At 36.9% G+C, this 1153433-nt stretch overlaps 2 protein-coding genes, 3 long non-coding RNA genes and 1 pseudogene across 14 annotated transcripts in view, besides 7 other annotated features; 4 read left to right on the forward strand and 2 right to left on the reverse strand.

Moving 5' to 3' along the window:
* Window positions 736-915: an enhancer, noted in NCBI's record as "active region_13247". NCBI's record gives its function as "activates an Ori minimal core promoter by ATAC-STARR-seq in GM12878 lymphoblastoid cells {active_cell/tissue: GM12878}" and the evidence as "EXISTENCE:reporter gene assay evidence [ECO:0000049][PMID:35858748]".
* On the forward strand, window positions 958-133554 carry PIK3C3 (phosphatidylinositol 3-kinase catalytic subunit type 3). Of its 5 annotated transcripts, NM_002647.4 has the most exons (25): window positions 958-1083; window positions 3294-3482; window positions 8213-8356; window positions 16051-16180; window positions 33536-33622; window positions 36183-36278; window positions 38994-39065; window positions 41614-41718; window positions 42362-42454; window positions 50080-50265; window positions 59166-59320; window positions 61200-61290; window positions 66362-66429; window positions 73167-73272; window positions 75049-75165; window positions 79550-79681; window positions 83416-83544; window positions 84505-84574; window positions 86401-86465; window positions 89457-89541; window positions 95255-95329; window positions 103607-103775; window positions 110464-110554; window positions 113112-113237; window positions 126847-133554. In NM_002647.4, exons 1-25 carry the CDS (start codon window positions 1016-1018, stop codon window positions 126859-126861), a joined length of 2664 nt encoding a protein of 887 aa, NP_002638.2. In that variant the 5' UTR covers window positions 958-1015; the 3' UTR covers window positions 126862-133554. The 5 variants fall into 5 exon arrangements, with proteins under 5 accessions (NP_002638.2, NP_001294949.1, XP_047293505.1 ...); NM_001308020.2 differs by lacking the exon at window positions 3294-3482; XM_047437550.1 differs by lacking the exons at window positions 958-1083; window positions 3294-3482; window positions 8213-8356 and adding an exon at window positions 30669-30831 and having other exon boundaries at window positions 16077-16180.
* Window positions 57147-57196: an enhancer, noted in NCBI's record as "active region_13248". NCBI's record gives its function as "activates an Ori minimal core promoter by ATAC-STARR-seq in GM12878 lymphoblastoid cells {active_cell/tissue: GM12878}" and the evidence as "EXISTENCE:reporter gene assay evidence [ECO:0000049][PMID:35858748]".
* Window positions 133555-153537: 19983 nt separating the features above from the next.
* On the forward strand, window positions 153538-154774 carry LOC124904350 (uncharacterized). Its single transcript, XR_007066453.1, has 2 exons — window positions 153538-153636; window positions 153806-154774. It is a non-coding gene; the product is annotated as an uncharacterized LOC124904350 (long non-coding RNA).
* Window positions 159549-159688: an enhancer, noted in NCBI's record as "active region_13249". NCBI's record gives its function as "activates an Ori minimal core promoter by ATAC-STARR-seq in GM12878 lymphoblastoid cells {active_cell/tissue: GM12878}" and the evidence as "EXISTENCE:reporter gene assay evidence [ECO:0000049][PMID:35858748]".
* LINC00907 (long intergenic non-protein coding RNA 907) lies at window positions 232392-737150 on the forward strand. 5 transcript variants are annotated; one of them, NR_046174.2, is made up of 10 exons: window positions 232392-232486; window positions 258088-258250; window positions 271688-271831; window positions 380808-381027; window positions 499656-499822; window positions 500631-500713; window positions 620517-620915; window positions 724572-724691; window positions 727954-728038; window positions 736776-737150. It is a non-coding gene; the product is annotated as a long intergenic non-protein coding RNA 907 (long non-coding RNA). The 5 variants fall into 5 exon arrangements; NR_046456.1 differs by lacking the exons at window positions 620517-620915; window positions 724572-724691; window positions 727954-728038; window positions 736776-737150 and adding exons at window positions 335228-335318; window positions 502987-505399; NR_046454.1 differs by lacking the exons at window positions 380808-381027; window positions 620517-620915; window positions 724572-724691; window positions 727954-728038; window positions 736776-737150 and adding exons at window positions 561843-561893; window positions 578843-579076.
* Window positions 316313-316439, forward strand: RNA5SP454 (RNA, 5S ribosomal pseudogene 454; annotated as a pseudogene).
* Window positions 433141-433318: a silencer, noted in NCBI's record as "fragment chr18:39967382-39967559 (GRCh37/hg19 assembly coordinates)". NCBI's record gives its function as "represses an EF-1alpha promoter that drives an FKBP-Casp9 reporter gene in an ReSE screen in K562 erythroleukemia cells {active_cell/tissue: K562}" and the evidence as "EXISTENCE:reporter gene assay evidence [ECO:0000049][PMID:32094911]".
* Window positions 605008-605302: a silencer, noted in NCBI's record as "tiled region #1896; K562 Repressive non-DNase unmatched - State 24:Quies". NCBI's record gives its function as "represses a minimal TATA promoter and a strong SV40 promoter by Sharpr-MPRA in K562 cells {active_cell/tissue: K562}" and the evidence as "EXISTENCE:reporter gene assay evidence [ECO:0000049][PMID:27701403]".
* Window positions 695241-696859, reverse strand: LOC124904351 (uncharacterized). The gene is made up of 2 exons (XR_007066454.1): window positions 696752-696859; window positions 695241-695548 (listed from the first exon to the last, which is right to left on the reverse strand). It is a non-coding gene; the product is annotated as an uncharacterized LOC124904351 (long non-coding RNA).
* Window positions 787428-788093: an enhancer, noted in NCBI's record as "OCT4-NANOG-H3K27ac hESC enhancer chr18:40321669-40322334 (GRCh37/hg19 assembly coordinates)". NCBI's record gives its function as "activates a minimal SCP1, AML or CMV promoter by ChIP-STARR-seq in primed H9 embryonic stem cells {active_cell/tissue: H9 hESC(primed)}" and the evidence as "EXISTENCE:reporter gene assay evidence [ECO:0000049][PMID:30033119]".
* Window positions 788951-1153433, reverse strand: part of RIT2 (Ras like without CAAX 2) — a 372459-nt gene continuing 7976 nt past the window's right edge. The window contains exons 2-6 of one of the 2 annotated variants that reach the window (NM_001272077.2): window positions 1079535-1079591; window positions 1019798-1019871; window positions 969296-969487; window positions 966421-966484; window positions 788951-789444 (exon numbers count right to left, since the gene is read on the reverse strand). In NM_001272077.2, coding sequence (NP_001259006.1) covers window positions 966449-966484; window positions 969296-969487; window positions 1019798-1019871; window positions 1079535-1079591 — 359 coding nt within the window. In that variant the 3' untranslated portion in view covers window positions 788951-789444; window positions 966421-966448. The remainder of the gene's footprint in view (window positions 789445-966420; window positions 966485-969295; window positions 969488-1019797; window positions 1019872-1079534; window positions 1079592-1153433) is intronic. The other variant, NM_002930.4, reaches the window with a different exon arrangement.
* Window positions 789428-790094: an enhancer, noted in NCBI's record as "OCT4-NANOG-H3K27ac-H3K4me1 hESC enhancer chr18:40323669-40324335 (GRCh37/hg19 assembly coordinates)". NCBI's record gives its function as "activates a minimal SCP1, AML or CMV promoter by ChIP-STARR-seq in naive and primed H9 embryonic stem cells {active_cell/tissue: H9 hESC(naive and primed)}" and the evidence as "EXISTENCE:reporter gene assay evidence [ECO:0000049][PMID:30033119]".

Raw genomic sequence — 1153433 nt, forward strand, 5'->3', positions numbered from 1 at the left:
AGATGGAGGTTGCAGTGAGCCGAGATGGTGCCAGCCTGGGCGACAATAGCAAAACTCCATCTCAAAAAAAAAAAAAAAAAAGAAATAAAGGCATAGAAAATGGAGACTTTCATTCAATATCATCATTAATAACCAGTAAGTAGGAAGTATTAAACTCAGCAATGCATTAGACAGCTAGCGGGGCAAGACACGGAAGTAAATGGCACACTGGTCTTACCTTCCAAGAGTTTTCAATCTAATTGGAAGGGAGTATTACAATTTTAGATTATAATAATTATAAAAACAAACATTATAGGAGCTCAGAGGGTTTAGAGATCTGTGTTCTGTAGTTATTACAGGAGGCCTCTAGATTCTAACTTGGGTTAGGGCTTGAAACTACATTGAATTTGAATATTCCCAGTTTAAACATGCACGCAAGTATTATGTCCAAAGTAGCATGAATACTGACAACACCAAACATGAAACCCAGATTTATTTATTCTCTATTTAGTCCTTTCCCTACTCTTTAGAGCAGAAAGAGAAAATCCTTGCTTGAGATAGCAAATTAGTGCTACACTTTTTGGGAAGGCCACTGGAATTTAAACCTGGCAAAATTCCAATTTTTGTGCTTGTAACCTGTTTAGCCGGCAGCCAGTGAAAGCTGTTATAATTCTTTTTGAATTGAATTTTCTTTCGTATTGTTTTAGGTACAGCTCAAGCTCAAATGATAGCGTCTCTTTTTCTTTAAAAAAAAAAAAAAGTGCTGTCAAGACAGGAAAACTGGAATGTAACCAGATTAGCCGTTTCCCGTATACATTTGCCCTTAAGCAAGATGGTGGGCGCCTTGTGCACATGCGCGGAAGGGTTGTTTCGGCGGGGAGTTCCGCCGCGTCGGAACTCGCTCCGGGCGTGGATTGGCGGCTTGCTGGCGGGGGCGGAACCGGAAGTTCCGTGTTGTGGGGCTCAGCTGGTTCATTTATGTTGTTTTTCCTGTACCTAAGTTCCCGCTGTAGGTGGTACCTTTGCAGACGGTGCGATGGGGGAAGCAGAGAAGTTTCACTACATCTATAGTTGTGACCTGGATATCAACGTCCAGCTTAAGATGTAAGAGAACACTCGGGACAGGGAGTGGGATTGCTGGGGCGTAGGGACGTGGGGGCAGGGGCCTGTTGGGAGTGAGAGGCAGAAAGTACGTGACTCGTCTCAAGGCCCAGATTGGGGGCGGCTGTGAGGGCTGTAGCCAGGGAGGCGCGAGAGAGTGGATCGTGGAGAGGGGCTCTTTTGGAAAAGGATTTAATACGTGGTCTCCGTGAGAAGCACAGCAGTAGGAATAGCCCTTAAGTTCCGCTGTATTTTACAGTCTTTAAAGTTTTTGCTGTTCAGCCTTTTGAGAGTTTATTACTATTTCATTGTAAATTAAGAAATCAAGTCTCGTCGTAAGTAAGAGGACGATCTTTATTTTGGAACGGGGCTTGTAGGGTGGAATGAAGGCTTCAGAAATTATGGAGAGGTAGACACAGGCAGATGCGATAGTTGAGAATAAGATGAGCACATGGTGTATTAGCACGGGAGGTGATAGAGGCCTAGAGTGAATCTTTGGGTAGTATGGCAGTGTTTAGTCAGGGAAGTTGGGAGTAAGTCGAAGATGAGGGTTCCAGTTTCAAAGGTACCAAGAAGATAGGAGAAAAGAGTCTTTGCAGGAAAACGTTGGGGCACCACGGCTGAAGTAAAGGTCAAGGGCGTGATATCTTGAGATGAGGATAATAGAACTGGTATAATGACGAGGGATGCACAAGACAGAGTTGGAAATTATGTCCCTTTTAAGGTGGTCATGTAGGAGTGTTGTCAAAGCTATCACAAATTATTGACCATAGCATCATCCATAATTAATAAACATTTCTTGTGTATGTTCAATTAATATTCAACAAATATGTGTCGGTCAAAGGCCTGCAGTAAGTGATAGATAAATTTTCTCAGTTGTCTGATGTACCTTTGAATGATCATTTCATTTTATTTTCAGAAGTCCCTTATTCGCTGACAAATACTTTACTTTTTAGTTTGTGGTGGTGGTGGTAAAAGTAATATGTCAACAACCACCTTGTACCTTTGTATGATACTTTATACACTCATTTAAGGTATTTTCCATAGCATACACCACTAGTAGTTTATACAGGATCAATATTGATAAAGGGCTTTCCTTCAGCTTGATGCTCAGTATTTCTTGGATATATGAATGCATTTTTTGAAATGTTTGAACATTAAAAATAAAGAAAAAGCCAAAAAAACCGGTCCCTTTTTTTTTTTTTTTTTTTTTTGGAGACAGGGTCTCACTCTGTCTCCTTTCCCTTTGGGATGACGTTCTGCTTCTTTTGCTTCAACTCTCATGCATTGTTCAGGATCATTTCAGACATCTATCTGGGGTACTAAGTCCCTTCCCCATGCCAGCCTAAGTACTCTTGAGACTCTGATTTATCTTACTGTAATGGGAAGAATATTGGCTTTGGCCTCCCTGCCCTAGTGTTTATTCTCAGCTCTGTTACTTACGTTGTGACTGTGGATAAGGAGTTTAGTTTATAAGTCTCTGTTTCCTCATTTATAAAATGAGAATATGGTGAAAATTATGTAAGAAAGAAAATATAAAATGCCTGGCACAGTATCTGATGTAATCTTGATGTCTAAAAAATGTTCCTCCCTCTGTGATAGTATCCTGTGCATATCTATTTATGACTTATACCACTGTTTTAAAGAAATGATCAGACAATGCATATGCATAGTAAAAGAAAAAAATGGAAAGAGTAGAATAAAAACATGCAGTTAAAAGTAAATTTTTTTCCCCAGAAGCAATGACTTAATATTTTATTGTAATACTGTATTGCTTATCTTTTCTTTCTTCTGGGCTTCTTTGTCCACTATGGTAAATGTTTCCTGAAAGAATAGATGAATATGTGGTCAACTTGAAATGAAGAAAATGAAACCAAGGCCTAGAAAGCTGGTGACTTCCAGAGGGTAGATCAAGGGTCAATGGCAGCGTTTAAAATTCAGAAGTATAAAATAGAGAAATGTGTTGATGAAGATGGGACTGATATTAGGTATGTTAGGATTTTAAGAAACCCTTATCATATATAAAAATGACATTAATTTCATATACAGGAAAATGTTGTTTAGGTAGCATACCTTAACACAAAGGTAAACTTTTTAGTACTTATGCATATATGTACATGCTTAAAGCATATATGTACATGCTTAGTACTTATGTATATATGTACATGCTTAAAAAATTCATGTCTGAAACATTGTTGGTCTTGTGCTTTCAGAGGAAGCTTGGAAGGGAAGAGAGAACAAAAGAGTTATAAAGCTGTCCTGGAAGACCCAATGTTGAAGTTCTCAGGACTATATCAAGAGACATGCTCTGATCTTTATGTTACTTGTCAAGTTTTTGCAGAAGGGAAGCCTTTGGCCTTGCCAGTGAGAACATCCTACAAAGCATTTAGTACAAGATGGAAGTAAGTTTTTTTGTGGCATATGGTATGTTACAGACTGTTCTTACCTTTCTTTATGGATGCTGCAAGTATAATTTAGTAGGATTATAGAGGAATTTCTTAATACCTATAGGCATTGATCAAATCATTTGAAGTAGAAACATACTCAGATAAAGTATTATGCATGTCAGTATTATAACTGCAATTGAAATAGAAATGGATTTATGTTTGTAGTTAGCATATTGACATTTTGATAAGCACTTGACTGATTTACATGACCAAAAACAAAAACACGTCTGTGGCATTTTAAAATTCTTTACCATCCTGTGCTCTTGAATGCATAAATACTTCTGGATAGTCTGAAATATTGTCCAACCTGATGTTTGGAGCTCAGATTTTTAGAGATAGATCTATTGCCATCGGTTCAGATAAAATTTTTATTATTATTTTACATATGAAACTAATTTATTTAGATTCATAGTTTATTCAGCATGGCACATTAGCAAGACCTTGTCAAGATGCAGGGTAAATATAATGAACATGAAGTTCCTGTTTTTTTCAGAAGAGTATTGTGGATCCTTAATCTGACTTCTTGACACTTCTTATTTGATAGACTATGTAGTGCAGTTCTGATGTTTGATCAGCGAGTGTTATTCAGCACTCTGGTAGGCTCAGTGTAGGATACACAGGCTGTATGCTTTTAAGGAAGGAGTGTTCATGGAAGACAGGATGTGACCACATGGACAGCCAGACTGTGCCATAGAGGGTTCAACCCTGTGTGTCCCAGGTGTCACCCAGTGTAGCTGGAAAGGGTTTTCAAACAGCAGAAGCCTGAACTCTGGTGATCTGGCCATATCGAAACCAAGTATTTTAATGGTGTAATTTCTTCAGTAGTCTTTGTGGAGAGATATCTGTCTGTCTGTCTGTCTATCTAGCCTATCTATCTGTATATATATATGTGTGTATATAGATATAGATATATATGTATATAGATATGTGTGTATGTGTATGTAGATATACACACACACATAAAAAATATATATATATACTTAATACTTTTTATTCTGGAAAATTTTAAACCTACAAAAATAGAATAATACAGTGAACGCCTAAGTTTCTGTTACATACCTACTGTTAACTCATGGCCAATCTTGTATTCTCACCATTTTGTAACAAACCTCAAACGTTATAACACCTTAACTGTAAGTATTTCTGTATATCTGTTTTTAAAGCATAACTACAGTATCATCATCATCACACCTAAAACAATGGAGCAGAATTCCTTAATTGTATCAGAGATTCTTAAACTGGAATCAGGAAGTCTTCAAACCCCTGAAGGTGTATGCAGAATTTTGTGTTTTGTGTACTTTTTCAGGGACAGAGCTCAAAGCTTTAATTAGATTTTTGAGGTCACCTATTACTCTCAGAAGAGTTAAAACAAATTTAGGTCTAGAAGGCCAAAAACATTTTGGTAAGGAAAAATGTATAGTGGCTTCTGTTGCATGACTTGACAAAAAAGGAAATTACAACAAAAGCAAATTCTCAATTACAAGATTAAAGGTTTTCTCCTCCTCCTCCCATTTGCCAACTCTTCTCTGCATTAGTTTTTATATTATATGTTTGCAAGAATATAAAAACTTCCATGTTTGATCTCTAAAAGTTGAATTTTTAACGTTTGTAGTTTTTAAATTGTGAAAGTACTGGAAAGTACGCTAAAATTATTTAAAACGACTTTGAAATTAAAATGTCTAAGCTATGTAGACAATAGATTTAGAAAAACACCTTATTTTGGATAAAATACCACGAGAATAGGCTTTTTAAAAAAATACTGTACAGGTGGATCACTTGAGGTCAGGAGTTCAAGACCAGCCTGGCCCACATGGTGAAACCCCCTATTAAAAATACAAAAATTGCCTGGACATGGTGGCAGGTACCTGTAATCCCAGCTACTTGGGAGGCTAAGGCAGGAGAATCGCCGGAACCCAGGAGGCAGAGGTTGCAGTGAGCTGAGATTGAGCCATTGCACTCCAGCCTGGGCAACAGAACGAGACTCCATCTCAAAAAAAAAGAATAGTCTTTAGGAGACTAAGAGAAAACATTTGCACATTTTATACATCCTGCTCTTTAGTATTCGAAAGTTGAATTTATTGGTAGTTCATCAAAACAAAAATTGCCATCCTAAAGTGAGTGGAGGTAAAAACCTTAAATAGTCCTTATTTATAAGTATTTGCTTAAAAGAGATATTCTATAAACCTTGGAAAGAAGAAATTAGATCATAAAGGGATCTCTTGCTATCCAAATTTTTGCATTCCTTAGTTCAGATAGTATTTTAGGGCCAGTATGAGATTCTAAATTATTTAAATCTGTTTGATTTCTGACTTTCTGATAGTGAGTTGTGAGAGTTCTAATAATGAGGAACTCATCCGAAATTTATTCAAGTCTATCATATCATGTCCTATTCTGTCCTACACTAAGAGATCCCATGAGGGACACTTGTACTTCCTTTAATTACACTTAAGGTAAATTCTCATTTTTAGGTGTATGTACTGCAAATTTCTAAGTTTTTTTCTTATGTGAATATTATTCTTTAGGGAAGTAGTTTACATTTTTAAGAACACTTATATTTCACATTGTCTCATAAAGGTTTTGAAAATGGCTTTAGAGAGACATATAATACAATCTAATTCAAAAATTACAAAGTTAGGATTCAGAAGTATTTTAATCAGATTCGAGTGCTAGCACAATGGTATGCGGTGATGGCGGTACCTGGTGGGGATTGGAGCATCCAGATTTAGGCTTTGCAGTCTGGTGATGTTTTGATTGTTGCCAAGTGAATGTAATCTTAAGGTTAATGAGGGTTAGCGGATGGGGTAGGGATGATTCGTGAAGAGGAGGAGAACGAAGTGGTGTCCAAAATATATACCTTTTTGGTGTCTGACTAGATTTTTCTATAACTTCTAGAATATCTAGAGCAGTTTTCAAACTTTTTGACTGAAGGATCATTTTTTCTTTTTTCTTTTTTTTTTTGAGATGGCGTCTCGCTCTGTCGCCAGGCTGGAGTGCAGTGGCATGATCTTGGCTCACTGCAGTCTTCACCCTCTGGGTTCAAGCAATCTCCTGCCTCAGCCTCCCAAGTAGCTGGGACTACAGGCGCGCACCACCATGCCCGGCTGATTTTTGTATTTTTAGTAGAGACACGGTTTCACCATGTTGGCGAAGCTCATCTTGAACTCCTGACCTCAAGTGATCTGCCTGCCTCGGCCTCCCAAAGTAGGATCATTTTTTTCAAAAGAACTCTTCTGCAGAAGCCTCGTATATAAAACATATTAAGTGCAGTTGCTTTGATTGAAAGTGGTGTTGCCTGGTATTGGATAGCAAAAGGTTTGAGACAAATGATTAGTTGGTCATTGGTGTTGTCTGGTAGTCATTAAAGGACAGAATACAGAATAATAAATTCCACAATATTATCCAAAAAGAAATTTGGATAATATCCAAAACATTATTTTGGATGTTATCGCTTATTGTTGTCTTCAACTTTAGCCAGTGTTAATTAACTTCTGTGGTTTATTCATTGGCAAAAGTTGGCACTGCTTAGTGTTTTTCTTTCTAGCCTGCCCTACCATGTGGCTAGTAATTAGATAATTTTATTTAGTTGTTTGAGCCTATTTGTAGTAGATACTGGCTTTCTTAAGCATGTGATTAAAAAAGTATTTCATAGAAGAAAAGGATTTAATAACTCCTTTTTCTTGAAATTGATAGCCATCTCTAATTTATATGGCGTATATAAATGATTTGTTGTTTAAGTTTTTGGAAATTTTGTTAAATGTTTTAGCAATACAGATGTATTTAACATAGACTAGGATATGTCCCTTAGATAATAACTTTGAATGAACAGAATAATTTTGAGTAAACAGAAATAGAATTCTATGTGTCTGCTAGGTATTAGTTTGGCATATTGTTGGCACAGTATTCTTTTGGAATTTAAAAGCCAGCTCCTCTTGAAGAGGGTTGAAATTATCAAATGAATACAGTGTGAAATTTAAAAGTATAAGAAAATTTACATAAATATATAGAGGGTTTAAAAAAAAAGAGCTGTGGTGTCATTAACTATATTATTATTAACAAACATTCCTCAGTGAAAGAATATATACAGATGTGCTTTGAAAGCATAAAGCACTAATAGCTTAATGTTATCAGTATTAATGAAATCATTTGAGGAACAGAAAATTCTCGCATAAGAAGTCACATATCTGTCTGGAGCAGTCTGGTAACTTCATGTGATAAAGGTAGTAGATTTTCTACTTTGAGTTTTTGTTTTGATTGTTTTTTTTCCTGATTTATTCTCAGAAGTGCTTTTGAGTATGAGTAATTTTGATTATTTTATCTTCATAATGTAAATTGGGTTTTGAAGAGTGGTTAAAGAAAATCATGGTTTGTTTAAAAAGTTCTAACAGGTTGAAATGTTTTCCCAGGTTTTTTTCGCCATTATATTATCTGGTGTCTTGGTGTTTTCTGAGTTTTATTAAAAAATTTAACAGAGCTGTTTTTCATGAGCTCTATTAAAACAATTATGTTTTTATTTAAAATGGAAAGTTGCCTTTAGCAAAATTGAGGTGACTGCCATATTATTTTTTAGAGTCTAACAACATTTTTGGAACCTTTTCCTCTGGCCAAAACTTTTTGTGTGGTTTGTTAATTTAAAAGAAAGATATATATATATGTATTTCTGATTTATGTTAACTTCATTTCCATAGCTGGAATGAATGGCTGAAACTACCAGTAAAATACCCTGACCTGCCCAGGAATGCCCAAGTGGCCCTCACCATATGGGATGTGTATGGTCCCGGAAAAGCAGTGCCTGTAGGAGGAACAACGGTTTCGCTCTTTGGAAAATACGGGTAAGCATTCTGTTGGTCTCATCTGTAGGAGTGTAGCAGCTTTCTGACCCTTTTCTTTTTCGGAATGAGGGAAGGCTTTAATAGTTTATGCTCAGTCTCCAGTGTAAACCAGTTAGGTACATATGATTTGATCATTCCTTACACTGATTTTAACATATATTTCCTACAGGATATACAGATAGATTAGGAAATACAATTTATATTGCTCTTCTGTTGGTGATTTAATGTGATTTCTAGTAGAAAATAGAAGTCATTGGGAAATAGAACCTTGCTTTTAGGGAAAAGTGACTATGACATATAACTGCTTTGTTACAGGGTTTATCTGCTTTTTTTATAATATTGACAGAAAGGATGAAAAACAGGATTAAAAAGCATTCATTAGCTAATGATGGTAATGATTGTGATAGAAAAGATAATTCAGTTTTTGAAACATTTGCAAATACTAGATGTTAATTGTTAAAAAAAAAATCCCATAGTCCCAAAGGATATTTTCTCTATATCGTTTTTCTCCTGGGACAGAGGACTCAGTCTGTCTTTAGAGAATTTGTGACATTCTGTTATTATTCTGCATTTACTAATAGGAATTTTTCACTAAAGAACTTGGTCCTTCATCAAGTATTTACTTAGTTCATATAGGAAAGACAGATAAATATTTTAACTTTCTTTCCCTTTACCGATTTTAAGACTAATGAGTTTGTGCCCTAGTAACTTGCAAAGGTGGTGATCGATGGCTTTTGTGCATTTTGTTTTTTATGTGTTTTAGTCCATTGCTGTCTTTACTCTTTATAATGCTCAAAAAATCTCATTTTTGGTCAGTAGGAGACCCTTCAAGTAGACCCCGTGTCCTTTTGGCAGTACACTACTAGTGATTGGTAGCTTCTTTGCTTTCTGGTAGACAAGTTTTTCCAGGCTCATTTGGTAATTTTCTGCTCCAGACCTGGAATCTCTGAAAGAAGTTCTGGTTCCTTTCAGTGTGAAATGCTATAGATCTGTCTGGATATTACAAATGTCTTAATTTTTGTCTACTTTAAAGTTAAAAAATGTTATTTAATTTTTACATCATTAAGTATGAGGAGGATTGTATTTTGGAGTGTTTATTGACTATTTGTGTTTATGTTTCCATGAACTGCTTTTTGATGTACTTTGTCCTTTTTAGAAATTGAGATATAATTCACATATCATAAAATTCTTTGCTTTTTTTTTTTTTTGAGTTGTCGTTTTCTTATTGATATATAAGGAGTCTTTGTAGATGAATGGAATTAGCCCTTTGTGGGTTATGTTACAAATACTGCTTTTCTGGTTTGGTTTGTTCTTTTGAATTAGTATGTATTTGTTTGCTCTTCATGGATTTTAAATTATTATCTTGAATCTATCAGTTTTTAGTTTTTGGGCTGTGAATTTAATGTTTTAGGAAGTTCCCATTTAAGATTCTTTAAAATGGTTTCTTCTGTTGTGCTTTTATTCCTTTATATTAAAATCTTTGATTTATCTAAAATTACTTTTGTGAAAGAGTGGTATAGTGAGAATAGCTTTTTAGAGAAAACCAAAACAAATGGTTTGAATATTTGTCCCAACACTGCTTATTAAATAAGTCATCTTATCCAGCTATTTTAAAATAGCATCCTTATATACTCAATTCATCATGTGTTGAAGTCTAAGAGAGGCATTATAGTGTATAGTGCTATAGTGGTTAGGAAAGCAAGTTGTAGATTATCTGGCTTCAAATCTTGGCTTCTTTGCTTAGTATCTGTGTATCCTTGGGCAGATTATTTAATCTTATGCCTCAATGTCTTCATATGTTAAATGAAAGAACAATAGTATCCACCTCATTGAGTAGTTTATGATTGTTACATTACTAAATACATTTAATGGGCCTGATAAATATTATATCATATATTTATGTATTGAATAAATATTATAATGACCTTAATAAATACTAGGTATCCTTCCTGGGCTATTCTGTCAGTTAGGATAGTATTATAAAATGTTTAAGTATTAGGTAAGGATAATTCTTATTAGTCTTTCTTTTAAAATATTTCCAGGTTTGTTTTGGCAGATACATTTTAATATTTTCTCAATTAAAAAACTCAATGTTATTTTGTTAGAAAATCTTACTGAATTATATATGTTAATTAAAGAGAGAATTGATGCCTTTATAATATTAAATTTTCCTATCCAGGAAAAGAGTGTGTCAGAAAGGCTTCTAAACTCATGAATGAAATCTAGATGTAATCCCATTTGGAATAGCTTGGTTGCTTACAAATACCTAGGTATTTTAGTTTAATGTGGCTATTAAAGAGATATTTGTTATTAAAATTCATACAGGAAAAATAACTTAGATGTAGTCTGAAACATTGTAACTTTCAGTTTTAAAATATACTTTTTGATAAAATAGCATGTTACAGCAGAATGGACATATTGCTAAATCAGTATTGTTTCTTTTACAGAGTGTTTACCCCTTATTTTTTGTTACTAGGGAGGGGCTTGTTTGCAACAGAGAAGAAAAAGAAAAATGTACAGCTCTTCTTAGTGGCTAAATATTTTTGAGAAATAACCAGACATTCCTCTTGGTTTTTCCTCCCAGATTCATCACAAGTGGTTTACCTTCTGGAATATCAACAGGAGGTTCCCTCATAAAAACACCTGCGTTAGTACTCATGCATTTTAGGGGACTTTAGGATCTAGTTTCAGAGGATTTTCTGACTAGGATGTAGTTGTGGGAGGGACAATTGAAATTTCCACAGATGCAGTGAAATGAACTGCGTACATCTAAACAAACTCTCAGATTGATTTTTGGTACTGTTTAGTTTGGCTTCTGGCACGTTTTTTTAAAAAGTACTACATCAAATCAGTAATAATCAACCTGTGTTTAAGAACCATCCTGGAAGCCTATGAGAAAAGCATCTTCCTGGGTTCTCACTAACTCAGTGTGTCTGTGGTGGGGCCCAAGAATCAGCATTTTAAACAAGCATCCTGAGTGAGTCTGTGAAAGGGAGCCTATGAACCACATTTTGAGAAGCACTGAACTGACCTTTGTGATAGTTTATTAATATGACTTACACGTGCATTCATGCGTTCCTCTTCTTTACTCCTTCTCTTGGTGCCCACTTTATTTGTAATTCTGTGTATATCCCAGTGAAAGGAAAATTCCTTTACCTCCCATCCAAACCAAGCTGGCAGCGTGCCTAAAGACAAATCAGTAGCACTTGTTCTACTTTAAAAAGTCATTAAACCCCAAGGATTTCTATAAAGGGAGCAGTAGCAATAAGTGAGTGGTTACTTAAATTTGTTTTCTGCCATTAACTAAAATAAGACTTTGAATCTTGGAAAGTCATCTGTTTTCTCTTAACTCTAACTGGAAAATAGGTCATCCTACACTCCTTCATGTCCCGAACACATCAGATGCCCGATATAAATGAAACCTGTTAGAGAGAAGCACTGATTGCGTGAAATTATCTCACTTAGAGCTTGATTTCTCCAACTTGAGTCATTTACTTATCACTTTTAGAATTCCATTCATATCTCTTTGCTAAGTATATTGTTCCTTTTTTTTTTTTTTTTTTTTTTTGAGATGGATTCTCTGTCGCCCTGCTGTGGGGTGATCTGAGCTCACTGCAACCTCCGCCTCCTGGGTTCAAGCGATTCTCCTGCCTCAGCCTCCTGAGTAGCCGGGATTACAGGCCCATGCCACCGTGCCCAGCTAATTTTTGTATTTTTAGTATAGGCGGGGTTTCACCGTGTTGGCCAGGCTGGTCTTGAGCTCCTGACCTCAGCTGATCCGCCTGCCTCGCCCTCCCAAAGTGTTGGGATTACAGGTATGAGCCACTATGCCTGGCCTATTGTTCTTTACTTGATATCTTTATTTACCCCAACTTACTTTTTTTAAACTTCCACTTATTTTAAAAGAAAAGCTTGATATCCCTGTTATACATGGAAAACAAGTATTATTTAACATTAGTGGGTAATAGCAAGACTAAATATAATGACAAAAACTATGCTATTAAATTTTAGAAATTGAAGCAAAAGAATCCCTAGTGAATACAAATGATATGAAATTCATTTGATTTGCAAAATATGCATACAATATCTGCAAAAAAGTCCTTTAATTAGAATGGTTCTGTTTTCCATAGTCAGATATACACGGAATATTCAGCTCACTCTCAGATTAAGGTGAAGATCAGGCTTTACATCATTTTCATTTTTAATCAGTTCAACTCCTATATAGTTGTAGGGCAGTTATCCAAACATAACTAACATAACGTAAGATTTTAATATAGGTCTAAGATATTTTGAGGGGGTGGAGTGCAAAAAGACTAAATCACCAACTCCTGTTCCCCCTGTACTGGCGCTTGTACTGACCTTCACCTCAGAAGAAGGAATTCTAAGAAACCCTATGAAATTAAAACAACTTTTTTTTTTTCCTCTCTGTCCTGTAGCCTTGCCATGTGGGTGAGCTGCCTCGCATTGGAGAAAAGCCAGGCATTTCCTAGTCCTAAGCAGCTACAGGTCTTCTTGTGCAGCTTTGGATTGTGAAAGATGATGTTCAGGATGTTCCTGGTGCTACAGCAGAGTGCAGACATCTCCTTATGCTGTTGGCTCACAGCTACTTCCTTGCATGGTGCTGCCATCCAGGGAGTCAGGGCAATATGAGTATTCTGGGTGGTCTCAGCAAGAAGCGCGTGCAGATTTTCTTCCACCTGTCCTCAAAAACCATGCCATGTGCCACTACCATTCTCATAACTTAGGGAAACGCTGCCTTTAACCATAGTTTTCTCAGATGTTTCTTATGCAGTGAAATAACACCAACCATCCCTCGCCTTTTCCCCTAAAGGGTTCTGATGTGTACTTAGTAGCTGTTAAAAGTGATCCTCAAGACATCTAGTATTGTAGTATTGTAGTATTGGTAATCTTGTGACTATCAGCTCTTGCTGTTTGCTAATATCTGTTTTGTTTACATGAGTCAGTATGAGGCAGAACTTCTTGGAGAATAGTCTAATTAATAATTGAAATACTGATTTGTTAGGGATAAGGCTAGAATAATTTGTCGTCCTTAATTTGGAAGTCTAGCATATGAAATTTCAAAGTAGCTAAAGAATGGATTGATTGTTAGGTTGACCTGGCAAAGAACCACATGCAAGCTGTAGATTTCTCTTGCAGTTGTTTTTTCTAAATGTGAATCCTGGAAGTCAAGGCAGTTGGTGCTGTAGTGGCTTGGCACTGCAAGCTGGAATATCAACAGCAGCTGTTGCTGGGGCCTCTGCTGGAGTCAGAAGGAGATCCTGCTGTGCTGTTTCTTCTCTCTCGCCTGTTTGGCTTAATTTCCCAAGTGGACACGATGCTCTGAGCATCTTCTGCCTTGCCACCTGGAGGCTGTGTAACTCTGCAAAGTTCCATTAGTGTCAAAAGAAAGTAATATGTTCACTTGCTCATTTGAGTCACTTGGCATCACCCATACCCTCCACGTCCCCTATCCTTAAATCTCTTCTCTAGATCCATCCCAAGGCACCTAAATCATTTAGTAAACTGACTTCTTGCCAAATGTGCTTATTTTTGATTTAGTTCAGCCAGCCAAAGTATTCACTGGGGGATGGGAAGGTAGAGAGAAGGAAGGGAAGCCTTCTGCTATTTCTGAAGGTACATTTAAGGATATTTATTTAAAGTGATATTATCATCTCACTGTACGTAGTTCCTTAGAGACTGCTCTAAGCAGGCCTGCTTAATGTTGAATCTATATCTCAGTTGAAAGAGAAAGAAAATTAACTTTATAAGAGACATGTATATATGTGGTTTTTGTACTGTAATTTTCTTTTGATGTTTAACATGATAAATAAATATTGAGAATTTTGATTTATCACAGCTAGTCAATGCATTTTGTATGGGTCCATAAGGTAAGCTTTTGCAAATACAGTTACTAGAATTATCTGTTTTATTGCCAACTTTAGAGACCTTTTAACAGATATGGTCTTTGATCTTATTGTGCTCATGAGTTTGTAGCTGTCTTTTATAGTTCCCAATCTAAATGTTTATGGCATCATTACTTATACACATTATATAATGTTGAGTGAAAATCTTTATTACCTTAGGAAAATCTATGAAGAAAGTTTTTATTAGCCAGAACATTATAATAATGATTTGAAAAAATTTATGTAAACCGTTAGCAGTTAAGGAGACAATTTTTTTTTGTTGTTTTTTTTTTAAGTTTTGAAACAGGGTCTCACTTTCTCACCCAGGCTGGAGTACAGTGGTGCAAACATGGCTCACTATAGCCTGGTCTTCCCAGGCTTAAGCAATCCTCCTGCCTCAGCCCCCTAAAAACTACAGGCATATGCCACTGTACCCACCTAATTTTAGTTTTTTTTTTTATTTTTTAGAGATGGGGTTTCGCCATGTTGCCCAGGCTAGTCTCAAACTCTTGAGCTCAAGTGGTCTGCCTGCCTCAGCCTCTCAAAATGCTGAGATTACAGGTGTGAGCCACCATGCCCAGTCTGTACCTTGTTTTTTTTTTAAAGTATTAAATGTGAAAATGTATGAAATGCTTTAGATTTGCCTGTCCATCTACACACACTTCTAGTTTTTTTCTTTCTATTGTAATTTCTATAGTCTTTTTATTTCTAAGAGTAAGAAATAACTTATTGAGCTTTGAGTAGATGCTGTTTGAGTAGACTTTATGTTTGAAAATTCTTGTTCAAAAATATTTTTTTGAAAAGAAACCGCATTAACAGAAGAACATCTTTAACCTCCCCATCAGAAAGAAACATGGGAACTTGGCAGCAGCATAATTAAAACACATAGTTATCTAAAGCTCTTTATGAGTTTGTTTCATCTTTATATGTTCTTGGTAGCTTTTTGACAAAAACAAGACAAAGGTTATATATTGTTTCACTTTGAAGCAGGATAACCAAACTTAGGCTGAATTCTGGCTATGTGCTAAATTTCTGATTTATAGACATGGGAAATGTTTTTGTATGAATCTACTATTGTATTCACTTTTAGAACATGCCTTTTATGGAAAAGAAAGGAGAAATCAATTTGTACAGCAAAAAGACTAGTAATAGCTAACATTTATTGAATACTAACTGTATGCCAGCCACTGTTCTAAGTACTTTTTACTTGTATTGATTTATTTAATTTTTCCAGTTACCTTGTGGGATACAAGTCCTTTTATCCTATTTTATAAAAGAGGAAACCGAGGTACAGAGAGGTTAAGTAGTTTACCCTAGGTTATGTGGGTAATAGCACAGCTGTGATTCAAGTACAGGCAGTTTGACTATATAGTCTACTGTAATGTCATTTAAAGAAAACAGTTATGTAATTATTTAAATTTTGATTTTAGTCATTGTAAATGTGGCATTCTTCAGTTGGTTAGGAATTTGATCTCTGTTATTCCTTAGATCTTCACCAAAGTGATGAAATGTGTGTGCTCATTTCTCATCCTTCTCTCCTTCCACTCTCTGTGTAGAATTCTCTGTCATAGTTCTGAGCGCTTGGAGGAGAAAAGAATGGCATGTGCAAAGCAGTGTGACATGGATTTTAGTTGCTTGGTTAATTGCTTTACATTCCATTGGGGGCTTAAAGCTTGGCAGTGGAGATATACATTTCCATGTATAGAATTCTCTTTATTTTTAGGAATCTAAAATTTCCTGTAATGAACTGTATTAATTTACTTCTACCCTGAACATTCTCTTTTTCCCTAGCATGTTTCGCCAAGGGATGCATGACTTGAAAGTCTGGCCTAATGTAGAAGCAGATGGATCAGAACCCACAAAAACTCCTGGCAGAACAAGTAGCACTCTCTCAGAAGATCAGATGAGCCGTCTTGCCAAGGTAAAAAAAGTCATTTGGAACAGGTGCAAAGCTCTGACTGATGTCTATTGTAGTATATATACCTTGACATTATGAACTCTGTCAGATTTTTAAAAAATCTAAATCTTAACTTTTAAATAATTGTTTTATTGAGATATAATTCACATACCATAAAGTTCACCCTTGGAAAGCATACAGTCTGATGGTTTAGTAAATTTACAGACTTGTATAATCATCACCACTATATAATTTTAGAATTTTTTCATCACCCCTAAAAGAAACCGCACCATTAACAGTCACTCCCATTTTCTGCTCCCTGCAGTTAGTTCCAGGCAAGTACTAATCTACTTACTATCTGTATGGATTTGCCTGTTCTGGAAATTTCATATAAATGGAATCATTCAGTATGTGACCTTATGTCTGGAAATCTGTCAGGTTTGAAAATGTGGAGCGTTGGTGATATTTTCAAGATGACCACCCACTTTTTCTGGTGACATAGCCTTAAAGTTGTTAGTGTAACATTCTAGAGAAGCTTATGCCACTTGGAAGTGAAGATGACTCAGACAATTAACTAGTATAAAGTTTCTTTGTAAGCAAATGAAGTTATTACCTTTTTCTTTCAAAATTGTTTTAATCAAGTGTTTTCACTTAGAAATATAAAAACTAAATTCTATTCCGTGCATTAATTGCAACGCTGTCATTTATTTTGTGAACTTCCTTTCACAAAGCACTGTGTTAGATACTGTTTAAGGATCCCTTTACAGTTATCTGATTAGGACACTTTCTTGTAGTTATAATACATACTTTTTTTTTGCAATCTTATTAGTAGGAGTGCCTCTTTAATGTCTGGAGGAAGTTTTGTTGCTAAGCTTTTAACAGCTTGTTGCCTTTACCCACATATAGAAGAAATCTTCAAGAATAAGTACTTGGGTTGGCTAGGCTTCATGCTTCAACACAGAATTTTTGTCAAGTTCATTTTGTCTTTTGTATTGCTCTTTTAAGGAAAAATGGTGTTGTAGCAACCTGATAACTATATTGACCAATATACTATTGTCTGCTTCTCCCATCCATAATTAAATAAAATTTAATATTCATTTCTTCTACTCATTCTGAGATTTTGTTTGCATTCTGACGTGGGATATAGGAAAGGTCTCAAGCTTTTCATATGTCTACCTTTAAGACTTTATCTTAGTGATGATCTTTCATTTGAGCTACTCTCTGTCCCTTTTACAAACCTTGAATAGTTAATATAAATTTTATTAGAATCAATTCATTTATAGCCTGTGGGTCACTATAATATGAAAAAGGTTAAATTAAAAAAGAATAAAGAATAATATTTTTAAAAAAGCTCTTAAATTGTCTTTTAAGAGTAGCCATTATGATTCATATTGTAGGTGAAATTCTAAGTCTGAGGGGGAATGGCCAGAGTCAAGAAATATAAAGCTTTATAGTTGCACAGTGTAACTACATTGTTTCTCTGTTAAACACATTATTTAGGCTTCTGTTCACCTAAAAAGTTAGGTTTCTAATTTTTTTCCCTAATTCTTTTTGATGGAAGGTTTAAAAAATAATTTTTGTAACAACTATGACATTTTTCAGGCATCGGTGTATGGAGTATAATCATTGGAATTAGTCCCAGTTGGACTGCTGGTTTTTTAATGTAGCACAACGTTAATAGTATATCTTTTTCATTTTAATCTTTTGAATTTTATACTAGAAAAAAGATGTGACTTAATGATCACCTTTTTTATGATTGAAACAGTAACCCTTCATGCTTGTTCATATTTGTCTTTTAGTTATTTGTGCACATTAACAACTCTAGAAATGATGACTAAGCATGTGCAGAGCTCAATGAGGTGTAGGAAAGAAGCCTTCTTAATGTTTTTGTTAATTGGTAGCAATCATTATCCCCAGTTTAAATTCCTTAGAGTAGCCAAGTGGATCCTACTTTTTCAAGAGATAGTTATTAAAATTTATGTGCTGTTTGTATTGTTCAGAATGGTTAGCAGTTTTCAGATAAGTTTTTATTGGTTTGTAAATCTTTAAAATGGGAATAAAAATTAATGAGAGTGAGCAGCTTACAGTCCTCCTGATAGTAATTGGAGCCTAGCTCTTTTCCACATTCTTTCATCCCTAATAGAATTGTACTTTTAACTTCTGAATGGAGTGGAGACATCTGAGCTTGCCGTGCTGTGACAGCTTGCATTAGTATTAACTTATGTTCCCCAAAGACTAAACAGAAACCATCAAAATGAGTAATTACTTTTTTAAGGGGAAAAATGTGTCCTGTTTGTAGCTTTGTTAAGGAATTGCTCCCTCTTTGAAGGAAGCTCTTTTTATTTTTTGATGTATTGTGCTAACTCGATATTCCCCTCTTCTTGATATAGCAGTTGCTTGTGGTTTTTGAGGTTTCAGAACTGTTGTATATCCCAGCTGCTATTGAAGAGAAATGTTTTAAAAATGATGTCTTAAGATTTGACAAAATTGGAAGGTTGGGCACTTGGAAATGCATTATAGTGGGAAGAGCACTGTACTGCGAGTCAGAGTTTTGGCCATTCTGCTAACTTGGGGAAAATAATTTTTGAGTTTGCAAAATCAGGTGTTTAGAATGGATGATTTTTATGGTCTCATGTAGCTCTTTAATTGATTCTAAAAGTACTGATATAGGAAATAATTGGGATTATCTACCTGGGTTTCATAGTTATTATCTTACTAGGGAATAAAATTGTGATTATTAATTTGCAACTTTGAATGTATTGTTTGCAGGTCATTCCTTTTTTTCTGCAATGTGTATGCCTAGGGTAAAGTGTTACATAGGGCTTGCCTAATGTGAATAATGGGGCTTTGCTCTTAATTTTGTTGTTTGATTAGTGCTTGCTTCTTAAATTTTTAGAGAGGCTTCCTGAAAAACAACTCTTTCCTCACCTAAAACATGGTCTTGCCTTATACTTGAGAAAATATATTTTGATACTTGTATGGTCTTAATTTACTCTCTTACTCTTTAGTTAATTAATTAATTAAGTTAGTTAATTTACTAACTTACCGGAGAGAGTATACTTCGGTACTTACATTCTTAAAATTATATTCTTAACTTAAAATTATTTTGACTGAATTTATTATTATTATTCTTAAATTCTTAAAATTATGCTTAGATACTTAACTTGTTCTTACAGTTGTGCCACAATAGTGTCTGCTGTCTTTCACTCTTTTTCTGATGACACATTTTAAAAAGTTGTTCAGTTAGATTGTCACTCTCTTTCTCAAAACGTTTTGAAATTGTATTAGGTATAATAAACTTTTAAACATGGGAAAGTATTTGTATGCCTCCTGCTTCCATTTTCATACAGAAGGAACAGAGATGGTAGATGTAATGTCTGTATTTCTCACGCTACCATTTTAAGAAAAAAAATTAGTATTCAAATAGATGAGGGTTAAGTAGTTAGAACCAAATGGTTTATTTCTTGTTGCAACTTTTATTTTCCATCCAGTGAATTTACTATGATTGTTTCTAATTTTTGAGAAGACAGTTGGCTTAAGACTAAAAAGATATACATAAATCTTAATAATAGCAAAGCATTTTTACTATGCATGGTACCCATGAGCCTAAATAAGTAGCATAGTAGTAACAGTTTTCAAACTGCAGTATGAGAGAGTTTACTCACTTATAGAACTACTTCAGTCTTGATTGTCTAGGGATAATGGACAAGAGGACTGTGAAATGAAGATTAACTATTTAATGGCCTGTGAAAAGACGGTGTTAGATAATTATTAAGCAAAGAACTTCCACTACAAGCCAGACTTAACCCTCTTCTGATTTATTGCTCACCTATTACAGTTGAATTCTAATTACAGTATGAATAGCTGAAGTTTGAAAGCCTGCTTTTCAAGTTTGAGAGTTTTTAAAAGTCCAGTTCTTTCAGGATGAATTTAGCGGAATTAACCTCTCTCATGATTTTACCTGATTTTGTGAACATGCCTAGTTTTGCTTTAAGGAAAAATGAGTATGAAAAAAGGAAACATAATCATTTTCCTTAATTTTTATTTTTTATAACTTGAATTTCTTAGACTTCTAGTAGGGAATGAAAGAAATGAATAATTTAAATACACTATTACCCCCCCACCCCCTGCCCCATTTTCTTCTTTTTCCCATTTCTAAGTTTCCCTAATTAATTTTTAGTATAGTGTCTTTCCGTTTGAATTGATTTGTGAAAATAATAAAAGACCAGACTTCTAGAGCATTTATTAAACTTTCCTTGTCCATGACCCAGGCTTTTGGTGGCTGTGGGCCTTACTTGAGCAAATTTACCCATTGTTCCCATCTGCTCTGTTTTTCAGCTTGTCATATTATAAGAGTTTTATGACTAGAATGCATATCCACCTGGGGTTTTGGATGTGACTACCAAGCTTTAGTGTTTGATTTATATTTGAATCCATGTCTTTAGACATGAAAGGTTAGTGCAAAAGCATGCTTCTCCACTGTCTCCTTTTCATTTTAGCAGCTCTGCTTGATGCCTTTGGAATGTGCTTTAGTTTCTGTCAGTTTGATTAAGAGGAGGCAAAGAGAAAGTAACAACTAGATGAAAAATGCTTTGTACTCTGTGTGACACAGATAGGTATGGGAATGTTGTTGAGTAGAGTATAGAGGTGAACACTGTTGCAGGGAAGATGTGGTAAGATGTGGTGGTGTTTCAGGCTGAACCACAGAGTGCCTGTGTGGCGTCACTGTGGGTCCAGGGTCTAGATCTCAGGTTTAAATAGGAGCTGGATTTTTTAAGTTCATTTAGTTATTGTTTCTTGAGAATAGGTTCATGCCAACCACTTCAAAGAGTCATTTATAATCTGGAGCTGCAGTGTCTAATATCAGAGCCACAAGTCGCATGTAGCAATTTAGATTTAGGTTAATTAAGATGAAATAACATTAAAAATTCAGTTGCTCTGTCACTTTAACTACATTTCAAATGCTTAGACGCCCCTGGTGGCTACAAGATATCTATTGGACAGTGCACATGTCGAACGTTTCTATTATTGCCAAAAGTTCTACTGACAGCATTGATCTAGAGTGCCAATTTACAAATTTGTGGTGGGTGAGTACATCTTTCTGGTAACCATATTACTTGTGCCTGCTATCTAGGACACCGTATTTCAAGATACTTTGGAAATGTAAGTAGTCTTCATGATATTGTTGATTTCTTAGTGAACCATGAAGGAGCTGGAAAGGTTTCTCAGATATTTTTCTCAGTTTTGGGAAATCTAAAACGGACTGTTTTTTTTTTTTTTTTTCTGAGATGGAGTCTTGCTCTGTCGCCCAGGCTGGAGTGCAGTGGCACGATGTCAGCTCACTGCAAGCTCCACCTCCCAAGTTCATGCCATTCTCCTGCCTCAGCCTCCCAGGTAGCTGTGACTACAGGCACCCGCCATCATGCCTGGCTAATTTTTCTGTATTTTTAGTAGAAATGGGGCTTCATTGTGTTAGCCAGGCTGGTCTTGAACTCCTGACCTCGTGATCTGCCTGCCTTGGCCTCCCAAAGTGCTGGGATTGCAGGCGTGAGCCACCACGCCTGGCCAAAAGGACTTTCTTTATAGTATCCTTTTAATTTAAATTTACTTGAATATGCTGGTTGTACTGCATCTTTTGAATAAACGTTGACAAATTATCACAATCCCAAAATAATCCTTGAAAATCAAGATTAAGATAGCAAGGAATTTTCTGGTCACATAATTAATTTTCTAAAGTGGGATTGAAGTAGTTTGACCCACTATAATATTTACCCTTGAAAGAAAGTATTTTGCATTAATCTATTGCATCAAATGGGTACTTGTCCTAGAGCATTGATTAGAGGAGCTCCCTGAGATTTTAGTTTTATGTACATGTAGAAGTCCTCTTTCATCTTCACCATTGTCAAAGGCACACTTCTAAATGTTGAAGACCAAAAAAAAAAAAAATTGTATTACTAAGTTCCTGATGTCATTATTGTTAGTGTTATTATGACTAATAATAGTAACTACATTTATAATCACCTTGTATGTGTAAAGTGCTTTAATATCAACAAAACCTCTTAGCATAGATTGCAAACTAAAATAGAGAAGGGATTAAGATCATGGCTTTAGAGACCATTTTTTATTCAAATCCCAGCTGTGATCTTGAACTAGCTATTTAACCTTTACTAAGTCATGAAATCCTCTTCTGTAAAGTAGGAATAGTAGTTATATCTGTTTTTGGAGATTATTGTGAAGACTAAGTGTAAATGATAAAATGTTTAAAGGATTTAGCATACTGCTCAGCAAATACTGAGCACTAATAAATGTTAGCTGTTGTTATTACTTTTTTTACTTGCTTTTATTTGAGTCTGACAAGTGTAGGATTGGGACTTATGCACTACATTGTTTTTAAATTCATGAAAAGATGAAAGCGTAGAGAAGTTAAGCTGTTTATTTATGGTTACATATTTGGTAACTTGCAGAACCAGCACCTAAAACCACGTCTTTAAATTCTTTATGGAAATCTCTTCCAAAATAAGTATCAGTGACATATGCTTAAGATCTGAGGATTGAGAGGAATGTGTTTGCATGAAGAATGTATTGTTCTTATTTAGAAGATTAAAATTGAAAATAGGAGAAAAGGTAGATAGAATATGAAGCAGTGTCTACACTGCAGGTCCTCAAGTATGGCATAAAAGATGATGCCCGTTAAGTCAGTAAACAGTGACCTGCCTATGGTAAGCACCCATTACATATCTATGCTATGAAAGAATTGGAGTTATGAATGATATATGGCTTCAGTTGTTACGAATACATACTTCAAAAGCAATTAAAAAAACAGTAGATCTTAAGATTTATTTCATCATAGTCAGTGCAACCTCAAAGGACAAAGGCCTAGGAGGAAAGGAAACATTACTGAAAAAGGTGTATGTTGTTCAAAGGAACTATTAATAGGATAGGAACCTCAGTGTACAAACATATGAGAGAACCCCTTAGTAAGTATACAAGAGACGTACAACAGATGCTGCAAAATTGCGGAAACGTTTTAGAGCCATGAGAGGAAGTGGCTATATAGATATATGTGTATTTTTTTTTTTTTGAGACACAGTCTCACTCTGTCGTCCAGACTGGAGTGCAGTGGTGCAATCTCGGCTCACTGCAACTCCTGGGTTCAAGCGATTCTCTGCCTCAGCCTGCTGAGTAGCTGGGATTACAGGTGCGTGCCGCCATGCCCGGCTAATTTTTGTAATTGTAGAGACAGGGTTTCACCATGTTGGCCAGGCAGGTCTCGAACTCCTAACCTCAAGTGATCAACCCGCCTCGGCCTCCCAAAGCATTGGAATTAGAAGTGTGAGCCACCATGCCTGGGCCAGAAATGGCTATTTTCTTTGTGTGATCACAAAAAATGATGCAGCTATGATGGTAACGAAGTCTCATTCATTCAGCTCAGGCTTTTGTCAGATTATTGACTTGATCACAGGATTATTTTTCAGAAGTTTGAGGAAAAAAGGACACTGCTTCTCTAGACCAATTTTTTGTTTGTTTTTGTTTGTTTGTTTGTTTTGGGGACAGGGTCTCGCCTTTTTTCCCAGGCTGGAGTGCAGTGGCACACTCACAGCTCACTGCAGCCTCAGTCTCCCGGACTCAAGTGATCCTCCCACATCCTCTGGAGGAGCAGGAACTACAGTTGTGCACCACCATGTTTGAATAGTTTCTTTTATATAGAGATGGTGCCTCACTTGGTTGCCCATGCTGGTCTCAAACTCCTAGGCTCAAGCAGTCCTCCTGCCTCAGCCTCCCAAACTGCTGGGATTACAGGCATAAGCCACCATGCTGGACCTCTAGGCTAATTTACACCACTATAAAAGAAGTGATTAATGAAAAGGGAGTAACAGGAATTTTGGAAAAAACTAAAGATGTCACATTATACTTTGGGATTGCAATTATAATCAAGGAGTGCGATAATGGACCAAGTTAGGGATATGTCAGTTCTCACAAAGTTTGAGAAAGGCAAGATGTTCCATTCAATTGAGAACCTATAAGGGAAGATAACCCAAAAGGACCAAGGGGTTCTTTGGTTCTTTTGGTCCCATTCTCAAGGGGACAATTTGGCATGGACTAAAGAAGGTCTTGGATTAAAATTTGAAAGGAAAAATCCCTAAATATAACAATATTTTAAAATTTTCTTTCTTTTGAATGCATTAAACGCACATTGAAGAAGTAAGCCTGTGTTAGACACTGAATTGATTTAGTTGAGTTATAATCTTCATCCAAGTGCCCTTCAGCCTAGGAGAGTTAGCCAAATAATTTAGTTAAGTAGTAATTGAAAACCAAGATTGTTGAGAAGGGTAGCAAAAAGGCACTCATTGATCTATTCAGTTTTCCTAGTCCTGGAAAGTTAACTGTCAGGGTTTTAACATTTACATGATGAATGAATATTGAAACTTACCCCCCAGAAAGAAAAAATTGGGATTCTTTTGATCTTACCTTTTTTCCCTTTTAATTTTACATGTAGAAGAGTTACTAGCTAGGCATGTTGGTGTGCACCTGTAGTTTCAGCCACTCAGCTACATGGAAGGCTGAGGCAGGAGGATTGCTTGAGTCCAGGAGTTTGACACCAGGCTGAGTAACATAAGAGACCCCGTCTCTTAAAAAAAAAAAAAAAAAAAAAAAGAGTTCACATAGCAGGCCTAAGGCTGCTGTGCTTAGAAGGGCCTGCTTGCAAGGTTGGCCCTTGGCTGATGTCTGAGAACTGAGCTTCTGAAACAATTCCTAACTGATACAGATGTTTCACTGTGTCTAGACTGTTTCCACATGTGATTTATGATGAGCACTTGCTCTCTTTCTGGAAGTCTAAAATTTTGGTAGTTGTAAGGCAGAGATTGCCTTTGTGACCAGCTCCCAGTAAAATCCCTAAACTCTCATTCGGAAATGGGCTTTTTAGAGCTGCATTTTTCCCGCTAGAGATGTGAATATACTTGCATGTTATCTCTGAAAGACTAAGATCAGTCAATGTTTTGGATTTTAGAGATATGATTTAAGAAGTGATTTTTATTATATAGTGGACATCAGTTCTTATTACAAATCCTATAATGGGTTATCAAATTGATGATTTATATGAATTTCTAAACCTGTACCCACGTAATGATATTTTGTAGTTAGATTTTGGAGAAATGAGAAACATTAAAGTATCCAAGGAGGAGGTGTTTTGAAAAATGAAGGCATTATGTTTTATTTTACGCTTTTAAGATTAGTAGAACTATAAAAACTGATGAAAGATTTAAATAATAATGAGATACATTATAACTGGGGTTGAAGACTGACAGTCAAGATTCCTGAATTACAGCTCTCACTGATGGCAGCTTATTGAATAGCTAGCTGTTTCTGTATTCCTGGGTATTTTTCATTGTTAAAATGTGGTCAGATCTCCATTATCTCTGCTAATTATAGGAATCATGCCATTATTATTATTATTATTATTATTATTATTAGCTATTCTGAAAAGGAAAATTAACCTCAGACTATTTTGTTTATAAATTACAGCAAGCTGATTAAGTGTACTTCTCCTGGATTCTGAATACACTTCCTTCCGCCTTGAATAAATTATGTGAAATAATGTTGATGAATAAACTGACATTCTGGATCAAATTACTTTAACAGAATAAATTGTTTAGAAGGACCTATTAGTGATCTTTTCCCCTTATTATTGTTACATAATTTATTGTTTTCAGAATTTAACACTTAAGTTCCTAAAATTGCTTTCAATTGATTATATATGTTAGCACTTTTCTTGGGAAGTTTGTATTCTTTGTAAGAAATATCTATACTTGGTTAAGTCTTCACTTGGTTAGGTATATCACATAAAGAAAGTGTCCTTTCTCCATAGCTGAATCACTTAATGATTTAGGTTATAGCTCAAGTAGCTTGATAATCTTCGGTTTTCTATTTTCTAATCAACTGCCCTTAGTTATGATGTCTACAGTACATGCAGTGCAATATTAGACTAAGTATAGTAATTTAGGAGGGTGAATCTATCATCCCTAATGATGTAACCATTACCCCATTTAGGTAAATGAATATACAAAATATAGACAGTGTTCTGTTAATATGTATGTATATTACATTTACTTTTTACCCACAATATAAAACAATTCACTTTGGGAGGCTGATGGAGGAGGATCACTTGTGCTCAGGAGTTCGAAGCCAGCCTGGGCAACATGATGAAACTTTGTCTCTGTAAATAAAAAAAAAACAAAAAACAACAATTGGGACTTGACCATTTGTAATAATGACTATAGTAAAAATAATCTCATTTTCTCAAAAACAGTAAGAACACCCTTATTTATTTAATCACTAGGAACAAAAGAAAACTTCCGTCTTTTAAATGTATGTGTTTTAGAGGAAGAAAAACGGTGTCCTAAAGAGTTGAAGAATGCATTTGTTACTTTACAAATCAAAATATAGGATCCTAGATATAACATTTGGGTTGAGCAGAAGAGTCTTATATTTTTTTCTTCCTCGAATGTTTTGTAAATGACAATAATAAACAACAGAATTATGATAAATGCTGAAATTATTCAAGGCTATCAAATTTATTCATTGATGTCATTGATATCACCAAATATACCTCCTAGATATAGGTTTTTGTATAAATATCTGGTATAGCTTTTATAAACATATCTTATTGCTTTGATTCTGTGTCGCCATTGAATTGTGTTATAACAAGCGTTTGGGAATATCTCGTAAATTTATTTTTAATGCTACCTTCTGTTTTATTAATCACTTTGGTTTGCTTACTGCTAAGACTGTCAGAAGTTTTGGATTTGTCTGGAAACCAATGATAGCAAGTAGACTAAATTAGTTTTTGCCAGTGCCCTAAAACAGTATTGATTTATGTTCTGTAAATCTATTTTCTGTCTTTACAGTTATAGTTTCTGCCAGAAAAATAGTAAGACACTTTTAAGACTAGATTTATCTTCAAGAAGTTTAACTAAATGAAACTTTTATGAAGCAAATACTACTCTTCCTGAATAATAAGATTTACATGTACAGTTTGAAAGTAAAATTGGAGATTTGTGACCAAGACTTCATTAATCAGGAAGATAGAAGAAACTTCTATGCTTGCCAAGAATTAAATACATAGGCATATGCAAAGTCTCTAAAACATGCACACGTACATGATTCTTTTTCTAATCTCAGTAGTTCAAATAAATTATTTTATACAACTGCATTTTGTCTGAAGTTATAAATTACGGCATAGCTTGGCCGGGCCTGGTGGCTCACACCTGTAATCCCAGTACTTTGGGAGGCTGAGAAGGGTGGATCATTTGAGGTCAGGAGTTCGAGACCAGCCTGGTCAACATGGTGAAACCCCTTCTGTACTAAAAATACAAAAAAAAAAAAAAGAAAAAATTAGCCAGGCATGGTGGTGCATGCCTGTAATCCCAGCTACTCGGGAGGCTGAGGCAGGAAAATAGGAAAATCTCTTCAGCCTGGGAGGCGGAGGTTGTGGTGAGCCGAGATCACGCCACTGCACTCCAGTCTAGGCAACAGAGTGAGACCCTGTCTCAAAAAAAAAAAGGTACTGCATAGTTTATATTTGATTTGAGACGCTTATTGTCTTTTTTTGAAGAATTACACTTTTTTAGTAATATAATTCTAGTGCACCATGCAACTATATTAGCAGACAAAGATATTGTCTTCAAGTATTTATTAATTTAGCTCAGTTCTATTTTAGACTCAGAGAGGCATTAGAGTCAAAAGAGTTAAGCTATGGCCTTTAACCTGAGGGAGTTTAGAGGAATGAGATGGGAGGTAATTGACAAAATGCAACCCTGTACAATCATATAAAGGGTTACTGGAAAAACAGTCTTTTGTATATAGTAGTACCAGACATTATTAAACACCTATTGAAAAATGGTAACATCTTCTAATTTATATGGTTTTGTAGTTGGATCTAGTTGAAGGGCCCTTGGAAGAAAGTGAGAGAGCAATCAAGTTTATACTTGGATTTTATTTCAGGTGGTTAAGTTAAATTAATGAGATAGGGCTTTATTCTTTGAGCTTTTATTATGAAGTGAAATTGCTTTATTTAGCATTATCTTTATAAAGGCTAATCTTTAGTGGTTTTCCCAACGGAGCTTTCTCCACAATTAATTGTTTCTTAAATTACTTTAGCTTTTAAATGACTTTTATTTTTTCTTACTACAAAGATAATATACATCTTCTACAGTGGTAGAATATTGTTAAAGCACAAAGAGGACTATGAAAGTCACCCCAGTCTACCTACCACTCAAAGATAATCACTAGCACTTTGGTTTATATGCTTTCAGTAAATTAATAAATGTATGTGTGTTATAGATGAATATGTGAACATTTATTTTAAAATTAGAATCATACCGTATCTGTGTGCTTAATTGAATCTTGCTTTTACATTTAATGGTGTCTCAGAATTGTTCCAGGTTATTTAAGATACTTCTACCACATAATTTGTAAAGGCTGGAGGGTTTTGCATAGTGTAGATAAGTCATAATTGATTTCAGCAGTCTTCTATGGTTGGATATTAAAAATGTTTGAAATTCTTGGTTCATTTTCTATTTATTTGAAATGAAAAGTGAGGATTATATTTTTAAGTTGTTTTTAGACAACTTACTTGGTTTGCTCATATCCTGTATTTCCAAGTTATCAGTCATAAGGTATTACTTTCATATCACTGTTTCAATTTGTAGTTACACTTTTAAGTGCTTACTATATTGAATGACTCACTTATTTCCACCTTGATGTTCTGTTAGGGCAGAGAACTTGCTTCTTTTGTTCAACATTCTATGCTCATCTGAAGGACAGAGGACATGATGGAAGTTTGTTACTTAATAGCCAGCAAGTTACATATATTTGTATTGAGAGTGTATAAAGATTAGGGAAGAGTGACCAAGGGCAGGAATCTTTTTTTTTTTTCTCTCTCCAGCTTCCTTTTTAGTGTCACTCCCACCTCTTCCCCTGAAGCCCCAAAGCTCTTTGGGCAGAATATCAGAGTATACTTACATTTGTTTTCCATTATGTCTGTCACCCTTTCACATAGAAAGCCTTTCAATAAGTATAAATAGACATTGAATGAATAAATGCTAGCTTCTATTGAACATTCATAGCTCTTATACTCAAGAAGCTCATTTGTCTAGTAAAATAGAGAAGAGTACGGAGCAATGAACTGTGAGTTCTAATGATCGTGGAAGTCTGTCTATTTCCAAGGATCACTATCTGCTCTGAAATTTGTTTTCCCTGCTGGTCTTATTCTTACACAGTGCAGCAAGTTGGCCTACTTTTGGCTCTGTCCTTGATACTTTTATTAAACACCTACTAATCTGAGACATCTTCCTCAAACACATCTTTTTGTTCTTTCATTAAATCTGACAATACAGAATTAGTACTCCAAGAAGTTTCCCAGGCATGTTGTTATTTGGTTCTTGTGGATTCTTTTATTTAAATAGCTTTTAAAACTCCTTGCTTTTTAATTCTTGGAGAAGTTAGGGCTAAATTATGCCTTTTTTTTTTTTTTGTGACAGTGTACTTTTCTTCCAAACTCTTTGTGACTTCCTGTGAATTCTGTTAAGAAACCTGTGTTCCTTTAAAAAGAGAGAATGAATTTTTTTTTTTCCTGTTTCTTGACCTATCCCCATCCTAGAATGGGCATCCTAGTGAGGATTATTTCTTCATGAGTAATTGAAACAGTTTGTCCTACTTTTACCTTTCTGCTTAACAGAATGCAGATTTTCTCTTTGGAAAGATGTAAATCACTGACATTACAGACCCAAAATTAAATATAAATTGTTATGCCACCTGTGTCTATTGTTCATTTTTGGTCTTTAGTATCTATAGAAGTTCGTGGATTGGAGATAACTAGAAGTTGCTTTGAACTGATGAAAACCACTCAAGTATATCTACATTGTTATCAGCACCCATAAGAGATGAAGTGACATAGGTTATGGGCTAATTAGAATAGCTGTTACAACTTACATAGTGCTTTATAGTTTTATAAAATTAATAAAAAAATTTAATATAATTAATAACTAATTATTTCACTTACATTGAGCAGTAAAGGTAAACGGCTTTATGGTTTGAAGAGCCAGAAGAGACTGTGTTAGCTGGAGTTTAGTGAGTTCGTTGGAGAGGTGAAGGAGATTATTCTGAAGAGGAAGGCAGCTATGGATCATTTAGCAATTGTGATAGCTAGTTCTAGACTTTTTCTGCTGCCTAAAGTCCAGCCAAGAGCTGACTTTGCCATCTCTAAACTCTACACACCTGCTCCCTTGCAGTGGAACAATTAATTGTATTATTTGCTTGGACTCTCTGATAAGTAAGCGCTGTGCTAGCTAGTCTCTTAGGATGGCCCTCAATGAAATATGCCTTCTGATAGTCACACTCTTCCACATTATATTACCTTGTGACTGATTTTAACTGTTATAATGCAGCAGAAGTGATGCTGCGTCTGTTCCAGGCAAGACAGCGTGACAGCTTTGGTTTCTTCACATGTTAGGAACATTAAGCCATCATGTAAGAAGTCCAGCTATTCTGTTGGAGTGACCAAGTTGAAAAACCACTTGGAGAGGGAGCAGCACTGAGAATACGTGGGGAAAGAGAGGCCCTACCACCCTGGTATCCCGGCTAAGCCCACCCTTTATCACCAAGGTGTTAGAAATGTGAGTAAAGCCAGCTTGGATGTTCCAGCTCTAACCACCCAATGAATACAATATTATGACTACTGATAAGTGAGACTACAAGAAAAAATTATTTAAATGTCTCTCAAGAAGATGATTTTGCCAAAAAAAAGATAATGAGAAACAATAAAATGAATGTCGTTTTAGGCCACTAAGTTTTAGGGTGGTTCGTTATGTAGTAATAGGTAAATAGGACAGGCATCTAGGAGACATTTTGAGTGGTAACTGTACAATTCTGTGGAAATCATAAAATTAGCTCAAAGAAATACACAGAATTTTTGCTGTCAATCTCAAAGTCAGGTACAGGAGACAGACATGCAAACAATTTCCATAGCATAAATGGTACCTTTAATTTTGCAATCGGTTTTGCACTCAACAATATCTTTCCTGTGAAGGCATACAGATTTTTCTCATTCTTTTTGATTATAGCATTTCATAGTGTGTGTGTACTCTAGTTTACTTAACAGTTCTCACTATTGATGAACATTTTCATTCTTTTGTGTCTAATTTTTCTGTATTGCAAATATGGTGCACAAATGTGAATTTCTCTAGTATAATTTAAACTTATTTTCATAGTGACTGTACCAGTTTTAGTACTGGCATGCTGTCCATACATTCTTTAGTAGCTCTTATACAATTGAGATAGGTCATATTTGGTATTCAAATAGGAAAGCTAATCATATGCTATATGGGAGATAATATATATTAGCAGCAAACATAAATTCTAGAGCTAGTGAAAATGGCTTTAGAACATTTCTAATTTGTCTGGATAGTTTTAGTAAAGGAGGAAAAAAGTTCCCACCACATTCTCCCACATCCAAACTTAATTTACCATTGCCAGTTCTTTGCTCATAGGAAATTAGCAGTGGATCAACTATTGTATCATAAATACAAAACTAATATTCGAGAAACGACAGAATTGAGTTTCACTTAAAGCTCTTAGTACATCAGTAGAGAGGATAGCAGACTGGTGGTAGGAGTATAGGCTTTAGAATCATATAGTCTGGGGTTTAAACCCTAGCTTGGCCACTTCATAGTAGTAGTTGATAGTCATCTGCAAACTGGGGTCAAAATAGTCTACAAAATAGTGTGGTTATAAAAAGTGCCTATAATTTGGCATGTAAATAAATGTTATTTTTTTCTCCATTCCTATAGGAAGTATATAAACTCTTATTACTAATTTTTACTGTTACTTCGTTCGTACAAGCAAAGGATGTAAAATGACCTTTTACATTTTCATTTATTTTGAAAACCAGTTTGGAGCATATTGCGAAGTGAGTAAGAATAGAGGCTTCCAATGACTGCATGAAATAATACCACCTGTTATATTTTGCATCTATTACTTTATTTGAGTTTTGGGAGTAAGAATAGATGTTAATACTTGAATTTTATTGATGTGGGTTCAGAAAGGACATAGTTTGAAAATGGAGTATTAAGGTTGGAACTCTGGTCTTCCAGCTCCTACTCTAGCACTCTTTTCTGTAGGTCACATTGTCTGATCTTCTTTTGGTTTCCTTGTGACTATTTCTAGGTCTCTTTCCATGTTGCTAGCATATTTGTCTATTATTCCACCAGAGCCACCACGATATTTAGTTCCTGCTTTTTGTAATCATGCTAAGCTTATTAATAACTTTTCATACATTTTCATATAGAAATTACCTCACATGAAAGGGAATTATTGGAAGAAAGCTAAATTGATATTACTTTTTTTTATTACAATGAACTTCAGACTTTTTGTGTGACATTAGTATTTTTATTTCTGAAATAGTATGACCACATAGTTGTGATGAGTTGAGGAAGAGAAAGAAGATTGATAGTGAAGATTTTTAATTCTGCAAGAGAGATGAAATTGGTGGCAGTGTTTGCTGTTCTTATAGGAAAGCTGTCATGATATGGACAATGAAGCAGAAGAAACTGATATAGATAAGCTACTATGTAAAGCTTTGATGTCCAGTTTTGCTTTATACTGTCAATTTGTTTAGAAGGAATGAGAGGGGTGTTGATTTTTAGTATTACAGTTTCTAATTCAAAACCTGGTTCTAATTTGAGGTCCTTGGAACTTACCAGGAATTCTCTATGGATTTGAAGAGTCAATGAATTATTAAAGTTATAAAACTAAGGTTAGATTGGTATGTAAGACCTCACAGGACTCTACCAACTGCTATTCTAGAAAATTGAAGTCTTTTATCACCGTTGCCTAAAATTAAAGCATACATGCATATGTGTGAGCTTAAACCTTAGAGTATTAATGTGCAAACCCAGAAAAATACCTTATTACCTGTAACTGTCATTTTTTCATGTTGGTTAGATACATTGAAAGATGGGAAGAAAAGAGAAAAAGTGGTTTATTTCCCATTCATGAAACTATTATTATAATTTCATCTCTTTGTAATAGTCAAAATACAAGAAATATAGGAACACGGAGATAATTTCAGGAACAACTTCATTATTCTTTATCATGTCAAAATATGGCAAATTATGGACCTTTTTAAAAAAAATTTAATTGTTTTTCTTTAAAAAATAATGATTTGTCTCTTGCCAAGTTTCTTATCCTGCTAATTGCGTATGGTTTCTATTGTGTATAGGAAAGTATCATATGTGAAGTGTACATTGCCATTCTGACATTTTTGGTCCTTCTTTCTACTAGATGTATATTAAAATTTTCGTCATTGTATTTATTCTGCAGCTCACCAAAGCTCATCGACAAGGACACATGGTGAAAGTAGATTGGCTGGATAGATTGACATTTAGAGAAATAGAAATGATAAATGAGGTGGGTTATATCACTCTTTTATTTTAAAATATTTTCTGTAAATTTTTAAATTAACAATTTTTTGATAAGAATTATTATTAGGTATCTTACAAATATAGGATTATCAGGGTTAACCCCTGTAGCTGGGAATTCTATGCTAATAACTGGAAAATTGGAGATATCAGCCTTCCCTATATTTTAACGTAATGTCAAACTATGAAGTAGGTAGTGGATATTCAAAGATGTTCTAAATATCATATGAGTGAAGCCTATGCAGACTTAATGCCTCAGTGGTGTGTTCTCTGTCATATCAGCTCATGTTCAAGTCAGCGTTGGATAAATCTTCCATCAGCACAGTGCCAGCTTTTCACTTCAGTTACCATAAATCATTTCAGCAAGTTCTCTCTTCAATTAATTTATTACTTGTCTATGTACTACATATAGGACTCCGCACCCTCTATAAAGTTACATGATTTAGGTGATTTTTTTCTTGACCTTGTATGTGAGCCAGTGTGTATGTTTAAATAAAGATGGCTTCAATGAGAGTCCTGCCAAAAGTTGTAACAAGAATAGTTTACTTTTTTGTATATTTGCTCTAAAATGCCAGATGTTAGGCCTAATGTTCCACATCTAGAGAACAGAAACAATAATTATATTAATCAAATTAGGAGAGAAGGACATCAATTTGTGATTTGTCTAATTTATAATGACCATAAGGCACAACTTACTTAATTTATATTCTCCAAATAATTTTCAGCAGGTAGAAAGAGAGAAGTTTTTAATTTTACAGTGAACTATTACAAAAGTTAGATTTTAGCATTATTCTTTTATTTTAAAATAAAGGTAGTGATGTTTAACAACATTTATATTCAATTCTCGTATTTGGTACCTTTTCTAAATTTATTCATAATACATTCCTATATACATAAACTGGAAGGAAGCCTTTTTAATTTTTATAATAGTCACATTTCAAAAAGAGTTTACTCATAATACTAACTTATATTTTTCTCTTCTTAAACTTAGATATCACTGGGTATAGAAAACGTAATGTTAGAGTTTGCCCAGCCTTTTTCATATTTTTACATTTTAATTTCTTTGAAAGAAATTACCATTACCACCGCATTACTATTACAAAATAGACTATAATATGCTTCATAAAGCTGAAGAATTTAAGTAACCTCTTCAGACCTTTATCATTTATTATTTCTTTTTTTTGTTTGTTTTTTTTGGGGGACAAGGTCTTGCTGTGTCACCCAGGCTGGAGTACACTGGTATGCTTAGTGCAGCCACAAACTTCTGGACTCAGGCAGTCCTCCTGATTAGCTTCCCAAGTTGCTAGGACTACAGGCCTGGCTAATATTTTTAAAATTTTTTGTAGAGTCAGGGTCTGGCTATATTGCCCAGGATAGTCTCAGACTCCTGGCTTCAAGCAGTCCTCCCACCTCCCAACGTGCTAGGATTACAAGTGTGAGCCACCATGCCTGGTGATTTTATGTTTTAGATGTAAAGCCATTTATAAAGGTGTTTTGGGTCAAGGCTAATCACCCGCTTAGACTTCATTGTATTTTCACTTTATCATCACCTTAGTATAGTCATGTGCCTCATCATATCATTTCAGTCAACTGCAGATCACATGTACAATGATGGTTCCGTAAGATTATAGTACTTTATTTTTACTGTACTTTTTCTCTTTTAGGTATGTTTAGATACACAGATACCTAACTATTGTGTTACAGTTGCCCACAGTATTCAGTACAGTAACCTGAAGTAACAAGTTTGTAGCCTAGGGGTAATATGCTACACCATATAACCTCGGTGTGCTATAGGCTATACCATCTAGATTTGTGTGTTTACATTTCATGATGTTTACACGACTAAATTGCTTAATGATGCATTTCTCAGAATGTACACCTGTCGTTAAGTGACATGTGACCATGTTTGCTTTTTTATTTTAAAGGGGACACAATTATATAAATAACTTTTTTTTATGTTGGAACAAGAAGTAATTATTCCGCAGTATATTTAAAGTGTGGATAAAAATTTACAAATGACAAATCATTTTAAGACCATTTATAAATTGCGAAAAACTTGTAAAGGCTATACTTGGTAAACTCAAATGGCCTCTGTTCTTAGGTTGCACACTTTTCTTCCTTTTGATTTTTGTTACACATATTGATTTCTATGGTTTAGTCATATAAGTTAAGGGTGAACTTAGCTTAAAATTGTTAGAAGGAAAAACCATTCTTTTTATTTTTGAAATAAAATAGTTCTCATGAACATGTGTGCAAAATACCTTCAAGATTATAAACCCAAACTACTGAATAAACCAAAAATGTTAAATTTGAGAAAGCAGTTATAAGTGCATAGTAGACACTACTGAATAAACAGTAGTGCTGTCTATAATAAAATAATAGTGCTGTGTAAAACACACTACATGTATATAATAAAATAAAAATGTGTTATGTTTTGACTTGTATTTGATAGATACATGTATTACTGAATTAGGAAAAATGATACATACTGATCCTTTAAGAGAATGTTGAAAATAATCATTTTTCATGAAAATCATTTTTTTTTTCAGAGTGAAAAACGAAGTTCTAATTTCATGTACCTGATGGTTGAATTTCGATGTGTCAAGTGTGATGATAAGGAATATGGTATTGTTTATTATGAAAAGGTATTTCCCTTGGAACTGTTTTTGGTCTCTAAAGTAGAGGGGAGAGGAAACATTAAAAAAATATTGTTGTTCCTGCTGGGATGAATTATTTGGTTGCAGGGTAGCAGCAGACAGCTGTCAGCAGCAGCTGTTTATGTATACAGAAATCAAATCATATAACTACAACAAGATTACAAAAGCCTATCACTCATGTAATGCAGTTCTGGGTTACAGAATTCAATAAGTATGCAAGTGATTAAAAACTTTGTGATTAATTGTTCTGCAAATTGGCAAGTAGGACACTAAGTAATGGCTTCATTTACTAATATTATTTATTTAAAAAATGAAAGGGGGAAATTATATTTCTAAGTGGTAGGCTATTTATTGAAAGTTAAGAGTCTGTTTGTTATTTGAGTGTATGTGTAATGTCTATATGTGGCCCTCACTGAAGTATACTTATGAAATACTTCAGAAATGTCCATTTGTACAATAGATGCAAAATTAAGACAATTTTACCATCAGGCTGGGTAATAACAAATATGCAGTTATAGATTTGCTTTGTTCTGCCCATTATGCTACAGAAAGTAGTTCTGTGTTTATTATGTACCTACTTGAAAGTATCTTCCTTAAATGCTTGTAGAAGGTGCTTCATTTAAGTACTACAGAAATAATTATATATTTAAGTACTACAGAAAATAATTGTATGCAGGCCAGGTGTGGTGGCTCATGCCTGTAATTCCAGCACTGTGGTTGGCTGCGTGGGAAGATTACTTGAGCCCAGGAGTTTGAGACCCGCCTGGGCAACATGGCGAGACTCCATCTTTATTTAAAATAAATATAAAAAAAAATGTATGCATAGTTTGAAACCACATAAAGTATCTTCTATTATTGTGTTAATAGTCAACAAATGTTAAATCAGCATAAATGATGACAGACTTTTGATACATGGCATAGTAGTAGATTAATATTTCTTCTAGCATATGACCAAGCTGATATGCAGTGTATTTGTTCATTAGAAGCAGTCCTTTTAAATTAAATTTACATTTTATTGTTGTTTATTAAAGCTGTCACAAGTGATTTTTAAAATATGTATACTTTTATAAATTACTATTTGAAAGGTTTTCATAATGAAGGTTTGAGTTTTTACAGTTTATTTATGATCTTTTTTCAAGTTACTGTTCATATTTTTGTCTTTAACTCATATCCCTTTCACGTTAGTGAAAGACTAGGAAGTGTTAACTTGTTTCTGCCTTTTATTTTATAAATGGTACTCCTTGGATAGATTATTTAACATTGTTTATTAATTTATTAGAAAAAATACATCAAAACAAGGGAAATGTGAGTGAAACTGTTCTGTCACCAGTGCATTTTAATAAAATCATATTTTACATTTTAAACTATATGTCATTTCATTAAAGGCAGTATTTTCTGCCCATATAGAGTTTGTATTGCAAAAACATGCTAATGGAGATGGTACTTTCAAACACTGGAGATGTGAAGGATCCTTTGAAAGACAGCTTGATAGCAGATGAAATAATAACAGAATAGAAATTAGAAGAATTTCAAGTATTTTTGAAAAGGTTCTTGACCCCTTTCTACCACTTCCTGAAAATTGCTCATAAATTAATGCCTGTCTACCCACCCTGTCATATTTCCACTTAGTGTAAAGATTGCTGGGCCAGTGTATTGAATCTAATGGAAATAGACTTTCTTGTCACCTGTCTTGTGACAGATAGCCTTAGTGAAGATTACTTGTCACAGCTAGGCTGATAAATGTGTTTTCTGGTGTTGTGACTGAGAACAAGCCTGTTAAACAACGGCTGTGGGAATTTGTGGTTTTCTGTAAGACTCAATTACTGAACTGAAGTAAAGTTACAGTGCTTCCCCGCTTTCAGTCTCTCTTGAGTTTGTTGCCCATATTTAAAATTGAAAACATACTAGCATTTGGAAATTGACAGAAAAGCTTGATGCTAAATATACAGTCATGAGAAAGTGAATTTTGACCTTAATTAGTTTAGCCTTTTTCCAGTATATTTGGCAGTGACATTTTTATGTTGAATTACCTTTCTCACATTGGAGAAAAATAAAAGCCAACATTCTTCAAAGGTGATAATACCAACAAAATAGGATGGCTTTATTTCTGAAAAACTGATTGATTGATTTTATTATTCAAGTTTAGATTATGTTGAGCAGGTGTCCCTTTGAGAAACAACGTTGTTGATTCTCTAGCTGTGTGTAAATTTGAGTAATATTAACCCTACACTTAAAATTCTGCTTCTTTGAATGGATCTCCATTATGATACCTTGAAAAATTACCAACATCCACTTAGTTTTTGCAAATGATGCAACACATCCATTGTGCCACATTTTACATATAGTCTGTGGTTTCTTGTTCTGAGTTTGAAAATTAGCACGTTTTTAAAAATCCACTGTCATTATATGAACGAAGTTTAAAAAAAAGGAACAACTCGAAACAATCTAATTTCCAGACCTCATACCTCTAAAACTTTAGTAAGAATTTTGTTAGAGTTTTTCTCAAAACAATTTCATAATCAACCAAGGAGAGGTACAAAGTGGACATGCATTTTATAATATTGTTAGAAGAAGATAAGGATTTCTTTAAAGGGAAGAATGATGTTCATCAAATAGAATTAAAATACATTGATGTGTACATCATATACTGCTTCCTATTGTATTAAATTTCTTTTTTTAAAAAATTATTGCTCTGTAATCTAGGACGGTGATGAATCATCTCCAATTTTAACAAGTTTTGAATTAGTGAAAGTTCCTGACCCCCAGATGTCTATGGTAAGTTATTGTGCAATTTTTTTATGAAAGTACTTTTCTTCAGAGTAATTGTGAGTTAGCCACATCATGTACTTTCTTTAAACAAAGTAATATATAACTGCCTCCGTTACCTAAAAGTGATTCATAAATTCACTTTAGCATCTAGGCACTGTTTCTGATGGAATTTTATGAGGAATATTAACATCTTAAAACTAAGGTAAGGGTAGAGTAGGGTTGGGCATCCACTTTGTTTGAATTGCTGAAAGAGCTAGGCAGTATACTCTTTTTTTTTTTCTTCAGGTTGGGGGTATATAATCTTGAAGTGAAGACTTGGCAGAACTGGTATTTGAAAGATTGCCATCATACAGAAGGAGAATTTGCCTGTTACAGGAGGATTCTATAACCAGGATGAATGCGTGAAAGTTTTAGGGAGACCAATTTGTTGGAAAATAGGGAAGATTGCTGTAGCCCTAGAACTGTTCAATTTGGAACGTGGTAACTTGGATGATGGTGGGATACCTTCTTATTAACGAATTTTTGAGATGATAGCTTTCAGGGATATGAGGATAAGAATTCATACAATGCAAAAGAGGTTTAATTAGATGACTTTAGAATTACAAACTTGTAGGCACAAAATCCTTTTAGCAGCACGATAGTTACCATGATTTTTGCAGTTACAGCTCATTTACATCATTCCAACTCTTTTTGTTCTAATTTTATACATTTCTAATTAGATTAGTTACCTTCCTCATCAGACCAAAGTGGATTAAAATTGGGACATTGGATGATGAAAACATGATGATTGAGATAAGTACAGGTCATGAAAGCAGGAACGGCTGATGGCCTAATATCAAAGGAAGAGATGGGCAGCAGGGAAAGTAGAGTATAAAAAGTTAAAAAGAAAAGGCCACTTGCGGATCTGGTAGGAACATTCTAAAGACCTTGATAGTTCCTATGCATAGTATAGTAGAATCCAGTTAATCCCAAATTGGCACTGAATTTTCAGTATAAAATCAAATTATATTTTACACTTTTGATATTCAGAGCACACACTAAGTATGAAGAAATTCAGTTCAGCCTGCAGTTATAGTTATTTGTTAAATGCAGAAACACATTTTAAATGTAAACTTTGGGTGGGACTGAGATGATATACAGCTGTATCTGACAATAAAACAGACTATAATTACAATAATGTGGTAGTGACACACATGTGTAAACCAATATACTGGTTGAACAGAATTAAAAGCCCAGAAATACATCCAAGTATGCATGGAAATCTAGTATATGATATAGGTGGCATTTCTTCACTAAGTCATAATACTGAGGAATGGAATTAATTTGGAAAAAAATAATAAAATTATATCCATAACTCATGCCATACATAGGAATAAACTCCAAATGGATCTGTAATCTAAATGTTAGGAAATGAAACTAGGCCAAACATGGTGGCTCATGCTTGTAATCTTAACACTTTTGAGAGGCCAAGGCAGGAGGATCACTTGAGCCCATGAATTCTAGACCAGTCAGGGAAACTGAGGGAGACCCCATCTCTACAAAAAAATAAAATAAATTAGCCAGGTAGTGGCACGTACCTGTAGTCCCAGCTACTTGGGAGGTTGAGGTAGGAGGATTGCTTGAACTCAGGAGGTCAAGGCTGCAGTGAGCTATATTCATGCCAGTGTGCTCCAGTTTGGTCAACAGAGCAAGATCCTGTCTCAAAAAAAGAAACCACACTAGTATTTTACTGTCAGTGTAGGGAAAGACTTTTTAACTGTGACTCAGAATCCAGAGGCAATAAAATAAATGATTGATAAATTTAACTACATTTTAAAAATTACATGGCTGAAGAGACCAACAAAGCCAAAAGACAGTTAACAAACTGGGAGAAAATACTTAACTACATACATTACAGATATATTAAGGCTGATACATAAAGAACTCTTAAAAATGAAGGACAAAGGACCATAAAGCCATTAAAAAAATTAGGAATATGACATAGACAATTCACACATGCAATAAAAAATAAATAATATAAATTTATATCTTGTTTTAGGCAATGACAGTATGGTTAAAACTAATAATTTTGTCCATGGGTAAAATAGCACCAGATGTGTATATTCAAGCGTTGTGATTATTGTCCTTGCCCTCAGTAACTGATAGCTTAAATAACTGCTAAGATGATAATACAGTGACATCACAAGGTCATTAGTAGCTGACAGGAGGAAGGAATGCTTTAGTCTATGTTGTCAGGGAAGATTTTACAGTGATGGTGATATTTGATTGGTTAGAGGATATGGAAACCTTGAATATGTGGAGAGTGAAGGGACGATGTTTTAAGAAGCTGTAATGACGTGTGTATTATGGGACTAGTGGAGTTTAAGGCATACTTAGTTTCCCAGTCTTGAGAAGGATACATATTTTTAAGATATGTAGAAGACTGCTAAAGTTGTATCAGAACAAAACATTAGATATTATTAAATGCTCCTAAGTACCTTTTCTATTTATGAATAGCTTTTGAAATTTCCTTTTGGTGAAGTTTACATTGTCAATATTTTAAAATAATTTGTAGGAGAATTTAGTTGAGAGCAAACACCACAAGCTTGCCCGGAGTTTAAGAAGTGGACCTTCTGACCACGATCTGAAACCCAATGCTGCCACGAGAGATCAGTTAAATGTAAGAGAATTATGAAATATTAATTTAAAAATAGTTAAATGGGTGTTCTGGTTGAAACTGATAGCTATCACCTCACTTAAAAATTATTTAGATGCACATTTTCTCCAGGTTGATGAATCCTACATCATGTTCATAATTTCACAGATCAGCAGTTCTGTTATCATTTGGGGCTTTCCATAAATGTGTTATCTCTGGAGACAGAACTGCATATACTGTATACTTTCATGTCAGTAGTATTCTTAGAAGCTGGCCCTAAGACATTGCCTGAGAGGACTTAGTGTGTACACATGCCTTGTTGTATGCATTGACTTTAAAAGAGTTTATTGTGTGCACATTTTTCCTTTTTCTGGTAGAAGACGTTGTTATTTTGCTAGGTTTTGTTTCTGGTTGAATTAAATGAACTCTCCAGTTAAATATTTTCCTATGGAATATGACTTTATCTTCTTTTCTTCTCCTTTAAACTGCATTTTGGACACATAATTATAACAAATTTAAGGCCTACTTGACTGAGTTTACATTTTCCTTGCTTGTGTAATAATTGTAGTATAGAATTATTTAAATAAATGAAAAATATTAAGTGAAATGGAAATATATAGGACATGTATTGTTGACAAAATTAGTTCTTTTTCTTTTTTTGTTTTAGATTATTGTGAGTTATCCACCAACCAAGCAACTTACATATGAAGAACAAGATCTTGTTTGGAAGTTTAGATATTATCTTACGAATCAAGAAAAAGTGAGTGTCTTGAATATTTTCATATATCAAATTTATCTACCAACTTTGTTATTAATGATCAAGATGAGGAAAATGCCATGGAAATTGTTATTGTCACTTTAAAGAAAAGTTACAGAGCAGTATATATGAGACTCCATTTTTTAAAAAAATTATGAAATTCTGCATACAAAGACACCTGTACCTGTTTGTTGACTCATAGACAATGTCTGAATGGGTTTTGAAGTCAGAGAGACTTGGGTTCGTTTTCCAGAAGTACATTTTACGTTTGTTTGGTAGGATGAGGCAACTTACTTTGGCAGCATGGTGTCCTTATTATTCTAATGGCGACAGTTCTCCTTCACAAGTAAGATAATACAGGTAAGTAACCTGGTAGAGTATCTGGTGCATAGTAGGTGCAGAGTAAATGCTGGTTCTCTTCTTCTTACCTCTTTGAACCTGGGTGACTAGGAAAATACGTATGCTTTTATAATAACGAAACTACAGAATTCTAGACGAGATGTGGCTGGAGAGAGAGTATGAGAAATATAATTTGAGATGTGGGAATTCAGTTGGTGGAGTAGCATACAGGTTGGCATACAGGATAACGGGTAGGTCAAAGCTCAAAGCTAGACATTTGCTTCCTGTAATAAAACCATGGAGTGGATAAGGTTTCTGGAGAGAGAATTGTGGTAAAGTAGTCATCACTAACCTGAAGTCTTTGGACACTTAGTCTTGAGTCTTACTGTTGCCCCTAAGAAGCTTTTTGACTACAGGCAAATTACTTTGCCTGTATAAGCTTTAGTTTTCTTATATTTAATATGAGACAATCAGTGATTGTGAACTTTGTCTCCTAGTTTTTAAAATAGTCTGTAAAATCTTAAAACAGAGAGCCAAGGGGTACCTCTTAAGGTATAATAATAATAGCTAGCATTTTTTAAACAGATACTATGTACCAGGAATTCTTTAAATCCCATAACAACCCCACAATGTATGTATTATTGTAACTGTTCTACAGGTGAGGAAACTTGAGCCTCAGAAAGATTAGGGGACCTGTGCAGACTCACAAAGCTTATACATGCTGCCTCTTGATATGCTTGCATCTACGAATTAGAAGAAAAGAAAGTCAGTGAAGACGTAGAAAAGAGAATTATAGAGAAAACATTTTCAACATCATATACATGCCTTAGCAGACACCCTGAAATGCATTAGAGGAAGAGCAGAGAAGCATTAGGAAAATTAATATCTGTTCAGGAAGCTGTTACATATTTATTTGAGAATGAATGGATATGTTTTATAATCTTGTGATATGGTCTTTACTATTTTAAGTTGTTTTTCTGAACCAAATGTCCTTTCTTTAGTTTCTAAAGTAAAGATAAAAATCCAGTTACAGCTCATCTTAACTCTTCAGCTTTTCTGCTTTGTCATTTATTGATGCCTTAGGAAATTCTTTGTAAATGAATCATATTTATTCTCCTTTATATCCATAATAAGAATGAGAGAAGAATTTTCAATTTACTATAGCTTTGAGTGTAATTCTCTTCATCACTGAAGAAAAGGAAATATTCACTAACAGAAACACAGGTTTGTGATTTGTGTTTTATTAAAAGATTGAGTTAGTGTCATGATACTGTGTTAAATGAAGAATAACCTTGGTCACAGAAACTGCATCTTGAATGCAGCTCAGTGTCGTCTTAAATACACAGCTAGATATTGAATTGAACCTGTTAGAATGTATAGGTTTAAAAAGCATACAGGAGTAGATTTACAGAGCAGAACTTTTTTAGATAGAAAGGTTTGCAAGAAAAATTGTTTGTTTAAACAAGTAGTCACTTCCCACCGAAATTCAATTACTTCTAGATATGTGCAAAAGAAATAAAATGTTCAAGTGATATAAAGTGTGTGACAAGTTTCATTTAACTAGTTGATTTCAAGTTTTCGAAAGGTGAGTGATGAAACTTCAATTCTCAGGATATGTTATAGGATTCTTCTGACCACTAGAGTAGAGTGAACGATATGTTTTAATGTTCAGAAGTCACTATGGAGTAAACCAAATATATATAGGCCTTGAAGTGACCAAAGGAATTATTCACACAGCCACATTTGTAACCTTGTAATAATTTCAGATGGGTTTTGTGAAAAACGGATACTCTCATACTCCACCCATTAATTTATTTACAGAAAGAAATTCTTTTAGCGTCAGACTCTCAGAAATTATGATTTAGGTTACTTGACATTTGGGCCCTGGGGCTGAAAAGCTTTTCTAGAGAGAAGGCAGTGCTCAGAAAACAAATTGGAGGAAATTGGTTCTCACAAAGTCACACTTTTTATTTTTTAATTAAATTTTGTCTTTCTACCCCCTTTTTTTTTCCTTAATGACCTAAGTATTTCAGATGAAAACCTTCTAGTCAGGACTTGATGTTTCACCCAGAAAGTTCATAGTAATAACTTTGTTCAATTAAATTTGTTACCATTTAAATTTATGAAGTATTTTCAAATTCACAGTTTATAGCATGTAGGAAGTGACCCATTTCTGTGGAACCTGAAATATGAATACTGTAATTTTTCAAAACTATTTGACAAAAACTGCAATTACTTTTGCACCAACCTGCTTTTACAATGGACTTTTTTCTTATAAAAATACTAATTTAAATTAACTCCATGCCTTTTGATTATGCTTGGGGGAAAAAAGCAGTTGGAAGAGTCATGTATAGTGAAGATAATAGTGATGCACTGAGTGTTCTTATAAGGCTGTTTCTGAGACAGTGACATGAGGACAATCATCATATTTGTGTCTCCTGACAAGAAATTGATGGTGACCCATGGGATAAATGAATTCAGTTCAGCAAGTATTCATTATCACCTCTTGGCCTAGCATTATATAAGACTATGAGCTTTCAGGTATCATGTCCTTGTATTCATATAAATTAAAATTGTTTTGGGGTAAGGATATTTACACATAATTAAAATTAGGAAGTATAGCATAGTAATTGATTAAGGGTCACTCTCTTAATAAACATATAAGTAATTAATATAATATAAATGTGGAGGATGACCAGATCAGTGTGCTGTGACATGAGGAAGGTTTCACAGAACAAAGATTGCCCTTAAAGTGTGAGCAGACTTTGATAGCATTTTTTATTTGGTGGTCATTTTTTTATGGGGCAGGAAAGCATGAGTAAGGTAGGCTGTTAGGTTCAGGAAACAGTTTTGCATGAATGGTTATGAAATAGAAAAGATGGCATCAGATTGTGACGAGCCTCAAATTATACCCTTAGGAATTCAATTTTACTGGCGACAAGAAACGACTAAAGCAGGAAAATGTGTGTTAACAAGTGATATTGTACTTCTCTTTTTTTCTTTGGAGACAGAGTTTCACTCTTGTTGCCCAGGCTGGACTGCAATGGCATGATCTCGGCTCACTGCAACCTCCCCCTCCCAGGTTCAAGTGATTCTCCTGTCTCAGCCTCCCAAGTAGCTGGGATTGCAGGCGTGCACCACCACGCCGGCTAATTTTGTCTTTTTAGTAGAGACAGGGTTTCACCATGTTGGTCAGCCTGGTCTTGAACTACTGGCCTCAGGTGATCAACCTGCCTCAGCCTCCCAAAGCGCTGGGATTACAGGTGTGAGTCAGCACGCTGGCCTAACAAGTGATATTTTAAGGAGTACAAACTAGGGTAGATTGGAGCAGAGCAGAAAATGAAAAAAAGTGACATAATTAGGAGAATCATATACTGACTTAGAGAACAGTTTTGGAGGGCAAGGGATGGAGAAGAAGCTATACAAGTAAGTTGACTTTGGAGACAATGGCCAGGGGTTAGGCCTGAACCTGATGGATTTATATACGTGTGTGTTCATACCCCACTTTTGGTACCAATTTACTGTATTATTCCGCTTTCACACTTCTGATAAAGACATACCTGAGACTGAGAAGAAAAAGAATTTTAATGGACTTACAATTTCATGTGACTGGGGAGGCCTCACAATCATGATGGAAGGCAAGGAGGAGCAAGTCATGTCTTACGTGGATGGCAGCAAGCAAAGGGAGCTTGTGCAAGGAAACTCCCCCTTATATAGCCATCAGATCTCATGAGACTTACTCACTATCATGAGAACAGCATGAGAAAGACCTGCCCACGTGATTCAGTTACCTCCCACCATGTCCCTCTCATAACACGTGGGAGCTGAAGATGAGATTTGGGTGGGGACACAGCCACACCATATCAGTAAGGATATATCGCAAGTGGGAAGAAACGAATGAGATGTTTTCATGTTTGAGTATTTGGAATCAAAAGCATTGGAAAAGCAGCAAAATAGACATTTCTGAGAATTTAGTTGGTAGAAGTTTAAATTAGGAATATATATATGAGATATAGTATTTTCAGTTCTGGGGTGATTGTGATTCTAAGAATAGGAGACAACTGGTGATTTTCAGATCAAATGAATAAAACATAGTAACACATATAGTAAAGCTAACATTTGATGTCAACATCGAAATAGAATAAAAATAATAACTGATAATAAACTATTTACTATAGGATACTGTTACAAACATTTTACATTCATTAACTTAGTCTTCACCACAAGCCTATGAAAAAGGTCTCTTAAAAGTTAATGTGCTTCAATTTAGTCAGCTAATAATTGATAGAGCCAGGAATTATAATTGGAACCCAAACACCCTGGCTCTACAGCCTGTGCTCTCCAGTAATCTGTGGAAGTTACACACAGAGAGAGAATTGCTCTTTACAATTCTCTTTACATTTTTACATGGATCAGTAAAGCATCTTTAAAAGACCTAGGGTCATTTAAAAAGGCCATTATTATTGCTGTCTTCAAATTCTTACTTTTTGTCTTTCTTATTCTTTGACTCCTTGTTTTCTTCTTCATTCTGTTGGCTCCTTGTTTACATTTGTAACATTTAACATTAAAAAGTTGTGAAATTCTTTGTACAGTGCCTTATGTTTTTTGGCAGCAGCATACTTCATAAATCTTGCTAATAAGTCTATAAATCTGAGAATCTAAGTTTTAGATTGTTTCAGTTATTGAATTGAGTACATCGGCATGCTACAAGATTTGCTTATAATAAGTACATACCCGCACATTTCTATTAAGACTGCTGATGTACTGTGAAATGGAAAAGCTTTCACTGTCATTATTTAAGAAGTATTGCTTTGTTTCCACATTCAACCTAGAAATACGTTTTAGAAGTGGAAAATAAATTCATGGAATAAGTTAGTAGGGCAATCTGTGTTCTATACAGAAAGGGAGCATTATACTAAATGGTGTGCAGGAGGTGTAGAGGAAGTGGACAGCTGTCCTTGGGGAATGCAGACTCCAGTTATAGAGATAAAAATGCCCACAAAAACATTTGGCAGTTAGAAAAACATCATTTAAATGACAGTAGTAAAATTGAGCCAGCTTCTAAAGGAATAGCTGAAAGTTGCCGAAAACTTCCTGTAAAACTTTCAACAAGATGACTTTAGAGGAGATGATATCCCTGTTTGATGAAGAGTATATGGGAGGAATGTACACAGGGGTTAGAGAGACATTGTTAATGTAAGTTAACTGGGCTGAAGCATGGAAGGGCAATGAGAGGTTAATGAAATGGGTTTGCATTGTGGTAAGTGGTAGCAATGAAATGTTTTGAGAAAGAAGCCAAGGTTATTTGTTTATTTACAAATTAGAATGTCCTATCATCTAGTTGAAACCACTTTGTAACAGTATGGCAATTATCTTCAAATATTGGAAAGGTTGTCCACATCGTATGGGGCTAAATTTACTCCCATTCTCTACAAAGAATGAAACTAACCAATTAGAAAAAGCAATATGAAGACATTTTTGTCTTTTGGTTCATTATAGTTAAAATCAAAACAAAACAAAAATGGCTTAGCTTTCTATGAATATAATGGCTATTTTGGAAATTAGTTCCTGGAGTCACTTAAGTAAATATTGGGTCTCTTTTTGGCATTCATGTTGTGGGGTATTTCTGCTAACAATAGGAAATTTGTGCTAAGATCACTTCCAACTTGAGCTTCTAAGAGTTTGTATGAAATGATTAGAAGAGAAACTCGTATTTAGTTTCTTAGCTAGAAGGCTCTGTCCAACTCCAGATGTGTCATATAATGAGAATCAGGCTGAAGACAAATATAGGAGATATTGCTAGGAAATAATTGAAAGGAACTGGAATGGATTCAGGAGATTAGTGTTGTCAGAGTAATGGCTCCAAGGGGAATGGGACTAACTAGGGAATGGAGCGCCTTAATGGTAAGGAAGCACCATCTGGTGGAAGAAGTATGGGGCTGAGAATTGGTGGACCTGAGTTCTACATCTAGCTCATGCACCATCTTGAGGTGATGGGCAAGCCATTTATCTTTGCTGAGGTTATATACAATTTAAGCATTGAACTAGACAATCTCCATAGTGCCGTTTTTCTTAATAAAATCAAGAATAAGTTAGGGGATGGGTTTGAAGGTTCATTTAGTGTCATACTAACAGAAATTATGTTTTGTTGTCCAAGTAGACATTTTCTTGAGGAATTGATTAGTTTACTAATAAAAAGATTTTGGTTGGGCAGAGCAGGGGTCTTAACATTTTCAAGTTACCTATTTTTCAACAAATAGCAACAGAGGAAGACAAAGAAGAAGAAAACATCTTGGGTTCAGCCAGGAAAGTGTTGCCTTTGAGACCCAGCAATAAGTATTGCTTTTTATGGAAAGCAAGTACATGCTTTTCTTTATTTTCATTTGTTTTTGTAGAGATGAGTTCTTGCTGTGTTGCTCAGGCTGGTCTTGAACTCCTGGCCTCAAGCAATTCTCCTGACTGAGCATCTGAAAGTGCTGGGATTACAGGCATGAGCCACCACACCTGGCCAAGAAGTGTGTACCTTTCTTAAAAGAGGACTTACTGTTTGTGCAATGAGTGATATACTCCAAGACAATTTGCTTAACTGACAGTCTTGTGAAAACTTCCGTGTGCTGCCTATTCAAGGGAGTGAGGTTGCAGAAAGATGTACAACCAGCCAGATCATAGACTGTTTGCTGCTGTTTCTGTACTTACCCATTTTTATGCTTCTGTTTTGAGGTTTTGTTGGATTGCCTATCTTTTTAAGTAGTTACTTCACAGAGATACGTACATACTCCACATCGTTTGAGTCTTCATGTTTAAGTATCTGCGAAAGCCGGTGGTCATACTCTAGGGAGGTGATCGAGAGTGAGGCTATTGGGAATTTCTGCCCTAGCATGGCTTCCGGCCCTTCGCTCAGTGGTTGCAGTATTTTCTGTTGTAAAATATAGGTTTTCTCTAAGGCATCTTAGAGTTCGTGAGAAATGCCTCAACTATTTCCATGTCTTGAGCCCTGCAGTATTTTAAAATAACAATAGCAAAATGAAGAAAAGCCAAAACAAATTAAAAAATTCATAGTGCTCGCAAATGATTTGGCCTGGAAAATATAAAGATACAGGGAACATGCTTTTTTTCTGTCCTGCAGTGCTTCTATAAGATCATATATATAACTTCATTTAGTGCTTACACAAGGAGTCTATCACTGACTCCGTGGCTCTGTCATTAGGACCTAGTGGAACTCTGCCTAGTCAACTTCTCTATCCCAGGAAATAGGCTGTTTCTAATTTTTAAATATTTTCTGATTTTAGGCCTTGACAAAATTCTTGAAATGTGTTAATTGGGATCTACCTCAAGAGGCCAAACAGGCCTTGGAACTTCTGGGAAAATGGAAGCCGATGGATGTAGAGGACTCCTTGGAGCTGTTATCCTCTCATTACACCAACCCAACTGTGAGGCGTTATGCTGTTGCCCGGTTGCGACAGGCCGATGATGAGGTGCATTATTATTTATTATTCTGCTTCAATGGGTCATTTTAAACTAGAGCCTAATTATAAACTATGTGTGTATGTGTGTGTGAGAGTGAGAGAGAGAGTGTGTGCACATGCAAGAGAGATTTTTAGAAGGGAAGAGGATATACTAGGTGTATTTTCAGAAGGAAAATTAAAATATGCCTCAGAGGACTCCTCTGTGAAATGAAAATTTACTTCCTGATCTGTTACGTGGTAGGACAGTCTCTCCCAGGACATTTACCTGGCAGCAGAGCTTGTATTGCTCTGTCTGGAAGAAGGAATTCTAGTGAAAAATGGTTTAATGCAGCACCAGCTAGGGAATAATTCAGATCTCCTCTATCAGTCAGTATACAACAAGCCACATTTAATTGTAGCCTTGAAAAGCCCTTGGGGCCTTTAAAGCTTAGAGATGCATGGTCATCTTCCTCTCCTTCAAACTCGCCTTTTAAACTTTCAGCTGATGACAATTATATGTATATGTAGATTTTCTGAAGGGGTTTTGGATCCTTGGAAAGCAAAGATTGCCAACTATATGCTGGCTATTTATATACAGTTATTTATCAGTTAATGACAGGGAAGTGTTCTGAGAAATGTGTCCTTAGGGGATTTCATCTTTGTGCAGACATCATGGAGTATACTTACCCAAACCTAGATGGTAAAGCCTACTACACACTGAGGCTGTGTACTCCTAGGTTACAAACCTGTATAGCATGTTGTTGTACTAAATACCTTAGGCAGTTGTAACGCAATGCTAAGTATTTGTGTATCTAAACATAGAAAAGGTACAGTAAAAACAGAGTATTATAATCTTATGGGATTACTGTCATATATGTGGTCCTGTCTTGGCTGAAGCATTGTTATGTGGCACATGACTGTTCATGTAAGGCCATCAGGGAAGGAAGAACACTTTTTTGACAAAAAGCATTGCTGGATTTTGGGCTTTAATAATTCTTTATAGATAGACTAATCCAGCAACTTGTTTTCTTAATTTTTATAGGGTGAATATGTTCTTAAACATAACCTAATAGTTTATGCTAGCCAGCAGTACTTTATGGGATGTGGAGTAACTTCTCAAGCTTCAATATATATAGCAATGTCGATCGCATAGAACAACTATTATCAAATACCTTTTTAAGAGGGAGGGGACAGTGAGATCATTTTGAATTAGTGGTATCTGAATTTCAAGAAGCAAATTAAATATTTATTAAAGTTGATCATTGTATGTGTGTATTTAATTATGGTGAAATTTAAACACTAAAGTAAATAGTATAATGAACCCCAACAAATAATTCATCTGTCTTCAGCAGTTGCCAATTTATAACCAATCTTGTTTCATCTGTAACACTGCTCAGTCTCTCCACCCCAACCCCCTAACCTCTACTAGATTACATCCTTCTGACTTCTGGCCTACTGGCTTTAACAAATCAGGGGGCTCCCATAACCCTCTCCTTGGGTGTGATAATTTGCTAGAATGACTCACAAAACTCAGGGAAACATTACTTACTATTGATTTATTATGAAGGGTATCCTAAAGGATACAGAAGAACAGCTAGATGAAATGATAATTTGCCAGAATGACTCACAAAACTCAGGAAAACATTACTTACTACTATTGATTTATTATGAAGGGTATCCTAAAGGTTGCAGATGAACAGCTAGTTGAAATGACACATGGGTTGAGGTCCTGAGCACAGGAGCTTCTGTCCCCATGGAGTTTGCAGTATAGCACCCTCCTGGCATGTGGGTGCATTCTTCTTCACCAACCCAAAAGCTCTCAGAATGCTGTGCTTTTCTGAGAAAAGCAGAAAAAATCAGAGTTTTTGTGGAAGCGCCATTACATTGGCATGATTGATTAAATCATTGGCTGCTGGCCGATTAAGTCAATCTTCAGTTCTCTCTGTTCCCCAGAGGTTGAGAGGGTAGAGCTTAAAGTCCCACCCTCTAATCACATGGCTGGCTTTTCTCTCAGCCAACCCCCATCTTTAGGGGCTTTCCAAAAGTTACCTCATGAACATAAACTCAGGTGTGATTGAAAGGGGCTTGTTAGGAATAACAAAAAAAATTTCAATGCCAGCATGCTATATTTTGTCCTTTTTATTTTAGCATGTCCTGAACTCTGTCACTGTAGATCTGCCTTATTCTTTCTAAATAACAGCATGATATTTTACTGTGAATTTTTTTGTTAATTTACTTAACCATTGGGCCTCTTTTATAGGCTGTTGTTCCCATTCTTTTCCTGTAACTGTATTTTAGTGAAGAGGTGTGTGGGGGAGGGTAGGTGGGTATGTTTTAAAAATCATATTCTTTTTTTTTTTTTTTTTTTTTGAGATGGAGTCTTGCTCTGTCTCCTAGGCTGGAATGCAGTGGCGTGATCTCAGCTCACTGAAAGCTCTGCCTCCCAGGTTCACGCCATTCTACGGCCTCAGCCTCCCAAGTAGCTGGGACTGCAGGTGCCCGCCACCACCCCTGGATACTTTTTTGAATTTCTTTTTTAGTAGAGACGGGGTTTCACCGTGTTAGCCAGGATGGTCTTGATCTCCTGACATCGTGATCCGCCCCCATCGGCCTCCCGAAGTGCTGGGATTACAGGCATGAGCCACCACACCCGGCCTTAAAAATCATATTCTTGAATAAACTGCTTGCGTTATAATTATTGAGCCAAAAGATATCTGCTTTTTACATTTTGCAGACAATCCCCATAAGTCTTTTTACCCTTGTCTTATACTTTTAAAAAATTTGTTCCTTTATAATACTTTAAATATATGACTAGACAAAGCTTTTCTTCTTTCCTTTTTTTTATAATTTTATTTACAGTTTTTTTACATTTGTTCTTTCCATGAATTTTAGAATAATTTTATCATTTTCTTAAAACTGCACCAGAATCTTAAGTGGAATTACATTATGTTTGCATATTATAAAAATATTGACACCTTTATGACATATCTTCCATCACAGTGGCATATGATTTTTTATTCACTCACTTATCAATTTTACTAAAATCATATACATTCTTAACATTTTGATTTATTCCCTGGCAATTATATTATTGTTACTATTATAAACTAGCCTACCCCATTTATCTTTTATTTACATTTCTTAGTTAAAAGGAAAACTGTTTCTGTTACAATATTTGTTTTATCTCATCACTTTATTGACTTTTCTTACTCTAATAGATGTTAGGTTGCTTCTTATATTTTGTAGGTATAGCATTATGGTAGCTGAAAAGCAGTCTAGTTTTTCATTGCATTAGCTAAAAGCTGCAAGTAATAATGGTGAATAAAAGTAGTTCAATATTCATCTTTGTCTTGTTGCTCATTGTGGGTACGCTTTTAGTATTTCACTCTAATGTGTGTTGCTTACTGGTTTCAGTCAAATGCTCTCATTTATGTTTAAAGTTTCTCCCTGTCTCTGTTTGTTCTTTTCTTTTTCTGTGTGTTTAAATCAAGAATGGCTTCTATATATTATCAAACACGCTTTTGACACTCGTTCATATCATATAGTGTCTCATTTTTATCAATCTACTGTAAGTATGCTGATACATTTCCTAATGTTTTATCAGCCATACACTTGTAAAATAAATCTCAATACTGTCTGAATTTGATTTGTTAATATCTGATTTAGGATTTTTTTAATGGCTATTCTTTATCTTGCATTATTTTGAAATTTTTAAATCATATTTCCTACTGCTGTGTAGTTCAAAAGGAGACAGATCCCATATTAGAATTTAATGAAGAAGTGGCATTTGAGTTGAAGGAAATGTAGAATTTTTACGTTTGGAGTTTATATTCCAGGTAGAGAAAGCAATATGAGCAAGAGCAAGGGAACTGAAAGTACAGGAAGAATGGAAAGTATGTCACTTAGACTGGAGTGTGGGATATATGTAGTAGCCATTGAGAGGCAAAATCGGAACCCATGTCTCTAACTGAAAATGCCTCTATGGAGAGTTATTCTTAATTCAATAAGAAATGGGAAGTCACTAAGTGATTTTGATATGGGACTTCACATTTGCACTTTGAAGCATTAGAATTAACTCACTCTTGAGAAAAATGGTGATCACTATCTAGTAAAAATTTCATAGCTCTTGGGAAGTATTTACAGAATTGCCTGAGATGGAAGCCTGGTTTTTTTTTTCTTTTTTGCTTTGTTTTACTCCAATGCTTATGTCCTTCATGCTTGGAGGACTTTTATATTTTTCAAGACATGAGTATATAATGAGAAAACAGACTCTGTACTTACTATTGAAGTTAATTCATTTTCATACAAATGAAGGAAAGTATAGTTTGAATATAGAATATGTAATGACCAAGAAATCAGATGATGATAAGTGACTTAGAAAAGTTTTCTACTGAATTTCCCCTTCCTGGGGAATTTAATACCGCAGCCTTTTTTATGTTATATGGTTAACTCTTTTCTGTAATTAGGAAAGCACACAGGTAATAGATTGAGCAGCACTCCGAATGAAGGCTGGCAGTGAAACTGAATTACTTATACCTCCAAAGAGGGATACCTGCCATTAAACATATTGTTTAATTTTCTGTTATATAATACTTTTTTCCTTAGGAAACAACATGTAATTATATGTATAGTTATTGGATGCCATGAATCTCAACTATGATAATAGAAAATCAGATGTTTATTGCTCCAATTAAAAAGTGGGTTTTAGAAACAACACTATAGAGAGACTTGATTTCCCTGACTCCTGACATTGACATATTTGAACAAGAATTAATAAGCCACATAATCTTCCATTTAATTTATATTTATGATGAAGTCATATGTATTACTCTTTGTTAGTGTTTGCCTAATGACCTTTTTAAAAATTATTTGGTGTGAGATACAAATTCTGAACAAAAGAGAAATATACAGTCATACCTCAGAGATACTGCAGGTTTGATCCAGACCTCTGCAATAAAGCAAATGTCACAAAGTGAGTCATATGAATTTTTTGGTTTCCTAGTACATGTAAAATTTATAAATATAATTTTGCTGTATGTTTATATAGTAAATTATACTGTAGTCTAAGTATGTAGACTACATTATGTAATGTACATTATGTAGACTACATTATGTAATGTACATTATGTAATGCTTACATTATGTAATGTACATTATGTAATGCTTACATTATGTAATGTACATTATGTAATGCTTACATTATGTAATGTACATTATGTAATGCTTACATTATGTAATGTACATTATGTAATGCTTACATAATGTAAGCATTATGTCTAGAAAAGCAATGTACATATCTTTTTTTAAAATATTGCTAAAAATTTTAACAATCATCTGAGCCCTTAGCAAGTTGTAGTCTTTTTGGTAGTCAAGGGTCTTGCCTTGATGTTTATGACAACTGAATGATCAGGGTGATGGTTGCAGAAGGTTGGGTTACCTGTGGCAGTTTCCTAAAATAAAACGAACGTAAACTTTGCCACACCCATTGACTCTTTTTTTCACAAAAGATTTGTCTGCAGCATGCAATGCTGCTTGTTAGCATTTTTTCCACAGTAGAACTTCTTTCAAAATTGAAGTCAGTCCTCCCTCTCAAATACTGTCACTGCTTTAACAACTATGTTTATGGAGTATTTTGAATCTTTTGTTGTCATTTCAACAATGTTCACAGCATCTTCACCAAGCATAGATCGCATCTCAAGAAACTACTCTTTGCTGCTCATCCATAAGAAGCAACTCTTCATCTGTTCAAGTTTTAGCATGAGATTGCAGCAATTCAGTCACATGTTCAGGCTGCACCTCTAATTCTAGTTTTTTTGCTATTTCCGTGACTTCTGCATTTACTTCCTCCACTGAAGTCTTTTTTGTTGTTGTTGAGATGGAGTCTCCTTCTGTTGCCCAGGCTGGAGTGCAGTGGCATGATCTTGGCTTACTGCAACCTCTGCCTCCTGGGTTCAAGCAAGTCTCCTGCCTCAGCCTCCCGAGTAGCTGAGATTACAGGCGTATGCCACTGCGCCCACCTAATTTTTGTATTTTTAGTAGAGACAGGGTTTCGCCATGTTAGCCAGGCTGGCCTTGAACTCCTGACTTCGGGTGATCCACCCACCTCGGCCTCCCAAAGTGCTGGGATTACAGGCACTGAAGTCGTCAGCCCCTCAAAGTTAGCCAAGAAAGTTAGAATCAACTTCTTCCAAACTCCTGTTAATCTTGCTATTTTGACCTTCCCCCATGAAGCTCAAATGTTCTTAATGACATCTAGAATGATGAATCCTTTCCAGAAGCTTTTCAATTTATTTTGCCCAGATCCATTACAGGAATCACTGTCTATGGAAGCTATGATCTCACAAAATGTGTTTCTTAAATAATAAGACTTGAAAGTCGAAATGACTTCTTGATTTTTGGGCAGTAGAATGGATGTTGTGTTAGCAGGAATGTAAATGGCATTCAACTTCTGCATCTCCATCGGAGCTCTTGGATGATCAGGTACATTGTCTATGAGCAGTAATATTTTGAAATCTTCTTTTCTGAACAGTGGGTCTCAACAGTGGGCTTAAATATTCATAAACCATGCTCTAAACAGATGTGATGTCATTCAGGCTTTGTTCTTCCGTTTATAGAGCACAGGCAATGTAGATGTAGCGTAATTCTTAAGGGCCCTAGGACTTCTGAAATGACGAATGAGCAGTGGCTTCAACTTAAAGTCACTGCCTACGTTAGACCCTTACCAAGAGAGTCAGTCTATGGTTGTGAGAGTCTTAGATGGTGTCTTATTCTAAAACAAGGCTGTTTCATCTGCACTGAAACTTTGTGGTGTAGTATAGTCACCTGCATCAATAACTTGTTGCAGTTTCTACATCAGTACTTGTTGCTTTGCTTTGTGCTTTTATGTTATGGAAATGACTTCTGTCCTTAAATCTCATGAACAAACCTCTTTTAACTTCCAACTTTTCTTTTGCAGTTTCCTCACCTTTCTCAGCTTTTATAGAAATGGAGAGAATTAGGGCCTTGCTCTGGATTGGGCTTTCACCCATGGGAATGTTGTGGCTAGTTTGATCTACCCAGACCACCAAAACTTCTATATCAGCAATAAGGGTGTTTACCTTTCTTTTCATTTGTGGTTCCCTGGAATGGCATTTTTAATATCCTTCAAGAACTTTTCCTTTGCATTCGTACCTTGGCTGCTCAGTATGAGAGACTTAGCTTTCAACCTATCTTGGCTTTTCCTGTGCCTTCTTCACTAAGCTTAATCATTTCTAGCTTTTGATTTAAAGTGAGAGACATGCATCTTTTCCTTTTACTTGAACACTTATTGTGCACTGTAGGTTTATTAATTGGCCTCATTGCAGTATTACTGTGTCTTGGAATAGGGAAGCCCTAGGAGAGGGAGAGAGACAGGGAAACGGCTGGTTGTTGGATTAGTCAGAACACATTCAACATTAATTGATTAAGTGTGCCATCCTATATGGGTATGCTTTGTGGCACCCCTGGTTACAATAGTAACATCAAAGATCACTGATCACAGATCACCATAACAGATAAAATAATAATGAAAAAGTTTGAAATATTATGTGAATAACTACAGTGTGACACAAAGACATGGAGTGAATGCATGCTGTTGGAAAAATGATGCCAATAGACTGCTTGGGTGCAGGGTTGCTACAAACCTTCATTCTGTAAAAAAAAAAAAAAAATGCAATGTGTGCAAGGTACAATAAAATGAGTTATGCCTATAGTATTAAATAAGGAAATATGGGTTGCTGGCAGGTGGTCTCTGTCCTCCTGGTTTACAAAATAGTGGAAAAACCAAGAGTAAGTTATTACAGGTGCTATAGTTGTTACAAATAGGAAAGTGTGGACCATCAAATATTTACAGGAGACTTAACCTGGTTTGTGAGCTTAAAGAGGAGACTGAAGTTGAGTTGGTAGTCCCAAAGTCTCAGAATTTTCTGATTATGAGTTTCAAGTGTCTAACAGGGTGAATGACAATTAGAATTGGAAGATAATACGTACATTTAAAAATTTTTTGAGCTTTGCAATTTTCTTCACTTTTTAGTTATTTTTAAAAGTAAAATTTTAAAAAGTACATACTTGTGAAGAGGACAAGTATGTCAAGACAACCTTTATAGAGAAATACTGGAAGCATTTCCATCCTAAACATTAAAGAGTTTTATTATTATTAAGGGAAAACTCAGTAAAGTGAAAGCTACTTTGTTGACTGACACCTTTTTAGTCCAAGTTATCTCATTGATTGTCACTTATGGAAAATTTAGTCTTAGCAATTTGTTTTGTTCAAATCTCTTGGTAGTTGGCAGGAATAGAAAGCATGTCTCTTAATCAACTGTTTAAATGTCTGTTTTACAGGATCTTTCATTTAAGAAGCAATCCAAATTCTCTAAAACTTGAGCTTTCAGGAAAAAAGAAAACAGATGATTTTTAAAGATTCTAACCAGTAGTAGTCATTAAACAGAAGTGCTTTGAAAACTTGAAAATTTGGAATTTCTTGTGTAATATTAAACATAGAATGCACTCTTCTGATCCATTACTGAAAAAAAGGATCCTTCTATAATTTCTTAGTTTTATGCAAAGCATCTTGAATCCTTCCCACTTTTTTTTTTTTTTTTTTTGAAACTACTACCTAAAACACGTCATTTACTGGCCACTTAGTCTGTGCCGGACACTATACTGTGACTTTCTTTTATTTACTAATTTAACCCTCATGCTCTTCTCTAAGGTTTATATTATGATGTCCATTTTAAAGATGAAGGGGCTGTGGGGCACAGAGAAGTTAAGTAATTTGGTGACGTGCCAAAAGTAATACAGCTGAAAAGTGATAGATAAAAGTAAAATGTTTACTTGATATTTAGGAATAAATTATGTCTGTAATAATTTTGCATTCTTTTCCTAATATTACTTTACTTTTTTTTGTTTTCCAGGATTTGTTGATGTACCTATTACAATTGGTCCAGGCTCTCAAATATGAAAATTTTGATGATATAAAGAATGGATTGGAACCTACCAAGAAGGATAGTCAGAGTTCAGTGTCAGAAAATGTGTCAAATTCTGGAATAAATTCTGCAGAAATAGATAGGTATGGATATCCAGGGAGGACATATTTTCTAGTTTGTTAATTTTTCCCTTTTCAAATTGTTTTCTCTTTTCCTTTCCTTAGATGTACCAAATGCTAGTGTTACTAATTTTGAAGTTTTACTAGTGAATATTGCATGTGTACTCACAGCACACAGATTACTATATTAGGGAATAGTGTTTTGCAAGCTATCAAGGCTGAATACCTGAGTTAAAAATCTTGACTCTGCCACTTACTAGCTGTATAAACTTGCATAAATTACATATTCTCTATGTGTCTCCGGTTTCTTAAGAGTGGTGATAGCAATATTAACTCATCTTTAAGGGTTGTTTAATCATTAAGTGAATTAACACTCATAGGAAACTGTCTAATACATAGTGCTTAGTAAGTCTTAGCTACTATTACTTATTTATGTTAAAATGAAATAGAAGGAGCAGGTGTGGTGGCTCATGCTTGTAATCCTAGCACTTTAAAGGCTGAGGTGTGCAGATCACTTGAGTCAGAAGTTCAAAACCAGCCTGGCCAACATGGTGACACCCGGGAGGTAGAGGGTGTAGCAAGCTGAGATTGCACCAGTGCGCTCCAGCCTGGGCGACAGAGCGAGACTCCGTCTCAAAAAAAAAAAAAAAAAAAAAAAAGAAATGGATGAAATAGAAGGACGGAGCATGCTAGTGAGCTCAAATAGTTTAATAAAAAGTTGCATTTTTTGTTAACTGTTTACACCTCTTTAGTAGTTAAACTGAAAATAATAGCATATTATTTGAATTAAAAGTTAGCTATTAACAATATAAAAATTAGGAGTTCCCAAATGTATATCTGACACTGTACCACGTGTCCACACACATTATCGTGTTACAACTGTCCTCTGAGGTACGTATTCCTGTCCCTAATTTAGAGATGGACTTCAAGTAAATTGCCCAAACTTTTATGTATCTTGCAAATGGTAGAGTTGACTCCAAATCCCACATTTTTTCTACTTTTTGCTTTTCAGAGAATCTTAAAATTTGCAAATAGTAGTAACCATTGGGTGAAAAATCTTAGCCTTAGTGATAGGAAATGGTTTTGTGAAGATCATTAGGTTTGTTATTGACAAAACCAGGTCTAAATTTTAGACTTCCTGAATCAGTCCAGTCATTTAAATTATTACATGAGCTCAAGATTGGATTTTTGAATTTTTCTTTATGATTATGGTTATGCTATGCTTTATGTTGTGTGTTTTATTTGGAGAAGAACCGAAAAAGAGGAAAATAATTTTTCTTTCCCAGGTTACTTTATATTTTTCTATTTTTAAGGGAAGATGCTCTTTATATTTTATCTCACTCTATATTGGAGGTCTTCAGTCTCAAGTCATGCTTATTTACTTTCTTCCCTATGCCATGTAGAACGTTTTGTAAGTAAAAGTCTATTCAGAATTTTATGATGGGGTGAAAACTGTAACCTAGTCTTTTCCAACTTACGGTCTACTAGTCACTAATTTTGTGTGTTTCTTTTTTAGTTCTTTTTTTAAGCTCTGTTATGTTTTTAAGAAGATAAAAGCTCTATTTTATTTTTAAAAAGAGAGAATCTTGGCCAGATATGTTTGGGAAATGCTAGTTTAAAGCTAAATGGGCTTAAACAAACAAACAAACAAACAAACAAACAGCACTTACCCAAACCTTTAATATGCAGACTTGCACATAAATCTCCCAAGAGGCATTACCCATAATCTTTGACCATGCGCTTTTTCCAGAGTACAATGTGACTCTAGTGTTGCACAGAACACACTTTAGGAAGTGTTGCATTAACTAGACACAATTGAAGTGAACTGTTCCATAAAAAATTGTGCGTTCTCTTATGGACAGAGTATTTTACATCTCAGTGATCTCTTTTATTACTTTTTCAGCTCCCAAATTATAACCAGCCCCCTTCCTTCAGTCTCTTCACCTCCTCCTGCATCAAAAACAAAAGAAGTTCCAGATGGCGAAAATCTGGAAGTGAGTACAAAGCTTTTCCAGCTTCCTATAGGAGAGATCCTACTGCATGAACATTTTATACTTGTCTTTAAAACCTCAATTTTGATTAAATAACTAAATATTACAACTTTATTAAATAACTTACTTTATGATGCACGTTTATAACTTTTCCCCCTCAGCATAAAGTACCAGATAGTCCTCAATTTGAGTCATTTTATTGGTGCTTTGGGCATATAAATGGATTCATATGCAATATGAAAATAAACTAGGCTTAAATATTTTATTAGGGAAACCTAGAATATTTACTGTCAATGTGTTTATGAACCTTACTGTAATTGTTGTCAGTGCTTGTGATTACATCGTAGAAATGTATAACTTTGATATTAGAGTTAATACACTAAGCAACTTTTTAACTATACATATAAGTAGACACATTTTTGAGATAAAACAGGCCTGTTAGACTAGTGCTACTCTGAAAAGTACTTTGGAAAGTGCATTGCAGAAGCTGATGTAGTACATATTTTTTAATTTGTCTATAAGACTTCTAATTTAAAAGAAATCATTAATATCTCTGATGTTGAAAACAAGTAACACATGTTTTATTATTAGAACAGTTCAAGTGATTTTTCAGTGTGTGTATATATATTACTTTTAGTCAGATTTTAGGAGTAATTGTTAATGGCTGAATGAATCTTTTAACTATTAGCTATTGATTAAAGTTTGTATGTTTGCATATCTTTCGGTATAACAAAATATTCAACTGAAAAAAGAATTTTTAAGTTACAGAATCATAGAATCCTTAGATAAGCCCTTTAAGAAGCCAATCTGCTACAGTCTAAGTTTTCCCTTTCAGAGCTAAGATATTGATTCATTGATTCAGTCATTCATTCATTCACATATATTTTTTGAGCTCTTAACATGTATGGGAACTGTTCTACATGCTGGGGTTGATGCAGCAGAAAACAAGACAGTTACAATGTTTGCCTTCATAGAGGTTATGTTCTAGAAAGCTCTTACAAGTTACTTGTTACTAAAAAAGTAACATCCCTCTAAAAGTGAAGCAGGTGAGAGAACAACCATATGGCTATCTGGGGAAGAGCATTTCAGATAGAGGGAGTAGCAAGTATAGAGGTCCTAAGACCAGAGTTTAAGTGTATATGTTTGAAGAACACCAGAAACTAGTGTGCCTGGTTTGTGGGAGAGTGAGCAAAAGAGAACCTGGCAGAAGATTGGATCCAGGAGAGAATTGGATATCAGTAGTGTAGGGCTTGTAGGCCATTAGTCCGAATGAGTTTTCCATATTGGTAGCTTGAACAAAGGGTGATTTACATTCTAGATGCTGTGAAGTGATTGGATTCTGAAAACGATGTTCAGAATATTGATTTACACTCCCCCATCACTCAAAATGTTTAGGCTAAAAATGATAGTTTGTATATATTTCTGATATTTCTCTTGTGATTGATGAACCTATCTGTTGTTATTCAATGATTAAGCCATTTAACTTTTTGTCAGCTGAATAGTTTTTTAGAGGGTTCAGGTATCCAGAAAAGAGTGGCAATCATTTTGAGTGATATTTCTATCTTCCCCTATCCCTTCCCCTATTCCCATAGAGTGTATTGTACAAGCCATTGTCACCTTTATGTTAATACACAATCAAGCTGAATTACCTCTCTTCTTATCACAACTTGAGATATCAACATTCCTGTCTCCTTTTTGACACCTGAGCAGTATCTTATGTCCTTCCTCGTTTTATTCTTGGAGTTTCAGGAGAACATTATACGTGTCTGGCCAAATGTTTGAAAGGAGACAGAAACTCAATTATTCCCCAAATCTGCTCATATTTTATGAATTCCATGGGTCATGAGAAGAAGTTGTATTTCCCAGCTGTTGGGTATAGCATTATACATAAGTTACTAGAGCAAGCTTATTGTGTTATTGAAATCTGTACTCTGTCCTAACATTTTTTTCTGCTTTATCTGTGAAAGAATTAGGGCAAAATTCCCCTGTATGATGGTAGAATTATTAATTTCTTCTTGTAGTTCTGTTAGTGTTTGCTTTAAATATTTTGAAGCTCTTCAATTAAGTAAATAAATTGCATCTTTATCACTGTTTGGTAACCCTCTTGATATCTAATAATGCTTTTCATCTTAAAACCTGTTTTGTCTGATGTTAATAGAGCTTTGTCTTGATTAATGTTCATGTTTATCTTCTCAATATTTTGTTGCGTTTATCTTTTCCTTTGAATTTTTTTGTAGCCTTATATTTTAGGTTTATGTTTATATTTAGGTCCCTTGTAAATATCATGTAGCTAAATTTTGTTTTTAAATCTAGTTTAACACTCTGTTTTATAACTGGAACTTTTGCCCCATTTGCTTTTATTGTGGTTGTAGCTGTATTTTGACTGATTTCACTATCTTATTTAGTACTTTCTATACTTTCTTATATATATATAAATTACATATTCTTGCTTGTCATTGGCTAAATCCTTCTCCCTCCACCCCACCCCATCTTATTTAACTTCCTTCAGATTTGATAATATTATTGTTATTATTGTATACACTCAGTAAATATTTAGAGATACTTTTCTTGAAGGATACCTGCACCTTCCTCACCATTTCTTCTTATGTCTGTGACCTACAATATGTGATCTTTTTTTATAAAGCACTTTTTTCTTTAAATTGTTTTAAAACCTTAAAGTATTGCTTACACAGATTGAGTTTTAACATTTACAATACATACTTCCTGTTTCACAGTTTTTTAAATTCAACTTTTCTTTATGTTCTGTAAGTAATTTTTTATCAAAAAGGCATAGTATGAAATGAAACGTGTTTGCTATTGAAATATATACATCACTGTACAAAAGTATAATGTTCTTGGCAGATAGTCAAAAGAGAAACTTTAGGCCTATATTCTGCCTATTAAACTCATGGACTCAGCTTTATATAATGGCTTCCTGATTGAGGAGTTTTTTAAATTGGATTTTTGGTGCATATTTAAAATGTACACCTAAGCTTTAAAACTGGAGATAAAATTCTTACTGAAAGCATTGGCACATCTACTTTGTAACAACACCCTCTTATTACTCGGACTTTACTTAAGAAAGGACCCCTACTGTGTTAAAAGTTCTAATCTGTTGATCCCTACTCTTTCATTATTCATCAGCTCCCTTCAATGTTTGCTTTTCTCTGAACATAGCTTTTATCCCATGGCTGTCATTTTAGTTATTATTTTATTAGTACCTGCAGTTCCCCTGGCAAAAATCTCAACTCTTGATAAGCCTCATTAATTACCTACTTTCGCTATGCCTGAATATTGCTGAAGAAAAGCACATAGCATAGCATGTTGGTGTCACTATAAATTCATGATCACAAACCTCAGATGAGCACTCACTGCTGTCTGCCATCTTCCATTTCCCTAGACGTGTTGATCTTCCTGCTCTGCAGTGATTTTTCATACCATTTCCACTCTGTTCTTCATGCCCCGCCTCCCAATCTCTAGATGACAATTCTGCCTCATACTTAATGGAAACAATAGAAACCACTAGGTAAGAATGGTCTGTTTCCCATCACCGGTTTTATAGACAGGAATCCCTACCCCATACTTTCCTTCTGTTTTCTTACACAGAAGAAACATAGCTCTCTTCAAAGATGTGTTATTTTCTTTTCCTGATAGAAATACTCAAGTATGTGTTAGAATTTTCCATGTTAAAAATTCAGAAAAACAAAACTGTCCCTTGAAACCACATCTCTTGAAACAGCACCTTGTTTTCTTACTTCTCTTCTCAAAGGAGTTGTTTATACATACTCTTTTCTTCCTTCTTTCCAGCCTTTAGTCCATATCATTCTGGCTCTTGCTTAAAACCCAATTTGCTAAGTTACAAAATGACCTTAATACTTTTGGTTGCACATTCTTTTCAGCTTCTTCAGAGTATTCAACAAAGTAAATAACTTTCTTCTTGAAAAACTAACTCTTCTCATGGTTTAGGTGATACTGTATATCTCTTGTTTTTCTCTTCATCTGTCTTGCCATTTCTTCTCAGTTTCATTTGTCAGCACTTTCCTCTCTCCTTGATATCTTAATGTTCCTCAGGGTCCTCTTCTAGTCTCACTTGATACTCTTGTCCTAGGTTGTGTTAATAAACTCAAATTTGCATTTCTAGCTCAGATCTTTCACCTGAGTTTCAGATTCATCTATTCAAACATGTATTTGATCTCCATTGTATGTCTGACAGGCATTTTGAACTTAATATTTCAAAATACAACTATTTCCTCTTACTCTATAGATAGGCAGCTTTTTGTCTGAAATCTCCGTTTGTGCCATAACAAATCAATCCAGAAATTTGGGAGTTACTATTAATGCCTTTCTTTCCTTCCTACTTCCTCTCCACCAGCAGGTCCTGTTAATTATACTTCCAAGATATTTCTTATATTTGTCTCCTTTTCACCATCTCCACTCTCATTATTTACTCTCCTAGTCTACCGTAATAGCATCTTAACTGATCTCAGGTCTGTACTTCACAGGACAACCAGTCATTTTCCTAAAATGTAAATCACATCATCTCACTCTCCTCTTAAGATCCTTTGTTGGGTATCCATTGCTTTTAAAATAAAATCCATACTCAATAATAATGTGACCTTAAAGGTCTCACATACTTTGACCTTTGCCTATCTTTTCAGTCTCTTCAGTGTTCACTATATTTTATTTACATTACTTAGCATTCCTTGAACAAGCCAAACTTAGAGCTTTCCAGTGTCATTTTGGTCTTGCCTGAATGTCATGTCTTCATTGTTGCCTTTTCTAATCTCCCAACCTAAATTATTTCTATGACCATTTCTTTTAATGTCTCTCTCCTCTACCAATATGAAGCTCCAGGAGGACAAGGAGTCCTCTGAACTGCGGTATTCTAACCACTTGCATATTTTCTGATTTAAAATATGTTTTATGTATGTATGTAAGGATAGATAAATGGCAGAAAATCTGATCTATTACATAAGATATACAGATGAAAACTGATAGGCAAATGTAAACTTACTTATTTTCCCCCATTACTAGTAGATGATAATATATAATACATTTCTTTTAATTCTTTCAGCAAGATCTCTGTACCTTCTTGATATCGAGAGCCTGCAAAAACTCAACACTGGCTAATTATTTATACTGGTATGTAAAAATAATTTTCTGTTTATTTTCTTATTACCCTTAAGAATTATTTTTTCTCATGCTATAAACACAAAGATGATTTAAAATAAGATATGAGCAATCATCAAAAGTCTAGATATAGTATTTATATCTAACTGTATTCCCTGACAGCTGGGTTCATGGAAATGCTTGTTGGCATCAACATTTCTCTCCCTTTCACTAAGGATATAACTTTCCAGGAGCTAGGATATAACTGGGGAGGGTAATGGGTACTTTCAGTTTAATATCTGTTTGGCATGTAAAGTAGTTGAGTATGATATTTCACAGTTCTTCAGGAGTATATATTTTCACATTATTTACTAAAACATTGGAATCATTTAAAAAGAAAAAGTTGGAATTAAAAGTTACCTTATGGCATTTTAAACATGAGGAAACTGAGGCAGAGGCTTGCTGTAGCTGAACTTGATAGACTCTGATCTAGGATTAAATCATTTATCTACTGCTTTGCCATTTTCAGGGTATTTTCAGTTACCTTTTCTCATTTGTTTCTATGACGTTAAATGGGCAAGCATAAATATCTCTATTTCACATTAAAACAATGTCCTGAGTCACTTGAAGGAAAGAGAGAAACTAAGGCACGGAGTGGCTGACTTCTTGAGGCACAGTTAATATGAAGCGTGGTGCCCTTTATTTGCCCCAGAATCCTGAAGAGAAAAAGGCAAGTAGCTTAAGCCACAATCAGAAATATTTTGCTTCAATAAAAAAAAAGTACTGGGATTAAACACTAGATAAGAGGGCTTCATCTAACTTTACGGAGCAAACAAAGGGCAGAGCCAGGTGGGTAAGACCTGCCTACAGCCTTCTTTACCTTTGGGAGAATCCTTAAAACTACTTATATCACTTTTTAAACTTCTTGGCATGAGGCTTTTTACTGTCTAAATGATTTCTAATCTAATCTTACTGCTCAATTTATAGCCTTAAACAAATTACAAATTAGTAGATGTCCATTGTAAAAGCTCACTACAGGTTGAGCATACCAAATCCAAAAATTTGAAATCTGAAATGCTCCAAAATCCAAAACTCTATGATCATTGACATGAGGTGCAAAAGAAATGCTCTTTGGAGCATTTCAGATTTTGAATTTTTGGATTTAAGGTGCTAAGTATAATGCAAATATTCAAAAATCAAAAAAAACTAGAAATCCAAAACATTTCTGGTTCTAAGCATTTTGGCTAAGAAATGCTGAACCAGTACTTTTGAATAATGATGAGGTATTTTGCTTTTTGTGAGAAAATTATACAAAATACGATTTTGTTTTAAGACTGATTTGGGAAGCTGCCCTTGTGGGTCAAGTCCAGCCTTAACTTCATTCTCCCACTCTCCAGAGGTAATGCTCTGCTGGGTACTGCCCCTGTACTTAAGAAGTAGGTAACTAAATTGGAGCACTCTTTTTCCTTTTTTCTTTTTTATTGTACTTTAAGTTTTAGGGTACATGTGCACAACGTGCAGGTTTGTTACATATGTATACATGTGCCATGTTGGTGTGCTGCACCCGGTAACTCATCATTAACATTAGGTATTTCTCCCAGTGCTATCCCTGCCCCCATCCCCAACCCCATGACATCAGTGTGTGATGTTCCCCGCCCTGTGTCCAAGTGTTCTCATTGTTCAATTCCCACCTGTGAGTGAGAACATGTGGTGTTTGGTTTTCTGTCCTTGCGACAGTTTGCTCAGAGTGATGGTTTCCAGCTTCATCCATGTCCCTACAAAGGACATGAACTCATCCTTTTTTATGGAGCACTCTTTTAACACACACAATTTTTGATTTACATAAACAATAAATATTTGTTTAGTTTAAGCCTTTATGGTTCTCTTTACAACAAAGAAAAACCACTGTCAACAATCTTAAGTAAATCAGTGATTTTCCCCCCTTTGGAACCTGTGTTTATTTTTTTTTGGTTGTGTTTGTTTTTTTCTGTTGGCCTCTGTAGTGGGAAGAAAAAGAGTTTCCTGCTTTTACTTTAGCAGTTTAATATAATATTCATAAAACTACATTTTCCTCACGTTAAATTTCATTATGTCCTTGAAAATATAGGAGGTTTTGACTAATTGTTAATCACTATTCTTTCTTTGAAAGGTTTACTTAGAAATTCTCATATTGCCAAATTGCTACTATTTCCTTTAAATGCCACCTTTTACCTCTAATGTTCTCTGTGTTCCAATCTGAATATTTAAGGATATGTCTTGTCGCCGGTCTTATGGAAAAATATTTCCTCATGAAAATCTAAATATTTAGAAGGAAGTAAAGAGAAAAAATATTTGTGGGGTATGTTTCTAAGTTTTTGAGTAAATATTTCAAAGCTTCTTAGGTATTTTTAAATTAAAATTTTGTATATTTTTAAAACCATTTGCTAAGAATTCATTTAGAGATATTTTTGTTTCCTTGCAATATTCACAGAAACTTTTCTCTGGCTCAGAATTTATAGTCTAGAGTATTCACTATGGTAAGAGCTATATGTGTATATACTGATTATGTGGTGCTTTCAAGTTACATATTCTTTGTGTTTGATTGAAGACTAGATTTCATTATTAAATTTGAAATGAGTTTTGATAGAATCTTTGATCTCTTATTTCAAGTAGGCAGAATTTTCTGAAAGCAGCCAAACAGTAGGAAATCTGTTCGATGAAGTTTCCAACATAGCAGCTGCTTCTGTTCATAAGGAGCACACTTTTTTTTCCTATAAGCAAAGTACAGCCCCAGTTCCCAGTCTTATAAACATTCAATCAAACTTAGATTTGATTTGTGTTTTCCCACTATATCTCTGATTCATTGAATCAATAGCATATGCTGTGTCTATTCATTCCCTAAGGAGTAATTGTTTTTCCCATATTTACAGTCTGCCTATTACATATTCAGAAATACTCATGGGGAGAAAAGCTATTGATGTGTGGACTCTTGCCTTTAATAAACACTGCTTTTGTGAATGTAAGGTAACAATAAGGGAAATAATTTCAAATAGTTGGTTTAAAATGATCATTCTTCTCTTCCTTTGAGCATATAAAAATAATAAAATGTGAGAATTTAAATGCTTCTCTAAGCCTACTCTATTATAACAAATGTATTAAAATAGAAATTTTAATTGTGCTGTTTCCTTTGAACACTTGAATTTCCTTTTTTCATTTGTTCCCTTTCTGGTGATTTAAACAGGATTCTTGCTGTAGCTAAATCCTTAGGGGCCTATAGTTGTGCAGACAATCCTTTTAAAATGAATAGTGTCAACCTTTTAAGCCACAGAGGGGCGTTACAGTCTCCAGTTTGTAAAATGATGGGCATCAGAATCTATAAATTGTTGCAGTTTTTTATTTTTATAGTCATTCTAGGGTGTTGAAATTGAAAGTAAACTTTGGCTGCTTTGACATGTTTTCTATAACTTTTAAGACCTTTCAAGGTAATAAAGGTTATTTATGCCACAAAATAAAATTGCCAGGAAACAGGTAGCCCACTGATGTCATCTTACAATGGGTACCTGGACAATTTTGTTTGCATTCCTACTTTAAGATGACAGCTTTCAAAGAAATACCTTAGAGTGCTTTAGAATCTAGTTTATTGATGTGAACAGAAACCTCAGAAATGATTCAAATCTAGGTCTTCTAGTCTTGATAGCTAACCTTGTCTCTCATATTTGGAGATGACAGTGTCACTTTTCTTTTTTTAGGTGGCCTTTTTGTTTGAATAGATGTTTGGCTTGAATGATTTTTTTTTTTTTGGAGATGAAGTTTCATTCTTGTTGCCCAGGCTGGAGTGCAATGGTGCGATCTTGGCTCACTGCAACCTCTGCCTCCCAGGTTCAATCAATTCTCCTGCCTCAGCCTCCCACATAGCTGGGATTACAGGCATGTGCCACCAAGCCCGGCTAATTTTGTATTTTTAGTAGAGGCGAGGTTTCTCCATGTTGGTCAGCCTAGTCTTGAACTCCCAACCTCAAGTGATTCACCCGCCTCGGCCTCCCAAAGTGTTGGGATTGCAGGTGTGAACCACCACACCTGGCAGACTTGAATGATTTTTGAGAGGTGTTTGATACTTGATGCTTATTATGAGCATCAACATATTTTTTTTCTTTTTTTTTTCTTTTTTTTGAGATGGAGTCTTGCTCTGTAGCCCAGGCTGGAGTGCAGTGGTGCCATCTCGGCTCACTGCAAGCTCTGCCTCACGAGTTCACGCCATTCTTCTGCCTCAGCCTCCCGAGCAGCTGGGACTACAGGCACCCGCCACTGTGCCCGGCTAATTTTTTTGTATTTTTTTTAGTATAGTAGAGACGGGGTTTCACCGTGTTAGCCAGGATGGTCTCGATCTCCTGACCTCATGATCCGCCCACCTTGGCCTCCCAAAGTGCTGGGATTACAGGCATGAGCCACCACGCCCGGCCAACATATATTTTCAATAACAGGAAATGGCTGCAGCCATAGTGTTTACTTGGTGGTCAGAAAGAGCAAGATACAGCAGTGAGCCCCTACATTGTGGTCAGCTATATGTTCATTTGGAAATAAGTTTGCTGCATAAACACAGGAAAAGCTGAATACCCTAAGATGACGGAGATAATCAAGGACTTTAACAATGAAGGGTAGAAGGGGATGGCTTGGATTTGAATAATACCATATTGACAGTTTCACCATTTAGAACTGCTGTTTTTTGTTTTAATGTTCGGCTTTAGATTCATGGACCACAAATTGAACTGAGTGCCAAGGAAAGTTTGAGGTAGTGCTATGTTCTCTGGTTTGGCTGCAGCCCCACTTCTCTGTCTTTCCTTCTATTTAAGTGATTCAAACATTTGTTTCCTGCCTGCCTTTTGAGAAAATTTGGAGTTTGTGAACCCTGCTACATGAGAATTCCTAGCCCAAATACCTTGGATATTGTTAGTACCTTCGATAGAGGTAGAAAAAATTCAATTTAATGTGATAAGTTTGGTTTTACATGTGTTCAGTTAGAAATGACAAACAGTGTCTTGAAAAGGGGATCTGGTCCTTGAAAATTAGAGTGCATGAATGTGAAAGCAGGTCATGTAATGGAATTCAAGATTAGACCTTAGATGTAAAAAATGAATATGTATTTATATTTGAAAATTATCAATAATGAGATAGTAGCTAAATCCACAAGAGTGGAATTATTCATTCAACAGTAATGTATTAATAATATGTTGAGCATCTATTATGAGCTAGACATGGACGTGCTGAAGATATAGTGGAGAACAAGACAGGTAAGCCCTCAGCTCTCATGAAGTTGACCATCTGAATGGCTGAATACAGAGTATACTCTCCCAGAAATAGTGGAAAGCATAATAATAAGCATCCGTGACTTGAGATTTGGGAAACATTGTCAGTTAAGAAGGTCGAAAAGTTTCACATGTGTTTTAAAGATAAAACAGTGTGAAAGTCAACTTAGTAAAATCAAAAAAGTCTGACCTGGGAGCCCAAAGTCCTGGGTTTCAATCTCAGTTTTACAATCAGTCATACCACCATAGACAAGACACAGCCCCTCTAAGTTTCACTATTGATGAAGCAAGCAAGTTGATTGAGATTGATGGTTTTCAAACTACACATCATCATGATCCACTGAAAGTAATTTAAAGTTTCACAGTCTAGCATTTGTATTTAAAGAAAAATGAAATAAACAGAATAGCAAATATTAACATATTGCTCACAGGATGTTGCTTTGTGAAACTTTTCCGTTTTATACATCTGTGTGCATATGTGGCTGTGTGTATCAAGCTGTGATACTTTTTTTTTTCTCTTTGAGAGATATCATCTCCCTTTGTTGCCCAAGCTGGAGTGCAATGGTATGATCATAGCTTACTGCAGCTTCACCTGGGCTCAAGCTATCTTCCCACCTCAGCCTCCTTAGTAGCTGGGACTATAGTCGGCGACACCACACTTGGCTTATATTTAATTTTTTTTTAAATGTAGAGGCTGGTCTCAAACTCCTGACCTCAAGTGATCCTCCTTCCTAGGCCTCCCAAAACACTGGGATTATAGGTGTGAGCCACCATGCCCAACCTGTTATTTGCTTTGGTTTGTTCCCAGTGGAACATTTAGAAACACTGGATTAGAAGACCTATAAAGTCTTATTCAGATCATTGCTTATATGATTTTTGTAATTGTATAAGCAGATGAGGGTTAAGAAGACATTTAAAATGTCTTTTACTCTTTAAAACCATAGTTTTTTAATTGGAAAGTTAAAGATTATGTATGGATCTTTGAAAAACGGGAAACTGGATGGGAAAGGAAAAATTACTTAAAATTTTATTCATCTTTTGAAAATATAAGTGACAAGAATAGCTTCAGAGAGGTTTTCAGAATAAGAGAGTCTTATGTAATACCAAAGTATTACACAGATTATGAAAATAATAGTTTTTGTTCTCGAGTTACTCAGTAAATATGTGAGCTTAGATGATTTCTGAGGATGTTAATACTCTACCTCATAAATAGGAGAAAATGCTTGTTTTGGTGGCAAAAGTTTTAGAAAATTTGGGATATTACACAAATTAAGGCATTACCACTCTTAGTTTACCTTTTATTGATGGTTGTATGTGTTCCTCTTTAAGTTTTCACTTTTAAAAGTGATGATAAAATGTGTTTTATTACTCCAATTTTATTATTTTTGCATATGTAAATTAATCTGTTTTAGTGAAATGATATGAGTATTTACAAACTGAATCTAAGTTTCATTTCACATCACATGAATGGCTCAAACTATTTTTAAGGTATGTGATAGTGGAATGTGAAGATCAAGATACTCAGCAGAGAGATCCAAAGACCCATGAGATGTACTTGAACGTAATGAGAAGATTCAGCCAAGCATTGTTGAAGGTAACCCTTAAATGTGAGGGTTGGCAAACTGCAGCACATGGGCCAAATTCAGCCTGTTGCCTGTTTAGGAACATCCCATGAGCTAAAAATGGTTTTATATATTTATTTTTATTTTTATTTTTTTGAGATGGAGGCTTGCTCTGTTACCCAGGCCGGAGTACAGTGGTGCCATCTCAGCTCACTGCAGCCTCTGCCTCCTGGGTTCAAGAGATTCTCCTGCCTCAGCCTCCCGAATAGCTGAGATTAAAGGCGCCCGCTACCATGCCCAGCTAATTTTTGTATTTTTAGTAGAGACGGGGTTTTGCCATGTTGGGCCAGGCTATTCTGGAACTCCTGACCTCAGGTGATGCACCTGCCTCGGCCTCCCAAAGTGCTGGCATTACAGGCGTGAGCCACTATACCTGGCCTGGTTTAGCGGTTGAAAAGAAATCAAAAGAAGAAGAAGAATTTGTGATACATGAAAATTATGTGAATTCAAATTTTAGTGTTCATAAATTTATTGGAATAGAATCATACTCATTTGTTTTTATATTGTCTATGGATACTTTTGTACTCAATAGGAGTTTAATAGTTGGAATGAAAACTGCATGGCCAAGAAGACCTAAAATATTTACTCTTTGACCCTTTACAGAAGTTTTCTTGATCCCTAATTTAATGAAATAAACCTGTGCATGGAATTAAAAAAAAGCTTTGCTTTTTTATTTTCCTTTCTATTGTGTATCTTTCTTATCAAGGCTATGTACATTTCCAGAAATCTGGCAATGGTCATATTGCAGATTCTTTTTATATAATGTATTTTTGCCTTTTCAACAGCTTTTAAAAGAGATTTATTTTTCCTGTGTTCGATTCTTAAAGCAGTGTCACAGTTTAGCCAGCAGAGGGTGCAAGGGCAGCGAAAAGAAAGCTACCACACATTAATCTGTGGCTTGCCGCAGAAATAGTCTATTTCATGGCATCTTTCATCTGTTTGATGTTTCATGCTTTTAAAAATTTAAATCACATCTTATTAAACACTTTGAGACTAAGCTTTTGTATTCGTTCCCAAAGCTTCTCAACATCAAACTGATTGGCAAATAAGCCTTTGGTCCTCTCCTCTAATCTCGTTTCTGTTACAGCCTTTGTCACCCTTGAAGACATTTCAGTTTCTTTAAGTTTAAATTGCCTCATCTTTGAAATGAGGTTGATAACATTTACCCAGCTTCCCTTACCAGGGTAATTGGGAAGATTAAATTAGAAATGTATTTTATAATATTTTATGAACTAGGAATCACTACATAGGACCGTATAGCATTTAGTTTTTATGACTTATATTTTAAGCACATATTGTGGTGCTATTTGAAGTTTTCTTTTTTTAAAAGTTGATTTTTAGTTCCTTGAAGATCTATATCTTTGTTTCTGCCATATACATGTATATATGTCTAGCACATTTCTGCATCATAAGCCATCGGATATTTATTGAATCAAATAATGAGTGAATGTATTTTAGGATGAATGAATTCTATCTTGTCACATGGTTTATGTGGGAAAAAAATGCGGTTGTAGATAGACCAGTATTTGCTGAAGACTCAGATAATTTTCGATTGTGGATGGATTAGTGGTGTTTAACTAAGATAAGAGGTTTCTTGTTATTTTTGAATCAAGATAATCTTTTTCAGTTTTGCTTTCTATTTAAGTTTATAACTGTGAGAAATATGAATAAGGATTATCCATGCTGTTAAAGAAATCCAGATCATTACGCAACATAGAACTAATTTTTTCTCACTTTGAACCCTTCAGGGTGATAAGTCTGTCAGAGTTATGCGTTCTTTGCTGGCTGCACAACAGACATTTGTAGATCGGTTGGTGCATCTAATGAAGGCAGTACAACGCGAAAGTGGAAATCGTAAGAAAAAGGTAAGCCTATGGTGTATGCTTTTGTTCCTAATAGCATCTTGGCATCAGAAAATACTGAATTTTCACTATTGTCTTTTTGGGTTGATACGTGAATTTTTTTTTTTTTTTTTTTTTTTTTTTTGACAATGTCTCACTCTGTCGCCCAGGTTGGAGTGCAGTGGCACGATCTCGGCTCACTGCAACCCCCACTTCCTGGGTTCAATCAATTCTCATGCCCCAGCCTCCCGAGTAGCTAGGATTACAGGTGCCCGCCACCATGCCCAGCTAATTTTTCTATTTTTAGTAGAGATGAGGTTTCACCATGTTGGTCAGGCTGGTCTCAAACTCCTGACCGTAGGTGATCCACCCGCCTCAACCTCCCAAAGTGCTGGGATTACAGGTGTGAGCCACTGCGCCCGGCCTATTGTGTGAACTTCTTACCATGAAATTATAGTAATAGGAATGTTTTATGAGTTTATATATATATTGATATGATATTTAATCTTCATAACAACCCTATAAGTTAGGACCTAATATTATCCCAATTGTGAGGAGAAGAAAGTAAAGAGAGGTCAAGTAATTTGTTTAATGTCATACAGCTAGTAAATATTGGAGTGGGGATTTGTACTCAGACATTCTTAGTCCATATTGTTATCCACAGTGCTTTACCACCTCTCATTTTAGAATCTTAGCAAATTAGAATATACAATATATTTGATATGGAAAGAATCTCTAGAGATCATTTAGACTAGAATTCTTCTGAGAAAACAAAAGTCCAGATTGACTTGCCCAAGGTTTCACAACTGGTTGTTAGTAAGTAGCTTTGTAACTGTTCTCTCCTGGCTAGTTCATCAGTCTGTCTCTCAACTATGAGGTTTCCACTTGATGGGTAGAAGTGAATGAGTAGATGAGTTCTTCACGTGACATTTTTTCTGATCAGTAGCCTAAATGATATGAAAGATTCGCTTGGTATCTTTTCCTAATTCCATTAGATAATTGGCAGGCCTTTCTTGGTGACCTTTGTAAAACAACACATTTTAGTGTTCCTTTGACTTTTAAAGGACAGCAGAAAGAGGAGGAAAATATGAAGATTTGAGTCAGTGGTTCAAAAGCAAAGAATCAGGTCTAAAGAGAAATGCTAGCAGAGCCATGCAGAAGAAGTAATGAGTAACGTTCAGCAGGTTAGAGAGGGGAAAACAGGCTGAGAGGAAACACGGTTCTGTTGAGTTGACATTTTCTTTGTTGTTGAGAAGAATCACAAACCTTGGTCAAATAAATATATTTCTACTACTGTTCCCCCTGTAGCACCTCTCCCCAGAGGTGGCTGTGTGGGAAACAGTGTGATTCCCAGATGCCCACCAGCAGAGGGAGTGTCTGCTGCTCTGACCTGCAGTTTGGGGCTTATATTTGAAAGCAGTTTGTTTTAGTGCCAGGAGCTCTTCAATTTAGCAGGCACAGGAACCTTGGCAACACCTCAGTTTTAGCTCTTCTGGAGGCTGACCACCTATTTGAGACATCACTCAGAGTCTCCCCAAATAAATTTTGTGTTTCTCACATAGCCTATATTTTAAGCCAGACCATCCCAAGTATAGTTTCAGTATTGGCTAAAAATCTTTATAGGCATTTTATCATGATATGGTAAAAGACAAACAATTTTATTTACATATATTTACTAGAAACAAGCCCTGGCACCATGAAGAAATGCAGAGATAGCGCTCTACTACCATTATTGGCATTAATACTAGTAATATTGAAATGGCCACTAATCATATAAAATCATATGTAGCACTTTTTCATCCCTCATAATTTATTTGCGAGAGCTATATCACAGTGGGTATAACAGTGTTAGATCTGTGGCAGAGTAATCCCTGAGTTAAGTGTCAAATGAGTAAAGAAGATGATAATGTTGTCTTCTTTCCTTCGTTGATCTCTAGTTTAGGAAAAATTATGTTAGAAGAGGTCAGTCTACATATTTGAATTCTAATAAAATGCCTTTTTCATCTACTTTTTTTTTGAGACATAGTCTTGCTCCGTCGTCCAGGCTGCAGTACCATGGTACTGTGGCATGATCTCAGCTCACTGCAGCTTCTGCCTCCCGTCTTCAAGCAATTAACCTGCCTCAGCCTCCCAGGCAGCTGGGACTGCAGGCGTGCACCACCACGCCTGGCTAATTTTTAGTAAAGATGGGGGGGTTTCACTCTGTTGGCCAGGCTGATCTCAAACTGACCTCAAGTGATCTGCCAGCCTCGGCCTTCCAAAGTGCTGGGATTACAGGCATGAGCCACTGTGCCTGGCCATCTTTTCCATCTATATTTAAAATAAATTAACACTTTCACTGTTAATATTATAAGCAGTCTCTTTTCACTTTATGATTTTTTAGGGGATATTACTCATTTATGTGTTCTACAAATACGAAATATGTATTGCATGCCTACTCTGTGCAGAGTGCTTTTCTAGGTTCTTGGGATACAGCAGTGAATATAAAAATCTCTTCCTCTATGGGGATCATATTCTCGTTGAAGAGAGTAAATGCAATAAATAAATAAAATGTATATAGTGTGCTAGATAGTGTTATATGTTATGGAGAAAAATAAAACAGGAAGGGGGATTAGGCAGTACTTGTGTCCAGTAGTAAGGCAGTGTTTCACTTCTTAATAGAGTGGCCAGGTAAGGCCTCACTGAGAAATTGACATTTGAACAAAGGCCTGAAGCATGTAAGAGAGCAAGCCGGTCTTCTGGAGAAGATTGTTCCAGCCAGAGGAATAGCAGTGCACAGCCCCGGAGGTGGGAGCATGTGTGGCAGTTGTGAGAAATAGGAAGAAGCCCAGTGTATTTGGAGCAGAGGGAATGGGTACAGTAATAGGAGATGAAGTTAGAGATAATTGGGAAATGGATGGAATTTATCCTTGTAAATCATTATAGTCAATATTATTTTGACTGAAACACTGAGTAAGAGTAGAAGCTATTGGAGATTTTGAATAGCAGGGTAACATGAACTGACTTTGATTTTAGCAGCTGCACTCTGGTTACTTTTGATAAGAAACTGTAGGAGGGTGAAAAGTTTGAAGAAGAGAAGCAATCAGGAGGCTATTGCAGTAATCAAGATGAGAAATCATGGTGGCTGGGTTCTTAGGGCTTATAGTGGTAGAGGTGGTAAGAAGTGGCTAGATTTCTCTCCCCATTCTTATTTTACTTTCTGGTTATTTTATTTATTTATTTATTTATTTATTTATTTATTTATTTATTTTAATTAGCGCATCAACTAGTAATTTGTTAAGGTAGGATAACTTTACTCTCAAATTAGTTGACATTACTTCACATTAGTAGATCTGACCATCCATTTAGTTAAGGAGTAGATTTAGTGATTTTTGTAACACTTATGTAGAAATTCATACCAGTTGATTTTCAGTTGATTTTAACTTGAACTTTTCATCATTCAGGAGGAGATGGGATTATTACTGAAGGAAAATAATTTTACATCTTCTTTGTCCTTGAAACATACTATTTTTTTCTGAACTTCTTTCACTGATTCCAGAGTTCTCTCCTTTGAGGCTTACCCAGCAGCACAAAGCACTTCAACTTCCCAGTAGCATTGTAGTTGAAGTGTTTTATGCTGCTGGGATTGTCATGTCGAGTTTTCCTTCTTAAAGAACAAACTCACCTATTTAGGTGAGCAAGCCCTGCTCCTAAAGATTGCAGGACTCTCCCAGCTTTTAAAGGAAATTAATTGTTCTTTTGAAATTGAATAGAAGGGGTTCTTCTAAATAGTATAGATGTTGCTTATTGATGAAGCTGTTTCATCATGACTTGGATTTCTCAGTTTCTGGAATGTTAGCTTAATGCATTATGTATATGAGCTGAAGAAAATGAATGATGATGATATCCTAGGAAAAGTTTGACCATACAGACTCAGTGAAAGTTAGAAAGTAGGGTTATAGTTTCTCCAAGTGAATTAAGTTTCCTTTTTAAACTCAAAAAATGCACTGGGGCAGCATAGTGAAATTTTTGCTTAATATTTGGTCATGCAAAATTAAACTTTGAAGGAAATTTCAGTTTCTCTCTGTGGCTTCACAAATCCTTGGAAACAGAAATTGAATCTTTAGGTCCAACTTGAATAAATTCCTGATTCTTTGTCAGCTTTAGCAAGTGAAATGTATTCTGTATCCTTCCTGTGAAAAGTCCAACTTTCACAGTCAAGCGATTGTTTGGTTTAAAGCATGCTGCTGCTGTTGTTAGGGATTATTTATAAGTGCTTGTCTCTCACATACAACACCATCTCCTTTATATTATTTTGGTGCTTTGCAAATACTTTTAAGTTAATGGAATCAATTTTTATGTCTTTACTATATGTTTTATAAACTACTCTTCTATTTTAACCTCATTAATCCTTTCTGATTTGTTCTAGAATGAGAGACTACAGGCATTGCTTGGAGATAATGAAAAGATGAATTTGTCAGATGTGGAACTTATCCCGTTGCCTTTAGAACCCCAAGTGAAAATTAGAGGAATAATTCCGGAAACAGCTACACTGTTTAAAGTAATTGTGATGGATATTTAATGTGTATGATTGGAACCTAATTCTTAAGCTAGATCAGAGATACTACCTTGGAAAACTATTACATTGCAGAGATCACATCTATAATTCTAGTTGATTTAGTAAATGCTAGATTGAAGGGTACCTTTTATTTATCAGTGTGTTTTGATTTAAGATCTTCTTTTGTTACCGGTACATGGGCATTTTTATGTAACATGTGAAATACTTTTATATCTCTGGGTTGTTTTTTAATATTTAATTTTTTTATTGTTTTATTTTTGTAGAGATGGGTCCTCACTTTGTTATCCAGGCTGGTCTCATACTCCTGGCTTCAAGCAGTCTTCCCACCTCAGCCTCCCAAAGTGTTGGGATTACAGGCATGCGCCACCATACCCAACATAATATTTAGTTTTTCAAGCTAATTGTTAATCAGAGCTGTAACTATTTTTCTTTATGTAAATTTTTTTAGAGGGCAGATTGCAAACGTATCATGCATTCATTCAGTTCATTAGTTCAGATGGTTAGATATGAGTCCCAGTTGACCTTTTTAACATTTCTCAGTCTGATATCTGTTCCTGTTGAACCTTAAGTGTTTTCTTATATTTTCACGTGGCAATTCTCTTTAGTCCTTAGTAGCATACCAGGCTTGGTGTTTTTTCTATTGACTGGCCACCAGTTCAGGTAGAAACAGCTGATGCAGCAGCCTTCTCTAATCATGCTCAAAGGACCAAAGGCCAGAGCATCATTATCTGTCAGCATCATACTGAAAGATCTTTGTGAGACATGGTGCTTTATGTTTTGTGATTCTAGTGGTAGAAAGGCATAGTTGCATTGAATATTACTTTGCATGAGTTAAGAAAGGGCTCATAGAACAACAACTAATGTATATACACGGGTGTAATTATAGTAGGAAACAGTTCATATTTTTTAAAAAAGTGTGTTTCAAGGCAACCTCATATTTGGTCATGGGTTGCAGCCCAGCTCATATGACTAAAACATAAGTTTCATAAAGCAATCCCTAACTTTAACTGGGTGTTATGGATGGATAGTTACCATTATTTTTAACATTATTCTGTTGCTTTAATTTTTAAATGTTGCTTACAACCTATTGGTTTTAAAACTCTCTAACAGATTACAACCTGCAAGTTAAAAATACTGGTATTACTATATGCAATTTGAAAATACTGGTATAGGAGATACAGTGCAATTTTTTTTTTAGTCTGTGCTTGCAGTCTACTGGAGACTGAAATGTAAAAAGCTATGCACAAGGTAATATACATATAACAACTGGCATTCCTTTGGGCTAGAACTCCCAAAGAAGACCAGCTTCTAATATTCTTGAACACTAAGGACTCATCAAGAGCAGTGAATTAAAAAAGTAATTTTACCATTTTTTTTCCAACCATGGTGCAAAAGAGTATCTAAGACATACAGCAGGGGTTTTAAGAGTGGACTATAAGAAGATATATCTCCCTCTATTGGTAGGTGGATTCTAGACTCATACTCAATTATAAAAAATTATAATTATGTCTTATGAAATAAAATATGGGAAATCTTTTTGACCTCAGTATTCAGTCTTGATTATTTTTCTTTCAACTCTTAAGTATATGGGCATTCTTAAAAATTTTGAGTTAGAGTTTAGGAATAATGGTTCTGAGGCAGTTGCTACGTAATATTAGTTATATAGAGTGTCTCTGTGTAGGGAGTTGCTACTTTGGCTCATGGATGTCTTTGAGAATCTGATGAAAGTGATGGATTATGCACTTCAGAAAATTGCCCGTATGCTTACACATACACTGAAATTTCTGCATACACTTGCAGAGGATCTGTGGACTCCTGTTTTCCTTGTATGAGCTCCTTAGAGCTGAAAAGGCTAGGGACCCTTATTTCTAGTAGTTTTAAAAGTAATTTTGTAGACCTTAATGTAACAGCCAAAGCTGGATATTCATGAAGACTGGACCCCTTAAGGCACTGGGATAAGTGCATGTTATCCTGTGGTTGTTTTCTTGCTTTAAATTTCAGATGAAATCTAAATTAGATGAAATCGTATTGAATCTCAAAAAAGAAATCACAACAAAGATTCTCCTGCCTGTCATTTATCTTTAGGAAGATAACTTCCAATTACTAGGGCTCAAGGTAATTTATAAAATAACATTTTCAAATAAAAGGATATTCCAAATTTAAGGTAATTTAAAATTCAGAATTTTATTCCAACTAGAGTTTGTAAGTTTTAAACATACATTCTCTGAACCATTTTCCATGTTTTTGTTTTCCCCCAGCATTTTATAGGAAAGTTTTCAAGCATACAGCAAAGTTGAAGGAGTTTTACAGTAGACAACCGTGTATCTACCACTTTAATTCTGTCATCAACATTTTGCCATTTGTTTTGTCACATCTGTTCATCCATCTATATGATGTTTTTTGGGCCATTATTTCTCTTGGTTATTACCATTTTTTTTGTTTTTGTTTTTAAATTTCTTTGACTCATTTTTTTTTCTTTGGATTAATATATTTCTCCAAATTTTTGTCTTATATAATTTCTTCTCAATGACCAAACTCAATAGGGTCTCTCTCTCTCAGAACAATTTTCTGACCATTTATGTCCAGAATATCCATCTTAGCATGCCACTTTATGTGAGGTTTTATGATTCCCCCTTTCTAAAAAGAATATAATTTCTTTATTTTTTTTTTGTTGATTTAAACATATACCTAAACTAATTTAGACCTTCATATAATTAAGGGAAGGACTGTGGGGAAAACATAATATTATTCCAGAATAAAAGATACAGATATTTGAGATCTCCTCTCATTTTATAAATGAGGAATTTGAGTCTTAAAGCTGCACAACTAGTACAGATTGAGCATCTCTAATCCAAAAATCCAAAATCTAAAATGCTCCAAAATCTGAAACTTTTTGAGTGCTGACATGATGCCGCAAGTGGAAAATCCTCCAGCTGACTTTATGTCATGCATTACAGTCAAAACACGGTCAGAACTTTGTTTCATGCACAAAATTACTAAAAATATTGTGTAAAATTACTTTCAGTTTATGTGTGTAGGGTATATGTGAAACATAATTGAATTTCAAGTTTAAACTTGGGTCACAGCCCTAAAATATTTTATTATGTATATGCAAATATTCCAAAATCCGGGGAAGTCCAAAATCCCAAACATTTGCAAGCATTTCTGTTATGGGATACTCAACCTGTAGTATACTTGCCATTAAAAACCAGGGCTCTTCACTTTGCATCTGGTACATTGTTATGTTGTACTGTTTCACCTTATTTATTTCAGTATACCTCTAAAAATAAAAAATGATGATAGATATATAAAGAATGTCTTCTTTGTATTAGGCATGGTGCCAGACTATTGACCTGTATAGTTTCTGATTGCCTTAGCAACTCTGCAGAAGAGATGGTATCTTATTTTACAGATGAGGAAACAAGTTAAAGGATATGCATAAGACTGTCCAGCGAGTACCTGGGAGAGCTTGGAATGTTTTAACCACATGACTGATTGCAGAGCTTGTGCGCTTTCCATCGTGTAGTCTTCTGACTACTAGCTAGTTCACTGTTCTTTCCAGTATACCCTAATGTATCTCATTGAAAACCCAACTTGTTTTTTAGGTCCTATTTACCTGTGTATTTATCTTATATATCAACATTTTCTTGTATGTATAGTACAATTTTATGCATTAATTCATGGCCAAATTTGAAATCAATATTTTTATTTTCCAGAGTGCCCTTATGCCTGCACAGTTGTTTTTTAAGACGGAAGATGGAGGCAAATATCCAGTTATATTTAAGCATGGAGATGATTTACGTCAAGATCAACTTATTCTTCAAATCATTTCACTCATGGACAAGGTGAACATGACCTTATGTTGGTGGGGAACATTTTTTTCGTTTTGGAATACTGTGGCTTAGTTCATTTGCTGTTTATGGAACAGAAGTATTTGTAACATTCAGGTACGATCCTAGAAAGCTCAACAGTCTCCACTTGACCTTGAAAAAATTTAGTTGCTTTTATATACTTCAGAATGGTTTTTGTGTTGAGTATAAATTGGAACTGTATGTGTTCCATTAATTTTTTTTCCAAATTAAGTTCTCTAAATAAGGGATTTAGTAGTTTCCTTCCTCTTAGTCTATTAAATTTTTTTTAAATCCTTTTAATCCCATCTCTGTCCCTGGCATTAAAAAGTACATGCTTGCCCTAGTTCCCTTTTTCTGAGCTCTAAAGTACTTTATGGCCAGAAAGGACTGCATGAAGTGATAGCAACAACCCTATTGTTCATTGAAAACAGCTGACAGAGATTTAGAGTAGATGAAAAATTTAGCATACCGTCATCTAAGTCCTTAATCAATTTAATTTTGATGATCAAAGTTAAATTAACTATTTTTTTTTTTGAGATGGAGTTTTGCTTTTTGCACAGGCTAAAATGAAGTGGCGCGATCTTGGCTCACTGCAACCTCTGCCCCCTGGGTTCAAGCAATTCTCCTGCCTCAGCCTCCCGAGTAGTTGGGACTACAGGCATGCACCACCACGCCCAGCTAATTTTTTGTATTTTTTAGTAGAGACAGGGTTTCACCATGTTGACCAGGCTGATCTTGAACTCCTGACCTCAGGTGATCCACCCGCCTCGGCCTCCCAAAGTGCTGGGATTACAGTGGGGAACCACTGTGCCCAGCCTAAGTTAACTAATTTAAACTTAATTTAGCTTAACTTCCTAAATCTTTATTACATTAAACTGCTATACTATTTGCCCACAAAACTGTCTTTTAACAGTCTTTACATTTGGTTAATATATTTTACCTTTTGATTAAAAGCTGTTACGGAAAGAAAATCTGGACTTGAAATTGACACCTTATAAGGTGTTAGCCACCAGTACAAAACATGGTAAGTGTATTTTACATCATTATTATTTACTTTAGTGTACATTGTGTGTACTTTTTCAAATTGAAAATTTTTAAGTATGTTAGAGATACAAATAAATTCCATTTGTAGCACTGAAGACAAGTTGGACCTTCCTGCCTGCTTCCCTTCTGTCTTTCCTTCTTTCCTGTTTCTCAGTAACTACTGATTAATGTAACTACTGGTTAATGTAGTTACTGAGAAACAGGATATTTCAGACATTCCTGACAATCCTGTAGACACACATACACATACACACACACCCTCACACACACAAACCATTTAAGTCTTTTCGAGATGAATAATCCCTGGGAGTTTGGTAGAAGATTCCCTAGGAATGCTTGCCTAATGCTTACTGTAAATTCCATAGTCTTGCTGCCCTTCCTGCTTTATACTAGTAGTTACTGAGAAACAAAATACATGCTTTAGGTTCCTATCCTTCCTCTGGCTACTCCCAAATCTTTTTGATGCCTTAATTACTCTTCTCAGTTTCTTCTCAGAATGATATTTTAAAAAGTGCAAATGTGCATCTTTACAATCCTGCAAAAAGTCATTTGTTAGCTTTCATTTTCTCTTTGGACAAAGACCCAAAAAACCTTTACCTAGCTTCTAAGTGCTTGCATAGTGTGACACACCCTGTGTCTATCTTTCAAGCCTCTTCTTTTTGCCACTCTTCCCCTGCATCCTGGGCTTTAGCCATACTGGCTACCTTCTGTTTTATCTAATGCATTGTGCTCTAAGGCCTTCACATACACTGTGATCATTGTCTCAAACATTCTTTGCTCCATGGCCTATTAATTTTATTATCCTTGAAAACATGGCTCAAATGTCAGATGTCCTTCGATCCCTACTGTAAGTTAGGTCTCCTTACACTACTTCCTTTCATAGTACCCTTTATTCATAGTATTTACCCAAGTGAAGCTTATAAGCTTTAAGATCCATGTAGGCAGTGTCAAACATCTATTTTTACTTACTTGGCAAATTTCTTCCGACATGGTCAAGAAACAATAAATACCTGTTAAGTGAATTAGTGCCAACTATTCTGTATTTATGATGCAAGAATAAATGAGATATTTCTTATTCTACAGGGGTATATAATCTCCTAATGTGCATGCAAATTATTATCCTATAGGCTTACCAGAACCAGATCATGATAGTTTATGATCCTGAAATGTTGTTTGCTTCATCCAACTTTTTTTTTTAATATATCCATTGTTTTATGTTTCTGTTGTCTTCAGACTTATCAGACTGACTTTTTCTCCTTCTTCCACATACTGTCTGTCCCCTTTCCTTTTTTTTTTTTTTTTTTTGGTAGTTTAAGGGATTTACACATCTGTTATTACCAGGAAATGACAGAAGATGGAATATTAGACAAAAGGAGCCATTACATAACAGTTTTACATACAGCTTTTAGGGTTAGGTAATTGTAATCCACAATTCTAGATTTCTTACGGTGATTTTAAATTTGGAATATTTTAATTGGTATATGTTGTAAATCTATAGAAAGAAGAAATTTTTGATGCTAGATTTAAGAAGCTTAGTCTATTAGTTTTCGTTTCTCATATTTTATAATAGAAATTAGCCTAGAGAAACATACAGACTAAATCAGCTTAATTTAAAAAAAAAAAGTTTTCTTACAGGTCCTATGACATAAATGCCAGTACAAACTTAATGTAGTGTACACTGATCTTTTTAAGTTGTTCAGATATGGAATGCATTTATTCAGAGATGAGGATTATTCTTAGCAGAACCTTTATTTTTATTTCTTAACCAGTAGCTATGCTTAATGCAGTGCATACATTTCTGTGTAGGCTTCATGCAGTTTATCCAGTCAGTTCCTGTGGCTGAAGTTCTTGATACAGAGGGAAGCATTCAGGTATGGTATCAATAAAGATTATGCAATTCATGAATATATTCTTGTCATAAAAAATTCAGTCTTTATAACATAGAGTTAAAAATGAAAGTCTCCTTTTATCATTTTTCTTTCTTCAAGTTTTTTTTCTTCCTTTATTCAGAAGTAAGCATGTTCGCAGTTGAAGATTCTTCCATTTGTTACATAGATTCTCAGTTCCTTGAACAGTGCATTGCATATCAAGGGATCAGGCATTAATTGGTGAACACAGCCTGGCCAACATGGTGAAACCTGTCTCTGCTAAACTCACAAAAATCAGCCGGGCATGGTGGCATGCACCTGTAGTCCCAGCTACTTGGGAGGCTGAGCCAGGAGAATCGCTTGAACCCGCGAGGTGGAGACTGCAGTGAGCTGAGATCACATCATTGCACTCCGGCCTGGGTGACAGAGCAAGATTCTGTGTCAAAAAAAAACAAAAAAAACCCCAAAAAAACAGAGTTAATTGGTGAACAAATTAAAATTTGTTAACGTTTATTTATACTTGCATTATATTCCAAAGTATGGAAATGTTGTAATTTATTTGATATTAATTGATGAGCACTTTATTTCCAGTTTTTGTTATTCAGAACACTGCTACAATGATATTGTTGCTCATCTGTCTTTTGTACAATTATTTAAGACCCCCTATCCTCTCCCTTCAACCTATTGCTCCCCTTTAAATATGAGAAAAGGTGAGTGGTTCTGTGACAAAGTAATGTATATGTTTGGATTTTTTTTTTTTTTACCCTTTAAATACATGGATTAGTTCTTATAACATGTTAATGGTTTATTTTTGTTATTTTTAAAATATAATTTTCCTGCTTCCCTTTGTAAAAAAAAAAAAAAAGGTATGTAATTAAAACAAAAATGGATACACCTGAGATGAAAGATAATACACAGAAGGGCTTGGTAGATGATGTTTGATACAGTGTGTTTTTGCCTTTCCCTATTTAATTGTTCCATTTATTCAGTATGGGAGTCAGATTTGTAGAAAAGTATTACTCTGATTCTTTTGCAAAGCAAGTGCTTATTCTGTTCTTTGATTTGGGGTACAGTCATGTGCAGTGGTTAAAAGCTCAGGCTTAGGACATCAAACTGCCTGGGATTGAATTCCACCTGTGTAACTTTCCAGCTCTGTAACCTTGAGTGAACTGGTTAACTCTTTTTGCAGAGAAAAGTTAACATAGTAGCCCTAAGGTTGCAATCTTTGGAAAGGCCTGCTTGCCAGGAGATTGGTCATTGGCTTTCAGCATGTTCCCTTTGCTTCCTAATTGATAAGGGTGGTTCGCTGTGCCTAGATTGTTTGTTCAAATAATATGCTTTATACTAAACAATCCACTTTCCTTCTGGGAGTCTGGAATTTTGTACTTGCTTGACAGAGGTTGCCTGGGTCACCAGTTCCTGATAAAACCTTGGGTTCTAAGTCTCTAATGGGCTTTCCTTGTCAGAAACATTACACCCATGTTACTGCTTTTTATTTTTTATTTTTGGCTATTGGAAAAGAAGCTCACTGTGTCTTCATAGGACAGAGAGGGCTAGGATGCCTATGTATGAATTTCTCCAGATTTTTTCTGTGTATGTTTTCCATGTTGATTCTACTGTGTATCCGTTCTCTGTAACAAACCTTAGTCATGGTACAACTACATGTTTAGTCTGTAAGACCTTCTAGCAAGTCAAACCTGTCAGTGGTCCTGGGGACCCGTTTAACATACCCTTCAAGACACCAGTTTTTGCATCTGTAAAATTTCGGTAATAACCCATATTACTCCAGGATTGTTTTGAAGAGGACCTGAAGTGTACTTAAAGTTTTTAACATGGGCCCTAATTGCCATCATTGTTTCATAAAGTTTTTCATTACTTACATTGTTTTGTGTAATTACGATTTTATAAAATGAAAACAGTGACAGTTTGTATACTGATTCTTGGCTGCACATCTGATCTGTGTAAGTGATTTACCTGGGTCATAGATCACATTCAGCTTTACTTGATAATGAAAAGTTGTTTTTCGATAATTAAAAGTTGTTTTCCAAAACAGTAACACTTCTTGTGTTTCTCCTTGCTACATGTCTGCCAAATCGTAGTGTTGCCAAACTTCAAACTCTTCGTACCTCTTTTTGGTTTGCATTTCCCTGATTATCTGTAAGGTTGAATGTATAAAAATATATGTATAGGCCATTTGTTTCTTCTGTGAAGTGCATGTTCACATCTTCCTGTGGCCCATGTTCCTGTCGCGTTGTTTGTATTTTTTGTATTGATTTATAGGAGTTTTTAAATATATATTCCAGATGCAAATCCTTTGTCAGAAATACAGGGTATTCAAAAAAGGTGAAAACATAGGATAAACTTTTTTTTTTTTTTTGTGAGACGGAGTCTTGCTCTGTCGCCAGGCTGGAGTGCAGTGGTGCGATCTCGGCTCACTGCAACCTGTACCTCCCAGGTTCAAGCAATTCTCCTGCCTCAGCCTCCCGAGCAGCTGGGACTACAGGTGCCTGCCACCACGCTAATTTTTGTATTTTAGTAGAGACTGGGTTTCACCATGTTGACCAGGATGTTCTTGATCTCTTGACCTCATGATCTGCCCACCTCGGCCTCCCAAAGTGCTGGAATTACAGGTGTGAGCCACCACATCTGGCCAGGATAAACTCATTTTTTAATAGTACGTTAATCGTATTTTCAGATAATATGCTCTGTGGTTTTGTTTGTTTGTTTGTTTTTTGTTTTGCCTCTAAATGTAAAAGAATAGGTGCAATTGGAAATCTGGGGTGGGTGGTGGGGGACATTAAACACAGTTTCCCCTAATGGAAACTCTAGTGTATTTATCGCACTCTTACAATTCTTTTGTTCAGTCAGCATCTCTCATACTGTATTTTGATTAAGCTTTATGCTAGACACTTGCTGGTCACTATTTATAGTTTCAAAACACCTAGTTTGTTTGTTTGTACTTAATTCTAAAACATGTAAATAATGTCTTTTCAGAACTTTTTTAGAAAATATGCACCAAGTGAGAATGGGCCAAATGGGATTAGTGCTGAGGTCATGGACACTTACGTTAAAAGCTGTGGTAAGTTTTTCAGGCTATTACTTTCCATTGATCAGATAAAGAAGAGCAGGCCATCCTGATATTGCCATAATCATATACATTTAGAACATGTTAATATTTAAATGCTCTATAGGAAGAGTAAAAGATAAATGTTGATTAAAGTAGTCATTGATGCTTTGACATAATAGTATTAACAAGGTGTAAATTCTATTTAGTCTTTCATGGATATATCTTTGTAATCACTGAACTATTTTATAATCACAGTTTATCTCTTCCTGGAAGCTGTTAATTTTCCATTAGATTTTCTCTATTTTTGAATAACAGAAACTAAGTAGACCATGGGAAAAGTTTCAATCAGAAATGATTGTGCTTTAGATAAAGTTTAAGAGCTAAGATAATGGTGCTTCATTAAGAGGGTGCCCTTGTGGTATTTTAGAGTCAGTCCTTATGGTCCATTCCTAGAAATAAGAAAGCAGTAGTAGTATTTCCTAGAAATAAATAGTAAGTGACATAGGGATTAATTTTTATTCTTCAGGCATTTATGTCTAACTTCACGAAGGTTATATTCTACAGGATTTTTTTTTTCATTTTCTTTATTTTTTTCTTTTCTTTTCTTTTCCTTTTTTCCTGGAGACAGGATCACACTCTGTCACCCGGGCTGGCTGAAGTGCAGTGGCGCAATCACAGCTTACTGCGGCCTGGACCTCCCAGGCTCAGGTGATTCTTCCACCTCAGCCCGCCGAGTACCTGGGACTGTAGGAGGTGTGCACCACCACACTTGGATGATTTTTTTGTATTTTTTGTAGAAACAGGGTTATGGCATGTTTCCCAGGCTGGTCTCAAACTCCTGGGCTCAAACGATCACCACCTGCTTTGGCCTCCCAAAGTGCAAAGATTGAAGGCATGAGCCACCATCCCCAGCATGTTTATTTTTTTATTTTGATTTTTTTTATAACTAGATTGTTTATGGGAGGATTGGTAAAGGAGTTGACACTAGAGTTGAGCCCTGAATGACAGGATGTATGATGTGTTATAACTATTTTATATAAGCGCTATATTTGTTTATGTCCCTATTTATGCCTATGCTTAAGCTGGGAGAGCAAGAAGAGGGCTTTCTAGTTAGTTGTTAAGACTATATTTAAACTTGCATATTATTTTCTGGTTTAGAAGTTGCTTTCTTATACATAATATTTTTGTGTTTTTCACAACACCCCTGTGAAGTCACCTTCCAAATTATTTTGGACCTTATTTTCAAATTTATTCGTGATGATACATTTTTGTCTGAAAAGCAGAAAGAAAATGAACTTTGAGAATATGGAAATAAAATTGTGTTTTATAAATTAGAGTCCTTTATAGTTTTAATTCTTGTTTTTACTATAGGAATATAAACATATATTACATGTAACTGAATTTGTTTGTAAACGTGATTACATGCAGTATTTAAAGACTTAAAAACACTGAAGATTTTGAGAGAAAATGTTTACCCTTGTCCTCTTACTCTGTGTTTCTCTCTCTTCCCTTGCTCCTTTCTTGTTTCTCTTCTTTATTTTGCCCCATTTCTCTTCTGTTTTTCTCAGACCTTCAAGTCTATGTTTTCTGTGATCTGAAAAAAAATTGCATATCATCTAAAGGCTCAACTAGGCTGAACATCCAAGATGGATCACTCACATTATTGGCAGATTATACTGTCTTAGCTAGGCTTATTGTGAATCACCTACACATGACCTGTCCCTGGCTTGGGCCTCTTAGAGCTGGGTTCCAAGAGCAAATATTCAGACAGACAGGAAATGGAAAATACTAGTTTCTGAAGGCCAGGGCTGGGAAGCTGGTACTATATCAGCTTATAGTATAACTATATTTTGTTATATTCTGTTGTTCAGAGCAGTCCTAGAGCCTTCCTGGATTTGAGGGGACGGAATATATATAGATCCAAGCTCTGGATGAAAAGGGTGTCACAGAATTTGTGGCCATTTCCATTAGTACGTTATTACATGAGGTGTTTTATATACCCCCAAATAATTATCTTTTACCTTTTTACTATAGCATAGTTATTGTAAACCTTTTAAAGTCATAAATCTGTTTAATAAAGAAATACTTTTTCCACACAAAATACATACACACACGCTTGCCCTGTCAGTATTGACTACAATTTGAAAATTCTGCTCATTAGTAAAATTATCAGAATGGTATGTTACAGGTACATGCTTAATGTCGTACCATTGTGTCTTTTGTATAGTGGTCCATTTTCCCCCCAAGAGCTACTGAAAATATGACTGGCTTTTTCATGGGGAAAGAATAGCAATTTAAATTATCTTACCTATTGGACAGTTAAATTCACATTATATCTTATCTCTCCCCTTTTTTCCAACATTTCACATGTATTCATTCCTCTGTAAGTGATTTAATGGTAGGCCTTCTCTTCATCTAGAAGAGCCTTCTGTTTTCTGTATGGCTTCCTGTATGACAAAATAATCTGTTTTTGTGTAACTTTCATTTTAGAAAATAATGTTTTAATGTTTTTGCAGGGTGTAAGAAAAAAATTGATAATAGTTTTGGTGACATCTTTTCCAGATTATCTAAAGTCTCAAGTGTATATCATGCAGCTAAATGTGGGAATACTGTTTATTCTCACATACACACATATCTTTACTAAGTAAAGGGAAATAGGATCAGTGGTCTATTTGTCTTTATATTTTTCTTTAAGTCAAAGTTTTTTTATAAAAACAATTTCAAGATGTTTTGTATCTCACATGGAATAAAAAAACTAACAACATTGTTTTGACAAGATTTTCTTGGACAGAAATAGTGTTTCCATTGTTGTATAGTTAAAGAATAACATCAATTTCCCTAAAAATTTTCTAGCAAATTTATTTCAGGTCATCTTAAATCATTCTGAGTATTAGTTATCTCCTCAACGTTTCTGAGGATCATCCCATTCTTACCTCAAATGTTTTGTTGTTATTTTTCAGGATGTAGCCTTGTTTAAAGTGCCCTACTGAGTATTGACACTTTAAACTATTGAAGCACTCTAAATTTTCATCTTTACTATTAAATATGGCCATATGTTGATACATATATTTCACTTGACTAAACATGTTTATCAGAATGACCATCCAACGTATTTATGACCATAATCCACTGAGCCAGGGCAAAAGACCCTTACTTATTTTTGCATTTCCATATAACAATGAAATGCACTCTCAAATTTGATGATGAGTAGTTTATAGAAATATTTTGCTTTATCGTTAGGATTAAGCATAATTCATGTATATCCAGTTACATGAAAATTTTAGGTCAGAATTAACTGTTGCAACACAGGTGAATCAGTATTCTATAGAGATAGCTAAACTTGAAACAAAGTAAATAGTGACAAAAACTAACTGTAATTTATAATTTAAAAATGGGAATAGTAAGTAGGTCTGGATTGAACAACTCAGCTGCACTGATGTACAGTGATGTTATTTTTCAAAATTGTAGGAATTTCGCTTGTCTTCATATGCACATTATCGGTAGTTTAGTACCCTTGAGTGGCAGGTAGATTTCTACGAATCACATGTTAGAGAACCTAAGTGTACTAAGTTCTCATATGTTCTCAGGGTATTGTACTTAGTTTCTCTTTAGGAATATCAAATTTAATATCCCTCAGTAAGTCACTTAGTTATTTTTCAATGGGGAGTCTGTAGTCATTTTTGAAATTGCATGTATTGTGGCAGTTTTAGAGCAGTGCTACTTAAAGTGTGATCTGTGGACCCACAGTATTGACTTTACCTGGGAGCTTGTTTGTATTACAGAATCTTGGGCCTTACCCGACTTCTGTGATCAGAATCTTCATTCTAACAGGATTTTCAGGTGATTCTTATGTTCATCAATACACTAGAGTTTAGAGAAGGCTTCTCAACCTTTGGTGTGCATAGTAATTTTTGAAAGCTTGTTAAAATGGAATTGTGGCTGCTGCCCCTAAAAATTCTGATTCAGTAGGACTGAAGTAAGGCTGAAGAGTTTACATATTTAATAAGCTTTCAAGTGATAGTGATACTGCCAGTCTGTGGGATCACATTTTGTGTAGCAATGCTCTAGATCAAGGGTGAGTAAGACTTTTCTCTAAAGCTTTGCAGATAGTAAATATTTTAGGCTTTTCAAGTCAGATGATCTGTGTAACCATTCAACCCTGCCATTGTAATGCTTAAACCAGTGTGTAAATGAATGAGTATGACTGTGTTCAAATAAACTTTACAAAAACTGAGGGGAACCAGATTTGACCATCAGGCTGTAGTTTATTCTCCCTTCATCTAGATACCCTTTAAGTCCTCCTCAGTGGACCACTAAATGTTATCATTGCATTTAGCTGCAGTTAACATAATGTACCTATAGTGATTTAATCATAAGAGTTTATTTTCTCTTTTGTGACAAAACTAGTTATAAGAAATTGCTGTTGTTCTAACTATTTAAGGTGATTAGGACCAGGTGAAGGCTCTGTGTTTCTCTGTGATTCTCTTGCCCTTTTCCTTATGGTCTGCAACTACAGTCATCATGTCGCAATCTAGACAGGAAGGAGAAAAGGCCTAAAGGGCTAACCTCCTAGCTGAGTCAGCCGCTTGCTTAAAACTGCTTTCCTTGCATCTATATTTGCTTACATTTCATTGGACACAAATCCCAGCCCAGTGACTTTGAACAATACTATTAATTCTTGGAGCCTGAAGTTTTTCATTTGAAGGATGGTTATCTACTTAACTGGCATCATTAAACAGGTTAGAAATGATGAATATGATATGCCTAGCTAAGAGCCTAGTCTTCAGTACATTGTAACTGTGATTATTATTAATTAATACTATTTTTCCAATAATTATGCCATTGCTTAAGTTGCTTTTGGACTTCTGGAATGGCCTTCAGAACCTAAGTCAAATGAACTTTATTATTTATTGAATTTGAACAGGGTTATAAGTTCATTAACAGGTGGTCCCATCTTGTTTTTACACATGGGCTGAAATAAACAGGTTTTTGTAAATATTGCTATAGTTTTATATGTTTACAAGTTGTGTTTGTTGTCAGGTTATTAATGGTAGAAATAAACATAGTTAAAAAAACAAACTCCAAAAGGGTGCTATTTGCTAAATTCTGTTTAAGTAGTTTCAATAAATGCTAAATTTCCAGACTTTTTTTAGAATAAAAAGATAACAGAATACAGCTAGAGCCAATGTCTTTGCCTTTAGCCTTGATCATGTAATTTTTCTTAATGCTTTAGAAGATTATTGTGTTAACTTCATAAATGTCTTTACCACTCAAATGAATGCATTTGGTTTTCTATCTGCTTCCATTTCAAGATTATTTTTCCACAGACTTAAAAAACAATTTAACCCTGCATTTACTTATGTTATCTTACAGATAACATGGTTACGAGTTATGGGATAATTGACGGTTGACTTTTAACTGTGTCCAATTTGATATTAGAATTGCTAGGCCCATGTTATAATTTAAGGTCTCCTGAACCTAACTTAAGTTTTGATGCAAGTGACTTTTGTAATTTAACAGAATTCTACAAGATTTTCTCTTTTAAATAGTACTTTGAGTTTCAAGTGACAGACATGAAGATTGCATATTTGAGAATTCAGATGAGAAACCAGAGACATTAGAAAACAAATTGATATTAAAGTTGCACAAACTGCTTTTATATTCAGTAGAATGTATAACCTGGTTTGCATTTGTTTTCACATATTTTTTTTAACTGTTACTGCAGCTGGATATTGCGTGATCACCTATATACTTGGAGTTGGAGACAGGCACCTGGATAACCTTTTGCTAACAAAAACAGGTAACAATTAATGACTACCAGTAGACATACATTGTATATGCCCATGGTTTTTACCCCTGAATCTATGTACTAACAAGATAAGTTGCGGCCTGGCGCGGTGGCTCACGCCCGTAATCCCAGCACTTTGGGAGGCCAAGGCGGGTGGATCACCTGAGGTTGGGAGTTCGAGACCAGCCTGACCAACATGGAGAAACCCCGTCTCTACTAAACACACAAAATTTGCCGGGCGTGGTGGTACATGCCTGTAATCCCAACTACTCAGGAGGCTGAGGCAGGAGAATCGCTTGAACCCGGGAGGCGGAGGTTGCAGTGAGCCGAGATTGCACCATTGCACTGCAGACTAGGCAACAAGATCAAAACGCCATCTTAGAAAAAAAAAAAAAAAAAGATGAGTTGCGTAATTGAAGATAAATCAGAGAGTCTTAAAAATTCCTTTAAATGTTACCTTGGAAGAACATTTAGGGAAAGTCCTTTCCCTTTTAAGAATTGCTTTAGTAGTAATCCTACAGATGGTCATTTTGCCCACACTTCTGTACTGGAAAATGCCTCTTTTTATGGAAAGCCAATAATGGATACAAGTAGCTTAGTCTCTTACTGTATAGCTCTAGTTAGATTGTTAAAATGTCCTTTCTCTTACAAAGTGTGCTTAATTCACTTTAATATCTACCTTTAATTATTTGCTTTTCCCCTTGGAGTTCTATGGGATAATCATTCTCAGTCCCCTTTGTCCTGACAACTCTTTAGCCCTATGTATTTATCTTTATGCAGACAGCTTCCAGACTTACAGCTTTTTACCTCAGTCCATTTCATTAACTTCAAATTGAAATATCGAACTGCTTACTTGAAATTGTCATTATATATGGCCAGTTGTAAAAGGTTGTCCTTTCCTCTACTACCTGCCTAAAACCTGTTTCTCACCTCATTTTTCCATTTCAATAGATAGCAACATCACCTACCCAGTTGTTCAAGCTCTAGACCTCAAAGTCATTCTTAACATGTCTCTTGGCCTCATCTCATATACTGAACCTATTAGCAAATCTTGTCTACTCCTCAACTCCAAAATAGATCATGAAGTTACCCACTGTCTTCATTTTTACTACTTTGACCCCACTTGAAGCAAACAATATATGTTGCCTAAACAATTTGAATGAAACCTGAACCCTTTATTGGGGCCTTGTGGCTTGTCCAGGCAGGCCATTTGTCTGAATGTCAAACCACTCCTGCCTCAGACAAGAGCCTTTGTTGTTTTCTCTTTCTGGAAAGTTATTTATTCAGATCTTTGCAGGGCTGACTTTAGTTATTAAGTTGAAGTTCTAATGGCATCTCTTTAGAGAAGCCCTTTCTAACTCCTTGATCTGTAATAACATATCTGCCCTCTTCCTCCAATGCTCTCTACTTATTACTGTATTGTTTATAGCACTTATCACTAGCTGAAGTTACCTTTTTTGTTTAATTCAACAACTATTTATTGAACAGCTAGTAGATGCTGGGAATACCAAAGTTAACAGAAGAGACAGAAATCCTTGCTCTCCTAGAGCTTGTTGAGTTCTTATCATCATCTTCTCCCCTTCAGGATGCAAGTTCCATGAGAGCAGGAACCTTTGTCCATTGGGGTTACCCCCATGCCTCTGGACCTTGAACACCACCTAGCTAAAGTGTTCAATAAATCAGTGTTGAATTAATGATGAATAAATACTTCTGCTCTTCCATGAACCTGTCTGGGCTAAATAATTCAAGTTTCTTCCGCTTTCTGCAGAAAGCAGATGTTTACGTTACTCTTTAAATTGGTCTCTCAAAACATTTTCTGTTTTGTTTGTATTTCTCCAAATTGTGATAATAATAATTTAACATAATACATCAAGAATAATCTATTAATATAATGGTCCTATTAATTTATAATTTGGAATGTCATATATTCAGTTTTTAATTATTACATATGAAAAATCATCTGTTAGAACTTGCATGGGTGATGTCATGTCTGTGTCAAAGCCAGTCAATCTCCTTAATAACCAAGACCAAAAGAATATAATCAGAGTGTCATGCAGATTCTTGGCTGATTTGCTCATTTAGCAGAGGATATTTATAAAACATTATGGTGTATTTGGAGAGAATTGTAATTTGGAAGTTTTCATGTGTTATTTTCATTAGCTCTTTTTTATTGGTTGAATCTTTTAACCACAAGAATCAAGCAACCAAAATGATTCCATTTTTTTCCAGATTGTAATCATTTACAACTACAATGGAATTCTTTAATATAAAAATAATGCTAAATGACGAGTTAATGGGTGCAGCACACCAACATGGCACATGTATACATATGTAACAAACCTGCACGTTGTGCACATGTACCCTAAAACTTAAAGTATAATAATAATAATAAAATAAAAAATAAAATAAATAAAAAAGAATTTGCCAGTGGAAAAAAAGGTAGTATTACATCTGTAATTTTATATTCACAAGTTCTACTTGATTCTTTTTTTGGAAATTGATAAACAATCAGACAGTGTAAAAAACCTTTTTCTGTTATACTTTGAAAAGTGCCCTTGTGTGTATTTGTGTGTGTGCGTATGTGTGTTTTGATGGGGGTATTTAAGAGTGAAACTGGAAGGAAGAATCTGCGTAATACACTTTTTTGGCCCAGGTCTCAGTTACTTGTTTAATGGAAATTGAATTAAATTTCAGAAACAGAAGCTTTAAGCTTTTGTTAACAGTTTTCCACTAGAGGGTGCTCCAGATTTGCTTTTTCAAAACCAAGATTTTACCCTAAAACGTGCATAAGTAAGATGCACATTTTTTTCCTATTAAAACAGCAGTTCATTTTTTCTTAACTGCTCTGTAATTATTTCATCCAGTTACATTATGCAGTTAGCATTTTATATCTTTCTTACTGGATACATGTTTTCAAGTTTTTAGTTTTGGTTTGGATGAAATTAGATTCTATAAGGAGAGACTGAGTATGTCAAGACAAATAGAAGTATAATGCATTCTTCAAGTTCTAACAATTTATAATAATTTTAAAAAGTTTGTGTCTCTAGTCATTTTTACTGAGAGTTTGTATTTCAAAGTGGTTTTAAGTTACATTTCATATATGTTATAAATAGACTTTGTATAGTTCAAAGTGAATTTTGAATGTGGTTCAGTGCAGGAAATATATTCCAATGTTTTTAGTTTAAAAAATGCCTCGACTGTCATGAAGACTTGTCCATTGTATATTTTGAGTTTATTATGCCTTCAAATTGAAAACTTTGGGTTCTCTTACATAACTGTCCAATCTTTCAATGGCTGATGGAGCATTTTTTAATAATCAAGTAACATTTTTCTTATTCTGCAAAATACAATACCTTTGTTTTCTGTACTCCTTTGCCAGCCCAAGCAGGTTTAGAGTCTAAGATTCTGCTTTAGATTAAAGTGGTTTTGAATTTCAATCAGACTTCCACTGTTTCATCTGTGTCCAGTTCTTTGATATGGGGGATGGAGCAGAAGAAGGAGCCACGCAGATTTCATTTCACTGATATTTTTTGGGGACTTAAACCAGACAAACTATTCTACCCTGTAAATATAGATGAAATAGAAAATGATCCAGCTAAGAACTCTGGGCATGTGAAAGAAAATGATTCGCTGCATATAGAGAATGTCAAAATCTATACAAGAGTAATGTTCTCAAATGCAAAATATTAGTCTCAATTATGGATTTCCCAGACCTTTTTTTGGCCCATGCTTTGTTTTTGAATACTTCTAGCTTGGTTGAAGTTTACTCAGCTTGCACAGCAGAGGGCGCTGTGTATCCACCATAAATGTAAAAGTGTAGCGATTGTATTGTCAGTGTATTGTCATGTGATTAATTATAACGCTGTTTTCTTGAAACAAGTTTGGGGTGAATGATATTTTACTTATTAGTGCATTACTATTGAATTCTTTTTTCATTATTACTATAGAATTCTTTGGACAAGAAATTACAAAGCTAGGCTGTGGTGTGGAGTTGAAAAATAATAGATTTTTTCCCAAGAATCATTGTCCTTAGGAGAAGCTTTAAAAAGCTTACTTAGGGCGATCAGTTGTGACAGGATTCAAATGAAACATGGTTTGAGTTTATCCCAGCTCTTTGGAGAAAGGTTAATTTTTTTGTTTTTATTTTTGGGAGTTTGAGGAAAGAGGGGAAGGCAGTATAACTGAAAAATATGTTCACTGCTTATGGTATACTTTTTAATGCAATCAGTATTTGAAATTCATTTGTAAATAACTGAAAAATGTTCACAAAAGTAAAGAGGGAACTGGTATCTGTACTAAATGGAAAGTTCATTGTGAGTCCTAAGGATGGCCCTCCTGATCTTGAGTTGCCATTTGTGAGAGAGGTAGTAGCTTTTCTGTCTGCCTTGCCACTTTAGAGTAATACACTTTGAAACTTTTCTCAGAAAGCTCAACATAAAGAAAAATGGTTATTCTTATTTTTATCTTAATTGGACATTTTCTTTCAATATAGCTCCTGTAATACAGGGTTCTCTAGAGGGACAGAACTAATGGTATATATATATATATATATATATATATATATATATATATATATATATATATATATATATATATATAAAGGGGAATTTATTAAGTATTAACTCATACATTCACAAGGTCCCATTATAGGCTGTCTGCAGGCTGAGGAGCAAGGAGAGCCAGTCTGAGTTCCAAAACTGAAGAACTTGGAGTCGGATGTTCGAGGGTAGGAAACATTCAGCACGAGAGAAAGATGTAGGCTGGGAGGCTGGGCAAGTCTCTCTTTTCACATTTTTCTGTCTGCTTTTATCCTAGCTGCCCTGGCAGCTGATTAGTTTGTGCCCATCTAGATTAAAGGTCTGCCTTTCCCAACCCACTGACTCAAATATTAATCTCCTTTGGCAGCACCCTCACAGACACACCCAGGATCAATACTTTGTATCCTTCAATCCAGTCAAGTTGACAGTCAGTATTAACATCACAGCTTCTATCCTGATTTTCTGTATTATTCTTTAATTTTATGTGAAAATGATTATTTTTTAGACCAAGAAACAGTCTTTCAGAGTGGCTAATTTGTTTGGCTCTAAAGGCAAATTTTTGCATTTATTTTGCCCCTCCCCCATTGGGTGACTTTGGGTAAGTTACATAATATGCCAGTAACTCAGTCTCTTCTTCTGAATCTGTAAATAATAATAGAACCTCTCTCCTAGTGGTGCTGTGAGGTTTGAATGAGATAAGTAGACTTTTGCTTGGTATTGAGCACATAATAAACATTCCTTAAGGGCTATTAGGTTTTCTTTGCTTGTTTGTTTTACCACCATGAGATGAATAATGCCTTTTTTTTTTTAAACTTATGTAGTTCTTATTTGGACTCATACTATTAGAGAGAAGAAAATAGTTAATATATTTCAAAAATTTCTTTTTCCCACTTGCTATAATTTGGGTATTTGACTCCTCCAAATCTCATGTTGAAACTTCATCCCCATTGATGGAGATAGGATCAAATGGGAAGTGTTTGGGTCATGGTGGTGGATTCTTCATGAATGGCCTGGTACTGTGCTGGAGGTAATGAGTGAGCTCTTCTGTTAGTTCCCTTGAAAGCTGGTTGTTAAAAAAGAGCTTCGTACCTCCCCTCTCATGCTACTATGTGATCTCAGCACATGCCAGCTCCTTTTCGCCTTTATAGATTATTGATCTTTGATACTGAAAACTATTATTGAAAAATATTGCATCATTGTGCTTTTAACTGAGTGAAAATACTGCTAACCAAGTATATTGTAAGGGTTTAAGTAATAAGTATTGGGAACAGAGAGTGGGAGTATAAATGTAGGGAGCCTTTTTAATTCTGAAAATATAGGTTTTGCTATAAGAATAAATTGCTGTTTGCTACCTTCTGTATTTCTAGGTTTAGTGATAGGGCAGTAGGAAAGATACGACATTCAATTAAGACAAAAGGCATTTTATGGAAAAAATGGTAAATAAATGCCAGGTTATATATAAAAAATTGAAGAGTGGGAAACTCACTGGAGTAGGATGTCAGGGAAGAATTTTTGGAGTTGGGAATTATATGGAATCTTTAAATAATAGAGTTTGGATTATAAGGAACAGCAGAAGAAAGTCAAGTAGAAGGAGGAGAGTAAGAAGAGGTATGAAAAACAGAATGAATACAGTTTTGATGTTGGACACGTTTAATTATTAAACAAAATGGAAATTTAAAATAAACTTTACCATTAAATACTGTCAAAGAGAATAGTGTATGTTCTCTTTAATCCAAGAATTACAGATGCCTCAAACTACAATTTTAGAAATAAGTTCATGTTATTTATGCAAATAACAGGAAAATGTAATTAGCACCTCTTACTCCCTATGTTTTACAAGTTGGAGACAAAAGGAGGTTAACAACCAGTTTGTTTTATGTATACTTTATTTCTTGACTGTTTAAGGTGGTAGATTCGAATAAGATCATACTCTCTGAACTTCTTAAACATTTTTTTTAAATTTCATTATGTGTATTTTTTGAACCTTTACAAATTGCATTTTCAAATATTAACTTTAAAAAAAACATTCCCTTCAGTATTTATGAAGATGAATTTTCTTAAAACATTACATTAATAGGCTCTTTTGAAAATACATGGCTATTTAACTTGTAAAGCATAATATAATTTCATTGTTAGATACTGAATCTTTTACACCTTTTAATTAAGTAGTAATCCTGTTGTTTGAGTTTTCTGACAAGAAGGATAGAAATATACTCTTCGTTTGTAAACAGTGATACATAGCCAATATTGGAATTCCAGTAATTCCTGTCATGAAATGAAGAAAACTGGGATAGGTTTCGTATTAAAAGCATGGAGCTCATTAAATAAACCATGCATGATGGCAGTTTTGTGTCAGAGATTGACCGGATTGGTCATCTGTTCAAGTATATTGGTAACAAAACATTATTTAAATAATTAAATAAAACCAAGGAAAATGTATCTACACCTGTAATATTGTGAGCTTCTTATTTCTTTACCTCTTTTGGGGCAGAATCATGTGTATCCAACAAGGTAAAAGATATATGAGAACTTCAAAATGAGAATAAAGTACCAAAAGAATTGCTTAGCTTAGTTGAACAGAGAACACATATTTAGTTGAAGGTGGTAAAATGGTTAACAGAAATTGATCATGGACTTTTCATCAGTTCATGGAAAACTGAAATCATAGCATACTCCCCTTGAACCTTAAGAGACTATAGGGATGCTGCTTTTCCAGTGGGTACTGAAGTTGTCAAATTCACTTTTGTAAAACTGGTTCCTCATATTTGTTGAATTATGGACTTTCCTTGGGAATCTGGTGAAGTATATTGATCTCCCCCCAAAATCAGTTTCATTGTACTTAGAGACCATTAAAGCCCATTTTGGGATTCTGAAAGAGTAGTTTTTCAGTCATAAATCATTCAGTAGTTTCTTTTAATAGAAATGAACCCCCCCCCCCGTGTTGACATTTTATGATCTTAAATATGTACAACGTGAAACCTCATAATTGTGCCTACTCTTACATACTATACAATGAAAACAGATTTATAAATCAATGTGTTACAGATTAGTAAAATTTAACAACATTAAAATGATAGGTGGTATATTATTACAACTAAATTGCTATTTACATACTATACAATGAAAACAGATTTATACTATACATTACTCTTACTATACAATGAAAACAGATTTATAAGTCAGTCTTTCTTACATATTAGTAAAATTTAACAGGATTAAAGTGATAGGTGATATATTATTGTAACTAAATTGCTATTTATGCTAAGAATATGGTTTTTAAAATTTTTCCTTTCTAAAATTTTTTTTGAGTAATAATAAGTTAGCAGAAGGATTCATCTCAGGAATATTTAAAGAAATAATTTTCTACTATATGAAGGGCACTGTGCTTAAACTTTAGCACAAAAAATTTTCTACAAGATTCCACTTTCTGCTGATACCTTAAAAAGTTACCCAGGCTCTGACCGTCTTTGATTCTGAAGACTTATAAATAGGATTTAACATTTTTAGATTACCATTACTGTGACATGATTTTAGGCATAGTTTCGTGTGAACGAATGAGTTAAAATGAGTTAATTATGTTCTGAAGGCCACTCTCAAACCTGCAGTTAGAAATATCGAAGAATTTAATAGGCTTCATCGTGAACTAATATTCTTTATGAAGAGACACTGTTTATATCAATTGTGTGACATATCACCTACCCAGTTCTTTAAGATAATTCTGGAAACAAATGAGTTTCTTGTCAACATCCAGGCAAACTCTTCCACATAGACTTTGGATATATTTTGGGTCGGGATCCAAAGCCTCTTCCTCCACCAATGAAGCTGAATAAAGAAATGGTAGAAGGAATGGGGGGCACACAGAGTGAGCAGTACCAAGAGTTCCGTAAACAGTGTTACACGGCTTTCCTCCACCTGCGAAGGTAAGTTGATTTGCTTGGCACAGAGAATTTGGGTAAATTTATTTTATTTTATAGAACAAGAGAATTTGTTTAAATGTATGCATTCTTTAGCATTGATCACTTTTTCAAAATGACAAAGGCAACAATATTTCCTATCTTACATTTAATACCAATTTTGACAAACTGTCAAATATCAAAGGAAAAAGACATAAACTTTCTTGCTTTCCCACTATCTTATTACTATATCCCACCAGCTAGGAAGCTGGCATCACATAAGATGAAGCAAACATGGAGGCTTCCAACTCAATGGTGTTGATGTCACTTTAATAAAGTATACTTTGACAGTACTGAGATAGAGAAAAGGTTAAGAAACTTCATACCATTCAGATCTGCCTGAAGACAGTCCTGGAGACTTCCTTCTCCCTAGCTGACTTCCTATTTCTTTATCAAAGAATATAGGATATTTTAGAGTGATATTAGTTCAATCATTTTTATTCTTTAGCAGCCTTAGTTTTGGGTACTCTTCAGGAATATTCAGAAGTTTGCTCAATGATTGTGGTAAATGTTAAATATGATTTTTATCTCTTTTTAACACCTCATCAGTCATTCTGCTACAAAAAAATGTTTTTTCTCCGTCCTTTTTTCTTCAACACCACTAAATCTGTGCTTCCTTCTTGCTAATTTACTTAGGACTGACTATCATATGTCATCAGGAAGAAAAATAAAAGTCATGTTTGGTAAATTTAGGACATGGCTCTGATGATTATTAGTCAAAAATGACAGGATCATTTGACTCATGCTATTTTCAGCCCAACTATGCAAAATGAACTTTTCTTAGTCCAGCAGAAAATCCCAGTCCAGGAAACATACATACATGCTCTTCCAGGTGAAAATATAACCAATAGATAGCCAGTTGCCTGTGCACATGGGTTCTGTTTCCTTTGACTTCATAACCTTTGTGACATCAATTACTCATACAGTGTTTAGTACATAGGCACTCATTGTGTGTTTATTCATTGAGAACTCTTCGTATTTGTATGAGAACCCTCCGAATTCCTGCTTTGAGTCTAGTGTGAGGCCATGTTCCCAGTTAATGTTGATGTGTTGGTCCTAGGAGACTGGTTTTCTTACAGTAATGGGGTTTCATTTATGCACTGACTAGGTCTTCATTGTAAACTCAGTCTTTTCCATGTATCACAAACCTGTAACAGGCATTTTACAAATGGCCATGATATTTATCCTTTGGGTGGCAGAATGGCTCAGTTTTACCTTCCAGAAATGCCAAAAGAATAATGAGAAAATCAGTGCTCTTTAGATTTGTTTGGTGATGCAGAAGCACTTTCAGAGAGATGAGAGTGCCATTTAATATCTGCGATTTTTAATTTAAAATAGTCAAAGCCCATAGAAAACTAGGTCGAACCATGGATATCTCAGGGAGGTGGCGGACAAGATGGTAAGGAATGATAACTAGAGAAATGTCAGAGGTGCTCTATCTTATTGAAAGCAGAAGGAAAACAATGTGGTTTATAAACTGTCATTGGTAGTGGATTAGTAGCAATTCAATAGAATAAGAAAACAGGCAGGTTATTAATGGAGAGCCAAGGTTGACTTCCTTGCTACAAAGAAAAGCCACAGAGAGATTAATCTAAATAATTTTATGCAGAGTTTTAATGAAAACTGTTTAACTTTTAAAAATTTCCCTGTACTTAATATTATCTGGACCTAAATTATTTGATCAACTTTTTTTTTTTTTTTTTGAGACAGGTTGTCACTGTCGCCCAGGTTGGAGTGCAGTGGCATGACCATGGTTCACTGCAGTCTTGACTTCCCAGGCTCAGATGATCCTTCCACCTCAGACTTGCAGGTAGCTGGAACTACAGGCATATGCCACCATGCCCAGCTAATTTTTTGTGTTTTTTTGTAGAGACGGGGTGGGGTCTTGCTATGTTGCCCAGGCTGGTCTTGAACTCCTGGATTCAAGCTGTCTGCCCACCTTGGCCTCTCAAAGTGCTGGGATTACAGACATAAACCCATCGCACCTGGCCAACATTTATTTTTTAATGTTGTATTTCAGAGTATGTTTTAGTTGGTTGAAAAAATGCCTTCAGGATATAAGAATTAACCTGATAGTTGTTTGGAGCTAAGGTTATCGGCACTTTTATTAAGCTATTAGATATGATCGGCCCTGTTATTTTATAGTTTTTCTTGATAATTGATCAGTTTCTTCACAAAGAATCCACTGAATAACATTGTACCACATAAGCAGAGTAGTCCATTTGAACTTAGTTATAAATGGTTACAAAATACATTATCATCTCTTATTAATCAGTACATATTAAGTCTTTCTCCCAACCCACACTTATGCCAAACACCATTCTTAGACACTGATGTTACAAAGATGTTCTTTTTACATTTTTTGGTAAAAATTTTCAATAGTGAAATAAGGAATACATTTACCAGCTGGGCACGGTGACTCACTCCTGTAATCCAAGCACTCTGGGAGGCTGAGGTGGGTGGATCACTTGAGGCCAGGAGTTTGAGACCAGCCTGGCCAACATGGTGAAACCCTGTCTCTACTAAAAAAGAAAATACAAAAATTAGCCAGGTGTGATGGTGCACGCTTGTAATCTCAGCTACTAGGGAGGCTGAGGTATGAGAATTGCTTGAACCCGAGAGGCAGAGGTTACAGTGAGCCAAAATCACACCACTGAACTCCAACCTAGACAATAGAGCAAGACTCTGTCTCAAAAAAAGAAAAAAAATTTAAAAAAATGTGTTTAACTATCAAGTAAGGTTCTCATATTGTCTCAGAGATGTTTGCCTAGTCACCAAACATCAGTGAATTTATTGGTCACATACATCATTAACTACATTGCTTCCCCTCTTTGAAGTAGTACACTTATTGAATAACACTTTCACAGGAACTCTGATTTTGCTGTCATGGAAAATAGAATGTAGAGGAAATACATTTGAAATACTATAAGAACCTCAATGTAGTTAATGGATTTCTATTTTCAGTAATAAAGGTTTTTCCTGAAAAATTTAAACTATCTTTGTGTGACTAGAGTGTAGCACAATAGTTGGCATGAACGTGGGTAAGAGAAAGAGTGCAGTTTCCTTGAACATTACATGCAACCTGCTTCTTTCTAAAAATCCTAATTATATCACATTCCATCTTGCAATCTTTGCTAGATTTTGCACGCTTTCCCACCCTATTATTGTTATTATTATTTTTTATCTTACCCTTAGGTTGTCTAATACTGGTTTGTTGGCCGGGCAGGGTGGCTCATGCCTGTAATCCCAGCACCTCGGGAGGTCGAGGCAGGTAGATAACTTGAGGTCAGGAGTTCGAGACCAGCCTGGCCAACATGGTGAAACCCTGTCTCTACTAAAAATACAAAAATTAGCCTGGCATAGTGGCACTGCCTGTAGTCCCAGTTACTTGGGGGGCTGAGGCAAGAGACTCGCTTGAACCTGGGAGGTGGAGGTTGCAGTGACCCGAGATCGTGCCACTGCACGCTAGTCTGGGTGACAGAACAAGACTCCATCTAAAAAAAAAAAGTGGCCTTTAAATTTGTGTTTCTGAGTAGGACATTAAATGACTGTCCTATGAAGTAAACACTTGGTATTTTGGTTCACTTGATGTATCTTAAATGGAAAATTCAGGTTAATGACAACAGATGTAAAAGATTAATACCAAAGGTAGTGACAAATTATTCACAAAGTATGTGGATATCTAACCTTTATATTTATTTCTGTTTCCCTTTGCTATAACAATAGAAGCGTGGATGGTTAAATTTAAATCAGGAGGTAATCCAGAAAGCATTAGTATTTACTTTTGTTAAAAGGAACATCGCATTCTACACCCGTAAAGGCAGATTTTTTTTTTTTTAACATTGATCCTGGCTGCCCGTTAGAATCACCTGGGGAGCTTGTAGGTGAGGTGGCAAGGGGAAAGTTCTGGACTCGCTCATATTTAATTGGTCTGAGATTGGGCTCAGGCATTGATACATTTGAAAAGCTACCAAGGTGAATCTAATGGGCAGCCAAGTTGGAGAACTTCTAATATATCTCTTTCAAAACTGACTTTGTATTCTCCTTATGTTACCTTCTGGTAGATTTCCCCATGCCAAGATGGGAAAAAATTATGTACCTATGTAATCAACAAAACAGAGTACGAATGATGGAGAGTTAGTTGAAAGAGCATCTTTTTTTTTTTTTTTTATAATATGTAACAGCGGATTGTACGCTGCTGGCATCACATTCCTTGAAGCCCTCTCAAGTGGATCATCTCTATTTCCATAGAGAAGGGCTTATCTAACCTGTGGCCCCCAGGCCACATGTGGCCCAGGACAGCTTAGAATACAGCCCAACACAAATTCATAAACTTTCTTAAAACATTATGAGATTTTTTTTTTTGTGATTTTTTAAAGCTCATCAGCTATCATTAGTGTTAGTGTATTTTATGTATAGCCCAAGACAATTCTTCTTCCACTGTGGCCCAGGGAAGCCAAATATTGGACACCTCTGATGTAGAACCTTCATTATCATTATAAAGGGTTTCATTCTGGACATTTATTTTTGCCCACCCCTCACTCCCCTTACCATTTTCATCCAGTCCTGTGACTTTACGTATGATCCTAGTGCTGATGACTTTAAACTAATATCACTAGCCTTCATATCTCCTCTGAGATATATCTGACATCTCTACTAAAAATCTAGTAGGCACCTCAGACTCCACATGTCTAAAACGAAATTCTTGAATCCCTGCCTAAAATCCTGTTCCTCTTCCATTTAGCCTCTCCTATCTTGGTGAATAACACTAGTGTCCTATTAGGCTAAATCCTTTGTGTTTTTCAGTTTCTCTATCCTCTCACCCTGACCTCCATTGAAACCATCAGCAAGGATCATCTATTTCATCTCCAAAATATAGCCTGATAACCCCCATGTTGGTTCCTGTCCACCTGGAAGTCTATGATATAGTTTCTCTACTTTGATTCTTACTCCCTTCAAGATGGCCAGTGTGAACTGTTAAAAATGCCTATCAACGTGTGTTACTCCACTCCTTAAACTTAGTTGCTTCTCAGTGCATTTCAAATACAACTATACCGCCTTAAGATGCCTCTCTCTCATTTTCCCATTTTCCTGTTGTTTTTTTCTCTTTTAAATCTTTTAATCAAGCAGACATAAAATTATCATGTTTATCAATTCATTATATTAGTTTACACCCTCCTCCAGAATGTAAACTTCATGAATGTGGGGACCCTGTTTGTTCAGTTCACCACTGTCTGTCTGTATCCCTAGTGCCTACAACAGTGGATATAGTGAGTACTAAGTAAGTGTTTGTTGGTTGAATGAATAAAATGATTACATGAGTAGGAATGGAATAACATCTGTGGTATGCATTTATCAATTCCCACAAAGAAATTAGTAATTTAAAGCTAGGTTAAAGCTGTTTAGCTATTATCATAACTTTTTGTTCCTAAGAGTTTAAGTGGGTTAGGGCCTGATTTGATTAGACTACATCAAGGTAGAAGTTTTTCATTATAATTCCTCTTGATTTTTATTGGCAATATAAAATTCAGAAATGAGGATAAAACAGATAATTTGAAACTTATATGGATAGTCATTTTTCTATAAAAGTTCCATTATCATTACAGTTTAACTGTTAAACATTTAAGTATTAAGTAACAGTTCGTATTTTATTATTATTATTATTATCATTATAGATAGGTAGATAGCTGGAATAAAGATCCTACATCACCCAGATCCTGCCCCCATCCCCTAGAGAAGACAGTGCAAGGCGCTTGGTTGACATTTTTACTGAAACAGCTAAAACCCTTCATTGCCTAAAACCAACGCTTTCCTTACATCCATCCTGAAGATCAAACCTGAATCTCTTTTTATCAGTGCTAAGGAGGGGCCACTAAGAGCATAACTACCCAAAGTGGAGAGGTCCCAGTGGAGATTTATTTAAAACTTTCCCCAGAAGGCCCCACCTCTGGAAATGACCATTCAGAATAGTAACATTTGTTCTCTTTGGAGGAAGAGGAAGAGTTTGAGGATTGGTGAAGAGAAACTGTTAGTTCCTGTTGGAGGCCAGCATACTCTGAAGATATCATTATTTAGATATCTTGCCCATTTTTAATGCAGCAGAGTACTAGCAATTTTTTCTTTCTTATAGAATTACTTTTATCCAGGTCAGTCACTGTAGTTCCTGAAATGATGATTGGTGTATCTGGAAGATACTCAGGAGTGATTCATGGGATGATTTTATTTCCCTTTCATTCATTTAGCCATGACACACTGAGGTCATCTTAAAGTAGCAGATTGTTATCTTCATCTAGCAAAAACAGATAGATTTTAATTGTTATAAAATGTGAATTGCACATAAAGTAGATCTTCCTCAGATCCCTTCTAAAATATATATATATACTTACTAAAAAATGAAAAGAATGTCATTATTAGATGATTACTCCAAAGGTCTGTCCCATGGTGTAGGATTTAGAAATGGTGTTATACGAAGACCCCAAAATAAAATATTTGTCAAGGCTTGCATTTCATTGATACCAACTGATGAATTTTCTGCTGGAATAATAGTAATCACTGTAGAAATCCAAGTACCACTACTTCTAAAGTATTCTTAATATGAGAAAGAAATGCAGAATTCTTAATCGTTGCTATTTTTTTCTTTTCTGCTCTTCTTTAGGTATTCTAATCTGATTTTGAACTTGTTTTCCTTGATGGTTGATGCAAACATTCCAGATATTGCACTTGAACCAGATAAAACTGTGAAAAAGGTAATTTTTAAGTAACATAAATGAAGAGCTCTTCTGTATAATTTTTCCATATTCCAGAATACAACAACCTCTCAAGTCTCTGCAGCCAGTTTTATCCCCTTCCTTGTTCCTGCCCACAGTCACATGAATAGGTTCTCTCATCTGGAGAGACAGTTTGCTTGCTACTCCAGCCCTGCAGTCACAGGGAGGAGGAAGCAGCAGCCCAAAGCTTAAAGAACTGAGCAGAGTTTTCAGCTATTGTCCATCATAGGGAGGATTTATTTTAAAATTGAATTTAGCCAAGTTAACTGCCAGCTACAATGAATCTTCACAAGAACACAACAGAATTCATAGTCTCTCTAACATATCATTTGGAATGTCTATTATCTCTCTTTTTTTTAATAACTAGATGTGTGAATAAACAGAAAATGTGACACTAAGCCAATGAAAAAATAAAACAATCCGTAGAAACACCCTGAGATGACCCATGACCGCAGAAAAGGACTTTAAAGCAGCTGTTACAAATGTCCATGCACCTAAGGGAAAATAAATGCATAATTACTGAACAGATAGGACTATCAATAGAGACATTAAAACTAGGAAGGAAGAACAAAATGAAAATTATGGAACTGAAAGTACAGTAGCTAAAATGAAATATTAATTGGGTAGGCTTAACAGCAGATTGAGTTATGGCATTAGAAGTCAGTAAACTTAAAGATAAATCAATAGAAATTATTTAATTTACTTCCACAGCTTCACTGCCTGTGGAGGAACAGGAACGATGTCAATCATTGGCAAAATAAACTAAACTAGATCTTCTCATATGTCTCCATTCCTATAGAATTTCCCTGTATCCCTGTAAAGGACTACCTCAATAGATCTGTAGTTTCCAAAGATGGGGATTTTTTTTTAGTTCATATTTAAAGTTGTGGTTAATTTACAATAGCCTTAAGTATTAGAACAATTAGTGTATGTGTTAAGAATCTTAAGAACCTAGAGGACAGCCTAACATAAGTCAGTAAATCTGATACCAAATAACTATTTATATACAGTTAACCCTTTGGTATAAAAGAGAATATTTTCATATTTGGTAAATAACATTTTTATGCCAAGTGTATACCTTCTCTTTGTAATTCAGGCACTTATGTAAGTATGCAAGCTTTGATAAATTGGGCTAAAGTTTATTTTGATTCTCCTGCTCTGTAGATTTTTTATTTCCTTAAAAATAGTTCCAAAATTGTCAGATATTCTCTCTGTAAGTAGAAGTTAAGGAAATCAAAAGATCGAACTTAAGGAATATGTTTGTCATTATCTGGGATGCAGACATGAGAGAGCTAGTTCATTGAAGATACAGCCTTAGATGTTCCTCCACCAAATTGTTCTTGTCTTCACTTCTTACATTTACCTCTCTTTTACCTCCTGCTATCTTGTGGCTCAAGCACTCTCAGATCACCTGGTATACCTCCAGTACAGTGAAGAGACAAGGGCACTGAGCTGGGGCTATGGATTGTTGCACTGTTTGTCATTTCTTCTTTGTAGCTTTCTAGTAGTGAAACCCTATACTTCAAACACTAAATGGGGACCACACTTTATCCACTTGGAATCCCCATTTTCTCCTAGCCTGTCTTTGAGAAGTATATGTGGGTTATTTACAAGAGAAAGGAGTAGTCTGTAATGGTTGTGTGTGGTGGCGTAGGATTGTCTGGAAGCATGTGCCAGTTAAGGGTTCTTGAGCCGGCTTCGTGAATTCTCTGTGCCTCAATTTCTGCATATTATCGATGAGATATTATCTACTGTATGTTTGCGTATCAGTCGGATGAAATGTTGCATGTATAATATTTGGCATGGCATTTTGCACAAAGTAGTTCTTCAGTAACATTGACTTTTATATATATATAAAATATACGCACATAAATATACATACTAGTTTTTCTAGTACTTAATGCTACTGAAAATCAAGTGTAGCTTTAAATAAGACTAAAAAAATTATTTTATCTTTGGAAACGATAGACCTATTGATGTAGTTTTGTGTGGGGATGTAGGGAAATTCAATAGGAAAGGAAACCTTAGAAGATCACATTTAGTTTGTCAGTGATTGACATTGTTCCTGTTCTCATATAGACACTGAAGGTATGGGAGAATATTAATATAATCTCACCTTGCTTCATCCAATTCACAAGGAATAACAGGAATAAAGTGGATTATTAATAAACATTCCACAATTTAAATCATATATAGTAACTCTAGATTTTAGATTAAAAAAAAAGGCACACCTTTAGTTAAAAGAGCAGTTTTTCTGTTTTTGAGATGTAGGGCCCTAAGAAATATTTCTTCTTTTCTTTTTTCTTAAAAACTGTTTACAACCAACAAGAACAAGGTGATATACAGAGCATATAACAAAAACAGCAAACTTCCACACTCCAAAGAATGCCATTCAGAATTCTAATAAGTTACAGGTCATTTATTTGCCATAGGAATAGCTCATGTTACCTTATAATGTCTGCATCAGTTTGATTCTGCCTGTTCAAAATGTGCCCTATTTTTCTTCGTTGTAAAGACTAAGAGTGTTATCTTATAGGTTCAGGATAAATTCCGCTTAGACCTGTCGGATGAAGAGGCTGTGCATTACATGCAGAGTCTGATTGATGAGAGTGTCCATGCTCTTTTTGCTGCAGTGGTGGAACAGATTCACAAGTTTGCCCAGGTAAGTTCCCTGAGTGCAGTGCATTTTTCTCACCTTCTCCGTGTACTGCCCCAGAGTCCTTGGAGAGCCATGCATTTCTCCTGCCAGTTGACATCTTTTCTGTTTTTCTATCAAGTCGTTTTGACATCTCACCAGCCAGCTGAAGTGAATTGTGTTTCACACGTTACTAATTCCAAAACATCTGCTTTTCTTAGTAATGACTAACTTCTGGAGCACCAGCATAGGTATTTTTGTTCTTTGCAGTCAGTGGTGATTATACGTCCTCTTGAGAATGATTTTGGATCCAGCAGAGGCCTTAGCAATTGAAACTTGGACACTTGTTGGGTTTTGGTGAATGATGAAGTGCTGGGAAAGTTTAGAAGCTAAGAAAAGCAATCCACATCACACACCAGAAAGGTCTATCCATAGACTTACTATTAGCAGTATCCACAGATAAGTGAGGGATTACCCCTTTATGGTAAACTTCAGATTTAAAACCCATTTTAATTATGAATTGCATAATAAGGATGACTATGAAAATGGTTAGCAAACGGAAAAATTAGGCTGCTTTTTTCTTCTATGCCCTCACCTCTCCTGTGAACTCCTTCCTGGTGTTACACATTCACTTAATGATTTTCCTAATCATCCAAGCTTAAAGCTTGTCTGCTTTGAATTTTCCCTCAGCCAGTGACCAGTATCTCACCAAGCCGTGTTTGTTTCTTTAACCTTTTTAACCCAGTTTTTTTAAACTTTATGATACCTAGGTGTGTGCAGTTTCCTCATTGCCTAACAGCGAAGTCAAATCTCTGGCAACTTAAGGCCTTCTAGAATATTGTGTTCTATGCTGCTTTTCAAGCTGTTGTGTAATACTCTCTTTCTCTAAATATTTTGTTGTCTTTCATCATAGTGGACAACTTTGCTGCTGTCATTTCTTCAGCCCAGAAATCAATCTTCTTAATAATGTATCTTCTGTAAACTTCTACATGGCAAAATCCAACCTGTCCTCCAAGAGCTCTTAATGCTCTTTGATTGATCTTTCTCTAAATTTCTGTATGTTTTCTACCTTTATTACGACTTGCACTTATGTTTTGCTTTCTTTTTTTCCTTCCCCCCACCTCCCACTTTTCCCACATTAGCTGATGTTTTGCTTTTTATTATAGATATTTAGATTCCCGGGGCCAGGCGCGGTGGCTCACGCCTGTAATCCCAGCACTTTGGGAGGCCAAGGAGGGTGTATCACGAGATCAGGAGATCGAGACCATCCTGACTAACACAGTGAAACCCTGTCTCTACTAAAAATACAAAAAATTAGCCAGGTGTGATGGCGGGCGCCTGTAGTCCCAGCTACTCAGGAGGCTGAGGCAGGAGAATGGCATGAACCTGGGAGGCGGAGGTTGCGGTGAGCTGAGATTGTGCCACTGTACTCCAGCCTGGGCAACAGAGCGAGACTCCGTCTCAAAAAAAAAAAAAAAAAAAGAAATAGATATTTAGATTCCGTTATAACTCTTCAAATACAGACTTCCTGAAGGCTGGGCTTTGTCTATCAGTCACCTAGTAGTGCAATGCCTTATATACTTAAAAAATATTTAATGAACATAAAGGAATTCCTGCCTCTAGATGTTAGCTTATACTCTTTTTCTAGCTCAATAAAAAGGTGTTTTTCCCTGAACACCAGTCTTGATCATATTTTTATTACAAGGGCTGCCTCAGGGTCTGCTTCATGGGTCATTAATTGTAACCAATCATTTGTTGAGAATAAATTGTGATTCAAATAGTATGTGACTCATCAAAGTCAACCAGCTAGCTAAAGGTGGACCTTGCTCTACATATAGCAGAACAGAATATTTTAGAGGTATAGGGGGAAAAAGGCCAGAGAGATATCATGACCACTTGACATCTGTGACAAACAAGGGACAAAACCAAGACTTAAACCCAAATATTTTGACTCCCATATTTAGTATTTTTTAAACCAGATCTTTTCAGTGTCTTGCTCATCACTATACTACATTAGTGTCAATCAAACTTTTCCTGGCCACGGCCCATCTCTGTGTGTGTACACCTTATTTTTTTCTTTTTTTAAGCTCAACTAGTTAAAACATGCTTGAAGTCAGAAACTCTTAACTTCTGTGTCTTTGCATTTCTGTAGCAGGGGATTTACCCGTTGTAGTTGGTCATTTATATTTTATCTTACTCCATCTCTATCTACAAGTGTAGAAATATCTCTCCATCATGGGTTTTCCTTATTCCATACTTGTAGATTCTGGTTTTTCTCCTTTGTTTTCCTGGAGAATGATATAATGGAGCTAAAACTCCAAACTTGAAATTAGTGCTGCTGCCTAACACTGATTTCAGTAATCTATAGCTACACAAGCATCTCCAGACTTAGTAGCTGAAAAAGCAATAATGATTTGTTATTTCTTACTTAGGATGCTTCAGTCAGGAATTTAGCTAGAGCCCAGCTATGAGGTTTTTTTGTTTGCTGTAATGTTAGCTGGCTTCACTCCTTCAGCTGTATTCGACTGGTAGTTGGGTTTGTCTTGGAGGTCCAGCAAAGCTTCACTCAATAGGTCTGGCACTTAGGTGTTCTCTGCATGGACTATCTCTCTCCACTTCCTCTGTCATCATTTCAGACTCCTGCCCAAACTGCTGCTCTACAGCATGGTGACTGATTTCCCCAAGAGGATATGAAGGCAGACGTGGCAGTCCTCTTAAAATAAGTCCCAAGAGCAGCCCAGATTCACAGAGAGAAAAAATAGATTCTGCCTCTTGACAGGAGGAGAGAGTTGCATATGCAGAAAAGAGAGGAATTAAGTAGCATTTTTGAAGATTTCACTGCCACTCAGCTAATGTGCTCCAGCTTAAAGTTGAGCCTTCAAGTTCTGTAAAATGAATTAGTGGCATGCTTTATTTTAGTGGTCTAGTTTTGAAATTCTATTGTTAATTTGCATAAGATGCCCATTTTGCTTGCTGGATCTAAAAATAGAAGGGCCATTTTTCTTAATTCTCTTTATTAAAAATGGAGGAGAAAAAGAGGTTGATAAAAAGTAGTAGTTTTTAGGGGGCCATAGTATTATTTAGGGGAGCTAGTAATAGAAGGACTTTGGTTTACCAAAGTCTCTGGGCCTCAGTTTTCACACCTATAAAGTGATTGACATTGAGGTTAAAACATCTGTTTTTGATATAAATTTAATATAATGTCAAAGGTTAATTGCTTTATAAAGCTAATGTTGACTACTGCAAGGGTTGGTAAATGAAATCTGCCTCTCCCCTCTCCCCATCTTAGGGATGGTTACATTGTGAAAGTTGCTGAGAGCTCTTTGAGTTATTGGCGTGTACCTATTCTTCTATTCATAGAGAAAATAAAATATGAATGGCAAAACGAATTGGTAAAATTGCAGTGGGCATGCTCTTAAATTAGGGAGGGATCATTTTATACACATTAACAGATTATTATAATTCTTGAGAAGAAACATTAAGTCTGTTTCCTAGGTTCCTGTTTTCTAGTTCTTCATTACAATAGTAGATACGATGTAGAAATCCTGTAATTAACATTACTTTAGCCTTGGTTGTTACAGGCTCTTTTGGACTAGGATAGATTGTTGATAACCTTGATAATCAAAGTTACTGCCACATGAAAATAAGAGTTAAGAACAAATATTTGAATTATTCTAACAGTCTAAGGATCACCATCTTAGATTTGTAAAACTGGAGGTTTATTGCAGCATGAATATGTAGATGAACTTTTTAAATATCATTTCTTAGCTCTCCAGTTTACAGTGATGGACAGTGTTTGGGACAATAACAGCTTCAACATTTATTGGAATGTATTTCATACAATGCTTCCCATTTTTAATTAAATAACCATTACTGTGATAATACAAGTATGTTTTAGTGTTATCCCTATTTTATAGATGAGAAAACTGAACCACATAAAAAGTTGTTTTCAGCCTGGCTCAGTGGCTCATGCCTGTAATCCCAGCACTTTGCAAGGCCAAGGCAGGCGAATCACATGAGGTCAGGAGTTTGACACCAGCCTGACCAACATGGTGAAACCCTGTCTCTACTAAAAATACAAAAATTAGCCAGACGTGGTGGCGGGCACCTGTAATCCCAGCTAGTCGGGAGGCTGAGGCAGGAGAATCACTTGAACCCAGGAGGCAGAGGTTGCAGTGAGCCAAGATCACTCCACTGCCCTCCAGCCTGGGCAACAGAGTGAGATTCTGTCTCAAAAAAAAAAAAAAAATTAATAAAATAAAAGAAAACTTAGTTAGTTGTTCTAACTTATCAGACAGATTCAGTTCTTTTTTACCAGAATTTCATACTCTTTATCCTAAGGGATGAACTTAAAAATGTTTGTGATATTTCTTAGATTTCCTTAAATATATAATTTGTGCTCCAAAATAAGGGTTACCTATGGATGTTTAATTTTACTGGAACTTGTTTAGGCACTGAAGCATACATGGGATGCTAAATAAGGTCTTAGCTTCATACAAATCTTTTCAAATAACAATTATAAAAGCATAGTTGTTTCTTAATTGATCTCTGGAGTTTATTTTCTCTTTGAAACTCACTTGTCTACATATATTGTCTAAGTATTGATACTAATAAATCACATAGGCATTCAAATTCAGATGACTGGCATCTATTTTTTTGTCACTTGTAGTCATCTATTATAATGATGCAATATTGTTAATCGATTTATGGTAATTTTAGTACATTCCCATTAATCATTGTGGATAGTAGAACCAACTTTTTAAAAAATGGGAGTAGATTAATACATGCTTAAAGAATTACAGATATTTCAGCATAAAAGAAACAACATTCAAAAAGAAGACTAAGAGTTACTAGATACAACTATTATATCCAAATGCTACAAAAGCTTGTTTTCTTTCATCATGCAATTCCTTAGGAAGGGTAGAGATTAAACACTGCAATATTTGTTTCCTAGCAACACCCACATATTAGTGATACAAATTTTCCACTGGAAAACAATTTTATTTTGGTCATTGTCTTTGAAATTGCATCATTGTAACCCTTCTCTATGCCAAAATGATCTTTTTTGGCATCTTGTTCTGTCGCCCCCCACTGGAGTGCAGTGGTACAATAATGGTTCACTGCAGCCTTGACCTCCTGGGCTTGAGTGATCCTCCTGCCTCAGCCTCCCTGGTAGCTAGGAGTACAGGCATGCACCACCATACCCAGCTAATTTTTAATTTATTTTTTTGTAGAGATGAGGTCCGACTATGTTGCCCAAGCGGTTCTCAAACTCCTGGCCTCAAGCAATCCTCCTGCCTCGGCCTTTTGAGTGCTGGGATTACAAGCACGAGCCACCATGTCTGGCCTTGAAGTGATCTTTACAGTGCTTTCGAGGGTTGTATACGTGGGAAAGATAGAGGTCATATAGTTTGGGTCATGTACAGTTGCACAAGTAGGCCTTTCACTGGTGATCTCTTACACTGCAGTCCATTTCCTGTTTCTGCTTCTCCCTGTCATCCTTTCTTTTCATTTATGGTAGTAAAAATCTTGAGAAAGGGGTGTGTTTTCCAGTAATGTTAATACATACTAAATCTAATTAATTAAATCTTGGCAGATTAACTAGAGACAGAGGTTTTTGTTTTTCAGAATGACTGTAAAAAAATAAATAACCAATAGATTGGGTTCAGAAGGTTCAGAAGTTCCAGCTCAAGATACTAGGAACATAGCACTGCTGTCCATTTAAAGGGAATCCTTACTCATCACTTGCAGTGTTCAAGGAGGAAAAGCACACGTCTAGGCAGAGAGACACCTGATTCTATAGTCACTTATTCTTAAGTTAGAGACCAGTTGCCTTTAGCTTAAGGGAATTCAACTGTGATATATTTGGGTGGATTTCAAAACAAAAGAAACAAAAAAAATGGAAGGAGGAAAATGGTGTGGTTATTCTGCTTGAATTTCCCCTAAAGAATACCTGTCCTCTAAGGAATGTGACAGTGGCTCTCTCAAAAGTGTTTCAGTTATCAAGTGCCTCTCATGCATAACATGGCATCTTACTACGCTGAAGGTGATCCCAAAATTGAAAATTCTGAGTGTTTGGTATTTATATCACAGTTTCTAAGTGCAAACCAGTTGCTGCTTAACCAGAGAAACAGGGTTTTCTTGTGTCATTGCTGAGGGAAAAGCTTCTGATTTTGGACTTTTTAAGAGATACATGTCTCTTATGTGCTGCCTCCTCAAGGGCTTTTCTTGAGTAATTTTTTTTTTTTTAATTTGTATTCCTGTTTTTCCTTTCTATGTTGACTTTAGCACCTAAACCCAGTGTAGAGTGATTTCACTTTATTTGCTGTCCTCTTTCATCTTCTTTAAGAAGGCAACCTTCTAGGTCAGTGAGTGAGTCTCTTGGTTTTCAGAATTGGGAACTAAGACCATTCAAGCCCATTTCTCCTTGTATTTCTCTAGGTAAAGTACAAGCATTTTCTGTGTTCAGAGTATGTATAAAAACATTTACCTTAGGTTTATGTGTATATTCACAGCACCTTTGACAGTTAAGAGATCAGTACTTGTGCTGGTGTTAACTCTTCCATTTTTTAGTTACTTGAAAGTCGCTCTTTCCTGGGTCAGTGGAATTTTGTTTTTGTTTTTAAGCTTTTGAATAGTAAATGTAACAATAGTAAATGTTTAGATATACTTACAACCCTAGTCTGTTAGTCTTAAATATACCATAATGTGTTTTCATTTGATGAACTTTGTTTGAAATTTGATCTTACATGATACATTAGCAAAGCTAGTTCTGTTTTAGGACCATACATAGCTAATACTCTTTTTGGAAAAGGAGAACTATCACACACAGGAATTTTTGTTTATGTTTTTTTTCTTTAATTTATTTAAAGTCCTTACTCCCAGACTTGTAGTATAATTTTGGGTCTTGATTTCAGGTGAACAGATAAGTAGAAAATAAACTATATCTTAATTCTTTAATGAGAATGTACTCTCCTTTAACAAACATGTAATTGGCTTTAATAATAAAAATGTTGATAAAACTCTAATTCATGAATTTATTATTTCCTGCTGTAAATATTAAGTGGCATTTAGTATTTAGTTGTGAAACCGATACATAAGTATGTAGCTGCAAAACAAACTATTGCAGGTTTAAAGCATTACTAGTACTCGTATGTTAAATATAAGTACAGATCTTTTTATATGTGTGTTTTGTTTTTATAGCATTACTTTATTCATACTAACTTTCCATTTTTTTTCTTTTGGTGACCCACTTTTGCCTCATATTCTCTCTTTGTACTTTTTGAAACTTCCCTTTTTATGTAAATTGACCACTAACACTGAATTCCGTTTTGCAAATTGAAGCTCTTTACCCTTTCATGTTCCCTCATACGTGCCAGACTAGAGAACATGGGATGCTCTCTAGTTTTAAATTGTGTTTTACTTAAGTACCTACTCATACTTCCCATGAGGTTGAAAGCCGTGTAGCCTTGAGTACTCAAATAGCCATGTACAAAGGTAAAAAGTTCATATCACTCAGTATATGTAATTCATATAGTCTCCCTTTATATTTAGTTCTTCTTATTTTACCACTTTAAACAAGTGTGACTCTTTTTATAATAACTAAAATTTGTTTGGAACATCAGGTTTTATCCTACTTTATGGATGCAAAATTGTGACCTAAAAAGAAGAGAAAAATCATCATTTCTGAGTTTCCATTTTTAGGGACCTAATTTTATCATTAGGAATGAAGAATAGCAGTGTAAAATATTTCAGTGAACAAAACAAAAAGTATTGATTTGGGGGTCAAATAGAAATCCTTTTAATCTAAAACAAATTATTTTTAATTTAGTAATTAATTTTCTAAAGAATGAGATGATTCCCTTACCAGTGGCTTAAGTAAATAATGTAACACCAATATATCACACACAGCTTTTTTTCATTCTGTCTCCCAGATCTAATTTATTTGAATTTTTCTTGGCAGAAATAACAACAACAGGAAAAATCATTAATAGCAAAGTATTGAACATTTAAATGTGCCAGGAATTATGTAAAGTTCTTTCTCTGTATCAACTCTTAATTCTCACACCTGTGAAGTAAGTGTACTACAAGTTATGTATTTACAGATGAGAAAACTAAGGTTAATAGATGACAAAGCCCAGATTCAAACTCAAAATATTTTGAGTCCCAGATCTAGTCCTATATTTATAAGTAATAATATGTATATAAATACATAATATACATTTATATATATGTATTTTTATATAAATGTTTATATATAAGATATTTAGTAACTAGTGACTATTTCCAGTCACCAGCTGCATTAGCCCTTACCAAGAAAGTCAGCCTGTCCTTTGAAGCCAGACTTTGACTTCTCTGTAGCATGAAAGTCCTCTGTGGCATCTTATTCCATTAGAAAGCTGTTTCATCTGCACTGAAAATCTGTTCTCTAGTGTAGTCACCTTCATCAGTGATCTTAGCTAGATTGTAGATAACCCGTGTGCAGTTCTTCCATCAGTACTGAAAATCTGTTCTCTAGTGTAGTCACCTTCATCAGTGATCTTAGCTAGATGGTAGATAACCCGTGTGCAGTTTCTCCATCAGCACTGGCTGCTTTACCTTGCATATATATATATATATATATATATATATATATGCGCATATATATATATATATATGCGCATATATATATATATGCACATATATATATATGCACATATATATATGCACACATATATATATGCACATATATATATGCATATATATATTACATATTCATACACATACACACATACATACATATATCAAAGTCTTAATTTAGAGACCTGAATAGCTTTTGTTGTGAGTAGTGAGTTTTTAAAATTTTACTTGTAAATTTAAATTATCTTTTAACTTTTCTTAATCTTTCACCTACCCATCAAAGAAAAAAACGTTAGCTGTGTAAACAGACAAGTAAGTGTGATATATAAAGGAGTCGCCAGGAGCTGTTAATCCAAGATAAATAGGATAAATGTGGGATAACATTTATTTTGCACATTGGCCAAAACTAGTCTTGAATTTCATTGACCCACCTGTGCTCTCTTGTTCCACTGCAGTCAGCATTGCTGCACAACTACCCATTAAAACACATGATATTTAAAAAACAAAGAATACAGGCACTTGCTATATGACAAATGTTTGCAGCTTGTAAGATTAGTTAATTATTGTAATAGCAAGAGTCAGCAGAATGCCCCATAATTTTCAGCCCAAATGCCTTGCAGTTTATTTCTCATTCATACAAATTTAATTTTCTTATCTTCTCCAAAGAAGATTTTTAAACACTTGAATGTCATCCTTGATAGGGTTTGCCATGTTTGCTTCATTAACTGCTTTTAGTAAGGTTAGTTTTATACTGTTGTTTTCTTTCCCTCTGTGTTCTGTCAAAACCTTTTATAAAAATTCTTCAAATGTACAGTAGTTGAATATTTTGGGACTGTCTCTGCTATATGTTTTTTATTTTTATTTTTTTCCTAAAGACACAGACATTTCAAAGTATTTGGGAAAAAGAAGGCATACCTTAAAGATTTTTTGATCTGAAGTCCAGACCACTGCAATAAATGACTTTTTTGTTTTCCCAGTGCATATAAAAGTTATGTTTACATGATACTATGCAGTAGCATTATGTCTTTAAAAACTATGTGCCTATCTTAAAAATATTGCTAAAAAATGCTTAACAATCATCTGAGCTTTCAGTGAGTTGTAATCTTTTTGCTGGTGGAGGGTCTTGCCTTGATGTTGATAGCTGCTGATCAGGGTGGTGGTTGCTAAAGGTTGAGTAGTTGTAAATCTGTGAAGTTTGCCACATCAGTTGATTCTTCCTTTCACAAAAGATCTCTCTGTAGCATGTGATGCTGTTTGATAGCATTTTGCCCAGAGTAGAACTTTTTGCAGAATTGGAGTCAACCCTTTCAAAACTTGCTGTTGCTTTATCAACTAAATTTATGGAATATTCTAAATCCTTTGTTGTCATTTCAACAATGTTCAAAGCATCTTCACCATGAATTGATTCCATCTCAAGAAACCACTTTGCTTATCCAGAAGGAGGAACTCCTCATCTGCTCAAGTTTTATCATGAGACTGCAGCAATTCAGTCACATATTCAGGCTCCACTTCTAATTCTTGTTCTCTTGTAGTTTCCACCACATCTGCAATTACTTCCTCTACTGAACTCTTGAACCCCTCAAAGTCATCCATGAAGAATGGAATCAACTTCTTCCGAACTCCTATTAATGTTGATATTTTCACCTCCTCCTATGAATCTCAAATGTTCTCAATGGCATCTAGAATGGTGAATCCTTTCCAGTAGGTTTTCAATTTGTTTTGCTGAGATCCATCAGAGGAATTACTATCTGTGGCAGCTATAGCCTTACGAAATGTATTTCTTAAATAATAGGACTTGAAAGTAGAGTAACTCCATGATCCATGGGCTGTAGAATGGATGTTGAATTAGCAGGCATTAAAACAACATTAATCTTTTGGTATATTCCATCAGAGCTCTTGGATGACTGGGTACATTGTCAATGAACAATATTTTGAATCTTTTTTTCTGAGCAGTAGGCTTCAACAGTGGGCTTAAAATTTTCAGTAAACCGGCCGGGCGCGGTGGCTCACGCCTGTAATCCCAGCACTTTGGGAGGCCGAGGCGGGTGGATCATGAGGTCAGGAGATCGAGACCATCCTGGCTAACAAGGTGAAACCCCGTCTCTACTAAAAATACAAAAAATTAGCCGGGTGCGGTGGCGGGCGCCTGTAGTCCCAGCTACTCGGGAGGCTGAGGCAGGAGAATGGCGTGAACCCGGGAAGCGGAGCTTGCAGTGAGCCGAGATTGCGCCACTGCAGTCCGCAGTCCGGCCTGGGCAACAGAGCGAGACTCTGTCTCAAAAAAAAAAAAAAAAAAAAAAAAAATTTTCAGTAAACCATATTATAAACAAATATGATATCATCCAAGCTACTGTTTCATTTGTAGATCAAAGGCAGAGTAGATTTAACATAATTCTTAGGGGCCCTAGGATTTTCAGAGTGGTAAATGAACATTGACATCAACTAAGTCACCAGCTGCATTAGCCCCTACCAAGAAAGTCAGCCTGTTTTGAAGCTTTGAATCCAGACATTGACTTCCCTGTAGCGTGAAAGTCCTATGTGGCATCTTATTCATTAGAAGCCTGTTTCATCTGCATTGAAAACCTGTTACTTAGTCACCTTCATCAATGATCTTAGCTAAATGGTAGATAACTTGTGTGCAGTTTCTTTATCAGCACTGGCTGCTTTACCTTGCACTTCTATGTTATGGAGATAGCTTCTTTCTTTAAACCTCATCAACCAACCTCTGCTACCTTTAGACTTCTCTTCTGCAACTTCCTCATCTTTCTCAGCCTTTATAGAATTGAAGACAGTTAAGGCCTTGCTCTGCATTAGGCTTTGGCTTATGGGGATGTTGTAGCTGGTTTGGGCTTCTATCCAGACCACAAAAACTTCCTCCATATCAGCAATAAAGCTGTTTTGCTCTCATCATTCGTGTATTCACTAGAGTAGCATTTTAATTTCCTTCAAGAACATTTCTTTGCATTTAAAACTTGGCTCTTTGATGCGAGAGTCTTAACTTTTGGCCTATCTGAGCTTTTGATATGCCTTTCTCACTAGGCTTAATCATTTCTAGGTTTTAATATAAAGCCAGAGATATGCGACTCTTCCCTTTCACTTGATCACCTAGAGGCCCTGATAGCGTTCTTAATTGGCCTAATTTCCATATTGTTGTGTCTTAGGGAGGCTTAAAGAGAAGAAGAGAGATAGGGGAATGGCCAGTTGGTGGAGTAGTCAGAACACATGTAATATTTATCAATTAAGTTTGCCATCTTATGCAGACACGGTTCGTGGTGCCCCAAAACATTTACAATAGTGATAACGAAGATCGCTGATCATAGATCACCATAGCAGGTGGAATAGTAATGAAAAATTTTGAAATATTATGAGAATTACCAAACTATGACACAGAGACACAAAGTGAACATAAGCTGTTGGAAAAAATGGCTCTGATAGACTTGCGCAAGCAGAGTTGCCACAGGCTTTCAATTTGTTAAAAAAAAACAAAACAAAACAGTATCTGTGAGGTGCAGTAAAGCTAAGCACAATAAAACAAGGTATGCTGGTATATTAGAGACCTTTGGTTCAATAGCAACATTTTTGTCATACATAGACGCATACACGTGTACATATGCAGTTTTTCATTGCGTCCAAATTACTTCCAAGTTATTTAGACTCCCTCGTATGTTAGTGTAGACCCTTTGCAGTTTGGCTTTTACCTGCACTTTCAACCCTTATCATCTTCAAAAGCCTTCAAAAAGAACCTTCTTTGTAGCTCTGTTGATTCACCGCCGCTACCTCCAGGCAACACACCTCTTCTCTTTGCATGGAATGAGTTCCCTCTTATTTCCCCAACTTTTGAGTGTGTGTGTGTGTGTGTGTGTGTGTGTGTGTGTGTGTATGTAAGAGAGAGAGTGTGTGTGTGTGTGTGTGTGTGTGTGTGTATGATTCTGTCTATATTAATTTGGTCCTCGGGCATTTTGTCTTAATTTGAGATCTCCCACAGAATCTGAGACACTTCCTGGCACATAGTAGGCACCAAATAAACATATGTGGTTTTATATGAGTGCCGAGTACCATTTCTTTAGGAAGTTTATTTTCTCTGATAATTGCCTTTAGTAAAAATATTTAAATTGCTTCTTAAATTCTAAATTACATTATTTTTATTCACATGAAAAATAAATCTTGCCAATTTTTTTCTAGAGTGACACTTTAAAATGTGTCAGATTAAAAGCCATCAACATCTTGGCATTTTTCACATTTGTACATGTACACATGCATGTGCACACACACACAGACACACTTGTCAGCAAGGTGTTTTGCCTTCACTTTTTCTCTGAGTAATAATGAAGTGAAGGTCTTAGAAACAGAATTCATGTAAGCAGCATTCATAATTCCTCCAAGAGAATGCCAGTATATTTGTATCAAACAAAAAGGGCACGAGTTATGGATGACTCAGTGTATATTCAGCCAAACAAAGAAATCTTCGTTGATTTTATTCCTACTGGGGATATCTCAGTATTGAACACCATTAATAGTGTTGGCCCCAAAACAGCTCTTCACTAGGCCTCTCGACTTCTTCCTTTGATTTGATTTCCAGACCATTTCTGGAATGAAGTAGTTGCACTCTCTGGGATAAGCTACAGGTTTTCACAGCCTCTCAAAATGTGGCACCAAGAACCAAGCACACTACTCAAAATCACTTTATCTAAATCACTTTAGAATTCAGTGGAATTTTTGCCTTCCTAGTGCTGGATGAGATGATTTTTGCTTGTCTCGTGTTAATTACATTCATCTTGAGCTTACAGTCAGCAGACACCCTCTCCTTGAATTATTTTCTCATATAAACTGATTTTTAAGTGAAGCCTCAGGAATCCTATACAGTATAGTTAATTGCAATCCTCTTGGTAGCATTTAGCAAACTAATTAATGCACTTTTTATTTTATTAGTAGTCTTTTTTAAAACTATAGACTATTGTTTATCTTTGTGAATAATTAAGTAAATTATTTTCTGTTTATTTCTTTTTAATTTTTGTAGTACTGGAGAAAATGAAACTGGGATTGACCCATCAAGATGCTTGGCTCAATAAGAAAACCACGTTAGGAGCAACCTTTGTATATTGGAGACTTCAGAGTAACCAGCAAGGAAGAGAAATCTTAATCTTCAAGTTACCATATTTTCCAAATATTACATGGTACCTGAGTTCTGCTTCCTTGGATGTCATTGCTTAAATATAGTCTTGAAGGGCTTGTTTTGAAATATTGTATATATTTTTTCAAATGTATACATTGTTAATAAATTAAGAAATGAGAAACATTCTTATTTATGTACATGTTATGAGAGTTCTGGAGGAAGTAATATGTTGAAATAGTAAAACATTTTAGTTTTTGAGTTTAAAATGTTATTTTTTCCTCTTATATCTTCATATCAGGACAGCAGTAACCTGAATTTAGATTGTCACAGTTTACAAGTTTTTGTTTGTTCCTTCTTTCCTCTCTCTTCTCCCACTCACTTTTGTGTGTTGTTTGTTTTTGCCTAATTTACATGTTTAAAGTTCTACTTAAAATTTTTCTTCAAGTTTTACATGTGATGGCTCATTCTTCTGCAGTTCAAGAATTGCTTATATTTTTAGAAGATACTCATTTTCTCTTACAAATAATTAATTTTTTGTAAACTACAGTTAATAGTTCTTCTAGCTTGTAAGTGTGTAAAGTAGAATATGAAAATGTGGCTATTTAGATAACTGGCCAAAAGGTCATATGACCACCAGTTTTAGTATTGAGCATAAGATATTTTTACATATTCATGTAAGACAATGTAAATTGTCTTTCTGCAATAAATTTTTTGGATGCAAATTTAGATTTCAAAAGCTTTTTGATGTTATAAAGGAGTTGAGGAACAAAAAGCTCTTTGAAATAGCTCACCTAGACCTGTTAATGTAATATATTCTTTCTGAATTAAGCAAAATTTTTTTTGTCTTTTAAGACTAGAACTAATCCCTCTAGCTTTTTTACTGGAACTTTGGGGAAAAAGAACAAATACAAATATACAAATGATATGAACAATATGGTAATAATCTTTTGCAACTTAATATGTTACATAGTCATATGACTTGGTCTTGGAAGAAAAAGAATTGTTTTGGTGCTGAATAAATATTAGAAATCAAGTGACAGAGAAGATGAAGGTAAAATTGTGGCACAGTTTCAGAGAATGCCGTTAATGATAACGTGTTATTTGTCTCAAATTCTTAGCCCTGGGCTTGCCTCTTCAGAGTGGGGTTACCGGCGAGAGGGCAAGCATGTAATTAAGAGACACTCTAGAGGCATATGGAATATAGTTTGTATAAAACATACCTGCTGATTAGAAAAATGGTAAAAATGAAAATACCTTTGTACATCATCTTAAGAGAGCTTATATATAAACTAAATGGGCAGGCTCCATCGTCTACCTTTCTTTTTCTTTTCTTCACATGTTTATGTCTTTTTTGTTATTAGTCAGACATTTTTAGCCCTCTGTATGCTCATTCTTGTAGTTCTATTTCTATTGAAACTTCCTCCAAAACTTTTCTCTGAATTACCCTTGTTGAAACTGACCTTTCTTCCGTGTGAACTCCTACACTTGCATCTCCTATTTCAGGATTTGGCATACTTTTTCTTTAATGGGCTAAGAAAGTAAATATCTTCAGCTTTGGGGGGCATATGATCCCAATAGCATCAACTTAACTCTGCTAACTGGAAGGCAAAAGTGTATCATCTTACTCGTCTTTATAAACTCCACAGCACTCTGCATAGATATGACCATGTTTATAAGGAACTCAATAAATAATTTTGACACAAACATGAAATTCTAGAAGGGCAGACACTGACAACTAGTAAGGAAGTTGATCATGAGTAACTTTGTATTCAGTGCCACCTTAACAAGAATTGTAAAGAGGATAAACCTTTCTAGGAAGGTTGATGCGTGTTGGGTGAGGAAGGAGCATCTCTCAGGAGGGTAAACAGTAGCTGTGGTTTTGCTGAGAGATTTTGGCTGTGAGTGACAAGCCTATATCAAAAAGAAAAGTGGCTTATCAATCTCAGTTTTTATTGCTCAAAGCAATTCTTTACTCCTATTTTTTCCAAATTCCATTGTTTTTACTCTTTAGAGCTCTATCCTCAGAGTGTAGTCTGCATATTTCTTTATTATCATTGCCATGTGACTTCTTTGGTGACAAGTTCAGTGATATTTCAAGCATGATGTTTTGAGTTTGAGAAATGTATTTGTGAGGACACATCACTTTAATTAAAAAAGTGTGAGTACTATGGTCATTAAGTTATTCAGAGTGAGATTTCTGAGAGGAGAAGAGAGAATGTAGATGGCAGTTATTGAGAGTGGGGCTATAGGACAAAAAGAAGAAAAGTATGGTTAACATTGCCAAATAAAGGGTCATACAGCCTTGCTTTTTGCTGGAGTTAGCAAAAATCATTCTCCATATGATAGTTTTAGATGTTCCCCAGCTCATTTGTATTATTGAGTTTTCAGCTGGGTATATATTATAATAACAGTCAACATGATGTAGGGGCTCAGTATTACATGGCAGGGCTATACTAATTGCTTCATATGCCTTATCTCATTATTCTGTGAGATAGAATTGTCTCCTCATTTTTTAGTTGAAATAACTGAAGTTTAAAGCAATTGAATCATCTGCCCAAGGATAAGCTGCTGGTGAGAGCAGAGTTGGGATTTGAAGTCGAGTTAGACCCCAGTGATCACAGTCTTGACGATTAAATTCTTCCAGCTTTCATTTTTCACTGAGATAATGGTAGTGATAGTACTGACCTCTAATGTGTGCATTTGTGGGTATGTGGTCCATTCAGCTTTAATCCCCAGAAGACAAGGCTTATTCCTTTTCTTATTTTTGGTCATGTTTTATTTTTCCATTGCTTTTAACAGGATTACCAAAGGCACACTCAGTAGTCAGTAAACACATTTCTAGGAAAGGTGTTGTGTCATCATGCCACATATTCATACTTTCCTTGGGTTGGAAAATAGATCATTCAGTAAAAACATACAGGAAAAATGAATCTTGCCAATGCAATTGTTAACCTACAACCATAATATACCTTAAGTATATTTTTGCACATAAGTATAACATTGCGATTTAAAACAATAAACCAGATTGAGATTCTAAGGAGCATTTTGTAAGTAATTACTAATGTTTATTTTAGAGAGATCACACAACTTCAAATAAAAACTGACATAGATTGAACACCTTGAGAATAAACTTTAGTGCCAAATGGAAAATAATTTTTTACAAGTAAATTTGAAGAACAATGTGAACTTTCTATAATTATATACAGAAAATATACTGATTTGCCAAAATGAGTAATTTTGATATATTAATATTTCACTTATAAGAATGCATACCACCTGATCCAGGATGGGATCCAGGAACAGAAAAAGAACATTAGGTAAAAATGACAGAAATCTGAATATAGTATAGAGTAGCTAAAAACAAACCAAAAAAAAAAAAAAAAAAAAAGGAAAAACAGAATAAGCCTCAGAAGATAGTGAGCATCCCACCTGGGTGACCACTTAGAGAAGCTGAGGTGGGACCCCTGCATCCGATAAGTGGCTGCACTAGACCACAGGAACCAGACTCCACTGTAAGAACTAGAGTGGGAATGGACATGTCAAAACCTCCTGGGAACCTTATTAAATGTGCACATTCCCAATCCCCACTCCTGAGCAGCCAAATCAATCTGCAGGTGGGCCTTGTGAGTTTTCCCAGGGGATTCCGATGCCTGCTAGATTTAACCAGTAGATGAGATGTTAAGTTATCCTGTAGTCCAGAGATTCCACAGGCCAGTGTCAGGGAACAGGGGCCAGGGCTGGGAAGGCATAAGAACAGAAGATAAATTTGAGGCTCTGTTACGCTGGTCATCCAACCCAACCAGGTATCTCTTGTTATATGCTAACTTCATTTTCCCTTTCTTGTCCATAGTGGGAAAAAATAATTTTTAACTGGCTATGTAGTTAAAAAACCTAACAAAAAGCACTTTTCTATATAATGAGTGGTTTATATTAAGAATAGGTACAATGTAAATACTGGTAAGTGAAAGTTCATTTTGTTCAGTGCTATGGGCTGGTACATTGCATTTCAACACTAGTTTTTTACTTTTATCTACCCTGAGGGTAGATAACCCATATTCCAAAATACAGTATTATTTTCATTTGCTGTAACATTTTAAGAAATATGTAGTTTCTAAAACTTCATATACTTTATATGGAATATGAACAACTTTAATATGAATAAATAGTCTAGAAAAAAATTTAGGAAAAATTGCCATGAAATCATGAGCTAAGTCAATGGTTATTTTAAACCACTTAATTTTGAGACTAGTATTTCATACAGAAAAAGCTAATACTGATATCACACACTAATTGTGTATAAAACACTAGGAATGTCAAAATAGAACATAAGAAAATGAGTCTAGTGGACCCACTGCATAGTGTAACTTTGGGATGAATTTAAAAGAATATTTAAGTCACAGTCAATTTTCTGTTGGTCTAATTTTACCAAATAACCCCCTAAATAAGAAGTCTGATTTATCTAAAATAGAAGTTAACATAGCATCCCAGTATTGCCATTCTAAAACTCTGGCATGTAAATGGGAGAAATGGAAATAAGCTCAAAATGGGTAGAGTAACCCATTTCTGCATGAACCATAGAATTTAACTAGAATTTGGCTGGCTCATGCCTGTAATGCCAGCACTTTGGGAGGCCAAGGCAGGCAGATCACTTGAGCCCAGGAGTTTGAGACCAGCCCGGGCAACATGGTGAAACTCCATCTCTTCAAAAATATATATTTGTGTGTGTGTGTGTGTGTATGTGCGTGCACAAAAATTAGCTGAGTGTGGTGGTTCACACTTGTAATCACAGCTACCTGGGAGGCTGAGGCAGGAGGATTGCTTGAGCCTGGGAGGCAGAGGTTGCAGTGAGCTGAGATTGCACCATTGCACTGCAGCCTGGGTAATAGAGCGAGACAACTCTATCTCAAAAAAAAGAATTTCACTAGAATTTATATCTTCAGTGTTTGCATTAGATTGTCACCAGCACTATCTGCCTTGTGACTGTCAGGACTAATCCTTATATCATTTATCTTATGTCCTTTACCTCAGTTTATGTCTGTCACCACAAGAAACCCAGACCTCCCTAATCATACCATATGCCCTGGTCTTACCCACATACAGCTCGGTACAACTGCATTTCCCCAAACCTCAGAACTCCTTGGGCCATCACTGTCAGAGACATTTGAACTAGAGCAACTCCATCTTGAGTAGGGACTGGGTATAATGAAGCTGAGACCCACTGGGCTGCATTCCCAGGAAGTTAGGCATTCTTAGTCACAGGATGAGATAGGAGATTGGCTCAAGATAAGGTCACAAAGACCTTGCTGATAAAACAGTCTGTGGTAAAGAAGCCAGCCAAAACCCACCAAAACCAAGACGGGAATGAAAGTGACCTCCGGTCATCCTCACTGCTCATTATACGCTAGTTATAATGCATTGACATGCTAAGAGACACTCCCACCAGCACCATGACAGTTTACAAATGCCATAACAACATCAGGAAGTTACCCTATATGGTCTAAAAAGGGGAGGAACCCTCAGTTCTGAGAATTTCCTTGAAAATTCATGAATAATCCACCCCTTGTTTAGCATATGATCAAGAAATAATCATTAAAAAATAGCCAACCAGCAGCTCATGCTGCTGGTCTGCCTATGGAGTAGCCATCCTTTCTTTATTAACCTGCTTTCACTTTATGGACTCCCCTGAATTCTTCTGCAGGAGATCCAAGAACCCTCTCTTGGAGTCTTAACCAGGATCCCTTTCCAGTAACTTCAGCAGGATCTGTGAGTGCCAGTTTCCTTCTGTGGTGCAAAACTAGGTGCTAAGTACACTTTTTCCCCCCTTTCCTCTATTTTTAAAAGAACTTTCAGCCCTTTTGAAGTGGGTACATTGTCTGGAGTACATACCCTGGGGTTCATTGTTATAGGAGAATTTAGGACACAGACACACGAGGAGTTTAGGAGCAGAGGTTTAATAGGTAGAAGAGAAGGGAAAGAGAAACAGCTTCCTCTATAGATGTCTGCACTGACACCGTGGCTTTAAGGCATGGCCCATGATGTGTCTCCGAGTGGAAAAGACTGGTTGGTGGTGAATGCGCCAAATTTTATAGTCCGGTTTGAGGAGGTGGTTTCTGATTGGTTGCATCATGTATGACGTTTGCAAGGTGCATGTGGAAGGCTGGTCGCCCCACCCTAATCTTATGCAAATGGGCTTTCCAGTTGATTGGGTCCATCTTGTGTAACACGTGGCTGGCAGAGAAGGGAAGATGAAGCCACCATCTTGAAAATGTCTAGTCCTTAGTTTCTGCTGGCATTCACCCATGCAAGCTGCCAGCTTGTCTATGTCTGCAGCTCAACTTTACAGGCTGCTCTTTGTTAGCAAATGATTTGGAGCTTCTTTTCATTAAAGAAAAAAGCCTTACCGAGGACTCCCATACCCTTGCTTTCTGCTTAAGTGATTTCTTCTTAACTCCTATGTCAATTTTATACAGCATGAAATAATGATGTATCTATAAATGAGCCTTTGCAAGATTACCATTTATCAAAGAAAACCAGTGATGTTTAGTTAACTGTTTGTAAAAATAAATGGTTAGTAGAATGTCTAATTCAATAAATGTTTCATAAATGAGTAAATGAATGTTTTAATTTCAATAAGATTGATTCTTGATCAAACGTTCCCTTTTAAATCTAATTTTAAAAATCTGAGTTTGATTTTTTTAAAAAAGGTTAATATAACGTAGCATACAATACTGCAATTTCACTCCAGGTTATCTACCAAGAGAAATGAAAATATGCCCACATGAAGAGTTGCACACAAATGTTCTAAGCGTGATTCATAATAGCCAAAAAAAAGCGGAACAACTCCTGTGTCCATCAATTGGTGAAAGGCTAAAAATGATGTGATTTAGTCACACAATGGGATACTGTTCAGCATAAAAAGGGAACTCCACCTCCTCCCACTGCAACTGGAATAGCTGGTTCTGTGGAGGCTTCCACCCTGGCTGCAGCTTCCTCCTCACCTCCTCTTGGTCTTCACCTCAGATCCCCCTCGTCCACCTTCACCCATGCTGTGGTCACCAGCCCTGTGGCAACCTCCAAGCCTGGACATTTGCCTTCCCCTCTGGCACTGCTTTCCAGAGTCAGTTTTCCTCACATCTCTGCACTGACACCGTGCATACCTCCAGGCTTTAAGGCATGGCCCATGATGACCCTGAGGACCAGTACAGCCCAGGCTACTGCCCGGGAACACAAGTAGCCCAAAAAGCAATGGACTAGCCTGAGGCCCCGGGTGCTTGCTGGGCCACAGACACCCATAGACACTGAGTTCATCAACAGTTGGCCTGACTGCACCAGAACAAATCAAGTTTGCTAAGAAGACTCATGATCTTGAAAGAAACTGGGTGCCTTATTTAAGCCTCTGCAATGATTTGAGATGAAAATGACCAATTCAGAAAACTGTTGTGATAGTCTTATCGAGCAAAGGGGGCTTGCTGCCTGATGCATTAAAAGCAATACTGTGACACCAGGTTTTTGAGAAATGGAAAGCTTTATTTGAAGTCAACACCCAAGGAGACAGGAGTCAAGCTCAAATCTGTCTCCCTGTGCAGGCTTTAAGGTAGTAATTTTATTACAAAAGGTTTAGAGGATGGATACTGGCATTAGCAGGTGATTGGTGGTAGGGAAGAGGAGGCCTGCAAAGTCCTTGGGCATGTGCAGTTATCTCTTCATGGGTCCCATGTGCAAATTCAGGAAGAGTTAGTATAAACCATGTGGTGGAAATTTAGGCTGTGACATTAGCAAGCTTGTTCTGTACAAACTTTAGTTGGACATCCTGGTTCCAACTGATTTCAACCAGTTCTTTCGTCGCCTAAGCAAGGAAGTTTCTGTGTTTCAGCAAGTGGTTTCTTTTTCTATCTGCCATTCTACAAACTCAAAAATTTCTGTTAGTCATTGGTCTGTTTAACTCTTCGGGGTATTGTTTCAATTGACAAATAAAGCATGAGGCAAACATCAAGCAAGCAAAGTTTAAAGAAGAAAAAGGCTGGAGTAAAGGAAGATCCCAAAGAAATAACTGGGGCAAAGCTGAAGAAAAAGAGTTTAAAGGAATTTCTGATGAGGAGGCTAAAGAAAATATCAATACTAAAGGAATTTCTGGATTTTAATTCACTGTTTTAAAGAATATTGTTTTGGTTTTGTGATGAAGAAGCATTGATGAATTTGTTCTAAAACATTTGAAAGATGTTGAACTAAAATTCTCAGTTCCTGGCAAGCCCCTGAAGTTATACATTTGACTTTCACTTTAAGCCCAGTGAATATTTTAAAAACAACGCACTAACAAAGACATATAAAGTCTTGACTGGAATTTATAGCAAATGCTTACCTTTCTCAGGGAGTTGAAATTCAAAGCTGCATAGGATGTCAAGTAGATTGGAACAAAGGAAAAAAACTATCACAGTGAAAACCATTCAGGAGAAAAGCGGTGTAAATGGGAAAAAACAAAATTACTTAAGTAGTTGCAGTGACTCGTTCTTTAATTTGTTAGTCCTCCTGTAGTTCCTGAACAAGAATACCTGGATGAAAAAGAAGAAGTTATGCTTGCTTAGGACTTTAAAATAAATCAGATTATACATGATGATGTAATCACCAAATCAGTATCTTACCTTACAGGAAGAGTTTCTCATGTTTCTGAAGAGGATCCTGATAATATGACAGGACACTTGATGAGGATGAGGAGGATACATTTGCAAAAATTACTAAAAATATGAGGAATATCTGACTAGAAGTATGTGAACTGTAAACTATAACGTGTAACCTTGGTTATTATAACAATTTAAAGCCAACAGAATTTAGAGTCTTAATGTATATAATTTTCTTAGTGGAGATAGTTTTAGAGAATACGCCAAGGAAGTTTTTAAGTATGAATTAATTATCCTTGGCTTTTATTAGTATCAGTTTCTGCAAGATGTGGAGAATGAAGTAAATTCCATAAAGCAGATTAATTTGTTCTGACATATTTACTTTTGTGAAGTCTTTTTGACAAGTACTTCTTGGACTACAACTCCAAACGTTATTTGAACTATTAACAGATATATATTTACATATATATTTTGTTTTGGCTCAGTTGAAAGTTTATTCTGCTAGAGCTAGAGGTATTTTCTTTATTCTGCTGAAGCAATGCAGTGACTTATTAAACTATAAGGTAGTTTGCTTTTTAAATGTTCTAAATCAATTTCTAGTCCATATTTAAGAATTTCTATTAAAGTGACAGTTAATGTCAATTACTGCTTTATTATGGTTTTTTTTAATGACAGAAATCTATAATTATACTGTCATTGTGAGGTATTTACCATTATAGTGTTAATATAATGTTCTTAAATGTTTGTGTATTGGTATGTGAGGTGAATAAGCACATTTTTTTGGGGGCGGAGCGCATCTTATATTTCATTGAAATGTTCATTTTATATTTTTAAATACTATTCAGCAAGATTTGTTCACGTTCTTTTGTTACTTGGAAATGTCAAAAATAAAAAAAGAACAGAAGAAATAATATTTCTGTGAGAGAAGATACATTATAATAGTTAAATAGAGAACTTTTAGCTTGGCAAACTAGGGATATTAATAGCATGTGTAATTAAAATTTGAGAGATTTTTTACACTGCTGTTCCACAAACATTTTGCTTGAGTAGATATAACATTTTGCTTTCTTTTAGATGCCCAAATAATAGGGATATGATCAAAAAATAAGAACGTGGTAAGAACACACAAACTGAATAAACAGCTGAACATATTAATAAGAGAAAATGTTTGTTAGCTTCAGAAAAGAATTAATATGAAATAAGAGAAAGGTAACATAGTCTGTCTCTTTATCATCGTTTAGAGATTATACTTTCTGACAGGAAGTTGCTGCCAAGACAATATTAGAAATTATTATTGTTTTCATAAAAACAATTCAAAGATGAATTAGTAATAAATATGTCAATAATAAATGAGTAACTTATTAATAACTAATTTTGTTATGAATGAGGCTGGGGAACTATTAGATTAAAGCCAGCAAACTATACGATTGTATTCAGAATGGATAGAGAAGTTTGCATAAAGGCCTGAGATCCAATAATATTTGAGTCCTACAGTATTTTCAGGAACTATATACAAAGGGGACATTAGCATAATGGAAATGAAAATATCACTAGTGCCCTATATGCCAGTGTTTAACTCTGTTTTTAAAAGGGTGAAAGAGCTAAATTGTAAACACTAGGTTTGAGGACTAAAACCATTTTCCTCTTAGTTCTAAACCTCTGCATCTTGCCCTTCTTGCTGGCTATATGGAGGAAAGAACTGGAAGGGAGTTTGCTTGGAGTGGATGGATAAAGAAACATGAAGATAGAAGCTGTATCAGCCCTTGATTAGCTTATCCACCCATTTCATCCTTGGAGATGATGGTGTGGGAAAGAGTGTTGTCTGTACATTAGGTTCGTATGACTGCTGTAGAAATTTACCACCAATTTAGTGGTAAATGTACCACCAACTTATCTTACAGTCTGGAGGTCAGAAGTCCAAAATGGGTCTCACTGGACTAAAATCAAGATGTCAACAAGGCTGCATTCCTTTCCTTTCTTTTCTTTTTTTGTAAAATATTTATAGAGGTTTATTCTGAGCCAAATACGGGTGGGTGATCAAGGCCTGAGGTACAGTCACAAGAGGTCCTGAGAACATGTTCTCAAGGTGGTTGGGTTACAGTTTGATTATGTACATTTTAGAGGTACAGTCACAAGAGGTCCTGAGAACATGTTCTCAAGGTGGTTGGGTTACAGTTTGATTATGTACATTTTAGGGGGACAGAAGTTACAGGCAGACATTAATCAAAAATGTTAGGTGTATATTGGTTTAGTCCAGAAAGGTGGGACAACTCAAAGGCGAGATGCTTCCAGACCATAGGTGGACTCAAAAGAGTTTCTGATTGGAAATCAGTTGAAAGAGTTATATCTTAAGACCTGGAATCAATAGAAAGGAGTGTCTCATTTAAGATAAGTGTTTGTGGAAACCAAGCTTCTTTTTCTTTTTTCTTTTTTTTTGCAATAGCTTTTGGGATACAAGTGGTTTTTGGTTACATGGATAAATTGTATAGTGGTGAAGTATGAGATTTGAGGCTGTAGGGAAAAATCTGCTTTCATGCTTTTTTTCAGCTTTTAGAGGCTGCAGATCTTACTTCCATCTTCAAAGCCAGCAATGACTAGTCATGTCCTGATTCTTCTGCCTCTCTCTTTCCCATTGAAGGACCCTTGTGTTTACATTGTGACTACCTGGATAAAACAGGATAATCTATTTAAGATTAGCTGATTAGCAGCCTTAACTCCGTCTTGGCTTGTAACCTAGCAAATTCAGGGGACAAGGATTGGACATCTTGTTGGTTAGTGTGGGCAGGGAGCGCCATTCTCCCTGCATACAGTGTAAGACTCTTTAATGCAAGTGATTCTACCAAATAAGCTGACTGAACAGAGTTGCAACTTCTACCTAGGGTTGGAAACCAGGAAGGCCGTGGAAAGAGGTACCAGCTTTCTGGCACTAGGAGAGAACAGAAATGTGTCTGCCCTTAAATACTTATTTATGTTCTCTATTTTAACCCATGGACTCTGAAAAGGGCCTAAATAGTATACTTTTAAATAAACTTCAAGAATATAATATTTTAGCCCACATATTCATGCCCCTCATATTTTTCATTTATCAATACTCCAAGCACCTTCTCCAGAAAAAATCCTGAGGACTATGCAATAAGCACATGACAACACAATAGAAAGCCAAATGTATTAGGTAAGTGAGAGCCTCTTCTCATTAAGACATAACATGTCTGTTTTCCAAATAGCTGCTTCAACTGTGTGGAAATATTCCGTTCTCACTGGGTAGCAGACAGTTTCATTTCATAACTTTTTGGAACCTTCTAGTCTGATTTTGGCTTTAAAGACCAAAGCTTGTTTTTTTCAGTCTGTTTGCTTGTTTTATTGATCTCCTGTTTAACTTAATGTCTTCTCTCAATCCTAAATGCAACCTCATCTTGAAGCAAAAGATGTGTGTGTAGGATACCTCCAGTAGATGATTCCTTCTTTCTCTGCTCATCCTTCCAGGTCATCATTCCCAAATGCTCTTTTCTTTTCTGGTCACCATAATAAGCAGACACTTCCAAACTTTTGAGTAGTTCTCCTGGGGCCTTTCTCTCTTGGCTTGAGAAAGTTCCACCTTGTTCACCATGAGGAGGGAAAGAAGGTCCTCTCTGTGAACCTTGCACTCTTCTCAAAAAAGTGACCCTCTCTCTTTCAGTGCTTTCATATACTAGGTGCAGGTAGTAATAGTGCCAGTTCTGATAACTTTTTGCTTCTTAAATTAGGAGGGGAAAAATCCAAATTGGTATTCTGGGATTACTGTAACTCTATTTCTTGGTTCCGTATGAGGAATCAGTCTCTTATCTTAAAATATACTCTAGGAATGTGCAGGGGTTCTAGTCCATTTCATAGAATTACTGTTGTAGCAGCTGCCATCAGCAGCCAGGTGGAGGTTTTTGCTTATCTTTCCTTAGGAAAAAAAGTCACATATATGTGCTGCCACAGAACCAGCATCATTTCCCAGCCCTCAAACATCTGGTTGGCATGTGTACAGACACACAACTCAAATCTCAGCTCCCATGAACATCCCTCTGAATCCAAAATTGGCCCAGAACTTGTTTTTAACTATTGTCACACTTTCCTATGAGAGCATTAATATTCTATTCCACTACAACTAAATGACCTACCTCTATCATACCTACCCATAGTCCTGGCAGTTATCCAAGAATCTATTTCAATAGTGAGCCTCTTGGACACCAGTGCCATCCTGCATAGTCTATCACAGAATGAGAGCCCCAGAAAATGCAATTAACAACATCATGGCCAGATGCCCATTGAATATCCCAAATCTGAAAATCCAAAATCTGAAATGCTCAAAATTCAAAATGTTTTGAGTGCCGACATGATGTTCAAAGGAAAAGCTTACTGGAGTATTTTGCACTTCGGATTTTTGGATTTGGGATTCTCAACCAGTAATTATAATGCAAATATTCCAAAATCCAAAGAAGAAAAGAAAAAATCTGAACTCTAAAACATTTCTGGTCCCAACCATTTCAGATAAGGGATATTCAACCTGAATTTCTTCATATCATGTCCTCCTACCTCCATGGCTGCTCTTTCTCAGTCTCCTTTGTGAACTCTTTCTACTGTTCAGCCTCTAAGTTTTAGACCACCAGGGTTCTTGTTCCTGGGACTCTGTTTTCTCTCTGTACTCTCACAGTGATCTCATCCAATCCTGTGGCATTAGATGCCATTCATACACTAATGACCAGGACTAGCTTCATGGGCATGCTATCTGTGAAGCTGCACAAGACCTCACATTCTGATGGGCCCTGTGTTTAGTTTAATGCAATGATGTTGCTGTCTTAAAAGCTTTAATAATTAATTTGATCTTTGAATCGATATTGTGTAAGTGAAGACTGATGGGACAATGGAGCACGTGTACCAGCAGAGGATATGCCACCATGTATGTGTCTACCACCACTCTTTGACAATCCATTTGCCACATGAACACAGAATTCTGGTGGGCTTATATGCATGTGGTTCAATGAGAAAGAGAGAAAAAAAGGTACCGTTTACATCTACAATGGAATAAGTGGGGACACTGACATTCTCAAGAGGCCACATTTTCCATTTGAACAAGAACTTGTTTAGACATAGAACACAAAAAGTCAAGAAACCCTATGCACACCCTGAACTCAGCATGCTTATGTGTGAGCTGTGGGGGCAGAGGTGATAGTATGAAGGTTAAGGTCCATCCAGTGCATAGCAATGCCCTGATGAGGCTACCATCTGGCCACACTTTTAATTTCACATACCTCTGGGCTTAGTCATTTTCTCCTAGGACCAGCACCTACACCTGAAAGAGGTGACAACTTCAACTACCCACCTGGTATTGACCTTAGGTTATCATCCTAGACTTCTGATTCACTCAACAATATTTTATTTGGGGATCCTTGATGTCTTCCACATCACTGGGCTTTTGAGAGGCACCTACTCCTATACCATAAGACTCCTTTATCTCTGAATCTTAGAAAGAGTTGAAATAAATGGCTTTATAAAAAAACAAAAAGTTCTCTAGGATCCTCATGTAACTTGCTCCATCCTCTCCCCCAAGATCTGCATGCAGAGACAGGACCTAGAAGAGAATGCCAGCTTCCCTAAGTCAGACCAAAAGTCCCCACCCTCCTTTTCTACAGGAATTATTACTTTCTGGTATATATCGGTGTAGCCTAGTGTCATGAACATAGGTGTCAAACCCAGAGCACCTCAGTTCTAAATCTATGTTTGCTTATATCTTACCTGAGTAACACTGAGGAAGTTGCTTATCTTCCCTGCACCTCAATTTCCTCATACAAAAAAAAAAAAGCATATAATAATAGAATTTACCTTTTGAAGTTGTTGTATCTTTTAAATAAATAACTCAATTTACAGGGCTTGTAACAGTGTCTGGCCTACACAGCATTATGTAACTATTCTGCATTATTAATTTTTTGAAGATGGGTAAAAAAGTTATTTATTCAAGTAATAATTTATTGAATCTTTATTGTATGTTTAGCATTGGGGGTACAGTTGTGAAAGGAACAGACATGTTTCCTACCTGCATGGATTTTACAACCTAGTAAGGCAACAGTTGGAGAGACAGACAGGAAGCAATCATACAAGCAATTTAATAGTTATAAAATGTAGTAAGTGCTTTGAAAGAAGCAACTGTGTGTGGTTAAAGAGAATACAAGAGGAAAATCTAGTTTAGATATAATCACCAAAAAAAGTCATCTGAGGAGATAATACTTTAAGCCAAGAATAGATGATGAAAGGAACCATGCATGAAAGGTTGAGGGGTAAAGGGAGCAGGAGGGGCATTTTAATTACAGGGAGCAGCATGTGCAAAGGTCTTAAGCCATGAAAAAGCTTGCTTTGTGCAATAACCTGAAAGAAAGCTAGTATGTCTGGAACCTGGTAATAAAGGTGAAACATTAAAAAAGGAGCCTGGAGAGGTAGGTGGAATCAAATCATACATGGGCTTATAAACCATGGGAAAAGTTGGAATTTTATTTAAGTGCAAAGGAAATCAGTGAACCAAATGATTAGGTTTAACTTATTAAATTATCACTTTGTTTCTTTCATAGAAAATGGACCTTTGGGGAAAAATCAGGAAGACTAATTAGTAATCTAGGAGAAAATTCTGGTGGCTTGGATTAGGGTGGTAAAAGTAGATATAGGGAGAAAGGAAATGAATTTGAAGCATGATTTGGAGAAAAATTGGATAGGACTTGCTGATGGATTGACTATGGGAGAGAAGAAGAGGGAGGAATGAAGATTGACTCTCAGCATCCTGGTGTGAGCAATAGAGTGAATTTTGGGGGCACTTGCAGTGATTAGGAAGACAGAAGAAAAGTTGAATATTTTAGGGGGAGATATAGAGGTGAATTTTCAGTTAGCTTATACACTTTGAGATAGCTCTGAGATATTTTACCTGGGCTGCCAATTAAAAACATAGCTTCAATAAGAGTCACAGCTTCAGAAAAGAAATTTGAGAGGTATAATTTTGAGAGTTATCTGTTAGTAGATGGTATTTAGAACATAAAAAGTGAGAGATGCAAGTGATGAAGAATACCCAAAAGAATATTGAAAAAAAATTAGAGAATTCAAACTCCCTGATAAACTTACTACAAAGCTACAGTAGTCAAGATGGTGTGGCACTGGCTTAAGGATAGACACACAGATTAATAGAATAAATTTAAGAATCTACAAATAAACCATTAACTTATGGTCAATTGACTTTTGAAATGGGTGCTAAAACAATTCAACGAAGGAAACAATAGCCTTTTCAACAAATGGTACAGAAACAACTGGATAGTCACATGAAAACCAACGAAGTTGGAATTGTACTTCAAGAAAAAATTAAAATGGGTTTAAAAATTGATCCAAAATGCAACATAGAAATTATTGTGTAATTATAAATTATAATTACAAATTATATATATAAATTATAGGTGTAAACCTACTTAAAACATTTGGAGAAAAATATAGGCAAAATCTTTGTGACCTTAGATTTTTAGGTACGTTTTTTAGATGTGACAACAAATGCGCAAGCAGCAGCGGCAGCAGCAGTAACCAAATACATAAGTTCAACTTTGTCAAAGTTAAAAACATTCGTACTTGAAAATACACCATCAAGGAAGTCACATATCACCCACAGAATGGGAGAAAATATTTGCAAGTAATACATTTGATGTTGGTGATGGACTTGTTCCTAGAATATATAATAGAAAACTTACCATTCAACAATTTAAAAAATCCGATTGAAAAAATGGGTAGAAGATCTAAATAGACATTTATCTAAGAGGATATACAAATACCCAACAAGTACATAAAAGGTTGCTCAACGTAATTAATCATTAAAAAGATGCAAATTAAAGCTATTATGAGATACCACTTCATACACATTAGGATAGCGGTCATCAAAAAGACAACATGTTGATGAGGATGTAGAAAAATCAAAACCCTTATACGCTGCTGTTGGGATTGAAAGATGGTTCTGCTGCTTTGGAAAACAGGTTAGCAGTTTCTCAAAATGTTAAACATAGAGTTATCACATGGCCTAGCAATTCCACTCCTAGATATATCCAATAGAAATGAAAACATGTCCACACAAACACATGAACCCAAATATTTGTAGCAGCATTATTTATGATAACCAAAAAGTAGAAACAACCCAAATGTTTACCAGCTGATGAATGGATAAAGAATTGTCATATATAATACAATGAAAAGTATTTGTTAATAAAAGGGAATGAAGTTTCAATACATGCTAGAAATGGGAACATTGAAAACATGCTAAGTGAAAGAAGCTACCCACAAAAGGCCACATCTTCTATGATACCATTTATATGAGATGTCCAAGATAAACAAATCTATAGAGACAGAGAATAGATAAGGGATAGGAGCAATAGGAAATGGGGAGCGGGTGCTTGTGTATGAGATTTTTGGGGGAGGGTGATGAAAATATTTTAGAATTAAGTAGTAGTGTAAGTAGTAGTGATGGTTTCACAACTTTGTATTATATGTAAATAATATTTCAATAAAATTGTTATAAAAATTTGTAAGGTCATCTAGAGAGAAAGTTTAAAAAGGTAACAGATAACCATTAGATCTGGTGATGTAGCATTATCTTTATCTCTTATTAGACTGTAAGTTCCCTGAAGGCAGGTTGATAAGAGCATTAATATATGTGGAATGGAGCAGAGACAGAGCAGAGTGGGTGGGGGACACTCATCAATCATCTTGAAGGACTGGAGAGAATAATAATTGTGGACCTCTGCTTTCTGCCTGTTGAAGAAGCAGTTAAGTGACGGGACAGCTACTAGAGGACATTGGATAAAGGGAGCAGCTTTTTTAAACATAGAAGATACCGGAACCATAGGTGATGGTGATGATTCAGTAAATGCAAAGGGGGCTGTAAGTAAAGAAGTGAAATCCCCAAGAAAGTGAAAAGGCATGTCATCCCAGAGACTAGTGGAGGAATGTACTTCAGTTGGGAAGAGAGTGAATCTTCCATTACAATAGGAGTGGCATGGAGCAAGATTCCAAACTCTCCTCCTGGGATGTACAAGTGGCTTAGAACAAGGAGATACAGGTTTTTTCAGCTTGGTATGCAGGACCATCTGAAAGCTGCCTTCAATGATAAAAAAATTTTTCTTTCCTTTTTTTGGCAACCATTTTAAACCTTAATTCAGACCTCCCAGAGTTCAAATGTTCAACCAGAGTGGCTGGCCCTCTTCAGTATTTCAGCCAATCAGATAGCAGCTCTGCTCAAGGTCCCAGCCAATCTAATTTCTTGGCCCATATGTAATTGAGCTTAGCAATGAAATGACATGTTCTTCATTCCACTTCTCTAACGGCATCATTTTGCAACCCCACTCCTGCCCAGTCTGGTAAAGAGGAAAGGAGTTGTAAATGTGTTCACACACACATTGCTCTTGTTCCTATATACCAATTTTCCTTTGTACTTCAAAAATATATGCTCATATTATGCTTTATGAGGGCTTTTACAATGGAAACAACCATCTACACCCTCCTCTTTCTCTCATTATTTTCCTAAATTTAACATCACAGATTTCATACTACTACATATTTCTGCTTAGTTGAAAATACTCATGATTAAAAATGAGCGTTGCCATTGAAATGTATCATGTTACCAAAGTATTTCTTGCAAATTATATAAAATTTATTTTCACTTTATCAGTAGGATTTAAAATATTTTTAAAATCACAAACAGCTGGGATCTTGAAAATAATGTTTCAAAATGAGATTTCCATCATTTTCCATGGAATGCAGGTGGAATGTCTGTTGTTAGGGAAAATATTTTAAAGATACTATTTTCTTTCCATAAGATTTTATAAAATGGCAGTGGTTTGAACAAACAAACAAATCTTTATGATCCATAATTGCAATACTTGAAATAATGAAATGATTAGAAATTATGGACTCTAAACGCCTTATTTTATGGAAGAAACTGATACCAAGAAAGGGTGCATGAATGCTCTGTGTCACAGGGGATTTTTGTGGGGCTGAGACCGTGTGCTGACTTCTCAGCTCCTACAATGCCTCCTCGTGATGAGGAAACAGCAGGACCTTCCTTATTATGCTAGTTGGTTCACTGAAGATGGATGTGATTCCACTTTCTCATCTCTAAAATGAAAAGGTTGAATTATACGTCTAAGGTTCTGCCTGGCTAGAATAACTGTAGTCTCTGAATTTGGACAAAAAGAAATGCAAATTGCAGGAGAAGAATGTGCTAAATGCAGATACTCATCACGATCTCAAATTGTAGTCATTTTTTTTCTTCAAAATAACAATACAAAAATTCCTTGCACTTTTGTATCATTCCGTACAGTTCTAGGGGTCCTTACAGTTATGGTCCATAGCATCCTCAGCAACAGAGTTGGCTATATAACTCACACTTGCCCTAATCATGGTATCCAGGCACATTATATACATATAGAATTTTATGTGCAGTCACTGGGAGATAAAGGTAAAAATTATTTGCTTTGAGGTTACTAGCTGGGATGATATAAGCCTGGAACTATCTATTTATAGTTTCATCCCTCCATGTCTGCACCACAGCCTCTAACCCCCTCAACAAGGAGGAAAATGAGCAGAGGAGGAGGTGCAGGGGATGGGTGGTGTGGGGCCGAGATGACAGGAAAATGAGAAATAGAAAGACAGAGAATCACTCAGATTCCTGATTTATCTATGCCTGAAGTGTCTTCCTGGACTTCCAATTACATGAGGCAATAAATTACTCCTTTTTTGCTTAAGCTAATTTGAATTGCTTTTCTATCACCTTTATCTGCAAGACCCTTGACTAATGCAATTACCTTTTACCCCACAGGGAAATGGAAAGCAGTTCTCAAAATAAAAGGCCTCAAAATAAATCCCAAGGATAGTAGGTAATATTCCCCCAATTATTAGACATGATCCTCAGTTATTTTCACTTATTCATTCATTTGCTGAGCACTTTACATATGCAAAGTACCCTATCTTAATCCATTCTGGCTTCTACAGCAAAATACCATAGACTGGGGTGGCTTATAAACAACAGAAATTTATTTCTCACACTTCTGGTGACTGGGAATCCAAGATGAAGGCACTGGCAGATTCAGGGTCTGGTGAGGACACATTCTCTGGCTCATAGTGTCATTTCACTGTGTCTTCACATGGGGAAGGAGTGAGCTAGCTCACGTGGACTCCATGGACTTGGACTTTGAATATGTTAATGAGGGGTTAGCATGCTGTGGTGGGGAAAGATAGAATGACTCTGTCTAGTCCACAGGAAAAGGTCATAAGCTGAGACGGATGTTATCTCTTGGGTGGAGACCACTGACTTTGTCATCCTGTTCTTGACTTTGAGAAAAATACAAAACACTGACAATCTGAAACAAATCATTTAGAATGAGAGAGTGTGAAAAAACAGAAGCAACAAAGAAAGGGGAGGAGGAACTGCCAAGGACTCATTAGGACAACAGATATCAATTGCCACATCTCCAGGTACTTGAAAAATTAGTTGAGCTGCTGGTGAGGGAGCATTTCTTTTTGAATATGACTGATGGAAAAGATCAGAAAGCAAGAGTTAGCAGAGGTTTGTGAATCTAAATAAGCTGCTTAATGTTGCTGAATAGAAAAAAAATCTAGATAGATGTTTTAAGCTTGCTTCTTAGAAGGTTCAAATACAGAAAAAAGACAAATTAGTAGTGACAACTTTCTGTGGACTGAATCCAAACAAGGTAGCTCATCAGAAGAATTGAAATCTTAGCAATAAAGTTTTGTGTGAAACATTTTTTTAAAATGAAAACTAAAGCTTAAATATTGGATCTGCCTTTAAATTAATATCCTTTGGAACTGGTATGTATGTAAACCTTGTAAAAATCCATGAATTATCAATCCATGGCAGAGTCTCATAGAGTTTACTTTTGGGTTGCTGATCATGTGTTAGGAAGAACATAGGAGAGCTTAGTTGTAGGGGAAACAGAATGCGAGGGCTGGGCACAGTGGCGGACACCTGTAATCCCAGCACTTTGGGAGGCCAAGGCAGGCAGATCATGAGGTCAGGAGTTCGAGACCAGCCTGGCCAACACGGTGAAATCCCGTCTCTACTAAAAATACAGAAGTTAGCTGAGCATGGTGGCTGGCGCCTGTAATCCCAGCTATTTGGGAGGCTGAGGCAAGAGAATCACTTGAACCCAGGAGGCAGAGGTTGCAGTGAGCTGAGATCATGCCACTGCACTCTAGCCTGGGCAACAGAGCAAGACTCTGTCTCAAAAAAAAAAAAAAAAGAAAAGAAAAAAGAAAACAATGCAAGATTCAAAATGTTTAAGTAAGAGTCTATGATATCATAATACTAATTGCAAAAATATTGTAATGTTTGTTAGCAGTACATAATATAGTCAGGATGAAGCCTTGATAAGTTACTGAATGAATAGAGCTGGAGTCTACATAACTCTGATGGGACAGACCCTAGACCTCCCTTCCTTCAGCTGCTGCTCCAGCCCCTCATTTTCCATGATGTAGTAATAAGTTCAGGCCCTTGCACTTGTGTGCATGGTTGGGAGCCAATGTGCACCCAATTCATGTGCCCTCTTCAGTTGTTTTCATCAAAAAATGCCTGTAGTCCGGCCCCATTCAAAACAGTCCAGGAGGTAAAGTTCTCGACTGTCTTCCCAGGGACTCTGGCTTCTGAATTTTATTCCATCCTATGCCAAAGACCTCCACACTCTGACAAGAAAGCTCTTGCTCAAGTGTGCATTGTCACAGTGCTTAAAAAGTGGATGACATTCACATCACATGCAGTAAATAAGATCCTGTGAGAGTTTTCTAAGTAATCCATGGTTGGTGACATGTTTCCAGTTTCCTAAGCACAGTTGGGCATCATCCTGCTAGGGCCAGTGAAAGGAAGGTGACTCAGATTCTAACTAGAAGACCACGAGTGGCCTCTGGAGTGGCTCTGCCACCTCATTGCATTTAACTCGGGCCCTTCTTTTTGGGGCTTAAGTTTCTTCATCTTTGAAATGAGGGAGTAGAATGAATGGCCTACAGTTGTCCATCTTGTTCTAAATGTCACTGATTCAACAAAAACAGACTCTCCCAACTTTTCATTTTCTTAAATGAATAAAGGTTCAGCACTTGTTTTAATACCAGAAAAAGTGAAGTTGTTTTTGTGTCAGTAAAGGTATGACCAGAAAAACAGAAGAGGTAGGAAATATATTCAATTTATTGCAGGAAACTGGCTTATACCATTGTGAGATCTGGCGAGGCAAGAACAAAATCTGTAGGATAGGCCATCAAGAAGGGCAGATGGAGGCCGGGTGCGGTGGCTTACACCTGTAATCCCAGCACTTTGGGAGGCCGAGGCCCGTGGATCATGAGGTCAGGAGTTTGAGACCAGCCAGGCCAACATAGTGAAACCTCGTCTCTACTAAAAATACAAAAAAGTTATCTAGGCATGGTGGTGGGCGCCTGTAATCCCAGCTATTCAGGAGGTTGAGGCAGGAGAATCGCTTGAACCCGGGAGGCAGAGGTTCAATGAGCCAAGATCATGCCATTACACTCCAGCCTGGGCAACAGAGCAAGACTCCATCTCAAAAAAAGAAAGAAAAGAAAAGAAAAAAAAAAGAAAGGCAGACTGGAACTCTTGGACACAGGTTGATCCTGTAGTCTATCGGCAGAATTTCTTCTGGAAATCTCAGTTCTGCTCTTAAACCTTTTCAACTGGTTGAATTTGAACCGTCTGATTATCTAGGATAAACTCCTTTACTTAAAGTCATCTTATTATGAACATTAATCACACCTGCAAAATGCCTTCTTGGCAATGCCTAGAGCGTATTTGATGGAATAACTGGGGGTTAGAGCCTAGACAGGCTCACATAAGGTTGACCTCACAGTACGCATCACAGTAACAGCTCCCACTGGACATTTATTTCTGAGGGCAGAATTTCCTTGGTATGGAGTGGGCTCCTTTTGTCCTCATCTTAGTGAGCTTCACAGCGGCTTTCAAGACTGTTGGCCGATGTCTGTTTTTCCCACCCAGTCTCCTATTTTGATTTCCTTGGCATTGCTCCCACCTAGTTTTCCTCTTACATCTCTAACAGCTTCTCAGATCCTCCTCCTCCACTTAGCCTTTACTTCCGTCTGTACATTCCATCTTTGCCTAACTTCATCTCTTCTGCTGCTATTGAATACCATTATATGCTGGTGACTTTCTCAATTGCATCTCCAGCTCAGAACTTGCCTTTGAGCTTCAAATGCATAACCAACTGCTTATGTTCCTTATCACCACTCCCAGGAATCTCAAAGTCAAAACATCCCAAGTAGAACACACTGTCTGTCTCCCACCACCAACCCTACTCTTCCATTGCCTTTCCCATCATGGCTAATGGCACCATCACCCACCATTTTTCATGTCAGAACTCATCATTCTAGATTTGATTTCCTTCACTCATTACATCTAAACCAAGCCACAGTCCCATTTTTCACATCTGTCTGCTGTCTCCACACAATTGTTCCTGCCACTGTAGCAAAACTCTCTTACTTCTTGTCAGAACAATTACAATTGCCTTCTAACTCATCTGCCTTCTTTACTTCTTGCCTTCCTCCAATTCATTCTCCAGAGAACACTTTTAGTGGTTTTAAAAGATGTAAATCAGATCACATCACTGTGCTTAAAAGTATTTCCTGCTCTCTTGTTCTCACTCATAGGTGGGAATTGAACAATGAGAACACTTGGACACAGGAAGGGGAACATCACACACCGGGGCCTGTTGTGGGGTGGGGGGAGGGGGGAGGGATAGCATTAGGATATATACCTAATGTAAATGACGAGTTAATGGGTGTTACATATGTAAAAACCTGCACGTTGTGCACATGTACCCTAGAGCTTAAAGTATAATAAAATATATATATATATAAATGAATTTAATAAAAAGTATTTCCTGCTCTCACATATACACAGAGTACAGTGCTTCTTGCCAGGCCCCATTTCTTCTCTGTGTCTTGATCCATCTCAGTGCTGTTTCTTTTGTTTTATTTCTTTAGAGACAGGGTCTCACTCTGTTGCCCAGGCTGGGCTGAAACTCTGGGCTGAAGCAATCCGCCCACCTCAGACTCCTGAGTAGCTGGAATACAGGCAAGAGCAGCACACCTGGCCTCAGTGTCATTTCTACATACTGTTTCTTCTGTCTGGACTGCCCTTCCCTGGCTTTTTGCATAGCTGTATTCTCATCTTTCATGTATCTGCTTCAATGTCACCCCCTCAGAGACACCTCTTCTGGCAAACCTGTAATAATAAGTCTTCTTTATTATTCTGTATCTCAGCACTCCTTTGTCTTGTCTCACAGCACTTGTCAATTCAGTACTTATATGTGTGTCCATTAATTTTACTTGTTTGTATTGTTGTGCCTTCTCTTGCATTCAATTACCTTGCAGTGCTACGGTAGAAAATTAGAAATTCAACTCTGAAAATAGAGGATAAACACATATTACCAGTTAAGATATACATATGAAATAGTATTAGCATGAATTCTAGGAATTACAGCTTTCAGTAAATGCTGAGTTGATTTAATTCCTTCTCTAAGCGATGATTTTATTCTATAAACTTCTCTTCATCTAGTGTTTTTGCAGAAAAATGGAATCCATTTTATGTGCTTTCTTTAGTTCAACACATGAAGTTGGTCTGAATATTTCATAGGCACCTCCAGGTGGTTAGCTGTCTGGTCCCCTGCTTTGCTTTCTCTAAACCACAAAAATGAAACACATGGAACCAGAGAAGAGTTTTAGTCTTAATTCTGCTTCTTTGCTGTGTAATTAGGAACCTGTCAGCTCATTGTCTAAGTGACAGGCATTGAACAAGCTGCACGCATGGGGTGAAATCATAAAAGCAACTTTATTTGCCTCCCTCAATCCCTTTACACTTGCTCTGTTGGGAAACTCCTCTGCTGTTCTTGATGAAAATTTAACAGATCCTTTGGGTTTTCGTGTTTAGGTAGTAAAATTTCCTACAATCCCTTTAAATCACAGAACATGGTTTCAGTTTAACACTTAGTCCAAGGTAACAGCCAAAGCTTCCAACTTTACTCAGGGTTGTAGCTGTTCCCTTTCCTCTGGTGGGGTCTAATGGCAACAACCTTATAGCCAGGGAAAGAGATGGGAGGAGAGGTCATTATCCATCTTCTCTCCCCACCTCTCCTATCCCATCTTGCTAAGGTAGGTTTTTGACCATTCAAAGTAAGAAGGTAGAGGAGAGAAATGGGGTCTGGAAATTCATTACTTAAATGGTACTGCTCTGAGATCGCTTTGCGACTTGGGGGTCCAGTAGGCATTTGAGATGGTCTCTTTCTCTTGTCCATGCCTCAGTGGTCTTTCATAGGCTTCCATGAGGGACTGCCCTATCAATGACCTCCTCAAATTTGCTGCCTTGCCCTCAGGCCTGCTTCTTGGCAATTTACTTCACAGACCCTCTCTTTCTGGCAGTTTTCTTGCATGGGATTTAACATGGCCCCAGGACAGCTCTCTCCCATGTGGCCTGCATCTGGTCCTACATTAGAAACTTGTATGTATTCTCTGCTCTAACAGAGCAGTGATTCTTCTTCACTGTCTCTCCAAAGCCACACACGAGCATTCTCTTTTGTTCTCTGGGTTTCCTGGATTTGAGTCTCTCCTCAAGCACTCTCCTTACTGCATAGAGTTTTTTACTTGTGGGCTCTTCTCTTTTTTAAGAAATAAATTTTACTGTGTGTACTTAAAGTATGCAAGATGATGAAGCCTCTTCTTTTTAACACTTGGTTACAGGGTTGGACCTAGAAGAAGCTGGACCATAAGAGAAGCTAAATGAGAAACAGAAGCTGGGGTCAGAATCTCTTCTTCCTTTCAATCTTGAGAAAATATCTTTGAACTAAGTGTCTCTTCTCTTCCTCTTTTCCTTATATAGTTCCCTAAGGAGGCCACTCTGGAGACCTTCTAGACATGTAAAATGAGGATAATAATAGTTCCTACCTTATAAGGTTGTGTGAAGGTTAAATGAGTTAATGTGTGTAAAGCACTTACAACAGATCTTGGCACATAGTAACTGCCATGTAAGTATCAGCTATTATCATAATTGCAATGCCATGCAGATGAACCCTCTAGTTCATCGTTATAGTTCTATGGGCTTTAGGCAGAGAGGTGGCCATGGAGATGGGAGAAGCAAAGAGAATTAGCCTTGAACAGGAGACTTGGGACTGTACGTAGGGGACTTAAGTATCTGAGGTTTATTAACTTGACAGGAAGCAGCTAATTTAAAACAGTATTATTGAAATTTCTTTGAGCTATGCTTCATGAAAAAGAAATGTTGAGCAGACAGACAGTGAAATATTAAATGTATGCACTTGGCTGAAAGGAAAAAAAAATTAATGGGACATACTACCTCATTAAGTAAATGCAGCAATTAATTCTTTACTCAGTAAGCTAGATAAACTTCAAAAATCCCTATTTATACTTCAAACAGTGTCTAAATGATTTAGCTGATATTTCAAAGGGACACTGAAGCTCAATAGGAATTAAGATGCTAAATCGTTAGCCCAGGAGCAGTCAATACCTCTGTCAGCAGTTGGGTTATTGTTCATTTTAGGCATTGAGTTGCTATTGTGTTCTGTGTTCTTAGGCTAACAAAAGGCACAGAGTATGCATACCCAACACAGGTAGTGCCTTGTAGTGAGTGCTCAGTAAGCACGCATTGGATATAGAGCATTCACTGGCCTATAGTGTCACCTCCCTGACTGCATTCGCCCATTCCACAAAAGTCCCACCGTGTTTTAGGGGTCCTACATTCTCCAATTTTTATAAAATTAGTACATTGTTTACAATCAGAAAATAAGTCCCTTGGAACTTGGACCAGTGAGCACTGTAATCAGCGTTCACCTGCGTTGGTTTTTCTTTCTACATATTTGTGTGCCTGGGTTCTTAGGAGCTCCTGCTGCCCTCCCTGTCTGCCAGTTCCAGGAGGCTTGCTGACCAGCTTAGCCTTTCACGCTCTCTCAGATCCTGCTGGCCGTGTCTCCTCTCTCCCAAGAGCTACGTGTAAAACATGGTATGTTCTGCACGTTTTAATTTAGCCACATTGATTCCATTGATGCCTTGTCAGATACTCTGAAGCCTGAGGCTTCATCAGCCACACAGGACAGATCAGAGATGGGCCCTCTGACTTTTTGACCCTGATTATTCTTTCTTTTTATTCTGGTTTTCTCTTGGCATTATAGAATGATGTGGAGAAGGAGATCTGGGGAAAGGGAAAGGAAGAGAACAAGGAGGAGGGAGTAAGAGGTCAGAGCTCACACATACACAAGAACAAAAGGACTGCAAATTGGGATGTCTCTCCACAGCAACCTTCCCTTCTTCCCTTTGAAAAGTCGATGCTGAACCATCTGTCATCTCTCAGGGACTCCAGCTCCAGGCTGGCTTGGACCAAGTGAGAGCTGCCTAGCCAGTCACTCATCAGTCCGTCCTAGGGCTGCCTCTGTGCATTCATCCTGCTTTCCCCAGGTGGGACATTCCGCTGCCTTTGGGGCTTCACACCCCAATTATTTATTAAGGAGACAGAAAAGAATTGTTGATAAAGGCCGTGGCTGGAGAGCAGGAAGTAGCCATGGGCTGCTGCAGGGGTGGGCTCCTGCTTAGCAAATGTTAGACCAGGTTTGTCTTGCTGCTGTTTTTATTTTGTTTGGACACTTTTTACTGTTGTTATTTCACACATCCAAAGATGATATGTGCCCTAATTGCATTTCCACAGCACCTTTGACAATTCTGAGAATCTATTAATTTTTTAAATTCAAGCCTTGGCATTAGAGGTTCCTACAATATTTGAGTCTGGTTTGTATGTGAAGGTGGGTTGGGGTTGAGGAGTCTGTGAATAATATATGCAATTTATAACTATCTGTGAAACTGAAAATAAAATAGGTTGTATGTGCATGTCTGTGTGTGTGTGTGTGTGAGTGTGTATGAGAGAGAGAGAGAGTGAGTATGTTGGGGGAAAAGAGTGACTGTATTTACATCCTCTATTTGGAATTTAGAGTTTTAAGTGAAAGTTGGTCCCTTTATCTAACCTGTCAACATTATAGATGATGCTGTATATTTATAAAGATATTTGCATATCTTTTATCAGATGGATGCTCTTAGTTGATTTAGTATTCCAGCTTCTATTTGGAAAATAAATTAATATTGAAAATGAACATGAAAAGCTCAGGGAATTTGACTCACTGCCAATGCTGGGGTCCTCTTGCACTGGGATGTGTGACCTTTTGGGTTTAATGCTGGATGTAGTCAAATTAGTGAAATAGGGGCCTTCTCCATTCTTTTTCTTTTTTGTACCACCCACCTTCAGGTTTACTCTGTATCCAAATCCTCAAAGGTTTGTTCTGGTCTCTACTGTCTGCCAATCATCATTTAAGATGAAACCTTCCTTCTCTTGTGTTTTAAACGGACATTCTTGAAGACCTAATGCATACAAAATTAAAAAGAGTAGTGTCTTTAAGAATTTCCACACACAAAAAAGCAAAACGGTGTTGACAAAGTGCTTTTCAAAAATTGATACATATTAATTCTACATATTTTGGGGGTACATGTGATATTTTGATGCATGCATACCATGTGTAATGATCAGATCAGGGTAACTGGGATATCTATCATTTCAAACATATATCTTTTCTTTACGTTGAGAACATTCCAATTTTTCTCTTCTAGTTCTTTTGAACTGTACTTTGCATTATTATTAATTATAGTCACTGTACTATACTATTGAACACTATCTGAATGTAATTTTTTTTGGGGGGGACAGAGTCTCGCTCTGTCGCCCAGGCTGGAGTGCAGTGGTGCGATCTTGGCTCACTACAACCTCCGCCTCCTGGGTTCAAGTCATTCTCCTGCCTCTGCCTCCCGAGTAGCTGGGATTACAGGTGCCTGCCACCATGCCCAGATAATTTTTGTATGTTTAGTAGAGACAAGGTTTCACTATGTTGGCCTGGCTGGTCTCGAACTCCTGACCTTGTGATCTGCCTGCCTCGGCCTCCCAAAGTGCTGGGATTACAGGCCTGAGCCACCGTGCCCGTCCCTGACTGTAATTTTGTACAGATTAACCAAACTCTCTTTATCCCCCTCATCCTTCCTAGCCTTTGGTAACCATGAATCAGCTCTCTACCTCCAGGAGTTCCACTTTCTTAGCTCCCACATACGAGTGAAACCATGCAGTTTTTGTCTTTTTGTGCTTGGCTTACTTCACTTAAAATAGTGACCTCTAGTTTCATCCATGTTGCTGTAAATGACAGAATTTCATTCTTTTTATGGCTGAATAGTGCATATATTCCACATTTTCTGTATACTTAAGTGTATGGACACTTAGGTTGATTCCATATCTTGGCTATCATGAATAGGGCTGCAATAAACATGGGAGTGCTGATATTTCTTTGATATATGGATTTCCTTTCTTTTGAACATATACCCAGCAATGGAATTTCTGGATCATATGGTAGTTCTATGTTTAGTTTTTTGAGGAAACTCCATACTGTTTTATGGTGGCTGTACTAATTTACACTTCTTCCAACAGTGTATAAGTGTTCTGTTCTCCCTTCTCTACACCCTAACAAAGTGCTTTTGCATAAATTATCTCATTCTGATTTTTCTTTCTAAATTACAGAAGTCTTGTTCAACAGGAAGGGTAGATTTTATTGTATATATTTTAAAGATCATAAAGCTGATATTCAGAGAAATTATTTAAAGCCACCATGAGCTCCAGTTCTAACATATGAAAGCTCATTTTAACTCCCTTGAAGTGCTTTCTCCCTCTATGATATTGCAGTGCCTATCTTCTACTATGATGGAGTGTCAGACAATAGAATGGAAAAGGAAGTTAGACTTTTGGCTAGAAAAGTTTAGCCATAGTCTTGAGAATGGGCTTTTGTGCTACCTGTCTTAAAGATGAACATGGTAGACTAGAACCTACTTGGGGTCAGACAGAATTTGGTTCTTAATCCAACTCTGCAACTTGCTAGCTGTGTAATCTTTGCAAGTTACTTAATGCCTCTGATTCCCAGTTTCACCTACTATAAAATGGAAAAATTTTGAAGAATTGTGACAATTTGAGATGTGCATATAATTTTCTTGGTTTTGGTATTTCTGATTATTAACACCTCACACTTGCTCTCTCCATTTTCAGGACAAGGAAAGCTTAAATAAGAAGATAATTCAGGCTATACATACAAGTGTTTACACACAGTTTGGCTTGGGGTTAAAAAAACAAAACTGATATAATTCTGATAAGCAATAATTTTTATGTTAACAAACAGCTTATTGATTCAGTCAAATCTGGGTTTTCCAAATAGGGGTTTATATGAAGATAAAGTCTCATTTCATTGAGTTCTCACACCTGGCTGTCTAATACACTCATCTGGAAGGTTCATCTGGGGGACTAGAAAACAAATGAAGCAAGAAGTGGGATGTCAAGAAGTATGGAAGGTCTCATCAGAGTTTTACCCTAATTGCAAGGTGGCAAATTGTTCTACCACAATTTCATGGGCACTGGCAGAACACATGAGTCTCCTGAGTCAGAGACAAAGGATTTTATTGCTCACAGCAAAGCTAGCAGCATGAGCCTCATGTTCATGTCAGTTTCTCTTGGCCCTCAAGTTCAGAGGCAACATGGAGTAGCCTAGGTAGATGCTGCACACATAGTGAGTGTCACAGATGAGAAATCTTGAATTTAGGAAACCCCAATAGTTTATTAATGGACTGCAAGCAAACTTGCCCTTCCTTTTTGCAGAGAAAGTCATTATCTTTATTTACTAAGCTACAAACTGTTGCGGGAAGTCAGGGACTCCGAATGGAGGGACCTGCTAAAGCTGTGACAGAAGAACATAAATTGTGAAGATTTCATGGACATTTATCACTTCCCCAATCAATACCCTTATAATTTCCTATGCCTGTCTTTACTTTAATCTCTTAATCCTGTCATTGTAATCTGAGGATGTATGTCGCCTCAGGACCCTGTGATGATTGTGTTAACTGCACAAATTGTTCATAAAGCATGTGTGTTTGAACAATATGAAATCTGGGCACCTTAAGAACAGGATAACAGTGATTTTCAGGGAACAAGGGAGGTAATCTTAAAGTCTGGCTGCCTGTGGGCCGGGCAGGACAGAGCCATATTTCTCTTATTACCGAAAACAGGTAAGAGACATATTGAATTCTTTCCCCAACAAGGAATATTAATAATTAACAGCTGTGGGAAAAGAATGCATTCCCATGGGGGTCTCTAAAATGGCCACTCTGGGGGCGTCTGCCTTATGCAGTTGCAGATAAGGGATGAAACACACCCTGGCTGCATGCAGCACCCCCAGGCTTGCTAGGATTAGGAAATTCCAGCCTGGTGAATTCTAGTCATACCGGTTCTCTGCTCTTGAACCCTGTTAAGATGTTTATCAAGGGCAATGCGTGCACAGCAGGACATGGAAGTTCATGGGTGATTCTAGTTTTGCCCTGACCTTGTAATCTCGCCCTGACCTTCTGTCTGTGATCTTTTGTCGCCCTTGAAGCATGTGATCTCTGTGACCCACACCCTATTCGTACACTCCCTCCCCTTTGAAAATTGCTAATAAAAACTTGCTGATTTTACAGCTCAGGGGGCATTATGGAACCTGCCAACATGTGATGTCTCCCCAGGACACCCAGCTTTAAAATTTCTCTCTTTTGTACTCTTTCCCTTTATTTCTCAAACCGGCTGACACTTAGGGAAAGAGAAAAGAACCTACATTGAAATATTGGGGGCTGAATTTTCCCCGATAACAAATAAACCTGCCTTTGGCTCTGGAGGGAGTGATCTTCTAAGGCTGTTAGCTATACAAACATATTTAGGAAGACAGTCAAGAACAAAGGGAGTTGGGCCTCTGTTTCTAAGATATGCAGAAACAAGAAAGAGCCATAGAGAATTGTCTCACTGCAAATGACATACACATTCTTTGTTGATGAAATAATATCCGCTAAAAGCCTACTGTATATTAAGTGCTGTTTGTTTTACAACGGCTCAGTGACAAAAGTCAATACATTGCTGTATTAGTCCATTGTCATACTGCTATGAAGAAATACCCAAGACTGGGCAATTTATAAAGAAAAAGATATTTAATGGGCTCACAGTTCCACGTGGCTGGGGAGGCCTCACAATCATGGCAGAAGGCGAAGGAGAAGCAAAGGCATGCCTTATATGGTGGCAGGCAAGAGCACGTGTGCAGGGGAGCTGCCCTTTATAAAACCATTGGATTTCATAAGACTTATTCACTATCACGAGAACAGCATGGGAGAAACCCGCTGCCATTATTCAGTTACCTCCCACCGGGTTCCTCTGACGACATGTGGGGTTATGGGAGCTACAGTTCAAGATGAGATTTAGGTGGGGACACAGCCAAACCACATAGAATCAAGAGTTCTTTGGTAACATCCTCCAGAATTTCTCTCCTTTGAGAATACAGATGAACGTTTCTAGATTGAGCTCACTTTCTTTTACTGGTAAACTTGCCAGACTTAATGTTTTTAAGGTTTCTCCCTCCCCAACTTTTAAAAATATTTGCCATTGAGCACTTACTATGTGCTAGGCACACTGAAGCTTTTCATGACTTAGTGCCTGCCTATCTCTGTTTTACAGATAAAGAAACTTCTGCCCAAGTGTTAAGGCAGCTTAACCAGGGTTACATGGGTGTAGACTGTTGCCAATCTCAACTACGAAAAAAAGCAAAGTGTGTCTTTGATGCAATTTTGCCTTCTTGAAATATATTTACCTTCTTCAAATACTTGGAGGGGGAGGAATGAGTACAAATGGAATGGGGAAGTGAGAAGCAGAAACAGAAAAACTGAGAAAAAAAATTCTCTTCACATTTTTTAGTCACCATTTAAGCTGCTATATATACACAGTGTGCTTGGGGAAAGCTGTAAAATAATTAATAGTGCATGGGAGGAACATTTGTATTTCAATTGTCTACATTTAAGGAACGCTTTGCATATCTGTTCAAGGCTTCCAATCATGGCCTTTAACATGAATGAGGGAGGAGGAGACAAAGGAGGCCCAGAGGCTAGAGAAAGCCTCAGACAGGGCACATCAATCGCCATAGAATCCCAGACCTGACCTTGTTGCCAAGCCTCGAAGTCCAAGTCTGGTTATCTGTGTTTTTTCACTGAGAATGAAGTTCTGTTTGTGGCCTCTTCTGTGGTTTACCCATGATTGCATCAGAACGGTGCCCATAATTTTCCTTTATAATTGGCTTATGTGGGCCACATGCAATAAAGGTTATTGGACTCTAACCAGTCACTTCATAAACTTTCAGATGCACTAATTAGGTTTATATGTGCCACAATCCTAGAAGGAGAGAAAACCAATAACTTTCAGCCAAAACTTATCTGAATTCTCAGGGCCTAGAGAATTCTGCTTTGTTAGAGTAAAAATTAGCTTTCATCTTTCAAGTGCAGCTATGAACTAATAATAAAGACCCTGAGGGTTTTCAGTACTTCATATTTTTCACCCCTGTAGCTAAGAAAGTAGACAGAATAGGCACTATTATCTCCAATTTCATGCACGAGGCCGCTGATGGCAGTTTAAATGTCTTCCCAGAAGCCATTCAGCTAATTGTTGGTAAAACTGAAACCAGAAACAAAATCCTTCCACTAGATGGCGGTGCTCACTAAGCTAGAGGCTTGGGTGGTCCGGCCAACTGTCTAGGGCTTGTTTCTCAGCACAGAAGCCTGAAACGTTTTTTGTTTTTTTGTTTTTCCCCTGAAATAACTAAAAGAAGAAAGCTACATTATATGTTCTAAGATTTTCCATAACTTCTCTCCATTCCACTATAATTTAATGTGGTTAGTATCATAATGCGTATCTGAACAGGGTGTTTCTGGAATAAGCTGCTCTTTTTATAGAGGATGGTGTTTTGGAGGCAGTATTTATAAAGTAAATTTCTGAAGATTGGGTTGTATTTTATACTTTAATTTACATGATTAAAATGGATATGGGCATCAAGAAAAGAAATCCTACGTCTCATACAAAATATGGACTTACAGAAACAAAGATAAGGACTTAAAATAATACTGTTGAAAGAAAATCATACCATTTGGATACGGTCTAGATAACAAGAATCACTCAGAATAAATCCCAAGGAAAAATACTGTCTTGAAACTTCATTCCCCCTGATTTGCAGTTGTACGAGGAACAATGTAATAATATGTAAAATTCTAGTTTCTCTGTGTTCAGTTAATATGCTCATTCTATTCTAAATATTCTTTAAAAGCAACCCTGTTAAGTTTATAATATAAAAAATATCAGCCATGTGTTGGGTTTAATATATGTTACTGTGCTGCTACCTGTTTGTTGACAGTTTGCATATTAAGTATTTCTGTCCTGGTACTGTTGAGACTTGCTTTTCAAAATAACCTTGTGTTTTCTATTTAATAGACTTATTTTTTAGAGTAGTTTTAGGTTTACAAAAAAATTACACAGAAAGAGAGCTTTTTATCCTTCTCCCCCAAGTTTCCTCATTGTTAACATCTTACATTTGTGTTGTACATTTGTATTACTCAGTTCTCATGTTGCTAATAAAGACATACCCTAGACTGGGTAATTTATAAAGAAAAAGAGGTTTAATGGACTCACAGTTCCACATGGCTGCGGAGACCTCCTAATCATGGCAGAAGGCAAAAGAGAAGCAAAGACACATCTTACATGGTGGCGGCAAGAGAATGCATGCAGGGGAACTGACCTTTATAAAACCATCAGGTCTTGTGAGACTTATTCACTATCACAAGAACAGCACAGGAAAACCTGCCCCCAGGATTCAGTGACGTCCTGCTGGGTCTCCCCCACAACATGTGGGGATTATGGGAGCTGCAATTTGAGATGAGATTCAGTTGGGGCACAACCAAACTATATCAATATTTGTTAAAATTGATGAAGCAATATTGATGCACATTATTGTTAACTAAAGTTGATAGTTTAAGGTTTACTCTTTGTGTTATACAGTTCTATATTTTTGAAAATGTATAGTGTCATATATTCACCATTATAGCATCATACAGAATAGTTTCACTGTCCTAAATGTTCCCTGTGCTCCATCAATAGAACGCATTCCACCTTCTTGCAGCCCCCAGACCTTGGGAATCACTGGCCTTTTTACTGGCTCTATAGTTTTGCCTTTTCCTGAATGTTGTATTATTGGGATCACAGAGTAGTTATCCTCTTCAGACCGGCTTCTTTCACTCAGCAATATGTGTAAGATTCCTCCATGCCTTTCATGTCTGCTGGCTCTTATTTAAAAATTGCTGAATAATACTCCATTGCATGAATGTACCATAGTTTATCAATTCATTTGGTGAATTGCTATGAAGTTTGCTTCTAATTTTTCGCACCTATGAAGAAAGCTACTATAACTATTATATGGACACAAGTTTTCAACTCACTTTGATAAATATTTAGGAGCATGATTGCTGGATAGTGTAAGTAATAGGAAAGAGATATGCTGGGTAGGTAAGAGAATGTTTAGTTTTATAAGAAACTGCCAAACTGTCAAAGTGACTATGATTTTGCATTCCTAACAGCAATGAATGAGAGTTCCTGTTGTTCCATATCCTCACTAGCATTTGGTATTGACAGTGTTCTGGATTTTAGCCATTCTAATAGGTATGCAGAGGTATCTCGTTGTTGTTTTAATTTGTAATTCCCTAATGACATAAGATGTTGAATATGTTTGCAAATGCTCATTTGCCATCTGTATGTCTTCTTTGGTGAGGCGTCTGTACACATCTTCTGCCCATTTTTAAATTGGGTTATTTGTTTTCTTATTGTTGAGTTTTAAGAGTTCTTCGTATATTTGGAGTACATGTCCTTTAATAGATATATCTTTACAAATATTTTCTCCCAGTCTATGGCTTGTCTTTTAATTCTCTTTAAAGGACTTGTTTCTTAAGACCTATTTTAAAGCTAATGGGAACATTTGACTCATTTGACATAGAAAAAGATCTTTTCCTGTAACCTCTTCATTTGTAAGAAACCTCTGGATTTCAAGTCAGGCTCTGCTTCAAGATAAAGGAAGACAGTTTCCTCTCTCAGCGTCAATTTTCTTATGTGTAAATACAATAACTTGAGTTGGGTTATTTCTAAGATTGCTTGTAGCTTGAATATTGCATGATTCTATTTGATGACTACGGATTATGAGCAGACAAGGATTTTTTTTACAGCTCGTATTCTCTACAAGAACGTTATTACTGGGGATCTTTCTAATTCTCCACATATATTGATGTCAGAAATGGAGATTTCATTCTTCCTTGGATTGGATGCTATTTAATCCTATCTTAAAATGTTTATAATTTTGTGTAAAGGACTTATGCTGTCCTACAAAGCAAAATTTACAGACACACAAACAATGAAATAGAACCTGACTTGGTAAGGTTAGAGAAAGCAGAGTTAAGGGCAATTAGAAACTCTGGAGTATTCAAGAAGGCTGTTTTAGGAAGTGTGGTGGAAGTCAGCCTTGAAGATGATACTTAACATTTAGTTTTGGAAGGAAAAAAAATGAGGCATTTTTTTCTGCCCTTCACATCAAGATATTTGGGGTTAGGCTAACACTTTCAAGTACACATGGAATAAACAGAGACTTTGGACTTGGAAATCCAAAAATGAGAGACTGAGTCATGGAGAGAAGAACGATTCATCAGTGTATTCAGAGTATTTTTTTTTTTTTTGCGATGTCTCGCACTGTCGTCTGGGCTGGAGTGCAGTGGCACGATCTTGACTCACTGCAGCCTCTGCCTCCTGCGATTGAGAACCTCAAGCGATTCTCCTGCCTCAGCCTCCCCAGTAGCTGGGATTATAGGCACCTGCCACCACACCCAGCTAATTTTTTGTATTTTTAGTAGAGACGGGGTTTCACCATATTAGCCAGGCTGTCTCAAACTCCTGACCTCGTGATTCACCCACCTTGGCCTCCCAAAGTGCTGGGATTACAGGTGTGAGCCACCACACCCGGCCTCAAAGTGTTTTTTCTTAATTTTAGTTGGCTTTGAGTATCCTCTAGGGTTTGGAGTTAGCTTGACTTTGGAGCTTGCTTCCCATTTTTCCCTTTGCCGGAAAGTATCCCGTCCCCAGTCTTGCATCATCACCTGATCCCAGTGCCATCTCCTCCACCAAACCTTCCTAATACCATCTCAGTAAAAAGAGTTATTATTTCCCCAAGATCCTAATCTATTTTGCCTGTCCTTGCCTGTTTCTTTGAAATCTTTTCCTACACATTCCTCCTTGTACTAGGCTCTTGTCCACAATCAAGCTCACCCTTTTCTTAGGGTTTTTTCAGTAGCTCTTACAGACTTATAAAACTCTGCCTACAAAGTTCCTCAGGCCTGGCAATTTTTTGTCATTAAAATCTCAGCTGGCTGGGCATGGTGTCTCATGCCTGTAATCCTAGCACTTTGGGAGGCTGAGATGGGTGAATCACCTGAGGTCAGGAGTTCAAAACCAGCCTGGTCAACATGGTGAAACCCTGTCTCTACTAAAAATACAAAAAACTGGGTGTGGTGGCACGTTGTTGTAATCCCAGCTACCCGGGAGGCTGAGGCAGGAGAATCACTTGAACCCAGGAGGCAGAGGTTGCAGTGAGCCGAAATCACACCATTGCATTCCAGCCTGCAAAACTATGCCAAAAAACAAACAAACAAAAAAAAACAAAAAAAGCAAAAACAAAAACAAAAACCAAACAAACAAAAAAACTCCTCAACCAAAATCTATTCCTTCAATGAAACTTTCTCTGACTCCGAAAACTAATGTAGACTCTGTTAACCCATTTTTACTCCCACCATCCCACTCCACCTCCTTTTCCGACTTCTGTTAGAGTGACTGAGACTCTACAATTCCCTTTTTACTTCTACTGGTTTCAAAGTGATCCACGTGATTTTTATTCTTCTGGTGATTGTTGTTACATTTTAAATATGTATACTTAGTCTAAGAAGGGTTAAGATTTATTAATATCTTTCTCCTCTGAAACACCCTCCAAAATTTAGTTATCACCATCTTTTTCTTCTAAATCCTCAATACATATTTACACTTCTCAATGTATTTACTATCTTCTTTGCTTATTGCTTCCCGCAATCTTCCTCTTGGGCTTAATTTCCTTCTTGTGGAAGCATATCTCTTATACAGTTATTTCATTAAGGATTTGTAAGTTGTTGACACTTCCAGTTTTTATATTTCTGAAAACGTTTTTATTTGGCACTTTGGTTTTGAATTCAGTTTGAAGTTGGTTGCCTGTTGAAATCTCTTCCAACAGTTATTTCCATGCTACGTTGAAGAAGTTAGTCCTTTGTCTTCTGATATATATTGTTGCTTGTAAAAATATATATCATCGATCTAATTATCATTTCTTTAGGAAATTTCTTTCTGGTAGCAATTGGAATTTATCTCTTTTCTATTACATTCTGAAGCTTCACTGGGAAATAGCTATGATGGATTCATTTTTATTTGTCTTTCTTCAGATTCATTGTGCTTAAATATCAGAATTTATGTTTTTTACTGATTTTGGCATCAATCTTTATTATTTCTCTTCATCTGCTTACATTGTGGTTCATTTATCTTCTTATTCTAGTGTCTTAAAATGGAAGTTATAATCATTAATTTGAGAGCTTTTTGGTGCTATAAATTTTTTTCTAAGTACTATTCTAGTTACATCCCACAACATTCGATATGTTGCTTTCTCATTTTTATGTAATTCAAAATACTTTCTAACTTCCCTTGATTTCTCTTTTAATCCATGGGTTATTAAGAACTGTATTAGTTTGCAAATATTTGGGGGGAGTGTTCTAGATATCCTTCTCTTATTCATTTCTAATTTATTTCCATTATAGTTAGGGAAAATATTTTTATTTTATTACTGGTTTTTGAGAAATTTGATTGTGATGTGCCTTGGGTTAATTTTCCTCATGTTCTTGTGCTTTGGATTTGTTGAGCTTCTTGGATCTGTGGGTTTATAGTTTTTCATCAAGTTTGGAAAAGTTTCAGTTGTTATACCTTCGACTCTTTTTGTGCTCCTTTCCCCAAAGACTCCAGTTACACATGTATTAGGGTCCTTGGAATTGTCCCAGAGGTTACTGATGTTCTTATTATCATTTTAAAATTATTTTTCTCTGTGTTTTTCCTTTTAGATAGTTGCTATCTTTATGTCTTCAAGTTCACTAATCTTTTCAACTGCTATGTCTATTCTGCCACTAGATACATTCCATGTATTTTTTCTTCTCAGACATTCTAATTTTCAACTTTAGAAGTTTTGGAAGTCTTTTTTTGCATATCATTCCTATGTCTAATTACTTCTTCATGGATGTCTGGAATATGGGTTTTTGTTTAATGTTAGTGCTTAAGTCTTCTATTTTATTATTTGTTTTCTATTTGTTCATTCTGTTTTTTGTTACTCTCAGCATCTTTTCTTGATTTCTTTTGAGTTACTTGAACTTTGTTTTAGAATTCTATTTTCATTTATACCTAATATTTTACATATATTGTTATTTTTATTAGTTTTTTTAGAGACAAGATCTTGCTCTGTTAACCAGACCAGAGTGCAGTTGCATGATCATACCTCACTGCAACCTCGAACTCTTGGGCTCAAGCAATCCTCCTGCCTCAGTCTCCTGAGTAGCTGGGACTATAGGCACACACCACCATGCCTGGCTAATTTTTTAACTTTTTTTTTTTGTAGAAACAGGGCCTCATTATTTTGCCCAGATTGGTCTCTAACCCTTGGTCTCAAGCGATACTCCTGCCTTGGCTTCCCGAACTACTGGGATTATAGGCATGAGCCACTGTGCCCACACTTTTTTAATATATTATTGTGTAGGTTCTTTTTAGTGGTTGCTCCAGGTATTAAAATATATGTATGAAACATATCCCAGTCTACCTGTATCCTGTGTGCATTTTACTACTTTGAGTGATGTGTAAAAATCTTTATTTTAAAACATAAATGTTTTTATTATGTTTTGTATGCACATTGAGCACAACATTAGATGATGTTATAATTTTTGCTTCATTCATCAAATATAATCTAAAAAAACTCCTGAGGAAAAGGATAATCTCTTTACCCATATTTTTCCCATTCCATTTTTCTTTTTTCCTTAAGTTTGAGGCTCTTTCTATTACCATTTTCTATCTGTCTAGAGACCATTCTTTAGTAACTGTCTGTGGGTATTTTGTAGGCGAAAAATGCTGTTAGATTTTTTTCTCTTCTGCATATGACTTTATTTCCCCCTTCATTGCTGAGGGATATTTTCAGTAGCTATAGCTCAGTGTTGATAGTTCTTTTCTTTCAGCACTTAAAAAATGTTGTGGCACTTTTGTGCCACTTCCTTCTGGATCCCATGGTTTCAAGATGAGAAATCTGCTGGCATTCGAATAGTTTTTGTCCTCTATAGGTTAGACTAACTTCTTTAAGAAAAAAAAAAGTCTTTAGTTTTCAGAAGTATGTCTTGGTGTATATTTATTGACCATTATTCTGGTTGGGGTTCTCTCATCTTCTGAAATTAGGTTTATCCTTTCACCAGATTTGGGAAGTTTTTCAGCCATTATTTCTTTGAATATTTTTTCAGCTCCATATGTTTCCTCTTCTTTTGTAACTCAAACGTTATGTTAGATCTTTCGTTATTTTCCTACCGGTCTCTCAGGCTGCCTTCATTTTTTGTTTTGTTTTGTTTTTAAGTCTCTTTTCTCTCTGTTGTTTATGTTGGGTAATTTTTATTGATCTGTCTTTGAGTTCACTGATTTTTTCCTCTATTGCCTCCAATCTACTTTTTACCCTGTCCAGTGAGTTTTAAATTTTGGTTATTATATTTTTCATTTCTATATTTTGTATTTGGTTCTTAAAATATCTGCTCTTTCTTTGTTAAGAATTTTACTTTCCATTTGTATCAAGAATGTTGATAATTGCTATTAATGATTGAAGAATTTTTATGATGGATGCTTTAAAACCCTTGTCAGATAATTCCAATACTTGAGTCATCTCAGTATTGGCATCTATTGACTGTCTTTTCTAATGAAATTTGATAGTCCTAGTTCTTGGTATGAATGACTTTCAACTGTGTCCTGGGCATTTTTGGTACATTGTTATGAGACTCTGGATTTATTTACTCTTTTTTTGTCAGGAAGTCACCCTATTTAGATATAGTACATGGGTTCAGATTGGGATGAGAATGTTTAGTTCTCTCCTAGGCCATGCTGACATTACTCTGGCAAAAGGGAAATGCTTACTCACTTGCCTCATTGCAAATAAGTGGGTGGAAGTTAAGCTTCTTATTAGGCCCTACTGATAACTCCCTAGAGAAGGCAAATTAATAACTTGTACCTCCTTGTTACTGCTGCATGAAAATATAAGCCCAGTTCCCTACTCATCCATGCCAACACCACCCTGGCGGGAGAACTGGAGTGGCACCACCTTCTTCTACTGGGTGGGAGTTGGATGATCAGCTACCTGCTAGATAGGCCCTACTGAAGCCACAGTGGGGAGGCAATGCGAGTGTTTTTTCCCTTGGTGTTTAGCTGAAGTAGGGTGAGTATTATAAAAAAGTTTCTTTTCTGTTTTGTTAGGCTAACTTTTTTCTAGGCTTCTCTAGCACCCTCTCTGAGCTGTATGGAAGACAAAAAGAAAACCAAGGGAACACACTACCATGTTTTTTCTCAATTTCCTGTATCCTTTCCACCTTTCAGAATCTTCCTATCATTGCTTTTTGTACTGTGTCAGGGTTTTCTGTTTGCTGTAATGACCATATTAATGCTTTTCTTTACTGATTGTATTAACTGTGTTGATGAGTTATTTTCAATTGGTTTATTTTTCTTCCCATTAGGGGTTGTATTTTCTGGATTCTATGATTGGATGCCAGACATTGTGGATTTTAATTTTTGAGTGCTGAGGATTTTTGTATTCAGTTTTTTTCTTTTTAGAAAGACAATAACTACCTTTTAAAAAATTATTATTTTTAGTTCTTGGGTACATGTGCAGGATGTGCAGTTTTGTTATATAGATAAATGTATGCCATGGTGGTTTGCTGCACAGATCATCCCATCACCTAGGTATTAAGCCCAGCATGCATTAGCTATTTTTCCTAAGGCTCTCCCTCCCCCAACAGGCCCCAGTGTGTGTTCTTCCCCTCCCTGTGTCCATGCGTTCTCATTGTTCAGCTCCCACGTGGTGTTTGGTTTTCTATTCCCCCATTAGTTTGCTGAGAATAATGGCTTCCAGCTTCATCCCTGTCCCTGCAAAGGACTTGATCTCATTCTTTTAATGGCTGCATAATATTCCATGGTGTATATGTACCACACTTTCTTTATCCAGTCTAATATTGATGGGCATTTGGGTTGATTCCATGTCTCTGCTATTGTGAATAGTACAGCAGTGAACACATGTGTGCATGTATCTTTGTAATAGAATGATTTGTATTCTTTTGGGTATATATCCAGTAATGGGAATGCTGGGTCAAATGGTATTCTTCATTCTAGTAATTCATCACATAAAAAGATCTAAAGACAAAACCACATGATTATCTCAATAGATCCAGAAAAGGCCTTTGATAAAATTCAACATCTTTTTATGTTAAAAAAAACTCCCAATAAACTAGGTATTGAAGGAACATATTTCAAAATAATAAGAGATATTTTTGACACACCCACAGCTGATATCATACTAAATGGGCAAAAGCTGGAAGCATTCCTTTGAAAACCATAAGACAAGGACGTCGTCTCTCACCACTCCTATTCAACATAGTATTGGAAGTTCTGGCCAGGGCAATCAGGCAAGAGAAAGAAATAAAGAGTATTCAAAAAGGAAGGGGAAAAGTAAAATTGTCTTTGTTTGCAGATGACATGGTCCTATATCGAGAAAACTCCATGATTTCAGACCAAAAGCTTCTTAAGCTGATAAGCAACTTCAGAAAAGTCTCAGGATACAAAATCAATGTGCAGAAGTCACAAGCATTCCTATACACCAATAGCAGACAAGCAGAGAGCCAAATCATGAAAGTACTCCCATTCACAACTGCTACAATGAGAATAAATTACCTAGGAATACAGCTAACAAGGGAAGTGAACGACCTCTTCAAGGAGAACTACAAACCACTGCTCAAGGAAACCAGAGAGGACACAAACAAATGGAAAAATATTCCATGCTCATGGATAGGAAGAATTAATTATCGTGAAAATGGCCATACTGCATGAAGTAATTTATAGATTCAATGCTGTTCCCATATAAACTACCATTTACATTCTTCACAGAATTAGAAAAAACTATTTTAAAATTCATATGGCACCAAAAAAGAGCCCATATAGCCAAGACAATCCTAAGCGAAAAGAACAAAGCTGGTGGCATCACACTACCCAACTTCAAACTATATTATAAGGCTACAATAACCCAAACAGCATGGTACTGGTACAAAAACACGTAGACCCATGGAACAGAATAGAGAACTCAAAAATAAGATCACACATCTAGAACCATCTGATCATTGACAAACCTGACAAAAACAAGCAATGGAGAAAGGATTCCCTATTTAATAAATGGTGCTGGGAGAACTGGCTATCCATTTGCAGAAAATTGAAACTGGACCCCTTCCTCATGCCTTATACAAAAATTAACTCAAGATGTAGTAAAACCCAAAACTATAAAAACCCTAGAAGAAAATCTAGGCAATACCATTCAGGACACAGGCAAAGGCAAATTTTCATGATGAAATTGCCAAAATCAATTGCAACAAAAGCAAAAATTGACAAATAGGATTTAATTAAACTAAAGAGCTTCTGCACAGCAAAAGAAACCATCATCAGAGTGAACAGGCAAACTGTAGAGTGGGAGAAAAATTTTGCAATTTATCTATCTGACAAAGGTCTAATATCTAGAATCTACAAGGAACTCAAATTTACAAGAAAAAAACAAAGCCATTAAAAAGTGGGCAAAGGACATTAACAAACACTTCTTAAAAGAAGACATTCATGCAGCGAACAAACATATGAGAAAAATCTCAACATCACTGATCATTAGAGAAATGCAAATCAACACCACAGTGAGATACCATCTTACACCAATCAGAATGACCATTATTAAAAAGTCAAGAAGCAACAGATGCTGGCAAAGCTGCAGAGAAATAGGAATGCTTTTACACTGTAGGTGGGAATGTAAATTAGTGCAACCACTATGGAAGATGGTGTGGCAATTCCTCAAAGATCTAGAACCAGAAATACCATTTGACTGAAAGATCTAGAATCAGAATTTTTGTATCCTTTTACAAATTTTTGAACTCTGTTTTAGTTAGAAGTTACTTGGAAACTGATCCTTTTGGTAAAGGATATTTAAGATTTGTTAGATGGGACCAGAACTGCATCTTGTACAGAGCTAACTATTCTCTATGAATGGAGAAAGACTCTTATAAGTATTCTCCACATCATCTTATGAATTACAAGGTTTTCCAGCCTGGCAGATGAGAACAGGTGTTATTCCCAGCCATGTAAGACTGCTGGGCACTGTTTCCTCTAATCTTCTCAGATTGCTCTTTCTCTAGCCTCAGCTAGTTTCCTCACATTCATTCTCACATGATGAATACTCAAAGGAATCTCTCTACAGGTATTCATTATTTTCTTTCTGTGAAGCTTTGTCTTCTTTGGTACTCTGTCTTGTGGACTCTAGCTGCCTTGGTTTTCCCCAGATTCTCAGCTTCATCTCTTCAACGCAAGGAGTCCACCAGGTTCCACCCAGGCTCCACTTCCCTGTGCGGCTACCTGAACAGTCTCATGTAGCAAGCTGAGACAGTCCCATTTTTAAACTCTCAGATATCACTCTCCTTTGGTGTTTGATGTCCAATCTCTTAAAAACTACTATTTTATATATTTTATATTTATTGCCCTTCTAAAAGTTGTTCCATAGGGAGAATAAATCTGGTTCCTGTTACTCCATCTTGGCCAGAGCAGAAATCCCATGGATATTCTTAAAAGGGGGAAAAAGAATAAGAAAATGCAGCTTTGGGTAGAGGTGTGAGGAAATGAGAAAAGCCTATGTTCAGGTGAAGCTGGAGGAGTTCATGATAATCTGCAAAAATACTTATCACAAAACAGCCACAATGTATTTTTCCTCCACACTTGGCTTCACCCCAAAATTATTATTTAATGCCCAGTAGTGAGAGGGCCCTAAAATATGCAGCTAAGACAACTGTACAATGTCTGTTTTTAGCTTTCTTCATGGGACAATGGAAAGAAACTAACTCTTCTCACTAATTTCCACCAAATCTTACCTCTTTTTCAAGGACAAAGTCAATTACTTCTGGAATCTTTCTGAAGCTAAACTTCCTTCCACCTTCATACAAAGTTCCATGCAGCCAAATCTCAGAATGATTAATTTTACTTTCACAGACCTAGACAATGTTATAATTGGAAGGATATTTAAAGATCAAAAATCTCTCATTTTACATATGGAAACAGGAAACTGAGGTGTGGAGAGAATTGATCCATATAGGCCTTTGTGTTAGATACAATACAATGAAATAACCAGAGAAGATACTGTTTTTCATGTGTCGTGGATCTGGATACAGGCTGTAGACATCACGCTTGCAGACATCAAATAATTTACTCCGTGTTACATGAAGAAATAGAGATGGGGTCATTTGGTTGTAAAATGTGTGCATATGGATTTGCATACATCTAGTCCTTTCTCAAAAAAGGAGCTCCTATTTTCTGGTCCTAGAGCTAGAACTACCTTTGCTGTAGCCCTGGAAAAACTTATAAAAAGTCAAAAAACTCTCTGATTCAGAGGATTCTGATATAAGTTGATGTCATAATATTATGACGTAGAAGCCAGAGTGTGGGCATCTCCATCCTAGCTCTGAGACAGAAATTATGAACAAGGTTAATATAAGAAAGAGGAAAACCCCTTCTCCCATTGCAACATTTCAAAATTCCCTTCCAGTTTCAACCACTCAGTGTGCTATATTATGTGAACTTACCTCAGGGATAGTTGCACTGGGAAGTTCTTCATAAACAGTGGGAGAGTGGGGCTTTTCTAGACTTTCTGGCACAATTACAGGCACTTAAGTCTTCCCTCTCATGTCCAACATCTACAGTCTTGGCAGATATCAAAATGCATTACAGATTTATAATATATCAACTGTGTTGGAGGGGGGCATAGATGAAAGCAAAACATTCCAAAAGAAGGGAATTGCAGGTTATAAGTAGGTGTCTCTGTTTAATAGATTTAAAAAATACTGGCAGAACATGACAAAAACTACTAATTAAACTGGCTTTGATTCCAGATCCCTGATGTTTGAGCAGGGACCCCAGAACTCTCCTAATTCCCACTACAGCCACCTCATTTAACATTTTACCCTGTTCAGGTAATCCCATTAGAGCAAATGGTTTGGAAAAACAAAACAAAACAAAACAAAAAAACAGAAAACAGCAAAGATAATTTTTGAATAATGAAATGATCTCTAAGTGTCAATTCCATTGGTTCATGGATTCAAATATTCAATATTACTTTTGATAATATCTCAAATAACTAAATTCTTGAGATAGCTTCTTAGAGTTCTTGTAACTAGACTTATGTTGGCCAGGAGATTTAATCATTGACTGCTTATATGCCTAATTCTGTGATATTCACATACTAGGAGTTTGGGCCATTTTGTGGTTGATACAAATGTCATAGGATAAAGGGTTCTTATTGTCACATAAGAAGACTGTTCCAAACAACTGATGTTGTCTTTTTAGGTTGGTGATATTTGAGCTGTGATGCCTATGCAGAGTGCAAAGTGAGACGCAGAGCTTTCACAAGTCTGACATATGTGTGCTCTGACAACTCTGACGTAAACCAGCAGTACGTCCTTGGAGTGCCTGAGGCTTTATGTACCCATTTAGAGAGGAAAACTAGTTTATTTCTTTATATATATGTATATATCATATATATTATATATATATAATAAATATATTATTATTTTTTATATAATATATAAGAAGAAAAATACTTTCAAAACTTGCCCCCAGTTTCTCTCACCAGAAGCAAACATGACTCTTAGACTCTCTTTTCATGCTTTAATATTTTCTTTCTAAATAATAAGTGTGGCAAACTATATTTTTCAGTAAGATCTCCATCTCATGTGCTCTTCTTGCAATGTAACATTGATACTCCTCCCACTGAGATGTGGTGTCTGTGTTTCTTCTTCCAGAATCAAGGTGGGCCTGTGATTATGGTGAAGTGACACTTGATGACTTCAGTGACTAGGTCATAAAAAATGGTTCAGCTTCCACATGAACCTCCTGGGGCAATTGGCTTCAGAGTCCTGAGCTACCATGTAAGAGGTCTGAAGCTGCTATGCTATACAGTAATTCATGCAGTGTAGAGAAGCCTCATGTAGGTGCTTCAGCCAACCATCCCAGTTGAGGTCCTGGCCAATTGGCAGAACCAGTTCCATACATGTGAGATAATAATAAAATGATGACTATTGTACTAAACTGCTGAATTTTGGGGTAACTTTTTATATTAATACATAACTGAAACATTCATGTACATGGCAATCTTCTATTTCATTAATTTTAGATATACTCTATTATGTATTTTTAATAGTACTTGATCAGAAAACTCTCTTATACCATTAACTCTTTTGCTTCCTCTCCCTATACTTCTGATATAGTATTATTATACATTTTTGTTAATCATTGCATTTGCATCCTTATGTCTATAGTGCACTTTGATTGTTCCTTTTCATATTCTTGTATACCTTAAGTGATTAATTAGTAACTTTTTGATTTTTAATCTGGTTAGTTTTCTTTGTACTAAATTGCTTTTCTCTCATTTCAATAGTCTTCAGTATAATTTTTCATTAAGTTAATTATAGAAGGTAATCTAACAATTTCATTTTTTTTTCTGGAGTCATCCCACCTGGAAACTTCCATTTTCCTTTTATTTTGGCCTGCTGTTTTCTTGGAAATTATTTCCAGCTGTCATCCTGAGACTTTTTGCTATCATTTTAGAAACTTCTCTGATGTTTAGAAAGTTTGGATTCCCTATTTCTCAGATTTCATGCTGTCTTCTTACTTGGTTTAATCTTTTATTTTGGTGGAAAACATCCTTGTTAAAAAAAAAAATATGTACCACAGCAGAAGACCTGACAATAATAGTCCTGAATAAGCCTGTCTCTGAAATCCAGGTTGGAATATGTATATAAAAATTTGGGGGCCGGGCGCAGTGGCTCATACCTGTAATCCCAGCACTTTGGAAGGCCGAGGCGGGTGCATCACGAGGTCAGGAGATCGAGACCATCCTGGCTAACATGGTGAAACCCTGACTCTATTAAAAATACAAAAAATTAGCCGGGCATGGTGGTGAGCGCCTGTAGTCCCGGCTACTCGGGAGGCTGAAGCAGGAGAATGGCATGAACCCAGGAGGCAGAGCTTGCAGTGAGCCGAGATCGAACTACTGCACTCCAGCCTGGGCAACACAGTGAGACTCCGTGTCAAAAAAAAAAAAAATTGGGGGAGCTTGCATACCTGAAAATATCTTTTTAGAACTTGGCACTTGAAAAATTAAGGTTTCTTCACAGCAACTTTGCCTAAGTTTGAATGGTAATTTTCAGCTTTTGGACAATGCTGTGAATTGCTATAAGTAGGCGCATGCATTTCTGGGAATAAACTTAACTTATATAAGGGAAGCGGGAAAAAAAAAAGTGACTGGCACCTAATACGGAGCCTGCAAAAAGTACAACTACTTTCTAGACTAGGGGCAGGGAAATTAGATAAATATATTTGTAGGAATTGTAAGTGAAATACAATTACAGAAATTGAAGAAATTCAAACCCTTGTACATTACTGGTGGGACTGCAAAATGATTCAGCCACTGTGAAAAACAGTTTGGCAGTTTCTGAAAAAGTAAAGCATAAAAATACCAGCTGACCCAGAAATTTCACCCGTGGGTATATTGAAGAGAATTGCAAGCAGATATTCTAATTGATATTATACAGAAATATTTATGTGTGCACTGTTCACAATACAACCCATGTTCATCAATAAACAAATGGATAAATAACATGCGGTATATCCATATAATTGAATATTATTTAACTATAAAAGAGAATGAAACACTGACCAGCTACAATGTGAATGAACCTTGAAAATGGTTATCTAAGTAAAAGAAGCCAGACACAAAAAGTTACACGTGGTATGATTCTATTTATGTGAAATATACAGACTACATAAATTGATAGGAACAGAAAGCAAATTGGTGGTTGCCAGGGTTGGGGAAAGGAGGGAATGGGGCATGACCACTTAATGCGTATGGAGTTTTAGGATGATGAAAACGTCTTGGAACTAGATGGAGGTGGTGGTTGCAGAACGTTGTGAATGTACTAAATTCCAGTGAATTATTCACTTTAAAATGGTTTATGCTATATAAATTTCACAAGCTTAACTCAAACAAGTGAAGTAGAAAGATGAGTGACTGGCTGTAATAATGAGCCTATAAGAAGTATTACTACTTTCTTTTTTTTTTTTTTTTTTTGAGACAGAGTCTCGCTCAGTTGCCAGGCTGGAGCACAGTGGCGTGATCTCACCTCAGTGCAACCTCTGCCTCCCAGGTTCAAGTGATTCTCCTGCCTCAGCCTCCTGAGTAGCTGAGACTACAGGTGTGCACCACCACGCCTAGCTAATTTTTGTATTTTTTAGTAGAGATGGGGTTTCACCATGTTGACCAGATGGTCTCGATCTCTTGACCTCGTGATCTGCCTGCCTCGGCCTCCCAAAGTGCTGGGATTACAGGCGTGAGCCACTGCACCCAGCCAAGAAGTATTACTACTTTCTAGGCTGGCTGGGAAAGCAAAAAAAAATACATTTGTAAGAATTGTGTGTAAGAGGGAGAAAAAGTGAGCACTGGCATGTATATAAATGAAATGTCTATTTTGACTTTCTAGAAAATTGCCTTCCTTATGTAACGCTTTTTAGATACTATAATGTTTTGGATATGAGAACATTCTAGAGAGATGAGCTCTGTCTAGATAAGTTGTTCCTGAGCCACACACATATATTTTGTGATAATAATCTAAAAATTTGTGATCAAATGAGAATACAGAGAAGACAGATATTTAAAAATATTAAGTACAAGGCAATGTTCAAGAATTTCTACCTCTAAAGTTATGTTTGCCAAATAATTTTCTTAAAAAAACTATAATTAAAAAAATTAAAAAGAGATAAACAAAAGACAAGGTGAATAAGAACCTCATCTTAGAGGGCCTCCCTTTGACCAGCCTGATGCATCTTCGCCTCATGGAGTGCATTTATGTGCACAAGAGTGAGTGCTGCTCTTCTAGAAACATGCTCTGAGTGAGCGCTGGCCGATAAACCCAGCCCAGCCAGCAGCAGAGCTGTTATTAAGCTGTAGCCCTAGAGCTTCCCAGTTTTATTTTATTGTTTCTGGGATGCAAGTACTGTCGAGTTCTTAGGCAACTATCTTTCCAAGCAATTAAGTCCCCCATCTCAGAAGCCACAGAAAGGAAGTAAATAAGAAGGGGGAGGAGGCAGCTTGGTGGGGGCTTCCAGGTTATTTATTACTTTAATAAGTCTGGGCTCCTCCCAACCCGGCTTAGACTCCTGTTTCTGTCAAGCTCCCAAGGACAAACGATCGCTTAATCGTCGGGTTTGTGGGCCGAGGTGGGCGCCAAGCACAGTTTATTGTGCAGGAAAGGCTGTTAAGTAAGACGATGTTATAGTGCCCTGGCCAATAAGTCATTAAGCAGAAATTAAAAGCAGAAAACTTCCCAGTACCTCATATCTAACTTGTATTACCCTCTTAAAGGCAGAGTCAATTGTGTTTGGAGCTGAAGATAAAAGGTAGGCCCAGGGAGAAGGTTCTATCAGTGAAGAAGGAGAATAGAAGAGACTGGCTTTAGAATCATCCTGTGTCCTGCATTCACAAGGGTGTAGCCCCTAACCAGTTCAATCTGACAGCAGCTGCTATGCCTGAGAATGGCAGGCTGCCAAACTCCTGGCAACAGGTTTTCATCTGTTATCTTAATTGAACTTTATTTTGTTTTCATTTTTATTATTATTTTTTAAGTTCTGAGGTACATGTGCAGGATGTGCAGGTTTGTTACATAGGTAAACATGTGCTTTATTACATCCTTGCAATATATGGGGCACATTACTGCCACCACATGAGAAGGCAGCTAGAGCCATGACACTTGTTTAGGTCCCCGTCAGGTGAAAGCTGGGCTAGCCTGGAATATGGGCCACCCCGATCCCAGCTTCTGTGTTTCACTGGGAGCAGAAAACTGTGACCTCAGGGAAATCAGTCTCAAACTTGAGCTTGAGTTCATTCAGGCAGTGTGATATTCTCTTCTGGACCAGAGTGCTGTTTCTCCCCTCCAGGTTGAGGGAATAAAGTAATCGAAGAACTTTGAATAAAGGCCAATCACCTGATCACTACTTCTAACAGTGTGACAAAGAAATTCAGAACAAGTGAATAATAAGGGAATGGAAATTTCAACTTGCCTTAACTTTCAGTTCTACTGAATTATTCTGTCTTAGCCTAATCCTTCCCACTTCCCACTCTTTTAACCTCATCTTCCTCTCCTTCACTCTCTCTCTCTCTCCCCCTTAATAAACTAACTTTTAGAGAAGTTTCAGGTTCACAGCAAAATTGAGCAGCAGGTATGGAGATTTTCTATATATCCTTAATCCCACAACTGCACATCAACATCCTTCAACAGAGTGCTAAGTTTGTTATGATTGATGGACCTACACTGATATATCATTATCACTAAAGTCCGTAGTTTACATGAGGGTCACTCCTGGTGTAGTACATTCTATGGCTTCGAAGTGTGGAGAGGCAATACTTTACCTCCACCCTCTTAGGGTCTCTGCCTGGGCATGAAAATTAAATTGACATAGATAGATTCATGGGAGAAAAGCATACAGATTTGTACACATACATGGGAGCCCCCATAGAAAGATGAAGCCCTAAAGACGTGGCAAAACCGAAATGATTATATAGTAGGTTGGACATGGTGGCAATTGTGGAACAGTGACTGAAATATATGGGGAGCCCAAAGGAAGGAAAGAGTTATTTTAACAAAGTCTATTTGTACAGATTATTTTTTTCAGTCTTGACTTCCCGTCTCTGGAGATGAGAATGCAGCTGCTTCTTTTTATTATTTAATTTTTTGCTACAGGAGGGCATCCTTCACATAAGAATTTGCTCCCATCTCTAGTGATAAGAATGTTTTTTTCTCTTGATACAGGGAGGGCAGAGTGAACTTTCTGTGTCTACTGTTTTTCAAGTGTCTTTAGTTTGAAATAATTCTTATGCCAAAGTGGCGTATTTTAAGATGATATATTCTGCCACCCTTCAAGACAAATATATGATGACTCTATATCCACCACTATAGTATTACACAAAATAGTTTCAATACCCTAAATATCCTCTGTGTTCCACCTATTCATCTCTGCTACCCCCAAACTCTGGCAATCACTGATCTTTTTACTCTCTCCCTAGCTTCATTTTTTCCAGAATGTCATATAGTTGGAATCATATGGTAAGTAGCCTTTTTAGATTGCTTCTTTTACTTAGTAACATGCATTTAAGTTTCTTCCACGTATTTCCACAGCTGGATAGCCCATTTCTTTTTATTTTATTTAACTTTTACTTTAGTTTCAGGGGCACATGTGCAGGGTTGTTGTATAGGTAAACTTGTGTTATGGAAGTTTGTTGTAAAATTATTTTTTCTCACCTAGGTACCAGTTATTTTTTTTCTGATTCTCTTCCTTTTTCCACCCTCTACCTTCAAGTAAGCACCAGTGTGTGTTGTTCCCTTCTTTGTGTCCATGTGTTCTCATCATTTAGTATCTACTTATAAGTAAGAACATGTGATGTTCGGTTTTCTGTTCCTGTGTTAGTTTGCTAAGGATGATGGCTTCCAGTTCCATCCATGTTGCTGCAAAGGAGATGATCTCATTCTTTTTTATGGCTACGTAGTATTCCATGGTGTATATGTTCCACATTTTCTTCAGTCAGTCTACCATTGATGGGCATTTAGGTTGATTCCATGTCTTTGCTATTGTGAGTAGTCATCAATGAACATATGTGCACATGTGTCTTTATGCTAGAACCATTTATATTCCTTTGTGTATATACCCAGTAATGGGATTGCTGGGTCGAATGGTAGTTCTGTTTTTAGCTCTTTGAGGAATTGCCACACTACTTTCCACAATGGTTGAACTAAGCTATACTCTCACTAGAAGTGTATAAGCATTTCCTTTTCTCCACAACCTCACCAGCATTTGTTAATTTTTGGCTTTTTAATCATAGCCATTCTGACTGGTGTGAGATGGTATCTCATTGTGGTTTTGATTTGCAATTTTGTAATAATCAATGACACTGAGCTTTTTTAATATGCATGTTGGCCACATGTATTTCTTCTTCTGAAAAATGTATGTTCATATCCTTTGCTCACTTTTTAATGAAGATGAGGTTTTTTTCTTGTAAATTTGTTTAAGTTCCTTATAGATGCTGGATATTAGATCTTTGTCAGATATAGAGTTTGCAAATATTTTCTCCCATTCTGTAGGTTGTCTGTTTACTCTGTTGATCATTTCTTTTGCTGTGCAGAAACTCTTAAGTTTAATTAGACCAATTTGTCAATTTTTGCTTTTGTTGCGATTCGTTTTGTCATCTTCATCACTAAATCTTTACCAGTTTCTAATGTCCAGAATGATATTGCCTAGGTTGTCTTCCAAGGCTTTTATAGTTTGGGTTTTAAATTTAAGTATTTTATTCATCTTGAGTTGATGTTTGTATATGGTGTAAAGAAGGGGTCCAGTTTCAATCTTCTGTATATTGCTAGCCAGTTATCCCAGCACCATTTATTGTATAGGGAGTCCTTTCCCCATTGCTTGTTTTTGTCAGCTTTCTCAAAGATCAAATGGTTATAGGTGTGTGACTTTTTATTTAGACTCTCTATTCTGTTTCCTTTGGTTTATTTGATTGTTTTTGTACCAGTACCATGCTGTTTTGGTTACTGTAGCCCTGTAATATCGTTTGAAGTTGGGTAGCTTGATGCCTCCAGCTTTATTCTTTTTCTTAGGATTGCCTTGGCTATTTGGGCTTTTTTGGTTCTATATGAATTTTAAAACAATTTTTCTAGTTCTGTGAAGAATGTCATTGGTAGTTTGATAAGAATAGCATTGGGTCTGTAAATCGTTTTGGGCATTAACGCCATTTTGCTTTGATTCTTCTGATTTTGATTCTCTGATCCATCAGCATGAAATTCTTTTCCATTCGTTTGTGTTGTCTCTGATTTCTTTGAGCAATGTTTTGTAATTATCACTGTAGAAACCTTTTACCTCTCTGGTTATCTGTATTCCTAGGTATTTTATTCTTTTTGTGGCAGTTGTGAATGAAGTTGCTTTCTGATTTGGCTCTTGGCTTGGCTACTGGTGTGTAAGAATGCTAGTGATTTTTGTATGTTGATTTTTGTATTCTAAAACTTTGCTAAGGTTGTTTATCAGCTGAAGGAGCTTTGGGCTGAGACTGTGGGGTTTTCTAGATATATAATCATGTCATCAGAAAACAGGGATAGTTTGGCTTTCTCTCCTCCTATTTGGATGCCTTTTATTTCTTTCTGTTCAGGACTTCCAATACTGTGTTGAATAAGAGTGGTGAGAAAGGGCAGACTTGTGTTGTGCCAGTTTTCAAAGGGAATGCTTCCAGCTTTTGCCTATTAAGTATGAAGTTAGCTCATTTCTTTTTAGTGCTGAATAATATTCCACTGTCTGGATGTGCCACAGTTTATTCAGTCCCCTACAGCAGGGGCATCTTTGTCACTTCCAAGTTTTGGCAGTTATGAATAAGGCTGCTATAAATATTCCTGTGCAGGTTTTTTTGTAGACACATGTTTTCAGCTCCTTTGGGTAAATATGAAGGAGCACAATTGCAGGATCATATGGTGCTATAGATGGAAAGTTTGTCCACAGCACAAACAATTCAATTCAAGTGTTGAAGCACTAATTTGTGTGACAGTATTTGAAGGTAGGGTTTTGAGGAGGTAATTAGATCATGAGGGAGCATCCTCATGCAGAAGATATACATGAGAAATGATCTCTCTCTCTGCCATGTGAGAATACTTTAAAAAGGCAAAAGTCTGTGAATGAGGAGGAGGGCTGGTATTCTGTTACAGCAGCCCAAAACTGCTTAAAACATATGGTAAGCATAGTTTCATAAGAAACTGCCACAAACTGTCCTCCAAAGTGACTGTACCATTTTGCATTTCTACCAACAGTGAATAAGAATTCCTGTTGCCCCACATCCTCCCCAGCATTTGGTGTTGTCAGTATTCTGGATTTTGGCTATTCTAATAGCTATGTAGTAGTATCTCATTGTTGGCTCATCTCTTTTAAAATCTCTATATGTTGCTTCTTCCTTTTCCCTCTTTCTTGATAGTTTGTGACATTTTCTAATTCCTCCTGTCTCAGCTGCTTCTTTTCCTTGTTTCTCCTACTCTTCATTTTTGTTCCTTTGATTCTTGTCTGATAATTTACTCATATTTTTCTTTCCTCTCTTTTTTTCATTTCTTTGCCTTTTCCTACATTTCCCCCTTCTTTCATTCCAGTTGGCATAAACATGAATGTAAGAGTAATATATATTTTCAGTATATGTTGGTTGTATTGAATATATTAGTTGTTAATTAAAAATAGCAAGTGTTGTCCATTTTAGATTTTTCTCAGGCAAATAGCACCAAATAAATCAAATTTCTTTTCATATGTAGCTCTTACTTTATTTTTTTCAATGGGTTCAGTAAATCTCAAAAGTGATTTTCTACCACATTGTTAGTCTGTTAGTGACCTACCCACGATAATTTTTAGTAATGAAAAAAATGATTCTCAACATATTTCCAGTTGTGTAAAAGATTATATACTCAATACTATATTTCTCAGAATGAAACTGAATCATATTTTCTCCATTTGGTCTACAGCTGAGGGTGCTGTTTTTCTCCTAATAATGTACTTAAGTGAAGGACTGAATAATGACCTTGTCATCCTAACTCTTTCTTTTGTTTTATTGATTTTTGCTTTCACTTTTGTTCTCTACCTATATTCTACCATTGTCCCGGAAAATTATCTAACATTTAAAAATAAAGGAGAATCATTCTGTATGACCTTTCAGTGTCATCCTAGAGTGTTTTACAACAAATCCACCCAAAAAATCTCTTGAGGAAGGTAACTTTGTTTGGCTTATTATTTATTTGATTAGGGCTCAGATTCTGCAAAGTTTGATGCTAGAGCTTAGAAGATTGATATGTTGCAAATAATTTTTATTGGGTAAAAAAGATACCTCCAAATACTGTGATTTTATTGCCTGGGAAGACATTGCCAGTTTTCAATCTATGTTTGCAATCTTATTTTTTCCCCCACTAACATATATCATTTTCTCACATCCTCCATCACATCAGCTTTGTCATAATGCTGATTCCTTCATTAAAGATCTAAGTACATCTTTGACTCATCTGTCTACTCACATGACAGTTAATTTTTTTTAAGTCCTGATATATTCAAGTTTAGCTCAAGTGACACCTCATTCAGGGGCCTTCGCGTATTACTTCTGCAACATTTATCTGGCTTTTCATGAGGTTTTTACAGTTGATTTAAATGAGTTACTATCTCCATATTTACAAACAGTGTACTATTTTGGAGACAGAACCTATGTTGTATATTTCCTCTATACTTCATTCTTAGCTATCCATGAGAACAGAGACAAGCTCCTTAAAAGTGTATTGGATTGAATAGAATTGTACTGAATCTGTCTCCATTGTCTTCAGCCTTAGGCTGCTAACAATTGCTGCGTGGAAAGAAGCTTTTGCTCGCCCAGAGTTTTAGTTATTCTAGATCTTTCCTATTGTTTCTTGGGAGTATTTATACTGGCTAGTGTTTGTTCTTATAGCGGTCCATCTCTGCCCAGTTTGGGAGCCTTTCCAGGAATCTCTTGGTAAGCAGAAGAACATACCTGAATCAGATAGCTCATGCTAGTAAAATATCATCCAGGTTCCACCCTGCAGTACTGGACTAAAGCTAAATGCATCATTCCATCCTCATCTATGAGTTTTATCCACACTAAGCTTGGCTGCCTGAGAATTATGTCTATAAAATATAACATTTATGCCCTTCTTTTTTGTTTTCATATGCTGAAATTAATGTGTCATTGTGAAGATTCTAAACAGATGGGGAAAGGTCAAGGTTTCTTTGTTGCTAAGTGTGTTTCCATGGCTACAGCAATATGTGTGCATTATCACAAAGCATCATTTGTTTGGCTGCCAGTGGCTCATTAGAGGAAGGAGGAGCTCCACCTTGATGGTTCTGGGTAGTTTATTTCTGTTTTACTTTTCTTCCTGTTATGAGAACCATAGTGATAGGTTGGAACACAAATAAACCTGGTGGCTGTAGGTGGAGAATACTCACAACAGGTCCACACTTGCATATAAATGACCCAAACAATTTAATTGGAACAGTAGAGTCCAGATTGAATAAGCTTTGAGTAAAATGAAGCAGTATCTAAACAACCATATATCGGGGTTCTGCTTGTCTTAGGGGCTCCAGTTTGTGTAGTATCTGCCCATCCTGTTCTACTTCCTGGTATTTTTTAACCAGTATCCAGGGAATCCTTATCTCATTTTACCTGTTGTTTTTGTTCTGTCTCAGGTGATCTTGCTCTAAGGCATTTCTGGGACTGCAGCATAGAGCATGTGAAAGAGAATACTTCGGATCAGGCAGTATTAGGACTGGGAGAATTGACTAAGTTAACCCCTAAATACGTAGCCTGTAGTGCAAATGCTTGGATACAAATGTATGGCAAATTGAGATTTAATTCAAGCAGAATCCAAGATATTCTGATGGGGTAAAATATAGCAGTGAGTGTCTTTGAGCAGTAGGGATGCTGGAGGTCAAACACATGTCAGGTTGTTGGTCTGGTTTTGAGCAGGGCCCTAGTCAGTAGCTGTAAATTTGTAGGAAGGGCACAGTTCCCAGAGACAGTTTACAAGACAGGGTTTAAAAGACCTTCTCCAAGGGAGACTGAATTTCAAATCAATGTTTTGACCCCAGGAAGCACATGAGATGGGACAGTGCCATGGATAGCATTTCAGACTTAATAGCAAAGGGAATTCCAGATTCCACTAGCCAGTGGATCCATGCTTGTGGATTTGCTGTCCACTTCAGCAAAGTGTTGCTCACCTTGACAAGGACTCATTTTAGACCTATCATAGGCCTGGGATTTATTTGTTCTGTATTTCCAGCATCTAGCACTGGGGCTCTTTTATAGCAGGGTTCAGTGAACATTTGTCAGTGAATGTTTGATCTGAGCAGGGTTCAGTGAACATTTGTCATTGAATGTGTGCCTGATGGATGAAAGATTTGTACTTCTCCCTATGAGAGAGTAGAAGAGCCATAAACTGAGAGCTTCTGTCACTTCTGCCAGGTGCACATCCTTGCTCCGTATCCTGGTCTCTCTTGAGGATTACTGATAGTTTCTAGAGTGTAATTCTGGAGTCACAAGAGGAGTATTAGAGTCACAAGAATGGGGCTATTCTCCTTTAGCTACCACTGTCCCCCCCACTTTGTGGTGTTGTAACAAAATATCTGAGACTGGGTAATTTATAAATAACAGAAATGTATTCCTCACAGTTATGGAGGCTAAGAAGTCCAAGATCATGTTGCCAGTAGATTCAATATATGGTGAGGGCTGTTCTTTGCTTCCAAGATGGCACCTTGTTGTTGTATCCTCACATGGCAGAAGGCTCCTCACATGGCAGAAGCAGAAGGGCAAAAGGCTAAAAGGAGCTAGCTAGTTCCCTTGAGCCATTTTATAAAGTCACTAATCCATTTATGAGGATAGAGGCCTCATGACTTAATCACCTTCCAAGGCCCCACCTCTTAATATTATTGACTTGGAGATTAAGTTTCTATCATATGAGTCTTTGGAGGGACACGTCCATTTCAAACCATAGCAACCACTAATACTGCATGATATAGGATGGGTGTCTGTCTTCTCTGGGCCTCAGTCTCCTCATTGGTCCAATTCAGGGTTAGGCTTAATGGTCAGCCTTCCATGCTTAATTACTCTAATGATGATCTTTTCCATGTATGCTGAAGCATAAACAGCAGAAAATTGCTTAATATCAGAATTTCTAAATGAAATAAGTTTTTCCCCCAAGATGGTGAATTAGAGGCTTTTAATATGCCTCAGCCACTTGGAAATAGCAAGACAGTGTGTAAAGATAAACTTTGCGAGATTTGATTAAAGAAGGAAAATGGGAATCCATTGGAATCCTGAAGGACACCCCAGATCCTGGGAAGGAGAATGCAGGCAAACAGCCCCAGTGATGGTATCTGGCTGATAAAAGTGAGTGAACTCTCTGTGTGTGAGAGTTAGAGAGCCTCTTTGTGTGACTCAGCTTTCCACTGGGGATCTGAGCAACTTAGGTTGAGGGATACCATGGTGTTTCTGCCAAGCCCTGAAACTAACTTGGGGAGTGGCTTGGAAATGTTGTAGGAGAAAGACACTGGGAAAAACTTCAGGCATGTTCCCAGGTCTGGGAACAAGAGCAGGACAGCATTTTAAATCTGGGCACATACAAAGTCAGCCATTCTTTGGTGATCTGGAAGCATGGCTATGCATGAATTTTAGTCTTGGGCCAGAGATTAGAGCACCTTCTCTGCATCAGGATAGGCACCTCCACAGCCAGAACTGTGGAAAGTACCTCACAGTAGACAGTGGAATTGTGCCCTCCCCTGTTGCAGGCCTGGGGTGATAGGAGAGCTACTACAGCTGCATTTTCTCCTGGATGATGGGACTTGCAGCCAGGATCAGCTTGGCATCATGGAACTGGTCTGTGTGTGCCATTGCTGGGTGCCCCAGCCTGCTACCCTAAGATTGTGGCACAGTGGGGTCCTCTCTGCTTCACACCTAGGCATATCTCCAGGTATCCGGGTCACCCCCTGACCTGGATCAGCAGCATGAGCTTCCTCACTCTTCCTGTGCATAGATCATGGTACAGTGAGGCTGTCTCCACTTCATGCTGAGGCAGATTCTAGACATTTGGAGCACCCACTCACCTGGATCAGTAGCCTAAACTGCCCCACCCTTCCTTTGCAGAGATCCTGGTACAAGAGGACCCTCTCTGCTTTATACCCAGGGAGAGCCCCAGGCATTCAGAACACCTGCTTGCCTGGTTCAGCAGCCAAAGTCACCCCACCCATACTGTGCAGAGATCTTGGAACAGGGGAGCCCTTTCCACTCCATGCCCAGGCAGATCTCCAGGCATTTGGAGCACTGGTCACCTAAAACAGCAGCCTGAGCAGGCCACGTTTTATTTGCAGAGATCCCGGTGTGGGGCTGGGGGAGGAAGCCCTCTCCACTCCATGCACAGCAGATTTTCAAGCACTTAGAGTACCTACTTTCCTGGATCAGAAGTTTAGGCTGTCCTCGATTCCTGTGCAGAGAACTTGGGGCCAAGGAGGCCTCTCAGCTTCACATCTAAGCACACCTCTGGGCACTTGGTGGCTACCTGCTGGATTCTCCCTTGGTGCTGGTGCTTGTGCCTGCCATTGGTGGACTGGCAGATAGACCTGTCCAGTCCAGCCTTGACCATCTTGTCCCCTACCCCTCTAGGGCTGAAGAGGGAGCTCTGACCACAGTGCACCTCATGAATCAGCCCATTCCCTGAGATAACGAGAGCTTCTGCCAGTAAACAAGGATTAAGTAAATACCCAGCTGCTTTGGCAACACTTGACTCTTACCCACAAGCTCCATCTTCTGGCTTGTAGGTCCAACTGCACAGCCCAATATAAACCTGCTGACATTCATAGGGCTATAGAAGAGAAGCCAAAAGACCCACCCACCCAGCATTCTCTAATGCAGCAGTCCCCACCCTTTTTGGCACCAGGGACCAGTTTTGTGGAAGAAAAATTTTTCTAAGGATGGTGGCAGGGGAGGGGAGATGGTTTCAGGGTAAAACTGTTCTACCTCAGATCATCTGGCATTAGTTAGATTCTCATAAGGAGTGCACAGCCTAAATCCCTCGCGTGTACAGTTCACAATAGGGTTTGTGCTCCTATGAGAATCTAATGCCAGCCAGGCGCGGTGGCTCACACCTGTAACCCCAGCACTTTGGGACTTTGGGAGGTCGAGGCGGGCGGATCACAAGGTAAGGAAATCGAGACCATCCTGGCTAACATGGTGAAACCCCATCTCTGCTAAAAATACAAAAAATTAACCAGGCGTGGTGGCGGGTGCCTGTAGTCCCAGCTACTCGGGAGGCTGCGGCATGAGAATGGCGTGAACCTGTGAACTTGGGAGGCACAGCTTGCAGTGAGCCGAGATTGCGCCACTGCACTCCAGCCTGGGCTACAGAGCGAGACTCCGTCTCAAAAAAAAAAAAAAAAAAAAGAATCTAATGCCACTGCTGATCTGCAGGGGGTGGAGCTCAGGCAGTAATGCTTGCTCCCCAGCAGCTCACTTCCTGCTGTGCCCCCTGGTTCCTAATGGACCATGGACAAGGACCAGTCTTCGGGCCAGGGGCTAGGGATCCTTGCTCTAAAGTCGTATCCTCTGGTGGGGAGGGGGGAATGGGAAAAGGAAATAAGAAAAAATAATATTATAGGGAAAGAAAGAAAAAGGAAAAAGTCCTACCTAGACAAAAATAATTACAAAACTTAGAAATGCCAGCATCTCCAGATGAGGAGCTAGCACAAAAATTCTGGAACTATGAAAAATCTTAATGTAGTGACAACCCTGAAGGATCACGCTAGTTCTCCAGCAATAATACATAACCAAAACAGAAACTCGGACATAACAGATAAAGAATGCAAAGAATGGATTGCAAGGAAGCTCAATGAGATCAACAACAAGGTTGAAAATCAACACAAAGAAACTTCTAAAGCACTCCAGGAAATGAAGAGATAAACATCTTCAAAAAACTTAAACAGAGCTTCTGGAATTGAAAAATTCAGGGAATTTTAAAATAGAATTGAAAGCTTTATTAATAGACTGGACAAAGAAGAAGAAAGAATTTGAGAACTTGAAGACCAGTCTTTTGAACTAACCCAGACAGACAAAAATAAAGGAAAAAGAATTTAAAAAAATAAAGTCTTTGAGAAATATAGGATCATGTAAAGTGACCAAACATATAAATTATTGACATTCCTGAGAGAAATGGAGAAAAGGGAAACAATCTGAAGAACATATTTGAAGGAATAATTCAAGAAAATTTCCCTAATCTTGCTAGAGAGGTAAATACCCAGATATAAGAAATCCAGAGTAAATATGTGAGATACCATACAAAATGAGCATCATCGAGGCATATAGTCATCAGACTGTCCAAAGTCAACATTAAAGAAAAAAATCTTAAAGACAGCTAGAGAAAAAGGTTGGACCACTTACAAAGGGAACCTCATCAGGCTAACAGTGGATTTCTCAAAAGAAACCTTAGAAGCCAGGAGAGATTGGGGTCCATTTTCAGCATTCTTAAAGAAACTCCAAACAAGTATTTCATACCCTGCCAAACTAGGATTCATAAGCAAAGGAGAAATAAAAGTTCATGCAGACAAGCAAGTGCTAATGGAATTCATTACCACTAGATCAACCTTACATGAGATCCTTTAGGGAGTTCTAAAAATAGAAGTGAAAGAATGATACCTGCTACCACAAAAACACCCTTAAATGCATAGCCCACAGACCTTATAAAGCAACCACACAATAGAAAATAAAAAGCAACCAGCTAACAACTTCACAATAGGATCAAAACCTAATATATCAATATTAACTATGAATGTAAATGGTTTAAATACCCCAGTTAAAAGGCATAGAGTGGCAAGGTGGATTAAAAACAAAGCTCATCCATCTACTGTTTCCAAGAGATCCATCTCACACATAACAATCATAGGCTCAAAGTAAAGGGTTGGAGAAAGATCTATCACACAAATGGAAAACAGAAAAGAACAGAGGTCACTATACTTGCATTAGGTAAAACAGACATTAAACCTGTAATAGTGAAGAAAGACAAAGAAAGGCATTACATAATGATAAAGGGTCCAATTCAACAAGAAGACTAAACTATCCTAAATATATATACCCAACATTGGAGCATCCAGATTCATAAAACAAGTATGTCTGGACCTGTGAAAAGACTTAGACATGTACATTATTAATAGTAGTGAGGGACTTCAATACCCCACTGGTAGCATTAGACAGATCATCGAGGCAGAAAACTAACAAATTTTGGACTTATAGAAATCAAAACCAAGAAGATCTCTCAAAACAACAAAATTACATAAAAATTAAAGTACTTGCTCCTGAGTGACTTTTGGATAAACAATGAAATTAAGAAAGAAAACAAAAAATTATTTGAAATAAATGAAAATAGAAACACAACATACCAACACCTCTGAGATGCAGCAAAAACAGTCTTAAAAGGAAAGTTTATAGCAATAAATGCCTACCTCAAATAGTTAGAAAGATCTCAAATTAGAAATCTAACTTGATACCTAGAGGAACTAGAAAAATAAGACCAAACTAACCCCAAAACAAGCAGAAGAAAGTAAATAACTAAATCAGAGCAGAACTGAATGAAATTGAGACCCCAAAATTTATACAAATACTCAGCAAAACCAAAAGTTGGTTTCTTGAAAGGATAAAACAAGGTCAGTAGACCACCAGCTAGATTAACAGGAAAAAAAGAGATGAGATCTAAATAAGCACAATCAGAAATTACAAAGATGACATTACAACCAACCCCACAAAAGTGCAAATAATCCTCAGAGACTATTATGAACACTTTTGTGCACACAAACTAGAAAATCTATAGAAAATGAATAAATTCCTGGAAACTCATAATCTCTCAAAATGAAATCAGGAAGAAATTGAAACCCTGAACAGACCAATATTGAGTTGCAAAATCGAATCTATAATAAGAAACCTACCAAAACAAACAAATAAGCAAACAAACAAACAAAAGCCCTGGACCAGATGGATTCACAGCTGATTCCTACTAGACATACAAAGAAGAGTTGGTACCAATTCTACTGAAACTATTCCAAAAAATTGAGTAGAAAAGACTCTTCTCTACCTTATTCTATGAAGTCAGCTCACCCTGATACCAAAATCTGGCAAATATACATGAAAAAAGAAACCTACAGGTCAATAGACTTCATGACCATAGATGCAAAAATCTTCAACAAAATACTAGCGAAGTGAATCCAGCAACACATCAAAAAGTTAATTCACCATGATCAAGTAGGCTTGATTGTTGAGATGCAAGATTGGTTCAACATATGCAAATCAACAAATGTGATTCATCACATAAACTAAATTAGAAACATAAACCATATGTATTAGTTTGTTTTTGCACTGTGGTAAAGAACTACCTGAGGCCGGGTGCAGTGGCTCATGCCTGTAATCCTAACACTTTGGGAGATTAACACGGGTGGATCACCTGAGGTAAGGTGTTCGAGACCAGCCTGGCCAATGTGGTGAAACCCCGTGTTTACTGAAAATACAAAAATTAGCCAGGAGTAGTGGTGCATGCCTGTAATCCCAGCTACTCAAGAGGCTGAGGCAGGAGAATTGCTGAAACTCAGGAGGCAGAGGTTGAAGTAAGCCAAGATTGCACCACTGTACCCCAGCCAGGGTAACACAGCAAGACTCTGTCTCAAAAAAAAAAAAAAAAAAAAAAAATCTACTTGGGACTGAGACTAGGTAATTTATGAAGAAAAGAGGTTTAATTGTCTCATGGTTTCATAGGCTGTACAGAATCCATGGCTGGGGAGGCCTCAGGAAACTTTCAATTATGGTGGAAGGTGAAGGTTGGAAGTAGCCGCATATTACATGGCTGGAACAGGAGAAAGAGAGAGAGGGTGGGGGAAGTGCTATACATTTAAACACCGGATCTCATGAGAGCTCTATCATGAGAACAGCACTAAACAAGGAAATCTGCCCTCATGATCTAAAATCATCTCCCAGCAGGCCCCACCTCCAACATTGAGGATTACAATTTGACATGAGATTTGGGTAGGAACAAAAATTCAAACTGTATCACCATATGATCATCTCAATCAACACAGAAAAATCTTTTGATTAAATCCAACATCCCTTCATGATAAAAACCCTCAAGAAACTAGGCATTGGAGGAACATCCCTCAGAATAATAAGAGCCATTTATGACAAACCCACAGCCAATATCATACTGAATGGGTAAAAACTGAAAGCATTCTCTTTGAGAACTGGAACAAGACAAGGATGCCCATTCTCACCACTCATACTCAACATACTACAGGAAGTACTATGACTGACTAGAAGGAATCAGACTAGAGAAAGAAATGAAAGGATCCAAATAAAAAAAGAAGTCAAACAATCTCTCTTCACTGACAATATGATTCTATATCTAGAAAACCCTAAAGAGTCCTGCAAAAGTCTCCTGGAAATGATATATGACTTCAGGAAAGTTTCAAGATGCAAAATCAATGTACAAAAATCAGTAATATTTCTATGCAGCAATAATGCTCAAGCTGAGAGCCAAATCAAGACTGCAATTTTATTTACAATACTCACAAAATATAAAATATCTAGGAATACATCTAAGGAGGTGAAAAATCTCCACAAGGAGAACTACAAAACCGTGCTGGAAGAAATCATCGATAACACAGACAAATGGAAAAATATTCCATGATCATGGATCAGAAGAATCAGTATTGTTAAAATCACCATCTGCCCAAAGCAATCAACACATTCAACACATTCCTATTAAACTACCAATGTCATTTTTCACAGAATTAGAAAAAACTAAAATTCATGTGGAACCAAAAAGAGTCTGAATAGTCATTGCAATTCTAAGCAAAAAGAACAAAGCCAGAGGTATCGTATTAACTGCCTTCAAGCTATAGCATAAAACTAGAATAACTAAAACAGCATGGTACTGGTACGAAACAGACACATAGACCAAAGGAACAGAATAGAGAACACAGAAATAAAGCTGCACACCTACAGCCATCTGATCTTCGACAAAGTCAACAAAAATAAGCAAAAGGACTCCCTATTCAACGAATGGTGATGGGATAATTGGTTGGCTCTGTGCAGTAGAGTGAAACTGAACCCCTACCTTTCACTGTATACAAAAATTAACTCAGGATGGATTAAAGATTTAAATTTAATAGCTCAAACTATAAGAATCCTTGAAAAAAACACTAGAAAAAAAAACATTCTGGACATCAGCCTAGGGAAAGAATTTATGACTAAATCCCCAGAGGCAGTTACAACAAAAACAAACATTGACAAATAGGACCTAACTAAACTAAAGAGTTTCTGCACTACAAAAGAAACTATCAGCAGAGTAAACAGACCACCTATAGAATGGGAGAAAATATTCACAAATGATGCACCCAACAAAGGTCTAATTTCCAGAATATATAAGTAACTTAAACAATCAAACAAGCAAAAACCATTAAAAATGGGCAAAGACATGAACAGATACTTCTCAAAAGAAGCCATACAGATGGCTAACAAACATATGAAAAAATATCCAATATCACTAATCATTGAATTAATGCAAGTCAAAATTAAAATGAAATACCACCTCGCACAAATTAGAATGGCTATTATTAAAAAGGTCACACACAACAGATGCTGGAGAGGCTGTGGAGAAAATGGAATGCTTATACACTGTTGGTGGGAATGTAAATTATTTCAGCTACTGTGGAAAGCAGTTTGGAGATTTCTCAAGGAGCTTAAAACAGAACTACTATTCAACCCAGCAATCCCATTACTGGTAGTACATCCAAAAGAAAGTACATTGTTATACCAAAAAGACACATGCACTCATATGTTGGTCACAGGAATCTTCATAATAGTGAAGACATGGAATCAACCTATGTGCTCATCAACAGTAGACTGGATAAAGAAAATGTGGTACATATACAACATGAAACACTATGCTTTTATAAAAAGAACAAAGTCATTTCCTTTACAACAACATGGATGCAGCTGAAGGCCATTATCCTAAGCAAATTAACGCAGGAACAGAAAACCAATTACTTCATGGTCTCACTTATAAGTGAGCTAAACATTGTGTACTCTTGTATGTAAAGATGATAACAATAGACACTGATGACCATTAGATCAGGAAGGAAGGATGGTAAGGGTTGAAAAACTATTGTGTACCATGCTTGGTACCTGAGTGATGGGATCCTTCATACCCCAGACCTCAGTTACACACAATATACCAAGGTAACAAACCTGCACATGTACCCCCAGTATCTAAAAGTTGAAGTTATAAAAACAAAATGAATGTTTCCAATCACCTACTCAGGTTTTTATACCATCTGTAAAACTCTTGGATGCATGTAAAGGCAATTTTGCCCACTTTCTAAATTATTATTTTAAACTGTTAATTTATTTTCTTTTTTAAATATATATATATTTTTATTATACTTTAAGTTCTAGGGTACATGTGCACAATGTGCAGGTTTATTACATATGTATACATGTGCCATGTTGGTGTGCTGCACCCTTTAACTCATCATTTACATTAGGTATATCTCCTAATGCTATCTCTCCCCGCTCCTCCCACCGCACAACAGGCCCCAGTGTGTGATGTTCCCCTTCCTGTGTCCAAGTGTTCTCATTGTTCAATTCCCACCTATGAGTGAGAACATGCGGTGTTTGGTTTTTTGTCCTTGCGATAGTTTGCTGAGAATGATGGTTTCCAGCTTCATCCATGTCCCTACAAAGACATGAACTCATCATTTTTATGGCTGCATAGTATTCCATGGTGTATATGTGCCACATTTTCTTAATCCAGTCTATCATTGTTGGACATTTGGCTTGGTTCTAAGTCTTTGCTATTGTGAATAGTGCTGCAATAAACATACGTGTGCAGGTGTCTTTATAGCAGCATGATTTATAATCCTTTGGGTATATACCCAGTAATGGGATGGCTGGGTCAAATGATATTTCTAGTTCTAGATCCCTGAGGAATCACCACACTGTCTTCCACAATGGTTGAACTAGTTTACAGTCCCACCAACAGTGTAAAAGTGTTCCTATTTCTCCACATCCTCTCCAGCACCTGTTGTTTTCCTGACTTTTTAATGATCGCCATTCTAACTGGTGTGGGATAGTATCTCACTGTGGTTTTGATTTGCGTTTCTCTGATGGCCAGTGATGATGAGCATTTTTTCATGTGTCTTTTGGCTGCATAAATGTCTTCTTTTGAGAAGTGTCTGTTCATATCCTTCGCCCAGTTTTTGATGGGGTTGTTTGTTTTTTTCTTGTAAATGTGTTTGAGTTCTTTGTAGATTCTGGATATTAGCCCTTTGTCAGATGAGTAGACTGCAAAAATTTTCTCCCATTCTGTAGGTTGCCTGTTCACTCTGATGGTAGTTTCTTTTGCTGTGCAGAAGCTGTTTAGTTTAATTAGAACCCATTTGTCAATTTTGGCTTCTGTTGCCATTGCTTTTGGTGTTTTAGACATGAAGTCCTTGCCCATGCCTATGTCCTGAATGGTATTGCCTAGGTTTTCTTCTAGGGTTTTTATGGTTTTGTGTCTAACATTTAAGTCTTTAATCCATCTTGAATTAATTTTTGTATACGTTTTAAGGAAGGGATCCAGTTTCAGTTTTCTACATATGGCTAGCCAGTTTTCCCAGCACCATTTGTTAAATAGGGAATCCTTTCCCCATTGCTTGTTTTTGTCTGGTTTGTCAAAGATCAGATAGTTGTAGATGTGTGGTATTATTTCTGAGGGCTCTGTTCTGTTCCATTAGTCTGTATCTCTGTTTTGGCACTAGTACCATGCTGTTTTGGTTACTGTAGCCTTGTAGTATAGTTTGAAGTCAGGTAGCATGATGCCTCCAGCTTTGTTCTTTTGGCTTAGGATTGACTTGTCAATGCAGGCTCTTTTTTGGTTCCATATGAACTTTAAAGTAGTTTTTTCCAATTCTGTGAAGAAAGTCATTGGTAGCTTGATGGGGGGGGATGGCATTGAGTCTATAAATTACCTTGGGCAGTATGGTCATTTTCACGAGATTAGTTCTTCCTATCTATGAGCATGGAATGTTCTTCCATTTGTTTGTGTCCTCTTTTGTTTCATTGAGCAGTGGTTTGTAGTTCTCCTTGAAGAGGTCCTTCACATCCCTTGTAAGTTGGATTCCTAGGTATTTTATTCTCTTTGAAGCAATTGTGAATGAGAGTTCACTCATGATTTGGCTCTCAGTTTGTCTGTTATTGGTGTATAAGAATGCTTGTGATTTTTGCACGTTGATTTTATATCCTGAGACTTTGCTGAAGTTGCTTATTAGCTTAAGGAGATTTTGGGCTGAGACGATGGGGTTTTCTAGATATGCAATCATGTCATCTGCAAACAGGGACAATTCAACTTCCTCTTTTCCTAATTGAATACCCTTTATTTCCTTCTCCTGCCTGATTGCCCTGGCCAGAACTTCTAACTCCTATTCTATGTTGAATAGGAGTGGTGAGAGAGGGCATCCCTGTCTTGTGCCAGTTTTCAAAGGGAATGCTTCCAGTTTTTGCCCATTCAGTATGACATTGGCTGTGGGTTTGTTATAGATAGCTCTTATTATTTTGAGATACATCCCATCAATACCTAATTTATTGAGAGTTTTTAGCACAAAAGGCTATTGAATTTTGTCAAAGGCCTTTTCTGCATCTATTAAAATAATCATATGGTTTTTGTCTTTGGTTCTGTTTATATGCTGGATTATGTTTATTGATTTGCATATGTTGAACCAGCATTTCATCCTATTTTCAACTAATAGTATAACAACTATTCCAGTTTGCCTAGGATTGAGGGGATTTCCCAGGACATGGGACTTTCAGTGCCCAAACTAGAAAATTCTGGGCACACTGAGATTGTAGCCACACTAGGTAACAATGCATGCTGTGGCAGAGATGGCTCATGTCCCCCACACATTGTACCACATTCTTTTCCCAGACTCCCTTGTATCTAAGTGTGACCATGTGGCTGGTTCTTGTCAATGGCTATGATGTGAGCCGTTATGGAGAAGCAAGCTCTTCTTTTTCTTTGTGACCTGGACGTCAACACCCAAGGCAGTCTTGGAAATAGCATGTATTGAAGATGTCAGAGCCTCTGTGGACCCACGTTTGTGAGTGACTGCCTGTGGCCAAGGACCTCATCATCTGCCCTACCACCATCATCATGGGGCTTCGCAAAAACAAGAAACAAGCTTTTATTGGGTTAAACCACTGATATGTCAACAGATGTTTCAACAGTTGGTGCTGTCATAATTAATACATGTATCCATCCTTTTAATCCATATTTTTACTATTTTGATTTTATATTATTAAAAGACAGGGAGTTTCAACATAAAAAAATGAACTAAGTTTATATTAGTTAATAAATTCAATTGATACTATGAAAGAACTTCACCTCCATCTGAGAGATGAGAAAAGTATGTCTGTTCACCCCATTTCTCCTACCTATTTTAGTCTGGGTCATCACCATTTTAGTCCTGGTTTATTTTCACAGCTGAAGTCTTCTCTATGTCGGTACAGCCAACTTACTGCTTCCAGAAGTATTCTTCTGAACACTACCATTTATCTGCTTAGAATATTTTATTCTGTATCCTATCACCCACAGGATAAAGAATAAACTCGTTAGTTTCTGTTGAAAGCAATGTACAAGCCATCTGTATTTTTCACTACCACCAATAAAACATATTGGCTAGCTCTTTGCACTCCCCTAAACTGGCTATTTTTCCTCCCTGCAGATTACATGTCCTCATACAAGTTGGTGCTTTGGTCTGCGATGTGATCTACATCTTCATGTCATGTGACTAACATTTTTCTCATGGACTGACTCTCCAGCAACACCCTGGGCACACTTCTCTCATGGGATATGCCACATTACATTGAGCTTATTTACCTATAGGGGCAGAACCTATATCATATTCTTCTTGGTTATTCAGTTCTGGGCATATATATTTGATTGAACTGAACTTATAGTTCATGCTATTTCTCCCTTTGGAATCTTCTTAAGTCTCTCCTCCAGCCATTCCTCTCCCAACCCTGCTGTATTCTGTGACTGGTGAGCTACTTTTTATCTTTCAAGAACCTACTTATACAACAACTCTTTTGTGAAACCTTACTTACCTCTCTTCTCCCATTTTACTTCGTTGCAAGCAGTTGGAGGGAAACGGCCAGGCTATTCACAATTGTGCCCCATGATCCAAGCCCAGTCTCAATGTATGCTTGTGTGATAAATGTTATTAACTTTCATTTCTAGGGCCCTCTAAATTTTATAAAATTCATTTATGTCAAGTATCCCTTTTGATAAAACAAGACCATTATAAAAGTAGGGCAGGTAGGCCAGGCGTGGTGGCTCACATCTGTAATTCCAGCACTTTGAGAGGCCAAGGAGGGTAGATCACCTGAGGTCAGGAGTTTGAAAGCAGCCTGGCCAACATGGTGAAACCTCATCTCTGCTACAAATACAAAAATTAGCCAAGTGTGGTGGCAGGTGCCTGTAATCCCAGCTACACAGGAGCCTGAGGCAGGAGAATTGCTTGAACCCGGGATGTGGAGGTTGCAGTGAGTGGAGATCTTGCCACTGCACTTCAGCCTAGGTGACAGAGCAAGACTCCATCTAGAAAAAAAAAAAATTAGCCGGGTGTGGTGGCAGGTGCCTGTAATCCCAGCTATTTGGGAGGCTGAGGCAGGAAAATTGCTTGAACCTGGGAGGCGGAGGTTGCAATGAGCCGAGATCGCGCCACTGCACTCCAGCCTGGGCAAAAGAGCAAGACTCTGTCTCAAAAAAAAAAAAAAAAAAAAAAAAGTAGAGCAGGTAATATTAACCTTTTTTCAATGCATAAAGGGATTGAGATTTATAAAAATAGAGCTAGCCACGATCAAGTTTAAAAGAAAGGAATGTGGGATTCAAAACATTATTTTTTACTTAAACGGTATTATTATTACTTTTTTTTACTGTTTACATAGTGAGACAATTGCCAGAGTTCCCTGGCAATGGACTTTAGAAATCCTACCTACCTATGTGAGATCACCTCAAGAGTTCAGTATTGTGTTTCTTACCTCCCCAAGCCTATGCTGATCTGTAACTTCTCTGTCTGTTGGCAGGGACAGGTGTTTGATATGTATGAAAAGAAAGAGCTGTCATTTGTTAAGTTCCTGGGTACTAGAGATTTTATGCTTGTTATGTAATTCCTACAAAAACACCTTGCTGTACTTATCATCTTTCATTAATTCATGTGGCATGTTTTGTAAATTCTTCAGTAGAGAGTGCACGTCTTCAGTCATTATTTGCATTGAACTGTAAATAAGAGAAAATTTTTATTTCTGACTCTGGTTTCATATTTGGTATTTTAATCAACCACACTACCTAATACAAGAGAGTTTTATGGCCTCTTGGACGTGAGTTATCACATTCTTGATAATACACGTTTGAAAAATTTCTTTTATTCTCTTCACCTTTTAGAATTCCCATTCTTCTCCTAGGGAACTAATAAGTAACCAACCAAATACAGAAATGAAAGAACATCTGGCCCAATTTGCTCTTCATAAAAGCAGAAAAGTATTACTTCTCTATCACAAAGTGCAATTATTTTTTATTCCTGTGCACACTTCTATTTCAAAAGTGACGTTTCTTTGCAGGAAGAGTACTTTTGGTATAAACACTGTATTCTCAGGTAAAAACCAAGCTCTACCAGGGGCAAAATGATAAGGGGGGAAAAGCATTCTCCTGGAAATACATAATCAATACGTTGTTCTTGAGTGTACCTTCTGCCAAGAGGCAGTTTTTGTTTTGGGAAGTTGAGGTACTAGGGAAAAGTAGATTTTCACTAACAACAACGAAAAAGGCAGAAAATTTGAAATAAAAAAGCAAGGGCATTTCAAAGCTATTCAACATTAGGTAACTAACGGACGTCAGTAGACAGGATGCAATAGAAGTAATGTGTGCTGTGATCAAAATTACCCTATAGGTGAATCTTTTCTGGATATGGAAGGTCACTTTCACTGTCCATATGATGACGAAAGGCCCGACTTCAAACAAAGATTAAGTAGAGGACTACTTGCTTGGAAAATCTTGAGAGATGAGAGGAATTTTAGAGTGACGGAATCATTGCATTAAAAGGCTGCGAAAAGCCCTAGAGAGTATCCCCTAGAATTTTGCTTTTCAAACCAATAATGGTCATAAGCCCTTAGTTAGTCATGAAATCCATTCAACAACAACATTAAAACATAGAACAGTACCAATATAGCAAGGTGCATTGCATGAAATAAGATTAGATATTGTTTCATGAATATTCTCTCTCTCTGCTCTCTTTCTCTCTCTCTCTCTCTCTCTCTCTCTCTCACACACACACACACACACACACACACGATTATTTGATTTAAAATGTATTTCTCACAATGAGTCATATTAGGATGTTTAAAAACTACTACCATAGACCTAAAGCTTCTTAAAAATAAGGAAGTATCTGTTTTATTACCACTAAATGTCCTATGCCCTAGCACAGTGCCTCACCCAAACAAGGTATTCAATAAGTATTTGTTGAATGACTGCTCTTGTTCACCCCTATTATCTTACAGTCATAATGTCCAGAGAGGTAAAATGTATTTTCTAAAGTTATAATTTGGGTTAATAATCAAATCAGGGATTCTTGGTCCTGAGTCATTTTAAAATGCTTTCTTCTCCACGCTTCAAAAAATTACTGGTATAATTGTCATTGCATTATCGACTTAAACAATTTTCCCTTGATTCGATCATTTCCAGTTCCCCCTGGGTCTACTCACCATTGCTGTTCCCCTTCGCCTTGGAATAACTGGCTCAGAACTTGATATCTGTCCTCAGACCACTTGTCATCATTCTTTTCATAGTATCCTTCATTTTGGCCCCTGTCGTGTTGTCCTAAACTTCTAACTCCACAACCTAGACATGCTTATCATTAACTCATAATTTTTCTATTCATTTTACTCAGTTATGATCGTACCACACTGATCATTTTGCATTCCGCTTTTTTCTACTAATATTTTGAATGATGGTGTGTTTAATGACAATGAAATGCCTGTAGAAAAAAGACTCAAAAATAGAGTGGCTTTTCAGAAGACCAGTTTGGTAAAAGAAATTGAGTTGTAGAAATCACTATTTTTTTTTTTTTTTGCAAGAGCAAAGCAGATGGTTGTTGATATCAGGGTATTGAAACCCAGTGGCTGTTATATGTCAGAGTAACTTACAGTGAATGCCAACAATCTTCTTTTCCTAATTGCTGCTGCTCAACATGATGGCATTGTTCAGTCTGGAATCCCTCTCCACTCCCTCTCCAGGGATAAGCAGCTGACAGCTCTAAGGGGGCAGGATGGATTCCCATCAGATAGCAAGGTGGAGTAGTTATGTGTGCTGGTGGGGGAAATGCACTCTCTGCTTTGTATTTGGGTCTTGTTTTGGGGACTGGTAACTTCTTCCTGTTTTGATAAATATATAAATAACTCTAAGTATCAGGAGAGACAGTAACTTAGGCTTCTTAAAGAACGGAGGGTTTTTCATAAGAATTAAACATTTTTTAAAAAAGAATAAAGGATTTTTACTCAGAGATGAAAAATGTTTGTTTCTCAAATGAAATGTCACATTATAATTTTAATAAAGGGCATCAGATTAGAAGTAAGGGGTTTTGAGTTTAACTCCTGGCTCTATCTCCTGTGGATTTGGGACCCATCACTTTCTATGTTTAAACCTCAGCTTTCATATCTGCAAAATGAACGTTTGACAAGACCATTGGTTCTGAACCCTGAATAAACATCAGAATCACCTAGATAATTTGCAAGAATAAGCTGATGCATGCGCTCCACTTAGAGATATTCTGATTTAATTAGATTAGAATGGGGTCCAGCATTTGGTATCAACACTAAGTTGTTCAGGTTATTGCAATGTACAGTAAGGGCTAGATGACCTCTAGAGGCCTTTGAAGCTCTAATATACTATGATAATTACAGTGAAAGCACTATTAGGTATTAGGCAGAGCACTTTTTAGTTGTGGCAGAAATACAATGCAAACTAGAATAAGGGGAAAAATGAAATTTAGTGGCTCCTAACTTCAGGGCTCCCTTTTCTCCCCAGTTTGAACTTCGTTTTCTTCTGTGGTTTGATCTGTTTTCTCCTTGATGCAGTTCGGATACTGCATGTGCTAAGGAAAGTTGGCAGCCCTGGATTCACCTCCTTCAGATTTTCCAGTGGAAAAAGGAGCTGGTTCCTGCTAATATCTGCATATCAACTCTAGAGAAATGCTTTGATTGGCCTTGCTTGGATAGTTCCCTTTCTTTGTGAATTGGGTTGTATGACTGACAGTCCCATTATACAGCAGTGGTGGAAGTGTACCATCCAGATATCCCTTTCAGAGAATCTGCTGTAGGGAGCATAGCTGATTGACAGCCTTCAGCTGCCACACTTAGGGACCCACTCTGTCTTTCACACCAGGCCATGTTTTCATTGGGCTGCTCCCAGCCAATGACTAAGCACAGTGGGGATACTCAAACCCAGCCATTCCAGCCTGATGTGGGATTCCTTAGTGAATTCTCATGAGTTCAAGGACTTTCCCACTGGCCTAGCTGAGACACTCTTATAACTTCACTGTAGTCTAAGGTCCTTCCTATCCAATCCCTCCTCCCCTTTCTGCTTTTACAGATGTCAAACTCACATTGTAGTCTAAATGAAGCTTCTCCCTGCCTTATTCCTGCTCTCTTTCTTAACATTCAGAGGTATTTTCTCCAATAAATACCTTGTTTTCTATAACTGGCTTGATGTCTGCTTCATAGAGGACCTGAGCTGGTGCTGACTAAAACCCTATGGCATGGGGATGAGACAGTTTACCTAAGGAAGGGATGTTAGGTGTTTAAAAGAAAATACATGTCCACTATAGGCTGCATCTTTGGGTCTCTGCCCAGTATGGATCATTCTGTAGAGAGGATACAGAGCAAGTACCAAGGTATCGAGCAACTAGGCAGGTTTCAAGCCTTCAGATGATTTCTTGGAGATGACTGATACACTCAAGAGTCTGTGAGGCCACTAAGGGTCAAGACAAGACATCAGGTCTTGGTTTGCTGAAGAGTTTATTAAGCAGAATTAATAGTAGCTGCACAGCCAGAGTTACTACATGTGTCGCTCTGAGCTCTCCACAGCATCAGCCATAGAGCCACTTGTTTTATTAATATTGTGCTGTCTATTTGATGTTTTCACAGAACATTTTATTTATTTTTTAACTAAAAAATATAGGCTTCTACTCACAATTTGGAATTGATAAAAGCTACTATATATAATCTTAAAAATAAATATATATATTATATAATAAAGAAATATATATAATAAATATATATGTATATACATACATAAGATGTATTTTTTGATTGTTGTTTAAAGATTCTAATTTTTAAGGGCAACTTTATCAGGATCAAGAAATGAGAGGCTTTTAGTGGAGAATTCTTCTTAATTCTACTTAAGATTTAGCCTCAAAATAGCAACCCTATGATCCCATTGATTTTTTTGGAGGTGATCCATTTGGCATTCATTCATTCTTTTTTTCTTTTGGTAAAGTTATTTAAAAGCCTATTGCTAAAGTACTAGTATTCATGAGAGGAGTTTTTAATTTGATTGTCTTTTATAAGCTCTACAGTGCAAGCTACTTATCAGCTCAGACTTCCAGCTGGCAACTTGCTGAGAGCGGGATGAAAAGGGGGTAGTACCAAGTCAGTGAATTTATGGGTGAGGAACAGAGATGTCTGGGGCACATAGTGATTATCTCCACAGGCTAGTTTGGGAGGTCACTAGAGTCAGGGGTGTGGCCCATCAGGGGCCACTGGACATCTCTGCAAAGTCACTATGAGTTGAGGAAATGGGAATACTGAAGAAAAAATTAGGAAGAATGAAGGCAGAAGTTTTTTATTTTGTGATTTTTCCAAGGGCCTGGCTTGGACTTTGTCTGCCAGTGTAGGAAAATGTGCAAGAGGTACAGTGACATTCTGAGAGAACAGGTGGTCACAACCCCCCACTGCTTCTCTCTAGCCAGAAGGAGGCTAACATCCAGCCCCTGGTGAGGCCCACTCAATTCACTAGGCAGAGTGTGATGATCTGAGGATCTGTGCCAATCCTCCTGCCTGGCCAAGCTGTGAGACCAACTGTTCCTTATTTTCTAAGCTGCTTCTGGACTTTGCTTCTTTGTTTAGGAAATGGATCCAAATCGCTCTCCTCTGGACTTGCTTGATCCCCAAGCCTGAAGTCAAGCCAGTATTGGCTACTATCTATTCTCTCAGCCACACATTGAACAACCATAATAACCACACCACACATTTATGGGTTCACGCCTTGTTTTCAAGGGGCTTCTACATACTCCACCTGATTTGATACTAGAAACAAAGCTCTACATTGGATTGGGCAAGTGTCATCACCTATTTGACAGGCATTAGGCCTGAAGAAACTGATATAAAGCTAGTGTCAAAACCAGGAGCCCAACTTCAGCCTCTTCATCTATGGTCCTTCTGTGATGCATTCAAAGGTGCATTAACGCTTGGGGAGAAAAAGTACATTCCCATCTCCTATTGGGCAAAGCCTAAACTCCTGTATGACTTTTATCTTCAATCTTCATTCTCAAGTAGCCAAATGAAGGAAAGGGTGCCTTAATAAGGTGGGGCCCAAGACCCCCAACTTGTTAGGACAAATATATGAACTTGTAGTAGGAGCAGATGGCCATGACTGTGATTTAACAGGAGGAACATAAGAAATAGGAATAAGAAAACCTGAAGGTTAATCCTGACTTGTTAATTAGCTCTTCAATATTTATTAACCTCACTTAACCTCTCTGAGCTTTGTTCTCTTCTTCCTTTAAGCAGGAAAAATGCTACTCTGCCACGTGTGCCCCATCAAGTTTTAACAATTGTTTAAAATTGTTTAAAACAATTAAATGAAACTATAAAATAAAACTGCCTTTAAAATGATAAAGCATAATTCAAATAGAAAGGTGTTTTTTCAGCATTTTAAATTATTTGCACATAAAGGGGCTAAACAAATATATGGTAAAAGATGAATGATTTGGCTTTTTGAATACTCTACATCTTCATGACTTCTTACAATCTTTTACCCCCTCCAATCCTTTCTTCTTTCCAGTTTCTCACTGTTTGATGGTAGATTATCTTCTTTATCTTCAACTGAATGCCAGATGGACAGGCACAATCTTCACCCTAGAGGTATGTGTATGTCGCCAAACCCTATTCATAGACTCTAATATTAACAATCACAACCCCCTACCAAGCACTAAAACATTGAGAGAGTATTTCTGAACCAAGTCCCCTGCTGCCTTCATTCTTCCCCCTACCTACCAGTTGCTAAGAAGTTGTTACCAAGTTTGGTGAATAATTAAACTCTTGGACATGACAGGGGAGGAGAATTATTGATTCAAAGGACCTTAGAGCTCAAAAGGTCCTGAGAGACCATCATAACCACCCTCTTTATTTTACAGATACAGCTTCTGAGGATCACGGGGATGAAAGGCATGAACTGGGCTCACACAGCTAGTAAGTAAAAGAATCGCTAAAATCTAAGGTGCTGGATTTACCAGGGCAGTGGTCTTTCCAGTTGATAATTCTGAGAGAAAGCTGTGGGGAAAGAAAGCTGAAGGAGCCCCCGGGATTGTCTGTACTTGTGGCTTTCCATAGATGGGAGAGTGAATTTCAAAAGGTCTGTCTCTGGTATCCTGCCTTCCCAGTTATGAAGATATGCCTTTGAAAACTTCCTCATCTTAGCAGTGCCTTCTAGTGCTATATCCCATTGAAGTTAACTATTCCAGGCCTTATTATTTTTCCGATTTAAACTTTAGGGGATTCAGCATTTAGTGCTCACCTTTTTGTTGTTCATACACTTTTTATGTGCAATTTCATTAAAAGGTGAATTCCATTGATGACTTACCTAGCAAGCTTATTGAGGAAAATCCTAGACTGTTGATCCCAACTATGTTGAGTGATGTGGAAACAATGAGGGTTTCTTTAGGTTTGATCAACATGGGGCAGGCTGGGAGAAAGCTCAGTGGTCATATTTCTGGTTTCTAAGAATTTGAGTTTTTGAGTGTGCAAGTTATCCCAGGGAACATCTTAAATTGTTTTTTGGGGAGCTTGGACCTCTAATAGCAATTGTACTTGCAAAATGTTTCTAAAAGTACAGGTGCCGAGCAGACATTCATTCAGAAGTGGCCAGGTATGGTCAAGAGGTCAAGGGCAGTCCTTTTCTCTTGTGTTCAGGGTGACTTAGTCAAGATTTTCTATTACTTATTAGATAACTTTGATTTCTTTTTTTGCAACATAATTCCTAGCTCATTGTAGTACATAAATTGCACGAAGAAGAATCTTCAGACAGAATAAGTGGTTGCTTTGGAAATGGGGTAAATTTAGGGTCCAAAAGAAGATTCCAAGTCATAATCAGATACTTTCCCTTAGTCATGGAAAAGTGTAATTTTACTGTAATTCCATGTTTATGGAGTATAATATAAATGACAATATGATTTTATATTTGTAATCTCTTTTAAGCATCCTTTGTTTTATTAATTTATATGAAAGATATACTTGAGTTCCCATTATGTCCCTGACATTGTTGGTAAGGATTTTATAGATCCAGTGAGGGCTACTTAGCTAAATAGGGATGAACAAAAGCTTGAACTCACAGATTCAATGATCTTTCTGATCTATCATGTGCCAGGTCTTCTAACTTCTGCTATAGGCTTCATTCATCGGGATTTGTACTACTTACTCATAGCATAAAACAGTCAAATAGATGCAAAAGGACCAACTTGGATTTGAATATTATGGAGTAAGCATGTGGATAATTGCTTATTTTTTTCACTTTTTAAGCACTTGTGTCCATGCTAAGTATTTGAACATCATATTTCAGGCTATTTTGTCTTTTTCCTGAACTGGCTGCTCAGCTTTGGGAACAATGTTGACCAGAGCTATTCCAGACCCTCCTTAGCTCAGATGTAGTTTATTGATTGACTCCTTTATTTGAGTGTACCCTGGGGCCCAGCCCCATGCTAGGCCCTGGAGATGGGTCAGAGGGCTGGTGTGAGAAAGCAGTGCACAAACCTCAGTTTTCTTTTCTCTAAAATTCTAAACCCTCATTTCCAAATAATAAAGTTTATTTCACAGAGTTCTTCTGTGGATCAATCAATATAAGGCTAGCAGATGCACCCTAATAAATGATAACACATGAGATAAATCAAAGGCAGCATTATGGGTAATTATGGGTATATTACAGGATAATATAAAAGACAGTGCATGTAGCATCCTATAATACATGCACACTGATCTCTAAGCTTCTGTTGTGCAGGAGCTGGGTGTTATTCATTGTTGTATTCTTGGCCTCTTCAACAGGATCTGACACATGAAATTTGAGAAAAAAATTTAGTGAAGTGATAAAACCAGGAAGTGTATAGATTTTAAAGGAAAAGTACAGAATATAAGTTTTATGAAACTGCACAGAAATGGGGAAATTCAGTTCCATGGAGAGAGATGCAATTACTTTTGTGTAGTATTAATTTAAGAAAGAACTTTCTGAAACTAGAACTAATAACCATGGAATGAATTACTACAAGATTGTCACAAATAGAAGTAAGTTTTCTACTCGAAGGTATTCAAAAGAGAACTGGTGAATCTACCTATCAGAAATGTTTTCTACTACATATAACAAACCTATGTGTGTTCTACCAGATCTCAGAAAAATAAAACTAAACATGTGGGTACTTGAAAAAGTTTGTGGAAAAATGAAATTAAAAGATAAACTTATTTCTCAAAATAAATTCCATCAAGGTCAAGACACTTTTGTAAGCAATAATACTGGTCATTTAGTTCATCCCTAAAGAACTGAGAGTCCTGGGAATTTAACCAGGCCAATGCAGTCTTTTTCACATTGTTAACTGAATAAAAATGGGTGCCTTCCATAGATTTTTTTAAGATTCGGAAACAAACAGAAGTCAGAAGGAGCCAAATCAGGACGGTAAGGTGGATACCTAAAAATTTCCCATCAAAACTCTCCTCATATTTCCCTTGTTTGATGAGAAGAATGAGCAGGAGCATTGTCCTGATGGAGAAGGACTCTCTGGGAAATCTTTCCTGGGTTTTTTTCTATTAAAGTTTTTGCTAACTTTTTCAAAACACTCTCATAAGTGGATGTTATCATTGTTTGGCTCTCCAGAAAGTCAACAAGCAAAATTCCTTGAGTATTCAAAAAAAAATTGTTGCTATGATCTTTGCCCTTGACCAATCTACTTTTATTTTGACTAGACCAATTCCATCTTTTGGTAGCCATTGCTTTGATTGTCCTTTGTCTTCAGGATTGTATTGGTAATGACATGTTTCATCTTCTGTTATAACTCTTCAAAGAAATGCTTTAGGATCTTGATCCCACTTATTTAAAATTTCCATTGAAAGTTCTGCTCTTGTTTGCAGCTGATCTGAGTGCAATGATTTTGGCACTCATTGACTGGAAAGTTTCTCACCTTTAATTTTTCAGTTACAGTGGTATAAGCAGAATCAATTGAGGTGTCTATGGTGTTGGCTATTGTTTCTGCTGTCAAATGTCAGTCAGTTGGGTCAGGGACAAGATTAATTTTTTCCTTGAAAATTGATGTGGGTGGTCTGCTGCTGCAGGCTTCATCTTCAACATTGTCTTCAGCACAGCTTGTAAGTGGCAGAACCAGGATTTGAAGATATGCCATGAAAGCCAGCATCTGTGTACTCTTAACCATTACACTATGTGGTAGAGAAGCAAACTCTCATGCTTATCTATCCCTTTTCTGAGACATACGTGACTGATGTGAGCAAACCAGAGAGTGTGTGCGCCATCCAAAGAAGGCAACAGACCCTCAATTCCAGGCACTTCTTGCCATGTTGGAATATATGTCTAGTGTTGCCAGATCTTCTGAATTTTATATAGCATCACTCGGTTTTAAATATGTCAATTAAGTAGATATGTTCTTTAACTCATGTATGTATATGTGCATGCACACAAATATACATGTATATGTACATTAAAGCAAAGTTCACACTGAACCAACATGTAAGCTATGTTTGGTTTACCTACTCTGCATTTGTGAATTCTAACTTTACTGAAACCAAATAACAATCTACATTTTCTAACACACACATATACACACACACACACACATACAGATTAGATGACTTGTTCAAGGTGATAACAATTGGTTAACTCTGGGCATAAGAAGGGCATAGCTTTTGATCTCACTACCGTATCTATTCTATACAGTGTTTATGTAAAGACCAGGTGAAAAAAGCAGCAGCTAACGAGGGAGTTGCCAGCCCTTCACATAGAATGCATCTCGACAAACCTGTGGTACATTAAACTGGTAACAGATTCTTTTCTGTTCTTGTCATTGAGAGAGGGAGTCTAATTCTTCTTTCTTGGTGATTTGCTTGACCAACAGAATGTGGCAGAATAAAATTCTGGCATTTCTGAGATTAGTCGTAGGAAGTCTTGTAGCATCTTGCCTGACCAAGTGTCAGCTCTCCACCTGACAGCCACAGCTGAGATCCCAGCCATCAGAAAGACTCAACAGTCAGGCATCCCAGCCCAGGCTTCAGGGAAGTAATTGAAGATACCATATTAAATGTGCATCCTCCTGCTTCAGCTGTCCCAGCCCCTTCAACCACCCAGTTGAACCTTTTCTAAATTCCTGACCCACACAAGTGTGAGTCAAATCAAAATTAAATTTTAAACAAATACAGTTTGGGTTAGTTTGTTATACAGTAATAGATAACTAGACCAATTCCTTTAAGCAATTTACCCAGGAAAATGCTCCAAAGCCATCCCCTTTACCTTCGAGTTCTTCCAGAGGAATTTCATTTACTGCTGGGACCTCACATAAGTGTGGGTGTGCAGAGAAGTCATTTTTATAAAAGATGACTTGGGAGGTTCCATTTTCATATTGAATGCATTTGTCAATTGGACACAGCTAGCAGGTAGAAACCTTCAGACAAAGGAGGTGAGTGACATATGAGTGTATGTCCTTGCCCATAGGATTTATCACTCCCTCTCTGTGGACCTTTGGAAGACAAGTAGAGTTGGAAGGATGAAAGGAGTCTCTGTAATGACTCTGGGCCTTCTTAGGATTCCACCTGGATTCACAGTGTTGATTAGAAGTGATGCCTGTGGAAAAAGAGAGCAAAGTGTGGGCCCTGGGTTGCTGTGTCTGATGGCTGAGACTTGTGTATGCTCCAGGTAGTGACATTTCTGGCCTTAGAGACGGCTTTTCATCTTCATCTCATTGCAAGTGGGTGCCAGAGGCTGAGGATATTAAAATGAACAAATATGCTCTATTCCTCAAAAAGCTACAGACTATATACTTTTATAAATACAAATGTATACAATTAATTTATTACTTGGGCTGAGCCTTACAGAGTATAAACAGGAAATGGCTTTATTTTTCTCTGATTATTTCCTTCAATGTGCTTTATCTCTTTTCATTTTCTTTCCTTGCAGTTTGATGACATCTTGGGCAGATTCCATAAGTGTTCAATCCTTTTAACCACTTTTTGACAATATAGAGTCCATTCCAGGTTTAAAAAGCCAAATTCTGACTTTTTTTAAACCCTCAAGCTCATGTTTAATTTAAAGCTTTTTTCCTTCCTTCAGATTGCACCTCGGAGACCAGAGTGGGGTCCAATATGGTCTGTCCTCAATCTTCCTTCACTTTCTCCCACTTCTGCTTCATATTCCTTTAAGTTCTGCCCTGTGGGAGGTGGGAAGGGGTGTGAGGAAACAGACATTGGAAGAATAAAGGAAACAATGACTCACATGGCTAATGGCTTGTAATACAGGCATCTGTGTTCCTGGCTCTAGCAAGTGTTCAGATACTATGGTAAGCTGTTCATAGGGTTTTCCTGCACAACACCCTACCCTCAACATGTGGATTTCTGAAGTGCAGTTTCCTGACACAGGTGGCACATTTTCTTGCTGATCCTTTTGAATCTCCTTCTAGCCCCTGCCCCTCTGAGATCAATCCGAGACACGGAGCCCTCTTGGGTAGGATCTCATTTAGTTGTCTTAAGCTTAGCCATTCTCTACCCATTGAGCCATGCACTGGGTCCAGAGGAAATTCACATATATTCTTCAAGCCCAACACTGCTCTTCTGCTTCCTGCTGCTCCTCCCTGCCATCTTGGAGTGCTCTGGCAACCCTATGCTGCCAGAGTCTTGCCAGTGGGAAGCAGGCTCCATTCTTTCTGTCACATATACCCCCAAATTCAAGCTCTCCCACAATCACTTACTGTATGCTTCACTGGAATGCCGAGCTGCCATGGGGCCTGTGGTTCATGGCATAATAAACATTCCTCTGGGGGCTGGGCCTCCAGCCTCCCTTTCTTGCAGACATCCCCAGGATCTACAAAGGATGCTCTTCAAGCTTCTTCCCCAGCTTTTTGGTTGAGAAAAGCCAAGAACTTTCAATTCCTCCCTGAGCCTCCTCTCACATTTCTAGTGTCTTTCACACAGCCTGGAGGATGTAGTGGTCTTCAGCTTCTCTTTCTTTAGAATGTGTGAGGACTCTATTGCCCTCAGTTTTTGCCCAGATTCTAGGACAATTTCATTAAATACAAATGATTTTGAACCATGTTGGTAATTGTTGAAATGGAGCCATGCCACTGAACAGATTCAGCCGGAGAAAGAGCAGGAATACCTCAGGCAGCCAGGCATGGCAGAGACTGGGCTCTAGGAGAACAAATGGAGGTTCATCAGGAAGGAGAGTGAGGGAGAACACTGGGCAGAGACATGAGAACATGCTTGATGACAAAAAAGGGCTTGGTGAACTCAAAGCACAGCACAGTGGCCGGTCATCTGCAGGGAGAAGGGAGTCAAGACTGCAGAGGCAGCTTGGAGGCAGAACAGGGAAGTAGGGCTGCTGAAGAGCTTCTTGGAGGGGAAGGGGGTGAAGTTGTTTTCTAGTCAGAAGGGGCCAAGGGAGAGAATCAGGAACAACAATTAAGAGGCACTGGGTCCCCCAGGTAATCTCATTTACCTTTAAAATGTTACCCTCTTACATATTCCTTAGGTTACTCAGTTGTCTTGTGTTCCCAAATCTCTTTGCCTTCTGGAAGGTTAACAGCCACTGGTAAATGGATGGCAAAGGATTTATTTGATAGTCGTGGAACAGGGTCACATGGCCACAGTCTATTTTTAGCCACCTCAGTAAGACTGAATGAAGTAAGATGTATGAAAGTGTTCTATAACATTCTAACCTTAGAAAACATAGGGAACACTTATTGTTAAGCAGTTAATGTTTGTGCAAGTCATTTGGCAATTAATTATGAATTACCTGTGACATTTCTTCTCTAGTTTTCTGGAATTGTTATTTAAGTCTATAAATCCACTTGCCTCATCCCTCAGGGCTCTGCTTCTCTGTTTCCAAGGTGACAGCTAGCTAGCAGGTGGATTAACCCATGCTAATCTGTTAGTTGCTACCAAAGGAGGCAATGCTGAGTGATGGCATGCATTTTAAGCCTAGTAATGTTCAGATTTCTTTTTAAATAAAAAAAATTATTTCAGATCCAAAGTATTGACCTGGATAATTATTAATTATAATATTAATTATATAGGTATGTAGACCATTTGGGTGTGTCAGATATGTACCATTACTTTGTGTACTTTCATTCAGATTGAATAAGATTGAGACTTCATCCTCTCATCAGGCTCGCAGGAATATTAATCTAGTTATTTGAGGGTTCCCTGAATCTCAGCTGACACATCCACTAAAGGTTGTCCAAAGGTCTTGGGAGGGGGGTCTGGGGCAGTGCCAAAGCATGTAGGCCATTGGCGCGTTAATTATCAGTGACACAACCTTATCCACGCTTCAGGGCAACTTAAAGTCTGCTATTCTGATCTCTTTAGGACATGCTTGAGGCTCAGGAATTGAAATCTAAAATCTCTAGGATCCAGTTTCCTAAGGTGAAGTAAGCAGCACTTTATCCATCTCCTAAGCTTGTCCTGAGAGGGAGTAGGATGTGGAGGCACCCTCAGATATTCTCCTTTGAGACCTGGGTAAATCTGCCATCCCTTTCTCTACTTCTTCTCTTACTAGCAACAATCATTGCCTTTTTTTCTCTCTTTTTGGTGTACTTAGCATATATCCTCCATCAGCGAAGCATTCACAAAAAGCCCTGTGTGATATGTTCCTCCAGTAGTTTTGGTTGTGACCGTACAAATTCTCCTGATATTAGAGAACATAGGTAACTGACTACCTACTGGAATGAAAGAGGGGAATGATGCAGACCCCAAATTCATCCTAACATCTCAATCAATTCTCCTACCCATATATAGACATAAAAGTGGATATAACTTTTCAAATGACTCTAAATCTTCACAGAACAATAAACATAATCATTATTCATTAAATAAAAATATACAACCCAATAAAATTTATATTAACAATATTACTCACATGTGATGATGATATTTGTGAAGGAAAATCATTGTTCCTTACATCAATATAGCTCTGATTATTATTGCATGGCCCTTTTGAGGTAAGCATGGGTGTACTATTATGAATTGTGTGATGATGACTTGATTTTCCCACAGTTCTTCTGCTTCAGCTACTTTGACCTTTTTTTATATGTACCATCACCTGTGATGCGGTTTAGATTTTACATTGTGCCAAAGTCATTATTTTCACAATAAACATACTGTACTCTATTTAAATTATTCTGGGACAATTAAGGTAGTACTAATTGGTATAGGATCCATCACCAATACAAACATAGGCTTGGACATGGAAATTGTGGGCTATTGTTTGAATTAAGACAAGTCCATATACACTCATCTTTTCTATAATACCGTTGAAATGCAAATGGAAAAGTAAGAATTTTTTGGGTTGAATGTTTGGAACCTCAGGCATGTATTTTTGGAACTCCAGGGCCCATGGAAGCCAGTTTGGAAACACTGCTTCAGTTGCTTAAGTATGACCTCTGGAGTCAGATGGAGCTAAATTTGAACTCCACCTCAGTTTCTACATTTGTAGCATAAATATGGTAATATTATCTTCAGTATTAGTTTCCTATTGCTTCTATAAGAAATTGCTACAAACTGGGTGGCTTAGAACAAGAAACAATTATTACCTCACACTTCCAGAGGCTAAAAGTCTAAAAATTAGGAGTTGGTAGGGCCATGCTCTCTCTGAAGTCACTGGGAAAGAATCTGCTCAGGCATCTCCTAGCTTCTGGTAGCCTCAGGCATTCCTTGGCTTGCAGATGCATCACTCTGATCCTCTGTCTTCAACTGGTGGTCTTCCTGTGTCTTCATATCATCTTTTCTCTATGTGTGTCTGTCTCTGTATCAAATTTCCCCTTTTAATAAGGGCACCAGTTATATTGGATTAGAGCCCACACTAATGACTTCATTTCATCTTGATTACCTTTATAAAGACTCTTATTTCCTAATAAGGCCAGATTCTGGGATACTAGGGGTTAGGACTTCAAAATATCTTTGTTGGGAGGAGGCACAATTCAATCCATAACACCTTTCTTTGGTGTTCTGAGCAATAGAGATAATGGATCAAAATTGCCAGGCTCATTTTAAATGCTCAGTAAGGAGTCATCAGTATGTTCATAACAGAATGGTTCATTGCCCCTTTCAGATACATATGTCATGGTCATATTTACATTTGGCATTCCAACTGTAGTTCAGAATTTCTGGCATTGCAATGTGTCAATGAGAGAAAGGCCCTTTGCTGTAGACCAAATTCCACTAAAATGTTTACGTACGCTCAAGGCTAAGGCTGTCAGATTTCTTTGTTTACTGTGTTAATTTTCAAAAATCACTTTGGACCAGACTCTGAGTCTTTTGATCACATTTACTGCTTTATCTTCTTTGTCTAACAGCTGCTTAGTGCATACTCAGCCCCTCAGTCCTTCCAAGTTTAGGCTGAGTTTCTTTTGTTTGAAAGAAGCAGGCTGCTATGTATTTTTTCTTTCTCTTTACTTTTTTTTCAGTTGAATTTTGGGGCTGAGCCTGACTCTCCCACAATGAAGAAAATTAATGCCAAGCTAGAGGCAGTGATAAAGAGGAACATCTCAGAGAGAGGACTTTGAAGGGAAGGGGATGTGTGTGATGTGCTGTCATGGGCATGGCTAACTGCATGAAAAGACCTTAAAAGTCTCTGCATTCCAATACTGAGTTATCATATTCCATGCAGATTAGATTGCCAAAGAGAATCTGAACGGTGGCTTTTGCCTCATGGACATAAAAGGTTTGTTTTTTTTTTTTTGAGTCTCACGTCCATTAGAGCAAGGAATGGAACCTGGCTCATCAGGCTGGCTGAGGTTTTTTATGTGGTGGAGGGAGAGCGGGAGACCAGCTTTATAGAGTGCCCTATCAGGTAGATACACATTTGACACAAGAACGCTGAGTTATCAAGTTTTCTCCAAGGGCAATCATATATCTTGGGAATCCAGAGCCAAATTATATTTGACATTTCATTTAAAGCCTGAGACATCTTGATGTTAAACCAGAGTCTAAGAGTGCTAAAGCAGGAGTCCATTCAATTTGACAGAGCGGATGTTTCTATTCCTATCTCACCTGCATGGGTAATAGACAAATCCTGATACTTCTTCCTTATTTCATCCAGATGAAAATCACTGAGTTAGCTCCCTGCCGAAATGATACTAGCTCAAAGTTATTTTCTCTTCACATCCCTGTGCAATGTGAAAAGAGTGTATCAGGAGTCATTTGGAAGTTGAATGGTGGCTGGTCTTATTTATGCAGTGGGTAACAAAGTTATGTTTACTTGGCTTATGTTCCAGATTGAAGAGGTATGGGAAGCTTGTGTGTGGGTGGAAGATACGTAGGCACAATACTCATCAAGTGACATACCCTTCAGATGTATTGGGTGGGGCTGGGGGCTTGGAAAACTGCCTTTAACTCAGGTTGCTGCAATTTCCATCTCTTTCCTTTTCATGAGAATTTTATACTTGTCCATGAGGATGTAGGAAGGAGGACAGGGAGGAAAAAAACAGGCAAAAGGAAGGCTAGTTTAGCCCAGTATTTTCCAGAGACTGTGCAAATAAATATCGTCTAAAAATAAGAAAAAATTATATTATGTTAGCATAATGGTATATGTATATAATTCATAGAGAATGAAACGTACATATGTTTAGAAGCAATGCTCAATTTGTATTTATTTTCTTTTTTTACTTAGGAGAGTACATGACTAAAAATGTCTGGAGATAACCAGTCCATGGTTTTTACTGGTTAGTATGTTTAATTAGTCCCTTAGGAAGTTACAAAAACAGTGAGTCCACCTTATAGTCAGTAATTATTTTATGAATTTTTAATATGTAAATAGTTCTGTGCTAAACTTTGCAATAGAAACAAAGAAGTGTAAATGATGGCCCTTGTCTTCAAGGCACTCCCATAATGGGGAAGAATAAGAAGACTGTTGAATTCCAAGTTAGTTGATGTGGGCTGGGATCATGCATCCGTATTTTCATGCCAAGTTGAGATGTGTCGAGCTTCACCAAGTAGCGTGGGATACTTAGCGAAGGGATGGAGAACAATTGGTGGAGTAAAGGAATAAGGGACTGAGTGAAAAAAAAAACAATGAAAAAGTGCTCTGGCAGACTTCAAGCTGAAGGAGAACTCACAATGGATTGGGCTGTAGTGGTCGCAGAGGAATGAAAAGAAAGAAGAAAACCATACAAGCTGTGAGTTCCTACTTTATTTGCAAACTTCTATAAGTGCAGCCAGTTTCTCTTTCAGGGGTCCCAAATAGGTCCTCTGGCCAAAAAAGGCCCCTCCAAGGATACAACAGATGCATTGAACCCCAGACACTATCTATTAGCGTACCTCCCTGCTCCAAAATATATGTTTTGCCTCATTATCATCTCTCTTTAAAAAATATCACCATAATATTACAACCAAATGTTATAGCATTGGTGGAGGTGCCTTAGAAAATTTTAGATAAATGAAAAAAAAGCATATTCTCATATTCTCAACATCCAGAAGCTGCCACCATTAGCACCTTGTTGAATATCCACCTTAGCATATTTACAACATTTTACATCAAAATGGAGCATACTATGCACACTGTTTCGTAACCTGCTCCTTTTTCTAGTAATGATGGCTACCTTTCCATTTAATTATATTGTAAACTCATCAAATATTCTCCCAGATGACATTCACATGACTTGTGCAGTTGGTTTCTCCTGTATCAATCTAGGACCACATTGAGCCAGGTTGTAATGTCACTTAAGCAGTGACATGTTGCAGCTGGCTTATACCTCATACAAGACTCAGTTGTTAAGCTTTCAGGAATTTTAGGAGTGGGTTGAGGTCACATTGGCAGCTTGAAAGTGCCACGGTGGAAGTATTTACAATATGGAAATCAGCAAATATTGCAAATCAAAGCCTCGTCATCACTCCAAATTGGTTGTGAAACATTACTAACACATCTTTGCCCCTATTTGCCACTAGTCTCTTTTAATCCAGAAGAGCAGAAGAACACCCCCTTGCTTCTTTGTTCCTTTTTTTTTTTTTTTTTTTTTTGAGATGGAGTCTCGCTCTGTTGCCCAGGCTGGAGTGCAGTGGTGCAATCTCAGCTCACTGCAACCTCTGCCGCCCAGGTTCAAGCGACTCTTGTGCCTTAGCCTCCAGAGTAGCTGGGACTACTAGCACGCGACACCATGCCCAGCTAATTTTTTGTATTTTTTAGTAGAGAGAGGGTTTTGCCATGTTGGCCAGGCTGGTCTCAAATTCCTGGCCATAAGTGATCTGCCTACCTTGGCCTCCCAAACTGCTAGGATTATAGGTGTGAGCCACAGTGCCCAGCCTCATTTTTTTCTTTTATGGCACTGACTTGTTAATGAGAATAGATCAGTTGTCCTATGAATGTACTATCTTCTGTATCTGGCTTGTGGTGTCATTTAGCTCATAAGTTTCTTATATTTTACATGTGTCCCATATCCTAGAAATTATGTCGAAAGGCTTAATGCATTCAAATTAAACATTTCTGGCTGATTTTAATTGATTTTAGATATATGGGATTGTAGTACACTGGAAGACACATAATATTTCATTGACCCATCATTAATGATACTAACATTGACCTTGGATTACTGTAATGACAATTCACTCCTCCATTGAAGAATAACACTTTTCTTTTGGGACCAGAAAGTAATCTGTGTAGTATTAATTTGCACTATATCAAAGTATTACTGTGCAAACCAGTCACCTAGTTGTTGTGACACCAATTGATTATCCTTGCTTGAAGCAGTTAATTTAATTAGAGTTTCTAAAATGTTTTAAAATCCCACCACTCTTTCTTCATTTATCGGCCAGGATTTCTATGTAAAAAAGGTTTCTTCACCAGGTGGGCAAATTTGTTACCCTGAAACCCAGTTACTAGCAGAAAGGCAGAAAATAAAAGATCAGTTCTTTCACTTTATTTCCCAGTTTTCAAAGAGTTGTTTTAATACCCACCTCAAATGGTGACGAATGAGGTTTCTATGACTTTCTTTTAAAAATATCATTATGGACTCATTGACTTTTCATTGATTCAATCTGTTTCAATCCACTAAACTCATTATTCTTTTTGAGGTTCAGATTGTCACAACTTTGACCTATGGTCGGCTCCACACTGGCTCCTGGTCTGTTTGTCACAGCCCCATTTGTCTTTGCAGGCTTCCTTGCTTTCCAGTGCGAGAAGTCCTAAGCTTACATTGCTCTTATTCTGCCCCAGACTTGAAATTAACCATTTCTCTGAGGAGCCTTGTGTGTGTGTGTTTTTCTTTTCCCCCATGGGAATGGTAATAGGGCCATACCTGGATATGAAGAATATTAATTGCTATTGAGGTTACATTGCTTCAAGGACATTCCAGGCTCTTTAAATATATATTTGAAAAATCATGACATCATATTTATAATTTAACTAAAATATTAACATTTGAGTGTTTTTACTTTTTAAAATTTTATGTTTCTATCCCATTTTTTGCACTGAAAGTTTTGATACCTAATATCATTAAAATAATTATTTGTTTTCATATTTATTATTAAAAATATTTTGAAAATGTTAATATTAATTTTACAACAAGCAATACAATTACTGAGGCAGTTTAATTGTTTCTGTGTGTGGTTATTTTTGCCTTAGAATATCTCATACCACATACTGACAATCAAATTACTGCATTTTTGAGTTCTTTGAATGAAATAATTTTGCTGTTACCAATTTGATATACAGTTAGGTTCTTTTAGTTCAATTTGTTTTCAACTTGAGAAGTTATTTTCCTAATATAATTTTCTTGAAAAAGTTAATATATTTACATAATCAAAAGGTCAAAACAATACAAAATGCATGCACATAAATATTTTGCTTTCATTATTTCCCCCTTGCCAATTTGTGGAACAATTCAATAATTACTTTCTTGTTTATCATTCTAGTCTTTTGTTTACATAAATATAGTTTTTCATATCCTATGTATACTATTCTGTGTCTTGCTGTTGGTTATTTTAAGATAGCTATTGTGATTTTGCTGTATCAGTACATAAATATTATTCTCACTTTAAAAATCTTTGCAAACACTCTTTCTTGAGGGTGCACCGTAACTATTTAACCTGTCTCATCTTGCTGGATAATTAGATTCTTCCCAGTATTCCCTTATTACAGTGAACAATCATGTATAAATGCCATTTCACCTTTTTTGCAGGTGTATATGTGGTATAGTGTCCTAGAAGTGGAATTGCAGGGTGAAAAAAAATCCACTTGTCATTTTGTTAGGTATTGCTAAATTCTCTTCCTCAGAAGTGGTATCATTGTCCAACCTCACCAGCGATATAAAACCATGCACTGCAGTATCTATAATCTAGTACTTCAACTACAGAATGTATTGTGAAATTTTAGGTAAAAAAATAGTATCTTGTTAGAGCTTTCATTTGCATTTCTTTTAGTGTATGTGTGATATTGAAAGTCTTCTCCTATTTTTAAGGGAAACTTGTAATTTGCTGTTGCTATCTGTTGCCTCTTCTCTATTGGATGGTTGGTTTCTCTCCTCTAGATTTCTAGGAACTTTGTATAATTATCTTAGCTCTTTGTCTACAATGTAGGCTGCACTTTTTTTCTGTCTGTCATTTCTCTTGGCTGTCAGTGATGCTTTTTACCAAACAAAAGTTTTTATTTTTATGTGTTCACATTTGTCATTCTTTTCTCTTGTGGCATCTGGGTTTTCAGTTATAGTTAGAGAAACCTTCTCTGCTCTAAAGTTTTACAGGCATTTTCTGTTTTTTCCTGGTATTTACATAATTTCATTTCATTTGCATTTAGATATTTGATTCATTTAGCTTGTTATTTTCCATCTGTTTTCAAAGCCCTTGACACTTTCCTCTCACAGTGATATTTTTCACTGATTTTTATGGTACCCTAAGTTATGGCTCACTCTTTTATACTTTAGTTCCTCTATACCTCTGCTTACATAGTTCTCCTCTAGTACACCCCTTTTCTCTGTGCCTTTCAAAATCCTACTTTTTCTTGGCTCTAAGCAAGTCATGTCTTCATTGATGATGTCGTTGACTGCTATAACCAACGTTTGCCTCTGTATCCTCTGAAGTTTCTATAACATTTACCCACTGGCATCCATGGCATGATGGAAGATTTACTGCTTTGTATTTTTAGTTGATGCCTATATGAGATACCTAACAATTAAATGGTAAGCCAGCTGAAATCAGGAATCACATTTTATTTTTCTATGCACCCCCTTCACCTCCTGAAAAGCCACCTGCCTCTGTGTCCTATCCAAGACCTCTGGCCATTTGAAGCATCTCATTCCAAAAAAGCAAAGACATTCTCTCTCAGGCCTTTCTAGTTGGCTGAGAAGTTAACTGTCACTCCTACTTTGTGTAGAGGAAAATTTTACTAAATAAATATTTGGTGCCATTTATTATTGTGAACAGAAAAGGATATAAACATAATGCGTGAAAAATCACAACCAGTAGTTCTGATTTCCCCATGAAGGCCATTGCTGCTGGACAAACCATGGGACCAAGATCTCTCCTCTGAGACAGAAAAACACAAGGCCAGACCAGATTTTCTGCTGATTGGGCAACTCCAGAATGTACTTCCTCAAAAAAATGACTCCATACAAAGGTATTCATTTTTACTCTATTTAGAGCCCATCACTGTCTAGTACCTCAGACAGCAACCCAAGCAGGGAAGCAGTCAGCTGTTTATTGGCTGTGGTTGGTAGACTTGGGTCTATCACAGGTGGAGAGAGAATAAAAGCAGAAGGGGAGTTGGGAAAGCAAAAACCCACCCTATTGCTTGGGAGAAATCACAACAGAGCCAGAGACAAGGCAAAGGGGAAAAGGCCAGATTTATGCCAGGTGGTAAGAAGGGCACGTTTGGGGCTGGATAATGTTTGCTCAGCTTACACTGGATAGCTGCCTTCCTTCTTAGGGGCTACAATTTTCTTCAACAACTGACTCTTCCTTACTCAGCATGACAAGGTGCAGACCTGTCTGTGCTGTAGTGAGCCTGCAAATGAGAAAGACCAGCCTTCCTTAGACAATTTCAGGGACTTCTCCAAAGGGGTCTGATGACCCAGGAGGGGATGATGAGTTCAGGCTTTGTATCCTGTATAGAAGGAGGCTGATGATTGCTATCACTGAAGTTGTTGCTTATGATTGGGTCCTGAAGAGTTTTGTTCTTAATTGGTGAAAATTTGCTCTTACATGGTAGAAGAATACAAAGTTCATAGCTGTTTTTATTTATAACTTCATTCATTCATTTATTCAATATACAATTATGGACTGTCTACTACTTTCTAGCAACTTAGTCTCGAATATGTAAAGCAAAAGAAGATATAATCTTTTTTCAAGGATCTTTTTGTATAGAGCAATGGTCCACCAGTTGCTATTTTTTTTTAAATCTCACGCATGAGCACTAAACACTTTCCAATGCATATCCTAATTATTCTCAGTTTGTCTTTTTATGAGACAAGTTCTTGCTGTTTTCCAGGCTGATCTTGAACTCCCAGGTCCATGCAATCCTTCCACCTCATGCTTTCAAGTAGCTGATATTACAGGCACATGCCACTGCACCCTGCTCTTCTTAGTTATTTACAACAACATATTTTACTATCCTAATATAAATGTTATAAAACTTACACAAAAGCAAACATTACAAAGGGGTTATAAAAATACAAATTGAAGTTTTAATATCTTTCTCTCTTAGAATGGTTTTGTGAAAATTACTAAAGACAACACAAATACAATATGGACTATTAAAACCTGTTGCACATCCAAGCATAAATTAGGCCAGTTAAAACAGAATTTGTCAAGGGTCTCGTTACTTGTTTTACCCTACCTAGGCACCAGAAAATCATGCTTCCAATGTCACCATGGGGTTGTCTAGCTCAACCAAACCAAAGGGACCTTTTCTTTTTAAAAATAAGACTTATGAGGGCAATAAAATATTCTTTGGGAGAGAAAGGAGTGATAATATGCAACGTATACCACCTAGTTAAAGGAAAAAAGTCCTGAAACTGGACCCCAGTTCATTCACCATAAAGAACTGGGGCTGACTGAAGTGATGTGGCTAAGGGGCCAGTTTGGATCCCGGCTTCATTTTCTTCTGGTTGCTCCACAGGGTTCTTTTCTCTAAAGTTGGATGCTAACTATCTTACTCTTGGGTAATGGCACTATTACTAAGGTATAGTCTATGCTTAAACATTTACCCAAAACAAAGGCGTTATATATCTAACTTCTATTAGCTGTTATTTGTGTAAGAGTTTCTGCCACTCCAGTGGTCTCTGAGCTTAGCTGCTTCTAGCTATGTGAAATTGCGACATTCTGTGACCTGGGTCTTCTTGGTGAAGTCATTTCTGTATGAATTGTGGTGGTTGAGGGTTCAGGTGGTGTGATCAACTCCATTTTGTAGAAAGACTTACTTCCCTTTTGAAGTCCTGGTTGAAAATGAGTTCCCTCATTGTGCAAAACATAAGCAACGTGACATTCCCTGCAAACATTTAAAAAATTCATTATTTTTTACATTTAATTTTAAAATTGATACATAATAGATGTACATATTTACTATCAGGGTCCTGTAGAAATTATTAAACATCTCCATGGGAATAGTGAATTACAACGCTACATTCATCACACATGTTCAATATTTTGTAGGCAACAATAAGATAATAGTATCAGTGCTGAATGTGACATGTAAACTATTTTACCTTCAGGCTTACTACCCTAAGTTCAAAGGAAAATTTAAATGAAATATTTTTCAAGTGTTCCACAGGAAACTCATTTTAGAAGATGCTTGCAAATCATTTACAAATATTTTAAAAATATCTCACTCCAGTTCTCAGCATTTTACTTTGCAATATCAATATACTTAGCAAAACTCCCCTCACAGACAGCTTAGAAAAAGACCTCAGCCTGAGTCAGAATTATTCAGGTTTCAAATGGTACAGTCCAAATTACTGATGCCTCAGTTCACTTTAAGACTGGTTTAAGGTTAAGTTAAACCAAGAGGAAGTCATGTTTGGTGGTGAGACCCTTCTGTGGGCAAGAGATAGCCTCTGATGGAGAGTGTTGGCAGGTGCTCTGTTCTCTCTTTATGGTCCTACTTAGCTCGCTCTGTGTGATTTCCCATTTGCAATATTAACATAATATCATGCACATACATATATTTATAGAGTGCCTCCTTTCCAAGGAGGAAATACATTAAGATTAAGCCAAATATTTTCATTTCCCCAACCACATTGTAAACAAAACAATTGATTTCCTTACCTCTGGGGTGGAAAGCCTCAGTTGTCTCCAAGCTACCAAACTATACTGAAGATAAAAGTGACTGAAATTATGGCATTGTTTTGAACAACAGATAAACTGACACAGCCTTAATACAACTTTTGGCATTACTGAAAACGAATTTGGAAACTTGATGTTTTATTAGGGAGCATTTGGTCATCCATATGGTATTAAACAGCAGAGAAGCAGTGCCTTCATTGAGATGATCCTCATGACTCATTCTTTGCAGCAGTGTCCAAGAATACTTATTGGTTATTAATTGGGTATTGTGTGATGCATATATATGTCCTGAACACTCTGCACCTGCATCTTCCCTTATAGTCCTTTAATATTTGCACTTTATGTTTGAGTGATTATTTTATTAATGTCTATATTCCCTCAGGCTACCATGAATGCTTCATGAATGCAGAGAGTACTTCTGATTTATACCCTGTCTCTGTACAAGGACTGGCAAATAGTAATGCTAAATCCATATTTGTAGAAGGAAGGAAGGAATGAGGGAGGGAGAAGGAAGGAAGGAAAGAAGGAAGGAAGGGAGGAAGGAAGGAACAAAGGAAGGAAGGGAGGGAGGAAGGAAGGAACAAAGGAAGGAAGGAAGAAAGGAAGGAAGGAAGATGAGATAGAAATGAGAGAGAGAGAGAGACAGAGTGGGGGGGGGAGAGAGAGAGAGAGAGAGAGAGATGGGATTTGGAAATAGCCCAAATGTTCTGATGTTTCATTGTTTATCTGATTATTTTCTCACCATATATAGCTAGTAGTCATCTGGCTTCATACTTCCTTGGGAAGGACAGCAGGGCCAGACCTGCCAAATGTTTAATTGCAGCTCACTGTAAAAAGAATTAACACTCCAGTAAAAATGGACCCACAAGCAAGCTGCTCAGATCATTGTAGATCCTGAATTTCAGATCTGTGAGGAACTTGGATGCTTATCGCATCCTCATTTTGGCCTTGAGGAAATTGAAGCTCATAAAGGCTAGGTAACTTGCTGAAGGTCACACAGCTGGTGGCAGGACAGTGTTACCTCTATTTCATGCTGCTTCTTGGATAGACTGCAGACAAAACATGTACCAAACTTTAATTTCTATTGCTCTCAGTGCTGGGGGGATGCCAGAGTTCTTGCTTCACAACAAGTGTTCAGAAGCAGAATAATTGAGGAACATCACAGCAGGCTCTGGGAGGAATTTGTGGCCAGTCATATGAAATTTGAGTGTCTGGCTGAAACTGACTCTAGTCAATCACTGGCTGTGTCTCTGGCTATTGAGAAGGAGGTAGTGGATTTTTGGGGTATTGCTTTAGTTGCTATTACAGGGTGATATTTTGAACAAAGACACCTTTTTTTTTTTTCAAATCTCTATTTCTGGTAAAGTTAAATTCAGCACTTGATTTGTAGTATTCAGCACCAGGGAAAGATTAGTAACTTCTCCCTTAAAACCTAGATGTGGTTCCCAGCCCTAGTATTTAATATACTGCAGGCCATGTAGGCCATTCATCTTAATTATGTAATTATTAAAAAGATTCTGATATTGTCTACTTATCAAAGATCTCTAGAATACATACCACACCCCTCTGATTAGGGGTGATTAGAGAAATACCTGAGACCAAACTATTTTCACATTTCCTTCTCTATTGATTGTCCAAAAGGTGATTATTGTGGCTGCTCAGCAGGCTGTTCTCATTAGGGCTCCATTGATTGTGAGCTGGTTATGGTTCCAAATGCCAGGCCAAGTGTGTTGCTTTGAATTTGTAGTGTGAGGCACTCCGATAAGATAAAGAAAAATTAAGGCCAGCATTTTAGTCTCCAAGTTCTGGTTAAATTGTTACACCTTCATACAGCTTTCCCAGATTCCTGCCCCAAAGAAACAACATTAATTAGTCTTTTCAGCTATGCAGTCTTTGGAAGCAATACTCTTGATTTATTGAAGGCTGCATTATTAAAATTATCTGCTGTGTCTGTCCTTAATAAGGTCAAAGAAGGAATCTATGAACGCTGATTCATCACAAAGGCTCTGGGGATGCACATCATTGAGAAAGCCAATTTTATTTTCCCTACTGCAAGACAAAACCGGATCGCAACTTTCCTTGCTTATCGGGAAGGCAAAGCCCGAATCCACTATTAATTTGGAGAAAGACCTAATCAGTACATCTGGCCTTCTTTGTGGAGGATTCCTCATGACCAGGCTGCATATATAGTATGGAGTGGTGAGGGAGGGTTTTAACTGTCTAAGTGAATGATAATTCCTCTCAGGAGATGCTTGTTGGAATAGATTTCCCTCCATGATCTCAGCCTACATTTCTTTAATAGTTATTAATGCCACTGTATCAGCAATCCTGTTCTCTTGCCATGATAAAATCTCCCCGAAGAGAATTGCTATTGTGTACATTTAGTAGGATTGAGGAAGACAAGATGCAGGGGAAGAGAACTGATTTTCCCTCTTTCAGTAGAAGGCATTGATGGGGACATCAGTGTGTCGTGTATCACACAATCTGTAAATTACTTCAAAATTGCATGGGATGTTCTCCATAATACCCTCACAACGTAAAGTCTCCCAGCTTGACCTATTTGGCTTAATTTGTGCTTTCTGCAAAAGAGTTTATTTTTTCTTTCCAGTGAAAAATTGTAGTTCTGGAATTTTGGGGGCAGCCAGCATAAGAAAATAAAATCGTGTTTGGCCTTGTATTGCACCAAACATATAGTAAGTCACCTGTGAATATTTGCTGAATTGTGGATACAATGACAAGATAAAAAGGTACAATTTCCCATGAGTTCATTTCAATACAGTTCCCATTTACAAAAAGCAATTAGAGCTTTGTCTTCAACATAATATATTTATTAAATAAATGTAACTGTGTAATCATGGAATCTAAGCACAGGAGGATTTCCAAGCTTCACCTCACATCAAATGCAGGCATCATATAGCCTCTAGGCCTTGGGTTATGTCAGGGATTTTTGCTTTTCACTTAGACTTGCAGTTGTCTTTCTTAGAAGATATGAAACATGTTGGTCCCACCTCTAGCCAAGTAAAAACAGGTATGTGAATAAAATGACTATCAAAACAGGTTCTTTTCAAAGCGTTGGAAATATTGGATTTCTCTTGGCTGTGAATGTAGTGGGAGTCTTGATGTCTTCGTCATATTGGGGAGCTTTTTATTCAGCATACTAAAAACATGTATCTAGCAATTTCTAGAGGGTGCCAGGACTTTTCTTGGGGTTAGAGTAATGAAGATGATTATACAATGGCCTCTATCCAGTTGACGCAACTGATTAGATTAGCTAAATGTTACAGGGCACGGTGGTATAAAAAAATTCCTGGAAGACGGAAGATTTTATTCACCACATAAGCAGTCATGGGGTAGGTGTTCCACAACTAGTTGGATGTGTCAAGGCACAGCATCCTACAAAAACATAGTCTGTTTTGAAAAATTCAGTCTGCCTGAAGGTGGGTGGCTGGAGAAAAACTTGAGAAGTTAGGAGGGACCACATCACCCAATACCTGGTTAACCAACTAGGAGAGATTTAATGACTACCTGTATAGCCAGCAGGAACATTTAATGTGGGGTACAAGATCACCTTTGTTCTTTAGGAAGTTTGTAGTCATTCATAAATCCAAAGGAAAAAGCAAAAATTCAGGCCATGTTATGCCTCACATGTAAAATAGCCTGCTATCCAGCCCTGGGCATTGCATTATTCCAGTAAGGGCTAATGTTGTATATTCTTCTCAACTATTTCAATAAAAAATGTGGAGGATACATTCCAGTTGAAAGATCACTTATTTGAATTTTACCTTTTAGTGCCAAGATTGCAGGGAAAAATATCATTTGTGAGCCTCTCGGAAGGTTGGCTGATCTGCAGATAGGATAAAATATCCTGCATGTACTCTCCATTTGATTTGTAATTTACATAGCATCTCTTTGTTCATCAAGGAACACCCTGCATGACTTCCTGACACTGACCTGGATTTTACTTATGGCTGCCCTAAATTGTGTTATCATGGTGTACCGGTTGTTCAGTATTCAGCCTTGCTCCTCTGTAACTTAATATTATGATTTATTTCTGACTTGGCTTTTCTTTATCGAATGCTGACTTTTTCTAAGAGGTTCATGTGGAAATGTGCTACATGAAAAAAAAAAAAGGAGCACAGTTTGGCCTCAGGGCAAAAACATGAATACTGACCCAGGGACATGAATACAGGGCAGAAGAGAGAGTGGCACAGGCAACAAAATTAACTCATTTCTTTGCCTTTTGTGTGTTCCTAAGTGTGTGGAGTGACTCAAATTTTAGCACAGAAAGTAAAGTTAGAAAGCAACTGCTATTTGCCAACAACCCATTCTTTAATTCTCAAAGATCAAAAATTTGCTTGAAAACTGACATTTTCATTTTCTCCTGGCCCAGTGAACAAAGTTTTAAGGTTATGTGGTCGCTCTGATACCACCTAAGAAGCAAATATTTCTTGCAGTCTACTTCTAGATGTGAATGAACTGAAAGTAAATGACTCAGAGATGGAGTAAATGTCCCTTGAAATACACCCAAACTTAATAATTAGGAGAAGAGTGCTTGAATAAACACATTTAGAGTGTTATTGAGCATATACAAGCTTAGATGGTCCATATTTCTAAAAGACAGTGAGTCTATAGCACATTCTTCGGAGATGAGAAAATTATGCCATAAATAAAATTTGTAGTGGAGGCATTTGTTTTATCATTCAGTTAAGTAGCAGGAATTCTTTCATACCTAGAGGGACTTAGGTAAAACTAATAAACAGACATACTTAACAACAAGAACAACAACAACAAAAATAAAGCATTACCATTCAAGAGTGTGAAATCACTTCTCTGAGAGCCTTTTTGGATTGAATATTCTTTTTGGGCTGGTAATGTCAAACTAAAACTTTACCTAAACACAGATAACTAGGTGGCTCTTAGCATACCTTTCAGGGCTTATGGTCTCCAATTATTCCACTCACATCCCCCTATACATTTCCAAATCACCTCTTTCAGTGTCTCCAGTGTTTAAACATGAACTGGATAGAGTGTTGCATGGTAGTATTAAATAAAATTTAGCTTAAAGCTGTTTCCTTACATATTATAAGTTCTGTCTAAAGGTTTCTACGTGCATAGTATACATGTCATTGAAAGTGTAAATGGACTATAACCTACTCTGATACCAATCACTGAGTTGTGGCCAATCAAAGGTGGCCAACTGCTCAAACCACATTCAAATATGGCAAATGCTGAGCTGTAACCAATCCCGTTGTTTCTGTACCTCATTTCTGTTTTCTCTCTGTCACTTTTCTTTTTCTTTCCATAAATCTTCTTCAACCACCTGGCAGTGCCAGAGTTTCTCTGAACCCATTCTGGCTTGGGGGATGCCTGATTCATGAATCATTCTTTGCTCAATTAAACTCTGTTTAATTTAATTTGTCTAAGGTTTTTCTTTTAACAGTAGAGATAGGAGTACAACACACTTTGAGGTGTACAGGAGTGAGTTCAAATCCTAGCTCTGTTATTGGCTTGATTTCTCATCTTGAGCAAGGTACTTAGTTTCTCTGAGCCTTAGTTTCTGCACTTGTAAATGTGGAGAAGTGAAACACCAGACTTGAGAGGATGCTCTGCTATCTGAACGAGGTAATGGGAAAATGCTCGGCCAGTGTTGTAACTCAATCTTCTTATCCAACAGTGAGCCCCTTGGGCACCCAGACCCAGACTCGCCCTTCTAGTCTCACGTCTTGCACTCTCTGGCACATCTCATGTAGGCTCTGTTGCCTGTCATGTTTTCCAGTCCACAAATACCCTTGGCATGCTCTCATGTCTGTACTTGGTCCACATTATTCTAACGTGAATACATGAAACTTCTAATGACAGTGCAATCTTTCTAGACAATCTCTGAAGGAGAAATGTTACTAGTCTGTGGTGAATATAAAAATAGGCTCATAGGGAAAAAAAACTGTGATTGAAGGTATAATTCTGCATTTTCTTGGGATATACATAAATAGCAAGTAGTCATTTTTTACTTAAAAAAAAAAAAAGAAATCTACAGAAAGAAAATTTAGCTGTCTTTCTGTTGCTAACCTTCCAGGAGGCCTTGGTTCTCCTTTAAGGTTGAAGTTCGTTTGTGACAGGTTAGTGCTGCTCATTTTTGTGGCTTTCCAGAAGCCACCGTGGAAAAGGCAGAAGTCTTCCCCTCCCATTATGCTGAGTCAGACATGGCATCTACATGACTCATCACCAAGTGGTTCTCCAGAATTCACTTTGCTTGCTTTTCCCCAATCCAGATAATCCTCGGGACTGGTAGCCACCCAACTCACTCCTGCACACTGTTCTTCCTCTTTGGAGGCACCCACCATGCCTGTCTGATGCTGCCCCTCAAGGTCACATCGGAGTCTCCTGTACCTACCTTGTCTGTGGCTACCCAACTCTATACAATTTCTGAAGCTTTCATAACACCCAGATGGTCTATAATGTAATATGTGTTTAGATAATCCTCAGGCCAAAACATCTTTCCAAAATTTAACTGTAAATCTGTCACTTCCATGGGTTATGTTAGTCTTTTCCATGTTCAAATGGCTATCTGAGCTCCTGGGGAGGGGAAGTCACTCCCGGAGTTCTCTTTCCATCATTCATAGTGTGAATCTCACCTTGGGCTGGGAGGAATTTGTGATGGGCATACAAGTGAGAAAAAGGGTGCAAAGGGGTGAGATGGTATGTTAGTCAGGGTTCTCTAGAGGGACAGAATTAATAGGATAGATGTATATACAAAGGGGAATGTATTAAGGAGTATTAACTCACGAGATCACAAGGTAAGGTTGCATAATAGGCCATCTGCAACCTGAGGAGCAAGGAAGCCAGTCCAAGTCCCAAAGCTGAAGGACCTTGAGTCCAATGTTTGAGGGCAGGAAGCATCCAGCATATGGGAGAAAGATGTAGGCTTGGAGGCTAAGCCAGTCTAATCTTTTTTTTTTTTTTTGAGATGGAGTTGCCCTCTGTCACCCAGGCTGGAGTGCAGTGGCGTGATCTCAGCTCACTGCAACCTCCGCCTCCGCCTCGCAGTACCTGAGATTACAGGTGCATGCCAACACGGCTAATTCTTGTATTTTTAGTAGATACAGGGTTTCACCATGTTGGCCAGTTGGTCTGGAACGAACTCCTGACCTCAAGTGATCCGCCCACCTCAGCCTCCGAAAGTTCTGCGATTACAGGTGTGAGCCACTGTGCCTGGCCAAGCCTAATCTTTCCACGTTCTTCTGCTTGCTTTTATTCTAGTTACACTGTCAGCTGGTTAGATGGTGCCCTCCCAGATTGAAGGTAGATCTGCGTTTCCCAGTCCACTGACTCAAATGTTAATCTCCTTTGGCAACGCCTTCACAGACACACCCAGAATCAATACATTGCACCCTTCAATCCAATCAAGTTGACATCCAGTAGTAACCATCACAGATGGCTAATACGGGAGATATTCATGAAGGGTCTGGGAAGGGGATTTGGAAGAGATATGGACACAAAGGAAGGAGGAAAGAAAAGGGGAAGTGAGACGGGAACCAAACCAAACACCCTGTATTGCACAATTGAGCCTGGAGTTGGCCTGCTCGCCACAGAGCAGTCACAGGTTTTCAGGATGCTTTAGTGATAGCAGCCATCAGTACCTCTCATTAGGAGCAAAAGCCCTGATTGGTAATAGTATATTCTACTTATTTAGAGAATAAAAGTTCCCTGTTAGAACCAGCCTTCTCAGAATGGCATTCAGCTTTTCAGAAAAGCACAGCACCAGCATATTTCTTATCTGCCTTGAAGGTTATAATAAATCCCTTCTTCTGTTAATTCATAAATCCTTCAGCCACATGCCATTTTGGGGCCATATGCTTTCTTTCCTCCCTCTAACCCTTGGAAAGATCTTTCATATCCAATCTCTGTAGATAATCTGAATGTGAAATCAGGTATGGTTATCTAATCCCTCTAATCAGAAGGTCAGCAGTTACCTGCAGCTTTTCCATCTGTCCTCCAGCTGAATGCTGCCATTTAGTAAATCAAAAATTGGTTACAAATTAGCAAAGCTGACTGGCTCAATGAAATCTAGCCTGGAGTCTTTGCTGGAAGGGGGGAAGTTTAAATATGGTTTGAAGGGAGATTTGAGGTGAACTCTATTTATCAAAGCCGTGGAGTAGCAGCATAAAAGATGAGAGATGTTCTCCTGGGTAAAAATGTCAAATCACATGGGAAATGGGAATATTTCACATGGTGATTACTGAATTTTACAATTGTTCGCAAATTGATTCAGCCCAGAAATCAACTGGGAAGTCTCCCACAGGTGTCTAGCACTCTGCAGGTATTAGCGTGATACAGGGTAAGTCTCAAAGTACAAAAAAAAACACACATGTGAAACAATTTGCAAACAATGAAGTGCTAACCTGTGTGGTGTGAATTACAGATGCATTAGGACACCAGAAAAGGAAGAAAAGACAGTGGCAGCTGAAGACATTTCAGGAATGCTTCACTGAGAACCTAAGTCTTGTTCTGGGCCATAAAGAAAAGGGGAGGGTGTGGTTTCTATACCAGAGATAAGAAAGGAGAAAATTGGACGTGGAGGAAAGATATGAGTACCAATCCGAGCGAACAAGGAAGAGTGAGTAAATCTGTCCAGCTGGAGTTGGAGGTACATTCTGGAAAATGGTGAGAGAGGCTGTGTAGGGTAGGGGGACACGGAAAGATGGGCCAAGACATTTGGAGCTGATATTTGATATGGTTTGGCTGTGCCCCCACCCAAATCTCATCTTAAATTGTAATCCCCATAATCCCCACGTGTCGAGGGAGGGACCCGGTGGGAAGTGATTGGATCATGGGGGCAGTTTTCCCCATGGAATTCTCGTGATAGTGAGTGAGTTCTCACGAGATCTCATGGTTTTACAAGCGTCTGGTATTTCACCTGATTGCACTTCTCTCTTCTGCCTCCTAGTGAAAAAGGTGCCTGCTTCTCCTTCTGCCATGATTATAAGTTTCCTGAGGCTTCCCCAGCCATGCGTAACTGTAAGTCAATTAAACCTCCTTTGTTTATAAATTACCCAGTCTCAGATAGTATCCTTATCGCAGTGTGAGAATGGACTAATACAATATTTAAATCAAAGGGACTCACTGATGTTTCTCAAAAATAATATAAGAGGAAAATATAGGTGGTGGTTTAGTGTCCATCTACCTGGCCCCTAGGGTTGAGCCTGGGAAGCCAGGCCAGGAAGGGTTAGCATAACCATCTAGGCATGATTTAATGGGACTGACCTGTGATAGTGAGGTGGAGAGAATAGGCAATGTGACAGTGAAAAATATAAATGAAAACCAACAGGACTCCATCACAACAGAAAGAGGACTTTCCAACCTGCAGGGGAGAAAAAGGTTGTGCCTCTGGCCATCAGGAGCATTAATTGTAATGTCTCCATTTCAGCCAAACTGCTGTGCACACACATGAAGCCTGGGCCCCCTTTAACAGCAAGGGGTCTGTTGTTCCCCTCCTTGTGCAGGTGGGTTCAGCTAGTCAAATCGAGGTCTTGATGTAGCCTGGGGCTGCCACTCTCTGTGGAGCCGGATGGGCCTGACGGGTAGACAGGTGCTGGTGGTGATATAGGAGCCTCGGTGGTCTGAGATTTAACAGTCCTGGCTTTCTGTGTTTCAGACTTTGGGGCTCCCTGGCCACTTGCACTAGGTTTAAGGCACAAATTTGAATTGTATGTGCTGAGAGCCAGGTGTAAAAGTTCTGGCAGTGATGAGCTTGAGTGTGGACCTAGCTGACCACCTAGCATTTGCATCTCAGAATAGCTGAGGGTTTCCTTTCTTATCATTTTACTGTACATAGTAACTCTTATTGAAGGTCTGAAGGGGCACTGAATTTTTTTCTTTTAGAATTTTCTGTATTTTATGTCAGAAACGATATGCTAAACTATGATTTGTAAATCTAGGTAATAATAAACATCTCTGAACATATTCATGAATATGAAAGAAGCAGTAGAATCATGTTGGGGCCTGAGCCTGTTCAGTCTAGGTGTTGCCAAGATGTGTGGGAGGGGAGATGTGGGAAGAGGCAGGGCAGATGGCAGTCAGGGATGCAAGGTCAGGAATTCTACTAAGCTGGAGAGTGGGCAGGCAGCTTAGGAGAATGGTAAATCAAGAGGAAGAGAGTTTCTTTGCCTGCAGCTGTAGGTCTAGAGCTACCTTTTATGGCAGCGTTCACTCATATAGGTAAGATAAGTGAGGGGCCAGCAACGGCTCCTTTGGAGCCAAGATTGGGCCCCTGCCATTGATGAGTTTTCTGAGCTAGTGACAGAGGCAGTTCTTCTTTCTCAATGTGGCCTGGGGTTTTTGAGGCTGTCAGAGAGAAACTGAATTCTTAAATCCCCAGGGCCATCACTGTCTTATTTGGTCCCTGCAGCTGGGGCTGAAGGCTCTGAAATGGGGCATGTAACTAGGGCTCCTATTCCCCTTAGCAGTCATTTTCACACTTGCAAAAAATGATGTATTTTCTCAGGCGGGTATGTGGCTGCCAGTAGCAGCCTTCAGCTAAATGAAAGCATTTTCTTGGTCTCTGGGGAACCAGATGCTGACAGATGGACTTCCAGGATTTAAAATTTCCTAGGTTTGTTATTTGAACCTAACAAAAGAGAAAAATCCATCCTGGATACAATTAGAGCATTTTTTTCTTTGTCTTACCCTCCCACCCCCAGTGAAATAGAGAAACATGAAGGACATACTTTTTAGTGCTGTTATTGGTCATTTTAAGCTCAGTGTGGGTGAAATGATATCTGATAACAAATAAGAAGTTTGTGTGTGTCCTTTCAGCTCTCCGAAAAGGTTATAATGTCATGAGTATACTCTGTGCAAGAAGGAAATTCTCAGTATATTCAAATAAAGGACAATTTTACTGTGATACATCATGCAGTTAGGCTTCTGTGCAGGCTAGAAGCTCCCAGAGGAAAGCAGTTTCCGAGCAACTACCACTGACTGGGAAGGGCACTTTGACCCTGAGGGGTATAGCAGAAGAGTGTACACATTTTCATTATACAGCTTCATAAACAGGGTGTCTTTCCTATAGGTATGTGGTAATCAGTTGTGAGCTGTGTCCTCCCAATCTTGTTACTAATAAAAACTGGTATACTTTTAAAATTAACTTTGTTGACTTATATTTGCCTACAGTAAAATTTACTAATTTTATAAGTGCAATTCGATGAGTTTTGACAAATGTGTACAGTCTTGTAATCTCTACCATAACCAAGATTTAGACTATTTCCATCACCCTAAAATGTTCCCCTTTGCCATTTTATAATCAATCTCCTCCATTCCCTCTACTCTGTGGCAACCACTGTTCTGATTTCTATCACCATAGTTTTGTCTTTGTTTCCCCTTTACTGTGTTTCTGAACTTACCTTCTAGGTAATTACCACACTGTTTCTATAACTATACTGATATTACTTATCCCGTTTTTGCCAAGTCTTTGACTTTAGAACCACTAAGTCTCTTTAAAGTAACTTGTAGGTTTCCACTTTGATCCATAACATGTGATCCATACATGATTGTAGTTTAATTCTCATTTCCTCCCCACTCCCCAGTTTCTTAGTTGAGGGTACCTCATTGTCACCTTTATTTATACTTCAAAAGTTGTGAAAGGAGATCATACATATGCTGGGAGGCAGGGTGGGGTCAAGAGGAGGGGAAAACTAGCAAGAGGCTGAGTGGAGAAGTAAGTGTGGCCTCACAAGAGGGGCGAGCATCACTGATGGAGCAGATCCTGGAGGAAGGAAGATGGAATATGCTATTGGCCTGTTGACAATTGGTGGGTGGGTAAGGGATGTGATAAAGACACATCTTCCTAGACAGCAACTCAGGATAGATAGATATTGTCAACAGGTTAACCTGGAGGTGAAGAAAATGCCAGCAAGTCATGTGATGACAATGACTAGAATGGATAGTCAGGGATGCTAAGGAGTGTGCTGGAGGTTTACAGATACTGGAGTAGATGTAGCACAGCAATGGCTTAGTTTAAAGAAATAAATTGCTAAGGGGTATAGCAGATCAGTCAGAGTTGTGGGAGAAGCTATAGGGAAAGGAACAGGCCTTCTGAAAGGTTGGAAGGCTCTGCATAGCTTTAGAGGAGAATAAGCTGAAGGCAGCTGTTCTCTGACCTTGATGCAGAGGGTGAAGAAATAGGTACAAGGGTGTGTAGGGGAATTTATCTTAAATAGGCTTGTTTACTTATGTTGTCTGGAAACTGACGTTTGATCATCTGCATGCGTGACTGCTCCCTGAAAGGGGGAACAATAATGTTAATTACCTGCAGATTGTGTTTGCTCCAGGCTTTAGACATTATGTCTGTACTGAATAAAAGCAAGCAGCTCCAGCTGTTCAGGACGACTCACTCTTCTGCCACTAGTGCTGGGCAGTCCCCTAGCTGCTCTTACACTGCATACCTGTGTCTGAGTACTCCTTTCATCCCTCACTTGGCCAGGGTCTATGGGACAGACCTGGCAAAGGGGCATTCAGGGGACAGTTGCTCCTTTAGGTACCACTTGGGTACCATTTTCTGTGGGTGCTTCTTTGGTCAGGTGGATCCTTAGTCCTGCTCAAATAAATTTTTTATTAAAATTTTTTCACACCTAAGGAAAAGTTTCCAGAATATTACATTGTACTCCCATATTCCTTCACTTAAATGCAATCCGTTGTTAACATCTTGCCACATTTGCTTTATCTCTTTCTCTTTTACATAAAACATCCACAATATTTATTCTCATAACTATTATAATCTTGATGATTATTATATTATTATCATCTTGCTCTACCATTTGAGAGTAATTTGCAGAGGTCACGACTCTTCATCCCTTCAGCATACAGCTCATAAGAACACAAACCTTTTCTTTTTTTTTTTTGCTTACATAACCACACAGTAAAATTCATCAAATTAAAAAAATTAACATTGATACAATGGTACTACCTAACACATAGTTCATATTCAATTTTGTCCAATTAAAGGGGCTTGCATTTTAAATGATTTTCTTAGAGACCAAAATAGATTAATGACTCAAGAAATGATGCTTTTGTGGCCAAGAAACAGGAAAAAATGCTCACATCACCAATCATCAGAAAAATGCAAATCAAAACTAAAGTGAAATATCATCTCACACTAGTGAGAATGCTATCATTAAAAAGTCAAAAAACAAGGCTGTGCTCAGTGGCTCACGCCTGTAATCCCAGCACTTCGGGAGGCCGAGGTGGGTGGATCACTTGAGGCCAGGAGTTCTAAACCAGCTTGGCCAACATGGCAAAACCTCATCTTTACAAAAAAATATACAAATTACCTGGGTGTGGTGATGCATGCCTGTAATCCTAGGTACTTGGGAGGCTGAGGAGGGAGAATCACTTGAACATTTGAACCTGGCAGAGGTTTCAGTGAGCCAAGATCACACCACTGCACTCCAGCCCAGGCAACAGAGCAAGACTCTGTCTCAAAATAAATAAATAAATACAAATAAATAAAATGGAAAGTCAAAAAACAGCAGATGTTGGCGAGGCTGTGGAGAAATGGGAATGCTTATACACTGTTGGTGGGAATGCAAACTAGTTCAGTCACCATGGAAAGAGTTTAGAGATTTCTCAAAGAACTTAAAATAAAACTATCATTCCAGCCAGCAATCCCAGTACTGGGTACATACCCAAAGGAAAATAATTTATTCTATCAAAAAGACACGTGCATTCGTATGTTCATTGCAGCATTATCCACAATAGGGAAGACATGGAATCAACCTAGGTGCCTACCAACAAGGGATTGGATAAAGAAAATGTGGAACATATTCACCATGGAATACTGTGTAGATTTAAAGAAGAAAATCGTAATATGCAGCAACATGGATAGAGCTGGAGGTCATTATACGAAGTAAACTAACACAGGAACAGAAAACCAAATACCACGTGTTCTCACTTATAAGCAGTAGCTAAACACTGGATACACATGAACATAAAGATGGGAACATTAGACACTGGGGACCACTAGAAGTCAAGGGAAGAGAGAGAGGCATGGGCTAAAGAACTATCTGTTGGGTACTGTGCTTACTGCCTGGGTGACTGGATTACGGGGACTCCAAGCCTTAGCATCACACAATTTAACCCCATGTAACCTGTGTGTGTGCCCGTTAATCAATAATAAAAGTTGAAATTAACTTAAAAAAAGAATAAAAACACAAAACAAATCAATGTATTTGTAACTATTTGTAATAAACAGTTCATTGCTCTATTAAAAATAATGCTTTGGGGAGCACTAATTGATGGGGGTTGCTATTTGAGAGCAGAGGGGTAGCTATTGACCACATTTGAACTAGTCTTGTAGAAAGTGTGCAAAATGTGTTTAGGTGACCTGAAGTATTTGTATATTGGTTAAAAAATCATTTGCCTATTTTTCATTTTTTATTTTCAGCTTTAGGGACCCTGCTGGTACTGAGTGAACAAGCCCAGGCCATTAGCTATTTGGAGCACTTCATCTCAGCACCATTTCTCTGGCGACTTGTAACAGGCAGGGCTATACAAAAGAAAATCCTTTTTACTACCCCAATTCATATCAATCAAAGACCAAGGAAAGGCTCCTAATATCTTTTTAAAATGTTTTCATTTATCTTGGAGTTTACTTGTCATAAAAACCGCATGTTTAAAGTGTCCATTGGGTGTAAATGGTCCCATAAACTCTTGTAACTGAGTGACACGTGATAATGAAAGTAGCTTCACAAAGAACAACAAAATAGATCTCTTTTTTATTGTAATCATCAAATAGTGTGCCCCAAGGTATTGATTGAATTATACATAAAGCTGATATGGAGCTATAAAAAGGATGATAGCATGCTGCTTCAAAACAAACCACAAACAGATTAGCCTTTGAGAAATAACCTTAATTCCAACAACATTCACAACCTTTGCTGGATGAATCACAAAACAAAAATATTTCTGGAAGAAGATATTTCCTGTATATATGTAAACTAAAAGTGCACTCTGAGAAATTTTATCAGCCAAAAGGTAGAATTGTGTATTCAAACAAGGAAGAGACATATTTACTTATGAGGCAAGACTAAATACACAGGAGAATATCTGGTATCTAATAGTCCAGGTGAAATCCAGAGTTTCACTTTTTGTGGTTTCTGAAGTCAACCACAATCTAAAAACATATGGAAAATTCCAGAAATAAACAATACATACGTTTTAAATTGGGCGCCATTCTGAATAGCATGATGAAATTTCCCATTCTGCCCAGCACATGAATCATCCCTTTGTCCAGCATGCAGGCTGTAGACACTCACTGCCCATTAATCACTTAGGAACTGTCTGGGTTATCAGATCAGCTGTCATGGTACTGCAGTTTCTGTGTTCAAGTAACCTTTATTTGACCTAATGATAGCCCCAAGCCACAGTAGTAGTGATGCTGTAATATTATTATAATTATTAGTTATTGTTGTTAATCTCTTATTGTGTGTAATTTATAAATTACATTTTATTATAGGTGTGTAAGTATAGTAAAAAAGTAGTATATACAGGATTCATTACAAGCTGTAGTTTCAGGCATCCACTTGGGGTCTTGGAATGTATCCCTCTTGGATAAGAGGGAACTACTGTATCTTGATAAGATGCTGTAATGAAGTTGTTAGTATTCAGAGAAGCTCAAGTTCTGGAAAAATCTAGGGAAGACTTTGTGGAGAAAGGTGGTTTGACCTGGGTATCTGCTTTTATATATTTTCTACCTGAAATGTTAAACTGTTTTAAAGAAATAAATTATTTATTTTCTTTGAATTTTCCAGTTTAAATTGATTGAATGGTGGACTGGGCAAGATATTGGAATTTGGAATTCTGTTTTTTGTGTTTTTTTTTGTTTTTGTATTTTTTTTTTACTGGTTCATTTCCCTCCAGATAAGGTAACTCTTTAAACATCCTTATCTGCAAGGAATATTGTGGAATGGAAAACATACTATTACTCACATTTTTCTTCAGTTTACATTTTATTCTTGTGATGTGCCCCGTGTTTTTTTGTCTTCATGCCTCTGCTCATGTATTTTATTCCTGCTGGAATTCACTTTTTCTCACTTCTATGTGTGCAAATCCTACCCTTCTGTCCTCTTCAGTGAGAAGGCTCCCCTGAATACCCTAACTGGGAATTTTTTTAGAAAATTCTTTTCTAATTCTTTCACCTTTCTTAATGTCTCTGAATACTTTTAACTGTCCCTCTCTTATCGCCCTTACCAGCTTCTATTTGGTATGGTGGGTATGAATTAAATATGCTTCCTATTCCTTCTGGCCTATAGACCTCTCAAAGAAAGAACTTGAACATATTCTTTGATGAACAAATTTTTGGTGCCAAACTTGTGAAATTATTAATGAGCATTGCAGATTCAGATTCAAAGCATAACAGTCATGTCAACTCATCTTTTCAATGAATTATTCTACAATACATTAAAAAAAATGCTGTCCTATCTGATATTTTCACAATCTGTTCTATAATTTTAAAGGTACCTTAGGGTTTTTCTTTGAAGGCAGATCCACATGTATATGGTTAATTTATTTTTTACAGAGGTGCCAAAGAAATTCAATGGGGAAAGGATAATTTTTTTCAACAAATAGTGCTGAAATAATTGGATAGCTATCTGTAAAAGAAAAAAAAAGGAACCTCAATCCTTGTCTCACACCGTATGGAAAAATTAACTTGAAATATGTTTTATTCTTAAATATGAGCTAAAGGTATAAAACATTAAAAATAAAACACAGGAAAACATCTTAGTGACTTACAGTTTAGTAAATATTTCTTAAAGACAATACAAAGGCACAATCTACAAAAATTATTGATGTATTGGACTTCATCAAAATTAAAAACATTTGCTGTTCAAAATACACTGTCATAAAAAGGATAATACAAAGGCCCACTTTGGGAAAAACATAGTAAAACATATATAGAAAAAAGAACTTGCATCTAGAATATATAAAGTGCTCATACAACTAAATAAGAGGAAGACAAAACACCCAATTTAAAAAAATGGGTGAAGAATTTTAGAGACACTTCACCATAGAAGATGTTCAAATGGCAAATAGTCATAATATTATTAGTCACTAGGAAAATACACATTAAAAGCCATAGTGAGATACCACTACACTCTGTTGTAATAACTAAAATAAGAAGACTGAGAGTACCAAGTGTTAACAACAATGTGGAACAACTGGAACTCTCCTATATTGCTGGTTGGAACGTAAGATGGTATAACTATTTTGAAAAGCAGTGTGAGAGTTTTTTAAAAAGTTAAAAATCTACCTCTCGTAAGACCTATTATTCTACTCTTGAGTATTTAACCATAAAAAAAAAGAACATAGATTCATACAAAGCTTTCATATTAATTTTTATATAGCTTTGTTTTCAGTAACCCTAAATTGGAAACATCCTAAATATCCGTCAACAGTTGAATGCATAAACATATTGTGGTATAGTCATACAAAGGAATAATCTTTAGCAACGAAAATGAGTAGACTATTGATACATTCAACAACATTGCTAAATCTTAAAATAACTATGTTGCATGGAAGATGTCAGATTTAAAAATGCATACATATTGTATGACTCCATTTATATGATGTTCTAGGAAATGAGCACTAATTAGAAAAAAACAGATCAGTGATTGCCTGCAGGTGGGATGAAAAACAGGAGAAAAGAATTTCAAATAATTACAAGGAAACTTTGGAGGTGAGGATTTTGGGTTGCTTATTTTTTTTATTGTGATGGTGATTTCACAGTGATGAATGTATGTTAAAATTAATCAAATTGTATACTTTAGACATAATGCTTTTTTTGTGTGTGGGGATGTCAATTTTACTTCAATAAAGATGTTAAGAAGATTGCTCCCAAACTGATATTTTTGCAATCTGTTTTGGAGAGTCAAAGTGATCTTTTGGTTTCTTTTGGAAGGCAGATATGATATAAAGCAAATGGACTGCTGAGTTATGGAGATATGAACTTGTTACATTGGTGTGCATTTCCCAGATGAATTTAGAGACTTAGCTCCTTCTCTTCTAGAATTCTACAGGAAGGCTCCAGAGAAGGCACTGTGTAAGCTCAAGTGTGCACAGGCCTGTCTTAGTTTATATTGAGCTTTGAAACTTACTTCCTTCTCTTCTGGAAAACAAGCATGATAATAACTACTACATATGAATGATGAGAAGATTACACAATGTAGCCAAAGCACACAGCACAATGATACAGGGTCCTTCCCTTTCTTTTTCCTTTGTTTTTCTCTCTTCTGCACAAAGCCAAGCACAGGTTGCCTGTGTAACAAGTGTTCAATAAATCTTGAATCACTCACCATTGACTGTTCCAATTCAGCTGGTTAAGGCATCTAAAAGAATAAAGAATTTTCCAATCTATATTTTTAGGTCTTGGAATAAAACAACAAAAATTTTGAGTATGAGCAATTACAGCACTTGGGACAAATTTGACAACTGATATAATATTCACTAAGGTAGTTATAGAAATTTGAACCCCTGTTTCACACAAAGCAACTAGTCAAGATTTAATGAATTATTGCCTTTGAAAAACTTAAATAATTATTTTGAAAGTCCAGTTACCTGACTTGGTCAAAATTATGCAATGCATATTTCTTTAATTTAGAAAACAGGGCAAACACAGTGGCTTAAGCCTGTAATCCCAGCACTTTGGGAAGCTGAGGCGGGTGGATCACCTGAGGTCAGGAGTTCAAGACCAGCCTGGCCAACATGGTGAAAACCTGTCTCTACTAAAATAAATAAATAAATAAATAATTAGCTGCGCAAAAAATTAGCTGTGGCAGGTGCCTGTAATCCCGGCTACTCAGGAGGCTGATACAGGGAACTCACTTGAATGGGGAAGGAGGAGGTTGTGGTGAGCCAAGATTGTGCCACTGCACTCTAGCCTGGACAACAGAGTGAGACTCAGTCTCAAAAAAAAAAAAAAAAAAAAGGTTTGACTAATCAAGCAGACATTCAGGAATGCAAACAACAAATGCTTTCTTTAGACTTTAAGAGACTCTCTATATGGAATATGCCACACTGATGGAATTTCTTTCAAGCAGTTTCTTATTGCCTCCTCAGTCTGTTATGAAAGCCCAGGAAGGTACTGGGAAAGAAGGACAAGTATTCTATTTTTAAATATCTTCAATAAGGTCATAGAAAAAGTTTCCTGTTAGCCTCAGGCATTCTGAAACTGTGGTTGGCAGTTAAAGGCAGCTTGTTTTCCAGGATTGATCAGATCAGATGGAAAGTCCTTTATATACTATTAGGTAGCCAGGAAGGAGTTACAGAAAGCTGCATTCTGGGCAGAGACAATTTCTGAAAAGCTGCATTATCAGTTTGAAAAATATAAAACAACTAAATTTCTGTGAGCTACTGTGCAGTGACCACTTAAAAAGTTACTGTCATATAGAAAAGCAGCAGACCAACCAACAAAATCCTTTACAAATTCGATCTTGGTTAGCTAGTATTTGAGGTGTTCAAATAGCACTTGGGCTGAAGTTTGCATTTGTTTAGAAAATTCTTTTGTCAAAGATTGCTAATCAGATTATGTTGTGATTATAATGAAGATCCATAAACTATTCAAGCATATTAACCTCTTCAAGAATCTATATATAGTTTAAAATTTCTCACTGTTAGGAGGCTCTTAGGTTTATTACAAACCATGCAATACGATTTTATCTCACTAAATGTACGTTTGTGAGATTCAAATCACTTTTTAAGGAAGCAGGTAATTCATGAATAAATCAATGAGAAATAGGACCTTTTAGCTGACATTGTCAATTCCCTACCTACATCCCTGTGGCAATGATGCTTCATACATGACTTCCAAACTTCAGTCTACCTGCACCTGCAGCTCTGCCTGAGTGTTATCTGGCTGTTGAAGCCACTGAGCAAGCCAACATTGCCCATATATTCTCCATTTCCCTTTGGGTGGGTAGTAAATACCCACATTCCTGTCCTCATGAAGTGGGATAGCTTTGAGGCCCATGTTCTAAACTATTTTCTAGTTCCCAAGATAAATTAAGCTCCAGTTGTCTACAGTGGCAACTTTCTTGAGGACACACCCTTTGTTAGCCCTTTATTACTTCACCTCCCTACTCTCCTACCAGTTTTCTAGAATTGCCTTTCAAATAAATTCTTTATCTTCATCTCAGGATTCTCTTCTGTTGGAATATAAACTAAGACAGAACTGTGCACACAGGAGCTTACACGTTGCCTTCTCTGGAGCATTCTTGTAGAATTCACAGGCTTCTAGGAAGGGGAATTACTCCCGAAAAACTTTGTGTGAGTCCATGCTCAAGGAGTAAAGCCTTATGCTATTAAATGGGGCACTTCTGAAGAAAGAGAAAGTTAAGAAGGAGGGTTATTTCCAAAAGCCATATTTCCCCTTTTCACAACTCTTTGGGTGGGGAAGACTGACTATGGACATTAGGAAACCCCTTCACTAAATGTGGGAAGGGCTTTTGAAAGGGGCACGTCTGCTTTCTGTCTTGGCAAGTGTTGCTTGTAGCATATTTCCTGACATTTCAGTAGAGAATGCGGCTCTGTGTAAATTCAGAAGCAGCCCCAGAACCACCAATTATAGAGATAATAATTTCTGCTCAATAATATGTAAAAATGCTACTTAAAGCTAACCCTCAATTATAGCCTATAAATGATGACAAACGTATTTCTCTGTTGTGGCAGAAATTAAAGGCTTGCTTACTGCTTAAGACATGATTTATCTGATGGGAAAACAAATGAATGACAATATGTGGTCTTCCTTTAGTAACTGTATTTGCTGTGGGGTTAGCATCAGAAAAGTGGGGAAGGAGGCAGGGTAAAGAAATATGCGTATGCTGTATGGTGAAGGCAAGGCACAAGGTCTGTCCGTGGGTGAACATGGGGCTGATGAATCCATGGCCAGGAAGTCAATTTCTACTTGGATAGGTGAATTTCATGGCAAGAGAAAAACAGCGGTCCTGGAATAACAGGTAGGAATCAGAATTCCAGCTTGTCATGCCATGCAATGCAAATAACCTCTATCTTCATCTTCTTGTAAAAATATGAATTGTCAGACGGATACTTTAATTTCCAGTAACACCATGGGGTGTTCGCCTGCTTCACCCCCAACTCTAATTATAGGCTAGAACTCTTATGTGTGGATGTATTAGTCTGTTCAGGTTGCCATAATAAAATACCATAGGAATGGGTGCTTAAACAACAGAAATTTATTTTCTCATAGTTCTGGAACCTAGAAGGCCAACATCAAGGTGTGGTCAGGGTTGGTTTTTGGTGAGGGGGCTGTTGCTGGCTTGCAGATGACCACTTTCTGGCTTTATCTCCTTACATGGCCTTTCACCTGTGCTTCCGATGTTTCCTCCTCCTCTTATAGAGACATCAGTTCTATTGCATTAGAACCCTTGTGATTTCACTTAACCTTTGTTACTTCCTTACAGGCTCCATCCCCAAATACAGTCACACTGGGGGTTAGGGCTTTAACATATAAATTTTAGGGGAGGACACAGTTCAGTCCATAACAGTGGGAATTAACGGCTTAATGGTCACGGTTCTAAAAAAAAAACTTCTGTTCTTTCTTCCTCCACCATCCCCAGAGTACTAGGGTCACACAAAAATGCCTTGTACTCTGCAATCTAGAGACTAAAGAAATAAAATTTCATTTAGTGAATATTTATTCTGTGGCAGGCTATTTGGTATAATATTTTAATTCTCACACCAACTAGGTCCTATGCAACAGGTACTTTTTTATTTTCTAAACCAGAAAATTTAGGCACAGAAAAAGTTAGGTACATAAGCCAGGGTCCACACAGAAAGCTCTTGTGTTTTCTGTTTCATTACTCTGATTTTTCTCAATGCAGAATTGTTTTGATAATTGATTATGGTTTTAACTTTCTGTACTCTTCCCTGATATTTAGTTTTTTTCAATTGTTAAAACTTAATGGTGAAGCTTTCAGACAGACATATAGTTAAAGGGTTATAGGTTATTAAAGGTTATTTTCCATTTGAGATTAATTGCACATAAATGAATGAAAGCCTTTTGAAATGTATCATAGAAATCAATGAAAAAATAGCATTTATTTAACAAATGTTAACTTATAAGAAGAATTCTTCAGAAAGAAAATTTATGAAGGTAATAAAGGCTATTTATTAAACATGATGGACTTATATTTCATTCCACTTATGGAAATCGAGGATAGCTGCTGTCCTACCATTTCATTCACTCATCTATCTTATATGTATGCATGGTATTCTTTTTTTATGCAAAATTTTATGCTGGACCCTGTTCTGGCTGTACATAGTAAAGAATGTACTTGAGGTACTTTTTACTCTAGTAAAGGCAATAAAGATACCTAAAAAACTATTCAGAAAGAAGGTGCAAGATAAAAGAGCCAAATAATCCAGATTAAAAGCAATAACAACAACAATTCAATTTCTGTATCTTGTTATGTCAAGTTTTACCAAACCCCTACCCCAAACTTCATTTATATGAAGACAGCTTGGTATAACTTAAAATAAATGTGACTATAATATATAGTCACATTTATTGTGATTATATGTGATAACATATCTTTTTCAGAAGAGTAATACAACTAAAAATACGCAAATCATTGAATTCTTGATATTGAGGTTTGAAGCCTTCTTCAAGTTTATGTGAGCCCATCTCTTGCCCTTTGCAGGAATTTTTTCTCTTGCAATAGGTACTTCAGCTTCTATGTGAAGACCTCTAATGATAGATTTTTAAAAATATTCTGTTGATGCCCACCTTGAGACCATGAAGAAGTATTAATACAAGTAAAATTGACCTTCCAACTGGAAGTCTCATGTATTGATTGTAGAGGTTTTTTTTTCCCTCTCTCAGCAATGTGCTATTTCAATTTTTTTTTTTTTAATACACTCTTGTGCTCACATGGCTCTTAAGATCCTGGTCACACTCTTTAATTTTCACAAGATATTCTCAGGCCCACTGCATTCTTTTTCCATTACATTTCACAAAAATCTTCCTTAGAGGGTAATTAAGTTTTACACTGGTGACTGATATCTTGAATTTTTAGCATTCTGCTAACCATTCATATACAAACACAAATGTGCACACACACCAGCACACACAAACCACCCTACATTGACCCATTTTATAGTTTGCAGTTTAAGCTAGGCAGTAATCGATAACAATGACTTCTACTATAAGCTCACTGCCTAGGAAGATAGTCTTCTTTCTTAGAAAGGATTGTTGTGATCTACCATTCCAAGTGTTGATTTATGGTTCTTTATGCCAAAAGGAATAATATGAGTCTACTTCAAGATGGCAGCCCTATGATTATATTTTGTTTCTCTCCATTTCAAACCATCACCGATTTCTTCAATTGCTTTTTCTATGGTATGGTTTCCAAATTCTTTACCATTGTGTCTGCTTTTCTGGTTTTATTGCTTATTGATGTATCTTCTCAAAAATGGCTTCTACATATGACCCTAACCCTGACATTTTGTGATCCCTGAGTGTGGTTGTGATATTGTTATCTGCTTTCAAAATATGACACTTCTACTAATATAGGCTAAGACTACAGAAACTGCAACAAATTAGCATCACATAATTGGTTGATAATTGGGCTTTTAGTCAACCTGAAATTTTCACTTGAACTCTGGCTAAATTAGGTATTGGTCATTATTGACTATATTGTCTTTGGTGAATTCCCTAACCATCCTTTAGCCTCAGTTTCCTGAATATATCTATCTTACTAATTGTTACAAAAGATGAAGGAAAAATGCATGTAAAGTGTCAACTCTTGCCTGAAACTTAGTGTTTATTAATTAAATAATTGTTGTTATATTTATTCTAGCTATCAATTTCCAAATAATGGTGGAATATAGTTTAAGGATAAAAATCTCCCCATTGTATGAATTTTAAATTAAACTTTCAACATCTAGGTCTATCAAATTCTATTTTTAACACATAATTGATAAGCAATTTTATATGCATTGACTCACTTGAGTGGTATAAAACCAGTGAGATAGAAGTGACAGGTATTATCATATCCATTTTGTAAAGGAGGAAATAAAAGTTCAGAAAGGTTAAGTGACTTGTCCATTATTCTATACTTTCTAAGTATTTAAGCAAAATATCTTTGATTTTGTTATATTTTAGTGTGGCAAAATAAAATATATTTTGTTGTTTATGGAATTTGCAATAATGTCCAAAAGCTAATTGTCCAGTTAAATATATTTTTATTGCCCAGAGTTAAATGAATTTTAAAAATACATAAATTATCCCAATTTATAAGTCTAAGAGAATAGCTAACTTCATTTTAGCATATTGTTTTCTTTCCATTTTCATTGGTATACAATCATATTGTATGTAATTATAGAAATTGTACATTTCTGAATCTAAATTTTTAGTTAATAATGTTATAAATATTTTTCCTTGTAGTTACATAGAGTTCATTGCTATTGTTTTTTAAAACCTACATAATATTTTATTGATTTTAATAGTTTACTTAATTTTTTCAAAAAATATAGGTTAGATAATGCTGCAATGACTATTTTAAAGAATATATTATTTTCTTAATATAAATTACCTGGAATGATTAGGTCAAAAAGTAGGAATATTGATCAAATTGATATGGATCAAGTTACATGTATTTATGTTGCATTTCAAAGTCTTTATATGCCAACAATGTAGACATGGCCTAAGTTAGACTGAGTTCTAATAAATTGTTTTGTAATAATTTTGCTAATTTTGATATGAAATGCTATTATATTTTTATTTTTAATTAGTGGTAAACTGAAATATTTTTCCATATTTTGGACATTTCTTCAGAACTCCCTCATAACCTTTGTCAATTTACTTTTTAATAAATTGCCTGCCAGACATTTCTGAATCCCAGTGATGGATAAAGCTGAGGGTGCAACTTGGACTCCTGATGACACTGTAATTAGAGATAAGATTGAGTATCACTAAAGGAGATAGTTCTCCATATCTGTTACACTGGTTGTTTTTTTTTTTGGAGGCCTCTTGTGGGTAGGGCTCAGGTGAACGCCAGCAGTGTCCCTGGTGTGGTGGGCCCTCCTTCCTCTTGGCAGTGGGAAACATCTCAGCCATGCACACTGGGCATGGGCTCTAGAAGAGGGACCTCACCCTCTTTTGCTTTCCTTTACTTTTATTTAATTTTATTAATTTATTTGTTGAGACAAAGTCTTGCTCTGTCGCCCAGGCTGGAATGCAGTGGCAGGATCTTGGCTCACTGAAACCTCCACCTCCCAGGCTCAAGTGATTTTCAAGCCTTAGCCTCCAGAGTAACTGTGATTACAGTCATGCACCACCACGCCTGGCTAATTTTTGTATTTTTAGTAGAGACAGAGTATCGCCATATTGGCCAGACTGGTCTTGAACTCCTGACCTCGCCTCAGGTGATCGCCTGCCTTGGCCCCCCAAAGTGCTGGGATTACAGGCATGAGTTACCATGCTGACCTTACTTTCTTTTTAAATAGGAGATTGTTAGAACAGGCCTTGCACCAGGGGACAAATAGACTGCCTCAGCCCCAAGCACTTGGACCTCACATGTCAGCTCTTAGCACCTGCTGATCTTGTGGGAAACTGGGTTTGTGCACAGCCTGTCCTGCTTGGAAAGAGTGCCTGGACACAGTTTAGTTTTATTAGGTGCCCAGGGAAAGTTTCCAAGGTGGGGTTGAGGATGTTCATTGGATAACAGGCTTGTAGGTACACAGGACTCAAATGAGATAAGGCACTTAGAGCCATTATGAAATAAAAGTTGCTAGACAAGGTCAAGGTCTGAGTGATTCCCAACATGAGCACTTCTCTAGTAACAAGGGTATGGGAATGGTAGTTTCTAAAGTCTTTTCTAAATTAACCAGTGATATGGTTTGGCTGTGTCCTCACCCAAATCTCATCTTGAATTTTAGCTCCCATAAGTCCCATGTGTTGTGGGAGGGACCAGGTGGGAGATAACTGAATCATGGGAGTGGGTTCCCCCACACTGTTCTTATGGTAATGAATAAGTCTCATGAAATCTGATGGTTTTATAAGGGGAAACTCCTTCCCCTTGGTTCTCATTTCTCTCTTATCTGCCACCTTGTAAGACGTGCCTTTCACCTTCAGCCATGATTGTGAAGCCTCCCCAGCCATGTGGAATTGTGAGTCCATTAAACCTCTTTTTCTTTATAAATTATCCAGACTTGTATATGTCTTTATCAGCAATGTGAGAATAGATTAATACAGTAAGTTGGTACTAGTAGGGTGGGGTGCTGCTGTAAAAATATTAAAAAATGTGGAAGCAGCTTTGGAACTGGGTAACAGGTAGAGGTTGGAACAGTTTGGAGGACTCAGAAGAAGACAGGAAAATGTGGGAAAGTTTGGAACTCACTAGAGACTTGCTGAATGGCTTTGACCAAAATTCTGATAATGATATGGACAATGAAATCCAAGCTGAGGTGGTTTCAGATGGAGATGAGGAACTTCTTGGGAGCTGGAGTAAAGGTGACTCTTGCTATATTTTAGCAAAGAGACTGGTGGCATTTTGCCCCTGCCCTAGAGATTTGTCGAACTTTGCACTTGAGGGAGATGATTTAGGGTATCTGGCAGAAGAAATTTCTAAGCAGCAAAACATTCAAGAGGTGACATATACGCTGTTAAAAGCATTCAGTTTCAAAAGGGAAACAGGGCATAAAAGTTCAGAAAATTTGCAGCCTGACAATGCCATAGAAAAGAAAAGCCCATTTTCTGAGGAGAAATTCAAGCCAGCTGCAGAAATCTGTATAAGCAAGGAGAAGCCAGATGTTACTCAACAAGACAATGGGGAAAATGTCTCCAGAACATGTCAGAGACCTTTGTGACAGCCCCTCCCACCACAGGTTGAGAGGCCTAGGGAAAAAAAATGGTTTTGTGGGCTGGGCCAAGGGCCCCCCTGCTGTGTGCAGCCTAGGGACTTGGTTCCCTGCATCCCAGCTGCTCTAGCCATGGCTAAAAGGGGCCAAGGTACAGCTTGGGTCATGGCTTCAGAGGGTGCAAGCCCCAAGCCTTGGCAGCTTCCACATGGTGTTGAGCCTGTGAGTGTACAGAAGTCAAGAATTGAAGTTTGGAAACCTCTGACGAGATTTCAGAGGATGTATTGAAATGCCTGAATGTCCAGGCAGAAGTTTGCTGCAGGGGCGATGCCCTCATAGAGAACCTCTGCTGGGGCAGTGCAGAAGGGAAATGTGGGGTTGAAGCCCCCACACAGAGTCACCACTGGGGCACTGCCTACTGGAGCTGTGAGAAGAGGGCCACCGCCCTCCAGACTTCAGAATGATGGATCCACTGACAGCTTGCAGTGTGCATCTGGAAAAGCCACAGACACTCAACACCAGCCCAAGAAAGAGGCTGTACCCTGCAAATCCACAGGGGTGGAGCTGCCCATGACCATGGGAACCCACCTCTTGCATCAGCGTAACCTGGCTGTGAGACAGGGTGTCAAAGGAGATCATTTTGGAGATTTAAGATTTGACTGCCCTGCTGGATTTTGGACTTATATGTGGCCTGTATCCCCTTTGGCCAATTTCTCCCATTTAGAATGGCTGTATTTACCCAATTCCTGTAACCCCATTATATCTAGGAAGTGACAACTTGCCGTTGATTTACAGGTTCATTGGTGGAAGAAACTTGCCTTGTCTCACATGAGACTTTGGACTGTGGACTTTAGAGTTAATGCTGAAATGAGCTAAGACTTTGGGAGACTTTTGGGAAGGCATGATTCATTTTGAAATGTGAGAATGTGGGATTTGGGAGGGGCCAGGATGATACTGTTTGGCTGTGTCCCCACCCAAATATCATCTTGAATTGTGGCTCCCATAATTTCATGTGTTGTGAGAGGGACCAGGTGGGAGGTAATTGAATCATGGGAGTAGGTTACCCCATACCATTATCATGGTAGTGAATAAGCTTCACAAGATCTAATGGTTTTATAAAGTATTTCCCCTTTATCTTGGTTCTCATTTCTCTCTTGCCTGCCACCATGTAAGAGGTGGCTTTTGCCTTCCACCATGATTGTGAGGCCTCCCCAGCCACGTGGAACTGTGAGTACATTACACCTTTTCTTCTTCATAAAAAAAAGACTTTACCCAGTCTCAAGTATGACTTGATACATACTTATAAATTACCCAGTCTCAAGTATGTCTCAAGACATACTTATACCCAGACATACTTAAAAATTAGACAGTCTCTAGTATGTCTTGAGACATAAATTACCCACTATCGAGTATCAGCAGCATGAGAACAGACTAATACAACCAGTGAGTATATAAAGCCTTTTGGTTTTGAGAGAGAGAACAGTCACCTTAGAGATAGCAAGGTCAGAAGTCTAATAAATCACATTTTAATTAAAGAAAAAGCAAATATTACCTATTCCAATTGTATCAGTATGTTAGATAATTGCATGATTTTTTAAAAAATTAAATTAAATTTTATTATTATTATACTTTAAGTTTTAGGGTACATGTGTACAATGTGCAGGTTTGTTACCTATGTATACATGTGCCATGTTGGTGTGCTGCACCCCATTAACTTGTCATTTAGCATTAGGTATATCTCCTAATGCTATCCCTCCCCCTTCTCCCCACCCTGCAACAGTCCCCGGTGTGTGATGTTCGCCTTCCTGTGTCCATGTATTCTCATTGTTCAATTCCCACCTATGAGTGAGAACATGCAGTGTTTGGTTTTTTATCCTTGCAATAGTTTGCTGAGAATGATGGTTTCCAGCTTCATCCATGTCCCTACAAAGGACATGAACTCATCATTTTTTATGGCTGCATAGTATCCCATGGTGTATATGTGCCACATTTTCTTAATCCAGTCTATCGTTGTTGGACATTTGGGTTGGTTCCAAGTCTTTGCTATTGTGAATAACACTGCAATAAACATACGTGTGCAGGTGTCTTTATAGCAGCATGATTTATAATCCTTTGGGTATATACCCAGTAATGGGATGGCTGGGTCAAATGGTATTTTTAGTTCTAGATCCCTGAGGAATCGCCACACTGACTTCCACAATGGTTGAACTAGTTTACAGTCCCACCAACAGTGTAAAAGTATTCCTATTTCTCCACATCCTCTCCAGCACCTGTTGTTTCCTGACTTTTTAATGATCGCCATTCTAACTGGTGTGAGATGGTATCTCATTGTGGTTTTGATTTGCATTTCTCTGATGGCCAGTGATGATGAGCATTTTTTCATGTGTTTTTTGGCTGTATAAATGTCTTCTTTTGAGAAGTGTCTGTTCATATCCTTTGCCCAGTTTTTGATGGGGTTGTTTGTTTTTTTCTTGTAAATGTGTTTGAGTTCATTGTAGATTCTGGATATTAGCCCTTTGTCAGATGAGCATGATTGTTTTTAAAGATTGAAAACTTGAGTTTTAACACGGCAATAATTACTCCTCCTAACTTAATACTTTTTCATTTCAATTATTACTCAACTGCTGTGGTGTGACACTTATTCTCTTCTTTATTTTTATACTCATATTTCTTTTCTATGAATAGAATGAGGTTAGAATCAGTAGACTAAAACTTTAAAATAAAACTGTTTTCTTCTGAAGCGTTTTACTTGAAAGACAATTAGTTTTGTTTCTAAGTTTCAAAGGTAACATTTCTATTGAAGTTTAATATTAATGCAGAAAAGTACACAAATGTGTGCATTTCCAATTTCCACAAAATGAACACACAGATGTAATTAGCAACAGATAAAGAAATCAAAGTTAACTAGTTCCCAATAAAGGTCACCACCATCCTCTAGCACCCTGGATTTGTTCTGCCTGTTTGTGAAATTTATGTAATGGGATAGTGCAATATGTACTCTTTGGTGTTTGGTTTCAAAAGGTGTTTTATAAGGAAATCTCCATATGTACTGAGAATGTACTTGACTATTTCTTTTCCCAATAAAGTTCTTTTGCAATTGTGTAAGCCATGCATGATGATTACAGTAAACTTAAAACATACAGAACAGTAGAGAAAAACAACAAGGATTTATAATCCTATCACTCAAAGACAACCATTTGGGCATATTGCCTTCTAGTATTTTATTTATACATTCATTAACTGATAAGTGTATGCATCAAATATTTATGGAACATCTACAACATGTAGACATTGTGCTAGGCACAAGAAAAACACAGGCAAACATAATAGTTTTTACATAGTTATAATGAAACTCTTTGTAAACTCTTATATCGTGCCTTTTTCTTAACCTCATATTACAGGTCCCATGCATTTTCATGCTGGCTGTTTAAAACAAAGGCAAGAGGGAGGAGATCTCACAGTTTGGGGTAGCTCTCAGGTCTTCAATATGTTATATTTGGATCTCATCATCTTTCAGAAAGAACAGAAGATTTCTTGAGACCCTCCTGAGGCAGGGAGTGGAAGGAGATGTGATGGAAGGGAATAAGGGACAGGTTCCAGTGACAGAGTGACAGCTTCTTGCACCATCATGGTGGGCAAAAAGAAAGGGGTTGGTCTGGTGACTGAGAAATAAGTGAATACAAACTTAGGGGCTTTAAAGTTAGGGGAAATCCGGGATTGGGAAATCTGGAAATTAGGGTAACAACTAGGGAGCAGCTAAGTAGTGAAAAACAGTGAGTCAAAGAAGGTAGTCAACTATTCTTGGAAGTAGATGCAAGGAGAGTGAGTATTCATAAGGGCAGGAAAAGTAAGAAACAACGGAAGAAAATTTAAGTGGCATGGTCTGAATGTGTCCCCTTAAAATTTGTATGTGAAAACCAATCCCTAATAGGAGGTGATTAGGACATGAGGGCAAAGCCCTCATCAATGGGAGTAATGCTCTTATTAAAAAGACCCAAAAAGCTTGTTTGCCCCTTCTGCCATGTGAAGACAGCAAGAAGGCAGCACCGGTGAGGGACATGGCCCTTCTCAGACACTGAATCATCTGGCACCTTGATCTTGGACTTCCCAGCCTCAAGAACTGTGAGCAATAAATTTATGTTGTTTATAAATTACCCATTCTAAGGTATTTTGTTATAGTAGTCCGAATAGACTTAGACAGTTAGAAAAGTGAGGTGGGTGAGGTGGCCCTGAATCAGAAGCTTTCTAACTGGATGTGAAGGTCATGGGAGGAGCCTGCTGCTTAAAGGATAGGTTATAAGCTTCAGATGTACCAATTCAGCCCACTTCAGGAAAAAAAGGAGAGCCAATATTACAGGGAGGTTTTTCTGGTCTCATCCCATTAGGTCATAAGGGGTGAGGAGGAGAAAGGGAAAGAAACTAGTGATAAACTCACCTGAGGTTTTCAGGCCTAAAGGAGAGAATTACAGAGCCCATTGCTTTGATGTGAAAATTGTCACATTTATTTACACACACATTATCTTGTGACTCTATCAATCCAGGTAAAAATAGAACTTTTGAGGCTAGTTAAAACTTTAAATGATACTTTTAACAATTTAGTCCAAGAAACATTTATAATAACTATCATTTTTATTGGTTAAAATATATTGAAGACTTTGCAGTGTTCCTAATGAACCTTATTCTCATGAATCTTTACAAAGACCATATGACATATGTAAGTCTATTCCCATTTTAGAGATGAGGAAACAGTTTCAATATGGTTTAGCACTTTGTCCAACAGACTCAGCAAATACATGGCAGAGGGAATCTATATGCCATCTGACCTTTCTACTAAGTATTATGAAAAAAAGAGCTTCTTTCTTCAAGGAGATCGAGAGACTCCTCCATAGGCAATCACCCTTGCCTACATAAGGGGAGGTGACAGCGGGTAGCCTTCCCTCACTCCCTGACTCATGGGGTGGCCCATATTCACAAGGGCTTATGTGTAACTAGGACCCCCAGGCTCAGTGGGCAGCTGCAGAATACTTGTTCCTTTGTGTTTTTTTTTTTTTTTTTCTAAAGGGATAGCCAGGGTAGTAGATGCTGTAGATGTGTAGCAAAATTCTAGGAAGGCAAGGATTTTATAGTTGGAATAAAAACAAATGCCTCTTCCCCAGTATAACTGCCAGGTACTTGCATGTGCTTTGCAAGGATCTTCAAAGAGAGGTTTTGTCAGGCTCCAGGCAGCCTACCTGGCCTGTCAAGTTCAAAACCTGATTCCCTCTGCTCAGTTGAGTTTACCTTTTAATCTGGTGAGAAGTTATCACTTTAAAAATGTCTTCATGGGCATGATAAATATTTTAAAACATTTAGAAAGGCAGGTGGACTTTAAAGCTTTCTGTTCTTCCTTGGGTGATTTTGCAAGCTCCTGTTGTATCTTCTCTTCCACAAACCCCAGGAAAAGCATGAGAATATTTGTATGGCATTCTGGGATATGCTGAGGGGATTTAGGAAATTCTTACAGGACTTGGCTAAAATGGTCGTTACCTTTTCTTTATATTATGTAAGAACAGTAAATACAAAAAATGAAAGAACATAGTAAGTATTAAATATTTACAAAATTTCAGATGAATTTCTATTTATTTTATTATGAAAACTAGGATTTCTTCCATGAATATACCTTTTTAATGTGAAGGTTAGTGCTTGAAATGATTACATACAATTTCTGAAAAGAGTTTTTAATGATGTCTTCAAATGCTTCATTGTCTTTGTAGACAAAGAAGTTTTATTTCACAATGGTTTTACAAAAAACTTAAAACGTTTTTTGTGATTATTTTACAATTTACAACAGTTGACATTACGTTGAAGGATCTAACAGCCCTTCCTTTTCTTTCATGGACTAAAATTTCCTGTGATAATGTGAAAAGATTCAAATCTAATTGGACTTTTTCTATCAAGTATTTAGAAATAATGATGGAGTTCTAATTTGTAGAATGTGCATGCATTGTTAGAGCTGTCACGCTGCAGATAGTTTGGATTCTATTAAAAGGGCACATTGGCTGCAAATTGATAGAAGTTTTGACATCTATGAAGGCAGGGAGTCAGGGTGCTGCCTGGCACTTAGCATACTAGGCACTTGTGCCTGGCCCCTCGTCTCCCCTCACGCCCCCACCACCACTCCCAACTGGCCACATCTTGGCCTGGATAGCACTCCTTGACCATTCACAACATGACATTTTCTAGAAGTGTTGTTGGCTGTTTCCTCCATTTCCACAGCAAGGCTGTGCGTTGCAGCTGGCTTCTGAGGTGTAATGCCAAGTAGTACAGCACCTCCCTGTCTGCATCCAGCCTAACTGGGCACACAGCAACAATGACAGACATCACTCATCTTGTCAGTGGCCTGGAGGTATGTAGAACCTCAGACCCTGCTTCTCTCCAAAACGCTCCAAGGAGCCTGGAAGCGGCAGATTGGGGTTGCAACTGACCTGGCTTTGGCTACCCTAGACCCCATCTGGCTGCCCCAGGGCCAAAGGCATCAATATCTCCTGGAACCTGTTGCAGCATTCATGTTTTGGAAAGCTCTCATTTACAGGGACAAATTTCTTGTTTTCCCTGAATCCTTAGGAAATTGAAGGGTATATGTGTGTCTGTGTTTGTGTTTGTGTGTGTGTGTGCACGCGCGTGTGTGTGCATGCTAGTCCTGTTATTTTGCTTACCATCTTACTCAATATTCTTGCAAACAGCCTATCTGGCAATATAAGAGGCAGCAAAGTGTAATTCCTCAGAAGATAGATTCTGGAGCCAGGCTGGCAGGTTTCAATTTTAGCTCAGCCAGTTGCTGGCTTCCTGTCCTGTGTTCCTCTCCTAATCTATATAAAATAGAGCTAATAATAGTGCTGTTTTTCTAGAGCTGTTAATTAATTAAATTAACTCATGCATGTTAATTTCTTGCAGTAATGCCTAGAATAGAGTAAGTGTCCAATAGTAGTCGATGATATTATCATCGACTACTATTGTCGGTGATAATGTTATTGGTGTTGTTAAAAAGTTGACTGTTATTCCAGTAGAGAGTTCTTTGTTTTTACCAGACAATAGTCATTGCTTTGGGTTTCTAATATTTTCCATTAACATTGCACTCTTTGTAACCAGAATGGATATTATCTATTCATTTTAACCACTTGCAACAAGACAACAAGCCAGGAGTAGGGGTAGGGTTTGAGGCATGGAATAGTATCAAGCTACTTACCTCAAGGAAGACTGAATCCTACATTCAGTGTCACTGAGTTGGCTAGAGTAACCTGTAAGCTAATGCAAAAACTCATCTTAAACAATGACATAAGTTTTAAAAACTATATTATGCTCCTTGGTACCCAGAATAATCTTGATTTTTAACATTCTTTGAACCTTGGACTCAAAGACTAGCCACAATAATCAGGAGACCACTTAAAATTTTAGTCTTAACTGAAGACATAAGTTGGCTTCACAATTGAAATGGAAAGTCTACAGAGGGAACAGACTTATGTCTTTCGCCTGTTACAGGTTTTGTCACAGAAAAGTGGATTAATATAGTAACACTTCATTGTAAATGGACATTAATGAATGCTTAATTACCACCAAATTCCTATGGAACTGCACATAATGGCTACTTTCACATTCAAAGAGTTTTTCATGATTAATGTTATTGTAATGAATACCAAAGAAATTAATAACCATTTGTCACTTTAAGAAGTATTGCCGATTAATTTTATGCTATTTTTTATTCTCATTTGTTGTAGGAGTGAGGACCTAGAATTTTAATGTCTAATATGCGGTGTGAATTAAAGAAGCGGCCTTGCTATGCTGACCTTTTCAATATTCTAATCTTTGCTTTGCTGACCTCTCAGGCCTCTTCCTGGCAACAGTTAGGCTTTTGAGAGGAGAGAGAGCTGAGACTGTTGGGTAAGTGAACAGAGTGAGGAAATCTTTTAAGACACACTTTCATAATTCACTGACTGTATTGGAAATTCAAATTTTCAGACTATTCATTATCTTGACAAACATTGTAATGTGTGCAGAATATGGCACCACATAAATCCATTCTAGTGACAAAGAGTGTAGTGAGAATGGGAAATAGTAGAAACCCAAAAGCAATCACTTTACAATCTGGAAACTGGTTAGAGTTAAACTCCCATCAGGTTTCACAGCAGTTCTTTTTTGGCCCTCATAACAATTGCTTTTTACAGAAAGCACAACATGGTACCACCACAGCCAAGTACTCATAATGGGAGATTGTCTATTTGTGCTTTTTAGACTTTTTGATGCAGGCATTTCAGGCTATGAACTTTCCTCTTAGCACCACCTTTGCTGTATCCCAGAAGTTTTGATAGATTGTGTCACTATTATTGTTCAGTTCAAATAATTTTTAAATTCCATGTTGATTTCATTGTGGGCCCAATAATCATTCAGGAGCAGGTTATTTATTTTCCATGTATTTACGTGGTTTTGAGTGATGCTTTTTGGAGTTGATTTCCAACTTTATTCTACTGTGATCAAGAAAGTACTTGATATAATTTAAATTTTTAAAAAATTTATTGAGACTTGTTTTGTGGCCTATCATATGGTCTATCTTGGAAAATGTTCCATGTGCTGATGAATAGAATGTATATTCTGCAGTTGTTGGGTACAATATTCTGTTAAGTCCATTTGTTCTAGGGTATACTTTAAATCCATTGTTTCTTTATTGACCTTCTGCCTTGATGACCTATCTATTGCTGTCAGTGGAGAGTTGAAGTCCCCCACTGTTATTGTGTTGTTGTCCATCTTATTTCTTAGGTCTAGTAGTAGTTGTTTAATAAATTTGGGAGCTCCAGTGTTAGGTGCATATATATTTAGGATTGTGATATTTTCCTGTTGGACAAGTCCTTTTATCATTACATGATGTTTTTCTTTGTCTTTTTTAACTATTGTTGCTTTAAAGTTTGTTTTGTCTTGTATAAGAAGAGCTATTCCTCCTCACTTTTGGTGTCCATTTGCATGTTATATCCTTTTTCACCCCTTTACCTTAAGTTTATGTGAGTCTTAATGTGCTAGGTGAGTCTCTTGAATATAGCAGACACTTGGTTGGTGAATTCTTATCCATTCTGCCATTCTGTATCTTTTAAGTGGAGCATTTAAGCCCTTTACATTCCTTGTTAATATTGGGATGTGAGAGACTATTCTATTCATTATGCTATTTGTTGCCTGAATACCTTGTTGTTGTTTTTAATTTATTGTGTTTTTGTTTCATAGGTCCTGTGACATCTATGCTTTCAGGAGGTTCTATTTTGGTGTATTTTGAGGATTTGTTTCAAGATTTAGAGCTCCGTTTAGGAGTTCTTGTAGTGCTAGCTTGGTAGTGTCAAATTCTCTCAGCATTTGTTTGTCTGAAAAAGACTGTATCTTCCCTTCATTTATGAAGTGTAGTTTCACAGGATACAAAATTCTTGGCTGATCATTGTTTTGTTTAAGGAGGCTGAAGATAGGGCCCCAGTCCCTTCTAGCTTGTAGGGTTTCTGCTGAGAAATCTGCTGTTAATCTGATAGGTTTTCCTTTATAGGTTACCTGGTGCTTTTGCTTCACAGCTCTTAAGATTCTTTCCTTCATCTTGACTTTATATAACCTGATGACTATCTTCCTAAGCGATGATCCTTTTGCAATAAATTTCCCAGGTGTTCTTTGAGACTCTTGTATTTGGATGTTTACGTCCCTAGCAAGGTAAGGGATGTTCTTCTCGATTAGTCCTCAAATAAAGTTTTGTTTATTATACTAGTTTTGTGCTGATTGGCCTCCTGCCAGGAGGTGGCACTTACAAGTTTTCCAGACTTCTAGGTTTCTCTTCTTTCTCAGCAACACCAGTTATCCTTAGGTTTGGTCATTTAATAAAATCCCAAACTTCTTGGAGGCTTTGTACATTTTTTTGGATTCTTTTTGTCTGTATTGGATGGGGTTAGTTTGAAAACTTTGTCTTTGAGCTCTGAAGTTCTTTCTTCTGCTTGTATAATTTTATTGCTGGGACTTTCCAGTACATTTTGCATTTCTCTAAGTGTGTTCTTTATTTCTAGAAGTTGTGATTGTTTTTTCTTCATGCTATCTATGTCACTGAAGATTTTCCCTTCATATCTTGTATCATTTTTTTGATATCATTAAGTTGTACGTCACCTTTCTCTGATGCCTCCTTGATTAGTTTAATAACCGACCTTCTGAATTCTTTTTCTGGCAATTCAGGGATTTCTTCTTGGTTGGGATCCATTGTTGGTGAGCTAGTGTGATTTTTTAGGGGGTGTTAAGGAACTTTGTTCTGTTATATTATCAGAATTATTTTTCTGATTCCTTCTCATTTGGGTAGACTATGTCAGAGGGAAGATCTGGAGCTCAAGGGCTGCAGTTCAGATTATTTTGTCACACAATGTGCTCCCTTGATGTAGTGCTCTCCCTTTTTCCCTAGGGATGTGGCTTCCTGAGAGCCAAACGTCAGAGATTGTCATTTCTCTTCTGGACATAGCCACCAAGTGGAGCTACTGGGCTCCAGACTAGTACTGGGAGGTATCTGCACAGAGTCCTGTGATGTGAACCACCTTCAGGTCTCTCAGGCATGGATAGCAGTACCTCCTCTGGTGGAGGTGGCAGGGGAGTGAAATGAACCCTGTGAGGATCCTTAGTTGTATTAATAGTTTTGTTTATTGCACTAGTCTTGTGCTGTTTGGCCTCCTGCCAGGAGATGGCACTTATAAGACAGTATCAGCTGTGGTGGTATAAGGAGAATCAAGTGGTAGATGGGTCCCTAGAGCTCCCAAGAGAATATATCCTGTCTTCAGCAACCAGGGTGGGTGAAAAAAGACCATCAGGTGGCCGGCAGGGTTAGGCATCACTGAACTCAGACCCTCTTTGGGTGGAACTTGCTGCAGCTGCTGTTGGAGATGGTGGTGTCATTCCCAGGCCAATGGAGTTATGTTCTCAGGGGGATTACGGCTGCCTCTGCTCTGTCATGCAGGTCTCCAGGGAAGTGGGGGAAAGCTGGCAATTACAGGCCTCACCCAGTTCCCACGCAGCCCCAGAGGCCAGTCTCACTTCCACCATGTGCCCCCTCAACAGCACCAAGTTTGTTTCCAGGCAGCAAGTGAGCAGGGCTGAGAACTTGCCCCAGGCTGCCAGCCTCCTGGCTGTGAAAGTAAGCAGGGCTTTTCAGGTTCAGCACCTCCCTACCTGCCATGGCTTCAGTGCTGTGTCTGCACTCCAGATTCACCTCTTTCCCTAAGTTCTGTATGGGAAACTTCACACGTGGTCAAAATTGTTACAAAGTTCAGCTGGAAGTTTTCTTCTCCCGGTAGTCTTTTCCATTTATCTGGCAGCCCTTCCCAGGGACCTCTGTGACAGAAAGTCAGAAATGGCTTCCCTAGGATCTGAGAAAGACCACACAGCTCATCCTGCTGCTGCTTCTATCCCTGTATTTCGCTCGGATATCCAAAATTGTCTCAGCTCCAGGAAAGATCAAATTCTTCTCCTGTGATTCGGACCTTCAGGTTCCTCAGTGAAGGGTGTGTGTTTGGGGTGGACGATCCCTCTTTCACACTTTTACACTTCAGGTGCTCACAGTTTTTGGACTGTCTCCCAGGGCCTTCAGAAGCAATCTGCTTCCTTCAAAGGGTCTGTGGATTTACTCGGCTTTCCTGGTATGTTCCTGTGATAGTTCTTGGAGAGAAAGTTCACAATGTGAGTCTCCATATGCTGCTCTGTCCATCCAAGTGGGAGCTGCAATTTAGTCCTGCCTCCTATCTGCCATTTTCCTAACCTCCTGTTGTGGCTAATTTATTCTTGATTCCATTGCACAAGTCCTTGGATGTCTGAGGAGAGAGGCTAACTGACATATACTGGTAAAGGCATCTTCTCCACTTGGTTATTTGAACCTCTTTTGCAAATGATGATTTATTTGGGGCATTAAATTCAACATCAAAATTCTCACACTTTGTATCCACTACCCTAAGTCTAACATTTGCCTCTTTCCAAGATATTCTTGTACTAGCTTTCCAATGTTGTAACCTAAAGGCCTCTGAGCAGGTAGGCAAGTCATCTGCCACCTCACATAGTACACGTATCATCTTCCCATTCTACCCAAAGTGTACCTCACATAGTACACGGATCATTTCACATTCTACCCAAAGTGAATGGCAAGTTTCTTCACCCAAATCTCTGCCATTGAGAGGACTTCTAATCTTTTTCTTGCAAAACCACTCCTGAGTGGGGCTGTCATGAAGCAGCAGTCTATTTTTGGTTTCTACCTATATTTCAAGCTGATTCATCCATGAACCAAGGTTGAACGTCTTTCTTTTCCATTAAATGGTCATAGTGAATGTCTCATAAGACCATAGGTATGAGCCCCATGGATTTGCTCAAACCTAACTTCTGATGTAGCATTTCCACTTTTTGATTTATTGTTACTGGACTTGCCCAATCTCATGATTTGATGCATCTAATAGTTTGGAGTATACAGTGGGCAGTTATGATCTTAGGGCCCCTTGATTTTTTTTTTTGTCTTAGGAAGTATCACTAGTCACATTTTTTTCTTCCCCAGAATACAATACTGTTTTGAAGAAATTACTATCTTCACTGAAGGGACAAATTTTAGATGCTTTCCATTTGACTTTTCCTACATATTAGCTTTTACTTTTCAGGTCAAGGAGACAATATGAGTTTTCTTAACTGCAATGTATGTCCCTTCTGGTTATATGGTTTTTAACTAAGAAACAACTACCAGGTGGGCTTATGGAGTTATCAAACCCATTGTGAGATAGCTCTGGGCCAATACTGCATTTATTACTGGAGACCTATACTCTAACAGGGTACCATAAGGACTTCTGTGGATAGCTGGTTCTCGGCATTAACTTCATATCCTATATACAACTGTCTTGGAAATAATCTAGTTATTCATCTTTCTCCAGGGCATGTTTATCGAAGTAAAGAGCAATAAATCCCATTTCAAAAAGTCTGTGAAGAACACTATTGTGCCTACTTTCTGTGGTGTTACAGAATCCTTCTTTATCAAGACCTGGCCTCTTCTTCAGTTGGTGGATTCTGAGTCTGAGAATTGACTTAGGTCTGGAAACTGGCCAAATCCATTAAGTGGATAATCTCAGCTCTGTTCATCCATTGTTTATCTTTTCTCATCATGATTTGTTGAGCAATGGTTTTAATGGTTGTCCATCTTGTTCCTAGGCATACTATATTTTCTTATCATTTTCAGTGAATAGCTCTGCCCTAGCTGCTATTCCAACCTTGCTGCCTATTATGGTAATTTTTACCACTTGGCTTATGATTATTAAGTGCTGCCAGCCACCTGGCCTCTACTATTCCCAGCTCTATCATTCCCATGAACATAAGTTCAAGATATTTTCTAATTCTCCTTGTGATTTATTTCTTTGACTCCTGGGATCCCACTTTGGTAAAAACATCTACTAGCTGCTGATTTTTTTTAAGACTGTGTTTTTGGCCAGGCATGGTGGCTCATGCCTGTAATCCCAGCACTTTGATAGGCTGAGATGGGAGATCACTTGAGCCCAGGAGTTGAAGACCAGCCTGGGCAGCAAAGTGAGACCCTGTCTCTACAAAAAATCAAAAAGTTATCTGGGGATGGTGGTGTGCACCTGTAGTCTCAGCTACAGGGGAGGCTGAGGCAGAGGATCACTTGAACCCAGGAGGCTGAGGCCATACTGAGCTGTGTTTGCACTCCAGCACTCCAGCATGGGTGACAGAGAAAGACTCTGTCTCAAAACAAAACAAAGCAAAACAAAAAACAAACAAAACATACAAAGTTTTTGGAGTTCTTTTCTTAGTAGTTACCAGAAATTACAGTATACACCTCAATTTATCTCAATCTATTTCAAGTAAATACTGACCTAATTCCAGAAAAATATAGCAGCTATGTTCTAAAATAGCTCAGTTTCTTCCAATCTCCCTGTAAGCTATAAACCCCTAGTACAGTACTATTCTTATTGCCCTATACAATTTTATTTTTATTATAAAAATTAGAAAGAAAATATATTTATATACTCTTTTACTTACCTATGTTTTTACCATTTTTGTGACTCTTCATTTCTTCCTGTGAATTTAAATTGCCATCTGGTATTTCCCTTCAGCCTGAAGGACTTCCTTTAGTGTTTCTTGTCATACAGATCTGTTAACAATGATTTCTCTCGATCTTTGTATATCTGGGAATGTTTTATTTTTGCCTTCCTTTTTTAAGAAGAGACTTTTTGGTTAGATAATTGTTTGTTGACAGCACTTTGCATATGTCCTTCCGCTGCCTTTTTGCTTCTATTGTTTCTGATCAAAGTCAACTTTAAATAGTACCAGTGATTCCTGTGCACAATGAGTCTTGCTGCTTTCAAGATTTTCTTTTGTCTTTGTTTTACTGCACTTTGCCTATGATGTGTTGAGGTGTTTATCTCTTTGTTTTTAGTCTATTTGGGTTTCATTATCTTGGATCTGTAGATTAATGTTTTTAATCAAATTAGGAAGCTTCAATGATTACTTCTTTAAATGTTCTTGTTCAAATAAACTTTATTTTTAGAACAGTTTTAGATTTACAGAGAATTGTGAAATTAACACAGAGAGTTCCTATATACTTGATACCAAATATTTCCTATTATTAACATCTTACATTATTATTTGTTACAATTAATGATCTTATATGGAGACATTATTGACTGAAGTCCGTACATTTTTCAGATTTTCATAGTTTTTACCTAATGTTCTTTTTCTGTTTCATGATTCTTTCCAGAATATCACATTACATTTAATCACCATGTCTCCTTAGGCTCTTCCTAGCAATTACAGCTTCTTAGACTTTCCTTGTTTTCGATGATCTTGATAGCTTTCAGAGTTAATGCACAGGTATTTTGTAGAATGTTCCTGTATTGGGATTTGTCTGCTGTTTTTCTTATGATTAGACTGAGATTATGTGTTTTTGGAAAAAAGATCATTGAAATAAAGTGCCATTTTATCAAAGTATATCAACCAATATAACTTATCACTGTTGGTGTTGACCTTGATCACATGGCTAACAAGTTTGTCAGACTTCACTGTAAAGTTATTTTTTTCCTCCTTTTCTGTATTATATTATTTAAAAGAAAGTCATTAGGTATATCCTATATTTGAAGAGAGGTAAAGTTATTCTCTACAACCTGAGGGAGGAGTATCAATAGAAATTACTTGGAATTCTGCAGGAAAAATTTGTCTATTTTACCCCAATTATTTAGGTATTCAATATTTTTTTAAATCAATATGGACTTATTTATTTTATACTTTGGGTTATAATTTGATATTATTTTCTTGCTCAAATTTTTCCAGTTGTGGCCATCAGAAGCTTTCAGTTGTTCCTGTGTCCCTTTGATAATATTCCACCATTGTGGTTTTGTTTATATTTATTTTCTTCTTGTTGTTGCTCTTATTTGGTAAGAACATTCTCTTATTTTCTGGCACTGCAATTGCTCCAAGTTCATCTTACATATGTCCTGCCCCAGTCCTAGAATCAGCCATTTCTCTGAGAAGCTCTGGTTCCCCTTTTTTGGAGAATGCTATCCGAAACCAATGTCTGGACATTAAGAGTGCTGGTTGCTATTTTGGTGTCATTGTTTTTAGGCCCTCTCAGCTAACAGAGAAAGGAAATATATATGGGTATACTGTCCCATGAGTATACATATATACCTGGAAATATTTCCATATGTAACCATCTGTATCTATATTAAAATAATCACGGGTCCATGCTGATGTCTCCAATTCTAATTCATTACCACATGGATCATTCTAGCCTCTTCCATGTGCTGATTTGTAAACTCTGATTATAATATTAGGAAACCTAGCTCCCACCATCCACAATTCATTTGCTTAATTGTCCAATTCTAGCATGTATGTATCAGAATCATTAGTTCATACGTCCATTAGGTATGTGTTGTTTTTCAAGTATAGTGCTTATGAACAGCCATATTTTTTAAAATTAATATTGTGTATATTTAAAGGATACACCATGAGGTTATGGGATATACAGAGATAGAAAAAAAGTATCTAACTATAGTATTTAACTATAGTGAAGCAAATTAATAAATTCATCATCTCATATGTTTACTATCTTTTTTTTTCTTGGTAAGGTAACTAAAATCTATTCATTTGTCATGAATCCCAAATACAGTATGATTTTATCACCTATAGTCCTCATGATATATATTAGTTCTCTAGACTTTTTGCCTATTGTTTGACAGACTACTCTAATTTCCAGAGTTGCTCAGGTCAGCCTCCTTTCCCCAGCTTTATTTGAGGTTGTATTAAATAGTATACATTTGTAATATAGTTAGATTGTAATATAGTTAGGAATCCCATTCCATCCTGGGATTCCTCTAACATCTGAATTATTTTTTAAGTTGCATACATTAAGGTTTACTCTTAATGAATAAGGTTACTCCAAAGAGTAAGGTCTACTCCTTTGTGTAAAGTTCAGTGGGTTTTGACAAATGCATAATACCATGTGTTAACAGTTACCTATCATATGGAATAGTTTACCACCCTAGAAATTCCCTATGTTTCACCTATTCAACCCTTCCTCTCATCTGTCTGGACCCCTGACAAATACTGATCTTTTCACTGTTTCTATAGTTTTTCCTTTCCTAGAATGTCATCTAATTGAAATTATAATCTTTTTAGATTCTTTTCAAAATATTTCACTAAGCAATATGCAATTTGTAATTCATCCATGCCTTTTCATAGCTTGGTAGCTCATTTCTTTTTATCACTGAATAATATTTCATTGTGTGAATAAACCACAGTTCTATTATCTACACAACTTTTGGAGGACATCTTGGTTGCTTCTGGTTTTTGTCTATTACAAATAAAGTTGCTATAAACATTCACATGCAGGCTTTTGTGTGGATGTGTTCACCTCAAATTATTCTAGTGCATACGTAGGAGTAAAATTGGTGGATTGTAGGATAAGCCTATTGTTAGCCTCATAAGGACTGCCAAATTGGCTTCCAAAGTACTTGTACCATTTTGCATTCCCACCAGCAAATGGAAGAGTTTCTTTTGTTTTGCATCCTTGCCATCAACTGGTTTTATGAATTTTCAGATTTTAGCCATTTTAATAAGTGTATAGTAACATTTTATTTTGTTTTACTCTTTTATTTTGTTTTATTGTTTTAATTTGTATTTCCCTAGTAACAAATAGTGTTGTGCTTCTTTTTCATGTGCTTATTTGTCATTTATGTATGAGATGTCTATTTGAATCTTTATTTTTTTTAACTGGGTTTTTTGTTTTGTTTTTGCAGAGTTTTAAGAGTTCTTTCTATGTTTTGGATACAAATCATTTATTAGATAAGTGTTTTGTGAATATTTTATCCTAGTTTATAACTTGTCTTTTAATTCTTCTTATTCTCTTAACAGTGTCTTTCATGGAACAGAGGTTCTCAATTTTAATTAAATCCAACTTAACAATTTTTTTTCTTTCATCAATCATATTTTTGATGTTGAATCTGAAAACTCATTGCCAAACCAAGGTCTCCTAGATTTTCTGTCATGTTTTCTTCTGTAAGTTTTATAGTTTCATGTTTTACATTTAGGTCTAAGATTCACTCGTTCTCATTAATTTTTTTGAAAGATGTAAGTTTTTTTTTGAAAGATGTATGATTTTTTTTTTTCATGTGGATGTCTACTTGTTTCAGGACTATTTGTTGAAAGACTGTCTTTTCTTCATTGAATTTCTCTTGTTCCTTTGTCAAAGATTAATCGACAATATGTGTGGGGGTCTATTTCTGAGCTCTCTATTCTATTTCATCCATGTATGTGTCTATTCTTTTTTGAACACCTTGTTATCTTGATTACTGTAGCTTTATAGTAAGCCTTGAAGTTGAGTAGTGTGAGTTCTCTAATTATCTTCTTTTTTAGTACTGTGCTGGTGATTCTAGGTCTTGTGCTTCTCCTTATGTACTTTAGAATCAGTTTGTTGATATCTAGAAAATAACTTACGGAGATTTTCCAGCTTTAGGTGAGTCTCAAGGGCTAGACAGGCCTGTAGTTAGGGAAATAGTTTTCTCCCAGGTAGGGATAAGGCTCTGGTAGCCTTTCTCCCTTGAAAGCATAGATCTGTGTTATGGAGAGCACTTTGGGTGTATTTCACAATAGTTACTTTTACCCTCTTCCTGCCAAAGCTACAAGAGAATTTTTGTTGCTGCTTCACTGTGAAAGTATAATCAGATTCCTAGTGGTTAAAAAAAAAAAAAAAAAAAAGAATGTATGTATCCCTAAGACTGCAACCCTTAGGATATTCTCACTCTCAAGTTAGTTTCCTGGCTCCAGCAATTAATCAAAATTACCATTTAAATATTTCTACCAGTTCATTACTCCAGCAGCTCTTCCTCCAAGGCAGCAGGTATTGGCTGTAACTCTTTGGTTGAAGTTGTCTTGCCAGATTCGGTGTGGCAGTTTGCCTTTAGATTTCAGTTCTCTAACAGGTCTAAGAAAAGTCATCATTTTTCAGTATGTTCAACTTTTTTCTTGTTGAAAGGATGGGAGTAATGACTTCTATTATTTTTTGGTATTAGAGCTGGAAACAGAAGTTCACGTCAAATATATTTGTCTGCCATTTTCTTTCTTTCCTCTTTCTGGGACTCTCATTACATGTATGTTTATATCATGGGAAAGGAAAAAATGCTTTCATCTGCCTTGCTAGGCTCTGCCACCAGGCCTGAGAATTTGGCCTGAAAATGAAACAGACATAAGACAAATTAACAGGAGAAAAGCATATACATTTTATGTAATGTTTTTATATGTATTTGGCAGCCTTCATAGAAAAAATAAAGATGTGAAGAAGCAGTTAGGACTGAGAGCTTATAAATCTATTTACCAAAAAAATAATAATTTTGTGAAGAAGTGATAAGACAAAGGAAAAGGGATTTAAACTTCTGTGGTGGTAAATTGTGGGAAACTGACTATGAAATATATACATGAAAATAATAGAAAATAAGAATTATTTTAGTAGGTTTTATAGATACATTTTCATGTTGACTCCCAGTGTGCAGTGAGTAGAATATTCTTCTCTGTGTTAAAGGGAAAACGACTTTCTAATGGGAAATTTTATGACCTGCTTTTAGATAAGAGGAGGTCAGAAAGCCCCTCCTGCATTTGCTGTTTCTCAAGTGCCTTCAGTTCAAAACAATCAATACACCAAAGCGGAATATTTTGGGGTGGCACATTCTGAATCCCTTCAGTACGTGTATAATTTTCTGACAAGTCTCTGAGTCTCCGCTTATTTTTCTGTAACTATTTTCTTTCTAATCTTAAGGTAAATTAATTTCTATTTTTTTCGTCAAAATCATTGATGATTTTTTCTGCCATCACAAATTTGCTATTAAATCCATCTAGTAAATTTTTCATTTTTGTTATTACATTTTTCAACGTAAAGATTTCCATTTAGATATTTTTAGCTTTCTATTTCTTTACTGAGATCCCCTATTTGTTGAATCATTGTCCTCAAATCTTTTTTAATTCTATGCAATATATTCAGAATAGCTATAATGAAATTTTTGCTGCAAAATCCTACTTCTTAGTCTACTTACAGTTAGTTCTATTCAGTGGTTTTTTTTTTTTTTTTCTAAATCTGGTCTATACTTTCTCTAAATATGGTTTCACACTTAGTATTTTTTGTATACTCTAATCTTTGGCTGTACACTGGACATATGAGGTAATATAGTAATTTTGTGTTCTGATTTTACTTTTTCTTTCTTTTTTCTTTTTTGCAACTCACTTGAACTTTAACTGTGTAATTGATCTCCCCTGTAGCATATGGCCATTTGTATATATGCTAAGATTTTTTATTTTTGTTATTTAGCCTGGCTTCCTAGGGGTCATCCCAGTGTCTACATAGCTTAGTGGTCATCCAGTGATTTGGAATAGGCTATATTCAAATTCCATGCGCCCATAATTCTTCCTCCCTCTGCTGACTGGTCTTTGGGTGTGGGCACAAAGTTGTCAGTTTTCAAGTCTTCTGTGACTTTCACTTTAAACTCAAACTTTCTTGGTCTTGCCCCACACACATGTATAGCTTCCTAGTCAGCCAGGTGTTCATGAAGAGCTTCTCTCATCTCTTCTATGGCCCTCTTATTCCTAAGAGCTCTCCACTAAGTTTATGCCTGGTTTACCATTTGCCCCAACCAGTACCACAAATTTAGGCTAGTAGACTTGTCAGTCACCCATTTATTTTCTACTGACAATGCTGCCTGTTGTAGGTTTTTGTCCTATGCCTGAAATTGAGCCCACCTGGTCTGGCATCAAAGTTATAGGTTTCCTGGCCAGCTGCACAATAGCAATGCTGTCATTATTATTGACCAAGCTGGGATGGGTGGTGAATATTGGCTCCAGACAAGATTACAGACGCTATTGTTTGTAGCTGAAGGACTACCAGTTTTTCATAAATATGTATTTCTCAAATTGTTCTTTGCATTTAGTCAATTTTTAGAGTTCCAAGATGGTTGTTTTTGACAATTGTGTCCAGTTTTATCCTTTTCTTGTGGAGGTAAGAAGATTTGTTGGTCTCTCCACTCCTCTGTAGCTGTAAGGCTTCCTCCCTATTTTTCCCTTTTTTGTTTGTTTTAGTAGAAAATTATGCTTATAGATCATCATCTGGTTGCTAGGGAGAAGTCATTGCTACCAGTTTTGGTGCTTTTTAAATGTATATGATAAAATACATCGCAAATTCACCTGATAAAAAACTTCAGATTTAAATTTAGGATTACAAGGTTTTTTTTAAATGTAATCTCTTTGATCTTACATATGTATCTTTTTTTCTTATATGCCAAAACTCCTGGTTCTTAATAATATCAATGTAATTATTAATTTTGTCTAACAATATACATGCATCAGCCTCAGAATAATAGCGTCAACATTACCACAAATATAGTTACTTAAAATGATTTGATGGTTTTTGTGGGGGTGTGTGTGTGTTTTTACACTGCACTGTATGTTTTATAATATAATGGTGATGATCTCTTCTGCTGTAATATATTTATATATTTTCCACAGGTACGAGAGTATGTCTGCTTGTCCTGGGGAAAAAAAAATCTGTACATTCTCTCTTGCCAAATCCGTAAACATGCTGTGCTTTATATCCATGATCAATGATACAACACATTTCAATGAAATTCAAAGCTATTTCACTGTCCAGTTCTGCTGCATGTTTTTATTACACCATAATTCTGCTCACAACCTGATTCATTTTACATTCCAACTTTATCTCAGATGTACTAACGTGCTTTTAAAATAAGGAATATTAAAGATTTTCAAAAATAGTTGTAAAATTGAGTATTTTCTGCCATTTCACAGCTCCTTCCCATTTATGAGAGAGCCACATGACATCAGCCCATAGACTGTGGAGAGTATTCCAGATCTATCACATTCTGCGATTCTGCGATTCCCAGAAGGCTGGTCATGAAAAAATTCCCTCTTCAGTTTACATATATGGCAGTGGTAAGTGGAGGCACCTAGATAGAAAATTTTACTCTGGTGAATTATATCTTGTATATTCTTCAAATTCAAAAGAATAAAAACAAACTAAATGCTAGAAAACTAATGAACAAACAAAACCTTCCAAATACCCCTTCTCACCATTACATTTATTTGGAAAAATACATTTTTAAAGTATCATGAAATTTTTCAATCATATGCAGATGTAGAAATAATAATAAAGTAAAACTCCATGCACTCACTACCCAGTTTCAGAAATTATACAATCATGACAAATATTGTTTCATCAATACCTCCATTCACTTACACTCATTGAGTATTTTTTGAAGCAAGTCCCAGAAGTCAAATTATTTCCTTTGAAAACAATTTCAGAGTGTATTTCCAAAACATAATACTTTAAAAAAGAACTACAGTTGCAGTCACAAGTAAAAATAATAATTTAATATCATCAAATACCTAGCCATTATTCAAATTTCAAATTTTCTTACAAATACTATATTTTTGTAGCAATTTGTGTGAATCAAGTCCAAAAATTTTTAATTCTTTCCATTGTTGAAGGAACCAGGTTATTTATCCTGTAGAGTTTTCTGCCATCTGGATTTTGATAATTATATTACCATGGTGTTGCTTAACATCTTCCTATAGTCTCTGCTGTTCCTGTAAATTGAGCATTGGTGCTAGTGGTTTAATCAGATACAGGTAGGTTTATTTGTAGCAATTCTACTTGATAAAGGTTGCTGTGCTTTTCCTTATTAAGCATTTACTGTCTGGTTGCCTCTCTTTTAGCAGGTGATGATGATCAATAACTAGATACATCAGTTCATTAAAGGTTGCAAAAGGAGGCTGTTCTAACTCTATTATTCTTACTTTATACATCTATTACATGTATATATAGGTGTATCTATGGGTATATTTCTGAAATATGTTTACCAATAGAAATTTTATAAACCATGTAACACAGTTTGTATAGGAAAGGCAGGATAAATGCAAAATGTTACATCTCACAAATGAGCCATAAGCATAAAAGCATGTGGTTCAATGCCATAGGAGAAGGTAGTATCTCCAAAAGGTTTCTATCTTCCTCAGATTCTAAAAAGCCCTTTGCAGTTTTTCACTCAAAAGTTCTAATTACATATATTCCTAATATTTAAAAAATAATGTTTATAATTGTTTTCTGTCTAAAGAGTTATGCATGCTTATTTTAGAAAATATAGATCGATCTGAAGAAGAAGGGGAAATCTTCCCTAATTTCATTGCCTGGAGAAAACTACTGTCCAAGAGATTTCAAAGATGACTATTCCATAAGGGTCCCAGAACCTATTAAAGAATCAAGTCAGTAAACAGTGATAATACTTGAGCTGCAGAATGAAAACACAAATGATGTTAAAAAGTACTTCAGTGGGATTTTTTTCTGGAATTTTATATTGTGGTAAAATACACACAACATAAAATTTGCTACAGTAACCATTCTAAACAATTCAGTAGCACTAAGTACAGAACCCATGTTGTGAAACCACCACCAGTACTATTTAAACCCAGAACATTCTTATTTTCCCAATTGAAGATCTTGTGATAGGTCTACAATTCTATGAATATACTAAAAATAATTAAATTGTATATTTTAAGTTGTTGAATTTAATAATATAACAATTATATCTCAATAAATCTGCTTTTTTTAAAAAAAAAATAAGGGATAGCGGAGAATAAAATAGAAAAAAGTCCCTTGCCTTCAGGGAATTTGCCTTCTAGTGACAGCCATTACCATTATAATTCTCTAATACATTTAGCAGAAACACAAAGTGATAGCCATTACCATTATAATTGTCTAATACCTTTAACAAAAACACAACAAATGAGACAGATTGCCTGTAGAAGATAAAGACTGGATATGCTATTCTTATAGATACCCTTGGATTTCCTGAATATAACCTCAAGTTTACTGTATCTGACCCTAGTTCCCATGAACAGATGGCCAACCAAGGATGCAATGGGGCAACTAATCCTGTATTTTCCTAAACTCCTAAGTTAAAATTTGCAAGATACCTTATAGAAAGTTTAAAACAGTATCTTACAGAGTGATGCTGAGTGGACTTTTAGATCTGGAAGTAGCCTTAAGAGATGATTAATTTTAGCATAATTATTTTACAAGTAGGCAACTGACACCCATGTAGATGAAGGATTTAGCCACAACCAATCAAGCACGATCTGACTCTACAAAGCAGTTGTATCTGAGGGCAGTGCTGTTCTGTTCTGTTTTGTTTTATTTTCTCTGTGTGTTTTTCAGAAGCGTTATCTGCTTGACAGCTCACTGCTGTATTTGTAAAAATAGACTTTACTTTGCTATCCCAGAAAAGACGGAGGTTGGGTTAATACAGTGTATCAAATAAGCACTTTTAGTTTAGATTTTCTGATGTCAATTAATAATGGTGAACCGCAAAGCTGCAGAAGAATGAGAGGCAGAATTAGGAATAATACTGAATTTTTCCTGTCTCATGCATGACTGTCCTGGGGTATGGTGGGTTCCCACATGAGCCTGAAGAAAAAACTTAGTGTGAAAAGTCTTCATTTTGTCCAGTTGTCTCAGAAAAATGTGTACATACAGAGAAAGTGATGTCCCTGAGAGGTGAACCTCTTCCTTTTGTTCTTAGTTGGTGGCAGAGTCAAAACAGATCTTCAGGCACCCAGTTGTGTAGACTCTTTGGTTTTGATGCTTTGATAATTTCCAAATGACTAACACTCTCTCATGCCTCAATTAATCTAACCTAGTGAACACAAGTGAAGCTTTCCACAGCGCCCTGTTTCTGAGATTTTTGTTTTTGTTTGTTTGTTTGTTTTTGTTTTTTGAGATGGAGTCTCTCCCTGTCACCTAGGCTGGAGTGCAGTGGTGCGATCTTGGCTCCCTGCAACCTCTGCCTCCCAGGTTCCAGCAATTCTCGTGCCTCAGCCTCCTGAGTAGCTGGGATTACAGGCGTGTGCCACCATGCCCAGCTAATTTTTGTATTTTTAGTAGAGATGGGGTTTCACCATGTTGGCCAGGCTGGTCTCAAACTCCTGACTTTAGGTGATCCGCCTGCCTCAGCATCCCAAAGTGTTGGGATTACAGGCATGAGCCACCACACCAGGTCAGGACTCTGTTTCTAAATGTGAGTACTCATTCACCTTGTGAAGTGTGGATTGTGGATGGAGAGAAAAAAGGATAAGGAGATTAGACTGAAGCTATCAATACTTAAAGTGAGACTTTTCAAGCTCCAATGGGACCACTGGCATGACTTTCAATATGGCTTCCATATTGCTTTGGTGACAGGATGAGAAGAAGGCAATACTGAGCTTGGCCTGCTCCTCAGAGGTTGTGGGATCTCTTAATCAATTTTCTGTTGCTTACAACAGAATACCTGAAACTAGGTAATTTATAAAGAAAAGGAATTTCTTTCAGTCCTGGAGGCTGAGAAGTTCCAGGCTGAGGTGATACATCTGGTGAAAACCTTCTTGCTGGTAGGGGCTTTCTGCAGTCCCAGGGTGCTACAGGGCATCACATAGTGGGTGGCTGAGAGCACTGACATGCTAGCTCAGGTTTCTCTTCCTCTTCTTACAAAGCCACTAGTTAACCACATGATAATCATTAATCCATGAATGGATTAATCTATTCAAGAGGGCAGAGTCTTCATGAATGATCCAATCAACTATTAAAGGACCCATTTTTAATGCTGCCACATTGGGGATTGAGTTTTCAACACATGAAATTTGGGAGATACATTCAAACTATAGCATGAGGTAAAGGAAGCATGAGTATTTCCTTGGACTGAATGTGGAGCCCAGGAAAGGGTGGCACTGAGGCCTTTGTTTTTGAGGGGTGAGGAGATCTCAGCAGAAAGAGGCAGATGAACATGGCTAGCAGCCTACAGGCTAAGCACAGATTGGCAGTGCATCAATTAGAACAGAAAGGAACCTGCCAAAACTCATGTAGGATCTCAGATTTTAGTCCTCTAATGGGGTGGTGCGATAAAAATGTAAACTATACGTTGAAAAACAAAATTGCATTTTGTTTCCATTCACTGCAGAGCTTTTCAACATACAGTTTAATGTGAAGTTATGCTGCAAGCTTAGGAATGGGGAGGAAGAGGAAAAGTAGGGGTGGTAGTAAATGAAGGGTCCACAATTGTTGCTGAGAGCAGGCTTGCTCTTTCAATGGGTGCAGGCTGTGTGGTGTCTGAGTGGCTGGCATGATTTAATAGGAACAATTTGGAGTCATACATATATATTTCTATTTAAAAATTAAGCATCATAACAGCTATGATAGATAGATTAGGCACATATTATTACCTTCATTTTAGGTGAGGTGGTCCAAAAACAAGGTGATTAGCTGTCCCAAGATCATAGATTTGTTTATTTAGGGGTGTGAGTTAGTTGAAGTGGAGCAAGCAGTCAGATCTAAGGGTGAGCTAGGTGGCCTTCCTTCTACCATTTCTGTTTATCATTCTTCCTTTATCATGTCCATTACAGAACCATGTTTCTTCTAAGGACCCTCAGATTGCTAGGGCAGATCCTGTAATTCAAATATCTTGTTTTTGCCTGCTGCCTTAGCATCAGTCTGAGAATTTGCTTGAAGGCATCTATCATGCTGATGGTTAGAACATAAACCTGTTTTGGGGGAAAAGATTTGAATTGCCTACAACAATTTGTGGTTAATGAATTGTCCTAAAGGTTTTATGTGTCCCTCTCCCACTGTTTTGCATGGTAGTTGTCTCATCCCCATTAAAAGACTTTTCTCATTTGAACTGTTTTTATGAATAAAGGGCTCTTTCATTTTCCACAGCTGATTTCCTTTTATTGTCTTTATTGCATTTTAACAGGGAGACAAATGACACCACAAACAGACGCAAGGGAGACTGACTCCTCCCGCCTTGCCTTTATGTGTTTTTATTAACCTTTTTTCATCCCTTAGCTCAGGCTGTGGGATGTAGACCTTTAATGCAGGTCATAAATGAACAGCCAGATTTGAAACTTGATGGAAAAGCTCTCTAATGGGACAGAGGATTCACTGAAACAATATTTGTTTTTAAAAATTGTGTTTGAAGTTACAATGACAATGATAGAAATATCAATTATAGTAATAAACATTGTAACACTGAGTATTGAGGTATATAGGCAGAAAGAAATATTTAGTATCCTTTATATGCTAGGCATTCTATATATTTTTCTGCTATATAAATAATATATGAATACATTTATATGACACAAACTTTAAAAGATATGGGAGTATATGTGATAAATGATCAAAATTATCTTTCTTTTTTCCCTCAAATACCACTAGTTTCATCATATGTATCTATTAACAACTTCATCTGCATATACATATACACATTCATATCTTAATGTTTTGTTTTGTCATGCATGAGTTCAAAACCTCTGCATATTATTCAATGACATTCTAATTTGCTTAACAAAATCTACTCTGCATATTTTTCAATGACATTTTAATTTGCTTAATTTTAAAAGGCTTACTATTTGCACTTTATATAAATCTTCCTTACTCTTTGTTTTTTGTTGTTAGCAGCATTTCCCTCTTAGAGATTTAATTTTTTTGGTTGTTGTTAATACAGTGAAAGCTTCAGTAAACATCCTTGAACATACATATCTTCCCATAGGATACATTTCTAGAAATGGAATGCATGTGTGGAAGGATTTGTACATCTCATGGTTTGGTAGATAGTGACCAATTCCCTGTAGTGGCTATGCCACTTCAAGCATCCACCATATTGTATGAGTGTGACTCCCGCCTCTTTGTGTGTTCTTTTATTCCTCAGAATACCCTGACAAAGGAAAACTCTAATCCTTATTTTTATCAATAGAGAATAACAAGCTTCAGAAATGTTAAGTAAAATTGCCTGAGGTTACACAACTATCATGTGGAAGATGAGCTTTATTCCCCACAAAGGCCCATACTCTTTCTGCATTCAGGACATTTTTGGCATGAAGTCCATAATAGCTAGCTTTGCTACTAAGTTGGCTTTATGTGTTTGGGAAGTCACATCACCTCTCTGGTTCGATTTTCCTTTTCTGTAAAATGAAGTAGTTGGACTAGGTGCCTTAGACTCCTTTGACTTTGAATTGTAAACCTGTTTTGGGGAGTATTTTATAAATGCTAGTGCCAGTATAATTTTGGCTGGATTTTGAACATATTTCTTCTACTTGGGATTTCACTTTTCAAAAGGGAAAAGGACTTGAATTGGGATTAACATTAGGAATATTAATAAGGTTAATATTCATCATCATAAGTAAAATTGTTAAGCTTGGCCTGTGTGCTAAATACTGTTCGCTTTTCCAAGTGCTTTACATGCATTATTTTGTACCATCCTCCCTGCATTCTGGTGAGCCAGGTATGGTTATTGTCTTAATTTTACAGATGAGTAAAAGGATGAGGGAGGACAAAACTCTTGTCTAAGATCACACAGCATGTGATGAGCATTTGAACTCAGACTTTCAGAGACTGAGCTGAGAAGCAAATTTTTTTGTGAGTGTGGGAGGGGGAGGCATTTTGTGGAGGAAAAATACAGTAATTCTTCCTTGGACTATGATTAGGAAAGGAAGGGTCAAAAAACAATGAATTTTCTAGATAACTAAAACTTACCCTCTTTAGGTTCAAAAGTTAACTTTTAACAACTTGGGATAAAAATCCTTTTATAATGTGTTACATACTCTTCTGTTTACATTTAATTTGTTTAACCATTTCTTTTGGGGACAGCGTCATTGTATAGGTATTTGTTAGTTCCTTAATAGATTCCTGCTCTTGGGAATAATTAAACTGAATAAACCATTCTCCTTTTCTCTGAATGGTCTCGAATTGGCATGCATTTTGAGTGTTTCAGGTTCTTTTTTACAGTTATGCTTCTCTTGCCTCAGTGTCAAGGTGTCAGCTTTGAAGGCCACTCTTGTGTGGAGACGGTGCTACCAACTGACTGGAGACAGGATGTGCCCTTTGGATAGGGGACCGCATAACTCAACATCCAAACTGGGACACTGTTATTATTTAAGCAGGACAACAGGAATAAGATGAGACTGCTTATTCAAACTGGGATTTACAGTCACTTTACTTAGGGCCAGGTCCACATCCTGCCTTGCTTGCTTGTTAAGGAATCTTGTCACAAATTATTTAGTTTCTCTGAACCACAGTTTCCTCAGTTGTAAATTGGGCACAATAATGCCAACTTGTAAGAATTAGAGAGAATGTACATAGTAGGTGCCTTATGATAGAGCTGCCACATGGGTTGTTGAGAGGAATGAAAGTCAAGGGCATAACACAGTAACTACTTTTTGCCTGTTAACTTTGCTATTGTTTAGGCTATGATTATTTTGCTTTGTGTTGCTGTAATTGTGTCTACATCTGGTTGCTCCCTCCAGCATTCTCTTCTTAGCTACTTCCAATATGATGTGGGCTGGGAAACAAGATAACTGAAGTGTTAGTACTCCAGAAAATAACTCATCTCTGAGTTAGGTGCAAGTTTTTCGGTTTTGTTTGTGTTTTGTACAAGTTTTCACCTTAACTGCTTAAAGTATTAGTCTTTGACCTTGTCATTGGCCTAAACAATAAATGTTGTGTGATAATTCATCACTATATAGGTAATGCTTCTTGGTGATTTTCTGTATTTGAATATTATCGTTTGTCAGCATGGTACTGTTATAAAAATAGGCAGGTATAAAAATACAAATATGTTTTATTATGTAAAAATATAAATCAATAGAACAGAATAGAGAACCTAAAAATAAAGCCAAATTCTTACAGCCAACTGAACTTCAACAAAGCAAACAAAAACATAAAGTGGGGGAAATAACAGACACACTATTCAACAAATGGTGCTGAGATAACTGGCCAGCCATATGTAGAGGAATGAAACTGTATCCTTATCTCTCACCTTATACAAAAATCAACACAAAATGGATCAAAGACTTAAATCTAAGACCTGAAGCCATAAAAATTCTAGAAGATAACATCAGAAAAGCCCTCAAGACATTGGCTCAGGCAAAGACTTCATGACCAAGAACCCATAAGCAAATACAACAAAAACAAAGATAAATAAATAGGACTTAATAAACCTAAAAAGCTTCTGCATAGCAAAGACACAATCAGCAAAGTAAACAGACAACCCAGAGTGGGAGAAAACCTTTTCAATCTATACATCTGACAAAGGAATCCAGAATCTACAAGGAACTCAAATCAGAAAAAAACAAAACAAAACAAACGACAAACAAAAACACCAAACAGTCCCAACAAAAAGTGGGCTAAGGACATGAACAGACAATTCTTAAAAAAAGATATACAAATGGTAAAGAAACATATGAAAATATGCTCAACTTCACTAATGGTCAGGGAAATACAAATCAAAACCACAATGTGATACCACCTTACTCCTACAAGAATGGCTATAATCAAAAAATCAAAATATAATAGATGTTGGCGTGGATGTGGTGAAAAGAGAATACTTTTAAACTGCTGGTTGGTGGGGCTATAAACTAGTACAACCACTGTGGAAAACTAAAAGTAGAACTACAGTGTGATCCAGCAATCCCATCACTGGGTATCTGCCCAGAGGAAAAGAAGTCATTATACAAAAAAAGATACCTGCACATGCATGTTTATAGCAGCACAATTTGCAATTGGAAAAATATGGAACCAGTCCAAATGCCCATCAATCAACAAGGGATGAAGAAAATATGTTGTATATATACCATGGAATACTATTCAGCTATAAAAAGAAACAAAATAATGGCATTTGGAGCAACCTGGATGGAATTGGAGACCATTATTCTATGTGAAGTAACTCAGGAATGGAAAACCAAGCACTGTATGTTCTCACGCATAAGTGGGAGCTAAGCTATGAGGATGTGAAGCCATAAGAATGATACAATGGACTTTGGAGACTCAAGGGAAAGGTTCAGTGTCGGGTGAGGGATAAAAGACTATACGTTGGGTACAGTGTACACTGCTCGGGTGATGGGTGCACCAAAATCTCAGATTTTTGGGTTTGGCATGTGGTCAGACTGCACAGCCAGCCAGCCTCTCCTCTGCCTTCTCCCTCTCCCCGACCTTCCTTTCTCTCCTCCTGCCCCCACCTTTAATTCCCACTCTTTTAAATTTTTGATGATCCTTTTGTTGGTCATGTATTTAGCCACCATTTGCTGAGCCCCAGCTTGTGGTAACCACTGCGTCAGGGTCTATGGCTCTAAATGTGGTTTCTAAGCTTTAGAAAGCTAACAGTCCAGAGAGGAAGATAGATACAAAAATAAATAGCCATGTGAATATGTTTAATTAAACATTTGTGAGAAGAATTATGAAACCCCTGAGGAGGGGTTGATTGTGCCATCTAGGAAGTAGGAAATGGCTTCATAGAGGCAGTCAAGAGTGGACATCAGGGGCTATGTCATTTCCAGGACCAGTCTCAGGCCATGTGTTAGGATATTTAGGCTCATTTCAAGTATTCTAAAGAGTTGTGTGAGTTAAAGAAAATATGTTAACTTTTTGGTGCTTCAGTTTTCTTATCACTAGCAGTGGATCAGAATCTTCACTGCTGTGAAGACAGAGTAAAACAATGTTTGAGAAAGCTCTATGATAAGTTTTAGGCAATTCCAAATGTTATCTTCATTTTGCTGTTATAAGAAATAGCCTGGGCCATTGAACTGATGGTTCTTCCTAGCCAGTTCCTCTCTCTACATCTTTCTGGAAGAATCTATGCAAGACCAGGCTCCTTTCCTGAAAGATACAACAAAATGAGACATAAGGGCTTGAATTCTAGCCCTTCAAAAAGCTGGAAGTTTTAAAAATGATGGTAGTGATGGCATTGCCTTATTCTCTTGGAACGCTTAGAGCGTATCCCAGCACTTACCCAGCTAGGATCTCATATGTCATTTAGGTTAGAACAGGTGTCACCATCTTTGCTTTATAGACATGTTTACCATGGGACAAAAAACAAGGAGGATTGATTTGTGCTAACACCAGGGTAGAGTAATTGAGTGTCAGGATTCTAAAAGGCAAGAGATCTTGAAAATAGCAGTGTAACCACATATAAAGAAAACAATACAGGCATAGATTTAATAACATTTCCAGGGTCACATAATTAATTAGGGAATAGAAGCAGACCTCTAACCCCAGGCTCTTGTGACTGTTGTTGAAACATACTGGACCACATCTTCATCTTGAATTCATCTTCAGTGGTTGAGCTTTTCGACCTTTGCCTTTAAATTTGATGATGCACACTCTTGCTTCCTACTTCACAGCTTTCCTGTCAATTGACTGATAATCTTAAAAACTAGGACTTAGTTGTATTAAGGACACTTACTAGATGCAGTAATCCAACATTTTGCAGATGAAATAACACAATTATTTTACATTATAGGTCTTCCTCCATTTTACCAATTAGCTTATTTTGTAAAGTTGAATATTCTGCTCTGGAATTTACCTAAAGCACTCTCGGCATGTCAGGACTTGCTGCAGGCTCTGTGGACTTCAGACTGAGCCCTTGACTCCATCTTGTGCTCTGAAGGACATAAGGAGGGCAGTACATCTGCAGAGCTTCAAGTGTTAACTCTACCTGCATCCCTAAACCAATCTTGGCAAAATTGACCCTAGGCTCTATCTACCCTACCAGTAAATATGCCAGACAAAAATAGATTCAATTAATTTCCTCTCATTTAGATCACTGAACTGACACTTAAGAAGATACCAGTGTTGCTTTAGATGGCTTTTAGTCCTGTGTTCATGTTCTGAGATTCTTTGGCATAGATAGTAAATGGCTAGGTCTTGGGTAATCCTCATTTCTGGGGAAACAGATATTTCCCCTTACTTCCGTCTTTCTGCAACAACCGATCACAGAAAAGAGGGGACTAAAAACTATTTGTTAGATATTGATAAAGGATGTAATATCAATAAAATAGAGTGAAGACCATTAACATATTAGATAGAATGGCCCTGCAAGAGGGATGAAGTTTATCGTATAAGTTTACTGCAAAGGAAGAGCTCGTATTCCTCTTCCTCAAGTGCAAGCCCCTCTTAATGAAACTGACGGTATGGAATCTTCCAGTCATTGAGGACCTGCTGCAAGCCTGGCCCTGAATACAATATTAGAGGCTGAAGATTTTAAAGAAAAATAACATCCAAGTCCCAGCAACCAAGATGCCTATAGTGTAATTGGAAGAAAAAAGCAAAAGACAAAAAAGAGTTGAGGAAGTTTCTTGGAGGAGGTGACACTGGAATATAGCCCTGGAAAAGGCAGAAAGAAAGAGACATGAGGTGGAGGGGAAGAACTAATTGTGTTTGAGAAAACATTGATGAGATAGTCAATGATTAAGAACAAATTGTGGGATAAAACTTTCCAGGTAATCTGTGTGCATTTTAACTAAAACACTTTTTAGTGTAACTGCCTCCCTCATTATTTTTTTGGCTAACCAAATATATTTTAACATAAGAATTGTGAAAAGTTAATTTATAGAAGAGAATAAATAAATTATTAAGTATAAAAAATTAATTTACTAGTAATTAAAAATACAAAATAAAAAAGAGATAACTAGTTTTTGCCTATCAATTGGCATAGATTTAAATAACAATAAAATATACTGCTGGTGAAGATAAAGAAAGACAAGCAATCCCATACATGGCAGGTGAGAAATTTGGTACAATTATTGGGAAACAATTTGGCAATATGTGTCAAAGCCTTAAACACATTTATACCTTCCAAGACACTAATCATGTTTAAAGAAAGAGTGTTTTTATAGCAGTAAATAAAAACATATATTCAAGGAAATTCATTGCAATGTTCCTTTATTTAAAATAAGGAATATTAGAAAAAAATACCTACATTTGATAACAGATGGTTAAATGTGTTACATACTTAGGATATTATTCTCGCATTAAAATAATATTTTAGCAGTACTATGTAGCAATAGCTACCACGTATTGAGGATTTACTATATATTAGGCACTATGCTAGTAACATTGACTATAAATCTTAATCATTAATACAATAGATTGATTTCTCATTGAATTTTATTTACTTAGTATTTTTATAAATTTATGGGGTACAAGTATAATTTTATTACATGCATAGATTTCATAATGGTGAAGTCAGGACTTTTAGGGTATCCGTCACTCAGTTAATATGCATTGTACCCATTAAGCAATCTTTCATCATTCTCCTCCTCCCACCCCTTCACCCTTCCAAGTCTCCATTGTCTATCCTTCTATACGCTACATCTATGTGTACATATTCTTTAGCTCCCACTTATAAGTGAGAACATGCAGTATTTGTCTTTCTGTGTCTGACTTGTTTCACTTAAGATAATGACACCTAGTTTCATCTAGTTTTCATTTTTTATGGCTGAATAGTATTCCATTGTGCATGTAGATCACATTTTCTTTATCCAATCATCTGTTGGTAGACATTTAGTTTGTTTCCATATCTTTGCTATTGTAAATATTGTTGTGATAAACATACAGGTGCAGGTGTCTTTTTGATATAGAAAGTATTTTCCTTCCTCATTGAATTTTATTATTGTTTTAGAGGAAATGTTCAATGAGAGTTGAGCATTAAGATGTTTCTAAAACTGGCCCTGACCTACCTTGCTAAGCTCCAGATTTTCTTACTTTAGAGATGGGAACCATGAGGCCCAGAAAATTATTTAAAGTCAAAGAACAAGTCAGAGGCAAAGTCAAGAGTGAAACCTCCAGATATTGATGCCATGTCAATGAACTTTTCATTCTGTATGTTCTTCTGGAATAATTACATCTCACATTACAAACATTTATGGAAAATCTATCATGTGCCAGGCACTGGTCTAGGAATTAAGCACACAATAAACGTAAATCCTGTGCTCTCAGTTTACAACCCATGGGGAAGACAGACTCACTAAAATAAATAAAATAAATAAATAAATAAATAACTAAGCTGGCTAGGCGTGGTGGCTCACGCCTGTAATCCCAGCACTTTGGGAGGCCGAGGCAGGTGGATCATGAGGTCAAGAGATTGAGACCATCCTGGCTAGCAGGGTAAAACCCCCATCTCTACTAAAAATACAAAAATTCGCTGGGCGTGGTGGCGCGCACCTGTAGTCCCAGCTACTCGGGAGGCTGAAGCAGGAGAATCGCTTGAACTGGGAAGGAGGAGGTTGCAGTGAGCCGAGACTGCACCACTGCACTCCAGCCTGGTGACACAGTGAGACTCCATCTCAATAAATACAAGCAAGCTAGCGACTGAACCACAAATCAAGTCCTTTTTGGATGAAAACAGGGTATCAAATGACAAAAAACTCTCCAGTGTGACAGATGTGATAACAAATGGACATATTGAGCCCAGTGGTGGCAGAGAGCAGGAGCTTATTGACCTACCATGAGTGGGTTAGCAGAGACACCTCAGACTGATGACTAACATTTGTTCAGAACTTATCAAATCCCATGCACTCTTCCAAATGCGCTATGTAGGTTAACTTAGGTAACCCTCCCAGCAATCCTGTGAGGGTAATACTATGATTAGTATTATTTCCCACTTTGCAGAGGATTAAATCAAGGCAATGAGAGGCTGAGTGACTGGCCCAGCCAGTCAGTCAACAGGAGCCAGAGTTTGAGCTCCAGTCTCTATTGCCCGCTTGCCTCTCTCTACCCAGTATGATGCTTGGATTGGCAATCAAAGGATGTAGAGAAGAAGCTAATTCTAGGAAGAGAGAATGAGGTGTTTGCCGCAGGGTGCTGAATTTATTTAGAAAACTTTAGGAAATTCACTTTTGGGAGGTGGAGGTGATCTTTGCGCGGTGGGGGTGAGGTGTGCTCCGCCATGAGGCATGAGCCTTACCAGGCCTTACTGAGGAGCTTGGCTCTTCTCCATTAGGCAACTGGAAGCCATTGAAAGTTTAAGCAGGGAAGAAACACGATGCAGCTTGCCTCTTTGAACAACTTCGCATTCATCAGTCCACCAAGTGACTGAGATGGGTTCAGCCAGCTTCTAGATCCCTGATCCTGTGACCAGGGTTCGGCCACACTCTTCTTCCAGTAAAAAAGGAATGGCCTCAAATGGAAACCATTGCTACAGGGGGTTAATAAAATCTCCCAGGGCCAAGAAAGCTAAACCACAATTTAAAAACCTTCCTGCATAGCTGGCGGCTGCAGTGCGTGGCTTGTAGGGGTGGGTGATCTGTGTCATCTTCCTTGACAGTATATTGCTTTGCATCCTCCTCATAAACATTTCTGTTTATTTTGTGGGAGGGTAAAGTGCCGACAGAAGTTATCCAGGAGGAAAACAAAGAAACAGCAGGCCTTAAATCTTCATCAAGTTTCAGAAAGCTTCAAACCAACACAAGAAACTCTCAGATTTGGGACTTGGAAAACTGGGGGCTTTACCTGCCTCCTGCCTCCCTCCCATTCCTCGCTCCTGATTGCATGACACCCTTTCCCTTTCTCAAGTCTTATCTCTGAATTCCACCTCCTAACAGACCAATGTTCTCATAGTGCCAAAGCCTCATGCTGCAGTTCCCCAGGGCAAGCTTGCCCTTTCCAGAACTGCCCACCTTTCAAAATTACTTCCTTACATTTCTAGTTACAGCTATTACACTCCTCCTGGGGCTGAGCTCAATCAAATATGTGTTAGAAGCAGAGTAATTTAATTAAATTGCATCCCACTAAGGTATAAATAACGTATAGCCCCAAACCCATCCCTACAATCATCTCAGGTATGTGGAGGTCACATTTCAGGATCCCTTAGCACATGCCTCCTTTCTAGACGCCCTTGCCAGAAGCTGAGGCAGACTTGCTCCTTGTGTACTCTAGCCTCTATCCTGCAGTTTTTGAAACATTTGTATTCACCTACTTAGGACCAGCTGCTGTCCCTTCCCCCAAACTTGGGGTGCCCTGGCCTGTTCCCTACAAATCTGTGAATGTTTGTCTTTGCTGTGTGGATCATATTCAGTCTCAGAGCTTGGAAACAGGAAGGGTAGACAAATGATTAGGAGACAGGGGCCACGTGTGGTGGCTCACGCCTATAATCCCAACACTTTGAGAAGCCGAGGCAAGCAGATCACCTGAGGTCAGGAGTTTGATACCAGCCTGGCCAACATGGTGAAATCCTGTCTCTACTAAAAATACAAAAAAATCAGGCAGATGTGGTGGCAGATGCCTATAATCCCAGCTACTTGGGAAGCTGAGGCAGGAGAATCGCTTGAACCCAGGAGGTGGAGGTTGCCGTGAGCTGAGATTACACCACTGCACTAAAGCCTGGGCAGCAAGAGAGAGACTCTGTCTCAAAAAAAAAAAAAAAAAAAAAAAAGAGAAAAGGAGAGAGAGGTGTCGCTAAGGATGAATTATGTACATCTAAAAGAGAAATGCAGTTTTCTTGAAAAAACAAGTTTATCAGATGTGATTAGAGGAGTTTGCAGTGACAATCGAATGATGTGACAAAATATCCGGCAAGTTTATGGTTGGGTGATGAGTTTGGACTAGGAGATGGGGGACTCTCTAACTCCAACTTTGTTTAAGTTACCTACCATCTTTGGGTCTAAGTGTCATTATCTGTAAAATGAGTAGGTTGGGCCAGAGAGCTTCAGCTCCTTTTAGATCTAATTGTAATTATCAAGTATTGGATATCACATGAAGACTTTGGACCTGTGTGCTGTAACACTGACCTCCTGTTCTGTGGACTACTAATTTCTCTGCTATAGCGCATATGAAAGGCCACACTCACAGAGAGACATGGTAGAAAGGACACTGAACTTGGAACCAAAAGACCTGGGTTCCAGTCTGGGTTGGCCTAGTAATGTAAACAAGTGGTGTTTCAGTTTCTTTGTCTATAAACTAGGGTTAGCTATTCCTCTCCTGTTTTTTTTTTTTTCTCATATTGGAAACCACACAGCTACATGCTTGCTGACTCTTTTTATTGTTTTCAGAAATGTCTCTGAGCTGTGTGTGGTGTCTGACGTGTGTAATTCCAGTGCTTTGGGAGGCCAAGGTCAGAAGATCAAATGAGCTTAGGAGTTTGAGGCCAGCCTGGGCGACATATAGAGACCGTGTCAGAAGGATTGCTTGAGCCCAGGAGTTTGAGGCTGCAGTGAGCTATGATCATGCCACTACACACCAGCTTGGGTGATAGAACAAGACCCTACCTCTAAACATAATAAAAACAAATTAAAAATTGAAAAAAAAATAAAAAATTAAAAAGAAGCCACAGATATGTATTTAAAAAAAACATGGCTTTGGTTCTGAAAGTCATGTGTAAGTAGAATTTGTATTACCTCGTGGCTGCTGAAGGCAGGGAGAGGTGCAGGGGTGAAGATAGAGTTTCCTGACTTGTGTTTAATAGACCTTTGTGCCCCAGTTACATGTAACTGGATTACTCTTTTGTAAGCCACACAATGGAAAATCATCATTTACATTCCTGAAAATGAAGAACACTAATAATTAAATAACATGATAGCATAGAATAATGACATTTCAATTGTATGAGATAAACAATTTAAATGTTTTCTTGCCTTAAATCTCCAAGTGAAATACTGAGGAAAAACAAGAAGACAAAAGATCTCCCAACTCTAAAAGGGAACACTTTCAAAAGCAAGCTCAGGTCCTGGACTATCAACTCTGTCAACAAGAGGAGAATAGAGGTGAGGTTAATGGCATTTTTCTTAATTCCATCTGTTTCAGGCATGGATGATCTTTGATCTTTCTGAGTTTTATCTATCACTGAAAAGATTCTCTTGGACTACATGGGTTTTAGTGTCTTCTCTGATTGGAACACATGATTGACAAGCATATACTCCCCATCATAGCTAAAGGTGCTGGTTACAGGCAAGAATGAAAGGAGTTTCGACCTCAGCCTCCGTCAAGGGCAGGACCCCAAGGGAGGTCATGTTTGCTTTGCATGGTTGGGAATTGCTTACCAGAGCTTCTGCTTCCTTTGTGCTTCACATTACACAGTTGGAACGTCATCTTGATGTTATAAAAGTCACTCAGGTTAGGACTCTCGCTGCCCTCATTCACACTGTGTGCCCTCCCCCGTTTACTCATCTTGGCAGAAAATGATTTGTAATCTCATATTGTCATCTTTTCGTGTGGCTATGCCAAATATGCTGAAAGAAATTATAAGCTCTTTTGGATCTGGAGCTCTATTTTGTACCTCTTTATCCCTTAACTGTTGCATTTCTGAGTCAGAACATATACCTCTCCTGGGTTTAAATTTCTTCTTTCATCTTTGTACCCTCAGTACAGTTCAGTTGGACACAGTAGGCACTTTATAAATTCTTCTAGTGAAACAATATATATTTTTTAATTTAATGAAAGTCCTTTATCAGTAAGATTATGACTCAATGATAATTCAGTCAGCAGCAAATAGGGAACCTCTTTGATTTGAGAAGTGCAAAGAGATTGAGGATATCTTCAGAAGCTATGCCTCCCTAAAGTTAGCCTCCTAGTAAGATAAGACTGTATTTCTACATCTCTTGCAAGAACCCAGGAAGGACAGAGGAGGGAAGAAACCAAAAAGTCAGCTTGGTGGTACTGAAGATATCGGCTTGTGGCCAACCACTCATTTACTGCAGGGAACATTAAACTACAACAATCCCAGATCCCTGCAATTGGTGCTTCTTGGCAGATCCTTAGAAATGATCGAATTCAATTTTCTTATTTTACAAATAAGGACATTGAGGCCAAAGAACTTGGGAGATGACTAATTTAGAAAATATTGTTTTGGGAAGTAATTGTATTAAAAAAATAACTCCACAGCTTAACAAAAGTGGTTTCTATGTTCAAGTTCAGTGTTTGTGTGAAACCCTTGAAATTAAGTTATAACAGCAGAACACAACAATGTATTTCTGTGGCTGAGACCTCTAACTATCCTCCAAAGATTTCTTCTTTCCTTCCATGTCACAGGGTTGTTTCTAGGAAGTGGATGCTCAGCTAGGGACATTTTTTTTCTAGCTGTCTTCGCATTTACTTTGGACCTAGTATCTAGCCTGGACCATGAGATGCAGGTAAAATTCTTATATTTCACCTGCAGAATTCACCTCCAGGAAGTCACACCATCCTCCACAATCTCTTTCCTGCATGGTCTTACTTCATCATAAGTTACCATCATTGATAAACTGGGAGTTAAGACAATTAAGAAATAAAGATCTAACCTCAGCTGAAATTTGCATATCAGATTAAGTACCTGTAGGATAGTATTGCCTTGCCTGTATCCACATAAGCTCAGGGAATCTTTTTTTTCCCATCTGTCAGATTATCAAACTCAAAGTTTGAAATGTTCTTTGCTGGTGAAACTGTGGTGAAATAGGCTCTTTGATATATTGCTGATAAGAGTATGAACAGGTACAGCCCTTGTGGAGAGCAGGAAATATGTATCAAAATTAGTTATGGGGCCGGACATGGTTGCTCACGCCTATAATCCCAGCAGTTTGGGAGGCCAAGGCAGGAGAATTACCTGAGGTCAGGAGTTCGAGACCAGCCTGGCCAACATGGTGAAACCCTGTCTCTACTAAAAATACAAAAATTAGCTGGGCGTCGTGGCAGATGCCTGTAATCATAGCTACTTGAGAGGCTGAGGCAGGAGAATTGCTTGAACCTGGGAGGCAGAGGTTGCAGTGAGCTGAGATCACACCATTGCACTCCAGCCTGGGAGACAAGAGCGAAACTCCATCTTAAGAAAAAAAAAATTATACACTCATTTAACCTTTAACTTAGTAAACCCATATCTGGAATTTATTCTTTACACACACCTGCACATATTTTAAATGGCATGTGGGAAGAGTTATCCATTTTAGCATTATTTGTAATGTTAACCTGTGAGAAACAGTCCAAGTATCCATCATTAGAGGGCTGGTTACATAAACTGTGTGTATTAGTCTGTTTTCACGTTGCTGATAAAGACATACCCCAGACTGGGCAATTTAAAAAAGAAAGAGGTTTCATGGACATACAGTTCCACATGGCTGGGGAAACCTTGCAATCATGGTGGTAGGCAAGGAGGAGCAAGTCATGTCTTACGTGGATGACAGCAGGCAAAGAGAGAACTTGTGCAGGGAAACTCTGCTTTTTAAAACCATCAGATCTCATGAAACCCACTCGCTATCATGAGAACCGTATGGGAGAAACTGCCCCCATGATTCAATTATCTCCAACCAGGTCCCTCTCACAATATGTGGGAATTATGGGAGATACAAGATAACATTTGGGTGGGGACACAGAGCCAAACCGTATCACCATTGCACATCCACACAGTGCAATACGGCACAGCTGGATGAAAGAACAAGGAAGATTACTATTTATGGGTATGGAAAAGTCCCCAGGATATTCTGGGAAGTGTAAAAAGCAAAGTTCAGAACAGTGTATGTAGTATGCTACCATTTGTTTAAAAAAGGAGAAAAGGGATAAGATATATTTTCACATGTACTCTCAACTGCATGAAGAAATTCTGTGTTTGAGGAGAGCTGAAAAAGGAGAAGATAGGCACAGAAGTGAGAGGAGGGTTTCTTAACCTATACCTTATTATATCATTATTTTAATCTGTTAATTAATTGCTTATTAAAATACAATTAAATCAAAAATAAAATGGAAAAAACTACAGAGCCTATCCCCATTGGGTTTTACACAAAATGGCAGAGAAGCAGGAATTACTAGCTAAATCAATGTTAAAAAACTATTTGTTATTAAAGAAAAGACAAACTTCTCTTTGGAATGATTGCTGTAGAATTACAGCTATGCTTCTGTCTGTTCCAGCTGGGTCAGTTTATTGCATTCATTGACTTTTGTTTTCAACTCTAATCATTTACTTGATTGAATGTTGCTTTCCTGCCTTCCTTACATCACTGATGCGTTTCAATAAATAATAAATTTTGCTCCCATAACCTTATTTGTTTAAACTTCTTTCCCTTTGTAGTTCCTAAGAACTATAAAGTCTCCCACCTGTCAGATGCTATGTTTGGAGCTGGAGATACAAAGACAATAAGACATGGCCCTAAGAGATCATAATTACAGGAGAGTGAGAGATAAATATCTTTTTATGGGCGAAATTGTGTTCCCCCAAAATTGATATGTTGAAATCCTAACTCCTAGTAAATCAGAATGTGATTTACTGTATTTGGAGAGAGCATCTTTGAAAAGATAATTAAGGTTAAATGAGGTCATTAGGGTAGGCCCAATCCAATAGGACTGGTGTCTTTATAAGAAGAGACGATTAAGACACAGACATGCGGGGAGGAAAGACCATGTGAAGAAAAAGGGAGAAGACTATCTTTGAAAAAGCTGAGGACAGGTGCCTCAGGATGAAACAAATTCTGCTAACACCTTGATCTTGGATTTCCTGCTTCCAGAACTGTGATGAAATAAATTACTGTTGTTAAAATCACTCAACTTGTGGTACTTAGCAAACTAATAACATCTCTAATGCATTTCAGTTAGAGGTGTGATGAGGGATAAAGAAGCACAGAATGGGGACCACTACTTTAACAGTTCGGACAAGCAGAAAGTTGGCACCTGAACAGAATCTATGAGGCAACTCTGTTGCCATCCTACTTTACAGGCGAGGAAACTGAAGCACAGAACTGTTATGTAAATTGCCCAAGATTACAAGACTAAGAAGTAATAGGGCCTTCATTCGCATTAAGGCAAATTCCTCTGAATTCGTGCTATTATGGCTATACTATGCTGTGCCTGATAAAATAAGATATCAGGAAAAGTGATGAATGGAGGAGGGAGAGCACATAGAGTGTTCATGGAGTTACATGTATGTGGCTTGAATATAAAGCAAAAGGTTAAATGGCAGCAGGTATGTTGGGATGGGTCCTATGGGCCTTATATGTGATACTAATTCTGCATTTTTAAAAATCCCCAATGCATTAAATCTAGAAATCAGTGAAGCCCCATTTTTGCATTTCGAAGTAGAAATTTAAGCCCCTGTGCCCAAACCGTAACTATTCAACTCAGTGAATTTTCACAAACTGACACACCCATGTAACTGGCACCTAGATCAAAAAGCAAAGCATTATAAGCCCCTCCAAAGTTTTCTCCTGTTCCTTTCATTTACCTTCTCCAATTATAACTACTATACTGACTTCCATGTGCATGGATTCGTTCTCCCTCATTTTGATCTTTTATATAAGTGAAATCATCCAGAAGGTACTCTTTTGTATCTGGCTTCCTTTGTTCACTCTTATATTATGAGATTCATCCTGTTGCATATAGTTATAGTGATTTCATTCTCTTTGCTATATAGTATTCCAGGGTGTATTTGCCTCAGTTTACTTATCCATTCTATTGTTGGTTGACATTTAAGTGGTTTCCAGCTTGAGGCTATTTTGAATAATGCTGCTATAATCATTCTTATAAATATAGTGAACATATGCACCTAGGGGTGGAATCGCTGGTTGATAGGATATGCATATGTTCAGCTCTACTAGATACTGCTAAATAACACATATACCTAATTGTGAAATACTGAAAGCTTGCCATGTTGACTTTCTATTTACTGGCGACACATAGGAAACAAAATTTTTTAATGACACAATTATCCATAGCTTCTTAAAGCATCAATTAAGAATTAGTTGATTAAAAGATATGCATTATTTTTGTACTGAAAATTACAAAACATCATTAAGAAGAATCTATAGAAGAATATTCCATATTTCTGGGATAGAGGAGTCAATTCTATAAAGAGATCTATTTCAACTTCCATAAACTTCCATTTCTGTAAACTCATACCATGCAGACTCTACATGAATGAATGCACTTTCTTTTCTTTTGTGGAATGCTTGTGATGACAGCAACCACCAAATAACTTGATAGAATTTTAAAAAATTGACAAGAACAAATTTAGTTCAGTCACCTGAATTCTGTGCAGCGGTGCATTTTGAAAGGACTAGGAAGGTGCCATATTGGAAGCAGGTACGCCATTTCTTGATAAATCCAGTGCTGCTTATTTTTTTCTTCCAGCTTTGTAGCATACAGTTATTTCTATAGTTGAGTATTAGATGAAGTGGTCAGCTTGCACTTAGTGCATATTGTAAAAGCTGTGTCTGTTCTCATTAGGTTTTCACTTAAGGGAACTAGAACCAGACTTAGAAACAGCAGATTGATAGCTCCCACCTCAAGCGCACTCTGAGGCATATGCTCAGTGGAGGAGAATAGCTGGTTGGGTCGCCCACACTATTTAAATTGTTGGTTCTTTTTCTCACCCTTTTTTTTGGTTTGTTTGCCAAACATATGTGGGTAAATTGCAGACGTTAAATGCCTGTGTGCTGAGATTGCCTTATATCTGATTACATATTCTTTCTTCAACCCTTCCTACTTTATTATGATTGCTAGCACCTCAACATTCCCTGACTACAGGGGTTTATGATTCATTTTGGTTTACAATTTGCACGGGTAAGTGTCCCATTTTTGGATAACAATATAGTTATTTCTTTAAAATTGAAGAAAATAAGATGCTGGTAAAAAAAGGAAATAACTCACTATTTCTTTTCATGAAAATAACAGGTTGTTTCCTTGTTAAACACTTTTAGTAATTTGTCAAAAAAATTACAGTATTTTCCATCCTCATCTAACAGGTTTTTACATGCTACAGTTACAAAGGCTGAGATTCACCAACAGAAGCCCATGAAGTTGTTGGCATATCCTTAAGTGTGTTTCTCATTTTAGTGCTGGGATATTTGAAACAGGCCATCACATTTTCCATAAATCTCATCTTTTCTAATTCACGTCCACTAATTCTAATTCTATCTGAAACAATGAGGCTTCTAGGTTGCCTTGCATGTCTGAGCAGGACAAAAAAATTAAAGAGGAAACAGTTAATGGGGCTGAAAAAAACTGAAGGAAGTAAGAAAAGTAAAATCTTGTGTTGGAGAAAGAAGAAGTGAGTGAGAAAAAGATTAGATGCAGCTACCTTTGATAGCTTAAGACACAGAGGAATTATAGAACTTAATTACTGTATGAGAACTTCACCATCATTTACAATAGATAAATAGTTTGACTATTAACAATTAAAACCAAGTAAGCTTTGTAAGTTCCAAGTTTTTGAAATTTCTTGGTGCAGATGCACACAGTTTCTCCCCATGCTTTTGTTTGGTATTTTGTTAATGTTGTAGAGCAACGAAAGGACTTAATTCAAAGTACTGAAAATGTAATATCTTGCAATTTACTGTTGCTCAAATTAGGGATGATTCATTGATTTGGAGAAGCATCTTTGTGAACTTTCTCTACTTAATGCCAAACAATCCGTCGATTATTTAATTCCGAGGAACATGATTCACCAGAGTGGTTACATGTGTATTTTTGGAGGCTGGAAAAATGTGTTTTGTTTTTTATTTTAAATATTTATTTTAAGTTCAGGGGTACATGTGCAGGTTTCTTATATAGGTAAACTTGTGTCATGGAGGTTTGTTGCACAGATTATTTCGTCACCCAAGTGTTAAGCCTAGTATCCATTAATTATGTTTCCTGATCCTCTCCCTCCTCCCACCCTCCAACCTTGAATGGGCCCCAGTATGTGTTATTCCCCTCTATGTGTCCATGTGTTCTCATCATTTAGCTCCCAATTATAAGTGAGAACATGTGGTATTTGGTTTTCTGTTCCTGCACTAGTTTGCTAAGGATAATGGCCTCCAGCTCTGTCCATGTTCCTGCAAAGGACATAATCTCATCCTTTTTTTTTCCTTTTTTTTTTTTTAAGACAGAGCCTTGCATTGTCACTTGGGCTGGAGTGCAGTGTAACAATCTCAGCTTGCTGCAACCTCTGCCTCCTGGGTTCAAGTGATTCTCTTGTCTCAGCCTCCTAAGTAGCTGGGACTATAGGCATGTGTCACTACACCTGGCTATTTCTTTGTATTTTTGGTAGACACAGAGTTTCACCATATTCGCCAGGCTGGTCTGGAACTCCTGACCTCAAGTGATCTGCCCACCTTGGCCTCCCAAAGCACTGGAATTACAGGCGTGTGCCACCACACCCAGCCTCTTTTTTATGGCTGTTTATATTCCATGGTGTATATATATATCACATTTTCTTTATTCAATCTACCATTGATGGGCATTTAGGTTGATTTCATCACTTTTCTATTGTGAATAGTGCTGCAATGAACATAGGTGTGCATGTGTCTTTATGATAAAACAGTTTATATTCCTTTGGATGCAGATCCATTAATGGGACTGCTGGGTCAAATGGTAGCTCTGTTTTTAGGTCTTTGAGGAGCACAATGGTTGAACTAACTTATACTCTTACTAACAGAGCATAACTGTTCCTTTTTCTCTGCAACCTTACCAGCAGCTGTCATTTTTTACTTTTTAATAGTAGCCATTGTAACTGGTGTGAGATGGTATCTCATTGTGGTTTTGATTTGCATTTCTCTAATGATCACTGATGTTGAGCTTTTGTTTATATGCTTTTTGGCCACATACATGTGTTCTTTTGAAAAGTGTCTGTTCATGTCCTTTGCCCACTTTTTAATGGTGTTACTTGTTTTTTTCTTATAAATTTGTTTAAGTTCTTATAGATGCTGTATATTAGATCTTTGTCAGTTGCATAGTTTGTGAATATTTTCTCTCATTCTGTAGGTTGTCTGTTCACTTTGTTGATAGTTTTTTTTTTGTTGTGCAGAAGTTCTTTAGTTTAATTAGATCCTATGTGTTAATTTTTGCTTTTGTTGCAGTTGTTTTTAATGTCTTTGTCATAAAATCTTTGCTTGTTCCTACATCGAGAATGGTATTGCATAGGTTGTCTTCAGGGTTTTTTATAGTTTTGGGTTTTACATTTAAGTCTTTAATCTATCTTGAGTTAAAGGAAGGGATACAGTTTCAGTCTTCTGCATATGGCTAGCCAGATATCCCAGGACCATTTATTGAATAGGGAGTCTTTTCCCCATTGCTTGTTTTTGTCAGCTTTGTCAAAGATCAGATAGTTGAAGGAGTGTGGCATTATTTCTTGGTTCTCTATACTGTTCCATGGTCTATGTGACTGTTTTTGTACCAGTACCATGCTGTTTTGGTTACTATAGCCCTGCAGTATAGTTTGAAGTCAGATAGTGGGATGCCTCCAGCTTTGTTCTTTTTGCTTAGGATGACATTGGCTATTCAGGCTCTTTTTTGGTTTCATATGAATTTTAAAATAGCTTTTTCTAGTTCTATGAGGAGTGTCATTGGTAGTTTAAAAGAAATAATACTAAGTCTATAAATTGCTTTAGGCAGTATAGCCATTTTAACAATATTGATTCTTTCTATCCATGAGCATGGAATTTTTTTTTCCATTCCTTTGTGTCATCTCTGATTTCTTTGAGCAGTGTTTTGTAGTTCTCCTTGTAGAGATCTTTCACCTCTTTGGTTAGCTGCATTCCTAGGTATTTTATTCTTTTTGTGGCAATTGTGAATGAGATTGTGTTTCTGATTTGGCTCTCAGCTTGACTGTTGTTGGTGTAAAGGAATATTAGTGATTTTTTGCACATTGATTTCATATCCTGAGACTTTGCTGAAGTTGTTTAGTAGCTTAAGAAGCTTTCAGGCTGAGACTATGGGGTTTTCTAGATAGAGGATCATGTAATCTGCAAACAGGGATAGTTTGACCTCCTTTCTTTCTATTTGGATGCCTGTTATTTCTTTCTCTTGCCTGATTGCTCAGACTTCAAATACTATGTTGTTGAATAGGAGCAATGAGGGAGGGCACCCTTGTCTTGTGCAAGTTTTCAAGGGTAATGATTCCAGCTTCTGCCCAGTCAGCATGATATTGGCTTTGGGTTTGTCATAGATTACTCTTATTATTTTGAGTTATATTCATTCAACATATAATTTATTGAGAGCTGTTAACATGATGGGGTGTTGAATTTTATTAAAACCCCTTTCTGCATCTATTGAGATAATCATGTGTTTTTTATTTTGAGTTCTGTTTATGTGAAGAGTCACATGTATTTATTTGTGTATGTTGAACCAATCTTGCATCCCAGAAATAAAGCCTACATGATCATGGTGGATAAGCTTTTTCATGTGCTGCTGGATTCAGTTTATGACTATTATATTGAGGACTTTTACATAGATGTTCATCAAGGATATTGGCTTGAAGTATTTTGTTGTTGTTGTTGTTGTGTTTCTGCCAGGTTTTGGTATCTGGAGGATGCTGGCCTCATAGAGTGAATTAAGTATTCCCCCAATTTTTTGGAATACTTTTAGCAGGAATGGTACCAGCTCCTCTTTGTACTTCTGGTAGAATTCAGCTGTGAATCTGTCTGGTTTTGGTTCTGGGCTTTTTTTCTTTTCTTTCCCTTTTTTTTGTGGGGATGATGGTGATAGGCTATTTATTACTGCCTCAATTCAGAGCTTGTTATTGGTCTGTTCAGGAATTCAGTTTCCTCCTGGTTCAGTCTTGGGAGGGCGTATGTGTCTAGGAATTTATCCATTTCTTCTATATTTTCTAGTTTATGTGTACAGGGGTGTTCATAATATTCTGTGATGGTTATTTGTATTTCTGTCGAGGTCAGTGGTAATATCCCCTTTGTTTCTGATTGTGTTTATTTGGATCTTCTCTCTTCTTTATTAGTCTAGCTAGCACTCTATCTTATTATCATTTTTCAAAAACCAGTTCCTGGAATTGTTGATATTTTGAATGGTTTTTCATGTCCCAGTCTCCCTCAGGTCAGCTCTGATTTTGGTTATTTCTTGTCTTCTACTAGTTTTGAGGTCTGTTTGTTCTTGGTTCTCTAGTTCTTTTAGTTGAGATGTTACATTGTTAAATTGAGATCTTTGTAACTTTTTGATGTGGGCATTTAGTGCTATAATTTCTCTCTTAACACTGCCTTAGCTGTGTCCCAGGGATTCTGGTATGTGGTATCTTCTTTTTTTTCATTAGATTCAAACAAGTTGTTGATTTCTGCCTTAATCTCATTATTTACTTAAAAGTCATTCAGGAGCAGGCTATTTAATTCCCACATTTTTTTATGATTTAGAGTGAATTTCTTAGTCCTGATTTTTAATTTGATTGTGCTCTGGTCCAAGAGATTGGTTGTTACGATTTCAGTTCTTTTGCATTTGCTGAGTGTTTTATTTCTGATTGTGTGATTGGTTTTAGGGTTTGTGCCCTGTGGTGATGAGAAGAATGCATATGTATTAGTCAGGGTTCTCCAGAGGAACAGGAATAATTGGATAGATGTATACATAAAAAGGACTTTATTAAGAAGTATGTACATGTACGATCACACAGTGAAGTCCCACAATAGGCTGTCTGCAAGCCGAGGAGCAAGGAAGCCAGTCCAAGTCACAAAACCTCAAAAGTAGGGAAGCTGACAGTATAGCCTTCAGTCTGTGGTCAAAGGCCCAAAAGCCCCTGGCAAACTTCTGGGGTAAGCTCAAAAATCCAAAAGCTGAAGAACTTGGAGTTTGATGTTCAAGGGCAAGAAGCATCCAGCACAGGAGAAAGATGGAGGCTGGAAGACTCAGCCAGTCTAGTTCCTTCCATGTTCCTCTGCCTCCTTTCATTCTAGCTACGCTGGCAGCTGATTAGGTGGTACACACCCAGATTGAGGGTAGGTCTGGCTCTTTCAGTCCACTGACTCAAATGTTAATCTCCTTTGGCAGCACCCTCACAGACACACCCAGGAGCAATACTTTGCATCCTTCAGTCTAGTCAAGTTGACATTCAGTATTAACCATCACAGCATATTCTGTTGTTTTGGGGTGGAGAGTTCTGTGGATATCTGTCAGGCCCATTTGATCCAGTAATGAGTTCAGGTCTTGAATATCTTTGTTAATTTTCTGTCTCCATCATCTGTCTAATATTTTCAATGGGGTGTTAAAGTCTCCCACTGTTATTGTGTAGGAGTCTAAGTCTCTTTGAATGTCTCTAAGAACTTGTTTTATGAATTTGGGTGCTCCTGTGTTGGGTGCTTATATATTTAGGATGGTTAGGTTGAATTGAACCCATTATCATTATGTAATGCCCTTCTTTGTCTTTTGTGATCTTTGTTGGTTTAAAGTCTATTTTGTCTGAAACTAGGATTGCAACCCTCAATTTTTTTCCCTGTTTTCCATTTGTTTGGTAGATTTTTCTCCATTCTTTTATTTTGAGACTATATGTGCTATTGCATGTGAGATGGATCTCTTGAAAACAGCATGCCAGTGGATCTTGGTTCTTCATCCAGCTTGCCACTCTGTGTCTCTTAATTGGGGCATTTAGCCTATTTATATTCAATATTAGTATTGATACGTATGAATTTGATGCTGTTACTATGATGTTAGCTGGTTATGTTGCAGACTTGTTTATGTGGTTGCTTCATGGTGTCACTGGTCTGTGTACTACAGTGTGTTATTGTAGTGGCTGGTAACAGTCTTTCCTTTCCATATTTGATCCTTCTTTCAGGAGCTCTAGTAAAGCAGATTTGGTGACAACAAATTCCTTCAGCTTTCACTTGTCTGAAAAGGATCTTATTTATCCTTCTCTTATGAAGCTTAGTTTGGCTGGACATGAAATTCTGGGTTAGAATTTCTTTTCTTAAGAATGTTGAATATTGGCCCTCAATCTCTTCTGGCTTATAGGGTTTCTGTGGAGATGTCCACTGTTAGCCTCATGGGCTTCCCTTTGCAAGTAAACTGACCTTTCTCTAGTTGCCTTTAACATTTTTTCTTTCATTTCAACCTTGGAGAATCTGATAATTATGTGTTTTGGGGATGATTTTGTAAAGCATCTGACTGGGTTTCTCTGAATTTCCCAAATTTGAATGATGGCATGTCTAGCTAGGTTGGGGAAGTTTTCATGGATGATATCCTGAAATATGTTTTCCAAGTTGGTTCCACCCTCCCCATCTATTTCAGGGATACGAAAGAGTCATAGATTTGTTCTCTTTACGTAATCCCATATTTTTCAGAGGTTTTGTTTGTTCCTTTTCATTCTTTTTTCTCTATTCTCTCTTTTTTTGTTTTGTTTTTTTTTTTTGAGACAGAGTCTTGCTCTGTTGCCCAGGCTGGAGTGTAATGGCACAATCTCAGCTCTGCCTCCCGGGTTCAAGTGATTATCCTGCCTCAGCCTCCTGAGCAACTGGGATTACAGGCATGCACCATCATGCCCAGCTAATTTTTTTTGTATTTTTAATAGAGATGGAGTTTCACCATGTTGGTCAGGCTGGTCTCAAACTCCTGACCTCAAATGATCCACTGGCCTTGGCCTCCTAAAGTGCTGGGATTACAGGGGTGAGCCACCATGCCTGGCCTCTTTTTCTCTATACTTGTCTGACTGTCTTATTTCAGAAAGCCAGTCTTCAAGCTCTGAGATTATTTCCTCCACTTTGTCTACTATGCTATTAATATTTGTGATGGCATTATTAAATTCTTGTTGTATGTCTTTCAGCTCTGTCATGTTGGTTACATTCTTCTCTATACTGGCTATTTTGTCTCTCAGCTCCTGAATTGTTGTATTATGATTCTTAGCTTCCTTGAATTGGATTTCAGTGTACTCCTTAGCTCAATGATCTTCATTCCTTTCCATATTCTGAATTCTATGTCTGTCATTTCAGCCATCTTGGCCCAGTTCAGAGCCCTTGCTGGAGAGGTGATGTGGTCATTTGGAGTAAAGAATGCACTCCGGCTTTTTGAGTTGTCAGGGTTCTTGCACTGGTTCTTTTTCATCTTTGCAGGCCTATGTTCCTTCAGTCTTAGAGGTTGCTATCCTTTGGATGGGTTTTTTAAAATTTTATTTTATCTTACTTGATGACCTTGAGGGTTTGATTGTGGTATAAGGTGGATTTAGCTGAGGGGCTTCATTTCTAGAAGATTTTAAGGGGTCAATGCTCAGTTCCAGCTCCTGGGCTGTGTCCTCTAACTCTGGGGGACTTGTGTTGGACCCCAGCTTTGTTCTCTTGCTCCTCAACATTAGAAATCCACTGTGCTGGAGTGACAAATGTGCCCTCAAACCTCTGGTTCCTGCACTCTGATGAGTGGTATCAGCCAAAGTGTATTGTAGTGTGGTGTGGTGACCACAGGATTCATCCTCACTCACACCTGCCAGCAACCATGGTAACAGCAGTGCAGTGGGTTGCACATTTGTCAGCTGCAGCAAGGTGCTCATGGGTGCTGGGGTGCCTGCCTCTCTGCAGGTGTTCACCACAGTGACAGAGGCAATGCAGCTTTGCAGGGCAGGGGACTGTGGCAACTGTTTGAATGATCGTGCTGGTGGTGGTGATGGCTTGGGGGTGGGATGCTGTCTGGTGTAGGTCTCTGTGCCTTCTCTGTTTGCTGCAAGCAGGAGTGATTGCTCAGTGCAGGGGAGGATTCACTGTTCTCCGCACCTAGTTTCACTCCTGTGGCAGTGTTAGTGCAAGGTTGGGGCACTGGTGGGGGCAGGGCTGGCTGCCTCTGTGCTCATCAAGTCTCTATCTGCAATGACATTTAGGGAGTGATGGAAGTGGGCTGTACTTTCACTGCAGCAGTGGCAGAGTGGTGTGTGCACATACTCGCTCGCACACTGGTTGGACAAGGAAAGCAAAACCTGCCTGCACAGACATGTGTAACCAAAACAATGTGGGGAGTTGTCATGAATGCAGGGCGGGGTGAGTGGGAAGCTGCAGTGTGGGGAAGGAGCATGCAGGTGGGTGCATGGCCATGGGGACTGTCCCCTTGGCACTTTCAACCCATCAGGCACAGTCTGCCAGTGCAGATGCTATGATACATGCCCTCAGGGCACCCATGGCTGCCATGCTAGCAGGTGTGGTCAGGCTTGCCCCAGGAGAGGCCAGAAGACCAAAGAGCACTCAGGTCAGACTAGCCCTGTCTGATGGGCAAGACCACCCTGCAGAGTTCAGGCCTGACATTTCCCTAGGGCTAAAATCTTCTATGGGAGCAAGTCAAGCCTAGAAGGATGGCCATCCCTGGCCATGTTCTGCTGCAAATACTCCTGCACCAAACACTCTGGGCTCCACATCAGCTGACTTGCTCCCCCTATGACTTCTCTAAATAGCTAATTCTGCCAATTTGAGTGCCTGTGGTGATGGAGGGATCTCCTCCTGCTGGGGTTCCAGAGGCCTGTGGTGAGAGTGGGTTGCTCCTTGCCAGTTTGACTCAATCATTTCCCCAAAGCTGTTGGCGGGTCAGGAACAAGTCCAGGTGTGCAATAGCCCTGTGTAGGATTCCCAGCTTTCTCCCGCTTCTGCTCAGCTTCTGTGCCTTCCCTCTATTTGCTCTAGATACCTTCTCTCTGAAGATCTGTTAGGAGTATGCCAGTCACCTTAGTCCCTCCATGGCAGCTGTTCCACCTGGTTATGTCTAGTCGGTCATTTTGCCCTCCCTCTTCTCTGGATAAAGGTTTTTATTGAACTTAACTACTTGGTAATTAACATTGGTGGATATTTTATACTATCTTTTAGATAAATTGGCACATTTCAAAAAATTTAGAATACAGCAGAATTATCCCTGTCATAAAAGTGTTTTCACTCTGAGTAATAAGTCTATGTATCATCTTGACTTGTGAAATAGGTCTTCCTAATATATAGTCACACTGAATACAATGTATATATAAAACAGAACAAAAAATTCAAATTTTCAAAGGGAATTTCATTCAGAAATTTTTAATGGATTTTATCATACAATGGAAGAGAGTGTAATAATATAAGTGCATTAAATCTTTAAGTCTGCCATTTTAAAACTCAATAGGCATACCCACTTATTCTTCTATTCATTGATCAATTAAGCAAATATTTAATGAATGTCTCCTAAATGCCAGGCATCAAATTAAGTGAATAAAAACACTATCAGGAAGCCAATAAGAAAGAACTACATGTAATTACTACTTGATCCCAAAACTTGGGAGGGACAGAACGTGGTTCTTTGAGGTCAAGAACAAAAAACCTTGACATCACAGGACTAGGGTTGGGGTAGGGACATGTATGAATTGGAATTGGCAGTGGTCTGGGTCAGACAGTTGCAGAACCTTGCAGGCCATGTTAAGGATCGTGGCCTTTGCCTAACAGCTTCAGAAAGGGCTTACATGGTTTTATATGGATGGAGATATAATCTTATGTTCATTTAGCAGAACAAATAAGAGGGATCTAAGGAGATTTTTCTTAGAATCAGTTAGTAGTTTATTTTTGTGGTCCCAGTGAGTGATAAGGAAAAGTTTTCTTGGACCAGTGTTGTGGTCTTGGAGATGGAGAGAGAAAAAAGATATGTCCAGGGAGAAAATCAAGAGGACTTAGTAACAGAGTCTTGGGAAGGAGGAAGATGTCAAGGATCACTTGTAGGTTTCTGCCTTAATGATTCTGATTTACACTATCAAGACAGATTTGCATGTTATTATAGGGAGCTGGATGATCAACATCACTTTATCCTGCATAGGTTTTGTGGCTCAATGAATTATTAGCATAAATTCATAGATCATTGCACAATATTAACAAAACCTGAGTCATAAGTTTTACTTGACCCCTAAACAATTTAGTTAACTTTACCGTCTTGCTTGACCACAAAGTCTATTCCTCATTACCACTTTCTTGAAAAGCATGTTGATCACAAATGGCCCTGGGAGGAAACATGAAGCTGTTTCATTACAAATGTGTCTTTAAAAACAACTGAAAGTGTTTGTTCTACTGATACAGATAATGAGTTCCTTCAGGAAACTCTCAGCACAGAAGGAATTAGTACATCCTGACTAGCCTAAGGGGAGGGGGTGGCAGATGAATGTATGTTATAGATTTGTCTCTCTGAGCCTACAAACCCTTAATAAAGTATCTCAAGTGCGAGGTAATAATGGAACTCAGTAACACAACCAGAAAAAGGGAGGAAAAAATCTGGGTCATGAGATGTTCATGGGGATTAGAAAATGACTTGGTTGACTGTCCTCCAGGGGCAAAACCCATTAGTAGAAAGCAGCCTGTTCTCTGATCCTGTGGAGCCATTGTAATTACTGAGGAAAACATCATTCTCAGGACTTACATCAGGACTTTAAGCTTAGTGATTGATGTGGTTTGGATCTGTGTCCCCATGCAAATCTCATGTCAAATTGTAATCCCCAATGTTGGAGGTGGGGCTGTGTGGGAGGTGATTGGATCATAGGGGCAGAGTTACCATCGGTGCTACTCTTGTGATACTGAGTGAATGCTTGTGAGATCTAGTTGTTTAAAAGTGTGTAGCACCTCCCCTACCTCTCTCTTCCTCATGCTTGGCCATGTAAGATATTATCTGCTTCCCCTTTGTCTTCTGCCATGATTGTAAGTTTCTTGAGGCCTCCCCAGAATCTGTATAGCCTGCAGAACTGTGAGCCAATTAAGCCTCTTTTCTTTATAAATTATCCAGTTTCAGGTGTTTCTTTATAGCAGTGTGAGAATGGGCTAATACAGTGATGGAAAGAACCAACTTCATCCTGCTCACACTCAAATCCCCAAAGCACAGCCAAGTGCCTATCTTATGGTTTATGTGTAATAAATATTTTATGAGTGATTGAATGAAAATATTCCCAACCACAGTACCCAAGAGAAAGTAGAGCTCAGTCATTGATTACTGCTTGTGCTCTTACCTGCTGACGAGCAGCTACAAATTTAACTAGCAAACCATATTGTAGAAGCTGGAGTCAGTTTGGGCAGTCTTTTTCTCAAGTTGTAGGGGCCCTACCAGCATCAAGGTATAAAGATAATAGCCTAGACACACAGGTAAAGGGCTAGAAGGACCTAGATTAGCTATCAGGATATAGACTAGGTAGTCCATAGAGGCATGTCTTTCCAAACTTTAAACAAAAATGACTCTTGGGTTGACTTTTTTAAGAATTTCAAGGCTGGATGTGGTGTCTCACATCTGTAATCCCAGCACTTTGGGAGGCTGAGGTGAGAGGATCTAGAAGTTCGAGGCAAGCCTCAGCAACATAGTGAGACCTTGTCTCTGCAAAAAATAAAAATAAAAAAAACTACCTTGGTATGGTGGTACATGCCTCTAGTCACAGCTACTAGGGAGACTGAGATGAAAGGATGACTTGAGCCTGGGAGGTCAAGGCTGCAGTGAATCGTGATTGATTGAGCCACTGCACTCAGCCTGGGCAAGAGTGAGACCCTGTCTCAAGAAAACAACAACAATAAAAAAAGAATTTCAAAATATAGTTTCTTTTTGTAGAAAGAAATGTACAGAGAAGACATACAAACAAGAAGCTTATAAAAGTCATATAAAACCCAGCTTCTCAGAGACAATCATTGCAAATATCTTGGTGAATACTCTTCTAGATATCTTTCCATATGTATATACACAGAGATACATTCATATAATTTTACTAAAAAAAGAATCATACCAGTATGCTGTTTTTTCTGAAAGCTGCTTTTGTCAACATCATCAATTTTTAATGGTAATAACTAGAGATATATATCATAATTTTAAATTACTGCAAAGTTACCCATCTCCTGTATATCATTATTTATTTACTGATTCCCTAATGATAGATAACTGATTTGTTTCTTAGTATTTGCTTTTATAAACAACATGCCAATGAAAATAACAATGGTAGTTCATGCATCATTTTACATTTAACAAAAGTTAAAACTTAACTCAGACAAATAAAGACTAAATCCATGTCAAATATTTATTTAACTCAATTATGAAAAAACCATCAGGATAGTAAAGCTGGTTCATTAGGCATTTGTGCAACACATATTTACACATTTAGAAAGAAAAGGCATGCTTAAGTTTGCTAAGTTGAAAATACAATTTCAGGGCAACACAACTCTAATTTTGAGTTTATCTTATCTACTAGACAGAAATCATTTGTGCCCTCTACGAGACAGGAATCTACAAATTAACATGTAACTTAAGAATATCTGGAATGTAACAATAATACCTTCTATATCAAAATAGACCCGTTATCTTAGAGAGTTAAATAATCTTGGGGGAGACCTATTACATGGTGCTCCAGTATAAGATTGTAAGGGCTTGACTTTTTTTCCCTATGTTTCCAAATTTTATATAATATTTCTTAGGACATGTATGTTGTCTAACTTGACTCCATTTTGAAAGATGTGGATTTTGAAATATGAGAAAGATGAGATTAGGCAGACCAAGTAGACAGGGGTGGGAAAGGCTGAGGATACCTAGAAGGGTGACAGAGATTTCCTCAGGCAACCTGTGAAAAAGGATCTGATTAACTTTATTGCAAATTTATTAATCTTTGATTACCAACTAGATTGTAAGTTCCTCAAGGGTGGGGACTGTGTCTTAATTTCTCCTGTATTCTTCAGACAACTTAGATGGGCTCGTTAGAGAGAAGCAAATTCAAAGCTATCTCAGAATGTGCATTTTAATGGAGATGAGTGAAGAGTTTCCTTTCTATACAAATTTATAAAATAAAGTTTAAGTGGCCTTTGGGCATTACTGGAATGGTGGAAGAGGAAAAACTTTCTTTTTAGAATGTCTTAGTCCTAAAAGATTGATTGGTCTGGCAAATAAGGGAGTAAATCTTGGACTCTGACATCACAAGAGGTAAGTCCTACTTTGCTACTGGCTTCACCATCAATTCTTAACCTGGACTTTTCCCCAGTTCCTGGGCTGGAATATGGAGGCCAGTTGTCAGCTTTCAACCTTTGAGTTTCTCCTTCGAATTTTGGCTTAAGTTTGGTTTCCAAAAGAGTATCTACCCAGACAGCTAGAGGGAATTAAGATGGCTGTTTTGAATTGCTAAGCTCCTCTTGACTAGAACAAGAAGAGTTTCTATGTGATGGCTGTTTTTCACTTCACAGCTTGATCTGATTAACTCTGATCTCTGGTGATGGCTAGTAAGTCATTGCATGTCTAGTGATAGTATCCCTTCTACTGCATTAAACAGGATGAGTTTTTTCTTAGTGCTTTTAGTTTGTCCAATTGGGTGAATATTAACAAGGAAGTTTTTTGCTTTTAGGAGCATTAGTGTTGCTCATTCAGGTGATTTTCTTTTTGAGTTAAGCCATTTAGAAAATGAGTCAGTGAATACGACTGGGGACTGAGGTAGAAGATTCCAGCTAAGTTATCTGCCTCTGTCTCCTGCTGAAAGCTTCAGCAGAGGGTTTACAGAAAGTTTTCAATAGGTACAATAGTATCTTTGCTTAGAGTCAGTGATAGCATCATTGGTTTTCTTTTAACATTAAACATTTTATTGGATAATTTTCACATCCCTTAGGGAGGATGTGTGACTCCTTTTAAAATAAAGTAAGAAAAAAATCACATGATGAAATTGACTTGCCTCATAGAGCCATTCTCCCTGAAACCACCTTGAAGAAGAAGAGTAAATGCTTTAAAGTTTATTTTAGGGCTTTATTAAAAAGGAAAACATGCTTTCTGGGTATGCGTTGGATGTCAATATAGATTCAGGCCAATCTGCAATTCTGTCTCTAGCCGCAATGGAAAAGCCCATCTAGGCAGGCCACTGTGTGGGAGGATCAATGAGCAAGGAAAATGTCTTGTTTTGGACTGACCAAGACAGGAAACTGTGCTTAGATATTTTAATACTACAAATAGAGAAGTAATATAATATTAAGGATCAAAGAATGTGGCGGTTTGGGTCAAGCCATACGACTTTGGGAAAATAAAATCTCAGAACCTTGGTGTTCTATTGTAAAAAGTAAGAATGAGGATTGTGTGATCTCAGAGGAAAAAAAAAACGAGTTGCCTTTGTGTTGTGTTTTAAGAGTCCTGGAAAACTTCCTGGTTCAGAGTCCCTCCCCACACTACTATTTGGACTTCTAATATTAATAATTCATTTCCTGGAAATCCACTGCCCTCTCCTACCTCTCTTGTAAATTTGAATACCCTGCAAAGGGTATAGAATGCAGTTGTTTTACCTCAGTCTCAACAGCCTTATCAGTTCATTTATGCCAAAGGGGAAAAAAGAAACCTTTTCAACAAAAGAAATTTGGGTATCCTGGGGTGGGTTTGGGGTGGGTGTGAAATCTGCAATAATGCAAAAGTGATGGAAAGAGGAGCACAGAAGTCAACATTTTTCTACTTTACAGTTTTGTATGAGTTTAAGAGGCATGCCCTGTCTGAAAGCATGTGTGTCTTTTAAAATCTGCTTTGGAATTATCCCATTTTCCCCTGCTCTTATGCACTCAGATTTTCCCTCCTATTGCTTCTGTTTGGTTTTCTAACAGTATTGTTTAATTTTGTAGAGTACTTAAAATGCTGAATTTTGCTCTCAAAGACACATTACAAAATAAAGCCACAGGATATTGCGTTATAAGTGAAAATGATAGGGAACCACTCAGATTGAATCTGTAATGTTCTCAAGTGAGAGTCATGGGAGTTTTCAGATGCACTGTGCAAAGTGGAAGATGTGCTAGTAAATCTGCCTTCACAAGGTAATATTCCCAGGTAACTTGCAATGAGAATCTCCACTCCTGCTATCAGATCACAGGGCAGAGCCAAGACCTGCTGAAGAACATGCAGTACTCTGGCTGCTATTATATCGCACACTTGAGGGGAGATAGAAAGACGTTTCCAGAGAAATGTTATTAGAAATAAACTCAGGATGAAAAAAAAATGGAAATAGCATTTTTTTCTGGCAAGTACTTGATTGATGTTTAATATTTTCAGTGTTAGCATAACAGCTGTATTTCAATTGGAAAGGCAACCAGGGAATTTGATTAATGAAATGCAGAAAAGTCAAACCACCTCACAAGCTTGTTTGTTACTCATAAAAATGATGACAAAATCGTGTGCATGCAAAAGTGATTGGAACAATGAATAATTATGTCCATGAAGAAATGGAATCACTTCTCTCAAAATTTACCAGTAAATGTTAAGACCTTAGAGCTAGGCATTTTTTGTTTGCTTGCTTGTGTGTTTTACTGTTTTTTGCCTTGCATTTTGAGAACTTTAATATTTCCAAATGTTCAGTGGCCAAAGAACATTTGGAATATTGACTTTTGTTTCCTTTGAGGGCAGTCATTTCTGTGCGGGAAGAGGTGAAGAAAAAAGGGAGATAGAGGAGAAAGAAGAAGACAGACAATCTGGAATTATCCTCCTTTTACTGATACTAGCAGTTTTCCAAAAACTCGCATCTATGCTGGCTGCCCTGCTCACAATCTTTTGTTTATGCTGGAGATAAGCAAGCCTAATACAATATTAAAATATCACAGATACATACTAATTGGCTTCTCTTCAGTATAGTTCAACTCAGTTTGGTTCATCAGTTGAGTGCTCAATCTTTGCCAGGTATGGAGGATTAAAAAATGAACAGGAGAAGGTGTCTGTGAAGAGTGTGTGGATCAGACACATGCACAGAGAACTGCCATATAAGGTACCAAGTACATGGGGCCAGAGAAAACAGGCAAGTCAGTTCTGCCTGAAAGGGAGGGAGAAGGCTTTGTGGAGGAGGTCACAGCAGACTTACATTTATTTATTTATAATTTATTATTTACAGATTTATTGGTTTATTTAGAGATGAAGTCTGACTCTGTTGCCCAGGTTGGAGTGCAGTAGCATGATCATAGCTCACTGAAGCCCTGAACTCCTGGGCTCAAGCAATCCTCCCACCTTAGCCTTTTAATAGCTGGCATTACAGATGCATGCCACTATGCCCAGCAAGAGTTATGTTTTGAAAGGTAAGAAGCATGACATGATGAAACAAATCCAAGGTATGTAAACACCTAGAGGTGAACAGAACTTGCTAGTATTGCAGAAGGGCTGTCCTGGAATGAGTGACACAGAGCAGGATCCTGACTCCATAGCAGTGCTGAGTGCACAGTTAAGGCTTGAATCTTGCCTGTGACTATAGCATTGGTTCCACCAGCAGCAAATAAGAATTTTTTTTTCCCCAGGAAAAGTACTTGTGAATAAAGCAGATAAAATTATTCTAATGCAGGTGGACCAAGAGATACAAAAACAAAATGTAATCGACTGAGAGAAGAGAAAAATATAAACAATGTAGGAACATGTAGTATTATTGGAATAGAAGTTTACAGGTTTTTGTTAAGTCTGTAAGCAATCACTGAGTACTTACTGCATACCTACGTGGTACCTGTGCCTGGGCTGGGCACTGTGAGGACCATAAATGAAAAAGTTCTGTCCCCTGCCCTTAAGGAGTTATCTGGTTAAACTACAAAGTGCCTGGGTGGGAGAGGCGTACACATTATAAGAAAGGGTCTATCAGTCTGCTTTTAGTAGGCTCCACAACTCAATGAAGTTATACTTAGCAATCTTTTCAACTGGCCCTGGCTACAACGAAGTTCTTCCCCACTCTCTTCTTTCGGGGTGTCCTAAGGAACACCCTTCTCAACAGAAGATAAGAGAAAATATTTTTTTCAAAAGCTAATTCCTTGTTTAAAAGTACATAATTTAAAACAAATATGTTTAGTTTCCATACCACACTCTTCATCCCTGCCCCAACTGGATAGGAAGCTTTGTGGAAGCAGGAATTTTGTCTATCCTGTTTGCCACTGACTATATGGATTTTAAATTTGTTGGTTTTTCTCAAAGCCCACCAGTTCATACACTAATGCTTTATTATCAAAATTTTTATCATTGCCCATATAATTGATGAAACATATCTTACTGCTTTTTTATTATTTGTGTTTCTTAGTGTGAGCACCTTTAATTATAGAGCAATTTTCCCTGTGTATCTGTTAAAAATCATATATATTATTATCCTGTGTGTCTTTTTTTTTATTATTATACTTTAAGTTTTAGGGTACGTGTGCACATTGTGCAGGTTACATATGTATACATGTGCCATGATGGTGCGCTGCACCCACTAACTCATCATCTAGCATTAGGTATATCTCCCAATGCTATCCCTCCCCCCTCCCCCACCACACAACAGTCCCCAGAGTGTGATGTTCCCCTTCCTGTGTCCATGTGTTCTCATCGTTCAATTCCCACCTATGAGTGAGAATATGCGGTGTTTGGTTTTTTGTTCTTGCGATAGTTTACTGAGAATGATGATTTCCAATTTCATCCATGTCCCTACAAAGGACATGAACTCATCATTTTTTATGGCTGCATAGTATTCCATGGTGTATATGTGCCACATTTTCTTAATCCAGTCTATCATTGTTGGACATTTGGGTTGGTTCCAAGTCTTTGCTATTGTGAATAATGCCTCAATAAACATACGTGTGCATGTGTCTTTATAGCAGCATGATTTATAGTCCGTTGGGTATATACCCAGTAATGGGATGGCTGGGTCAAATGGTATTTCTAGTTCTAGATCCCTGAGGAATTGCCACACTGACTTCCACAATGGTTGAACTAGTTTACAGTCCCACCAACAGTGTAAAAGTATTCCTATTTCTCCACATCCTCTCCAGCACCTGTTGTTTCCTGACTTTTTAATGATTGCCATTCTAACTGGTGTGAGGTGGTATCTCATTGTGGTTTTGATTTGCATTTCTCTGATGGCCAGTGATGATGAGCATTTTTTCGTGTGTTTTTTGGCTGCATAAATGTCTTCTTTTGAGAAGTGTCTGTTCATGTCCTTCGCCCACTTTTTGATGGGGTTGTTTGTTTTTTTCTTGTATCCTGTGTGTCTTTATAAAGTCAGCATATAGGGCATTCATTCTTCAGTCAGCTCTGTGCCTGGAGGGGATACCATTGAATACTGTCTCACTGACGTGAGATCAATCCAACCATAGATACCTTAGAAGGCATAGAAGCATAGATACTTCTCATCACCGTACACAATTCTGCTGCTTTAATTTGTCTGTCCCATTTTTGAGTGCTGGGGCTGCTTTCTAGAGACATGGGTCTGCTGTTCTGCCAGCTTCTCTATACTGCTGGGCCACTTAACTTCTTTCTTATTCTCACCTTGGAAGGGATGGAGGGAAAGAAGTGAAAGGCGGGTCTTAGCCTTTTACTTCTGCATTTCCCCTAGCCAAACAGCTTGACAGACTGTTTAGCCACCATGAGGAAGCTTTATCCAGCAAGGTTTAGCCCTTCTTGACACTAAAGTCTAGGGACAGATAAATGCAGGTGATTTCACTGAGATGCAGGACACCCGACCAAGCTGATTTATTCCAACACCAGAAAGCTGCCTGTGCCTCCATATCATCTGGTCTTCCAATACCAGAGCAATCCTTCCTCATTGACCCTCACACTGCTCAAGCCATTGTCCTCTGAGCTTTGAAGGGCACATGAAGATTGCTTGAATGGATTTAATCATGCTGCTGCTTCTCCATATGCAAGCCTTCTTTAGCAAGATAGGCAGCTCTTCTAGAACTAGAATACAAAATTTCTTCTGAAAACTCTGAGATATTCTAGACTCTTAGTTGTATATTCAGAGAAACAACCATGTAAGAAAGCATAAAATGAGTCCAAGATTGCATGAGCTCATGTTTCTTTTGCAATTAATAATAATAGTGATGATAAAGAATAAGTAACTTGCTGAGATCTAAGTGCTAGAGGTGTGCCAACATTATTATAGACATTATCTCCTTTAATGCTTCCAGTGACCTCATGTATTAATATTATTTCTGTGAGGAAAGTAAGACTTAAAATAGAGAACTAGAACCCAAATCCCTCTGATTCTAAAGCTGTACCTTTTCACCTCAAAAACAAAATAGGTCCAAACATTTTCCCCAACCATCACCTGGTAAAATTCATCCACTAAAACTTCACAGGTGTCTTAGTTTCATCTGTCATTTTCACCTCTGAAAAGGACTCACCAAATTATTCCCAGAGACAATTTGACTGGCAAATGAAGTGGCATGAACTGGAAGTTAGGAAAGGTGTTCTTTAGGAAAAGGGACTTGAGCTGTACCTGGGTGTGGAAGAGAGATCAGGATTTGTGTGGAAAATAGGAGACGGGAAAGTGTTTCTGATGGAAGTAGAAGAAAGCATAGATTTAGGGAGATAAGGATGAGTGGGAACAAAGCAGACATGCCATTTTTTAAGATTTTTTTTTTTCTCTTGCATCTTGCAGTGATAAAAAAGTTATTTAGAGTCATCCTGGAATGAGTATAAAGATAAGTGGTTCATGTCTCATTCACTTAAAAACAAAGAAAACAGTTCTAATGAAAACTCAAAAATGAAGCATCAGCAGGAAGAAGAGTTAAAAAAAAAGATGCAATTTTCTTCTGTGAAGCCTCTCATCTACTTTAAATGTAGCTCTTTTAATTATTTCCTTTAGGCAAAAATACCCAATTAGGTAAAATCATGAATTAGCCAATGTTTGAAAATATTTTGAAGAGGAAGAAAACAACAGCTCACCAATGAATGACATTATTATTTCTATTTCCCCATTTTTTGTTTTGCAACTAGAAATTCAGGAATTAATTTATGTCACCAATTCAAAATTTCATCTCCAGTAGAAATGATTTAAGGGGAAACAAAGAATCCATTTGAAGTAGCCTCATCATTTGTGTTCACTTTTTGAATTAGCCTTTGTATGTTTACAGTCTCTTTGGATGATTGGTGACTAATACGTAAAAAATGGCTAAACAATGATGTTTCTTCAGAAAAGGACATTAAGGAGTTTTGTGAGACAAAAAGACACAAATATTGGCCGGGCGCAGTGGCTCCAGCCTGGGCGACAGACTGGGACTCCGTTTCAAAAAAGAAAAAAAAAAAAAAACGACACAAATATCACTGGATGATGACTTAGGTCTTAGTGAATACCTGTACTATAGATAACATCTGATCTGAAGTCTTTCTCTCTCTCTTTAATTCTAAGTGAAGTGTGACGGAAGAGGGCACATTTTAGTAGCCATTTATGGAGAGGCATCCAGTAAAAAAGTATCATCTAGAGGAAAGATGGAATTTTAGCTGTTTAGCCTAGAAAATGTAAGACAGATGAAGACAGAACTGATAGCCATCATCCAACCTTTGACAAATTATTATGTTAGTGAGAGTCAGATGTGTGGTTTTGAAAACCAAAGGTTGGAAGTTACTGAAGAATATCCTGACAATTAGAGCTGTCCGACAGTGGGACTGCTGCTTGATGAAGTAGGAAGTTCCTCTTCGATGAAGTGTTCAGACACAGGCTGGAAGACCATCTGGCAGGCTGTCATTTGCTGGGTCTGTCTCCACCACCAATTACAGTGTGTGGAAAGGGCAGGGCTGCGCGCTTCACTCTAACTGCAGGCTCTCAAATTTTGCATTTGAAATGGAACTTCATCTAGGATGGGGATGGTAAGGGCCTGATACAATGAACTCTCACGGTTTCTTTTCATCACTAAGATTTTTCTCTTTCCAAGGATATTGGGAAAGGATAAAATCAGAGAGTTCTAAAAGAAATTTTAAAATCTTTGGAAAATAATTTAGTAGAGAGAAAATAATTATCGCACCTTAATTTTCAGAGACACAATACTTTTAGGAACACACAAAGCTGGTTAACATTGTCTTTGTTTTTTTCTGAGTTGAGTTTCTCTCTCTCTCTCCCAATTTTACCTTTTGTCACACCCATAGATTCCTGCCTAAAGACCATCTCACCAGGTCTGTCCAAGAACCAGATGACTCCAAATTCTGCTTTCCTTAAAGTAGAATTCCTTAAAGATAGAACCCCAAGATTTTAATTCATGGTTATTAAATTAAACATGAATCTAGGTACCACTGTGAAAAAACAGTGCCTGTAGTCCTTATAATTAGTAAATTGTGTTTAACCTTTCAGGATTTTTTTTTTCTCAAAAAGAGGACCCAGGCTGGGCTTGGTGGCTCACGCCTGTAATCCCAGCACTTTGGGAAGTCGAGGTGGGCGGATCATGAGGTCAGAGATAGAGACCATCCTGTCTAACACGGTGAAACCACATCTTTACTAAAAATACAAAAAAAATTAGCTGGGCATGGTGGCACGTGCCTGTAGTCCCAGCTACTCGGGAGGCTGAGGCAGGAGAATCGCTTGAACCCCAGAGGCGGAGGTTGCAGTGAGCCGAGATGGTGCCTCTGCATTCCATCTTGGGCCCGTTAGGCTAGTCTGCCATAAAAAGGAATAAAATAATGTATTTTGCAGCTACTTGGATGGATCTTGGAGCTGGAGGCCATTATTCTTAGTGAAGTAACTCAGGAATGAAAAATCAAATATTATATGTTCACACTTATAACTGGGAGCTAAGCTATGAGGATACGAAGGCATAAGAATAATGTAATGGACTTTGGGGACTTGGGGGGAAAGGGTGGGAGGGGGATGAGGGATAAAAGACTACATATTGGGTACAGTGTACACTGCTTGGGTGACAGGTACACCAAAATTCCAGAAATCACTACTAAATAACTTATCCATGTAATAAAAACCACCTGCACCCCAAAAACTATTGAAAAAAAAATAAGTAATTTTTTAAAAAGAGAATCCAGTAGGCAAAATGATGTTTCTATTGATGGAGGGCACAGGGCTGATATTTTGAGAGGTGGAAACTTCCTGGCACTTCTTGCTTACTCAAGTTTCCATGGATCCAAGGCCACACCTTGGCATCCCTCACAAGCTCACATACCATCCTCACCTCTGCCACGTGGGTACATGGGCACACACAAACACAAGCACATTACGAAAAAGCAAAGCTTCTGGACACCATACTCTCAAAGCCTACTGAGGACCTAGTTTGATAAAGTAAATAGACTTATGTACATAATGGTTCCCTGTGTAAGTCTATAGCCATACCACCTTCAATGCACTTCACCTCATCAGATCTTGGAAGCTAAGCAGAATCAGGCCTAGTTAGTAATTGAATGGCAGATTAAAATAGTCAAATAAATACCACATGGAGATAGCCTCAAATGAACTTACATTCTTATTTTATAAAAATAAGCCACCGTGACTTTTCATTATGTTTCTTCTTTATCCAATTTAAAGACTTGATGTGAAATCTTAATAGAATTTGACAGCTCCAACATTTTAATCAAAATTAGTAGCAAACAATAAATGTTTATAGATTTCTATATATTGTATTTATTCGGTGAAGGAAGAGGACACTTTTGGGTACAGGCCACAATTCTACTCTCTTAAGATTTTTAGTATACTGATGTAGGTGATGCTATATTTTATGGAACATGAAATAATCATACTTTATTAAAATGTTTGTCAAAAATTGATCATTTCAAAAAAAAAAAAACTGGCAGAGTAAAATGTAAATCCTGTTAACCTAGTGCCTTATGGTAGTAATACTTCATTGGGTAACTTTCCACTATTCTTGGTCAAGATGAATAGTAAATTCAGCAAGTTTGGTTTTTAACAAGGTTTTTGGGAATGCAGGCCTTTGCTTGTTAAAAGATAGTCACAATCCAAGGCAGGATTAAGTGCCCTTAGGTGCACAGACAATAAGAACCTGGAAGAACATTGATGGAATACATTAATATGAATAAGAATAAAGTTCCCTGAGGAGTTTATGTCCAGAAAGACATTGGAGAGTCAGTGAAGAATCCAAGTCATTCCAGTGGCATAAGGAAAGAGGAGAGACATTGAATGTGTACATGAGTTGGGAGAACATTAGGAGACTAGCCTGGTCAGAGTAATGTTTGCAGGTTGGTGGATCTCCTGTATAGCCTGAATCATTTTCTATGTTCAAGAGGCTGTGTCCTGTGTGGTAGCACTGCCCATCTATCTCTAGACTCCTCTGTCCCATGCTAATCCTGAATATCACTGCTAATATGTATACACAGATGAGATCTGATTAAAATAAACTAGAGAAGCCTCAAAGGAGAGATGCAGTCACAAAAGAGCTATCACATCAGGGGTTATGTGAAGAGGAAGAGGGAAAGGGAGTGTTCTTGCTAACCCCTGGCTTGCAGGAGTGTTTCTGATGATGGTGCAGCTACGTTTGAGCCTTTGACTCACTGTATATACAGAACACTTCACTTAGGCTGCAACGTCTGTGTCCTTTTTACCTGAAATACTGCAACCCACCCAACCGTAACACTAATAGCTGTGAAATATGGTGACAACATCAGAGTGATTCCTGCCTCATACCACAGGCAAGTTGACCTTAAGCAGGGGGGCAAAGGTTTCTGCCCACAGAATAGGAATAGTCGAAAGGCCAGATTAAGCCGTAAACATTGAACATTTCTGTCACAAGAAACTAGGATGATCTCTTGCAGCTTCCTATTCTACCTGAGGTGCCATCGTTGGTATTAAACAATAAGAGATTAGGCTCTTGTCAGGCAAACTAATGAATTTTAGATTGATTTCTGTCTTCTGCAATGCTAGCGACATTTTTGACAGCTGTGATTTATAGGGCTTTCATTGGGTCTATTCATGAAAGGAGTTGTTTATTTTGGTTGATGGGAAAGCTTCTAATGTTCCCAGTGGGAAATGCTGAGGGCCAAGATGATGGCCATCTTGAAGGAGCTCTCTGACTATCTAGGGCAGGCCTCTTATAAATTTGTAATCAAGAGCTCAGAGAACTAATGAGGGCAGGTTGGCTTGGAAATTGTTTTGGCGACATTTGACCAGTGAAATGCTCCTGGAAAATATATGTCTGCTGCTCAGCTGCAGAGCCGTAAGGGTAAAAATTCTACTTTGTGTGTCATTTTACTTGCTTTTTTTCTTTTTTTGAAATGCCATAGCTGGTATTTGCAGAATGCAACAGGAATTTTAGTTCCACAAAGTGGTGGTGGAGAAACAATGTAATTCAAAGATTTAAACTGGGGTCTTTTGTTTGTTTGTTTTTTGTAAGCCTTCTGTAGCTCATTGTAGAATATTTTTCTATCAGGAATAATTTGAAACTTTGCAAGTGTGATGGATATTGTGGTGGACCTCCCAGAGTTCCCTTCAGGACCAAGACACTCATTTCTATAAAGAGCTAGTGGGAATGATAACTCTTGCTAGCTCACAGATAGGTCTCTTTCTCGAAATTGCCCTCTGCTGAAGGGAACTGACTTGCCAAATATTACATCCCCCTCTACGTCAGTTTGCATTCAATGACGGGTCGAGACTAGGTTGAAAGGCTCCTTTTCTCACTTCAGGATTTTTCTGTTGGGTCATTCCAACACCAAGCTCCCTATAGGGTGAGCTGGAGCCTCTGTTGCAAGTGTATCATGGTGCAACTGCTTTCTCTCCCCAGCTTTTTTTTCTCTCACTCCTTCATGGATGTTGTTTTTAAGAGCACTTGTCAATCAACTTCCATAATGCAAATCTCAAAGTAGAATCTGTTTCCCAGGAACCCAGCCTGCAACCAGGAGGTAAGGTTGAGAGAGGTGGCCATGATTGAAGAAAAGTGAGCAGGGGTTGACCACAAATAGGATTTCAGGGATGAGAAAGGAGAATATTGAGGATGTAGCAGAGCTTCCAAAGCTGGAGACCTTGGGGGATGAGAGGAACCCTACTTTTGTTTGCCTTTTGAGGCTTATAGCTCAAGCAGGTTGCAGGGAAAAAACAGCCCCATATCACCTTTCCCAGGGGAGAAATATCAGGGAACACCTGACATTTAAGAGGTAGACTGTGCCTATAATATAAAATAGGGAAGAGAATGAGGTCACGGTTGATAATAAGGGAAGAAGCAGAATACACATAACGAATCTTATATATCAAATCTTTTGATAATATTTCTGAACAGTGGAGAAATTTGGAAAGATAGAATGTATGATTAGGGTGGGATCACTTAAAAATATATACAGCATCTACCAGGACATATACATGACAAGAAAAGATATGACATGCTCCGAAGTCACCAGAACCAGCTCTGATGGTTAATACTGAGTGTCCACTTGATTGGAATGAAGGATACAAAGTATTGATCCTGGGTGTGTCTGTGAGGGTGTTGCTCATGGGGATTAACATTTAAGTCAGTGGGATGGGAAAGGCAGACCCACACTTAACCTGGGTGGACACCATCGAATCAGCTGCCAGCACAGCAAGAATATAAGCAGACAGAAAAATGTGAAAGGAGAAACTGGTCTAGCCTCCCAGTCTAGATCTTTCTGCCATGCTGGATGCTTCCTGCCCCCGAACATTGGACTCCAAGTTCTTCAGTTTTGGAGCTCGGACTGGCTGTCCTTGCTCCTAAGCTTGCAGATGGCCTATTGTGGAACCTTATGATTATGTGAATTAGTACTTAATAAACTCCCCCTTGTATACATATATATATATATATATTCCGTTAGTTCTGTCCCTCTAGAGGACCCTGACTAATACACCAGCAATAAAACTAACAGGTTGACTGCATGCATTTTTGTATGTATTCTGGCAGTGATCACCAGCTAGTGCAGGCAATGGCAGCTCTCATGAACCAGGAGCCAGCCTTCTTTAAGACCAAAGGGACATTTTTCATGTCTTTTGTATACATTAAAGAAGTGGCAATTTGTATTAGGACCCTTCTCCCCAAGGAATTCCTGGAAATTCCACATTTGTTACTTTTTCCCTCTAAATATGATAGGTCTTGATTTTATTTCTTCTATCTGCCTGAGCTCAGCATAATGTAGCTATTTTATTTTCATTTCTCTTTCTCCCTGTAATATTAAAAAGATCATAATTACAAGATGTCAACAAAAAACTCAGCAGCAGGAAAAATCTCAGGAGTATAGAACAACAATCTATTGAAATGCCTTCTCCCAAAACAAGTAGCCAACAAAAATAGTGGCTATCATTTATTTAATAGTTGGAAAGTAATTTTCTTTATAACAAAGTGTTGGACTTTCATTTGTAAAGGGATAGGGAGTACATATGTTTATCCAGGCTAGGTCTCACAGATGAACCAACTAGGGTGACCCCTGGTGGGTAAGTTGAAGACCTCTGAAGAGGTTGCTTGTCTGCCAAGTCAGAAATCAAGCAACCTCCATAAGTTAGAATAATAAGACCCAGACTTCTCTCCTTCTGATGTGTCTGATGGGGGCCCACAGTAGGATGAACTTGCTTTTGTCACTAAGTGGCTCCCTGGAATACTCTGGTAAGTAACTTTTTCACTGAGGCAGTCAGGAACAGCAAGATTTTAATGAGCAACTTGGCCAAGGCTTCTCAAACTGTAATGTACATATGAATCACCTGAGGGGCTTGTTAAAATGTAGGCTCTGATGAGGTCAGCCTAAGCCTGAGAGTCTGTAGTTCTAACAAGTTCCCGGGTAATACCAATGCTACTGGTCCACAAGAGATACTTTGCTAGGCCACAAGCAAAATAAGTGAGTAAGCAATAAAGGGCTGCTTGTTCTGTGACAGACATCTTAGAAATAATTGGCTCACTTTATCACATTTCAGTAGATTGGTTTATTAGATTACTCAGCTGTAATCTAAGGGCGATATGTAATTATAATCTAAGTATGTAACGTGTAATCTCAGGAAAATGTGTAATGTAAGGACAATGGTGGAGAGTGGGTAATTTGAAATTCCTTTCTGTGTCTTCCTGATTCACAGGAGATTTTCTGTAAGATGGGCACCCTGTGCAGGCCAGGCTGGGCACAGCAGGAGGCATGATCAATGAATGCATTCAGGTTTCTACACCCCTCTTTAGGGAAGAGGCAGAAAGACAAATGCAGCTTATTTTCTCCAGCTCAGTATCTCTTTGTGTAACATGCAGGAGGGAGAATGTGAAGGATAGAAAATATTAAGTGGGGCAGAATATGCTAAAGTAGGTCAAGGGAGAAAATGAAATAGAGTATTTTTTCTATTCTCAGAAAATGCTGTTAAAATTAGAACTGCCACAGATCACAAGATCAGTGTTGTAAACATTTTTTTTCCAGGCAAAAAAACTCTCAGCTACCAAAACTTCGATTATTAGGTAAGGATTTGAACAAAGATGTGTGTCATGTACTGTGCAAGATGTGTGTGGTGTTGGTTTGGGAGCAGAGGGTGCCTATGTCTTTGGCCAGGCCATGTCCTTGGTAAAATGTACATGTAGTCAAACTGTGTCCAGCAGCTGCACTTTCTCTAACTCCTCTCTTTCTTCACACTCTTTCACACATGTCTGTTTCTCTTTGTTTAAATTAATTCACACTAAGATGTTAATGACATTACATATTACCTTTCATAAGAGTGTTTATATTTATCTTACTTTCTAAAATTAGAAAGCAATTTACGTTTGCTGTGGTATTGTTAGTATTCTGAGGTAATACTTATTCCAAAGTACTAGATTAGATTAGATTTTATGGCATGTTGATTCTGCTGGTCTGAAAATCCTTTCTTCCTAGCACTATAAAATCATTACTTGTGCCCTTCCACATGAAGGGCTTTCTTGCCTACACACACACACACACACGTGCGCGCACACACACACACACACAAAGCCCCACCTTGTTTCTTAATGGATCATAAAAAAAGATTCTATAAAATTCTGGGCTGGCCCTTCCTTCCTTCCTTCCTTCCTTCCTTCCTTCCTTCCTTCCGTCCTTCCTTCCTCTCTCTCTTTCTCTCTTTTCCTTCCTTCCTCTCTCTCTCTTTCTCTCTCTCTCTCTCCTTTTCTTTCTCTGACAGCATCTTGCTCTGTCATCCAGAATGAAGTGCAGTGGCATCGTGATCATAGCTTACTGCAGCCTCCAACTTCTGGCCTCATATGATCTTCCCACCTCAGCCTCCCAACGTGCTAGGATTATAAGCATCAGCCACCACACCCAGCTCTGGAATCCATATTTTAAAAGGCAGTTTTATTATATCAGGTCTGACTCTGCCCATTTGCTTTCCTCTTATTGTCCTGTGGGTTCCTCCCACGCCTTTCAGGAAGCCTGACAGCCGGACAGGTGGGACATGTCTCATTAGACTCAGAGTTTGCATTTCAATGAGGAGAGGATATAGTAAAGTTCAGTATACAATACACCAACAACAATAATTCCTGCAAATGAGATGGTCAGGGAGCAGTATATCCACCATCAGGTTCTCTGTCTAATCTGTTTTTATGTTTAGTCTTTGTCTCATTTCCTTATAAATGAATACAGGTGATATCACCATGATTTTTTCATACTGAATCTGGAGACTGAAATCTCGAGTGGGTCTGACTGAACTTTAAATCTTCCTGATGAAGCTTGGGGAGGGATAGCAGGACTGGAAGATCAACTGGGGCTGAGGAACCCTGTTAGGCTTAGAAATTGAGAATATGTTGTTTGTGGGACCAGGTTCCAGGTTCCTAGATGAGTAAGCAAAAATTAAATCATCAGCAGTAACAACACAAGAGATTTACTGTGGAATCAGGTACGTTCTGATGGGCCCTCTATTGCTCAGAAGATAGATACACCCCAGTAATTGGATAGCTCAGCTGGAAACATCTTAAGAGAAAAGTGCTCCTTGTCTCATGCAGTTCTGAGTAGCAGAAGGATGGTCCCAGTAGGAAAATGCATCTCTTGACTACACTTTGCACAGGTGTGAACATTACCCACTGGTGAGTAATGTCAGGTGAAAATGGCTCTGTTGTCACTGAGCGTCCCAGATGGAAGTCTTGAGCCCCTTTCACACTCTGGCTTTTGAAAAATATTTTTCTCTGAAAGACATTTTATTTTTTAATAAATGAAGAGCTATGAGTCATCCTGCTTTAGAACTGGAAGAGAAAATTTACTTCTGCTATAATTAAACAATAATTATTATTCTTTCCTCTGAGGGAGAACTCTGGGAGATAAACAACTCCCAGATAAATAAGGCTTAGAGAACATGGGCCAAGGCTTCTGTTGATTCACAATATATTTATCTCTCTCTTCCTCCCAAATAAAAAATAATGATAGTAATTATTTTTAAAAATGTTTCCCTTTTTTAATCATTTAAAATTGCTGTTTTCCAGTCTACTCAAGCAGTAATTGCTTTTGTGGCCCTGGTGTAACTTGTGGAGAGGATAGGGATAGAATGAGCAGTTGAGAAAATCTACTCCCTAGGCAGCAACTCCAAGGCACCAATTAGTATGAGCTGACCTTTAACTTGGTGAATAGTAGGAGGCAAGAGGACTTGACCAGGGTATGAAAACCTGGGTTTTGCCACTTCTTACCTGTGCATAGATTTGGTGGCAAGTCATTTAATTTCTTGGAGGATTGTTACTCTTTTAACAAATGGTTATAATTCTTAATTTATCTACCTCACTCTGTTTATCTTAAATGACTATATATATATATACATAAAAATTACTGTAAAGTATACAAATTAGGGTGGTCATGGAACTTTGAGATTAAAAGCATTCTACAGGCCAGGCGCCGTGGCTCATGCCTGTAATCCCAGCACTTTGGGAGGCTGAGGCGGGCGGATCACAAGGTCAGGAGATGGAGATCAACCTGGCTAACATGGTGAAACCCTGTCTCTAATAAAAATACAAAAAATTAGCCGGGCGTAGTGGCGGGCGCTTGTAGTCCCGGCTACTCCGGAGGCTGAGGCAGGAGAATGGCGTGAACTCGGGAGGCGGAGCTTGTGGTGAGCTGAGATAGTAGCGCCACTGCACTCCAGCCTGGGGGACAGAGTGAGACTCCATCTCAAAAAAAAAAAAAAGCATTTTACAAAGAGAATGCTGGCCCTAAGTATTTTCGCATTTTCCAGTTTCCTTAAGTTGGAAGCAAAGCAAACCAGCCCTGGAATTCCTTCCTGAAGAAATTTGGAAGTGACATTTGTGGGGATACATAGATAAGGAGTCATCTAAAATTAAAAAGGATTCTTGAAGTTTTCATGGCACATACAGTGCTGTCAGCTCTTTCTCAAGGGTGGGGACTGAAAGGAGCTACATCACATTTGGGTAAAAAATGGAGTAAACTGCCAAGGCCTTCATTAGAGCATAAGGTAGTATATTGTAGTTATTAAGCAGGTGCCTGGAGGGGTCAGTCAATCCACGGCTTACTCATTACCTGGGGATAATATTAAAATATCTACCTAATATCCTATGAATAAAATGAGATCGTCCAAGTAAAGTACATAGGAAATTGCCAGGCACATAAAATATACTTAATAAATGGTTTATAGGGATGGCTCTATTAATTTTACAGAGAGTACATTTCTGACTTCATAGTATAATTTGAGGAGCATTGAAAAACCTGTTGATCCAAGTATTTCCCTTTTCAATATTTCTCAGTGCTTTCCCCTACTCTTTTCATATTCGAAATCTTCTCATTCCATGAGAACTAGCTATGATTTAACTTCCTAAGGTCAGGTACTGTGCTTCTTTTGCTTACCACTGTGCACCCAAGCCCTTCAAGGTGCACTTGACAAATATTCCTGCTGAGTAGATGTATGTTAGTAACTTCATGGAAGCTGTAATCCATGTGTTCCAATCTCTGAGTGATGCCAGAGTTAAAGAAGGGTCTAATTCCAAAATAATGGCAAAATAATAATATATTTATTTGCATTTCTTCAACAAATGGAAAAGGATACTGCTATGGACTGAATGTTTATGTCCCCCCAAAATGTATATGTTAAAGCCCTAAGTGATGGTTTGGGGAGATGGGTCCTGTGGGAGGTAATTAGGTCACGAGGGTGAACCCTCCTGAAGGGATTAGTGTCCCTATAAGAAAAGGAAGAGAGCAAACCCCCTCTCCCTGCTCTCTGCCATTTGAGAAACAAAAAGATGGTCATCTGTTTGCAGCAGGCCTTCACCAGACATTGCATCTGCCAGCACATTGATTTTGGAATTTCCAGCCTCCAGAAGTCTGAGAAATTAACGTTTGTTTTGTAAGCTACTCAGTCTACGGTATTCTATAGTAGTAACCTGAACTGGTTAAGATGGATACAAAGTTTACAAAATACTTCTTAAAACGTTACTTTTTTTTTTTTTTTTCCTCAATTAGCTTCTCTCACAAAAGACAGCAACTCTTATATCTTTTGCGGATTTTTCAAATCAGGCTTTCTTCATTCCTAATCCAATGTATCTTTATCTATGTCTCTTTCTTTCCCATTCTGTACCATAAACCCTGGAAGAGCTTGCCTGGTAAGACAGAACCCTCATTATAGGTCATGAGAGGTTAAAAAAAAAAAAAAGAAAGAAAAAGAAAAATCTCAGTGCAAAGCCAAATCTTCCTTAATCTTCCTTTAGTTGACAGTGAGGGAAAGCTGGAGACATTTATATGACAATGTATTGTTGTTGATTTTGTTAACTGAACAGTTTTTTAATTAAAAATTAATTTTTAATTGAAAAAAACACTTAACTCTTTTCTTATACCCAGAAGCAATTGACATATGTGAAAAGTCCTTGAAAATTAATCATTCACTGCTTTTTGACAGATCTATTTTTGTCTTTACATGTTACTTAGATTTTTTATTTTACTTAACATTTGTCCATTATGTCTTTTCTGCCCAATTAATAGATTTTTAAGAAAATTTATGTATAATACCTAGCATGATATTTTATACATAACAAGTGTTTAGAAATATTTGTGGAGATACTTTGAAAGACCTAGTTATAAAACAAATTTTATCTAAGAGGGATTTTATTCTGAGCCATTACTAGCCATTATACTGATAAATTATTTTATTATATAAATGCAAGGTGTTTAAGAAGGGATGCTTGAGGCTGAGGACATGGGGTAATAAAAACAAAACAGGGTGAGGCAAGTTAGGGAGTGTGGCTGGGAGTTGAGAGATCACTGGGTTAGAACTTGCCAGAAAGAAGGAAGATAATGCCAGTAAAGAAAAGAGAGAGGCCCATTAGAGTAATATAAAGTCTTTTAGATTGTATTACTGTTCCATACAATTTTCTCCTTCCCTCTTCTTGGTGAGCAGATTATAATTTCCCACTCCACTGGCTTTTTCATATGGCTTACTTTGGCCAATGAAATGTGAATAAAAAGGATATGTTTTGCTTCCAGGCAAATCTTCAAGAGACATTAAGGGATTCCTCTATTGGTCTTTTCTCTTTGCTATGAGACTGGGCTGATCCATATGGGGCCTGTTCCTTCAGGTTTGTCTCAGGAGAAGATGTAGGGAGAGCTGAAGCTACCCAGCAAGTACTTAATAATGTTACATTTAAAAAATAATGTTTTCTAGAGAGATATTTGTGCATGGATCACTCCCTTGGTTTAAGCAAATTTGTTTTACAAAAATGGAACCAAAGATAGGCATAGCATTCTCCAACTTCCGGAGATAATCTGCAATTACCTGTATTAAAAATATGTAAATAAAAAGATATAATGAAAATGTTGATTGTGTATCTATAAAGAAAACAATGATAAATTATGAAAATTTCTTTTGAAGATATTCTACTTCAAGTTATAGAGTATATGGAAAGAACTGTAAATCATTATCTAGGATTCTGGAATGTAAAGTATTCAAAGCAGTCAATATTTTTTAAGGTAATGATGTATTCCCTCTCATTCCTGAACAATTTTGATTTTTAAGAATAATCAGGAAAACCTCCTGTTTTTGAACCTGTACAGAGTTGCATAGATGTTGGCCATTTTGAGGAAAACATCTTTTGTCCTTTGCAAGCAGCCTGCACTTGCAAATCATTCACCAGAAATCAGAATAGTAGCTGAGACTGTTGAACTTCCTCTGATGCAATTAGTGGACAGAGAGTCATTAGTGTAGCTCTAGACATAGGCAATTGCCCAGACTTTAAACTGTTTTGGAGGCAGCTTTTTGGTCAGTAGAAGGAACAGTATCACTCAAGCTAGCCCAAGTGGTCTCTAGCTGTGTCTCCATGAGTGCAGAATTATTTTTTTCCCCTCTGTAGTAATTATTATTAGATTCTACCAAGAAATGTTGTTTTCCCTAGTTTATAATAGTTAATATTTATGAAAAATTTTCCATAGGTCAGCATATCAACTATGATTCCTTTGGTTACAAGTGATAGAAATCCCAACCCAAGTTACTCAGGTACAGAGAGAAATTTATTGCATCATGTAATCAAACTTGAGCGTAACGGAGGACTAGCTGGCTTTGAGGATGATTCAGACCAAAGATCAGCACTCTCTTCTTCTCCCACCTCCACCTCTTTCTGTATATTGTCATCATTTTTCTTACTGTGATCTGGCTTCTTCCATAGGCTGTTTGGAGCTCATATCTTTCCAGCTGTGACCAGTAATTCCCAGTTTGCCTGAGACTTTCCTAGTTTCACTGCTGAAAATCCTGCATTCTGAGAAACCCCTCAGTCCTGGGACAACCTGGACAGGTGGTCATCAGAGAGGACAGGGGCTTTTTCCTTATTATGTAGTTCAAATATGGTCTAATTTTGTCTCAATTTGTTCCTCTGTGGCTAGAAAGTCACTGTGGCTAGAAAGTGAGGTACTATGGTTAAACCAGCTTAGATCAGGTGCCTCCTGGAGGCTCTAATGAATCATTTATCCATTTTCAAATTTCTCAAGCCTGTTTCAAAGCACTTGCCTCCTGGAAGTAAGGGAAGCAGGGTGTGTAACATGATGGCATCTTCCATTCTAACACTTGTCAAATGACAAGTGTGGGGCAAACCTAACATTCACTGTTGACTAGAGTTTGACACAAAGCTAAGTGCTGCATCCAATATAGTCTTTAGCAACCCTGTGCAGAAAGTACTCTCATTATCTCACTTTTACAGATGAGGGAGCTGAGATTTCTTCAAGAGGCAATGAGACAACAAATGAAACCCTTAACACCCTTATAATTCTTTCTGGCTAGCTGGTTCAGTACTAACTCCTAGTTTGTTGTTGTTTATTTTGTTTTGTTTTTAAGATTTTCTCTCATCATGCACTCATCTCTTTCTCCCTTGAACTTCCATGGCACTGATTTAGATTTTTAAATTATAGTTTTACTACTCATATGCCTTTTTGCTTAAAAATAGTGTCTCCTCAAGAAGCTTCTATTCTACGTTCTTTGAGAGCAGATTCTACATGACCCATCTCTTTGATCATTCTGTTTGTTTGTGAGTGTTCATCTTATGTCCTACATGATAATTCTGTGTTTTTTTTTAACCTTGCACCTAGTTTTTTTCCAGTTGTGTGTGTGTGTGCATTTATTATACTTAGAATCTTGTTGGAATTTAGATATTTGTAAATTAAAATGACTTTTATTTTTAGCATCTTTTTTTATTGCTTGGCCTTAGGCATGGTGACCATTAAATGTGCAACCTAAATGTGTGCAACAATTGCAGAAAAAGCCTGACATGATAATTAAAATAGAATCAGCACCACTTACTCTGAAGTTAAGTAAATGGGAGGCATAATGTAGACCAGGCGGGGATAAAAAACAGTGCAACTTCAGAAAGATATTTAAAGGCTACTTATAAATGCTTAAGCAAAATGAGAAATCTGGGAAAAGTTTTTATGCTAAATGTTTGCAGAAATTAGAATATTAAAGGAATATTCATTAAAAAGTCACTTGGAAAAATGCTGATTTCCAACCTGCTTACATTTTTTAGTGTCCTATAATTTATTTTTAGATGACATGTTTTGTTTTTAAATCTAAAAAGCAAGTGTTTTAAAATAGATGTGTGAAATTTGAAGATGAATAAAAAAATAGTAAGGATTGTCAATTATAAGTTGTTACTTGAGGCCAGTTACTTCACTTCTCTGAGGCTCAACTTTGTTCTCTGTAAAGTGGTGGTGATAAAGTTGGGCCCAAACAACCTAGTGTTGTATCTTCCCACTCTAACAGTTTTTGTTTTTTTATTTTATTTCTATTGTTGGATTCTTACATTCATTATAACTGGACCAAAACCTTTATAAGAATATTAAGCACTGTTTACTGAAGACAAGACATGATAAAAATAGTTGGCATTTTAGGCCTTGACTAGATGAAGTTTATTAATTTTATCAAATATGAATTTTAGATAGCCATACGTATAATTCAATTAAAAAGTGATATTAATATTCTCATACAGATGAAGTCTAAAATAGAGGCAAAAATAACAGAAACATTCTATGGTTAAGGATAATTTGATGGACTTTTAGGTTTCATGATTCATACTTCCCGCCCATAATTTAAAATTATGGGAATAATTATTATCTTAAAATATGAAACCAGATACCTTGTTTTGTTCTGTTAAGAGAAGTCTACCTATATGCAAGGTGCTAGCTTACCTTCTTGGTTTTCTTTTAACCAGGATCTTTCTAAATTTGACATAGGTTTAGTTAAGTAGGTTAGATAGAGGAATTTCATTGTTTCTGGAAAGGTAACTCATGAAATTCAGTACCTTTCATGAGATATAATTTTAAGCCCTGCATAGAACCTAGTGTAGTTCTGGGGTCGTGATATATACTTCAATATGGTTGACTCAAAGACAATCCTTTATCCTAATATGTCATACCTGCTCCCAATGTTTGCGGCATCCAGGGAAGAATAAAAATGGAAGCTTACATTCCATATGTCTAAATATTTAAGAGTTATACATCAAGATAGTGAATTGTTGAATCTAATGCATTCTGTTTTCTCCTTCCTTGGCTAATATATCTTTATAATAACCTGGAATGACAGGTTTGAGTTTAGATACCTGAACACACCCCTCTGGCCTAAGACCACATCTTTGGCTTCCCACCCATGTCTCTGTTCTGCACTCTGAGGTACCTTATATGGGCATCAGTAAATGCCCCAGATTAAGCTTTACCTATACCCTTCCCACAGCCTTCCTGGAGCAATCCCTTTGGCCCAAGGGCATCTACACCAGTCACTCAATCTACCCTGAATCGAATAGTACAGAGAAGGGGTTCTTGAATAGGATTCTGGGGAATGTGGGCTCCAGGTAGACACATCCCCTTGGGTTTCTGTGGAGGGCATGGCTGGAGAAATGCTCCAGTATGACTGGAGAGGCATCTTTTGCTTGATTCAGACGCTTTCAGTTATGATAAAAACTCAGGGAACCATATTAGAGGAATCCACAAGGATAATTTATTTCAAGTTTACCGGGAAGACTCAAGGGCAGGAATGTGTTAGGTGTTGGGACCAAGGACAGAATCTCCCTTTTCTCTTGATGCTGTGCCTCTGTGCTTTAGTCTGTCTCCCTGCAGGTAGTTTTTCTAGGTCACATGGCTGGAAATCTGAGCACAGGCTTTTCCTAGCTGTACCTGTTTTAGTCTGAGCAACCAAAAATATGCTTTTATTTCTCGTTCTAAAATTCTATGGCAATGAGTTTGCTCTTCTTGGGCCAGGTTGCTTATCCTCAACAAATCGGTGGCTCATGCCTGTAACCCCAACACTTTGGGAGGCCGAGGTGGGTGGATCACCTGAGGTTAGGAGATTGAGACCATCCTGGCCAACATGGTGAAACCCCTTCTCTACTAAAAATACAAAAATTAGCTGGGCATGGTGGTGCCTGCCTGTAATCCCAGCTACTTGGGAGGCTGAGGCAGGAGAATCGCTTGAATGAGGGAGTCGGAGGTTGCAGTGAGCTGAGATTGTGCCACTGCACTCCAACCTGGTGACAGAACGAGACTCCATCTAAAAAAAAAAGAAAAGAAAAAAAATCACTATGAACAAAGAAATGGAGTACTGTGATTGGCAGAGAGTTTCATGGCAAATAACACAAAAAAAAATTTCATGAGAAAAAACAAACTCTTGAAAAATAAAATATAAAAATATGAAAAGTTGATTTTATATTGTAATTGGAACTCTGAGCTAATTCTTGTAAGAAAAATAAAGAATATGCAACAACTTAACCATCCTTTGCTTTACATTTGGCTTTTCCAGCACCCTCATGGAGAAAGTCCTTTCTGTTTAAGTATTTGAGGGCTTCATAAGATATATCAAAAAGCCACCTTAATTCTTTGTTATTTAAATCTTTCTTTTCTGAAGCACTTATTCTGTCTCTCTGTTTTTTTTTTTTCTCATTTTTGTTGTTAACTAGTTTAACTCTATACTGATTTTTCAAGGGCTTTTGTGTGTTCTAAGTGGTTTTCTATGATCATTTTCATAGACCTCAGGAAATCTTGAATCTTCTGCAAAATGTATGATTTCACTTTGCAGTCATTTTGCATTCCATATTCATATATGAATGCAGTGCAAATAAACAAGAGACACCTACCAGAGTGGTAGAGCAGGAAGGATGGGTAGGCTAGGTTTAAGAACTGTGGGGAGGTAAAAGGATATACTTGTGTAGATAGTTGGCTTATTAGTAAATCTTTTCATGTTTTAAATAATTTTTTCCTCCCTAAAATGTCATTACTGTGGGAATCAGATAATAAATTTTCAGCAAATGAGGACCCCTGAATAAACACGTGACTAAGAGTCGGATTTTTTGGTGGGGGAGGAATTCTAACAGTTTTGGGTATGGCTCTACCAATCATTTGTGGTTTCCTTCCATGCAAGGAACTTCTCTCCAGTCTGTAGTTTCCTCCTCTATAAAATGGGGTGAAAAGCCTCCTTCTCACTGTGGAGTTGGAAAAATTAAAAGGGAAAATTATCTGGCACTAGTGTTTTCTCAGTAAATGGAAGCTATTTGATTGAGACACATTTCTGGTCCTCCTAGGAGCTTAGTTAGTTTAGAGGGGATAAAAACATGTACAGTTAATTACAACATACCGTGAAAAATGCAATAACAGAGATTTACAATGGCCATTCAACAAACCTTTAGGAATGATAAGTCATCCAGGAGAGGGGTGTCAGAGACGGCTTCCTGCTGGGGTGATACCTGAGCTGATATCTAAGGCACAGAAAGAGTTATCCGGATGAAAGAGGGTGGGGAGGCACTGCTAAGAGAAGGGGTCCAGACCAAGGCCCACTAGGAGCAAAGGCACAGGAGTGACACGGAACCCACATTCAGACAACTGCTAGCAGGTCTTTGAGGCTGGAGTCAGATGAAAAGGCAAGATGCAACAATAATTCTTTGTAATTTTATTTGTGGGGAGAAATGAATTTCAAGTTACAAATATCTATTCACAATCAACAAACTTGCAACTAACTACCTTATAAGTTATATTACCTTATGATCATGTGAACATCTTACCTCCCCAAACACCAAAAAATATAATATAATTCCTAATTTAATACACTCTGGTATTGGTATGGTTAAATAGAAATATTTATATACATTTATAGAGAACTTTATAGGTTTGGTTTTTTTGTTGTTGTTTAGATGGAGTCTGGCTGTGTTACCCAGGCTGGAGTGTAGTAGCATGATCTCAGCTCACTGCAACCTTCTCCTCCTGGGTTCAAGTGATTCTCCTGCCTCAGCCTCCTGAGTAGTTGAGACTACAGGCGCCCGCCACCACACCTGGCTAATTTTTGTATTTTTGTAGAGATGGTGTTTTGCCACATTGGTCAGGCTGGTCTCGAACTCCTGACCTCAGGTGATCCACCCACCTCAGCCTCCCAAAGTGCTGGGATTACGGGTGTGAGCCACAGCACCCAGCCAGACCTTTATAGTTTTTAATGTACACTTACATTTTCAGATATGAGCTTCACCATAACCTTGTCAGGCAGGTGAGTTAACCATTAGTTTCATATTACAGATTAGAAAACCTAGACTTACCAATATTAAGTGATTTCCCCAAGGACACAATAAGCATAGTGCTAAGACAGGATCAGGTTCTTCTGAGAACTGGTTGAGTGCTGTTGCTTTTTCCTCTGTAACAATGGTGAACAGGCCTTTTCTGTAAAAGGCCAGATTGTACACATTTTAGGCTTTGTGGGCCATATGGTCTGTGTCACAACTATTCACCTCTGCTGTTGTAGCATGAAAGCAATAATACACAATGTAAAAATAAAATAAAAGCAAACAGGCATCACTGTGGTCCAATAAGCTTTTTTTTTTTTTTTACAAAACGAGGATGTGGGCCAGATTTAGCCCACAGGTTACAGTTTGCCAACCCCTGCCCTATTAACATTCTACAATTTTTTTTGCTATATTAAGTAGTGGAGAATTTTAGGTATGTGGCTCCAATACATTTTTAATGTTTATTCATCCCTAGTGTCTTCTATCTGGATAGCACTTATTGTGTTAGTATCACAATCTCCCCTTTGTTCTCTCCTCCATAAAGATCACCTATCTCTGGAATAAGCAGGATTTTTTTTCCCATTAGTTCCTGGGTCAGTTCCTACAGAAACAGGATCTTCTTTTCTCACTAGTGTTTTCACAATCTCTTTCAGCTGCCCCTTCGTGTTCTCTACCTTGCTTCTGATTATTGCCTGGAATTTGAAGGTGTCCATTCTCCCTATGGCTATTGTTATATTGGCTTCCACGGAAAGAACATAGAGAGGAGTTTCTGTACACAAGCCTCAGTTTCCCAAAGCGCCATTGCCACAGGCTGTCATGGATAACAGATTTTACTGAAGGAGCCTCACTTCCATCCCTTATGACAAACTATCATGTAGGGAAATCCCACTTTTCCTTTAGGAAACTCCCTCACAGGGGCTGTTCTCTCACCACTGGGCCTGTTCTCACCACTGGGCCTAGCCTCCTTCTGCTTCCAGGACAGGTTGCAGCATACACACTGCAGAGCCTGTGCTATTCAGCCTGGAGTAATACACACCTGGCCACATGCATCCAGGCTCCTCTCTCTCCCTTGCCCTCAATGTCTCACCAGCCAGTGAATTCTCTTGCTGTCACTGACTTAATTAGCCCTCATTCTCTCTCATCTGGAATACTGTCTCCTTCTCACCAGCCTACAGGCCATTTTTCATTATTCTCTCATTGGTCTGGTCTTCCCACCCCTCACAACCTGAGTCATAGTTCCTAGAAGCAAATCTGATCACATCACATCCCTACTCAAAATTCTATACATCGTCACTTTTACCCACAGCATACAATGCACATTTGTTAGCTTCACTCAAGGCCTTTCAAAATCTGGCTCTATTCTTACTTTCTTTCTTCTCCCACCCCTAACTGAAATAGGCCTTCTCTTTCTACCATATATCTAATAACTCCCCATTCAGGAGAGGCCTTTCCTCAAACTCATGCCTTTAAAAACCCTTTTCCTAAGCTAGAAACATGGGTGGACAATCTGCTTTCTTCTCTACTACAATTAAAATATGGTAAATATCACTATTTAGCAGCAGTAGGCCTGGATAGGATGGTAAGGTATTGATGCTGTCTCTTCCAAACACCTATCCTAAACACCACACACACACACACACACGCACACACACACACGCGCGCACACACACACACACACACACTACGTAGACATCAGTTTGGCCTAAAATATGCTAACCACGCCACATGATGTTTAGAAGAAGAAATGGCTTACATACATGATTTGTACAGATTGACTATTACCTATGATTACCCTCATTAGATAATTCCTCAACTCCATTGTAACTGCCTAGAAACACATTATCTGCTATTAGAAAAGTATTGTCTGGCCAGGCGCAGTGGCTCATGCCTGTAATCCCGGCACTTTGGGAGGCCAAGGCGGGTGGATCACGAGGTCAGGAGATCAAGACCATTCTGGCTAACACCGTGAAACCCCGTCTCTACTAAAAATACAAAAAAAAAAAAAATTAGCCGGGTGTGGTGGCGGGCACCTATAGTCCCAGCTACTCGGGAGGCTGAGGCCAGAGAATGGTGTGAACCTGGGAGGCGGAACTTGTAGTGAGCCAACATCGCACCACTGCACTCCAGCCTGGGTGACAGAGGGAGACTGTCTCAAAACCAAAAAAAAAAAAAAAAAAAAAAAAAAGCATTGTTTAATTGCTGAGTCTATGAAATTCATCACAAAATAAGATTGTGTTGACTTGGTGGTTTTCCCTCCCTCCCCTCATCACTCCTTTCCTTGTTTTCTTACTGTTTTCTTCCCTCTGTCTTCTTTCTTCCCCAATTTCACCAGTTTTGAGTTTCTCCTAGATGCACATTGTTCTTTTGGTTGTGAAAAATTCGAAGAAGTAGATGTGGTCCTGGTTGATGGATGAACATTGAGGCCCTCAAGTGCATAAAGGTAAGGAAAAGATGATAAAAGAAGCTATGTACTTGATAGAATAAGGGTTGGAGAGGGTCGGAGGAGAGAGAGAATGCTTCTGAGAAGCAATTATGGGCTTAAAGCAGAAGCCTAGAGAATAAATAGCATTTCAGTCAACAGAGGGCAGAGAAGTGCAGCTTCACACAGGAGGGGCACTGCGTGTCATCGGGGGCAGTAATGTGATGTGTGTTTGGGATATCAGTTTAGTGATGTTTAGGGAGAGATGTAAATTTGAATCAATCTGGAATTTGTATTGTAAAGAGTAGGTATGTGATATTCAATTTTTCTATACATAAGCATATCAGGAGAGATATTTTCTTTGTTTTTGAAATTGTACTTGAGCTCATTCCTTAATCCAGGAGAGATGAGTAAAAATCTTCCTCTGGTTTTCATTTATTCATCAAGAACTATTGATTGAGTGCCCATGTTTATCAAATACTGTTCCTGGCTCTGTTTACTTAAGATTGTGCATCAGACTTAAGTATGAATAATATGTGAGATTATGGATTAAATCTGCAAACCTGTATTTAACTCTGTTTTCACATTTCCACATACTACTTAAATGAGAGCTTTCCAGGCCATCCATTATTGAGGTTACCACTGCCTTGACTAAAGATAAAGAAGAAACATTCAAAACTTGGTTTTATTATATGAGCTTTACTAATCGAATGGATTTGTGAAGTTATCTACCATCTATTTTAATCATGAAGGATAATAGCTGTCACACGCGTCAATGTCACATTTATTTTGTTATGGCAGAGTACAGAAGTAAACTGACTTATTTTCCCTAGAGTTTTTGCACAAAAGGGACATGGTTAGCTGCTCCTAACTGAACTGCATTAATGGATCATTCCTTATATGTATCCTAGCAACACTGAAAACAACCTAATAACTGCCCAATTCTCCTCATCAGCAGACTGTGCAGTTTTCCCTGTGTTCACAGACACAAGGTCATTGCCAAATCTCCAGTTGACTATATACTATTTGAAATGATTCAATTACATTTTCCCAATTAAACAAAGGTAAAAAAATGATCAGGAAGTAATCATGTGTCCTAGGAAATAGTGTGTGTGGGAGATTGTGAGGAATATTTGTTTCAATTATTATCTTGTGATGAAGAGGTTTGATCCAAGGTTAATCATCTTCTGCTTAGCTTCATCCTTCCACTTGGCTAGGTGCCTGCCTGGTTCCAGGAGAGCTGAGCGAGACTGGGGGACAGATGAGACTGGGGATGGTTGAGTATGGGTCTTCTCTTTCTACTGTTTTCCATTTATTTGTGGAATGGCACCTGGCACTTTAAATAGCATCTTTAATCAGCGTGACTTAAAGTGCTTTCCAAATAGATGCATTATCCTTATTTTATAAACAGAAAAAGACAGAGAGACAGTTACGTGACTTGCCCAAGGTCATAGAAATGACAGAAGAGCTGGAAATAGTCCTCAGAGTATTGCCACACAATATCAAATCAAGGGTGTCCTGATGAGATGCAGTGGAGGCCAGGGAGTCACAGGACTGGTTTGCTGCTAGCTAGTTATGTGTGACGGAGCACAGTACTCATGCTCTCTGGCTTTGGTTTTTCTTATTTTTAGAACTAATAGGGGAAAGGTTTTCTCTGAGATTCATGCTAGCAATAAATTTCGATGTCATGGTTTCAGAAATATCTACCTCTTCACTTTTGAGATAATGGTAATTTGGCAGAGCTCAATTGACATTTACCTCTGTGTTTTTTTTTTTTTTTGAAAGAAGAGTTTTCAAGTAAATGACAGTTTTAATTAAAGAAAAAAAAAGCCCCCTTGTTTTGCACCCTTGGTGTCACTAATTAGAGGCAAGTGAGTTTATTCAGTAACATTGTCTCGGGAGGTCTAGCTGGTGTTCTATTGTCCGTACATTTTTATTTATTTGGCACATTTTGTATTGAATACTATATTCAAAGCCTATGTTAGGTGCTTCTGGAATGCAGAAGTGAGTAAAATACAATCCTTGCTCTCTATGTCCTTAGAACCAGTAGGAAAGGATTATTTTTTTAAAAAACAACTCATTAGAACCCAAGGAATAATTCAATAGCAGTGAAATAAGTTAAAACTAGAGGATTGAGGCAATGCCCTGATAAAAATGGAATTTTGGAGTCAGGAAAGTTGGATTTGAATTTCAACTCTACCATTTATTTGGGCAGTATATAGCAGCTCATATAGATTCCATAAACTTTGGTTTTTATCATCTGTAAAGTAAAACTAATAATAATGCCTACCTCATGCAATTAAATGACATAATTGATGTGAAAATTTTATGCTAGATAAATTTATGTATAAAAAAGAATTAAGGACTGGGAACTAGAAGAAAATCTAAGAGGGATGGTATTTGAATGACAACTTGAAATCTCAGATAAATGTCAATAACTGAGAAAGGATCAATGAAAATTAACACAGTAAAAAGCCACACAAATGAGCAAAGGCCTAGGGACATTCAAGAATCTACAGTTGGTAAAGATGTTCACTTCTACAGTTGGTGAGGTTACATGCTTTTAAAAACAATCACTCTTATTTTCAAGCATTTCATTATAATGACTTTTTACTAATTCAGTTTGACCTCTAAGAGTAAAAACCTATGACGTTTTATTATATGTGGTATGACTATAAAGCTATAAAACTAATTTTCATGTGCAGCCTAACACCCCACAGATAACTTTAAAGTCACATTCAAAATAAACTATTTGTTATTCTTGTGTAGTTATTTACTTTCTGGAGTACCCATTTCAATACTTTCTTACTTTTCTTTTTGTATTTCCCTAGACCCATTGGGAAAATCACGTTGAGGGTGTTGGCTTATTATTTCTTTGCCTCCTCTTTGCCCTATGTAAACTGAAAAATGATACATGTATTCTTGGAGTGCTTTTTGATGAATAGAATTTTGACAGGGTATTCCAAAAAGTATCTTTCTCAAAATAATTTGGTTTTGAGGAATTTAAAATCTGTCTAGGGACTCCCGTGCATTACTGATGGAAATGTAACATGGTGCAGCCACTTTGGATAACAGTTTGGGAGTTTCTTAAAGTGTTAAATGTAAGTTTATCATATGATCCAGCAATTCCACTCTTAGGTATCTATGAGAAATAAAAGCATATGGCCACACAAGATCTCTACATGAATGTTCATGGCAGCATTGTTCAGAACAGTCAAAAAGTGAAAACAACTCAAACGTTTATCTATTGGTGAATGCATAAACAAAATAAGGTATATCCATAAAAAGGAATATTACTCAGCAATCAAAAAGGGTACCAATGCATGCTACAAGGTGGATGAACCTCAAAAACACTGTGGCAAGTGAAATAAACCAAACACAAAATACCGCATATTGTATGATTTCATTCATATAAAATTACCAGGGAAGGCAAATTTATAGAGATAGAAAGCAAACATAGAGTTGCTTACAGATAGGAGTATGAAGGGGAGTGAGTGCACATGAGCATAGTTTCTGTTTTGAAGTGATGAAAATTTTGAATTATGTTATATAAAAGTTGCACAACTCTACTAAAAATTAAAATGGGCAAATTTATGGTATGTAAATTTTACCTCAATAAAACTAATAAAAAGCTATCTGGAAAAATAAGATACATTTGAGGCAAAATATAAGGGAGCATGAACATTTACTGATACATGTGTAGTGTGCCTTAATTCTTAAGAGATTAGAAAAGAAAGAAAATCACTTTTGGTTGAGTGTTAGATAATTCTTTATGGAAAAAGTAGCCTTCTGAAGTGACTATAAAGGAGTTTGCATTTGAATTGGGCATTGGAAGATAAATAGAATTCATTCAAGAGGCTTTAATAATTTGACCCAAACTAAACTCCTTAAACTCATATATCTATTTTTTTTAGGACTCTAGTTTTGATTAGAATTCCCCACTCACTGTTTGTTAAATACTAGTTGACATGCATCACTCTATCCCAGAGTTTTACTTTGCCTTTTAGAAGTACCTTTATAATAACAATAATAGCTTATTTCTTTGTATTCACCAATAAGGAATCTATCAGATTACATAGTTTAGTTAGTGCCCAATAAAAAATACCTTTGGTTGCTTAAGTGACCAACTGATACCATGCCAGGCGGGTAGATCAAAATGACAGGAGTAGGGGGTGATAAGCCTTGTGCTTGATAGAGGGTTGATAATTCATTGGGGCCCAATTAGGAGGCTCTTGAATGCCAGGTAGAGGAGTTTGGCAATTGGGTAGCAAAAGAGTGGCTAATACACATGGTATAATGAAAAACAAACCTGCCAGCAGCGTGAGGGTCAGCTTGTGGGAGGAAGGCTTGGCATCAATTAAGACATGATTTTTTTTGTGTGTGATCATACATTTTAAAGCTCAGTTCACCTTATTGAGCATCTGGTGATTGTTCACCTTACTTTAAATTCTACGTCCTGGAAATCATTTTTTTTTTTTTTTTTGGTTCTCCTTTGACAGTAACTTGAGGAGGCTGAGTTTGTTTGAAAAGTTCCTCCAGCAGCATTCTTTGGAACAAGGCAACTATTTTTTTCCCATACATTTTACTCCTGTTCTGCTATCATTGTTTTGAGAGGCAGCTATACAAAATAAAATTTCTTTAAAAATATTGACCCAGACTAGATATTGTATTGTATTTTGTTAAATAAGATATGTTTGAGTTGAAAGCCCCTTTGTGCTACAAAACTTGTTCACACATGAGACTTTAATATCATGTCCATAATACTTTATTTCTTGCTGGATAAAGGAGAAGATTCCTTGGCATAGCAGCAGCCCACAAAATCCCACTGTTAAGAGCAGCACTGTGATTTAGTTATTTCCAGTCTGACCTGCAACATATCTGACTTCCCCAAATGAATGCCCTGAGCTCCACAGGGCCCAAGGACCAGAAGGAAGTGTGATCTTGAAGTCAGTATCAATAACCATAGCACATAAGCTCACATCCAGTTGTACATTTTCCTTCATTCTCCTTATGAAATGGTGAGTTCAATACTCTTCTATTTTGAAGGGAATTGAAGTTCATGGAACAAAAGGGCTATTAATGCTACACAAATCATACTGATGTTGCAGTGGACAGCTTCTACAACTCCAGCTGGAGCTCATAAAACTGTGAAGTCTTGTGCTCCTTAATACCAAAAGGTGGAAAGATGTACATTAACTTCTTTTAAAGTGAAGGGAAGAAATGCTTCAAATAAAAAAGCATACAAAACAGCTTCCATACACATATTCCCCATCATTCAGTGAGAGCAGAATTTGGGATGGACTCAAATAGCCTCTTGTGGAATTAGACGATTAAAATGCGCAGCAATGACAAAGATACATGAGCAGACTTTCAAGGAGTGAAGGCACTTACATTGGCTGGACTTTTTGCAGGTCATTTGAGCTGGTGTATTTTTTCAAACAAGTTGATCATCACTTTATCCTCCCAGTTAAGTTTGGCAGAACCATAGAAATCAAGGTTGGTTTATTAAACTAAACTGTCCATATAGAAAGTTTTAGATAGATTAGTTTGACCCACAGTAGAATTGTTCTTGAAACATGCAAATACCACTCACTGAACACCTCATTGATTTAGTCAGAAAAAATTCTAGTGGTTTCAAATCATGTTGAAACCAGTTGTCACTGTTAAAAAATATTTTATCTAGTTGCAGTGCCAAACTAAAATGATGTCTACCCTTTTGCATCAAAAGCAACAATTGTATGGTGAATTTTTGGTGTGTAGACCTCAAATACAGAAATAGGGTCCAGAGAAATTAGGTCTATGATACTATGATTCATGTTAAAATTTTCCTCAAGGAACTCCAGCTACCAAAATATCACATGGATATTACTGGAAGATTATATAGAGGGAAGGCTCCACAGGCTCAGCTGAGGAAGGGAAGAAATTGAAACTATGGAAACAAATGAGGTGTGTGGGGGTGTGAGAGATTTGGTGACCAGGTACAGGAGTCTGTTGTTCCAGAAAGAGCAGTGCTCCATTCATCAAGCCTTAAGCAGCCAGGAAGATCCATAAGGGAGATCCATAAGGGAGTGGCCACACGGAGTGATCACTCACTAGCAAAAATGTAGTGGGAAGGGGGCTAACCCCCAACCTCCAATCATCTATTTCACTGAGGCCTGAAGATTTACCACAAATAATTCCTTTCCTTGTTGTAAGCTTTGCCGTGCAATACCTTTTTTTTTTTTTTTTTTTTTTTTTGAGATGGAATCTCACTCTGTTGCCTAGGGTGGAGTGTGGTGGCATGACCTTGGTTCACTGAAACCGCCTCCACCTCCCAGGTTCAAGTGATTCTCCTGCCTTTGCCTCCTGAGTAGCTGGGATTACAGGCATGTGCCACCACATCCAGCTGATTTTGTTGTTTTTAGTAGAGACAGAGTTTTGCCATGTTGGCCAGGCTGGTCTCAAACTCCTGACCTCAGGTGATCTGCCCATCTTGGCCTCCCAAAGTGCTGGGATTACAGGGATGAGCTACCGTGCCCACCCCTGTAGTACTTTTATATAGATAAAAATACTTCTGGGAAGGGTAACACTAGAAGTTAAAACTCCAAGAGACTTTGGATATGATTTAGTGCCATGTTTCACTCTACAAAAGAGGAAACTGAGGCCCAGAGAGTTCAAGTGGCTATCTTATAGCAAATTCACAATGAGTCCAGTACTAAAACTCACTTTCAGACTTTTTTGCTATATTGAATCACCACATATGACACTGTGTATTCATTAACATTAAAGCAATTTGACTTCATGTGCCCTTCCTGCGCAGCTGTGGTTCTGATTTAAATATCATTTCTTGAGAGCCACATAGGAGGTTATTGACTCATGTTTCTAGCTATTGCCAAAACAACCACAGTCATTTGGAAAAAAAAAAAAAGCAACAAAAGTTTTGCAGAGATACTTGCTATTAGGTTAATTTGCAAAGCATATCCTGGATGCTTTCCCCTTACCTTAGAACTTTTTGTAAAAGATTCAGGAAGTTTCTGGCATTTTCTCCCTTTTTAACTTTTTCTTCTTTTATCCTGGAAAAGAGTAGAGAGAAGACTGGTGTATAATGAATGTTGAATGATGAGTAAGAATGATTTTCCTTCAAAGTCAGGGTTGGCAGCTGGTCACTCACTGAGTGATAATAGCAATAAAAACAAAAGCTAACACTGATGGACTGCTTACCATGTGCCACACATATTGTTCAAAATGCCTTCATTATTTGATTCAACTTATTTTATCCTTATTATAATGCTACAAGAGGTTGAGCAATTTTCCCAGCTCTTAAGGGCCAGATCCAGGATTCCAACTCCAGCATCTTCCTTTCAGAACCTAGGACAGTAACCACTCAACCACACAGCATTTTGTTATAGAATGTAGCTGATTTCCCTGAACTTTCTTCTTGGTGATCATTGTTACAGTTGCTCCTGTCCTCAATGTTGAAGAATACATATGTAATCTGGATCTCTAAAATTTTATGTGATATTAATTGCTTTACTCTGATGTACAGAGATATTCAGATAAAGGATGTCCTGGGATTATGAGATTGACTAAGATATGGCGATAGAAAAGAGTCCAGGACTTCTCAAGATTGGTGATCCCAGTGTCAAAAACTTTCCAATGGCTAGAAGCACCTCTCTATTTTGTGACAAAGGAACAGTTTATTGTGAGAAATGTTGTCTAAGAGACCAGAGACTCCCCTGTGCCACTTGTGTGCTATGAGACCCTGGGCAAATTACTTTTCTTCCAGAGATCTCAGTTTGGTCCACTTTACAATCATCTTTGTGTTTTCTTCTTGCTTCAATCATTTAGGAATTTAAACATTGTTTTTCCACATGACTCTTCTTGGAGAGTAGAATAGCTAACCCTACATATAGATAAGAGCCAGGGCAGGCTTGGACTTTCACCTCCATGTCCCAAGTGAGCCCTCCTCTTTTGTCTTTATGGTGGGTCAGTGCTGAATGGCAAAGCAGACAGAGCTGCCTCCAAGACAGCTCATCACTGGCAGGAAATCATTCTAGTTCCTGGCATTACACCTACACATTCTCTTTCATTGCCCATTTCTCCACTCCCAGTCATAACAGATGGGGGGCAGGGGGGCGGGTCCTTGTCCTATAGGCCTATTCAACTAGGAAGGTCTGGGGAGTGGAGACAGAGATGTGGAAAGAACTGTAAGAATGGTCCTCAGAGCTGCTTCACAGCTAGTGAGGCTGGATGAAGAGGTGGTCCGTGGTATTAAAGAAAATACGATCATCATCAGCTCAACAACCATCACTTACCCCCAGGTCTCATCACCAAATACAAAAATAGCACCTGTTTCTGTACCTTGCACTCTTTGTTGACACTTCTTCCTCGATTTATTTTCCTGTTAATTTTTCTGTACATGTTAAATACATTTAAATAAGTTCCACTAGCATAAGCATTAAAGCAAGATAAACTTCACTATTCAATTTGCTTTGGGCTATCAGAGATGTCAGTCAAGATTGTGCAAGTAGATGAAGAATGTGGAGATGGGCTTGGGTGGGTGTCACCTGAGGACTGGAAGAGGAAAGGGCAGGAGGAGAAATCAACACCCAGATCATCAATCAAACCCCCCATCTTTTAGGTCACAAGAGTCTCTCTTTCCCATTTTCTAAGAAGGATTTAGTGTGGAAGAGGCCATAAAAGTGTGTTTCTTTGGCATTCTTAAGTCTAAATAACCCGGTTGGGCTGAAAACCTCTGTCCAACACAGTTTCACTGTTAAGATGTGTGAGTGTCAAACCCACCACGGTGGCATGTGCCTGCAGTTTAGCTGCTTGATGCTGAGGTGGGAGGATGGCTTGAGGCTGGAGTTTGAGACAACACTATGCAACAAAGGAAGACTACATCTCAAAAAAAAAAAAAAAGTACGAGAGTCAAAACTACAGAGCCTCAGGTTTCCAGTTAATATGGAATGTGAGAATGAGACTTCCGCCCAATTCCCCAATTCCTCCCTCCTCAGTCTCTGTCGTTTGATTCTTTGGGTATGACAACTTAGCACGTAGAATAAGCTCACTTAATGTTAGTTAAATGGACTTATAAAATTCACAACATTGAGAATTTCGAGAAAATAGGGGCAACAAAAAGAGTAGGAAGGTAACCATGCAAAAAGCCTCCCCACCCTAACCAGCTCATGCACATACATAAAACACAAGAAAGTTAAACAAAATTTCATGATGTAGTTTGTAGTTTGTCTTGGTGAAAGAAATTAAATGATTTGCAATGAATTTCAACCCTTTGGCAGAATTAATGGACCTATTGCTGTGCAGACACTGCTGCTTGAAGGCAATGGAATTGGAAATTTCCATGCACCAGGGCTCCCTGGCCAGCAGATGGCGATGTTTCTTAGTTTTACAGGAAGATGCCAGGCCAGAGGCCGTTAGTTATGCAGGGCGTGTTTATCAGATGGCTGTTAAATCGGTTCAAAATCTGTAAAGGATGGCAGATCAGCTCTTATTTATTTATTTTTACTTAGAGTTGATGAATTCAGTAAAATTTCATGATGGGAGAATGAACGCTGTGCCTTTGTGTTGGGGATGGGAGCAGAGGACGACCAGTATCCAAAATGGTTGGGTAGCTGCGTTTTATCTCTCTCAGTTGCTTTTTAAAATGAGATTCTTCTCGCGCTGCCTTCTAGCAGCCTGGATTTAGTCAATGTGGGACCAAAGGGCACATTGGCAGCAGTTTTGTTCATTTTCTTTTACGTTTCTTTGTAAGTGGGCTTGTCTTCCCGGGTCAACCACTTGGCTCGCAGATCCTGGGGCAGAGGCAAAATCTGGGTGAGGCTGGGTCGGGAGCCAGGGCAGGGCTGCTCAGAGTTGAGGAATGGGAGGGAGGAGAGCTGCTTCTAGGCTCTTTCTCAGCCACGTGGGAGAATTGGAGATGGATCCACTTTCTCCTCCCTGAGCCCAGCAGCTATTGCACTGAGAGCCAGCATCCCTCTGGAAAGAGGCCGAACCATTTTAAGCAGAGGGAAAGAAATTTGTGGAGTAAATTGGTCTTAAAATACTGCCTGCTCTGTGTGCTGACCCATTAAGGGATATGGCACCACTTGGGATCCAGGATATTCAGTTTCTTGATTTGGAAGTGTCACTAGCCTACTGTGTGATGTTGGACTTGTTTTTTCATCTGTAATGTGAACACTTTGATAGAAATCTTACACCCATAGTTAAATTTGTATTCTTCTGAACTAGCAACTCTGGTGATACAGGAGAATTTTTAGATGACCAATTAAGACAGAATATTTAGGGGTGGGACCTTGGCGTGCACCTTTTTTAAACAAGCTGTCCAGTTGATGTAAATGTTCAGGTGGGCTTGAGAACTGTTGCTCTAACCAGGGGATCTCAAAGGGAAGTCTCAGGACAGCAGCATCAGCCTCACCTGAAACCTTTATTATTATGATTATTTTTGATGCAGAGCCTCGATCTGTCACCCAGGATGGAATGCAGTGGCGTGATCTTGGCTCACTGTAACCTCGGCCTCCCAGGTTCAAGCGACTCTCCTTCCTCAGCCTCCCAAGTAGCTGGGATTTCAGGCGCCCGCCACCACACCCGGCTAATTTTTGTATTTTCAGTAGAGACAGGGTTTCACCATGTTGGCCAGGCTGGTCTGGAACGCCTGACCTCAAGTGATCCGCCCCTCTCGGCCTCCCAAAGCGCTGGGATTACAGGTGTAAGCCACCACGTCTGGCCCAAAAGCTTTTCAGAAAAGCAAATTATTAGTTGCCCTAATCAGAATCAGAAATTCTGAGGGTGAGACCCCAAAATCTGTTTTAACAAGCACTCAAGGTGATTTGGATGCAAGCTAAAGCTTGAAACCTACTGTCGTGTTTGGAAGGATGAAACTTCCCCGTACCTTTTGCATAAATGGGGCTGGGGATTACTTCTGGGAATGGGATGTAAACCCGGTGTTATATGTCATTTCCTGGGCTAAACGTTTAGTTGTTCGTGTATGACCTTTCATTTTCTCATCTAGGTAAGTTGTGTGATTTTAAATAGAGAGAAATGCAGCATGCTGGAGCTTCTGCTAGTTTGGACCCCAGAGTTGCTACATTAACATCTTGTAAATGAAACAAAACAAAACAAAAATTTTTATGTTAAATGACTGAAATTTTGTGGCTGTTTGTTCTTGTATTATAGCTTATCCTATCCTGATGAATACAAGTATTAATGCTGTAGTTCTGATGATTTGGTTTGATTAGTGCTGATAAGAAGAGGAGGGACTTCCCCATCCCTCCTCAGTCACCAAACATCCATTTCACAGTTCTTCTAAGAATATATATTTAGGTTTAACATACTGGGATAATTTGAGAAAAGCTTCTATATCTGGTTGTGGGTTGCACGTGCCAAAAATGGGAATGGAATTGAAAAAATATTCAGTCTCATGTCCTGATGTATTCAAATATCTATATTTGGTATTATAGTGTTCAAATATTGGGGTCTGAGTTTGCATCCTTAAAAGTTCTTTCTATAGCTCTGGATTATTATGCTGATACTAAGAATTTGATATTGCTTCTTCCCATTGTAAGAGCTCAAATCTGGGAAGGCATTCTCCTTCTCTTTAGACCTTTCCTAAGTAGACTACTTTGTCTTTCTATGACAGAAACTGCACGTTTTGTGCTCCTTTACTGAGGCGAGTGTCCCTGGACTTGTCCTTTCCCCACCATTGCTTTTTCCTTTGTATATTTATAGCCATCACTCTATTAAGACTGCTTCACAGGGTGGCTACCTTTACTTCCTGTTTTATACTCATTAATAGAAACTTTCTCAGACCTCTGTTTTCATCATTTCTACCATTAATCTTTCTTGACTGTTATTGTTTTGTTTGTCAGACCCCATTACTGTTGTCATCAAAATAATCACCACCACCATCATTAATATTGTCAACATAGTCAACATTTATTGAAATTTTGCTACATCGTTAAGAGTCTGAACTATTGATCATTGATCAAGATATCATATATTTGACCGTCCTTTTGCCCCATCAGTTTGCTCTTCTGCTCTGCTTTGTAACTGTCTGTTACCTTTTCATACTTCTGCAACATGGAATTACTGCCCTGATCCAAGATCCTTTATGTATAGTTTTCTTATTCCTACCTTAGTTCATTTATTCAAAATTATAATGCTCTCTTTTGCTTCATTAAGATATGGCCCTTAGAATCCTGATTTATAAACAGCAAATGCCCAATTCTCATTCCTCTAGGGATCTCTTTGTGACTTATTCCATTTTTAAATTAGGAGAACTCAACAAAAGCTGCTGTTATATCTGCATGAGTTTTTCCCTCTGGAGTTGGTGTTGACGATCTCCCCAGAGCTGATTTGACTAGGTCATTAAGATGGATGAAATAACCATATTGACTGTTTAGTGAGCTGGTTATTTCAGTAATCTTAATGAGAGAATTAGATCGATCCCAAGGTACTCCAAATCCTTATTTGATGATTGACCTAGAAGCAATCAATTGCCCATGTTGCTCTATATGAATTCTCTGCTTCCGTCAACCAGTCTCACTCCCCACACACCCCCTAAACATGAACTCTACAATACACACACACAGGTACATACATAAGAAAACCCATGGGCAGATGCCTTATTGGAGATCAGGCTGGAACACACAAGTAAAAACGTGCAAGGGGATTTCATTTGTGTTTCCAAATGTTACTAGGACTCAGTGCAGGGAAGGCAAGAAGGGGGACTGGTGGCAGAGTCTAACCTTATCACATGATGCATGTGGTCACCGGGGCAGGGTGCTCAAAGCCTGTTTATGTGGATATTGAAGCAGAAGGGAAATATGAAGCTTTAAAATTTACAACACACTCTAATGTTTGTGCTGCTATAACAAAATATCACAGATGGGTAATTTATGAAGAACAGGGATTTATCTTTCACAGTCCGGAGGCTGGGGAGTCCAAGATCAAGGGGCCGGCCTTGGGGTCTGGTGAGGGACTGTTCCATCGATGGTAACTTCTCACTGTGGCGACCTCTCTTAGAGGAAGCTAGAAGAGAAACAAGGGGCAAACTCTCTCTGAAGCCTCTTTTATAAGGACCTTACATCTTAATACCACCACAGTGGGGATTAAGTTTCAACATTAATTTCGGAAGGGACATTACATTCAAACTCTCCATCCAACTCTTGTCTTTGGGAAGTTCATCTATAAGCTGGGAATTGTGACCCTAACCCTACCAACCATACAGGACTTTGTGCTTACTAAATAAGACCCAGATGGAAAGAAACTTTGAAAAGTATAAAGCATTGTAGGAATGAAGCATGATATACTCAAGACCTAATATCGGTCATCAAAAGGAATTCAAATGTGGGAGATAATTTGTCAGTATTGACTAACTTAAAAAATAATTGTTTTCTCTAATTTTTTTAGTAACTTTCTTGACTTCACTTACCCAGATAATAACCTCATATCTCACCCAAACATTTACTTTGCCTGTGTGCTTGCACTTTGAATTTCCCTCTAAATATAAGAAAAAAGAATTTGTGTGTCTGTGTGCACACATATGTGTCTCTGGTGGGCAGAATTTGGGAGTGTGTAGAATCTTGGAAGGGCCCAGGGGCTTCAACTGAATGATCCAATCTGGCTTTGAAGCCACTTATAGGACTCAAAGCTCTAGACTGTCCTGCTGAGACTCACACAGAGCAAGAAGGAGGGGTGAGAAATGTCCATAAGTATTTTCACTCAAACCATGATGCAGGAAAGAAATGCCACAGACTATCAAAGAAACAACTATTGATGTCTCCTGTTTCTGAAGCGCTACAGATTTTAACGTACTAAAATGTAAGTTTGGTGTTTTTTCATTATCTTATGTAGTTGTCTTGCTTATAAGTGGGTTTGTCCTGTTTCTCCAACTCTGTTTTAATGTTTTGTTGTTGTTTTTGTTTTTTTTTTTTAACCAAAAATGCTATCCTGTGTTCCCTAGAACCTGTCATTTAGGACACCCATCATGTCTTTTTTTTTTTCTCCCAAAAACAAACTTGTCCCTAAATAATTCAGTTAATCTTAATGCATTTGCTTTTACACAACTGAGCTCTACCATGGTTTAATTAAACTACCTCATGGTGTAACACTAGACAGATCTGTGAATTAAGATGACAGAACAGAAGGAAACCTTGGGGGTTATCAAATGTAAAACCTTTATTTCACTCATGAGGAAGCTGCAATCTAGAAATCTGGACTCCTCAAAATTTATACATATTTCTACCTTGACAGAGCTTAGAAAAGAATCAGGTCCCTTGATCCCAGCCCAGGGCTCCCTCCACTATACCATTTACTCTCAGCTCTCATTCTGACATAAACCTGCTGTGTGGCCTCAGGCATTTCATGTGACCTCTCTTTGCCTTAGCTTTCTTGTTTTAAAAAAATGAGGCTAATATAAATGTCAGTCTTTCTGTCTCAGATGTGCTTTGTGTATCAGAGGAGACGAGACATGTGAATTCACATTTATGTGACTAGACCTAAAATCACTTTGAAATAAGAAATTCTATCCAAAAGTAATAAAGTATATTGTTCTATTGAGATAGTCATGGACCAGGCTTATGTGGAATCAATACTAGTTTATGATAATAATATTGATAATGTGCACAGATGTCAGAGTGTATGTGATACTGGTACTAGCAAAGTGAGGAATACAGCTTTAAAACTGGAATGTGAGGACAGAGGAAAAAAAACTGAATACAAACCTAAACACCTCAAAATGACTCTCCATAGACCCAAGGAATATGAGAGTTAAGGAGATTCCATTACAAGGAAGTAGAGGGGCTTGTAAAACAATAGCCAATATGTGGTAGATTAAACATCTGCTGCAGACATAAATCGAATCCCACTCGGAAACAGCCGTATCCTCTCTAGAAATAACACTGTTCATAGGAACATTATATACGGTACAACCATGGTAAGGAGAAGACACATTAACCCGTTATCTTAAAGGTTTCAATCTCATTTTTTGAATTTATATTTCAGCTTTTAATCCAACAATAGTCATTACAAGTATTTAATGACTGACTTGCTAATTGTGTATCCCAGGATGAAGCTGAGAGAAGTTAACACACAAACTGGTCATTAACTATGTTAATGATCACGTTCTTTGGGATTATGACTATTATAAGCTATAATTAACAGTTTTTAACCATTTTTTTTCTTTTTAGTAAAAAAAAAAAAGAAATATTCTTGAGGCTCAGACAGAAATGATGAATGCTGGCCTCACTGTTATTTCTTGTATCATAAAGAACAGCTTCTGGGACAAGTTTTTGTTTTCTTAATCATTACTAGAGCTCTTCAAAGTAAATGATGGTTCTGGTCAACTGAGCAAATAGGCTCTGTCCTGTCCTCACTAGAACATCATGGAGGGCTTATGCCTGGACCATACAACCTCTCGGCATCTAGAAAGGTTTCCATCAATTCTCGTGTGGTAAAAATAAAAGAATTTAAAATGGTGCTGCAAACTGCAAGCTTGGGGCGCAATTTGTCCCATGGAAAAACTCCTGGGCCTGATGAAGGCTTGCAAAACTTGAGCTGTGTTCATGACATTTATCTTTTCCACACTATGCCCTTTCTTCCCCACATGAAGTATCTTATGGCCTCTCATTCTCTCTCTCATCAAAAACATTCTTTCCAGAATGAAACTAATGAACATCAGAGGATATAAATGACTGATCAATAAAGCTTTTAAACCACAGGCGAAGTCACCTAGTAGAAAGACTGGCTCTATCTCCTTGGCGTTGGAGGACAGAGCTCTAAGGAATAAGGGCAGAGTCGATCTCTACTAAAAATACAAAAATTAGCCAGATGTGGCATGTGCCTGTAATCCCAGCTACTGGGGAGTCTGAGGCAGGAGAATTGCTTGAACCCTGGAGGTGGAGGTTGCAGTGAGCCAAGATTGCGCCATTGCACTCCAGCCTGGGTGAAGAAGTGAGACTCCATCTCAAAAAAAAAAAAAAAAAAGAAATCTTTATTGGAAAACAAATATTAACATTAACAACTATTTTGTGTTTTTAAGTTACTCTAGAGAAAAATATTTCAGATAAAAAATAAATATTTCCAAGACAAAAATTTGATTAGAAACTTCCCACGAGAACAAAAATTAAAAAATAGAGGCTACTATGATAAGTGATATATTTTATTTGATGTTCAGCAAACATACGCTGCTGTGTTCCAGGTGTAGCTGGATGGTGATGGTTACAACAGGAACTGGATGCTGTCACCTCTTTCGTGGTACAGTACGAGGGACTAGTGTTGACAAGCTATGATGAACGTGACAGCTTTGGGTCTTGTGGGAGTCTCTATGGGTGGGGGAGGGTGGAGTCTAGCCTAGTCCAGGGTTCAGGGAAAAGTTTGTGGGGAAATGAAGTTTTGTCAAGAGGCAGACCAACTGTCTCTTTTAATGAGATCTCCTGGAACCCTGGAAGAAGGCAGGGCTTCTGCTAAGCGTCATGTCAACAGCTTACACAAAAGCTTACAACAGCTTAGAACAGCTTACACAAAAGAAACAGAGGGTCATAGGATGATCAGGTGCTAGGAACAAGCCTAAAAGTGGCTGCCTACAATGGAGGAGTGGTGAGAATACACAAAAAGGAAGAAATGATGTATTTGAGTCACAAAACTTCTGTATTTCTATGGTCTGAAAACTGGGGCACAATTTTTAAATATTTGAAATCAGAATAAAATGTTTTCATAAAAAAATGCTTTCTACTAGAAGAGTGGAGGTTTTTGCTGCTAGCCTTCTCTTAATGACATCAGAGAAGCGGGGTCTGATTAACATTGTGTTGCATCATTCATGGAGATGAGCTCATGGTACGTAATGGAGGCCCTGCTGAACTTCACACATTGTAAGAAAGATAATGGTTCATAGAAAATGGCCAAGCCCTTTTTATATGAGTCATGTTACCAGAAGCTCTCCTTTCTGGCAATTCACTTCTTTTAATTCATTGGTTAAAATAATAACTTTCACAAAAGTTTTTACTAACACATTTATGAAGCATGCACTACATGCTTCATAAAACCTTCTAGAAATTTCCTTTTCCTAAAGTTTTTCTCTCATGCACTTGAACAGATATTGCATCTTTTGACAACTAATTATCTGACTTTTGAATATAGCTTTTATTTACTGGGCAGTAAAACAGTGAAAAGTTAAATTATGGCACCTAATTAAGCAAATATTTTGCTTGGTCAGCTAAAGGGAATGGAAAATTTATTTTTTTCTCTACTATAACTTCTTTTTATCAGTAACTTGACAAGTGGTGTCACTAAGATGATGATTTTTTTGTATTGAGATAATAAGACTGAATTTTAGAAACTGTTAACTTTTAAAAAGTGTACATAATTGGATTCTTTTTATTTCTCTAGTTTTAGTCTCATATATTCTGTATTTCATGGCTTTGCTTTTTATTGCCTTCATTCTGAGTTAAATATACAGTCAGCTTTGTGTGGAATTAATATCTAAGATGTTGGGATAATGTAAGCTGCTCCTAACAATGGATCACAATTCATTTTAAATTAGTGAGTTCATTTAAATGAAATAATTGGGTCATTATTTACATATACACAGTTGTTTCCAAATTTTATTGAGAATAAAATAATAAAAGAGTTGGCACTGACAATTTTGGCATCTCTATAACTTAGGACAAGAGATGACCCATTTTCTCTCTCTTCGTATTATATTCCCATAATTTCCCCAATTACTACTGCATAGAAACGTCAAGTTGGTGTTGAGTTGTTGGCAAATAAATGAGAGTGCTTGAATTGTAGCATTGTTCAGCTCAGAGATAACTGCATTTTATCATGTGGAAAGGATCTGTGTTGCTAAAGTGAGGGTAACACAGAAATATCAACCAAACCACAATAGAAGAGAAATCCACACTCTTTTAACAAGACTCATGCTCTCCCCTGACTTGACATTCATCAGCCTCCTTGATCACTCCAACCTTTGCTCCTTGGCTCTGTATTCATAAGACATTTACTGTGTTAGTTTTTATTTAGCTGATGTGAGTTGGTCTTTGCTTTTCCCCAAATAAAGTCTTTAAGAATAAATACCATTTAAAATTATTTTCTTATATCTCTCCCAGTCAGACTCAGCTAAATGTAGGCAAATGTAATGGCCAAATAATCTAATAACCAGCATGTTATGGGAATACAGGAACTGACTCTGTATACTTTAAGCCTGCAATGAAACAGGCTCTGGAGCCCCCCACTGTGCCTGGTACTCACCCTTTAGTTGCTGGATTGTGGGAACATCCAGTAAGTGCTTAAGAAGGGGCTGGAGTAGCCAAAGACAGTGGCTGTTTCCTAATTAGTTTGGAAATATTTCAACATTTTGGGTGGACTGTCAACCCTAGCTATGGGAAAGCATTATGGTTGCTACAACTCAGATGTTATGGCCTTCAGCAGATTGTGACTAAAGCTAAGTTTCTTTTTGGCATCCAAATCATCATGTTGCGAGCCTGTGAAAGGTCACACTTTTTCTGTTTTTCTTCTCAGATATCTCTGGACATGTCTAGGATGGTGATAAGTTTGGTTCCAAAGATCCCTCCGGGTAGTGGTTGCCTACTGCTGCCAGGCACCAGCTGCGGGCCATTGTACCATTCTTCTGAAGTGCCGCAGGTTAAGCACCTTTCCTCAGGCACCTGTTACTCCCTCTGCACCTCTTTATTTAATGTGTGGGTCAAGCCTTGCCCATAATTCCACACAGTGATGGCTAAGGACAGCTTCTAGTGCTTAGACTTTATAAAAAGTTAAAGAAAAAATGTAGAAAATCAAACCTGGAAAGTGATACGACTCTTCTAAAAGTCCATTGGCTGTGGTCCCTCCTCAGGGAAATTTCCAATGGGTCCCTTAGCTCTGGCCTATTGCAGGAACCAACTGCACCTAGTAGGTAGCTTTTGATCAAGTCTCTTCTCAAAGCCTAAGACTCAGTTTTCTGAAATCCAGAGGGAGAAAAGTCTTTTAAAAAATTCCCCTCCAGAGCTGACTCTTCTATCTGCTTTACTTATCTCTTCCCACAACTCTAAGGCCATTCCCAGCTTCTAAAATTTTCTAAGTTAGGGCCACTGTATTAGTCCATTTTCATGCTGCTGATAAAGACATACCTGCGACTGGGCAATTTACAAAAGACAGAGGTTTAATGGATTTACAGTTCCATGTGGCTGGGGAAGCCTCACAATCATAGCAGAAGGCAAGGAGGAGTAAGTCATGTCTTACATGGATGGCAGCAGGCAAAGAGAGAGAGCCTGTGCAGGGAAACTCGTATTTTTTAAAGCCATCAGATCTCATGAGATTTATTCACCATCATGAGAATAACATGGGAAAGGCTCACCCCCATGATTCAGTTACCTCCCACCAAGTTCCTCCCATGACACATGAAAATTATGGGAATTACAATTCAAGATGAGATTTGGGTGGGGACACAACCAAACCATATCAGCCACTTAGTCCTGGATCACTTTAAAAATGGAGGGCTAGAACTCTACTCCAGATTTCCCTAAACCCAACTCTGTTCTACCCTCATATTGTCTTCATTTCAGCCTAGAGAAAAGGACTGAATGTACCTCATATTCTTATTTTTTCCCAACTTCCTGATTGCAGCTATTGAGCAATAGCCCATGTGCATGCATTTCAAAAAAGTAACTTTCCGTTAAGGGGGGGTTTAAACCCTGATTTAGGGGAAAATGTAATAAGCAGATTTGCATAATTTTGCAAAAGCTAATACCTATTTTATAGCACCCAAATAAAGAGAGCATGATATCTGAGTTTGAAGTGCCTGTGTTCAGATTCCTTCATAACTTTCAGTTCTCCCCCCAAATAGTGGAAGAATAGTAATCATAAATAGGAATAAATAGGACCATCCATCAGAGTGACCACTCCCAGAAAAAATGCTATTTCTATTAGCAAAAATGACTTTCTCAGCTTCCAAATCACTCCTCCAACAAAAACAGAAGTTCCATTCTTTACCAGGTATTTTGATGAATTTGATGTATTATTTAAGTTATAACTGTAGAGAGAATTAGTAATAGAATTATTGTCTCTTTGAGTACATGTGACTGTGGAATGGTGGGGTCTATAAGTTATTGATGGCCTCTAAGAGTGAAAACATCAGAGCCATGGGGCTTTATAATGAAAAGAGAGGATGGTGGGGTGGAGAGTTGTGAATAGGTAGATTTGGGATGGAGAGTTGTGAATAGGTAATGTGCATGTAGAGAGTGTGACAAGCCTGTGCTGCTTTACTGCCTGAGGTATATTTCATCACATAAATTAGGATGAAATTTTCAGATATTAACAGGGATTCCTATTACTGAACTTCTTTAATTCTTTCTCATCTCTTGGGGAACAGGGGGAGCTTTTTGTAGGTGCTGCCCTCAGGGGAATAGCAGATTTGGTGAGTATGAGGAATCTTTGGTCAACTTTGAGGTTGTAAAGCCCACACCAGAAACAGCAGTTTAGAAATCTAAGCTTTCCATGTACAAGACACAGGATTTTTGAAATTTTTATAATGGTTTCTATATATAGGTTTCAAAGAGTCAGATCTTGGAGGACTAAGTACAGTTTTACTTATTCGGTTTACTAAAAGCTAAAGCAAAGGGCAAAGGCAGCCTGGTAAACTACGCATTGGCACTCAGTCTGCCCAGCAGTGACCTACAGACACTTCCACTCACATCCCAGTGGCCAAAGTGAGTCATGTGGTCCTGCCAAGTTCAACCACGGAATGGTGTCTAATCCTCCTACAGGTAGGGCACCACAGAAGAGGATGCTAAATATGGGTGTCTAGACACACAGTCTGCCACACAGACAAATGTACATTTCAGCAATGCCCTGTGGAGAACAGAGTGGGCACACCTCTGTGGACTGCTCAATCCCTGCATGCTTGACACCCCTGGAATTCAGATCGGTACTGTGTGTCTGACTAGACCTGGGAGGGCTGAGGAAACCACGGCTTATATAACTCCTTCTACAGAGAAATTTTAGTCTAGAAATATTTCCAGTGAGCTTTGCTTTTTTTCCCACTTTTGTCAAGAAGAAAACAACCTGACAATAATGGCAAGGAGCCCAGGGGAGAATCACAAAGTCAAAATGACAGGCATGGAATGAAAGAATCAGGCCAGTAGTGATGTAGGAAATGTCCTACTTTTGATTTTTCATGTAGGAAACACTTAAAATTGATTTTCAATATCCCCATCAATATTCTTAGCCCCTATTGTCTATTTCTTGTGACAGGGTAGATATCCTCTCTCCCTCCAGTCTTCCACCTCCCTATTTTCCCTCCCCACTTTCCCATGTAGTTAACACTGGCCATCCTTTAAATGTGGTATAAAACATAGCCTATTTGCATATTAATCCAGCAACCACAGAGGACATCAGAACACCTAAGGATGGCTGCATTTAGGGCTCAATGTAACAAGGGCCTTTGAGTCTTAGACTGTGATAAAATGTGAAGTGACATTTCGCAGAAGGAGAAAGCTTCTATTTTTACCTTAGTGTTAAGAAATGGCCCCTGGGAGGAATTGTTGCTCCATCTCAGTGCTTCCCAGATGTGTCAGATTAGAGACCCACCCACTGGAAACATTTCAGGAAGTCAGTCAGCCACTCCCTGGGGCTTTCCTAATGACTGGCCGCCTTGTCTGAGTTGGTTAACTCAGTTGGATGCAGCGTGTGGTGTTAATTCAGTAGGGCTAATTAGACCAAGATCATGGATTTGATATTCTTGGTTTTTTTTTGTTTTGTCTTTTTTTTTCCTCAGAGAAAAAACATTTCTAACCTCTTATTGGCTAACTTAAAAATATACATTATTGGCCTAAGGAAAGCAAATTAACATAGTGGGGATATAGCTGTACAAACTACAACTCACCCCTCCCTTCTAGAATACAAAGAGTATTTCAGTATGTGTGGTGTGCTATCAATAAGCATTAGCTTCAGTTTAGTAGGATGGGCACAGGTAAAGAGTTTGCAACACGCTTTGGCTCATTTCAGCTGCTGCTGTGCAGTGCCAACAGTGGCTACGTTACTGAGCTGTGCACTGCAGTTCAGTAGTCATGATCATTGAATGTAATTGGTAATGGTCGATGAGATTTCTCACTGGATGATGCCAGTCACACCACAAACTCCTCTAGATGGCATTGGTTGGGGCATCTGCTTCAGCGTGCCTGGAGACTGGTGTGTGGCTTCCCTTATTTCATTAGCAGGATGTTGTTTCCTGTGTGTCTGGCCTTTCTAGCTCTTCCAAGGCATGATCTTGACTCTGCACCAACTTCTAGAGTCTAACTCACTGAAACACTCCTCTGAAAACCTTAGGCCTTGAGAAGTGGCACAATCTATACATTAATATTACCCCCCCCTTTAATGACTGTAATATCACATTTCTCCATGTTGTTTTGAAATTGTCACCTGTGCCATGAATAATTTGATTGTTAACCTACAGTAGGCACAACCCAAAATAATTTGCCAAATTCCCCCCAACACTTAGTATGAAACCCTTATGACAGGAGATATTTATTGAGTACTAATCTACATTGTCAAGAAGGGCTTTGCCATCTCAAGTTTCTTCTCTTTCATGTTGCATTCCCTTCTGAGAATCATCACCATTGTATTTATGATCTGGACTTATGTTAGAGAGAATTATTGCCATGACTTATATCTCATGTAGTGAGTTCATTTCTCTAGAATCCAAGATTACTTCTGAGAGGTCTTTACCAATCTGTTGGCTTTAGAAACCAGGAGAAACCCCTCTGTTTTGTAATCATAAAACCTATGAACACAGCCAAGTCACTTAATGATATTTTCAATTAGCCTTTAAGAGAATCAGCCCAGGGAGCACTAATGCCTTGTCCTGTGCAAGGGTGAGTGAAGCTGGTGAGTGAAGCTAGTGAGTGAAAGGTTGAAGAGAGTAACCTAGGAATCAGGAACTCTAGGATTTGCTCAATCTGGCACAAATCTCTTTGTGCCTCATTTGGCAAAGTGACTGATGCATGTAATAGTTAAAAAATTCGATCTTTTCCTTAAAAAGATTCAGAGAATAGTCAGTCCTTCTTATGCATGGATTCAGCACTTGTGGATTCAACCAACTGTAGATTAAAAATATTATGACAAAAGCAATAGAAATTACAATACAATAATTAAAAAAATACAAATAAAAATACAGATAGCATTTACATTGTATTAGTTATTACAAGCAGAGATGATTTAAAGTATATAAGAGGATTTTGGTATCCTTAGTAGTCCTGGAAGCAATCTCCTGTGGATATTGAGTGAGACTGTACTGAGTAACCATAATATTTAATATGCTTTTATTTTGCCTTGTTAATAGACCCACCACAAAAGCCTATATGATATTGTTGATGCTAGGCCCTCAGCAAATACTATTCTGCAAGGGCAGTGAATTACCATGCTCCACTGCTGTGTTACTCTGTTTCCACTCTGCTGATAAAGACATACCCAAAACTGGGTAATTGACAAAAGAAAGAGGTTTAATGGACTTACAGTTCCACGTGGCTAGGGAGGCCTCACAACCATAGTATATGGTGAAAGGCACATCTCACATGGCAGCAGACAAAAGAAGAGAGTTGTGGAGGGAAACTCCTCCTTAAAATAACCATCAGATCTCATGAGACTTATTCACTATCATGAGAACAGCATGGGAAAGACCTGCCCCCATGATCCGATTACCTCCCACTGGGTACTTCCCACAACACCTGGAAATTCAAGATAAGATTTGGGTGGGGACACAGCCAAACCATATCAATTTCCCTTTTGAGAAGACACCTATAGATGCTAGAAACACCAGTCCAACTTTCTCATTCTGCCATCCCTTCGCTAAAGGAAACAAGAGTGTCAAAAGAAAGTCTTTTACATATAGCTATTAGGTTATCTGTTTGATCAATTTAGTAATTTATTTGATGTTTAGTTTAACCTGATTTCATCTGCTTGAATAATGTTGTGGAGGGGTTGAAATAAGGTATAAAAAAGTATGAAATTGGAATGTGGAAGTCATAAGAAAATGAAAGAATAGAAGATTGTAGGTTGCAGCACTGATTTATCAAATCTTCCAAAACTCCTGGAAAGCCTATCACATTTTTCAGTGGATACTGAATTCAGTAGCATTTTAATGCTTTGAAAAAGCTAGTCAGCTCTACAGGGGACCAGTCTCTATAACCGTGCTGCCCAATCGAATAGCTGCTAACCACATGTGACTATTTACACTTAAATAAAATTTAAAAATTAGTTATTCAGTGGCATTAGCGACATTGCAAGTGCTCAGTAGACAGATGTGTTAAGTGGCTAGAGACTTGGACAGTGCACATACAGAACATTTTCATCATTGTTTGGAAAGTTCCACAGGACAGTATTCTAGAGAATTTGAGAATCAGAACATTCACTCAGATGATAAGTGCACATTAGATAAATATGCAACACTTTTTCAGGAAAGGTTTTTTTACTTGCTGTTGGAGTAAGCAACTGCTGCTCAGGTATTATGATAGACTGCATGACAAAGAAATGTTTTCTCATCATATTGATAAGAGATGTTGGAAAGGGAAGATTGTTAATGTTATTGAAATACATTGTATGTGTTCTAGACATTTTGCTGGGTGTATTAAATATCACCTCACTTATGACACAGCCGACCTGAGTGAAGTTTTACAATTAGCTCCATTTTTACAAATGGGGAGAAGACCCAGGTTCTACAATTAGTAAATGGAGAAAAAGCAGTTCGTCTGACACTAAAATTAGTCCCTCTAACCATCACACACACACACACACACACACACACACATACACAGAATTACTGTGTGTTAAAACCAATGTTACCCTCATTAGAATTTGCCAGATCCTAAGCATAAAGTTACTTTTACATGACTTGTATGGACCTAAGAACTGGATTAAAAAGAATTGCTATCAAAGCATGAATTGAACAATTTGCCATGATTAAAACTCATTTTTCCATTTGGAAAATCTTCCCTTCAGGACAAGATGAGAAACATTCAGAATAAAATGCATGTAGATTAATATAATCTTCAGAGACTGAGGCAAGAAAATGTAAAAGAGAAAACAGTAAAAAAAAAAAAAAAAAAGAAAAAAAATCAGCCATTTGCTGTAATTTTCTGGTAGTGAGGAGCTTTCCTGTACTTGTTATGCATAGCTTGAGAAATTCATTTCTCAAATAGACCAGCTGGGATACATGGGGAACAAAGACCAGCACATCTCAGATGTGTATACAGGCTCAGTTAATTTCAAATGACTAAATTACTGACATGCAAAGATCATAAAGAAGCACGTAGCTAGTCAACTCTTGTATTAAAAACAAGGTAATGAAAGATTCTTTCACCATAAGATGTCAGGCATGTGAAGAAATAATACTTATTTCTGCAGTAATGAAGTGTTTTTACAGAGTCCAGATGCAGCCTGTTTGATTGTTGAGAAGCTCTACTATGGCCCTGAAGTCAGACAGACTTGAGTTTGAATCTGGACATGACTCCTTAATTGTGTGGGGTTAGGCAAATGACTCAATTTCTTTAAGATTTGGTTTTCCCATTTCTAAAGATGGAGATACTACAGTTTATTCTACACAGAATTGTGACAGAAACCAACTGAGAGAATGCCTGTAAAGCTTTTTGCACTATGACTGGCTACCAAAAATACTTAGGTTAAGCTATTATTATTAGAATTATTAGCAAGTCCTTTTTATTAAGACTAAACTGCCTCATTTAGCTAAAACCTATTAATCTTATTGGGCCCTCAGAATTCACAAAGGACAAACTGACTCTACTGTATGGCAACAAAGTCTAACACACTAATCAGGTCTAGGTCTCTCAACAATTCCTCATATGACAAAGTTTTCTAATATAATATTATTCATGGTACCCTACTCTTCTGTGCATTAATGGCTATTGTCATTTTTTAAAATGTGATTCTGTAAATAAAATTCAGCACTTTTGATAAGGTGCAACAATGCCAGAGTACAGTGGAACTATCAATTTGTAGGATTCATATGCCATATCTTTGTTACTGACAAATAAGTTTACTTTAAAAGTTAGCCATGAGAGATCTATTGCATCTGGGAAGATGGAGTAGATATATTTCCAAATTCCTCCCACTATATGTACTAAGTACAATTAACGACCCTGGACATTATGCATATAAGAAACAAAAATACTGAAAAGTAGAGGGAAGTCAGATCAACTAAGGAACCATGGAGCCACAGATTTATAAAGTGGTGAGTTCTCTGGGTTTTTCTGCAGAAGAAAAGTTTTATATATCCCAGATGGGTTGCTAGAGAAGCTGACAACCTAGAAATCTTAATGGGTGCACAGCATAAAGGTCAGAATAAAAGTCTACTCTCTCTAGATAAAGAACCAGGAAAACAATAAAAAACCTCTCCCCCATCTTGCTGAGATAGCATTAGATAAAGCCTAGTGGAGAGTCAAAACTTTTACCATGCCCCATTAATAATGGGGCTACCTTCCCTTCTGCCCTCTGGTTTTAGTGAAGGCAGAATGGAAACTACAAATGAAGCACTTCCACTCCTCCCAGCCAAAAAGGTATCTGTAAAGGTGTAACAGAGAGCTAGAATTATCACTTCCACCCAGTGGTATCGAGGAGCTTCTCCCCATTTAGGTGTCAACAGAGGTTGAGTGGAAACCTGAACTTCTGCCCCTACCTGGCAGTGATGAGAGTAAGGAGCTGCTACCTTGTTCCCTTCCCCTGACAAAGTGTTGTCAGGACAAGGCAGTTGAATAAAACAATATTTAAATAAGATCTACAACCTCATAACATAATATCTAAAATGTCAAGGCTTTAATTGAAAATCACTCATCTTACTAAGACCCATGAGGAACTCACACTAAATAAAACAAGATAATCAATGAATGTCAACACTGAGATGGCAGAGCTGTAAGGATTATCTGAGGGGAAAAAAGTAAAGAAGTCATACTAAAAATGCCTCAACAGCAATTACAAACAAACACTAAACAAAAAATAACCTCCAAAAAGATATATGAAGTCTCAACAAGAAATGGAAGATATAAAAAAGAACCAAATAAAAATATTAGAACTGGAAGATAACCAAAATAAAAAGCTTAGTGGATAAACTTTACACCAGAATGAAGGGGGGAAAGAGAAAATATGAAGATAGAACAATAAAATTGTATAATCTGAACATCAAAGAGTAAATAGACTAAATTTATGAAAAGAACAAAGCCTCAGAAACCTGTGGGAAAATAACAAGAGATATAACATTTCTGTCAATAAAGTCCCGAAAAGAGGACAGAGACAAAAAGTACTCAAACAACTAATGACTGAAAACTCAAATTTGGCAAAAGATATAAATGTATAGATTGAAGAAGCTGAGTGAACATTAAACAGAATATACCCAGTGAAATCCAACCAGGAAAATTTATAATCAACCTTCTAAAAACTAAAAGAAAAGGTTTTAAAAAAAGTGATAAACAACAGCTTATCTATGGGGGAAAAACAATGTAGATAACATTGCATTTATCATCAGAAATTGTGGTGGCCAGAAATAAAGAGGCACAATATTTTTCAAGTGCTGAGAAAAAAATGGCTTGCAACCCAGAATTTATACTCAGTAAGAAATATCCTTCAAGGAAGATGGAAAAATCAAAACATCAAAATATTCTCAGATAAAGGATTACTAAGAGATTTTTTTACCAGGACACCTACCTTACAAAACATGACTGAAGGAAGTTCTTTAAACCCAAAGCAAATGATAAAAGAAGAAGTCTCTGGAACATCAATTAAGAAGAAAAAAAACAATTAAACAAAGGACTAAATACAATAGATTTTTCTTCTCTTGAGTTTGCTATACGATGTTTGATAGTTAAAGCAAAAATTATAACAATGTCTCTGCTTCTAAATGTATGTAGAAGAAATATTATGGAAAATGAGGCAGAAGAGATCTAAAGGGAATAAGATTTCTGTTCTTCACTCTAACAGGGATGATGATGACACCAATAGACTCTGATAAGTTATGTATGTATAATGTAATCATAGCACAACCACTAAAAAAGTCATCTACCAAAACGCACTCAAAGCACTATTAATACATCAAAACAAAATTTGAAAAATATTTTGTAACCCACAGGAAGACAGTAAAAGGAAACAAAAGCTCAGTGAGAACAAAGAGAAAACACAAAACAAAAAGGCACACTAAAACTCTAACATATCAATAATTACACTATGTGTAAATAATATAAGGGCATTAATGAAAAGACAGAAATACACATTAAACAAATATGATCCAACTGCATGCTGTCTACAGAAAATTCACTTCAGATACAGAATGCAGGGAGGTTGAAAGCACAAAGACAGGGAAAAAAAAATCATGCAAGCATTAATTAAAATAAAGTAGAATTTACTAAGAAGATATAGCAATCCTAAATGCCCACAACCCAAAAAACAGAGCCTCAAAATATGTGAAATAAAAATGAAAAGAGGAAATGGGCACATCCACAATTTTAGTAGTTGCATTTCAGCACTCTTCTATCAAGAACTGATAGAACTACTAGATAGGAAATCAGCAAAAATATCGAAAAACTCAACAGCACCATCAAACAACAAAATCTCAACATAACACTCCACCTCCAAAAAGCAGATAACTATTATTTCAAGTGCTCAAAGAATATATACCAAGGTAGATCACATGCTGGACCATAAAACATACCTACTACATTTCGAAGCATCATACAATGTGTTCTCTGATCACAATGGAATCAAACTAAAGATCAGTACAGAAAGACAACAGATAAATCTCCAAACCCTTTGGAAATATATAATTTATTTCTCAATAGTTCATGGGTCAAGGAGGAAGTCTCCAGGTAAATAATAAAAGGATATTGAATAGAATAAAAATGAATTATCAAAATTTGTAAGATACAGCTAAAGTAGTACTGAGAAAAATATTTTGGACCCTAAATGTTTACACTAGAGAAGAGGGAAAAAAGCTCAGATCATTAATTTAAGCACCCACTGCAAGTACCTAAAATAAGAAAAACAAAATAAATCTAAAGTAAGAAGAAGGAAAAAAAGTAAAGAAAAGAACAGGAATCAATAAAACTAAAAACAAAAACGTAGAGAAAATTAGTAAAACAAAGAGCTGGTTTTTTAAAATCTCAATAAATCAACAAATCTCTAGCAAGACAGGCAAAAAAAAAAAAAAAAACAGAGAAGACACAAATCATCAATATCAAGAATGAAATAGAGGATATCACTACAAACCCTGAGTACATCAAAAGGATAATTAGAGATTGGTATGACCATCTCTACAAACATGCATTTGACAACTTAGATGAAATCTATCATTTCCTCAAGATACACAAACTACTTCAACTCACTCAACATAAAATAGATGATTTGAATATCCCTGACAATTAGAGGAATTAAATTTATACTTAACAACCTCCCTCTCAAAATATCTCAGATCCACGTGGTTTTATTGGTAAATTTTATCAAAAATTTAATGCAGAATGCAATGTGAACTTTCCATAAAAATAGAAGAGGAAATAATTCGTTTTTTGAGGCTAAAATTAAAGTAAAAAAGAAAACTGCATGTAAAGAAAAGAGATCAACATCTCTCATGATGTTAGACACAAAAATTATCAACCAAATGTAAAAGATTGAATTCAATGATAAGGTGGTATTTATTGCAGGTATGCCTGAATCCTTCCTTCACCAGTTCAGATATGTAGTGCCTACATGATTCTCTCACTCCTTTTTTAAAAAATCCATCCCTCAGCAAAGGGTGACACCAATCACGTACTTTGGAGGATACTTTTAGTCTCTTTTGCTTATGGTCCACAGCTCAATTGCCATTTCAGTTTTATCACATTCTTGGTGCCCCCTGCCCCCTGCCCCCTGCCCCATCAGGACCTTGGATAATTCTCCTTCTCCTGCTGATCTAGAAGAGAAGAGGCCCTCTCCAGAATACCATGTCCTCTCTCTTCCAAATTTGGGGTCAGTCCTGTTTATACTTCAGTATACTGAAGCTGAGTTGCCATTTCAGCCTTGTCTTTAATTCACAAAGAAATGGCTTGGCTACCTTGACAAAGTGAACTCAGGCATATGTGAACCAAGAGGAAGCTGACTTTCGAGCAAGGGACCTTCCTTTCCAGAAACTCTGGAATTGGGTGTTCTAGATGATTGGACCTACTTAAAGAGTCAACAATATGGAATGTCCATATTGGCATCTAAAAGATTCTGGCAGTCATGCTTTGCACCTTTTAATTGCTGAGCCTATGATACTTAAATTTACTTTTATTGCACTTTGGGATCCATCCTGAATACTCATTCTATTTCGTCAACTCCACAGCCAGCCTAGGCTTCATAACTTGCTTGCATTTCGTGCATGGTAGCTTATTAGAATGACACATATAATGATAGAGACTGAGGGAAATTCTCCCACTTCTTCAGTCTGCCTTATCACTTTTGCAGGCAACATCACTTTATGAGCACTTCAGCCTTAAGTCAGTGGCATCTCCTAGATTTAAAAAATCAGACATCATTCAATTGCCTTGCTATTTGAAGAGAAAACAATAACTTCAGCGTAATGACGTTTCTTCCAAGATGGCTGTTACCTCAGGCTGCCAAGAATCCTCTCATTAAGAAAAAGTGACAGCAGCTGAGTATCTCCATTTAAGTCTTGAAGCACATGCCTGTTCATTTTTCCCAACTACCAAATCCAGCACCTTGTTTCTCGCCTCTGATATACTGCATGGTAAGGTAGCTGGAAATCTGCTGTCATCTCCTGTTCCTCTGAGAAGACAGACATTTCCCAGACAGTGGCTTCGGATCTTTACTAAGCCTGACTTGAAACTAACAGGGTTGTGGTGCACTTCTGGCTTATCGGAAGAAACTTACAGTAAAATCATTGTTTCTCCCAAATTTCTGTGTTTAAAATGTCTTAAAAAACAAAAAGAACACTACAAAATAAGCAAAATAAGACAAACCATAAAAAGGTAGATAAAATCAAATTTCTGTCATAGATTTGTGCTTAATATATATAAATCTCAGGGAAGTGGGGTATACCAAAGTATAATCAAGAATGATTCCAAGTTTGGAAGAGAGAACATGGTGTTCTGGGGAGGTCTTTTCTCTAGAACAGCAGGAGAAGGAGAATTCTCCAAGGTACTGATGGGGCAGGGGGGCACCATGAATGTGATGTCACTCAAGGAACTTTCTTTGACCCTTGAATATACCTTTGCCAAAGCAAAACAAAGGAGATGCACCACTCCTCACTTTTGAAAACATTTGTGTTAGGATTTCAAAGCACAAGTGAAACTGCCATTGCAAAGTTTACTACTGAGACAGTGAAAGTGATCTGACCTGACCAGCTCCATCTTGCTTCTAACCTCCAAGCTGTCCTTGTTCATTCCCCAGCGTTAGCTGAACTAACTTTGGGAGAAACTTAGTTTATAGTTCATAGTTTAAAACAGACAATAACAGCCCTCTCCCAAAATAAAACCCCTTCTTGCCTGGGGACTAGACAGCCTTTGGAAGACTAACAAATTAGCAACAAGATTAGAAATTATGGTTTAGGAATCATGCAGCTGGAGACTGAGATTCTGACCTTCCCCAAATTGCTCCTGGGGATAATATCACTATTGTAAAACCTAAGATCAGTGCTTGAGATATTTTGCAGACCCTGCACTTGATGGATCCGCTGGCACCACTCAGATTGATAAACTGGCTCATCTGAATTGTGGACCCCACCCAGGAACTGATTCAGTGCAAGAGGAAAGCTTTGACTTCCTATGATTTCATCTCTGACCCAACCAATCAGCACTCCCAACTCACTGGCCCCCCCACCCACCAAATTATCCTTAAAATCTCTGATCCCCGAATGCTCACAAGACTGACTTGAGTAATAATAAAACTCAGGTCTCCCACACAGCGTGAATTATTGTTTCTCTATTGCAATTCCCCTGTCTTAATAACTTGGCTCTGTCTAGACAGAGGGCAAGGTGAACCTGTTGGGCAGTAACACTAGTTAAGTTTTTATTTTATTTATATTTTCATTTACAGCTTTCTTAGTATAGAGAGTTTTTCCTTGAGAGTACCTAAATACCAAAAGCACGAGGCAGATGGATACTTCTTTAGAAAATGTTTATTTCTGGCAGGACATGGTGGCTCATGCCTGTAATTCCAGCACTCTGGAAGGCGGAGGAGAGATGACTTCTTGATGCCAGGAGTTCAAGACCAGCCTAAGCAACAGAGCAAGACCCTTTCTCTAAAAAAAAAAAAAAAAGGCTAGAATGGTGGGGCATGCCTGTAAATTCCAGCTATTTAGGCGGCTGAGGCAGGAGAATGCTTGAGCTCAGGAGTTCAAGATGACAATGAGCTATGAGGATACCTCAGCACCCCCAGCTTGGGCAACAGAGCAACACCCTCTCTACAAACAAATTAAAAAATTAGCCTGGTGTGGTGACATGCACCTGTAGTCCTAGCTACTTGGGTGGGATAATTGCTTGAGTTCAGGAGTTTGAGATGACAGTGAGCTTCAATCACACCACTACATGCCAGCCTGGGCGACAGAGAGACCCTGTCTGCAGGACAAAACAAAACAAAAAAACAAATAACAACAACAACAACAACAAAAGGAAAATGTGTGTTTCTGCTCCTTTACCTAGAAAAGAGCAACAGAGGTTGGGGGAGGAGGTAGTGGCAGGTCACATGTTATTCTAATTCTCGAATTGAAAGATGAAGTCTTCCTTGTGGAATCTCTCATTTTAGATGATGTAACAGGCATATCTGAGCAGGTTCTTTGGGACTCACTCTCAAGGGGAGAAGCTGTCTCTTGTGGAGTTCTGTGTAGGGGGTTACTGGAAAATTTTATCCCTTCAGCTAAGTGTTGAATGCTGTAAAAGAGATAACTAGGAGCTGGAATGATAACTCCCAGTTGTCAAACCCTTACCAAAGGTATTTCTTTCCTATATCTGCAGCCTCTTCATCCTTATTAAGGATGTGTCCTTCGATTTGACAGGTTGTTTATATATTTGATCTCATAGACAATTTTGTTTTTTGGTCTTATCTCAGTTTAACATTTTATTTAACACCTTCCTGTGTCATTATCTTGTTAGTTTATAGAGGGAACCTTTATTTCAGACACATACACACCCATACTCATATATAATAAACAGATTCTATTAATACAAGTTATTTTCCACCTAACAATTTACACACATTACTCCATACTCAAAAATGTTATTTCTACTGCATACCTCACCCAGCAGTGGTGTCCTTAAAATATGCAATGATTGAAAAAGTGGAAGTCTAAACAATTTGAAGATTTTTCTACAAAGTCTCCAAACTGTTGTAAAAATACATTAAAATAATTTATTTATTTGTTTGTTTATTTTTTGAGACAGAATATCACTGTCTCACCCAGGCTGGAGTGCAGTGGTACAATCTTGGCTCACTGCAACCTCTGCTTTGTGGGCTGAAGTGATCCTTGCAACTTAGCCTCTTAAGTAGCTGGGATCACAAATATGTGCCACCACACCCGGCTATTTTTTTGTATTTATGTAGAGTCGGGGTTTTGCCATGTTGTCCAGGCTAGTCTCGAGCTCCCTAGCTCAAAGCGATCCACTCACCTCGGCCGCCCAAATTGCTGGGATTACAGGTGTGAGCCACCATGCAGGCCAAAAGTAATTTATATTTTGATATGCTCTTTTGTAGTTTACATGCATTACTTATGTGTGTGTTATATTGACTGTTTTCTCTGAAAAATCAGTGTGAGAGGCAGGAATAAGGAAATTGAGTTTTGGAGAAATTGAATAGCTGGTCTATGTTCTCATAATTTGAAATTGACTAGTATCCCCAGCTTCTGATTCTCAGTCCATCTATTTATCCTATCACATCTCCTCTACACTCTTTCAGGTATGTACTGTCAATATGTAATCAAAGTCAGTTTGGGGACATAACGTAAAGGCCAGGAAAGAAACCATGTAGACCCCTATTACTATCTTTTTTCAATATCTGCTTATATACCAGTGTACTCTTTTATTTTCCTTTAAAAAAAGTTCAGTATCTTATGACTCTTATGCTTGACACATACAAAACAATAAAGATTTTAATGAATAAATATATGAATTACAAATTAGACTTCTTAGAAGAGGTGACAGGTGAATGGAGAGATTAGAGTAACTATTAGACCAGTAAAAAAGCAGTATTGTCCCCCATGTGTTATCTCTTGATACCCAATCTATTCGTTCTCTGCCAGATAACAAGCTCAAGAAAGCACTGCCAGACCTCCTAAGGGAATGACTCTTATACACACATCCCTGTGTTCAAGTTATAACACATCTGCCCCAGAAAACTTATGTGACCTGCAGATCCTGGGAGAGCTAAATTTTTTGACATGTGGATCTAAAAAAGCCCTTTACAATTTATTCCACCATGAAACGAACAGTAGATATGAATTCAGAATTTGGACTCTGGCCCAGTTTGTCACATTAAAATATTTTAAAAATTGCCTGGGCATGCTGGCTCATGCCTGTAATCCCAGAACTTTGGGAGGCCAAGACAGGCAGATCACTTGAGCCCAGGAGTAAAAGACCAGCCTAGACAACATGGAGAAACCCCATTAGCCAGGCATGGTGCTGTGTGCCTGTAGTTCCAGCTACTCCAGAGGCTGAAGAGGGAGGATCGCTTGAGCCGGGGAGGCAGAGGTTGCAGTGAGCTGTGACTGCACAACTGCACTCCAGCCTGGGTGACAGAATGAGACCCTGTCTCAAAAAAATAAAAAAAATAAATAAATAAAAGCTAAACAATTAAATTAATATATAAGTAGATATTCATTGTAAAATGTTTCAAGCTATAGATAGATACACACAATAAAATAGTAAAAGGCTTCTCCCTGTTTAAGAAATACCTTATAATATTTCATAGTATAGATGAAATATGACCTACACCATTGTACTTGCCATCATTTTTCTTATGTGGCAAACAATGGAGTAATAGACATTCTTATATATTTGTCTTTGTGTACATTCATAATTATTTTTATAGGACGGATTTCTAGAAGCAGAAGTTCAGGGTCAAAGAATATGTCTGTGAGTAATTTTGATAAAGAATACTAAATTTCCTCCTAAAAAAACTGTATCCCTTTAAAATGTCACTCATTTCTCACACTCTTTTCAACACTGGATTTTGTCTTTAAAATCTTTAAAATTTCTATCAATGTAGCCTAGTCTTCCACAGTAATTTTTCCCAAGACCTTAAACAATCTTTTTGTTTTATCTTGTTAAAAGATTCTGTAAAATGGGCTCATAAATTCTACTTCAGGAGAGTTGTGAAGCTCCAAAAGGGAATCACTGTGTCCTGTCATTGTTGCATATTCTCATGAAAACCCTGGGAAAAATTGCATTTACCAATGCAGCCTAAAGCACTGTTTTTAAACATTAAGAGATAAAATTCTTCCTCATCCAAAACTGTTCATGGGGAATAAATTGCATAGTTTTTCAGAAGTACAAAGGTGTAAACCAAAAATGAAATTCTAGGGCCACCCCCACAAACAATTGAATGGACTGCTTTCCTCAGCCAATGGCATTCCAAAGTTAACCTGAAACACAAGTTCAGGCCATGGTGGGAATGGGTGGTCAGACATGCCTCATTATGCCCTGCACCTTTTGAATTCAGAAACAACTCGTCAGCATTAACATTAAAACAGACCTTAAGATTATCTATTCTCTCTGAAGCTTGTTACCTGGAGGCGTCATCCACATAATAAAAACTTCGGTCGCTACAACCCCTTAGCTTAACGCAGGCACTCCTTTCTATTAATTCGAGGTCTTTATATAAACTCTTTCAACCAACTCCTAATCAGATTTTTTTTTTTTTTTTTTGAGACAGAGTCTTGCTCTGTCGCCCAGGCTGGAGTGTAGTGGAATGATCTCAGTTCACTGCAACCTTCACCCCTCTGGGTTAAAGCTATTCTTGTGCTTCAGCCTCCCAGAAAATTTTTGAATCCACCTATGACCTGGAACCCTCCCACTGACTCCTTGCCTGGCTTCAAGTTGTTCCTTTATTCTGGATGGAACCAATGTACATATTACATATACTGATTGATGTCATATGTCTCCCTAAAATATATAAAACCAAGCTATCACTTGAACACCCTGAGCACATGAACTCAGGACCTTCTATGACTGTGACAGGGGCATGTCCTAAACTTTGGCAAAATGAACTAAATTGATTGAGATCTGTCTTGGATACTTTTGGTTTACAGACCGCTTACATGACTCCATACATGCAATCATCAAATATGGCATAGTGGAGCATGAGGCGGGGCTACAGAACCCATTCAAATTTACTCAGGTTTCTTGGGTGTCCTGCGAATGGGCTCACATTTTCCCTCTGGATTTTTTCAAAGCACTAATGCTGTGAGAGTTCTTCATAGGACCATACGGTCCTCTTTGCAGAATGTAAGAGTAGACTAAAAATACTGATGCTAGATAAATGTTTCCACTTCTTATCTGAAAATATTGACATTATATGACCATAGTCAAAAGCAGGGCACCATTACTTGCTCTAAAATTTAATTTAGGAGACTGTAACCGCCCAATGGGTTTACCTTGCCCACTGCCTAGACAGAGCTGGTTTATCAAGACAGAGAAATTGCAATAGAGAGAGAGCTCATGCAGAGCTGCCTATATGAGAGATCAGAGTTATATTATTACTCAAATCAGTCTCCTTGAAAACTCTAGGATTGGGGGTTTTCAGGATAATTTGGCAGATAGGGGCCGATGAGTCGAGAGTACTGATTGGTCGAGTGGGATATAAAATCACAGGGAACCAAAGCTGTCCTCCTGCTCTGAGTGAATTCCTGGGTCGGGGGCATGAGACCAGATGAGCCAATTTATCAACCTGGGTGGTGCCAGCTGATCCATCAAGTGCAGGGTCTGCGAAATATCTCAAGCACTGATCTTAGGTTTTGTAATAGTGATGTTATTCCCACGAGCAATTTGGGGAAGGTCATAATCTCATAACCCCCAGCTGCATGACTCCTACACCATAATTTCTACTGTTGTGGCTAATTTGTTAGTCCTACAAAGGCAGTATAGTCCCCAGGCAAGAAGGAGGTTTGTTTTGGGAAAGGGTTGTTATTGTCTTTGTTTTAAACTATGAACTATAAACTAAGTTCCTCCCAAAGTTAGTTAGGCCTACACCCAGGAATGAGCAAGGACAGCTTGGAGGTGAGAAGAAAGATAGAGTTAGTTAGGTCAGATCTCTTTCAGTGTCATAATTTTCTCAGTTATAATTTTGCAATGGCAGTTTCAAGACTCCCATGCTACAAAGAATCCTGGCATTCTGCCTCCTCATAGCAAAGGAAGCAGGAAAATAGCTGTTGAAGTACATTTTTAGACTGAATGTGCCAATATTTTAGAGTTTCCGCAGAGGAAATTTTCTAGCAGTGACCTTTGATGTGACACCATGACTCTGACTCTAGCCCATTCTTTGACTGGAATGGACCCAAGGAATACCCTCCCTTTTTGCCTATTGAAGAGGCTAAGCAGGAGATGGGTGCTTTTCATGTTAGCCAGTCAAGAGATATTTATAGAGGTCTGCTTTGTGACCAATCCTGTGCTACATGGGGTTGCGGAGAATAGTCTCTGTCCCAGACTATTTTGCACAAAACAATTGGCAAACAGTTTAACATTTTGCTAGAATGGCTGATAGGTCAGAGTTGTTTTTTGCATCTCCGCCTGACATTCCCATTGCTACCACTCTGGTTTAGGTGTTGTATTTTCTTAAGTCCGTGGACATCATTTGCTGTTTTCTTTTACTTAAAAATATATATTGCTACAATTTTAGTCTTTATGTAACTTCTGTTCAAAAGCCTTCGAAGGCTACCCATTTGCCCAGAGTTTAAATCCAAATGTTTAATACTTTTTATTTAAGGTGTGAAGGGAAAATGTGGGGGCCCCAAAATTACTAAGCTAAAGGGAAAAGTCAAGCTGGGAACTGCTCAGGACAAACTTGCCTCCCATTTTCTTCAAAGTCATCCCTGAGATAGATGCATCTCTGATTGCCTCCTTGGAAGGACTTAGCAGAAACTCAAAGGAAGGCAACCACTTGTCTCTCACCTACCTGTGACCTGGAAGTCCCCTTCTTGCTTTGAGTTGTTCCCACCTTTCTGGATGGAACCAATGTACTTCTTACATATACTGATTGATGTCTCATTTCTCCCTAAAATGTATTAAACCAAGCTGAGCCCCGACCACCTTGGGCACATGTCATCAGGACTGCCTGAGGCTGTGTCATGGGTGTGCATCCTCAACCTTGGCAAAATAAACTCTAAATTAACTGAGACTGTCTCAGATGTTCAGGGTTCACAAAGGGTATACCTTACCTGATTCTCACCATGCTTTCTAGCCTTCACTACCTTTGTCCTCAAGTTTGCTCAGTCTACCTATTTTGTTTACTCACAGTTCTGCCAACATGCCACCAACTTCCCTCAGTAGCATTGCTCATTTTTGTGAAGAGTCCTCACGTCAAGGCTTGTCAAAACTATTGTCACCTCCAGGAAGTCTTTCTTGATTATTTACAACAGCAATTCTACCTCCTATTTCTAAATTCCTATGGCCTTTGGTTTGCAAGTCTCATGATACTTAACATCCTTTTTCCTTGGGTAGGTGTTACAGGCTCTGGAATGGGGTAAATACCCGAAGGGCAGAGATAAAGTGTTCTTTGTATCTTCTTTCTCATAGCAGAGATTGGTAAATAAATTTATTAATGATATAAAAATATAGAAATTCAGAGAAGAAGGCTATCAGTGTAAGCTGAGGTAATTAGCGGAGCAGTAAACATGAACATAAATTTTTCAGGATTCCCCACAGGGTCAGCCACCAGTCTCTGTAGGGCTTCTCTGAAGGCATCTGAAGTCTTTCCTAAGTATTTTTGGAGACAAGTGTAGCCAAAATACTACAGCCACCTAAACTCAGCAGTTGATATTACAGGATACTGCATGAGATCTATTTGCAATTTGTTTGAGGCCACAGCACAGCTGCATAACATTTTATGGGCCCATTTTATACAGTGGGGTTTCTCATTTTCAAATAGACCCATTAAAACTCTTATTAAGCTATTAAGTGTCTACAGGGTGATTTCGTGGCTGTAATTACAAATGCTCTCTTCATGGCAGACACTTAGGCAGAAGACCACTCACTCCCACCTTCACAGAGCACATTTTGCTTTTACCTTCTTCCCAAATGTAGCTGCCTGTTTCAATTTTGCCTTTTTCAGGGGGAAAAAATTTCAAAATGTTTACTATTTTTAAAGAAGAAAGTCAACTTGCTCAAAGGAAACTTGGAACTCATATGAACTCTTGAAACATTTCTCTTCTTTAGCACACCAGTTTCAGAGGGGTGACTGTGGACTTCCTTTGTACTCGAAGGCAGGCATTTTTCCAGAATATCACAATGCTACTACAACAGGTTCCTCTCTGTATTGACCCAATAGCAGGAGCAGAGGGCAAGTCAAGGACCATGGCAGTTTCCAGATGAGCCTCTGGATGCTGTCCATTCCAAGTCATGTGGGGACAGATTGCTAGTACATTTCAAGCCCACTCCTGCCTCAGAGACTTTGTACTTATTTGTCTTTCTACCTAGAGTACTCTTTGCCTAGTATCTGTGTAATATACTTCCTATTTTGTTCTCTTCTCTGAGGTGAAATGACTTTACAGCAAGGGCTTTACTGACTACCCAAAATAGATTAGCATTCTACTTCCTATCCCGTTGCTACTTCCAGAATTCCATACCAGATTCCATTTATTCTGCTTAATTTATCTTCACAGCACTTTCTACAATCTAACTTGATACATATTTACTTATTTACTTTTATACTGTCTTTCTCCATCCATTAGAAGTTAAGCTCCTGGAGGGCACGTTCTTTGTTTTAAATTGAAGTATTCCTAGGGTTTAGAACAATGCCTGACACGTTAGGCACTAAATAAATGTGCATTGAATTTTTAAAAATTATTCTTTAAAGCTCAAGAAAATAATTTAATTCTAGTGACCAAAAACATCTTAGAAATGATTGAGGGCAACCCTCTCCCTTTACAGAGGGAGAAACTGAAGACCATATTGGTGTAATGACCTGCAGGGTGACTTGGTGATCAGTTGTAAAGCTGGGACCCAGCTTAGCTTGTCTGATTTCCAGACCATGCCCTTCAAGCACAGGGCCATCTCAACTCCAAATGAGGTGATTTCTCACATTTTAAATGTTTCAGCAAGAAAAAGAAAGAAAAGAAAAAAGACTAGACTTCTTTTGAAAGAACAGAATCAAGTTGGGTCTCAGGGGATTTGGTCATTTGCCAGGGCAAGGAGCAAGTCCCACATGATTGAGAACCCAAAGATAAACCTTCTGTATCTACTCTGCGTATTTAACATATACATTGTCGTTGTTGTAACCAAAGCAATTGAGCAAGTAAGAAACATACTGAGAAATCAATATCCCTTGCCACTTAATAACAACATATCATTTTGTAAAGTAGCATGCCACAGCATGGTGGCAGCTGATGCCATTTGTTCTTCATGGTGACATTCTGTAAGGTATAAGAACTCATTATGCCTAGTTAGCAGATGTTCTCAGAGTTGCTTCAAACTGGTTAATAGAAGAGTTTGCCAAGAAACACCCTGTTTTGGAAAGATTATTGGGATCTACTCAAATAAAGACATTGTGATGTTTTACTGTAATTATCATGTGACTCATTTTCTTTGGCGCTGGCATCAAATTCACCCAGACCCCATCAGCCCTGACAATGCTGTGTCTCTGTGATGCTTGTGACCATGGGAATGCCTGCAGACATCTCCTCCTTCTTTGTGGTTCTGGGAGCCATTCTGTGCCTCTAAGGTCCTCTTTCTTTTTTCTCACCAATACACATATTTTCTGTCCTTCGCAATTCTATTAAACCTCACATTTGATGGTTGTTTTCTTAAAATTCCTTTACTTGGTTCCTGCATTCCTCATTCCTTCCCAGCACAATCCATAGTAATGGCATTCCTATTACATTCCTCTCCATGCTTAGTCATGAATGTTCTTTTGCCATATCAGCATCTACCGTACATTGAGAGGAAAGAAAGAGAAAAAAGTGTCCTTGTCTTCAAAGGAGTTTGGAAATTTCTTGAGAGGGAAGTCTAACCTCATGAATCAATGAAAGGGCAATTAATGGCAAATTGTGTAGCACTGACAAGATGCCATGCATAGGGGGGCCTGCAGTATAGTGGAGAAGAAAAAACATTTTGGCATCTAAATCTGAATTTAAACTTTTTTTCTCTTACTTACTAGCTGTACAACGTTGGACAAGTAACTTAATCCAAGATATTAATTTAAGAAAAAGCACAATTTCTACTTTACCTGATTGCTGTGGAGTCTAAGGAGGCAAAATATGGGATGTATGTGGCACAGTGCAAGGCCCAGAGATCTTTGCTGCTATTGTGCCTGTAGTTAAATCGCAGGTCCCCCCAAAACAGGAGCCCCCAAATTTTGTCCAATTCTTGTTACGATTGGATATGACATGGGGAATCTGATTAAAAAGAAAATGGCTGCTGATCAAGAAAAATTTAAAAGGCACTGGTGGAACAGGAATAATACAGGGTGGTTGCAGGAGAATAGAGAATTCCTGACTGGATTCAGTGGTTTGTGCCTGTAATCCCAGCACTTTGGGAGACTGAGGCAGGCAGTTCATTTGAGCTCAGGAATTTGAGACTAGCCTGGACAACAATGGAAAACTCCATCTCTACAAAGTACAAAACTTAGCCGGGTGTAGTGGCATGTACCTGTAGTCCCAGATACTCAGGATGCTGAGGTGGGAGGATGACTTAAGTCTGGGAGTTCAAGGCTGCATTGAGGTGTGGACCTACCTGGGTTAAGACTGACTGAACCCAACATGGCACTGGATTTGAGCTAGGTTTCACCTAGGATCTCATTAGATGTTCATTAACATACTAAATCACACACATACCAGCACCATGACAGTTCCAGGAACATCCATATTTGGTGTAAAAATGGGTGGCACCACAGTTCCAGGAAACCTCCACCTTCTTCAAGGAATTTTCATCAATATTCCACCCCTTGGTAAAAGAAACCCATAAAGGTAGCAGCTCCAAAGCCTCTTGGGCGTGACTCTCTCTTGAGTATGCCCACACTCCACTTTATTGAGTATGTACTTTTCCCTTCGCAATAAATCTCTATAGTTTCACTGTTTTTCAACTGGTCCTTGAATTCATTCTTGCAACGGTATCAAGAGCCTGGACAGCAGCTGGGGTTGAGGTCCCACTGGTGTTTGGGGACCTCCAAGTGATACCCAGGTAGTGATACCTGCCCACTGGTGTCACTGAGACATCTCATGTGCCTACCAAAGTTTTCTGCCATGTGACTTCTGAAAACACACCTTAGTTATTGACTCCTTTGATCTAAGCGCTTGCCTCTTTTTGAGGGTCTTCTCTTCAAATGTGCATGAATGAGAGACTCTTCTAATAACAATATAGTTGGATCTGTTCACAGCTTGAGGCTTGTTCCTGCAAAGTATTGGAAGAGGAAGATGGGAGTAGGAGGATTCAGAAAAGCAAGGAAAAGAAAGTCACCCCTGGTTAAAACAGTCCCTCTCTTCTTAATTCACAGTTTTGTTCAAAACTCTCCCAGCATATATGAATTTTTTGGAGAGCCACATGTCCTGCTTTATGCCTTTTTAGTAGGGTGAGCAAGAAAAGAAATACTTAAGTACATTTGGGGGTGTGAATGCTTTAATACAGGAACACTTATTGTTTAAAGTAATTTGTTTCCTTAGAAAAGGTTTAGTAGTTTTTCTGAGTTTCAGAAATGTCAGCCTTGCTCAAATGGAATCTGTAATTGAGACAAGACACAATCACTCCCAAATATTTACTGGGAGTTTGCCTCAGAAAATAACTGCCTAATATCACTGCAAGATGTGCAAACAATACAAAGCAAATTGGATTTCCTCCCGATGAAGGTGTGGATGTAATGCAGCATGAAGAATGATGGGGCTCAATCTAGTGTAAAACCAGCACCAGCAAAAGGGCCTGGTGATTTGTTACCAGGCAAAAATCCTGTCTATCCTGATGATTAAATTAAAATGAGGTCCTACATTGTCACTGTTGGTGAAATGACTTATCTGCCTGCTCCTATCATTCTCTGCACAGTGCTTGTATGTGGGATGGACATGGAATGAAGTGTTTGAAAAGAAAGACATGAGCACATTTTTCTCCCAGCATTGAAGTTTCATTGCGAATCTCTCAACAACGTGGAATGCTCCTGTTGGAACCAAAAGCCCGATTATCATCTCTAGAAAACTGGAATAAAAGAAGAGTTCAAATCACAAGGCCCTTCCAAACATCCCCTCTCTCCCTTGCTTGTGCTCTCTTCTTTCCAATTTTTTATCTTCATCAACACTTAATACTGGGGGCAAGAAGGTTCTTGGCTGGGCACACAATGCTATGGGAACTTAAAAACAAATGGACTAGCTGCAGGTTTAAATAATGCTACAGTCCTTAGACACTGTATATTATTCATAGCTCGTTGAACTCTATTATCTCATGTGTTCCTCTCAGTGGCTCTGTGAATTACCCAGGACAGGAAAGAAATGATAGAGTGTGAAGATAGAAGAGTCAGTAGAGGTCAGAACCCTTCCCCAGCCCCTCAGCTTTTTTTTTTTTTTTTTTTTTTTTTGAGATGAAGTCTGGCTATGTCACTCTGAAGTGTCGTGGTGCGATCTGGGCTCACTGCAACCTCCGCCCCCTGGGTTACAGCGATTCTCCTGCCTCAGCCTCCCGAGTAGCTGGGACTACAGGTGCACATCACTACGCCCAGCTAAATTTTGTATTTTTTAGTAAAGATGGGGTTTTACCATACTGGCCAGGCTGGTCTCAAACTCCTGAACTCGTGATCTGCCTGCCTCAGCCTCCTAAAGTGCTGGGATTACAGGTGTGAGCCACCATGCCCAGCCCCACTCTGCCCTTCTTATTGAGGAACCTGAGACAGAGAAGGAAAGTAACCTGCCAGAGTCACAGACGGGACCAGAAATCACATTGCCCAACCCTCAGCGCAGGTTTTTATAACTGAAAACTGATGAAAAGGCAAGCAAGAAAACAGGCAGACAACATATGTATGTAAATAAATTATGTTGATTCGTGGTTAATTAGGCAGGGAGAAAGGGGCCTTCAGAATCTCAGGCAAGGAAGATAAAAGAAGCTTTATATTTTGAAAAAATTAACAGGGGATGTTAATCCACACAGCCCTCCCACTCCCCTGCTGTAGAGGGGAAAAAATAGCATTTCATCCTTCTGCATTTTTAAATGTCTATCCCAAATTGTGGAAAGGAAAAAAATGCATAGGAAATGTGGGAGGAAGTGGGAGAAGGGCTTACTAAATGCCCAGTGACCAGGCATCCACAAAGTTACTGGGTAACTGAGGACTGACATGATGCTCTGAGAACTGTATTTGAGGTAGGTGAAGGCTTGGCTTTCTGGCTCTCCTAAGAGTTTTTCTGAGACTCTCTGATTTCTCCTGTCTATGATCACTTTTCAGTGCAGCTTCCAGGAACTCATGGGAGACAGCACATATTACATGGAAAACTATGAAGTTTGCAGTACAAAGAATTGGATTCTAATCTTACTGGACATTTACTAGCCCTATAATCTTGAGCAAGTTATGGTCCCATTTTGCCTCACTTTTGTCATCTGTAAATTTTGGAGGGTAATACCTTCCTCACTGGGTAGCTTTGAGGAATGCATGAGCTAGATCTGTGTAGTGGGTGTTGTATTTTCAGCTTGCCTAGAACTTTTAAACACCCTCACTATGCATGGGGAATGTGTCGCCTTAATAATCCCTTCTCTCATAGGAGCTAGGAATTCATATCCTAGTTTTCATGCAAGCAATAACACAAGCTTTATCAGTGATGTGCATTTTGTGGGCCATCAGTGGTTGTAAAATCCTGTTTCTGGTCTAGAATTGGTATCACTGCTAACAACATTTGTGGTTCCTGGTGGTTATTCTTATTATCCAACATACTGGTTGCCTGATTGACTTAATCTAGTGTCTTTTTTAAGGCTAAGTTAAGTTTTTCAGTCTTTTTGTTTCCTGAGTAAATGTATGTAAGTATATATGAGTGTGTTTGTGTATATATGTATGTTTTATTCTTGAGCCTAGGGCTCAGTCCATTTAGGTTTCTATCAAAAACAGTAGGAGATAAGGTGATTCTTTTGTTAGAATTTTTCCTAAAGGATCCTTGAGGGGCCTTGACTTAAACTGAGTGACTATGTGGACTTGCCAATTTAGGTTTACATATTACTGATCACTGAACATTAGATTTTGGTCTTCTTCCCCATCCTGGTTTTTGAGGTTTTAATTTTTCTTTTCTTTTCCTTTTTTTTTTTTTCTTGGATGATTACTTAGTTCCTGCATTCTAATTTGGATTCTTGAACCCATCATTTCACTCTCATTTCTTTTCATGTTTTACAGCTCCAGTGCCATGACAGTTTTAATCTTCTGGTTCCATCTGCATAGATTTCAGTCTCTAATTGAGGAAAATCATCTGTTTTTCTCAGGAGCCCCTTGATTCAAGTTTACACAAAATGTGCCTTTGGAGACTATCCTGTTAATTTAAACAGTTCAGATCCCACTTGTATGTGAGACAGATGCTTCTCTGGCCATCAGCCAGGTACCACTAAAGGAGGTACAGGTAACAGATCATTTAATTTTATTACATTTTCACATGTCAGAGACAGGAGGTATGAGATAATATTGCACAGCCCCTGCCTGCCTGCCTTCAAAGAGCCTGTGGTTTAAAGGAGTTACACGTAACTAAACTAATGTGGCTGTGACAAGTATGCACAGAGGAGGGGCATTTTGTTCAGCTTCAGTGTGTGGGGCTAGGGTGATGTCAGTAAAGGCTTTCTGGAGATAATTCCTGAAAGGAGGCTGAAAAAGTAAATCAGCACTTTCCCAGGGAAGATGGGAGGCAAAGATATGCCGGAGTGGTAGAGCTGGGGACACCACTGTGACTCAAGATGCAGAAGCATGAAGCAGACTGGCTGGCTAGGATACTACAAGCAGTACTAAGAGGTAAAGAAGAAGGAAGAGAGTGGCCATATGGGCTGAGCAGTTGTTGAGAAATATGAAACAGGGGTCTTCTTTCTGATCGTGGGCACTGATGCTTTGCTATGACACGAGGCAGACATGGATGAGGACAGGGTTAAGTGGAGGCAGGCATAGCTTACTTCTTGCCCTTGAACTAAGGGCCAGTGTGTTAGTCTGTTCTCACAAAGCTATAAAGATACTATCTGAGACTGGGTAATTTATAAACAAAAGAAGTTTAATTGACTCACAGTTCTGCATGGCTGGGGAGGCATCAGGAAACTTACATCATGATGGAAGGCAAAGGGGAGGCATGGCATGTCTTAGATGGCAGCAGGAGGGAGAAGGAGCACAGGGGAAGCTGCCACTTTTAAAACAATCAGATCTTGTGAGAACTTCCTTACTATCATGAGAACAGCATGGGGGATCCACCCCCATGATCGATTTACCTTTTACGAGGTCCCTCCCTTGACATAACAGGAATACAATTTGTGATGATATTTGGGTGGGGACACAGCCAAATCATGTCATTCTAACTCCAGCCCCTCCCAGATCTCATGTCCTCACATTTCAAAACCAATCATGCCTTCCCAAGAGTCCCTCAAACTCTTAACTCATTCCAGCATTATCTCAAAAGTCCAAGTCCAAAGTCTCATCTGAGATAAGGCAAGTGCCTTCTGCCTATGAGCCTGTAAAATAAAAAAAGCAAGTTAGTTACTTTCAAGACACAATGAGGGTACAGACATTAGGTAAATGTTCCCATTTCAAATGGGAGAAATTGGCCAAAACAAAGGGGCCACAGGCCTCATGCATGTCCTAAACCTGGCCAGGCAGTCATCAAATCTCAAAGCTCCAAAATCTCCTTTGACTCCGTGTCTCACATCAAGGACACACTGATGCAGGGGGTGGACTCCCACAGCCTTGGGCAGCTCTGCGCCTGTGGCTCTGCAGGGTACAGCCCCTACGGCTGTTTTCGCAGGCTTGTGTTAAGTGCCTATGGCTTTTCCAGGTACATGATGCAAGCTATCGGTAGATCTACCTTTCTGCAGGGCCCTCTTCTCACATCTCCACTAGGCAGTGCCTCAGCAGGGTCTCCGTGTGGGGACTCCAACCCCACATTTCCCTTTTGCGATGCCCTAGTAGAGGTTCTCCAGGGGGGCTCTGACCCCAAAGCAGACTTTTGCCTGGACATCCAGGCATTTCCATACACCCTCTGAAATCTAGGTGGAGGCTCCCAAAGCTCAACTCTTGTCTTCTGCATACCTGCAGGCCCAACACCACATAGAAGCCACCAAGGCCTGGGGCTTGCACCCACTGAAGCCATGGGCTAAGCTGTACCTTGGCTCCTTTTAGCCAGGGCTGAAGCTGGAGTGGCTGGAACATGAAGCTCCATGTCCAAAGGGTGCACAGAGCCATCTGGGCCCTAGGCCTTGCCCATTAAACCATTTTTCCTTCCTAGGCCTCTGGGCCAGTGATGGGAGGGGCTGCCTTGAAGATGTCTGAAATGCCCTGGAGACATCATCCCCATCATCTTGGTGATTAACATTCAGCTCCTCTTTACTTATGGAAATGTATTCAGCCACCTTGAGTTGCTCCCCAGACAATGAGTTTTTGTTTTCTATCACATGTTCAGGCTGTGGATTTTCCAAACTTTTATGCTCTGCCTCCCCTTTAAACATAAGTTCCAAATTCAAACCAACTCTTTGTGAGCAAATATAGTAGTATACATTCAGGAAAAGCCAGGTCACCTCTTGAATGCTTTGCTGCTTAGAAATTTCTTCTGCCAGACTCTCTCAAGTTCAAAGTCCCACAGATCTCTAGGGCAGGGGCAAAATGTCACCGGTCTCTTTGCTAAAGCCTAGCAAGAGTGACCTTTGCTCCAGTTCCCAGTAGGTTCCTCATCTCCATCTGAGGCCACCTCAGCCTGGACTTCATTGTCCATATCACTGTCAGCATTTTGATCAAAACCATGCCGCAATTCTCCAGGAAGTTCCAAACTTTTGCACATCTTCCTGTCTTGTTCTGAGCCCTCCAAACTCTGCCTGTTGCCTGTTCAAACCTCTGCCTGTTGCCCAGTTCCAAAGTTGCTTCCACATTTTCAGGTTATCCTTATAGCAATGCCTCTCTCTACCAGTACCAATTCTCTATATTAGTCCATTTTCACACTGCTATAATGAAGATACCTGAGCCTGGGTAATTTATAAACAAAAGAACTGACTCCCAGTTCCACATGGCTGGGGAGGCATCAGGAAGCTTACAATCATGGTGGAAGGCAAAGGGGAATCAAGGCACATCTTACAAGGCAGTAGGAGAGAGAGGGAGCACAGGGGAAATGGCCATTTTTAAAACAATCAGACCTCGTGAGAACTCCCTCAGTTTCACAAGAACATCATGGGGGAACCACTTCCATGATGTAATAACCTCTCACCAGGCTTCTCCCTTGACATGGGGGTATTAAAATTTGTGATGAAATTTGGGTGGGGACACAGAGCCAAACCATATTAGCCAGCCTCTTGGGAGGAACTTATTTCTTATTGCAGGTGCCTCTCCATTCCTAGCTTACTCAGCATGCCCTCCTTCCTCAAGCAGGTGTGACTTAGGTCATCTGCATCATGATTTCTCTCGTCACTAAGATGAGAAACCTCCAGAGATTACCCACACCAAGGCTGCAACCTGTTGATGTGACTACCTTTCTCTGCCATGGGTAGTTTATCTCCTCTATTCATTTACTCTGAGGATACAAATCTTTCTTGTCATCTTTGGGGTGGAGGGATAGGGTAATTCTACCTTTTACCATCAGCCACTTTCTGCCTAATCAATACTTCAATCTCCTCCCCAGAAAGAGTCATTGATTTTTTTTCCAGATTCTCCTCTGACTTGTTTGAGGGTCCCCTATCATGTTATATATCACATCCCATCTAGGGCACCCTCTACAATTCATGAAACATTCTAGACTTCTACATTTTAGTAGGGTCTAGGGAATCAAATTTAAACCTTGGATGTTTCAAGCCTACCAGGGTAAAACATTAACTTTACAATTAGAACCACGCTTTGACACTTGAATGAGTTCTCACTGCAGGAATGCCTTTGAAAAGAGATCTGGCTTATTATGATGGATAGATGGGGTGGAGCTTCTTAGCAAACTACTTGCTTTAGAAGTTAATGGAAGAACATCTATGTTCAGGAAATCACTGTTTGCTGGTAATTGAGGCAATCAGATGTTTCAAAGTAGGTGAACTGTGAACAAATGAACTCCTGAATGACAGCAGGGGATAGCGTGTGGCCTCAATATTTATACTGTGTAACCATGATCACCAAAGCACTCTCATCTATTTTAAAACAGAAGAAACTATCATCAGTGGATAAAACTGGATTTAAAAGCAAGCCACCAAAAGCTCATAATTTTTTGAACTGAGCATTTTTCAAGGATGATAACATAAATACAGTCAAGCTATTTCTATAGATTTTTTAACTTTGATACCTTTTTGGAAAACAGATCCCACAGAACAATCTTAGTAAAATGGATTATTTTTATAGGGGAAAATACCACCAAAAACCCTTAACCCTAGAATCTCCATTCTTGGCTTAATATTTATCAATTCTTTTTGATTATTTCTTTTATATTTTCCAGATTATTTAGATTTTAGAGCTAGAAAGATTATTTAGTAATGACATTTTAGTGGCATTTTAAATAATGGGTTCACAGTTCAGGTCAGTGTATTAGGTAACAGTTGTAAGTTGGAAGCAGGCAAAGGCAAACATCAGCGCTAACTCATGTGATAGCTGGGTTAAGAGAATCTTTGTGTATAAATAGCCTTTCTATGAAGTAGGTATAATAGCATGAGTCACCCTTTTTTTCTTTCTGGGACTCTGAATGATTTTATATAAATGTTAATGAGTCCCCAACAATTCAAGTTTTCTTTAAACTCCTTCGTAAGTATTCCTAACTTCAGACTCTCCTTTTTTCAACTATTTTGCATATTAATAGCAATTATCCCACACGGGGAGAGGAAACAGCATGCCAAGCCCTGCTTTAGAATCATTAGCTCATCGTAATATTAATCCTGAACACAACCACAGTTACTACGTCAACCTCATAAAAAAAAAAAAATGAGTCTCAGCGATGCTAAATAACTTGCTAAAGTTTGGACAGTGATTTTGAGGCTAAGTTAGGATTCTTTTCTTTTTTCTTTTTTTAAGGCAGTGTCTCACTCCATTGCTCAGGCTGAAGGGCAGTTGCTCAATCATGGCTCACTGCAGCCTCGAACCCCCAGGCTCAGGTGATTCTCCCAACTTAGCCTCCTGAGTAGCTTGGACTACAGGTGTGCACAACCAAGTCCAGCTAATTTTTGTATTCTTTGTAGAGATGGGGTTTTGCCATGTTGCCTAGGCTGTTCAACTTCTGGGCTCAAGTGATCAGCCTACCTTGGCCTGCCAAGTTGCTGGAATTACAGACGTGGGCAACTGCACCTGGTCCCTGAGTTGGGATTCAGAAATAAATTCTGATGAATACACTGCTGTTCTACAGTATTTTTCCTTCTGTTATGGTGAGTTTGCCTGATTTTTCTTAATTCATTTAGGGTGGTTCCCAATGATTGCCTTTAAAATCTACCTGTTTAATAGCCAGCCTTGTAATTTTGCCAGTGAGGAATGTTAAGCTCCCTGAAGGTAACTGGATATTGTTTTCATGTTTTCTGTCCTGGGCTTCTTATCCTTTAATAGATGTCCTGCACATTCTTGTAAAAGATTTTTTTTTTTTTTTTTTTTTTAGAAAAGAACAGCTGCAAAATAGGGTTGAGTCCTGCCTGTTCTCTGTAACCTGCCAATATTACCTGACTTTGAGTTGCTGCCAACATCTGTGACTGTAGCATTCCCAGTTCTCTCCCCACGCACATTACAGGGATTTCTCCATCATTGTCCTGTTGACATTTGACTTTGCAAATCTGTTCAAGTTCTCATTTAGGTTGAGCATGTAGAGTAAATATGTGTAGGGGCCAAAGGAAAAGCTTCCCTTTGTCCTCTAAAGGTTTGCTGAAAAATCAACTGATAAAGGGCAGATTAATAGGAGAAATGACGTACAAATTTTTTAGTATGCATGAGCGGAAATTGCACAGTCATTGCTCCATCTCCCAATAGGGTACAGATACTCATATACTTTACTTCTAAGGGGAAAGGGAGATGGGGAAGTGGGGATAATTTTAAGGGGTGGTAAATAATTTTTAGGAGAATTCAATGGGCTTGAAGAACATACATTGGCCTGGGACAAAATCTGTTGAGCCTGCAGAGCAGACAATGGCTTTTGACAAAAGTCCGTTGACAGTCTTTAGCCTTTCTTCCTGCAATATGAGTTCAATTACTGAAAACTCAGGGAAGGAATCAGAGATAATTGTTTTCTTCTTTGGCAGGTCCAGATGTTAGGCAGATAAGGGAACTTCAGATAACAATTTCATACTGTCCTTTGGGAGAGACAGGATTAAGAGATAGTGGGAGCTGTGGTCAGGGGTCGGGGAGTGGAGATGAGAGAGACCTTGAGGCTTCTTCTTCAGTTGAGCATGTCAACATGCCATTTTTGGGGGGTATTAGTTTCTGAACCCCAACACATGGAAGTAGCACAGTTGATAACTTGTGTCAGATTAATGTATTTAAAGACAATCCTAAATAGGGATTCCATTCTCTCCTTGGAGGAACCTTTCTTGAAATAAGACAAATTTATTTATCTTCTAAGCATATTTATGTTAGCAAGAGACTGAATGTAATATTCAGGGGAATATACTTAGTTTCATTATTTTTTCTTCCTGTATAAAACACAGGTTGGAAAGGACATTTGTCATAAGAGGACTTTTTCCCCCAAGTCATTGTCTGTGCATTAATCTTCGGAATGTGATGGACCATGTGAAACATTGTAATTTGTCTATGGGATAAAGTCCAATGGGAATCCAGAAAGCCATTCATGCAGAAACACTCTGGGAGGCCTGTGTAGGCCAACTTTGAATACATATTTAGTCCTTTCATCTTTGGCAACAGCCAACTACTCTTTTATGAAACCCTGCCTTGTTATTTTCAAAGAGTTTATTATTAAAATTGAGCTAAGCACAGTTCTGTATTCACCATCTGGTAGAAGGTGGATCGCTGCTGGTATGTTTACAAACTACCTTACTTACTCTTTATCACTGGCTTATACCTAGAAAATATATACATATATATATATATATATTTATTGTTTTTATGTAAACATACTGGGTGACAATATGGTATTCAGCTTGGTCAATATTTGGTGTAATGAATCAATAGAAGAAATATTTACATTTTTCCCAGTGGCTAATGTATAGGCATTTTTACAACTTCTGACTAAGTCAAACCAATTGATTGTCCTTGTATACACAACAGTATTTACGTGGTGTCTGGGTTCCAGGGACCTTTTCCTATCTACCCATATGGTGCCCAGATATCAGTTTGAATGAAAAGCCTAGCCAACATTAGGGCTCAGGAAAAAATACTGGAAAGTATTGTGCTTTGGCATGCTGAGCACTTTGAATTAAAATAAATGGGAAACGTTAGGGGCTGCCTCAGAACCAAAAACTTTCTGTCCTTCTCTTGTTTGTCCTCTCTCAAACTTGGGCAGGTATTCTGTCTGGAATTTCCTTATCTGACTGAGGAAACTTCTTTCTAAAAGAAGCGCCATTGTCCTAAACCTGGTTCCCTCAGAATCCCATTGCAAAAGCAGGAAAGATTAATCACAAAAGAAAAGAAGATACTAAAAATCCTCAACACACCCAGTCAGAGTTTTCATCCATTCTTCTAAGGGCATCTTCCAGAGATTACCTAAGAGACTTTATCTATATAATAAGGCAACATTTGTTCACAGGACACTTCCACCCCTCAACTTCCTGTAACTTGCCATTCCCATTCAGTTTCCAAAGGAACCATTTAAAAATTATTGTCTGTATTTTGGGCCCATTAAACTCTACTAAAAAATCATTGACTATCTGGGAAAATTGTCTACATACTCCCATCTCCCCCTCACCTATGAAGAGGGTGCATTTAAACCTCAGCTCTCTGGCCCTTCTTTGAGTCTCATAGTTTTTATGGTTCCTGGGCTCATGTACATTAATATATGTGTATGCCTTTTTTGCCTGTTAATGTTTCTATTGTCAGTTTCTTTCAACAGAGTTGAACTTTCAGAGGGAAAGGAAAATTTCTCTTCACTCCTATGAAAGGAAAATTTCTCTTCACTCCTATACCAATCAGCTATATATTTTGTTGATACAGTAAAAATAGTAAATAGTAAATAATAAACTTTCATATTTTCAGGAATTTGTTTAGGAAGAATATTTGAATAAACTGGATATTTTGCTTAATTAGCAATTATCACACTATAAATATTATATGCATCACACAGATGATTATTTTCCAGATAAATAGGGTACAATGGAATTAATGTATCACTAAAATTCTGTTAAAAATCATTGACAACCTGATTAAAAATTCGAAGACCTTTCAAAGCTTTAGGTTCACCATTCTAAATATATATTTAATTACCAAGAATCTTAGATAGAAGCAGGGATTATGTGGTGGTAGAATTTTATTTGCAAATTCTGGAATATATCCTGGAAGTTGCTTTGTTTCTCTAATAAATTCCACAGGTCAGGTTTGTGACTTGATTATAAGAGCCAAGTTATGCAAGAACAAAATCAAATCAGATATTTGAATTCTAGGTCAAGAGAGAGAATGATATGAGAATAATTTAGCTTTATTTTAAGATATAGATGATTTGGACTATAATCAGAGTTCCCACAATAGGATGTGAGGTGAGGTGTTTTTTTTGCTGGTCGTAAGTGCTTATGAAAGGTAATAAACCCTAAGCTTTTCAAGGACAGTCACCAAGATGTAAACAATTGTTGCTGTTTTATGTATTATCCATGAGGATAAATGAGATGCATTACAATAGGAAAAGCTACTGCCTTCGCCTTCCAGACTGCGTCTTACAAGACCATTCAATCAAAATTCTCAGGGAATAGCACCTCTTCCAATGTTCAACTTAAATATATGTCTGTGAAATGCATTTGAAAGCTTAATGTGTGTCTTTTGGAGTGACCATTCTTTGAAGTTTCATTGTCCATTTCATTTCCAGGAATGGTAATACTTCACTTTATCTTTATAAGCACTGCCCCATCCTTGATCTTATTTGGTTTGCATAACTATGTACTGTGGGGATAAAGTTATAATTCCTATGCACTAGTAAAACAAAAAAAAAAAAAAAAGAAAGAAAAAAGAAAATGTCTCTGAATCCAGTACAGGCAGGAAAGTTGTGTTTGGGAATCTACCAGGTAAGAAAGAGGCAGGTTAGCCAGCAAGAGAGAGAAATAATCACTTACGATTTCCTTAATGACTCACAAAAATGGCATTGGTCATTAAAATGCATTATACAGGTGTAGTTTTATTTAAGCCACATGTCAGTTTATCTTCTTTTTGTTATTTATTTTTCAACATTTTATTAACCAAGTATTACAGGCTAAGCATGGTTCTCATCACTGGAATAGCTACCGCCTGTGCTGCTGTTCCAACTAGAGGAGAACCATGATCAGTCACTCCAACCATGAGTACCAGCATAGAAACTCCTCTCCACCATTGTATCCAGATGCAGGGGTCCCTGTGGTTTGTAAGAATAAATAAGAATAAAAAATAAGAGGCTCAATTCTCCTCGTCAAATATAAGGGAGGAGACTTCTCTCTGCCTCCTTTTGTTAGGTGATTTACTATAGAAAACTTGTAAATTCTTTCTCTATCTCTTTAAAATGTATGTTTAGCTTCTTAGAAATTAAATAAGGCTCCTGCCAGCGTTATGACCCAGGAATGTCTTTTTCAAGAACCTGGGAGCCCTCTTTTTGAAATGGAAACATCAAGGGAGACAGTACCCTGTAGCCCGATTTCTGTGGGAGGGTAGGAGCCTAACTTCAGTGGGTGCCTGGCTCCAAGCTGCAAAACTACCTTCTGTCAAGAAGATATGGAAAGTTTATTTTTCTTTTGTATAAAACCAATTAACTAACACAGATGGTCACCCCAATTAACAGGTAAATTTAGGATAAACTATATGTAATAAATGGCACTGTCAAATCCTCTTACTGGAGGACTAATTATTGTCTATTTAGAGATTCTGTAGATAATGAGTTTTATCTGGTCGGCTTTATAAAAGGGTTAGATTTCTTTCTGTCTTTGCAATCTCTTAGTAGATTGCCTGTGATGTGTATCACATTCTGGTTTAATGCTTATTCAATAATAAAACTGTTTTCTTTACTATCTTTATGGAGAGGTTTTCTGGGTTGGGGGCAGATTTTGTTTTTAATTATATTTATCCAACAATCTTATATGCAACTTTAAGGCCTTGTGGGAAAACATCCTAATTAGGAGGTCAAATGAGGTAGAAAGAAACAATTCCAGGTCAGAGCAGGCATTGTTGTTACTCAGACTGAAGTGTGAGTCTTGGCTGACTGGTGGAGGCTCTGGGTAAAGGCACTAGTTACCACTTACATGAAAATGACAAAGCTATCCAGCAAGTTCTCCTTAGCGTGATCCCTTCCTTGGGCATTTAAAACATGTCCCTTATACATGCTCTCTCTTTAGTCTCCTTTTTCAAGCACTTCTCAGACTATTGAATCTGTTCCACAAAAACTCTTCAGGACTGGGTTCCAGACTTTTCTTGGCCTCTCCATTCAAGACTTTAGCACCTACTCTACCCTGTAGTTAAATTAACTTTTTCTTTCATTCCTCAATGCATTTCCTTCTTATTTCCACAATTGTTCTCAAATGATCTTTCAAAGAGAGTTAAGAGCCAAATACTTCTTCTGACATCTGTTGAGTTGATCATATGGTTTTTATTTTGTTGATGTGGTATAAATTAAAACAGAAGTCAAACCATTAGCAGCACAGGACTCATTTGAGGCTTTGATTTTCAAAAACCAAAGGACTTGACAAAGATACGGTGGTGGTACTGGTGATGTTGGGGACAATAGGGCGATTTCTCCGGTACAGGTAAATAATAAACAAAATTAAACATTAAAGTGTTATGTTTTTTAAAAAGTTGAATTTTCCAAGCCTTTTCCAAGTGCATTTAGATAATTGCTTTGCATTGCCTGAATCCACATGGGACTTTTTGGAACAGGATTTGTGTGCCTTGTAATTCACCCAGTCAAGACACATCTTCCCTTCTGTAACAGTGTTAAAAGAAAACCTTAGATAAATTAAAGGTAATAGAGTTTAATTGGGCAAAGAACAATTTGCATGAATCAAGGAGCCTCTCAAGCCAGTGTAAGCTCAGGGAGCCTCCAGTGCATCCATGTGGCAGAAGATTTATGGACAGAAAAGAGAAAGTGACATACAGAAAATGGAAGTGAAGTGCAGAAACAGCCAGATTGGTTACAGCTTGGCGTTTGCCTTATTTGAACACAATTTGAACAGTTGGCTACCTTTAATTGTCCAAAGCTTGGTGATTGGCACAAGAGTAAGTTAGTCTGCTTACACGTTTAGTTAGGTTTACTATGTACAGAGGAACCTTTAGGCTGAACTTAAAATATGAAATGAGGCAGCTTTAGGCTAAACTTGATTTTACAATAATTCAAGGCAATCTTCACAAATTTGGGCATTTCCTTACCTTGATGCTGTATTACATCTCAATAAAATTATACCTAAACATTCAAAAGCAATAAATTATGCAAGCAATATTTGTGCCATTTGGGTAAAGTATCATTTTATTATGTTTCTCAGTGTGACTTTTTATTACTTCATTTGTCTCCAATGCATTTCATACATAACAGACAAGGAGATTTTCTCTCTTAGTATCCACCTCCAAGCTACTTCATGGCTTCCAGATTTTGCTTTGGTGTTTTCCCAGACATAGAATGACACATTCTTCTCAATAACTTCCATATTAGGAGCTAGCACTGGATAGCCTTTAATAATGCCATTGTTTAATATTCACATTGACCATTTAGGTATAGTGTTTCCACCTTTTTTCTACATGCTATAACGTATACCAGTTTATAATAACAATAATGATAACGATAGTATATTTTGTCATTTTTTGAGCTTTTATAAAGTATAATAAATTTCATGGTCATTTTATATACATGAGTTTATTTGAATTCTAAAACCGTATGAAATAGGTATGATTTATATCTCTACTATCCAGAAAGCAAAACTGAGGGTTAGTAAGTTGAAGTAACTTGCCCATGCTCACACAGTGAAGTACCCTATTTTGGGTACTTAGCCCCACTGTTAGATCCTTTAGTCATGCTGCCATACTACTGTAAAGTAGGTAGAGTTTTTGTTTAGTTACTAACCTTCCTTCAAAAGGGATTCAAGATAGCACTGTTATTCTTTTATTAAACAGAGAACTGGATCTGTATTTCATAATAATTAAGGATGTAGCTTCTCTGTCTGAAGGCCTGTGTTAGTTGTTTCTATTACTGTTATGCTATTATTAAAAATAAGAAAAAAAATTTAAATTATACTTTAAGTTCTAGGGTACATGTGCATAACGTGCAGGTTTGTTACATATGTGTACATGTGCCATGTTGGTGTGCTGCACCTATTAACTCGTCATTTATATTATACCTAATGTTATACCTCCCCCCAAGAATAAGAAAATTAAAAATACTCCTTAAGTTTGGTAAGAGAACATTTCTAGTCAGGAGTGGGTCTTTTAACCCAACAGATACCTTTTCTCTAGACTGTTGCAATAGAAGGAACAATTTTGTTCTTTGGAGGCTGTTATCCACAGAGCCATCCCAAATCACCAGCTTCATCCATTAACTCAAAATCAGTAATCTGAGAAGCAAAATGGGTTTGGTTTGTCTACTAAAGGGACAAACTTGTGATAAAAATATGAAATGAGTTCAAAATAGTACCAGTGCAGACATAGACCTATTATTTTTTGACATTTGGCAATCTGGTAAAATCCAAATATTGTGTCATTTCAGTTAATACTTTTTTTTTTTTTTTTGAGACCAAGTTTCACTCTTCTTGCCCAGGCTGGCGTGCAACAGTGCAATCTTGGCTCACTTCAACCTCTGCCTCCCAGGTTCAAGCGATTCTCCTGCCTCAGCCTCCAGAGTAGCTGGGATTCTAGGCATGCACCACTACGCCCGGCTAATTTTGTATTTTTAGTAGAGACGGGGTTTCTCCACGTTGCTCAGGCTGGTCTTGAACTCCCAACCTCAGGTGATCCACCCACCTCGGCTTCCCAAAGTGCTGGGATTACAGGCATGAGCCACTGCACCCAGTCTGGTTAATTCTTTTGGTTTCCTAATTTTAGACCTTCAGAACTCATTACAGGGATATCATATGGCATTTAAAGATAATAACCTCCAAGAATAAAATATTTAACTTAATCAGAATATTGAACAATACTGAGTAATAATCTTTAATGGGCTACTACCTGAATCTGAAAAAGGAGGAATATCAGTCAAAGATACAAGAATAAAAGAAAATTGATACAGTCCATGAAAGCAAGAAATTGTCTTCTAACACTCAGGACTTAACATACAACCAATTAGCCCTATGAAAAGAAAACTCTGTCTTATCTGCCTAATATTGATAGAGGCAGGAGGCAGAGAAATTCTAGGCAGACAGGGGGAGGTCCCTGGTGAAACTCCACCTTCAAGCCAAAGTAGCTTGAGACCTGCACCCAAAAGTGAGGACCTCTATCCCTGTTTGCCCACTCTCTCCTGATTGGTTCTTTCTGAATAATATCTTTTTTACCAATTGAATGTTGCCTTTTCCAAAACCACCTCTGGCTTGCCCCACCCCCATCCTGTGTCTATAAAGACCCCAGGCTCAGTTGGTAGAGGAGAGATGGCTTGACTTTGGAGAGAAGACGGCTGGACTTCAGGGAAGAAGAGATGGCTTGACTTTGGGGGAAAGATGGCAGGACTTCAGGGAAGACTACCTGCTGGTCCCATACTCTTTCCAGCTCCCCTCTCTGCTGAGAGCCATTCCCACCTCTCAGTAAAATTCTTCACCTTCACCATCCTTCAAGTGTCCGCAGGATAATGCCCAAGCAACCAGCATGCATAGCAAGGAGGACTCTGGCAGAGATGGAGAGCTCAGGATGTTAACTAGAAGCCTAATTCTTCTTGGATGCCAGACAAGAGCTCAGGACCCACCGAGTGCAGGTACTCATAAAAAGGTTGTCACAATGGCCCTTTGCCCTCACTGGTGGACAGCTGCCCGACATGATGAGGCAAGGGGCCAACTGAGCTGTTAACACGTAGCTGTCTGTGGACGGCAGAACTCAAGGATCATTGTAATACCCCCTGTGGGGCCTTGGGGGTCACAGGTACCCCCCTAAACACACAGTTGGGCACTGCCCCATGGAGCTTGCTCTTGCTGGCACCCAGAGTGGCTTGCTGGGTCCTGCAGTATCTCACTGGTGCCTGGTCTGGCCATGGGTACTGTATGGAGCTTGCTCCTGCCAGCGCGAAGAGAGACCCTGGGCAGATCCAAATTCACTTGCTCATGTGCTCCCTCCCACAAGGGGTTGAGCATGGAGAGCTGAGTAAATGGAGCCCCCCTGTCACAAGTCTGATGAAGACGCTGAGAAAAATCCTGCATCAATTTGATGACCACCCCTTAGCAAAATACATCCTGGTTTTCAATAGCAAATTATCTTTAATGCCTTACATGGGTTTTGCTACACTTCATTTTTAAACATAAAACAACAAACATACTATCCTGGAGAAAAGTTCATTTTTAGCAAAGCCGCCTTTTAATTCAGGTATAACACAGTGCCCCAAGACTCTTCTAAATTTGTCCTGGTAGATATTTGCAGATCTACTTATCACAGTCACAGCATGAAGTAGTTTCTGATTTATGTGGTGAGCTTTAGACTTTTAGTATTTTCTCTCATGGCCTCAATCCATGAGAAAGCGGGCCTGCATCACATTTAACACCAACATAGCAGTGTCGATAATGCCCAAGCAACCAACATGCATAGCAAGGAGGACTCTGGTGGAGATGGAGAGCTCAGGATGTTAGCTAGAAGCCTAAGCAGCATAAACTGAAAGATTTTTCAAATCTAGAGGATTTTTATATATTTGGAGGGGAATAATGTATGCTGCTGAATTAGAAACCCAGATAAGATTTCACTTATAAGTGGAGAATTACAGTTAAACTCTATGTATTTGGTATGATTTCAGCAAAAGGCTTTCAGAAGTTTTCCATGAGAGAGAAAATGGGTTTCTCAGAGGTCTGGGTCAACCAGACCATAAAACTCAGCATCATTACTTTCCCACTATCTAGTACAGAACCTGCCATAGTAAAGGTGATGATTACGACAATTTAGGTGTAACTCAAAGTCAGATCATGCTGTAGCTGCTTGTAAACTCTAGATTCCTAACTTCCACCATATCATCACTTCACACCTATGTTTTGCTTTGGATGGCACCCAAAATATTTCAAGCTGCTTTCCTATCCAATTTCTCATTTCTGGCTAGGGAGCCATGTTATGTCCAAATCCTAGTAGAGGTTATTTTGGCTGAAGAGAGCCATGAAACAAGTTGTATATTTGTAATAGAGCATAAATACACTTTCTGAAGCCTAGGCAAATGCTTGTCATGCTATTACATTGTATTTCTGCACATGCTAGATACTAGGTGCTCAGTAAATTTGCTGACAACTTTAGACAAATGAAATGGAAAAAGAATGAGGCTGTCATGTGGATGCTAGAGTGTTTATAACAAACCTTGGCCAGAAAACATTTATTTCTTCAGCAAATATTTACTGAGTATATACTATGTGGCAGACACTCGACTTAACGCTTAGATGTAGTCTTGGCACTGGGAGCTGAGAGTCTAATGTAGATAACACCCACATTAACAAAATAATTATGTTCTGGAGTGGTGGAAGCTGTACCAGAATGTGAGAAAACTCAGAGGACAACAAAGAAATGGCGTGGGGGTTTGGAAAGAGATTAATATAAGAGAGCAAAACCAGTCTCACAGAATTGTTTACCTTTTCTTCCTTTTCTTGTAACCTTTTTTTTTTTTTTTGGTGGTAGTTGTGAAATATAACATGCTTAAACAAAAGTGTGTAGAACAAAGATATACCACATAGTGATTTATCATAAATTGAACATTTATGTTAAAAAGTGCTTTTCAAACTATCTGTAATGACAGACCAGATTTTGTTTTTGTTTTGTTTTTTCTAATCCATCAGTTAAAAAATACAATTAAAATGAAACACTAAAAAAGGAAAAGGAAAACACATGTTTTTATAAAGATATAAACTTTTGAATAAACCAGTAGAAAAGAATTACCAGGAAAATAGAAGAGAAGGAACAAAGATAAACAAAATCCAGGTCAAAATTTTAAATTATTATATCCAACAGGCATAAAATTACTTGGTAAAATAAAGTTTCTGAATATTTATTGTGAATTCCTGTACTTATGTGAACCCATGGACTAATCATGGCAATTAAACAAGGTTCAATTGCTAAAGAAATTGACAGGACCCAAACTGACAAAGCTTACAAAAATGCAATCTGTTCCAGAAGAACATACAATATGGCAGTAGCACTGAAGTAAGGCTACACATCAGGGCCAGGCTGCCTCCCAGCAAGATGTCCAGAGAGACCAGATGCAGGTTCCAATTGTCTTACCTCTGTAGCATCATATTGGATACACTTTCTTTCGGACCATTAACATACACATTGAATATTTAGGCTCTGGGATCCCCAGATGGAATTTTGCTGGTGCTTCTTGTGCCCAGCTGGTCACATAGGCATATTCTTGCTATGTAACCAGTCCCAGTGACAGAGCTCTTCAGTGGTCATACTGGAACCAACTCTAAATCATTAATCTCAATGTTAACAATGAACAGTGCCGACAAGCTGGTACAAACCACCCTAAACTCCTTAGACTCATGTTAACAAAAACACACTACAATCAGTACCTTGGTCAGCATCTTGCAGGTAATTTAGCAAAACAGCGCAGGCCAATTCCAGGCCTATTGGAATTAACTTCACAGTGTTGGAGCCAAAGGAAGACTTTCCTTTCATCCTCTGAAGGTTCACTGAAAATCACTGACAAGAGGCAGATTAATAGGAGAAAAAAGATGTAAATTTATTTGATTCTAGTTTTATGTGACACAGAAGTCTTCAGAATGAAGACCCAAAGATACAGGGGAAATTATCCATTTTATGCTTAGGTTCAACAAAGTATGGGCAGCTGTTTTTAAATATGATTGGACAAAAAGAGTCTGATCTTATCTTAACAGACTGAGCAGGGAAACCTAGCAAGGCCTGTGCTTCTAGTTTTTCTTGGCCTCTCTGAGCATGTATTTCTTCCTTCTGTGCATGGGGCAGGAATCTCTTTGGAATGAGGGTCTTATGACCTACAGTCAAACAAGGCAGGTCAGATAATTTCTTTTTGGCCAGTTTTTTTTGTTTTTTTTTTTTTATTTTTTTTTTATACTTTAAGTTCTAGGGTACATGTGCACAACGTGCAGGTTTGTTACATAGGTATACACGTGCCATGTTGGTTTGCTGCACCTATTAACTCATCATTTACATTAGGTATTTCTCCCAGTGCTATTCCTCCCCCAGCCCCCCACCCCATGACAGGCCCCAGGGTGTGATGTTCCCTGCCCTGGGTCCAAGTGTTCTCATTGTTCAATTTCCACCTATGACTGAGAACATGCAGTGTTTGGTTTTCTGTCCTTGTGATAGTTTGCTCAGAATGATGGTTTCCAGCTGCATCCATGTCCCTGCAAAGGACATGAACTCATCCTTTTTTTTACAGCTGCATATTATTCCATGGTGTATATGTGCCACATTTTCTTAATCCAGTCTATCACTGATGGACGTTTGGGTTTGTTCCAAGTTGCGATTGTGAATAGTGTCGCAATAAACATACATGTGCATGTGTCTTTATAGTAGCATGATTTATAATCCTTTGCGTATATACACAGTAATGGGATGGCAAATGGCCAGATTTTACCTGAAAGGTGGTGGGTGGGGGGGAAGTTAGAGTAAGATTTTTAGGTTTTATGGTGACCTTTGGGGAGAAAGCATTCTGGTTTTTATGACCCATCTTGGGGAAGAGAACTTCTATGGTTAACCTTCAAGGAGAAAGAGACTCAAAGACAGGAGGGTGGGAGAAGGTCAGAGAAAAACTTTTGCTTCTGAGGCTGTTTCTGAGGCCTTCATTTTGGTGTATGGTTTTCTGAGTCCCCAAAACAGCATAACTCATAGCAGTTTATGGATGGGTACTGGGTTATAGACCACACTTTGAGTAACAGTGATCTATGGAACATTAGAATGGAACTAAAAATAGAATGGAACAAAAACCAGAATATGACCAGTACCCCAGAAATCTTTATTATGCCCTCACAATTATTAATCTCTCCTTTCCTCAAAGGTAAACAAACTATCCTGAATCCATGATGATTACTTTCTTTTCTTTATAGTTTTTCACATCTCTCTTTTTACATTTTATATAAATAGAATCATAAAGCATATATTACTTTTTGTATGGATTCTTTTGCTCAAAATCATATTTATAATATTCCTTCAATCTCTTAGGTAGTGTTGTGGTTTGTTCGTTTTCAATGCAGTAATGAATTCCATTTGTGGTGTACTATGATGTATCCATTTGAATATTGATGAACGTTTGGGTGGTTTTAAATTTTTGACTATCATGAATAATGATGCTGTGACCATTTGCGTTCGTGTACATTTTGTAATTCTCTTGCACGTATAACTAAAGTGGAACGGTAAAGTCACAGGTTATATATGTTTAGCTGTTGTGCTTGCCGCCATGTAGTGTATTAAAAGAGTTGTACCAATTTACTCTTCCACTAGAAATATAAAATTTCCTTTTGCTTCACATTGTTGATAATAACAGTATTATTAATTTTTAAATTTTTGCCACTTTAGAGAATGTAGAGGATAATTTTACTGTGGTTTTCATTATATTGCCCTGATTATGGAAAAGAAAAGGTTGAACATTTATTGGCTATTAAAATAGAGGCTTTACTTATACAGGTCTTTTGCCCATTTTTCTATTGATTTTTATTTTTTAGTGACTTGTAGCAGTTATTCTTCTTCTTCTTTTTTTTTTTTTTTTTGAGACGGAGTTTTGCTCTTGTTGCCCAGGCTAGTGTGCAATGGCACAGTCTTGGCTCACTGCAACCTCCACCTCCCAGGTTCAAGCAATTCTCCTGTCTCAGCCTCCTGATTGGCTGGGATTACAGGCGCCTGCCACCATGCCCAGCAAATTTTTTGTATTTCTAGTAGAGACGAGGTTTCACTATGTTGGCCAGGCTGGTCTTGAACTCCTGACCTCAGGTGATCCACCCACCTTGACTTCTCAAAGTGCTGGGATTACAGGCGTGAGTCACCGCGCCTGGCCAGCTGTTCTTTTTATATTGTGGATATAACTCTTTCTTCAGATATATGTGTTGTAAATATAATCTCTTATAGTGTGGATACCTTTTAAAGGCATCTTTTGATGATAAACATTTAGTGTACACAGTAGTAGCACACTGTTTAAGTACTTTCCCTTTATAATATAAAAATGATATTATGCCATATTCACCTTTTACCATCCCAAGATCATTAAGATTTTACAGAAGCTTCGTTGCTTTGCATATCACACATAGATATGTTTTTTATTGTGTGAGGTTAGAGTCAAGTTTTATTATATTTTTCACTTTGATATTCAGTTAATCCAGAACCATTTATTGAAAGGAATGTTCTTTTCCCATTGGTCTACAGTAGCAATTTTGTCATTAATCAATTACTTATTTTTGTGTGGGTCTCTTTCTGGGCTCTTTCCTCTGTTTCATTAATGTAATTTTCTATCTTTGTACCCCTGTTACACAGTCTCAGTGATGAGTTTTATGGTAATTCTTGCTACCTGGTAGAGTAAATCCTTCTACTCTGTTTTCCTTCAGTAGTGTCTTAGCTATTCTTGACCCTTCACATTACCATGTAAATTTTAGAATCAGTTTGACAAGTTTCACATAAAAACTTTGTCAGATTTGGGGATCACTGACTATCCCTCCATTTATGCCTGCTTTCATGTGTTTTACTTAATAGTATTTTATTGTTGTGAGGGCTTGCACACATTTAATAGATTTATTCCTATGTATGTGTTGCTGTTCTGGTACCTGTTCTAAAATTTCATTTGAAAATGCAACCAATATTTGTATTTTGATTTCTGTATCCACAAACCTTGTTAAACTCACTTATTAATTGTAATAATTCATCTATCTTTTGAGTTTTCCATATCTACAGTCATATCAACTATGAATAATTATAGATTTATTCATCTTGTCTATTGAAGGTTAGATTCCCCATACATAGCCCTGAGACAAACATTCAGGTGTAAATGGTTTATATGGAAGTGGATCTCAGGAAACGTTGGAATGGGAGTAAAGAAGTGAAAGAAGATAGCTGATACAGGGTTCACTCTCAGGAAAGTTACCTTGAAAGCTTAATCCAACTGGGGAATTAATGAATCAATGTAAAAAATTGCATCCGAGTTTTCACATTAAAGGGGTAAGCAATCTAAAGTACTTATTGTAAATGTTCTGTGGACCTGCGGTTGAGGGATGTTCCCAGGAGTGAGTTAATTCTCTGGGGTGAGCAATTTCTAGCCTGCTGGTAGGACAGATGAAGTGACTCCAACAATGAAAGAAAGACTTCAGCAAAGAAATGAAGGTGCTAGTAGTTGGCTGGTGTACACTGAAGTGCTAAAGTCAAGGTGGTATAGATGCAGTACCAATAGCACCTACTACATTGTCCAATTCTTACAGAATTTCTTTCTTTCTCTTACATTGCTGTACTGGCTAAAACCCCTAGTCCATATTGATTAAAAGAAATGATAAAGGTCATCCTTGCATGCTGTCTGATTGCAAAGGAAAAGCTTCACCATAGGTTTACTATAAATACCTTTATCAAATTATGGAAGTTTCTTCTATCCATATATATTTTTAAATTATGAATGAGTGTTAAATTATATCAAACATTTTTATTTATCTAAAGAGACAATAGTGTTACTTTTCTCATTTATTCTGTAAATGGGCTAAATTTCATTGATTATTATTATTATTTTTGAAACCTGGCCTCACTCTGTCACCCAGGCTGGGGTACAGTGGTGCCATATGGCTCACTGCAGCTTGGAACTCCTGGGCTCCAGTGATCCTCCTGCCTCAGCCTCCTGAGCAGTTAGGACCACAGGTATGAGCCACTGCACACATCCTGATGTTTGAATACTTAATTAATATTGCATTTCTGGAATAAACCCACCTTGTTTGTTTTGGTTATTATATTACCAAAACTTTTTTTAATATTTAGGTTTTTGCATTTATATTCCTATATGAGATTGGCTGGTATTTTTGTTTTCTTTTTCTTGATTTGCTCATTAAATTTTCCTAGGAAGTTTATCCTGGTTTACTGAAATGATTGAGAAGTATTTTTTCTTTTGCTATACTCTTGGAGATTTTGTATATTATTGAAATTATCCTTTCCTTAAATTATTGGGAGTATTTGCTGAAGACATCTGGACCTACAGTTGTTCTATATGGAAATATTTAAAATTATAGATTTAATTTCTTTAATAGTTATATAAATATTTATACTTTTGATTTCTTCTTGTTTCAGTTTCATTACATTGTATTTTTAAAGAAATTTTTTTCATTTTATTAAAATTTTAAAATTTATTGACAAAGCATTTAATAAGAAATTTTTAGTTTGTTTATAATAAAAAAGACTTCTTCTATGCTCCTAACATTGGTTATTTGTATCTTTTAACTTTTTTTTCCTTGATCAGTGTCACCAGGGATTTATTAAATTTATTGGTCCTTCCAAAGAACCATATATGGCTTCGTTGACCCTCACTGTTTTATGGTTGTTTTCTATTTCATTGATTTATATATGTTATTTGCTTACTTTTCGTGTTTTGATTAACTTTACTATATACAACCTTCTGTCACCCTCAGGAAGAAAGTATTTCTAAAAGTCAGTCTCTGCATTTTGGCCTGATAATTATTTACTATCATGTTAGCACTTCAATATTTTCGAGCAAATGTTTTAAATTTTTGTCTCTAGCATTTCCAGTTGTACCTGTGAGAAAGTATTGGCCCAATTTAGCTAATCCACTATTACCCAAGGGGGAATGTCTCCACTGGTTTATTTTTTGACTTTTTTTTTTGGACAAAGTGCCATCTTATGTTTTTATCTGAAAGCCTTTCCAGCAGTCTTTGGATAGAATTGAATTCTCTAATTAAAACTGCATTAATCGGTAAAATAAAATGTTTTACAGGGAATGCAGAGTAGGGAAGGGGAATAAAGGCCTGAGACAGTAAGGCTGTTACCTCCTGTAATTGGCTTGCATCTGCTCTTAAGCTCACCTTTAGGTTCAGGACCTCATCTAAAGTGTGATGGGAGCTATTACATGTGAGGAGGAATAACATTCTAAGTGTTCCCATACCTTCTATCCCTTTCCTTTAATGTTTCTTGCAGCTCTTTTTTATGTGCCAGAACAAACTGATAAACATGAGCCACCCACTATAAACTATAAACAAGAGTTGTAAATATTGGTACCTGAAACAAACGTATGGCTTAAATGTAACAAGAAAAACTTCAGATGCATACTTGCTGGGACTAGATAAAAAGACAGTGGCTGAAGTGAGGACAAAGGAGTGTAATCTTGTGGATAGCAGAGGGTGGGACTGAGGAACCATGAGATACACTGTGGTAAAAACCATTAGAACTGGGAAGCTTCATGAAAGCTGGATCAGTATAAGTGGTGTCTTTCATCGATGTCTGGTGAGACCAATTGCTGATAACGGTTAGTGTGTTGTTTGTTTCAGTTGAAATAGTCTAACCTGCATTGTATGATTCTACCTTACCCTGGTGCAATGTATGCCTTGTGAACAGCCTTCCTTTTTTTTTTTTTTTTTTTTTTTTCTGTTGTTGTTGTTGTTGGATTGGGCATTTATTTCTCAGCATTTCCCCGACAGCAGAAGAGAGAGGTCTTGAATTTTTCAAGGGATGTTGGTGACATTAAGGTAAAGCCTCACTCCTGACCAAATTGTGCCACCAGAACTAATTTGTAGCAATTGTGTCGTGATAACAACAAAGCATATCACCTTCCCTCTATATGTATAAAATGTATACTTAAATGCACACTCATATATTTGTAACTCATAGTTTTTACCCTTGCAGAATTTATAGTATAGTTCAGGAGGAAAGACACACACACACACAAACACACAAAGACACACACACACACACACACACGCATGTGCGCGGGCACACAAAGAAAGGCCATTGGGTTAAATATCCATCAATGGCACAGAAGTTCAAGGCAGAGAGTTGTAAAGAGGTGTTTATGCAAGATATGAGATCATCTAGGTCTTAGAGGTTATAAAAAGATGAAGGACAGGAGATTAATAGATTAAACAAGATCAACATCTTGACCTATACCCTATGAACAATGGCCTTTTACTCGAAATAGCATATGTCCTTTAGCTTTCTACAGATTTGACTCTCACTGCTACACTATTTGAAATAGGATGAACTCATGCATCTCAGTTTAGATCTTTCTTCTTTGATTTCTCTACATTCTTTTTTTAGAGTTATTTTAGGTCTAGAATATAATAAATACTTAATTTAGATGTGAGATTTTGAGCCAGCACAAAGGATATTGTCTTAGAATAACACATTTTCCATAGAACATTAACGGAATAGGTTGCCAAGACCTAAATACCTGTAGTCAGGTGAGTTGTCAGATTGACTTCTCAGTGAGTCATTTTTGGTTGGTTGATGAACCATGACTGCCTTCTGTAGGTGGTTTATAGGGCTATAACTTCAGATGTTCTCAATTTTATCCTAGGTCAAGAAAGATAAGTCAATGGTAGACATATAGACATAAGTCTCTTTTCTTTTCTTTTTTTTTTTTAAGATGGAGTCTCATTCTGTCTCCCAGGGTGGAGTGCAGTCGTGTGATCTCGGCTCACTGCAACCTCTGCTTCCTGGATTCAAGTGACCCTCATGTCTCAGCCTCGCAAGTAGCTGGGATTACAGGCACAAGCCACCACAACCACCTAATTTTTGTGTTTTTAGTAGAGATGGGGTTTCACCATATTGGCCAGGCTGGTCTTGAACTCCTGACTTCAAGTGATCTGCCCGTCTCGGCCTCCCAAAAGTTCTGGGATTACAGGCATGAGCCATCGTGCCCAGATGACATAAGTCTATTTTCTTCTCCTGGCTCAACCATACCTCTTGTTCCAGCAAGATTATTAACACCCTCAAGGTCTTTCTCGACAAGATCACTGAGGCATTTCTATCAATCCATTAAAACTACAGTGGATTTTGTCTTTAGGATGGCAAGCTTAAAGCCATAGCAAACAATAAATTTATAATTCTGGGGGCTTCAATCAGTAGATAGTAGTAGCAAGAACCTATGTTTAGGCTTTCTGTGAGCAAGGAAAACAGAGAATATAATGGAGGTGATTAAGTTTTTGTTCTATAATATACTCAGTGATAATAATTTGGAGTGATTTTTTTAAAAAACATAAATATCTGGGATAATATCAAGTAGTTTTCTTAATGAAGTTTCTATTATTATTTCATGTAATCTCAATAAATATCACAAGGTAGATATTTTTAGTATCAGTATAATTTTTACTAGTTTGGAATAAGTTTGGTTGTTTGAAATAAAAACTCCACTGAAAGTGGCCTCAATAACAGAGTTCAATTAACAAAATCTCTCATTATAAGAAGTTCCAAAAAGGTGGCTCCCAGACTGGTTAATTCAGCAGTTCAACTCCATCAGGTCTCATTTCTCTTTTTTGCAGTTCTTTTATCTTTGTTTTCATGATTCATGGTTGGAGAATATTGGATTCAAACATGACCTCCTCACACAATAATATTCAATGCAGGTAGGAAGTGGGGAGTGTCTGGGGATGGTCTTCATATGCTTCACTCTGTATTTATCAGGGAGGCATATATTTCTAAGAAATCTTCAGCAGTATTTCTCTTTGGTTTTATTTGGTTTTGTACTTTCATCTTGCTGTTGGGCTGAGAGACTGCCTGCCAGTATTTGAGTGGATTTGGGCATTTCCAACCAGAATAAAAAGGCAAGGGGAATTGTGATCAACAGTATAACTGCCATATTTACCAAGACTGACAGACATACTATGGTCTTTTAATATTCTTGTAGGCTTTATTTTGAAGGTGTCTTGTCATGGTAATAGAGAAGTAGAGAGGAATTGTTTTGATATTAATGACAATATAAATTACAATATTAATTGCTCTCACTTATCAGCACCTACCTTCTCCTAGGAACTGTGCTACTTGGTATTCTTTGCATAGATTATTTCATTTAATCTTTTCCCCATGAGACAGTAAATATAATTCATCTCAACTTATAGATGAGAAAACAAAGACTTAGAAAGGTGAAATAATTTGCTCAATATCTCTCACGTGGAAAAGAAAAAACTGAGTTCAAACCCAGGCAATCAGTTTTTAGATTATGAGTTCCTAATGACTTACCATTCTACTTACCTGTGAAATAATTGTGTTTCTCCAGGAAGTCATTGGTTTTCTCCTCTCTGAAAGGATTGGAGTGTTCAGAAAAAAGTTCAGGGCCCACACTGACTGCTTGAAGACTTGTGTTTCCATAAGCTGTGGCTGAATCTATCTCTCAGGGTCAGATCCTGGCAGAGAGAACAGAAATGACCATGTGCAAATCAATTGCTGAGATATGAAGGGCTCCTGAAAGTCTGTAAGATTGTCAAAGAAATAAATCTTGCCTCTTTTGTTCAGAATAGTATTCCCAGTCCTAGCATACCACCTGCTAGGCTTCTAAACAATATTTATTTATTTATTGTTTTTACTAGCTATTATTGCTTCTCTGACATCTCACTGCATGAAATGATAGATGCAAGCATTTGATTTAAAGCTTTTCTTTTTTACTATATTTTAAAAATACTAACAATTTAAAACAATTCTCTGAAACACAATAAATAAGCCATTTTTAGATATAAATTCATTAGATCCTTCTATCTCTTTTCTTTAGGATATTTAATTGAGACTTAAGACTTAATCAGGATAACAAGAAAGGTAGTTATGGAATAGAAGTAGAGGGGAAGTATGAGGATGTTTAGAGGTTGAATATTACCCAACAGGGATGAGTGTGGATAAAGCACTAAACAAGGTGGCTTAGTAACATTGAAGCCTTGGATTGTTGGGATATGTGTCACCAAGAGAGGAGAGAAGACCACTGTTATTTTGATCAGTGTTATTTCTACCTGAACTATGAAACTACCAAAACTTACTGAGATGTAATAGAAAGAATCTCAGATAGAAAGTTAAAGACCCTTAATTTTAGACCTGATTCTATCAGAAACTTCTTCAGTGACTTTTATACATTTCTCCACTGAAATGGAATTAAAAGTTTTTTTCTGGGATACAAGAAGCAAAACTGATATTCTGTGATTCTGAGAGAATGGCCTAATTTACCCATTCTAACTAATCAGACGTGGCAAATGTGTGACTAACACACAGGTCAACACTCCTAGCCCTACTCCTATTGTGAGCATCACTAATCAAGTGCTGCATTATTTCCTGCTTAATTGGGATTTAGCCTCAGAAATCAACACAGAACATCAAGAGGCCTCTGCTTTTCAATCTAAGCTGGCCACATAGAGCAAAAATAAAAAAAAAAAAACTCACTTTTTGGCCGGGCGCAGTGGCTCACGCCTGTAATCCCAGCACTTCGGGAGGTCAAGGTGGTGGATCACCTAAGGTCAGGAGCTCAAGACCAGCCTGGCCAACATGGTGAAACCCCATCTCTACTAAAAATACAAAAAATCACCTGGGTGTCGTGGTGGGTGCCTGTACTTCCAGCTACTCGGGAGGCTGAGGTAGGAGAACTCCTTGAACCCAGGAGGTGGAGGTTGCAGTGAGCTGAGATCGTACCATTGCACTCCAGCCTGGGCAACAAGAGGGAAACTCTGTCTAAAAAAAAAAAAAAGAAGAAGAAGAAGAAGAAGAAAACTCACTGCTATATTACTTTTGTAGGTAATAAATTTATTTTAATGCTGATATCACTTATTTAAAATAATTTATTTTTTTCTTTAGAAATAGAATCTCGCTATTTTTCCTGGGCTGGTATTAAACTCCTGGCCTCAAGCAATCCTCCTGACTCAGCCTCCCAAAGTACTGAGTGTATAGGTGTGAGCCATCACGCCTGGCCCTCTTTAAAATATTTTTGTTGTTATTTTAATTTTCTTTTGCTGCTGTAAGAAATTACCACAATTTTTGTGGATGGAAACAAAACAAATTTATTACTCTACAGTTCTAAGGTCAGAAGTCAAAAATGTAGGTATCAGCAGGCAGGGCTGTGTTCCTTCTGGAGGCTCTAGAGGCAAATCTATTTCTTTGAGTTTTCCAGCTTCTAAAGATCACCTCTGCTCTTTGGTAGTGGATCCTTCTTTCATTTTCAGAGCGAGCAGTGTAGTATCTTCAAATCCCTGTGACTTCTGCTTTCATATCTTATTTTCTGACTCTGCCTCTCCGTTATGAGGACTCTTGTAATTACACTTGGCCTGCTAAGATAATGCAGAATAATCAGCCCCTCCCAAAACTCTTAATCACATCTACGAAGTCCTCTTTTTCATATCAGGTTCTGAGGATTAGAACAGGAGCTTTTTGTTCTGTTTTGTTTTGAGGCAGAGTCTTGCTCTCTTGCCCAGCCTGGAGTTCAGTGGTGTGATCTCAGGTCACTGCAACATTTGCCACCCGGGTTCAAGTTATTCTCATGTCTCAGCCTCCTGAGCAGCTGGGATTACAGGTGACCACCCCCACACCTGGCTAATTTTTGTATTTTTAGTAGAGATTGAGTTTTCCCATGTTGGCCAGGATGGTCTCGAACACTTGACCTCAAGTGATTTGCCTACCTTGGACTCCCACAATGCTGGGATTACAGGCCTAAGCCACTGTGCCCGGCCTGAACAGGGACGTCTTTCAGAGGGCATTCTTCTGCCTACCACAGTGATTAAAGTCTTTCCAGAGGCCCTCTTTTATATGTTATTTACTGCCTCTAGCATATTGTGTTAAATATTCTCAATTATAGAAATCTATGTCATGTAACAAAATATCTTTCAGAATCAAGTTTGATCATCAAACTAGGCAAAACTATTTTAGGTCGAAAATGAGATTTACCTACAAAGTAATGAGACATTTTCTTTTGGAGCTATGAGTCTGGTTCTGAAAACATTTCCTAAGGGGGTTACCCAGCAATATAAGAAAGAGCACTGCTGTTAAAATAAGTGTAAATGTCCCAAACTGAGTGTTTCAAAAGGCATAGTCATGCAGATGGTATATTATAGCACCAAGGAGAATGACTGAGTTTAGAGAGGTTGAACTGCTCTTCCCTGTAACATCAGCACCTATCACAGTGCCTCACTCATACATAACACCAAATGGTTGAATTAGTAAAATAATGGTATAGACACCCAATACACGTGGAAGTGAGTTGACAGTTCTAAAACCTTATAAAAATGGGAAACATCTTTATGAGCATCCCCAAATATTAAGGATGACCATGATATTAATATTCAAGCAGATAAAATCTATTTAAAACATTTCCTAACTATCTTGTCTCCTTAAAGGTGTTGCAATTTAAATGAAGAGAGAATAACAGGGATTGGCTCACTTCTATTGTCTGCTTTTCTGTCTTAATCAGATTTCACAGTAAAAAAAACATAGCATCCTTTAAAGGAGGAAAAATAAGTGCAGTCCTTGGTGATTTTAATCACTTCTTAGCTGCTTTCCTGAGAAAGCCCCATCTGCCCTTCTAGTCCATCTGCTGGTTGTTAACACTTAGTCAGTCACTTGACAAATCCAAAATCTGAACTGAGAGGGGGGAGGGGGATGTGAGATCATGGTTTCTGATGATTACATGTTGTGATTGACACACACACACACAAATCAAGATGCCTTTGTTCAGGCTCAGCTTGAGCAGGACCTGGAGCCAATTTTGCCCAGGAATGTAATGTCAGTGTGGCTAAGGGAAGATGTACCATGGCAAATGTTCATGGTTTTGCTGGACATTCCTTTGTTCAAGAGTTAATTTTTCTTGTCATGAAGGCTGGTGATCAAATTATTTGATCATTTAATCACCAGTACAATAAAAAAAGAGATGAAATTTGATCCAGTTTCTTGATAGAAAACGTGGCTGTTGGACTCCTTAGACTGATTTATTTAACACCAATATCTGTCAACATTCAGAACAGATTCTTGAACAGATGGCTTGAATGTACTTAGAAAAGGAAAGGCTGTAGACTCTTCTATTTGAAAAGGGGCATAGTAACTATCCAGGTGGGTCTTACTCTACAGCCAGGAAAACCAAAGTTTAGCAAAGTTAAGGGAGCTACCACGGGCCATTTCTAATGCTTATCAAACACTATTTACACAGTAGCCTTTTGTCTGGTGGAGTAGAGCACATTCTTCCATATAACCCTTGAACCTTCTTCTTGCAGTCCACATTTCTGAGCTGTGGAAACTCCACATGGGACCTCCAGCTGATGTCCCACTTCACCTGACATATTTTCACTTTAGCTTGAAGCTTTTAGCAATGAGATAGCTGTCAATTTCAGCTTGAACAAAATCAGTTTATGTGATCATCTCTTTGGGGCAATACATTTTATTGGATAAGTTCAAGATGCAAACACCTGACTAAATAGTAACTTGTGTGGAAAATACTTGTGGACATTTCTTTAATTTGAGCCAAAATTATAAGTGATATTAAAATATCACATTATATAATATGATAACATAAACTTAGAGTTTATTACTAGCAATATAATGCCATGATTAAGAAAACTAGCTATTCCACTCAAATATGCATTGGTGGTATGACATTTAGAGTATTGTGCTTTGATCTGATGATCACATTCAAGAGAAACTTTGATAAAATTCTTAGAGTCCAGAAGAAGGTCAAATGAATGATCAGGTTGGCTAAAAACCATGTTATATGAAGAACAATACATAGAATGAGAAATGTTTGACTAGGAACAAAAACATGTGAAGAGAAAGACATGGTATCTGCCTTCAAGTAAATGCAGTACTATCAGTTAAAATAAGTTGGAGTTGGTTTGTGTCACTTCAGAGAACATAACTAAGACTTGGTTGGAAGGTGCTGCAAAGCAGATTTTGTCTTAGTACAAATAAGAAAGAATTTCTTGAAAAGTAAATCTGCCAACAGCATAATGTTTAACTGCCTCAAATAAAGGCCAGAATGCCTGGCATGAGTAGAGATGTCTTTTGAGGAAGGAGTTTCTTTAAGTTTCACCCAATTTAGATGCTAAGATAAGGAATTTCCGAGGATCTACTATGTAAAATGCACTGTTAGATTGTATGGAGTTTCAAAAAGAAGTATACAACAAAGTTTCTTTTTTAAGATGCTTATACTCTAGTATGAGAATTAAAATATGAAAACATGAGCATCTACCGTAGCCTTCTGGAGAATATGTGTTATCTAATTAAGAGAATGGGATAATCACAATAGACAGGGAAAGTCAGAAAAGAATTCATGGGAGAGGCCTTAAAAAAAAAAAAAAAGAATGGTAATAGAAAGAGTGATGGGAATTGTGAGGCAGATAAGTTGTGAAAGTGTGACTATATATGCTGTGATCAGAGAAACTTAGTCCAGGTTATTGGGTTGTTTTGGGAGAGTTGAGACCATAACAATAGAGAGATGATTGTGAATAGATTTCAGTATAACTTGAAAGGCATATTTAGGAATTTAAACTTTTATTTTTATGCAGTTGGTAACCATTTTGTGCCTTTGCATGGATAGGAAATGGTAGGATGAAAATGGTATTGAAAGAAAAAGACCTGGATGTGCTTGAATAAGGAGAAGCTGAAAGCAGCAAGCACAATGAAACAGGCTGCATCCTTGGAGAAACACAGACAGCATTCTCGGAATGGTAAATATGCTGTGGGTTGCTTCAACCACTTCAGGCATCAACAATTGCCTTGACACTCATTTAGCAACTTGTCTATGTCAAATAATGAGAGTTACCTCTTTGGAGCCTTTAGCAACCTAGCAACTACAGAGCCATAACAATGTTGTTTATCATCTCCTTGTCCAGCCTAATGATGCATGATTCTGTTGCTTCTTAGAGTGAATTGGAAAAAAAAAAAGTCTGTTGGAACACACAGGAATTTTACATTTTTCAAAATAGACAAGGCTATTAGCCTCCTAAGTCTGAGAACTCATTTTCATTTCTAATTAGTTTCTAGAATCGTCAGAGAACACACGTCTTGCCACTTTACTATATTCTGGGGCTGAGTAAATGTAACAGGGGCATGGAAAAAACTCTCTTTCTGCTCATCATAATTTCTGAGCATAGGTAAATAAGTAGGATCTTTACATTGATATTAGCTGTGGAGATATAAATGTCAGTAACAGTCACATAGTATTCCAGCTCGGTCAAATCATACTGTAACCATCATATAAATCTTTCTTGCTTCAGAAATGGTTTTCTACTTGTTTAATTTCATATTAAATTTCCAAGATTCCTCTGCTTTGCAAAATCCTTTCTCGTTTTATCTTCACAATAATTCCCTAATGAATTCAGATAGAAACAGCAAAAGAAAATTGGATTTTGAATCAGGAATCCAGAATTTTAGTCTTCTCTCTGCTGCAAACTTGCTATAATGCCTTGGTATAGTCATCTAAGTTTTCTTCTTCAGTTTTCTCTCTTTTTACATTAAAAACAGTGGCATTCCTTTTTTTACATAAAAGTATACAAAAACTTTTTACATTAAAAATTTCAATATGCAAACACCTGAATAAATAATAATTTGGAAAATACTTGTAAATATTTCTTTAATGAGAGCCAAAATTATAATGCCCAAGCAAACAAATAATGCTGCTTTATCTATTTCAAATAAAAAACCCCACATAAGCAAATTCTGTTGCTCTACCTATTTCAAATGTGGTTGTGAGCATCCAAAGAGACAGAAAAAGATAAGAGAGCATTTTGATAAATATTACACCTGTGCTTATGACTGTCATTATTTTCAGAATTAACACCAGTGTAGGAGGAGAGATTATAAGTATGAGAAGGAATTGTGAAGGTTATCCTGAACTCTGTTTTATTCCTCACCTACTGCACTGAAAATAGCTAAGCAAGTCATTGAAGTTCTTGGAAACTTCACATTTTAAAATCAAAGATAACAGAGTGGAAGAAATAGACCTATGCACATGTATAAATTGAGAGGGGACATAAAACTGGGATGAACTCATCAAAGGAAATATTTTAATTATATTTCTTTTATTAAAATCACAAAGCCCAAGCTGTATGAGTTATATTAAAACATGAAAAAAAGAATAAAAAAAAAAGAAAAGCAGATAAATAAATTAAATAAAGAAAGATAAAAAACCAAACAGGCCTATGAGGATTTATCTGGTGACCAGGAGCATTGCCAGCAGCTAGTGTAGAGTATTTGAGCATGTAAATCTCATAACTATGCCCCTTTTATGTATATAGAGGGATCCAATTTGAAGAAAGATACTTGCATCAGTTTTCTATGCTGTATCACATATTACCACAAAATTAGTGGCTTAAAATCGTACATATTTATTATGTTGCAATGTGTGTGAGGCAGGAGTCTGGACATAGCTGAGTCTTCTAATTAGGGTCTTCAATACCAGCTGGGCTGTGTTCTTATCAGGAGGTTTGACTGAAGAAGAATCTGCTTTCAAATTCACTTAGTACATTTACAGAATCCATTTCCTTGAGGCTGTGTGACTGAGAGCCTGGCTCCTTATTGGCTGTTGGCTACCTTCAGGTCTTAAAGCTTTTGGCTGTTCACTGCCACATGATTCTCTCCATATGCAGTTAACGGCATGGTTGTTTGCATTTCAGGGTCAGCAGGAGAATGTCTCTCTCCAGTTTGTTAGGACATTCTTACACAGCATAAATAAATAAATCATGGGGGCAAGATCCTACCACATTTGCCATATTTACTGGGTAGAAGCAAGTCACAGGTCCTACTTGCATTTAAAGAGGGGTTATACAGGTACCTGCACCAGAGGATGGAGAGCATGAAAGCATCTTAGAATTTTGCTTACCATGGCACTAAGCCAAACCTAAGTAGCTTTGATTCCCATTGAAATAAGTTTTAATTTCTTTAAAATTGCATTTATGGTTTATATATTATATATTATATTATAAATGGCATAAAAATCCTGATCACATTGGAGTACACACTGCCAGTCCAAAATTTGTCATAGTGAAGTATTTCCAGGTTTTCGCACCTCTAATGGTCAAGATATTATACAGCTACAAAATACCAAAATGAGAGAGAGACAGAGAGAGAGAGAGAGAGAGAGAGAGAGACTACATAAGGGGTAAAAAATGCTGTTAAGAACAACTCTGTTTGCCAAAGTTTCCCACTGAAGTTGCCCACTTCAGCTTTCTAACTTGATCTCCTCTCTCTTCAAGAATACAACTTTCTTTCCTCAATAACTTTCAAGCCAATTTAATATAGCTGTGTCAAGCTGTATACAACAAAGTTGCTGATTTAAGAGAATTAATCCTCTAATTTGGAGAATTAAGAGCTTCTTAACTATCTCAATATGAATTTGTTTTTATTAAGTTAGGTTCATTTCGTAACTCTGCCACTGATATATACATGAGCAATACCTACCTCTCTTATCCCTCAAAACTCCAAACAGTCTTTACTTATATTAACCCCAATTAAAATCTGAGTAGTGCAATTTCAGGAAAATATGAAGGAAAGTTAAAGATGGGCTAACCAGGTCAGCAAAAAGGGAGACAAAGATTCATCAGGCAGGGCTCTTCTTGACCCATGTGGTTCCCCAAGTCACTCTCTCACTCTGTCCTGCTCAGCTGGAGTCAGGTACTATTTTTTTAAAAACTTATTTATTCCGTAAGAATTAATTTCCAGTACAGGTAAAATTATACTAGGCTGTGTAATAAGAAAAAAGGAAATTCTCTTTCCTTTTCAATAAGTTTTTCTAAGAGTGTTCAGAGGAAAAAAAGTGAATTTCTGTCTAAAAAATTTTCCACTTTTATAATTCCAGAAAATTTATTTATTAATTATATAATTAATTTAGAAATACAGCTATATTTATAATTTAAAATTATATTGATATTTTCCTTTCATAGATTGGGTGAAGATAAACCTGAAATATGATACATTATAATATTTTTAGACTCCTCAGCCCCATTTTTTTTTACATGACCTGCTAGCAATATTAACACCTGATTAACCACCTTCCAGGAAGTATTCTGCGTAGTCCAAGTTAATTTAGTTGTAATATTTGTTTAATTACAGCACTTAAATTTTATAGTTGGTTATGCAAAATGCATGCTTGTTTGATTTTAATTCAAAAGGAAAGAGAATATTTATCATGTAATTGACTTCTCTTGTAGTCATTGTGATTTTACAACAAGGAAACTGTGATGCAATTTTCCAGAAGGCTCAGTGGCTTAACTAGAAATTCTCTCCCATATTGCTTCTTAGAATAACTGAAATAAGGACTGTAGAAACATAAATTACCAATTGTAATAGAATGCAATTAGTTATGTAATAGAGTTATATGAAGAAGACAATGGTAGTGTAGAGGAAGAATCAGCTCCCTCTGCCTGGGGGAAATAGAAAGGCTTTTTTGAGAAGGCCAGGTTGTCCTTGTAAATTTTCTTGGAGGATACTACCAAGGCACAGGCACGTGGATGTGGCAGAATCAGGCATATTCCATGAGTAGGAAATGGTTCTGTGTGGAGGTAGAAATTGTAGGGGCAAAGTGAGGACCTCCCTTTTGCCCTCTGAAGGTTTGCCAAAAAATCAACTGACAAAAGGCAGATTAATCGAAGAAAAGGCATACAAATTTATCAACGTGCACATGGTGGAGAAACACAGAGTGATTATCCCAAACTCTCACTGGGGTTCAGAGCTTATACACCATCTTGAGGTTACAGAAAGACTGGGGGCTTGGATCATGGTAAAACAGGTTTTGATGGCAAGACAGGTTATAGGGAGGGAAGAAGAAGGGGTCTGGCTAGCAAAGGCAGTCTTGTTATGTAGATGCAACTTCACAGAAAGCAGCCCTCAGAGAGAAGACATGGTAAATGTTTCTTTCAAACCTTTAAAGGTGTCAGACTCTCAGTTAATCTTTCTTAGATCTGGACAAGGGAAGGCCTCAGAGAAAACCTGGCTGCATTAATGCAAATTTTCTCATCAGTGCAAATCTTCCCCACAAAAGTAGCTTTGCAGGGCTAATTCTGTTTTGTAGGCCCTCTGAACAACCACCTCAAAATAGGTCAGATAAGAATATTCTGAGGTGAAATATTTTTATTTCCTTCAAAACCAAGGGAGGTAGGGAACTTGCCAGGTTTGATACAGGTTGAGTCCAGCTTGTGGAAATCTTGAGTATCGTAGTACCATGAGTTTGTTTTTTAGCTGAAAGAGAAGGATGCCTTGAGGAACAAATGGAGGAATCAATAGGATAAGGTTAATTGAAGAACAAAATGTTTGAAGAGGTGTTATAGAGTCCTGGTTGTAAGAATGGAGGAGGTGAGGCATGAAGGAAACAAGAATGAATAGATAAAGATGAATTTTGAGCTGGAAAGGTGAGAGCTAGAATAAGATTATAATTTGGAAATTTGTTTATGTGCTCTATAGTAGCCCCTTATTAAAATGCAGATCCTTTTTAGGTGTAACAGAGAGCTCTTTTTGATTAATATGTTAGTAGGGAATTCACTTAGCCACTGAGGGTGAGGCCCTTTGAGAATAGGGGATGGAACAGTAACTGGCCATCATCAGGGATGATAGAGAATGGGAGCCAAGGATGTGGCATGGGGATGAGAGAGGGACCTGGGCCTAAAATCTGGAGGTCTGGAAAAGCCAAACGAAATCTCTTAAAAATGCTTTCAAGGGCTGGTTCTGTTAGATTGGTGCAAAAGTAACTGCAGCTTTTGCCCTTACTTTCAAATGCAAAAATCACAATTACTTTTGCACCAAACTATTAGTTCTTAAGATATAGCATTGCTTATGATACCAAGGGCTTAGACATCTCTAGACTAGTGTGTGGGTCCTTGTCTGCTCCTCTGAAGCATCAATGGCCCATTAAGCCCTGCTGAACCATAGGACGACAGTCAAGATGTTTGGGTACTGAGAGAGTTCAACTTGTCTGGTGATATGAGAAAATAATTTTTTTCTGAGGATTGTCAGTCCTTTTAAGTCACCAGACCAAGAGAGGATTTAAAATGAGGTAGCAATCATGTCCTACTCCCTTGCTTTTAAGCTGTAGAATCATCTCTGGAAACTGCTTGCTATTGCCACAAGTGGTTATAAATTTAAATTTTTAAAATTTGTATTTTAATAGTTTTTGGGAAACAGGTGGTTTTTTGGTTACATGGATAAGTTCTTTAGTGGTGATTTCTAAGATTTTGGTACCCCCATCATCTGAGCAGTTTACACTGTACCTAATGTGTAGTCTTTAGGCTGTCACCTCTCTCCCACCCCTGAGTTCCCAAAGTTCATTATATCGTTTTTATGCCTTTGTGTTCTCATAGCTTAGCTTCCACTTATAAGTGAGAATATATGATATTTGGTTTTCCATTCCTGAATTACTTCACTCAGAATAATGGTCTCCAACTCCATCCAGGTTGCTGCAAATGCCATCATTTCATTCTTTTTATGGCTGATTAGTGTTCCATGGTGTTATACATATATACCACATTTTCTTTATCCACAAGTGGTTATAAATTAACCTAATAAGGCCACATTAGACATTCTAACTCACACCCTATAGCTTAACAATGTATAGTCAATCAGTAGTTTATGTTATATTAATGTGAATTATTGGTAAACAACTTAGGAACTGCCTCTTCTTTCCCTTTAAAAGTCCACTTGTAATTGTTACTAATTGCAGTGTATATTCAGGGAAACTTGAATCTATATATCCACATTGCAATCCTCAAGCTAGGCCCAAATAAACTCTCTACTTACATTAGTTTTGCCTCGACTTCTTCCTTTTAGATCTGCACCAGCTTGCCTTAACTGTGATTTCCACTGATACTGGGCCTTTGCAGGGTTATACTGTGATTGGGAAAGCTGTTATACACATATTTTGGGGGTTTTAATACAGCTTGCGTCATGACAGAACTATGAGCAAACGGGACTTAAATGACTCCAAATGCCCTCTACATCATATTGTGAATTCCTGGGATTTCATAAAAAAATAGAAAAATACTCATCAACTAAACTCTAGGTGTTGCTTGGTGTTGAGGGAGGAGGGTACAAGTTAGTACCAATAGAGTAAGTGTGATTAATTTTCAAGTGCTCTACTTTTGCCAGAAGGTCTGACTTGGTATTCTAGTTTTGTCAGTTGCTGCTTTCTAATTTTTTTTTTGAAGTAGTGAGAACTGAATAAGATATTGTTTCTGAAAAACCTTTGTAAACATCAAAGAGTTGTACATGCATAATACTGCTTTTGTTTGAGACACTCAAATATCACGTGCCACATATAACACATGTGTGTGAGAAATTGTCAGTCTCAGACTTAAATACAAACAATTCATATTCCACATATTCCATATTTTAAAAATCAAGGTTATTTTTATTATAAAAGTAATGCCTGCTTATTATAGAGTTTACCACATAAAAAGTAGAGAAAAAAGTTGATTGTCTATCACTCAAAGCTAGCACATTTGAATGTTTTTCTTGAGAGATTTCCTGTGAAAATGTGTAGTTTGTTTTATGTAGTTGTAATTATACTTTATAAGTTTTGAGTCCTGACTTTTTCATTTGACAGTGTAATATAAGGATATTCTCATGTTATTTTAACCTTAAGGAAATATTATTTTTAGTGATTTCATAAATTTCAACCATTGGATATGTCATAGTTTGCTCATGAGTCTTATAAGAAATTTAACAGTCTGTGATTTTTGCCATTATAATTCGCTCCTATGGTAGCATATCTTAAGTTATTCTTATGTTAGGTTATATCTGACTTTACAAGTACAAAACTCCAGAATGAGGTGGGTAACTATGGGAAGGGTAAAAAAAATGAGGCTAAATACAAATACTTTCGTTCTTGTTGTCTTGACAACAGAAGAGAAGACTTTCTTTTATTAAATGGAATTATCGAGATCAAAGGTGGACAAACTAGGCCTGTAAAGAGGCAGATAGTAAACATTTTAGGCTTTGTAGGCCATGTAACCCATTTCTCAATTACTTACCTTTGCTTATAGTGTGGAAGCAAACAATATGTAAATGAACGAGTGTGACTGTGATCCAATACAATTTTATTTACAAAAATACAGATTGGGCTGAATTTGGTCCCTGGGCAGTGGTGTGCTGACCCCTGCTTGAAATTATGATTTCAATTATGTACATTTTGAGTGTGCTATATACTTTAAAATGTGAATTTCAAGCTGAAAAATGTATTGTTTAAAGCATAACTAGAGTAAGGTCCTTGGAGTGATGGGGCTTGTCAGGTATTCTCCCTAGAGGAGTGCACATTCAGGTAGGGACAGTCTTCACATATTTATTCCATGTAACAAATACGTAGCTCTTTGTATATGCCAGGTACAGTTCTCGGTGCTTGTATTAGTCTGTTTTTGCACTGCTCCAAAGAAATACCTAGGACTGAGTAATTTATAAGGAAAAGAGGCTTAATTGGCTCATGTTTTCGCAGGCTGTACAGGAAGCATGGCAGCATCAGCTCGGCTTCTGGGGAGGCCTCAGGAAACTTATAATCATGAGGGAAGAAGGAAAAGCGGGAGTCAGTACTTCACATGGCAAGAGCAGAAAGAACAGAAAGAGGGGCAGGCACTACACACATACTTTTAAACAACCAGATCTTGTGAGAAGTCTACCATGAGAACAGCATGAGGGGAATGATGTTAAAACATGAGAAACTGCTCCCATGATCCAAGCACCTCCCACCAGACCCCACTTCCAGCACTGTGGATTACATTTCAACAAGAGATTTGGGTAGGGACACAGATCCAAATCATATCAGTACTTTAAGTATATTTATTCAATGAAGCTTGCGTAACACTGCTGAATTTGGTTAGTATCAGGTTACTTATTTACTCTTTTTGATTCCTTGAAGATCTTTCCTCCTCTGCTTCAATACTCCAGTGAATTTGAGTTCTGATTATCCAAACTTACTATTAGGAAAGAACCACATATGTCATTTACACTAGATGTTGTGGTAATGAACATCAGGAAATAGTATCTCTTGGCATGCTTTCTCACTAATGAGATTTGAAACAATCTCTCTTTGTCCCTAATTCTAATTTACAAAATGGGGACTGTGGTTAGACGGATGGTTTTTACAGCTCACTGTAGATCAGAATTGAAAAAGCATTTAAAAATATCTCTATTTAAAAAAATCTCTTACTAAGTGATTACTAAGTGCTTGGTAAGCTTAGTGCTTACTATGCTTGTTAGATTCTTATGAAGCCAGCCCAGTGGTCCTCAATCTTGCTGTACATTACACTCACCTGAGAAGTTTTACAGACACTGATACTTCAGTCAAACCCTTAGAGATTCTAATTTCATTGGTCTAAGATATAGTCTGGGCATCAGGATTTTTATAAAGTTACACATGATTCTATTGTGCGGCTGCTGAACTAGTCTGAACTTAATCATCTGATTTGTGTTTGCGAATGGGTTTGGAAGAATTTCAACATATTTTCTTTTCCCCATTATGAAGAGTCCAGGACTTTATATTATTAACCCAATATAATATAAAAGAATATGGTACTTGGGTTATTATAACCATGTTTATCCAAGGTTATGTTCAAGTTACTGTTTCTTTGGAGTATACCAAACTTATCTAAATGATTTTGAGAGTGCTGTATTACTGCTCAAGGCCTTAATAAATTGTTTGTAGAATATTTGAAGTGTAACACAAACTATAATTTAAGTCAAGATGTCCTCATGGAAATCAAAATGTACATGTAGCATGTTGAATAACTGTATTTTTAGATCACTTCAAGTAAAGTCCTGAGACCATGTTGAAGAGCAGAGTCTGTTGCTAGTTGTTTAAAATTAAATTCAATTAGAAGACCTGGATTTCGCATTGGAGGCTGGAAGATTCAATGATCAATCCATCAAAAAACTAATTTATATCTTACATTGATGTATAAAAGGTACCATACTCTTGGCTTTGGAGGATACCAAACTGAGGAAAATATAATCTCTGATTTTGAGTAATTTGTAATCTTAATAATAAAACTTAAACAGAGAACAGGATAATAACTGCCAATTTGTAACTGCTATATGAATTCAGAACAGCAAAGCTGGTAGGTGGACAAAGGGTAATTAGAGTGGCTTTCAAAGTGAGACCTGTAGGCTACTTGCATAAGAATACTTTATACATGGTAGCATGAATATATATTCATGGATTCCTGGCATTCTCATCCAGGACTACTCAATTAGTCTCTGGGACAGGGAATGAAAATCTGCCCTTTAAACAGATTCTTCAAGTATTTATTATATATACTCAGCTTGAGTACAATAGATATAGTGGGTACAATATGAGCCAGGCCTTAAAAGATGGTTTGGAGCTATGTAATTATTATAGCAGTTAACATTTGTTAAATCCTAGACACTTTCTAATATTATACATGTATTATGTCATTTAATCCCCATAAAAATGTTAGGCACTTTATTTTTTATTATAGACTCAGAGGGTACATATGCGGATTTTGCAGGTTTGTTACCTGGGTGTAATGTGTGATGCTGGGGTTTGGGTTTCTGGTGAACCCATCACCCAAATAGTGAACACAGTATGCAATAGATAGATAGTTTTTCAACCCTCACTCCACTCTCTCCCTCCCTACTTTTGGAATCTCCAGTACTTATTCCCATCTTTATGTCCATATGTATCCATTGTTTAGCTCCCACTTATAAATGAGAACATGCAGTATTTGATCTTCTGTATCTAAGTTATTTAACTTAGGATAATGGCCTCCAACTCCATCCATGTAGCTGCAAAAGATACGATTTCCTTCATTTTTATGGATGTGTAGTATTCCATGGTGTATATATACCACATATTCTTTGCCTAATTCACTGCTGATGGGCACCTAGGTTGATACCATGTCTCTGCTGTTGTGAATAGTTCTACAATAAACATATGAGTGCAGGAGTCTTTTTGATGACAATCATTTCTTTTCCTTTAGGTAGATACCCAGTAGTGGGATTGCTGGGTTGAATAGTTGTTCTATTCTAAGTTCTTTGAGAAACCTCCATGCTGTTTTCCATAGGGATTGAACTATAAATAGTTTACATTCCCATCCACAGTGTATAAGTGTTTCTTTTTACATGCATCCTCGCCAACATCTGTTGTGTTTTTTACTTTTTGCTAGTAGCCATTCTGACTGGTGTGAGGTGGTATCTCACTGTGGTTTTAATTTCCATTTCTCTGATGATTAGTAATTATGAGCCCTTTTTCATATGTTTGTTGGTGTTTGTAAGTCTTCTTTTGAGAAGTGTCTGTTCACATCTTTTGCCCACTTTTTAGTGGGGTTATTTGGTTTTTGCTTATTTATTTGTTTAAATTTCTTAGAGATTCTGTATGAGTCCTTTGTCAGATGCATAGTTTGTGAACATTTTCTTCCATTATATAGGTTGTCTCTTTATTGATTGTTTCTTTTGTTGCATACCAGCTCTTTAATTAAATCCTATTTGTCTATTTTGGTTTTTCTTGCATTTGCTTTTGAGGCCTTAGTCACAAATTATTTGCGTAGGCCAATGTCCAGAAGAGTTTTTCCTAGATTTTCTTCTAGAATTTTTATAGTTTGAGGCCTTACTTTTAAGTCTTTAATCCATCTTGAGTCAATTTTTGTATATGGTTAGAGGTAGATAGGGGCTCAGTTTCATTCTTAGGCATATGGCCAGCCAGTTTTCCCAGCAACATTTATTGAATAAGGTGTCTTTTCCCCTTGGTCTATTCGTGTAGACATTGTTGAAGACCAGTTGGTTTTAGATGCATGGCTTTGTTTCTCAGTTCTCTATTCTGTTCCATTGATCTGTATGTCCATTTTTGTACCAGTACTATGCTGTTTTGGTTACTATAGCCTTGCAGTGTAGTTTGAAGTTGAGCAATATGATGTCTTTGGCTGTATTCTTTTTGTTTAAGATTGCTGTATTAGTCCATTCTCATATTGCTATAAAGAAATACCAGAGACTGGATAATTTACAAAGAACAGAGGTTTAATTGACTCAGAGTTCTACATGGCTGGGGAGGCCTCAGGAAAGTTATAATCATGGTGGAAGGTGCCTCTTCACAGGGCAGCAGAAGAGAGGATGAGTACCAACAGGGGAAATGCAGAACACTTATAAAACCATCAGATCTGGTGAGAACTCATTCACTATCACAAGAACAGCATGGGGGAAACTGCCCCCATGATTTAATTACCTCCCACTGGGTCCTTCCCACAACATGTGGGGATTATGGGCATTATAATTCAAGATGAGATTTGGGTGTGGACACAGCCAAACCATATTAATTGCTTTGGCTATTCAGGTTCTCTTTTGGTGCCATATGAATTTTAGAATAGCGTTTTCTAATTGTGTGAAAAATGACATTGCTAATTTGATAGGAATTGCATGAATCTTAGATTGCTTTGGGCAGTATAGTCATTTTAATGACATTGATTCTTTCTATCTATAAGCATAGGATATTTTTTTCTTTTGTTTGTATCATTTACAATTTCTGTCATCAATGTTTTGTAGTTCTTCTTATAGAAGTCTTTCATATCCTTGGTTAGATATATTCCTAAGTATTTTTTTGGGAGGGGATTGAGTTCTTGATTTGGTTCTCAGCTGTAGTTGTTGGTGTATAAAAATGCAACTTGTTTTTTGCACTGATTTTGTATCTTGAAACTTCATTAAAGCCATTTATCAGGGTAGGTGTCTTTTGTGAGAATCTTTAGGATTTTCTAGGCATAGGATCATGTCATCAGTGAGCAAAGATCATTTGACTTCCTCTTTTCCTTTCTGGAAGGATTTATTTCTTTCTTTTGCCTGATTTCTCTGGCTAGGACTTCCAGTACTATGTTTCATAGGAGTGGTGAGAGTGGACATCCCTTGTCTTGTTCCATTTCTTAGGGGGAATGCTTTCAACTTTTCCCCTTTCAATATGATATTGGCTGTGAGTTTGTCATAAATAGCTCTTATTATTTTGAGATACGTTCCATCAATACCTAGTTTATTGAGAGTTTTTAGCATGAAGTGCTATTGAATTTTGATGAAGGCTTTTTCTCTATCTATTGAGTTAATCATGTGTTTTTTGTCATTGGTTCTGTTTATGTGATGGATTGTGTTTATTGATTTGCATATGTTGAACCAGCCTTGCATCCTAGGCATGAAGCCAACTCGATCGTGGTGGATAAGCTTTTTGATGTGCTGCTGGATTCGGTTTGCCAGTATTTTATTGAGGATTTTCGCATCAACGTTTGTCAGGGATATTGGTCTAAAATTCTCTTTTTTTGTGTGTCTCTGCCAGGCTTTGGTATCAGGATGATGCTGGCCTCATAAAATGAGTTAGGGAAGATTCCTTCTTTTTCTATTGATTGGAATAGTTTCAGAAGGAATGGTACCAGCTCTTCCTTGTACCTCTGGTAGAATTCGGCTGTGAATCCATCTGGTCCTGGAATTTATTTGGTTGGTAAGCTATTAATTATTGCCTCAATTTCAGAGCCTGTTATTGGTCTATTCAGAGATTCAACTTCTTCCTGGTTTAGTCTTGGGAGGGTGTATGTGTCGAGGAATTTATCCATTTCTTCTAGATTTTCTAGTTTATTTGCATAGAGGTGTTTATAGTATTCTCTGATGGTAGTTTGTATTTCTGTGGGATCGGTGGTGATATCCCCTTTATCATTTTTTATTACGTCTATTTGATTCTTCTCTCTTTTCTTCTTTATTAGTTTTGCTAATGGTCTATCAATTTTGTTGATCCTTTCAAAAAAACCAGCTGCTGGATTCATTGAGTTTTTAAAGGGGTTTTTATGTCTCTATCTCCTTCAGTTCTGCTCTGATTTTAGTTATTTCTTGCCTTCTGCTAGCTTTTGAATTTGTTTGCTCTTGCCTCTCTGGTTCTTTTAATTGTGATCTTAGGGTGTCGATTTTAGATCTTCCCTGCTTTCTCTTGTGGGCATTTAGGCTGTAAATTTCCTTCTACACACTGCTTTAAACATGTCCCAGAGATTCTGGTACAGTGTGTCTTTGTTCTCATTGGTTTCAAAGAACATCTTTATTTTGGCTTTCATTTCATTATTTACCCAGCAGTCATTCAGGAGCAGGTTGTTCAGTTTCCATGTAGTTGTACAGTTTTGAATGAGTTCTATTTTGATTGCACTGTGGTCTGAAAGACAATTTGTTGTGATTTCTGTTCTTTTATATTTGCTGAGGGGTGCTTTACTTCCAAGTATGTGGTCAATTTTAGAATAAGTGCAATGTAGTGCTAAGAAGAATGTATATTCTGTTCATGTGGGGTGGAAAGTTCTGTAGATGACTATCAGTCTGCTTGGTGCAGAGCTGAGTTCAATTCCTGGGTATCCTTGTTAACCTTCTGCCTTGTTGATCTGTCTAATATTGACAGTAGGGTATTAAAAATCTCCCATTATCATTGTGTGGGAGTCTAAGTCTCTTTGTAGGTCTCTAAGGACTTTCTTTAGGAATCTGGGTGCTCATGTATTAGGTGCATATATATTTGGGATAGTTAACTCTTCTTGTTGAATTGATCCCTTGTCTTTCTTGATCTTTGTTGGTTTAAAGTCTGTTTTATCAGAGACTAGGATTGCAACCCCTGCTTTTTTTTGCTTCCCATTTGCTTGGTAGATCTTCCTCCATCCCTTTATTTTGAGCCTATGTGTGTCTCTGCATATGAGATGAGTCTCCTGAATACAGCACAATGATGGGTCTTGACACTTTATCCAATTTGCCAGTCTGTGTCTTTTAATTAGGGCATTTAGCCCATTTACATTTAAGGTTAATATTGTTATGTGTGAATTTGATCCTGTCATTATGATGCTAGCTAGTTATTTTGCCCATTAATTGATGCAGTTTCTTCATATCATTGATGGTCTTTACAGTTTGGGATGTTTTTGCAGTGGCTGGTACCAGTTGTTTCTTTCCATGTTTAGTGCTTCCTTCAGGATCTCTTGTAAGGCAGGCCCGGTGGTGACAAAATCTCTTGGCATTTGCTTGTCTGTAAAGGATTTTATTTCTTCTTCATTTATAAAGCTTGGTTTGGCTGGATATGAAATTCTGCATTGAAAATTCTTTTCTTTAAGAATGTTGAATATTGGTCCCCACTCTCTTCTGGATTGTAGGATTTCTGTCAACAGATCCGCTGTTAGTCTGATGGGCTTCCCTTTGTGGGTAACCTGACCTTTCTCTCTGGCTGCCCTTAACATTTTTTCTTTCATTTCAACCTTGGTGAATCTGACAATTATGTGTCTTGGGATTGCTCTTCTCAAGGAGTATCTTTGTGGTGTTTTCTGTATTTCCTGAATTTGAATGTTGGCCTGCCTTGCTAGGTTGGGGAAGTTCTCCTGGATGATATCTTGCAGAGTGTTTTCCAATTTGGTTCCATTCTCCCCATCACTTTCAGGTACACTAATCAAATGTAGATTTGGTCTTTTCACATAGTCTCATATTTATTGGAGGCTTTGTTTGTTTGTTTTTACTCTTTTTTCTCTAAACTTGTCTTCTCACTTTATTTCATTAATTTGATCTTCAATCACTGATACCCTTTCTTCCACTTGATTGATTCAGCTACTGAAGCTTGTGCATGCATCACGAAGGTCTCGTGTCATGGTTTTCAGCTCCTTCAGGTCATTTAAGGTCTTCTCTACACTGTTTATTCTAGTTAGCCATTCGTCTAACCTTTTTTCAAGGTTTTTAGCTTCCTTGTGATGGGTGAGAATATGCTCCTTTAGCTCGGAGGAGTTTGTTATTCCCGACCTTCTGAAGCCTACTTCTGTCAACTCGTCAAAGTCATTCTCCATCCTTTGCTGGTGAGGAGCTGCAATCCTTTGGAGGAGAAGAGGCGCTCTAGTTTTTAGAATTTTCAGCTTTTCTGCTCTGGTTTTTCCCCATCTTTGTGGTTTTATCTACCTTTGGTGTTTGATGTCAGTGACCTACAGATGGGGTTTTGGTGTAGATATCCTGATGCTATTCCTTTCCATTTGTTAGTTTTCCTTCTAACAGTCAGGTCCCTCAGCTGCAGGTCTGTTGGAGTTTGCTGGAGGTCCATTCCAGACCCTGTTTGTGTGGGTATCACCAGCTGAGGCTGCAGAACAGCCAATATTGTAGAACAGCAAACATTGCTGCCTGATCCTTCCTCTGGAAGCTTCATCCCAGAGCATCACCTGCCTGTGTGAGGTGTCTACTGGCCCCTACTTGGAGGTGTCTCCCAGTTAGGCTATACAGGGGTCAGGGACCCACTTTAGGAGGCAGTCTGTCCGTTCTCAGAGCTCAAACGCTGTGCTAGGAGAACCACTACTCTCTTCAGAGCTGTCAGACATGGACTTTTAAGTCTGCAGAAGTTGCTTGTTGCCTTTTGTTCAGCTATATCCTGCCCACAGAGGTGGAGTCTAAAGAGGCAGTAGGCCTTGCTGAGCTGCAGTGGGCTCAGCCCAGTTTGAGCTTCCTGGCCCTTTGTCTACCTACTCAAGCCTCAGCAATGGTGGACGCCCCTCCCCCAGCCAGGCTGCCACCTCGCAGTTCAATCTCAGACTGCTGCGCTAGCAGTGAGCAAGGCTCTGTGGGTGTGGGACCCACCGAGCCAGGCATGGGAGAGAATTTCCTTGTCTGCCAGTTGCTAAGACCTTGGGAAAAGCACGGTATTTGGGCAGACGTGACCCGTTTTTCCAGGTACAGTCTGTTACAGCTTCCCTTGGCTAGGAAAGGGAAATCCCCTGACCCCTTATGCTTCCCAGGTGAGGTGACATCCTGCCCTGCTTTGGCTTGTCCTCTGTGGGCTGCACCCACTGTCCAACCAGTCCCATTGAGATGAACCAGGTACCTCAGTTGGAAATGCAGAAATCACCCGTCTTCTGCATTGATCACGCTGGGAGCTGCAGACCGGAGCTGTTCCTATTCAGCCATCTTGGAACCCAACTTGAGGATGATGTTCTTGAGGAATGCATTCAAGCCTTCCTCCACTGCTATTTGTAATATGCTGACACATGCTTCTCCCCAGAGCTATTCTATGTGCATGTAGTTTCTCTGTAGGTCCTGGTATACTTGCTTCAGTCATGTTGTGAGTTGGAGTCCATCTGTCTTGCTTCATGCACAAGCATGGGTACCCATGGGTGGGATGGCCTTTGGGCTCTAGGTTTGGGTCTTCATTTCAATAAGTGTAACTTCTACTCATGCATCATGGTCTGACAAATGAAGGTGAGCAGTAAGCTCAGGATATGATAATTGAGTCCATTTTTTAAAAAGTTGAATGTGATAAGTATACAGAAAATGTCATAACCTTCTGAGTGTAGGCTACGCTGGCTTCTCTTATCAGATGCACTGTTTTGGAAACATAAATCCCAGGCTCGCAGCTGAACTAACAATACCAAAAAAGACTTTTGATCTCTGCCACTTTACACGTCCACAGTTGTTAATAAAACTTCTCTACCTCTTTCAGCTTCACTTATAAAAATGGACATTGTGAACTATTTGAACTCTAAAATTTCTGTTTTGCATGTTTAATATTCTAAAACAAAGAGGTTGGAATCTGCACAGTTACCTGGTAAAATTAGAATAAATCTCTATCCAACAACTTCATCACTATGGTGATCATATACCCTGATTTGCCAAGGCGGTTCTGATGGATGTCTCTTGTGCTGGTATGGTTATTAGCACTGTAACAGTAAAGGGGTATAGTAACCCCTTTACTCTCCAAGAGGTCTTCAGTTTAAATGATAATTTACATGGTCATCCTATAGATAACACCTATTGTCCCTAGTCAGACTCTTTGTATTCCTCATGAATGTTTTCTAAATAAGGGCAAGTTTTGGATTCACTGCTGTGTCCTGTGTCCTATTAGGTTCCCTTTTCCTTCTGGCCCTGACAGGTGATAAATAAATAAAACAAATGGCCTCTTGGGAGCTGTTGTCAACTTTGCTCCTATCCAGCCCCAATTTGGGGTGTTTTTTGTTCCTGTTCCCATCACTCAGGCCTTGAAGGCTGATAGATTTCTGATTTCTTCCTTGAAACATGACATGATGAATAAGGCTGCATGCTTTACTGCACAGTCCAAGAAAGAGAACTATAAAAAGTGATTGTCCTATACAATGGGAAATTATTTAACAGGGTTGGCCTTTTGCATGGGGAAAAGTAGGGGCATGATTTCAGAGCTCAGAAAAATGTTCTTCTCCAACAACAGCTCTGGGGAATGAACAGTCTTAAAATTTTCTTGAACTAATGTCAAAACATTTATCTGCAATGAGAGAACTGGTTTAAATTGTATACAATTTTGGGAGAGTAAATTTCATGACATTCAAACTGTTATTTTACCCCCAGCAACCTGGGTCCCATAAAGAGAAATAGAGTGTTCATATCTCAGGAAGTGAGATGCCAGTTCTTCTGTGCTCTGCATTTGTTTGGCACACAATATCTAAAGTAGTGTGATCAATTTTAGGTGTCTCATTATCTACAAATACTAAAAATGTCCAGCACCATTTTTTTTTTTTACTTTTTACAATATCATCCCTGTGTCTAGGTGTGTTTATTTTTGTTTTCTAATTTTTATTAATCAGATTGCTTTTCTGTCATCACCTGATGTATATCAGCATAATGAGGACCAGGAAGTTGGAGTTCTGGAGAGGCAGTGTGGGAGATCAGAGAAAGGACAAGGATATTAGTTTGAAACTTGAAACCTTCAAAGAGAGTTGCCTTAGTTAAAATGCTCTAGTGATATAATTGAGTGGCCTGGGGACAACAAGAGCTACTGCCCAGAATTTCTTACTGCCTCATCTGTGCTTTAGTGTCTGTCCACTTTCCTCTCTATTGCCGCTACCTCAGTGATAAATTTATTGAGCATTTTACATGTAATAACTTATTTAATTCTCATAAAAACCCTGGGAGGGAAATTCTATTAATATTGCTATTTTATAAATTGTGAACTTGAAGCTTGGACAGGTGAAGCAACTTGCCCAAGATCTATGTTACAGCTTGTATGCAGGAGAGTCAGGATTCCAGCTCACACATACATTCCAAGCCCACACTCATTTTGTTTTGTTTTGTCTTTTGTTATTTTATTTTTTCTTTTACCTTTTTATTTTTACCTAATTTCAGACTTAAAAAGAAGTTGCAAGAAAAAAATCCTGTATACTCTTTTCACCCAGATTTCCCAAATGTTAACATATCACCATATTTGCTTTATCAATTTTGTTCTCTCTCTATTTTGTAGTTGTGAGATACCTCTTTGCCCCTAAATACTTCAGTGTATTTTCTAAGAATAAGGTTTTCACTTACATAACTATCATATAATTAAAATCACGGTATTAATATTGTTGCAATAGCTAATCTAATCCACAGACTTTATTGAGATTTATATATTCAATAATTCTCTTTATAGTCCAAGAAAATCCTGCATCACACATCACATTTAATACTCATGTTTTCTTAGTCTCTTTTAATTTGGAACAGTTCCACAGTCTTTTTAATTACATGATATTAACTTAAAAACTACTGGCCAGTTATTTTGTAGAAAGTTCCTTATTTTGGATTTGTTTGCTGTATCCTCAGGCTATGCATTTTGGCCGAGAATACCAGAGAAGTGACCTTGTATTCTTCCCAGTGCATCACACTGGGAGGCATGTGATTTGGCTCTGTCCAATTACTGCTAATGTTAGCTTCGGTCACTCAGTCAAAGTGGTATCTTCTAAGTGATTCCGTTGTAAAAAGTTACATTTTTTTTCCCTTTATGATTAAGACGTATCTTGTCAGGAGATACTTCGAGACTATATAAATGTCCAGCTACTAAAAAAAGTTTCACCCACTACATTTAGCATCCACTGGTGATTCTTACCTAAGTCAATTATTATTATAGTGGTTGTCAAGAATTACTTTATTAATTCCAATATTGGTTCTACATCTAGTTAGTCATTCTACTATAAAGAAGAACTTTCCTCCCTTCCCTCCTTCTGGCCTTTCTTCCTTCCATTTTTTCTTTCCTTCCCTTCTTCCTTTCTTTCTTCTGTCCAGAATCTACAAACCTAACACTCAAATATAGGTTTGGAATACATTATCCACCAGGAAGAACTGTCCCTTCCTTCCTTCCTACCTTCCTTCCTTCCTTCCTTCCTCTTTCTTCCCTCCATCCCTCCCTCCCTTCATCTTTTGTTCTATCATTATTTCTTCATATTAATAATAGACTCACAGGCCAGGTGCGGTGGCTCACGCCTGTAATCCCAGCACTTTAGGAGGCAGAGGTGGGTAGATCACAAGGTAAGGAGCTCAAGACCAGCCTGACCAACATGGTGAAATCCCGTCTCTACTAAAATTACAAAAATTAGCTGGGTGTGATGGCATGGAACTGTAATCCCAGCTACTCAGGAGGTGGAGGCAGGAGAATCGCTTGTACCCAGGAAGCAGAGGTTGCAGTGAGCTGAGACCATGCCACTGAACTATAGCCTGGGCGACAGCATGAGACTCCATCTCAAAAAAAAAAAAAAAAAAAAAAGACTCATAAAACATTATTTAAAGGATTATAATCCATTGCTATTGTTTTAAAGAAATCGATGCTCACTTGTCCTAGATTTGGACAGAGGGTACCCATTTAAGCTAATGCCTACATATGAGGTGTTTGTCAATACTCCATCATTCTTCAAGCACATTCTTACTTTGAAGGTGTTCTAGGCTTGTCTTGTATTTCTCCAGCCTTGGAATCAATAGTTCTTGTTCTTTTTGGTGGATAATGCATTCCAAACCTACATTTGAGCATAGGTTTGTAGAGTCTGGACTCCTAACCCCTGTGATCATTGTGTCTCCTAAGTTCTCGTTTCTTCTCTGGACTCTGTGACAGCACGCTGATGATGTCCCTGAAGCCATCTTGATCCACTCCAGTTTGTTTTCCACACTGTAGCATGATGTTCTTTTCAAAATGCCTCCATGATCTTGTAAACTTTCTGCTTACAAGACCTCTTCATGATGTCTCTTTGTAATGAACTAAAAACGTGTTTAATCTGCTTCCTGAGACTACTCCTGGTCTCTGAGACCACTCCAGCCTCTTCTCACTCTGTTCTCTTCCTTACTATCTTCCCTCCAGGCTCCCTGGTCTTTCTTTTGGTTTCCCGAAACTCCTATGTTCCTCCCAGTTCAGGGTTCTGCCTGTGTTCACTCCTCGTCGAACGCTCTCACATGCGATGCTCCACCCAGCACAGCTCCTCAGATCTCAGCTCAAATGTCACTTCATTAGACATCAGTCTAGATTAGAGTCTCTCACTGGGCCCTGTTTCTTTATCTCTGTTTGAGATTATACACTCAATACTGTGATATTTTGATTAAATTATCTTCCCTACTGTTCACTCTAAGCTCCATTCTCAACACTGCTTCCTTAAAACCTGGACGAGGTTTGGCACATAGTAAGAGTTTTATACAAATTTGGTGAATAAAGTATATACTGCCCATATAGAAGCAAGGAGTGATTGAAATACTACTACATTGGAAATGCCCAGACTTAGCCTCTTTTTGTTGTTTTTTATAATTGTCTTGAAGTAATTATTCTGTTGCTATAATGAGGTTGCAGAAATATTAAAAAGCAATGTAATTTTAGAAATCAATATATAGAGGGGAAATCTGATGCTTTGAGTTTTCGATAATAAGACTGTGCATTTGGCTGAAACAGGCTTTTGATTTGAAAGAGATATCAACATTTTAAGTGACAGTTCTTTGAGAAAACAATTAGTCATTCTAAGATGAGATTTAACATGGAAATACCTTTATTTTCAACCTACTTAAAGACAATACTTTGGCTGTCATTGGTATTAGATTCCCAGCATTGTTGTTAGAAATGCCATAGTATTAATTTGAATCAATAGCACCTTAATTACAGTACAATTTTCTAAGTAACATCATTGTCCCCCAAGTCATTGTGATCTCTCTAGTTAAATGTGTTTTTCCATGATAAAATAATCATCAAGCTATGTCCATCCCCTAAGACTCAGAATGTTATTCAGTCTGCACCTTATTCAGCATTAAACCACTGTTACTGTCAATTAAGTTTCACTTTTAAATGGTAGAAGGGGAAGTAGTAAGTTCCTTCGACACTTACAAAGCCTTTTTTTTAAAAAAAAAAATCTTATTCCAGCACCATGCTTCCTAAGGATTTTTAATTTTCTTCTATACCAATTTTTAATAAACTAGCAACCCACAGATGAGAAATAAAAACCCTTATAAGAGGTGATTAAAACATAATGGAACATTATTCATTCTCACAAGTATCCTGAATTCCCATGGCAAATTACCAAATTTTACAGTTTTAAAATAGGGAAATGGATATGCAGTTAGTAGAAAAATTTGCATTGGTGATGAAAATTATACATATGCATAATACTCATAAGAAAGACAATTACTGCAGCTTTACTCATTGGCCAGAGGGCATTTGCCTGATATACAGTTAAGTTCTGTGGAAGAACCTGGCTTATTTAGCCAAATGCCGTCTGATGAGAATAAGGATCAAGAGTTTACTGAGGCATTTGTTTCCAAGCATTGTGTAGAGTCTTTGTCTTTAAGAGTGTTTTTTTCTTTCTTTCTTTCTTTTTTTTTTTTTGAGACAGAGTCTTGCACTGTCACCTGGACTGGAGTGCAGTGGCACAATCTCGGCTCACTGCAACCTCTGCCTCCCAGGTTCAAGTGATTCTCCTGCCTCAGCCTGCCCAGTAGCTGGGACAATGGGACTACAGGTGTCCGCCACCACACCTGACTGATTTTTTTTTTTTTTTGTATTTTTAGTAGAGACGGGGTTTCAATATGTTGGCCAGGCTGGTCTCGAATGCCTGACCTTGTGATCCATCTACCTCAGCCTCCCAAAGTGCTGGGATTATGTCCGTGAGCCACCACGCCTGGCTATCTTTAAGAGTCTTGAAGCTGTTCTCCCTAATTGAGACTTGGGTCTTCAAAGGAAGCCCTTAAGCAAAGATGGGAGGTGAACGTGAATTCTATTCAGTTCCCGTGTTTAGAATTATTGTTACCTTTTGACACTTTAAAAAATTGATATAACACTATGTGGTTAGCATATGTTGTGCACATAGCAAATTACATAAGGTACACTAATATTATGAATAAAGCTCAATGAGTATGGACATACGTACACACTCATGTATCTACTACCTGGAAGAAAATATGGGACGTTTCTAGTGCCCCAGAAGGCTCTCTCATGCTTCTTTCCTGTTGGTGGCCCCCTTCCAGCCCATAACTACTACTCTAATTTCCTTAATGAAGTCATACATTCTACATCTTTTGCATCTAGCTTCTTTCATTCAACTTAGTATCTATAAAAGTTACCCATATTGTTGCATGCATTAGTTACGTTTTTAAAATTCTTATATATAATATTCCATTTCATGGAAATACTACCTTTTATTTGTCCATTTTCTTGTTGATTGACATTTAGATGATTTTCTTATTTTGATCATTACAAATAAAGCTATTATGAACATTATTGTACACATCTTTTGGTGGCCATGTGTACTCATTTCTCTTGGATATATGTCTAGGAGTAGAACTTCCATTTAATGGGTAAGTGTATTAGTTTGTCTTCATGCTTCTGATAAAGACATACCCAAGACTGGGTAATTTATAAAGGAAAAGAGGTTTCATGGACTCACAGTTCCATGTGGCTGGGGAGGCCTCACGATTATGGTGGAAGGCAATGGAAGAGCAAAGGGATGTCTTACATGGCGGCCAGCAAAAAGAGAATGAGAGCGAAGCAAAAGGGGAAACCCCTTATAACAGCATCACATCTCATGAGGCTCATTCACTACCACAAGAACAGTATGGGGGGAATCGCCCCCATGATTAATTTATCTCCTACTGAGTCCCTCCTACAACAGGTGGGAATTATGGGATCTGCATCGCAAGATGAGATTTGGGTGGGGACACAGCCAACCTGTATGAGTAAGTATTAAAAATTTTCCATTTAAACGTATTGCCTTTTCCATGATAAAGGCAATGATTATTTTCCATGATAAACTAATCATCAAGCTATGTCCATCCCCTAAGACTCAGTCTTCCAACTTGGTTATACTATTTTACATTCTTGCAAACAATGTGTGACACTTCCAGTTTCCTCAATTCTTGCTGATGTTTGGTATTGACAATCATTTTAGTTTTAGCCATTTTGATGATGTGCATATATATATTTTGGTAACTTCTGGCTTTAGATTTTTATATGGTTTTTAGCTTTCCAGTTTCATTCTCAGATTTAGCACCTCAGATTTAGTCCATCTTTGTATCTAGTCCTGGTGTTACAGGCCAAGTTCTTCTAACTGTGTGTTCCAAGACAGATCTCTCTGGCAGAGTTGACAGTCAATCTGCAGACCAAAGCATACTGCCATGGAAATTTCATCTCTAGGGAATTGTCTCAGAACTTCCATCCTCCCTGGGTCACCTCTGAACTCACACTCACTAGAAGGGCTTACGTAAAGCATGCCCACCTGGCCACTATTATGACTTACTTCTGCCCAGGAAAGCACCAACTCAAAATCCTGTAGGTAAAAGGTAGTAGGGGACCCCTGCCCTTGCTCCTTTCTTTCCCTACCTTATAAAAATGTCTGCTTTCTGCTCCAAAGGTGAAGTAGCACCTTTAAAGGCAGGATGCTTTGTGTCATCTTCCTCTTTCTGAATAAATTCACTGTTTTGTGTGTGTCAGGCTTTACTCTCATTAATTGAACTCTACATACAGGGAGCAACTAACCTGCTTTTCAGTTACACCAGTCACCTTCTCTGATGTTACTTTTCCCAATTTCCTCCGGTGTACTTTTGTGTAGAATCTCATTCTAGCTACAACACTACCCCAGTTTTATTTTTATTATTACCTAGGCATTAAAAGGTAGTAGTCATTTGGATATACCTGGAAAATAAGGTAGACAACTTAGATAACTGCTTGCTTGTTTAATTAAAAGGTCAGGTAATACATACAGACAAATATATAGAGAAAACAAATGTGCTACTTCACACTAGCACCATCTGCTTTCCACACAGCCAATCTGAGATCACTGGAAAGAATTAGGCTGACATTATTTATATAGAATTGAGTAGAATAGAAACTGGTCCTTAAATGATGGTTAGGCTTTGTATAACTGATCCAAAGGCTCATCCCAATGGATAGAGATGGAAATACTTCAGTGTTTTTGTTTCTGATAGCAGAGCTGGAAAAAAAATAGAAATGACCATAAAGATTCAGTTAACCAGCACATGCAAGGTGTAGGAAATTTGGTCAATAATATCTCATGAGGAATCGAATATCTAAACCAGATTAACACATTTTTGTCAAACTTTCTGGTGGGCATTGTCTTAGTGTCCACATTTGTTTTACGTCTCAGTAAGGAGAGGCTATTGAACGTGATTGATTTTGTCTCTGCAGACTGGGGATCTTAAAGAGCCTTGGCGACATCTTAATGGCCCTGAATTCTCAGTGTGCTGTATTAAACAGAGACAGAGAATGAGTTCACACCGAATCCATAATGACCTTAGGATTTGCACTGTATTTTTGAAGTAAAATGCTCCATTTTGGTTTTCTTGTCTACTGCTTCTTTCTCTTAATCCATTGAACTGAGAAAAATATTACATTTGCCAACTGGTTACTTCAGTTCCAATTAATTGAGGCTGCACCATCATTTGCTAATAAATATACTTTCCTAAGGTGGGAAGTCTACTAGAAAAGACACATGGAAATCAAAAAGTCACACAAGAACACCCAAAGTAAATATTGTGTTATGACTCAGTGAAGTCCACTTTATTAGGTAAAAGCAACAAGTTCTGAACTTACCTTGGGACTGAAATAATTAACTTGATCAAGTAGGTATATTTTCTTTTTCTTTCTTTCTTTCTTTCTTTTTTTTTTTTTTTTTTTGAGATGGAGTCTCGCTCTGTAACCAGGCTGGAGTTCATTGGTGCGATCTCAGCTCACTGCAACTTCCACCTCCCGGGTTCAAGCAATTCTCCTGCCTCAGCCTCCAAAGTAGCTGGGACTACAGGTGCACACCACCATGCCCAGCTAATTTTTGTATTTCTAGTAGAGATAGGGTTTCACCATGTTGGCCAGGATGGTCTCGATCTCTTGAACTCATGATCTGCCTGCCTCGGCCTCCCAAAGTGCTAGGATTACAGACATGAGCCACCGTGCCCAGCCAAGTAGGTATATTTTCTTGAAAATAACATGAGATTTTGAAGTCCAATGGTCAGGGTCCAAGTTCTGGATTTAGTGTGACATTTGGCATGATGTTAACTTTTTTGTGAACCAGTTTTGCCAGCCAAAAACAGGAAATAGTAACAATAATACTTATCTTAAAAATTATTGTGAGAATCAAATTAGAGATATACATGAAGTATCTATATGATTGGTGAAACCTTATGACAACAGAAGATGTCATTATCTATGGTATCAAATGAAAACATGGACTACGGAGGGGGTTTGATAGGGTGTGAGGTAGTGTCTTTACTGTGCTCATTTGATCATATGTATGGAGGTGAGATGATGTCACTTTTAGTAATTAGTGAATTACTCAAAGTCTTCTTGAGCTGTTTGTTTGATAGAAAGCAGCTGGGCTCACCTTCCAGTTTGAATTCTAATTGCTTTGGTTATAATAAAGAAACTGAAACTCACCTGTTCAGGGGTTATATCTGATGAGGGAAACATTACCTTAAGTTATCTGATTAAGCATAATTTGGGTGAGAGAAACTGGCCATCATTGACTTGCTCCAAGGGCTGGAGGATGCCCTTTGGCTTTACTTGTAGGCTGAAACAGAAGAAGACCTGAGCAGTGCAGATTTCCAGGAGAGGAGAAAGGAAGGTTTGGTGTACTGAAAAGAATGCTGGTCTGAAAATCTAGAAATCAGGATTTCAGCAACAAGGAGGTGGAAGACCTTGGCAAATTGGCCTCTCTTCTTTTTTTTTTTCTTTCCCCTCCCTCCCTCGCTCCTTCTCTCTCTCTCTCTCTCTCTCTCTTCCTTCCTTCCTTCCTTTCTTTCTTATGTTTTTTCAAGATAGGATTTCACTGTGTCATCCAGGCTGAAGTGCACTGGCATGATGATGGCTTACTGCAGCCTCAACCTCCTAGGCTCAAGGGATCCTCCCACCTTAGCCTTTTTTTTTTTTTTTTTTTTTTAAGAGAAGGAAGAATTCACCGTGGTCCTCGTAATTATTTTTCACTGTGTTTCCCATGTTGGTCTCAAACCATCTCGGCTGCCCAAAGTGCTGGGATCACAGCCGTGCATTACTGTGCCTGGCCTGACCTTTCTTCTTTAGACCTCACTCTTATGTGTTAAATGGTTGGGCTGTCCTCACATTCTTCACTCTTGTCTACTCCCCAGTATAGTATCCTTATGGTGTCTTTTTGCCCTCCATTAAAATCTATCAGGAAAAGATTTAAAAGCCATCCATACTGAACTACAAATAACTGATGAGATCTCCACTGCAGAAGAGATGGAAGTTTTAAGCTAAAAGAATGAAGCACCAGCTGTAGAATTCCAGGCATTAATCAAAAGGTAATTATTTTGGAAGCAAATAGAAACTTTCTGAGAGCCTACAATCAACACTTGGAGGTAGCTGTGCTTTTTTTTTTTTCTATGCTGTCATCTGGCATGAGTGGAAAGATAAATATGAGAGAAGCAATGTGTTTGGGAAGTTCATCACAGCGTGCAGGCCCTGTATGGATGCCAAATAGGGAAAAACAACTCATCATCCTGCCCTGCTTGGCTGGTTTGTGCCCTGACTTCCTTCTTAGGGGTTGCAGAATATTTTATTTAGTTTCAATGTCTCATTTTTGAAACTTGTACTCTGTAATTAAATAAGATTGTACCATTCTAAAAGAGAAGAGGATTGCCTAAGTATGTTTGGTCCCTGGACAGCAGTAGCAGCATCACTTGAGAGCTTGCTAGAAATTCAGAATCTCAGGCCCACCCTGGACTCACTGAATTAGAATCTACATTTTAACAAGATCCCTAGGTGATTTGTGAGCACATTAAAGTTTGAGAAGTGCCGAATTCATGTATCAGGACATTTATTCCCCACCCCAGTAATTAAAATCCCTGGTGTCACCAAAGGCTCTTTTCTCTAATTTAAGCGGTTCTTCTTGCAATGCTATTTTCATCCTCTGGCTACTAATATACAGTTGTCAGATCCCTCAAGCCCGCTCAGAATTGCTGTGAAGCCCAGCCTTACATATTTAGTTCTTTTAATGTTTGCTCATAAATCAAGTCCTCCATCCCCTTAATCAATCCAGCAACTCTCCACTGAATTTGCAGCAATTTGTCAACATCTTTCTATATCTGAGAAGCTCTAGGCCTGAATGTAATTTTCTATGAGGAGACACAGATATTATTTACAGGATTTAAAACTCCTTTAAGATATGTGGTCAAGGCTAATAATCAAACAAAGTGAAGGCAGTGTATGTGCAAAGACTAGACAATCAATTGGAGATACATTTAATAGTAGCGTCATCACCATGGTCCTCATCATCATTAACTGCAATTCAAAAGATATCTCTCAAACTCTTATCATGTGTAAGCATGGTGGCAGGTACTAAGGATAAACAGAGGTATCAGAGGGGATCCCATTTCTTAGAAAGGTTTGAGTCTCCGAGACAAAGGTTTGCAATAAAATAAGTACTAGAAAGTAGAATAAGTGATTGAGGCCCAGTAAGGAGAAGAGAATTATTGTGGACTACGGCGCTTAGAAAAGTTTCGGGGAGGTCTTAAGAAAATTTAGCAATCTAGATTAATGGAAAAAAGTAGAAAGAATATTCTAGGCAGATAAATAAATTGAAACTATGGTTTTAAACAAACAAACAAAAATTTTAACTTTTAAAAGTAGACTATCCGCCCACCACATTCTAGATTGCCTATTTCTTTTTCTCTCTACATTTTTCTTATCTTCTAAAGGTTTTTATTAATCATGCATTACTTTAAAAAGAAAAGTAAATGATACTTTATGAAGCAGAGAGAAAAAAATAACTTAGTTTATGTATTTTTAAATCTTACTATCTCTTTCATCTAAAAGAAGGGAGAATTCAGCAAAACAGTGTATACAGAGGAAAAATCGAGGTTCCCTTAGCTGCCCTTCTCTCCTCTTCAGGCTGGCATAGGAAGGGAATGGATCTGCAAAAACAGCCTCCAACAACATTTTCCAGTGAAACATTTGAAATCACGCTCGGGAGCTCTGAGTTCCACAGCTGGTCCGGTTGTGACTGAGTTGTGTGATGTTGGGTGTCACTTATTCTTTCATATGCCAAATGGGGGTTTTATTATGATTATCATGTGTTTCATAATAGCCTTATTAGGATGATAAGACCTTAATATGGGCTTCTAACATGTGGAGCTAAGTCTGTGATATAGTGGCATCAAATAACTGTGTGATTTATTGTCCAAATTCAGATGTCTTTGAGAATGAGAAGGGCTTTTGTTAATATCCACACCACAGCAACCCATAACAATGAGGCCTGTCCCCACACATAGGTCTGTTTGGTCAACCCAGCTAGTACAGACCAGAGTATCACTACAACTCTGTTGTGGGAGAAAGAAATGTTCTTTTTTAGTAACAGATTGTTTGGTTTTGTGAGACTAAGATTTTTTTTTTTTTCCCCAGTGTAAGCAGCTCTGCCCAGAACCCATATTTTGGGTGAAGGACACCCTTAGTCCATGGAGTGAGAAACAGGGATTTGCTGGATGTAATGATTTTCCAGCCTCTCCCTCTCACCTCTGCTATTGAAGATTGAGTTAGACCTGCTCTGAAGGCCACAGAATAGATGGATGCATATTCTAATTCCTAATGCCTACAGGGCAATAACTCAGGCTGATTCCTTCAGCTACAATAACAAGGTTTATTTTATTACAGTTTGAAAGCTGTTTGGGACCTCACTAGGAGAACATGTCCCCTGGCTCAAATAGGTTAAACATCTGCTAACTTTCCCCCCAACTTTCCCCTTAACTTTGTTTTATTGTTATTGCCCTCATGAGGCCACTAAGCAGGAGTTCATGGGAGGAAGAATGGAAGTGACATTTCTATCATTATTCAGCACATTCAGGCAGTTTATTATCTGGGAACTCATTCCTCCTCAACCCCCAAGGAACTTAATATGAAATAATATTAACACATTAAGCATGTAATGTGAGGCTGCATTAATTAATATAATGTACAGATCTCTTACAAATTGTGGCCCAACTCTACTCCTATTACTGAGCTCAGACATGAAGGCGGGTGTTACGTCCATGTTTTTTAAGAGAAAACATGGTGTCCAGAGGGTGACTAGGCATGTGAGATGCCTAAAAACAACCTTATTCAGTGTGCAGGAGAAGAGAAATGTGGAATTTATCTTCTGGAAACTGAAGACTTGCCATGGGAAAAAGAAGTGCATTTATATTAGTGATGATCCAGAAGACAGAATGAAAGCAACATAAAAAATAACTTCCTGCAAAGTAGATCTGAGGCCAGCCTATGTATATGGGAAATATTTTAGAAAAGGCTAGTTATTTGGGGTGAGGCAGTTTTCTGCCCTGGATAAGTGCAAAACTGTAAAGAAACTCAAAATCTAGGATTCCATGGTCTGTAATTTGTACTCTAACTTGAAGTTTATTAGTCCTTCTAAGCTAGAAACCCACTTGAACTTAAAGCAACTGCATGTCAACTTTTAGGTTACTATTCTCCACATGGGTTCTTTCTACTCTGTAAAGTAGTACTTTGCTTTATAGTAATTGCTTTCAAATTTCAAGAATATTTCTTCTAATTATAATTGTCATGAACATTTCTTGTTGCCTCCCAAACATAAATTTTCTCCTTTTTGACAGATTTTACTCAGGTTTCTGTCTTTCTCTTGTGCAGCTATGTTAACCAAGAAAAGCTGAGCCAATCTCTGGTTTCACAGATGGGCTCTGATTAGTTAAATTAATCGTGGTAATGACTTAACAGTCATTCATCTAAGAAGAGACATATAACCCAATTCTGGCCTGTGAGACTTAAGAAGAAAATGGTTGGAGGCGTTTGCAAAGATTCTGCTTTTATGAGAAAGGAAAAGAGGGTTATTTTTTTTTTCTTTCTCAGAAAAGACAAGAGGAATCTTGGCCTCAAAAACTGATATCCATCATAAGATCATGGTGAAATACAGTCTGAAGCAGGTCCAGAGTGAGAAGAGAAAAGAATCACAGAAATGGGGCTGGAGTTTCAACTGTATTAAGCCAGAAGACTACCTGCCTCCAAACTTTCAAGAAGCCAACAAAGTTCCTGACTGTTTAAACTAATTTGAGTTGGATTTCTATTGCTTGTATCTAAAAGAATCCTAACTGGTAAGCTAAACCTCCCGGAGTTGATAGTTAGGGACTTTATTTACTATTCACCTTTACTTATTATTATTTTACTTTTATTTTAAACTAATTTTAGGCCAACAGAAAAGTTGACAAAAATAGTAGAGTTCGTATAAACTCTTCACTAATATTACCATCTTACATAACCACAGTACACTGATCAAAACTATGAAATTAACTATAGTACAATAGTATTAACTAAACTATGAACTTTATTTGAATTCCACTAGTTTGTCCACAAATGTCCACTTTTGTGTTCCAGGATCCTATCAAAGATCCCACATTGCATTTCATTATAATGTCTCCTCAGTTTCTTCCAATCTATAACAATTCCTTAGTCCTATCTCTTTCAATATCTTGACACTTTTGGAATGTACTGATCAATTATCTTTCATGATTATTGGTTGCAGGTCTACTCAGCTCTGGTTTTGGAAACTAAAAAGTCTTATGATTTTTGATGCATTCATGAATATAAATTACTCAGAGTTTTTGGCTTCTTTTGTAGTAGTCTCTCTTGGAAACATTTCCTTTTCATGATTATATTTTAAAGAAAACACCATCAACACAGTATAAGAGTTTACTTGGGATTGTCCTCTGGCATTATTAACAAAAGGGTTGCTGTTTTAATTATTTTGTAGCTTATTTCCAATGGTCATTTTGAAGGCTTTTCAAAAGTTTGTTGGACTTTTAGGCCACAAAAAAAGACATTCAACAAACATATATTAAACACTCACTCTGAGCAAGAAATTGTACTTCTTGTTTGGAACACAAAGGTAATATGACATAGTCCATTCTCTCAAGAAAAACAAAATACTGGGAGACATCTTCAGAGAAAGGTAAATTGTGGTCATTAGATCTGTTTTAGCAATTGTGGTTGAAAATCTGTAACCTGTTATTTTAATCAATATGGAGTGTGTCTGGGCCAGTTGCTTAGGGGAGAAACATGAGTCCTAAAAGAGTAAGGGGAGAGCATTTTTCACTTCATTCTAAAATATATATTATATATTTACATATTATATATATCTTAATGTATAAATATATATTCTATAACTATATCATAGAAATATATATGCAATTGAAAACAAGCATATCTAGAGTCACCAGAACCAAGAAATCTGTTTACCTTTAATGGAAGATTTAAGCAGATTAAATTTTCTTCATATAATCTCTCCAATATTTTGCAAATTTTGTGTCTGATGGTTGGACTGTCAGATCTTATGACCATTTACTATAAGAGTCATCACCAGACTATTGAAAGAAATGTGGAATTAACATTACTATAGCCTTTACAAAGGCAAGGTACTAATGAAATGTACCTTGCAATGATTTTGGACATTCAAATTAATTAGAATTAAAATGAATATGTTATTTTCCTAGAAACAATAGTCACTCTCTGAAGCTCTACAAATACTGTAGTTATAAAAATTATAATTTTTTCTGAAATAGCTAAAATGTGTGAAGCTTAATCTGTAATGCCTCGTAGCCAATGAAGCTGTGTCAAGTTTCTGCCATTGATTAAATGTAGTAGCAGAGCTGGAGCATTTAATCAATCATAAAACCACTTTAATGCATTGTATCACTCTAAAGCTAGAGCGATTAGGGCAGTTGCACTGCAGGCCAGAATGCAAAATGCAGAACAATAAAAGGGAAGGGAAAATAGTCTATGTCCAGGTCTTCATGTTTCAAAACGTGCAAATGGATAGTTTTGTATGCATTATGTGTGTCATTTTACTGGCACAGATATGGCAAAGCAATCATTATTTGCAATGTGTAGAGCTATGTCTGCACACATATAAGTGAGCATAAACAAGTATAGTAGTTTGAGAAAAAATAATAATGGATTTTGAACAATGATGAATATTTTATGCAGTATGTCACTTCTGAAAGTTACTTAATTCCCACCTAAATGAGAATTTCTAATGTTACTCATACCACTGCCACAGGAAAAAAGAAGTTATTGCCAGAAGAAGAAAGAAGAGGAGAAGAAAGAGGTATGGGGAAAGAGAAAGGAAGGAAACGGGGAGAGGAAGAACTGAGGCCATGTGACTCGTATATCAGATTTGATATAATAGGATGGTCAGTGTAGGGATCACCATGTGACATAGAATGATAAGACCAAAGAAAATAATGATGGGGTGAGACCATACAAAGAAAGAAGATAGATGAATGATCTAATTAAATGGATGAATGAGGATTTTTCTTGGTCCATTATGAGGAAGAATTATAGTGAATACCACAACCACATGGTATTGATAAATTGCAATTCGTTTTACCTACATATATAACCTATATATATATATATATAATATTATATTTAGTTCAGAATTAATCTGTTTATATCATAGTATTCGATTAATGTTCATATTCAATTAATTCCTTTGTGATCTTTGTCAAGTCTTGAGGCAATAGAACCTCAGCATTGCTGAGGAGAAATCCCTGAAAGAGTTGGATCCAAACTGACATTTGAAGTTGAAACTATGGATTCCAACACTGATAGAAAGGCAAGCATGATCCCTGACAATGATCTCATGTTATATCACTCTGCAGTATTTACTGCTGAAATGTTTACCCATTTGTACAACTAAACTGAAGAGGAGTCTGGCTTTGCAATACTTCCATGGAGCCTGGCCCTCACCTTTTCTTCATGCTCAAATTTTAGCTTTAATATTTTGGAATATATTGTGGGTTTTGATTATTAATCAGACCTGTGTACCTTTATTATTTTGCATGGATGCCAACTTTGATTGTACAATGACAGTCATACAATAAGCACCATATAAATACTAACAAAATTACCACCTCAGGTTTGAAGCTTTGAGCTGGTACTGAGCATATTAAATGACTACTGTCTTCAAGGAATTGTTAATATTACCGAAAAGCCAATGTTAGTACATATGACATTACATGTAAATATCTTATATAATAGAGCATATAAATACAAATTGCAGGCTAAAATTATTGTAAGAGCTGAGAAAAATTCAAAGACAAATATGACCAGTGAGAACAAAATTGATCAAGCAAGACTTCAAGGGGGAGGTAGGATGAAACTCAAGCCATCATGATAAATTAGACTACTTAAAATAAGTAGAAAAATTGATCAAGACAATTTAGAAGCATCATAGGCTTAAGAAGCATCCCAAAGTTTCCTGTTAAACGACTGAGGGAATAAAGACTTTAGGGGTGGATCAAAAACATTAGAGAAGACAAGGACCTGAGCATAAGTGCTTCAGAAGACAATATTTTCCAAAAAAGTTTCAAGGTGAATATTTCTAATGTGGCATCTGTTCATGCATTTCTTTTGTTGACACAGTGTAACCATGCTGAGGAAATTCCTGAGAGAGTGGGACCAAGGAGGGCACTTGGTTTTAATTCAAGTTAAGGAGTGGCTTTGAGTGTGCACAGGATTATCCTAAAGGTGCTGAGTGTTTGAAGACAGTATGGGGTCATGTGGGTGGGCAAAGAGAAGTACTTGACTTTGGAAGACTGACTTCTTTTATTCAGTATTTCATAGCAGGCTCTGACTATCCACATACATGTCTGAGATGCTGTTTATCTCCCAGTTTTTATCTTCTGTCTTTTCCTTTTAGAATTAGAGCCTCTAAATTTTAACTGGACACACGCTACCCAAAATAAAGTCTTAAATTTCCAGACTTCTTTGTACTTAGTTGCAGCCATTTGTCTAAGTTTTGGCTAATGGGATGTAAACAAATTCATATTTTGAGTTTCCAGGTTATGCCCTCCTTGTGGTTTGAATCTGTATTGCTGCTAAATCTCATGCTAAAATGTAATCCCTGGTGTTGGAGGTGGGGCCTGGTGGGAGGTGTTTGGATCATGGGGGAGAATACCTCATGAGTGGCCTAGCACCATCCGCTTGGTGATGATTGAGTTCATGCAAGAAATGGTTGTTTAAAAGTGTGTGGCACCTCGCACTCTCTCTCTTTCTCTGGCTCCCACTATTTTCCATGTGACATGCTGCTTCCATTTCGCCTTCCACCATGATTGTAAGCTACCAGAGGCCTTCCCAGAAGCTAAGCAGATTCTGGCACCATGCTTCCTGCACAGCCTGTCAAACTGTGAACCAATTAAACCCTTCTACATAAATTGCCCTGTTTCAGGCATTTATTTATAGCAATGCAAAGAACAGCTTAATAAAACCCTTAAAAGAGAATGGACATGATCTTTATGTCCTCTTCTTCCCCTTTCCTGTGGAGTTGAATGTGAATGTGGTGATGAGCTATCTTGGACCATGAAAGATGAGGGCAGAGCACTAGGAAGGGCAGAGCTACAAGATAGAAGGAGGCAAAATCTCCAGCTCTGTTGTGTCATCATGCTAGCCTTCGACTACCTAACATACATAAGAGAGAATTGCACTACTGTTTAACTTAGGCCAGTATATTTGGGGGTCTTTTTCTTTCTACGGTTGTTGGCAAGAGGTAAATATTTTGATGATTGCTTACTAAAGGCTTATTGATTACTTGAGTAAATTAAGAACAGGTGTTTCAATATTCACTCATAGCATGTGCTTTGATCACATTTTACTTGTAAAGAATTTGGTTTCCTTCTTAGCCTTGGGCATAATTCACTCTGCAGGAAGAACGGCAGCTTTATGGCCCCATCTATGTTTTTCCCATATTCATTCACATTGATAGTGGAGCAAGGTACCATGAACATGTGATTTGATGTTTCTGAGTGTTTTGTGTCACTGCTTTTGTTACTAGAGGAAGACAGCTGCTTATTTCATGATCCTTATTTTGGAGGTTCTTTTGAGATTAGTTTGAACACATTGAAGCACATAACTTTTTTACAAAGGTTATCATGTCTCTACTTTGAACTTTGAAAAGAATAGAAGAGAAGTAATCATTTGCAAGCAGCTGTTGTGTGGGGTCCTTCATGTCAGCAGGTCATGACAAGCAGAGACACAGAGGTTTGTTCTCCGTTGGGTTTCATAATTTCATTTCCCTGACTTCATTAACACCGAAAATTGATGGTTATGACATTTAAAAGCATGTGAGTGTTGAAGTCAGACCTGGGTGATGTTATCAAGAGAATAAATGCTTTCCAAAAGTCAATGGATGTTACCTCTTGCTTCATTTCCTCTGCCGCTACCATCTGCTAATTCTAGAATCATTTCTGACTGAAGCAAAGGATTAGCACCTTTGCAACAGTGCCCTTCCAGGCCAGCAGGGTGAGTCCTCCCTGTACTCTGAAGGAGAGAGATGTGGTTTAAATCAGGTTATAAACCCATAGCCTCTGAGCTAATCAGCAGTGAGAAATTTCTGGGAAGGCAGGTCCAGGGTTATCAAACTCTATTAGAAGCAAGAGCATCGGTTATGCAAATAGCATCATAGTAACAAAGTCAAAATCCCTGTGGAAAAACATTTTTCTTTCACACTTCTCATTGAGATATAAAGCGCATTAACATTTTAAAAACAGCTTTATTGAGGTATAATTGACATATAATAAACTGCACATATTTAAGTGAACATTTTATAAGTTTTGGCACTTATATATTTGGGAAGTCACCACCACAGTCAAAATACTCAGCATGCCCATCAGTCCCAAAAGTTTTATTTTTAAATTGTATTTATTTTTTTACTTTTATTTTTAGTTGACATATTATAATTTTACATAATTATGGGATATAGAGTGATATTTCAATACATATGCAATGTATAATGATCAAATCAAGGATATTATTATTTCTATCACGTCAAAGATTTATAATTTGTGTTGTATACATTCAAAATCCTGTCTTCTAGCTTTTTGAAAACATGCAATAAATAATAGTTAAGCATATTTATCCTACAGTGCTGTAGGACCCAATAACTCATTTCTCCCATTTAGCTGTAATTTTGTACCCATTAACCAAACTTTTCCTATCCTCCCCTCCCTACTACCCTTCCTAGCCCTAAGAATCACAATTCTACTTTCTACTTGTATGAACTCAAATTTGTTTAGCTTCCATGTATGAGTGAAAACACGTGGTATTTATCTTTCTGTGCCTGACTTATTTCACTTAACATAATGTCCTTCAGCCTCATCCATTTTTCCATGAATGACACGATTTCATTCTTGTTTTTTTTTTTTTTTTGGCCGAATAGTGTTCCATTGTGTATATATACCACATTTTCTTTATCCATTCATCTGCTGATGAACATTTAGGTTGATTTCATATCTCAGCTCTTGTGAATAGTGCTGCAATAAACATAGGAATGTGGATATCTCTTCAACATGTTGATTCCTTTACTTTGAATAAATGCCCAGTAGAATTGCTAGATTATATAGTAGTTTTATTTTTAGCTTTTTTTAAGAACTTCCATGCTGTTTTATGTAATTGATTTTCCAATTGACATTCCCACCAATAGTGTGTAAGAGTTCTCTTTTCTCTACATCCTTGCCAGCATTTGTTATTTTTTTCTTTTTAATAATAGCCATTCTAACTAAAGTGAAATGATATCTCAGTGTAGTTTTGATTGCATTTCCCTGATGATTAGTAATGTTGGAAAAATTACATTTTTGCTTCTGCTTATTTTCTTACATTTCTTTCTTTCCTATCTTCTACCATTCCACCTTCTTCTTGATGAAGAAATAGTACTTACAAGGTCATATGGGAGGTGAACATAGTAGGATGTGAGGAAGTGAAGGTTCAGTAGCCCCAGAGTTCTGTGGTATGGAAAGATAGGCAAACATGTCTGCAAAGCTGCCTATTCTTCCTGCTCCAGAAGCAGCCCTGCTCAGTATCCACACCTAGCAAGGTACCCAACAAAGATTCAGTGACATTCAAGTCTATCAAGGAGATTTCCTAATTTATGTATGTGGGATTTGCAAACTTCACCATAATGTATTCTGAAAGTTTTGCATTCTTTCGACAAGATATATTGAATCTCAGGCCCTGGTCTCTGATTGATCCCAACACTGGGGTCATATGTTAGAGTGCTACACAGTTATCTGACAAGCCTTTATTATATATTGTAAAAGGCTAGCATCCTGGTGAGAATCCTCAAAGGTCATTCCTGGAAAAGGGCTTTAGGCTTTTTAATTGGGTGAGAAATGGGGAGCTGTTTCCACTCACGGTGTTGGCAGTACCAAATACATGCTGTTGGCTCCAGCTGCCTTTATCAAGGTGTGGGATGCCCGTTTGGAGAGAACTGCCTTAAACCAAGGTCATGACATTCATTCTCAACATGAGAGAAATTGATTTTTTAAATTTCTGTTTCATAGCTTTAGAGTGCTTGTAACCTAGGCCAGCCTACTCCAAATAAATATCCTGGGAACCAAGAGGACCCCAAAGGAGCATTGATATGGCATGCCACCAACAGCTTCCCTTGGAAAAATCGGGAAGTCAGCAAAACTTAGAATTTTGCCTGTCATTTTACTCAGATTTCTTCCTTTCTCGGGTCTCTATTGGATGAGCAAATCTTAGAAATTTCCGCAAAGGATACTGGTAATAACACAACTTGTGACTACTAAGAGAGATTTAATCAATGTCTTGAGGTTTAAAAGCCCCAAACCTCAAAGGAATAAAACTGTAATGATTGAATGAAAGCCTATTTGTTTAAGGTTTGGGGAAGGAAACTAGGACACAGGCCCCATAAATCAAATTGCTGACAGGCTTCCATCCAGCCTGGCTAATCCATTTCCTCACCTGGGGTAAAGAAAGCAAAACACCAATAGTAGATCAAGAATACCAGCTGCATACAAGGACATTATATATATTAAAAAATTATCTTGGGGGGCCATCATGGGCCCTTTCTCATACTAGCCGACTCACCTTAGAAATATTACTTCCTCATTGTTTTGCTGAAGAAGTTAGGATAGATGATTTTATCTAGCCGCTTGAAGTGAATCTCTTTTTCTCTCTGTCTCCTGTGGCACACAGGGAAATCAGTGAGAGAATGAGGGCAATGGTAACTACAGAAGCACCGGTGAAATTTTCTTAGTGTATGCCAGTCTGTGTGAGAGAAAAAGATGTCTTACTCAAGGTTAGTTACAGGGAGATGTTGCTCACAACACTCTAGGATTTATGACAGTTCCACTCACTATTTTGGAGAGCAGATTCTAACCTTACTCATTGGATACAGTTTGTGGAATTGCTGCAAAGTGTTATTCTTTGCAACAGATGGCATTCCAGGCATGTGGCAAAATTACTCTATTTTATTTGGGCATCAATCAAATTTTAGGAGGGTGAAATGAAACGATTTGGAACAAATAAGGTATTTTTCCCCACTCCATCAGGTACAAACTTTTTAAAATAAAATTGTTTGCTGGGAAATACATTTTATTTAAAGTTACAGAATACTAAGAGAAAGCTTTTCAAATTGTGTATCCTCTGCCTTGGAAAGGGAGAAGTGGCACAAAGCTAAGCAGTGAGATTATCATTGTTTAGTCTGGGGAGAAACTTAAAGCCTAGGAGTAGAGCTACAAGTTTTAGAAGGTAAAGAAAACCAGCTTCTTCCTCTGTGTGATTTGAGAGGTGATAATAAGGTCCTATTGGACGAAGATAATTTGTGAATTATAGGAACTTAAGACTTCAAGGATCCAATTGAGTTTTCATTGTGAGATGATGGTATGACATTAAACACATGAAGACACCTTAGAAAACCACTAGACACATGCTATACATTCAGTCCATTTCAGTTTTCATTATTGTAGTGATTATTGTCACAATCATAGTGTTTCCCTGTGAAACCTTAGAAAATCACCAGACACATGCTATACATTCAGTCCATTTCCGCTTTCATCATTGTAGTAATTATTATTACTATCACAATGTTTCCCTGTGAAACCTTAGAAAATCACTAGACACATGCTATACATTCAATCCATTTCAGTTTTCATCATTGCGGTGATTACTGTTACAATCACAATGTTTCCCTGTGAATGTTTCACCCTTTGCGCTTCCCACAATAATTTACCATTATTTATTTATGTGACTTTCTCCTTATTTGACTGGAGCTCCATGAAAGTAGGAGCTGAGCTTGAAGGTATTTCTTAGCATTCCGTGCTTATCTAACCTTGAATATTAGAGATAAATAAAGCAAGTGTTATTTTGCACATGGAAATTTTCCTCTGCAGATGTTTTTCTCTTTTCAAAGAAAAATAGCAGGCATGGCAGCACTAATAGTCAGGGTTCAAATAATAAATAAGTTTTATATTAAAGCTGTATGTGAATCAAAAACCACTACATATAGGTAAACATGACTCTTGCAGAATCTGAAGATTGGTTTACTCAACACCACTCCAACCCTGTTGTAGTATGTTTCCTGTAGTCAAATGCTGCAATTACCAGACTCCCATAAGCTCAAACTATTGCTGTGATCTGAGTCAGCCAGTCAAATACACCTGGATGAGACTTGGAAAGCAGATGTAAACATCAGAACACAGAGATGTACAGTTTTGTGAAAGTGTATTCATGAAAATACTTGTGTTTTGTTTGTTCTGTGGCATTTGGTTCTGTGGCAGTTGTTCTGGAACTTCTGGTGTTTAACACCCTAGTTAACAGCCTAGGTTTTTGGGTGTTAAGCAGTAGGTAACACTATCACTGGCATTTTCATTGGAATACCTCAGTGATGTATATGGGTATCTATCTCTGCTTAAGTTAAGCTAAGAATAGACTGTGTTGCCTGCAACTAAGAACTCTGACCCATACAATAATTGGGAACAGAAGTGGCAGGTAGGAGATCCAAAAAGGAATGAAAATCTGAGATGGGTTCTCTAATTTGTAGGGGGAAGGATTCAGTTACTGTTAGAGGGTGGGGTATTGGTTTTATTCCATGCCACCCAGTGCAAACTGTGATATTTAAATTATCTCTTTGGGACACCAGAAATGAAAGAATCGTTTTGATAGACTGAAATAATTCTACAATAGAGCTTTACAAAGAGAACAATAATGATGCAAAAGACTAGCTACTTCTACCCATATTGAATAATTAAAGAGAAAAAAAGTAACAGACTCAGGATCTTAGATTCTAGGCCAAGTTAGAAAACAAGGAAGTTTCTGTGACCTACCTAAAACGATGTCCTGTAGCTCCAGGGCTAATGTGTGCACCAATAGTCACAGGACCTGATCATGTAGGTTGCTGAATTTAAAATACTTAAATTTACGGTTTATCAGGTCTCCCAGGCAAATGTTAAGGCATTGATTGGTAAAGAATTAGACTCCACAGGATTAGAATTGGGATGCTTGGGGAAATTTCAATAACTCCAAATCCCCTGAAACTCCTAGGGCAGGTAGAAGCAGTCCCCATCTCCTGTCAGTTAAGGCTGATCCTGTGATGCTTGAAGACATTGTAATGACTTCAAAGAACATGGTGCTAAGACTCCCCCTGCCTTGCTCTGCTACTTCACCTGGCATCTGAAGGTAGATCCCAGTATGCTCTTGGGGATAAATTCAACAAACCAAATCCAGATGTGGACTTATACATTTCAACATTTTACACCAGCAAAAGACCTTGGATATGTATGAGGGAATTTGTCCTAAGGATGCTAGACCAAAGAGGGGAAATTATATTTTACATCAGGTTGAAAATGTCTATATTGGCGCACTTACAATAAATTCTGGATTTAACGTACTAGGTCAAACTAGCCCAAATAGCTGGAAGTAGATTTAGTAATTTTCTTGGACTTTTTTTATTATTAAAGCTGGACCAAATGGTAGTCTATAGCAAATGAAGTGAAGATATCAGAAATGCTTTGGTTTAATATAAATCAAGAAATCCAAAGTCTTAGGAAAATATTGGAGTTGGGGGTGGATTTAATCACATGTGACTTATTCATCCTTTCAAAACATCTAGTCCTTCCTGAAAAACAGCCTAGATGTTATTTCTTTTCACTCAGCATAGAAAAATACATTGGTGAGAGAAGCAACAGAGGCCTTAAAAAGTATTTCAATGACTCTCCTCTTTAGGGTGTGATAAAGATGAGAAATGTAACCATTTAAATGGCTTCCTGATTTTAATGATAAGGGTGGGTACTCAGAGTAACAATGACAAAGTAATATTTGTTAATGCCCAGAAGCAAGATGGGCATGCTATGCTACCATTGAAAACAGCAGGCATAACTGATAATCAGAATAATATGATCTACATGAAATTTTGGCAATGGCTAATTGATCATGGGGTTCCTAGAGCTTAAATGGGTAGACATTTCATGAAAATTTGACTTGATTTGCATGCCTAAAAGAGAATAACTCAGGGCTTGATAAATAGAAGCTTGACTTGAATCAATGGTATAGACTCCTGTAGGCCCTCAACCAACTTATAAAACTGACCTAGCACCAGTTGAATGAAGGGAAAGTTGAACATGCTTAAGGAGGGACCCTGTCTCAGTCTGTTTTGTGTTGCTATGACAAAATATTGGAAACTGGGTAATTTTTAAGGAACACAAATTTATTGTCACACAGTTCTGGAGGCTGGAGAGTCCAATATCAAGGTACCTGCATCTGGTGAGGGCCTTCTTGCTGCATCATTGCAGGGCAGAAGTGAGAACATGAGAGACAACAAGGGGAGGTAGAGCTTGTTCTTTTATAATGACACCAATCTCATCCATGAGGGTGGAGTCACCATGGCCTAATTACCTCTTAAAATTCCACTTTTTAACAGTGTTACAATGGCAATCGTATTAGTACACTCTCTCATTGCTATAAAGAAATACTTGAGACTGGGTAATTTATAAAGAAAAATGGTTTAATTGACTCATGGTTCTTCAGACTATTTAGGAAGTATGGCAGTGGCATCTGCTTAGCTTCTGGGGAGGTCTCAGAAAACTTACAGTCATGGTGGAAGGCAAAGAGGGAGCTAACACTTCATATGGCCAGAGCAGGAGAAAGAGAGAGGGGGAGATGCTACACACTTTTACACAACTACATCTTATGAGAACTCAGGACAATACAAAGTGGGAAATCTGCCCCATGATCCAATCACCTCCCATCTGGCCCCACCTCTAATATTGAGGAATACAATTTGACATGAGACTTGGTGGGAACACAGATCCAAACCATATCATTCTGCTTCTGGCCCATCAAATCTCATGTTTTTCTCACATTAGAAAATAGAATCATGACTTCCCAATAATCCCCAAAAGTATTAACTCATTTCCAGCATTAACTCAAAAGTCCAAAGTTCAAAGTCTCATCTGAGACAAGGCTACTCCATTCCACTTATGAGTCTGTAAAATCAAAAACAAGTTAGTTACTCCCAAGATACAATGGATGTATAGACATTGGGTAAATACTCCCATTCCAAAAGGGAGAAATTGGCCGAAAGAAAGAGGCTACAAGCCCCACACAAGCCTGAAACCCAGTAGGGCAGTCATTAAATCTTAAAGCTCCAAAATAATCTCCTTTGACTGCATGCCTCACATCCAGGACATAGTGTTTTAAGGATTAGGCTGCTAAAGCCATGGGCAGCTCTGCCCTTGTGGCTTTGCAGGATTAAGCCCCAGTGGCTACTCTCAAGGGCTAGTGTTGAGTGCCTATGGCTTTTCCAGGTGCAAGGTGCAAGCTGTCAGTAGACCTACCATTCTGGGGTCTGGAGGATGGTAGTCCACTTCTCATAACTCTTTTAGGCAATGCTGCAGTAGGGACTCTGTGTGGGGCCTCCAAACCCTCATTTCCCTTCTGCACTGCCTTAGTAGAGGTTCTCCATGGGGCTCTGCCCCTGCATTAGGCTTCTCCCTGGACATCCAGGTTTTTCCATACATCCTCTGAAATCTAAGGTGGAGGCGCCCAAGCCTCGACTCTTGCACTCCTTGCACCCTCGGGCTTAACATCACATGGAAGCTGCCAAGGCTTACGGGTTGCACCCTCTGAAGCAGTTGACTGAGATGTACCTAGGCCCCGTTGATCCAAGGTTTGAGCTGGAGCAGCTGGGACATGGGGAGCAGTGTCCTGAAGCTGTGCAGAACAGTGGAACCCTGAGCCTGGCTCACAAAACCATTCTGTCCTCCAAGGCCTCTGGGCCTGTGATGGGAGGGACTATGGTTTCCAAAATGGCTTTGGGGCCTTTGTCCCATTGTCTTGGCTATTACCCCTTGGCTCCTTTTCACTTATGCAAATTTCTTCAGCCTACTTGAATTTCTATCCCCCACAAAAATGGGATTTTTTTTTTCTGCCACATAGCTAGGATGCAAACTTTCTAAACTATTATGCTTTGTGTTCCTTTTAAATATAAGTTCCAATTTTGGGTCATTTCTCTGCTCACACATATAAGCATAGGCTCATCACCTAAATCACCACTCTCAAGTTCAAAGTTCCACAGATCCCTAGAGCAGGGACACAATGCAGCCAGTCCCTGCTAAGGCATAGCAAAAGTGACCTTTACTCCAGTTCCCAATAAGTTCCTCATTTCTATCTGAGACCTCCTCAGCTTGGACTTCATTGTCCATGTCATTATCATCATGTTGGTCACAACCAGTCAACAAGTCTCTAGGAAGTTCCAAACTTTCCCTCATTTTTCAGTCTTTATCTGAACCCTTCACACTCTTCCAACCTCTGCCCATTACCTAGTTCCAAAGTTGCTTCCACAGTTTCAGTATCTTTACAGCAATGCTCATTCCTTGGTACCAATTTGCTGTATCATTCTGTTCTTGCATTGCTATAAAGAAATACCTGAGACTGGGTAATTTAAAAAGAAAAGAGGTTTAATTGACTCACAGTTCCACAGGCTAGGAAACATGGCAGCATCTACTCAGCTTCTGGAGAGGCCTCAGGAAAGTTACAATCATGGCAGAAGACAAAGAGGGAGCTGGCATTTCACATCGCTGTAGGAGGAGGAAGAAAGAGAGAGGGGAGGTGCTATACATTTGTAAACAATCAGATTTCATGAGTACTCAGGACAGTACCAAGGGGGAAATCCACCCCCATGATCCAATCACCTCCCAGCAGGCCCTACCTCCAACACTGAGGATCACAATTCAACATGAGATTTGGTGGGAACACAGATCCAAACCATATTAGTAATTAAATTTTACTACGAGTTTTAGAGAGGGGAAACAAATCACCACAGACCCTGTAATGACTTTCCAAGCAGTCATTATAAATTTTTCTCCTAGCTTTTCCCAAAGAGATTGGTGGCAAATTTAAGGTTAACTTTGCCTTAATTGGCTCCTGGTCTTTGGAGAAGTTATTGGACATTGACTCTATGACCATACTGTTCTCTGGTAAATCACAACAGTACTGTGGTCCAGAGGTCATAGTTGAGACTTATGAGTGAATATCAGGTGGTTAAGAGAATTTATGCTTGATATTATGTCCTAGTGGGCCCAGAGGATTCACAAACTCATCTTGTGGCTACTGTGGTATAGATGGAAAAGATATATACTCAGCAATAAGCAGCAGTTCCATGTTAGCCTTGAACTTGTGGAGTGGTAGATATTAAAAGACAAGTGAAAGTCCTTGGAACTGAAAGAAATATTCCTAGAATAACTGCAGAGGTTGGTTCATAATCATAGACTCTAAAGATACAAAGATGGTTTTTTCTATTATATTCCACTTAACATTGTGATGACTGTGTAGTGAAAGAAGAACCTTGGTAATGACAAAGGATTATTAATGTAAGTGTAATTAAATAATGAATCCAATTGTAATTTTCCAGATATATTATCTTTGTTATTAGCAGATTATCCCAGCTTTTGGCTCCTGTTCTTTAGCTATTTAGCTTGAGCATGTTTTTAATTCCTCCTCCACCCCATCCTAATAAACAGAAAATGCCAGAAATAGATTTTTCCCACACCTGGAAGGAGTACCAGCGTACCATAACCATCTTTATCTGGGCTTAGTACCATAACCATCTTCATCTGGGCTACATGCCTTGATTTTGTCCTCAGGAACTTTCTCCATCACATAATTTCTCAGGATAACGTGTTGGTCTACAAAATTGATGACATCATGTTGATAGAACCAGGTGAGCAGAAAGTAAGGTTGTCTTAAATGGTTCAGTAGGAGTCATGTGTGCTTGGCACCCCAGTGAAGATATCGGGTGATATATACTTTAACATTTGAGGCTACATCTTCCAAAGAGAAATACAAGTTGCAGCACATTTTATCTTCTCTTATTAGGATAGAGGCATAATGTTTAATTGTCCTATTTGGATTTTGGAGGCAACACATATCACATATAAAGTGTATTGTTTCAACTTATTTGCCCAAAATGCCTATAGCCCTGAGCAAGAGGAAGGTCTTGTATATAAGCATCCATCTTGTATATAAGCAACGCTGCTAGTTGGCTGTCATGACCCAGATAATCCAACGGTGCTAAAAACATCTGAGGCAGATCAGTATGTTCTATGGGCCCTTTCTCAAGCTCTATGGGAAATTACAGTTGAGGACCCAGTTTTGGAGCAAAGTCAAGCCCTCTTCTGAAACAATTTTCCTTTAAGAAATAGTTGTGAGCTTGCTAATGAATCATCATATAGAAGATATCATAGGATGTAAGTTTACATTTAACCTAAGTTGCTTATCTTTAACTGGGTTTAGTCTAATCTACTGTGTCATAAAGTCAGATGAAACCAAGAGCTTTTTATCAATAAATTTAACTATTATTTAGAATATTGTGCAAATTACGTAGGATATCGCTGGCACAAAGCCAGCTGCTACAAGTGATGCCTCTCACCCCAATATGTCTGAGTGGTTGATATGACTGCTACTCACTGGGATGGTGTCCTAATAAAGACATGGCTCTCTCTCTCCTTGGGCTTTGACTTCCATTCTCTGGAATGGGAAATACAGGGAACTCAGTTTACCATAAGCCACATCCATTGGGGGAAGGGTATGCCTGGATCTATTTGGTTTGGAAAATAGGTTGTCATGTGTCTTTTTTTTTTTTCTGTTTATTTAGACATATGAGGAACTGAGACTAAGAAAGGTTAAACGAATTTCCCAAGGTGACAGTTTTAGGAAATAGTTCAGCTGACACTAAAGTTCTCTCATTCTTTATCCAATGTACTTTTCACTATAACTCTGTTTCACTTGGGCTTTAACTGTTATTTCTTTAAGAACTCTCAGATGATGCCTTTACATAGTATTAAAAGCTGTTACAAAAAATCCTTATTCTTTTCATTTCCCAGGGGCTTCTCTATTTTCCAATCCCAAAATTACCTTCTGCCCTCCATCCCAGTCTGTCACTGCTCGATCTTACTCTTAATGCATCAGTAGTTTGCTTTCTGATTGGGCTACTTTTATCTTTGGAATTTCGCAGTGTAATTTCATCATCATCATTCTTTCCCCTTGCCCTTGCCAACTTTAGGTGTATTGGTTTCTGTCCATTGTTTACTTTACATCATAAAAACCCAGACATTGGAAAAGTAAAGGAAGATTCAAAGAAATATTAAGCAGACCAAACCTAAATGATAAGCCTATAGTCCTATCTAAAATAATAATTTGTATCCCAAGACAATACTCTTTCAAATATGTGAAGACAATGGTCATTTTCCCCTTTGAGTCTTCTTTTCTCCAGGCCTTCCAGCCTTCCTAGGACTTACTGCCTCAGTCCTTCTAAAGCATTTTCATAAGCCCTAGTTTTGCTTTCTTTTTACTAATCTTGTGGGTGGGCTCCCTTTTTTTGTGTGGACAACTTGACCAACTAGCCACTACCAGCATGGAAAAAAAAGATGATATTTTCTCTTGCTCTGATCTTTATATTTCTATTAACAATGTCCAGTTTTATTCTCACTTTTTTCCTCAGTAATGTCACACTTTGTTTCTCTTTAGTTTAGCTGAAACAGTCAATGTATTTTTACCTTGTATCTTCCTTTAGCATTCTTGAGTTGTTTCACATTCCTGCTACATGACTAATATGATCACCATCCATTGTCTTGCTTTGTCCTATGGGATGTGCTCTTTATTACCACTACTGGTAAAATTTCCCTACTGTGACCTCTCTTCCACTTTCAGAGTTATGTAAGGATACTTGCTTACAAGCCTAGATGTGGTCCAATTGGCTATCTACGCTAATATAATCCTGCTTCACATTGAAGGCACAATATTTGCAAATTTGCTTTACGTCTATAGCTTGGAACTGACATATTCTTATTTTGGTTTTTTGGGAAGACATTTAGTTCTTCTTGGTCCTGTCTGAACACTATCAAAGAGAATTCCCTCCTTCCCCTACCCCATGACTTTCAGAAAGTTATTGTGACATTTCGACAGCTATAATGTTGATAGTATGTTTCCTTTATTTCCTCCTCTGACTTAGGTAGAACTCTATAGAGCACTGGAGACTCGTGAATCAATGGTGCAGTTATTCATTTTTCGCTAACTTTGACAACTGTCTTGTATGTTTCCCTTCCCCATTTGGCCCAGACCTAACCTGTGGCTGTCTTGCTGAATATGGGGACCTGGACGTTTCACAGGCTGACAGGGTGAGACAACACAAGCAAATGCAGCTGGCCTGATGGGGATGTTGTCAGATGCAGTCAACCCCACTGGAGGTATACTCACTCAGAGAGGCTGGTCCTGAGTGCTCCTCCCATCTGCCTCCCTGTCCCACGGTTGTGCCCTGGCTGCCCCACGCTGACAGTGGGGCTAGCCAAGCATGGCTGTTGTGAAGATCTCAAGACGATTCAGAGAAAAAGCCCAGACATCATTTTGCAGAGGATATTATACATACAGACTTGGAAGCATTTTGAGGAAAGGTGGATAAGGTCCAAGGCAATTTTTTTTAGCCCTACTTGAGGGTATGGGAGGGGTGAGTGGGAATGGGGGTGGGGCTGCAAATCCAGGGAAAAAATACTTGACGTGACTGACCATCTTGAGTGCAAATTGTTAACTATAAAAATCATGAGTGGTTGGCAGCTACTGTTTTTGTTTGCTTGTTTTTTGAGTCAGTCTTGCTCTTTTGCCCAGGCTGGAATGCAGTGGTGTGATCATAGCTGACATCAGCCTTAAACTCTGACTTATTTATTTATTTATTTTTAGAGATGAGATCTCACTATGTTGATCAGTCTGGTCTCAAACTCCTGGGTTCAATCTGTTCTCCCACCTCAGCTTCTCCAGGAACTGGGTGTATAGGCGCAAGCCACTCTGCCTGGGTCTTTTTTTTTAAGCCAATTTTTTCCCTCTGTAAAGATGTTCCTCTCACTTTTCACCAAACCTGGACTTCGTGGTTGCCACTTCTATGCATAGTGGAAGGGACAAATGTGAAGGGAATTAGTGTTTTCATATACTTAAGAGAGTGCCTATCTTTTATTGCATTATGAATATGGCATTTGGTCAGGGAAGGTGAGTCCCATAGACAGTCAAAAAAAATGTCCTGTAGGTACTGTTTCAGGTCCCAGGTGTTCTTCAGGCTGCCAAATATTAGCTTTCTTCAAGGCCCAGTCAAATTCCACCTTATTTTGGAAGCATCTGCTTATTAATTTACCCAGCAGAAATTATTCTCCCTCTGAGCTCGCCAGAGCATGCATATTGTCTGTGATGTCACTTACTTGGTAGATTTTGAAAGAGGCAGTTTGTTCTGCTCCTGTGTGCTTCCAGTCTTGAAGCTTACCTGACTACCTGTGTGGCCTTGGGGAAGTTAGCTAGCCTATCTGAATCCACATGCTCTCATCTCTCCAAGAAGGATGATAACATTGCCCCACTGTTGTAATCGTTGGGTGTTGCCATGATTCACTGTTACTATGTTAGTGCCATTGCTTCATAAGCTATGAGGAATTCCAGGAAAGTCAGTAATGATTATTATGATATCATATAATTTCTGAAGTGGAGGCATCTTTTTTTTTCCCAACCACACTGACAAGTACTTGAGATCAAGGATTAAACATTATGAATCTCTGCTTTCCTAACACTGTAATGCTATGAACATAGTAGAAAGTTAATAAATACTTACTGGGGGCCAGACGGGAGTCGTGATTCCCTTGAAAAATTACCAAAATGTTGACGTATCGTCACCAACCTCTTTCCAGAAAAAGAGTAAGCAGATTAAATGATGATTTATTTTGCAACATTGTAACTTTAAAGCCGTTGCACTGTGGAATTCGTGAGTCACAGCTTCTTGTCTACAGTATCAACTCTAAGAAGAGACTACAAAATAATGAGACCAGTTAAACAAACTTGCCAGAACTTTCCATATCTAAATGTTTCAAAATATTTACTTTAGGAGGCTTCTCAGTTATTTCAGAAGCCATTGCTCACCACAACCAAATCCTAGTACAATTCAAAATCAAAACAGACAAACAAAAAGCAATCATTGCTCTGCCCAAAACAATGTCTACCCATCCAAATTCTTCAGTCTTCCAATCAAGGCCCATCTCAAGCTGGCTTCAGCCCACTTTTCCTCTCTTACTATTCACTAAGCAGATTTAGCATGGTGAAGATAATGTTAGATTTGTAAGAAATGTAGGAGAAAACCTAGCTCTGTCTCTTATTTTTCTATGACCTTGGAAAAAGTGTCTCGTCTATTCTGAGTCTTAATTCTTATATCTGTGAATGAAGATACTGATGTTTTTCTGTCTCAGCATAAGGATTAAATAAGATGAAATACAATGTATGTAAAAGTGTCAGTTTGGGAAATATAGTAGGCTCCTAACAAGTGCTAGGTCCCTTTTTTGGCATTCTTTAGACAAATTCCTGATTTTCTCTGTACTCACTGATCTCAGTGTTGGAAATGTCCACCCAATGTCTCTCTTCCTACTTAACTTTTACAGACTAATTTAAGTTAGTTTTACTGGGCAAAACCTTTACTGTCCCCTCTGGCCAGAAAGGTCTCTTTTTCTCAACTTCTTTAGTACTTGTAAAACTAATCATGTATTTGCCCTTTGCTGATCCATATTATTAAGTAAAAAAAATTCTTTTCCTCCACAAGATTGCAAGTTATCTAGAAGACATGAATTTCTCATATATATTTATATTTCCTCTGCTCTGTAGGAAGGTGTCATGCCTATAGGGAGGCAGCTCATTGTAGGGGAAAGAACCAATGCTTTTGCATGAGACACACCAATTTCCAGCTACAAAGTGGACAAAATCCTTGAAAGATGATATATTCATATACACAGTCAGGTAGATGAATGTTTGATTTCTTCTGTTAAGTACATATGTGTCCATTAAGTATAGATACACATTTTTCTTTACGAGTATAGGTAAGATTGGATATAGGAAGTTGTGAGTAAATAAAGTTCTGGTGAAAGTCAAAACTGAGCCAAGAACAGGGATTACCAGGCAGCACCAGCAGCCCTTAAGAATAAGCAAGATGCTGTGTAAGATGATGGATCAGACAAAAATGCCAATAAAAGAATTGACTAAAAATTATCTTTTGCATCACTTGAGTAAATGTCATCCTTGGCTCCCTCCTGCTTCCACTCCCCATATTTAAATCCATTCCAAAAATATGTTCCAAATCTGTCTACTTTTTTCTGTTTCTACAGCTGCTACTCCACATGAAGCTACCACTCTCTATCATCAGGATTATTTTACAGTCTCTTACCTGGTCTCCCATTTCTGTCCATTTTTCCTTTCTTTACAGAAGAACCAGAATGACTCTTTAAAAACATAAATCAAATCATGTCATTACCTGCAAAAATATCTAATAGGTTCCATTTGAAATAGAATATTTTAATCCTGGCTTATACGTTTTTTAAAGCCAACCAACTTTTTACCAGAAGATGGTATTACACATGGATGACTGGCAGATATTTCTCTGGTAGAATAAGATTTGATGCTAGTGATTTGATATATGGCCAGGGGTCACAGTTCAGTCAATACTAATACTGCAATTTGTATTTAAAAAGAAATGATATTCTAGGCATTCAATATGGAGGAAATTTTTGTTTCAACATGGGCCATACCATGTATCTTTGTATTGATGCAGGAGTTTTTCTTGAACTCTTCATCAGACTTGCAATGGGAGTGCCCTGTTTACTCAGGCTGCCACACTCAACCTTTTGCAGGAGGAAATGCATTAGCTAGTGAGTGCAGGATCTGGCTGGCCATTTTGGGCACTAGCAGGAACAGGCTCAATGAGTGGCCCCATTTTAGTGCCCAGCTGGGGGTGCCTGCTACCCCTGAAACCCCAGAGGGTGTGTTACAGTAGTATCTTAGCTCCACCACCCATTGACAGCGTGTGTTATCAGCTCAGTAGGTCCCTTACCTCATCGTGTAGGGCAGCTGCCCTTTGCCAGTGAGGGCAAAGGGCCAATGTGACAGCCTTTTTTCTGTACCTGACTAGGTGAGTCCTGAGCTCTTGTCTGGCGTCTAAAAAGAATGAGGTCGCACGGACACTTGAGGGATGGTGGAGGTGGAGAATTTTATTTAGTCATGGTTAGGGCTGTCAGTGGAGAGGGGAGCTGGAGAGGGGATGGGACAGGCAGATAATCTTCCCTAAAGTCTGGCCATCCCCAGCCAGCCCTTCTCTGAAGTCCAGTCATCTGGACTTCATCTGAAGCCACCTCTCCTCCGGAGTCCAGTCATCCCTCTGAAGTCTAGTTGCCTCTCTGCAGTCAAGCAGCTTCTCTCCCTCTACCAATTGAATCTGGAGTCTTTATAGGCACAGGATAGGGAGCAGGACAGGCCATAGGCAGTTTTAGAAAAGGCACCATTCAATTGGAAAAAAGACATTATTCAGAAAGAACAAATTGGGAGAGAGCAGGCAAACAGGGATAGAAGTTTTTACATTGGGTTGTGGGTTTCAGGCTTTTCAGCTCGTAGGTGGGGTTTTGCCAGGACCTGCCGCTGTCTGCCTAGCATTTCTCTGCCTCCTGCCCCTATCAGTATAGAAATAGTGAACAAACCAGCATGATAAGTAGCCCTTGAACCTGGCTTTCTTGTCTTAAGTCTTCCTACTGTGTTCCAATGAAATACTCCATTGTGTCTATAAAAAGCAGCTGAGTTTTTGTTTACATGTCTAAAAACCAAGAACGAATAAATACTGCAGTGTAGTGAAAACTACAGGTCACTTTGTGTTATTTATTTTATCTGAGTTTTACCAAGCTTCCTGATAATTTCACAGAAGACTAAAAAATCCTGTGAAAGCTGAGACCTTTACATTTTCTGAACTTTTATAAAATGTCTTTATTTGGTTCTAAATGACCTCTGATAACATGCTCATGTCAGGAGTTGAGGTTCTATGTACATTCTACCCACCCCCTTCCCAAACACACTAAAAGTTCTTCTTTGATAAAAATTTATAGTTCTTGGAATTTCAGTGACCCACCATCCTACCAGATCACTTTCTTGGCTTTATTATCATGTATACTTAAAAGTGGCTCCTCTTGTAGCCACAAACTGCAACTTGGAATGTCAACATAATATTTTATGAATGCTTATTATAATAAACAATGACAGAAAAAATACAAGCACAGAGTTATATTCCAAGGATCACAGGATATAAATAAGCAACGTGCTTACAGAAGGAGAGAAAAATGGAAGTGCCATGTCTGGATATGAAAAGAAGAGAAGACTTCTTAATAAAATGTGATCATAAGGCAGAGTCACCAACTATATATTATTGAATGAATCCAACATACCCTAACTAACTGTGCATATCTTTTAAAGCAGTAAAATTAACAAGTTAAGTTTTAAAATAATGTAGACCTGTCACTGTCACTGTTGGAAATAGTCAAATAATCCTTTTTTTTTTCTTTTACAAAATACTTTTGCATAATTTGTTCTGTAAAGTAGACTAAATCATGTTAAAGAAAGTCATATCAATAAATATTTTGAGCTCCTACCATGTTTTCTGTTCTTGAGTAGGTAGTAAATAACAGAGGAATAAAAATATTTTATTTGCTTTTCAGGAGTTTGCTGCTTTCTAGAAGAGATAAGTCTATAAACAAGGCAGGATAGCATCAAATGCTAGAATTTTTGGAATAGACTTCAAATGCTCTAGCATTTTACATTTGTTGGGAGTAATATTTGAATAAAGCAGATGAAGCCCATTCAAGGTTTGGGCAAAATAATTAATGTAGGAAATATGTTGTCTGTGGAGTATATCAAGATGTACCTGTCCACCTCTCTTTTCAAGGAATGACATTATATGACCTACATGGCTGTGAGCTCAAGCTCCACAAATGATCACACAAATCCTTTCCAATATTCTATCTAAAAGTATTCTTCCTACAATATACTTGTATGGAAGATGCATGCAATGATTTGATAAATAAAATTATAGATGATTTTTATTCTCAGTGGCTTTTTAAAACAAGTCAAAAGAAAGTTATTTTCAGTCTAACTGCAGCAATTCTACTTACTGTAACTAAATCTGATAGGAACCTGACATACAATGTGAAGGAAAACTTGAACTAGTTATATTATCTTTCTTTTATTTGTGTCACTCATTCAAAAAAAGAAGGGATTTGTACTAGATTATATCAAAAGTCCTTCCCTAATTGAAATGTCTCTTTTAAAATCTTGTATGTTTGAGATGTTCTCTAAATGTCTTAATGTTTTTTCATCTTTTTAAAAATATCTACTGATTATATATATATATATATATATATATATATATATAAAATGGTAAATGGGGTACCCATCACCACAAGCAATTATGCTTTGTGTTACAAACAACCCAATTATACTCTTTTAGTTATTTTAAGATGTACAATTAAATTGTTATTGACTGTAGTTGCCCTGTTGTGCTATCAAATACTAAGTCTTTTTCATTCTCTAATTATTTTTTGCACCCATATATTTGAGATGGAGTCTTGCTCTGTTGCCCAGGCTGGAGTGCAGTGGTGCAATCTCGGCTCACCACAACCTCTGCCTCCCAGATTCAAGCTATTCTCCAGCCTCAGCCTCTCAAGTAGCTGGGACTACAGGTGTGTGCCACCATGCCTGGCTAATTTTTTGTATTTTTTAGTAGAGATGGGATTTCACTGTGTTTGCCAGGATGGTCTTGATCTCTTGACCTCATGATCCACCTGCCTCAACCTTCCAAAGTGTTGGGATTACAGGCGTGAGCCATGGCACATGGCCGATATATTTTATAGTTATATATATTCTCATACTTCTGGATGTCTTTTAGATACTAAATTTTGAAAGCTTCAGAAGACACCAAGTCTAGTAATAAAGTAACCATCTAACTTTTGACATAAGGCTAGGACATATGTCCAAATTCAAAACTCAAAAGGACTTTGCTGTTTATTTTAAAATAGATTCTATGGATAAGGTAGTATCTATCTATCTATTATCTATCTATCTATCTATCTATCTATCTATCTATCTATCTATCTGGCTATCATCTGTCATCTATCTAACATCTACATATCTGCATATATCTTATTACTCTTAATTGCCTATATAGGAAAACTGGCATTATGAAAAAGCTGAAGAATTTTTTAAATTTTAATTTTTGTCGGTACACAGTACAGGTATATATTTATGGGGTACTTGAGATATTTTGATACAGGCATGCCATCCATAATAATCACATCAGGGTAAATGGGGTACCCATCACCACAAGCAATTATGTTTTGTGTTACAAACAACCCGATTATACTCTTTTAGTTATTTTAAGATGTACAATTAAATTGTTATTGACTATAGTCACCCTGTTGTGCTATCAAATACTAAGTCTTGTTCATTCTTTCTAATTATTTTTTGTACCCATTAATCATCCCCACTTCCCCCAGCCCCCACACCCCCACTACACTTCCCAGCTTCTGGTAACCATCCTTCTACTCTCTATCTGCATAAGTTCAATCGTTTTAAATTTTAGCTCCCACAAAGAAGTGAGAACATGAGAAGTTTGTCTTTTCGTGCCTGGCTTATTTGACTTAAAATAATGATCTCCAGCTCCATCCATGTTGTTGCAAATGACAGGATCTCATTCATTTTTATGAGTAAATAGTACTCCATTGTGTATATGTCTCATATTTTGGTTATCCATTTATTTGTTAATGGACAGGTTACTTCCAAATCTTGGCTCTTGTGAATAGTGTTGCAAGAAACATGAGAATGTAGATATTTCTTTGATATACTGATTTTTTTTTCTTTTGGGTAGATCTAGCAGTGGGATTGCTGGATCATATGGTCTCTATTTTTACTTTTTTGAGGAGCTACCTAACCATTCTCCATAGTGAATGTACTGATTTACAATCTTACCAACAGTGTACAAGGGTTCCCTTTTCCCCACATCCTCGCCAGCATTTGTTATTGCCTGACTGTTGGATAAAAGCCATTTTAACTGGAGTGAGAAAATATTTCATTGTAGTTTTGATTTGCATTTATCTGATGATCAATGATGTTGAGCACATTTTCATATACATTTTTGGCATTTGTATGTCTTCATTTGAGAAATGTCTGTTCAGATCTTTTGCCCATTTTAAAATCAGATTATTAGTGTTTTTCTTATACAGTTTTTTTAAGCTCCTTACCTATTCTAGTTATTAATCCCTTGTCAGATGGGTAGTTTGCAAATATTTTCTCTTATTCTGTGAGTTGTCTCTTCACTTTGTTGATTGTTTCCTTTCCTGTGCAGAAGCTTTTTAAATTGGTGTGATCTCATTTGTCCATTTTTGCTTTGGTTGCCTGTGCTTGTGGGGTATTACTCAAGAAATATTTGCCCAGTCCAATGTCCTGGAGAGTTTTCCCAATGTTTTCTTTTAAGAGTTCCATAGTTTGAAATCTTAGATATAAGTTTTTAATCCATTTTGATTTGATATTTATATATGGAGAAAAATAAGGGTCTAGTTTCATTCTTCTGCCTGTGGATACCCAGTTTTCCAGCATCATTTACCAAAGAGACTGTCTTTTTCCCAAAGTATATTATTGGCACCTTTGTTGAAAATGAGTTCACTGCAGGTGTATGGATTTGTTTCTGGGTTCTCTATTCTGTCCCATTGGTCTATGTGTCTAATTTTATGCCTGTACCTTGTTGTCTTGGTTGCTATAGCTCTGTAGCATAATTTGAAATTAGGTAATGTGATTCTTTCAGTTTTGTTCTTTTTGCTCAGGATAGCTTTGGCCATTCTGGGTCTTTTGTGGTTTCACAAGAATTTTAGGGTTTAAAAAAATATGTCATTGGTATTTTGATAGGGATTGCATCGAATCTGTAGATTGCTTTGAATTGTATGACTTTTAACAATATTTATTCTCCCATTCCATGAACATAGAATATCTTTCTTTTTTGTGTGTGTTTCTTTCATCAACATTTTACAGTTTTTATTGTGGAGATCTTTCACTTCTTTGGCTAAGTTAATTTCTAGGTATTTTATTTTATTTGTAGCTATTGTAAGTGAGATTACTTTCTTGATTTCTGTTTCAGATTGTTCACTGTTGGCATGTAGAAATGTTACTGATCTTTGTATGCTGATTTCGTATCCTGCAACTTTACTGAAATTATCAGTTCCAATTGTTTCATGGTGGAGTCTTTAGGTTTTTCCAAATGTAAGACTGTATCATCTAACTTTGGGAGGCTGAGGTAGGCAAATTGCTTGAGCCCAGGATTTTGAGACCAGACTGGGCAACATGGTGAAACCCCAACTCTACAAAAAAGTACAAAAAATTAGTCAGGTATGGTGGCATGCACTTGTATTCCCCACTACTCAGGAGGCTGAGGCAAGAGAATAGCTTGAGCCTGGACGGCAGAGGTTGCAATGAGCTGAGATTGTGCCCCTGTACTCCAGTCTGAGCAACAGAGCAAGACCCTGCCTCAAAAACAAAACAAAAACAAAACAAAACAAAAAAAACTGGCCAGTTGCGGTGGCTCACGCTTGTAATCCCAGCACTTTGGGAGGCCGAGGCAGGCAGATCACAAGGTCAGGAGATTGAGACCATCCTGGCTAACATGGTGAAAACCTATCTCTACTAAAAATACAAAAAATTAGCCAGGCATGGTGGCGGGCACCTGAAGTCCCAGCTACTCAGGAGGTTGAGGCAGGAGAATGGCATGAACCTGGGAGTTGGAGCTTGCAGTGAGCCGAGATTGCGCCACTGCACTCCAGCCTGGGCGACAGAGCAAGACTCTGTCTCAAAAAAAAAAAAAAAAAAAAATTGAACAACAAAAAAGATTATATCATCTGCAAACAAGGATAATTTGATTTTTTCCTATCCAATTTGGATAACTTTTATTTATTCTCTTGTCTGATTGCTTTAGCTAGGACATCCAGTACTATGATGAATAACAGTGGTGACAGTGGGCATCCTTGTCACGTTCCAGATCTTTGAGGAAAGGTTTTCAGTCTTACCTCATTCAGTATGATACTAGTTATGGGTCTGTTGTATATGGTTTTTATTATGTTGAGGTATGTTTTTTCTATACCCAGTTTTTTAAGAGTTTTTATTATAAAAGGATATTAAATTTTATCAAATGCTTTTTCAGCATCAGTTGAAATGAACATGTGGTTTTTGTCCTTCATTCTGTTTATATGATGTGTCACATTGATTTATTTGAGTATGCTGAACCATCCTTGCCTCCCTGGGATAAATCCCACTTGGTCATGATGAATGATCTTTTTAATGTGTTGTTGCATTCAGTTTGCTAGTATTTTGTTGAGGATTTTTGCATTAATAGTCATAAGAGATATACGCTGGTAGGTTTTTTTTGAATGTGTCTTTTTTCTGGTTTGTGGTGTAAAGGTAATTCTGGCCTTGTAGGATAAGTTTGTAAATATTCCCCTCTCCTCGTTTTTCAGGGCAGTTTGAGTAGAAATAATATCGGTTCTTCTTCTTCTTCTTTTTCTTTTCTTTTCTTTTTTTTTTTTGAGATGGTGTCCCGCTCTGTCACCCAGGCTAGAATGCAGTGGCGCAATCTCAGCTCACTGTAACCTCCACCTCCCGGGTTCAATTGATTCTCCTGCCTCAGCCTTCTGAGTAGCTAGGATTACAGGCTCATGCCACCACGCCTGGCTAATTTTTGTATTTCTAGTAGAGATGGGGTTTCACCATGTTGGTAAGGCTGGTCTTGAACTCATGACGTCGTGATCCGCCTGCCTTGGCCTCCCAAAATGCTGGGATTACAGGCATAAGCCACTGCACCCGGCCATGTTACTTCTTTAAATGTTTGGTAGAAGTCAGCCAGTGAAGCCATTAGGTCCCAGGCTTTTATTTCCTGGGAAACTTCTTATCATGGATTCAATCTCATTATTGTTATTTGTCTGTTCGGGTTTTGGATTTTTTTTTCAGGGTTAAATCTTGGTAGGTTGGATGTGTCTGGAAATTTATCAATTTCTTCTAGATATACCAACTTATTGGCATATGGTTGCTTGTAATAGCCATTAATGATCATTTGAATTTCTGCGGTATTGTTTGCAAGGTTTTCCTTTTTAATCTCTGATTTTATTTATTTGGGTCTTCTCTTTTTTTTTTCTTAGTGTGGCTAAAAATTTGTCAGTTTTGTTTATCTTTTCAAAAAACCAACTTAATGTTACCTTCATCTTTTGTATTTTTTTCATTTCCATTTCATTTATTTCTGCTCTGATTTTTATTATTTCTATTCTTCTACTAATTTTGTGTTTGAGTTGCTCTTGCTTTTCTAGTTCTTTAAGATATGTTGTTAGCTGAATTATTTAAAGTTTTTCTGCTTTTTTGACATAGGCTCTTATTGTTATAAACTTCCCTCTCAGTACAGCTTTCACTGTATCCAATAGGTTTGGGTATGTTGTGTTCCCATTATCATTTGTTTCAAGAAACTTTTACATTTTCTTCTTATTGTCTCCAGTGACCCACTGGACATTTAAGAGCATATTGTTTAATTTCCATAAGTTTGCATAGTTTGCAAAATTCCTCTTGTTATTGATATCTACTTTTTCTAATTTGAATTTTTTGTTTGAAAGGTCACATATCTGTCCCGGATTGGTCCCTGGTGCCTTGTTTAGTTCATTTTGTGAGGTCATGATTTTCTGGATGATCTTGATGCTTGTGGATGTTCTTTAGTGTTTGGGCACTGAAGAGTTAGATATTTATTATAGTCTTCACAGTCTGGGCTTATTTATACCTGTTTTTATTGGGATGCTCTCTGGGTATTCAATGGGACTTGGGTGTTGTTCTATAAGCAGTACCTGCATTAGGGGGCACTCCAAGCCCAGTAACATTGTGGTTCTTGTAGACTTATAGAGGTACCATCTTAGTGGTTTTAGATAAGAGCCAGAAGAATTATCTGAATTATGAGGCAGAGACTCTTGTTATCTTCCCTTACTTTCTTCCAAACACTCTCTCTCTCTCTGTGCTGAGATGCCTGGAGCTGGGTGTAGGATGATACAAACAACCTTGTGGCCACCATCACTGGGACTACACTAGGTCAGACCTGAAGCCAGCACAGCACTAGGTCTCATCCAAGGCATGCTGTATTCACTACATGGCTACCATCTATGTTTGGTCAAGGCCCTAAGGCTATACAATCAGCAGGTGGCAAAGGCAGACAGGCTTGTGTGCTTCCCTTTAGGATGGTAAGCTCCACGCAGCTTCAGGTGGGTCCAAAGATACCATCCAAGAGTCAGGGACTGGAGTCAAAAAACTAGAAATCTATCTGGTGCTCTATTTTACTGTTATTAATCTGATGCTCAAACCACAAGACAAAGTCCTTCCCACTCTTCCCTCCTCTTTCCACAGTCAGAGGAGCCTCTTCCTATGGCTACCACCATCACAAACCCATGGGGAATACTGCCAGCCTATTGCTGATGTTTACTTAAGGCCCAGGGGCTCTTCAGTCAGCTCGTGGTTAATGCTTCTAAATCTGGAACTCACCTTTCAGGGCAGTAGGATCCCCTCTCACCCACACCAGGTCAAGAAATGCTACCCAAGAGCCTAGTCCTGGAATTGGGGACCTCAAAATCCTATTTGGTATTCCACTCCTCTGTGGCCAAGCTGGCACCTAAGGTGAAAGAGAAAGTCCCCTTTACTTTTCCTGCTTTTTTCAAGCAGAAGTAGTCTCTCAGCATAACTACTACAACTGGGAATGTGTTGGGTCTCACATGAAGCCAGCATGTCTCCGAGTCTCACCCAAGGCCCATGGTGTATTGCTGCTGGTTCTTCACGGGCCAAGAGTTCTTAAGTTAGCAGGGGCCAAGAGTTCTTAAGTTAGCAGGCAGCAAGAGTTCTTAAGTTAGCAGGATAAATCCTGCCAGGACTGAGTCCTTCCCTTCAAGGCAGCGGGTTCTCTTCTGGCCCACCATATATCTATATATGTTTTCCAGGGGCTGGGGCCTGAAATGGAAGCTTCAGAACTCTGCCCAGTTCCCTATTCTACTGTGACTGAGCTTCTATCCAGGATGCAAGACACATTCCCCTTTATTCTCCATCTCCTCTTTTTAAGCAGAAGGAAAGAGTCACTTTCATTGCTGCAAACTGCACTGCCAAGGGTTGGGGGAGGGGTAGTACAAGCACAGCCTCCCAGCTGATGTCTCAGTAGGATGTGTGCCCCTACATCCACTGATTCTGTGTCCAACACAGCACTCGGACTTGCCTAGGAATTGTGGTTCTTGTGGCCTAAACTGCCTTTCAAGTTTATTTAGCACCCCAGAGCACTTTAGCCTGCAGTTGCAAGGCTTGCCAAAACTCAAGTTCTGACAACTGGGATGAGCAATGGGCAATTCCCTTTGGCTAAGGCTGGTCTAAATGCTCCCTCTATGGATGAGCAACAGCTGAGTTTAGCCTGGTTTTACTTTCCACTGTGACAGGGCAGCGCTGACTTCAATACAGGGGCTCACAATTGCTGCATTCTCCTTCCCCCAAGTGAACAGATTCTCTGCATCATGTGGCTGCTGCTGCTTCTAGGTCAGAGTAGGGGAACAGAAGAGGGGTGGTGTCAGCTATTCAAGTCCATCTGTCCTACCCCCTTCAGTTTCTCTTTCTGCAATATAAAGTAAAAACTAGGTACTGTGATTGCTCACCTGATTTTTGGTTCTTATGAAGGTGCCTTTTTTGGTGTAGTTGTTAAATTTGGTGTTACCACAGGGAAGACAATCAGTGAAGGCTTCTATTCAGCCATCCTACTCTGCCAACCTCTGAAGGAATTTTTATATTAAATTATTGACTTTCCACACCCAATCCTGGCCATTTGTCTTCAGTTTCTCAGTACATATATTCATCCTCCTAAACTGTTCCTTCTACTTAATAGCATTATAATCTATCGCTCTTCAGAACTAGAAACCTTCTTATTTACTCTGGCCACTTTCTTGTTCAATGTCATCAAATCCCATTGATTTTAGTTCAAATCTTCATCATCAGTTGAACCTTCTGCATTCGTAGGTAGATTCCACTGCTAAGCAGTTCTAGACCTTAGTAAGTTGCCTTATCTCTCAATATCTCGTTTCCTCACCTCTAAAGTGGAGATGATAGTAAGTTCTTTCTCATTGGTTTATGATGCTGATTAGGTCAAATAATGCAATAATATGCTTAGAAAAGTGCCTAGCACATATTAAAATAAATTCTATCTATGATTATATTATCATAATTTGCTAGACTGTTTAAAATACCTTCCTTTATCATTGGCTTGGCATCAGTGTTTGAATTGGAACTTGTCTTCCTGAATAAAACCAGGATTCTCTTTGCAAAACCAGGTTCTAATTATGCTACTATGGTCTAAAAGTCCTCAGTGGTTCCTAGTGCATGTATAATAAAGTCTGAACTGTTACCAAGACGAGCAGAATAATAAAAACTGAAATTATTGCTCCAGTCTTATCTCTATATATCAGCCAACTTTGCACCACGGATGTTGCTTACTTTTAGGACATGTAGACAGACAAGACTCAGGCTCTCATGAGTTACACGCTGTGCTGGGACTACACTGAGTCCTCATGTACTTTGTTGCATCTAAGGTTTTTTCACAGTCCTCTTTCTGCCTTGAATATCCACTTGCCTCCTTTGTATGTCTAGTGTATGTGAACTCAACCTTCTAAGACCTATTTAGATGACTCCCTCATTTTGAAGCCTTTTCTATGATTCAAGTACAGGCAATTGTTTGAGCATTAGAGTTTCCACAGCACTTCACATATATTTCTATTATGGCACTGAACAGCCTGATACATTCTTGCTTGTTTGTTCTTTACTTCCATTATCCTGAATTATAAATGCATTGAAAACCATGGCCTTGGCTGGGAGGTGGGTAAGGGTATGAGATAAATCTAGGCTATGCATTGTTCCAGGTATTTTTCTTATGCTGTTCCATTTAATCCTCACAATGAGGCTATAAGAATTAATGAGCCCAAAGTAAATTTAGGAGGTTAAGTTACTTGTTACAGTTATGAAGTATAAAAATTCAAGCTAGCTGTGAACTAGGGAGGCAACTATTCTTTCAAAATTACTGAATGTATTGCATAGATATACAAAGTTTTTTTGTATAATTGACATCTCTACTTGTCTTCACCAAGAACTAGCCTTTTTTATCCTGATGATGAGAACACACATTTATAGTAGCTTCTCTACACTGAGCAGAGCTTTTTAATGGTCATCCTCAGAAATCCAGGATTGCACACATCTGCCTCTGAGCCTGCTTTGGAAAGTAGAAACTACAGCCTTTTTGGCTTTAATCCTCTTTAAGTGGTGAAACTATTGTCTCATTTGTCTTCTATATTGGGATTCCTTTATGTTTCTTAAACAAACTATGCAGTTTACAATATTTAAAATTCACTAATCTATAGCATTTTTAAAGCTTATACCTCATCATAATTCCCAAATAATATTTCACCCGAAGCCAACCACAAATAAGTGATAAATCAATTTTTAATTTAATTCAAACTTAATGTAAGTTATGCCAAACCATTGTGAAAGGCCAGAGGGTCAAATCAAAGGGTTGGAGAATGAAGTTTTTTGACTTTCAATTTTACCCCAGTCTGGCTTGTAGCTCCAAAAACAGGGCAGCTGTATGGCAGAGGGAAAGTGACCACCTAGATCACCAGGGGGAGGAAGGAGGACAGCTGGAAGCTCATTCACCCAGACTCCACTTTTGATTTCTGGGGAACTTTCAGTATAAACTTAGTGGCCACAACTGAATGCAGTACATGTAGCTTTCACAGCACGACAGATCAGCTCTCTGGATCTATTTTCATGGTTTCTGCTCACTTTGCCATGGACAGTCCTTCTCTTTAATAAATCTGATGTTGCTGAATGGGTGTGCAATTTCCCATCTCCCATCTGAGGCTAGCTCAGGAAGAGATTTATTCCTGCCTATGTGGTCAAGCAGCCCTGCAGACAGCGTTAATAGGAAAGGTCACTTGATGATTGGCTGCCAAGCAGCTAGTTCTTCAGGCCATATCCGCTGCTGCTGCATTGAAATGTGTTCAGCACCTCTTCAGGGACAGAGGCATTAAAGTTAAATGTTATAGATGTGAACGGATGGCAGCGAGCATTTGGGCTTGCAAAAGAGCTCTGACTCGGGATGAAAATGTTGCCTGTGGTGACAGAATTTATTTTCCAAGCACAAGGAGTTTTTAAGGATAAAAAGAAAAGGAAATTAATAAATGAAATTTGCCTGCCTCTAAAATCCGACCCCATCCTACCTGTCTAGCTTTATTTTTCCTGATGGAGAGCCACATCTCTGGTCTCCTCTCTGAAAGCCTGTATGCATTTCATATCTGGTTGAAAGGCCTCCTCCTCTGCCTCCTTTCTGTCCATAAGCTAAAGACTCAATGGATATTGGTAACTTGATTTGTCATGCAATTCTTTGTTGTTGCTGTTTTTTTTTTTTTTCAAAGTCAAGGCTATTGATTTTTTCTCATTTTAAATGCCTACCTTCCACAGAGCTTTCTTTTATTATTAAAGTTATTATCATTTTTTAATGTGAGGATTTATGGAGTCACATGGCCTAGGAAAGATAGAACTACCCAGGCCGTGAGATTCATATCTTAGGACCCACTGAGATCCCACATTGCAAAAATAGCTAATAACATGCAACCGGAATTGGCAATTTATAGAATCTCCTTGTCAGAGCTGTAAGAGACCACTGATATAATCTTTTCTAACTGTCTGGTGTGATTAATGAGCAAATTCTTTTATGTTCAAAAGGAGATTATCTGCCCTTTATGAATAGGGTATACACTTTATCTGATTTTCTAAAAATAGATATGGTTAAAACTAAGAAACCCATAGACTGTTATCCAGGTATTTTTGCAATCAATACTTTAAATTTGTAAAGTGAATGATTGGGATTTTCCAAAATAGAGGTAAAAGTATAGAAGGGTGTAGTGATAAATCTGAACCAAACTTGGTCAGAGTCCCAACAGTAAATATTAAAAGAAAGTCTCCATAGATAAGTAGTGAGTATCCATCAGTTTGAGGAGCTTGTAGCATGGACACAACCAGAATTAATGTTGTTCCCAGCAGGACTCTTGTTTTTGAAAGTGGGTATGAGAATAAGGCTGGGGCCCAGTTGCAAAGAAGCAAGCGTGCATTCAGGTTTCACAGTAAGTATATAAATGTTCCAAGTAATGAGAAAGACACCATTGTTAGGGATAAATTATGAGAAGAACATTCATCAGGTTTGTAATTTCCACATACTCCCTACTTTGTGTGCCAGCATAGTATGGTCCTAGACAATACATTGTACAGTGGCATATTCAATTTTACAGAAAAGACAAAGATGACTTTTTGGCTTTGGTTAACCCAGTATTTCCCAAACTCATCTTTAACCATGGTTCTCGCGTGTGTGTGTGTGTGTGTGTGTGTGCGTGCGTGCATGTATGATATGCCTATTAACCACTCACAGAATTAGCATGCAACTAAATCACTTTGGAAATGCAGATCTACAAGTCCTATGTTTTAACTGCCTTGTGGTCTGGACTTGAAGTTCTAGTCCTGAGAGGGCTGAATGGCTTCAGCTATGGGGGTTACAATGCACATGGGGCAAGTGACTAGGCAGACTGAGATGAATTGAGTAAAGGTATACCTGCAGAAATTCATATATTTCAGTATACATTGAGGAAGAGATATAAATAAGGAAAGTAAAGATGATGATGAGAAGACAATATTTCTCTACGGATAAACTGAGTAGGTAAACCTGGTGGATGTAGTTGAATGTGGTAGGAAAGAAGGATCATTATTTTGAACATGGAATGGTAAGTATAAAATTGTATTAAAGGATAATTTACTGTGATGTCACATACGATGAAGTGTAAGAAGAAAAGGTAGAAGATAAGGCAGCCGAATGACATTTGGTTGAACTAAGAAAGCATGGAATGATATGGATCTGAAATTGGGTGATGACATTTTGAATGGAACCAAATGTAGGAAGGAATGAATGAAAGACCAGATGTGGTATCTACCATGATAGTTAAAGAAAAAAGAGTTAAAGATTATTTTGGAATTTAGAGCCCCAGTGATTAGAGAAGTGGAGGGTTTTGTAACAGAAATGATACTGTTCCACAGGTAACCAGGACTTGAAATCTCATACGTAAGGAATGAAGGAAGGAAAAATCATCTCTCTGAGGAGATCTCTCTGAGGAGATCAGCAGAGATAAATAAGTATGTTAGTAAACAAGTTCAGAGTCATAATTATAATTAAATGTCGCAGCATCTATATAAAAGTGATACATAAGCAATGTTATGTGTTGGTTTAGATTATCCAAGGTTTTTTTACTATTACAGAATGTCTGTGTTGACCATATGGTTATGCCATGAAGTGCGAATTATAGCCAACTTCTTTTCCTTCTTTTAGAGTAAATCTTTCTTTTTTATTTCTTGATGTAGACCAATTATGAAATTTGGAAATTGTTTTTAAACACATTATTGTGCTTTTATGGGGGTATAGCTTGAAACATGTTAGAGGGATGTACCATCTTTGCAATCTTTAAACAATAATTTTGGAAATATTTTCATCCACTTACACAATTAATAAACTAAAAAATTTCGAACATAAATTTCTCCAAATATTTAAACATGGATTGAAAACTTAAATGTTTTATAACTTCATATATCAGTTTCTCTTAAAGGCTTTAAACTGCTTAAAAGATTATAAAAGCCGATTTAGCTAAATTAACTTAAAAATTCCAGTAGTCATAATGGAATTATGACCACTTAACTTATTGGCCATAGAGAAGTTTTGATAGGAGGGTATCTGTCAGATGTGTGGGGATTTTGCGCTTTAGCATGTGGAGTAGTATTTAGTATTTTTGCTCTTTAGTATGTGGAGGGCTCCTCAGACATTGGCGAGAGAAACTACACTCTGGGTCTTTTCCACATTGATAGTAAGCTCCTGGAGACATGTTAAGCTGGTTTTATGCTTAGACCCCAAAGTGGTGTGAAAATAACTTAAAACATTTAATTTAGTCAAATAATTAGTCAAGAAGCAACTTTTCTTATGACTGTTAAGTATCTGATCATTTGCAGATATTTAACTTTTTCACTAAAAATAAATGCTCATTTAACTGAAGTGCATTTGTGTAAAACACAATTGAATGTGTTTGCCTTCCTAAGAATGGACTTATAATTACAAATTGTATAAAATGAGAATGATAGGTTAGAGAACAGATAAAAGCCCTTCTGCCAACAGATGCACAGTGAAAATTATTCCAAGATTGAAAATTAGTATATATCCTGGCTCTCTTGTCACTTCCTGGTTGCCTTTTGGTGTGAAATTTCAACTTTCTGAGTCCTGATCCCTCATCTATAAAATGAAATGATAACTAATGTCTTACATGGTGGTGAGGGTGATTAAATTTGATAATAAATGTAGTAGTACATGCACAATGCAAGTCAATATGTTATCATCCTATGCTTTGGGTAGCTAACATGTAGAAGTATGACTAGATAATAATTATAACAGCTGATGAGACTTTATTTCTCCAAATTCAAGATGAACTTGAAGTGAATATGAATGGATAAGAACTATTTTATTATAATATAAGATGACTTCTATGGAGGGTGAATGGTCAGAAGTAACATCAGTAATTCTTGTTTGTTTTTTAGGTGTCATAAACTTTCTAAGACAGTGCCTTGCCTGAAGACTATGAGTTTCTGTGCATCCTAGGACCTTTATGGAAATTAGATAATTTTTGATGAAGTTAAACAATTATATTATAAGAAACTCCTCAAATCAAGAATAAATAAAAACAAGAGTAGCATTAAAATTTACTGCAGAGTACATTAATACAGTTCAAATCTAAATGTCTGCTCTTGCATTTCTGTGACTTTTCATGCCATGCTGAAAATCTGGAATGGAAACTCTCATCCATCTTGGTGATTTCCTAGTGCCCTGAGGATGACTTCATTTAAAAGCATTTGAAGATTTAAGTTCTTTCTGAGATGTGCTCTTGTTTTCAGGAATAAAAGTGACATTATGATGAGTTACTACGAAGTCCCTATTCATTTACCAGTTTTAGGCTTCCAAAAATTAGCTGTCATTTTCAGAGTTTAAATTCTTTAGCTTATAAAATGGACTTGTGTGGGGCTCAATGACTAATATTGTGTAGTTTACCTCCCACATACTTGGTGCTCTCCCTTTCACCTATGCATGCTGTCTTTTCTGCCTCAGGTGCACTTCTGCAAAGGTTCAGACAATCATTGAGGTAGTGGAGAAAGGTCACGTAAAGTCCTTGAGGGTTTTGTCAGAACTTTGGCTTTCGCTTTGAATAACTTGAGGAATCATCAGATGTTTTTGAGCAGAAGAGTAAGATGATCTTCATTTAAAACTGTAACTCTAGCTACAGTGTAAAGAAAAGATGGTGAGGGACAAGGTTGGAAATAAAGACTAGTTGGGAAACTACTGAATTAGCCCAGCTGAGGGACAGTGGTGGCTGGAGTTGGTGTACTATGGAGATTCTGGATGTATTTCGGAGTTGGGGCCAAAGATATTGACAGATTGGGTATAAGAATGACTTGGAGATTAACATGATTAAAAATAATTTTGGACTGAGAAAATTGAAAAGAATGGAATTGTGATTTACTGACAAGGGTATAACTGATGAAAACCAGGCCTTAAGAGGGGGATGTCAAGAGTTAGGATTTAGACGTGTTAAGTTTGAACTGCCTATTAGACATCCAAATAAGGCTGTCCCTTGTGTTGTGGGATATGTCTGTAATTTGGAGGGTAAGGTAAATAAAGAGGACAGGCAAAGGTGGGCAGGATGCTATTTTATATAGGATTATAAGGGAAGACTTCTTTGTCACTGTAACATTTAAGAACAGACTTGAAGAAAAGAAATAAATTAATAACTAAAACTATCAATCTAGGACTTCTGGGGGATCTATGTAGTTTTTTGTAGCCACTTGACTGAATGAGATTGCCTAGGCAGTTGGTGTAGGTAGAGACTAAACAAGTCCAAGGACTGAGCCATGGGACTCTCCCACATTTAGAGGTTGGAAAATTTAGGAGCAATCAACAGAGGAAGTTGAGGAGCAGTCAATATAACATTAGGCAAACCATGAGGGAGTGATGTCTTAGAAACGAAGTGAAGAAAGTTTTTCCAGAAAGAAGGAATGAAGCACTGTGACAAACACTACAGAGAAGTTATATAAGATGAGAACTGAGAATTGAAAATGAAATTGGGCAATGTAAAGATCGTCATGATTTTGATGGGATCTATTTCTGTGATCTGGGCTCAGCTTATGAGCCCAGGGAAAACTTCTTGTTTCTCATTGTGTATGATTCCTGGTAAGCATTATTTTTCATCTTTAGCTACTGGGTTATAAAGAATAACTTTCTTTTACATCAGTTAAAAGGATTAGAGTTGTGGGTACCCTTGGTAGACTAGTAATTTGATGCCCTTTCAAAATGATATTATTGAAATAGTTAAGATGAGGAGGAACTTATTTTAATGTACCATATAAATTGGCCCCCAGGCAGCTGCTCATCTAGCTCACTCCTTAACAGAGCTCTGATCCAAATGGCCACTCATAGTGACAGATGGTTGAAGTAGTATGAGTGCATGGGAGGTGGAAGGAGCAATGGGCCAATAATCAAGAGATGCGGACCCTGGCCTGGGCCCTGTCACTGCCCAACTCTTCTATCTGCAACTATTAGCAAGTTATTTGATCTTTATAGGTAGTAATGCTTCTTAGAATTGAATTAAATAATCTTTAATATCATCTTTAAATTCTAAAAAGAAGGCACTTTCATTATCAATCATATATGTGTATTATTGAAAGAGATGTAGCTGTAGGAAGAGGGGAAATAACACGCTGAAGAACAATGGTGAATGTCTCTTATATCTAAAACGAATGCTGCAACCATCTTCGCAGCTGCTGCCAGCCCAGAACACCTGAGACACATTAGTTCATTTAGCAGAGGCTTTTACATCACCTTCAGGTGTCCATTGTGAATCCCCTGTGAGACTGATCTAGTAAGAATGTCTTGGGCTCTTTTTGGGAGAGAGAAAATTCTCTGTCCCTAGGTTATTCTTGCCTGGAAGGCTAGTTTTAAACTTAATATAAAGATTTTCCAGATGCAGCAGTCTCTGGTTTTTCTGACTGTCTGTACAGCTCTAGGTGTGAACTATATATTCCTGCCACTTTCAACTCAGTGCGCTGCTGGCTGCTCAGAATGACTTAAAGGCTTGCATCCCACTCCTGGCCAAGCTGATCGAAACACTAGTTTTAGTTATGACATGACCCAGTTATGGCATAAACAATCCTTTATCCACAAAGTATACTTAAGCCTCCTGAGGATGGCTATATGCTAACTTCATAACCTAGAGAGGGCAACAATACATGCTGTGTAAACACATAATATTGTAATGAATTGAACTGAATTTATTAGAATCCATTATGTCCCTCAGGACCAGAAATGTTCTGGCTAAGAAGCAAGAGTCACATAGATGATTTTGCCAGACCCTAGCACAAATAGAAATCAAATAATGTGTGTCAATTGACCTGTTAAACTGAATTTCTTCCATGGAGACATATTTTATGTCTTAATTGGCTCAAAATAAATGTATTACCTCGTTGTCTAGGTAAGGATTCTTTGTTAATGTCTACTTTTCCTTATGCCCTATTCTATCCAAACACATATGATTCTTGACCAGTGCATTTAGCAAATATGGGAATTGACCATTTTCAATTGTTTTGGCATTCATGAGGATGTTGATAAAGGTAGGGGTTGGGGGCAGAGCTGATTCTTTAATGATTTTCTGCAAATGAACATAGGCTAAGTTACAACAGAATTAATGTGAAATTAAATATTACAGTAAGGCTATTATCAAAAGAGGTCATGGTGATGAATGGCGTATTTAAATGAGACCACCAGAAGGAATTAGAGCTGAAGCCTATTAATCCCAGTCAGTCTGCAAGACTCCATTTTTATGCAGATTAAACTATATTTCAGGTTGATAAATCATCATGACATACTCTGTGACAAGAGCCAAATTTCTTTCCCTTTCTTTATTTCTGTGTGGTTAGGGCTACAGCAGGGTGGATACAGCTTAGTGAGAACTTCCCTCACTAATGGGCAGCACTGATTGAGATGAGTGGCAGATGATCATTTGGTTCATATTGTTGGACCTCTGGTTTGACTTCCTTTTCTTTTAGGATGACAGCCAGTGAATTTGGAGCTGCCAACAATTGCAGAATTATTTATGTGGTTTTGTGTGTGTGTGTGTATGGGTGTGTTGGCACTGTGTGCTGTTCTTACTCCTGCTGCTTTTCCTTAGGAATCCAGCTGCATTTCCCAGATTTTCTTTTTCTGTTTGGAAAAATCTTGGTGCCACTAATATATTTTCCCTTCCTTAAATTAAGTGAAATTTAATAAAATATTTCCGGAAAAACTGGTGTGCTTTATTTGGAGGTTCCAATTAAACCATTGTAAACATAACACAGATAAAGTCCATGTTATTTGCCCAATTGAAAATAGTTGCTCCAGAACACGTGATGGAAATGGGATGATGGATAACACAGCTGGGAGCAAGGGCAGCTAGCTTAGCCCTACACTAACCAGCCCTCTGACCTTGGACAAATCACTAAAATTAAAACCTATAGCACAGTACATTGTGCATGATAGGTTCTCAAAGAATATTTAGTATTAGGTGGAGTGTACTGAACTCCTCTAATTCCAGACTTCCTTCTAAATTAGGCAGCATATCTTGCATGGATGGAAAATGTGACAGCTGCAATTGACCCACCTGCCTACAAAAATAGCCTGCTTGCTCTCACTCGTCTCGACAAATTCTCAGTATGAACAACTTCCTAGCTTAATTTAGCATTATTTAGCTTTTTAAAGTTTTTGAGAATGCCTTAATCTCTTTGATAGTAGTAGTCCCTGCAGCCTAGGAAGAACAGGCATCGTTATTCGCCTGAGGAAGAGCCACAGCGGCAGATAATTGTGGCTTCTCCGAAGCGAAGCACAATTCTAGTGCTTCAGCTCTCCTGAAGTACAAGAACTCTGATCTCCAATGTAGAGGGCTGTGTTCTGTCCTGTGTTGCTACTAACCCAGGTTGTAACTGTTTCCTTGCAAAACAACTTGGAGGGTAATATTATTTCATGAGAAAAAAAAATGGCCAATGATAATTAATTACCTTTTGGTCCTGAGGGCCATGGACATCTGAGAGGGATTGAAATCGGGGTTTGCCCCGGTATCCCTTACCATCATTGTTGCTTGGGTGTGCTTCTTGCCACTTTCCATACCGCTGACTGACCCATTGAGCAGCGAATGGGCTAGGGAAGGCAGGAAATTGGCTTGTTCCCCAGAAGCATCACATTGTGGTTGTAGCATGACCCAGTTATGTCATGAGCAGCATGTCTCACAGAGGGAAATAGCCTGGAGCCTGGCCAGGGCAGGAGAGAAGCCACATGGTTGGTGAGTACTGGATGCTCTCTCTGTGGCAGGAAGCAGCCTCCTAGCTGTGTGCCATCTTGGAAGCTTGCAATATTGCCAAAACAAAGGCAGGGCCTTCTTGTTTATAGAGGAGGTATCTTTATAAGGACTATTGTAATTCTCCACTAAACATATATGACCTCTACCTGATATGGGTATCCGAGATTCCCTTGTTAGAGAACAAAGACTTTTGATTCTATTGCTGGAGACTAGGCATAGAGTGCAAAACCCCTGGTACAGAGAACATGTTGAGTTTAAAGTTATGCACATCAGGGCAGTGTACATGACTGGTTGCACTAACTTCAGAAGGAGGGTGAGAGCTGGGATTCCCAGGCATGTAAACACACACACACACACACACACACACACACACACACACACACGCACACTTCTACATATTCTCTTGTTTTTCTTATGCTGTTTCCTCTGCCTAGAATCTTACTATGGCTAATTTCTAGTCATCTCTCAAGACAGGGCTCGGAGCTTACTCACCTTGTGAAGTATTCCCTGTTTCTCATCCTGTTGCCTGGTTTGACTTTACCCTCTTTCTCTGGGCTTCTACTGTACCCCATGCATGTTTCTACTGTGACATGTATTATGCTATATTTTCATACATCGTTTTTCTCGAGCATGTTCATAGATGTACCTTTATAGAAAGCATTCTTTTGTGTTTAAGTTTTGAGACTGTATTTGACTTATTAAATTTAAAAATGTAGAAATCTAGTTCTGGGGACATCATTTTTATTTTTATTTATTTATTTTTAGTTTTATAATTTTTATTTTAATTTTTAAAATCTTTAAAGTTCCGGGATACACGTGTGGGATGTTCAGATTTGTTACACAGGTAAAGGTGTGCCATGGTGGTTTGCTGCACCTATCAGCCCATCACTTCGGTATTAAGCCCAGCATGCATTAGCGATTTTTCCTGATGCTCTCCCTCCCCAGCCCTCATCACCATGGGCACCATTGTGTGTTGGTTCCCTCCCTGTGTCCATGTGTTCTCATTGTTCAGCTCGCACCTATAAGTGAGAACAACTGGTATTTGATTTTCTGTTCCTGCATTAGTTTTATAATTTTTAATGTATTTTTTTATTATACTTTGAGTTCTAGGGTACACGTGCACAACATGCAGGTTTTTTACATATGTATACATGGGCCATGTTGGTGTGCTGCACCCATTAATTCTTCATTTACATTATGTATATCTCCTAATGCTATCCCTCCCCCCTCCCCCCACCCCACAATAGGCCCTGGTGTGTGATGTTCCCCTTCCTGTGCCCAAGTGTTCTCATTATTCAATTCCCACCTACGAGTGAGAACATGCGGTGTTTGGTTATTTGTCCTTGCAATAATTTGCTGAGAATGATGGTTTCCAGCTTCATCCATGTCCCTACAAAGGACATGATCTCATCCTTTTTTATGGCTGCATAGTATTCCATGGTGTATATGTGTCACATTTTCTTAATCCGGTCTATCATTGTTGGACATTTGGGTTGGTTCCAAGTCTTCGTCATTATGAATAGTGCTGCAATAAACATACATGTGCATGTGTCTTTATAGCAGCATGATTTATAATTCTTTGGGTATATACCCAGTAATGGGATGGCTGGGTCAAATGGTATTTCTAGTTCTAGATCCCTGAGGAGTCGCCACACTGTCTTCCACAATGGTTGAACTAGTTTACAGTCCCACCAACAGTATAAAAGTGTTCCTATTTCTCCACATCCTCTCCAGCACCTGTTGTTTCCTGACTTTTTAGTTATCGCCATTCTAACTGGTGTGAGATGGTACCTCACTGTGGTTTTGATTTGCATTTCTCTGATGGCCAGTGATGATGAGCACTTTTTCATGTGTCTGTTGGCTGCATAAATGACTTCTTTTGAGAAGTGTCTGTTCATATCCTTCGCCCACTTGTTGATGGGGTTGTTTGTTTTTTTCTTGTAAATTTGTTTGAGTTCTTCGTAGATTCTGGATATTAGCCCTTTGTCAGATGAGTAGATTGCAAACATTTTCTCCCAATCTGTAGGTTGCCTGTTCACTCTGGTGGTAGTTTCTTTTGCTGCGCAGAAGCTCTTTCGTTTAATTAGATCCCATTTGTCAATTTTGGCTTCTGTTGCCATTGCTTTTGGTGTTTTAGACATGAAGTCCTTGCCCATGCCTATGTCCTGAATGGTATTGCCTAGGTTTTCTTCTAGGGTTTTTGTGGTTTTAGGTCTAACATGTAAGTCTTTAATCCATCTGGAATTAATTTTTGTATAAGTTGTAAGGAAAGGATCCAGTTTCAGCTTTCTACATATGGCTAGCCAGTTTTCCCAGCACCATTTATTAAATAGGGAATCCTTTCCCCATTTCTTGTTTTTGTCAGGTTTGTCAAAGATTAGATGGTTGTAGATGTGTGGTATTGTATCTGAGGGGTCTGTTCTGTTCCATTAGTCTGTGTCTCTGTTTTGCTACCAGAACCATGCTGTTTTGGTTACTGTAACCTCTTAGTATAGTTTGAAGTCAGGTAGCATGATGCCTCCAGCTTTGTTCTTTTGGCTTAGGATTATCTTGACAATGCAGGCTCTTTATTGGTCCCATATGAACTTTAAAGCAGTTTTTTTCTAATTCTGTGAAGGAAGTCATTGGTAGCTTGATGGTGATGGCATTGAATCTATAAATTACCTTGGACAGTATGGCCATTTTCACAAGATTGATTCTTCCTATCCATGAGCATGGAATGTTCTTCCATTTGTTTATATCCTCTTTTATTTCGTTGAGCAGTGGTTTGTATTTCTCCTTGAGGAAGTCCTTCACATCCCTTGTAAGTTGGATTCCTAGGTATTTTATTCTCTTTGAAGCAATTGTGAATGGGAGTTCACTCATGATTTGGCTCTCTGTCTGTTACTGGTGTATAAGAACACTTGTGATTTTTGCACATTGATTTTGTATCCTGAGACTTTGCTGAAGTTGCTTATCAGTTTAAGGAGATTTTGGGCTGAGACGATGGGATTTTCTAGATGTACAATCATATCATCTGCAAGCAGGGACAATTCGGCTTCCTCTTTTCCTAATTGAATACCCTTTATTACTTTCTCCTGCCTGATTGCCCTGGCCAGAACTTCCAACACTATGTTGAAGAGGAGTGGTGAGAGAGGGCATCCCTGTCTTGTGCCAGTTTTCAAAGGGAATGCTTCCAGTTTTTGCCCATTCAGTATGATATTGGCTGTGGGTTTGTCATAAATAGCTCTTGTTATTTTGAGATACATCCCATCAATACCTAATTTATTGAGAGTTTTTAGCATAAAGGCTGTTGAATTTTGTCAAAGGCCTTTTCTGCATCTATTGAGATAATCATGTGGTTTTTGTCTTTGGTTCTGTTTATATGCTGGATTACGTTTATTGATTTGGGTATGTTGAACCAGCCTTGCATCCCAGGGATGAAGCCCACTTGATCATGGTGGATGAGCTTTTTGATGTGCTGCTGGATTCGGTTTGCCAGTATTTTATTGAGGACTTTTGCATCGATGTTCATCAGGGATATTGGTCTAAAGTTCTCTTTTTTGGTTGTGTCTCTGCCCGGCTTTGGTATCAGGATGATGCTGGCCTCATAAAATGAGTTAGAGAGGATTCCTTCTCTTTCTATTGATTGGAATAGTTTCAGAAGGAATGGTACCAGCTCCTCCTTGTACCTCTGGTAGAATTTGGTTGTGAATCCATCTGGTCCTGGACTTTTTTGGTTGATAAGCTATTAATTATTGCCTCAATTTCAGAGCCTGTTATTGGTCTATTCAGAGATTCAGCTTCCTCCTGGTTTAGTCTTGGGAGGGTGCATGTGTCGAGGAATTTATCCATTTCTTCTAGATTTTCTAGTTTATTTGCATAGAGGTGTTTATAGTATTCTCTGATGGTAGTTTGTATTTCTGTGGGATCAGTGGTGATATCCCCTTTATCATTTTTTATTGCATCTATTTGATTCTTCTCTCTTTTCTTCTTTATTAGTCTTGCTAGTGGTCTATCAGTTTTGTTGATCTTTTCAAAAACCAGCTCCTGGATTCACTGATTTTTTGAAGGGTTTTTTTGTGTCTCTATCTCCTTCATTTCTGCTCTGATGTTAGTTATTTCTTGCCTTCTGCTAGCTTTTGAATGTGTTTGCTCTTGCTTCTCTAGTTCTTTTAATTGTGATGTTAGGGTGTTAATTTTAGATATTTCCTGCTTTCTCTTGTGGACATTTAGTGCTATAAATGTCCCTCTACACACCGCTTTAAATGTGTGGGGACATCGTTTTTAGAGTTAATGAAAAAGAACACAAGACATCTATATATTCATTAACTGAAATCAATTTTATTGTCCTTCCTATATTTCATAATAGGGTTCTCATAACATCCTGGATATGGATAAAATTCAGGTCCCAGTGTTCCCATGCTACTCTGAGCCATTTGCTTGTATCTCATACCCCCATGATGCAAGGAACCATGTCTCACATGAGGGGAACTCATGAAGACTTGTCAATGGGACAGAAGGACCCTCCAACCTGAGAGTGAGGTTCTCTTTTACTCCAGTGTCAGAGGTTGCTTGGCTCTCTACAGAGATTCAGCTGGACTTCTAGATTCACAATTGAATTTAGAAACATTCAGAATATAGCTATGCAGTGATATATGTAGGGAGAAGATAGCTGTTGAGATGCTTATGGGTGAGGTAGCTGTTCCTCTGAGAGGGCAAGGGAAAGGAGTGGCCATGGGGGTGGGGAGGCAAACTTAGCCTCCCACAGAAGCCATTATTCTGTCCCTTCACAATTATAACTGTGATATCCACTATCCTAATGAGTCAGCTGAGTCTCTGTCCTGCAAGTTCATAGATTTGGCTGCCCCATGCCTGGGTACCAAGGCATTCTCAAATTGTGATTCTAAAATTCCTAGGAGTTCGAGGCTTAACCCTGATCACATCACCAGTGCTAAAGTAACATGACATGATTAATTCTTCTAGACCTCTGCCCTTACTCTAAACCTAGCTGTTCCACTAGCCAACCCATCACACTACTGTCTCCTCTATCAGATGATTCATACTCCATGCACTGATATTGTTCTAGAATGTTGTGGAAAGATCTTTGGCTCAAATATAGGAACTAAAAAAGTCCCATCGTTGGTTCTCATGTCACTTGGCTGTCTACATGCATCGATTTTAGGAGTCCAAATCTTACTTGGCTCTGAGTCTTTGTTCTCTCACTTCCTTAACTGAACTTCTGATCTGTGTCTTAGCTCACTTTCTGGACACATTGTCTGGCCTATCTGACATACAGGATTTTTATAAACCAATCTAAATACCATCAGAAAATTGTAAAGGAGAGAGCGAATTGGTGAGAAGAGTGGTTCTCACAGTCCGGAAACTAATTTTCAATTGACTACCATAGTTCCTTGATCCTGAAAAGCGCACTTGTTTTCTACAATTGTGTATCTCTGAAATTAAGGTGTCCTGTAATTAATAATTAAATCTAATGTAGAAAGTATCTTTCTTTTTTTCTGAAAAACTTTTATTGGATCAGTGTGTTGAATCTGTGCTCAAATCTAAGAATGAAGAACGAAGGAATTATTATATGCCTGCAAATATTTTGGTTATGTTGATTTGCTAGCCCTAAGGGCATTAAGGTATGTTGTACAGCTAGGAAAAGTGAAATGAGTAAAGAGAAGAAAATCAGGGATCAGCCAGGGAGCATAGGGCTAGTTTTTCATTTTGACCTCCAATTCTTTCATAATTATTTGCTCTGAGCATCTGGGCCTCATTCCTTGATCTTGTATGCCTCAGGCTGCTTCTTTGTCTTTGTGGTTGAGGTTAGTGGAGGCTGTGTCTGAATTTAATATCCTGCTTTCTTATAGCGAGCTGATCCTTTCAAGGCACAGGTAATTCAGCAACACCCAAAATATTATTTGCATTTGTGGGGATTGGGGGCAGAGTTCCTATATACCAGAGCAAGTGCTTTATGGGTATATACATTTTATAATTTAATTCTCAGAACAAACCTATGAAGTGGTATTTTCTCAGTTTTACATATAGGGCAGCAGGCCTAAAGATGCTCAGTAAATTACCTGTTTTTGACCCAAGGAATTTGCAAAGAATTTAACAATGTTAATCTCTGAAATCCATTTTATGGCATTATCCTGACCCTCAATAGACCTTTATACCACCTTAATTGGATATTGTGAAGATGAATATGTTCACAATCTCTCCCACATATGCATGCCACACACACACACACACACACACACACACACACACACACAGTTTATCAGCAACTTTATTGAGGAAAAGTTTAGGTCTGGAGACAGGAGGTAGGGATAGAAAAGTACCTGGTACATAGATATGGAGAAAGGAATTGAGTGCAGGCCAGAGAGCCTGCAGCCTTCAGTACTGGGTTAGAACAGCTATGTGCACACACAATAGGAAGCCATTGCAATGCTGAAAACTGAGGAACAAGGAAGGATTCTGAGAGGTCATCTAATATCTTTCCTGTTTTCAGACAGCTCCAGATTTAAGCTATTCTGAAAGCATTTATGTGGAATTTGAAATGAAATGTAGCTGCTTAGTCTTTAATAGAAGACAAACAAAATGCAGGAGCTTGTGGGTCGATTCTGAACAAGGTATCTTTTTTTAATGCATCACACTGGGGGGTGAACACATATTTGAAAGGGCTTAGAATGCACATAAAGGCTCTGTACTTTGACCTTGACCAATGCCAGAGAATGCAAATCCCCACAGTAAGAAACTACCACCCAGAACTATAAATAAAAAGAAAATGAGAAATAAATGAGCTACATGTTGGTATTTTGTGACAAATCCCCCAGATTGATGAGAAGAATACCACACAAACTCATCCTGGAATGTTGAGATCCATAACATATGTACAAAATGCAAAAGCCACTCTTCTTAATGCTTCTTTATGGGCTGCTTCTCCATGGGGTTGTCCTGAAAAAAATGTGTTTTGGGAAGTAAAAGAGAACCTTCACTCTAAGATCTTAGTTCTGCAGTGCTTAAATCCCTCTCACAGTGACAAACAGAGACCATAACTGATGCTTTTGAAGTTAGGTTTAATCTAAGAAAAGATTCTTAAGCTTTTAACAAGACTCTGGATAGAATAGCTGGATCAGGATTTTTTTTTTAATATCATCTGAATGTCACTGAACAAAGCATTTGGAGATGGAGGAAGCATAGGGCATTATTAACTGGAGGAAAAGTGATGACTTTTCCCTTTTTGTTCATTCTTAATAAATTATGTGCTTTCAGCTAAAATAAATGGGGCTCAGTATTCATAACCATTTCACACTTCACGTTAACTCTTTTTTGTTGTTCCTCAGCTCCCTGAGAGCCAAGTTCTTTATGAAGGCTTGTTTTTATTACCTGAATTAATCTAGAGTTCTAGGTGGTAAAGATTATCCCCTGAAACCGTGAATGAGAAAATGGATATAGGTGAGGTGCTTTTCCTCTGCTGCTTATCATAATTTACAGTGATCTGGATTGCAAGTTTTAGGGGAGATTTTGTCCAGTTGTTTGTTGGTAGATGTTTAACAACTGGCTCTCCAGAAAAGAAAAATAAATAAATAAAAAGAGAAAAAAATCCCCACTGATAACCGTGTTTGACAATTTCGTTGGTATAAATACTCTAACCAATGTTGAATTCAACCTACCAGTGCCTTAACAACTGGCCAAATTTTGCCAATTGGCAGTTGTTAGTGCTGACTTCAACCTTTCATTATCTCTTTTAGTTTTGCTTCTCAAAATCCTCTCAATCAAAATTGGAAAGATCATTTGAATAAGCAGAAACCACCACCACCATCACCACCACCACACTACATTAAGTCAAGCAAAATCACAATGTACCCATAAGTATGTGCAATTATCGTGTCACCTACAATTTTTTAAAAATAAAACATTTAAAAAAGAAGTCAAACTGAATACTGAACCCTGTAACACATCACTAGGGAATACAGTATGTCCTTATTTAAACTTGCCTATAGGTTTTTGGATATACTGTATGTTATAGAAACTTAACTCTTATTTATATCAATTAGCCTATGGTAAAATTATTTCTTTAATGCAGTACATTGTTTCACTTGAAGTCAAACTTTTCAAAAACCTATTGACAATGTTATAGGAGGACTCACTGTATACCCTAGTTTACTTTTATGTCTATTTAAGGTCCACAGAGAGTGTATTAAAAATATAAGCCCAGTCCTCACTTCTGGATGGCTGTGAATAATAAAACATAACCTATTCTTCTTTATGTTTTTTTTTAAGTTCAACCAATTTTTACATAAACAAAAGTGATTTATTGCCTTTAACCAAAAGTCTGTATTTTGGCAGGAATATTGAGTTCATCATTGTACAGTTCTAACCCATGAGTGCCTGCTTACTATGCCTGAAATATTCTCTTGCATTTTCTGCCTGTCACAGATGACTCTTTGTGGTCAGCAGGCAAAAAAGAACACAAGATACTTAGCTGGTGAGGTAACATGTTGATTTTAGCTTTGACCTTTTAAACCTCAGTTAGTTTTTATTATTTGGTTTGTTCAGGAATGAGGCTAACATTCTTGATGACCATTCATTCAGTGGTCAGCTAGGGCAATAACATTGATGCTCCTGTAATTGCCAAACAATGGAAAGGAAGTGATGAAGAATACTCATGGCTGGAATTTAGGCAGCTAGGGGAGGAAGGTACAGTTTGGAAATGATGGCTACTTGGTTCGTGTTAGCACAAGAGTCAGGCAAGAGAGCATTTAGGGAGAAATTAGAGGAATAAGATTGCATGTGTCAGTCCAGGATAACATAGTCTAGATAAACTTTGTGTCTCCAGTCCTAATTATTAACTTAATGCCTTTCCATTATCTCTTTGGCTTGGAATCATGGTTATTTCCATGGAAAATGGGCTAAAATATCAGGGCATAAATAAGGAGAGTCTATATGTGTTATCCTGATAGGGTGGTATGTTAGTTTATTCTTGCATTGCTATAAAGAACTACCTGAAACTAGATAGTTCATATTTTAAAAAGGTTTAATTGATTCACAGTTCTGCAGGCTATATAGGAAGCAAGCTTGGAAGGGCTCAGGAAACTTACAATCATGGCAGAAGTTGAAGGGGAAGCAGGCATGTCTTATATGGCCAGAGAAGGAGGAAGAAAGGGAGGGGAGAGGTTCCATACACTTTTAAGCAAACAGATTGTGTGAGAACTCACTCACTATCATGAGAACAGCAAGGGAGAAGTCCACCCTTGTGATCTACATTACCTCCCACCACACCCCCTCTTCAACACCGGGGATCACAATTTGACATGAGATTTGACTAGGGACACAAATTCAAACCGTATATTTGCAACCCTGCCTGTTCCCAAATCTCATGCCCTTCTCACATTGCAAAATGCAATCAACTATTCTCAACAGTCCCCCAAGTCTTAACTCATCTCATTATCAGTATTAACACAGAAGTCCACAGTCCAAATTCTCATCTGAGACAAGGCAAGTCCCTTCTGCCTGTGAGACTGTAAAAACCAAAAACAAGTTAATACTTCCAAGATACAATGAAGATATGGGGATTGGCTAAATACTCCCATTCCAAAAGGCAGAAGTAGGCCAAAACAAAGGGCTACAAACCCCATGCAAGTCTGGAACCAAGCAAGGCAGTCATTAAATACTAAAGATCCAAAATAATCTCATTTGACTCCATGTCTCACACCCATGTCACACTGTTGCAAGGGGTGGGCTCTCAAGGACTTTTGCAGCTCTGTCCCTGTGGCTCTGCAGGGTACAGCCCCTGCAGCTGCTTTAAAAGGCTGGCATTTAGTGCCTGTGGCTTTTCCAGGTACATGGTGCAAGCTGTAGGTAGATCTATCATTTTGGGGTCTGGAGGATGGTGACCCTCTTCTCACAGCTCCACTAGGCAATTCTCTAGTGGGGACTTTGTGTTGGGGCTTCAACCCTACATTTTTCCTTCACACTGCCCTAGTAGAGGTTCTCCATGAGGGCTCCATCCCTGCCGCAGACTTCTGCATGGACATCCAAGTTTTTCCTTTCATCATTTGAAATCTAAGTGGAAGCTCCCAAGCATCAACTTTTGCCTTCTGCCTGCTCACAGGCTTAACACCACATGAAGGCTGCCTAGGCTTATGGTTTGCACCCTCTGGAGAAGAAGCCTGAGGCATATCTGGGGCCCTTTTAGTCACAGCTAGAGTTGGAGCAGCTGGGCTACAGAGACCAGTGTCCTGAAGTTGCATAGGGCAGCAGGGCTATAGGCCTGGTCCTGGAAACCATTCTTCCCTCCTAGGCCTCCAGGCCTGTGATGGGAGGAGCTGCCACAAAGTTCTCTGAAATGCTTTCAAGGCATTTTCCCCATTTTCTTGGCTATTAACATTCAGCTCCCCTTTACTTATGCAAATTTCTGAAGTGATTTGAATTCCTCTCCCAAAAATGGGGAGAGGAAATCTACATGGTCAGACTAAAAATTTCCTAAGCTTTTATTCCCTGCTTCCCTTTGAAATATAAATTCCAGTTTTAGATAATCTCTTTGCTCATATATATGACCATACATGAAGGAATCAGGCCAAATCTTGAATGCTTGCTGTTTAGAAATTTTTTTCTACCTGCTACCCTAAATCACCACTCTCAAGTTCAAAGTTCCACAGATCTCTTGAGCAGGAACAGAGTGCCACCAGTCTCTTTGCTAAAGCTTAGCAAAAGTTTCTTTTACTCCAGTTCCCAATAAGTTCCTTATATCCATCTGAGAACACCTCAGCCTGGACTTCAATGTCCATGTCACTATCGCACTTTGGTCACAACAATTTAACAAGTCTCTAGGAAGTTCCAAACTTACCCTCATATTCTTGTCTTCTTCTGAGCCCTCCTAACTGTTCAAACCTCTACCCATTACCCAGTTCCAAAGTTGCTTTCACATTTACAGTTATCTTTATAGCAATGCCCCACTTTCCAATACAAATTTTCTGTATTAGTCAGTTCTCACATTGCTATAAAGATACCTGAGAATGAGTAATTTATAAAGAAAAGAGGTTTAATTGACTCACAGTTCTGCAGGCTGTATAGGAAGCACAGCTTGGGAGGCCTCAGGAAATTTACAATCATGGCAGAAGGTGAAGGGGAAGTAAGCATGTCTTACATGGCCAGAGAAGGAGGAAGAGAGAGAGGGGAGAGGTGCCACACACTTTTAAGCAACAAAATCTTGTGAGAACTCACTCACTATCATGAGAACAGCAAGGAGGATATCTGCCCCCATGATCCAATTACCTCCCATGAGCCCCCTCCTCCAATATTGAGGATTACAATTCCAAATGCGATTTGGGCAGGAGCACAAATTCAAACTATATCAGGTGGCCAACTTGTTCCTGTTTGTCTATAAAAATGGAAAATCTTTATTTTCCCATTTTAGAACTGGAAACACCTTGTCCTGGAAATGCTTTCCATTCCCAGGAAAACAGGAACAGTTGATAACCTACATACTGAGCATTCAGATCACATTCCCATAGTAAGTGTATGTGTGTGTGTGTGTTTGTGTGCATGTGTGTACTTATTAAATCAGATTTATAAACTACTATATGACACATCCATCAATTAACATTTTGGGGTGTACAATTGTTTAATCAGATATTATCCATCTATTTATGATTTTTCATCTTGTCAAAAAATATGTCATGAGGGGCTTGTTTTTCTGACATCAGAATATAATAAATCAATACATCAGTTTTGCCATTGCAACAGACACATCAAAAACGACATAAATGTCATAAAATAATACTTTTTGAAAATTTGACAGAAATTAATATTAAACTCTCTGTTCAATAGAATATAGAACCTCCTAGGCCTCCAGGCCTCTTTTCAATTTACTATCATTTACTTTTTATTTTACTATCAGTTTTTTGCTTTTAAAGAATATGTGGCTTTGCAATTTAGGCAGAACTTGTCTTAAATTTTGTATCTTCCACTTGTACAAGTCATAACCTCTATTTCAAGTCATTCTATCTTTCATTTCCTCTATAAAGTCATGCTTTTTAGAAGACTTATATTTAATTGAGATAATACATGTAAAAGGTTTGATCCATTGCATATGTTCAATAAACATTAATTTACTTCTCCTCATTTTTTAAAAGCTAGTACTATGTTTGGCCATATCCTGTTTTATAATCTTCTCATAATTCTTTTGTAATAATTGACAGTGGTTTTGTAATAATATAGGTCAACTAGTGACATGACAGGACAGTAATTTATAAAGCAAAACTTTTATTCTCACAATACTAATTCATAAAATACTAATAACAAATGTATCTGATTACTGTCCAATGTGAGGCTAAGGACTGAATACTATTCTGTGCTCAATGAAAATGAAAACATTTACTTGAGGTGTGAACATGCTTTTGATGAGAATAATGAGTCCTTTCTTTCATGTTCATATTAAACAATTTTTGAATATTATTTAAATACTGGTACATCTTAACAAGCTGACTCTAATTACAGTAAACTAAGTCAAGGTGCCAGCCCCTGATTGATTAATTACTTGGTTGACTTGACTGAAGTTTGTCAAAATTAACTCTCAGTATATTTGTAGAGCCAGTAATGAAAATGAGTGCGGGATACTAAATACAAATACTAAATAAAATAAGATATTAAAGATATGTTTAGTTTATACAAACCTCTCATTTTAAAGAAGAAACAAAAAGTAAATGTTAGAAGTAACAGTTCCAAAATCACACAGAGAATTAGCAACAATTAGGACAAAAATTAAGAATCTTGGCATCTAATCAACACTGTCTCCACAACATTTTATATTTTAAAAAAGATATTCAGGGAGGGGCTTGAAAACAATGTGTTTTTTTCCAACATTCTGAACACATAAATTTTTTCAAGAAAATGCATTGATAGAATTTTTACTTAGATTTATATTTTGTATTCTAAAATTATTAAATACAGGGTCACTAATTAGCAGAGTGCAAGGAAACAACTACATTCCCATCGGAACAATTCTATTGGAAGATTACTCTGCTAACTGGTTTTTAGGGGTTGTTGCCGTGGCCAATTGACTGCTAACCCCTGCAGACAGTGGTATTATGTGATAGGTATCTATTCTTACTCCTTGTCCAGTTACATTAATTGATTGATGTTGATAAATCTTTATTTAATCACATCATGAGAAATAAGAAAAATGGCCTATTTAAGAACATCAGGATAACAGCCTTTTCCCAATGTGAACCAAGAGGATCATAACTCAAAATATCTACATTATCTTAAAAAGTGATCTTGGTAATGAATATTGTAATTGAATTTAGTACCAATAGCCAGAAGAAAATTGTACAAATTTAGTTATTAAAGGAGATTATGTTTACATTCTCCAAGAGAGTTGTTGCAAAGTTGCAATGATAACCAAGAAAGTACAGAGAGAAGAAAAAAGGATGCATTACTGAAATTCTCAATAGAAAAAAATAGACTAACCTGGACCTGAGAAGAACAAGATAAAGGCTGAGGGGCCCACGAGAAGGATGGTGTTGGGGGGATGTTGGGGAAATTCAGCAAAAATTGGATTTTGGGAGGCAGAGCAGGTTATTTGAAAAGGTTGGGTCATAAGGAGTATATATTTTAGATGTGTTAAACTCTTATCACATGCAGTTATATAAACTTATATTACTGAGGTGGGAAAGTTCAGTAGACAGTATAAGTCATGGGCATTAAGACTAAAGTAGAGAACGCAGTTGAAGCAATAGGTTCAGGAGCCATTGGCATTTGCGTGATACCATATTCCCACCATGTATCAAACCCTGTATATTATAATAAATTACCTTGTCCTGACTCCCCAGGAATTTGCTCATACTTCAGTAGATGAAACAGACAAATGAATCGGTTAAAATACAGAGTGACAAAAATCATGGTAAAATAATATATAAATGTCCTTTGGGATCTAGAGGGAGAAATTACCTCTAATTTGGTATTAGAATGGAGGATAGAAATTTGCTCAATGCAGAATGGTGGAAGAGCAGGCCAGGGAGAAGGCCAGAGTTGGTAAAGCCATGGAGGTGGAAAAGAAAACACAAAATTTTGAAGGACTCATTATGGATTCATCGTGGATAGCAAAGGGTGAATCAAATGTACATGAACTGAAGAGATAGCCCGTAGTGCCTTGTGAAGGGTGTTGTTAGTCCTATAAAGAATTTTGAACTTGTTTTTGTTGGGGAAATCATTAAATCGTTTTCATCAGAGAAGTGACATGATGAGATTTGCATCTCAGGAAGGTCAGTTAGGCTTTATGAGAAATGAACTAGAGGGAAAAAAGCAGAAGTTAGAAAGACTAGACAAGAGACCATTGCAATATCTAGGCAGGTGATGATGATGGCTTGAAACAAGAATTTTGAGAATTATTTAGGGGGTAGAATTAGTAGACTAGGTGAACGAATGAATATAAAGACCAGGAAAGAATAATAATTCAAATCAAAAACACAGGTTGTGGCATGATGGGTTCATTCCTCGAGATAGTTGTAACAAGTATCCAAGTAAAGAAAGAAGGATGTGATCTTGAACATATTGAGTTTGAGGAACTCATGAGAATCACAACTTGTCACCTTGACATATGAGTTTGGAACAAAGTAGAGAGGCATGAGATGAAGTAAAGACTAGGAATTATTACTAAGCTTTAGTTTTTTAGGGTTTTTTTTAAAGCCTCAAAATTAAATTAAATCTACTATGAAGAGCATGAAGAATGACGAAAGAAGTCTTCATGCAAAACCCTGAGAAACCCTAACATTATAGGCACAGGTAGAGAAAAATAACCTGTAATGCATTTAGAGGAGGCATCTATGTAGGAAGTAAACCAGAGAAATGTGGTGGTATTAGCTTGAATGTAGATAAAGTGGATGGTTGACTCTACCTTGAGGTGGAATAATACTGGGTAGATGTAATAAAGGAAAACTGGGGCAAAAATTTAAAAATTATGGTAAGATTGTTGCAGTGATCAGAAAATGGTAACTAAGAGAGTCCAAGAAAGAAAGACATGAGGCGATAAAAAAGTGTCAAACCCCAGAAATTCTCAATAATGTCAAGATATAGGTAAAGAGAGTAACAGAGTATAAGAAAGATAAAGATTGTGGTAAAGAGTTTTTTTCATATATGTACATTTAAAAATTCTACAAATAATGTATACATACATACTTATTGAAAGCAATTCAGGACATACAGAACTACAAAGAATGAAACATTAAAATATCTCCTTATTGTCCTCATTATTAACCTTTTTCCCAAAGAAATCACTCTTAGCAGTTTATTTATCCTTTTGGAAAATTCCTATGCATTTATACATACACATAGCTGTAAATGATTTATTTGCACAAAAATGGATTGTAATATTCTGATAAAAGTCCATTAAGATACGTTGTTAATTGACTTTTTTCATCTAACTATATGTTTTAGAAAACTTTCATATCAGCATATTTTTATCTACCTCGTTTGTATAAATAATTGCATGATATCCTGTATTATGCAATGACAATAATTTAGCCATTTCCTATTGTTGGGCAATTCAGTTATGTGAGAGCCGAATTTAAACGAAATGTTTCAGAAGTAAAATAACACTGGATGGTAGCGAAGTTTAGGGTGAGGGCAGTGGGTGGATGGCAGAAATAGGGTTGGGGAGGCACTGGTGATAAAAACACAGAGAGGAATTTACCAATTGTACAGTGGCTTAACACAAGGGGTACTGAGGGCACCTAGGGTGAAGACAGAAATGGAGCTGGGCCAAAGGGTAGTGTGCTTTAAGCTAAAGGAAGCAATGAAGAAGGATGAATGACCAGAAGCATGGTAGGTATTAGTGATGAGGAGGTATTCAAATTATATGATTAGGTAGAAAGAGCTGCAAGATGTCTTTTTCTTTCTTATTTTTCTTACTGAGGTCTAAATAGAAATGTTCTGGAAAAATCACTAGAGAGAGAGTAATGAGAATGATAACCATTTCTTTGACCTAGAGGCAAGGAAAATGAAGGAGAAAAAGAAATTTTCATTTGAGATGCATTTATTACAATTTGTATCCTTCAGGCACTTCTAGATATCTGTTGAGGCCTGGAAGGGGCAAAACAATTCAGGAAGCAGTTGAAGATAAAGGGGTTTACCATGGAAGAGAAGATCCAGGTGCCTTCATGGAAATGCTTGTGGTTGAAAAGAGATGAAGATGAGGGTCCCTGGAAAGAGGAAGAACCAGCCAGGTATGGTAGCTCATCCCTGTAATTCCAGCACTTTGGAAGACTGAGGCAGGAGGATCACTTGAGGTCAGGAGTTCAAGACCAGCCTGGTCAACATGGTGAAACCCTGCCTCTACTAAAAATACAAAAAAATAATAATAATAATTAGCTGGGTGTGGTGGTGGGCGTGTGTAATCCCAGCTACTCAGGAGGCTAAGGCAGGAGAATCGCTTGAACTGGGAGGCAGAGGTTGCCGTGAGCCGAGATCACGCCACTGCACTCCTGCCTGGGTGACAGAGCAAGACTCCATCTCAAAAAAACAAATTTTAAATTAAAAAAAAAGAGAGAGGAAGAACCAAGCAATGTGGAGTTGAGAGAAGAGGCAGGATATGAACAAGGGTGCTGGGAGTATATGGGAGTATGAGGTGGTAGGTTGAGACGGCCTCCTGATTTCCTCAACTTAGTCCTTCCATTGGCCAAGGAGGAATTGGGAGTGAGAGGATTCAGGCCTCTTAAGAGTTATTCATGACCTGAAGTGAGGGTGCTCATGAGAAAGTTCTGGTCACAGCAAAGAGGCTGACAATAGAAACCAGTCCCTGCAACTGCCACTTTGCACTAGAAATAGCCCCTCTCTCCCTCAGGCAGCAATGATATAGGGAGCAGTGTATCCATACCAGGGTCATCTCTGCAAGCGATTCTCCTAGTCTAGGCTCAATTTCCTCATTTTAAAATAAGTGACTACACTAAATTATATCCATAGTCAAAAATCAAAGATTCCACATATTACCCTTTAGTTCATAAAATTTTCTTTTTTCTTTCATTTTTTTTTTAGGAAAATTATACCATTAGCAAGACTGGCATCAGCAAGTAGTTCGCAGTGTTGGTTGTTCTTGGTTTCGCAGGATTTTATAGGAGGTATGACATTTATTTAAAATGGATTTGTTTCTTTGTTACTCCTATTCCATGCTGGCTAGACAGCTTTCCTTGGGGTCTCTCATCTATTTCAGTGCCATTCCATTCATCACTCACAAATCATTAATTTGCCTGTGTTGTGTTACCTCCTGAGATTTTCTGTTTCTGAGTCAATAGAGTTGAGAGCTAATGTACATTTCACAAATATTCCTGGGAAAGGGCTTGGAGCAAGAATTGAAGAGACTTTATATTTTAGTATAGCATATACCGTAATAACTCATTCCTTTTATATGAGTGTTGAAGAAGGGAACTGCCAGATTAGAGGCAAGTCCATCAAAATCATTCCTCCGTGTATTCAGTCAGACAGAGTTATGTTCAGCTGAGCTTAAATCATAAGCAGTGACTGAGCACCTATGATGTCCCTAGCATTGGGCTGGGATAAGATAATGGAAGGAACATGAAACATGGTTTTTCTCTCAAAATATTCACAATTAGTTGGAGAGACCAAAAACAACCAGGTAAACAGATAAATAAGGATCGAAAGTAAATAATATTAATTGTTAATAAAAGAAAAGGTATTACAAAGCAGAACTTAATTAATGAACAAATAAATTATACAGATAGGAATTGCCATAGACTTTGAAAGAAAATTGAGATATTTCGGGCTATAATAAACAGTGAAGATTTTGAGGTAAAGTTTAGTATTAGATCTTAGTGTCTTAAGTATATAGCTTAAAGTATAGGCAGGATTTGAACATTTAAACAGAATTAGGAAGGAGATATGCAAGGTGGCTGTTTGAGAACGATCTGAACAAACACATTAGGTTGAGAAATAGCACTGTGCATTTGCAGTAGGGGACATATGAGTGGAAGCATTACGAGTTGGAGCCAGATGACGGAGGCTATGGGAGATAAGCCTGAGGGTTTTGGTTTACAAGCAGTCTTTGTTCAGGACAAGGGAAATAGAACTCTGATATAGAAAGACATTTGAGTGTCAATAAGGAATGAACAGAGCTTGAAAGTAAGAAGACCATGAGATTGATGAGAACAGAGCAAAGTCCAAGGGAATGGGCCTGAACAGATGCAGTACAGTGGGAAAAGGTGAAAGAAACCCTGGGAAGAGGAGGATTGGCTCACTCACAAATGCCTATCCTCTTTCTGCATCCTATACACACTATATTCAGAGATATTGTACTAGTTGATCCCTCCACCTGCCATAATCTTCTTTCATAGCTTTGCACAGTTTTTTTTTTTTTTTTTGGTCTTTCATGATCTCAAAAAACTATCTATAAAAGTGCCATACATTTTCTATCACATCCCACTGCCTTATTTTCTTCCTAAAACTTCTACTATCTTAAAGTGTTTTATTCTTCATTCATTCATTTTTTGCTTGCTTATAGTAATATGGCTCCCTTGAAAAAGTGTAAGCTCTGCAAACAGAATTCTTGCCTACAAAGTTCATAACTGTAATCTGCAGCACCCAAAATAATGGCTGGTACACAGTAGTGCTAATAAATACTTGTTGATGAAGGAATGACAGTGAGAAAAAAGGTGCAATGATGTAAGCGTCATTTCTGAAGGCTGTAATTCTCATTATTATCATATGTGTAACGTGTAATAATGAGTTTATGCTTAAAGAATTGCAAATTAAAGTTTTGATGCCAATGACTAGCCGAAAATATTACCCCTAGGGAAATTAAATGTTGCACCAAAAATATAAGAATCTTTATTCCATTAACTTAAGTGCCCATAGGAATGATAGAGAATTTCTTCAAATTTATTGAAAGAATGCTTCAGACAGGTTCTAATATACTAGCAGCAATATCTCTAAGGTCTCCTTCCTTCCAATGCCAACACTCTTATGATTTTAAGTTACTGAATTCATAATCCAAATCAATATTCTTTTTATATAAGTACTCAGCAAGGGTAGCCACACACTTATTCCACTAAAACTTCAAATATCTGATATTTATGAATGTTACCATGGGGAACAATATTCATAGCCTATTTCAAGAACCACATAATTAAATATATCTCATAACTTTATATGCTTCAGTTTTTGTTTAAAGTTTTATGAGAGAAATAACTATATTTTTAAAAAAACACACATTGAGGCACTTGTTAAGATTCAATCAAATTTCTTTAACATAATCTAACACTGTGCAGTGATAAGTCAGAAGTATAAATTGAATTTCATGTTAAACTATGCATTTGTGATTAACTGAGGAGTGACTGAATCAAGATAAAAGTCAGTTTTATTTACATCTCTTATGCAGGTTACAAATAAAATATTGGATAGAAGCATATGGAACATTTCAGCATGCTTGCATTTTAGTCTGATGAACAGTCACCAACACAACCTTATTTGGAAGAATTAGAGTTCAAGACCATCCATACCCTCTAAGCAGGAGGGAGAAGCATAGGTTATCCTGTTTCTGCCACAGGTGGAATGACTTCCTTACCAAAGGGTAGGAAGGAGAGAACAGCATGACTAATGTACTCCAGGTGGCTAGTAGTGATAGAAATATTACTTTTTTTTTTTTTTTTTTGAGACGTAGTCTCACTCTGTTGCCCAGGCTGGAATGCAGTGGTGTGATCTCAGCTCACAGCAACCTCCCCCTCCCAGGTTCAAGTGATTCTCCTGCCTCAGCCTCCCAGATAGCTGGAATCACAGGCATGCTCCACCACATCCGGCTAATTTTTGTATTTTTAGTAGAGATGGGGTTTCGCCATGTTGGCCAGGCTGGTCTCAGACTCCTGACCTCAGGTGATCATCCCACCTCAGCCTCCCAAAGTGCTGAGATTACAGGCATGGGCCACCATGTCTGCCCAAAAAATTGCTACTTAATCTAAGCAGAACTAATTTAGGTAGAAAAGTTAGAAACCTAATTTTGATTGCAAAAGATTTTGTTCTTATTCATTCACTGCTATATGAAATATTTTTAGCAGAATTCAAAGCATGCCAGGGTTATGTTTAAAAGGAGACTTAAACAATCCTTTTACAGAGATAACTGTGAGCTAAATTCACAGAAAGCTGTAATTGAGTGGTATGAGCATCTCCACTAAGAGCATTGTTTGAGAAGTATGGAGGTAGGAAGAAGGATACAGGGGAGAAAGAAAGAAATAGCTCAGTAGGAAGAGAACATGGAATAAGCAAATCAGGGTTGAAAAAGGACTGTGCTTAACTTTATAATTTTGCTTCTAAAAGTCACTTTCTTTCAAAAACAAAAACAAAAAACAAAGAAAATAACTATAAGCAGTGGTTCTCTTCTCCTCTGCAAAGTTCTTCAGTCTAGCTTAAGAAAATTCCCTTGATCAGGAAATAAGTTAGATAAAAATCCCATGGGGTAAAACTATTGTGAAGTGATTATGAGCTTTCTCTCCTAAAAGGACCAGCCACCAAAACGTACAATAGCACAATCAACTCAGCCTCTGTGAGCCACATCAGGCATGTCTCAGTGGATCCAGTGTAAGTGTTTTTACTAGCAGGGGGTAAAAACGGTATTCCTTAGAAGATGAGGGTTCCACAGCCTATTTAACATAGACATGAGAAGCACTACAAGACAGAAGAAGTCTATGGCTTGACCCTATTAGATGATCTTCTGAGGTGTTTATTAATAAGTGATAGGTTGTGTTTTTTTTCAATGACAAAGCAAGGATTTTTTTCTTTTACAAGACATCAAAGGAGTTTGACTCTAATTTTCTCTGTGGAGATTTGGCTGAGAGTCTCTAGATTATGGTGATAACAACACCTAAGAGATTTATTTAAGAAGTGCCCCTTGGCCCTTCCTTCAGAGAATCCACAAATCTTTATTCAATTCTGTCAGTCTCTGGCAAGGGAAATGCCATTTAGTCCAGTGAACAATTAATAAATGGTGCTCAGTAAGTGCTAGTTGATGATAATGATAATAATGATGAGATGATGATGATGGTAATAGACTTATCTTGATTCAAAAATAAATGTGTAATGTATATGTATATATATGTTTATGTATATATGTGTAAATATATATGTTTCAAATTCTCTTCAGCCTTGAAAATGAAGATTGCACATTTTTCTTTACCATATGTAAAGGAATGCTTTCAGTTTCTGGTTTTCTGTGTAAAAATTCTAGGAGATTTTATCATCAATGCTTGCACTTAGTTTTGATGAGCAGTCATTTCTGAGCTGAACATAAAATGCTTCAGTAAAATAAATAGAAAAAGTTATTAGTCTGTAGTTCTTGGTGCAAAAATGATTTTTCCCAAAATTGTATGGATTAGAAAAGTATGGTAAAATAGTAGATTTTTAACTCCTATCCAAGCCATAAATCTCTTCTCAATCTTTAGGATTCTGTAAACTTTAACATGTACTGAGTTTACTCTGGAATACTCACAATCACTTACTCTCCTCCAAGCTCTCTCAGCCACGAATAAGATAGACAGATTTGATGTGTGGTTGGGAAATTTCCTCTTATAGGATGGAGTTGTGCAGGCAAGAAATAACTCTTAAGACAGTCTGGGGAATGAGTCTAAAACATGGGCCGACAGAGGGTAATGTGAGATTGTATAGGGGGATGTTTGAGGGCATAATAAATAAAGCAAGAGTGATGCACAGACATATTTTTGTCCTAGGAAAACAATGTAAATTTAGTAAAAATATGTTCAATATTTATTCCAATATATCTTACAATAAACCAAGAGAAATACAAAATTTGATGTCTTGTAGTTAAAGAGTAAACAATAAGGACTCTGCAATTTTCATCTCCTTCAGTCAGCCTGTATAATAGGTAGAGCTATTACCAATTCATTCATTCATTTGACAACTACTAATTGAGCTTTAACTGTGTGTCAGGCTTTGCAATAAGATCTGCTCTTTCAAGTCAGAATCAAACACTGTCCTTATCTGAAAGGAGCTCCCAGCTTGAAGGGGAGGAGGTATATACATATGCACTTAGGATATTGAGATAAGTGAGGCAGTGGTTTGTAAAGACCCTGGGAAGTACAAAGAATAAAAGCACCCATTTGTAAGGTGGGGCATAAACTGTCAAGGGCATCCACAGACAGGAGATGATAACCAAATTGAAGGATGAGTAGGAGCTTATCAAGCAGAGTGGAAAGGCCATTCCAGAATGACAGGCTCGCGGGCACAGGCATGATGCAGCAGGGATGATTCAGGAAGCTACAAGAAGTCTGGTGCAATTGCAGTAGGTGTTGTCTTGAGGGCAGTGATAGGTTTTGAGGTTAGAAAAATAGGCAGGCACCAATTCACAGAAAACTTTTTTGTAAAGCTATGAATTTTGAGCATGAGGCAGTCCTTAACTATATCAAATGTGAGAATATTTCTTAAAACCACATTTTTTCAGATGCACATGAGACAAAATAGTTACTAAATGAGAAAATATATAATGACATAGGGCCATAATTAATAATGCACTTAATAAATTTATGCTTATCACTACCAAAAAATTTATTGAACACTTACATTGTGCCCTTCATGGTACTGGGAAAGGAAGAGGTGCAATTTAGAAGAGACAATTCTCGTTCTTAAATTGGTTAGCATCTATTAAGGGAACAAATACTTGACAACCCAAAACAATACACTGTGAAAATTTCAATAATGGAGGGACCTGTAGGTGCAAAAGGGATTGCAGAGATGAGAGAATCCTAGGTTTTCTCAGAGGTGTCAGGGAAAGTGTCACAGAACGAGGCTTAGTTTACTTTTTGCAAAAGGAGTAGGAATTCTCTAGAAAGAAGCATTTCTATGAAGGAGGCAATAGGGCATTTTAGGCGGCGGAAACAGCTTGTGCAAAGGCTGAGGAGTCAGGAAAGGCAAAATATGAACTTACTAGAATGGCAACAAGGTCAAAGGGCAAAGAAATTATGACTGTGAAGATTTCTTTTTATCTAATTTGGAAAATGAAGAGTTAGTTCTCCAGCTGTGTAAGAGGTAGGCAGATTCTTGACCAACTAGTTTGGCATTAGGACTCCTGGGCATAAGAACTTTTAATTGGAACATCTAGTTATTAGTGGAATCTACGGCGATTCTCTATTTGCCTGAAATATCACAGTGAGAACAACAGAGGAAGCAGCTTTGTAGGAATTAAACAATATTATAAAAATGGAAATAAAACTGAAATTATATATGCTTCTAATTTGAAAATGCAGATCAGAGAGAAAATATCAAAATGGTAATAGCTGCATTTTAAAAGCACTATTTATCACTACTTTGCAACCTACTATTATTGGACTATTACCTTGATGATTAAACTTTTCAATTACATGTTGCATCGTATTAGGTTTTATACAATCATTAATTAGTTCACTCACATAAAACCCAGTGAGGAAGCTGAAAGATTTTATTACCTACTGTTTTACAGATGAGAAAACAAGGCAACAAGGTTAAGTGGCTTCCTGAATTTTTCCTATCGGGTCTGAGGCCTGCAGGATGGGAGTCTGGCCCCCAGCATGGCCTGCCTGGCATGGCTCCCTCAGTTCTGCTCCCAGCTTCACATGCTCCACTAATTGGGGATGGGTACCCCTGGTGTTCTTGAAAATTAATGATATTCAAAGCTACAAGATGTATCTGTTGTAGTCTATGTTTGTTTACTTGTGGCAATTAGTGACCATCTGCTCTGGAGGTGATGGTATTAGGCCCTCTTTTGGAAATAGTAACTTCTAGGAAGGAGACGCCCAGGCTATTAGGGAAGGAGGGCTGACAAATGAATGGGGTCTCGGGTTCTCCAGAGGGTGGAGAGACTGCATGTCAGACATGTAAGGAAAAAAGCAAACTGAGTCATTTATTCTCTTCTCTTGTTGCCTCTCCTTTTTCTCTATCTTCTGTCATCAAATCATGGTTACTTGCCCAGAGTTTCTGTCAGGCCTTTGAGCCCAAGCTAAGCCATCATACCCCTGTGACCTACACGTTATACATCCAGATGGCCTGAAGCAATTGAAGATCCACAAAATAAGTGAAAATAGCCTTAACGGATGACATTCCACCATTGTGATTTGTTTCCACCCCACCCTAACTGATACATATATTCTCCCCCACCCTTAAGAAGGTACTTCGGAATGTTCTCTCCCGCTCTTAAGAATGTGCTTTGTATGCCTATCCCAAACCTGTAAGAACTAATGATAATCCCACCACCCTTTGCTGACTCTTTTTTTTGGACTCAGCCCATCTGCACTCAGGTGAAATAAACAGCCTTGTTACTCACACAAAGCCTGTTTGGTGGTCTCTTCACATGGATGTGCGTGACATTTGGTGCCGTGACTAGGATTGGGGGCCCTCCCTTGGGAGATCAATCCCCTGTCCTCCTGCTCTTTGCTCCATGAGAAAGATCCACCTACGACTTTGGGTCCTTAGACCAACCAGCCCAAGGAACATCTCACCAATTTTAAATCGGGTAAGCAGCCTCTTTTTACTCTCTTCTCCAGCCTCTCTCAGTATCCCTCAATCTCTTTCTCCTTTCAATCTTGGCACCATCCTTCATTTCTCCCTTGTCTTAATTTCAGTTCATTTCCTTTTCTGGTAGAGACAGAGGAGATGCGTTTTATCCGTGAACCCAAAACTCCGGCACTGGTCATGGATTCAGGAAGACAGTCTTCCCTTGGTGTTTAATCACTGGAGGGATGCCTGCTTGATTATTCACCCACGTTTCAGAGGTGTCTGATCACAGTGGGGATGCCTGCTTTGATCCTTCACCCTTAGTGGCAAGCACCACTTTCCTGGGGGGCAAGCACACCCCACTCCTTCTCTTTGTGTCTCTACCCTCTCTTTTCTCTGGGCTTGCCTCCTTCACTATGGGCAAACTTCCACCGTCCATTCCTCCTTCTTCTCCCTTAGCCTGTGTTCTCAAAAACTTAAAACCTCTTCAACTCACACCTGACCTAAAACCTAAATGCCTTATTTTCTTCTGCAATGCTGCTTAACCCCAATACAAACTCGACAGTGGTTCCAAATAGCCAGAAAGTGGCACTTTTGATTTTTCCATCCAACAAGATCTAGATAATTCTTGTCGTAAAATGGGCAAACTGTCTGAGCTGCCTGATGTCCAGGCATTCTTTTACACATCAGTCCCTCTCTAGTCTCTGTTCTCAATGTGACTCGTCCCAAATCCTCCTTGTTTCCCTCCTGCCTGTCCCCTCAGTCCCAACCCCAAGCATCACTGTGTCTTTTCAATCTTCCTTTTCTACAGACCCATCTGACCTCTCCCCTCATCCCCAGACTGCTCCACCTCGGGTCACTCCCTGCCAGGCTGAATCAGGCTCCAATTCTTTCTCAGCCTCCACTCCCCCTACCCTATAATCCTTCTATCAACTCCCCTCCTCACACCCGGTCTGGCTTACACTTTCGTTCCACGACTAGCCCTCTCCCACTTGCCCAAAAATTTCCTCTTAAAGAGGTGGCTGGAGCTAAAGGCATAGTCAGGGTTAATGCTCCTTTTTCTTTATCCGACCTCTCCCAAATCAATTGGCATTTAGGCTCTTTTTCATCAAATATAAAAACCCAACTCAGTTCATGGCTCGTTTGGCAGCATCCCTGAGATGCTTTACAGCCCTAGACCCTGAAAGGTCAGAAGGCCGTCTTATTCTCAACATGCATTTTATTACCCAATCCACTCCCGACATTAAAAAAGCTCCAAAAATTAGATTCTGGCCCTCAAGCCCCCCAACAGGACTTAATTAACCTCGCCTTCAAGGTATACAATAATAGAGTAGAGTCAGCCAAGTGGCAACATATTTCTGAGTTGCAATTCCTTGCCTCCACTGTGAAAGAAACCCCAGCCACATCTCCAGCACACAAGAACTTCAAAATGCATACACCGCAGTGGTCAAGCATTCCTACAAGACCTCTTCCATCAGGATTTTACTTCAAGTGCCAGAAATCTGGCCACTGGGCCAAGGAATATCTGCAGTCCGGGATTCCTTCTAAGCCGTGTCCCATCTGCACAGGACCCCACTGAAAATCAGACTGTCCACTGAAACTCACCCGGCAGCCACTCCCAGAGCCCCTAGAACTCTGGCCCAAGGCTTTCTGACTGACTCCCTCCCAGATCTTCTTGGCTTAGTGACTGAAGACTAATCTCCCAATCACCTCAGAAGCTTCCTGGACCATCACAGATGCTTTGGGTAACTCTTACAGTGGAGGGTAAGTCCGTCCCCTTCTTAATGTGGAGCCTACCCACTCCACATTACCTTCTTTTCAATGGCCTGTTTCCCTTGCCCCCACAACTGTTGTGGGTATTGACGGCCAAGCTTCAAAACCCCTTAAAACTTCCCCACTCTGGTACCAACTTGGACAATATTCTTTTATGCACTCTTTTTTAGTTATCCCCACCTGCCCAGTTCACTTATTAGGCTGAGACATTTTAACCAATTTATCTGCTTCCCTGACTATTCCTGGACTACAGCCACATCTCATTGCCACCCTTCTTCCCAACCCAAAGCCTCCTTTGCATCTTCCTCTCATATCCCCCTACCTTAACCCACAAATATGGGACAACTCTACTCCCTTTCCTGGCAACCGATCACATGCCCATTACTAGCCCATTAAAACCTAATCACCCTTATCCTGCTCAATGCCAGTATCCCATCCCACAACAGGCTTTAAGGGGATTGAAGCCTGTTATCACTCACCTGCCACTGCATGTACTTCTAAAACTTATAAACTCTCCTTACAATTCTCCCATTTTACGTGTCCAAAAACTGGACAAGTCCTACAGGTTAGTTCAGGATCTGCACCTTATCAACCAAATTGTTTTGCCTATCCACCCTGTGGTGCTCAACCCATACACCCTTTTGTTCTCAATACCTTCCTCCACAACTCACTATTCCGTTCTTGATCTTAAAGATGCTTTTTTCACTATTCCCCTGCACCCCTTGTCCCAGCCACTCCTTGCTTTTACCTGGGATGACCCTGACACCCATCAGTCCCAGCAGCTTACCTGGGCTGTACTGCCACAAGGCTTCAGGGGTAGCCCTCATTACTTCAGCCAAGCTCTTTCTCATGATTTACTTTCTTTCCACCCCTCCACTTCTCACCTTATTCAATATATTGATGAACTTCTACTTTGGAGCCCCTCCTTTGAATCTTCTCAACAAGACACCCTCCTGCTCCTTCAACATTTATTCTCCAAGGGATATCGGGTATCCCCCTCCAAACCTCAAATTTCTTCTCCATCTGTTACCTACCTCGGCATAATTCTTCATGAAAACAAACTTGCTCTCCCTGCTGATTGTGTCTGACTGATCTCTCAAACCCTGACCCCTTCTACAAAACAACAACTCCTTTCCTTCCTGGGAATGGTTGGATAATTTTTAGAGGCCCTCAAAATCACAAACTATGCTCAACTCACTCTCTGCAGTTCTCATAACTTCCAAAATCAATTTTCTTCCTCACACCTGACACATATACTTTCTGCTCCCCGACTCCTTCAGCTATACTCACTCTTTGTTGAGTCTCCCTCAATTGCCATTGTTCCTGGCCCAGACTTCAATCTAGCCTCCCACATTATTCCAGATACCACACCTGACCCCCATGATGGTATCTCTCTGATCCACCTGACATTCACCCCATTTCCCCATATTTCCTTCTTTCCTGTTCCTCACCCTGATCACACTTGGTTTATTGATGGCAGTTCCACCAAGCCTAATCATCACTCACCAGCAAAGGCAGGCTTTGCTATATTATCTTTCACATTTATCATTAAGGCTACCGCTCTGCCCCCTCCACTACCTCTCAGCAAGCCAAACTCATTGCCTTTACTTGAGCCGTCACTCTTGAAAAGGGACTACGTGTCAATATTTATACCGACTCTAAATATGCCTTCCATATCCTGCACCACCATGCTGTTATAGGGGCAGAAAGAAGTTTCCTCACTACACAGGGTTCCTACATCATTAATGCGTCTTTAATAAAAACTCTTCTCAAGGCCACTTTACTTCCAAAGGAAGCTGGAGTCATTCACTGCAAGGACCATCAAAAGGTGTCAGATCCCATTGCTCTGGGGAGCGCTTATGCTGATAAGGTAGCTAAAGAAGCAGCTAGTATTCCAACTTCTGTCCCTCATGGCCAGTTTTTCTCCTTGTCATTGGTCACTCCCACCTACTCTCCCATGAAACTTCCACCTATCAATCTCTTCCCACACAAGGCAAATGGTTCTTAGACCAAGGAAAATATCCCCTTCCAGCCTCACAGGCCCATTGTATTCTGTCATCATTTCATAACCTCTTCCATGTAGGTTACAAGTTGCTAGCCTGCCTCTTTAGAACCTTTCATTTCCTTTCCACTGTGGAAATCTATCCTCAAGGAAATCACTTCTCAGTGTCCCATCTGCTATTCTACTACCCCTCAGGGATTGTTCAGGCCCCCTCCTTTCCCTACACATCAAGCTCAGGGATTTGCTCCTGTCCAGGACTGGCAAATTGACTTTACTCACATGCCCCGAGTCAGGAAACTAAAATACCTCTTGGTCTGGGTAGACACTTTCACTGGATGTGTAGAGGACTTTCTCTCAGGGTCTGAGAAGGCCACCATGGTCATTTCTTCCCTTCTGTCAGACATAATTCCTCAGTTTGGCCTTCTCACCTGTATACAGTCCAATAACAGACCATCCTTTACTAGTCAAATCACCCAAGCAGTTTCTGAGGCTCTTGGTATTCAGTGGAAACTTCATACCCCTTACCATTCTCAATCTTCGGAAAGGTAGAACAGACTAATGGTCTTTTAAAGACACATCTCACCAAGCTCAGCCTGTAACTTAAAAAGGACTGGACAGTACTTTTACCTCTTGCCCTTCTCAGAATTAGAGCCTGTCCTCAAGATGCTACAGGGTACAGTCCATTTAAACTTTTGCATGGACGTACTTTCTTGCTTGGCCCCCAACCTCATCCCAGACACCAGCCCTCTAGGCGACTATCCTCCAGTCCTCCAGCAGGCTAGATAGGAAATTTGCCAGGCTGCTAATATTCTCTTGCCTACTCCAGATTCCCAGCCATATGAAGACACCCTAGCTGGATGGTCAGTTCTTGTTAAGAATCTGACCCCTCAAACTCTACAACCTCAATGGACCGGACCCTACTTATCTGTAGTACCCCAACTGCCGTTTGCCTGCAGGATCCTCCCCACTGGGTTTACTGTTCCAGAATAAAGCTGTATCCACCAGACAGCCAGCCTAATCTCTCCTCTTCCTCCTGGAAGTCTCAAGTACTCTCCCCTACTTCACTTAAACTCACTCACATTTTTGAAGAACAGTAATAACTCTTATGAACCTAATACATCGTTTCATTCTATTAGGTCTATTCGTCCTTACCCTACTTTTTGCAACAGGACTTTATGCAGTCACCCCCACTACTTGGCCTGACCCCCCAAAACTTGTCATCCCTACTGTCTTCTGTCCAGTCATACTCCTATTCACCATTCTCAACTACTCATAAATGCCCTACTCTTGTTTACACTGCCAGTTTACACTGTTTCTCCAAGCCATCACAGCTAATATCTCCTGGTGCTATCCCCAAACCACCACTCTTTACTCCCTCTTAGAGTGGATAGATGATCTTTGGTGGCAGGACACCCTCCAATACTTTCACCACACTATCAATCTCATTCACTCTTTCCTAGCCATTTCTAATCCCTCCTTAGTGAACAATTGCTGGCTTTGCATTTCCCTTTCTTCCTGTGCCTATACAGCTGTCCCCGCCTTACAGACAGACTGGGAACATCTCCTGTCTCCCTACACCTCCGAACTTCCTTTAACCGCCCTCACCTTTGCCCTCCTGAAGAACTTCTTTACTTTCTAGACAGGTCCAGCAAGACCTCCTCAGACATTTCACATCAGCAAGCTGCCACCCTCCTCCGCACTTACTTAAAAAACCTTTCTCCTTATATCAACTCTACTCCCCCCATATTTGGACCCCTCAGAACACAAACTACTATTCCTGTGGCCACTCTTTTATGTATCTCTCAGCAAAGACCCACTGGAATTCCCCTGGGTAACCTTTCATCTTCTCGGTGTTCCTTCAGTCTTCATCTCCAAAGTTCAACTACACACATCACTGAAACAGTTGGAGGCTTCCAGCTCCATATTACAGATAAAACCTCTATCAATACTGGCAAACTTAAAAACATCAGCAGTTATTATTGCTTAGGAAGACACTTACCCTGTATTTCACTCCATCCTTGGCTACCTTCCCCTTGCTCGTCAGACTCTCCTCCCAGGCCCTCTTCTTATTTACTTATACCCAGCCCCATAAATAACAGTGAAAGGTTGCTCATAGACACTCAACGTTTTCTCACACACCATGAAAATCAAACCTCTATGCAGTTATCCCATCAGTCCCCATTACAACTGCTGATGGCTGTCACCCTAGCTGGATCCCTAGGAGTCTGGGTACAAAACAGCTTTTTTAGTACTCCTTCTCATCTTTTTACTTTGCATTTCCAGTTTTGCCTTGCACAAGGTCTCTTCTTCCTCTGTGGATCCTCTACCTACATGCAAATTGGACAGGCACATGCACACTAGTTTTCCTTACTCCCAAAATTCAATTTGCAGATGGGACTGAAGAGCTTCCTGTTCCCCTCATAACACTGACACAACAAAAAAGAATTATTCCACTAATTCCCTTGCTTGTCTGTTTAGGACTTTCTGCCTCCACTATTGCTCTTGGTACTGGGATAGCAGGCATTTCAACCTCTGTCATGACCTTCCATGGCCTCTCTAATGACTCTCCGCTAGCATCACAGACATATCACAAACTTTATCAGTCCTTCAGGCCCAAGTTGACTCTTTAGCTGCAGTTGTCCTCCAAAACCTCCAAGGCCTTGACTTTCACTGCTGAAAAAGGAGGACTCTATATTTTTAAATGAAGAGTGTTGTTTTTACCTAAATCAATCTGGCCTGATGTATGACAACATAAAAAAACTCAAGGATAGAGCCCAAAAACTTGCCAACCAAGCAAGTAATTATGCTGAACCTCCTTGGGCACTCTCTAATTGGTTGTCTTGGGTCCTCCCAATTCTTAGTCATTTAATACCTGTTTTTCTCCTTCTCTTATTCGGACCTTGTGTCTTCTGTTTAGTTTCTCAGTTCATCCAAAACCATATCCAGGCTGTCATCAATCATTCTATATGACAAATACTCCTTCTAACAACCCCACAATATCACCCCTTACCACAAAATCTTCCTTCAGCTTAATCTCTCCCATTCTAGGTTCTCACGCCACTCCTAATCCCACTTGAAGCAGCCCTGAGAAACATCACCCATTTTCTTTCCATACCACCCCCAAAAATTTTCACAGCCCCAACACTTCACCACTATTTTGTTTTTTTCTTATTAATATAAGAAGACAGGAATGTTAGGCCTCTGAGCCCAAGCTAAGCCATCATATACCCTGTGACCTGCACATATACATCCAGATGGCCTGAAGCAACTGAAGATCCACAAAAGAAGTGAAAAAAGCAATAACTGATGACATTCCACCATTGTGATTTGTTCTTGCCCCACCCTACATGTATTCTCCCCTGCCCTTAAGAAGGTACTTTGTAATATTCTCTCCCACCGCTGCCCCCTGCCTTTAAGAAGGTACTTTGTAATATTCTCCCCTACCCTTAAGAATGTACTTTGTATGCCTATTCTTAAACGTATAAGAACTAATGATAATCCCACCACCCTTTGCTGACTCTCTTTTCGGACTCAGCCTGCCTGAATATAGGTGAAATAAACAGACTTGTTGCTCACACAAAGCCTGTTTGGTGGTCTCTTCACACGGACACGCATGACAGTTTCTATTAGACTAACAAAAAGCTGCTGAGACACAGTGTGATCTCCTCAATCTTGGCCCTTCTGCCCAAACAACTGAACATGGCAGAGTCCAGAGGATGAGTCTGTATCCACCGTGCACTTGCTGTGCACCTAGAGGTGGCCATGGCATGGGGGTGACATGGAGAAACTACCTGAGAGGAAAATGTCAGGACCAGACAAGGGGTAGGAAATTAGAAAGGAGTTGCATGATTATAAAGAATGTCCTTAGTGATTGTTTTGTGGGAATCTTCTGTACCTTCTGGGATGATGAAGTTGTCACTTGGCCTCTGTCAGGGGCTCTCATGCCTGCAAGAAGGCCTAGCAAGCCTGGGAAATGTAAGAAAGTACTTTTTAAAAGAGAAAATTTAGGCTGCCTGGCTGATCTGCAAGATAACAAATCCCCACGTGTCCAGGCTTGATTTCCTCAGTCTGCCAATCTGAAACGTGACTCTGGTGAAGCTTTGACTCCCAGGCTTACTGCATGGGCCAAGATCTTGTTCTGGTTGCTTGCAATTAGGCATTTTCCCTTTTTAAATGGATGTTTTCTTCTATTCTCAAGTCTGTCTGTCTTTTTTTGCCTCTACGCCTGGGGTCTCCTTCTTGAGTCTGATCACTCGTTTACTGACAAGTAAAACATACCTGTCCCATGTCTCCTACTCATTATTGGTGCTGTTTTCCTCCCACCTTCTATTTCATTTGTTGTAAGAAACTAGCACCAGGGAGACCACTGGCCTTAAATCTAATATTGTAGGAACTCCGCTGCATCCTTCCTAGAACATTTACATTTGTAAAGATAATGGAGATGGCCAACTCAACAAGATGATTTTTCAGGAGAAAGGTTCAGAATTCCTAAAGATTTCTAATGGCCTTGGTGGTAGTGTGCTGGGCCAGTTTCCATTGGTTTACAAGAACTAATTGTACACATCTCTTTCTTTTTCCATGTCTAGTAACCTCACATTGGTGGCCTAAAGTTAGCCATGGTGGGAGTATTTACACAATGGGAATTGGCAAACCCTACACATCAGGGCTTGTTTTTTTGGAAAGCCAATTTACTAATACCCCATTACCTTTAGGCTCCATTGTGTAGATGATGTCCTTCTGTGTGGGTGATTAAATGTGGTCTTGTTTTCTCACCCTTTTGTATCTCATAATTGAAAGCTGTAAAGTGTTCAATATGTTGAGCTGCAGAACTCATAATGTTTCTGGCCTGAGTTTTACTGGCAGCAGGTTGTAGAGTGAGCTTGAGGAGCACAACCTAGCCCAAGTCACATTTCAGGTGGCTGGTTCATTCTGGGGAAGAAAGCTCAGGCCTGGAGTCAGGAGCCCCAGACATTTGTCTTTCTTCTCTCATGAATCACACAGCATAGAGCAATTATCTGTTAGATGGGACAATCATTTGTTCTCACATGACTCCTACTAGCTTATCCTGAGAAACAGATGGAATGATGTCTTTTAAGTGAGAGCGTTGTACATGGCCAGGATGAAGAGCATGGATTTAGGAATAAGATGGACTAGGTTTAAAATCTGGGCTTGTCTATGAGGATGAGCTATGTGACCAGTTCCATCAGTTCTAAGGCAGTTCTAAGGTGAAGCTAATGACAACAACTTATCAAGGTAGCTGTAATGATTAAATTAAGTAACCTTTTAAAAATGTTCAGGACTCAATATATGGCTGCTACTATTAATAACAATGCTTTGAAAATACTATACACATTTGAAGGCATGATTATTATTTTATTTCCATATATGGAACATCTGTAGTGATCACTTGCTCTACTACATGACTTATAGTGAATGTTTAGTAACTTTTTTAAGGATTTGAAATATTAAGCAAGGTTATTTTCAGTACATTTCAAGTTGAGGTGAATTACTTACCTAAGTAACCACACTCCTCAGAGCGGGGAAAAAAGAGTCTTTGCTTCAGACGAAATATTTTTGGCAAACTGACTGAAAGTTGTCCTTCAAAAATCTAAAGAACCTAGGTAAGTGAAACTGGCTGGTAATAAATTGCCTTAATAGATATAAGACATTGTAGGTTTTATCCCGGGCACTTGAGAGTTGTCATAAAAATAGCACTTACATTCTAATTTCTTTAGGGGTTGTTTGTAAGATTCTTTTAAGTATTCCCTTGGGAACTAACCTGTTCACATTCAGGCTGAATACAGAAGTGTGCTTGGCTGATTCCTTTTAGAAATGTAAATTGAATTGAGTTATACATTTATACCATCCTAGGAAGGCAGCATCCTTTCCCCATCACCCCCAGAGTAGAAACAAATGAGGATTTGATTTGTTATTCTCTGTGTATACCACTAGGGAACAGCGAGGCCCATATATGGCAAGAAAAATATTTCACTTATCAGGGTCATTTATTCCAGGTTAGCATCTTACTTCTAAAGAGAAAATAATCAGGAAATAGTTGCTAGGCTGCCACACAAAAGGCTTTCATTTTCTCTCCTGAGCTGGAGGAATGATGCTGAGGCTTCCTTTGAGGGAGTGTGGAAATGTTTGGTGGAATGAGCCTTAGCTTTGAGGCCCCATAGAGCACTGAGGAACCTTGGGCTAGTTGTTTAGTTTCTCTGAGTCCCAGTTTCCACGTTTGAAATACAAGGAAAGCATTTGCTACTTTCTGGAGTAATGATAAGGATTAAAAGAGCTAATGTATGTGCAATAGAGTGTCAGGCATAGATCTGGAACCAATATTAATCTTTACCCCAACAACCAAGGATTTTAGTTACTAACACCTTGGGTATATTTGTTCCTGATTTTTGAAATAATAGCAGATTCCCTCAAAGAAGGACAGAAATAATAAAAAGACCCTGAGCTAAAGGTATTGCCCTGAGGGGTGGGCTTATGTGGCAAGGCTTGAACCTCCAGGTGGCCTGCTTGTGTCAGGGGTGGGTATAGCAGAAGAGGGAGGAGCATGGGGAAGTGGAGGGTAATCCTCTCGTACTTTGCAATTTTGTCTGGAACAAGTCAAGGAACTTGGAAACCTCTTGCTCCTGTAACTGTTGCAAACATTTCCTACAATTTTGGAATTTTACCTGGATTATCCTAATTATTGTTATTATTTTTAGTAAGGTGTTCCTCCTGAACCAGAGGAAATGAATTTTGTGACTGGCAGTTTCATCCTGCAAATGAAACATAAAGGGAAACAGAGCTACTTTGTTAAAGGCTTGAGAAAACATAATTCTTGTTTAAAAAAACAGGCAAGACCAGCCAGACAGATAAAGATGTGTGGGTTAATTGCTGAATCTGCATCTCACCTGCATCTTTTATGTGGCAGATATGAATACTTTATAGGTAATGAGGTCCTCAACAGGAGAATTATGGCCTAATGGCCTGACATTTGTAAAGCTGTAAAATGTAGGGGGAGATTTAACAAGCAAGATGAGCTGCCCTTCCGCATATTAACACAATTACACACCTAAGCACACGTCTAGGTGTAAATAGTGTATTTATAGCATTAGGACTCTCTGAAGAATATTAAGTAGATGTTACAATGTGCAATTTAGGATTTTTTTTTTTTTTTTTTTTTACAAGAAAAGCTTTCTATTTGTCTGGAAACTTCTGGGGGCTCTAAGCCTTTTTCACTCTTTCAGAGGTCTCTGCCTCTGTGATGTGTTTTGTAGCAGAGCTAGCAGGACTGACGGTGCACTCAGATTCCGGGAATTGAGGCTGGGCGATGGATACTTCAACCTTTCTAACATAAAGATGTTGCTACACTGGAGGCCAGAGGGTCTGGGAGGCCCACCCCATGTCACTGACTTTGCCTGCAATATTTGGCTTTTCTGTTCCTTGCCTAACTTTCTTTTCTAAAGCTTTTGGAGTATTTAACAGTGTTAGATTAGCCTAACTCTTGAAATATTTTTGATTTAGAATCTAAGAGGAAAGTGACATTGTTGGACCACTAGCCAAAATGAAACAGGTTATGAAATAAGTGAAAAAGGGAAAGAATATTCCAGCACTGCTTTTCCCTTGAACTGTGTTTTTCTTTCATGAACCTATAGCCTCTTACCTACCTGAGTAAGCGCCAACGAATTGCAGAAACTAAAACATGATCAAAGAAAAACTTCAGCCAAATTAAATTCAAAGGAGTTTAACTGAGCAATGAACGATTCACAAATAGGGCAGCGCCAGAATCCCAGCAGATTCACAGAGACTCCAGCACAGCCATGTGGTGGGAGAAGATTTATCGACAAAAAAAAAGGGGAGGGGAATAACTTACAGAAATAGAAAGCGAGGTAAAGAATGGCTAGATTGGTTACAAGCTGACATTTGTCTTATTTGAACACAGTTTGAACGCTCAGCAGTATATGAATGGTTGAAGTATGGCAGCCGGGATTGGCCAAGACTCACTTACAGGCACATATTGTTAAGTTAGGTTTTCAGTTTTTTCTACCTATTAAGCTAGGTTGCAGTTCATCCCCAAAGACTCAAATATAGAAGTGAGGATTCCTTCTCAGGTCATATTTAGTTCACTTTAACAAAGAATACTTCTTATTTTCTCAAGTCCCAAATCAAGGTGTCACGAGGTCCATGATCGCTTAAAGACTTCAAGAAAATATCCTTTCTTGCCTCTTTCTAGCTTCTGGTGGCTCCTGGAAATCCTTGGCTTTTCCTGACTTGCAGGTGCCTCACCCAAATCTCTGCCTCTTTTCTCATGTGGCTTTCTTCCCTGTGTGACTATATCCCTCTATAAAGAAAGACACCTAAGAACCTCTGTAAGAACCTCTGCTTTTAAGAACACTTGCCATTGAATTTAGGCTCCACCCTAATCCAATATGATCTTATCTTAGCCTCATTGTATCTGCAAAGACCCTATTTTCAGAAAAAAAAATTCACATTCACAGTTTTCTGGGGTTAGCATTTTAATATGTTCTTTTGGGAAATACAATTAAACCCACAACAGTTGAGTAATAAAAATAAATTCATGATCTACTTTCAGTATGAAACATGAGTTGTGAACACATGTCCAGACTAATATTTAACATTGTGCAGCAGCAGCCAATTTTAGAGATGGATGTGTAGTTTGATAAGCTCCACAATGTTTCAGCAGGCATTTTCTTTGTTAGAGAACAGTTGCTTAAGGACAGAGAAAATCAGGGTGAAAGAGTTTTACAGTTCCTGTTAAATCTGGACTTCATTCCCAATCTTCTCTGTGTATTTATTTTTTCCTCATTAAATAGAGAGCCCTCAATCCAGTCAGGCAGTATTCTCCTGTAATCCTACCCCGATTCTGTTCTCATATTTTATTATAAATTTAAATTTCTGAATTCCTCTTTTCCCAGAGTAATTTCCCACAGATAACTTCATCTCTAATGAAAGGAAAGACTCTATTCTTCCTCGAAAAAGAATTGTAGACATGAGTTACAATGAGCAGATTAGGAAGGTGTTTTGAAGGGAGGCTTGTTTCAGTGCTCTTATCATCAGCAAGGATGCCAGTTCTGATTAATGTCAGTTCTTTGTGCATAGATACACACTCAGAGGTGTGTAAGTAGACTTTCTCCTTTGCTTGAGTGTCTGAGTCATTTGTTTTTCTCATCTTTCATCAGTTTGAGGTAAGAACTAGGGTATCCAATTGAAGAAAGCCAAAGCCATAGACAATGCCATAGTTACGTACTTCTAGCTCCCTCTTGTATCTCAAAGAGCTTTTCTGCTCACCAGACAGCACTTGTTCCACTCATGGAACTTAGTTGAGACAATGGATGAGCAAGAATTTATTGGCTGAGTAAGAGCTTGGAATAGAAAGCTGCCTTATTCACCCTCATGAATCCAATGAGGGTTGGTGCAGGAGAGAACAATGCATCATCTTTCCTTTTAAAATTCTGTAAAAGTAAAGGCCATTCTGACAAAAGTGTTCTATAACAAAGCTTTGTCTTTATTTCAGAGCGGAAGCCTTGGTGAAAATTTGCTGATCTGGTTATAGTACATTCACGACAATGGAAATCCATATAATTAATAATCACAGGGTTTTATTTTTGGTCCAGCCCATGAAGCAGTCACTATTTATAGTACAAATTTTCATGTGCTCTTGGCACTGTTTCACAACATAAGTAAAAGAGTCTACAGCTCTGTAACTCCTTCACTTTTTTAAAAAGCTATTTTATTCATTATTTTTAGCTCCTCCAAATCCAGTATAAGATTTTCCCAAATTTACCATTTCCCCTCCAAATTGGGCCCCTAAATATGGTAAATTTTGGCTGGAATAATTTTTCTATCTTACGTAGAGTATATCTACTCACTCATATAGAGGCACAAACAAAATTATTACTTTTTCAGTTTGGGAATCACTTACTATTAGCTAGGCAGTATATTATACACTAAAGATAAAAGGATTAATACTTGATGAAACCCTGTCTCTGCTAAAAATACAAAAATTGGGTGGATGTGATGGCACATACCTGTAGTCCCAGCTACTCTGGAGGCTGAGGCATGAGAATTGCTTGAACCTGGGAGGCGGAGGCTATAGTGAGCCGAGATCATGTGCTGGAACTCCAGCCTCGGTGACAGTGGGAGACTCTGTCTCAAAAAAAAAAAAAAATAAGAGAAAGAAATATGAATGCTGCTGTGCTGCTGGACCGTGTACCCTGGGATCTCAGGTGTGTGTGTGTGTGTGTGGTGTGTGTGTGTGTGTGTGTGTGTGTGTGTGTTGGGGGGTGAGAGGAGTTGAGAGTGGGGAAGTAGGGTGTATAGAAAATGTAAGGATGAAGATGGGGAGGAGACATGTTAAGTAGAATTAAGCAAATGGTGTAAACGACACACACAGGAGGGAAAATGTGTTGTGTACAAAATGGGCCAGGGGGAGCTTCTGGAAGAAAAGAAGGCCTGAAATGAACAATGCCTTACATATAACCAGGCCAAGCTGTGAAATGGAGTTTCAAGAAACAGCACGTGCAAGAGAAAGGAGCTATATTCAGAGGCTGGCAAGTGGTTCAGCTTGGCCATCAGTAGGTATTCAATTTATAGATTGATGTTTAGGGAATCCCTCATTCTAGTCCAATTCCAGCTTAACAAAAGAATGTGAATGCCCAGTGGGGTTCGTTAAAATGGATGTGAAATATGTTGCATGCAGAAGTGTGAATGTACATTACTGTAGGTTGTAGTACATTCACATATATTTAAATAAATGGAAAGAAAAACCTGGTCTTCTGTGATGAGCTATGTCACTCCCTCCCATTTAACGTGATTAAAGGCAACGTTTAATAGGTCCGTGGAGCTTTCTGTGCTGATCCATATTTCCTGGGTAGCAAGCATTTTCTTTTGTCCTACATATTAGGGTACAAAACAGCAGTGTGACATCAGTTATAAAAGAGAATCTAGGTTAAAAACAAAACCATGCAGTCCTGTGATTTTTGAGTTCAGCATTATGAGGCATGTTTTATACATATGTGTTTCTCTTTTATTTCTTTCCTTCTGTGAGAGGTCCCTGCATTTCCAGTTAAGGAAGGGTAGTGCTGTCTGTTGGCATTGCTATCCTCTGCTTCTAAGTTCAAAGTTGGAGGGTCAGCAGCAATGCCAACAGCTAGACCTTTCACTGCCCACTGTCTGTGCCTTCTATTCTTTGGACAGTGTGAATGAACTTCAGGGGGGTGTGTGTGTGTGTGTGTGTGTGTGTGTGCATGTGTAGGTAGGTGGTTTAGGAAGGTAGAGTATCCCAGAGGCTTATTACCAGAGGAACCTGAAGAGAAGGTCTGTGTGTGTTTAATTGTCCATGTAGAATGAGTCAGCCAGCCTTAGAACTGCTAGATGGAAAAAGATAGTCTGGGAGAAGTGGTATGAGAGGTAATGGGAATTGCCAGAGAAGTAAGTACTTTAAAGGTAAGATAAAATATGCTCTTCATATATAAAAGAAAGGACCCCCTAATGTGAAGATACATACATTTTAAAAAGGTAGTAATTTTGTCTTATGTATTTGGGAGGTTTCAGAAGAAAATAGTTTTCTGACATATATGTATTAACTAGGGATATCAAAGTTTTCAATTAAGTTTTATTAAAAATTAAATGTGCTTATTACACTTCTACCATGTGGCTGTCATGCTGATGAAGATGCGAGAGGAGAAGGTGCAGAACTCAGTCTTGTTGGGGAAAATGAGAGTGCACAGGGGCATGTTTCTATTTAGCAATATCATTAGTAAAATTGAATTCAATGTTTCCCCAATAAATTAGTACTAATTAAGCATTTACTAAGTGCAGGGTACTAGGAAATACATATGAAAGAGCATGGACTTTGCCACTTTCTGCCTAGGCTTCTAGATTCTCTTCAAGTACCTAGTTTTTTTCATTTGCAAAATGTGCATGATAAACATTTTATTCTATTCTAATGTGATGATGGCATAGCAGCTGGCTCACCATATGGCGAGAAGCCAACACTTAATAAATACTAGATTTTTTTTCTACTGCCATGTAGCCAAGCTTCTACATGGAATTCTAGATTTCCAGGGTCTGAACTTGATCTGAGCTCCAGGGTTCTGACAGTGATGCCACTGCTGTGGAGTGGAGTCCACAGCAGTCCTACTTAATAGTACGGTTCTTGACCACTGCCCTGCTTCAGCTTCTATTAGCAGAGACATTGAATCTTAATTCACTTCAGAGCTGGCACCCAACACTACTAATGCAAGCATTTTTTTAAGTCTGACTCAGTAACTTTCTGCCAAATCCAGTTTCCAGATGTTAATAATAATATGTAATTAAGAAATATAGGAAACATGGCTGAGTGTGGTGGCTCACACCTGTAATCCCAGCACTTTGGGAGGCTGAAGTGGGTGGATCAGGAGGTCAGGAGATCGAGACCATCCTGGCTAACATGGTGAAACCCTGTCTCTACTAAAATACAAAAAATTAGCTGGGTGTGGTGGCACACACCTGTGGTCCCAGCTACTCAGGAGGCTGAGGCCGGGGAATCCCTTGAACCCAGGAGGCAGAGGTTGCAGTAAGCGGAGACTGCACCCCTGCACTCCAGCCTGGGCAACAGAGTGAGACTCTGTCATAAACAAAAAAGAAGTATAGGAAACAAACCAATAAATATAAAGGATGATCATTTGAACTCCTTCTGCAGGTTTATGATAGCCAATTCAGGAAGGTAAGGAATAAATGGGATGGGAGTATAACTTCCCAGGGTCAATGGTTGCTACCAAAACTTGACATGTGTCTCTGGAAAGCCCTGCTTCATGGTGTATCATTCCACATTCTTCTTTCTTTCAAGATACTCATTTCTAGAAGATGCTCCTGAATAATGCTGTTTCATGTTATTCATCCTCTGAATCTTGATGCTGAAAATTAACTGATTTGTCTTTTTCTATCTTCGTTTACATTCAAAGATAAGTTTGTTACTAGTGCACACTCTGTGTCATGCAAATATGTGGGTGTAACTTGTTGGATAATAGTATGTGTATGCCTCCAATATCCCTTCTGATTCTTATAATGCCTTTAAGAATTGGAGGACTGGTTAGAATTGCATTTAACTACAGATAAGTGTGCAACAACTCAGGTGAAGTTATTTGGCCAAGGTTATACAGCCAGTTCCACTTAAGATCTAGATTGCAAATCTGATAATTCCAACATTTTGTATTTTTTCACAATTTCTTGTATTTCTTAATTTACTAAACAACTTTTATAGATTTTAGTAGATAAAGAAAGGTCAACTTCTTTGTAGATGCTCACATTTTAAGGATAACCTTGCTTGCTTTAAACTGAGGGAGTCATTTCCCTAATAAAGTGTTCCAAGTGCCATAGCAAACTTTAGATGGGATGATGGTGTCAGAAAGTTCTTTCCTCATACACTTGGGCTATTACTTAAGTCCTGCTTATAACCTTACTGATTTCAATCATGTGTTGACAAATTTTCCATAAAAAGAGTATACTGTCTGCTAGATTTATAGATGATTTTGGTAAAGTTATTTACATGAACAGTTTTAGTTAAACTTACAGTAACTCTGTGAGGGCTGTTAGTATCTCTACTTACCACCACCACCCCATCCCGACTTTTTTTTTTTTTTTTTTTTAAGAGCTGGTGTTTTGCTATGTTGCCTAAGCTGGTCTTGAACTCCTGGCCTTGAGTGGTCCTCCTGTCTCAGCCTCCCAAAGTGCTGGAGTTACAGTTATGAGCCACTGCACCTGGCCCAGTGTCTCCATTTTTAAGATAAGACAACTGAGACTGAGAGATAGATGTTAATTAACAAGGCATCAGGCAGCTGTCAGATTAATTTTCATATTCAGGTCTGATTTGATCAATGCATGGAAATGCTTGTTACACTTCTGATTAGTTCATAACCTCAGTTATTTTCCAGTGGCCCAGAGCTGGGGTGCATTACGAGGCTGTTTCAGAATCTTATTTCTCCTACCTGCTCTGCTGTTGGTTGATATTCCCTTGTATTCTCTTGAGGTCTTTCTCTGTTGTCACCTGGAGCAGCCACAAAAGTGGGAATAGACTCTGTACTCGGAGCCCCTGGTCATCCCAGATATGTTGCATAATGACCTTGTCTCATGGGACTGGCCTGGTCCACTCTGTGATGGTGGCCCCGCATACCACAGCCCTACTTTCCCAGTCCCAAAGGAGAACATGAAGCCCCTGGTAGCTTTTGATAGCAGGTGTACCTTACATCAAAGTCAGACTGTTAGCTGCAGCTGAATGGTTCTCTTTAACAGAAGTTATTGCAACTACCATCATGCCTCTCAGACACTCCCAGCTTTTGTTATGTTTAAAGTCATATTTTTCGACGTAGAAGAGTGACATTCTCATGTCAGGGTCTGTCTCTGGCTCCACCGAAGCATAACAACCTTTAGCTAGAGGACAAGACTTCCATGGATTGCTCAGCTGCGGTGCTCAATTAGTCTTCCAATGTATATTTTTTTCCCTGTTTTCCCCTAACACGCTGTCAAACATGTCAAACACAGAGCAGCTTTTTGATGTGGACACTGGCTCATTAGGCCCCAGCTGAGATCATTAAATTCTGTTTCTTTAAGGCCAATGGGAAGGGCAGATTTATGTTTCCTTTGATAGAGCTGGTCTTAAATTTCCTCCCTATTGTGAGATGGATAGTTGGTGATGAATCAGTGAGATTTCAGACTTCACTGGGGGCAGACTGGCTGTTCATAGGATTGAGGTTTCTGGGCTAGAACAGTAAACAGGCAGTCACTGAGTGAACACACACATTTCTGATGTTGCCTCCTGCCATGGTCCAGTCTTAGTGGCATTACCTGTCACCTTTAAGACAGGGTTTCTCAACCTTGGAGGTATCAATGTTTTGGACCAGGAAATCCTTGTCATGAGAACTGTTCTGTGCATTGCAGGATATTAGCAGCATGCCTGACTTCTACCCATTAGATGCCAGTAACACACTCTCCAAGTTGTGCCAACCAAAAGTGTCCCCAGACATTGCCAAATTTCCCTTGAGGGCAAAATCACGTCCAGTTAAGAAACACTTTAAGATATTCCAGGAGTTTAGCTCCCTCAAGTCAATTACCTAAACAGAATACACCACGAGTCTAAGTTATGCGGTAGTAGGCATGGAAACATCAGATGGTGGTCAAAAATATGGCCGGATGAGCAGACTGGGAGTCAGGAAGAAGTGTTTGCAATGACTTCTGACTTCTCTCTTGTTTACTTCTCCTTTCACTTTTAACCCCCCTTTACCCTACTTGCTGATACTTAGTTCTCATCTGCTATCTTGTAGCACACAGAGTTTGCTACTATAGTTTGGGCCAAAGTTGGATCCCCTGATGACTCTGTACATTCTCCTGGCTGTACTTTTCTTCACATAATGTCTATGAAACATTACTTTTATGTGTTCTGTTCTCCGAGAATCCTGCTGACTAGAGAAACATTATACATACTCATAACTGAGTATTAATAGTTGTTAAGGGTTGAATGGTTTCACTCTCCCAGATTGTGTGTGTGTGTGTGTGTGTGTGTGTGTGTATAATTTCATTATATAACAACTAAAAAATGTGTGAAGAGATATTTAGATACAATAGTAGGACTACAAATAGGTTATATGACTAGCAAGACTTCAAATCACAGCTCTTCCTAACTATGAGAGCAATCTTGGTTTTTGTAGTTCAGGATTGGGATATCTTTAAATAGAGAGACGTTCTTTACTTCTGATCCTATAGGACAGTTCTTCAAACTGTTGATTATGCAATATCTCAAAAAATTGAAAAAAATGCGTGGGCCTCAGTATACGTATTATTTGTAAATTATATAAGTAAACTATTTTTAATCATACTATATATTAATGAGTTAAATTCTATAATTTTTGGATAATTTTTACAAGTTGAAGTTATATATTTTTTCCATTCCCCCAAAATCATCCTATTACTCTGAAAGTGCTTAAACGCCTACAGTGGAAACCTCTTCTTGGTCCTCCACGGATGAGGTTCAGGAGACCTCCAACCCTCTAGAATTGGATATATAATTTTGTGATCCTAGGCACAAGTTGCATTTTTGTCCATGGCATTCATACGATTTAAAAAGAGGTCCATACTCTAAAAGTTGTTAAAGACCATATATGGTAATCTTTGAGAGTGATCAAGCATTCATTCAGTGGAATGTGATAGAATTGATGTCTTTTTATAAGGATGTAGAAAACAGAGCAGCCTTCTCTTCAAACACTGGTCCTTCTTGGCCCCTGAATCAAGGGAGTTTTCTCAGCCTCCATTCTTCTGTGGTCATCATGAGCTAAGTCTTTGAATTTTAATTTCTCAAATATGCAATTACCCTGACATAAAGCTAGAAGGGATTTTGGATATCCTCTAGTCTTCCTTTCTGTTTTTAGAGATGAGAAAAGCATAGCTTCCAAGATCATCCAAGTCTTCTGCTCATGTACCTATGTGTCACACTGCTGCTCTCTGGGGATTATTTTTATTGTTGCTTCACTCTGTAATCATTTTAACATTAAAAAAAGAAAGTTGCAACAAACCAATGACCTCTGGTGTACAAATGTTAAGAAATATTTAATGTTTCTGGAATTCATCTTGAATTTCACCGAGGTCTGGGCACCAGGACAGAGTGACTGAAACAGCAAACTTATCATTAAATGGATGGACATATTTGAGGAGAAACAAGTGGAAATGATGAGTAAAACAATGTCTTCAGTAGCTACGAGGAATTTATTTCATTTCATCTGTGATGAAGCCATTTTAGGGATTGCATTGCAAGTGTGTGCATGCATGTACACACACATATGTATTAACACATCAGAACTGTATATTAAGTTAAAGGAAATGAGGAATGGCATGAATATTAATTCCCTTTTCTAGACACTGCCATTGAAAATCATAGGACCTGAAACATAGAGCATTTTTGCTCATCTCTGAAGTCTGTTGCTCATCTCCAGTGTTTCAATCTCTGTCCCCACAAGTAGGAGGCTGTAGTTGCTCTCATATCTACTCCTCCCCAGGGTCAGAAAAATGGGTAGTGTTGTGTGCGATTATACCCTCACTACTGTGCTGCATTTCACTCTGCTCAGAGTACTATTGCTCCCATGGGAAGACTCCTTCCTGTGAGCTAGACATCCATTACTGAGCCCAGAGCCCATGCCTTCCTTCTTCCCTAGAGCCCTGCTCATATTGAGCACAGCCTAGGGATGATTGTGAGTAGCATTTTTCTCATTGTGCTTCTAAGAGCCTCTCTAAGGGCTGATAAAGCCATGATACTCTCATCGGTTGCACACATTGGGTTTCTGAGTGAGCCTGTCCAAAGTTTGACAATGATTGATTTCGTCTACCACCTTCATTACCCAGAGACAGAGAATCACTTCTCTGTGGTCACTTCCTATGGCCACTCCTCTATGGTCACAAGGAATTCAAGTTCTGCTTCCCATCAGGTCTTTATTCTATTAATCTCCACAGTCTTTCTCTGTGTTTTCCTATTCTAATTATGAAACAAGATAGTGGGTTTATATTCCAGATGAACCAGTTTCTAGCTGAAACAAGTTATTTAACCCCTATGGTTCAGTTTATTCATGTGAAAGTTGGGGTTATAATGGAACCCACATCTTGGGTTTAATGTAAAAATTAAAGAAGACCATGTTTGCAAGCACAGGCATGGGAAAATTCATTTATTATTCAGTTAATTTATTCAACAACTAGTGATTGTGCATTTATGCTGAATGAAACCCTGCTCTAGCTTCTGGGAAAAGAAAAATACTTCTGCACTCATGGAGCTTATATTGAGAGGGGCGAGAAGGAAATAGTAAGCAAATATTCACATAAATGGCATAATTCCAGACAGTGTTCTTGAATACAAGATGCAGGGATGGGGAGAGATGGATGGACGTAGGTGGGAGGGGTTACTTTAGTTGGTGGTCAAAGCTCTGAAAAGGTACAGTTGAGAAGAGGCCTTGTATTAATCTGTTCTCACGCTGCTAATAAAGACATACCTGAGACTGGGTTATTTATTTAAAAAAGAGTTTTAATTGACTCACAGTTCCTCATGGTTGGGGAGGCCTCACAGTCATGGGCAGAAGGTGAATGAGGAGCAAAGTCACATCTTACATGGTGGCAGGCAAGAGAGCTTGTGCAAGGGAACTCCTGTTTATGAAACCATCAGATCTCATGAGACTTATTCACTATCATGAGAACAATGTGGGGGAAACTGCCCCCATGATCAATTATCTCCACCTGGCCCCTCCCTTGACACCTGGGGATTATTACAATTCAAGGTAAGATTTGGGTGGGGACACAGCCAACCCCTGTAAGGCCTGCATTATGTAAAGGAGAGAGCTTTGAAAGGATTTGGCCTGAGAGCAGTCCAGGCAGTGGGACAGAGAATGGAAAGTCCTTGTACCTTGTTCTAGAAACAAGAGGCCAATGTGGTTGGAGTGAAGTGAGTGAGGGGAGGATTGTGTGGTAAAATATGAGACTAAAGATTGCAAAGAGTACAGATAAGAAAAAGTTTCAAGCCCTGGTCTTAAAACATTCATTTTTCTTACTAAATTCTAACCATGAAATATAACTTCTCTGAATTGATTAAAGTGTTCTTTTCCTTACCAGCTCAAACAGGAAGAATGTATTTTATTGGGTTTGCTTAATTGTGGAGTCATGATGTGGTTGCCAAGGTTGTCTAGGGCTGGTGATATCACTGTGGTTCCTCTTTGAAGGTGAGCCAACTGACCTGGACATGTGTAGCTCTAGGGCTAGAGGGTTATCCTCCACACTACTGACTCTAAATAATCTCTAAGTACTGGCTTGAGTCCCCTCCATAACTGTTCTAAAATTTAACATCTGTTTGCTCTCCTATGTATAACTCATATTATTTTTATTATGTAAGACATTGACAGAGGGAAATATTGAATAATCGGCCATACAAGTCCATCCTACCAGATCCTTAGTACTCGTATTCTTCACATCTTTAATATTCATGGCCTGTCAGCTCACTGGGGTCACATAATGACCAAATCTTATTTAATATCATGTGAACTTTTTGATTTGGCTCAAGGTATTAGCCTTCAGTATAGGAGTAGACAAAGTGGCATCTTGAGCCTGAGTTTATGGGTTTATAAGGAAAAGGACACTTCAAAGAATCCAGCTAGGGTATATTCCATGGTGTGTGTGTGTGTGCACGCGTGTGTGTGCACTCATGTGCACGCGTGCATGTGTGTGTGTTTGGAGAGAGAATGGAAGGGATGGTGGGGGAGAGAGAGATTTCTTTAAACCAGTTGTGTATATGTATATATTTATCTCTACATGGAGAAGGGTTGAAATAAACAACAAAACACACTTAGTTTCAAAAGAGATAATTTACTAAAAGTATCTCTCACTTAGATGAATTCTGATATGTGAACAGGCTTATGAATTACAAATTTCTGGACAGAAAACAGGGTAAAAAATCTGCTCCGCCAAGGTGGGCATATTCTGAAATGCTCCCTTCAAATGTGACAAGGAGTACAATGGAGAAGAAGTCAAGTTCTCAAGAAAGGAGCCAAGAGTCTCGAAAAGCTGTGGGCTGGGGAGGTATTCTCAGGCAGCAAAACTGAAGCCTAATCAAGGAATACTTTCTGTCCCCAGGGAATATCACTAACATTTCGTCTGGGGAATTTCAGAATTGCTATGGACCAGTAACTGCTCAATGCTGCTCAGAATTGTCCTTTCTGAATCAGCCTCCATTATGGAGATTGTTCCCCCTTTGTATATTAATTGTGTGTGTGGAGGGAAACAACCTATTGCTCTTGGTTTTTTTTCTTGTTTTTCTCCTTCCTCCTCCTCCTCCACTGCTTCCTTCTCCTCTTCCTTACCTTTCTCTTACTTACCCCTCTCCTTCTCTTCCTCTTTCTCCTCCTTTTTCTCATCCTTCTTCTCCTTCAAATTCACCTTATACTTCTGCTTCAACTTCTCCTTATCCTCCTCCTTCTATTCCTCCTTTTTCTGGTTTATAATTCTCCAGATTAAGAAAAGCCATATCTAGAAATATTGTTGCAGATACTATTGTAGGAGCCAAAACTTTGAGTCTGATGATCTAATAGGATGAAACTTTGGGGATTCTTCCTTGAAGATAAAGTGAGTATATTTATGTGCAAGATAAATAGAGGAAACGTGGTGAACAGGAGGGTAACTGTGATAGATTGTATTATTCAGCAAATAGTCATCTCTGTCTCTGTGCTCATTGATTGTGAACTTGGCCATGAAATTTATTTTTACCAATGGAGCATAAATGGACAAGACATTCAGTATGTTCAATCCTGGATCCCACAATGACAAGACATATAAAGTAGACCTGATCCTGACCCTTGACTTGGAGCTGAGCCCAGAAAAGGCTACCAGGAGTAAAGCCAAGCTGCAGCAAGCCTAAAGATCTATGAGTAAGAAATAAATGTTTATTGTTATTAGCCATTAAGTTTTTTAAAAATCCAATATAACTTCTTTGAAAGTTAACTAATATAAGCACTTATTAGCGTCCAAGTCTGTTCTGAATGGTGGAAAATAATATCAAACAAAACAATCAACTATTTCTCATCTGGAGAGATTATATTCTGTGTGTGTGTGTGTGTGTGTGTGTGTGTGTGTGTGTGTTAGAGTATGTTCATTAGTATTTTGTATATAATACATAGATACAAATGTGGTCAATTGCATGAAATGTAAGAAGGCATGCTCACTTAACATGTCAGAAATAGTTGACTCAGGGAGGTGGAGAGAAAACAGTAATTAAAACATTGAATTATTTTTTAATCAGGTCTTCCAAACTTCACATCCTGTGCCCTTTTCTCTATATCATCCAGCCTGCCACTGCTGTTTTTTTACACTTTTTTGATTCAGGGAAATTCCCAGGTCAGGGAGCTAATAAAGATTTTACCATTTAAAATGTTCCAGAAGTAGTCCTCCTTCACCCACATGACAGCAAGCACAGCTTGCAGTCAAGAATAGCAGAAGTAACTTCCATCTAAAGACAAAATGCTACCAAGTTTACTTCTCCACTTGTAGCAGCCTGGGTATAATATTGTTAATCTTTCATTACTGGGTAGAAGAAAAACTTTTGCCTTGTACAAGTGACTTAATAAGGCCTTAATATACAGATGAAGACTTTTGTTCCCAGGAAGCTAGTAAGCGTGCATAATTTCATATTCCTGAGAAAACTTCCCTCTACTGATCAAGCAGGCTTCAGCCTACCTGCATTTACCTACAAAGTTTCAAAATTACCACAGGTCCACCATGGCAATGTAATCATTTGTGCCCTTATAGAAAACACTGAGGCTGACTAAAAACAATTATGTAAATGCTGTTTCTATAGTTATAGTTGTATGTTTCTCACACTTTGACATACTTAGCACATACACAAATATGTCTTTTTAGAGCATATTATAGTTTTCAGCCATTTTTACATATATCACCTCATTTCACTTTCATAGCAGCCTTGTCATATAGGTGGAACAGGGCTTATTCTGCAACTCATAAGTAAGCCCAGGAAATTCTAGTGGTTTGACCAAAGTCAGCACAGCTACAAAACACAATGTTGGAATATAAACCTGTTTTCCAACCTCATTGTCTGATAGCCTTACCATTTTTAAATGCTTAGCCACCACTTCCTGTCCATTTTGTAAATATCTGAACAATTTACAATTGAAAAAAAAGTTTCCTAAAAGAAATAAATAGTTGCTATTTTATAGGTGAAGGGCACTACTGAACTCCTTTCCCTGTAGAAAATGGAAAGAATGAATTTGAACAGGGTCCAAAATAAGAGAAAGTATAGAAACTTAGCCCTGGAGGGTGGCAGCACAGTTTTCTTACATTATTTTATGCTGGGTGCCTACTGCAGAACCTGGCACAGGATGAGTACTTGGCACATTTTTCCTTGAGTGAATGAATATATGCACGAATAAATTTTGTAATCTAACTACACACTGTGATAACCAAATCTAACTCAAGTCTTGTGGGGTGTATACTTAGGAAAAATAAGGTGCTATTTGAATAGGGTGGCAACCTTTTATAAAAAAACAAATGCGTCAATGAGTAATCTTCACCAGCTTCTGTCCTTAGCATCCTCACCATTCCCCTCAACATCTCGCAACCTGGTTTGCCTGCTGTTGAACCGTTGTTGCTGTAGTCCACAGTGACTTTTTTTTTTTTTTTTTTTTGAGATAGAGTTTCGCTCTTTTTTGAGATGGAGTTTTGCTCTTGTTGCTCAGGCTGGAGTGCAATGGTGCAATCTCGGCTCACTGCAACCTCTACCTCCTGGGTTCAAGTGACTCTCCTGCCTCAGCTTCCCAAGTAGCTGAGACTACAGGTGCGTGCCACTGTGCCCGGCTTATTAATTTATTAATTTATTAATTTTATTTATTTTGAGACAGAGTCTCACTCTGTTGCCCAGGCTGGAGTGCAGTGGTGCGATCTTGGCTCATTGCAAACTGCCTCCTGGGTTCAAGCAATTCTCCTGCCTCAGCCTCCTGAGTAGCTGGGATTACAGGTGCTCGCCACTACGCCTGGCTAATTTTTGTATTTTTAGTAGAGATGGAGTTTCACCATGTTGGCCAGGCTGGTCTCGAACTCCTGACCTCACGTCAATTCATAAGTGAGCCCAGGAAATTCTAGTGGTTGACCAAAGTCAACACAGCTACAAAACACAAGGTTGGAATATAAACCTGTTTTCCAACCTCATTGTCTGATTTATTTCACGTGATCTGCCCACCTGGGCCTCCCAAAGTGCTGAGATTACAGGCATGAGCCACCATGCCTGGCCAACAGTGACTTTTTTCCTCTTTAGGGTATCTTGCATCTGCCTACTCCTCTCCAGCCCTATTGCCACCATCTGAGTTCATTTCCTCAGTAAGACATGTCTGAGCTACTGCTGGGGCATGACTTCACCGGCAGCCCACCAAAGCTGTGAGCTACTGCTCTCTGAATGATGAAGGTTGTACTTGAGTGTCTGTTCATTGGCAATATAGCAGTTTTGCCTGCTTTTAACGCATTTTCAAGGCATCATTCAATCCACAGATAAAGTTCCTCTGCGTTTGCTAACCCTCCTGAGTGATTCTCGTCCATCAGGGCAAATGGAAAAGAAAGAAAACCAGAACATCTGATGCCCACCCAGGTGCCAGCATTTGCTAGATGTTGGTCTCTGTGCAGCCAATGAGCCTCTCAGGTCCTACTTCTTGACGATCAGGTTTGTGGTATAAAAGAAAGTATTTTAGCGCTTTCTAAACTGTAAAATTCTATTTAAATGTAAAATAAAAGTTGCTATATTGAACATCTACACATATGGAAGCCAATTTTGTTTTTTAAGTCTATAATCCTAAAATCCTAAAATGAAACTTCTATTTTACAGATAGAGAAACAGAACTCTCTCATAGAGGGCTTACCCAGCTCTAAAATATTTGATCCCAACCATCATATGCTTCCATTTATTGAAAATATGACTCTGCTCAGGTACTTTAATATCTCCTCACTGAACAGCTGATCCAAGCTGAGCTTCTTTGTTTAACATACCAGACCCTTATATCAACCGGTCAAAAACTTCTATGCATGATTTCTGAACATTTCATAATATTTTTTCTGACTCCCTAACATCTACCCTTGGTTCTGGCTACTACAATTTCTTTATTATGCCTTCTCCCTTCCAAACATATTGTAAGCCCCTGCCTAAGACTTCTACAATATGTTTGGATTTCTGGACAGAAAACAGGATGAGAAAACTGCTCTGCCAAGGTGGGCATATTCTGAAATGCTCCCTTCAAATGTGGCCAAGGAGTAAATCTAGACATATTGTAATCCCCTGCCTAAGACTTCCTTTCTTCCTTAAACCTTCACAGAATAACACCCTAGTCTGGTCTCTTACTCATAAAAAAGGTGGCAAGAGAACTCAACTAATTCACAAAGACATGTTGTTTTTTCAGTCATTTTTGAGAATTGCCCTGTTTGTTTTATGTGTTTATTTGCATGTTTCAAACTAAATAAACTGTAAGATTTGAAGAGCAAGGGAAATAGCTGATTTTTAAAAAAGCTTTCTTAACACTTTGCAGAGAACTCTCAATTTTAGACAGCCTTGCTCAATGAATTATTTATCTGAACATATCTTGAAAGGTGGATTTTCCTCAGAAAGTTACATTTTTGACTCTCCTTTATGGCACCTACTTACTCCCTAAAGCTGTTTAATAGTAACACTCTGTAAAATATTCCACTTTCAAAGGCCCTTTTTAGGTAATTGCTGAACTCAAACTCACAATCACCACATAAGGCATCTACTGTAATACCTATTTTGTAGATGAAAAAACTGAAGCCTAAGGTCTAAATGGATTGCTCAGGGTTAAACAGAGAGTTACTGAGAAAGTCAGAATTGGAAGGAAGTTTCCTGATACCCACACAATTCAGCATGCTTCCACCATGATGCCTTTCTACCTCCTGTTGCCCTGCACCCAACTGGAGCTCTATCCATTGGCACCTTTACATCATGGCGTTTGTGAGGATGACAAGAGTATGCACATTAGCATAATAAAAAGTGATGTGCAATGGCTTGACAGATCCCACAGATTTCCTAATGAAAAAGGGATATTGAATTTGAAATTCATAATTTTGACGAGGGAAACCATTCTACCCTTTTGTGCAAGCAAGGCTACAAGAAATATTTCCTGATAAGCATGGTGAGGCATGGGAACCTGACAGGGCTCATATGTCATCTACCAGTTATGACTTTTTGACCTTAAACCATTTCTTTTGTGTCCTGGCTCTTATTCTGCTCCTTTTTAAAGGCGCAACTCATCTGTGGGATGCATTTTTATTCCTTTAAGCCCATCTATCAACTTACTGAAATACAGTCAAAGCCCTTTCACTCTTACACTCAGTACATTTGTAGGCCATCAGTGGAACTGCTTGAAAATTACAGGGCTCCATAAAACCCACACTTCTCTGAATTCAGCCCATGCTCAGCAGTTTTCAATTTGCTTCCCTCATTATTTCTTACAGGTGTGCTCAGGGTTATGCAATTAAACCACATTCTATATTTAAAATTCTCCCTCTGACTCCATCCTTACCGGATATGTCAAATATAAAGTGTTTTGAAGTGCTAATCAAAACTAACAGAATCTGGGAAGTAATAGAAATATATATGTGTGTATGTGTGTGTATATATATATATATGTGTGTGTGTGTGTTTATTTCATGCTTTTGTTTGTTTGTTTGTTTTGGTGAGGTGAAACATACCACAAGACTGACCTAGAATCTGGAACATCATTATCTGATTCTGGAAGCTTGATTTTTACCCCACTTTTGTCACCAAGGTAGCTAAACAAATATAGCAACTAAATATAATATAAAATGCAAATACGCTTATTTATTTTAAAGATATTTCTTGATTAGTGCATCCAATAGAAATATAACATGAGCCAAATAGGCAATCTTACATTTTCCAGTAGTCATATTAAAAAAGTAATTAATTTTAATAGTATGTTTTATTTAACTCAATGTATCTAAAATACGAACATTTCAACGTGTAATGAATAGAAAGATGGCAAGATATTTTGCATCCTTTTTGTGTGCTAAGTCTTCAAAATATGTTGTGTATTTTATGCTTAAAACACATTTCAGTTTGGACTAACCATCCCAGTGGAATGCTGGAGCCAGCTCTCATTGGATTATAAGAGCTAGTTAAATTTTTGGAATTTCATGAGCTAGTTGATGGTAGGTTGAAATTGCCCACTGTGGGAGTGTTTATTCCAGAGAATTATAAAATGCTGCAATTTCTGATTGTGGTGGGGGGAGTGTTGGGGAGCATATTGTTAAACGTTTACTAGCATACCACCTCTCAATAGTCACTGTGGCTAGTGGCTACCGTATTGAATGGTGCATGCCTAGATAATAAACATAATTATATATTTATTAGACCCTATTCTTAAGCATGCTTAGAACTTTCTCTAATGTTTTCTAAGTATGGTGACAAAATGGTGCCTTCCACAATGGACACCAGGAATGGTAAGCATGATTGAGCATCTATTAGCAGCAAAAGCATCACTGTTCCACTGCTCCACACAGTCCCATGCAGGGTTCGGTCTGGGGAGAGATTGCTTCTTGTATACTTTAAGAATAAGTCTAGTTGTGAGTGCTGGCATTGTTGAAGAGACAACAATAAGAGAAGCAGATTAGCATAAAAACATGAGCAAGACACTAACTTTCTTATAATATTATAAGTAGCAGTTCTTCTGTTTTGTGAGGAAAATAGAGATTTTATGTAAAGATATTAGCTTATATATTTAAACCTCATAAAGACTTATTAAATATTATTTATTAAAGAGCACATAATTCATTGGGTTTTAAAATTACCTAATATACTTCTAATAAATTAAATTTAAATAATTAAATCTAATTTTAGTGGAGCAGAATATGTAGAAGGTATTCTAAGGTGTTATATTCCAAAAGTCTCTGATATATGTAACAAATATATACTCTTCCATAAAACAATAATATTTTGCTTCCAGTGGGTGTGTAACTATGTGCCAGAGACTTTAAATACATATTTCAGTTGATTTACACAATGATCCTAAGTTGTGGGATTAATTATATGAATTCAAAGAGTAGAAAATTGAAGCTCAGGAAAGTTAGTGAGTTCAGCCAGCCATCAGGTAAATGGTAGATTTGAACAATGAACTGTCTTTCTTATTTCAAAGTCTGGACTTTTTCTCTAGATCGTACTGCTCCCTAGAAGTTTAATTCATGTTTATTGGATTTTTCTGTTTTCCTTCACTGGGAGGATAGGACTAAAGGAAGGTTGGAAGCCTCATGATGTTACAAATACTAAAGCCTCTTATGTTCAAATGATAAGGGTGGCAGGAACTGAGGAAGATAACAAGCTCAAACATGTAAAGCAGAATATGAGCTTTATCTTGTTCACCCTGGTATCCCCAGTAAATATCACAGCACTAGGACAGGATGGGTACTAAATACCTATATGTAGAACAAATGTGTGCTCTTACAGAAAAACAAAATAAAACAGAAAACAATAACAATAGCAAAACCCTTACTCTCCAGGAATGATAATGGCAGGTGGCATTTACCCAGCATGCACCAAACAACAGGCACTGTTCTAGAGGCTTCACTTGCATTGCCTCATTTAATCCTCACAACAATTGTATGAGGTTAAGTACAACTAATATTTCCATTTTACACATAGGGAAGGCTGAAACACATGGAAGATACAAAACTCCCATGCTACAAATATATAGCATAATTGAGATTTAAACCCAAGTAACCTGAATCCACAGTGCAACTACATCCTATGTCTGCTTTTTATTTTTATTTATTTATTTTTAATTGAGACAAGATCTTGCTCTCTCACCCAGGCTAGGGTGCAGCAGCATGATTCCAGCTCATTACAGACTAGACTTCCCTGGCTTAATTGAGTCTCGCCTCAGCCTCCCAAGTAGCTGAGACCACAAGCACACGCTACCACACCTGGCTACTTTTTGTATTTTTTCTAGAGACGAGGTCTCGCCATGTTGCCCAGGCTGGCCTAAAACTCCTGGGCTCCAGTGATCTCCCTGCCTTGGCCTCCCAACGTGCTGGGATTACAGGTATGAGCCACTGTGCCCAGCCATGTGCCCAGCCACTTGTATCTGTCTTATTAGTTATATGGCAGACAAGTCATAGGCACTTCAAACTTTTAACAATAATAAATGTTGAAAGTACAAGTTCAAAGTGACTATGAAGAAGAGATATATGTGATTTCATATATTAGTTCAATATTAATTTGCCATACTAGAAGTAAGAAATGATTGTGGAGAAAGAAATCACTTCTCACTCTCAAACTATGGAAGATAGCAGAGTTGGAACTTAGGTTATTGAAGGATAAGTGGGATTTGTATAAACAATGGAAAGTTAAGGCATATCTAGCCAGAGAAAACAGCATGAATAAATACACGAGAAACAAGCTCTAAATCCTATAAGGGCCTGCAAATTTTGGAAATGTTGGAGTGGACAATAGCAGTGGAAAAGTGGTTATGGGTGAGAGCAGGCTTAAGTCTACCTCATATGCAGTGAGGAATTCAATTTTCCACACATTAGGCACTCCTATTCATGGAACCTCCATCACAGGCAATATGAGGATTTTAACACCTCCAGGAAGGTATTAATATTCTAGTGTGCTATATGACCAATAACTCTAACATAATGTAAAGTAAGGTAAGTGGTCTAGCAAGCAAAGTGATGTGGAAGAAAAGAAGAACATGGGAGTTTAAAGAGGGAGATGCATATGGTTCTGAAGACTGTAGGAAAGGCTTCACAGATTATGCTGTATTTGGAGAACATCATTTGGTTTGTTAATGTATCATATGTTATGTGATGAGGAACGATGGTAAATGACACTAGAAAGATCAGTTGAGATCATAGTGTGGAGAATGGCAAATGCCAAGTGTGAGGAACTTTATTTTATCAATAGCAAGTGAGTAGGTAGCCTTGATGGGTTGTGAAGAGCCTAGAATTACATTTCCATTTTAGGAAAATAAATCTGACAGTTATAATGGGACGAAGAATAATAGAGGGATTTGTAGGCTGGAATTAATGTTGGTGGTTATTCTAGAAGGTTGAGCTAGCGATAATGACATTTGCAGATAAGATAGTGGCAGTAGATATAGAAAGAAGAGGATGTGTGAAAGTACTTTGGCTACTAAAAAAATTGTTCTCAGTATAATGAGGACAAAAACAGGATTTGAGAGCAGGGAAATGGCAAAATCAAAAGTATATGACTTAGAAATTCTCTTGCTCTGTTCTGAATCCTTTAATATGTGCTGAGATTCAGAGAAAACAGGAATGGTGAAAGTTTAAGAGTTTAGGGATGGCAGATAGTATCTATAACATTTGCCTTCTTTTGAGCAGTCAGAAAGAAAGTTGATTGCATAATATAGGTGTGGGGACAAGGGAAAGCCATTTTTCCAAGATATTGTGTGAGAATAAATTAAACAATTCATCTTTTAAAAGGTGATATCACTGTATTCACTAGCAGAAATGCTACATAAATGTTATATTCGTTTTTTTCTCGGTCTACTTTAGCCATCAAAGTATTTTGCAGGGTAGACCTCATGTCTGGATAAACTAATATTGCCACTTCTCATATAATCTGTGCTGAAGGATCTCTTTCTTTTTTATAAAATTTTCTGCCCATCACTGACCAATACTGGAAATTCATACACAAAATAAAATGAATAAAAAACTGACATATAACTTCAAACCCCAATTTATTATTATTTCATTCAATAGACACCAAATTACTCCATTGGATTGCTAAAAAATTCTAAATTACTCCATTGAATAGCTATAAAACTTTCTAAATAGTTTCAATCTCTGAGCTTGTCTCATCCTATCAGTAACAAACATCTCAGGCACCAGCACCTCCCTGCACTGCCCATGCTTCCCATCACTCTGGTGTTTTCATTGCTACAATGTGATTTCAGAGATTTTAGAAAGACTCTGAGGTTCTCTTTCATCCTGTTCTAATACTCTAATTCTACTTTGCCTATCTTCTGCATATTTTGAGGGAAAATATTACACTTTTTGCCATCTATATTTTTAGCTTAAGGAATAAGTGAAAACCCACATACCTTTGCAATGACACATACTTTGTACCACCCTCATGTATACTTTGCTGAGAAGAAGTGTAATTAATGACTGATGGATAAAAAGAAAACAAGACAATGCCACTACCCTACACAAGCAAACACTCAAGCCTGTGTTGCTTTTTCACTATCTACCAAATTATCTTTCAGCCTTTTCCTTCTTATGTTACTTCCATTTAACAAGCTCCCCATTTTCCCCCACTTATTAGAATTTTATCCTACTTAAATGCCTCAACCAAGTCCTAGCTCCTTCATGAATACAACCATGGCCCAATGCAACTCATAATCATCTCACCCTTCTCTGACATTTTTAGATTGACTATATTCTCACTTGGTATTATTTGTAATATATTGCCTAGTGCTTTTTCTTGCTCAATTATTATTTTCTCTATTAAAAAATACATATTTCCTACACATATTTAAAATTTTCTTTTTACATACATATATGCACACAGAGGAACAATATTAATAATAAATCAAACAACTTTCAAAGAACAACCAGGTAAGAAAAAAAAATTACTAAGAGTATGCAGAAGCCCCCGCATGCATCAGCATTTACATCCTCCTACCTTTACCCAAGAGACAACTGATATCCTGATCTTTGTCATAATTAATCTCTTTCTTTTCTGGATAACTTTTCTACCAATGAAAATATTTACAAATGAATTATTAAATATGTACAAATATACGCACATAAATTTATGTATATATTTTAAAATATAAATATATTCCTATCATTATATAAGTATACATACATATATATGTACTGTGTATATTTACATATTTTAACAGTTCTGTTTTTTATGCACCTAATAGGAATTAAATCATGCTGTAGGCATTGTTCTTTCCTCAGTGTTGTATTTATTATATTAATCCACGTTAATTTGGGTGGCTTAGGTCATTTACTTTCACTACTCTATAGAAATTATGTGCATGAATACATAATTTACTATCTATTATATTGTGGATGAATTTTTGGTTGTTTCCAAACCAAATTTTTGCTGTTGTATACAATGATTCTGTAGACACACGTGCAATTTCTCCTGGTACACATGAAGTATTCTATAGTATAGAACCATGGGTGAGATTGCTGCATTGCAGGGCATGAGCATGTTTCATTTAACTAGATAGTGCCAAACTTTTATCACATTAGTTGTACCAATTTATACCTTCTCCAGCAGTGTATGACAGTTCCCATTGATCCATAGACTAGACATCATTTGGTGTGATAGATGTTACTAGCGCCCATCAATATTTCCGGGACACCTCTTCTTTCAGGGGACAACAAGGCTGATCACAATTCCTCACCTCTTTAAAGCTAAGCAAAAGCATGTGACCATGTGACTTAGTCTTTTCTTTGGACAATGGCATTCATTTCTGGACAGAAGCATTGAAAGACCTTGTAATTCTCCATGTTCTTTTCCTTCTGAGACAAGTCCAGATGGCAGTGTCACAATATGGTGAAACTTCTTTCAACCTTATTTACCATAGCTTTATAATGAGCTGTGATAGATAATGAGTCCCCAACCTCAATCTCTCTCTTTAAAACATTTGTCTGTTCTTGATCTTTGACCTTACAAATATATTTTAGGATCAATTTGTCAAATTCCATGGTTAAGTCTGTTGGAATTTAGATTAGAGTAACAGTGAACTTATAGGTCAATATGGAAGAGAACTGAAATCTTTACAGTATTTTATCTCCTAATGTAGAATCCAAGAACAGAGAATTTTCCTTTTTTTAGGTCTCATTTAGTGTTTTTCAATCAGGTTTTATAATTTTCTTCATAAAGTGTTTGCAACACGTTTGGTAGTTTTGTCTTAAGGTACTTCATATTTTTGATGCTACTGTTAAGTGCTAATTTTTAGATTTTTCTTTTTTTTCTAGGTATTTGTTTTTAACATATAGTTATATAATTTATTTTCTTGTGGAATAATGGAATAATTTTGTGCCAGCAAGCTTGTTAAATTTTCCTATTAATGTCAACATTTTACTTGCAGTCTCTTTTGGGCTTTTTAATACAACAAATATATTACCAATAATTGTCCTTTGTTCTTTCCAGACTTTATGCCTTTTATTTTAATTTTTTAAATTCATTGTTATACTGGCTAAATAGAAGTTGTGATAAAAGTCATATCACAAAGGATTTTCCTCAAAGAAAATGCTTTCAGTGCAGCTACATAAATCATAATAATACATTTGTTTTATGAGGTTTTCCTTCTTCTTTCTCTCTCTGTCTCTGTCCTTCCTTTCTAGATACCTGTATCAGGGTAAAAAATTTTCTCCTTTTCATAGTTGACCAAGATTTTTTTCACTGTGAATATAGGTTGGTCTCTAATAAATATTTCTCCAGATTTTTTTGAAGAGGTCTTATAATCATTTTTAATTGTGTATTCAGTAATTCATATTAATTTTAACTAACATAAATTAATTAATGTTAAATCAACCTTTAATTGTTATGATAACCCAACTTGGTCATAGTTTTCATTCTTCTCATGTCTTGTTATATTCAGTTCATTAACAATTTGCCTTAGATAGTAGTTATATTTATAAGTCATTTTGGGCATATTTTTCATTCACATAATCTCCTTGCCAAGATTTTGTATCAAGCTAATTCTAGACCAGCAGCTCTCATCTGGGACTTATTTTTGCCTCCCAGGTATCACTTGGCAATACCCAGAGATACTTTTGATTGTCACAACTTGTGGTGAAGGTACTACTGGCATTTAGTGAGTAGAAGTCAGGAATGGTGATAAATATCCTATATTGTACAGGACAGCATTCCAAAACAGATCATTATCTGGCCAAAAATGTTAATAGTGAGAAATACTGTTCTATCTTCATAAAAATTGCATAATCTAAAATTGAAATTACATGTTTTATAGACCTCACCAATGAAAACATAGAGGCTATATCATATAAAGATACCATCTCACACCAGTTAGAATGGCATACGTAAGAGTTTTTTTGTGAAAATATGTTTGACCTTCTGTTTTTTAATGGTTATAGAACAGGTTAGGTTTCTTTTGGGGGAAGTTTTAGTAAATCATATTTTCCTGATAATTTGTTTGTTTCATCTAATATTTAAAATTTATTGTCTAAAGATGTTTATTCTATAGCTTAAGAACTTTTAAATATCTACAGTACCTGTAGTGATGTCTGCTTTTTATATTTCATATTTTTTCATTTGTCCCTAATATGTTTTTGTTTGTTTGCTTCTCTTGTCAATATAACTAAAGTTTCTCTGTTTTATCAGTTTTTCAAAAAACTGTGGATCTTTTTTTGCATATTTATTTTCCATTTCATTGTCTTTTTACTTATGTTTATTTCCTGTTTACTATCCTTTTAAGGTTAATTTTTCTGTTTTTTAAAAGTTCTTAAGATAGATACTTGGTTCACTAGAGTTAAAACGTTATATTTTCTACTATAAGTATTTTAAGGCTATAGCTCTCCCTCTGGTTTTTCTTATAGTTGCATGCTATTTATACTTATACATTTTTAGTGAGCTTGAAAATATTATGTGTTCCGTAACTGGTGTATAGTATCAACTATATCTCGGTAGCTCCAGTATATACTAATTATACTATTAAAGTCTTCTACATCATTAACTCTTTTTTGTGATTTATATAAAATACATGTTATCTCTCATTGTGATTGTGAATTGCCAATTTCTTCTTGAAGATATCTCAGTTATTTCTATACATATTGAGACTGAATTATTAGTTAAATTTTAAGTTTCAGATTATATCTCCTTAAACTGATAAGCAACTTCAGCAAAGTCTCAGGATACAAAATCAATGTGCAAAAATCACAAGCATTCCTATACACCAATAACAGACAAACAGAGAGCCAAAACATGAGTGAACTCCCATTCACAATTACTATAAAGAGAAAAAAATACCTAGGAATACAACTGACAAGGGATGTGAAGGACCTCTTCAAGGAGAACTACAAACCACTACTCAAGAAAATATGAGATGGCACAAATGGAAAAGCATTCCATGCTCATGGATAGGAAGAGTCAATATCATGAAAATGGCCATACTGCTCAAAGTAATTTATAGATTCAGTGCTATTCCCATCAAGCTACCATTGACTTTCTCCACAGAAGTGGAAAAAACTACTTTAAATTCCATATGGAACCAAAAAAGAGTGCACATAGCCAAGACAATCCTAAGCAAAAAGAACAAAGCTGGAGACATCACGATACCCGATTTCAAACTATACTACAAGACCACAGTAACAAAAACAGCATGGTACTGGTACCAAAACAGATATATAGACCACTGGAACAGAACAGAGGCCTCAGAAATAGCACCACACATCTGCAACCATCTGATCTTCGACAAACCTGACAAAAACAAACAATGGGGAAAGGATTCCCTATTTAATAAATGGTGTTGGGAAAACTGGCTAGCCATATGCAGAAAACTCAAACTGGATCCTTCCTTACACCTTACACAAAAATTAACTCAAGGTGAATTAAAGACTTAAACGTAAGACCTAAAACCATAAAAACCCTAGAAGAAAACCTAGCCAATACCATTCAGGACATAGGCACGAGCAAATACTTCATGACTAAAACACCAAAAGCAATGGCAACAAAAGCCAAAATTGACAAATGTGATCTAATTAAACTAAAGGGCTTCTGCACAGCAAAGAAACTATCATCAGAGTGGACAGGCAACCTACAGAATGGGATAAAATGTTTGCAACCTATCCATCTGACAAAGGGCTAATATCCAGAATCTACAAATAACTTAAACAAATATAAAAAAAAAAACCTGGGAGGCAAAAATAAGTCCCAGATGAGAGCTGCTGGTCTAGAATTAGCTTGATACAAAATCTTGGCAAGGAGATTATGTGAATGAAAAATATGCCCAAAATGACTTAGAAACATAACTACTATCTAAGCAAATTGTTAATGAACTGAATATAACAAGATATGAGAAGAATGAAAACTATGACCAAGTTGGGTTATCATAAAAATTAAAGGTTGATTTAACATTAAATCAAAAAGTGGGCTGTGGATATGAACAGACACTTCTGAAAAAAAAACCCATCAAAAAGTGGGCTATGGATATGAACAGACACTCAAAAGAAGACATTTATGCAGCCAACAAAAATATGAAAGAAGAGCTCATTATCACTGGTCTTTAGAGAAATACAAATCAAAACCACATTGAGATACCACCTCACACCAGTTAGAATGGCATTCATTAAAACAACAGATGCTGGAGAGGATGTGGAGAAATAGGAACGCTTTTACAGTGTTGGTGTGAGTGTAAATTAGTTCAACCATTGTGGAAGACAGTGTGGTGATCCCTCAAGGATCTAGAACTAGAAATACCATTTGACCCAGCAATCCCATTACTGGGTATATACCCCAGGGATTATAAATCATTCTACTGTAAAGACACATGCACACATATGTTTATGCGGCACTGTTCACAATAGCAAAGACTTGGAACCAACCCAAATTCTGAACAGTGATAGACTGTATAAAGCAAATGTGGCACTTATACACCATGGAGTACTATGCAGCCATAAAAAGGATGAGTTCATGTCCTTTGTAGGGGCATGGATGAAGCTGGAAGCCATCATTCTCAGCAAACTAACACAAGAACAGGAAACCAAACACCTCATGTTCTCACTCATAGGTGGGAGTTGAATAATGAGAACACATGGACACAGGGAAGGGAACATCACACAATGGTGCCTGTCAGCAGGTGGGGGGCTAGGGGAGGGATAGCACTGGGAGAAATACCTAATGTAGATGACGGGTTGATGGGTGCAGCAAACCACCATGGCACATGTATACCTATGTAACAAACCTGCACGTTGTGCACATGTACCCCAGAACTTAAAGTATAATAATAAAAAAATTATTGTACTTATGGGTGAATTTAACTTATTGTTATTAATATTATGAACTACCTATATCTAGTAATGCTTTTGCTTAAAAGTATATAGTGATAGGAAAAACATTCCTATCTGTTTACCCAGCCACTGCGCCTGGCCTATTTCGTTAAGTTTTAAACTTATTACAAATCATAGGTGGTTGGATTCTTTTCAGTTTGGTTGATTTTTTTGAATTAACTGTTTATTACTTTAATTGGAATATAATATTTGATATATTGGAATTTGGATCAAGCATCTTATTTCAAGCTTCCCATTGCCAAAATATTTTGTGCCACGTTTTCCTTCCTTTCTGCTTTTTGGAATTGTTGAGATTAATTTTTTCCTTTCATGTTTGCTGCTAGCAGCTGGGAAGTATTGTATTGATTTATTTAGTAGTTACCCTAGAAATTGAAACATACTTTACTTAGGAAAAGTCTAAAATTGTTCAGTATCATTAGCATCCTTCTAAATAATAGAGGACTTAAAAACATATAAACTACTTTTAGCCATCTCCTGACTTATCCTCTAGTGATTTTGTACTTTTTTTTTCTTTTTCTGAGATGGAATCTCACTCTGTCTCCCAGGCTGAAGTGCAGTGGCATAATCTCAGCTCACTGCAACCTCCACCTCCTGGATTCAAGCAGTTCTTCTACCTCAGCCTCCCAAGTAGCTAGGATTACAGGCATGCACCAGCACACCCAGCTAATTTTTGTATTTTTAGCGGATACGGGGTTTCACCATTTTGGCCAGGCTGGTCTCAAACTCCTGACCTCAGGTGATCTGGCCGACTCAGCCCCCCAAAGTGCTGGGATTACAGGCATGAGACTTTGTGCATTTTATAAGCCAATATCATCAAACATGACTATGTTAAGCAGTTAATGTTTGTTTAAATTCACTAACAAATTTATCACATTAGTGTCCATCATTTTTTTCATCTCAGATTTGATTGTCCATCTGTTATCACTTTGCTCATTATATACTATTTACTATTTATTTATTTATCTTTAGTCAGGATCTGTTGATGTAAATTCAGCTTACATGTTTCAGAAAATATCTTCATATTGCTATGATAAGATATTTTTACTCGGCATAGAACTTTTGGTTGACATTCCTTTTTTCTCTGGGCATATTGAAGATATTATTCCACTGTGTTTAACTTTTAGTTTTGCCAATGAGATGTCAGCTGTCAATGTGTTATTTCCTGGAAGATAATTTCTCTTTCTCTCTTTCTCCCTAGCTGTTTTTTCTCTTTATCATTGGAGTTTTGTGTTTTTATTCTATTATGTTTATATTGTTTAGTATTCATTAGATTTGTTAAAGATATATATAGATACACACACACACAAACACATATAGGTACACATACACACACATATAGATGTCTTTCTTCGATTCTGGAGAATTCTCAGCCATTTTTATTAAAATATTGTCTCTGCCACTTTTTCTTTTCTTCTCTGGAATAAACATAGATATTTTTCTCTTTAGCCTCTGTGTATCTTAGAGTCCTTTTATATTTTCCATCATTCTGCCTCCTTTTACTTTATTCCTGATAATTTCTCAGATCCCCGCTCCACTTTGATAATTTTCTCTTCTGTTTTGCACACTAATGTTTTAAGTTTCAAATAATGTATTTTTTAATTTCTGCAATTTCTATTTGCTGCTGCAAAATCTTCTGTGTTTACATGTGCCATGCTGGTGCGCTGCACCCACTATGTATACATATGTAACTAACCTGCACAATGTGCACATGTACCCTAAAACTTAAAGTATAATAAAAAAAATAAATAAAATAAAAAAAATCTTCTGTGTTTTTCTTCAAGGATGTTTGTTCTCTGCACATATTCAAGCTTGCATTTTATTTTGTCTTAAAATTAAGCAGTTATTTTTTACTTTACCTACTGCCTAGTTATTTTGCTTTTGGTTATATTTTATTTTGACTTTAGAATGTACATTTGGTTTTGTATGCTTCTATTTCTTTATTGAAACTTCCTGTTACTTAAGTTGTTGTTATCACATCTTTCCTTTAATTCACTCAATATAGTTTTCTTTAATTCTTTTACTAAATTTATGATAATTGCTTAAAATCTTTGCCTGCTAAATTCATTATTTGTGTCCCCTTGCAGTTAAATTTATAATGGCTGATTTTTCCCTGAGCGGTGTAGATCATTCTTTTTATTTCTTTGCCTGATATATACGCACTTTGCTAACTGGACAAACCTAGTCAACCAGGAATGTGTGAAGAGCTTATCTCATCTCTTCTGTGGCTCTCACAGGATCACCCCATTAAATATATGATGGCCCACTGCCCACCCCCATCAGCATCATAAACTTTGGCTCGCAGAACTGTAGGTTTTTCTCATTTGTTTGGTAGCAAGTTTGTTACTTTCACTGACAACACTACTGTGCATGTTCACCCTCCATTTAAAATTGGGCCTACCCTTGCTGGAAGACACAGCCCTAGTTTTCCTGGCCAGCCCACGCTGGTAACTCTACTGTTTTTGTTGCAGGAGGTGGTAGAGGGTGGATGGCAGCAGCTCCATGCAAAAGAATTGTAGACTCTGCAGCTCCTACTCAAAGTTCTAGCAACTTCTCATGACTAGCCAATGCTCAGGTTTTGTTGTTTTTCTTTGATAAATTGCCAGAGCAGCAAAATGGTTGTTTTGACCATTTGGACCAATTTGACTATTGCTTTTAGGGGTGGTAATTCACCATAATCTTCATTCTACCATAGTCTTACATTAGATATCAAAGTTACTGTAAAAGTAAATAGTTATTCTGTAAACTCATTCTAGTTATTTCTAGATCTGAAATCTTTACAGTTCTTTTAAAACCCTCTGTTCATTTCTGCTGGTTCTTGCTCATGGTATCTTGTATATTTAAAAAATGTATTTTTGGCCGGGTGCAGTGGCTCACGCCTGTAATCCCAGCACTTTGGGAGGCCGAGACGGGCAGATCACGAGGTCAGGAGATCGAGACCATCCTGGCTAACACGGGGAAACCCCGTCTCTACTAAAAATACAAAAAATGCAAAAAATTAGCCGGGCGTGGTGGTGGGTGCCTGTAGTCTCAGCTACTCGGGAGGCTGAGGCAGAAGAATGGTGTGAACCCGGGAGGCGGAGCTTACAGTGGGCCAAGACCGTGCCACTGCACTCCAGCCTGGGCAACAGAGCGAGGCTCCATCTCAAAAAAAAAAAAAAATGAACTTTTGTCTTTTAAATATTTCTTGGAGGAAATTATTTGAGGCCTTAGATGAAGATTGTTTCTTCCAAAGAAGATTTGCTTTTGCTTTTATTGGATATCTGAAGGCACTACCAGTCTAGTGCTACTCAGAGTTAAGTTTTTGCCTGAGGTATTTATGATTCATGAATGGTATGAATTTGGGATATAAATCTATGTAAGGGCTGATTTGCACATCCTGGTTTCAGTGAGTATTTTCTCCATTCTGCTCTTCATCAGTGCTGATAAGTGTTTACCCTCAAGGTGGATGGGAAAAGGGTTTGGTTACCATGCCAACTTACAGTGTGGATGTAGTTGTGTGGGCACCTCCTTTTAGATTCTAAACTAGGGTAGATTCTGGACTTGTTGTTTTCTGTTCAGTCTATAAGATCCATCTATAGGATCTAAAGTTCAGCAAATTGGCAAATGGTAAAAGCCGACTTCAAGTTCTCTTTTTAATTCTTTGAGTTCTTATTTTACTCTTTTCTTTTTGCATAAGAGTATCTTACACTTTTGTGACATCTTGGATGAATTTTAGAAACTGTGTATGTATTTGTATTTGTAGTTATAATCCAGGATTTTTACTGTGTCAGTGGCAGGATCAATGCAACTCTCTACTCTACCATATTATTGGAGTCTTGCCTTTTCTACAAAAGGAAAAGCAAATGAAAAGATCTATGTTTTTAACTACTCACCTAAAATGCCTAGTATAATCTCTTATGTGTAATTGACATTCAGTATACATTTTAAAATACAAGAACTCTTTTTACTTCTTATAGTCAGCAAAATATAACTTTAACATCAATGTATAATGTATTTTATTGTAGATAATCTAGTGTCACTTTTACATGATTCTTAAATGGCCTCATGAACATTTCTATCATAAGCACTTATAGCCTCTGCTTCTGTTTGTGAATAACTCCAGTGATCTGTAACTCCTTTCCTTCTTTAGGGGCCAGTTCTATTTCTAGTCTGTTCTACTTTTTGGGAAATTCCATTTATGCTGATCTGAAAAACCCTGTAAGAAAGATGTGATATACATAAATATCTGCATTTCAAAGCAATGCATACATGCAATTGGTAAGATAAGAACTAAGTGCAGAGGCCAGAGAAGGCCCATTCTGGTTGAGATGATTAAGAAAAGTACAGTGGAGAAAGGATGAAGTTTGGTATTAAAAGATAAAAGGGACTTCAATAGAGAAGACAGACACAGAAAGGGCAGGTCAATGAGTGAAAGCAGTGGAAGAGTGTAGTGGTAGAAAAATGTTACTCATGTTTGGAAAATTTTAAGTAATGTGAAAAATTTTGTGTAGGGTAAAGTTAGAAAGGTAGTTCCAACTCTTCTGGAATGAACTTCATAGAGAACTTCAAAAGTTTCCAAAAATTGTTGTTGTTGTTTCTTACAGTAGAAGGGTCTGCTTTAATAATACTAATTACCTATTGCTGTATAAAATACATTAGATCATTGAGAGTCTGAAAGCAAGAAAATGTATTAGGCATAGTTATCGAAGTCTGAGCTTGAAGTTAGCAAAAATTGGATAGAGGCACTTGTACTGAGAATTGAAGTAAAGAAATGGATTTAGGAAATACCATTGTAGAGGACATGTCTTGAATCCTCATTAGATGTAGAAAGGATAAAGAGAAAAAACAGTAAAATTTAACTGGGATTCTGGGAGGAGTAACAAGAAAACATATTGTCTCACAGCTAGAGAATATAAACTTGGAAATATTTTGAGAGTGACGATGATGAATTCAGCTTTTAGATATGCTGAGTTAAAGACACATAGATGAGAATGTCCACTTCTTCTGTAAGAAGACATATAAGACTGTAATCCATGACAGAGGTATGTCTAAGATGAAATGCTTGGGAATCCTCTATATGGACATGATAGATGAAGCCAAAGAGAACAATGAAATGAGTCATGTCAAGTTATTTGATACTTAAAAAAGTATATAAGTATTTTAGTAGTGTGACCACTTGTGTCTGGAAATTTTGAAAAGCACAAAGATCTACGATGATTTATTTAACTCTACACTGATCAGTAGGAAGCTTTTGACATGGGGAATTGTGCTAGTGAGTATTTGGAAGCAAGAAGTGTATTCAGCAAGGATTTACAAGATCATTAGACTTTCATTTTGCAGATTCAATCAGATCTGTTCAATATACTCTCCTGTTGGCATAATTGGTTTCCTGAGGACTTGCTACATGTAGATGCACAGTTTTGCATTCCAGCAATGTTCTGCATTCCTTCTGGACTCTCTTGTTTTGAGGATCCCTTTAAAGAGCTAAAACTTCAGGAACTTCTTCTACTTGTTTCTTCAAAGTCAGGATGAGAGACAGAATAGAGCGTACAGCCATAATGGTTTTTCCCTAGGTTCTTCTCTCATACTAAGCTCTTTATGGTACGATGTGCCTCTCAAAAAGAATGCAAATCTAATAGCATTGCACCACTCTGAAAGAAGGATGAGGAGAAGGCAGAAGAGCTGCAAAGAGAAAAACAATCCTGATACTTTTATTATTCTCATCAGAGGAGCATATTTTCTAGAGTAACCTAATTTTGTATCTTTGGTTCTTGGCAGATAGTAATGTCCTGGGCTCCTGGAAGTAGAAGGTAGATGGATATAGAGATAATAGGGATACAGATAGAGATTGAGAGATATTACTTACCTGTATGACTATGTGTTAGGGAAATAGCAGTGTTGAGAAAATGTATCGGTTGATGCTGTGAGTAAGTAGTTGACAAAATTGGCTGCCTCTTGGAGTAATTTGCATAGCTCTTCAAACAATAATCACATGGACGACATTTCTGAAGAGTCTAACTCAGTAGGTCTAAACAAGGGTACTCCCTGTGGACAAGGTCTTGCCTTGTCCACAGGGAGTACATTCCAAGACCCTCAGTGGATGCATGAAACTATGAATAGGACTGAGACAATATGTACTATGCATTAACTTCTTTTTCCTTCTTCACAGTTTCATGGATAGTAGAAGATTTGTTCTTATGTGGATCTTAGCAACATCAGCATTTGATGTTTTTTCTTTCCTTATTAAGTTGAGGACATTCACTTTTTCATGTAAAGAAAGCACTTAGCAACTTCTCTTTGGCATATCTGAATTGCTAGCATCACTACTCTTGTGCTTTGGGGACATTATTAAGTAAAATAAGGGTTACTTAAATACAAACACTGAGATACCTACAGTGTTAATCTGATAAATGAGACAGCTACTAAGTGACTAACGGGCAGATAGAATAGACAGCATGGATATGCTGGACACAGACGATTCTCATCTCAGGCGGGATGGAGTGGAAAGGAGAAGGACTTTGTGAGATTTCATCACACTACTCAAAATGATTCACAATTCAAGACTTAGAAAGTGTTTATTTCTGGAATTTTTCATTAATATTTATAAGCTGCAGTTTACCACAGGTAACTGAAACCGTGGGAAGAAAAACCATGGATAAGCAGAGGACTCCTGTAGGTGTCTAAGATACACACAGAATAAACCAGTCTACCTGACAAACAAGCTTCCCAAGTGATTCTGAGGGGCAGGGCTCCTGTTAACTTATATGGCATCTTTGTACAATTAGAGAGGTACATGATCCTCCATCACCAGGGCAGATACAACCTTATACCAAGATGCAGAACTTGGTGAGTACAGTATTGACTAGATTTAAAGTCTCATCTGCTTCCTCCTTGACACAGGACTGAGTGCCTGTGTACAGTGCATACATTGTACAACCAACAGTATCAGCCCTGCTCATGGGCACTAGTTGTCAGATCTGCATCTAAAAGTCACTAAATATTAACGAGTTTCAAATATAAAAATCCCCTATGTCTTCCCAAATATCAGACATAGTCTTGGGATTAAATTCCCATTGGCAGTGGAAAATATCTTTTTCTGTGTCGCTGTGCACAGAAAACTGTGTACCCTGACTATTCTAATTGCTAGTCCACAGTTCATTGTCTCCTGAGATACACCCTGGGAATGCTCTCTTACTCCTGCCAGCCATTTATCCTAAGATTAACCTCTCTCAAGAGATAAAGAGGAGTTCATTGGCCTTATTTAAATGGACTTGCAAAATCAACTTATATTTTGTTTAATTTGTAGGACACCCACAATGGACTCACTGTATTATATTGTCCCATTACTTTGTCAGGTGCAGGTAAGCTCAGCAGGAATCATGCTTAAAGTGATTTACTAGCACTGCCAAGAGAAAATGAAAGAAGAGTGGACACTTGTACTATTTTCAGCCAGTGATACCAGCTGTTCCTGAGGGAGATAAAGGTGGCCCATGCATCAACCACGTAGTGATGTTGCTAAGTCATGGGTCACCTTTAGGTTGATGTTATAAAAAGGATTATCTTATATTTGCAAGTAAGTGATAATGCTTATATTTGCTTCTACTCAACCTGCCTCATCTGTGAGAGAATATAAAGGCCTGTGTCATGATAGTAGAAATGAAATGAGACTTGCTCAAGTTTTTCCAAATGTTCCCATGTTTTCCTCCATTGAGTCCTGAAACTCTGCCTTAAAGGATTGATTTCTGAATTATAAAGTATTCTAGATCATATTTCATTTGAAATAACTAAGGCCTAGAGGAGTGAATTGCCCAGGGCCATACAGCTGCTTGTCCACAAAGCTAAGGCAGAACTCCTTGATTCTAGTCCTATGTACATTTATTATGTCATGTTGCGTTTACCCCATTGCTTTTTGCTGGTATTCTGTTTAGCAATCAGATAATCTCAGGAGAGACCACAAAGTATGTTCTTAACACTTCAGTCTTAATGAGTTATAAACTTCATGATAAAAGAAATCAGAGTAAGACAGAAGAAACCAGGATAAGATATTATTGGCTTCTAAGAAACAAAAGGAGTAAAGGGGAAGAAAAGTTGAGGAAAGAGAGATTAAAACTGAAGCCTTGGAGTGACAGAGGGAATTTTTGTCCTACCTGATTTTCAGTTTTCTTTTGGGTCAAACTGGCCTTGTGAAATCAAAAGAGTTGTTCATTAAACTGCCTGCTTCCCAAGACCAGTGTATTATCACAGATAATAATATCTGTGAAGCTCTGTGTTACCAGTTCATTTTATTTCCATCCTTTTTATTGTGAGGAAGACAAACAATTGTGCTATCACCCAAGTAGACAATGTCATCTGTGAAAATGTGCTGCTTCCAGGAGTCAGGAATCGGTACTCTTTTTAAAAGAATTTTAAATCAGAGGAGACTGTCAACAATCACAAAGAGGAACTTTTTATTTCCTTGAGTTCTCACTACCTCTTCTAACATGCCACAGCAATCTTCATATAGCTGAAGGAAGTCAGGCATGAAATGGTGTTCTATTTAGTTTAATGGTTAACAGACAGCTTCAACAGCCACATTCAACACATTAGCCTTGTGTAGAAAGACTTGATAATTTTTAATAAGTTCAAAAAGTGTTTTCTATATAACCCTCCTGTATAGCAGAAGTATCCTTGACTGTCTTTTTCTTTTCATTGCCACAAAATATATTGCAGAGTGAGGTTTCATAATAGTGTTTTTCTAGCTTTTGATTTCACAAAGTGAGTAGCTCATGGCTCCATGGAGTTGAAAAAGAGAATTAAAAGGGAAGAACTTCCTCCAATTTTTGAAAAGATCTTAGCTATCTTCTAGTCCAAGTCCTTTTATTTGTTAAAGAAATCAAGTCTAGAAAAGTTGAGTGACTCCAGTGACTCAATTTATTAATGCATAGCTTATGTTTTCCTCCTTCCCTCATTTTCTCCTTTTTCCTTCATCCTTTCTTGCTTTTCTTCCTTCTCTTCTTCTTTTGTCCCACTTACCCTTTCATTTCCCTTTCTTCTTCCCTCCCCTCCTTCCTTCCTCTTTCCCTCTTTCCTTCCTTTTTATCTTCTGCTTCCCTTCCTGTGTTTCTTCTTAATGCTATGAGATTTTTTTTTACCTTTCTTTCAATTTCATATTTGTTCATTTTTTTTTCAGTCTGAAAGACTGCTTCTCTTCACACCTACACAGTGGCTATTTTCCTAAGAGATGAAATGCCGTTTTCCTAGAAAAGAAGAGAAAGCAGTGTATAATACCTGATTTTCTCTTACTTTCTAATTATTATGTTTCCTAGTCCCAACATGTCTAACTTCTAAGTTTAACTCTAAACTTTTAAGTTCTCAGGGCAACGTCTTTATTTTAGTATTCATTTATTTACCAGGTGAATAAATAGTTTGCTCTGAGATTATATTAAAACTTCATCTTCCATCTGATAGAATTAAGAAAACTCCAAGAAAGAGCATAATAATTATTGACTATTTTGACTACAACATGAAATACCTTGCAAATATGGATTCTTACAATTATTTTCCATGGATATTTCACATTATTACCTCATGTAAATCTTGTGATCATCTTCTGAGGGTAATATAAAGAATATGACATTATCTTAATTTTTGTAAATGCGAAAACATTTCTAAGATTTCACATGACTTGGTAAAGGTCACATGGCTCAGCATTAGACCCATATGGGAAACCAGACTTTCTAACACCCGGCTCAATATCCTTTCACTGTACCAAACACTTCTTCTCATGACAGTAACTTCTGTTTGGTTATGTACTTAATCAGGAGCTATGACAGAGAAACTGGGTTCAGAAAGAGTCTTGGGAGAGTAAGACATAGGACAGCACAGTGGAGGAGAATGGAAGAGAGGATTGCCTCATTTAACTTTAGGTCTGTACAGAGATAGTGGCAAGAGAGCAGAGAAGTACCTGGTTTATACAAGAGACTCCACATCATTATGAAACTGTAGGCTCGATTAGTCCAGAAAAATTGATTTCAAGGTTGGAGGTAAGCACCGTAGATAGCGTCAAAACAAGCAAAGGACTGAGGCAAAGGGAACCCATGATACAGATCAACGAATCTGACAGTGGGAAAAATAGTAACCAGGACAAATAAAATTATATAGTACTATGGAAGGATTGGATCTTTCTGCTTTTTGGTCTTAGGTAAATTGTCTATTCAAACAAATTTCCGTGTGTGTGTGTGTGTGTGTGTGTGTGTGTGTGTGTGTGTATAACTTATTTTCTTCTTTTGCATAATCTGAACGCATCAATGAAGGCCTTCCAAGGATGCAATATGGTCAGTTCCATGAATGATATCCTTGCATACTGCATTCTCAGATTCTTCTCATTCTAGGGCTCTGTGTCAGAAACTGTTGTGTGGAACAAGACCCACTAACTTGGGAGTTAACAAGTGTTTACTTGACTTTGCATTGGCATCTTATAGGCTATCATCTTGTAGATGAACAATTTGCTCCAAAATGACATGCCACAGCACTGCTTAAGATGCAAGTAACATTTTCCTTCACTTGGAGGGCCCATTTAACAAGATGATCTAAGGATATGGTTTCAGTGTATGCTATCTCATGAGCTATTACTGTAGGTTTATGTGACTAATTTTATTAAATATACAATAATTAATGTTTCCAAAAGGTAATAGTCTCTCTTTTAAAGTAACAATCATGGGAAGTTGTAAGCAAGTTTAAATAACATATTCATTTTGGGAACTCTTTTGGTATAATTTAAAAAATTTACCAGAGTGCTTTTATTGGAACTTGAACTGTAAGTGCCCACCTAATGCCTGTTGGTTAATATCACTTATATCATAGGATCATAATAAGAAGGAAAATGGATAAAGTTCTTCCAAAGAACCCCAGTGATTCTACTAAACCCTGTTCACCTCCTTTGTTGCAAGTCAGATAACACAGTTTCCGGCCTAAACTGTTTCATTAATTAACTGTGTAGCTTGAGACAAGTAACCACTCAATATCTTTATCTAAAAAATTGGATTACATGATCTCTTAGTTTCCTGCTAGCTCCATCAGTCTGTGTTTCTATGGTCCACTTGATGTCAAAGTCAGTATCAGGTTCACTTTGGGAAGGTGTGATCTATTTTTTTAAAGGTTGTCTAGGTTCACAAGTTTAATGGAACCCTGCCTGTACCCTGGAAATACTGCCTATGATGGTTAAGCTATTTTATAATATGCAGGTTTAAAGTTATCTAATAACTTCTCACAATATAAAATAACTTAAAAAGTTTTTTAAAAATTTTGAACATAAAGCAAATTTACAAACTTTAATTCCAGTGAGTAGAATTAAATCAGCAAATAAGTGGCTAATTGTATGTACTTATTGTCAACTGGGACTTCAGGAAAGAACACTGCCAAGCTATATGCTTTGGATAATACAAATAGTGTGGAAAGAAGGAGCAGGGGAGCAGAAAAAAAAATAAATAAGAATAATGGAATGATTGAAGAGTTTTGAATATCCAGAAGAACTATTCAAACAAATAGCACTGACACATTTTTAAACAATCATAGATAGATTCGAGTAAACATGAACAGAAAAATAAACATAAAGGAGAAAACTCATGAAGTGACAGTCTTTACATTTTTTTGTTCTAAAACATCATTGGGAATAAACACAAAAATGATATATAACTTGAATACTAACAGAGGTCATCATACGTAATGATAATAAAAAACAGCAAGACCAGTTTACCCACTCCCTGCCCTCCATTCTATGAGATGCCTCATGTCTTTTCTAAGACTTTGGGAACATTTCAAGGTCTTGTAATTTCCAAAAATTCCAGGGTTTTGCAGTTTCCTAAGAATGTCTGGCCTGGTGTCTCCCCTCCAGCCAAGCTTAGACAGCATTATAGTGCCCATCTGTTGGTGTAATCTCCTTCTTAAGCTTTGTGCTCACCCTCAATGTGGAGCTCAATCTCTTGATGTGGCTGTCTGCCAAAGCCATTCCATGAAATGTCTACATATACAAAATATGTGGGGAAATATAGAGTGTTCACGGCAACAACAACAAAAAAATTATAATGAAATCTTTCACATAGCTATTGTGGTGTTTTGGAGCCATGCCACCATTTTGGAGCTCTTTCTGTGGTTCTTGGGCATAAATTAAGCCCTCTCACTTTCAGGAAAGATCTCCCCCTGCTCAATTCCCCTTCCTCTAACTAGCTCCACTGAGGGTATATGTCCTCCCTTTAACAAGAATGCAGATTTTAACTTCATGTGGTTAGCGGTCAGGTTTTCCAATATCAAATAAAACCTTGCAGTGAGTTTAGAGAAGTTGATCAATAACAGCATTAGCTAAGTAAACAAAATAATATCCCAGACTGTTGAGTTTGGGAAATGATTTTTGAGTTTGCCTCCTGCAATCTTAACAACTGCACATGATTATCAGACCATGAAACTATTAGAATGCTTATTGTTTAAACGTTTCCCCTCCAACTGCACACAGATTTTATCTAGAGATGAATTTAAGCATGGAAACTTTAATACTGAAATGAAACACTAAACACAAAATGCAAAGAAGACAAACACTACCCATCTGAGGAGAACATGGCAGTAATTTAAAAGCACATGTTTTTGTCAAATAAATCTTTAGGCCAAAGTGCTAAAGTACTCTTGCATTCTTTGATCCTTTGCAAGAAGACTATATATGTCAGGAATGCCAATGACAACAGAAATAAATACATAGAAATATCTACATTATTATGCCTAAATTATCATTTGATTCTTTTAAAATGGTCTTGCCATGTTATATTATTTCTTAACACACCGAGATACATGCTACATTGGATTATAAATTACTTTGAATCTCGGAATTCAAATTTGCAAACTGCTGAGAGTTGTCAGACTGCTATGCTGATTAAATGAACAATCTAAACATTTGCATAAAGAAGAATTCCTAGGGCAATACTCAACTAGAAAACAACAACTTAGAATAACATGACTAAGAGCTGTGGGTGGGAATCACCACCAAGAAAGTGGCAATGCTGAGTCACAAATTTGGGGCTGCGGCTATGTATGAAAACCAGCAGGCAGGTATTAGAGAGAGTGAATGGTGAAAGAAAGGAGTTGGGAGGGAGGGAGTGAGACTTAGAGGGTAGAAGGAGAAGACTGGAGGATGAACATGATTCTGAGTGAGAACATAATTACCATGTAAGTGGTCACGGCCTCCCTTCCTCAAAAAGAATTTTGAGTGTCAGCATAGGTTCCCTTTCTTCTCACATCATTTCCCAACAATGTTGCCAGTATCTTCCTCTCTCCACTCATTTTCTATCCAAATAGTATATCAAGTTAGAGTGTCAACTTTTGATACATGGCACCTATTGGAGTTAGTTCAGTTGGCAAGACTAAGAAAGAGTTGAATAGCCTGTAATCCCAGCACTTTGAGAGGCTGAGGCAGGCAGATTATGAGGTCAAGAGATCAAGACCATCCTGGCCAACATGGTAAAACCCCATCTCTACTAAAAATACAAAAATTTACTGGGCGTGGTGGTACGTGCCTGTAGTCCCAGCTACTCAGGAGGCTGAGGCAGGAGAATCGCTTGAACCTGGGAGGCAGAGGTTGCAGTGAGCTGAGATTGCAGTGAGCTGGAGTATAAAAGTACTCCAGCCTGGTGACAGAGTGAGACTCCATCTCAAAAAAAAGAAAAAAAAAGAGTTAAATAATTCTCAAAAAATTCTTTAATTGGACTATGAAGTGAGTAAAAAAAAAATACAACAGCCTCAGGCCACCATAATTTTACCTGTGAAAGCCAGCAGCCTTAAATAAAAACAGGACTTAGAATAGAGCATCTGGACTGTTTGCATCTTTTGACACACCTGGAGTAGCTAATATCCTTTACCCCCGATGTTGATGCCTGCAATCTTAATGTTTCAAGGAAGAGTTAGAGTAAGAAATATGTGTGGCAATAAATCTGTGCTGTTTTTCATGGAGCTGCAACTAGGCATTCTTTTGCCAAAGGAAGAACAGAGTTAAGTTAGTTAAAATGGCTAATATTGACTAGAAATAAGGTTTTGTATTCTAGCAGGTGCTCTTTAAATTTGCCTACTTATACATTATAATTAATCATCTTCTGTAAAGAATCTATGTATTTCAAAATTGCAATCACCTTTATATATTTGCCTAATTTTATACAATATCAAATTATGGATTTTGTACACATTGTTCTCCAAAATTGCTAGACAGATGTGACAAAGGCAAAATTATAAAACTTAATCTATCTTAAATGGTCAAAAATGATTATGTTGTAGGTTTAATTGGAATTAGAGAAAGGGAATTTCATAAGTACACTATTGTCTTAGTTTGGGCTATCATAATAGAAAACCTTAGACTGGATAATTTATAAACAACAGACATTTATTTCTTACAGTTCTGAACACTGGGAAGTCCAAGAGCAAGGCAACAACAGATTCAACATCTGGTGAGAGCTACTCTCTGCTTACAAGATGGCACTTTCTTACTGCATTCTCACACAGAAGAAGAGACCAGTACTGTGTCCTACCATGGTGGAAAGGCAAAAAGGAGCCAAACAGGCTCCCTCAAGACCTTTTCTTTTCTTTCCTTTTTTTTTTTTTTTTTTTGAGACGGAGTCTTGCTCTGTCGCCCAGGCTGGAGTGCAGTGGCGCGATCTCGGCTCACTGAAACCTCCGCCTCCCAGGTTCAAGCAATTCTGCTGTCTCAGCTTCCTGAGTAGCTGGGAGGACAGGCATGCGCCACCACGCCCTGATAATTTTTTGTATTTTAGTAGAGATGGGGTTTCACCATGTTGGCCAGGATGGTCTCAATCTCTTGACCTTGTGACCCGCCCACCTCGACTTCCCAAAGTGCTGGGATTACAGGTGTGAGCCACCGCGCCTGGCCCTCAAGACCTTTTATAAAAGTACTAATCCCATTGCTGAAGGCAGAGACCTCATGACCCAATAGCCTCTTAAAGGCCTCACCTCTTAATACCTTCACAATGGGGATTAAGTTTCAGCATGAATTCTGGAGGGAAACAAACATTCAGACCATAGCAATTACCAATCTTTAAGGGGCTACTGCCCTCAAATTGCACTCAATTTACATCGTATCAATTGCTATACCACTTAATGGACATTGTTTTCATCATATAATTTTTTTTCTACTTTTCTCTGCTTTCTTCTTGCCATTATTTTTTAGCATTGCTATTGAATATATGCATTAAAACATCATTAACATGTCACATTTCTTTTCACAAATATTTAATGAATCTCTCCCCTTCATTGCCTGCAGGATAAAGATCCATTACTTGGCTTTTAAAACTCTACAGGACATAGTCCCATGTGAAACACCATCTTTTTATGGGTTCTAGTAACAAAATTGGTACAAGCCTAGCAAGAATGCTGACCTGAGAACCTACTCAAAGTAACTTAATCTTTTATCCCATGGAGAAAATAATAATTCTATATCTCAGTTTTTAAGCTTCCACATGATTGCCTCCTGCCTAATCCTTTATCAGATGTGACCCAACTTCCCTTACTTTATCCAGTACACTTACGTGTAGCATTAATGACATTTTGGTCAATTATGGCCCACATATACGAAGGTGGTCCCATAATGTTATAATGGAGTTGACAAATTCCTATTGTCTAATGACATCGTCATTGTCATGTCATATTACAAGACATCACTAACATGTTTGTGGTGATGCTGGTGTGAATAAACCTACTGTGATGCCAGTTGCATAAAAGTCTAACATATACAATTAGGTTCAGCACCTAATAATTGGTAATGTACATAAACAACTATGTTACTGGCTTATACTTTTTATTGTAATTTTAGAGTGTACTTCTTCTATTTACAAAAAAAAAAACAACAACGTTAAATGTAAAGCTGCCTTCAGCAATTCCTTTAGGAGGTATTCCAAAAGAAGTAACACTCCATGCGTGTTACTACCTCTGAAAATCTTTCAGTGGGAAAAGATGTGGAGGTGAAAGATAGTGATATTGATGATCTTGACCTTATATAGACCTGGGCTAATGTGTGTGTTTTTGCCTTAGTTTTTAATAAAAATGTTTAAAAAGTAAAAATATGCTTTATAAATAGGAAAAACCTTATAGAATAAGAATATAAAGGAAGAAAGTATTTTTGGAGAGCTTTGCAATGTGTTTGTGTTTTAAGCTAAGTATTATAACAAAAGAGTCAGAGTTAAAAAATTAAAATGTTTGCAAAGTGAAAAAGTTATAGTAAGCTAAAGTTAATTTAGTACTGAAGAAAGAAATTTTAAAAATAAATTTGGCCTAAGTGTACAGTGTTTATAAAGTCTACAGTAATGTCCTAGGCCTTCACATTCACTCATCACTCACACTCTGACTCACACAGAGCAATTTCCAATCCTGCCATCTCCATTTATGGTAAGTGCCCTACACAGGTGCACCTTTTTTTTTTAATTGTCTTTTATAGTGTATTTTTACTGCATTTTTTTCTGTGTTTAGGTATGTCTAGATATACAAATACCAGTGTATTACAATTGCCTGTAGTATTCAGTATAATAACATACTGTACAGGTCAGTAGCCTAGGAGCAATAGGCTGTACCATATAGCCTAGGTATGTAGCAGGCTATACCATCTAGGTGTGTGTAGCAATAGGCTGTACCATATAGCCTAGGTATGTAGCAGGCTATACCATCTAGGTGTGTGTAGCAATAGGCTGTACCATATAGCCTAGGTATGTAGCAGGCTATACCATCTTGGTTTGTGTAAGTACACACTATGATGTTTGCACAATGATGAAATAATCTAGCGACTCATTTTTTTGGAAGGTATCCCTACTGTTAAGCAAAGCATGACTATAGTTAGAACTTCTATTGTTCCCTCTTTGCTCTGGGGCCTTACGCCTGCTAATCTCTCTGCCTGAAAGCTTTTGCCCTAAGCCTCCATGTTAGCTCTCTTGTTTTAGCTGCCTCATACCCATATTTTATGTATCAAACAACTTCCCCTTTCTCTGAGAATCTTTTCTGGATATCTCATCTTGGACTAGGTGCCCATACCATGTGTTGCCATGCCATCCTGTGCTGCCTTTATTATACATAGATATTGTCACACTTTATTGTAATCAGTTCCATGCCTTCCCATAGACTGTAAAAAGTTTGGATCACCTTCATTTTATTCATCATTTCATTCCAGTATCTCTCCCCATCCCATCGTTTCTAGCTTATAGCATATGAATAAATGCAGTTTCCAAGTTAAGGCTATGAAAAGGTATTTTTGAGCGCAGAAATAAGTAGCAAAGTCAAAGTGATAAATAAAGGCAAATTATAACATCAAAAAAGCAGTTTTTCAAACATTGTTTCTGAGTGGAAAGAGTGGCAATGAACAAAGTTCTAAAACCAGGAAGACTTAGCCAAGAATTCATCTACTCTCCTCCCCAAAGCAAAGTGGACCTATATTTCCTCCAGGTTGTTTGAATCCTTCTCATACTATGACTGCAGTTTCCAATTTATTTCTTTGCGGATTTTGTTTTTCCAGTTTTTAATATTTAGTTTCCTCCATTTACCTGAGTTCTAGATGGCAAAACCACAGCAATTTTGGTTCTTACCAAATATCTCCTCTGACACAGCTATCTTCTCCCAACCTTACATTACTTTCCAAGTGTTGATTTTATTGTTGATATTATTATTATCTCCAGTTTGAGTCTAAGCTCTACCAAGGAAGGAAGAGTGCCTTGTCCATTTTGGGGTTCACCCTTAAATTACCTTGGGTGCTGTCCAGCACATGGTTAATAATCAATAAACAAACAGCCTACTGGACTTGCCAGTTTTCCTGGGAGAAGGCATCTTATATTTCAGGAACAAAATATATTTTACAAGCAAAGAATACATAGATAAACTTCTTTTAAAAGTTCTATGTTTTCATATTACTTATTTGATTTGTTAGCATTATTCTCTGCCTTATTTCAACAGAATGTGATGTGGGTGAGAAAGGATGATAAAGTCAAAACTACCTTGGACACTAATCAAAAGATTTGGGTTAAACTGTATAAGTTGTCTGAGCATCAGTGAGTTATGCAAGCACTCTGGGCTTCAGTTCTCTCACTTGCCAAGTAAGAGGCTTGGGTCAGAGAATTTTAATATCTCCACAAGCTACAACAATTCTATGACTATTTTTGTATTATGCAAACAGAGATCTTCACACCTTTTATAAACATGTGGAGCAATTTTCTGCTGAGAATCTCAGTGTTTATCCATGATAGTTAAATAATAATCCATTGATAGTCAAATACTCTTGTTAAAAGATTTCCGTGTGTTTAATGAGTCTATTTATTACCCATTGGGAAACACTGAGTGATATAAAAAAAAATTCCTATCATTTATCATAGAATTTCCTTTCAACACAAAAAATCAACCACCAAAATTCTAATATTATCATGTATCTACAACTCGAATTCAATTTTAATCTGCTGCTCCAAAGAGTTCTACAAAAACACACTGTGCTTGGCTAATCTCTGGACACAGTCACACCTATTTAATGTGGAGGAGTCTGCACATGCCACTTTCCAAAGTCCACTGTAGGAAAAGCTTTCAGCAAGATAAGTCACAGCTAAATGCATTCTTGAAGATTAATTATCACTTGGATCTTTTCAGCTTTCAAATATACAATTGCATTAAGTGTAAATTAACTACCTTGGAGCTGCATAATGGACACTGGGTAGAGGACTTTCACCTTTATGTCTTTGGTTGGAATCTATCCCCAGCTTAAGACTGACTGAAAGTCATTATCCTTTGTCAACTGTTCGGTGACTTATGAAATGAGTTATTGGTCTTAGTTAAGATCCTAGCGCAGCCTAAAAGACCTTCACAATTGATGATCATCAGGAACTGCTGGAACTTGAGAAAGAGGATCGGAGATTGAATTGGTCATGGAAATTTAATTAGCGTCCCCCTGGTCCACCTTCCAAACACTCATTGAGGCTGAGTTTTGCCCTTCTCTGGAAAAGAACGATTTCAGTCTTTGGGGTTGCTGACTGGACATCTTTCATTAGCATAACATAATGGAGACAACTTATGGCTTTTTCTTCTAGTTAGGGCAGCACAATTATCCCCAATATTTTTCTTCACATAAAGAGATATCTGAAGGCTTAGTCAACTGTGGGAAAGATTTTATTTTTTTGTTTTAAGTCTCTCAGAGTACAGAAAAACTACTGAGATTCCATAACATATCTCATCATTATTGTCTCTACGGAGGCAAGAACATGTTGGCATCAGATTATTATTTTTATCTGTCTAGAAATAACATGGTTCAGGAAAAAGTGTCCTTGTCATGTGAAGGCTTTTGTTGTCTGAGTTGTTTGTACCTGCTCTGCATCTGTCAGTGAATGGAGTTTGAGGCTTTGGTTTCCCCACATATAAGGTAAAGGACATTAGACTGGATTTTTCAAAGTCTCTTCTGAGTTTATCAGATTCTAGCACTGACACATTTTCCTTTTCCTGAAAGTCTTGGGACTATATGGAAGCCTGGGGCTTTTCTCTTAAGAAGACACTATCATTTTAATGGTTGAATATTAGACGGGATGTAGCTTCATTTGGAAGTCATTAGCTGAGGAACATTAAAAAAATTTATATGAAATGAAGAGTGGGAATCATTAAGAGTGACAATATAAAACAGGTAAATAAAAACTAGAATTAGAGAGTAAATGGGTAAACAGTGCTTTCTATCATATCCCAGGAGGGTGAGAATGTAATTCAGGAGGACTGCAAGAATCATTTCAAGTGTAAAGATGACAATCAGAGGCCAAGCGTAGTGACAGCAGCTGCACCTGTGACGGTCAGAGGCCAATAATTGGTGCCTGGGAGTTCAGAGTTCTTTCTCTTCCTCTTCCTCCCCTTGCCTACCCTCCCCTCCGCTCCCTGCCCCTCCCCTCCCCACCCCTCCCCTCCCCTCCTGTACCCTCCTTTCTCCTCCTCTCCCCATTATAAAATACATATTTAAAAACCAGAGATTGGCCAGGCATGGTGGTTCAAGCCTGTAATCCCAGCACCTTGGGAGGCTAAGGTGGGTGGGTCACCTGAGGTCAGGAGTTCAAGAGCAGCCTCGCCAACATGATGAAGCCCTGTCTGTACTACAAATCCAAAAATTAGCTGGGCATGGTGGCACGCACCTGTAATCCCAGCTACTCGGGAGGCTGAGGCAGGAGAATGGCTTGAACCCTGGAGGCGGAGGTTGCAATGAGCCAAGATCGCTCACTGAACTCCAGCCTGGGTGACAGAGTGAGACTCCATCTCAAAAAAATAATAATAAATAAAAAACAAAACAAAACAAAACCCCTGAGATTTAGCCTTGATTCTTGAATTTTTCTTCACTCTGCTCATATAGACTCTACTATCAAGTTCAGTTGATTTAAGTGAGTTTTCCTATTACTCTTCATCTCCACTGTCACCATTTTAGTCCAAACACCTGCCATCTCTTATCCAATTTAAAGGGATAAATTTCTTTCTCTTTGATTCCAGTTAGCCTCCTTTCCCATCTTGAATCTTTTCTCCACATAGTTGTATAAATAATCTTTTAAAAAACATGTGTTAGGAAACAACTTATGTTCTTAAAACCTTTCATAGCTTCCCATTTTCACAAAATCCAAATTACTTACCATGACTTAAGTTTTCTGCCTTGAACTTTTACATATCTCCAATATTGCCTTATGTCACTGAGGTCAACAGAATAATGTTCCCCACTTCCCCACCAAATATTGACATTCTAATTCTTTAAACCTGTAAATATGTTACCTTACCTGGCAAAGAGAACTTTGCAGAGGTGAGTTAAGAATGCTGAGATAAGATTAGCTTGAATTATGTGTGTGGGCTGAATGAAATCCCAGGGGTCCTCAGAAGAAGGAGGCAGGAAGGTCAGAGTCAGGGAAGGAGAGGTGATGACAGAAGCAGAGGTTGGAATGATGCGATTGCTAGAAAGGGGGACCATAACCAAAAACAGGCTGCCAGAAAAGGTAGGGGCATGGACTCCTTGGCAACCTTGATTTTAGCCTAGGGAAACTCATTTCAAACATCTGACCTCCAGAACTGTAACTTGTGTTGTTTTAGGCAACTAAGTTTGTGGTATTATGTGACAGTAGCAATAGAAAGCTAATAAAATCACTCCTTCTATTCACAAACTATGCCCTATCTATGTGTCTTTTCTCAGTTCTTGGAATACAGCATGGTTCGCAATGCCACGGGGTCTTTGTACAGACCTGGACTTGTGTAATTTTATCCATAATTATGGGCTAGTTTCATTTATTCCTTTTGTTATCATCAGTTTAAATGACATCTCCTTGGATAGATCTTCCCCAACCTCTTCTTTTATTTTTGTTTCGGCTCCTTCTTTTCATTTTTGTTTTAATAGGATGCCTTAGTCCTGACAGTTGTTTTATTTATTGTATACTACTTGGGGTTCTTTGGTCGATTTTTTAGGTTTTCCCCCCTTTTCTTGGTCTATTGCTTTCTGTAGAACTAAGTTCCATGACAGAAGAAACTGTACCTATCATGGTTAGACTCATATCTTTAGAATGGTGTCTGGCACATAGTAAATACCAAATGAATATTTAAAGTCTACTTGGCAGACAAAATGAATGATTTGGGGGGAAGCAGCATATTAGGGAGACACTCTACTCTAAGAAAAGAAAGATACTAAATGCTAGCCAAGGATCCTCAGCCATTGCTAGATTTTAGGCTTGATTTTGTGCCACAGGGGAGATCAGGCCCTAAGGAAAACAGGACAAATGCTAAAGGGATGTGAGTTGTCAGAGAAGAAGCCCAATCCAGTAAACTAAGCAAATCTAAGTGGGTCTGGTCTGCAAAGGTGCTGTATGGGGCTTAAATTTCAGACAGGTGTTTGTGCCTGAATATTAGATCCTTGGTCAGGTGAGGCTCAGAGGCCACACAGGAACTCAGCAAATGGACCAAGTTCTAACTCCCAGTATAAGGGAAAAAAAGATGAATGTAAGTGGAAAAGAGGGCAGAGACCATTACTCTCTTGTCCAACCTGGAATCCTGAAAATTTGATTTAATGCCAGGCACTTAAGAAATCCTTAATAAAAATAGTCAGGACAAATACGAGTGAGAGATGAATGAATGATGAATCTATGTATGTAAAAGTAATTACTGTAACACTTGACATATTAGACAATCATGATCTCTTTCTCTTTTATAAGTTGTAGCAAATGACAAAGCTGATGCTGCTTTCTATCTTGTCAGGGACGGCTGTGGAATTGGGGATGGGCTTTTGAAATGCTGGCAGGTCCCATGGTGGAAACACTGGAAAGACAAAGACAGAGAAACAAGGCAGGGTCAGCAGCAGCAACTGATTGCTTCAGGGAAGAGGCTGCTTAGAGGAGATGTTAATATTGTCACTGTTTGAGTGACATTTCTTCAAGATTTTCGTCAGTAAAGTGAGTTAGATTAAGCTTAGTATAATTAACCCAAATAAATTAGCTTTAATCAAGTATTCAATTCTGTAATTTTCTTGTCTCCTTGATCTTTCTATTCCTTCCTAATCCTTTTGGCATTCAATCCTATTTTATTCTAGATTGATATCTGTTAAATCAATTTCCCTGGCTATCTAAATGACATTTGCTCTAAAGAGAAATAGTAGGTCTTAATTCCCCTAGTGTATTAGTTTCCTTGGGCTGTCATAACAGAACACCACAAACTGAGTAGCTTAAAACAACAGAAAATTATTTATTTTTTAAGGTTATAGAAGCTAGAAACCAAGATGTCAGCAAAGCCACGATCCCTCTGAAGGGTCTAGGAAAGAATAATTTTCTCTTCCTAGCTTCCAGTGGATGCTAGCAATCATTGGCATGCTTGTTCTCATGGTTGCATAATTCCAGTCTCAGCTTCTCTCTTCATATGGCTTTTTCTCCTTGGTTGCTCTGTTTCCAAATTGCCCTCTTCTTACAAGGCCATCCATTATATTTGTTTTAGGGCTCACCCTAGTCCAGTATGAGCACATCTTAACTTGACGACATTTGCAAGGACCCTATTTCCAAATAAGGTCACATTCACTAGTTCTGCATAGACATGAATTTTGGGGGGAAATCTATTTAAACCACTACACACAGAAAGAAAGAAGAGTAGTATTGTGGGATATGCCCAGGTTGAAGACTTTGTTGAGGAAAGCCTAGGGAACTTTTCACAGAGAGTTTTGTTTCCTATATACTTTTTCATAAGGGACTATCCCTTAATCATCTTTATATTCTCTATTTTTTTTTGAAACTTGTTCTATACACAGTGGTATTTATTGAATAATACAAAAGCAATCTTGAATAAATGGATTTTAATAATGATCCTCTTGGCTTATGACCCCCGCAGTCCTCCAGTACTAATGAACTAGCTTTGTATTGACTCAGGGTCTAGGCTGGGGAATGCCTGATTCATATGTCTTGGTCTCCTGGGACCACCAAACTTTGTTCCTGAGATGCCTGTCACCTGGGTGATATGTTCATGACTCCTTTCAACACCTGAATTTTGAGCAGTGCTTTGAGAAATGAAACCTACAGGATGAAGGATTTTTTTGTTCAACAAAGTTAGTAATAGACTGGTGCTTACATGAACTATTTTTAAGGTAATATTTATATAGGTAATATACTTAAAACAAGAGGTTGATATAAAGAGTTGTTCTTCAATTTATAACAAGCTATTTGGCTAAATTCAAGTATTTTGTTTCTGAAAAAGCCTAAAAAGTATAAATCTAAACTTTAGAAAAATGAGCTGGTAGAAACAGACAATGCTAAATAATATGTTACTTTTTCTAATTGTTTCATTTGATCAGTACACAGTAAATAAGACATGCAATATTTTCTTCTCTTACCAAACAAGAAACTGAAGCTCAGAGAGGGTAAGTGGTGATGTTAAATATAACAAGGGAAGAATGAGTGGCAGGGTTTTATGTCTCCATATTCTGGTCCCCTTTCGTTTCCAGTACATCACCCTGCTTCTCATCACTTGAAGTTACAAGGTACTTTTCACAATGTCTACTCAGCTTGTAGCTATATGTTACAGCCCACTTCTTCATTTAATTTAGTCATAATGTGGATTTTGTTCAGAGACTACTAGGTTTTTCATGTTCAATTAGTTTTAATATTATTTGTTTACAGTCTTTTAAAAAATTACATCTCAAATATAAACATAAAATTAGAGAACAGAGAAGGCCTGTGCACTTGGCCCAAAAGTACCCGATTCATAGTGTGACAGCCTGGGTTTAAGTCCTGTGTGATGTAGGGTGAGCTACTGCACTCAGAGAGAGCAGTCATGCTGAGCCAGTGTGGGCTCCTGCATTTGCCAACCCTGTGATATGCCCACAATTGGATATGAATGAGGGGAAGAACTCCAGCAGGAAGTATTTGTAAGTAAATTGGTCATTCTGGTTGCATTGCCAATTAGACTTTGCCCAGCACATGAACGACTTTGGGCCTATTGATATTTGCTGTGACACTTAAATGTTCAGCACAGTATTGATTCTGAATGTCAAGCCCTCTGCTTAGATGCTGTTTCTATGTGATGAGCAGATTACCACAGAATACTAATTGAACCATTTAAACACACACACACACACACACACACACTTTTTTGTGTTCACAGTGCTGACAAACAGCAATTTTAGTGCACATTTAATCAGAGCCTCTTCTCAACTTTAACGGAAGAGAAAAAAAGCAATCTTTTAAGTGTTGCTGAATAGTTTGTGGTTAGCCTGGAATGAAATATTTTTAAAAGATAAATTGCTTCCCACCAGCATATATATATTTCTATTTTTTCCTACTACAAAATAATTGATGAGAATATTTCATAAATATAATTTCAAAGAGTTAAAAGACTGTTTTTGGTAAGTATCTACCAAAGACATTTCAGTTGATAAGTGTTAGTCTACAGTGTTGTAAGAATAATTCTTAATATTCTGCAGCTGATGATTTGGCATCTTGGAAATCATAGGCCAAGTTAACAGACAAAGTAGTTTACATTCATACCATCTTGTATTTTCACAGGTGCAGAGAAACCGTATTAAAAATCTTCCAGCCACAAACCCCAATACCTGTGTTTTGCTTCCTGCCCAACAGGAGATATTTCCACCTAACAACTTCCTGCCACTGTAGAATTAAAGGCTCTCATCCATGCCTTCCCCTCACTCTTTTCTCCTGATAACCCTGGTGCTTGCCCATGTGGCCCCACAGGATGGTATGCCTTCTCTTTTTGGGTACTGCAAGTAATAAACTATTCTTTCAATGACGTTGGCTTCTCTAAGTCATCACTCAGTCACCTACGAAGTAAATTCCAGGTACATTTAAAACAGCTATTTAAAAAGTACAATTTTAAATGATTCAATTATAAGTTATTTCACATTTTTGATATACCTATATATATAGATACATACACATACACATATCTACAATCATTTTAAGTAGATACTTCTAGAAGCTTAGTTTAGAATTAGCAAGAAAGTCCTTAACCCACCCTTACTTGAAATAATGCAAGCTCTTTACATCAAAGAATCAGAAATATTTTGATTAAAATTAGACTAACTTATTTTATGATTTAAGGGATTAACAGTGAAGTTCTACAAGGTCTATAAATCATATGAGAAGTCTTCTTTAGTCCCACTCTCTTCTGATTCTGACATAATAATCAGGACCAGAAGGACCTACTAATGAGTTCTTTTTTGTCTTTCAGGCAAAATTGCCCCATGTTTTTCCTAAACATGGAATCACTAAAACGTCCTCAGGCTCTTGGGAAGGAAAACATTATGGCTTACTGTACAACGACAAAGATAGCCACTGGGAAACACACCCTACAACCAAAAAACACACCAGCAAAATTATTATCTCTGTTTAAGATCTATTGCCATAAACTATGGTTTTTAAGTTCCTAGTTTCTGAAAGCTGAAACAACACTGAAATCTTTATTGGATTTGATATAAAAAAGACCAATGCAGACATTTTATGAAAAAATAAATGCCTTGTTGTTATGGCTGGTGGAGCATCATCTAAAATAGTGACATGATGGGTTTCACCACTGTAGCATCAAATTCAACCCTCACATTTATAACACAAAACCACGAGCCGATACTGAGTGTTAAGGGTGTCCTTTCACGTTCCCTCATGAAGATGAGGATTAACTGTGGCTTGCCAAGCATTTACAGGATAATCTTTTCTTTAACTTCAAAAGGGATGCTAAATGTGATAAAGCCAGATAGCATAGCACTCTTATTTGCAATGTTATCTACTTTGTGCATACACACAGCTGATGCACTTACGCCATCAGGAGACTTTAATAGGTCACACTATCAGAAAAAAAGATGGAGTTTCAAAGGCTGTACTGGGGCCTGCTAAGTGTAATCCAATACAGTAGGTCTGATCCTCTCAAGTATATAAGACACTCCGGAAGTTGTCAGGCAGTCTGAAGAGCCCCCTGAGCTCCCTTGCTTCTGGTGCTATCTGATTGTAAGGCCAACAAGACAATGGCATCCAATCAAGTATCACCAACAAGACACCAACAAGACTGTCAATAAAATAAGGCACTTCTTTCAGCTCCAAAGACTAAACAAGTCAGTGCAGTGGTGCTGGCCTATAATACTAGCACTTTGGGAGGCTGAGGAAGGAAGAGTCCTTGAGGCCAGCCAAAACAAAATAATTAGACCCTGTCTCTACAAAAATAAAAAATAAATAAATAAATAGCCGGGCATGGTGGCACACACTTGTAGTTCCAGCTACTGCAGAGGCTGAGGCAGGAAGATTATTTGAGCCTAGGAGTTCGAGACTGCAATGAGCTATGATCAGGCCACTGCACTCCAACCTGGGTGACAGAGTGAGATTCTGTCTCTGAAAAAACAACAAAAACTGAGAGGTGCTATTAAATGAACCTCCCAATTAGCTATTTGAAAAACAACTGCTTATTTGAATTAATTAATTTTGTTTCTTTTTTAAAAAAAATAAATTTGTAAGTAATTCTAGCTATCAGGAAAAAATGTCATTTTGGATGTCATTAATACCTGAGTCATTGATTCCTAACTTAGAGAAAACAAAACCCTTTCCTCTCAGTTTCATCAATGTAGTGGGTACAATTCTAACTTCATAAATTCAGTTTGCAAGAAATATGACTTTTATTTTCTTAAATCATGTAATTACCAAACATGAGAGTTTGACTTGCTGAGGTTGATGAGAAATTTTGCTTCAGGTCATTTGAGGTTCATGCCCCACAGCCTTGTCAAGGGTCATGCCAAGGTTCCATGTTTGTTCCAGAGAGACACCTCTGGTCATAGGCCTTTATGTCCATGCTTGGAATCGTAGTGATGGCTGTTGGCTTAGATCCTTAAATCTTGGATTACCACTCTTTTGGTGTCTTAAAATAGATGTGGACATTTTTTGTGGTGTGGGGTCTGAGATGTGCACGTCAGAGACTTCAAAGTCCTCCCCCATTCCCCAGGACACTGCCAGAGAATAGGGAGAAGGCACCTGTTTCACCAAGAACCCAGGCTCCTTTATCTTCAGTTCTGCTCAGAAGTTACGCTTTCCTCCTCAGGTCCAATTTTATTAATCACCAAGTCAAATTGCACTCAAGGCCAAAGAAGTAAATGGCTGAGTGAAGTGGGTAGGCAGAGACCATCCATAATTCTTATGAAAGGAACATTGTCTTAGCCAGTGCGGGGTGAGCCAGTCCCCTCATGAGAGGGATGTGGGCCCAGTGTTGCCTGAGTGCTGATGTCTGTAAGAGATTTCAGAAGCAGATTGTTGTGTGAAATTTACCAATCCTTAATACTGACAAGTTTCATTTTAAAATAAATTAATTGATTGGCATTTAAGACTGTCTGCAAACTGTCCAGGTCTAAAGTGACCTCTGCCCAGGATACTTAGGTTTATCTTTTCAATTAAGTGGAGTTTTTTATTGTTTGTTTGTTTTGGAAATGAAAGACAGAGGAAAGTATCTTCCCAACAGATTCTGCCTTCTACTCAATGACAAATCCCCTCCACTGCAAATTCATTCCTGTCCCTCAGGACAACATGCCAGGGCTTGAAACTGTTGTATGGAGGAATAGATAAGGGGGAAATATGAGAAAAAAAACTCTGAAAGCAGAAATGTATCTGCCACATTCTCGATGATAGAGCACCACCCCCCTCGGATTCAGAAATGCAGCTTTGGAGTAACATTTTATTTCTTTATTTTTATCTGGAGTTGTATTTTACTTCCCAGCTAAGCTTCTGCTGGTTCTCTCTTAGGTCTCCCTTTTCTTACTTTTTGCCATTCTTACCTGCCCTGTACTCCCCTGGCCTCATACTGCACCAATTCCTTACTGAATTGAAGTATTGGAATTGAAACTGCTCAGAAAGAGAGGTTTGGGTCTACAATCTGAGTGTGAGTTCATGATGGTTGCCTTGAGGGCTTGGACATTTTATCTTTTTCCTCATGGCGGTCCCAGTGCAGGTCCTTTTTTGTTGAATGAATAGATTTTGCCACTGTTCAGGGCAACATGATTGGAGTGTCAGGATGAGCCCAAGGAGGTTCATGATTTCATGCAGGCTTTTGGACACATCTTTGCAAAGTCCAACTCCTTCAGTTCGTATAAATCCAATACCATTTTAAGTGCTTTACATGTACTTTTCCTGAAATCCAGCTGTCTCCCTATATGACTGTCTCCCTATAGCAGCTGGACTCTAATTGCTGCATGTAAACAAACATCATCTGGAACAGAGCCACCTTATAACACTGGATGCTATTCATTTTCAAGACTACCAAGGTCATTTATTACTAATGGCAGGAGTGTGTAGCTGGCTGGAGTTAGCAGAGTCATGTTTCTGTGCAAGCTACATTTCAAACTGGCTGCAAACATCTGGGAAAATGAACAGTCTAAACTTATGGCTCTCAAACCTCTATCTGATTTCCATGACCTTGTCTTTGCATGAAGTCTTCACATGTCACAGTATCATCCATTTGTTGTCTACATAGCCAATTAACATGCAGCTGTGTATGAGTATCATACGCTGCTATTTACATTCTTATATGTCTGTATCACACATCTTTAGGGTATAAGTGGGGTCCCTTTGGGAAGCTTGAAGTATTAAAAGACATAAGCACAGAAATTTGACATTGTTGAATGTGTAGAAATTAATAATCACTGAAGCATAGGAAGGGTCATCCCATTCTAACCCTTGAGTTGACAATGAGGGAGGGGCAGAGCGTCAGTGGAACCCAAAGAGGAAAATGATCTGTTTATTGGGCCCCTGACTGTCTTCCTTTGCAGAAGTTGGGGATAACTGGCCCAAATTCACACACTCAGCTCTACATACACATACACAGTAATATGATTCATTTTTCAGATTAGAATAAATTTAAGGAAAATTATGACACAGAATTCAGTATTCTGGTGGCTCAGTCATGACCTGGACCCACTCTAATCTCATATCTAAATTTTTAGTATTTACAGTTTTATTTTCTATGCTTCTTAGACCAAAACCTCTTAGTTTATATGCTACAGCTCATAACAAGTTACTGATTGATTTCCCTTTGTAGCTCTAGATGATATTTTCTGGGGATTTGTACCGTGTACCAGATACCATTTTAAGTACTTTACATGTACTTCCTTCCTTATCCTCCAAAAACCCTGTGAGTTATGTAGGTTGCCTCCATTTTATATTTGAAAATCTTGAGGCAGAAATAGGTTGTGTTTTTCCCAAGGTCTCACAGCCAGTGAGACCCAAGATTCAAAGCCAGCAGCCTAACTTCAGATCCCATTCTTATAAACACCCGATTTATGTCTCTGACTTGATTTATGGAAATAATACTAGTTGTTGCATCAGCAGGCATAATTGGACACTATCTAGTTCCCATTGCTGGAGTCAGGGTACAGATGGCTAGGAGGTCAATCATGAAGGACTTGGCCAAGGGAGGTTCCAATGCTGGTCCTCAGTTAAAGGGAATGTTTTTCTAGTGAGATGAAAACAAAGCAAGATCTGACTGTTGATATGGACCACAGTCCAAGACAGAGGATAGCAGTTGGTATTAGAGGAAATGCTCCTTGTATTAGATCTGATGAGTTACTGCAATCAATAAGCACAATTTTAGAAAAGGGATTTGATCCAGCACTTTGGGAGACGAAGGCAAGTGGATTGCTTGAGGCCAGGAATTTAAGACCAGGCTAGGCAGCATAGCAAGAGCCTGTCTCTATTAAAAAGGAAAGAAAGAAAGAAAAGAAAGAAAGAAAGAAGAAAAGAAAGAAAGAAAGAAAGAAAGAAAGAAAGAAAGAAAGAAGGAAAGAAAGGGAAAAGAAAGAAAGAAAGACAAAGAAAGAGGATTTGAATTAATGACAAAGAGAAGTAATGAAAACAGCATTAAGAGGGTGGCTGGAAGGTGACTCACAACGGTGAGGTAGACTGACCGCAGGGAAACACAGCAGGTAAGTAGACAGACATAGCATGATTAACAAATAATTTTGCAGGTAAGAAGCAAGGCCTTTACAAACTGCTGGTCCAGAGCTAACTCCAAGCCTTTTTGGCCATGAGGAGAGGAGCAGAAACAAAGTAGGGAGGGCTAAGAGACCATAAAAATATTTGGTCAGACAAAAGCCAGACTTAGAATCTTCCTGCATCTGCTTTTTCTCTAGAGTACATTTCTCCTGGCTCTTTCCCATCCTCTAGAGAGGCTTCATCTGATGCCCAATCCATGGTAGTTATCTCTATTTCTCTTTTTCTTGGCAACACTACTTCTTTTTCCTTGTCTAAGGTTCACGAAATATATACTGTATACTTATTTATGCCCATTTATTTGTTAATTGGTTGTCTCCCTGACTCAAATACAAACTGTATGAAGTTAGCAATTATTTCTGATTTTTTCAAATTGCATACACAAGGACTGTTCATAAGTAAGCATTGAATAAATGAATGAATGAACAGGGCTCAGGTACAGGGATAAAAGAGATGAGCCATGTAATGTACCCAGCCTAGAGCTGGGGAGGAGACTTTGGAGGGAAGAAATGATCGCTTACGTTCAATGACCACATGACTATTATTTAGCACTGATGAGCTATCTAAGATCCCTAGTACTAAATGTTATAAGCATATAATGAAGACAGAAGACAGATATGTCTGCAATGGCCCTTTCACAATGTCATCACTGGGAGGAGCTTCATCCTTTATATAAATTATTTGGAAGTTCTGCTTACTAGTGTGCTAATATAGAATATTCACCAGAATGGACGTATATTGAACTAGTATTTTCAGTAAACCATCCCTGAAAGTACAGAATAAAAAGTTTAATGGAGTAACTTATTCCACTTAAGTGTATATGACATGAAGTGTAAGAGTATTACATTCTTTCTGTCTGTTCCTCCAACCTAGCATACACACTAAAGCCTCTCCTTCTCCTCTCCTCTCTTCCCCAGAGGCTCTGATCTTTTTCATTAAAGAAAAATCACTCTCACAGGGTTCTGCTGAGGGTGTGTGATTACAGATGTTGCCAAGGAGCACTCCGGGAACCTCTAATGGGGAGGACACAAGACAAAGCAAATGGACAGTCATTTTTCCAAGAGATGGGCCCCCTGCCATGAGGAAGTTCTTCAGGCTGCGTCTCCTTTTTGTGTTTTTATTTGATCTTTAATAAAGAATATTAAGACTGAGCTGACTGCCTGCTATGACGCTCTAAACACAGACTTACATTTGAGAGGCTGAAGGGAGGAAATGGCAGCCCCGTGGAAAGCAGGGAGCTAAGAAAACAGTATGCAATGAACTTCTCACCTCTGCTCCCTGTCTTGAGGCACAGTGAAAACAGGACACCTCCTATTAAAGGGTTGTCTGCTATATGGGGTCTTGTTAGAGGTCTGGGACTACAATTGGCAGGCCTGTGCTGATCTTATTTATCTATTATTGGTGCTTGCTTTCACCTTCTTCCTTCTCAGAAAGTTTCTGCTTTTGCCAATCCTAAATCTCAACCTCTTTTTATTAAACAAGGGCCAGAGCTAAAAATAAAGGTTGTGTCAACAGATATAAGCAGCACAAGGCTTTATAGTTATCCTGCCACTTCTTAACCTAGCATTTGCGAGGATTGCTTATCTACTTTCAGATTCGAATGAGACAATCGTGCGATGACTTTTGAACTTTATTCGTACTTCCGTTCTTGTTTGTAGAACTACATCTAAGAGGTAAGAAGGATGGTGATCAAAGTGTTTAATAATCGTGGAGACGCAGTCATGTCTCCTGACCTTAATTCCAGCTCCATTCCCCCTTAAAAAGAACTGTCTGGTTCAATAATTAGTGGCCAAATTTTGGAAGACATTTTCCCAGGGAAGGAGCTTGCCTCTTAAGCCCTTGCCCGGACTTCCCCAAGTCTCTTCTAGTATACATGTCATTTGATAACTTATTCTTGAAATTTCATTAGTGAAAACCTCCTTACATTGTTCTGGTGGACATTTTATCCACCAAAAGCTGCCCTTAGATATCCACACCTTAGTGCAAATGAATTCCTAATGCTTTGCAAAAAGCAGATCTTAGAGGGAACAGAAAGGAGAGGGTCTGTAGACACTGACCACCATAGAAAGTTGAAGAAGACAACAGCCCATGGAAAAAAACAAAAAGATATGAGAGGGATAGAGACCTGAGAGGCTGTCACTGCCAATTAGGATGCTGACTTAATTTGCACTTTACCAAAGATCCTCTCTTCCTTTATTCTAAAATTCAAATTGGGCAATAAGCCCCAGAACCTTCTGTTGGGTGCTGCTGGTCAAAAAATATATACAGATATTATCTCGTGGCTGATGCAGCCTAGCCTGGAGCCAAAGCAAGAAGGAGACAGTGAAGGGCACAGCAGGAGCTCCATTATAGGATGATATATAGTATGACATTTAGATTTTGTTTTTAAATAGATTTACAATGCTCCATGTATTTTTTTTTTTCTCACTTGCACACTTTTTTTTTTTCCAAATATGCTTACACATTCTCCTCCAGGCTGGGTCTTTCTAATGTTAAGGTGAGTGCACAAATACTAGATTTTTAAATTTTATTTATTTATTTTTTTTACAGTTCATGATGAATGGAGTTCAGGAGCAGATGCCAGAGAAAAAATGACCAGATAATCAGGTTTTGAATTGGTGCAGTCTCCCTGCAACACTGCTCAGCCTGCCTCCTGTTTCACATTTCAGTGTCTGTAACAGCCCCCACCTGTTTCCCAGTGCCAGGCCTTCCTTCTCAAGATAGCTGAGCCTGGAAGATTGTACCCACTAGAAGGATAAGGAAGTTCATTCCTTAGCCAGGCATTGGTGCAAACGCCTGCTGTAAAATAACACTGGGAAAATGACTGTCAAGTCATGGATCAGTTTTGTAAAAAAAATGATTTAATAAGTGAAGAAAAAATGCAATTTTCTGATGGAAATATTTGGGAGAGAACAATAGATACAGAGCCAACTTTCCTAGGTTGGCTACTAATTAGAGACCTGGTCCTGGGGTAGTTGCTTATTGTGGGAGATGATTAGGCTTATGTGTTCTCATGAAGGAGTAGATGAAGACAAATATGCTCTAATGTCTCCTTCTCTTTTGTGTGTGTGATTTTGTGAGCTTTCATGGCAGAATAACATTCATTTCTGTTGGTTCTACCAACATCCCAGAACTTGGCATCCATTCTCCCTCATCTTCCTACATGTCTGTGGTGGGATAAATTCTCTGCAACCCACTAGCTGGTGCAGTTAGAAGTCACTGCCGTTAAGGAAATACTATGAAAAGAAAAGCTATTAACAACTTAAAGAACTACCTCTCATTAAGATATTTGGATGGTATTATGATTCTTAAGAATGGTTCTGAGGAATGACTTTTGAGACACTGATAAATGGTGGAGTAGTTATTTCTGATCGGTTACCATTTCCTATTAAATCACAGATGCTCTGCTTCCTGCAAAAGCCAGTCTTACTTAAGTGACTCAACTAAATTTAGCCCATTTCTCCATTTAGACTAGTCTTCATTTCTTCATTTGTTCTTTTGAATACTTTTATTGATTACTGAGGCTCGGTGTTCCTGGACATGTGTTTGATACCTAGCAGGAAAGATACAATCCCTGTCCTTAAGCAAATTGCAGGTTTCCAACAGCAGCCTCCTCTGAAATTGAAGGAGAGATGTATTGTTTTCCTGTTTGGCCCAGATACTCCTCTGAATTATCAGGAAAAAAATGATGGAGGATGGAGACAGTATTTTTCTGAGGGAAAAGAAAACAGAAAGAGGATCTAAATCAATAAAACATTTTTAATCAAAGGAGGAGATTTACTCATGGCTCACCCTGTCTCTTAACTTGTGAATTAACAAGGGTGGCATTGATCAAAGATCTAACTGGGACATTGTCCTTGGCTCTTTGCAAAACAGCCTGATCAAGTACTAATTTGTGTGGTATTACCTGAGTTCACAGAAAAGAGAAATCCAAATTAGCCATGGTTGCCTGGGGAAGTTTCTTGGTGAAGTGGGACTTGAAGTGGACAGACCAACACTAGGCAAAAAGGAAGTCATTCCAAGAGGACTAGTGGCATTCGTGAATGCAGGATTAAATGTTGCACATAGATGAGATGAATAGTATGGCTAATGCTCTTTGTGTCTTGGGAGCAGAAAACTCAAATCTCTGCAGAAATTAGGAATGTCATATAAATGATTTAAAAGAAGAGGGTGAGAAATAGAGGCTGATTTAGCCTTAGCAGAATTTCGGTCCAGCATAGAGAGAGTTCTATTGGTTAAGAGAATTCAGAAAGCTGCCTTTGTCTTTGTTCATGTGTAATTTTAACTGTTGACAGTTTAGTTTTGTTTTTAAATCCATGTGGTGCAAATGTAATGCATCTGTTGGGTAGATCTTTTCTAAACACTACCAGCTTGCAACCTCTTTATGAAAGGATTAAGATTGGATTGGTGGACTTAGCAGTCTTCTCAAGAGATCTTTCAAGAGTAGGAGGCAACATTGTGCTCATAGTTAACGAAACTTGACCACACACTTAAAAATGTAAGTGGATAGTAAGTGAAATAACTCAGGAACAGGAAGTCAAATACCTCATGTTCTCACTTTTAACTGGGAGCTAAACAATGTGTACACATGGACATACAACATGGAATAATAGATATTGGACACTCTAAAAGATGGGAGGGTGGGTGGAGGTGACGAATGAGAAGTTAACTATTGGGCACACGTACACTATCTGGGTGATGAGTACACTAAAAGCTCAGACTTCACCACTGTGCAATATATCCATGTAACAAAACTGTACTTGCACTCCCTAAATATATCAAAATTAAAAAAAAATAGAAAAATAGCATTTAGAATTAAAAAATTAAGAGCATAGGTCTCATGTTATCTGTGCTTACCACAATTCAAAAAAGAAAAAGTATGAGATCAATTAGCACGATGTTACTGGAATCTGCTTATACAATGATAAAACAGAACAGAAATGAAAACCCCAAGGAAAAAAAAGTGTTCTATTGAGAATGCATCTTATATGTACTGTGTGTGCTATTTCTGTAAATCACAGTGATTAGCTTTGAGGTAGAAAACAAAGACCGTAAGAAGCCTATTTGGATATGTTAAAGACTTTTTCTCTCTTTACTTTTCCAAACAGGATCAAGTAATTTTATGGTATCAATAACTCTTCTTTATTCATTTCTGAACAGTGACCTCCTGGGAAAGATAACATTTATTTGGGTAAAGTTGTAAAATGCATAATTTGTATCTGAAAACCAAAACTTGACAGCAAGTTGTTTGTATCTTTTTTTTAAATCAAACATTTCTGAACTAAAAAAAATAACATTTCTCATTTTTATAGCTAGAAACCGTATCGCATAATGAGGATAGTGCTTTTCCATTGTGAAAAATGATGCCAAGAATGACTAGAAAAGATAAATTCTCCACACACACTCACAAAATGTTAAAACTTTCATGTCATGTATATCTATTCTTCTAAGATGGCCTTAAGCTACAAGGAAATATATGTTTTCCCACAGAGGATAGGGTCCAGACTACTTGAGTTAAATATCAGGTTTTGTTTTCTACAAGGTCCTGCAGTTATGAGTATTCACCATAATGCCATGAAATCACACCATAAATCTATGTAACCACTTCCTTTTACATTCATTATGTGGGAGCAGAAGCAACTCTCAGAATCAGAAGCAGCATCTATATGGTCTGTTAGGAAGGAAAGGCTTGCCATACTATTTTTTTAAATAAACTTAGTATAAACTTATAAACACATTATACTGAAATGGGAATGTATTAATCCAATTATAGCAGACATAATCTGAAAATATTTCTTAGCTGATAAAGACACATTTAACTGATAGTTGATGTATCTGTATATTCATACAGTATAATTATTGAAGGAGAAATTTCAATGATATAAGAAAAATTCTGATGCATTCATGTTGTCAGTCAAAAATTTAAGTTTGAGATACAGTGGGATACATAATCAAAAGTGTAGGATACAATTGCTTCCCTCAGGACCAGCTTCCAAGCAAAATCATGTTTAAGCAAAGTTCCCCTTGACCACCCATGTTTGCATTCAGACTCCTTTTTCTGTGTTTTGGGGGCCAGTCTCTGACTCATGCCTCTGTTCTCAGATCCCCTTCAGGAGACCACCTGCCTCAGGATCTCTCACCCATCTTCCCTGTTCCTATGGCTCTTCAAATGGGCTTTTAGATTGTTAATTAACAATCTAAAGCTGTTGTAAATTAATTCTATTTAATTCACTGGTGAAACTTTGTGCACTTCAATAGGCAATTTCTTACCCAGTTGAGAATATTCTTTCAGAAAAAGAAAATATTCAGACACTAAAATAGATATCTTAAAGATGCCAGAGTTAACCCTATTTTAAGTGTTAATTACATTTATCAAATGTTGTATATACCATTGTTTTATTAAGGGATTGGAAAACTAATGCTCTTAAATTGAAATTATGCTTACCATGTCATATACAATCAATATAGTTAGGACAGACAATAAAATCTCTTTTAAAAGCACATATATAGAAGACTGAGTTGCTTTGTGTAGCAATGAAGCAGGATGCTTATCCCAACATTTTTAATCTTTATTGTCTCAAAGACAATTTGTACTTGTGCATTACATGTGTGCAAATGTGGGTGTGTGGGACTATATCTTTAACTTTTTAATGTATTATTATTATTATTATTATTATTATTAAGATGGAGTTTCGCTCTTGTTGCCCAGGCTGGAGTGCAGTGGCACGATCTCGGCTCACCACAACCTCCACCTCCCGAGTTCAAGTGATTCTCCTGCTTCAGCCTCACGTGTAGCTGGGATTACAGGCATGCGCCACCACGCCCAGCGAATTTTGTATTTTTAGTAGAGACAGAGTTTCTCCATGTTAGGCTGATCTCGAACTCCCAACCTCAGGTGATCTGCCTGCCTTGGCATTACTTTTTAACCATACCCCATTCTTTTCTGTTTCTTTTATTTGCAGAAAAAAAAATTCCATATTTCTTATGCTAATAAACAAAACAGTATTTATCCAATTCCAAAACAAATACTATATAAAATGACAATAATTAAAACTATCCACACATACATTTATTACTAAAAAACACAGAAACAAAACATATTCTTGTCAAAATTTAGATTTGTAAAAATTTGATTAAGAGAAATTAGGTATAATGAAAATGACAAATGCAAAAGTAACAACATAGGAAAAAATATCTGTAAATTATGGTGTTATTTTAAAATTTAATCGTACTTATTCCAAATTGACATGAGTTTTTAAAAATTAAAATTAAAAAAAAGATTGAAAATGGTTTGCTCTGTGGAAAATTCATCATAGAATTCAATTGAGTTCATGGAATTCAATCTGGAAAGAAGAACCTGTAATCAATATTAGCATAATTCACATGAAAATGTTTTTACAATGCCCTCAGGATCAATATGAGCCTCAGCAGAGTGGATCACAATATCCTCACAAGCTCAATTTGAGACAGATTACAGATATAAATACAGAATAACAATGAAGTTTTTAGAAGAAAAAAATTTACAAAACCATCATTGTGACCTTGTAGTAGGCAAAATTTCTTTTAATAGAATACAAAAAATTACTAATCATAGAAATTAAAAACAACTACTTTCAAAAGACATCAAGAGTGAAAAGACACTCCATAGGAAGGAGAGAAGATAATCATAAAGCATATGTCAAAAAAAAGATTCATAGCCAGAATGTATAAATAAATAATTTCTACCAATTAATTTAAAAATCAAACCAATGGAGAAATGGACAAAAAGCTTGAACAGGGACCTAGGGAAAATGGATATCCAAATGGACAAAAGCACAAAAATTAATTTTGAGGAAATGCAAATTAAAACCATAATGCCATACACAAAAACTCAACATAACTATTTTTTTTTTTAAAAAAAGAGAGATAATACCAAATTGTTGGCATGAGTATGGAGTGACTGGGTCTCTCTTGCTTTGCTAGTAAGAATTTAAATTGGTACAATTGCTTCAGGAAACATTATATAATATCTACTAAAGCTGCACATTGCATATCCTATGATCGAGCAAATCTACCTGAGAAATAAACCCCAAAGAAATGAGTGCTTATGTCCAACAAAAGACAGGTAATTTAAGTATTACCAATGGCCAGGCACAGTGGCTTAAGTCTAATCCAGCACTTTGGGAGGCTGAGGTGGGCGGATCATGAGGTCAGGAGATTGAGTCCATACCGGCTAACACAGTGAAACTCCATCTCTATTAAAAATACAAAAAAATTAGCCAGGTGTGGTGGCACACGCCTAAGAGTCCCAGCTACTCAGGAGGCTGACGCAGGAGAATCACTTGAACTCAGGAGGCAGAGGTTGCAGTGAGCCAAGATTGCACCACTGCACTCCAGCCTGGGCGACAGAGTGAGACTCCATCTCAAAAAAAAACAAAAAACAAACAAACAAAAAAACACACACACACACAAGAAAGTATTACCAATAACATTATTGATATGAAGCATAGGATGGATAAGTATATTGTCATATACTCCTACAATGAAATACCATACAGCAACCAAAATGAATAAACTCCAAGTACATGCAACAGTGTGGATTACCTCTCAGACATATTATTGAGTGAAAGAAGCCAGACATAAATGATCAGACAAAGTTGAATTCATTTTTATAAATCTCAAAAAGAGGAAAAATTAATCTATACCATTAGAAATGAGTGGTCTCCTTTAGTTGGAGTAGAAGATAGTTAGCAACCAGAAGGGACTTAGGAGGTACACCTTCTGGAGTCTGTTGATATTTTGTTTCCTGATCTGGGTGTTAATTACATGACTGTGTTCACATTTTGGAAATTTCATTGAATATGATTTGTGTATTTTCTTTTTATTTATTATACTTTAAGTTCTAGGGTACACGTGCACAACGTGCAGGTTTTTTACATATGTATACATCTGCCATGTTGGTGTGCTGCACCCATTAACTCATCATTTACATTAGATATATCTCCTAATGCTATCCCTCCCCACTCCCCCTACCCCACGTCAGGCCCTGGTGTGTGACGTTCCCCTTCCTGTGTCCAAGTGTTCTCATTGTTCAATTCCCATCTATGAGTGAGAACATGCAGTGTTTGGTTTTTTGTCCTTGCGATAATTTGCTGAGAATGATGGTTTCCAGCTTCATTCATGTCCCTACAAAGGACATGAACTCATCCTTTTTTATGGCTGCTAGTATTCCATGGTGTATATGTGTCACATTTTCTTAATCTATCACTGATGGACATTTGGGTTGGTTCCAAGTCTTTGCTATTGTGAATAGTGCCACAATAAACATATGTGTGCATGTGTCTTTATAGCAGCATGATTTATAATCCTTTGGGTATATACCCAGTAATGGGATGGCTGGGTCAAATGGTATTTCTAGTTCTAGATACTTGAGGAATCGCCACATTGTCTTCCACAATGGTTAAACCAGTTTACAGTCCCACCAACAGTGTAAAAGTGTTCCTATTTCTCCACATCCCCTCCAGCACCTGTTGTTTCCTGACTTTTTAATGAATGCCATTCTAACTGGTGTGAGATGTTACCTCATTGTAGTTTTGATTTGCATTTCTCTGATGGCCAGTGATGATGAGCACTTTTTCATGCATCTGTTGGCTGCATAAATGTCTTCTTTTGAGGAGTATCTGTTCATATCCTTCACCCACTTTTTGATAGGGTTGTTTGTTTTTTTCATGTAAATTTGTTTGAGTTCTTTGTAGATTCTGGATATTAGCCCTTTGTCAGATGAGCAGATTGCAAAACTTTTTTCCCATTCTGTAGGTTGCCTGTTTACTCTGATGGTAGTTTCTTTTGCTGTGCAGAAGCTCTTTAGTTTAATTAGATCCCATTTGTCAATTTTGGCTTTTGTTGCCATTGCTTTTCGTGTTTTAGACATGAAGTTCTTGCCCGTGCCTATGTCCTGAATGGTATTGCTTAGGTTTTCTTCTAGGGTTTTGTAGTTTTGGGTTCTACATTTAAGTCTTTAATCTAGCTTGAGTTAATTTTTGTATAAGGTGTAAGGAAGGGGTCCAGTTTCAGCTTTCTACATATGGCTAGCCAGTTTTCCCAGCACCATTTATTAAATAGAGAATCTTTTCCCCATTTCTTGTTTTTGTCAGGTTTGTCAAAGATCAGATGGTTGTAGATGTGTGGTATTATTTCTGAGGGCTCTGTTCTGTTCCATTGGTCTATATCTCTGTTTTGGTACCAGTACCATGCTGTTTTGGTTACTGTCACCTTGTAGTATACTTTGAAGTCAGGTACCGTGATGCCTCCAGCTTTGTTCTTTTGGCTTAGGATTGTCTTGGCAATGTGGGCTCTTTTTTGTTTCCATAGGAACTTTAAAGTAGTTTTTTCCAATTCTGTGAAGAAAGTCATTGGTAGCTTGATGGGGATGGCATTGAATCTATAAATTACCTTGGGCAGTATGGCCATTTTCATGATATTGATTCTTCCTATCCATGGGCATGGAATGTTCTTCCATTTGTGTCCTCTTTTATTTCATTGAGCAGTGGTTCTCTTTGAAGCAATTGTGAATGGGAGTTCACCATGATTTGGCTCTCTGTTTGTCTGTTATTGGTGTATAAGAATGCTTGTGATTTTTGCACATTGATTTTGTATCCTGAGACTTTGCTGAAGTTGCTTATCAGCTTAAGGAGATTTTGGGCTGAGACAATGGGGTTTTCTTAATGTACAATCATGTCATCTGCAAACAGGGACAATTTGACTCCCTCTTTTCCTAATAGAATACCTTTTATTTCTTTCTCCTGCCTGATTGCCCTGGCCAGAACTTCCAACACTATGTTGAATAGGAGTGGTGAGAGAAGGCATCCCTGTCTTGTGCCAGTTTTCAAAGGGAATGCTTCCAGTTTTTGCCTATTCAGTATGATATTGGCTGCGGGTTCATCATAAATAGCTCTTATTATTTTGAGGTACATCCCATCAATACCTCTTGAAAATTAAATGTGATGTGTGTACTTTTTGTATATGTATGCTATTTTCAATGAAAATTGAAAGACTTATTAAGATTAATACACTCTAAATGTCTCCCTACCCGATTCCCAAGGTCTGTTTTACGAGAAAGTAAGAATAAAAGTGCATCACTGAAAAAGAAATGTTCTATACTACTTCCCTTTCCTTCTCAGTGTGAAGGTGCCTTGAATTTAATATGGGAAGTATGTAGTGGGTGGGTAAACATTTCCTTTGCTGAAGGCGTAAAAGTTAGTGATAATCTTCAGTGAAAAGTTTTCTGACATTTCCCCAGGAGAACGGTTTCTACAGCATCTTCAGCCTAGAAAATATGTGGCCTTCAATACAACCTCTTTTATTGTCATAATGAGGAGAATAGGGTACGTGAGTGAGGGGCTCCAGATAGAAAATTGCTTCACTTTTTTCAACCAAAACTCACTGTACCACTGCAAGGCTAGGAAAGGAACCAGAAGAAGAGGTATACATAAAGAACTCCTCTGTGGAAAACTTTGAAATGCTCACATGTAATGAAGAGACCTAAATTTCTTGGCTAGTGGGGCTCAGCCACAAACTAATGGGGAATGTTGTAGGGAAGCACTCCTTTCTTTCAACCCATGCCGATCTCCACTGTGCATAAACTCCAGTAACATATTCTAATATATTTACATCTGAAAATAAAGATGTACAAATCATTCGAAGCATATATGTGAGTACTCAATGAAATTCTTAAATTGTGGCCTTTACATTTGTGTGTAGAGAAACTTGGCTTGTATGGCTTACTTTCTACGGTGGCTGGCACAGGGAAGCCATTGCCTGCCATTTTGAGAATCCAGTGTTTTGGCCACACAGGAATCTTACAATCTTGGGTAATACTTTCTGAAAAAAGAAGCCATCAGGACAAGAGAGTTCTTTATAGAGAGTTTTCCACAGAAACCTAATCATATATATATATATAGTAAAAATATATATGTGTGGCTGGGAGCAGTGGCTCATGCCTGTAATCCCAGAACTTTGGGAGGCGGAGGCAGGCGGATCACAAGGTCAGGCTTTTGAGACCAGCCTGGCCAATGTGGTGAAACCCCACCTCTACTAAAAACACAAAATTAGCCGGGTGTGGTGGTGCATGCCTGTAATCCCAGCTACTTGGGAGGCTGAGACAGGACAATCGCTTGAACCTGGGGGGCTGAGGTTGTGGTGAGCCGAGATCGTGCCATTGCACTCCAACCTGGGCAACAAGAGTGAAACTCCATCTCAAAAAAAAAATATATATATATATATATATATTTATACATATATATGCATGTCTATATTATATAAAATATATATTATGTTATATAATATATGATATATAAAATATAATTATATATACCATATATTACATTTTATATATATATATATATAGAACTACCAGGATACAAAAATAATATTAAACAATATGATATTGTCTATTTTCATTTTCAGGTAACATCTCATCCTCCAATAGTCTCCTTCATCCCCCTTTTGCTGTCTCACTAGACTAAGTTCTAACAGCTACTAGGTGGAGAATTGGAGCAGTTATTCAAATAATTCAGGTTCAAAAGACAGGACACAACACCATTGACTGATTCATTATTTCTCACAATATTGATTTTATTGGCCTGAATAACCTTAATAAATGTCCACTTGGCCTTGATATTCACATACAAAGACAGCTTTCAGCAATTATCAAACAAAAGATGAAATTTAAAAATCTTTTGGAGCGTTCAATTCCTTTTTGTCCTACAGCATGAAAGCCAGGCTTTATTTTCATGGCCATGTCAATCACTGTGTTACAGACAATATGGTTTAGAAAATGCAGAGGTGGGGTAGAAATTATCCTTGAAACTCTTACTATTTCTAGACCATAAAAAATTTCTTCATCTGAGCCTGATCAGCATTATCTCAAAACAGACATTTCTGAAAACTAATAATAACATCAGGTATGCTTCAACATTTACATTTCCTATTAAATTGAAATTTAAACACCTCCTCCTCCTGAAAATGCTGGATATGTGCATATTTAGATAAGTTTTATTAGCTAATGAATTAGATTCCAGGAAAGTCAGCATCTTCCAAGTCACTAGTTTACATAATTAAAACTCTATTGACTTCATTTGTTATGCAAAATAATGATTTTGGGATTTGGGGATTAGAGGACTTTTGTTAGGGAGCTAGAATGTGCTGATTTTATGGGCTTCCTTCATAGATTTTGTGACTCACATATACAAAAACAGTTGTTATACATTTCATAAAGGTTTGAGGCAAAGAAAGAAGAGCTCAGAGTTTGGGGAAAGTATTTTTTTGCAATATTTCTCCATTTATATGTCTGCATTTAATTTTCATTTTCAAGAAAAACAAATAAACTTACAAAAAAAAACCTCTTAAATGAGGTCCTCTCTTTTTGATCAGGAGGTAACAAGTTCTCTGCTAGTTACAGATAGGGACCTCTGTGTTGGAGACCACCTGATAACATAAAGACAGACTGTGCAGTGTGGGTCTCTGTGGTTATTTTAGAGCTTCACACTTAAGAAGAAATGTGTCTTCACTCCTTCAGCTATTTCTTGGCATTGTTTAATGCTTTAAACAATTTCCAACATATTTAAACACACATGTTCTTACATTCCTCATTGCTGGCCCATGAGCTAGGTAGGGTAGCTTATGAACTCTATTTTTAAGTGGGAAAACGGAAGTCTAAGGGTCCTGAGGTTTCCAATCTCTGTGGCCAAATTCGCACACAGAGCAGAAGTTGTAACTCATGGCTGGACGCTGTCCTGAGTCTCTGTGAGTCTGATGTCTGATGTCTTAACAAAACACCTAAGCATGACTCACTCAGTTGAGTCACATGTGGCATATATGAAGGGAAGAATAAAATTGCGTTTGAGGAATAAGAGGGATCTCTGACTGTACTCAACAATGGCCCTTCAGAGGCAAGAGGAGGAATACTGGAACCTTCTGTATATTTTCTTTTTTAGCTGTAATTATGGATGCTGATGTGTTTTTATTGTGATCGTTGTTGCTCTGTTGTCCAAGTGATACTTTTCTGATGCCTAGAAAATATGCAAAAACATCTATTTTAGGTTCATACAGAAAATAATATTACAACATATAAATCATGTTGTTTGTTTGATTACTTGCTTAAATGATCAGAAGTTCAATAGATCAGGACAAGAATAATTAATCATTCAAAATGTATTTATTTAGTAGTTACTCTGTGCTTTGTTCTGTATTACATATTCTAAAAGATACAGAAATTATAAAACACTGTCTCAGTCTTGGCACTGACTATGTTTTATGAGGTGAGACACTTATACATGAGTCCAATAACACTTAAATAATTAAATATATTACTGACAGTAAAGATGAAATAAGAAATCAGTATGGTGACAGCCAGTATTAGACAGGGGCTAAATGCAGGCACCCTGCAACTAGACTATCCAGATTTTAAACCCTGGTTGCACCATCCACTAACTCTATGGCCTCACTCTTTCATTATTATTATTATTATCATTAATTATTATTATTATCCTTTAAGTTCTAGGGTACATGTACACGACGTGCAGGTTTGTTACATAGGTATACATGTGACATGTTGGTTTGCTGCACCCATCAACTCATCATTTACATTAGGTATTTCTCCTAATGCTATCTCTCCCCCAGCCCCCCACCCCACGACAGGCCCTAGTGTGTGATGTTCCCTGCCCTGCGTCCAAGTGTTCTCATTGTTCAATTCCTACCTATGACTGACAACATGCAGTGTTTGGTTTTCTGTCCTTGTGATAGTTTGCTGAGAATGATGGTTTCCAGCTTCATCCATGTCCCTGCAAAGGACATGAACTCATCCTTTTTTATGGCTGCATAGTATTCCATGGTGTATATGTGCCACATTTTCTTAATCCAGTCTATCATTGATGGACATTTGGGTTGGTTCCAAGTCTTTGCCATTGTGAATAGTGCTGCAATAAACATACATGTACATGTGTCTTTATAGTAGCATGATCTATAACCCTTTGGGTATATACCCAATAATGGGATCGCTGGGTCAAATGGTATTTCTAGTCCTAGATCCTTGAGGAATCGCCACACTGTCTTCCACAATGGTTGAACTAATGTAGACTCCCACCAACAATGTAAAAGCGTTCCTATTTCTCCACATCCTCTCCAGCATCTGTTGTTTCCTGACTTTTTAATATTGCCATTCTAACTGGCATGAGATGGTATCTCATTAAGCTTTTGATTTGCATTTCTCTGATGGCCAGTGATGAACATTTTTTCATGTGTCTGTTGGCTGCATAAATGTTTTCTTTTCAGAGTGTCTGTTCATAACCTTTGCCCACGTTTTGATGGGGTTGTTTTTTTCTTGTAAATTTGTTTAAGTTCTTTGTGGATTCTGGATATTAGCCCTTTGTCAGATGAGTAGATTGCAAACATTTTCTCCCATTCTGTAGGTTGCTTGTTCACTCTGATGGTAGCTTCTTTTGCTGTGCAGAAGCTCTTTAGTTTAATTAGATCCCATTTGTCTATTTTAGCTTTTGTTGCCATTGCTTTTGGTGTTTTAGTTATGAAGCCTTTGCCCATGCCTATGTCCTGAATGGTATTGGCTAGGTTTTCTTCTAGGGTTTTTTACAATTTTAGGTCAAACATTTAAGTCTTTATTCCATCTTGAATTAACTTTTGAATAAGGTGTAAGGAAGGGATCCAATTTCAGTTTTCTACATATGGCTAGCCAGTTTTCCCAGCACCATTTATTAAATAGGGAATCTTTTCCCCATTTCTTGTTTTTGTCAGGTTTGTCAAAGATCAGATGGTTGTAGATGTGTGGTGTTATTTCTGAGGCCTCTGTTCTGTTCCATTGGTCTATATATCTGTTTTGGTACCAGTACCATGCTGTTTTGGTTACTGTAGCCTTGTAGTATAGTATGAAGTCAGGTAGTGTGATGCCTCTAGCTTTGTTCTTTTTGCTTAGGATTGTCTTGGCAATGTGGGCTCTTTTTTGTTTCCATATGAACTTTAAAGTAGTTTTTTCCAATTCTGTGAAGAGAGTCATTGGTAGCTTGATGGAGATGGCATTGTATGGCCTCTATCTTAACCTCCCTCTGTCTCAGTTTTCTTATCTGTCAAATATAGATAATAATAACTATTAGTGCTACTGTGAAAATTAAATCTATTAAAACATGTAATTTTCAGCGCAGAGTATGTGACCAATTATTGTTTGCTATTATTATGGGCTGGGACATACCTAGAGGTCTTAGATAGGAGATGAGACTTGGAGTAAATTATTTATAATAAAATAATTCGAATGAAGGAGGGAATGGATTCTGGTCAGGTTAGTGACATGAATACTTAAGTAGCTATAGTAGGGATGGAAGTAGCTAGCTCATGGATTATGAAAAACCAGATCATCAGGAGAAGATGAAGTAAAAAGAGGAGAAATAGTGCTGAATAGATGGGGAGGTTTGGAAAAACTGGCTGTGGTTCATGAAGAGCTGGCCTGCCAGAAAGCTGGAGCAGGAAGTTTGCTTTGGCTACTGCCTTTAGTCTCTCCTTGGATTCAAAGACATTCATTTACAAAGATAAGCTGGCTGCATGGTTTTATATTTAATTGTGAACAAAGTAACATAGTTATTTCAAAGAAATTTTAAACTGTAAGAATTAATAGTTTAGTAGTTTATCCAGAAACTTCCCTGGACAACACTATGAATGAAAGAAAGAAAGCATGAATGAATGAATGAAATCTTTAGTTCATGGAAAGCTATCTTCATGTAGAGTGTTCTGTTAGCACGGGAACCTCACAGTGTCAGCCCTTAAAGGGGGAATGTGATATATTTTAGAAGTAGTGAAGGTTATGTGCAATGGTCTTTCTTCTTGTTTCTTCTGGCCACTGTCACTCCTTATGAGTGTCCATTGTTCCAGACCTTTACATTATTTACCATTGCTTCTCCTTCTCCCCCAGTCAATCTTCCCCCAAATTAAATATTTCTGACTTATGTTTTAATCATCAATGTATTTCTGGGAAAATTAGCAAATAATATATACAGCAAACAGATAAGGATTCTTTATATTTATTTGCATTGTTATATATATATATATTACATTATATTAGTTTATTTCTACATCCTGTTCAATAGATTTTATGGGACAAGCCTGGAAGCTGTGTATATCAATGACTGTCTGTAGCAATATAAGGAGCTTGCACCAGAATATAAATCTAAATATTGCTTCCCTTCTCAAGAAAGTTGTGTTTCAAAAAAGTCAGTCTGAAATATAAAGAGCTTGGAATTCATCATCCCCTTCTTTACACCAAAAATGTACTTGAGCAATTTAAAAATCAACAACTTTTTTTTTGGCCGATCAGAGAACTGGGGTTGAAAAGCAAACTGGCACCCCAAAATCTGGAAAGGCAGGTATATCTGAGGAGTCACAGCTAAGATCTGCATACCTGAAATGGAAGCCACTGGAGCCATAAACTAGTAAGAGCACCAATATGGTAATTTTGTCAAATTGCTGGGAGCTGAGTGTGAACTAGTGTGGAAGTGAGAACATATGGGGTTTGGAAGAGTCACAGTCTTAGGGGAACTCCCACAATTTTGTGGCTTTACCCCTGGAAACTTCAACATGTTTTCGGAATGAATATCGAAGTAATATTTCCTCACGGTTTGAGGGAAAGGGTGATGATGTGAGGAGAGTAACTACTGTGAAATAAGTCCAGAGTGTTCTCCATAATGAAGACTTACTCTGCAGGGAAGAAGATTTTACCAGAGTCTTAGGTCAGCTTGGAGAAAGGCACTCATTAGAATCCAGCTCCCTCTAGCCTTCCTGTCTCACCAAAGTGGGGAAATACAAAAGCTATACAACAGGAGAAACAGTTGGAAACTCATAGCTTGTATACAGCATAGAAGGCCACTAAACGACTGTTCAATCATAAGATTATAGAACATTCTTTCTCCCCCCCCACTACCATCCTTACCAGTACACCAAAAAGGCTCCAGTATAGTAACAGTGTATTAGAGCTGAAAAGGGTGCAAGACACAGACTGTCTCTGAGAAGGACAGAAGAATTGGAGTACTCTTCTATAAGGTATGTACTTTATATAAAGTGGCACAGTGTTATTTGAGGGAGAACTTATTAGTTGAAAATGTGTATCAGAAGCTCTAGGGCAACCACTAAAATAAACAAAAAAGAATTGTAATTGATACGATAAGAGAGAAAATAAAATAGAGTAATATGAAATACTAAATTAAAACTAAAGAAGATAGAGAAAGAGTAAAAGCAACAAATAGAAAATAGTCACATATGCAATAGATATTAATCAAACTATATAGATGATGACATTAAACATGAAATGTCTAAATACACTAATTAAAAGACAGAGATAAGAAAATAAAACTCAGCTATATGTGGTCTGCAAGAAGCCCACTTTAAATACAAAGACATAGATAGGTTAAATGTAAAGGAATAGATAAAGATATACCATGCTGACATTAATCAAAATGAATCTGGAATAGCTATATTAATTTAAAATCAAAAAGATGTTTGGGAAAAAATTATTAGAGAAAAAAGAAGCACTGCATGATGGTAAAGGGATAAATTCTCCAAGAAGACATAAGAATTCTAAATGGATATGCACCTAACACACATGTCAAAATACATGAGGTCGAAACTCATAGAACTGAAAGGAGAACAGAGAAACCCAGTATTGTAATTAAAGATGACAACACCCCTTTTTCAGTGATAAAATAAAGCGATACATAAATAATTAATAAAATAATGAATACACACATAATAAAAATATTGTTAGATTGTAATTCAAAGTATAAAATAGACATCTGTGAGTCCATGGTAATATAAATAAATGCTTGAGTAAATATATGTGGAAGAAGAGACTTATCTCCCATGCAAAGTATTCTAATTGATTTATGTAGATACTCTACCCTGAAGGAAGCAGCACACAACCCTCCTCTGTTTAATGTGGGCTGCACATAGTGATTTCTTCCAAAGACTCCAATGTAGAAAAGGGGAAAAGAATAAGTTTACAGTGGAGAAACCTTACAAAATGATCAAAGCCAAGTGATTGAGGTAAGCTTCAACAGAGAAACCACGTTGTCAGCATGCACTCTTCATACAATGTGTTAAAAATGGTACTTTACCTCTGTGATCTTTCTCCCAAAAACACAATCACAGTCTAATAATGAGTAAAACATTAGAAAATCAAAATAGAGAGACTTTCTACAAAATATTCACCAGCACTCCTCAAAACTGTCCAGGTCATCTTGAGGAAAGTCTGAGAAACTCTCACAGCAAGAGGAGCTTTAGGAAGCATGACTATTTAATAAATACAAAGTGATATCCTTCATGGGATCCTGGAACAAATAAAAAGGACATTAAAACAAAAAATAAGGAAATCTGAAATTTCCTTAGCTTATAAAATTACAGACTTTCAGTAATAATAATGTATCAATATTGATTAATTAATTGTATCAAAAGTACCATATGATCATAAGATGTTAAACATAGGGAAAATGAGTATGGGGTACATGGGAACTCTCTGTAAAATCTTAATTAATTTTTCTAAAAAACCAAAACTGTTGGTAAATAATTTTTTTAAATAGTCAAACCAGTGCTCTTAATGACATGGAGGAGAGAAATGCTGGTGCAAATATGTTTTTATATTACCATAGACCAGTAACAAGTAGTTTGAGTTCATTTTTCTGTTATCCCCACACTTCGGGCAACTCTTGTGTACATCTCTTCTCACATTCCATGAAAAAAACTAATCTGATGGTCCCAGTGAAATTCAATGAAAGCTGCAGAATAGTTTTCCTGTGTGATCAGAAGGAAAATGTAGCAGTTTACTGAACTTATAAAATGTCTCTGCCACATGCTTTCAATGGATCGTTCTGGGAACTTTTGGGAAAAGACTCAAGTGGAGGTCAGGGAGGAAGCCAGAAGCCTGTTTAGCATTCTCCCCTTGCTGCCCAAAAAATTCCTAGCTCATGTCTGTGACTAAGGGTTTCTTCATCTGAAGGCTTTCCTTGACCTTCCTAGGTACGTCTTTCTGTTTTACACCATCATAGCACCAGACACCACAATTGCAATTTTACATTTCTGTGTATGATAGGATAATGTTTGTCTCCACCATTAGATTATAAACTTATAAAAATTATTTAAAATATTATAAAATTATTTAACATTTTATTAAAATATAAAAGCATATTAAAAATGAGGGCAGAAACTGGATCTTTCACTTGCGTCCCTGTGAAGAGACTACCAAACAGGCTTTGTGTGAGCAATAAACCTTTTAATCACCTGGGTTCAGGCAGACTGAGTCTGAAAAGAGAGTCAGCAAAGGGAGATAAGGGTGGGGCTGTTTTATAGGATTTGGGTAGATAAAGGAAAATTACAGTCAAAGGGGATTTGTTCTCTGGTGGGCAGGAGTGGGGGTCACAAGGTGCTCAGTGGGGGAGCATTTTGAGCCAGGATAAGCCAGGAAAAGGACTTTCACAAGGTAATGTCATCACTTAAGGCAAGGACCGGCTGTTTTCACTTCTTTTGTGGTGGAATGTCATCAGTTAAGGCGGGGCAGGGCATTTTCACTTCTTTTGTGATTCTTCAGTTACTTCAGGCCATCTGGGCAGAGTAAACAAGAGTAAAGCATTTATAAGTAGTTGAGAATGGAGAATAGGAGTATGACCAGACAGAAGATAGCAGGGATGACTAGCTTTTTGGGGCTCGGCCTAAGTGGTGGGGGTGACTTCGTAAAGCCCTGTTACAAAAAGTAGGGTAAGGACGAACAGACCTAATAGAATGAAGGAATGTGTTAGGCTCATAAGGGTTATTACTGTTTTTCATGAATATGAGTGAGTTTAAGGGAAGTAGGGGAGAGTACTTGAGACTTCCAGGAGGAAGAGGAGAGATTAGGCTGGCTGTCCAATGGACACAGCTTTATTCTGGAATGGTGAACCCAGTGGGGAGGATCCTGCAGGCAGACAGCAGTTGGGGTACTACAGATAACTAAGTAGGGTCCAGTCCATCGAGGTTGTAGAGTTTGAGGGGTCAGATTCTTAACAAGAACTGATCGTCCAGCTAGGGTGTCTTCATGTGGCTGGGGATCTGGAGTAGGAAAGAGAAGATTAGCAGCCTGGCGAATTTCCTGTCTAGCCTGTTGGAGGACTGGAAGATAGTCGCCTAGAGGGCTGGTGTCTGGGATGAGGTTGGGGCCAACCAAGAAAGGGCGTCCATATAAAAGTTCAAATGGACTGTACCCTGTAGCATCTCGAGGATAGGATCTAATTCTGAAAAGGGCAAGAGGTAAAAGTACTGTCCAATCCTTTTTAAGTTGGAGGCTGAGCTTGGTGAGGTGTGTCTTTAAAAGACCATTAGTCCATTCTACCTTTCCTGAAGATTGAGGACGGTAAGGGATATGAAGGTTCCACTGAATACCAAGAGCCTGAGAAACTGCTTGGGTGATTTGACTAGTAAAGGCTGGTCCGTTATCAGATTGTATAGAGGTGGGAAGGCCAAACCGAGGAATTGTGTCTGACAGAAGGGAAGAAATGACTGCGGTGGCCTTCTCAGACTCTGTGGGAAAGGCCTCTACCCATCCAGTGAAAGTGTCTACCCAGACGAACAGATATTTTAGTTTTGGGGCATGTGAGTAAAGTCAATTTGCCAGTCCTGGGCAGGGGCAAATCCCCGAGTTTGATGTGTAGGGAAGGGAGGGGGCCTGAACAATCCCTGAGGGGTAGTAGAATAGCAGATGGAACACTGAGAAGTGGTCTCCTTGAGGATAGGTTTCCATGATGGAAAGGAAATGAGAGGTTCTAAGAGAGGGGCTAGCAGCTTTTAACCTACATGGAAGAGGTTATGAAATGACGACAGAATAGAATGGGCCTGTGAGGCTGGAAGGAGATATTTTCCTTGGTCTAAGAACCATTTGCCTTGTGTGGGAAGAGATTGATAGGTGGAAGTTTCAGCAGGGGAGTAGGTGGGAGTGACCGATGTGAAGGAGAAAAACTGGTGTGAGGGACACAAGTTGGAAAGCTAGCTGCTTGTCTAGCCACCTTATCAGCATAAGCATTGTCTAGAGCAATGGGATCTGATGCCTTTTGATGGCCTTTGCAGTGAATGACTCCATCTTCCTTTGGAAGTAAAGCGGCCTTGAGCAGAGCTTTTATTAAAAAGGCATTAATGATGGAGGACCCTTGCATAGTGAGGAAACCTCTTTCAGCCTATATAACAGCATGCTGGCGCAGAATATGAAAGGCGTATTTAGAGTCACTATAAATATTGACACGTAATCCTTTTGCAAGAGTGAGGGCTTGAATTAAGGCAACTAGTTCGGCTTGCTGAGAGGTAGTGGGGCTGGGGGCAGAGTGGTAGCCTCAATGATAGATGTGGAAGATACTATAGCATAGCCTGCCTTTGCTGGTGAGTGGCGATTAGGCCTGGTGGAACTGCCATCAATAAACTAAATGTGATCAGGGTGAGGAACAGGAAAGAAGGAAATATGGGGAAATGGGGTGAGTGTCAGGTGGATCAGAGAGATAAAGTCATGAGTGTCAGGTGTGGTATCCAGAATAATGTGGGAGGCCAGATTGAAGTCCGTGCCAGGAACAATGGTAATTGTGGGAGACTTAATAAAGAGTGAGTATAGCTGAAGAAGTGGGGGAGCAGAAAGTATATGTGTCAGATATGAGGAAGAAAATAGATTTTGGAAGTTATGAGAAATGTAGAGAGTGAGTTGAGCATAGTTCGTGATTTTTAGGGCCCCCAAAAGTATTAAAGCAGCAGCAGCTGCTGCACGCAGACATGAGGGCTAGGCTAAAACAGTAAGGTCAAGCTGTTTGGACAGAAAGGCTGAAAACAATTTGGTTGATAAGGCGCAGATACTGAACTAACCTGTAAGTCTTTTCTGGTTTTAGGACAGGTAAATTGGGGGGAATTGTAAGGAGAGTTTATAGCCTTTAAAAGGCCATACTATAACAGGTGAGTGATAACAGAATTTAATCCTTTTAAAGCGTGCTGTGGGATGGGATATTAGCATTGAGCAGGGTAAGGGTGATTAGCTTTTAATGAGATGGAAAGGGGTGCATGATCGGTCGCCAAGGAGGGAGTAGAGGTATCTTATACTTGTGGGCTAAGGTGGGGAGATACAAGGGGAGGATGTGAAGAAGGCTTTGAACTGGGGGAAAAGGTGGCAATGAGGTGAGGCTGTACCCCAGGAATAGTCAGAGAAGCAGATAATTTAGTTAAAGTGTCTCGGCCTGATAGGGGAACAGGGCAGGTGGGGATAACTAAAAAGAAGTGCTTAAAAGGTATTGCCTAAGTTGGCACCAGAGTTGGGGAGTTTTAAGAGGTTTAGAAGCCTGGCCGTCAATACCCACAATAGGTATGGAGGCAAGGGAAACAGGCCCTTGAAAAGAAGGTAATGTGGAGTGGGTAGCCTCCGTATTGGTTAACAAGGGGACGGACTTACCTTCCACTTTGAGAGTTACCTAGAGCATCTGTGATGGCCCTGTAGGCCTCTGAGGCGATCGGGCAGTGTCAGTCTTCAGCTGCTAAACCGAGAAGATCTGGGAAGGAGTCAGTCAGAGAGCCTTGGGCCAGAGTTCCAGGGGCTCTGGAAGTGGCTGCCAGGTGAGTTGAACAGTCCGATTTTCAGTGGGGTCCTGCACAGATGGGACACAGCTTAGGAGAAATCCCGGGCTGTGGGCATTCCTTGGCCCAGTGGCCAGATTTCTGGCACTTGTAGCAAGCTCCAGGGGGAGGAGGTTCTGGAGGAACCCCTGGCAGCTGCGGTTCAGGTGTTTGGAGTTCTTGTGTGCTGGAGATGTAGCTGGGGTTTCTCTCACAGTGGAGGCAAGGAATTGCAACTCAGAAATACATTGCTACTTGGCTGCCTCTATTATTGTACACCTTGAAGGTGAGGTTAATTAAGTCCTGTTGTGGGGTTTGAGGGCCGGAATTTAATTTTTGGAGCTTTATTTCATGTCGGGAACAGATTAGGTAATAAAATAAAATGCATATTGAGAATAAGACGGCCTTCTGACCTTTCAGGGTCTAGGGCTGTAAAGCGTCTCAGGGTTGCTGCCAAATGAGCCATGAACTGGGCTGGGTTTTTCATATTTGATGAAAAGAGCCTAAACACTAACTGATTTTGGGAGAGGTTGGATAAAGAAAAAGGAGAATTAACCTTGACTATGCCTTTAGCTCCAGCCACCTTTTTAAGAGGAAATTTCTGGGCAGGTGGGGGAAAGCTAGTCAAGGAATGAAACTGTAAGCTGGACCAGGTGTGAGGAGGGGAGGTGATAACAGGATTATAGGGTGGGGGAGCCGAGGCTGAGGAATAATTGAGACCTGGCTCAGCCTGGCAAGGAGGGGAGAGGTCAGATGGGTCTGTAGAAAAAGAAGATTAGAAAGACTCAGCGACGCTTGGGGTTGAGACTGAGGGGATAGGCGGGAGGGAAGGAAGGAGGATTTGGGACGAGTCGCATTGGGAACAGAGACTAGGAAGGGAACAATGTGTAAAAGAATGCCTGGATGTCAGGCACCTCAGACCGTTTGCCCATTTTATGATGAGAATTATCTAGATCTTGTAGGATGGAAAAATCGAAAATGCAACTTTTTGGCTATTTGGAACCACTGTCTAGTTTGTATTGGGGTCAAGTGGCATTGTAGAAGAAAATAAGGCATTTAGGTTTTAGGTCAGTGTGAGTTGAAGAGGTTTTAAGTTCTTGAGAACACAGGCTAAGGGAGAAGATGGAGGAGTGGAGGGTGGAAGCTTGCCCATAGTGAAGGAGGCAAGCCCAGAGAGAGAGTAGAGACACAGAGAGAAGGGGTTTGGGGGTTCTTACCCTCCAGAAAAGTGGGAAAGGTGTTGAGGAGTGGAAATAAGGGGTTGGGGCACAGAGATAAGAGGTTGGGGCACAGAAATAAGGGGCTGGGGGGTTCTTTCCCTCCAGAAAAGCAGAGAAGGGGTAGAGACAGGGAGAGAAGGGGTCAGGGTTTTTGCCCCTCCCCCCAGAAAAGCGGGACTTGCCGCTAAGGGTGAAGGACCAAGGCAGGCATCCCTGTATGGTCAGACACCTCTGAAACGTAGATGAATAATCAGAGAGGTATCCCTGCAATGATTAAACACCAAGAGAAGGCTGCCTTCCTGAGTCCATGACCGGCGCTGGAGTTTTGGGTCCACAGATAAAACCTGTCTCCTTTGTCTCTACCAGAAAATGAAAGGAATTGAAATTAAGAGAAGGGAGAGATTGAAGGGTGGTGCCAAGATTGAAAGGAGAAAGTGGTTGAGGGATAGTGAGAGAGGTTGGAGAAGACAGTAAGAATAGGCCACTTACCCTATTTAAAATTGGTGAGATGTTCCTTGGGCTGGTGGGTCTGAGGACCCGAGCTTGTAGGTGGATCTTTTTCATGGAGCAAAGAGCAGGAGGACAGGGGATTGATCTGCCAAGGGAGGTCCCCCGATCCTAGTCATGGCACCAAATTTCACTTGCATCTGTGTGAAGAGACCACCAAACAGGCTTTGTGTGAGCAATAAAGCTTTTAATCACCTGGGTGCAGGTGGGCTGAGTCTGAAAAGAGAGTCAGTGAAGGGAGATAAGAGTGGGGATGTTTTATAGGATTTGGGTAGATAAAGGAAAATTACAGTCAAAGGGGATTTGTTCTCGGGTGGGTAGGAGTGGGGGGTTGCAAGGTGCTCAGTGGGGGAGCTTTTTGAGCCAGGATGAGCCAGGGAAAGGACTTTCACAAGGTAATGTCATCACTTAAGGCAAGGACCAGCCATTTTCACTTCTTTTGTGGTGGAATGTCATCAGTTAAGGCGGGGCAGGGCATTTTCACTTCTTTTGTGATTCTTCAGTTACTTCAGGCCATCTGGGTATATACGTGCAAGTCACAGGGGATGTGATGGCTTGACTTGGGCTCAGAGGCCTGACAGGATCTGTATTTGCTGAATTTTTTAACATTAACTCCATACCTACGGATGATAAATGCTCAATAAATATTTGTTAAATTAATGGATAGAAATTATTTTGAATGCCATATTACTTTGTTAGGGTTGAGATACAAAGTACCACATATTGGGTGACTTAAACCACAAAAATTGATTTTCTTACAATTTTGAAGACTAAGACCAACGTGTTAGCTGAATTGGTTACTGTAGGGACCTTTCTCCTTGGCTTGAAGATGGCCACCTTCTGTTTGTTTTATTTTTTTCAGATGGCCTTTGTGCGTGACTGTGTCTTAATTTCCTCCTATAAGAACTCTGATAGCCCTATGTCCAAATACAAATTCTGAGGTACTGAGGGATAGGATGCCAACATATAAGTTTTTTGGGAGGTCACAGTTCAACCCATAAAAATGCATTATTAGTATTTGAGCCTAAAGGCAAGTTTAAGAATCAGTGACCTATTTAGGTGTCTCTTAGATTCAGAGGGTCAATTCCATCCTTGATCTTTTACTTCTCATTTTATATTTCTATTATCTCCTTTTCCAATAAATTCTTTACCTGTTTATTTTGACCTGAGGGTTTGGGATGGGATCTTACACTTCTGAATCTCTTTAATGTTTGGATCAGTACTTTACCTTTAACAGATAAATATAACTTACATGTGCACTTTTCAGAGGGCTTTTTCTTTATATTATGTGATAATATATAGATATGATATTATTTTCCCCATTTTACTGATGAGCAATAGAAACAATTTGCTCATAGTTATACAACTATAACTATCCCATTAAGGGATAGTTATAAAAAGAAACATGTCTTCAGACTCTGAAACGAGGTCTTTCTAAAAATTTTAATTGTTTATATACTAAAAGCTTTCATAGTCCTTACAGACTCTTTCCAAAAATCCTAAGGTAAGTTGCAGAAGAAAACTCACTGGAACCCCAAACTTTACTTACAAACATTGAATTTCTGTGGTATTAGTCCCTTTGCATCAATTTCTGCAAGAGCTAAAAATAACAAGATTAATGACAGTCATGCACTTGCATCCTCCCTTCCCAGGACCAGTCTGAGTGGTTTATATAAGAGGGGAAGGACTTTTTAGATTTCTGATTGCTCAGAGAATCTAGAAGGCCAACCCTGCTGGGGTTTGTCCAGGGCTAATGAGAGCATACTGTAATGATGGGATTTCTGTATCTGAGTGATGGCTCCCTAAGCTTCTACCCTTGAGGTCTTTTCCCTTCCCTACCAACTTATGGGGTAATTTATGCATCCCTCAAGTGTCTGCAGTCAGCCTCAAAGGCACAGGTGATGGGAGGGCCTCAGAGTCCAGCTCGGTGATAGACAGTTTCCTGCTGTTGGGCATTCCATCTATGTGAAACACTAACGTGTGAAATACCATCTCACTCACAGACTGAATTATTTTCTCCTTTCTCATTATTATGACTAAGGAAAGAGAGAATGAGGGTGAGTAAAATTTTTTTTTGGAATAGCATGTTAAAATATGACTATTAAAATATTAAAATAGCATATTAAAAGTATTAATCTCCTCTCTAAATGGGGCCACTGTGTGCTTTCTAATGTCCATCTTGATATGAGAAACCTCCTTCTCACCATTTTCTTTCACCTCCAGACATCAATCACCAGTATTATTTAGAATCAAGTGTGTGTGTTTGTGTTTGTGTGTGTGTGTGTGTGTAGGGTGTGACCATCTCTGTGTAATTCTGATTGTGTACCTTGAGACATACAGAGGATTTCTATTTCTCTTTTTTGCCTAAGAATGTATAATTAGTGTCATTTTATTGGGGAGAAATTTTATTTTTTTGTCATTTCTCTGAAGTTGACATTTGATGAGTGTATTCTGAATTCTACCACTCCTCTGGGGAAAAAAATCTCAATGGAAGATTGTACAGTTTAAGTACTTGTTTTTCCCTCTTGAGGTATGCTATTTTTAAGGTCATTAATTTAAAATAGAAATATTTCTTTAAAGCATTGGGGTAAAATTTTTTAAAATATGGTGCTTTGATATAATTTTGAGAAAAGTGCCTGAATCCTAAAACTAACTGTCTATAAAGTTAAGTCCGTATAACAAATGATTATATATATAACAAAGTAAAAGTAAATAGTGTAGAATATTAAAGTTCTCTTCCAGGGCAATGGGTATTGTGGGGGATTAAACAGAAGCCCCTTTGCTATGATCAACTGCAAAGGAAAGAAACTAAATATGATTCAGTGATAAACAAAAATAGCAAAGACTGATCAGGAAAATGAGAAAGAGCTATGCAAGTACAGATGATCACCAGGCCAGAGAATTTTAAGTGCTAATAGCTTTACTCCTGCATATTCCATCAGTAGAATGAGCTTTTTCTTTTAGTCTAAGTGACACTTTGAAGGTCTTTGCATTCATTACGCTTTTATATACTGCTTTTCTTTTCTCTTCTTTTTATTTCATCCAACACACTAAGAAATGAAGAAGTTTATTGATATATTGCCCAATAAAATACAAATCTGTTGCAACACAATGCATATATCTTATTAGCATTCTTGTTAGTTCTAAAATTCAATTCATCCATAGACACTTATTCCCAGCCTTCAAATGGAAAGCTCTCTTTATGCAAGAGAAAAAGGTATTTAAAAGTGACCAAATTTTAGAATGAGGAATTGGTTATGCTGAATTTCTGTTCCAAAATCACTAGGTAAAATTTCCATATCTAATAATGTATTTTAGGAACAAGCCAAGGTTTGTCATTAAGACATAGTAACATTAAACTAATATTTAAAAATAGATTTAGCTATATTTAATCATGAGAAAAGGATTTCTGTGGCCAGGACAAAACCCACCTTGATCCTAAAGAGACATTAGCAGTGCCCATGTCAGAGCCTTCTCACATTCTTGGAATAAAGTAAACCACCCCAAGGAAGGTGAGGGCACCAAATGGATCATTCTTCAAAATGAAAGGCAGTCTCTTACTTTCTCTTGAGACATTTCTTCCCTATTTGGGGATTTTATGACTGCTGTTCTGGAGAGCCCACATGTTTTGCTTCCATGCAGGCCAAATCCTTCTCTTGGGTTTGGGCAAGAGAAGTTAATCCACCTAACAGCATTTTGATTAGACAAGAATATCATCTGATCTTATCCAGGGACAAGAAAGTGGCATGACCAAAGGTTCTCCTTATGTCTCTTTCTTTAAATGATTTCCTAATTTTCAGAAGGGTCCTGGATAGACTAGTTTCTGATAAGGAGATTTTGCTGTGGTGTCTGTTCTTCCAGGTTAAAGGCACACAAAGCCTTCTGTGGTCCACTTGTGCTTGTCTTCTGAATTCACTGAAACATGGCAGAATAAGGTTAAGGGAAAATGAATTTTGACTTTACATAGTTAAATGAGTAGGAGTTACAGCAAAAAAAAAAAAAACAATAATAATAATAAATAAGTTTTGACTTAGTAAGGGCCTTTTTTAAGAGGAAAAGTCAGAAAGATACTTTTTCAATAGCAGTTATTATAACCCTAAGCTTGAGAGCCCATGTGCTGCTGAAAAGGATTATGGCTTTTGTATCTTAAAGACATTAGTTGCTAATTGGATTAGCCATCCTTATCAGTTTTGGATTGAGAAATACCCTTGTAATGACACAGCCTTCCATAATGAAGTGCCATGTTAATGTCTATCAGGTGGTAGGTTAGAAACACAGTTTTGAAGAGTGAATAATGACAGTAGTAACGTTCTTCAATCTGAATATAAATAATTAAACTGAAAAAATACTATTTTTAAATGTATCTACAAATAAATACGTAAGATTAATGTATATTAGCAATGCATTTAATAAACCATACTCATTAAAAATAGAATTTATAAAACCAGAACATCTTGAAAAAATCTAGACATATGGTAACTTTATGGTTGATGCAGTGAGAAAATATCATCCAAATTTTTTTTATTTTTAATATCCCTTCTATAGTAGATTGAGGGCTATTGGCCTCAATTTGTTCAGGTCCTTCGTTTTACACTGACTTTGAGCTTGGTCATAATACTTGCTTTGGACAGTGGGATGGAAGTAGGCATGATGCCTAGAGACTTGACATGCACCTTTTCATGGTGTTTGCCATATTCCTGTTCTTGGAATTCTGCTACCAAGTGAATGAGTCCAACCTAGTCTACAGGAGGATGAGCACACGCGCTCACACACACACACAATTATGTGCTCCTTGAGACATTTCTATCAATAATGGACCACATATGCAATGGTGGTCCCCGAAGATTATGAGATTTTGATACAGTATTTTTAATATACCTTTTCCAGGTTTAGATATGTTTGGATATACAAATAATTACCATTGTGTTACAATTGCCTACAGTATTCTGTATGGTAACATGTTGGACAGATTTATAGCCTAGGAGCAATAGGTCATGCCATATGTCCTAGATATGTGGTAGGCTATGCCATCTAGGTTTGTGTAAGTATATCCTGCAATGTTTGCACGACAGTGAAATTGCCTGAGGACATATTTCTCAGAATTTATCCACATTGTTAAGTAACACATGAGTGTGTGTATGTGTGTGTGTGTATATTACATTTCTTTATCCATTTATTTGTTGTTTAACACAGATTGATTCCATATCTTGGTTATTTTAAATAACATTTCAATGAACATAGGAATGCATATATATTTTTGAGATACTGATTGTATTTCCTTTAGATATATATCCAGAAGTGGAATTGTTGGATCATATGAGATGTCTATTTTAAATCTTTTTGTGAACCTCCATACCGTTTTCCAAAATGACTGTATCAATTTACATCTCCACCAACAGCATACAAGGGTTTCCTTTTTTAACACATCCTTGTCAACACTTACCTTCTGTATTTTTGATGATAGTCATTTTAATGACTGGAAGGTAACATTGTGGTTTTGATTTACATTTCCATGATGACTAGTAATGTCAACTTCTAAAAAATATGCCTGGTAGCTATTTGTACGTCTTCTTTTGAGAAATGTCTATGCAGGTTCCTTTGTTTATTTTTAAACTGGGTTATTGTCATTATTTTTTTGCTATTGAGTTGAGTTTTTACATATTTTTGGATATTACCTCCTCATCAGATGTATAAATAGTCAATATTTTTTCACATTTTGCAGGTTTTTTCCCATTTTGCAGGAAACAACTCTGCTGGTTGTTTCCTTTGCTGTACAGAAAGAAGCTTTTAAATTTGGTACAATCTCATTTGTCTATTTTTGCTTTTGCTGCCTGTACTTTGGGGGCCATATCAAAAAAATTGTTGCCCAGAGCAATCTCAAGAAACTTTTTTCACTTTGTTTTCTTCTAAAAGGCAGCGATTTTTAATGAAATTCCTTATATTCTTCTCAGGGAGAAAAATGAGACTCTAAAGCGCAGTTTCTCAGTGTGTGGCCCACAGGTCCCATACATCAGTTCTATATGACTATTGAAAATTCAGATTCCTGAATACTACTCCCATAAACTGAACTAGAATTTCTGTGGAGTACATGGTGAAGGGGAGTGGGAATGAAGCCTGGGAAACTGTATTATTCATTAAAAATCCATGTAGTTAGACTTTTGATCCAGTGCTTTGAGAGAATGAATTTTAACAAAAACTCAAGCAATTAAAATGACCAAATAAAACTAAGCTACTTGAGACCAATGAGAGAAAATTGGAGGCTCCCTCCTTAGCTGAAGTGGAAAAGAAGAGATCAGGAGACAGAGCAGGAAGAAGGGGGCAAATGTATCTTGCAAAATGGCAAGAGGCTTTGGCCTCTCTGGAGACACATAATCAGCCAGGAACCTCTGACGGGGGGACTGGCAGAACATTTAAGCACAGGAGCATTTTCTCAGCAAGTTCAAGGTGGTTGTGTTGCTGAAATAGTGAATATTCCCCACCTAGTATTTTCTACCTCCATTTATTCAATAACAGTCATCACAGTTTTAGATGCTTTCATTATGTTTTTTTTTAAATTGTTTTTGGTTTCGATAGTGTATGTGTTTGTGAGCAAGACCTGGCTTGGTGATTCACAGGTGGGTCAGTGCTGTGGGGAACAGAGAAAGCAGGCTTGGAAGGATACACTCGAAGGCAAAAGACATCCTGAGACTCTGAACCTCGACAGAACTAGCAGAAGTCTAAAGGACAGCTTTGCATGTCCACACAGGGTGTATTAGTGTTTGTTTATAGTCAATATCATCTCAAGGACTTGGGAGGTCTGGAGGGCAACTAGGTCACATAATTAAACCATTGCCAGTAGCCATCTTCTGTTTGGTTTGTGTGGTGCCAGCCAAGGCCTCCAGACACAGTCAGTGGATACTGTTAACTGCTACTTCTTCTACAGATGGTGATATGGTTTGGCTCTGTGTCACCACCAAATCTCCTCTTGAATTGTAATCCTCACATGTTGAGGGAGAGACCCGCTGGGAGGTGATTGGATCATGGGGTCAGTTTCCCCCATACTGTTCTCATGATAGTGAGGGAGTTCTCATGAGATCTGATGGCTTAAAAGGGGCAATTTCCCCTGCACTCTCTCTCTCTCTCCTTCTGCCATGTAAGATTTGCCTTGCTTCCCCTTCCCCTTCTGCCATGACTGTAAGTTTCCTGAGGCCTTCCCAGTCATGCAGAACTGTGAGTCAAACCTCTTTTGCTTATAAATCACCCAGTCTCAGGTATTCTTCACAGCAGTGAGAAAACAGTCTAATACAGATGGTGTCTCTTGAATAACCTCCGGCAGCTGAGAGGCAACATGTTTGCAGCCCTGAAGATAAATGTGCCATTGTTCCTTTCCTGCATCCCAGTCATAATGCAGTATTGGCTAGTCCTAAATGTGCCATTGTTCCTTTCCTGCATCCCAGTCACAGTGCATTATTGGCTAGTCCTCTAATCTGACAGTCCCTCCACCCAGCTTTTGAATCAACAACCTCAGCAAAACACAGAGTGGCTCTCTCAGGGATGAGTTTTTTTTAAGCAGTCCAGACATCTTAACTTCCTTCTTTCTGATTCACTAGAGGTGAAAGAGTACAGTACAAAGAGCAAGAAAGGTGAACAACTTTTTTATGCAAGCAGAGAGCAAAGTCACAGGACTGTTGATATTCTTAAAAAATCATGCTAGCATACGGATACTGCAAGAAGGTCTTGCGCCTTATTTACAACAAACATTGGAAGAAATTATTTCTATGTAGGATGTAAATAAGCATGCTATATATTTGGTAATTTGTACAGATAACTTTGTAAAGGGAACTGATTCTTGAGATTAGGCTAGTCCAATCTCCGTTAATGTTAAGAGAAACTGAGCTCCAAAGAAATTAATGACTTTTCTGGACTCATAGATTTGATTGTTGTACAGATGATCAATAAAAAAGAAGCTCAAGTTATTTTTTTTCTCTGTTACAAATCAACTTGCAATGAGTCAACAATAAGCCTAGAGTTAAAACAATATGAACAAAGAAGTCAAGACAGTGAAAACATTTTCTTGATGTAAATACACTTAAATTTATGGCAACTCTATAATGAAAAGATGTTTCAAGCAATTGCCTACATAATTCCAGCCACATAACAAAGGCCTCATTCTTTTGCATTTTAAAATCCTGATTTAATAGATTGTTTCCAATTTGTTTTGCTTGAGCTATATCTACACCATATTTAAAATCTGTTCTATTTTCTTAGCCATTGCCTTAGAAGAGTCTCTAATTTTCTTTTTTTCCCAACCATAGAAATTGCTTCCAGACTGGTCTGCTTGCTCAATCTGTGCTGTAGATTGTTGCCATCTTCTAAATCATTGCCTGATCATGATCTTGCCCTGTTCAAAGCCCTTGATAATTTTATTTTACTGAAATATTCGTATAAAAGAACTATTAAGATTAGTCCAAACTGCTCACAATTTCAGTTTGCTGTCACAGAATCTTTTTTATTTTCTTTTTTTTTTCTGTGACTCTTTACCCTCCATTCCTTTCCAAACTTCTCTCCCAATATTTCATGCATTCTATGCTCCAGGCACAAGAAACTAGGCATCATCCTTGAATATATCAAGAGCTATTCCTTCCGTCTGTGAGACCCTTCTTCTCTTTCTCTGAATGTCTAAATCATTTCCATCCATGATCGCCAAGGTTATATGTAACTTTTCTATTACTTTGAATCCCTTCTGCTTAAATTATTTGTCCTGCATGAGTTTGCACTGCATATTTTGTTTTTCTTTTTGTGGGTGTGGAATGAAACTTACTTACAGGAATCTGATATAAAGTTAGTGTAGGGCATTTTTGTTAAGTGAAATTGCTTTCTTAGAAAAAAAAAATAATTCTCAGACTCCAAATTTGACAAAGGAACATACGTATTCTGTAAGGAACTGGTGTGTTAATGTTAAAAGAATACTTTTACTTCTAGAACCCCAGAATTCTGATGCTGGGGTTTAAGCACTGACTTTAACACCTATCAGCTTTGTGAAAATAGTCAAGTTCTTTGTAATTTTTGCCTCTGTTTTCTCATCTAAAAAATACTAATTTCATCAGGTTTCTAGAAATATTAAATGTGTTGTAACATGTAACTCATTTATAATAGTATCTAACAATAAGTGCCCCAAAATATTATCTATTCTTATAATAATGGAGAGTAAGCCAAACACATGAACAAAGGTTTTGTTCTAATAGCGACCTATTTCTTGTTTCTTTCAAATATGTTTTAACCTTTAAAAATATTTTTATTCATGAGCTGAAATTAGTAATCTTGTCTTTTATCTCCTTAAGCATAGAATAAATATTATTCTAAAATCTGTACTTAAAAATTCCAATTAACTAGAGTCTTGTAGGTCTAATTCTAATTTATGTTGTTTTTATTGGGTCTCATAGATGTGGTCTTGTGTTCTAACAAAAATCTAACTTGATTTTTGTTCATTGTTTGTTTCAGACAATGCCATTTACAGTATCACCAGAAATAATATAATAGCTAGAAATAAATTTGAGCAAGGAGAGAAAAGGCTTATACAATGAACATTATAAAACATTGCTGAAAGAAATGTGTCAAGAAATGTTTTAAAGAAAGATTTTTATGTCAAAATGTTTTAAAAAAGGACTAAATAAATGAAAATACATGCAGTACTCGTTAATTGGAAGATTTGATATTAAGATATAATATTGTTAGGACACTATTAACCAAAACAATTTACAGATTTATTTAATGTCAACAGCATTTTTTCTTAGAAATTCAAAAGCTGATCCTCAAATTTATGTGGAACTGCAAAAGACCACAATGAGCCAACACAATATTGAAAAGGAAAAAAAAAAAAACAAAGTTCGATCACTCAGTCTTCCAAATTTCACAATTTACTACTATAGTAATAAAAACAATGTGGTACTGGCATAAAAATAGAAATATCTATCAGTAGAATAAAATGGAATGTTCAGAAATCCATACGTCTATGGTCAGTTGACTTTTGGCAAGTGTTTTAAGACCATTCATTGCACAAAGAACATTTCTTTAACAAATAATGCTGGGACAACTGGTATCCACACATAAAAGAATAAAATTGAACGCATATCTCACACAGTACACAAAATTAACTGAAAAATGGATTAACAACCCAAATATAGAAGCTAAAGCTATAAAGCTACTAAAAGAAAACATAGAAGTCAACTTTTATGACCTTAGATTTGGCATTGGATTCTTAAATATAACACCCAAAGTATCATTGTTACCATGAGCAACAATGACAACAGAAACGGGAAAATTGGACATATCAGAATTAAAAACTTCTGTGTATTAAAAAAGATTAACAAGAAAGTGAAAATATAATCTACAGGATGGGAGAAAATACCAACAAATGACATAGGGTCTAACATGTAGAAAATTACAGAACTGTTACAACTAACAAGAAAAAGACAAATAACCCAATTCAAAAATGGGCAAAGAATTTGAATAGGCATTCTGTGAAGAACATATACAAATGGCCAACAAACCCATTAAAAAATGCTTAACAACAGTAGTCATTAGTAAAATGCAAAACAAACTACAATGAGATACAATTTCACACCCAATAGGATGGCACTAAAAAAAATGGGAAATAACAATTGTTGGCAAGGTAGAGAAATTAGAACACTCACATGTTGCTGGTAGAAATATAAAATGTTTTAGCCAATGTAGAAAACAGTTTGGCAGGTCCTCAAAGAGTTAAACATAGAATTATCATATGATCTAGTAGTTTCACTTCCAGATATAAACCCCAAATAATTAAAGCTGATGCTTGAACAAAGCCTTGTACACTCACATTTGGAGTATCATTGTTCACAATAGCCAAAACATGAAAACAACTGAAATATTCATAAATAAGTGAATGAATAAACAAAGTTTTGTATACATATAAAATAGCATATTATTCAGTTATAAAAAAGAGTTAATACTCATATGTACTATTACATGAATAAATCTCCAAAATATTTTGCTAAGTGAAAGATACAAAGGGTCACATATTGTGTGATTCCATTATAGAAAACAGAGAAGGCAAATTCATAGATACAGGAATTAGAGTGGTGTTTGCCAAGGCTGGAGGCAGAGGGAAATGGAGAGTTACTGTTTAATGGGTACAGTTTTTTTTTTTTCTTTTGGGATAATGAAAATGTTTGGAAATTAAAATACAGGTCATGGCTATATAACATTGTGAATGTCCTACTAAATTGTTAAATGCTTCAAAATGGTTCAAAATGGTTAAATGCTTCAAAATGCTTCAGAATGGTTAAATTTATTTTAATCTCAATAAATAAGAAAATGTATTCATATTTATTTATGAAGTATTTTCTAGTTCTTTTCAACATAAGGCTTAGATAGATTTGCCCAGTCAGCTTTTTTCTTTTCTGTATTTTACCAATGTGCCCTTATTTACTTAATGCAAATTATTTATGTATACTACTTTCATTCAGGGTTCCCCAGACCTTGGCACTATTTATATTTTGGGCCAGATAGTTCATTGCTATGGGTGATTGTTCTGTGCAATGTAGAATATTTAGCGGGATTTCCAACCCTCGCCTTCTAGTTGCCAGGAGTATCCTCAACCCCAATTGTAGCGATCAAAAATGTTTCCAGGTATTGTCAAATATGCCCTGAGAGGCAAATGTGCCTCTGGTTGGGAATTCTGCTCTGAATTAAGATGTTCTTTGCCTTGTTTGCATCAGCTCGTAGAGCATGCAAGGAGTGTCTATGAAACCTCTACAATTGTATACACCCAGAGGGAAAGTAGAAAAAGAATTAGCAATTTCATGTGAAGAAAGTTTTAGAAAGTTAAAAACAAATTTGAAAATTGTTCTCCTTCAGGAGTCACAATACAGTGATATGATAAATATGTCCATGGATATTTCTAATGCAATATGAAAGATAGTATGATAGGAGTCTAGGATAGGAGGAAGCTCTGATTTTAAACATTTTTTTAGTAGAGGTATAATCTAGCTTTTGTTAGGTTTTTAAATTTGTTTTATCTTTAAAACCACAAATAATTGAAAAAGCAGAAGTAACTTGTGAGCTAAGGTGTCTCAATCCAGCTTCAGTTAGGAAATAAGACACCACTTTAGGCATTTCAAACAGAAAGAGGTTTACTAGATGTAGTTGAGCGCTCCGAAAATTATTACTGTCTTTGGATAGTTGATTTCCAGGCCTCATTACCTCAGCAAGGATTCCAGAAGTCAATGAGATACTGCTGCAACCACTGACACTATTTCTACCACCACAGCTGGCCCTCTTAATCACCAAGTTGTTGGTGAGGCACTGGGACACAGAGACTGGCTGTTGCAAAGATGCCCCTCACCAAATGCTACAGCAGAGGAATTAGCCTCCTCCACACATCTGCCTTTTCAGCTGATATCCAAGTGTATCAAATTAGGGGAACCTGAATCACATCCAAATCCTAGTTGAAAGTAAAGCAAGGAAATGTAGGGAATTTTTTTTTTTTTTTTTTGCGTTTTCTAAATTTTCAACTAAAAGGAAGTTCAAATTTGAGTTTCAAGAGCCAATTCAAATAGCTACTTTGTAAAGAAATTCACTTAGATGATGGGTTGCATGACTGTCAATAATTACATGAAAAAAGTACCTAAAATTATTTTGAATTCCACTTATATACCTTAACCTTATTGAAAAATGGTCATTTTTATTAGTGTGCAAATGAATAGGATCTGGTACAATTTTGTAGTTCAAACTGAGACAGTGTAAATTTCTGAAAACTAACATATCTATCTCTTTAAACACCATCACATAAACTACAGATGTATTTTTTTGTTATATCCCTGTGTCTCTTAACCCTGTCTATTATGTCTTATGTCAACATTTACTTGAATAATCCAAATAATTTTTACATCATTTTCCCTATTTGAAGTTGGTCATGCAGAGCTGAGTACTAAAGCTTCTTGGTGAAAGTGAACTTCAATCAAATGGCCTGTCTTTCTCCATAGATAATAAAGTGCTTTATTTGCCAATAATCCTTACTGAAGTATATTTTAAAGTGAGAGAAAGCTGGAGAATCTTTATTTTATTGGAATTCTAACATACTAATTTTCACACTGGGCAGGTGAGCTGCCACTAACCTCAGGCAAGTCAATTTTCCATTTGCCTGACTCTCACAGGTAACTAATGATGGACAAGGGCTGACTGCATATTTGCTATGCTGACTTGCTTTGAGGATTACCTGCTATGTAGAATTGACTTTAAGACACTTTATTATTATTCTCCTCTTACAGCAATATAAGAAGACCCCCCTCCTCTCCCATTAGATAACTCTTGTTTTAGTGAAGCCCATTGGTCTTCCTAAAACAGGTGAAATTAATCTTATTCACTAATTTAATTGTAAATTCTTGTAGCTTGATGTGTTGTCTTTGTGTTTATTTATTTATTTTTATTTATTTTAAGAGAGGGTCTCACTGTTTTGTCTAGGCTGGAGTGCAATGTCATGATCACAGCTCACTGCAGCCTCAACTTCCCGGTCTTAGTTGATCCTCCCACTTCAGCCTCCTGAGTAGATGAGACTACAGGCATGCGCCACCACACCTGGCTGATTTTTGTACTTTTTGTAGAGGCAGGGTTTTGCAATGTTGTCCAGGATGCTCCCGGGCTCAAACCATCCACCCGCCTCGGCCTCCCAAAGTGCTGGGATTACAGCCATGAGCCACTGTGACCAGCTGGCATAATGTATTTTAAACTCTATCCAGCATTATTCAGGTGTGGTTGAGGAAGATGTTTTTGGTCAGGACAACTCCTAAATCACATTTTGTAGATTGCAGTATTATCTCTGCCTGCTTTGCTACATGAACAAGAGATTTATTGACTGATATACATAAAGATCAATTGTTTGTATAGGCAACTGAGGGCTACTCATCAATATACAGATTTATACTGATTGTAGTAATATCTTGGTTATATGGAAGACATAAAATTCTTGCATTTTAAAGATACAACAGCAGAAATAGAGTATCTTTATAAGTTAACCAGATATTAAAGAATTAAAAACAAAACAATCCAGCCTATGAATCAAATGAGATAGAAGGTGATTCTTTATATAACATATTTTTTTACTAATGTATACCTCAGATAATTTTTTTCAATAGAGAGTATGTCCGCAGTAGTAAATCTGCTTAAATATCAGTGAAAGCATTTCAAAACACACTCAAGCATTAGTAAATTATAGTCTCATTTTTAAATGAAAAGACTTAATCTTATGTTACAAGATCATTTGTTTAACCCAATAAATATTCTGAGAACTGAGTGAGCAATATCTGCAAGTATCACTTTGTTCACATTGCATCTTTGGACAAAGTAAATGTTTGATTGTCAGAGCCCTTTTTATGAAGAAGGAGTTGTCAGAAGACAATGTCCAAACATTGACCAGACATTCTTACACGGCATATAAAACATTAGTAATATGTCCAAAAATGATATACTCTCAGTATGTTCTAATCTCCAGGTAACTAACAAAGGATGAGACCACCAATCAATACCCCAAACACAAAACACAAAGAAGAAAAATAATATATTGCTTATTTAAGTGAAAAAGCCTATGCTGGTCAAACATATGCTTTTAGAGCAGAGCAGGACTTTGATCTTAAACATAAATTTTATGTGTAAGATTTTTAGGAAGGGAGGAATTCAGAGTCTGCCAGACTTTCAGAGGTGAGAGTGAGTTGTTTTTAACTACAGATGTATGCCTGATCAAGTGAGACTTCATTAGTTAACATTCAGAAGCATGTTCATAAGTGTTAACCTACTTCTGATTGCCTAACTTTTGGAAGAAAAGTGCTGTCACTGATTGGTTGGCTTGCAGAAATATATTGAGTTGTCCACATTGATAAATAACGATATGGCTACATAATTATCAGATTTTTTTTCCTAGAAGCAGAAAATGTTTTTTCCCTTTAGCATAATTATCTTCAATAATGTAGAGAGTATCAAACTTATGAAAAAATGCTGATCATCACTGGTCACTAGAGAAATGCAAATCAAAACCACAATGAAATACCATCTCACACCAGTTAAAATGGCAATCATTAAAAAGTCAGGAAACAACAGATGCTGGAGAGGATGTGCAGAAATAGGAATGCTTTTACACTGTTGGTGGGAATGTAAATTAGTTCAACCATTGTGGAAGACAGTGTGGCGATTCCTCAAGGATCTAGAACTAGAAATACTATTTGACCCAGCAATCCCATTACTGGGTATATACCCCAAGAATTAGAAATCATTCTCCTATAAAGACACATGCACACGTATGTTTATTGTGGCACTGTTCACAATAGCAAAGACTTGGAACCAACCCAAATGTCCATCCATGGTAGACTGGATAAAGAAAATGCTGCACATATATACCATGGAATACTATGCAGCCATAAAAAAGGATCAGTTCATGTCCTTTGCAGAGACATGGATGAAGCTGGAAACCATCATTCTCAGCAAACTAACACAAGGACAGAAAACCAAACACTGCATGTTCTCACTCATAAGTGGGAGTTGAACAATGAGAACACATGGACACAGGGAGGGGAACATCGCATATCAGGGCATGTTGGGGTGTGAGGGGCTGGGGGAGGGATAGCATTAGGAGAAATACCTAATGCAGATGATGGGTTGATGGGTACAGGGAACCACCATGGCATGTGTATACCTATGTAACAAACCTGCACGTTCTGCACATGTATCCCAGAATTTAAAGTATAATTTAAAAAAATATAAAAAAGACATTTTCAGGATGCTTTATGTTGCAAGTAATGGAGACTAAACTCAAACTAGCTAAAGCCATAAAAAACGTTTTTGGCTTACATAAGAGAAAGTACAGCAAAAAGTCAGACTTCAAGAATTGACTTAATTCATCTGTGAATCTCTTTACCTAAATTTTCTAATTCTCTCCTCTACACAGTGTTGGCACCATCCTCAGGCTTTAGAGGAGAGATTAATTCCCAGAATAAGATGGCATCCAAGGAAAACAATGTTAGATTTATTAATCAGGATGATTATTTTTCAACAAATATTGATCTTTTATTATTGATCTCAGTTGGATTACCTATAAAAATTTGAATCAATTACTGTGAAGGGAGAGGAATTATCTCTAGACCAATCAGACTCAACCCCAGATTTGTGGATGGGTTCACCCTGAGGTGTATGGATAGGATTGATACTTGAATAAAATCATGGATCTACAAGGATAGAGGAAGAGAGAATAGATGCTGGAGGGAAACCAATGGTCCACTATATGTCATAAAATGAGAAATATAGTACCTAATATCTGTATTATAAAATTTACTCTATATTTTCACTTCTTATTTATTGTTCATGACCATTATTGATGTTATTTGGAACAGTTACTTATTTCTTTTAAATTTTTCAACTCCTTTAAGCCCACCCTGCATTTATCCTCATTAAAAAAAAAACCCAATAGAAGCCCATATTCCGTTCCTGAAGACAAAACCACCTTGCTCCTGTATGCTTTTCTCTATCTTTAATGTACTTCATTTATTTATCTTGGAAGTTCTATTGATTTTTTTAAGACTTTTCTTAGCCCTTCTAAATAGAATTTGTCCCTTTATCATATTGGTCTTCTCAGTGCATTGTACATATTTCTGTAATAGCATTTACAAGTTTGTTTTATACTTATATATTTACATACCTATTTCACAGCTACGATGTGAAACGAGGTGAATGGGCAAGGAAGAAAGGGATCAAGAACCTTATTTTAAATATCTTTGCATTTCTAGTAGCTTACTGTTCCTGGAAGACAGACATTGAATAATCACTAAATGAATAATCAAGGCAGGAGACACGTAGTTGTGTAACTTTGCTAAAATCTATATATTTTTTCTTTCTTCACTTTTCAAAAGGCAAAAATGAAGTTAATATGGAGAGTGTATAATGAGCATTATTTTCCATGTTTATAAATTTAAAATGAGATGTGTGAGAAAACCTTTTGGAAAAGGAAACTCGTGGAGGTAAAATGTAATACTATCATTATTATTATCATTCATTCACTCAATACATATTTATTGTTTATTATGCCTCAGGTGCAGCACATGGAACATATTGCAACCTGAAGGAAATGGTTGCTTACTATTTCTTTTAACATCTCTGCCCCTATTGTTAACTGGGACAAAACAACCATTTGGAGTGTTTTTGTTTTTGTTTTTGCTTTCATTCACAGATGGACCTTCTCCTAAAAGTCTTATCTTCTAAGTCTCCTAAGTCTTGGACTTTTCAAGGCCAAAGATTTAAAGGCCAAGTGGACCATACGGGAGATCTAGTTTCCCATCCAGACAGCCAAGCTCATGCATCCCTGGATTTGGATGGATGGTTTCCCATGGGGCCTTGGACAGATTGGACCCAGCACTGGCACAGGGTTGACTTGGAGGAATAAGCTCCTGGAAACCTCAATTAGCGTTTGGGGTATGAACATTAAACAATACTGAATCTGGAAACAATACATCACACAGCGGGTCCAAGGAAATAAGCAGAAGGCTGGCAGCAGGCCAGGGCCAGGGGCCAAATCGCTCCTCAAAGACAATTCTTCATGGAGAAATGACAGCAGGTTTGAGGACAGCAGGTATGACCTAACAAGATAATGATATTAATTACATTTTGAAAATGGAAATAGGACAAAATGAAAGTGGTTTTTATTTGCCTATGTAATAACAGATTTTACTTCTTTTGCCCAGCTATCTTGAGTCTGAAAGAAATGGATTTAGTTTTAAAAAATAAGGCAATATTAAGTTATACTAAACATTATTGCACCCCTGACACTGTTATGTTTGTTTGTTTTAAATGTGTATTGACTTAATACACATAAATAGCCTTTGGAATGGGTATAGTTATTATCACCATTTTACAAGGAAGAAAAAGGGAGACAACAGAGGTTAGGCAACTTACGCAACTTGCTCTGGGTCACACAGCTAGCAATGATGGAACTAGAAATCAAACAAAAGTAATGTGGTCCCAGAGACCACTCTTTTAAGCATGATGTTGTACTGCCTCTATATTCTGTCATAATTTAAGAGAGGATGAAATTCACCTGGATGGACAAGTAACCCAATGAAACATAAAATTGAATTCAGAAACAGGCTCTTGCACATACACACTCTTGCTATATGACAGAGGTGGAATACAGATCAATCAGGGAAAAGAACGGGCTCTTTAATAAAAAGTGATGAGGCAATTGGTTTTTCATTAGGGAAAATACAAATTTAGGTGCTTACCTCATGCCATGTGCAATAATTAAACCTAAGATTGAAGAGTTACATGTGAAATGCAAAACTTGAAAACTATCAGAAAAATGCATTTATTGCATTTGAGAACAGAATAATTTTTTTAAAGTATAAACTACGTAGGAATTTTAAAATGAATTCAGTTGTTATAATTTAAATTTTTAATTCAACAAGATACATATTTTAAAGTGAAAATACAAGCTATACAATTAAAGTAAATATTTGCCACATATAAAATCAACAAAAAATTTGAATCTAGAGTATATAAAGAACTCCTATGAGTCAAATAAGTAACTACATACACAACTTAAAACTAAAGCAAACATATATTTCACAGAAAAGGAAACATTAATGGCCAAAAAACATGAAGTAATTCTCAAGCTCATTATTAATCAGGCAAATTCAAACTAAGCCATAAAAGCTTTCATTTCACATTCAGCATTTTGGCAAAAGTTAAAATTTATGACAATGTCAAGGGTTGGCAAGGATGTGAGACAGAGGGGAATGTTATAGACTGCCCTTGGGATAGAAGTGTATGTTTGTATAATCTCTCTATGAAGTAATTAGTCACTACTTGGTAAGCTTGAAGATATCCAAACTCTAAATTTGAAAGGACAGTTTTCTAACCTCTCCTGTATCTCAGTGTCTTCATTTGTACATTTTACCTAACTCACAAGTCTAGTGTAATGATTCAATGAGTTATACATATAAAATGCTTTGCTTGGAGCTTGGCGTGAAATTAGCGGTGTTATTTTTTTTTCTGAGATCTTACTTTACACATGTAGGTACATCTTAATTGAGATTTAGCAGTCACAGCTTTTAAAATATTCTTTATATACGGTTTCTTTGTATCACTTGATCAGGATTTCCTCATGCCTATTATATCAGATTGGGACCTTCAGGATCTAGCATATCATCTTTATAGGAGTAGCTATTCAATGGATTTTATTATTGGCTGAATTTTTAAGTATTAACTACTTAAATTTTCCTTTTGGTATTCCCGTACCTGGTTACTGTGAATGGTCTTTGTGCTAGAGGATCGCTAGGTGGTTACTTTAGGTTGGATAGTTGAAAAATAGGAAAAGAGCATTCTAGATGGGGAAAGAGCTAATGTAAAGGACCTAAGGGCTCAAGTTGAACTTGTCAAAAAACAAAACAAAATAAAACAAAACAAAGCCAGTGGCTAGAGGGAAGTATATAATCAATTTGGAAAACAAGAACGGGATCATGTCACACTATATAAGTTTATGTTTTGTTTTGTACAGGTACAAATCCACAAACAATTTACAGCAGAGGTCTATCAAAATATGATTAGCATTTCACAAATACTTTCATGACTGCTTTGTGAAGAATAAATTGCAGATGGGCAATAGTGAAAGCAGAGTGACCAGGCAGAAAAATACAGTGATAACCTGGGCAAGAAATCAAGGTGGCTTGGACTAGTAGTCATGGAGCTGAAAGGATTGAATAGGTTTGAGATATGTATTACTGGTAGTCAACAGATGTGCTTAAGGATTGAGATATTGGGGATAATAAAAAAAGAAGACTCAAGGATAATGCTTAGATTTTTGGTCTAAACACTGGTACCATCTAATAAGATTTGAAAGCCCATGGTTCCGCTGGGTAAGAACAGAGGATGGATAAGGAGATCGAGATTTTATTTTGGCATGTTAAGTTTGAGATACAAAGTAGATATTTAATTAGATATGTCAGGAGGGCAGGTGGATATATGAGTTTGGTATCCAGGGACAGGTAAGGGCTAAAGATAAAATTGAGGAGCCAGCTGATTTAAACTTATATTTTAAATATAACTTGAACTATATTTTAAATCTGTGAGTTTAAGTTTCAGTTTTCTTACTAGGTAACTTCCAAAGACATTTTTGAGAGTCAAATGAAGTAACAAATAAAGGTGTTTTGCAAATTACACTGTGTACAAAGAACAATGGATTAGGAATTAGGAGTTTTAGTCCTGGCACTTTCATTGGCTAATGTTAGCACTTGAGCCAAGATATGTAACTCATTTGGGCTGAGTTTCCTTAGCTATAACATGATGAAATTAGAATCAATAAACTTTTTGGTCTCTTTCTTGTCTCATGTTTGAAAAGAAAAACTTCCCTCTATTGTTGTTAGTTTTCCTCCTTCACTGAGAAGAGCAGGGCCTACAATTATTTAGCTGCAAATTAATTAAACATATAAACTTTATAATCACTTTATCGGAAAAACATTAAGCTCCTAAATGGAACATTACAAGAGCATCTTAACTTTGAGCCAGAGAAAGGACCCAAGAAGCAGACTGAATTCAGTGTCTGTCTATACAATTTTGTACTGAAAGTAATCTTGCTTTTCTTATCTTGATTTGCAGTGGCCAGTTAATTTAGGCAAAGTCGATCTGGGAGTGAGGATAAATAATAGCAAGAAAAAGAAAAAGAGTATTGAATAGATTTTTTTTTATGATGAACAAACAAAAGTCTTTATTTGTATAATTAAGCAAAGCTTTTATGGGTGGAACAAACATTTTAGAAAGCATAGCTAATTTTGGCTGCGTTCATATTTTTCTGTGACCTTGACATTTATATAATCTGGATGCAAATTTGTGATTAGCTTAGAGGACAGGTGAGGATGAACTGGCTAATGGGCAACAGTTTAGAGACCACACAAAAATATCACCAGTCTCTAAGTTCTACATGCCATGAACAGAATCACAAATTTCCAAAGACTAGTTAACTTAGAGCTCAACTTCTTTCCTTTAGGACCAATTACAGATGGCCTTGAATATTTTCAGTGCTGTCAACTGATAGCTTATGAAAAAACCTATACTATTTTTGTACAATTCTAAATGATAAGTAGTCCCTTTACATTTTGAAACCAAAATGAACTGCCTCATAATTTTCTCTCTTGCATTCTATTTCTGTTCTTAGAGAAAAAAATAGACAAATAAAGAAGTAAACATGTAAACTTATTTGAATATATTGGGTCTTCTGAGAGCTATCTATTCATCTTCATGTTCTTCAAGTATTTGTTGTTCAGCTTTCTGGACTGCCTCATTAATACAGTTGGTCTTTTTATGCATGAGCTCATTTTAGAATTTTACATTTTAAATGTGTTAGCCAGAAAGAACCATGTTTACTTAGATATTATCTGGCAATTGCAGAACTTCATGGAATGCACCACCTTCAGCATTGACTCATAGTGAGCTTGCACAATTAGAAAGTCCCATATCTTTCTCTTAAGACTGTTGAGCCAGACATTACCAACTGTACACTTTTATAAAGTTTGAACTTTTTTTCAGAATTAAATTTAGTAAGTTTCATATATGGCATTTCTCTCAACCTGACTTGTCTCTTAAAAGTTCTATGTTCACTTGACTCATGATCACTAGAATGCAAATCTACTCTTCCTATTCTGTGTGTTGATGAGACTACTAATGGCCAGCACAGTATTTAAGTCAAGATATTTTCATTTCAGGGGTTGTCATCAAATACCATTGTGACATATAGTGTCTTTTAATTCTAATCAAATACAAATCAAGCTTTTAGGCTGATTATTTTAATGCATGCATGGGTCGAGTTTTAGAAAACTCTGATCCCTGACAAGTGTATTTAATTCTTATTTTTATAATGTAATAATTCCTGTAGTATTGATATCTACTCTTTTTAAAATGATAAAATTTACACTTTCTATGTTACATTTATCCTGGTTTATTTTTGCCTAGGTTCCAGCCATTATATATATATCATTTGAATATACAATCTGACATCTGTTGTGTTAGCTTGGTCAGTTCTTAAAGTCATACTAAAATGTCTTCTGTCAATCCTTAATGAACTATATAATGAAGAGAAAGGCAAGGAGAGAATTCCATTGACTGCTGAGAGACTTGTCCTTTGCTACTTGGAATCTTTGCTTATGTATTCAATCCTATTTCTGGATCTTATGGCATAAGATCCTCAACTCTATGCTTCATTTTCTGGTGTCATGATATTATTGTGCAGATACTCTGCCTGGATATGGGTAAATTTACCTGCATATCCCTGAGGTACCATAGGGTTGCGTCTCCTATGCAGACTCATTTCATAATTCTAACCACTGAGGAACATCTATCTTTAGATATTCTTAGGTAACTCCCACCCTGCTCTTTTGTTTTCTGTTCCCAGCCAGTTACCTTACATTTAAAGCCTACCTCTCCTTCTGTGACTAGTGTGCTACTCTGTCCCCTCACATAGTTCATGCTTGATACTGTACCTTCTCTGATGATACCTGAAGAATATAGATACTATTAAGTTGTTATTGTTATCAGTACTTTATTTCTAAAAGACTCACTTTTATTATTAATATAATATTCATAATAACATGATTACCATCATCAGCTTGGTAGTAGTAATAGCATCAAAAGGCTTAATTAGAGCTATTAAGTTTGCTGTTTTAATGACCTGGAGTAGAAATCACAAATACTAAGCCATCATTATCCCATCTTCCTCAATGTCAAATGAGGCCTTTCTCAAACCAACCATGCCATGTCCTCCATTGATTAGCGTCACCTCTAAAGATGGTAATTTATTTGGAATTGATCGGTCATTAATTTAACATTTTTAAATGCCAAGATTTAAATCTGAATACTAAGACAGGAGGCCAAAAGCTGCATTCATGTATACTGGCTTCTTAAATAAGGTTTAGAGATCCCAGAAATTCTCATATTCAGATTAGTTGACCAAAACAGGCTTAATTGGCCAATTTGACTTTTTCTACTAGAGAAAAGAGAATTTACATGTAAAAACTGCTTTCATTGCTTCAGGTGCTTTGTCTGTGCTTAATTCTCATTACAATTCTATTGTTATCTTCATTTGGTAGATGAGGTGACCAAAGCTAAGAAATATTAAATAGCTACACTAAGGAAATATAGAGCAAAATCAAGGTATGCATAAATACATCTGATCTCAATGCCTGTTTTCTTTTTATATCCTGCTTTACAAGAATAAAATTTTCCTAACACTTTACTAGGTGTCTTATCTTGAAAAACTTGTTTAATTCTCCTAGCTGTAGAATTTTTTCATCTATAATATGGGTATAAGAATAGTAACCAACCCTTAGAATTGCCTTGAAGATTTAATATAAAGTTCTTAGTACAATTTCTGGCATGTAGGTGATTAAATATACGTTATATGATAATGATAAAGATAAGATAATTCTTGCTGTAGATCAAACTATTCAGAAAAATTCAAGAGGAAGTTATATGGTGTTTTAGAAAGGCCACTTTATTGGGAATGTACTCAAGAAAAGAAAGTACTACAATGTGCTTCTAAGATTTCAAGCCTGGCTGATGGAGAGAATTAGATTCTCAGTATCAAAGACAGAAATAATAAAAGCAATGATCTATTTGGGAGTAAAAAAAGATGTGCTTTGTTATTGGTACACAGAGTTCTATGGAGTCTCTATCAGACTGTCAAGATTGGGATAGCTAACTTGGAATTGCATAAGTGGGAATCGTGATAAGGAGAATTGTGTGAGCTAAAAAGCTATGTCTGTGAGGTCTCTGCATGCAGCTCTGTTGAAGCTAATGGAGTCAATAAAATAGATCAGAATGAGAATTTAAAGTGTACAAAGAAAAGAAATGGGAACAGAAACTTCATAACATCTACACTAAGAACAGAAATAAAGAACACATTTACTAGCAATAAACGACTGAGGCCCAGGAGTTAATCTATTGTCTGAAATTTGTTGACTGTAAAACAATTAGAGGTTTTCCTGGGGGATAGGTGGGGTCGGTGGATAATTATAACTGACTTCTTGCTTGTTGTTTAACTCAGTAATCAAAATACCCCTGCCCACTTGAAAGAATTTGTGAAGACACTTTTGCCTCCTCAACTTTTTGTCCATAGCACAGAAATTTGAAGCTGTAAATTTAAGATAACTTGACTATTTTGTTCTCTTTTCTGCTTTTCTGTAGCATCAGGGTAATTTCTGTATATTCCCTTTAACTTTCTTCTATTCAGACACTGCAGATATTAGGACAGAAGGTATAGGGCTGGAAGACTGAGGCAGGTAGTAGATATTTTAATCTAGGGATATTCTTCTTAACTGATATTAGATTGTAACTCTACTTGACTGTAAATTTTGAGGATAAATTTTGATTTTTATATATTAGCAATCAAATATTGTTAAGCAAATAAATAAATAATCAACAAATGAACAGATAGATATGGGATTTTCCCAGATAAGTAGCCATGCTTAGAATTCTAGTTTTCACATATTTTAACCATTTAGAGAATGAGATAGGCAAGCAATGGGAAGTGAAAAGAATATTACCCCAGACTAGCAAAGCTGAACTAGATAAATGAGTGCTTGGCAGTGGGATTTATAGAGAAAGCTTTGCAAATCTAGCTGTTCTCTAGATGTGGTTCTGGAAAGTGGATTCCTCTATTACCTAAATAGTTGGTGAAGAAAGACCAGAAAAATCCATATGCAAATTCTCTTTCTTCCCTCATTCCACTGTTGAGTGTCCTGTCATATAATCTTACTTAGATGCAAGGGAAGTTTGAAATGCAATGTTCTTGTGCACTCATAAGGTTAAATAAGATTGGTGAACATTTAGCTACTATTATATTTTTCAATCTCTGAAACTCAGTAATCACGTGACCTGCTTTAGCAAATATTTTGCATTTAACCAGAATCTCCCCTGAAAAATCTGCTGTATCTCTTTCCTACCAACTGATGCTAACTTCTAAGCAATATCATATGCTTTAGAATTTTGTTTCATTGGTACCTCAGTTTTGATACTAATTTTTGGATTAATTCAAACTATTCTGCAGCATCAAAACACTCCCCACCCCCAAATCTCATGACTTAACTCAGTGAAAAACTGTCATTACCTAATGTCTCAGTGTGCTATAGAGAAGGAGAAGAATTTGCCTGCTGACACTCTTCCAAGCAGGGACTCAAGGACTTTGGCTCCCTTTCTAGAGTGGTGCCATTATCTCATGCATGTAGATGAGGAAAAGTGAGCAGATGGAAAACCATGAAAGATAGGTATGATCAGTTTCTTTTTGGCTACTGTATGGACAAATAGGCTCTAAAAGGTAAAGGTTAGGAAGGAATAGACTGGTTGGGAGACTACTACAATAATCTAGATGAGAGCTGCTGATGATCAAAGAGGGGAGTTAGAGGGGAGGTAGTGAAGAGACAGGATAGTAGATAAAAATTTAGAGTACAACCCATAAGACCAAGTTATATAGCTAATAAGTAGCAGAACCCAGAGTCAGATCTTGTACTAATGTCTGAGTTTATTGCACTATTGCCTATGGCTTTAACTTTCTTCGGCTTATGTGTGGAATAAGCAAATACTTAACAGTCTTCTTTTTGTGGCTCGAGATACACAATTCTCCCCTATTATGATGGATTCTGGCTAGCAGGTTCACAATCTAGTCATTTTTGGGCATGGGGAGAGGCTCTTACCCATTGAGACTGCTCATACTTCTTGTTAATGAATAAGCTACACTATTCAATTGCTCAATCAAGGGCTTTCCCCCACCCACAATCCTCATGGATTTGGTTGTTCCATCCATTTTCTTGTTTACCAAGAGGCAAGTCAGGTGGTCTGGGATTGCTGCTTTGCCTCTAGCTGGCTTCAAGTTGAAATGACTGAATTCAACACCATTGTTGAGACAATGTACAACCCTTGTTCTTTAATTACTCCTACTTACTTTCACCACATATTGTGATTCATTTGCTTAAAACCACTGCAATAGTTGCTGCCATAACAAATGCTTTCCTGAGAGTCAGATTAATGTTCCCCTTTGTTTCCAGCTTATCTGCAGCCTGTCTGCAGTAATATACTCAACCCAAACAAGCGTATTTTTCACTCACAGCCTGCCTTTTATGAGTCCCACTGACAGTTCCTTAATAAATAATACATTTCTAAATGTTCCTAAGCTTTTCTCCTTATTAATAATTCCAGCAGCTTTCCCATGGCTGAGGGGTTTAATTTGGTCACTGACTCGATTTTATTCTTGCCTGTTTCTCTACATTTTACTTTTTAAGACTAATGTCTGGACAAGAAGGAGGTTAAAACAGTGGTCTATCATAGCAGGTGTTCAACAATTATGAGTTAGTACACACTACACATTCGGATGTGTAATGGAGACTTTCTTGGGTGTTTTTTGTTTGTTTCTTTTTGTAGCTCTGGCCCTTTTGCCATGAGAACAAAACAAAATCCTTGAATCCCATGGAAAGATAGCTTCAGGTTGATTCTCTGGAGACAAATGTGTCACTAAGTTTGCAAAATGCATTCAAATTAGCATGTTTAGGTATGAGATGTTTATTTTTGGTGTTTTCAACAAACTCTCTTTTTTGTGTTTATCTATAATAATGTGGAATTGTAACTAATGCCTAAATGAAGTCTTTGATCTTTGTTACAAAAAAAGTGTTGGCTCAATGTATAAAAAAACAAAAATACTCAATTTGAGGAAAAGAAGAACAAATTCATGTAATTACTCATTCTTCACACTGTGTTTCTCTGTTCTGATTACACTAACTGGGAATGTCCGTTCCATTCTTCTTCCATAAAGCATTTTCTTCATAGCTAACATCCATGTCTATCTATTCTGAAATCACCAGTTTATGGCTACCCGGTGGATGAAGTTTTAAGTACTCCCCCGTAGAATTCTCTACTGTTTCATCATTATTATTTCTTCCAAGTATATTGTGAATTGAAGGTGGAGGGGCAAGACTTTGGCTTAGTTGCATAGCATTTTACGTGAGATTTATCAGAGAAAGGACACTCAATATATGTGTTATAATTAATTGATTTATTTACTTCTATTTACATGTTATCTTTTTTGTGTGTTTTGTATGCTGTCAAGAATTTTCTTCTCTTGCAGAAACTACCCAGCCAGCAATTATGTTTTCAGGTTTTTGTATCTATGCTGACAACCAGATTATTCTACATATAGTAGGAGTTAAGAAATGATGATGTACTATAAAGAGAGAGACAGAAAATTTCACCATGATAAGTTGTTGAGTAAATTCCTTTTTCTGGAAAAACTAAACAGTTTTAACTACTAACTATAACATACAATTTGTTTGATGTGATTCCTCGTGCTGTTGTAAAACCAGTTTAGCTCCTACAGTACTTATACTCAGGTTTTGAAAAGAAAAGGGTTGTTACAGAAAAAGGTAAACAAGTTTGGATTCTAAGAAATTTTGATTTGGAAAACAATTCTGATAATTCTGTTATGGCATGTAGAACCTCACAAAAGCATTCAGTCTTTGGAGGGAAGACACTATCAATTTCCCACCAGGATTCTCTAGCCCTAACTTTTCAATGCACACCAATCAACTTCCAACTGCTAGCACCTGTGCTTTTTACTTTAACACTTTCTCTTGTCACAGAAATCTCCAGTTCTGCACTGGTTGGGTGAAACGATTCTGAGTCGTGTGCCCTACCCTGACTCCTACAATTTCCCTGCTGGCTTAATCTCTAGTCTTCTATAGTGGTAGTTGGCTTTCTCATTTGCCTTTTATTGTTTACCTTTCCTTTGCTATGCTTCCCTTCCCTGTCCCAATTCCCCACCTCCATACCAGCATTCCCTTCACCCTCAAAATACAATACTCACACTTCAATTCTTGAATTTGTGCCTACTTCTGGGGAACTCAAACTAAGACACCGATATATATATCTTATTTCAATGGAAATTTATTTTTTATTTCAATTATTTGAATTTATTTATGCTTTACTGTTTTTTTTTAATGGAAACCCACTCTGGACACTCTGACTCTGAATTCTTCATGTGAGGGCCCTAGGATTGCATGAATATGTACATTTCACTTGAGAAATAGGAATAAGCACCCTCCTGAGGAGAGCCTGCTGAACAAGCTTAACCTAAATCCTCATTAAAACACTTAGGTCTGTATTAGTCTGTTCTCATGCTGCTAATGAAGACATACCTGAGAGTGGGTAATTTATAAAAGAAAGAGGTTTAATTGACTCACATTTCAGCATGGCAGGAGAGGCTTCAGGAAACTTACTATCATGATGGAAGGGGAAACAAACATGTCCTTCTTCACATGGCAGCAGCAAGGAAAAGTGTAAAATGAAGATAGGGAAAAGCCCCTTGTAATACCATCAGATCTTGTGAGAACTAACTCACTATCACAACCACAGGATGGGGGAAACTGCCCCATAATTCAATTATCTCCACCTGGTTCCTCCCATGGTACATGGGGATTATGGGAACTACAGTTCAAGATGAGATTTAAGTGGGGACACAGCCAAACCATATTAGTGTTTTATTCGCAGGGATGTTGAGAAAGGCAAATAAAATCTTTGGTAACTAGCTCATATTTGGAAGAAACACTCACCTTGAAACACCAGGGAAAATTTTAGTTTTTATGTTTAAAGGGAGCAAAAGCAAACCAAAGTTCTAATACCACAAGCATAGCAAAACTGAGATAAAAATGCAAACCTATTGATGTACTCAAAGTCCCATATCTCGGGTAATCCTCTAAATTTCCTTCATTTCCATCTGATGGCTGATCCAAAGACACTGTTTCTCAGGAATAGCTGATTGGTTGTCTGCAAATAGTCAGTCCCTGAAACTACAGTTTGGATGTGAGGCATTGGCTCAGTGAAGTGGGGAGATGGCATGAGGTAGCCTGGAACTGATTTTCTCTTCTGACTGCATATATCAGAGCCTGATTTACCACTCGTTTATAATTAGAGTATTGAACAGTGTGCCGTTTCACTAAGAATACAAGCTAACATATTATATGCTACCCAAAATGTCAATTGCAAATTATTATAGCTTGTATTTGGGGGTCAAGTGGTTTTAAGTATGACTTTGTGTGTTGGCCATACACCATTTCAATTTCTGTAGCTTTGCTAATGATGTGCCTTCTACCCCACACCCTCCTCCTGCTTTGGTGTCTACTGAACTTTATTTGCATTGCAATGCCCGAAGTCACATGGAGTCAGATTTCGTTGCCCCACAAAGCCTGTATTACATTCCAAGTTCTTCTGCAGTTAATGTCAAAACCACTCACTGGTTTCTCTTTTGAGTTAATTACTATTTCATGGCTGCATGCATGTCCTTTCTAACATGATAGTAAGATAGTAAACAACTTGAGGGTTTTTCTTGTTTTTATTTTATTTTATTTTCATGATGCCTACCACTGTTTGGGCACTTAGCTTCTCTCTCTCTCTTTCTCTCTCTCACACACACACACTTTTTTTAAAAAAAATAAATGAACCATTCATTATTTTAAAGAAATAGGTGGATGCTTGCTAACATTCACCCTTGCTTTTTCTTTCTCTGAACATTCTCTTTAACAAGGAACAAGGATTTTTAAAGTGTTCTCAATCTCCTGAAACCCTTTCTTTAACTTCTACCCTGTTCCTGTCAGTGAGAATCTTGTCTTTAATTATTTCAGAAATGTTGCTACTAAGAGTGGTCTTCCTGCCCAATACTTACAGACATACTTTCATATGCATCCAAAGATCAGAAGTACAGCTCTTCTCTAAAATCAGAGAATGAGGTGCTCAACAGCAACCTTTCCACCTGTGCATTTGGTTTCATGACTGAGTCTCTCATGTCTTCAACTTCTCTAACTATATTGACTTCCCGTTCAATCCAGACACACTCTCTAATCTCTCACTCTATTCCAACTACATTCATTTTCTGTCTCTCATTCTCTTCACCAATTACTGGAATCTATTATTAACCCCACTTCTGGACTCATTCTATGAGGTTCTCATCAAAGATACTAAGTGCCAAATGCAGGAAGCATTTTTAGTTCATATATTACTGGACCTCCTCTGCTATATTTCATCTTGTTCATCACTTTCAATTTCATAAAAATTCCTTTTTTTACTATTCTCCTGCATAGCTCTGTTGCCTACTTCTGAAAGCTTCATTCTCTGTGATGATCCTTTCTCCTCAGTGTCACATCCCTCGCAGATCTGCCCTCAGCTCGTTCCTCTTCTCTATGTGTGTCCTCTTCATAGATTATTTCATGTCTCTTTGTATCAATTAATAGCAATATGCTGAATCTCAATTACCACCTCTACTAGAGAGCTCTACTTTAAGCTTTAGGTTCACATATTTGATTGCATATTAGGTACATTCACCAAATATTCTAAATCCAACAAGTCCAAATGTACTCACTATTTTTCACCTTAATGAATTTGCCTTTTTATCAATCAACAATTGATATAGAGTTTTTCTCCCAAATATCTTTCTAGTCCACTTTGTCTTCTCTAATTGTGTAATAATTCAAGCTTGCCATCTCTCAGTTGGACTGCTGCAGCCACTTATCAATTTGTCTACATGTCTATAGGACTGGTTCTTCAAATCCAATGTCCTCTTTCACTGAAGCAATTTTTCTAAAGCGTAAATTGGTCCATTTTCTTCTGCTGAAAAATCAAACATTTGATCTCTTCCATAATAAAGTACAGCTTACTTAATGCAGCTTGTAATGATCTCCACAGTCTGTTGCCAGCCCATCTATATAGTCTTATTTCTCTTAACTCTTGTCCTAAACTATTATAGGAACATGGAACTCACTGTAGTTTCCCATATATCTGTCTAGTCATCTGTTATCTATCTATCTATAAATCTATCTATAAATCTATCATCTATCTATCTATCTATATCTATATCTATCTTTCTATATATCTATTTTGCCCTCACTCTGAGCTTTTACTTATTTCTGTACTCTGACGTAAAATCTTCACCTCCTCCACCTCAATTAAGCACAATTATTCTGTATTTTAAAAATAGAAATATTTTTAGAGCAGTTTCAGTTTCACAGTAAAATTTTTAAAAAGGTAGAGATTTCCCATATACTCCCTGCCCCCATATATACATAGCCTCCCCATTGTCAGTATCCTGTACCAGAGTGACACATTTGTTCCCGATGAAACTACATGGCATATCATTAGCAACAAAAAAGCATAGTTTACATTAGAGTTCACTCTTGGTATTGTACATTTTATGGGGTTGGACATACGTATAATGACGTGTATTAACTGTTATAGTATTATACAGAGTGTTTCACTGCCCTAAAAATCCTCTGTGCTCTGCTAATTCGGCCCTCTCTCTCTCCTTCCCTTCCAATCCTGGCAACCACTGATATTTTTCCTGGCAACCACTGATATTTTTACTGTTTCCATAGTTTTAACTTTTTTAGAATGTCATATATTTGGAATCATACAGTGTGCATCCCTATTAGATTGGCTTCTTTTACATAGTAATATGCATTTAAGTTTACTCCATGTCTTTTCATGGCTTGATAGCTCATCTCTTTTCAACACTGAATTATGTTATCACAGTTTGTATATCCATTCACTTCCTGGAGGACATCTTGGTTGCATCCAAGCACTGGATATTATGAATAAAGCTACTATAATCATCTAGGTACAGGTTTGTTTGTGTGGGTATATATTTTCAACTCCTTTGGATGAATATCAAAACCATGATTGCTGGATCGTATAGTAAGGCCATGTTTAGTTTTATAAGAAACGGCCAAACTGCCTACCAAAGTGTACCATTTTTTATTTCTACCAACAATGAATCCTGTTGCATCACATTCTTTCCAGCATGTCAGTGTTCTGGATTTTGGTCATTCTGATAGGTGTACAGTGCTGCCTTATCAGAGTTTTAATTTGTATTTCCCTGGTGACAAGCTATGAAGCACCTTTTCATTTCACCTTTTCACTTATTTGCCTTCTGTATGTTTTTTATGGTGAGATATTTGTTAAGCTCTTTGGTCTTTTTTGTCTTCTTACTATTGAGTTTTCAGTGTTTTTTCTTTATTTTGGGTAAAAGTGCTTTATTAGATATGTCTTTTGCAAATATTTCTCTCTCAATCTGTGGCCCATTTTTTCATTCTCTTGATGGTGTATTTAACAAAACAGAAATTTTTTATTTTAATGAATTCTAGCTTATTATTTTTTCTTTTATAAGTGTGTCAACGCCATCATACCTAAACTTCATCACCAAACCCAAGGCCATCTAAATTTTCTCCTATGTTTTCTTCTAGGAGTTTTACAGTTTTGCATTTTACATTTAGGTCTGTGATCAATTTGAGTTAATTTTCATAAATGTTTGTAAGATCTGTCTAGATTGATTTTTTTATACATGAATGTTCAGATGTTTAAGCACAATTTATTGAAAAAACTGTCTATGCTTTGTTGTATTACCTTTGCCTCTTTGATAAAGATCAGCTGATTATATGGGTCTATTTCCAGATTCTGTATTCTGTTCCATTGATTTGTCTATTGTTTCACTAACATCATACTGTCTTGATTACTGTAGCTTTATGATAAATCTTAAATTTGGGTAGTGTCAGTCCATTCACTTTGTTTTTCTCCTTCAATATAGTGTTGGCTATTGTGGATCTTTTACCTGTTCATATAACTTTAGAATCTGTTTTATCAATATCCACAAAATAGTTGCTGAAGTTTGAATTGGGGATGCATTGAATCTACAGAATAAATTGGAAAGAACTGGTATCCTCACAAAATTGAATCTTCCTATCCATTAACATAAATTATTTCTCCATTTATTTACTTACTTGATTTCTGTGATCAGAGTTTTGCAGCTTTCCTTATATAGTTCTTGTACACATTTTTTAAGACTTACACCTGAGAGTTTTATTTTGTGGAGTGCTAATTTAAATCACATTATGTTTTTAATTCCAAATTTAACTTGTTTATTACTGGTATATAGAAAAGTGATTGGCTTCTGTATATTAATCTTGTATTGTACAACCTTGACATAATCAAGTATTTGTTATAGTAGGTTTTTCTTATTGCTTCTTTTAGATTTTCCACATAAGCAGTGATGTCATCTGCAAAGTTTTATTTCTTTCTTCCCAATCAGCGTATTTATATTTCCCTTTCTTATCTTATTGCATTAGGTAGAACTTTCAGTATAATGTTAAAAAGCAGGTGAGAGGAGATATCCTTGCCTTCTTCCTGATCTCACTAGAAAGGCTTCTAGTGTCTCATTAAGTGTGTTGTTAGCTGTAGGGTGTTTGTAGATTTTCTTTCGTAAGTTGAGGAAGTTTCCCTCTATTTCTAGTTTACTGAGAGTTTTACTATGAAGAAGAGTTGTATTTTGTCAAATTTATTTATTTTTTTGCGCAACAGTAAAGTGTTCATTGAATTATTCTGAAGTTTATTTAGACGTGTTCTTGTTTATTTCCAGCCTTTATTTTAGATTCGGGGGTACATATGCAGGTTTGTTACATGTGTATATTGTGTGATGTTGAGGTTTGAGGTATGTATGATCCCATCACCCAGGTAAGAGAGTAGTATCCAATAGTTAGTTTTTAAACCATTTTCCCCTCCCCCCACTCTAGTTGTCCCCAGTGTCTACTGCTGCTATTTTTATGTCCATGAGTACTCAATGATTAGCTCCCACTTATAAGTGAGAACACATGGTATTTGGTTTTCTGTTTGTGTGTTAATTCGCTATGGAAAATGGCTGCCTACTGCATCCATGTTGCTGCAATGGACATGATTTCATCCTTCTTTATGGCTGCATAGTATTCCATGGTATATATGTACCACATTTTCTTTAGCCAATCCAACATTGATGGGTATTTAAGTTGATTTCATGTCTTTGCTATTATGAGTAGTGTTTTGATGGATGTGCTAGTGCATGAGTCTTTTTGGTAGAACAATTTGTTTCTAAGTTCTTTGAGAAATCTCCAAACTGCTTTTCACAGTGGCTGAAGTAATTTACATTCCCATCAAAAGTGTATAAGAATTCTCTTTTCTTTGCAATGTCACCAACATCTGTTACTTTTTGGTTTTGATATGAATTTCTTTGATGAGTAGTGATGTGGAGCATTTATTTCATATGTCTGTTGGGTGCTTAGATGTCTTCTTTTGAGGAGTGTCTTTTCACATCCCTTTCCCATTTTTAAATGGGATTATGTTTTTTGCTTGTTCAATTGTTTATGTTCCTTATAGATTCTGAATATTAGGCCTTTGTTGGATGCATACTTTGTGAATATTTTCTCCAACTCTATTTGTTGTCTGTTTACTCTATTGATAGTGTCTTTTGCTTTGCAGAAGACGTTTAGTTTTATTAGGTTCCACTTGTCAATTTTTGCTTTTGTCACAATTGCTTTTGAGATCTTAGTCATAATCTCTTTCCCAAGGCCAATGTTGAGAATGCTGTTTCCTAGGTTTTCTTCTAGGATTCTTACAGTTTGAGATCTTATATTTAAACCTTTAATCCAAATTGAGTTAATTCTTATATAAGGTGCAAGGTAGAGGTCCAGTTTCACTCTTCTACATATGGGTAGCTAGCTATCCCAGCACCATTTATTGATAAGGAAGTCCTTTCCCCATTGCTTATTTTTGTCGACTGTCAAAGATCTGATAGCTGTAGATGTGCAACTTTATTTCTGGGTTCTCTGTTCTGTTCCATTGATCTATGTGTCTGTTTCTGTACTAATACCATGCTGTTTTGATTACTACGTAGCCTTGTAGTATAGTTCAAAGTTGGATAATGTGATGCTTCTGATGACTTTGTTATTTTTGCTTGGGATTACTTTGGCTATTTGGATTTTTTTTTTATTCCATATTAATTTAGAATTGCTTTTTTTCTAGTTCTATGAAAAATGACACTGGTTATTTGATAAGAATAGTGTTAAATCTGTAGATTGCTAAGAGCAGCATGGCTATTTTAACAATATTGATTCATCAAATCCATGAGCATGGAATGTTTTTCCATTTGTTTGTGTCATCTATGATTTGTTTTGACAGTGTTTTGTAGTTCTCTTTTTAGAGCTCTACACCTCTTTGTTTAAATATATTCCTAGGTGTGTGTGTGTGCCTATCATAAATGGGGTTGCTTTAGTTTTTTTTCCTCAAATTAATCTTTTAATTTAATTAAAAATTTAATAAATATTCAAGCAACATTTTTTTTTGTAGCGCAAGACACAGAATCCACATATTAGGGTAAAAAGAAAATCAAGAGCAACTAAGACAACCTTTAAAAACTGAGAAAGGAGAGGAAGTATGTCCTATAAGGAGACACGAATTATTGTATATTACAGTAATGATATCTATGTGCATTGGTACAAAGTAATACAATTTGGCTCTCAGCTTGAATGTTCTTGGTGTATAGATATGCTACTGACTTTTGTACATTGATTTTGTGTCCTGAAACTTTACTGGTCATTTATCAGTTCCAGGAGCTTTTTGTGGAGTTGTTAGGGTTTTCTAAGTATAGAATCCCATCATCCCCAGAGAGCTAGTTTGACTTCTTTTCCTATTTGGATAACTGTTCTTTCTTTTGCCTGATTCCTCTGGCTAGCACTTTCAGTACTGTGTTGAATAGGAGTGGTGTCTTTTTCCAGGTCTTAAGAGAAACGCTTCTAGTTTTTGCCCATTCAGTATTATGTTGGCTATGGGTTTGTCATAGATGGCTTTTGTTGTTTTGAGGTATGTTCCTTCAATGCCTACTTTCTTGAGTTTGTGTGTGTGTGTTTGTGTGTGTGTGTGTTTTAATCATGAACAGTTGTTGGATTTTACCAAAAGCTTTTTTCACATCTATTGAGATGATGATATTGTTTTGTTTTAAATTCTGTTTATGGGCTGAATCACATTTATTGATTTGTGTTTGATGAACCAGCTTTGCATCCCATGAATGAAGCATCCTTGATGGTGGTGACTTAACTCTTTGATGTGCTATTGATTTCAATTTTCTAGTATTTTACTGAGGATTTTTGGGTCTATGTACATCAGGGATATTGGCCTAGAGTTTTCTTTTTTCTGTTGTGTCTTTGCCACATTTTGGTATCAGAGTGGATTTTGGTTTATATAATGAATTAGCAAGGAGTCCCTCCTCCTTGATTTTTTGGAATAGTTTCAGTAGGATTGGTAACAGCTCTTCTTGTATGTTTGGTAGAATTTGGCTGTGAATCTATCTGGCCTAGGGCATTTCTTTCTTTCTTTCTTTTTTGATGGGTAGACTTTTTATTATTGATTCAAATTTAGAACTCTATATTGGCCTCTTTGGGATTTCAATTTCTTTCTGATTCAAAAGTGGAAGATTATTTGCTTCCAGGAATTTATTCATTTCCTCTAGATTTTCTAGTTTGTGTGCACAGAGCTGTTTATAATTTTCTCTCAGGGTATTTTATATTTCTCTGGGATCAGCTATAATGCCACCTGTGTCATTTTTTATTCCACTTATATGTATCTTCCCTTTTGTTCTTTGTGAATCTAATTAGTGGTCAGTTAATCTTGTTCATTTTTTCAAAAAACCAACATTTAGGCTGTTGATTTTTTTGTATGGAATATTGGGTCTCAATCTTGCCTATTTATGCTCTAATTTTATTTATTTTCTTCTGCTAGCTTTGGGCTTAGTTTGTTCTTGTTTTTCTAGTTTCTCTAGGTGTGATGTTAGATCATTAATTAGAGATCTTTCTAACTTTTGTGGTAGGTGTTGAATGCTATGAGCCTTCCTCTTAACACTGCTTTTGCTGCATCCCAGAGATTTTGGTATGTTCTGTCTCTGTCTTCATTCATTTCAGTTTTTTTTTCCTTTTGCCTTAATTTCACTGTTTACCTAAAAGTCCTTCAGGAGCAAGTCATTTAATTTCCATGTAATTGTGTGGTTTTGAGGGATCTTCTTGGTATTTATTTCTGTTTTTATTCCACTGTGGTCTGAAAGTGTGATTGCTATGGTTCTGATATTTTGGAATTTATTGAGGCTTGCCCTATGACCAAGCATGTGGTCAATCTTGGAGTATGTTCTGTGTGCAGATGAGAAAAATGTATATTCTGTGGTTGATGGATGGAGAATTCTGTAGATGTCCATTAAGTCCTATTGGTCAAGTGTCAAATTTAAGTTTAAAATATTTTTATTAGTTTTCTGCCGTGATGATCTGTCTAATGCTGACAGTGGAATGAAGCCCTCCACTATTATTGTGTGGCTAAGTATTTTCATAACTCTGGAAGGTCCAGTTTTGTGAATCTGGGTACTCTTATTTTGGGTGCATATATCTTTATGGTATTTAAGTCTTACTGTTGAATTGATTCCTTTATCAGCATGTAATGCCCTTCTTTGTCTCTTTTTACTGTTGTTGGTTTAAAGTCTATTTAATCTGAAATAAAAATAGTGATGCCTTCTTTTTTTGTTTGTTTGTTTTGTTTTCTGTTTATGTTGTAAATCCTTCTCCATCCCTTTATCTTGAACCTATAGGTGTCATGTGTGAGATGGGTCTCTTGAAGACTATAGACAGATGGGTCTTGTTTTTTTCATTCAACTTGCCACTCTGTACCTTTTAAGGGGGGCACTTAGACTATTTACATTCAAAGTTGATATATGAGGCTTTGATTCAATTGTGAAGTTGTTGGCTGGTTGCTTTGTAGTTTCTGTTATATGGTTCCCTTATAGGGTCTTTGGGCCATGCACTTAAGTGTGCTTTTGTGGTAACAGGTATTGTTCTTTAGTTTATATATTTAAAACTCTCTTAAGGATCTCTTTAATGCTAGTCTAGTGGTAATGAATTTTCCCTTAGTGCTTGATTGTCTGGAAAATATTTTATTTCTCATTCACTTATGAAGCTTAGTTTGGCAGGATATGAAATTATTGATTAGAATTCCTTTTCTTTAAGAATGTTGAAAATAATCCCTCAATTTCTCCTGGCTATTAAGATTTCTGCTGTGAAGTCCACTGTCAACCTAATGAGGCTTTGTACATGATCTGACCTTTTTCTCTAGCTGCCTTTAAGATTTTCTCTTTAGTGTTGACCTTGAAGAGTCTGGTGACAATATGCCTTGGTTCTCTTTGTTTTGAGTAGTATCTCACAGGTGTTCTCTGAATTTCTTGTATCTATACGTCCACCTCTCTAGCATGTTCAGGGAAATTTTCTTGAATTATTCTCTCAAATATGTTTTCCAGGTTGTTTACTTTTTCTCCCTCTTTCTCAGGAATGCCAATAATTGATAGGTTTGGTTACTTTACATAATCCCATATTTCTTGACTTATAAACAAAGTATTTCAATTGTATTTTGAAATTCCTTAAGTGAGTTTTTCAACTCTGGAAGCTCTGATTGATTTCTTTATAAGATTTTATCTCTTCCTGCATTTTCTGCGTTGCTTTAGCATTTTCCTTGTGTTGATTTTCAACCTTGTTTTTGAGCTTGTTGAGCTTCCTTGAAATCCGTGCTTTGAATTCTTTATCTGTCATTCCTGAGTTTCCATTTTGGTTAGGAACTGTTGCTGGAGAGCTAGTGCAATCCTTTGGTGATGGTATCTCATTCATATTTTTCATGGTGCCGGAATTCTCGTGCCGAATCTTTGTCATCTGGATACACTTGCACTTTTAATTTTTGTAATCATTTTTCTCCAGGTAGAATTTTTTTCTTTCTTTCCCATTATTTTCTTTTCCCTTTGCCCCCCTTTTTAGGGGGTGTAATTGTAGAGCATACTGGGTAGGATCTTTTGGGTTAGCTTCCATAAACCCATGCATTTCTTTTGGCAGGTTTTATATAGGGTTATGCAGTTCAACCTACAAGCCAGTAGATGGCACTTATGGGTAAGAGCCGGCTGGCTGCGCCAAAGTGGCTGGGTACATATTTGATCCATGTTTATTGGGAGAAGCTCTTTGTTGCCTGAGGCAATGAGCTGTGTGTCCCCCCTGCCCCCCCGGAGTCTCGCTCTGTCGCGCAAGCTGGAGTGCAGCAGCACCATCTCTCGGCTCCCTGCAACCTCCGCCTCCCTGGTTCAAGCGATTCTCCTGCCTCAGCCTCCCGAGTAGCTGGGATTAGAGGCATGCGCCACCACGCCTAGCTAATTTTTGTATTTTCAGTAGAGACGGGGTTTCACCATATTGGGCAGGCTGGTCTCAAACTCCTGACCTCGTGATCTGCCCGCCTCGGCCTCCCAAAGTGCTGGGATTACAGGCGTGAGCCATCGCGCCCGGCCAATGAGCTGATCTTAGAGTGCACGGTGATTTGAGCTCCCTGCTCAGCCCCGGGAGGAGATGGAGACCAAGATGGATGGAGCCAGACCTGGCAGTTCTGCCTACAGGTCCACCAATGGCAGGAAAAAGCACCAGCGCCAAGAGAAAATCCAGTGGGTAGGCACCAAGCACCCTGAGTGTGCCTAGGTGTGGAGCCAGGAAACCCTCTCAACCACAAGTTTTCTGCACAGGGATGGGAGATGGCCTAAACTCCTAATCCAGGTGAGAAGGTGCTCCAGATGCCTGGAGATCTGCCTGCGCATGCAGAAGAGAGGCCCCCACTGCACTGTGATCTACGTCCATGAAGGGTGGGGCAGCTCAGGCTGTTGGTCCAGGCAAGCAGGTGCTCTAAACACCTGCACTTCCACCCGGAGGTGGAGCAGAGAGGGTCCTGCTGCACTACAACCTCAGGGGAGCAGGCTGGGGCAAACAGCAATGGCACACTCAGATGGATTATAGGTTGCCAAGGTGGCCCTGGTTGCAAGTCTCACTGTCCAAGAGAAACTGTAGCTGCAGCAGATCTCCTCCTGGGTAGCGCGCAATTACAGCAACTACTGTTGAAGTGCTTTCCACAGTTCTGGCTGTGGAGGCCCTTATCTTCGCTCCAGAGCAGGTGTTCCAATCTTTTGCATGATACTAAAATGCCTGAATGGCCCTGCTGAAAGGTTGCCAAAGGATGGCTGACTTTGTATATGCCCAGATTAAAAATGATGTCCTGCTTTTGGTACTGGGTCTGCAAAAATGTCAGCAGCTTTTCCAGTGTCTTTCCATCAGAGCATTTCTAAGCCTCTCCTCAAGTTAGTTCCAGAGCTTGGGAGAAACAAAGTTCTCTCCCTTGGCCTGGGTTGCTCAGGTTCCCAGTGGAAAGGCGAATCACAGAGGGAGGCTCTCTGCTTCTCTCACGTACAGGAGCTTCACTGTTTTATCAGCAAGACGGCATCACAGGGGCTGTTTGCCAGCATTCTCCTCCCTGGGATCATGAGGTGTCCTTCTTGATTGCAGTACATTCCCATTTTCCTTCTTGAAGTAAAGCTCACAGAGTATAGCCACTTGTTATTTCCAAATGGCTGAGGCATGCTAAAAGTCTCTAATCTGCCAATTTGGAAAAAAAAGAAAAAGAAAAAGAAAAACCTAATTGCTTTTCTTTATCTATTAGCATTATTATGAATTTTTTTTATTTAGCCTGTTGTGATGGATTTATCTGGGATAAATGCCACTTGTTTTGGTTTCATTCTATACATTGTTGAATTTTATTTGCTAATATTTTGTTGAGCATTTTCTGTATCTATTGTTTATTAGAGATGCTGGTCTATAGTTCTCTGTTATTGTAATGTCTTTGTCTGGTTTTGATATTTGGGTGATACTGGCCTCATGGAATGAGTTAAAAAAGTATTTTGTCTCCTTCTATCTTCTGAAAGAGATGGCAGAGAATTAGTATAATTTCTTCCTTAAGTGTTTGGTAGAATTTACAAGGGAACCCATCTGGGCCTCGTGTTTTCTTTAGTAGATATAGACATATTCAGATAGTTTTTGACTCCTGTGTAAGTTTTAGCAGATTGTGACTTTTAAGGAATTGATCCATTTCATCTAGATTTTTAAATTTGTGAACATAGATTTGCTCACAGTGTTTCTCAATACTACGGTCTGAATATTTGTGTCTCCTCCAAATTCATATGTTAAGATCAAAATGTGCTAGGCAGTGGTATTAGGAGGTGAAGGCTTTGTGAAGTGATTAGGTTATGATGAGAGAACTCCCATTAATGGGATTATTGCTATCATAAAAAAAGATCTAAGGGAGCTCATTCACCCATTCCAGTATATCAGGAAGTTGGGCCACCCTTACTAGACATCAAATCTCCTGATGCCTCCATCTTGTACTTCCCAGCCTCCAAAACTTTGAGAAATAAATTTCTATTGTTTATAAGCCACCCAGTTTACGGTATTTTGTTACCGCAATCTGAATGAACTAAGACCCTTGATTATCCTTTTAATGTGCATGGGTTCTGTAGTGATTTCACTCTTTTATTTCTGCTATTAACAATTTGTGCCCTCTCCCTTTTTTTTTCTTAATTAGCCCAATTAGATGCTTATTAATTTTGTCTATCATTTTAAAAAACCAGCTTTTTATTTCATCGCTTTTCTCTGTTGATTTCCTGTTTTCAATTTCGCTGATTTCTGCTCTAATTTTTATTTTTTTTCTGCTTACTCTTTATTTAATTTGCTTTTTTCTCTTATTTTCTAAAATGAGACTGTAGATTATTAATCTTAGCTCTTTCTTCTTTTCTAATATGTATATTCAATTCTGTTCCTTTTAAGGAATAGCTATTTCTTTCAAATTTACTTCTGAGCATTGGTTTTGCTGCATTCCAGAAATCTTGATAAGCTATGTTTTCCTTTTTACTTAGTTCAAAAATATTTTTAAAGTTCTCTTGAGAGTTCTTTGACCCAAGTGTTATTTACACATATGTTGCTTAATTTCCATGAATTTGGGGAATTTTCCAGTTATTTTTCTGTTTTTAATTTCTAGTTTAATTCCATAGTGGTCTGCTAGTAGCCACGATGTTCTTTTAAGTTTATTAAGGTGTGCTTTATGACCCAGAATGTGGTCTATCTTTGTCAGTGTTCCATGTGAACTTGAGAAGAATTTGAATTCAGCTGTCATTATATGAAATAGTATACAGATCTCAATTTTATCCCAGTTGATTGATGGTGTTGTTAAATTCAACTGTGTCTCTACAGATTTTCTGCCTGATGCTTGTGTTCATTTCTAATAGAAGGATGTTGATGTCTCCAACTATAATAGTAGATTCATTCTATTTCTTCTTTCAGTTCCATCAGTTTTTGCTTCACATATTTTGACACCCACTTATTAAGTATATACATGTTAAAGATTGTTATGTTTTCTTGGAGAATTGATTCCTTTCTTATTATGTAATACCATTCTTTATTTCTGATAACTTCTCTTTTTTGCAGTCTGCTCTGTGTGAAATTAATATAGCTGCTCCCACATTGTTTTGATTACTGTTGACGTAGGATGTCTTTCTCCATTCATTTACATTTAATCTACATGTGTCTTTATATTTAATGTGTGTTTCTTCTAGACAATATATAGTTGAGTCTTTATTTTTTAGTTCATGCTGATAATTTCTGAGTTTTAATTGATGTATTCAGACCATTAATGTTCAAAGTGATTAGTTATATAAATATTTCATATATTTTATCTTTGTTGTCTTTGTTCTTTGTTCCTGTTTTTGTCTTCTGCTCTTTTTCTGCCTTATGTGTGTGGTTTTAATTGAGCATTTTATATGATTCTATTTTCTCTCCTTTTTTAGCATATCAGGTATACTTTTTTCCCCTCACTTTTGTTAGTGGTTTCCCTAGAGTTTGCCATATGCATTTACAGCTATCTGGAACTCCCTTTCAGAAAACACTATACCACTTTGCAGGTAGTGTGAATATAATAACTGAGTTAAATTATCAAAGTACATTATTAAAATTGATTTAACTTGTTCCTTTTTAATCTTTTCTGTGGCTTCTAGACAATTTAAAATTACATGTGTGACTCACATATTTATTCTGGATAATAATAGTCTCAAGTATGCTTCCACTTGGGGAGAAAAAAATGTATGTGTATATATATATATATATATATATATATATATATGCTAGATAATGGACATTTATTTTTATTTCTAATTTTTCTGAGTTTTATTTTTGGTTCAGGGAGTACAGGTGCAGTTTCTTTACATGAGTAAATTGTGTGTTGCTGAGGTTTGGTATGTGAATAATCCCATCACCCTGGTAGTGTGCATAGTAACCAATAGTTTTTCAACCCTTGCCCCCTCCCTCTTTCCCCTTTTAGTAGTACTCAGTGTCTATTGTTCTCATCTTTGTTTCTCTATGTACCCAATATTTAGCTCCCACTTATAAGTGAGAATATGTGATATTTGCTTTTCTGTTTCTATGTTAACTTGTTTAGATAATATCCTCTAGCTGCATCCATTGTTGTGGCAATTAAAATGAATTCCTTCTTTTCTGTAGCTGTGTGGTACCCATGGTGTATATGTACCACATTTGCTTTAGCACGTCCACTGTTGATGGGCATCCAGGTTGATTTCATGTTTTTCGTATTGCAAATAGTGCTGTAATGAACACACTAGTGTGTGAGACTTTTGATAGAACGATTTATTTTCCTTTGAGTACACACCCAGTAAAGGGATGGCTAGGTAGAATGGTAGTTCTGTTTTAAGTTCTTTGAGAACTCTCCAAACTGCTTTCCACAGTGGCTGAACTAATTTCAGTTTCCACCAACAGTGTATATAATGCGTTCCATTTTCTTCACAACCTCACCAACTTTTTTTTTTTTTACTTTTAAAAATAGCCATTCTGACTGATGTGAGATGATATCTCATTATAGATTTTCTTTTCTTTCTTTTTTTTTTAAATGCATGGAATATATCTGGAAGGACATGCAAAATCTAGTTAACTCCTGGAAGGGAAACTGGGAAGTTGTAAGTCAAAAGTAGAATAAAGCTTAAGTTTTAAGCTCTTCTGATTTGTACCCTATGTATTTTTTTTCCATATACTCACAATCTATTTAAAGTGAAAATAATAAACATATGTTTTTTAAAATAAGATTCAATCTTTATGAAGAGCTTTAAGGGTTCTTCCCTGAGCTTATTCCCTAATCAGGTTGAAGTATCCTTATTTCTTCTGTAATTCCCAATTATCACAAACATTACACTTACTGAATTATTTTATAATTTCCATTTGCATCTTTATTTCACATACACTCTGAGCTTTTGATGCACAAGAAAAAATAATTTTATTAATTGTTGCAATCTCATTACCTAAACTAATGCTATATATAATTCTTAGCAAGAATTTTCTTTTTTGCAAAAACGAGAGAAATAACAAATATTTCCTACTTTTCTCCATTGACCTTAACCCTGATATTCTATGCTTTGGAACTAATGGAGAAATAAGGCAGAATTTTAAAATGAGAGAAAAAGAGAAGTTGAAAGAGGAAAGAGAAGCGAGGCTGCAGATAGGCCATGGATGGGCCCACACCCACGGTGGTCTGGTGGGCATCAGGCCCGGAAGATGCAGAGCAAATGCCAGGGGAGGACTGACTCACTCGTTCCCTGGCCGGCTACCTCACTTGCCTTTTCACCTGTAACTCTTACTATTGGTCTTTTTTCTATTCTGTTTAGCCATGAAGGCCCAATGCAATTTTCCATTCATAAGGTGGCCCCTTGTACCTTGACGAAGTTACTGTAGTTGAAACTGAGAGTTTTATGGGCTTCCTGAAAATCTTATCCTACATTCACTTTCAGCCAGACTATAAACAGTCTTTTATTTAACTTCTTATAGATAGTTGACCAAAAAGAGAGTCTCGCTTTGCTTGGAAGAACTTACCTTAGATAAAATTGGAACATCTTATTAAAATATATTGACCTGTGGCCTGTGGCAGCTAGAGGCTGTGGTGCTAAAAATATTGTTAATAAAATGAATCACATTTCATAAGAGGACTGGGGCAGCTAAAATTCTGAGAGAAATGGCAACTGTTTAAATGCAGACAATGTGTGTGTGTCTGCACACATGTGTGAGTTTGTGTGTGTGTGTGTGTGTGTGTGTGTGTGTGTGTGGTGTGTGTTTCCCCCTTGAAAGCTTTTATTGAACTCTGGAAACAAATTGGCCCCAGGTCTGGAACCTGTTAACTACCCTTTCAAGCTAACACAATGCTAGAAACGTACGTCATTCTATTTTACTGAGGCAGGGCAGTATGTATTATAGCAGGAGTTATGAGTGCAAAATGCTCTTCAAGAAGGATTGTGTTCTCATGGTAGGCTAGGATTAAAGATTGTTAGAAAGAGATTATGGTTTGTGTCCTATATGGTCATTGGATGCCAGGTCTTATGTGGCATAATCCAGTACCTATAATATTCACATCTCTTCCTCTCTCTTTAACAAACTTGGAAAAAAAGGTATCAGGAAATCTATTGTATTGAAGCCAAAACCCACATTTTGTGCAATAGATTGATTCATATTACTTCAAAATGCTAGTGATTCTTTTAGACTCAGAAAACTACCATGTGGGCAGAGATTAGAGAACTGTTAAATCTATAACAGACTCAGACCTTCTCTCCATCACATCTCCATTTAACGGCCATTCAACTGCTCTTGAACAACCTCACAGAGACAGCACACTATGCTTTAGACAGATCCAAATCTTAAAGCCATTTTCCTTTAATATATCTACATTCTGCTTCCCTGTAGTTTCTAAACTTAGCCTTTGTTTTATTCTTTTGAGCTAAGTAGAACAACTTTAATCTCTCTGTCTCATGGTGTCATGGTGGTCCTTTGCACCCTAAGAAAATTACTTATGTCTCTTTTCTTCAATTTTCTCTTTTGAAAATTGCAGATTAATATTAGTATCAAGTTCTAGCTTTGTGGCTGCTACTATTAGTAGAAGAAGAAGGTTGTTAATGCTATTAGTAAATAAGATTACATGTATAAATAGTGTTTAGTGCTATGCCTGGAACAGAGTTAGCATTCAACAAATGTGGGCTATTTTTACTATTATTTGAAGACAACTCCATAGTTGCATTAAGTCTTCTCTTCTCTAGAATACACATTCTTATCACCCTCATCTCTGGATTAATTTTCTGGAAGGTAGGTATCCTTTTTAATACAGCAACCAGATGTGAACATACCATCTTGGTTGGGGCCTGAATGACAGTACAGACTGCTTCTGGGAATGCTCTTCTGAGTACTGTAATTCTAGCAAACTGCTTTAACCAACTTTACCCTTTTAAACAGCCGCTGAATTCCATAAAGCATCCTTTGAATTGAAACTCCTAAGTCTTCTTCATATGAACTTCATGTGAACTATTGGAGAAACTGCAATTATGTTTGTGCCAACCTAATAGTTTATAATTTGTACTCTTGGCTGGTTTGTCCTTTAACTTAAGGATACAAATTTGCATTTATTTCTAATAAAGTTCATCTTATTTGATTTCATCCATTATATTTTTCAAATAGTTAGCTTTTGGTGTGTGTGTCAAAAAAGGAACAGATGAGCATGTGATTTGTTTCAAGCATGTATTTCAAGTAATTTTTCATATAAACAGAACCTAAACAAAATAATTTGAATTGTTTTTGAACTGTGTTCTCCATGACTGCCCTGTTCCTGTGCTGACATCAGAATTTGTTCAGCTATCCGGAGATCTAATTCTTCACTTCACTATTGGCAATATTTACTGGAATATTGTCAATATGAGGTGTAATAAGTTGGTCTTAATTTTGTAACTTTGATCAATCCATGCTAGGAGCTTAGAATGATGCAGAAATCAAGAACAAATTATTGATGTGTCCTCCAAGGGGCTCAACCCTGTGTATCAGGGTCTACATTTCTACTTTCTAGGTAATGTGACTTGACCCAGCACTGGGAACTAGGAACACCTGGGTGTAGGTACCAATTTGCTGCAGACACTTTAATATCTTCCAGAGGAAAATTTGCTTTTTCTTTATATCTACTTTGTATCCTTTTTTAGCAAATAAATGTCTATATGCATGCTTGTCTCTAGTCTGTCAATTCAGCACTTAAATTGATTTGCCTTTTTTAAAAAAGAAAAATATCAGTGGGAACAAAGGAAGCGATCAATTTTACATCAATGAAAGAGCTAAGGTTTCACCTTCTAGTCGGATTACTTCTGCACATCACTTTTGAAAAGGTAGTTGGAAAATTGTGCACTTAGGTGGTTAAAGACTTGTTCAGTGAGGTGCTCAACCAAAAAGAAATATTTAATACTTTGTCTTTTATGCAAAGAATTTGCTAGAAATTCAGAGAGAGTCTGGCATTGACCATAGGGATTTAGAAGAAATGGCTTCTGAAGAAGTTAGGAGAGGAGGTAAGTCAGGCCTAGGCCCGGGATTTCTTAGTTTGTATGTAGTATCTGCTATAGCTAATTTTTCTCAATTCCTGCAATAGAAGTAAAAGCATTGTGTTTTAAGGATAAAATTTTCTTTTCATTTTGATCCTTTTCTGCTGTGAATAATTGGGACAGCATAAAGATACTACAGCTCCACACCCTGACAACTCCTCTTGTATGGATGAGCTTTGTAATATTTTCTTTCAAAAAAGTATTCATAGTTTAAAAAGTGATTTCAAACACTAATCAATTTATCTCACTCAGCATTTTTAATTGGCTAATAGATCCCCAGACCTGGTATGCATTTAAGACATGCTAGAAGTATAATAATATTCATAGATTTTTCAGGACAGAAAATATTTGTAATAGATGTTATCTGTGTCCTGGTTGAATAACCAGTGACACCCAGCAATTGATAGACTCAGCAAGTCTTCACATTGCACTGGTAGAATTTACTCCCATCAGATGCATAAGTGAAATACACGGATTTTATTGAACAGTTGGTAGGAGAAATGGAAGAGCACTTTGCTTGCCATGCCCTGCAACATGGCCCCTGATGAATCGCCATTTGGATAGCTCTTCTTTCCAATTGCCCCCATTTCCAAGCCAGTAGCCTTTAATTGCCTCTTTTTTGTCCTCCTTCCTCTTATAACATATAATCTGTAGATTTCACTCTAACCTCTTTTTTATGCGAGACACTTAGAAAACAAAGACACTTGCAGTGACCACTCTTCTTAGAAGTCTGATGAAAACTGTTAAGAATAAAAAGGGTACCACAAGACATATTTTTTACATACAAAAATAGAAATTTATGAGATGGCTAAAAATCAAGGTGAACTTATCTAGTTAGAAAGGATTTTAAACCATATCACTGAATTATCACTTTCCCTTTATAGCCTTTCCACTAGACTTAGTGCTTCAGGGAAAGGGAGGATAGATATCACTAGGTAAAATATGCCATTGCTCAGATATAAATTTCCAACAAAACATCTTAGATTTCCTAATAAAACAATAGTTTTGCAGGCAGGCTTTTATTTCCTGGGAATTCAATACTTAGCTTTTACCGATCAAGAGTAGTTACCATACCATAGCCAATGCATAGGAAGGACAAAATAATTAATCATAAATAAGTGGAGATCATTTCACACAGGGGAAGGGCAATCTTTCCTGTTGTGGGAGGAGATGCCAGGAGAAAGAGGAAGTGATGTATAAGAGACCAGAGACCGGCCAGGTGCGGTGGCTCGCGCCTGTAATCTCAGCACTTTGGGAGGCCAAGGTGGGCGGATCACTTGAGGTCTGCAGTTCAAGACCAACCTGGGCAAAATAGCAAGACTGTCTCTACAAAAAATGCAAAAATTAGGTGGACGTAGTGCGTGGTGGCACACCCCTGTAGTCCCAGCTACTGAGGAAGAAGGATCGCTTGAAACCAGGAAGGTTGAGGCTGCAGTGAGCTGGGTTTGCACCACTGCACTCCAGCCTGGGTGACAAAGTGAGACCCTGTCTCAAAAAAAAAAAAAAAAAAAAAAAAGGTGAAAAAATGCCGATAGTTTAGTAAGAAACAAGGACATCATGCCTGATTCTGATTTTTAGTTTCTCAGGCATAGCCAGGGGAGATTTTATACTACTAAGAAGGTCCATATTTAGTAACTTGGTATACACAAGGCTATCTTTAGCTAACTAAAGTTGAGGCAATTATTAAGTTGGAAATGAAAGACTGGTCATTGACTTTAGCAACAGCCTATATAATATCATGCTCAAAGGCCAGGTGGAGCCAGCCATATCTCAGTGATATCAGTTAAGGGTAATATGGATGGGGTGGCTCAGATGGCACCAAGTTCACACAAGAGTCTGAAGGAGAGTCCAGGATCCCTTTAGTGTGATTCCCCTGAGAGTCAATGATTTGAGTCTTCCTCTAACCTCTGAGCTGTAGAAGTTTCTCCTTGTTAGAAGATGGCCTTATTCTTAGAAGAGGGAGAAGAATGGAAAAGTCTTAAGAGGATGAGGGAAATCCTGAAAGGTCAAATAACTATCCAAATGAAAGCAAACTATAAATTGTAAAATGGAGATAACTTTAAGATGAGAGTGAAGATGAAAGAGATGGATGAGTTTAGATACAGAACTTAATTAGAAACTACATTTTTGCAACCTGATTCATAGTTTATTAATTTTGATCCTGCCAAAATGCTTATAGTTAAGAGTCAAAATGAATTTTGTCAAAAGAAGCTATTATATGAGCTAGGAGTAAACATCCTTTGCCAAAAGGGAGAAGAAGTAGAGCCAAAACAAGGAGGGGAACTGTGAGCTTGAGTTGTCTGCCAACTAAAACTACAAACTCAAAGCACCAGAGAAGGTCAGAGGGAAACAAATTAGAAGTCAATACAATGAAAGCAGAAACAAGAGTCAGTGGTTGATTTTGCAAAAATCTCATGAATTTTGGAGCTTTCTTTTTCTTTTGTTTTCCACGCTTGGGTTAATACTCAACAAGTCAGGAAGAAGATTTTTCTTTTGTCTCGCTCTGTTGCCAGGCTGCAGTGCAGTAGTGTGATCTCGGCTCACTACAACATCCGCCTCCCAGGTTCAAGCTATTTTCCTGCTTCAGCCTCTAGAGTAGCTGGGATTACAGATATGCACCACCACACCCAGACAATTTTTGTATTTTTAGTAGAGACAGGGATTCACCATGTTGGCAAGGATGGTTTTGATCTCTTGACCTCATGATCCACCCACATTGGCCTCCTAAAGTGCTGGAATTACAGGTGTGAGCCACCATGCTCAGCCCAGGAAGAAGATTTTTACAGCAGCAAGGCCAAGCTTGCTGTAAAAAGATGCCCTCATATGAAAATGCCTAACAATTGTTTGTTCTCATCTGTCAAAACCTGGTTCATTTTCAAAATAAACCCTACTCAATTGAAATAGAAACTTTATGTTTCACATTTTCCCCAGTGAGAATTCTTAAATCATCAAGGCTGGCAAATTTCCTTTAGGCTAAATAGCTTACAAAATATTGAATGAGTTTCTTAACTTAACCATTCTACATAATTGTGTAAAATTATAAGTAATTTATATGTTAGAAAAGGTTCCCCAAAGTAGGGCTTGTTCAAAGTACTAAGCTGAACAAACAATGGAAAACTATATGCTTGAAAGCAAACTAAAAATTGTATTTAGTCTGCTGGCAATGGTCATATAACTATATAACAGAGTCACACCAAGTAGAAATATGACTCATTTTGTTCATTGTGTAAGTTGGTTTTTGTCACATTTTGTCATAGTAATTTCTCCTAAATCTAAAAGAATGGGTCTTTTAAAAATGAGATTGTTGTTATATTCTTCATGTTATTTTTTTTTTCCTAAGCTGGTGTTGATTTAGATTGCTGTTCACACTCAATTTACTCTCCAAACATAACTGGTTTTTCTAGAAGAGCTATTACTGAATGGCCTTCTATCACTGATAGCCACTGTTATCTCACTCTGAGATTAGCAATTAGTCTTTGACATCAGTAGCTTTTCAAAATTACCCATTCAGGGCCATTCCCCCAAAAAGGTTTTTATTTTACATCATAGAATTCAAAGGATTTTGTGTAGATTTGCACGTCCGTCTTTTTTCTTCCTTTCTCTTTCTTTCTTTCTCTTTCTTTCTTTCTTTCTTTCTTTCTTTCTTTCTTTCTTTCTTTCTTTCTTTCTTTCTTTCTTTCTTTCCTTCCTTCCTTCTCTCTCTCTCTCTCTTTCTTTCTGGCACTAATTACTTCCTTTATCTGCTCTCAAGCTAGTTAAAGAGGGTCTTTTTACTGCAAATGAAAAATCAACTCATTTATTTTAGCCATGTCATGGTTAGTTTGGCTCAACGGTTATTCAGAATCGTTAATCAATCAATAAATTGTTGAGAGATTCAACAAATATTTATTAAACACTTCCATGTACTACAGTCTACAGTGCACCTTCCAGGGGAAACAAATCAAGATCGAAGCACAGTTTCTGCCCTCAAGGATGGAGGGCCCAAAACTTGCAGTGTTATTATTTAATAGAGACCTTCAGGAGGTAGTTCTTGAAAAATATTTAGGATATACAAATCTAGAATGGATTGATCATCACAAATTTGGTTACCGGCATGAATAAAAGATGAACTAAGCCTAATGAAGGTTAAGAGTGATGAGAGTGACCTTCAGAGAGTCAAAAATCCAAAACATTATCTGTTTAATATTGAGGTATGTTAAATATACATATACATATAAATATATATGCATATATATGTGCGTATGTGTACACACACATATATATACACACACATATATACACATACACACATATATACACGTATATATGTATAAACACATACACACATATATACATATGTGTATATATATGTATATACACACACACACACATATACACACATATATACACACATATATACACATACACACATATACACACACACTCATATATATATACAGCTCCCTAACAGATTATCTTTTCTAATTATTCAGACATTGCACCTATTAATTCCCTATTGCTACTTCAACAAATTACCAAGAACATGGTGATTTAAAATAGCACACAGTTATTCTTTACAGTTCTGAGTTCTGAAATCAGTTACACTGGGCCAAAATCAATATGCCAGCAGAGCTGGGCTTTCTCTGGAGGCTCTCGGATGGAACTGGTTTTCTTGCCTTTTCCAGCTTCTAGAGCAGCAGGCATTCCTTGCATCACTTGGCTCATGACACCTTTCTTAATCTTCAAAGCCAACCGCACAGCATCTTGCCTCAGTAGTTACACTGCTTTCTTCTGTGTCGAATCTCCCTGTGCCTCATAAGGACACTTGTGGTTGCATTTATGGCCCATCTGGATAATCCAGGATAATCTCCCCATCTCAAGATTTTTCACATTGGCAAAGTCACTTTCACTGTGTAAAGTAACATTGTCAGGTTTCAGGGATTATGGTATCTGTGGAGAAACATCCTCGTGGGCCATTCTTCAGTCTACCACAGACTTCCATTGAAATTACTTCATATTATAGCAGAAAATACTAACTGAGAAAGAAAATGGATGGTGCCTCTGTTGGAAAGAGGTGAAGTGTGAGAAAGTGTATTCAGAACTGGAAGTAGAGGAGTGGATAATTCAGAATGGATTGTGAGAGTGTGTGTTTGGCCTCCTGTTTATCTCACAGGCACTATTTGTTGCTACCACTGAGGTTGTACAATATTGAGCCTACATATACATATGTGGATCCCTGGGAATACCCTGAAGGCATGAGCTCAGGCCATCTGAATAGGTTTATTCAAGGAACTACATAATGTCTCTATTTGGCAACAGGAGCTACCTCCTTTGCAGTCACAATGGAATCCACCAAGTCACAGGGCCATCTTTAGCACCTGGCATGCTGCTCCTCATCTCTGTATCCAGGAGTTAGAATAATTTTAAGATCTAGAATTTCCATTTAAATGGTCATTCACTCTGTCTTCTGGACGCAATTTTTTTTTTTTTTTTTTTTTTTTTTTTTTTTGCCGGGCTACAGTCTAATTCATTCTCGAAGTGCAGCGCATCATGACTTACAATCTAATTCGTAAGCAAAGTACATCCACATGCATTTTTTTTTTTTTTAAGATGGAGTCTCACTCTGTCGCCAGGCTGGAGTGCAGTGGCATGGTCTTGGCTCGCTGTAATCTCCACCTCCTTGGGTTCAAGCAGTTCTCCTGCCTCAGCCTCCTGAGTAGCTGGGATTATAGGCACGTACCACCACACCCAGCTAATTTTTGTATTTTTAGGAGAGATGGGGTTTTACCACATTGGCCGGTATGGTCTCTATCTCCTGACCCTGTGATCTGCCCGCCTCAGCCTCCCAAAGTGCCGGGATTACAAGCGTGAGCCACAGCAGCGACCATGCATTTTTAATCATCCAGAGCCAGTGACCTATCCTCATTTTTCCATACATGGTATATCAGCCGATGGCACCTAAACTGCCACATGCTAGTCCTATGATTTCTTATTGATCACTGCTTTCCCATTCCCAGGACTCTAAAAAGTTATAAGTTCTTCAAGTGCAAATGTTTTCACATTATCTTTTTATGTCTTTTAAGCTACTGACAACCACCTCATAACACCAAGCTGAATGTCATTCCACATCTTTGTATTTCAAATGAGCACCACTGTGAACAGAAACCCAATCTAGGACTTATGTACAAGTTCTGCTGTGTTTATACATTGCTGTGGGACCTTTGATAAATCATTTTCCAACTTCGAGTTTCAATTACATTATCTGAAAATCCCCCATTATACCTACTGTCCAGGGTTAAGGTTAGGGTCAGGGAAGGCCATGGTTGAAAAGGCATTTTGAAAGGTAATACTAGTGTAGGGTATTATTATCACAGAAATTATCACCTTTAATTAGGCTATATAAATCTTATAAAATACTTCTGTGTTAGTCCATTCTTATGCTGCCATGAAGATATACTGGAGACTGGATAATTTATTAAAAAAAAGAGGTTTAATTGACTCACAGATCTGCAGGGCTGGAGAGGCATCAGGAAATGCACAATCATGGCAAAAGGAGAAGCAAACATGTATTTCTTCACATGGTGGCAGGAGGGAGAAGTGCAAGCAGGGGAAATGCCGGAAGCTTATAAAACCATCAGTTCTCCTGATACCTCACTATCATGAGAACAGCATGGAGGAAATTATCCTCATGATTCAATTACCTCCCACTGGGTCCTTCCCATGACACATAGGTATTATGGGAACTACAATTCAAGATGAGATTTGGGTGGGGACATAGCCAAACCATATCAACTTCTTTAAGTTAAATCAAAATACTATAGCTTTTTATGAGTATTGATAAATGAATAGAATTGTTGAGTAGGAAAGGATCATAGGTATTATATGGTCGATATCCCTGAAAAAATAAGATAGTTTCAGTATGGTCACAGTCTAGTTAACGGTGAATCTGGAAATGAAGTCCAGATCTTCTTAGTTTAAAGCAGTGGTATTCCACCACTCCATAATACTTATAATAAAGGTATGAAGACTTCTTTATTTGTTATTCCTACACTCACGTGATTAATGCTTTATCTTTGCTAAGTTTATAAAATAAAAAAATCTGTTTCATGGTACTCTTAAGTATTTACACAGTTATTAAGGTTTTCTTATTATTTTATTTTCAAGGCCAAATTACTATTTTGCTTTGCCTTAGCAAATTGCCATTTATAAGAATGTCTGCTTCAAAATCAGAATGTTGTTGTTGTCGTCAGTTTGCAATATGTGCCGACGAGAATCTTGCAAATATAGACTGTGTTACTTTTTGTTGGCTTTTATTTTTTATTTTATTCATTTAGGTTTTTTTGTTTGTTTTTCAACTTTTATTTTAGGTTCAAAAGTTACATGTGCAGGTTTGTTATATAGGTAAATTGTGTGTCACTGGAGTTTGGTATACAAATGATTTCCTCACCCAGGTAGTGAGCATAGTATCCAATGGGTAGTTTTTCAGTCCTTACCCTCCTCCCACCCTCCACCCTCAAGTAGACCCCAGTGTCTATTGTTCCCCTTTTTTATCCATGTGTATTCAGTGTTTAGCTCCCACTTACAAGTGAGAACGCGTGGTATGTGGTTTTCTGTTCCTGAGTTAACTTTCCTAGGTTAATGGCCTCCAGCTGCATCCATGTTGCTGCTCCAGACATAATTTTATTCTTTTTTATGATTGTGTAGTATTTCATGGTGTGTATGTTTCACATTTCTTCATTCATTCCACCATTGATGGGCAACTAGGTTGATTCCACATCTTTGTTATTGTGAATAGTGCCGTGATGAACGTATGAGTGCATGTGTCTTTAGTATAGAATGATTTATATTCCTCTGGGTATACACCCAGTAATGGAATTGCTGAGTTGAATGATAGTTCTGTTTTAAATTCTCTGAGAAATCTCTAAACTACTTGCCACAGTGGCTAAACTAATTTACATTCCCACTAACAATGTAGAAGCATTCCTTTTTCTCTACAATCTTGCAAATATCTGTTATTTTCTGACTTTTTAATAATAGCCATTCTGACTGGTATGAGGTGGTATCTCATTGTGATTTTGATATACATTTCTCTACTGATTAGTGATGTTGAGAATTTTTCATATGCTTCTTAGCCACATGTACGTCTTCTTTTGAGAAGTTTATGTCCATCACCTATTCTTTAAATGGGGTTGGTTATTACTTGTTGATTTGTTTAAGTTCCTTATAGATTCTGGATATTAGACCTTTGTCAGATTCATAGTTTGCAAATATTTTTATGCTCATGGATGAGAAAAATCAATATTGTTAAAATGGCCATACTGCTCAAAGCAATTTACAGATTCAATGCCATATCTGTCAAACTACAAATGTCATTTTTCACAGAGCTAGAAAAACTATTTTAAAAGTCATGTGGAACCAAAAAAAGAGCCTGAATAACTAAAGCAATCCTAAGCAAAAAGAACAATGCTGGAGACATCACACTACCCGACTTCAAACTATATGACTAGGCTACAGTAATGGAAACAGCATAGTACTGGTACAAAAAGAGGCACATAGACCAATGAAACAGAGTAGAGAGCTCAGAAAGAACGTGACACATCTACAACCATCTGATGTTTCACAAAGTCAGCAAAAGTACACTATGGGAAAAGGACGCCTTATTCAATAAATGGTGCTTGGATAACTAGCTAGTAATATGCAGAAAATTGAAACTGGACTCCTTCTTTCCCAATATACAAAAACCAACTCAAGATAAATTAAAAACTTAAATGTAAGACTTAAAACTATAAAAACCCTAGAACAAAATCTAGGACATACCATTCTGCACATAGCCCTTGGCAAAGATTTCATGACAATGTCTCCAAAAGCAATTGCAACAAAAACAAGAATTGACAAATAGGACCTAATTAAACTAAAGAGCTCCTGCACACAAAAGAAACTATCAACAAAGTAAACAGACAGTCTACTGAATGGGCAAAAATATTTGGTTTTAGAAAGGATGAAACCAAATTGTTACTCTCAGGTGACTGATTATATACATAGAGAACACCAAATAATTTGGATATAAGACACCTCATTCTCTCAAAAAACAACATTTTTATATGTCAGAAAACAAAAGAATGTAGGGGAAATATTACTCTTAGCATAGAGAAAATAGCAATAAAAAATTGCAAGTGACAAGGAGAGCATAGTGCTTATGGTCATTATTGTAAAGGTATGAGTTCCCACCTGGAATATGATAGCAAGATAAGGGGACGGGCCTCAGCAGGCAGTGCAAACTGATCTCACTGCAGCTTAATACATAATGAGTGTCTTCACACCTCATTGATCTCATCTGAGGTCTGGTTGAAACAGTAAATTGTTCATTTTCATTGCTGACTAGAATTCCACTGGATGAATATGCATTGATGGAAGAATGGACAATAGGCTGTTTTGTTTTTGTGTTAACTCGGTTAATAGTTAGGATTGTGAGGACACAGGTAGGTGTATAATGCCCAAAATTTGAATCTGTCTCATCTCCTCTATTGCACAGAATACATAGCCTAGGTTGAATGATTTGTTTCTGGGTCTCCGTGGCTGCATCTCTTCAACTGAAGTCATGAAATCATGAATCACAGATTCTGAAATGTTGTTTAGAGACTTAGTTAATCAATTGGGGTAATACTTCAATCCATTTGTGTATCAACATACCTAGAAATTCCTACTTATCTACCTTAAAGACTATACATTTGAACTTATATTTGAACTAGTTAAAAGCATGAGTTCAGGTAAAAAGTCACATAATTACCAGTCTGGTTTTGCTCTAAGGCAAAATTTTGTTTCCCTGCCTTTGAAAAATTGCAGTGCCAGGGAAGTGCTAAGTTGTATTATTATGTCAGAAACATATTTGGGACTGGTGTATAAATTGTGATAATCCCAGAGTCTTTCAAGGAACTGAAGGGAATGAATAGATCTATTTTTTAATTGGTTTGGACAGCTGTCTACACAGCTGCATCCTGGCTATTTATCTTTGCCCAGTCACATGGTCCAGGACATCTGTCTGTGCTACTTTCCACCCATGAGAAAACTAATGAGGTCATCAGATACGCACTTTAGCCAGAGCTGGAAAGGATCAGCTAACACTGGGATGACTGCTGGCCTGGCTTTTCATGACATGGTAGGCACATGTTTTGTAAAATATCTCATTATTTTTAGAGTGGCAATTCCAGAACCTGTGACACAGGACACATCTTTTGTTTGGGGTGAGCACAACATTTGTTTCTCAGTTAATCTCAGATGCTGGCTAATGCCATGTGAAAAGCTAAATGTTGACAATAAAGCTACAGGCTCTCCCTCTACTCCTGTTACCTCTACTACTGGCCTTTCTCCCTAAGCCTTTCCTGTCCAAATCCTGTTCATTTTTAAATAACCAGTCAAAATGTAATCTCCATTGTTAAGCCTTATTCTCTCTCGAAGTTCACATTCTCTTCCTGCAGAGTTTCCATTGAGCTTTGTTTTTATCTTGATTGGTATTTGTGTTCTCCATGTCTACTTTTCTTATAAAAACAACTGAGATAATGCCATATTTATCTTTGTGTTTGGTATGTTACAGTACTGATGAGTAACAAGGTCTTGATCTTTGTTGAATTATTTTATATTTCTAGATGAGTTATGGGGAATCCACTAAAATTATTAAGGAGGTCTTTTTGTGAATATCCTGAATAAAAAGATAATTAGTGTTAGAGTATCCTTGGGCAGAAGTACACTAAATATTACTGTCTACAAAATAATTGTATAATTATTGTAAACCTAACAAGTGAATATAATCCTACTTTATTAACAACAGGGATAAATTGCAGACTTAGACCAGGAAATAGGCTGAAAAGGCAAAACTCCAAAGAATATTAATGCAGAATTACATATTCCTGGAGACAAGTTGCAATCCAAGCAGTGTTGCAAGGGCAAGATGTTATTGAAAGGTTTCCTGTAGGTGTGTTTCTCTATTCATTTGTGAGTTTATTTGGAAAAAAACTATTCTAATGGATCTTTTGGATCTGCACTGGTTCTCTGGAATGGAGTTGGTCTAGAAAATGAGAGACTAATATGCGTTTCATAATTCTATAAAAAGCTGTCATCACTGTAGCAGGGTGACAGGTCAGTGGACTCAGCTGTAGCATAACCTTGGAGTGGGCTAAAGAAAGTATAGTGAAGTAAGGGAGATTTACCACCTTACTGGAACTAAAAGAGGTTTGAGGACCTATATTCAGAGTGGAGGAAGAGATGGTCAAACATACTTCCATCTATCAAGGATAAATTACTCCCCCATCCCAACCTCTCATACATGCATAAAATATCAAATTATGTGGTGTTGAGCAGGAAGATAAGCAAGGAAAAGTCCAGGAGGAAACCTTTGGTAGGGAAAACCATGGCGAATAGACTTGGGAACTATATACACAGATGCCCAATTGGTTTCTTTTTCTTGCATTGTATTTCCCTTATTCCACCCTCAAAGCTTTAGAAAGTATTGCTAAAATTTCAGTCTTATGTTTGCTGTTTTGGGTAAAATAAAAAGTGGAGTATGTGGTTAAGTTTTCAGTCTGTTGTTTCCTGATCTGAGTAGATTAAAGGGAGGAGCTTAGAGTGAGGGGACAGGGGAGAGTCACAGCAATGTGGAGAAGGAAGGCAAGAGTGAGCCAACAAGGGAGGCCAAGCAGAGACACCAGAGACAGATAACCACACAAAAACTCTGTTATTTAGTAGGAGTTCTATCCTGCGGTAACTGGACATACAGTGGCGGGCAATGATAGTGACTGGATGTTAAAGGTAGAATAATCTGAAGGCTGGAGATGAACTCTGGGAACACTGAGTTCATTCACTTCTTTTCTCTTAAATAGCCAGGTCATAAGTAGGAAACATAAGACTAGCCAAGAAGGAACTAATATAACAGTATGAATTGTTGACTTCAAGAGGGCAGGTGACATCATAGTGTGTGTTACTTTGAGAATGACATGGAAATAGACTGGAGTATGGAGAAAAGGGGAAAATGGGAAATATCTTTCTTTCTGGTGGGTCAAGGATAGCATTGGGTGATCTGCATGTCAGTGAAAATGTTTCAGCCCTTTTTGTCACTACAACATGATGTGGGAAAACAAATAAACCAAAAAGCAATTTAAAAAACATCAAATATTTAGTCATATATGAGAAGATCATTTGTTTCTTTACTGCCTTGCTTTGAAGGATTTTATATTTTATTGTTTTAACTAAAGCAGCAGGATTCACTCAATTAGGTAGGAAATCTCTAATCACAGACTTCCTCCTGACTCCTATGGAAGCTAATAAGAAGATCATTTACTCCTTTATTGTCCTGTTTTTGGGGATTACATTTTTTATTGTTTGACCTAAAGCAGTTGGATTGGCTCAAATGGAAAATCTCCAACCACAGCCTTCTTCCTGGCTCCTATAGCTCATGTGTGACCTTTGCTGTTGCATTGTGGAGCTTCCAGCACAGGCCTTGGCTGGGGCTTGTGGGCACAGATGCTGTCCCCTGAAAGGGCTTAGAAACATAAAATGAAGGTGGGCCAAAATAAGAGGCTCCTGGCTCGGCACATATGATGAGCCGGATGGAGGTGGAAAATTAGACATAATTGCCTCCATGTCATCCAAACTAAATGCCATTTAAAAAACTGCATATGGATTTTGTTTCCCTTTTGATTGTTACGGTTTTTAGAGACATCTGTGAGCACTTGTGGATATGGAAAGCAGGATGCCAAGGGTATAGTTTTGTAAAGGTTTTATCTTTCAGAAGAGAAAGCACTGAGTTTGGAGTCTGGATTACCAAGGGCTTAAATGTTGGGTTAGAGTGCCATTTCTACTTAGGAAGTGTGTTACTGTTGGCCAATTGCCATAATTCTGAACTGCAGATTCCACACATGTAACATAAAATAGTAGTACATTTTATGAAACCAACCAGCCCTATTGCTCATGTTCTCATTATTAAAATACTTCAAGACCATCAGACACCTCCCTGCCTGCAGGACAAGGTCTGATGTCCAACACTGATTAAAGGGAACTCTCTGGTCCTCCATATCTCTCTCTAATCATATTTCTCATACTTCCACTCTGACCCTTCACAATGCTTCCTTCTCTCCAGCCATCCTTGCTACTTGCATCTGACACTATTGTGCCAACCTGTCTCCTGTCTCCTTGCTTTTGTTTTCAGTGCTCTCTGTGTCTAAAATGGTACTTTGCTTCCCTAGTGAATTAACCAACTGAGTTATCCCAGGTCCTTTTTGGAGCTTCAAATCTTAATTATTTTATGTAATTAGCCTCCCACCATTAAAAGAAATTCCAAATACAATTAAGCACCTCTCTTTTGAGTTCGTTGTAACTTAAAAGTTTTTACGTTCCTAGCATGTAACATAGAACTTAATATACATAAAATGCTTAATGCTTTTGTTGAATGGATGGGCCAGTGAATGGGAAATTAGAAGTCATGAGATTGTATATTCATGATGTGGAAAGAAGCTATACTGACCACCAGTTTATGTACCACCCTCACGCCCCAGCCTTCCACACTCGCTATAGTATTTCCATCAAGATTAGAGGTCCAGCACCATCAGGAATGCTCAGAGAAAATGTGAGGCTTGAGTCAGGCTTTGAAGGGTGGTATAGGTACAGGGGAGATTTGAGGGAGAACTAGCCAGTGATGACAGCATGAGTTCAGGTAAAAAGTCACATAATTACCAGTCTGGTTTTGCTCTAAGGCAAAATTTTGTTTTACTGACCGACAGCTTTAGCTACTTGGACGTGCCCATCAGAGTTCTGGCCTTGGATAAGGGGTGCAGAGTCTATCACTCACAAAACCCTATGTCACTCAAGCTCTTACCTTTTTCAAACAACCTCCATCTACTCTTCTCCATTGTGGGGAGGATCACTTCTGTTCCGAGCTAACTTCTCCAACACCTGCTTCTACAATCCCAGCTCACTGGTTTAAACTTTAAGGTACATAAAAGTATTTTCCTCTGCATGGGCTATGAACATAACAAAATTTTTCTCTCCTTTAATGGTGGGAGACTACAAGTCTGGCCAGAGGTAAGCACAACAATAGTAGGGGTGAGAACTAAATAATGTCTGCTACCTATGTATTTTCCCCTTGTCAGTGTATACATATGCATCCATGTCCTGCTCACTTTAGGGTTATGTGTTGCCTTCTATGCTTTTGCTGAATGGATGGGCCAATTAATGGGGAATGAGAAGTCATGGGGTCATATATTCATGATGTGGAAAGAAGCCATACTGATCACCAGTTTAAACACCACCCTTGGGTGCCAGCTTTCAACAGTCGCTACAGCATTTCCATGAAGATTAGAGGGCTAGCACCATCAAGAATGCTAATAGAAAATACTTCAAGGCCCTAGAAGGCATTGAAGAATTTGTTTCTAATTTAGAATTTAAAGGTCTGAATATTGTCCTTCCAAGGAAGGAAAGAAGGTTGGAGAGGAATAAGTGATAGAGAAAATGAATTTTTCATAAGAACAAAACAGAAATTGCAAATGCAATGTTCTTGTTACCTTTACACAAAGTTCAAATATATCTTTTTGAAATATAAATTGAAATGTTGCAAAACTCCTGGTGCATTTTTTTGGAACTCTAGATTTTAGATATTAAAACTTAAAATCCAGTTATTTATACCATCCCACCAAAGTGAACTCAGCACTTCAGAAACAGACCAATGACAGTGTAAAGCCCTTTCTGCCAGTTGACAATTCCATTTTCTAGGATTTGAAGCAAGTCTTCGTAAAAACTAAGACTATATTTCCACAAAGCCAAAAAAAAAAAAAAAGAAAAAAAAAAACTAGTCAAGGTAATTTCCAAAGAAGTCACTTAAGATATTTACCTAATGAATTAAAAAGGCAAATTTTGATGGATATATTTGAACCCCTCTATCAGCCATTTGTGTGTTATATGGACACATCCTTAGGAATTGCTATGCGTGTGAGTTAAAAATTATGCCTGTAGCACCAAATTATCAGATCAATATAACAGTGTTAGGATTCCTGACCTAAAAATGTAGCCAAACCAGAGAAACAAATGATGCATGAAGCTCAGTGAATTCTCCAAAGATCTGAAGTATTTGGAAGTATGACCTTGTGTGACCCAAGTCATACTGAATATCTCCTGAGGCAATGTACACTTCTTAGTTTTATTTCTGATATTTAGAAAAGAAGAACACAAATCCGTCTCTTCAAATGCAAAATTCAGTCATCTAAATAAGACAGACACTTCCATTACCAAAGTTTACTGTTCTGTTTAGTATGTTCAATGAAAAAATCTTGACTATATTTCAAATCACACTTGCTCTTACAGAAGTAAAGACTGACATGCTTCCATTCAGACTTGGGTTTGTTTTCACATGGTGAGAATACTTTGTTTTCCTTTTAAAAAAATAAAATGAAAAAAAAAAAAAAACAAACACGTGAGCTCCAATGAATGCACACAGCAATTTATTTTGGTTAGGTTCATTTGCTTGTCATTCTTTTTCCTTAAAATGAATGATGCCAGGGATTCAGACAACATATTTCAAGCTGTAACCAGGTTTTGCTATGTGCCTTTCGGTGGCCTAACATAGGCTATGTGCATACTTCAGTTTTAAGTAACTTGTTTCAGAGATGGAGTGCCAGCTCGAATATCATATGTTTCATAGCTATCTATTAGCCTGCTGTTGGTAGGTAACACAGATATTTTTGATTTTCTTGAAGAGTAAAAACTGGCTTTGTGCAAATACTAAAATCTAAGGCTACAAGCGTGTTTCACTGATCTTTTATTAGTAAAGCAGTTAGGTGTCAGAGGTCCCCAGTCATCCTCTGAGAGGGAATTAATTTAGAGGGGAAGAGGTCATTTTATAATTCTCTAAAGCTGAGTATTCCATAAAGAATGCGAATTGCTTTAAAGAGCTGATTGGAAATCTTCATGTCAGGGGTTTAAAAAAACTTAAAAACTAGAGTTTGGTAAGAGAAACTCTATGCCTGGTGAAATGTCGTCCTATTCATCTCAGCTACCACTAGGAGCCAGAGCTCTTATCTCTGAGTGGCTTCTGTGTTCTGTGTTCTTTTTTTTTTTTTTTTTTGTTTCCTTACTACTGTGTTTTAAAGTCTTAACATTGAATCTGATTGCCCAATAAAGCTCTGTGGGCTATCTGAGTTTTACTTCTGTGTTTAGTGGAAAAAGTACCAGGCTTGGAATCAGGACTGCAAAGCCATGTTTGACAGTTGTGTGATCTTGAGATATTGCTCAATTTTTAAAAATAGAGATGTCATAAGATTCAAATAAGCTAAAGCATATAAAAATGCAGCCTACAAAAGGGTAGAAAATATTTAACATCAATAATTTAGATCGCAACACCCCATGACAGAAAATGGGTAAAGTCCAACAAGGTGACACAGAAAGGAGGCATAGTCGGTGACTTCAGCAACGTGGGATGTGCTTTTTCAGGCAACCTTCAACTAAAAAGTTGCTCTTTCAATGCCAAAAGTCAAAGTTGTGAAAGTGCTTTTCAAAATATAGTCCACATCTAGTAGTATCTGGACTGGGTAGGATGGCTATCCTAAATGGATGTCAGCAGTACAACTATTTCTATCTACAGGAGTCACTTGTTATAAAAGGACATTTAACACCATACAGCTCCAAAAAAATGTACAATGAGGTTAGAATAAACATGAATGATTTCATTGAGTCATGAGCCAATGGTGTTAATCTACCCCCTAACCCTTCCCTAAAATAAATACCTGCTTTTATTAAGAAGAAATGTATTATGAATACTGAAGCATTGAAAATATGATTGAAGTTTTTCTTTCTTTTTTTAAATGATTCTTTTCAGCCAACAATCTTGTCATCTTTGCATTTCTTACATTGATTTGGCTTTTCTGGGAGAGGAGGTGTGCATTTGCTTCAGTGTAGGTGGAGCAATTTGCAGGTAGGGCTCCTCAAGATGGTTCATCACTTGGGCTACAGTGGGGCTGTTCCCTGTCTACCTTTGGGGTTTACCTGTACAACTGGGCAGCATCTCAGTGGTGATGGTATGTATTCTGTCATTTACTCAGAAATAAGTCTAAGAATGCTAAATTTCAGAGCTCAATACTGTAAGGATGAGGCTCAGCTGCATCAGACAACAAAAGACTGCTTTTGTGCCGGAGTGGAGCCAGGGAGTGGCCATTTTATGGTCAGGCTGCTCCAGTTGTCTTAACCACTGAATTGTGGCCAACTTGCAAATATAAGATGAATTGCTAGGAGCCTGATTTGCAAATAGTCAATTCAGTCAGCCATACAGACACAGGCGGTGTAAAATGGAGGTCAGTTATACACTCAGCTGGCAAGCGATGAAGGGTTTTGCAACTTGAGGTATTTATATGAAATGAGTCCCATGCTGAAGAAAAGAAGAAAATTGCTTCTTAGGAGAACTGAAATCTGGAATTTATTCTGAAAAGAGGCTTGGAGAATATCTGGTCTAATCCCTTTCTGTTATATAAGTAAATTGAGGCAAAAGGAAATTCATAAATTGGCCAATATTACTAGAGTTAAGGAGAGAGCCAGGATTAAAATTCAGGATTCCAACCTCCAATTTAGTGCTTTTTACCGTACCCAGGGGAAATGTGTTCCGTATTTGCTTTCAAAATGCCTTTTCAAAAAGTTGCAACAGAGGGTGTCTTATATTTTACCCTACTCTAAAGCTGGTGTGAATTGATGAATGGGTACATAAAAGGAGGGAGGATATCAGACTTATTATGATATCCTTTGGATAGAAGAAGGGCAGAAGAGGGACATGAGGAAGAGTGCCCTCCTCTTTATGGTGGGGATGTTTAGTTTTTATTTTATAGTTTAGAATTAGACACTGTTGTACTTCTCTTTCCGCAATTATATACGTAGAGGTTTTCTTAAAAATAGTCGCACCCATGCTTCAAAAGTATGGATGCAACTATTTTTAATATGAGAAAAACAAGGCTTCAAAAGTATCAGGAATGTTATGCTGTTTTTATGTTAATTAAAAGCCACCTAAATGATATTTAAGTGCTAATGATATTTCTGAACAGTGGACTTCATGATATCCTGTAGGTAGAATTGGGAAGTAGCTGGTTCTGCTGTTTCACCAGGACTAATTAGAAGAAGGAGCATTCTTGTCTATTACAAATCATAGTCCACGGCCTCATAATGCATTTGAAAAGAAAAATTGCTTCTGCCTTTGTACATTTATTCCCATAATATTCAACTTGCCTAATCAGCAAATAAGAAATATAAACAAAATGAAGCAAACAAACAAAAGAAGTAAAAGGTACATACTATTGTCCATGTACCTTTCTTTGCTTATTATATAACATATACAAACTTCCTTAAATTTTTTAATTGAAAAAATGTGTGAAACATGAAAATATTTGAAATTGCATTTATTTTTATTTACTTTTAGTTTTGCCAAATCATTGGGTGGAACAGATATGTTTTCAACTTCTAACAGCCTATGACTTTTATAAAGCTAATTCCTCAACTATATTTATGTTTTTCACTTGCCTAAGAACCTTGATTAAACATTTGCTAAGGAATCAGAAAAAATTGATGAATATCTGTAAGAAGAAAGTTCATACTGTCACCTAATAACTACTACTCTTAACTGGGGGTTTTAAGAAGGAAAAACAAACAGAACAAAACAAAGATCAAGAATATCTTTTATAGTTGTGCTGCCGAAACTGCATTTATCGTGCCAGGATCCTATCAGTGATAACGTCTTACTGAATAAACAGGTAGTTTACCTGATTTCCATCTCCACAGCACCTAATAGATATTGTGGGAACACAGATAAACCTCATTTTATGTTCTGCTTTGTCACAAGAAAATTAGATTGTGTTCTTCTAAGGGGCATGAGGAGATAGATATATATAGATAGATATATATATATATATATATATATATATATATATATATATATATTCATTGTAATCATCCATAAAAATTACTTTAAGTTGAGCCACTATAAACTTTTTGGGCACATGCGAAATCTGGATGACATGTTTTGGCTCATTTCACAGTGACTTGAAAAAAAAAAAACTTTATACTTTTGAGTGATTTGCCACCGGACCTTTAGAAATAAGACAAATTTGTGGATTTTCTTCCTCAGAAGCATATTGCAAAAGAGAAGTATTGATTTTATTTCATTCAGGCAAAATTGGTTATTTATTTTTACTTATGACCATTATAAAATAGAGCTGAGCTGCCTTGTTATGATCAAGTAAGAATGATCTATATTGTTTTTCTGGATATTGAGTACAATCCAAACCATATTGAGGTCAGCAGTGTTAGACAATTTCCCAGCATTGAGAGGTGGCGATAGGATGAACGTAGCTTGTGGACAGCATGTCTGAGTCAGAGCAATAAACTCTGGCCGTGCATGCACCTCTATTAGGAGCACAAAAGAATCAGAAGCCTCATTTCAGACATGATAATGATGTAGACTTAGATGGCCATAATAAACTTGTAATTATTTTTCAGTCAATTGGTCTATTTGATGATTCCTGGAATGAAACACTCTAATGGCTGCACATTTAGCAGACACACGCATACAGGCACAACTAAATAAAGCAGCACGTTAGTGCCAAATGCCTTCGCCTTTCGATATCCCAAAGGACAACGCATCTAAAACTACATAAAATTAAGTTGCATACATATTCGTCAAACATTTATAGAATATCTGATTTTATAATTCAATATGCTAATATTTAGGATGGTGAAACTGAGGCCTATTATTATGTCTATTATTTTTTCCTAAGTTCTCAATCAGTACTTAAGCCACTAGGCAGCACTGGTTTGTTCGTGGTTCTATTAGAAATATTGTAGGAAATGACTTAGGGCATCTTTATCAACAGTGCTTCCTCAATCGGGTTCGGTATTACTCTACCTTGTTCTCTCACTTCAGGGCTCAGCCTGAATTATACCCCTCAGAAGGAACTGCACTGCTAATCTTGTCATCCTTCTCTCTTTTACTCTCTATTGTGGCACTCTGCCTATTTTTCTCCCAGCATTTAGAAAAAAATAATTCTAATTATGTTGCTTATATATTCATCTGCAAGTTTATTTTAATCTTCTCATCGTTATGAACGCTACCCGAGGCAGGGTCCTCATCTGTGTTGTTCATCACTCTCTTGTTAGAACACGAACAGTGCCAGGGGCAATGTTTTGGCTCCATTCATATTTAATAGTTGCATAAAAACGAGGGAGAATGGGGAGAAAAACATTAATAATGTTTAAAGTTCACAGGTGAAGGAGTCGAGGATGTTAATCGATATAATAGTAAGTAGAATATTCGTGCACGCTGTAGAGACATTAAGAAATGCTTTGAGGGGGTCAATGGGTGGTAGATTGAAGAGAGATTTAGAATGTTTGGAATAAATCAGAAAAGTTTGATAAAAGGTGGTTTGTGGTAGGTGGAATAAATGGCTCCCAAAGATGTCCATATCCTCATCTCCAGAACCCATAAATATGATGTGACTTTTCATGGCAAAGGGAATTTTGCACATGTGATTAAGTTAAGGATCATGAAATAGGGATCGTATCCTGGGTTATCCAGGTGGGCCCAATGTAATCACAGAGGCACTTGTAAGAGTAAGGCAGAGGCCGGGCACGGTGGCTCACGCCTGTAATCCCAGCACTTTGGGAGGCCGATGAGGGTGGATCACCTGAAGTCAGGAGTTCAAGACCAGCCTGACCAATGTGGTGAAACCCTATCTCTACTAAAAATACAAAAATTAGCCAGTCGTCGTGGTGCGCGCCTGTAATCCCAGCTACTCAGGAGGTGAGACAGGAGAATTGCTTGAACCTGGGAGGCGGAGGTTGCAGTGAGCGGAGATCGTGTCACTGCACTCCAGCCTGGGCAACAGAGCCAGACTGCTCAAAAATAAATAAATAAATAAAAATAAGGCAGAGGACAGTGAGAGAATGAAATGTGATTATAGAGGCACAGATCAGAGAGAAGGAAAGAGAGAGACAGGGAGATTTGAAGGTGCTGCACTGCTAGCTTTGAAGAAGGAGGAAGAGGCCGTGAGTCGAGGAAAGCAGGCAGCCTATAGAAGCTGGAATAGGCAAGAAAATGAATTCTCCTTTAGAGCTTCCAGAAGTAATATGACCCTGCCCATCCATTTTGGACTTTTTACCTCCAGAACTGTAAGGTAACAAGTTGCATTTTTTAAGCCACTATTTTTGTGGTAATTTCAGCAATAGGAAACTAAATAAGATTACTCTTTAATCCCAGTACCCACAGAAATAAGTTCTTCTTGACATTTAACATTATTTTCTTTTCATAAATGGACTTCTGATCAATGAAGACAGTGAAGGAGAATATTAGAGCTGACACTAAAAGCCCTTTGTCATATTTGAAATAAACAGTTTATTTCTAAATTACAAGTCATATTTAATTTAGCATTATATCCTTAGCTCTAAATATAATAGAAGTTAGTGTGATAAAGAAAAAGTATTAGGGAAAGCCCATATCTACTTCCCTTCCACATATTTGCATAAATTTCTCTTCAGAAGGTTCAGGAACAGCAGAGATGGCATTATCCACTTTGGTCACCTCATCCTCATGTCCAGTCTCAGGGAATGTGGTGAGTGACAGTCCAGAGTTTCAGAGTGAAGCCGCAGGCTTGGCACCCAGCTCTGTCTCTAACAAGCTATGGGACTCACAAGTCCTTTCTCTTTCCTGGTTCTCAACTTATCCATAAAATGTGTGTTAGCTTATGCTCAAGGCCCCTTCCAGCTCTAACTTCCTAGGCCCCAATTTAAGCTCTCTAAGAACTTGTATTCTTTCCATTTTTGTTAGCCTTGTGTTGTTTTCAAGGAACTATAACTAACATTCATCCGTTTCTCCAAATCACATGGTAGGTGGATTTAATTTCTCAAGGAGTTAGAGAAAGAAATCATAACTTTCTGGGAGACATTGAGGAGTCTCTGAAGAAAGAAGATATACCACATATATTTATCAGAGCTGACATTTTCATCTGATTATGAACTGGACACATTTTCAAGTGATCTTTCTGTTTTTATGATTTTGTTCAGAGAGTCAAACCAATGTCAGGATAAATGTTGAATTTAGTAACATTTCCCTTACTTACTATATTATTTAAGTTTACAAATCTGGGTGTGGCAAAAGAAGTGTTAACCCACAAATCATACAGCCTTCCAGTCTTATCTGCAGAGGATACGATCCAAGACCCTCAGTGGATGCTTGAAACCATGGATAATAGTGAACCCTGTATACGTTATTTTTTTTCTATCCATACATACCTTTGATAAAGTTTAATTTATAAATTAGGCACAGAAAAAATATTGACAAAAATAATGGATAATAACATGGAACAATCATAACAATATGCTGTAATTAAAGTGATATAAATGGGGTCTTTCTCTCCCTCTCTCAAAATATCTTCTCATACTGTAGTCGCCCTTATTCTTGCGATAATATGAGATGATAAAATGCCTACATGATCAAGGAGGTGAATTACGTAGGCTTTGTGACATAGTGTTAGGCTACTACAGATGGTCGCCAAACATATGATAATATGCTTTATGATTGTTTGACTTTAACATAGTGCAAAAGCTATACCATTCAGTAGAAAGCAGTATAAAACTCCATAATACAGAACAGCAGCAGTGAGACACAGGTCCTAGTCAACCATGCCATCATGAGGCAACCAAAACTCTACAGAGTGCTGTGTTGTCAGATGGTTTTGTAGTCTTATGCAAATGTTCTGAGCATGTTTAAGGTAGTCTAGGCTAAGCCAGTAAGTTAGACCTGTTAATCCATTTTCAACTCATGATACTTTCAATTGGCAATGGGTTTATTCAGAAGTAAACCTATCTTAGGTTGAGAAGCATTTATAGTGACCTTCTGATGATATGTCAGGAGAATTGTCTGCTTTAGGTGATCCTGGATCATCAGGCCATAGCTATGTAGATAATTGGATGTCAGGAGCAGACAGTGTTTATGGTTGGGGATCCATGGTAGTTGAAAGCTTTTTGCCAAAACCTTTTGGAAGAACACTGTAACTGAGCATTGTTCTCTCTTTTTAACTTGTCAAAGTGCTGCTTCATAAATTGCAATCATTTGGTGATCATACAGTTGACTTTATTGCTGTGTGCCATTGGAAGATTGTATTCCAAAATTTTGTCCTTTAATGTCAGTGCAATTTGAACCACTTTGGCAAAATTTTTGTAATGTTCACTTTACTGGTTCTCCCTCAGTCTTTCTTCTTTATCTTCCTCTTCCTTTGCAGATGACTCCACAAGTTCTCCTTATTACTTATTTGTTAACTGTTTTTGATGGCCTTCAATACGTTCTTCCAGTTCTTCCTCAGACATTTTTTTTTTTTTTTTTTGAGACGGAGTCTCGCTCTGTGGCCCAGGCGGGAGTGCAGTGGCGCAATCTCGGCTCACTGCAAGCTCCGCCTCCCGGGTTCACGCCATTCTCCTGCTTCAGCCTCCCGAGTAGCTGGGACTACAGGCGCCCGCCATCACGCCCGGCTAATTTTTTTGTATTTTCAGTAGAGACGGGGTTTCACCGTGTTAGCCAGGATGGTCTCGATCTCCTGACCTCGTGATCCACCCGCCTCGGCCTCCCAAAGTGCTGGGATTACAAGCGTGAGCCACCGCGCACGGCCCTCCTCAGACATTTTGACAAATCCTTCTCTACCAACTTGTCTTGCTGCATGAATGCCTTTTCTAACTTCTTCCTTGATTCCTGGGAAGCCTTTAAAGTTATTCACAACTTTGTAAGTTCTTCCAGCAGGCACTCACAATTTCTGGTTTTATTTTATCCATTGTCACTTTAATGAATCATATTGCATCAGCAACAGTGAATGATTTCCAGCACTACCTTATGCCAGATCAGAATCTGCACCAATTGCTGATCAAATCCAGTCAAATAGATAGGGTGGGGGTGGGGAGAGGGCATAAGTGGCCTTGAGAAATTGAATGTTGCCCTGGTGAAGGAGCTAAAGTAATGTGATTGTATTTAAAGATAAAAATACAACCTTGACATTTTTATTTTCATAGCAAACAGATTGAAGATGGCCAGGTGCATTGTCTATTATTAATAGGACTTTAAATTCCAATTTTTCCCCCTTCCAAGTATTTTATTTTTAACTTCTGAGATGAAACATTGGTGGAACATAAACAAGATGGCTTTTACCCACGTTTTCTGATTATACTGCGAGGACACAAGGCAGATAATTTTTGTTTTTGTTTTTGAGGGCTTGTGGGTTCTTTGTTCTGTACACTACTCCAGGCTTTATTATATCTTCATAGTGTTGCCACATAATACCAGAGTTAGTTGGGGCGTTCCATAGTTTATGCACTGGTGCCTCGTTTGCACTTTTATTTTTTCTTTTTAAACAACTATAGGTTCTATTGGATATCGCCTTCCACAACAGCCTGGTTTAAGCACAGGTGAAGACATACTTTGTATGGTATTCTTTCTCCTTAATCAAATTCTTCAATTCTGCCAGAAATGTGGCAGCAGCTTCTCATTGGCAGATGCAATCTCTCCATTAATTTTTATATTTTTCTGTCCAAAGTTATTCTTGAATATGTGTAACCATCCCTTATTTGCAGTAAATGGTTTGGTGTCACTCAGTTCAGGGAATCCCTTCCTGAAGTCATTGTATAGGCACAATGCATCCTGATGCAACACAACGCCATCAATCAGAACACATTTTTCTATTCACGTTTTTCATCCGCAAATGTAATGCCTTTTCCATCTTCACTAAGCGCCTATCAGACACTGTGGCTGTAACTTTTTTTTTTTTTTTTTTTTTTTTTTTGAGACAGAGTCTCGCTCTGTCGCCCAGGCCGGACTGCGGACTGCAGTGGCGCAATCTCGGTTCACTGCAAGCTCCGCTTCCCGGGTTCACGCCATTCTCCTGCCTCAGCCTCCCGAGTAGCTGGGACTACAGGCGCCCGCCACCGCGCCCGGGTAATTTTTTGTATTTTTAGTAGAGACGGGGTTTCACCTTGTTAGCCAGGATGGTCTCGATCTCCTGACCTCATGATCCACCCGCCTCGGCCTCCCAAAGTGCTGGGATTACAGGCGTGAGCCACCGCGCCCGGCCTGTGGCTGTAACTTTTTCAGTTTAAGGTGTGACAGTAAAACTAACACAAATTTATTTTTTCTTCAACAATTTCATGGCTAGAAGATTTGTTCTTACTGTAGATCTTAGCAACCTCACAAAATGTTTTTTCTGACCTTATTAAGCCAAGGACTTCCACATTTTCACTTAAATAAAGCACTTCATGGCTCTCCTTGGTATATCTGTATCATCAGTGTCACTTCTCTTGTGTTTTGGTGCCATTATTAAGTGAAATAAAGTTTCCTTGAGCACAAATATTGCAACAGCTGATCTGATAACTTAGATGGCTACTAAGTGACTGACAGACAGGTAGAGTGTATAGTGTGGATGCACTGGACAGAGAGAAGATTTATGTCCTTGGTGGGACAAAGCAGGGCAGTATGAAATGTTATCACACCACTCAGAACAATACACAATTTAAAACTTACAAATTGTTTATTTCCAGAATTTTCTGTTTAATATTTTTGGACTGTGATTGACCATAGGTAACTGAAACTGCACAAAGCAAAACCATGGGTAGAGGGGTACTAGAAATACTACTCTACTTGCTTTTACCTGGGTTCCCTAATATGAGAACTCCCAATGTAGATGGCCTTAAGCTTGTAACTCACTTCAAAGTCTACAAGGATAGAGAGAAATTTGAGAAACCAAACACATTTAAGTTGTGTCTACATATACAAACTGGTTTTGGGAGAACTAGTGATGAAACTAAGTTAAGCAATTATTTAGGATGGGATTATCAACAGTTAATTTCTTACTACTGGATCTTGCTGAATTCAACTCCTCCTTCTCCAAATTCTGTGTGCAGACCATGACCTTAAAATTAGTGCTAACAGCAAAACCCCTTTACCCCTTGCAGATTTTCCTCTTAAGTCTTTCTTAGGAGAAGAATTGCTCCCATGGTGTGGCAAAAAGTAGATGAGTGTTTTGAAGAGCCATTCAGTTCATTGTTTTTAGTAATAATTGAAACATTGAGTTGAATAGTTTAAAGACCTGAATGAATCATCAGATTCAAAATCAGGATCTGAACGGCAACTATTTACAATTGGAACAACCCTAAGCTTCAAAATTTCTATCTTGACTGGGTAAACCAGGGCAAGTAAAAAGTTGAAGGAGTGATAAAGCTATTGGGAGTAAAATATTTAGAAATCTGAGAGATATTCTTTGAAACACAGACCTTTATTTCATGGGTAGATAGAGAGATATGTCAAGGATATTGCTGTTTGGGAAGAAAAGAAATTTCCCTTGAAGTACAAGAAGGACTGATTTATATTAATCATCTTATTATATTGAAGGGCTTAACAGCCACAGCACTGGATCAGTACATCTATGATTGAGTTTTGATGATAATGCTATTATCTGTGTAAGATCAGAAAAAAAATGACTTATCTTCATTTTTCTTGTTTTTACAATGGGGTTAATAGTAGCACATGATGGTCTATTCCTGGAAAGTTTTTGGGAGGATGAAATGAGATAATGCTTGTGGTTCCTGAAAAACACTAACGGTTCAGTGATGGTTAGCTCTTCGTATTACTGGTAGTATTTGTAAAATATGTCTTAAGCGATTCTTCTGGGCAAGCAGTGAGCTAGAATTTGAGGACAGAGTGCCACTGAGCAGCTCACAGTTTAATGGAACAACAGCCACATAATAAATAAGAGCATTATAATGTGACAAGAAACAAAGACAGACATAGGTAAGGTACATTGACTGTATGGAGGAGGAGTTAAATAATGGCATCAGGTAAATTTAGAAAACACTGTATAAAGGAGGTGATACTTGAGCCCCAATTCATATGATAAATTGAAGTTTCCTAGGAGGGAAAGTATTGTGAGAATGGGTTTTCTGCCTTTTAGTTTTAACGGAAGCTGAATTTGAGTGTGCTTCAATGTAATTTTATGATCAATTAATGGTGCATGATTTTATTTATCTAGTTGTTAGCATTCATGGATGTGAGAGAGGAATATAAGTGTATCCATTTGGAAAGGAAACAAGTGCCGGATTTTGAAAGGCACCATGTAGCAGTCTCAGGACTTTGGATTTAATCCTTTAGGCAATAGTCAGCCATAGAAACTTTAGAAAACTGAGGAGTAACATGATGACATATATTCTGAAATTTTAGAAAGATCACTGTGATAACATTGTTGAGAAAGGATTTTAGGTAAAAAAGACAATATATAAGGCGAATGCATGAGAGAGTCTTAATTTTAAGTCTGTGAGAAATGGAGGGAGTTTTATCTAAGACAGTAAAAGCAGGGATGGAAAGAAAAATGTAAATCTAAGAGGATGAAATTTAGGTTCTCAGAAACGTGAGGTATAAAAGAGACACAGATGTCAAGAATGACCATATTGATGGTTATAAATTGAATTAACTCTTTTAATTACTGACACTATTGTTACAGGACAGGGGTCCTGATCCAGACTCCAAGAGAGGGTTCTTGGATCTTGTGCAAGAAAGAATTCAGGGAGTCCGCAGTGCAAAGTAAAACTAAGTTTATTAAGAGAGTAAAGTAGTGAAAGCTACCGCATAGACAGAGTAGGAAGTTCCCGAAAGTAAGAGGAGGAATACATCCATCCTAGGTACAACGCTTGTATATATGGGGAGATGTGCTCTGCTACAAGGGTTTGTGATAAAGGATTAATTTTCTGAATGACTATATTTTGCAAGAATCAATATTATTATCTTTAAAGCAAAATTAGGAAGCCCTTTGTTCTCCAGATAGCAGGATATTTGGACACTCCCAAGACTGTGTCTGTTTAGTAAATATTATTAATTTGTTCCCTTAACCATAAACATCTAGAGGGTAGGAATGCCTAACTTTCTGAGAATGCAACCCAGTAAGCCCCAGCCTCATTTTTCTAGCCCTTACTTAAGATGGAGTCCCTTTGGTTTGAAAGCCTCTGACACTATTAATAAAGATAGGGTATACAGATGTGGCTTGGATTAACAAGTAGAGAGAGATATTATATTCCGTTTTGGAAATGATAAATGTGAGGTGCTTAGCTTACCTAGGAGTGGAAAGTCAGATGCCAAGTGTTATAAATGAGAGACTGAGTGGAGAGGTCTTGCATGACTGTGCTTGCCTGGGGGTTGTCAGCATGCAGGAGTTAGATGAAACCCACACAGCCACTGTACTTCCCCAGAGACAGACTTGAAAAGAAAGATTAAGGAGTGAGCATTATCTTTACTCAGACAGAGTACCTAGATGCTCCACCTATATTTAAACAAACAAAAAAGTAAATGTGGTGAAATGTAAAACAGTTGATGAATCCCCATAAAGAGCACAGGAGCTTCTTGTACTATCCTTACATTTTTTTTTCTAAGTTTAAAATTATATCAAAATAAAAATTTTATCAAAAAAATCTTTGCAACTGTGTCAACAGAAACACTATCAAATAATTATTCTAAAAATTTGTATAGGATGAAACAGATTGACCAGGTTGATGAGATACTTTCTTTTAATTAGATTTATTAATTGTTTTGCTAATGTTGCCAGTATAAGACTTTTACTTCAATATTAAGTTCTCTGATATGGATTAATAGGAAGTTGCCTAATTCTGTGATACTGTGAAATTTCCTGGTAATCCATAGTGAGGAATTAAGTGAATGTGTTATCATTCCAGTCAATGGGTAACAACCAGACCAGAATTCTTCATGAAAATGTAGGGGGGAATGGAGGGGTCAGTTACTAGGAAGTGCAGTTATAGGAATCCAACTTCAAGGCTGTAAGTTTGACATGTGAGATGAATGTTCATATTAACAGAACTCAGATAATTTATAATCTCTGACTTGGGGCTCTTACTTGGTAAATGCCATAAAAAATGACATAGTACGTTTTTATTTTGGTAACACCTTCCCATTTCCTTTAGCTTGTGAAAATCTATTGAAGCCCAAGGGCTTAGAAGAACACCATACTTTTATCTGTTTTCTTTGGGAGGATATGTACAGAAACAACTTATTTTAGTTCCTTGAATGTGGTCATATTGTACCAGCCAGAAGGGCTTTTTATGAGTCTTCCAATACAAGATAAAGTATATTTTGTTATTAGAATATCAGTTCCAGTAGAGATACCTCTTAAAACTGGCCATTTAACAGTCTTTGACATTTGGCTTTTAAATGCAAATACATATTTGAAAAAAATCCACAGAATTAATTTTTAATGATTTAAAACATGCAAAAGAATGTTTTCTTTTAAACTAAGAGTCATCAAAGAAAATTTTAATAATACAATTTTTATTTTATATGAAAAATATTTATATAATTTACATTGGATCTTACCTTTCTTCTCAATAATTTTGCTGTTTGATAATTGTTTTGTGTATAGTTTTTAGTAACATTTGAGGGTTGCATACGGTAACAGTGTTCTCTTCAGCTGCATGATCTTGTGTGAGTTATGCAACCATTCTAAACCACAGTTTCCCCAAAATGAAGATTGTAACAGAATATTTATCATCAGCTTATTATAAATATTAAATGAGATGATGCATATGAAATGTTTAGCATGGTGCCTCATCTATTCCAAGTAGTCAATATAAGTAAGCTATTATTATCTTAAGATGAAAACTTTAATAATTTTGCCTTTTTGGACTAATGCATCTATTAGTCTATTGGCACAGAAAATCAAAACATTCGTATTCATTAATGGTATGAATTGATCATTTATGTTTTTATTATCTGGTCAATTTAATTAAACTCACAATGTCATTTTATATGCTAATCAATGAATTATATAGTCAGTCAATATTTGTTTTTGAAAACTTACTGTATGTCCCCTGTCTTAGCCATTGTAGAGGATACATTATTTATATCTCCCAAAGGTTATTCTTTAGCTAAAAACTGAAAGCATGGCTAGTGTTTGGGTGTTTTGTGATGAACTTGTACCTCTTAGTTATTTCAATTCTCTTTAATTTAACAAATAGACATGCTCTACTTTCACAGAGGGAATATACAGATTATACAGTTAATGAGGAATATACAGATTATAAGGCTCAGACTGTATCCTTAAGAATCAGTCTAGTGGGTAAAACAAATCATCATAGTATAGGGTTATATTCAGCACAATAAGTATGCATAAATGATAAAATGCTAACAGATGGTAATGGAGAAAAAAATGACTGGTTATGTCTAGCAGGCTTCAGAGGACTAGATTGAGAATGGAAGCTTGAACTGGGATGTGAAGGATGAGTACACACTCAGTTCAAAATTCCAGGCAGAGTAAGGAGCCTGGAATACATGAAGAATGAAAGAGCTGGCATGTAAAAATGAATTACATGTTATTTGGTTGCAGAAGAAAAGAATTAAGTGGATGAGGCAGAGGAAATGGGAATAGATGGTATGGGCAGAATCACATGATACATCTTGTTTATTTCAATTCTCACCACATTTCTTCATGGGAAATCTAGTTTCCCCTTCTCTTTGGGCTTAAAGTAAAATTCAAATGTCTTTCCCATATGTTCTTTCCCTTTCCATGTGAGATGATAATGTATATATCTCTTCATGGGTGATTTTCTTGGGTGAAGAAATGAGAAACTAGAAATCTCAAAACAATAAAACATTGTTTTCCAAATGTCTCACTGCTGATCCCTAATGGAGCTTCCTTCCATTATTCCAAGAGCTGCAATGACTGCTGCAGGACCATAAGGGTTTCTTAGTCCCTTCAGTGGCACCAAATCAACTCTTGATTCTTCCTGAAGGGGTCACTGAGGAGCCCCAGTTAGCTGTCACTTTTTGAGAAATTATTCAGTCTCCTATTCTTACCTCTGGGAAACAGGCCTGTGAAATAGCCCATGTTGTCACATTTCTTGTTGATTTTTAGTTTTTTTTTTTTTTTTTTCTTGGCTATGTTTCAAGTTAGTTCGTTTTACTGCAGTAGCTAAGGGAAAGTTCTGAAGTTTTCTAGAAGAATCTGCTGAGCTGACTTCTTGGCAGCCAAAAATTCAGTGTTCTAGAATGCCTGGCCAAAGCACAAAGTTCACTTGTAAATAGTAATCTCCCTATTCACAGAGGGCAGAGAGACGCCTGTGTAAATACCTGGAGTAATCCTCAGTTTTCCTAAATTGGACAGGGAAACAAGGGCAGATTTCTGGACCTCATTCTTACCTGACTGAATCAACATCTCAAGTGGGGGACACGGGATCTGCCTTTTAAGGCAGTGCCTATTCCATAGCAACTTTTTTTCCTCACTAAAGTTTTAAGAGCTCTGATATAAACTAAAACATTTGAAGACACTGAAGGATTTTGAAGGTTGCGCTTTGGGAAGATTAACGTACTAGCGTAATACAAGATAGATTAAATCAAGGAGAAATTGGAGGCCATGATGTAGTTAGAAAGTTATTGCACTTCTAAAACAGGTCTAAGGGCATGAGGACAGATATTAATCTGGTATTTGGGTGGATGTGTGGCTGTAAATCATGGTAATAAATAGAGAAGATTGCAGTATAAATGTTTTCTTTTGATGTGCTTAAAAGACATCTACTGGCATAACAAACTCTGCCTCATCATTAAGAAATAGTGAAGAGATGGGCATGTGCTTTAACTTAAAAGGGCCAAATGTTCCCTGTGAGTGTTGACATGAAACTGGGAATTAAATATGACCATCCAACTTCTCCAAGAAAGACATGCACTGAATTAATAAGCTCGAGAAAGCTTCATCTCGCCCTAGTTGTGAATGCAACCAGATGGCCAGTCACACATGCCACTGAGAAACACTGAAGTGGTTTTGTCTTTTTTAAAACAAACTAGGTTTTGATTATTCCAAGATGAAAGCTATTATGGAAAATGTTCATTGAGATAGGACAACAATGAAGCTGACAAAAAATAGCACAAGAAACAAATAAAAATGAGAGGTTTTGTGGGGACAGGCACAAAGCAGGTTTCCAATTCTGCTTTAGTTACCCAGGTAAATGGAATTTTATAATACAAGAGCTGGACAGGACTATTGAGGCTCCAGTCTTCTTCACTATACAAATGAGGAAACAATTCAGAGATGAAGACTTCCCTGTGTCCTTTAACCTATACCACCAAAGCATTTTTATTTATTTCAAAACTGATGCAAGTCATACCAAAATAAACACGTATATGAGCACTATCTTACTGATTTTTAAAAATAAACTTCTTTTTAAACCAAGACATAACATAGATTCAGAAAAGTAACACTTAGCATTGTCAATATTCTAATTGATGAATATTTACAAAATGAATTATGTAAAAATGATGCAGTAAAGAAAAAGAACATTATCAGTAACTCAAAGTTCTTCTTATCCTCTTTCCCATTCACTATTTACTCTAAGCTTATGATCTCAGGTTGTTTTAAGTTTAAGCCTATTAAAAGCAATGCTATTTTGAAATATTTTTGTGCATGTCTTTTATAAATATACATGCTTTTCTAGAAGTATTAATTTTAGATTATAATACATGTGTGCAATTAACTTATTAGATTTTACTCGTTTCGTGGCAGATACTTGCACATGGACATTAAAATCAAATTAGCACTGTCAAGCTTGGGGAAAAGAATAGTCTGTTAATTAACTTTGCTAGTGGAATACTATGCAGCCATAAAAAATGATGAGTTCCTGTCCTTTGTAGGGACATGGATGAAGCTGGAAACCATCATTCTCAGCAAACTATCGCAAGGACAAAAAACCAAACACCGCATATTCTCACTCATAGGTGGGAATTGAACAATGAGAACACATGGACACAGGAAGGGGAACATCACACACCAAGGCCTGTTGTGGAGTGGGGGGAGGGGGGAGGGATAGCATTAGGAGATATACCTAATGTAAATGATGAGTTAATGGGTGCAGCACACCAACATGGCACATGTATACATATGTAACAAACCTGCACGTTGTGCACATGTACCCTAGAACTTAAAGTATAATAAAAAAAAAAGAAAAAAAATTAGATATGTATATTTTTAAATGAACCTTGATCCCTACCACACAATATAGACAAAAGTCAATGCCAGGTGTATTGTAGTAAATATTAAAATTTGAAAAATATAGCTTCAAGAAGTTATATTAAAAAATATTGTCAAGTACCGTGATGACTTTTGGGCAGAGAAAAAAAAACTTTTTATAAATTGATGAAATGTAGCCACATTAACTCTAAGACTTTCTCTTAAGAAATAAAAAGGTAAACAGAGTGAAAGATAATTGAAATACATGCAACTGGTAAAGGGAATGAATTCAGAATATATAAAATCTGATACAACTCAAAGAAAAGACAGCCCAATAAATATTGTGCCAGTCTGGAATGGGCATTTTAGGAGTGAAAATATCCTAATGACCAATTAAAATAAAAAACTAACATTAAACTTAGAGTTAAGTACTACCACACACACACTAAATTGGATAAAATTCATTGGAGAGGAAGACAAGCACTGGGTTTTCTCACACCCTGCTAATGGGAGTGTTAATTGCCACACCTATTTTAAAAGCTGTTCTATATTATTTATTAAAGTTATAAAGACTCTCCTGAGTTTACACCCCACAACATATATCCCATGAGACAGGTACTAGAATGCTCACAACAGATTAATTCATAATATCCCAACATGAAAACAACACAATATTTTATCCAAAATAGTACTGATTATTAATTTTATATATCAAATTACAGAATACAATAATTAGTATGGTAGGGGTACGCAAACTTTTTTTTAAGAGAGAATAAGGGAGTAGTGATAAAGAAGAAACATTGTTCAGAAGGTATTGGTGCTCTGCTTTTTTCCCTGGATGATGATTATCCAGTTGTTTGCTTTGCGATTATTCATTGAACCATTCACACATTTTGTATACTTTTCTGAAATATATTTTTATTTCACAGTAAAAATAAACAGAATCAACCAAATTTGATAAAGAATTCTTATACTAGAAATAGAAGAGGAATATTGTGGGGTAAAATCTAAAAAAAGAAAAACGTAGCTCCAATACTAATCAGAGTCTTTGGTTAAATTAACATGGCATTTTCACAGTGCCTTATATAAATCATTATAGCGTCCTGATGAAATAACAAGTCAAATTAGAGCTTTGGAGGTGGAAGCTCTCTCTGTAAGAGCCCATTTCTTAGTGATAACACAGCTTGGTTTAGACAAGGGATTAGGGGCCAAAGGATCTTTTTGAAGGGATATTCAAAAGACTAAGATTATTTGAGGTTAGCTTTTCTAATGTTGACATGTTCCAAATTGTAATTCCTCTCCCTATTTCTTAAGGTGGCAGCTTAATTTAATAAAGTGGGAAAATATATGATTATTATTCAGTGTTACGGAATATTCCTTCTTGTATGGAATGCTCCTCCTCCTCTTAGGTGTGCTGTATCTACTGCTAAAGGTGATTTGCACATGAGATAGTCTCATCCAAAGCTGGCTGACTAGGATTCTAGGAGGACTGCAGTTGAGACTGGGGCAGAAGAACATTCAGCATCAGGAACTATTCTTGCTGTGGACTTTTCTGGAGCCATTAGTATTTCTGATTCTTTCTGTTTCTGGAAACATCTTTACTGATTATTTTAATAAGACTTTCTACCATTCATCTTTCTCTGTGGTTGTAGACTGTTTTCATGGACAATTGACTACTTGACTTGCTCTCTTCTCTATGTAGCCTCATCCTTATTGTTTTCATATTTGTTTACATGAACTCTGGTATGCTCATTTTGTGTGCACTCAGCTTCCTGCATTTGACTTTTCACTTGATCATTTAAACTCCTGTTTCTTCTTACTTAGCATGAGCACTGTAAATTAACATGGATATGGATGTGGTAAACATGAAGTTTGAAAATAATGATTTTATAATAAAAGCAGAGAGAGATAGGAAAGAGACAAGAAACGACTGGGGAGAAAAATAGCCAGAAAGGCATGTGAATAAATAATGAAACAAGTGAAGAGATATTTAAAAAGGAGCTTGCTTAGAGATGCAATGGAATGAAGAACACTGAAGAAGTGTTGCTCACTAGAGTAGCTACAGGAAATGAGAAGAGAAGCGAGTGTTAGAAAGGATAGGGATAGTTTGTGGAAGGGTAATACGTACAGCAAACATTTAAAGATGAATAAATTGTTGTAATATAAAGCCAGGTTCAATATCTATTAAGAGCAAATAATATGCTTTTGTCCTGAAATTCCTTGGATATGGGACCCAGAAGTAAATGGCAACGAGTCATCAAATACTAGATCAAAGCATCATCTCATTGTATGATGTGTGTTAATAAACTGATTTAAGTATATGCCATCTTGATTTTACAAACAATAATAGGAGTTGAGTGAGAAGTGCAGAGTAGCAATTTGATAGAAATTATCCATTGGTTAGGTAGTGTGAGAAGTCCTGCTGGAGATAAAATGAAAGAACAGGTTGTGGACTGCTCATGCTGAGACAAAGCAAATAATCCAACTGAAATCAGTGTGTCACCACTGATATCCCCAGACCTCATGGGGAGTAGTCTTCATTCACTTCCCTATGCCATCACCTGCATGACTCAACCTCCCCACCATTGTTGCTTTCTCTTTTTCTTCAACAAGTATAAAGCTCTGCAATTAGACACACACAATGACTAAGAGCATGGAACTTGCAGTCAGATCTAATGGTGACACAGAAAACAAATATGTAATTGGTCAGTTAATTATTTAAGTAAATGCTATAAAAGAGAACTACAGCTTGTTAAGATAGTATATAATTGGGGCGGGTATGGTGGCTCATGCCTGTAATCCCAGCACTTTGGGAGGCCGAGGTGGGCAGATCACCTGAGGTCAGGAGTTCGAGACCAGCCTGGCCAACATGGTGAAACCCCGTCTCTACTAAAAATACAAAAATTAGCTGGGCAGGGTGGTGGTGCCTGCAATCCCAGCTACTTGGGAGGCTGAGGCGAGAGAATCACTTAAACCCAGGAGGCAGAGGTTGCAGTGAGCTGAGATCGAGCCACTGCACTCCAGCCTAGGCGACAGAGCAAGATTCCATCTCAAAAAAAAAAAAAAAACAAAAACTAAAACAAACAAGATAGTGTATAATTGAAAAGCTAATGTGGACTGGGAATTTGAGAAAGGTGTTTATCCACAAGTAATGATATTTATGCTGAAATCAGCCTACTTTATGCTTTTAGCATACACAGAGTTACCCCCTTCTTTCACATCTCACCCAGTCCTTGCCCTTCCTGTCCTCTACGTGGAATTCTTCCCAGGGTTCCTTATGGTACATTGCCTGGTAACTATTTTGAAATGTTTGACTATACCTAAGCTTCGAACAGATTGGAATGGTGCACATCTAAGTGTTTGTTAATATATTCCCTAAGAACACACCATTTACTTTGTGCTCTCAAATATATCACATAACATTAGAGTAGAATGTTTTAGTCAAAAAAAAAAATATAAAAGCTTGCAACATACAATGGAAGGCTTGAGGTAGAGAAGATTGAGTATCACCTGTTGCCATCATCAATGTGTGGTCTAAATGACTTTTAGTTTAATATAATAGCTGCAGCTAATGTAACTAGCAGTGAATTTTAAATATTTTCTCATTGAAAACTACTCAGCAAAATTTTTCTGTTTTCAGCATTATAGTGATTCCTCAACAAGACTAAAGAAACAGCATGTGTAAAATACAAGGTTGAGCACAACATACTCAAATGGTGCCAGGAAGACTCATTTTGGCTGACATAGGGCACTGTCTTACTGCAAGGAAAATAGAAGGCAGTATGGTATTGCAGTTGGGAGACTAGGCTTTTGATGCTGGAAACTGAGTTAAATTCTGGCTCTTTCTCCCACTGCCAACATAAATGTTCATAGGTTACTTACTCAGTCTGCCTCAGTTTCTTCATTTGTAAAATAGTGATACATATTATATCATCACAAGGTTGCTTTGAGGATTTAATGGAATATTGCAAGTATAACAGCTCAGAAGAGGACTATACTAATACAGAATATTACTGCTACAAGTGATTGAAGCCCAATTTAAGTTGGCTGAAAGAAATAAACAAATAAAATATATTTTTGGCTTAGATAAAAGAGAAGGACAGGGGTGGGGTTGAACTTCAGGTCTTGTGAATCTAAGAAATCAAATTACCTGTCTCAACTTGTTCCATTGAGTCTCAGCTTCATTCTTTCCTACTGCAAATAGATCTCTTCTGCTTTTTGGAAGACATGACACAGGTTCTTTTAGACTTAATACCATCTTTCCTTGTCAATTGTTTGTACTTGGGGCATACGGTCACATGTTGATTTTATGTTGAGTCTCGCTAATGTCCAATGCTGATGTGAGTTTGCAGAGAGACGATGCCCAGTTAAATTTGAATTTCGAATGAACAGCAGATTTGTTTGTTTGAGACAAGGCCTCACTTTGTTGCCCAGGCTGCAGTGCAGTGGTGCAATTATGGCTCACTGCAAAGTCAACCTCCTGGGCTCAAGTGATTCTCCTGCCTTAGCTGCCCCCAAGTAGCTGGGACTACAGGGTAAGCCACCACACCCAGCAAATTTTTGTATTTTTAGTAGAGACAGATTTCTCCATATTGCCCGGGTTGGTCTCAAACTCCTGGGCTCAAGAGATCTGCCAGTCTCAGCGTCCCAAAGTGCTGGGATTACAGATGTGAACCACCAAGCCTGGCCAAACAGCAAATTTTTAAAAAATACATAATTTCTCATGCAATATTTGAGACATATTTGGACTAAAAATTGTAGATAATTGTTTTACTTATCTGATTTATTTATCAATACATTTTTTATTAATGGGTTCTTTGTATTCTGACAGAAATACCTTGAATATGTTGCTGGGCTCTATCTTGCTAGCCTTTGTAGTAACTTATTAGATAAGATCTAAGATAATGCCACATTATTGTTCTGTCATGCTTAACCCACAGTCGAGCTATAAGAAATGCTTATGCAATCTTTGTCCTGGTTAATGCTGAGAGTGTAGGTCACCAGTTTCCCCAACTCTTTTTTCCCCTTAAATGTTAGATACCTCATTTGTCCCCACTATTTGTCTCTTGTCTTTAGCATTTTCAGTCTGCAGTCTGGCATGATTTCACTGCACTTTTTCTCCTACAGGTGACACATATTACATATTCAGAGAGGTCACATTGGATTTCCATTCTCCAAGCCTGAGGTAAGAAGCAGACACTCTCTACCTCTACCCTTAGGAGAAGAAATTCTCAGCAAAGAAACACCTCCTTCCATGAAAGTGTCTTCAAATTCTTTCCATCTCCAAACCAAATCCTTCTATTCTCTATACTCCTTTGATTTTTTTTTTTTTTTTTGAAATTTGCATTGTGTTGGGAAGCTCACTTTGGTGCATTTTATCGTTTCTATCTTGGTGCTTTCAACACAATTCCTAGCTTAATATCCTGTCCATATGAAATAACACATAGGAATACATAATCTCTAAATTGTCTTCTTTCACTGCTTTTCTACATTATCTGGGACAGCTTTCTGCTGTTCTGTTCTGAGTGATTTTTGTCCCCCTAAATGTTAGATATCTCATTTTTGCTATACAAATTTTTTCTGGTCTTGAAGTTTATTTGCAAATATTCTTATTGTAACATCAGAGGAGTTGTCACCTAGTGACTATAGGAGCTACAAAGAAGCAAAATTATTTTAAAAATATACAAGAGCATGTGTATCCACAGTGGATGCATCTTTCTAAAAAGCCATTTTAAAAAATATAACCTTCCTTAAAATTCTCCAAGATCTCCCATCGCTTACCAGATAAGGTATACAATGCTAAATAGGACATTCATACATTCCATGATGTGGTCCTTGCTTATTTCTCTCATTTTTACCCTTACCCCTCCTCAGTGTGTACCTTCTTTGAGGCCATTATATTTAAATGCTTTAAGCTACTCTATGACTCCATGCCTTTGCTTACTCTGCTTCATTGTCTTAAATGCCTTTCTTGGTCTTATTCAAGTGGCAAAAAACTAGTCAGATTTTAAAACTCAAGTTGAAAAATCATCTGTCCTAAACCGTTTTTGTTGAGGTTCTGTCACCCCCCTCTCTCAGAGAACTACAGTCCCCTCCTCTCTGGTCTGTGGACCTCATTGATTCTCGCAAACACTACTGGGATGACTTTACAAAAAAAAATGATTTTAATTATTACTTACTTCTATTTGATTATAAATGTCTGTCTTCCTCTATCAGACTCTTAATTCTTTGAGCCAGAATCTATATAAATTTTCTCTGCAACCCCAGCAGCTAGTTCAGTATCTTGCACATGGCATATGCTCATGTAATGTTGTTCAGAGAGTAAATTAATAGTGTGTGGGATCCCCTTCCATGTGGTCACTTTGGGATGGAACATCATGCTTCTGCTAATGTGCCAGTAGCCAAACTATTTGGGGAAATTCTATTTTGAAATTCAGAGCCACTTCAGAGCCATACAAGAAAGCAATGTTAGTCTTAGATAGCTTTTTGTTATTGGAGAGAAAATAAAATATACTAAAATAAAAAAAAAAATCAAGTCCACCTAGAAGGTAAGAATTGAAAACCTTTAAGAAGATTCAAGTAGGCATTAAACAAGAATTATATGAAAAGGAGGAAACAGCAGAGATGAATGTATTCCTTTAAAGACAGCACCCCACATTATATACTGGACTACTGATAATGTTTTTCCGATGAAAAGTGCAATCTTTGTTTCTACAGTTATAGAGTACTGATTTAATTTTGTTTTCTACATTTTTTGAGTAATGTTTGAGAATATCTTAAAAGGTTACGTCCATTTTCTACTAAGTATTATAGGATCCGAGTCCATCTTAATATATTACCATTTGCTTCTTGTTGAAATAATAAAATCAACTATAAATTTTTTATAAAACTTAAAAATATTGTATTCTTGTTTGGTAATCTCAATATATGAGAGAGATTGAACATACAAATGGAATAATAACCAGACCACATACAAAACTAGAACTCTGACTCATTGCCTGCAGGAATCTGCCCAGGAAACCAACCCTTTATCTACAATAAACAACCAGAAAGCCAACCTGCTATAAATCAGACTTGCAGGTAGCCAGATTGCTATCACTAGCAACAACACAGGAAGCTAAACAATGATATCTATAACAATCAGCTCTGAATGGCCAGTCCTTGATTAATAACTGACAACTTTCCCGACTTTTGTCCCTGCTTCTAACTTAGGACCAATCACAGAGAACCATATATGTAGCTCCAAGCAATCACCTAGGTTGGCTCACGTGTATTTGGCCTGCGTACCACTTTCCCATGCCAATAGCTCCATTGGGGCACACTGGAAGCCTTCCCCTTGTTTCACTATAAAGCTTTCTTTCCCCCTCTCCTATCTGCCTTTGAGTCTCTGCCAAAACACAAGTAATAGTGACTTACTCCCTTGCTATAGCAAGGTCTGAATAAATAGACTTTGCATTTCTTACTTGGTTGGTTTTCACTTATTTCTATATATGTGATGCTCATATTTTTTTGCTCCTTCAGAACGTGATAAATATTGGACAACTTATGATTATTCTACATATTTTTGTCATGAAGAAATGTGTGGAAAAATGACCACAATTAATAGAATGCTTCCTTTATTTTTAGACTACAGAAAACTATATTTAGATTCTGATTTAACATAATAGCTCTTCTCAGTTTCTTCTTTTGTATTTTCACCGCTCCTGATTATCTACTTGCTAATTGCAGTTTTAATTATACTCTCATCTCCAAGGGTCAGGAACCTTTTTGAGAGAAGAAAAAAATAATAAGAGTAGTTAATATCCTGTTCACAAATAAACCCCAAATACTTTGCATTTTTTGTGAATCAGCAGTTCCCAGTTCTTTCTTTGCAGCCTATGTTTGAAAATTTACCTGACAGATGAGGAAACTACAGTGAAGAATATTTTAGTATGCAAGACACTAGTGCTGATCGATGGGAAATTACTGGGTAAACTGCTGTGATTTGCAATCTGCAAGTAGCAGCAGAATAGAATGCCATTCTGGCTTAATTGTTCCCCTTGGTAGCTGGTGTCCGTGGGATGCTACTCTAGCTGTTTTGAAATCACCTTATTCCTGGGAATTATGATCATGAGATCTCTTCACAGCTAGTCTGCTGACTTGTATATCATGTTAGATCAAACAAAATGCTGTAAATGCTAGCTAAGTTGGGAGCTCCAGGCTGTTTGTACTCAATTACAAATGCTATGTGAGTTTTATTTTTCTTTCTGAGAATGTACTTAGGAGAAGATAAATACTCTTTGAACTTGAGTTGTCTAGCTAAGACCTACTATGGTGCTTAGATTATACTTCTATATGTTTTGCCCTTGAGAATCTGATGTGGGCTGTAGTCAACAGAGTTTATTTAAAAAAAGAAGCAAAAGAAGAAAAGAAAGAAAGAAAGAAAAGAAAGAAAGAGAAAAAAAAGAAAAGAGAGGGAAGAAGGAAGGAAGGAATTATTCATTTTAAATCAACAAGAATTTTCTAATTTTTTTCTAATTCTCTCTGTCAGTGTGCCTTTTTGCTATGTCAAGTTATAAAGGAATTGAAAAACGCTTATTCTTTGAAGAAAGACCTGCAAATGAAACAAAGATAGAAGGCTGTATATATTTTGTCTTTTTATGCAGTCTCTCCTCTTTCATTTTGACTCTTTAGAACACCTGCACATGCCCTCCAGAAACAAGCACCTCTCTCTCTTGAGGTTTTCCCTTCACTGTTCTGGCAACTGAGTCATTCAGTACTCTGAGCACAGTGCTCCCTCTTGGGCAAGGCACCAAATGCCAACACATTTTATCCTTCTCCCCAAACCAAAACTTAACTCTATTCCTTTGGGGCATCTCCTTATGAATTTGGTTACAAATCAATTTATACTTAGGTGTTTAGAGATAATCCAAGTTTACTCACTATACATTAATATATATTTTAACAATGGACTCTTGAGAAAGGCCATGGTTCTTCATAATGGGAATTTAAAGCCCTATTGAAAGCCAGCAAGGGAGATGTAAGAGGCTGTTGGCCTCCCCTGAAATGACATTATGATAGGCCTTCTAACTTACCTGTGCAAAGCCCACCCTTGACCTTGATGTCATAAAGAACCAAATATGATTCCAGAAAGTTTTTGAAGGCTTTATTCCTCAAAACATAACCTGCCAAAAAAAATCCATAGAATATCCAGAGTGATGCTTTGATGTGGTCTTATTCTCTCTGAGTTGTTATTTCTATCTCAGGTACTCCATCTCTAGGTACTTCTTCTGAAGATAGCAAATCATTCCAGAAAGGGACTCCCTGCACACCCTCAGCAGGAGCTAAAATCTTGTGTGTTCTCTGTTCCCAACACATTTGAGAGAACTGAGATCTTGTTTGTAGAATTAGGATTCAATTTACCTGTTTCTGTTTATTGGTCCATCCCTTGCTATGTTTGTAGTGTGTACTGTGCCTCTATGGGAGACTAAGAGTAGATTTCAGATACCTCCTGCTCTGGCTCTATTCTGTTCTTTGGGCTTCCTATTCAGCATCAGCACCAGGTCTATGGGATGCAAACCTTCTTTTTAAGCTAGGGTTGCTGACATCTGCCTTCCTAGCACAAGGGGCTTTGAGTCACACAAAATTGAGATCTGCAGCTTCATGGTGTGACCTTGGCTAGTAGATTAAACTTTCTCACCATTATTTTGTTTTCGTTGTTGATTTTCAAAATGGAGCTAATAATAGCTACTTTATAAATATCTTTGCAAAGTTTTAGAGCATTGTAAAATGCATAGCCTGGCATATATGCTTGGTGCTCAGTAAAAATGTGGTCCTCCTGGCTCTGCTTTTCACCTTGCTAATCTCTTTGATTCTAAAGACAGATAAAAATTAACAAAGCATCTTTTTTTATGAAGCAAAAAGCACATAAAGTTAAAAAGTGTTAAATTATAAAACCAGGTCAAAGAATTACTTCAATTTTTCTGAGTCATTACTGAAGGAGTTAGGATACATGAATATGCTATGATTGAATTTATAGGTGGTATCAAAAGGATACCTGATCTTGCAAAAATGACAAACTATGTGTTGAATTTTGAGGAGTAAAAAATAAACCACTAGATGTGAAGTTTTTCCTTTACTGATTGTGAATCAGCTAGAGTCAGGAGTCGGTGGACTTCTCACTTCAAAGTTATGGAATTTGTGAAGCTTGTCTTTGGTATCCCTTCCTGATTTCTTTTCTCCTGTTACTCTTTCTGTTTTTTCACATGTACAATGACCTAATTTCTCTTCTCTTTCTCCTTAAAAACTCAAAAGAAACCAATAACAGTTATTCAAATAGCAGTCATTATAAATCACTAGTTTCCAACACTCAAGGACCTTTACATTTTCAACATTATATATAGGAGTAGAAAGATTGATCCCTAATTGAAGGGAATTGAGCCATTTTCAAGTACAGCAAGAAAATACTTAGAGTAAAACAGAAGCCCTTTCCCAAATTCCTGAAATAAACCACCAGTAATAATCATATTTGACTTTTCTTTTATAAAAACCACTGATCTTTGAATCTGTCCCATTGAAAAGATTAGAAGATTTGAATATGAGCATGGGTGCTTTAAGAGCTATGCATGCCCCTGAAAAGATCTAGAGAATAAAGTCCGGTACCTGTAAAAATAACATACTGTTATACACAGCATGTCCAGATATAGAACAGCACAGCTATGTAACAGTTTCAGTAACTGTAAAATTAGAGTAAAATTATTAAATATAAAAACATAGGATGACAAATGTGAATATGCTTTAAAATCATTTCACATCTATGGTACTGAAGCAATGGAGATTTCATGAATCAGATATCAGCATGTTCAACTAATATATGGACTTTTCAGGACATAGGAATAGCTCTTCCATCTTTTCACTTGAAAATAAGTAAAAAGATAGTAAGCTTGTGTTTTTCTGCAATAATATTATTTATTTGGTAATTTATGTAGTAAAATTACACAGTAACAATAATTGCTTTAATGACCCACTTTCATTGTTTTGACACACAGAAATCAATTGTGTTCAATACAAAGAAATGTATTACATAGAACTCAGTATTTCCAGATGAGCTCATTTAAATAAATTTGCTTACAATATTTAGAACTACACACACACACATCCCACATCAGTTTTTGTCCAGGATAAAGTTTGTATGACTGAAATGATAAACCCTGAAATATGATTGAATTGGATTTCCTAGTTGATTTAAGGCCTTACTGTTGGTTTAAGTACAGTCTTTTTCTTTGATTGGAATTGTGCTTATATGGACATATCTGGTGCATATGCTTTTAGGTATGCACGCAAGTCTTAAAAAACTAATTTATATTTGAAAAATGCAGAAGTACTTTTATTTATAAATGTATGTGTGTAGCAATAAGGCAAAGTTTCTTAAATAGATAATTAGCCTAGGAAGTGGATATGTAAGAATGAATATTTATATTAAATTTCTCACTCTTTCTCTGCAATAGACAGTTGGCCACTAGCCTTAGATAGCCAAGACTATTTTTATAGTCTATATTCTATATACTAAAGAGGTGCAAATGTGGGAATCTTGAATTTAAGACAGCAGGTAAGGCTACTTATAAACCCATGAGATTTTAAAGATTTTACTCTGTAATTATACAGACTTCTCCACAAGTAATTGTTTATATAAAGAGAGAGTTTCTTAGTCCATCCCTGCTGCTATAACAACATACCACAGACGGAGTAATTTATAAGCAACAGAAGTTTATTTTCACAGTTCTTGAGGCTGGGAAATCCAAGATCAAGTCGCCGGCAGATTCAGTGTCTGGTGAAGGCTCCGTCTCAGCTTTTTAGACAGCTCCTTGTTGCTGTGTCCTCACATGGCAGAAGGGCAAAAAGGCATAGCTAGTTCTCGCCAGCCCTTTTATAAGAACATTAATCCCACTCAGAAGGTCAGAGCCCTTATGACTTAATCATCTCTTAAATGTTTCACCTTCTAATACAATCACTTTGGGGCTGAAGTTCCAACATAAGAATTTGGAGGACACATACCTTCAAACAATAGGAGAGGGTTAGTTATTCAGTTACTCAGTATGTGTTGAACATACTATGACCCAGGCACTGTGCCAGATATTCAGAAGACAATGGTGACTAAGAATCCAATTCCCAACAATAAGGAACAGGGTTCAGGGAAAGACTGATGAGAAAGCAGTGGTTACAGAAGAGATCAGTGTTCTGTGATGATAAATAATGAAACATATAATGCAGCTACTTTAGGGAGTCATTGAAGACATTCAAGAAGAAACAAAGGATAAAATGAAACAAGAAGATGGTAGGAACAATAAAGTCATGAAGAAGGCTTTAGGTAGAAGGTGAGGATATGCTAAGGCTCAGAGAATTCCAGGGGATCCCAACATACTCAATACATTGTAAAGTAAAGGGGAAAATAAGGGCCAGGTCGTGGAAGGTCCTTACACTGACCTAAATAATTAAGATCGCATGCTGTTACAATAGACACCATGGAAAGATTAAACAGGAAAATGATCCGACAAGGCTGGACCCTTAAAAGATTACTCAAGCTGCAGCATGAAAAATATATTATTGGGGATCAGGAATTGGGGTGGAAGATACGCTGCTTCGAGATTTTGTAATTTTGAAAAGAGTATTGGGAGTCTGAAATCAGATATTTTACTTGTAGTGAAAGAAATGCAAACATTTCAGAGGCACTGTAATTAAGTGAAGGGAATAAAAAATGGTAAAAGCGGCCAGGCACGGAGGCTCACGCCTGTAATCCTAGCACTTTTGGAGGCCCAGGCGGGCAGATCACGAGGTCAGGTGATCAAGACCATCCTGGCTAACAGGGTGAATCCCCGTCTCTACTAAAAATACAAAAACAAAATTAGCTGGGCGTGGTGGCTGGCACCTGTAGTCCCAGCTACTCGGGAGGCTGAGGCAGGAGAATGGCGTGAACCTGGGAGGCGGAGCTTGCAGTGAGCCGAGATCGCGCCACTGCACTCCAGCTTGGGCAACAGAGCAAGACACCGTCTCAAAGAAAAAAAAAAAAAAAGGTAAAAGGGAAAACTGGTGCCTATTTTTCTGATTTAAGTAACCGGTTTCATAGTGGCATTGTTTAAAGCAATAGGCAGGATTTTAACAGGTACTATTTATTAGTCAGGGTAATTAATGCTAGCTGCTTATATTAAAAAATCTTAAAGCCCAATGGCATAGGAAAATTGAAGACTTGGTGTTGCTCACCTCATAGTTTTGATAAAGAAGACAGAGTTTTCCTAGTGGCCACTCAGGAAACTTGGCTTCTTCCATCATTTGCTTATTCTATATCAGGAACTTTTGATTCTATTTGCACTGGGGAAAGACAGAGAAAGAGACATTTTAAAAATACTTCTATGCCACTGTTTTTTAAATAGTATATATTGTTATCCTGACTAATATAAAAGTGGGATGATACCTTTGAATAACACTTTAAAAAAATAAAAATAAAAAAAAACTTTAAACATATGACAAATTTTAGTGATTAGGCAGCAAGCAGGAAGAAATGTGGCATCAGATTTTGGGAAAAAAATGCCTATACATGTTATACAGTAGCAAAAAAATTGGGGAGAAAAAAACACTATTCCCTGCAATAAAGTGAGAAGTGAACTATATGCCACAAGTGAACTGGCAGCTTTAGGTAGAGTTTGTTAGATAGAACCTTCCTTGTATATGTTTGTTGTCTGTGGCTGCCTTGAACAAGAATGTACAATACAGAGGAGACCTCAGGAGACACTTGGCCATGTTTCAAGCAGAGAGAGAACAGAGAAAGACCAGTAATTTGGGGGCTTGCAGGGCTGAAGAACTTGACTTTTTATAGACCCCAAATAATAAGACATGGAGTTTTAAATGGTATTAGCAACAAAGGATTAGTTATATTTCTCAAGTGAATATTGAGGGTCTTAGAACAAAGGTAAAATTAAAGACGTGTGATCCTCACTCAAGGCTAATATACCCTCAAGGTGGTCACCATTATGCTAAGAGAAATACATGTAGTCAACAAATCAAAGATATAAAGCCAATCTTGGAACTATGTTTAAAAAAAAAGTCGCAAACTGAATCCAGCAGTGCATCACAAAGCTAATCCACTACAATCAAGTAGGCCTTATTCCTGAGATGCAAGTTTGATTCCACATATGCAAGTCAGTAAATATGATTCATTACATAAACAGAACTACAAACAAAAGCATATTATCATCTCAATAGCTGCAGAAAAGGCATTTGATAAAATTCAACATCCCTTCATGTTAAAAGCCCTCAACAAACTAGGCACTGAAGGAACATACTTCAAAATAATAACAGCTGTCTATGGCAAACCCACAACCAACATCATACTGAATGGACAAAAGCTAGAAGCATTCCCCTTGAAAACCAAAACAAGGATGCTCTCTCTTGCCACTACCGTTCAACATAGCATGGGCGTCCTGGCCACAACAATCAGGCAAGAGAAAGAAATAAAAGGCATTCAAGCAGTAAGAGAGGAAGCCAAATTGTCCTTACTTGCAGACAATATGATTCTACACCTAAAACTGCCAAAAAGCTCCTTAATCTGATAAACAACTTCAGCAAGTTTCAGGATACAAAATCAATGTACAAAATCACTAGTATTCTTGTACACCAACAATATCCATGTTGAGAACCAAATCAAGAATGCAATCTCATTTACAATAGCCACAAAAGAATAAAATACCAAGGAATATAGCTAACCAGTGATATATCTTTACAATAAGAATTATAAAACATTGTTCATATAAATCAGACATGACACAAACAAGTGGAAAAACATTTCATACTCATGGATAGGAAGAATCAATATCATTAAAATGGTCATACAGCTCAAAGCGATTTACATATTCATTGTTATTCCTATCGAAATATCAAAAACATTCTTCACAGCATTAGAAAAGCTATTTGAAAATTCATATGGAACCAAAAAAGAGCTAGAATAGCCATGGCAATTCTAAGCAAAAAGAACAAGGCTGGAGGCATCATGTTTCCTGATTTTAAACTAAACTACACTATAAGGCTACAGTAGCCAAAACAGCATGGTACTGTTACAAAAGCAGATACATAGACATATGGAACAGAATAGAGAACCCAGAAATAATGCCACACACCTACAATCATCTGATCTTCCAAAAAGTCAACAACAATAAGCAATGGGGAAAGGACCTCCCATTCAGTAAATGGTTCTGAGATAATTGGTTGACCATGTGGAGAAGACTGAAGCTGTACCCCTTTCTTTTACCATATACAAAAATGAACTCAAGATGGAATAAAGATTTAAATGTACAACCTAACACTATGAAAACACTGGAAGGTAATCTAGGAAATACCATTGTGGACATAGGGGCTGGTAAAAATTTCATGACAAAGATGGCAAAAACAATCATAACAAAAACAAGAATTCACAAATGGGACCTATTTACACTAAAGAACTTTCACACAGCAAAAGAAACTATCAACAGAGTAAACAGATAAACTACAGAATGGGAGAAAATAATTGCAAACTGCACGTCTGACAAAGGTTTAATATCCAGAATCTATAGGGAACTTAAACAAATCAACAAGAAAAAATCTCATTAAAAAGTGGCCAATGAACATGAATAGACACTTTTCAAACAAAGATATACACACAGCCAACAAGCATATGAAAGAATGCTCAACATCACTAATTATTAAAGAAATGCAAATCCAAACGACATTGAGATACCATTTCAGCAGTCAGAATGGCCATAATTAAAAAGTCAAAAGATAACAGATGCTAGCAAGGTTGCAGAGAAAAGGGAATGTTTATACACTGCTGGTGGGAATGTAAATTAGTTTAGCCATTGTGGGAAGCAGGTTGGTGATTTCTCAAAGAACTCAAAGCGGAATTACTATTCGACTCAACAATCCCATTACTGGGTTTGCTGAAGAATTAAGGATTATAAAAAGGAATAAAAATTATTCTACCATAAAGGCACATGCACATGTATGTTAATTGCAGCACTATTCACAATAACAAAGTCATCAAATCAAAGTAAATGCCCATCGATGGTATACTGGATAAAGAAAAAATATATATCTGATTTAATGATTTTGCTACTGAGAATGGTGATGACTTTGCTTTTGTGAATATATATATATATATATATCTCAATCACATGGTGTGTATATCTATATATAGATACATAGACATATGTATCTGTATGTCTATATACATATACATAGACATACACACCATGGAATACTAAAGAGCCACAGAAAGGAACGAGACCATTTTTTTGCAGCAACATGGATGTAACTGGAGGCCATTATCCTAAGTAAACTAACATAAAAACAGGAAACCAAATACTACATGTTCTCACTTACAAGTGAGAGCTAAAAACTGAGTACATATGGATGTAAAGAAAGAAGGAAACAACAAATACCACGGCCCACTTGAGAGTGGAGAGACGGAGGAGGCTGAGGATCGAAAAACTACCTACCAGGTACCATGCTTATTACCTGGGTGTTAAAATAATCTGTACCCCCAAACTCATGTGGCATGTAATTTACCTGTATAACAAACCTGCATATGTATCACTGAACCTCAAAAAAAGAAAACAAAAGAAAAACCTTTGGGTATAATTATTGGTACCTGGAACAGACATAAAGCAAATTAATCAGAAGCATAGTACATTTTTGAGATAAATATATTGACAAATAAACCATAAAACCAATACGAAAAACAATCCACTTGATTGTTTGAAACATAAAATGATCTTTAGGGTTTCTACTTTCCAGAGGAAGGCAGGCTTTAAAGTCCATACAATATCCAAGTATGTGTAAAAGGAGGAACCTTTTGGGCAGACAGAAAAAACATATTTCCCCTTCTTCATTGCATCAGAATGGAGCCACGTGACTGAGTTCTGGTTGCTGGAGTGTGGCCAGAAGTTATGTCCACCCGTTGCAGCCTAATCACTAGAATGTGCTACATGATGTTTAATGTGTGTGCTCTGACTCAGTTGACCATGTGACAGATACTAAAAGACCACAGGATGGATGAAGCTACACTGGGAGAGCATTGATGTACATGAGAAAAAAAACTTCCAAGTGTTAAACCACGTGTATCAGAGGTTAGCTGTTACCCTAGCATCAGTCATTTTTTTCCATCAGTGTAGGCTTAAGAGACAAAATGATGCTTTCAGTTTAAAATAGTTTGACTCGGCCACCCCTTTGGGATGTCTAGAGTCCAATATGTAGGTCTATTAGAAATTGCAGGAGTAGACGACATTACCCAGGAATTGAGTATGCGGTGAGAAGAAAAGGGAGCCATGGGTCTTACCCCTGAGGAACTCTGTCATTTACAGATGGTCTGAAAAGGGTTGTCACTAAAGGAAGCTACTAAGAGTTGATCATGGATATAGAATGAAATTTAGGAGCCTGTATTGTCACTAAAATACAGAAAGCAGGTGCTTCAAAGAGGAAGCAGTTCACCATGCAATACTGTGCAGAGACATAAAAAAAGATAAGGGTTGAAACATACCCATTGGAGTCTCATTGATGATTTTCAAAACCAGCAGTTTTATAGGAGTAGTGAGTGTGGCTGCAGATTTCAGTGGGCTGGAGCCTGAGTTGAAAGTAAAGAAGAAAAATTGTGTAAGTGATTTCCAAGAATCTTGGATGAAGGTGAAGAATAAGATAATAATGTAACTAGAGGAATATATAGGGTGAAGGCAGGATTTTAAGACATGAGAGGATAAGAAATGGGTGAACGATTGACAGACAGCTCTTCATCTCTACTGGTGATTACAGAGAATCCCATCTTACACACATTATAGCTCCACTTCTAATCCCAGAACAATTTCCACACTTTTCCTACATTCCTGTGAAGTTAGATTGTAAAGTTCTTCAAGTCAGGGGATGTCTTCTATCTCTATGTTTTCTCCAGGGCTAAATGGGCACTGAGCACATAAGAGTGTCATAAATATTTTATTGATATTCAACCACAATAGGTATTGTCACTGCTTGATGAGAAATCAGACTCTGAAGAAAATTCATGGTATTACATTTCAGAAATAGGAATAGAATAGAAATTAGAAGAGAAACAGGATCCAATTTTCAAGAATTTTGATGTAATTTACTAGAGAGTTTTCAGAACATTCTTCTGTAAAGATTTTTAATATTAGTTTGCCACTAGCAATTACTATAGTATCAGATATAAAACTGCATGTTATAAAATACTTACATATTCCTATAATTGTAGTTTTAATGTGACCTTTTAAATTTTTATTTCATTTATTAATCATATTAATGCTAATAAACTACTACTAATAAGTGCACCTTCACTTTTATCTTATTTAACTTTCAAATTAGGTAAATCTAATCCCGATGCAATCCAGGAAGGTAGGCTAGAAGATATATTTCTTTCTACTTCGTGACAGATGGGATTCGAATTCAGTTTCTTTACTTCCCAGTCCAAGGATTTTGCACTATTCAAGCTCAATACATGCATTTTTGACATTTGTCTCTCAAATATTTGGCTGCATACACCTAGTCTGTTTTTGTGTCTACCTTCTTTTCCCTGGGTTCTTTGATCTTTGGTATGTTTGAAATGAAGGATAATTATTTCATCTAAATTTAAATGACGGTTTAACACACACATCCATCAAACCTATATTTGTTAGATGGTTTATAGATCATGAAGATTTGAGGACTAGTTCCATTTGAGAAGCCCATTCAGGCTGCCAGAAACCCTTTTCATCTTACCGGGCTGGCACTTAAGGTCTTGGCTCTGTATCCAATCTTAGGGTATTCAGGGAACAACAATATACTTGCTCAAATTCTGCAGATCTTAATAATGTTGCTCAGTGGGTAGGTAGAAACGAGTTAGTAGGGTAAGGATATTATCTGTGCCCTTGTAATAAATTGATGCTGTTTGTTATCCATAACTGTCTATAAGTGACCACAGTAGAAAACTGATACCAGTAAAAGCAGTGGATCAGGAATGAAAATCACTTCAAACTACAAAAAATTTTAATGTTTCAAGATTATCTCAAAAATACATTTAGTTTAAAAAATTGCAGCTCATGCTACTAGCTGAAGTTATAACATGGTAACTCCACTGTGATTATCTTAGCAATGGTCAATCCGCATTTTAATTGTCTCTTTGTCAAATTGCAGTTAATGACCTTTCCTTCTCATGAAGGTGGAATAAAATATGCCTTTGGAAACAGAAGGGAACATAGTCTAATGAGAAATTCAAATGAGTGATACGGAGCTGCCGAGCTTGCACCTAGTACTGTACTCTGAATGGCATGTTCTTAGTAATCAGATATTTTTGAAAATTATTTTAAAATTATGGAAAAAGATAATTAGTTGTCAGCTGGAGACATTTCGGAGTTTTGCAAGCCAATTTTGAACTAAGTTTTATACCCAACTTCCAAATACTTTGAAACTATGCTTAAATTGGAGAGTTAATCTCTCCTAGAAAACATTATCTTTAAATTTCCAAGAGAAGACTGCCCCTTAGAAATACAGACATGGTTTCAATGAAAGAGATCTGGACCGATTAATTGTGCATTTTATGATTAGGTTCACCAACAGATAGTTATATATACATATAGATATTTTGTAGACAAGCCATTTAACTTCTCCATATGTTAGTTTTTTTCACTTATAAAATGGGAAAATAATACCTGTGCTTTTTGCAGCAATTCTAAGGTATAAAATGTGTATTTCCAAAGGAATAAGTATTTAGAAAATATTTATCATTTAATGATGCAAGGTTTATCATTAATATGTCCAAAATTCTATATAATATTATAATTCACTAGCCATTGTGGACCTATAGTACTTCGAAATATGATACACTTTTCTTTTTTTTCCTTTTTTTTAGATTCTATTTTCAAAATTGGCTCACAGCTTGGATATATTTGAGTAAAGCAGCTCCTCCTTATGTCCCCAATCATATGGCTCTTGAGCATATAGGGAAGAGTGTGAAAGGAGAGGGTGGGAAACATTACATTAAAGATTGAAACTCCTAGAGTTTTTTTGATTTTTAGTATGATCTTTACATAAAAAAAAAAGGAAGAAAAAGAAAAAAAAAACAGAGTCTATTAAGGCATCTTCTATGGTCAGATATATCTATTTTTTTCTTTCTTTTTTTTACTTTCATTAAGTGCCACTAAAAAATTAGGTTCAATTAAACTTTATTAATCTCTTCTGAGTTTTGATTGAGTATATATATATATATACCCAGTTTCAAGCAGGTATCTGCCTTTAAAGATAAGAGACCTCCTAAATGCTTTCTTTTATTAGTTGCCCTGTTTCAGATTCAGCTTTGTATCTATATCACCTGTTAATATGTGTGGACTCACAGAAATGATCATTGAGGGAATGCACCCTGTTTGGGTGTAAGTAGCTCAGGGAAAAAATCCTAGCAAGTAGCATTTGGTTTCCTAGATAATGGTGCCATCTTTTTGGCACTGATGGAGACAATGAAATATTCATGAGTTTCTTAAAGTCTTTTGGAAAGAATGTGTGCTGGAATGGAACATTAATGAGCCAGTTTCTTCTGGTTTCATGCCAAGCAGGGGCTGTTAAATAATTAAGGTGTGACAAGCCAGAGTCTACACAGGAGGAGGTGGGAAGAATCAGTCGCTCAGCATTGGAAATGTTCCCCTGCCATCTTGAAATGAACACCCATCTGGTCCAAGTTATCGTACATTCCTTCGGGTATTCTCTTTAAAAACCTTATGGTATCCAATGCATTAAATTGTTTTGATAAAAACCTGCTTCAGGAACATTGAACTACTTCTAACATGTTTGGAAATCACTTAATTAGCCTTTATTGAGTGTGATCAGCATTGTGTTAGGCACTGGAGAGAGAAACGAGACAATTGTGCCTCAAGATTCCTGCCCTCTTGTATCCCCAAATTAGTTGAGAAGCTATGGAAAAAGTTACTGTGTGAGCAATTGTTTAATTTTTTAGAGGTTGAAATGCTTTAGGGAAAGATGCATTGACTGTTGAGTCAAGGAAGTTTTCACAGAAGATGAATGAGCTTGGGCCTTAGTGGAGATATTAGACATCCGTGAGCAGAGGAGAAAATAAGGTTTTATCTTAAGAGGAATAAGCAAATGAACAAAAGTATAGAGGAAGAAATGCACAAAAGAGGAAGAGCAAAAATATTCTCTGATGGTATATTAATAACCCTACAGAAAATAATGTCCTTGTTTTTCACACACTAAAATATATAAATAGTACAAGCATATGTTCTATAGGAAATGTTGAGTTGATGGGACAAAGTGTTGACTCTTCAGGATACACAAACTCTGAAAGCGAAGGTGGGTTCCCAGCAGAGATTGCTTTAGTCTTTCAGTAAAGTAGGCAAACTGAATTCTGAGGAGTTTTTATGAGTACAGATCTTTCATATCAGGTCATGAAAACAGACATTTTCACAGTCTTGCATTAAATATGCAAAATCTCATGGTTCTTTCATAATAGAAAGTATTCATGCTGCTTCCCTTGGTCACTCATATGTTATCCCCAGAATTGTCAGTCTGCGGCCTTCTCTGGAAGGCTGGGCTTTGCAGATCTTTAATGACTACATTTGCCTGTTTGTATTTCTGTTTTCCCTTAAGCAACTGTTACTAAGCACCCACTGTGCATAGAATTAAAGGTTTTAAAAATGGTGTCTCTCTCTCTGTCTCTCTCTCTCTGGCTTACAATCTAGTTTAGAGAAAAACACAAATAAGAACATTTATAAACAGTCACCCAGAATCTTACCAAATAAATCTTATCTAATATCTTTATGAATTTTCACTTAGCCTTTTTATCCTATATGGCATGTATAGATTATTTGTTCATTTTCTAGAATTATAATTCTGTCATATATACAGTTGATGTAATTTGTCCCCTTTGTGATATGTTAAAACATATCCTATTCGTTTGCAGAATATGCTTTTTAAAATTTTTTTGAGTCAGGGTCCCTCTCTGTTGTCACCCAGGCTGGAGTGCAGTGTTAACATCATAAGTAAGATCATAGCTCACTGCAGTTTCAAGCTGCAGTTTCAAGCTCCTGGGCTCAGGTGATCCTCCAGCTTCAGTCTTCCAAGTGGCTATGACTATAGGTCCATGCCATCAAGCCAGCTAAGGTTTTTATTTTTTTATTTTTTTTTTTTATTTTTTTTTTTTTTTGAGATAGATAGGGTCTCACTATATTGCCCAGGCTGGTCTTGAACTCCTGGCCTCAAGCAATCCTCCCACCTTGGTCTGGCCTCCAAAAATGCTGGGATTACAGATAGGAATGACTATGCTTGGCCTTTATTTGTAAAATATACTTAATTGCCACATAGCGTACTGAAATTTATTAAAATATTTCTTATTCTTGCACATTTGCATTTTATGCTTTATTACTAGCTTTATTACTACAATTAATGCTTTGATAAACATTATATCAATCTATAACTCACTCCTTTATTCTCAGGGTAATTTCCTAGATGTGAAATATTTGTTTCAAAATCTATCAGCATTGGGGTGGAGCCAAGATGGCCGAATAAGAACAGCTCCGGTCTACAGCTCCCAGCGTGAGTTACGCAGAAGACGGGTGATTTCTGCATTTCCATCTGAGGTACCGGGTTCATCTCACTAGGGAGTGCCAGACAGTGGGTGCAGGACAGTGGGTGCAGTGCACCAGGCATGAGCCGAGGCAGGGCAAGGCATTGCCTCACTCGGGAAGTGCAAGGGGTCAGGGAGTTCCCTTTCCTAGTCAAAGAAAGGGGTGACAGATGGCACCTGGAAAATTGGGTCACTCCCACCCTAATACTGTGCTTTTCCAATGGGCTTAAAAAACGGCACACCAGGAGATTATAAACTGCACCTGGCTTGGAGGGTCCTACGCCCACGGAGTCTTGCTCATTGCTAGCACAGCAGTCTGAGATCAAACTGCAAGGTGGCAGCGAGGCTGGGGGAGGGGTGCCTACCATTGCCCAGGCTTGATTAGGTAAACAAAGCAGCCGGGAAGCTTGAACTGGGTGGAGCCCACCACAGCTCAAGGAGGCCTACCTGCCTCTGTAGGCTCCACCTCTGGGGGCAGGGCACAGACAAACAAAAAGACAGCAGTAACCTCTGCAGACTTAAATGTCCCTATCTGACAGCTTTGAAGAGAGCAGTGGTTCTCCCAGCATGCAGCTGGAGATCTGAGAATGGGCAGATTGCCTCCTCAAGTGTGTCCCTGACCCCCGAGCAGCCTGACTGGGAGGCACCCCCCAGTAGGGGCAGACTGACACCTCACACGGCCGGGTACTCCTCTGAGACAAAACTTCCAGAGGAATGATCAGGCAGCAGCATTTGCGGATCACCAATATCTGCTGTTCTACAGCCACCACTGTTCTACAGCCACCACTGTTCTACAGCCACTGCTGTTCTACAGCCACCGCTGTTCTACAGCCACCGCTGTTCTGCAGCCACCGCTGCTGATACCCAGGCAAACAGGGTCTGGAGTGGACCTCTAGCAAACTCCAACAGACCTGCAGCTGAGGGTCCTGTCTGTTAGAAGGAAAACTAACAAACAGAAAGGACATCCACACCAAAAACCCATCTGTACATCACCATCATCAAAGACCAAAAGTAGATAAAACCACAAAGATGGGGAAAAAACAGAGCAGAAAAACTGGAAACTCTAAAAAGCAGAGTGCCTCTCCTCCTCCAAAGGAACGTAGCTCCTCACCAGCAATGGAACAAAGCTGGACAGAGAATGACTTTGACAAGTTGAGAGAAGAAGGCTTCAGATGATCAAACTACTCTGAGCTACAGGAGGAAATTCAAACCAATGGCAAAGAAGTTAAAAACTTTGAAAAAAAATTAGACAAACGGATAACTAGAATAACCAGTGCAGAGAAGGCCTTAAAGGAGCTGATGGAGCTGAAAGCCAAGGCTCGAGAACTACGTGAAGAATGCAGAAGCCTCAGGAGCGGATGTGATGAACTGGAAGAAAGGGCATCAGTGATGGAAGATGAAATGAATGAAATGAAACAAGAAGGGAAGTTTAGAGAAAAAAGAATAAAAAGAAATGAACAAAGCCTCCAAGAAATATGGGACTATGTGAAGAGACCAAATCTACGTCTGATTGGTTTACCTGAAAGTGACGGGGAGAATGGAACCAAGTTGGAAAACACTCTGCAGGATATTATCCAGGAGAACTTCCCCAATCTAGCAAGGCAGGCCAACATTCAGATTCAGGAAATACAGAGAATGCCACAAAGATACTCCTCGAGAAGAGCAACTCCAAGACACATAATTGTCAGCTTCACCAAAGTTGAAATGAAGGAAAAAATGTTAAGGGCAGCCAGAGAGATAGGTCAGGTTACCCACAAAGGGAAGCCCATCAGACTAACAGCGGATCTCTCGGCAGAAACTCTACAAGCCAGAAGAGAGTGGGGGCCAATATTCAACATTCTTAAAGAAAAGAATTTTCAACCCAGAATTTCCTATCCAGCCAAACTAAGCTTCATAAGTGAAGGAGAAATAAAATACTTTACAGACAAGCAAATGCTGAGAGATTTTGTCACCACCAGGCCTGCCCTAAAAGAGCTCCTGAAGGAAGCACTAAACATGGAAAGGAACAACCGGTACCAGCCACTGCAAAAACATGCCAAAATGTAAAGACCATCAAGGCTAGGAAGAAACTGCATCAACTAATGAGCAAAATAACCAGCTAACATCATAATGACAGGACCAAATTCACACATAACAATATTAACTTTAAATGTAAATGGGCTAAATACTCCAATTAAAAGACACAGACTGGCAAATTGGATAAAGAGTCAAGACCCATCACTGTGCTGTATTCAGGAAACCCATCTCACATGCAGAGACACACAGAGGCTCAAAATAAAGGGATGGAGGAAGATCTACCAAGCAAACAGAAAACAAAAAAAGGCAGGGGTTGCAATCCTAGTCTCTGATAAAACAGACTTTAAACCAACAAAGATCAAAAGAGAGAAAGAAGGCCATTACATAATGGTAAAGGGATCAATTCAACAAGAAGAGCTAACTATCCTAAATATATATGCACCCAATACAGGAGCACCGAGATTCATAAAGCAAGTCCTGAGTGACCTACAAAGAGACTTAGACTCCCACACAATAATAATGGGAGACTTTAACACCCCACTGTCAACATTAGACAGATCAACGAGACAGAAAGTTAACAAGGATACCCAGGAATTGAACTCAGCTCTGTACCAAGCGGACCTAATAGACATCTACAGACTCTCCATCCCAAATCAACTGAATATACATTTTTACAGCACCACACCACAGCTATTCCAAAATTGACCACATAGCTGGAAGTAAAGCACTCCTCAGCAAATGTAAAAGAACAGAAATTATAACAAACTGTCTCTCAGACCACAGTGCAATCAAACTAGAACTCAGGATTAAGAAACTCACTCAAAACTGCTCAACTACATGGAAACTGAACAACCTGCTCCTGAATGACTACTGGGTACATAACGAAATGGAGGCAGAAATAAAGATGTTCTTTGAAACCAACGAGAACAAAGACACAACATACCAGAATCTCTGGGACACATTCAAAGCAGTGTGTAGAGGGAAATTTATAGCACTAAATGCCCACAAGAGAAAGCAGGAAATATCCAAAATTGACACCCTAACATCACAATTAAAAGAACTAGAAAAGCAAGAGCAAACACATTCAAAAGCTAGCACAAGGCAAGAAATAACTAAAATCAGAGCAGAACTGAAGGAAATAGAGACACAAAAAAACCTTCAAAAAATTAATGAATTCAGGAGCTGGTTTTTTGAAAAGATCAACAAAATTGATAGACCACTAGAAAAACTAATAAAGAAGAAAAGAGAGAAGAATCAAATAGTTGCAATAAAAAATGATAAAGGGGATATCACCACCAATCCCACAGAAATACAAACTACCATCAGAGAACACTACAAACACCTCTACGCAAACAAACTAGAAAATCTAGAAGAAATGGATAAATTCCTCGACACATACACTCTCCCAAGACTAAACCAGGAAGAAGTTGAATCTCTGAATAGACCAATAACAGGCTCTGAAATTGTGGCAATAATCAACAGCTTACCAACCAAAAAGAGTCCAGGACCAGATGGATTCACAGCCAAATTCTACCAGAGGTACAAGGAGGAGCTGGTACCATTCCTTCTGAAACTATTCCAATCAACAGAAAAAGAGGGAATCCTCCCTAACTCATTTTATGAGGCCAGCATCATCCTGCTACCAAAGCCGGGCAGAGACACAACCAAAAAAGAGAATTTTACACCAATATCCTTGATGAACATTGATGCAAAAATCCTCAATAAAATACTGGCAAACTGAACCCAGCAGCACATCCAAAAGCTCATCCACCATGATCAAGTGGGCTTCATCCCTGGAATGCAAGGCTGGTTCAACATACACAAATCAATAAATGTAAACCAGCATATAAATAGAACCAAAGACAAAAACCACATGATTATCTCAATAGATGCAGAAAAGGACTTTGACAAAATTCAACAACCCTTCATGCTAAAAACTCTCAATAAATTAGGTATTGATGGGATGTATCTCAAAATAATAAGAGCTATCTATGACAAACCCACAGCCAATATCATACTGAATGAGCAAAAACTGCAAGCATTCCCTTTGAAAACTGGCACAACAAAGGGATGCCCTCTCTCACCACTCCTATTCAACATAGTGTTGGAAGTTCTGGCCAGGGCAATTAGGCCGGAGAAGGAAATAAAGGGTATTCGATCAGGAAAAGAGGAAGTCAAATTGTCCTTGTTTGCAGATGACATGATTGTATGTCTAAAAAAACCCGTTGTCTCAGCCCAAAATCTCCTTAAGCTGATAAGCAAATTCAGCAAAGACTCAGGATACAAAATCAATGTACAAAAATCACAAGCATTCTTATACACCAATAACAGACAAACAGAGAGTCAAATCATGAGTGAACTCCCATTCACAATTGCTTCAAAGAGAATAAAATACCTAGGAATCCAACTTACAAGGGATGTGAAGGAACTCTTCAAGGAGAACTACAAACCACTGCTCAATGAAATAAAAGAGGATACAAACAAATGGAAGAACATTCCATGCTCATGGGTAGGAAGAATCAATATCATGAAAATGGCCACACTGCCCAAGGTAATTTATAGATTCAATGACATCCCCATGAAGCTACCAATGACTTTCTTCACAGAATTGGAAAAAACTACTTTAAAGTTCATATGGAACCAAAAAAGAGCCCGCATCGCCAAGTCAATCCTGAGCCAAAAGAACAAAGCTGGAGGCATCATGCTACCTGACTTCAAACTATACTACAAGGCTACAGTAACCAAAACAGCATGGTACTGGTACCAAAACAGAGATATAGATCAATGGAACAGAACAGAGCCCTCAAAAATAATGCCGCATATCTACAGCTATCTGATTTTTGACAAACCTGAGAAAAACAAGCAATGGAGAAAGGATTCCCTATTTAATAAATGGTGCTGGGAATACTGGCTAGCCATATGTAGTAAGCTGAAACTGGATCCCTTCCTTACACCTTATCCGAAAAGTAATTCAAGATGGATTAAAGACTTATATGTTAGACCTAAAACCATAAAAACCCTAGAAGAAAACCTAGGCAATACCATTCAGGACATAGGCATGGGCGAGGACTTCATGTCTAAAACACCAAAAGCAATGGCAACAAAAGCCAAAATTGACAAATGGGATCTAATTAAACTCAAGAGCTTCTGCACAGCAAAAGAAACTACCATCAGAGTGAACAGGCAACCTACAAAATGGGAGAAAATTTTCACAACCTATTCATCTGACAAAGGGCTAATATCCAGAATCTACAATGAACTCAAACAAATTTACAAGAAAAAAAAAAACAAACAACCCCATCAAAAAGTGGGCAAAGGATATGAACAGACACTTCTCAAAAGAAGACATTTATGCAGCCAAAAAACACATGAAAAAATGCTCATCATCACTGGCCATCAGAGAAATGCAAATCAAAACCACAATGGGATACCATCTCACACCAGTTAGAATGGCAATCATTAAAAAGTCAGGAAACAACAGGTGCTGGAGAGGATGTGGAGAAATAGGAACACTTTTACACTGTTGGTGGGACTGTAAACTAGTTCAACCATTGTGGAAGACAGTGTGGCGATTCCTCAGGGATCTAGAACTAGAAATACCATTTGACCTAGCCATCCCATTACTGGGTATATACCCAAAGGATTATAAATCATGCTGCTATAAAGACACATGCACACATATGTTTATTGCGGCACTATTCACAACAGCAAAGACTTGGAACCAACCCAAATGTCCAACAACGATAGACTGGATTAAGAAAATGTGGCACATATACACCATGGAATACTATGCAGCCATAAAAAATGATGAGTTCATGTCCTTTGTAGGGACATGGATGAAACTGGAAACCATGATTCTCAGCAAACTATCACAAGGACAAAAAACCAAACGCTGCATGTTCTCACTCATAGGTAGGAACTGAACGATGAGAACACATGGACACGGGAAGGGGAACATCACACTCCAGGGACTGTTGTGGGGTAGGGGGAGGGGGAGGGATAGCATTAGGAGATATACCTAATGCTAAGTGACGAGTTAATGGGTGCAGCACACCAACATGGCACATGTATACATATGTAACAAACCTGCACAGTGTGCACATGTACCCTAAAACTTAAAGTATAATAATAATAAAATTACAAAAAAAAAACCAAAAAAAACACAAAATCTATCAGCATTGTTAATGATTTTGGCACATATTACCGAACTTTCCTAAAAATACCAATTTATTATTCATTCAATATATGAGAAGGCCCATCTGTTTCATAAACAATTCCTTGTCAATTTGTATATGATCTTTTAAAAAGATCTTTATTTCATAGATGAAAATCATGACATTGTTTTTACTTGCATTATGTAAAAAGTTGAAAATTTTCTCATTCAAAGGATACTTATATGAGATTTTTACTTGTGTGAGTTGTTTCATTGTGACGTTTTCTCACTCTTTTATTTCTATAAGTAGACTTTAATAACTATTAATAGTTATTTTTAAATTCTTCATAAAACTTCTAATAATTATAAATTTTATTTGAAAATTAATGAAAAATTATAGCTAAGGCTTGTTTATGCCAAATGCAAGCATAGAAAGAAAATTGAAATCTTATTATTTTTTGTCTTATTTAAGAATAGGTTTAAATTACGAGGCATAAGCTTTAGAGCCTGGTCATTTTCTTCTAATACATAGATCTGATTTTCAAACCTAAGGTCCATTTGTTGGTCTTCATCACTTGATAACACACAACCTCCTACCTGCTATGAGTTACTGATATTCAGACATAGATTCTTAGGAGACAATGCTGTTTTTATGTGTTTTTTGTTGTTGTTGTTTTTAAAGAGAACAAATGGTACATTTTATTATAAAGGGGAAATTTATCTTTAAATGCATGGAAATATTTGCTAATCATTGTTCCAACTTGGGGTTTTTGAACTTGCTCATTCATCTCCCTGGTTTCTGCCAGCCAGAGGTAACAGCATCATTCCTGTTAATGTATAATTTCACTCCTCTATGACATTCTTCTTGTTTTCCCATAGTCTTCCATGAACTGCAGTCTTTTTTTTTTTTTTTTGCTAATCCTTCCATGTAAAAATCATATTATTTGTTTTTGATATATAACTTGTAGCTTTAAAAGTATTATTTCCTCAAAGAAGAGAAAAAGTACCTCTGCCCTCAAAATACTTTGCACACTTTCTAAAAATTTAAGAACAGCTAATTTGTAGAGTTAGGAAAAGGGAATCTTATTATTTTAGAATGTGCTGAACCATTCAATATAATGCAGCAAAGAAATTTCAATTTTACCCTCAGACTAATTGCCCAGAAAGAAAAATAAATATACAAGAAAGTTAGCTATGTACAAAGTGGCCAGATGATCAATAGATAAGAAAGGCATTTGGGAGACGATGTATTTATCTATTCCTATCCCATCTCATTCTATTCATTGAGGCAACGTAGAATAAGAGAATGACATCAATAGTGAAGGAAAAAAGATAAATAGAAAACAAGACTAGAAAAGGATGAAATTAGTACGTATAACCTGCAGGCAGAGGTTGCACATGTAGCTTTAATCATCTCAATGCTAAAAGCAAAGAGGGAATACAGATCAGTTTAAGATTCACAGTGTCCATGAAAGCAAACAAGCTGATCCAAGAAGGAGGGCATTTCTTGATGCTGAGATGTACACACCCTATCTTGATGGATTTCATTGAAAATGTATTTTTAATATAATAACAAAAAGACTTGAATAAAGGGAAGAGATGTCAGGAGGACACAATGACCTCAGGCAAAATAATTGGGAACACTAGTATATGATTTTCTAGCATTCCATATTTTTCCCTATCAAAGACTTTTGACACTATAGATTCTTGCATAGTTTCCTATTTTCCCTGCCAAATGGTGTACTCAATGATAGTTATTCAATGATTATATTCTCATTGCATGATATGTGGTATAGCAGCAATACATTTTGAGAAAAAAATATAAATACATAAATATTTTTAAAGAAAGTAAAGACATTTGGGACCTGGATTGAGACATGGTACATATTGGTGCTGTAGTGACCCAGGAAGGCCTGCACCAGGTTTTGTTTAATGATAAGTATATCTACAAGTTGCAAAGACAATAGAGGTATATTGAATGAACCTCAGTCAATCAAATGACTTTCTGCTCTGTATTACAAGTTGGGCAAGCTCAAGGGCAGTCTAGTTCTAAAGGTCAGTACATTGACATGGGATAACTGAGTGCAGGAGTTAAAAGTCAATAAGGATTGTTCTTAAATTATGGAATTCTTGGGCTCACTAATGTGTTCGTTTTCCTGGTTGTTGGCTATCCTCAGAAACACTGCCTTTGGGCTTAGGATGGGTATCTGCACTCCAACTCTGAATTCTGTCCTCTGCCTCTCTTGAACTTTGCTTACCTTCTTTTATTATTCCTTTATTGAGAACTACCTTTTATCAAGCATTTCCTGAATGCTTGGGTTAAAGTGGAAGAGAAATCCACACCCTGCCTTCACATAGCTTGAATTCATAGGGATATAGACATATAAGGTTGAAGAATTGAAATGTTCCTATAGTTTATGGGATAATTTCTTGGGAAACCTAGTAGTCGTCCAGCCCTTGCCACCTTACAAGGCTATTTTGTTTTCCACTTTGTGTTGCTAAGTCAAACCAGAGTCTTACTTGCTTGCAGTTAAACTTGTCACATCAGGTTCTCGAATACTCATTGTGGGAACCAACCCCCTAGTCAGGTGTTCTACCAGTCCGAGAATCAGTTCATGCATTCCAACCACTGTCCTAGTCTAGGTTATTTTCCAACCTTCCTGGCCTGCTCTCTTCTATTGCTCCAGTAAACAGTATGGTTTACTGCATTTGAAAGCCAGGAAGAATTCAGCAGAATTCAGCTCTGATACTCATCAGGAGTGTGACCTTGCAAAATTATTTAACCTTCTGATCCAGAGTCTGTGAATAGGAATAATAGTGCCTTTCTCTAAAGGTTTCTGTGAAGGTCAAAGCAGATGAAATGTTATTCTCTCCCAGTGTCAGGCATAGCAGCCCTTATTTCCTATCTCAGTTCCTGAGAACATAGGTATAGCCAGTAAACTATGCCTGAAGGAAGGAAGTAGAAGTCTAGGAAACTGAAAAATAATTCAATGAATTTATAAGTTGGGATGATTTCCCTAGGCAGTACCCTTAAATAATCCATTGAAAGCTGTAATTTATTAGTAATGTTTGGGATAAAGTGACTTATCCTTTGGGAAATTTAAATGATGATGTAGTTCTCATAATCATTGTTGCTTATTATCTTGTATTCATGTCACACTTCAAAATATGGTGAGTTAACTCTATGTAGAAACAAAATTACAATAACTAAGAACACCCAGGATTGGTAATTGTTTTGTATTCAAATCTATTAAGACGTTTATTATCTCATCTTTGCATAGAACTTTGTAAAATATTTAGTGATTAATAAAAAACTTCAGACAAAAAGGTTTGCCGTAAAGGAGAAAAATGTAGTTTCTCTCATTTTTTGCAATAATGCCAATTTGTGTGTGTGTGTGTGTGTGTGTGTGTATGTGTGTGTGTGTGTATGTGTGTAGTTTTGAATAGCACTAAAGTTTAGGGTGTCATTGTACTTTCTAAGTGTTGATTTGTGTTTTAAATCCTCCAGCTGGTCTAGCATAAAGCAGCAATTTAGTTATATTTTTATTCAGTCACTCCCCCACACTTGCTCACACTTGCTCTTCCTAGGGCTATGAGCCTTTATTAAGGTTATAAAATGCTTTGACCGTCATCAAAGGCACAGTGACTTCCCTTGAGGTCCAAAGCATTAATGATGAGGTGAAATGCAAAATCATTATTGGAGGGCTGCATCTCTCCTACCTCAGTAGCTATTCAAATCATCCAATTGAAAGGTAAACCTATCCAAAAGCTAATAAAGAATTCTCCCCAGCAGTTGAAATATTGGACAAATTGCTTTTCAACTCATGATAGGATGTTAACTGGGTGACAGCCCAATGCTGCTGGTTAACTATATTCCACCTCTGTAAGCTGGGTAATTGATGGTCTTTAGGTCTGAAGGTCAACAGTTGTTGGTGAGTTTGCAATGAGAAACTTTACCATGGAAATAGGCCAGTGGTGAGTGTTTATGACTTGTCATTGTTTTAGCGTCAAAGTCTCTATGAGGAAAGCCATACTCATTTAGGGGTAGTGTCACATTTGCATTCGACAGTTTATGAAAACTTGAAGTGTACTGGTGGAAAATTGAATGGTGACAACATGAAAAAGTGTTACTTATGTGAAAATCAGTTTATAAAGACTGGATCTCATTCCCTTCCCTTCAAAAACAAAGCAGTTTGCACCAAAGTATGTAACACTCATGGGTGAGAGTGGTGACAAGTAAGTGTCTCCAGTAAAATCAATCTGTTTATTTCATCACAGATTTGAAGACTATATTAAAAAGGCTCATGTATTTGAGAGCTACAATAAATCATGAAAGTTCATCTTGACCAGTTATTGTCCCACTTTCATATATATAAAGTTACTCATTAGTTACATGGTTAAAAAATGGGGAAGTTCTTTAGGAATACATCAAAATTTGGATTCCTTATAATTATCATATTTATAGTGAGGCAGGTGCTCTTGGGCTTCGATTGCGTAATGCAATAATTTGATGTATACCCTCGAAAGATAAAATACATCCCATTTAAAAGGGATCTAAATAAACAACTAATTTAGGGGTATCCATCTAATTCCTGTGTCCACAGAGAACCCGGATCTATATAGGTGAAAATGTAAGTTGATAATTGTTGTCAACACATCATAATACTTTTTTGAAATAATATATTTACTGATAGATATAAAGATCAAATTATTTGCTTTTGACTGTTTGTTTTGACACAAATAAAGAGAAACAAGGCGGAAGCTGTGATTGGGCTAAAGGAGCTGAAAACAAGAATCAGAAAGATTAGTTCCACTCTAAATCTGAACATTAAAAATGTATCCTGTTAGGTCAGAGCATACCTAAAAGTAAAGTGACTTGTGGAAAGTATATAAAATCTGAACTTTTTGTTAAGTTTAGAGAACTAAATTTAACCCCTAATGTTTGTGTAGGTCTTGGTACTGCCAAAGCATTTCCTCATATAAACTGGGCGTTAGCACGTAATACACAGAGCACTGGACTGGGAATCAGAAGACCTGGTTTCTCAGAATGACTCAGACAATATCCATAACAAACTTAAATAGTTATTCTATTTGCCAAGGTCCTTAATTTTTTATGATACCAGATAATCTTTAAGGCTTCTTCTAGGTTCAAACTTCATGATGCATGTATGTTCATTACCGTTAAATGTGTATTGTACACAAGAAATCCATTAGGCTAGTGTGACTAGAGTTATGTACACTTGGACTTTGGGCATCTTGAAGGCAGGAGGTCTGCCTCCTAAAGACTCAACCATCTGTTTCCTCACTTTTGGAGGAGCATATATTTTTAAGGTAACAATTGAAAAAAAAAGTCTAATAAGGAGAATTTTAAGGCAAATTTACCTTGGACCTAGTTAGCCTGTGGTGTCCTATATAGAGTTAACTTCAGACTGGGCAGCATTTGGGTAATGCCTTCTAAAGGGTACCCCTCCAGACAGTGTTTGGACTCTAGTTTCTCATGGAAAAGAGGAGTGAAAGGAGAAGCTGAAGAACTAGTGGAACTTATGTCTGTGTCTTCAATATTTCCTATAGATGAATACAGAAAAACAAGAAAGAAACAAAACTACACCAAGCAATGCATTCAACATACTTGAAGGTAGAATATGGCTTAATTTTTAAATAAATAACTGTAATCACAAAAGAAAGAAAGACAAATGAAAACAAACAAGAAAACACCAAACTCTGGGAAGTTCTTTTATGAGCCTGCCATGGCACAAGACTTTGAGATCAAACGAGAGCAATCTGAGGAAAAGTGGAGGGAAGAAACAAGAGGGAAGCTGTGATTGGGCTAACGTTGATCTAAAAACAAGAATCAGAAAGAGTAGTTCCATTCTAAATCTGAACACTAAAAATGTATCTTGGTAGGTCAAAGCATATATGGTAGGGAAAGAATTTAATAATGTGTGTCACCTGACATGGCAGCCCCCCCAGAGCTCCTGGGGAAGAAAAAGACCAAAAGTGAGAGAGAAACATCTTTTGTCAATTAAGTGGCAAGAGAAAAAGCAAAAGGGGAGATAGTAGGGCTATGCAAGATAAAAAAGGACAAACAAACAAACTGGAGGACACCAGTTTTTCCCTCAATCATAAAAAGTAAAATGAAAATCACTAAAGATTCTAGACTTTCATACCGTGACAGAAGAATATGCCATTATAAGTATTAATTTTATAAACCACCCCAAATCCACAGAATAAACAGAAGACAAATAAATCTAAACAAAATTACTGTAACACATCAGAAAATATGTTTTAGCACACTTCAGCTGATAAAGATTATTTTTTTCCCTGTAGAAACATAAAGCAGGACTTACAGTCTCCAGTCCAGCATGAAAGAAGCTTAGAAGTGACTGCTCAATCCTAACAAGTAAAAAGTTGAAAAAACTGAAAAATCAACTCTTCTTAAATCTGTAAGGGTGGTAAGGTCATAGGACAAACTGCTGCCCCCAAAATTGGAGAGACAGACAGGCTGGATACAGAAAATCACAACTTATTAGAAGCAGAAACCCATGAACAGAAACCTCCATTGAAACTAGAGCAGGGGTAGAAAAGCATGAACTCTAACTGATGAATTGCTGGAGGCTGAGTGCTGAAGTAGAAAGTACAATAAACTTATTGATTGTTGTATAGGCAATAGGTAGGATTTAAAGTATACTATTAAAAATCAACAAACCAGAGAGTAAAGTGTTAAATAAGAAATCAGGGGACAAAAGAAATAAAATAATAAAAAGAAGTTAACTAGTTAGATTATATAAAAACATAAGTTGCGTGTATGTGTATGCATGTGCGTGTGTGTGTGTGTATTGCCCGAGAGTATATTGGGGCATACTTTTGCGGGGTGGTTCAGTGAGAATGCTCTTCCTTCAGACTTGAGTAAATGCTGTTGAAAGCACAGGTATCACTAGCATAGAAAAATATATGAGTGTATGTGCACAAATATGTATATATATACACATATATAAATTTATCTCTGCAATGCATTGTTTTTCAACTTGGAATTGAGAATGTATGTGATTTTTATTACATGAAATGTTGTTGCTTTGACAGAAATGGCAAGTGGAACTAACACTGTGCAAACCCTAAGCACAGTTGCTGTGTTTATCTCTGTAATAGTGATAATATGATTAAGGGAATACAAAATATGTAGGATATGGACTAGCCATAGTGCTGGTGGCAAAAGGGAAAGAAAGGACATTACTCTTGAGCAAATGAGAGATATAGTCAGTGTTGGATTTCTTCTGGTATGTTTGGGTTTTAGAATTATATTCTTATAGCTTTCTTAACAACCACTATTTATTAAAATTCTTTCAGAGGAAAAACAATAAAGAAGCTTGAAACACTTACTTTAGCCTCACACCTGCTTTTCCATGAAGTGCCTTAATAAAATGTTTTATTATCAAAACCATTGCATCTTAGCAGAAAACACATTTTAATTGCATGGGTTGACAAAAGGTGACTCATTATTTTGCAGAATATTTTCCCAGCCAGAGTCTGTGACCAGCTGCTCTTAGAAAAGCTCTTAGGGTTGAGCTTTTCTCTTACATATCAGAGCCCAACATATTCCATACTTTCAAAATAATTGCAAAATAAGTATACAAAAGTGTGAACTACTTTTTATTTTTAACAATTTATATAGAGATCCAGTTCTCCCTCTTTTAGACACATTACAGGTTGTCAGTTCCCTTTGTTGTTTATAGCTCCATAAAATTTCAACCCCCATGAACAAAAGAATATGCTAGTCTATAGAACTGAACTTAAATTATTTTGCTCCTACTCAGAAAGGTAGTTTAATTATTTCACAAACTTCCCTCATTTAAAACGAATTTATTCTGTCTTTGATGCTTACTATAAATTGCAACCATGCTTCATTCTAATATATTCTATTACTATTTGGATCCTCAGAAGATTTAAAGGGTGCCAATTTCCTGTACGATTTATCAGAAAATATTTAGCAATTCTGTTCAGAGCAAACTTATAAAAATACAACAAAAGATGTATTACATTGTTTTCATTTTAGCATGTTTTCAGAACTGGTAACCTAGTTCCTTCTTGCTTCCTTTTGACAAGAGTAAGTTTAAAATTAAATATTAACCCTTCTCTCCATAAAAATACACATATGTTATTTATTTAGGATGTACCAGTTATAAAATTGAGTTTCATATTTTTCTGCAATGCCTAATAAGGATTATCCTTCCTTATTAGATTTGATTCTCTTTCCTCATCAATTTTATTTAGTAGCCCTATCACCTACTCCCGTCTAAAAAGAAAATGAAAGACACTATTCCCTGGGTGGAAGAGGGAGGGTTAAACTTTCTTCTAGCATTTCTTTCTGTTTTCCAAGAGAAGGTATCTAACTAACTGGTGGATCGAATCCCAGAGCACTGACTGGGCCATGCACACCCAAGTGTTAGGTTTCTGTGTGTAAGAAGGCCATTCATATTGTGATGGTCAATTTTATGTGGCAACTTGACTAAGCCATGGTGCCTAGTTGCTTGGTCAAACAATGGTCTACTTCTTATTGTGACTATTTTTTGGCTTTAATAACATTTAAATCAGTAGGCTTTGAGTAAAGTAGATTACTCTTGATAATGTGAACGGGTCTCAGTCAATCAGCTGAAGGCCTTTAAGAGCAAAGACTGAGATTTTCAAAAGAAGGAATTCTAGCTCAAGACTGTAACTTCAATTCTTAGTTCAATCTCCAGCCTGTCAGCAGCCTGCCCTACGGATAATTTCTCTCTCTTCCTCTCTCTCTCCCCGCCCCCACTACTGGTGTTGCCTCTGGAGAGCCCTGACAAATACACCTGCTAGTGGGTCTCTCATATCCATTTTCTCTTTGTATTTGTCTGGTGGAGGAAGTTTACTACACAAGGCCCACTCTTTCATTTATATTTGTTCTGTGTTGTCATGCCCCTTCCATTTCATATGAGTACTCTACAAATAAAGATAAGAATTTTTCCTCAGAGGTAAGAAATCCCCAGACTATGAGTCCAGAGACTCCTGCATGGTGTCTTCTAGGCACCTGGCTAAGACAAAGTGATCCTTCCCCTAGTGTGTGTGGCTCCCTTAGGACCACAGATAATGCCAAATATCATCCAATATAATTATAAATCTTACATAATATGCCAACATATTCTAATGCCTAAATTTGTTGGAGATTGAGAGGGGAAGCTCTATGTTGTCTGAATCTGTCTAAATCTGGTTCTAACATAAGATGGAACCACTCTGGGCAGAAGATAGAAAAAAGTGGCAGAAAATCTCACCTGTTGAGGTCTCACTTTGCTCTAAACCCAAGGCATTTGTTCTACATTATTATATTATTTAACATCATTAAACTCACGCCATAATCCTGTGAGGTAAACATTGTCATGAGAACACTCAAGATCACAGAGCCCTTAAGTGTCTGAGTTGACAGCCACTCCAATAAAGGAACACCTGCTCTCATAGCTGTCACTGTTTGTTCATCTGCTGGCTAAGGTGATAGGGGTCCATAAACCCACAACAGAGGTGAGGATTGGCCTTAAATGTTAATTTTCTGAAGGTATTTAAATTATATTCTTCTAGAAGTTTTATTCTTCTAACCACATAATGAAGACTGTTGTCCACCAAAATCCACGTTCTTTCAAAATTATGGAGTTGGACTAAGATTCAGCTGTGTTATTGCAAACTGCATATCTTAGCCCTCTTAGCAACAAAGCGTTGCTATGTAAATGAATTGACATGTGGCCTTTCAGATTTTGGATATCTTGCCATACTCTTTTTTCTCTCCCTACTGGCTAAGATGACCAGGGCATGGCCAATCATGAAGTCATTTTCTGCAGATGGCAATGGCACCGTTCCCCTGTGTCTCTGAATCATGACAAAAAGGGAACAACCCACTTGCCAAGAACACCTAACCTGGACTATTACATGACTAAGAAACAGACTAGTATATCTCTTAAGTCACTGAATAATTGTTAGGTGTCTTAATACAACAGAATACCTTAGTCTATCCCTTATATTTTTAGTTAGTTTAATTAACATATAACATTTTACGATATGAAAATATAGTACCCTAAAATATTTCATTGGTGAACTTATTGTGATAATTAAATAAATATATTTATGCATGATGAAAATTAACTGTCCAGTGAATAAATTGGGGAAAAAAGATTACATCAAATTGGTTGAAGGTCAATATGTTTAAAAAAAAATTAATTGGTAATATTTGACTGTTTTTTCCTTTCCAGTGTATTTTAAAAGCAATATGTAGATTCAATGCCATATCAGGTGTGTGCTCAGTCTATATATGCAGGAGTACTTTTATTTCTTTGCTGCTCTTCATTATAGCTATGTCCTAAGCTTATCTCAAGCAAATTATATTTTCAAACTCATTAATAACAAAAAATGAAGACAGTATCTCCACCATTTGCTTGTTCATTTAATTCATATCATTGACTTCTCTGATGTCTTTTAATATGGCAGACTTTTATTACAGATGTTGGGTGAAGTCTCACTGAAAATTGGGCAATGGGATGGATGAATTCTCATAAGCATTTCAAACTTCCTCTAACATGGTTATTTTTATTAAAAAATTATTACAGAAAGGCCTTTCCAAACTTACTATTTTTTACTTACTTAGATAGCAGATCAATCTAGTGTCCTAACAATACACTTACATTTGTTTTCGTGAGCATGGAACAGGTGGGCACATATAAGAAATGTTAAGCTTCATCAGTCTGGCTGAATATAGATTTCCATGTGGTGATTTTCAACATGGTAAAGGGAAGAAAAAATTGGTCTAGCAACATAGCAAAGGCAGTAACTAGATAATTTCAGTCTTCAGCTCCCACCTTAGCCCACCTATAAACTTTTTTCTTTTTATTCTTATCTTCTACTTTTATCTTTCTATGGCCCCTAAATTCTCATCTGTGAGATATAATTTATGAAAACATCCATTGGGTCCTATAAATATTTTTAATAAAAACCCATTTCACTTGAGGAAAAAAAATACAAAATCCTTAACTTGGCTTCCAGTGAACACATTTTTTCCCATGCTGGCATGACTTCCAGTTGTTCTATATGTTTTCAACATTCCTAAGCCACAGTGACCCTTGTGTTTTCACTGTTTTTTAAAACATTGAGTACTTTTTTCCCTTAAGGCCGTCTCACACACTGTGTCCTTGGCAGGAATACTTTTTTTATCCACTCTTCTCTCTGCTTCAAGTTAAATGACACTTCCTCAAAAAGGCCCTTTCCAACCAAGCTTCTGTGTTATAACTTAGCACATACCGGAATTGTAATTTACTTTTGTGTCTGATATTAATTTTTGTCAATTTTCTGTAGTGAATACCTGTTGGTTTGCCAACTCAGTATTCCTTCCCATTTTCTATGAGTAGAAATATCTTTCTGGCAATTTCTTTCCTCACTCAGCCTTTGTGAGATATCTCCTAAAGATGTCTTTTCTGTTATAAAATTGTAACCATCAACTACAATTTTCTAGTAGAGAAATGGATGCCTAAATATAAGACTTTTCTGCTAGTCACAGTTGATTGAAAAAGGGCCAGAATTTTTCCATAGGATTTTTAAAACACAATTATCATAGTCAGTCTTCTCTCAAGAAGAACTCTCGTGCTTTTAGCAGCCTTGTTTCTACAATTTGAAGAAATACAAGATGTCTACAATAGAAGAGAATGAGGCTAACATGCAGAAATCAGATATGAGAAGGACACTGAGAGTAGCAGCAGTGAGTGAGTTCCTGGGACTAGTTCTCCCAGAAACCAGGTTATAACACTGACCTTCTTACAGAGGTACTGATTTTATGAGGTACTCCAGTGTCTAGATAGCTTAAGTTGGACTGCTGTTATTGATAATCAAGATTGTCCCAGGAGCTGTACACTTGACAAAGTCACAGTGTGTCTCTCTTAAGAGGATGCCCGATCTTTCTATTTTCTTTGAAGCAGACATATTTGCATAATTTTGCAAAGGAAGCTCTATATGTTAAGGGCCTATTAAACTACAAAGGACTCAAATACTAATAATTAAGTTTCCTTATTTCTATTTAGACCTTCAATGATTATGTGAAGGGCTTTCATTTTGTTTTAGGTTGAAATCTGAAAAATGTCCAGAGTGTGGAACTTTGCTTAGTACCTTGATTAAAGCCAACCATTCTAGATTGTTTTCCCTATTATGTTTCTTTCTATTCTCCCAAAACATAAACTCTTATTTAAAAATATGTTTAAAACTGTTTTTTTTTTTTCTGACAGAATTTCGCTCTTGTTGCCCAGGGCTGGAGTGCAATGGTGCAATCTCGGCTCACCACAACCACTGCCTCCTGGGTTCAAGCGATTCTCCTGCCTCAGCCTCCTGAGTAGCTGGGATTACAGGTATGTGCCACCATGCTCGGCTAATTTTGTATTTTTAGTAGAGATGGGGTTCTCCATGTTGGTCAGGCTGGTCTCAAACTCCCAACCTCAGGCAATCTGTCCGCCTTGGCCTCCCAAAGTACTAGGATTATAGGTGTGACCCACTGCACCTGGCCATAAAAATGTACTTTTAGTAAAATGTATTTATCTGATTTGTAGCATTTAAGACTTCCTATATTTGGTTAGCTCAGGTATGGTTGGGGGTGGGAAGGAACTCGACTATTTTGGTACTTTTTCCTGAGACTATTTTGCTAATGAAGGCTCCACAGATCCAACTGAGTGATGTAAAAATATAGGCTCCCTCTGTCTCTCAAAATTCCCACCCTGGGACCATACTCTTGCCACCTCACCATATGCTTAGAGTATTTCAGGGAGTAAAGTCAAGTTGAAACAACATTTCCTACTGTTTCACCATGATTGTTTGTACAACAGATGTAGGCAATCCATCAATGCCAGGAGGAACTGAAAGGAAAATGTTCTCATGACCATAGACACCAAAACACAATCTTAAAATTCTGTCTTAAAAAGCAACAAAGAGCAATATTGGGCCCCTTTTAAAAAATAAGTATATTAATATTAAAATATTTAAATGATCCATTTGGAAGTAGATTGAACATAAGCCAAATGGAAATAAAGATTGGATAGGTGAATAATTGCAATAATGACAATGATAACATGTAACTAATTATAGATTACAAAACGCTTTGAGCCAGGCACGCATTTAATGTGTACAGCAGTTCACATGAGGCAGTGTTTTTAGAGATGAGAAAAATAAAATTTAGTTAGGGGAAGTGATAGAACTAGTGTTGTCAGATGAAATACAGGGCATCCAGTTACATTTGAATTTCAAATTTTTTTAAGTTTAAATATGTCTCAAATCTTGCGTACTTATCTGCATTCGAATTTAGCTGGGTGCCCTGCATTTTTATTTCCCGAATCTGGTAACCCTAGATATGATACAACAAGATCACACAGTTAGTGATTGGCAAAGTAGGTAATCCTTAACAACCAGTGGAAAAGGTAGTAGCTGACATGAACTTTGAAGTCTCTAGTGTACACTCAGGTGGAATTATTGTCATTGGCAGGGCATTGCGTGAGACGTAACTTCACACCCCAGATTGCCAGGTGAGAAACTAGTTTGAAATTGTCCCTGACCGGGCACATATTCTATTGAGCCTTTTTGAAATATGTGTGGTATGTTGACACAGGTGGGGATTTACATTAATTGTAAAGATTTCTTCAGTGACTACCACATCCACCAATGGTTGAGGGTTAAAGATCTCTTCAAGTACAATGTGTGCTCTGAGATATTTATGAAGAACTAGCACATAATTAAAAAAATACTAACCAATGGGTTTCAAGTCTGAGCTTGGACTCTGTTAGGAAACAGATTCCAGAAGGGACATTTTGTGGACAATATAGAAACAAGGCCCTCTACTTTTCTGAACTTGTCAAGGGTCACTGTGGCAAGTAAGTGAAGACTTTGGTGGGCTTCTTGATTCAGTCTTCAAGGCAGACACTTGTGGATCCTACTAAGTACTACATATTGTTCCACTAATCACAGTTTTTAGGTTCTTGAATCTACATATGAGTGCAAAGACAAATAGGTAAGAAACCTATAGATTTTGTCAATGGAAGTTCAAAAATCTGAGTTATTTGTTTCAGAGTGAGCAATCATAGAGAAATTTCAGAAATGTACATATGGCTTTTTTTTCCAGATGTGGCCAAAACAAGAGTTCTATAACTTACTTTATAAAAAATAAAATTTAGTTAGGGGAAGTGATACAACTAGTGTTGTCAGATGAAATACATATCAAGCTAGACAGAATTGGATAGTGGTAGCTGGTCATGTTGACTTGACTGTAATAAGATGCAATTTATAGGTTTGGGCTTAGCACAAATTTTTTTTCCAGTGAACATATCCATAGAACACTAAAAATAAGTTCCCCCATGGGGAGTCAGAGTCATTAAGAATCCTAAGAAATGGGATCTTCTCCCTTAGGCAGCAGAGTTGAATGCATGGTGCTGTCTCCTAGGAGGAATTCAGTTGAAAGTTATATAATAAACTAGTACTACTCTGTTACATTTTAGGTGTAATCACCCATTTGAGTATTTCTTGACTAAAGTGGACTTCAAGTATCATTCCAGGAGTATGCCTCCAGTACCATGAGAAATGATGACATAGACTTCTACTGTGGAGTGAATGATACAAATGGGGATTCAGCAAGCCCCAATCTGTATGTGCTCAAACTAGGCAAAAAAACATTAAGAGGCTTAACACTTGACCACAACGACAACACTAAAAAGCCATAAGCCCCAGTATTGTGTTTCAGGGCAATGCTAAAATTTATAGACTCTTTAAAATAGAAACATATCGGCCGGGCGCGGTGGCTCACGCCTGTAATCCCAGCACTTTGGGAGGCCGAGGCGGGCGGATCACGAGGTCAGGAGATCGAGACCATCCTGGCTAACACGGTGAAACCCCGTCTCTACTAAAAATACAAAAAATTAGCCGGGCGTGGTAGCGGGCGCCTGTAGTCCCAGCTACTCGGGAGGCTGAGGCAGGAGAATGGCGTGAACCCGGGAGGCGGAGCTTGCAGTGAGCCGAGATCGCGCCACTGCACTCCAGCCTGGGTGACAGAGCGAGACTCCGTCTCAAAAAAAAAAAAAAAAAAAAAAAAAAATAGAAACATATCTGAAAGGGAGAAAACCACTTATATCTAAAGGAAACAATCCCTGTAAGTGATGGTGGAAAAGCAGATCAAATTCCAGATAGAAAGTGATGCAGATTTAATTAAGGAGAGACACAAACATCATTGTCATGAGAGTGATAGCGAAAGTTTGGGGAAAGCTCACTTGAGCCAAAACTTTAGAGATTTTGCCATGTGGGTGCTTTTCCATCTTCCTAGAACAACAAGATCAATAAATTATGACCATTTTTGGAATCAAGTTGCTGTTTATTCTCCTCAAATTGTGTACAGTGCACTATGAGAGAATGAATAACATTTAAGCATTTATGCTTAAAACTTCTTCCTTTAGAAATTATCTGCCATTCAAAATGTAAGTTCCCTAAGCTATTTGAGTGGATACTTGTGTCTTTGATGAGAAAATAAAAGAGATAGAAAAACAAAAGTTTTAATAGGGTTTTGCCAAAGGTGGAGGTATAACAGGAGAATAAAGATTGTGAAATTTTAACATAGTTTCTCTACTCTTTATCCTATAGGAAGTACAAAAACATCCTTGCCGTTTGCTGGAATGATGTACTGCTGAAGGCAATGGACACTGGGGTTGTTTGTCCCTAATCACAAGTGAGCAATACCAGATCTATTATCTCAGGTTCAGAGAAGTGAGGTGTCTGACCTTCAGACAGGATTGAATGCAGAGTAAAATAATTCCAAATATGGTCTGGGCATTGCATGTAATACAGAGTAAAAGTTATTGTAAGACACTTTCGCCAGTTTCTGTCACTTGGTTCCTCAAATGTTTAGTTCATTCTAATTACATAATCAGCCTTCTGATTCAATGAAGACTGATGGGATTGCTGACTTGCCACCCTGGAGTTCAGTTGGCAGCAAGTGAGGGAAAAGGTGAACTCTGTAAACAAGGTTTAGAAGCCCTTTTCTTAACTCTTTATAAAACAGAGAAGATGAGGAAGGAGAAAGGCACTGTCATTAAGCTCTTAGCCAGGGAATTACACATACACACACGTGTGTGTGTGTGTATTTCAACTCAATGTACAAGGACTTCTCAGCCCATAGCTACTTTGAACACATTGTTTATCCCCCATAGCATGAAGGACTAAAGGAACCAGAGATTTCATAATCTCTGGCCTGTAACGTTTTTGCTGAAATATCTGCTGTTATTCTAATGGGGTTTCCTTTAAAGGTGACTAGTCACTCTTCTTTTGCTAATTAATTTTTTTTTTCACTTTGACTTTAGACATTCTGAATATAATATGCTATGATGAAGCACTTTATGCAATGTATATTCCTGAGGATTGCTGGGCCTCCTGTAACTAGATGTCTGACTCTCTTGCTAGATGTGGAAAGTTTTCATCAATTATTTTCTTAAACAGGTTTTCTAAGCTTTTAAATAATCTTTCTTTCCCATCAGGAATACCAATAATTTCTAATTTCAGTCACTTTATGTAGTCCCAGACATCTCAAAGGCTTTGTGCACTCCCTTTTATACTTTTTTGTTGTCGTTATCTTTGTCTTACTGGATTATTTCAAAAGACTTATCTTCAAGTTCTGAGATTCTTTCTTCTGCTTGATCTATTCTGTTATTGAAGCTTTCAAATACATTTTGCATTTCCTTCAATAGTTTTTTTAGGTTTAGATTTTCTGCTTTTGCTTTATAAGATACCCATCTCCTTGATACATTTCTCATTAATATCCTGAGTTAATTTTCTAATTTCTTGAAGTTGGCCCAAGGGTGGAATGCAGCCCCGTGTTAAACTCTCAAAACTGTGCCTTGGGCCTGTGACCAGACAGAGCAGATTTCTTCTCAAGTAAGTAGCATAGAAAAGAGAGATCCAAATAAACACAATCATAAATGAAAAAGGAGACATTATAGCTGATAACACAGAGGCACAAAGATCATCAGAGACTATTATAAATAACTATATGATCACAAACCAGAAAACCTAGAGGAAACCAATAAATTCCTGGAAGCATACAACCTCCCAAGATTAAACCAGAAAAAGGAGAACTCTTACACAGACCAGTAATGAAAAGTGAGGTTGAAATAGTAATTTAAAACTCTCCCAACAACAACGAAGCCCAGGACCAGGAGGATTCACAGTGAAATTCTACCAAACATGCAGAAAGAACTACTACCAGTCCTCCTGAAACTTTTTCACAAAATCCAGGAGAAAGGAGCTCTCCCTATCTCATTCTACAAGGCCAGTGTCACCTTATTCGTGATAAATACAGATGCAAAGATCCTCAACAAAATACTAGCAAATCGAATCCAACAGCACATCAAAAAGATGGTACACCATAATCAAGTGGATCTTATCCCAGGGATTCAATGATGGTTCAACATACACAAATCAATAAGTGTGATATATCACATAAGCAGATTTAAGGACACAAATCATAGGTCATTTCAATAGATGCAGAGAAAGCATGTGATAAAATTTAGCATTAGTTTATAATAAAAATCCTTAACAAACTAGGCATAGACAGAAGATACTTCAACATAATAAAGGCAATATATGACAAATCCTCAGTCAACGTCATTCTTAATGGAAAACATTTGAAAGCATTCCCTCTAAAAACTGGACCAAGTCCAAGATGCCCACTTTCACCACTTCTATTGACTATAGTACTGAAAGTTTTTGCCAGGGCAATCAGGCAAGAAAAAAATAAAATAAAAGTCACCCAAATTGAAAAAAAAGAGGAAGTTATCCCTGTTTGCTGATTTTATGATGTTACATTTAGAAAATCCTAAAGACTCCACCATGATACTCTTAGATTTGATAAATAAATTTGTGAAGTTTCAGGGCACAAAATTAGGAAACAGGAATTTGTAGCATTTCTATACACCAATAATGTTCTAGCCTGGGATTAAATCATGAAGGCAATCCCATTCACAAAGATACAGAAAAATGTCCCCCCCAAAAAAACACACACAAAAAACAAACAAACAAACAAACAAAAACCTAGGAATATATTTAACCAAGAGTGGGAAAACATCTCAATAAGGAGCACTACAAAACACTAATGGAAAAAATTTTAGATGTCACAAACAAACAGGGAAACATCTCATGCTCACTGATTAGAAGAATCATGATCATTGTTAAAATGATCATGCTATCCAAAGCAATATACAGATTCAATGCAATTTCTATCAAATTCTAAAATGCATATGTAGAACCTAAAAAGAGCATGAATAGATAAAGTAGTCTTAAACAAAATGAACAAACCCAGACCAGAGGCACCATATTACCTGACTTCAAATTATACCATAAGGCAATAATAATCAAAACAGAATGGTACTGGTATAAAAATAGACACATAGATCAATGGAACAGAAAAAACAATAGAAATAAAACCACATACCTACAATCAACTAATCTTCAACAAAGTCAACAAAAATATACACAAAAGAAAAGCACCCTATTCAATCAATGGTGCTGAGAAAATTATATAGCCATATGAATAAGAATGAAGCTGGACTTATACCTTTCACCATATACAGAAATCAACACAACATGAATTAAAGACCTACAAGTAAGACTTAAAACTATAAAAGTCCTAGAAGAAAATTTAGTAAAAACACTTCTGGACATTGGCGTAGGCAAAGAATTTATGATGAAGATCCCAAAAGTGAACACAACCGAAACAAAAATAGACAAGTGGGACTTAATTAAACTAAAAGCCTTCTGCACAGCAAAGAAGCAGTCAACAGAGTAAATGACAAGCTACGGGATGGGAAAAGTATTTGCAACCTATGCATCTGACCAGAATCTACAAGGAACTCAAACAGCTCAACAAGAAACAAAAAATAACCCCATTAAAAAGTGGGCAAAGGACATAAACAGATATTTTTAAAAAGAAAACATGTAAATGGCCAAGAAAAAAAATGTTCAACATTACTAATCATCAGAGAAATGCAAATTAAAACAACGAGATACCATTTTACACCAGTCAGAATGGCCATATTAAAAAGTCAGAAGCAACATATGTTGGCAAAGATGTGGAAAAAAAGGAATGCTTTTACATTGTTATAGGACTGTAAATTAGTACAACCTCTACAAAAATACGATATGGAGATTTTTCAAATAACTGAAAATAGAACTAGTATTCAATCCAGCAATTTCCCTACTGGGTATATACCTAAAGGGAAAGAAATCATATCAAAAAGATAACTGCATTTTTATGTTTGTCATAGCACTATTAACAATAGCAAAGATATGGAATCAACTTTTGTCCATCAACAGAGCACTGGATAAAAAAAGGGATATACATATACCATGAAATACTACTCAGTTATTTTTTAAAATGGTGTATATGTACAACTTTTTTTATCCAGCTTATCTTTGTTGGGCATTTAAGTTGATTCCACACCATTGTTATTGTGAATAATGCAGCAGCAGACATACGTGTGCATGTGTCTTTCTAATAGAACAATTTATATTCCTTTAGGTATATACCCAGTAATGGGATTGCTAGGTTGAATGGTATTTCAGGTTTAGGTCTTTGAGAAATCACCACACTCTGTTCCACAATGGATTAACTAATTTACACTCCCACCAACAGTGTATAATGCATTCCTTTTTCTCCACAACCTTGCCAGCATCTGTTATTTTTTGACTTTTTAATAATAACCATTCTAACTAGTGTAAGATGGTATCTCATGATTTTGATTTGCATTTCTCTAATGATCAGTGATGTTGAGGTTTTTTTCATTTGATTGTTCGTTGATGTATGTCTTTTTGAAGTGTCTGTTCATCTCCTTTGTCCACTTTTTAATGAGGTTGATGTTTTCCCTGTTAATTTGTTTAAGTTTCTTATAGATGGAATACTATGCAGCCATAAAAAAGAATGAGATGTCCTTTGCAGGAACATAGATGGAGCTGGAGGCCATTATCCTTAGCAAAGTAACACAGGAACAAAAAACCAAATACTGCATGTTCTCACTTACAAGTGGGAGCTAAGTGATGAGAACACACGGACACATAAACGGGAACAACACACACTGGGACCTATTGAAGGGTGAAGGGTGGGAGGAAGTAAAGTATCAGGAAAAACAACTAATGGATACTAGGCTTAATACCTGGGTGACTAAATAATCTGTACAATAAGCCTGTATGATGTTTATACAAATTTACCAGTGTAATGAACCTGCACATATACATACCCCTGAACTTAAAATAGAAGTTTTTAGAAAACAAGAATGAGACAACTTTCTCTGTACTAGCAAGGAAAGATTCCCAAGACATACTGTTAAGGACAAAAAGCAAGTTACAAAACAGTTTATATAATGAGCTACCTTTCATGTACACGCATATGAGAGGAGTAAGAACATGTATTCACATTTATTTTCATTTACGTAAAGAAACACTAGACAGATATATAAGAAACTATTAAGAAAGATATATAATAAAGAGCAGAGTTTCTACAGGGTAGACCAGCCAGAGGTGGAAAATACTACTACTCAACCTGCACCTTTCAGAATAATTTTTTCATGTTTTTAATTTACGTTCACTACCTATTTATTTGGTTCAGGACTCCATTTCCTTCACTTTGAGACCAAGTAATCAGGCTTCAGACTTCTTACCTCTGCCTGCCAAAGTCACTAACCTCATGACAGACATAATTTAGGTTAGAAGAATAGCAAAGTTCTTCCTCAACTGTTTCCTCAGAAAAGAACAAACTGATAAAACATGTGGGCCCCTAAAATATGAACATTATCTGTAAGACTGAGTTAAAATGTGTTCTAAAAACATCTTCTAAAAATGTGAAAACAGCAGAGGTATGACCATTTGCTAAAAAAAAAAAAAAAAAAAAATGTTGGGGGGACAATATGTTAAAAAATATGCATGGAAAAGCAGTATAGAGAATGGTCCTCCTTCTCTACTCCTTTTAAAATTTTGATTTCATACTTGAGTTTTCATAACGGACTTTTGTAAAGAGGGGAGATTTGCATTCAGGTGTAAGATTACAAGCATTTTAAGGCCACTTTCAACACAAGTATTTTTTTTTTTACTAATCACTTCTGTGGTTCCGCTGCCCCAGACAAGAAAAAAAAAGAGAAATGGAAAGGGAAAGCTACGTTCAGGGCACGTAAAGGTTTTATCTAGCTTTAAGGGTTAAAAGAATTGGCACAAAGTTTAAAAAAGTTAAGCCACTTGTCTAAAAAAAAATTAAATAAAATCATGTCTTTTGCAGAAACATGGATGCTGCAAAATGGAGGCCATTGTCCTAAGTGAAATAACTCAGAGACAGAAAGTCAAATATTTCATGTTCTTATTTATAAGTCAGAGCTAAATATTGGGTATACATGGACACACAGAATGGAATAATAGACATTGGACACTATAAAAGTTGGGAGGGTGGAAGAGAGATGAGGTTTGAAAAACTACCTATTGGGTAAAATGCTCACTGTTAGTGTGCTGGATACACTAAACATCCAGATGTCATCACTATTTAATATATACATGTAAGAATCTGCATTTGTATCCCCTAAATATATAAACATTTACAAATAAAACACTGAAACATAAAAAAAACAATCTGGCATAGACAGTGAGATATTATGTCTGTTAGTAGTTTAAGCTTCAGCTGCAGGACCGGTTAGCCTCACTGAGAATCCACACGGCAGGGGTGATAGCCAGCAATATATGAAAAAGTCCAAATTCTAGAAGCAGCTATGCCAAGGTATATTGAGCTACACCTCATTTTATGCAAGTTATATTGGTGAGTGTAGGAACGTTTTTATTAAATAAATTAGTTCTTCGGTAATTATGTTGGTAAATAATAAAAACAGATGTTAATTGGTAAAATTGCAAGGTATTCAAGGTATGTGGTTGACCAAAAAATATAGAATCACTTCCACTGTTTAAAAACAGAGCATAGAAATTCAGTCAGAAGAGTAGTCTCTATGTTAGGAAAGGAACTGGAGACTATTTGGTCCTGCCATTGGTTTGTGAAAAGGGATAGTTACATGATGATGATAAGAGTAACAGAATCCTACCTCTGGAAGTATGTGTGTGTTGTGTGGACCTTTCAGGCAAGCTGATAGAGTATCACAAAGAAATTGAGGAACTGCAAATTTACAGAACATGAAAAGGAAATAGTGTGTGCCTGCTTACAAATAAAGGAGTTTTTGTTTTTTAAATAAACATTGTTCATGTGGCAAAATTTGGTCTATAATTGGTTCTCAGTGTAATTCTGATTGCAAGGTTCTGAATGGAGCTAACTGTCACAGGGCATTACATAGTTCAGTAGCTCTTATTGCCTCCAAAAACAGCCCAAGAGTTAGACACAATCAGATTGCCTTGAGTCAGTTTCCAATGCTTAGGAATAACTTTTAGTGACTACTTTTAGCACTTTAGCTGACCAAGGAGAGATTTGAGGAAACAGACCAATTTTTGATGCTACTTAGAGTATGAAGCCAGTATCTTAAGGCATGTATCCACAATGTGTACCAGAGCCCACACTAAAAAAGTTACCTTTCTTCAACAAATATGCAGAGTTGAAGATGGGAAATTTAAGGGAGGTGACTGAGAAAAAAAGAGATGTTATTCAATGAGAATATGGATTTGAGGTGATAACAGTAAAGTGCTTTTGAAGCACTTTTGAGAAGCTCGTTTTTGTAGGAGGAATATCGACACCTGGGAAAGTTGCATTAAATAAATTATGCTGCCAAAAGCACACCAGGAGCGTAGATGCGCTATGAACACAGAGACACAGAGATGAATTAATGAGGACATCTTGTATTAAATCATTTGACAACCTGGATGCCATTTGTCATTGAAATGCAACTAAATATACATTTTATATACTATAAAATGCTCACTTTCAGATAGAGTGTATTACAATGTGAATATATCCACCCAAGTGGATGGATATATTTTTCTCTGCCTAATTCCCTATGGGGATGTGTGCTGTCAGAAGGATGCACACTTAGATGCTGGATAGGGAGGGCAGGACAATGATAGGCCTCCTGCAAGTGGCACCTGGCAAACTGCTAAAGAATTCATATTAATGGGGAAAGCTAGAGGGCTTTTGTGGAATGTGGAAATACTTTAACCCACTCCCCCCTCTCCAGGGTCCATCTGTATACTGTTGCCAGGTTCATCTTCTTCAATCGCCAAATTTTTCATATCTGTCTCCAATTTATAACCCTTCAAAAAGTTATTTATTTCTCACAGATGAAATCCAAATACCTACACTTGGCAGTTCAGACCTTGCAGGGTATAGCCTATGGAAAGAAACCCTTCTTGGAATAAGCTGGGGATTTTCATGTTTGCTACACTTACCTTAAACTAGATTGGCTGTGCTTTTCTCAAGCTTTTTCACTCTTTGCTTTGCCAAATTTTATTCTGAAAAGAATCAAAGGTTTTGTGTTTGGGGGAAAAAAGGGTGTGGCTCTGTTCCCAGTTGATTCTGTAGGTAGTTCTAGGAAAAAAGAAAGAGCAAAACTATAAAACCTTCCTTTTCGTGAGAAAACATTGCTTGCCCACAAACTCTGTCTAGGCATTCATAAGCAATTTACATAATCAACATGGATTCCAAGTATCTCTGCACTCAACTGCATCAGATAAAAACAGTTTGTGCAATATAAATTAACTTGGCTCTCCCAACTTCCTATTTATAGTTAAGGAAAAGCTCTCTTACCATAAATGGAAAGAGGATGTTCTAGGATCAGAAACTTGTATCAATGTGCCAAGGAAGTAACACTGCAACTTGCCCCTTCTGAAATTATTACTTATCCAGGCCTTCATTTTACCACTGGAGTGAGAGGCATCTAAGGAAAGTATTAAGAGAGAGAAATAAATGTCCAAAGAGTGGAGCAAAAGAGATTTGTGTAAGCCCAAGTGCAAAGGAGTCTGGTTCTGTGCCTCATGACTGGTGCCAGTCATCCCATCTGTGGCCAGGCCGAGTTAAGGTAGGATAAAAAAATCCGTGTTCCAAAATATGTGCCTATCAATGCTTCTCTTTCTTTACTTTTCTCGTGAAAGATGAATTGCAACCTTTGACTAACATGACAACATTTTTTTCCATATCTGAGACAAGTTTAACCAGGGAACAGTCCATTTGTGGAGGCTGCCTAAGGTGAGATTAGCAGAAGAGGTAACTTAGAGTCCCAGAGTAAGTGTAGGAAGCAGAGGTAGAGAGAAATGAAAATAAACGGCATCTTACCCTTTACTTTCCCAACCCAGGGTTCCAATTGGTTGGAATACACACCTGGCCAGGGATACACTGAAGAGCATACCTGAGTTATATCTCTCTATTTTCATTTAGTACTTCCAATTTGTTTCCTAAAATCTTGGGTTAGTTTCACATTCCCTTTTCTTCTCTCCTACCCTCTTAGGAACCTCAGTAAACATCAGGCACTCAGTGCTCTCCAGACTGCAGTGGTGGTGGAGCTGAGAGGACTGTGTTTGGAGGAGTAAATGTCCACTCTCATGCTATTTTATTTCTCAGGCCCTTTGTCATGGCCTTCTTAGTGGTAAGATCTGGAAGGGTACAATATGGTGATAGATGTAACTTTTGCTTTTGAGAGGTAAGGTGAAGTGAGGCCTGAGTAAAGATTCACCAGTTTAGGAAGACATTGCAGTTTGTTTCTATTTGTTCAATTCAGTTTACTAGGTTAGAGAAGAAGATAGAGACTTCAAGCAAGGCCTGGCACATAAATCTTCCCTTGGCTAAATAGTCAATCATTAAAATCTCTCTTGAGGATGTAAAACTTTTACTTTCTACTTGACCCCACCATAAAAAAATTAAATAAAATAAAGAGTTGCTAATTTTGTGGGTCAGAAATTTCTAGAATATTGAGTGGATCATGTTTTCTACTGAGTGGAGTTACTCTTCCCTCTGTTTTCCATTCTATTACACTTACTCCAGAGAGATAATGTTTTGGCCTTCCTCTCTCCCTCCCTCTCCCACCTCTTTTCCTCTCTGGGAGAAGAGGCATGGCAGTGAAGAATATATAATATACAATGCCAAATAAAGTGAGTAATTGCTTTAGGACAGTGGTTCTCAGACTTTGGAAAGTCATGAATGAGTAACTTTTTCAGGGACTTACATAAGCTTGATGATATTATTTGCCAAGATCAATATATAGCTTTACATAAATAAATATAAGTATACATACTACCTATCATCATCATAGTTTGATAAAATAGAGGATAGTTTATCATCAGAAATGTAATAAAATATTTTGGGTTTTAAAAATAATAAAATTGGCTTTTAAAGAAGCTGTATTATGAAATTTCTCCTGGTCAGACAAGGACTTCATCACTTGTGTAGTAGAAGATTGAAAAAGGGAAAGTTTACTATTCACTGATGTTGATCTGCTAATTTAAGTCTAACTCTGGATCATGTTTGGCTTGGAGACGTGAATGAAAGAAGAAGGGCTGATCATGGCAAAGCTCTCTATGTAATTATCATTTTTAACAGTTACATTGAAGCATAATTGTCATACAACAAACTACTCCCATTTAAAAGGTGCACTTTAGTGAGTACATTTTGACGTGTCTATACACCTGTGAAACAGCATCTCAATTAAGATAGCATCTCAATTAAGAAATTCAAAAAATTTCTTAGTGCTCTATTGCAGTCTCTTCATTTAGTGCTTCTCATATCCCTAGGCAATCACAGGTTTTTTACTATAGATTAGATTGCATCTTCAAGATATTTATATCAATAAATTGCCCGGTATATATAGTATATACTCTTGTGGGGGGATTACTAGGCTTCTTTCACTCAGCATACTTACTTTGGATTTATTTATGTTGTAGTATATATTAATAGTTCTATTTTATGTTGTGGAATAATATTCCATTACATAGATTTACCACATCTTGTTTATACATTCATTTGTTTATGGCCCTTGGGTTGTTTCCATATTTTGGGTATCACTAATAAAGCTGCTATGAACATTCATGTACACATCTTTGTATAATGTGCTTTTTTCCTCTTGAGTAAATACCCAAGAGCAGAATGGCTGGATTGCATAGTAGCCATATGATTATTCCTACAAAGGGTTTTTACCCTTTTACATGCTGACCAGCAGCATATAAGAGTATTCCTTTACTCTTTTTATTTCCAAATTTGGTATGGTATTTTTTTCAGTTCTATCCATTCTAATAGATGTATAGTTGTATTCATTATAGTTTCAATCTTCATTTCTTATAAGTAATTATATTGAACCTTTTTTTTTTAAATTGAGATGGAGTTTCGCTTTTGTTGCCCAGGCTGGAGTGCAGTGGCGTGATCTCGGCTCACTGCAACCTCCACCTCCCAGGTTCAAGTGATTCTCCTGCCTCAGCCTCCCAAATAGCTGAGATTACAGGCATGAACCATCATGCCTGGCTAATGAACATTTGTACATATGCTTAATTGCCGTGAATGTATCACCCTTGGTAAAGTGACTGTTAAATCCTTGGCAACCTTTTCAAATTGGGTTGTTTGTGTTCTTATTATTGAGTTTTGAGTGAACTTTATATATCCCTGACAAGAGATATTTTTTAAAATCAGATATATGCTTTGCATGTGTATTCTCCCAATCTGTAGCTCATCTTTTTATCCTTTTATGAATCTCTTTCAAAGAGAACCAATTTACAGGTTTGTTATTTTACGTCTTGTCTGCTGGTGTCTTATCTAACAACTCTTTGCTTAATCCACATCACAGAATATTGTCTTATGTTTTCTTCTATAATTTTATGATTTTACTTTTAATGTTTACATCTATGACCCATCTTATTTAATTTTTATATAGTTTTCCAGGTATAGATTGAAGTTCATTTTTTTGCATGTAATGTTTATTCTAGTATCATTTGTTGAAGAGTTTTCTTCTCTTCTAAATTTACATAGTTATTTTAAAAAATCAGTTGTATATATATATGTGTAGGTGTGTTTCTGAATTTTCCATTCTGTTTATCTATTTGTCTATCTTAATGCCAGTATCACACAATCTTAAAAATCTTGAAATCAGGTGATGTTAGACCTCCAAGTTTGTCCTTCTGTTTTAAAGTCTTTAAGGGATATTCTAGGACCTTTGCATTTTCATATGAATTTTAGAATCATTGTGTCACAATTCATACAGAAAATGTCTGCTAGAATCTTGATTAGGACTATGTTGACTTTACAGATCAATTTGGAGAATATTTAATATCTTAGCATTATTGAGTCTTCTGACTCATATAGAAGGTAGCTTCATTTATTTAGATTTTCTTAATTTTTGTCAGCAATGTTTTATCATCTTCAGCATGCAGGATTTTCACATATTTTGTTTTTTTTCTAAATATTTCAAATATTTTGAATTTATTATACATTGTTTTTCTTTTAAGTTCTGATTGCTTATTGCCAGTATATAGAAATGCAATTGAATTTTTATGTAGCTACCTTGTATTCTGAAAATTTTCCAAATTTACTTATTGGTTCTGGCAGCCTTTTAATAGATTCCAAATAGATAGATATGGTCTTTGAATAGATAGATAATAGATAGATAAACAGGTTTCTAAATAGATAAATAATATTGTGTGTGAATAAAGAGAGTTTTACTTCCTTGGTTTCATTCTTGTTTCCTTCCATTTCTTTTTCCTACCTTATTGCATGGACTTGAGCCTCCAGTATATCCTTGAACAGAAGTAAGGAAAGTGAACAACCTTGTCTTGTTTCTGACCTTAGGGGGAAAGTATTTACTTTACATTATGAAGTATTGATGTTGAGTGTTGATATTTTTGTATGTGCCCTTTATCAGGTTGAGGAATTTTTCTAACATTTCTGGTTTGCTATGTGGTTTTCTCAGGAATAGAGGTTGAGATTTGTCAGATACTTTTTCTGTGTTTATTAAGACAATCATAAAGTTTTAAAATCTATTCATATGGCAAGTTGTATTGATTGATTTTCATATTTCAACCAGCCTTGAATTCCTAGGATAAACCTTACTTACTTTTAATCATAATATACTTTTTATATATTGTTATATTCAAATTATAAAATTTTCTTTGGAATTTTTTAGTTAATTTCATGGGGATCTTGGTTTATAGTTTTCATTATAATAATGGCTTTGTCCAGTTTTGGTATCAAGGTTTTGTGGGATGAAAGGTGGTCCTCAAAAGGATATATCTTCATTCTAATACCCAGACTTTGTGAATATTATCTATATGGTAAAAGAGTGAATAGCACCTTTTATGGGAAAAGATGATTAAGTTAAAGATATTTAGAGGTGATGCTTATCTAGGATTATCTGGTTTGCTCTAAATCCAGTGATGAGTTTCTCATAACACAGAGGCAAAGGAATATTTGAGACACACAGAAAAGGTGAAGGCACAGACAAAGAAAAAACAAAAGGCAAAGTCATCACAGAGGCAGAGACTGAAGGGATGTGGTCACAAGCCAAGGAAAACTTGAGAACACCAGAATTAATATTGAGATTTCAGGAAAGACACTAAATAATGAATCAGAAAATAAAATGAAGTTGTTGCAAGAAAAATCAAGAATCTTGGATAGGGTAATGATGAGCTCGAGAATTCACCCCACTAAGAAGAGAGGCATGCTGTGGACATTAGCCCTAGGGATTGTGGAAAACCCACAGAAAAGCCTAGACAAGAAATTAGAAAAAATTATCCATAGGATTTTTCCACAATACTTTTATAATTGATTTCCTTCACCAATTATTTCTATCAACATGTTGGAGTTTGCTAAGTGGTTAACATGTGAGGTTTAAAAAAACAATTAACTAAGAAAATGGAATTAATTTGACAAAGTTTTAAGTATTCTATAATGAAGTCTTTTATGAGAGTATGTGTTTCATGAAAAGAAATAAAAATTTGAAATTAACCATTTCTTCAAAAATCAATGGCAACTCTGAAATTGATTGTTTCTGGTCTTTCTTTGGTCTTATATATGCTACAGTCTATGGTTGATTAAGCCAAGACCTTGCCTTTTTCACATGTTCTTAAATATTTGTCTACTAGAATATAAAAATGTGATGACAAACTGATGTAAATGGAAAGCTTCACCTTGCCAAATGGATTCATTTCATGTAAATTGCTACCCCAGAATTCTTATAACTGGTTATAATTCCCTGAAAAAAAAAAAAAAAACCTGGCTTCATAGTTTAAAAATGATAAGCTCCTAGAAACATTAATTTTAGTTTTTTTCTCAGCTAATTGAGTCAAATGACCCAAGTGTAAAATTTGCCAGCAGCATTGGTTTTATTTAATAGAAAAAGCTTTCTTATCTACAGAGAACAGCAAAGAAAGCCTTGGGTGTGCACATTTGTCTATGAAGCAGCAGTATCTTCACAGGCCTTGGCCTTTGGGGCAAAACAAAACAAAAACAAAAACAAAAAAAACACGCAGAACAAAGAATAGTCATCTTGAATTTTGAGTAGATACACATTTAGTTGCACTTGTAGATTACCTACAGGCAATGTGTCTCTAATTCTTTCCCCTTATAAATTTTAATTTGTCATCCTGGGATTTAAATATAAAAGGATTAATGAACATTTTCAGGGAAAAAGACCAGACATACCCACTTAGCATCTTTCTTTGACATCTCACATAACCTCTCAGCATCTTTCTCATATTTCCTGTTTAATTTAACCTGGTAATTTTTATTAAGGACAAAACCCACTAGAGAAAAATGTAAATAAAAGGTCAGAGCTCTATCTACTTTGTTATAAAGCCATTTTTATGATTTATTGTTTTTTTGAGGGCATTCTATTCTCTCGAAATTTAGTGTTTAAGTTTTGTCTGTCTCCAAAGAGGAGTATCTTGCATTCATCTCTACAAATGTTTATTAAGTGCCTATGTGTACCAGATATGTACAAAATTCTGCAAATATTAAGAAAAATAAGACGTAATTCATTTCTTCAAGAAGTGCTCATCCCAATTGAGGTGATAGATATATTTACCATTAACAAAATACAGAATAGAAAGAGCTGTGTATGGGGGGTGAAAATTGCTGTGGAATCTCAAAGAAAGAAATACTTTTCCTTTGCAGTCTTTGTATTGCAGTTCACTACCACTTAACAACAGCAACATGAAATCTCATGAGTAATAAACTTGAATGTAAAAGACAGCTTCAGAGACAGTGAGCTGACATTTTACAGTTTGCCCTAGGAAGGTACCCTAAGTTTGATTTATCCATATTTTGAAAATACAGCCAGCACAGCCTTGACAGATGCTATAGAGCAAGTACAGTGGTAATCCAAAGTCAGCCTCAATTCTAGGCTGAAACATTTTTTTTTCTTCACACATCTTTGCACCTACATAACTTGATACAACTTTAGAAAATTTATTATCTGGACATTATCAGTTTTGCTCTGAGAAGAAGTTTACTATGAGTTTTTGAGAGAAGGAGATATCGCTATTGATGACAAATGACTAAGAGAAGATTTTAATCTACTTTATTTGTTTTTTATATATCATTTGGAGATGGTTAGAGAAGTCAAACTGCAGGTGAGCAAACATAATTTTTTGGTGTTCCTTTAGTTTTATTGATTTTTAAAGAAACAGACAAGAAAGGAAAACATGGCTAGCTAATGAATTCTTTGTTTCTTAGGTATACTTCTATATACTACATTTAACCTATTTAAATGCATCTAATTTAGATTTAAAATAACAGAGAAATTTCTCCTCTATTTATATGGGATTTATTGATGAGTGGAGTTTTACATAGTTTTGGAAGGCATTAGAGTAAGGATTCAGGGTATAACGGCTTTTTATAATAACAAATGTTCAATACCTTACAATGATTGATATTTCTGTGGTTGAAACAGCAGTAACAGTGGAAGATTTTTATAAGAATTCCATTTTAGCTTCATTAGAGATCTCCAAATTATTAGAGAAAAAGTGACAACTGCTTCTGCAATTGTTATAAAACAGATTGTTCTAGCAGTACTCTTTAACTATTTATTTTAAAAGAATTTCAAATTCACAGAAAATTTGCAATAGAACTAAGAGCCTCTATATACCCTTTGCATAGTTTCCCTAATTGTTAACATCTACCAGATTTGCCTTAGTGTTTTCTCTGTATATTGCACTTTTTCTCTACCATGTGAGAGTGAGCTATATGCATGACACACTATTAGCCCTCAGTGCTTCAATGTATATTTGCAAAAAAGAGAGACATTTTCTTCATGAGAGTACAACCATCAAAATCAAAAAATTATCAAACCCATGTTACCATCTTTTCAACTGACCCCGTTCAAAGTTTACCACTTCTCCGAATTATATTTACAGTCTACTGAATCATGTGTTGCATTTAGTTGTCATAACCTTTTAATCTCCTTTAACCTTGAATATTGCCTGCCTTTCCTTGTCTTTCATGACGTTGATGTTTTTAAAGAGTATAGGCCTGTTACTATGTAGAATTTCCTTCAATTCACATTTGAGTGGGTTTCCTCATAATTTATGCATAACTTATACATAAACAAAAAATTGGGAGAGGCAGCAATTCATTACAAGTGATGCTATGTTTTCTTCATTGCATTATATCAGAAAGCACATGATGTCAATTTGTTCCATTACAGGGATATTAACTTTTATTACTTGGTTAACATAGTGTCTGCCTTGTTTCTCCACTGTAAAGTTAATTAATAATAAGTATAATAAATTCTTAATTAATAAGTGATAAGTATTTTATGAGAAGATACTAGGACTTATGCTGTAAGGTAGACCTGTCCCTTCTCCATTTATTCATTTTTATTCAATTATTGATATCAGAATAGAATGATGGGTTCTTATGTGAAACTCATATAATATAATAAAACCTCATACATATGAGTTTCTAGCAGTACTCATACATATAAGGTTTTTACATATGTATGTACTTGAGGTTTTATTTTGAATGCTCATTTTTGTTTTAGTCAATACAATAAGAGCCCCCTTCAAGACGGCTCCTTTGTCTTTTAGATATATGCCCATCATTTTCTGAGTACTTTCCTACTATCTGGTACCATTTCTTCTAGGCTAATCTGCTATTTTTTGTGGCCTCAGTTTTGGAGTCAGCCATATCTCCAAGGACCTTTCTTTTTTTTTTCTTTTATTTTTTAGTAGAGAATAGTGTTTAGAAATCAAACACACACACATAAACACATACATATATTTGTTTCTATCTATTTATCTAGTTGTCTGTCTGTCTGCCAAATATAAGTTCACCGCACTCCCCCTAATTTCAACCCAACATCACAGAGTTTATTCTAGTATTCACCTTTTCATGTTTGTACAGTGAGGAGTCTAGATGAAATAATTATCAAAGTTTGTATATATTTGCTAGTTCTCCCCTGTGTATGAACAGTTTAACAGCCACAGAACAAAAAGTTCAGTGCTGGGCAAGCTTCATGACCTGCACTCTGGCACATCTTTCAAAAAACATAACCCAGAAGAGGAGGAAGGGGAAGAGAAAGGAGGAAAGAAGAAGGAAGTAGGGAAAGGTACCATACTTATTTTTGTACATTAATGTATGGTTTGTATTTATGTTATTTAGGGTGTGTGTATACACACTAAATACTATATATATATATATATATATATATATATATATAGAGAGAGAGAGAGAGAGAGAGAGAGAGAGAGAGAGAGAGAGAGAGAGAGAGAGAGAGTGTCTCACTTATTCTGCCACCCAGACTGAAGTGGAGTGGCATGATCACAGCTCACTGCATCCTTGAACTCCTGACTCCTGGGCTCAAATGATCTTCCCACCTCATCCTCCCAAGTAGCTGGTACTACAGGTGTACACCACCACACCCTGCTAGTATTTTTATTTTCATTTTTTGTAGAAATAGGGTATTTATGTTATTGAACCTATACTTGTAGTACTTAATGTCTGTAATAGTATCGAGTATGGATATTTCTTTTAAATTATACTCACTTGACCCACTTTTATAACCAAATATTGTCATCCTTGCAGCTAAAAAGAGGGTATCCATGTTATGCCATAATTCCATTTGTTTTACCCCAATATTTTATAATTTTTGTGCAAATTATAGCGTATATAAGAGGTAAGAACTACTACAGAGAGAGAAGTAATAATGTGGTGATGATTGTGTGTGTGTGTGTGTGTGTGTGTGTGCTTGCATGCATGAAAACTTTTTATTTTTCATCTTTTTAATTTATTTTTATGAGACAGTCTGGCTCTGTCACCCAGGCAGGAGTGCAGTGGTGCAATTTCAGCTCACTGCAACCTCTGCCTCCCAGGTTCAAGCGATTCTCCTGCCTCAGCCTCCTGAGTAGCTGGGATTGCAGGAGTGTGCCACCACTCCTGGCTAAGTTTTGTATTTTTAGTAGAGATGGGGTTTTGCCATGTTAGCCAGTCTGGTCTCGAACTCCTGACCTCAGGTGATCTGCCTGCCTTGGTCTACCAAAGTGCTGGCATTGCAGATGTGAGCCACCGTGCCCGGCAGACAACATTTTTTATTAATTGTTGAGGAAGGCTGACTGACCTGGCTAATTGAGTCATGAACAATAGCACAACCTTTCTGGTAAAAATAAATACTTGTAAATAGCTATACATAATCTAATAGCATACGTTTCTTAACCCACAACTATGAGGAAATGCAGCCTCACACGTATAAGCGTTTTATTAGCTCTTATTAGCTCGGAGACACAAAGTAGGCATATAACCTGTTTGTTAGGCATGATGAAATCTCAGATCTGGTTCTCTGTGAGATCCAATGGCCCTTATTAAGAAAAGTGAACTTAGAGTAAATGTGACAACACATTAGGGGCAAGTTTCAGCTAACCACAATTGTTACCAACAGCCAGCTACTAAACACAAGATCAATTAGGAATCAAACCTAGGGAGTGGTTGTAAGTCATGAACAACGAAGAACTCAGTAGATTCTTACACTCTATGCAGGCAACAATACAGACTGTATCAGTGTTTTAGATAGTATGTAACCACCATTAATTTCACCAAGAAACTTACTAGTACAAAGATATTTCTAGGATTCATTATTCTAACTAACTTGAGGTACAACAAATATACATTTTAGCTAAAATGCCAAACGACTAAGTGTTAAGATATATTTACCAAAAGCCAAAAGTGAAGTTGTATCATTATCTGTGGTCAAAAATTAAATCAATTGACCACATTGCTATATAAGATCAAAATTGAGCACCAATCTTCCCTTTCCACACACTCACTATTGCCTATGCCAAAATATTTTCAAATAAATTTTAAGCCAATTATAGTCATAATAACAATTCATCCCTAAATATTTCAGGTTGTTTTTCTAAAAATAAGTCTTTTTACATGGCTAAAATGATAGAATCAACTTAGCAACAATAGCAATAATTCTTCAACAACCTAATAACTAATAAAATGCCTCCTTCTGTCCAAAGATGTCCTTTGTTGCTCACCTCTCCCAGTCATAATCCAACTCAAACTGTACATTACATTTTGCTATATACAATAAGATTTTTTTTCAATCTTCAACAGTCTTTAATGCAATGTCATCCTGCTAATTGACCTGTAAATTGCTCATTTTGGATTTTTGTGATTACTTCCTTGTGGTATCATTTGATGTTCTCTTTTTCCTTTTATCTCCTATAAATTGAAAGTGAATTCTAAAGATTCAATTAAATTCAACATTTTTATGTTACATAGAGAGGTAATTTTATATCTTGCATATTATTTTTCTTGCATTTGAGGATCCTTAGGAACAAATTACCTTTCATTGATTTAATACATTTCAGTCAATATAATCATTCTTATCTTTTTAATGTTCACATTATCACAACATTATTCTGTGGAACCTCCTTCAAGCTAACACCTTTGTTCTTTTGACATGATCAAACGATGATTGAAAACTTTCCTCTTTTTTTTTGCACAAGATGTACCATGCACCCCTTCTACTATTCCTGCCTCACACATGGAAATGAGACATTTTTCCCAGGAACCCAGTATTCTTTTAGTTGAAAATTATATTAGAAACAAAAGTCTAGATTCTTAGGGTATATATCAGCTTTGGATAAGATAATAGCTCTTTGTCAATTTTATTGGATTAGTAAAGATGTATTTTTTTTCAAATCATGAGTTCAAATTGCTATTTTTAGGTCAGCTGTAACATCACAGTGTGGATATGATTAGGAAGTAGAGTTCCTCAAAAAAATTGAGTTTTCAGGGAAGTCCTTTTAGAAAAAGTGACATGAAAATTGTGAATACAAGCTAATGTATTCACATTAGCTTCCTGGGAAGGACATTCTAGTTAGATGGAGCAGTACATACAAAAACCCTAGGTAGAAGGTTGCTTAGGGTAAGGAGGAATGAGAGATCCAGTGTGGCTGGAGTAAATCCCAGTGAAAGAAGAGAGAAACAGAAGAGACAAAGTCAGCATGGGTGTGGAGAGTGGGGAGATAGAGGACAGATCCTGTACAGTATTGGAAGTATTTGAAGGGATTTACATTTTGTACTAGGTAAGATGGATGACAATAACAGGACATTTTGTTTTGTTTTGAGATAACCAAAGATTCACTGAACCCTGGAAAATGTGAGAAGAAATAGGAGCTTAAGCACTTCTTTGTACATTGGGAAGAGTGTTATTTGCTCTGTATTTCTAGATAAATTTTTGGTAACATGCATTAAAAGCTGAAATGTATATACTCTGATTTTCTAAATCAACTTGCAAGATTTTTTCTTAATAAAGTAGTAGAACAAGTATTCAGAATAATTTACAATAAGAAAAAATGAGAATCTATTAGAGAAATTATTACAACTATGCTAAATTATTTTAATAAAGTATTATACAGCCATTAAAAGGATGACATGAAGCTATATTTTTTTACATGGTGAGTGCTACGTCATGTACACTCAAGGGAAAGAACAACAATAAACTAAGAAAGATAGGAAGAAAGTCATAAACTGCTTCTTTGAAAAGATCTCTTAGTTCTTTTAATCTTAAATAGTTAAGTTTTTGACAAGAGAAATAATAAAAAAAGATGTAATTAAAACATAATTTTAAAAAACAGGTTAGGTATAATAAAATGTAAAATATAATAAAATATATGACAATGAATTTCCCAGAAAAAAATAAAAAATAGTTTACAAACTACAAGCAAAAATAACTTATAAAATGACAAATTGGCTAATAACTTTTAGTGATGGTGAAATTTTATATTTAAAAAAGCTACTTTCCTTCCTTAACCAAATATAAAAATTCTTGGCCTAAATAGTTTTGACATACCTTCTACCAAGCTTTTAAAGAAATAGATATTTTATAACTTATATAATATTTTCCAGAAAAATAGAAAATGAGAAATGATTATTCAGTTGTTTTGAGGTTCGTATAAATTTTATCCTCAATCCATTATACACAGGATGAGAAAATTAACTGTAAAAATTCAAAAGACAGTATTATCTAATAAAAACATATTATGATTAAATAGGATTTAGCCAGTTTTCTAGATGGTTAACAATAAATTACCATACTAACTCTTATCATGGCCTGTAAACCTTGCATAATCTGGCACCTGCCTATGCACTTCAGCTTGATGTGTGTCTTTCTCCATTGTTCCTAGATTCTAACCACACAGATTTCTATTTCTTTCTATGGAGCATCAAGCTCTTAGTTGTCTCACAGCCTTTTTGCTTATAATTTCCTTTTCCTGGAATTATTTTTCAAAATCTTTCCTATTGACTATATTTTCCTTCTCCCATCTCATGTTGAAGACTTGCCCTTCAGAGAGAACTTTCTTGACCACTCTCTCTCAGAGAAGCCCCTCTGTCTACCTTCCTTTCCAGCAACTATCTGAATATCTTTCATGCTATTCGTTTATTTGGGCATCAATTCCCACTTACTGAAGCACAGGCTGCCTGAAGGCAGAAACCTTCTTTGGAATATAGGGCTGGACCACAGGACTCACTATATATCTTTACATAAACTTCACAAATCATGAAGGGGAGCATGAACAAGTTATTTGGTACCTCAGTTTCCTCATCTACTACTTGGCCTAATAATCAATGCCCTGCTTACCTCAAGGGATCTTTATAAGAATTCAGTAAGATAGAGAAATATGAAAATTTATTCTGACATGGGAATAGATATTATTTTTATTACTATTCTTGCTCTATTATCATCTTAGCTGTTATCACCATTTGAAAAATAATCAAAAACTGCACAATAAATTTTTCTCCTAGTTCTTGTCAGCATCGTTTATGCGAGGTGGGTCATACGGCAGCTGGGATGTTGTAATCATTTCTAATGTTCTCTCTTCAGGGACATAGATATACCATTCACTACTTGCCTGAAAAGCAAGATTATTACTGTCGTATTTTTCCATCACTGAGCTGTGCCAAGGATGTTTATGTCTGTTTTGTTGCCTTGTAAACAGATGAACAAGATCCAAAAGGAGAACCATGGTGGCTGTGCTGGGATAAAGGGCTGGCTTGCTTTTTAAAAGCCATCAATAAGAAATATGAGGATGCATGAGGACTGGTTGTAAATGGAAGACATCTATCTGAGACAGAAGAATCTGTCCATGAATACAGTGGGCTTTCCCTAAGCCAGCAATAAGAAGAAATGGGTGTAAGGCACAGGAGACACATCAAAGCATTATTTTTTAAGAAAGTTGAAAAAAATCACATCTTTAAAGAGGATTCCCAAGATAGAATTGTTTTCAAAATTTTCTGTTTGGTCAATGTTGCATGAATTTCTCATGGATTAATTATTGATTTAACTTGAAATATTAATGAGAGTACTCAGTAGGTACCATGCCTTTTTCTGGAGGCCAAAGCATAATCAATCATGCTTCAAACTTCAAGTACAGAAAATGGCACAAACCTATTGCATATACCTTTAAGTACTTTGTAGTTTAGCAAGTGGTTTTGTGTACATTACCTTATTGGACTTCCAGAATAAATTCTGGAGGCATATAAAACAATCAAACCAAAGTTATCTAGGCAAAATGACTTCCTCAAAGTCATTCAGTTAATAGATTGTGTAGCCTAGATGTAAATCAGGTCATCTGCCTCTTAAATCAGTGCTCTTTTCAATCCATCACACAAGTGCTTGTTATCTCAAAGTGGGTGGCATTAGTAGCTATAACACAGGCCATGATGTAGTGTTTTCTGTGTGACAGCCACACATCAAGTGCCTGGAGAAATAAGAGGTTACCTGGAGGAATGAAGTAAGAAATTACCTGGAAGGCATGGCATTTCTACAAAGACCAAATAGATGAAACAGAACTTCTGCCAAGAAGGAGCTCACGACCTTCTTGGTGCTTATGATATAGTTGGTATCTGAAATCATTGTAAAGCTGGCAGCATAAACAGCACTAGGACTACAGAGAAAATAAGATGATATCTGAGAAAGTGCCAATGAGAATTACAGTTAATAAAGAAAGAAAAATAGGCAAGAGCTATAAACAGGAAACCTTCATGGCACTGTAACTTGGAGAACTGGCCACTTGAATTGGCAGGTTGTCTGTATTATAGGATGGGCCACAGCATCACAGGCTGTCAGATCAAAGGTCTTGGGGTTGAGCAGAGACCTCAGTGGAGTAGAAACTGGATTGAGGATTAATAATAGCTATTTCTTTAATTATCATTTGGTTTCTCCTGAAATAACCACGCTAAAAAGAATTAACCAAATAAACTTTATGATTCTCTAGTATGAGGCTAGGTTTAATTACTACATTTTAATGGCTTTTCACATTGTCAGGTACCTCAGGCTGGTTTTAATACCATCAAGTGGGAATTTATAGTGGATAAGGTCTTCGGATATTGTCAAGTTTTCTCTAAAGATGCTACTATCTAGGTGGCTATGTGAATACAGACTATGGTAGTCAGTATTTAAAATATTATTTTTTTCTTCTAAATACAAAATAAATAGATGCCATTATAGAAAATTTAGATAGCAGTGACATTAAAATACTTTTTAATGTTAAATTTTGGATATATAACCCCACTTAAAATTTTAAAGTACTAAGTTTTAATTTTTTATTATTTGTATATTGTATTTACATACTTATTTGTATTTTTGTGATTATAATTATATATGACATATATATGTCATATATACATATATGTAATACATATACTATTACATATATATGACATATATAAACATGTAACTCATATGTGAGGCATATGAGACACGTGTATGAAATGATTTTATGTCATATAATTATAATCACATGTATAATTTTATGTATAGAAAAATTACCTATTTATATTATATATAGTGTGTGTATGTGTACATGTATACATATAAACAGAGAGACAGCACATTTCACTTACATTGTCATTATACTATGTATACAGTTTTGTGTTCTACTTTTCTCCCCACATAACAATTGTGAAAATTGGAGTGTATTATGTAACCCTATATATTAACCTCATCTCTTTCATCAGTCACCTTCTCATAGGCATTATTGCAAAGGAGGGTTTGCCAGACAACTGTGCCTGAGTCAGTTCACTTTGCAGATGATTTTTGCACTGCTTGCCGCCCTCTTGATTCCACTGTTTTCTCTGTGGAGGCTCCATAACTGGGAATCCAGGGAAAATTCTCCTGATCCAATTTAGCCACCACTGTGCTGACCTCACCAAAGGTGTCATGCAGAGAAAAGTATACCCATCGATGGCCCTATCTACAAATTATACTAAACACCACACAATGAACTGTGCGTGCTTGTACAATCCACTTTCCTAAAGGATGGAGAATGATTAGAGGTGATTAAGGCTCAGGGCACAAGAGGTAGAGTGGAAAATAACCTGGATGCTGAATAAGGCAATTCCTGGAATCTAAGGAAAAGAAAGAAAAATTAAAAGCTTTCTGCATCCGCTATTGCATTGATTTGCTACACTGTCTTAAAAATATACTCTCTGACCCTGCTACTTCCTCAAAAGGGCACAATACCTTTGAAGCAGCTACAGTTGTCTGGGTAAATAATCAGGGTTCTTCTGGTGCCAGGAGAGTTTAGGACACGGACACACACGAGTTTAGGAGCAGGGGTTTAATAGACAAAAGAAAGAGAAAGAAAAACAGCTCTCTCTCTCTAGTGAGAGAGAGGGAACTTGCAAGAGGAAAAGGCTGGCTGGTGGTGAATGTGCTGGATTTTATGGTCAGGTTTGAGTTGATGGTGTCTGATTTGCATAGGGCTCACCGATTGGTTTGAGGAAGTGTGACGCTTGCATAGGGCAGGGAAGGCTGGTCACCCTACCCTGATCTTATTATGCAAATGAACTTTCCCAGGCCTGTGCCATCTTGTCTGCTCCTTACTGTACAGGTGGCTGACAAAGACAAGGGAAGGTGGAGCCGCCGTCTTGAACATGTCTAGTCCTTAGTTCCTGCCGTCATTCACCCGTGCAAGCTCCCAACTTGCTTGTCTATGTCTGCAGCTCAACTTTACAGGCTACTCTTTGTTAGAAAATGATTTGAGGCTGCTTTTCATTAAAAGGAAAACCTTACGGAGGATTTCCATACCCTCACTATCTGCCTAAGTAATTCTTAACTCCTGTATCACCTTCAGACATCATATTTCCCACAGTCTGTGCTGTGTATTTTCAGAAATACACACTTTGAAGTGGTTTTTGAAGGTTCAGATGAAGAAGGGTCAGTGTATGTTTCTCAGAAGACCAGCTCTGCCTCAGGGTAGTGAGGGCCCACATCTGGTACACTGTGAGATCTTTGCCAGTGTGAAAACATAAGCCTTTGCCTTTCTCATATTTCTCCAGTCTTCATGTGGGAAAAAATTAGATGAAAGTCACCTAGATACATTTAGGCACATGGACACATACACACACTCCATACAAATAATAATTCTCACATCAAGGACAAATCTAAATACATTTTGTAAGATGCATTTTTTTCTAATGCAAATAATCCATACAGCTTCCCCTACTCATTATGTAGAAAAAGCTTTACATGGTTCTGTAGAAAAGTATCAGATATCATCTCTTCTACTTCAAGACACATCCAGGGCCTACTGATTCATAAGAAATGAAGCCTAGTAACTATAATCGTGAAACAATCAGTGATACCTCCTGAAATTTCAGTTTTTCTTTACCTTGAGATAGAAAAATGTCTTAAGCATGACATGTTTCCTTTCTGAGTGCCATTATTTGCTTAATTACTCCACAATTGTTGACTCTTCATGTTTTCATCTCTCTTGTCTATAAACCTATCAACATTTAAGGATTCTTTCACTTGCTTCACAAACAAACAGAAATGTTGGAGTGTATAATAAGCTAAATGGCAAAAACAATGAACAAACTTTCGACAAGCCTAGATTCTGATCTTTACTATTTTGTTAATGACCTGAGGATCATTGGACAAATCACCTAGACTTTATGTACTTCAGGCTAGCTCTTTTCAAAATTATGGAGAAAAGCAAAGCAGTCTTTAAAATCCCTTCAAACACTAGTCTATGTCTCCAGAAATATTTGAATCAGTAACTCCTAGCTTTGACCCAGATTATTTCCAAATGCTTTGAACTATCTTTGATATGTAACAAATTATCAGCCATAAAGGGAATTGTTTTTGATTTTAAGTAGAATGGCATCTGCCAGGGTTATTTAAGACAAATAGCAATTGTTTAAAGTAAAGGAAGGGGAGATAATTGTGGAAAAGTTGGTTATCAGTGAGTGCCTTACTGACCTCGATCATTACATAGATGACCCTCTGTAGGCTTTCCACCACTTAACATTCATTATTGAGCTTCTGTTATAAGCTAGGCACCGTCTTAGCACAAGGGATCCAGTAGTAATCAAAACATAAAGGTCTCTATGACAGAGATGTTAAATTCAAGGCTTAATCATTACGGAATAGACCAAGAGCTTTGTCAGTGCCAAGCTAGGGAAAGTATAATGCCCTGGTGTGGGGGGAGGTGTGAGAGTTTAGTCCTTATGTGGAGATTGAGGGAGGACAGGGTGCAGAAAAGAGGAAGAAGATTCTTTCTATTAAAACAAAGTAAAAACTTGTCTAGCCCAAGCCTGAATAGATTTTATACTGCTTGCCTCGTTTTTGTCAAGAAACCTGGCCTGAGCGATCTCACCTCTTAAAATATCTCTAAGTTACTCAACTTTTTGACTACATCCTAAAATTCTGACTAATGAACTTTGGCCTCTGTCACTATTTCTTCCTTAAAAGCCTTCTAAGTAGCTCTCAGATTTCAATCTGAGGGAAGTAATGCTAAAAGCCTTCCAACATGCTAACCTTTCATTTTCAGCAACTATCCTCTCCCTTAGAGCAAAGATTACCTAAGATATGGCACTCATGTTGAAATCCAGACTGTGAATGTATGCTCCTCCAAAGCAAAGTGTAGGTGTACTATCATTTCTATTCAATATTAAACTGTTTCCAGACCACCATTGCCTTCACCAAAAAATGACACAGTAGGAATTATAGGAATAATAGATTAAATTTAAAATAATTTAGATTTGAGAAAGATGAGGAAAGAAATCAATAGTTAAAAAGCACATGAAATGACAATCTGATAAAAGTGAAACAGATGCAGATCATAATATCCTAATATCTAGTCAACTACTATTACCACAGATTGGGTAAATTGTGTTACATCTCTGCACTTTAGTATCTTCATCCATGAAATGAAACAGATCAGAAAATCTCTAGTGTCTAAATATATCTTTCTGGTATGGTTTAAGCAATCTTATTGAAAGCAGATAATCCCTTGGCTTTTCCAGAGCCACAATCCTCTAATTCTTACTTTTCCTAGGATGTTTTAATTCTAGAAATAAGAAAGCTAAGATGTGAATTAACCACTTTTTTTATAGGACAGGAATACTTATATAGTAAATACAGGATTTTTTCAAATACCTGAGCAAGGAAAACATGGTTTAAGCTTTTGAAGCAGAAGTGTCTTGATCGCAGAGAAAAGGAAAGGGCTGCCAACAAAGATAGTTAAGAATATAATAGACAAATAAGAGTCTTAGATGTTTATTATTCATCTAATACAAAAGTATATATAGGGAGCTTCTGGTGATTTAAAAATTAATATTTCATACTCTTACCTTCAAGAATAGAATATGGCAGGTTATATGGTATGTCTCTTTTTATTATAAAAGGTGAAGTCTCTCTCTGTCTCTCTCTGTATCTCTCTCTCTCTCACTTTCACTCTCTCATCACCTGTTCTAAGGGATGCCAGCTTGTATGCCAAAACTGAGCTATAGTAAGGTCCATGTGATGAGGTGCTGAATTTGTCTCTGGCCAAAGGCCAGTGATGAACTGAAGCCCTCAGTCCAACATCCAGCAAGAAACTGAAGTCTACCTACCAACAGCCTCTTGATTGAGCTTAGAACTGAGCTGTTTTCCAGTCAAGCTTTCAGTTGAGATTGCAGCCCAGATGACAACTTGACTGCAACCTCATGAGAAACTTTCAGTACAAATCATCTATCTAAGCAACTTGCAGATTCCTGACCTACAGAAAATAGTAAGTAAAAGAAAATTATTTTTATGTACTAAGTTTTGAAGCAATTTGTTACGCAGGATTAATGCCAAAGTGAACCACAGTCCCTCTCGAAGGTGTCTTCCATTTCTTTGGTATCTCTATTTGCCACAAAGTAAACATACATTTCCAAGTGTGATCTCTAAAGTCCATTTTAACCTATTTCTTTCAAACACAACACAACACAACACAACATTTTAGAAAACACAACATTTCTATACATATTACCTGAGTTGCAGTCTAACTGGAACTAGACTTTTCAATGGAATTATGCTTTTAGAATGCTGAGGCTTGGTATGTAGTTTTTCCTTGGATTAAAATAAATAAAGAAAAACAAACAGCCCTTCCCACCAAACTATTCAGCTTTCAAAGCGCATCTCTTTTGCAGTATATCTTCAAGTTTAAATATACTAAGTCTGTCTAAAATGGAACTGCCTGAAATGGAGTTTGAGTTCTAGCTCTGCTCGTTAAAGTTGTGTGATCTCAGGCATGTAATGTTCTCAATTCTAAAAAATGTGGGTCATATTTTGCTACATTAAAGAATATATGGATTAAATCAGACAGTATGTGTGAAAACACTTAACGGTGCTTGATGTGTAGACATTAAGTAACTGTTTCTTATCATTATTATTGTTATTCTCTTCCTTATTCATAGAAGATCACTGTGTTTATTTAATTCAGATACAGTCTCTTCTTTTTAAAAATCTGATTGTACTTTTCTTGTTTTTCTCTAAGGGCACTTATTATATTTATTACAATTCTTTCTACATTCTAATTATTTTATGCAGGGACAGTATATTTTCTCTCTTTCCTGAAGTGCCTTACATATAGCACAAAACTATAAGGAACACCATATGTGTTTGTTGAATCAAGTCAAACTTTAAGCTTTAAAATAGTTTTTTAAAGTAATATTGGCTTCTAAATTTTTTCCTAATATCTGCAACTCAGATGACTCCAGGTAGATGGATATTTATCATATTCTTAATATCTCCATTGAAAGATTTTCTGTTCCTACTAAGAGTAATGAGCATCTTAGGCTTTATAGTTAGATGTGATCTAACTGTAGAGCACACCAAGCCAGTCCTTTAGTTGAGCAAAGTTTCTTCGCCTTTATTTCAAGTCAAGATATTGAAACTCGCTTTCAATTCTAACTTCTGAAAGTCACACTTTCCTTATATATCATTTGTCTTTTGTTTAGGTTTAATCTGCAGGTAGACAAAGAGACTGACTTTTTAGTACTCCAGTCATTATGTACCTTTCTGGTCTGTATAATAAAAAGGCATTTCCTTTTGGGCCAAATAAAATTGACTTTTTAAAATACTTGATTTGGTTTCTTTCCTTCGATTTTACAACTCGAGAAATCTGACATGTGAATTTAATGATTCACATAAAAGCCTAGTATATTCATACAAAAACTACTTTTATGTGTGTTCTGGTTCCTGAGAAGACTGAAAGCGTATGTGCTAGTCTGAGAAACAAAGAGAAAAAAAAAAGACCATTTGAAAGGCAGTAAAGGTTTATTTTACATCCTAGTTGCATTTATGCCACTAGCTGGGATTACCTTAAAATCTTTATATATATATATATGTATACACACACACACACACACACACACGTATGATACACATATATATGATAAAAAGCAAATATACACATATATAATAAAAAGCAAAGTAAAAATGTTTTTGTCCCTAGTGAATTGTGTTGTTTCTTAGCCACATAGGTGTATTGATAAACTATATTAAAATCATAAATTTTTTGACAGCTAAAAGAGAGCATGGGAATGATCTCATCTAGTCATTCCTAATCTGGGATTTCTAAAGAGCTATTTTCAAATATTTTTAAAGCCTAATGTAAACTATCCAATGATCTATTATATAAATACACAATAAACTATTTCACAGAATATTCAGATCAAAGGAGTGAAAATAACAATAGAAGATGTTTGACCTGGTATTTTCTTGCCCTGTTTTTTTTTTTTTTTTTTAACATAAACAAGGAAAATGAGCCTTAATGGTTTATTTTCTCAGGGTAACTCAGAACGCTTGTGTCAGGACTCATAAGCCTTTTGCAGATTTCCATTTAGTATTCTTATCTTACCTTCTGACTACAAATCATTCTGAGACTGAACTAATTGTCTGTGGTCTCACTGGTAAGAGCCTTATGGCTCTATAAATGGGCCAAATAGTACCCAGGTAAAAGCTTTCAGAGAGGCAGACTCTTACTTTAGTTGCTGGCTTCATGCTTTCATTTTTGAAAGTCTCTGTGATGGCCACTGCCTTCTGTATTTTGGATCTGACTTCTTTGGATCTCTGTGTTATACCTGTGCTTTCTGTGCAATTAGAACCTGTCCAGTTTTGGTCCCACTTATTCACATTAAAGATCATTATGACAATATTATTGTAATAATAACATATTTACTGAACATCTACTATGTAATAGCTATTTTATTAAGTACATTAGACACATACTTCATTCAAAGCTAATAACAACTCTGTGAGGTTCCAGTAAGATTTATATAATTCAAGTATTTGACCATGCTCGCTTAACTTCTGAGTATATCATCCAGGGTTATTATTTAGGCATTATGGTTATAAAGCTGGTGTATTCTCAGTCCAGAATGCAAAAAACTTGGATGTCAAAAAATCGGGTCTTTTTTTGCCCAAGTGGGAGCTGCAAGCTAGTCCTGCCTCCTATCTTCCATCTTAGTCTCATTGTCCATTTGTGTTTATATAATCAAGATCAAGTTTCTTATAATTAAAAAATAGATAAAAATTATTCTTATCATTTTCTCACTCAGACTTTCCTCCCCTTTTACTAATTTAGTGTCCAGTATATGAAGACCTTGTTTAAGCAAAGACTTACGTTTCCACCATGGCTTATCTATTTATCACAGCTTTAGAAAGATGCTCATAGAAGCTGTCAGGTCAAAAAGGATCCAACAATTTAACAATGTTTATCAACAGTTTACCAATTAATAGCTTACAATAACTTCATGCACATTTCATGAAAGACTATTTGTATTTTAACAAAGGTAAAATATTAACTCAAAAGCATGACTCAAAAATAATAAAATTCATGGGGGATAAAATTACAGAAAGTTATATTTCAAGTGGGGGAAAATAATTCACAATTAACCCCAAGTCACATGGTATAGGCAGTTTTCTCATTCCTGCTTACAGTCAGATATATATGGGGTATTGTGGAGAGAGGTATATATGAGGTATTAACAGAGTTTCATCCCATGGTACTATGGGTCTATATTCAGATTATCTGGGCTCTGGAACTTAGGTTTTATTTTTTGTTGTTAATTCATTCAATAATCCAGCATTGGTTGAGAAGCTAATAATACACAGAGCACATCCTTATAAGTGTATGGAGAGAAGAACGCAGTCACGACTTCTGTGCTCATAGAGTATACATGTAGTTTCAGGTGGAAAACATATACTGACTACACACTTACATATTAAGTAACTCACAGTTACACTTGTCAAATGAGGGGCTTTGAAAAGATAGACCAAAGGAACTTATCCTAGCCTAGGGTGTCAGGCAAGACAATGGGAAACCACTGAAGGGTTTGACTGAATGAGTGACAAGAACCAGATTTGCATGTGGTTTTAGATGTATCTTCTCAACCAACACCCTATTTACCCTCTTCTCTTTGTAGCCAAACTGCCTTAAGATTTTTCATTACTTGCCTTCTTCTAGCTTTTGAATGTGTTTGCCCTTGCTTTTCTAGTTCTTTTAATTGTGATGTTAGGGTGTCAATTTTGGATCTTTCCTGCTTTCTTTTGTGGGCATTTAATGCTATAAATTTCCCTCTACACACTGCTTTGAATGTGTCCCAGAGATTCTGGTATGTTGTGTCTTTGTTCTTGTTGGTTTCAAAGAACATCTTTATTTCTGCGAGCAGAACTGAAGGATATAGAGACACAAAAGCCCTTCAAAAAATTAATAAATCCAGGAGCTGGTTTTTTGAAAGGATCAACAAAACTGATAGACCGCTAGCAAGACTAATAAAGAAAAAAAGAGAGAAGAATCAAATAGACACAATAAAAAATGATAAAGGGGATATCACCACAGATCCCACAGAAATACAAACTACCATCAGAGAATACTACAAACACCTCTATGCAAACAAACTAGAAAATCTAGAAGAAATGGATAAATTCCTCGACACATACACTCTCCCAAGACTAAACCAGGAAGAAGTTAAATCTCTGAATAGACCAATAACAGGATCTGAAATTGTGGCAATAATCAATAGCTTACCAACCAAAAAGAGTCCAGGACCAGACGGATTCACAGCCGAATTCTACCAGAGGTACAAGGAGGAACTGGTACCATTCCTTCTGAAAATATCCCAATCAACAGAAAAAGAGGGAATCCTCCCTAACTCATTTTATGAGGCCAGCATCATCCTGATACCAAAGCCGGGCAGAAACACAACCAAAAAAGAGAACTTTAGACCAATATCCTTGATGAACATTGATGCAAAAATCCTCAGTAAAATACTGGCAAACAGAATCCAGCAGCACATCAAAAAGCTTATCCACCATGATCAAGTGGGCTTCATCCCTGGGATGCAAGGCTGGTTCAATATACGCAAATCAATAAAATGTAATCCAGCATATAAACAGAACCAAAGACAAAAACCACATGATTATCTCAATAGATGCAGAAAAGGACTTTGACAAAATTCAACAATGCTTCATGCTAAAAACTCTCAGTAAATTAGGTATTGATGGGATGTATCTCAAAATAATAAGAGCTATCTATGACTAACCCACAGCCAATATCATACTGAATGGGCAAAAACTGGAAGCATTCCCTTTGAAAACTGGCACAAGACAGGGATGCCCTCTCTCACCACTCCTCTTCAACATAGTGTTGGAAGTTCTGGCCAGGGCAATTAGGCAGGAGAAGGAAATAAAGGGTATTCAATTAGGAAAAGAGGAAGTCAAATTGTCCCTGTTTGCAGATGACATGATTGTATATCTAGAAAACCCTGTTGTCTCAGCCCAAAATCTCCTTAAGCTGATAAGCAACTTCAGCACAGTCTCAGGATACAAAAATCAATGTACAAAAATCACAAGCATTCTTATACACCAATAACAGACAAACAGAGAGTCAAATCATGAGTGAACTCCCATTCACAATTGCTTCAAAGAGAATAAAATACTTAGGAATCCAACGTACAAAGGACGTGAAGGACCTCTTCAAGGAGAACTACAAACCACTGCTCAATGAAATAAAAGAGGATACAAACAAATGGAAGAACATTCCATGCTCATGGGTAGGAAGAATCAATATCGTGACAACGGCCATACTGCCCAAGGTAATTTACAGATTCAATGCCATCCCCATCAAGCTACCAATGCCTTTCTTCACAGAATTGGAAAAAAACTACTTTAAAGTTCATATGGAACCAAAAAAGAGCCCACATCGCCAAGTCAATCCTAAGCCAAAAGAACAAAGCTGGAGGCATCACGCTATCTGACTTCAAACTATACTACAAGGCTACAGTAACCAAAACAGCATGGTACTGGTACCAAAACAGAGATATAGATCAATGGAACAGAACAGAGCCCTCAGAAATAATGCCGCGTATCTACAACTATCTGATCTTTGACAAACCTGAGAAAAACAAGAAATGGGGAAAGGATTCCCTATTTAATAAATGCTGCTGGGAAAACTGGCTAGCCATATGTAGAAAGCTGAAACTGGACCCCTTCCTTACACCTTATACAAAAATTAATTCAAGATGGATTAAAGACTTAAACGTTAGACCTAAAACCATAAAAACCCTAGAAGAAAACCTAGGCAATACCATTCAGGACATAGGCATGGGCAAGGACTTCATGTCTAAAACACCAAAAGCAATGGCAACAAACGCCAAAATTGACAAATGGGATCTAATTAAACTAAAGAGCTTCTGCACAGCAAAAGAAACTACCATGAGAGTGAACAGGCAACCTACAACATGGGAGAAAATTTTCACAACCTACTCATCTGACAAAGGACTAATATCCAGAATCTACAATGAACTCAAACAAATTTACAAGAAAAAAACAAACAACCCCATCAAAAAGTGGGCAAAGGATACGAACAGATGCTTCTCAAAAGAAGACATTTATGCAGCCAAAAAACACATGAAAAAATGCTCATCGTCACTGGCCATCAGAGAAATGCAAATCAAAACCACAATGGGATACCATCTCATACCAGTTAGAATGGCAATCATTAAAAAGTCAGGAAACAACAGGTGCTGGAGAGGATGTGGAGAAATAGGAACACTTTTACACTGTTGGTGGGACTGTAAACTAGTTCAACCATTGTGGAAGTCAGTGTGGCGATTCCTTAGGGATCTAGAACTAGAAATACCATTTGACCCAGCCATTCCATTACTGAGTATATACCCAAAGGACTATAAATCATGCTGCTATAAAGACACATGCACACGTATGTTTATTGCAGCACTATTCACAATAGCAAAGACTTGGAACCAACCCAAAAGTCCAACAATGATAGATTGGATTAAGAAAATGTGGCACATATACACCATGGAATACTATGCAGCCATAAAAAGTGATGAGTTCATGTCCTTTGTAGGGACATGGATGAAACTGGAAATCATCATTCTCAGTAAACTATCACAAGGACAAAAAACCAAACACCGCATGTTCTCACTCATAGGTGGGAATTGAACAATGAGAACACATGGACACAGGAAGGGGAACATCACACTCTGGGGACTGTTGTGGGGTGGGGGGAGGGGGGAGGGATAGCATTAGGAGATATACCTAATGCTAAATGACGAGTTAATGGGTGCAGCACACCAGCATGGCACACGTATACATATGTAACTAACCTGCACATTGTACACATGTACCCTAAAACTTAAAGTATAATAATAATAATAATAAAAAGGTTTTTCATTACAAAATATTTTTTAATTTTCCATTTACTTTGTAAACATTTTGTACTATGAAATATATCATACACACGAAATGTATATCAAATCTATATACAATTTAAAAGTGAAGATGGTTAAGATATATTACCATACCATGAGATATATTACCAACATTACCTCCACCTTGGGATACTACAGTATTTTTTCACCTCTACTTCCTACTTATCTCCTATATGAAACAATTCTGAGTTTTATAATGAATCATTTCTTGCTTTCCTTTATTCTTTTACTACATACAACTGCTTTCATCAGCAATATGTTGCATATTTTTGCCTATCTGCAAACTTTACAGATGTGTGTGTCTATGTGTGTATATAGACACATGTGCACACACACACACACACGTATATATAGCCATGGGCAATACAACTCTAAAAGAATTTAACAGTTTGAAATAATTTTGCATCCAGATTACTTTGCAAGTATCTTTAAGTTCTCATACCAATCCATGATCTTCTTTTAGAAAAAAGATCTACAGAATACATCAAATGTTGGTAGATAAATGTGATACATGTGTATATTAATTAAAATATTATGCTAGGCTTGTATGGCTTTTTTAATACACTGCTTTAACCAATGTTTTACCGACTATTGCATGGGATGAAATGTGCTCTATTATAAATGAATAGAATTATTAGCAGTGTGTCCATTTACCTTAAAACTAGCTCATACATTTGTGGTTAAACTGTTTTTTTTGTTGTTGTTGTTATGCTATGTTATATCATGGTATTAATGTGCTCATTTTCGATCTTAGAGTTTTTCCTTTTCTATTACTTAAATTATTACCAGATTATTTTTTTAAAAAAATTCTAGCTAATATCGAGCAGAGTAGAAGTTTATTTGTCTAGAACACTATAGACCAACTTCAGGATGGCCCTGAACTGCATGAAGTTGTTTATGTACATGCATAAGTCTCTCTATCTGTGCATATAGTTGTAAGTGTAGTTGTAAAAATGAATATCATTCTTGCAACTTGCTCTTTGTTCTTTATTCCATTTCTACTCGTTCTCCTTGATCCTCGTGAACACTTTATAATCATTTCTCCTTTCTGTTCCTCCCCTTAAAAAACTTGCTTATTGGGGATTATTATACATAAGAATTAGAATATCCAAATCAATTTCTCACAATGTGGTCCCTGATTGCATGTTTCTTCTGTAATAATAATTGCCTCTTTGTGTTTCTATCCATTTCTTCTCCGGTAGTGCTGTCATCTTGCTTTGGTGTCCACATAAAACTCTTGACAGGTTATATGAATCTAAAGAATGTGATGCCGAATTACCCATGAGGTAACTTTTTAAATTTTATTTTGTGACAGGGCCTCTCGCTCTATCACCCAGGCTGAAGTGCAGTGGCATGACCACAGCTCAGTGCAGCCTTGGACTCCTGGGCTTAAGCGATCCTCCTGCTTTAGCCTCCTAAGTAGGTAGGACTACAAGCACATACCACCACACATGGCTATTTTTAAAAATATATTTTTTATAGAGATGGAGTCTCACTATGTTTCCTAGGCTGGTTTTGAACTCCCAGGCTCAAGTGATCCTCCCATCTTGGGCTCTCAAAGTGCTGGGAGTATAGGTGTGAGCCACTGCACCTGGCATATATTATTTTTTACCTCATATTTATTCTCTCATTTGATCTTCACAACAAGGAAATTGATAAGGGTCAGTATTCTTGTTTTTACAAAGAGAAAAACAAAAGCCTAGAAAAATGTCAAATATTTTTATGATCAAAAATTCAATTACTGATATCTGAAAATATATCCACATCTCTTACTATTAATCTAGGCCTAATTGCAGGCCTCTACTTAGCTTAGTGACTAGGTAAAACCAAGTAAATCTCTAGTACTAGAAAAGACAATATGCTTGTAATAAGATATTCTAGATTTAAGTCTTAGCATTGCTAAATACTAGATTTGTTACTTTATTCAAATAACTTCTCTCTGGATCTTATCTTCTACATTTATAAAAAGTAAAAATAAAAGAAGAAGAAGGGAGAGTGTCGTGTTTGAGTTTCTCTTGTCTCTTCCTGCTCTAAAGTCTTTAATGGTTTGTTATTTATTGGTAAGAATCATGCACACTGTATGAATAACTCTATCCTGCTCTCTGGCATTGCGGATAAGAGCACTTGTAGTTCCTTGCAGGAAAGAAGGAACATCTCCTACAGAATGCCTCTAGGACGCATTATAGCCTCAGGCTCATAGGACCCCACATATAACAGCACTCAGCTTTGTAAGGAGCAAAGGGAACCAAATGACTTGGAACAGGAGTTTGACATCCCTGTCTTCGCCAATCCCTGCTAAACTGCTGATACTGTTTCTCCTTGTGAATCACTCGATACTCACTCAGTTGTGCCATCACCAACTGCTCTTCTTGGCAGGGTGCTCTGAGGGCTTCGTGGGCCACTGCCTATGATACAGTGCCAAATGGATTGTGGGATGGATAATTGACAATCAAATAAGCATCCTGCCTTGTGGCAACAGAAAACGTAACTCTTATTATTACGTATGCAGCCTTTCAAAACACCATGTTAAATAGCCCATGTGAAAGGAAATTAACCAAATTACTATTAGGAGTTACTTTTAAAACAGATGTATTGAGGGGCCAGTGATGCTCACTTCTAATCAATCACAAAGGTTTTTCTCATTTCTATATTTTTCATGCCTTGCTTAATTCAGTTACTCACCATTTAGTCATTAACTTGCTGCAAGAGCCTTCTAACTGGCCTTTTTGCTCTTAGTCTTGCCTGTTTCAACCCATTTTTCACAGTACTGCTTTTTTCAGGAAGGTTCCCTATATCCTTTACCATAAAATCCAGTTTGCTTGGCATTACATAAAATACCTTTCCTGAAGTAGACCCTTCTAGGCTCTCTAGCTCCATTCTTTGTCACATACCTCTGCTCTCCTTACATGCAGCTCTGTCAGCCTATTGGTAGTTCTTTTGACAGAGGCATCCTTATTAATGATGAATACTTAAATGCAAACTTTTAATGAAATAAATCATTTACCTTGAAGAATTACAACTTAGTGATTGCTGTGAGGGTTATTTTTGGTAAAGCCTGAATGTTTGCAGTTGCTCCCAAGCATGGAGCACAACTCAGAAAGAAATAATACATAATGAGTACTGCATTGGACCAAATGATAGCCCTGCAAAAGATATGTGCATGCCCTCATCTTCAGAACCCATGAATATTATCTTATTGCAAGAGTAAATATTTCTGTATGTCTTCGTTTGGGCTGCTGTAACAGAATACCATAGACTGGGTGGCTTAAACAATAGAAATTCATTTCACACAAGTCTGGGGACTAGAAAGTCCCAGATCAAATTGCATGCAGAACCATGTCTGATGAGGGCACTCTTCCTGGTTTGCAGAAAGCCATCCTTTTGTTGTCTCTTCACATGGCAGAGAACAGAACAAGAAAAAGCAAGCTTTTGTGTCTCCTTTTATAAGGACACTAGTATCTGAATGTTTGTGAAGCTCTCATGAATGGGATTTGTGCCCTTATTAAAAAAAAAAAATAGCCAATAGACTTGCCTCACCTCTTCCACCATGTGAAGATGCAGCTAAAAGATACCATCTACAAAGAAACAGGCTCCCACCAGATGCTGAGTCTGCTGGAGCCCTGCTCTTGGACTTCTCATCCTCCAGAACTGTGAGATATAAATTTCTGTTGTTTAAAAGCTACCTAAGTATTTTGTTATAGCAGCTTGAACAGACTAAGCCAGGCACTAATCTCACTCATAAGGCCCCTATCCTAATGACCTAATTACCTTCTAAAGACTCTATCTTCTAATACCTTCACAATGAGTATCAGGATTTCAACAAATGACTTTTGCAGTTAGGGTGGCACAAATATCCAGTCAATAACATTGTATATAGTAAAACATGTGATTAAGATGAGGATCTTGTAAGATCTTATCTTGGATGATCTAGGTTGACCCTAACTCCAATAACACGCAAACTTGTAGAAAACAGAGGCACAGGGAGTTTTGAGACGAAGAAAAGAAAGCAATTTGCCTATTGAGGCAGGGACTGGAGTAATGTGACAAGCCAAAGAATTCCTGGAGCCAGGAGAAACTGGAAGAGGCCAGGAGTTCTCCCCATGAAACTTTGGAGAGAGCAAGTCTCTGTTGACACCTTAATTTCCAATTTACAGGCTCCAGAACTGTATGAGAATACATTTCTGTTATTTTAAGCCACTGAGTTTGTTGTAACTTGTTACAGTAGCCACAGGAAACTAATACAAGCACTTTAGTGAGAAGTATAGGTAACTAGGAGTGCACAGAGTCTAGTAGGCAGAATTAACTGAAGACTTGCAAAGCATATAAATAAATGATTTGCCCAATGTCAAATCTTCATCCTTACACTAAAAGTAACTAGGAGATCATTGAGTCACAGATTTTATTTGGTAGATAGGAAAGCTGAGGACCACTGAGTTTCCACGGCTTTTTACAGCTGTACGTGTGGAGAGTGACAGGGCCATGGTGAGAGTTTATGTATCCTGAGAACCCCCAAGCCTCTCTTCATCAGTCATCAATGCCTGTCTGTTGGAAATGGCAGCCTTATACACTGTAACTCTATTTGTAATCATCAAATGTTGAAACACGACTAGGTCTCCACAACAGAAAATTGGTTTGCATAAATTATATTACATCCAAATGGTGGGATGCTGGTAAGCCACTAATATATTCCAGTTATTCAAATGCATACTATAGAAATTTAAGAATATATATTGAAACAAATTTATGATATATATCAGAAAAAACAAGGAATTCATCAAAGATAGTAGTGGGTACAATTTTCTTTTTATAAAGAAATCATTAAAAAATATACCAAATGTAGACTTGAAAGTTCATACACCAAAGTGTTAATTGTAGTTGTTTGTGATAATAATGATTATAGATGACTGTTTTAAAAAAATTCTTTTATATTTTTTCTGTAATAAATATATATTGATTTTACAATTAAAAGGATTTTTTTTTTTTTTTTTTTTTTTGCTTAAATTTCAAAGAACAGTCATTGTGTGCCAATCCCTAAGATGCTGTTCAGGAGACCAGACATAGATATCTAGTCTATATTGTAATTGAGAATTAGGTTAGGGGTTGGGGATTCAAGGCTATCACAAGGCAGAAAGTACAGTAAGAGTGAACAAGAAGCAGGAATAAATATGGATGGAGATGGTGAAAAGGGGATGCAGAAGCAGATACACTGGCTAGAAGATGGAAAGTTTACAGATAGACTTTGGATCTCTACTCTGTTAGCTAGCTTAATTTTATGATTTACATTGCCATTATTAATTCTAAGATATAGATTATTTTGAAGACTCAATGTTTTCCTCAATGTGAGATCTCAGACAAGGCAGTCTGTGGAACATCCGGGCAGTATAACCTGAATATCATAGAGATAAACTTTCCATTAAGGTTGGAGTCAGTTGAAGCCTGACCTACTAGAGAGGGGTTGCCTGGTAATGAGAGTGAAGAGTTAGGAGAGGTTTAACCTGAGAACAGGAGAAGATTCAGGCAAAAAGCAAGGGTATGTATAAGTCTATGTGTCTATTTGTGTGAACATCAGTCCTTGAACAATGCCACTGGTCTTAGAAATTTAGGGAGATTAAGTTTTCAGTGACAGTGGACTTTTGAACAAAGAGGGAAAAGAATAAAAAACTCCCCAGTCTGACACCAGAATAAGAAAAGTAAATCTTTTAAAAAATAGTAATGTTTTATGTCTTGCCCTGTAACAAGTTCTAGCTGTAGTTACAGCTGAAATATATCATTATTCGTAGCACCTTTTGGGGAGTATAAATTACTATAACCTTCCTGGAAAATAATTTGACACTTTTAATAATTTGTCCTAAAATCTGGAGGAAATAATTTGAAAGGTAGACAAAAATCATGTATACATATGTCATTCCTGTGGTATTACTAATATTGAAAACCCAGAAACAAATTAAATGTCCAAAATTAGATGAATGATCAAGTAATATATAGTACTTACATATGATAGACTATTCTGTAGTCATTAAGAATCATATTTATAAAGAATTGACTGAAAAAGGAAAGACATTAAATTGTAGATACATTACGTTAACTATACATAATTTATACAGATAAATGAACACTTTACACACACACAATACTTTGAAGGACATTTTTCATTCTGAAAGTTTTAAAATATAAATTTATGCATGCCAATTTTCAAGAACATATCTACTATGTAATTAGATATATCAGTACTATCATATACATCTTTCTCTTTGCAAAATAATTAACATCTTACTTTCTTGGTATCAAAAGTTCAAATTATTGCCTTTTAAGATATAAGCCATTTTAACTGGGGTGAGATAATAACTCATTGTAGTTTTGATTTGTATTGCTTTGGTGATCAATGATGTTGACCACCTTTTCATATACCTGTTTGCCATTTGTATGTCTTTTTTTGAGAAATGTCTATTTAAATATTTAAAGCAAATCAGTATACCTAAGAGATATCTGCACTCCTATGTTTGTTGCAGCACTAATAACAATAGGTAAGCTTTGGGAGCAACCTAAGTGTCCATCATCAGATGAATGAATAAAGAAAATTTGGTACATATACACAATGGTATACTATTCAGCCATAAAATGAAGGAGATCCAGTCATTTGCAACAACATGAATGGAACTGGAGATCATTAAGTGAAGTAAACCAGGCACAGAAAGACAAACATCACATGTTCTCACGTAATTGTGGTATCTAAAAATCCAATCCATTGAACTCATGGACACAGAGAGTGCAAGAATGGTTACCAGAGGCTAGGAAGGGTAGTGAGCGGTTGAGGGGGAGGTGGGTATGGTTAATGGGTACAAAAAATAGACTAAATAAGACCTCCTATTTGATGGCACAATAGAGTGACTATGGTCAATAATAACTTAATGGCATATTATAAAATAAAGAATGTTATTGCATTGTTTGTAACTCAAAAGGTAAATGCTCGAAAGATGGATACTCCATTCTCCATGATGAGCTTCTTTCACATTGCATGTCTGTATCAAGACATCTTATGTACCCCATAAATATATACACTTACTATGTACCCACATAAACTTAAAAAAAAAACAAAAAATTAACAACTTCAGATTATATAGAACATATAGATACAGACTAATTGGAAAATTGGGGAACAGAAAATATTAAAACACTTTTTATATATGAAAACAATGGTGTATGCAGATAGACCTCACTTGTTTCTTCTGTGTTTTAGAAGCACATTGCATATTTAGTTCATTTATAGGTAATTTTCTGAATGGTAGAGGAGTTCTTTGTTGTTCTGGATCCATAAAGAGATAAAAAATAAAGTTCATAAAGCTTATCCACCATGATCAAGTCAGCTTTATCCCTGGGATGCAAGGCTGGTTCAACATATACAAACCAATAAATGTAATCCAGCATAGAAACAGAACCAAAGACAAAAACCACATGATTATTTCAACAGATGCAGAAATGGCCTTCCATAAAATTCAACATCCTTCATGCTAAAAACTCTCAATAAACTAGATATTGATGGAACATATCTCAAAATAATAAGAGCTATTTATGACAAACACATAGCCAATTTCATACTGAATGGGCAAAAGCTGAAAGCATTCCCTTTGAAAACTGGCACAAGACAAGGATGCCCTCTCTCACCACTCCTATTCAACATAGTATTGGAAGTTCTGGCAAGGGCAATCAGGCAAGAGAAAGAAATAAAGAGCATTCAAATAGGAAAAGAGGAAGTCAAGCTGTCTCTGTTTGCAGTTGATATGAATGTATATTTAGAAAACCCCATTGTCTCAGCCCAAAACCTCCTTAAGCGGATAAGCAATTTCAGCAAAGTCTCGGGATATAAAATCAATGTGCAAAAATCACAAGCATTCCTCTTCATCAATAATAGACAAGCAGAGAGCCAAATCATGAGTGAACTCCCATTCACAATTGCTACAAAGAGAATAAAATACCTAGGAATACAATTCACAAGGGATGTGAAGGACCTCTTCAAGGAGAACTACAAACCACTGCTCAAGGAAATGAGAGGACACAAACAAATGGAAACAAATTCCACCCATGCTCGTGGATAGGAAGAATCAATATCATGAAAATGACCATACTGCCCAAAGTAATTTGTAGTTTCAATGCTGTTCCCACAAGTTACCATTTACTTTCTTCACAGAATTAGAGAAAACTACTTTAAATTTCATATGGAACAAAAAAAGAGCCATATAGCCAAGACAATCCTAAGCAAAATGAACAAAGCTGGAGGCATCACACTACCTGACTTCAAAATATACTACAAGGCTACAGTAACCAAAACAGTATGGTACTGGTACCAAAACAGATATAGAGACCAATGGAACAGAAAAGAGGCCTCAGAAATAACACCACACATCTACAACCATCTGATCTTTGACAACCCTGACAAAAATAAGCAATGGGGACAGGATTCCCTATTTAATAAATGGTACTGGGAAAACTGGCTAGCTATATGCAGAAAACTGAAACTGGACCCCTTCCTTACACCTTATACAAAAATTAACTTGAGCTAGATTAAAGACTTAAATGTAAAACCCAAAACTGCAAAACCCTAGAAGAAAACCTAGGCAATACCATTCAAGACATAGGCATGGGCAAATACTTCATGACTAAAACACCAAATGCGATTGCAACAAAAGCTTAAGTTGACAAATGGGATCTAACTGAACTAAAGAGCTTTTGTACAGCAAAAGAAACTACCATCAGAGTGAACAGGCAATGTACAGAATGGGAGAAAATGTTTGCAATCTGTCCATCTGACAAAGGGCTAATATCCAGAATCTACAAGGAACTTCAACAAATTTACAAGGAAAAACAAACAACTCCATCAAAAAGTGGGTGAAGGATATAAACTGGCACTTCTTAAAAGAAGACATTTATGCAGCCACAAACTTAGGTAAAAAAAAACTCATCATCACTGATCATTAGAGAAATGGAAATCAAAACCACACTGAGATACCACCTCATGACAGTTAGAATGGTGATTATTAAAACGTAAGGAAACAGCAGACGCTGGCAAGGCTGTGAAGAAATAGGAATGCTTTTACACTGTTGGTGGGAGTGTAAATTAGTTCAACCATTGTGGAAGACAGTATGGCGATTCCTCAAGGATCTAGAACCAGAAATACCATTTGATCCAGCAATCCCATTACTGAGTATATACCCAAAGGATTATAAATCATTCTACTGTGAAGACATATGCACACATATGTTTATTGCAGCACTATTTACAATAGCAAAGACTTGGAACCAAGCCAAATGCCCATCAATGATATACTGAATAAAGAAAATGTGGCACATATATAACATGGAATACTATGCAGCCATAAAAAGGAATGAGTTCATGTTCTTTGCAGGGACATGAAGCTATAAACCATCATTCTCAGCAAACTAACACAGGAACTGAAAATCAGACACCGCATGTTCTCACTCATCACTCATAAGTGGGAGTTGAACAATAACACATGGACGCAGGGAAGGGAACATCACACACTGAGACCTGTCACATGGTGGGGGGCAAGGAGAGGGAGAGCATTAGGACAAATACCTCATGCGTGCGGGGCTTAAAACCTAAATGACAGTTGCAGCAAACCACCATGGCACATGTATACCTGTTTAACGGACCTGCACGTTCTGCTCATGTATCCCAGAACTTAAAGTAAAATTAAAAAAAAAAAAATCAAGTTTCCCCACATAAATATGTACAATTACAATGTGTCAGTAAAAAAAAAAAAATTAAAAAGAAAAAAATAAAATTCAAAAACACCCTAGATGATATTCCCAAGATGCTTGCCTTAACACTCATGCACAAAGTCAACTGGGAAAGTTTTGCATTTGAGATGCAATTCTCTGAAGTTCAAATGATGATTTGTGTCTTTACCTTCTCATGGGGTGTACCAGGCATATGCCTGGCATATAGAAGGTGTTGCAGCTTGTGTCTGTGGCCTACTCCAGAGACATACTCCACACTTTTCTCCCCCAACATCTCCTTGCTAAGATAACTTTGATTCTGTCAACTAACTAGTCTCTTCCACAGGGCTCTATGCTTTTTACAAAAGTCTGAACAAGTAGACAAATCTCTACTTGTCTAAATTAATCATTGTAATAACATTCCCCAAACCAATGTCATGTAACTTAATTCTAATCAATGAGATGTAAGGGTGAGTCTGCAGATATTGCTTCTGGGGAAGCTGCTTAGCTCTTAAAGTAACAAGGAAGAAATAGTCCCTTTGCTTTCTTATGGACATGGACATGGGGAGAATGTGATGCCGCAGCTGTCTTGTAACTCTGAGAGGAAGCTAGTCAAATATTAAGAACAGCAGAATAAAAGTTCAAAGTATGAGTCCTTCCAGACACATTCGAGATACTGAATTAACTAACCCAGAGCCACCTTGAAGCAATCCTACCTTGTTTTACTCTTTGTTATATGCAGTAACAAGGCCCTTGTGTGGTTTAAATCCTTCTGATTTGGGTTTTCTGTTACTCAAAGCTGAAAACATTTCAATTGATAGAGAAGGTAAAGAAAAGGTTTGTTGAATTGAATTCAGTTAGAAATATCATGTGAGATTCCTAAGTAGACACAAAGGGCTAGAAGACAAGGTAAGAGACTTAGTCAGGGGGCTGGTCATGTAGAAATTTAGGATCTGCATCAAAGCTTTGCAGTGATGAGAAGCTTTCAGTGATTTTGAACAAGGAGCAAATAATATTTGATTCTACTATTTTAAATTCATTTTTTTGTGCCTTCAACATTGTTTCCTCTACTCTATTACAGTTAATTATTTATATAGAACAAAGCTGTTTTGCTTTCATTCTGCCTGTCTTTTCCCTTAGCCATTTGTCTTTTTATTGATCTTCTGCAATTCTTATGATTTTAACGTTAGTGCCATTAATCCAGCTCTGGACTTTTGACCTTCTTTCTCTTCTGTGTTTTCTTCTATTTGCCCCTTGGCTTTGTTGTATGCTTTTCAGGGCTTTTAGTCTCTCCAAAAAGAAAACTCTTTTAAAAGTGTGGGGTCAGGGCCAGGGCTACATTTACTGAAGTGGATATAAATAAAATTGAAGAATCTCTTTGCAAAGTAAATCAGTGGTCTTGAATTAATATTTCAGTGTAAATTAAATTTCCATACTTAAGATGGACATTTGGAAAGGCTGAACTACAATAAATATGTTGTTTCCCATTTTCTCTTTTTAATAATGTGGAACCTTTAGATTTTTCTTTGAAGATATGAGTTTGCTAGTTTTGCAGTTGAGTGAAATTTGGGATTTGGGTAAAACATAATTTATTTAAAATTGAGATGCCCTTTCCCATCCATTTTCCTTTAATTATGCTGTGTTTTATCTCATATTCTCCAAAATATGCCTGCTTAAACATTTAAGCAGTGTTAATCAAAGACTTTCTAGACTTCATTTCTTTGATAAATTGAAATATAATTGTCTGTATCACATGAACATTTGGTTTCAAACTTGTTAGCTGTTCTATATTTGGGAAATTATAAAATTGTGTTGTTGAATATTAGTTGAATTATAAGGCATTCAATAAGCATACAGATGTGATAATAGCAGTGGGAAAAATCCTTTTCCATGAAGACTTTGATTACTTGAAGTTCATTGACTTGATTAAGAAATGAGACACACGAGACAATGACCTGACTTTCAGTGGACTAGGTTGTAACTTATTATCTTCAAATACTTTATTCTCCTTTTTCTGACCATGAGGTTTTAGCAGTGGTTCTTTCCTGTAGGCTGAAGTCTTAGTGGGAGAACGATGCTTTTTAACTTTTTTTCTAGACTGGAAAGGCAAAAAAAGACTTTTCTTCTCTCTTTATTTTAAGGGTCATAAATTATCTTCATTTTGAATTATCTGAGAACCCCCTGCTGATTAGCTTCTAGAAGGTAGAAGGCAAATATTTTCTAAATGAATTCATGTATTCTCTGCTAAAGTACGTATCAGTAGAGTTATAGTAAGATTGTCCCATCTTTTCCTTTTTGTTTTATTTATTTATTTATTTATTTAAAATGAAGTCTTGCTTTGTCATCCAGGCTGGAGTGCAGTGACACAATCTCAGCTCACTGCAACCTCCACCTCCCAGGTTCAAGCGATTCTTCTGCCTCAGCCTCCCAAGTAGCTGGGATTACAGGCACATGGCATCATGCCCAGCTATTTTTTGTATTTTTGATAGAGACAGGGTTTTGCCCTGTTGTCCAGGCTGGTCTCAAATTCCTGATCTTAAGTGATCCACCTGCTTCGGCCTCCTAAAGTGCTGAGATTACAGGCATGAGCCACCACACCTGGCCTGATTTTCCCATCTTTTCTAGGGAAAGCCTAGAAAAAGTGTTCTTTCTAGGAAAGAGCACAGTTGTGTTACTTCAATAACACAATATGTTTATTCATTTACTTACTTACTCATTGATTATTCACTATATAAGACCCTGTGATGTATTTTAATGTGCATAATTTCATTTATATTTTATACTAATTTGTGAAATAGGCCTCACTATTATTCCCATTTTACAGATTAAGAAATGAGAAGCTTGGAGCTCAGAGAGATTGTAGCTTGCCTAACATTTTACTGCTTATTTGGTTGTTTAAAACCATTCATTCTGAAACCAGTGAGCATAAAGTGATAGGCAGTTTTGAAAGAACAAACTGAAGGTCACCTTCAATAGTATTAAAATGATGAAGAAAACACACAAAATGGAGGAAAGAGATAAGTCCCCAGGAACATGATTTTATTATTTTGCCATGCCCTAGCTCATGAAACAGCCTTTTCCAAAAGTCATGCCCTGTGCAGTCTTGTGCTCAGAGAAAAAGGTACAACTGGGGAATCTATACACATAGTTTTTCCCCTTCACTTCCATACTATCACCCCAGACCACACTTGCCCAACTTTGAACCAAGATTATAGCTGGTACCTGTCAAATTATCATCTAGCTATCACTGTTTTCTCATCTCAATCCATCTTGCATTTAGTTGCCAAATAAAGTTGCTCTACATCAAACTGCCTTTAAAGAAGTCTGAAGAACTTCTTGGCCTGAATAAAATACTCAGACTGTTTGGAGAAGGGCTTTGTAAAATTTGTTGTAAGTAGAAAGAAAGAATAGGTTGTCATTGCTGTGAAAAATGATAGCATCACATTTCTCTAAGGAGTGACCAATTCTTTTAAATTTTTATTCAGCCCTGAGTATAGGTATTAGATTACATAATTGCTCATAAATAAAATACAATCATGGCATACTCTTTTCTCCTTCCAATCAATTCTCCAGAGCAAGAATTACCATTTTAAAAGGCAAATAATTGTTATTTCATCCCACTGTTTAAATTCCTTTAGCAGCCTCTGGTTTCTCTCAACCCCCCTCAAGTGGACACACATGGTATTATTCCCAAATTTTCCTTCCTGTCTCATCATTTCACAGATCTTTTTTTTTTTCTTTCGTTTCCTGTAATATTGCTCTCCATTACTTACCTTTCACCCAATTGCCACAGGGATGATGCCCATGCTGGTCTTACTGCCAGAAACCCCTTAATACCTTCCCTTTCCTCTTGGTCTGGATAACTGGTGTTCATTCTTTACATGGCAACTGAATCCTCCTATCTTCAGGGAAGCCCTGACCTCCTCAACTAGGTCAAATTCTCCTATTATAGACAATATTTATGTACTCAAACTCTCCTTTATTGCATTAACTGCAGTCGCAAATTTAGAATTACAAATGTAACTATTTCATAGCCATCTTTCCCTGATTAGACCATAAGCTCAAAGAAAGCAAGGACCATGGCTGTTTTAGTACAATTTTATCCGCAAGCTTAATGCAGTCCTTGACACATAATGGGTTCTCAGAAAATGTTTTCTTACTATATGGATGAATGGTTTGGCTCACTGTGTTGATTACTGAGGGGTTAATAAACAGTGCTGTGTAGAGTGTGTTGCACACAAGAGTTCAAAATATTAAGTAACTGAATGAATACATGAATAAGTGAAATTGAATGATCTGTGAGCCAATTATCTACTTCTGAATTTGTGGTTCACCTATCATTTTAGTTTGACATTTGAGACCATACATTTACTACCATAGAGGTCCTCTTTCTTTCCACTGATAACTGAAAGGATATGAGTAATTTCTATTATTAACCTATTAAATCCTAATGAATTCAGAAGATATGATATATAGTATATTATACAATGTATTCCAGAGGCTGAGCTAAAGCATTCAGGGAATGTCTATCTTTCTATATCCTAATCCCATTCCCACTTTATATAGTAATGCTTAGTGCTCAGAGAGGTGAAGGACTTGACTGACCCAAAGTCACAGAGTCTATGATTCTGGCATGATGCAAACAGAAAGCTCTTGAGTCTATAATTGATAGGGTTTTTGAGCTTACTAAACATCTGTAGGGTACTGACACATTAACAGTGCTTTTATTTCTCACTTTACCTGTTCTACATTTAAACATATAGTCTAATTGCTGTAAATACAGCATTTCTCACCAGTAATAAATTAAAAACCTTTGGCAAACTTCTCTTAATTGATGCTTTCACTCCCTTGTCTAATGTACTACCCTGAAGGGAGTGACTTTCAATAGCATTGCTTTCAGTGTCTTATTTGGCTTACCTAGAAAGGAAGGAAAACCGTCCTTATATTTTTAAAGGAATTTAGATTTTAAAGAGACACTATGGATCTGTTCCAGAAACCATATTTTAAAATGTATTTATTATATGGCTTTAATTACAACTCTGGAGAAGACTGAACAATGCAACACAGACAGTTCACAGCATAAATTATTGTTATAATCTTAATGGCATAACAGGTGCACAAGGAAAATACGTTTATTCCTTCTTTTGAGATTAAATTTACTAAAAAATCTACTTTTGAGATTATATTTACTAAAATTTTACTAAAATGGAAAATACAATAATCTAAAGTCATTCTAGCAAAATTTGATGTCTGAAGTTTCACTCAAGCCTAAAGTTGTCACGTCTTGTTTCCATTTGCCCCTTCCTTGAGTTTTTCATCACTGGCATTTTTACACTGGATTTTGGCATATTAAGTCCCTAAATGGCAGTGAAGGTACTTCAAGAGGTAGATGGAGCCTGACTGACCTCACATGCCTTGGGACTTTTCCTTCCTTGGTGCCTCAGTTTCTCTCTCTGTAGGGGAAGACTGGGTTGAAATAATTTATGTGGTTTCCTGAAACACTGTTTATCTGTTATGTAATTTAACTTTTTCTTTAAGATACAAGGTTAATTTCTATGGAATATTTAAAAAGTGGATGGAATACAAATCACACTGACATTATCATTAAAACTATGCACCAGTTTTTTACAGGGCTGAAATGTTGATTTATAAATGTACTCTTTTGTCCATAAGAATAATTTGGACCAGTATTTTTGAAGGAAGACGGAGACACCAGGTTTCATATATCATGGGGAATTAAAGGTTGAACTAGACTGAAGCAAATGGATGAAAAAAGTAGAATATGGTAAATCCAGGTGAGTTTTGCATTACTTTCTTACTTCCCACCCTGCTTTGTTGTTCCTCATCCATTTATTTCTCTTAGTATCCTTTTATCCTGCAGCCTCTGGTTACTTTGTTCTATCCCATGAATCCAAAGTCTTAGGTACAATATATGATTTATACCTGTTACCCCCAAAATGATGAATGGTCTAGGTTCCCTTTCTCATCTTCAAATTTCACGTGTTCTTTGATTCTTCTACCATAGGCCCCTTTGCTCAGCTTTCAAAAATAGCAACTAGATCATATGACAAATATATTTATGTTGTTGATATTTTAATGAGATGACTAAATTTACTACTTTCTTAACATTTACATTTAATAGTGGATGGGTGGGCTGAAAGAATGGCTGCACTTCTGCTATGTAATCCCAAATAGAAACTCTAAGAGAAAAACTTCAAGCCAAGTAGAAGGGTTTAAGCACAAGCTGAAAATAGAGGATTTAAGCCAGGTAGGTTTTAGGGCTCAGTCTTAAATCATGTAAAGACTCACATCAGAAGAGCTATGACTTTTTACACAAAGATGGTCATATGTAATGGAGATCTATCTATCTATCTGTCATCTATCTATCTATCTATCATCTATCTTTTTTTTTTTTTTTTTGACACTGAATTTAGCTCTTGTTGCTCAAGCTGGAGTGCAATGGCAAAATCTCGGCTCACTGCAACCTCCGCCTCCTGAGTTCAAGTGATTCTCCTGCCTCAGCCTCCCAAGTAACTGGGATTACAGGTGCGCACCACCACGCCCAGCTAATTTTTTGTATTTTTAGTAGAAATGGGGTTTCACCATGTCAGCCAGGCTGGTCTTGAAATCCTGACCTCAGGTGATCTGCCCAACTCGGCCTCCCAAAGTGCTGGCATTACAGGCGTGAGCTACCGTGCCCTGCCTATCTATCTATCTATCTATCTATGTATCTATCTATCTACCTACCTACCTACCTATTTGAGATGAAGTCTCGCTCTGTTACCCAGGCTGGAGTGCAGTGGCACCATCTGGGCTCACTGCAAACTCCGCCTCCTGGGTCCAAGAGATACTCCTGCCTCAGCCCCCCAGGTAGCTGGGATTACATATGCATGCCACCACGCCCAGCTAATTTTTGTATTTTTAGTAAAGACAGGATTTTGCCATGTTGGCCATGCTGTTCTTGAACTCCTGACCTCAGGTGATCCACCTGCCTCAGCCTCCCAAAGTGCTGGAATTACAGGCGTGAGCCACCACACCTGGCCAGATCATTATATTTTTAAATTTTTAAAATATATTTCCATATCTTGAAAGTTGTATTGACCCATCATTGTCTCTCTCTCTCTGTATATATATATACACACACACACACACGCACATATATACACGTATATATACATACATATACATACACAAATATATACATATATATACACACATACATATATATGTTTTTTAAGATATATAAATATATCTTTATATATATTTAGTGCTTCAGTGGAAGAACAGAAGCCCCCTAAAAAAAGGCATCATTTCACATCTTTGACTACTAAATTCTGTTTTGTTTCTTATCAGAAGAAGAGCAATCTTGTCAGATTACTTAAAAGAAAAGTTCGAGCTTGCAGTGAGCTATGATCTCACCATTGAACTTCAGCCTGGAAAACAGAGCAAGACCCTGTCTCTAAATAAATAAATAAATAATTAATAAAGCATATGGGTCACTCACCATGATCTTCTTCTTAACCCCCACCCAAAGCCCTTCAGGCTGAATATGGTGTGAGGTTGCTTTGGGAACCCTGGAGCTACTGACAAACTTCCTCATAGCCATGGGCACACTCAGTATTTTCAGTCAACCTCCATTCCCATTGGTCTGTGCTTGTATATCACTTTCGCCAAGAAATATTAGGAATAATCTGGACTCCTTGGGAAATCCACACATGGGCTAGACAGAGGGGTTTCAGAGAACTAGAACAGCTTCACCGAAGCAGTACTCAGGAATCCCACTGCCCTCTTTGTGTCATGTCAGGGATCCCAAATGGTGGCAGAGGCGCTGGGAGAGGTGGACTAGAAGGACCTGGGCCAGAATAAAGATACTGTGTTGGAAAGGACTTTGAGACCCATGGAAAAGGGACAAGTTCATTGGCTTCGGTAGAGACTGCCTGTTTTTCATGGCACACTTGCCAACCCCTGACATACCTCATAGTCAACCAGCCCAGTAAAGAGAGTAAGAGAAGATCTTGAGTTTAAAAGGTCACAGAAGATACAGGGGATACCACAGGGCATAGAAGATAAGAGAAGGAAACTACTGCTATGAGGTCACTAAAGCCACACCTTTCTCCTATACCCAGATGCAATTTGAAAGGGAGAATAAACAGAGAAGAACTTTGAATAATCAAACACTGACCCAACTGCACCCAGCAGAGGTTGGTTAGTTAAAGAAATGTCTTAAATTATTGCCTCAGATTAGCACTAAATTACTGGCATGAGCTAAAATTTAGTCGCTTCTGCCACCAGCTCCCCATTAGTCAGGAGTTCATGAGAAAGAACAGATAAATTATAGAGAAATAAAGCAGCTATCTGTTCCTTGTGCACTGAGCATCATACAAATGATGTGTAGCCCAACTGCCCAAGTTTTTTCCTCACTAATATTTTATACAGAAGTTTGCAGCTTCAACTAGTGCTTCCTGAACAAAAAATATAACATCTTAGGCTCCCATTTGTCTCTGATCTGAGAAATTATTTAATCATGCATGTATATAAGATAAATTAATAAAGAAATACCCTAACATAGGTAAATGATACTTTTCTGAGGGACAGAGATTGTATTCAGAGTTTCCTAGTACCTTTTCACCAAATACACACACACACACACATACACACGTGCAGTATCCAGAAAAGTTTTTGGTACATAGTAGGCATTTCATTGCTATTTGATCAATTGTGTTGGGTGACTACACATTGGCCTACAACGAACATTTATGCATATTGGGCAAAAGCTTTTAGAGACTTGCTTGGCAATGAAGGCGTATGAACACTGTAGTTCTCTGAGTTTTTGGGAATTACTTAGATGTCCTAAGTCTGGTAAGAAATTTTCAGGGATATGATTAGAAACAAGATCTTGATATTTTGTTCTTACACAAACAAGAGTGATTCAATAGCCCTTGGCATAAATATCTAGGTTTTATTATGGGACACTTTCTTTTGGTTCATTCTTTTGAAAGACTGGTTTAAAATAATGCTCAATGTCTGCCTCTGTCTTTGCTGGTGATAATTACCTTATATTCTTTTAGCATGTGGGTTATAATTTACAAAACTCCTTTCTACTATAGAATAAAATGATTGGACTTGGTATCTGTTCCCCAATCCAAGCCTCAGTGACAATTTCTAAGCTACATAAATATTTACCAGGACTCTAGAAGCATAAAGAAAAGATAGAGCAAAGGAGAAATGAGCTAGAGAACTCTAGAGCCAAAGGCAGAAGAGTTGACAATGAAAGATAAAAGTTAAAATGTATGAAGATTTGATTGTGTTAGAAGATGTGCCAAACACTATTATTTATGTATAGGGCAATCAACAGGTTTTCAAAAACGCAGGCTCATCATTGGAAAATAGGTGCCAAGTATTATTTCCTAGATTGCATCTTTTGGCAAACAGGAGAGTGAGTCACTGATGGATGGCAGCATTCATATGGCCTTCCCAGGCTTGGAGGGTTCTGGGGCCCTGGGCTGCAAAAGGCAAAGAATGTACTGGAGGTGAGTGTGCCAGTTTAATGGGACAAAAGCAAAGCATTAAACATTCCAAGGCAAAGAAAGGAGAAAACAATGACCAGTTCTAAGACTATAAGAAAGACTCTTGCTATCTTCATGTCTTCATGTTGTTTCCATGTTTGTTCTTTTTTTTGGGGGCGGGGGGGCTTTCCTCCTAATTATGAATCCTTTACAATTAAAAGGTGCAGTGGATCTGGTTTTAGTGGCAATATAAGATGGGAGAAAACTGGTTAGTTTGTGCCTCACTCCATAGAAGATGTGGCTTGAGTAAAACCCTAGGGATAAAGTGGCAGTAGTTACTAGCAAAAGATAAGTACATGACAAGGTCCTTCATCCCAGGGTCTAAGAGAACAAAAGTGAAGTCTAAGAGGGTTTGAGAAACAGCTTTGGCCTCAAGCAATAAAAGGTCCCACAAGTACAATATCCTGAAAGGCTAATTTCCAGTTCAGCATCTAAAAAATGATAATCCCTAAATTCTCTTTTAGCTGTATCTTTAACACTATGTAAAATGTCTTTTTCTTGTCTGAGAATTTGTAATCCCATTGTTCTTTCAGTGGAGTCAAACTCATAGGTAAATGTTAAGCTACAGGGCCCATGTCTGAGTGATTCATTTCTGAATTCTCAGAGTTTAGCAAGTACCAGAGGCATTGTGAATAAATAAGAATAAATGATTGAATATCGAATGATAACTATTGTCAGGCCTCTGAGCCCAAGCGAAGCTGTCATATCCCCTGTGACCTGCACGTACACATCCAGATGGCCTTAACTGATGACATTCCACCACAAAAGAAGTGAAAATGGCCTGTTCCTGCCTTAACTGATGACACTGTCTTGTGAAATTCCTTTTCCTGGCTCATCCTGGCTCAAAAAGCTCCCCCATTGAGCACCTTGTGACCCCCACTCCTGCCTGCCAGAGAACAACCCCCCTTTTTCCTTTACCTACCCAAATCCTATAAAACGGCCCCACCCCTATCTCCCTTTGCTGACTCTCTTTTCAGACTCAGCCTGCCTGCAACCAGGTGAAATAAACAGCTTTATTGCTCACACAAAGCCTCTTTGGTGGTCTCTTCACACAGACGCGAGTGAAATTTGGTGCCCTGACTCAGATCGGGGGACCTCCCTTGAGAGATCAATCTCCTGTCCTCCAGCTCTTTGCTCCGTAAGAAAGGTACACTTATGACCTCAGGTCCTCAGACCTACCAGCCCAAGAAACATCTCACCAATTTCAAATCCGGTAAGCAGCCTCTTTTTATTCTCTTCTCCAACCTCCCTCACTATCCCTCAACCTCTTTCTCCTTTCAATCTTGGCGCCACACTTCAAACTCTCCCTTCTCTTAATTTCAATTCCTTTCATTTTCTGGTAGAGACGAAGGAGACACGTTTTATTAGTGGACCCAAAACTCCAGCGCTGGTCACAGACTGGGAAGACAGCCTTCCCTTGGTGTTTAATCATTGCAGGGACGCCTCTCTGATTTTCACCCAAGTTTCAGAGGTATCAGACCCTTCTCTTTAAATTTGCCTCCTTCACTATGGGCAATCTTCCACCCTCCATTCCTCCTTCTTCTCCCTTAGCCTGTGCTCTCAAGAACTTAAAACCTCTTCAACTCACACCTGACCTAAAACCTAAATGCCATATTTTCTTCTGCAATGCCGCTTGGCCCTAATACAAACTTGACAGTGGTTCCAAATAGCCAGAAAATGGCACTTTCAATTTTTCCATCCTGCAAGATCTAAATAATTCTTGTAAAATGGGCAAACCGTCTGAGGTGCCTGATGTCCAGGCATTCTTTTACACATCAGTTCCTCCCTAGTCTCTGTGCCCAATGCCACTCGTCCCAAATCTTCTTTCCCTCCCGCCTGTCCCCTCAGTCCCAACCCCAAGCGTCACTGAGTCTTTCTAATCTTCCTTTTCTACAGACCCATCTGACCTCTCCCCTCCTCCCCAGGCTGCTCCTCACCAGGCCGAGCTAGGTCCCAGTTCTTCCTCAGCCTCCACCCTTCCACCCTATAATCTTTTTACCACCTCCCCCCTACACCCGGTCAGGCTTATAGTTTCATTCCGCGACTAGCCCTCCCCAACCTGCCCAGCAATTTTCTCTTAAAAAAGTGGCTGAAGCTAAAGGCATAGTCAAGATTAATGCTCCTTTTTCTTTATCCAACCTCTCCCAAATCAGTTAGCATTTAGGCTCTTTCATCAAATATGAAAAACCCAGCCCAGTTCATGGCTCGTTCGGCAGCAACCCTGAGACGCTTTACAGCCCTAGACCCTGAAATGTCAAAAGGCCGTCTTATTCTCAATATACATTTTATTACCCAATCCACTCCTGACATTAAATAAAACTCCAAAAATTAAATTCCAGCCCTCAAACCCCACAACAGGACTTAATTAACCTCACCTTCAAGGTGTACAATAATAGAGTAGAGGCAGCCAAGTAGCGACATATTTCTGAGTTGCAATTCCTTGCCTCCACTGTGAGACAAACCCCAGCTACATCTCCAGCACGCAAAACTCCAAATGCTCGAACTGCAGCTGCCAGGGGTTCCTCCAGAACCTCCTCCCCCTGGAGCTTGCTACAAGTGCCCGAAATCTGGCCACTGGGCCAAGGAATGCCCACAGCCCGGGATTCCTCCTAAGCTGCGTCCCATCTGGGCGGGACCCCACCGAAAATCAGACTGTTCAACTCACCTGGCAGCCACTCCCAGAGCCCGTGGAACTCTGGCCCAAGGCTCTCTGACTGACTCCTTCCCAGATCGTCTCGGCTTAGCAGCTGAAGACTGACACTGCCTGATTGCCTCGGAAGCCTCCAAAACCATTACAGATGCTCTGGGTAACTCTCACAGTGGAAAGTAAGTCCATCCCCTTCTTAATCAATACGAGGGTACCCACCCCACATTACCTTATTTTTAAAGGCCTGTTTCCCTTGCTTCCATAACTGTTGTGGGTATTGACGGCCAGGCTTCTAAACCTCTTAAAAATCCCCAACTCTGGTGCCATCTTAGACAATACTTTTTTAAGCACTCCTTTTTAGTTATCCCCACCTGCCCAATTCCCTGATTAGGCCAAGACATTTTAACTAAATTATCTGCTTCCCTGACTGTTCCTGGACTACAGCCACACCTCATTGCTGCCCTTTTCCCCAGCTCAAAGCCTCCTTTGCATCCTCCTCTCGTATCCTGCCACCTTAACCCACAAGTATAAGATACCTCTACTCTCTCCTTGGCGACCGATCATGCACCCCTTACAATCTCATTAAAACCTAATCACCCTTACCCCCCTCAATGCCAATATCCCATCCCACAGCATGCTTTAAAAAGATTAAAGCCTGTTATCACTCACCTGCTACAGCATTGCCTTTTAAAGCCTATAAACTCCCCTTACAATTCCCCCATTTCACCTGTCCTAAAACCAGCCAAGGCCTACAGGTTAGTTCAGAATCTGCGCCTTATCAACCAAATTGTTTTGCCTATCCACCCCATGGTGCCAAACCCATATACTCTCCTAACCTCAGTACCTCCCTCTACAACCCATTATTCTGTTCTGGATCTCAAACATGCTTCTTTACTATTCCTTTGCACCCTTCATCCCAGCCTCTCTTCGCTTTCACTTAGACTGACCCTGACACCCATTAGGCTCAGCAAATTACCTGAGGTGTACTGCTGCAAGGCTTCACAGATAGCCCCCATTACTTTAGTCAAGCCCAAATTTTATCCTCATCTGTTACCTATCTCGGCATAATTCTCATAAAAACACACGTGCTCTCCCTGCTGATCATATCTGATTAATCTCCCAAACCTCAATCCCTTACAAAACAACAACTCCTTTCCTTCCTAGGCATGATTAGTGTGGTCAGAATTCTTACACAAGAGCCAGGACCACACCCTGTAGCCTTTCTGTCCAAACAACTTGACCTTACTGTTTTAGCCTAGCCCTCATGTCTGCGTGCAGCGGCTGCCGCTGCTTTAATACTTTTAGAGTCCCTAAAAATCACAAACTATGCTCAACTCACTCTCTACATTTCTCACAACTTCCAAAATCTATTTTCTTCCTCATACTTGACGCATATACTTTCTGCTCCCCAGCTCCTTCAGCTGTACTCACTCTTTGTTAAGTCCCACAATTACCATTGTTCTTGGCCCGGACTTCAATCCAGCCTCCCATATTATTTCTGATACCACACCTGACCCCCATAACTGTATCTCTCTGATCCACCTGACATTCACCCAATTTCCCCATATTTCCTTCTTTCCTGTTTCTCACCCTGATCACGCTTGATTTGTTGATGGCAGTTCCACCAGGCCTAATCGCCACACACCAGCAAAGGCAGGCTATGCTATAGTAAAAGCCACTAGCCCACCTCTTAGAACCTCTCATTTTCTTTCCATCGTGGAAATCTGTCCTCAAGGAAATAACTTCTCAGTGTTCCATCTGCTATTGTACTACTCCTCAGGGATTATTCAGGCCCCCTGCCTTCCCTACACATCAAGCTCGAGAATTTGCCCCCCACCCAGGACTGGCAAATTAGCTTTACTCAACATGCCTCGAGTCAGATAACTAAAATACCTCTTAGTCTAGGTAGACACTTTCACTGGATAGGTACAGGCCTTTCCTACAGGGTCTGAGAAGACCACCGCAGTCATTTCTTCCCTTCTGTCAGACACAATTCCTCAGTTTAGCCTTCCCACCTCTATACAGTCTGATAACAGACCAGCCTTTATTAGTCAAATCAGCCATGCAGTTTTTCAGGCTTTTGGTATTCAGTGCAACCTTTATATCCCTTACAGTCCTCCATCTTCAGGAAAAGTAGAACGGACTAAAGGTCTTTAAAAAACACACCTCACCAAGCTCAGCCACCAACTCAAAAAGGACTGGACAATACTTTTACCACTTTCCCTTCTCAGAAGTCAGACCTGTCCTCAGAATGCTACAGGGTACAGCCCATTTGAGCTCCTGTATAGACGCTCCTTTTTATTAGGCCCCAGTCTCATGCCAGACACCAGACCAACTTGGACTGTGCCCCAAAAAACTTGTCATCCCTACTATCTTCTGTCTAGTCATACTCCTATTCACCATTCTCAACTACTCATACATGCTCTGCTCTTATTTACACTGCCAGTTTACACTGTTTCTCCAAGCCATCACAGCTGATACCTCCTGCTGCTATCCCCAAACCGCCACTTTTAACTCTTAAAGTAAATAAATAATCCTTGCTGGCAAGGCTATGCTGAACCTCCTTAGGCACTCTCTAATTAGATGTCCTAGGTCCTCCCAATTCTTAGTCCTTTAATAGCTGTTTTTCTCCTCTTATTCTGTTTAGTTTTTCAAATCATACAAAACTGCATCCAGGCCATCACCAATAATTCTAAATGACAAATGTTTCTTCTAACAACCCCACAATATCACCCCTTACCACAAAATCTTCCTTCAGCTTAATCGCTCCCTCTTTAGGTTCCCACGCCGCCCCTAATCCTGCTCAAAGCAGCCCTGAGAAACATCGCCCATTATCTCTCCATACCACCCCCAAAAATTTTCTCTGTCCCAACACTTTACCACGATTTCATTTTATTTTTCTTATTAATATAAGAAGACAGGAATGTCAGGCCTCTGAACCCAAGCTAAGCCATCATATCCCCTGTGACCTGTACGTACACATCCAGATGGCCAGTTCCTGCCTTAACTGATGACATTCCACCACAAAAGAAGTGAAAATGGCCTGTTCCTGCCTTAACTGATGACATTGTCTTGTGAAATTCCTTCTCCTGGCTCATCCTGGCTCAAAAAGCTCCCCCATTGAGCACCTTGTGACGCCCACTCCTGCCCGCCAGAGAACAACCCCCCTTTTTCCTTTACCTACCCAAATCCTATAAAACGGCCCCACCCCTATCTCCCTTCGCTGACTCTTTTCGGACTCAGCCTGCCTGCACCCAGGTGAAATAAACAGCTTTATTGCTCACACAAAGCCTGTTTGGTGGTCTCTTCACATGGACGCGCATGAAAACTATGCCCCTCATCCCTCTTCTTCCCTAATTAATGATTAAAAACTGTCCTTAACCCATGAAGATGGGCTTGATGGATTCCATCTCATGCTTAGCTTTATGGTTTTCTTCTTCATGCTTGCCTATTAAACATTCAGAACTGTGCTCTCTGGTAGTGTATTTTCTGAGCTTGAATTTAATAAACCAATTCACACCAATGGGAAAAAATTAGTGAATGGGCAATTTCATTTTACATGATGAGCCATTGTAAAACCAACAAGAGAAAAGTCTCTGGTAGCATTTCATGTAAGGGAAGAGAGGAGATTTTGGCAATATAGGGAGCTCATAGTGTCTCTGGAGCCATCAAGCCTCATACCCTACAAATGGTCCTGATGCAGGTGAAGCAGCCCTAAGAAGGACTCCTCAATGAGGGGAGCAAAGCATCCTTTAATGAGCATATGAACCACCAAATTCATAGTAGCTTCTCTCTTCCCACTACAGAGACAATATCCTTTTGCCACAGCTCAGTGCCTTCACTGTGATAATTTTGCTACAGCTTAACTGGGGCAGAGCACTGTAAATACACAGATATTTTATTTCAGCTCTCCAATGACCCCAAACCAGTTCCTATTATTAATAATTCCTGTAAGGTTTATCTCTGGAGCATTCAAGAAGAAGCACCATGACTTTCTACAATTAAGAAAAGACCAGGCTGCAGATTTCTGCTCTGAAATATTTCCTGAGCTTCTTCATTATTTACTGAGATTCCTGAAATGCAAACAACCAGTGTTATCAGGCAAAGGCAGATCCCCTGAGCCTTTTATCATTCTGGCTGCAATTTTGCATATTTCCTTTATAACCAGACAGCATACCAAATGAAGCTAGACTCTTTAAAGGGAAATGAGGCAATTGGAATGTCAATTTTATTTAGTACTATGTTGTAAAAACTAAACAGCATATCCAGCTGATTGACAAAATCCATCCAACTGTTAAAGGCAAAACAAAACTATCTCAAGAGGTACAGATATGCAGAGCTTGCTTTTACCTACAGGCAGATATTTAAAGAGAGAGAGACACATAGAGAGATAATATTGAAGCAGAATGCTACATATGGAATTGTCCAACTAATAAAATTCAGAGAGCGTGAGGAACTCAAAAGCAAAGATATCATGTCATATTTTCTCTCTTCTTCTTCAAAGAACCTTTGAGCTTCTTCCACAGGCTGTCTTTTCTCTTCAGTTTCTTTTCCATCAAGGATGGCATGGACTCCTTCTTGCGAATTTCCCTCACTAAGCCATGAAAAGCATCATCAATACAGAATCTGAGGGCTGCAGAGGTCTCAAAAAAACCACAATTATATTCTTGGGCAAGACTCAAGCCTTCTTCTGTAGAAACCTAAGGAAAAAACAAATAATATTAAAAAGACAGAAAGAGAAAGACTCTTCAATTAAAAATACGTTCTCTACTAGAGCTGTGTGTCAGGCCTCTGAGCCCAAGCCAAGCCATCGTATCCCCTGTGACTTGCAGGTATACGCCCAGATGGCCTGAAGTAACTGAAGAATCACAAAAGAAGTGAAAATGCCCTGCCCCGCCTTAACTGATTACATTCCACCACAAAAGAAGTGTAAATGGCAGGTCCTTGCCTTAACTGATGAAATTCCACCAGAAAAGAAGTGAAAATGGTCGGTCCTTGCCTTAAGTGATGACATTACCCTGTGAAAGTACTTTTCCTGGCTCATCCTGGCTCAAAAAGCTCCCCCACTGAGCACCTTGTGACCCCCACTCCTGTCTGCCAGAGAACAAACCCCCTTTGACTGTAATTTTCCTTTACCTACCCAAATCTTATAAAATGGCCCCACCCCATCTCCCTTTGCTGACTCTCTTTTTGGACTCAGCCCGCCTGCACCCAGGTGATTAAAAGCTTTATTGCTCACACAAAGCCTGTTTGGTGGTCTCTTCACATGGACGCACATGAAACTGTGGACCTCAGTCACATTTAAAAATATATAGCAATGTGAGAATTTGTTTTAAGAGAGAATCCTAGAATTTTAGAATTTGAAGGACAAATGAGAAATTAGAATCCTTGAAAGTATGACTGATTAAAAAATTGAACTAGAAATCAGCTCTCCAGAATTCAAAAAAGCAATATAGCAAAGTGGTCAAAGAATAGCTTTATATTAAATCTCCTTTGTTTCAAATACCAGTTCAACTGCATTTTAGCTTTGCAAACTTGGTTAATTTTTTTGACTTTTTTTTTTCCCCAATTTCCTCAACATAAGATATTAATACCTACCTCAAAACCTCTTTGTTAGGGTTAAGTGAGATCATCTAGAAGAGGCACATGCTGGGCACATGTTTAAAGCTCTATAAATGTTAGTTGTTATTATAGTCCAGAGCTTTCACTGAAGAATAAGTTGAAGAGATGGAGTTGTCATAAAATTAAAAAATAATAATCTATCAAAAGAAAATGAAAAGCAAACACCACCATTATGGGTAAATAAGTCTCCCTCTAGCCAAGTATTCCAGAGCAGGTTTGACACTCCATAAGTCTTTGGTGGCAGTTACCCATGCTGTGGTTCATGCTGTTGTAATGGATCTCTAGAAATCATAAACTGACTGAGGCCAGGGACCGTGTCTGTCTCACTTATCATTCCTTTAGTTTCTACTACAGCTCCTGGTGCCTACATCACCATTAGAAGTATTAGAAGAGTTTAAAGAATGATCAACAAAATTACCCAGGGTTGAATAAGTATTAACTAAAATATAAAGATAAATTATATACATAAATTAGCACAGTGGATTCTATGTTCCTATAGCTGGTACTAACATTCCTACTCAAAATTTAGTGATCCCATAAAGCCCTACCAGATTATCAGTCCCCAGAATCCTGAGTTACCAGGACTCTGAATAATAAATAGACCTCCCAGCTCACTCATGTTGGATACCTGGCATAACTAAGAAAAAAAACCTTCATTATTTTAAGCTGTTGACATTTTGCAATTGTTTGTAATCAGGGCAGAAACCAACTTTTTAAACTGTTACAACACATCATATGGTTAATAAGTGGCTGAGCTGGGGTGTAAAAAATCTATCAAGTCTATCTGATCCCAAAGACAGCAAAGACAGGTTCTTCACTCTAGTCTGACTAGATCTCACTGATCCCACTAGTAGCTGTTAAACAGAGATGAGTAACTTGTCACATTTTAACCCTATGAGATAAAACATGTCTGGATTATCTCTCTTATTTTATTTTTTTCATTCCTACTGGTAAACATGCCAATTTTTTTTAGCTCATTTCTACCTTAAAATAACTTAAGAAATGCAGCGAAAACAATCAACTAAAGCTAATAACATTCTGACTTGCCAGCAATTGAGCAAAGTTATGTTTATTAAGTAACTTCCCTGATTTTCAAGTTATCACAAGTGGTAATCTTACCAAATGGTATGACACTGTATAACGTGGGTTACCATTTATTTTTCAGTCACCTGTAAGAATTTTCCCCACCCAGAAGCTAATGACTCATATTTTACATTTTGTATAGCAATACAACAGTTCTGGAACTATTTTCTATATTTATTGGCTTTCATTAGGTTACACTTATATTAATACAGCCTAAAGGCCCTTGTGGCTTGCAAATATTTTTTGTTTTGTTTTGCTTTGTTTTGTTGCTAGACTGCTTTTTAGCAGCTAAGGAGTAGATTTTTGGCAGCTCTGCTCCAGGCTGTCAGGTGGGTTCTGGTGTATTCCTCTTATCCTCTTATTTTGGGACTCAGGCTAAGAGAGCCCTTCTTATCTGGGAAATGATATTCCCATAATATAGAGCAGATGCACAGGAGGCAGGAATTATTTTATCTATATCCCAAATGACACATGGAGAAACCTAAAGTCAATGAGGCAGGACATATGCTCAACTCACATTGAAGCATGGCAAGAGTGGAGAGAAAACACAGAATTTTAAAAGAATAATTCAACTGACCACAGTCAATATAAATGCATTACAGTCTCCAACTTTAAAAGACAAAGACTGTTCAACCAGATTTTACAAAAATCACCTGCAGTTGCAGTACCTTACATGTAAAGATATAGAAAGTGAAATTTGAATGGAAATTTACACATGAAGAAAGCTGCTATAGTTTAAATATCAAAGTAGACAGTAAGTAAAAATAGAGCATTATTTGAGTAAAAGGGGAATATTTTATAATAATAAAGGAAGACATTATACTAATTAATTCTTATGTACTAAAAATACAGTCTCAGTTTAAATTTTAAAAGTTGACAAAATAAAATCCAAAAGTTTAGTGAGATATTTTAATGTGTCTCTCTCAGCAATTGAAAGAACTGGTAACAATCCTATTGACACTAGTACACAAGAGACAGAAAGAGGAAATCCTGTCTAAATCATTATTTGAAGCCAGTATAACCCTAATACCAAATCCAGGAAAGGACATAACAAAAACAGAATTTAAAACAAAAATAACATGATAATCTCAATAGATGCAGAAAAAGCATTTGACAAAATCCAGCATCCCTTTGTGATTAAAACCCTCAGAAAAATTGGCATAGAAGGGACCTGCCTTACTGTAATAAAAGCTATCTATTACAAACTCACAGCCGATGTAGCACTGAATGGGGAAAAGTTGAAAGCATTTCCCCTGAGAACATGAACATGACAAGGATGCCACTCTTATCCCTCCTATTCAACATAGTACTGGAAGTCCTAGGCAGAACAATCAGACAAGAGAAAGAAATAAAGGACATTCAAACTGGTGAAGAGGAAGTAAAACTGATGCAGTTTCCTGATGATATAATTGTATACCTAGAAAACCCTAAAGACTCTTCCAAAAAGCTCCTAGATAAATGAATTCAGCAAATTACAGGATACAAAGTTTATATACACGAATCAGTAGCTCTGCTATATACCAACAGCGACCAAGCTGATAATCAAATCAATAAGATAACCTGTTTTACAATAGCTGCTAAATAAATAAATAAAATACTTAAGAATATACCAAACCAAGGAAGTGAAAGACCTCTACAAGGAAAACTACAGAACACTGTTCAAAGAAATCATAGACGACACAAACAAATGAAAACACATCCCATGCTCGTGGATGGGTAGAATCAATACTGTGAAAATGACCATGCTGCCAAAAGCAATCTATAAATGCAATTTCCATCAAAACACCACCGTCATTCTTCACAGAACTAGAAAAAACAATCCTAAAATTCATATGGAAGCAAAAAGGAGAGCACATAGCCAAAGAAAGACTAAGCATAAAGAAGAAATCTGGAGGCATCACGTTACATTGAAACTATACTATAAGGCTGTAGTCACCAAAACAGCATGGTACTGGTATATAGGCATATAGATAAATGGAATAGAATAGAGAACCCAGAAATAAAGCCAAATACTAACAGCCAAGAGATCTTTGACAAAGCAAACAAAAACATAAAGTGGGGAAAGGACACCCTACTCAACAAATGGTGTTAGGATAATTGGCAAGCCACACGTAGAAGAATGAAACTGCATCCTCATGTCTCACCTTATACAAAAATCAAACTCAAGATGGATAAAGGACTTAAATCTAAGATCTGAAAACATAAAAATTATAGAAGATAACACTGGAAAAATCCTTCTAGACATTGGCTTAGGCAAAGACTTCATAAGCAAGAACCCAAAAGCAAATGCAACAAAAACAAAGATAAATACTTGGGACTTAATTAAACTAAAAAGTTTCTGCACATCAAAATAAACAATCAGCAGAGTAAATGAACAACCCACAGAGTGGGAGAAAATCTTTGCAATCCCATAGAGTGGAAGAAAACCCGCAAAGTGGAAGAAAATCTCCAGAGTCTATACATTTGACAAAAGACTAATATCCACAATCTACAAGAGACTGAAAGAAATCCGCAAGAAAAAAACAAACAATCCCATCAAAAAGTGGGCTAAGGACCTGAATAGACAATTCTCAAAAGAAGATACACAAATGACCAACAAAAATATGAAAAAATACTCAACATCAGTAATGATCAGGGAAATACAAATCAAAACCACATGCAATACCACCTTACTCCTGCACGAATGGTCATTATCAAAAAAAAACAAACAATAATAGATGTTAGCATGGATGTGGTTAAAAGGGTACACTTTTACACTGCTGGTGGGAACTTAAACTAGTACAAACACTATGTAAAACAGTGTGGAGATTCTGTAAAGAACTAAAAGTAGAACTACCAGTTGATCCAGCAATGTCACTACTGGGTATCTATCCAGAGGAAAATAAGTCATTATACGAAAAAGATACTTGCACATGCATATTTATAGCAGCACAATTCACAAATGCAAAAACATGAAACCAGCGCAGAAAACAAGTGGGAGCTAAGATATGATAATGTAAAGGCATAAGAAAGATACAATGGATTTTGGGGACTCAGGGGAAAGGGAGGTAGGTGGATAAAAGGCTACACATTGGGTCCAGTGTACACTACTCGGGTGATGAATGCACCAAAATCTCAGAAATCAACACAAGAAAACTTTTTCATGCAACCAAACACCTACTGTTCCCTCAAAACCTATTGAAATAAAAATAAGTAAAGAAATAAAGAAAAAATTAATAGGCAAATATTCAGTAAGGATATAGGGGACTTGAACAAAACAAACTCAATTGATCCAATTGACATATACAACATGTCATAGCTAACAAATGAAAAAGTCAGATTCTCTTCAAGTTAACTTGGAACATTTATAAAAATTGACTTTATCCTAAAGTGAATCTCAAAACATTGCAAAGAATAAAAATTACAACATAGTCCAAAATAAATGAAATTGATCTAGAAATTTAAAAAACTCTACTAAATTCTCAAATAGTTGAGAAAAAGTATGTATTTAAATAGTCAATAGGTCAAAGAAGAAATTATAAAAACATTTTCAAAATATTTGAAACGAAATGCTAATAAAAATGCACTGTATCAAAACTTATAGGACTATCTCTAGCTTTATTCATAATGATGCTTATAGCATTACAAGCATGTTTTTAAAAAGCATAAACACTCAAATTTAATGATCAAAATATTAACCACAAAAAGTAACCAGAAAGCTCAGCAAATTAATTTAAAGAAAGCAAAAACAAGGAAATGATAAACAGATAAGTAAGTAAAATAGAAAACAATTATGCAATGGAGAAGACGAAATCAAACATGAATTCTTTTTATAAAGATGTCAAAATTTATAAAGCCCAGGAAAGACAGATTAAGGGTGATGAAGAAAAATAAGTCATAAATAAACAATATTAAGAATGAAATAGTGTATATCAGTTCAGATACTACAAACATAAAAAAGATAACATGTGAACATGATGTTTGTCCCAATATATCAGAAATATTAGGTGAAGGAATAATTTCTACCAAAATATAATTTTCAAAAGCTTACACACAAAAATAGAAATTCTATATTGTCCTAAACATTAGACAAAAAATTAAATTCGTGATTAAAACCTTTCCCATAATTAAGTCTCTATGACCAGAAGCCTTCTTTGATGAATATGTGTAGATGTATGCAACAAAGACATGCAAATTGTTTACAGTAACATTATTCACAATAGCAAAAACGAGCAAACAAAAACACTGAAAGCAACACAAACCTTATTACCAGGAGACTTGATAACTAATTTGCTATATATTAATACAATGTGATGCTGTTCAATGTAAATAAATGACATACTATTATATACAACTTAGATAAATCTTACAAACATAACAATGCTGAGTGAAAGAAATCAGACCTAAGGAACATTGTTAGTAAATTTTTAATTTTAGTATAGTTTTCTATTTACAGAATATGGCAACATATAATTCCCATTTACCCCACATCCAGTTCTCTCTATTTTTACATTAACACATTACACAATTACATTTTTCGAGAGTTTAAAAACAGAAAAACTATTGTTTAGTGTTAGGAGTCAGTATAGTGTTTCTTTGGAAGGAGATGCAAGAAAGTTTTCTGGGCACCTTTAATAATCTTCCATTATTAACCAATATGGTGATTTTTGGTGAGTTCATGTTGTTGTAATTCATGAAGCTCTATACTTATAATTTGTCTGCTTTATATGAAACTGCAATTAAACACTCAATTAAATAAATGCATTGTGAAACATGCAGCACTCCCTTTGAATTTGGGGCATAATTTTGTCCTCCAGTATAGTAATATTTCCGTAGCTAAATATTGCAACATTCACAGCAAATAGGATATGTAAGATCTCTAAATCAACTCAGATCACATCAAATCATGCTTTGTCACAAAAAGTGAGTTGAGTCTGGTTAGGTTATGCTAACAAATACATTAAGAAAAACTTTTACTTATCATATTAGTTTGGATATTTATCTAAATCTAACCAATCAGATGACAAATTGTAGACTTGTATTAGTTTTTGGTTCGAAGGTTCGATATCATAAAGATAATAAATCATTTCAAATTAGCGTATAATTTCAATGAAAATATATTCAAACCCTGAAAACTTTTGAATCATAGGATGTCATACAGGGATACTAAAATTCATAGAGAAGAATAAAGGCACAAATAGAGAAGAAATATTTGAATTCTAATAAGAAGGAGGTAGGAAGAAGAATAGTAACAATAATGTTGGTCTCACTTGATTAAGGCCATCTGTAAACCTATAATTGTTCAGGCAGTGGGACATTAGTTAAGGCTTAGACAAATAATCTTACTACAATGCAATAGAGAACCTGGAAAAAGATCAACATATCTATGGAAGCTTTTTATATTATTGGGATATCATTTCCAAATCAGTGGAGAAATGAAGGTGCTGTCAGTGGTGCCCTGACATTGAGTTATCATTTTGGATTATTTTTGACCAAGATGTATAGGAGTTATTTCCACCAACATAGAAAGGTAATTTTTCTTTAAGAAGAGTAGAAGTAGAGAAGGATTGAAGTTAAGTCTTTAGCTAAATCCATAAATTCTTTAAGTGTTTGAAAAAATATGTTTAGTTGTATATCTATAGTACATATATAGATATATATATGCATATTTTATACAAACACATACATATTTATAAAATATTTCCTAATGGTTAAAATATAAGCATCACAAATCAATCATTAGGGACATCAAAATTCAGTTAAAAGTCCAATGTGATAATCAAGCTCGACCAGAAATAAAATTAGTAAACAAATCCCATGCAAATATTCTTGTTCGAATGATATACAGCAAAACAGCACCTTTAATAAATGATATAAGTGAATATTTTATTTTTTGTAGCAGGCCGAAGTATACTTAAATTGTGCCTACTCATTACTTTGATAAGTAATGTAGGAATCATCGACCATCTAATTCAAAGCATAAAATGTAGTTTCACATGATCTTAGATTTATTATCAAAATATTAATTCTGTGCTATCTAATGGAATAATAACATTAATTTTCACATTTGCTATAATATCTAAATGGAAATTATACTTAGTAAAATATTTAATCTTTTCTATATTTCCTTAAAAATTATCATCAGATCAGTGACCTAAAGTTTTTATGTTTTAAGAAAAATACCAAAAGTGAAAGCATACTTTAACAATAAAGTTTTATGTTTCAAGAAAATACATTTTCATGTTTTCAGGAAATTTCACCTCATACGAATATTGACAAACCATACATTTGTCATACCTACCTTTGAGCTTGAAATTTACATGCCATAAGTTTAATGCAAGAATTTGAGTCCAAACATGTCAAAAAAAAAGCCCCAAAATATTAATTTTTATAGATTTCTGGGTTTTATGCTTACTATTATGGTCCATTTGAAGGTCATATTGCAACAGCATCAGAGGGAGTAATTTTTAGGACCACAGCAGTCCACTAGTGGTGGTCTGACTGGTTTGGAACTAGAATGTATTACAAGAAGTAACAGCTTCCATATTAGAATTGAGAACTAAGGTAATTAACATATTCTTTTAGCATAAGATATCTTGTCTATCTGAATTTTAAGTAAAATTAAATTTTAAGTAAAATTAAATATTGAATATTCATCAATATTCATCTACTTTATATAGTAACTCCTAAGAAAGAAGCACAATGGTAGAAAGGAATTAAATTTTCTTATTTTTCAAATGAGGACTTTCAGGCTCAGAAAGGTTAAGCAGTGGTTAAGAAATGGCTCAAGGTCACACATCTAATTAAGTAAAATATCCATCAAGTTCTACTATCTTCCATTAAGCACCGCTTCCCTTCTTTCTTGCTGTCTCTCATGGGGAAACCTTTCCAGTCTCCTGTGCTAGGATTCTGTACATATTTAGTTGATTGTTCTGATGTGAGGTTTTACAACTTAAAATAATTCTTAAATAGTAAACAAATGGCACACAATATTTTATATTGCATTTACATGAAAAGTTAAATTTTAAATAAATGCAGAAACACACCAGGGGTGGGGGTGGGGAAGAAATGTTGCAGGGAGATTATTTTAGGGGTAAGAAGCAATTGATGCAGATATCATTATACCACAGTGCCCCTCAACTGCAAAGAAGGAACGTTTTTGATTTAATGTGACACCTGGAGGCCTTAGAAAGCAATGGCAGAAAAGAAGGAATAAAGAAAAATGTTTCATACAAGTAATAGAAAATTTCAATAACCCAGGGGTGCCATCTTTTTAATATATATGACCTTTTTCACCGAAGAAGATCACCGTGTAATATGCCAGGTACTCCCTGAAATGCTATTTCCCATCTGCCAGAGGAGGCATTAGAACACAGCCACAGCTGCATGGGGGGTTGATGAGACCACTGGGGCAAAAAGGCAGGCAGAGCCTGTTCTAGTCCAGCCCAGCTGCTAGTGGGAAGCGGCAAGCATCCTGGCCAATTAGACTTTCAGTCCCAACAATCTGCTGACTTCAGGAGCTTTCTAGCTCTCTGCATATTTTTATCTTTTACCCGAGCTTGGTAAAAATAAAATACAATAAATTAAATTAAATTAAATTATTGTAAAGGTAGCCAGGGTAATGGTGGTTGCCTAATAAGCTATATAATTCCTAGCAACACAAAAGGAAACTCTGACACTGCTTTGCTATAATTGCTAACCTTGAGTGAGGGAGTGAGGGAGACTGGCAGAAAGATGGGTCTGGCTCTTCCAACAGAAGCTTTGCAAGCAAAAATCTTAGTGGTTATGCCTACTGGGTGCTGTTAAAATGCTTAGTGCATACAGCAAACTCTTTGGATTTATTTTATATTTTTAATATCTTCTTGTAAGTGTTTCACTGCATTATTTCCCATGGAGCTATTAATTTTCATTATGCAGTCTACATCATCAAAGTAGCAGGAATCAAAATTTCCTGAGAAATTTGTGAACAACACATCTTATTTGCTAACTTGAAGGAAAAGTGGCCCGAACTTTTTTCTATTTTCATTTTGTTTAGTTGTATAATTGATTTTGATCAGTTTTAATAATATTAATGACCTTGCCAGTTTTCTTGACCAGTTCTAGTGAAAGTGCTTTTGATTTATTAAATTTGATTTATTCACTTATTTAATACGAGAGTTACTTTAAAAAAAGAAAATCATCTTCCATTTAAAGGTAAGTGCTACATGTCATTTCAAACTCCTTCCGGGAACAGCAAAACAAAGCAAAGCACTGGCAAGATGTCCCACCCTTAGCCGCAGTCACTGACACATGGAAAACCATTCTTGACAGATCAGAGTGTGCTTATAGGGTGTTCCTTCCAAGAGTGCTCTATCTGCTCTGCTATTTTTCCCCAATTATCTTTTTTAGATGAGTGAACAAGTCTGCAAACTAAGCAAAAAACTCAACTGGTGAGGAGATGTCAGTAACTTCTTAGCACGTCCCTCTTTTAGGAGGGATTATGTTGGGGCCTCCTTCTCTTGTATTGTAAAGGAGAAGGGCAAGAGTCCTCCTTCCCTTCTTTGTGGTAGGCAGAAGGAAAAGAACTCCTGGTCTTGGTATCAAAAACTCAGATTTCCACCTGGGTTCTTAGACTGGTAAGGGGTGTGGAGTGGGGAAAGGCAAGAGTAGGAGTCAACAGAGGCAGTTTGGTTGTGTGCTTGTGTGTAGGTCTCTTTAGAACGTGGAGTACATTTTACACAGTAGAGCCCATCATTCCTCAATACATATTTTTATGCCTTTGCGTATTGCTTTTTTTCCCCTATCTGGAAAGTCTTTCATCTTTCTTCTCTCTCACTTCTTCCAGACCTACTCAAGTCTTTACAGACAGTGCAGTCAGTCTATGGTGACCTTGGTGGCCTCTGCTTTGCTGTGCAGCTTATCATCCTTGAGGGAAGTTCATAGGCCTTAGTTGTTTGATCTCACCAACCAAATGCAAGGCAGCTGGACAGAAATCATATTTTGTCTTATCTTAATCCTCATTGTGCCACACAATAAGCAAGCCACACACTTTGCAGTGGCAGGTGCTCATTAAATATTTAATTTGGATGATGATGAAAATGACACCAAATAAACAGTCACTGGAGACCACAGAGTCCATTATAATGAGTTCATAAAACTGAAATTTCAGAGGCCAGAATATTGCCCTCAACTGTATTTTTGCTATATTGTGGGCTTCGGCAAATGCCTACAATTGTGCTACAGTGGGTAGGTTCTGGAATCACATTACTAGGATCTAAATCCTGGCTACACCACTTTTTAGCCATGAATTCTCAGGGAGTTGCTTAGACTGTGGTTTAATTTCCTCATAAAATTCTCCTTCATAGAATTGGTAATAGGATTCAATGAGCTATCACATGAAAGGCACTTATAGAGTTCCTAGTATACTGTGTACTCCCAATAAATATGTTTTTGGTTTGTCTGTTCACTGTCTGAAAAAAAGACAGAAGAAATTTTAACTTCTTTCAGATCACATTTTAGTCCTGTTTATAATTTTTTCTACTTCTTACCATGACCTACAAATTCTACATGATGTTATCTCTGTCTGTTTCCCCAAGCCCGATTCATACCACTCTCCCTCATCGATTATATCCTATCATATTCGATACATGCTCAGTACAAAATCTTCTTGCCTTCAAGTATTTGCAGTTGTTGTTTCCTCTGCCTGAAATGTGCTCCCCTACAGGTCTCCTCCTGGCTGTTTTCTTCAAGTCCCAGCTGAAATATCACCTCCACTGAGACACCTTGCCTGACTGTCCTCTCAAAAGCATTCTCACACATCCCCACTAATGCCATCCCATTACTCTTATTTTGTTGATAGGAAGGGCACTTAATTACTATCTGAATTCATCTCACTAATTTGCCTATATGTATTTTTCATCACCCATCAGTATAAAGTAAGCTTAGTTATTGCTGAAAATGTGTCTGTTTTGTTCATCTCTCTACCTGATCTCCAGCAAAGTGACTGGCACTTAAGAGGGCTCATTATTTGTGGATGACATCACTGGAACCCAGGCCATGAGAATACAGCTGAGGCTACAATAAACAGAGGAGTTGGTTGTCGATTTAGACAAATAGACAAATTAAAAGGAAATCTCAGATCAAAGACAGTGGCTAGCACAGGGTACAGCACTGTGGTGGCATTTACAAGTAATGCCCAGCCCTGTCTTAGTGGTTCTCAGCTTCCTGAGACAGGGAGCCTTAATCTTAGACCTGAATGGCAAGTAGTAATTATTTAGGTTGGTGAGGGGAGGTGGGATGCTGGGGGAATAGGAAGGAGTCTCGGTAAAGGGACTAAGAAAGGCCTAAGGCAGAAGTGATCATGGTGCTTTTGTGGGATCATCAGTAGTTAATATGGTTTAGACCAGAGCACAAGGGAGAAGAAGTGAATAAGAGCACAATCAGAGGCAATTAGTGAGTTTAGATGTCTAATTTATTCAGATCTGTATGAAATTTGTTAGGAACCCATCAAATAAGTAATTTTTAAAAAGCCTATTTCTTGAGCGCCTACTCTGGAAATGTAATAGGATTTCTCTCTCTTGCTGTTCTGGAGAGATATTGATTGAATGGAGAGAAAAGTAGGACATAATAAATTAAATGGTGTAGCCAGTCGTTCTGAGACACGGGATGGTAATGGCTCTAGGGTAAAGGGTTTTAGACTGCTTTGTACAGGAGACATTTGAAGTCTCAAAGGCCTTGTGCTTTTCATCCCAGAAGCTCTGGTGTGCAGGGGGGAAAGGTTGCCATGGCAGCCAGTAGTTGCTATGAAGGGAAAAAAGAGAAGGTTAATGCTAAATATTTTGCTAACAGCAATATCTGCCTTCTTTTTGAATTTTTCTCCTAAAGATTTTGCTTTTTAAAATACTTTGTTAAAAATATAAATCAATAAAATTGGGCAGTACGTGCAATATATATAAATGCAGGACCTTGAACGTGTAAATATACATACATGTATGTGCATGCCTAAGGATATCTTCACATATTTGCACTAATAAATAAATATGTGTGTTTGATGTATATTAAATCAATGGTCCTTCTGAACCTTCAGGGGATTGGTTATTGTGAATAGCTAAATTTTCCATTTTAACATGGCCTAAAAATGTACTCTTTGAAGACCAAAAAATTTTATTATTTAATCTATTCTGTTAACAAATTTATATTAGGTAAAAATAGAAAAAAAACTTATGTATTATACTTGTAACACATAAAACAATTATAATTAAATAATAAATTATATAACTCTACAATGTCTGGATCTCCTGCAGAATATAAGATCAAGAAGACAAAGGACATTATATTGTCAGCAACACCTCAATGCTTTGCAAGTGAACCATGTTCAATAAACACCTTTCCTATCTCTTCACTGAATGGAGACTGAATAAATGGATAGGAAGTTGACCAAAGAGTAACCAACCAATTACTACAGAAGAAACCCTCCATGAATTAACTAGAGAATTAGAAGCTGAAATCTCATTTGAATTACTTAAGGTTTTAACTTATTTTCATTAACATATCTGTGCAATTCATGCAAAGTGTCAAAATGCTTGATTACATATGTTGTCAGGTTAGAACATGGCCCTGCAGAATCTCTGGACAGAAAAATAAGAAGACCGGGTCATCATGCCTTCTTGAATGGAATCTAGGGACCAGAGTAGCAGATGACTTTGATGAAGCCTATAGGAAAGCTCAAGGTTCCCCAGAGGTATCTTGGGCTCCTTCAAGCTCACAATCAACCTATATATCTTTTTGGATTATATTTGGGTAAGGCTTGCCATGAAAAGAAGGATGAACTAGAACAAAATAAATTTTACAAAAGTTCTAACCCTAGTATCTACAGAAAACAAAACTGAACCAATATTCTACGTTTTCTGGCCTTACACACACGGAGACAGGCATTTTTTGAAAATGTACGTGCCTGTGCTTATTGGTACCACTATACATTTATATTTCAATCTTAGCAGAGTCATCACTGCTCTTGTCAATTGTTCTGCTTATTATCAGCCAGTTCCCTGTCCTATTTCTCGTTTAGTTCTTCAAATCCTTCATTTCTTGTCTCAGATCTCTGACCCCATCCTTATTTTAAGCAGATGCTCTCACCCTCCTATTTCACCTCAGTGAGGAAATAAAAGCATCCCAAAAGAATGATTTCAACATCCTGGACTAGCACCTAGAAACTCATCTGTATTATTAGACATCTTATCTTACTCTTTCTCCTCTCAGGCAAAGAGAGGTTACTGATTCTTGTCAAGTTTGATACCTCTATCTGGGCTGAATAACCTTTTTTTTTTTTAATCTATTTCAATCCTGCAGTATTAGTTGTCCCACCTTTTTCCTATATTTTTAGTCTTCTTCTATAACAGCCCCTTTGGTTTCAGAAAAATATTCAAGTCTCAACTATTTTTAGTGCCCAGTTCATTTACGCTCTTATATCTGCCCTTTTTATAAGGTTAAACAGAGAGAAGATAGGGCTGGGGAAGGAAAGGATTAGAAAAAAAAAGACGTACAATTTCAAAATAAAATACATTATAGGTTTATGTGCTAGTTTGTCTTAATCACTTCTAATTTGCACATTAATATTCACAATCTGTATTCCATTTCACCTCATTCTTCTAACATGGTTTTGCAAAAGTACCATTCTTACTGTCAAATCCAATAGATGTTTCCAGCAATTTTTACCAACTGCAATATTTGACAACTTGCCTAGTCCCTTACTTCAATTCCTCTCCTTTGAATTGATGCTTTCCTCCTTTCTTGACATTCTAATCCTTTTTTTTTTTGATAACCCTTGTTTTATTTTTATTTTTATTTTGAGAAGGAGTTTTTCTCTCATCACCCAGGCTGGAGTAAAATGGTGCAATCTTGGCTCACTGCTACCTCTGCCTCCCGGGTTCAGGCAATTCTCCTGCCTCAGCCTCTCAAGTGGCTGGGATTACAAGCATGTGCCACTGCACCCGGCTAATTTTTTTTTTTTTTTTGTATTTTTAGTAGAGACAGGGTTTCACCATGTTGGCTAGGCTGGTCTCAATCTCCTGACCACAAGTGATCTGCCTGCCCAAAGTGCTGGGATTACAGGCATGAGCCACCATACCTGGCCTGATTACCCTTTCTGAATATTCTGTCTGAATATTCTGATGTTTGACTCTTTACTCAGGCTTTTCACAATTATGTGCCCATTGATTCTGTCCTTGATTCTGACCAGGACTTAAATCATCAACTCCTACAGTTCCCAAGCCCTCAGGCTTGGACTGGAGCTATACAAATGGCTTTCCTGAGCCTCCAGCTTGCAGATTGCAGATGTGGGACTTGTCAGCCTTCGTAGTAGCATGACTCAGTCCTTCATAATAAATCTCTTTCACTATATCTCTGTATATCCTATTGGTTCTGTTTCTCTGGGGAACCCTGAGTGATACAATCCTAAAAGCAAAAGAATTCAGGATTGCAATAAGCTTAAGGGTCATCTTTCAGGACATTAAATCATTATGTCTCTTCCACATCTCTGTTAATGACTGTCTAGTTTCTGTAGGCACGCACTTACTGCACATTCCTCCATAAAATGACCATTTCTGTCAATGTTTCTTACATGAAGAAAATTTGAATTTCTGAGCTAGAATTGTTCCTGGTCATCAGGTACTCCAAATTCCATCTTATATGAACTGAAAAAATGAAAACAGTTTGGGAATACTTAAATTTCCAAGATAATATAGTTCTTCAATATTGGAATTGGCATTAAAACCCAGGACTTTTTATTACCCTGTCTCTTTGTCTAGAACACAAAAATAATGGGTTAAAGAGATGGTGCACAAGACAAGAGCATTTTAATATACAGTAAAACGAAAGAAAAGGTTTAGGAAAGAGACTTCCTGGGGCAATCAGGCTTGCATTGAGATAGGGGAGACAGGGATTAGAGGCTGCTGCCATTTTTTCCAGTGTAGTCGGAAAGCAGCTGAAGACCTTAGACAGCTAGAGCTGGGGCTCTCACTGTGTTAAATCTACACACACACACACACACACACACACACACACACACACACACATACGGATATATATATATATATATATAAATTTTTTTTTCAAGCCCGAGTTTTGCTCTTAGTTGCCCAGGCTGGAGTGCAATGGCATGATTTCGGCTCACCGCAACCTCCGCCTCCTGGGTTCCAATGATTCTCCCGCCTCAGCTTCCTGAGTAGCTGAGATTACAGGCATGTGCCACCACGCATAGCAAATTTTGTATTTTTAGTAGAGATGGGGTTTCTCCATGTTGGTCAGGCTGGTCTTGAACTCCCGACCTCAAGTGATCCACCGGCCTTGGCCTCCCAAAGTGCTGGGATTATAGGCATAAGCCACCGCACCTGGCCTATATTTTTAAAATTTACATTCTCTAAGTGTCTTTGATAATAGAATATATGTCTCCAAGTCTCCATCCCCTTGGATTGTGGGGATATTATATGTAGATGCAAGTGACTGCACAGATGACAGCTTTTAACTGTTGCAAGAAACCCCTCTGTGGCCTTAGAGACTCCTTTCATTTGTTGCTTCCCAAGCCTAGTTGCTTGATCATTCTTCAGGTGAACAAGATGACCTGCCTCAATGGCTGGACACACAGCATGCTGGAGTAAGGAAGGTAATCTTGACAAGTTTGTTAAGAAGCAGCAGCCTGAGACTGCATTTCTAAGTCAGTGACACCTGTTTTCTCTTCCAGATTCTGGTCATGTCAGAGCACCTGGCAAACAACACTATCACTGCAATGGCTTGTCAGCTCACTGACATTATCTGTGCTTTATCCTCCACAGAAGCAGCTGAGAACATAGTCTGTGTTAGTCAAAACAGTAGATCTCACTGAGATACACTGGAAAAAAGCATCCTGTTTAAGAGGATGGTTGCTGAAATCAAACGGCCTGGGTTCTAGTCCCAGTTCTGCCACTTACTAGTTGAATGACCTTAATTGAATTACATATATGCTCTAATACTCAATGTCCTCATCTTAAAATGGGTTAAAAAGAGACATGATTGATATAATAAACAGAAGGCCATTTGCTTCTTATGCACTAAATGCAGTGATATAGGGACCTTTTGCTTGTTTATTCATTTAACGCATGGCTGGTCTCCCTGCATGCATCATGCATCCTAATATGAGTGAGAAGTTTGATTCTTGTTTTAATGACCACCATGAGAGGGTAAGGTTGGGGACTCCTATGATTAGATATTCTAATATAGTTGACTTTATTGCCATATCTGTCCTCAGAGTGGTGGATTCTTCCTTTGGGCATATTTTATTGAATCAGACCTAAAAGCATTTTGCTAAAATCACAAGTCTTCATTTGCAAAAGCAATCACAGTTATGTTTAATCAATGCAGGCTAGAGTCACTTTTCTCTTCAATCTGTTGAGAGACGTAGATATTGTTTCAGTTTCCTTGTTGTTTTCCCATATGTTTCTTCTGCATATTCCTGTAAATTCCTTGTTTTCCTTCATTATCCTGTTTTATCCCTTTAGCTTTTCTCCTTGGACTTGTCTTTTTTTGTAACTTCACTAGTCAATATCCTGCTTATCCTTACAGGTTTTCTAAAGTAACTCCCAGTCTCCACTTCAAGAAGTGTTTGTTGATCTCTGAGACTAGGTATAATTTTTCTTTTTTAAATAAAGAAATCCCTAAGCATTTGCTTATCACTTGTCTATTATTACAAGTAACATTTTTCTTATTCTTTACCAAAGGTAACTTTCATGGACATTAGAGCAGTGTTCCTTTTATCTCTATGTCTCTTACAAGTAGAAAAATAATCAAATTGACTTGAAAACCTGACCCCTATTTCCAAATATTAACTATTAACAAACTAATTGTTTATAAAGTCCTTCTCTTCTTCCAATTAACACAACTCTTTAAGAATTTCAATTCTGAGTTCATCCCCCTCTCATAATATGTGAGTATCAAAGCAACCTGAACTTGCTCTTATTTTTAAAAAATTATTATTATTTTTGAGACAGAGTCTAGCTCTGTTGCCCAGGCTGGAGTGCAGTGGCACGATCTTGGCTCAGTACAACCTTTGCCTCCCAGGTTCAAGTGATTTTCATGCCTCAGCCTCTCCAGAAGCTGGGATTACAGGAATGCACCTTCTTGCCCAGCTATGAATTTGCTCTTGAGATCAGCAATTAATTTTTCTCAGTGACACCTAATTCAGCAAAAGTACCAGTTCCTTTGACCAACTGTAATTTGTTTAAGTGCAAACCATGCATTGAGATGGAGGAGGCAGGGATTAGAGGCTGCCTGGTAGAGATGTAAGCCAAGAAATCATGGAATTATTGTCATTAGAGATACTGCCAGAAATAAGTTTATTTACATGTGAGAGAATTCCAGGCCATTTGTATAGGTCTCACTGGGAGGAAGTTAGTAATATTAAGAGGAAAATAATTCTCTGTGAATTTTATATCTTTTAGCCTTATGCCTGGCCTTTATAAACAGATCCAGAATAACCCTCCCCTCCATTTCCTTCTGTACAATAACTCTTCTAATATGGAAAATATAGATCATGTCTTCTATTCATTGTTTTATCACTGAACTGTATTCAAAAGATTGTTTTGTCTTATTTTCAGAAGACAGACTTCAACCTGCAGAATCTTAAACAACAATGACACAGAGAGAAGAAAAATGAGTATATGGTTCTATCTTTCTTTGTTCTTATAGAAACCAAAAATAAGTATCCACAGAACAAATAAATACCAACAACAACAATGAAATTTCGGTTGCAAGATCATTACATTCTAACAAAAAGGATGCATAACTGCTTGACCACACCAGATATTAAAGGTTTTTTAAACTATGCTTGATACTCCCTCTGATTGGATAAGAGTAGAATTTCAAGTCTTAGTTTGTCCCCCTCTCATAATATGTGACTATCAAAGTGACCTGAATTCACTCTCAATTTTTAAAAATTATTTTTTAGTTGAACAACTGCACTTAAATTTATTTGTCATATTAGAATTTCTGCTTTCTAGGAAATAGCTTCCTTCAATGACCTACTCCAAATGCATTTTCCCTAGCTTGCAGCTTCTTAGGAACATTGGATTAGCAACATTTTTGTTGATCTCAAATCAACCAATGCAGTATATATGTAACTAGTACACCCTCCATAAATATTTACTAAATTCAAATCATTCAGATGAACATTAGCAAGATGAGTTTCATAATACAGCAATGTGTCACTTAATGATGGGGATACATTCATAAGAGATGTGCCATAAGTCAATTTCATCATTGTGCAAACATCATAGACACAAACTTAGACGGTACAACTTACTATATACCTAAGCTATATGATATAGCCTATTCTTCTAGGCTGCAAACCTGTACATCATATTGCTGTGCTGAATACTGTGGGCAATTGTAGCACAATAGTAAGTATTGTCTATTTAAACAAAAGAAGGTACAGTAAAAAATCAATATAAAAGATTAAAAATGGTACACCGGCTGGGTGCTGTGGCTCACGCCTGTAATCCCAGCACTTTGGGAGGCCAAGGCAGGTGGATCACGAGGTCAAGAGATCGAGACCATCCTGGCTAACAAGGTGAAACCCCGTCTCTATTAAAAATACAAAAAATTAGCTGGGTGTGGTGGCAGGCCCCTGTAGTCCCAGCTACTCAGGAGGCTGAGGCAGGAGAATGGCTTGAACCTGGGAGATGGAGCTTGCAGGGAGCCGAGATTGCACCTTTGCACTCCAGCCTGGGCAACAGAGCGAGACTCCGTCTCAAAAAAAAAAAAAAAGGTACACCTGTATGGGACACTTACCATGAATGAAGCTTCCAGGACTGGAAGTTGCTCCCATGAGTCAGTGAGTGATGAGTCAATGTGAAGGCCTAGGACATCTCTGTACATCATTGTGAATGTTCTAAACACTGTACACTTAGGCCACACTAATTCAATACAAAGTATATTTTTCTTTCTTTAATATTAAATTAATCTCAGCTGACTGTAACTTTGTTGATTTATAAACTTTTTATTTTTTATAACTTTTTGACTCTGGTAATAAAACTTAGGTCAAAACACAAACACATTTTATAGTTGTACAAAATATTTTCTTTTCTTCTATTTTAAGTTTTTTCTATTTTAAAAATTGTTTTATTTTTTATTTTTAAACTTTTCTTTTAAAAAGTAAGACACAAACACACACATCAGCCTAGACCTACATGGGGTCAGAATCATCAAGACATTACTAAGTGATAGGAATTTTTTGGCTTCACTATAATCTTATGGGACCACCATTGTAGATGCAGTCCATCACTGACCGAAATGTTGTTATGCAGCACATGACTGTATATCTGTTTTTCTGGGTATAAGGTGAGTGACACTAAATTGTTGAAGGATGAGGAAGATGTTCTGATCAAATAAATAATGCTGCAGAGAAGATTAAACCAACAGAACTCAGAAATGACTGTTACACATGAGTTTCATTCCAAAGGAGATAAGCTAAGTTAGTGTTCTGCAAAGCAGCATCGTGATCACACTGATTTGGACACTAGTTTTCTGATCAGTAAGATCAATGGAGAGGTCTAGAAGATAACTGAAGTTACTTCTACTCTCAGCTTTTAATGATCTCTTAAATTTGTTTTTCTTTGCCTCCCTCCATGCCTGCCTATCCTTTCCTCTTGAATCAATCTTTTATGTCCCATTTCCAAGAGTAGAACCAACATTCACCCAGATGCTAACCACCTCCCACCTTCCATATGCTATACCCTAGCTACGTAAAAGTACTTGCATTTTTTAGAATGTATTATTACCTCTACCTAGATGCATTTTCCAGGGACATACCCCATCTCTTGAAGGTTTAACCTCCACTGTCTTTGAAGTGAGCCATTATCTTTATCACTTAATTACACATCTTTCCAGGTACCTTATAGATTAGATGTCCTCTTTCCCCCATAAATACCAGTTCTTGAGGAAGAAACTATCAAGTTCACCTTTTATCCTCAGAATTTAACTACAGCAGAGTTTTAATAAATATTTTTTGAATGGATTGGATTCACAAAGTCACAGCATCACATCACTAATGTTATCCTCTCATCTGCTAACCTTATTTCACTAAGCATGTGCCATCTCTGAGAAAGCTATGAAGTATTAGCATAAATAATTAAAACAAAAGTTTGCTTAAAAAACTAATTTGTGATGCAGTCTTACTTACTTTGTAGTGTTTACTTGCCAGCTGATTTGACACATTTGAGAGTCCATTTATCTAAGCTATCTTGAAAAGTCACTGTGGCTTATTGAAGCCTTCATGTTTAGGCACTCAGTATATCCTTCATCAGTAAGTTTCTCTGAGCCTATATTTTCTTCTCAATGGGGATTGGAATATCCATTAATTTTACCATGTTTCTGTAGCTGATGCTTGGAATGCATAATAAATACATTTGCAAATTGGTAGGGTGAATGTTTTGCAATTATAGAAGCAATTAATATTTGGTTGTGTAAGAAAAAAATATTTTAAGAATCATGCATCCAATAACAAGAAATGTATGCCAATGCCTAAGCTTTAACTATATGTAGAGAGAATAATGTCAGAACAGTAATGCAAATGACTCAATTCATGGACAATTTAAGAACAATAAACTTTAACTTGGAACATGTCATTATCTTCTCTGAGACTTGTTGACATACAGCCTGTCCTCATGAAAAAGGAAATATTTACTGTCTCCACAGGTATTTTACAACATTAAAATTCTGTTTGTGGCTTTTGTAAACCTCCCTGGAAAGTTACAAGTGAGATTAAAAGAAACTCCGACAGCCTGGGGAGGAGTTGATAGATGACCTGCCATATTTAAGACAGCCAACTTTCTGCTAAGGTCAGCCCTCACATACTGAGAGGACAAAAGCAAAACCCAAGCCCCAGGGAAAGCAGAGAGGCTGAAAGAACAAAGTGTGTTGACATCAGTGACCTCTAGCCTTAGACTAACGGGAAAGACTATTCTATTATGTATGTTTATATGCATAGATGCATAAATGTTTACTTTCATATTTTTATATGGACACATATAATACATAATATGTTTTGACTGAGACCCCACCCAAATCTCAACTTGAATTGTATCTCCCAGAATTCTGACGTGTTTTGGGAGTAACCCAGTTTTCGGTAATTGAATCATGAGGGCTGGTCTTTCCCGTGCTATTCTTGTGATAGTGAATAAGTCTCATGAGATCTAGTGGGCTTATCGGGGGTTCCATTTTTGCTTCTTCCTCATTTTCTCTTGCCACCACCACGTAAGAAGTGTCTTTCACCTCCTGCCATGATTCTGAATCCTCCCCAGCCATGTGGAACTGTAAGTCCAATTAAACCTCCCTTTGTTCCCAGTTTAGGTATGTCTTTATCAGCAGCATTGAAAACGAACTAATACAGTAAATTGGTACCAGTAGAGTGGTGTGTTGCTGAAAAGACACCTGAAAATGTGGAAGCAACTTTGGAACTCGGTAACAGGCAGAGGTTGGAATAGTTTGAAGCGCTCAGAAAAAGACAGGAAAATGTGGGAAAGTTTGGAACTCCCTAGAGATTTGTTGAATGGCTTTGCCCAAAATGCTGATAGTGATACGGACAATAGAATCCAGGCTGAGGTGGTATCAGATGGAGATGAGGAATTTGTTGGGAACTGGAGTAAAGGTGACTCTTCCTATGTTTTAGCAAAAAGACTGGAGGCATTTTGCCCCTGCCTTAGGGATTTATGGAACTTTGAACTTGAGAAAGATGATTTAGGGTATCTGGTGGAAGAAATTTCTAAGCAGCAAAGCATTCAAAATGTGTCTTGGGTGCTGTTAAAGGCCTTCAGTTTTATAAGGAAAGCAGAGCATAAAAGTTTGGAAAATTAGCAGCCTGACTATGCGATAGAAAGAAAACCCCATTTTCTGGGGAGAAATTCAAGCCGGCTGTAGAAATTTGCATAAGTAGGAAGGACCCTAATGTTAAACCCCAAAACCATGGGGGAAAATGTCTCCAGGCCATGTCAGAGACCTTCAGGGCAGCCCCTCCTATCACTGGCCTGGAGGCCCAGGAGGAAAAAGTGGTTTCATGGGCAGGCCCAGAGTCACTGTGTTGTGTGCCTACTAGGGACTTGGTGCCCTGTGTCCCAGCTGCCCCAGCCGTGGCTGAAAGGGCCAACTTAGATTTTGGCCTGTGGCTTCAGAGCGTGGAAGCCCTGGGCTTTTGCAGGCTCCATGTGGTGTTGTACCTGTAGGTGCACAGAAGTCAATAATTTAGGTTTGGGAGCCTCCGCCTAGATTTCAGAAGATGTATGGAAATGCCTGGATGCCCAGGCAAAAGTTTGCTGCAGGGCAGGTCCCTCATCAAGAACCTCTGCTAGGGTAGTGCAGAAGAGAAGTGTGGGGTTGGAGCCCCCACACAGAGTCCCTACTGGGGCACTGCCTAGTGGAGCTGTAAGAAGACGGCCATGGTCCTCCAGATCCCAGAATGGTATATCCACCAACATCTTGCACCGTGTGCCTGGGAAAGTCACAGACACTCAACACCAGCCCATGAAAGAAGCTGGGTGGGAGGCTGTAACCTGAAAAGCCACAGGGGCAGAGCTGCCCAAGACCATGGGAACCCACCTCTTGCATCAGCATGACATGGATGTGAGACCTGGAGTCAAAGGAGATCATTTTGGAGCTTTAAAATTTGACTGCCCTGCTGGATTTTGGACTTGCATGGGCCTGGTAACCACTTTGTTTTGGCCAGTTCCTCTCATTTGGAATGGCTGTATTTACCAATACCTGTACCCCTATTGTATCTAAGATGTAACTAGTCTGCTTTTGATTTTACAGGCTCATAGGCTGAAGGTACTTGCCTTGTCTCAGATGAGACTTCGGATAGTGGACTTTTGAGTTAATGCTGAAATGAATTAAGACTTTGGAGAACTGTTGGGAAGGCATGATTGGTCTTGCAATGTGAGGACATGAGATTTGGAGGGGCCACGGGTGGAATGATGTGGTTTGGCTCTGACCCCACCCAGATCTCAACTTGAATTGTATCTACCAGAATTCCCACATGTTTTAAGAGGGATCCAGGGAAAGGTAATTGAATCATGAAAGTCAGTCTTTCCCGTGCTATTCTTCTGATAGTGAATAAGTCTCATAAGATCTGATGGGTTTATCAGGGGTTTCCACTTTTGCTTCTCCCACATTTTCTCTTGCCACCACCATGTAAGAAGTGCCTTTCGCCTCCCACCATGATTTTGAAGCCTCCCCAGCCATGTGGAACTGTAAGTCCAATTAAACCTTTTTTTTTGTCCAGTTTCAAGTATGTCTTTATCAGCAGTGTGAAAACAAACTAATACAATACATATGTATATACATGTATATATGTAGTAATATATGCATATTATAGTATATAGCATATATATATATAACCTCATGAGAATAAAAATAAGATGCAGTGATTTTTTAAATATATTTTACTTATCATTATAGATTTATGCTCCTCACCCTCACTGATCTAGTTACCTTTCTGAATAATTTTGTCAGAATGATACTGGGATCAACCCAAGACAGATTTTGATGAGGAGTTACCATTAACAAAATCATCTAAATCAGGATGGCAGGCTCAAGTGCTGGCCTCAAGGTAGCCAAGCAATAAATTTCCCTCTGGGTGCCTGAGCCAGCCAACCAACAGTCAGCAGAAGTTCAAGGTTTCCATGGATACCTCATCCTGGGCACAGGTGTAGTGATAACTCTTCAAAAGCTCTTTGCATAACTATGATGCCTGAGAGTTCAGTGGAGGTTAGCCTAATTAGTTACCAGGGTGAAATTAGTTTCTATGACAGTTTCCAGAGCCCACTTTAATCACAGGACAAATAGAAATGAAGAAATGAAATTGTGAAAGAAAGTAGAGATTTAAACTTATATCTGTTTTTATTGTTCCTTTAATATTATTGAATTATTTCCTGTTGCTTAAAACAGAAATTCACAAATTTATGTTTTAGGAAAGATATCCCATTTCCTAGCTGGATACTAGATGTTTTATGAATTGCAGGATATACGACCATGCCCAGATTTCTGTTTTTCATGGATAAGGTACATTTTACAATTTGAAGTAGGTTGGGCTGGGTTCTACATACCTTTCAATGATAGATATTTATCACTGCTTGCCCTGAAGGCCTTCTCCCACATGTTTAAAATGATATCCCAACTTCCCTTTGGACCAATACCCTTCTATTTCTCAACTCAATAGTTTTTATGGAGTTGACCCTATTTCTGGCTTCAGGGGTAGGCAAGTAACCCAGGCCAGGCTATTCAGAGAACTACATCACTCTATCCAAATGCTGGTTGTGTGATTAGCTTCTGACCTAAACAGGCTGATGTGATTCCTCTGTGGGAATTTTGCTAGTATTCTTGGGAAATCATCATGTCCTTTGATAGTAGAAGCTAAGATTGTGAAGTGTTTCTACCTAAGAAAAAAGTCAATAGAAAGGTAATAAGAAGAAAGAGAAAGATATATTCTGATAATATCGTTAGGGGCTCTGAGTCCACTTATACCTGAAGCCAACGGAATTTCCCAGTTATAGGAGCTAATACATTCATTTCTGTGACTTTATTTTTTTAAACTTCTACATTGGTATTCTGTAAAGACTGAATGGGTCCTAACATAGTTATCAAGTTTTTTTTCAGCAAATAATTTACAATTATGTAAGCCATTGCCTGGGACTCCTTTCTAGTCATCTGGAGTTGCCAACTACTGTGTAGGCATTACTGTGAAAAGATCCCACAGTTGAAAACAAGATAAATTTTAAATGGCCAGGTTCAATGGGAGCCTGATACCTTTTACTAGATCTTCATATTTTGTACCAAATTTCAAGAATTGATTATGTATTGTTTAAAACATAAATGTTTTAAAATAGACTGAAAGCAAAAACAAAAATTTTGTTTTGGCACACCAGAAATTGGTGAGCAGGGTACTATCACTTTCTCTTTCCATCTCATAGGACTCAGAGGGCCACTCTATCTATGATTCCCTGTGAAATATGATTATATTTATAAGAAAGAAAGATGTCTTACTTCCTAGCAGGATATTGAATGATTTCTGAATTGCAAGATATACCACCATACATATGTAAGTAACCAGCACGTTGTGCACATGTACCCTAAAACTTAAAGTATAATAATAATAATAATAATAATAATAATAATAATAAAGATATACCACCATGCCTAGAGCCACTGGACAATGGGAGAATGAGTGAACCTTAGGAAAAGGGCAGAGTGTCACAGTGAGTTGGAAGAACTCCAATATCAGTTTCTACAGATCCAAGACAGTCGTGGCTGAGATTCCTAGTTTTTTTTTTGCAGCCTAGGCCGGGTTTGGAAAGAAAGTGCAGTTTATGGCTGTCCACCCAGAGACTGCTTCATAGGGTCAAGAATTGGTGTTTGGGGCATACACGGAGGAAAGGAAGAATACGGAATTGTCCTGTGGGATCTCCAATGTTCCAAATCATTTGGGCCACCTGGGCACTGAATGACAAGCTAACATAACACAAATAGTTTGGACCAGTGTCAATGCCAAAGACCAGTTGGTAGGATGGTCACACCATCCAGAGCCAGCAGAAAAGTCACAACGACCTAGAGGCATAGCTTCCTATCTGAGTAGAACATAACAATCCTCATGTGCCCCTCCATAGACTACACACGTATATTCTTGCAGTTTCTGCAGTGAGAGAAAGTTGATGGAACAGGAAGGAAGAGAGTGAGAGGAAAGTGAATTAGTGTTCCATTTCCTTGGCATGAGCCTCATTCTAGTTCTGTGAAAGTTCAGTCCAAGCTCTTGAAGATGGGATTCTGAACTAGACAGTGACAAACAGTAGCATCTAGATTTTGTTAAATATTTACCAGATATGGAATAGCTGTAAACTGGAAAAGACTGAAAACAAAAAGGACACAATTAATATTTTCTTGGTAAGGGATAGAGATATTGTTATTTGGCAATATTAAATTTTCTACTTTTGCATGCCAATTCACAATGGGTTGGAACTTAAAATAGCAAAATATATTTCAGTTATGTCTGTGAGTTGAGACTGTTCAATACAATCTTTTCACTGACACTCAAAAAAAAAAAAGAATAAAGAAAGAAAGGAAAGAAGAGAAGGATGGAGAGAGGAAGGGAAAAAAAGGAAAGGACTCAATCCATTACTGCCATCATTTCATGTTAAAAAGGTCATTTTCAAAGCAAAACATAAAATGAGGAGGAAAGAACTAATATGACCTCTACTTTCTCCTTTTTCTATTTTATGGAAGAATTGTGCAAATTGTATGAACTGGCAATTGGATGCAGAATACAAACTTTCTGATAGAGCTTCTATGATTCCCACTCATTTACATTTTCAAGACTATCTCCCACTTTGCCTCTTTACTCTTGGCTCAAATTACATCAAACTACGTAATTTTTTTTTATTTAAATATACATTGCTAGTTTTCCCTTCATTATTTCTGTATCTGTACTTCCCTTAGCTAGACATGTCTTTCCTTTCTCATCAGTCTAAACAATCAATAATTATATTATCAAGACAGGTATGAAACGTTAGTTTCACTGCGATGTCATTTTCTCTTATGTTTCTTGTACTTGCCTCTATAATGGTATTTATCACATTTCTCTTTAATATTTGTTTTTATATTGACATATTTTACTTAAAATTAAGCTCTTTGAGGGAAGGGAGGAAGTATACAGTAATAGTTAAAAGCATAAATTCTTGTACTTACATATCTGTAATGAAATCTCATAATCATGAATTCAAATCCTATGGAGCATTAGGCAAACTATTTTACCTCTCTGAGCATCAGTTTAGCTGTTTTTGTATTTTTTTCTCAGAATTTGGTATTACTATACAGTATATGTAATACATGTTTGATTATTAAAATCATGAATGGATTGATTTGAACAAATACATGGAGGGTGTTAAGACAGCCTCATCTTTAGTAAGGGGAAGAAGTCACTAAACAATTTAGATTTTTTTCTAGTTTATTTTCCAGATAATTTGTGTTATATCTGTTGGGATGCAGCCTAATTAGCAGAGTTTTGTGCTTATTGACTGGTAGCAATGTTATTCAGGGTATATTTCTTTCCTCAAATATGAGCAATATAGTAGTTCAAAGAGTTACAGTGACCTTTCAAGTGAGGCAGTAATTAGAAATTTTGACACGTTGCCCTTTGCAACTTGTTTGATGGCTGTCAGTCCATGTATGATTTGCTGATAGGACATTTATCCTATGTCCACAAAGATAAAAAATCACTCTAATAGGGTCAGGGTCATTGAATAGTGATAGTGCAAGCAACTCAGATCTGCTTCTTGAGCTGGCAAGAAGGGGGTTAGTCAAAGAATTAGAGACAAATATAAGTGAGAAGTTATCCAATGACAGAAGTTGGGATCTCCAGAAGTTAAGTGACTCACCCTAGGTCACAAAGCAAATTAATAATAAAGCTGGCATGAACCCCCAAGTCTTCTGACACCACATCAATGCTAGAATGACATGGTGAGTGCTTCCTCTTCCTTCAGAATTTCTCCTTGAAAGCCATTGTCTTTGGATGCATACAATATCTGACACTGGCACACACTTGCTCACTGTTCTCAATGGCAATATTTTGACCCTAATAGTTTTTATCTCAAAGTAAGTATCTTTCTCCTGAATTCACTTTCTTTCATTCCAAACATAAACCTCTTGCTTAGTTTTATTAAGAATTCCCTCAGCAGTGCCTTCAACCCTCCAACCTTTTGTTCTCAAGCACATAAATCCAATAAACTTCTAGGCCTTCTTGAAGTATAGGAATCCTGGTTTTTACATTGTGACATAATAAAAAATGTATATTTGGTCTCTGCTACCAGTTCCTGGCAAAGACCTACTAAAACCTCTGTAATTTCTTGAGCAATTAGGATGCTAGGTTCACCTATTGTTCTAATTTTTGCTCTTTGACCGTGGTTCCTGATGTAGAGCTCCTAATAAAATGTTCTCTGTGACAAAATTGTCTTTTGTTCTAATGAAGTGACTTTTGACTTTCTTGGGCTCCTGGATGAGAACTGATCACCAGAAAGGCCAAGCCATGATTAAAAGTTGAAATTTTCAGCCTCACCCCCGAAACTCTGGGAAGGGAAGTCCTGGGGTAGTTGGAAATGATTTTTGCCCTTACCTTTGGGAAGCTCTTTATACATGTTGCTGCTGCTGCACACCAGGTCTAGTGAGACCTTGGGAGAACCATGGGTCTGGGAGAAGGGTCAAGAGTAGAGAGCAAAGATGTGTTTATTTAAAATTCTCCTCTCATTTGAGACAACTTACCCTCCAATCAGAGCCATAAACTTAAGCCATATTAAAAAGGCCTGTTTCTTTATACACTGTATCTCTTCATCCAAGGAAAAATAAAATTGTTTTTAACCCCCTTCTGTGCAAGGCAAAGACTAAATATTGGTGTTTTCTTAATAAATATTTATGTGTATGTAAATAAAGTGAAAGTCTTTAAAACTCCTGATATTTATGAACTGATGATAAAGTTTGATGCAGAACTGACATCTCTGACTCTCTGAGAAAACGGATTGAAAGGAAATCAATTCAAACCAAAGGTAATGGAAGGAAGCTTTTTGTATATACTTGGAATAAATAATAAAAACAGAGTGATAGCATTAAGAAACAATTTAAGGGAAGAATATAGGGAATATAAACTGATGAAAAAAACAGTTCATTTTCTAGATCATGAGTGTGGCAAACTAAGGTTATTAACATGGGTGTGGTCGACTAGGTTTTTAACAACGGTGGACTTGAATAGTTAGCCAGTACAGAGACCAGATGACTGAAATATGCCCTCCTTTAAGCAAATTTGTTTTAAATAGTTTATTTGGTGGCAGGTCTATACTACATGCTGGGTGAGTAGTATCTAATATAGTCTCTATCCTCAATTTTTGAGTGTATATTTTAGTACTGAAATGCATAGTAATTAGTCAATTTAATATACAATAGCAATTACAATAAATGCTATGAAGGATAATTGTATGAAGAATTAATGAGTACACAAATTTGAATACATCCAATCAAGGAAGTTGAAGAAAGGATCCTCAGGAGATAATAATTGATCAGAGAGATGACAGAAGAGTTGGCATTAACTAGATATACCATGTCTATCTCTATAACACAAAAGCTGGACTCTTCCTATATTTTATTCTTTAAAATAGTAATTATTTAAAATGACTAAAAGGAAAACATTTTCCTCTTTCATTTACTTGGTTTTCCTCTAAATTCTAATTGGTACACAAAAAGGTTTGTTGAAAATGTTGAACTAAACATGAATGAGAGCAATGGAATTCACAGTTTTACCAATGCTGTGAAAAGCAATTCATCAGTGTCACCAGGAGCCAGTAGGTTAACACTTCCTTTAAACAAAAAAGATATTTTCACACTTGTAAAAGTTAAGAAAAGGAAAGCAATTCAGACCATTTACAAAATGTTTTTTTTTCTCTTTGATGTCTCACTGCAAGACTAGTATTATTTTAATGACTACATATTTAAACGGTAGACTCAATGGTGGTTTCTTTGCTTCACTTTGCTTTGCATTGCTTTTTCCCCCACTCTCCTCCCAACTTCATAGGCGATTTTTTCAGACAGGACCTAGCAATTTAACTACAGGGGGAAAGTGTCTAAGAAGACAGAAAACCATGAGGGGTAAATCCGTTATGTGTCTTCCTTGGAGAATAGCATACTCTCTCACTGCTGCCCCACAACTTGACTGTATCAGTGTATCTATGAAAGACCTGTCCTCAGATAAAAAAAAAGAAAAGGTAAAACATAGAATATTCTCACTATCATTTCCCCAGACAGTATTTATGTGACACAGAGAAATCAGGTCAATCAGGTAGACAGGGATATTTTTTTTGAACATTATCAATCGTTCAAATTGACTAGACTTTTTTTTTTTTAACTAAACCAAATGAATAATTTGACACCATGGAGAGATAGCCTTACTCAATTTGTTTATTTATTTTAAATATCAATATTATTGTGAAATATTAGGAGAGCTATATCTAAATGTCTTTTATTCTTATCTTAGTTTTCCCAAAAGTAAAACATTTTCTGAATGAGAAGCTTATACTAGATTCTGAAATTCCATTACCTTTAATAGGTAGTGATGGAAACATGAGCACGACCATGACCACATATATGTTCTTCTAGTGACACTTTATACACAACAGTATGATTGCAGAGATTGAGACTTAAAATTGTATTATGCTTTTGAGCACATTACACCTTATCATCTATACTTTTCTCATTGCAAAATAAGCAAGAGGAGTAGAAAATGATATTTTGTTGAAAAACTGAACTTATGTGTTTATCAGTTTATATTGATATAACAGGGAGTCCAAGTCTTAGTGGCACAACATAACAAAAGTTTCTTACATACATTAAATTTATTTCTGACATATGCAACCTTCACCACAGTTTGGCTGAGGGTTCTGTTCATTGTAGCCACTCAGGAATCCATTGTATTGTAAGAGCTGCCATCTTTAATAAGGCTAATCACTATGCTAGAGAGAAAAGACATCTCTGAAAGGCCTCACAGTAATAATTAAATATTTTGGCCCAGAAGTGACATGGCTTCATACAATCATAAGAAAACCATGAAGGGTAAATCAACTATGTGTCCAGAAGGTAGAGACCCAGAAATATTTTAGGTACCACATTAATAAATGCCATACCCGGCAGGGCATGGTGGCTGAAGTCTGTAATCCCAGCACTTTGGGAGGCCGAGGCAGGCGGATCACAAGGTCAGGAGATCGAGACCATCTTGGCTAACATGGTGAAGCCCCGTCTCTACTAAAAATACAAAAAAATTAGCCGGTCGTGGTGGCGGGCGCCTGTAGTCCCAGCTACTCGGGAGGCTGAGGCAGGAGAATGGCGTGAACCCGGGAGGCGGAGCTTGCAGTGAGCCTAGATCGCGCCACTGCACTCCAGCCTGGGCGACAGAGCGAGACTCCATCTCAAAAATAAATAAATAAATAAATAAATAAATAAATGCCATACCCTCTTAAGAGTAAACAGTGACGTCAGGACCAAAATATATTCCTCATACCCATCTATGGATTTCCTCTTTGCTAGATTTTCCCAAGGCCGTTCTGAGGGCAGAAGAAACTAACACACACACATACACACACACACACACACACAGAGATGTAAATACACACATACACACACTTTCATACTTTCTTTTCTCCTTCCCAGTACTATTGAGTAAAAAAATAAATAAGTATCTTGCTTAAGGCAATAAATTGATGTGATGAGATCATGAGAAATGCTATAAAAGCTCGAAGATGGGTTCAACTTTATGATAAAAGTTGGCAGCTGCAAGTGCTCTGGATTTTGGCTCAAGAGTATAACAGTGTAGGAAAAGGGCATAAACACAAAGGGAAGATACAGTGATAGGAAGGATAGAATCTGAAGAAAAGTATTTCCAGGGCTTGGGCAAATGCAAATATACAAACAGTTGGAAAATAGAGGATCAAAAGAGCAAAGACACCTGAGAATAAAGATAGGTGACAATTTTATTAGATTCATTCATTCACTTATTTATTCTTTCAGCAATTACTAACTGATGCCTGACACCTGTTAAACCTGTAGTTAGCTCTTGATACAGAAAGTACAAGATAAACCCAGTCATTCACTCCATGGAACTCATAGACTTACACATAAAAGGGTAATATTATTATCATAACTAATTTTTAACCTTCACTGAGAACTACTACAAATGCATGCACTCTGTGTTCATTGGAAATTATACCAAAAAAGTAAAAAATGTCAATTTTACATGCTTCTTAAATTTATCAATATCAAATATCTTATTTAATTTTCAACCTGCTTCTTACATTTATCAATATCAAATATCTTATTTAATTTAATAAAAACAAACTTATGAAGTAATACTAGTATCATGTCCATTTATGAACAAGGACACTGAGGCTCAGAGAGATTTAACAACTTACCAAAAGTTTTGCACAAGAGCCTAAATTCAATTTAAGAATTATGACCCTGTTTCTCACACTCTCAATTATTGTTCAACAAAATTATAATAATAATAAAATAATTCACATGCAGGAGATTCAGTGTAATGAGAAGCAATGGGAAGGGCATAAAGAAGGGAAATAACATTATCAGAGTTACATTTTCAAAATGTGATGGTCAACATGTATCTAGAATAGACTTTAGAAAGTCTAGAGTAGAAGAAGAAGGAAAACAAAGAAATTTATTGAAGTATTTTAAAAGCATGAGATTGGATTAGGGTGGTGGTAGAAAAGATGGAGGAAAATGGTCAGATTTTGCAATACTTTGAACATATTGTTCCCAGATTGCATGTGGGTTTAAAAAAAGAGTGGGGAAAGTTGTTCTGAGGTTTGTGTCCTGATCATTTGGGTGAATAATGTGCTATTTACTGAGATGAGAAAAACATAAAAATTTGGGGGCAGGAGAAATCAAAAATTCTGCTCAGAAATCTTTCAGTTTGAAATAAAATATTAAGCCTTCCAATGGAGAAGAAGAAATGTCAGTCTGGCCATTGGAAACACATGTCTGGACTTCAAAAAAAAAAAAAAAAGAAAGAGAGAAACAGGACTGGAGACATAAATTTGGGATTCAACAGCATATAGATGGCATTTAAGTCATAGTCCTGGATGTCTGAGTGTAAATAAATCTCTGGGACTTTCAATATTTTCAGGTTGGGAAAAGGAAGAGGAACCAACAAAGAAGACTTAGAAGCAGTGGCCAATACAACAGGAAAATAACCGGGGAAATGTGGAATCCTGAAAGCCATGTAAGGAATGCTTCCAGTTTCAAAGGAAAAAAGTGATCAACTGTGTCAAAAATTGCTGCTGATATGTCAAGTAAAATGGGATTTAATATGTTGGAGTTCATTGTCAGTATACATATTGTCATTTAGATCCAGGTCACCCCTCACTTCAGATTTGTTAGAGATTTTAGTAACATAGCTTTAGACCACAGTCTTATTTTTTCTTTGGAAGCTACTGTTACCAAAAATTGAATTTTCAAGGCTTACTCCATTGAAGAGGCTAGTTGTTTTCTCCTAAAAGCATATGTTTAACTTAAATAGCTAGTATCAGATAAGCAGTGGTGTCTGGAATTTTTAGCCAGCATAAACCACATAATCTCTTGCTACATGATAAAATAATCATATATATTTAAAAACATACTTCATAAAATGATCATCAATAAGTAAAGAACACTTGCAACATAGTAACTCCAATTTGGCACATCATTTATCCTATTGATCCTCTTTGCATATTGGTTTTCAGGAAAACTTTTTTGTGTGTGTTCTGCCCTACAACTGCCATTTGGAAATTTGCTATTCAAAGCCCTCATGCTGCCTATGGCTGGCTGCTGTGCTTTTAGAGCAAAGGCACAGAGTAGGACTGATCTACACAAGTACTCTAAAATAGTATCATTAAGCCCCTTAGTTAATTAGGTCTGGACTGCTCCCTTCTGCAATCAGAACAGGAATTACATGCTCATTTCCTCTCTTATAGTGTCACCAAAAGAAAAAAAAATCTTTACAGAAAATGTGGCAGCTCCAGATGGTGACTTTCCATCAATTAAGAAAACAGATCATTTTAGTTAACCCTTGGAAATCTTACTGTCATCATTTTTTTCTCTTTTTTAAATCTATTAACTCTGTAAAAGATCTTAACATATGTTTGCTAATGATTAATTATCTATAAATATCTACTGGACTTTATAAACACTTATACTCCATATAAAATTGAAAATTAAGAAAGACCAATACATTTTCCTAGTGAACACAATAAATATATTTTAACAGAAAAATGATAACCCATGTACATGGGATTATCTGTCATTTTTAGAAGTCATTCTATTGTTCACAGCACCAGGTCCCCTGACAGCACCAGGCCAGCAACTCTGCAGTCACCATTACCAGCTCTATTACCCACCACATGATGCCTGTATCCTTTCTCGAGTCCTAGCTGCTAAAAATTCCATTTAGATTGAAACATTCCAAATGTCTATATCCGAAGAGCTAATTTCTTATTTTACATATTTTCCTTAGCTATTTTGCAAGCATCTAAATGCTCTTGAGCACTTCCATCCCATAATGGGCAAAGACGGCACACACAAAAAAAGAGGCAATCCATTTGACTGCTTGTCAGTTGCAGCTCTGAAAAATCTATTTCCCTCTGGACAAGAGATTGGTTATGATTCATTAAACTCATTGACTTACTATGAACTCTTTTCGATTTCCCTAGTAACCCCCTTCCCCAGAAAAATGTTAATTGAACCAGCACATTATAAAAATCAGAAGTTTGACTGAGATCTTTTTTGATTCCAAAAAATAAATTTAGTGAAGATACCATGATTTTCATATTGATCAAGATGTCCTTAATGTTGTCCTCAGCTCAACTGAACTTTAGACTGGCTTCTTCCTGCCTAGAGACCCCTGACCTCCCTTTACTTAGAGGATTTATTTTATAAAACTTGCCCTTGTTTTTTCTCTTCTCCTTTGAGATGTAAATCTTCAACGCAGGAATATTTTTTTTCAAGAACTTGTGAGCCATCCCATTGAAATGTAATTGTCAAAAAAGATAGAGCCCCTGTCTCCCTTCCTCTGTTGGAGAGTAGGAGGCTTTTCTTCAACAAGTGACAATTAACAAACACATAACCTGATCACATGGAGAAAATTCCCTCATAACATCCTACAGTGCTTTTCAATTAGCTCACCCCGGTGGTTAAAAATCTCCCAGCTTTTTTTGCAGGGGGATTAAATTCAAACTCTTCTATTGCAAGTCTTGACCCTTACTGCAATAGTCTTGAATGAAATCTTCCTTTCCATTTTTAATAAGTACCTGGTGCAATTACTTTTTATACTATAATAACAGGAACTGTGAAATATGTGATCACAATATAAATGTAATTCTCATCCTACAGCTCGCAGTCTGTTCAATAAATAGAAATGAAAATGCATGAGAGAATTACTGAAAAAGTCAAGAGAATAGAGGTTCTATGAGAGAAGTCAATGTGATTTGGAAATGGCCTACAAATAAGATCATAAGTTAACACCTGTGTGAACACAAAGGTAATATTGTTCAAAGAGCAACTCTGACTTTGCCACTAACTGCTCTGTGACCTTGAGCAGGTTACTTAATATCCAAGGATCTTGGATTTTTTATACATGAAATGGAGAGAATAGTCAATTTTGCTAGGTAATGAAACTTAAAAATAGCCATTGAGTAACTATGATATGATAGTTATAAATTTCTAAATGTTTTATATATATTAAAAATCAAATGCCTAGTCAAGTCTCAATTTAGAGGTTTTTTTTTTTTTTTTTTTTTTTTTTTGCCAAGGTTAGGGATCATGGCCCCTGTCACAGCCTCAAGGGGTCCTGAGGACATGTACCCATGGTGTTGGGTTACAGCTTGATTTTATATATTTTAGGGAGGCAGAAGTTATAGTCAAAGACATAAATCAATACATTGGTTTGGTATAATTGGTTCAGCCCTAAAGGCAGGACATCTGGAAGCAGGGGGTTTCCAGCTCATAGGAGGATTTCAAGATTTCCTGATTGACTGTTGGTTGAAAGAGTTAAGCTCTGCCTGAAGACTTCAACTCAGCTTGAGTCAAGGTAAGGCAGGAAAGGGTTCTGGAAGCCCAAGATTCCTGTCATGTAGATGGCACCTCCAAGTAGCAGGCTTCAGAGAGAATAGATGTAAATGTCTCTTCTCAGATCTTAAAAGGTGTCAGACTCTCTGGAAAAGACCTAGTAAGAGAAGGAGATTCTCTACATAATGTAAATTTTCCCTGTAAGAGACTTTTGCAGGACCATTTCAACATATGTCAAAGAAACATATTTTGAGGTAAAATACTTTGATTTCCTTCAGGGCCCACTGTCTGTCACATGATTTTACACCAGAGACAAGTTGGAACTTGGTATCTTATTTGCTACAAAGAATATGTTTTGTCAGTCGTAATATCTTTCTGCGTTAATGTTGATGTTGGTCAGTCATGACTGAATTCTAAAGGGAGGAAAGTGTAATGCGCCATGTCTGACTCACTTTCCCTCATAGCCTGAACTAGCTTTTCAGGCTTTTTTTTTTTTTTTTACCCATTGGCCAAGAAGTTGTCCAGTCAGTCTGTTGCGGGGGGCTTAGAATTTTATTTTTGGTTCACACATTCAATTTTCACAATGTTAGATGGTACTATTATCATCTCTATTTTATATATGAGGAAACTGAGGCAAAAAGAAAGTAAATATCTTGGTAAAAATAATCATTTCCTTTGTGGTTGACCTGCAGTGAAACTTTAAGCACTATACTTTACTGCTTACTTGACTCAAATAATAACTGTGAAAGTGTTTTCAAACTGAAAAAAGAATCAAATGTACTGAAAATAAGTATAAAAAGAAATCCACTCTGAAAATAATGAAAACTGGTTCACTTTTAAATTTCTGATTTTATGTATTGTATAAGGAGTAATAAACAGAAACTCTATAAATGATGTTTTCCTGATATTCTTTTCAATTTATATATTCTACAAGATCAAATATCTGTCTTCCTCTTTCATACTTATTTGAAAATTCTGCTTAAATTTCTACATACCTAAATCAGCAGCATAATCCCTTGATAAATGCTTTTCTTCATAATGCTAAGAAGAACAGATTGAAATTGGTGCTTTCTCTCAACTGAAAGCAAAGGAGAGAAAACCTAAGAGCTGCGAACCTTCCCTTTTGTTTATTCCACCTGGCTAACCACCCAAAGCAGCCTCTCTGATCTCTCCCTGGGGGCCTCAACTGCTGCTACCCAGAAGGTCAGGATTGTGCTCCACACATCTGTCACCATATTCCTCATGACTTTTAGGCACCAGAACCCAGAGGAATGGTAAAATTTAGCTGGGTTATTGGTAAATATTGATAACGTGTATTAAAACATACTAGTGCATATGAGCTAGTTCTGCTATTTGGGGATTTTTGTTCTGTGACTCTCCTCGGTCTTGCCCGTTGCTTTTCAATTATTTGCACACTTGCATTAATGTATTCTGAGAGATAAGCAAGGATAAGGAGAATAATGCGAACTTAAATGAATCCCTTCTATTACAGTTGTAAGCAAAAGTCTAATGGGGTAGAGCTGAAAATGACAGGCATTTGCCATTTGACTTTTGCTCTTGGGAAAATGGGTAATTTCATCCACCTTTTTGCATTGTTCTATTTCTGGCATTTTTCCTACTAAGAAAAGTTTTCTTATGCAACAGCAAATAAATATTTATAACAACTCCTTGAAAATATATTAAAGATTAGCTTCAAGTTTCAGAAAACAATCTAACTGTTCAATATCTTTCAAAGCACAGGAAAATGTACAGTTTCTTTGTGTGTTCAGTATTGATTTTATCTGATGTAAAAATTGGATCAGCCTTAAGAGTCTGGAAGACAGCTATTTAACCATCCATTCAATTGACATTTAGTTGGGCTGCTCAAAAATTGTTCTTTGCTACTATAGCTAATTTATAAAATTAATAGTTAGAGATTAGTGCTCATGTATTTTTGAGTAAAGTATTTATTGAATAACTACTATGCTCTTATTCCTTAGTGTTATATAATATGTTATTTGGCCCTTTCTAAATTGTTACACCATATAACAGGCAGCAGGATAATTTGCTTAAGAAATAGAGATATTTATATTTACATATATCTTATAAGGTATTTATAATATATGATGTGTTCATTTATACACGTATTTGCCTGGCTAGCAAGATGATTGATAGAAAGATAGATGGATAGATTAATAGATATATAGATAAGTAGGTGGAAGGATAGGTAGATAGATGCAATATAAGACAATAGTGCTTTATAAGTGTAAGACAATTTAGACAAAGAAAAGAATAGCATACAAAACATCATGCAGGCTAGAAAATAAAAGTTCTAAAAATATTGTAAGAATTCTGCAGGTCAGTGTTCATAAGGAGAATCATAGAAACTGAAAAGCAGATATGCTTTAGTAATTATGGTTTTAAGCCCAAGCTTAATGTGGCCTAGAATCCCCTTGGTAGGGAATCTAAATGTTTCAATGACAAGACAGAGAGCTCTAAACATGGACAACAAAAGGCAGAATCTTATATATACTGGGAAAATTTTAAGTTAAGTGCCAGAGACAGGCAAAGAACAAGCAAGATCATTACTAGGGAGTCTGGAAAGGTAATGGTCTTAAGAATGCAATAACAGAGGAAGGTGAGAAACAGGACAATCGTTGATGGGTACAGTTATACATGAGCAAACATATGCCAGTGGACCAACCAGGATATTCCAGGAGCTCAATTTGTACTACAAAGTCGATAGATGCTGCGTTTAAAATACTTTTAAGTCCAACTTATTTCATTCTGAGTATTAGTGTCTTACCAAACACGTTTGTCCAGATTCTGATGCCATGAATGGAATTAATTGTGTAATGTGTGTGTATATCACTCAAAATAATAAGGAAACCAAGGCAAAAGTGAGGATAGTGAGGACTGGAGTGGCTACAGAAAGCCACTCCAAAAAATGGAACCTAAGCTGGTCATTGATATGTGGGCAGAAATGGACAGGCAGAAAGTGGTGATGGAGAAATTAGGGCAAAGAGTAAAGCTATGGGAGAAATAATGAGAGGATTTCAAGATAAGTGGAAGGAAATAAAGATTTTACATGAAATGTTCCAAATTACATTTAGCCTGTGCAATGTTAAATGCAGTACTGAATACCAGCTTCAGGAGTAATAAAGAATTAGGTGGTTTTCAACTGAAATAACACTTAAATTTTTTTTCTATTTTAAACAAAAATGTTGATTTTTTAAGTTTATAATTTTAAAACAAGTTCCAGAGGCTGGACAGAGGACACAAGGGGGCACACAGCCTAGGTGAGAGCTACATGTGAAATGTCTATATTCATAGTTATATTAAGCGCTACTTAATTCTGCTTAGAGGAGTGAGTTGGGAGAGAGAAAAGAACATTTAATAGCTCATTTTCCCTGAGTTTCTCAATCAGGTAAGTACCATAGAACATGACATCATATTAGTGTGGATCTTGCTTTAAAAATAATTTATTTGTAAACATTTGGTGGACATGAGAGCTGGATTATAATTCTAACAAGCTGATGGAAGGTAAAATTTATATCAACTCCATGATGGCAAGGTCATTTGTTATTCCTTATTGGGTAACATATTACAGATACTTGTTTCTGAAACCTTCAATTAATCACCATAACTCAGCACTCCTGTACTTCTAGATATTAAGGAAAACTTTCAGGGGAAGACATTTTCAAAGAATTAACAATGGCAAAACCATGCTTTCCTTGTTCACTAGTTATTTGGAGTGAGGGTAGTTGTACACACTTCCCACTCTCCTACCATACACAGTTCTACCATAGTTCTACCATTTTATTCACATTATATTTGCCCATCTCCCTTTTGCATATCTAAATTGTGCATATTTTTCAAGGCCAAACTCAAAATATGGTAGCTACATAAACCCTTCCTTGATGATTCTAGTCTTCGTTCATCTCTCCCTTGCGCTAAAAAAAAAAAAAAAATTAATCTTAAAATGAAATGAAAGATAAAGGCAAGAGAATGCCATGGTTGATGAACTAAGGTGGTGGATTTGAAAATACTTGGGTTTCAACCACTGTGCTGCTATTTTCTTTTAGCTGTCAGGCAAATTACTTACTCTTCATTTTCCTCAATTTCTTCTGTTGTAGAATGGGAGCAATAGCAATGTTCAGGGCAGTTATAGGTATTGAATGAGAAGATTTTCCAACATGCTTTACATGGTACTTGATTGTAAATTCTCAGTAAATGTAAGACATTTCTGCTAGTAAAATATTAGAATTACTATTAGTCCACCAAATCAGAGAAATTTTTAGAAATGAAACAACTCCATTTTTTACATTCACACCAACTGCAATGTTTTTTCTGTCAATAAAAATCTTAACTAGCCTTCCATATTCAGTCAAATCTTTTATCTATCATTAAGACTGTCTCAAATACCTTAGTAATCATTAATCTCCTTTGAATTACCCTAGCATTCTTAGGGAGTTACATAATACTTTAACAACATGATTTATAGAACATTGAATGCACTTTGAATTCAAACAGACCGAAACTTGAATCTCTTCTCTGTCATTTCCTTGCTATGTATCATTAGACACGTAACTATAATTGATCAAAGGTAAGGGATTTTACAAGTTCCATATAAAAAGATCTAAAAGAACTGTTCTACTTTCCAACTATGAGTCACATATTTAAATGTAATATTTAATTTTAAAATGTAGTTATACATATAAAAGCATTTGTTAAATAATATATTAATTCAGATATAGCATTTTCTCATATTTTATAAAAATTATTTATCCATTCATAGTCACCTTTGGTATCAGCATCTCATAAGTAAGTCATTTCTAAGGTCATCAAACCCTATTTTCCAGAGCTAGTTGAGATACTGCATTTTTGAATTTCTAAAAGATGCTATCTATGGACATTTTACTTTAAGTCTCAAGTTTCATTTGCATAATGAAATAGTTGGCATAGTTGATTACTTTTTTCATTCGCTCTGTAGGAATAGCTGTGATCCAAATTATTTACTGCTTTTGGTTTTTAAAGGACTTTAAAGTTCTGTTTATAATCATCCCAGTACATGGAGTTGAGAGATTATATCAGGAATCATTATTAAATCCATGTTAAGTTTCTTGGCCTCTCTTTTTTTTTTTTAATTTAAATTATATTTCTAGATTCATCCAACTCCAGCTATGACTGAGAATGTTTCAAATTAAGATGTCTCCATCTCATGCTATTTTATTGTGTAAAATAAGGTAACTGAGAGTGACCCAAATTTTAAGCAGTACCAAAGGACTCAACCATGAGGTTATTCTGTTTATGAGGGATAGTTTTGTATTTGAGCATATGTGGAACTCATCCTCCTTGTGTGTCAGCAATCTCACTTATAAAATAGTATTGCCTGTGTATACCTACAGTTATAGAATTGTGGGGATGGTGAACTAAATGAGATGGCAGGCAACACACAGGGTAGCGTGCCCAGCACACTTTGCATCTTTCATACATTTTACAGTTAGAAAGGGTGACCACACTCATCAGAGAATACTGACGGCAGGGTAACTTGCCCAAAGCAATGCAGCTAACATGAATCTGTACACAGTTTATCCTTGAGTAGGCAGTTAAAAATACCTTTCTTAAATTGAATGTCCTATACTATATTATGCTATGCCATAATTTCTTAAATTGAATGTACTATAGATGAAAGTAAACAACTTTGGAACTAGATGAGTAGAACAGTAATTCACAGCAGATGAAAAGGGTGAAAAAGTGAGGTGAATGGCTCAAATTTTTGGCACATGAGGACAGCAAAAAGAAAACAAAAACCAGTGACTGGAAAATGGTCCTAGAGATATAACTGGCAAGGAGGCTCAATGTATTGACAATTATTTTTTCCAAGTTAAGACTTTTGGTCTGGTAGTCGATTGATTCATATTAGTGTGAGTTTTAACTTTCCTGTACACAAGGGGTCTGAATTTATTCTAGATAGCTGTCACTTTGATATCTATCTTCTACCTTCTGTGTGTACTCTTATTTACTCGAGGCATTTAAAAACTGACACAACACATTGTTATTCATGAAGTAAATATATTTATAGAATAATTTTACATCACTACCATTATGCCTTTAGAACTACTTGGTATATTTGTTTTTGATAGAAATTAAAATAAAATCACTTATTAAAATATATGCAACTATTAAAACACAGAGATACTGAAATACAAATGTATACTTACTTAAATGGCTTTGCCTTTACTGTTAGTTCACATAGTACAGTTTGGAGCAGTTTGGCAATTAATTGATCTTAATTCTCGGGACTGACAATCATCTCTGGTTTCATCCTATTATCCCACTGATATTTTTCACCTATCTTTCATGTGAACTCTTTGCTCCAGTCACATAGAGCTCCTCATTTCCACCCACAGACCCTACATAATAAATCTCAATGCTATGACTTCGTGTCACATCAGAAAAACCCATCACCTTTCTTTCCATTTATCAAAACTCGTTTGTTCAGATCCAGTCTTTTTGCTCCCGAGAACTTCCCCGTGATCCTATGTTGTTTTATCCTCATCCTGTTCAGAATTTCTACAGCTCTGATTATCATACCAGACCATCATAGAATTTCAGAAAATACTCTAGAGGTGACAAAATTTATAGACAGGAAAAGTGGAGTCTTTCAAAGAGTAAAATGAAATTTCCAGGAAAAAGAAAATAACATCAGCATGTTTCCAGGAGGGATGAAGGGCTTCCTTACAGAAACTCTATTATGCAATCTGCCATAAAGAATATAATAGGTATATCTCCTAATGCTATCCCTCCCCCCTCCCCCCACCCCACGACAGGCTCCTGTGTGTGATGTTTGCCTTCCTGTGTCCCAGTGTTCTCATTGTTCAATTCCCACCTATGAATGAGAACATGCGGTGTTTGGTTTTTTGTCCTTGCGATAGTTTGCTGAGAATGATGGTTTCCAGTTTCATCCATGTCCCTACAAAGAACATGAACTCATACTTTTTTATGTAAATGGCGAGTTAATGGGTGCAGCACACCAACATGGCACATGTATACATATGTAATAAACCTGCACGTTGTGCACATGTACCCTAGAACTTAAAGTATAATTTAAAAAAAGAAAAAAAAAGAATATAATAAACACTCAATGCAGAAAGAAATATTTTTTGAGTACTAAAGAAGCAACTGTAAAAATCTGAAGCTCAAGCTATGTTTTCCAAACATGAGTTAGCAGGTTCGGAGAAACATGAGTTAGCAGGTTCGGAGTCAATGCAATTGCTCATTTGTGATAAGTTCTTTGATACCATGAACTTTAGTTTAATGAACATGAATGTATCTTGTCTCTCAAATTAAATCGGCTTATAGGAGACAAGCATATGTCTTTCCTTAACTATTTTTATCAGTCTCATCTGAATACTCAGTAGAAACTTTTAGAATTAGTAAACATGAATCCTAATGGTTTAAAGCAGGAGTTTTCAAACATTTTGGATCTCAAGATTCCACTCTTAAAAATTATTGAGAATTCTCTGGATCTTTTGCTTATCTTGGTTATATGTTAATATTATTTACTTATTAAAAATTAAAACTGATACATTAAAATGTATTCGTTTATTTAAAATAAATTTATTTTAATTTAGTAAAATTTAACAATTAAAAATTAATATGAATGTTAATAAAAGTTTAAAATTTAAATTATCAAATTTTAACTTGAAAATTTGATAATTTATTAATTCACATAAAATAACATTAATATGCACTTTATATGTTAACATAAATAACTTTTGAAAAAAGTAATTACAATTTGCAAACAAAAATATTTGTTTAGAAGAGTGTCATTGTTTTACATTTTTCCAAATGCGTCTGGTTTAATACAAAACAGCTAGATTCTTATATCTGCTTCTTAATGAAATATTTGCTAATATATTGTTTAGTTAAAATATACGGAGAAAATCTGAGATCACACAGACACTAAGTTGGGAGAGGGAAAAGTATTTTAATAGCTTCTTCAGGTAGTTTTGGATATTCTCTTTTGATACTACACCAATACTTGGCAAGATGATAGTTTTCTGAAGTTCTATTGCAATGTGGAAATCCAGAACCAAGTTAATAAATGCTCCACATTTTGTTACACTTAGAATTCATTGGTCAATCTTGCAATTTGAATGAATCTTTATCCATGAATTGTTTTGAAATATCCTGCATTTGTCATTTGAAATCATGGTTTACTCTCAAGTGAATGTTGATGTATTTTATTATGTAATTTCAAAAATGAGATTCATTAATATCACCACCAATTTTGTCAGAAAAGTTTTTAAGTATTGGAAACCTCTCCAGCTCCATGTAGTAGATGTAAATTTCCAAAATTCTAATTACTATTTGAAAGTTTGATGATACTGTCATTTATTCTTCAAGTAACAAGGTAATTCATTCCTTTCTGAGGCAACATCTATCAAATACCCAAGTCTGAAAAGCCATAGTTTGTCAGTTGGTTATTATAAATAAAAAGCAGTGCTCTAAACAAAGTGGCTAATTTTGCATGCCACTCAATTGCCCAAGTGCTTTTCCTGTGGACAACCATGTAACATCAGTATGGGGCAGAACTGGCTTATGTATATTTACCATTTCTTCATACAGAATATTATAGAGCTATGTAGTCAAGGGTAGAGATTTAATAAAATTAATAATTTCTAAGAATTATTCAAAGACATTCTTTTATTTTTGTCAGTTTGTCAGTGTGAATCAAAGACATTCTTAAGTGAAACTGGCATATCTTTACCGTGTGTTGTGATCAATAATAAAATGCCCGCTAGTAGAATTGGGTGCCACTATGTTTGTTCATTCTAACGCACCAACAATTTTACCTACCATAATTTCTGTAACATCAGTACAAATGTCAACAGAGTGAAAATGTAAAAATGCTCTTAGTTGTATTATAAAAATGGTGTTGACATTGTAGATTCTCTAAACAGGTCTTGATTATCACCGTGGTCCGTAGGCTACACTTTGAATCACTGGTCTAAGGTTATATCTATGTTGGATCACCAATGCCAATATTTAGGCTAAACTATTTTCTTCCTTTGCATTGAATCTGTAGCTTGCTTTGAGCAGCATGGTCACTTTAACAATATTAATTCTTCTGGTCCATGAGCATGTGAAGTTTCTTCATTTGTTTGTGTTATCTACTATTTATTTCATTGATGTTTTGCAGTTTTCCTTGTAGAGATCTTTCACCTCTTGGTTAAATTTATTCCCAGGTATTTTTTTAGAGATACTGTAAATGGGATTGTCTTCTTTATTTTTGTTCTCAGCAAGATCATTATTGGGGTGTAGAAAGGCTAGTGAGTTTTGCACATTAATTTTTTATCCTAAAATTTCACTGAATTCATTTATTAAACTTAAGAATTTGTTGATGGAATCTTTAGGGTTTCCTAGATATAAGATCACATCATCAGCAGAGATAATTTGACTTCCTCTTTTCCAATCTGGATGTTTTTTATTTAATTATCTTGCCCGATTGCTCTGGCTAGGACTTCCAGTACTATGTTGAACAGGAGTGGGGAAAGTAGGCATCCTTGTCTTGTTCCAGTTTTTAGAGGGAATGCTTTCAACTTTTCCCATTCAATGTGATAATGGCTATGTGGGTTTATAATACACGACCCTTATTGTTTCGATGTATATTCCTTCTATTCCTAGTTTATTGAGAGTTTTTGTCATGAAGGGATGCTGAATCTTATCAAATGCTTTTTCTGTGTCTATTGAGATGATCATATCATTTTTGTCCTTAATTTTGTTTATGTGATGTAGCAGATTAACTTCAATTCTTTCACATAGAATCTTTACAAACTAATTTACAAATCCGAAATTTCATATTTCTTAGGCCCACTCCCACACATTTATAATTTCCCTGCAATTTGAAAGCCCTCAATTTAGACAATCTGAGATATAGCTAATCTTTCCTCTTGTGTTTCCTATTCAAATAACACCCGACTGAGCAGATGGATCAATATGCATCTTTGCCACTAGACACATGTACCTCCTGCCTATGTTAAGGATGTAAGGTCCTCTAATACAGAAAAAAACATTGGATGAGAAGACCTACTTACACGAAAATACCTTAATTTACTTTTATTTATTTTTATTTTTTTGAGACGGAGTCTCACTCTGTCGCCTAGGCCGGAATGCAGTGGCGCCATCTCGGCTCACTGCAAGCTCCGCCTCCTGGGTTCAAGCAGCCTACCGAGTAGCTGGAATTTCAGGCGTCTGCCACCACACCCAGCAAATTTTTGTATTTTTAGTAGAGATGGGGTTTCACCATGTTGGCCAGGCTGGTCTCCCACTTCTGACCTCAGGTGTGCCACCCGCCTCGGCCTCCCAAATTGCTGGGATTACAGGCGTGAGCCACTGAGCCCGGCCCTTTATTTTTTTAATCTCTAACTTAAAGTTTTTAAATTCTTTTTATTTTGATAACATGCCTACAGGAAGAAAAGTTTAATGATGTGTTCTCATTTTACAGATAAGCAAATTTATGCTCAAAGAAGCTGAGACATTGTTGACTCTGTTCTACCTGCTCCTCTGGTCTGGCTCAACCTTCCCAGTGATAGCAAGAACAGAGACAACGCCATCAACAAGCTTCCTGGGTGATTCCATTCTTGGCTGCCCATCAGACACAGAAATCCAAGGGAGTGATGCTCCACCCTTTCTTGGCCTAAGGGTTTCCTCCCTACATGCCTTTTGTTGTTCATAGAATAAGCAATCTAATGTGGCAATAAACTTAAAATCGATATTAAATAAATTAACTTGGGAAGCAGCAGGACTGTAGGATCGCCAAGTTATTAAATATGCATATTTGAATTAATATAGTCATATAAGATAATCTAATTTTCTTTTTTTCTTAATTACACAATTTTTATTCCATATGTTTTCAGCTGTCTACACCAACCCCAGACAAATCCTAAAGTGCTGCCTTGACCAAATTAGATATGTATCTTCAGTTCTTTGCTTTGCCATTTAGTTACAATATATGGAAAATGAGTTTGTATCCCAGACTACTCTGTACGTGACTGGGTACTTAACCTTCTTTTGTCAATAACCTTAGTAACTGTTTCTGTTTTATGCTAATGAAATTATATTATGCTTTCATAATAAAACTTTTGCAAGTACCCAAATATTTACTTCATTGCAGTAGCTTGTTGAGAGCTACCTATTAGTGTCCCGCTGACCTGTTTCATTATTTTTCCACTTCCTTTATACAATTCATTGTATTTTGGTGAACAAGTCTGTTTTTCTAAGATTGTTAAATCTTAATTTTAAAAAGCTAAACTAGACTTAGAAAATATGAATACATTTTGTTGACACGTTCAATTCTTATTGTTTTAATCCATTTTTGTGGTAAACGTTTGCTGATTTCTGTTCTTTTAATCTATTCCTGTTTCTTTTCTTAACAAGATTTTCCTCAATGGTTCAATCTTTCTTCTGTGCTTGGCCTATGTCATTATAGTACTATTGATTCCAGCTATGATTTCAGGGGCACTTATTTGACTCCAGCATGACCAGTCAGAGTACTGCCTTCTACTGGTCTCAGTAATTTGTCGAAAGATGGGAATGTGACCCAGTCATAGCTAATAAAACATCATAAGGATTTTGGCAGACTGCTGGAGAAGAAAAATGTGTTCTTTTTTACTGGCCATGAACTTGGAAGGATAGGACTTTGGATCTGTTGTAGTTTTCATGACATCATGATGGAAAAACTGATCCGAAGATGGAGCCATAACATAGAAAGTAGCAATGGATAGGGAAAAAATAAATCTCGTTGATATATATTTAACCTTGGTTCCAACTATACAAAAAAACTCATCTATGTCTTGCAATTTTTGTTTATTAACTCAATGAATTTATCTCCCCCACTTTTTTCCTCTCCTTAATTCAACTTTATTTGGGTGCTCTTTGATTTGCAGCTGATTTAATGCACACCTGGAGCAAGAGTGCATGGTACTCATGACTTAAATGCTTAATGGCATCAGAGCTTAGTACACGGGGGAAATAACTGAACTATAATTTAGTCAATTTAATTGACTTCTTGCTATTTACAATATCAGTCATTGCAATGTAACTAGGCTCAACTCACAATTCCATTGCTATTTTCCAATCTGTTCTAGTCTATGCATATACGACATTATTTATAATAATAAGAGTAGCCAATTTTCACTTCCATTTGCCTTGTATTTTATATATATCAGAGCATTTTCATATTCATTCTCTAATTTAATCCACAGACAATTCAATGAATTAGGGCAGGTGGCATTTACATTTTACAAATGAGAACGATAAGGAATGTATAGATTGCACGGTGTGTCGAAGTTCATATACCAAGTCCATAGTGAAGTCAAGCAAGACCCCATTTCTAGTTGAAGAGCTTTTTCATTTACTGTCCTATTCCACAGGTTGACTTTTTTGTGTAACCATAAATTCATTTGTAAAATAAATACAAATGCATCCCAAATCTATTTATTTTTAGTAATATGTCATTGAATAATTGCCTCACTAATGTCAGCTTTAGTGAATGGTGAAATTCCACTCTTTCTGCCCTCCTGTGCAAAACTGCAGTGAGTCATGTTTTGTTAACTTTATTTTTCTATCCAAAGTAATAGCTGATTTGCCAGTATTCTTATTCAGATACCAAGGGAAATACTGAAAGTTAGAAAATGCTCCCTCTTCACAAGCACTCTCACTGTTAACCTAGAGCCCTCAAAAAAAAAATGTGTGTTTCAATAATAATGTATTTATTAGTTTCTAACTACTTCTTAAAATGGTTTGAATGGACTCTAATATAAGACCTGCTAGTAGTAATACAAGTGGCTCTGTTAAATGTGCATAATATGGGAGGAAGCAGCTATATGTAAAATAAAATTTCATCTTTTGAGTTTAATTTTTATCTATAAAATGATACCAGTCAAATTTTCTAAGCTTTTCCCCCTATACTGCCAGACAGAAATTCTTCATTTAAACTGTTTTACTTCTTGGCCTGTTGAACAGTACACAGGCATTTTTAATCATCCCTCATACATCTACTCTTCCTCTGTATCTAAGAACCTACACTATCATTTTAAATCAGCTCAGATTCCATATAGCTATTACATAAATCCTATTCTGACTTCTCAGCCAGTCATCTTTCTTTGTTCTTGTTTAAGGAAAAGGTCTCATTAAGGGAAATAAATCTGGGGGACTTCAACATATTAATGCCAAATAAAGTCATGAAACTGAATGAGATCACCCAATAAGTGAGTACAGTTAGAAAACAAACAAACAAACAAACAAAGAGGCCTGAGGACTGAGACCTGGGCATTCCAAATTTAGAAGTTGGACAGATAAAGAGAACCCAAAGGGAAAAAAGACTAAGAAGGAGTAGACAGAAGCTTCAAAGTAAACATTCAAGTGAAAGCAAGAAGTATTCTAAGGAGAAAAGAGTGATCCACTGGGTCAAATACTATTTTTGAATCATGATTAATTTTTACTCCTCTACTCCTGTTATTTATTACTTGATAGAGGAAGATGGGTATCAAGATTAACCAAAAACTTTCTTGACTTTTTCTTTCCACATTTTCTGGGACACCCTAATGACTTTTGGAAAAGCCTTCTCTCATATCCAAATCCCTTACAATTTCTCATTAGCACCCTACAATTAACTTTTTTTTTTTCCTGAGACTGTCGTATACTTAAATTTTCTGTGCTCCCAAGTTCACTATTTAACTAGAGTATAAGAAAGAATGCGGTTATCTCATAAGCATACATTCTATTTTCCTCCAAGAAAACAGTTCACTCTTTCTGGTGAAGGTAAGGCCAGGCACTCCTTCTTTTCCTCCTTCCAGAGTGCCCTGCAGGGTGCTAGGCCACACGTTGCCTAGCAGACACAAGCAGTCAGAACTTCCCCAGGCATAAAGAATGCAATGTTGTAGCAATGTTGTAGCCATGGTTCTTCCCTGACTTAGTAGCATCAGACAAGCCACTAATCTTTTCAATCATTGGAATCTTCATTTTTAAAGTAGGCAATATCAACCTAGCCCAAATAAAATAAGTCATTTATATGATATCATATTGAAAGGTATAGATCATTGAATAATCTAGGTTTGACTAATTAGTGAATCAGTTTTGCATTAATTACAATGCTTGCTTCTACAGTACATCTTCCAAAATTCTCCTAACAGTTCTCTTGCAAAGCTAGAAACATAAGCAAACATGAGCTTACATTTTTTAAGGTTAATACAGATAGTTAAATCTTAGAGACACAGTTTATATCTCTGATTTCTACTTCTGATTTAAAAAAATATTTCACATGGATGTCTGTGCAAACAGCTGAAATAATTTTTTAAAACCCTCAGAGCTAATAAAAGTGATGGAATTATTGTATGGTGCACGTTTATTATAGGAAACAGTTCATATTATGCAGTAAAAGCTGATTTATAGCATGTTATTTATCAAAAGAGGAATGAGAAATCTTTGAGGACTGCCTTGCTAATTTTTCTTTTAGCCTGATGAGAAATAATGCACAATAAAAATGATAAAAATAATTGCCAGATAAGTTGACACTGGTGAGAGGCACATACCATTTACTTATGACATTTCTTTTCCATGAAAAAAATCTTTAATATGTCAAAGACAGTAGAAAAATTGACACTAACATTTTAAATGTTTTTCTTTTTTTGAAACTAAGGAGAGAGATGGGCAAGAGGACCCATATCCGCTCCTGGTCGCACTGAGAGGTGACAGTGTGCTGGCAGTCCTCACAGCCCTCGCTCGCTCTCGGCACCTCCTCTGCCTGGGCTCCCACTTTGGCGGCACTTGAGGAGCCCTTCAGCCCACCACTGCACTGTGGGAGCCCCTTTCTGGGCTGGCCAAGGCCGGAGCCCACTCTCTCAGCTTGCAGGGAGGTGTGGAGGGAGAGGCGCGAGCAGGAACCGGGGCTGCGTGCAGTGCTTGCGGGCCAGCTGGAGTTCCGGGTGGGCGTGGGCTTGGAACAGACGGCCGACCCTGCCAGCCCCGGGCAATGAGGGACTTAGCACCCGGGCCAGCGGCTGTGGAGGGTGTACTGGGTCCCCTAGCAGTGCCAGCCCACTGGCGCTGCTCTCGATTTCTCACCGGGACTTAGCTGCCTTCCCGCGGGGCAGGGCTCGGGACCGGCAGCCCGCCATGCTTGAGCCTCCCACCCCCTCCATGGGCTCCTGTGCGCCTGAGCCTCCCGGATGAGCGCAGCCCCCTGCTCCACGGCGCCCAGTCCCATCGACCACCTAAGGGCTGAGAACTGCGGGCGCGGCACGGGACTGGCAGGCAGCTCCACCTGCAGCCCGGGTGCGGGATCCACTGGGTGAAGCCAGCTGGGGTCCTGAGTCTGTTGGGGCCTTGGAGAACCTTTATGTCTAGCTCAGGGATTGTAAATACACCAATCGGCACTCTGTATCTAGCTCAAGGTTTGTAAACACACCAATCAGCACCCTGTGTCTAGCTCAGGGTTTGTGAATGCACCAATCGACACTCTGTATCTAGCTACTCTGGTGGGGCCTTGGAGGACCTTTGTGTGGACACTCTGTATCTAGTTAATCTAGTGGGGACGTGAAAACCTTTGTGTCTAGCCCAGGGATTGTAAAGGCACCAATCAGCGCCCTGTCAAAACAGACCCCTTGGCTCTACCAATCAGCAGGATGTGGGTGGGGCCAGATAAGAGAATAAAAGCAGGCTGCCCTAGCCAGCAGTGGCAACCCGCTCAGGTCCTCTTCCACACTGTGGAAGCTTTGTTCTTTAACTCTTTGCAATAAATCTTGCTACTGCTCACTCTTTGGGTCCACACTGCTTTTATGAGCTGTAACACTCACGGCGAAGGTCTGCAGCTTCACTCCTGAAGCCAGCAAGACCAGGAGCTCACTGGGAGGAACCAACAACTCCAGACGCGCTGCCTTAAGAGCTGTAACACTCACCGTGAAGGTCTGTGGCTTCACTCCTGAGCCAGCGAGACCACGAACCCACCAGAAGGAAGAAACTCTGAACACATCCAAACATCAGAAGGAACAAACTCCAGACGCACCACCTTAAGAGCTGTAACACTCACCGCGAGGGTCCGCGGCTTCATTCTTGAAGTCAGTGAGACCAAGAACCCACCAATTCCGGACACAGCTGGGTGCTGTGCCCAGGGTTTTACATGGGTTTTTCTTGTGGGTCAACTCTCTTTAGGCATTCCTATGAGATGGACAGACTAATACAGTGAATTAAGCTGAAGCTCTCCCTTAGCCCTGATATTTTCTGTTAGTGATTTTCCATCCACTACCCTCCACTGCGCTTCTTGGCTATATATTTCTACCTGCCCATGTTGTATTTGGAATTGAGCCCACTTCTATACTGAGGTATGTTCCCTTCATGGAAGAGTTTCTGAATAAATCTGATTTTACCACTTTCCTGTCCAGCTCTGGTTTTCCTTTGACAGGTCTTCCAGAAGACTCAGTTGCCAGAACTGCATTATAAATTCAGAATGGAATAAATTGTAAATATTACTTAATACCTAACTATAGTTCCTGCCTCCTTAAGTAAAGACAGAAGAGCTCAGGATATCAGAATAGTGAAGTAATTCACTTGGTAAAAGAAATAAAAAGAAGTTAAAAATCCCTTTTTTCCTGAATTTACCTAGAAGCTAATCTTAGATATCTCTAAATCCATATGTACCTATTGGTAACAAGGAATAAGAACTTCATAAGATTATTAAGAGAATTAAATAAAATAAACAGTATCTACAGAGAGCATCTATACACCAGGCCCTCAGGAGATGGCCTGAGCAGAGGAGACCATAAATATTAGTCTCCTTCCCTGCTCTTTAGCTTACTTTGTAGGAGAAATGAAAAGGACTGGAAATCAGGCATATAATCTAAAAAGAAACTCAAAGTCCTAAGAAAGGTCACTTAAAAAATCAGAAAGTCCATGGTTGTGAATTGTAGTACTGAAAAGGAGGACAAGATGTGTTTACTCTTGTGGTGGTCACACTTTCATTCACCCAAAGCACATGAAGAAATCACACTTCCCTGTGAAATTCTGGGCTCTACAGCCAAAATTTTATCTCTTTCTATCTTATCAGAAGAAAAAAAAAATCAAAAGACTCAAAAAAAATCAAATTACTCAAGTAATCATATTATGCAGTTTAATTTATAGTTTTTTATTTTATTTTGTTAAAAGTAATTATTTGCAAACTTGGGCATGTTACTATTGTTTGTTGCAAAACATGAGAAAGGGACCTCACAACTAACCTCAGCACAGGCAAATGCAAGACCCCCAAGATCTAGGACCATTTCCTGAGTCACTATGAGGCCTTGAAGCAGTACTGCTTCAGAAGTTTTCAAAATATGTTTTCCTCATTAGCCGAGTTCGACAATGATTACCTTGCTATGAGCTGAATTTACATGGATAGAAAGCATGGAAAACAACATATAGGTCACTAGTGGGAAGAACTAAGGGCTTAACTTATTTATAAGGCAAATTTAAATGTTTTAGAAAATACTGAAATGGCAAGGCATACAAGGGAATATAAGACATACAATGCTTACAAGAAGGTGGACAAATAAAGGGAAACATGCCACTGTTCTTGGCTGATTCTCTATACTCTTATTTGCCAAATATCAGGTTTGTGTCATCCTCTATATTTCCTTTCAGATCTACATATTCTGTTATTCTAGATCATGAAGCTTAACTTCCTTGAAGATATGCAGGCTATCATATAATAGCATGAAATATATAATTTTAATTTTCTGATCTTTTAAGCCATTATCCCAATAGAAATTTTGCCTGCCTTTTCAGCATATATGCGTTGAGATTGTGGTGTTTTGTCTTCAGTTATTCAAAATTCATCATTAAGTAACCCCTATGTTTCAGGAACCATTCTGAATTTAGAAAGCCCTGAACAATTATCTCAAGAAGTTTTCATTCAGATCCATTTCTGTTAATTCTGGGAAAGACAAAAAGGTTTAGGATTTGTGAACCTAATATTAGGGGAAATGGTACCCCACAGTCATGGAAAGTTAAAATTGAAAGCATTTCTGGCAAGCAACAGTCTCTCTTTGTTTTTTAAGCATTGAGATTATGTATATTTGATGAAAGCTAATTTACTTTAATTCAATTTCCAATAGTTTATAATAATATTGGCTTTTCCCTCCTAATGTCTATTGAGTTAAAATAAAGTATTACAAAAACAAATAGAATGTAGCACATAACCAATAGAAATTAAATTGGAAAGATAATTACAGATCTTCAATCAGACTGTCCCTTCTGATGGGACTATAGGGAAGCAAACTTGTCAAGGGACATGACATTGCACCTTATGTTCTACTCTGGCTTTCTTTCTCTCCAACCCCTCCTCTCCACCATTGGCACCTGGCCAGTTAATGGCTACATTGCATGTTGAAAATTGGGTTGCCACTGATTTCCAGACAATTGCTTCAGAAAAGGGTTCTGTCTTTATTCACAAGGACTTAATTGAAAATCTCTTGTCTCTCTGTTAGAGGGAGCCTGGTGATAACTCTGATGCAGATGGAGCCATAAAGAACCCTCCCCTCAGGATCTCAGCATGCTGGAGAATCATTCTGGAGGTTTTTCACAGGTCTTTAATCATAATCAACCCAAGGAACTGCAGCCAGTCTCATTGCATAAACTGTTTATTTTAGTTTTAGTGTTTGTTTGTAATTACTTGTTATCCTCAACTACTGTCACGCTGTCAACATATTAACTTCAGCAGTTATCAGGAGGGAATTATTCTGAAAAATAAATAGGGCATCTCTGTCAGGACTTCAGAGATAGAAAATAGAAAAGTAGAAAGAGCCAAATGAAATTCTTTTCCCTACCCCAAAGCCCCCAGTGGAGTTGGAACAATGGATTAAAAGGCAATCCTTTCATGAAGTTGCAATATAAGTAGCTAAAAGAGTGTTACAGAATAATAAGATTAGAAAATTTCTTGGAATGGGCTTTAGAAATAATCTAGCCAAACCCTTTACCTAAAGTAGAATTTCTTACTATTGCATTTCTCATAAATAATCATCTTTCATATCCATTTGAATGCCCAAATAAATAACTCTAAAAATATTCCAAATTAACTTACTAATCTCCACTGCTCTTCCCATAGCCCAAGCTACCAATATTTCCCAATTGAGCTATTGCAATCTCCTCCTAAATGTTAGTTACTTTTTTTCTCTCTCAGCTTCCTTAATCTATTTTCCTTTCAGCAACTGGAGTAATCTCCTTAAAGAAACAAACCCAGGCCTCTTCTTTTCTTCAATGACCACTTTCTTATAATACAATGAAGACTAAAATCTCACAGAGCTGAGCATGATCTGGATCCTGCCAAACCTTCTAGTTTCATCTAAGAACATGCTTCCCCATATTTTACGTCTCCATCCATATTGGTTTTACTTTACTTTCTCATTTGCAATGAGCAACATTTGTACTTAAGTTCCCTGATCCTGCACTTTCTTAGCTTTTCTTTTGACAATCAGGTCTCAGCTAGAGCTCACCTCAACACAAAGCAGCCTTCTCAGAACCTCCTAGACTAATCTAATTCTCCCACCATTATTATAGATCTTGCACTTTTCTTTCATTAATTTATTATAATTGGAATTTAAATAATTATTTGTATATGGATTTTATATCTTTCCCTCCACGAAGCTATCGGCTCCATAAAGTTACAGAATGTTCCTGTCTTAGACACCACTATATCTCTGGCACTTTGAAAAGCAGTCTGGCTCAATAAACATTGGTTAATCAAAAGAATGGATAAATAAATGGCATTTATTTTTTAAAAAATCATTATTAACTATTATTTTGTGAGCCTGTTCATCCTGTGAATAGGACTACAAATTCGATCATTTCTTTCTTATGTTGCTTCTTTGGAACTGTGCACAGCTGGTCCTATACATGTTTGAGGACAGCACATTTCCCTGAAGCATATATTGTTATTTTTTAAGATGATATTGATTTGTAACTTTATCCACTGTATATGGAATCCGGTTTCAACCTTTAGCTGCCCTCCTCTAGATCTCTAGATTTCTGTGGTACTTCAGGGATTAATATTTAAACCATTATACACATTGATTTGAACTTGCTCAATTCACATATGGAAGTAAATGTCAGAGCCGATCTACTCTTAAGGTAATTTTTCCTCCATTTGTTTGAAGCAGTTACATTCTTTTTTTTTTTTTTTTTTCTTTTAGACGGAGTCTCGCTCTGTCGCCCAGGCTGGAGTGCTGGCGTGGAGTGGCGCCATCTGGCTCACTGCAAGCTCCACCTCCCGGGTTCACGCCATTCTCCTGCCTCAGCCTCCCGAGTAGCTGGGACTACAGGCACCCGCCCCCACGCCCAGCTAATTTTTTGTATTTTTTTAGTAGAGACGGGGTTTTACTGTGTTAGCCAGGATGGTCTCGATCTCCTGACCTCGTGATCCGCCCGCCTCGGCCTCCCAGAGTGCTGGGATTACAGGTGTGAGCCACCGCGTCCGGCCAGCATTCTTTCTTCTCCTCCAAACTCTCTTATGTTTTCCCGTTAGTTTCCTATATTGGAATTATTACCTCTGACTGTGTCCACACTTCTGTTCTCTACTTCATTCTGTTAATTTTGCATGCATTCCCTTGGTAGTTTTGTCTTCTCCCGTAGGTTTCCGTAGCACCAATTTTTTTAAAAATTTACTATTAATCTTTAATGGAAAGTAGAAACAATAAAAAAAGCAAACAGCCTCATGTGTCATGATTTGTCAACTATAAAGCATCATACAAATGTATGTTAGTGTTGATAATGATGAAGTGGTGATGATGGCGATGGTGAAGAAAAAAAAGAAACAGTTGTTATATCCACAGAGAAGCACCAAGCTTCACTTCTAGTCTTTAATTTTTAATTACACAGACAATCAGCCTTGACTAATCCCAGACTAGTTTTGAAAATGTTAGAGTATAACATGGCTGGCTGCTTGGTCTGAAAGTCTAAGCTCCTGACTAAATATAAGCTGACCACATACATGTATTCTATTGGATTAACAAGAGCTCAGTTACGTATCTATTCTTTGATGTTGAAATTTATTGGAAGGCAGAAAGATCCAGAATGTCATGAAGTCTAACTGGAAATACCCTGGGAATAACTAGTTCTTTTTTTAAGCATAGAACACTGACAACATCTGGGTCCTTTTTAGAATCAGAATATCTAAAACACTGCAGTGATTTTAGCCAGTTACAAAATGTGAAAAATTTGAATTCAGATTTAACTCATTAAAGATTTCCCATCTGAAATTCTGCAGCAATAATGAAAATAAGCACTAACTTATGTACCTCAGGCCTAGAGGAAATCATACCAATAAGCTACAAATAGCTAACTCTGGTTTCTCCCTTGGTTACTAGTACCAATTACTGATGACTGTCATTCTTTCTTTCTTTCTTTCATACCCATCTCCTGAGTTACAGAGGGAATATGATGTATTTAAACAGCTATTTGAAAGTGTTTCCCATGATGCTGTTTTACAATACACAAAAATGTTAACTGGATGCTAGTGCTACCAGATGTTTCTGCGGTTTGTTGAACAATGTACTCACAGCACGGAAAACTGGGCTTCTGCTCAATGTCATTTTGGCCATCCAAATGCCAGGAGTCATGGGACTTTTTCTGTAACCACACTAACAGCCCTATTTATTTATTTTGTAATTTTTATCTGACTTATTAAAAAGATTACAAAGAAGGCATGAAAACAATGCAAGAAACACAAATCATGAAGCCCACATGCAGAAAATATAGGATATCATAGTCAGAATTAGATAGAGTTGAAAATAGGGTCAAAATTAAAAGCATGAATTTTAATTAGGATTATAATTAGGATAAACGTTAAGTCTTCTACTTGGGTGCAAACAATCAGTAAAAATGCCAAGATGCTTGAGATTTTTATCTGTAAACCAGTTTATACAAAATGAGAAAGCAGTTCATTAGATTGCATGCTCAGCATGAACGAACAGTGATATGGTATAGTTACAAAAAGTAAATGCAATTTTGAGTGGCATAATATAAAAACTAAAAATAAGAAAGTCAGAAATTGCACTGTTCTTGGCCCTGATAAGATAACATCTGTAGTCTCGTGTGCAGTTTTAGGCATTGTGTTTTACGGAAAATACTTATGGAAGGATGAACTGATATGGAAGACCAATGAGCAACATTGTCTAGTATCATCATTTCCTGTTTGCACATTGACAAGATAAAAAATGAAAAACTTTGTTAAAAAGAATAATGGCTAAAAGGATGGAGGCATTATTTATTTTGTAAACAATTCCTGGGACTTGGGACATGATTTTTCTTAAAGTGGCTTTTCAAACCACATATGAAAGTTTTCTTGCTGAACCATCTTTTTCTTTATTTTGTTTTCAGGATTGATTCTTCTGACACTGCTGATTACATGAATGTTTTCATACTTCCTCACTTTCTCTATATTGGGTGTCCTAGAATCTCAAAGTCATGCTATTGTCAGGCATTTTGAAATGTTATGCCCTTTTTATTTATAAAACAAAACAAAATAAAAATCTCTAACATTTTATTTCCAGCTTTTTTTGTGTGTGTGTGGCAGTATACTATATGCTTTGGAGTGAGATAGTCTTTAGAGAGTAATGGCTCTGCCCTCTACCAGAACCTGGCCCTGGGCAAAGCCTTTACCTTGCTAAATCTTAATTTCCACTTCTGTAAGTTGGAGACAATAGTGTCACTCATTCCTTCATTCACATATAATTTTAATTAAATATTCATTAACAACCACCATAGGCATTGTACATCTACTACGATAAAACAAACATTAGATTATCTGCGTATTTATCGTTAGTAAATTCCAATGACTTCATCATTCCAACCTATTTTTTGTTCAAATATATTGGCTTCTTTTGTTAAATTAAACTGAATATGCCAAATTTTCTCAGTCTCATATTATCCACAGAAAGGAACTTAGATCCACCTTATTTAATACTAAAATGAATTAACAATATGAAGTAGAAGTTTGTTATTCTGACCACTTAGAGATCTTATATTGCTTTGAGGTATCTGACCCGGTTTGATTTGATATTGTTTGTCACTGAATACTGTATGTTGGTGTGAGTGTTTGATCTGATATTGTTTGTTGCTGGATACTATATGGCCATGTGAGTATGTTTGCAGTGGCTTGTAAACAATGGGAGCTCTTCATTTCTGTGCAGCTTTCCTGTTAGTTTTCTGTAAGTGGAGCAGAAATTTAGTATGCATTCTTTTGACTATTGTGGTATTATAGGATGCAGGGGTTTCCTTGGCAACTCCACCTAATTTAAGCAGTATAAAATAATACAGCATGTTTTATGGGGCAATTAATACATGCTTTGGTACATTCCAACCTGATGCTATTTGCTGCCCGTGGTATTTATTAATAGTCCTATAAAGCATTTTGCAAACAACATTGCTTTGATAAAAATAAAAACATTAATTGAAAAAATTCAATTCCAGTAACAACTCTGTTTTAATTAACTTTCAAAATATGTTTCCTCTTTAAGAAACAGAAGTTGTTATATTGGCTAGCATAGAACTGGATCCTGAATAGGACAAAGTACAGGTAAGTATTGAGAAGTTGTGCTGCTGTTAAGAAAGCCTGTTAACATCGTAATTTTAGTTACATTCAAGCCTAAAAGGAAAACATGAGCCGAAAGGACTTGACACATACTTATTAGTGAATGAATCAAGCCATTTATAAGTGAATTGAAGAATAGAGCCACATCTGGTGGATTATACATCACAACAAAAAATGAGAATAAGTTTTTAAAGTCAGGATGTCCCAAGGGAAGTTTTTACAAAGCATCAGCACTTTCAGGATAACAAAATACAGATCAAGCGTAAATTGTACAAGAAAGAACATTCACTCCAACATGGATTAAGACTTATTTTCTTAAGAAATTAAAGAGGCTGGGTGTGGTGGCTCAAGCTTGTAATCTCAGCACTTTGGGAGGCCAAGGTGGGTGGATCACTTGAGGTTAGGAGTTCAAGACCAGCCTGACCAACATGGTGAAACCCCGTCTCTACTAAAAATACAAAAAATGAGCTAGGCATGTTGGTGAGCACCTGTAATCCCAGCTACCTGGGAGGCTGAGGCAGGAAAATCGCTTGAACCCAGGAGGCGGAGATTGCAGTGAGCTGAGATTGCGCCACTGCACTCCAGCCTGGGCGACAAGAGTGAAACTGTGCCTCAAAACTAAAAAAAAAAAAAAAAAAAAAAAAATTGAAAAAAAAAGAAATTAAAGATAAATGCATTCTAGGTATCCCCAAGGGTTTTTCCATATTAAACACAATAAATGATTAACTCATGGCCTTGGTCCCGAAAGTAAGTGTCAACTGTCACAGCCCACTGTGACTATGACCAGAGTATGCTGACTCAACTCACTTGAGGGTCTTTACCATCATCAGCTTACCAGAACTAATAACCTCTGATTCCTGTTTTAATTTGCAGGCATAAATTTTAAAACCTGGAATTTGTAATTCTCTGTTTTCCTAGATATTCCCTAATCAGGCACACATGAGATAGTGCGCAGGGCAGTGTGAGGCCATTGGAAAGGGAACAAGGATTTTTAATGGTGAGGCTTGACAATTATTGCAATTTTCATCAGCAAAAATTATTTTAAAAAGCAAAAGCACAGCAAAAAGCAAAAGAAAACATCCACCTTTCTCTGAATACAAAAATTTAAGACTAAAGACCAAGATTCTAGACCAATGGTTCTAAATAGTTTATGTGAGTTACATCTATTGACTTTTACCATATTAAAAACTAAAATTAAGAATTTTTATCACATTTATTAATTCATGTTAAAATAACAATTATGAATCTGTTACAAGTTAACATAAATAACTTTTTATGAAAAATAAATTTTCTAAAACAGAGCAAATTTGTGAGAACAGTATTGCTTTACATTTCTTCAAATCTCATTAATATCTGGCCAAATATAAGAGAATTGGAGCCTGATTACCTATTTTTGAAATGTAATATGTTGCAAGATATTATTTAGTTGAAATACATGAAGACTCTCTGAGCTCACAAAGTTGAAAAAGAGAGTATTTCAACAGCCTTTCCAAGTGATTATGGATATTCTTTTTTGCTTTTGTACCAAAACTTGACTAAAATAAGCTCTAATGTAGAATCTAAAATCACATGAGTAAATGTCATATATTATATTACATTTAAATTTATTTTTCTAGATTGCATTTCAAATGAATCTTGTACTCATGCCTGATTTTGTAACATCATGTAGTCATCATTTGGAAAATATTGGCTCACTGAGCTATGCTTATCTTACAAATGTTAACACATTGATTATATAATATCAAAGAATCACACTTATTGATGTCACTACCCAGCTCATAAGACAAATCTTTATGTGTAGGGAGGCTGCAAAGTCAGGATGCAGATAAAAGCTTTCAAAATTTCTAACTGTCCCTTACTCAAACTTTATTGCTGACTACAAATACTGCTCATGCTTTCCTTTCAATGGACAGGCTAGCTTTAATACAATTTTGAGAAATTGTCTACCAGCCTTTCACTGAATACTCATAGTTTGTTTGTCAGTCATACTTTCAGGTAAAAATAGTGTTTTACGAAAAAAGCCACTCACCATTTAACGACACAAGTACTTGTTCTCAAGTACTTTGCACTTCATGTCACAAAAGTGTTTTAGGTTCACGTCTCATTTCATTGACAGATTAAAGAGATAGGTAATCAAAAGTGGAGATTTAATAAAATTAATATATATATATATATATATATATATATATTTTACAAATCCATTAAAAGCATTCTTAAATTAAACTGGCTTTTTAAAGTTTATTTTGGTCGGGCACAGTGACTCATGCTTGTAATCCCAGCACTTTGGGAGGCTGAGACAGGAGGAACACTTGAGGTCAAGAGTTCGAGACCAGCCTGACCAACATGGTAAAACCTCATCTCTACTAATAATAGAAAAAATAGCCAGGTGTGGTGGCACACACCTGTAATCCCAGCTACTTGGGAGGATGAGGCAGGAGAATCACTTGAATCCGGGAGGCAGAGGTTGCAGTGAGCTGTGATTGTGCCATTGCACTCCACCCTGGGCAACAAGAGTGAGACTCGGTCTCAAAAAAAAGAGAAGAAAAAAAGAATTTATTTTTACTTTTATTTTTTTCAGGCCTGCATGACCATGAAGAACACAATGGCAATAAATGCAACTTGTGGCACTGCGTTGATTTGTGCTAACGGGCCAGCAACTTTCACCTCATTTGCTTTTACATAATCAGTGTAAATGTCCGCACAGTGAAATAAGCTAGTAGCAAGTTACTATTATGAAAATAGCTTTGACTTCATAAGATCTCAGGGGTCTGTGGACCACACTTTGAGTGTAACTATTCTAGATTAACACTTTGCAAAGCAATTAGACTAAATTTGCTTGACTTTAGAAAATAAATGATTACTGCATTTGCAAAGGCTAATAGTTATAAAATTTGTAATATTTCTCTAATAGCTGAGTCCATACTTAAGCAATACTGAGAAAATTCAGGAGAGTAAATTATAAACAGGATTTTCTAGGCTAGCGGGTTAAAAGAATTATTATTCTCTGAAGGAAATAACTTTTTATCATGGTAACTTTAAAGAATTACTGCTGTGATATATTTATGAAGGGTGCGTGGCTTTAAATTATATATTGTATTAATTGTAACTGTTCATATTTTCTTTCTTTCTTGTCTGGACTTCATTATCCCTGTGGCATTGGCCTTTCAAATTATGTATCTTTGAATCTTTCAATTTATAAATTTGTTACCTTAAATTTCAAAAAAGAAAGCCATTTTAATCTGGGTAATTTCTTCCTTTCAATATTCTTGACAAGACATGGACCTTAGACTCCTCTGTTTTCTTGGTGAATAGGTCACTCATTTCATACATTTTAAGCAGCCTTGAATAAAGTCTTGTGTTCAGAGAACACTTCTGATATTTTAAAATATAGTAGGCTGGGTGCAGTGGCTCATTCCTGTAATTCCAGCACTTTGGGAAACCAAGGCAGGCGGATCACCTGAGGTCAGGAGTTCGAGACCAGCCTGGCTAATGTGGTGAAATCCCATCTCTACTAAAAATACAAAAATTAGCTGGACATGGTGGCAGGTGCCTGTAATCCCAACTACTGAGGAGGCGAAGGGAGGAGAATTGCTTGAACCCGGGAAGCAGAGGTTGCAGTGAGCCAAGATCGCACCACTGCACTCCAGCCTGGGTGGCAAGAGCGAAACTCCGTCTCAAACAAAAACAAAACAAAACAAAACAAAAAATAGTATTTGAAACTGTTTATCCTGAGTGAGAATAAAAACATAAAACAAAACATTTATAGTGCTTGTGCTTTTGTTATTTACGAGAACCCTTGTCCCTTAGAAGCACAAAGCCTAGAGGCAAGATTACTTTAACACAAAGTGAATGTGTGTGTGTGTGTGTGTGTGTGTGTGTGTGTGTAATCTGAAGGAAAATAAATTAGATGTGAGTTTCCTTGAGGACTTCAGCAGGTAATGGTGTAGGTAACAGTCAATGCTAAAGATGTTAAAGAAGGCTTTCTGATTATCCTGGCTTATAGAGAAATGAAAAGCAATTCAAAGCTAGTTCCTGGCATATGTGGATGATGTGTTTGAAAGAGCCCCGCAGATCCTAATGAGCTGTCGGTTGGCCAGCTAGTCAGAATTCTCAGTATGCCAGAATAAATACGAACAAAGGATTAATGAATTCCTGGAAGACTTAGCATGGCATCTTTCAAGGTTGTTTTGCTCAATGGAGCAAAAGCAAAATCATTTAGCATCCATTCTCTCGCCTCAGAGTTGCACAAGATAACTGAGAAGAGTGAGTTACTGCTGAGAAGAACTAAAATATTAACATGAAGGTCTGTATCACAGATGCTGGATATTTACCATACTCAGAGGTCTGCATTCTGCTAAAACACATCAAGAGGATCTGGAAAATGATGTACTTCATAGAAAAGAGAGATTATGCACTCATGCAAAAAATACACATAGAGGACATGTAAAGTCATATTTTTTTGTAGAGATTTTATTCCCCCATCCTATTGTTAAAGGGAAGATCCACAGTTCTGTCTTTAAAGACGAAACCTGATTCTATATCTTATTTCAGTGTCGATTTCATGATAAAAATATCTAAAATTAAACAAACTTAAGTAAATATCTTTTGAATTAATAAGTTGGCAAAAAAGAATTCGTTTTTTTTTTCATGATGAATAAGAGGGAAAGGCATAGTTAACACATTATCAGTTAAAAGTTTGATTAAACTGAAAAGTAGGCCATCTTTGTTCAGCAGAGTTTCCTCTTTAAACTACCTTTGCCCTATTTTTTAAATACCAGAAAAAATGGTAGGACATGTAATTTGTTCATGTAAATCATCAACTGTGTGGAAAAATTCATCAAAGACTGGGCTCAATAAAAGATCTTAGCTCTAAAAACAGCCAGAATATAATTATACTGTTCTATTCAGACAGGCTCTTTACTAGTAACAGTTACTAAATATAAAATAATATTGATACCAGAAATGCTGACCTCAAGCTTTACAGTAAAGATCTGGATTTCCCAAGCTTTCTAGCAACGTTAAAATAAAAAGAGAGCTTTGTTTAGAATGTACGCACATTGGGTGAAATTTTGGATTCAAACTGGTCTTGTTTTCAAGGATTTCAACACACTGTTGAGATAGGATAGGCAAAACAAAATGTAAAGGTCATAGATACTTATTGCATTATGTGATTAATAGAAATATGAAATTCGAGAAATTATTCTGACTATATTGTGTTTTGAAAATCATCTGATTTGAGTCATAAAATTTTAGTGTTGGAAGGAAACTCAGAGAAAATCACAGCCAAATGCCCTATTCAGATTAAAAAATAGGGGCACGGTTAAAAGACTTGACCAAAGTTCTGTAACTAGAGAAAGATTTAAATTCAAGCTTCCTAAATCCCAGTATTATTTGCTCTCCACCACACTAAGCTGCCCAATCACATGTGATGTGTAGTTTTGTTAAGTAAGGCTTCAGTTTGAGCCATGAAACTGGGGAATTTCAAATAAATTCCAAAGCTACCCTGAATATTTGTTTTTACTTAGTCATGAAAAGCCAGTTCTAAATGAAATCTTGTAGCACTTACCCACTTGGATGAATGTTCAACCTTTCCCATCTCACCTGTATGAGGCTACTTTGTAGAACTGATTTCTACCAGCCTTGAATACAGTTTTGTATGAATATATGTGTCATAAAATAACTGTCTAATATAAGGTTTGATAGAAGAAATAACAACCAATGTTAAATAGATCAGTAGAATGACTAGTTTACAGTAATCTATTACATATTTCAAGATAGCTAGAAGACAATAATTTGAATGGCTCTAGATTAAAGAAAACACACATATTTAATGTGATAAATATCCCAAGTAAACTGATTTGATCTTTATAACTTATATATATAATATATATATAATTTGTATATATGTTATATATATTATATATAATATATATAATTTGTATATATGTTATATATATTATATATAATATATATAATTTGTATATATGTTATATATTAATATATGATATACATAATTTGTATATGTTATATATAATTTGTATATGTTATATATAACATATATGTATAAGTTATATATGTTACATATATGTATATATAAGTTACATATGTTATATATGTTATATATATGTTATACATAACATATATATTAAATTATCAAAACTATGTATATCTATTATGTATCAATTAAAAAAAATCCCAAAATCCCGAGAATAACTGTCTAAAGAAAGAGATTATTTAAGAATTGTAAGGTAACTTTTAATGAGGTGTTTTGGGGCTGTATTAATAAATAATGGGGCTCATTGTTATGGGCTATTACAAATACTGTCAAAACTAATAACCCACAGAAAAGAAATCATTGCTTGCCTTTATAGTACAACTCCTCTAGTGCACTTGCAAAGTAATCTAAGAAAGACATGCTCATTAGTTGCTCATTACTTAGCTGGCTAATTGCTGTTCACACCAGCAACACAAATCACAGAAAAAACTTATTAAAGTAACCTATTAATTTTTTTTTTTCCTGAAGAGCTTCATTATACAATATCTTCTCCTAATTAACGTAATCAGCACCATAAAAATCCAAGATGAAAGAGAACCATTAGGTCATCTGTATTCAACTACCTGGAAATAGAGAGGCTATTCTCTGCAATGACCAGTCCATTAATCTCAAGCAAGGAATCTCACTGACCTCACTATAAATAACTGCTTGCCTTTCAAAAACCCCTACCTATGACGTTAAATTTCTTTACTCCATAGAAATTTTCTTGGCTTTCTTCAAGAGGAGAATAGGTGCTAAATTTCAGAGTAATTTCTCTACATGAACCTTCTAATGCCTTCTCACTAATTCCAATATGAAGCCCATAAACCTTCAGATACAAAATCTAAACTTTTTATTTTGCCTGGTTTTACACGTTGTGACTCCAGACTGCCTTTCTAGTTTCAGCCTCCTAGCATTGTCTGCTCTCTAAATCTGAACTTGAAGCTTCAGATAAATATTTTCAATTTTTATCTTTCCAAAAAGTGGTATAATTTTTCCCTAGCTTTGCCTTAGTTTCTGCCATTCTCTCACTTTGGGATGATAGACTCATTCCTTTCAACTTTAGAAATGTGCAGAAAATTATAGATTTTGTCTGGAAAGTTAGAGTAGATGACCTCAAAAGCCTCTTTTAATTCTTAGATATGATTGTTTCTTATTCATCCCTGAGGGATCACCTAGCTTTAGGCTGCAGACCAAATAAAAGATCTAGAAAGAGATGATTACCACAGACTTAAAATTACTTAAATGCTATTCTTGATTCTTGAGTATTATCCATAGTTTTCCACTGAATATTAAATGCAGCACCATCTATAGCCAATAATAACATTTTTTTATGTGTACAAAATTTCACATTGAAGTCATATTTGTAGAAGATATGTAGATGTAAGGATATGTAAAGTAGGGCCACAGCCAGAAAACAAAGGACTACACTAGTGTTGAATGGTTTTACAAATGACCAAGATGAGACAGAACCATATGTTAGTGATCCAGGAAAGTCTCCAAGATTGTAAAGATCTGACAAGAGTTCCAAAACTTACATACAGTCAAATGGTTGAACTCCATATTTAGCTTCCTTAATGATGAGATCTAAAGTTGTTTTGAAAGAAGTAAATTTAAAAATAAATAAAATTATAAATATCTAATAACTAAAAATAAATATCACTGCATTAAAAATCCACATATTGTCATGGCTTAGTTGAAAAATATGTCATGTCAATCCAAATATTGTCATGCCTTAGTTGAAACGGAATGGAAGGATTCGTTTGCAAAGCATGACAAGGTGCTAGAATGTTGAGTATATAATTACTGATTAAAAGACATCAAAGTCAAAAGAACATATATAAAATGATGAAGAAATAAATGAGCAAATATCATGAAAACTAAGTTATTCAGAGAATGCAAAGATCTAGATCTATTTCAAGCGAGAATTGGGTAAATAAAGTAAATATGAGCTACTTATGTATGAATATTGAATCATTCTTCATAAATATGAAAGTCATGGGGCTACGGGTACATAAAGAAGATACTTGGAAGCAGAAGAAAACACAGCTACCTATAAATATGCAAGATGTATGGTAAGTGAGATAGAAGCAACTTTTCATAGTAGATTGCATTGGTACAGAAATTATTGGTGCTGTTCACTGACTATTTCTGGCTCTCTGAAACCAGGACATAATAGTATTTTACATCCTAGAGACTTTGAAAATAGCTATGACTATGTGACTCACTTTGGTCAATGACATGTGAGTCGCATTTTAAAGGCTAGTGTACATGTCTCCATATTCCCATTTTCCTGCGTTGAACATCACAGTAGTCCAGAAATGGAGCTTCCCTCAGCTTGTGTCTCTTAGTGAGGATCATGGGAAGTAGAATTGTCTGCCAACTTAAGATTGACAAGAGTATAGACAAAAAATCAAGTTTTGTTGTTTTAAGTCCTTTAAAGTCATTAGAAGAACATTTTCAGCATAAACTGGTTCATATTGAATGAGTAAAATGGCATCTTTGGCTTGGAGAATTTTGTTAGAATGTCCCCATTTCTTTACTGTACCTCTCTTACATGGTAATATAGTAAAGTGATTGATTTTAAGTGTTCTACTCCTAGGAACTTTCCTCTCTCAGAGACAGAATGCATATCTTTATTTTATATCCTTAGGGTTTAACAAAACTTCTGGCATTTAGCAAGATCTTCAATGTGTTTTATGGAAGGGGAGAAAAGGGGAAAGAAAGGAAGAAATTAAAGAAAGGTGGATCGATGCAAGTCTCCCAGGCTATTCATGCTGATTGGATAGACTGATTTATTCAAGAGTTTGTGACTTATATTTATCCTGCCCAGAGACAAATCTACTCTTAAAAAAGCCCTTCATAAGCTTTAATGTTGTAATCATACAGAGTATTTCTCAAAAAGTAAATTTTGTAAACCTTTCAGCCTGTTGACAAGTTTTACAGAAAATTAAACTATTAAGTTTCTAATGAATGTCAATATGTGCTTTAAACCATATTCTGTTTTATTTGTACAGCCACCTCAATGAATATTAGATCCTAAAGTTAGGTTCATGTTAGTATCTAGTTCAGTCCACATGAAAGTGGCTTTATGGCAAAAGAAAGTATAGAAGAATAGAATTAGTTTTTGTTTGGCATATACAAACTTGCAAAAAATCATTGGCAGATAGTAGCGTAGTAAGAATAAATAGAGAGTTTTTACTAAAGTTTATTTTTACATACTCAGTATTTTCTTTTGAAGGTGCCTATTTAATAGGTTCTCTTATTAAAATAAACATCATTGGTTGAATTGACTTTATCGTTAACAAAGAAGAATTAAGAAAATAATCATTGAAAGAATTCCAATAATAGGCCATGTATTTTGAAAGAAAAAGTAGTGGTGGAGTTACATCTGTAGATGGATTTTTCTAATATCAACAGCTTTAGAAAAGTATCATTGTCCATTATTCTGAATTTTTTTGGCATTGCAGTTTTATGTTTTATTCTTTTAAGTTTAATAATAATATAAAAATTAGGAAAATAATTCATGTCTAAACTTATATTTGTACATATTTTCAATATATCAAAAACAGCCATATAAGTCAATACTGAGCATCTACAAAGATAGTCCCTCTTTAAAAAGATGCTATGTATTATTCAAATTTGACAGAAACCATTCAGTAAAAGAAATAAATTCATTTAGTAACCTTCTGGTGAAAGTTAGTACTCCAAAAATAAAAATAAAAGTCAAAGTAGTGGGGATCTAGACTAGATTGCAGCTCTGACTCAGGCGGACAGAGCAGCATGTGGAGGCTTGCGTCATGATACTTTGCTGCAGAACGACTGTAAAAATAAGTCAGGAAACCCAAGAGGACCCACAGACGCTCTGAAGGAAGCAGATTGCTCCTGCAGGACTGGAAAGACACCACAATACTGTGAGTGCCCAAACTGTGGAAGTGGGAATGGGAGATCATCCACCCCAGAACACATATCCCCACTGGGGAAACTGAAGGTCTAGATTATGGGAGAAGATTCTAACCCTACCTGGAGCTGAGTCAATTGAGAGAGCTGAGTGAAATACAGGGGTAGAGGAAGCAGTGGGGTAAGGCCTGTGAGCTCACTGTGTCCCCTAGCAAACCATTTCTGCCTGGCCTTACAGGGGTCCTTCGGGAGGGCAGCCAGAGGCACTGGGAAAAGGCCGCAGGGAAAAGGAAATCTCCAGCTGAACTTCATAATACTTGGAACTGATCGAGAAGTCTCCTAGCCTGAACTCAGGGGAGGGCATTAATCTGGTGTGCAGACTCCACAGGCAGGGGAAGAAGGAAAGCCATACTTGCTATTGCAGCTGGGAGGCAAGCAGCGTGGGACAAGTTCTCAGCCCTACTCGCCCACTGCCTGGAAACAGACTCGGTGCTATTGGTGGGGGCACAGTGGAAGTGAGAACAGCCCTTTGGATTGTGTGGGAGCTAGGTGAAGCCTGTGACTGCCGGCTTTCCCCCACTTCCCTGACAACCTGCATGACATAGTAGAGATAGCCACAATCCTCCTGGGATCATAACTCCATTGACCTGGGAACCTCACCCCCATCCCCCACAGCAGGTGCAGCAAGACCTGCCCAAGAAGAGTCTGAGCTCAGATATGCCTAGCCCTGCCCTCATCTGTTGGTCCTCTCTACCCACCATGGTAACTGAAGTCAAAGGGCAAATACTCCTGGGAGTTCCAGGGCACTGCCCACCACCTGTTCCTCCCCATACTACCACAGCTGATGCTTTCTGGAAAGTGCCACCTCCTGGCAGGAGGCCAACCAGAACAAAACTAGTTCATTAAACCACCAAAGCTAAGAACCCTTACAGAGTCCATTCTCCTCTCCCGCCGCCACCTCCACTGGATCAGGTGCTGGTATACCACCCCCAGTACCAGCCTGGAGCCTGGTAGACGTGCTGGGTGGCTAGATCCAGAAGAGAGATAATGATTACTATGGCTCAGCTCTCAGGAAGTCACATCCATAGGAAAATGGGGACAGTAGTACATCAGGGGAACATCCCGTGGGAAAAATAATCTGAACAACAGCCTTCAGCCCTAGACCGTTTCTCTGACACAGCCTACCCAAAATAGAAGGAACCAGAAAACCAACTCTAGTAATATGGCAAAACAAGGTATTTTGCATCCCCCCAAAATCACACTAGCTCACCAGCAATGGATCCAAACCAAGAAGAAATCCCCGATTTACCTGAGAGAGAATTCAGGAGGTTACTTATTAAGCTAGTCAGGGAGGCACCAGGGATAAATATTCAATGAAACAGATAGCATCAATAAAGAACAGTCAAAACCTCAGGAAACAATGGACACACTTACAGAAATGCAAACTGCTCTGGAAAGTCTCAGCAATAGAATCGAACAAGTAGAAGAAAGAAATTCACAGCTCGAAGACAAGGTCTTCAAATTAACTCAATCCAACAAAGACAAAGGAAAAAGAATGAGAAAATATGAACAAAGCCTCTAAGAAGTCTGGGATTATGTTAAACGACCAAACTTAAGAATTATCACTGTTCCCAAGGAAAAAGAGAAGCCTGAAAGTTTGGCAAACATATTTGGGGGAATAACTGAGGAACATGTTGCTATCTATATACAGTATGTATGCAGAATTGAGACAATTGACATGTTCAAAGAGTGGAGAAGAATGAAACAAAGTAGGTAATAATTTGATGAATTTTAGTAGAATAGCCCTGTACTTGCATGAATGTAGAAATTAATATAGCTGAGGGTAAGGCCTTTCTTATGAAGGGGGGAAACGTACTTTTTAGAAAGTTCTCCAGGGTATCCGAGGCAATCAGAACAATACAAATCACTCAAAATCCAATTATGTAGCAATCAGGGATACAATAGTAACTACATTTTATTTGACACATTAATGTATGTTTAAAAATCTAAAAATCTTCATGATAGCAGGGGACAAACATAACAACCATAGACTATACATGTTGAAAACGTCATTAATTAATGGCGAGAGACAGTTGAAAGACTTGGCTTTCAGAATCCAGTCTACACAGAAAGCATGACAGCATAGTCTTTTTCCAAGAACCGCCTCAACTTTGATCTTTGAATCAGCTGATACGTCCTTTGGAAATAACAATCCAGTCAGGACAATGGTGTGCCAGTAAATATTTAATAATCAGATCTCCAAGCAAAAAAAAAAAAAGTCTGATTTGTAGTTTGCCAGTTTCCATGGTATAAATACCCCCCCATGGCTGATTTCAAACTGCTGATTTCATGATGTCACTGAACACAGACTTGGAAAGAGATGCTTGTGCACAATTGGCTCTTGAGAGTTAGCAGAAGCCAGTGGGAGCCAACTCTAACACACCATGGAATCAGGGGCACTTTCATGTCCTTCTGTATCTAGGGGAATGAATTCACCAAATGGTTCACCTAGGAAGGCTAGATATTACCATCATGCTCAAATAGTATTGTTATTGAAGTGCGCATAGATAAGTAAAATGCAACACTGGGAAATAGAAGATTTTGAGTCAAGAGATGTATTATCTAGTCCTTTCTCTGCCAATAACTGCCTGTGATACTTAAGCAAGTCTGCTCAATTCTTGGAGCCTCAGGTTTTTAAGTGTAAATGAAAGGCTTACATAACATTGTTCCCAAGAACTCTTCCTATTCAAAAATATATAATCCCACATAATAACACAATGTAAACAGCAAGGCAAGGCCCTATGACTACTGTATCTAAGCTAACAAGGAATGATACTACATCTGATAATTAGTTTTCAAAAGGCTGTACATTTGAATGGACTCCATTATAGGATAAAAAAACCAACAATAAACAAACAGAAGACCCTGATTTAGCTAGGAGGAGAGGGAGAGGAAACTCTTTATTTTGGTTCCACTGCTTACTGTGCACCAGATAGTTGAAAGTATCAGCTAGAGAAGTGCCTCACATACTTTAAGGTGCATAAAAAATAACTGGGGATCTTGTTAAATGCAGATTTGGATTGAGACATTCTGGGGTAGGGTCTGAGAATCTGCATTCCCAACAAGCTTTCAGGGGGAAGCTATACTGCTTGTCTGAGAATCAGACTTCAAAGAGCAAAGATTTAGATTGAAGTAAAACTTTTTTTTTTTGTCAGTTTCTCAGACTCCAATCTGGCTCTGGAAGAACTTCAGGGAGAAAAAAGGTATTTGAATCACATTAGCTATTTAAACAGATCTGAATTCACTTTGGTAGACAGAACATCCACGATTTAGTTGAAGCTAAATTGATTATTTGATTCACTGTGTTCTCAAAGTTGATTCTTTTTTAATATTTTTCATCTAGTTAAAAGGTTTCACAGAATGTAAGACAATGGATTAGATTTGCAGAGTTTTGTTGGCATAATTGAAAAGAAAATCCATTTTGTGATCAGTTTGATCTGTAATAATTAGTTTCACAATTATTATCCAACAATGTCTTTGAATAATTAATTGGATAATGTTCATGTAGGTTTGAAATTACTTCCATCAAAAGGTTAACATTTATTAGATGTCATAATTATGGTATGTACTAAAGGAGTTTAAAATAACAGATTAGCATGGCTTTTGAAGGCAATTGCATTATAATGGAAGTAAAACTGTATTGTAATTCAGTCTATCAGCATTGAATTTTTGATGAGTGTCGCTTATCTTTAAATGGAGATTGAGAATTGGAGTTTGGTCCAGGGGAAGGAGGGAGGACTTTAGGGCCAATTAAATTTGGGCTTGAAATTTTGATTGGCCAAGTAATAATTGTGCAACCTAAGACAAACCACATAACTTTTCTGTGCCTCAATTTCCTAATACATAAAATAGGGAAACAACATTTCTCTTTCAGAACTGTTGTTAAAATAAGTGATAACATTTATAATGTACCTAATATAGCGCATGCACAAAACAAGCATCCAATGAGTAGACATTTGGAGTAAATAATTTTCATGGTTATTATAGAAAAATTATATTATTTTGTGCTATATTTTCTGTTAATAATAATATACAGATTTATTTAAATTGCATTTATTCCTAACACATATTAAAGTAGGTATTATTAGAGTAATATATTTGTCAGGTTATTTTGATTTTATAAGATGAATTTTTATTAAAAAGAGTAATCATGTCTACTAATAAAACATCTACTTAATATGCTTAATTGTTAACATAAAGTGAAATACTATGAGACTTCTTTGAAAACAATAAAGTATGTTATAGATATGAGTTACTAAATATTCCACCAGAAAAAATGGTCATGCATTATCTGATACACACAGTTAAAATATTGATGCCTAGAATGGGCAAAATTAGGCAAGATGGATCTGTAAAGAACTTCATAATTCCACTTTTGCCTGTTTGTGCTACATATTACAATTGGCACTATGAAAAACACTTTAAATGTATAAAGTGGGATGCTTTTCTTCTGAGAAATTGAAAGATAGGATTCACACATAAAGCAATTAGAACCTTAAATGATAGACTGTACAGTGCTAACCCTTTCTATATGTAAATATTTAGAAAAGAATGAACTCTGGATAATGGAATCATCAACTAAGTCTTTGCAGAGGTCATAGATTCTAATTTTTGACCTTGAATGTTAGGTGGATTGGGAAAAGTTGCTATAAGCATTAATGGATCACGTTCACTTAGCTGAGTATATCAAGAAGCACAGAAACAGAGCAATAAGCTTTGAGCATGAAATACTGTACGCATGCTACTGACTGTACTAAAAAAATCAATCTCAGAAGACACAGTCAATATAGCTGGGTAAGTAGAAATGGGTAAATTATGGAGCATCTGGACTACAATACAGCAGCATTTCAGAACAATGTGGTAGAGTGAACAGTGACATAATACAGAAAGTATATCCAGTTGACAGTTAGAATTGATCTAGGTAGAAAGAATTGAAATGGAGAAACATTCAAAGTAGAAAGGATATAGTGGTCTCCAAAAGGTGCATAAATATTGAGTCTTTAAAATATGTTCCTATTCCTTTCTCTGTTACAAGTGCTAAATGTTATAAACATATTGCACAGAATTAAGGAGATGACAGGTCAATGCTATATCAAAGTTTAGATCAGAAAAGTCATTTGCTCAAGAATATGAAATACAAATGAAGGCAGAGATGGTAAGAAACTCAGCTTGTGAGCAAAAGCGAGATACTCTTATCTAAAATAAATGTTTCTCTTTCTGCCTTATATAATAAGATGTTACAGTTGAAATTGGAGGAACTGATAGCATCCAAATCATTGGAGTCACCAAATTTGTATTCACCAATAGGATTATGCAAAAACAATGTAAATGCCACAGTCCTTGCATTTCTATCCTAACACTTAATGCTGAAAACTCTTAGTTCCATTTCATTAAAATCACCAGAGATTTGGAAAAACATGTAAGGGATATGTCAAACATAGAAAATATTGCCATTAATAAACTGTTCATTTCCAAAGAATATCATGTTGAATCTTTATTATTTTAGGTGTGGTTTTGTTGTTGTTGTTGTTGTTTTTCCTTCTAAAGCAAGCTTGACTGTGTCTTGGTGATGTATTCTCCAGCAAAGTGGGTTTTATTGTATGTTTTTATATTTAAATAAAGTACATCTTTATGTGTATCTCATTGTACTCTACAAATATCAATTAGTTTACCCTGCTTATGTTATCCCCAGTTCTTAAAAGATGGAGTGCTTGCCTTTCATTACTTAGGAAAACAATGACTTTACAAACATGTACAACTGTTCTACCTGTATTCATTGTCCCATTTTATTCACCTGTTAAATGCATTCAAGTCAGCAGAGAATTCAGTAAAAACAGCAGTAAAAATGAAGATCAACATGTACAAAAAACAATGGATGTTTTCTATGTGATACTAATGTGGGTAGAGTACAGTAGTTACCATACCTGGTTACACACAAAGGATTCGTTTCAGGATCCCCTGTGGATACCAAAATCCACAGATCCTCAAATCCCTTATATAAAAGGCCAGAGCATTTGCATATAACCTACACATATAATTTGCATACTTTAAGTAATCTCTAGGTTACTTATAATACCAATATAATGTCTACATATCATTTTATTCATGTGGATTCAATATAGTATTCAGCACAGAACAAATTTAAGTTTCGCTTTTTGGAACTTCTGGAAATTATTTTTTCCCCAAATATTTTGATCCACTCTTGGCTGAACCCATGGATAATGAACCCACAGATATGAAGCCAATTCCATTTTCTTTTCACCACTGGCATTCACCTTTAGTTCAGCATTGACTGAAATACTCATTCATTTAATCACTACATTTAAAGCATCAGAAACTATTCTTGGAGCTGTAGATATACAGATGAACATCATCAGGACCCTGACCTCGAACAGAAAATGAGTGTTTAGGTAGAAGGCAGAAACAAACCAGTTAAAAAAAAAAAGTGAACTGAATTATCTTTCATTCATCTCTTTACATTTAGTATTCTTCTCTGGTCTCTGCCCCAGCAGTTTGACCTACAGGGGCTACATCAATAGGCTTTCTAACTCTCTGTCCTCCTGTAGGATTCAGCCAATGTGGAACCGTGGAAGGGACTGGAATGAAGAAGGGTGACATCAGACTTTATATTCCCCTGGCTTTCTTCTTAATGGTTCACCTTGGTTTGCCTTCGCCCTTGTACTGAAAGTCACCAAGCCTATTAAGGTGGGTCTCTCTACAAGACTTCTTGCCAGATTCTGCTAACCATTTCTTCTCTTTATCCTTTCAGGTCTGGAGATAGAAAAAACTATGAGATATTGAACCATCCTTTCTACACTCTGCCACCTTTGTGTATGGTCTTTTTCTCCTTATCTGATTGCCCTCTGTTTCCTGCTAGGACACTGATATAGTTTGGGTGTATGTCCCTTTCAAATCTCATGTTAAAATGTGATCTGAAATTTTGGATGTAAGGTCAGGTGGGAAGTGTTTGGATAACTGGGGTGGATCCTTCATGAATGACTCTCCCCATGGTATTGAATTCACAGGAGAGCTGCTTGTTTTAAAAGAGTCAAGCTTCTCTTTGTTCTCTTTCTATATGACACTCCTGCTGCCCCTTCATCTTCCCCCATGAATAAAAGTTTCCTGAGGCCCTCACCAGGAGCAGATGCCAGTGCCATGCTTTCTGTACAGCCTACAAAACTCTGAGCCAAAATAGGCCTTTTTATCTTAGTAAATTACCCAGTCTCAGATATTCTTTTATAGCAATGAAAAACGGACAAATACAGACCCTGATAGAGAAGACTTTATGTAACTAATGGGATTTAGAACCAGACCCTGTATAACAAAGAGGATTTGAGGAAATGATGTAGCACGATGAGAAGATTTAAAGAAGGAGTGATGAACAAAAATACTACCTTAAACTGTGGCATCAGGATGGTACAAGGTAGATTCACATGACTATAAGTAGGTTAGTTTTGATAGAGTAGACAGTTCATGCTGTGAAAATGTGGATGATAAGGCCGTAACTGTTACTTTAAAGCAGTAGTTGTCCACCAGGGGTAATTTTGCACCCAGGGGATATTTGGCAATCAATATCTGGAGACATCTATGGTTGTCAAGACTGGAAGAGAAGAGGAGGCACCGGAGATGCTACTAACATCTAGTGAGTAGAAGGCACGGAGCCGTAGACATCCCGCAATGCACAGGTAGCCCCCTCTCAACAAAGAATTACTCAGCTTAAAATGTCAATTGTTTAGTTTGGAATATGTGTAGTGTCCTTTGACTACTTGCCCTTCCATTACAATGCAGGCAGTCAGGGAAGGTTCATGCATTCATTCAGTAAATACTTACTAATTACAGATTATCTGCATAGCACTGGGTGAAGCCCTGTGATACAAAAGCATATAAAAAGGAACACAGTTCCTAACCTCACAGAGCCTGGAACTAAATGAAGTAAAAAACACATTAATCAAACTATTAACAGAAGTTCATGTAAAGTAGAAACTAGGTAACTGTGACCATTGAAAATACAGGAACTTAAAATGGGAGGAAGGAGAGGGAGTTGTTCTATCTAATGAGATCAGAAAAGACCTGATATAGGATCCTAAATTAGTCTGGATGTGTATGCCCTCCTGCAGGAATCCAGTAGGAATTAGGTAAGGCAGGAAGGAAGCTAAATGCAGAGGAGACAGTATGTGCAGAGCTTGGAGATATGAGACACTGCCTAATACCATTCATGCATGTAGAGTATTTTTACTTTAGTATTGCATTTGTGTTTGAAACTGTTTTATTTTTCCTCCAATTAGAGAATAAGCAGTTCAGAACTCAGAACTGTTTTCTATTCCTTTTAAAGCTTCTACACCTGTAGGGAATGCTTTATAAATGGCCCTAATTATAATTGGCTCAATGGCTAATCATGCATAAAACTTGGGATCCAAAATTTAGACCCTGAAGTTATTTGGCAATTTCACTCACGTTGAAGAAAACTTATGCACATGTTGTTGGCGACGGTTGATCATGGCAGTTTAAAAAAGAGCTGCCCAGGTCTCTTTAGATTTTATACTCTAGTCAGTTTCATCTGCAATGGTTGGTTCCAATACATTGTTGTACAATATTAATAGACACCAGAAATCACTGCCCCAATCTGGCACACGGGTTGAAAGCACACTAAATGGAGTGTCAAGAGACCTGCACCATACCTCCAGCTCTGCTCTAATTACTCCATAATAATCAGAACCTTCCTAAAACTGTGCATCCTGTTTTTTTCTGCTAAAGGTTTATCAATAATATCTTTATTTTACATATCTGAAGAAACAATGACACCATGTCTTTGAAACCACACAAAAATGCATAAAGTACTATGCAAATGTAAAGACATACACACCTATTTGAAAATAAGAATTGGGAATTCATAGCATAAAAAGCATCTGCATGAAATTCAAAATGCAAAAACACTGGCCAACATCCAAAGAGAATAACAACTACAATAAAGTTGGCAACGAAGGCGTTTGCCCTTGGAAGCAGAGTTTAGGCAGGAGAAAGAAACTAAGTGATTCCCACTGTTGAGACTGTGCCCAAGAAAACTATGGTGGAAAGCCTATCCGTGGAGCATCCCCAGAGGCTCTAGTAAAGAAATCAGCACTGGGGGGCAAGAAAGAGGCATTAAATTCCTGATGGGGTAAATGTACTGAGAGCCTCAAATCAGATAACTCTAATGCCTGCTTTGTGATAGGTAAAGACAAAAAATACCCATTTTCATTTTTAGTCAGAAAAATTTCTCTGAGTGCTCCCTCAGCAGTGGTATTTTACAAAAATAAAGCCTCAGAGCCAGCCAATTTTACTGCAAGGATATTCATCACAAAATATTTCACACATTTGTTTCAAAACTGTGGAGATGGATATGGCCAATCCCTAACTGATTATTTAAGTTTACCTTTATACAGCTTGGATAAAAACTCAGTGAGAGGAAAATGAACTTGTTATTTCCATGCATCTGCATTCCACAAGCATTTATCAAATACCTACTTGGTGCAGAGAACTTTGATAAAAACTGTGAAAGCAAAGATTAGGTGATTAAATAACTGCTAATATAAAAAGCATATTTAGGTGTAAACAGCATTACAGGAGAATCAAGAGATCAAGTTTCTACTTTTAAGTTCTGCCTAATATGCTTGTGCCTGTGGCTGGCAATTTATCCCTGCACACTTTTTTTCTAATTATAAAAAGAGAATGTGGATTAGAATAAAATAATACTAGTAAGTACATGTATAATTTATTATACGTCTATTATGCACCAGTACTACACCAGAAGTTTTATATTCACCATTCTATTTAATGTTTACAGAAAATGTTTGAGATAGATATACATATTTAATGCATAAGAAAATGGGCTCAATTCACGGAGTCAATAAATGAGAAAGAGGCAGAACTGAGATTGAAGCTCATGCTCTCCCTATCATCTTATCCTTTTCCTGTTCAAGCGTGGGGAAGTTGTTTGAACAAGCATGTGTTCAACCTTACTATTATCAGGAAACACTCTTTACATGTACAGCATAATTCCGTTTAAGTCGTCATCTTTTCAAATGAAGACTTTTCGTTCATCTTCAGACAGTTTCCACTCATTTCCTTGTTTATTTAAATCAAATAGTTATTCAGTAAATGATGTTAAAAAATCATGAGAAAATAATAATTTCACTATTACTAATGGTTCTAGATGCATGAGTTTATAACTTCCTGAGAAATAATTGAACTTTCAACTCTTCTTCAAAATGTACCATATTTTTAACCTTGAATGTTATACACTGAAAGAAGTGAATGTTGAGTTGATAAATTCTCTTAGTTTAATTTCACACATTTACAATTTAAAAGCCAAAGAACAAGGGGAAGGTTGTAACTGACACAGTAAGTCAATTAGACTGTTACAAAGATTAGTCATCAACAAGGAATGACTTATGAAGATGTGTTCCACTTTCATTACCACTGTCCATTCTTTCTTGGAATTAAGTCAATATAAGAGTGCAATATTCATAGCTATTTTTGACACTCCATTGACAATTGCAACAGTATGCACAAGATTCATTTCATTGCTACTTTTCAACCTTTTTTCTCAAAGATGCATAAAATTATATGGTAATCTAAGTATTAAGCTGAAGAGATAATAACTGACATTTCAGACCTAATAATGCATGGTTATAAATCAGATAATTTTATATCTCTGAAGATATATTAATCTAAAAATCCATTTGAAGCAGTGGGATTTTAATAAGGATATTCATATCAAGTTATTCTCCTAGGCAAATCTCTAGCTATAGCTAGTTTAAAACCTGTAGGGGCTTTGTGTGTATGTGTGTGTGTGTGTGTGTGTGTTTGTGTTTAATTATGAGAGAAAAAAACTAAGGAGAAAAATTTTGATAATGAAGAAAAATGCAGAGCACATACTATCAAGACTTTATTGATAGAATTTCAGCAAGTTATTCTATGCCTGATAAAAGGTCATATTCAGAGAGCCATATTCATGAAGCTGAATTAACTTCTATTTTCAAGCTAAAAAATATTAGATTGGACCATTCCCATCAACTCCATTAATTGCAGGAATCTGACATTTTGCACATATAACCAGTTCTACAATTTTGACTGAATTCATTAATCTATTTAGTCAAATAAATTTGATAATTTGGTCAAACTTATGTTATTTAATTTAATGAAAAATAATGGTCACCTCAGGTTTGTAAGTAACTGATGAAAATTATTTCCATTAATATATATAATCTCTAAAGACAAAATAAATATTAGTATAAGTATATGGAGAATATGGGACAAAGAGTAGAAAAAATACATGAAGCCAAATTCATTCCATAATGTATTCAATATAAGCTAGAGATAGATTAAGAATTTAGTTCTAAGCTTTTAACAGACAGTGTTAACCGGGAGATAGGATCAGCCACATAACTCAGTGTCTTTATGGTATAAGTTAATTGATTGCTTGATTAAAAGAAAATATTTCTAGTACTAGGACCTATAAAAATTTTTCTTAAAGGAATAATGCATCCATAATGTCCCCCAAAACATCTTTAAAGTATACATTGTTTGAGTACTAAAACATATTTGATTAAAAAAATTTGTAGACTAAGTATTTTACACAAAACTATAGCACAATTTTACTTATGTACATCAATGTAAAAATGTGACATAAAATATAAGCAAATCAATTCTAATAATATATAAAATAATATCAACAAGAATAACAGTAGCAAAGATTTCATGCCTGGTACTGTTTTATGTGTTTTATGTATGTATGTATATTAATTTACAATAATCTCTAGGAAAAATTATAATAGGTTTTAAATGGATCAAAAAAATATATTAGGTCTGTTCAATTGAAAACTAAGGTTTGGCTAGAATACCCTTTGAGCTTAAGTCTTCTGTGCAATCTCTATGCCTTTCACTCTTTTTCAGCTATTTTACAACTCTGTAAGTTGTAGAAAACTGGTAACAATGCAAATAATTCTTGACTATATAAATGCATAATTTTCATCTGGTGGAATTGCAATTAATTATTGCCCTGTGGATAGACTCATTTGACATCTCTTTGTAAATTAATTTCTCCCTTGCTTATTATCTATATGTGGAGTACTTCTAACTTTCCTTTAATCGGTTGTGACATCTTGCTAAATCCCTCATTAATTAGTCAATTAAAATTATTGGCAAATGTTCATTGTATATTTATTTGAGAGTGAGGATTTTACGTTTTTCACGCACACACAAAAAATCCTAATTGGGTTTATATATATTTAATCTCCAGTTGAAGCAGGCACTCTCTTACATCCATTTTACAGAAGAGAAAGCTGAAGCAGGTAGATGTTAAGTAACTTTCCCAAGACCATTCACGTATTAAGTGGCATGGCCAGAATATGAACATCGGGATTGTTAGGTTTATCTCAACATGATAATGTTTAATATTGTAATTGATAGAGAAACAGATTAAGAGAGAACAAAGATTTAATCATCTCAAAAGATGCAAAAAAACATTTCATAAAATTTTACGTTTATATCTTCCCACACCAATCAACCAAACAACCAATCTCTCCCAGCAACCTGAGATAAAGAAACTGGGAGCTAGCATCATGTTTTAATGTTTACATATTAGAATTATTTCCATGAAAGCAAGAATGTATCAAAATCCTACCATCCCGTAGGTTGACATTATACAAGAAGATACAGGCAGTACGTTCAGATGAAAAAAATAATTTAAGGGTTGGAATAAAAATGTTATTTACTGACAATTTGATATCTACATGGACTATTCTAAGGTTTTTCAGAAATATAATGTAAGAATTAGGTGAGTTCAGCAAATGTGCCAAATACACGGTGAATTTTCAACAATTAGTAGCATTTTTAAATATAAGTAATGAAAATTAGAAAAATAAAATACTAAAAACTAAAATCCATGTTAGTAAAATAAAATACATACTTATAAACAAATCTAATAATAACATCTGTCTCTATTGGATAAAATTACCAAATATTATTGAAAACATAAAAGAAAATAAATCCAGGTTATGGCAGTTATTTGGTTACTTAAAATATATGTCAGTTCTCTAAATTCATATGGAAAAGTCCAAAAATTCAATTCTTAAAACAAACAAGCAAACCAAAAACAAGGAGAGAAGATTTTGCCTAATGTGTTAGAGGTTTTGCGTAATGCTATTTGTCTATAGTAATGAGAACCATACAGTATTTGTGCAAGAAAGAACAGAATACAGGGTTTAGATGCTGACCAGCATAAGACTGTGTTATATTTTAGAGGAGGTATCAGAAATTGCTGAGGAAAAGAAGAATGTTAATAAACATTGTTGAAGCAATAGGTTTTCTAATTGAGAAAAATAAAATAGCATTAGATATCTTCATTGAATCACATAAAAAATAAAACTGTAAATTAATTATTAGGAAATATAAAAAAGACTGACTTAAAGACCTCAGGGTAGTAAAACATTTCTTAAATCAGGCTCAAAAGGCAAAAATAATGCACAAAATAATGAAGATATTTGTACAAAAATCAAACGCTTTTTTTAAAACAAAGGACTGCAAAAATAAAATTGAAATTAAAAGGTAAAAAAACTAGGGAAGATATTTCCAGCATAAAAAAGAAAAAGGGAATGGGCAAGGAACTCACACACAAATCAGTAAGAAAAATAATATGGCAAAATATAAAATAAACATAGGATATGTATAGGCAATTCAAATAAGAATAAAATGGAATGGTCAATAAACATATAAAGATGTTCAATGTCAAGTATTTAGAAAAATGTAGGCCAGGCGTGGTGGCTCATGCCTGCAATCCCAGCACTTTGGGAGGCCGAGGCGGGCGGATCACGAGGTCAGGAAATCAAGACCATCCTGGCTAACACGGTGAAACCCCGTCTCTACTAAAAATACAAAAAATTAGCCGGGCATGGTGGCACGCGCCTGTAGTCCCAGCTACTCGGGAGGCTGAGGCAGGAGAATGGTGCGAACCCGGGAGGCGGAGCTTGCAGTGAATGAGATCGCGCCACTGCACTGCAGCCTGGGCAACAGAGCAAGACTCCGTCTCAAAAAAAAAAAAAAAAAAAAAAAAGAAAAATGTAAAATAAAAACCACAATGAAATGCCATTTTATTCTCTATCAGATTGGAAAACAAAAGGAAGAAGTTTGACAATCGTAAGTGCTGACAAGGATATGCATTGACAAGAAACTCTCAGACTCTGCTGGCAAGACCATGAATTTTTACAACCACTCTAGAGAGGGCTTTGTCAATATTTTGTATGTTACACATATGCAATTATCAATTCAAAAAATAGTTATAAAATATTCAGTGAAATTATTATCAAACACTTACATTGATCATTAAAATGAAAATAAACCTCATAGTTGAGTAACAATAGAATATTTCATTGTGTCCATTACTTGGAGCATCAGCATAGATAATTTGTAAAACATCCACTTAGGTGACTAAATTGTTTAAATTACCTGTAGATTTTTAAACTACCATTCATTTACATAATGCAAGGCTATTATTTAGTGATAACTTTGGTTTTAGAATAGGTGGCATGTAGCCCTTCATTTTTGTAGAAAATAATTAACGAAGTCAGTTGGCTGTTAAGCAATTAAGTTGGTTGAGTTAATATAAGAGAATCAGTCAGGTTAGGCAATGGTCACCCAAGATCTTTCATGGAATGAAAATTGAACCTTGGTGGTAACTTGACAGGAGACTCACCACTAATTCCAGGGAAAGAAATATGGAAAGTCAAGGGAACTGTCACCATGGCCTGGAGCGTAAAGATTCATAGCATATTCTATTCTCACATTGGAAGTAAACAGGCGACTGAAAAGGCTTAGACTCAGCCTTATCATGCTTCTCTTGTTGCCTAAAAACTAAATTCATGTTCTGGAAGTAAAAATTAGCATCCCTTCTCCTTAGGCTCTGATATTCAGGACAGGCATAGACTATCTTAAATAAATCTTAAAAATTAAGAGGCTCTTTGGACAGGGCACAGGTGCTGCCCTAGACTAGTTTTCTGACTAGTTTGTGCCCTTTTCTGGCAGGGCACAGGTGTTGCCTCGGTGACCTCTCACTGTTGTCTATGGGTAGTGGAACACTGAAAGAAATTCCTGGGATCCTTCCTGGATCATTGGAAGAACCATCTGGACAGGTGGAAATAAGTATATTACAGATGGATTGGAGCCAGAAGCCTGACTATCCTCTTTACATGGCTCTTTTTTGTCTTATGATTCATGAGTACAATTGGAATAATTCATCCAAAATCTGATTCTGATGCCTAATATATATATGATGGTCACCTTAAAGACATATATGATTATCATGACTTTTTCAAACATGATTTTTAGATCTAGAATTACAAAAGTAAAAGTAATATTAATGCTATAAAACACGCATCTCTTCATATAAAATCTGGATAGTATGACACACCAGAAAGTAATACTTTTACAAAAGGTTAAACTCTACTACCTACCCAGGGATAATTATTTCTAATTGGAGGGTGGCTCTGTGAGCTTCCTGTGTCTCTGGTTGAGCCTAAATTGCAAGGAGACGTTCTGAGGGAGAGGAGGAGAGCCAGGTGTGACTTCCAGTACTAGAGAGCATACAATGGCAATTAAAGGACAGAGAAAAGGTCCATGACCATCTGTTGTTAGATGGGACTCTCTCAAATTAACACCACCTTTCTTGCTATGTTTCTTAAAAGTCAGCATAAAGGGTAATCAAACTCAAAGAAACTTAAGGAAAACTACAGGATAACAAGGAGCAGAGAGAATATAAATAGTGTGTGAGGTTAGGAGATGTGGATTAAAAAGTAATTAAAAATAAAATAAATAAGAGTAGAAATAGCAAAAGCAAACAAAACATCATATAAAAGATACGTTATAATTTAGAGGATTAAAAGAACAGGAAATAAATCAATGGTAAAGTTGAAATGAAAAAGTTAAATGTAAAAATAAGTGAATGTAAGGATCCATGGCAAGGACTAAAAAGTAATAGAAATAAAGAGGATTGAGGAAAGCTGTATTTAAATTATCATTCAAACAGTGGGAAAATGAGATACATAGATGAGGAAAATAGAGGAATAAAAAAATTACCAGAAGCAAACAAGGAGTGAGAATTTCTAAAAATTCTTGCAGCTGTCCAGTTGTTTTTCTTGACATATACCCTCACCCTAATGTAATGGGCAGAATTTAGAGACCATAACTAGCCAGCTGTACACACTGAACTATCACTTCTTTCAAGGTCAGGCTCATAAAGCCACTATCTGAAGTGGTAAGGACATGTGTTTTTAATACAAAGCCAAAGGTGCAGTTTCTGGGTTACAAAAGCAACCATCAACCATCAACAACTCAATTTGGTGTTGCCTGGTCTTCTGTTTTCTAGTCACAGTAAACATTTGGAATGGCAGTTTGAGCTGCTCTTTACTGTGATAAGATGGTCAACATGGTCAGGATATCACATGACTCACAAATACAGACAGTAGTGAGAACTCCTTCCTGAGAGGCTTCACTCAGTTGCTGAGGAATTTTCCAGGGAGAAAAAGCTTTGAGGAATAACCCAGGGGAAATTATATGCTGCCCATTCAACAGACTTGCTGGATTAAGAAGATTAAACTTTGGATCCGTAACGTGTATAGAGCCAAGCTCTACAGGAACTAAATCAAGACAGGAATTTACTAATAATCTGTAGCTGAAAACAGGGCTGCCAAATGAGACTAGAACTCAGAGGTCCTTCCATATCACTCTTTCTATATTTTCTGACTGCCTTGTAAATATAAAAACAATAGATGCTATAGGAATTTAAGGCAAGATAGGGAACAAGTTCTGCTTCAATCATAGATAGGTTTATAATAAGTGCTTTTTGGTGATAATCTGTTCCTTTCCAAGACCATTAAATGAATCAAGGCTGATCAAGGTCTCCACTTAAAAACAGAATCATGGGGTCACCAATTTTACTTTTGTCCCAAAAGTAATTGGTAGAAATGGATTCTTCCAATAGTATTTTCTAATTTACTCTTCTAAATAAGGGCACAGAACAAAGATGTAGGAACTGAAAGTGCTTTTTCTTATTGCATAATGAAATTCAAGTGTGTTGACCTCCTGACCATGATGTATAAGTCTAATGATTTTAAAATTACTTTTGCCTGCTGAGTTGTATATTCCACCCTGGGACTAACTAATTATCATTTTAAACTGAACAGATTATGTAAATGAGTGTGCTTGATAGTTAGTTCTTTTCTTTGTGTATACTATGAAAGGCAGGAATAGTTTCTCAAATAAAATGAATTAAACATCTGTGCTTAGGATTGTCTCAGTGTTAAAACACTTGTTTTCTCATAAAGATAGTTTTATATCTAGACAAGCAAATGCTTCAGAGGAAGAGTAATTTGAAGGACAGTAGGAAACTCCCATTCTCCATAAAATTAATTTGGTTTTTTATTGCTTTCTTTTCTACCAGATTTGTCCTTTGTGGCTAAGAATCTTTTTCTTTATTATTATTACGATTATTTTTAGTTTAAATCCATTGTTACTTTGGGCACATTTGCCTTGGTAGTGTGGTCAGATCCTTTAATCAAAACACAGATAGGGGTGTAGTGTGTGTGGGGTTGGACACGGGGCTTGTTTGAGGTCTTAAAGGAGAGTTCCAAAGAACAGGAAATGTGACGGAGGGTCTAGGAAGAAGAGAGAACTGGAGGCAGGAAGAACTGTAATGAGGCTGACATTTGTGAATACTAAGTTCTACATTTGATCTAATTCTTGCAGGTATGGAAATGCAGGTAGATAAAACATACACTTAACTAGGAAATGGATGTTCAAGTAAGATGACTATTGTCTCTCCCCCACTCCCTAGTATCAAACATACATCTTCATGTTAATCATGAAGTTAATCATAATCACCTGAGTGATTAACCCTGCTGCTAGCCCTCCAGGCCTTGCCCCTTGCCTGCAATGGCTGTGACCCTACACTAATCCTGTAGCTTCTAGAGCAGTTACTTGGAAGATCAAACTTGATATCCACTCAATTTTCTTCTGATCCTACAAACATCCACACAGACCCAAGCCACAAATTATCATGTCTACTATTTTTATACTTGAGTTGCTATTCCTAGGTTAAAGGCACATTCACAGGAGAAAGCTTCAGGGCAGGCAACAACCAGAGGAAAAATTTTACAAAATAGGCTGAAAATGGGAAACAAATGAAGCAGCAAGGAGGAAATCGATAGAGAGGCAGCTTATGGTCCAGGGCGTGTCACTAGATTTGGCATTTAATCATTTAGTATTTGGTCAGAGTTAAAATGAAACCAACCATTACATTTAATCTTGAGTCTGTAGCAGTAGTAAATAGCTAAGTGATGTAATAAATATGTGATTAATTTCCAAATAATGTAAATACCAAGTGAAAAATGTTGATGAAATAAACTTATATAGGCCAGTCACTTGATCCCACCCATAATGATGAAACCAGGAATTTTTCTTCTTAGATTATTTCACACAAAACCTGATTTCCAAGCAATTCCCACTGTCAGAACACACCTAGTAAATAATTCTGTAAAAAGATCCTGAATGCAAATCTTATCTTTTATTTATTTCTATTGATGTACAATTTTTGTACATATTTATGGGGTACACATATTTTGACACATGCATGGACTATTTAATGACCAAATCAGAGTAGGATATCTGCTACCTCAAACATTTATCATGTATTTGTTTGAAAACATTTCAAATTTTCTCTTCTAGTTAATTTGAAATATACAATATATTGTACTTAATTATAGTCACCCTCCTGTGTTATCAAATATTATAATTTATTCTTTCTGGCTGGGTGCAGTGGCTCAGTCCTGTAATCCCAGCACTTTGGGAGGCTGAGGTGGGCAGATCATTTGAGGTCAGGAGTTCGAGACCAGCCTGGCCAACAAGGCGAAACCCCGTCTCTATTAAAAATACAAAAAAGTAGCTGGGCATGGTGTTGCATGCCTGTAATCCCAGCTAGTAGGGAGGCTGAGGCAGGAGAATCACTTGAACCCCAGAGACAGAGGTTGCAATGAGCTGAGATCCTACCACTGCACTCCAGCCTGGGTGACTGAGTGAGACTTCATCTCAAAAAAAAAAAAAAAAAAAAAGACGGCTTACTTGTTTTATCTAATTGTATGTTTGTACCTATTAACATACATTTATTCATCTCTCCTCCCCCAACACACACCCTTTTCAGCCTCTAGTATCTATTATTCTACTGTTTACCTCTATGAAATCAGTCTTTTCAGCTCCTGCATATGAGTGAGAACATGTGATATTTGTCTATTTCTGACTTATTTCACTTAGCATAATAACCTCTAGTTCCATGTTGCTGCAAATTATAGGATTTCATTTATTTTTATGGCTAAATCGTATTCCATTCTGTATATATACTACATTTTCTTAATCCATTCCTTTGTTGATGAACATTTAGGTTGATTCCATACCATTGCTGTTGTGAATAGTCTTCCAATAAACATGGGAGTGCAGATATCCCTTTGATATATTGAAGATCTTGTCTTTTTGAAAGAGAGGATAAACTCTATGGGCACGAAAGCTACTTTAATCTGTACAGCATTTTACATTACAAATACATTTATATATACTACCTCATGTAATTAAATAAGTAAAATAACTTGCACCAAAGATCAAGTAACTTCAAAGTTACAGATGGACTCAAACTAATTCTCTTGAGTCAAAATCCCAAGTTATCTCAATTTCTTATTCAATTAGAGAAGTGACTTGTTCAATACATTTGTATTTGTTGATTCAAATCAAATTGGACAATATAATATAACAAGTATTTATTGAGCACCAACTCTGTGCTCAGCCTTTGGTATGTATGGATAGGAAGAAAAACAAAGAAAAATAAAATAAAATAAAATAAAATAAAAACACAGTATTGTTCTCAGGGTACACTCTTCCTGTGGTGAAAAGGATTAGCTTTGTGAAGAGGGGAAGGGAGAAGAAACATTATGTTGTTGTTATTGTTTGCTAGGTATGGTGCTATTGATTTTAGACTTTTCAATAACCACTAAAAATACATATTGCTTCTGTTTTACACAGAGGAGTTCAAACAAAGAGACGTAAAATAACTTGCCCTCTCCCCAAGCTGATGTGGAGTGGACTCCATCAGACTGAAGTCTTTCTCTACCATGCTTTCCTCCTTCCCAGGGATTATAATAAGCAAACAAAAGGCAAAAACTCATCTACCATGAAGCTCACAAGGAGAACAGCATAGGACTGACTGTTTTGTCCAAGATTCTTACCTGGTTTGCTCATGGTATAGTTGCAAGTTTTGTAGACTGAGAATCCAAAAGTCTGCAGTCTAGATTTGTACTTGCTTTAAACTCATTCTGGGTACATGGACAATTCGTATAAACTCCAAGAGACTTTATTTTCTTACCTGTAACTTAATGGAATAAGACAAGCCCAAAGGTTTGTCTTATTTCCAAAATGATGCTTTAACTGAGTTTGATCTACATTAATTATATGACTAGATATTTGAAACTCCATTATTTATACCTGCAATGATGGGAGTGGGGTAGAATTTTGTTATCATACTCTCTGTCTCTCTCTAAAACACACACACACATACACACATACACACATACTTCTATGATAGCTTTGAGTAGTTTTCAAAATGTTTTGCAGAAGTAAAATAAGATTATATAAAAATTAATTTTTACTGAGTAGTTAGGGAAATGAATTAGAATTACATGAATAAATGTTTTAAAACAGTTGAAAAATATTTAAACATGCAAGTATACAGTGAGGCACTATACTATTTTTTCAAACAATATCACAGTCCAATAAATACATTTAATATTTTGCACACTTAAATATGTACCTACAAATTAAGCTAAAAGTAGTTCATGCCAGAGTGAATTCATTGCATCCTTTAGGATGTTTTTGGCATGCTTGACATAAATTAGTCTCATAACAGACATGATTGTTAAACAATGCAAGCACAGAACAAAATTCATTTAATTTTGCTGAATGAGCTGGTCAAGCAGGAGTCCTCAAACTGTCCTCACATTACCCTTTGACATAAGGAGTCAAATGTTTCCACTTGAAGAATCATACAGTTATAATCTGTGAAGCTTCCAGTTACAATGTTTCACTTTTAACTATTTCTAACTAGAGTAAGATTTCAGGTCAAAATGTTTCAGACAAGTCAAAACATGTATTGAACAATATGAGGACTATAGTTAATAATAGTATATTGTATTCAGGATTTTTGCTAAATGTGTAGATTATGGCTGCTCTTGACCCAGGAGGAAAAAATGTGTAGCTATGTAAGACAACATATATATTAATTTGTTCTACTACAGTAATCATTTACACACACACACTCACACACACACACAACTTATAACATCATGTTCTATACCTTAAATATACACAATAAAATTTATTGTAAAAAATATTTCTGGAAACCTATGTTCTATATTGGCCTCACTCAATGCCCTTGTAAGAAGATTTCTCCAAAGCTTACATTAGTCCATTCTATTTATATAATATTATCTTTCAAAAACTTCTCCTGCTACTTGTTTATTAAAAGATTTATTGACTCAATATTTAATAGATATTATAGCAGGATATGTACAAATGATGTGCAGAGAAGCACAAATAAAGTTGGAATTGTACCTCAGAATGATGATCTTTAAAGATAAGGTTTTCAATGTAAAGAAATTAATGCATGTGAAGGCAGGAATCAGTTTTAGATACCATGGGCACCAGATACTTTCAGAATAACTGGAGATTAAATAAGAGTTATAAATAAATAGGTATAAATTAAACTCTTTAAAGAGTTATACATTTAATTTTATTAAATAAAATAAAAGTTATAAAGTCAGACTGTTGTTTGCTCAATATGGTGTCATTTAAATAAAAATAGTAAATTGATATTTGCCAAATATAAAATTGTTTATCTCATTATCAATAACAATGCATTTATTTGTAGTCAAGTATCCAAATCATTTCACTTCTTTGGGCTTCAGTTTTCTACTTTGGAAAGTGGGAAATGAGGTAATCTTTAAGTTTCCTTTCTAGGTGTGAATCTTATTTCTTATTTAAGAACTTATTTCTTACACACTTCTTACTCCCATTTCAAAGTTGTTGGAAGAAAGAAAATTTGGACAGTAATAATCCATAAGGGCAAATGTGACACAAACTTTAATCAAACCAAACCAACCAATATTAAATAAGAAATCTTTCATCTCATACTTGACTTTCTTTTTTTTCTCTCAAGTAAGTCTCCTTCCTTTCTTGTCTTGGAGGTCACAGTGGGTTTAACCTGGAAGTAAGGATCTACAATAGATTCCGTATCTATTTTAGATATAGTATCATCAGCGGCTGAGCTAGGCTGAAGGAAATGACACAGAGTGGGATGGGGAGAGTAAAGCTGAAGTCCTCCAATCTGCCTCCACTTAGGAGCCCATGTGTGTGGAATAGTCAACATACTAGAAAGCAGCATGAAAGCCTTGGACATTGAAGACCAGAAGGCAAGAAAACAGCAGAAAAAAAGGAGGTCAACAGGCAAAGCAACAAAATTCTACTTCTTCAGAGCTTTATCTCAAAATGACAGAGGAGAAGCTTCGTTTGGGGATACTAACAAAAGTTTTCCTCATTGTAGGTTAATAAAAACAAAGAAAAGGAACGTTAAGCCCCATAGAAACAATATGAACAGTAATAGTGAAGAAAAATGCCACCAGCTATTTTAGCCTCTGCTGAGTAAAGTAATGTTCACTTTACTTCGAGATTACCAAAATATTCAGAAATGATATATCATCCTGTTTCCCATCTCCCTTCAGAAGGAAAAGAGCTATGAGTTAAGTACATCACAGTTTTTAAGATGCTTTCTGATTTGCATAAGAATTTAATCAAACCTTTCCCCAATACAAAGACTCTCGAGAATACTGCTCCTGATTGATAAGATGGGAAGGACTCTAGTTGTCGTTACCAACATCAGACAGACACACTGGGTTCACTAATGCATAATTTTTCAAACTATCTATGGAGACAGCTGTCGTTTTCTTCTTCCAACTGTCATACCTGGATACACAGTCCTAATGCACACCCACATCACATCAAGCGCTCTTTAATAAAACAATTCAACTGATTATGCCCTTGAATATCATAGTAATGTTAAAGTGCTATAAAAATTTCTTTTTTTTTCTTTTTCTTTTTTTTTTTTTTTTTTTTTTTTTTTTTTTTGAGACGGAGTCTCGCTTTATCTCCCAGGCTGGAGTGCAGTGGCGTGATCTCAGCTCACTGCAAACTCCAGCTCCCGGGCTCACGCCATTCTTCTGCCTCAGCATCCAGAGTAGCTGGGACTACAGGTGCCTGCCACCAAGCCTGGATAACTTTTGGTATTTTTAGTAGAGATGAGGTTTCATCTTGTTAGCCAGGATGGTCTCGATCTCCTGACCTCATGATCCGCCCGACTTGGCCTCCCAAAGTGCTGGGATTACAGGCATGAGCCACCACACCTGGCCTCTTTTTTAAAAAAAAAAATGTACTTTCACATTCTATACTTTTTTCATGCTGATCATATGCAGTTTATGGGCTGGCACCTGTTTAGGGAACTACTTTGAGCAAAAATGCTATTCAAAGCTGTTAGGAGACTTGCAAAAGAATTTAGCCAAAGCTTTCTCCAATAACACAGTTCTTTAGATAAGAGAAGCAAAACTACATGACAGGAAGATGAGCAAAGAAAGTATTCGGATTTGGGGTAAAACCTGGTCTTTCTGTAGTCCCAGTTTGAGCCATTAAGCCAATTTCCCCAGGTGGTGTTGTTTATTTTTGTTGCTTTGTTTTTATTTACATGTAATTAAAAAAATCTTTTAATTGATATTAAACCAGGCATTTTGGAAGCAGAACACTCTCGGTTTCTGTCTACACAGTACCAATGAAATTAGGTAAATATAGGACTATAGCAGTAAAACATGAAGTAGAAAAATAAACGAAGCATATCAATTAACATTTTCCAGGAAGGAAAATACCTGAGTGACTTTTTGGGGAGAAAAAGATGTCATGGCAATATAAAAACCTGACCAGCTCAACACTGATTAACCCCATCTCTAAAGTGCTGAAATTCCCAGATCCCACTACAAAATCGGATTCTTCATTACACATTCCACTGCACTACTCTTTAATTGCTTTATATATTTTATTGCTTTTTCATTTCTCCAAGCAGATTAAATAAGCTCACCAAAGGCAGAGTTTGTGCATATGTTTTTTTTTCTTTATATAACTGCATAGGATTTATGTGAAGTTCTTCTCCGCAAGAAAGAGTAAGGTTTCAAGAAATAGCCCTTCTACTTTTTCAGTCTTTTTGTAAATACTTCCCCAAAACTTTATTCTGCATATCATTTTTGGTTAAAAAACATGATGGACTGGAATCCTGATGGATTTTTAAAATAACTTCTAGAAGTTCTTCTTCATTTTCTAATAATAATTATAACAATAAAAATTACTATTATTATTAGTGTATGCTTATGCCAAGATCTCTGGCTGTATGTCATGTAATACTACCTCTAATCTTCCATGGCAATTAAGGGGCATGAGGCTTAAATTTATAGTGAGAAAACTGAAATTCAAGGAGGTCAAATGACTCGTCCCTGGTCACATAGCTACTAAGAGGCAGCATTAGTACAAAGCATCAAAACAGCTTTGTCTCAGTCCAAAGCCCATTTTATTCATATTGCTTTGTTTTTCCTATAGACATGTTGCCTTTTTAGCCTTGCAATGTCTTCTTGATTACACGCCTCAGAATTTGAAAACCAAAATCTGTGGGTTTACTTTGATACCCTAAAGCCCATGAGTCCGGATTAGGCACTAGAAAGTTTGCTTCAGCTGTTATTTACAACCAAAAAGAACAAGCATTAGAAACAGCTACATATGGTATTGAAACTGGCATGCACAATTTTCTCTCACTTGAGAAGAAGGAGCTTGCCAGAGCTAGTGCAAGCCTCACCTTGCAGAGCAACTTCCGACAACAAGACGTTCAAGCCAGATGGGTCCTGGCAATAGGCATCACAACACCCAGCCCATAATGACAAGAGAAATGCTAACATGACAGAAAGTTAGTAAACATATTAAAAATCTTCCCTCATCCTAAACCAATCCTTTGCACACTGGAAAATGAGAAGAGCAAAATCCCCATAAAACAAATTAACAAAAATCAAGAGAGGGAGAAGCTCCATGTCTGACTTCAGCTGACCTCCATTAGAGGGCCATTTTTTAGGATCAATACCCCTAATGCATAACTATAGACACCCACCAATCAATGGGAAGTGATAAAAGAAGCAGAATCAATAAACATTAGAAGAGCTAGAGAAAGTGAAGAAAGAAAAAAAATACAATGAGAATACTGGACTTTGCTGAAATGAGAGGTATGGGAATTTCTTGAGAGCCATGTGTTTTCTCACTAATCTAAACTATTTCCCTCAACTGAAAAAGCTTATATCTTGGCCTGGGTTGACTTTATGTGCAGATGGTTAATATCACAGTGTGACTTGAGGGCTTGATTGACTTAAATGATTTCCTCAAGAAAATTCCATAGTATGAATCATATGAAAGTATAATGTGATACTATAATGTAACAAAGTCCTGTCTTCATGGTCTTCTTATAAAATTTAAGTGCTCCTAGGAGGCTAATACATCATGTCATTATCACTGTAACATCAATTATGTAGCATCTACCATTTAGCAAGTACTTAATATTACTGTGGCCAGATAAAATTCAGAACACCATGCAATATTTAAGACTGAGAGAATGAACATACGAATGGACAGTGGCCAGACCATACCTAAAAATAAAATGCTGACCCACAACCTTCAACAACTTCCCCAGGAAACCAACTTCATATCTATAATAACCAGTCCAGGAAGCCATTCCACTCTATGTCAGACTTGTAGGAAGCCAGATTGCTATCTACAGAAACAATCCAGGAAGCCAAACAATAACTTCTTTAAAAATCAAAATGGTTAGGTTTGGATTAACGACTGAAAGTTTCCCTAATTTTTGTGTCTGTTTTCAACTAAGGGTCAACCAAAAAAGGTTGAATGTACACTCTTAATCTATCACATAGGATGTCCCATTCAGGTTAGCCCACCTTAAAGCTTCTGTATTGCAAAAAACTCCAATCAGGGCAGAACTGAATCTTTTGCTTGTTTCCACTATAAAGCTTTCTCACTTCTCTGCCTGCCTTTCAGTCTCTGCCAAAATACAAGTGATGGTAGCTGACTCTCTTGCTATGAATAAATAGCCTTTGCTTATTCTCATTTATTTCTTTCATTTATTCCCACAGGCCATACAATATTAGAAAATTATTTACTGTTTATCTAAAATTTAAATCCAACTGGGCATCTAGTGTTTTCATTTGCTATTTCTGGCAACAAATGCCATATTTACTATATGCCAAGAACTTACTATATGGCAATACTTACTGTATGCCAAGAACTTACTGTATGGCAATAGTTAGAGTATGCCAAGAACTGCCGTAAGAGTTTGACACACATTGCTTTTAACTTTTTTATTTTTTCAAAGACGGAGTTTTGCTCTTGATGCCCAAGCTGGAGTGCAATGCTCAGTCTCGGCTCACTGCATCCTCTGCCTCCCAGGCTCAAGCGATTCTCTTGCCTCAGCCTCCCGAGTAGCTGGGATTACAGTCATGTGACACCATGCCTGGCTAATTTTGTATTTTTAATAGAGACAGAGTTTCTCCGTGTTGGTCAGGCTGGTCTCGAACTTTCAACCTCAGGTGATCCACCCGCCTTGGCCTCCCAAAGTGCTGGGGTTATAGGCGTGAGCCACCGCGCCCAGCTGCTTTTAATTTCACAATATTCTGAAGTAGATATCATTCCTAAATGGGGTATCTATGGCTTAAAGACATTCAGCAATTTGCTTGAATCCTAAAACAAAGGACTCAAAACCGCGTCTGTCATATGGTAAATCCCATGCCTCTACCACTAGACTACCTTCCGAAGTTAGGACTGGCATTTCCACAGTGGAATTTGCACAAAATTCCTGTTTGGCAAGACCTGAATGCTAACCTATAAGCTAGCGAGCAGGCAGAAATTGGTACCTAAGGATACTAAGTAGAAGGAACACAGAAGATGTGCTGGATTAGGGAAAGAAAGAAAATGAGAAAGAATGAATGATGTCAATGATGTTTCATTAAATGCTTTTATGAAAACCTCATCTTAAAAAACGCAAACAGGCATGATCATTGTAATAGGTATATCAGATAAGCTAACAGATATTTTCCTTTCTCTCCAATCTCTTGTATACCACAAACTGGTAGAAAAACAGCCTTCAGTTTGCATAATAGCAGCTTTTCATCCATAAAGGTTAAACTAAATAAAATTTGAGGCTCCTTTTTGAAAATGTGTAGTTTCAAAGTTATAAAATCATAAAATGTTACTGCTTTCTAATTTTCCTTCTATAAAGAGCTATGATAAATTTAGGTGAAATTCAATTTCTAGAAAACAGTATTTCCTCCTCTTGATGGTTTGCTTCTTTCATCTAACAATGAAAATATATCACCCATAATTTTTCATTGTTATATCCTGGAGACCTGAAATTAGAGTCAATAATAAGACATTTAAACTGTTGCTTTCAATTTGCATACCCTAAGCTTATATCAAGAACTGAACTTCTCTGTGTACTTCCATAGCTACCATTCAATAACTATATTGTACCAGTGAAATAAGTTTATTAATTTAGGTTGTGTCATGCTTCCTATTTGTGGATGTTAATGTTTACTTTTAATATTATAAATATGTATATGCTTCCATGATTGTACAAGGGAATCATCTCACTATTATTTATTAATCCAGCCCAAAATTGTCCAAGCTCTGAAGCAGGTGACTTATACTATAGTTTATATTGATCTCTCTTCTCACTCAGCACTCAAGAGCTTTGTCATAAAGCTTATGCCACCCATGTCTGGCACATTCTGCATCCTGCATTCACATAATGGATTCTTTTAACCACAAGTTGAAGATATCACATTATTTTTCACAAAAATTCTTTTGTGGTATTTTCCCATTGTTCCAGACAACTTCCAGCCAGTTGAGGGAGGTAAAAAATGTTTATTTGCTGTAGGCTGATATGCAACTAATTTGCCTATTAATGATATTTCTCCCCAGGGGAAAACATTCCTTTAATGTCTTTGCCAGGTTCACCTTCTGTGTTGATGCAGGTCTGATTACCATTTGTTAATTTTATTTGCATTCATTGATCCATTTATATATCACTCACAATTTGACTTAATTTCCATTTGGTGGAAAGTATACATGGATGTTATCAAAGTGTCTGGGAAATAAAATAGCCTTGAGCCTCGTATTATCCAATGTCTGTCATTTTTTAACAAAATGTATAAATTACCTGGTCAGAAATAGATGGTGCAAATGTAAATTACTAACGTAAAATATTTTATTTCCCCAAACTATCATTTTATTGAATATAATAAGTATATTCAATGTATTTTTCTCAGTATAAGAAAGTGTATTAATGTAAATATACATTATAGGAGATGGTGGGACTAGAATTCTTATAAATATGCTTCTCAGATATTTATCAACCACCATAAGCAGAGCTAAGACTTTAATAGGACACTAATTTATGTCTTCCTACCTCAAACTAAGATAAAGTTTATTACAGATTGAGCATCCCATATCCAAAAATCTGAAATTCAAAATGCTCCAAAATTTGAAACATTTTGATGTACCAACACGATGCCACAAGTGGAAAATTCCATACCTGACCTCATATAATGGGTTGCAGTCAAAACACAAAAAATTCAGTCATCCCAGAGAAAGTGTGATCCAGAAATAGGGTAAAGCAGGTCCTGATGACTTCAGCTGAGCCTCTTAGCCTTATAATTTGTCAAACCTGAAATAAAATTAGAAAATAATCTCTTCCAAAATTCTTCTACAGAATAGAGAGCTGAGGCCCAAAATTGTTTAGTGATTTTATCAGATTCCTATTGATTTCTAAAGCCAGTAATATTTCTATTATTATGTTTTTGTTAGAATCAACTAAAGTCAACATTTTTACCTAACATCTGCCTTGCACTAGATATTCTTCTAAGCATTGGGAATATAATGGGCAAGAATGTGAAGTCTTTATAATTAAATAGCCATGACTAGCAGACAAAGCAGTAGGTAAACACTCACCTCACATAGAATGTGATGAGTGCTATAGTTAGAGTGAAAAATGGCTATAGTGATTCCAGGTAGGGACACCATACTTGTCTTGTGGAGCATTATTCGAAAAAATTCCATATATTAATGAGTATATAGTTCAAACCCATGAGTTTTAAAACCTGCTATGTCAGCCGTTGAAAAATCTCCAGCTGCCTCTAGGTATCTCTTATAATTTTCTCCTGTTTCCCTACTAAGATATCAAAAGAAAGCAATGAAATATTGATCTCAGGATCATAATTTAGAGATCATGAAATACATACTTATAAAACTCTTTGATGCTTTGGCCAAGATCCCTTCCAGGGTGTGACCACCTGTCTGGAAACTTGGTGCACAGGACTCAGACACATAGAGCCACAAAAGGTAAAAGCTGAAGTAGGAGATTTTATACCTCTCTCCAGAACTCCGGATTCAAAGCATAAGTCTGTTCATTTATCATTTTATTAGCCTCAGTGACATTGGAATAAAGCAAGAAAGCTCAGGGGGGTTCTCAATTTATAAAGTTATTGTGACCTATTTCTATAGAACTTTGGCAAGTATATAACAGACTTGGATATCAGAAAAATGTTGATGTTTGTAGCAATGACTGGAGAGATAGTGATGAAACAGGGTCTGTCAGCTCAAGAGAAGTCTCAGAACACAGATTGATTTTCCCAGAGAAACTGATATCTAAGGAAGTATCTGAAATACAATTAAAGGTTATTTTGGTGAAGACAAAAAATAAAAACATTTGAGTAAGAGAAAATATGTTACCTATTACAGGAATAAAAGGAAAGAGGGAGTTAAGAAATATAAAAGAGATAGAGTCTAATTGATAATTAAAGTGATGCAGGATTTTCTCAGACCATTTTTTGGACTCATAACAGGGGTATATGTTTTCTCAGCCTACCATGCTCAACCCCTTGTGAGAGGGAGAATGTGAGCAAGTGAGTGTGGGACTTGGCCAGACTCTCTGGGCACTGACATAAGAGCAAGCTCTGTGTGACAGTGCCCAGATGGGGGTGCCTGCAACCCCAAAGCCCTTGGGGCATGTTATAATGCTCTCTTAGCTCCACCATCCATGGATAGCAGTGTATCAGCTCAGTTGGCCACTTGCCTTGTCACATGGGGCAGCTGCCCTCCACTGGTGAGGGCAAAGGGACAATGTGACAGCCTTTTCTGGGTACCTGAACTTGGTGGGTCCAGAGCTCTTGTCCAGCATCCAAGAAGAATGAGGTCACATAGACACTTGAAGGATGATGAAGACAGATAATTTTATTAAGTGATGGAAGTGGTTCTCAGTGTAGAAGGAAGCTGGAGAGAGGATGGGATGGGCAGGTAATCTTTCCTGAACTCTGGCCAGGTCCTTCATGAAGTCCAGCAGGCTCTTCCCTGAAGTCATGCTGTCTTGCTGAAGTCAGGATGCCTCTCTGAAAACAAGCTGCCTCTCTCTCCCCTACTGACTGAGTCTGGGGTCTTTATAGGCACAGGATAGGCAGGGCAGGGTGGGGCGGGCAGTATGTAGTTTTGGAAAAGGCAACATTGATTGGTAAAAAGACATTATTCAGAAAGAACCAATCAGGAGAGGGTGGGCAAACAGGAATAGAAGTTCTCACTTTGGGCCTCAGGTTTCAGGCTACCTTGGCTTGAAGGTGGGGTTTTACAGGGGACCTGCCCCTATCTGCCTAGAATTTCTCTGCCTCCACCCTCTATCAAAAGTAGTGACAGATACATAACAGGTATTCAAGAAATATGTGATTATTAATTGTACAAGTGGACAATGAAGTAATCAAGGGTAATATTTAAGTTTTGGGGCAGGGAGTTTTATTAGTGGACATTGCTGTCCATTATTGCCATAAAAATCTAAGAATGAGGGCAAATGATGCGTTCAATTTTGAATGCCTTAGAATATTAAAATTAAGAAGTTGAGTATATGGGATTGCAATTCAGCAAAAAAAAAATCTTGATGACAATACAGATTTAGTAGTAATTGGCATATTGAAGACAACTGGAAAAAATAAAATGGAAGAGATTTTTCAGGGATCATGAGTAGAGAAAAACAAATGAGGAAACTCAATGGGGTAGTAAAAATTAAAGGCCAAAGTGAAGAGATTACAGATACTAGACAGTAGTTAAACTTTTCAAACAGTGTGAAGAGGTCAAATATGTTTCCAAATGAAGACAGTCCAAATATATAGATTTGAGGAAAAAATATATAGATTTATATGTTCTTATATATGTATAAATTTTCTATATATTTATGTACTATATAATTTTATTTTTTTAAGGGAAAAATATAGATTTATATAGACAGTATAAATAAGGATTTGAGGAACACTATTGACAAACTTGACCTAATTAATATACATTGCGCCCAATAACTGTAGAATGTACATGTTTTTCCAGTACGTGAAACAATTATAAATATTGGTCATATATTTGCATAATGCAAATTTCCTTACATTCCAAATAATTTAAATTATAATAGAAATATTACATAAATATTAAATATTAAATAAATATTGTAGAAATTATAGAGTATATTGTCTCACAAATGTGCAATTAAGCTAGAAATCATTAAATACAAAAGGTAATTAGGAAATACTTTTCTATGCAGAGACTAATAAACACTTCTATAAAAAAGTATCAAAGAAGAAATCACAATTAAACTTAAAAAATACTTTCAAATATTTAGAATTAGAAAGAAATATTATATCTTCAAACATGTGGGTTGCAACCTAGAGGGAAATTCAAAACTTTTTTAATGCATATATGAGAAATAAAGTTGTAAAATCAGTATGCTACTTATCAATGTTAAGAAATTAGCCAAACAACAAAAAATTCAAACTAAAAATGTAGTAGGTAATAGGAAGAAAATAACATACATAAGAGCAGGAATTAATCTAATAAAAAGCAAAGCAAAACAGAAGCTCTTAAAAAACAGCGATTTAGTTGTATTAATTCCTGGACATACTGAGCAAAAAAGAGAGATAGCAGAGAGTAACTAAAATCAGGAAGAAAAAAGTGGGTGTTAAGTAACTTCATCAGACACTGAAAATATCATAAGCAAGTAGGATTAATTATAACTCAGCAAAATTTACATTAAATAAATAAATTCCCAGAAAAATAATACATAAAAGCCACATACAAAGAAAAAAATCAGAATAATTTTATAATTATAAAATAAATCTGTAACTAAAAACCTTTGTAAAAACAAGCTTTTCAAACCATGAATTTGAGTATGTATTTATTAAAAACATAAACTTACATAAATTATTCTTGCTTGGTATGGCATCAGCTTTGATAATAAAATTTAACAAGAGAGTTATCACAGTGGAAAATTAGAGTCCAATCTCACAAACATAGGTGCCAAAATCTTAAATAAAATACTGGCAAACCAAATCCATCAATATATAAATGAACATTAAATCACAAATTGAGGTTATTCTGAGAATTAAAATTTGGTTTAATATTCAACAAAAAACCAATGTAATTATTTTTGTGAACAGAAGAAGGAAGAAAAAGTAAACAATTATATCAATAGATGCAAAATACTTCAATGTTATTATTCATTAATGTAAAAATATTTAATTAACAAAGGATAAAAAGGAACGCTTCAAATTTATAAGAAGTATTTATAAAAATTCCAGAGCAAACATCATACTTCAATTTTAATGTTAAAACTTTATTTTTGAGGTTAGGAAAATGTCATGAATAGCCACTGATAACACTATTTAACATTTTACCAGAGTGTTAGAACACTTGGTATCTTGAACTGGAGTATAATTTCACGGGTTTTCACTCTGGTATAACCTATTGAGTTGTGCATTTATGTTTTGCACTTTGCTGTATGTCGGTTACATACGCCTCTTTCTCCTCCAAATTCGAGTGTTGACAACAAATTACTATCATTTGCCATGCGGTAAAAGGTCTTCAAAAAACATATATTGGACTGTTCCTCACTAAGGAAAATGGTCAGTACTTGTTAAATTCAGTTGAACAAACCTGAACTGAAGCATACACATTTTAACTTGGGTATTAAACAAAGAAAAATGTGGTATAAAAAGGTGTTGCCTTAGAGAAGCAACTTATTGGACTACAGGAAATAAAGAACTAAAGAGAAACAAAGATATCCTGACAACCATAATCATTCATGTCCTGGGGCTCTACTTAATGCTCTTCCTGACTATGCTATCTCCATGCCAGGAACACTGCAGAACTAAATTGTCTTACTGTAAGCAATATTCTCTATCATTGGATCAACACTCAGACTCCAAGGGAAGTCATTTTATTTAAAAAAAAATAATAAAAGTAGCAAAATTACCTTCACTTTAAAGATCCTTTTTTGCCCTAAAAAAATTGTAGGTAGTGCATTTAATAAATCTTCATGCACCCCAAGATGGTTGCGTCATCTGTCATTCTTCATGTCTCCAGTCCATATAACCATAATTTCTAATCTTTAAAAACAGATATATTTTATTAAAGAGATTTAAGTCTTTTAAATTATATTTTTACTGCTGGAGAGATAGTTGGAATTATTTGTAGCTATGTTCTAGGTAGGCCTTTGGGGAATAACACTTATAGTCTGCAGTATAATTTTCAGTGTTTCAAGAAGGAAGATGCAATGTACATGTATTTTAAAAAATATAAGTTAAATGAAGGATAAGAGCATTAGAATTTGAATTAACAAATTGCTGTATTTTTTGAGTAGTCAGTTAGCAGGATCAAGGTAAAATAACTAGACATGTTACCAGGCTGGCTACTAGATGATAAATCTAATTTATAATGAATTTAGTAAGTATTATGATAGACACTGTGATAGGCCTCCTAGATCCCCCTATAATGAGAGACATTACCCAGCTGCTGGAAATGTAGTAGGCAGATAGTGTTCAGTTGTCAACTCGTTTGGTCATTGCCTGTCTTCTGGGAGCTGTCTAGCCAAGCTCATTCCAAGGGTGGTTTTCATCAGAAACTCTTCAATGTTGGCCATGTTGACATGTTGACCCAATACAGAACAATGCTGAAAGGCAATTCTCGCTCCAAAACCCTTCCCCTAATAGGTTTGGCTGAGACTGTAATTGGGTTTGCACTGCAGAGCTGAACTTCTTTTTAGAGTCTCCTTCCTACAAAACACAACCTATTACAAGGCTCACAGACTTAAAAGGACTATAGCAGTATAACATGTTCAAGACTATGAAGCCTAAGTGGTCTTTCTCAATACAAGTTAAGTGAGTAGATATATCAGTGTATACCTATTTTCCTGTAGTCACAGGCTTCAGTAGTCCTAACTGAAACTTGGCAGTTAGCATGGAACAATAATGTAGCTACAACTTATACAACACTTATTCTGTGGCAAATTTCTGCAGGATTGTATATGTATTTATTCCATAAAAAATGTTATGAAGTAGGAATTATTATTATCATAATTTAATTTACAGAGAAGAAAATGGATACCATACGTACTATGAACTAGCCCAGGTTATAAAGACAGAGAATGACTGACTCAGGTTCAAGCTGCTGCTTGACTACAGAGTTCTCTCTCGTTAGCATAAATGGCAAGTCATTTACAGAAAGCACATTGTGAAGTTTTTTTTTAGTGAAAATATTTTTGAAGTACTGTTCTGAAATGGTTATTCAACTTTAGGAGTTATTTATTAGAATAGTTTGATGATTGAAGCAATGTTTTGGTGCTTGAAATTGTTTAATTTTAAGAAAATGTCATTGATTATTAAGGTTTATCTGAGATAGGTCTGTAAACATATTGATCACTATTTCTAGGCCTTCTATCCACTTGTACTTATGAAACTAGATCACAAGAAACCAAAAGGAATACTTTTAAAAAACGATTTTATATGTGTTAGCTTATTTAATCTTCCCAATACTCTTTGAGTTACCTGCTATTTTCAGATGAGGAAACAGACCTAGTGAAGTAAGCCGACCTGTCTATAGTCACATAGCCACAGGACATCAGTGTAGAGCTGAGATGTGAACCCAGGCAATCTGGGCCCACACCTGAGTGCCTAACTACTCTATATACTGCCTTTGAATATGATCCAGTCTAAAATTCAATATTTATAGGCCAAATAGACATTCTCCATCCAGACCACAACAATCTCTATTATATACCACCTAAATCTCGTCATACATGTTGTGCGCCAATAGGAATACTTTTTGATTTAGTGTCTGTGTTTGCAAGTGCATCTAAATTTATTTTAGAGTCAGATGACCTGGGTTTAAATTTCAGTAGTGCCACTTATGTACTGTAAATGGCTCAACTTTGTGGAATCTCGGTTTTCTCGTGGGTAAAAGTCAACTCATAGTCTTTTTCAGGATAAGTGTGAAGATTAGCTGACATGACGCAAATAAAGTGTGCAGTACAGTGCATGGCATATAGTGAGCACCCAATATAGTCATTGATTATTATTAACATCTGTATTAGTACAACTGAAGCACCACGTTATCTTCAAGTTTGAGAGTGGACTTCAACAATCAGAAAAATGTGAAAAACCTTCTATTCAGAACCTTCTAAATCATGTAGTGAATCATGGAACATTTATTCTTCATCACCTCATATAAACCTAAACAGAACAATAATGTATGAATTAACTGTTTCTAACCCAATCCAGCTTGATGAGCTAGAAAACCCTAGGAAGGCAGGAAAACCCTAGGGAGCTGTGCTCTCAGCTCAGTCAATAAGAGCTGTCTGACAAGGGAAAAGCCATTTCACCCTCTTGGTCCTCAATTTTCTCATCTATATAATTAGGACTACATTAGATAAACTCTAAGTTTCCCTTAAACAATAATAGTCCACAATTCTTATGTTAAGTATTCTGACACTAAGGTCCAAAGTTCATGTCCCTCCAATTTTTAAATATACTAGAAAGTATAATTTTAATTTAAGAAAAAAATACACCCGTGTGTGTGTGTGTGTGTGTGTGTGTGTGTGTGTGTGAATATACATAACGAGATTAATAAAAGGTTAATGAATCCATTCTGGGGCCACACAGGACATTTAGGGAAGAAAAATATCTGGCAATGATAATTCTTTGGAATGCTCCGCTCTTTACCTATCTGTTTAATTTGCTATCAAAACAATCAGTTAACAACTGGACAGAAAATGCAAAATGCCACCAGTTTTGAATCATTTTACCCTAGGGCATGGCTATCACTCAGTTTCACCATTACCCACATTATCTAAATTGCTTGAACATGTTTATGCACGGTTAATGGATTGTATTGTAAAGAGTAAAGTTGGCCTGGACATAAATCTGGTGGCAGACCACATTTGATGATGACTGTGTTAATAGCCTTTACGCATGAATTCCTTTTATACATCAAGCCGACCCACTGGCAAAGATATTCCTGAAAGATGGAGTGATTTCAAAGGCTTGGGGAAGATTATTGAGAATGAATGAAAAACACTTATAATTGATTTTCTAGTGACAAAATTCAATGTTTATAGAAAATGTTGAAGATATGTAAATAAAGAAAAAATATTTCATGAGAGCAATATGTAGAAGATACAATATCTACCTTATTATTTTTCTTTGGTTTTCATGCAAAACCACATAAAGTTTTCTTAACAATGGGGTTTTCAGGGCCCAGATCTATCCTTTAGTGTTGGCTGCAAGTCCTACTTTGTCCAAGGTGCTTCCTTAACTCCCAGTTCTTATACCTAGTGATCTCATCCATCTCTGAAATTACTGTCACAACACATTAGGCATTCTCTTTATGACTTTGTTCTGTCACCATAACATACATTGTTTTCTCAACCTACTCTATAATTCCCAGAGGCCGGGAACCAGATGTTATATATTTTTCATATCTTCCACATTGCTTTTTACAGTGATGTATACATAAGAGGTGCTCATGAGTGAGAAAATAAAGAAAATAAATGAATTATAATGAATTAATTGGCAGTGCAAATGACCAAACTTTACCTAATCTTGTCAAATTGGTGCCACTTTTTAATTCAGATGATGCCAAAAGTCTAGCCAAAGGAAATTGCTATTACTCCAAAAACCCTATTTTGAGGTGGCTTTTTCTCTTTTCTATCTCTGCAGAGCTACTTGATACTTTACATTTGTGGTGTGCTTATCATTTTAAATGTAACTTTTCACACAGAATCTTGTCTAATTTTGACAATAAGCCAGTTGTGTATTCAATAATTTAATTTTGCTGATTGTTTTAGAATCAATTACTGAATATAACATCTAGAGATATGTGTTTGGGAAGCAAAACAAGACAAAAGCAACAAACACAGAAAAATGTGGAGGATTCTCAAAACATGTGCTCAATGTTGCCTATCACATCTTATTTCTAGAAGCAGTCATAGGCATAGAAGCAAAAATTGAAAGGCAATGGTTTTCAATTTTTTTTAACCCTTGAACTCTTAAAAGGTAGGTAAAGGGCTGGGCGCATGGCTCAGGCCTGCAATCCCAGGACTTTGGGAGGTCGAGTCAGGTGGATCCCGAGGTCAGGAGATCGAGACCATCCTGGCCAACATGGTGAAACCCCGTCTCTACTAAAATACAAAAAATTAGCCAGGCGTGGTGGCACATGCGTATAGTCCCAGCTACTCCAGAGGCTGAGGCAGGGGAATTGCTTGAACCCAGGAGGCGGGGGTTGTGTTGAGCTGAGATCACTCCAGCCTGGTGACAGACCAAGACTCTGTCTCATAAAAATAAAAAATAAAATAAAATAAAAGACAGGTAAGGGTCTCACAGCAGTGCACTGTAACTCCCATGGGTAATATTTGCTCTCTCAGGTATCTGAAGAGGCGACAGTTTGCAGGATACATGGGATCCCACAGATGCCTACAAAGTCCTCCCTGATTTTTGTCTGCTTCCAGACACCAGGGTAGTGAGTCTGATCTCCAGTTCAAAGTGCACCACAAGGATATAAAAGTGCTAGTCACCATCTACTATCACCCTCAAGACTCGACCATAAAATTCTGTTCTCTAAATTAAGCCATTAAGTCCTGAAGACAGCTATTAAAATACAAAGTGTGCCTTAACACAATAAAATGGTAGCAGATTATGATATAATTCTCTCTCATTTTTAGTTTAATACATTTAGATGAATTAATCAGGTTCTTTGCTGTTGCTTTAAAATCTATGATTACAGCTTTAAAACTTAGGAAAGGCCAGTTTTGAAACAAATTGAAGGTAGTAAGAAAGACAATAATGAATTTAGCATATAGGGTATCACAGATAAATGTCCTATTGACTTAGGATACATAACAAAATATTAATAAGGCTCTGTACTGTTGAACTGATGTGTCTAAATATGAGATTTAGGATGGGTTAATTAATTGGAATCTTACTTCATGGTGTTCAGGCTCTGGGACTTTTTCCTCACTTTCACCATTTATTTGTTACTCGGAGATGTTGTTGAGAGACAGGGAGTAGAGTCAAAACTAAATGGAAGTGGAAGTCCATTTCCAGATGTTCTCCTTTGAACAGATTTGTCCTCTTCTATGATCACATGCCCTTTATAACTTTGTCACCTCTGCCTTTATAGTTTCTAATTTACATGTCCATAAAATTAAGTGAACTCAACTTAATTCTCTTTTGAGACTTTGTTTTCAGAATTTCTTCTTCCCTCCCTCCCTCCCTCTCTCCCTCCCTCCCTCTCTTCCTCCCTCCCTCCCTTCCTTCCTTCCTTCCTTTCTTTCTTTTCTTTCTTTTTTAGACAGAGCCTTTCTCTGTCTCCCAGGCTGGAATGCAGTGGTGCAATCTTGGCTCACTGCAACCTCTGCCTCCCATGGTCAAGCAATTCTCCTGCCTCGGCCTCCCAAATAGCTGAGATCACAGATGTCCACCACCGTGCCTAGCTAATTTTTATGTTTTTAGTAGAGACGGGGTTTCACCATGTCAACCAGTCTGGCCTTGAACTCCTGACTTCAGGCGACCCGCCAGCCTTGGCCTCCCAAAGTGCTGGGATTACAGGCATGAGCCACCATGCCTGGCCTCTTTTCAGAATTTTGTAATGACTTGAAATAAATTTGTGACACCTGTCGTGTATGCATATTTACAATTAGTTATGCCTTCAATTGATATAAAAATGATCAAAAAGTAGATCTATCTGCTAAGTCATTTGGGGTATTTAATGAGATGATGTTGAGTTGTTACAATTGACACTGCACAATTTTAATAACAAGCTACGCTATACTTTTAAATTCTGACTATGTACAAGTTAAAATCCCATCCAGGTCATTGGCATAAACTCAGACTACGTTGAAACATAGCAACTGAATCCATCATTTGGAATAAATTAATAAAATATTCCTTGCAGAATTTCTAATATTTTATCATGTGTATTTATTTTCTAGCCTTTGCACGTTAAAAGCATGAAACTTGAAATAAAGACCCATAGAATATTATACAGGTTACAAGTATTGGAGGATTCATTTCTCACATATACATTTATATTTTTGGCTTCTTTACTCATATTTTAAGCTATTATTATAATTTTTATTTGGTCTCTACAGCAGAATATCTCAGAATCTGAGGATTTGCCCTTTTAGATCTGTATCTCTCATTCAGTCTAGTAAAGTCCTGTGTACATGTTCAATAATTTTCAGTAATTGTATGGATTTTCCAGCTATTTTAGGTTCTACAAAAAGGCAATTCAAATATTTGTTCTCCTAAATCTCTGACCTGTGTCAAACCTAAAAATAGGTTGCAATGCATGTTTAGAAAAAAACTCTGGGTTTATGTTCCAATTAAATGATTAAATTTATTGTATTCAAATAAAACTTATTTTCAACTTGTAAGTTCTGTGTAAACTAGATTCAAAGGAGATAATCTATTCTTTCTCTGCCTTCTCTTATTTCTTATTACTGGTAGCTTAGTACATGGTTTGATCCTTTAACTGTATCATGAAATTAGTAATTCATTGTTTAACTTTATTATTATTCTTTAAACATTAGCTCTAACTCTATAAATATGATGTAAACTCCTTGAGGACAAGGACCATGTCTTACGCTACTTTGGTTCCCCACATTCTATAACTAAGATTAGTACAAAGTGGTGTAGTACATGTACCTTTATAGTTTTATTACTTAATATGTTTCCCAATTCTCCAATCAATAGGTCAGAGAAGAAGATGATATAACCTTAGTTTGATTGTCAGGGGCCTATTATATTATTCACATTATATTTCCATAACTCTTTGCCTAGGATCTTTAAGATAGTAAGCTTATAATAAGTAACTAGCAAGTGGGAGATCTTGCATGATTATCCAGGAAGGCAAGTGAGAGGCAAAATTCCACCTCACTTTTCCAATCAGCAGAGGGTGAAACATTTTTGTGTGGGGAGGTTTTAAGCCTCCTTCCATACCCAGAATGCTCTGTCATTAATTGAGCCCCTACCTTTCTTTTAGGGTCTTAAGAGTAACTGTGAACTTAACTTGGCCTTTGGAACCGAAACAAACATAGTTTTATTTCTCTGCATATTTCTCTGTCTATGAGACCAGGCATACCGTTGAACAATACTGAGAATTAAAAACAAACAGCTAAAGTACTTGTTCTAGAAAATATTTGCTCCAAGAAGATAAGACTATAATTAAAATAGCTTTATATCTAGATTAACAACTTGATCATAAAAATTTACATTAAGACCTTGGCCTTACTGTATCCATCAATCCAATACTAGTATGACATAAATACTGAGTAATCCCAACTATTTGCCCTTCCTGCAGGACCCAACTTAAAATCACACAACTACTACCCAGACCCCAAATCCTACAACTACTCTTCTCTGATCTCTTTTTCAGATGCTAATAACAGGCTATAAAGGTGGTATTCTCCCTTACTGGAGTAGGTGTAAAAAACTTGGATTTACTTTATTAATACATTTCTATGATAAAATTTAGGGAGAGTCAACATCCAACAATTTTCTAAATCAGGTGGGAAATCAGTCATCAGAATTATATATTATAAGTGTTCTCATTTCTAAAAAAACAGCAAAATATTTTGCACAGCTAAGACATATCTCTATCAAATGTTATTTTATGAGATTTCAACACAGTTTTTACGTTCTTGAGATAACAAGGCCTGGTGGGATCTTGCTTTTTTGAGGTTAGATTATTGTATAGAAAGTTTTCATCAGGGAAATACTCTCTACCCTTCTAATGATTTTACTTAAGCATTACCATTGTGAAATTTATAAGAGATTAAGAGGTAAATTTTCATTCCAGAAGCATTTTGAAAGGGAAGAATAGTCATTCAAGATATACAATTATAAGAGAGGTTAACCATCTCTGCTCACTGCTATAATTCACCAAATGTATCACACAATAAAATTCTGTGATAACTCACTTTTCCTGACAAAACCTGTAATGAGAACAGAAAATGGAATAAATTCATCTATTCACTTGACCCAACCTGTAAGTAGAAAGGGGGTAAATGCCACAGAATTATACCTTCTAAAAGTCACCATCCAGCTGTAGTCTCATGGTTTTCCTCAGATTACTTAGCTATATATCTTTTATAAATCTTACCTCTCATTTCAAAAAGTTCACAAAGTCTAGTCAGCATTTTAGATAATAGTTACAGAATGTAACCTAGAAAAACATTTTGAATCCTGTTTTTTCTATTTTATATAGCATATAGCTTTCTAGCTTGCCTCAGAGTTACTAATTACATCACATGCTACAAAAGGATGATGATATGCAAACATTTGATAAACATCTACTATACATAGATAACTCTGCTAGCTGAATCATTAGTGAAATTTTAGTATTTTTTTTAAGAGGCACTATGTCTGTTCTGTCTTTATTGAGAGTGATGTTGGGGCTCAAAAAATACCCCAAAATGAAGCCCTCAGAAGCAGCCTCAGAAGTAAAAGTTTTTATTTGACTTTCTTCTGCCCTCCTGTTTCTCAGGCCCATTCGAAAGTGCCTAGCCATAGAAACTGGAATCCTTCTTTCCAAAGGTGGATCATAGAGACCAGAATCCCTTTTCCTTAAACCATCCATAAAGCCTAAAGATAATCTTCTAACTTTCCCTCACCTTTCTATGTAAAAACTATCCAAAAAGAAATTGTATGTGATCTACTTTGTTTGACTGTAGGTCATTAGACCTTTGTTCAGGAGAGAGTCCTATCTCATACCTAGAAGGAAGGAATTGCATACTCAGAGAGGCCAAGAACAATCTAGGCAGACATGCCTTGCTGGGTTACCCTACTCCATCTAGCAGCATTAGATCACACCCTTTTTGCCCAATCATATTTCTGTACAGCTATCTATACTTTGTTGAGCCTACACATAAAACTAGACAATTTCTCTTGAACCTTTTTCATTCTATGAAGCCTTCTGTGTATACACATTAAATTCATTTGTATGCCTTTTCTCCAACTAATCTGCCTTAGGGGGAGTGATTTTTCAGCAAAACTTCAGAAGGCCAAGGGGAACTATGACCCCTATAGTGATATCAAGAGGAACACAAGACAAACAGTCACAGTACTGTTCTAACTGGATTCTGCCTTCAATTCTTCCAAGAGCAAGCTCCTTAAAATCACCCATGTTCAATTTTTCTTCTGAATATGAAGGGATTAGACTAAAAGAGTGGTTCTCAAATAGTAGGAGAGGGGAATTTTTCCCATCTTTCCCAAGAAGATATTTGGCAATTCCTTGAGAAGTCTTTTTCTTTTCTCTCTCTCTCTTTTTTTTTTTTTTTTTTTTGAGACGGAGTTTTGCTCTGTCGCCCAGGCTGGAGTGCAGTGGTGGGATCTCGGCTCACTGAAAGCTCCGCCTCCCAGTTCACGCTGTTCTCCTGCCTCAGCCTCCGGAGCAGCTGGGACCACAGGCACCCGCCACCACGCCCGGCTAATTTTTTGTATTTTTAGTAGAGACGGGGTTTCACCATGTTAGCCAGGATGGTCTCGATCTCCTGACCCGCCCACCTCGGCCTTCCAAAGTGCTCGGATTACTGGCGTGAGCCAGCAGGCCCGGCCAAGACGTTTTTAATTATCCAACTAGGGTTAGTTGTGATACTAGCATCTAGTCAGGAGAGGCCAGGGATATTGTGAAACATCCCACAAACTACAAGGTCACGTTCCACAGCAAAACATTATGTGTCCTAAAATATCTGTAGCTTTATAGTTGAGAAATACTGAACTAAAACTTCTCTAAGATCCCACTTCAAATTCTATAAATCTTCATCTAACTCTTTTTTCTCTATGTGATTCTTTTCAGCTCATTTTTATATCAAATCACACATTTATGGACAACAGCATTGAGTTATTTGTTGGAAGATAAAAGTTTTAATTACCCTGGTATAATGTTTTTCCTGACCTAGTCTAACAGATCCTTAGCATAAGAGCTTATAATTGGATACACAAACAATTATACAAATAAATTACTAAAAATACCTTATTATAGAACAAGACAAGTCAAGACATTTTAGGTAAAAGAGCTTAATCCTGCTGGTGTCATTTACAACTACATCCCACACACATCATAGCCAGCCCCTGAAAAGGGCCTGCATAAATCACAAAGTAAGAATTGTACAATGAAGTGGCTATGCCCTGGATGTTTTTGCATACATTGATATGAAGGGGATCTTTATTTCTGCAATTGGAGTGTACTGGACAATTTGATTTGGGACAGGTTGCAGGCCAAAAGTGATTTACGGAGGGAATTACATGGTATTTGGTAATGCTCAAGACCTAGGTACTGGGAATCAGTCTTGGGCTACATAGATAAGACCAAAGGTGATTTAATAACATTTGCAGGCTGTGCACGGTGGCTCATGCCTGTAATCCCAGCACTTTGGGAGGCCAAGGCGGGTGCATCATCTGAGGTCAGGAGTTCGAGACCAGCCTGGTCACCATGGCGAAACCCTGTCTCTACTAAAAATACTAAAATTAGCTGGGCATGGTGGCGCGCGCCTGTAATCCCAGCTACTCAGGAGACTGAGGCAGGAGAATTGCTTGAACCCAGGAGGCGGAGGTTGCAGTGAGCCAAGATTGAGCCATTGCACTCCAGCCAGAGCGAAAGAATGAGACTCTGTCTCAAAAAACAAACAAACATTTGCAAAGACTTTAAAAGTTTGAGTTCAAGCAGAGTTGCTCTTAATATCAGGTGATAATATATGAAAGCTATGGAAAGAGGACCATCTCTGCACTTCTGTATGAATACCTGTTCTGCTCTGGAATCTAAGAGCTCTCAGGAGTAGAGGCACTTTGCACTCTCCCAGTGAGCCCCAATAGCAGTGTGCTATTTTCAGAAGCTTCACTAGAAGAGGGACAAAAATGTATGACTAGGCACAAGAACGGGAGAGGAGAAACCCACAGAAGTAGACAGTGCAGCGTTAATGCCACAAAGGAGTCCCCTGAATGGAAACTTGCCCCATTAGAATTTTTTATAAAAGATGTATTGGAATGTAATTAACATACCATAAAATTGACCCACTTAAAGTATAAAGCTCAGTGGTTTTTATTATATTTAAAAAATTGCGCAAACCTCAACACTATGTAATTTTAGAACATCATTATCGCATTCAAAAGAAACTTCATAGACATTTGAAGTTGATTCTAATTCCCCATTATCTGGTCCCTGAGGCTGTGGCAACCACGAATCTACTTTCTGTTCTTGTAGACTTCCCAATTCTGGAATTTTCATATAACTGGAATCATAATATGTGGTCTTTTATGTCTGTATTGTTTCATGTAGCATAATGTTTGCAAGATTCATCCATGTTGTACCATTTATCAGTACTTCATTTCTTTGCATTGCTAAATAACATTCCACTGTATGGATATATTACATTTTGTTTATTATTTCATCAATTGATGGCATTTTGGTTGTGTTCACTTTTGGGGTATTATAAATTGTACTGGTATGAACATTCATGTATAAGTTTTTAGGTGGACATATGGTTTTATTTCTTTTGGGTGTATACTTTTGAGTGGAACTGACAAGTCATTTGGTAACTCTATGTTTAATATTTTGAGGAACTGCTGAACTTTGTTCCACAGAGGGCACACCATTTTAAAATCTCACCAGCAATGTGTGAGAGTTCTGATTTCTCCATATCTTTGTCAATTATTGTTGGGCTATGCCTTGTTTATTTTTGACATTAGTGGGTGTGAACTGATGTCTCGTGGTTTTGATTTATATTTCCTCAATGACTAATAATGTTAAGCACATTTTCCTGTGCATATTGACCATTTAAAAAAATCATCCTTGGCGAAATGATTATTCAAATTCTCGGCTGATTTTTAGATTAGACTATTTGTCCCTATATTGTTGAGTTGTAAGTGTTCTTTGTGTAGCCTGGATAAAAGTCTCTTAAAAGATATGTGATTTTTCCAATATTTTCTTTCATTGTGCAGGTTTTTATACATTTGATAATGTCTTTAAAGCTGAAGAGTTTTTGATCTGGTACGTCCAATTTAATTTGATAAATCCTAGTTTTTTTCTTTGTTGCTTGTGCTTTTTGTGTTGTATCTGTGAGTTCATTGCTTAATCCATTATGAAAATGTGCTGCTACGTGTTCTTTCAAGAATTTTACAATTTTACCTTCTACATATGGATTTATGATCTATTTTTAAATCTCTTATTTGACTTTGTATATGGTATGAGATATTTAACAGTAGTTCAAGTTAATTTTTTTTTTTTGAGACAGGATGTCGCCCTGTCTCCCAGGCTGGAGTGCAGTCATGCCATCTCTGCTCACTGCGACCTCCACCTTCCAGGTTCAAGAGATTCTCATGCCTCAGCCTCCCAAGTAGCTGGGACTACAGGTGCTATGTGACTATGAATATGTCAGAAATTTTCAGAGCCCCTCTACACATTTCATTTCCTTGATTTAAAAAAAAAAATTAGAAAGCCTCTTGTTTATACCATCTTGTGTTACCACCTCAGACAGTTGCACAGTTGAACAAATGTCACTGATTATTTTTGATGAATATCCTGGGGACAAGTCTTTTCTCACAAGGAGCTCCAACTCCAACCCAGGACAAATAAAGACAAACCATGTGAGTGAGACTTTTCTTGGGAAATTTCATGTGAGTCATGCAGTGCTGTAGAGATTAAGTTTCTAGGGAGCTCAAAACCTGTCTCCCTCTCTGGTGGCTGCTAGGCTACAGTTTTTAACAGATACCATGTTTCTAAGACAGTTGTTTTAAGACCATGGAACTGAGAAGAAGGAGATGGGAATGGGGCAAGTTAAAAATGCCACAAAGCTTGTTGTTCTTACAGAGATTCAGACATTTTTCTTTAATAAGTACTCATAGAATTGTTGCAAGCATTTGGTTAATTTTCAGAGTTTTGAAAAAGTTGATTTTAATAATTTTTTCCAGTGTTCTCATTGCTTTTATGGAGAAGCAGATTTTTAGACATCCTTACTTCAACATTCTGGAAGTACTCTTCTGTTCCTTTAGAACTTGAACAAAAATGATGCCATTTCTTTTGATCTCCAATTAGGAAGAGGATGGGGAGAATAGACTGAGAATACCCTCTCTAGGAGGAGTGCTACCTATTTTAAGAAACATAAAAATTTCCATCAGTTTCTATGTAGTCTCTACTAGGCTGCAGAGAGCTTAGTAATGAACCCTGGTTTTTATGCATTCTTTATGCCAGCAGACTAGAGTTAAGGCAGGGCCTGAAAGAAAGCAGATGATCCAAAGAGAAAAAATGACCTCATTCTGCACAGCCATGTTCCTATATTCCCAGGATGGCAAGCACCTGCGCAGGTTACCCTTTGTATGAGGGAAAAAAAATCTTTCTTAAAACCTATCTATCTCTGAGAATTAGGCTTTGTGTTTATAAAGGATGCATGCATGTGTATGGGTGTGTGTGTTTTTGTGTGTTTCTGTATCACACATTAATTTACATTGTACACAAATGTATGGACAAGATGCAGCTTCTTTACTTTGTTTATAACAGACCTGATCTTTCTCATAAGATTTACACCTGAGTATAGTGAGAAAATAAAATAAAACAACTATATTTGGGCAATCTGCTTTAAAACTTGTTAGGACTCAATAGCTTAAATAGACTATTTAGGTTTACATTGAACTGTTTACTCAATATTCCATATTTATCTCCTCCACTTACAGCTACTCTCAGATAATATATGAGTAATGAGGAAAGAGTTTGACTAACCTGATGGCAGTTAGGGAAAGGACATTTTTCATCCCTTGCCTGGGTGACATTCTCTGAAATATGCTTGACCTTAGTTCCATCTCTGGCATCTCCTGACTGATTTGAGCAGCAGCAGCAATCTGTATTTTTGCACTCAATCAGGGACTGCCAGATGACTCAACTTCCCCTTTTCTTTCTTGCCTTTTAGTCTCATTGGGTACTTATTTCAGACTCTCTAATCCACATCTCTGTCATGACATCACCAACTACTCCACCACTCTATGCCCCATGGGAGGCAAGCTGGTTCTCAATGGAACATTCACATGACAGCATAGACTAAGGCTCAGAAATATAACAGAGACCCCCATCTCTTTCTGACCATGCTGTTCCACTAGATTAACAAATTGATACTCTTCTTATTTTGGGTTGGGGTCACCCATTTTGTTAAGAGATTCTGCAGAGCAATCTTCTTCTAGAGTTTCTAAAAATAAATACATCCAGAGTCTCTCTGTCCTCTATTTTCATCAAATTATCCAATACACCTCCTCTTCTCCCTTTCAGTAGGCTTGTGCTAAACAGGGGCTAAACAAACCTAGAACACCTTATCTCCTTTAAATATGACTGGCTTTTATTCATATTATTTCCAAGCATACTATTTTGAATGCCAGAAAATTTTTTAGATCTCTCTGTATTGCAACTACCACAATCCTAATCCTACCTTCTATCCTGGATGTTTGATATTTAAGCATGACAGAGGAGAGGATCTGGTATGTTGAAAAATAAGAGAAAAGCATTTTACTTTTTTCTACTTTTTAAAAATTAATAATTGATATGGTTTGACTCTGTGTCCCTACCCAAAATTCATCTCAAATTGCAATCCCCATGTACTAAGGGAGGGACCTGGTGAGAGATGATTGGATCATGGGGGCTGGTTCCCCTATGCTGTTCTTATGATAGAGAGCGAGTTCTCATGAGATCTGATGGTTTAAAAGTGGCACTTCTCCCTTCACTCTCTCTCTCTCCTGCCACCACGTGAAGAAGGTCATTGCCTCCCCCTTGCCTTCCGCCATGATTGTAAGTTTCCTGAGGCCTCCCCAGCCATGTGGACCTGTGAGTCAATTAAACCTTTTTCATCATAAATTACTCACTCTCGGGTAGTTCTTTATAGCATGTGAAAATAAGCTACAATAAAATGCAATAATATCACACACATCTGTAATATGATCCAGAGAGACAAAAAGATGCTTTGACTGATGAAGCCAAACATATTGCATTGTGGTAAATATTATTTGATACAACCACCTTTATCCAAAAGCAGAAATCAATAATTTGAGGTTCCTGGTTTTAAATTGTAGTGCCAATTTCATATTTGTGAGTCCATTAAAACTTGATCTAATTCTCACAGGCTCTCCCTTTATACATTTATTACTAATGTATTTTATTGTGTGCTACGCATCATGCATTACACTTCACAACTCAACATACAAACTGCCTGAACTGAAATACGTGTTGGTTAACATTAGTGTTTCAGCCTCCTGAGGAAGTGTCATTTTTCATTGCAATTCAACTCTCTATTCTGGGTTTATATAACTCTCCCAACAAGATTATGAAACTCCTGAGAACAAAGAACAAATCTCCTAACTTTTTATATTTTCACTGTTGCCTATGATTAGGTAGAGGATAATGTTGGGGAGCATAAAACACATACTGAATAATCTGTTGATACTTAGAAACTTTGACTTCCCACAGATAGCAATTTGGGATTCACATGCCTCCTGTTTTTTTTTTTTTCCTCTGTCTTCACTGTTGTACCTCCAACAACAAGATGAGGCATTTTATCCAATGAATAGAGCAGAAGCCTCAAATCTGGAAACTGTAGACTAATGTTTATAAATTGTGATCATCCTCTGGTCACAGATTATAGAATTTACTGTGTTATGCCAGCAAAATAAATTATCCATCCTTACTGAAAACTTTTAGACAAGCATATCTAATTTGGCAGAGTCTTCCTTTTGTTGGCTTTTGGAATTCAAGGGTATGTAGGTGTGTATATGCATTTATCTTAGACTTCTCATCATTCGAAAGGACACTTTGAAAAAGCTTGACAAAATCAAAGGACCCTTAACCTTAATTATCAAAGTTTACCTCTACCATTATTCTTCCGTTAAATATACCAATATTTAACTCTGCCTGATTTTCTTTGTGGTATTTTTACCAGTGAAGAAGAAAATTCTCCCACTACACCTTTCCTGGTCTCTGTAGTTCACTAAAGAAAAACGATCTAGATAAGAGTAAACAAACAATGTTATTGAACCTCTTATAAGCAGTAACATAAATTTCTTTCAAATTAAATTTGGAAGCCACACATGCTTTCTTGGAAATTCCAGGAAATGAACTCTCCAATTCTTTCTCTGAATTAACTCCTAGTATATTCATTGGAACCTTTCTCATGTCCTCAGCCCTGTTTCCACTAGTGCCAGGTGAAGTATTTTAGCAGTGCAAAAGCTTTGAATATGGCTACAGAACACCTCAACCCGAATCTCAAGCCATAATACAGAAAATTCTAGAAAGCCCCTTTCAAATGGTCAGCAAAGGGTGTGTATTTCAAGAATAAGTCTAAATAAACTAGTGAGAAGCCAAAATAAATAATCGGGGTACTGAAGCCAAACTAATTGCATCAGGTACTGGGTCTGTTAAAAAGAAACAATGATGAGATATCATTAAGAAATTGTTCTGGGGAACTAGCAACTCTATTCACAAATTGAATGACAAGATTGTATAAGAAAATGAAAAAAAAAAACGATATGAAATTGATACTGTTAAACAGAGTCAATCAGCCCTTTCAATAACTTCCTGACCCAGAACACAGGATGTAACACTTTCCTATCAATCACTCACATCTACCTGTTGGTTGCCATGCCTTTCTCCCTTTTATTTGGAAAGTTTGAATCATCACAGGGGAAGTTGAACCAGGTATCAACACTTGAAGTACTCACACCATTAATGTGATTTTCAATTTTCTTTTCAATTTCATCTTTTTCCACATTATGCCCCTGAATAATTGAAAACAAAATTTTATAAATTACAAATCCACATGAAACCTCTGTGTACAATAGTCATTTAATTAGTCAAGCCTTTCTGTTGTTGTTATCATTAATAGAGTAATTGGGTTTCTATTGCATACTCTGCACTCTGGTGTACTCTGATGGGAAGTCAGAGCTGCTGTTCTTTCATGGGAAATAGCCAGACATCTGGGCACTGTCTTCAAACGAGAATAGCACAGGAATGGAATTGAAAACTCTGTCTTCATCATTTTGGCAGTTTTCAAAGAGACTCGCTCATATTGAAATTCTTGAGTTTTTAGGGAGAAATTCTGTGCTATTTACACCATGCCACTCAATCTGTTCTTCCATTTATCCAATGTGAAGAACCAGATCCTTTTTCACAGAGCCTGAGTTACACTAATGTCTTCATTTCTGCCTAGCAAGAAATTCCAGTGACTTCAACCCACAAGCTTAACAATTTTCAGTCCTCCACTAAGCCTCGCCAAGGCAGGTTAATTTTTAGGAGGCTCCATATATCCTGAAAGGTGGGGATTGCTATAGACCCAGCTCACCATGTGCCCACAATCTTTGCCTATGTATGGAAATGTATGCCTTGTATAAAAAGCCCCAACCACCTGCCTTACTTACTAAATGGACATTCAGCTGCTCTTTGGGAACCTGAGCTTCAGTCTGATTGACAAGAGTCCATATCTTGTAACTCATTCTTATCAGCTCTCATTCCTAAGAGGTTAGACTCTGTACTTCACACACACAACTAGTTATAGCCCAGTTACTGACTCAGCATATCACCTCAGCCATGAGCAGTATTATCTGTTCTTTGTAACAATCCCTCACAACAAACTCTGGCATGCTAATCCAATCCAATGCAAGCTGGTCCTAATCCAGTGCAAGTTTTGATGACTGATTGTGCATAGCTGGCCATCCCAATGTGTCCCTGGGCATGCTATGTTGGGCCTCAGTCCACTTACTTTCCTTGAGGACCTGATGTGGAGTCCCTGTGTTCTGCAAATCCAAGCCCATCTGCTATTGTTATTACCAGCACAGATAGATTGAATTTAATTTCTTGACCAAATTTCTCCTGTGGCCTTCACATGGTATATTATGGCATCTCAAGTAAATAGGCACATAGCAATGTATAAACATATTACCTTGAAATTTAACATAAGAGGCTTTCCCCAAATTTATTATACTTTCTAGATATGAGTCACTCATTCACTCAATAACATTTTCCTAGGCCCTTTAACAGGACAACAAGCGCAAAAAATCAAGTACTCTATCTTCCAGTATTGGATTTTTAAAAATATGAATAAGAAATTGAAGTTTTAAGAAGAAAAATGAGACATTCAGTTTTATGAACTTCAGAATTGGCTACTTGAAGCATTGGTTATGCAGATTGCTTGGGTGACTGCTAATATGTTGATGCTAGAATTTAGAAAGACTAAATCTAACTCTGAGCCTCCCCCGCCATTCCCCATGAAACTACAATATACTCTGCATATATTCCCAGCCCCATGCAATCTACATTCTGGAAAAACCAGATCACATATGTCTTCCCAAATGTTTTACCAATGTCTTCAGGCTGCATCTTCTGCCTGGAATGTTCTTTCCACCAATTTCTACCTAGGCAACTTTTCTCCTGGGACTTCTTTTTCTGTGATACCATCACCTCAAAGAGGCTTATCAGCAAATCCAGATCCTCAAGCTTGGTAAAACCAGCACCATCACTTATCTATTTCTTTTGTGTAAAGCCATCTCACAATACAGTCCATAGATAAAGCAATTGACAAAAGATGCCTTGGACCTGAGTGGGTGTTTATTATGGTTTTGAAACAATTGACATGAGAAGCTGGTTATTTTCTTCCATCTTCCCTTACTTAAGCATTCAAGTTACTAATAGATACCTTAAACTAATGCACATGTCTTGTTATCAATCCTTAAGATATACTTAATATTCAAAAAGGAACAAATGTACATTTATCCCAAGAAACCTATAATGTTGATTAATATTTGTAAAAGAAATGAAAATATAGTCTCTCACAGACAAGTGGTCTGTGAACAGAATCAATGCTGTACTAGATAGTGAAGAAAGAAAAGATTGTATTTCTCCTTCTTGCAGTCTCTTAATTTTCCATTAAACTGCCTTTCCCAAGCTCTGATAACTCTCTGATCTATCTCTCCCCAAATCAGGCATCTATTCCCCCATTATTCCTATTGAAAATGGCAGAATTATTTTCCATGTGCTAGGTCTTATGCCCTTGGGAACTGGTCTTCAGCGTCATTAACCATGATAATTATTTTAATATTCATCTTGTGCTGTCAGGAAAAAAAAAAAAAAGAAAACACCCCTTCTCCTAGGGTCACTCTTTTCTTTCAGACATTATATGAATGTCATTTTTAGCAGTTCTTTAGAAAATACCTCAATCCCATTTTATTCTTAATATTTAACCTCAGTATTATTTAGCTCAGTTCAGTATGAAATCATATTTAAATGGCTCTTTTTTGTATTTAAACATCTTTAGACAGCTCAAAAAGTCCTCATTATAGAGTCATAGTTTTGATATTTCTTACATGGCTTTTGTTCTATTTTGTTTGATTGCACCTAGTTCTCTGTCACCAAAGGGCACTTACTAATTGAATCTCCTGCTTTAAGTTTAACACCTTCCAAAGTGAGTAAGCTTTAAAAATCTCTATTTTATATCAGCAACATTGAGCCATCATGTGTTCAATGTGAACTATTCTTTACTGTTCCTCATAAGACTGCTCTTTACCTTAATTGGGAGGGAGGCTTCTTTATAATCTCCCACTGATTTGCTTTGGATTTTTTTAGTACTGTCAACTCTACTAACATGAGAACATTAATTAAATGTGGCTGGTGACAACAGGCTTTGTGGGGATTCTGTAAAATTCATATGTCCTATGTCAGTGATTGACAAGTGAGAGTTCATTAGAATCACTGAGCAAAACTCAGTTTGCTGGGCCCTAGTCCTGTATTCCTGATTCGGTAAGCCTGGATTTGCTCTAAAAAGCTATGTTTCTATCAAACTCCAAGCAGATGCAACTGGTCTGGGAACCACACTTTGAAAACAAATGTCCATAGAATCCAGTCGCAATATACTCTAATTATAATTAACTAGTCTAACAGGCAATCAATATCCTAAAAAGTGCAGGTGATTGGGGAAAAAAATGCTATTGGAAGGGCATAGAGGCTCATGCCTGTAATCCCAGCACCACTGAGGTGGGTGGATTGCTTGAGTCCAGGAGTTGGAGACCAGCCTAGGCAACATAACGAGGCCCTATTTCTGCCAAAAATTAAAAAAAAAAAAAAATAGCCGAGTGTGGTGGCACAAGCCTGTAGTCCCAGCTACTCAGGAGGCTGAGGTGGGAGGATTACTTCAGTCCAGGAGGTCGAGGCTTCAGTGAGCCAAGATTGCACCACTGCACTACAGCCTGGGTAACATAGCAACACCCCAACTCTAAGGGAAAATAAAAAAGTGCTATCACTTCCTTCACGATTCTCAGCAATTTCAGTATACTAGAATGATCTGGGGGAGCTCTTAAACCTCTGGAATCCCCAATCAATTAAATCAGAATTTCTGGGGTTGGATCTCAGGCATTAGAAGTTTCTAAAATGTCACAGGCTATTCCACTGTGTGGCCAGTGCTGAAAACCATTGCCTTACTTCAAGGAGTATTTTCCACAGGTAAGTCAAATCAGTAAGTTTGGAAGTTGAGGGGCAAGTTAGTGTTTGTCTTAACTTATACTATGAGATTTACCAATAGAAAAAGTAGACACAAGCATATTTTTCCACACGTGCATATTTTTCCACACATGCATATTTTTCCACACATTCTTTTTTAACTGCTGGGAAAGTAAATCCATCACTTTCCTGTGAATTCATGCACATTGAGAAATGTGATTTAAATCAATGGTCCATTCAATTGTCTATTACTGTCTTTTCTTCCTCAGTGGGATCTCTCATAATTGCTCCTTAGTTTTCATTTCCATACTCAATAAATTATTAAAAATAATAGCTCATATTATGTTGGTCTTGTGGGAGAGGGAGAAATGGCTAGGTTCAGCTGTGAAAACCCAAGTTTAAGCAAACTGAGGAAACCAAGCCTGGCTTATCAATGTTACATAATTTGCTCAAGATCTTATGGTTAGTACATGATGGATGTAACAAACATTATTTTTAATTTCACACATTATTTCATTACAAAAAATTAAATGAGTGCTTGTTAGATGCTAGGCAGCAGTGTAGACACTGTGGATGCTCTTTACTAAATCAATAAATACTTGTTAAATAATGCTCAACTATATGGAGGTGGAATATACATGAGACTCATGAAGAAATGGTGCCATCTTTGTTAGCATCGATCCAAAGAATGTGTACAGGGAAGGTTCACCAATGACTTAAAGATGATCAGGCACAAGAATGCCACTCTTTAATTCATTATTTAATTTACTCTTGGTAGTATTCAAGTGGAAATTGGAATATCAGAATCATCACAGAATCAGGAACCTCAATGGCCTTTTTTTCCCCAGCCTTTCTCCTAATTTAGTACACCAATTATAAAACGTCTGTGACAGATGACAGTCCGGACTGGGCTTGAATACCTTGAATTAAGGGGCTTTCACTTCTGTACTAGACAGCCTGTTACATGGCTGGAAGCTCCAGTTGGTGAATTCTGCCCCAGATGGAATCCCAAATATATTTAAACGCAAGCTTTTTCTTTTAAATTTAGTCCTAATATCATTTGTGGAACAAATTTTATTATTTCCTCTAAATCAGCAGTCCCCAAACTTATTGGCACCAGTGACTGGTTTCATGGAAGACAATTTTTCTGTGGATGGTGGTGGGTATGGTTTCAGGATGAAACTGTTCCACTTCATATCAGGCGTTAGATTCTCAAAAGGAGCACACAACCCAGATCCCTCACATGCACAGTTCACCATAGGGTTCGTGCTCCTATGAGAATCTAATGCTGCAGCTAATCTGATAGGAGGTGGAACTCAGGCAGTCATGCCTGCTGCCCCACTGCTCATCTCCTGCAGCCCGGTTCCAGGCCACGGATCAGTACAGGTCCATTGCCTGGGTTTTGGGGACCCCAGTTGTACATGACAGTATTTCAGTTCTGATTTCTTAGATAATAACTGCTCAGAGACTACTTGCCTCAATACTTCACTAAGTATTGGAAAATACTGTTTCTCTTTATATGGTCTTGCCTTTATCATCTCGTCATACATTTTTTATTATAGTTGCTGCACCAACATTCATTTTTAGGCCTGATGTAAAAGTTGTTTGAACCCCAGTTGTACCCTGTCCTCTTTGATCTGGTTAAAACTTTCCATTCCTGTATGGTTGTTTCGGATATAGCCCATTTGTCCCTCATCTTACACACCAAAAGTCCAACACAGCTCACTGCTGCTGACCACAGTAAAACTCATAATTAACAACAGAATCATGTAAATAAGTTCTCCCTTTTTTATGTGTTTTCTTTAAACTAGTGAATCCACAAGTCATGAGGGAAAGCTTAAAGGATAATGTTCTTGGACCTTAATAAAGGTATAGTCCCACATATCCTTTCTCTACTCTCTGCCTGTTGGTTGAGTTCCCTGCCACCTCCAGACTTCCCATTGGCCCTCACGGGCACCCCTCTTCTCTCTGGGATCTGTAAGTAATACCTTTCTTCTGTTTTCTTTGTTTAGTTTTATCTTCTTATTGTGCCTCACATGGCAAACACACACTAACCTAACTTTCTCCCTGGACATTGGTCTAGAGAGTGGCTACTTGTCTTGTTTTATGGCCACTCATAAAGACATCAAAATCAAATTAAGGAAAAATCACAATACATCTGGTTCAGATTTATATATTAACAAAACTTGGATAATTAGAACTCTTCCTAATACTAGACTCAGTTGAGTTATCTTCTGAGGCTGTTGTACCTTTTTATTTTTTTGAGACGCAGTCAGTACAGTGGTGCGATCTCGGCTCAGTGCAACCTCCACCTCCCAGGTTCAAGCGATTCTCCTGCCTCAGCCTCCCACGTAGCTGGGACTACAGGTGCATGCAACCACGCCTGGCTAATTTTTGTATTTTTAGTAGAGACAGGGTTTCACTATGTTGGCTAGAATCTGCCCGCCTCAGCCTCTCAAAGTGCTGGGATTACAGGCGTGAGCCACCACACCTGGCCTGTACCTTCCATAATTCTTTTCTAGGATTGAATTTTGTTACCTAATAATTATAAAACAACATTCTCAAAAGGTATGAAATCCTTTTGAAACAAGGACTCATCTTTAAAACGCTACTACTGAAGATCCCATACATAGGGAAATTCTAGGCAAGAAAACAACCAATAGGGTAGGCCAAGAAGCAACGGCATGTCACTGTATTTCATGTGAAAGGTTTCCTATAAAGTTGGGCAATATGGCAGCCCTGCTGAGATGATAAGAAAAAAAAAATTTCTTTGATAAGAACATTCAGAATAGAAGTTTAGCCTTAAATCTTAGGAAATTCGCTTTTAGCAGTTTTGTCAATATACCTTTCAATAGCCTTATAGTACACAAACGTTTCAAGTCCTTAACAGCTTAATTTCCCATAAAAGACTGAATATTTCACTTTTGGAGGTGAACTTTCTCATCAACAGAAACAACTCTGTTATTATCACCCTTATGATGTGGACTGCAAAGCTATCAATTATTGACTTGTGGTCTATGTTCTGACTGTGATGACCTACATCGTGCACTGGGCCACTCTTGCAACAGCTAACTCATGTTGAGATATTATTATTCAGTTCATGTTTGTAAAATATCTCTAAGATTAAGTCTTCTATAACTGCCACAGCTCCTATTCATCACCTAAACTCTCTTAACCCTGTTGCATTCATCAGCAACACACATTTTAACACTTAATATTTTCTAATATTTCTTTGTCTGGTATGATATTATATCTCAAAAACTACATTTTAAACTATATTTAAAACATTCTGAAGAAGTCATAATCACTTACATAGTCTTGTAAAATCATTTATGTGATGTGAATTTAAGTGTGTGTTTGTGTGTGTGTGTATACATGCACACACACATATATTCTAGCTATTACTTGCTAAATAATTAAACACATTTTATATTTCATGATACAAAAATAAAACAACCATTGATTTATTATGAATAAGGTATAAAGTAACAACTGGACACACAACTAATCCATACTGAATCTGTTTAAGCCAGATATTATTTGTGCCTCTAGATAACCAAATGTCATGGACGCATACTACTGAGGAAAACTTAAAAGCCAAGAAATAAGAAAGCAAACACAATCGCCAAAACTCATTATTCCTCAGCCTGGGCCAACCAGGTGTAGATGTTCTGTATGTCTCATGGCCAAAGGTGTAGAAGGGTAGAAGCTGCCTTGGCCAGTGTGCTGGGCTTACAAGTGAAAGTACTCTGAGGGAAACAACAAAATTTATCATGTTACCTTACAAAATATCTATACATTAACTTAAGAGTGGTTAAGTAACACTTAGCTTCTCTAAGTAACAAGACTTATTTCAAATGATCTGGGGACACAGGAACCATGGTAGGGAGTGTGTACAAATGCCCTGGGAACATCTTGTATGTCAGGGATGTGAACATTAGCCAATGGCTTTGTCCCACAGACTCATTCAGTCTCACCCTTTGCCAGACTGCCAAACTGGGGAGGAAAGTGAATATCCAGGGCCATCTCCATTGTCCTTCATCATCTTGCTTTAAAAAATAATTTCTCTATATGTGAATTTTTATATTAAGTAAAAAACAAAAAAAAATCAAAAAGGATTTTTGGACTTTTTTCTTTTAGTGTAACACTTTATTTTAATTACAAGTGACAGGAAACCCTCTCAAACTGGCTAGGCCATTGAAGAAAATCGATTGGCTGATATGGCTTAAAAGTCCAGAAACAAAACTAAATTCAGATATGTCTTGTTTGTTGCTCAAATGTGATCAAGACCTAATTTTTCTCTCTTTCTTCCTCTCTATCCATTGAAGGTTAATCTACACTGTAGACCTGTGCAGATTCAGACACCACCTCATGATGTCAAAATTGCTGCCAGAGGAGAAAGGTCTTCTCTCTACAACAGTTGAATAGAAGCCCTAGTCCTCTCATTGCCTGGATTTGCATCCTGTGCCCAATACTGAATCAATTGCTGCAGTCCCTGGAATCCTAAACCTTCTCTGTTCACAGCAATCTGGTGTCTCAAAAGTCTTTTTCATGATATCCTACGTCAAAATAAATACACAACAGTTCTGTTTATTAAGTAATTAGGTCCAAACAACTTGATAAGTATCCATACCCTAACAACATAGTAGCTGCTTGAATATATAATACACATATATATTTTTAAAAGCACTTTTATTTTTAAATAAACATAATTACTTAGTAATGGGATGTGTGGGCTACGGCAAAATTTCTCAAATGTTAGAATCAGATTAGACACTTCCACTCTTATTTCTTGTCCCATATTAATTTTTTCATGCAGCACTTGTTTTTATCATAATAATAACTGAAAAACCAGCTTCATAAACATATGATATCATTTGGAACATCACACAATCCAATGTTGTTTGTAGTGTACTATAGATGTATAACAATGAGTATCACCAGATGTGAGTATCGCCATGGCTCTCTTAAAAATTTACAGTATCTCATGATCCACACTCTGAAAGCCAAAGATGTCATTAGAATGATGGAAGACGCTGCTTGGGCTTAGCTGTCCTAACCTAGTCCTTGACCTGAGGGTGAGGCTGACTTCATATGACTGGGTGTGGAGACATTTTCCAAGGGGAATTCAAGATGCTGTTTAATAAAATAAATTGAGAATGTTGTTGGGCAATAAGATCTCCATTATATCCAATTTGTTTTTCCTTACTATTAAAATGTAACTATATTTATTTGCTTTTTGTGCTTTATCTATTGAATGAGACTTAAAGTTCCCTAAGGACAGAAGCCTTTATATAGTGGAAAAACATTTAAAGTCTATACTTTTCATACATTAAAGTCCCTAAGGTTCATATTATTAGTTCCCCTCCGAGTAGAAAAATGCTGATCACATAAAAGATTATATTTAATAAATGATTTTTGACTGGTTGAGAATGTGAGAGAAATTCTTATGAGTAAAAACACAGAAGACACATCTAGGAACATTTTTTTCCCTAAGTAATATTCCCCATATTTATTTTATACACTTTGATTTTAGAGTTTATTTAACAGTTCTAGTAATTTTGTTCCCTTTTGTTCTTCTCCTCACTGTTCCTTGATGAGTTTTTAATTTTAAAAAAAGATGAGAATACATTAACACGGAAGAAACAGCATTTTTCTTCTGCCAAACAGAAGGAATATTCAAGATGATAAAAGCAGATATCAGAAAGTTGTTAAAGCAAGTCTTCAAAAAGAAAAGAATGCCACACTCCTAAAATTCATTTGTTTTCAGGAAGGAGGGGACAAATTTTCTAAACTTACATAAGAAAATTAACTTCTCTATCCTTGGAAATAGTTTTGAAGCAGAGAGAGGCTACATGGCATAGTGTAAACAGTACTGAACTGGGAATCAGAGAACAGTTAGTGAACTGTGGCCCTGGGGGAACACAACATCACTTTCTTGCTAATAATTCCTGAGTTTAACTTGGAGAGCACAGCTTTAGATATAGAATGGGAAATGAAGGCTGATTCTCCATCACAACATCATTCCACTGAGAGATGGAAGGGAGCAAATTATGAATCAACATAACCCTGCTCCCATCCCTGAATTATTGAGTATGAAACTAAAACCTTGGAGAGGCTTAAACAATCTATCAGCTGCTAAGCTTACGTTAGAATATTAGCTCATGATATGTAATGGTCTTTCTTATACATTTTAATTCCTTTTAACAGTTTAAATAGAGCTTGAGTAATAGCTTCTTAATGTTCACTACAGAAGGTAACTAAATCTTTAATGGACTCTTGCTGCAGCCTGCTTAATATTGTAATTTAATTGAGGTCTATGTAAAAGAAGTTTTCTTCTACTTTTTTATATATTTATACTTGCAGATTTGTTGAGGATCCATGTTTCAGTTAAACTGTTTTGCATAAACACAACTAGTATTTGTATGTGACTGACATGGAAATCTTTACAATAGAAGAAACTGTTTACATTTGCATTGTTGAAGTCTTTAGATTAGAAAATAAATTTTAATTGAAAAAGTAAGAATTGGCCAATGCTTAATTTCTATTTATGTATGTGCAGGACCAAGGACCTTTCTTGTGTTTCCCAGCTGTGCACTGTGAAACCACCATTTTGCCTGTTTCTCGTATGCAATACATTTCTCCCTTTAATAAGGTTCTGGTCTCAGAATCTTCATCATATCATGTTATGAATCAAGAGAAAAATTGAAAACCAACTTCCCTTTACTAGAGGATCTGACTTTTTTTTAGGCACCAACATGCGAAGCTGAAGATCTAGTGATGTAATTTTGCACAGTTGTCCATAGTTGGGGAAAGAGAGTGAATCCATTTGAGGGATGGCTTTCAAGGAGTCCAGATAAGGTTCACACAGGGCTTCCTGGTGTCATGAGAATCACACTGCAGAGCCAGGAATGTATTCCTCTGAAATTGAACTAATCATGCACAGGCAGCATGTGGTTTAAAGTTTATTTACATAGTTTAAAACTAAGCATAGAGAAAAATTGAGAACCAGAATAGTCAGCATGTCATGGTGACTGGCACCCTCATCTTTTCTACATATTGCTTTCCTGTCTCTCGGCTCTCCCTACTACTAGAGTGTCTGCCACCTCTTTTCCCCACTTCCTGCCATTCATTTAGTTTCTCATCCCATATTTTCCTTTATTCTCTCTGTAGTTTTAGCATGACATTCCTGTCCTTTGAGATAAGTAACAATGGATATGCTCTTGTGTTTCATTTTGTTTCAAATTTTGACTTTACCCCTCGGGCAAGTTACTTTATTTTTTCTAAGCCCCAGTTGCCTTCTTTCTCTCTCTCTTTTTTTTTTTTTTTAAAAAAAGGTAATGTACCTACTTCATAGAATTTTTGTGAGGCTGGAATGAGAGAGAATATACAGAGGATAGCACTTTACATATTGTAATGTACTAGTAAATTGTGTTGTGCTGTTGCTGATGTTTTTATTTCTCCATGACTAGCAAACCTTTGAACATGTGGAAACAGATGCTTGGTGGTATGCAGGCAAAATCTTTAGTCAATGCCAGGTCTGCCCTCCTTATTCAATATGCTGAGTTCATGTAGCTGAACTATTGTTTAAAAGCATGTTTTAGGAGTTTTGCAAATAGAATATAATTGGAAACCAGGAATATTTTTATTACCAGTACAGATAGCTTCAGAAAAAATGGAAAATATAATAGACCTATCAGTGAAGCCACCCTTTTTGTCTCCTTTACCCATCTCCACCCAAATCTTTCTATCCTGTGTTTTTCCTGTCCTTCTTTCTGGTGAAGAGGGTGATCTAATCTTTTCAATCTTAACAGAGTTCTAGGGATACAGGACATTGACTGGCTCAGCTATTTGCATTTGAAAATAGCATAGAAGGGATGAATGCTGTACACCAAGGATTTAACCTTAGATAATGTCATTTATCACCACAGAGTTTGTGAAGGAGATAGTTTGGAAAGGGCTTCCCTTAACCTATAATACCTCCTAAAGCATCAACAGATTTTTTTATGGAAGGGTAGGATTTGTGAAGATCAACTCATAAATCCAAAAAAAAAGTCAATTCATTATTCAGTTAGTCACTGAACTTGAACTATACGGACTCAAAAAGTTTAGAGCTAGAAAGGTCTTTACAGATCATTTGGTAGTTCAGCACTCTAACTTTTAGTATAGAAATTAGATCTCAAAGAAGTGAGATGATGAATATATTTCTTATTACAATAACCAATATTACATAATTCATGTATTTTCTCCCCCAGTGAAGATATTTTTACCACATATTCAAATAATAATCGTACATTCTGAAACCAAACATCAATTAAACTGTGCCTGAAACTTTTTTTTTTTTTTTTCAGAAAACTACACTGATTAGTTGAGAAACTATGTTCATGTGGAGTTATCATTTTTAGGGGAGTAGAAAAGGAGTATCTAAGATGAGACAGAAAAGGAACGAGGTCTTAAATTAACTTTGTTTTCAATTTCATGCCTCTTTGCTCTCCTTGGTCTCTACCACTTGTGAGAAAAGTAATCACATGGGGATGAAAAAATAAAAGCAAAAACCATGAATAACATTATTACTGAAATTGTAAAGTTAGTAAATAACACCAGAAAACACGTTCCCTGGCAATTTTGAAAAATGTATCTTTTGTGTTTATGTATTTAAAGATTCATGTTAATTTTAGTACAGGTTTTTTTTTTCTAATAAGTAATAGCCAAGAAGTAATAAGTCATAGCTAAGAAATACATTGTTAAATGCCAGCATTATGCCCCTATAGGTACATTTAATTCTTTGTTCCCACATCATTTGATATTTTGTGAAAATGAGCTACTATCCCATGGTATTAAAATATTTGATGTTAAGTTCTTAAGAAATTCAGAGATTTCGATTTTTTTAAAATCTTGCTATCCCTGGTAAGCGTAGTGGAAAATCCAAACCCTCACAGTTTTAAACTCCATTTTCACTAGATGGACTACTCCCTGTACTAAAGAATGGCACGGAGAATTAGCCACAGAGAACATTTATTCTACTTTTCAATGTTCTGCCTCTTCTTTACCTTCCACTACCCTTGAGAAATATCATTTTTATAGTTTCAATTTCTGTGACAGACACTGACATTTTTGAAACTAAAGAAGAAAACTACCAAATTATTAAAAGAATCAAGACAGCTCAGGTATAGGTAGAAGACATATGGTTAGGGTATATATTATAGAAATATATACATAAAATTTAAGTATTCAGTTATGTTTTGATTAATGTTTTATTCCTGCTCTATTTTTGACCTGAGAGAGATCTTTGTTATTTTCAGGTGACTTTAAAATTTTAAATATTTTTTGTTATTTTTGTGGTTATCTCTATGAGGGTAACTTTGTTTTGCTAATTGCTATTGTTATCGTCCCATCAATATTTTTTAAGTTCCTACTTTGTGCTGGGTTCTGGTCTAGATTCTCACCATTCATGAGTAAACAATTTAAAAAAAATGCTTATCTCTGTTTTGTGTTTGTATACACTATATATATATATATATATATGCATATACACACATAGATACATATCTATATACAAATAAAGATTTATGTGTGTATATATGCACACACATATGCATAGATAAATATGTATGTTTATATACAGCTTGAACATCTCTATTCTGGAAATCTGAAATCTGAAATACCCCCAAATCCCAAATCTTTTGAGCACAAACATGATATAACAAGTGAACAATTTAACACCCGACCTTATCTGACGAGTTGTAGACAAACCACAGTCAAAACTTTATTTCATGCATAAAATTATTAAAAATATTACATGAAACTAACTTCAGATTATATGTATAAAGTGGATATGAAACATAGATAAATTTTGGAAATGTATATTCAGGGCAACCTAAATCTATGTCTCTTGAGTTGCAAGAAATATTTAAAAAATAATGAATTCTGTGTTTAGACTTCGGTCTCATTCCCAAGATACCATATTATGTATGTGCAAATTTTTCAAATTTCAAAAATCATTGAAATCCAAACACTTCTGGTCCCAAGTATTTCGGATAAGAGATACTCAAACTGTATAAGCATATTCATATACATACACACACATATATATATATATAATATATATACACATATAGTTGACCCTTGACCAATGCAAGGGTTGGGGCACTGACCTCCTGTGAGTGGAAAATCTGTGTATAACTTTTGACTCTCTAAAAACTTAACTAATAGCCTGCTATTGACCAGAAGCCTTGTTAATAGCATAGTTGATTAACATGTATTTTGTATGTTATATATAATATATTGTATTCTTATAATAAAATAAGCTATAGAAGGAAAAATGTTATTTAAATAATCAAAAAAGGAGAAAATATATTTACTATTTATTAAATAGAAGTGAATCATCACAAAGGTCTTCATCTCTTTCTTGTCTTCAGGTTGAGTAGGCTGAGAAGGAGGAGGAAGAGGAGAGGCTGGTCTTACTATCTCAGGGGTGAAAGAGATAGAAGAAAATTTGAATATAAGTGGATCCATGCATTTCAAACCCATGTTGTTCAAGATTCAACTCTGTGTGTGTGTGTGTGTGTGTGTGTGTGTGTGTATGTGTGTATAAGTTATATAATCAAACACTGCAATTTCCTGCCTCTCTCTCCACCTGCTTCCAAACTTATTCCCCATTGGCAACAACTTTCAAAACATTTCGTTATTCTTTTGGTGTAAATCTCCATGTCACTACAAACCATACTTACATTGTAACTTCCTGAGTTTTCTATGTTAGGCATTTTCTCTTGACTTTCTCTATGGAAGGTGAGAATTCAGCTTTCTGTACCGCCCCCCGCCCCCCGCCACCAATTCTTACTTCTACTCATCTATTTTCCTCATATCTTTATGGCGTATTTTGACTAGAGTATTAAGTGCTGTTCTAAGTGACCCTTGTAATCTCTCCACTACTTAAAAAATCTTCCCTAGGGTTTACAACTATTTTGGTCTTTGTTTATGTTTCTATGTACTTACCACTAATTCAATATCAAAATCTCCTCAAATTATTCTCATTTTCTCTCAATATATTTAAATACATCAGGTATTTTACCAAGTCGATCTTTTTAAAGAATCTTCTACTAGAAACTTCTGACTGCTTCCAATCTGAATGATTTCTTTCCAAACCTATGAACAGCTTTCATCCTGGGACACTTTCACCATCTTCCTAGAAATTTTCTCTTTATTTTGAGCCAAATCACTTCTTGCCTGAATATCACATTTTCTCCTGTATTGTTCTACTCCTTCATTGTAACAGAGAATATCTTCCAAAAATTTGATAACAAAAGGTACAGGGATGAAGTATATTTGATATTTTGAATTCTGAAATATCAGTATTATTTACTAAGTGAGCTGGGTATGAATTTTATTGGGATTTATCTTCAGAGTTTTTAAGGCATTGCTTCACTGTTTTTAAAATTCATTGTTGCTATTATATTATACAAAGCAGAAGCTATTTTCATTTATGATCACTTGCATATCACCTGACTTCTTTTTTGTTTTATTTGTTTTTGTTTTCTCTTTCTGCAAGTTGATAATCTTCATTCTTTATATGTTCTTTTCATAACAGTATATTTTGTTACTTTTTTGAGTTTTTTTCTTAAGTTTCCTCCTCTACCTCCTCCAAATTATCTTTTAAATGTTGTTTGTTTTGGTTTCTAGTTTTTCTAGTTTTCATGTTCCTCAAATGATAGGTCACCCAATATTGTCTGCTAATAATTAAAAGTGAAGCATTAAAAAATAAAACTTTTTTTTCAAAGTTAATAAACTCTAAGTGGTTGGACAGAACTTGTCAATTGCAGGCTTCGATTATGACAATTAGGGATTTGATGATTGAGTTTTAATCTCAATGTATTTATAGGTATTACATGCTCATAGGCTACTAATTTTCTTCTGGAAACACTAGCTCCAGTCTCTGTATCTGACTGCTAGATTTCTGGGAGTTCAGTGAAAGAAGAGGGCTAGCTTGTAATATATAGTCACCCAATGTTCACTTAATTTCTCTCTGTTGAGTTTAGGTCCATTTCCCTTAAGGGATCTGGTGTCCCTGCTACAGAGACACAGTTTCATCTTTCCAAATCCAATCTTTTTGTACCTGGGAGAGGGATAATAGTATAGTTGTGTGGCAAAAAGGACTGGATCTCGTATTATAGGTTCTTCTTATACAGACTTCCCAGCAACTCTCCTGTTTGTGCCCTACCCTGACTCCATCTCTGGAAATACCTGGGGCTGTTTGGGACTTCTAGAGCATAAATCAATTTCTTTCTCAGTTTTCTCTACTGCTAGCTAAAGATCTGCTTTCCAACTTCTGTTTTCTTGATTTTTGTTTTACCCCTTAAAAAAATCCCCTTACTATTGCTTTAATGGGGTTTCAAGAGAGTTGAAAATATGTATGTATATTCAATCTACCAGCTGTAGCAGGAACCAGTCTGTTACTGTTGAAACTTTTGTTTTGTTTTGTTTTTGCCTTTGCTTGTGGCATCCGCATTATTGATCTTGCCTTGTTCTTATCTTTTACGTATGTAATTTTTCTCATTTTTTCTGTGTATTTATGCTTCTTTTGTCCCCAACATAATTATATTCCTTAGAGTTTCCTGTCTCCATATCTCGTTTATCCCTTCTCTATAACTTCATCCTACTTTAAATACTTCATATACATTGATGACTTTGAAATCAGAATCTTGAACCAAGACTTCACCCTTCTGTTTCGGAATGGTGATTTTAACAGCAAGGGCCTGTGTCCAAAACAGAATTCTTCCTCTTCCTACCTCTTTTTTTTTTTTTTTTTTTTGAGACAGAATTTTGCTCCTGTTGCTCAGGCTGGAGTGCAATGGCATGATCTCGGCTCACTGCAACCTCCACCTCCCGGGTTCCAGCAATTCCCCTGCCTCAGCCTCCCAAGTAGCTGGGATTACAGACATGCGCCACCATGCCAGGCTAACTTTGTATTTTAGTAGAGACAGGGTTTCTCCATGTTGGTCAGACTTGTCCTGAACTTCCAACCTCAGGTGATCCACCCGCCTCGGCCTCCCAAAGTGCTGGGATTACAGGCGTGAGCCACTGCACCCACCCATCTTCCTACCTCTTTTAAACATCCCACATCCTGCTGCCTCTCTGACACTTGTAAACTCACTGTTAATGGTAACACAACCTACCCACTAATTTGAAACAAACAAACAAACAAAAAACAGAGGTTGTTTAAACATCTTGTTGTCACTTGTTTTCCATATCCAATTGGTCAATAATTCACATATATTTTGCTATCTCAATTTTTATTCAATAATGCTCAATTTTTGCATGTCTTCTCTTATACTAATAGATTCAAATTTTTACCCCTTCAATCGATTCTTTATTCAACCTTTAAAATGGTATTTTCTAACACATAAATAAAACTAAGCCATTTCCTTGTTTTAAATGTCCAGTAATACCTCTCTGTGTCAATTCCTATGGAAAAGTCCAAGGCTCTTCATGATCCTGCATCTTAGTCATCTTGGCTTCCTTGCTTCCTCACATTTTCTCCTTTCTGTATGCATGAGGTGTTGTAGCAAATGACTTGAGATTCTTGAAATTGTTCATGCTTTTTCCCTCCTCTGCATACTCTGTTATCTTTATATCTTTATCTGTCAGCTCTTCCTTAAAATCTCAGCTCAGATCTAAGAAGCATTCTCAGCATGGTCATGTTGGTTATGTGCCCCTCTTCTGTGCTTCCTAGTTATAACTATTGCTTAGCACTTTCAACATTATGCTCATTATGGCCTATTAGATCAAGAGTTTTCCAAGGTCCAGAATTATATCTTATTCATGTCCAGTAGTAACACCTAGATAGTGAGTGAAGAATGTTTATTGGATTAATGAATGCCTGTGTTACATTTTTACTTGTCATCTCAGGCATACAGGCGGATCACTCCAAACCACATTGCTCATTTAAATTTAACTTTTTCTGCATGATTGTACAAATCTTATTCTTGCTTTTCTACAGAATATAAGCATTTCATGCTTTTTTCAAAGTAGCCTCTGGTTATGGTTTACACCTCTCTATTTCACATTGGGCTCTTGCTTTCCATTTGATTATTTTTTAACTATATATTTTCTGCCACTCAAGTTTATAGCTGGGTACTAAGATACAGGCTTAACGGATTAGTATTCAAGATGGAAAATCATTCAGCTACTGAAGCACTGAAGATATCAAATTAGAGTCAGTGCTGATTCATTCCTTCCTCATATGACATCTGTCTGCAAATGCTTGCTGGCTATAAAATGAGGGGTCTGGATCTTAGACTGCGTCATGCTACTACATATTTGGAGGCTGACAATTTTCCATTCCTCCATGTTTTCTACTTAAAAATAAGTCATCCTTGTAGCAGTCTTCGCTAATTTCAGTGATGACTAATTATTTATATCTGACTGTCCATATGCTTTAAAGACTTTGACCTAGAAGGAACTATCAGTCCAGTTAAACAACCTAGTAATTCACACTGATGCTTTACACAAAATCTACTGGTTAGCTGGTGAAAATGACTGGGTAATTCAGTCAAAAGAGGTGAATTTTTCATGTTAGCATAAAAAGAGGTCAGAAGTTGGTATCAAGATCACTGGGTCTAGTCACTGTCACTTTTTAAGTGGTTTGATATGGGTCAATCAGTGAAACTCTAAGCATTGATTTCCACTTCTGACAAATGGGGTAGTAGGAGGAATATGGTCTTCTCCAGAAGAGGACCACAGTCTAATGTTAAGAATGGAGCTCTATTTGGATGATTTCCTCTGATCTCAGAATTGCTCCTACAGACTATGGGAATGGTGCTTTGTAGTTCTAGTAAACTATGAAAAATTAGGCACATTTGTAGATTTATGATACGCCTTCCCCTAACACTTATATAACATCTGGCAGTAAGTAGGTAGCTTGATAGCATATGTGATCATATATTCCCTTATACATTTGTATATATTATATGTTTATATTAACAAAATCATTAAGAATTAAAGAAAATTTCTCACTGTATATCTAAAAACCAATAGATACGTGTTTACGAGTTACAAAATAAAAACTCTTTTGAATTGCAAATAAAGAAATAAATGGAAGTGGTGTGTGTGTGTGTGCACGAGAGTGTGTGTGCGTGTGTGTGTGTGTCTGATTGTATTTCAGAACCCCAGGCAGACCTGGTGTGCTAGCATATGTAAAATTCTAAATGCTGCACAAAACACTACTAAGGCTAAGTTAGTTTTGTTCCTGACAATAAAGCCAGGAACGGAGGAAGCTGGTGATCTAATATTGCTTAATGGACTATTGCACAGTGCACAATGTCATTGTAATTGCTCTGTAGTTAATTTGTGGTACTCTGTATTTGTTCCATCTATGACTACGTTAATTTTCTTGCCAAACATTATCATAATTCATGTGTAAATCTTCTGTTGAAGAAATTGGACATTAGAGACTCAGCAGGACACAGATTTCAGATAGCACTTTTGCAAATTAGTTACTCTAGGTGAATGCTTCAGGTTTTTCAGATTTCCTTTTGCTTCGTCCAACATATGAGAGGACAAGCAAATCTTTTCTCTCAGTGGGACGCCCCCACGCTATTTTCAGAAATAGATGAATTTGTGATTATGTAAATAATCCTTTGAAGTAACATTTTATGATTCTAGAAATATAAAAATGGAAAAGTTTCTCTTCAAATCTTGGGTAGCTCCAGCTATCCAGAAGTTTGATTTATCAGAGTTCCTCTGTTCAGATGACTGATTTTTCTTTTTAAAACAGCTACTACTTCTAAAAATGAGTCTTGAAGATGATGAGTCTAACTATTATTATTTTCTGATTAGAATCCCAGAAGTGTTAAATGGCAACCCTAAAATGATATAGCCCATTTGTAGCAGAACAATGTCTTTTTTGCCATGTGTAATGCTATACATTATAAAAGTTTGTAGGTTACTCAGCCTTAAAAAGCTTAAAACATTTGCAAGCCAATAAACTTCTATGTAATAACCCAAATAAACCCAAATTATAGATGTCACAACATTATGGTTTGCCATATGCTAAGAGTTAACAACCTAGAAAGACGTTCTCCAGGAGAAAAAGCCAGTCAATTTGAAAACAGAGCATAGCAGTGGGTCTCAAAGGCTTTTCTAAGAAGATGTGAGTAACCCAGGAACTAAGCAGTCTCTCCCAGGAGCTGACAACTCTTGAACTTTAAATATATTCTAAGGTTGCTTGTCCCCTACTGGATTCTCAGTTGATTTCTCTTAGCCCGGAGGGTGGAGACTCTCAAAGGAAATTACTCTCTCTCTTTTCTTTAATGTCAACAGTTGAGGTCATAACTATGACAAACCCAAGACAATACCAGTCATCTAAGAAAACTTCCCTTTGGGAATCTCCACACATAACCCTAAAATAAGCGAAATAATCTTAAGATCTTTCATGATGATTGATAGATTTCTATCACTTTTTCTCCTCATCATGGCTGTTCATGTTATGTAGACCTGTTAGTTGTGTCATTCCAGAGATGCCAGATAATTCAATCACCCTCAGTATTCATTCCCCAGTACCACTTTCATTATTAGAGGTGTTTGTTTGAACTTACTGGAGAGTGAGTGTATTATTACATTACCTTGAACAATAAACTGGTAACTTGCTATTATCCATAGATCACAGGTTAATTTGTCAGTTGAGCAAAATGCTACCTGACAAGCATGGGAAAACAGAATGCAGAATAGGTAAAACTTCAGTTAAGTGAAGTGAGAGAATTTTAAAACTTACAGGGAGTGATTCTCGTTGGTTATAGTGCAATTAGTGGATATCACATAAGACCACCATTGGTTTCTACATCAACTATTTTCCTTCATTTTCCAATCAACCTTCTTTAAAAGTTATTTGCACTTAAAATATCCACCCCATCATTCTTGCTCACTTTTTAACCACTTGCAAAAAGTTTCTACTACAGCTTCCCACTGAAACTGTTCTCACCAAGGTTACCAAAGTGAATGGCTTGATAGTTGTTAGGTTACACCATTGGATTAACTCAAGTCAGTCTTGATATTAAAATGCTTCTGTTGTGAATTCATCTTAAATCAAGGTAACAACTGGCTCTCAAAAGTATTGCTGGCAGCAAAATAAAATGAGAGCATTGAAATGGAAATAGAAAATAGACAACTAAAGAGCTTTATGTGCTGCTTTTGTAACATTCATTTCACAGATGGTAAATTAAAATCACTTATACCCCAATAAAAACATTAATTACTAATAGAAATATTCTCTAGTTAAAGAATTGTCAATTAGGGCCAGGCACAGTGGCTCACGCCCCTAATCCCAGCACTTTGGGAGGCCAAGGTGGGTGGATCATGAGGTCAGGAGATCAAGATCATCCTGGCTAACGCGGTGAAACCCCGTCTTTACTAAAAATACAAAAAAATTAGCCAGGCGTGGTGGCGGGCGCCTGTAGTCCCAGCTACTTGGGAGGCTGAGTCAGGAGAATGGCGTGAACCTGGGAGGCAGAGCTTGCAGTGAGCCGAGATCGTGCCTCTGCGCTCCAGCCTGGGTGACAGAGCGAGACTCTGTCTCAAAAAAAAATAATAATAATAATCAGGCTCCAAAATATATTGGAAATAGTACAAATACATTTTCATGGATCTTTACTATTAGAGGAGAGGGTTGGTGGAATAGCAGTAATATCTCATTAGTTTTCATATTGTAGGACTTTCCATGGAGATATTACAAACCATTAACCAAAGTCACTTAAATGCAAGACATTTTTGAAAGGTTTAACACATATTTGCATATACAATTTCTGTGATTCTGATTTAAAAATTAATCCAATAAATTTATGATATTAATGCTCCCATTTTTTAATAAACTTCGCAGATCTCCAAGGGCCTAGCCATAGAAGTGTACTGATTACATTCATTCTCTGACATTATCATGAAGGGGCCGGAGTCCAACAGCTCAGTATCTTTTCCTTAGGAAGTGACTTATTAGTAACCAGGATGTGTGATTGTATTAATTCAGCAACCTTTATTTTCTTCAAAAGGAATTCTTCTCAATTTTTTCCTTTAGATGAATTGGGAAATAAAGGCCAAGTGATAATATTTGATTTACTGCTGTCTATGATTTTCAATGATAAGCTGCTGATTAAAGTATACATTTTTAAAGTGTAAATTTTGAAATACATTTCTACTTCTGTGAGTTTTAAATTTGCTTCCTATCAAAAGCATCATAAAATCTTCATCAGACAACAGAGGAATGAGTACTTTAAACAGAACTCCGAAATTCTATTGCGCGCAGAATAACAATATAAATGAGCATAATAACAATTAGTAGGGTATAAACAGATTGATAAAAATTATGCTAGACATGACAGATATGCTAGATAGCACAATAGGAAGAACATTAATAAATTGAGATGTTCAGATTGTATGAACTAATAACTCAACTGCTTTGTTTCTGCTATGGAATAGAGAGATTCCAGTGCTAGGTTTCTTATAGTCTTTCATGGTCAAGTAGGTCTGCCAGACCATTTGGGAAATTATGCAAACGGGTGTAAATCTTAGAAAAGTGAAGGTAACTGGGCACATAAGTTGTACTGCCTTTTCTGTAATTTGACATCTGTATGGTATGTGAGAGGATTGGCAGATTATTTTGTAGCACATAATGAATGCTAACATAATTTGGGGCATGGAATATTAATATAATAAATAAAATGAACCAATGCAGAAAATGACAGAAGGGCAACATGAAAATTAAACAGAAATGACAGTAGCAAGATTGGCTGTTTTTTAATTATGAGATAACAGGGATGCCTAGCTGCCTCCTAAATTCTTTGGGTTAGAAACAAATTTTCTAGAAAACTCATAACAGAGTTCTAATAATTTTCTTTTTGCAAGACCACAATGCTACTTTCATTCAGGAAGGATGACAGAGTTGAAGTCCCAGGTCAGGTAAGATTGTTTCTAGAAGGAATACAATAGAAATTGGAAAGCCAAGGTCCCCCAAAATTATGAGGTGGACAGAGTACTTTTAGTAACAAAATAAAATATTTGTTTAAGAACAATTATTTGTTTCATTTAATTCATTTTGAAATGTGACTTTGGAGAAAAAGATATAATGCTGTTAAGATAAATCTTACCTAAAAAGATATTAGGCTAAATAAAAGCACCCAAGACTTTACAGGCCAATTGTAGGAGTTATTCAGAAGATAAAAAATGCAAAAAGTAAGTAATTAATAAATATCCCTTAGTTATCAAGAGAGAAAGGAGTAGTTTATTTGAGAAAAAATAAAACAGTACTTTCTATTTCAAAAAACATCATGTTATTTAAGATTTTATACTGGTACAATGATTTGCATATGTGATTTCATGGTAGGTAATCTCTCTTGGAGTTTGAAAAGTAACATGAAATAGAAAGTTTCAGACTTCAGGCTTAGGTAATGTATCACTCCATACATAAAAGAATTGTGAAAATCCAAAACACTGACAAAAACAAATGCTGGCAAAGATGTGCAGCAACGGGAATTCTCCTTCATTACTGGTGGAAGAGGGGGGAGGATGCAAAATGGTACAGTCACTTTGGAAAACAGTTAGGCAGTCTCCTATGAAGTTAAGCATACTCTTGTCATGCAACCCAGCAATCAAGCTTGTTGGTATTTACTCAGATGAATTGCAAATTTATTTCCACACAAAGACTACACACAAATGTTTACAAAAGCTTTGTTCATAATTTCTGAAACTTGAAAGCAACCAAGTTGCCTCACAGTAGGTGAATAAACAAACTGTGGTACATTCATACAATGGAATAGTATTCAGCATCAAAAAGAAATGAGCTATTAAGTTGTCAGAAGACATGGAAGAAGCTTAAATGTCTATTACTTAAGGGAAAGGAGCCATTCTGAAAAGGCTACACACTGTATAATTCTAACTATGTAACATTCTAGAAAAGGTAAAACTATGGAGACAGTAAAAAATCAGTGGCTGCTGGAAGTTAGAGGAGAGAGAAGAATGAATAATCAGTGCACAGAGGATTTTTAGGGCAGTGATATTATTCTGTTTTATGCTACATGAATTATGCCACCATGGATTTGTCAAAATACATAGGAAGTACAACACCGAGAGCAAACCCTAATGTAAACTACGGGCTTTGGGTGGTAATGGTGAATTAATGTAGGTTTATAGTTTGTAACGAATATACCACTGTGGCGGGGGATTTTAATTGTGTGGGGGAAGGCAGAAAGTATATGGGAACCTTCTATAGTTTCTACTCAGTTTTGCTGTGAACCTAAAACTTCTCTAAAAAAACAAAGGGTTTTTTTTTGTTTGTTTGTTTGGTTGGTTGGTTGTTTTTTGTTTTTGTTTCTTCCCACTAATGGTAATGCTAGGTTGAATGGTAGCTGTTTTAAGCTATCTGAGAAATCTCCAGACTGATTTCCACAGTGGTTGAACTAATTTACATTCCCAGCAACACTGTATAAGCATTCCCTTTTCGCCGCAGCCTCTCCAGCATCTGTTTTTTTTTTATTTTTTTTCTTTTTAAATAATAGCCTGGGTATATACCCAAAAGAAAATAAATCACTCTACCAGAAAGACACATGCACTCATATATTCACTGCTGCAGTATTCACAATAGCAAAGACATGGGATCAACCCAGATGTGCATCAATAGTAGATTAGATAAAGAAAATGCAGTACATATACACCATGGAACACCACAAAGCCATAAAAAAGAATGAAATCATGTCTATTGCACCAACATGAATGGAGCTGGAAGCCACAATCCTAAGTAAATTAAGGCAGGAACAGGAAACCAAAAACTGTATGTTCTCACTTGTAATTGGGAGCTAAACACTGAGCACATGTGGACATAAACATGGAAACAATAGACACTGTGGACTTCTGGAAGAAGGAAGGAGGAGAGTAGCTTAGAAAACTACCTACTGGGTACTATGCTCAGTATCAGGGTGACAGGGTCAACACTCCAAACCCCACCATCATACAATATTCTCATGGAACAAATCTGCACATGTGCCCCCCTGTTTCTAAATGAAAATTGAAATTTGTTGGATTTTTTTTTAATTTAAAAAGATTGAAAAAACTAAAATGCATTTTAGTATAATGGACAATATTTTGGTCAATTGTATCTGTTATATAAATAAGTTAACATATACTGTTTTAAAAATAAATGACAAATCCTATTTAAAAACCACCCAGGCTATCCAGCTTTCCTCGGGTATTCAAATATGAAGAGATTCTACTGATCCAAAATTACTTAGTGTATCCATCAACATACAGGTGTAGTATTTAAGTTAACATAAACAACTTCTTTAGAATAATTCCTTAACTTTACCACATGCTAAACTTTCTGATTTCACTCCACCTTAGATGAATTATATTATATATATAAAACTATAGGAAAATTGGGTTATTTGTGTTACTTTCTTGCAAGAAAGTAGAATTACCATTGACTATTCAATATCATAGATATTTAATTTCTTGACATTTCTGTCATGGTGACAGACTTACATTCCTAGATATTTTAATTAACTGGGGTTTCTAACTGAAGAAAGAAGCCAGTTTCTAAACTGAAAAATCAGTGATTTTTTTTTGTAATGGATTAGTGATAGCAAATATGCCTTAAAGCTAAGGAGAAAAGTCATTTTGTGATGGACACATTATTGACAAGCTTCCTTTTAAAAATGTATACCGCCATCAAACATTTATACATATAATCACAGAAGATAAACATACATACTCTATCTCATGTAACATAAGCAGACATGTGTGTTGACAACGAAGGTTCAGAGAAATGCAGAAAGAACATTAGTTTTTTTGCTATTTATAATCCATTACATCAAATACTTTCAAGTAGGGATAAGAATCACCATTCATTTAACCAGACTTGTCCTTGTGCTATGAATTTGTTTAGTTTTGTTCTTCACAAAGGACATGCATTAAAGAGATAAAACCCCTTCCCATCTCCTCCAAATGTTCAGCCTCTGAGTGACTAAATATATTTATACGTTTAGGCAGTATTGTATGATGCATTATGTTGTAATATAAGAAGCTGGGTGATTTGGGCATCATTTCTGGCTACCACTGAGATGACCTCAGGAAAATCATTTGACTTGAGTGGTCTTGATTTATAAAATGAGAGTTTCAGGATACTTTATAACTATATTGCCTTCCAATTCTGTTTCTATATTCTTTATGGAGGATAAAACATGGTTACTCTTTATTTGGACTATTCCCTATCATCATCCTATTATAAAAAAAAATTCCAAACAGAAATTGTCATGAAAGTAACCAGTAGCAAAAAAGCATTCAATGATATACCCAACAATGAGAATTTTAAAGTAGTTTTTATCTTGTAGATAAAATTTTTAATACTATCTACTACACAGCTTAAACTCTATTTGGCAAGAAACTTAATTTTTGAAATTCTTTAAATGCCACAGAAGGAAAGAAGGAAAAGAGGGAGTCAAGGAGGGAGGGAGGGAGGGAGGAAGAGATGGAAGGAAGGAGGATGAAAGGAAGGAAGTTAAGATGGAAAGGAGGGAAGAAGAGAGAGAGAGAGAAGGAGAAGCAGGGAGGAAAGAAGGGAGTGATGAAAGCATAGACGTTCTAAGAGCCAACAAAAAGGTCCAGAATTATCTTCTTGTTAAACGTTTACTAAATAATGGCCAAGGACATTAATGTAGCCTGCTTTTAGACCCACTTAATTGGTTTCACATTCTTTCAGCTATGTTGCCAAGTCTAAAAAAAAATTATAAACACTGAAATAAAAGAATAATAAAGATAAATCAACTTACCTCTGCCTTATTAAGCTTCCATAAACACAGAGCTATATTAGGGAATAGGACAGTTGATCGGCATATAATTCTAGGAGCAATGCTAAACTATCACTGGAAATAGATACAACAAAGAAATTTATATTTACCAGAAGTTATATCAGGGACTATTTAGTTTATAGTTGAAGAGGAGGTTTTGATGAATTCTTTGGGTGCATGAGGAGGTTGAATCCTCCAACAGACATATTAAACTAAAAATAGATCATCATTTAGTGACTAAAAAAGAGGAATTTCTGCATAATTGCAGAGCCTGTTTGTTGAAATCCAGAATGTAAGGACAGAGCTGAACAACAGAGTAGAGATGCAACCCTGGCCCCAGCAATTTTTCTTCTCTGCCTTTCCCTAATAGTACACTCAGCTTCAATCCTAAATAACTACTGTTCTCATATTTTAAAAATAGCAACTTGAAGGTACATCAAACCATCTAGATATTCACATTCTTTCACTGAACTGTCACATAGCCTTCCATCTCCATATTTAAAACATATAAACAATTATTATGATCTCTACACAAGTTACTGAAGTTATTAGCATATTTTCTCTGTATCTTATTTATATAGAAAATAAAAATGTCATTCAATGTCCACAGAAAAACCTGCACATAGATTCATGGTTGCCAGAATTTGGAAGCAACCATGATGTCCTGCAGTAGGTAAATGCATAAACAAACCATGGTATATCCAGACAGTGGAATATTTTTCAGCATTTTAAAAAATGAGCTATCAAGCCAGGGTAAGACATGGAATAACTTCAAATTCATATTATTAAGTGACAGAAGCCAATCTGAAAAGGCTACATGCTGTATAATTCAACAATATGACATTCTGGAAAAGGTGCAACTATGGAGACAATGAAAAGTGCCGTGGTTGCTAGGGGTAAAGGGGGAGGGAGAGATGAATAAGCAGGGCACAGGTGAATTTAAGCAGTGAAACTATTCAGTATGACACTACAATGATAGACACATGTTATTATCTTTTTCAAAACCCATATAATGTACAACAATAAGAGTGAATCCAATTATAGGACATGGGCTTAGGGTAATAACGGTGTGTCAATGTAGATTTATTGATTGTGACAAATGGACTATTCTAGTGAGGGCTGTTGATAATAGGAGAGGCTTTGTATGTGTGAGGGCAGGGGGTGTGTGGGAACTTCTGTATTTTCTTTTCAATTTCTCTATAAACCTAAGAAAAAAAAACACACTCTAAAAAATAAAGCCTATTCACCACGACAAACCTCTCCAGGGTAGAAGGCCCAGGTCAGTGTTACATTCTGCCAAGGTTCATGCTCGCCTCCTCCAATCTACGTTATAATCTTTTGCTTCTGAACTCTGTAGCACTTCCTACCTAGAGTACTAATTCAGCTCTAAGTATATATTCTCCTTTGCACTGTTAAAAAACCTTTCATATGTGTAGGCCCCATTTTTCCAGCTTAAGTGAATGTCTTTTCTTTAAAATTTGTCCCAGAGCTGGACTTACTGTGATTAAGAAGTTCTCATGAATTAATGTATTTTAATACTATCTTAATTGGAGTCTATTGGATTATACAGATTCTTAAACTATGACTAAAAATAATAAACTCTGTTCTCAGAATAGCTTGATACTTCAGGGGAAATAATCCTGCTTAAGAGGCTGAGGTCTGCATTACTAAATTGTTTTGCCCGTATTAAATCTTATCTGACATTGTGCTGCCTGATTCACATTCAGAATCTGAAGTTGCTTTGAATCTATGCAAAGCACAATGCTTGAAAATGTAGTTGAAGAAAATACCCCAGTCATTTGACAAATAAAGCAGCTTTAGGATCATGTACATAAAACATGTGTTAGTGACAAAATACCTAGAAGAAAACTAAGAGTATCTATTTTTCTTTGAGATAAAAATGTGTAAATAGAATTACTGAAATCCTGGTGTCTTATAGAAAGATCACCTACTTACTCTTCTTTGCCTAGGATTGAGTCTATATACTGAATTCACAGTGTTGTGTTAGCAGTTCTCTGGATGGTCCATTTCCAAAGTGGTCTGAGTTAGGTCTACTGAAGTGAAAGAACTAACACTAATTGTCTCTGTTATTACCTCAACCTCTATCCAGCTTTGAATCAAAAAATTATTAGTAAAGCATGGAGGCCATTTTTGGAAATTGTATCACAATAGATGGTCAGTAGGTCCTAAAATCCAAAGCCCACAGGAATTTGGAGACCAATTGAGCATTTTAAAAGCTAACTCTCCTGGACATGGTGGTGCGTGCCTGTAATACCAGCTACTCAGGAGGCTGAGGCAGGAGAATCGCTTAAACCCAGAAGGCAGAAGTTACAGTGAGCCAAGATCGCCACTGCACTCCAGCCTGGGAAACAGAGCGAGACTCCGTCTCAAAAAAAAAAAAAAAAAAAGCTAACTCTCTGAGTCTATGCTGTGCTGCTATAATAAAATACCTTAGTCTTGTTAATGCAAATAATAAATATTTATTTCTCACAGTTCTGGAGGCTGGAAAGTCCAAGATCAAGGCATCAGTAGATTCAGTGTTGGATGTGGGTTTCTTCTCTGCTTCCCAGATGCCACCTTCTTGCTGTGTCCTCAAAAGGCAGAAGGGGTGAACAGCTCCCTTAAACCTCTTTTATAAGGGCACTCATCTCATTATAACAGCAGAGAGCCTTGATGACTTACTCATCTCCTAAGGGCCTCAGCTCTTCATACTTTTGCATTGGAGGTTAGATTTCAATAGATATTTTGGGGGGACACAAATTCAAACCATAGCACTTTCTAATTTTAGGATCTTAAAAACATGGAGTTGGTCATATTAGGCCATGAAACCTACAAATGAAACACCACCTTTGAAATAGTTTTTTATATGTTCCTGTTAATATGAATTACCAAGTATCTATAATGAAGATAGAAGGCAAGAAAAAAAGAGAGAGTCAAAAATAGAACCACTGACTTCATTCTGTCATGGGCTGGTACACCCCTCACTCCTTTCATTACTCTTTGGTTATTTTTCACCCTTAGTTAAAACTCATTTTTTTTAAAAAAGTGGCTTAACTCACAAGATTAAAACAATTGACACTGAAATGTGAATGAGCAATAGAAGTAATCCCTTCACAAAATTATTACATTTAAAAGATCAAATTTTAGTAAAAGTAATTTACCAATTGAGAGATTGTAAACTGTATTCAGGACAGCAAGCATGATAGAGCTCTTTGTCTATGTCAGAACGCTGATGGCGCTCAGCAGAAAGAGCACAGCTTAGCTGATCCCTTGCAGCTGTACATCACTCCTGTCACCTCCCTATATATCCTGTGGTGGCAATGACACATGAAAATAGAAAGAAGACAGGATGTTGGCATAGTCAATGCAGTAAGTGCTTTGCAAGGCAGCTGGTGAAACAAAAAGATTGTCCATAAAAAATGCATTGATGTCACAAACCATGAGTTTCTTGGAGACCAAATTCTAGCAGAAATCAACAGAAAACTGAATCCAATAATCAGCAAGACACACAAAACATTTCAAGCATCAGTGAAGAGAAACTTATCTAAGAGGCAAGGAGTATATAGTGGTCATAAACGAAGCTCACTAATTCCTGGATGGATAATGAAAGAGCAATGTATTTAACAAAATAATTATTAGTAGAACAACACTTAATATAAGTACATTTATAATACTCAAAAAGTAGCAGTCTGATCAGTATAGGCTATGCTATGATAATTAAAGGCTATGCTGTGATCAGTCAGGCTATGATAATAAAATAAACAGATCTTCATGTGTCTGATATTGGTAAATAGTAGACTATGAAATCAACTCTAAAAAGGAATAATGAGAGCAGTTTATTAGAGTCAAAATTGAGACACTTTACAGCTACAATTAATTTATAATTAAAATTAAACTGCTGTGGGGAAGAAATTATACTGTAGTATGATAGGCAATCACATTGACTGACTTTTCTGTATATAGATATACTTTTGAATAATTTGTAGAGTCAGTTTGTCTGAAAAAGTTCAGCACTAACCATAATTGCTCTATGCATAGAGAAGTAGTTTTAGTAGAGGGATTAAATGCCTTTGGGCTTTGCCCCTCCAGGTAAATATGATGAACATAAATGCAGGTGTTCATTTAGTCTCTTCTCAAGTTATGAAGAACCTAGTTTGGAAGTGGAAGCCTCAAGTATCAGTAGAGGGAGAAAGAGGGTGAATTTCCCTCTTATCCCTAAGGAGGAAATCTGCAGATAGTTTTATGATAAGAAATTAATTAAACTTTGGCATTTTAATCTTATGCAATTAGATATAAGATATGAATTGGAAACTCCTTTCAAAACATTTTATCCTAGTAGTCTTTGTTTTTTTTTCTAGTAATTCTTGTAGTGACTTAAATTGTCCTGTTTTATAATACTCAGAGCCTCAATTATAACCTTTGCACAGCTTACAATGATTACTAGTCATTACCAATTAAAGATTTCAGATCAAATAGAAAATGTTTCCTATTTTCTGACATTGAGAACAATACACATGTATTTTAGATTCATGGTAATAGACCAGAATTCTCTGAAAATGAAACATTTTATAATCCTTCCACATTACAATCTTAAGAATTCTCATTAAGTTCCTTTCAAATACATATTATTATTTTTACTTCCTGTTCTATCGATCTCCAAATTTGAATGTTTTGGGGGCAGTAAGACATGTGAGCACAGACTTCAACATTAAAGTTACAGTACTCATGGTCAACACCAAAGTAAAAGGGCCACTATGTAAAAATCTGATTGGATTCACCCGATTGAGGACCTATGAGATGTAAACGGTTTTAAGTGAAATTCAAGAAAACTGGATTATTGTCCAGGATTTTCACTCAAATTTTTGTGATCTTAGGAAGAACTCGGTAAGACACTTTCCTCTTGCATAGAGTGCAAAATCTGACATCTCTATTAACTGGCATAAAGGGATCTCTCAGTCACAATGCAGAGTGGAAGGAGCAAGTTGCACAGCAATATGGGCTTAGTAAATCATGAATAGGCATTCAAAAATCTATAAGGAAACACATCAAACTGATAACAGTGGTTTTCTCTGGGATAGAAACCAGGAAGATGGGGGATGTGGCAGGTACAGTAGAAGGCAATCAAAGGCAGACTTTAGATTTGCTGGTACAGTTTTCGTTTTTCACGCCTGTAATCCTGGCACTTTGGGAGGCCAAGGCTGGCCATCACCTGAGGTCAGGAGTTCGAGACCAGCCTGGTTAACATGGTGAAACCCCAGCTCTACTAAAAATACAAAAATTAGCTAGGCGTGGTGGCAAGCGCCTGTAATCCCAGCTACTGGGGAGGCTGAGGCAAGAGAATCATTTGTACCTGGGAGGTGGATGTTGCAGTGAGCTGAGATCGTGCCATTGCACTCCAGCCTGGGCAACAAGAGTGAAACTCCGTCACAAAAAAAATAAAAAAAGTTTGTTTTCCTCTCTCTCACTTGTGAGAAGGCATGGATTCAACGTCCACTTCAAATTTAATCTGTAGAGACAATGACAGGAATTTTTCTTGCCTTCTCTTGTACAGCATGTCTCTCAATGGCCATTTTTTCAGAACATTATCCTGACTAACTGATTTTTTAGAGAGAGGAAAGTTAACTGCTCATCACGTTTTGAAAGAAGTTTATCAATATTGTTTAATGTGAGTGTGGTATTCTCTTTTCTTTCTGTTTCAAGCTATGTTCCCCTGCCCACTCTCTCAACATTGTAATACAATCTTGGATGCTCCTTTGAAAAATGTTTTCTGTCTTATAGCTAAGATTCTGCATCCTCTTTTCAGTCAGAAGAATGTGCACATATTAATTTTTAATCTATTGTGATAAGAAGTCTAGATTGTCTGGAGGAACTGATTTATCAGAAAGTATTCAGTTGACTCAGCCTTTTACACACTAAACTCCCTTTGCTGATCATGGTGAACTCCAGTATGTTTAATTATTATTTACTGTGTGAATACAATCATAGAGTGAGAAAACCTGTTGAGTAAATGCCATTAGATGGGTATTCTAATCCTGGCTTAGGTAACAGTTTTGTGACCTGAGGAAGTTCACCTTACTATGTGATTTTCTTTCCTTACTTGAACTTGGCTTATCTGGTTTTCTTCACAAGGCTTGAGCATTTTAAATGACGCAGTCCTCTTCAATGTACTCAGTCAGGTGTGACTTTTTCTCTATACCTATCATAATCCTTTATCTTTTCTGAGACCAGCCTGTCAACCATATAATCACAGCAAGGTTCTACAGGTACTACACAGTCATTGGAAGAAAGCAATGAAAGAATGTGTCATTTCTCGTTTCTTTTACTTCCTTATATAAAATACCTGATAACTTACTCCCTTTTTGCTTTCATTATCCACCTTTACCTCCCAACACACTAGTTACAGTTTCAGTCCTGAGAGAGAGAGACTTGCTGTGTTAGATTCTGATCTGATGGCGCTGGGGAGTGTTAGAACTGGCAGCTGGTTGACAGTGGGAAAGGTTAGTCTGGAGCAGGGGGAAGTGGGTTTGACTTGGTGCCCAGAGGGACTAGGAAGAACGGTGATGGTAAACAAAATAGATGAGAATGCCTTATAACTCTGTGACTGACAAATGTAAGGACAGAAGAATAAAACATCTACATAGTCTACCACATGCATTCCTAATGCAGTGACCCCAAAGGGAGCAAAAAGTTGATTTTAGGGGGCTAAAATGTCATACTTTGTTTATGTATAAAGCACAAATAAATGCATAGCACATAAACCTGTACAGTATGCCTATGGTATTAAAGTTTCATGGCGGATGTAGTTAGGGAAAAAAAATGTATAAAACACCTAGTTAGGGGAATTAAAATAAATTCAAATATAAGTATAAATTAAAACTCAATAGATATAAATAAAACTCAAACATAATATAACTAGACATATAATTTTAAAAAAAGGATTAGCAACACTGGTCTAGCATCATTCAAAAATAGGCTATCAAGTATAAAGATGCCTGGATGTAAATAATTAGGCTTAGGGATGGAATGAGATTCCTGAAGTTAGCTGATGTAAATAAATAAATGCTTCAGTCTTTGTGTTATACCACAAGAAAACCAAAGATTGTATGGTTAACATCTCTGGCAGCAGCTTGTAATCGTGGGCAAAAGATGGAAGCAGAGGTAGAGGAGGGTGAAATGGTCAGGATTTCCTATTGAGACTCCAGAGAGAAAGAGGCTAGGGTTCAGATTCTGTCATTGCTTTGTAGGCTCCCTAACTTGGGAGGAGAGGATTGAAAAGTGTGGGCGGCCGGGCACAATGGCTCGCGCCTGAAATCCCAGCACTTTGGGAGGGTGAGGCAGGCAGATCACATGAGGCCAGGAGTTCCAGGCCAGCCTCACCAACATGACAAAACCCCACCTCTACTAAAAATTAGCTAAGCGTGGTGGCGGGTGCCTGTAGTCCCAGCTACTTGGGAAGCTGAGTCATGAGAATTGCTTGAACCCAGGAGGCAGAGGTTGCAGTGAGCTGAGATTGCACCACTGCACTCCAGCCTGGGCGACAGAGTGAGACTGTCCCAAAACAAAATCAACAACAAAAAAGAGAAGTGTGGGCAATTGTATAGTCTTCTTTAGAAAGATTACAGGTTTAAACATTGAGGACCAGGATGTCAAACCACAAAAACAAAAGAAGCAAGCATGACATTATTACTGTAACAATATAATATCAAACTCCAAGATAACTTTGAGTGACAAGCACTAAAATAATAAATATTATGTTATTATATAATTTGTTTGATTAATATAGAGTCCACATTCAAATTTCACTGTTTGCCCTCAAAATGTCCTTTAAGCATTTTTTCCTGCTCCAGAATCCGATTCTGGTTTACGGATTCCATGTGATCATCACTTCCTTTTAGTTATCTTCGATCTTGCCTGACTCTTGACATTTGTCTATTATGACAGACAAATTGTAAAAAGTATGACCAATTAGTTTGCAAAGAGTCTCTCAATTTAGACTCCTCCAATGTTTTCTTGTAATTAGATTCAAGTTATACTTTTGAATAAGAATACTACATAAGTGATATGTCCTTTTCAGCGCCCCTCATTGGAGCACAAAATATTCTTTGTCTTATTACAAATGATGCTCACTTTTATCACTTGGTTACAGTGTTGTCCTTTAAGAGTCTTCATTGTGGTAATTAATACTTTTTAAATAAATAATTAATTTGTTAAAAGTTATTTTGCGACTATGTAAACATCCAGTTCCTCATAAAAATCAAACATTCACACAATAGTTTTAGCATCTATTGGTTATTCTTTTTAAAAGTAATTACTTTACAGTTTCTTTCACTCATTGACCTCAATAATTGAATCATCTTATTTTTCAACTACATTGAATGTTGTCACATTTCAGTGGGCATAAGAATTAACCAAGGAAAGCACTCATTTTGAAGTGTCCTGTTTCTTATCTTCACAGAAACAATCTAAATACCTGAAGATAAGGAACAGGACACTTCAAAATGAGTGCTTTCCTTGGTGAAAGAAATTCAAGCTGGAGGGAGAGATCAATAATTGAGATACCCTATATGGCAAGTGAGTCTTTATTGTCTACAGTGTCCCATATGTCACCTCTGTCATTCCTGATGTTTTTTCATTTGTCCATTAACTCACTGTATCTGAAACAGCTTTTCTCTAGTAGCTGCTTATGAAAAGGCTTCCCATCCTACAAGTCTGAGTTCATGTTGGTTCTTCTCATGAGAGCTATAGTGATTACCTTTATTTCGATTCATGGTCAAAGCGTGAGGTAATGCAAACCTGAGGTGCATTAAAAGCTCAGCTTTGGGACATTCATTTCCTTCTGAAAATATGCATGCTGTCACTAAAGATATAAATGTGTAGCCTGTGATTGGCTGAAGCTCAGCTGTAGTGATTGACTGAGACCCAGCTATTTTTTATAACATATCCTGTTAGACTTTAAGTTTGTTTATATATTAAATTAGCTTGTAGTTCCTTACCTAAGGAATCAAGGTAAAGAAGCAGCCTCAGGCCAAATTTAGTTTAATTTACACATTTTTAAAATCTTCATAAAAGTACATACTTTCTCAACATTGTATTACATATACAATCTAATATATTATTAAATTGAGCAAGTTAGTTTAATAAGTACAAAACTACATAATTTAAAAACAATTAATAAAATTTAATTAATTAATGAAAATGGACCACCAGAAACTAATTAATTATTAACCTCCAGTAATAATATTTAATGTCAATTAGAACTTAGAGTACGCATTATATGTCTTAATCTAAATTGAATGTGTGATTAAGAAATTTAAGATTATTTTTAATAAGGTGCTTTTCATTCTACGAAATTTAATGCTGTATAATTTTTGAAGAAATTTCTGCTTCTCTTTGGTGGAAGATATTATTATAAAACCTCACATGTGTCAGATATGGTATAGACACTTAATGAGTTTTAAAATTAAAATAATGTCTCTGGGGCTTTTCAGAAAACCTACCTTAGAGTCAGGAATCTAAATGAAAAGTCAGGTTATTAGTCCATGCCATGACAGGCAGACGCAGTCACTTGTTAAAATTAAGCGAATCCCCATATACAAATAATTAGGTTTAGGATATGCCAGGTTAACAATGCATAGCCTCATTGCACTATGCCTTTTTAAAAAAGAGAGAAGCTAAAGAGCTCACAAGAAAATACCTTTTAGTCAAAGGGTTTCTTTTGATGGAATTGGCTATACCTAAAGCCAAAGCATCATACCATCACATCCCTGACTCTGTCTTCTAATACAGGCTTCCTTAAAAAAAAATGTACCCTTAAATAATTCTCTCCCTCTTTTCATTAATATCAGTGTTGATAGTACTTTCAGTAACAAGATATGTGAGGGATAACAGAGATTCAGCTTTGTAGGCTGAGGCAGAAGGGCTTAAGAGGAAAAACTTAGATGTTTGTGAAAGGGGAAAAATATGAATTATATCACAGAGAACATAGTAAGAGACGGAATCAGAAAGCAGGTAAAGCGGGGGTGAATGTTTAACAGTGGCTCTCAAAGTGTGAAACACAGAACTCCAGGCATTACCAAGACTCTTTTAGGAGATCTGTGAGGTCAAAGCTATTTTTATATCACGGTTAAAATTTTATTTGGCTTTTTTTTTACTGTGCTGGCATTTTTACTGATGGTGCAAGGGCAATATTGGATAAAACTGATGGTTCCTTGGTATGAGACAAGGTAGTGGCATCAAATTGAATTAGTACTTTTCTGTTATTTGCTGCCAACTGCTCATAGTATAAAGAATGGCAGTTTAAGAATAAATTTGATGAGACAATAAACATTATTAATTGTATTAGATATTGATGCTTGAGTTCATATTAGTTTAATATTATGTGTAAGAAAATGGGAAGGATGCATAAAGCAGTTCTGCCAATGTACAATTGTTGCCTTGGATTAAAGCACTTGTACAATTGTTTCAGTGAGAAACTGAACTAGCGATGATTTTATGGAACACTATTTTTGTTTGAGAGAATGATTAACAGACAAACCACAGTTATTCAGACTTGAGTACCTGGCAAACATCATCTTGACAATTAAAGAAGTAAAGCTTTAATTGCAAGGGGAACTGACAGCACTTGTGGCCAGTAACAAAATTTGAGCTTGCAAGCAAAAATTAGAATTTTGGAAAATGTGTATCCTCCATCACAGGCTTAAAAATCTCCCAATTATAAAAGACTTTTAGATATATTGCAGTAAAATTAATGAATATGATATTTTGATATTGTACAAATAGATGTGTCACCATTTAAAAAATCTGTATAACTCATTAAATCAATATTTTTTAAAAGTCCAATGCATGATATTATAAAACCATGCTGTTTTGCTAAAAGGTCAATTTAAAGTGCAAGACAGCCCAATAAGTTTTGATGTAGGAGAATATACAAGTTTATTGGCGTGGCTTTAGATTGCACATTGTAACTATTTTTTTAAGCAAACACCACTTGTTGAATTTTGCTGTATTGTCAAAGGAGACTATCCAAAGCTCTCTGGAAAAATATAATAAAATATCCTCCCTTTTCTGAAACCAGATTTTTTTCATATACTTTAACCAAAACATGTTTATTGCAGATTGAATGAAGATGCAGATATAGAAATCCAGCTGTCTTCTTTTAGACCAGGCATTAAGGAGATTTGCAAAAATTATAAAACAATGTCACAAATCACTAATTTTGAGATAAAATATAGATATTTCCCATAAAGGTCTGTTACTAATACAATCATGTAATGAGTACATTGTTAATTTAAATAAAATATAAATATCATTCATAAATTTAAAAATTATACCTTAATTTTTAATTTGATTAATGTCAAAAGGTATGACGCAGATAAACAGAAGCTCTTTGGGGGATTCTCCGTAAGTTTACAAATGTAAAGGAGACGTTCAGAACTACTGGTATTTATGTTTCTTGCCTATAACATTTTTTTTAATTTGTCATGATGGTGATTAGTATATTGGTATGCTGTAAAACCCTAAAGTAAAGCAAATTATTAAGAATATAAATTCAGAAAAGGACAACAGATTGCAACCAGTGAAAGTCCCATAGGGAGCTTCAAAGTTACTGAGGATGTTCTGTTTCTTGGGTATAATGTTTACAGATGTTCATTCTATTATTGTGTACTTTATAATTTACATATATTATTTTTTATATATTGTTTAATCAAGTATTTCAAAATTTTAAAAGATGCAAATAAAATTCTAAATAATAATTTATTGGAAGATGGGAATGGAAAAAAATTGGAGGGCCATTGAGGTATACAAAGCATTGTTTGTCAAGATAAAAACACCTTCAGAAAAAAAATAAATATGTTTGTGGAAAACTGGGGGTTAACTTAATAGAAATATAAACTGTAACTTCCAAACAATAAGAGAGTTAAAAAAGAAACAAGGAATTGTTAACTAATGACAGAAATTAATTAAAAGAAAAAAATCATAAATAGGAAATGCCAAATAAATAAAAATGTATCAGTAATTATAGGCAAATGGATTAACATTGGCTTTAAGTAATTTCATAATATGGGATTTTAAAATTGAATTCTATAAAATTAAAACAAAATGTATTTATATATTATTTACAAGAAGCACAATTTAAATAAAATGACAGAAGATGAAGGACTAGAAAAGATAAAAGAAAAAAGTCAAAAAGATCGAGGAGGCATAAAAATAGTAGAAAAAGAAGTAATTCTGGATATTCAAACGTAATATACTCACATGCTTTTAAAAAATCATCTTGAATATGACACCAACTAAGAAAATTATGAGAAAAAAATGGACAAATTTTCATTCACACTAAGGTGCGATATGTTAATGTGCTTCTTTCAGAATCTGATATAATAAATAAGCCAAAATAAACTCTATGTAATACATTTATTGAAAGATAAGAGAAAACAGGTTAATAGGTTGATAGATAGCTACACTTGTTTCTACAGCCCCAAAATATAGAAGATATTTCATTCTTAAGCACACAAAATATTTGCAGAAGTCGATTATCTAAGAGCTGCAAAGCAATTTTCCATTTTAAAGAGCTGATTTCATAGAGACTGTGTTGTCTGACCACAATACGGCTTAATCAGAAATAAAATATATATGTATAGATACAGTATAAATGCATTTTTTAGTTTGCAAACTAAAAAAATAAAACTTGACACAATTTTTATGCTATTTAGATGAATATACGACATTTATTTACAAAAATATAAATTATCATAATTGCCGCTAGAATAGAAAATCTTCACTTCAATCCATGACTGCTACCACTACCCAATCCATCCCCACAAAAAGGATGATAAATCAAGTCCAGAAACTTTTACAAGCCTTCATGAAACAGATAATGCTGTCTATCACAGAACACAGATCAAGAAGGAAGGCTACTAGACTTATTTTATAAGTCATTCTTACCTTGATGCCAAAATGGACAGGAAGAATCCAACAATGGAAGTATAAGCAAATCTTACTAAGGCATCCTAAGTGAAAAAGCAAGCAAATCAATCAAAGTATTTTTAATCAAAATCAAAGAAGAATTTTTCCTGAAACTAGGCAAATTAATTATAAAACGCATGTGGCAGAAGAAAAGTCCAAGAATTTAAAAGACAATAATAAAAATTAGGAAAGGATATTTGCCCTACAAAATAGCGGTATAAATTGTAATGCTATATTTATTATAATACTATATAGGAAGATAAATAAAATGTATAGTGTTCCTACAAATGGACCCAGGCACATACAAGAATTTCTTTGTATGACAGTGCCAATTAATATCTAATATTTGATCAAGTAGATTTACATAATGGAAAAAAGTACTCTATTTCTATATTGCATCATAAACCAAATAAATGATTAGATAAGCCTTAATTGTCTAAATCCAAAGTTTGAGAGTATTAGAATAAAATGTAAGAGAATATTCCTGTGGCATCAAGCAAAACCCTTTTCAGCAGATACACTATGGGTAGCAATGAGTCAGGACAGATGCCGGCCATGACACTGGAATAGGGTCCCATAAGTCTTTGCAGTGTCAGGTATTAGTCCTAAGCTACTGGATCTTTGGGAATTTAAGCAGTTTCCCAGAGAGGGGCATGAGAGACTAAAGCAGCAGTGATCACTTGGGCAAGAGGGAGGCCTGAGGTCTGGGAGGTAACTGTTAATGAGAGCTACAAGAGTATTTTATAGTTTAACAATGGATGTGCTGTTTCAGTGTGCCCTAACTACATTAGTTCTGGCCTACTGAGGAAGAAATTTGTAGACAAATAACAAAATACAACTCACGAAAGGAAACTGAAATAATAAAGTGGATAAAATAGATGATAGATTGGCATATACACATTTAACATAAATAACAAAGAATTAGTTGGGATATATAAGAAATTTATATTCATCAATTCATACACAAAAGGCAGATAATAATAGAAATTTGGGCAAAATACATAAATAGACAATACACAGAACGGGGCGTCAAAAGAACATGAAAAATTGTCCCACCTAAGTGGCAATCAGAAGAATGAAAGTCAAAACAGAAGGAAGAGATAAAATTTAACATTAGCTGGATGAGCAAAAACTGTAAATTCAATAACTAGGACATAGAAAGATGAATTTTTATTTATCCCAGAGGATGTATACATAAATTAGTGCAATTGTTTTGGAATAAAATTTGTCAATAATCTGTAAAGCTTAAAATCTGCATGCCTTCACACAGTTTAATTTCCCTTCAAGCCATGTCTACAAGGGAAGTTTTTTCACTTGTATTTGAGGAGATGTGCACAGAAACATTCATAATGGGATTGCTGGTAATGCAAAGAACTAGGGGGAAAGTTTAATAATAGATCAATAGATAATTTTAATATATTCATTGTTCGGAATATTATTGTATGGTCGTTTAATAAATAAATTAGATTTGTATATGTTAACATAGATATCAAAATTATAATAATGTGTGAAACAAGAGCAGGGTAAATACATCTATATGGATGTACCTGTATACCTGTAAAACTTGCTGTATATATGTGATGTATTTAAATTTACTTAAATATTACAGTAGGTAAAACATTCTGTATTATATCTAAGTATACATGCTTTTTAAGAAGAGAAAAACATGGTTGTTTGTTTGTTTGTTTTTTGAGACGGAGTCTCACTCTGTCATCCAGGCTGGAGTGCAGTGGTGCAATCTTGGCTCACTGCAACCTCTGCCTCGCAGGTTCAAGTGATTCTCCTGCCTCAGTCTCCCAAGTAGCTGGGATTACAGTTGCCCACCACCATGCCTGGCTAATTTTTGTGTTTTTAGTGGAGATGGGGTTTCACCATGTTGGTCAGGCTGGTCTCAAACTCCTGACCTCAGGTGATCTGCCCACCTTGGCCTCCCAAAGTGCTGGGATTACAGGCGTGAGCCACCGTGCCCGGCCAAACACATGTATTTTTGATATTGGCTATATCTGCTCTAAAAGGATCAGAATCTAGGATGTCGATAAAACTGATGAGATAAAACAGAGTCCAGGTAGGTGGCTGGCTTTAGCAGAACTAGGGATAAAGGCTAAGGAGGAAAAAAAAAAAATATTTATAAGCAATGTTTTCCCATTTATCAATTAAAAGTAAATGAAGCAAATTGAAATATATATATATATGTATATATATATATACATATATATATATATGTATATATATATATACATATATATATCTGCTTATACACTTATTTTTCCAGCAATGTTTTCATTTTAAGCCTTATATCTCTTGACATGAAAGTTTCTTTTTTCAATATTGAATACCAATTTTAAATAGGCAGGGGAGGATATGTTCCTCTGTTTGGGACACCCAGCCATCTTGAATTCCCAAGACATATGCAATTATATGCTCTGCCCATTATTATGATTCTATTTGCCATATGGCAGCAACAAAATAATACAAATTTTCTTTTCTTCTCAAAGTAAAAAATCAAATCTGTCTCTCACAGTGTCTCATCTATACAGACATACATAATACTGAATATGCAGCAAAGTAGAATCATAAAACTGCTTAAATCATATTACATTAATGTTATTTATTACTATGTGGTTTTCTTTATAAGAGATGTTCCCTTTGATTACAATAAAAGGGTCTTTTTTTCCTTGATCCCTTCTAATTCAAACACATTTTAGAGGGAAACAGGGTAATTCTTAATTTAAAAAGTAGCATGATACACTTAAGACACTCTGATGATGCTTTTGAAATTATTGAATTCTAAGAGAAAAGCCACCTTCTATCCAGCTTCTGTCCTGCTGTTCCTAATGATAATTTTAATTGCAGATTATTTTCGTTTTTGGAGCATTACTGATAGATTGGAAACAAATGACATACATCATTAATTGCCATTTATGGAACACTGCCTTTCAAAACCTGTCTTGTCTGCCCCATATCTGTCTGATAATTATGAAAATAGCTTTGTTTCCCTCATTAAGAGAACCAGTAATGAAAACAATACAGCTTTTCCTATTATTCCTTGTCTTTGTACACAACACTCAAGGCCTAGACTAGCCAACCGTCCTGCCTATTGTCTTTCTCTCATTCCTATCATCAACTTCAGAATCTGATGCCTTGGAGGAGGCACTCAGTAATTGTTGAATTGCCTTTTCCTAGCATGGTGATGTTCTGTGGGGTCATTATCTCAAACTTATTGTTTTGCTTATACCTCCCTCAGTGTGTGTTTTATAACAAAAATAAAAGTAAATTATGTCTGTATCTACTGTTTTTTTAAGTCTTCTTTTAGAAAAAATTTGTTTCTGATTTTGTGTAAGCTAGTTTATCCCTTAATTAAGTGCATAGACTAGTCATGTAGGCAGATGTGTCAATAGATGAATACAGTGTGAAAAGTGCATAAGGAAAATCACTGACAAGTGTAGAGGTCACAAGAAAAGGGCACACCAATGTTTGATATTCAGTGACTAGCAAAAGGCATAATATGGCGATTGTTTAAAAGTTCAAAGGGATGAGAAGTAGTAAAATAACTTGGAATGATGGAAGTGGACAAGGATCCTGCTTAGATAAAAGAAGACATTGTAATTTACTCTGTAGACTGTTGAAGGGGTTGAGCACAATGATAAAGACATTTTCAATTTTTACACATGCATTTGGAGAAAAACAAGCACAAAGCTCAAAGCAGAGCAACTTCCTGCCAAAACAGAAAACATAAATAGGATTATGAGTCTCCTAATGTAATGACTAAAATGTCTGGGATGCAATAAAATTCACTGGTACCAAAAACCAGAAAAAATCACAATATGAATGAGAAAAGACAATTATTTGATACCAATATCAAGACTATCCACAGGTTGAAATTATCTGTTAAAGATTTTAGCCAGGTATGGTGGCTCATGCCTGAAATTCCAGTGCTTTGGGAGGCCAAGGCAGGAGGATTCTTGGAGGCCAGGGGTTCCAGACCAGCCTGGGTAATGTAGTGAGACCCTGTCTCTATAAAAATTTTAAGAATTAGTCAGGTGTGATGGCATGTGCCTGTAGTCCCAGCTACTTGGGAGACTGAGTCAGGAGGGTTGCTTGAGCCCAAGATATAGAGGTTGTAGTGAGCTATGATCATCACTGCACTCCAGCGTGGGTGACAGAGTGAAAAAAAAAAAATTAAGGCAACCATCATAAAATGCTTCAATAATCATTATAATTTACTGTAAAACAAATTTAAAAGACATGGAAAATCTCAGGACATAAATAGAATATATAAAAATAAAAAAGAATCTAATAGAAATTGTGGAAATGAAAAACAAAATAACCAAACAAAGAAAAAAAAAAGCAAAAATTTCACTGGATGTTCTTAATAGTAGAGTGGAAAAGACACAGAAAAAAATCAGTGAAATTGAAGACAAATTAATAGAATTTACTCAATCTGAACAACAAAGAGAAAATAGACTAAAAGAAAAAATAAATAGAGATCAAGGGATCTGTGGGACAATAACAAAGATCTGACATTAGAATCATCATAATTTTGATGAAGAAGAGAAATGGAGAGGAGCTAAGAAAGTATTCAAATAAATACTGGCTGAAAGCCTCCCAAATTTGGCAAAACACATAAAGCTACAGATTCAAGAAGCTGAGTAAAACTCAACTAGGTTAAACCTAAAACTACACCAATCACATTATAATTAAACTCTTGAAAACTAAACCCAAAGAATAAATCATTAAAACAGAGAAAACTGCTGCATTTTCTATAAAGAAAAAGCAGGTTTAATGACAGAATCTGTCATCTGAATCCATGGAAGACAGAGGAAGTGATATCAGTTTTATCAAGTGCTGAAAGAGCGGTCAATCCCAAATTGTGTATCTGGTGAAATCATCCTTCATACTGAAATAAAGACATTCTCAGTTGAAGGGAAATTGAGAGAATTTGTTGCTAGCAGATTTATCATTAAAGAGTAACCATAGGACTGCTGGTGGAAATGTATACATAGGTAAGTTGGTGCAAAAATAATTGTGGTTTTGCCATTGTTTTAAATGGCAAAAACCACAATTACTTTTGTTCCAACCTAATAAATTAGTACAACCACTACGGAAAACGGTATGGTGATTCCTTAAAGAACAAAAACAAGAACTACCATTTGATCCAGGAATCCCACTATTGAGTATCTATCCAAAGGAAAAGAAGTCGTTGTATGAAAAAGACACACATCCACACATGTTTATAGCACCACAATTCACAATTGCAAGGATATGGAACCAAACTAAGTGCCCACTGACTGAGTGGATAAAGAAGATGTTGTACATGTACACCATGGTATACTACTCAGCCATAAAAAGGAATGAAATAATGTATTTTGCAGCAACTTGGACAGAGCTTGAGGCCATTATTGTAAGTGAAATGACTCAGGAATACAAAACCAAATATCATATGTTCTCACTTATAAGTGAGAGCTAAGCTATGAGGATGCAAAGGCATAAGAGTGACGTAATGGACTTTGAGGACTCACGGGTTGGACTTTTAGGAGTAGGGTGAGGAATAAAAGAGTACACATTGGGGACAGTGTACACGGCTCAGGTTCATTAAAATCTCAGAAATCACAACTAAAGAACATAACCATGTAATCAAAACACACCTTTACCCCAAAAATTGTTGGAATACATTTAAAAACCCTCCAGTTTTCAAGTTCATATTTTGTAAATTTAAAAATCAAATCACCCTAATACAATAAAACAATTTATTTTCTCAAAAAACAATTATTTTCTCAGGTGACAGTTCCAATAAATCTCAGAAATCACCGCTAAAGAACATAACCATGAAACCAAAACCCACCTATACCTAAAGATTGTTGGAATACATTTTAAAACCCTTCAGTTTTCAAGTTTATATTTTGCAAAGCTAAAAATCAAATCACCCTAATACAATAAAACAATTTATTTTCTTAAAATACAGAATAGCTGAAGGAAACGCTAAACTAAAAAAAAAAATTATAAAAGATGATGACTGGGATCTTTAGAAAGTAAAGAATAGAATGAGTAAAAATTGCTGTAAACATAATAAGACCATCCTTCATTTCATGAGTTTAAAAATTATATTTTATAGTTGGAGCAAAAGACGAACACCATCTGACATGGTGTTCTATGTATGCAAAGGAAATGATTGAGACAATTATACCTGAAAGCGGTTAAGGGGATCTAAATTGAAGTAAGGTTTTTATACTTAACTTGAAATGGTAACACATTGACACCAGCAGGCAACTACTAAGAAAATTATATAAACAGCTATAATGAAAAACATAAATACATCAAAATAGAATTCTAAAACTATTTTCAAGTTATCCACAGTTAGGCCAAGATACATACAGACAAACAATGGCCAATTGAGAAAGAGAAAGCGAAAACAGAAAACAAATAATAAAAAGGCAGACATAGGCCCTAATCTATCAGTAATTATTTAATTTAACAATCTAAACCAATTAAAAGGTAGTGATTTGCATAGTGGAATTAACAAACACCACCCACTTATATGTGGGCTGTAAGAAATCTGCTTCAAGCATTATTGATACGGACAGCAGGCAGGGAAATACTGGGTATAAGAGGGTGGTTTCCTGGCAAAGGCTCCACTGTCAAGCCTGGAAACCCACAACCCTAAATGGGAACAGGCATTCCTGTTTTCCTGCCCAAATGTTGCATTTTGGCCCACAACACCCCGCTAATGTGTACGTATATAAACCCCAGACCCCAGGCTCCAAGAGCAGATGAGCAGAGGAACAGAAGAGTGGCAAAGCGGCAGAGCTGCAGAGTGGTGAGGTAGAGAAGAAGAGAAGAAGCACCTGAATGTTGAGAGGAGTTCAGCTGGGGATAGTTGGAGAGATTGGCTGCGGGATGAGCATACTCCAGGGGATGATCATCTTCCCACTCCATCCCCTTTCCAGTGGATTAATTTGCCAAGAATATAGCAATCCTAAATGTGTTTGGACCAAACAACGGAACTTCAAAATACATAGAGCAAAAACCGATAGAGCAGAATGAGAAAGAAATCCGTAATTATAACATGGGTTTCAAAATCCTATTTTTAACAATTGATAGAAATCAGCAAGGATAGCGAATAATGAAACATTAAACAACAAGATCTACTGACATTTATAGAACACTATAACCATCTACAGCAGAATACATATTCTTTTCAAGCTTACATGGAACATTCACCAAGATAGACTATATCATGGTAATAAAACAAACTTTAACAAATAAAAAAAAATCACACAGAGTATGATCTCTGACCACAATGTATCAAAGAAGAGTATACCCATAACAGAAACTCAGGGGGAAATTTTTCAACATCTTGGGAATTAAAAATATACTCCTAAATAATGCATTGGTCAAATAGGAAATTTCAAGGGAAAATAATACGTAGAGTGGAATAAAAATAAACACAAAATATATTTATAAGAAGACATAAAGAAGAGCTAAATAAATTCAAAACAAGCTGAAGAAAGAAAATAATAAAGATAACATCAGAAATCAATGAATTTGTAAACAGGAGAATAGGAAACTAATAAAACTAAAAGCCAATTCATCTAAAAAAATCAATAAAATCGGTAAACTTTTAGCAAGATTGACAGACATAAATTGAGACAAGACCTAAATCATAAAATCAGAAATGCAATAGAAGACATCTCAACAGATCCATGGGTAACTATATAAGATAGTGAATATGTTAATTTGTTTCACTATAGCAACCATTTTACCATATATACATATCTTACAACATTATGTTATGTGCCTTACATATATGCAAAATTTTTATTGAAACAAATTTTAAAAATGATTACAAGGAAATATTATGAATAACTTTACACTCATCAGTTCAGTAAGGTGGAAGGAATAAAACACTTCTTGAAGACCACAAACTCCTCAAACTCAGCCAAAATCAAATAGATAAATGGAATAGTTCTATAACTATTGAATAAATCAGATTTTTATTTTAAAAGCTTATGCTCAAGAAATTTCCAGGCCCAGATGGTTTCACTGGAAATTTTACCAAATATTCAAAAAAGAGTTAACACAAATTTTACACAATTTCTTTCAAAACCAGAAAAGGGAATACTTCCTAATTCATATTATGAAGCCAGTATTACACTGATACCCAAACCCAACAGGGATCACATGAAATGTAAAAAATGTAGACCAATATATCTGATTAACTTAGATGAAAATAATTCTGAACAAAATTTTATCAAAATATTATAGAAAAATATATATGTATAATAATGCACTATGATAAAATGTGATTTATTCCAGGTATGTGAGACTAATTAAATATTCAAAATGTATTAATGTAGTCCACCATTTCAATAAGCCAAGGAAAAAACTTATTATATCATTTACTACAGAAAAAGTATATTAAATACCCATTCATGAAAAAAAAAAATCACTTTCAGTACATTAGGAATATAGATGAATGTCCCCAAACTTATAAAGAATACCTATTAAAAAAACTACACCAAACATCATAATGGTGAAACATTGAATGCTTTGCTTCTAAGATTGGGCACAAGGCAAAGATGTCTTTCCTTACACTTACAGAAATGATCCTGGAAATTTTAGCCACTGCAATAAGGCAAGGAATGGAAATTAAAGATACACAGATGAGAAAGAAACAACTAAAACTCTCTATTTACAAATCACAAGCTTGTCTGTCTAGAACACCCCAAGCAATATACAATATACTTTGAGGACTAATAAGTTTCTCTCGTGTTCAGTAAGGTTAAAAAATACTACATGAATACACAAAATGCAATTGCATTTCAACATACAGATAAGAAATAATTGGAAACAGAAATGTAATAACAAAAATATAATACCATTTCCATTACTCCTAAGAAAATTACATAGGTATGAATCTAACAGCTACAGTTTTTGCATAATTAAAATTATAAAATGTTGATGAAGAAATCAAAGAAGAGCTAAATACTTGGAAAAACATATTCATGGATTGGAAAACTCAACATAGCAAAGATGTCAATTCAACATAACCAATAGGTTTAATTTAATTTCTTTCAAAATGTCATCGTAGTTCTTTGTAAACATAAAATTACCCTAAAATTAACAAAGAAATATTAAGCATTAAAATAGCCAAAATTGTTTTAAAAAGAAGAAAAACGAGGGAGGAATTATTGATGTTAAGACTTATGTATGTATGCTGAACTAATCAAGTCAGTCTGGTAGTGGCAGAAAGACGGATCAAAGGAACAGAATAGAACATGCAGACATAACTCCACATGAATATGCCCAATTAATTTTTTATAAACTTGTAAAAGCATTTCAATAAAAAGGGAAAAGACTCTTCAATAAATGATGCTGGAGCAATTAACCATCCATCAGCCAAAAAAAAAAAACAAATTTATACAAAAAAAAATGTTCAGAATGGATAATTGATATAAATGTGAAACAAAATGATAGAATTTTTAGAAAAGAACATAAAAGAAACTCATGGGTACCTACGACTGACTAGGCAGTGTTCTGAGATTTGATACCAAAGCCACAATTCATAAGAGGGAAAAAATCAATACATCGAGTTCATCAAAATGTAAAATTTTACTCTGTAAAAGATCCCATTAAAAGACAAACTACTGACTAGAACCAAATATTTCCAAGTCACATATCTACAAAGGGTTGGAATCCAGAATATGCAAAGAACTCTCATAACTTAAACTTAAAAAAGAAACAATCCAACCAGAAAATAGTCAATGGACATAATGAAAATAAAAATAAGCATTATCTTAGGCGAAATAAGCCAGGCACAGAAAGACAAATACTTAATGATTTCACTTATACATGGAATCTAAACAAGTTGGGTTCATAGAAAGAGTAAAAAGGTGGTTGCTAGGGACTGCAGGGAGGCGCTGGTAAGATGGTCAAAGGATACAACATTTCAGCTAGTTAGGAGTAACAAGGACAAGTGATCTATTCTACAATATGGTGGCTGTAGTTATAACAATGTGCAATTCCTTGTAAATAACCAAGAGTAGATTTGAAGTGTTCTCACCACAAAAAATAAGTATGTAGGGTAATGCATATGTTAACTAGTTCAATTTAGCCATTTCACCATGTATAATTTTACAAAACATCATGTTGTACCTGATAAATATATATAATTTTACTTGTCAATTAAAAAGGCAAATAAGAAAAGAAAATGGTCAGAAGCATGTACAGATCCTTAACTGTAGAGGATATTCAGATGACAAATATACTCATGAAAATATGTTCAATATTATTAGTCATTAGACTAATGTAAATTAAAATCATAATGAGATATCACTATATGCTGATCAAAATGACTAAAATGAAAACTAGTGATAATATCTAATGCTGGCAAGGGTGAGAATATAAAATAATAGAGCCATTCTGGAAAATACTTCAGCATTTCCTTTCAAAACTCAAATGGACTTATCATAAGATCTAGCAATTTTGCTCTTGCGCATTTATTCTAGAGAATTAAAAGCTTATGTTCCACAGAAACTTGTGTGTGAATGCCCATAGCAGCTTTCTTCATAATAGCACCAAACTGGAAATTACCCAAATGTCCCTGAAAGGGTGAATAAACAAATTGTGATATATCCAAAGCTGAATGCTATTTAGTAATAAAAAGAAACACACTACTGATAACAAAAACTTGGATATAATTCAGTAAATAATGCTGAGTGAAAAACAATCTCAAAAGGATGCATGTTAACTCATTTCATTTATATAATAATCAAAAATAAAATAATTATATAGATGAAAAATGAGGTAGTAGACTACTAGTTGCCAGAGGTTAGGGGTTGGGATAGGAAGGGGATGAGAAGGGCCTCAGAGTAATGGCAGAGTTGAGTGTCTTGATTATGCTGGTGGTTAAGCAGGCTACACACGTGACATAATTGCATCAAATTATACACATACACACATGCATGAGTACATGTATAACCAGTGAAATATGAATGAGCTTTGTGGATTGAATCAATGTCACTTTATTGTTTTTCATAGTATTCTAGAGTTGCATAAGATGTTAATATTGGGAATGCTAAGAGAAGGATGCACAGGGTTTTTATACACATTTGTTTGTAACTTCTTGTGCGTCTGTAATTATTTCTAAATAAACAATTTGTAAAAGCTGGATTATGTAATTCCCTAAGCATGTGGTTGAGTTAAAGTAAAAAAAAAAAATAATAGTACTCCATGAACACACAGCTAGTGCTCCTGATTCTGAGTATTTGTAGTTCAATCTATGGATATCATTCATTTGGATTTACAGTATTGTCTTGAATTATCTAATGCACCTACATCTATACATATAATTATACACACACACACACACACACACACACACACACACCATGCACTTGATTATCGAGTACAGCCAGAGCCTAACTGCTGAGTGTTGAGGAAATTTTCCACAAATGTTAGGGTTTGGGCAGGCAAGGATACCTGGGAAAGGGTATAGAGACCTGAAATCTTAGATAGGGTAATAAAGAATTTAAAAAACTTTACTCACTCAGTATTTATTTCCTTTTTGGCACCTTTTTGAAGTGACTGGTTAAAAATTACAAAAGGTTAGTTAAGAGTGGTATTGTAATATTGGATTCCATTTCAAGGAACCGATCCAATTCCCCAACAGCTTTGCTTTTTTCTTTTCCTTAAAAAGAAACAAGCTTATTTCCCGAAGCCTTTTCTGGCTTGTCAATTTTACAAATGCAGTCAATGATCCATGAAAACCAAACAATTCAGTGTAAGACAATTTAAATAAAGAGGGAAAGCAAACAGTTACAATGTCAGTTCAATCTGAGGAAACACAAGCTCTGTTCCAAAGAAACATGAAACTATCAAGTGGAAGTCTATTTAGGTGTAGATGTGCAACATAAACGGTGAAATTTAGAATTTTCTAAATGACAAATTTGCCCAAAAACTAGATTGAATCTGTAACACTTTCAACATTGTTGTTTTTAATATAAACATTATGTTTAAAATTATTTTATATTTTAAACATTTGTACATATGCGTGTATATATATATACATATGTTTGTATATATGTGCATATATAGTATATATACACATGTATTATTATGTATATATTACACCATATGTGTATATATATTTTTTTCTTTTAGTTCTCAAATATTTCATTTAAGGCCTTTAAAACACTTGTAGGTTCTATGCTCTTATAGTGTCCCAAAATAAAATTATCCTTCATGCACTTCATTTTATATTCTAGCCCACTGGCTCTCTAACTTTAGCATACTATACTCTAGAATCACCCAGCTAATTTGTTAAAATAGATTGCTGTGCCCTACCCACAGAGTTTCTGATTTACCAGAACTAGGATGGGGCCTGATAATTAGTATTTCTAATGAAGATCACAGGTGGTACTGTCTCTTTTGGTTTGGGGACAACATTTTGAGAACCACAGTTCTCATCCAAGATGAGTTTGTCCATACATTTAAAAATTAGTTTAGCTTTTCTGGAATGGCCAGTAATCTTTTGTATGTGTCTGTTGTCTATCTCCAGATTACTCACCTTTACTTAGCTCATAAACTGTGCAAAAAGGCAGGAATTTCTTCAAGGCTCTCTTAGGCAGATTTCAGTTATTAAAGAATTGCTACTCTGTTTTACAGCTGAAAAATTGGGAAATAATTTCAAATTTAATTTTGCAAAATCCATGTGCGGAAGCCTATATCAGAAAGCTCCCTGGGCCTTCACCCAGATTAGTTACTTTTACTTTTCACACAATTCGTATGCACTTGATTAGCTACTTTTTAATTTGTAAGAGAGTGTATTAGAAGAATAATAACCCAAAGACTATTACAATAATCCAGATGAGGGATAGGGATAGTAGCACCCAGTATTTATTGAGGCGCTACTCTGTGACATACACTGTGCTAGATAACCTACTGACATTATCTCATCTGTCCCACCCAAAAAACAATGACAGAGATATTATCATCCTATTTTACAGACGTAGACACTGAGACAGAGTCTGAAGCGCAAGATGTTTATTAGGAATCAACATTTCTGAAAGGAAGGAGAAGGAAGCAGGGTTGAGCAGAGGGAGAAGTTGAACGTTAATGCAAACCCAACAGAGTCTTTACCAAACTAGTGGGGGCTCCCTAGCAAGATTTGCCTGTCAGTATCTCACATTGGACTGAAATGGCTGGAAATGTATGCCTACACTTAACTGGAAATGAGTTTCCCCAGAAAGGGTGTGACATCAGGCAAGGAGGCTCTATGTAGCTGAGGCTGACCCTTTAAGCACTTGATGGCCGGAAGCTATCTATGAATTATATCTTCCTACTTCTGTGCTGGACAGGAAGTACTTCTCTGAACAACAGGTACAAATCAGTGTCTGTCACTGATTTGTCCAAGGACACAGTAATCATCTGAGTAACAATTCAAACCCAGGACTATCTGATTCTTTCAACTACATCATCTGTTAGTTTCTGTATGCTGCTTACATTTCTTAAAAATGTCATGAGGACTCCATCATGGACACCCACTGGATTGTGTGATAATGCAGTAATGACCTCAGGTATCACTGAGGAATGTAGAAGAATTTGTTGTTACATGAAAGGGCTCTAAACCTCACTGTAATCTTGTCACTTGCCATCCTGTCAGTGTGCAGTATGAGTATGGAATTCGTGAACAGTCAGCAAGCACTATCCCTTTCACTCAAGCTACCATCATTTCTCATTCTGATGACTGAAAGAGCCTCCAAATGCATCTCGCTGCTTCATGGTTGCTCCAACCAACGACAAGACTGACTAAATAGAAATGTATTCATACCACAATTCTGCTCAAATGTTTTAAACAATTGTTGTTCAAACTTAAATAAAATCCAAACTCTTACCAAAGAACTTTTTAGCTCTACATAACCTGACCCTGCCTCCTCACCAGCTATTATGGCTCTCAAACATGCTAAGCTAAATCCAATTGTGAAGATTTTGCAAGTGCTATTTGTTCTGTCTGGAATGCTCTTCACCCAAATCCTCCCCACACTCCGGAGTTGTGCTCAATGCCATCTTTTTAGAGAGACCATCTTGACCACCCTAGAGAAAATACAGCTCTGATTCTTACACTCCACATGCCAACCCCTTCCCTTGCTTCATTTTTCTCCTTTGCCCTTTTCACTGCTCAGAACTGTGTACACATGTGTGTATGTATGCATGCATATTTGAATGTGTATAATTTTATTCCTAGTACCATTTTTGCATTGTGCAGTTAGAATACACATACCCATACTCAAATTGTTCATTGTCTGTCTCCTCCACTGTAACTTCACATTATTGCACATAGAGATATTAGCTGTCAAGTTCATTTGTGTATTCCCAGATTCTGAAAGAGTGCTTGTTACCCATTGGGAAAATGAATTAAATTTAAAAAATGACAGTAGCGAAAACATATATGTGTAAGCTAAGGTAACTCAAATTCCAGTTCTACAACCATCCAGTTTGGATAAATCATGTGAAACTCTTAAGCTTTGTTTTGTTTTGTTTTCTGTCTCAATTGGAGTTAATACATTCACATTTATTTAATTTAATTAAATAACATATTACAAAATGCTATGGAAAAGATAAATAAAGCTAATTAATTGTTAATTGAATTTGGCTATCTATCCCAAAATAATGAGTAAATTACCGAACCTTTTTTTCTCTTCAAAAAATAAGCCCTCATCATTTGGAAAATATGTTTATATAAATTTTCCAATGCACTGATGATGAAAGATAATTAAGCACTACTCTTATTTTTTTAAGTTTGAGTGGTATTTGCAATTAATTACTGCATTACATTATATCCAATATGCTCTGCTACATATTTATGTTTTGTCTTTGATTAAATGTGTCTACAAGGGAGACACTATGAAATTATGCTTAGGACGCTTGATATGTGTGTACTAGGCAGATTTATCTTCCAAGTTTCCCAGTGATCACTCTACTGCTTGTGTACACTCCTAAGACCCAAGGTTTCTTTCTTCCTCTCTAGATTGATCCTTTTCAGTCCTTCCTAAAATAACCGTCACCATTCACCTTATCTTTCTTACTTGGTCAAGATATTCATCCATTCATTCAGTATCTTCGTTCTTCAAATGTGCTACCCACATGGGTCTCTCCTGGTTTTCAAAAAGCATTGCACCTATGAATTGTGCTATATTGTTCAACATGTAATTGTATTATTTAAGGGGGGCTTTCTCCCTACATCATATGCACAGATCCTGAGAAGAACAGAAAGTTCTTGAGGACAGGGACTGGATTACTCATGCCTTTACTATATTCCAAAACCATCACGACTCTCCAAAGATAAATAGATGCTTGATAGAACTCTAAATAGATATTATGCTTTTTTAATCCAGTAATTCCTAATTCTCATGGTTCCAAATACCCCTCTAAGTAAAGAAATGAAACTATTTTAATTAGATATATCACTAAAGAATAAATAAAGGCCTTTCATGATTTCAACTCAGTACTTCAAGAGTTACACAGACTGTGGGAAGCAGAGTTTCAAGGCCTAAAGCTGAGAATTAAGCTGCAATTACACTGTTGGTACCGAAAGGTTTGTCTATCTTCAGGATATCTTCAGGATAAAACAGTTTGGCCGGGCGCAGTAGCTTATGCCTGTAATCCCAGCACTTTGGGCAGCCGAGGCTGGAGGATCACCTGAGGTCAGGAGATCAAGACCAGCCTGGCCAACATAGTGAAACCACGTCTTTACTAAAAATACAAAAATTAGCTGGGCATGATGGTGGGCACCTGTAATCCCAGCTACGTGGGAGGCTGAAGCAGGAGAATCACTTGAAGCTGGGAGGTGGAAGTTGCAGTGAGTGGAGATTGTACCACTGCACTCCAGCCTGGGTGACAGAGCGAGACTCCATCTCAAAAAAAAAAAAGTTTGTGGTCTGCAATTGACATAAAACGTTCTAACCTAGCTCCCAAATCCCTGAAACTTCCTTCACTCATAGACTGCTTCTACTTTGCACAGCCGGTCAGGGTTTTGGAAAAAGAGAAATCCGGGCCTATCTCCTTCTATTCTCCAGTGGGAAGACAGAAGCCTGCATGAATAGGGACAAAGACCTTGGGAGCTCAAGGACCTAATGTTGTTCAGGAATTAAGACAGACTTTAGAATAGTCTGGATAAACTTTGGACAGAATTTTTTGGCTGTTATAAAACACAACTTTCCAGTAATTTTGAAACCCATTTCCTTACTTTTATTTTTCCTCCCACCAAAAGGGTAAGGAAACCAACTTTGGGCTACTACTGGCTTATCCATGGCCTGGAACTGCCCACTCCAAACCCAAAGAATTATTATCCTGATTCTTCCTGCTCCTCCTTGTCCATAAGATGCTACTGCTCTAAGAAGCATGCTAGTATCTTGAAGCTGATATAAAAAAATAAGTTCATGATAAAATGACAATGGTTTGTAGGCCAACCATAAGACACAGTGAGATTTTAAGTCAGAATACACTGGGTTTTGTCTCTCAACTCTAACTAGCTGTGTGACCTTGAACAAGTTATTGAATGTATCAGAGATTCAGTTGACTCATATGTAAATAGGTATAAAGGAGACTACTTCTTGGTCTTGCGGTGAGGATTAAATAAAATCTTGTGTGTAACGTGCCCAGCACAGAGCCTTGAAAACACTAAATGTATCATCAGTAATATCACCATCAAAATGAATATTTTTCACAGATTAAATACTATCCTTTGAATCCTTCCACATTAAAGCTCAAGGAGGTGAATAATGATAAACACATAATACACTAAAACTCGTTGTCTTTTTGTTTTTTTTCTTTTTATCTTTTTTAGAAAGGGCCCTGGGATTTCCCAAAATGCATTAAGAATACAGGCACCTATTCTTACCAAATATGAAAAGAAGCAGCTTCAACCATCAGAATTCTTCCCTTCCAAACTCTTTCAGTGTAGGCTGATAAGGAATAAGAATTGCTTAGTGAGAATCCTACTCCTTTGCCTCTCACCACTAAACAATAGCACCAGTGTAATTTCACCGTTGAGAGTTTAACTTTATCACTCTAGGAATTCTCAGAGAATTCTTTTGAGCTGCAAACCATCCAGGTGTCAGCATCTTTATTTTTCTTTTGAGTCTGCTTTTTTTTTTTTATATGAAGAAACAGAAACCTAACCTTTCAGATACTGATGAACAAAAAGAGTACAATATGACAGTGTTTTAGTCTTAATTTTGTCACTAGCTGCAATAGTTTAGTAAAGTCAATTGCTATCAATATATTCATTTGTCAGATGTCCTCATTCTTCAAATGCTTGGCTTACAAATACACAGAGTGGTTACAAGATAAAAGTGTGAATTGAAATCATTTTGCTCAGAAAAAACCACTCTGCAGTTTTAAGAATAATTATTGCTATCACAACCACAGCCAGAAGCCAAATTTTTACATCAACACTTCATTACTGGAGACAGTGGTACACAAACATTTTTGCAAAGATTGCAATTTGTGTTTTCATGGTTTTCGCACTTTCTGTGACTATCTTGTTTACAGTACTTGCTTTTATCTACAAGGAAAAGACTATCAAATCTGCAAAGTTACTCAACTTAGTATCTTTGCCTGGGTTTTAATTTCAGTGACATTTGTAATGCTTGCAATTCACTTCACTGCTAATCTGAAAGGAGCAGCTAATTAACCAGGCTGGGATAGGGGTTCTGATAAACATGCCTTTGTGAGATCCTAAGTATCACCTTTGAGCCTGGTAAGACAGGGCCTGGAGAGTGAAGGAAAAGTAAATGTCAGCCAGCTTTGGAGTCATGAAGAGCAATCATTGTAGAGAAAGTTTAGTTGATTTTTGGCCTGAAAAAATGTTTCCTGAATGTTTTCAAATTCACTAGTTTTTCAGAGTCACTTATAGCTTTCCTAACTGAAACCCTGTCAGAGGTTTTTGTTCTCCAGGAATTCTTAGAAGTGCAACAAAAATGGGCATATGATCACTTGGTGGCACATTTAGGGTGCTTTGTCACACTAGTTCCTAGAGGCCCTAAGAAAAGTAAAGCACTAGCACTCTTCAGAGGAGTATAGGAAAGGTTCAGCTACTAAGCCTCCAACTTTCTTCCTTTCTGCCAAGTTATCTAAAATAGATTATATTTAACTGATGAGATAAACTTGAATTCTTAACCCATAGAAATGCAACATATCATGCTGAACATGTCTTTGGAGAAAGAGAAACAGCAAAGTAAGACAGCAGAACAGTTGCAGAAGAGATGAACAAATATTACAGTTCCTAAAACAATAATTAGCTGCCATTTTAAGATGCTTAGATTCTCAAGTAAAATATACAAAAATATCACCACAAAAATGCATTGCACTAAATCATAGAAATACGTTCCCGGTTAAACATCAACTTGTAAACATGGACTCTGTATGAGATCTTTTCAATTTAAGAAAACTTAAAGCATATTAAGCATGAAAATTCATATTTATAATACCCTTAAGATAGGAGACAACTATTTGTTTTAGTGAAGATTCCTACGTTAGTAAAAGGTTTTACTAGTTGACTAATTTAAATAGGCTAACAATAAATCATTAGCTGGAATAACATGAACTATTAAAAGCCAGTTCAAATTTAAGGTCAACGAAAAGAAAGATGAAGCATCTCAATTTATAACAAAGCAACTCAATTTAGAAAATTAGATTTACAAAAATTTGATTTGCATGACACTTCTCAGTAATGTTACTTTGTACAATGTGAGTCATGGGAATGGAATTGTGATATGATTTGCCTGATTCTTGAACCAGGGCAACTGATTTATCATTACTATCTTGAGATCTCAGGGAGGAAGCCATCATAGTTCGGCCATCTGTTATTGCCCAAGAAGTAGTGTCTGACCAGAAGAGAAGAAAATATAATGAATGAACTATGTAAGTTACGGTAATGGATCCCAGTCTAAGCTAGCCACAGTTTCTTCCTTATCAATTTTGTTTGTTCGGAGAAGTTTTGAGACTCTCTATTGATCACATTGATACAGCAGATGCAGCCTGAAGGAAATGGATGGTATATAAGAGTAATTTCTGATGCAACCTGAGAAGTAGTGGCTTGTTCTAATTCTGGAAGGAGGGAAAGATTCTGTTTTGATCATCTATTGCTGCATGAAAAATTACCCCCAAAACATGGTAGCGTAAACAATTTCATTTTATTTGCCACTGATTCTCTAGGTCAGAAATCCAGACAAGGCTTACCTGGGAGATTTTCGTGTTCTATGTGGATTGGCTGGCTATGTTATGAGGTTACAGTTACATGGTGGCTGGTGCTGAAACATGCAAAGTGGCTTTGCCCACATGTGTAGTATCTTGGCAGGGACAGCTGTGAGCCTGAATCTCATTTTGTCCACATGACTATCTTCTCATGGTTAGCTTGGGCTTCTTTACTTGAACTCAAGGGTAAGCAGTTCAAGCGGCAATGGCAGAAACTGCAGAAATCTTAAGGCTACACTTCAGAAGTCAACAAGAATCATTTCTACTGTATTCAGTATACAATCCCAGATCCTAGGGGATAGGGCACTAGTAAGGGCACTCTGCAAAATAGCATATGTGGTAAAATATATTATGGAGGCCAACACAATTTACCATGGGACCACCATGACTTATTAGAAAAATCATGTGCATAATTTCTTTCTCATAATTTTCAGTGTGAACCTGGGAAAGCAGCCATATTTTGTACTATGCATCCTCAGAGCAAAAGACAGAAGCTACCAGATAAAATCGGCACTCACCTGGCGGAACTGTTCCAGATCAATTTTGTTACCCACCAGCACCAGGGGAATTTCATAGGTGTGGCGGACCTGAAAAATGAGCTCTTTAAACTTGGCAGCCTCCTGAAATGATTGACGGTCAGTGACGGAGTAGCAGATGATGAAGCCTTCCCCACCTCGCATGTACTGCTCCCGCATGGCTGTGAATTCTGCCTGCAGGAAAAAAAAAAAAAAATTAGTTATGGGCTTTCAATATAGCTAATTAATATGAGGTTTAAATGTAATCATTATGAAATTTGAATGTTTTAAACTATTAAGAATATTGATATTTAATCATAGGAGATTTCATTTATGAGATCTTAGAAAAACATATTAAACAGCAATTTTTACTTATAGACTCTTAGGGATTATATAAAGATGATTTTTTTTTAATTTGTAATGACCTCACTTTAAGAAAATGAATCTAAATGTTTATACTCTAATCATTAAATTTATTTGAACCCAGGCTAGATATTCTTTAAATTACATATTTCAGATATTTTCTCACTCCCTATTTATTGGAACCAATTTTCTTTTCTAGAAACATTGAAGAAAAAAAATTGTATAATCTAAGGAAGTTGGCTTCACTTTGCAAATGAAAGTTGGTTTGTATAGGGGATTTGCCATACGTCTGCCAAGGAATCTGGGGGAACAAATTTTTCTACTCAAAAATATGAAAATGAATTAGAGTTAGACCTGGTTTTCCTTGTGAATGGAAAAAGTTATTAGCATTGATAATTCCAGATCCAGTTATTTGTTTGGGTATTAATTTGTCTCATGAAGGTGCATAAACAGAAGGATCTGGATTGCTGAGGGATGGATCAGTTTCTACATTCTGCTGACTCTTTCATCTTCTTTCAACTACAACTTCTCGGTGACTGAAAATTCAGTATTTGTTCTGAATTACAATTTGGAAACTTCTTTTAAGTCTAAAATATCTGTTTTCATTCACTTTTATTCTGAAACTACTGTTAAAATGACAATGGCTAATTAGATAGAAGCAATGAAAAATATGAAACTTAACTTCTGTTGGTGGAATAAGCAATGAAAGAACAAAAGAGCATATTGTGACTTGGACAGTTTGTGCTATAAGTAATCAAAGCAATAAAATTTTAGGTGGGTTTTAACTGTGTTTGAAGAATTTGAGAAAATGGGACTTCTTTACCTAGCAAAGTGTTTATAAGAACTCACAAAATGCCCTACTCAGAGTAATTGTTTAAATAAATGTCAATTTGATTTACGCTAGCTTGAAAGATGGGAGCATTTATGTAGATCCAGGAACTTTGGAAAACTAGGGTGGTTGCAAGTCCAGAGAGTGATAAAGCTAATAAATTCCTGAGTTAATAAGTGAATTTCACCAATCATTTGCAGTAAATATGGAATAAATGCAAACGGCTTTTGCATCGGTTTCAAGCAATCATTTCTAAGTTGCAAGAACTGGATCACAGACGTGACAAGAGACTTGTCCAAAGACCAACAGCAACATGATATAGAGTTGGGTCAAAAAACTCATGTTACCTGACTCACACTGTATCATATTACTTAGCATTAATTTTTATTTTAACTCAATCCTAACTTTCACAATGTGAGTGAAATGTACTAATATGGGAGAAAAAATATTCTATTGGATCCATGTTTCATTCCTGAACCAAGATTGAGTAATAAAATATCTGGGATCCCTCATAGTTCTGACATACTCTGATTTTGAAATCCTATGTCGCAATCAAAACCCCATAATTGACAGGACTTGACTAGAGAAGTATGGACTGAAAATGATAACATGTTTCTCAAACTCATAATTACATTTCTTTGGAAAAGAAATTATAAAATCATCTTAGAAATATGTTTGATCTTTAGGAAAACATAATTAGATCTGTTGTGTCAGTTGTATATGATTAAAACAATAATAAAAATGCAAGCTAAAATGGAAAAGATCCATTTTACAATTTAAAGTTTATGCTACTTTCTGATTATTATTTTCAGTACTAAAGTTTTTGATTTTCAATCGTCTAGTCCTTTTTGAAAATTAACAAATACAAATATTAGCAAAATATTTAAATGGTACAGATATATCTAGTACTAATTTAGTTTTCTTCTCACCTCAAACTTCTAATTTTTCTTTTCAAATGCATCAGTTAATAGCTTCTTTAACTTTACACTACTGTCTGTGTACATACAAGCATATACATATTCCTTCTTCCTTTATACATCATTCTAAACTCAATGGGAAACATAATATATACCTTTAATTAAAATGTAGCAGCGCTAATATACCTTGGAAACTATTCTATATAAGTATATATAAATATTGCTTATTCTTTTTTATAGAGACATCATAATTCTTTTTATACATGTACCATAATTTATTTAGCTACTTATCTATGAACAGGCATTTAGATGGCCTCCTTTTATTCTTATTATAGACAATGCTGTGATATTTATTCTTAAACATCCATATCACACAGATTTATCTATACCTGAGAAAATTTATCTATACCTGAGAATCTTTTTGGTCTAGTATTTCTAGACCAAAAAGAACATACATTTTACTTTTGAGAAATATTGCCAATCTCAATGCCAAAGACATTGTATCAACAATACTTTTTCCAACATTATATAAATGTGACCAATTCTCCTCATTTTCAACAATGCTGCTTATCAAATTGTTCCACTTTTACAAATTGTAGAATTGAAACATCATGTTCCTTTCATTTGTATTTATTATTTATGTGTTATGATCAACATGTCCTATGACATATTCATTTATATGTTGTCTTCTACATATAGATTTTATTTTGTTGTGAAGAATGTAGTAGTTGTCTTTGAAAAGGGTTGGTTCTTTTTGTTGTTCAACTGTATATTGTTTTTTAAATTTGAACTGAAGGAATATATTTCTATGTGAGACATAAGAAAAAGAGTAAAGCATTTGACTACTTCAACAAAAATATACCATAATGAATGACTAACAAATTTGATAAAGTGTAACAACCTGTTAGGAAGACAAGCAAATTACAGAAGGCAACATTCACAGAGAATATTGGATGATTGAATAAATAAAAGTCCAACAGTTATTGTGCTTGTTGACCAGATTCAAAGTCACACACATATCACATTAAAAATAGATATGTCAAGGAATAACATCTGATCTAAATTGGAATCTCTAGGTATGAAGTTCCAGCATACATACTTTAAAATTTGGATGATTTTTGTTTTGCACCTCTCTGTATGAATATATAACTGAATGTATGCTCAAGAGTGGTCTTTATATTCCAGAAGCAGAGAAAGACAGTCATAGTACATGACCTCTAGGACTGTTACTTACTTAGAGCATGTTTTCTGACATGTCACATAACCTCTCTGTGCCTCAATTTCCCCCTTTGTTAAAGATGGATTAGGACACACACTTAACCAGTCTTACAGGGCAGTAGAAAAGCTCAAATGAGAGAAGAGATGTTAAAATGCTTTGATGAATTTTTAAAATACAATACAAATCAAGCCTATTATTATCTCTGGTACAAATCTGGCAGAATAGAACCTTTCACTGGGAGAACAGGCATGAAATCCTCTTTTAGCTGCATTAAATATAAATGTGGCAGTGTTTTTTATGTAAGCTTAATCAGAAAAGTATTAAGCTTTTTTTTTCCCCAACAGAAAATCTTTCCACCAATAAAACAGATGTAATGAAGCTATCATAATGAATGTGGAGGATATTTTAACTTAGATGACATTTTCTATACCAACTCTTTACACAACACGTATATATGTTTCCATGTGGATGTGGTGTGTGTGTGTGTGTGTGTGTGTGTGTGTGTGTGTATGTTTTACTAAAAGATGCAGTAGAGGCTGATGGGACTCAGAGATTTGAGCAAAATCTCTTTACTATGTATCAACTTAATAATATATGATAAAGAAATCACTTTAAAAGGAAAAATGCTGTGTTCAACATGTTGCTTCCGTCTTCATTCACCTGTGAATTAAAGATCCCTATACTTTCTGTTTGATGTATCCTGAATGTTAATATCTTCTTCATTTGCTCCCTGCTATAAATGAAACTTGTTGGTTAATTATTCAGGAACATTACCAGATTCCATCTGCTATCTATGAGTAGCAAAATATTTATGAAACAGACCCTTTGTATAAAATGCTACAAATATAAGCATTTCTAATATTTTCAGAGCTATTCTGAATACAACATTCCAGTATGATCAGTTGCCTTTGATATACTCCCTTGTATTAAAATTGTGTGATAATTTTTCTATATTCAGAAAATGAATAAAGAATTTTTGATGTATCTCATATTCCAGCTTCTTGATTATCAGAGTAAGAATTTTAAGCAGGTATTAGAAAATGTAGGAACTAGACCAGCTCCCCGTTGCATTCAAGTAGCAGTACTACAAAGATATGAATGCCTCACTACATTCAAAAAGCACTAGCACTATATTCAGACCAGGTTATTAGCAACTCCCAGTAAGGGCACACAGATAGCATTACATATACTGATCTGAATCCCTTTTGGCCATCTCTTTAATAAACCGCATGTCCACATTTGTTCTCCTTATGGAAAAAAAAGTAAATTAATAAGTCCGTCAGTCATACACCTAACACTGTACCAAGTGGTAGGGCATATATATATATCTGAACTTGTCTGGGTTGGAGAAACACAACCAAGCCAAGATAAAATGAATGAATAATAATTAAGATCTAAATGAACTGTGGGGTTGAGAAAACGGCAAGAACAGTTTTCAGAGGGAAGGCAAAGAGGGCTTGGTGAGGGAAAAGGATGTGATGTTCTTCCTTAACTTTATTATTTGTACAGAGCTCCTCAACTTTCAGGTAACCTCACTTCCAAAGATTATGTATAGTCACTCTTAAATAGCCTTTCATAGTACAAATTCATCATTTGCATAGTAGTTAATCATCTAAGACCTGCTTACCCTTCAATAGTTGAGTTTTTGGAGGGTGGCATAGCACAGAATCATGTGATTGTTGTTTCTTTTATTTGTATCTTTTAAATGAAAATACAGAAAAAATTATAAAGGATTAAAGTCTAGGTATCATGAATTTACTATAATTTTTGCAAAGCAAAAGGATTGCAATAAGTAGGAGTGGTAGTTTCTCAGTCTCAATCTGATGCCTTAAACTGGTTATGTCAATTTAAATGAAAACGAACAAAGCTTTTATAAATGCCAATAATATGAGGTCAAAGATTATGCCTAAAAGTCAAAATATAATTAACAAATACCATTTTACAGTTTTCAGAGAAGATAATCTATCATTTGTTTTTTGGTATTTGACACATATTTTGAGGAATGCATTTTATCATGGAATACTGCTTGCACTTTGCCTAACTCATTCATCAAATATTTATTGAGCACTTATATATGACAGGCATGTAAGATTTGAGATTGCTAAAATGAATACATATACTAAAACTAAAATATGGAGATATATATATATATATATATATATTTATATGAGACAAATAAAAATTAGAGCATCAGAACCAGGATAGAGTGAGGAGACAGAGTTTGATTTACAATTTGACTCTGAACGTTTAAACAACCCAAGCTACAATGAAAACATGATCAATTATATCACTTTTGTCATCAATAATAACATATTAATTTGACACAAATCTCCCCTAAGCACTGATTGCTGAAGGCAATTTATCTTCTTGGGGTTTAGATAGCAGACAACATCCCCAGTGTCAACCAAACTAGATCTGCAGTATCAGGTTCTCTAAGACTAACCTGTAATTGTGGTTTTCAATGTAAGCCTTGCCAAACATTTCATAGTCATACTCAATAATACTGACGGAAGCTTCAAGCAAGATAATATAAAATTATTCTGTAGAAAATGGTTCTTGTGTAATAATTGAGAATGATATTTAAAATCTTTTTAGTTTAGTTGTTGGCATTGAAACTGGAGGCTTGAAGGGTACTTGGAATCCAACTATAATGATGGCTCCTGGAAAACTCTTAACTAAATACAATTTGAATAAGCATTAAGGTTGTAATGCAGGAATAGCTGCATAATTTGTAGATCCCAATGCAAAGTGAAAATGTGAGGCTACTTGTTCAAAAATAATTAAGAATTTCAAGACAGCAAGAATAAAACATTAAAACAAGTGCAATGCCCTTCTGGGCTTGGGACCCTGGGCAGCTGCAGCAATTGCCAGCTCATGAAGCCAGTCCCATTGCAATGGGATTAGCACAAAATAACAGCCAGGAGCACATGTGAGGGGAACTCCAAAGAAGACTCCATGGACAGGTGCCCCAGAGAGAACACTGGCAATTATGTTCAGAAGCCAAGTCACTACTGAAGCATCCTGACCTCAGTGAGGAACATAGGCCTGCGCAAAGATGGATGTTCCAGGAGTTGAGAGGTGTGGAGTTGTGGCAAGACGGAGAGTATAGGGTGACAGACTGGGATAGGCCCTTAAGAAGAGAAACAATGCTACAGAAAGAGGCGTTAGTATGACTCATATAAAGAGGTGGTATGTTCTTGTTGCCAAGTGAGATCAGACTCTTGAAATCCCTGACAACCAGGTTTTGGGTTTGATGCAATAGGAAACCAAGAACTCAGGAGATTTTTGTCAGGAGGAAAGTCACAAGCAGGCAGCCCTATTTTAGTAGGATTAGTCTGGCAATGGTGAGAGTCACAGTGGAGGAAAGGGCCACTGAAAGCAGGGAGAAAACCATGAAGGCTTTCACAGTAATTCTGAAGTGAGGTTTCACAAAAGGAGAAAGAAAAGGGGGGAAATCCTTGAATGAGAGGTCACAATAAAAAAAAATGAAGAGAAAAGAATTATGAAAAAAGGACATGAAAAACGTATCTCACATTAGATATAAAAAAACAAAGTATAGAGATATTAAATGAGATGGTCGAAGTCCTAGAGCTATCAAGTAGAAAATCAGAGACACATTGATACCACTGCCTCGCCAAGGAAAGAAAGAATTAAATTAAATTAAATTAAATTAAATATGGTTCCAGTTTTTGTAGCCCTGGATCTGGTAGTTGTAATGACAGAGATCAGCTGATTGAGAAAATAAATAACTTAAGGGCCATCATGTCCCATACAGAGTTCTACTTGTCTAGTGAGAGTTAATATTAGACATCCAAATGGAACCATCCATAGATAACTGGAAATATGGCTTAGGTGAAAGATTAGAATCTAAATGGGGTAGTTGTGACAGATTCAGGGGGCAAGACTTTTTGACTGAATATGTGAGTTGGAAATAGGGTACAAATCAATTAGTCTGGATCAGTTTGGGGGGACAAATTCTTTTTGTCCCTTCTTTTTGAGAGCTGGAGCTTTGCCTCCGTTTGAAGTATTTTATCTATTTTAAAGGAGATTTTATAAAAATGGTTTTTGACAGCTTTCTTCTAGTTTTGTTCTCTTTTGCCAGGCATGCACAGTACTGAACTGTCCTCAGATTTTGGCACTTATGCCTCTTTCTTTTATTGTAATTACGTGTGTTTTACTCTCATTCCCATCACTAGACTCTAACCTACCTGAGCATCATATTCTCCAAAGCACTAGGGACAGTGCCTGGATCAAAGCCCAAAAGATAATTATATTATCACTTGGTTAATTACTTACTTTAAGCTAAATGTTTTTAAATATGTTACTATTCCCTGGATGATATGCACTTTAAGGGGAATGAGGATTGGAGGCTGGAGGATGAAGATAAAAGGGAAAGAGTATCAAATCCTTAAACTAAATGGATAAAGCTTTTAGTTACTTATTCATTCCTGTACATGTAAAGCCAGGTCTAGTTTAACTTTTAGATAAGCCTATATCCCACTGAAATCCACAACAATTATAAAGCAAGTTAATGTTCCTTATTTCATTCTCTAGCATTAGTCATTTGTCTTACACTAAGAAGGGAGGAGGAAAGAGGAATCTTACTGTATTTGGATCAAATTTTGCACCAAAATTTCTTTCCCATAGAAGTCTGTTTGCCTTCCTCTTTCTATTTGACTTGTATTTTGTCAAAGATTTAAAGTTTCATGACCGCCTCTGGGGGGTACAAATCCACTAAAAGATATTTTTAATCGCAGCTGGCTTCCTGTTTATCCTGGAGGTCACTCATACTGGGAGCTGTTTTCCTGCCGATAAAACCTACAGGAATGTGTCTTGGAAGAAGCCAGCATAACTGTGTTGTGAAAGGATTTCATCTACTGCAGTTTAGTCATTCCCAATGTGATACTGAAAGGATGATCTCAACAAAAATAGAGTGAAATAAGAAAATCCACATGACAAAGTTGCAGTTGCTAATTGATTTAGAGTATCAGATAGGATACTACTATAAATAAGAAAAATGATATGGGACTCATGCACACACATACCCACACGTGCTTTCTCTGAAAAAGCTTCACCATCCACAATTAAATTCATATTTCTAAATACTGAATACAAAATAAATTACTATTTGGTTCCTCCTTCAGTAAAAACCAAATGATCTTGTTTTGCAATAAAAAGAAGAATTTGTCTCCAGATAATTATAAAATTTTACAGTTGTATTGAGAGGCCAGCACTCCCTCATGATAGAAATGAGGAAAGTGGTCATTGGAGCAGATGTTTGTCCTCTATAACATCAGAAGTACAACCAGGAAGAGATTACAAGGTTCTTGACCATCATTAAGTGCTGGATATACTTCATCCTCCAGCTTAGTTACACCTCCTGAGTGGCTACTGTAACCCCACGGTCTCCCTTTTCCAATCAATCCATCAATGGGGGGAAATCCATCCATTTCACTATCTGATTACTCTTCTTTAAGTACTGCATTTATTCTGCAGCTCTTCTGTCTCCAAAGGTCCAGTGGTTACACACTTACTTTCACATCAAATCTATACTCATCAGCCTGATTTTAAGACCCTATATAATCTGATATCATGCTACCAATCAACTTTATCTTCAGTTAATATTGAATATGCCCTCTCTAATGGGGTCACTTCTCTCATGGCCTGATCATAAAAGCTGTCTCTCTTACCATTGTGCCTTCAGACACATTATTCCTCATACTTGAACCTTTTCTAGGGAATCGAGAATTTAGTGATTATCAAATTTTTTTTTTGCAGATGAGAAAATCAGAGCCCAGAAAGGTAGTGATGATATCATTTTCTCATAGCTAATTAAAATACTGCCAGCTCAGAAATTCCAGTTTTCTAATCCCTTCTACATCACATGGGTAGCTTTCCTTCCTTTGCCGTGATCTGAATCCTGTGCATGCTTCTTAGTCAATTATATTCTTCCTGTTTTTTTTTATTAACCCATATCTAACAAACCCAGCCTTTATTGAGAATAATTTTTTTGTATATTTTCATCACTTATGAACTTAAAAAATTAGCAATTAATTATATCTTTCTTATTTTCTTTTTATTCAAGGAATTAGGTTTGTGACACTAAGCAAATGTTAAACATTTTAGAGTACAACATCTATGCTTAAACTGTGTTTAACACTTATGTTGCACTTATATTGCTTGGTAGATTTTTAACATTAAAAAATTCAATTAAATTGCTGCCATTTGAACAAATAAATGCCATTTAGAAAAATACTTTGATGTGCTAACTCTATGATAATGTATGTATTCTGGAACACAGGCATAATAAGCAAGCTTCTAATAGTAAAGGAGTTTGTGAATACTAATGAGGTACATCATCCTAGATAAATCTTTTAAGAAAATTGGGAGAAAAATGTTTTAAAATTTATATTGTTAAAGGACATGCCTGTACAATGAAAATCAGCAAAATTTTTGTTCCCAAGTCAGTCAATATCTTTCTCTCTTTTCAAAATACATTTGTAACCTTGTGAAATGGTTTGGCTGTGTCCTGGACAAAATCTCATCTTAAATTGTAGTTCCCATAATTCCCACATCCTGGAAGGGACCTGGTGAGAGTTAATTGAATCGTGGAGGCGGTTACCTCCATGCTGTTCTCATGATAATGAGTGAGTGCTCATGATAATGAGTGAGTTCTCATGAAATGTAATGGTTTCATAAGGGGCTTTTGCCCTTTTTGCTCATTCTTCTCCTTCCTGCCACCATGTGATGAAGGACATATTTACTTCCTATTCCACCATGATCGAAAACTTTGTGAGGTCTCCCAGCCATGCTGAACTGTAAGTCAATTAACCTCTTTCCTGGCCGGGTGTGGTGGCTCATGCCTGTAATCTCAGCACTTTGGGAGGCTGAGGCAGGCAGAACACAAGGTCAGGAGTTCGAGACCATCCTGGCCAACATGGTGAAACCCTGTCTCTACTAAAAATACAACAATTAGCTGGGCGTGGTGATGCATGCCTGTAATCCCAGCTACTCGGGAGGCTGAAGCAGGAGAATCGCTTGAACCCAGGAGTCGAAGGTTGCAGTGAGCCGAGATCACACCACTGCACTCCAGCCTGGTGACAGAGCAAGACTCCGTCTCACAGAAGAAAAAAAAAAAAAAAGAAAAAAAAAAAAAGAAACCTCTTTCCTTTATAAATTACCCATTCTCAGGTATGTCTTTATTAGCAGCATGGGAACAGACTAATCTGCCTTGCATCCTGCATACAAATATAGTAGGAAAAAATTTAAATATATAGAAAAAAATCATTGTTTGTTCTATATTATTTCAACTCTTTGCAGTAACTGTGCTCAATCAAATAATTTGGTTATACAAATGTAATTGTGTTTCATTGCACTTTTAGACTCAGGTGAGCTGTTCCATAACACAAAAACATCATCATATCAGTTTGGTAATTTTAGAATCATTTTGATCCAGTTATTTAAAATACAATAATTTTAAAATTGCATATTCAACTACATTGGAAAAAATAGGATTTCATTATTAGGTTAGAGCCAGGAAAAATATGGGGATAATGGAGAATGATGAGATAATGAGGATATTTGAGTTTTAAAATTATCAAGGCTGGTTTCTATTATGGTATTGTTTGTGAGATGCCTCAAGATGGATTCACTTGGGAAGTTAATAGTTTTTTCAAATTGTTAGTAAGTTGTAGTAAATATAAAAAGTATGGATATATGAATATCATGTTAACATACAGCATGGATATTAACATCATATGATATCATATGCATACATATAAAACATAAGCACAGATATTAATATTGTATAGCATATGTTTTATTATTTTAAAATGTATTTTGGTGCCTAGGACATATGATAATTTTAAACAATGCTTTTCTTAAACCCTTTCTATTGCAGCAATATTTTAAAATCAGCAGCTTCCTGTTCAAGACAGTGAGCAATTTCTCAGTCTCTTGCCCCTCAAAGTGCAATTGAAATCACAGAACTATTGTTATTATTTGATATCTATACTACCATTGGAAAACAAAATGATGGTAACAGTAACTCAAAATTTCTGGAAAATTAAAAGTGAAAGCAGAAAAAAGCGATAAATAGAAAGAGTCCTAATGAAGTCTTGGGAATCGTCAAACACAGCATCATCAACAAATAGAAAAAGTCAGAGTGTCTGTGGGTAGTGATCAGGGTAATTAAATAAAGAAACAGCTGGGACAAAGAAAAAAGAAACACCTTTCCCCTACATTATCAGTTACTGCCTTTACCACTTGTTCAAAACCCTGAGGACCCTGTTAAGGAAGATACAAGGTCTAACTGTGGGATATTCTGGTGTTAGTGTTGGGGCCTCAAGAAAGAGAGCTGAGCAGATGCTGAGATGACTCCGAATTGCTTCACTAGAGAGTGGTGTGCGGCAGGGTTGAATGAACGAACAAGGACACTGCTCAGTTAGGAAATGTGCTAAGGGAATCCCCTATATCACTCTACAGCAGAGACACTCTCTCCCTCATTTTTTGTGGCAGTCTTCTGCCTGCAAGTCTTTCAGATTTTAGCAAACATGGATACCGCAGGGTTGGTTAACAGCTACGAAGCTCTGGACTCACCCATCCAGCACTTATTAGATGGTGTCAGTGCAGTTGCATGGGGTGCCTCTGCTGGATCCTAAGATCGAAGAGAGCCCGGAACTTGTCTAGTGTGTTCATCTTTATACAGTCTTTGTACAGTGTCTGCTATAAGATATTAGACATATTGTTACCAGAAGGCAAGCCTAGGAGGTGAGATGTCCAGGTTCTTGGCGTGTGGAACAAAGAATTGAACAAAGTGCGCAAAGTAACAAAGGAACGAAATGGTGAAAGTAGGGATTTACTGAAGCTAGAGAACCCTCCACAGGGAGGGAGCGGGCCCCAGCAAGTGGCTCAAGACCCCGGTGACAAAGTTTTCTGGAGTTTAAGTGCCCCATTTTGAGGTCCGGATTGGCTATCCACTATGCGGATGAAGGATTTGGCCTGTGGCCATTTAGAGGCCAGAGTGGATTTGGCGCCCTATGCAGATGAAGGAATGGCCTGCATTTGGCCCGCGGGCAATCCAAGGCAGTTTCCTTTTACATCCGAGATACAGTGCGAAAGGGGGTGGTGCAGGGAGCAGCTTTTGATACTTTGTTACTGGGGCTTAGAGAGATAGGGATTTTCCTTTCCCTTTAGCTTTAGGAAGTGATCACAAATTGGCCTTAGAGTCTCTGCCTCCAGACCCAGGTGTTTTCCTTTTTGATCCAGCTTTAGGAAATTAGCTCCAGTTGGCCTTCAATTCCCTGCCTCCAGACCCTATTCTCCTGCCTCAATATCATATGCTAAATAACCAAATAAATAAATAAACAAACATTCTGTATCACAGTATCAGGTGCACTATCATTTAACTGGTGAAATTGCCAGGACACACATAGACTTCCATTTCCTAACCAGCTTTTGCCATAACAAAAGTAGAACCCAAACTTTCATCACACTGGACAATGTTAAGTTTCCTTTTAAGTATGTGAAACAACACAGAAAAGTTCAAGAGATTGTTGTTAATGATGTTGTTTCAGTTTCAGAGAACTCATAAACAGGAACCATTCTGAGTAATGTTGGACTGCTGAAGTGAAGAAACAGAAACATTACACATCTTTCTAACTACTCGGAAACTTTTCCTGACTCCTGTTCATTCTGTGGTCTCTATCTTTTATGCACTATCATACTTAGAACACCAATTTAACCCTTAAGTATATATCTCTATACTACATGTGGCATTCTTTACTCCGCCTTCATATCACGGTGAGTACATGTGATGTAATTATGAGAATGTGGGCCAGGCACGGTGGCTCACGCCTGTAATCCCAGCATTTTGGGAGGCTGAGGCGGGTGGATCACCTGAGATCAGGAGTTCGAGACCAGCTTGACCACCATGGTAAAACCCCGTCTCTACTAAATATACAAAAAGTAGCCGGGCTTTGTGGTGCATGCCTGTAACCCCAGCTACTCAGGAAACTGAGGCAGGGGAATCGCTTGAACCTGGGAGGCAGAGCTTGCAGTGAGCCGAGATCATGCCATTACACTCCAGCCTGGGCAACAAGAGCAAAACTCAACTTAAAAAAAAAAAAAAAGGAGAGAGAGAATGTGACTTGAGGGAACCACAAACATAACATTTGATCTGCTGGGCAAATATCTTGATTTCTCTGACCATCTATTTTCTCATCTGGATTATGGAAAATCAATGCCTTTCCAGTATCACCAATGTGAAGATTAAATAACACAATGTGTGAAAAATGCCTTCCTCTATGTTGGTTCTAACATGGTTTGCCTCTGAAAAAGGCAATACTAGCTATATTGTTACTGTCATTTTTTTCCTATCCTCATGAAGCTCACCAAAGTAAAATCCCTAATTGCAATTTTTATTCTTGAATAATTTGGCCAACAATTTTGTCTTTAAATGTCCTTGAAAACATGCCTGCTTCTATGCAGTGCCCATGAGGAGAGTACTCTATTATCCAAGTGATTCAAAAATTATTTTTATGCTACTTGAACCTCAGAGGTACAGCGGAGAAGGTGGTGAAGGGGATAGTAAAAGCTTGACTGTGCTGGCAACATGACAAGTAGGGCAGCATGCATGGATTCCTATTTCCTATTATTTAAATTAAGAAAGAAAGAAAAAAGGAGATGTGCTCTGGAAAGCATCAAATGCAACTGCAAAGCTGGTTTACTTATCAGCTAACCACAAAGCTTCCTGATCTACATTGTCTCAGGGCTGGATCTCATTTGCTCAAATTTAGATTGACGGGAAAAGATGGTACATAAGACAGGGATGGAATATTTCTGGGAGTTAACATAAGTTGTAAACAACAGAGATAAAATTCATTGGGGGAACATAAAAACTAACCCAATCTTATCAAACTGAAGAACTCAGAAAATAGTAATTGTAACTATTTAGGGAGATAAGAGGATAAATACAACTCTTCAAGAGGCAAGGGATTGGCTATACCTCTTTGAGAGGCAAATGTAAGGTAGGGTCAAGGCATTGGTAGTTCTCTCCCTCTGACTGAGGACTCCAGTGGCTGTGGGGGATTACTTTGAGCTAAGGAAACTTCAGCCTGAGGCACAGTAGATAAATAGAAGGATATTCAAATATTGGTCACCAAGGTATTCCAAGGATTTTTGTAAAGAGGAAATATGATATCTAAGAAAGAAAAGAGAGTGGAAGAGTAAGTACATTTCACTTGATTCAACAGATGTTTAAAATTGGGCATTTGAAAGTTTTAAGTGAGAAAGGAAATAAGTATAAAATAGTATTGAGTGTGGCCAAGGGGATAAAATAATGGCATAAAACAAAAACAAGGGGCTTTCAAGGAATGGATGCAGAAAGCCTGGTGGTAGAAATGCCAGTCCAGGAGATATCTGCAATGAGACCGAACAAGTTCGAACACATCTATTTCAAGAAATTTTGATCTTGGATGAAGAAGAAAGAGCAAAATGATACTATAAAATAATTCCTTCTCACCTAATTTTTAAGATTCAGTAGAGTTTAAGACATGTGGTACATACTGCCAAAATTTGGTACTTCCTTTCCTCCTCTTCCCTAAAAACACTGTCCTTTAAAGCTGTTGAAGGAAGACTTAACAAGATAACCAAGTTTCAACTTTAAAATATGCTTTAAGACATAATTTTACTTCCAAAATAGCAAACTGCCTACTCCAATGTTAGAATTGAAGAAAGATCCAAATATGGAAAATATTCTATTTACATTTAGTCCAAATGCTCAAGAATTATTAACTTACTCTAAGAGAATTATTAGTAATAAAATTATTGATATAGCACACATAATACACTACTTTTTTAAGAGACGGCATCTTGCTCTCTTGCCCAGGGTGGAGTAGAGTGACACAATCATAGCTCACTGCAGCCTCAACTTCCCAGGCTCAAGTGACCCTCCCGTCTCAGCCTCCTGAGTAGCTAGGACTACAGTCATGTGCCACCATGCTCAGCTAATTTTTCATTTTTTAATTTTTGATAGGGATGGCATCTCACTATGTTACCCAAGCTGGTCTCAAACTCTTGGGCTCAAGCAATACTCCTGCCTTGGCCTCCCAAAGTGCTGGGGTTATACTGGTGTGAAGCACCACCCCAGGCCAATAGACTACTTCTTATTTGCTTAAAAGACATTAAACAAAACAGCCAACTTAATAGAATTTTTCAAATACATTTATTGAGAACGTAAGAAAGCAGATGATTTGAAAATGAAAACTGTCAAAAAATTATATCGGCAAGAGGCTGGTGAGAGGGATTAAGCATGGGGTTCTCAAGCTATACTGCCTGGGTTTGAAATCTGACTCTGCCACTTCATAGGTCCCTAGGATTCTGTTTTCTCATCTGTGCAATGAAGTTAAAAAGAGTACCTACCCCATAAGGTTGTTGCAAGACCAAGTCCGTTATTACAACTAAAGCTCTGTAAAAATTTCCTCTTGTAATCTGCTTCCAAGACTACCTGGGCATAGTAAGAACCAATATACTTTAGCAACTATAAATATTGCTTGGTTTACTAGGTCTGTTTGCCCCTTTTAATCACCTTTTGTTAGGCTGACAGAGCTACAAATAAGCCTAAAGCCACAGATAATTACCCACAGGAAGAAATTCTACTTATCTCCTGAAATGGTTTACTAATGCTTAATCTGGTATTACTACTAAAAGAAAATACCTATTTCAAGTTTTAAAATTTTGTTCTTTATTCCAAGTCAAAATATGCCTATAAAGTTTTTTTGCAAAGAAAAAAAAATGCTACTGAAGTAACATTAGTATTTATATCTAAAACCTGGACTGCAAGCCTGATTACAAACAGAGGTCTCCCTTCCAACATTATTGCTAGAGAACAATATAATCTTTGATAGCTCTTGGCACATCATATAATACAAAAAACAAAATAAAAATACATCATGTAAAAAAATTATAAGTACAATAATAGTGTGAAAATAATGACTAGAGCCAGACGGATTTGCTTGAGAAAATTTCATACATGTACACGGCAATTTGCATTTATTTGACCATTTCCTATTGCTTGTCCACCTGAATGAAGGCCTGATAGGGTTAAATCATATAGATTAACACTCTGAAAAGAAGCCAACACTGGTGTTTTAATGCAGCCAAAGCCGAATAACAATAGTCCAGGAAAGATACATTTTATGCCCCCATGCATTTGTTTATGCAGCTCCCTCTGCCTTAAATTTCCTTTCCATTCATCCCCAAGGTTCAGTTTAAATGCTGCAGGTCACATCTCCTACTTCTCTTCAAAGGAAAAATCCTCTCTCAAATTTTGAAAGGCTCACTATATATATATATATATATATATATATATATATGCACACACACATTTCATATATATTAATATATTTAATATATTAATAATATAAATTATATACACAATATATAGTAAATAACATTATTATGTATTCACTAACATTATATATAGTTAAATATATATAATTTGTATATATACACACACATATATAGACACACACACACATTACACACCCTCTCTTCACAGGGGCACTGTGTTATCCTTGATGTCTACTTGTTGGCCTATCACACCGTATGGCTGGCTTCCAGGTCAGGTGCTGTATCTTTTCAATGTAAGTAAGAATGTATTAGCAGAGTGCTGCACACAGCACTTAGTAGGTCCTCCACAACTATTTGTTAAGTGAATGAAAAAACACATGTCATATAAAGTCCTTAACAATGTATATGCCTCTTTTGTAAGCTTCATTTTATTTTTTAAAAAGAATAGTATTAAAAGGCATCAATAATTCTAATTTATAAATTAGGAAAATGAAGCTCAGGAACATTCAGTATTTTGATCAATGTCACACAGTTAGTGAATAGGGAGATGAGAATCTCAATTTAACTCCACTTAACTCTTAATTCTGATGTACATTCCAAAATAGCATGCTGGTAAGTTTTCTAACTCTTACAGCAGGAATGTCATTTGTTTTATGGTACAAAATCTTGCTGGTCTAGGAATTTAAATGCAACTGCTCTGATAGTATAAACAAAGGTCCCATTTATTCCTAGTTGATATCTTGGAAAATTGTGTTTATTCTGTCAGGCTTGACACTCAGGCTTCTAATGCATGTTGTTTGGCTTTCTGACATTATTCAGCAGAAGAGAGGCTTTAAACAACATTTAAGGGAAAGGAGCAATAGTTTGATCTTGAATGTGGGGAAGAAGGGATATCCAGACAGAGACTTGACAAAGGCAAAAAGAAATGAGCAAATGGTATATATCATTTTAAGCAGATTTGCATGACTGGAGCCAACAGCTACTGTCAAGGAAGAAAATAGACTGGCTGTACATAGAATTGGGATAAGAACCCGTCAAGATGGTATGATTTGAGGAACACTAAAAGCTATTCCCTTGCCTAGAAGTACTTTCCCTGCTGACCGCCCCCCACCCCTCTCCAATGCATAATTTTACTTATTTTTCTGAGTTAGAGCATCAAAAATTTCTGTTCACAGTCAAGTCTGTTTTCCAGGAGGGATGAAAGTTTCACTGTTTGCCGCCCATAGATACAATGTGAAATGGTTGATCAAATTACCCAAGGTTAATAAATTCCTTAAAACAATGCAAATAAATCCAGAATAATGCATGTAAACAAATGTTTTCTAGAGAAAGTGATAATAATCCCTACTCCCCTTATTAAGCAGTGTTGTTGTGGAGTAGAATTAATCACATCAATTTTCTATGGGGAAAAATGCCAGATACTTTAATGTATTAATATTTGCTTTAATATCTAACATGATATATTTAAGTAGAATTAATAACATTGATTTTACAGTGCTGTTGGTCAAGCATTGTTCTGTTTCATATATATGTATGTATATTTGTGTGCATATTTAATATGTATGTTTTATTCCAGTTAATTTTATGAACAACCCTATAATGAAGAGACTAAGGAACTAAAAAGGAGACAAACTAAGGAACAGAGAAGTTAAATAACCTGTCCAAGATCACACGACTAGTTAGTCGTAGAACTGGGATTACTGTGATAGGTAAATTTGTTTAATCTCTGTCATTTCCATTATAGCAGTTTATGCAAGGATAAGTGATTATTTTACTGGTATTCAAATTATCAAGGTATCATTTATGTATGACTCATCAAAAAAGTTGTTTTATAGTTGTTATCTTAATTGTTCAAGTAAAAAAAAAAAACAGTGAATATGTCAAACACTTACACTGATTTGCCCTTTGCCTTTTCAAAGTAGAAATAATCACTTAGACCCTAGAAATAACAGTTGATCACCCCCAAACCTCTCCATATGGCTTGGCATAAGGACTGCTTTTTACTGGCACACAGAGTGGTTGCTGCTGGCAGGACTCAACTTCTATAACTTTCAAATTAATTGAAGGCTTGCATGTACCTTCACCCTCTGGACAGTGAAGGAGAAGTGGACTCAGTATCGGAAGCCTCTCTCCACTCAGGAGTCCAGTATCTTGCCTCCTGGAATATTTAACATTAAATCAACTTTCACAGCTACGTACTGTCTTCCTCTTCCTTTAACTGTTACCATACCTTCGACAGTAGGTCACAAATATAGTCATTTTCATCAATGTTGTTTTGTTACATATTGATGAGGAAAAAATATCTGGCCACCGTCTGCGTGGAGTTTGCACATTCTCCCCATGTCCACGTGCGCTTTCTCCAAGTGCTTGGGCTTCCTTCCATATGCCAAAGCTGTGTCCATTAGGTGAACTGTTAGGTTTAAATAGCTCTATCCTGAGTAAGTGTGGGTGTGAGTGTGGCCAGCAATGGGATGGTGTTAGTCCACAGTGGGTTCCCACCTTGCACCCTGAGCTGTCAGGATAGGAAAAGGAGTAAATGAATGAATACAAATTATTGTAAAATAAAAATTCACCAAATCTGCATAATCATATAAATGTTTGACAATAAATGATGTGATAGGAAAGCACCCGTCAAGCCTGCCATGTTGGTGATTGATGATGTTTGAACTGCATGGTGCTAGTGTGTCCAGAGCTGGTTCCTTCTGGTGGGTTCATAGTCTTGCTGACTTCAAGAATGGAGCCGCAGACCTTCATGGTGAGTGTTACACCTCTTAAAGATGGCATGGACCCAAAGAGTGAGCAGCAGCAAGATTTACAGTGAAGAGGGAAAGAACAAAGCTCCTACAGGTGGAAGGGGACCCGAACAGGTTGCCACTGCTGGCTGGTGTGGCCAGCTTTTATTCCCTTATTTGTCCCCGCCCATGTTCTGTTTCTGTCCTATCAGAATGCCCTTTTTTCAATCTTCCCTGCGATTGGCTATTTTTAGGATGCTGCTGATTGGTGCATTTTACGGAATGCTGATTGGTACATTTTACAGCATGCTGATTGGTGCATTTTCCAATCCTCTTGCTAGCTATGGAGCACTGATTGGTGTGTTTTTACAGAGCACTGATTGGAGCATTTTACAATCCCCTTATAAGACAGAAAAGTTCTCCAAGTCCCCACTCGACCCAGGAAGTCCCGCTGACTTCACCTCTCAGTAGGAGGTACTGCTGACAATTTTCGATTTGCAAATACTTATTCCTTGATTTATCCCACCATGACTATGACCATTGTCACCCCTGAATCAACACAAATTGGGTAAATAATTCTTTTACATGTTTTTATTAATCTTTCCTAAATGTATGCATATCTCACATTTATTTCTTTATTTTTAGAAGTGGTTTGGGTCTTTAGTTAGAAGTTTGATAAATTTTTTGCCCAGAAATAGGTCATAGGAAGTTAATTCTTGTTTGTATATATTAGCCTATGGTAGAATTGGTTTTGTGATATTATTTTATGTAAAATCAAAGTTTCCAAGAACCTGTCAATGACACTAGGACATTAGGTGAGGACTTACTGTACTTACTTTTGTCCTAAATTATGGAGTTATCCTTCTCTTTTATTCCCACACCTCACATTGAATCTATTAGCAAATGTTGCCAGCTCTACCTTCAGTGTATCTCCAGAATCCAACTACTTTTTTCTTTCAGAAAGGACATCACTATGGGGTAATCCCCACCCCATTCCCTTACTTTATTGCAATAGACTCCTAGCTGCTTTTCCTGCCCCTCCAGGGTCTGTTATCAACACAACATTCAGAACAAGTCTCTGAAATGTAAGCCACGTCACGTCCCTTCCCTACTTTGAACTAGCTAATGGCTCCCATGTCCTTCAGTGGAAAAAACAAAAAGTCTTGACTATGAGCCCTGGGGCCATATGCAGACTGCCCCCTACCCTAACTTTTCTGTTCCTGTCACTTACCGAGCCTCACTTGCTCATACCACTCCAGCCACACTGGCCTTTCCTGTTTCCTAAATGTGCCAGGCAAACTCTCACACTTCTTTGTTTACTTTTTCATTATAGTATGCCATCTAGCAGACCATCAAGATTGGTTCTTTATTTATGTTGTTTATTGTTTGTCTCCCCCACTACAATGTAAGCTTCATGAGTTCAGGGATTTATGTTTCCTATATTTGCAGCAATGTCCCCTAGCCTGAGGCATGCCTGGCACAGGACAGGTGATCACTGAGTCTTAGGAAGGACTGATTGGCCAGATGGGTGGGCCCCTGTGATTTCGAGAGAAAGTGTGCATCTCAATGAGGTAGGCTCTATTCAGCTGCAATGCACCATTTTCACATGGGAGAGAGAGCCAGGACTATGAATTTTTATCAGGTATCGCCCAATTCTCTCCAAGATTGAGAAATAATTTAAAAAATTCCATTGTTGTTGTTGATGATGATGTTTTGTTTTTAAGTCTTCAAACTAAGCAAATCATGTTGGTAGGGATAGGTTTGTCTGCAAGTCGCTACTTTGGGGCTCTGTCCTGAAACTGTGAGATGCTAAGAATCTTTTTAGATTAATACTCAAAGATTCTACTTAAGTTCCATTTTCCAGATCACACTTATTTCCAAGAAAATATACAATTTATAAGAGCCAATGTCTTCAGTCATCCTAGGAGAGAGATTTTGTCACTTCTGGAAAGTCTCTCTGCATTGAACCATCTAGGAGAGACAAGAGGGCAGTTGCAATGATTAAAGGAGTTCTGAGAGTGATTATTTTAATTATTGCATACTAAGAAAACTCAAACATTAGTTTTTGATTTACATTCTCTTTTGTTTATAAAATAATATTTCTCAAAAATTTACTTAAAATTACATTAATGAAAGAAATTAATTACATTAATTTCTATCCAATTTTATTTTATTCTCAAATATAATTTATTTTCATCTGATAACTTTAATGCTTGTACTTTATAAGATATTTTACAGGTATATTTTGTCACTGACAATTTAGCATTCACTTAATTAAACTGTTCATTGATATTTATTACATAAGAGTCTTTCTGCAAAGGGCAATTACATTCTACAAATATGCATAATCAATAAGTGCATCTAGCTTTTTTTTTTTTAATTCTTTATTTGTCCCATGTGAGTGAAAATGTTGGGTTATCAGTTTAATATTCATTTAGGCACAGGGCTCTTCTTTGAAAAGGCAAAACATAGACTGGCAAAGATCCATTCCGTTAGAATATCACAGGCTGAACATGCGTCCAAGAATGTGTGCGAATTTGGTATAGGTTTTTGCTGCATAGGCAAACATTATGGGTGGTGTTGTTGAGTGTTTACCCATGACAGAAGAAGCATTAGTTTATTTCAGTTAGGCAGTGATAAGGTTACATTTGACTTGGTTACTAATGTCATCATTTTGTACTGGGTGTGGTCTTTTTTAAATTTCTGTTCTCTTATCCTTTTTAAAACATGCATGCATTTTATTTCTTTCTCAGACTTGTGCAAGGACGCATCATATCTGTGAAGGCTTTTATTTACGAGATGTGCAAGCAACGCATATCAAATCCAACAGTCAGATAAAGTCAGCTTATCAACAAATAACAAAAAATACTCAAAACAGTATTTGATACATTTTAAGCTAGTTTTATCATTGGAAGTATTTGCATGAGGAAAATAAGAAAAGAGGAACATCAGATAAATGGTGTTGGTTGAAGAACAAGCACTAATTGGCTAATGTTTTTTGTTGTTTAATTTCTATTTTTTAAAAAAGGTCATACAAAGGCAAATTTTAAACGCTGTGAATACTTTGGGTGCATATTTTAGGTGGCTGTATGCTATCTTTTAATACAAAACTAAAATTTCTCAAATGCAAAATTAAGTAAACTGACCATAATATGTAGACCCTATGAAAAAATAGTTTAAAGGAATACAAACCTGCATGCTAATACGACATTTTTATTTAAAAAGTTGCACTTGTAATAATCTCTTAATGTAGGCCAGTGGTTCACACAGCTTGCTGAACCTCAAAATTTGCATTTCTAACAAGTTCCCAGTTGATAGTGATAATGCTGTTCTGAAAACCACACGTTTAAAATCATGGATGTAGCTTACATTTTTCTACATCTCTCCTTTGTGGTAGGTCTGTTACAATTCTATTAAAGACAACACAAAATTCTCGTGTTCAGGAGGCAGTCTACACTCTTAAACCACAGTGAATCTAATGTTTCCTATCAGTTAATAAACTACTATACAGGTATATTTTTAAAATATTCTAATAATATATACTGTACCTAAAATTCTGAGAGATTTCAAGGGGTAAGGAGTAATTTCTTATTTGCTAATGGGAACAAAACAGTATACACTTTCTAAACTTTGTAAGAAGTTCTATTATCTGAATCTTGCCAACTTTGTTCTTGTTAAGGGTGCTATGAAAGACCTAGAAACTAGGAATTATCAAGAGTAAAACTATATTGCCTAAAATCTCAAAAATAATATCATTTTTGCTACAGGAAATTTAAGGTAAAGTACTCTGCTATTTCAGCAGAGATGTAAATGAATGTGAAATTTAGTGAGTTAGCATCCAAAGATAGTAAAGAAAAAATATGAAAGGTCACTTTCAGCTCTGAAAATCTTATTCATGGTAAATTACCATACCTAAGCTTTAGAAGTGCAAAAGAAGATATTTTTTCTTTCCATCTTGGTTCCAGAATTTCTTTGCCTAGCAAGAGATACTATGGACCAGTAGCAAAATGGGTCCAAGAAGAGAAGTGCTATCTCTCTTTTCTTTTTACATAACTTAGATGAAAATTATAACTATGAATATGTGGATACACTATAGAATTTCCAACTAAGCAATTGGGAAATGATTCATTGAAGAGCTAGATTTATGTTAGTTCTTAATCCAAGCATTTAGACATATGGATATGGGGAAAACTGACCTTCAAGAGGACATAAAACTATTAGGAAAGAGAAGGATGTTGGAAATTGAGATGCAGACATAGTGAATAGCTAGTGGTTCCATTTGGAGAGTAAGCTTAACTGAGAGTGGACTGAATTCCTTTGTCTTGAAAACACAGTTGACAGCTGGATTGATTAATTCATTTCTGGAGTCCAGGTTAAATTGTTTGTGGATGTTGTGATCAGTCGATTATTTACAATTCAATGAGTGAATCTTTCATTGCCCATGGCTGAACACATTAAGAAAATGGAATTGAGTTCCTTCAGTGTTTTGCTTTGGATTTCCTTTATTAACCTTTGTTACTGCCTACGCCATTTCATGTCTCTGATTTTGCAGGGCATATTAGAGGGAGCAAGCCTTCTTAGAAATGTCTTGATAAGGACTGAACTTGATAGGGACTTTAAATGTTACAGTTATAAAAATGAAGGATTTTCTATACAGAGAATGAGGCCATGAATCAGCAACACTGCTACTATCCCAACATAGTAAGCATGAGGTGGGCAAAGGAATTAGAAATGTGGGTCAGTAGCACGTGGACTATGAACAGCTTGAAACAGATCAGCACAGAAAACTGCAAAGCAAATGGGTATTGATATAGAACATCCTGTTCAATGTTCATAGTAGCTGTATATAAAATACATTTAAGTCAAAAGAAGAATAAAATGTATATGTTTCTTCCCCTAGAGAGTAGGTGCTATTACTTTAAGATATATTTTATCCTTTACCTAAAGATATGAACTAAAAAACTTCTCCAAGTATAATTTATACATATTTATATCTATGTATGTATCTATATGGATTAGATGGATTGTACCTAAGTTAACAAAGTTAGCAGAACTACTTTTGGAATGCAGTTTTCAGCAGACTTATTTCTGTTTCAGTATGATACACCATACCTCCTACCGTTCTAAATGTGGCACATATAATATGCTTTTAATTGGAATGAATTACATTTAATCTTATGCAGAGGATACTGAGACATTTGTGACATCTTTAAGCGTAATGAGGAATGGAAAACAAGAAGTGAAAATAATTTTCTTAAATAATATAATGTCCTGACATGTTGTTCAAATGTTCAAAGGTATTGGCAAACTGAGGTAGTTAGAGGAGAGAGGGGAGGTGTGGCGGTTCCAAGTTAACTCCCAGGGCCTGATCTCTGATATTTGGTCTTCCTCAGTGACACTCTGAGTTCTGCAGGAGCAAGGAGGAGTTTATGATTCAGGGTAATGTACCAGTATTCATCCTAGGGCCAGAATGAACAGGTGTCTTGTTATAGAATTAGTAGTCTAAGAATGGGACACATCAGATGGGATGACAAGAATTGAAGTCAGGACATAAAATACAAGTTTGGAAAGTGCACATGGATTCTAGAAAATGGACCTGAGCAGAATGCAAACTAGAGAACCTCCCAGTTTGCCCAAGGAGTCCTAGATGATATCTGACTTGTCTGAGGTATTTGTTAATACATCCTTATCCTCTGAAAAGTGTCCTATTTGGAAAAGTTATATGATCATCTTAATCAGAGGAAAATCAAGAGAAAGAAACTTCAGTTGGGGCACTGCTCCCTCAGCTGGAGCAAACCAAAAGCATGCAAAACGCTGTGATGGCAGAACCCTACTCCCAAGTCACCCTCAAACCACCCACTTTCCTCTCCATTATACCTCAAGAAACAAGTTAAATCCCAAAGTATAGGAAAGGAAATGAGACGGTCAGAGAATCCTGCCCACCTAGGAGCTTAGAATTCTCAGAGCAACTCTGCTCTTGTTAAAGCTTCATTGGTTTTTCAACTTACTTTTCAGTTCTTCTGATTTCCCACAGCTCTACTTCCCATCTGTGTTTCAGCCAGTCACACAGCTGGGGAGAAATTAAAATAGAGAGTGCTGCAGCAATACTTAGAACTTGGAGCTCTAATTAGATGCCCTGCCACATAGACCATGGCTTCCAAGCCAAAAAGATCTGAACTATACCACATATCTTCCTGCTCCAAAAGGGGCACATGTGTGCTGTGGGGTGCCCAGTGAAATGCCAATAATTCCCTATTGATGTGAGGATGACGGGGAACTCTCTGAATAAAGGAGTCAGTCTAAATAACAAATAGAGAGAGGCTTCCTAAAAGAAATTTATTTGGGAATAGGGCATTGCAATGGACATATGCATACCATAGTAAATTATGTGTATGTTCAGGGAGGTAAAGGAAGACAAAGGTTTTCAAATGAAAAAATGAGGAACATTACATAAATGTTTCAAAATAATTATTCTTGGCTACAAAGATCAATAACAGGGGTGATGCCAGTCTGTGGTTAGACAGGCAATTGCTGGGCAGATAACCTTGCAGAAATATGTTTTGTGTAATGTTGTGATGGCCTTTGTGCAAGGTTGTAGTTTTTGCAGTCTTTTTCAGTATCAGCTATACAAGTATGAGAAATCTCTCTTCATAGCCTTCCTCAGCTCTATTTAACTATTTCGTATTAGTTACTCCACTTCGATTCTGACAACTTTCACAAAGAATATTCAGAGGTACAGAACTACTTGGGGCTTTGGGATTAATAATCTGAGACTTGTCTCTCCACTGATGAAAACATCTAAAGAATAAATTTGGTTGAATAAAAAAAAATAAAAGTCTCACTGAATCTTTACCCCAATTGATCTGCATTTTAATCTGTTCCTGAAGGGAGCATTTTTAGGGCTTGGATGTTATGTACACAAGAAAGAAAGAATAAATATCTGCTACTCATTTATATCCACATAATGGGAGAATCATCTCTTAGTATTTCTAAGATTTGACTTTGTGAAAATTAAAACAGCTCATGCACAAGATATAACATATTAAATCATATAATGAGGCTTGTACCCAAAACTAGAAGTTGCCTATTTTACTTCTTCCAACATTTTGTGCTTCTGCATTAATTTTCAGTCAATTATTCTATACTCAACTGCTTATCTTCTTCTAGTTAATTAAATACTATAAGGCTACAGTAGCCAAAATATCATGGTACTGGTACAAAAACAGTCTAATAGACAAATGGAACAGGATAGAGAGCCCGGAAATAAAGCTGCACACCTACACCATCTGATCTTCAACAAAAAATAAACAATGGGGAATGGACTCCTTATTCAATAAATGGTGCTGAGAGAGCTGGCTAGACATCTGCAGAAGAATAAAACTGGATCCCCACCTTTCACCATTAAAAATTAGCTCAAGATGGATGAAAGATTTAAATGTAAGACCTCAAACTATAAGAATCCTACAAGAAAACCTAGGAAACACCATTCTGGACATAGACTTTGGGAAAGAATTTATGACTAAGTCCCCAAAAGCAATTGCAACTAAAACAAAAAATGACAAGTGGGAGCTGATTAAACTAAAGAGCTTCTGCACCGCAAAAGAAACTTTCAATAGAGTAAACAGACAACTTACAGAATAGGAAAAAATATTCACAAACCACGCATCTGACAAAGGTCTAAATATCCAGAGTCTATAAAAAACTTAAATAACTCAAACAAGCAAAAAGCAAATAACCCCATTTTAAAAAATGGGCAAAAGACATGAACAGACATTTAAAAAAAAATGGTATAGAAGTGGCCCCCAAACTTGTGGAGCATGTGAAAAAAATGCTCCACATCACTAATCATCAGAGAAATGCAAATCAAAACCACAATGAGATACCATCTCACACCAGTCAGAATGGCTATTATTAAAACATCAAAAAAAAAAAAAAATAACAGATGCTGGTGAGACTGCAGAGAAAGGGGAAGACTTACACCCTACTGGTGGGAAAGGAAATTAGTTCAGCCACTATGGAAAGCAGTTTGAAGATTTCTCAGAGAACTTAATGCAGAACTGCCATTTGACCCAGAAATCCCATTACTGGGTATATATCAAAAGGAAACAAATCTTTCTACCAAAAAGACACATGCACTTGCATGTTCATCATGGCATTATTCACAATATCAAAAAGTCATGGAATCAACCTAGGTACCCATCAATGGTGGAATGAATAAAGAAAATGTAGAAAATGTAGTGTATATACACCATGGACTATTATGCAGACATAAAAATAAATGAAATCATGTCCTTTGCAGCAAAAAGGGTGCAGCTGGAGGCCATTATCCTAAGCAAATTAACACAGGAACAGAAAACCAAACCATATGTTCTCACTTACAAGTGAGAGCTAAACATCAAGTACTCCTGGACATAAAGATACCAACAGTAGATACCGGGGACTGCTAAAAGAGGAGGGATGGAGAGGGGAAAGCATTGAAAAACTAACAGCTGGATGCTATTCTCTGTACCTGGGCGATGGGATAATTCATACTCCAAACCTCAGCATCACACAATATACCCAGGTAATAAACCTGCAAATGTACCCACTGAATCTAAAATAAAAGTTAAAAAAGAAAAAAATATATATATATATAAACATTATATGATCCAGTAATTCCACTTCTGAGTATTCAACCAATTGAATTGAAATCAGTATCTCAAAGAGATATTTGCACTCCCATATTCATTGCAGCATTATTTACAATAGCCATGACATGGACTGTAAATAATGCTTCAACTAAATGTCCATTCATGGAATAATGCAAATAGGAAATGTGGTTTATATACATACACTGTGTATTAGTCTGTTCTCATGCTGCTAATAAAGACATCCCTGAGACTAGGTAATTTATAAAGGAAAGAGGTTTAATTGACTCACAGTTCCGCATGGCTAAGGAGGCCTCACAATCATGGCTAAAGGCAAATGAGGAACAAAGTCATGTCTTACATAGTAGCAGGTGAGAGTTTGTGTAGGGGAATTCCCTCTTTATAAAACCATTGGATCTCCTAAGATGTATTCACTGTCACAAGAACAGCATGGGAAAGACCCACCCCCATGATTCAATTACCTCCTACTGGGTCCCTCCCATGTTACATGGGTATTATGGGAGCTTCAATTCAAGATGAGATTTGGGTGGGGACATGGCCAAACCATATCACACTGGACTATTATTCAGCCTTCAAAAGGAAGGAAATCCTGCCATTTATAACACTATGGATGAACATTGAGGACATTATAATAAGTGAAATAAGCCAGACACAGAAGAACAAATACCATATGATACCACTTATGTGAGGAATCTGAAATAGTCAAACTTTATAGAAGCAGAGGGTAAAATGGTGGTTGCCAGGGGCTAGAGAGAAGAGGAAATGGAGATTATTAGTCAAAAGGTACAAAGCTTCAACTGTACATCATGAATAAATCCTAGGGATCTACTGTATACTATAGTGACTATAGTTAGTGATACTGTATAGCATACTGGAAATTTTTCTGAGAGGGTAAATTTTACATTAAGTGTTTTTATCTGCCCCAAAAAAAGAGCGTGGAAGGAAATTTCTGGAGGTGATGAATATGTTTATGGCATAGATTGTGTTGATGGTTTCACAGATGTATACTGTACAGCCGTTTGTATGTCAATCATCCCTCAATAATGTGGTTTAATAAAGAAAATAAATGATACTACAAGTAAAAAATCTTCCAATTTTATGAAATAAAAAAATATACTACATACATACACATTCAGATATATATAATGTATAAAGAATAATTTAGGCCACCACCAGCTTTAGAAATAAAATATTACTAGAGCTATCAGAGTTCCTATATATCTATCACTGAGAACAAGGCTTGTATTTTGGGTAAACATTATCCTGCATTTTTTGCTTATCTTTTCTTTCTTTTCTTTACAGTTTTATACTCCTGAGGTGTTTTTTTTTTTCACACTATACCATCCTTTCTCAGCTTTCCCAGAAAATCTACAGAATAAATCACGTTGTTTTTCATTGTTATCTTCCTCTGCAGAAAACTACATTGTAGTTTTCTTCAATCTACAAAATCAGTCTCATTCATTTGTTTATTTTGTTTCTTCCCAAAATGTGTAGCAATCTCTCATCCATTGTCTTCTCTTTTTGTCTTTGTGATCATGCAAATTTTAGTATTTTAATATCATTTTAATATGTTTTAAAAGAGAGAGAAAAGAGACATATGCTGACATTCTGCCATGTTTATTTCTAAGTCATTGTACATTATTAAAATATACTTTTAAAATTTCTCCTAAAACCTTATCCTTTATTATGATATTGACTTATTTTAAAGAAATACCAAGAATCAATGATTAGAAAGGAAAGATACTTGATGGAAAAAATGAGCCATCTCAGTGGCACCCTAAAAGTGAGTGATACAGAGGTAAGGCCAGGAACAGCTGTTGCTTTGGGACTATGGGAGAACAAAGAGGACATTATAAAACTATAGGAGGCATTTGTAGAGAAGCCAGTGGTAGCATGATTCTCATGACCTACCGACTCTGGCCTATTAGGGGCAGGGATGCTTACAAGAATAACAGGAACCCCTTATTTGGTTAACACCATTTATTTCTTATGAAATCACAAAGACATATCTGAGAGGAGGGTCTTGTTATCCTCATAAACAACACTGTTAAAGCTTGGGATATTTCCCACAGTTGCTTTCCCCAGAAAAGTTCTTTCAAATTTAGTTGTGATGCCCCATGCTATTCTTAAAATATTTCAGTTATCATTTCTATAAATAAACGTTTAAACGAAGTGTGGGATTTTAAAATAAACTACTTTAGAATAATAGTAGAGACCAGATAATATCTAGAGAGCCCTTCCAACTATTATGCTCGAGGCTGAGCTGAGATCTCAGGCTTTTCTTATCTTCTAGAATGAACTCTATTTCTCATCTAAAACTTGAAACAAGTTTGCTGAAGAGGATATCTCTGCAAATTGTAGGGTTTATGCTCCTGAAGTGTCTGAGGTTGCAAGAAAAATATCTCACAGAGAAGAGTATAAAAGCAGAAAAATCAATAAAAGTAGCAGCGTATCTTTTAAAATACAGTAAATTGGGCACGGTGACTCATGCCTGTAATCCCAGCACTTTGGGAGGCCGAGGCAGGCAGGTCACTTGAGGTCAGGAGTTTGAGACCAGCCTGGCCAACATGGTGAAACCCTGTCTCTACTAAAAATACAAAAATTAGCCTGGCATAGTGGCAGCACCTGTAATCCCGGCTACTTGGGAGGCTGAAGCAGGAGACTCACTTGAACCTGGGAGACAGAGGTGCAGTGATCCGAGACTGCTCCATTGCACTCCAGCCTAGGCAATGAGTGAATTTCCAACTCAAAAAAAAAAAAAAAAAAAACCTGTAAATATATTAGGTTGTGGCAAACGTAATTGCTGTTTTTTCCATTAAAAGTAATGGCAAAAGTAGATGATGGTATCAACTTCCAAAAAAGAAAATAGAGAGTAATCAATTTGATCTAGTCCATGATCCTTCTGAAGCATGTTCCTCCTTATTCAAGACACACAGCCTCACAAGCTCCATATAATGTAGACTTGATCGGATTTTAGTTTTTTGAGCCATCTCCTACTTGCTTGAAGCTGAAAGTGTTTTGATTTTATATTTTCCTTTTATTTTTTTAAATTTTTTAAGGTCTGAATGAGATTTGTACATACAACGTAGCCTTCAGATGATTTTCTCAGTGCATGTTTATGTCCCTGATCTCCAGCCCATACCGTGAATTTGTACTTTAAGACTTCTATTGTCTTTCTCCTCAGCTTTATCCTTTCAAAAATATGTCACTTTACATTTACCACCTCTCTTACTGTTCTCAATTATTACTTTTCCTTCTCTGCATAACAGACTAAGGTCACAATAACTGAGAAAGCAATAGGCTGTATGTTTGCTTAACAATACTTGTGTTGTTGGGCATTTCGAAGTATTTTATATCAGACAAGCTATGTGAAGCTTTGGGAGGTCAGGAGGACACACTGGTGTCTCCATGCAGATATGAGGAGGCCAGGGTAGAACACATGAGGTCATTTTATAATACATTTCTGAGGAAGTCAGATAAGCAGTAATTAAATTATCAGAAAAAAATAGTTGACCATGATAATTCAAGCTGTTTCAAAACAGTCACCACAAGAGCTGTCACCACAGATTGAAATTGTTCAATAATACTACTGTCATTTCAGCCAAGAGTTACTGCTGTTGCAAACCAAATTGTATGCAGAAGAGCAGACACCAGAGAGTCCAAGGATTCAGATATAATAATTAACAGGTAGATGAATAAGATAACAAACCAAACACACAAGTGATACCAGGCTGATATGAAGGCAGAAGCCAGCTGACCATGGTGGCACATGAAGAACAGTGGTTTGATTATGAACTGGCCTCGCTTTGGTGTTTAAGATGCCCCAACACTCTCTCCACTTAAGTTTTAAAGAGGGTACTGTCAGGTTAGGACTTAAAAGGGTCAAAAGGTCCTTCCCCTTCTGACGTTTTATGATTTCATGGCTTTCCATGGGAAATAGCAAGTCAATGTCAGAGCAGAGGCTAAGATCTTATTCTCTGGTTATATGCCTGAGTCTCTACCCCAAATATTCTGATGTAATTTGTTTGAAGTAGCCTGATACTCATGATGTTTTTAATTATAATTGTCCTTTTTATTGAGATTTAATTCATATAAAACTCACAATTTGAAGTGTGCAGTTCAGGTTTTTACTATATTCACAAATTGTGCAATTATCACCACTAAGTCCAAAACATTTACTTCACCTTGAAAAGAAATCTCAAATGTATTCCTTGTTCCCTCTTTCCAAGCTCCTGGCAACCACTGCGAGACTATAACTACTCTGTATGAATTTACCTATTCTGGAAAATTCATTTAGTCTTTCTGGATGTAATTTCTTTTGCATCTGTAGGCAGTCTTTTGCATCTGTCTTCTTTCACTTAGCATAATGTTTTCAAGGTTTATCACCTCGGGGTGCTTAAAAGTTACCCTAGGTGATTCAAGTATGCAGCTAAGATGGAGACGACTACAAAAGGAACCCTCTTTTCACAGAAAATTCAGGTAAAGAGTGAGTCACTGGAGGATCAGAAGGTTTGGGTTTACTCTGAGTTTTGAAGTGATTCTTAACATCCAAGGATAGATCTACCTTCCTTAGCACCAAAAGAGCAATGCTAATCTCTACCCACACTCCACATCTCTGCTAGAGGATGCTCATGATTAAAAGAAATAGGTCAAACCCCCAATAATCTAGCCAACCCTGGCTCAGTGCCCCAGGAATAAGTGCTGATTGCTAAATAAGTCCTTTTTATTCTCTCTGTGTCCTCCTTTGCTGTCATTCTGCTAAATCTTTGATCACTTAGGCATGGAGATAGTGTATCTGTAACCTCCATGGACTATTTGGGCTTTGTGGAATGAGATGAAGGTTAGAGATAAATGAAACATGTACTTGAAATTTGATTTCCTCTCTGCTCCATTTCGTCGGTTTGAGAGACGGTGAATCTAATCACAGATTGATCTTATTAAGTCTAATGACCTAATGATTAACAAGAGAAATGCATCTGTGGTCAAATTGCCTGTTTTAATTATTTTAAGGAGCAGTACCATCAATGGGCAACAGGAAGCAGTCTCTTACATGTGGGTTAGCTTGCACATGGTGTTGTCTCGGTTATTACTCTCTTGATACCTAGTAGAGAAATTACATCCAAAAAAACTCAGATGTACTCAATGTCTCACAATTTGCAATAGGCAGTGTGAGGCAGAGGTGAAAGTTTTGATCTTGATATGTTTCACAAGTTGTAATGGCATCCTGGCGTCCCGGAAGGCTGCTAAGAGAGGAGGTGAGAACAAGCTGGAGAGGAGTCCATTGGTAGGAGATAAAGAGGAGACTGTTGTAATACAGGGAAGCCAAGGTCTAGGACAAAATGTTTACTGATAATTCAGGCAAAGACTGTTTGGTGTCTGGGCTGTTCTATGGCAAAGACCTCTTAGGGACAATAGAACTGACCTGATTTCATACTATTAATCAACATCAGTTAAAAAGTGGAATAGTTTTAAATGATACATACATTAGGCATTACATATTCACTTAAAACACAAATGTATATTCATTTTCAAATCTTTGATGGTGAGCCAACACACCCCCTTTTGGAAATAAGTCTGCCAAATGGAGTTATATTTTTGCACAAAATATCCATAATGCATCCTTCATGCTTTATATTTTGATACGATTAAAGTAGAACAAGAATTTAACACAGTTGTGAGTCTAGAATCTATAAGAATTCAGAATTATAGATTTTTAAATGACAAATTTTAAACTGTCTTGCCAATCCCTGTTGCAACAATAATTTGGGAGGAGAGAGAGCTGAGACTCATGGTTAACATATCATTTCAAATTACTCAACTTGGTCTGCATGTTGACTTGCTTCTCACAGTATTTTATCAGTTCATGCAATTTACAATTCACGTAAATTAAATAATTCCTGTAATCCCAGCACTTTGGGAGGCCGAAGCAGGTGGATCACTTGAGGTCAGGAGTTCAAGACCAGCCTGGTCAACTTGGCGAAGCTCTGTCTCTACTAAAAATGCAAAAATTAGCCAGGCATGGTGGCATGCACCTGTAATACCAGCTACTTGGGAGGGTGGGGCAGGAGAATCGCTTGAACCCAGGAGGTGGAGGTTGCAGTGAGCTGAAGTTGCACCACTGCACTCCAGCCTAGGCAACAGAGTGAGACTTCTTCTCAAAAAATTAATTAACTAATTAATTGATTCATTAATTAATAATAATTTACTTAAACTAAAAATTATGTACAACTGGTATAAACTGGTTTGGAAGAAAACACAACTGACTCTTCATAAACCTGTCGGAGAGAGCTTCAGTTCAGGTATAGCAGAGTGCAATCTTGCTGCCAGGATTTAGAAAATTTGAGACATTGATCATTAAGATTTTGAGAGGAAGCAGGGACCACTGGTTAACCTGGTGGGTGAGTTAAAGAGGAGGCTGGTTAAAAGAGTTCCTACTGTAACAGCTGATAAGAACAGAGTGAGGTATCACAGGCTTGGGAGCCATGGATTGCTCACCTTTGGCAAGGCAAGAAACAGTCTATAAAAATTGGTTTCTTATCAAGACTCTTTCAAGATCAGCAATTTGGAAAGTTTACAAATTTGCTAGATATAGAATTCTGTTTTAAAATGTAATTTTGCATTAGCATCCCAGCAACTCTTATCTATTGTTCTGTATAAAATGTAGGGTCTTGATCTGTTATGTTACAAAATATATAAAAAATTATTGACCAAGATATGTACCCTTCTGGTGCCTACACATGCATTCAGCAGCTAGAAATGTCCTTCTCACTGGCTGCAGTTACTGGGATAAGAATGATGTCCATTCTGATTAGTATAGAAGCTTCAGGCAGCCACAAATTAGCTAATATGATAATACACTTCATACTAATGGGACATAAACTAGGGGTGCTTTTGAAATTCCAGGGACAATGTTTTTAATAATAAAATGAGGAGATGAGGACAAGCTTGATAGGAATCTGTTGGGAAGAGGCAAAAGAATGATAAAATATAATATATAATTTGATCATGAAAAATACTAAAACGTCAGACCATGTCCAGACCAGCGATACTGCCAAGCGCAACTCCTGAACATTTCCCCAAATCCTGTCTCTACATCTGAAATGACTCTGGAACGTGCCCCCTCTGTCCATTCACAGAGCCAGGCTACCATCCTTTGCCTGAAATTCTGTAAAGGCCTTTTAATGATCTTCCTACATGTATTGTCTCCTCACAGTTCTTTCTCTATGCTATTCCAGGGTGAACATTTAAAAAGACAACCCCACTTTTATTACTCTCCATCAATGACATCTCATTACATATGTCAGTTTTCATGCCAACAATAGTTTTTATTTCCTCCCTTATCTGCCTCCTGAACTCAAGATCATGTCTTAAAGCCTTCATTGACCTTAACCCTCCATATTATGCAAGGTTCCCTATGCACAGTTGCAATTGGATAAAATAGTTTAGTTTTACATCTGTCTTTTGCACTAGACCACACTTCATGAAGGGACTCCATCTCTGCTTTGTTCCTACACTTTCTTGTGTCCAGCTTCATATGTAAACATTGTAGGCTTTTAATAAAAGTTTACTGACTATATTAACTATTTCTATTGCTTACAAAATAATTTGAAGTCTTATTATTTGACATTTTAATTGCTAGAGCTAAAAACTGTAAGGACATTGCCAATATTAAAACAGTCATTTTAAGACAACAAAAATGCTTTTTTATAAGACTTCTTTAAAAATTAAGGTAAAATTTGTTTACTGACTTCAGGAATTACAGTATATATAATAAGTTTAACAAGTACTATACTATCACTCTTAAATTCTACAATTAAACAGTTACATCTTCCACTCTAGATCCTAAACAGATACTAATTTTAAAAAGACAGTTTTCTCAGTTATTGAAAATTTTCATTTATCTTTCTCCTTTTTCAATTTACATGTTAAAAGACTTCCATTCAATTTTGAAATAAATGGAATGGAGGGCCCAGGCTAGTATGTTACTATTCTCCTAACAGGCTCTGGGGACCAGTCATTTGTCAGATTTAAGCCACTGTACTCCATTTAGACTAATTCATATGATAAAACTGTAGCATTAATAAAAGTTCATAATTTAATTGCACTATGAACCATTGCTTAGAGGCTTATCTGTCCCATAGAGGATCAACAGCCTGGTGAGAACATCATAGCTTATGTAAAATAATGCAGCCATTTATTATATGCCTAAACTTGAGATATTTCTGAGATGATGACTAGGGAGATGAACAGGCATGTGGAGAAGCCACGAGTTGGTATGTCTTAACTGAAGTAAACGTAGTATGGGTAAAATTCCAAGAAAAGATGAATGAGATTATGTATACTACCAAACAAATACTGAGGTAAAAGAGGATACTTTTAAAAAGTAAATTATATCATCAATTACAAATAGTCAGAAATTTCAACTCTATAGATTAATTGAAATGTCTTAGCACTGTTCAAGCTTCACTCTTCTGTGGTAGATTCCCAAGGACACAGGATCTTCATAAAGGGCTACTTTTCTCGGCATCATCTTAGAAGAGAATTAAGGAATTGTCACAGAAGTCTACATTACCTAACATTATAAACATATTTTCACGGTCAAAACCTCTACAGAGCATGTAAACTTGAGAAGATTTGGAAGCAATTCTTTGAGGATTGAGGTCCTGACAATGTTTTTTTGTTTGTTTTTGTTTTTGTTTTTGAGATGGAGTCTCGCTCTGTCGCCAAGGTTGGAGTGAAGTGCAGTGGCACGATCTCAGCTCACCGCAACCTCTGCCTCCTGGGTTTAAGCAATTTTCCTGCCTCTGCCTCCTGAGTAGCTGGGATTACAGGTGTCCACCACCATATTCAGCTAATTTTTGTATTTTTAGTAGAGACGGGGTTTCACCATGTTGGCCAGGCTGGTATTGAACTCCTGACCTCAGGTGATCCACCCACCTCGGCCTCCCAAAGTGCTGGGATTACAGGCGTGAGCCACTGCACCCAGCCCTGCCAATGTTTTTAGCAGTACTCCTCAATGATCATGAGTCCAAGCTGAAGGTTGAAGTCAACAATATTTATAAGCTCTAAAGATATTTCCTAACTACATTTTATTAACAGGACCTACATCAATAATGTAGGCTAGCATAAACACAGCAAGATTATATACAGTTTGTTGTCAGCAAATATATTGACTAGAATGTTTGTTTGCTTTTTTATGAAGAAGGTATACTCATCACTTCCTCAAGATAGGGGAAAAATTGTCTTCTTGTTACAAAACAAGCCTCTCAAAACATTATGTATTTGTATACTTTTAATCAATCACCTTTCTCCTAAGGTTTATTTTAATGGTTAATTTTTTTGTTTTTTGCTTATTATTTATGTTTATAATGTTCCCTCTTGTGTCTTGGAGTGTCTACTTTGGAAAATTAAGGATGTGGTGGCACATTTCAAAACTATTATATCTGGGATAAACAGAGGGGAATTATTTTAAAAGTCATTCTGGCTTACAGAGTTCATACATAAAAGAATAAAAAGTTGAAAATAATAAATGTTATAGTAACTATACACCCAGCTGATATGTATCCTAATCTTCTGTAAAAGCAATCCAACAACTTCAGTTTTTTTTCTGAAGTGACACAAATTCTACATTGTCTTTTCATCTCTGAGTTTAATAAATATCTGCTTAGAAATACTATTAAAGTTGTTAGCAGTTACTCCAGAAGTAGAGTTTTGACAAAGATTGGACAGCAAAGCTGGACAACTTATTGCAGGACGCATCAACTCAGGTTTAACACAGGAGTACTGAATTCCGAATATGATTACACTCAGACTGTGGACTCTTATCAAGACTCAGCTAGAGCTATTCAGCAAAGCTTACTCTAGTACTATCCTCTGATAACTGGCTTTCACTCGTAACCACACATTTCTCTGAACTAGAGTGTAAAATCAAGGTAGGAGTATACATGGCACCTACAGACCAAGTCAAGAAAACAGCTGTGTAGGTGTAAAATAATCACATTGATCCATTGTGAAGATGTGTGACCCCTATTAATGAGTTGACTTCATAGTTAAATTTTATAATCATATCCCTTGAGCCACTGGGTGTGTTGCTATTTAGGCTACATTTTCTATGGTCTCACCAGAGCCATATGAAAACAGCAATCATTTTTCTTTAACCACCACAACTACTAAGATGGAGTCATCTGGCATTCTAACATCAATTAGTGGAGCAACCTCCCAAAGTGGTATTCTCTCAGAGGAGAGTGAGAGTACGCATTTTCCATGGCACACTCTGTAGAGTCTTTATAAATATATTGATTCTGTTGACTTTCTGTACTTTAATGAGCAGATGATGTTTGGCTGCATCTCACCTGTCTCACCTATGTTTTGCCTATTTTTTATTGCTCCATAACACAACACCTTTTCTGTAAATTTCAGATGTGAGAATAAAGGAGAGAAATGTTTAGGGGTGAAAGCACCGGTAGCTACGTAAGCAGACTACTACCATACTTACACATGAAATCTGCCTGATATAAAATAGTCAACCATTCTACCAGAAAGAACTTTGGATTTCCTGCGATAGCAATTTTATTTTAAAATCAAAGTTGCATATCTGCAAATAAAAGTAATAGCACTTTGCATTTTACTATTAATGGAGCTTTTCTGTATTATAGCAGGACAATGAGAAAACAATTTTAAAAACGGGAAGAGGAAACCCATTTAAAATTATTTTAAAACTATTTTTATACTTTGAGGGCATGAGTGTATAAGCCCATTAAAATATTGCTGATGAAAATGCATTTTAAATTCCCATTAGATAAGATTATATTTTAACTTTCGTTTGAAACTTGAATTGATTCAAGATGAGAGAATAGCATTTTCAGATAATAAGCTGAAAGATCCTACATAACTGCCAGAACCACTAACAGACGTGTGTTTAGGGAATGAAAGTGTGTTTATCTGAGCAGGCTTTGAGAGTCAAACAGCTTTGCTTCAAAGTAGAAAGCAGGATGCAAAATTTTTGGCTTAGGAGCCTGGCAGGAAAAATGTGTATTTTGATTTCTTAGTGATATCAAAGATACTTATTAGCTTAGTGGAGGGACTCCATTTAGTTTCAAACCGTCATTCTAAAATAGACCCCCTATTTCTGTGAGTAGTCTCTGAATGAGATGGTCATTATCATTTTCATTTGCATTAAATAGAACTCAGAATTCACAGGATGCTAGTATACAAATAAACTTCACAAATGGTCTGCAGGACAATCCTATATAAAGTGGCTCCTCTTCAAATTCTATTGATCAGAAGACATTTTTTACCTACTTTTGAGGGCACTTAATGGCTCTGAGACAATATATTTTCCAACTCTTTTGGTCACAGTGTGTCTCCAGTTGCTCATTAAAGTCAAAATCAGCATGCTATTTACCTATCCATGTTGCAAGGAATAATCCACGTTCCTTGAATAGGAGCATTTAAGCATCTCTGCTGCCTAATTGCAGAATTGATTTCTAATGGAGAGGTTTGGTTCCCCAAATACCATCTTTTCCTGATTTTCAGATGAAATGCAACATATTTCTTTTCCAGGGCCTTTGAAGATTCTTAGGAATAAGAATATGTTTAATAGAAAATAGTCTTGAACCAGAAAAATCCAGGATATATTATTTTCTTCTGCAATTGATTGAAAATAGTTACTTAATTAAGAACCACCTGCAATATAGCTAGCAAGACCCCAGGCACAGACAGTGACATGGGAACATCCATCATATCTGGAAATCCATGAGGGGTCAAGACAATATTTAGAAGAAAATAACTGGAAAACTGGGTTCTTGAAACTCATTCAAGGCTTGAGGAATCCCTCTTACTCTTTGACTATCTTTCCAAAAGAACACTGAGAAAGTTTTAACATCATAATATTGCTATATTCATGGGAAAAAAAGAAGGAAACATTTTTATAATACCTTTCTTTGGCTTTGTCATCAAAATGTTGTGAAAGGAAAATAAATCCTGGCCGGGCTTGGTGGCTCATATCTGTAATCGCTGCACTTTGCAAGGCCAAGGAGGGCTGATCGCTTGAGGTTAGGAGTTTGAAATCAGCCTGGTCAACATGGTGAAACCCCATTTCTACTAAAAAAAATACAAAAATTAGCTGAACATGGTGGCAGGCACCCATAATCCCAGCTACTAGGGAAGCTGGGACAGGAGAATCACTTGAACCCAGGAGGTGGAGGTTGCAGTGAGCTGATATTGCACCACTGCACTCCAGCCTGGGCAATAGAGTGAGAATCTGTATTAAAAAATAATAACAGGCTGGGCATGATGACTCACACCTGTGATCCCAGCACTTTGGGAAGCCAAAGTGGGTGGATCAAGAGGTCAGGAGTTCGAGACCAGCCTGGCCAACATGGTGAAACCCCATCTCTACTAAAAATACAAAAAATTAGCTGGGCGCGGTGATGTGCACCTGTAATTTCAGCTACTTGGGAGGATGAGGCAGGATAATAGCTTAAACCTGGGAGGCGGAGGTTGCAGCGAGCCGAGATTGTGCCATTGCACTCCAGCCTGGGCGAAAGGCCGAGACTCCATCTCAAAAAATAATAATAATAAATAAATATAATAAAAAAATAAAATCAATCAATCAATCAATCTTCAGGCCTCAAAATCATTAAGCCAAAGGGAAAAGTTAAACTGGGAACTGGGTCAGGCAAATCTTCCTCCCACTTTTGGTTCCTAAATAAGATAGCTACTAGATGAAAAGCTACATGCCTCCCCAGTATTTTGCCCACAAGGAAATTCCTAGTGAGCTCCAAGATTTTTACCCTAAAGTGTTTCTGTTAAAATTACACCATGGCAATGTAAATTGATAGCTTATCTTTACAGGTGCAGTCACTACTCCACCCCCACCTGACACAATGCCTATTTGATTTTTCCCCTGCCCAGTTTTGTCTATGTTATCTTATGTAAAAATGCAGATTCACTACTGAGCCAGACGAAGGCATGAACGACTATGTTTTCCTACTCCCACATACATAAAAATTGTGTACTTCTCAATATCCTGCCCTTTCTCCTTTAAATTTGGAGCCTCAAAATCATCTTCAGAGAAAGGCATAAACCTGTCTCCAGGGTGTGCATCCTCAACTTTGGCAAATAAACCTCCTAAAATGATTTGTCTCATCATTTTTCCTGACTGACAATGTCCTATTCCTAGAAGACTTGTAATGGTAGGCATCACTATTCATGTGTTTTTCTTTTAATAGACTAGTAGTTTGGAGGTTGTGCGTATAAATATACTTCTTCAGCAATTTTAAGCTTTTTGGGAGTAGCCCTCCTGATTTATCCTTCTCTGGTTACCATTTTGCTTGAGCAAAAACAGTTGATTCTCATTCTTAAAACTTAACTGAGAGCTACCTTAACAACACATTAATGACATTTTCTCTTAATCAACTGGTACATCTTGGCTATGTTGCAAATGTCATGAAGGCAGGAAAAACTATTTAAATTTGTTTGAATCTGTCATAGCTATCAGTAATGTTCAGAGAACATGATCCATGTCCAATACTGAATAGTTCACTGTTAAATGAATGAACAAACCAGTTTTGAGGATGATAGAATGTTAGAGCACAAAATCCTTTAAATAACATTTAACTCTTTGTTTTAAGAATGGGAAGAAAGTGAATCATAGACCCAAGAAATATTTTCTCTTACCTAATGCTACACATCCCATTTGAGTCAGATGTGAAAAAAAGAGGTCATATGATCTATATGCTTCATTCATTTTTATTAAGTCTTATTCTTAACTGTGCCTCTGCTTCATGATACAACTGTACCGTAGTTATGGCAAGCAGTATGGGCTAAACCTAATGTCCTCACTAATGTGATCTTTCATATAGATACCAAATAGAATGTAATATTGTCATTCATTTATATAATCTAAATCCTTTCCCAATTGTTCAATATATGGACCATGTAAATCAAGGAAAAGCTGAAAATAAATACTCCTAATGTTTAGAATTAGGGAAGAAAAAACTTTTTGTGCAAAATATCGTAAAGGATATAAAGAAATATAAAAATATAAAAATATGGTGGTAAACAAAGATGTGTACTGATGGCTTTTTTTTTTTTTTTTTTTTTTTTTTTTTTTTTTCAGAATTCTTCCATGATTTTACCAACCTGAGTATTTGGTTCATTGCTCAAAGTTTCCAACTAGGTGTCTTTTAATTATATCACTGATGTCATCAAAAAGTGATACATGAATAGCAAGCACTACCACTCAGATAGTCCAGTCCTACTCACCTTCACAGAAACAGCTTTTAGAAGAAGTAATATAGCCACATCACTGTAGGATTTCAGAAATGATTCATGAGCATAATGCTAGGATCACTCCAGCTTTGTCATTTAGAAGCCACGTGACCTTGGATAAGCCACTTAACCTCTTCTGAGCCCCAGTGTCTTTATTAGTAAACTGAAGAGACTGAAATATGTGACCTCCTGAAGCTCCTTCTAATTTTTTATATTCATAATTATGGAAATTTTCATGGACATTAAGTAGAAACCTTTGTAAATTGACTTCAGAGTTTCTGCCGAGAACTATCCTTAGTGAAATTTCTGTTGGCACAGTGGCCCAGCAGTAATTATAGGATGCAAAGTTCTTTCATTGTCCAACACAAAAATGAAATGCTGAAGGAAATGCTTTGAATTAATGGTGACCAGTAAGCTAAGAAATGAATGTTGAGAGATAATTGAATGACATTCTCTTTTTCGGCTATTTCTATTAAAAGTATACTTTAGAGAATCTTGGTAGTCATTTTATGTAGTACTCTTATGACAAGTATATGTATATTTTCTAATTTGGCAAATTTAGTATTGAAATTGTGAAGTTTCAGCTAAAAATATAAATGATAAATATAAATCTAAATATTCTACATATCATACTGATGAGCAATTAGGTTCATAAAGCATATTTTGATAAAAACATTCACTATGAGAGAAAGCTAAAGAGGTGATATGATAAAATATGTAGTGAAGAAATTTGACATTTCTTTCTCCAGTTTTGAGTCTAAATTATTTCTCAATATGTACAAAAATGAAAGTGTAAGTTCTCCAAGGTCAGGGAATGCCATGATTTTATTTCTTTTGTATCAATATGGAACAATCAATTGGGGCATTATAAATCTGTGTATGTTCAATTAATCATGTTGAGAATGTCAGATAGACACATATAGACATATATATATATATGATCTATATGCTTCATTCATTTTTATTAAGTCTTATTCTTAACTGTGCCTCTGCTTCATGATACAACTGTACCGTAGTTATGGCAAGCAGTATGGGCTAAACCTAATGTACTCACTAATGTGATCTTTCATATAGATACCAAATGGAATGCAATATTGTCATTCATTTATATAATCTAAATCCTTTCCCAATTGATCAATATATGCACCATGTAAATCAAGGAAAAGCTGAAAATAAATACTCCTAATGTTTAGAATTAGGGAAGAAAAAACTTTTTGTGAAAAATATCATAAAGGATATAAAGAAATATATCCTTTATGATATATTTCTCTCTCTATATATATCTATCTCCACATATAAGAGGAGACATAGTTGCCTCTTAAATACAGGGAAATACTAACAACACTGTGATTGGCTTCTATAAATCTTTTGTAAATCTTTCACAGTTGATGGTCTAGATAATTTTTTTTCCTGAGTCAATACAGATATTTACCCTTAAAACATACTGTAGAAATGGTCATCTTGTAAAAGGTGGTTGTTGTTGTTTTGAGACAGAGTCTCGCTCTGTTGCCCAGGCTGGAGTGCAGTGGCGTGATCTCGGCTCACTGAAAGCTCCGCCTCCCGGGTTCATGCCATTCTCCTCCCTCAGCCTCCTGAGTAGCTGGTATTACAGACGCCCGCCACCACGCCCGGCTAATTTTTTTTTTTTTTTTTTTTTTTTTTTTGTATTTTTAGTAGAGACGGGGTTTCACCATGTTAGCCAGGATGGTCTCAATCTGCTGACCTCGTGATCCGCTCATCTCGGCCTCCCAAAGTACTGGGATTACAGGCGTGAGCCACCACACCTGGCCAAAAGTTTTTTCTAAAATTTCATACTTTGTGCCTTCTTTAGCAAAAATCCAAATCATAATTCTTAATATATTGATAGTTTAATGGTGTTATTTATTAATATTATTATTATACCTAGCTGCTTGCCTTTAGAGCAAATGGTCCCAGACTTACATATTTATAAAATAATTTTTAAGTTTTATCTTACATTTTAAAATAATTTCATCTTTTTTCTATAAGTTGTCAGTTTATTCTACTATTAAAATATTTGTTTCTAGAAACCCAGTTTTAGTTCTTAAAATTTAGATAATCAGCATGTTATATCTGACACTAATATCAAATAGACTCAGAACGAGAACATGATAGTCTCCCATGTCGTGAAAGGGTTTATAAACAATGTAAGAATTTTATTTTAAGGATTTTCTTGACATTTGCTTGGGCTACTAAAATCATTTTTATTTGGTTTCTATTTTCTCGTCTTGTTCAGAATAGTGACTGGCTTTTCAACTATGCATGTTTAACCATAGTTGGTTTTATAGCCATGTACAGTACAGAGCCACTGTACTGGAGGAGAGCTACTAGTTTGTGGTTTGGATGACTATATAAATTAATTCAAACTGGAACACCTTTGAATGAAATTCAATGCTACCATAAGAATTAACAAGCATTAATTGCTATACAGCAGGAGATACCAACTAGGAATGTCCTGGGAAAATCAGGATTCATGCCAATCCTATTTGCAGTAATGTTAATAATAAATTGTTTTCAAGCATCTCAGAGCCAAAACAATGGATCATAATGAACTTGGCCCATTTTCCCCAAGATCAAAGGGTATGCTTAGTTCTATCAGTTTGGGATGTGAGTATGGTTGTAAACATATTCTGTCTTCTCATAGTTAAAGCTGGACTAGCATTTGTTGATTCTCCTAATGAGAATGCTTATAAAATCAGTTTGTACTTAAATATCTGGCTGTATTTTTAACTGTTCTTTATCAAGTTTTCTTTTAACTTTTCCTCATATATTTCTGACTATATGGCAAGTACTTCAGGTTAAGCCTTATTTCTAGAGTTTTTAAAAATGTGCCTTACTTCTAGATGGACTAGGTAATACCAGCATGGAGTGATTTAAGAAGTATGTGAACAGAATACACATTGTAAGATTATAGTAACAGGATACCTGTATTCGAGTCTAGTGTTGGGTAGGCAGCAGTGAGGAGAAGTACATTGGAGGAGGTAGTAAAAGGAGGGTAGCAATCTCTCCACTTCCTCAGTGTCACATCCTAAGGATAATATATGAATTTGAAAATTGGGAATGTTCTTAAAGCCTACCTTCCCATACCTTTTGATTTTGATGTTACAAAGCTTGCATCGACTCTTACTTAGTAAGTTAGTTAGCATCCATCAAATAATCAAAACTATCAAAATGTAGTAAAAGTGGACAGGAGAGTTTGGACACATGTATTGATTCTAGAATATAATTAGTGAGGAAATGTCCTAAACATCATTCTAATAGAAGCTCTTGATTTGGAATTTTATTTCCAGTTTCAGAACAATTCTAGCCCATTTTATTCCTCTGGACCTTAAAATATCCAAAACCATTTATAGAATAATAGGATTCCTTAAGGAAGGGGTCATGCCCTTAAGTATTCTCTTTAAAGATAAGCCACAAACTGGGGAAGAAAGGAAAAAAATAAATTGTGGCTAAAAAGCAATTTAAGCTTTCAGAGAAGAATTATATAAAAATTAAGCTCGTAGTAATTCAGAAATCACAGGGCTTTATATCTGGAAGACACTTTAGAGATCAAGTCTAATTTATTCATTTCACAGATGAGTAAACTAGGTCGAGATTGGCTACAGGACTTGCTTGACTGCAGAGTTGGTTAGGAACTAAACCTAATACCAAACTACAACTGTTTCCCATTGTTCCAGAATGACTTAATCCAGGCCAAAGCCAGGTATGGGGCAAGACTTAGGTCATGGAATTGACTGGATATGTTAGCATTTCAAAAAAAAAAAAAAATTGAAGGTATTTGCAGAATTAATTTTTTTGCTTCTAATAAGAATGAGGATTATTCAATACATTTATAAAGTAAACATGATATATATTTTGCTAGAGTTTCACCTAAACTTATAATTATTTTTAAAATACTTTATCTTTAATTTTTTATTTAGATCATTTAGATATCAAAGATAACCCAGTATCAAAATTTGTGCACTTCTACCATAGTATTTATTATAATTTGCTGCAATTTTTAATTTAGAGTATCTTCACTTCCCCAAACCTCAAGCATTTTGAAGACAGAGCCTCAATTTTATTTCACTCTGTATTTTCTTGACCTATTGCAGTTCTTGGTACACACTAAGTTATTCCATAAAAAAAGTGAAATAAGAAAGAGCTTGAGTAAAATGTAAATGGATTTTAGACATAGCTAGCTTAAGAATTTGCCGTACTACCTTAGATAAATCACATTACCTCTATGAGCCTTGCATTTTCCACGTATGTAATGAGTAATTTTTTTTTTCAGGAGATAGATCTGGAACCAATAGATGGAAACTATAAAGAAATTCTCAGCTCATTGTAAGAAAAACTCTTTCTAATAAGTAAAGTTTTCCAAAGCTGTGCTTGTTTCCTAAAACAGAATTCTTAACAAATGGAAGACATCAATCATAGCCTTAATGAGCATGTAGCAGAAGAGTTAAGTATTAAAAAAATTAAATGCTGGAAAGATGCTTAGGGTACAAGTTCTTTATAATCTGAGATTTGGTGATGCCATGGGATTATTGTGGCACTGCAAGATTATGTGTATAATAAGATGAAGTGCAGGACATGCTACCCCAAAATATGGTACCTTGGAAATGCAGAAAACCTCAAAAGCAGAAAGGTCTATCTGAACTTCTCTCACCCCTGCTCTTTTGAAGACCCTCATTGACAGGTATCCAGTCCTACACCCAGAGCAAAGGAATATTGCACAGAAATGCCAAAAAGAATTTTTGATCCTTTATGGTATGGTAATGGTTTGGTTTATTACCATTAGCAATGGTAATGGTTTATTAATATTAGGTTATATCCATTTATATTCAATCACACTTCGCACTATTGTTCATTCTTAATCAAACCTGAGCATAAAAATACACATTTTTTCCTGGGTCTTTGAGTCTTCATTTTGGAAAGCTCCCACATCATGTAAAGCTTTGGTCAAATAAAGCATTATGCTTATCTATTGTTAATGTCTCTGTCTTTTGTTATAGGGTGTCAGCCATGAAGCTTGCAATGGGCAAGGGAAATATATCACTTGGTCTCTTTTACAAGCACAATCATGAAACACATTGGGACTTGGCCTCCAGTATTGCCACCAAGAAAACACCCACTTTACTTCTTTGTATAACATTTTACTCAAATTCTAGGTGATGACATTAATAATAGCTTTTCTGTCTACTTCCTGGATTTGTTGTAAGGATAGTAAACTTCAACATACATTGAAAATTAATAGTACCAAAAGACAACAAGGTGATATTATTAAAAGAATTTCAATGGTGTTCTCTCCTGTTTCCTACAGGGAACATAAATTCTGTTAAAACAACTGTATAGACCACCTCCTGAATGGAAGGATTTAATAATGGTTTGAAAGCCAACATTTCATCATCTGTTTAGCCTGATGTACTCCTGACTATGTTTGGCTGCAGTTGAAACTAGCTTTAAAAAATTTTTATTGATATGAACATTTAATAGCTTTATCTTTTTAATTGTATGTTTGCCAGTTTCTCAGTATTACTAGAGCATAGAATTTCAGATTTATCTCTCATCACTTACCACTTCACCCACAATGAGGTAAGATTCTCCATCTCCAGCCATATGTAACTAAAAAATGTTCTATTAATATTCTGTATTGCTCAGCTATTGCCACAATAATGCTACAAGACAAACCACCTCAAACTTAGTGTCTTAAAGCAACTAGTGTTCATGATTTTTCTAGTTCACAAATCTGTGTGGTATCTGTAGCAGATCTGTTCCATGTGTGGGTAGACTGGGCTTTCTTTCTTTGGGTTGGGTTTAGGTCTTTTCACAGGTTTTCTCAATCACTGAGGACAAAGGGTTATCTGCAGCATTCCCTTTTCTTGAGAAGTAGCACAAGTACACTTAGTGCTTCTAAAGATCTTGGACCAAGACTAGCAGATTGTCTCATCTGCCTGCATTCCATTGGACTAAGCAGTGACATAGTCAAGTCTACATCAATAGAAAGGAGAAATATATTGGCTATTCATCATTATATTGGCACCACACTGGGGACCAGGTAAGTCCATGTAAATACTGTAGACTGAATGAATATTCAATAAATGAAAATTTCACTTTCTACCAAAGCATAATTCTAGTTGAGTGTTTCCAACAACACAAATTTGCTATTTCCCAGAGCAGCCATTTTTTTTATTTGATCATTTTAGTTGCTACAAACCCCCTATTATCATGAATAAAATTTAACCTACTCAATGTTCTTCCAATTAGATCTCTAGTTTCCACTGAAAAACAAGTACACTTCCTCTTAGATAAGATAGCCCTTTCAAATAATTGAAATAATTTTTCCATTGTATATATTCCCAGTGGCTTCAACAGTTCTAACCCCCATAAGTCCATTGTTCAAATGTTTCTAGAAGCAAATGCATCTGTTAATATATAGATTTCAAATAGTCTTCAAATAACTCATAAATATAGAAAGAGATGACCTATTTCTAGTTGCTTGTACACTATCAATATTCCAATTATGCAGTTTTTTTAAAAACAGTAACATAGCGATGAGAAAATACAATGTTTTAAAATAATGAAAATAAGTACAAAGGGAAATAATATGATGAAGATTTGTGTATACATGATGTAGGTTTTCAACTTAATAATTTCCTACATTAGAACTCTAATAGAACATGAATCATTACATGTATAGTTAAAATCTACTTTGTATTTCCCCCCTTTCTTAACTTTTCCCCTTTCTCCCATAAGAGGTAACAACTTGCTTAAATATTTTATAAAAATTTACCACATTCTAAGCCACAACCAAAAATTCTATATACATCAAATAATCAATCTTTTACAGACTACCTTATTTACATTTTGATCCAAAATCAATAAAAAATTATAAACAGGATGTGTATGTGAAACAATGTCTACTTTTGTATTGACTGAAGTATTCTGTTTAAGTTAAATGTGTTTACAAATCTTTTACAACTATACAGCCTTTTAATTGAATACCAGCAGAGGTGCATTAAAACTTTCTACTATATAAAATTTTGAATTTGTAAATGATTTACAGTTCTCTTGATTTGCCTTAAATATTATAGATTAGAATTTTAGAATATTCTGACACTTCTAATTTAATAATACTTTTGCATAACATCTATTTGCCTTATATTAATACAGGTATACTTACTTTGAGTTTGGCTACTTTTGCCTACCTTTTTAATTCCTTATTTGATTTTCCATTTTTCTGTACCATTTGTCTCTTTTAACCCAAATATAGGGTTGTTTTATTCTTTTGTTCAATATGATACTGACAATATTTGCCTATTTTAGGACAGAGAGATTTATTTATTTTGATATCTGATATTTTGATATGTGTACATTATACCTCCTTGTTACCTTTTTATGCTTTCTTTTTTGTCTTATATTGTATTAACAACTTTTTTTATTCTTCTCTTTTTCCCATGCTTGTATCAAATTATATGGTTTATGTCTAGCACTTAATATATGAGTTTATATTTTTAACATAATCATTTTGAAAGTATTAAGTTAAATAAAATATCCACCTTTCTTCAAAATATATCTAGGACATGGAGATGTTTTAAATCTTATACCTTTCCTCACAACTTACTTATAATTGTGATGTAGTATTTTAGTTCTATTTTTATGTCACAAAAAAATTACTTCTCTTTCTCTCTTCCTCCTTCATTTTCTTCTTCCCTACAGGTTTGCAAACTAACATAGTAGACCATACTAAATCTTGGTTATGTCACTTATTTCACTTATTCCATCAGGTTCCTTATCCTTAGTTCCATGAGCAGATTTGCTAAGCAGATCTTTCTTTATATTCACCTAAAATTCTCTAATAGAAATTATCACATTAGGATCTATGTCAGAGTTTTGTGCAAACCTGAGGAAAAAAAATAAAGTATTTTTAAATTTTATAATTTAATTGGCAATATAACACCTATATGGACTCTTTTATTTTTAGAAAATTGAGGGAATTTGGAAATATTCTGGTTGGTAATTTTGATTCTTTTAAAATTTAATTCCTGATTGTTATCACAAATTTGTTCTTCTTCTGCTTGAATAAAGTCATCTTCTCCTTTGTTGTAAATATATTTGAAGCTAAAGCATAAAATAAACTCAGAGATTGGAGAGGTTTAAGAACATCACCTACCTGGCCAGCAGTGTCCAAGATGTCCAAGTAAGCTGGCTCATTGTCAATCCTGACCTGGGTCTTATAAGCATCTTCTGAAAAACACAAGACAACATTTACATTTAAATGTGACAGGAAAGGCATTATTAATTTTTAGATTTCATATAGAAGAATTTCTAAGTAAGTTACTAAGATAATTAGAAATATTCCTCAAATAACGTATATAGATTGAAAAATGATGTAACTCAGGAAAATATAGGAGAAAGTGTTTCTGCTTATGGTGAAACCAAGTAGATTTCTCTTTCATCAGGAAAATTTTGCGATCTGAGGCGCCCTAGTGATGTTACCTAGAGAAAAACATGGAACAAATGTTATTCGTTCTTTCCTAACAATGCAGGGCAAAATTGCATCCTATCACCTTAATGGTAAAGTCCTGAAAGCTTTTATTAGAAGATCAGGAGTAAGACAAGATTCCCTGCTCTCACCTCCCTTATTTAACATAGTACTAGAAGTCATAGCCAGAACAATTAGGCAAGAAGAAAAAATAAAATCATCCCAATTGGAAAACGAGTAAAATTATCTCTGTTCACAGACAACATGATCTTATATGTAGAACCCTAAAGATTACATACATGCAAACCCTAAATGAATTCAGCAAAGTTGTAGAATATAAAGTCAACAAGCAAAAATAAGATATGTTTCTATCAACTAATAATAACGTGAAGAGAAAATTAAGAAATCAATTTCATTTATAATGGCATCAAAATTAATGAAATACTTAGAATTAACAAAGGATGTGAAGACTTCTACATTGAAAATGGTAAAATGTTGCTGAGAGAAATTAAAGAAGGCACAAAATATTGAAAGACATTTGACATTTATGGACTGAAAGATTGTTAAAATGTCATACCTGCCAAAGGAATCTGCAGAGTTAATGCTGAGTTAAATGGTAATTCTGTTTTTTTGTTATTTGAGAAATTACCACACCACTTTCCACAATGGCTGAACTGATTTTCACTCCCAGCAGCAGTGTATAAGCATTCCCTTTTATCTGCAACCTCACTGGCATCTGCTATTTTTTTGACTTTTAAATGGCCACTCTGACTGGTGTGAGATGGTATCTCATTGTGTTTTTTATTTGTATTTCTCTACTGATTAGTGATGGTGACATAAAGAGATGTAGAATGTTATCAAAAGTCGTTTCTGCGTCTATTGAGATAAATAACCATGTGGATTTTGTTTTTAGTTCTATTTATACAATGAATCACACTTATTGATTTGTATATGTTGAGTCAAACTTGTATCCCAGGGATGAGGCCTACTTGATCATGATGGATTAGCTTTTTGATGTGCTGCTGGATTTAGTTTGCTAGTATGTTGTTGAGGAATTTTGCATATGGATGAACAAACCATGGCTGAGAGTGTGGGATGTAGGTCATGGGCTGCTTTATATACACAGCCAGGACCAAGGTCAGTGAGCCTGTTACTCAAGACAGAGAGGACCCTGAGCAGATAGTGATAATGGCAAGGTTAAGGCCAAATTTTAATATAGCTGAGTACACAGGGAGATGAAGTTGTCTTTGGGTCTGTAGTTGGGACAACAGTAAGTGAGCCTGCCACCTGGATTTTGGCCTGCCTTCTGAAAATCTTCATCCTTGGTCTGGGGCTCCACTACAGTTTCACAACTTCCTGCCTAGATTCCCAAACTCCCACCATGTTCCCACAAAGCCATTTGTGAATGGCTGTCAAATTATTGTTGCTACGGGGGAATATGAGTGGGAGATCTCCTATTCTGCCATCTTGCTGACATCATGTACCCCAGTTCAAGATCTTTCTTCTATTTTAATGTAAGCATCTACAGCTAGACATTTCCATTTTAGCACTGCTTTTGCTATATCCCATCAGTTTTAGAATGCTGTGTTTTCATTTTCATGCATGTGTGACTATTTTCTAATTTCCCTTGAGATTTCTTCTTGAACTCATTGGTAGTTTGAGAATTGGTTGTTTAATTTCCACATGTTGTAAATCTTTCCGTTTTCTTTCAATTGTTGGTTTCTAGTTTTATTCCATTGTGATTGGAAAAGATACTTTGTATGATTTGAATATTACTTCCCACTTATACTTGAAAGATAAAGAAATGCTTCCTGGGAGAAGTAGCACCTAAATTGAGTAGGAGGGGTTAAGAGAAAGTGAAGCAAGAGAGAAAAGGAAAAAAAGAAAAAAAGAAAACCAGAATCCCATATGTTGAAAAGAGTATGGAACAACAACAATAAAAACTTAGACAATTTCAGTGTTCCTAAATCCTAGAGTTTAGAGGAGAAATGTTGATGAAATGTAAGAGATAAATAAGATTAATTATGAATATATTTAAAAGAGTCATGTATTTGAATGAGGTATCTGAAGTCAGACTGCCTGGGTGTAAACCCTGGTTCCAGCATTACTAGCAGTCTGATTTTAGGAAAATCACCTGACCTCTCTAAAAGGTAGATGTCTCATTTGTAAAGGTAACAATTATTTGTGTTTGGGTCATGTAGTTGTTACAAGGATTAAATGATACAAGATGAGGAAGTCACCTTATATTTTGTATGTAATAAATACAAGAGTGTCTTGCATGTAAAAAAACTAATAAAGGATGAATATGTTCATTATTATTAAGAAACGTGGAGTTCATTATAATGCCATCTTCAAATGTGCATTTTAGAATGCTCGCTCTGGCTGAAATGTGGTGAGTGAATTGCAAGACGGAAGACTAGAGGCACAGAAAGAAGATTAAGTAAATATGTAGTAATTCAGGTGAGAAATAATGTATAAGATAATGGCATTAGGGTTGGAGGAAAGTTGACAGATTTGCAAGATGTTTAGAAGGTAGAAACTATAGCACTTAGTGACTAATTGTGTGAGAAAACAAGAAGGAGGAAGGTAGAAGAGAAACTCTCAGATTTCTTGCATTTGAAGCTGGGCAGATGGGTATGACATTTCCTGAAAGAGGGGAGGCAGAAGGATAACCACAGGTTTAATTTTAGAAACGTTGACTTTGCCATGTCTGTGGCTCATTCAAGTGAAGACAATAAAGAAACAGTTATCTGGGCCTGAAGCTCTGGATAAAGCTCTAAGGCTCTTCTTTCATTGTATTCATTTATGGTCTTATTCATGCCAATCTTATTCTACATATCTCAGCCTGTTAAATATCTATACTTCTGTAAAACACAGTTTTACACATTATCTGTAAAACACAGCTGGAGCTCCTGAAACTGGAAGTCATAAACTCCTAGAGTCTGGCTGCAATCTACATTTTGTTTTATGTAGCATTTATATTATAAGCAAAAAGCAAACTGAATCACTGCTAAAAGCTTTTAAAACATCATCGGATTTTGGCACAACTCAATAATTATTCATACTGTTGATTGTGAGCCACAAGTAAACAAATGAATTATTTTCAGAAACCGTTGCTGTAGAAAGTAGTAATGATCAACCATAGGAGGCATTTTTCCAATGTATAATGGTGAGTAACTCTCACAAATCAGATTATTGCTAGCTGCTGGAGCTTTGAAGACACACAAAAACACACATGGGCACATACAATCATAGTCTTTACTCTCAAGGGGTTTGTAAAATAATGGTGGGAGACATACATATAAACACATATATACAATGGGATGTCAAAATCACAAAATGTATAAAAGCATAAATGCCACTTCAAGGAAATTCATTTCTTATGACTGTGCTCCAGAAGGTAGAAGTTGTGGAAAGTATGACTTGCAGGGTGCTCCATCTAGTATGATTTTAGCAACTCTCAGCCATTCTAAATGTATTCAGCATATGGCCAACCATACAATTTTTCTATTTTCTATTCCACTGCTCTTTGTACATTCACTGATATTCCTCTCCCAAAAGAGAAATCTTGTGGAATCACTTGCAATTTATTTGAAGATGCATGGGGTTGTTTTTCAATTTCACAGGGAAATAAGAATAGTTACTCTGAAAAGGGCTCTGTGACCCAAGGATTATAAGTGAATCTTTCAGATTTCGTGTTTGTTTATTTAAACTCAAAGCCCCAAAGAAGAGCCTGCTGAGGCCAGGGGCACGCTGAGTAATCTAGGTGAGAACTCCTCTGTGTGATTATCTGAGCTCTAGATAAGCCCAGCACATGAAACGTATATCAAATAAAAGCTTCTCTTGGGATCAGAAAATCCCTTCAAAGGGACTTGATGAGAATTGGCTAGAAACTAAAGCCAGACCTTTTATCCACGGCTTTTTTTTTTTCTCTCTTTTAAAAAGTGTCTATCAGAGTACACATTTCATTGTGGGGAATCTAGGTCACCTGCCTGGCCTCCATAGAAACTAATCCTTTTCATTTCCTCCCCATAAACAATCTTTCTGTTTCCATTCATTCACTCCCTTTGAGACCACCCATGCAGAAATACACTGTCAGAAATACTCTCTTGAATGCATATAAACACTTCCCTGAATTTCAATCATCTGCCTATAGACCCAATCCTGAAGTGAACTCATTTATCTTCTCAAGCATGAGGCCAAATGTATACAAAGCTTTATCAGGCAGAAATGGTAGCAGCTGCCTGCTGTATCATTTGCGCAGAAAAGCACACTAGGACTGCATTCTTGGAGGCATCCACTACCTTAAAATTTATCTCAAAGTACTAATGTTTAATTTGAGATCATTGCTTCTCAGGATATATCTTCTCCACTGTCCCTCTTCAGCAGAATTGCATAAGAAGAAATCACTAAAGACCTATATTAAAGCCTCAAATCTATCACTAAATATCTGTTATTGGTTGGCCATGAAACCTTATTTGTAAGATGGCGATAATAGTAACACTAGTCAACGCATGGGAGTTCTATAAGGATCAACAAAAGTAGCACATAAGACAGTGCTTTTGAAAAAAGAAAGCAAAATTCAAACTCAAGGAATATTATGTTATGAGTTTTATTTAGTACTGCTTCAAATTAGCCATGAAACTAAATTAAAACTAAATTATTTCTGCTATTTATATTTACCCATGTGGAAATGTTTTTCCCAAGTAAATCATAAACTTTTTGGCAAGATATGTTTGCAATAATAACTAGAAATATAAAGTTTTTGATTAATTAAAAAGTGTAAGGTATTCTGGATAATTTTCCCAAAGCAGCTAATGTATTTTTTTCAGAATAAACATATTCATTTACATAATTTTAAAATATTTTAGTTGCAAATATAAAATTAGGATAATATAAGACCACCAAAATATATAACTAAGAAAAAAATATCAGAAATTTAATGGTAAATTTTCATTAAATGATTTTCAAATATCTTAAGATGATTGAATACTTCTTACATGGTTTACCTCATAATCTGAAATATATAATTCATATTACAATGAAGCTATTTTTCTATAACTCCAAGCTATTATACACCTCCAAGATATTAATCACTGACCCAAATTTTTTAAAGGCAATAAATAGTACAAAGTCTCATAGAATCAATTTATAAGATCTTTCTCAAAGGATTACTTGAATAAATCATCTCAATTGTAGGTACATATGTGTGTCTGTGTGTACAGAGCAGAAGTATCTTGCAACGTACTGTGCTGCACACTTTTTCTTGACCAAAATGTTAAATCCTGGATGAATCAGCATTGATACAAATCTAATGTATGTATCAATATATTGATCAATAAAGGGTTCAATATGTATTTGAGTATGTAATAGGTGCTGCACACTCAGATGGCAATACAGTCTACACAACTGAAAAAGCCAGGTGGTTTCCACCCACATTGAATTTATAATCTTGTGGGAATACATAAAAAAGCAATTGCACTGTATTTTAATGAGTGCTACATTAGAAGTACTTTGAAGGGTGCTTATTTAGGGAGATGTCAGAGAACACTCAGAGGAACTGATGTTGAGCTAAGGTCAGTTCTTCAAGTGATGGATTGAAAACAGAGTTAGGAAGGAGGAAGACAAGGAGGGCTCTGCCACGAAAAGAGAAAAGAAGTTGCATGAGATCTGATGTAACCCTTCCTTTGGGCCTAAACATTCAGTGAAATGTCATAAAAGTCTACCTGTTTGTTGGCTGTGAAAAAGGCTTGTAAAACTGGCTGAACTGAGTTTGTGGGACGACTCAGGGCAAAGAAGAACAACCTTTCCTATCATAGAAGTAAAAGCTGAAGACAGGGTACCACAAGGACCTAAACCCTAGAAATTCACAGGAATTATAAGGCAGAGCATGGATTTTTTCTCATGCTGTAATATTGAGAATTCAGTACAGTTTACTTAGGTCTCTGAGAAATAGGAGCTTCCAGATGATATCTGACTTACACAGCAATTGAAATCTTTCCCCCAGAAATCAACTACCCCACTAGCATCTATTTATATAGATGGAATCTCCCTAGTATCAGAGGGATGCTGATTGGTGTCAACTACCCCACTACCACTAGGTAGGTAATAGGGTAGTTGATACCAATCAGTATCTCTCTGATACCCCCCGGAGATTCCCAGTGTTACTGCTCTGGAAAGTCTGCCCAAAGTGGCCAATCACACACTTTCTGTGGTGTTTGCAGGCAGATTCTCCAGTGACTAACATGCTTGTCAGAATGTCTGTGCCCCTGGACTCCTCTGCAGGAGGCCTTGCCAAGAACAGAAAACCCAATGAGGAAGGGCAAGCTGGGGTGTGTCCTGTGGAGACACAGAACCCTACCTGGAGATTTGCAGGTACAGAGGACCACTACTGGAAGATGTCATTTTAAACAATGACTTATCAGATCAAGGACAAGCAGATGGAGATGTATTTGATAAGGAATATACTGATCTTCTGATGAGGGGACATGTAGCCCTGGCAAGAGTATGCAGAAGGAACAGCCAAATGACTGCTCTTCCCCAAAGTCATTATCTACAGAAAATGCTTCAGTGTGTCTCTCATATGTTAGAAACATTTAATCTTTTCCTTTCAACCTGAGAGAGTAGAAGGATCCATTGGAAACCTAATTCCCTGGCTGTCTTCTGCCAAATAAATATGAGCAACAGGACTAGGTCACGGTCACTGATGCTGAATGTCTCCAGTTCTTTGTGTCTGCCTCACTTAATTATTGCTTGGGGATGAAGGGGAAGAGAAGAAAATAATCTTTCCTCCCCAGCACCTGGCATCTCTTGGTCTACCTTTTTAACACCTCAAAAATACCCTTGAAAAATGGCTTTATGATCCTAAGACCATGATCTCTGCAATACCTGTCTTCCAGAGGTTGTATATGACAGAATGAGCTTAAATACATATTATTTCTTCACAGAAATAAAAAGAACTTTTATGATCAAGGCAATTGTACAAGTCTCAGTGTCCTAATGACTCTTCATCCTCATCTGATGGACCCTCGGAGAGGATTCCAATGTACCTCTGATGCCCATTGAGAAACTATGAGAATATCTAGCGACAAAGGTCTGATTTATACTAAGACTGCTATTTCTGGGAAGATAAAATCGATGACATTTTTCCTATTGTTCCTGCTATGTAAAATTTAAAACCAGGAGCCAATCATCATCCCAAAAGACACAATCCAAAATGCCATAATCTCGAATGTTGAAATCCTGGAAGATCAAAATTCCAGAAATAGAATTCTGGAAAAAAAAATTAAAAATATTAAAAATATATTTATTCATATTTTAAGGGAATTCCTTTGAGAAAAATATATAAATATGACAGAATACTTCATAGGCCACTTTAAACAATAAAATAAGCAATAATAACATACATATTTTTGCAAACATAAACACTCAGGTACATTAATGACAGTCTCAGGAATATAACAGCTATGAGAAGATAAACTATATTCATAAAGAAATAGGTCAAAAAGTGAAATGTATAAACACATATCACAAAGGTTGTTCATTGTGTGCATGTAGCTTTATAATTGCAGTCCACGGAAACACTGTCATGAACAACCTAAGTCCTGACTAGATTGACTAGAATCCATGATGGGTCACTACCATCTATGTCTGAAGAGCTGAGATCTCAAGAAATTTTATATTTCACAAATGCAGATGTACAAAAAGGACTTCTCTTCATTGATGGTGGAAGGTTTAACCTTTTTACATTGAGTACCAAGAAAGCCAACTCTTAGTCGGAAGCCAAAGCCTCAGAACTTGGGGAGCTGCTGGTGTAAGACCTGGAGTCCAAAGGCTGGTGAGCCTGGAGTTCTGAAGTCCAGCGCAGCAGAGGAAAAGTCTGTCTCAGCTCTCAGAGAAAGATCAATTCACCTTCCGCATTTGTTCTCTGCGGGCCCCCAGTCAATTGGATGGTGCTGCCAACGTTGATGGCAAATCTTTCCTAGCTAGTCCACTCAGACTCACATAGTGATCTCTGCAAACACTCCCACATACACACCCAAAATAATGCTTTACCAGGCTTCTACATATTCCTTAATCCAGTCAAGTTAACACCTAAAATTAAGTCCACAAATCCACTCCTTATCATCTTGACACCCATACACATTTCCTAAAACCATACTTAATGTCCAAATAAAACAAGGTAATAGCTTCAGCTAACATGATACAGTTATCCCATTATTGTAATTTTCAGGATTTTAGATGTTAGGGATTTTAGACTTTTGGGATGTAGATTTAGGAATTTTGATCTTTCAGGATTTCAACTTTCAGGACTATGGCATTGAGGATAGTGTCTTTTGAGATTATTATCCAAATTTACACTTGCTCAAAAACTAAATACTTATGTGTATATTGAACAAAACACATACATAATTTATATGCTAAAAATTATACAATACTAATGAAAGAAATCAAATATTTAAATAAATATTATTTTTATAGATTGGAAGACAGCATAATAAAGATGTTCATTCTGTTCAAATTTATGTCATGATTTAACAAAATTCTTGTCAGAATTGCAGAACATTTTTTGTATCTATAGCATAACTATTTAAAATATTTTGGGAAAAAGGAAAGGATTTGGAATAGAATTTTAATTCCACAATATAATGAATAGAAAGGAATAGGAATTTTGAAAAGGAAAAATAAAATGGAAAGAATCAGTTTACCTGATTTCAACAGTTATCATACAGCTACAATAATCAAAACAATATGATGTGGGCAAGGGATACAGACACATAGATAGATAGAACAGAACAGAGAATCCAGAATAAAACCCACAAAAAATGTGACTGACTAAATTTTGACCAAGGCACAAAAGCAATTTAGTGGAGGAAAAAATAAGCGTTTTTAACCAGTGGTGTGGGACCAACTAAAACCCCATTGGCAAAACAAAAAATCCTAGAGCTAATCTCATGCCTTTCACAGAATTAACCTAAATGGATCACAGAATTGAATATACAATTTAAAGCTACAAGTTTTAGAAAAAAAAAATGAGAAAATCTTCAAAATCAAAGTCTTAGAATTAAATTTCTAAGATGACATATTAAGCATAGACTACAAAAAAATGAACTTCACCAAAATTTTAAAAATCAATATCTTTTACTCTATGAAAGACTCCATTAACATGAGGAAAAGACCAGCTAGAACAGCAGAAAATATTTGAAAATCACATATTTGACAAAAAACTCATGTTTAACATATATAAATAACTCTCAAAACTCAAGAGTAAAAGCAAAAAATAGGCAATCCAATTACAAAGTGATCAAAAGACAGGAAGGGCAATTTTCACCAAATATTACATATAGATGGCAAATAAGCACATGAAAACATGTTCAACATTATTAGCCTTAAATAAGTACAAATTAAAACCACAATAAGATATCTCTACATACCTAACAGAATGGCTAAAATAAAAAATGTAGTGACATTAACCTAATGCTGGTAAGAATGTATAAAAATTGGATCATGGACACATTGCTGATGGATACACAGAATGTTACAACCACTCTGAAGATTGTTTCCTACAACAATTTAAAGAAAACTAATCATGCATGTATCATACAGAGCAACAATTGCATTCTATATGTATCATATAAAATAGCAAGTGCACTCCTGAGCATTTATTTTAGAGAAATAAAGACATGTTCACACATGAACACAAAGAAAGTAATGTTTTCAAGTTGTTTATCTTAGTTTTATTCATAATAGCAAAAAACTGTACACATAGCAAATATTTTTCAATCAATGAATGGTTACACAAACTGTGATACAACCATATCACGGAATACTGTTGAATAATAAAAAAGCAGTGGAGTATAATTGATACAGGCAATAAAGTGTGTGCATCTCTTTCAAATTATTCTAACTGAAACAGCCAATCTTTATTGGTTACAAACTGTATGATTCCACTTATATAATATTATTTACATGACAAAATTGTAGATATAAAGAACAGATTTGTGGGTGCCAGGAATTGTGGAGAGAGCAAAATATGGCTTCATAAGGCAACATAAGGGATCCTTGTGGTCAGGGAAATGTTCTGTGTTTTGACTATCAATATCAATATCCTGTTTGTGACACTTCGTTACAATTTTCAAGAGGTTACCATTAGGAAAACTGCATAAAGGGATATGAGATGTTTCTGTATTATTTCTGTTTTTTATTTATTTCATTTATTATACTTTTTTGGCTTCCAAGAAGAAACAATCTGTATTATTTCTTATAATTCCACGTGAAATTATAATTATCTAAAACTAAAAAGTTTAATTAAAAATATCAGTATCCACTTATGTTTTAAAAACTCCAAATTTCAAAAAGCATATTAGAAAACTGGGCATAGAAAGCATCTTGCTTTACTGATTACTGGGTGTCTAAACAAAACCGAAAGCTAACATCATGATTTATAGAAAAATACTAAAATTATTCCCTCTGAGAGTGGGTACAAGATAAGAATACTCAGTATCAACAGTTTTATTCACCTCATGCTTGTGATTCATACATGCTTAGTTCTGCAAGAAAAATGATTGATGTGAAAAAAAAGTTTAGCATAGAAAAAAATGCCTCTATTCATGAAAAATATTGTTTGGGCAGGCATGTAGAAAATTCAAAGAAGCTATAGAAAAACTAGATTAAATAAATGATTTTGTTGAGTTTTCTGGCAACAAACTTAGTAAAGAAAAATCAACTTATTTGTGAGTATAAGAAACAATGAGATGGGAAATTAGATTATTTAATGATGCAATTTACCATAATATAAAAAATTATCAAATTCCAAAGAATAAATCTTGTAAAATGTTTGTAAGACTTCTACTTAGAAAGCTATGAGATGTTATGAAGAAAGTTAAAGATCATCTAAATAAGTGGAGGTATATGCCATGTTTATGGGTTGGATGATTCAATATTGTAATGATGTTAGATTTTCCCTAATTGATCTAGAAATGCATATCAAACAGATTTTGGGGTGGGAGCAGTGATGCACCAACTGATTCTAAATTTATATGGAAATGAACAGAGCCAAGACTTTGTTTAGAAAATCTTGGAAAAGGACAACAAGCTCTACCATGTATTAAGACTTACTGTTAATTCATAGCAGTTAAGACAGTGTGATACTGGCACATGGGTAGAAAAATAAACAGAATAGAGAACCTACATACTTATGAATCATTTTTTAATATTACAGTTGGCATTTCTGAGCAGTGGAAAAAATCTTTCAATAAATAAAATTGTTAATGGAACATAAATATTGTAATTTATATATTGGATATAAATATTGGGAAATAATGGAATTTGCTACCATACACTATATACAATAAAGAAATTTTAATTAGATTGTAAATATAAATATTCAAAGAAAAACAATAAAGCAAATAGGAGATACTTTAGAAGAATACCTTCATGACTTAGAGTGATAAATCTTAATAACTAATATAAAATGGCATAAAGTAAAAGATTGACCAGTTGGAATACATTTATAAAAATTGGGCTACATTAAAAACAAAAAACATTGTTCATCGAAAGTTTTTAATATGAGAATGAAAATATGAGTCATTTTATGAAATAAAGTGGGTGTAACAACAAAACGTTCATATCCAGAATATGTATGGTTTTTTCTTTTCTTTTTTTTTTTTTTTAGATGGAGTGTGGCTCTCATTGCCTAGGCTGGAGTGTAGTGGCATGATCTCGGCTCACTGCAACTTCTGCCTCCTGGGTTCAAGCAATTCTCCTGCCTCGGCCTCCTGAGTCACTGAGATTACAGGCACCCACCACCACGCCTGGCTAATTTTTGTAATTTTTAGTAGAGATGGGGTTTCACCATGTTAGCCTGGCTGGTCTTGAACTCCTGACCTCAGGTAATCCCTCCCAAAGTGCTGGGATTACAGGCGTGAGGCACCTTGCCCGGCCCATATCCAGAATATGTAAACATTCCTACAAATCATTCACAAAAAGGCAACCTCCAATGAAGGGCAGGCAAAAGACTTAGGGTTAGCTTTCTTTTTGGTTGTTGGGGTGGTGGTTTTTAGTTGGTTGGTTTGTTAATAGTAGCAGATAAAGCTGTTTATTTTTATTATGCATTTTATTTATTTATTTATTTTGAGATGGCGTCTTGCTTTGTCACCCAGGCGGGAGTGCAGTGGCATGATCTCAGCTCACTGCAACCTCCGCCTCCTGGGTTCAAGCGATTCTCATGCCACAGCCTCCTGAGTAGCTGGGACTATAGGTGTGTGCAACCGTGCCCAGCTAATTTTTGTATTTTTAGTTGAGACGAGGTTTCACCATGTTGGTCAGGCTGGTCTCAAACTCTTGGCCTCAAGTGATCTGCCTGACTTGGCCTCCCAAAGTGCTGGGATTACACGGTAAGCCACCGAGCCCAGCCAGCTGTTTATTTTTTGTAATAAACCAGAAATGTAAATTATTATTTTAGTAAATAAACTTAAAGCTGTATAACTTTATTAACATCCAATAAAAAGCAAATTAAAACAATGATAATGATACAAATGCTAACCTAACAGCCTGGCAAATTTAAAAGACTAACAACATCAAATAATGGAGAGTTTGTGGTGCTATGAGAACTTTTATAATACTGCAGATGGTGTGTAAAATGGTTCAACCAGTTTAGAAACTGTTTGGAACTATCAACTAAAGCTGATTCTATGTATAACTTATGTGGCAGGCTGAATTATTGGTTTCAGTTATATATATACACATATGTGTGTGTGTGTATGAAAGCATAATATAAGTGTTTATGTATGTGTGTGCGTACGTATACACACACATGTATCATGGTCTCATGGCAAGTGGGTGTACTTCCCCATTCTTTGATTTTAGACTTGACCATGCAACTTGCATAATGAAATAATAATAGATGTGATGTGAGAAGAAGCATGAAACAAGCATGTGCAGTATGGCTCAGGCTGCTTTGATTATTCCATTGCCATGGGAAAAATATTCCCTCACCCTGCTGATTTCAGAAGCAACCTAGATACCTATCTGAAACAAAGACATCCCAACTCATCTACAGCTGTATGAGGGACAAACAAAAGTTATCGTTACTACTCTGACTTTGTGGCAATGTGTTATACAACAAAAACACACTGGAACACTTTATTGCAAGCAATTTCACACATCAGGGATATATGTACATGTAGAGTTACACATGTGTGGGAAAGGCATAAATAAGAATATTTATATCACCATTATTCATACCATCCCTAAATTAGAAACAACGCCGATGTCTTAGTTTATTTGTGTCGCTATAAAATAATACCTGAGGCTGGGTAAGTTATAAAGAAAAGAGGTTTATTTGGCTCACAGTTCTGCAGACTGTACAAAAGCATGAGGTGAACATCTGCTTCTGATGAGGGCCTCAGGAAACACACTCATGGCAAAAGGTGAAGTGGAGTAGATGTCATGTGATGAGAGAGGGAGGAAGAGAGAGGGAAAAAGAGGGCAGGCTCTTTTCAGCAAGAGCCTTGTGGGAACTAAGAGTAAGAACCATGAGAGTAGTACCAAGCCATTTATAAGGGATCCACCCGCATGACCCAGACACCTTCCATTAGCCTCACCTCCAGCATTGAGGACCAAATTTCAACATGATATTTGGAAGGGACAAATATACAAATTATATCACCAGAGTGTATCAATAGTAGATGTATAAATCAACTCCAGTGTACTCATAGAGTAGATTATCTTTGCTATGAATTTCTTTAAACTATAGAATACAACAATGTGGTTCAATCTTAGAAACATAATGTTGAGTGAGAGAATCGAGACAGAAAATATACTTTACTTTAAAAAAAAAGTTTTAAAAAGAGAATTTTGTAAATTCCTGAATTGTAAGAAAAGAGAAAATATTCACTTTCTCTAACTGTTCCTATTTTTACGGTAACACTATATTTGCATAAAATTAACCCATGATTTGACTAATTTTTTTCCAATAATTTTCTTATTTTTCTCTAGTCTATAACAATTGTATTTCAGATAATGACAATTTCTAGATAATTAGTCTTCATATTGAGTAAATACATTTCTGACCGTGTTGGTGAGTATTGGTTTTGGGGATGAAAAACAGAATGATGTTGAAGGACCTTTCCGTTCAAAACATCTTTCTCATTGGCCTGGCATGATGCCCCAAGTTCCACCTCTCTGCTTCATTCTCTCTGGTTAAGATAAGTCATTTTACTTCCAGGAACTCCCTATTAAAATGCAATAAAACTACAGGAGAGGTAAAATATTAAGCTATTATCAACCACAAACACCTTACCCTGAAATTACTTTTGCACAAAATTAGCTGTCACAAGAGAAAGCGGAAAGCAGGGCCTGAGGGAATGATCAGCAGGAATGATAAAAGGGAAATGGAAGGGGAGAGAAATACTGCTAATAGATTTAAGAGCAGAGACTAAGAGAGTACTGGGTGAACAGCAGAGCTGCAAGAGGTGGATGGGCTCCTGAGGACCAGAAAGGACCACGGGTTAGGGCAGCAATCTGCTGAAGAGTAATGCATGCATGGGAGAAAAAGGTTCATTCTGATTTCTCCTCAAAACTGATTAACAATAAAACATGTTTTTTTCTTGTTCCCCAAGCTTGCTGAATATGAAGTTTTAATAAGTGAACCCCATTATACACCAAAGATAAATCTGACAGAGAGGGACATAATGTGTGGAATTCTAGGCTTGCCTTTGTGAAGTTGGACAATCCTTAATTTGTCAGCTTCTCTAAGAGCTGCAGAAACGAAACTTTCTCTATAGAAGGAGGACAAAAAGTTTTGTTTCTGTTCTTGTTTTTGGACAATGAATGGGCTACCTTAAAGCTTAAAGAACTTTTCTGTACATACAAATCTCCTGAGGATCTGGTTAAAATGCAGATTCTGATTCAGTGTTGGGCTGGGACTGGGATTCTGTATTTCTAGTAAGCTACCAGGCCATTCCATGCTTCTAATTCAGAACCTACAACAGCACTATGCAACAGAAATACAATATGAGCCACATATGCAATTTTCTAGTAACTATACTAAAACAATAAAAGGAAATGGATTAAATTAAATTTAATATATGTTATTTAACTCAATTTATCCAAAATGTCATTTGAATGTCTGCAAGCAATATGGAAAAATATTAATGAGATATTTTACATTAATTTTCTTACACTAAGTTATTAAAAGCCATGGTTCATATTACACTTAGAGAACGTGTCAATTTGGACTAGTCACATGTCAAGAACATGAAAGCCCACATAGCTCATGGTTACTGTGTTGGCCAAGGCAGATCTAGAGAGAAAGGATCACTTGCTGCAAAACCGTAGATCTCTGTAGATTCAAAATGTAGCCATAGAATATTCTTTCACAGCTCTTCGTGGCCTTTTTGATTAGATGAGACAAAATAATAATTTAAAATATAATACAAGTGAATGTCATCCCTACTTATGGTTTAAACTCCTACTATGTTTTAGGTAACTATTTCATAGTTTACTTTTTGTACTAGTCAGGGTTATCCAGAGAAACAGAACAAGTAAGATAGATATATGTACACACACACATATATTATGTATTTTCCAGCATATATATTACACGTTCTGTATTTACAGATATGTGTGTGTGTGTGTGTGTGTGTGTGTGTGTGTATGAATTTATTGTAAGGAATACAATAATGGAGGCTAAATCCTCAGATCTGCAGCCAACATGCTGGAGAGCCAGGAAAGCCATTGGTGTTTTTTGAAATTCAGTCAATCTGAATTTGAAGGCCTGAGAATCAAGAGGACTAATGGTGTAACTTCCAGTTCAAACAAAGGAGAGGACCAATGGCCCCCCAGTTCAAGCAGTCAGGCAGAAGGAGTTTCCTATTACTCAGCTTTTTAAGGTCTTCAATGGTTTGAATGGGGCCCATCCACATTAGGGAGGGCGATTTGCTTTGCTACATGTACAGATTCAAATACTACTGTCATCCTGAAATACTCTCACAGACACATCCAGGATAACGGCTGACCAAATGCCTAGGCACCCCATGGCCCAGTTGATCTGATGTATAAAATTAACCATCACACTTGCCTATGAGGGCTTTCTGCACTTGCCCAGTCAGAAACCGTTACACTCCCTATTGAACTTCTACAAAACCTTGGGCATAACCCTGTTAAAGAAATGTTTTAATTTTGTTGTAATTATTTGTCTTAGTCTCAGCTGTTTGAAAGCATGAAGCATGCCTTATTCATCTTTGTATATTCATTTTCTAGCATTCTGACAGGTACATAATAAGTGGTCAATAAATTCAGTTTACTTTCTTCTCACATTGTGTCTAGCACTCTGCTCAGTTTTTTCAGTTGTGATGCTTATTTAATTTGCACAACACACTGTGAAGTATATATCAATATGTCAATTTTAAATATGAAAAAGAGGTATTACACTTTACAATCACAGACCCAATAGGAGGGGGTTGGGAGATTAAACTAAGTCTGTTAGACACCAAAAGCTGCTCCTATTATGCTACACTGGTTTTGTTTTTTTTTTTTTTTTTTTAAAGACTAACCAAAGGAGTACAGAGATTTTCTTTCAAGATTTGGTGTTGCTTCTTAAATGAATTGAGTAAATGGACTAGACTCCCAAGTCTAGTGCTAGCTTAAATTAATACTCAGATATAAATAATAAAAAGCAGAACCTTTTCGGAAACCATATTTAGTAAAACGCAGGAAAATCATGATATTGGACAACTGTTAAGTTTGTAATGCAGCATCTTTTGAGTCCTACCTTCCATGATTGAGACAGAAGCAGCAATGCACTTTCCCAGCCCCTTTTGCATAGAGGTTACAGGCTCGTGTATCCAATGAAAATGTTGATTCAAATATCAGCCATATAAGGATACTGGTGCCATGTGTATTTGAATTTCTGGGAAGAAGACAGAGTAGGCAAACACACTCCCATACACAGTGGTGGCAATGACAGTTTCACTGCTGGGTTGGTGCAACCAAAGCATAATTTAGACCTGCTTCAGGAAGTGTACTCTCAAAATTCACTTCCGTGTATCCACTGCAGGTGATGTAAGCAATATATACCAAATTCTTTCCAATTTTGGGCACCTTGAAATTGTCATGCCTCTGAGCCCAAGCTAAGCCATCATATCCCCTGTGACCTGCATGTACAGGGACGAGATGGCCGGTTCCTGCCTTAACTGATGACATTCCACCACAAAAGAAATGAAAATGGCCTGTTCCTGCCTTAACTGATGACATTCCACCACGAAAGAAATGAAAATGGCCTGTTCCTGCCTTAACTGATGACATTATCTTGTGAAATTCCTTCTCCTGGCTCATCCTGACTCAAAAGCTCCCGTACTGAGCACCTTGTGACCCCCACTCCTGCCTGCCAGAGAACAACCCCCCTTTGACTGTAATTTTCCTCTACCTACCCAAATCTTATAAAATGGCCCCACCCCATCTCCCTTCGCTGACTCTCTTTTCGGACTCAGCCCGCCTGCGGCCAGGTGATTAAAAGCTTTATTGCTCACACAAAGCCTGTTTTGTGGTCTCTTCACACAGATGCACATGAAATTTGGTAAGAACCCCCATCCCTTATTTCTGCACCCCGACCTCTTATGTCTGTGCCCCAACCCCTTATTTCCACGCCTCAACCCCTTTCCCATTTTTCTGGAGGGTAAGAACCCCCTAACTCCTTCCCTCCGTGTCTCTACCCTTCTTTTAAACTTGCCTCCTTCACTATGGGCAAACTTCCACCCTCCATTCCTCCACTTCTTCTCCCTTAGCCTGTCCTCTCAAGAACTTGAAACCTCTTCAACTCACACGTGACCTAAAACCTAAATGCCTTATTTTCTTCTACAATGTCACTTGACCCCAATACAAACTTGATAGTGGTCCCAAATAGCCAGAAAACAGCACTTTCGTTTTTTCCATCCTAGAAGATCTAAATAATTCTTGTCGTAAAATGGGCAAATGGTCTGAGGTGCCTGACGTCCAGGCATTCTTTTACACATCGGTCCCTCCCTAGACTCTCTTCCCAATGCAACTCGTCCCAAATCTTCCTTCCCTCCCACCTGTCCCCTCAGTCCCAACCCCAAGCGTTGCTGAGTCTTTCTAACCTTCCTTTTCTACAGACCCATCTGACCTCTCTCTTCCTACCCAGGCCGAGCTATGTCCCAATTCTTTCTCAGCCTCCTCCGATCCTCCACCCTATAATCCTTTTATCACCTCCCCTCCTCACACCCAGTCTGGCTTACAGTTTCATTCCGCAACTAGCTTTCCCCCACCTGCCCAGCAATTTCCTCTTAAAAAGGTGGCTGGAGCTAAAGGTATAGTCAAGGTTAATGCTCCTTTTTCTTTATCCAACCTCTCCCAAAATCAGTTAGCGTTTAGGCTCTTTCTCATCAAATATAAAAACCCAGCCCAGTTCATGGCTCGTTTGGCAGCAACCCTGAGATGCTTTACAGCCCTAGACCCTGAAAGGTCAGAAGGCCGTTTTATTATCAATATGCATTTTATTTTATTACCCAATCTGCTCCCGACATGAAATAAAGCTCCAAAAATTAAATTCTGGTCCTCAAACCCCACAACAGGACTTAATCAACCTTGCCTACAAAGTGTACAATAATAGAAAAAAGTTGCAATTCCTTGCCTCCACTGTGAGACAAACCCCAGCCACATCTCCAGCACACAAGAACTTCCAAACGCCTGAACCGCAGCAGCCAGGTGTTCCTCCAGAACCTCCTCCCCCAGGAGCTTGCTACAAGTGCCAGAAATCTGGCCACTGGGCCAAGGAATGCCCACAGCCCAGGATTCCTCCTAAGCCACGTCCTGTCTATGTGGGACCCCACTGAAAGTTGGACTGTTCAACTCACCTGGTAGCCACTCCCAGAGTCCCTGGAACTCTGGCCCAAGCCTCTCTGATTGACTCCTTCCCAGATCTTCTCAGCTTAGTGGCTGAAGACTGACACTGCCCGATTGCCTCGGAAGCCCCCTAAACCATCATGGACACCAAGCTTCAGGTAACTCTCATGGTGGAAGGTAAGTCCGTCCCCTTCTAAATCAATATGGAAGCTACCCACTCCACATTACCTTCTTTTCAAGGGCCTGTTTCCCTTGCCTCCATAACTGTTGTGGGTATTGACGGCCAGGCTTCTAAACTTCTTAAAACTCCCCAACTCTGGTGCCAACTTAGACAATACTCTTTTAAGTACTCCTTTTTAGTTATCCCCACCTGCCCAGTTCCCTTATCAGGCCAAGACACTTTAACTAAATTATCTGCTTCCCTGACTATTCCTGGGCTACAGCCACACCTCATTGCCACCTTTCCCCCAGTTCAAAGCCTCCTTCACATCCTCCCCTTGTATCTCCCCACCTTAGCCCACAAGTATAAGATACCTCTGCTCCCTCCTTGGCGATCGATCATGCACCCCTTACCATTTCATTAAAACCTAATTGTCCTTACCCCACTCAACGCCAATATCCCATCCCACAGCATGCTTTAAAAGGATTAAAGCCTGTTATCACTTGTCTGTTACAGCATGGACTTTTAAAGCCTATAAACTCTCCTTACAATTCCCCCATTTTACCTGTCCAAAAACCAAACAAGCCTTACAGGTTAGTTCAGGATCTACACCTTATCAACCAAATTGTTTTGCCTATCCACCCCGTGGTGCCAAACCCATAAACTCTCCTATCCTCAATACCTCCCTCTACAACCCATTATTCTGTTCTGGATCTCAAACATGCTTTCTTTACTATTCCTTTGCACCCTTCATCCCAGCCTCTCTTCGCTTTCACTTGGACTGACCTTGACACCCACCAGGCTCAGCAAATTACCTGGGCTGTACTGCCACAAGGCTTCACGGACAGCCCCCGTTACTTCAGTCAAGCCCAAATTTCTTCTCCATCCGTTACCTAGCTCGGCATAATTCTTCATAAAAACACACATGCTCTCCCTGCCGATCGTGTCCGACTGATCTCTCAAACGTCAACCCCTTCTACAAAACAACAACTCCTTTCCTTCCTAGGCATGGTTGGATAATTTTGCCTTTGGATACCTGGTTTTGCCATCCTAACAAAACCATCATATAAACTCACAAAAGGAAACCTAGCTGACCCCATAGATCCTAAATCCTTTCCCCACTCCTCTTTCCATTCCTCGAAGACAGCTTTAGAGACTGCCCCCACCCTAGCTCTCCCTGACTCATCCCAACCCTTTTCATTACACACAGCCGAAGTGCAGGGCTGTGCAGTCAGAATTCTTACACAAGGACCGGGATCGCGTCCTGTAGCCTTTTTGTCCAAACAACTTGACCTTACTGTTTTAGGCTGGCCATCATGTCTCCACGCAGCGGCTGCTGCTGCCCTAATACTTTTAGAGGCCCTCAAAATCACAAACTATGCTCAACTTACTCTCTACAGCTCTCATAATTTCCAAAATCTATTTTCTTCCTCACACCTGACACATATACTTTCTGCTCCCTGGCTCCTTCAGCTACACTCACTCTTTGTTGAGTCTCCCACAATTACCATTGTTCCTGGCCCGGACTTCAATCCGGCCTCCCACATTATTCCGGATACCACACCTGACCTGGATACTACACCTGACCCTCACGACTGCATCTCTCTGATCCACCTGATGTTCACCCCATTTCCCCATATTTCCTTCTTTCCTGTTCCTCACCCTGATCACACTTAGTTTATTGATGGCAGTTAAACCAGGCCTAATCACCACACACCAGCAAAGGCAGGCTATGCTACAGTACAAGCCACTGGCCCACCTCTTAAAACCTCTCATTTCCTTTCCATCTTGGAAATCTATCCTCAAAGAAATAACTTCCCAGTGTTCCATCTGCTATTCTACTACTTCTCAGGGATTTTTCAGGCCCCCTCCCTTCCCTACACATCAAGCTCGAAGATTTGCCCCCACCCAGGACTGGTAAATTAGCTTTACTCAACATGCCCTGAGTCAGATAACTAAAGTACCTCTTAGTCCAGGTAGACACTTTCACTGCATAGGTAGAGGCCTTTCCTACAGGGTCTAAGAAGACCACTGCAGTCATTTCTTCCCTTCTGTCAGACATAATTCCTTGGTTTGGCCTTCCCACCTCTATATAGTCCTATAGCAGACCGGCCTTTATTAGTCAAATCAGTCAAGCATTTTTTCAGGCTCTTGGTATTCAGCGAAACCTTTATATCCCTTACAGTCCTCAGTCTTCAGGAAAGGTACAACGGACTAATGGTCTTTTAAAAACACACCTCACCAAGCTCAGCCACCAACTTAAAAAGGACTGGACAATACTTTTACCACTTTCCCTTCTCAGAATTCAGTCCTGTCCTTGGAATGCTACAGGGTACAGCCCATTTAAGCTCCTGTATGGACGCTCCTTTTTATTAAGCCCCAGTCTCACCAGACCAACTTGGACTGTGTCCCAAAAAACTTGTCATCTCTACTATCTTCTGTCTAGTCATACTCCTATTCACCATTCTCAACTACTCATACATGCTCTGCTCTTGTTTACACTGCTGGTTTACACTGTTTCTCCAAGCCATCATAGCTGATATCTCCTGGTGCTATCCCCAAACTGCCACTCTTAACTCTTAAAGTAAATAAATAATCTTTGCTGGTAGGACAATGCTGAATCTCCTTAGGCACTCTCTAATTGGATGTCTTGGGTCCTCCCAATTCTTAGACCTTTAATACCTGTTTTTCTCCTTCTCTTATTCCGTTTAGTTTTTCAATTCATACAAAACCGTATCCAGGCCATCATCAATAATTCTAAATGACAAATGTTTCTTCTAACAGTCCCACAATATCACCCCTTACCATAAAATCTTCCTTCAGCTTAATCTCTCCCACTCTAGGTTCCCACGCTGCCCCTAATCCCGCTCAAAGCAGCCCTGAGAAACATCGCCCATTATCTCTCCATACCATCCCCCAAAATTTTCGCCGTCCCAACACTTTACCACTATTTCATTTTATTTTTCTTATTAATATAAGAAGACAGGAATGTCAGGTTTCTGAGTCCAAGCTAAGCCATCATATCCCCTGTGACTTGCAGGTACACATCCAGATGGCCCATTCCTGCATTAACTGATGACATTCCACCACAAAAGAAATGAAAATGGCCTGTTTCTGCCTTAACTGATGACAATATCTTGTGAAATTCCTTCTCCTGGCTCACCCTGGCTCAAAAGCTCAACTACTGAGCACCTTGTGACCCCCCACTCCTGCCCACCAGAGAACAACCCCCCTTTGAGTGTAATTTTCCTTTACCTACCCAAATCTTATAAAACGGCCTCACCCCTATCTCCCTTCGCTGACTCTTTTTTCGGACTCAGCCTGCCTGCACCCAGGTGATTAAAAGCTTTATTGCTCACACAAAGCCTGTTTGGTGGTCTCTTCACATGGATGCGCATGAAAGAAATCATCCTAGAAAAATGACTGCCCATACCACTTTACAGAAGACTTGAGTTTGGACACTCAACAACCTGGTCATCCCTATGAAAACTGTTTTTCCTAGACCTAGCTCTTATTCCCTCCTCCTTCTTTAGGCTTCTGCACCATGTGACATTTCATTTTTTCTTCTCTTCCCCACAGCAGCAATTCATATTTATAGTCCCTGTGTCACCTTTAAACATCTGGTCTCCATTTACCTTTTCACCACTCAGTGGCAACAGCCTGTTGTTTCAGAGATATGCACCAGAGCAAAAGACAAGGACACATAGCTACTGATTAATTTTTATAGCACATAATTCACTCCTTAGTTTTTCTCTCCCTTCTGAGGCAACAAATGTAGAAAATGTCTTCCACATGTGGAGCCCAAGTGATTGGCACATGTCCTTTTTATGTGGTTAGGGGCTATCAGCAGAAACTCAAAGATGTATTTTTGTTTTTTATTTTTTTCCTGTTCCCTTCCCTCCTTCCCTTCCTATGTTCAAAGTTATGACTGCATTTGGGGGGGAAGAAAAGCAATGTTGAGAAACCAAGGAAAGAGAGGTAAGAAAGAAAGAAAAAGAAGAAAGAAAAGAAAAAAAACAAAAAAAAGGAACGAAAGAAAGAAAGAAGAGAGAGAAGAAGGGGGAGGGAGGGAGGAAGAAAAAAAGGAAGACAGGAAACTGACTTGGAGTTCTTACCTGATTAAAAGTTCACCTTGTTTCATATTTTAATGCCAGAGAGACACAGCTAATGATGCTAATCTCGTATCCCATATGTGTTGTCACAGATTTCACCTACTCATTCAAAAAATATTTTGAGCATCTACGAATTTATTTGGGGGCATAATATAATCAAAACTGAAAAAAAATCACGTCTCTCACATACTACAATGTAAAGGAAGAGAACTTAAAATAATAAAAGGTGATAAATAGTGAAACACTATTTTACCATCTCAAGGTGTTCCCACCAACACTTGGAAAATAGCCAGTGACTGCAAGAGACATTCAAATAATAAAGATGAGGAGTAGGTGTCAACATCTGGGATTTAAACATGCCTGATGATCATTGACATAGAGTTATTTTTCCATGTCCTTGACTACTGTATTGAGAGAGAGAGAATTTCAGTGAAAAACAATGGAAACTTTAGATTGTAACCAAATCATCTAAGCCACAGAACAATGTAGCTTGCAACAAGGCTCTGATAGTTTCACCACAATACATTTTTTTTAACTTACTTCCAACTACTCACTGCTATTTGTCCTATCTTCTAAACACACAGGACTTTTTTGTGTTCTCTTAATAAACCATGGGATGGCACAGTTTCATGACATTGTTTTACTGGGAATTCCTTCTTCCACCTCTCTATTATGCAAAGTGCTGCCCAGTAGCTTTAAGAACCACCTCAAATATTATTTTCTTTGTGAAGGTTTGACTTACCCATCTGTCTCAAAATAATTCATATGCCTCTTTTTCACAACTACAAATCAGTTTACCACATCTCTATAGGAACACTTTGCTCATAAGTAGAGATGCCTATAAATTCTTGCTTACTCCCATTTTAGTTTTGGCTATTCTGTTTGTGGAACATAACCCTCTACTCTCTCACTGCTAAAGTGCATAATACTCTTTTTAGCCCATAAGCTAGGTCAAATAGATTGGACCAAGACTAAGCATTTGGTCTTAGATAACAAGCTGAATCTGATTTTCTGGAAATAGGTTTTGGATTTTTTTTTAAAAAGATCCCTTGGTGATTCTAATGTGCAGCCAGAGGTACAAATCACTGAACTAAAGGAATAAAGCTATACACTGCATTGAGTCAATAATATTCAATGTCTCAAGAATGTAAACAAAGAGATACAGAAATTAAATTACTAGATATCAAGATCATGTATAGCCAGACTGGGCTCCCAATTTTGCCAAGTGGGTGTGCTAAAGCTTAGAAGGCTGCTCTGTCAGTCTGCAATGGTGTCTGCAATTAACGCCTCTTCATTCTTTTGCAGGGGTTGGGGAAATAATTTCATGTATTGAATAATAAAAGAGGTAGGTTTATAGGACATTTACAAGGTAGCATAGACTGTAAGTGTCAGATGATTGCGAACCAGGTTACTGCAGGGAATTTGTTGTTGGGAAGACCTAATTTGAGGTCCAGTTCTACAATGTGTTAACTCTTAATTTTTATCACCAAGGACTACAGACGTGAAGGCTTTTTATAACTAAAGAAGAAAATAAATGTCTACCTCAGTGTTTCTCCCTACCCCTTTCCCGTCTCGAAGAAAAGCAAATTTACAACTAAAGAGACAACTTTAGTATTATTTTCTAACTTCAAGAAGTTCTTCAGTTTAAACTTAAATATCTTTATTTGCCTCTCAGGCTGACCTCTGCTTATGCTATGATTTTTTCATAGGCACTATGAGCAATAATAAAAAAAAATCTTTCATTACTCGGATCAGTTTATTAATCTGACATTCATAATGCAGTTTCACTTTTTTAAAAATGCTGACACTCATGGCCATACAGATTGCATAGAGTACAATCCTAGATGGTCCTGTTTCCTTAAACTGCAATGTGAAAGAAACTACCTGGAAGTGTGAAAAGTGAAGTCCCTGCCTATGAGAAAAGGGGAAAAGTGACATATTTACATACAAATGTGTATGGCCATACAGTTGCAGCTAGAGCAAATATTAGGATATTCATGGGGCAAAAGAGGTTGTTTCCACTGGAGAAAAAGGAGTCAAACAATCCAACTTGGCAAATTAACTGAGAGTTCCAAAAATCGAAATGGCCCAGATAATTATAAAGTGATCTGAGAGTAGAAACTGAATGTGAAACAGTACCTGATCCATGAAATCATTGAGGATTTTATCAGGACACTTGAAGGTTTTAATTTCATGATTTTCAAACTCTAGAGAAGTTAAGATTTTCAAAAGATACAAAAAGACAATATATCCAGAAAATAGGTGGTAAAAAGAGGAGGTTGTAATGCCGAAGAATGGCAAAAACGGCAGACCTCTTTGACTTCTTATTTCTTCCTTTAATAAGAGAACTGTATTGAGAATCAAAAGATCACACTAACATTTGTAAAGAAAGAATGAAATCCCAAGGTGTATTATTAGATTGTAAGGGAATATGTAGCTACTCCAATGGAGTGAAAAATCTCCTTTTTCAGATTAATGGCATTTTAAAATTCTAAGAAAATGTATAAATGACAGTTTGAACCATCACCACACAGGGTAATGTGCTTCATATAGGTGATTGACTTGCAATCTCAGTTGACAAAATGAAGAAGTATAACCTGAGAGCAGAGATAATTGGAGAGATTAGTAAATGTTTGAATTACTCTGTCTACACTGATAAATGGTATATTGTTTTAGGTATGTAGAAAGTTTTCTAATAGTTTGCTATGAATGTTGCCATGTGTCACAATTTGCTTTGCATTTTTATTAATTTTCACAGAAGTGCAGAAAAATACATGTTCATATAGGAAGATGGTTAAAAACCAAGAAAGATAATGAATAGTTTAAATGATGTAACCGCTATCCCAAAGGTCCTTGACAGGGTTAAACAATCAATTGCAATAGGACCAGACTCAAGGGAGATCGATACAATTTTCAAAGGATGTTTTGTTTTTCCTTCTTAATATCTATGGACAGGATGAAGAGATTTACATTCAAAATAGCAGTTATGATAAAAATGAGAATTTTTCTATTGATAAGTGATATGGTTTCGCTCTGTGTCCTCGCCCAAATCTCATCTCAAATTATAATCCCCACGTGTTGAGAAAGGGACGTGGTGGGAGGTGATTGGATCATGAAGGTGGTTCCCCTATGCTGTTCTCATAATAGTGAGTTTTCATGAGATCTGATGGTTTAAAAGTGTTTGGCAGTTCCCCACTCCCACCCCCCTGCAGCCATGTAAGATGTGCCTTTGCTTCCCTTTTGCCTTGAAGTTTTCTGAGGCCTCCCCAGCCATGTGGAACTGTGAGTCAATTAAGCCTTTCTCCTTTAAAAATTACCCAGTCTCAGGTATTTCTTTATAGCAGTGTGAAAATGGACTAATACAACTGGAATCCCAATAGAAGTCAATGAAGTGAAGTATTTACAAAAGCCAGCCAAACTCTCTTGGGCTGTAGGGGGTTGCATTGGGAAAGCAGAAATATCTGCATTTATTTAAAACAATATTATCTACTGATCAGGCTATTTCTATTTCATTCTTTTATTTCATTTCATTCTATTTCATTTCATTCATCTATTTCATTTCTTTCATTCATTCAATGAACTATTTCATTCATTGCAGTGGGATAGCACTCTGATATTGACAAACTGTGATATACACAGCGAGGGACAAGAGTCATTTTTGGATTTGAAGCCTTGCTACAGAAGAGAAATGGAGGATGAGAAATGGAGGATGTTCAGCCTAGAGAGGGGAGGGCCACACAGTGAATGTTTAATGTCAGTTTTTTAAAGGGCTTCAATGTAGGCAGAAAATTTTATTGTGGCTCTAGGGGACATAAAACAAGACAAAAATAAAGTATTTGGTGAAATTTCAAGGAAAAATATTTTAGCTCTATATAAGGAAAAAAATGTATAAGCAAGATGTTCATATATAGGCCAAAAGATAAGACGGGTTTTATTGAAAGAAAGTGAGTGCCGACAAACACGGGCTGTAGTCAGAGAGATGTGGTAAAAACAGTTCAAACATAAGATGGGTGGTTAGATTGAATATCTTTTAAGATATTTTTCCCATCTCAGTATGGAGGAATTATGGAAACAGATAGGGAAGATCATTATAAACATAGTTGAAACTAGAAATTGAATGAGAAATAGTGCTTGTCTTATTAGGGCATTTGGGATTTTATCTGGAGACTTGAAAGTTTAATTTCACTTCTTTTAAACATAATTTTCCTCATTTTCTCTTTACGTTATTAACCCTCTAACTGTACTTTCTAAAGATTTTGTGTCAAAGGGCCATTCATCTGTTAACATAGAATTGAATACTTTTAAGCTGTTCTGTGTTTTGGAGTAGCACAATTAAGATGAGGAATAACTCCTCTCTCAGCTGGAGTAGATGTGTGTGCATGCCATAAGAATGAAATTCCAGAACTTTACTGGATTAGTCAGGGTTATCTAGAGGGACAGGACTAATAGGACAGTTGTATATATTAAAGGGAGTTTCTTAAGGAGTATTGGCTCACACAAGCCCAAGGTGAAGTCCCACAAGAGGCCATCGGCAAGCTGAGTAGCAAGAAAGGCATTTCGAGTTCCAAAACCTCAAAAGTAGAGAAGCTGACAGTGCAGCCTTCAGTCTGTGGCTGAAGACTCAAGAGCCTCTGGCAAACCACTGGTCCAAGAGTTTAAAAGTTGAAGAAGTTGGAGTTCAATGTTTGAGGGCAGGAAGGATCCAGCACAGCAGAAAGATGAGGTTCAGAACACTTAATCGGTCGAATTCTTCCACTTTCTTCTGCCTGCTTTTATTCTAGTCACACTGGCAGCTGATCAGATTGTGTCCACTCAGGTTGAGGGTGGGTCTGCCTCTCCTAGTCCACTGACTCTAATGTTAATCTCCTTTGGCAACACCCTCACAGACACACCCAGGAACAATACTTTGCATCCTTCAATCCAATCAAGTTGACACTCAATATTAACCATTACATTCAGTAACACACTTTGAAAAACTACCCACATATTAGTGACAATTACCACCCTCTACCTAAGCTAAAGCTCTTTAAGATGAGAGGATAACAGATACTGGCTGCATGATGCACTAGTCCCTGCAAGGTATCCAGATGATCACTTGCAGGGACTAGGGCATTGATGAGCCACCGGGGAGGAAGAAATCTGATACATTTTAATTATTTATCTGGAGTAGAAATTATAATCTACTATAACACCTGTTGTCGGAGGAATACTGCTGCCAGTCCCCCAAAGATGACTAAGTCTTAATCCCCAAAATCTAGGAGTACATTACATTACATTGCAAGGGGAAATTGAAGTTTTATGTGCATTTAATGTTGTTAATCAGCTGAACTCAGCATAGAGAGATTATTCAGGATTATCCAGGTGTGACCAATGTAATCACAGAGGCCTTTAAAGAGAGAGAGGCAGAAGAGAACAGGGAAAGATGTGACTACGGAAGGAAGGATAGAAATATGCTGTGTTGTTGGCACTGAAGATAGGGGGCAGGTAGGGAAAAAAGCAAGGCATGCAGGGCAGCCAGGAGGAGCTGGGTAAAGAGCAAGGAAACATTCTCTTCTAGAGCCTCTAGCAAGGAACTCAGGCTGGCTGGTACCTTGATGTTAGTCCAGTGAGACCTGGGTCAAAACTCTGACCTCCAGAACTGTATAACATTAAATATGCATTGTTATAAGTCATTATGTTCCTTGTCATTTGTTATGACAGCAGTAGAAAACTAATAAAACATCCAAGCACAACTTTTTTTTCTGCATTCAGGAAACAAAGAAACATATTTAAGAGAACAGAAAAGTAGAATTCTCTTAAAGGCATTTTTAAATGAGAGATTTACAAATGTTATTTTTCTAATCTTGTTTGCATATGTGTAACTTATTTTTCCGAGTGAAAACACAAAGACGCTTACCTTAATTACAAACAGTAATCAGAGTTGATTTGTCTTATCCCTTCAGAAGAAAGCCTCTTATATGAAGAATTGGTCTCATACAGATTTTTGTTTCCTGGCAAAAATTCACTGAATTAAAAATAAATTCATTCAGTGTTAATCACATCTATTTCTTGACTTCTATTTAATTGACTCTGGTACCAATGTCCATAATAATTAGCAAGGAAAGAAGCTACGATTCTTCGATAACCTGTTCTGCTCATCCAGCTAGTAAATGGATGACTTGATAGTAAAACTTTTGTCTTTCTGATGCCAGAAATTTGGTCCTCTCCACTCTATCATTACTTTTTTTTTCCTCCTCAGTGACACACACACACACACACACACACACACACACACACACACACACACACATTAATATTGCTCTCCTAGGCCTACCCAGGTTCTGAAAAATTGTCAGTATGGTCTAGAATAGCATGTCTTGCTCCTTATTTTGAAAGTAGAAAAATCTCAATTTTCCTACCCCAAATGATATTCAATATGACCTTCTGTGGCAACAGGTTCATTCTTTCTCTGCTTTTTCTGTACTCTATTCAAAAAATCAGAAGGATCTGGGTATGCTCTGTACTGATTTTTCCCCCCGCCAGGTGGCTGTTTCACCTGCCGAAAACAGTACTTTAATTATCAGTAGAGATGACTATTCTGGCTAGCCTGGAGATTTTTTCTGCTTAAAATGTTGTGTATTTATGAAAAGGGCTTTCATTTCATATTACTGTATTTAAATCTGCCTCTGAGAGTGGGGACCCTAATGAATAAGGTCTGTACTAAATGTATTTAATTATTACAGAGTTTCCAGTCTCTGTTCCCTACACCTGGATCAACATGCCTATCACAGGGAGGCACATTTTCAGCAGGTCAGTTCTCCCTACTCTGCTTAGAGTGAGTTTAGCTCATTCAGAACTGAAGTTAGAGGTGTTTTATGCAAACGTGACCCATAATCCTTAGCTTACATAAATTAGGGTATTTCTATTTATCTCAAGGGGTGTTATCAACATTAAAAAAGTAATTTTCAAAAGCTTTTTTCAAAGTTAGCATGAGCCTCATAACAGGACTTCCCCATAAGCAGATTTAAATCTACTGGGAGGCCTCAAATGCCTCCAGTGTGCCCGACACTTTCTGGGAAGTGCAATTAGTCCATTCTGCTGACTCTGAGCTTTGCTCCTATACTAATCTTTTCTCTGGAATGAATGACCTTGTACCACCTCTGCTTCATACTCATCCTCCAGGACTTGGGCTAAGTACTTCCTCCTCTTCTATGAGACCATTCACTACAACAAAGTAATAATTGCCCTTTGCTACTCTCACTCACAGATTTTCTTTCTGTAAGATTTTCACATTGTGCTTCTTATTGTAATTATTTATGTTGGCTATTATATTCCTATTAGATTGTTAGATCTGCAGACTCAATTACTATGCTGTGCTCATGTTTGCATATCTTCACAGCATTGATCACAGGCTGGCTATCAGAATTGAACCAAACTACCAAAGAAAGAGGTGAGAGAGGGGGAAAAATAATTGTGCCAGAATCTGGAAATATTTTTTGTGTAACCTCTAAGACTTCCTAGCTATGGGCCCTTTAAACAAATCAATGCAGCTAAGAAAGAAAAAGTTATAGACTTGGAGATTATGACATATAATTTTTAAATTATAGAGTGCCCAACCCCTCAACTCTTCACCTCTAATGCTTTAGCTAATTCTATCTCATCTCCTTCAATCTGGCTTTAAAGCCTGCTGTGATAAACTCTAGGTAATCAAAGCTTGAGAATATGAAATTTGATTTTCAAAGGAAATATTGTAAACTAGATAGTTATTGTAAAGTTGATTTACAAAAATAAACACTGGCTATTAATTAAAAATTATCATTTATTTCTACTTCTACATATACAAACAGTTGTTTACAAAGGGAATATTTAAAATCTGTAATATACACTTTTATCATCTCTGAGATTAGAAGACCATGTTTTGAGAATGGAAACTAATGTGTTTGACTAAAATGATAGTGAAAAAACACTATTAACAACAAATGCACATCTATTTTCCATTAGGAGAACTCACTTAATTACTCTAAAGTAAGTCTCCTGCTGGGCAGTGACAGCATTGCCCAAATTTTTGGCAATGACATAAGATAAAACCACTTAGAAGAAGTGAAAATAGATTCTGGAAAGATGGCAAGGGCATAGATTTTGTCTCTCCCTCAATTTCCTCATTTTTTAAAAAAAATGCCCCCTAAGGCAAAACCATCACTTAAATAAAGTATCCCATGAACCCAAAAATATGATTAGATTTAAGACTTATTACTGAATGCTCCACATTGCATGGGATCAGCATATGTGTAAGAGAAAACAGAAACAGAGGTAGACAACATGAGGTCTGATGGATCCAAAAACTAGTACTCATTCAAAAGGCCAGAAAGCGTCTTGGAGAATAGTAGCTGCAACTGAGGGGGATTTACACACTGCAATAGCCAGAGAGGGCAAGAAATCCTCAGAAGGAATGAAGATGGTGAAGTAGAAAGCTCCCTCAATGCTTCCGAAACTATTTAATTAAAGTCTTTTTCATAACAAAAGCCCACGCTGAGAATAAACTTTTGGAAAAAAAAAATTGAGAATAACAGGCTTAAGAGAGACAAAGGAAACATAATGTTTAGATAAAAGTAGGGGAAGAGAACGAAGAGAAAAGCTCCCAAAAATAAGCCTTGAACAGAAAATTGTGCTGTATAGTAGTACAATTTTTAAGAAACTATCTTAAATGGTGCCTCTGTCTAAAATATCAGGAAAATAAATTTTATATAAAAGTGTATAAAAAGTTAAAGCCATCTTTTGTACAAATATAAGTAAGTAGAAGAAGAAAGAAGGAAGAAGAAGAAAAAGAAGAAAGAGGAGGAAGAAGAGGAAGAGGGGAAAGCAGCAGTAGCAAAATGTCCCTGTAGACAAGAAAATCATACAGGACAGTTCACCAAACATTTGAGAATGTTACCCAGTGTTTTTTAAATGAGTTAAAATGCATTAAGAGCATAATGCAAGATATTAAATAACATAAATCAGAATTAGGAGAATTAGGAAGTAAGGTTATAAAAACTTAGGAAAGAATGAATCATGTCAGAAATAAAGGCTTAAGTAGAAAGAGCTCAAGAGTGAATAAATACAATTGGTGATGCCTTAAGAGTTGTGAAAGATAATACTTCAAAAATGTTTAAAAAGGAAAATAAACTAAAAAAATAAAAAACATTAAAAAGAATTACAAATACATGACATGCAAAGAAGTTCCAAAATATTAATAATAGTAACCTCCAAAGAAGGAGAGCAAAGCTAGAGAAGACAGCAAATATTAAAAACTATAATTCAAGATGATTTTCTGGAATTAAAAAGAGAAGAATTTAAAATTACATTTTAAAAAGTTACATTGTATACTTGAGAAAATCAGCCCAGAACCACCATTATTAAGAGAATGCTTTATACAATTATTGGACTTGATAGAAAAACCAAAAAGAAGAAATAATAAATAATAGGAAAAAAAGGTAGATTGTCATCATACTCTTTATTAGAGAAAAACAGAATAATATATTTAAGGTGCTCAAGGAAAGAAAATATAAGCCAAAGATTTTATATCATGCAAACTAACTTTCAAGTATAAAGATAATAAACAATTATCAACATGCAAAAACTTAGTAATGTTTCTATAAGCCCCTTCTTGATAAAATGATATAGAAGGAACTTCAGATGACTCACATAACTGATAAGATGTTGGCTTAAGTAGGGATAAGCATTAAATCTATATTTATATGTAGAATTAAGACTATATGAGGGAGAGGATGTCATGGCTATATGCTCTGACAAGATACACTACAACTATTTTTAAAATGTGAAAAGAATGGGGCCAGCATATGCAAAATTTCATTTTTTAACTTTCAGCCATCACATTTTCCAGCTCTGTTCACTGAAAAACTTGAGAAGTAATGAGCACCGAGTAGCAATGACTATGCCTAGCACACAGGTTGTGGTGTTAAATCACCATTTTGTGCTGAGACAAACCAGAGGTTTTTGAGAAATGGCTGAGTACAGTTCTGAGGTGGGAAATGAGCAAGAAGAGCCAAGAACATATTTTCATATCAGATAAGAAGAAAGCTATCAAAGTCTACTAGAGTTGTGTTCATAAGACTCAGGAGTCAACTTGAAAAATTGCTACTGGCAAAAGATAAGGCAATTGGAACATCATTAAGGACAATGACTTCATTGAAATAATACCCACCAGGTATGTTTGTCTACAAATTCACAATAACATATGGTTACTTTCGGAAAATACTAGAGAATCATCTCATTATTTTGAAAACTGGTAAATAATGGAAAGACTCAAGCAATTAATTATCTTGCCATTTTTGTACAAACTAAAACAAGGAGTGATCAAATAGCATTGGTCATTTCATTTTATAAAAACATTCCAAAAACTAAGAAAAGTAGAAAAGATAGAGTTGGGATATCACCATTTTGCAATTCTTTATGAATTAAGAAACTAAGCATTGATTATCAATGGCTGTTAACAACACAAAAAGCAGGCAACCAGATATTGTGTGTCTTTGGATCAAGGACATAACACCACATATGAATTTGTCTTTCCACAAAATACCAAATCTGAATGTGGCTAAATCTTTAGCTCCAACTAGAAATTTGTAGGAATTTCTGAAGGCAGATTAATGCATTAAACTACACAATGGATAACAGTAGAGAGCAATTAATATTAATATTTTTAAAATAAATTGCTCAAAAACAATACATGTAATTTTACACATATGCATAGATATGTAAATATACTCATATAGGTATACATACAATGTACATATATATAAGATTATATGTACACATATACATATATTAAGAGAGTGGGGAAAATAATGGTAAACTATAGTTCTACTTTTATCAATGGAGTTATAAAATTATAAAGAAAAATTTTAAAGTGATTTCATAAGAGCTATAATAAGGGTTACTTGTAGTGGAGAGAGCACAAAGAGAGCTTTGGGGTAACTGGCAAAGTTCTACCTTATTTCATAAATGGCAGTTATAAGGATACTTTTTCTTATACTAACTCATTAAGCTGTACATTACTTTATGTTATCTTCAATAAACAGCAATAAAAAGTAAAAAAAAAATAAAAGAGCTAAAGTAGAATATTTCATTTATTCAGACCATTTATTTCATTATGAAATAAACCTTACACTATTCAATACTAAATCTCTGGGCACATTTTATATTATCATGAGCTGTGAGAAACATACTTGGGATAGCTTAGTATAAATCTTTCTATCTTGGAAAAAAAATGTTTTTAAAAAGGTTGTAATAGCACCTTGATAAACAAGATAATTTATTTAAAGAAGTAGTATCAATGTAATGTTTATTACAATAAATACACAAAAGATTCAGAAATTTTTATTTTCTAGCTATAGCCTCTGTGGAGCTCAGTTTCCTAATTGGTTAAAAATACAGGAGTTCATGTTTGTCTTGTTAAAGTTATGCTGAGGATCAAGTGAGATATTCAATTGAAAACATAAAAAAGCAACACAAAGAACTATATCCTTATTTGGAAATGTGGCAAACTACCACCACTCTAAATGATCTTCAAGTAGTAAACACCTTAAATATTTGGTATTTATTAAAAATAATTAATTAGAAACCAACCCATCGCAATGTCAGTAAAGAATCTAAAACTTATCTAAAAAAACCGAAGACATCCTAATTCCCCATGTCTACACTAGAAAAAAAATTAGTTAAATATACACGTCAGTCACAAACTTTTTTTTAAAATTTAAATGTAATGTTGTTGTTTGTAAATAAAGAAAATAATACAAGAAATGTGACAGCAACATTTTTCAACAAGTGGAGCTCAGAAGGGATGGATCATTTAAAATAAAATGACCTGAATGTAATTTGCATGTGGACAAAAGATTTTCTTCTGCACTCTCAGGTCCTATTTGCAGGGATAGGAAAAAAACAGACTTATTTAAAGAGTTAAAAGGCTTCCTCTTTCAATACAAATGGAGAAGAAAAAGAGAAGTGTCAGGCAACAGAAAGTTGGTCATTGGTGAAGTTCAGAGAAATTAGGCAGCTGGAATATTTTCACAACCCGTCCCCTCTTCTTCTTGGAACAGCCTGAATATTTTCATGGTCTTATTAAAGACAATTTCAGAAATGCTTTTCTGCATCATTGGATGCCATTTTTAACCAGACTAAATCTTATGAAAATTTATGTTTAATTCTAAAACATGTTCCACCCACCACCATATTCCAATTAAAGCGTGACATTGACACTTCCCATGTCCCCGTCTGATGCAGCGTTGAGAATGCACATAATCTCACATGCTGGTATCTCTCCAAACCAGGAAGCTTCTTTCACCTCTAATTTGCATGATGCATTCATTTTCAAATTAGTCACGTGATTAATGAGCATCTTGGAGAGTGTCCAGTTTTATCCACTCTGTCATGTTCCCCTTATTCCCACCACTAGACTCAATTAACTCTCCCAGCTAGTGCCAAATGATTGCACACAATATAAATCATGTTTGTTCATTTGTTCCAGAAAAGAATCACATCCACTGCAATTTAGAAATTGTTTTCCATTGGCGAGGATAATTAATTGTTAAAATGTGTATCAGCAAGCATTTTCCTTTACTACATAGACTAAACCTTCAACTATTCAATATTTATCAAACTCCAAACTTGTACTCCACAGTCTTCATCCTCAGCCTCTGAAGAAAACACTGCAGGTTTGTAGAGAAATTCTTATAATGAGCCGTTTTTGTCAAACTTGAATTAGGCTGCAGTCCTCTAATAGAAAGGAATTAATGTAAAAATGGCTTCATAATGAAGAAACTGAAGACTTAGGTTATTGTTTTCTCACCATCTTATATTATTTGTTTCTCCATCTCACAGCTCAGCTGAACTTTGCAAATTTTTATTATTTGAATATCCAGGCATAATATGAAAATTAAGCTCTGTTCTTCACACCATCTCAATTTAATTGACATTGTTTTCAATTCATGCATAATCTAGAAAGAAAATGATTGTATTTCTTCTGCAACAATTTTGTTCAGGTTTGAGTCATTAATAATAATTACAAATTCTTGAAAATAAAATATAATAGTTGCTTTTTAAAACAGTTGCATTTTCACTGGAAGTTCCAGACAGCATTTCTTTTTCACAAAGAAAGAATAGTCATCAGGCATCTTGGTTAAAATTATTTATTTAATTGAAAAACTTTAGAACTTTTATTTGAAAATGCACCCACACACACACATACCAGAGCTCTAGGTCATGACTAATTTTTACAGGAATAAAAGAAAAAAGTTGTAAACAGGTAACTGTGCTGTGGTTGTAATATTTGTACGTGTTCAACATTACATAATTTATTGAGAAACATGGGATAACAATTATTCTGTTGCCAAGATATATGGGAGAACAATAGCTGTTCCCAAGGTATATTTCTGGGTGCTAAAGACATGGGACCTAAATAGGTAGAAAGAGTCCTGGTTCCTGTGAAAGACAATGGAAAAAGAAATACATGTGCAAGAAAAGATAACGGTTAATGATAAATGTTATACAGAAAATTTTATAAAGGTAATATAATAGAGTGTCTCCAAAGAGAAAACATTTCAGAGGATATCCAAATGACAAAGAGGAGTCAGCCACAAGTTATGAAAGTCTTCTGGGCAGATAAAGCAACTAGTGGACAAAAGCACGAGAATCCAGATCCAGTGTGGTGGTGTGATCAAGGAGGAGCAGGAAGGTGATACTGGCTAAGGAATAATGTGCAATCAGGAGAGTGGAACAGAATACAGAAAGAGATCAGAGGAGCAGGCAGGAGCTGCATCATGCAACCAAAGGGGCCAGCTGTGTTACTCTAAGTGCAATAGGAAGCAAAGGAGAGAGATGTCCTCTGGCAGCTATATGGAAGACAGATCAGAGTGAGACAAGACAAAGAAGTGGAGGGGAAGCTGTGCGATTTTGGGCATGGATTGCACAGTCTAGCTCCACCTTTTATTTTATTTTATTTCATTTATAGATTAAAGAAAAGTTTGGTACAGAAGAATAACAGAAATTAAAATTATTAAATTCTTAAAATTATTAAAAGAGTAAGAGAAAATCAACCAAATAGAAGTTTTTATCCTGAAAATAAAATATTCCTAGGCCTAATTGAAGAACTCTATATTAAACTTCACTGATAGGAATTTGAAACTTTGTCTCTGTTCACTTCCCTCTGTCATAAACATCCCTCTACAGTTATTTCAGGGTCAGTTTCAGTTTGATGTGTTCCTAGTGCTTTTTCAGACATCTTAAACTGAAGGGCTCATTTTTTGCTTTCTGAAATTCCAGAGCAATTATTGTAAATGCCATTTCCTTGGAATATTCAATAAAGTAGTAATAATTTCATATTCCTCTTAAACATATTTTTGTATTTTAATCAGGAACATCAATATTTGAGTATCAAATTAAAAGATTGCATAAATTGAATATGGTAAGATATTTAAGGTCGGGAGAGCTTTTTCGTGTTCCTGAAATTATTCCATTGGGAAACTGTCTATTTTTCCCATGTTCACGTCCAACGAATTCTGTAACCCTAGGACAGCATTAAGAAGAGTTCAGCTAAGAGCAACATAATTGTGAAAGGGGTTAATAATACAATTCAAGTTTCTTTAGTGATCATCTCATTTCTCTTTTTCAGATGGTGTGACCTAGGAGTATAAATTACTGCAGACTGAGCATTACTATGCAAAGGTCAAGACTATTTGTTTTAAGTTTACTGGATTGCAAAGCACTAGAAAAATACCTTATTGCCTTCAGATACTGTTTTTCTTTTTTTCTTTACCTCTATAAATCAAAACCACAGTATTTTTTAAGTGGGAAAAGTAATTTGTATATATGAACTTTTCAGCACTGCATTCTAAACTTGAATTGATATACAACAGAGCTGTCTTGTTTAAAACATAGTAGAGATCATTTATTCTGCGGGATTTGTATATTATACTTCTGAGGATCTAAGAGAAAATAACGAATTTTCACATTTCAGTTAAGTTTATGGAAATAGAAAGGGTAGTATCTGTATTTCTACCTTTTCTGATTTTTAAGTGTTCTCTATACTCATTTTATTGGTTTTTCTTTTCATACTCTATGCTCAAAAAATAATGTATCTAAATATATGTATTATATGTTATTTTATTTATAAATAAGGGCTATAATATAGTTCCATAGTATGATTATAGAGAGTAATTTTTATTCAACATTTATCTAAAGTTTATAAAGTCTTGCACATATATTATCTAAATCAGTTCTTATAACTCCACATTTTATGGCAGATATTAGCCACATTTTGTAATTGAAGACATTCTGATCCCAAAAAGTTAAGTGGCCTGCTAAAAACAGAAAATTTGGGGGAAAAATCCATCACATGCAAAGGTCACACATTTATTACAATATTATTGATTTTATAATCATTTGAGAAATTCTTCTGTCCAAAAATTCCAATGTCTGTTGATAGTAAGCCATATAAAAGGGAACAAAAGCACTAGCCCATATTATTTTGTGTCTCAGATGCTCTTCTCCAAACCAGTAACCTGATTCACCTTTTTCAGAACAAATCCTCTCCCTAAAATTAAACATTTCGTGTGTACATACATGTGTCTGTACAAGGCACAGTTGAGTCATATTTTGAAAGGTTGCAACATCACTGAACTGATCAACATGATGACTTTGAAAAGATTCTTATTTGAACGCCAAATTCTGGCACTTTTGTTTAAAAATTGTTATAGTACTTTAAGATTAACCACAATGGTTTATTTTTTTTAAACAATGCAAACATGAACTATAGCTTGATAGCTAATAGTTTGCATGTAAGTAATGAATATAAATTTGTGTCAATAATTTTCACTTTCCTAGTGATATTACAATGTCCAGGAATCGTGACTGAGAATTACTGCTCCTGCAGTTTCTGATTCCCAGTGGGGAGAATGTTGAACTTTCATTATACGCTGACAAAATATATTTATCCTAGTATTTATAGATGAGCTTAGGAAAGGAAAGTACAACTACAACAGAAAAACATGCCATCATTTGGGGCCGAGATTACAGGAGCATTTCTGTATACTGCCACATTTTTTAAACATTCCTGTATCATCTGCATTATACAGTGCTGAAGTATTAGGCTTATATGATTCATGCTTTCCTTCTGAGAACATTGTTTTTGGCACTATCAGAGTAACTATCTGTATGATGCATTAACTCGCTGCAATTTTCGGTATCAAATGCTATGAACTTGAAAACTAGATAAATAAGCATCTTGATGTTGTGTGTAAAGACAAAAGGAAAACTGACTTCCACAAGGGCCCTGACATCCTCTCCTGGGCATACTTCTCACAAACTAGGTCCTTTTGGTTTCTTTATGGTTCCCCAGCTCTACGCTAGATACACTAAATGCTGCCATCGTTGAGTCATTAAGCTTCTCTTAAGGAATGAAAATAGGGCATCCAAATTTATTCACTAAGTAAAATTGAGTTTCTTTAAGGCTCCGCTGCTGGGTAAGGCTCTGGAATTTCAAAATAAAAGATAATTATGAAACCAATAATCACATTCATGAAGACATAGTCACTCACAATCCAGGGGAAGTAGAGTATCAGGGAACTTATCCTTGAAGAGGTAATCCTTGAGCTTATTTGTGAAGCAAAAATAGGCTTTAACTAAGCAAAGCACAGAGAATTGAGGCAGAAGTAGAGGTAGAACAAGGCATAAGAACATACTTCAGACACATAGATTCACTTTTTGAAGAAGAACTGTGGAAGGAGGAGAGGCATTGATATTAAGTACAAAAAGAAATATAGTATTGCTTAAGTGCAAAGAGAAAAAGAGAAGAGAATGGTGCTTAGAAGGCTTAAAAACTTGACAGGGCAGCCCAAGTACAGCATTGCAGGACATACTACCCTTTTTTTTCTCCTGTTAAGGAAAGTCATTGAAAAATGTTAAGCAGAAAGAAGGATATGTATTTGTGTTGTGTAAATGCATGTGAACATATGATCATATCTGAATTTTAAAAAGATCACTCTGGAGACTTTTTTTCTAAGATGGAGGCCTTTACTCCTATCTCAGATATGTAGAAATAATTAAAAACATTTTTAAAATATAATAAATAAATACATAAATTTTCTCCAGGAAAGAGACTTTCAAAAGCAAAAAAAGGAAGAAAACGTGGGAATAAAAACAAAGAGACAAACACTGTAAATAAAAAACACAAAATAAGAGTGCAGGAATGAGTCCAAATATGCCAGTAATTTTTAAAACCATGAATAAGTTAATCTATTGAAAAGAAAATTTAACTGATTAAATGGAAAAATTCTTATGTAAACTACATATATAGATAGCAATAAAATGTTTAATAATCTGTATAATATAGCCATGTACAATAACATGAATAAATTTCACAAACATAATATTGCATGTAGAATAGCCAGATGAAGAATAACACAGAATGTATTTATAATTACACATATATATGTATTACAAAATGAGGCAAAAATGTTTAGGCATGCTTGTTTTGTATTAAAACTGTTAAGAAAAGCATGGAAAATGTAGGGTTATAAAGAACATGGTTGTGGGTAGATAGTATGAGAAGTACTTATGAAATGTTGACACAGCACACTGTTTTAGCTGTATAGTAGTTATATGAGTGGTTACTGTGTAATAAAATATTGAGCTATAGCAGTCATGAGAGTGAGAATATTTTTAGAAAATATTCTGGAGATAGAATCAATAGCTCAATGATAGCATAGCTAAGAGAAGTGAGTAAAAAGAGTCAAGGATGACCTCCAGTTTCAGAGCTTGAACTACTAGATGGATAGCAATGTCATTCACTGACTCAGGGAACACCACAAGAGGAACAATTTGGATAGGCATGAGATCATAAGTTTAATCTGAAGTGGTAAAATTTGAGATAAGTATAGAACATCCAACTAGAAATGTCAAGTAGGTAATTGGATGTTTAGTTTTAGAAGTAAAAAAGTGATCTAACTTAGTTATTTTCAGGTATATGAGATAGAAATTTTGGAGTCAGAGACATACATGTAGATAGCAAATAAAAACATGATAATTTTTGAGATTGTCTGGAGAAAGAACCTTCATGCTTACTTGACTGTGAGAAGGTGAGAGTCTAGGATTAATTAAGCCTTGAAAAATACCTAGATTTATTGATCAGATATCCCAGAATGAGTTTCCAAAAGCAGCAGAGCAGTGCCTGAAAATAAGTAATGAGCCATAAGCTGTGGGATTATGTTGAAGAAGACAAAAGAAAAGAATGCTTCCCCCAAAAAGGGCATAATCACCAGTATTGGTTACCTCTTAGAAGTAGAGTAAAACATTGACTGGCTATCATGCACAAAATATGACAGTATATGGAAGCTTAAAGTAAAAACACCACTCACGTGCTGATACTTGTAACCCCTGTCTATCTTAAACAGTCTCCTATGGCCTCATATATTCAACTGCTGAGAAGCTTCCAGTTAGTTAACTTGGTTTGACTAATGAAGGTTTAATTATTCCTAGGTGCATGACTATGTAAGGACATTAGGAAAATAAATACATTTTTAAAAAATGCTACTATCCAGCTTCTAATTAAAAAAGTGAGAATTTGTTTAATGTACAAAAGCATCAAATAGTCAAGTAAGCATGAAGATGCATCAACTTTTATTTATGACTTTCACAGATTATATGCATCTGGAAGATTTGTTTCCTATCATTTCACATGACTGACAAAAATAGAAAGATAAAATAAATTTTAGTTGTTTTCTAATACACACGAATTGTTGCTTCCATTGGTGTGGTGCTTGATAGGTTTTAAATTGCTTTTTACATAGTTAATTTTAGCTTCAAAACAGTTTCATTTTTGTTTTTAAAAATAAATATGGCTGGCATTATTTTACAAATAAGAAAAAAAGGCTCAGATTGGATCAATAACTTGCAGAGAAGGACAACTAATTTGGACTCTGCTTTTCTGATATTTAATTCAGTCCCTTTTCATCATATAAATTCTAAATGTACAGAACATACTAAAACATTATAAAATAAGACGTTTTATCCCCCCACCCTCTGCCCCAGGTAAGTCATAAGCACACCAACTCTAAATGACTGCGTCCAGGAAATATTCAAAGTTAAAGAAAATTATCTATCTTTGTACTAATGAGAATGCACATTATGGGACTATCTTTAATCAGAGAAAGTCAAATTATAGAATATGGAAAATTGACATATTCAATTTGATTATTTACCATGAATCTGACTAACCAAATATTTCTAAATATTTTTCTCCATGTCCTCACTTCGTGCTGAATAAATGCATACTAATATGGACAACTTCAGTGTGAAATGTCAGAATGTTGTCCTCCTTAGTCACCAGGAACCATATCAACATAGTAGTTAAAATTACATTAGTTAAATTAAAAGCTTTAAGCAGAATCTGCCATGGCTAATAACAAAGCTCTTCTTTGAAGAGGCCAAAAATTAAAAGGTAATTGTAAACAGCTCTGACACTGGGGTCAAAAATTATGGATTAGGATCCTAGTTTTACCAACTTCTAAATATATGGCACTAGGTAAATGTGTCTAAATTACACTAAATCATTGAAAGTACTGAGCGGTATGTTACAATTTTAAATGTATCCCTAAGTAGAATATTTCACACTCTACATTTTAAAAATGATAATTACACAAATTGGGAGAGGCAAATGCACACTTTGTTAGCTCATTTTAGGTACGCTTAAAATAGCTTTTACATCTCAATTTGCTTTCATCAGCAATCAGTCAATATGTAGGTCATGTCTACATGAATACTTTTCTTCTCACTCTAATTATTTACATAATTGGCTTATTAGGAGTCAATAAATAATAAAAGATATCTTTAAAAATAAGCTATTAAAATAATACAAAATATAAATATAAGTAATTTGATTTCATAACACAATTGGTTCATGTTTGCTTAGTTATTTAGGTTGACCAGCACTTATTTTAATTAGCTTCTGAATTTAGTCAGCATCAAAGATGGTTAACTAAATATTTCATTGGTTATAGTACTATCTGAAAACGATATTAAAAGAATAATGATAACATTGTTTTTATTACATTACTTAGCAGTAGTAGTTAGTATTTAGAATTAGGAAATGGTTACAGTATGCCAGGTTCTAGGCTAAGCACTTCACATTTATTATCTCAATTAACCCTCACAGGAGACTTATGTGGTAGGGAGAGTTATTATTTCCATTTTTCATTTGGAGAAATAGAGTTCAGTAAATCATATGTAGAAATGTAGTTATCTTCCCAGCATCACACAGATGACAGTCACATGCTACTTAAAGCCAGATGCATCAAACATCCATCTGTGAGCTGGTAGGGCTGGCCATTAGTTTTAGAAGGTTTTGATTATTTACAGTGAATCAGTAATTTTGGTGAATATAGGAAGAAAATTGTCTTTGCAACCTGATACACACACGTTTACTGCAAGAGTAAGAAAGTAGACTGCAGTGTTACTAAGTTTATTCTGATGTGAAATTTCTTCCTTTTTTTGTACCACATAAAGAGTTAGTAAGGGGGTGCCCTAGTAAGTTGGGCTCAAGGTCAAACAGCTTGTAAAATTTGTAAAATTAATCACACAGTTCAGTTCACTGTCTTATCCCTCTGACTCCCTTTCCCTCACACTGCCCCTAACGCGAAGAGTGATCAGAGTAGCCACAGATGTTTCTGGCATCAGAGAAAGAGGCAGAAGGCATTGCAGAGGGCAATTGACTGTGACACTATTAGAACTGAAGTTTTGGGCTGCTTACTTGCAGAGGTGTCTTCCAAGGCCCTATACAAAATTATGTATTCAAAGTTATATCTGTTTCTGCTTTTTTTTTTTAAGATACAAGTATTTCAGGAAACTACATCAAATGGGCTAGTAAGAATTTAACTATACATAGAAGTGATTACATATAAAAATACATACCATTAAAACAAGTTAAATTAAATGTATCCCCAAATCAAAACAGAGAGAATTCATAAAACAGCAAGAGAAAAATATCTAGGCACATAGAAGGGAACCCCCATCAGATTGACAGTGGATTTCTAAGCAGAAACCTGACAGTCCAGGAGAGAATGAAAAGACATATTTAAAGTGCTGAAAGAAAAAACCAAAACCAAAAACAAATAAACAAACAAAAAACCTGCCAGCCAATAATAAAATACTAAGTAATGTTATTCCTCATAAATGAAGGACAAATGCAGTCTTTTCTAGACTAGCAAAAACTGAAGAAATTTGTCACCACTAGACTAGCCCCGCAAGAAATGCTAAGGGAGTTTACACCTGAAAGTGAAAGGACAATATTTACCATCATGAAAATACAAAAGTATAAATCACTGGTAGAGTAAATACATAAATAAGGAAAATAAAGAGCTCAATATTACTACTACAGAAAGCCATCAAGCTACAATAATAAATGAGAAAGAATGAAAGAAAAAAATCAAACAACAAATAATATACAAAACAACCAGAAAACAATGAACAAAAAGACAGAAATAAGTGCTCACATATCAAGATTAATCTTGAATAGAAACAGATTAAATTTTCCACTTAAAAGATATAGACTGGCTGAATAGATTTTTTTAAATGATGCAAATATATGTTACCTAACAGAAACTTACTTCACTAGTAAATACACATACAGACCGAAAATAAAGGGATAGAAAAAAATACCCCAAGCATATCAAAACCAGAATAAGCAACAACAAAAGTGCAGGCCAATATCCCTAAAAAACATAGATACAAAAATTCTCAAAAAAATACTAGCAAATTAAATCAAACAGAGCACCAAAAAGATAATACAATATGATTAAGTGGCATTTATTCCAGAGATTCAAGGATGATTCAACATATGCAAATCAATAAACATGATACATCACATTGACAGCATAAAGGAGAAAAATTATATGATTATCTCAATAGATGCAGAAAAAGCATTGATAAAATTCAATATCCCTTCATGACAAAAAAAAACCCCAAAAACTAGACATAGAAGTAACATACCTAACATAATAAAGGCAATATATGAGAAACTAACAGCTAACATCATACTGAATGGGGAAAAGCTGAAAACATTTCCTTCAAGAACCAGAATAATACAAGGATGCCCACTTTCACCACTCCTGTTCAACATAGTACTGGAGATCCTATCCAGAACAATCAGGCAAGAGAACAATATGAAAGACAACAAATTGAAAATCAGTAAGTCGAATTACCCCTCTTTGCAGATGACATGATCTTATATTTAGAAAACCCTAAAGACTCCGCTAGAATACACTTAGATCTGATAAATGTATTCAGTAAAGTTGTAGAATATAAAATCAACATACAAAAATCAATAGTGTTTCTATACACCAATAATGAACTAGTGGAAAAAGAAATCAAGGATTCAATCCCATCTACAATAGTTACCAAAAAAAAAAACTCCTAGGATTTAATTTAACCAAGGTGGTGAAAGACCTCTACAGGAAAGCTGCAAAACACTGATGAAAGAAATCAAAGAGGATATAAAAAACAAATGGGAAGACATTCCATGTTAATGCATTCAAATAATTAATACTGTTAAAATGGACATATTACCCAAAGCTATCTACAGATTCAATGCAACCCATATCAAAAGAGGAATGCATTTTTCACAGAAATAGAAAAAGCAATCTTAAAATGCATATGAGGCCAGGCACAGTTGCTCACGCCTGTAATCCCAGCACTTTGGAAGGCTGAGGCAAACAGATCACTTGCTATCAAGAGTTCAAGACCAGCCTGACCAACATGGTGAAACCCTCTGTCAACTAAAAATACAAAAATTAGCTAGGCATGGTAGCTCATGCCTGTTGTCCCAGCTACCTTGGGAGGCTGAGGCATGAGAATCACTTGAACCTGGGAGGCGGAGGTTGCAGTGAGCCGAGATCATGTCACTGCACTCCAGCCTGAGCAACAGAGTGAGACTCTGTCTAAAACAAAACAAAACAAAACAAAAAAAATGCATATGAAACCTGAAAAGAGCCTAAATAGACAAAGAAATTTTGAGAATAAGGAGCAAAACTGGAGGCATCACATTACCTGACTTCAACATATGTTGTAAGGCTATAGTCACAAAAACAACATGCATGGTATTTTTACAAAAATAGACACACATAATCCAAGGAAGCAAAATGGAGCACCCAGAAAGAAATCCACAAATTTATAGCCAATTGATTTTCAACAAAGTTGCCAAGAACATGCATTGGGAAAAAGGTACTGTCTTCAATAAATGGTGCTGGAAAAACTAGATATCCATATGCAAAAGAATGTAATGAGACTTCAGTCTCTCACTACATGCACAAAAAATTTCAAAATGGATTCACGACCTGTTTGTAAGATCTGAAACTATAAAACTACTACAGGAAAACATAAGAGAAACACTCCAGGACATTGGACTAGGCAAAGATTTCATGTCAAATACCGCAAAAGCACAGACAACAAAAGCAAAAATAGACAAACGGGGCTGTATTAAAATAAAAGCTTTCTACACAGCAAAGGAAACAGTCAACAAAATGAAGAGACAACCTGTTGAATGGGAGAAAATATTTGCAAACAATTCATCTGACAAGGCCTAATATCCAGAATATATAATGAACTCAAAAAACTCAATAGCAAAAAAGTAAATTAATTAATTTTATAAAATAATAATTTCATTAACAAATGAGCACAGAACTCGAAAGGATATTTCTCAATAGATGACACGCAAATGTCCAAGAAGTATACGAAGAAATGCTCAATATAATTAATCATCAGGGAAGTGCAAATTAAAACCAAATGAGATATTATCTTACCCTGGTTAGAATAAGTATTATCAAGTAGTGAAAAAATAACAGATCCCGGCAAGGATGTAGAGAAAATAGAACTCTTACACACTGATGGTGAAAATGTAAATTAGTATAGTGATATGGTTTGGATTTATGTCTCCACCCAATTCTCAGGTTGAGTTGTTATCCCCAGTGTTGGAGGTGGGGCTTGGAGAGAGGTGATTTGATCATGGGGGTGGTTTCTCATGAATGGTTTAGCACCATTCCCTGGGTACTGTTCCTGGAATAGTGAGTGAGTCAGTTATTGTGAGATCTGGTTGTTTAAATGTGTGTAGCACCTCCTTCATCTCTTCCTCCTGCTCCAGCCATGTAAAACGTGCCTTCTTCCCCTTTGCCTTCCACCATGATTGTAAGTTTCCTGAGGCCTCCCCAAAAGCAGAAGCCACCATGCTTTCTATGCAGCATGCAGAAATGTGAGCCAGTTAAACCTCTTTTCTTTATAAATTACCCAGTCTCAGGTATTTTTTATAGCAATGCAAGAACAGATTAATACATACAACCATTATGGAAAACAGTATAGGGGTTTCCAAAAAAACTAAAAGTAGAACGATCATATAATCCAGCAATTTCGCCATTGGGAATTTATCCAAAGGCAAGGAAATTACTATATCGGAGGGATACCTGCATTCCCATGTTTATTGCAGCACTATTCACAATAGCAAAGATAAGAAATCAGCCTAAATGTCCATCAATGGATGAATGAATAAAGAAAACGTGATACATAAACACAATGGAATACTACTTGGCCATAAAAAAATGAAATCCTGGCATGTGCCACAACATGGACAGAGCTGGAGGTCATTAAATTAAGTGAAATAAGCCAGGCACAGAATGACAAATATCATATGTTCTCGCTTATAAGTGGAAGCTTTATTTTATGGAGGTAGAGAGTAGAATGATATTTACCAGATGCTAGGAAGGGTGTGAGTGGTTGGGGATCAGGGATAAAGAAAAGTTGGCTAATATGTAGAAACATACAGTTAGACTGAAGGAATAAGTTCTAATGTGTGGCAGCAGAGTAGGGTAACTACAGTTAATAATGAATTGTGTAATTGAAAATAGCTAGAATGTAGGACTTGAATATTTCTAACACATAGAAATGGTCAATACGCAGGATGATGGATACCCTAAATACTGTCATTTGACCATAACATATTCTCTACATGTAACAAGACATCACATGTACCCCATTAAATATGCATAAATATTATGCATCAATAAAATATTTCTAAAGTTTCCATATTAACCTCCTGACATTTATTTATTGGTAAGCTTGTATTTTCTGTCTCTTCCACTAAAATGTAATCTCTATGAGGGCAGGAAAGTTGTTTTTTTCATTGCTATAGCCCAGCTCAGAAATAATGTCCTGAACATATTAGATATTTATTAATCATTACAAAATGAATTAACATGAGTCAGAATATTGATAGGTAAAGCAACCAGAAGGAGTGAGAATTCTCCTAGCCTGTAGAACTCAACAGCGATAAGATTATACTAGCATATTTAAACAATAAGTGGTTTATTCAGAAGAGCTTATCATGAATGCTGAGAAAAGAGTGTTTTTTCGATTTTTCTGGGACTGAGTGAAATCATAGTCTATTTTGGAGTACAGAACAAAGTGTTGCAGTCTTTATTGCAAGACCAATGCAGTCGTGAAAGATGTGTTATGCATTCTTAGTATGACGTCATTAAAACTTTCAGTTCTCTTAACTTCCTTGGACTGATTCAATACCAAACAGGCAAGTCATATTTTCCCATGTAAGACAGCTGTCATGGAGATCATATGCTACTCATATCCAGTTTTTCAATAGAAACTTCACATAGTAGATTGGATCAGAATTTCCAATTATGATTTCTCCTCTTTTATGTAGTTTTGCCACAGGAAAAATTATGATGATCATAAGTGCTTTGAGTAATTCCAGTTGCAGTGACAGTAATATCTCATTGTAAGTTAATAAATTGACATTATGGTTGCCTTTCCATTCTCTATGAATAGATTCTCTGAGACTTCAAAGAAGAGCACAAAGTCTAGATGTCCTTATCCTGACAGCTTTCCATTTCACCATTTTCATCTTATAGTTCGATTAATTCCTGCTAAGGATATCAAAATATTCATTTTGTCTTCAGCAGAGTATAAAGCAATTATATCTACATTATTTCACATAAAAATCATGGAAAATGATGTCATCACTGCATTTTTATAGATGAGGAAAGACCAGCAACCTATGTTAAATTTTTCAAGGTTGAAGGGACAATAAGTACTTTAGTTATTCACTCAACAATTTATTGATTCTCTGCTATAAACCACACACTGATCATTTTTGGGAGACTCCAATGACTAAAACAGCATTTATTTTCTAGCTAAGGAAGACACATATAGCTATATACTAAATAAGAAGGTAAAATGTGCTTTGAGAAAAAGAATAGAAGAGAGTGAGTGTATTCTGGAGGTTCGATGGTGGTCAGTGTAAGCATGTTTGAAAAAAAGGCATTTGAATCCTGAAGAAGAGACTTGAAAAAGGTAAGGATGTTAGCTCTTAGAGTATTTTAAGAAAAGTATTCCAGGAAAGGAAATATCAAGTGCACAGATGTCAGTGTAAGAAATTATCTGGCATGTTTCAGAAACAAAGAGGATAGTAAGGACATCAAATAAATGAGGAAGAATGCTAAAAAATAAAAGTCAGATGGTCAAGGTATGTCATTCATATGCTTTTATAGGCCGTTGTCAGTTACCTTTTACTCTGGGTGAAATGAGGAGCTACTGAAGGGTTTTGAACAGAGTGACATAATCAACCTTATGTTTTAAAAAGATCTTTCTGGTATAAAAATAGACACATAGATCAATGACACAGAATAGAAGGCCAGAAATAAAGCCACACACCTACAGCCAACTGATCTTCCACAAAATCAAGGAAAACATACACTGGAGAAAGGACACCTTATTCAATAAATGGTGCTGAAAAAACTGGATTGTCATATGCAGAATAATGAAACTGGACCCCTATCTTTACCATATACAAATATTAACTCAAGATGGATTAGAGACTTAAATGTAAGACCTAAAAATATATTTTTTAAAAAAACTAGAATAAAAACTAAGAAAAACTCTTTTGGACATTAGCCTTGGCAAGTAATTCATGACTGAGACCTCAAAAACAAATGCAACAAAAACAAAAATAGACAGATAGAACTTAATTAAACTAAAAACCTTGAGCACAGCAAAATAAGTAATCAACAGAGTGAACAGACAACCTGCAGGACAGGAGAAAATATTTGCAAACTATGCTTCCAACAAAGGGCTAATATCCAGTATCTTCATGGAACTCAAACAAACAACAACAACAACAACAACAACAACAACAACAACAAAATAGCTCATTATAAAGTGGGCAAAGAACATAAAAAGACTTTTTTTTTTCAAAAGAAGACACACAAACAGCCAACAAATATATGAATAAATGGTCAGTATCGCTCATCAGAGGAATGCAAATTAGAACAATGAGAAATCATGTTACACCAGTCAGAATGGCTATCATTAACAAGCCAACAGGCCGGGTGCGGTGGCTCATACCTGTAATCTCAGAACTTTGGGAGGCCAAGGCAGACAGATCACTTGAGGTCGGGAGTTCAAAACTAGTCTGGCCAACATGGCGAAACCTCATCTCCACTAAAAATACAAAAATTAGTAGGGCATTGTGGCACGTGCCTGTAATCACAGCTACTCAGGAGGCTGAGGCAAGAGAATTTCTTGAACCCAGGAGGCCGAGGTTGCAGCGAGCCAAAATCATGTCACTGCACTTTCAGCCTGAGTGACAGAGTGAGATTCTGTCTAAAAAAAACAAAACAAAACAAAAAAAAAACAAAAAAAAAAACAGGCAGCAAATAGGCAAATAGCAGATCTTGGTGAGGATTGCAGAGCAAAGGGAATGCTTATATACTCTTGGTAAGAATGGTAAGAATGTAAATTAGTACAAACTCTGCAGAAAATGATATAGAGATTTATCAGATAACTAAAAATCGAACTACCATTTGGTTTAGCAATCCTGCTACTGAGTATCTACTCCAAGGAAAATAAATCATCATAGCAAAAAGGTACCTACACCTGTATGTTTATTGCAGCACTATTCACAATAGCAATGACATGGAATCAAACTAAGTGTCCATAAAAGAAAGACTGTATAAAGAAAATATAACATATATTTGACATATCTATATGTCACATACATAGATATATATGTCACACACACACATATATATATATGCCATGAAATACTACTAAATCATAAAAAAAGAAATCATGTCTTCTGCAGCACATGGATGAAACTAGAGGCAATTAGCTTATGTGAAATAACTCAAATAGAAATTCAAATACCATATGCATTCACTTGTGAGAGCTAAATATTGTGTACACATGAACATAAAGAGTGTGATAATAGTTATTGAAGACTCCAAAAGGTGGGATGGTCGGGGGGTGTGAGGGATTAAAAATTACTTAAGGGAGACAAGGTACAATATTCAGGTGATGGCTACACTAAAAGACCAGACTTCACCACTATACAATATATCCATGAAACAAAACTGCATTATTACCTCTCAATCTATAAATAAATAAAGGCAAATAAATAACTCTGTTATAGTGAAAATAAGCTGCAAAGTGAGGCAAGAGTAGAAACAAGGATCTAAAATAATAATGTAGGCTGGGGATTCTTCTGGCTCAGATCAAGATGGTAGCAGTAGAGGTAGTGAGAATAGATGAATGTTGTACATATTTGGAAGTAGAGTCAACAAGACCTCCTGAGAGTATATTGTGTGGCAAAAGAAAAAAATCAAGAAAGAGTCAAAGGTTTTAGGTATGAGAACCCAGAATGATGAGATTACCTTAGAGATAAGAAAGGTTGGCCGGGCACGGTGGCTCATGCCTATAATCCCAGCACTTTGGGAAGCCAACGCTGGTGGATCACGAGATCAAGAGATTGAGAACGTCCTGACCAACATGGTGAAACCCCATCTCCACTAAAAATACAAAAATTAGCTGGGTGTGGTGGTGCGTGCCTGTAGTCTCAGCTACTTGGAAGGCTGAAGTAGGAGAATCACTTGAACCCGGGAGGCAGAGGGTACAGTGAGTTGAGATCACACCATTGCACTCCAGCCTGGCAACAGAGTAAGACTCTGTCAAAAAAAAAAGTAAGAAATAAATAAGAAAGAAAGAAAGAAAGAAAGAAAGAAAGAAAGAAAGAAAGAAAGAAAGAAAGAAAGAAAGAGAGAAAGAAGGAAAGGCTGTAGATGAAAAAGTTTTTCTTTCTTTTTTTTTTTTTGTAGAAAGAACCAGAAGTCAGCTTTGAACAGGGGAATTTAGGAATGTCTATTAGACATCTAAATGGAGAAGTTGTGTTGGAAGCTAGAGATATAAGTATGAAATTCAAGAGAGAAATATAAGATGGAGAAATAAATTTTGGAGTTGTAACATATACATGATACACAAGGCCATGACACTGAAGACAATCACCAATGAAGGGAATGTGGAGAGAGACAATAAGAAGACCAAATGCAAGAAGACCAAATGCTGAGTCTTAGGTAAACAGGAAGAACCAGACAGTGTCAGAAAAGCTGTTACAGAAGTTAGAGGGAAATCAAGCGAGTATGATATGTTGTATGCCAAGTGAAAAAAGTGGATGAAATCCAAGAGTGGTAGAACATATCAAATGCTGCTGGTAAGTTAAAATGGAAAGAATTAATATTATCCTTGGACTAGCCTAAAGAGTCAAGGTATCCCTAATAAAAGCAATTTCAGTAGAGTGATGAGATGAAAACATGGCTAGAGTTGATTGAATAAAGTATTAGAAAGGGAATTAGAGTCTGGTGGTACATTCAACTCTGAGCAGCTTTATAGCAAGGCAGTGGAGAAATGCGAAAGGCACTAGTAGAAGAAGTGGGGTCATAAACGAATTTTTAATGTTTCTTAATATTTAGAGTGCAAAGACACCATTTTATGATGATAAGAAGTGATTCACAAAAAGAAAATATTGTTTTGAGCAAGATTTTTGATTTGGACATGGGGATGGAATCTACTGAATGGAAATGGTAGTACTGGCTTATGTAGGAGCATTGGCAGTTCACCTAAGTTAATAAGTGGCAAGGCTAAGTATGGACTCAGAGTGGTGGGTAGCTTTAGAAGTATCTTCTGGGTGGGAGTCTTTAAAATTTATCTTCTAGATGTTTCCATTGTCTAAGTAAAGTAGAAAGCAAGGTCATCAGTGAAGATGTGAAGATAGGAGGAGAAGTTGGTGATTTTAGAGCAGTGAGAAATTGAGTAGTCTACGACCTGGATGTGTATCCAGAGCACCATTAAAAGCCTATTTAAGATCAAGCATAATACATTTAAAGTGAGACCAGGCTTCACGGTTATACTCAGCTGCTCCAGTGCAATTTCATAAAAGGTTTAGGTTTAATTTGGGTGGTGCTTAGCTTACCACATCGAATGAGAGAGCCAAGAGGTCTGAAATTATGTGACCATAGAAATCTAACTTAGATAACAGGGGAAAAAAATGTCACTGAAGTTGCTCATGCATTCTTGTATTCCACAAATGTTTTGATCATTCCTAATAAACATGCACTGTGTGAGGTCCTGTATGAAATTCAGAAAAAAGCAGGCATGTTTTCTGACATCATGGAACCTACTTTTTATATGGGAAGATGAACAAAAAATTAATATAACTTTTAATTCAGAATTGAATAAATATGATTAAGGAAACAAGCTGTGTGCTGATATAGGAAATGCACCTGTATGTTTTGCATTCATATGTGTGTATGTGTCTGTATGTATGCCTATGTGTGTGTTTATGTGGTAAGCAGTTAACTTAGATAAGGTGATCAGAGGTCTCTCTGAGGAGATGTATGCAAACTGAGACCTGAAGAATGAGTAAGAACTTGTTATGTAAAGAGCAGAAGGTAGGTGTTTAAGGTACAGGAGAGTATCTTGACAAAATCCAAAGGCAGAGAAGAGGTTGCTTGGCATATTTAAAGAACTAACGGGAGTCCAGTGTGGTTGGTGCATAGCAAGCAAGAAGTTGTTACAGGATCCGTTTGGAAAGAAAATAAGGAGCCAGGATGAAGGCAGAATTCAATATCGAATTTAATTAGTTTCATACGAATTATCTTTCTATTGTACCACATTCAAACATTCCAGAGTCATTAATAAATATAATTCTTCAAGTTTAGTTTATAGGCCTTGATTTCCTTCAAGAGTTATACTGGAGCACTTATTCTGACTAGTAGTAATATCCTCCCTTCTCCAGACCCCTTCAGTAAGTATCTGTTCAGTGTTTCCCTGTAGACCATGGCTCTGTGGTTTGCTCTCTAGAATAATTGGATACATTAATCTATGCAAATATATAAATGACTCCTAATGGCTCTGGGCATTAACTCTCCCCCGAGCATTTATATTTCAACAGGAATTTTCTAGTGACACAAAGGAGTGACTCTATTAGTGTACATTTTAGACACAGAACAGGCCATTTTAGTGTAATTCAAACGTAGTATTTTTCTAAATTCCTAGCTTAAGAAGTATTCTCAATACAAGAGATATTGAGAAATGTATACTTAATGTAGTACATTTGTTCCATGCTGGTCTAACAGCCATTGAGCACGAGGCTATCTGCAGATGACCTGTCTATATTGTTGATGTACTTTGCTGCTTATATAAAGTCCTTGTTTTTTAAGCTTCCCAAGTCATTCAGGAAGACTTAACTCTATATATAGCATTTTATTCTTTTTTTGTAGAACTTGTTACAGTCCTTATCGATTGCTTAGAAAGAATATAAATCTTTCAGATGAGAGTATTATGCAGTTTTCATGGTTTGTAAGTGAAATTGGAAGTCTAAAATGCTAAAAGAGGAAAAGCATTCTCAGTTGAGTCAATTACAAGAGGAAGTGTTCCTTGAAAATAGGACATGTAAGTATAGTTGGAAACTTGTTGGTCTTATGAATTTCTGGGCACTGTGAGAACCAAATAAATGGATGGGCAAATGAGATAATAAAATAATAACTGATTGCTCAGTTGTTAAAGCTGTTTTCTTTCCAAAGGGAAAGCAACCCTAAGAAACAATGGATAGGTCCTTAAAGCCAGTTTTTGTAACTAAATTGTGTTCTGTATTAATGTAATGACCTCAAGTCATCTTAATGCAATGAGACAAAAAAAAGAAAAATTGGACTCTAGACAAGGAGATATGATCAGCTCTCAGAGATAATGAAATAAAAGTAGGCAAAGAAACTCAATGAAAAAGGAATTCTTTCCTATCATTGTGCACCTTTGACTCCTTTGCTTTGAACAATGCCTGAAACATAAACATTTGTTAAGGAAATAATATTGAATAAAGAGGAAGGATTAGGAGAGCAGAGGAGTAAGATAAGAAAAAATAAAAATGATTGGCATTAGCACAATGTTTTTAATTTTTCATGAAAATTTTCTTTTGTTAATCATTTTAGGTCAAGAAATAGTAGTTAACAAACATAGAGAATTTTTATAAAAGACCACTAGAACACCTTTGATTAGTTATTAGTTTAGTTGCTCACCAGGACTCTAAAGTTACTATAGCAATATTTAAAAATGATTAATGCTTTCCTAGAAATGTATTTGCTTACTAATTTTCCATTTAATGAATATTTTATATCATCTGCCATATGTTCAACATTCTATTTAGGTCTGGGATACACTAGTAATAACATATTGGGCATTTTTAACCTTTATGACACTTTAATTTGACAGATAATTATCTAAACAATTATTTAATTTCATAGACATTAGTGATATTAAAAATATTCAACATTCTAAAAGAATGCATAAAAGAAAGGCTTATTTTTGGGAAGTCAAAAGAGGCGCTCTTGAGGAAGCAATATTTAAATTTAAGTTTAAGAGAAAACTATGAGTGAATGAAGCAAAGATGTAGGTGAAAAAATGAAGAGCATTCTGGGTAAAATATGGATGAAAATGCTGTAAGACAGAAAAGGGCTTGACTAGTTCGTGGATCTAAAATAAGGTGGATGTGGTTGATGCCCAAGAAAGAAGTGGCAAGTGTGGAAGCTGAAGACATAAATAATAGCAAGACCATGAGAGTCTTCATTTTGTTCTTAGAATTTTTTATGCTAAAAATAATACAACACTAGGAACCATCAAACAGAGATTACAGTAGTCCAAATTTATAGTTTTCAAGATTTTTTTTGGTTCTGTGTAGAAACCAATTTTAAAACAAGTCCAAATTGGAGATGGGTGTGGCTTAGAAAAAGATGACAGAAAAGTTTATAGAGAGTTGGGGACAGTTTTAAAACCTGTTATAAAGGTAGAAACAACAGAATTTTGTGAGTGGTTTAATGTAGAAGTTTAAATAGGTATCATGAATTATTCATGGGTTTCTGGTATGAGATGCTGGTGGATCGGGTGCTTTACCACGAGAAGGAATCCTGGAAAAAGTAAACATCTACTACGGAAAATCAGCTATTAAAGTTGATGCATGTTTAGTTTTTCTGCCTTGGAACTAACAAATGGAAAAGTTAAGCAGGCTGTCAGTAATATTCATCTTTCTCTCACAGAAGAGTATAAGACTGTAGGTATCTAAACCCTTAGCCAGGCCTGCAAGATCTTCAAAGATCTGGTGCCTGGTAATGTATTTAGCTCTCGCTTGCCTTCCTACATATTATACCATTTGCTTCACCCTTGGTCTTCTGGTTCCCAAAATGCCCCAGCTTTGTCACTTGTTGTGCTGTCTTGTCTCGGTGCCTATACTTTTTGTTTTAGCAATCCCTCCTCTTCACCAGCCTAATTCCTATGCATCTTTCAAAAATAAGTGCAGAGATTATCTGCTCTAAACTATGACACAAAATTATGGCAGGCAATTGTTTTGGACTGAGCTCCTGCCCTGGGCCTAACAGATGAGACCAAACCAAAATGAAGTCACTCACACTAGATGCCACAAAACCAAACTGAAATTTTAAGCAAGCAAATAGACCCGTGAACAGACCAATACTTTCTGAAAGCAAGAGATTCCATTCTACCTGAGTCAGTGTAATAAAGAAGTCTCCTCTGCTTTAACCCTTACAAAGACAGTAATGTGAAGTAACCTAATATTAACCAATCTGCTTTTCCTTTCTATTATTATAAATTCATTGGTTACTGATGTTGAGATTGTTGCCAATAAATAAGGGGAACAATTACTCCTTGGGATGAACACTGGTATCAAATAATATATCTAACTCTTTTCAGTGATAAAGGGATCTTACGTTTTCAGAACTGAGGTATATTTGAAAGAAGAATAACTCTAAGCTGAATATAAGGGAGAAAATAAAGCCATATATATCTCTCAATTATTTTAGACAAAAGGCTATTTAAAAGCCTCAGTCAGTAGGGTAACAAACAGATCTAGAGAAGGATTGAAAAATATTTATTTCCTATCTCAATTGTGAAAAAAGTATCCTTGATAGGTGTTATTCTTTTATAATTTGAATGATTTTCAAACTGTACTAATACGAATTTCCTCTTAAGAGGTCATTAAGTCAGCCACATTGAGTTACAGTTATGTAGCAGAAGCAGGTGGAAGGTAAATTATTTCAGACTTTTACCTTCTGCAAGCAGGATACCAATGGAAAATTGCTAACCAATATTCCCATTAGAAAGGCCACAAAATGAAATGATAGGAAAATCGGATCAAAAGTAATAAAGTACTCTATGTTTCCATTTTCAAACTTCTTCTTCTAAAGCTGTTTTATTTATAGCCAGATAAAGGTATGATTGTAGCTATCTGTTAGTACTGAATGTCCAGGTATCTTAATCTCAAGTGATAGATGTGTCTCATGGATAACTAAAGGAGACATCATCATATACTTCTCATTTCTCCTGTTTGAAGGAGTCATTTATGATTTATTCACATCTACTGCCCTGTTCAAGCTGTTAGACGTGAGAGGTTGATGAACAAGAGGCTGGTTTTTGAGACACCAATACATACAAAGCTTAAAGAATAACAGAAAATAATAAACAACTGAGTGAATTTCTGATATCATAAATTATATATTATATTATTGAATTTTCCAACAAGATAAAAGATTCAGAGATTTTTCCAAAGATTGTCCCTTTTGTGTAACTTACAGTGTGTGGTACAAAGCTATTGGCATTCTGGAATTAAGATATTTAGAAAATGGACTTAGAGAATTACCAAGCAACAGTTGCAGCTAACCACTTCTAAAACTTTACAAAGTAGTTTCTTTCTCTTTAGAAACAAACCTCAACTTGTTGAGGAAGTCCTTTCCAGTTATCACATACTAATTGCATGTACTAAATCTATCTAATCGATTTACTTCAACTGATGAGGTGGTCTTAATAAATAATCAGACATTTAAAAATAAGTATGTTTTATATATGTCAGCAATGGTATGCAAGCAAATATTCTGGGGCCTTTTGGGAAAGAATACAGGAGTATAATCTACAGCATACCACTTAATATATCAAGTAGGATCTTGAATTAAAATTTCTTGATAAGCATAATAGAAACTAGATGATCTTACCCATGGGTGGGGTGAGGATAAGATATATTCAGACTGAGGGAACAAATAGGGTAAGTAATGGGGAGTGGTTAAAGGAGCTCACCATCCAGGCAACCAGTCAGCCATGAGGCTATATGCCTCCCTCTCTGGGAAATAATGCTTGATGTGTTTTTAATACCAGTGTGTTTCTGACAAAGAGTACTACGGTGGACTCTGCTTGAAAATTTCCAGCCAATTCTTTAAAGTAGTTTTTTGAATGAGTAAAGCAATTTTAAAGGCATCTTTTGTGCTTTGAATGAGGGAGAAAACTTGTTCCCCAATGCAAAACTTCTGCAGTATATTATGACAGAAAGAAAACTGGGTAGGAGGAATAAAACATGGGTGGTGTTTTGGCTCTAGCAATATTTTAATACCTTAAATGTCAGTTTCCTAACCTTCAAGATGAGAATGATGGATAATATTATGTCTATATCTAACGTTCCAAATGCACCATTAACATGGCTAAATAACTCTGCAGTAGAAAATTCAGAGACTGACAGAAGTGAGCAAATACATATATAATCACATCAATTTTATTATCCAGAGTACAATTTTATTATCCAGAGAAACTTCTCAAATGCAGATAGATATCCATTATTAGATACTGAAATCACTTAATGGATTCCAACCACCATTTACCAGAAAGAAATAGAATAGATAATACCAGACTACCCGGCAAGAAGTAAGGACAAATACTGTCTCTTGAAGCTTCTGTTGTGGTACGTTACATATGATAGATTTGTGTGTATGTGTTCTGGGTCATAGAGTAAATTATATTTATTTTCCATCAACATTGCTATTATTTTCAAGCCACTTAGTCACAGTGTCTTTATTTGAGCTTACGGAGAAAGGAAGCTTCCACTTACCTATAGTAGGGTCATGATAATCAGGGAACTGATGACTAATAAACTGCATTGTCATTGCTGAAAGAAAAAAAACACATTTTGTTTAATAAAAATTCACTAATTCATCAATAAGTTATTTACCAACATAGTCCACCAATCTTTTAAAAGGTTATGGTGAATAAGTTAGTTATGTGAGTGACTAATTTAATTTCACACAAAATGAAAACAATAAGACGAAGTTCTAGAGGGAAAAATGTGTCAGATAATGCCAGATACTTCTCTGAAATAAATATGTTCAAATTTTAAGTGTATTTCAATAAAAATGGTATTAGAGTAAAAATAAAGAAGCTCTTGACATAATGAAAATGTAAACCAGTTACAGAATCCCTCTTGACCTTCTCTGGTTGAACAGTTGGTAATGATGTGCAAGTCCCTTTCACCAAAGAATCTGTACATTCTCTGGGACTCTAAGTTTTTCATCTTTAAAGTGAATAGATACCCTCTGAAGTTCTTACGAACTATAAAGATATGTAATTACATTATTTTTGTCTTTAACTGTTCAAAATTAAAATTATTTCAGTTACTTTTATTTTGCCTAATTTATGTTATCGACCACCTTTTCTTCATTACTTTTTTTCTGTAATTCTGTACCCTCCACATTATTTCCAAACCTATGATTTTGTAAAACATTTGTAATATTTCTATTGTAAAGTATTTCCTCATGTGAATTTCCATTATTAGGAAGCAAAAGGAACTCTGAAGCAAAACAACAAACTTATATAAAAATAGTGTATAATAGCTCTTCTCTTTCTTTTTTCCTCACTTCTGCATGTGTGTTTGTTAACAGACTCTCTCCTTGAGCAAATTTTAGGTAAGATCCTAAGCCTTCTTCTCTACTAGGCCTCAAACATGGACCCTGTCCTTGCATTCTGGCTGGGTCTATATATCCCACTTGTCAAATCCTGCTAAGTCAGTTTAGAGAGACTCCTCCCCTGATATCTGATCCTCTGTCCTACCTTCAACAAGAATCCTGCTAAGTCAGTTTAGCAAGAATCTTCCTCCCCTTGATGTCTCCTCTTAGGAATTTTCCATGCACAGGTGTAACCCCTCCCCTCTCACCTTCCTCCTCCTCTGTGCCTTGCCTATACATCTCTGCATGTCCTTTCTGTGTTTGGAATTGAGCCCAGTTCTATACTGAGGACTCTTTTCCCTTATGGAAATAGTTCCTGGATTAAATTTATTTTTATTGCTTTAACTAGTGTCCAGCTCTGGTTGTTTTTAAGTGTGTACACACTTTAGCAAATATTCAGAGCAGAGAAGACTTAGTTACATTCAACAAACATGTGGAATGCGCTAGTCTGACCCTGCTGAGAAAAGCAAAGAAATGGAAACTGACCCAGTGGAAGAGAATTTCTGTTTTATGCTTTAACAATTGTTTACTTCCTTTATTTGCAGTGACAAAAGAAGTCTCTACATATAAGTATTACTCAATTTGACAGCTTTGGGCAAATTTTTGAAATGCAAATCAACGTTCCTTACAGATAGCCTGAGGAGTTAGAATACTTCAGGTAAACAAACTGAAAGCAACATGTTTATTAAGTGGATATGAAGAAGCATTTGGAAAATGCTTTTCCTGAGTTTTAAAATGGCAGTTGCCTCCCTCTCTTAGTTCCTGACTGAAGTTAGTTCCTGAACTTCAGTCAGGCTCCTCTGAACCCTCTTCTCACCTACACCTAAACTTTCGTACTTCCATATTCATCTTTTCATAACCCAGATTTAGCAAGAATACTGCTAAATCAGTTTAGAGAGCATCCCTTACCCTTGATATCTGATCATTCTCAATACCTGATCAAATTCTTCATCCCCACCACTCCTCAAGGAATATTTGATTTCCCTGCCTTCAGCAAGAATCTCATTAAATTTGTTTAACCAGAATCACCTCTTCTGGATATTTCTTAGTAATTTTTCCATCCACTGACCCCAATCCTGCTTCTCGGCTATACACCCGCCTTAGTGCTTGCTGTATTTTGGAACTAAGACCAGTTCTATATGTAGTTCTTTATCCTTTGCCATAGCTCCTGAATAAAATCTGTTCTTACCAATTTAACTAGTCTCTGGCTCTGATTTTCTTTAACAATGTTAAGAATGATTGATATCGCTACTCAAATGTCACACCATTCTATTCACACATTTAAACCTTCCTCTATCAGGTAGCAGTACACGATAGTCATGGAAGCTATCAAGAAGCAATAGAAAGAACTGTTATGGGCTAAGTTAATTGCTATGCAATTGGGAAGGAATTGTGGAGCCTGAAGAAATTTTGAACAAATTTAAGAAAGAAGATATGAAAGCATTTTAATAAATAATAGAAATATTTGGATATTAGACTTGAGAAACATACAGCCAACATCAGAAATAAATGAATCAGTCAGGGACTTACCTGTTACAGTTATTTATAAGAACACCTAGGCCGGGAGCAGTGGCTCACGCCTGTAATCCTAGCGCTTTGGGAGGCCAAGGCGGGTGGATCACCTGAGGTCAGGAGTCCTAGAACAGCCTGGCCAACATGGCGAAATCCCATCTCTACTAAAAATACGGAAATCAGCCGGGCGTGGTGGCGCATGCTTGTTATCCCAGCTACTCAGGAGGCTGAGGCAGGAGAATCACTTGAACCTGGGAGGTGGAGGTTGCAGTGAGCCGAAATTGTGCCCCTGCACTCCAGCCTGGGTGACACAGCCAGACTCCATCCCCCGCTACCTCCCCCCGCCAGCCTGCCCCGCAAAAACAAAACAAAACAAAACAAAAAGTATATATTTACATGATGGAGTTTGTGCTTTAATGGAAACCTGCTGCTTGTTGTATAATTGAAAAAAGCCCTTTAAATGTGGAATCTTCTGACCCACCGCTGAGACAGAATCAAAGCAAAAGGAGCCAGCTGAGCTTTGTTTCAGAATTCAAAAGATAATTTTAGAAAGATTGATTTGTATAAGTTTCTTTTGTGTTTTACAAAGTGGATCCCCTATAGGACATCTAACAGGCATTTCCATTTGGGGGAGATAATTTATAAAAAACAATTTTTGAAAAATCTCTCCTAAGTACCTATCAAGCTCAACCTGTTATCACACTGGAGAGAATCTGCTATCAGTCAGACTGGAGATTAAATTTTATTTCATTTTATGTTACACAGTTTTATATCCTTAGAAAATTGGCATTCTATTATTCCTTGCTAAAGAGCAACTTCATAAGAAACTCAAACAACATAATTCTATCCTTTTTTCAGATATTTTAATTGTACTGACTTTATAATATCTTAATACATTGGTTCTAAAAATCTAATAACAATGGTCTATCTTTTACTCCCAAAACATTCATTTATATACACACAAGAACACAATATTGAGAAATAGGTAACGATCAACATGTCCCAAGTAAGAACAGTTGTCCTAGAAAATACCAGCATAAGTCATAAATCAATATTTTGATCAGAATGTTAGAGTATCAATGAACAATGCAATTGTGAATTGTGGCTTTTATTATTTAAAAGTTTCCCTTATCTCATTTAATTATTTTTATCATTTTGGTCTGATCAAAGTTATAATCACTGCATTAACTTTGTTTCTATTTTGGGGGTTTATTCCTAATTTTTCTTTGAATTTACAATCGTAAATCACTGTGTTTCAGGAGGTTCTTGGTATATTACAGTGCTGGATTTTTTGTACCAATTTAAAATTTGTTTTATTTTAATAGGCAAGTTAAGTCCATTCACATTCTTGTACTCATGTTCTTATTCTTGTTTTAGTCTAAGGTTTAAAATTGAATATAATAAATCTTCATCAATTACCTATTTTTTTTCAAAGCTTTACCAATCTTCTCTTGATTGGATGGAGGAATATATACATATATATTTATGATAGAATTCATGGGTACAGTATTTCCAGGGTTCTTGCCTACTTAGAACTATTTTTCTATAGCCTTGATACTTACAAGACAACTTGGCTGGATATAAAATACTTGTCCTGCACTTTTCTGAACCATGTTAACTGTTTGGTCTGTTTTTCTGGAGATACTAAGGATTCTTTTTTCTTTATAGTCCGCTAGTTTTACTAAGTTATGTCTTGAAATTAATAGTTTCAGGCCGGACGCCGTGGCTCATGCCTGTAATCCCAGTACTTTGAGAGGCCAAGGCGGGCGGATCACGAGGTCAGGAGATCGAGACCATCCTGGCTAACATGGTGAAACCCCATCTTTACTAAAAATAAAAAAAAATGGGCTGGGCATGGTGGTGGGTGCCTGTAATCCTAGCTACTCGGGAGGCTGAGGCAGGAGAATAGTGTGAACCCGAGAGGCAGAGCTTGCAGTGAGAAGAGATTGCGCCACTGCACTCCAGCCTGGGCGACAGAGTGAGACTCTGTCTCAAAAAAAAAAAAAAGCAGTTTCAGATTTTTTTTTTCAGGTACAAGTGGGTCATTTCAATAAGTAAACACATATTTTCTTTAATTTCTAGAACTTTTTATTGAATCGTGGTTTTTTTTTTTTTTTACATATTGTTGTTTTTATTCTTCAAGGATTTGACTTTTTATGCTGTTGAATATTTTTTGCCTGGTTTTCATTTCTACCACATTTTCTCTGACTTTTTAGACCTTGTAAAAATTATTATTAATCACATGTTAATTCTCTTGATTGTTTCCCTGCTCTCCAAATGTTTCAGTTTTCATTCCAAACTATTCTCCCAAGGGTACCTTGTGATTTGTCCCTTATTTCTCAGATGATTTTGTCTTTTCCTACAATTTCTTTTTTCTCAGTATATATCTTCTTTAAGTTATTTCTGTTTCTGAGTTTTTCAATTTCTGATTCTGTGTTTAAATTCATCTACACACGATTATTTGAGGATGTTTAATTCAGTTAAGCTTCTTGTAGTACATGTCAATGCTTTGTTAAATTTTGGGGGAGAATATTTATTAGCTTAAAACAGTTGATTCCCTCTTCTTTTTTCTTCTTAGGGTAGTTTTGTATCATGTTTGTGTCACCTTTTTTTCTCTGTTTCTATGCATTACATATTCAGTTATCACATCAAGGGTGTTGTCTTCTCTCAGGTTAGTAAACTGCAGGATTTTTTTTTTTATTTCAAATTAGGTAACATTGACAGGTGGTGAGGATCATAGAAGTAATTGTCATATATTGTTTCTCTTTGTTTTCAACAGAATCTTTAGTTTTCTTCATTACCTTCCTACCTTTTCCTTCACTGCCACATCTTGAAGATGAATACCACTTTTCTACTTATTTCCATCTCCCTGAGAAGCAGATTGTCAGTTCTGGTTCTGTTTACTGTCAAGGACATTATCACTGCTGTGAAACATAAACTTTCAGACTAATTTTCAGTATTTTGGCAATTAGCGTTATATGGCTTTCTTTCAAAAGATGATTTTACCAATATTTCATTTAAGTACTTGACTTTCCTCTCCTCTTTTTCTCAGTCTTTTAAGTCTTCCCTCTTTCCATCCTGCACAACCACAGCCTTGTAATGGCACCAGAATTTCTGTTGACATTTTTTTTTCTTTTCTTTTTTTTTTTTTTTTGAGACTGAGTTTTGCTCCTGTTGGCCAGGCTGGAGTGCAATGGTGCGATCTAAGCTCACTGCAGGCCCCGCCTCCTGGGTTCAAGAAATTATCCTGCCTCAGCCTCCTGAGTAGCTGGGATTACAGGCATGTGACACCATGCCCGACTAATTTTGTATTTTTAATAGAGACAGGGTTTCTCCGTGTTGGTCAGGCTGGTCTCGAACTCCTGACCTCAGGTGATCCACCCTCCTTGGCCTCCCAAAATGCTGGGATTACAGGCGTGAGCCACCACACCTGACCTCTGCTTTATTTTTCTACTTAGAGGTAATTTGACATTCATGGCATAGATCACATGTGGTTTAATTGTACTTTTTGTTGGTACTTTGGCTCTGCGGAAGGATGTATGGAGAAATTCAGATTCAAGAGGCCAACTATATTCTCCTATTCATTTCTCACTGACCAGTAAACCCTTATGTGTAAGATGGAGCCCACAAAATTCTTGAAGTATAGATCTTCAAAACTTGATGCTGAAAATGAGTAATTAATTTTTTCATGGAGAATTTAGGTCAAATATGAACTAAACACAATATATTTAGTTTCTCTTCTTATCTATGCATCAGATTATTTCAATTAGAGGACTAGAATCTATTTGTCTAAAAAGGCCGAGAGAAAAGTGTAAGAAAGACTGTCACTGGATACCAATTTGGTCAAGACCGCTTAGAACAAGAAAAATCATGCTGTCCGTTCCAAAAGATTTTAAAGTTCACCCATAAAACACCTATTGAGCATCTACTGTGTGCTAGATATTGGCAATACCAAATAAATAGGTGGAACCCTTCAAATATAGTGAATTCTAGATGTGTTTTAGACATCCTGAATCAGAAAATTAAGCTGCATGCATGTGTGAGTGTGGGTAGTGGAGAGATTGATGGAAATAGGTGCCCTGGCATAAGTAGAATGTATAAGAACGCTATTTCCTAGCTCTGTCTTATAAAGAATTTATTAGTGCGAAAGGCAAATGGCTGAACAAGCTTTTGGTGTCTTTGCTGCAATTATTTTTCACTTATGTCAAATGCAACATAAGTTATGCTGGAAGATGACCATTGTGTTCTATGGAGTCTTTCCCAGATCCTCTCATCAAGTGGTCTCTCAGCCCTCAGAACTTCAAGGCCTCCTCTGAGTTCTTTATGAAAAATTGGCAGAAAAGTGAAGTAAGAGAATTCAGAGAATTGTGTGACAGAATGTTAAGTAAAAAAAGTGCCATAAATATTGTACATTACTGTATCCACAGTCTATTATCAAAACTCAGTTACTTGGCTCCTCCTAACTACTATGAGATGGGGGTGCATGTTAGGAAGAAAAGAAAACAGGTTTGCTGAACACATAGCAGGCTTCAGCATAAGGGGGAAAAGGATATTTAAAGGAAAGGTGGAAATGTCAAATGAAGGAAAATGAAATGTTATACTTTCCCCCCCAAAAAAAAATCATTTTCTGAAAAAAATAACTTTGGCTTTAATGTTACTCTGTATCTTACTAGCTTCTATAAGAAATGCTTCTAAATTATCTGAATAAGCCCCTTTTAATTTTTGATGAATATTAACAGAAATTATTATTAAAAACCATACTTTTAAAAATTTTTGTAGGGTGTAAAACCTACATGCTAGAAATATATGTATAATTATATTTATTGCTTTTAAAAATTAATTATCTAGATAGGAGTACATCTGAAATAATATGTGAAGCGTTTTTTCAGGTTAACTATGTGGTCATCATAAAAATATCTGGGAAAAGAAATAACAATAGGAGGCTTTTTCTACTTTATGCACATAAACGCTTCTTTGAAAGTTGGTTAGTGGCTTTATGGATACAAAGAAAGTGAAGAGTGTGTATGAGTAGAGAAGACATTGGGTCTGAATATTTGCAATCTTTATAAAAGTAATTAGGGATGAAAATAAAGAATGCTTAGTAGACTCAATAGCCCTTTGCTTTAACTTCTAAAATTATTACAGTTAATTTATTACCCTTGTATAGCAAGTAAGAATACTACCCTACCAGAGAAATGGACATTACTTAACGGTAAGCCCTGGATACTGTTAGGAAGTACCTGATGGATTTCATATCAAAGACCCTTTTTCTTTATTAGTGGCTATATCATTAACATATGTTATGTAAATGTAGTGTTTCCAAGGACTTTATAAAATATTCATTAAGTACATATAATAAATAATGGCCAAATGCATCTTAAATGTTCATACAATGGCAGTGGTGACAGATTAAAAACAATCATTTTTTAAAGCAAACACATTTTGTGTGGACGTCTTTTTTCATGCACATATTTTTATTTAAATTTCCATTTTATTATTCAGATATTCCCATAATTTACTATTTCATTTTAAAGTTAAATATAAGTCAACTGCTTCTTACTTTGCATAATTCAGTATTAAATCATCAAATTTACTTCTCTGAAAATCTGACAATATTATATATCACCCTCCTTGGAATGTCAGTGGTATTTGGCCAGAGGCAGAGACTGTCAGTTATGAAAGAGGAAAATTATAGAAAGGGGTTATTTCCTACAAAATAATATATATATATAGCATAAGATCATATAACTCATTATTCCTCCTCCAACCCACACCCACTCCTCCAAAAAATACTTGATATTTATGCGAAGTACTAAAGTAAAGCAATTTAGAGAATAATACAATCTAAAAACTCAAAGACAGAAGATGGCAAATCACTGCTTTCCCTTTGAGAATTGATGTCCTGTCAGTGAAATGGGAAAAATGAGATTGGGAGACAGGTCACTAAGATTTAGCCCCATTTGTCTTGGTTTTTGGGACCATGAAAAAATTACTCAAACTCTCTGACTTAATTTTCTCGTCTGAAAAATGTGAAGAGGGAAGAGAGATAACTTAAAACCGCCTCCAAATTAAGCATTCTGCAATACCTCTTTCTTCATTTAATTGTTACCATCATCACCATTCCTTCCTCATCTATTTAGGATCTGGTTATTTCTCTTGTACTTCAGTCCTCTATTTTAATCATTCTGTTTCTGTCACATTGGCCTTCAGAGTTTGTCATACCTTTCAGTAACACCCTTTCCCAAGGAGAGTCTTTGTTGGTGCTTCTACCTCTGCCTGGAGAACTCTCCTCCAGATACCTGCATGGCTTGCTCTATATTTCTTTCAGATTATTACTCACTTGGGCCTTCTCTGCGAGGTGTTCTCTCATTACTGAATTTAAATCAAAACCCATTCCTCCTCCTTGGAACTCCCTATGTTCCCTTGCTGGCATTCTTTCATTCAAAAATAGTATGTGTCAGACGCTGTTTAGATAGTTGGGATATGTCAATGGACAAAACAGATGAAGACCCTTGCCTTCTAAAGGTTTACATTTGAGAAGAAGATGGGGAGTTGTGGAGGAGGACAGCCAGTGAAATTACACACACATTTGCTTACACAGTAATAGTATGTTTAATGGTGACAACAGCAACAAAAAATAAAATTATTATAGCACTGTTATTAAAATAAACATTTATTATGGTAGGTAGGATAAAATTCTATGACAATTAGATAAATACAGCATTTTCAACAAGAATAAGAACCATGTACCATTTTCCACTATTAAATAACTTGTTCATATAGTTTATAAAAAAGATAATAATGAGTATTAAATTATTATGTCTTTTATGTCCAAATATATTTACAAGAAATTATAGGATTTTTATTGAAGACATCATTATTTAAAATAAGGCAGAAATTATATCTTTTAAAACAATTTAAATTTAGGATAATATTTTATATATCAATTTAAAAGTATTTAAGTTTGATTTATAACCTTACAAAATTCCTTGAAGGAACAATTTAACAAAATTGTTTTGAGAGCCATGCAGTAACTTGGTTAGGTTACAGAGCAATATCAAGGAATCAAATTGATTGGGCCATAGGACCCCAAAGCCAGACTCTTTCCATTGTGCTAATTGGTTTTCATTAATTCCTTCCTCTTACCTGAAAATTTATGCACCACGTGGGCCATTGATATTTGCTGAGTAATAACACACATGTACACTAAATGTTAATTTTTGAATGAATAAATAAATAAATGCATCTAAAATTAACTTTTGACTCAAAGTCAAATTAAGGTAAAAGCAGGGAGACTGGGCTGGGCCTGGTGGCTCACGCTTGTAACCCAGCACTTTGGGAGGCCAAGGCGGGCCGATTACCTGAGGTCAGGAGTTCAAGACCAGCCTGACCAACATGGAGAAACCCCGTCTCTATTAAAAATACAAAATTAGCCGGGCTTGGTGGCACATGTCTGTAATCCCAGCTACTCGGGAAGCTGAGGCAAGAGAATTGCTTCAATCAGGGAGGTGGAGGTTGCAGTGAGCTGAGATAGCTGAGATAGTGCCATTGCACTCCAGCCTGGGCAACAAGAGCGAAACTCCGTCTCAAACAAACAAATAAATAAATAAATCAAATAAATAAATAAATAAATAAAAGAAAGCAGGGAGAGTGTTCTTTTATTTTCCCCTCAGCACACATATTTACAAACATTTTCTAAATTGCATTGAGTTGAGGATCAGAAATAGAGCTACAAGAATCCATAGCACAGGATCTTTCCCAAGGAAGACATGCCCAGAGGAAGCATGGCAGAACAGCACCCAGCACCTAGGCAGCCAAGCTGCTGAGCACGGAGAATAAGACTGAGATAACCACCAACCTGGAATGGCCCCAAACAGGAGTGATAGGATCTTTTTAAAGTCAAGGTAAAAGGGAGGTACTAAGAATAGTAAAATAGGGTCCTTGTGGAGTTTGGTAAAGATCTCCTAATTCTCTTTGCAGCTTTTAATACTGACAATGTTGATCTTCTGTACTGAAAGAATGTTGAATCAGAAATTGGGTAAGAGGTATCCCGATCCCACTTTAATGACAGCTTTCATTTTTTTTCTAATTAATGCATTTCTACAATGAAAGAAGTTCTCCTCTGTTTTCTCTAGGAATAATACAGGTTCTAAATTTCTATAAAATTAACATTTAGAAAGGGGTATTCAGCACTGGTGGTTTGGTGCTTTCCAGATCAAAAGCATAATTCAGCATATTTATATTAAAGTAATGAAGCTCATTAATGCAGGCTAATACCAAACCTATACTTCCCAGAGTCAGAATTTCTGAACCAATTATTTTCTTAGAACAAATCCATCACAGTTCAAAGATGGGAAGGGAATCTGAGATTGTGATTTAATTTGTTTATTTAGTCATAAGACATTTACTGAAGGGCTGGTATGTCTACCTTTCTATAGGTGTGTGGTTATAGGATATGGATGGTTGAGAAGAAAAGGACTGAGATTTGGGGGTTGAGGGACAGATTAGAAAACAGCATCATTTGGTTGGGGAAATGGTGTTCAACTAAGCAGCTGGATGAGAGCAGCACCTTTTGCAATTCATCATTTCCCTGAGTGTTTTTCCTTCTATGGAATGTTCCCCTTTACTTTCTTGACATTTCCCCACAAACTCACTGCTAATGGAAAGAAATTGTGCTTTCCAGGACTTTAAAAACTCTATTCATCTTCACTGACTGATTTTCAAGGATGATTGATGAGACACAAAAAGGCAAAGAATATTAAAAACTAAATATTACCAGTCATTATTTATTTGCTGTATGCTGACAGTTTATTTTGAACTTAAACAAAGAAGAAAAATAGACATTTTCACTAATATTTTCTCAAGTATTTTATCATTTAGGATAAACCTCATCTCCTTAGGTAAATGAAATACCTAAGGAGTATTTCAGTATGCAGTGCCCTGCATACCTGTGCCAACATACGTAAATACAACTCTCTCTGTAGTGCCATTCTTACAGCATAATAACTAATGGAGACAATTACTGGAGTCTCATCTACATGAATGGGTGGTAGTAACTACAGACAATTCCAAAGCATTCAGATTTTAAAATGTGTATAATTTGTCACAGGAGTTATTGTAGATGTTAACATCTAATCCATATGAGAATTAACATTGTTATCATTTGCCACAATAAGAATTTACTCTGTCTTGACACCCTGATCCTGCAATGAAAACATTTTCTGATATTTCAGATAATCATGTTAGTAACTAATGGGCACCAACGTATACCCGGGGCTGAAGGTTTTACTTTCATTGGTTTAGAAGATTATCAAAGCATTAAGGCACCCGTGATTTAAGTGTTGTAATATCTGCATACATCCTAAGCATTTTCTTTTGTTTGATGAATCTCTATCCTACTTGTAACAATTTTGTAAAAACACTTTGAGAAGAGATCATAGAATAGTCAACTACCTACCTTATCAGAAGGGCATTGGGAGGGCACAAATAATATTTTTACCTCACCTCTAATATCTTTTTACCTCCTGCCTGGAACTTCCCATTTTGTGCCTTGTATCATGAATGTGTTTGGCTTCCTAGACTCTTTTCTTAAGACATCATTAGCTTCCCTCAGCTTCCATAGTCCTTCATGAAAAAAACTGAAAATGGAGGATGCACCATATCCTGAATAAAAGGCACACTCTTTCATGGCCTTATCTAGACCATATCTATTTAAATTAATTACGGTAATAATGGTGATAATCTTTATAATATTATATTTTCATAGGGTTATTTTGGTTTATACATTATTTTAACTGTATTTTTCTTTTCACAACATATGTGAAATGACATCAATCTAAAGGCAATGGCTAATAGGCTGGGTGTCAGATGCAAGATAGGCAGTCCTGATAGGCTGGAATGATGGGACAAACCCAGAAAGATAAAATGTAACAGAATCATGCAAAAATCTTGTATTTTAGTCAATAATCAATGTGACAATTACAAAACTACAAGAATGAGTCAGTGCTGTATGACATCTGTTCAAATGAAAAAAGATGTGGAGGTTAGGATCAGATCTACATAATTATCTGACACAACATAAAATTTGAAGGATTTGCACAGTTTTAGAACAGATTGTGACCACATTATTAATTTTCAACATATCACTTGTTGGTCCACTAGGCTGGATTTGTTATGGTGACACAAACACAACCACTGACTAGATCAGTCCCTGGACTGGATTTCATCTTGCCTCCACAGTAAACATGCTTCGGCTCCACACAGTACCCTGAGATGAGCTCTGCCTAAAGCTGGGCTGCTTCTACTGGCTTCTAGTCACCTGACAGGCAGAGGCCTTGGCTCCCTAGAGACTGCGAACATGGTGTCTGGCAGACAACACAGGGTCTTCCACAGTCAACATTTACAGAACTGAATCATACCTATTCTGTCTAGAGCAGTGGTTCTTAAAATATGGTAAAATAACCCTTAGGGTCTGAGAGGCCCTTTCATAGGGTAAATGAGGTTCTCCCTTTTCCCACTTGTCTGTATAAAACCAGCTTTCCTTATGTACTCAACCAAAACAACATACTTTAGTATATTGAACACAGAAACAGATAGACAAATGCAATTGTCTTTTAAGCTATGCATCCATGGATAATTTAAAACAAAACTTCAGTTTTAATTTATAGTATGGTAGATATCAATAAAAATAATTCACATAAACAAAGCTCTTCAGGGTGCTCAGTAATTTTCAAGTGTTTAGTGTGATCCTCAGATCAAAAAGTTTGAGTGCCACTGATCTAAGGTAAAACTTCACCCTTCCAAATAAAAAAAAGCTATAATTACTCACACATCAATTAATAAGTATTTCAAAAGCCTATAATCAAAGATGACACAATTTGAAAACATACTTGGACTAGTTGTCTGTATGACTCCAGATCATTTCTTTTTTCTCATTTCCTTTTATTTTTCTACCGTTTCTCCTTTCTCAATGTCATATATTCATGGCTATTGTGCTTATATCTCTCCCTTTTTTCTTATAATCTTCCGCTTTTTCACTCATTTTGTCCCTCTTGCCATATCCAACTATTTCTCTCAATACTCTTTCTCCCTTTCTAGAACTTGCTGTCATTTTTTGCTTTTCCACTTCACCATTATCTTACCTGTGCATAATATCAAATTATAGAATTAAAAATTAATGCTGTGCTTAATCAATAAAGTTTTAGTAAATTTCTGCCAAATCACTCCCTCTACTCTCATCCCAAGACAGCTAATATTAAAATTTTGGTGACTAAAAACCAAAACAACACCAAAAATAAATTTACAAGTTGTACTTAAATGTAATGCTTGCATTTTTCTCTTGATACGCTTTTCAGTATTCTTAGGAAAACATAAAGAGAAAATCAAGTTAAAATAAAATAAAATTATTATATTTATAAACTAACATATGAGGAGTCTACAAATGAGAAGAGTAAGCAAAATGTGAAGAAAAAGGAAGAAGTTTCTTTGAAAAGGTTTGAAGCCAGGGGCTCAGAGAGATGGAACATGCCAGGGAGCCATGAAATGGAGCATGGTTAGAAAATTTGGGACAATTTAATAATAGATGTCAAATTTAAAGTTTTGCTTGCTTTGTGTTTAAATTATACTCCTTTGTTTCTCCTCTTTAATAAATTACATTACACAAAAATATGAGGGGAGTTCTACTGTTTAAACCCATCATGGAGTGGAGGCTGACTGGTCAAAGAGGAGGGCAGCCTTGGAAGCTGAGAGCAAAAGTTGAAGTACATGAGGCCAATGAAATGGCTGCAGATGTGGGCTGACTCAGGGATAACCCACAGGGATCTGCGATCTATCAAATTTGGAATCACTAAAGGTACAAAGAAGGTATACTGTCACAATGTGTGTTATGCTGGGACCTGAACAATTCCATGGAGACATTTTCAGACTTTTAAGCCAGTTCCTTTAACAACCATTTTATTATATGGTTGTATTATATGGGTTCGCTAAATTCAAAGCTAACTGATGTCAGGCTCCTGTTTCTTTTGTATATCTATAACAATAATACTAGTGTTAAACATGACATTAAGTGTAGCATGTATTCATTAAAAATTGGTGACTGGTTCTCTGCTGATATAAATAAATGCATCAAATATTTTGAAACCAATAATTCAAAGAATTAGGTATTTAGGTTGTGAGATTACACAAAACTGTCAGTCTGGGAAAATGGTTAAGGAAACAAGTGCTAGAAGCTTAAGACATTTCCTGGATATTTACACATTATGTGGCTTTAGGAGAGTTATTAAGCAATTAGTTCTCTTTCATAGTTGCCTCATCTATAATGTAGGGTTAATAATAATACCCACTATGGGGTTGTTATGAAAAGTAAGTGAAACAATATATGTAAAGAACTTAAACTAGTGACCAGACAATCGTAAGTTCTTGATAAACATTTACTGAGTTTACTTTTAAACCATTTTATTTGGAATGACTCAAATGATTTGTCTTTTTCAATGTTTCATCATGGTCTCAGGGTCTATCTAGCTAAAATATGATGTTTTTTATAAAACCACAGCTCACATATGTTCATATGATGTTGTCCCATCTGTTTGAAATATTACATTTCAATCAACTGGTGTTTCGCTTTAATGAATACACCTTGTTTGATGTTCCTTATATTATCATGGGAATGCCAGTTGTTCATTTTTCTGTTGTTTAATTAATGAATTAGTAGAGAAGAGAATATAACCAACAATCTGGTTTCTAAAATTGTTTCAACCACATGTTAGACTGAATTGAAAAATAGTTTGAATCTAGAGTAGTCACTCCATTTATTACTTGGTTAGGGTTGTTTTCTGTTGCTAGCTCTTCTTAATACATAAATTGTAGCATCACTAGTATGGCACTCCAACTCTCTGGAGGAAAAGTTAAGTGAATTATGGAGAGAAAACTGGCAAACCAGCACTGACGGACATGATGATAGTGAATCTTGGCTTGTGAAATTCCAAAGACAGTGTGTAGTTCCCTTTCATAAACAATGACACAATAAGAACTACCGGGAAGTTGTCCAGGGTTTGATAGAAAGATCATTGAGCAACAGTGTCAGTGGAGCTAAATTCTCGTAACTTCAAATGCTGCTTCATTAAATTAATTCAGAGAAGTCACAATGACAGCTCTAGCTCAATTTCTTTAGTTCTAAATCACAAGCACTGTACTAGATATGTTCTTTTTATTTCCTGTACATTTAATCAACAAACAACTGCACGACAGCTAGGTCCTCTGTTAAGTTTTAGGGACACAGAGGTAAAAGGGGTAAATTCTATCTTCAAGGAACTCACAGCAGAATGAAGGATAAAAATTAAAAAGGTAATTACATCATTGTGCACTAAATGTTATGATAGTTAATTGCAGGTTCTAATTTAGCAAAGAAGAGGGAATGCACTCTAACCTTGGGGAGAATTAATTATTTCTCTGAGAAGGCAGGACATCCTGAATCTTGAATAGTGAATATGTATTAATAGTTAATGATGCACATGGGTAAGAAATAGAGGAAACTTACAGGCAAAGGAAATAGCATGTGCCGAAGTTCCAAAGGCTCAGGCAACAAGCGGTATTCAGGCATTTCTGCTAATTCAGTATAGATGGAGCTCAGACTGGATGTAAGGTGTACAGCTTGCAGATGGAGGCTGGAGAGAAAATCTAAAGTCATATCACCAAGGGCCCATTGTATCATTAAACATTTTAAACTTTCTTCTGAAAGCAATGGGTAATTGAGAAGGGATTTCCTTTTTTTTTTTTTTTTTTTTTTTTTTTTTAATGAACGAGACATACTCAGAATTGCTTTTTATTTGTTTGTCTGAGACAGGATCTTGCTCTGTCTCCCAGGATGGAGTACAGTGGCACAATTATGGCTCACTGCAGGCTTGAATTCCCTAAGTTAAGTGATTCTCCCACCTCAGCCTCTCTAGTAGCTGAGAGTGCAAGTGTGCACCACCAGGACAGGCTAATTTTTAATTTTTTGGTGTGTAAGGACAGTATCTTACTATGTTGTCCTGGCTGGTCTCAAACTCCTGGGCTCAAGTGATCCTACTGCCTTGGCCTCCCAAAGCACTAGGATTATAGGTGTAAGCAACCTTGCCCAGCAGAATTGATTTTTGAAAATAAAATCTACCAGCAAAAATGAAGGAACAGATATAAATAGACATTTCTGGGAGCAGGAATACCTGTTAAGAATCAGCTGTGTGAAATCTGAATGAGAAAAGGTGAAGGCTGCACAGAAGACTCCAGCAGTAGAGGTGGTGTGGTGTTATGGTGTTTTGGTATATATTGGTTTGCGTCCAGGGTTCCTGGTTCATAACTCCCATAGTAATGCCTGTTTCAGTCTTTTGTTACAATGTTGGATGTATTGGGCCTCAGGGGCAGGCCTCAGGAAACGGAATCCCCTTCTGTCCTCCATCTGCCCCAAAGCAGGACTCTAATCATTCCTGCCTTTCTGATTATGGGTTTTAAGACCCTCCCCAGAGAGGTTCCTGCCCAATACCTGAGGGAGGCAATGCTAACATTGTGAAGCTTCCATAAAAAACCCAAAAGGACAGGGTTTGAGGAGCTCAGGACAGCTGAACACATGGAAGTTCCTGGAGGACAGCACACCGAGGGAGGGCATTGAAGCTCCATGCCCCTTCCCCTATACTTTGCCCTACGTGTCTCTTCATTTGTATCCTTTTGAAATATTCTTTTCAATAAACTGGTAAACATAAGTAAGTGTCTCCCTGAGTTCTCTGAGCAACCCCAGCAAATTAATCCAACCTAAAAGGTGTTAGTGAGAACCCCAACGTGAAGCCAGTTGGTCACAAGTTCCAGAGGCTCGGACTTACAACTAGTGTCTGGCATGAAGGGGGGAATATTGCAGGCTGAGACTCCAACCTGTAGGATCTGACGGTATCTCCAAGTAGATAGTGTCCCCCCTGACTTAGAGGAGACCCAGTTCACTACTTGGTGTGTCAGAAAAAAATAAAACAAATCAAAACACGTATTTGGCCACAGAAGTCTTCCATGTTAATGATTGCTGTTGTGGTAGCATCAAAGTAGAGAAAAAATTCAGTTAAAGGGGAGAGATTTTTCCATTACAGATAGGAAGTTTTGTAATAGAATGAATAGATACTACAGAAGAGAATCTGGAAGAATTGGAGACTGATCGAATAGATGAGGTATGGAAGATAGTTATTTTTTTCTGGGTGGATGGGATGGTGACCTTTGCTAAGGGAACATAGGAATAGTAACAGGTTGAACAAGACAAAAAATTTCCATCCAGGAGAGGTTCACTTTTAGGTGCCTGTGGGCTTATAATGAAAGACATTCATAAATTGGACATGTGTGTCTAGAGATCGGGAGATGATCCCTCAAATCTTTTCATATACTATAACTTAAATGTATTTAAAAAATTAACTATGAAAAACTTTTTTAGTGTTAACTGCCTACTGGCCATTGGTCTAAATCTAAATAATTAAATGAGTGAATATTAAGTACTTGCTATATGCATTGCTCTTGCTTTGAAGTAGCTCATTAACTCAGGAGGGATATAAGCCTTGTTGTCTAACTTACAAAATAGGAAATCAAAATGTCAAACAAAATGTTTAACTTTTAACTTTGTAACTTGTTATGGAGACCTCTCAATCACCTCTTCCCAGATAAAATTCCTACTTGTTCAAGCTAGAGGTTCTTTTGGACCCTTTTCCACTCCCTATCTCTCTTGTCTTCTTACCTGATTTTTTGATTATCACAAGCCTGTACATATCCTGTATGACACAGAGTCAGAGAATATACCCAGGACTCTGCCAAAGTTTTACAAGACGTGCCAGACAATAGCTTGCTGAACAACAACACTCCACTCTCATGAATATACTTTAAGCTCTTACTCCTCTTGCTACCATTGTTCATCTATTCAACAGTGGCTAATAAATAACGACAACTTATTTTCCTTCTCTCAATGTCAACCTTTAATTATGGAATTAACTTATATTATGTATGTAACTTAAAAAGCTAAATAATGCAATTGATATGTGTGTAAAAGACCTGCACTTAAATCATTATAAAAATAATGGCTGCTCTGAGAAATTTAATTAGGATTGTGTAAAGAATAAAGAGCTGTTTATAGGAGTGATTTATTAATTGGGCTTATATGTTTCTATTGTGTTATCCAAGGCAATTTGTAGGATGTAAAATATAATTTGAAAAGAAATGATGAATATTTCCTAACTCTATCTTTTTGAATACTTCACGGGCTTTATCATATAACCTCCCATATAAAACTCTAATTCCTATTACATACAGGATCAGTTCCAAACTCCCTAGTTTGAAACTCAGAAAATCTTCCTAATCTGTTAGCCTGAATTTGAACGAAAAAGTCCAGGGGCTGGTGATTTATCAAACTGCTCCTTTCCACACTGTTGACATTGCCCCAGTCATGTCTCTTATCTACTCATCTCTTTCTTCTCTATTTAAACTCATAACATTTAGCTCAGTTTCCCTTTCCTAAGAATTTACCTGATCCTCCCAGTCTTTAATGACATCTAATTACCTTAAGCACTAATTATCTGCCTTCTCTCACACTCTAATAATATACATAGGTCTGTGACTTCGAGTAGCCTATCAAAGCAAGTGCAGAGAAAGTGGCCAGGAGTGAGCAGGAGATAACAGTTCTATCTTGCCCACCAGTAAAGGCACATTGCATATTTTTTTCAAGTCTTGGAGGCACTTTTTGATAGATACTATTTCATGCGGATAATTAAATGGGGCCCAGAGAGGTTTGAAAACTTACCACAACCCTCTCAACTTTTAACAGGAAACACTATTTGAATCCAGTACTGTCTGGCATATGTTCTTCATCCTCTTACCTATGGCCACGTTGTAGGGGTATAGGCTTTGAAGTCAGGGTACCAGGATTTAAATTGCAATGCTGCTCCTTGTTAGCTGTGTGGATTAGTTTAGGTAATGCTGTCTAAACTATTTGTTAAGTAATTTACATACTTACTAGTGGTAGGTTTGTGAGCAAGAACCCTAGGCCCTGATACATAAGTTATGCTCACTTCATAAATAAGGAAATTGAGGCACAGGGAGTTTAGGAAACTTGTCCAGAGTGGTATAATAAGACATGCAACTGGATTTCAATCCCAGGCAGTCAGCCCACACTCTGAACTAGTATGCTCATTATTGTGATAGCTTCTATGGAAAGCTATCATAACCCCTTCAAGCAGCAACATATTTCTTATGTATAAAATGGGTATAGGATTGTTTTGAGGATTAAATGGGATGGTAAGGAAAAACTAAGCGTAATGACTGGCACATAAAGGAACTAGATAAATATTTTTTGTTATCTTCATCATTTTATTATGCTGTCTGGAGAGCTGGGAGGAAGGGACTCAATATTTTTACCCCACTCAAAAATGATTCTGAGCATATTTAAATGTTCTACCTCGTATTCATTGATTTGATTATTAAAATGTTAGGTGTTTTAAAAGATGGTGAAGAAAATAAAAGGCATTATCAAATATTGACAGATACATGGATTAGTAAAAAATTATATTTAAATCATAGTAAATGATGGAGCATTGTTTTATGCTTTCATATGCAAAGTAGTTCCTTGTAGAAGAAATTTCCTTTTTAGATCTTATATCCATTTAACAGCAGAAACCAATAGTATAATCTACTGCAGAATCTGAACACTTGCTTTAATCATACTTGCCTACAATAGAGTCATACAAATGTATTTTGGACCCTATCACATCAGTTTCTATCATTACCTCCTTTACTCATAGCTAAATGCTCCCAAGGCAGAGTTCTTGGCAGGATTTGGACACATTGGAACTCTTTGACCACTTGCAATTCCCCACTGAGAGGGGAAATCAGCTCTTTGTTGAAAGTTAGCTTTGCTTTGTCCCCATCTCCAAATTTGAGCCAGCTTCTCTGTAAATGTATGTCTGTGACTGCAAGGATGTCAACGCTAGATTGTGCAGCTGGGTCAGTATCAATATCCTTTCTGATAAAAATGAAGGACCTGAAGGTAGACAGGATTATGATGGTCCCCAGATGAGGACAGAAAGAATTTAAGATGAGGTTAAAAGGTGTCTCTTTGAGGCAATTTATAAATGTGTTACTAATAAGATTAGGAAGAGTTAGGAATTTCACAAAGAAGACTAATCTTTAACTCCTAATAGCTAAATTGGACTGTGTTGAGTAACATGTTTAAATAAAGAAAGGACATAATAATGAAAGGTGGTCTATATGGACTCAAGAATATTAATTGAAGCATAATTACACACCAGAGGGTTCATTCAGTAATGACTATGGAGGAGACAAATGATATCTGTAAAATAAGTAGTTTAATAATTAGAAAGACAGACTTAGGATACGCTGGGTAAAATTTTCCATAGCTCTTTTCAAATCCTTATATGCTGTTTCATGCCCTAAAACCCATCTGCTTTCCTAGTCTGTTTTCTTGGTACCTTGATAATAGAAATATTTCCTGAAATAGCAGAAAATAAGGTGATTCGCCAAAAAATAACTCTCATTGTAAATTGGCCATTCTGCTCTTTAAATTGTTTAAATTTGATTAGAATGAATTAGTCTCACAGATTCTGTTACTCCCATGACGCATTCATAAAAGTTTGTTTGTGAACCTGCAAAACCAAGAAGAAATCCTGACATGCAGAGATGCCCTCATGGTGATATATGTGTTTTTCAATCTGCTGATTGTTTTCACCTACACTTGAGTTTTCAATTATAGCTGTGCATTGGATTCACCTCGGTTACTGTTAAATGCATCAATTCATGGGTAACCCTTCAGGCTTGTGGAAGTAGCTAGGGCCTGATACACTGTTATTTAAAAAGCTTTTGAGCTGTTCCTGTTGTTACATTTTCTATGCCTTCTGAAAATATGGCCATAGAATAAGGTTAAGGCCCTATTCGTGAGAGAAGAGCAACCTGATAAATCAGTGATTGCTTCTCAGTTATGTATTTAAATAACAATCTCAAAAAATTGAGAACTAGCCATATTCTTACGAAGAAAAGCTGTGTAAGCAGCATAATTCTCTCAGCGCTCCCCATGGGGTCTCCTCCAGAGACGTGGCCTCTGGGAGAGCTTGATGGATGTCTGGTGATGAAAACAATGATGAAATGGCACTAAGACACTAAGATGGAAATTATGGTTGTGGGTGCGTGACAACTCTGTATCAAAAGCTGAATTAGAGACAGATTAGTTAAGACAATCTCTCAACTTCAAGTATAATACCCCTAAATCAAAAGAGGGTGCCCATGATATCCTTCAAGTTATCCAGAAAAGAGTCAAAAATGATTAAATAAAATATATTCATCATTATCCACAAAAGGGCGGGTTCATACTACATTTTTTGTAGCTCCTTTAGTAACTCCTGAATACAAACACAAAAGGAGTTCTTCACTGTGTTTGAGAAAAGATGTAATTTAAAATATAACACAAAGATAAAATCCACAGGTGTAACTTTAAATAAATGACATTATTTAGTACCAAGGATGGTACTGGAAGACTGGTTATGAGGTTTTCGGACATGTTGTTGGTCTAGGAGAAAAGGATGTGGATTCCAAGGAACATAAAACTTCAGAGGTGTACCACAGGTCTAGTAGGCAAGGATGTGAATGCAGAGAAGTAAGCTAAATGAGCCAGGAAAGACAGGTACCTTGGTGTTGGCAGGCAGAACTTTAAGGTTACGGGTTAGCAATAGCAACCTAAAAATTAGAATTTTGTAAAGGTGAATTCCACACCTAAGCCCTCAGTTTTTCTCTGAATTTTATTGGCTTCCATAGTGTGTGTGGATAATCTACATGAGAAGGTTTATGTACAGGGTCCAGTCCTGTGTGCAAAAGTAAGAAATAAGTGAGGGCATATAAATAATATCCCTAGACCTGCTCATACTGGACAAGCAACAGTTGTCTCTTATTATTGCACATGCAGAAGCCTAACCTTACCAGGAGATTTTTGCACAATACTATATTTAATATTTAATAATACAAGTTAGTATTTACACTTTAAAAAGTCACTGACAAAAACAAAGTCCAGGGTATTAAAGAATCACCAGTGCTCTCTGGAAAGCTAAGCCAACACTGTGAAACTCATCAACACTACAGCACACTGAATCAAAAAAAACGATGAAAGTAATATTCCACCCAAGATTGTGCAGACACTGTCATCAAAACTAATAAACATTTATTGCAAAAGATTATTGGGAAGCTTCCAGGAGCTGTTTTCTCCTAGGGAAATATGAATTTACAGGAACTATGGTTTCAAGGAAATTCTATCACCCATCATATTTTAGGCTGAGAAATGACCAATAGGGGACAGTGTAAGTGGCGGCACTTATGAAACAGGAAGTCAGCACTTGACAGCCATTTTATTACACCTTGAACATATTGAAGAAATAAATCATAAAGGTCGTAAAGAATTTGGGCTTTTGAAATCTGGGCTTGGGAGCAAAAGCCAAAGTCTATGGAGACTACAGAGATGTATACTAGGCACTGTACTCCTTTGAGTTGCTCCAGGCATTAGTAAGGTCCTGACAGTCAAGCATTTCCTGGGCTTCGCCAGGGAGGAATGAGCAGGACGATAGCTTTTGACTTAACAGAACTGCCATGATCTTTGAATTGACCTCAGCAAACAAAGCAAACTGCCTGCTTCCTTACTCTTGCCCCTGATACTTCAAATTTCCATAATAAACTTTGATTTAATTATAATCATGGGATTTTTCTTTTCCCTGGTGTGAGTTCTGGAAAAAATGAAATTCCTTGTTCTTGTTCTGATGATCAAGGGTGCATAAGCAAGTCTAACCATTAGTCGGGCGGGGGGTGGGGGGAAGTATAAAAATGTAGGTTGCCAGTGGAGACTGTTTGTAGATATAGAATATTGAGTTATATATTTCTTCAGGCAGGAGGACTAGCTAACAGTATGAAATGCTTATTCATATTTGTTATATCCAAGTTTTCTTTTTGCATGCCTTCTCTTGTCCTATAATATATTGTTCTAATCAGTAGACCTATTTTCTGCCCTCTTTGATACCACAATCTTACTTATTGTTTGAGTTAAATCACAGAGGCCTGTAGCCCTTGGCTTTCTCAAAGTGAAGCACTATATATAAAATGAGTTATTGCAAATAAGACAAGGGCCAGTGCCATAAACCTGTCAACCTCATCTCCAGGATTTTCATTCCAAATAGCACTACATACTTTCTTAATATTACTTCGCTTTGAAAAAGGACAAGCTTCTATTAAAGTTAGACATCTATGAATCTCATGTTTCAACACATTCCCAATAACACAAACGAACTAGGAATATTAAACATGGATCATTCTGAAAAGTTTTTTGGTAAGGATGTAGTGTATGTGCACGCACATGCATGCACATGCATTAAACTGGCATTCCATATTTAGTTACCATGAGAAGCAGATGGCATTTAGTGTGGGTTTAAGATTAGGGGTATAGCACCTTATAGTTTTCCATATTCCACCCAGGAACATCAAATAATTATGGGGCAGCAGATATTAATATTTTCTCTAGCAATGGAGCTAATCTTCCAAGTGATGGACACTTTTTTTTTTTTTTTTTATCATCTAAGGCAGAACAAGATGTAGCAAATGGCTTGGGCCAAGAAATTAAATGAGCTCAGAAGCCAGCCATCCTTGGGAGGATTTTGGTGTGTCTTGCCTGGGCAACACATAATAGAATTTTGGACTTTCTGGATCTGTATGAGAAGAGGCACCATAGAGTGAACAAACAAAGCAAACTAGAAATGTATCAGGAAGATTTTAATTTTGGCATAGCATCTGGTAAATGTATTATCTCTAAATTAAAGTGGTAATTACACTAAGATAGAATGAACTGAGTAGTAGTTTAGCAGCCAAGTAATTTGCTGCCATGGTACATGGCTTAGAAGCACAAGCTTGGTTGTAACTGTTGATAGTAATGTTGATGTGTCCTTTTTTTATGTATTTCAAATATCAAATAATTCAAATCACTCGAATGTATAGTGATACAAAAATTACCTTTGAATCTATGAAAGGATGATCAAGTAAGTGACTAGCATGAGAAGCCCAGGTGTGAATTACTATTCTTAGACATAAAGATTCTACATTATCTGCTACTCAAGGAATAATCCAGCTTTAGATTCACCCGGGAGCTTGCAAGAAATGCAGACACTAAAGACTCCATCCCAGACCCACTAAATTAGATTCTAATTGGAAGACATTGAAGTTTGAGATGCACTTCTGTACTACACTCAGAAGATTTGATACGTCCTTGTGTGTGTATGTGAGTAGGCAGGACACATACCCAAGAATCACTCATAAACATCACACTGTCATTGAAAATTCAAGTCTATAAAAAATAACTGTTTCTCGTCAGGTGCAGTGTCTCATGCCTGTAATTCCAGCACTTTGGGAGGCCAAGATGGGCAGCTTGCTTGAGCCCAGGAGTTCGAGACCAGCCTGGGCAACATGGCAAAACCCTGTCTCTACAAAAAAAATGCAAAAATTACCCAGGCATGGTGGTATACACCTGTAGTTTCAGCTACTTGGGAGGCTGAGGTGGGAGAATTACTTGAGCCTGGGAGGTCGAGACTGCAGTGAGTTGTAATTGCACCACTGCACTCCAGCCTAAGGGTACAGAGTGAGACCCTGTCTCAAGAAAGAAAAAAATAGCTTATTTTTCAATACATTGAACCCTTGAGCCTATTACTAATATTGTTCCCTGTCTCCTGCTCCTCAGGACCCTCTTGCTTCCAATCTTCAACATAGCTGCTCTTCCCTACTGGCCCCACACCAAAAACGAGCTTGCACAGGGGCTGTCGGCTTGAAGAATGTATGGAAATGAAATATGTAAATACATTTCCTCTATATTTTTTTTTTCCAAAGAGGAATGACATGATCATCTTTTTAAGATAGTAGAAGTCATTGTTAGTATTTATTGAGGACATACAATGTGCAAGTCTTTCTTGCAAGCGTTTTATATACATCACCTCGTTTATCCCCAAAATGACACTGTGACATGGGTATAATTATTTATCTGTTTTATGGATGTCAACAGTGAGTTTCAGAAACTTTAAATAATTACCTACGGACATAAGGCTATCATAAGGTAGAAGCAGACTTCATTCAAAACCACAATGTTATTCTTGCTTTGGGTAGAGTATTCAAATTACAGGGATTTTACACTGGTCCAAGCTTGAGCGATATCAGGAGTTAATAGCAGTTATCATAGACAAGATATACATGAGAAATTGGACTAGTATAGCATAATTAGGTTAGAAACAGGACAGCAAACAGAATGAAGAGTTCACTTATCTCTCCATCTATCTAAATTAATTCAATTTTTCATCTTGCATACCAAAGTTCCAGCACTTTTAACTGATGGACACTGATGAAATATCTCCTTTCGAACTTCAGTAAACACTAATTTGACTTAAATTACTTTGACCACTTATTAACTTGACTTGTTTTATTGCTCCATGAAATGTGAAATTTCTCCAGTTAAACTGTGACTTTCTTGTGGGGATGAGAATCATTCTTACACTTTTTTTTTATTTTATTTTACAGAAAAGACAGCAGATGTCCTGGCTTTAGCTTTTGTTTAACATGCTTATGGATCAATTAACTAGCAGGTTCTGGACAACTCTTGATTTTAAAGGATGTCCTAGAGTGGGTCCAGGATTTAGACATGTGCAACAAGTGGTAAGTAACCCCACCTCAGAGGCTAAGAAGGCCTCCTTAGAGAAGTTCCAGGAAGTTTATGTCAGGGACAATTAGGCTTAAAGCACAGTCTTTATTCCGTTTGTGAACTGAAGTTCATCCATGACAACACAGCATATTAACTAAATAATTAACTTGAAAAGATCTGAGAGGTATTTTATAGAGAGCAGTAGAATTTTAGATCTAAAGCAAACTTTAGAGAGGATAGCATTCCAACTCCCTGAATCAGAAGTCAGAGTTCATAGAGAATAAGAGAGTTATCCAATGTAGCCAAGCAACACTCAAAATAGAATCAAGGTCTCCTGATACCCTGTCCAGTATTACTCTGCCATATGATGCTATCTTCACAGCCAAGCACATTTGATGTTATGATTGAGTAATAAAACTTCCTCACTAGAAAGGAGTCTGAATGCCACTAATCTTGTAATGAAACACTTGATTCCAAGTTCCACAATACAGTCACAATGACACCAGAATAATCCAGCAGATAAAATTGCACTTACAGTTAAAAGCCCAAATGGTCAGCAATGGGATTGGGAGATGCTGTGAGAGAATTAGCTATGCCTTCACATTATTCCAGAACGTATTGGGTCTGGTGTCCATTACCAAGCTGGACACCAGTGATGGGATCCAGCCAATGATGCCAATGATGTTAACTCCATTGAGGAAAGGATTAATTAACATTGAAACTTTCAAAATATGGACACATAAAAACAAATTGAAATGCACCCCAGTCATCCAAAGATCATTCAGAAAAAATAAATTAGTAGATGAACTAAAACACAGTGACTACAGATTTTCTCTGGTGTACATAGGAGAAAACAGATCTTCTGCCTTTTATGCTGACAATCAAAATCGGCCCTTATTTGGCTCTGTTGCATGTAAAATCAGGTATTTTAGATCATTCCGACATGAGGAAAGCATCGTTATCCCTACAGTTTATAATGAGTACAGTAGAGAGCAGATACCCCGTATTTTTTTGAATCCTTCTAATAGCAACTAAATAATTGAGCATGGCATACCCATAGCAAGTGTTTTCATGCACTCATTTAATGTATTATAACAATCCCTGTGACCAAGATATTGTAATATCTACATTATATATAAAGAAACTGAGTCTCATATATACTGTAAGGTAAGTAGTACAGTGTAATATAACTGATAAATGATCAAGACAGAATTTGATTTCAAGTTTGCCAGATTCTAAAACCAGTCCTCTCAACCATTTTATGATGGTTTATTTATTGGCTCTCTAAGACATTTCAAGTTTCTTTATTTTTTCATAACATTGATTTTACAATTATTTTCACTAGACTAATATATAATAGTAATCCATAAAGTAGTCTACCATTTCTCAGTATTTTCTAAAACTTTTTTGATTCATACATATTAACATATTCACAGAAAGCTCAGGGCCCTGTTATCCCTTGTAGAAACATAATAAGCAACGGATATCAGACTCTTTTTCAGGGTTGGGTATGCTACAGGTGATAGCAAGAGGAGACAGACAAATTCCTAGGCAGACAGGGACAGGTCCCCTGTGAAACCTGACCTTCAAGCCAAGAACAGTCTAAAGTCTAAAAACTGAACTGCCAGTTCTGGATAGAGTCCATGACCTGAGGGAGAATTTTCATTTCTGTTTTACCCACTCTTTCTCGATTAGTTCCTTCTGAATGATGCCTTTTAACCAATTGAACGGTGCTTTTTCCAAGACCGTCCACAGACCAATCAGCAAGTAGTCCCCCATTCTAAGCTCATAAAAACCCCCTACTCAGCCTCACAGAAGGAAACCCACTTTCAGGTTCCCTCTCCCTGCTGAGAGCTAGCTTTCGGTTGCTCTATAAACTTCTACTCTGCCTTACTCACTCTACAGCATCTGAGTACCTTATTCCTCTTTGTTTCAGAACAAGAACCTGGAACTCGCTAAACTGAGGAATGAAAAAGATGTAATGCTCCTGCCCACTGAGCTGCGGGCAGTGGGAGTAAAAGAGCTGTCATTCTCCCTCCCACTCACCAACCAATAGGAGAGAAGAAGCTGCTGGTGGCCACTCCCTCTAGCCCACCAAAAACAGGAGAGAAGAAGCCATGGGATGCCACTCCCTCCCACTTGCTGAGCTACGGGAGTGAAGAAGCGAAGCTCCTGGCACTACTTTCCCTGGCTCACTGAATTAAGGGAGCAAAAAAGCCGCAACATAGGGAGGTTTACGTGTATTTAATGTTTTATATGAGCCACTATGCAGATACTCAGGACATGGATGGATGAAAAAAAAATAGGGTATTTTGCTGTGTGAAGTATTATGACAACCCTCACGATTTCCTTAAAAAATTGAGAGTAAATGTCTATACTTTACTTCAAGACAAAAAAGAGGTAATTCCTTAAGATGGGCAGCTGTGACCCAGTTACAAATAAAAGCATCACAGTTCCTCCTCCTCTATACATTCTACACATTCCCATACAGTACAGCCTGTAATCCATTATTCTTAGTAGCTGAAAAGATTTTGATGAGATTTACTTTTTATAGCTTAGAATATATGAATTATGAATCTTAATGTTCCAGTCAGGATAAATATTGGATAATAGTATTAAATATGAATTCTCAAATTGCATACATAGCTTCAGAGACTTTGATAAGCTACCCTTTGTCTTCAGAAGAACCGCTAAATTGGTGAGCTCCACAAGACCAAGATCAGTAGTTTAAATAGCCTTTCTATCAGTCTGTAGTATCTAGAACAGAGCTGGGAAAAGTTAATATACTTTTGATAAATATGAATCTTATTTGACAGGATAAAATGACCACATGTTTAAGTATGGGCAAGTGATATAATATTAACTGGGCACATAATAAGAAAAGAGTAATTCTGACACGCAAATGGTGATTCAGAGTGACATATAAAGCATTAATTAGATAAAGGCATTCTAACAGAAATATGATATGGAAAACTTAGAGGGTGTGTGGCTACCAATACAACTGGACTTTATTAATAAGAATTAGAAAATTTTGGGTTTTTTTTGAAAAGGAAAGGCTAGGGACATACCAAAGTGATGGACATGGCAAAGAGATGGCTATGGTAGTTATATATTTTCCTTGAGGGTTATAACCAGAGAAAGAAGTTCACAACAGAACAGATTTAGATCAAACTATACAGATTAAATTACAGCTGGACTCATGCCTTTCTTTAAAAAGTTGTTCAGTAAATATGAGTAGATTTGAGTAAAAAAGAGATAATACATCTTATAAATTTCAATATGGAATCATTATATTGTCAATTTATCTTGGAGAAGGGGTGGTTTAAAACAAGATTCACCATACCTGTGTCAGGAATTTTTCTCACAGCCAACCGTCAAAAGCACAGGGTTCTATGCCCGTAGCCTGGTGTGTTGACCAATATTGACTAACTTACTTGGCTCCATTGGTGACCTTTGGGGCTAAACGAGTAGCCAATTTCTGGTTTATATGCAGGAATATAAACCCAATAACTTTCCATTTGTGTAAGAACTTATTTTGGGACATTGATAACCCTTAGGCATTAACAATTTTAACAAAAGTCATTTATTTTACTCCCCTTTTGAAATTAATTTTACGTTTATTGGAGAAGATTTATGGATTCTTCTTTAGTAATATGTTCCAATCAGGAATCCAGTGAAATGCCTTTAAACTTCAATTTTGAGTCATAAGTTATTTTCTTTTATTTAGGGTACAGATTTTTCTGGAAATCTTAAATACATAAAATACAGTTCTTATGTGACAGCTTAGAAGATTCACAAAAATGAGAACTAAAATATTTTTCTCAAAATCAAGGACTGCATACTTCTTTCATTTGTTACTAAGCAGATAACCAGGCATGTTATGTCAGTAAGTCAAAAGTGGGCTGTGGGAATGATTATGGAAATGTCTATTAGGTACCAACAAGAGCTGGGAGGTCATAGGGAGGAGTAAGACCTCATCCAGATGACAACTCCTCATTACAGAATTCCAGTGTCTTAAAATGAAAGACATGTTAAAACTTCAATCACTGGTTTTACAGATGAAAAATTTACGTCCAGAGAAGGTAAAGGATTTGATTAGAGACTAAGAAGTTCAGCAGTGGCAATACTGGAAGCAGAAACAAGATTTCATGGCTTCCTTAACATTTATTCAATAAGGTCTGATAAAGTAATAGATGGATGCCCTCATAAGGAGATCACAAATTTCAGAACAGAAATAAGTAGAATTCAATCTTGGATTTGTTGAAGGAAAGTAAATTAAGGTAGGAAAAATGCTAGCATCTTCGTAACTACAGAAATCTCAACTCACCAGAAAGTTATATAACAGAATATATAATACACTAATAAAAACATTTGTTAAGCGTTGGTTTCAAGTTAGAGTAATGCATAGCCTTTTCAGAAGAGAGTTAAGTACATTTATTATTGGTGAAAATAGCTTATTCCCCTGACTGCAGTAGCTCTAAGTAATGTACATTTTGGAGGTGACAAATTTCTTTTTACATCCTATTACTAAGCAATACACATTTCACTCAGGATAACACAAGAATTAAATAAAGAGATGCAATTTCAGACAGAATAAAGTACTTAGGATCAGTAGATGGCAGACAGGTCTCCATAAAACTTTGAAAGAACGCTAGAGCAATATGATTTCTTGAGCAATTTTTCTTCTGGCTTCATGTGATGTGTTTTAATACAGATACCCTTAACAATGAAGTTCTGAAAGAACAATGGTCCCTATAAGGACACTTTTCAAAATAAATCACAATTAGAGCATCAAATTCTCATTCTAAATAAGGTGACTGGCCAGACATCACTTTACCTAAAAATTTAACCAAAAATTTTATATTCTGTATTCCTCACAATAACTATTTATTTTTATTATTTATTTATTATTTATGAGAGAGAGTTGCTCTGTCACCCAGGCTAAAGTGCAGTGGCACAATCTCAGCTCACTGCAACCTCCACCTCCTGGGTTCAAGCAATTCTCCTGCCTCAGCCTCTCCAGTAGCTGGGATTACAGGCGTGCACCACCATGCCCGGCTAATTTTTCTATTTTTTTTAGTAGAGACAGGGTTTCAGCATGTTGGCCAGGCTGGTCTCAAACTCCTGGCCTCATGATCTGCCCGCCTCAGCTTCCCAAAGTGCTGGGATTACAGGGGTGAGCCACCACTCCTAGCCCACAATAACAATTTAAATAGATAAAGTTTAGTGAGATGTGTCAGGTTTTACTGGATTTCCACATTATAAGCTCTGTTCAGCTTCACTTTCACTTTTTTGGGTTTTTTTTTTTTTTTTTTTTTTTTTAGAGACATGGTCTCAATCTGTTGCCCAGGTTGGAGTGCAGTGTGGCACACAATTATAGCTCACTGTAGTCTAAAACTCCTGGGCTCAAGCGATCCTCCTACTTCAGCCTCTCTAGTAGCTGGGACTACAGGCCTGAACCACCAACATCGGCTATCATTTTCACTTTTTCTAAACATGCAAGGTAAATCACAAAATAGCAACTTATTTCATTTTAACTAGACATTTTTTTCTGTTTTTATTTTTATTTTTCTATGCTTTCCTTTGGTGGGCACTCATTAGTAGAACTTTCTGAATCACAGGGAACACATCTTCAACCATCTGTATATGCATAGGTACTTTAACAGTAATCAAAGTGTTTTATCTTCTTTATTCACTTGAATTAATACTATCTCATTTTCACCTCCTTTCATTTTATAAAATGGAAGTGGTTAGACACATATTCCTGCATGCTATTGAAAATTGTGTGGTAACAAAACTAAGACAAAGATCGTAGAACTAGGTAACTCCCACTTATGTGATCATGGAAGGTTTTATAGAGAATATAACATTAGAGGGAAGACATGAACAATAAATAAAATTTAGAAAGGTAGAAGTGGTAGGTGGAAAACTTCAGATATATAAATAATGGCTTAATCCAAAGCATGTAGTTGGGGTAGAAAAAAACACATGGTGAGGGTCTGTTTAGTGAGTAACATTTATGTTAAGGCTATACAATTACATCCAGAGTAATATTTAATTGTGCTTTAATTTTATGACAACAAATTTTAATTTATAGCATTATTTCTCAAATTTGAGACTTCATGGATTTCCAAAAATTATTTCAATGGTTTCACACCATAGATTCTACCTGATTAGAATCTATGAATTAAAATCTGGAATTTAAGCTAATTCTAGATTAAAAGTTGAGTTCTATCTATTTAATTAAACATTTGATGCATCATCATCATTACAAAAAATGTAAGCACACACACTGAAACCAAGTGGTAAGTCTGGGTTACAAAGTGCCCATCCAGAATGATCTAGAACATGCTTACAATGATTTATGATTGGCTATTTAATTCACAAAATTTACAAAGAAAATCCATAGAAAAATTGCAAACTCTGATAGCAAGGGTCTGTAAACCACCATTTAAGAAGCACTGTCTTATAGGCAATTGCACACCATTAAAATTTAAAAGCACAATCAAATTGGTACTTACAGAATAAATATTTCAGAGGATTTCATCTTAAGAGACAATTGGGAACATTTGAAATAACATGTTCATTAAACTAGTCTATCAACTAGCATATAGATAAGGCCCTAGGTTTCACCTAGGTGATAGGTGCTGGAGAAACAAAGATAAGCACATGGTTGTGTCATAAAGAAACTCATGGTTTAGTTAGAAGAAAGTCCTCTATACATATAAGCATAGTAAAATATGGAGATTCAATGGTAGAGAAATTGACAAGGAAGCGCCATTTAACCTAACTTGGAGGCCAGAGAAGACTGGTTAGGCTAAGCATTAAGCAATGCATACAAACTGTATTTGAGCATGTGTTTGGACATGCAATTAGAAATGAGGTGGAGCTTTTAAAGAAGAAAGGACAGCATGGATCAATGTTCCTTTGATGTTTCTAAAGTGAACAGTTGGAAGCAGGGTTGCTTAGGAATAAGACTGAAAATGTAGACAGCAACTAGATCCCTGTGATTGTAGTAAATTGATGTTAAGGAGTTGATTTTGTCTTTAAGCAACAGTGAGTTCTAGGATCCTGGGAAGGAAGACATGACATAGTTGACTTGGCATTTCAGTAAGATAACTATATGGAGAAGAATAGCAAAGAAGAAAGAAGACTAGTGTAATATTATTCAAAGTAACGATAACTTTCTGGGATACAACATGAGTGATAGAGATGAGTAACTGAAGGATAAAAATCATATTCAAAAGGTAAAACTAGTTAGTAGGACACCACACACACACATAAGGAGTGACTAAAAGGAAAAAATTAAGCATCAGCTATTATATTTCCAGCTTATTGGATATATATCAATTGAAAACAAGAACGTTGACAAAAGGAGTCAAACTCTGTAAAATATTTGAAGAGATTATTCTGAGCCCACCATGAGTGGCCATGCACACGACACAGCCCAAAATGAGTGACCATGTGCATGACATACCCCTTGGGAAACCTGAGAACATGTTCTTATGGTGGTCAGGGCACAGCCTAGTTTTATACATTTTTGGGAGACATGAGACATCAATCAAATACATGTAAGATATACATGGGTTCGGTGCAGAAAAGTGGAATAGCTCAAATCAGGGGCTTCTTGTTTATAAGTAGATTTTAAAAGTTTTCAGATTGGCAATTAGTTGAAAGAGTTATTATCAATAGAAAGGAATATCTGGGTTATGAATGGGGTTGTGGAGACCAAAGTTTTATCATGCAAATGAAGCCACCAGGTAGCAGGCTTCAGAGAGAATAGATTGTAAATGTTCCTTATCAGACTTAAGGTCTATGTTAATGTTAAATGCTGGTCAGCTGTTCCTGAATTCCAAAAGGGAGGAAGGCATAATGAGGTATGTCTGACCCCTTGTTACTCTCATGACCGGAACCAATCTTTCAGGTTAACTTTGGGGTGCCCCTAGCTGACAGCAGAGAGTTCATTCAGATGGTTGGAAAGGAGGGGGGCTGGAATTTTATTTTTGGTATGCAAGACTATACTGAGAGAGAAAATAATTAAGAAAATAAAATGATCAGTTTAGTTTTTGACATGTTGATTGTGTAAGGCCTGTGAGATATTCAAGGCTCTAATGGGAGACACAATACAAACTTGAAATTTGGGTAAATGCTATGACCTGGAAATACAATTGTAAGATTCAACAACTTAGTACTTGACCAATGTGATGAGGATGTATAAGATAGCTACAATTTATTGAGTAATTACAGGAGGCTGGATTCTCTCCAAAGTTCTTTAAATGAATTATCTCATTTAAGGCTCACAATAAATCTATGGAATAGGTACAGATGAGTAAACTGAAGATTTTATTTCAAGAGGTAAATTGCCCAAGATCACACAGGTAGTTAGGGTTAGAGCTCAGACTCAGGCTTGGGAAAGCTGACTTCAGGGGATTTACTCATAATAACTGGGCTAACCATCTGAAACATATGGATTCTCTGAGAGAGTGTATAATGAGAGGAGCTTTGACAATAGCAGAAACCCAGGGAACAGCAGCAATTTTATATTTTATATTTATCATTTTATTGGAAAATGAGCCTATGAGTGACATAGAAATCAGAGAGATCCATAGCAAACCAGGAGGCATAGTGTCATGGGCATCAAGAACCTAGAGAAGGATGCAGTGGTCAATTGCATAACTGCATTCTGGGAGGCCAGTAGAAAGGTAATATTGTTTTGGCAATTGAGAGAAAATATTCAGGAATGTCTGCACAATGTCTTCACAGTCTAGCTTCAGTAGATTTTGGAATTTAAATGATATTACAATTGGTAAGGTAGTAATTGATTGATGTGACTATAGCTACTTTTCTGAAAGTTCATAAATACAAAAAAAAAAGCACAAATAAGAAGACAAGAGGCTTCAATTTGTGTTGGCACAGTTTACATGTTTGTGTGATTTTTGAACCTTGCTTCCCTAAACTCAGCATTTCAGAGGCATTCGAACCAGAGTGACTCCATCTTGAGTGAGGGCTAGGAAAAATGAGGCTGGGACTTGCTGGGCTGCATTCCCAGGAAGTTAGTTATTCCTAGCCTCTAGACGTTTCCGGTTAAGGGAACAGATTGGTAGTATTTACTAAACAGGTCCAGACTCAGGAATGTCCTGATATCCCGAAATCTTGAGAACAGAAGCATTCTTTATTTTGCTTTAAAGATAGTATCAATTCTTGCAAAATATAGTAATGAAGAAAATTAATCCTTTATCACAAACCCTTGTAGCAGAGCACATCTCCCTGTGATTTTTTGTTGCTGTTGTTTTGTTATCCTATATATAAACAAGCATTTTACCTAGGGTGGCTGTGTTCCTCCTCTTACTATTGGGAACGCCCTACTCTGTCTATGGAGTAGCTATTCTTTCACCACTTTATTTTCTTAATAAACTTGCTTTGGCTTTACACTGTGGACTCGCTCTGAATTCTTTCTTGCGTGAGATCCAAGAACTCTCTTTTGGGATCTGGATCGGAACCCGTTTCCTGTAACACTCTGAATTGTTCTAAATAAGTCTTCTTGTTATCTCTATTAATTTGGAAATACGATGTTATCATCATCTCTTTAATTCCGTCTAGACTTGGCTTGTCTCTACCATGTTACCAACCTCCTTGTTTTTGTCCTTGCCCACCTACAGTCTATGCTTCATACAGAAACCAGAGTGACACATGGAAAATATCAATCAAATCCTTTTATATCCCTGCTCAGAATTTTCTGATGGCTTCTTATGACACTTAATATAAAATCTGAAATCCTTGCCAAAAACCTACACAGACTTCTGGGTTTGGTCCCTACTGCATCTGTGACCTTATAACTTATTGATGTTTCTTTCTGGAGTATTCTTTCACCAAATATTCACAAAGCTTTTTTCCTCTCACTTCCTTCAGTTCTCAGCACAGATGCCACTTCCTCAGAGAAGATACCCTTGAGAACAATAAAATAATAACTTTCTCACCTCTCTCTACCCCTCTTGTCGTGCCTTATTTTTGTCACATTACTTCTCATTACCATTATATTATATTGTATCATATTGTAATATACATTTCTTCTAAAATGTAAGTTCTCTAAGTCCCCGTAGCCAGAAAAGAGCCTCACACTGAGAAATGCACAAGTATATATGCCAAATGAATGAGCAAAGCAAGGAAAGTATGTTTATGGAAATGTTGCGTATTGCTAGGAAAATAAGAGTGGGGGGACTTATTGCTTTAGAAGTTTTATTCAACTGGAAAATAATTTTTCACGGCTCTATTTAAGGAAGCATATCACCATATTGTCAAATAGACAATATGGGTTAGAGGAATTGGTAACCAACAGATTACAATCATTTCACCAGGACCTGAAAGCTTAAGAATGTAAAGGAAAGCTATAATCACAATTTCTCTTTCTTCCCTTCTGCTTTTAGAAATATTTCAGGAGACAAAACCTATGGTGATCCTCTAATTTCTTCATTTATATTAATGGCAAGCTATAATGGAGAAAGTGGTAATAAGGAAGATGATTTCGATTCAGCTCAATAAAACTACAGTGAGTCCCTGAGTGCGAAGGACTGTGCTAGAAACAAACAGCAAAGTGCCATTTCAAAGAAAGAAACATGATGAGCTAAGAATCACATTTGTTCGCAGGTCACACAGGATGTGTTTTTAACCAGAGTGAATGCAGTGGAGGATAAGGGAAGCAGCTTTTATTGATCTTGTTATTTATATGAAAACATGATTTGCCTGTTTACCACAGTGTTCATTAAGTGCATCAGCTATTATGTAGTGAATTTTTCCAACACAATGAATATATTCAGCTGAAAATTACCAGAGCAACCATCTTATAGAATGATAATGCCTGTGAGAAATACAGCACTAATCCAGTCAGTTAAATGTCTGCCCATAGATTCAGGTATTGCTATAACAGTCCACATGCTTTCTGCAATTACAAGCCAGCTCCATATTTCTCAGTTTATTTTCTGTATACAGCCAGTTTTATCATCCCTTAGACCTTGTAAAAAAGCTGGTAATTAACCTTTTCTTGTTGCACTTGTATAAAATGTGACTGAAACAACTTAATATAGGAACAAAAAAAGAACATTGGCTTTTCTTGGTGTTTTCATGGCTTCAAAGTGAAACGTATATTTTTACCAATAATTTTCTGGGTTTCTCCATCTCAGTGATATAAATCTTGCAGACTATTCTGTTGCATCTATAAGCAAGGGAAATTTTTAATTGCGAGGTTTGCTTTAGTGGTTCAGTTTCTCTGAAATTTGGAAGTAAACATCTTTTAAAAGTCCTGAATATTCTCCCTTTTCAAAACCATCTTGGTGTCAGGCTTAAGTTTTTATGATCACTCTGAATTGCTAGAATCCGATGCTTTTATTTCAACTCTAAGCTGTATATATCAAAATATATGGAACTACATCCCAGGTTCTCAACTGGCGATGGAGTTGGGGTGGCGGGGGGCGAGGATGTGAATTTGAATGGGACAAAAAGAACATCTTTATTTCTAGCTAACAATTGGAGGATACCCTTTCAAAATGAGTCTCTGATTGACAGTTGGCATTTTCTTCCATTGTTAATATATCTACCCTACTGGAGTACCATTAGCAGTATCCAAGGCTTTGTTACCAGTACACATATGTGCCTTTTGAATCATCTTCAGGTTGTACAGATATCTCAAGGTGTTGTTAATGATTATCAATACTTTAAAATTACAGTATTATTTTCTCTTCTGAGATCTTATCCAATGTGTGCTTAAGAAAGCATTTACATTACTATATTACATTTATTAATACTTTGACAAATTATTTTAATATGATTGGTTTTCTTTATAATTTTACCTTCTTTATTTTGTATTTAAAAGCATTATTAAGAGGAGAGGGTCTATAGATTTCATCAGACTCTCAAAGTTATCTATGAGTCAAAATCTGACAGGTGAACTGGAAGCATACTATACCTTTTTTTGTTCATTTATTCCCCTTCTGAATCTCACTATTATCAAAAGAATTATCAGTTTTCAGAAAATTCATTTATGCCTCTAGTGTTTTGTTGTTGTTGTTGTTGTTGTTGTTTTGTTTTTGAGATGGAGTCTCACTCTGTCTCCCAGGCTGAAGTACAGTGGTGTGATCTCAGCTCATTGCAATATCCACCTCCCGGGTGCAAGGGAATCTCCTGCCTCAGCCTCCCAAGAAGCTGAGATTTCAGGTGAGTGCCACCACGGCCAGCTGATTTTTGTATTTTTAGTAGAGACGGGGTTTTACCATGTTGGCGAGGCTGGTCCCAAACTCCTGACCTCAGGTGATTCACCCACCTCAGCCTCCCAAGGTTCTGGGATTACAGGAGTGAGCCACCACACCTGGCCCTAATTCATGGTATTTTTATTCCTGAGCAGTTCACCAAGAAAATTCCAGAATTGGGATCTCTCTTCTAAGTCTTTTTGCGAATCAATTTGCTTATGACACTGTTGGCAGAGTTAATAATCAGCCAGGCCTTTAGGGCTAAGAGTTCTTTTTAGCTTTGTATGACTACATAAAATTGCAAAAAGAAAACAGGACATCATTCTCAGAGACAAATGGGAAGAAACTCTTCAAGTCTTTGGTAAATTACACCTGTAATGTTTCAGTGAAAAACAAAACAGTCAATTAGCAAGCTAGTCATCAACTCTTGCTAAGTAGCTAGGATGGATTGCTAGTCTAGTTCTTGCTCAGAGGACTTTAGGGTTTGGTATTTTTCCCCCATGCAGATTTCTTCCACAAATCTTTACCTTCTTGCCGTCTGTACTCTGCATTTCATCTGCCTGTTCTGAATCTTATTTTTCAGGCTTTTTGCAACTTCCCACATCTTGCAAGGTTGTAACTAATTAATCTCTTACTGGAATTGACACTAAAGGAAAAACAAAGATACAAGAAAATTTCCTCACATTCTATTTCTCTGTTATTCAACACTTTAACACTTACTAGGTGTGGGATGCTGTGGGAGAAAGGAGAATAAAGCATAATTCTCCTCCTCAAGCTGCCTTACACACTCTAGCTCCCTCTTCTCTCTGAATCATGCTCCCCATATACCCTTTCCGTATGTTTCAACGGATCCCATGTGTCTGAATTTAAAAAGTGATCTTAGGGCAAATTGCTATTTCTAACTAGAAATGTAACAATAACTTAATAACGAGGGTGTAGAACTCCTCAGGGGCCACAGTCCAGCTTTCTGAAAAGTGGAAGAACTGCATCATCTGGAAAAGTTAATGCTCCCATCCCCCAACTTCTTAGTCAAATGACAGCTCATCATCTCATTGGTTAGCATGAGATCAGTCCTCACTGACCCTCTGAAGATTCCTCCACTTGTTTGCCGTTTATGTTGTTTGTTTTATTCTGACAGCTTTTTGAAAGGGTGCTATCATATGCTGGATATGACTTTCATTGCTTGGTTATGTTCTTTTTATCACAACATAATAGCAGAAAATGTGAAAGAAGTTTAATGCTGCCAATATTTTGTTCCTTTGGATGTATCTGGTGTGGCATTTAAAGGTATAATATCATTCTTTCTTTGTGATGCTAGCTCCAAACATATATTTACATGTAAATTATTACTGATCTCCACTATGCACTGTCTTCATATAACTAAGGCCCTCGTCCAAAGATAACCCTGCCTGATTATCTAAGCCTTTAAATTAAAACATTACCTCTTTAAACATGGATTCGCTTTTGCAGATATCGTCATATGTGAATTGAGTTAGAGGTGGATGTGGATACAAAGATGAAAGCAAATATGGACCCTGCCATCCAGGAATGGCAATTAGGAACCCTCCCCTCCAGCAATCCAGACTGGTTGACTGGACATACCTGGTTTCCACTAACCATAAAACATAAGAGTCCTATAATGGCATTTAAAGAAGTTTTGTTGTGCATAAGAAAAAAATTAGAAATAATATGTGGGTTCTAGGAATGTCTCATGGAAGAGGTAGCAGTTTAAATGGGTGTGAAAGCATGGAAGGGTATTTGATAGGCAGAGATAAATGAGAGAAAATGTTGTTATCAATGACATAGTGGGAGGAACAGGTGGATTCCTCCCACCTGTTGTGCGGGGATCATAATGTATGTGAAGGATGGTGAAAAAATGGGTAGTTTTACAAAACAAAATTATATTGCTTCAGAAACAGCCTTTTTATTTTTTAGATACACAATTACAGATAGTAACTTTACTAAATAATCTTTTGCTATTTAGGAGCAGCATAAGAACAGTGGCAGTAATTAGAAAGTAGAGATCAACTAAATTAAACTCACTTAATATTTAGGTAAAAATTTTGCAATTAAACCACCCAGCAATGAACACACTTGAATCTCTTAACATCTTTGTCTGCATATCTTCAGATTTTTCTTTGCGTATGTTTGTAGGCATTCATTTGTGTGTTTATACATACGTGTATGTATTTATAAGTAAACATGAGATTACACTGTACAAATGGTTCTGTAACTTACTTTTTCCAACTAATAATTCCCATCTTTCTACTTCAGTAAATGTTTATGTTATATAAAATTCCGACTATGTTCAAAGTTCCCCAATGAGTCCTGAAATTTTATGGATACCTAATTTACCCAAACTGGGATCTCATCCAAAACTGTGCATTACCCCTTATTTTTGTATGCCTTATGACTTTTTTTAAGATACATGTACATATATGTTCATTGCAGCCATATTCACAATAGCAATGACATGGAATCAACCGACATGCCCATCAGTGATAAACTGGATAAAGAAAATCTGGCACATATACACCATGGAATACGATGCAGCCATAAAAAGGAATGAGATCATGTCCTTTGCAGGGACATGCATGGAGCTGGAAGCCATCATCCTCAGCAAACTAATGCAGGAACAGAAAACCAAATACCACATGTTCTCGCTTCTAAGCAGGAGCTGAACGATGAGAACACATGGATGCAGGGAGGGGAACAACACAGGCTGGGTCCTGTTTTGAGAGCACAGTGGGAGGGAGAGCATCGGGAAAAATAGCTAATGCATATTGGGCTTAATACCTAAGTGATGGGTTGATAGATGCAGCAAACCACCATTGTACACATTTACCTATGTAACAAACCTGCACATCCTGCACATGTACCCTGGAACTTAAAATAAAATAAAATAAAATAAAAATTTTAAAAGACTCTTTTAAAAACACAGTACTAAGATGTGTCTTAAATTATTTATTATTTTGAGTTTTGTTTTTATTAAATTCAACTCTACCCTGCTTTGATTTCATGCTTACCAAATAAGAATACTCATATTCCCTGCTATATTTAATGTTTAAATCAGCAGCTCTTCCTTTTTTTATTTCTAATATAGGCACCATTAGTAATAAAAATCAGTTTTTTCACATTGATCTATATATGATACTAGCAAAAGAAAACTAATTTTCTCTTTCATAAAGTGGCATGAACAGAGGTTATGCTGAGAGAAGTTTGTAGGCATTTTCTTTTCTGCTTGTCCATGATTAACTTCTTTGATAAGAAATTGACTCCTTTGTAAATCTTAATGTTTAATTAGTTTAGAAACTGTGAGAGGCTTCGATACAACCAGTACTAAGCATACTCAATGCATACATACATATATTTTGCTTTATAAAGAATGACTTTTTATAGAAAAATTGAATTCTGTCTTAAAACACAAAATTTAAAGTATGAAGTTCCTGTGATTTTTTCTTAAATATACTGCTTGTTTCTGAGTCTAAATATACATGCATATTATTTTTAGCATCATTTAATTATAGTTGGAATTGTGGTTGCAACCACCTTTTCAATTTGCTGCCATTTTGCCTCTTGCCACGAAGTTTCATTCTGGCTCCCCCTCTTTTTGTCTAAGAACCCTGTCAGTCTCATCAGATGAGCCAAAAATGCCCTTGCCTTTTTCAAGCTACACTGGACAAAAAGGAAAGAGAAGAAAAATGAGCTTTTTGAAGATGATTGAATTTTGTATGAATCCAAAGCTCATTTCCTTTCTGGCTTTAGTGAATAAAAGGGTATTTGCGAGATCCTGCAATACTAAGTATCATTTTTTATCATTTTAACATAGGGAGCCATTTCAATAGAAACAAGCTGAGATGAAGGACAATTAAGCAGAGGCCTGGCTTTAGAGTGCTGTTGGCATTCCTAGACAGGTTCCTTTTTGTGATAATATCTAAGCTCTATTCAATTTCCTCAGCTTTATACTGTGGTACTTACAGCTTCACATTATTCAGATTGTGAGAATATATTATTTATTTCTTCTAGAAAGCTTAAAACGTTACTACTGAAACCTGGATATACAGAATGGTGACAAAAAGAGGGCCATCCCCAGAATGTGTTGACCGATTTCTGCAGTTCATTGAGTGCTTATGAAATGTTTGTCTACTTAGAGCTGCATAACTACAGTATTCTTTCCGTTAAATTGATCTTTTTTTTTCCTCTCAGTAAGTATTTATTGAGCATCTACTAAATGTCAAGCTTGGGATACAGCTGCAGTGAACAGGAAAAAAAGCAAAAACTAAAACAAAAATCATCCTGCCTTACATAGTTTATGTTCTAATGATGTATATGTTGTGTTGTGAGGAAAGAGGAGTGTAGGGGTGACCAGAAAAAAAAAGGTATAATATGAAATATACTGAATTTTGGTAAGTGCTAAAGTAATACCTAAAAACTGTGCAGGTCATTGAGGGTGGGAAGTTGCCAGATGGTCTAATAAAGAAGGTAACATTTGATTGAGGTCCATAGATATGTCTAGCAACATCTCTTTCTAGCTCACGATGCTGAAGAAGGCAGAGAAGACTCATGATACCAGATGATCTAGACATAAGTTAAATCCTAAGAGAGACATTCAGATAGCAATGGCAAAGAGTGTGTTGTTTCTTTTTAAGAGGCTCAAACACGGCCGGGCGCGGTGGCTCATGCCTGTAATCCCAGCACTTTGGGAGGCCGAGGCGGGCGGATCACGAGGTCAGGAGATCGAGACCATCCCGGCTAAAACGGTGAAACCCCGTCTCTACTAAAAATACAAAAAATTAGCCGGCCGTAGTGGCGGGCGCCTGTAGTCCCAGCTACTCGGGAGGCTGAGGCAGGAGAATGGCGTGAACCCGGGAGGCGGAGCTTGCAGTGAGCCGAGATCCCGCCACTGCACTCCAGCCTGGGCGACAGAGCGAGACTCCGTCTCAAAAAAAAAAAAAAAAAAAAAGGCTCAAACACAAGCCTCAGTTGAATCCAATAGGACCTATAATTTCTGTTTCTTCATAAACACTGTCAGAGCAATCATAGGTATATAGTGCCAGGAAATAGAAAATGTGCCTGAGTGTTTTCTATGTATACGTACTGAGAAGGCAAAATTTTGCTTGTGCATGTGAGGTTGTTTATTATAGAATATTATAAAGAAATCCATCTATTAGGTAGCTAATAGAATCTCATTCAAACTCCCAACTGGGGCTGAAATTTCTTGCTTGTATCCCTGATGACATGGCCAAAATACTCTTTTCTTGAACATTTTTTTTTGTGGCATTTTGTCGTTGGGTAGCTTCTATTCCAAGGAAAAACATCTTCATGTTGAGTTTAAGCCTGGCCCTTTGTAACTTGAAATCTTATCTGTTTTTATCATTATTACATTTTTAGTGAGAATCCTGTAACACCAGGAGACTCCAGTTCTTGTCCAGGATTAAGCACTAACTGGCTTTACGGCTATGATGATTCATGTAACATCTTTCAAATTCAAATTGTAACATGAGCAATGTAGCAAGCGCTTTTTATAACTGACAGCCCATCACTTACCTGACAGCTATTGTGCCCACCACCTGTCACCATGTCTATTTCTACAGCCTGAACAAAGTCTATGCACATTTACCTGTGTATTCTTTATTAGATGTTATTAGAGATTAAAACAGTAATGTCTAGAGCAGGTAGTATGTAGCATTTTTTTAGGACATTGAATTTTTAAATGTATTATGCTTCCATTTTCTGTGTAAAATGAGGCAAAATTACCTAGATGCTGACTTCTCTTCCGCTAATTCAGGTTAATATTGCCATCATATTCTCAAATTTAGCAAAACATTAATATTGTTTCTAATTGACATGTCTTGCTTCCTCCAAAGACATTCTCTTTTGAAAGCGATGCTAAAAAAAGCATCTTCCTGTGACCTGGCCCAATTTCACAGTCAACCTCAGCATATTGCAAACCATGGACAGCTAAGCTTTCTGCTTTTTATTACTGTGAGTAATGACATTGTCAGTGTTTAATTTTCTAATTTTAAACTCCCTGGCTGAGATTTCAAATCTCTCAATACTCTCGCACTTGACAATTCCTCTATCCACATCTCCATTCTCTACAAACCTAAACTCTCCACAGGTTGAGCCTGTCCCCACTCTGACCTCTCTGTGTGCCAGGTGCATTCTTGCCACTGTACTTTTGCCCAAGCCTAGAGAGAAGGGTCTACATAGTTGCTTCCAGCTAGTCTTCCTTCCAGGTACAGCTAAATTCCCCCCTTTATAAGAAAGCCTTTCCTGATCACTGCCACATGTATAAATCTACACAGCCTCTGAATTCCAAAACATTTAGAACCTCTTTTTATGGATATATTCAACACCTCTAAGTAGTCCATAAGTTCCTTTAAGCCTCATGGATCCTTGCATCGCGCACATGCTAAACATCACTGGCTCTGTGTACTACCTAGCATAGTTTACATTCCTCCTGGAGCCTTCAGGGAAAAGAGCATGGCCACAGGGTGCAGGCAAACCAGGGAGAAGGCTAAGGAGAATCCCAGACTCCCGCTTCCCGGGACGTTTTTGGCCTCAGATATGGAGCTTTGGACCCAGGAGAGTTAAAGGCATTGTCTCAGATTATCTTTCTTAATCTTCTTCTGAGTTGTTTCTCTCTGACTGTGGTCTTTTTATCTCAGCTGCATCAATCTTCTGTCCAAGGGCATCTACAGAGTCCAGAGGGCTAGTATACATCCCAGAGGAGCGGGAAAAGGAGCAGGGACACTGTAAAAGATGTGCCCTGGCTGGACTGCAGGATCCACACCGTAATTAAATAAAATTCCAGTGACAGAGCAGAGCCCTGTCAGATAAATTACATTATGTTTGAATACTTAGCACTTTTTTTCTTGGGCAAACATCAAAGATAATTTGTTTCATTTAAAAAGAAAACAATTGCAATTGCTCTATAAATATTGTTCAACGTAGTAGCAAAATAATTTATAGAAATACAGAGCCTTACAAATCATCTAATTCAATTTTTAATTTTTCAAGTGAAGAACCAAAACAAACTAAAATCACAAAGCTTGTAAAACTTATTCATGATCACTCTTTAGGGAAGGCTAGAGCTGAGATTTGTGTGTTTTTTGTTTTTTGATTTCTTTTGTTTTGGTTTTGTACTAATAAGACTGGAAATAAAACAAAGACTGAGCAGACAAATCAGAAAAAAATATACTGGATGCACTGTAATGAACATTTCTATTCCGCTATAAACATTTTTGTGGCCAGGTGACTGGAAATCAAGCAAACATATTTTTCAGATATTTTCATGTATATTAAGACACAATTAATTTATGAGTGAAGAATCTCCAATTTTTCCTATAGGACTAGTGTATTCCCCAAAGATCATCGTTAAGTAGGGCTCTGATGACAGCTAAAGCTGTCAAGAGGGTTCCTTGGAAAAACTCCAAGCAAGGGAAACCTGACTTATGACAGAGGAATACAAAAGACAATTTTCCTTTCCCATAATTGAAGTCAGTGTCATTTTTCCATTTGATATTTTAAGCGTCAGCAATATGTCTAAGCAAACTGGAGACATACTACATTTGAAAGTAAATTTAGAGGCTATAATCCTGGTTTCATCAGACTCACTGTCGGTCAGTGAAGTTCGTCATGATTGGACTTCTCCCCTACAAAGAAAAGGAAGCCTCTGCCTTTGAATTTCAAATTTGAATATGAAAAAGGCACCTGAGCTTCAGTGTCAGTCAGTAAAAGTGTCTCTGTCACCTACCTGGGTTCTGCCACAAAATCTGCAAATCTTACTCATTACATGTGATGACAGTTGCTATTAAATACTGGTTTTATTAAGATGTTCGTTAATTTTTGTATTCAAAAAGTAATTAAAGAGAGGGAACTGAAGCTTTAAATTTCAGTCAGTATTCTCCACACTCAGTTCTTATGTTTCTTTGTATTTATTAGTAACTAAGACCTCTGGGTCTAATAGACTTTCAGGCCACCAATCTATATTCAGTTCCTACCCTGTGCCAGGCCGCTTTCCTCTGTTAGAGAATGTATGCACATCAGCTAATTCCTCACATCAGCTCATCAACCCTGCAAAGGCAGGCATTTTTCTTCCCATTCTAATGATGAGAAAAACAAGGTCAATACAGGTTGTATATGTTCTGCTCTCCAACGTAAAACTTATCTGATTAGTGACAGATAAAGGAGTTGTATCTGGGACTTTCTGATTTCTCACACCTTGCTGTCTCCTATTTAATGTTTCTAAATTTAACCATTGGGTAGGGCTTTTGTGCAACATTTGGATGTTTGATCACATTGACTTAGACATCCAGCCCATGGCAACCTGAAGCTGAATGACAAAAAAAACCTACCTCCTTACCTCACACCTCTGCTTCTCCCTTCTGCCCCCTTATTGCTTATGTGCTACTTTGTTTTTTGTTTTGTTTTGTTTTTACATTTAGGCTTGAAAAATTGGCATTGACCTTAAATAATTTTTTATTTTCCAAAACCCACTATATGCTTATTTCATTTGATTCTTTCACAAAGCAAGGTAAGAAGGGAAATTCTTAAATCTCCCAATTTACTGCAGAAGACACCAAATCCCAAGGCAGCCATTCAGTGACTGGCTTAACATCACTTGCTGCCACTCACTTGCTCTAAGAACAACTTTTATTCCTGTTGTGTCCTGTATGCTTTCCACAGGGTTTGTTCTTCTTAAGAAGGATGACCATGTAATTTACTATCCAAACTAGGACACTTTTGAGGATGAAAAAGGATTCTGTTTAGAATAAAGCAAGGACAACAGGGATATACCAGGATCCTGGGGCGAACGTCAACAGATGGCCAGCCTAGTCTAAATGAACCTGAAAGTTTCCTTTTAAACAATGATCCTTATTAGCAAATTGCCGGGAGTTTTGGTGACAAATGAAAGTCTCTGTTATGTAAGAAATTAATCCAGTTTTTCTAAGTCATTGATATACTAATTACACATATAGATCTATTAATGGATATACACAAACACTAATAAAAAGGCCTAAAAATATTTTACCCTTTGGATGTTTAAACTTACTTATGTTTACATAATAACACTTAGAAAAATAATCATGATGCTGCTTATGTTACAACACTTTATAATTTATCTACTGCTCTTGTAAGGAGCTAACATCATTTATTATTTTTTAAGCTTCATAATAACTGTAATGATAATCATCATAATTATGGTTAATATTTATTGGCAACCATGCATTCTATCAATCAATCCATCTCAGTAAACTATAGAGTAAGTATTACTGTTTCTCTGTATTGGAGAGAAAGAAATTTAGGGACAGAGAGATTTGGTAACTTCATTGTCATGCTGCTGCTAAGTCTGACTTCATATGTGCTCTTACCACTATTCATCAGGAGTTCTCCACCTTGAGATAAATATGCATGCCTCATCCTTCCTGTTTCTTTCACAGACAAGCAAACTAGGGTATCAAGAGGCTGAGTTCCTCCTAGAAGACTCCTGATTACTAAGAGGGAGACCTATATTTAAAACTCAGGTCTTTTTATTTCCTGTTTGTTCTGCCCTCATTTATCACACAGTGCTTCATGAATAACAGATTTATTTTTAATCAACACAATAACCTGTTTAATTATGTTCAGAAACTTCAATGTGAGTTTCAAAGCCTATATCAATAGCATTCCTTGTCATGCTATTTAACTTTTCTTCTTTCCTTCCTTTCTTCTTGCATTCATTTTTTTCCATCCTTCTTCCTTCCTTCCTGACTACTTACATCAAACATCCTCTGAGTAACTGTTTAATTCTTAGCAGTAGGCTAAACACAGGTTACTCTAAGACAACATAACTTGTTTAAGATAGTCGTAATCTGGTCCTGGACTTTTTTTGTTGGTAGGTTATTAATTACTGCCTCAATTTCAAAATTTGTTATTGGTCTATTCAGGGATTTGACTTCTTCCTGATTTAGTCTTGGGAGGGTGTATGTGTCCAGGAATTTATCCATTTCTTTGAGATTTTCTTGTTTATTTGCATAGAGGTGTTTATAGTATTCTGTAATGTAGTTTTTATTTCTCTGAGGTCAGTGGTGATATCCCATTTATCATTTTTTTATTGTGTCTATTGGATTCACAGCCAAATTCTACCAGAGGTACAAAGAAGAGCTGGTAACATTCCTTCTGAAACTATTCCAAACAATAGAAAAAGAGGGACTCCTCCCTAAGTCATTATATGAGGCCAGCATCATCCTGATACCAAAACCTAGCAGAGATACAACAACAACAACAAAATTTCAGGCCAATATCCCTGATGAACATCGATGTGAAATGCTCAATAAAATACTGGCAAACTGAATCCAGCAGCATATCAAAATGCTTATCTGCCACGTTCAAGTCAACGCCATCCCTGGGATGTAACGCTGGTTCAATATATGCAAATAAATAAACATAATCCATCACATAAACAGAACCAATGACAAAAGCCACCTGATTATTTCAATAGATGCAGAAAAGGCTTTCGATAAAATTCAACACCTCTTCATGCAAAAAAAAACACACAATAAACTAGGTATTGATGGAACATATCTCAAAATAATAAGAGCTATTTATGACAAACCCATACCCAATATCATACTGAATGGGCAAAAGCTAGAAGCATTCCCTTTGAAAACAGGCACAAGACAAGAATGCCCTCTCTCACCACTCCTATTCAACATAGTATTGGAAGTTCTGGCCAGGGCAATCAGGCAAGAGAAAGAAACAGAGTATTCAGATAGGAAGAGAGGAAGTCAAATTGTCTCTGTTTGCAGATGACATGATTGTATATTTAGAAAACCCTATCGTCTCAGCCCAAAACCTCCTTAAGCTGATAAGCAACTTCAGCAAAGTCTCAGGATACAAATTCAATGTGCAAAAATCACAAGCATTCCTATATACCAATAATAGACAAACAGAGAGTCAAATCATGAGAGAACTCCCATTCACCATTGCTACAAAGAGAATAAAATACCTAGGAATACAACTACAAGGGACGTGAAGGACTTCTTCAAGGAGAACTACAAACTGCTGCTCAAGAAAATAAGAGAGGACACAAACAAATGGAAAAACATTCCATGCTCATGGATAGGAAGAATTAATATCATGAAAATGGCCATACTGCCCAAAGTAATTTATAGATTCAATGCTAGACTTATCAAGCTACCATTGACTTTCTTCACAGAATTAGAAAAAACTACTTTAACTTTCATATGGAACCAAAAAAGAGCCCATATATCCAAGACAATCCAAAGCCAAAAGAATAAAGCTGGAAACATCACGCTACCTGACTTCAAACTATACTAAAAGGCTACAGTAACCCAAACAGCGTGGTGCTCGTACCAAAACAGAGACATAGACCAATGGAACAGAACAGAGGCCTCAGAAATAGCACCATACATCTACAACCATCTGATCTTTTACAAACCTGACAAAAACAAACAAGCAATGGGGAATGGATTTCCTATTTAATAAATGGTGTTGGGAAAACTGGCTACTCATATGCAGAAAACTGAAACTGGACCCCTTCTTTGCACCTTATACAAAAATTAACTCAAAGTGGACTAAAGAATTAAATATAAAACCTAAAACCATAAAAACCCTAGAGGAAAACCTAAGCAATACCATTTAGGATATAGGCATGGGCAAAGACTTCATGACTAAAACACAAAAAGCAATGGCAACACAAGCCAAAATTGACAAATGAGATCTAATTAAATGAAAGGGCTTCTGCACAGCAAAAGAAACTATCATCAGAGTGAACAGGCAACCCACAGAATGGGACAAAATTTCTGTAATCTATCCATCTGACAAAGATCTAATATCCAGAATCCATGAGGAACACAAATAAATTTCCAAAAAATGCCCAAACAACCCCATCAAAAAGTGGGCAAAGAATATGAACAGACATTTCTCAAAAAAAGACATTTATGCAGTCAACACACATAGGAAAAAAAGCTCATCATCACTGGTCATTAGAGAAATGCAAATCAAAACCATAGTGAGATTCTATTTCATGCCAGTTAGAATGGTGATCATCAAAACCTCAAGAAACAGCAGATGCTGGCAAGGCTGTGGAGCAATAGAAACACTTTTACACTGTCAGTGGGAGTGTAAATTAGTTCCATCATTGTGGAAGGTAGTGTGGCGATTCCTCAAGGATCTGGAACCAGAAATACCATTTGACCCAGCAATCCCATTACTGAGTACATATCCAAAGGATTGTAAATCATTCTACTATAAAGACACATGTACACGTATGTTTATTGCAGCACTATTTACAGTAGCAATGACTTGGAACCAACCCAAATGCCCATCGATTATAGACTGGATAAAGAAAATGTGGTACACATACACCATGGAAAACTATGCAGCCATAAAAAATGAGTTCATGTCCTTTGCAGGGAGATGGATGAAGCTGGAAACCATCATTCTCAGCAAACTAACACAGGAACAGAAAACCAAACACTGCATGTTCTCTCTCACAAGTGGGAGTTGCACAATGAGAACACATGGACACAGGGAGGGGAACATCACACACTGGGACCTGTCAGGGGTTGGGGACTAGGGGAGGGATAGCATTATGACAAATATCTAATGCATGCAGGGCTTAAAACCTAGTGACACGTTGATGGGTACAGCAAACCACCATGGCACATGTATACCTATGTAACAAACCTGCACGTTCTGTACATATATCCCTTAAAGTATAATAAAAAAAGTTAGTCATAATCTATTGAAAGATAAAGACCTATCAATTGAGGGTTTCTGTAGCCTGCACCATGGCCATGTGTGAGGAGCAGTGGGAGTATCTTATAGTTCTGTGGATGAAGCTGGGATGAGGGGGAGGTAGGAAAGAGTAGGAAAGAGTAGAATGAGAAGGAAGCGGGAGGCTTTTTTGAGGAAATGCTGTAGTGGCTTTGCAGAATGAGAGAAGAAAGTATCTTTTTAAAAGTATTTATTGACTACTCTTATATAGCATTAACAAAAAAAGAAACAAAAAGAAAAATAAAAGTATTTATTAATGTATTAATTTTTATTTAATAAATAATAATTGTATATCTTTGTGGGGTACAATGTGATATTTTTATCTATGTATACATTGTGAAAAGATTAAGTCAAACTGATTCACATATCTATTACCTCACAACCTTATTGGGTTTTTTTGTAGCAAGAGTGTGAAAAAAATCTATTTTTTTAGCAAGTTTGAAATACACAATATGTTGTTATTATTTTGGTCACCACACAGTACAATAAAATACTAAAAAGTATTCCCCTAGTCTAACTTTGTACCCTTTGCTCAATATCTTCTCTTTTTTCATTCTTCTCCTTTCCTACCAGCCTCTGGTAATCACCTTTCTACATTCTGTTTCTATGAGGATTTGTTTAGAGTCTACATACATGAAGTTGTAGTATTTGTCTTTCTGTGTTTGGCTTATTTAATTTTGCATAATGTCCTCCAGTTCCATCAATGTTGTTATAAATGACATAATTTCCTTATTTTCTTAAGGTTGTAGAGTATAGGGTTAGCATACCTTATCCAGTGACGTGGTTTGGCCGTGTCCCCACTCAAATCTCATTTTGAATTGTAGCTCCCATAATTCCCACATGTGGTGGGAGGGACTTAGTGGAAGATAACTGAATCATGGGGGCAGTTTCCCCCATACTGTTCTCATGGTAGTGGACAAGTCTCACAGGATCTGATGATTTTATAAATAGGAGTTCCCCTGCACAAGCCCTCTTGCCTGCCACCATGTAAGACATAGATTTTGCCTTCTACCATGATTAAGAGACCTCCCAGCCATGTGGAATTGTGAGTCCATTAAACCTCTTTTCCTTTATAAATTACCCAGTATGTCTTTATCAGCAGTGTGAAGATGGAGTAATATATTCAGAATGCTTGGGACCAGAAATGTTTTGGATTTCAGATTTGTTCAGATTTTTAAATATTTGCATTATTCTTGGCTCAACATTCCTAACCCCAAAACCCAAAATATGTTATGCTTTAATGAGCATATCTTTTGAGTGTCATGTTAACACTCAAAAAGTTTTAGAGTTTGGAGCATTTTAGATTTTTGGATTAGGGGTATTCAAGTTGTATAGACATTACAACTGATACAACAGAAACACAAAGAATTGTAAAAGACTGCTATGAACAACTATACAACAACGAATGTATAACTTAAGGGAAATAGATGAATTCCTAGAAACATGCAACCTACCAAGACTGAATCAGGAAGAAATACGCATGATGGAATACCATACAGTCTTAAAAGAAACAGTGCTTTTAGAGGGAGCTGTTGGAGAATTTACATGTGAATAGCAGGGTAAAACGTAAATGTAACTGTAGAGAAAAGTAGAGACAAAACTTGAAGGCTGTGTATGCCCCACTGCGGGATTCACATTTTAATATGAAGGCTGGGGATGAAGACCACATCTCTCTCCACAAAAGGCACTGCACGGCTGGCCAGAACAAGGCCCAGGGGCTCCCGTGACCAGTGAAATAAAGCATGCAAAGGGAGCCACAGAAAGGGCTATGGGCAAACAGTAGGAAGCCTGGGGATGCTAACCTCCTGGATGAAAAGATCATGCTCTATCTGGCACATGGCTGTGGAGAAGGAAGTGGGCAAATGCCACACTAAATGGCTTCTCAAAGACAGTTCTGAGAAAGAGTAGGTCTAAATAGAGTGCAATTAGAGCTCAAATCTTCCTGCAGGACAGTGACTATGTCACGTTCATCTTTGATTCCCAACAGGTGGTGCAACTGCTGGCCCAGAGTAGGTATTCATGGCTGGGCATGGTGGTTCATACCTGTAATCATAGCCCTTTGGGAGGCTCAGGCGGGTGAGTCACTTGAGGCTAGGAGCTGGAGACCAGCCTGGCCAACATAGCAAAATCCTGTCTCTACTAAAAATACAAAAATTAGCTGGGTGTGGTAGCAGGCATGAGTCCCAGCTACATTCTGAGGTATGAGAATCACTTGAGCCTGGGAGGTGGAGGTTGCAGTGAGCTGAGATCACACCACTGCAGTCTAGCCTGGGCAACAGAGCAAGACTCTGTCTCAAAAAAAATAAAATAAAATAAAAAAGTAAAGAGTAGGTATTCATGACTCATTGAGTAGATAGAAATAAGAGATAAGATCTTAAAAATAACCATAATAACACGTGGATGTGTTCCAATATGTCCTTACTAACAGGCACTATTTTGAGCATTTTATAGACATTAATATAACTAATCTTCAAGATAATAGATAATCCTGGGAGGCACCTCAGCACCTGTGTCTCCCTTTGAGATTCAAACAAGTTCTTGAGCTTTGATTACTTTTAATTATTCATGAAGTTACCTTACTCAGTCTTACCAAAAAGTGACAGTGTGATTTCCTTCTCTCTGGTCCTACAGTATCTGTATTCAACAATGTTGTGAATAAAAACCACAGGTCATTTTATTTCAAAGGTGTCCTTCATCAAATACCTGTCTTGTATCATCTTTGTCTTCTTAGTTTCAGGTAAGAGTCTGAGGGCATTTGTGTAACTGCTCGAATAGTACAAGAATAGTCATAAGTTTATTGAACAATATTTCTTTTTCAACCATTCCTGTATTGAAGTTGCTGAAGTTGCTCGGTGGTCCTTGGTGTGGTTGTCTAGAGGCCAACTCACCAGCACAAACAGCACTAGTCGGGAAACATAAGTGACAATGATGTGAGCGATACATGTAGAAGCCAAAGCTTGCCTCTAGTTACACATAATTTCAATCTTTGCTATTATTGTTAGTCTGTTGTTTCTTAATAATTTTACTTCATTAATATTAGCCTAGTGTATGGACACAATTACAAAGCCTAGTAGCCCAAAATCAGAAGAGTTGATGTCTAATCCAATTCCTGTACATAATAGCTGTATAGTCTTGAGCAAAACTGTTAAAATATCTCAGATGTCTCCTCTTTGAAAGGCGTATTACTCCCTACACCATTTTTAATCTCTCTTAGAGAAACTATGTAAAAGCAGAATAAAAAACTTTGAAGACTTTCAAAATGTTATTAAGGGACTATTAATGACATTATCTGAAGCAGGCTTGCTGGGAACTTTTGCAGTTGCCCAACATTTACAAAAAGAGAATGTAAGAAACAATGAAGCCAAATTACAAGTTCTTTAATGTTCTAATATTTCTAATACATTGTATTTTATGAATAAGCAGTCCACTAAGATAGTTTAGTAAAAACTTGAAGCCAAATGAAAACTTGTTTAGTCTCTATCTTGAGGAATATAAGAGGCAGGCTTTTATGGATACCTCTATTGCATAAAATTTTCCTCACAGTAAAAAAACTGGTGTAATTCAGGGCAAGAATAGAAACAGGACAGAGAGGAAAATATACAAAGTTGTAGCACAATATTCTATCTTAAATCATTTCATGACTTTTATTAACAGCAAAATTCAAAATAAATTATTCATGAAATTTGTCCACAAATATTTTCTTGAACTTGAGCTGAACTTTGATGAACATAGTGCATTTGGTCTGACATATTTATCATCATTTTCATGGCCTCCATTCCACTTTGCTTGGATTGTTATAAAGCAGCAACAGTGAATTAACTGAATCCATAGCTACCAACCAAGGGGGACCTTATTGGAACATATCTATGTTCAATGTTCTCCTTTATGCAATATTTGTTCTTGACAGAGGCAATCTAAGGAGAGGTATGTAAAAGTGTTAATTACGGAAAAAACATGAGGCAAAGTTTTTATCATTGATTATTTTGGAAAAATATAAACTGAGAGTTCACTGAAAATACAGTTAATAAAAAATAATCTAAGGTTCTTGAGATAGTTGTGTGTGTACACATGTATGTTTTAAATAGAGTTTTCCTGGCAGAAGATAACGATGCCCTTTCTCACCACTCCTATTGAATGTAGTGCTGGAAATCCTGGCCAGGGCAATCAGGCAAGAGAAAGAAATAAAGGGCATCCAAATAAGGAGAAAGTCAAACTACTCCTGTTTGAAGATCCTATATCTAGAAAACCCTATAGTCTCAGCCCAAAAACTTCTTTACCTGATAAACAATGTCAGCAAAGTCTCAGGATACAAAATCAATGTGCGAAAATCAACAACAATGAAGCCGAGAGCCAAATCAGTAACACAATCACATTCACAATTGCCATAAAAAAGAATAAAATACCTAGGAATACAGCTAACCAGAAAGGTGAAAGATCTCTACAATGAGAACTACAAAACACTGCTCAAAGAAATCAGAGATGACATAAACAAGTGGAAAAACATTCCAAGGTCATGGATAGAAAGAATCAATATAGTTAAAATGACCACTCTGCCCAAGACAATTTGTAAAAAAAACTATTATAAAATTTACATGGAACCAATAAGAGCTCAAATAGCCAAGACAATCCTAAGCAAAAAAAAATAAAAAAAAAAATAAAGCTGGAGGTGTCATGCTACCCAGTTTCAAATTATATTACAGGGCTACAGTAACCAAAACAGATTGGCACTGGTACAAAAGCAGACACATAGACCAATGAAACAGCATGGAGAACCCAGAAATAAGGCTGCATACTTACAACTATCTCATCTTTGGCAAAACTGACAAAAACAAGCAATAAGGGAAGGATTCCCTACTCAATAAATAAAAGGATTCTGTACTCCCTTCAGCCACATGCAGAAGGCTAAAAATTGGTCCCCTTCCTTTCATATACAAAAAGTAAATCAAGATGGAATAAAGATTTAAATATACATCCAAAACTATAAAAAGCTTGGAAGACAACCTAGGCAATACTATCCTGGACCTAGGAATGGGCAAAAATTTCATGAGGAAGATGCCAAAAGCAATTGCAACAAAAGCAAAAATTGACAAGTGGAATCTAATTAAACTAAACAGCTTCTGCACAGCAAATGAAACTATCAACAGAGTGAACAGACAACCTACAAAATGGAGGAAAAATTTTGCAAACTATGCATCTGACATAGAAGCTACAAAGAACTTAAACAAATTTACAAGAAACAAAAAAACATTAAAAAGTGGGCAAAGGACATGAACAGACACTTTTCAAAAGAAGATGTACATGTGGCCAACAATCATATAAACAAAAGCTCAACATCACTGATCATTAGAGAAATGCAAATCAAAATCACAATGAGATACCATCTCACACCATTCAGAATGGCTATTACTAGAAAGTCAAAAAATACCAGAGGCTGTTGGGGTCGTGGAGAAAAAGAAACACTTATACGCTGTTGATGGAAGTGTAAATAGTTCAGCCATGTGGAAGACAGTGTGGCAATTCTTCAAAGACCTAAACATAAGAACACCATTTGACCCAGCAATCCCATTATTGGTTATATACCCAAAGGAATGTAAATCATTCTGTTATAGAGACACATGCACATGTATGTTCCTTACCGCACTATTCACAATATCAAAAACATATCAATCTAAATGTCCAATAACGGTAGACTGGATAAAGAGATTGTGGTACATATACACCATGGAATACTATGCAGCCAAAAAAAGAATAAAATCATGTCATTTGCAGGAACTTGGATGGAGCAAGTTTGCTAAGGCCATTATCCTTAGCAAACTAATGCAGGAACAGAAAATCAAATACTGCATGTTTTCGCTTATAAGTTGGAGCTAAATGATGAGAACACGTGTACACATGGAGGGGAATACCACCAGTGGGGCCTGTTGGAGGGTGGATGGTGGGAGGAGGAAAAGGATCAGAAAAAATAATGAATGGGTACTAGACGTAATATCTGGGGGATGAAATAATCTGTACAGCAAACCCCCATGACACAAGTTTATCTGTATGACAAGTTTACCTATATGACAAACCTGCACATCCCTGAACTTAAAATAAAAGTTAATAAGAAGAAAAAAAGAAGAAAATTCTTTAAATAAATTAGAGTTTTCAAATTTGTCCTCCTGAATTTTAAAGTAAATAAACAGAATGTGTTTTCATTTACTATTCATTTTAATATATATTATATATTTCATTTACTATTTATTTAATGTATATACATCAAACACTTACTTTGATAAAGATATTGGCCTTTGTGCTGTTATTTAAGACAAAGAAAATAAAATTGTTGTCCCCACAGTGTTTATACATTCACTTGTAGAGATTAGACAACAAATGGCAATCTTAAGACAGAGACATGCTTTATTTTTTGTTTTTATTGTTGCTTTTCACGCCAATACCAATGAGATTCACTAATATCTTTGGGTAGGAGCTTGATCATCAGTTCTAACATTTAGATTATAGATTTGCACTGGTGATATTAAAATGCTGAATAATGTGGTCTTTACTATGGCCCCATTTGGAAACCCCTTGCTTCTGATAAATATGGCCATAAGCAGCATGTCATGATTATCTTCATTTGGACCCTCTGCTGTGGCTGGGCCTGCAAGGCTGATTTCCTATGAGCCACATGTGCCTCAGATTCCTTCACTTTAAACTGGATTGTTCTCCGGAAATTAAAACAAAATTGGATGTTCAGTTACCTAGCAGAAAGATGTGCTACAAAAGAAATTGCATTATATGCTCCAAAGACAAAGATGACCTTTGGATTATGCGTTATTTAGGATTCTGAATGCTCCTGGTCTCTTCTCTGCCTGCAATAATTGAGGGAAGATTTCATCTGTTTTATTTAACCTTTCCTTCTTTAGCAATATTTAAAAAACATCTGATGTGTCCATTTTTCCTTGGCCTTAGCTACATCTAGGTTTTTAAGCACTATCTACACATATCTAAGTAAAATGATTTCAAGTTTTGAAAGAATTCAAAATAATTATATGCTAAGTCATTTATCATTCCATATATATTATTTTATGGATAATTTTAACGGTAACTGTGGTCAAAACAGATAACAGAACTCTTCTTTTGATGACATCACATGCAAACACATTATGAAAAATAGTCCTACTTTCCAACATACCGGGACCTCTACCACCTTGGAAAAATTATCAGAGGATCCAGAGAGTGATTCTTTAGATTGTAGATGCCCATGCAGTTACCTCTCCCCAGGAAACATGCTTTTAGCAAGGACTCTGTAGAGCTCTGACTCTGTAATCTCCAAAAGAGAGGCTTATGGAGTTAGAAAGCTCACGCTCTAGCACATTTGCAATAGCCAAAATCAAAGATTTGTTTTTTCCTTTTAAAAATGGAGTAATCATACCTGCCTGACCAGGTCACAAAATTACGAGGTTTGAATATCTTAAGACTACTTTGTGTGAAAAATGCTTTTATTCCCTAAAATCTATTTAACTAAAATCAAGTTTGTCATCTCTTCATATGAAAATAGCAGAATAGATTCTCACTGAATATGGGGTGTGTTTTTGAGTTTGTGAAACTTAAATACAGTCTCAAGATTAACTGAGGATATTCTAGGAGCATTTCAAAGACATACTAAGTCCTTCTTCAGATCAAAAACCAATGTGATTACAAACTGAGAGGACCATGGTTGCCAATAGGAGCCCCATATTAACTGTTATCGAGACAGAAGCTCAGCTTGAAGGCAGCATTTTACGTCAAAACAGTTTCTCAATATCAAGTAAATGTTGAAAGAATGACAGTGAGGCAAGAGAGTATTATGTAATTGCAAGCAACATAATATTATTAAAGCAAGAAATCATGGCTGAAACGTAGGTTCTATAAACGGTCTCTTATTTTGCCTCTCTTGGGCCAGTCTGGAATAGTCAGGGGAAGTTTCTGTCTTTTTGTTAGTAAAAGTTACACGTTAAATAATGTTATTTTTATCACTACATATTAGCTAATACGAGCTTTGACAAATGCATAGTATATTCTTATATGTAAGCAGGGTTATAATTTCTACACAATAGCTATCGTAATTGTTTTAAAGAATAAAATTACAGAGTAAAACCACTAACACTCATTTTATTAGCATTGAGTCAAACAGAGAAACTTCTTGAAAAAGAATATGTGAGTAAGTGGGAGAATTTATTTAAGAGCTGGAAAACATCTTGAGTTAAACTAATTCAGTGCTTTCGCTTTTTAAATGAGAAAATAGAGCCCTAAAGTATTGAAGGCTACTGTGGTATTTCTTGTTAAATTGTGTCACTGTCAGTCAAGGAAAAATGCTCATTTCCCTGAGTCTATTGGAGTGGGCTGTACCTCCCTCCCTACTATCAATGGCAAAGCCTAACAGCTAGTTTTCATTGAGGAGATGGAAATGTGCTTTCCTGATTTTCTGTAGCAAAAATCACACTTACTTCAGCTACATTTCAGGGAAATGTGTTTTTTAAAATGTTTATTACTATCAGCAATTTATTGTTATAGACCTAGTTCTTTTATTTATTCCCCCTTTGTTTTTTGTAACTGGAGGTTGTTGGGAGATTTGCTTCCCCAAAACAGCCACATTTAAGTATATGATAAGGGAACTAGAGAATGAATATCCTGGAGGTGATGAAACCTATCAGCATGTAGAAGGTAATGCTTTCTTCTGAGTTGAAATTTCCAAAGAGTCAGTTCTCTGTGAGGTCAGTGAAAAAGAGAAGAAATGAGCTAATTCCAGCATTTTGGTTGCTGGGAGGTGTAGGATCCAGAGACAACTGGGGAACTGGTGAAGGTCGTGAAAACTGTTGTGCCTCTCCGGTCAGTACTGACACTGACTTGCAGAAATGCTAAAATTCACCATCACCACACTATCTTCACATTTCCATATTATATTAAAATAGTTTATGCAAGATGAGCTACCAAGGTTTGGATTGCATAAGAAACATATGTGCAAAGCAAAGTTGAAAATGAAAGCCAGGACTGGAACTGGGGTAAGGCAGGCACAGAATTTGGAGAGAGGAGCAGGGGAGCAAGCACCAAAAATTCAATAATCTAGAAAAATTACTTTTAGTAAATATTTAAAAATTCAAAATTTATGCAAAAATCCATGAAGAACATTTCAAAATTGGTATTAGTGGGTTTTTTTTGTTTTTTTTTTTTTTTTTCACTTTGCCTCAGGCTCCAATATGATTCGGCATGGCTCTGATGGAAGATACAGAAGATCAAGGGAAACCAAAGAGAAATTAAATAATTATTTCTATTCATAACATTGAATATAATAGAAGTAGCATTGTAGAAGATAGGTATTTGCAAAATCTGACTTGGAGATGGAAATGAAATCCGTGCTTATAGATTAGCTTCAAATCCACCTCTCTCTTGCTTTTAATCATCTCATAATGTGGATCAGTGGTCATACATTGTCTATATATTTTCTTTTAGCTGGTTCTTGATAGCATCATGGATTGTTAATTACTTTGAATTCAGTGAATTGACATTAGAAGGGTTAAAAAAGACTTTCAAGGAAACAGGATTTTTATGATACAGAAAATGGCATTGAGTTTCACGGGAAAATGTATTCAGGGAAATTGTATTGAGAATAGGCCCAATTTGTTTGTAGAAAGACTTCAAAATTAATTAATAGAATGAATGTAGATATTATGGAATGATATATGAAAAGATGACATCAAGGAATTAAGAATGAAAATAAGTCAAAATATTAGACATAAATTAAACTGTTGTTTCCATCCATTAGAAACCTGAGGTGGTACATTGTTTTAAAACATAGACAAGTGTTCTCATTGTTCAATTCCCACCTATGAGTGAGAACATGTGGTGTTTGGTTTTCTGTCCTTGTGATAGTTTGCTGAGAATGATGGTTTCCAGCTTCATCCATGTCCCTGCAAAGGACACGAACTCATTTTTTTTTTATGGCTGCATAGAATTCCATTGTGTATATCTACCACATTTTCTTAATCCATTCTATCATTGACAGACATTTGGGTTGCTTCCAAGTCTTTGCTATTGTGAATTGTGCTGCAATAAACATACGTGTGCATGTGTCTTTATAGTAGCATGATTTACAATCCTTTGGATATATACCCAGTAATGGGATGGCTGGGTCAAATGGTATTTCTAGTTCTAGATCCTTGAGGAATAGCCACACTGTCCTCCACAATGGTTGAACTAATTTACACTCCCACGAACAGTGTAAAAGCGTTCCTATTTCTCCACATCCTCTACAGCATCTGTTCTTTCCTGACTTTTTAATGATCATCATTCTAATTGGCGTGAGATGTTATCTCATTGTGGTTTTGATTTGCATTTCTCTGATGACCGGTGATGATGAGCATTTTTCCATGTGTCTGTTGGCTGCACGAATGTCTTCTTTTGAGAAGTGTCTATTCATATGTTTTGCCCATTTTTTGATGGGGTTAAAAAATGACGAGTTGATGGATGCAGCAAACCAACATGGCACATGTATACCTATGTACAAACCTGTACGTTGTGCACATGTACCCTAGAACTTAAAGTTCAATAAAAAAATAAAAATAAAACATAGACAAGTACACAAAATAAATTTAAAACTCACTACTTGGGAGAAAATTTATTTAAATTACTTGATCTTGTGTAAAAAAGTAAACTTAATTTTAAATTCAATGTAATCATTGTATCTAAAGACAAATGGCATAGGATTATATCTTTAATACCTATCCACTTACTTATCTGCAGTATAACTGCACTCGCTGATTTGATCAGTTGAGCAACAAATGCAGATTCTAAGTATTAACTCAAATGACATGATAATTTGATTAGACAAGATATTTAACACTATTATATCTGGAAATACTTATGTACAGAATATGGATGTTAAAAAATCTACTTTCTTCCTTTACACTAATATTAAAGGTGGGGAATATAAAGTCAAGAGAGGTTGGTCACTCAGCTCGCTACTGAAAGATCCTGGCTTACTAGGAGACAGTAGTAATTTATACACAGTAATGTCTACACTTACAGTAATTAAAACTTTGCAAAGGTGTTAATAATTAGAAGAAAAAAACACTTGTATAGCACATGTTCAAGAAGCAGAACAATCCGGAAAAGTGAGACTATTTCACATTGGAGTAGAAAAAGGAAGGAAGGAAACAGAGGAGTGAATATAAATCCCAACTTGTAAACAAGTATTTCCTGAGAGTCTGTTAAGAAATCCACGAAAGCACATATTCTAATGAAGATGGTCTAGATTAGCACCAGCACACCAGACACAGATGAATTGAATGAAACTTTAAAATTTTGCCTATCTGAATTTCTCTGGTCCAAATGGTAGTAATTCATAGAATGTAGCTGGAAACTATCGTCTTCCTTGTCAGGTTATTAAACAGTATCCTTTGAGATTTAGAGGGGTGTAGACTCTAAAAATGAGTCTACATTTCAAGAAGAGTACACCATGTGTATAATATCACAGAAGATTATTTTTAACATGGAAAATTTCATTTCAGGAGAAAATATGTATTTATATTGCCTGTAACATTCAAAGACACATACTAGCAGATATATGGGAACAGATTATTAACATATTATGTTTTGGTGACTGCTAGAGAGATACTCTTGCTTTCACATTTCTCTTTTATCAGCCTACAATAATATCTAAAATGGTTTTAAAATCATGTTAGTATGTTTGTTTGGTGATTAAATATATTTAATAAAACAACTATAATTACCCACTAAGTTGAGTGGTGGGGGTTCACAAGTGTTTGTTTTATTCTCAACCTTTCTAGGTTATTTTTTTAATATGTATCAAGAAATTCATACTCAAAAAGTTATATAAAACTAAAATTCTAGGGAAATTACTCAACATGATTGATAAAATCATTTATGCCACAGTTTCTTGAATAAGTAAATTTTGAGTTCTTTGGGAAAGTACTATGCTAAAAACAAAATCTAATGGACTGAGAGAAAAATGTAATGAAGGGATAAAGAGCTTCATTCTTAGAAAGAGGTGTGTCTTTGATCCTATCCAAAGGGTGTTAGCTGTAGTTTAGAATTAGAAGAAACTAATTTTAACTAACAAATATGCAAGTGTCCCATGTATCCTGAGCCCTTGCTATCATGAGAAAGAGAGAAAGCAGCATCATGTAGACTAGGGATTCTCAAACTGCTATACAATATAATTATATGGGGAGGTTTGAAAACACCCCTTAGAGTTTGTGATTTTGTAGATCTGAAATGTGGTGTGAGCATTTGTATTTCTAACAGGTTCCCAGATGCTGTAGCTGCTGAGGACCAGGGAGCGACAATTTGAGAAGTACTGGCATAGAGTATAGAGCATATAAAACTTAACTTATAGAGTTTATATTATAGAGAAAAGACAGGACATACACAGAGGAGGTTAAATATACAAATCCGAATATGTTAAATGTTAAATAAATAGCAAAGACAGCGAAAAGTAGAAATACTGAGAGGGAGAATAAATTACTGTGGGTTTGGATATTTACCTCTTAGTTCTTGAAGAATAAGTGAAATTAAAATAAGCAGAGAAGATTCCAGAAAGCTATTGGAAAAGAGTAGGATATCTTATGCAAAAGTTACATATAGAGACATAAGGTATACTTGGGAGACAATGAAAAGTTCCTTTTGTCTGGAACAAAGTGTTTGTATAAGAAAACAATAACTCCCATTGGCTGAGTTTTACTTGAGGCTGATTCTAGAAGGTCTACATAGAAATCCGAATAAAAAGAAAACTTTATCCACCAGACAGCTTTTAAAGACCTGAAAAGTGTCGCTACAGAGCTCTTTATTACAATGATCTCCAAGGGTAGTTTTCCAGCCAGGCTCCAGTGAACTTGCCGTTACATAAATCATAACCAAAGTCCTGTCCTTTGGAAGACCATCCATCACTTTCAGGAAAGAGGCATTTTTTAATATCAGCAAATTAAACACAAATGGATATTAAAAACTCCAACAGATGATTAATCAATAAAGGTGGAAGCAGAGGACCTTATTAGTTAGCTAGATATTAGCTGGTGTAGCTAAAGTGCTAGCTATAAAACTTGAAAATTAAAAATGATAGCACATGATGGGAGTGATGGGGAGCAGCTCAAAGAGATGTAAAATATGTCACTTTCCAGGATAAGCTCAAATTGAACAAAATACTGAAGCTATAACCTGGTTCCTTAAATTCTCTTTTGAATTCACTTGTTTCTAAAGGTTTTCTGCATGAGAAACTTGCAGTGTTGGAAGTTGTATTAGAAAGTCCTTTTCTAAGGGATCAGAACGATTCTAGGTGATAATCTTTTATGGTCAGAGTTTTCAAAAATGGCAGAAACATGTGTCTTCCTTTCTGGGAAGAACCAGGGGTTTAGAAATCAGAAGCCACTTTTTTCCCAGAAAATCATTAGCAAAAGCAGCCTTTGGTTCCCCTCCTTCTAAGCCCATTTGCTCAGGATTGCATGAATCTTTTCACCCTAGATAAAGAGAGAATAGTTGTAACACACAGGGATGTAAATAATAAATGCTTTTATTGAAGTAAGGGAGAATAAAGTCATCTCAGTCTTAGAGAAAAATGGAGAAAACATAATTGTCAGCCTGGGTAGGACAGAATAGGGTTTTTTGTAACGACATAATAGTTACAATAACAATAGCAACAATAACAACCACGACAACAATAACTAGTGCTTATGAGGAAGTGCCAGGTACTGTTTTCAGGATTTTATTTATAAGAATTCATTGGAAGCCTATTCATTAATTCATTGGAAGGCCACTGTACTATCAACCCCATTTGACAGACAAGAAAACCAAGATTCAAAGATGCTGAGTGATATGCCCATGATCACAACATTACTGAAGGAATGGACCAGGATTTAAATGCTGGTAGCAAGATCTCAAATCTTTACTTTTAAGCACATACTATACGAAACAAACCCAGCCTCAGAGGAATGAACAGTCATGTCAATATTTGGGATGACATAGAGAAACAGGATGGCAACATCTGGCCTATGCTCCTAAGAAAACCTCCATGCTGTTGGCATATGATTTTAAGGAAAGGGGAGATGAACTTTTCTGATTTTCTATTTTGGTTCTAGGTAAATCATATATAACAAATTTATTTGGAAAAGATAATCAGAAAAAAGAGCACTAACAAGATCAGCTTTGATGCTTTGGTAATTGTAATTTCCTTATCATTTGTCTCTCTTTGCCTTTCTGAAGGTGTGGGCTCAGGCTAGTTCTATGACTCTAGCATCCAGAATGATGGCTGGAAAGCTATAGAACTCAATACATCTATACTGCATATTAAATGAATGAATGATTCAGTTTAAACCTCCTTAACAGAGTGTGATTTCCAAGGTTATAATGATCTATAAGCAAGTTTTTATTTACTCCCCTTTCATTTAGAAATGAACATTACATTAAGTAACGTAAGTTTGCATTTTTAATCTTGTATATATTAATGTATTTCTTCCTCACCTTAACTGTCAGTCATTTTATTAATATAAACTATCAGTCTTTTTGTTAATATAATAAAAAATAATAACTTCAGACATTTATCAAATACCTATATACAGATGACACTTGTTTATTTGGATTATTAAATTTAATCTTCATATTTCCCCTACAGCATAGGTTCTGTTTCAAAAAGTCTTAAACTCAATGGGAGTATAAGCATCAGAAGATCATAAACACATGTGTATTTGTGTATTTTGTCTCTCTATAATATCAAGAGCCATGTATGCTCTCTTTTGCTGCATAACATTAAAATCACAATCTTGCAGGGTTTTTTTCTGACAAATTTGCATAGAATAATCCATTTCAATTGATGGCAAAATCATTTTTGGCTTAGGCCCCAACGCTCTCCTATCAATCACTAAATGCTTTTGGCATTTCTTTCAAAATATAACTAGAGTCTTATCACTTCTCATCTCTACTGCTGCAGCCCTGAATCTCACAACCCACTGGCAAGGCTGGTATTATTTTCCATACTTTAGAGATAAATACATTGAAGCTTCACAAGTTTAGGTAACTTTATTTCATTTATTCACTAGGCAGTTGGGAGAATAAAACAGATATTCTAGTGTTGGGGAAGGCCAACAATAACTAGTAACATAATCAGTTATTACATTGGAAAGCAATAGGTGCTATAGAAAGAAAAAGTGGACCAAAGAAACGGAGATTTGGATGTGGTAGAAAGGTGAGGTTTTTCAATAGAATAGGCTGGTGCGGACAGGTCCATTGATGCGACAATAGGAGAGAGATGCTTGAAAAAGATAGAGTAAGCCAAGCAGATATCTGGAGAAAAGTATCCCAGGCAGAGGAAAAAGCTAACACAAAGACCCTAAAAGGGAAGTGTGCCTGTCTGGCATATTTTAGGAACAGCATGGAAGCTGATATTTCTGAAGTAGAGAGAGCAAGAGGGAGGTTAGTAGGACATGAGATCACAGAAGTGACATTGGCTGTTAAAAGTGCTGTGAGTGAAACAAGAGCCATGGTAGAGTTTAAAGCACAGTAATGACAAATCTGACTTGTAGCTTAAAAGGACCACTCTAGCTGCTGTGTTAATAAATTGTAGGAGACAATTGAAACATGGAGAAGGGCTAGTGCAAAACTATAGATACAGGAAAAAGAGGATGGTAAGTTAGAATTCAATTCACAACTGAGTTTTGAAAAAAGGACACCTCTGGATATACATAGAAGACAAAACCAAGGAAATTACTTATGAACTGGATGTGGAAGTATGAAGGAAAGAGGAGTAAAGCATCAGGCCAATGTTTTGGACCTGCACAATTGGAAAGATGGAGTTGCTATCAATTGATATGAGGGAGGCTGGGGGTAAACAAGTTTGAAAAGAAGATCGGTGGTTTAGTTTTGGGGAATTTTAGTCTGCATTTCTGGACTTCAGAATCCCCCAGTGCCATCACTGCCTTCTCCCTTCCTTGAAAGGAGACTACGTAGGTGATCTTTTCCTTTTGTGTGTGTATGTGTGTGTATATACACACACATGCACAGACATATATGTGTGTGTGTTTGTATTCACACATAAATATGTGCACATATATATATTTTCTGTCTGTGTATAATGTATGTGTGTGTATATATATATATCTATATATAAATTCTAACACGATTCACTTATAGTAATGAACATGTAGACTTTTAATTGAGGACTATTAGGAATAATGCCATTGTAAACATTTTAACCATGCCTCTTTGTTCATACGTATGTTAAATTCTGTTGAGTATATATAGCTAAGAGTAGAATTGCTAAACCATCTGATCAAGTTACATATTTCTTCATCTTGGTACCAAGTGTCAAATTATTTTGTACAGTGGCTGTATGAATTCTTACTCTCATTATGCCCTATCTCTTCGTTAGCAGTGTAGTCTTTTTAAATTTTTGTCATTTTAATTATGTCTAATTATCCAGACATAAATTTAGATATAAATGTTATCTAGATAAAAATTTAATTTAATACAAAGACATAAAGGTATATAAATTATACTGAAGCCATGTGACTGGATAAAATACCATAGGAAATTAAAATGAGAAGAAGCCCTGTGTCGTGCAACATTAAGAGATCTAGAAGAAGAGGAAGAATCAGCAAAGTCACTTGATTAATTAGTGGGAGAACTGAATTTCAATGCATGCCTGTCCCTCTTCAAAGTCCATGCTGTTTCAAACATGCCAGGCTGTCTCAGAATTACATTCAGAAAATATATAAATAAGCTAAGAATGGCAGACCACTTGTATTCCTGTCATAGCAAAGTATTTTAGGTAAAAATGTTTTCAATTTGCTTTTCTGTGATGAAGTGGAAGGCAAATTTTTTTAAGGGCAGAAAAAATATTAAAGGCTTTTGTGGGGTGGCTCTAAAGAAAGTGTGAAAGCTGATATTAGATCGTTTAAGCTCATTCATTAAGACGGAGCAAGTAGAAAAGAGTGGGTAGCTAGCTAAACAAAAAATAGACAAAATAGGAAGGAAAAACTTTTAATCCTAGATAGTAAAGTTGTTTTCTGTATGTTTATTTGCTTTTCATTTTGTTGTTTTGTTTGTTTTCTAATAACGGCAACAACTTTGCCCATGAAATAAGTTTTGCCTTCTTGATTTTACAGCTTCCTGACATCAGGGAGAAGTGATGCTTTGATTTGAATCTAGTCCTATTTGAGATTCTATGGTCTTCTCTTCTTAGGATTTCCTCTTATCAAAATTAAAATTAAATCTTATGCAGAATGATTTTTACCCTCCCAGGAAACATATGTGGAAACATGTGGCTAATTCAGAATTCAGTGTTGCAACTACAATCTACCTCAGTTTTTCTTAGTGTTGACCAAGAAACAATTGTTCTTTGTTATGTTAGTAAACATTCTGAACTTAGAACCATGGGGGTAAACAATGTTCTGAAGTCTTATTTGCTGAGATCTTCTTATAACATTTTATAAAATACTTTCTTTTCTCCTCCTCACTCCAACCCTCAGGAAACCCTTTTTTTTTTTTTTTTTTTTTTTCCGGAGAGTAGTCCACAGTTCTGGTGTGCGGTGGAAAAAGGTTTCGGAAATAAAACATGAGCTATTTTCATGGTTTCATATGTCAGTTATCCTAATCTTTTGCTTTCAAGGAATGTGTACACTGCTTCTGATTCTGTCTGCTGGTGCATGCTCAGTTTTTTTTAATTCAGCATTTATTTATTTATTTATTATTTTTCTCTTTGGAGACAAAGTCTCGCTCTGTTGCCCAGGCTGGTGTGCAGTGGCATGATCTCGGCTCACTGCAACCTTCGCCTCCCGGGTTCAAGCGATTCTCATGCCTCAGCTTCCTGAGTAGCTGGGACTACAGGAGTGCACCACCAGAGCCGGATAATTTTTGTATTTTTAGTAGAGATGGGGCTTCACCATGTTGGCCAGGCTGGTCTCGGACTCCTGGCCTCAAGTGATCTGCCCACCTCGGCCTCCCAAAGCGCTGGGATTATGGACGTGAGCCACTGCGCCCGGCCCTTAACTCAGCATTTATATCTTAATTGTTTGTGACTATCTGCCATGTTTTGATGGACAAACTTCCTGTGGTCTATTTGTGTTTCTGAACATCCTAAACACTGTGTGGGCTTATTGGCCTTCAAATCCATGGTCACCAAAGATTGTTAATGCTGGCCTGAGTCTAGGTTGTTCCCAAGCCACACCCTTACCCTATACTTACATACCTGCCACTTCTCTCTTGGTACCAGTTTCTTTCTCTATTATTCATGGCTCTATTGTGAACTTTTAGAATATTGCTTAGTTTTATTTTACTACATATGCCCGGTGTCTTACTTTCTGAATTTCCTCAAAGATGAAAAAGGGTATTATGTTTATAAATATTTTTGAAGATTTACTCCCATAAGTATCACGGGAAAAGAAAGACAATATAAAATCTATTTCCTACTCCTCATGAATTTGCTATTAAAACAGGAAAATTAAACATAAAGAGATAACAAATTAAATACAAATTCAAACTTTAAATAACATCTTAAGACCACAAGCCAGATGCTCAAAGAAACTGTGTAACTGTAAATAGTTATTGGAAGGGATAATAATCAGAAAGAATTTTAAGTGTTATAAAGAAGAGAGAAGATATTAGACTGGAGTAGACAGGGAAGATATTAAAGAGCAAGAAGTATTTGTGCAGAATCTGAAAGGACAGATCAAATCGAACAAATTGAGGGAAAGGAGGAGAGAGCTTATTTTAAAATAACTTCGTGATTGGGGAACAAAAAGTAAAATAGTTTGTCTAGAAGGTAGATGACAGTGATGGAAGGACATGTCTGGGTCTATTTCAATTCTAAAATGACGGTGTTGGAATAAAGTAAGATATCTTAGTTGTTTGGGGAGGAGAAGAATCAAAATGGTATTTCAGGACGGTGGTATGAAGTGGTATGAAGAGCAGGTAAGAGTGGGATATGGGGGTTTAAAAGATGATAGAAGAAATCCCACTACTGGGTATTTATCTAAAGAAAAAGGAGTCAGTATATCAAAAGGATACCTACACCCCCAAGTTTATTGCACCACTACGCACAGTAACTGAGATATGGAATACAACGGAACGCCCATCAACAGATAAATGGATAAAGGAAATGTCATATACATACACAATGGAATGCTATTCAGACATGAAAAAAGAATGAAATCCTGTCATTTGCCACAACATGGATGAACCTGGAGGACATAACGTTAAGTAAACTAAATCAGGCATAGAAAGATAAATACCAAAAGTTCTCACTTGTAAATGAAATCTAAAAAAGTTGATATAGAAGTAGAACTGTGGTCATTAGAGGCTGGGAAGAGAGAGGGAGGGTAGGATGGGGAGAGTTTGGTTAACAGATACAAAATCACAGCTAGATGGGAGGAATGAGTTCTGGTGTTCCACAGCGCTATATAATGAATGTGGTTGGCTATAATTTATTGTGTATTTTCAAAAAGTTAGAGAGGATTTTAATGTTCACAGCACAAAGAAGTAATAAATGTTTGAGGTGATAGATATCCTAATTACCATTATTTGATCATTATACATTGTATACACCTATGAAAATAACACATAAATACATATGATTATTACTTGTCAACTAAAAATGAAAGGGAAAAAAAAAGATGCTGAGGTATTCCAGACTTCTGTTACTCAGAATTTGCCAATATAAAATCCCTAATATTTTTCCACTGATTTCAGTCCTAAGATAATTATATTGGAATAAAGTATGAAATATTTCTAAACAGTAAATAAATAAATAAATAAATATAATAGGCAGGAACCAATTAGCTGAAGTTTTTACAATTTCAAATAAAAGATGTGCCCTTTTGCTACCAAATAAAGAGCCTGATTTCTTCAATTAAACAAAAATCTGTATCCATGTAGCTTATTATTAGCTTTTCCTGCAACCATTAAATATGACTCTTTCCCTTTAAATGTTCAGTGTTGCTACTATGGAGAATGGAAGACATGTCATATTACTCAAAATTTATTAAAACAATACACAAATTGGAAAAATTAATTTCAGTCTGGATTCAAGCAGAGGCATGCTCTGTTAAAAGCCATAGCCCCTCTAATCAGGCCCTTTGTGGGCTATTGTAGCAGGCAATTGTCCTCCAGTCCTTTCTCTAACAGGCAGTGTGCTGTGTGTGTGTGTGTGTGTGTGTGTGTGTGTTTGTGTGTGTGTGTGTGTGTTTGTGTGTGGTATGGGTCAATTAGGATGAATAAAGGGATTGTTTACTAAGGTAACTAGTAAACTACTTTTATTACTGTCACTGAAATTACCACTCAGGAGACCAAAGCAGAAACTAATCAATATAAGGATCTAGAGAGCAAGAACAAGAATAGAGCAGGTGCATATACAATGGCAGTTTTACAATATTCAACCCAAATTGTATTTTCCTAGGACCTATCTGAAATATGTGTCACTACTCTTCCCTATGTTACAGAGGTAAACTGCCTTAGGTGGAGGCATGGAAGGAAGGAACAAAAAAAGGAAGGGAGGAAGGGAGGAAGAGAGGAAGGGAGGAAGGGAGGAAGAAAGGGAGGGAGGGAGGGAGGGAATGAGCAGTTTTAATGAAGGTGTAATATTGGGCAATATAATCTATAGTTTTTATTTAGTATTTTCCAATGTCATCTACCCAGCAATTCTCTGAGGATATTTTAATTAAAGCCCTTAATGAGGAAAAGGGAGACTCAAAGAGCTTAAGTGACCTGTGCAACGTCAAGTGTTGTTAAGGGTAAATAAATAAAAACAAAGCTATCCATTTACGTTATAAACTTTGTCCCACAGTTTGTGCCAGGCTATGTAATTAATATTCTGAGTATGAACCGTTACAGTAGTTATTATTGTCATCCCCATTTTACAGATGAGAAAAGACAAATATGGATTTCCTGGGTTACCCAAACCCCCAGTTCACATTATTCTGTCATCACTTCTATGGTAGGGCTTCATTCTACAGATTGAAGGTTGATCAAAATAATATATGGTAACGAGCACAGTGGACAGTGGTTAAGGGCCTCAGCTCTGGCAGTGGTTGAGTCCTGCATAGTCACCTCAGGCTCTGGGTTCCTGAGTGAATTACTCACCATCTTCAAGCTTTATTGTTCTCATCTATTAATTAGAGATATTAACCACACCCACACTTCTGGGTTTAGTGAGACTTAATAAATTAACATATTTAGTGCATTTTGAACAGGGTCAGGTATATGCAAAACTCAGAAGTGTTCACTTTTATTTTGCCATTCATTGCAGGAAGAAATTGAAAGAATAATAGTTTGGACAAAACAAGAAACATTCCTCTTTTGTGAATGCACGCAGATTTATGAACACAAACACACACTTTATTGCTCATTTTAAAGCATATTAAGAGGAAATGTGAACTGGTAAAGTGTCTAAGGACTTCTGATTCATTCAATAAGTGACTACCCAAACATTGATTTTCACATATACAAGAAATCTTCTGATAAAGAACTTCCCTCATCCACCACCACCACAACTTCTCTAACTATAATTGTTAAAAATCTTTATTCGGCGTTCCATTGTAAGACCACAAATTATCTACACTATCTCATTTCAGTTCAATTAAAGATTTTTTCCTGGGACTGCAAATATAGTTTTCTCTCTGATTTCCTTTTCAATGCAACATCTCCAGGGAGGCCCCAGTCCCCCACTCCCCCTTCGGCTTTACATCCTTCATGCATACTTTAGGAAGAATCAGGTTTCTATCTGCCCAATACACATGGCAGTGGCAGGATGCTGAAATGCTTGGAGTATTTGGGGACCAGAACTATCAATACTCTCACGCTGAAGCTGTGGTGTTAGCTGAAGTAGAATTATAGTAGGCAGAAAGGGCAGAAATGATGGTCTGGCAGAGTGACTAGCAATGGCACTTAGCTGGTCCCTGCTGAGCAATGAGAAGGACAGGTAGCACTGTTTGGTCAGGGTCACCAGAAAGCTGGTATTTATTTATGAGGAAAGCCCAAGTGATTGAGTAGATATCATTGATGGGCTTTGCAAATAGCCAGATTCATTGATAAAAGTGCACCTTCCATGTCTGTGAGCAGTACAGAGGACCACCGTCTGTCAATGTGTACAGTCGCAATCCCACCACACTGCAAACACACACACGCACAGAAATAATCGGTCATAGGCAGCAGGTTGATCTCCAGTGAGATTTTATGCTGGTTTATGGGAGGCAAAATGGCCTATTGGAAAAATTCATGCTCTAGAAAGTCAGGAGACTCTAGTCCCAACGCTACAGATGAACAGCTGAACAATGTATGGTAGGTCATTTTATCTTTCTAAGCCATAGTTCTCATTGCTTCCAAAATACCTCCCATGCATCTCTATCATTGCCTCACAAGTCTGTTTATACATCTTGTTTGTTACCCTGGTGGACAGGGCAGAGGCTGTGTCTAATTCTTGGTCATATCTGTGGGCTTTTCACAGGTCTAGGCGTGCACGCGTGCGTGCACGCATACACACACAAACACTCTTTTGTCAGTTTCTATTAATTATTCCAAAATGTATATGTTTAAAGAAAGTATGCTTCCCTAAGCAAATCAGCACCTAATTTCAAAAATCGGTATGGTTTACTCAGCACCCTGTTTACTTTCTTTGTTTGCATGATCCCAGGTTTCAATAAATTCCTATAATTACTGGGTTACTTGGTTTTCTCAAGTTGAAAGGAATTGTCACCTTCTCTCTATGTGGTTGAGGCCCCCAGGGGTCTCTGAATAGACAAGAACAA

This window comes from Homo sapiens, chromosome 18 (assembly GCF_000001405.40).
Source record: "Homo sapiens chromosome 18, GRCh38.p14 Primary Assembly".
NCBI classification, from domain to species: domain Eukaryota; kingdom Metazoa; phylum Chordata; class Mammalia; order Primates; family Hominidae; genus Homo; species Homo sapiens.

Excerpts from the sequence above, each read along its gene's own strand:
- PIK3C3 (NM_002647.4), top strand. The coding sequence starts at position 1,016 with ATGGGGGAAGCAGAGAAGTTTCACTACATCTATAGTTGTGACCTGGAT. Across the intron at positions 33,623-36,182 it reads AAATAGAAATGATAAATGAG|AGTGAAAAACGAAGTTCTAA; the intron begins GTGGGTTATATC and ends TTTTTTTTTCAG. Across the intron at positions 41,719-42,361 it reads CCACGAGAGATCAGTTAAAT|ATTATTGTGAGTTATCCACC; the intron begins GTAAGAGAATTA and ends TTTTTGTTTTAG.